General features: G+C 36.6%; 4 protein-coding genes, 2 long non-coding RNA genes and 7 pseudogenes across 22 annotated transcripts; 5 read left to right on the forward strand and 8 right to left on the reverse strand.

Annotated features, from left to right (window-relative positions):
- Positions 1-40,020: 40,020 nt before the first annotated feature.
- CFAP299 (cilia and flagella associated protein 299) lies at positions 40,021-702,538 on the reverse strand. Its single transcript, XM_033214298.1, has 6 exons — positions 702,383-702,538; positions 667,976-668,106; positions 455,838-455,928; positions 137,710-137,852; positions 64,708-64,837; positions 40,021-40,260 (listed from the first exon to the last, which is right to left on the reverse strand). The coding sequence occupies exons 1-6, from the start codon at positions 702,491-702,493 to the stop codon at positions 40,165-40,167; spliced, it is 702 nt and encodes a 233-aa protein (XP_033070189.1). The 5' UTR covers positions 702,494-702,538; the 3' UTR covers positions 40,021-40,164.
- LOC117085412 lies at positions 170,170-172,026 on the forward strand. Its single transcript, XR_004437947.1, has 3 exons — positions 170,170-170,180; positions 171,008-171,015; positions 171,883-172,026. It is a non-coding gene; the product is annotated as an uncharacterized LOC117085412 (long non-coding RNA).
- LOC117085408 lies at positions 173,943-174,837 on the reverse strand (annotated as a pseudogene).
- Positions 175,097-175,987, reverse strand: LOC117085407 (annotated as a pseudogene).
- LOC117086244 lies at positions 644,565-646,719 on the forward strand (annotated as a pseudogene).
- Positions 702,539-702,585: 47 nt separating the features above from the next.
- On the forward strand, positions 702,586-769,653 carry LOC117085410. 2 transcript variants are annotated; one of them, XR_004437946.1, is made up of 5 exons: positions 702,586-702,693; positions 718,628-718,781; positions 728,511-728,655; positions 733,625-733,725; positions 768,251-769,653. It is a non-coding gene; the product is annotated as an uncharacterized LOC117085410 (long non-coding RNA). The 2 variants fall into 2 exon arrangements; XR_004437945.1 differs by lacking the exon at positions 728,511-728,655.
- LOC117085409 lies at positions 716,791-717,311 on the reverse strand (annotated as a pseudogene).
- On the reverse strand, positions 748,186-773,431 carry FGF5 (fibroblast growth factor 5). Of its 2 annotated transcripts, XM_033214296.1 has the most exons (3): positions 772,806-773,431; positions 765,116-765,219; positions 748,186-753,355 (listed from the first exon to the last, which is right to left on the reverse strand). In XM_033214296.1, exons 1-3 carry the CDS (start codon positions 773,158-773,160, stop codon positions 753,008-753,010), a joined length of 807 nt encoding a protein of 268 aa, XP_033070187.1. In that variant the 5' UTR covers positions 773,161-773,431; the 3' UTR covers positions 748,186-753,007. The 2 variants fall into 2 exon arrangements, with proteins under 2 accessions (XP_033070187.1, XP_033070188.1); XM_033214297.1 differs by lacking the exon at positions 765,116-765,219 and having other exon boundaries at positions 753,134-753,355.
- Positions 773,432-835,738: 62,307 nt separating this feature from the next.
- Positions 835,739-856,153, reverse strand: PRDM8 (PR/SET domain 8). Of its 14 annotated transcripts, none has more exons than XM_033214304.1 (9): positions 855,817-855,942; positions 849,917-850,141; positions 848,425-848,522; positions 845,764-845,890; positions 843,431-843,680; positions 842,272-843,080; positions 839,757-839,977; positions 838,537-838,768; positions 835,780-838,138 (listed from the first exon to the last, which is right to left on the reverse strand). In XM_033214304.1, the coding sequence occupies exons 7-9, from the start codon at positions 839,973-839,975 to the stop codon at positions 836,523-836,525; spliced, it is 2,067 nt and encodes a 688-aa protein (XP_033070195.1). In that variant the 5' UTR covers positions 839,976-839,977; positions 842,272-843,080; positions 843,431-843,680; positions 845,764-845,890; positions 848,425-848,522; positions 849,917-850,141; positions 855,817-855,942; the 3' UTR covers positions 835,780-836,522. The 14 variants fall into 14 exon arrangements, with proteins under 14 accessions (XP_033070204.1, XP_033070195.1, XP_033070202.1 ...); XM_033214311.1 differs by having other exon boundaries at positions 842,272-842,410; positions 842,911-843,680; XM_033214310.1 differs by having other exon boundaries at positions 842,272-842,410; positions 842,825-843,680.
- A 21,867-nt stretch (positions 856,154-878,020) lies between these two features.
- Positions 878,021-879,231, reverse strand: LOC117085415 (annotated as a pseudogene).
- An 83,883-nt stretch (positions 879,232-963,114) lies between these two features.
- LOC117085416 lies at positions 963,115-964,756 on the reverse strand (annotated as a pseudogene).
- A 5,775-nt stretch (positions 964,757-970,531) lies between these two features.
- On the forward strand, positions 970,532-1,128,997 carry ANTXR2 (ANTXR cell adhesion molecule 2). 2 transcript variants are annotated; one of them, XM_033214316.1, is made up of 17 exons: positions 970,532-970,655; positions 972,408-972,479; positions 974,559-974,630; positions 987,858-987,939; positions 988,403-988,510; positions 988,658-988,726; positions 989,530-989,610; positions 1,008,631-1,008,691; positions 1,011,095-1,011,193; positions 1,012,976-1,013,045; positions 1,025,758-1,025,836; positions 1,037,176-1,037,271; positions 1,057,522-1,057,566; positions 1,058,417-1,058,509; positions 1,064,238-1,064,405; positions 1,064,711-1,064,791; positions 1,126,524-1,128,997. In XM_033214316.1, exons 3-17 carry the CDS (start codon positions 974,566-974,568, stop codon positions 1,126,560-1,126,562), a joined length of 1,236 nt encoding a protein of 411 aa, XP_033070207.1. In that variant the 5' UTR covers positions 970,532-970,655; positions 972,408-972,479; positions 974,559-974,565; the 3' UTR covers positions 1,126,563-1,128,997. The 2 variants fall into 2 exon arrangements, with proteins under 2 accessions (XP_033070207.1, XP_033070205.1); XM_033214314.1 differs by lacking the exon at positions 970,532-970,655 and adding an exon at positions 970,732-971,654.
- Positions 986,689-986,791, forward strand: LOC117086572 (annotated as a pseudogene).
- Positions 1,128,998-1,153,433: the final 24,436 nt, after the last annotated feature.

Raw genomic sequence — 1,153,433 nt, forward strand, 5'->3', positions numbered from 1 at the left:
AATAAAAAGGGAACAGTATGATACCTCAGACTGCTTAGATATTACTAAGTTTTGCCCATACCTATTTTATGGGCAAGAAATCTTGAAGCTGGACAATTCACAATTTCAGAGACATGGAATCAATCTAAGTGCCTGCCAATCAATGAATGGATAAAGAAAATGTGGTATAAATATACCATGGAGTACTACTCGACCATGAGCAAGAATGAAATAATGTCTTTTGCAGCAACTTGGATATAACTAGAAGCCGTTATTCCTGAAGTAACTCAGGAATGGAAAACCAAATATTTCATGTTCTCGCTTATAAGTGGGAGCTAAGTTATGAGGAAGCAGGGGCATACAGAGTGGTAAGACATTGGAGACTCAGAGAGGAGAGAGTGGAAGAGGCGGAGTGGATGAAATATAAAACTATCTACTGGGTACAATATACACTATTTGGCTGACAGGTACACTAAAACCTTGGACTTCACCACTATATAATTCATCTATGTAACCAAAAGCCACTTGTGTTGCTAAAGCTAGTGAAATAAAAATAAATAAATAATAGGGACAACACAACAAAAATGAAATCTTGAAGCTGGAAGGATGGCCTGAAAGTGAATTTAAAATGATAAAGAGTTGCCATTGGGACATTGCATCATTAAAAATGTGGTGTACATTAGACTCCTTTAATGAACAGAGAGGATAAGTTCCTCGTTATTGAATTTTGGAATTTTGTGAATGTTCACTGATTGTACTCTGTTTCTTTATGGTAGAGTTTTAACATTACATAATTGAACATGACTCATGATCTACTCATATTAGAAAGTGAGTTTATTTCATAATACTGAATCTGTTTGGCAGTGGAAAGCTTATTTCTTCTTTATTAATTTGATTAGGAAGCCCCTGATTATTCTCCTATAATAATAATGGCTCTAATGTTTTTGATCTGTGCCTGAAGTCATTTATACTGCAAGAGCCTTTATGCATAATTTCTAATTTTTCACTTCCAGAGTTTTAGGACCATATTTATTAAGATATTATGTAATTAAATAAAAAAAAGCAAGGAAAAAGGTGTCTCCCTGGGAAGAAAAATAATTTCTTTAATTGGGTTTTTAAAAATAAATACTTGAACTTTATAGAACCCTAGAACAATTCTTTAAGGACTTCTTCTCCTTCCTACTAATTAAATCTTACTTAAGCTGTAAAAGAGGTGCATGTTTTTAGACCAAAGAAAAATTGTAAAATGCAACTATTCAACTAATGCTATGTGCTAATATTTTTGATTAAACATATAATATGGATCATGTTATGAACATCAAACTCAAACATGTAGCTGTTTTATTTTTCTAAAGCTTAGGATATCTTTAACATTCCTAAGTTTCTGAGACACTAATTATACTTTATCTGCTGAATAGTCCTGAAATGTTTCTAGCTAATGAATAAGTTTTTAAATTAGATGAAGTTTGAATTGATAAAAGCTGGATGTATTTGTCCATGTGTGTTTATGCGTCTTATCCTTTGACAATGTATTTTGAATGACTAGAATGCTCTTCAACGGTCATCTTCTGATTGCGTGTATTAACATGGCTCTCTCTACATGGAGGCAGGGCAATTGCTAGGCTGGGATAGAGTCTGGGACTTCTAAAGAGAAAGTAACATTTTATAAATAAGATTATTTGGTTTGGTGTATTTTCTTTTATATGGCGTTTCACATTTGGTCTTATGTTATTTCTTTTCTCTTCTCTTCTCCTCCTCCACTTCCCACCCTTCCTTCTTCTTTTTGCTGTCTCCAAGTATTTAGTAAAGTATTTTAATACTGCAATTTTTCTCCTGTCTACATGTATTTAGTCAAGTCTGTTTAATGAGTTGGCTTATTCCCAACCAGGCTAAGAGCAACCAAGGGAAGTCATGAATGCACACTGAGTTGACATGGATAAGGAAAGGGCAGTATCCCTTGAGACTGCTGAACTCAAGCAGCCATAATTGACAACCATTTTCCCGTATGAAGGGTTAATCTCAGGGGAATAAAAATCAAGGCTACAATTCCTAGTCACTGCTTTCCCTGTGATGAGTCTTTTTGTATGTTCAACCTTGAAAAATTTTAGTTTATATTTAGGAAATAGAGACGGTAGTCCCATAGCTAGGTACTGAGCTAACAGTTGGAGAATATATAAAGAAGAACAAAGTATGGTACCCAAATTTAAGGAATTTGAAATAAGAAAAAATATGAATATTTGCACTATGTTATAATTTACAAGGCACTTTACGACATAATTTTGTGTGGATTACATGATTACTATCTGAATGTTACAAATGAAGACATCTTTTGTCCTGGTAATAGCCTGGCTGATAGAGGTAGAAGAAGTGTGTTGTTGTTTCGTTCTGACATCACAGAAAATGTTCTTTAAACTATTGTATCATGTCGTGTTTTTCTTTTTATCTTTTCCTTAAAATTTCCAATTTATGAAATATTTAAATATACACAAAATTCAGAAAATTATATGTTTTTATATATATACATGCTACTACAAAGTAAAAAAAAAGTTAATTTTCCCCCTATATTTGTTTCAGCCTTCCTTTTCCAAAAACTCTTGTTTTTGAAAAAATACATTTACATTGTTCAAAAACCTAAATAATATAAACAAATGCACACTCAAAAGCGTTGTTCTAACTTCCATCTACATCATACTCACATGCTATAGGTAGCCACTTCTATTGGCGCCTGTTTTCTTGGTTTCTTGTTCCAGCAAAAAACATCTACTAACATCTTAATGGCAGGGCTACACTGATTACAAATACAAACAGATCTTGGGCATTACAGTGTGAGACAGATAATAAAGAGACACACAAATAATGAAATTATTACAAATTGCAATAACTTCCTTGAACAGAATAATGGTCTCTTGAGAGATCAGTAGCTCCCAAATCTGAATCAGCACCAGCGCCATCACTTAAAAAAAATATATATAGATCATACACTCACACTACAATTATAAACTACATACTGTGGAAAATTGTGAAGTAAAAATAACATATATCACCCAAATGCTTTTCTCCTGAGGTTGTATGAATATGTATTGCTCAAGATATTTTATAAAGAAATTCAAATGTATGTTTGTGTATGTGTATGTGTGTGTATACACACACACACACACACATATATATATATATATATGAAATATGAGTTTTTCTTGTTTGCTCAGAATTTCTGCCAAGGTGCCAAAAGCCTAGAACAATACAATAGGTGCCAACTATGCCCCACATCATAAAGGAAGGTATTCGATTTTCTATGCAGTGTGTACAAAAGCCATAAAGCCTTTTGGCTCCATTGGCCCTTTACCCATCAAGGGCTACAAAAAAGAAATTTAGGGAGAATAACATTTTTTGAGAGATATTTTTCTGCTTTATGAATTTCTTTCCACATTGAGGGAAACTTGGGGGATTGTTCTTCTTTATATTAGCCCAAGTGAGAAAAGATGCTTCGAGAGAATTGCTTTTCAACAGAATTACAATTATGTTGTCTGGAGTTTGGAGGACACAAGGATCAGTAGCTGACTCCTGTCTGCAAAATCAAGGGCAAGAGAGTCTTGAGGGACAGAGCACATAGAGGGTTTCAAGTGCCTATTTTCTGAGAACAAAGACTGCGGCAGAGGGTAAATGCAGGTGAGAGAGGAGGCAGGCTGTAGGGGATCATGTTAAAAGGAATCTCACCTAACAGGACAGTCAGGAGGCACATATAACCCCAACTGAAGCTTTTACCCTCTGAGTCCCATAACTGGAGGAATTATCTAAGCAGTCAGCCAGAGGAGTAGGAGAAAGAACACAGTGAGTATGCATTCATCACAACTGGGAAACCAATGCTAGGTTACAACTTCATCAGCCACCTGAGGCTATGTCCTTTCTCCCTAATCTCCTCTCCTTGCAGCCAAGCCGTAGAAAGATAAGAAACAGCAACTATCAAGTGGGAGAGGAGTACTATAAGAGCAAGAAAGAATACACAAGAAACTATATTCTCCCTTCTTCTAGGTTTTCAAGCTTGAAACTAGCCATGATCTTGGGGCTAGGGGAAGTGGCAGTTATTAAAAGTTTTTCACCAACATCTTATTTATGTAATAGTCATACTTATAGTATGACTATTATAATATTAGGGAGAATGTAAATATAAATATATAATATTTATACTAGTATGACTAGTATAAATATATAATATTTATACTAGTATGACTAGTATAAATATATAATATTTATACTAGTATGACTAGTATAAATATATAATATTTATACTAGTATGACTAGTATAATATATAATATTTATACTAGTATGACTAGTATAAAATATAATATTATACTAGTATGACTAGTATAAATATATAATATTATACTAGTATGACTAGTATAATATATAATATTTATACTAGTATGACTAGTATAAATATTAGGGAGGGGTAGTTTTAAATTAAATTTTTTTATTTTTACCCTTGACTAGTGCTGGTAAACTGAATTTTTACCTCCAAACTCAGGTTTTTAGTGTTTGCCAATTTTCGTGGTGTAAATATTCCCACCATAGTCCATATCAAGCTACCAAAGTTTTAACAACTACCTTGAAGAATCCCTGAATAGTAAACAAGTTTAAAATTTAACTGAGATGGTGTAAGCTAATTGAGTTTGTTTTTGACTAAGCAAAAACAGAAAAGCTGTGGGATGATTTTCTCCTCCTGAATTCTTAGGTGGGAGTTGGTGCTGGGGAGAGAACAAGTCCACTGAATCAATTTAGCAGTGAGTGGTGAGAAAGAATTATGTATTTGTGTTATTGCACTCAGCTCACTGAGTTCAGATGTTTACAGAATGTGATGTTAAAAGGGATTTTTCCTAAATGTTGGTGAAAGCGCAAAGTTAAAAACGGTAAGAAATAAATATTCCTGTATTCTAAACAGAATTACCCAGTTTATCTCCTCATTCTACCTGGCAACCAAACATGATCAACCATGCGGTAATGGAAATACGGTACTGAAAATCAGTGATTTCTTCCCACCTGGAGAATTCTGCAAGAGGGAAGTTAGCAGATTTAAGAAAGAAGGTTGCAGTTGGGTAAAGTATCCTTCCCTTCATTGGCATGAAAATAAAGTATGTCATTTCCTGAAGAGTAAAGGGTATTTAGAACAGGGGATTGGCCTGAGACATCTTGAAAGGAACCCACCACAGAGGGCTGCCTGACAGGCCATGACACCTCAAATGAAAAGGGCTATCTCCTTGTTTCTTTTCTTTTCTTTTTTTTTTTTTTTCTGGTTTGGCACTGTATTTATTTTATTTCAATAGGTTTTTGGAGAACAGGTGTTGTTTTGTTACATGAATAAGTTCTTTAGTGGTGATTTCTGAGATTTTGGTACATTCATCACTCGAGCAGTGTACACTGCACCCAATGTGTGGTCTTTTATCCCTCACCCCACTCCCACCCTTTCCTGAGCCCCGAAGTGCACTGTATCATTCTTATTCCTTTGCATCCTCACAGCTTAATTCCCACATATGAGTGAGAACATACAATGTTTGGTTTTCCATTCCTGAGTTACTTCACTTGGAAGAATGGTCTCCGATTCCATCCAGGTTGCTACAACTGCCATTATTTCATTCTTTTTTATGACTGTGTTATATATATATATATATATATATAATATATATATATATACACCACAGTTTCTTTATCCACTCATTGATGGACATTTGCGTTGGTTCCATACTTTTGCCATTGCAAATTGTGCCGAATTTGCATGAGAAGAATGAGGAGATAAATTGGGTAATTCTGTTTAGAATACAGGAAACATGGTTGTGCAAATATCTTTTCCGTATATTACTTCTTTTCCTCTGGGTAGCTACTCAGTAGTGGGATTGCTGGATCAAATGGTAGTTCTACTTTTAGTTCTTTAAGGGATCTCCACATTGTTTTCCATAGTGGTTGTACTAGTTTACATTCCCACCAGCAGTGTAGAAGTGTTCCCTTTTCACTGTAACCATGCTAACATGTATTTTTTTTTTTGATTTTTTGACTATGGTCATTCTTGTTGGAGCAAGGTGGTATTGCATTGTGGTTTTTATTTGGATTTCCCTGATCTTAGCGATGATGAGCGTTTTTTTCATGTTTGTTGGTCATTTGTATATCTTCTTTTGAGAATTGTCTATTCACGTCCTAAGCCCACTTTTTGATGGGATTGTTGGTTTGTTTTTTTCTTACTGATTTGTTTGAGTTTCTTGTAGACTCTGAATATTAGTCCTTTGTTGGCTATCTCATCATATCTAACAGAAATGTATGAATGTGCCACTGTCTAGAGATTCTCAGTAGAGCTAGGTGAAGTTGAGTATGTGTAGATTTAAATGAATTTCCCAATTATGTGCAATATTACACCAAAAGTTTAGGACGCACTTGAATCTTAGATGACAATATAAACATCTTTCCACAATCACCTACCTCAGCATTCCCATCACTGTCTCTCTACAAATATAACAAACAATTTGGAAATAGTAAACTATACAAGCTTTTTGGAAACTGAATATAGAAAATGCAAATAGAATATACTTTCAATTGTAGAAAAGATTTATTTCCCTTGCTGCTCATAATGTGCATATTTTATTTCTTTCAAATATACAATTTTTAGCATTATGCTATTACACTGACATATACCCAGAAATTGACAATCAGCTGCTCATAAAACATATGAGTCCTCAATTCCACTGCATTTTAGAAATTACAGGAATTGAAACTCAATAAAATATATTTGATTTCTGATATTTTCTTTTTAATATGTAAGATTATTTTGATCTAGTTATTTCAGAATCTTCAGCAATCTCAGTTAAACTCACATAGAAATCACATTGTAAAACAGAAGATAACACTTGAATGGTGTACACATATTATATACTTTCTCATGGGGAACACGTTTTTGTTGCTGGTGCCTTATATTTATTTTGGAGCATAACTTTTCCTTTGCATTTCAAAATATCACTTCTAATATAAAGAGAATGATAGCATGGTGCAGCAGAGCAAGCTGTTGTAGATGAGCTTAAGTCCCTTCTGGTTTGAGCACACATCTGCACATGAAGCCAGTTCAGCTTTGACAGCTATCCCAAGAGCTGAACTTCACTAGGCTCTTTTCATTGAATGCAGTTCTTGAGATTACTTTTCCTTATTGCCATTTTGAGACACTGCCCAGGGAGATGGCCAAGGTCTGTGCTTTGATGGCACATGGCTGGCTTGAGTGATTCATTCAGTAGCTTTGATTTCCAGTGTATTATAAAGGGCCATCTATCTCCAAAAAGTTTGAGAAAGTGAGGAGCTTTTCCTAGAGTTTAACCCATGAGGGACCTGCCATATTGCTTTCTGGAATTGTGTAAGTCTGGCTTCAAGTCACATCCTTGAATAACTCAAAACAAAATAAAGGAACAATGAAACAAAAACCAGCCCAATACAACTATATATTCATTCTTTTGGATAAAAAAGTCAAATTTTTTTATATGTAGAGATAAATCATATAATAATGTCCTTCTTCATTATTTCCACACATCATCTTCCCTTTCTGTCTTAATACCAAATTCCAGCCAGCTGACTCTGTTAAGCTCATCTATTTCCTCTCAAATGCTTAACCTGGTGTTAGCTTACCCCAGAGAAATCTCTGCAATAAAGATTCCACAAGTTCCCCAATTTGGGGGACAGTAAAACATATTCACACCCAGATCAAATTCAGTTCAGAATATGTTAATCAGATATAGCTGTGGCAGAAATATTGCTATTCACACTTTCTAAGGGAACAGAAATTATTTGAACGTGTTCAGATTTTCAATCTCACTATAAGAAAACTTAACCTAACCCTTGATCTTCTGGAGTTAATTTACTATGTGTATTGTCTCTATCATTAAAGATAATATGATTGACCTGTTCCAAGTGTTTGGCTAGGTTGACTGGCAGGTTCAGCCAAATTGCCTTTTCTATTGGCACAAACACCAAAAAGGCTTAGAAAGCCAGCTACCAAATGGAATTTCAGAAATGAAGATTTGTTTTGTAAACCCTATGTAAGATTCCCCCTGACATAGGGAAGTAGACCATAGCCCATTTAGAATATTGCCATCCAGTGTCCAAATGATGTATTTCAGGTCCACCTATCACACACCAAAAGACCAAATGGATTACCACTTTACCAAAGATGTACAAAACTGGGTGCCCTCAAAACACAAAATATTATTCTGTATATGGTCTACCTTTGTGCTGAAAAAGAAAGAACATTTGCCAGTCTATGGCCTTGACCACTCAGAAGCAGTAATTTACAAAATTAAGATTTGGGTTATGGATGCAGTCAGAATTGACTCAGCCTCTAAGTTACCTGAGTCAATTGATACTTGAGTCAAATGAATTGAGTCAAATGATACTTTCCCGGGCATCATTTTTTCCCCTAATTTTATGAGTATTAGAGGATGGAATATGCAAACATACTCAAAAGAATAACTGGATATAGTAGGTATTTAGCAAATATTACTGTCTTTTCCTTTTGTTCACTAAAAATAGATAGAAGCTACTCTCAAACGGGATACAAAAGCTGCTTTCATGAACCTTGTTATGTGTTAATTGCATGTTTGGACAAACGGAGAAAACATTTTTAGTGCAAAATCATACTAAGTTATAAGTTTTTAGGTCTTGGATAAATTCAATGGATTCCATGAAGCTGCTAGATGCTGGGCTAATAGGTACAAGTCAACATAATAAAAACCACGCTTTCCCCCTACTTCCTCCACAATTAACTGTTGTTCCACTGTCAATAGGTTCAATATTGTTTAATGCCATCATCACTTCCCTAGTTTCCCAGGCTAAAGATCACCATGTCATTTGCTATTTCTTCTTTCCGCATAATGAATAGGTCTCTAAATCACATTAATTGTACTTCCAAAATATTCCTCACATTTGTTTCCTATTTTTTAGACCTCTCTCACTGCCTTGCAATTTTTTGCATGAATTATTGCATTGCCTCCTAAGTGACCCTCCCAGTCTCTCATCTCTTCAGTCCAATTTATTCATTACACTGAGCAATCTAATCATATCACTGAACTGCTCAAAAACTCACCAAGCCTCTCTTGTTCTCTATGCCCTCATTTAATCTAATCTAAAACAAAAATGCTCTTTTTCCATTTTGTCTGATCTAAATCCTATTGATACTTCAACAATTTTTGTTTTTCTAGGTTTGTCAAAACAAAATACAAATGCATGGGGAGAGTGCACAAGGCCTTTCATGATCTAGTCTTTGTGCCCCTCTCCTTCTTGATGTCTCACCATTCACATCCCACCAAAGACATCTTGCTCCAGCAGGTCTAATCTACTTAAGAGTTCCTTAGCCATGTCCTGTTCTCTCCACGATTCTTCTTTAATTATACCTGTCCCATCTTTGCGTAGCTATTTCATTCTCCTTCTTCAGGACCCACCTCAGGGAATACCACATCCAAAAATTGTTCTGAATGCTTTTTCTTTAGGTTCTCAAATAATCTCGTGAAAATTCTGTCTTATTATTTTCACTACTTAATTAAAATAACAATTATCTATTCTTGCCACCATATTCTCACTTCTCAGAAATTCTTAGATGTTCCCAGGGACAGGTGAATTTACCAAAACTTAAATAACTGAAAAGGAATCATTGAAATCCATGTAAACTTCTTGTGAATTAACCAACTATGAATTGTGTTAGTGCTTAAGTTTCTTATTTTATTTTGACATCCCCAATTTTTAGTCTAGTGCCCAAACAACTAGACATTCAATAAATGATCTTCTAAATAAAACTTAATTATTGCTCCTTTTATGTCCCCAGATTTTGTTAGTCCCAGCAGCAGTGATTTTATTTTTCAAAAAAGTGCTATTTTTCAACAGTGCCATTTTAGAAGTGGTGTCAGTATTCTGTTGGAATAATGAAGGTATTTTGCAAGTCATGAAGGAGATTGTCTTTTCTAAAACTATTCAGCCAGTTTCCTTATCTCTTTTCTTTGTAAATGACTCCCACTTTAGCTCATTGAGTTCACATATTATTTGCCTAAAATGTTCCAAACCCAAGAGGACATTCTGAGAACTTTCATGTGGTTATCATTTCTGGAAAAATCATTCTCTTGTCATCCATATGTTTGGCACATTTGTTTCACTCTGTCCTCTGCCTAGAGCTCTGAGATGACATTGTTGAGAGAAAACAGAATTGTCATTTTCAAAATATGAAAAAATAACTAAATCAGAGAATAAAGAAAGAAACACTGGCATACCATTAAACCACCATATCAACTTAGGGAAATGTTCAGACTACAAGAATGTTCATGGTCTAATTGACTACCTATAGTATTGCATTGTATGCTACAGAGTGATCCAGATGGTATTGTTGTATCAGATGAGTTTATTATGACTACCTTCTAGGACCATAATATAATATTCAGTACCATTAAGGTAATTCAATAAAACTAATAACTAAAAATCAAAAGTGTTTTATTTAAAGCAGATCAGAAATACCAGATCTTCTTTAAACTGGTCAACAGGAAATATCATAAATAAAATTTAGAATTTTCTTGAGTATTTACTCAGTGCCACGACCTGAAGTCAGTGCTTTAGGAATTCAAAGATGAAAGTCAAGATTCTTGTTCTTGTAAAACTTATTTATTTAATAAGGACAAAGCAGTATTTCTGCATAGAAGGTAGAATGAGATAAAACCAAATTAAGAGATATAAACAATGGCCAAGAAAGCACATGAGAGAAAAGTGACTGATAAGCAACTAGAGAAATTAGAGAGGACCACGTGGAGTAGGTGATAATGAATTTTGAACTTGAAGGACAACTAGAATTTCAACAAATGAAGATGAAGAGAAGCACATTTCAGACAAAAGGCATGAAAACACACAGTGGCGAAAAAGTTAAGGACCAATTTGGGGAATGACTTAAAGACATTTTTTAGGTGTGTAGTAGTGAAGGAAAATAGTGGAAGATGTCTGCAATAAAATTGTAAAATCCTTTGTATGTAAACTTGAGTCATTTGAACTATATTTGGTAGGCAAAGCATTGCTGTGAAGAATTTTGAGTTGCAGTAGGGTTGATCAGATATGTTCTTAAATTGATTAACCCATTACCACAAACTTAAAATAACACAAGTTAATTAGTTTATAGTTCTGTAGGTCAGAAGTCTGATGCAGGTCTCACTTGACTAAAATCAAGGTGTCAGCAGGGCTGTATTCCTTTCTGCAGGCTGTAGAAGAAAATCTGTTTTCTTGTCTTTTCCTTGCCGGAGTTGAGAGCTTGCCTGTATTCCTTATATTGATCTCTTTTTGGTTATGAACCATTTTAAATTAAACAAAATTTTCTTCCTCAAAAATTGACTCTTGTGTTCCTTAAAAACAAATACTATTAAAATAAGAATCAATAGTGATAAAAACCGGAAGAGCCAAAGAAAAATGTAAAAGCTGGTAGTATGCCTTGATCTATTTTCCAAAGTGTAAGAATAGAGCAGGCTGGGGGCGGTAGCTCACACCTGTAATCCCAGCACTTTGGGAGGCTGAGGTGAATGGATCATGAGGTCAGGAGTTCGAGACCAATATGGTGGAACCCTGTTTCCACTGAAAATACAAACATTAGCTGGGTGTGCTGGTGTATGACAGTAGTCCCAGCCACCTGGGAGGCTGAAGCAGAAGAATCGCTTAAACCAGAGAGGCAGAGGTTGCAGTGAGCCGAGATTGTGCCACTGTACTCCAGCCTGGCTGACAGAGTAAGACTCCATCTCAAAAAAAAAAAAAAAAAAAGAAAAGAATGAATAGAACAAATGAAATGCTAGAGAAATCACCTCTTCAGCTAAATATATTCCTAGTATTTTTCTCTGGTAGCTATTGCAAATGGGATTGCGATTGCCTTCTTGATTTGCTTCCCCACTTGATCACTATTGGTGTATAGAAATGCTACTGATTTTTGTATGTTGATTTTGTACCCTGAAACTTCACAATCAAATCTAAGAGGTTTTTGCAGGAATCTTGCGAGTTTTGTAAGTAGAAGATCATATTGTCAGTGAACAGAAATTTGACCATATAGGAATAAGTGAAAGTAAAGCAAAGGCTAATTCAAGACTAACATCAGTTACCAGGTGTTCATTTGTGCAAGTTTTGATAGGCTGCTGGAGGCCGAAATCCACCAATGAGAAATTGCTCAATAATTTTATGTTCATTTGCTGGTGATCATTAATTAATAACTAAATTCCTTATTACTATTTATATAACTTATGACTTAAAATCTTTAAGGAGGCTGTTAATAAATGCTATCACACTAGGTTGTCTTGATACAGCTTTTTTTAACCCTACAAACACTAAAGAACTAGATCAGACTTGGGAAGAAACCTCTACTAATAAAGGACTAATTAAGTGGATTGAGAATCGTGATTTGTTTTGTTATCAAGAGCAAACTTGCCGAAATGAAGAAAGAAATAAGGTGCTTCATACATCCACTATTATACCCTTTTGGCAGTGAGTATAACAGTGGATACCTCAAAATAGTTTGCAGACATTTTTGGCTATCACACTGTCACAGCTGTGATGTGACTGCTACTAGCTAGAGGCCAGGGATGTTGCTGAACATCCTGCAATGTACAAGACGTCCTCCTTTCCCGAGCTTACAACAAAGAATTACCAGCCCAAAATGTCAATAGTGCGCATTTGGGAAACCCTGATTTATACTAACAAGAGAGCTGGACAGGAATTTCTCTACTTCCTTGTCCTCTCTTCCCCTCAGTTTTATTTTTAGAATAATGTTATCATTTGTCCAAATGAAGCATTTCTTGAAACATAAAGGAGAGCTGTTCCGGCTGAAATCGCTCAGGAGTTTTGAAATTCAAAGCTCTGCATCCCATCACCCTTTGAGGAGTCCCTTGAGGCTCTTAAACATGACCTTGGAGCTCTGAAGAATACAATTTAAAATGTTCTGCTCTCTAACATGGGTACTACTATTCTACCATTCCTCTTAAATTAACTAGACAGGAAGAGGAAGGGGTCCTTGAAGTGCTATGCATGTGCTGGGAGGTACTAAACCCTTGGTCAGAGAGATCCTGACAAAAGTGCATGGTAGAATAAGAATTTTCATTATATCCATTGATATTTGGTATGATGAGCATAGAAGAGAGTTCCTACCTCAGCCCAAGAGAGCTGCACTATATAAATGATTTCTAAGGACAGTTGCATGCATTTTTCTGTAGTTATGAAATAGATATGAGTAGAGAATTTAAGCAACATCTGAGAGCAGATGAGTTGGGACAATAGAAATTTCACCATCTTCTCTGGTAGTAGGTGCAATACATGATGTCTAGATACATTTTACTTCATTTGAAAACTGCTTTATTTCTGAAGCTAAAATTTATTGAATATTTACTATGTAGAGGTATTATTTTAAATACTTACCTTGGTTGTCTATGTTATCCTTATACACTCTTTTAGAATTTAAAAAGTGATATTAAAGATAATACAAAAAAATTATTGTGTGAACTATGAAAAAATTAATGGACATGAACTTGCTCTAAAAGATATTAAAATCAATTGAAAGAAAAAAGAAATTAAAACATTTGGTGATGACCCAGCAAGACACAATCTAGGGACATAAGAAATAAACTGAAAAAAAGAGGGAGAAGATTTACTAAGACAAATATGGGATTTCGAATAATGGAGTAAAAATGGATTCTTCTGAAAAATAATATTGGAAAGAATTAACAGTTATTTGAGAAAAAATATTAAATTTCTGCATCTTTCGTCAAAAATAAATCACAAGTGAACAAAAATATACATCTAAATATGACAACAAAATTATCAGAAAAAACTTCAAAAGTTATCATTTTTGAGTGGGGAAGTCTTTCTGCCATGAAATACAAAAGCTATAAATAAAATTATAATTGAACTTAACTACTTACAAATAAATTATTTTGCACAATAGAAGTTACCATACAATATTAGAAACCAATAAATGAACCAAGAAAAATATTTGGATTTTATGTTTCAGAAAAAAATATTTTCATATATCTCAAACTTTTCTGAACGAATTAAAAAATGAAGAACACAAAATAAGACAAAGATAAAAATGCAAAAAAGTATAAAGATGATCAATAAACGTGAAAATATGCTCAAATTCACTTATAATTAAAGAAATACAACAGAAAACTACAATGGAATACAAATACTTATCTACTAGAGAAGCCAACAATGAAAAGATCATGGGGCGGGAGGGGGCGGGCGGAGCAAGATGGCCGAATAGGAACAGCTCCAGTCTCCAACTCCCAGCGCGAGCGACACAGAAGACCGGTGATTTCTGCATTTTCAACTGAGGTACTGGGTTCATTTCACTAGGGAGTGCCGGACAATCGGTGCTGGTCAGCTGCTGCAGCCTGACCAGTGAGAGCTGAAGCAGGGCGAGGCATCGCCTCACCTGGGAAGCGCAAGCGGGAAGGGAATCCCTTTTCCTAGCCAGGGGAACTGAGACACACAACACCTGGAAAATCGGGTAACTCCCACCCCAATACTGCGCTTTAAGCAAATGGGCACACCAGGAGATTATACCCCACACCTGGCCGGGAGGGTCCCACGCCCACGGAGCCTCCCTCATTGCAAGCACAGCAGTCTGCGATCTAACTGCAAGGCAGCAGCGAGGCTGGGGGAGGGGTGCCCGCCATTGTTGAGGCTTAAGTAGGTAAACAAAGCCACTGGGAAGCTCGAACTGGGTGGCGCTCACAGCAGCTCAAGGAAACCTGCCGGTCTCTGTAGACTCCACCTCTGGGGACATGGCACAGCTAAACAACAACAAAAACAACAACAAAAAGCAGCAGAAACCTCTGCAGATGCAAACGACTTGTCTGACAGTTTTGAAGAGAGCAGTGGATCTCCCAACACCGAGGTTGAGATCTGAGAAGGGACAGACTGCCTGCTCAAATGGGTCCCTGACCCCTGAGTAGCCTAACGGGGAGACATCCCCCACTAGGGGCAGACTGACACCCCACACCTCACATGGTGGAGTACACCCCTGAGAGGAAGCTTCCAAAGTAAGAATCAGACAGGTACTCGCTGTTCAGCAATATTCTATCTTCTGCAGCCTCTGCTGCTGATACCCAGGGAAACAGGGTCTGGAGTGGACCTCAAGCAATCTCCAACAGACCTACAGCTGAGGGTCCTGACTGTTAGAAGGAAAACTATCAAACAGGAAGGACACCTATACCAAAACCCCATTAGTACGTCACCATCATCAAAGACCAGAGGCAGATAAAACCACAAAGATGGGGGAAAAGCAGGGCAGAAAAGCTGGAAATTCAAAATATAAGAACACATCTCCCCCTGCAAAGGAGCACAGCTCATCGCCAGCAACGGATCAAAGCTGGACGGAGAATGACTTTGACGAGATGAGAGAAGAAGGCTTTAGTCCATCAAACTTCTCAGAGCTAAAGGAGGAATTACGTACCCAGAGCAAAGAAACTAAAAATCTTGAAAAAAGAGTGGAAGAATTGATAGCTAGAATAATTAATGCAGAGAAGGTCATAAATGAAATGACAGAGATGAAAACCATGACACGAGAAATACCTGACAAATGCACAAGCTTCAGTAGCCGACTTGATCAACTGGAAGAAAGAGTATCAGCGATTGAGGATCAAATGAATGAAATGAAGCGAGAAGAGAAACCAAAAGAAAAAAGAAGAAAAAGAAATGAACAAAGCCTGCAAGAAGTATGGGATTATGTAAAAAGACCAAATCTACATCTGATTGGGGTGCCTGAAAGTGAGGGGGAAAATGGAACCAAGTTGGAAAACACTCTTCAGGATATCATCCAGGATAACTTCCCCAACATAGTAGGGCAGGCCAACATTCAAATTCAGGAAATACAGAGAACGCCACAAAGATACTCTTCCAGAAGAGCAACTCCAAGACACATAATTGCCAGATTCACCAAAGTTGAAATGGAGGAAAAAATCTTAAGGGCAGCCAGAGAGAAAGGTCAGGTTACCCACAAAGGGAAGCCCATCAGACTAACAGCAGATCTCTTGGCAGAAACTCTACAAGCCAGAAGAGAGTGGGGGCCAATATTCAACATTCTTAAAGAAAAGAATTTTAAACCCAGAATTTCATATCCAGCCAAACTAAGTTTCATAAGTGAAGGAGAAATAAAATCCTTTACAGATAAGCAAATGCTTAGAGATTTTGTCACCACCAGGCCTGCCTTACAAGAGACCCTGAAGGAAGCACTGAATATGGAAAGGAACAACCCGTACCAGCCATTGCAAAAACATGCCAAAATGTAAAGACCATCGAGGCTAGGAAGAAACTGCATCAACTAACGAGTAAAATAACCAGTTAATATCATAATGGCAGGATCAAGTTCACACATAACAATATTAACCTTAAATGTAAATGGACTAAATGCTCCAATTAAAAGACACAGACTGGCAATCTGGATAAAGAGTCAAGACCCATCAGTCTGCTGTATTCAGGAGATGCATCTCACATGTAGAGACATACATAGGCTCAAAATAAAGGGATGGAGGAAGATCTACCAAGCAAATGGAGAACAAAAAAAAGCAGGGGTTACAATCCTAGTCTCTGATAAAACAGATGTTAAACCATCAAAGATCAAAAGAGACAAAAGAGCCATTACATAATGGTAAAGGGATCAATTCAACAGGAAGAGATAACTATCCTAAATATATATGCACCCAATACAGGAGCACCCAGATTCGTAAAGCAAGTCCTTAGAGACTTACAAAGAGACTTAGACTCCCATACAATAATAATGGGAGACTTCAACACTCCACTGTCAACATTAGACAGATCAACGAGACAGAAAGTTAACAAGGATATCCAGGAATTGAACTCATCTCTGCACCAAGCAGACCTATAGAACTCCCCACCCCAAATCAACAGAATATACATTCTTCTCAGCACCACATCACACTTATTCCAAAATTGACCACATAGTTGGAAGTAAAGCACTCCTCAGCAAATGTAAAAGAACAGAAATTATAACAAACTGTCTCTCAGACCACAGTGCAATCAAACTAGAACTCAGGACTAAGAAACTCAATCAAAACCGCTCAACTACATGGAAACTGAACAACCTGCTCCTGAATGACTACTGGCTACATAACGAAATGAAGGCAGAAATAAAGATGTTCTTTGAAACCAATGAGAACAAAGATACAACATATCAGAATCTCCGGGACACATTTAAAGCAGTGTGTAGAGGGAAATTCATAGCACTAAATGCCCACAAGAGAAAGCAGGAAAGATCTAAAATTGACACTCTAACATCACAATTAAAAGAACTAGAGAAGCAAGAGCAAACACATTCAAAAGCTAGCAGAAGGCAAGAAATAACTAAGATCAGAGCAGAACTGAAGGAAATAGAGACACAAAAAACCCTCCAAAAAATCAATGAATCCAGGAGTTGGTTTTTTGAAAAGAACAATAAAATTGACAGACCACTAGCAAGACTAATAAAGAAGAAAAGAGAGAAGAATCAAATAGACGCAATAAAAAATGATACACGGGATATCACCACCGACCCCACAGAAATACAAACTACCATCAGAGAATACTATAAACATCTCTACGCAAATAAACTAGAAAATCTAGAAGAAATGGATAATTTCCTGGACACTTACACTCTTCCAAGACTAAACCAGGAAGAAGTTGAATCCCTGAATAGACCAATAGCAGGCTCTGAAATTGAGGCAATAATTAATAGCCTACCAACCAAAAAAAGTCCAGGACCAGATGGATTCACAGCTGAATTCTACCAGACGTACAAGGAGGAGCTGGTACCATTCCTTCTGAAACTATTCCAATGAATAGAAAAGAGGGATCCTCCCTAACTCATTTTATGAGGCCAACATCATCCTGATACCAAAGCCTGGCAGAGACACAACAAAAAAAGAGAATTTTAGACCAATATCCCTGATGAACATCGATGCAAAAATCCTCAATAAAATACTGGCAAACCGGATCCAGCAGCACATCAAAAAGCTTATCAACCATGATCAAGTGGACTTCATTCCTGGGATGCAAGGCTGGTTCAAAATACACAAATGAATAAACGTAATCCAGCATACAAACAGAACCAAAGACAAGAACCACATGATTATCTCAATAGATGCAGAAAAGGCCTTTGACAAAATTCAACAGCCCTTCATACTAAAAACTCTCAATAATTTCGGTATTGATGGAACGTATCTCAAAATCATAAGAGCTATTTATGACAAACCCACAGCCAATATCATACTGAATGGGCAAAAACTGGAAAAATTCCCTCTGAAAACTGGCACAAGACAGGGATGCCCTCTCTCACCACTCCTATTCAACATAGTGTTGGAAGTTCTGGCTAGGGCAATCAGGCAAGAGAAAGAAATCAAGGGTATTCAGTTAGGAAAAGAAGAAGTCAAACTGTCTGTGTTTGCAGACGACATGATTGTATATTTAGAAAACCCCATTGTCTCAGCCCCAAATCTCCTTAAGTTGATAAGAAACTTCAGCAAAGTCTCAGGATACAAAATTAATGTGCAAAAATCACAAGCATTCTTATACACCAGTAACAGACCAACAGAGAGCCAAATCAGGAATGAACTTCCATTCACAATTGCTTCAAAGAGAAAAAAATACCTAGGAATCCAACTTACAAGGGATGTCAAGGACCTCTTCACGGAGAACTACAAACCACTGCTCAGTGAAATAAAAGAGGACACAAACAAATGGAAGAACATACCATGCTCATGGATAGGAAGAATCAATATCGTGAAAATGGCCATACTGCCCAAGGTAATTTATAGAGTCAATGCCATCCCCATCAAGCTACCTATGACTTTCTTCACAGAATTGGAAAAAACTGCTTTAAAGTTCATATGGAACCAAAAAAGAGCCCGCATTTCCAAGACAATCCTAAGTCAAAAGAACAAAGCTGGAGGCATCACGCTACCTGACTTCAAACTATACTCCAAGGCTACACTAACCAAAACAGCATGGTACTGTTACCAAAACAGAGATATAGACCAATGGAACAGAACAGAGTCCTCAGAAATAATACCACACATCTACAGCCATCTGATCTTTGACAAACCTAAGAGGAACAAGAAATGGGGAAAGGATTCCCTGTTTAATAAATGGTGCTGGGAAAATTGGCTAGCCATAAGTAGAAAGCTGAAACTGGATCCTTTCCTTACTCCTTATATGAAAATTAATTCAAGATGGATTAGAGACTCTAATGTTAGACCTAATACCATAAAAACTCTAGAAGAAAACCTAGGTAGTACCATTCAGGACATAGGCATGGGCAAGGACTTCATGTCTAAAACACCAAAAGCAACGACAACAAAAGCCAAAATTGACAAATGGGATCTAATTAAACTAAAGAGCTTTTGCACAGCAAAAGAAACTACTATCAGAGTGAACAGGCAACCTACAGAATGGGAGAAAATTTTTGCAATCTACTCATCTGACAAAGGGCTAATATCCAGAACCTACAAAGAACTCAGACAAATTTACAAGAAAAAAACAAACAACCCCATCAAAAAGTGGGCAAAGGATATGAACAGACATTTCTCAAAAGAAGACATTCATACAGCCAACAGACACATGAAAAAATGCTCATCATCACTGGCCATCAGAGAAATGCAAATCAAAACCACAATGAGATACCATCTCACACCAGTTAGAATGGCAATCATTAAAAAGTCAGGAAACAACAGGTGCTGGAGAGGATGTGGAGAAATAGGAACACTTCTACACTGTTGTTGGGATTGTAAACTAGTTCAACCATTATGGAAAACAGTATGGCGATTCCTCAAGGATCTAGAACTAGAAGTACCATGTGACCCAGCCATCCCATTACTGGGTATATACCCAAAGGATTATAAATTACTCCACTACAAAGACACATGCACACGTATGTTTATTGCGGCACTATTCACAATAGCAAAGACTTGGAATCAACCCAAATGTCCATTAGTGACAGACTGGATTAAGAAAATGTGGCACATATACACCATGGAATACTATACAGCCATAAAAAAGATGAGTTTGAGTCCTTTGTAGGGACATGGATGCAGTTGGAAAGCATCATTCTCAGCAAACTATCGCAAGAACAGAAAACCAAAGGCCGCATGTTCTCACTCATAGGTGGGAACTGAACAATGAGATCACTTGGACCCGGGAAGGGGAACATCACACACTGGGGCCTATTATGGGGAGGGGGCAGGGGGGAGGGATTGCATTGGGAGTTATACCTGATGTAAATGACGAGTTGATGGGTGCTGACGAGTTGATGGGTGCAGCACACCAACATGGCACAAGTATACATATGTAACAAACCTGCACATTATGCACATGTACCCTAGAACTTATAGTAATAATATTTTTTTAAAAATTAAAAGAAAAATAAATAAATGAAATAAAAGATCACGGGGACCCATTATCAGTGAGGGGAAAGGTAGACCTAAATGTACTGTCTCTATAAAATACAAAAATTAGCCAGGCATGGTGGCAGGTTCCTGTAATCCCAGCTACTAGGGAGGCTGAGGCAGAAGAATTACTTGAACCCAGGAGGTGGAGGTTGCAGTGAGCTGAAAAAATATATATATACACTGTAGAATTATGAATTGATGAACCTTTTGGGACAGCAGTTTGATATTTATCAACATTTAAACACACTTGCCTTTTGACCCAGTAGTTTCCTCTTTACTAATTTCTCTCACACATATACTCAGTTCACTGTGGAAAACTACTTGAGAAAAGAATGTTAACAAAAGTATAGCTTGTGACACAAATGCTTAAACATCATCAATACCTGACTGCTTTAAAACGTTATGGTAGTTTCATACATTGAAATGGCATGCAGTTCTTAGGAAGAGTGAAATATGTCCATGTTCACTGAGTCAAGATTAAATAAATATTTGCTCTAGGTGAGCGCATAATCCTCATTCTGAGTGTGCAGCAATGAGAAACAGCAGTTAGCAATGATCTCAGGTATTTAAAACAAGAACATAAAATAACTACTCACATACATACATGTACATTCACAGTTTTTTGGAAAGAGAGACAAGAAACTGTTAGGAGTGGTGTCTTACCTGGAGTGGAACGTGCATGAGAAATCAGGGCCAGATCTAGGATGAGGTGAGCAGGGCACCAAGGTACAAATTTGAGAAAGCGCTCTGAGATTGTCTCTTTAAATTTTGTGCCCTAAGCACTTCACGTGCTTCACTCTACTCCTGGACTGTGAGGGAGAAGACTTTACTTTCATTTTTATATTCTGCAATTCTATTTGAATTATTTGCCATGAAAACGTAAATGTTATTTTGGAATTAAGAAGAGAAGAAATTACTTGATAAAATTAGAATTTAAGAACAGGGAATCAAGCAAAACTACTGTAAATATCACTACAAAACTGGTTTTAAATTCAATATATATTATTGAAAGAAGAGACGTAGTAAAAATAAAAGCAACCCCTCCAAATTATATGAATAAGACGAGCCTCATTTATCAGATGAATAAACACAGAGATAAGGCAGTTGTGGTATTTAAAGGTTCAGAAAAAAACAGGATTGAAGTGACAAATGGAAAATTTAAGGTTTTTTTTTTAAAGTGATGTTACGACTCATGCTGACAATGCCCATGAAGATTAGAAAAAGAAAGGGCTTCAAAATCAAGCAAAGATTGTTGGATTTGAAAAGAGTAATAAATACTTTTTTTTGATAGAAAACTTGGCCGTGTCTCTAGTAAAGTTTGATGAGCCAAAGTAAATGCGTACATACGTATGTACGTATATACACATATATACATAAGAGACCTAGGTATTGAGATGATATGTTAATGAAGTTTAGGTACATATTAAAACAGAAAATATGCACATTTTTTCAACCATCTGTGGAAGATTAAGTTGAAAACCAAAATTAAAATTAAGGTACAAAGTAAATATCAATAAAATCTTAAAAGTACAAAGTGTAAAGGCTAGATTCTTTTACCACACATACAATAAAACTAGAAATCATGTTCACAAGCTTAGATAAAAGTATTGGGAATTACTTTGAAATTAAAAATCAATCCAACAAAAATCTCGGATACAAATCTACAGGTATGGAGTATTTATAAAATGAGAAAAATGAGCACATTAATTATCAAAATTTGTGGATTTTGGCCAAAGCTTTACTCAAAAAAAAATATTTTGTGTTAAATGGTCTTATTATTTTTCAAAAGAGAGATAAAAATAAATTGCTAATAATAATTTAAGAAGTTGGGAAACACAATAAAAATATACCTAAGAAAAGCATAAAGGAAGTAATGAAAAGAATAGAAAAACAGAATGAGAATCAATTAAAATAAAGTGGCAAGTTCTTTAAAATCAACTCTTACATAAACAAATTATAACAAAGGATACAATACAAATTTTATTTTATTTACTTATTAAGATTTTATTTTGGGTTTGGGGTACACGTGCAGGTTTGTTATATAGGTAAATTGTGTGTCACAGGGCTTTGGTGTACAAATTATTTCGTCACTTACGTTATAAGCATAGTACCCAATAAGTAGTTTTTTTATTCTCTTCCTCCTTCTACCTTCCATCCTCAAGTACCCATGTGTTCATGTGTACTCAATGTTTAGCTCCTACTTATAAGTGAGAACATAAAGTATTTGGTTTTCTGTTCCTGCATTAATTTGCTTAGAGTAATGTCCTGCAGTTCCATCCATGTTCCTGTAAGGGACATGATCTCACGTTTTTTTTTTTTTTATGGCTGCATAGTATTCCATGGTGTATATGTACCACATTTTCTTTATCTTATCTGTGGTTGAAGGGGAATTAAGGTTGATTCCATGTCTGCTATTATGAATAGTGCTGAAATAAACATACACACGCATGTGTCTTTAAAGTTGAAAGATTTGTATTCATTCAGGTATACACCCAATAATGAGATTGCTTGGTTGAATGGTACTTCTGTTTTAAGTTCTTTGAGAAATTACTGCACTGATTTCGACAATGGCTGAACTAATTTACATTACCACCAGCTGTGTATAAGTGTCCTCTTTTCTCTGCAACCTCACCAGCATCTGCTATTTTTTGACTTTGTAATGATAGCCATTCTGACTGGTGTGGGATGGTATCTCATTATGGTTTGATTTGCATTTCTCTAATGGCTAGGGATGCTGAGCATTTTTTTTCATATGATTGTTGGCTGCATGTATGTTTTCTTTTTAAAAGTTTCTGTTCATGTTCTTTGCCTACTTTTTAATGTTTTTTTTTTTTTTTTTTTTTTTTTTACGTATTAATTTAAATTCCTTAGAGTCTGGATATTAGACCTTTGTTGGATGCACAGGTTGCAAATATTTTCTTCCATTCTGTAGGTTATCTGTTTTTCTCTGTTGATAATCTTATTTGCAATTTTTGTTTTTGTTGCTTTTGTGCTTTTGGCACCTTCACCATGAAATCTTTCCCAAGGCCTATGTCCAGAATGGTATTTCTTAGAGATAAAATATATATTTTTAAAATACGGATTAGAAATTTGATATCACAAAAAAGTACAGAGGGAATATATTATAAAATATATTTTATATAATCTATAAAAATATATTAGAAAATTTCAAATAAGTAGGTTATTTTTGAGAAAAATTAATATTCAAAATTGGCTCAAGAAATAGAAAATATAAATTTCTACCAATAAAAGTATTTTTTTCTGAAAAGTTTTCAATCCACATGGCTTTACGTTTGAAGGTTATGTCAAACTTAAAAAAACAGATAATGCAAATTCTGCATAAGTACTTTTCTATAACATAGAAAAAGCCAATTTAATATTGATCTTTAAATAAATCTGTTAACTATAGCATTAAAAAACTATATATGAAGTGACAAGCTACAGACTGGGAAAAAACATTTGTAAAACACATTTGATGAACGACTCATATCCAAAGTATGCACAGATCTTAAAACTTAACAATAACAAACAACCCAATTAAAAAGTGGGCAAAGACATGAACAGATATCTCACCAAGGGAGACATAGAGATGGCAAATAAGTATATGAAAACATGCTCAACACCATATGTTTTCAGGAAATTGAAAATTAAAACAACAATAAGATACTACTACACAACTATGAGAATGGCTAAAATTGAAAAACACTGACAATACTAAGTGCTGAATGTGGGGCAACAGGAACTCTCATTCATTAATGGTGGGAGTGCAAAATAGTATAGTTACTTTGTGAGACAATTTGTCAGTTTCTTACAAAGCTAACCCATATGATCCAGCAATTATGCTCCTAGATATTTACCCAAATGAATTGAAAATTTATGTCCATAAAAACTCTGGACACAAATGTTTATAGCAATTTTATTGATAATTGTCAAAACCTGGAAACAACCAAGATTTCCTTCCATTGGTGAATGAATAAACAGACTGTCATACATCCATACATGGGACTATGATTCAGTGATTAAAAAAAGAAATGAGCTATCAAGTCATGAAAAGTCACAGAGGAAACTTACATGCATATTGCTAAGTGAAAGATGCCATATATGATTCCATCTGTACGACACTCTAGAAAAGGAAAAACTATAAAAGCAGTAAAAACATTAGAGGTTCCTCGAGGTTTAAGAGGGTAAGGAGGGAAGAATGAGTAGGTGGAGCAAAAGTTTTTTTTTTAGGGCAGCGAAACTGTTTTATATGATACCATAATGGTGGATACAAAACAGCATGTATTTGTTAAAATCGACAGAACTGGGCCAGGTGTGCTGGCACATGTCTGTAGTAGTAGCTACTTGGGAGAATGAGGCAGGAGGATTGCTTGAGCCCAGGAGTTCAAGGTTACAGTGAGCTATGATTGTGCCACTGGACTCCAGCCTGGGCAACAGAGTAAACCCTGTCTCTGAAAAAAAAAGACAAAAAAGAAAAAAACGACAAAACCTATAGAACTGAACAACCCAAAGAGTGATCCCTAATGTAAACTATGGACTTTAGTTAACATTTTTCAATACTGGTTCATCAGTTGTAACAAGTATACCACATTCATGCAAGTTGCTAACATTAGGGGAATCTGTGAATATGTAATGGAGAAAAGGCATATGGAAACTACCTGTACTTTGTGCTCAATTAATTTGTAAACCTAAAATTGATAAAAAAAAAAAAGTCTGTAAATTTTTAAAATTACATGAAATTCAGTATTCAGTGTCCATAAATCAAGTGTTACTGGCCAGGAGGGAAAGAAAAAAACTATACATGTAGAAAGTGTTCCCATAAGTAGAGTTGCAAAACTTCCAAATAATATACAAGCATAACAATTTGAGAAATTTATTGAATAAATCATTCAAGATGCATTTTAACTGAAATACATCTTAAAATTTATATATGAAGCATATCATATAACTTAATTTTCTTTATAAAAATAGTTTTAATTGATTAACAAAATTGCATTTGAAAGAAAACATTGACACTCATTCCTGGTGAAATATCTAAAATAATCCAAAACAACTTAGGAAAGAAGTATCCTTCCCAGTAAAAATTTTAACATTAAATTGAGTCAACATTACACTTACTAAATTTTCGCAAAGTGTGTTTCAAAGTACAAGTTTCAAGCGATTTTATAGTAGATATTTCTTGCTATGTCTTTTCAACTCATGAAAATTTCTCTCTCTCTGGAAACAGCCCTTGACACACAGGGATGAACGTCTAGGTATTATGTCTAATCATCTGACCCTGACCATTGCTGATTTATCCAAGAAGGAAAACCTGACACTAGTGTGGCCAATCAGGTTTCCTCTCTTGGAAATTCGAAATGTGGGATTTACATACAGGGACTGGGGAGTAGTTGGAGCTCAGCTTTATTACTGGCAGTGCTTGACAGAGAGGCTTCCTCAATTCCTCTGTATTCTTTCTTTCTCAAGTCTTGGTTTTTAATTCTGGATTCCTGTATCTTATCTCTGTTTCAGTGTGTGAAGATTTTATTTATTTATTTATTTATTTATTTATTTATTTATTTAGTGGCTTGCAAGCAAACAAACAAAATCTCAAATAATGCAAAGCTGAGTCAAATGTCCCTTCTCTGGGATTCTGGACTTGGGAAAAAGTGGTTGGAGTTGGGGGAAGAAGAGAAGAGGGAGGGACAGTGGCAGGGAAATAGGCAGAGGGAGAGGAAGAGGGAAAGAGTATGAGACTCTAGAATTGTTCAGAAAATATTTGCTATAACAGAAGGTCTAGAGAAACACAAAGGCTGTTTTCCAGAAAGAGGAAATTATGCATAGAAAAGAACTCAGTACAGAGATAGACATGGAGTTCTGAGTGTTCAAGTCTTTGATTATGATTATTCTTGAAATACAAACATAGCCCTTTCACACCTAACTTACTAGACTAGTCTCTTCAGCTGGGGGAGTCTATAGATATATTAAAGAAACAGCAAGGAGGAATCATAGATATTTTGAATATGAAGGGACCTTTGGGAGCCAAAGTATGGAAAGACAAGGTATTGTGGTCAATTTCCAACTCAGCTTAAATAGTCTGGTTCTTAATGTGCTTTATTCTTTATTGCATTGTTCCATTCTTGTTTCATTTCCCTTCAGTTGGTTAGCTGATTCTTAGTTCCTGTCTCTTTGGCCCACTGTTCTTTTTGCAGATTATCACGTACATTTCACATGTCCCCTTTCCTTGGTTCTGCATTCAACGGTTAGCTTCAGGTTAAAATTACTTTCTTAGTGTACCTGAACTCATTCATAACGGTTGCCTAATTGCTCTCTCTTCTTTACTGGGTGGAGATCTCCTCAATACGTTTCCACAAAAGGACTTTCCAAGTACCAATAGTTGCATTAGTGTGACGTTAGAACTGTAACAACAGGACAAGGTAAGACTTGAGAGATATGCTCCGTACAATCAGGTGCCATTGAAGTCTTTTTTTTTTATTATTATACTTTAAGTTATAGGGTACATGTGCATAACGTGCAGGTTTGTTACATATGTATACTTGTGCCATGTTGGTGTGCTGCACCCATCAACACGTCAGCACTCATCAACTCATCAGCACCCATCGACTCGTCATTTACACAGATATAACTCCCAATGCAATCCCTTCCCCACCACGTGATAGGCCCCAGTGTGTGATGTTCCCCTTCCCGGGTCCAAGTGATCTCATTGTTCAGTTCCCACCTATGAGTGAGAACATGCGGCGTTTGGTTTTCTGTTCTTGTGATAGTTTGCTGAGAATGATGCTTTCCAGCTGCATCCATGTCCCTACAAAGGACTCAAACTCATCCTTTTTTATGGCTGCATAGTATTCCACGGTGTATATGTGCCACATTTTCTTAATCCAGTCTGTCACTGATGGACATTTGGGTTGATTCCAAGTCTTTGCTATTGTGAATAGTGCCGCAATAAACATACGTGTGCATGTGTCTTTATAGCAGCATGATTTGTAATCCTTTGGGTATATACCCAGTAATGGGATGGCTGGGTCACATGGTACTTCTAGTTCTAGATCCTTGAGGAATCGCCATACTGTTTTCCATAATAGTTGAACTAGTTTACAATCCCAACAACAGTGTAGAAGTGTTCCTATTTCTCCACATCCTCTCCAACACCTGTTGTTTCCTGACTTCTTATGATTGCCATTCTAACTGGTGTGAGATGGTATCTCATTGTGGTTTTGATTTGCATTTCTCTGATGGCCAGTGATGATGAGCATTTTTCATGTGTCTGTTGGCTGTATGAATGTCTTCTTTTGAGAAATGTCTGTTCATATCCTTTGCCCACTTTTTGATGGGGTTGTTTGTTTCTTTCTTGTAAATTTGTCTGAGTTCTTTGTAGGTTCTGGATATTAGCCCTTTGTCAGATGAGTAGATTGCAAAAATTTTCTCCCATTCTGTAGGTTGCCTGTTCACTCTGATAGTAGTTTCTTTTGCTGTCCAGAAGCTCTTTAGTTTAATTAGATCCCATTTGTCAATTTTAGCTTTTGTTGCTGTTGCTTTTGGTGTTTTAGACATGAAGTCCTTGCCCATGCCTATGTCCTGAATGGTACTACCTAGGTTTTCTTCTAGGGTTTTTATGGTATTAGGTCTAACATTTAAGTCTCTAATCCATCTTGAATTAATTTTCGTATAAGGAGTAAGGAAAGGATCCAGTTTCAGCTTTCTACTTATGGCTAGCCAATTTTCCCAGCACCATTTATTAAATAGGGAATCCTTTCCCAATTTCTTGTTTTTCTCAGGTTTATCAAAGATAAGATGGCTGTAGATGTGTGGTAATACTTCTGAGGACTCTGTTCTGTTCAATATCCCTGATGAACATAGATGCAAAAATCCTCAATAAAATACTGGCAAACCGGATCCAGCAGCACAACAAAAAGCTTATCCACCATGATCAAGTGGGCTTCATCCCTGGGATGCAAGGCTGGTTCAACATATGCAAATCAATAAACATAATCCAGCATATAAACAGAACCAAAGACAAAAACCACATGTTTATCTCAATAGATGCAGAAAAGGCCTTTGACAAAATTCAACAGCCCTTCATGCTAAAAACTCTCAATAAATTCGGTATTGATGGAACGTATCTCAAAATCATAAGAGCTATTTATGACAAACCCACAGCCAATATCATACTGAATGGGCAAAAACTGGAAAAATTCCCTCTGAAAACTGGCACAAGACAGGGATGCCCTCTCTCACCACTCCTATTCAACATAGTGTTGGAAGTTCTGGCTAGGGCAATCAGGCAAGAGAAAGAAATCAAGGGTATTCAGTTAGGAAAAGAGGAAGTCAAATTGTCTCTGTTTGAAGATGACATGATTGTATATTTAGAAAACCCCATTGTCTCAGCCCCAAATCTCCTTAAGCTGATAAGAAACTTCAGCAAAGTCTCAGGATACAAAATTAATGTGCAAAAATCATAAGCATTCTTATACACCAGTAACAGACCAACAGAGAGCCAAATCAGGAATGAACTTCCAGTCACAATTGCTTCAAAGAGAATAAAATACCTAGGAATCCAACTTACAAGGGATGTCAAGGACCTTTTCACGGAGAACTACAAACCACTGCTCGGTGAAATAAAAGAGGACACAAACAAATGGAAGAACATACCATGCTCATGGATAGGAAGAATCAATATCGTGAAAATGGCCATACTGCCCAAGGTAATTTATAGATTCAATGCCATCCCCATCAAGCTACCAATGAGTTTCTTCACAGAATTGGAAAAAACTGCTTTAAAGTTCATATGGAACCAAAAAAGAGCCCGCATTTCCAAGACAATCCTAAGTCAAAAGAACAAAGCTGGAGGCATCACGCTACCTGACTTCAAACTATACTCCAAGGCTACACTAACCAAAACAGCATGGTACTGGTAGCAAAACAGAGACATAGACCAATGAAGTCTTTTATAGGAGTGTTGGCCTGGCCAATAGAGAGAATATGAAAACAATCTAGAAATAGAATGACATCATGCATAGACTCATTGACTATCAGTCAACCTCAGTGGGTGATAAAAACTCAAATCAGACAAGAGTATTAGATAATAAGAAATTTGAATCCACGGCACTTAGACAACAAGACAGTCTTTTTTTTTTTTTTTTTTTTTTTTTACTTTAAGTTCTAGGGTACATGTGCATGACGTTTATATCATGTATAACTCCCCAATGCAATCCCTCCCTCCTCCCCCTCCCCATGATAGGCCCCAGTGTGTGATGTTCCCCTTCCCGAGTCCAAGTGATCTCATTGTTCAGTTCCCACCTATGAGTGAGAACATGCGGTGTTTGGTTTCTCTTCTTGTGATAGTTTGCTAAGAATGATGGTTTCCAGCTGCATCCATGTCCCTACAAAGGATGCAAATTCATCCTTTTTTATGGCTGCATAGTATTCCATGGTGTATATGTGCCACATTTTCTTAATCCAGTCTGTCACAGATGGACATTTGGGTTGATTCCAAGTCTTTGCTATTGTGAATAGTGATACAATAAACATACGTGTGCATGTGTCTTTGTAGTAGAGTAATTATAATCCTTTGGGTATACCCAGTAGTGGGATGGCTGGGTCATATGGTACATCTAGTTCTAGATCCTTGAGGAATCGCCATACTGTTTTCCATAATGGTTGAACTAGTTTACAATCCCACCAACAGTGTAAAAGTGTTCCTATTTCTCCACATCCTCTCCAACACCTGTTGTTTCCTGACTTCTTAATGATTGCCATTCTAACTGGTGTGAGATGGTATCTCATTGTAGTTTTGATTTGCATTTCTCTGATGGCGAGTGATGATGAGCATTTTTTCATGTGTCTGTTGGCTGTATGGATGTCTTCTTTTGAGAAATGTCTGTTCATATCCTTTCCCCACTTTTTGATGGGGTTGTTGTTTTTTTCTTGTATATTTGTTTGAGTTCTTTGTAGATTCTGGATATTAGCCCTTTGTCAGATGAGTAGGTTGCAAAAATTTTTCCCATTCTGTAGGTTGCCTGTTCACTCTGATGGTAGTTTCTTTAGCTGTGCAAAAGCTCTTTAGTTTAATTAGATCCCATGTATCAATTTTTGCTTTTGCTGCCGTTGCTTTTGGTGTTTTAGACATGAAGTCCTTGCCCATGCCTATGTCCTGAATGGTACTACCTAGATTTTCTTCTAGGGTTTTTATGGTATTAGGTCTAACATTTAAGTCTCTAATCCATCTTGAATTAATTTTCGTATAAGGGGTAAGGAAAGGATCCAGTTTCAGCTTTCTACTTATGGCTAGCCAATTTTCCCAGCACCATTTATTAAATAGGGAATCCTTTCCCCATTTCTTGTTTCTCTCAGGTTTGTCAAAGATCAGATGGCTGTAGATGTGTGGTATTATTTCTGAGGACTCTGTTCTGTTCCATTGGTCTATATCTCTGTTGTGGTACCAGTACCATGCTGTTTTGGTTACTGTAGCCTCGTAGTATAGTTTGAAGTCAGGTAGCGTGACGCCTCCAGCTTTGTCCTTTTGACTTAGGATTGTCTTGGCAATGCGGGCTCTTTTTTGGTTCCATATGAACTTTAAAGCAGTTTTTTCCAATTCTGTGAAGAAAGTCATTGGTAGCTTGATGGGGATGGCATTGAATCTATAAATCACCTTGGGCAGTATGGCCATTTTCACCATATTGATTCTTCCTATCCATGAGCATGGTATGTTCTTCCATTTGTTTGTGTCCTCTTTGATTTCACTGAGCAGGGTTTGTAGTCTTAGGTTTTTACATCCCTTGTAGGTCTTTACATCCCTTGTAACTGGATTCTAGGTATTTTATTCTCTTTGAAGCAATTGTGAATGGAAGTTGATTCCTGATTTGGCTCTCTGCTTGTCTGTTACTGGTGTATAAGAATGCTTGTGATTTTTGCACATTAATTTTGTATCCTGAGACTTTGCTGAAGTTTCTTATCAGCTTAAGCAGATTTTGGGCTGAGACGATGGGGTTTTCTAAATATACAATCATGTCATCTGCAAACAGGGACAATTTGACTTCTCTTTTCCTAACTGGATACCCTTGATTTCTTTCTCTTGCCTGATTGCCCTAGCCAGAACTTCCAACACTATGTTGAATAGGAGTGGTGAGAGAGGGCATCCCTGTCTTGTGCCAGTTTTCAAAGGGAATTTTTCCAGTTTTTGCCCATTCAGTATGATATTAGCTGTGGGTTTGTCATAAATAGCTCTATTATTTTGAGGTACGTTCCATCAATACCAAATTTATTGAGCGTTTTTAGCATAAAGGGCTGTTGAATTTTGTCAAAAGCCTTTTCTGCATCTATTGAGATAATTATGTGGTTCTTGTCTTTGGTTCTGTTTATATGCTGGATTACGTTTATTGATTTGCGAATGTTGAACCAGCCTTGCATCCCAGGGATGAAGCCCACTTGATCATGGTGGATAAGCTTTTTGATGTGCTGCTGAATCCGGTTTGCCAGTATTTTATTGAGGATTTTTGCATCGATGTTCATCAGGGATATTGGTTGAAAATTCTCTTTTTTTGTTGTGTCTCTGCCAGGCTTTGGTATCAGGATGATGTTGGCCTCATAAAAAGAGTTAGGGAGGATTCCCTCTTTTTCTATTGATTGAAATAGTTTCAGAAGGAATGGTACCAGCTCCTCCTTGTACCTCTGGTAGAATTCAGCTGTGAATCCATCTGGTCCTGGACTTTTTTGGTGGGTAGGCTATTAATTGTTGCCTCAATTTCAGAGCCTGCTATTGGTCTATTCAGGGATTCAACTTCTTCCTGGTTTAGTCTTGGGAGAGTGTAAGTGTCCAGGAAATTATCCATTTCTTCTAGATTTTCTAGTTGATTTGCGTAGAGGCATTTCATTGATTTTTTGGAGGGTTTTTTGTGTCTCTATCTCCTTCAGTTCTGCTCTGATCTTAGTATTTCTTGCCTTCTGCTAGCTTTTGAATGTGTTTGCTCTTGCCTCTCTAGTTCTTTTAATTGTGATGTTAGAGTGTCAATTTTAGATCTCTCCTGCTTTCTCTTGTGGGCATTTAGTGCTATAAATTTCCCTCTACACACTGCTTTAAATGTGTCCCAGAGATTCTGATATGTTGTATCTTTGTTTCATTGGTTTCAAAGAACATCTTATTTCTGCTTTCATTTCGTTATGTACCCAGTAGTCATTCAGGAGCAGGTTGTTCAGTTTCCATGTAGTTGAGCGGTTTTGATTGAGTTTCTTAGTCCTGAGTTCTAGTTTGATTGCACTGTGGTCTGAGAGACAGTTTGTTATAATTTCAGTTCTTGTACATTTGCTGAGGAGTGCTTTACTTCCAATTATGTGGTCAATTTTGGAATAAGTGCGATGTGGTGCTGAGAAGAATGTATATTCTGTTGATTTGGGGTGGAGAGTTCTATAGATGTCTATTAGGTCCGCTTGGTGCAGAGATGAGTTCAATTCCTGGATATCCTTGTTAACTTTCTGTCTCGTTGATCTGTCTAATGTTGACAGTGGAGTGTTGAAGTCTCCCATTATTATTGTATGGGAGTCTAAGTCTCTTTGTAGGTCTCTAAGGACTTGCTTTATGAATCTGGGTGCTCCTGTATTGGGTGCATATATATTTAGGAGAGTTAGCTCTTCCTGTTGAATTGATCCCTTTACCATTATGTAATGGCCTTCTTTGTCTCTTTTGATCTTTGATGGTTTAAAGTCTGTTTTATCAGAGACTAGGATTGCAACCCCTGCTTTTTTTTGTTCTCCATTTGCTTGGTAGATCTTCCTCCATCCCTTTATTTTGAGCCTATGTATGTCTCTGCATGTGAGATGGGTCTCCTGAATACAGCAGACTGATGGGTCTTGACTCTTTATCCAGTTTGCCAGTCTGTGTCTTTTCATTGGAGCATTTAGTCCATTGACATTTAAGGTTAATATTGTTATGTGTGAACTTGATCCTGTCATTATGATATTAACTGGTTATTTTGCTCGTTAGTTGATGCAGTTTCTTCCTAGCCTCGATGGTCTTTACATTTTGGCATGTTTTTCAATGGCTGGTACCGGTTGTTCCTTTCCATGTTTAGGGCTTCCTTCAGGGTCTCTCATAAGGCAGGCCTGGTGGTGACAAAATCTCTAAGCATTTGCTTATCTGTAAAGGATTTTATTTCTCCTTCACTGATGAAGCTTAGTTTGGCTGGATATGAAATTCTCGGTTGAAAATTCTTTCTTTAAGAACGTTGAATATTGGCCCCCACTCTCTTCTGGCTTGTAGAGTTTCTGCTGAGAGGTCTGCTGTTATTCTGATGGGCTTCCCTTTGTGGGTAACCCGACCTTTCTCTCTGGCTGCCCTTAAGATTTTTTCCTTCATTTCAACTTTGGTGAATCTGGCAATTATGTGTCTTGGAGTTGCTCTTCTGGAGGAGTATCTTTGTGGCGTTCTCTGTATTTCCTGAATTTGAATGTTGGCCTGCCCTACTAGGTTGGGGAAGTTCTCCTGGATGATATCCTGAAGAGTGTTTTCCAACTTGGTTCATTTTCCCCCTCACTTTCAGGCACCCCAATCAGACGTAGATTTGGTCTTTTTACATAATCCCATACTTCTTGCAGGCTTTGTTCATTTCTTTTTCTTCTTTTTTCTTTTGGTTTCTCTTCTCGCTTCATTTCATTCATTTGATCCTCAATCGCTGATACTCTTTCTTCCAGTTGATGAGTCGGTTACCGAAGCTTGTGCATTTGTCACGTATTTCTCGTGTCATGGTTTTCATCTCTGTCATTTCGTTTATGATCTTCTCTGCATTAATTAGTCTAGCTGTCAATTCTTCCACTTTTTTTTCAAGATTTTTAGTTTCTTTGCGCTGGGTACGTAATTCCTCCTTTAGCTCTGAGAGGTTTGATGGACTGAAGCCTTCTTCTCTCATCTCGTCAAAGTCATTCTCTGACCAGCTTTGATCTGTTGCTGGCGATGGGCTGCGCTCCTTTGCAGGGGGAGATGCGCTCTTATTTTTTGAATTTCCAGCTTTTCTGCCCTGCTTCTTCCCATCTTTATGGTTTTATCTGTCTCTGGACTTTGATGATGGTGACGTACTGATGGGGTTTTGTTATAGGTGTCCTTCCTGTTTGATAGTTTTCCATCTGACAGTCAGAAGGACTGTCTGTTGGTCTGTTAGAGATTGCTTGAGGTCCACTCTAGACCCTGTTTGCCTGGGTATCAGCAGCAGAGGTTGCCGAAGATAGAATATTGCTGAACAGCAAGTGTACCTGTCTGATTCTTTCTTTGGAAGTTTCCTTTCAGGGGTGACGTCACCCTGTGAGGTGTGGGGTATCAGACTGCCCCTAGTGGGGTATGTCTCCCAGCTAGGCTACTCAGGGGTCAGGGACCCACCTGAGCAGGCAGTCTGTCCGTTCTCAGATCTCAACCTCCGCGTTAGGAGATCCACGGCTCTCCCCAAAGCTGTCAGACAGAGTCGTTCGGGTCTGCAGCGGCCCTGCTCTTTCCCCTAATGGACTGCAGCTGTGCGCTGTCCGCAGCAGTAGAGTCTACAGAGACAGGTAGGCTTCCTTGAGCTGCTGTGAGCTCCACCCAGTTCGAGCTTCCCAGCGGCTTTGTTTACCTACTTAAGCCTCAGCAATGGCGGGCGCCCCTCCCCCAGCCTCGCTGCTGCCTTGCGGATAGATCGCCGCAGACGGCTGTGTTAGCAGTGAGGGAGGCTCCGTGGTCGTGGGACCCTCCCGGCCAGGTGTGGGATATATTCTCCTGGTGTGCCTGTTTCCTTAAAGCGCAGTATTGGGGTGGGAGTTACCCGATTTTCCAGGTGTTATGTGTCTCAGTTCCCTGGCTAGGAAAAGGGATTTCCTTCCCCCTTGCGCTTCCAGGTGAGGCGATGCCTCGCCCTGCTTCAGCTCACGCTGGTCAGGCTGCAGCAGCTGACCCGCACCGATTGTCCGGCACTCCCTAGAGAGATGACCCCAGTACCTCAGTTGAAAATGCAGAAATCACCGGTCTTCTGTGTCGCTCGCGCTGGGAGTTGGAGACTGGAGCTGTTCCTATTCGGCCATCTTCAACAAGACAGTCTTAATTTGAAAGGCATGATGTTGGAATCCTCAGAGGTTTAGACATGGCTTAGCATTAGCCATGAGAGTCTAATCAGGGAGAAGGGTCCTGGGTGTTTGTAGTCCACCTGTCATGCTAAAGTCTGATTTGTCTGTTCAAAGTTCATATGTTGAAAACTATATGTTCATCTGTTAGAGATACGGCTTTTAAAAAGGTAATTAAGTTAAAATGAAGTTATAATGGTGGACCCTAATCCAACCTGGCTGGTGTCCTTAAAAGAAGAGCAAATTTGGGCACACAGAAAGATACTGGGGATGTGCTCAGAGAGAAAAGAGCATGTGAGGACATCTAGATGCTACGTTCACCTGTTGCATCAGGCAGAGAAGGCTGCCATCCGTGAGCGAAGAAGACAGGCCTAGAAGAAACCAGACCTACTGACACTTGATTTTAGACCCCCAAACTCCAGAACTGTGAGAAAAGACATTTCTGTGTTTAAGCCACCCAGTCTGTGGAAGTTTGTTAGAGTGGACCTTGCAAACTAATACATTTCATAATGCAACTTAAATCTCCAGTTAGTATTTACTATCAGTAAATTCAATTCAGAGGCTAACATAAAAGTTACTTGTGATAATATAATTGAATTTTTAGTGCTTTAAAACTTAGCTTTAAATATAGGAATAAATTGTAAATATGTTTGATATTTGAAAAATTTTAAATACCTTCATTTAAAAATAAGTAGTTACATTTTAGAGAAGCTGGCATATTAGAATATAGAATATCTAACAGATAAGCCTTGCTATTCTCATTTAAAGTGTGATAATTGAATAACTGATTAAGACATGTTTTTAAGTTTAAATTTTATGTATTTATAAGCCATACTAGAATATGTTAGGCAAACATAAGGGTCATTATATTTATTTTATTAGATTTAAAATAGTCATTTAAATGCATGGGAAGGCTTATTTTTAGGTAAAAATTTAGAATTATTAGAAAATTAAATATAATAAAGTTTATAATTTAAATTTAAAATGATCAAAGGAATTTAGTTAAACCATAGAAGGACCCATAGAAGTGATTGTTAAAATTTGGTCAAATCTATAGATAGAATAATAAAATTTATACATTATAAAGTGCATGAAACTAGGGTTTTCATTTATAAATTTAATAAGTCAAACATTTATTTTATCACCAAACATCTTGGACTAACAGAAAAGTTGTAAGTATACCACCAAGACCGTTTCCCATGAATTATTTACAAATAATCTACTGACACGATCCCCTTTGGACTCTCAAAGCCTTCAATGTAATTTCCTACATTTAAGAACATTCTACTACATAACCACAATATAATAATCAAAATCAGGAAATAAATCTAACCACAATACAATCGTCAAACTTGGGAAATAAATATTCTTATATTATTACCATTTAATCTTCAGAACTTTAAATTTTCACCATTTGGAAAAATTAAATTTTCACAAGTTGCCCCCAAATTCCCTTTATGGAGTAAGGATCTACTTCAGAATCATGTGTTGTATTTGGTTGTCATGTCTTTCTATCCTTCTTCAGTCTGGGACAGTTCCTTCTTTTAACCTTCACTGTCATGATCTTGACACTTTTAAAGATTACAGGCCAGTTATTTTGAATAACATCCCTCGATTTGTGTTTGCCTGATTTTTCTTTTAATTAGATTCAGGTTATGCAACTTTGGAAGTACTATTACAAAGGGGATGCTACTACGGTCCCCTGTTGCAACAGATAAAGTCTTGCTCTTCCAATTTAAAATGTCATATTTGACAAATTGATTTAGACATGAATCTTATTTGCTAGGGCACAAATTCATTCTGCTTCATTACTGATGATATTCTCTTTGATCATTTGCTGAAACTGGTGTCTTCCACCTATCTCCATTGTTTCCTCTGTAATTAATAAATATTTTGTGGATACTATGTAAATACCCTTTTTCTTATTTAACTTTCAATTTATTCCTGCCTGTAGATCAGTATGGACTCACTGTTTCCTACTTTATCTCTTAATTATCATCATTTTGATGCCCCAGTGGTCCTATATTTGGCCCGTGGGTACCCTTCACATTGAGTTCTGTGATCCTTTTGATAACTCCCATTTGTTTTTGGAGAACTTTTTTACTTTCTGGCACAAAAAGGTATTCCAGACTCTTGTATGTTCCCTGCTTCAGCCCTCAAATTAGTTGTTTCCCCAAGGATCCCCATTCCTGCTTGTTTTGGTGGAAAATGGTGTTAGGAATCTAAGGTCCTGGCACTAGGTATGCTCACTGATATTGGTGGGTGGCTGCTCCTGGGCTCTTTCAGTTAACAGCGTGAGGGACTATACATGTACATATATATATTCCATATCTGTTCTATATATTGTATATGCTGAAAATTATGAGATCACCCTGATATACCCAATTCCAATGTAACACCACTCCACTCACCCTGCTTGGCATCTGACATATCGCGCCACGCCATTGCCTTCCCCATAAGTACACCCTTGCATTTGAACTGTGACTTCCTGCCTTGGGCTCTACCAACTCCACACCTGAGCAGATTTCCACCGCTTGTCCCCACCTAATTACCTCAGTTCAAGGTTGTTTAAACGTATCTCAAAATAGTAAGAGCTACTTATGACAAATCCACCACCAATATCATACTGAATGGGCAAAAGCTGGAAGCATTCCTTTTGAAAACAGGCACAAGACAAGGATGCCCTCTCTCACCACTCCTATTCAACAAAGTATTGGAAGTTCTGGCCAGGGCAATCAGGCAAGAGAAAGAAATAAAGGGTATTCAAACAGAAAGAGAGGAAATTGTCTCTGTTTGCAGATGACATGATTGTATATTTAGAAAATCCCATTGTTTCAGCCTCAAATCTCTTAGGCTGATAAGCAACTTCAGCAAAGTCTCAGGATACAAAATCAATGTGAAAAAATCACAGGCATTGCTATACACCAATAACAGACAAACAGACAGCCAAATCATGAGTGAACTCCCATTCACAATTGCTACAAAGAGAATAAAATACCTAGGAATACAACTTACAAGGGATGTGAAGGACCTCTTCAAGGGCAACTACAAACCACTGCTCAAGGAAATAAGAGAGGACACAAATAAATGAAAGAACATTCCATGTTCATAGATAGGAAGAATCAATATTGTGAAAATGGCCATACTGCCAAAAGTAATTTATAGAGTCAATGCTATCCCCATCAAGCTCCTATTGAGTTTCTTCACAGAATTGGAAAAAACTACTTTAAATTTCGTATGGAACCAAAAAAAGGCCTGCATAGCCAAGACAATCCTAAGCAAAAAGAACAAAGCTAGAGGCATCACGATACCTGAATTCAAACTATACCGCATATTCCCACTCATAAGTGGGAGTTGAACAATGAGAACACATCGATGCAGGGAAGGGAGCATCACACACCGGGGCCTGTTGGGAGGTGGGGGTCTAGGGGAGGAATAGCATTAGGAGAAATATCTAATGTAGATGATGGGTTGATGGGTGCAGCAAACCACCACAGCACCTATACCTATGAAACAAAACTAGGCCGGGCGCGGTGGCTCAAGCCTGTAATCCCAGCACTTTGGGAGGCCGAGACGGGTGGATCATGAGGTCAGGAGATCGAAACCATCCTGGCTAACACGGTGAAACCCCGTCTCTACTAAAAAAAATACAAAAAACTAGCCGGGCAAGGTGGCAGGCGCCTGTAGTCCCAGCTACTCGGGAGGCTGAGGCAAGAGAATGGCGGGAATCCGGGAGGCGGAGCTTGCAGTGAGCTGAGACCCGGCCACTGCACTCCAGCCTGGGTGACAGAGCCAGACTCTGTCTCAAAAAAAAAAAAGAAACAAAACTGTATGTTTTGCACATGTACCCTAGAACTTAAAGTATAATAATTTAAAAAAGAAAATACATTAAAAATAATTAAAATATAAAATAAAAATAAAAAGGTATTTTGAAACACTAAAAAAGGGAATTAAATTGAATGGGAAATAAAGAGGAAGAACCAAATATTAATTTTTAATAAAAAGTGGCCTTCAAATATTAATATCTTTTCTGCACAAAAGCCACCTGCAGGGCACATTAGGAAAAAGTGCTTATTTCTATCATTGAGTCTTGAGTTTTCTAAAATCTAGTTTCCTTTAGATTTCATTTCTTCAGCTTCGCTGTTTTAGGATTCATGTTATCCAAGCATATATGCATATTAAACACTTTCATTCATTTTACACATCATTTCATGGGATATCACAGATTTTACTTACGTGTTTAGTACTATTTAAAACCTTGTATGCCAATTTGAGATCCCTTAACGGTCAATATTCAATGATTTTAGCAGCTAGCAATGCCATATGGCAAAACCTTGGTCCATTCGATTTAGCAATAGGGGAATCTGGAATTTTTTTTTTTTTTTTTTTAGTTCTGAGCTACATAATATGTCACCAATTTCCATATCTTTGAAGTAGCACCAAAATTCTCTTCCATGAAATGTTGCAATCAGCTCAGAGCCTATCTGTATAATAAAAAGATAGTCAATATTACAGTTTTCTTTCTAATTTCTTTATTAACTTTATTGTTCTAATTTGCCTTCCAGCTACAGGGCTCATTTATTATTCTAATTTGCTCTGTCTATGGAATTTATTTAAATTTAGCAAATTATTAGGAAATTAACATGTTGGTACTTAAGTCTTTCTTCTGGAAATGTGGTCAAAAATGACAGCTTGTATGTAGAGTTCTGTCGGGATTGGGATTCTAGTAGAGTTGTCACCTGGCTGCGCCTAAAATACATAAATTACATTGTTAGTCAAGTCTATGGAAATACTTGGCCTTATTTTTTTTTTTTTTTTTTTGCTTTATATTGTAGAAAACAAAACTAACAAGTTTGTTTCCATGGAGATATATACATGTTTCCCCCCTAGTCTTTTTCTCAGGAGTGATGATAATTCCAATTAGGAGCTTTGAGGCCCTGGGTTGTGATATTGAAAATGCCCAGGATCAAAGCAGTGTCACAGGCTCATGCTTGTCTAGACTCTACTGAACCGCATGAGTCACTAACTTCAGAATTCCTAGCAAAGGCCTTTACAAACATGTGTGACTTCAGGGTAATAATTCAAAAAGAATCCTATCTTGATTTCAAGTTTGTCAAATAAAATGTCTCAAGTTTGGGATTGGTTTAGACCAGTGGAAGTGCCTGTCTGTGGTGGGTTTTACATAAAGCATCTTTCTTATCACTTTAAAAACTATTTGATCTGCTTTTTTTTTTCTTCCTTCAAATTATAACCTTTTAAAAGGATTTCATCTTTTTTTAAAAAAAAAATGGATAGTTTATCATACTGATAGGTGTCTAGAAAGCCTCTATGGAAATAAAGATTTGCTAATGTGGTATTGATAAGGGAGAAGAAAGAAGTTTGGGTAAAGCTGATGCTCAGAGGAGAAAAAAATGATTCTAAAAGAGTTGCACAATATGTACAATTAGAAAATTTTAGTTACTAGACCTTTTGCATATTTGATGTAGGAAAGAATCATATTATTTGCTCTCTCTTCTGAGAATAAATAATTAGAAATTTAGAATTGAAGATAAAGAGAAGCTTTGGTATTGCCTTTTCCATATGGTACTTAATTTCTTGTGTTCAACAAAAAAGTGGGTGTCCTGACTGTGCCCCCATCTAAGTTAGTTTTGCTTTTTATTGTTTTTGTGCTATTCCATAAGTCTTTAAGTTGTATAAAACTGATAATAATAGAAAATACCTTGCCCACAAAGGTGGAAAATAATTCTGCCCAGTGGAATTCAATTAATCATTGCCCTGTATAGAGACCTATTTTGCAGCTATTTTATTTCAGTTTTCCTTATTCCCTATACAGATATGTTCTGCTCTTTGAATTCTCCTTTGAATTGGTTATAATATCTTACTGGTTCCTTCTATAATTAATGAATTAAATGAAATCTTTTGAACATTTATGCTATAGCTGCATGATAGTTATTTATACCCCTTTAAAAAATTGTCTTGCAAATATTTTGGAGGTTCTTCTGCCAATAGTCAGTGGATTCCTCTGATAGATGAATAACCTACATGCTGGAGGAGGTTGTACCCCTGGGGGCTTAAACCCAGACTCCCAAAGGCAAATCTCCAGTGAGAAATTTAACTTTGTGGATCTTCTGTTTCTTTCTATATTTTCCTTTTTGGCTATTTTTGTGTTTTGTTTTTGTCTTTGCAGCTTTTACAACTGATATATTATTTCCTGCTGGTGACAGCAGTGATTCAGAACATTGTGGGCTAGCCATTGTGATTTCTGTAAATAGATTAATGGATTAGAGAGATTTATTCTCCTTGTGTGACAGACAATAACCTTTTTCAAAGTGTTTTATTTTTATTGGTTGTTATTTGTCTATTTTGAGCTCAAATTAAGACTCTTGCACCCATCAGGAAAGAGTACAATGCTTTGATATACGAACTGGTGATTTTTCTGTGTTTACTTTTAATATGTGGCTAATACTTAGATCTGAAGTTATAAGCAGTCTTGTGTCTGTGTGTCTAGATGCTTATAATTTAGAAAGACCTTTATCTCTTTTTGGATGACTGCATAATATTTTCCTGTCTCTGGAGGGTAATGAATTAGGTTAAAATGTCTTCTAAATTAAAGAATCTCTGTTCTGATTGGCCTATAGAGTTCTTATATAAATACATTCTTATATAAATCAAATATTTATAAAATTCCAAAAATTAGGAAATTAACAGTTATAGTATTTTAAATTGTACTATACTTAATATCTTATTTTTACAGAAACTCAGAAATGCTTTTAAAATTTAAGTTCACATAATCGCAGTAAATCTTTGGAAAACAAGACTAGTGTAATAATTTTGGTTCAAAATAAGCAGCTATGTTCTCTGATTTATCAGTGTTGAGTTTAATATAAACAACATTTTGTTCTACTTGGGTTTGTTTGTCTTAAACTTACTTAGGTCTACTAACTAACAATATGCCTACACAATATTTTAGATAATGAAAAGTACACATTTATATTCAACTACATTGAATCATTATTCAGACAACTTTATTTCAACAGTAATCATGTGTTTTTTTTGTTGTTGTTGTTCTTTTAACAAGTCAGCTTGAATATAGGTCCCAAGACCCTCAGACTTAGATATCAGTCTAAGACACATAACTTTAGACTGATATTAAGTTGAATTATACAATGAATACTCACTTGATATGTAGTTGACTTCTAACTAAGATAGGAAACCGCAAATCTGATGCCTAATTATTAGGCATAATTTTAAGTTTATATACTTTTGCTTATATCCTATAGAATGTGTTTGCCTTTGGGTCCTGTTAATGAATGATTCATTTTGTCTCTTTAAAAAGGTATGTGTGTGGCTATTGAAAGTTGCCACATAAATTTTGTTCATCTTTTAAAATGCTTGTGGAAGACAGACAATTCTTAATTATCAGCCTCTAGTTTTCTTCTTGAAACAGAAGTTACTTTGGTAAAAGTCCTTTTAATATGAATAGTTAAGACTACACTATGAGAATAGGGACAGACTGACACCACTGTCTATGTCCTTTTGTGTTTCAAAGAGAAAATAGTTTTGTCCTATTGTAGTTGTTTTGTAGTAGTATATAATAGTGGGGATATATAGAGTAGTGGTTTTCAGGCTTCCCTCCCATGATTTTCCCCATCTCAGAACCTCTGTACAATCTTGGGACTTACTAAGGACCCTAAAATCTTTCATTTATGTAGTTGATAACTGTTAATATTTTCCATATTAAAAGTTGAAATTGAGAACTTTAAAAATAGTTACTGCTTCATTTGATCATAGTAATGACAAACATATTGAAGTTTTAACAGAAATAACATTTGAGGATTAATATAAAAATGGATCCCCTGAAAACTGCAGTTATATGAAAAAGCAAAATGAAGAGCAAATTTTGGAAATATATTTTACTTGCCTTAATTCATAATACCTGAGTCTGAAAAGAAGCTATGAGATGTGCTACAATTTCAGTAAAACTTGCCCAATCTTGATGGCTTGCTTTCTTATCTTACTACTTGCCTACTACGTGAAAGTTTTTTTTTTTTTTAGCTTCCTATGTAATCTGCCTAAATAGATAGCAAAAATTATGTCTAATAAAAATAATTTTCTGTGCTTTATATTGAATTTGTTACATACCTGATTATTTAAGGAAAAGAATGCAAAGAACAGTTTCCTCACATATAAAGAGCTAAGGTTCTTTACAACCATGTTAATGTATATGTTCATTTTTAAATATTTTATTGTTTTAAGTATGTACTTAAACTGTTAACTCATTGTTATTTCTCTGGTACCCTGATCTTATTTTAATCAAATGTCCAAATGTCCTCTATATTTTTTCTGATTTTTGCCATTCATAATCGGACCTTAAGTATAGAAAAAATTAATAAAACAGTCAGGATATCTTTTACACATAAAACTATCTCTGAGATTTCCCAGATGGCCCTTCAAAAATATCACAAAGAGTTATTCCTTCACCTTTGCAAAGAGGTGCTAAAAATAATTAGTTTTGTTTGTGGAATTCCTTGGGAAGAATTTTCAAATCAGAAGAGCTGCTCAGCCTTACTTATGTAAGTTGAATAGGCATAATGTTATTAACAACAATATTTCAGAAATTTTATATGCTTTATGTGAAGTTCCTGAATTTTTTTTCATTGCCCTTGCTACTTTACTTGTTTTTAACCTAAGGGAAAATAATGATTATAGCTGTTGGAAATATTCCCATCAGGTTTTTCTATATTTATCAGAATTGTAGCAGTGTTTTGCCTAATGACATTAGACAACAATAGTATAATGTTATCAGTCATAATTTCAGTTACTGTTTAAAAAATACAAATGTTTAGGCATTACGTACACTTACCTAAATTTCTTTACTTGGTTTCTTGTATTAACAATTATGTTTTAGTATTATCTATGTCTTATCTCTATCTCAAGACTTCTTCCTCTGTAAAATTATTTTCATTCATTTTTTGGATCTGATACATCTTTCACAGACTTCTTTGAAAATAGATTTAATCACATCCTTAGAGATGTTTGTCTAATTGTCTTTTGCAGTGGCTTTATTATCATTGTTTTGCATACCACAAAAAGAACTAAATTTCCTTGTCTGTTGCATTATTCTTACTATAAACTCTCATCAGACTGCTCACATTTGAAAATTATTAGTAATAAGTCCACAACAGCCATTTTAGGTCCCTATAGTTTATTGATAGTACTGTTTTACTCTGCTGCTTCCCTGAAGTTTCTCTTCCAGGTTATAGCCTAGAATTTATGTCTTTAACAAAGAACTGTCTTAGAACCTCATGGAAGATAACTACCAGGTACTTTAATTATTGACACTTCAAAGCTGAGCTGACATTGGTTAGATAGCTTTCAGATTGCACCACGAGTAGACTGAGTCAGGATTTCCAGGACCGATTTTAGGCCAAAGCAGAGGGCTGCATATGATGCACAAGATTCAGTGGATTAGGAATTAAAATTGTAATAAGACGGAATGCAGTAATGAGAGAATTTTCTTATGGTTATTCATTTGGGATATTGTTGATGTTCTCTTAATGTTTCATTTTTCAGATATATAAGAACACCGTTTCTTCTTCTTCTTAAGAAATCTGGGGGGCGGAGCAAGATGGCCGAATAGGAACAGCTCCAGTCTCCAACTCCCAGCGCGAGTGACACAGAAGACTGCTGATTTCTGCATTTTCAACTGAGGTACTGGGGTCATCTCTCTAGGGAGTGCCGGACAATCGGTGCTGGTCAGCTGCTGCAGCCTGACCAGCGTGAGCTGAAGCAGGGCGAGGCATCGCCTCACCTGGAAGCGCAAGGGGGAAGGAAATCCGTTTTCCTAGCCAGGGGAACTGAGACACACAACACCTGGAAAATCGGGTAACTCCCACCCCAATACTGCTTTAAGGAAACAGGCACACCAGGAGAATATATCCCACACCTGGCCGGGAGGGTCCCACGCCCACGGAGCCTCCCTCACTGCTAACACAGCAGTCTGCTGCGATCTATCCGCAAGGCAGCAGCGAGGCTGGGGGAGGGGCGCCCGCCATTGCTGAGGCTTAAGTAGGTAAACAAAGCCGCTGGGAAGCTCGAACTGGGTGGAGGTCACAGCAGCTCAAGGAAGCCTGCCTGTCTCTGTAGACTCCACCTCTGGGGACAGCCCACAGCTGAGGTCCAATAGGGGAAGCAGCGGGGCTGGTGCAGAGGCGAACGACTCTGTCTGACAGCTTTGGGGAGAGCCGTGGATCTCCCAACGTGGAGGTTGAGATCCGAGAACGGACAGACTGCCTGCTCAGGTGGGTCCCTGACCCCTGAGTAGCCTAGCTGGGAGACATCCCCCACTAGGGGCAGTCTGACACCCCACACCTCACAGGGTGGTGTCATCCCTGAGAGGAAACTTCCAAAGGAAGAATCAGACAGGTACACTCGCTGTTCAGCAATATTCTATCTTCGGCAACCTCTGCTGCTGATACCCAGGCAAACGGGGTCTGGAGTGGAGCTCAAGCAATCTCCAACAGACCAACAGACAGTCCTTCTGACTGTCAGACGGAAAACTATCAAACAGGAAGGACACCTATACCAAAACCCCATCAGTACGTCACTGTCATCAAAGACCAGAGACAGATAAAACCACAAAGATGGGGAAGAAGCAGGGCAGAAAAGCTGGAAATTCAAAAATTAAGAGCGCATCTCCCCCTGCAAAGGAGCGCAGCCCATCACCAGCAACGGATCGAAGCTGGTCAGAGAATGACTTTGACGAGATGAGAGAAGAAGGCTTCAGTCCATCAAACTTCTCAGAGCTAAAGGAGGAATTACGTACCCAGAGCAAAGAAACTAAAAATCTTGAAAAAAGAGTGGAAGAATGGACAGCTAGACTAATTAATGCAGAGAAGATGATAAACGAAATGACAGAGATGAAAACCATGACACGAGAAATACGTGACAAATGCACAAGCTTCAGTAACCGACTCGATCAACTGGAAGAAAGAGTATCAGCGATTGAGGATCAAATGAATGAAATGAAGCGAGAAGAGAAAACCAAAAGAAAAAAGAAGAAAAAGAAATGAACAAAGCCTGCAAGAAGTATGGGATTATGTAAAAAGACCAAATCTACGTCTGACTGGGGTGCCTGAAAGTGAGGGGGAAAATGGAACCAAGTTGGAAAACACTCTTCAGGATATCATCCAGGAGAACTTCCCCAACATAGTAGGGCAGGCCAACATTCAAATTCAGGAAATACAGAGAACGCCACAAAGATACTCCTCCAGAAGAGCAACTCCAAGACACATAATTGCCAGATTCACCACAGTTGAAATGAAGGAAAAAATCTTAAGGGCAGCCAGAGAGAAAGGTCGGGTTACCACAAAGGGAAGCCCATCAGACTAACAGCAGATCTCTCGGCAGAAACTCTACAAGCCATAAGAGAGTGGGGGCCAATATTCAACGTTCTTAAAGAAAAGAATTTTCAACCCAGAATTTCATATCCAGCCAAACTAAGTTTCATAAGTGAAGGAGAAATAAAATCCTTTACAGATAAGCCATGCTTAGAGATTTTGTCACCACCAGGCCTGCCTTACAAGAGACCCTGAAGGAAGCCCTAAACATGGAAAGGAACAACCGGTACCAGCCATTGCAAAAACATGCCAAAATGTAAAGACCATCGAGGCTAGGAAGAAACTGCATCAACTAATGAGCAAAATAACCAGTTAATATCATAATGACAGGATCAAGTTCACACATAACAATATTAACCTAAATGTAAATGGACTAAATGCTCCAATGAAAAGACACAGACTGGCAAACTGGATCAAGAGTCAAGACCCATCAGTCTGCTGTATTCAGGAGACCCATCTCACATGCAGAGACATACATAGGCTCAAAATAAAGGGATGGAGGAAGATCTACCAAGCAAATGGAGAACAAAAAAAAGCAGGGGTTGCAATCCTAGTCTCTGATAAAACAGACTTTAAACCATCAAAGATCAAAAGAGACAAAGAAGGCCATTACATAATGGTAAAGGGATCAATTCAACAGGAAGAGCTAACGCTCCTAAATATATATGCACCCAATACAGGAGCACCCAGATTCATAAAGCAAGTCCTTAGAGACCTACAAAGAGACTTAGACTCCCATACAATAATAATGGGAGACTTCAACACTCCACTGTCAACATTAGACAGATCAACGAGACAGAAAGTAACCAGGATATCCAGGAATTGAACTCATCTCTGCACCAAGCGGACCTAATAGACATCTATAGAACTCTCCACCCCAAATCAACAGAATATACATTCTTCTCAGCACCACATCGCACTTATTCCAAAATTGACCACATAATTGGAAGTAAAGCACTCCTCAGCAAATGTACAAGAACTGAAATTATAACAAACTGTCTCTCAGACCACAGTGCAATCAAACTAGAACTCGGGACTAAGAAACTCAATCAAAACCGCTCAACTACATGGAAACTGAACAACCTGCTCCTGAATGACTACAGGGTACATAACGAAATGAAAGCAGAACTAAAGATGTTCTTTGAAACCAATGAGAACAAAGATACAACATACCAGAATCTCTGGGACACATTTAAAGCAGTGTGTAGAGGGAAATTTATAGCACTAAATGCCCACAAGAGAAAGCAGGAAAGATCTAAAATTGACACTCTAACATCACAATTAAAAGAACTAGAGAGGCAAGAGCAAACACATTCAAAAGCTAGCAGAAGGCAAGAAATCACTAAGATCAGAGCAGAACTGAAGGAGATAGAGACACAAAAAACCCTCCAAAAATCAATGAATCCAGGAGTTGGTTTTTTGAAAAGATCAACAAAATTGACAGACTGCTAGCAAGACTAATAAAGAAGAAAAGAGAGAGGAATCAAATAGACACAAAAAAATGATAAAGGGGATATCACCACCGACCCCACAGAAATACAAACAACCATCAGAGAATACTATAAATGCCTCTACGCAAATCAACTAGAAAATCTAGAAGAAATGGATAATTTCCTGGACACTTACACTCTCCCAAGACTGAACCAGGAAGAAGTTGAATCCCTGAAGAGACCAATAGCAGGCTCTGAAATTGAGGCAACAATTATAGCCTACCCACCAAAAAAAGTCCAGGACCAGATGGATTCACAGCTGAATTCTACCAGAGGCACAAGGAGGAGCTGGTACCATTCCTTCTGAAACTATTCCAATCAATAGAAAAAGAGGGAATCCTCCCTAACTCATTTTATGAGGCCAACATCATCCTGATACCAAAGCCTGGCAGAGACACAACAAAAAAAGAGAATTTTAGACCAATATCCCTGATGAACATCGATGCAAAAATTCTCAATAAAATACTGGCAAACCGGATTCAGCAGCACATCCAAAAGCTTATCCACCATGATCAAGTGGGCTTCATCCCTGGGATGCAAGGCTGGTTCAACTTTCGCAAATCAATAAACGTAATCCAGCATATAAACAGAACCAAAGAAAAGAACCACATAATTATCTCAATAGATGCAGAAAAGGCTTTTGACAAAATTCAACAGCCCTTTATGCTAAAAACGCTCAATAAATTTGGTATTGATGGAACGTACCTCAAAATAATAAAAGCTATTTACAACAAACCCACAGCTAATATCATACTGAATGGGCAAAAACTGGAAAAATTCCCTTTGAAAACTGGCACAAGACAGGGATGCCCTCTCTCACCACTCCTATTCAACATAGTGTTGGAAGTTCTGGCTAGGGCAATCAGGCAAGAGAAAGAAATCAAGGGTATCCAGTTAGGAAAAGAAGAAGTCAAATTGTCCCTGTTTGCAGATGACATGATTGTATATTTAGAAAACCCCATTGTCTCAGCCCCAAATCTCCTTAAGCTGATAAGAAACTTCAGCAAAGTCTCAGGATACAAAATTAATGTGCAAAAATCCCAAGCATTCTTATACACCAGTAACAGACAAGCAGAGAGCCAAATCAGGAATCAACTTCCATTCACAATTGCTTCAAAGAGAATAAAATACCTAGGAATCCAGCTTACAAGGATGTAAAGGACCTCTTCAAGGAGAACTACAAACCACTGCTCAGTGAAATCAAAGAGGACACAAACAAATGGAAGAACATACCATGCTCATGGATAGGAAGAATCAATATCGTGAAAATGGCCATACTGCCCAAGGTGATTTATAGATTCAATGCCATCCCCATCAAGCTACCAATGAGTTTCTTCACAGAATTGGAAAAAACTGCTTTAAAGTTCATATGGAACCAAAAAAGAGCCCGCATTGCCAAGACAATCCTAGGTCAAAAGGACAAAGCTGGAGGCATCACGCTACCTGACTTCCAGCTATACTCCAAGGCTACAGTAACCAAAACAGCATGGTACTGGTACCACAACAGAGAAATAGACCAATGGAACAGAACAGAGTCCTCAGAAATAATACCACACATCTACAGCCATCTGATCTTTGACAAACCTGACAAAAACAAGAAATGGGGAAAGGATTCCCTATTTAATAAATGGTGCTGGGAAAATTGGCTAGCCATAAATAGAAAGCTGAAACTGGATCCTTTCCTTACCCCTTATATGAAAATTAATTCAAGATGGATTAGAGACTTAAATGTTAGACCTAATACCATAAAAACCCTAGAAGAAAATCTAGGTAGTACCATTCAGGACATAGGCATGGGCAAGGACTTCATGTCTAAAACACCAAAAGCAACGGCAGCAAAAGCCAAAATTGACAAATGGGATCTCATTAAACTAAAGAGCTTTTGCACAGCAAAAGAAACTACCATCAGAGTGAACAGGCAACCTACAGAATGGGAGAAAATTTTTGCAGCCTACTCATCTGACAAAGGGCTAGTATCCAGAATCTACAAAGAACTCAAACAAATATACAAGAAAAAAACAAACAACCCCATCAAAAAGTGGGGAAAGGATATGAACAGACATTTCTCAAAAGAAGACATTCACACAGCCAACAGACACATGAAAAAATGCTCATCATCACTGGCCATCAGAGAAATGCAAATCAAAACCACAATGAGATACCATCTCACACCAGTTAGAATGGCAATCATTAAGAAGTCAGGAAACAATAGATGTTGGAGAGGATGTGGAGAAATAGGAACACTTTTACACTGTTGGTGGGATTGTAAACTAGTTCAACCATTATGGAAAACAGTATGGCGATTCCTAAAGGATCTAGATCTAGATGTACCATATGACTCAGCCATCTCACTACTGGGTATATACCCAAAGGATTATAATTACTCTACTACAAAGACACATGCACACGTATGTTTATTGCGGCACTATTCACAATAGCAAAGACTTGGAATCAACCCAAATGTCCATCTGTGACAGACTGGATTAAGAAAATGTGGCACATATACACCATGGAATACTATGCAGCCATAAAAAAGGATGAGTTTGCGTCCTTTGTAGGGACATGGATGCAGCTGGAAACCATCATTCTTAGCAAACTATCACAAGAAGAGAAAACCAACACCGCATGTTCTCACTCATAGGTGGGAACTGAACAATGAGATCACTTGGACTCGGGAAGGGGAACATCACACACTGGGGCCTATCATGGGGAGGGGGAGGAGGGAGGGATTGCATTGGGGAGTTATACATGATATAAACGTTATGCACATGTACCCTAGAACTTAAAGTATAATAAAAAAAAAATAATAATAAAAAAAATAAAAAAAAAAAAAGAAATCTGTAACCCATAGAAATTTAGTAGAATCTACTTTATAAAATGAAAGGAAACATTCGAAAATGACATATGATTTTCATTTATTCCTCTAGGACTCAGAAATTCTTATTGAGCCTTTTTACTTTCCACGGCCATTTAGTAATCCGCATCAGTTCAGTAAGAAGTTGTCATCCTTTATACCAGGATGTAATTGTAAAAATTATAAAACTAAAGCCTTCCCTGTAATGTCATGTTTGAAAACAATGTTCATTGAATCACACAGAAACAGCTACTTTTAAGGAATTAAGCTCGACTTGACTCATGGAGGTAGTATTTACAAAGATCTTCCAGACAAACTTGTCTATTTATTGGCTTTAATGGTCAAGAATATTGTATACTATGTATAAGTTATCTTAAGATATTTTGGGGCTTTTCGAAGAGAATAATTTACCCAAATTTATAGGTTTTATAGGTGAAATATTGTGGACAGAGTTTCTTGGATTTAGTTTTCTAGCAGCAGGATGACAAATAATAGAGGGCCTTAAAAGTCCAATTTGAGATTCCTTACGAATACTTCCAGACAGAATTTAATTTAGTATTTGTTCAAAATTGTATAGCCTTAGAATTTACAACACAAACTTAAGGTGATCTATATGGTAAAATAACACTTTTGTGACACCTATATAAACAGTAAGGCAAACCTAATGAGACTAGCTGCATTTTATGATCAAGAATAATCTTTCCAAAATTATTATGATAAAAAGAAGGAAGGAGACAGACTGCCAGGGAAACTTGTGAGAAACTTTGAAATGGGCAAAAAGTCAAACAATGGGTATCTTGACTATTCACTCATTTAGGTTTTCTCATTTATGATCTTTATTGCAATTCTGCAAATTTTAGAAATTTGATAACAATTCAAATAATTATTGTCTGTAGTAATGCAAAGTAGTTGTGCTTACTGGAATACAATGGATTTTTGCATTGACCCTTTTTTATTTGAAATTTATTTAAAAATCTGTTTATTCCCTTTTTATGTCTCTGCTCTTTGAATTCTCTGGAATCAGTTGTAATACCTTACTGTTCCCTCATTAATTAGCGAGTTAAAAATATTTGCCACATGCTCACTGTATAGCTGTATGAGAATGATGATTCTATCTTCTTTTAAAAATTGTTTCTTAATAATGTATAAAAAGAGTGCTAAAAACAGTCACACATACACAACAGCGACAGCAAATGATGTAACTGGCTGAGAAAATTCAGCACTTAGAAAGCTCTTCCTTCAAATTCATGGCACTGTAAGGAGCTGTGAAAAGATTACTGTCTGAAACCATTAGTGGGTCCCAGGAGAGATGGGACTCCAAGCCAAGTATAAAATACGGGTAAAACAAGACATTGGAATAAGACCAACAGTAAAAAGTTACTAAAAAATAATAATTGATAGAACAAAATAGGAACATTCTAACCTTATTCTACCCAAATCCCAGAAGAATTACAGATTTAAATGTATCAAAAGAACCATAAACTAATTTAGAAGAAAATATATGTAACTATTTTCCTGATTGTAGTATAGGAAATCTTTTTAAATATAGAAGCAATTAAAGCAATCAGAAGGAGAAATCAGTAGTTAGAACCATAGAAAAATTTAAAAATTTTGCATGCCAAAACAATTGTGAACTTTAAAAGATATATAAGCTGTGGCATGTCACTAAAAATATGATAGCCAAAAGTTTTCTACCCTCTACATATAGAATACTTTAAAAATTTATTTTAAAATTCCCACTAAAACCCTACAGGAAAGTAGGTAGACGGCAATAACAATTGTGGAAAAAAAGGAGACTGGGCAAGATGGCTCAAGCCCATAATCCCATTAATTTTGGTGGCCAAGGCAGGAGGATTGCTTGAGGCCAGGAGTTAAAGACCAGCCTGGGCAACATACTGTCTCTACAAACAACAACAACAACAACAACAACAAACAACAAAAAACAACTTAGGCATGGTGATTAGTGCTTGTGGTCCCAGCTACGCCAGAAGCTAGGGAGGGGAGGATGTGCCAGGTGGAAGTGGGATCATTTGAGCCCAGGAGTTCTAGGCTACAGTGAGTTATGATTGTGCCACTGGACTGCAACCTGTGACAGAGCAAGACGCTGTCTTTAAAATAAATACATAAATAAGAAATATTATATACTAGCACGCATATAAAAGAAATGTTCCTTTCCAATAGTAGTAAAAATGCAAATCTAAATGACTGCAAACAATTCTGGACTGTGAAATTAACAAAGTTAAAAAAGTATGCAAAATAAATAGGGCATGGAAAATGGGACACTTAAACAGCTCAGATATAATTGTAAATTGACATGGTCTAACTGCAAAGCAATTTGACAATATGTATCTAAAGCTTTACAAAATACGTATATTTTGATTAAGCAATTTCCATTTTAGAAATCTGTCCTAAGCAGGGGTAAAAGCAGAAACTTGGTTGTAGAGAGTTGTTAATTAAACTGGAGGGAAAGCAGAAACCAAACTAAATTTCCACAAGTGGGAAATTCTTATCAATTGTGAATTATTCAAAGGGTAGAATATTATCTTTTTTTTTTTTTTTTTAGATAAAGTCTCATTCTTTCACCCAGGCTGGAGTGTAGCACCATGATCTATCTCAGCTCCCTGTAATCTCTGCCTCCCAGGTTCAAATGATTCTTCTGCCTCAGCCTTCCAAGTGGTTGGGATTACAGGTGTACGCCACCATGCCTAGATAATTTTTGTATTTTTTTTAGTAGAGATGGAGTTTCATCATGTTGGTCAGGCTGGCCTCTAACTCTTGACATCTAACTCTGCCTCAGCCTCCCAAAGTGCTGAGTTTACAAGCGTGAGCCACTGCACCTGGCCAATCTACATTATTTTCAATTTGCTTTTTTCAGTTAATAGTGTATCTTGAACATCTACACTAATCCATCAACATCACTAAAAATGGCTTTAACTTTTTAAACTGCTACATACTCTTTCTTTGTATGCATGTATCATAATTTAACCATTGCCTGATCATGAACATGCAGATTATTTCCAATTTTTAACTCTTGCAATGCAAGATGATTATTCTTTTAGAGTTTTCATGGTATCTAAGGTAATACACTACTAGGAAGCAATTTTCAGTCATTGTGCACCTACTCCTTGGCAGGCATTTTACACACATTCTCTCATTTAATCTTCACAACTGTTTGTAAATGACTGTAAAATTTTAGATTTTTACAGGTAAGAAGACAGAGGTGAAGTGCTCAAAGGGGTGAAGTAATTGTCCCTAATCACAAAGCTGATAAGATCTCTGTACCTTCAACTCATTCTAAGTATTGCTCCTCTTAAGAGCTTTGCCCTGCCTCAGCCCTGATGGTCATTTCTCAGTCCCTTCCAACTTGTTCTGCTTGTTTCTGCTTTCACTTTCAACTGCTCCAAAGTATTTTAGAGAATCCTCAGGTCTTGAAAAATTGTCAAGTGGGATTTATTAAGGTACTCAGGCAGGTCTTTGAATAACCTAAAATACGAATACGATTATACTACTCTGTATATGGCCATGTGCACTTTTTTTTTTTTTTTGAGATGGAGTCTTGCTCTGTCGCCCAGGCTGGAGTGCAGTGGCGCTATCTCGGCTCACTACAACCTCCGCCTCCCGGGTTCACGCCATTCTCCTGCCTCAGTTTCCCGACTCGCTGAGACTACAGGTGCCCGCCACCACACCTAGCTAATTTATTGTATTTTTTAGTTGAGATGGGGTTTCACCATGTTAGCCAGGATGGTCTCGATCTCCTGACTTCGTGATCTGCCCGCCTCGGCCTCCCGAAGTGCTGGGATTACAGGTGTGAGCCACCGCGCCCGGCTGAAACTTAACAGATTTTTAAAATAAGTTGGTTTTTCTCCCCAAATTAAGAACCTATTCCCCTGAAGCAACCTCATATAATTATGAGGTAGTTTTCTGACCTACCGAGTTGGAGCTGACATTTTTGTTCATTTAACTGTGTTTTTCTTTTTCACTCAGGGCCACTAATGTACATGCCAAAGATATCTCAGCCAGCAATAACCACTTAGAAGTTATCAACATGAGATTTTTCTTTCTTACTAATGGTCTTGGTCACTATTCATGCTATTGTATTCCATATTCTAACAAACTTCAACTCTCACTCTGCTTTGGGATTTCAATTTTTGAGAAATTATGAGTATTTGCTGGGAGTGGTGAATGGCTGAGAAAGAGTCATGGGAGTTAACTACTTGTTCAACTGTTGAGGCCCAGGAAAAAAACATGCTTTTTCTTTGAACTAGAAATAACCCCTCAACTGTGGTCTTGCACCTGCAATGACACCATGCCTGACTCATGTGTTTTCTGATGCCTGCTTCTGTGTTATTAGTTATCAGGATTTTAAGATCATAAAGGAAACAATTATTTTGTTCTTATTTAATCATTTCATCTTGCCAGGAAATTAACTTCTATTCTCTTCCGTACTTCTTGATTTGCGGTAATACATTTTGTGAGAAAGTGAGCGTGAACTGTGTATAAAGATCTCTTCCTCAAATCTCTCCATCCTTATATTCCTAGGCCATATGGGTCCCTTTTACTTTTGGCATCATGTTTAATTAGGCTGCTCTTGGAATTAAAAGCTTAAAACAATATTTTTTCTTTGTCATGTATGCTTTATTGGGATATGTACCTTTCTTTTCATTGCATATATTCAGCTCAGATGATGGAGGCTTATCATTTATACTCTCTTATTACTAAACATTGACATATATCTATTTATGTATATATGTAAAATTCAAAATTCAAAATATATATATGTATTTTTTTTCTTTCGCATAGCTTACGTTTCTTGTGTTACAGTTCATATATGAGTTCATGCACTGGACACTTATGAACAATGTATTTATCTCTGGGGGTTGTTCCTTAAATACTGCATATAAAATTAAAGTCAGTTTTTCAGGTCAAGTGGAGGACATGACATTTAAGTTTTAGGAGTTTTAATTCATAAAAGCCAAGCTCTGTTATATAATTTTAATGTATTCCTCAAGGCCATTGATTTTAGCAGTAGTTAGTTGAGTAAATACTTAATTTATATGTGGTGGCTTTCAGTTCAGATATACCAGGTGATTACCCAGAGGAGAAAATGTTTAAAAGCTACTTAGTATGTGGGCGTTTTAGGGCTATAATCAACCAAACATTTAGAAATTTGGGTAGCAAAACCAGAAAGTTGGCAAGGCCTCAGCTTTGCTTAATAACTGTTACTATGCCACAGTTAAAAAGCAGCATTTATAGGAGGCCCCCAAGGAAAATCCAGGGCCCAAAAAAGTGATGTTGGTGATTCAGTAGATATCCCCTGCCCCACTGGCTCAATATTAATTTAGTTTTGTAGTACAGTTTGCAGAAACATTTGAGACGTTGAGGAAGCCATAACCTTGTTTAAAACTTATTCTATTCAGCTTTTTGTTTGTTTGTTTTTCAAAAGGGATTATATGTAGCTCCTCCTGTTAAAAGGCAGATTTTAAAACTGAGGACCTTCACTGAAGGGCGAGGTTCCAAGAGATTAAATTGGAACCATCTGCAGATAGGATGTAGAAATGTTATGGGCCTCCATTTTGAGAAGATCAATTTCAAGGCTGTAACAGGTTAGGATTTTAGGATCTGGGAGGCAAGGGAAACGAAGAGCAGTCAACAACCTTGGAAGCAGAGGTGGCATTAAGCAGGTAATGAACACCTTTCCTACTAATAGTAGCAAGTGATTGGGTGGGGGTTGCCTGAGAGGGCAGAATAGAGGAGAGAGGAGCTCTGAGAAGCTGTTGCTAGAATCTTCCTCTAAATTAAAAAAAATGCAGAAACAAAAATGGGTGATTTTATTAGTTGAATTTATTTTTAGTTTTAAACTTTATGTGTCTAGCCTTTTGCTAAGAGAAAAAGAAAGAATTTGACATATTTGTTTTTAGCATCTGCACAATAATAGATAACAGTGACTACACATTTTTTTAAAAAAAATAATAAAGTAATTGCTACTCTCATTTACCCATGCACCTAGCACTTTGCCATTACCCTGTACAAATTACCATTTACCCTAGAAAGTTCCTCAAAGAACCCTGAGTGATAATTCATTTATCCACCTACCTAGGCAGAAAAGTACCAGAGTCAATTACTCCGGTAGTTTTTAGCTAAAAATAGGTTTAGCTCTACATATGTTTTCAGTGCCTAAGACCCTAAAATATTTTAAGTTAACCTCATTTTTTTTTAAGAATTATTTTTGGCCCTACCATTCATTTTCTTTAGCAAATATTTAATATTTCAATTTATTCATCCCACAGATGTTTACTGAGCACCTACCATGTGCGGGCATGGTGCTAGCCCTGGTGATACAATGGCAAAATGTCCAGAAAGGGTTCCTGCCCTACATTTGACAGTTTATGCTTTACAAGTTTCTGTCATGTGTATTGTTTCATTTGAGCCTCTAGGCAAACTCACTTCACAAAATGAAGTTCCATGAGGCAGTAATAGCAAGAATGCGTAAAATCCCCCAACCCCTTGCCCACTCTCTGGTCCTCATAATGATCCAAATAAGAAGCAAAAATAGCAGTGATGGTGATTTATTAGCAGAAGCATTTAGTGCAGTTGTATCTTATTACACAGCACTCTTTGGTATATGGTCTGTGCTTTCTAGTCTGTGCAGTCCTGGGAATGTGTAATTTCAATGACTTAACACTGTTGCATTACAACATATTTTAAATGAATGAAGGGATTGCTTTATGCACATACATTAAGGTGAAGCAACAGCTAAGACAATAGTACTGTGTAAAGCAGTGGATATAAAATCCAGCTAATCTTTAGGGCTACCTGAAGAGGCTTTTAAAAATAGAATTCGCTGGCCCTCACCGTAGATGGATTCAGTTTGATATCTAAGGGAAAAGCCTGGAGTTCTCTGATTGGTGAATTTGAGAAAGAGAGAGGAAGAGGAAATGCCTTCCTGAATTAATAGGAATTGCTCCTAATCAAGCCAGGACAAGCTGGGTACTGATAAAGAGTTCTTGTGATAATAGACTACATGCCAAAGTAGCTCGTTGTTATGTTTGAACAATTGTGAACAATTTTCACAGAGAGGAGTCTGGGCTTAATAGTCAGGAGTATTGATACAAAAAGAACAAAGAAATAAATCCTGCTAAGTCCATGCACAGTCCACATTGCACATGCCTTCCAAACTTTGTGACACTGAGCATGGATCCAGAGAGTTTTATTCTATAACATTATTTTTTGTTTCACTGATGTCCTACATTCAATAGAAACTATGCCTCTCTGAGATCTTTTCATATGTCTTTTAGTTTGCTAGTTTAGTTATCAGTGATTTACCAAGCAACTATATTCAAGATGTACTCTACTAGACAGTAAATAACAAAAAGAGATCTTGCCCTATAAATTTTCATATTTTTAATATAATTTATTTTCTTTTGAATTCTAAAAGCACACTGATGAAGTTTATCCAACAGAACAGTCACATCACATCCTTTCAAAATGGATTATGCATTTTCATACTTAGAAATTTTGATTCTAAGTCATTGTGACACAAATAGTACTGACTCTCCTTGAGGTCTATAGAATGGCAAAAACTAATTAGATTTTGCTTCCACTTGTGTAGTTTAGTTATTCTCTCAAGACTTTTCTGCCATGACTCTCCTTCCTACACCTTTGTCTCAACCCTTGTGAACCACTGGAATCACCCAGGGTATTTTTGAAAAGTATCAATGCCTAAGCCTTCCCCTTCCACCCAGATCAGTTATCCAGCCTTCTTGGGATGAGGCCAGGCATCATATATTCTAAAGCTTCCTGGGTGATTCTGGTATCTGATTTGTGCTGACAGCCTGTCTGTAGCCACAAGGAGGTCCTCTGCCTTCCCTCACAGGCTCATGTTTTGTGCTCCCATGCCTTTGTGCATGATTTTCCTTCCTATCAGAACATCTTTCCTCTCCAGTCCTCACGTCCTCACCATACTCACCCTTCCAGACCCAGTTCAGATGCTATCTCTTTCATTAACTTGGTTTTGAACATCCATGGTCCAAAGTACATTCTGCCTCCCCTGAATTCTTACAGAACTTTTTCTGTCCTCTCAGGTTGCTTTCTAGCTTGCCATTTCTATGTGCATATTTTCCTACCCACTCACCAGTTAACCTGTAAGTTTTTTAGGACAAGAAATCTACCTTTCAGATTCACCTTTATACTTCATAGTTCTCAACAGTTGTCAAGGAAACATCAAATGAGGAAGAGGGGGGTGAAGGGAAGAACACAGAGGTGGCAGACATCCATCCAGCTCACCTGTGTGCTCTATACCCATACAGCAATACTGTCTCTCTCCTCTGTCTCACACACACGTTCTATCTCCCTCTCTTTTCTGAGTACTGGGGGAAAGTGAGGTCTCTCTCAAAAACTTTTCTAGATAGATATACATAATCTAAGTTCTATCTGTACCTGAATGATCTGGTAGTTGCAATATTGAAAGCATTAACTCAAAATTTGCCAACTACAGCAGGACCTCTACTTCCAGTCCTTTTTACTTTTCACCTGGATTACTGTTATTCTGCTTGTCTTCTCCAGTTTTTCCTCCCTCATCTGTACTACTCTACACCTCCTAACATTAAAGCCTAACTTTCATCCTGTTATTTATCTGCACAAGATGTTTGGCATATTTCCCCATTTCCTATTAAGTCCAGTCCAAGATCTGCCTCAGTCCTGCAGTCAAAGTTTCTGATGACCTCTCCAGGCTTAATTCCCACTTCACTCCTTCAAGCCAATGCAGAAGCCAGACTGAACTATTTGGGTTTTCCCTTGTCTGTTTTGCACTTGTGAATCTTATCTTGGGTAATAGGTTTAATTCCTGATATTGACTGCCTTTTCCTTCCTATGTGTTCAATTCTCCCCCTCTCCAGTTCAATTTCTAATCATCCTTTAAGTCCCCACTAAAAGTTTACTTCCTCTATTATCACTTAACATTATCTCCAATGCTCTCCCTTCACCATTCCTTTCCACTCCATTCCTTTCCGCTCCTGTCTCCAGATCAAAAATCATCTCTTCTTCCACTGAATTCCAAAAGTATTTATCTCCTGTGCAATGTACCACTTTTTGCCTTATACTGCAGTGATGTTTTGACTTATTTCCCTGAAAACACTAAGAGCACTTAAAGGGCAAATACTGAAGTCTTGCTTATCTTCACCTCCCCATATGTTTCATAATATTTAAGCTTCATTGATGGTTTCTACTAATAATTAACTGTTGGCTGTGAGTGAGTCATTTAATCTGTTGAAGTCTGTTCATAAATCGAAATCATGTTCTAATTCAATAGTCTTAATTTGAGATAGTTTAAATTAATACTCCTGGGACTGCACAAGAAGGTATAAAAGCATAGACTAAAATAGATATTTCTGCATAGTTGCTACAAAATCTGATTTCAGCAATAAATTCTTGCATTTTTGTGACTTATTTGTGTTAGTATAGAGGGAAATGACTATACCCATATCTGCTATCACTGCTGTATCAAATAACTACCATAATTTACTGATTAACTTTTAATTAGTATAGCACTATTACTATTATTACTGTTGTTATTATTGCTTTTGGAGGGAAGGATCCATTCAATCATCAATTTACTGAACATTTATCGAATATTCATTAGCAAGACATTTTTCCAGGTGATGGCCTCTCAGAAATGGGAAGTGAGAAAAGCTGGTGTAACCAAGAAATATATATACTTTTTGTTGTAACTATTATATACAATCTCTCTCTTTCTCTTTCTTCCCTTATTAGTGGTTCATGCCAGTTTTAGACCACTTATGCTATGGTAAGAGTCAAAGCAAACTATCCCATGGTTGGTGCTTTTTAAAAGCCAAAAAAAAAGCCTATTTAAAAAATTTGTCCAGATAATATATTGGACAGAGTGCAAAGTGCTTCCATTTAATTCTTCTAAAGATAATACACTGGAAACATTTTGGTGGGTGTGAATCACTCAAACAAGCATTCTTCACTCAAAAATAGAAACTTGGCTTATTTGTTCCAGATGTTATACAGCTGCAGGGAAGTTAAAGCCAGTGGTCCTGTTTTCAATGCAACCAAACTCTTATTGCATTTGGAATTTCTTAACCAATGAACTCATATTACTTGTTGTAAGACCTGCACAAGTTTCTTTTTCCACTGTTACCATTCCCAAACAACTGCCTTTTGTGGGAAACATACTTCAGAATTAACGAGTCCACATCTGTGTTGGGCAAAGTAAACACATCCTGTTTATCACTGTTTCCACCTTTAATTGATCTTGACCTCTTTAATTTTAAGTGTAAAGTATTTCAAAGAGGGTACATGAAGGAGAAGAAAAGGAGAGCTGAGTTGCTCTTACAGTATTTTACAGCTCTTTAACTACTGGATTTATGAGATGTTCACCTTAGGAAGGATTTCAATAAAAATTACTAAGAAAAATATTGAGTATAAAAATGTAATTTCTATCAATATGTATTAGTAGTTATTAAAATAACTACAGATACTTATTTTGGTTATTTCTTGGTTCTTCCTTAGGTCTATAATAAATTGTATGTTGGATGCATGAAACACAAAAGATCTTGGATCTTTGAAGAGAGAATAAGTTAAGAAATTTTTGTAGCCATGTATAATACATCTTGTCCACAATAATTAAAATATATAAGTGTTTTTCTACTTTTTTTTTGAGAACAGAATGCCAGATGTTTTTAAACTATTGACTTTTTATGGAGATTTCCCTCAAATTGCAGTTCATGAACAACCTGTAGCAGAATCACACTGGCTGCTTATTAAAATATGTACTTCTGGTCCCAGTTGAGGCAGAATCTCTACAAATTGGGCCTGGTACTTTAAAGGAACTCTGGAGATCGGAAAGAAACAAAACAAACAACAGCTACTACTACAAAAACCCTCTATCTTCTAGTTGTGACCACTAAAACCCAGGGAAGTTGACTGAATTTATCAAGGTCATGCAGCCAATTAATAGTAAAGCCTAGGACTCTGTTTACTAATGCTGAGACCAACATTTCTTTTCATAAGTCTACTATTAATTTTTACTTTCCATAAGATAAAATTAAAATTTAAAGAAATACACGTATCCAAATGTTGTTGTATGTCTCGCCTAATAATTCTTACTCTTACCACTCATTAACCAAATGCTTGCTCTTTATTCAAGAGGTGGAAAAAAATTTCTTCAAATGTATCATAAAACCTAATCAAAATCTTTCAGAAAAAAAGAGACAAATGTTATATGTCATAATGAAATCTCATGGTTGACTACTTTGGAAGTTTGAGTTTTAGTTAAAATTATTTCAACCATGTTTAAGCAGCAGTTCGCATTCAATAATGATTCCCCAAAGACTGTAAAAACTACAAATCATGACCTGCCATTCTTGAAATATGCCATTAGTTAAAATATAGCCCTAAAATAGTTTAAATATGATGTCATTCAAAATTGATTCAAATATTTGTTTCGCACATCTTAACAAGAGTGTTCATAATTTAAAATCTTTTCTTATGTATATAGTTTAGACTTCTAAGGAAATGACTCTGGAAATGCTATTTATTAAGTTTTCTGTACTTTGTCTCAGCTGATCTCATTTTGACACTCATAAGTAAAGAAGAACCACTAGAGAGAAGGTATGTTGATAAACTACTCTGGTATAGATTCATAATAAATACAGCCCTAAAAACTCTCTGATCCAGTACTTCATTTCACTAATGAGAAACCTGAGACCAAAAAAGAGTATTGTTATTTTGAAGGAGATAGCATTGTGTTAGAACCTGCTAGTTGTCTACTTAAACCTCTCTTCTCCCTGTCTCAGAATACCTGTTTTTAGCTGAGTGCATGGTCATTTGAATTAAGATTGTATTTCGCAGCTTTGCATGTAGCTAATCATCTCCGTAAGATTAACTTCTTACAATGGAACATAAGTGAATGTTCGTGCGGTAGCTTTTTTGGAAACTCCCTTTAAAGGCATCAGGGGAATGTTCTTTGTACCCTCTCAACCCCATCCATGCATTATGTTTTGAATGTGGTTGTTTTGGCTGGAGACCTATTTTGGCCCAAGAACATGAGGATTACTCTGGCCCAGATGACTGTGGAGCTGTCATTTAAACCTTGGACTGTCACTATCTACACTTACATGTGGAAGAGAAAGCAGCTTCTATCCTGTTTAAATTACTACCTAGGCATTTCTGATATTTGTAGCTGAATCTCATTTCACGTAATCATCTATTTCTTGCTACAGAATTTTGGTCATGAATTCTTTAAACACATGGTTATTTAGCATTTTTTTTTTTTTTTTTTGAGACAGAGTTCCACTTCCCAGGTTCAAGCCATTCTCCTGCCTCAGCCTCCTGAATACCTGGGATTACAGGCACGCACCAGCACACCTGGATAATTTTGTCTTTTTGGTAGAGATGGGGTTTCTCCACATTTGCCAGGCTGGTCTCGAACTCCCAACCTCAGGTGCTCTGCCCGCCTCAGCCTCCCAAAGTGTTGGGATTACAGGTGTGAGCCACTGTGCCTGGCCTATTTAGCATTTTTTATGTGCAAGGAACTGTACTAAGTGGAGATGAAATACAGATTGGATTTTTGACTTTGGTTTTCTAAAAATTTTTGGAAAAGTTTTTATAACCTGACTCCCCATTCCTTTGGCCCATCCTTGTCCATATTCCATGTGTATCACACAATTTTTATTTATTTTACTATGAAATCATCTTTTCTTGCTTTTGGAGTTTATACTGGTGCTTTCATGTGAATCATAGTTTTCAAAATTTAAAAACAACAACAAAATGAAACCCACCGATACAAGTCAAACACATAATGACTTCAAGCAAAGTTTCAACTTCCATCCCTAGACATATGACAAATCATAATAAAAAGTCATGATTCAAATGCAGTCTTTGAAAATATGCAAGATGTAAATATTTATCTTTGAACAAATTCAAAATATCATGAGACATGTCTTTAAAATATTTAAATAAAAGTGTTTTCCAAATTAGCACTTAGAAGTACATTAAGAACCAAACCATTTTTAGTGTTAGTCACATACACAGAGGGGTATTAGAATTCTGAGTAAAAATGTAAGGTGAGAGTCTCCCTTCTCTAAATGACCGTCCTCCCCACTAACAGCAACAAGTGGCTGGACATCTCCAGGATCAGGGGAAGCACATGCGCGGCCTACTGGCTCCCTGGTGCAATTTATGCTAGGCATGGAGAAGTGTTTCCACTTGTGAGTTCTATTTAAATTCCCCCTAAACCCTTTCTTATTAATTTCTAATGATTTATGAAGCTATGGAGTGGTTTTTAAAAGGTAGCACATGCTCTAAGTTTCAAAGTGCTATTTCCTTTCTAAATTTAACAACTTAAGAGTGTCAAATACTTAATAGATTTTTTGAATAGTGGCAGAAACACAATAACAGGTGAAGAGATACCTAAGTGTAAAAGAAGAATTACCTTTGGGTCCACGTTGAGAATTTTTCTGTCTCTTTTGTATCTGAAAAGTAAGCCTTCTGGATTATCGGCAATCACTTGATAGTTGGGACTTGAATTACAAGCAGCAATATCAGCGTCCCAGTTGTAAAAGCTATAAAAATAAACATGTATTAGGAATTAAGATGTATAATGCATTAAATTGACAAATATAGTTTAAGAACTATTTGGGGAAGTTCAGTAATAAGATAAGTGAGGAACAAACCTGCCATACAACCATGTAGAACACATTTGAGATGAAAATTCTTGCAGAAGAGATTACATTGGATTATTCTCAAATCATTTAGACACGTATATATGATGGTTTTGCATGATTTTCTGGACACAGAAGACCTAGGGCCTATTACAGTACTATTACATTCCCAGGAAGTCAAGATGAAAATTGATGCAATTTAAGGCTATTTGTTCTAGCGCAGGTTCTTCGGGGTATTAAGAGACTGTTTATTGGAAGGGAGGGCACACTAAATCACCTCTTTCATTCAAAACAATTCCAAATAAATTCATTTCTTTCAGGCTCCATTTTTTTCCTCAATAATATGTTTCTCGGGGAGTGAGGAAACTATTTATGTTTGAGTGGTTACCGTGGGCCACACATGAGGTAATCTATGCTATCACAACCCCCATATGAAGTTGCTCTCATTTCATGGACAAAGCAAAAAGACTAGGGGAGGTCAGATAGCATCATTAAAATCTTGAAACTAATATGCCACAGGGCTGATATTTCAACCCAAATTTGTCTGTTTCAAAGCACACATATGCACTTTCTATTTTTCAATATTGCGTTCAAGCATTTGATATTTATGTATTTATTGAGATGGAGTCTTGCTCTGTATCCAGGCTGGAGTGCAGTGGCGTGATCTCGGCTCACTGCAACCTCCACCTCCTGGGTTCATGCCCTTCTCCTGCCTCAGCCTCCCGAGTAGCTGGGACTACAGGCATGGGCCACCATGCCCAGCTAATTTTTGCATTTTTAGTAGAGATGGGTTTCACCATGTTGGTCAGGATGGTCTTGATCTCTTGACCTCATGATCTGCCCACCTTGACCTCCCAAAGTGTTGGGATTACAGGTGTGAGCCACCATGCCCTGCTCATTTTATTTTTATATTTTGTATGGAAACTTCCTATTGGTTCTACATTCTGTTTTGTACTTACTTGTCAGAAATGAATGTAACACTGTCATATGAGTTGAAAGAATGCTCAATATATTTATACTTTCTTACATATCTTGTAAAATATAAAATAAAAATCTACTTATTTTTATTTATCTTATTCCTACTAACACATTTCTCATATATATTTGCTTTTAAAATGATGGTCACAGAAATAACATAAACCAGGGTGCCTCTCAAATGTTCGTAATGTTTATTTTTAATGATATTCTTCTGATCCTGTTTCTAGGTTGTTTTGCCCTCTATTACTTCCTTTCTTTTTTGAAAAGAGTAAACTTCATTGTTTAAGCTCACTAAATTATATTGTTTTCTGAGGCATCATTATTACTACTTTCATATCATTACCTAAAAGTGCAACGTTTACCCTCAAAATTTTCAATACTTAGAAGAGATTGATTATATAGATCATATATTTATATCACTGGGAGGGGGGCATATCAGTGAGAACAATTTTCTTCCCCTACTACCTTTTCTATGGCCAGAACATAGAATGTCTGCCCTACTGAGGCACAGAGTAAGAAAAAGTAATTTTCCAGACATCTTTGTCTGTTTAGTCAATTCTCCCTAAGAAAACAGGAATGACTATGTGATTAGTGAATTGAGAAGAAGTGTCTATTCATGGCCTTTTAGGCCCTCAACTTAATAAGCCTTCACAAGTGAAGTTTAAGATGGCAGGCTCAGCCCCCAGTGGAGTGATGGCAGGGGATGAGTCTGTAGCATTGGCAGTCAATTCAATGGATGAGTCTGTAGCATTAGGAGCCAATTTGACTATGCACCCAAGGTGGATTTTCCAATTCAGTTTAATTCATAATGAAAAAGATAATTTGATGTCCATCCTACTGACTATTCAGTTAGGATATTGCCAAATCGGAGTGGGGGACATGGGTGTGATTTTTAACTTTACATATATTTCTACCTCAATAATTATTTATGAGATATATAGATATAGATAATTCTACCAAAATACTTGAGTCAGAGATTTGCTTAGAGTGGCATGGTTTATATCACACATTCCTATCTTGTTGCTCAGACCCCAAATTAAAAGTCTTATTGAAGTCCAGGAAGATTTTATATAAATGTTTTTTACACAACAAAAGTAAATTTGTATAGCACATGGTTCTTTTGATGAAGATATTTTGGTTGTTTCATCAATACTTTTGTTCTCCTAAGCAGAGATGGAAAACAGGCTTTATTTCACTTGCCAATTATAGTAGCTGATAACTATTAGTATTTAAGAAAAATTAGTAATTACCTAATAATGGTCATGTGCTAGGTACTGTTATAAGTCTAATGAATCTATTATCCCTTCAATCTTTTCACCAAATCCATGGAGTACGTATAAAACATCCATTTTATTTATGTAGAACTGACAGGAAAATGAGATCACTTGGATTCCAATATTAATGACTGACTCCAGAGCCTGCACTGACTAATACATGTACTCTTTGTCCCACACACTACTGGTTGTGACTACACTACCTAAAGATCTGTAGCATATATGACTGCTGATCAAAATACAAATTTTCAAACTTTTCTTGGTAGACCTCCAGACTACAACTATGGTCTCTCTTGCAGTGTAGCCATGTAACAGGAATTTAATCAATGGAAAAAAGGTCAAAAGTGCTATTTGCCACTACTAGCCTGGGCCCATCAAAACCTTCCATGTTCTTTTTCCCATCCAGCTAGCTGAAAGGAAGATAATAAATTTGAAAGCCATCGACATGGTTTGGATCTGTGTCCCTCCCCAAATCTCATGTTGAATTGTAATCCCCAGTGTCGGAGGTGGGGCCTGGCAGGAGGTGATTAGATCATGGAGGCACATTTCCTTCTTGGTACTGTCCTTATGATAGTGAGTGAGTTCTTGTGAGATCTGGTTGTTTAAAAGTGTGTACACCTCCCTCGTCTCTTTCTTCTTCCTGCTCCAGCCATGAAAAGTGCCTGTTCCCATTTTGCCTTCTGCTATGATTGAAAGCTCCCTAAGACCTCCCCAAAAGCATGTGCCACCATGCTTCCTGTACAGCTTGTAGAACCATGAGCCAATTAAATCTTTTTTTTTTTTTTGATAAATGACCCAGTCTCAGATGTTTCTTTATAGCAGTGCGAGAACAGACGAATACAGCTGTACGTGAAAGATATTTGGACTTTGGAGAAACGAAAGGACAAAAGAGTTGAGCTAGTTGAGAAAAATCTCTATTTAATAATTTCCTATGACATCTACGTTGCTTTAAATCCATGAAATTTTCAATTAAACAAGCATTTAACTAGTACCCAGTATATTCCAGTTAGGTCCTGTAATTAGTTTCTACGAAATAAAACATGTTCCTGGGAAACAGTGGTCTAGCACAATGTTTCTTAAACTGAGATCCATGGCAAATTTCTGGCAGTGTGAATTCTCTCTGAGCAGTTTAATATATGTAAAATATAAATATAGCCAGCCCTTTGTATTCCACAGCTATGGAATAAAAACCCTGGATTAAAAATATTTGGGAAAAAATGTGTCTTTATTGAACATGTACAGGCTTTTTTTGTCATTATTACCTAAACAATACAGTGTAACAACTATTAATACAACATTTACATTGTATTAGGTATTATAAGTGATCTAGAGATGACTAAAAGTATACAGGAGGATGTTCATAGATTATATGTAAATATTACACAATTTCATATCTGGGACTTGGGTATTCATGGATTTTGCTACCTATGGGAGGCCCTGGAACCAATCCCCCACAGATACAAAGGGAAAACTGTATATTCTGAATTATTTTGATTATCATTTTATTACTCATTACAGAACTATACCATCTTAGTACCTATCTGTGTGCTTATATTTACCATTGTCTTCATGCCCAATTAAAATAATTGAATTAGGCCTTCAACTGATTATGGCACAGTAGTATGAAGCTGAGTAATTTGTATATATATTTACAAGGTATAATTTTTTAGGACAGAGAGATATTAGTACTTAAGGGAATTTGTACAAACAAAAATAAAATAAAACACTCACAAAGGTAACTTTTCATGAAATGAAAATGTTTTATTGAAAAGTAAAAAGGCCAGAGGGACATCAGCAAGATAATGGAATAAGAGACTTCAGCCCTCACACCCCCACAGCAACAGCAATTTTAACAATGATCTAGGAATTGTATGCATCTGTGGGAAACCAGAAGTCCAGTGGAGAGATTCTAGAACGCTGTTCATGGAAAAAATGTTTGAGGATAAACATATTGAAGTGGGTAGCAACAGTTACACTTTACCCACATCACTCTCTTCTAAGGCAGCATAGCCTAGGGCAGAGGGAGATCTCACAGGCCCATGATTTCTCCCACAGGGGGAAGTGAGAGCTGAGTGAGGGTCTAGCTTCTCCAGTCTCATTGAATGGCACCCAAGAGGCTTACATTGGTCTTCCCACTCCCAGATTACTGAGGTGACTGGCACGACTAAATAGTCTTGAGGGAAACTAGGAGCAGGTAAGAAGGGATGAGGCTTTGAAACAACCACTGTGAAAGTGTCGAAATATGGCCATATATCCTACTAAGTGGCTTACAGACTCCACCAAGAGGCCCACCTGTGAGCTCTATGGAAAACCTCATCTGCACTGTCCCCTACAGGCTAATTTGCACCCTCTTCATTCTATGTGCACTGCTGAGATGGTGTGAGCAAATACTCACAGACAGTGTGTGTGTATCAGCAGCCAGCTCAACTCTGCAGGACTGGGAAAAGGTACACAAGATTAAATACTTCAGGGCATTGCCATGTGAAAGATAAAGAGGAGGCTCTCAACACCTGGCCTGACTTAACAGGATCAAGAGAAGACATACAATCCCAGGACTTCTTCATAGGAGGAAAAAGGAGCAGTGGGGTGGGCATACCCATAAAAAAGGCCTGAGAGACCCTCAAAATCTCTAGTTAAGCTGACTTGTGAAGGTCTTCTTTGAAGACAGATATTAACAACTTGAAAATGTGACTGCTTCTTTCAACACAAAACTTTAAAAAGATGAAGAATCAAGGAAACATGAGACGACCAAAGGAACAAAATAAAATTAATGTGGCTGACCTAAAAGAATTGAAGATTTACGAGTTGTGTGAAAAATTATTTAAAATAGTCATCTTATATGAGCTCAATGAGCTATAAAAGAACACAGATTTACAACTAAATTAAATCAGAAAAGCAGTACATAAACAAAGTGAGAAATTCAACAAAGAATTGGAAATCATAAAGCTGAAGACTACAATGATTGAAAAAAAAAATCAAGAGAGAGCTACAACAGCTCATTTGGTTAAACAGAGGAAAGAATCAGCAAACTCAAAGGCAGATCATTTGAAATTATCCAGTCAGAGGACTAAAAAGACAAAGAATGAAAAAGAGTGAAGAAAGCCTGCATTACTTATAGGATGCCATCAAATGAGATGGTATATGTAATATGAGAATTCCAGAAGGAACAGAGAAAAAGAAAGGAAAATAACGTTTACTGAAAGAAATAATGAGATAAAACTTTGTAAATCTTGGGAAAAATTGTACATCGAAATCCATGATGCACAAAGATTCCCAAATAGGCTAAACATCAATTGATCTTCACTGAGACACATTCTAATCAAATTGTCAAAAGTCAAAGACAGAGGGAATTTTGTAAGCAGCAAGAGAAATGATTCATTATCTACAAAGGGAACATTCCCCTGTCCCCAAATAATAAAACCATTAGCAGAAACCTAAGTAGAATTTTTATAGGTCAAGAAAGAGTAAAACAATATATTTAAAGTGCTGAAAGAAACAACAACAACAAAAACCTGACAACAAAGAATAATTTACTTGGCAAAGCTATCCATAAAAAATGTAAGAGAGATAAAGACTTTCTCTGATGAACAAAAATCAAGTGAGTTTATTACCACTATACCTGCCTTACAAGAAATGCTACATGATGTTCTTCAAGATAATACAAAAGGACACTCAGTAAAAACATGAAAACATAAAAGTATAAAACTTACTGGTAAAGACAAGTACATACTCTAATTCAGAATTGCCGAGACCAGCTCAGTCAGGGAAACCCTAACCTAGTGGCACTAGAGGAATTAAAGACACACACACAGAAATATAGAGGTGTGGAGTGGGAAATCAGGGGTCTCACAGCCTCCAGAGCTGAGAGCCTCCAACAGAGATTCATCCACATATTTATTGACAGCAAGTCAGTGATAAGCATTGTTTCTACAGATTATAGATTAACTAAAAGTATTCCTTATGGGAAACAAAGGGATGGGCTGAAATAAAGGGATGGGTCTAGCTAGTTATCTGCAGCAGGAGAATGTCCTTAAGGCACAGATCACTCATGCTATTGTTTGTGCTTTAAGAACACCTTTAAGCGGTTTTCCACCCTGGGTAGGTCAGATGTTCTTTGCCCTCATTCCGGTAAAACCACAACCTTCCAGCGTGGGGGTCATGGCCATCATGAACATGTCACAATGCTGCAGAGATTTTGTTTATGGTCAGTTTTGGGGCCAGTTTATGGCCAGATTTTGGGCCTGTTTCCAACACAGAATCCTCTTAATACTATAATGATTATGTAAGGTAATTTTTAATGCTAATGTAATCTACATAAAAAGTATTAAAAATAACTATAAAATAACTTGTTAATGAATATACATTATAAACAGGTGTGAATAGGGACATGTTATAATAACATAAAATGGAGGGAGAAGTAAAAGTGTAGAATTTTTGTTTGTGATCAAAATTAAGTTTTATAAGTTCAAAATAGCCTGTCATAACTATAAGATGTTTTATGTAAGCTTCATTGTAGTCATACAAAAAACAAACCACCAGTAGCAGATAAACAAATATTAAAAAATGCACAATCAAAATATAATACCACAAAAAATCAACAAATCTCAAAGGAAAATAGCAAAAGATAAAAAAGAGAACAAGAACTACAAAACATTTTGAAAACAATGAAATGGCAATAAAAGTCCTCACCTATCAATACATACTGCAAATTTAGATGAATTAAATTTTCTAGTCAAAATAGAGAGTGACTAAATCAATTTTTTTCTAAAAAAGATCCAACTATATGGCGCCTGCAAGACATTCACTTTAGGTTTGAAAACACATATAAGATAAAATTAAGGAATAGAAAATATTCCTGAGGCCAAGGTGGGCAGGTCACTTGAGCCCAGGTATTTGAGAGACCACCCTGGGCAACATGGTGAAATCATGTCTCTACAAAAAATACAAGAACATTAGCCAGGCATGGCAGTGCACAACTGTAGCCCCAGCAACTCAGGAGGTTAAGGTGGGAGGATCAATGGAGCCTGGGATATTAATGCTACAGTGAGCTGTGATCACACAACTGCACTCCAGCTTGGGCAACAGAGTAAGGCTCTGTCAAACAAACAAAAAAAAAAAAAAAAAAAGGAAAGAAAGAAAAGAAAAACAAAAGAGATATTCTATGCAACGATAACCAAAAAAGAAAAAATAGTTATTCTTAGACAAAATAGACAAAAAACCTGTCAAATGAAATAGGAGGTCATTGTATAATGATAATGAGATTAATTCATCAAGATGAATTAATAAAGATGTATCACTCAATGCTGGAGCACCTAAATACATAAAGCAAATATTAGTAGAACTGAAGGTATAAAGCAAATATTAGTAGAACTGAAATATTAGTAGAACAGCAATACAATAACAGTAGAAAACATCTACCCCCACTTATAGCATTGGATAGATCATCCAGACAGAAAATCAATAAAAAACAGAGGATTTGAAGAACAAAGGGAACTAACAGATATAGGACATTATAGATGTAGAACATTTCATCCAGCAGCAGCAGAATATACATTCATCTCAAGGACACATAGAACATTCTCCAGAATAGATCATATCTTAGGTCATATAACAAGTTTTATTTTTTTCATCATATGTTTTATTTTTTATTTTTATTTTTTTAAATTTTTATTTTAGGTACAGGAGCACATGGGCAGATTTGTTATGGAGGCAAACTCGTCTTATGAGTGTTTGTTGTACAAATGATTTAGTCAGGCATGTACTAAGCGCAGCACCCAATAGTTATTTTTTCTGATCCTCTCCCTCTTTCCACCCTCCACCATCAGCTAGGCCTCAGTATCTGTTGTTCCCCTCTTTTTGTCCATGAGTTCTCATCATTTAGCTCCCAGTTATAAGGGAAACATATGATATTTGGTTTTCTGTTCCTGCATTAGTTTGCTAGGGTAATGGCCTCCAGCTATATGTTCTCACAAAAGACATAATCTTGTTCTTTTTTATGGCTGCATAGTGTTCCATGGTGTGGTGTATATGTATTATGTTTTCTTTATCTTGTTTACCATTGATGGGCATTTAGGTAATTCCATGTCTTTGCTATTGTGAATAGTGCTGCAATGAACATACACATGCATTTATATCATATAATGATTTATATTCCTTTGGGTATATATCCAGTCATGGGATTCCTGGGTCAAATGGTATTTCTGTTTTTGGGTCATTGAGGAATCACCACACTGTTTTCCACAATGGTTGAACTAATTTACACTCCTACTAACAGTGTATATGTATTCCCATTTCTCCACAAGTTCATCATTATCTTTTATAGGTTGGTGCATAAGTAATTATGTTTTTGCCATTAAAAGTAATGGTAAAAACTACAATTTTGCACCAACCTAATTTTGTTTTGACTTTTTAATAATAGACATTGTGACTGGTTTGAGATGGCATCTCATTGTGGTTTTGATTTGCATTTCTCTAATGATCAGTGATATTGAGCTTTTCTTCATATGCTTGTTGGCTGCATGTATGTCTACTTTTGTAAAGTGTCTCTGTTCATGTAGTTTACCCACTTTTTAAGGAGGTTGTTTGTTTTTTTCTTGTAAATTTAAGTTCCTTCTAGATAATGGATAGACCCTTTGTCAGATGCATAGTTTGCAAATATTTTCTGTCATTCTGTAGGTTGCCTATTTACTCTGTTGATAATTTATTATGCCATGCAGAAGCTCTTAAGTTTAATTAGATCCCATTTGTCAATTTTTGCTTTTGTTACAATTGCTTTTGGCATCTTTGTCATGAAATCTTTGCCTGTTTCTATATCTAGAATGGTATTGCCTAGCTTGTCTTCCAGGATTTTTTAAAGTTTTAAGCATTACAGTTTAGTTGTTAATCAATTAGAGTCGATTTTAGTATATGATATAAGAAAGGGGTTCAATTTCAACCTTCTGTTTATGGCTAACCAGTTATCCCAGCATCATTTATTGAATAGGGAATCCTTTCCCCAACTGCTTGCTTTTTTAAAAAAATCGTATTTGTCAAAGATAAGATAGTCATAGGTGTGTGGCCCTTTTTATGAGCTCTCTATTCTGTTCCATTGGTCTATGTGTCTGTTTTTGTAGCAGTAGCATGTAGTTTTGGTTACTTTAGCCTTGTAGTATAGTTTGAAGTTAGGTAATGTGATGCCTCCAGCTTTGTTCTTTTTGCTTAGGAATTTAAGCAGATGCAGTTATACCAAGAACAATTTCTGACACAATGATATAAGACTAGAAATAAATAATGTGAGGAAAGTTGGAAAATTCAGAACTTTGTGGAAATCAAACACCAGATTCCTAACCGACCAATAAGTCAAGGAAGAAACCAAAAGCTAAATAAAAAATACATTGAGATACATTAAAATGGAAACATGATATACCGAAATTTATGAGATTCAGTAAAAGCACTTTTAAGAAGGGACTTCACAGTGATAAATACCTATATTCAGAAGAAAATCTCAAATAAATAATCTAAATTTATATTCAAGAAGCTAGAAAAACAAAAAGCTAAGCTCAGAGTTAAGCAGAGGGAAGGAAACACTAATGATCAAAGAAGAAATAAATGAAATAGATACTAGACAAACATTAGAAAAGACAAATAAAACTAAAAGTTGGCTTTTAGAAAAGGTAAATAAAATGGACATATCTTAAGTAGACTAATTAAAAAGAGAGAGAATGCTCAAATAAAGTTAGAAATGAAAAAGAAGACCTTTTGTTTGATACCACAGAAATACAAAGGATCTTAAGAGACTATTATGAACACTTATCAACAAATTAGATAACCCAGAAGAAATGGATACATTCCTGGACCATCCAACCTAACAAAACTGAATCTTGAAGGAAGAGAAAATATAAACAGACAAATAATGAGTAAGAAAGTTGACTCAGAAATGAAAAAAAAAAGAAAAAAAAAGCTTAGAAACAGATATCTTCACTTGTGAATGCTTCCAAACATTTAAAGAAAAATTAACACCAATCCTGCTAAACTCTTAGAAAAGATTGAATAGGAGGGAATATTTCAAAATTCTTCTTATGGGGTCTACTTTATCCGGATACAAAAGCCAGACAAATAATTCACCTACGAAAACAATTATAGACCAATAACCCTGATAAACATAGATGAAAATTCTTCAACAAAATAATAGCAAACAAAATTGAATGGTATATCTAAAGATTATACACTATATACAAATAGGATTTATCCCTGGGATACAGGGATGGCTCAACATATGCAAATAAATAAATGTGGTATATCACCATATGATAAAAATCACACAATCTCCATAGATGAAAAAAAAGCATTTGACAAAAGTTGACATCCTTTCATGGTAAAAATTCTCAATAAATTAATACAGAAGGAATGTACTTCAGCACAATAAAGGCTACATATAACAGCTACAGCTAACATCATATTAAATGGTGAAAAGCCAAAAGCTTTTTCTCCAAGATTAGGAACAAGACAAGGATGACTACTCTCACCATTTATATTAAGTGTAGTACTGTAAGACATAGCCAGAGCAAATAAGAAACAAAAAGAAATAAAAGACCTTCAAATTTGAAAGAAAAAAATAAAATTGCCTCTGTTTGCAAATGATATGATCTTATATACAGAAACCCTTATTGACTTGACCAAAATATTGTCATAATTAATAAAAGAATTCAGTAAAGTTACAGGATAAAAATCAACAATAAAAGTTCAGTTGCATTTATATACATTAACAATAAACTCTCTAAAAATGAAACTAAGAAAATAGTAACATTTATAGCAGCCTCAAAAACAAACTTAAAAATAAAATTAACCAAGGAGGTGAAAGATATATACACTGAAACTAGAAAACAATGATGAAATAAATTGATGATATAAAAAATAGAAATACATCTTATGTGTATGTATTTGAAGAATTAATATTTTAAAATGTCCATATGACATCAAGCCATCTACAGATTCAATGCAAATTTGGCCTTAAAGGAGAAGGAAATCCTGCCATTTGTGACATAGTGGATGGACCTGTTGGGCACTATGCTAAGTGAAAAAGCCAGACAGAAAGGCAAATACTGTTTGATCTCACATATATGTGGAACCTAAAATAGCCAAAATCATAGATGCAGAGAGTAGACTGATGGTTGCTAGGGGGTGCCCGGAGGGTGATATGAGGATATGTTGGTCCAAGGGTTGAGTACGTGATTGGTGATCTAATGTGTAATATGATGGCTTATGAGTAATAATACAGTACTGTAGGTCCTGTTTGCTCTAAAGAAAAAGAAAGAAAGAAAGAAAAGAAAGAAAGAAAGAAAGAAAGAAAGAAAGAAAGAAAAAAAAGAGAAAAGAAAAGAAAGAAGGAAAGAAAATGGTAATAATGTGAGGTGATGGATATATTAGCTAGCTTGATTGTGGTGATTATTAACAATGTATACATATATTTCACAATTGTAAACCTTAATATATATAATTTTTAAATAAAATGGAATATGGAAGATTTTATATTAATCATGGTGACATTTAAGTATTAAACACTATTGTCTTTTTTTTTTATCTTTGTGTAGCTAGCCTGTAAAACAGATGACTCTATAACTTTATTTTCCAAACTAGGACGCTATTGCAAAAGACAGGGCCTGTTACTAATAATGGTGCCAAGACAAGAGTAAGCCTGGACTATCCTGGGCAATCAGATGTGTGGTCTCCACACCTATAAATTATTTAAACACTGCTGAATTAGAGTTGATATATTCAATGTTTCTGTGAAATGCTTCCAGAGTTTTTCCATAGATTTGCCAAAAATATGATAGAGATGTTTAAACAATGCAAAAACATGTTTTCTTATGGTTGATCCTTTTTATTTTATTTTATTGCTGTGGAAAAATTATATTACATGGAATTGCATTTATGGTACAGAGAGATGAAATTTAATCTAGAATAATAAATATTCACATTCTTTTTTCTATTTTCAAATAATATCAAGGCAATAATACATTCTGTAATAGACTAATTTTTTGAAATGTTACATTTCATGTAAAAATACATGTTTGATCAGTTATTTGGGTTGATAAGAATATGAAATCTTAAGTTCAGTGTTGCTATAAGTCAGTTAACTTGGCTCCTATTTATGACTATATATTGTATCTCTAACCTCAATCTGAAATTTAATAAATGGATATGCCATTTAGGAAAATACAGATAATGGTTGAAAAATCTACTACAATCTTTGTAAAAATAATTAAGAAAATTAAGAGTTATGGCAACAGACAGAAGGTTCAGTCAGAAGGTTCATTTAGTTCATTGGGCCATTTAGTTATATATTATTATTAATATTTTACAGGAGAGAAAATTGAAGCTACAGAATATGCTAGGTATTATATAGCAGAATGGGCATTCAGTCTATATTTTAGGATGATTTTTCTCATGGCTGGACTTTGCTAATTACTACCATATGTCAGATTTCTCAGGCTAGGCCAAAAGTCCTGCTAGCCTATGGAATCAGTAAAGATTCCTCCCTAAGAGCAAACCACAGGGAGCGGGAAGGCAAGGAATAAACTCCCAAGCGGGACTTTTGAAGCCAATTGTCTCCTTACAGTTGAAAAAGCAGCCACAAAGAAACAGTTGTTTCCTCTCAGGGAAGGTACAGGGTGACTTCTGTTGAAAACTTGGCTTACTTCACTATGTGTGCTAGAGTAGGATTGAAAACCTTCGGACTTGGCTTGGGTTCACTAGGCCAGGGATATGTGTGTGTGTGTGTGTGTGTGCGCACGTGCATGTTAAAATTAGCTAAACCAGTTAGCTAAAACCAGGATGGTGACTGAAATAAAACCTCCCTGTGCAGTCTTTTTGTGTTCCTGAGCCCCCTCTTGCCTTGCACTGATCATTGGCATGCTATGGCTATGGAATGAGTTGATTCTTATAGGAGTAATTGCTTGTGCAAGTACCAAGGTTAACACCTGAGTGAGACATGGCCTGTTTCAAGTTTGATGGAACTGGTAATCTGGTCCAGAACATCTCTAAATACTTGACATTGTTCATGTCATGCCAATTGTCTTGTTTGAATGGGGTGCTCCTCACCTCAGAAACAATCATCGTCATGCCTCCCACTCAACTGGTCCATCTTAGAAGTTCTAAGGGAAACATTTAGGTAAATAAGGATCTTTGGAGGTTTTCTGGCTTCAAAGTAGTTCTGTCCAATTTTTTCCTGCAGACCTACAGGAAAATTGTTGCTTAGAGGTCACGCAGCTTAGGGTGAGGCAAGAAGCCAAGCAAAGTGCCCGTGAAGCTATTCTATTAGCTATGCTAATTCACTCACTCACTCACTCATTCATTATTATGTCTTTTCTCATTTAAAATCAATGGAGAGGATATTCTATGGGATGGGCACACTTTTAGGTATTTGGGACAGAATGAGAAAAAAGATACAGCCCTTGCCTTATGAGTCCACTGCTTAATAGGGAAAACCCAGATAATCCTAACAACACAAGTATGCCTGGAATGCTATGAAAAGACACAGGAGAGAAACCTTGTCCAGACCGAGGGGGAAAAAAAAGGACAGAATAATAGCTCTCTGGAGAGAGTAATGCTACAGTTGAACCCTAAATCAGCAACAGGACTTAGTCCAGAAGATGGCATGGGGAATGCATGCTGTTGAGAAACTGAATGGAGAACGCTGGAAACGGAGTGGCTAGCAAGTCAATATCAGTGGAACAGAAAGTGTAAGCAGGTGTGTCTGAGTGAGAAATCACAATTGTTTTCCCTCCACTCTCACCCACAACAGTCAACATAGAAGATTTCTGTGACCAAATGTGTGGGAGGTTTTCCCCAAACACCAGCAAGCAAGCAATTTTGTAGGTGGGTGTCTTATTTCAGTTTAATTCTGACACTATCTACCTGGAGATAGTGTGAGATACCACAGGCTGAAGGTTCAGTCCTCAAGACCGCTCTGCCCACATCATCCACTTCAGATGTCAATCACAAGCTTTAAGTTTTTTTATCTGTGCTTCCAACGGATTAGCTATTAATTAGAAATCCCATGACTCCCTCCTTGGCTTCTACTAACTTGCTACAGCAGCTCACATAACTCAGAGAAACACTCACATTCACTGGTTTATTATAAGGATATTACAAAGGATACAGATGAAGAGATGCACAGGGAGAGGTATGGCAAAGGCTTCCACACCCTTACCGGGAACTTCTACATGTTCAGCTATCCAGAAGCCCTTTGAACCCTGTCCCTTTAGGTTTTTATAGAGGCCTAATTAAATTGGCATAATTTATAAAGCCAATGGCCATTGGTGATGTACTTAACCTTCTGCCCCTCTCCCGCTTCTAGAGGTTGTTGTAAGGGGCGGGAATGGGACTGAAAATCACAACCATCTAATCAAGCTTTGTTCTTTCTGGTAATGCACCCATTCTGCAGTTACCTAGGGCACCCAAACACCAGTCATCTCATTAGCATACAGAAAGACATCACTTTGAAGAGTCCAAGAATTTTAGGAGTTGTATGCCGGGAGATGGGTATGAAGACCAAATATGTATTTCATAATATTACAGTGTATAAGAAATGAGATTGGAGACATACCCACAGAACAGATCTCAGAAGGCCTTGTTTACTACATTAAACAATATGGACTTCATTCTGCAGGTAATAAGGGCATCTGAGGGTGTAAGCAGAAAAGAGAGATGCCCAGATATGCAGTTCCTGGTACATCCTGGCAATTGGTAATGAATGAATTGAAGGGACTGGAGGCAGAGAGAGCTGGAAATCAGGAGACCAGTTTAGAATCTGTCTCATTAACCCAGGCTAGAATGGAAAAATGATTGTACATTATGGAGTTGGAGAAAATGAGATACTTTTAGGAAATATATAGAAGATAGCAATTATAGAAGTCATTATTGAGCAGTATTATAGACGACCCTTAGGTTCCTAGCTTCAGAGACTGGATGGGTAGTGGTACCATAGAGACTGGATAGATAGTGGTGCCAGAGAGACTGGATGGATAGTGGTGCTATAGAGACGGGATGGATAGTGGTGCCACAGAGACTGGAAGGATAGTGGTGCCACAGAGACTGGAGGGATAGTGGTGTCATAGAGACTGGAGGGATAGTGGTGTCATAGAGACTGGATGAGTAGTGGTGCCATAGAGATTGGATAGATAGTGGTGCTATAGAGACTGGATGAGTAGTGGTGCCATAGAGACTGGATGGATAGTGTTGCCATAGAGACTGGATGGGTAGTGTTGCCATAGAGACTGGATGGGCAGCATTGCCATAGAGACTGGATGGGTAGTGGTACTATCACTTAGGAATGTTAGACTGGATGGGTAGTGGTACCATCACCTTGTCAATGCCTGCACTTTCTATGAGGGGAAATTTTTCCCAAGCATGTCTGACCTTTTTCTCTAGTGACTTGATGGGAAATAGAAAAATAGTGCACTGTGAAGAGACTTTATGGAACATCAACATTTAGGAAATGTGTAAGGTCCTGAGAAGATAACAGAAATTTGCACACAAACATATAAGGAGAGTTATGATAGAATAATACTATGAGGACAGAAGGGAATATGAGGTACGAAAAAATAATGGGGAGATACCCATCATCAAATGCAAGAAAGGAATGGTAAAATGAACATCAAAATTTGGTAGCTGTTATTGGTAACTGTCCTCTTATGGACCAGTGTGTATTTATCTTAGACTAAAGAGATTTTATGGATAAGTAATCTTTGCTGTTACTACTGGAATTATAAGATTAAAATTCTGTTCTTTAAAAATAACAAACATTCTTTGGTTTAATATATTCTCTCCTTCCTGCAAGGTCTTGGCAACTCAAATTTTATGACTATGAAAATATTTTGAGCCATTGCAACCTCATCCCTCACTTTTAAGTTATGAATATTGAGATGGTCTTTAGCTTTATTGATCTTTCTGTGAATAGTCAGAAATTCTGTGTTATAATCACCATACTTTTCCTTCATATCTGTGGATAAATGTCTAGGCTTTGCTAGAAGAGTAATTTTCCAGTTATGACTGGACATGACAAAATAAGAATTTTCATTAAAAGCAATGAGTATAATGGGAGAGAAAACCATAGTTGGGCTTGGGTCCTAGGTATCAGCTAGAAATTCAGGAGTATAGGTTTGTTGTGAGAGATACTGGCCACTCTTTCAGGCTCAGACACTGTGGCTGTGCCTGTGGTGGAATGGCTCTGAATGTGTGAAAACTAAAAAGAGATGTGCAGTTGGCCGGGCGCGGTGGCTCAAGCCTGTAATCCCAGCACTTTGGAAGGCCGAGACGGGTGGATCACGAGGTCAGGAGATCCAGACCATCCTGGCTAACACGGTGAAACCCCATCTCTACTAAAAAATACAAAAAAAAAAAAAAAAAAAACTAGCTGGGCGTGGTGGCGGGCGCCTGTGGTCCCAGCTACTCGGGAGGCTGAGGCAGGAGAATGGCGTAAATCCGGGAGACGGAGCTTGCAGTGAGCTGGGATCGCGCCACTGCACTCCAGCCTGGGCGACAGAGCGAGACTCCGTCTCAAAAATAATAATAATAAAATAAAATAAAATAAAAAAATAAAAAAGAGATGTGCAGTTAAACAGCATAATATTATAAATGAGCACAGTGAACCTAGGTTTAAGCAGCTTGGAATTGTGATGAAGAAACAGAACAGAACGCTGGGGGAGAGAGACTTCCTTCTCTATTGCTGTATCTGCAGAGAGATCAAGTCTGCAGTGGAGCACCAGGTCACCAAAGTAACTTTCTTAAGTGGACAGGAATTTACTTAGGTGGATACGTTATCAAGTTTAAGTGGTAGTGCTGATAGATGTGGTAGCTAGAATTGAAAATATCATCTGTGATTCCTTCTGGCATTGCATTCACAAGTATGTTATATGCTTTGGTAAAAAGGACTTTGCTGACTTTGTCAGTTTACTAGTCATTTGACCTTAAAATAGGACGATTATTCAGGTAGGAACAATGTAATGGCTTGAACTCTTAAAAGCAGCAGAGGAAGGCAGAAGCAGCAGGAGAAATTCAAAGCATGAGAAGGATTTAACACACTGTTGCTGGCTTTCAGATACAGGGGCCACGGGACTCAGTCCGATAGCCAGAAGGAACTAGATTTTGCCAAGAATCTAAATGAATTTAGGAGCGGATTCCTCCCCAGAGCATCCGGAAAGAAATGCAGCTCTGCCAACACCTTGATTTCAGCCTTGTGAGACCCTGAACTGAGAATCCAGCCACACATTTCTGGATTTCTGACACACAGAACTGTGATGTGATAAATGGGTGTCATTTTAAGCCACTAAATTTGTGATAATTTGTGACTTAGCAGTAGAAAACCAATATATTAGACCTTGGAGGGGTCTTGGTTTTACCTTAAAGGAGTGTGTTGAAGAGGAAATAAACATTTTAGGATACTTGGGATGTTGGGATGGACCAGAGGCTCAGAATTTATTTTGAATGTTGAAAGGAATTTGACCTCATTTTGTACTTAAGGTTGGGGAATCAGGAATATAAGTTGTAATTATAATGTAATCAAGGAGAAATAATAAAAATAACACTGAAACAGCACAAACTAAATTAGTGTTGAATCCACATAGAAAAACAGCCTTAGGCAAAAAGGGAAACTAAAAGCTTCATAGTCTTTGACTTTTCACTAAGCAATTCTTTTATTTCTGTACATGATATGGAAAATACGTATGTCTATCTGAACTGTAAAGAGCTAAACCAAGGAAATATGTGCTGGTTTATCCTGGGCCAGAACTAAAGTGAGGGCAGTTATTTGTTGCAGCACATTATGGTGATGGTAGTAAGAATCAAGAAGAGGAAACATTCAGGCGAAATAATTACAGCTGTTCGCCCAGCTAGTCTTTGCCTTCTGACATATCTCCTTTTGAAGGTCTTCTTAATTCAAATAATAAAATGCTCAATGTTTTCTATTTGCAAGTGAGACCATTACCTTATAATTGCTCCATAAATTCCTACATCAGAACTCTTTCCATTGTACTCTCAAACTTTTCTTTTGCAACTGATTCTTTTCCTCCCTCTATTGCCATTTTTTATAGTGAAACAGAACGAAGCAATGTCTTATCATGTTTGTGAGTCATAATTTGATGAATATGAGTCATCAGTAAGTAATACTGCCATCTGCCCCAGGCACCCAAGCTAGAAATGTGGATTATCCTAGGTTGTTCCCTCTCCTTCACCATGCATCCTGTCTTTCATCAAGTCTTACAGATTCTATCTCTTTAATCTCTCTCATGTCTATCTACTTCTCCCCAAATATTTCATTGTACATCAATTCTTGCCTGAATTAATACAATAGCTTCACAAGCAGTCTCTCCCACCCCTGTCACCTTTGGTCTGAATCCTTTCTCATCCATCAACCCCTTGCAATCACAATTATCTCAAAACATATCACATAAGATATTATATCCCTGCTTACAATACTTTCCTAACATCGATGGCTTTCCTGACACACTCTGTAGCTTAGCACACAAACTTCTCCAAACCTAGAAGCCATCTCTCTAGTCACATCATGCACTCCAAACTTCATATTTCTCTTGAGCTTTTTCTACTATGTGCATTTCTCTAAACATGCCATTCCAGGCTCTGCTAGTGCCTCCTACCTGGGAGCATACTGTTTTCTTTGCCTGGGCTACTATCTCCACATTGTTTTTCATCTAGCTAAGTTCTGCACATCCTTCAAATATCATATCATGCAATACTTCCCATGGGAACCTACAACCAGACTAATTTATATTCCAATTTCTGGAACAAATGGATAATCTACTGTAGAAACTAAAGTTCTGTTCTGTAATAACTGATGTACATTCTGTCATTTCAACTCTGCTGAGAGCCCCATAAAGGTAAGAACAACACCGTATTGGACTATTTATAGAACTTATTGCAGCACCTTGGCGCTTGGCCAGTTCCAATAAATGTTCACTACTATTATTCTAATTATAATAAATTATTCCGTCACTACCACGAGACTGGCATGAGTCTTGTGACTTGACATTCATCTTCAGCATCAGCTTCTCTTTTGCTCTTTTGTCTACTTTTACCTTCTTTAATCTTTAGTCTTTTGTTTCACTAAGAGATTGTGGTTAGGACATTTTTAGACACTTACACACTAGTACCAAAGAATCTGCCTCCTCTTTCATTTGTCAATATCATATATCCCTATAATTGCAGGTGTATGGGTCCTCACTTTTAAGAGGAAATATTAATATTTTGAGTGCGAAGTGAAAAAGTTTCCTTACTGTCTTTCATCCACATCACATACTCAGCAACCTTTTTTTGCTCCTACAAAGCATAACTCTCTTGGTCAATGTGACAAAAGCATCAGATACCCCACTAGAAACTGAATAGCAGAGATCATTGTAGTGGGGTAAATCATGTTACATTTAAAAACACATTGTTTCACTCTTAAGAAGCAGGTAAGATACGGTTTTGACACACATTGGAAATGAATAATGATGATGCACCTCACAAAGGTAAAGCAAGAATATTTTGTTCAGGAAAGACAGAGGAAGAAGACTAAGAGTGAACGCATTTTGAAAATTGGAAAGCCTCAACAAGCAATGAAAGGGAGAATAGGTAACTTGCTGTTTATTTGATTGGCACATATTGAGGTATGTAGTAAGCTTAAGAGCGATGAGAGAAACCTTAAAGGAAAAAAGATTCGTTTACCTTCATAACAATTAAAAAATAAAACTTTATGTCAAGAGAAGTCATAAATAAAAATAAAATCAAACAACAAATAGGGAAAATGTGTGCCATAAATGTCCTTGAAATGTAAAGCTCTTCTATAAAGTAATTTAAACATTTCAATGATCCCAACTTTAAACACTGAGGGAAGACAGGATTAGATAGACCACAGAAAATAAAATAATAGCCAAAAAAAGAATTGCAATAAGCATAAGCATTGCTAATAATAAAAGAAATGTCAGTAAAATAAAACAATTTTGTCTTTTAAAATGATAAGAAGAAGAAAGAGTTTAATACTTAAAACCCTCTAGCTGATAGAGCTAGAGTGCAGTGAGATAAGCATTGTCATCTATAGCTTGTGAAAACACAAGCTATCATACACCTTGGAAAGCGATTTGGCAATGTGCATAACAAGCTTTATAAGTACTCATAAATATTATAAATTATTATAATTGTAACTTATAAATGATTGAGCAATTCCAATTCTAGAAATTATACACACAGATATATAGATATAGATACGCATAATGAATTGTCACATGATTATGTATTATAGCAATGGTTTGGAATTAGCCTAAAGTGGTCCACAGTCCCATTGTAAACAATCAGGAGGCCAAATTCTGACTTCTGCCACAAGTAACTGGGTCTGCCACAAGTAACAGCAATGAAGGGTTAGTAGCAAAATACGGTGAACAAGAGGTAGAACCTAGAGAGAATAGTAATTTTAAAACAGCAGATACTGTGGTCTTTTTTTGAACTGTAAGATCAATTTAGTGGGCCATAGCCAAAAGTAAAATATGGAATAGAAAGCAATGGAAAATAGTAAAGGGGACTTCTCTGGATAAACTTGAACAAAAGTTTCACAAAATGTTTGCCTAGTGTATTTATTTAGAGATCCAGGTCACCCACCCTTTCTTCTCCTTTAAAAAATGTTTCGTGGAACATTTCAAACACTCGAAAGCAGACAGCAAAATGATACCCCATGTCCCTATCATCTAGAACCAGCTGTTTATTCACAAATGCCCATCAGTTTCATCAGTCCCTTCCTGCAAACTCACTCTCATCAACGAGATCATTTCACAGATTACAAATCTCAGATATCAAATCATTTCATCTGAAAAAGAATTCATTATGGATCTCTAAATGATGGCTCTTTAAAAAGTATTTAACTATAGTTTTAATATAATACCTTAAAATTACAATAATTCCTCAACAGCCTCAAATACCCAGTTAGTGTTCAAATTTCCCCAATTGTCTCATAATTTTTAAAATGGATGGTTTTCACAATTCAGAATTCAAATGAGGTCCATGATTTCTAGGAGTCCTGATACTTCAACCCAGGAAAGACAAAGAGCCCTAGAGGGCAACAAAAAGATTTTGAAATGATGTTCAATTAATGAAAATTTGTTGATTAAATACTAGCACCATAGTGGCAGCTATTGTAACTGAAATTCATGAAGACTTTTAAGAGAGAAGATAATGTGCTTATAATATAATAGAATGTAGAGTTATGGATACACAGTAAGACAGCAAATAAACATATTCATGCACACACACATACAGTTGGCTACTTGTCATTATCATGTTTGAGAAAACTTTTCCTTGTAGTAACAACACAGTGAAAATGGACAAATAAGTTCTTCATCTTGGCCTACTGGCACATATATGCTCAAAATGCCTTTTCATATATACACTGAAAGATGACAATGAAAGACGAAAATGAAAGGATGCAGTGGAAGGAATAATGGAAAGCGTAGTGAGAGGTTCACAGGGTGTGTATGTGAATTGCACAACATTTTTAGAAGTCGGGTGGATTCAACTCCAACTCCACAAACTGGGGTGAGGTGTGAGAGTATCAGTAACCTCCTCCTCTTCCTGGCTGTGGGTGAACTGTTGTGTTAGCAGAAGCCCTTTGAAAGCAAAGCCCGTAACAACCATGAACGAATCCCTCCTTGAGCTAGCAAATGTTCCCCCTTGGAGCAGATTATCTAAATGTAAACATTTTGCAGTTCTTGCCTTTGTTTAGCAAATAGCCAGCATGTAGAGCTGATTACATAGTACACATTGACCTATAGGGAACACAATTTTGCCCAATAGCTGATTTCTTATCATTCTCTTTCAAATATATGTAAAAGGTATGTATTATAGATACAGTATTAGTACATATTATATATGTATGTATAGATTATATTTATAACATTTAAAAATATTTATACTAATACTTTATATGTATATTTTATATTTAAAGCATTTTAACATTTATAACACTTTAAGATTTTTAGTTGGGAGCATTCAAAGTGATTTCAATTTTCTCGTTTATACTTTACATTCTTCTCTAGTCAACATATTTTCCACAATGAGTATGCATTACTTTTAAATCCAAAAAGAGAAAGAGCGCTTCTTTTTAATTAGGGGAAATAGAAAACCCTTTATTATAACATGTATATCATGTAGATAAATTAAATATTTAGTTTTCTTTTGGCTCTAAGTATCTGTCTGAACATGATATACTTTGTAAGGTTACATAAAAATGTTGGAGCATAAACTAGAAATTATTTTGAAAAACAGACTGTCCTTGAGGTTTTTATCTAGGACAGCAAGAATTGACATAGAATGATTCTGCAAACTGTAAGCTATTGTTTTACTTTGAAGAACAATATTTAAAATTATTCTTCAAGTTTTTAGTCATAAAATCATGAAGATTTTACCTGTTTTCTTACCTTTGTATATTTTAGTTTGCAAGTAAAAGCTTATCTCCCAACCATATATCTAAACAAGTGTGCAATCCACATACATACAAAATAATAAATAATAATAATAGCAATTTCTCAAAAACAGTGAACAGAGTCACCACTCCTATAAAAAGAACAATACATTAGGGCTAATGGTAGAAAGAACAACCTCCTTGGATAACTTCAACTTCTGTCATTGTTTTAGTTATTATTTTTATTCATATAATTTCCATGTCCTTTTTCCTTGTCCAGACATCTCATAGATTCAGACATATACATCTATCTACTGTAGCCTAGATGTTCCACAGGCACTTTAAACTCAACATATACAGAACTGAGTCACTGATCTTCCCCCTGAACCCTGAATTTTCTATCTTACATTTTTTGGTACCTCTGTTTTTTGAGACATCATGTTTTAGACTCAGAATTCTGCTTGACTCTTTCATTATATCCCATTTCCATGTATTCACCACCAGATTCCCTCCATAAATATTTCTCATGTATTAGCCCTTTATCATCTTGCTTCCACCACTGCTCTAGTTCAGGCCCTCCACAGCAGCTTGTTTATTTGTCTCTTTGTCTCCATCTCATGTTTACTCAATCTGACTTCTGCACAGTGTCTGGGGTGTTTTGCACACACAGATTTAACCATGTTATCTCCCAGGGCAAATTTCTTTGAATGAGTCACGATCACCTATAACATATATTCTAAACTTCTTGTCTTATTGCTTTTACATGGCCCTTCATGTCTTACTGCTCCTACTCAGATCTATGCTAAAGCAACCCTGAACTACTGATAGTTTCCCTTTCATATACCTGCTGTTTCTCAGTTTTATACCCTTGTTCATGCTCTCTTCTCTGCCTAAATGCCATTCCCCTGTCTTTCAAGGCTGGAAATGTCTATACCTTCTTTAAAAATTAGCTCTATCAGCACTTCCTCTAGGAATTCTTACCTCTTTCCCCACACCAATTCCTTCTATGTTTTCCTCTGTACTTGAAAAACACAATGAGCATATCTATCTCATTGCATTTCCAAATCATTTTATAATTGTCTAAGTCTGGCTTTCTCCAAAACAATGTGTTCCTTGAGGAAGGAATTGTGTCTTGTTTATCTTTATGAAATCACTTAATACTATGCCCAAGACATAGGATCATGATGTCAGTTTTGAAAATAAAGTAATAAATGTGTTTTCTCCAAACCTATTGGGGATTAAGAATACGAGAACTGGGCTTGGTGCTTGGCTTTGTCAATTAATGTGTAGGAAATGCTACGAAAACTTAGACTAGAAGGCAACAAACATGCATTTAGCAAATAAGAAAATGATTCTTAGTTTACAAAGACTAGAATAAAAGCAGGTTAATAGAAGGAATGTGTGCTTTTCACAAGTACTGTGTTGAGTAACCCTGAATAAGAGAATAATTTTTTAGTGGCAAATTTGGCTGAATTTTAGTTGGTTTTAGAAAATAAGACATAGTCCAGAATAAAAATCCTCACCCTTACTTTATCCACATTTGAACCCTCCCTTTCCAAATACTCCACATGTACCCCAGAAGGTAGAAAAAGACCAGAGCTCACCCCTTCCAGTTGCAGGAAGTAATCACCAAGATTCAGGGAAATTCTGGACATTACGTGTAAGCAACTAAAATAATTTGGAGGTTGAGACATTAATATATTATGGTAAAGGGCAGCATGTCTTAGGATAGGCTGGCTCAGGGATATCACATGTAAAAGAGCTAAAAACAATATACGTGAAGAGATGGAAAGTAGGAAAAGGAGCTAGAATTAGAAGATGAAAGAGTATCCATGTACCTTATCCTCTGAAGACCTAAGGAGAATTAGAGGTGGACATCTTATAAAGACTTCAGTCATGAGCTTCTGCCCCTTGTACAATGAAGTACAAAGAAGCAGGTCAGGTATGCTGACACTACAATCTGGCCCTACCTGACCCCATCCCCATTGCTTTGCTTAACTTTGGTTCAATGTTCCATTTGGTTCAGTGAGGAAATGTTTCCATCTTGAATAGGATATAGCACGTATTCAATGAAGGGAAGATAGGTGAGTCACATTCTAAGTGAGGAGCTGGTGGTCTAATTCCATATTAGTCTAATGGATGTTGACTAAACCTCACTATGACTGTTTGTCAGGAAAGTGTTCTCATCAGGATTATTTGTCTTTCCCTGTACCTTTGCAAAGGGGCATACAAGGGTAGGCACAACTTCAGTGGGAGATCCTTTAGTGGAGGTGGGAGGAATGCACCATACAGGAGTAGTACTTTGCATGGAGGAGGTCGCAACTCTAGATTTTCACTAAGAAGTTTTAAAACGGGTCCGATAGTTCTTAGAGAATTGTAAGAACTAATGTCTGTAGCCTATATTGTGGAGCTGGGCAGGGCATCCAAGCAAACCCATGTATCCTGGGAGCAAAGCCCTGCTTGTGCAAATGATGTGAGGTGTGTATCTGACTTTTGACACATGAGGGACTTGGGTCTGTGTAAAAAAAATTAGTGCTTTCTTTGATTCTATCTGGATGATGATCTATACATAGAAGTATCTAACATGGCCTGGAATAATTGACACTTAATATATTTCATTTGAATAAATTTTTTTGATGTCCTGATTCTATGTGTACCAGATAAATCTGAATTATAACGGTAGAAAGTAATGTTCACTACATAATAAAATGATCCAAACATACTGAATTTGTGAGTCATGGATTCAAAAGAAACACAGTTTCTTATGCAGTTTTGAAAAAAAAAAAAAAAACTGTATAAGTAATGGGTAATTCAACTTTACCTGAGGATCTCATTCTAACAGTTTAAAATGAAAAACACTGCAATAGCCTGCAACTATAATAGAAAATTCTATACACTTGAATTATAATGTGCAGATGACTGCATTTCTGCCTTAGACATGATTGTGACCAGAGGCTAAATCCTTGAACTTGTTGTACCACATTTGTTCAATGAGTTGAAGTAGAGGGCTGTGTGGTATTTCAACATGGTTATTAAAACATATGAAGGCTAAAATACTGATATAATACATTGGATTATAACCTGAATTGGGGGATCTGGAAATCTTTCTAATTAGGAATATTCTGTTTGGTAATTTGCTAAACTTGCAGCATGCTTTAGAACGAGTATTTAGAACTAAATTAGCATTTATTAAAATAGTAACAAGAAAATAAATTCAGGTCCTTAGGGTTGTGGGTTCAGTGCCAAATTGTGGAAACTACAGACAGTTCCTGGATTTTGTCCATATAACTTACAAGCCCAGCAAGTTATACTTGCTGTTCTGGGGGGCTTTCCTTTCACTCTTCTCATTGATAAAGGGGCTTTTGCTTCTGCTGGACATCTCAGCCACCATCACAGTCTACAGATCTTTCAATGCCACTTAACATCCTCAGCAATGAACCTTATAAATAGAACATACACCCTCAACACCCACTTCCCTGAACCCAGAACTTCTGATGCAGCCACTGCCATTGAAGCAGCCCAAACACTGCTGTAACATTTCATCAGCCTCTCTTCCTTCCCTCCCATGCCTCTCTCTATTGGAGCCGCTACTGTGCAACCAGTGCCTGGACAGGGGCAGCAAAGTCTTCCTCTCACCATTAGAGTTGGAGAAGAGATATGATCGGCAACAAATATTAGAATTTATAAAATTTTTTACATAAAACCAGTACTATAAATAAATTTGGTTATCAGTTTGCCCTTACAATTAACACACACGTACACATACTCTCTCCTCTCTCTCTCCGTAGAAATAATAGTATTATAAAATCTACTTAACTGCCACATGAACATTCTTGGGAAAGCACAATAAACATTTCTACAGCCAGCTTGCAAAATTTTAGAATAAATGTAATTTGTAGGTTGGGTTCGACAAAGATAAGTTAAATATGATTAGTCACAAATCAGATTGCTAACTTTTCCCACCAATTTGCAGTGGAGGAAAATTCACTTTGTTATTATTCATAGTCATGTGAACTAGAAGTTTATCTCGTAATCAGATTCAAGGCATGTAGTAACAAAAGAGATATAAGCAAAATGCTTATTTCAGATGTGTTGTGAAATCCTCTGAATCATTGTAGGCCGGTTGGAGATGAGTGTAATAGGAAACCAGGACAACATAAGATACTGACATTTAAGGTGAATAAACCAAAGAAATCATGCTTGACTGGCATCTTCCTATCTTAAAAGAATTTTAGAAATGTTTTCAAAAGAGCAGAGCTAATGGTACAGCAAGTAGCACTGAGTTGAATAAGAAATTTAATTTTTGTTCTAAATATGCCACTAATCTGGACAGGTAACTATATCATTTCATACCAATGATTTCTATATCTACATATAAAGCATTTGGAGTAGGTGATTTCTAACATCCCCTAGAATACCATAATTTATGTCTTCGCTTAATAATTAGAGTAGCAACACTGAATTGTTTGCTACCCTAGGAAATTGTTTATAGAGAATAGACAGTTGTGAGATGTATTCTGGTCATTGTCTTTTTCATGAAATGAACAAAATAATAATTTGTTGTGTTTTTAGAGCCTATTTCTGCTGTATGAAATCTTCCCTCAAAACACAAAAGGTTCATATTCTTTGGGAAATGTGCCATGGAAAGGAAATGAATGCATTAATCTGGCAACTGCTGGTGGTGACTACTGAACTATTTGGAGGCTTGTTTATCTAAAGGTTAGCCAAAATTCTGGTAAAGAATATGGCCTGGAGTTCCCTCAAACACAACATTTTATGTGAGGCTTCCAATACTTGTATAAGTAAGTAAGTGTGCAGAAGACCAGCTTCCTGTACCATTGTTACAATCTTAGTAATTCCTTTTCAAATGTAGAAACCAAAAGGCATTCAAAATCTAAAATACATGTAATTATTAGTTTTTCTTTTAGCAATGTAAGATTGACATGACAATAGAATTTTGAACAGTAATACATTTGTAAAACAATGGAACCCATCCATACTGACTGTATCTTTTCTTTAGACTTAATGTTCCTTGCCCAGATCTGTTATCTGCGAAATAGTACATTATATCTCAATGGCTTCGAAGATACTGTTGTTTGGATGTGTTGCCTTCATCATAAAACGAAACTCCAAAACTTACTCATCTCTCCCATTTGAAACTGTTTTTCTTTGCTCCTTGCTTTTAGTATCACCCTGGTTAGAAATTTTGGAGTGATCTCTGACTTCTACCTTCCTTTTCCTATCATTATTCTATCCAGTTTACCACTGTACTTTTTCTTCCAAATAATTTCTTCCTTCCAAATGTTGCTGATATTGACCCTTTCTTTTTATCTTTCAACTGCTCTGTGCTTACCTCTATTGAGTAACTCCTAGATTACTTAATCAAATACCTTGCCGGACTCCCTATTTCTAGATTTTCTTTTTTTGAAGACATGGAACGTATTACTTCACCTCAGAATTTATTCCCTGTGTATATCACCATTTCAAAATCAATAATTCTATTTTTACTCTTAAATCAAATTGTATTTGGCAGTTTGGCTTGACTTTCAGTGTCTTTTATAATTTATATTATCTTACTTACATAATCCCTGCAACAATTGTTCTCTTTTTTACAATGTTATGGAACCTGCTGTGGCTAAATGGGAAAAATAGGAGATTTATTCGAAGCAAGAAAGGAAGAATTACCAGAATTCACATAAGATTGGAATTCAAGTTTCAAGTTTCCTATCAGCTAGAGTACAGAAACCTTATAATATATAGGTGATTGGGCAAAGTCATAGGGGCAACTTAGACCTATGCTTGAGGCAACTCTAGACATCCCCAAACACACTTTTAAAACAAGTGTCAGAAATTTATAACTGATTCCCAATAACTTGTCTAAACTTCAAGACAAAGGGCACTGTTCTTCAAAGGAATACAGAAGTATCTAGCACCCAATAATGTAAAATCCACAATACCCAGCATGCAATTAATATACTGTACATACAAAGATGGAGGAACAGATGATCTGTAACTGAAATAAATTATATATATATATATATATATTTCTTTTTTTTTTTTTTTTCCAGACAGAGTTTCACTCTAGTTGCCCAGGCTAGAGTGCAATGTGCAATCTTAGCTCACTGCAACATCTGCCTCCTGGGTTTCAGTGATTCTCCTGCCTCAGCCTCCTGAGTAGCTGGGATTACAGGCACCCACCAACACGCCCAGCTAATTTTTGTATTTTTTGTATTTTTATTAGCAATGGGATTTCACCATGTCGGCCAGGCTGGTCTTGAACTCCTGACCTCATGTGATCCACCCGCCTCAGTTTCCCAAAGTGCTGGGATTACAGGTGTGAGCCACTGCGCCCGGCACTGAAATAAAATATTAATTAATGGAAATATACTCAGAAATGACAAAGTAGAAATGAGTGGTCGCCAAATGTAAAACATCTAATATATATTTGATAAATATGCTAAAAAATTTATATGGTAAGAAGAGAATATGGAAGACATGAAAATAACCCAAATTAAGTTTTAAAGATAAAATATGTAATACCTGAAATAAATAATATGTTTGATGGAATTAATAGATTAGACACACTGCTGAAGGAAAAAAAGTCAGTAAACTTTCAAAGCTGTAATGATAGAAACAATAAAAAATTAACAGTGGCTCAGTAGGATAACATGTATAATTGGAGTTGGAGAGGAGACTGATAACAGGAGGATCTGGGAGTGTGGTAGAGATGGAGCTTAGAAAAAATGCTTGAAGAAATAAAGCCTTAAAAATTTTCAAATTAAAAAAAAATTGTAAACTCACTGCTGTTAGAAGCTCAATAAAAATAAAGTAGAACAAACTTTTAAAAAATAAAATTACACCAAGGAACCAGTACATCAAAAATTGTGAAAAATACATCAAAGTGTAAAAAATCCATGACAAAAAGAAAAATCTTAAAAAACAAAGAAAAAGACATTCACATGCAGAGAAAAAAGGGTAAGAATTGCAGAAGGCATCCATCAGAAACCACGTAAGCTAGAGAAAATTCACTGGCATCTTTAAAATGCTTTTAAAAAAACCCTGTCAAATTAGAATTTTATACCCACTGAAAGTATCTTTCAAAACCAAGCTGAAATAAAAACATTTACAAATGAAATAATTTGAGAAAAAAACTTAAAAACTTTTATATAACCCATGGGTCAAAGCAAAAATCATAAGAGCATTTAGAAAATATTTGCAATAATTTAAAATAAAAACAAATATATAACAAATTTTAGAATGAACCAAAGCAGTGCTCAGGGGAAAACTGTAGCAAAAATATGCTCATGTTAGAAAAAAAAAAAGGCCACAAATCAATAATCTGATATAAGGAAAAAGAAAATAATAAACATGAAGAAAGAAAGAAAGAAAATTGAGGACAGTAAAACAGTGAACATCTGTGAAACCAAAAGCTTATTCTTTGAACACATCAATTAAACTAATAAACATTCAGCTAGGTTGATCAAGAAAAAGAAATAAAATAAATTATTCATATCAGGCATCAAAAGGGGACACATTACTACATTATCTACAGATAGTAAAGGCATAATAAGGGAATATTATGAACAACTTTATGTTAATAACTTTGACAGTTCAGATAAAAGGGATGATTTTCTTGAAATCAAAGCTCGACTGAGGAAATAAATAACCTACAGGGTCCTATATATAAGCTCACGCAAAGATGTTTACTGTCATTCATCATTAGAGAAATGTAAATTAAATCCACAATGATGTAGCACTACATTAGTAGTTCTCAATATGGGGAGGCGTTTTCTTCCAGGAACCTTTTTTCAAAGTCTGAATACAGTTTGGGTTGTTACAACTGGAGGGATGCTAACTGACATCTAGAGGGTAGAGGACAGGGATATTGCTAAATATCCTACAATGCACAGGACAAAAATTATCTGGCCCAAAATGTCTACAGTACTGAGGTTAAGAAATCTGATACCACACACACACCAGAATAGCTAAAATTAAAGTGACCTATAACACCAATGTTGGCTAGGATGTGGAATAAAAGGAACTCATATATTACCAGTAAGAATGAAAAGTGTTAACAAAATCTTTGGAAGTTTCTAATAACATTAAACATGTGCTTATCATATCCAATAATCCTACTAATAGATATTTAACTAAGAAAAATAAAAACCTTTGTCTACACAGACTTGTGTGTTCATACCCACTTTATTAATATTAGACACACAGACTATGAAGAATTCAAATGTCCATAAACTGGTGAATGAATGAACAGATTGTGGCATATCTTTATAGTGGAATAGTACTCAGCAAGCAAAAGGAATAAACTACTGAAAAATAGAACAGCATGGATGACTCTCAAAAGCATTAGTCTATGGGAAAGAAGCCATAGTAAAAAGACTACAGACTGTTCAGTTCCAGTTAAGTGAAATTCAAGAAAAAGTCACTCTATAGTACTAAAAAAGTAGATCCATGGGGCCAGTGTGGGTGTTGAGGATCAAATACAAAGGGCCAAAAGGCATACTTTAGGGGGTGATGAGAACATTCTATGTCTTAACTGTGGTGGTATGTAGATTACTGTACACATTTGCCAAAGCTCATGAGTTGTACACTTTAAAATAAAGAAATTTCATTGTATGTAGATTATACTTCAAAATGTACTGACTAAAGAAAAAAGAAACTGCATGCCAAATTAGGGAAATCCCTTCTGTAAGTATAGTTCCAAAACCACTCGGTCTCTGTCAAAATCGGGAAGCCTCTTGCCTAGCTAGGAAGCTGCCTCTACAATGCCATAGTTCACACCACCAAACTGGATGCTTAGCGCCTGCCTCTCTCTCCTTAAACACTCTTCCAAACTAAAGCAGGGAAACCTATGTCTCAGCCAGAATCCTAGCTGTAATCAAGTGTGAGCAATGTGTTCCTTAGCAATTCCGGTTTCATAGTATTGTACATTAAGGTATGTTAAACAGAAGTTGGAATCAAAAATGCATAAGCCATTCCAGAATATTCACAATTTTTCAGCCCACTTTCATGTAGTGGCTTGAAGTGATAGTATTCTTCCTCCTTCTCACATATAACATATTTATTTTCTTCATTCTCAGTTGGGATGACTCCCTCGCTGCCTCTCAACTTTTCTCTCTCACTCACTGTCAAATACTGTCAAATGTTCTTTTACCTGGAACCTTACTATCTTTTAAATTCTTGCTCCATTTCCTTCTTTCTGACAGTAATGTCCTTAGATCCAGGGAGGAAAAATTTACATTTCAGGGGGCCCCATGTTTTGGAGGTGCCTTTATAAAAAATTTCTCATTATTCTTACAGTGGTATATAGTGGTGGAGGGAGCTAGGGTAGGCAGTGCTGTTTGGGTGGGGAATTAGAGTGGACCAAGACCTCTGTTATGGCTGGTCCCTCTTTCTTCTCTTTAGAGTGTTGGCTTCTCCTCTATTCCTCACTCCTATTTGTGGGGTCCACAACAAGACTCTAGGAGCTCCAGACTCAGGCCTCTGGGTTCTTCCTGGTTCTTGGGAGTGTGCTCACATTTCAGGAGGGTAGCCTGGCCAGTGGATCACTCCTATTGACTGGTACAGTATTTCTTTTATGGGATCATGTGAGTTAGTGCTGCCAGAATGGGGCTGAAAGTTGATTTGGGGTGATTCTGACATATCAGACTCAGAACTCTGGGTTCAGGGCTCTGGGTCACCACTGACCCTTGGGCTTGAGCCATATGTGTGGGTCAGTGTGTCACCTCTCCCTTGTCTGTGGTCCGACTGCAGCTGTGCTCAGTCTGTTAACACCCTACACTTTTTGCAGTCCTCACACAATGATGAAGACAGGAGCCCAGGGGTGGCCAAGCCTATGTCCTCCAAGGGCACTGTTGCCCAGCTGCACTAAGTGACTCTTTCAACGGATGACTCATTGATATGGTGAGGTGTTCTCCAAGGTCTCTCTTAGGCCATGCAGAATGGGAACGAAACTTTCTCGCTCATTCTACCCCCGGACTCCTTGTCTATTCTCCTGCTGTAATGTGTGGAAGGCAGGGATGTAATAATAAGTTGATGGCTAACTATTCCGTAACTGCAGCCGAAATGTTAATTTTCCCAGTGGAGGTAATTTAAGATCTTGAAGAGGACTATATCTTACATTTCTTTTTCATTTTTCATTGCACCTAGCTTCCTATTAGGCACTAGCATGTAATTATTATTTTGTTCATTTTTCTCTGATAGATTGCTTGAAAGGCCCACAAAAACAGTCAACTTTCTCAATAAGTAGAACATTTTATTTAGAGAATCAAATGCTTAATATTTTGTCTCTAAAAGAAAGAAGGTATTAAATAATGGTTTAGTGCCCAGAGGTCAGCTTTCCTCAAGTAAAGTAGAATACGGTACATTTATATATTTTTTATTTGGAGGCAATTTCAGACAAGTTTTGCTTTTGAAACTCAGTTCTAAGTCAGTTATAGTGTCAAAGACTAAACCATTTTTTTCCATGGTATGAAAAAGTATTAAGTAAATTAACACAGATTTCTTGAATGTAAAACAAGTGCCTTTTCCTTTTTTTGTGAACCATTTTCCCTTCAAGAAGTGCTTCTTATGGCATTGTGCTGATTCTGACAGAAGTGATTCTGATTTCCTTTCTCTGATGTGTGGTATGGCTTTTGAGGTCGATGTGATGTACTTTAGTGTGACATGAAAGTCATAATGAGATTTATGGAATCGACTAGAATCTTATTCCAGCCAGATTTTTTCTTAACAATCTAAGCCTGACATCAATTTGAATGATGAATGCACTCAATTTGAATTTTCTTTTGGCGTACAGACAAATAATGGCACAAAAAATCTCATTTGGAGTAGATACCTGGTTTCAAGTCTATCAAAATTCTATGTTAATAATAAAGTTGAAGCAGAAAAGATTTTTATCTTGTCCTTTTTAAAATAAACACATTTACTTGTAAATACAAAATTCTTGTAAGCTGTTTTACATTTATGTCAGAATAATGTCTTCAAATGTGAGTTTGGTTGAACAGTATGGGAGGAGTGCATGAGTGAAAAAAGGTAAAAATGGTTAGAAAAAATAATGATTACAATACAGAAAAGATAAGATGGTCCAAAAAAAAAAAAAAAAAAAGCTAAGCAAAAGCAAGTAAAATTTTGAAACAATGGAAGAGCCCAGGGACATAGGAACATAGAAAGGAACAAACAACTTATGTTTTATTTTATTTAAATACTTTGAAGTGCACAATTGCAAAGGCTTTGCATACATTAAAATGTAAGTACTTATTTTAAGAATAAAATGGTAAGTTTGGATGAGTTGAGACTGACAAAGATTAGAAAAAATTTGGTAAGATAACATGTTATTGAATGTTTATTAAATTATCACAATTGCTTTTTTTATTTGGAAGCATTTCCAATAGTGTATACTGAGAACTGGAGAGGAAAGCAAACATCTTGTAGAGAACCCTGAGTCCACACTTCTAAGACTATTCTGTTTTTACAGTAGTCAATGATGACAATAATTTGTTTTTATTTTTAACTTTTATTTTAAGTTCAGGGTACATGTTCAGGTTTGGTATATAGGTAAATGTCATGGGAGTTTGTTGTACAGATTGTAACTCAGGTACTAAGCTTAGTACTAAATAGTCATTTTTTTCCTGTGCCCACTTTCTACCCTAAGGTAGCCCCTAGGGCTTATTGTTGTCCTCTTTGGGTCCATGTGTTCTTATCATTTAGTGCCCATCTATAAGTTAGAAATAACAGTATTTGCTTTTCTGTTCCAGCATTAGTTTGCTAAGAATGACAGCTTCAAGCTCTATCCAAGCTCCTTTTAAAGATACGATCGTTTTCTTTTTTATGGCTACGTAGTATTCCATGGTGTATATGTACCACAATTTCTTTATTCAGTCTGTGGTTGATAGGTATTTAGGTCAATTCCATGTCTTTTCTAACGTGAACAACGAACATATGCATGCATGTGTCTTTATGACAGAATGATTTATATTCCTTTACATATATATGCAGTAATGAGGCTGCTGGGTCAAATGGTAATTCTGTTTTCAGCATTTTGAGGGATCACCACACTCCTTTCCACAATGGTTGAATGAATTTAAACTCCCACCAACAGTGTATAAATGTTCCCTTTTCATCCTGGCTAACACGGTGAAACCCCGTCTCTACTAAAAAATACAAAAAATTAGCCGGGCGAGGTTGCAGGCGCCTGTAGTCCCAGCTACTCGGGAGGCTGAGGCAGGAGAATGGCGTAAACCCGGGAGGCGGAGCTTGCAGTGAGCTGAGATCCGGCCACTGCACTCCAGCCTGGGCGGCAGAGCGAGACTCCGTCTCAAAAAAAAAAAAAAAAAAAAAATGTTCCCTTTTCTCTGCAACCTCACCAGCTCTGTTGACAATAACTAGTTTTCATAAAATAAACTCTTCTGGAAAAGACTAAACTCCCTTTTACTACAATAATGAACCACCCCAGATAGTCATTGAAGTTCGGTGACCATTGAATAAAATTTAGTTAATTATTAGCAGTTAAGTAGTAGAAGAAAAAATAAAGGCAATTGGTAATACAGATCTGAATCCAAATTCACAACCACAACTATGGATGCTGAAGTGATTACAGGTTTTGCATTTGTAAACTTGGGGAAAATTGTGAGAATTAACAAAACTGTGTATGTATAGTATGAAGTTTTACCTATGCTAGATACTTTCCAGAGGTTTGGAGGTATAATCTTAGCATTTAAGGTAAGCATGTATCTCATTATCTAAGAGTTCAAAACAAGTATAACTAAGGCAGAATGTGTGTGTGTGTGTGTGTGTGTGTGTGTGTGTATGTATGTGTGTGTGTTCAACATGTATTTTCAAACATTTGGATTAAATCCAGAGTTGTGTTTTAGGTATAGATCAAGCACAACAGTACAGTGGCGATGAGAGAAATGAGCATTTGCACTCACTTTAACATTAACAATCTTGTAATCTGCTTTAGCAAATATTTATATTTATTAACAATTGAATGAACTTAGCAGTATTACCTTAGGTGTGGTTCACCGGTACCAATAAGGCAGTTTGGTTTGCACACTTGTATCTAAAGAACATTTTGATCTGGAGATATAATGAGAAACAGAGTGAAGGAAAGGCTTTCTGGTGACACTAATGTGTACAGGCAGGTACATCACCAAATCAGAGTATGTAAGAGTAAAATTCTGGCATGTGAACAATTCTATTTTGGAACACTTCTCCACTAAAATTTTCCAAACTTTGTTACTTAAGGAGGTAGGAATGTCATGCTAAATCAATATTCTCAAACTGTTAAACAAAGAATGGGGAGAACAAAACAAAGCAAGAAAAAAATATGTCTAAAGTTTAAACCCTATGGGACATCCAATCAGCAAAATAAATTAAGTGTTACGGACTTTGTATTCTGTGACTATTTTTACAGCTCTGATAAATGTAACCCACAGGATTTATGCACTACCTGAAGTCAAGTTGTTATCGTATACAGATGCAGTGTCAACTCCAACACCACAGTGCATTACACATGCTCTAACTTACTAAATGTTTTGGACCATTGGGATATCAGTAGAAGAATTTATGAGAGCTGAAAATTCAGATGCCTATGAACGAGACACTTTAGGTTCCCTGAGCAAAGTCTGAAATCACTTTGCACTTGCTTGTTAATCTCAGGTTGAAAAGAATGATGAAAAATCTTATGAACGAGCCCTTTGCCACAGTGAAACTCTGCATGCAAAGCCAATGTGAAACTAACAGAACTGTTCTTCCATCCAAGGAAGGGAATGTGATAGAGGACCTTAAGCTTTCTGGCAGGCTGCTCTTGGTGAACTCAATGTTTTTTTCCATACCATTCTGGGTAAGGGAGATTCATAATAAAAACACTGTCAGGAAATTTCTTGCAAGAACTGATACAGTTTGGCTGTATCCCAACCCAAATCTCACCTTGAATTGTAGTTCCCGTAAGCCCCATGTGTTGTGAGAGGGACCCGATGGGAGGTAATTGCATCATGGTACAGTTACCCCCATGCTGTTCCTGTGATAGTGAGTTCTCACAAGACTTAATGGTTTTATAAAGGGCTTTTCCTCCTTTGCTCTGCAATTCTCCTTCCTGCTGCCACATGAAGAAGGATGTGCGTGCTTCCCCTTCTGCCATGATTGTAAGTTTCCTGAGGCCTCCTCAGCCCTGCAGAACTGTCAACCAATTAAACCCCTTTCCTTTATAAATCACCCAATCTCAGGAAGTTCTTTATAGCAGTGAGGATGGACTAATACAATAAATTGGTACAGGGAGTGGGGTGCTGCTATAAAAATATCCAAAAATGTGGAAGTGACTTTGGAACTGTGTGACATGCAGAGGTTGGAATAGTTTGGAGGGCTCAGAAGAAGACAGGACAATGCGGAGAGTTTGGAACTTCCTAGAGACTTGTTGAATGGTTTTGACCAAAATGCTGATAGTGATATGGACAATGAAGTCCAGACTGAGGTGGTCTCAGATGCAGATGAAGATGAGAAACCTGTTGGGAGCTGAAGCAAAGGTGACTCTTATTATATTTTAGCAAAGAGACTGGTGGCATTTCAACCCTGCCCTAGAGGTCTGTGGGACTTTGAACTTCAGAGGAATAATTTAAGGTATCTGGTGGAAGAAATTTCTAAGCAGCAAAGCGTTCAAGATGAAGCAGAGCATGACAGTTTGAAAAATTTGTAGCCTGACAATATGATAGTAAAGAAAAGCCCATTTTTTTGAGAGAAATTCAAGCCAGTTGCAGAAATTTGCATAAGTAATGAAGAGCCAAATGTTAGTTACCAAGACAATGGGGAAAATGTCTCCAAGGTGTGCCAGAGACCTTCACAGCAGCCCCTCCCACTACAGGTCTGGAAGACTAGGAGGGAAAAATGAGTTTGTAGAAAGGCCCAGGGTCCCCCGCTCTTTGCAGCCTTGAGACTTGGTGCCCTGTGTCCCAGCTGATTCAGTTCCAGCCATGGCTAAAAGGGGTCAAGGTACCGCCTGGGCCATTGCTGCAGAAGGTGCAAGCCCCAACCCTTGGTGGCTTCCACACAGTGATGGTGTGGAAGACAAGAATTGAGGTTTGGGAACATCCACATAGATTTTAGAGGATGTATTGAAATACCTGGATGTCCAGGCAGAAGACTGCTGCAGGGCACAGCCCTCAAGGGGAACATCTGCTAGGACAATGTGGAAGACATATGTGTGGCTGGAGTTCTCACACATAGGGGCACTGCCTAGTGGAGCTGTGAGAAGAGGGCCACCTTCCTCCAGGCCCCAGAATGGTGGATTCACTGGCAGCTTGCACCACGCACCTGGAAAAGCTGCAGACACTCAATGCCAACCCATGAAAGGAGTCAGAAGTGGGGCTGTACCCTGCAGAGTCACAGGGGTGGAGCTGCCTAAGGCTATGGGAGCCTACCTCTTCTATCAGCATGACATGGGTGTGAGACATGGAGTCAAAGGAGATCATTTTGGAACTTTTAGTTTTAATGACTGCCCTATTGGATTTTAGACTTGCATGGGGCCTGTAGCCCCCTGATTTTGGCTAATTTCTTCCATATGGAACAGGTATATTTAACCAATGCCTGTATCCCCATTGTATCTAGGAAGTAACTAATTTGCTTTTGATTTTACAAGCTCATAGGTGAAAGGGACTTGCCTTATCTCAGATGTGACTTTGGACTTGGACATTTGGTTTAATGTTAGAATGTGCTAAGACTTTCAAGGACTCTTGGAAAGGCATGATTGTGTTTTGAAATGTGAGGACATGAGATTTGGAAGGGGCCAAGGGTGGAATGATATGATTTGGCTGTGTCCCTACCCAAATCTCATCTTGAATTGTACTTCCTATAGTCCCCACATGTCATGGGAGGAGCCCAGTGGGAGGTAATTAAATCATGGGGGTAGCTGCCCCTATGCTGTTCTCGTGATAATGAGTTCTCATGAGATCTGATGATTTTATAAGTGGCTTTTCCCCATTTGCTCTGCACTTCTTTTTCATGCTGCCATGTGAAGAAGGACATGTTTGCTTCCCCTTCCACCAAGTTTGTAAGTTTCCTGACGCCTCCCCAACCCTGTGGAATGGTGAGTCAATTAAACATCCTTCCTTTATAAATTACCCTGTCTTGGGCAGTTCTTCATATCACTGTGAAAAAGGACTAATACAAGCACTAAGAATATGACTGCTCTGCCTATGCAAGTCTTGAGAATTCTAGTCTTTTTTTAAAATCTATTTCCTGATTACAATATATTTTAATGATTAGAAGGCACAATGGAAATCAGCCCTGTAGTATCAGTTGAGGAAAAGGAATTCGAAGACAGTCCATGTTTACTGCCAAACTCACTAGTAAGTATAGTCTAATAGCTGGATGTGTTTCGGGTCTTCTATCATTAAGTGGACCAGATTCAAACATATTGACCATTAACTTGATGAACTGGAATGGTCAAATGATTGAAATTATAATACTTGACTGTAAAGTAAAGCATAGATTTTTCATTGCAACAGAAGAGTATTCATTTTATTAATTTAACTAAGCTTTTCCAGTTTTTTCCAAATTCAATAAATGGAGGCCCTTCAACCTAAAAAGGATAGGGAGTAGAAGTGTTACATCTTATAAATTGTTCTATTTTAACTTATAAGAATTTGAATTATGTTTTTATTACAAAATTTTCTCACATAAAATTTCACCTGTATTTCACACATACTTTTATTATCATAAGGCTGGATATTTGCATATAAACTTATCATAGCATATAAAATAACTTTTTATTCATATTCTAAATTATAATTTTTTTCTCTCATATTAAGCATGGACATTTTATTGCCTGTGACAAAGACGTAGGACACGTTTGCTGCTTATGACATATATCTCAGGGTTTCCTGGGGAAGAAATATGAGTTTGACCAAACATTGGAAGGTTCTACTCTTCTCACTAATGTGTAAATATACATTATTTAAAATTATTAGGCTTTTGTTCTAAATCCCATTGTATTCTCTTCAAAGCTAGGCTGAACCATGAGGAAACACCAAGGATGGTCTTCCTTGAAGCTGGTTGACCTACAGCATATAAGAAACATGCTGACATCTTCCTTGTCTCCTTTTTTAGGCCCTAACTCTAATATCAGTCCTTCAAGATGTTACCACATTAATATGAAAAAAGTCAAGTCCCAAGGAAATGTTCTTCCAAAAAAAAAAAAAATAAATAAAGAGGAAAAGAACATTCCTTTTACTAGGATATGAAAAAAAGTTGAAATTATCTAATTTAGGCCTCCTTAAAAATGGTTCCCCATAGTACCCAAGCAAAAGATTCCCAACTGCCAATCTGACTAGGACCTGGGGTGGAGAGAGGTGGGTATTTCTACTGCAGGAAGCCTCACTCATTGACTTGCTCATATGCACTCCCAGTTTCTAAGAAGAATTGAAACTATTCCCAATCTGATTTGACTCTGGAACCATTTTTAGGAAGCATTGCTTTAATCCAGTGTTCTCCAGACCAAAAATGTTAATCCCTCTAATAGGGTTAATGTGAGGACTAATCCCATTAACACTGAACATCACACCTGGCAGAGGGCTTTGCATATAACATTTCCAAAAATAATACACTCACAACTGGAAACCTTCTATTTAAATCCTTAGATAATCAGCTAATTGCACCTCATATTTATTGCTCTATATAGGGTTTAACACACACAGGAACATTATAAGAATTATTTCAAAATGACTTTATGCCATTAAAGTGTGTCCCCACCCAAAAAATATTGTATATTTTCTATTAAGTGCATATGTCTTGAGGAAGTTTAGAAAACCTTTCTCTATGTGCCTGACCAAGTATGACTTTAAATTTATTTTTCTATGAATCCCTGTTTAAATGAGAGAAATAATAAAAGTCTCTTCAGACTACGTGTTACATTACTGCATATGTTGGAGCTAATCAATATTAATTAATGTGTTTCATTGAATAGACTGAGACCTAGCTACTTCTCAGATATGGCTTTGAGGGACTTTTTTATAGCAGTTGAAAGAGTAATTCAAGTTTTGAAAAACATATTATCATCTATATATTTATCTATATCTGTATTTGTACTTATGTTGATATGAATTTTGACATTGCTAATATCCCCATAAATAAAGGAATACTAGCAGAACAAAAATCCAAATAATAATAGTAACATCTCAGGTGGTAAAATTATGGGTAACTTTAATGGTTTTATAGTTTTGTTCCCTTTCTGGATTGTCTTCAGTAGAGGTTGTCTTTATAATTAGAACAAAATAATATTATAACAAAAATCACGTTAAAATTTTCTTCAGATTTCAATTTTCTTTTATGTTACTGAGAAAGAACTAGAAATTTGTTTTTCTTGATAATAAGTAAAGCTTTCCCTTTTTCCTTCCCCAGTTTACCTGTAATTTTAGGCTCTTTTTGAGCCAATAGGAAAAATCTCTCCTGAGACCAATTAATGATGTAGTTAGGAACAACAGCAAGGGCTTCTTATCCTTAGCTTATTTGCAGGCAGACATGTGATTCAACTTCTGAGGTCAGAGTAGCCCAGTGCAGCAACAGTCATCAAAATGAAAGATGCTTTGTAACTCTCCATAGTCTCCCTATCCAAAAAGGTATGAAAGTTTTCAATATTATCTCACCAAAGATGTAGGTCTTTGCCAGTAAATCCATTTACAAGGCTTACTTTGACTGAAGATTTCTAAGAATCTAGCAAATTATAATTTCTTGGTTATATAGTAACATTTTATAATAAATTATACTAAAATATGTCAATAGTCTCAATTTCTTTGCAGCAGAATATTAATTGAAATATACTTATGTTTTGTGTGTATATATATATATATGTATAAAACTCATTAAAACACTAACATAATGTCCTATATATTTTACTCTGTAAAGATAATTTATTCTCCGATTGGAACAGTTATAAAACCAACTGGAGGTAAAAAGTAGTTCATCAAAGTGTTTAAAAGTTGCCTCAAGAAGTCTGCATTTATAAAAAATGATGTTGTCTTGAAACAATTTCTTATGTGGTTAGCAAACCAACTATTCCTTCTTTACCAAAGACTGATGATATACTACAGCCCCAACTAGGGAGTCACCAAAGTGTGTGTGTGTATATAAATATATATATATTCCATATATATGGATAAAATAATAATCCAGATATATATGGATAAAATATATATTTGCATCCATACATATGGATAAAATAATAATCCAGATATATAGATAAAATATATATGGATGAAGTATCTAACACATATTTATATATTGTGTATTTTATATATTATAAAATATGTAATATTTAATAATATTTCATATTTATTAAATTTTATGCATAAATTAAATATAAATATTCATATATAAGTAAAATATGTTATATATTTTAATCCATATATATCTATATATGTGGATAAAATAATGATCCATATACATATGGATAAAACAATAACATAAAGAAACAGCAGCCATTCTGTGCCACAAATTTGCTGTTAACACATAGATGTTCAGGGGAGACCTTATTTTTATCCTGGACCCAGAGAAGGAAAGGCTCTTAATTATACTTTCTGCCACTTATACTTTAGGTAAAATGTTCAAACTTTTCTCACAGAAGAAATGTAACTTCAGAACATCCTCCAGTGAGAAAGAGCAAGGCACCTGACCCAGCTGTAAAATATCACAGTTTTGCTATTTGAAAGTGTCACTCTTGAAGGCTGAACTATTTTTCACAGTGCCATATAAATACATACATACAAAAGTGTATAATTTTGGAAATGGCAAGATCAGAGGATGGAGAGAGAAACAAATTTAGCCTAAGCCAAGAGTTAGTTGGCTGACTTAGGAGGATGGGGGAAAACTCAGTTGGTAATCCTTGAGAAGGAAAAATGAAAACTATTCTAAAACTTTAAGAGATTTAATTTAGAGTTCTGTTTGGAAATTTTAGGCTTAGTAAGCCTCTAGTCATATTCAAAACTAAAGTAGGTATCCATATATGAAAGAAATGAAGGAATTGAACCAATTGCTGGCAGTGACTGGGGCCAAAGGATAAAGCATCAATAATGATTAAATATGTAGTCTGGAAATCTGTTATTCTAGACAGTGGAATAAGAAGAAACACTGGCTTGGTGACCCAATTGTGGTTTGTTTTAAAATTACAAGTAAATAAAATAGGCTCTTATATACCTGTGGCAATTCCTAAGGGTCACGAAGCACCTTAAAAGTGACAAAGTAACAGCAAATATATTTTAAAAATAATGTTTTCTACTTTTGATGACATGGGAGAAAATAACTTATGCTCAGTTTTACCCACAGAAGGAGCCAGAATGTTTCAAAAGACACCCATTGCATAACTACACTGCTTCTTGGATGATCTGCCCAAAGAAGATGTTTCTAGCAGATCCTGGGAACTGCTAGAAAAACAAACCTGTTGATATAGAAATGGATTTTGAAAATTTAAATAGCTTAATATGTAATAGGTGTATGTGCACATGCATGTTCTAGTCATATGCTACAGGAATAGATTCTGTAACCAAAATTACATTTTAGATTGTGATGGGTATATTTTATTTGCCCTCCACAACCTCTGTCCATCTTGCTTCATGCCCCCAGGGAGAGTCCAGCTTCAATAGGCAACCTTGCTCTCATTGCTCTCAGTGTACCATTGTTTACTATGGTGATGAGTTATGCTGTAAAAATTGCGTTTTTACTCATCTCCCTAATATATTTTATCGCACACCCTTTTTAATTGACTTCATGACTAAATGGTAGTCACTTAGTAAAATGATTAGCAGCTCTTTAAAATATTAAGCATCTATTGTGGGTTAGTTTTTATGCAATACCATACTGATCCTCACAATGACAAATTAAGGTATATATTATTATTTATTTTTATAAAATGCAGAAACCAAAGGACATAGAGATCAACAAACTTGTCTAATTAGAAAAAATTTTGATTGATTTCAAACCCAAGCCTTGTTTATTATTATTATTTCAAAGAACTATTTATTGAATCCTACTAAATTGTATTTTCTTCCAGAGAATACTCCCATACAAAGCTGAATTATCAAACTTTGCTTCTTATTACTTTTAGCCTTTTCTTCTAGGACTTCTCCACTCTTTTATTTGAAAAAAGTAACCCTTTCTTGTTTTCTTTGAACATATTTTACCTACAACAGATTAGAATACAGTAATCCTAGCAATATATTTATTTAGATGATACATATTAATCCAGTTACTGAGAAACTAAGCTGATAAATCATATCTCAGTCTTGACAAATTCTTGGCTTTAACACATGCTGGCATGTCTGATATTTTTCCCAGGTTCTTTAAATATAAGACATACAATCAGACAAGAATATTGCTATGTTAATATTATTTCTGTTATATTCATTGTATAGTTACAAAACATATAAAAGAATAAGAGAGAAACATAAAAGAGTTGATTTAGAATTCTATAGGATAAAACTATGTAAATGCCTTCTACTTTCCTTGTGGTCCTATACATCCTATCCTATAAACCTCTTTCTTAGTTCTCATGCCACACTTCTGTTATAGACTACTGTTCCCTTCCACTCTCTCAGACACACACATACACACACACACACACACACACACACACACACATGCTTTCTTCCACTTTTATGTCATTTATTTTCTTGTCAAACTTTGAGTTTTCTACTCATGCTCTTTTTCCTCCACCTCCAAGTCACTTTTCAACCCACTACAATAGGGTTTCTTTTCTGACCCATTACCACCACCACTTGACTGAAACTGTTCTTATAAAGTCACCAATGTTTTACCTATTTCCAGACACAATGGTCATTTCTTAAAATTCATCTCTTCTTAAACATTTCCAATGAACTTGCATTTATGAACTCATTCTGTTCTCACAATAACCCTTTGAGGCAGGTATTATTAACTCCATTTTACCGGTGGGACAAATGAGGCAGAGAGAGTAAGCCAGGTAACTTGCCCAATGTTGCTGAAGCAGAGCCAGGATTTGAACCCGGGCTGACTGATGCCAGAGTTTGCATTTTTTACCACCATGTATTTCTGTACAGTCTGTGGCTGTTCTTGTCAAACTTCTACATTCTCTTTTATTCCCTAGCAGAACTGAAATCTCTCACATTCCTAGTCTAAAAGCACCTCTCTCAAGCTCACTTGGCCTGTCCTTGCCTTTCATGCTCATTTTAGTCAACAGGTGGCCACTTCTGTATTTATTTATTTATTTATTTTTTGAGATAGGATCATACTCTGTCACCCAGACTGGAGTACAGTTGCATGATTTTGGCTCACTGCAACCTCCACCTCCCAGCCCCAAGGGATCCTCCCGCCTCAGCACCCCACCCCACCCCAGTACCTGGGACTACAGGCACATGCCACCACACTCAGCCAATTTTTTGTATTTTTGCAGAGGAGGGGCTTTGCCATGTTGCCTAGGCTGGTCCCGAATCTCTGGACTCAAGCAATCTGCCTGTGTTGGCATCCCAGAGTGCTGGACTACAGGCATGAACCACTGCACCCAGCCCAGAATGGTATTTAAAAAAATAATAAATAAATAGTGTTGGTGAAGATGTAGAGAAACTGAAACTCTTGTACACTGCTGGTGAAGTGTAAAATGGTAGAGTTGTTGTGGAAAATGGTTACAGCAGTTCCTCAAAAAAGATTAAACATAGTATTACCATATGATTCCAATAATTCTACTTCTGGGCCTATACCCAAAAGAAGTAAAAGCAGAGTTTCCAAAGACAGTTGTAAACCCAGGTTCACAGCATCATTACCTACAACAGTAAAAAGGTGGAAACAACTCAAGTGTTGACTGATAGATGAATGGATATGCAAAATGGAGTCTACCAGTCTGCCTATACAATGGAACTTTAGGCCTTTTCTGAAACATTACAACATGGATGAACCTTGAAGGCATTATGCAGAGTAAAGTAAGCCAGTCACAAAGACAAATATTGTCTGGTTCCACTTACATGAAGCACCTAGAGTAGTCAAATTCACTGATTCAGAAAGTGGACTGGTAGCTGCCAGAGGTTGTGGAAGGGAGAAATGGGAGTTATTATTTAAGGGCTTCAGGATTTCAGTTTTACAAGAGAAAAACATTCTGGAGATAGATGTTGGTGATGGTTGCACATTTCAAATGCACTTAATGCCACTGAATTCTACACAAAACTAGTTGCATGGTGAATTTTATGTTCTGTATATCTTACTACAATTAGAAATAACGTTTAAACAATAGCTGATGGTTATGAAGCTTGTGTTATGGGGCACTAAAAATGCTCTGAAATTAGTGGTGATGGGTTGTACAACTCTGTGAATGTACTATCAACCACTGAATTTTACACCTTCAAAAAGAATAAAAGGCCAGGCTAGTGGCTCTCACCTGTAATCCTAGCACTCTGAGAGGTCAAGGTGAGCAGATCACTTGAGCCCAGGAGTCCGAGACCAGCCTGGGCAACACGGCAAAACCCCATCTCCACAAAAAAATACAAAAATTAGCCAGGCTCAGTGGCATAAGCCTATAGTCCCAGCCACTCGGAACCCTGAGGTGAGAGGATCGCCCCAGCCCAGGAGGCCGAGACTGCAGTAAGCACTGATCTTGTCACTGCACTCCAGCCTGGGTGACAGAGCAAGATCCTGTGTCCAAGAAAAAAAAAAGAAAAAGAAAGAGAAAGAAAGAGAGAAAGAGAGAAGGAAAGAAGGAAAGAAGGAAGGAAAGAAAGAGAAAGAAAGAGTATAGCAATACCTGAAGAGATAATGGCTGAAAATGTTGTTGAAAGACTTTTCTCTCTCGAGTCCCATGATATGATTGTGCTCTGCTTTTCCTTTTATGCTGCTGTATCTTCCTTCTCAGATTAGTTTTCTGGGTTCTTTTCCTCTTCCCAACATATAAAATTGGCTGTTTTCACATTACATCTAATCTCTTCTCTACTGTAATTAGTTGCATTCTTTCCCAGAGATTTAAGCATTAACTTTATATTGAACACTTTTAGGTTTGTATCTACAGACCTCTCACATCTAGCCATATCTCATAAATAATTCAAATTTAACAGTTGGAAATGTTCATGATAATAGAAAAATTTTTAATTGCACATGCTATGTGCCAGTGACTGTTCTAAGTGCTCTACGTATGTTATCTCATAAAATCTTCACAGTAGCCTTCCATGTAGGTGTTATCATTAAGCTCATGCTATACACAAGTATGAGAGAGTTTGAGTAATTTGCCCAAGATCATCAAGCAAGGGGCAGAGACTGTTAAATCTAGTTTGGCTCCAGAGATCTTGCTCTTTAGCTGTATGATAGATATCTTTACCTAAAATAATCTTTTCCTTATTCTTTGCATGGGAAGTTAGCAAGCCCTTATATTTTGGGAATCAGCCTAAATTTTGCCTCTTCAGAGAAGCTGTTCTTGATTATCTTGTCGAAAGTAGCTCCTGCCTGCTTACTCTCAGTATTGGTTTCCTTTTATTTCCTGGAAATTACTTAAAAAATTGTTTAAGTCATTTAATTTACTCATCACTATTGTTGTAGTCCATGGATTGTTTTGCTCCATACCCACTCAAATTCCTTTATGGTATGCTTTCCCGGATTACAGAGGTAGAAAGATAAAATCTAATTTTCTCAGATTATCTTACAGCTGGGTTTTCCCATGCAATTTTAATAACAATAGGAGACAGGAAAATTCTGGGCAGAAGAGAGTGGGTGCCCAGCTAAGGCCCCACCCTCAAGCCGAAAAGCCTGATACCATGGCCCAAAAAGAGAACTTACATCCCTGTTTTCCTACTCAAATGTTGCCTTTTCCAAAACCACCCATAGCCCATCCCACTCCCCACATCCTGTGCCCATAAAAACCCCAGATTCAGCTGGCAGAGGAAGGAGAGCAGCTGGACATCAGCGACTATGGTTGGATGTTAGAGAGAAGCAGCTTGAGTTCCAAGAAACAGTTTGAAGGTGTAGCTTTGGAGAGGAGTCTGGCTGGGGATAGCCAGACTTCGACGGATGATTGCCTTCCTGCCCCATCCCCTTTTCAACTCCCCATCCTGCTGAGACCCACTTTCATTGGCAATAAAATCCCCCACATTTACCACCTTGAATTTGTTTCATGTGACCTCATTTTTCTTGGTCACTGGTCAAGAGCTCGAGCAATAATGTGGATATAAGAGTGCCCACTGAGCTGTTAACACTTAAACCATCTGCAAATGGCAGAGCTAAAAGAGCCCTTACTGTAAAACTCCTTCTGGGACTTTAGGGGTTCTGGGCACCCCACTGGAAGCTGTCATGGGGTCCCATATGGAGTTTGCTCCTGCCAGTGCCCAAAAGCACTTGCCCTGGCTCCTGCACTGACTCACCTGCATGCTCCCTCCTGCATGTGCTGTGGGCTAAGTGAGGCACCCCCGTCGTGAGACCTGTGAGGAGGTCAGGGGAATATCCTGTTTCAATTTAGCTTTCCCTAATCAGAAGCTCTCACAGGGGAAATCAATGTGAAACTAAGTTATGTGGGGAAAGACACAGGACATAAGGAAACTGTGCTCAAATAGATTATGGCAGAAAAGGCACAGCTCTAGAGATGTCAGGTATGGCAGAAGTTCTTGATAATGTGGTTCCTGACTTGCAGAAACATGTTTCTGGAGCTGTCCACAGTGGTAGGAGTTTCCTGATTATGCAGTTTTCTGATTGTGATAGAGGCTGCAGCTTTTTTGCCACCTCAGTTCTTCAGCATGACTTTAAGAGTTATTATGAAAGCTAAACATAGAGTCTGTTTCTTCAGTCCTCCCAGTGATGTTGTGAACTATTTATATGCTTATTAAATTCCTTCATGCTTAAACCAGCTTCAATAGACTCTGTTGTCTGCAATTAAAGGATACTGACAAGTACATCTAATAACATGTGTGTTTATCTATCAGCATATAAGCATTCCAAGAGAAGTTAACCATGCCTTTCAATTGCTGAATTCCCAGTGCCAGGAACAGCTCAGCTCAGAGTAGATGCCTAATATATAATTACTGAATTTCATAACATCAAAGTTTTAGAAATGTTTAATCTCTTGTACAAGGATGAAAACTCCTCTGGAATACCCTATAAAGAACTTCCAGTAGTACACCTTGCTGTTTTTCTGTGTGTCTTACATTCCATTTCAGCTGGGTTCTAGAATATATCCAGAAGGTTAAGATTACTGAATAGGTACCAGCTTCTCACTGTTCCTAAAATTTGCCATGTCTTTTTCATCTTTCTGCTGATATTTGTAATGCCGTGCCCTTCACTTTTCTCTTGAGTGAATTCCTACTCATTTTTCAAAGACAAACTGAATCATTTTCTTACAGCTGTCTTTCCTATACTTCCCTCAAATGATTGATTAATCACACCTTAATCAGATACATTAATATAGCACTTATAATACATTATTATAGTAGCAAGTTATGATTAATTAACACACCTTAATGCAGATACTTTATCATAGCACTTCTAGAATAACAGATAATATTTTGAGTCATTGTGTTATAATCACTAGGTGAAATAAAATCTGTCAGTGAAGGAATATATTAATTTGACATAATGCTTGCTTGTGTAAATGTGTTATAAACTACAAAACGTAAGTCATTGCCTTTATTATTACATATGGAAGCAGAGAAAAATTATCATTCAATTTCACCTATTTCTCCTTCCAGGTAATTAGATTTCCAATTCACTCCATTTATCTTCTTTTTGTGGATTTACTTGTGTTACATATGAGTTGCCTTTTTCAAGCCTTGAAAAGAAGGGCCGGTAAGCCCACAGAAGCCACATGTTAATCTGAGTGTCTGATCTGAAAAGTAGAAAGCTCTTTCAGAGTAGTTCCTCAGAAAATAGAGGACTAATTCACTTTGGAACTAGTTCATTCCTGCCTATAAAACATTACAATACTGCCCTCAAGCAAATAAATGTAAATGAATCCATTTACATTTTTTCCTTTTAATTTCCTTTTTAATAAATTGTATCCACTTTGAAAATTATGTGTATTACATGTGTATTACAAAATAACCATTCTGGTTATTTTGGGATTTTAAAAATATTATTTTATATATTAGGTGATTCAAATTCAAACAGTATAAATATCTAAAATTTCTGACGTTTTCAGTTTTCATTAGAGACTGTTAAGCACATGTCGGACAGCATGTACTATTTTGAATATTTTGTTTGAAATATTTAATATTTGTAATATTAAATACAATGTCTCTCCACTGATTTTTATTTTACTTTTGTTCATAAACTAAAATTCACATCAAAAATAAAATTAAAAATGAAAGAATTTATATTTACAATATTAAACATAAGCCAGATGTGGAACCATGCTTTTCCAGATTAAACATTTACTGAGTTGGAAGGAAAAAACCTTCTTCCTCATTCATCTGAGTGAGTTTTGTTTGAATTAATTCTAATTTCTTATTCCTTTAGCCTTTTCACCATTTTTCTGTTGCTTTGTTTACCTAATAGTGGTTTTTCCTTACCACTGCCTTCCACAGTTCTGCACAGCTGCTTCCCAGATGAGCTAAATAGCACATTTTCATCTTTAGATGAATGGGCTGATCCTATACAGCTTTGACAGAAAAAGGGATTGAAATCTCTTCGGGACAGTTATCATTGGTACACATTTTTATTGAGGGAGTAGTCAAGGGAATTTGAATATAGGAAAACATCAAACATTATCCAGCTCTGCATCCTTCAAATTATATATACATACTTTGCAAACTAATGAAGACAAAACATGTATTTGTGAAAAAACGTAAAGGCATATATTCAGAAAACAAATAACCTAACTTTTCAAGCCTATTGACAACATTTCTAATTTTGTGCTTATTTACTAAAGGTTGGTTAATCAAATTCTACAGAGTATTTCACCCAAATGCCTTTAAAGTGGTTCAAATTAATATGAGTTGAAGAAACAAAGCAATAACGCTTTCATTTTAGTTTTATTGAGGCATAAATGACAAATAAAAATTGCATGTATTTAAGGTTTACAGAGTGATGTTTTGATATATTTATACACATGAAATGATTGCCACAATCAGACTAATTAACATAGCTATCATTTCACATGGTTACTAGCGTGTGTGTGTGTGTGTGTGTGTGTGTTGTGAGAACATTTAATTTGTCTTAGCAAATTTCAAGTATATAATAGGATATTGTTAACTCACTTTGCTGTTTATTTAATTTCCAGAATTTATTCATCCTGCATAACTGAAACTTTGCACAATCTGGCCAGTATTTCCCCATTTCCATTGCCCCCGAACTCCCTGAATGTCAACCACTCTTCCACTTCCTGGTTCTGTGAGTGAGATTTTTTTAGATTCCACATATAAAGTGGGACCATACTGTATTTTTCTTCCTGTGTCTAGCTTATTTCACTTAGCATTATGTCCTCCACGTCATCCATAAAAATAATAGTATTTTCTTATTTTTCAAGTCTGAATAATATTCCATTATCTCTCCCCCACCCCCCCCCACACACATACACACTCACATACATATCTTTACCTTAGACACTGTGAATAATTCTGCAATGAACATAGGAGTTCAAATATTTGAGATACTGGTTACATTTTTAAAAATATATACCCAGAAGTTGAATTGTTGGATCACATAGTGGTTAGATTTTTAAAATTTTTTAAGGAACTTCCACAATATTTTTCATAATGTCTGTACCAATTCACATTCCCACCAATATTTCACAAAAGAGTAAACCTGTCTAAAACTTTATGTTATGAAATTCGGTAACTATATATTAGCATCTACCTACTCTGGGCTAAGCTGTATCTCTCACTGGGACTTCAGCAATTGACAGTAATGGTTAACATCTCTTGGAATGCTTATATTCTGGTACATAAAATAAACACACAAATTATTAGATGTACTGGTTAGGGTCCTTAATTGTAGACAACATGGTCTACTGAAGTTGGTTTAAGCACAGAGGTATTTAATAAGCATATAAATAGTTCACAACATCTCTGGGAGGAACAAAGAAACTGACTCTAGGTTTAGCTTTCATAATGTACAAAGATTTTTTTTTTTTTTTACATCCCTGTAAGGAAAAATCTTTTGTCTTTTTGATAATAGCCATTCTAACAAGTGAGAGGTGATATTTTATTGTGATTTTGATTTGCATATTTTTGATGATTAGTGAGGTTGGGCACCTTTTCATATACCTGTAGGTCATATGTATGTCTTCTTTTGAGAAATGTTTGGTTAGGTCTTTCAACCATTTTTTAATTGGATTATTTGTTTTCTTGCTGCTGAGTTGTACTTGTGTTTTTTATATATTTTGGATATTAATCCCTTATCAGATGTGTGGTTTGCAAATGTTTTCTCCTGTTTCATAGATTGTGTCTTTATTCTGTTGATTGTTTCCTTTGCTATGCAGAAGCTTTTGTTGGATGCAATTCCATTTGTCATTTTTGCTTTTGCTGCCTGTGCTTGTTGGTTCATATCAAAAAAAATCATTGCCCCGACCAATGTACAGAAGCTTTTTCCCTATATCATCTCCTACTAGTTCTACATTTTCAAGTTTTATGTCTATGTCTTTAATCTATTTTGTTTATTTTTATATACATTGCAAGATAAGGGTCCAATTTCTTTCTTTCGTTATTTGTTGCATGTATTTAGTTTTTCTAGTATCATTTATTGAAGAGGTTATCCTTTCCCCATTGTGTTTTTTGTTTTGTTTTGTTTTGTTTTGCTTTTGTTTGAGATGGAGTCTCCTCTGTTGCCGAGGCTGGAGTGCAGTGGCTCGATCTCCGCTCACCACAAGCTCCGCCTCCCAGTTTCACGCCATTCTCCTGCCTCAGCCTCCCAAGTATGCTGGGACTACAGGTGCCCACCACCACGTTCACTGTTGGTATATAAAAATGCTCCTGATTTTTATATGTTGATTTTGTATCCTGCAACTTTATTGAATTTTTCTTTTTTTCTTTTTCTTTTTCTTTTTTTTTTTTTGAAATGGAGTCTCTTGCTCTGTCACCCAGTCTGGAGTGCAGTGGCATGATCTCGGCTCACTGCAAGCTCTGCCTCCCGGGTTCATGCCATTCTCCTGCCTCAGCCTCCCAGGTAGCTGGGACCACAGGCGTCCTCCACCACGCCCGGCTAATTTTTTTTTTTTTTTTTTTTTTTTTAGTAGAGAGGGGTTTCACCGTATTAGTCAGGATGGTCTCGATCTCCTGACATTGTGATCCACCACCTCGGCCTCCCAAAGTGCTGGGATTACAGGCATGAGCCACTGTTCCCGGCCGCAACTTTATTGAACTTGTTTATTGGTTCTAATAATTTTTTGTGGAGTCTTTAGGTTTTTCCAAGTATGAGATCATATCAACTGCCAACAAAGATAATTTGACTTCTTCCATTCCAATTTGGATGCCCTTTATTTCTTCCTCCTGTCTAATTATTATGACTAGGACTTCCAGTACCATTTTGAATAGCAGTGGGGAAAATAACGTCATTGTCATATTCCTGATATAAGAGGGAAGGGAAGGATTTCAGTTTTATCCCATTCAGTATGATATTAGCTGTGGATCTGTCATATATGGTTTTTATTACGTTGAGGTATGTTCATTCTATTCCTAGCTCTTTGAGAGGTTTTATCATTAAGAGGTGGTGAAGTTTATCAAATGCTTTTTCAGCATCAATTGAAATGATTGTTTTTTGTCCTTCATTCTGTTGATAAGAGGTATTACATTGACTGATTTGCATAAGTTGAACCACCCTTGCATCCCTTGGATGAGTCCTGCTTGGTCATGATGAATGATCTTTTTAATGTATTTTTGAATTTGGTTTGCCAATATTTTGTTGAGAATTTTTGCATTTATATTCATCAGAGATATTGGCCTGCAGTTTTCCATTTCAGATATGTTTTTGTCTGGTTTTGGTATCAGGGTAATACTGGCTTTGTAGAATGAGTTTGGAAGTATGCTCTCTTCCTCTATTTTTCACAATAGTTTGAACATGATTGGTAGTAGTTCTCTATTAAATTTCTGGTAAAATTCATCAGTAAAGCCACTGGGTCCCAGGCTTTTCTTTGGGAAATTTTTATTTCACCTTCAATCTTGTTACTTACTATTGGTCTATCCAGATTTTGGATTTCTTCCCAATTCAATCTTGGTAGGTCATATGTGTCAAGAAATGTATTCATTTCCTGTAGGTTTTTCAATGTTGGCATATATTTGCTCATAGTAGCCACTAATGTTCCTTTGAATTTCTGCAGTATCGGTTGAAATGTCGTCGTTTTCATCTATGATTTTGTTTATTTGAGTTTTCTCTTGTTTTTTCTTAGTCTGGCTAAAGGTTTGTCAGTTTCGTTAATCTTTTCAAAAAAACTAACTTTTATTTTCTTGATCTCTTGTATTGTTTTGTTCATTTCAAATTCATTTATTTTTGCTTTGATCTTTATTTCTTCCCCTGCTAATTTTGGATTTTGTTTGCTCTTGATTTTCTAGTTCTTTAAGATGCATTGTTAGATTGTTTATTTGAAGTTTTCTCTCTCTTTTTTTTTTTTGCTTAGGCACTTATAGCTATAAACTTCCCTCTGAATACTGCTTCTGCTATATTCCACAAGTTTTGACATGTCATGTTTCCATTATTATTTGTTTCAATAAAATTGTCAACTTCCTTCTTAATTTTTTCACTGATCCATTGGTCATTCAGAAACATACTGTTAATGTTCAATGTGTTTGTATAGTTTCTAAAATTTCCTCTTGTTACTGATTTCTAGTTTTATTCCATTGTGGTTTGAGAACATGCTTGATAATGTTTCAATATTTTTGAAAATTTAAATACTTGTTTTGTGACATAACATATAGTCTATTCTTGAGAATGATCCACGTGAGGAGAAGAATGCATATTCTGTGGCCATAGAATGAAATATTTTGTAAATATCTATTAGGCACATTTTTTTTCTATAGCAGAGGTTAAGTCCGATATTTCCTTGTTGAATTTCTGTCTGGGAGATCTGTCCAATGCTGAAAGTGGGATGTTGAAGTCTCCAGCTATTATTGCACTGGGGTCTATCTCATTACCTCTAATAACCTTTGCTTTATATATCTGGTGATGGGTGCACATATATTACCAATCATTAAATTATCTTGTCGAATTGATCACTTTATCATTAAATAATGATCTTCTTTGTCTCTTCTCACAGTTTTTGTCTTGAAATCTATTTTGTTCAACATAAGTATAACTACTCCTGATCTTTTTTGGTTTCCATTAGCATGGAATATCTTTTTTCATCCCTTTATTTTCAGTCTATCTGTATCTTTGTAGGTAAAGTGTGTTTCTTGTAGGCAACGGATCACTGATCCTTGTTTTTTCACCCCTGCAGCCACTTTATGCCTTTTGATGGCCGAATTTAGTCCATTCACATTCAATGATATTATTGATAAATAAGGACTTACTCTTGCCATTTTGTTATTTGTTTTCTAGCTGCTTTGTGGTCCTCTATTTCTTCTTTCATTGCTTCCTTCTTGTCTTCCTTTTGGTGAAGGTGATTTTTCTCTGGTGATAAGCTTTACTTTCTTATTTTTTAAATTATTTTTATATGCCTATTGTATGATTTTTTGGTTGAGGTTACCATAAGGCTAGCATATACTGTCTCATAACCCATTATTTTAAGCTGATGATAACTTAATACTGATTATATACAGAAACAAACAGGCAAAAAGGAAACTAATGAGAACTCTACACCTTAACTTCATCCTCCCAGTTTTTAACTTTTTCTGTTTCTCCTTATGTCTTATAGTACTATGTCTTGAAAAGTTGTTGTAGATTTTATGGTTAATTAGTTCATTTAGTCCTTCTACTTAAGAGTAATTTATACCACAATTACAGTGTTACACTATTCTGTATTTTTCTATGTGCCCACTATTACCAGTGAGTTATTAACCTTCAGGTGATTTCTTCTTACTCATTCACATCCATTTCTTTCAGATTAAAGAACTCCCTTTAGCATTTCTTCTAGGACAGATCCTGTGTTGATGCAATCCCTCAGCTTTTGTTTTTCTGGGAAGGTATTTATTTCTCCTTCGTGCTTGCAGGATATTTTCACCAGGTATACTATTCAAGGATATTTTTGTTTCCATTCAGCACTTTAAATATGTCATACCACTCTATCCTGGCCCCTAATGTTTCCACTGAGAAGTCTGCTCCCAGAGGTATTACAGCTCAATTGTATGTTGTTTGTTTCTTTGCTCTTGCTGCTTTTAGGATTCTTTCATCATCCTTGACCTTTGGGAGTCTGATTATTAAATGCCTTTAGGTAGTCTTCTTTGGGTTAAAGCTGCATAGTGTTCTATAATCTTCTTGTATTTGAATGTTGATATGTTTCTCCTGGGACGTTCTCTGATATTATCCATTTGAATCTCTTTATCTGCCTCCTATCTCTTTATCTGCCTCCTCTTTAAGGCCAATAATTATTAGATTTACCCTTTTGGGGCTATTTTCTAGATTACATGGGTGTGCTTCATTGTTTATTTTTTTTTTTCTTTTGTCTCCTCTGATTGTATATTTTTGAATAGGCTATTTTCAAGCTCACTAATACTTTCTTCCGCTTGATCAATTCTGGTATTAAGAGACTCTGGTGCATTCTTCATCAGTTGCATTTTTAAACTCTAGAATTTCTGCTTGATTCTTTGTAATTACTTCAATCTCTTTGTCAAATTTATCTGATATGATTTGAAACTTCTCTGGGTTATCTTGAATTTCTTTGAGTTTTCTCCAAACAGCCATTTTGAACTCTCTGTAGAAAGGTCATATATCCCTGTTTCTCCAGGATTGGTCCCTGATGCCTTATTTATACCAGTGAAATTATGTGTTTCTGGATGGTTTGATGCTTGTAGATGCTCATCAGTGCCTGGGCATTAATGAGTTAAGTATTTATTGTTGTCTTCATAGTCTGGGCTTGTTTGTGCTTGTCCTCTTTGGGAAGGCTTTCCAGATATTTAAAGGGACTTGGGCCCAAAGCCCAATCATGCTGTGATTTTTACAGGCTCATAGAGGTACTGTGTTGGTGGTCTTGGATAAAATCTGGAAACATTCTCTGGATTACCAGGCAGAGACTCTTGTGTTTTTCCCTAACTTTCTTTCAAACAAATGAAGTTTCTGTGTTGCACTATGTGGAACTGCGGGTGTGGTGATGCAAGCACCCCTGTGGCCACCATCATTGGAACTGTGCTGGATTATATCTGAAGCAAGAACAGCACTGGGCTTTGCCCAAAGCCCTTCACTTGAAAGTAAAGAGTTCCCCCAGGCCCTGGGAACATTCAGAGATGCTGTCTGGGAGCCAGGGATTGGAGTCAAAAACCTTAGCAATTTACCCAATATTCTATTCTGCTGTGGCTAAGCTAGCATCAAACCACAATAAAAAGTGCTTCCTGCTCTTCCTTCCCATTTCCACAGGCAGAGGAGCCGCTCCCTGTGCCCATTACCACCACCAGTCCATGGGGTGTTCTGCCAGGCCACCACTGATGCTCACTTAAGGCCCAAGGGCTCTTTTGTCAGCTTGTGGTGAATGCTACTAGGCCTGGGACTCATCCTTCAAGGCAGTGGGCTCCCCTCTGGTCCAGGGCAGGTCTAGAAATGCTGTCCAAGAGGCTAGGTCCAGACTCACGGACACCAAGAGCCTGCTTGTTGCTCTACCTCACTGTGGCTGAGCTGGTACCTATGGTGCATGGCAAAATCCCCTTTACTTTTCCATCTGAAGGAGTCTTTCACAGTAGCCACCACAGCTGGGAATGTGTTGGGTCACCCCTGAAGTCAGAACTTCTCACTGCCCAAGGCCCATAGTATATTCCCTGAGTATCACTGTTGGCTATCCACGGCCCAAGGACTGTTTAGTCAGCAGGTGACGAATCCTTCAAGGACTGGGTCCTTCCCTTCAAGGTGCCCGGTTCCCTTCTGGCCCAGGGTGTGTCTTGAAATGTCATCTAGGAGGTAGAATCTGGAATGGAGGCCTCAGGACTCTGCCTGGTTCCCTATCCCACTGTGACTGAGCTGGTATCCAAGTTGCAAAACAAAGTCCCCTTTTCTCTCTCCTGTCCTTGGGCAGAAGGAAGAAGTCACTTTTGTTGCTGTGAGCTGCATTGCCCAGGATTAGGAGAAGGATGGTGCAAGCACTCCCATAGCTGCACCATCTTGTATCTCCCTAGGTCATATTCCACCCTAGTTCAGTGGCTCTAAGCCTAATCTAGCACTAGGAATTGCCTAGGAATTGCAGTCCTTGTGTCCTAGACTGCCTTTCAAGTTTATCTAGAATCCCAGAGCACTTCAGCTTGTAGTAGTGGAGCCTGATGAGAAAGTCAGGTTCCAATTGCTGGGATGGACAATTGCCATCTGGCTAGGACCGATCTAAATACTCCCTACATGTGTGGGCACTGGCTGAGCCCAGCAGGTCCTTATTCTCTGCTGCATGTGATAGGGCAGCAATGAGTTCAATGTAAAGTTACCCATTCACTAAACTCTCCCTCCCCAAAGCTCAAAGATTCTCTGAGTGGTATTACTGCTGCTGGGGTATGGGGGAGGGATGCTGGTGGCAATTTAAGACTGTCTCTCTGAGCCTCTTCCACGCTTCTTTTAGTGATAAGAAGTTAAAACCACATACTGTGATTGCTTACTGGAGTTTTGGTTCTTGTGACAATTGTTAACAATTGTGATTGTGCTTTTATGTGTGAAGATACTTGTTAAAATGTGGTGTTCCAGTGAATGGGGAGGGGATGAATGATGCAGGGTTCTATTCTGCCATCTTGCTCCACCCTTTCTCTTTTTTTCTTAGTCTAGCTAAAGGAATGTCAATTTTGTTTATTTTATTTTTTACAAAAAATTAGCCCTTAGTTTCATTGCTCTTTTCTATTTTTTTTTTTTTTTTGGTATTCACTATATAATTTATTATTTTTATTATTTTATTATTTTCTTCCTGTGCTAGGTATAAAGTTAGGTTGTTTATCTGAAATATTTTTTTCTGAATGTAGGTGTTTATTGCCACACACTTCTCTTGGAACTGCTTTTGCTGCATCCCATAAATTTGGGCATGGTGTATTACCATATAAACGTGTCTAAAGACATTTTTAAATTTCCCTTTTGGTTTATTCTTTTACCTGTTGGTTTTCAGGAGTGTGTTGTTAATATTCCACATATTTGTGGATTTTCCAAAATTCTTCCTATTTATATCTAGTTTCATAATATTGTGCATGAAAAAGAAACTTGATCCAATTTTTAAAAATTTATTGAGACATTTCTGTGGCCTGACATGATCTGTCCTGGAGAATATTTCTTGTGCACTTGAGAAGAATGTGTATTCTGCTACTGTTGAAAAGTTGACCTATAGTGTTGTTCAAGTCTGCTGTTATCTTACTGACTTTTTGTTTTATCTATACATTGTTTAAAGTGGAGAACTGCCTCATGTTCTTACTTATATGTGGGAGCTAAATGACGAGACCACATAGACACATAGAAGGGACCACCACACAACAGTGCATACTGGAGGGTGAAGGGTGGGAAAAGGGAGAGGATCAGAAAAAAATAACTGTGGAGTACCAGACCTAATACCTGGGTGATGAAATAATTGGTACAACAAATCTCCATGACACATGTTTACTTATGTAACAACCCTGCACATCCTGCACATGTACCCCTGAACTTAAAATAAAAGTAAAAACAAACAAACAAATGAAAAACCAAACAAACAAAAAAGTGGACTATTGAAGTCCTCTATTATTATTGTATTGCTATGTCTCCCTTCAAATCTGTTGATATTTGGTTCATGTATTTAAGAGCTCTGAGTGCATATTTTTAAAAATTATATCCTCTTAATTGGCCTCTGTATCATTCTATTATGAACTTCTTTATCCCTTGTGAAAATTTTCTATATAAAGTCTATTTTATTTAATATAAGATTAGGCACTCCTGCTCTCTTTTAATTATTATTTTCATATAACATTTTTTTTCATGAAAATGTATTCATTTTCATCCTGTTTGTGTCCTTAGAGATAAACTGAGTCTTTTGTAGGCACCATATGGGTGGATAATGTTTTCTTATCCTTTCAGCCACTTTTTTGATTGGGAAATTTTACTATTTACTTATATAGTAATTATTGATAGAGAGGACTTTTAATTGTCATTTTGTTGTTTTCTGAACATTTTGTAGTTTCTTTGTTCCTTTCTTCTTCTCTTGCTGTTTTTCTTTATGATTTCATGATTTTTATAGCGGTATGCTTTGATTCCCTCTCTTTATATTTTCTGCATCTTGCACAGGTTTTAATTTGTGTTTACCATGAGGCTAATATACGCCATCTTTAGTTATAACAGTCCATTTTCACATGATAAAACTTAAGTTCAATCACATACAAAAACTCTCAACTTTTCTTCTTCATTCCTCTCATCTACTTAATGTTATTAGGGTCAAAATTTTTAACTTTTAATATTGTATATTTATTAGCAAATTATTGTAGTTATAGATTTGTTATGCATTTGACTTTTAACTTTTATATGAATTGGACATGATTTATGCATCAACATTATCATTATTATATTATTTCTGTTTCTATCTCCTTATCTTAAGCAAAGAGGTTTATAATTTTTTGTATTTTCATTCTAATTAGCATCTATTTGTGTCCTCTTCATCTTGAAGAATTCCCTTTAGGATTTTATAATAAGGCAGGTCTTGTAATGAGCTCTCTCAAATTTTGTTTGGGAGTTTTTCTCTCTCCTTCATTTCTGAAGGATAGCTTTGCTGGTATATTATTTTTGGTTGGCAGCTTTTTCTCTTTTGATATTTTGAATATATTATCTTATTTTCTTCTGTGCTACAAAGTTTCTGCTGAGAGGTATACTTACAGCCTTATGGTGATTATCTTGTATGTAATGAGACACTTTTTACTTACTGCTTTGAACTTCCCTTTTTCTTTGACTTTTATAATTTGATTACAATGTATCTTCATGTAGACCTCTTTCAATTCAACCTATTTGGGTTCCTTTGGGCTTCATGAATCGAGCCTTCCATTTCTTTTTTGAGACTGAGAATGTTTTCCATCATTATTGCTTTAAATCACTTTCTACCAATTTTTCTCTCTATTCTCCTTCTGTAACTTTCGTAACACATATACTGATTATCTTGGCAGAGTTGCATAAGTTTCTTAGGTTTTCTTCAATCTTTTTCATTCTTTTTTCTTGCTCTTCTGATGGAACAATTTAAAATAACCTGTCTTTAAACCTACTGATTTTTTATTCTGCCTGACAAAATCTGCTGTTGAGACTTCTAGTAAATTTTTCATTTTGGTTATAGTGTTCCTCTGCCTCAAAATTTCTCGTTAATTCTTTTTCAGCATTTCTATCTCCTTATTGAATCTCTCATATGTTTCATCTATTGTTTTCCAGATTATGTTTAGTTGTCTATCCACGTTCTCTTGTAACTCACTGAGCACCTTTAAGATAATTATTTTGAAATCTTTTGCAATTCACAGATCTCCATTTATTTTGGGTTGGTTACTAAAAAATGTTTTCTTACTTAGATTTTGTTATGTTTTCTTAATTCTTTGTATTCCTTGTAGGTTTACTTTGTTGCCTTTATCTTTAAAGAAGCAGATACCTCTTCCAAACTTTATGTACTAGTCCAGACTCAGAGAGGTGTACACTGGTCAATAGTGCTTAATATGAGGCAAGATAGAAGCCAGCTCAACAAGGAGCACACTGTAACGCTGGAAACTTACTGGAAACTTTCCTCCCTTCTGGAGGAAAAGCGTCAGTTCTGTACTTTTTCCAATTTTATAGAGCAGTGCCAGCTATAGATGATGTTTGTCTCCTTTCTTTGTTGTGCACCTTTCCAGAAGATTGAGCTCTGCTGGTTATTCAGTGCTTGTTGTGATGCAAGATAGAAACTGGCTCCCTCCTTGGAGGGAGCTTCACTTCCTTCCGTCTTTTCTGGAGGAAGAACCTCTGTTATGCACCTTTTTTCCAATCTTACAGAGCTGTTAGGGGCTGCCCTCCCTTCCTTGGAACTGGGCTCTGCCAGTCCTTCAATACTCAGTATGAGATGAGAAAGAACCTCAGTCCATAGAGGGTTCTGAAATGCCTACAATAAAATTCCTTTCACTTTCTTCCTTTTCTCCTAGAGATACAACCTCAGTTCTGTGACTTTTCCTTATCTTGAAGAGCAATGCTGGCTGCGAAAGAATTCTCTTATCTTTTCTTTATTTCTAGTTGTTTAGAGGACTGGGATCTACAGGTTGTGCAGTGCTCAGTATGAGGCCAAAAGGAATCCAGCTCCAAGAAGGGCACCCTGCAAAGACAGGAAGCTAGGCGGCCAGGCACACACTGCAGTCTCACTTTTCCCACTATGGGAGAAAACATGTTCTAAGGCAAGCTTCTCAGTGCTAAACTAAGGTTGTTTTCGGGAGGAACCCACATGGAAGTAAAATTTCCTTTTTTTTTGTTTTTTTTTTTGAGATGGAGTCTCGCTGTGTCACCCAGCCTGGAGCGCAATGATGTGATCTTGGCCCACTGCAACCTCTGCCTCCTGGGTTCAAGTGATTCTCCTGCCTCAGCCTCCTGAGTAGCTGGGACTACAGGCGCCTGCCACCATGTTCGGCTACTTTTTTATTTTCAGTAGAGACGGGATTTCACCATATTGGCCAGGCTGTTCTCAAACTTCTGACCTTGTGATCTGCTTGCCTCAGCCTCCCAAAGTGCTGGGATTACAGGCGTGAGCTACTGCGCCCAGATGATTCTATTTCTTAACTGCATTCTGAATTTCTCCTCAAAATATTTTGGCACTAATACTGTTGTTATATGGACTTTTTTTTTTTTTTTTTTTCTGGAGAAACAAGAGCTATGACTTTCTACTTTGCCATCTTGCTGACATTCCCCCACCTTCCCCAAAGCAATAATTCTTATTTAAATGAACTCATGTCATGTATTGATGCAAAAGACATTCAGGAAGCCTTATTAATTTGGAGGTATTTTCATGAACTTCAAGCCATTTCCATCCTCTTTTCCCTCCTTCCTTTCTTGTTGAATAGATTATTTTCCCCCTTTCTCCCCCCTTCCTTCCTTCTGTTTCTCCTTTCTTTCCTCTTTCATTTTTCCCATCCTTCATTTTTTATGTTCATTTTCTGAACTTTCTTGACAGTGCATCACACTCAAAGGACTTTGGTACTCAGTTTATCCTGGAATTTAAACAATAGAATCCCAAAGGTCTGACTTTGTAGACCTCCAATTGCATGAATGATAGTGAAGAGAGACTACAGGAACTAATAAGAAGGTATGTTGGCATTCTGAATGACTCGACTTTTCATGTTTGGACTCATTTATCACTTTATTTATTTGAATATAAGAAATGGAGGACTGGTTGAATTCTGTGTTATGACTAGAGAAGCTGAACAACTTTAATAAGTGCCATTAACCCATTTCATTAAATTTTGTCACAGTGGTGCATACACATGTTACCAGATTGTAAGGTATGTTCATTAATTAAAATTACACATCTTGAGGGCTTATCTGTTTCACTCACACTCTTAAAAATAATATGTAAAAAATAAATAAAAATTAAACATAATTTCAATTGAAAGTAAAAATGCTGAGTGTTAAAACAAATGAAAATACTAAGATGAGATTTTTAGATCCATGTAATCAACAAATTAACATTATACGGCCACTTCTACAGCTAAATTAACATGTAATTCTTCTAATGTGTAATGGTGAGGTAATCAAAAAACAGATAAATATACAGCATGCTGGAATGTTAAACAAAAATTGGACTATGGATTAGGAGACCTAAGATCTAGTCTCATTTTTGTTACATCTACCCTTTTGTCTGTAAGCAAGCTAATTATTTCTTCATTTGTGGGGTTTATACTGAAGCATCTCTAGATTTTAGATTTCCAGTTATCACTAGATTTCTAGGGCTACCCAAGTTGCTAATGTTGGACCACTGCACAAATTCTTCCTGAAATATACTGATTTACATATACTCCAAGAATAGGAACTGATATTTCCTGATACCCCAGAGAGCGAAATGTGTCCCCTGAAGCATCATTTACCTTAGTGATTTTATTGTGTGGTGTCCATGGAAATGTTATCTAAAGAATAATGATCATGGTGCATCCTTATTTCTTTTATTAACCCAAATGATATGGTCAGCATAAGACCTGAGACACGGAAATTGTAGGACAGTAGAGATATTAATTAATGTCCTCAAGTTTCTTTTTACCACATAAAATAAAATTAAGTTTTCCATGGAAATAATGGGTTTGAAAATTTGTGACATGACCTGACAAACTATCTCTGATAAGACAGTATCTCAAGGAAAATGATTCTGAGTTCTAAACAATAAACAATTTAATTTTGGTGCATAACTTATTTCTACATTGAAAGTTGTGTACAATTCCAGCAAGCTCCACTTACAGCTTTAACTCTACTTAAATTCTGTTACCACAAGTACTATCCTTTCTTCTAATTTAGAAAATTTAATGAAAATAGCTCTGGAAAGCAAGGTTAATTTGATACTAATATACTTTCTTGTAAAATGTAAATTGTAAAGAAAAAATAGAAAAACAAGTAGGTTTATATAAATACACAAAAGTTAGTTCATACTAGTTTAGGTACTACACAATTTTGTTAAAAAAGGAAAATATATCTTTTTAGAGGAATGGTATAGCAAGTCTTCTTTAACCAACAGGTCAAACTGAGCATCACTGATAATGGGACAACTTGACATTAGGTGCTTCCTGATATGATGTAATATGTAATGGAGAAGTTCTTGTCTAAAATAAATATTTACACTGAACAAAATGAAGCCTTTACAGATATCTCCCAGTATAAAGAAAATGCAGAGATAAGAGAAATGAGTCAGATATTACCACCAGGAAACAACCAGACAAGTTCAGAATGTGGAACAATCTAAAAGACAAGGGTCCTGTATTTTTAAAAAGTCAATGTCATCACAAAGAAAAGAATATTTGGCTGGGAAGTATGGAGAGAGGTGCTCTTTTAAAGAAAAAGACAGTCAAGAGACACAAGCAATGTAATTTTTATACGTTGATTGAATGATGATTCACACAAGTAGCTACAATACATTTTGGACATAATTAAGAAAATTTAAATATGAGCTAAACATTAGATGATTGTAGAAAATAATTATGAATTTTTTTATCTAGAATAATGTGATGTTATGTAGAAGGATGTCCTTATACTCAGGAGATGCAAGATGAAATATTTTAGGGTGAAATCTGTACGCTACTTTCAAATGGCACAAACGTAGACACAAACACATCAAAATACCAAAAGCGAATTTGGAAAAATGTTAACAATTGTTTTGTCTAGGTTGTGAGTATATTGGCCTTCATTGTACTATTCTTTGAACTTTTCCAAAATTTAAAAAGAATTATTAATAAAGAGTTGGAAAAGTTGCACAAAAATTTGAATATATTTAATGTCACTGAACTGTACACTTGAAATGGTTAAACTGCTAAATTTTATGTTGTGTATTTTTGACCAAAAATTTTTAAAAGTTGGAAAAAATCTCATGTAAAGAGTAATCCTGTCTTAACCACAGTCAGTGTCAATAAACTAGAGGTTTTGTGAGATCTCTAATTATTCACTTAAGGTTTATCCAGAGACACAATCTTCAAGGAAACACATTCTAGACAACTAAAGAAACTACCAAGTGATTGCTCTGGGATTCTGACTTTTTCTTTTAAAGCAATGGACCAAACTGTGCATGAATAATTTCTGTCGTTAGATGACACAGACAGATACTTTAGTAATGATTCAGTAGGAACTGTTAGTCCTAGTTTATGGGTTATATGCACAGTATATGGCTTTTGGGATCTCTGCTCCATTTCTGAATTTTCCATGAGAGACAGTACTTAATATTTAGCTTGGAATAAAGAGAAGCCAAAATGAGTTAAGTATTAGAAAATTAAATTTTTGTGTAAAAGAATTCCAAGTAGATATTACAAAAATTTTTTGAACCACAGTTCAGAGGATATGAATAGATTCTAAAAGTATCCTGGGACATAACTGAGGTTCAACAAGTCAGGGCCAATGTTTCCCTAAAGACTTTTAGGCTGAAACCACAATTACAGGTCACTTTTAATTCTGTTCAGAACTCTTCCACACACAAAGCTGTGGGGACACTGTAATTCCTACTCACAGTGACTGAAAACGAAAGCCTGGTTAAGTACAAAGGGGGATTTTCTGCCAAGCTCAATGAAAGAAGGAAGTGGCAAGGGTGGGTACAGGATGGCCAAAATTTCCTAGTCTTAACTGTGGACAGCAGGATTGCTTAAAGTTCTAAAAAATATTCCCAAATTAGGTCTTGTCACATAAGACACATTCCTGCCAAAAAAATATATGACAAGGATTGTGATATGGATATGAGGTCAAAAGTGATATCTTTACATGTCAAAGTCTTAAATGGAATAATGTACTGAATAATAAAAAAAAATAATGGCAGTGATCTCTGTTTGGTCCTGGATTTCTGGTTGTATGTGTGTATGTGTCTGTATATAACTTTGGTTAAGCCAGCTAACACTTTTATGATACAGGTTCTTTAAGTGTTAAAATGTGAAAAAGGTCTTGTATTAGTCCATTATTATGTTTCTAGAAGGAAACACACAAGACTGGGAAATTTATAAAGAAAAGAGGTTTAATTGACTTACAGTTCTGCATGGCTGGGGAAGCCTCAGGACACTTACAATCATGGCAGAAGGCACCTCTTCCCAGGGAAACAGGAGAGAGAATGAGTGCCAGCAGGGGAAATGCCAGATGCTTATAAAACCATCAGATCTTGTGAGAACTCACTCACTATCATGAGAACAGTATGGAGAAAACTGTCCCCATGATTCAATTACCTCCCATCGGGTCTCTCCCATGACATGTGAGGATTATATGGATTACAATTCAAGATGAGATTTGGGTGGTGACATAGCCAAACCATATCAGATCCCTAACCTATAAGGTTTTTGTAAAGAGAAAGTGAAATATTATATATATATATACACACACACACACATATATATATTTGTAAGTGTAATATATACTATTTATATATAATATGTAATATATATAAATTTAGTACAGTGCTTTAGTTATTATTTAGTACTATGCACAGTAAGTGCTCAGTTAACATCATCATCATTTTTAAGTCATCATTATAATCATCTCAGACTCTGACACAGTTCAACCTTGTAACCACAGTGGTATGGAACAACCTGAGGGAGACCAAGGGCTGAAATTAACTCACTCATAGTGGGTTAGCAAAGAATATCATGACTAGGATAACAGAAAATATGACCTCTAGAATCTAAGATAGCAGTTTAAACCAGAAGTCACAAACCCAAATGCCTAAAAGAAGTTAGCAGGTACTATGCATGAGTAACTCGAGGGTGATGGTGCATATGTCAGTATAGGTGATTAGTCAAGTCTGGGTTAATCTAGTAAAAATATGCCCCATCTGAGGAAGCAGCTGCAGTTCAATTCTAGATGACGGCTGAGATGAGAGAATGCAGGCTCCGTGTAAACAGATCTTATAAGTTTAAAGAAAATTTCAAATCCAAGATATTTTGTGGGGAATTTTTTGTTTCTGAAATATTGACACAATTTTACATACAATTGTGCAGGCCAAATAAAAAATTCTGCAGGCAGATCTGGTCCAAACGACTAATTGGTGATCTCTGGTTTCTGGCTTCTTACATCATTCCTATCTAAGATTAGTACTGGTTCTAAAGATTGGGGTGAGATTGAGCCTCTGTGTTGGGGACAAGTAGACCAGAATAGTGTTGCTTGATGGAAATATAGTATGATATGAGTCAGCAATGTGAACCACAGATGTATTTTTGAATTTTCTAGTAGTCACATTAAAAACAAATAAAAAGAAATTGGTAAAATTATTTTAATAATGTATTTTATTTAACTCAACGTATCTATCACATTATTATTTTAACATGTAATATTAATTACTAATAAGCTATTTTGTATTTTTATGAGAAGTCTGCAGAATCAAGTGTGCATTTTACACTCACAGTACATCTTAATTTAAGGTTAACCATATCTCAAGTACTCGGTGGCCATATGCGGGTAGTAGCTACCGTACCAGAGAGCACCAGTCTAGAGCATGCTTCTCAAAATTTAATATTGCTATGGTTTGAATGTGTCCCCTCCAAAATTTATGTTAAAACTGGTGTATTAAGTGGTAGGGCTTTTGGAAACTGATAAGTCATGATAACTCTGCCTCAGAAATGGATTAGTGTCTTATAAAGAAACTGAAGGGAACTAGTTTAAACCCTTTTCTGGTACCATCTTGGAAGCAGAAAGAAGGCCTCACCAAATGGCAATTCTGCCAGCACCTTGGTCTTGGACTTTCCAGCCTCCAAAACCATGAGAAATAAATTTCTGTTGTTTATAAATTACCCAGTCTGTGGTATTTTGTTAATAGCAGTACAAACTAAGACAAATAAGCATATGGAAATATTGAGGATCATGTTAATATACTGATTCTAACTCAGTGGTTGAAAGAGAGCCTGAGATGCTTCACTACGGGTTCATGGACTATACTTTGTGTATCAAGGAGCTAGGTAGTTGTGGTAAGTCTCCTTCAGCTAGCAGGTTTTCGCTCAAAGTATTTCCCCCTCTTTCAAATTCAGTGAACCTCTGCTGAAGAGACTAAACTAATATTCTAATGAACAATCGCCATATTTGAATTTGGAAAAGCATTAATAACTTTAAAAACAGGCAATATTTTAATACTATTTGTAGAAGCCCTGGGTTCATTTACCGCTTTTTTTCCTTTTTAAACTTGAGAATCAGCCAATATGTTACCAGAATGCTTTCATAAGAATGCACTTAAGCACAGGATAAGTGCGTATAATTCTAACTTCAGGGGCTTGGAACGTTAAACGTTTTAATAAAACAGACAATGGGACTTCAAGGGAAATTTGACAATAATACCTTTCAAAGCTTTAGTATTTAAGGTCATTTTCTGGTCAAGGGTATGAATATTTCATGGAAGCTCTAAAAAGAAACACAAAGAAAAATTTTTCATTTCCTCTTGATTATCCTATCTGAGGGATGGGTAGAGCTCTATAGGCAAGCTTTAGAGCTTTGTTCAACAAATGCATAAACATGGAAATATATGCAAATATATGTGGAGCCAAATATAAATGATTCTACATGGTACAGTTGTCCTTGGGATATAAAAGCTTAAACCAGGAATAGTGTTCTAGAGGTGAGCAGTGAATCAGAATGCTGAAGAACTTATCCTCTCTCATCACTGTTTCACTTACGAACTTTAGTAAGTGGTTTACTATTTATTTTATTCTCTCTCAGATGGTAAGAATAATGCTTGTCATACCCATATCAATAGGGAAGTGTGAAGGAACTTGAAACTGTAATCTACTATCCACTTATAATTACTCGCAAGTGTGTTGAAAAGAAAGTACTTAATCTTAAAGACATAGTTAAGATGGAAGCTGAATTGAAAAGATTGCCAAGTGGTCAGGGCCCTTTCTACTGCTGCATTTCATAATAGTAGCAGCTGTCTATTGACATTTGTGTTTTCCACAGTAAAAATGCAAGACTAGATTCTAATCATAGACACAAGATGTTTGTCTCTACATAGAATAAAAGGCCATGCCAAAAGGTAAGGATATAGAGACATTATGAAATATTTAATTTTAAATTTTGGCTTCAGTTCTGAATCAAACGAAGTATGGAACTTCATATACCAAAGGGACTCTTTTCCCTAATAACAACTGTCTAACTACCATATTCTATATTAATACTGGGCAGTTAAAGATATAAAATCAAAAGCAAAACTATAATATCCTATAGGACAGTATATTTATGACTTCCAAAAAGGATGGAACTTATTAAACAAAATACAAAAATGCAAACTGTAGAGGTAACATTTAAAATGCATTAAGATGACTATCAGAACTTCTGATTTCTGACCATCAAAATCAATGAAAACAAATAAAAGAAGAACTACACACAGAGAGATGATATTTTGCAATACACATAAGAGGCAAAGGATTAATCAGTATCCAAAAATAAATAAAAAGAATCGTATAATTTACAAGAAAAAGAATAACTCACTTGAAAGAATAGGGAAAAATCTTAACAGGTACTTTACAGAAAGAAAATCTGAACAGCCAATAAAATATGCCCAATCTAATAAATAATCAGGTAAATAAAAATTAAAACCACACTGAGAGATCATTTATAACTCACTACAGTGGGAAAGAACAGTTTATTAATATCTTGTGTTGGCGAGGACGAGAGTTAACCAGATCACTTATACAAGACTTCTCATAGATACAAAATGATACAACTACTCTGAAAAATAATTTGGCATAATCTATATGCTCTTTTGTGTTTCTGGCTTTGAATTTTCTATAAATTAAAAAAATATTTATTTTGTATTTCTGCATGAATTTCTTTCAAGGTAACCAAATAAGTGATAAGGAAAAGATTTTCTCCATAGAAGAATTCAAGCTAAAAAACTCAGGATAAATAATAGAATTATAGATTCACCATTATTCAACCCTTAGTAAAAATATTTAGGTGGCTTTCAATAATAGATGCTAACACCATTGGGTGAAATTTTATGGAAAAATCTTGTAATGAAGTAATTAGACTGGCATCACCTGAACCTACTGATTGAGCTCAGGAGATCTAAAATTGGGGCAATACTCAGTATAGAGCATCACACATTAAAATTTCTTACTTAGAAAAAAATTATACTCCATTTTATCAAATCAGTTTATAGGGAATAGAGGAATATAGACAGTAGAACAAACAGCATGATTTTACTGGATCAGTAAAATCCAGAATGTGAGACATTTGAGGACAATGTTTTTTAGGACCTGGTTTCTCCAATAAATCAATAATGTAGAAGATAAAGAGAATGAGGGGGACCATTGTAAAAAATAAATAAATAAATAAATAAATAAAAACATGCAAGAGGTCAAGATATAGTAAGATGAAATACAATATCACTTAAATTTTGATTGGTCAAATAAACTATAAAAAATAAATTAGACAGTCAATTAAATTTTATTAAGGGTGAAAATGAAATGTGAACTAGGTATTAGATGACATAAGGAAAGTATTTTGTTAGGTATGATAATGTCAAGATGCTTTCTTTAAAAATGTCATCAGATAAAGATCCATGCTGAAGTGTTTGCAGGTGAAATGAGATATCTTACATTTCCTTTAACAAAACAAAGCTGTTAAGATAATAGAATTCAGAGTTTTTAATAAATTATTAGTTATAAAGGTGGTGACGAAAAACAAGAGGTCTAGGATAACATCTGGATTTTGCCTTTGGTTTCAAGGGTGGTGCCATTTACCAAGACAGGTGATACAGAAGCAACAGCAGGCTTCAGAAATTAAAACGACTTTAATTTTGAGCATAAGTTTTTTTTTTTTTTTTTTTTGAGACGGAGTCTTGCTCTTTCGCCCGGGCTGGAGTGCAGTGGCCGGATCTCAGCTCACTGCAAGCTCCGCCTCCCGGGTTTTACGCCATTCTCCTGCCTCAGCCTCCGGAGTAGTTGGGGCTACAGGCGCCCGCCACCTCGCCCGGCTAGTTTTTTGTATTTTTAGTAGAGACGGGGTTTCACCGTGTTAGCCAGGATGGTCTCGATCTCCTGACCTCGTGATCCACCCGTCTCGGCCTCCCAAAGTGCTGGGATTATAGGCTTGAGCCACCGCGCCCGGCCGAGCATAAGTTTTAAGAGTCACAAAGGGCTCGATTGTGTTTGGAAACTATAAATTATCAGTAGCCATCCACAGCTTTGTGAAATTTCCTAAAATTTCCTTCAACAGTACCCAGGGGTGTCGCAACAAGTGCAGTGAAAAAAATCTCTGGATCAATCTACTTTGGAATGTTAGTAGGTCAGATACAACCAAAGACTGAAAAGACATGGGCAGTGGGGATTATTGCAAGAGAGATGTTAAATGAAATGTTATCCTAGGTAGGATGAAAAAGAGCTAAGTCCATTAAAGTGGTGATGGGAGTCAGTCTCGATGACTGACGCCTGTAATCCCAGCACTTCGGGAGGCTGAGGCCGGTGGATCACCTGAGGTCAGGAGTTTGAGACCAGCATGACCAATATGGTGGAACCCTGTCTCTACTAAAAATACAAAAAGTAACCAGACGTGCTGGTGTGTGCCTGTAGTCCTAGCTACATGGGAGGCTGAGACAAGAGAATTGCTTGAACCCGGGAGGTGGAAGTTGCAGAGATCCAAGATTGTGCCATTGCACTCCAGCCTGGGCAACAGAGAGAGACTCTGTCTCAAAAACGAACAAACCACAAAAGGGTGATGGGTGAGGAAGTCTTCAGATAATATCAGTAAGGGTGGATAGAGGATAACAGGCATCTCAGAAGAGGTAGGTATTGTTATAATCTTCAAATAGTCTGAATATAGCAGTGGAGAGTTAAAGCATAATGCTGCTACTAATTTTGGGGTTACATAGTTAAATAAGAGAGAATAAAATGTTTTAGCTTGCATGCTGTTTAGAAGGGAGTAGAAGAACCCATCTGTGAATAGATTGGCAGTGTAGAGTAGATGCTAGGTGATGGACAAGAGTTCTAGAATAAAAGGCACTGGTCGGTAGTAAAAAGAATGATGGATGTGAAGGAATGGGTGTCCCAGAATAGGACACAGATGAGAGAAATGAGGGTGAGCTGATCAGGGGCCAGCTATTTGGCTGGTAACCAAAGAAAAGTGGAGGAAAACATGTTAGATGAGCTGCTCTTGAGCCTTAGGGGCAGACCAAGTCCCAAGTGCTGCAAAAACCTCATGAGGTTAACAAATTTTAGGCGCTACTTATCATTGAAAAGGAATGTCACTGGGAATTTACTTATCTTGTCTCTGAAAAATCTTTTTTCTCAGGCTGTTAAAGGAAAAACCATGCATCTATGCTTATTCCTTATTTTAAGAATTATTTTTGTATTAATAATCAGTTGTATCACATTCCTATTATGTATACATTAGCATTTTAGGCACAATGTAGACCATAAAATAAAAAGTCTTTGTTCCTGCCTCTAAGGGTGCAAGAATCATATATAATTCACCTTATATCTGTAGTCCTTGGAAGGAGTCTTTTTTTTCCACTAAAGTAGACTTCGAAATCTTCCGTCTTTAGCCTGTGGGCATAGTCGATGTATCCTGATATCTCTTGCCCATAAGAATTTCTGTCACGAATAAAGATCACGGACTGGTAGCACAGAATAGGGAATAAGACAAAAATATAAAAGAGCTGATTTATTATAGAATGCCATAGGATAGAATGATTTAAAACACTAATATGAGTGACCTTAGGAAGCAGGGTTTCTGAAATAGTGGTTATAACATTGAACAGATTCTTTTCCCCCACTGCACCTAAAAACACACGCTACTGGCCTGGCACGGTGGCTCACACCTGTAAGGCCAGCACTTTGGGAGGCCGAAGTGGGCAGATCACGAGGTGAGGAGATCAAGATCATCCTGGCCAACATGGTGAAATCCCATCTTTACTAAAATACAAAAAATTAGCCAGGCATGGTGGTGTGCACCTATAATCCCAGCTACTCGGGAGGCTGAAGCAGGGGAATCGCTCGAACCCAGGAGGCAGATATTGCAGCAAGCCAAGAATGTGCCACCGCACTCCAGCCTGGTGACAGAGCAACATTCCATCTCAAAAAAAAAAAGAAAAAAAAAAAAGAAAAAGGACTCACAATATTACAATATTCCATTTGAAAAACGAAAAGAACAGAGATACAATTAACAAATTAACAATTAGTTGTTATTATGCTGATAGTTTTATCTTGATTGCCTACTCTGTTTAGTATTGAATGCTGAGAATACTGTGCTGAAAAGGATTCTCAGGCAAGTTTTTGGTTAAGGGGAGAAAGTGTTGTGATGGTTTAGTTATACATCCCACTGATATGGCAGGAGGAACTAGCATTCTTTGTTATTTCTGTGTGCATTCTTATACAGACTTCAATCCTCAGCCCTTTTCATTTTGCCCACATAATTCCATGTAAATTAGTATCAATTTCTCCATGCTTTTAAGCCACTTATTTCTTAATTTACGCAGCACAAATTAGAAACAAATAGTAACTCAGAGACTTCTTGAGACTCACACTACAGACCAATGTCTAGAAAGGCTGCACCTCCTTAAACAAGGACATGAGCCATAATTTTCAATATTTCATATGTATTCCTAAAGGTACTTGACATCTTTTCACTATCATAGTTGCTCCCGATGTCAGTTATGTCATATTGGGACACACACATACACACACACGCACACAGAGACAGAGACAAAGACAGAGAGAAAGCCCCCTCCCCATGGAATTATATTAACAGTAAAAGAAAAATTTCCCAATGTCCTCCCCACTGTCTTTAAATGAGAGATAAACCAAACTTATTTCTCCAGCAGAATGGCAGACTAGGTATTGTGGCTGACTTTCCTACTAAAAACAAATAAAAATTCTGAATAAAATCTAAAACAATAACTTGTAAAATGCATTGACGCCCTGGCAAGGAAAAGAAATATTCAGAGTCCAAAAACTAAGTGAAAGCAGGAACCCAGAGAGGAGAGCAGGGCCTTAAAATAATCTTTGTTCTGAAAGCATATGCCCAACCTCAGGGAACTGGAGCAAGGTTTCCATGACCTTGTAGGGTGGGGATGCAGGAAACAAATTCTACCTTTCAGAGACAGAGGCTCATAGAACTTATTGCCTCAACAGAAAGCTGAGAAATCGAAAATGCATGAAGTACTATCTTCAATGAATCCAGAAAATATAAGAATTATCCAAGAACAGTACGCCAGGGAAAATTCTTTCCGGTGAGCAAAATATGAACTTCTTCAGACCAAAAAAAATAATAATAATAATGAGGTACTTGACTAACAAGATCATTGCTCAAAGAAATTCTGCAGGATATATTTCAGGCAAAAGGAAGTGATTCTAGCTGTCGAGCCAAAGATAAAGAAAAAATAATAATCAAAGAAAGTTGGAAATATAGAGGTAAATTGAAACAAATATTGACTGTATAAAACAACAATAATGGCTTCTTAAATATAACGAATAATGTGTTTAAAATGTTTGAAATAGACATATGTTCGGAGGAAGTGATTAAAGTGTTGTGATGTTCTGGAATTTTTCAGAAATGAGGGTAGATGTATTGATCCATTTTAGAATTTGATAAATGTGTGTATAAATCTAGGATGATTATTAAGAAATAAGAAATAGTATATATGACCTTTAAATTATAGTGGGATATATAAAGTTAATCAACCAATTAAATAGAAGGCAATAATGAAAAGGAAAATTATAGAAGAGTCAGGAAAAATAAAATACACAAAATGTAAAGATAGTGCCATGGGTTCAATTGTGTCCTCCCCAAATTCATATGTTGACACCCTGAACTCCAGTACCACAGAATTGACTGTATTTGAAGACAGAGCCTTTTGAAATGAGAATACATTACAATGAACATTTTAGGATGGGCTCTAATGCAAGCTGACTGTGTAAATGTGGACACACAGAGAGATGCCAGGGTGTACGTGCACGGAGTCAAGACTATGTGAGGACATAGCAAGAAGATGGCCATCTGCAAGGAAAGCAAAAAGAACTCTCATAAGAAACCAAATCTGCCAACACTTTCAATTATCTTGGACTTCCAACTTCCAGAACTGTAAGAAAATAAAATTGCATTGCTTAAGGCATTGTCTGGGGCATTTTGTAGTGGCAGCCTTAGCAAACTCATACAGATTAAAACAAGTTAAAATAATTAAGTAATTGCAATAAGTATAAATGACTAAATGTTTAAATTAAAAACAAGCTTATTAGCATAGTATATATATATATATATATATAAAACATGAAACATAATTACACTTAAAGGTTGAAAGTTAGGTAATCAAAAAACATATATACGGGAGAGTTTTCATCCAAAAAGAGCAGTTATCAGTATACTAATATTAGACAAAATGGATTTTAACATAAAAACCATTACTAGGGATGGAGCTTCACTGCATAATGATACAAGGCTAATGTCATAGAAAAATATAACAATTCAAAATCTGAATGAATCTTTAAAAACAAAGTTTCAAGATATTTAAAGCACAGATTGATAGAACTAGAAGGATATATAGACGATTCATTATCACTTTGGTGAATTCGCCTCCATTATTTCTAGATGAAGCAGAAAATGAATACATAAAAATTAAAAAATTAATATTGATTTAAGGGACTTAAAAACAAACATGAAGGCTTGATGTTTATCATAGGCTAGTACCAAAATTTATTTACACTTCAATGTTCTTGTAAGTAAAATGACTGATAATCTAAAATTATATAAATTTGGTCATAATTTCACTATTTTATGTTACGATATATAGCCTTTTTGTGTCAGTTAAATCTCCTTTTCCCTGGAAACTTGATTAAATTTATTTCAAATATCTCTTCTCCAGCTCTGTGAGAGTTAAATGTCTTCTCTGTTTTTTGTGAATTCCTGGTTTTCTGATGATGGAGGACTTTAAGTGAGGTCAAACGGAGTATAAATGTGGGTCCCTTTAGAATCATCGTATATAGCCCTGGGCAAGTCACTCAAACTCTCTCAATGTCTCACTTAGATTCATTAGTCCTGTGCTCTTAAGCACCTTCCGAAAAAATCCAGCAAGTTTCTGGAGTAATAATGAGAGTAATAATGCTATCTAGCCAAAAACAAAACAAAACAAAAACAAAACAACAGAATCCCGCTTAGACCTGAGCAGTTAGCTAGTTTGGTCACTGAGAGGCCTCTTCTTTCATGACTCTCCTTCAACTCTGTAGAGCAACAGAACACTCCCTGACCACCTGGAACTGCTCAGTTTACATTTATGTGCCGTCGGGGTCATCTGCCCTGAGCACCCAATTCATAAACATCATGCAAATAGTGTTATTTATTTTCTCAGTTAGAATTCTGGTTATTAATTATTGTATCTATGATTTTTAAATTTTCAACCAAAAACATGCCCAATTAAAATTTTTAAACCTAAACTTCTCACCGCAAAAAAGATACTCATGTGGGGCTGTTTTCACACAACTCTGTATAGAACAAATGTAAATTCTTTCAATTTGTCTTTCCAAGTATGGTTACATACGTGTAAAAGTATAAGAAGACTTGGGAAGATTTTTAAGAAGACTTTTTAGTAAAATTTTTAAAAAGTTTGCTAAAATATTTATCCAATGAACACAATGCTTTATTAAATTATTTTTAAAATTTGATTGGAACTGTTAGTATGTGGTAATTGCTGACAAATTGTCAGGAAATTACAACTCAAAATTTAATTTTAGAAATGTATCTTTTAAATGGCATGGTTTGGGGTTACAGAGGCAGAAGAGGTGATAACACTGATAATCAGACAGATGTGGTGGCAGATATTAATTGTTGTCAGGAACTTCAGGGCTGGTTGAAATTTCACTGCCTTATTTATATTTTGTGGATTGCCTAAGAATTTGAATGAAGTTAAACTAACAGTCTTAGTTAATTGTGTATTAATTTCAAAATGTGTATTTTTCTCCAGAGTTAATAGTAATTATTTATTCTATGAATACTTATCATTTATGAAGAAGCCAGTATATTCTGAGTGAAGTTTTAAGAGCTTCACATTCGTTATCTCATTTAATTGTGTCAAACATTTTATAATGGCTAGATAGCATTATTACTCTCATTTTATAAAGGTAGGAAATGAACGCATTAAGAGTTTTGGTAACTCCCAAGGACATGTAGCGAGAGAGGGGAGCACCTAAACTCACACCCAGGTTGGCTTCCCATGATACTCAGGTTCTTATCTATTGCATGATGGATAACTTGGATTCAAATGCTGGTTCTGTCACCTACTTACTGTGTGACACTGATAAGTTAGTAATACGTTTTAAGATTTAGTTTCCTCTATACTAAAATGGGGGTAATAATACCTAAATTGGTGTGTGAATTAAATAACACTATTTTGCTAAGCACTTGGTAATGCCTCATACATGGCAAGCACTCAATAAATAGTATCTATTGCTTTTGAAAAGTTTTGTCATTAATGTTGCTACTGTATTTGTAGCATGTTAAGAGTTTTATAAATTACTTAGGGGATATGGAAATGGAATAATCGTATCAGAATTCCATTGCCTGGTGTATATAGTTATGTCAGGGTTGCCCTACATGGTTCAGTTTCTTTCTTAAGTTTAGTTATTCACAGTTAAAACTTTTGATATAATTTGAAGCTAAAATTGAAACAAGCTTTTTAGTTATTATATTATTATAATATATATTATATTTTTATATATTATATTATATATTATTATTATATATATATATATACACACACCAGACACACCCAATTGATCGTAAAACCACTATTCTGGCATCCAGAATGGGGTGCGTAGATCAAAAGAGCCCCTTGAAGAATAGGTTTATTTCAGCCTGAGTATGATGTACTTCAGTAACTGAAAACTTTGTTGTTCAGAGCCCTCTACAGACTTAAGAATAATTTTAAAATGTTATAAATAATTGCTTAGGCTTACCTAATAACATTTTTAAATAATAGCTTTATTGAAGTATAGTTTACATAACATAAAAATTCACCCTGAAGTTTAAGTGTACAATTCAATGATTTTTAGTGAATTTATGGAGTTGCACAACACAACTCAGATTTAGAATATTCTCATCACTCCCAAGAGATCCCTTATGACGTTTGTAGCCATCCCTGTCTCCACCCCCAGCCCCAGGCAATCACTAATCTACTTTCTATCTCTATAGATTCCCTTTTCTGGATTTTTCATAAAAGTGGAATCATACAATATATGATCTTTTTCATTCTAATAACATTTTTAATCACAGTTAATTTCCCAAAAGACACATGAAAACGATACTTTATATATTAAAGGGCTTTTAAAAATGATGTTATGTTTATAAAGGAAAAACTTCCAAAATTCATATTTTCCTTAGATAAAACTCTTTAATCCTATCTAGAACAAGTCAAGCTACAACCAACAAAAGCATAAAAAAAATCAAATGCTATTCATTTGAAGCCACGAATACTGATCTATTTATTAGCAACCTAAGCAGAAAATACCAGTTTTTGTTTAACCATGTAATAAAACCCCACAAGAACAAGCAATGAAGAAATATCAAGACACACTGCTTCCGATATTGAAGTGGTGAATAAGACACCAAGGGGCATGTAGAATCTGATATTTTATTGAGGTAGCCTGTGACCTCAAAAGTGAACCAATGTTAGTTGAAAAGACTTATGTGATACTTAGTTAGGCCCTCATTACCTCTCATATATTGGAAAAAGATGAATTAAAGTAAAATTTAGACCATTAATATATCATTTGGATCTTTGGCTGCTTGTCTTTTCCCAGAAGTGGATTAAAATACAAATTCATAAACTTGTTATAAGCTGAGTACATGTGTTGCTTGATTTTTCTTGCCAAATGCTAATGAGGGGACATAAACCTGATACATCGAAATGGGACTTTATTGACAGTGAAGCCAAAGTCACTTAAAAAAAAAAAAAAAAAAAAAGCATACTAAGCAGTATGTTGCTGTACTAAAACTGAAACAGCCTTTTCTAGGGAATGAGAGCTGTCAAACAAAGCTAAGTTGTTGTGTTACCCAGAGACCAGACTGTCAGTGTGCTCTCTGATAGAGACAAATGAAGGAATCGTTACGTGCTAGAATTTTAAAACTCTGGAATGCTCTAATGAATCACTAATTTTAGGGACTCTTCTTTTGGTTGCAGAATGTAAATGATTTTTGCAAATGGAGCCTAAGTTCTCTAGGAATCAACTATTGTTTTCTAACATTTAAAAATGCCCATCATTTTAAATCTCACTGCAACAAGTTATTTTTGGAATGTTTTGTGCTGATAACTATTTTTAAATTCTATATTCTCTCAGTCAGTTGCAGTTTTACATATATGTAAAATACATATAATTTTCACTATTCATGCAATTCACAGGGTTATGTTTAGCACAGTTCTTTGTCTTTCCTGTTGGAGGCTTGGGCTCAGAATAAGCACACTTTTATTTCCACATTGTTGGCCAAAGCAGGTTGCAGGCCAGTCCAGATTGAAGAGGCAGGGCAGAGTGACTTCTTCTCTTGATGGGAGGAGCTACCAAGTGTCATTGCAAAGACTCATGGATAAAGGACAAAGTGGATAATTGCAGCCACTTTGCAATCTGTAGTTATTTACCATAAGAAACTAAGAATTTTGCATATAGCTGGCTTGTTCATTTTGCAATGGTTGCAGATTGATTTCTCAGGGGGAATCATTGATTTTTTTCTCTCCTAGATTATAAGACATATCTATATTTTAAATGGCTTTATTTGTTTATTTATTTATTATATTTTTCGAGATGGAGTCTGGCTCTGCTGCCCAGACTGGAGTGCAGTGGCACGATTTCGGCTCACTGCAACCTCTGCTTCACAGTTTCAAGTGATTCTCCTGCCTCAACCTCCTGAGTAGCTGGGACCATGGGCACGCCACTGCTCCAAGCTAATTTTTGTATTTTTAATAGAGATGGGGTTTCACCATGTAGACCAGGCTGGTCTTGAACTCCTGACCTCAAATGATCCACCCACTGTGGCCTTCCAAAGTGCTGGGATTACAGGTGTGAACCACTGCGCCCGGCTAAATGGCTTTATTTTGAATTACCAGTGAAATTAGGAATAATTTAAGAATATATTGTCTCACCATTAGTATCCAAAATGTTCTAGAATGTTCAGGGATTGAAAATTTTTAAAAATCAAGCTTTACTTGGAAGAAGAAAATAAAATTATTATATTTATGTATGAACTGGTAATTTACTTAGGAAATCCAAAAGAGTGAACTGAAAAACTTCTAAGACAGTTCAATACGTTGATCCAATACAAAATATTTATACAAAAAATAGATGGATTTTATGCTAGTAATAACCCATTAGCTATTGTGCATGCAATCTTCACTTGCATTATTTTTTATTAGAATTATAACATTTTGCAAAACATTTTTTGTAAAATAAATTTCTAGAATAACATAAACATGAAATGAAAAGACTACATTGTTGAACAAAGTTATGAAATAACTGTGCTGAAATTCTAAGCAAAACACAAGTGGGTATCTTTCACTACTTAAAATTTTAGTTTGAAGAACAAATGGTTAAGAATAAGATGATTTATAAAGGAGAAATAAACAGTAGAACTCACACTATTAGACAAAATGGCTACAATAATTAAATCACATATCATTGGTACAGTGATGGATATAGATCAATGAAAAATACTTCTGAAACACACCCATGTAAACAAATGTGTGTGCGTATAATATATATGCTTTCTATAAGTTGATTTTGTTTATATTTTCTAAATTTCTAAAACAAATATCTACTCTTTCTTTGACTGCACAATTCCAAAATCTTGTCTTTATCCACTGTTTTCTGACCTCCATCACTTATCTTTCTAGCTAACATATTCAATCCAATAATCCTTTCAGCTCTTTGGAGCCACTAATCCATTAAACCATCACATTTTAGTATGCTTGTCTTCTTTATTTGCTCATTTTTTCTCATTATTAAATTTAGATTCCACGGTGCAGCATCAAAATTGTTCAGTTGTGTAGCACTTCAAATTTCTTGCGCACATCCTTCTATTGTACTAGTTTAGAAAATTCTGATACCGTTTCAACCCAATTTTCCTTTTCTGTTTTTTTTTTTTTTTTTCATAGCAACAGCTGAGTTTGGCTAGAAAAGGAAAATATGATGACTGGTCTCAGTAAAAATTAATGACCATAAACTCCCACACTCCCAATTTTTTTACATATCTTCTCTCTCATCAAACTTTCATGAACACCCTTTCTCACATTCAATTATTTTCTCTCTGGAAATACCAACAATCAGAACAGAGCCATTGTGTCTTCCTCCCATCAGAGGTGCAGATCCATCTGCACCTAGATCTGTGTTCTTCCTTTCATCGTGTTATAAGGGCTTGGATATCCATGCTTCTATCCGAGATGTCTCTCGTTTTTGTGCATTTGATCTCATTTCATCTCCTGTTACTTTCACATAATTGATTTCTTATTTACTTTGTGTAAGTTCGTTACTATTAACACTTAAACATTCTGCAATATGTACTATTTGAAAAAGAAAGAGGCTCATTACAGTCCCACATGTCTGCTTCCCCTTATAGCAGAATCCTCAATATTTCTTTAGCTATTACAGTCATTTTCCTGAAGCACTCTGCTGAAATAGCTTTGTTTCTTACACCAACTGTTTTATCTTTCTAAATCCAAAGGTCAATTTTCATGATTTTACTTGAACTCCAAGTGGCATTTGACATAATTGTTCACCACCTTTTTTGTGAAATGTTTTCTTCGTCTGCATCAGTGACACTGTGTATTCTCAAGATTTTCTTCTGCTTCACCAATCTCTTCTTAATTGGCTCCTTCTCTTCTTCCTGACCTCTAAATTTTGGAATTCTCCCAGGCTTAGTCCTCATCTTTTCTCTGTCTGCATTCACTCAGCAGTTGATCTTATCCAGTTCCATGAAGTTATTTAATTATCACTTTTTACTCTTTCATGAATTTCAGACTAGTGCGTATATTCTTTTTTCTCTTCTCTAAGGTCTCACAGACAACTAAAACTGAACATGTCTATCACACAACTTCTTTTAATATCCTGTCTCACCACCTCAACCAAATCTTCTTTCCATGTAATATGCAACACTATTTACCTAATTGCTCAGGCCAAAAACCTAGGGGTTCTTCTTGATGCCTACTTTTCATGACACTTCACATTCATTTCAATCCATTCACAAGTCTTGTTGCCTCTACCTTCACCAGATATAGTCTGTTTCTTGCATATTTTTCCAATCTAATTCCCACTATTTTCCCTATACCTTATTCTACTCCAGCCATATTGGTCTTGATAAAAATATTTCAGGCTAGGGTCCTTTTGTATGATATGTTTTCTGCCAAAAATGCCCTTTCCTCAGCTATCTAAAAATCTTGGTCTCTCACTTCATATAGATTTCTGCTAAAATTTCACTCCTCTGGAAGTCTTCCTTGGTCTCTCTAACAAAAGTAGCATGTACTTTACAGGTGCTATGGCTTTGCCTTGTTTTATTTTTGTTCATAGCAGCTATGTCTATCTGATATTTATTTCTTTATGTTTTACCTCATTTTAAAATTGCCTTTTGGCTGGGCATGGTGGCTCATGCCTATAATCCCAGCACTTTGGGAGGGCGAGACAGGTGAATCACCTGAGGTCAGGAGTTCGAGACCAGCCTGACCAACATAGGGAAACCTCGTCTCTACTAAAAATACAAAAATCAGCTGGGTGTGTTGGCGGGTGCCTGTAATCCCAGCTACTTGGAAGGCTGAGACAGGAGAATTAATTGAACCTGGGAGGCAGAGGTTGCAGTGAGACAAGATTATGCCACTGCACTCCAGCCTGGGCGATAGAGCGAGACTCCGTCTCAAAAAACAAACAAACAAATAAATTTTTAAAAAAGAAAATAAATTGTCTTTCTTTCTCCTTAGTTTGCAGGGGCCATAAAGGTAGAGACTTTATTTTGTCCTACATGCTATCATGGTGCCTGGTACATACTGGCTGTTCAATAACTATTTGCTAAGTGAATGAATTGATGGTATTCCTAATGTGCATCTATCAAAAGGAATAGAATAGAATAACTAGCTGGGTGTCATGTTGCTGAATATTAGAAAGAGAACTTTACACTGATGATGTCATCAAGAGCATTTTCAATAGATGATGAGGCCAACTATGATGAATTAAAGAGTGAATAGAGAAATAAGAAATAATGTATCTTAGATAACCCTTTAGAAATCTTTCTCTAAGAGCAACAGAGAAAGGAAGTTGGTTCTTTCTTGAATAGAATGCAGTGTCAAAGGAATCACATAAACTGATAATGCTTCCTTCTTTGCTTTTATCTGTTTGGAAAGCATAGAATCAAACTTTTTGTTTGCCATAAAAACAGTTTTATGTTCAAACTTCTCTTTTTGATTTATCTTATTATTTTATTATTCTCTCCCTCTGTCTCTCTCTTTCTGTCTCCAATTTCTTCATTTTATTGAGTGTTTCTCTAAGTTTATCCCACATAAGAATCACCTGAAAGGCTTGCAAAGCACAGATTGCTGAGTCCCATCCCCAGAGTTTCAGATTCAGTAGGTCTGGGATGATGTCCAAGAATTTGCATTTTTAACAAGCTCTCAGATGATGCTGATTCTGCTGATCAAGGGAATTGCGCTTTGAGAATCATGGTTTTATTTTAATGTGTTTGTGTTTTAGTGCTGACTTGGAACAGGGCAGGAAAGAATAAAGAGAAGAAACAGAAAAGGGAAGAGAAGGCAGGAAGGAAGTATAAAGATACAATTAAAAAATGTTTAATAATTAAAGAGTCAGTTATATAGGTAGATCTGAATATAAAAATACCTGGCTGCCTTCTTATATTCTCCTCTTATATTCCTGTAATTGCCAAAAGAAGCCCAGATCTATCCTTGTAAAAGCTGACATACATTTAGTAGCATAACTGCAGGCCTATAATGAACACCAGCTGAAGCTTCCTGACAAATCATATCGCCAGGGTTTTAATGATAGAAATTCAACCGTAGTTCCACACTGAGGCTACTGTAACCAACGTAACAATGTGCCAGAGAGCCAAGATCCGTGATGTCATTCCAATGCCAAAATAATAGATCAACTATAGTAGAAGATGCAGGCTGAATTGAATATCCCTGAAAATGGTCCCACCCCATCCCATCCCAACCCGTATTTTCATACTGAAATTATTATTTCTACATGTCCCTGTAGCTTACTTGATTTTTCCAGTTGTTTTGATGCTTTGACTGGGTCTTTCACAAGTTATTTTTCTTCTACTTCATGGGTCAGGGTTGCCCAAATACCCAGACCTTCTCCTATACCTTTCAGATCCTGCATAGACAATCATTCCTTCTTTTTATTTTCCTTTCATTCCAACTATATATTTTCCCTACATTTTATAAGTGTAAAATGACATAATTCTGAAATAATGAAATGCATAATGCCTCTCTTATTTTCATCTATTTTCACAAAATGTTAAGAGGTTTAAAAGAAAGAATTTACTGAGAACCGCAGGAAACCTTTGATGCAAGTTTTACAAAGAACTTGTCCAGTGCCTAGCTCATAGTAGATGCTTAAAAACATTTGTTGAAAGAATGATTACATTAATAAAGAATTAATACATTTCTTAGGCTTCATTACTGGATCCTCTTTAAATATAAATGCTCCTTAGTTTGGCCAAACACTCTTTTCTTGGACAGTGACTTCAACTACCACTTATACACCAGAAGCTTTTAAATCCTTTATCTCCAGTTTTGAGGTTTTCCTTGATTTTAAAAATTGTGTGTGTTACTGTCTACTACATAATTCTAACTGGATGTAATCCAGGCATCTAGATTTTAAAAATCATGTCATTCCATAAATTTGTTCTTATGTTTGTTATAAGAACAAATATCTGCACCATCAACCAAAAAGTAGAAGCTTCTCTATTAACTTTGATTTCTTTTACTTTGACATCTAACTGATCAGATTCTATAAATTCTGCTGATTTTAGCTTCAAGAAATAAGCTTGTCTTTGCTTTGTGTGATGATTGCCAAAATCTTATTTCAAACCTCATTGTTTCCCTGTTGAACTATCGTAACTACTTTCCTGGATACCGTTCATTCCTCACTCTATCCATCTTCAAAATTAGTTGAGAAATTCTTCTCTAAATGGAAATCTGCATATGATTCGCCTGTTTTTATTAGCTACTTGGAGTTCTGAAGTGCAATCTCTTTAGTATTGCAGATTGCTCATAATGTCCTACCAAACTACTATTCTAGGACCACCCTCACCTCTCCATTACATATACTTCCTTATGTTTAAGGTATTTAATTTCATATTTATATTTATTTTATTCAATAATGCATTCATATACTTTCTAAAACTCAAATACTAACCTCAAAGTTTTCCAAGAAATATAGTACTATCTTTTTCTCCTTCCTCATCTTGGCATCTGTTCCTCAGGTGAACCTCCTTTAACTGAGTTATTTCTAAATAACATATTAATACTGATATTTCTTAATGTTTTTCTTTTTGTTTCTACTTCTAATTATATAGAAGATGATGATTTCTAATGTGTCTCTTTTCCACTCTCAAACCATTCCTAAATTTTTTCTCCTTTTATCCCACCTCCACCCCCATAAAGCTATGCCATAATTTTAGGTTAAAAAGTTAGTCAGTGTTTTCAATTTTTGTACCTTATAAACATTAGCCACAGCTGAGCTATAGAATCAGAAAGGTTCCCTAGCTATGATTAAATTTTCTTTCTTCAAATTTTTTATTTTCTATTGAGTTGTTTTGACGTTTTACCCCCTCAGTTTATAAGCTTTTAAAATGTTTAATTGACACATAATAATTGTACATATTTATGGGGTACATTGTGATATTTCAATATATGTATACATTGTGTAATTATCAAATGAGGGTAATTAGCATATCCATCACTTCAAACATTTCTCTACGGTGAGATTATTCAGAATCTTCTCTTCTAGCTATTTTAAAATATACAATACATTGTTTTAACAATAGTCCCCCTACTGTGCAATAGAACTTCAGAATTTATTCCACTCATCTAATTGCAACAATATACCTATTGACCAACCTCTCACCATTTCTCCCTCCCTCTATCCTCCCTAGCCTCTGGTAACCACAATTCTTCTCTCTACTTTTATGAAATCAACTTTTTTAGATTCCACATATAGGTGAGATCACACTTACTCCCTTGATTTTCTATGTACCTATCACTCATCTCCTCAAAATTTCCAGCAAAACTGTAACTATCTTCTCAATGTATTCATAGTCTGTCTGTTTTTATTTTCCTGGGGATGTGCCCTCAGAAGCTCACTGCTTTCTTTTACCTGTACGTGATTTTTTTCTAGGTTTCAAAGAGAATGAACTGTCATTTTGGGGAATTCATTTTACCATCGTCTTGAGAATTTCCTCTGCTTCCCATCTGAGCTCCCATAACAGTTTTAAAAATACATGTGTGCCCCATAACAACATTTTGGTTAACAACGAACCTCATGCACCATGGGGGTCCCATACAACTGTAATGGAGCTGAAAATTTCATATCGCCTAGTGACATCTTGATGATCCTGACCCAGTGTAGGCTAGTTTTGTGTTCGTTTTTAATAACAAAGTTTAAAAAGTAAAGAAAAAATAATTTAAAAAATTTAAATATAAAAAGCTTATAGAATAATGATATAAAGACAAATATTTTATGTAGCTGTATAGTGTGTTTGTGTTTTATATTGTGTTACTACAAGAGAGTCAAAAAGTTTTCAAAATTTGAAATTTGATAAAGTAAAAATGTTATAGTAAGTTAAGGTGAATTTATTATAGAAGAAAGAAAAATGTTGTTTTATAAGTGTAGTGTCACTTAAGTGTACAGTGTTTATAAAGTCTACCATAGTGTACGGTAATGTCCTAGGCCTTCATATTCACTCACTACTCACTGACTCACCCAGAACAACTTCCAGTTCTACGAGCTCCAGTCACTGTAAGTGCCTTATACAGGTGTACCATTTTTTATCTTTTATACTGTTTTTTAAAACTCAAGTGAGCTCAAGTGAGCTCAAGTGAGCCTCCATCTCAGCCTCTCAAGTAGCTAGAATTATAGACAAGTGCCACCATACTCAGCTAATTTGTGTTTAATTTTAGTATTTGGAGAGTAAGAGTCTCACTATAGTACCCAAGCTAGTATCAAACTCCTGGGCTCAAGCAATCCCTCCCACCACGGTTGCCCAATATACTATATTTTTATTGTGCCTTTTCTATGTTTAGATACACAAATACTTACCACTGTGTTACAATTGCCTACAATATTCAGGCAGTAATATTGCACAGGTTTGTAGCCTAGAAACAACAGGCATCTAGGTTTGTGTGAGTAAACTCTATGTTTACAAAAAGATGAAATTGCCTAACATCACATTTCTCAGAACATATCCCTGAGGCATAACTATGTTTCTATTTTAGTACTCATCACTTTATATTGTGGTTTTTGAGGTCCTTGTAGTCTGGAGAGTATATGTTTATCAAACTTTGTATCCCATTTTTTTTTATTTTTTGAGACAGGGTCTCATTCTATTGCCTAGACTGGAGTGCAGTGGCATGATCTCAGCTCGCTGCAGCCTTGACCTCCCAGGTGCAAGCTATCCTTCTACCTCAGCCTACCGAGTAGCTGGCACTACAGGCGCACACCACCACACCCTGTTAATTTTTGTATTTTTTGTAGAGATGGGGTTTTGCCATGTTGCCCAGGCTGGTCTTGAACTCCTGAGTTCAAGTGATCACTCGCCTCAGCCTCCCAAAGTGCTGGGATTGCAGGCATGAGCCACCACGTCCAGCCTTAACTTTGTATCCTTAATATGTTTCCTGTCCTGATTCACAGTAGGTGTGTAACTGACAGGGATTTGGGATTGAGATAATTAAGCAAAGGCCAACAAAAATAATCTTCAGGGAACTATTTATCTAATTATGCTTCACAGAAAGTGTCACTATGCAACAAATAGTAGCCCTAAAAGCTATTGTTTATTGAGTGTTTACTATATGCCAGAAATTTTCTCATTTAATCTTAACCAAAGCCCCATAACATAGGTACCATTGTTAATTCTGTTTCACAGATGAGAATACTGAAGCACGAGAAGGTTAAGTACCTGGCCTAGGGTCACATAGTGTATCAGTCGGATTTCTAACAGGAAATAATGGCAACATTTGTTTGTTTACACAGGGACTAATGGATGGCATGTAGGGTCACCACAAGGGATATTGCATGAACCTGGAGCTATTAGTAATAAAACTGACAACATCTTGGCCACTAGACTTTCCCCAACACTATTCCCAAGAGGGAGAGTTTATCAGAACCCAAAAAGGAGAGGGAGGAAGAGTTGTATGTGAGTATTCTACAGAATTGCAGAGAGATTATGTCAAGGGACATAGACAATTGTATGTCTATGAAGGGTCGAGGGAATAAGTACCTTCTTGCTAGAGTTTCATACTGGCCATATCCCACTGGGGCCAGAGCCTGATATGCATGTACTTTAATAGAAGCAGCCTTCCTGGGTAGAGTAGGGTGGAGAAGGAAGAAATGAATCTAAAGCAGCAGGAATTGTCAGTCATGATGCTGGGATCTGTACCCCAGCATCTGGACATGAAGCCTATGATCTTACTACTATACTATGCTTGTGGGGTGGCAGGCAGGAAACTAGGTTCTGTTTTCAGTTCAGACTCCAAGAACAAAATGATTCTTCTGACCAAAGGGATTTTTGTTAACTTTTCACTATCATCACTAAAGGACACTGTTCTTGCAGAAGAATGCAATTGCTCAGGAGGATAGGGGACAATCTTGGAACCTAACCGAAAATGACAACAACATTACAAAGGCATTCTCAGTGGCAGGTAGATAGGCACTCAGCACTTTGCAGTGTGCTGGTTGGTATTAAAGGACCTCAGGAGAAAGCAAAGACTGAAAAATCAGAGATAAAGGAGTCGAAAAGAATGTGGTCATACCAATGGGATAAGAGCATCCTGAGACAAACAACAGAGGATATGAACAAGCCTGAGCAGAAGAATCTCATCAATTAACAATACTAACTATGGGTTAAAACTACTTCCTCAGTAAAGAGAAACTATAAATCAATATCTGAAACCACTACATAGGCTTTATAATTCACTGAATATGAATGTGTAGTAAATTATTTACAGTTCTCATCATAATTGTCAACCTCAAAAAACTCATTTTCTCTATCAAATTTTGAGTCTGAAAACCCATCTGTATCTTGTATAGGCACCAGAGTAAATCATACTATGCCTTAGAAGGGCTCATTCAAGGATACCTAATGAGAGACTACTGTGTACCAGTGCTTTCCTAGGTGCTGGAGATACAGTATTGAACAAAGTAAGACTCTGACCTCATGGAGTTCACAGTCTAGTGAAAAACACACACAATTTATCACCTGAAAATACGGAATGAGTTTCCTCTCCTTTACCATCTGACTATCTTCTTATCCCTTTGAAACTCATCTCATTGGAGGATTTTGTGGACCAATTCCTCCATCCCTATGCAGTGTCCCTACAGAACTCATTTCTTACCTCATTCCTATCACACTGCCTCAGGAGATGAATGAGATGCAGTGCGCCTCTAATAAAGTCTCCCTATTAGAGCTCGAGTTGCTTGTGATTAGGGATGCTATCATTTATCGAGGTATCTCCACAATCAAGCATCACACCCAGCAAAGGGAAAACATACAATAATGTTTATTGACAAGATGCATAAGTGTAATTTGCTTTTTATATCTAGCTGATGACCCAGTCAAAGTCCTCCATCTCTCCCACCCTCACTAGCCATCCCGTTCATTCTACACTCAAGGAGGAGAAGCGGTGAGTAAGGTTTCAGGATATGTACTGAGCAGACATGCAAAGGACATTCAGTCTCTTTTCCTTGCTCACACACTGAGAAATACTGGGGTGAGTGGATTAGGCTGTTTCCTCTTGGCCTTACAAAGATATCCTGGGTTGTTTTCTTGCCAAGACTTTTTCATTAGACTAGTAAACAAAAATTTATAAAAGGGCTTGGGTTAAAAAGAGGTAAGAAAGCCTCTCAATCGATTTTGAGTGTCTTTGGTCACATAAGACAATATTTAACACAGGTAAAATCTTTCATGTGGTTTAGCTTAGCTCTGCTGTGGGCCTACTTGGGTTCTGGAACAAAAGCTTCATTTTAGAAGAGGGTACCCACTTGCCTGGGCTACTGTTTTACGAACCTGTTGGGCAAGAGGGGGGGAGTTGTTATCACACAGGTTTTAGTTATCTGGGGATCCTAGTTTTGGATCATACATAATCTTAATACCACCTTTTATATAACTCATATTACTAATAGTAGTTTCGTAATGTTTAAATTATTTATTTGGCTTCTAAAAATATTATTAAAAGATCCTATTGTGATAGAAATTTCCGAACCTGTGTAGACTTAACTGCTCATCGGGGCAGTATAACAACACAGTCTGGGATTATGTTGGAACATGAAAGCGATGAGTTATAAAATGGTATTTGTACAGGAACTTTTGTATGGTCACTTTGAAATTAGGATTTTCAAGACTAGTACTCTAGAGGTTGTTCTCTCCTAGATAGGTGGAGTTTAGTGCCCTTATTACCAGTGAGACCACAGAGTTTAGGCTAAATGAATAGCTAGATCTTCATTTAAGATGCTTACCTCAGTGAAAGATGATGCACTGATTCCTTATGCCATGTGATATAGTGAAATGAGTGCTGGTTAACATTTCAATTATTCAACATATATTTATAAAGTGCTTATTGTTACTGTGTGCTGGGCACATGGATGAATAAGATTATTTCTACCTTTAATGTTCTTACATTCTAGTATGTAATTATACATCTTTCTTTATTGGAAATATTTAGTTGTCCTGAGTGGCAGTTTGGTATAGTGGAGGGACTCTCAACTGGATGAAAGTGAAAACATCTACTTTCAGTTTTGTCATGAGCCAGCTATCTGACAAGAGATAACTCACTTAAGCTCTTTGTGACTAAATTTCCTCATACGTAAAAGAAAGGAGGTGGGACCAAAGAGACATTTGAATGATTCTTCTAAGAGGCAAAACCAATTATTTGGAGGCTATTTTAGTTTGGCATTTTCTAAAAATCCTGAAATAACTTAAGGTGCTTAATAAATATGAAATAAAAATAAGATCATCTTAATCCTCTCCTTCCTTTGCTCATAAGTCCAGAAGGATCTTTAAACAATTCAAAACTCTTATGTATCATGCTAGGGAAAAAAAAATCAAAACAAACCATGAGAATAAGCATCAGATAAAAAGAACTACCCTTAATCTTAAAGTCTCTGAAATCCAAAACATGCAGGATGTGGTTTAAGGGCATTGTACACATATAAAATTGTGATCTGAAGATAAAAAAAATTGTGTGTTTATCTTTCTTATCTGCCCATGTAAAATAATTTTGTTCTTAACCATGATAACTAAGCCAAAGTAACCCCGTAACATTTACCTGTAAGACAAAACTCCAACTTACCTACTTTCATTGATGTCACTTTAAATCTCATGTCATCTAAGTTCTTTCTGTCTTTTGTTTACCATTTGAGTCACACCTATCAACATGGTAAACACTTCTGATAGATGTACCCTTAGAAGTAGCTGATGCTGTACTTAATTATTAAAGATGAGAACACAACATATACCATCTAGTTCAAGTTACATATTCTGAATATGGGTAACTTAATTTGAATGTGTGGATCACTCAAATCTAAAGTGTAAAATTCATACATTTTTCACAAAAAGATGCTTCTTATTAATAACAACAAAGCAAATTTCTGACATGAACTGTTTCAGATTCTTCTAAGTTAAGCTACTAAAAACAATGTTTTTGCATATGGGTTTTCACAAGAATTATCTCATTTACAACTCACAACAAAATCCTATAAAGCAGTTTCATTATCTGTAGAGTAGACACAAAAATAAATTAAGACATACTAGGCTTCAGAGTGGGCCTCTTTTTCCTTGCTAGAACCTTGGTCATTTCTTGGATGTTTCCTAGGGACTTCAAGGTCTCAGACACAAGAAAGGCATATGGGCTATGCAAAGCCAATCAGGGGCTTTTATTACCTTAAAAGACATTCAGGGGGACTGTTAAAATGGGAATTCCACAGAGAGTATCCCCCCCTTTTTTTTTTTAACAAAGTTTGTCCCCTTGCAAATTCTCATCAGTGAATGTGGCTTTGAGATAACCATGAATAATAATTTGATTTTTATGAGGAATTTACCTTTTTAAAGTGAATTATCTTCTATTTGCTTATTCTAGCAATAGGGTATGCAGGAAAGAAATTGCTGTAGTGGTCACTTTACAGATGAGAAAACAGTTATGGCCAGAGATGACATGGCCTGCCTCAAGTTAGGCTGCCATTAAAGGCTTGAGGGAGAGGGAAGCAAACCTGCCAAATCTTTCAGTCTCCTGAAATTTATATTTGTTCACACAGCCTTTTTGTGCTTCGAATTGGTCCATGCATTCACCAGAACAAGAGACAGTATTTCCTTCCCCATGTATGACAGGGGAATAATATATAGTAAGTGTTTTTAAGGACATTCTAGACAATATTCTAGACAACTTATCATTTGATCAGGACATGCTTTGCGATGATGCTGAACATAATGATGAGGATTTGATACTGCTGATCAATTAACAAATATACCATAAATACCTACAATGGGAAAGACAGTATAATAGGTACAAAAGGAATATGAAAAAGCATAGTGTATATCATTTGACACCAAGCGGTTCACAATTTTTTTGGAAGGAAATATTTAATTCATATAAAAGGCAATAAACAATTCAAGGCAGTTGAGGAACAATTCAAAGCAGCTCATATGCACTAAAAGAACGATAAACTAAATAAGCAGTGTGTCTTTGGGAAAAGAAATGTATCACTGTTGTCTAGGACAATCAGTCTAGGCTCATTGTAAAAGTATAATGCAAATGGATTTTGATGAATTCAAGGATTTGAAACAGAAGTATCCACATATCAACAAAATCAGCAGATAAGAGTTCCTACTTTTTTCTAATGTTTAGGCAACACATCCACTCAATATGTTAAAAAATACATTGGCTTTCTTCACATAATTAGAAAAAAACACTTTAAATTTCATATGGAGCCAAAAAGGGCCCATATAGCCAAAACAATCCTAAGCAAAAAGAACAAAGCTGGAGGCATCAGACTGCCTGACTTCAAACTATACTACAAGGCTACATTAACCAAAACAGCATGGTACTGATACCAAAACAGATATATAGACCAAAGGAACAGAACAGAGACCTCCAGAATAAGACCTCACATCTACAACCATCTGATCTTTGACAAACCTGACAAAAAGCAAGCAATGAGCAAAGGAGTCCCCATTTCATAAATGGTGTTGGGAAAATGGGCAAGCCATATGCAGAAAACTTAAACTGGACCCCTATCTCATACATTATACAAAAATTAACTCAAGATGGATTAAAGACTTAAACATAAGACCTAAAACCATAAAACCCTAGAAGAAAACCTAGGCAATACCATTAAGGACATAAGCGTGGGCAAAGACTTCATGACTAAAACACCAAAAGCAATGGCAACAAAAGCCAGAACTGATAAATGGGATCTACTTAAACTAAAGAGCTTCTGCACAGCAAAAAAAAAACTATCATCAGCGTGAACAAGCAACCTACAGAACGGGAGAAAATTTAGCAATCTATCCATCTGACAAAGGCCTAATATCCAGAATCTACAAGGAACTTAAACAAATTTACAAGAAAAAACAGACAACCCCATCAAAAAGTGGGTTAAGGACACTTCTCAAGAGAAGACATTTATGTGGCCAGCAAACATATGGAAAAAAGTTCATCATCACTGGTCATTAGATAAATGAAAATTAAAACCACAATGAGATACCATTTCACGCCAGTTAGAATGGCGATCATTAAAAAGGAAACAACACATGCTGGAGAGGATATGGAGAAATAGGAAAGCTTTTACATGGTTGCTGGAAGTGTAAATTAGTTTAACCACTGTGGAAGACAGGAGGGTGATTCCTCAAGGTTTCAGAACCAGAAATACCATTTGACCCAGCAATCCCATTACTGGGTATTTACCCAAAGGATTATAAGTCATTCTACTATAAAGATGCATGCACACGTATGCTTATTGCAGCACTATTCACAATAGCAAAGACTTGGAGCCAACCCAAATGTGCATCAATGATAGACTGGATAAAGAAAATGTGGCACATATACACCATGGAACACTATGCAGCCATAAAAATGAATGAGTTCATGTCCTTTGCAGGGACATGGATGAAGCTGGAAATCATTATTCTCAGCAAACTAACAAAGGAATAGAAAACCAAACACCACATGTTCTCTCTGGTAAGTGGGAGGTGAACAATGGGAACACATGGACACAGGGAGGGGAACATCACACACTAGGGCCTGTCAGGGGTTGGGGGGCTAGGAGAAAGATAGCATTAGAAGGAATAACTAATGTAGATGACAGGCTGATGGGTGCAGCAAACCACCATGGCACATGTATACCTTTGTAACAAACCTGCACGTTCTGTATGTGTATCCCAGAACTAAAAGTATAATTTAAAAGAGAGAAGTTTAAAAAATACAATGAATCACTAAGTTGGTACAGTGGAATTTAATGAACTATAAGAAGAATTATAGGTAAAATATCTATGAACTCTAATTTTAGCTTTTCTTTTCTCTTAATAGGCACTGATAAAAACTAATCTTTTCACTCAGTTTTCTAATTTATAAAAATAAGACCAATTTTATCATTCACTTCAAAAGACATAATCTCAGAAGCAACTAAGTAATACATTTGTTAATAATACTATTAAAAATTATTATGCATCCCTAGTTTAGGGAAAACAACAATTTCATTATAAAAACTACTAGTTGAAAACCTGGAATTATATTAAATAGCATTTCAGAAAGATAAAATGTTTGGAGGAGTAATGCTTTCACTGAAAACTTTTGCAATTGAGTGACTTTACAAAATAAAGGCAGTTAATATTAAAATAATCAAAAAGTCTTTTGTTTCCTAAGAATACTATGAAACCTTAAAATCTCCTAGATCATCAAAATTAGGTTATGTAACTGAAAACTATGTAGCAGGCAGAATCATGCCCCCTCAAAGATGTATGCATCCTAATCTCCAGAACCTCTAAATATGTCACTTTCCTTGACATAAGGGATTTTGAAAATGTACTTAAAGTTAAGGACCTTGAGGTGGAGGGATTATACTGAATTATCTGGGTCAGCCCAATATAATCACAAGGGTCCTTATAAGAGGAACAACCTTTCCCAGTTGTGATTAGAGAGGGCAATGTGACTACTGAAGAAGGTCAGGTAAAATTCAACATGTTGGCTTTGAGTGTAGAGGAAAGCGGCCATGAGCCAAGGAATGTGGGCAACCTCTAGAAGCTAGATAAGGCAACAAACATGATTCCTTCCAGAAGCCTGTAGAAAGGAACTCAGCTATGCTGAGAGTTTGGTTTTAGCTTGCTAAGACCCATGCCAGATATCTGACCTACAAAATTGTAAGATAATAAACTGTGTTGTTTTTTTTTTTTTTGAGGCGGAGTCTCGCTCTGTCGCCCGGACTGGAGTGCAGTGGCCGGATCTCAGCTCACTGCAAGCTCCGCCTCCCGGGTTTACGCCATTCTCCTGCCTCAGCCTTCCGAGTAGCTGGGACTACAGGCGCCCGCCGCCTCGCCCGGCTAGTTTTTTTGTATTTTTAGTAGAGACGGGGTTTCACCGTGTTCGCCAGGATGGTCTCGATCTCCTGACCTCGTGATCCGCCCGTCTCGGCCTCCCAAAGTGCTGGGATTACAGGCTTGAGCCACCGCGCCCGGCACTATGTTTTTTTAAGCTGCTAACTTTGTGGTAATTTGTTACAAGCAGCATAGAATGCAACACAGTATGAAATTTCAATAACTTACTTTTCATGTATATTATTAGAAAGTGTTATTCAAATATTAGTTGCAGCCAGGGATTTTTTAGAAGAATCAAATTCTAGAATTAATGATACATAGGCTTAGTGCAAAAGTGCTGAACCAATTTAATAATTGCAATAGTTAATGAATCAAGCAAGTAAGCCCAGTAATTGAGATACAGAAATAGAGAAATTTCTCAATGCTCAATATGTAAGGGTATCTTCAACGGAAAAGTAAGAGGAGAAAATGAGCAAGAGATATCGTGTAGTAATATAAAGATATCATAGAAAGGACTTTGCACTCATCTCTTTCAGACTTCCTAAAAAGTGTTATCAGAAAAGAATGTAAGTCTTAATCACATAAAAGGATGAGGGGTAGTTTGCTTTGAAAGGCATTAAGGCTAGTGCACTTGTTTTCTAACGCTGTTATAAAAATATGTCAGACTTGGTGGCTTAAAGCAACAGAGAAAGTCCTTCTCTCACAGTTCTGGAGGATGGAAGTCCCCTATCAAGGTGTTGGCAGGTCCACACATGTGTTTAATTTCCCTCTCCTGATCTTATAAGGACACCTGTGATGGTATTTGGGGCCTATCTGGATAATCCAGGACAATTTCTTCATTTCCAGATTCTTTGTATAATTACATGTACAAAAACTTTACAATATAAGAGGACACTCACAGGTTTCCAGGGATTAGAACCTGATATCGTTGGGAACCACCACTCAGCCAATTACAGCTGACTTCTGGAGTGCTCATAATAATCTTTTTTTTTTTTTTTTTTTTTAATGTGAGTGCTATACTCAATTGTGTTTACTTTACAAAATGTGTCTGACTCCAGATCCACTGAATCAAAATCTGCATTTTAACAAGATCCCCAGGTGATGCACGTGCAGATTAAAATTCAAGAAGCACTATTCAAGAAATATTTGAAAGTGATATTCTCTGAACTTGGTGAGTGACTGGATGGGGTGACTGACAGTGAAGGAAAGTAAAGAGTAAGTGGGAAGGCAGAATATTAGACTTTAATACAAGTCTCTATTTCTTTAAGGAATAAAGATTTTAAGTGAAAGGAACAAATATTTTCAGTTCTAATGTAAAAAACATGCAGAACAAGACAACAACAGAGATATTTGGAGTTATTATGCCATTGATTCTCCGTAGATGGCTGGCCATTGTCCAGAGGTACAAGTCTCTCCTTCATCCAAGTACTGATGACAAGTACCCAGCTCAACCAAAATGTTCCATGAGGTTTGGATCCTGCTACATATGAAATGTGTAAGAACTGCCCTGTCCGCCGACTACCAGGATCAGTGATAATTTATTAGTCCAATATAAGGGGCATGAAATTACACTTACATTCTAAATCTGTGTACCCCTTTTCCATCATAGCAATTCTAAGTAGAAACTAGTCTAGGGGAGCCACTGAATTGGTTGGTGGGAAAGTGTCAGAAACAGATTGGATATTTTTAGTGAAAATTCCTTTAGTCACAAAATTGAGAGCTTTCAGACCTAAAATTCAAAGCTTTCATAACACTATGACCACACATTAAGTAATAGATATTGTAACGTTGACAGTAGCCTAATGACACCAGGAATTATCAAGGGTTTATTATGTTCCAGCCACTTTCTCAAGAGCTTTATGGATTCAAGCCATCCTCACAAGGACTCAAGAAGTAGGGAATCACTTAACAGATGAGGAGACTACCGCCTTGGGGACCACATCACTGCTTCCTAAAGACTCCTTTGTCTCACTTGGAATCTTTCAGACAGTCCTTTTAATCACAAATGAGTCTTAGAAATATTTACCGGTTCATCTACTCAGTATGTATTTATTGAGTGTTACCCAATGTGAATGAACTGGAAATACACATCCACTTTGAAGAAAAGCAAACACAAAACCCATCCCCTCTTCCACTGAACTCTCTGCTTCTTCATATGTGAATACGATACACATAAATTTAGCAAACTGCAAGTATTTTCTGTCTGAAATGATTTAAGGAACTTCACCTGTTTACTCCTCTCTCCTTGTAAACCTCATATTCATATGTGAATATGATACACATACAATTAGCAAACTGCAAGTATTTTTTGTCTGAAATGATTTAAGGAACTTCACCTTTATACTCCTTTCTCCTTGTAAACCTCACCAGTGAACGCTTCCATCTACTGTCATATGCCGGTGATTTGGAATGGTCTCTAGCTTTCATTTCTTACTCTACTCTGGGTCAAAAATTCCCTCCTGGATTTAATTGAGAAGGTTCAGATGAAGTTGTTTTGTGTATTATAGTAGGAGTAACGTCGGTTCTAAAGAGATCAATCGCTATTTCACATCTACAGAGGAAGCTTTTTCCTTTGATAGAATAGACATACTTTGGTAGACAGCTTTCTTTGCAGAGGTAAATTCCACTGTTTACTTGCAGTTGAAATTCTGTTTTATTTAAAATATGTCTAATAATCAAGCACACCTATCGTGGGTAGAATCACAATGAATGCATGAAATGGAGAGAAAATCCCCCTTTATAATTTTAATCAGTAATGTCATATATTCCTTTATTAAGCTTTTTAGAGCTACTAAGCAGTAGAAAATTTTCTTATTTATGTTTTGCCTCTTCTTCTTCCCTCCTCATTTCCTTTAAGAGTACTTCCCTCACCTATTGTGTGCACATAGTGGGCCCAGTACATGTTGTTTTTCCCCACCCCCATAGAATTATTGATGGCTCTATAAAGTATCAATGTGACAGGGAAATGGAAAGGGAAAGATGAGTGTGAGTGGGTCTCACGAGCTCTCAGTTCCCAAATAAACAACTGTTCATTTGAACTATCAGTATTTAATATATTCCTGGGCTCAGAAACATTAATATAATTGTCTTCATTCTGAAATTAAAATTAAAGTATTACATAAAACAAGTTTATGGGTTTGTAAATTGTGTCTTTAAGTATTTGAAATATTTGATCCACTTTAGTTACTATGTTCAGCAAATACTGCAAAATCTGTTTTGTATAATCACATGCTGAGTAATGTAAAATATTGCTAAAATATATATTTATGAAAATGTAATTACTATAAAATCATAAAATATAATTCAGTTATTAATATTTCACATTTAGATTCTTTAGACTCTTTAAGTATGTGGACTTAGAAAAGCAAAACATGTCAAAAATAAAATCGAAGCAGGTGACTTTTAAAACATAACTAGGAATTTTAAAATTTAGATATCTCTAAATGGTAACAATTATTGCAAATTTCTTGAAACATTTTAGAAATACTACCTTCTTGCCTCCAATGTAAATGTAAAGTGGCAATTTTATATTGAAATCTCTATTTGATAAAAATTTGTGCTTAACCAATGATTCCTTGATCACAACTTATATGTATGTAATAGAAAACCCATTTCCTAAGTGGGACCTCAACTTTGTGACAATAAACTCTATAACCCTGAAAATGAATTAAAAATCATCTACTTAACATCCACTTAAACTGTCAAAACTAAAATAACCAATCTTAAATATTTACATTTCAAATTAAAGCCAAATTAAGGAAAAATCAGAATTTTTATGTTTATATGAAAATTTAATGTTTAAACAATTATGTAAGCTTTTTTTGAAACCAGCTGCTCCAGTATTTTATCACATTTTTCCTGAACTAAATTAATGGTATTATCTATGGCAAATACATGTCTTGCTTTTCTTTTATTTACTAATGTACTTTTAGGTCATTTTAGTCAACAAATTTACATGCAGCATTTCAAGTAGTAGACATATTTTCTAATTTGATGAAAAGGAAATAGTCAAAGACAAGCTTAATTTAGAGTTTAAGAATTCCCTTGGGTTATAATTAATAGCTCTGATCAACGGCACCGTGATGCACATCACAGACCACAGTATGGATGTTACTCCCTGGAGTTATGTAGTGCATATCCTGTATTGCTGAAAATGACAGAAAGACCTAACTAATAGACATTTGGGAGGTGAGCCCCAGGGAAGACAAAGTTCCTGGGCATTATACAAGAAATAGTTTGGAGCATCAAAGGAGTAAAAATCCATTCATATTGTGCTTGTTGTTCTGACACAGGAAAACAAATCTGACACGTATTTTCTATGGAAGCCTTATTTGGAAAGAGCTCCTGTAAACATGCTATGGTCTAGATTTATTATGAATGGCATAGTGTAGTTCTGACATGCAAAATTGTTTGGAACATCATTAACAAGTACTAGTTTCTGATGATTCAAGGATTCATGTTCTTTCTGTCACACAATGGTAACTAACTCAGGAATGATGAACAATGAAGTACCACATTTTTAAACAGTTAACAAGAAGAAACAGGAAATTATTAGATGCTGAAATGGTATGTCCCCAATGGATAGTATCAATTGTATAAGTTTGGAATACTAATGGTATAGATTTCACTAAAATATCCTTTAATATGAGTGCAGATAAATACCATATACTAATAGTTGTCAAAATTCATTGTATGTAACTCACTTGAGACTTAAAATGCGGTTTCTGGGCATCACTCCCAGAGATTCTGATTTAGAAGAATGGGAGTTAGGTCTGGAAGATGTATTTTAATAAGCACTCCCACATTCTTCATGCCAGCAGTTAGTTCAACCCCCTCATTGTGAGAAACACTGCAATAAACTGAATACAATGGTTGCTTATAGGACTGGCCTCATTGGGAAGTTTAAGAAAAATATAGATACCGCTCCACATATCTACTACATGGGGGTGAAGTACGGACATGCACAGGTTTTAAAAATGCTACAGGTGATTCTGATCTGCAGCTAGGCTGAGAAACACTGATAATAGAATTAACTTCCATTTGTCATATTATTATATGCTTTAATTCACTGATCCATTTAACTTGAGAGATAGTAAAATTTTTAATATTTAGGTAATAAAACTGATAACTTATATATAACATCCCTTTCCAGTAAAATGTTTGAAAACTATTTTAATTACACTCAGCTTGTTTCCCAACACATCCTCTCCTATTTTCTTCTGTCAGTGGTGATACCATCTACCCAATTTGAGAAGAGACTGTCTAGGTAATATAACCACTGAGCATGGGCTTGGGGGTGAGCAGTCTTTTATTGCCTTACTTCTGCCATTTTCTGTTTGTGCAACCCTGGACATGTTAGCCAACATTTCTAAAATAGTAAATATCTTGTAGAGTATTGGGAAAATTAAATTAGATGATGTATGTAAAGTGCTTAATGAAATCTCTGGACCTTGATCAGCCTTTATATAAGTCAGCTATTATATCATTCCTAATTCCTTGCTCTTCTCATAAGTAGTCATCATTTTCTGACCCTGCCACTTTGTTAATTATCTTGAGTTTTGTCCATTCATATCCATTCTTGTTGCCAATGACTTAGCCAATATCAACTCTTGCCTGCCTGCATTAACACAATTAGTCAAGTTACTCATTTGCTGGCTCACTTGTTCTACCTGCTGCCAGAGTGATCTAACATTCCAAGTTGAGTCCTGCTCAACTTCTTTAATGTCCAACTCCTACCCTTGAGATAGTGTGACCTTCCTAACATGGCTTACAAGATATCCTCATTTTGGTCCCTGCTGAAGCCTAGAATCTTGTCTCTTTCTACACTTCTGCTCCATACGTTAAGCTCCAGCCATTCATTCTTAGAACGTGCCAGACTCCATCTTGGACCAGGTTTATGTATATGATTTCCTTCCGCCTAAACCTATCTCTCCTCAGAGAATATAACTAATATATACTCATTCTGTAATTCCTCTGGAAGATTATTCTTCCCCTTGAGTAGCCTTAAATATTTTTCTATGGAGTTGTAAAGGGAACTGTTCCCTATCATAATACACATCATATTTTATTGTAATTATTTATCCATTTTAGTGCATTGCATTTCATGCTGGGGTATGGGAATCTGGATGATTTTCACACTTATTATTTGACAACTGGGCATTCTATAACTTTTTTTAGTTTTGTGACAATCTATGAAAACAAAAACATACTCTGGAATAGCTAGATGACTTTGCATTTTAGTGCCTGCAGTTTTATTTATTTTTTCACTGTAAAATACATATAACCTAAAATGTACCATCGTAACCATTTTTAAGTGTATGGGTATTGGATACATTCATGTTGTTGTACAATCATTACCCCCATCTATCTCTACAGTTATTTTCATCTTACAAAACTGAAATTCTATACCCTTTAAGTAATAAGCTCCCATCTTCTGCCTTCCCCTAGCCTCTGGTAGCCACCACTCTACTTTCTGTCGTAAGAGTTTTACTACTCAAGCTACTTTATATAAGTGGAATCATACAATATTTTTGTCTTTTTGTCACTAGCTTATTTCACTTAGCATAATGCCCTCAAAGATCATCCATGTTGTAGCATTTGTCAGGATTTCCTTATTGTTAATGCTAAATAATATTCCATTGTATGTATATACTGTAATTTGTTTATCCATTTATTTGTCAATGAATGAACACTTGGGTTGTTTCCATGTTGTAGCTATTATGATTTTAATGCTGCTATGAACACGGGTATATAATATCCCTTCAATATGTTGACTTCAATTATATTACTTACATACTCAGAAATCAAATTGCTGGATCATATGATAATTATATTCTTAATATTTTTGAGGAAATGTCATACTGGTTTCTACAGCCTCTATACCAGTTTACATTTGGACTAGCAATGCACAAGAGTTCCAATTTCTCCACATCCTCACAAATATTTATTTTGTTTTGCTTGATAGTATCTATCCTAACGGGTGAAAATTATTATCTCATTGTGGTTTTTATTTGCATTTCTCTAATGATTAGTGATACTGAGAATCTTTTCCTGTGTTCATTATCCATTCCTGTATCTTTTTTGGAGAAATTTCTAATCAAGTCCTTTTATACTTTTGAATTGGGTTATTTGTTTTTCTATTGTTGAGTTTTAGAAATTCACTATGTATTCTGGATATTAATTCCTTATCAGATACATGATTTGCAAATATTTTCTCCCATTCTGTAGGTTGCCTCTTTCCTCTTGATAGTGTCCTTTAATGTACAAAAGTTTTTAATTTTCATGGCCCAATTTGTCCATTTTTTCTTTTTTCACCTATGCCTTTGGTGTCATATTTTCTCCATTGCAAATTCAATGTTATGAAGATTTTGCCCTGTGTTTTCTTCCAGGAATTTTATAATTTTAGCTTTACATTTAGGTCTTTGATCAATTTTGTTAATTTTTGTATGTGTTGTTAGTTAAGAGTCCAACTTCATTTTTTTTGCATGCAGATACTGAGTTTTCCCAACACCATTCACTAAAAACATTGTTTATTCCCCATTGAATGGTTGTCTTAGGTCATCCTTGCAGTGCTATAAAGAAATATCTGAGACTGGGTGATTTATAAAGAAAAGATGTTTAAGTGGCTCATAAGAGGTGCTGCCATCTGCTCAATTTTTAGGGAGGCCTCAGGAAGCTTATAATCATGGTGGAAGGTGAAGGGGGAGTAGGCAGGAGAAAATGAGAAAGAATCAGGGTAGGGGGAGGGGTCACACACCTTTAAATGACCAGATGTCATGAGGACTCACTATCATGAAGACAGCAATAAGCCATGAGGGATCCATTTTCATGATCCTACCAAGCCCTGCCTCCAGCATTGGGGATTACAATTCAAGGTAAGATTTAGGTGGAGATGAATATCCAAACTATATCTATTGTTTTGGTACTCTTGTGAAAAATCATTTGATCATATAGGCCAGGGTTTATTTTTCTTCTTTTGTATTCCATTGGTCTATATGTCTGCTTCTGTGCCAGTATCATAGTGTTTTGATTTCCATAGCTTTTTAGTAAGTTTTGAAATCAAAGAGTCCTCCAAATTTGTTCTTATTTTTTCAAAATTGTTTTGGCTCTTCCAGGTCCCTTGAGATTCCATATGAATTTCATAAGGGACTCTTCTGTTTGTGAAAAAAAAAAGTCATTGCAATTATGATAAGGATTGTATTGAATCTGTACATTGTCTTTGGTAATACAAACATTTTATCAATATTGTCTTTCACTCCATGAACATGGGATGCCTTCTTATTTATTTATATATTCTTTAATTTCATTCAGAAATGCTTTGTAGTTTTCACTGTATAAGTTGTTAACTGCCATGGTTAATTCCTAAGTATTTTATTCTATTTCATATTATTACAAACAAAACTATTGTCTTAATTTCCTTTGCAGATTGCTCAGTGTTCATATACAGAAACGCAACAGATATTTGTCTGTTGACTTCGTATCTTGCTATTTTGTTGAATTTATTTATTAGTTTTAAGAGATATTAGTGGAACCTGTAGTGTTTTCTACACATAACATCTTATCACCTATAAGCAGAGATAATTTTCCTTCCTCCTTTCCAAGTTGGATGCTTTTTATTTATTTGTTTTGTTTAATTGCTTTGGCCAGGACTTCTAGTAGTATATTAAATAGAAGTGGTGAATGTGGACATCTATAACTTATTCCTGATCTTAGAGAAAAAACTTTCAGGCCGGGCACGGTGGCTCACGCCAGTAATCCCAACACTTTGGGAGGCCGAGGTGGGTGGATTACGAGGTCAGGAGATCGAGGCTAACACGTGGCTAACACAGTGAAACCCCGTCTCTACTAAAAACACAAAAACATTAGCCGTGTGTGGTAGCAGGCGCCTGTAGTCCCAGCTACTCGGGAGGTTGAGGCAGGAAAATGGCTTGAAACAGGAAGGCAGTGCTTTCAGTGAGCCGAGATCATGCCCCTGGGCTCCAGCCTGGGCAACAGAGTGGGACTCCTTCTCAAAACAAACAAACAAACAAACAAAACAAAAACAAACAAAAAAAACCTTTCAGTCTTTCATGATATTTGCTGTGGGTTTTTTATATATGGTTTTTAGTTGTTGGTGGTTTACTTTTATTCCTAGTCTGCTGATTGATTTGTCATGAAAGAGAGTCAAGTTTTGTTGAATGCTTTTCTTCATCAATTGAGATGGTCATATGATTTCTTTTGCCTTCGTTCTGTTAATGTGATGTATTATGTTAATCAATTTTTGTGTTGATCATGCTTGAACCATCTTTTATTCAAAGAATATATCCCACTTGGTCATGATGTATATAGTGGAGGGGAGTCAGGGATGGAGGCCAAGTTGGGCTGATTTTCCTGCTACTGCTAGAAGGAAGCCAATTAATGGGAGAAGACTTGAGTTGGGGCTTAGGGAGAGAATCAGTTGTGGTTCTCATGAGTTAGAGTATAAAAGGAATCATACTAAGGCTAGGATGAAGCTGTTATCATCGATGCAGTTATATAAGATTGCCTGGACGGCTGCCGTGTTAGTGTCTGCTCGGGTGTGCCATCTGCTGATTAGCAGGAAAGACATGATTCCTATGCCCTCTCAGTCAATGAAAAGTTGGGAGAGATTATTGGCAGCAACTGGAATTAGTATTGTGGTGAGGAAAATAAGTAGATACTTAAAAAATTGGTTGATGTTTGGGTCTGAGCCTACATACCATAGTGAGAATTCTATAATAGACCAAGTGATGAATAGTGAAACTGGAATAAATATTATGGAAAAATAATCTAGTTTGAAGCTTAGTGAGAGTTCTAGTGTTTGAACTGCTGTTCAGTATCAATTTGAGATAATGGCTTATTGGTCTAGACATGTAAATATTGTTGTAGGGAGGAGGCTGGTGATAAAAGTGGATGCGATAATTGTCTTTACATAGTGCGAGTATGAGTTCTTTTTGCCAGGGTTGATGACAGTGATGATGATCGGGGAGGTTAGAGAGATTAGGGTTATTATGGTGATGGAAGTATACATGATTGTTACTTTTATTTGGAGTTGCACCAATATTTTTGGTTCCTAAGACCAATGGATAACTGCTATCCTTTAAAAGTTGAGAAAACCATGTTATTAGACATGGGGCATGAGTTAGCAGTTCTTGCAAGCTTTCTCGGTAAATAAGAAGTAGTGGACATCTGTGATTAGATTCACAATCTAATGTTTTGATTAAACTATATTTACAGGAGGTAAACCCCAAAATAATCTTAGGGTTAAGGGATAGGAGGAAAATGGGGAAGAGGTGTATGAATATTAGTGTATTCTCTCATGTAAGGGAGGGTTTCATATTATTGATATGGTATATAAGTGTTCCTCACTGTGTTGTGATAACTATGTAGAGGGAGTATAGGGCTGTAATTAGCATGTTGAGTCCTATGAATACAATAGTAATATTTGATCAAGAAAATGAGGCCATTAGTACAAGGAATTCTCCCACTAGGTTAACAATGGGGGGTAGGGCAAGGTTAGCGAGGTTTGCTGCAAGTCATCAGAAGGTTATTAGTGGGAGTAGGGTTTCAAGTCCTCGGGAGAGTATTATAATACGGCTGTGGGTTTGTTCGTAGTTTGAATTTGCTAGGCAAAATAGTAAGGATAAAGTAAGTCCATGGGCAATTATAAGGACAATTGTGCCAGTGAAGCTTCAGGGTTTTGGATAAAGATGGCTACGATAACAAGAGCTATGTGACTTACGGAGGAGTATGCAGTGAGTGACTTTAGGTCTGTTTGTTGTAAGCAAATGGAGCTTGTTGTAGTTATGCCCTATAGGGATAGAATAAGGAAAGGGTGGGTCATATATTCTTTCAAAGGATTGAGAACAAAGGTAAGTCGTATTATGCCATAACCGCCTAGTTTTAGGAGTACTGAGGCGAGTACTGTTGAGTCGGCGATAGGGGCTTCAACATGGGCTTTGGGGAGTCATAGATGAAGGCCATATAAGGGTATTTTTACTGTGAAGGCCATTATGCATGCTTGCCACATGAGGTTGCTGGATTGGGAGGTCAACAGCTCTTGAGTGGTGAGTGTTAGTAATATTATGTTTAGTGAGCCTAGGGAATTATGAGTATAAATGAGTATAATAAGTAAAGGGAGGGAGCCTACTAGTGTATAAAATAGGAAGTATGTGCCTGCATTAAGGCGTTCTGGTTGATTACCCCACCGGGTGATAATGACTAAGGTAGGAATAAGTGTAGTTTTGAAGAAGATGTAGAATATAATTAGCTCTGTGGCTGTGAATGTTATGATCAGGGAGACTTGTAGGGAGATCAGTATGGAGAGGTAGAGATTTTTCCATAATGGGGGTTCACTGGATAGGTGGTACTGGCTTGCTATAATTATGAGAGGCAGGAGTCAGCCTGTTAGTATTAGAAGGGGCGTTGCTAGTGGGTCAGAGGAGAAAGACACTGAATAGTTGAACAGGTTGTCGCTGGTTTGATTAAAGAATAGCAGTGGAATAAAGCTGATAATTAGGCTGTGTATAGTTGCATTAACTCAGATTATGTGGCCCTTAGAGAGTCATGTTAATGGTAGTAATAAAACCGTGGGAATAATTATTTTTAGCATTGAAGCAAGTTTAGATTGTGCATGTAGTCTAAGCCATATGTGTTGGAGATTAAGACTAGTAGAACAAGGCCCAGTGCTGCTTCACGGGCCGTGAAAACTAACACGGCAATAGGCATAACATTCATTTGGGGGAGTGTATATTTAAGGTTGTAAGGGTATTTATAATAAATAATGACAATATTATCCCCTCCAGGCATAGTAGGGAGGATATTAGGTGTGAGCAGTAGATTAGTACCCCCAAAAGCAAGATAATAAAGGCCAATGCAACGATTATGTAGACAGATGGCATTTGATGAGTGTGATTGCCATAATCTAATGAGTTGAAATCATTTATTTTTGTTTAAACTACCTACTAATTCAGCTCAGTCCAGCCCCTTTTGAGTTCACTCATAAGTCAGATTTAGGATTAAAAGGATAACTAGCATGAGGGATGAATTAATTATTAGTGGCAGGTTGGTTGTTTGAAGGGCTCATGGTAAGAGTAATAATAGAGCAATTTCTAAGTAGAATAATAAAAAGGTGATGGCAATTAGGAAAAATTTTATGGAGAAAGGAATGCAGGCTGAGGACAGTGGATCGAACCCATACTTGTAAGGGTTAGATTTTTCTATGTAAGTATTAAGTTGTGGTAGTCAAAATGTGATAGTTATTAGTAATAGGGCTAGTAGGGTGTTGATTATTAGGGCTAGTGTTAGGTTAATTACTCTTTTTCAAATATGGTCGAAACCGGTTGATTGGAAATCAATAGTACTGTTTATACTAAAAGAGTAAGATGCTCATCAGTAAATAGAAACGTACAGGAATATTCACACTACATCTACAAAGTGCCAGTATCAAGCAGCAGCTTCAAAGCCAAAGTGGTGTTTGGATGTAAAATGGTATAGCAATTGGCAGATAAGGCAGGTAGTAAGGAATGTTGATCCGATGATGATGTGAAGTCCGTGAAAGCCTGTGGCTATAAAAAATGTTGAGCCATAGACCCCATCGGAGACAGCAAAGGGGGCCTCAAAGTATTCTGAGACTTGTAGAAGGGTGAAGTAGACACTAAAAAGATTGTGATAAGTAGTGCTTGGATTACTTGTTTTCGATCAGACTATGGTGGGCTCAAATAATTGAAACTCCTGATGCGAGCAACACAGATGTATTCAGGAGTGGTACTTCTAGGGGTTTTAGAGGAGCAATGCCTATTAGGGGTCAGTGTCCTCCTAACTGCAGAGTAGGGGCTAGGCTAGAGTGATAAAATGCTCAGAAGAACCCAGCAAAGAAGAAGACTACTGAAATAATGAATAAAACTATTCTGTATTGGAGGCCTTCTTGGACAGGTACTGTGTGATGGCCTTGGTATGTAGTCTCTCAGACCATATCATGCCATCATTGATACATGGGTTAGTGTGTTGATTAGTAGGCCTAGTGTTAGCAGGGTGGCAGAGTAGAAGTGAAATCATATGGCCAAGCCAGACGTTATTAGGAGGGCTGAAAGGGCCCCTGTTAGAGGTCAGGGACTGGGTTTATCTATGTGGTAGGCATGTGATTAGTGGGTCATTAAGTGTTGTCATGTAAGTAGAGGCTCATTAAGAGTGTAAAAACATAGGCTTGGATTAGGGCGACAGCGACCTCGAGGATAGTCAATAGGATTAAAATTATAAAGACAATCGAAGTTGTGGGGAGATGGTTGATAGTGCTAGTGTGACACTTTCAATCAGGTGCAAAAGTAGGTGGCCTGCTGTGATATTCGCATTAGGCATACATTCAGGGCTATTGGTTGAATAAATAGGCTAATGGTTTCGATGATGACTAGTATGGGGATAAGGGGTGTGGGTGTGCCTTGTGGTAAAAAGTGAGCCAAAGAGTTTTTGGTTTTAAAGGGAAGACTGTAATTACTGTTCCTGCCCATAGGGGGATTGTTGTGGCTAGATTTATAGATAACTGGGTGGGGTGTAAATGAGTGATACAAGAATCTGAGGAGATTGGTTGTGGTAATAAAGATAATTAGGGATATTAGTATAAGGGATCAAGTTCATCCTTTAACACTATGCATTATTATTATTTGTTTTAGGGTAAGTTGAACTAATCATTGCTGAATAGCAATTAGCCAATCGTCGATAAGGTGCTTGGATGTTGGAATTATTATGGAGGGAAATAAGATGATTGGCACTACAGCAGGTAGACCTGAAATTGTTGGGGCAATAAATGAAGTTAACAGATTTTCGTTCATTTTGATCCCAAGAGTTGTTATCGTTTTGTACACCAATTATTTTTGGTGTAGCCGGTAGGTGATAATTTATATTTAGTACTTTTAGCTGAATGATGAAAGAATAGTGTAAAGATTACTGATATAATAATAACAGGCAATGTGGAAGTATCTAGTTGAGGCATCTCACTGTAGAGAGACAGCACTTCTCTCAGTCTTTAACTTAAAAGGTTAATGCTGGGGCAGCTATACAGCGGATATGTTAAGTGAGTAGACAGCATGTTTATAAAGTGAATACAGGTCCTATCTTGAAGATTTTTAGTGGGATTAGCTCTAGGACAATATGCATAAAACTGTGGTTGGCTCTGCAGATTTCTGAGCACTGTCCATAATAGACGCCTGGTCGTATAGCGGTGAATGTAGTTTGGTTTAAGCGTCCAGGGATTGCATCTGTTTTTAAACCTAATGTGGGTACGGTTCATGAGTGCAGGACGTCCTGGGATGTGATTTTTATATGGATGGGGGCTTCCATTGGAAGGACTACCCGGTTATCGACTTTGAGAATTCGAAGATCTCCTGGGTTTAAAAATAATGACGGAAGCATGTAAGAATTAAAAATTAATCCTCCATAATCTGTATATTTGTAAGTTCAGTATCATTGATGTCCAGTTGATGTGATGGTGAAAGAAGGGTTATTGACTTCATGTGTTATGTATAGGATGCCTAGAGACGGGAAGGCAATTAAGACTAGAATTATGGCAGGCAAGATGGTTCAGATGGTTTCTATCTCTTGGGCGTCTATGATGCTAGTGTTAGTCAGTTTTGTTGTGAGTGTTAGAAAGAGAATATATAGAACTAAGAAGCTGATTAGAAAAATAATTATAAGGGCGTGGTCGTGGAAGGCGATTAATTCTACTATAATAGGGGATGTGGCATCTTGAAGACTTAGTTGAGCTGGGTGAACCATTAAGATATACAGGGCTTAACCTGTAACCTAACTTTGACAAAGTTATGAAATAATTCTTCTAATATCTTATTGAAAAAGTCATAGAGGTTATGAGATTGGCTTGAAACCAGTTTTAGGGGGTTCGATTCCTTCCTTTTTCTTCTAGGTTTTATGTAGGCTGCTTCTTCAAATGCGTGGTAGGGTGGAGGTTAGCCATATAACCATTCTAAATTAGTGGAAGACTGTTCAGTTATTAAAACTTTTCATTTTGGGCCGGGCGCGGTGGCTCAAGCCTGTAATCCCAGCACTTTGGGAGGCCGAGACAGGTGGATCACGAGGTCAGGAGATCGAGACCATCCTGGCTAACACGGTGAAACCCTGTCTCTACTAAAAAAAAATACAAAAACTAGCCGGGCGAGGTGGCGGGCGCCTATGGTCCCAGCTACTTGGGAGGCTGAGGCAGGAGAATGGCGTAAACCCGGGAGGCGGAGCTTGCAGTGAGCTGAGATCCGGCCACGGCACTCCAGCCTGGGCGATAGAGCGAGACTCCGTCTCAAAAAAACAAACAAACAAACAAAAAAAACCCAACTTTTCATTTTGAAGTGAAAGCTTCTCAGGTTATGAAAATTATTAGTATTACTGCTGTCAGGGAGATAAATGAGCCTACAGACGATAGGATATTTCATGCGGTATATGCATTGGGGTAGTCGGAGTAACGCCGAGGTATTCCAGACAGACCGAGAAAATGCTGTGGGGAAAAGGTTAAATTTACGCCTGTGAATAGAATAGCAAAATGGGCTTTGGTGTAGGCTTGGTCGAGTGTATAGACTGAAAATAAGGGGAACCAGTGAATAAAGCCTCCTATGATAGCGAATACGGCTCCTATTGATAGAACATAGTGAAAGTAGGCTACAACATAGTATGTGTCCTGTAGCACAATGTCTAATGAGGAGTTCGCTAATACAATGTCGGTTAAGCCACCCACTGTGAAAAGGAAAATAAATCCTAGGGCTCCGAGTGTTGCGGGAGATCATTTGGTGTTACTTCCGTGAAGCGTAGCAAGTCAGCTAAAAACTTTAACACCAGTGAGAATAGTGATGATCATCGTGGCAGAGGTGAAGTAACCTCCTGTATCTACATCTATTCCTACTGTAAATATATGTTGAGCTCACACAATAAACCCTAGGAAGCCAATTGATACTATAGCCCAGACCACGCCCATATACTCAAATGGTTCCTTTTTTCCGGAATAATATGTTACGATGTGGGAGATTATTCAGAAGCCTGGTAGGATGAGGATACAGATTTCGGGGTGGCCGAAGAACCAGAATAGGTGCTGGTATAGGATAGGATCGCCCCTTCCAGCTGGGTCGAAGAAGGTGGTGTTAAGGTTGTTGTCTGTTAATAGTATAGTAATGCCAGCGGCTAGGAGTGCAAGAGAGAGGAGCAGAACTGCTGTGATTAGGACAGATCAGACAAAAACAGGTATTTGATACCGAGTCATAGCAGGGGGTTTTATATTGATTTTTGTGGTGATGAAATTGATAGCTCCTAAAATAGAAGAGACACCTGCCAGGTGAAGTGAGAAGACAGTCAAGTCTACAGAGGCCCCTGGATGAGATAGATTTCCTGCTAAGCGGGGATAAACTGTTCAGCCGGTCCCAGCGCCAGCCTCTACTATAGCAGATTCTTTTCACCAAAGAATCCTCAAAACCGTCAACATCCGCCGGTCACTTACCATGTTATGACTTCTCTCCTCTATATAAATGTACAGGGGATTTAGTTAAGTTAGTCCTTAAAATATACTTGAGAAGGGTGACGGGCAGTGTGTGCATGCTTTATGGCCTTATTCAATTAAGCACTCTGTTCTTAATTTACTGCTAAATCCTCCTTGGGCCCTTAGGTTTCATAAGGGTTATCGTAGAATTTTCTGGGGTAGAAAATGTAGCCCATTTCTTAGCACCTCATAGGCTACACCTTGACCTAACATTTTTATATAATACTTGTGCTTACTTTGTGGCCTTTACTAGGGTTTGCTGAAGATGGCAGTATATAGGCTGAGCAAGACGTGGTGAGGTGAATCGGGGTTTATCGATTACAGAAAAGGCTCCTCTAGAGGGATGTGAAGCACCGCCAAGTCCTCTGAGTTTTAAGCTAGTGCTTGTAGTGTTCTGGCGAGCAGTTTTGTTAATTAAATTGTTGAAGTTTAGGGCTAAGCATAGTGTGATATCGAATCCCAGTTTGGGTCTTAGTTATTTTGTATTCAGAAGTATTAAAGCCACTTTCGTAGTTTATTTTATATTAGCTAGGGTTTTTTACAACTTAGATGAAACTTAGCTTTATTGAGGGCAAACCTAAAACACTCTTTACGCCGGTCTCTATTAGCTTGGGTTAATCGTATGGCCGCGGTGGCTGGCACGAAATTAACCAACCCTGGGTGTTAGTATAGCTTAAACTTTCCTTTATTGCTAAAGGCTTATCACCACTGTCTCCCGCGGGGGTGTGGCTAAGCAAAGTGTTTTGAGCTGTATTAGTACGTGCTTGATACTTACTCCCTTTGATCGTAGTGATTTAGAGAGTGATTTCACCGGGGCGGGGATACTTGCATGTGCAATCTTACTGAGAGTTAATAGAAAGGCTAGGACCAAACCTATTTGTTTATGGGGCAGTGTAGGTCCGTCTAGATATTTTCAGTGTCTTGCTTTAGATAGTTAAGCTACATAAACTGCATGAATGCGTGGTGTAAATGGGGGTCCAGAAGATACGTGCATGTGCGATTGTGGGGGTAAGAAAAATAAAGAGAGGGGCCGCCTTTGGGGTTGTGTTGGTTTAGGGTATGGGTTTAGTAGCGGACGGATACATGTACTGAATGAAGTGACTGTAGGAGGAGAATTAAATTTGGGGGAGCAGCGGAGTGAAATTAAAAGAAAAAATGCGTTCGTTGAGGGGTAACTGTTGGAAATGCATACAGCCTAAAGATAAAAATTTAGGCTCTGGCTGAATTAGATTGAGGCGTTTTTGTTTTGGGGGATTGAAAAAGATGTCTTTCCTGGTTTAATGAGGCAAGAGATGGGGGGGGGTGTGTGTGGAATTTTATCGTAGGCTTTCGTGTGAGAAGCCGTAAGAAGCTGTAAGTTTAGTAATTATTGTTATGTCCTACAAGCATGAATTAACACCTTGTGGTAGTTACGCGCGGCTGGAATACTGAACGTAGGTGCGATTAAAAATGAGAGTGTACTAGGAATTAAAGACAGATCCTGCAACATAAGGTGGTCGCAGACAAGCCTTCCGCGATGTGATCACGTGCATACCCGAAAGTTAAAATACCAAATGCGTGGAGAGCTCCCATGACTGGTTAATAGGGTGACAGACCTGTGATCCATTGTGATGTCTTTTTTTTTTTTTTTTTTTGAGATGGAGTCGCGCTCTGTCGCCCAGGCTGGAGTGCAGTGGCCGGATCTCAGCTCACTGCAAGCTCCGCCTCCCAGGTTTACGCCATTCTCCTGCCTCAGCCTCCCGAGTAGCTGGGACTACAGGCCCCCGCCACATAGCCCGGCTAGTTTTTTTGTATTTTTTAGTAGAGACGGGGTTTCACTGTGTTAGCCAGGATGGTCTCTATCTCCTGACCTTGTGATCCGCCCGTCTCGGCCTCCCAAAGTGCTGGGATTACAGGCTTGAGCCACCGCGCCAGGCGTGTGATGTCTTATTTAAGGGTAACGTGTGAGCGATCTGAGTTCCATGGCCGTGAGGTAAGAACCAGATGCCGGATACAGTTCAGGATACCTACCCCTAAGTGTTATGGGCCCGGAGCCAGGAGAGTAGCACGCTTGTGCGGGATATTGATTTCACGGAGGATGGTGAGCGAGAAACCACCATCTTGAGGGGGATATCTGTAGTGACGAGGATTTATTCGATTTGAATGTGATATGTCCAGTGAAACGACTGAATGTACTATCTATGGTTAAAAGTCTGGTCGATATTCCCGGGGAAGGGCATGGACTTTTGGAGGTGTGAGTTTAATGTGTTACAGTTGGTTAAGCGTTTATAGTTCTGGCTTGTAAGCATATACTGCGAGCAGTGATTGTACCGGGTACCTTCGTATGTACTATGTACAGTTAAACACTTATAGTACTATATAATATTCATGTTGGCTAGCAGTAATGCACGATATACATAACATTATTATGGGCAGGTCAATACTTGGGTTGTATCCAAAATAGGTGCCTCATCAGAACACAGAGAGTAGTTTAAATTAGAATTTTAGCCTTGGGTGCTGATGGTGAAGTCAAGTACTTTCTCTCTGAGTTGTCCTAGGGAGAAGGTCTCCATTCCCGGTTTACAAGGCAGGTATATTGATTCATACTACAAGGGCAGGTTCATTTGAGTAGTTTATTTTCGATTAGAGCACATTGTAATGTGCTGTTAAAATCAGTTTGCTAGCATTTTGTTAAGGATATTTGTATCAACATTTTTAAGGGATAGTGGTCTATAGTTTTCTTGCAGTGTCTTTGGCTTTGGTATCAGATTAATAATAGACTCATAAAATGAGGGCATTTAAAGAAATTCCTTGCTATTACATATATTTTTTAAGTATCAGATTTTTTTTAAGTGTCAGATAAATTTACATTAATTCTTCTTTAGTTTGCTTTTTCCAATTCAACAAGTTATAATGTTAGGTTGTGAATCTGAGATCTTTGTTTTAATGTAAGCATTTATCAGTGTATCACGTAAGTTTTGGTATGCTGTTTTCATTTCCATTTGTCTCTAAGTATTTTCTGATTTCCCTTGTTATTTATTTTTTGATCCATTGGTGGTTTAAGAATGTGTTGTTTTATTTGCACAAATTTGCAGGGTATTTTCCAGTCTTCCTTCAATTATTCATGTCTAACTTCTTCCAACCATTGTTGGAGAAAATATTTTGTATGATATCTATCTTTTAAAATCTATTGAGACTTAATTTGTGACCAAATACATAGACTATCATGGACAATGTCCCACATGCACTTAGGAAAATTGTGTATTATGTTGTTGGTGGTTATAATGTTCTTGCATATGTCTATTAGATTAGCTATTTTATTGTGCCAAGTGCTCTATTATCTTACTTATCTTCTTTCTGAATGTCCTATTCATTACTGAGTGTGGGGCACTGAACTGTTACTGTGGAACTGTCTATATCTCCCTTCAATCCTGTCAATTTTTGCTTTATACAGTTTTGATGTCCTATTATTAGGTATGTAAATATTTATAACTATATTTCTTGCTATATCTTTTTCTTGTTAATAAATAATGTTCTTCCTGATCCTCATAACCTTTTTTGAATTAAAGTCTCTTTTTTCATTATTTTAATCCTTGATTGGAATGTTTAGTCTATTTACATTTAAAATAATTACTGCTAAGAAGAAATTTCTGTCCTTTTGATAACTGTTGTCTGTAAGCCTTTTAAGATTTAAGAGTTTTTGTTCCTCATTTTATGCATTATTGTCTTTTTATCTTTTCTTGTAGTGAAATATTTTAACTATCATTTCATGTTCTCTTGTGTATATTCCATACCTACTTGGTTTGTGGCTCATTTTGATAATTATTGTCTATAAGCCTTTTAAGTTTTCTTGTGCCTCATTTTGTGCAATATTGTCTTACCTTTTTTTTTGTAGTGAAATATTTTAACTATCATTTCATGTTCTCTTGTGTATATTCCATAACTACTTGATTTGTGCTTATGATGGGGATTGATTACATTTGATATATTAAAGTTATTACACTCTAATTTGAATTTACATCAGCTGAAATTCAATAACACGCAAAAACTCTGCTTTTATACAGTTTCATCCTCACTCCTTTCATTATCAATATCACAACATTACACCTTTATACATGTCTGCTCAAAAGTATAAACTAATAATTGTTTTTGTATAATGCATTTTTCTCTTAAATTAAGTAGAAAACAAAATGTAAAATTACAAACCAAAGTTCCAATAATACTAGTTTTTGGACTAATAGTTATTTTTGAAACAATTTATTAGTGTCTTTAATGTAGACAGAAAGTGGAGTTACAAACCATTTTTATAACAATACTAGTTTTTATAAATGCTCATATGTTTACCTGTCCTGAGATATTTATTTCTTCATATGACTTCAAGTTACTATCTATTCTCCTTCCATTTCACCGTCCAGGACTCCCTTAATAATTTATTGCACAACAGCTCTAGTAGTAATAAACTCTCTCTGCTTTTGCTTATCTGGGAATGTCCTAATTTCTCTCTTACTTTTCAAGACTATTTTGCTGGATATAGAATTCTTGGTTGACTTTTTTTTTCCTTTAAGCACCATTAAAATTAGTTCACTGCCTTCTGAGCTCAAAAGTTTCTGATGAAAAATATGCTGATACTTTTGCTGAAAATCTCATGTATGTGAATTGTTGCTTCTCTCTTCTTGTTTTAAGGATTTTATAATTGTCTTTGGCTGGCAACAGTTTGATTACAATGTGTCTCAGGAAGGGTCTATATATTTCTTAAGTTACTCATATGTTTATTTTATCTTTCTTTCACTGCTTTTTTTTATTATTATACTTTAAGTTCTGGGGTACATGTGCACAACATGCAGGTTTGTTACATATGTATACATGTGCCATGTTGGTATGCTGCACCCATTAACTTGTCATGTACATTAGATTTATATCCTAATGCTATCCTTTCTCCCTCCCCGCTCCCCATAATAGGCCCCAGTGTGTGATGCTCCCCTTCCTGCGTCCAAGTGATCTCATTGTTCAGTTCCCACCTATGAGTGAGAACATGTGGTGATTAGTTTTCTGTTCTTGCGATAGTTTGCTGAGAATGATGGTTTCCAGCTGCATCCATGTCCCTCCAAAGGACATGAAGTCATCCATTTTTATGGATGCATAGTATTCCATGGGGTATATGTGCCACATTTTCTTAATCTAGTCTGTCACTGATGGACATTTGGGTTGATTAAAAGTCTTTGTTATTGTGAATAGTGCTGCAATAAACATACGTGTGCATGTCTCTTTATAGCAGCATGATTTATAATCCTTTGGGTATATACACAGTAATGGGATGGCTGGGTCAAATGGTATTTCTAGTTCCAGATCCTTGATGAATCACCATACTGTTTTCCACAATGATTGAACTAGTTTACAGCCCCACCAACAGCGTAAAAGTGTTCCTATTTCTCCACATTCTCTCCAGCACCTGTTGTTTCCTGATTTTTTAATGACTGCCATTCTAACTGGTGTGAGATGGTATCTCACTGCGGTTTTGATTTGCATTTCTCTGATGGCAAGTGATGATGAGCATTTTTTCATGTGCCTGTTGGCTGTATGCATGTCTTCTTTTGAGAAGTGTCTGTTCATATCTTTTGCCCACTCTTTGATGGGGTTGTTTTTTTCTTGTAAATTTGTTTGAGTTATTTGTAGATTCTAGATATTAGCCCTTTGTCAGATGAGCAGATTGCAAAAATTTTCTCCCATTCTGTAGGTTGCCTGTTCACTCTGGTGGTAGTTTCTTTTGCTGTGCAGAAGCTCTTTAGTTTAATTAGATCCCATTTGTCAATTTTGGCTTTGTTGCCATTGCTTTTGGTGTTTCAGAGATGAAGTCCTTGCCCATCCCTATGTCCTGCATGGTATTACCTAGGTTTTCTTCTAGGGTTTTTATCATTTTAGGACTAACATTTAAGTCTCTAATCCATCTTGAATTAATTTTCATATAAGGAGTAAAGAAAGGATCAAGTTTCAGGTTCCTATTTACGGCTAGCCAATTTTCCCAGTACCATTTATTAAATAGGGAATCCTTTCCCCATTTCTTGTTTCTGTCAGGTTTGTCGAAGATCAGATGGCTGTAGATGTGTGGTATTATTTCTGAGGACTCTGTTCTGTTCCATTGGTCTATATCTCTGTTTTGGTACCAGTACCATGCTGTTTTGGTGACTGTAGCCTTGTAGTATAGTTTGAAGTCAGGTAGCGTGATGCCTCCAGCTTTGTTCTTTTGGCTTAGGATTGTCTTGGCAATGTGGGCTATTTTTTGGTTCCATATGAACTTTAAAGCAGTTTTTTCCAATTCTGTGAAGAAAGTCATTGGTAGCTTGATGGGGATGGCATTGAATCTATAAATTACCTTGGGTAGTATGGCCATTTTCACGATATTGATTCTTCCTATCCGTGAGCATGGTATGTTCTTCCATTTGTTTGTGTCCTCTTTGATTTCACTGAGCAGTGGTTTGTAGTTCTCCTTGAAGAGGTCCTTTACATCCCTCTAAGTTGGATTCCTAAGTATTTTATTCTCTTTGAAGTTATTGTGAATGGGAGTTCATTCATGATTGGGCTCTCTATTTGTCTGTTACTGGTGTATAAGAATGCTAGTGACTTTTGCACATTGATTTTGTATCCTGAGACTTTGCTGAAGTTTCTTATCAGCTTAAGGAGATTTTGGGCTGAGACAATGGGGTTTTCTAAGTATACAATCATGTCATCTACAAACAGGGACAATTTGACTTCTTCTTTTCCTAACTGAATACCCTTGATTTCTTTCTCTTGCCTGATTGCCCTAGCCAGAACTTCCAACACTATGTTGAATAGGAGCGGTGAGAGAGGGCATCCCTGTCTTGTGCCAGTTTTCAAAGGGAATGCTTTCAGTTTTTTCTCATTCAGTATGATATTGGCTGTGGGTTTGTCATAAATAGCTCTTCTTATTTTGAGATATGTTCCATCAATACTGAATTTATTGAGAGTTTTTATCATGAAGCGTTGTTGATTTTTTTCAAAGGCCTTTTCTGCATCTATTGAGATAATCATGTGGTTCTTGTCTTTGGTTCTGTTTATATGCTGCATTGCATTTATTGATTTGCGTATGTTGAACCAGCCTTGCATCCCAGGGATGAAGCCCACTTGATCATAATGGATAAGCTTTTTGATGTGCTGCTGGATTCGGTTTGCCAGTATTTTATTGAGGATTTTTGCATCAATGTTCATCAGGGATGTTGGTCTAAATTTCTCTTTTCTTGTTGTATCTCTGCCAGCCTTTGGTATCAGGATGATGTTGGCCTCGTAAAATGAGTTAGGGAAGATTCCCTCTTTTTCTGTTGATTGGAATAGTTTTAGAAGGAATGGTACCAGCTCCTCCTTTTACCTTTGGTAGAATTTGGCTGTGAATTCATCTGGTCCTGGACTTTTTTTGGTTGGTAGGCTATTTATTATTGCCTCAATTTCAGAACCTGCTATTGGTCTATTCAGGGATTCAACTTCTTCCTGGTTTAGTCTTGGGACAGTGTAAGTGTCCAGGAAATTATCCACTTTTTCTAGGTTTTCTAATTTATTTGCATTGAGGTGTTTATAGTATTCTCTGATGGTAGTTTGTATTTCTATGGGGTCGGTGGTGATATCCCCTTTAACATTTTTTATTCAGTCTATTTGTTTCTTCTCTTTTTTCTTCTTTATTAGTCTTGCTAGAGGTATACCAATTTTGTTGATCTTTTCAAAAAACCAACTCCTGGATTCATTGATTTTTTGGAGGGTTTTTTGTGTCTCTAGCTCCTTCAGTTCTTCTCTGATCTTGGTTATTTTTTGCCTTCTGCTAGCTTTTGAATGTGCTTGCTCTTGCTTCTCTACTTCTTTGAATCGTGATGTCAGGGTGTCAGTTTTCGATCTCTCCAGCTTTCTCTTGTGGGCATTTAGTGCTATAAATTTCCCTCTACACACTGCTTTAAATGTGTCCCAGAGATTCTGGTATGTTGTATCTTTGTTCTCATTGGTTTGAAAGAACATCTTTATTTCTGCCTTCATTTTGTTATGTACCCAGTAGTCATTCAGGAGCAGGTTGTTCAGTTTCCATGTAGTTGAGCGGTTTTGATTGAGTTTCTTAGTCCTGAGTTCTAGTGTGATTGCACTGTGGTCTGAAAGACAGTTTGTTATAATTTTTGTTCTTTTACATTTGCTGAGGAGTGCTTTACTTCCAACTATGTGGTCAGTTTTGGAATAAGTGTAATGTGGTGCTGAGAGGAATGTACATTCTGTTGATTTGGGGTGGAGAGTTCTGTAGATGTCTATTACATCCGCTTGGTGCAGAGTTGAGTTCAATTCCTGGATATCCTTGTTAACTTTCATGTCTTTTATCAAACTTGAGATGCTTTTGGCTATTGTTTTTTCAAATGACATGTTTCTCTTTCTAGTGTCCTTCTGATCCTTCCATAATGCATTTGTTGGTTTGCTTGAAGATATCCCACCAGTCTCTTAGGTGCTGTTTACTTTTTTTCAATCTTTTATTTTCCTCAGATGTAATAATTTCCAGTGTCTTATCTTCAAGTTCAATGATTCACTCTTCTGCTTGTCAAAATTTGCCTTTTAGGCTCTCTAGTAATTTTTTTATTTCAGTTTTTGTATTTTTTAGCTCCAGAACATCTTGTTGGTTTCTGTAGGTTTATATCCCTTTGTTTATATATTTTGTACATACATTCTTTTCTTGACATTATCCATGTCTTTATTTAGTTCTTTGAGTATCTTTAAGATAGCAAGAACGTTTAGGAAAGTCTTTGTCTAGTAGGTCTGACATCTGGTCATTCTTTCTGGAGAATTTTTTTTCCTTTGAATGGGCTATACTTTGTTTCTTTGTATGCCTTGTGAGTCTGTTGTTAAAAACTGGATATTTGAAACTAATGATGTGTTAAAACTGCAGATAAAATTTTCCCTCTTTCCCAGGGGTTTTGTTTTTGTTTTTTTCTTTATTGTGTTTCATTCTTTATTAGCTTTAATATGTCTTCATCTTCATGTCATGCCTGACATGTAAATTTAAGATCTTTTCACATCTTTTCTGATTCTAAACCTTTCCCTGACCATGTGTAGTGACTTTCCAATTTCCCTCATACATATAGTTGCTTTTAAATATCTGAATGTCTGGCTCTAAAAGGGGGAAAGACAAAAATGAAGGGAGAGTACAAGGCACTGGCCCTTTAAATCCCTTAGTTGTTTTAATCAGAGGGGGAGGAACTTACAATCATGCACAGAGGGTAAGTGCAACAATAGCTGTCTACCTATGTGTCTGTACTTCTGTGATCAGAAGCAGCAGTCTGTGATCAGAGCACAAATTCCTAATACCTGTAGAACAGGTTTCTTTTTGCCCACTCTAGCTCCTGAAAACCATGTATAAACTATTCCATAAACATGCACAGCTATCTTCAATTTGGTTGGAGGTAGAAGATAGGTAGCCACTGCTGAGCTAAAAGTTAAAATTTACTAAAATTATCTGCAATTTACTGGCAAGACATCTCCTGAAAGTTTAAAGCCTTCAATAGACTTAAAAGTTCCAAAGTATTCATACAAAACCAATCTGCCAGTGTGATTGTTGTCTACGTGGGAAGACAGATTCCTAGTGCTTCCTACTCCATCAACCTATAAGAATCTTCTTAGTACCTATATTTTGCATTGATGATTATAATGTCATTCCAAATAAATATCAAATGAGGCACAACACGTTGTATCAATAAAAGTTTCATGGGAATGAAAATAAAAGTGGTTTGCCTTCTGACATTTTATTATAAAAATTTATAAATATGAAACATTAAAAAAATTACAGCAAACCCTCACACAGCTAGTTCATAGAGTCTATCATCAACATTTTTACAGAAGGTTCTACTCAAATACTAATTCTATAAATTAGTGCTAGGTAAACTTGTGCTAGTAACTTAACCTCCCTGAACCTAGAAAAGGGGAATAAGGATAGTACTTACTTCATGCATTGCTGTTAACAGTTACATGATATCTATGCAGAGTACTTAACCTAGTACCAGGCATAAGGTAGATATTCAGTCAGCATAAGTTATAGTAATTAGCATTTGTGGAATTAATGTATGAAAACATAATGAGGTTCCTGAAGATGCTCCTTTAAGAATTTTAATAACTTTAATATCATTTCAGCTGCTGGATGAATGACAGTAGTGTCTTTAAGGTCTAGTATACTGAAGAGTATGAAAATAAAAATTTTTCCTTAATTAGCTGAGCCAATGTACCTACATAAGAATTGCAGCCCAGTTATTGACTGTCCTGTTTATATGCAATGAAATAGGGTCTCTGAGTCTCCTTGGAATTTTTTCATAAAAACAATTAAAAAATGGGAGAAATGCTATACTTTCTGATTTATCAATGTATAGTGTAATTACTGGCCCTGAGTTTTAGTTGTCTGTTGGAGCAAAAAGGGAGGCAGGTGAAGGCCTAAACTAGGGTCAGACAGGAAATAGAAAAGCCCTGGAATAATCTTGCCAACACAGAGTCCTAGGCCTCTTTCTCTCCCCAGGTTCCATTACTGTCCCTGAGGAGACCGAGGGCATGTGTTTAGGCTAGGGCAAGATAGGAGTTGCTAAGTAGGTCCAGGTGGAATTCTTTAAGACAAACTGGCTTTTTTCCAGCTTCAGGTCATGCTCACATACTTTATACAGCTGCATTGCTGCTTAAAGTGCAGCTGGTGTGTTCTCCCTTGTCCAAGAATGGTTTGGACTATTCCTAAAACTTTATGTAAGTGGTTTTAAAAACCATCAGAAAGATGCACTTTGGTAACAAGAAAAAAAAAAAAAGACAAAAACAAAAGATTTCAATATGCTAGAATCACTCAACCATAATTTTAGAGATAGTGCGCAGTATGGGCCAATTCCTCATTTTTTTTTTTTTTACAGAAGATTACCGTATCATTGATAAATCAGGCTGCACAATTTCCTAGAATGAGCACATTGTATTAGAATATTGGAATCCAATTTTTATGGTAACTCTGTTCCTCTTATGGGGTCCTTGGTTACATCATGATACAACTTTGGGTTCAATATTTTTCTGTGCTTATGCTCGCATAGATCTTATCCAATTCAAAAATATTATGATAAGTGAATTGAATCTTAGGTCTTTGAAGCTGCACAGTTACAAAATCAGCTTTTCTTTATTTCTCCTATGATGAGTAAACATTAGCGAAAAACATTGAATGTACTGAATATTTTAAATACTGAGCAGGTTCCTTAAAGATGTTAATTATTATATTTAAATAGATTTGAAACAAACTACTTTCATCATATAGTGAATGCTATTGTATATATTCGCCGTGATCTATCATTAACTTAAATCATATTTTCTGAATTATTTATAAAAACATTTCAAATGTGAATTCACAGAATTTTAAAAAGTACTTTTCTTGTCAATTCCAAGAAATCCAGTTCTGAAAAGTTTTCAAATGTTAGTGAAGGCTTTTCAGGCTACTTGAATGCACCTGCTTGATCAGACCTTCAACAAAGTATTTTCATTGGCAAATATGTAATTTATGAATAAATAAGGAGCTGGATCCCAAGAAACTGGAATAATAAGCTCAGTGCATTAAAGTCTTTGTGCAAAGGCTTGCATGAAGTTTCTACCAAACTTTTGAAAAATTAATTTCACCAAGTCCAAGTGCTTGGGATACAAGGGGATGACTACCTACAGAGGCCTTTTCACACATTGCTACCACCGTCAGCGGTTCTTTTTTATTAGCTCTCTTGGCAGCTCAGCAGGCCCTCAGGAGAGTCCACGGTAGACTTCTTTCAGGTATGTATGTATGTGTGTGTGTGTGTGTGTCTGTGTGTTGTGTACTGAGCCAGGGGATGGCTATGCATCCACCCCACCCCCACATCAAAATGTTTCCCCTTGGATGAACAATCCTGCACTGTGAGTACTCTGCAGGTGTCTCTGGGTGTCAGCTGGCCTCTGTTTATTATTCGTGTGCTGTGTACAGGGAGGCCCAGCTGGCCATCACTAACAAGTCTCTGCAAATGGGTCAAGGAAATGAAAATAAAGCCTGTACAGCAGGAACTTTTAGGGTCTGGGGTTTTGCTGCAAATCCTGCCCAAGTTCCTCTTTAGGTGCTACTTTAAAATTGCTACTTGTTTGACTTGGACAAGACTTCACATGGAGCGGCCGTGTGAGATTTGCGAAGGGGGGCCCAGCTGGAAGCAGGTGTGCCACTTTTCATTTTCTCTTTTACCAAGAGAACACATCTTCTGCTCAGTTCTGAAGCATTTCTTTTCTTTAGAAGCTTGTTTGTATAATTTGTTTTCCCAAAATGAGGGAGGTGGGGGTTACTATTAAAGGAGTTAAGAATCATTCCCATGATTTTGAACTATTTTGTTTTTCAAACCTATTAATCAAAGTTGAATAAGAAGAAGTAAACATCTATTAAAATTTAAAACCTTTTTCTCTTCAACTTACATTTTCAGTGACCCAAGAACAAGAATGAATCTTTCTTATCAAGATTGTTCTGTGATGAATTTCTAAATTATAATGCACAGGAAGGATGGTGGTTTACTTAGTAGGATTACATGGTAAAGTGTATATCAAATTTAATAACAATTACAATAGTCAAGAACAATTGCTACTGAAGGAATCACTACTTTGTTGAAGTCACTTAGTGCAACTCTTTTATGATCAATTAGGTCTGTGATCATCTTGGACACTTTTCCTGATAACTACTCTAATAATATTCTGGACCCGGTTCACTGCACTTAAAAGGATCTAGTAAAATTATCAATGGTTCAGGATTATTAGTCTGGGAATCCTTTAACTGGTGCTCAGTGCTTACACAATTTCTCTCTCAATAATGATCTGTGTTATCCCAAATCACAGCTTATTATTTAAGAAGTTTCTATGTATTATATTCTTAAAGCCAGTCATCAGCCATAAAATGTTATTCATTCATTTATTCACTCACTCAATTAGCATTAATTGAAACACTAATGTGTGCTGGGCAATATGGCAGGCAAGGAAATGCAGACACAAAGAGAATGATTCTGTCCTTCCAGCCCCTGTCTGCCCACCCACCACACTGACTTGCAGCAACCATAGGGATCCTTTTAAAACACGAGTCAGACCACGTGGCTCTTCTAATTAAAACTGCTACAATCCCCTCTAAGGCCTTAAAGACTCATCTGGCTCCTCCGTCCCTCCCCACCCTTGGGTCCTACCCGTCCCCTGCCCCACTATGCTCCAGCAATACTGGCCTTAAACACACTGAGCATTCTCCCCACTCGCCTGCCCCACAAATGGTAGTTGCATATTTCTCTATTACACCCATTTCTCCTTTACTCCTGATCTGATTCTGTTCTCAGTAATCTCTAGCTTTTGTCTCATCTCTTAAGTTTCCTAAGGAAAGAACTTTTGTATTTCATTTTCTCTCTTGTATCCTTGTGCCTGGAACAGGCTTCATATGGTAGAAATTCAATAAATATTTATTAAATGAATGAATGAATGCATAAAGACCTGACCTTTAGTCTAATTAGAAGGAGGTATGTGAATAATCATAATATCATCATGAAAGATTATAGTGTTTACAGGATGTTGAAATACTTACATACCTGTCTATATTTCTTAAATGTATATCAATATACAAATCTACATGGCATTAAAGGTGTGTTCAGAAGCGAAGGAAAGCAGTATTTGTTTCAAGCTTTCTTACTATTTATTTTGGCTGCTGTGATATAATTCTCTTATCGCTTTTCAGACTCTCTGGAGATTGAAAACAAAAACAACAACAACAACATAAGAAGGGGAAAAAAGTCTTAGTCTTCCAAGAATATGTAGCTGCTTCTCAAGAACTTTGGCTGGGCATTTAGAATTAATCTTATGAAAATTGCTCCTGAGGCTTTGACTAGTTGCAAGAATGGAGCCCTTTTTAGAGTCTAAACTTAATATAAGACCCTAAACTTAATATAAGGCTCTAAATTTAATATAAGATTTTTTTTCAGTCTTATATTAAGGATCTCATAGTACTTACTGAGGCAAAAAGGTTTTTTGGATTTTATGAATTGAGGTGTTCCTCTATAGATCTTTTCAGTTTAGGAAACTAAAAAAAAAATTAAAATCGGTTTACATAGAGATCATTATTTTAGCCTAAGTGAATAAATCTATTGCTTCCCTACTTACTGTTTTCATGAGTTATTCAATTTATTCCTCCACATCAGTTATCATTTTCCCCCCTTTTACTTATCTAGAAATCAAGTTAATTTTGACCACTTACCTGGCTTATTTCACTTGAAAACTTACTTATGTCTTGTGGATATGGCTAGCTCATTAGTATCATTTTTATCTGATTCCATTCTCTCAACTGTTTCCAAAACCTACCAGTGGTTTAATTCCTCTTTCAGTCAACATTCTTAACACTCCTAACCAGAAGCCCTAGGTCATCTGCATTCACTGACCTAGGCTTGGCTTTTAGTTCCAAAAACTTTTATACAAATGTTGTTCTAAAACTCTCCTGTGACTCTTTTGTAGCCCCCAGATAATCACTCTTTTTACTCTCTAAATTTGTTATTACTCTGACAGAGTATATTGTCTCTGCTTGAAGCTTTCATAAATCCTACATAGCTTCTTCTGAGAATTCATCACTTAAATGTTATCACTTCCGGCGTTCTCTTGCTTCACATTAAATCAATTTCATATACAGTGACGTCCTAATTTACTTAAAGGAAATCACATCTCTCCAGTTCTCCTTACATTGCATATGCCCATCAGTCCTTTTAAGTGATCATCTGTCTCATTCTGAGTTACATGTACACACTATTTAAACCCCACTTATAACACTGAGCAGTTATTTTCTTTTCCAAGATACTTTCAACTTATCTCCCTTCAATGTGCTTCAGTATATTAGGTGTTTCTGATTCTATTCACGCTTAAGTATTCTGTTTAGAAGACTCTAAAATTATTTTGAGATAAATAGTACATTTCCATGGCCTTAGATGACATTTTCATGTGACAACTCACTATTTTTAGTGTCTTATGGCAAACTGTTATAAATTCCAAATCTGTTTTGGTAGCTCTCTTTGATCTACTTTTTTTCAATTTCAGAAAATTATTATACATTCAAACTTCTTTTGGTGAGAGAGGTGAAGGGGGTTTGATGACTTTTTGTATGTCCTTGAAATAATGTAAGACTATCCAGTGATGCATTAAAAAGAAGAATGAATGAGTGACTAATGTAAAGAAGATTGTAAAACTTCAATAACTTCACTATTCAAGTAATTGCAAAGGCATTGTCAGATAGAGCAGCAGAGCCAAATACAATATAAGAGTCCCAAGTACATATAAAATAATTTAGTATACAAGGAGGTAGTATTTCAAAGAAAGGGTGAAAGGACAGTTTATTTAATAAAGCTATTGGAAAAAAGATGACAAACTATTTGGAACCAAACAAAACAAAATTTAAACAAAATAATTACTTTCTAAAATTGAAATAGATTAAAGATGACTAAAATATGAATCAACCTAGATGTCCATCAATGATAGACTGGATAAAAACATGTGGAATCTATACACCACGGAATACTATGCAGTTATAAAATGGAATGAGATCATGTCCTTTGCAGGGACGTGGATGGAGTTGGAAGTCATCATCTTCAGCAAACTAAGGCAGGAACAGAAAACCAAATACCGCATGGTCTCACTTATAAGTGGGAGCTGAATAATAAGAACACATGGACACATAGGGAGGAACAACCACACTCACACTGGGGCCTGTCAGAGGCAGGAGGCTGGGGAAGAGAGAGCAGCAGGAAAAATAGCTAATGGATACTGGGCTTAATACCTAGGTATTGGGATGATCTGTGCAGCAAACCACCATGGCACATGTTTACCTATGTAACAAACTTGTACGTCCTGCACATGTACCTCTGAACTTAAAATAAAAGTTGAAGAAAACAAAGAAAACTACAAGAGCATTAGAAGAAAATAATGCCACAAGGAGAAAGTTAAAAAGAAACACAGATACAATTAAGAGGCAAAGAGATAATTGGAAAAAAATAGGTTTATACTTATATACAAAAATGCTTTTGAACAAGAAGTAATTATAATTGCAGGCTATGTGCCAAATTTGTCCTAAATGTGAATCACTGATGATGGTACCTGCTCTCATGAAGCTTCCAGTCTAGTGGAATTAAATTTTTATTTTATTAAATATGTAGCCACATAAATGAATATCCAGTTAGAATCCGTGAAGAAAGATTACATGATGACATAAGGGACCAAGGAAACTAATGTGTATTTTGGGGTCTAGAAGACCACATTAAGGTACTTGAATTTGTAATGTAACTTAATATATTCATATTAATCTTGTAAAATCAATTATTTTTAATTTATTCACATGTCAATATTAATAAAACATAAAATACAAACTTTTAATAGCAAATATAGTATTATTTATCAGTTTTCATATCAATAATATACTATGTAATATATTCTTAATATATAGAGAACTCTTCAATTTAATAAAGAAAACTGTACATTTAACCTAACAGAAAGAAAATGGACGAGCAAATGAATATGCAGGTCATCATAGAAAATTCATAAATACTCAGTAAACACATGGAAAATATTCAACCTTGTTATGAAAAATGAATTTAAAACAACATATATTTTTATGGCTTTAATTGGCATAATGAAAGATAACTTTCAAATACTCTCAAACACGTGTGGTTAGCAAATGAATGTAATTTTTCTGTAGGAAAATTGAGAAATCACAACCTTAAATTTCTGCGTGCCCTTTGCTCCAGGAATTCTACACAGAGAAATGTGTCTTAAGAAAACTTTCATGAATCTGCACTAACAAGTATACACAAGGATATTTTCTGCAGAAGCATTTTAATAGCTGAATTTTTCAAGCAATCAGAAGTCCATTAAGTAAATATGTAGTTCATTATTTCATTGAAATATTGTGTAGCAGTTCAGAAGGATATGAACATACATAATGGGATTAAAACCATTCATATTTTACTAAGCTAAAATATAGATTATTATGCATTTCATTAAATGATTTTATTTTTATAATAAAATTATTATATATAGAAAATGTTAATTGTAGTCATGTTTCTGTAACTATCTAAAAAAGGATCTCTTCGTGTTCTGCTGTAATTTTGCATTTTGTTATAAACATTTACTACTTTAGTAAAAAAATGAAAGCAATGTTTATATAAAGGAAGAAAACAAGAAATTTAAGCTGAACATTGTTGAACTTAAGATGGTTTAGAAAGACTCTTTGTCTTACACAGCATTCCCTGTAAGCAGATTTTTGATGAATATTTGCATGGAGAATGTTATAAGCAGTTTTTACATGAGTATTTACATGGTGGAGCTTTTCTGGGGTGTGCTCAATGGACCAACACTTACAGAGGGTAGGGGAACAGGAATAGGCAGAGGGAGAAGTTGATTTATGATGCAGTTGCAATAAATGGCTCAACTAATCCTCTAGGGGCCTGTGCAGCTGGGATGGCCTTCAGAGATGTCCTAATTAGGGCAAACGAGATAGGCCCTTTTTTTTTTTTTTTTACTTATTATTATTATTATTATTATTATTATACTTTAAGTTCCAGGGTACATGTGCACAATGTGCAGGTTTGTTACATATACATGTGCCATGTTGGTGTGCTGCACCCATTAACTCGTCATTTACATTAGGTATATCTCCTAATGCTATCCTTCCCTCCTCCCCACTCCCCACAATAGGACCCAGTGTGTGATGTTCCCCTTCCTGTGTCCAAGTGTTCTCATTGTTCAATTCCCACCTATGAGTGAGAACATGCGGTGTTTGGTTTTCTGTTCTTGTGATAGTTTGCTGAGAATGATGGTTCCCAGCTGCATCCATGTCCCCGCAAAGGACACGAACTCATCCTTTTCTATGGCTGCATAGCATTCCATGGTGTATATGTGCCACATTTTCTTAATCCAGTCTCTTTTAATGGTTTCTCCCAACCTCACCATCGCTGCATACAGGTTGCCTATAGAGACAGAGCCTAACCTGGGACAAAGCAGCTTATTTTGCAGAAAGTAATTCTTGGAAGGCAATCAACTTCTTGTAGCAGAGAGTGGCTCTGACCTAAAGGGTAATCCTGGGAACTGCAATAGCATGCACTATACCAAACTTGTCCAACCCGTGGCCCCCGGGCTGCATGCGGCCCAGGACAGCTTCGAATGCAGCCCAATACAAATTCATCAACTTTCTTGAAATATCATAAGGTTATTTTGCATTTTTTTAAAGCTCATCTGCTATTGTTAGTGGTAGCGTATTTTATGTGTGGCCTAAGACAATTCTTCCAGTGTGGCCCGGGGAAGCCAAAAGATTGGACACCCCTGCACTCCCCTGATGGTTTCCAGTTGAGAACTACATGGTTTATGTGAATGGGCCATCAAGGGTCCAGAGTCTGAATCTCTTCTTGAATTTATCAATCTTTCCCTTAATGCTGAGAAAAGGGGATTCCCTCATAATAACACAATTTATAAAATAGTGACATGCAAACCGAACTCCAATATATGCATTTTCACTGAGGAATATAGCTGACATGAGGACTAAAATGTGTTTTGACTGACCAGTACATTCTCTGCTAAATTAGAAACAAAATTGACACCCAGGAGGTTTCTTGGTTTGTTTGACATCAGGAATACAGTCATTTTCATATTGAGAGAGTACCACTATATCATTTTCTATATTAAAGAGATTTATTTCCCTTTACTGCTGAAGAAATAATAATAAATCCTTTCTTCTCAAAGTTTTCCAGACTTAATATAGATTTTACATTTTATTTTATCTTTGTTACAGTTCACATACTGGTTCTAGATTTGGAAGAATTTCATCCATAACCATTTACAAATTACCTGCCAGAGTAAGTTGCTTTTGTGAAATATTTGCACATATTTTATATGAATTTTTATTCCAAAGAGGGTTTCTGTTTTTTAAATCTTATTCTCATATTTTGATGTACTCTATGAATTTATTGACTTTACAAGTTTCTTTGTAGAAATTGTTTCTCAAATAGTAGTTTTATGAATACATATGTAATAGTTTTATTTTTCTAGGTTCAAAATATTTTTATCAATGGACTCATAAATCTTTGGAAAGTAGCAAAACCTCTCTTTCTTTTAATATAACAAGTATTGTAAAAATATTTTATTTCAAAAAATTATTTACAGTTTTCTATATCAACCCTAGTTAAATTCCTATCCTAGAGAGAAACATCATTAAAAATGTGGGGTATTTCTAGCCCTTTACTTATGCATTCAAATTTATACATATGTACATATACATATCATTTAAACATAATTGTGATCATAATTTATATATCATTCTGCCGCTTACTTTAATTCATTTTTATGTTTGATTTGGAGATCATTTCAGGGCTCCACAATATGCTTATAACAAATTGATGAATACAGCATGTATTTTATGGATAAATTTAATTAATTCATATTTATTGTGATTGGTAATATGTTTACTACCTTGTATTTCCTGACATTTTGTTAACTTTTAAACGAATACCTCATTATTCTGTGCCGCTTCATTATAAGCACAAGTACTTCCTATTTTTAACACTGTTTACTGTGTTTGATGTCATAGTCTGTCTTAAATGTATTTCATATTGATGATACACAATTTTTTATTACAGTAAATATAAGCAATTATAATAGGAAGGGTCTTAGTAATTTTCTGAGACTTTACTCTGAAAATTGTCTCTTTTGTTTCACACTTGATTGCACACAAACACACACATATATTAGCTGAATATATATATATATATAAGCTTTTAATTTGGAAATTTATTTTCTTCTTCTTTTTGCTTATTTCTTTCACTGAATTTTTCTCAGTCATGTCATCTACAACTCCTATGGGACAAACAGTAGTACCTGTAAATTCATCTTTTATATTTTGGCTTTTCTTTCATATTTTCCATCTCCATGTCTTCTTTGTGCTACATTTTAGGGATTAGTTTGTTCTTCCAGCTCTGTTTGTTGAGTTTGAGACTTTTCTTTGACTATCGGTTTTCACCAAATGTTTGACAGGTTTGGTTTATTTGTTCTTATTCATACTTGATAAATGGCTTTGGTGAATGTAGGAGATGATTGCATTGGTCAATTTCTTGTGATGGCTGTGTGTGTGTGTGTGTTTTGGGTTTTATATTCGTTTAGGCACTTCCCTGATATCTAGGTCAGAATTTTCAATGCAGACTTTATCTGGAGAGAAAATTTTGTTTCTTAATCCTTTTTTTCCCCTTGTTTGTCCTTATGGAGATAAGAGGTTACATCAGGCTTTACTATGCTCTTTTTTTTTAGTACCAATATTCAGTTGAGAGTTCTTCTCAGCCAAACGTTTTTTTTTTTAAGACATAAAGATTTTTATACCTTTATTTTAAATAGCTGAAAGCAAGTAAAAATAACTAATTTTGCTAAATACTCCAACAAAGTATTTTGAATTACATACTCAGAGTACAAATTAGTCAGAGACATTAAAATTATTCCCAAATTACGGAGCCTTAGAAAAAAAGAATTATACAAACACAAAACCCACTAGGGAGTTGATTTCTTGCATATTTTTCTATGGAATGTGTCCTTTGGCTCAAGTATTCTCCTTTCACTGAAACTATCTAACAGACTTCGAAACCCACTATAAACATGGGAAAAAAAAAAGTCTTTAAATGGCTTTACTAGTGACATAATGACACTCATGTCCATCTGTGTTTGATACTAAATGCCAGCATCAAGTACATTTTCAGAACATGAAAACAGGCATGTGCTTTTAACAAAAGTTTGTGGGATGGCTGAGCAACACGTGTGAACATCTCAATAAACATTTTAAAGGAAAGAACATAATTAGCTCATTTGTTTTACGGAAGTGATGAAGTGTAATAGAGTTCAACCTGTTCAAACACACTTGCCAAAATTTTAAGAAGTAGTTTTCTACTTAGAGCTTTGGGAAAGAGCAATGATGGAGGACATAAAAAGAAAAATTATTGCACTAAATAAAACTCTCCTGTACTTTTGAGAATTAGCTAACATATAAGCAATCCTAGCAGGTTGGAAGATGTAGAATAATATACATTACCTTTTAAATACATAATTTATGGTATTAGGTCTAACATTTAAGTCTTTAATCCATCTTGAATTAATTTTTGTATAAGGAGTAAGGAAAAGATCCAGTTTCAGCTTTCTACTTATGGCTAGCCAATTTTCCCAGCACCATTTATTAAATAGGGAATCCTTTCCCCATTTCTTGTTTTTGTCAGGTTTGTCAAAGATCAGATGGCTGTAGATGTGTGGTATTATTTCTGAGGACTCTGTTCTGTTCCATTGGTCTATATCTCTGTTTTGGTACCAGTACCATGCTGTTTTGGTTACTGTAGCCTTGGAGTATAGTTTGAAGTCAGGTAGCGTGATGCCTCCAGCTTTGTTCTTTTGGCTTAGGATTGTCTTGGCAATGCGGGCTCTTTTTTGGTTCCATATGAACTTTAAAGCAGTTTTTTCCAATTCTGTGAAGAAAGTCATTGGTAGCTTGATGGGGATGGCATTGAATCTATAAATTACCTTGGGTACTATGGCCATTTTCATGATATTGATTCTTCCTATCCATGAGCATGGGATGTTCTTCCATTTGTTTGTGTCCTCTTTTATTTCACTGAGCAGTGGTTTGTAGTTCTCCTTGAAGAGGTCCTTTACATCCCTTGTAAGTTGGATTCCTAGGTATTTTATTCTCTTTGAAGCAATTGTGAATGGAAGTTCATTCATGATTTGGCTCTCTGTTGGTCTGTTACTGGTGTATAAGAATGCTTGTCATTTTTGCACATTAATTTTGTATCCTGAGAGTTTGCTGAAGTTGCTCATCAGCTTAAGGAGATTTCGGGCTAAGATGATGGGGTTTTCTAAATATACAATCATGTCATCTGCAAGCAGGAACAATTTGACTTCTTCTTTTCCTAACTGAATACCCTAGGTAATACCATTCAGGACATAGGCATGGGCAAAGACTTCATGTCTAAAACACCAAAAGCAATGGCAACAAAAGCCAAAATTGACAAATGGGATCTAATTAAATTAAAGAGCTTCTGCACAGCAAAAGAAACTACCACCAGAGTGAACAGGCAACCTACAGAATGGGAGAAAATTTTTGCAATCTGCTCATCTGACAAAGGGCTAATATCCAGAACCTACAAAGAACTCAAACAAATATACAAGAAAAAAACAAACAACCCCATCAAAAAGTGGGCAAAGGATATGAACAGACATTTCTCGAAAGAAGACATGCATACAGCCAACAGACACATGAAAAAATGCTCATCATCACTGGCCATCAGAGAAATGCAAATCAAAACCACAATGAGATACCATCTCACACCAGTTAGAATGGCAATCATTAAGAAGTCAGGAAACAACAGGTGCTGGAGAGGATGTGGAGAAATAGGAACACTTTTACACTGTTGGTGGGATTGTAAACTAGTTCAACCATTGTGGAAAACAGTATGGCGATTCCTCAAGGATCTAGAACTAGAAGTACCATATGACCCAGCCATCCTATTACTGGGTATATACCCAAAGGATTATAAATCATGCTGCTATAAAGACACGTGTACCCGTATGTTTATTGCGGCACTATTCACAATAGCAAAGACTTGGAATCAACCCAAATGTCCATCTGTGACAGACTGGATTAAGAAAATGTGGCACATATACACCATGGAATACTATGCAGCCATAAAAAGGATGAGTTTGGGTCCTTTGTACGGACATGGATGCAGCTGGAAAGCATCATTCTCAGCAAACTATCGCAAGAACAGAAAACCAAACACCGCATGTTCTCACTCATAGGTGGGAACTGAACAATGAGATCACTTGGACTTAGGAAGGGGAACATGACACACCGGGGCCTATCATGGGGAGGGGGCATGGGGGAGGGATTGCATTGGGAGTTATCCCTGATGGAAATGACGAGTTGATGGGTGCTGACGAGTTGATGGGTGCAGCACACCAACATGGCAGAAGTATACATTTGTAACAAACCTGTACGTTATGCACATGTACCCTAGAACTTGAAGTATAATAATAATAATAAAAAACATAATTTATTAGCTAGAAAAGAAAAAACTCAGACGTTTTTTATTTACCAATAATAATAAATACAGAAAATTGATGAGACAAATTTCACAATAATATAAGGACTTTTCAATTATTCCTTCAAAATACCGTCTTTTGTTTTTTTCCTTTTCTAGGTAATAAATTATATCAAACATTTTACTGCATCAGAATTTGCCCTTAAATCTATACTTATACATTTGGCAATGATTTGATGGTGTTACTTTTGTTTGTTCTATAATTCTTGTTACAGCTAGTCACATATATAATTACCTCACCCAAAATTTATGTTTAAATGAACTCTGGTTTCTTAAACTTCTGAATTCTGTGTGAATTGAATCAGTCTTCATGTTCTGTCTCATTTGGTACACATATAGTGAAGGAGCCATTGTTTTCATTCACAAGCCCTGAAGGCTTACTATTTGGACAAGATACCTGCTTTCAATAATTATATTAGGATCAACAGAAAAGGATGTCCTTTCTGTAAATACATATGAAGAACTACTTTGCCCCATAGTTTAATATACAACTCTCCTGATTTTTACAAAAAATATTTTGAATAATCTAATATAATTTTAAGAATTCACTTCTAAACATCAGAAAAATTCCTTTTTTCTTTGTTTGTGAAAATTTTCCTTTCAAAAATGTAGCTGTTGAATGCTAGAATATTGCTTCTAAATTTACTGTGCCAAAGGCCCGAGATAATTTTTCTTATACATTTAATGACATTCTAAACTTTGATAATATAAACTTTTTTCTCTGTGCAAATATGTGTATTTTCATTAAGCATACAGATGTTCATGTGCATATCAACATTTGTGCCTATAGGCAGAAAAACCATTTTACATGTCTACTGGACACTATCTTAATATGTGAAAATAGTTTCAAATTGTTCTATTAAAAAGTGTTCAGCTAAAATATTTTCAAGTTTTAAAGCAATGTGCTTTTTTTCTTCTGATTTAACATTTTTGAAGGTTGAATAATAGAATGCTGTAATTAAAAAATAACACTTCATGTGAAATTTCAATAATCTCATAGAAATGTCCATAGACATCAATGAATGTGCCTATAAATCCTATTAGTGATGTTATTAGACCCAAATGTAAAATATAACATTCCTTGTAATAAGTAATATAGAAATCTCAACCATATTTTAGCCAAGCTTTGGGATAAAGTAATATGAAAACTATTTATGTAAATTGATCAACTAAAGCGTTTCCTCTGTAGACTTTCTGTTTTTAATATGAAGGCTCTCTGTTTCCTAAGTGAAAGTTTTTATCAGTTTGAAACTAATGTAACTCTATTGATGCTAATTTGACCACCTTGGTTTTCTGTACTAGACTGCAAATTCTACATTAGTTCATAAAGCTTAAAAGGTTTTCAAGCCCTATGTAGTACCTTGGAAATAGTGAGTGGTTCAATTATTAGTTAGTAAATAAATAAATGAAATAAATGAAAGCAGCTTTTCATAACACAGTTTCGTGCTTTTAGCACTTTTTAGAGCCTCTTTCTTTAAGTGTCATCTCATCTGATAAATTTTCTTTATTCAATCCTAGGATAAGAGTGGGGACTCTCTCATGTGTAATGTTGCCCCTTGGCATACAAACCTCTATCAAAACACTTGTCACCCTGTAGTTTCACAGTGTCAGTGTGTGCACCCACACCTGTAGCCTCATGGGAGGCAGGGACTGTGTCTGCCAGAGAAGCTATGGCACATAAGAGTTGATCAAAATTCAAGAAGATTGGAAGGCAGTTAATTCTAGCTGTGATTCATTGGTCAACCTATCTTCCTGGGTACAGATCATAGACACATACTGTTCACCATTTTTACAAACTTACTTTTTGGAATTTTAGAATATGTGAATACATCACTCTTTGTATTCATATATTCTAAAATCACTTCATTTACCACTGTTGAAACTACATGTCTGCTATTGTAGTTCTGTTTCATGTGACCATTTTGGTTTTTAGTTTCTTTTTCTTTAAAATCCTTCCTCAAGCTTATATCTCTTTATATATTGCATTTTATGTATTTATTACCTCTTCTCATATTCTCGTTTTATTCCAGATTTGTTTAGTTCCTTGTCTCTCCAAATTTTTCCCTCTGTGTGTTTCATTGTGCTTTTCTATCTGTTCTCTTTTTTGTCCAGCTATGTCTCTGGGCCTTCAGTTTTACACTAAGATTAACCTCCCCACGTCTCAAGTGTCAGATGCCTTATCTTCAATCTTTGAAGTCCTTTACAACTGACTCTCCAGCAATGCAGCTTCTCAACTCACTGCCCTTTGAACACAGAGCACACACAACTGACCAGGTAGTGGTAGGATACTTCCCTGAGTGGCTGCAAATTTGTGAGTCAGTCAGCTGTAGTAAAAGGGACAGTCTGTAGCTGCAAAACAGAGTGAAACTAACTGGCCATAAAAGGAGATCAAACCCATGGCCTTGGTCATGGTTGTTAAAGCACTAATTATTAACAACTCAGTGAGACAGTCACCAATACGCCCATCATATTAACTACATGGCAAATTCAGGATACATTTTTTAGTTATATAAACACTTTCATCTAATGAATTAATGTGAGAAGCAAATTATTACCACAGCTAATCACAATTTATAGAACTAAACCATGTTTAAAAGAATACCTACACTATGACGACCACAAAGTAAATAGATTAGGTATATTTGTTTTAGAAGTATAGTATATTTTTGCAATGACTATTGGGTACATATGCTTCTTGGTATCAATGTTACATATCACTGAAAAGTTGTTATTATTTCAAATATAGAAATTGAATATTAGACATATCTTGGTAAAAGGTTACTGCAATTTAAATGAATTATTCATAATGTTCAAGGGTGGTATGGATAAATCAATTAGCATTTATAATAACTTACACTACTGAAGTTATTGCAAAGGGTATAAATTGTGTAGGGTCAAGTCTTCATTCTCACAAAGTTTATATTCTTGCTGTGGGGACAGACATATGCAGGTACAGAGACAAGTCAAGAAAGTAAGAACCACATGAGTGGGGCAGCTGGCATGTTTCAGTGAAGGTTTAGAACAGGGGATGTTGTATCAGGCTGGAGTGATTTCATCAGTGAAGTTATCACCATGTATGTGGGAACTGAACTGAGTTTTATAAGATGCATAGGATGATGCTCACATATTTGCTTCCTGAGGCTGCTATAACAAATTACCACAAACTGTGTAGTTTAGAACAATGGAAATTTATCATCTCACAGTTCCTGAGGCCAGTAGTCTGAAAAAATATGTGGGCATGATTGGTCCTTTCTGGAGGATCTAAGTGAAAAACTGTTCCATGCTTTTATCCTAGCTTGGTTGCTGGCCATCCTTCGTGTTCCTTGGTTTATAGATGCATCCCTCCAGTCTCTGCCTCCATCTTCATGTTGCCTTCTTCTCTGTGTCTCTCTGCATCTTCCCCTCTTCTTAGAAGTGAATTGATGTAAATCCAGGATAATTTCATCTCAAGGTTCTTAACTAATTATATATGCAAAGACCATATTTTCAAATAAGGTCACATTCTGAGGTTCGGCATAGACATGAGGGGTGTGTGTGTGTGTGTATGTGTGTGTGTGTGTGTGTGTGTGCGTGTGTGTGTCCAGGGGTTGGGGGGCACATTATTCAACCCATTGCAGATGGGTCTGTTAATGCACATCTAAGCAGAGGACTCTGATTAAGTTCCTTCAAGGGCTGGGTAGGGAACGTTAACAAATATGAATAGTATGTTGTTAGCAAGATCATCCTAACAAAATAGAAATTCAAAAAATAATTAAACCATAGCTTGTCACACAATACATCTTTGTAAGAAAAACTCATCCAGAAGATTCCCAGTGTATAACTTCCAATAAACAACAAGAACCCTAAAAACAGCTATTAAATTTTTAGTGTTTACTCATGTTCCAGGCACTGTTTTAAGTGTTTTACATATATTATACGTTAAAATTTCACCAAAACCCAAAAATGAGGGTATTACCACATTCAGTTTATGGGTAAAGATACTGAGCCACAGAGTTGTGAAACCACTTATTCCCACTGATGCATCTGGTAAGTGATGTGGCTGGACTTCAAACCCGAAAAAATTGTTTTGAGGAGGTCACGGGCAATTTCAAACTATATTGATATCACACTTTTAGGAAGGGATACAGCTAGAAGAAAAAGCGAGGATACCTTTGGAAGTTGAGGACAGCCAGGTAAGGAAACTTGGTCTCTGTCCTGTAAGGGATGGGAGTCACTGAAGTTTTTGAGATGTATAACATTGTGAAAACACAGAGTTTGTAAAATTGCTCCATTGGCTAGTGTTCAGAAAATATTGAAGAATGTGGATTTGACGCTTCTTCAGTAAAAAGGCTTTGCAATAAATAGTCAAGGGGTGATAAGGGCCTGCACTAGGGTGGTGGCAATTATGACGCACTTTCAACATGTGCTAGAGGGATTAATCTTGGCTGTGTAGACACCTTTCTCTCCCTCTTTCTGCCTTTCATAGAATGCAAGGGGCTCTCTAAGCAATTAAGAAAAAGCTTAAAACATCATCACCAAACACTTGCATGGTTTATTCTGTAGAAAATTTTACTTCCTTAAAAGTTTCACCTTTTGTCCTCTAGATTGAAACAATGCAATTCTCCTGTTCCCACCCAAAGGATTTAGCTATAATACACTATCAACAAAATCATGAGTGATCCCTTCCCATATAATTATAGGGTGTGCCATAGTGCAGATGTCTCCATGTAAAGTAGGAGTAGCCTGCAATTAGCCAGAAGAATTCAGCAGCAAATGTGGTTAGAGGCAAAAGGTTTACTCTAAATTTGACAGCCCCAGCTATAAATAGTTTGTTGGCTTTTTTTATATTTTGCCTTTATCAAGGACATCTTTGCTTCATCTGAGCACTTTCTGCAAAATAACCTTGCAGCTATGAATGCCATATGCAAAAGATGTTTTTGCTTTGGATTGGCTTCTCCCTACTTAAGATGGTCTGAATAATCCATTACGAAAATCTCTCTGCATTTTCTCTGCATCTGGAAGATATGCATATAAATTTATAATGCTTATGTGAGGCATAAGCCAGTGGTTAATCCATCTGATCGTAAATCACAGGACTATGTACCATGACCACATTAAAACTGAACCACAAATAAAAAGGGAGAATGGGTTCTAACCTATAATTGTGGCTCTCAGAATCAAGACCCTCCAAAGAATGTATTCCTGAATGTATCACATGTAAGAGATGCTTGAAAAATCACACTAGTTAATGCATAACATGTGCAGCACATGGAATAACAGGTTAGTAGTTTTCGAAATGCTTATTTTATGAAAAGATAGAAAAGATCACTATATACTCAATACAAAGGCACTATGACTCACCACGTAACTGAAATCAAAGACCTCCACTTCACAAAATTCAATACATTCCCCTTAGATCAGAATTAAGAATGCATTTTGGGGCATTTTGGAACCTATATTTGAATTAAAATTAAGTTCAACATTTCTTTGTGAAATTATGGTGCTAACTAGTAGAGAAATAACATACAGATCAACATCACAGCGCTATGTTTAGTATTTCCGGCTAAGCTAATATTTCTACCATTTTGCACGTAAATCTTCTCAAAACGTTTGTCTAGGGTAGCAGCATGTTATGAGGGCAGACTCTTTCTTCAAATGGAATTCTGATTAGTAACCGAAATAACTGAATAAACATGGTTTTGTCAAAATGGTCAACATATTCATTTTAGAAATTAGCAGTCAGATTAATTTGTTTAACTTGATAGTTCACTATTTCAGTATCAGAATGAAAAATTGAAATGTAACTATATGAACTTTTGAATATTTACAAATACAATTTTTAACTATGTTTAACTTTTTAAGGTTCTGTACCACAAATTGCTTAATTTCCCCCTTTAAAAAAAAAACAAACAAAACTCTTCACTAATAGTGTTTAAATTGCTCACATGATATGGACAGTTTCTTTTCTTGGTTTTCTCTGTTTGTAGCAACTGCATGTAGAGTTACTTTAAGAATTTTAGAAATAAAACAGTGCAACCAATGATGTCCCCTTACCTCCTCCCTGCCCTTTAATTATGACACACCTTGAAATGGGTTATGATGATTTTACTTTACATCACACATTAGTAACAGAAATACTTTAGCATGTAAATTTTGAAATGTCTGAAAAATGTCATCAGTTGGAGGAATATAGTAAACCACTATCAGATTTTTTGTATAATGCATTTTATTATATTTATTCAATGTGAAAGCACTTTCTAAACCAGTTAGAGCAAAATGACAGCATCTTTTCAGGATAGTGGGCTATGACCTAGGGTTGAAAGGTACCAGAAACCTTTATTAAAGATCAGCTTTTAAGAATATATTTTTCTACCATAGTATATTTATTAAAAGTTGATACATTTTACATATTTGCATTTGAGCCCTTGAGCTTTCTAAAGCATTAAATAAATGTCTCTGAATAATTTCTGACCTTTCTCTGGTACCTCTTTGTGACAAAGGAATATAATCTAAAACATGTTTGGTATGGCATAGTGAAATATCTGTTAACTCCTTCACTGCTGGCAGATGAGTAGATTAATTTTTATCACAATGCATTCTGACATTGTGATTCATGAAATGGCTGTACATTTACAACATATTTGTTTCATTTAAAAAATATTTTTATTTAAAATATTTGGCTTTATCTGTAGGCAAAATGATGTGCCAAAGTGTACTGTATTTGTCACCCTTATTATACATTTCCTGAATAAGTTTTTACATTTGAATTTCTTTCCTTAATAAGTTTCTATATTCAAAGAAAAAATCATTTCTTTAACATGCAGATTTCTGTTGATTAAGGTAGATAATTTGATTTCAAGAGAAGCAGTGCTTTGTGCAACTTTATATCTGTAAACCACCATGCTTCAGCTGACATTCTTGACACTTCATGAATAAGTCCAAAGGTAATTCTTTCTCATTTTCAAAGCATTCTTAATATAATCAGGTCTATAGTTTTTCAATTATTAACAGAAAAGCTAACATCTTTAAATGGTTAAAAATTTACAAGATGCATACGAGAGATGTCCTGGGATTTTCTACTATCTAACAGGATTTAGATTTTCTTAACTTCTTGCCGTCTAAGAAAAAAGGGGTATTGTGAATAAACAGATACTGCGGCACCTCTGTCTACTTCAATGCCTTTGAGAAGGCTGCCAATTTCACCAGCAATGTCTAGCACCTCCTTGCTGACCCAGCAAATTCCAATTAATTTTTTAAGTCCCACCCTAATTATTCCACTTTCTTATGTTTGTGTTGACATTTTGCAATAATAGGAATGAATTGTCTTTTCATTGAAATTGCAATGACACTGTAAATTGAATTCCATAGACCAGGGATGTTTGCTGGTTTGTTTGTAATGTACTTCTAGTGATTTATCTCTAGAACAATAACTGGCTCGTGGTAGAAGGTCAATAAATATTTGCTGAATGAATCTCTCATTGCAGATTTCTTAATTATAGAGTATTTCACATTATATTTTGGTTCTGTATTTGACTGTCAAGCTCTCCAAGTACACCTTCACAACTCCAGATCCTAGCTCAGAGCCTGCCACACAGCAGGCTTTCATTAATTATCTAATGGTGTGATGTTTGGTAAAATGAATTTAAAAAGCAAGCAAAAAGATGGCCGAATAGGAACAGCTCCAGTCTCCAGCTCCCAGCGTGAGCGACACAGAAGACAGGTGATTTCTGCATTTTCTTTTTTTTAACCCAATTTATTATATTTAACTTTCTGGTAAATTGACTTAACCATGGAATCCTTAAATGGTTTTAAGTTAGTCATTCAATATCAAAAACTCATTAATTACATAGTGGTTTGATAACCTATTTGGTGATACAGAAAGTAAGACAAAACAAAGTTGACTTTTGCCTTGAGATCTGTGTGACCTAAGACAGTGCTAATGGAGACTTTAAGGACATATAGCATGTTGAATGAATTCATAGACCATGTTTGTGATGGTTAATACTGAGTATCAACTTGATTGGATTGAAGCTTGCAAAGTATTGATCCTGTGAGGTACTGGGTTTATCTCACTAGGGAGTGCCTGACAATCCGTGCTGGTCAGTTGTTGCAGCCCGAACAGTGAGAGCTGAAGCAGGGCGAGGCATCACCTCACCTGGGAAGCACAAGGGGGAAGGGAATACCTTTTCCAAGCCAGGGGAACTAAGACACACAACACCTGGAAAATCGGGTAACTCCCACCCCAATACCACGCTTGAAGCAAACGGGCACACCAGGAGATTATATCCCACACCTGGCCGGGAGGGTCCCACGTCCACGGAGCCTTCCTCATTGCTAGCACAGCAGTCTGCGATCTAACTGCAAGGCAGCAGCGAGGCTGGGGGAGGGGCGCTCGCCATTGCTGAGGCTTAAGTAGGTAAACAAAGCCCTGGAAATATCCAACTGGGTGGAGCTCACAGCTGCTCAAGGAGGCCTGCCATCTCTGTAGACTCCACCTCTGGGGACAGGGCACAGCTAAACAACAACAACAACAACAAAAACAACAACAACAACAACAAAAAGCAGCAGAAACCTCTGCAGAGGCAAGCGACTCTGTCTGACAGCTTTCAAGAGAGCAGTGTCCCAACATGGAGGTTGAGATCTGAGAAGGGACAGACTGCCTGCTCAAGTGGGTCCCTGACCCCTGAGTAGCCTAACTGGGAGACATCCCCCACTAAGGGCAGTCTGACACCCCACACCTCACATGGTAGAGTACACCCCTGAGTGGAAGCTTCCAAAGCAAGAATCAGACAGGTACACTCGCTGTTCAGCAGCATTCTATCTTCTGCAGCCTCTGTTGCTGACACCCAGGCAAACAGGGTCTGGAAGGGACCTCAAGCAATCTCCAACAGACCTACAGCTGAGGGTCCTGACTATTAGAAGGAAAACTAACAAACAGGAAGGACACCCACACCAAAACCCCATCAGTACATCACCATCATCAACGACCAGAGGCAGATAAAACCACAAAGATGGGGAAAAAGCAGGGCAGAAAAGCTGGAAATTCAAAAAATAAGAGCGCATCTCCCCCTCCAAAGGAACTCAGCTCATCACCAGCAACGGATCAAAGCTGAACGGAGAATGACTTTGATGAGATGAGAGAAGAAGGCTTCAGATCATCAAACTTCTCAGAGCTAAAGGAGGAATTATGTACCCAGCGCAAAGAAACTAAAAATCTTGAAAAAAGAGTGGAAGAATTGATAACCAGAATAATTAATGCAGAGAAGGCCATAAACGAACTGACAGAGATGAAAACCATGACACAAGAAATACGTGACAAATGCACAAGCTTCAGTAACTGACTCGATCAACTGGAAGAAAGAGTATCAGCGATTGAGGATCAAATGAATGAAATGAAGCGAGAAGAGAAACCAAAAGAAAAAAGAAGAAAAAGAAATGAACAAAGCCTGCAAGAAGTATGGGATTATGTAAAAAGACCAAATCTACGTCTGATTGGGGTGCCTGAAAGTGAGGGGGAAAATGGAAACAAGTTGGAAAACACTCCGCAGGATATCATCCAGGAGAACTTCCCCAACCTAGTAGGGCAGGCCAACATTCAAATTCAGGAAATACAGAGAACGCCACAAAGATACTCCTCCAGAAGAACAACTCCAAGACACATAATTGCCAGATTCACCAAAGTTGAAATGAAGGAAAAAATCTTAAGGGCAGCCAGAGAGAAAGGTCGGGTTACCCACAAGGGAAGCCCATCGACTAACAGCAGATCTCTCGGCAGAAACTCTACAAGCCAGAAGAGAGTGGGGGCCAATATTCAACGTTCTTTTTTTTTTTTTTTTTTTTTTTTTTTTTTTTTTTTTTTTGAGACGGATCTTGAGTTGCTCTGCCACCCAGGCTGGAGTGCAGTGGCCGGATCTCAGCTCACTGCAAGCTCCGCCTCCCGGGTTTATGCATTCTCCTGCCTCAGCCTCCTGTAGCTGGGACTACAGGCGCCCGCCTCGTCGCCCGGCTATTTTTTGTATTTTTAAGTAGAGACAGGGTTTCACCGTATTAGCCAGGATGGTCTCGATCTCCTGACCTCGTGATCCGCCCGTCTCGGCCTCCCAAAGTGCTGGGATTACAGCTTGAGCCACCGCGCCCGGCCTCAACGTTCTTAAAGAAAAGAATTTCCACCCATTTCATATCCAGCCAAACTAAGTTTCATAAGTGAAGGAGAAATAAAATCCTTTACAGATAAGCAAATGCTTAGAGATTTTGACACCACCAGGCCTGCCTTACAAGAGACCCTGAAGGAAGCCCTAAACATGGAAAGGAACAACCGGTACCAGTCATTGCAAAAACATGCCAAAATGTAAAGACCATTGAGGCTAGGAAGATACTGCATCAACTAATGAGCAAAATAACCAGTTAATATCATAATGGCAAGATCAAGTTCACACATAACAATATTAACCTTAAATGTAAATGGACTAAATGCTCCAATGAAAAGACACAGACTGGCAATCTGGATAAAGAGTCAAGACCAATCAGTCTGCTGTATTCAGGAGACGCATCTCACATGCAGAGACATACATAGGCTCAAAATAAAGGGATGGAGGAAGATCTACCAAGCAAATGGAGAACAAAAAAAAGCAGGGGTTGCAATCCTAGTCTCTGATAAAACAGACTTTAAACCATCAAAGATCAAAAGAGACAAGAAGGCCATTACATAATGGTAAAGGGATCAATTCAACAGGAAGAGCTAACTCTCCTAAATATATATGCACCCAATACAGGAGCACCCAGATTCATAAAGCAAGTCCTTAGAGACTTACAAAGAGACTTAGACTCCCATACAATAATAATGGGAGACTTCAACACCCCACTGTCAACATTAGACAGATCAATGAGACAGAAAGTTAACAAGGATATCCAGGAATTGAACTCATCTCTGCACCAAGCGGACCTAATAGACATCTATAGAACTCTCCACCACAAATCAACAGAATATACATTCTTCTCAGCATCACATCACACTTATTCCAAAATTGGCCACATAATTGGAAGTAAAGCACTCCTCAGCAAATGTAAAAGAACAGAAATTATAACAAACTGTCTCTCAGACCACAGTGCAATCACACTAGAACTCAGGACTAAGAAACTCAATCAAAACCACTCAACTACATGGAAGCTGAATAACCTGCTCCTGAATGACTACTGGGTAATAACGAAATGAAGGCAGAAATAAAGATGTTCTTTGAAACCAATGAGAACAAAGATACAACATACCAGAATCTCTGGGACACATTTAAAGCAGTGTGTAGAGGGAAATTCATAGCACTAAATGCCCACAAGAGAAAGCTGGAAAGATCTAAAATTGACACTCTAACATCACAATTAAAAGAACTAGAGAAGCAAGAGCAAACACATTCAAAAGCTAGCAGAAGGCAAGAAATAACTAAGATCAGAGCAGAACTGAAGGAGCTAGAGACACAAAAAACCCTCCAAAAAATCAATGAATCCAGGAGTTGGTATTTTGAAAAGATCAACAAAATTGATAGACCGCTAGCAAGACTAATAAAGAAAAGAGAGAAGAATCAAATAGACGTAATAAAAAATGATAAAGGGGATATCACCACTGACCCCACAGATATACAAACTACCATCAGAGAATACTATAAACACCTCTATGCAAATAAACTAGAAAATCTAGAAGAAATGGATAATTTCCTGGACACTTACAATGTCCCAAGACTAAACTAGGAAGAAGCTGAATCCCTGAATAGACCAATAGCAGGCTCTGAAATTGAGGCAATAATTAATAGCCTACCAACCAAAAAATGTCCAGGAACAGATGGATTCACAGCCGAATTCTACCAGAGGTACAAGGAGGAGCTGGTACCATTCCTTCTGGAACTATTCCAATCAATAGAAAAAGAGGGAATCCTCCCTAACTTATTTTATAAGGCCAACATCATCCTGATACCAAAGCCGGGCAGAGACACACACACACAAAAAAAGAGAATTTTAGACCAATATCCCCGATGAACATCGATGCAAAAATCCTCAATAAAATACTGGCAAACCGAATCCAGCAGCACATCAAAAAGCTTATCCACCATGATCAAGTGGGCTTCATCCCTGGGATGCAAGGCTGGTTCAACATTCGCAAATCAATAAACGTAATCCAGCATATAAACAGAACCAAAGACAAAATCCACATGATTATCTCAATAGATGCAGAAAAGACCTTTGACAAAATTCAACAGGCCTTCATGCTAAAAACGCTCAATAAATTTGGTATTGATGGAACATATCTCAAAATAATAAGAGCTACTTATGGCAAACCCACAGCCAATATCATACTGAATGGGCAAAAACTGGAAAAATTCCCTTTGAAAACTGGCACAAGGCAGGGATGGCCTCTCTCACCACTCCTATTCAATATAGTGTTGGAAGTTCTGGCTAGGGCAATCAGGCAAGAGAAAGAAATCAAGGGTATTCAGTTAGGAAAAGAAGAAGTCAAATTATCCCTGTTTGCACATGACATGATTGTATATTTAGAAAACCCCATTGTCTCAGCCCAAAATCTCCTTAACCTGATAAGAAATTTCAGCAAAGTCTCAGGATACAAAATCAATGTGCAATAATCACAAGCATTCTTATATACCAGTAACAGACCAACAGAGAGCCAAATCATGAATGAACTTCCAGTCACAATTGCTTCAAAGAGAATAAAATACCTAGGAATCCAACTTACAAGGGATGTCAAGGACCTCTTCAAGGAGAACCAGAAATCACTGCTCAGTGAAATAAAAGAGGACACAAACAAATGGAAGTACATACCATGCTCATGGATAGGAAGAATCAATATCGTGAAAATGGCCATACTACCCAAGGTAATTTATAGATTCAATGCCATCCCCATCAAGCTACCAATGACTTTGTTCACAGAATTGGAAAAAACTGCTTTAAAGTTCATATGGAACCAAAAAAGAGCCCGCATTGCCAAGACAATCCTAAGTCAAAAGAACAAAGCTGGAGGCATCATGCTACCTGACTTCAAACTATCCTACAAGGCTACAGTAACCAAAACAGCATGGTACTGGTACCAAAACAGAGATATAGAGCAATGGAACAGAACAGAGTCCTCAGAAATACAGCCATCTGATCTTTGACAAACCTGAGAGAAACAAGAAATGGGGAAAGGATTCCCTATTTAATAAATGGTGCTGGGAAAATTGGCTAGCCACAAGTAGAAAGCTGAAACTGGATCCTTTCCTTACTCCTTATGCAAAGATTAATTCAAGATGGATTAGAGACTTAAATGTTAGACCTAATACCACAAAAACCCTAGAAGAAAACCTAGGTAATACCATTCAGGACGTAGGCATGGGCAAGGACTTCATGTCTAAAACACCAAAAGCTATGGCAACAAAAGCCAAAATTGACAAACGGGATCTAATTAGACTAAAGAGCTTCTGCACAGCAAAAGAAACCACCATCAGAGTGAACAGGCAACCTACAGAATGGGAGAAAATTTTTGCAATCTACTCATCTGACAAAGGGCTAATATCCAGAACCTACAAAGAACTCAAACAAATTTACAAGAAAAAAACAAACAACCCCATCAAAAAGTGGGCAAAGGATATGAACAGACATTTCTCAAAAGAAGACATCCGTACAGCCAACAGACACATGAAACAATGCTCATCATCACTGGCCATCAGAGAAATGCAAATCAAAACCACAATGAGATACCATCTCACACCAGTTAAAATGGCAATCATTAAAAAATCAGGAAACAACAGGTGCCAGAGAGGATATGGCGAAAAAGGAACACTTCTACACTGTTGGTGGGATTGTAAACTAGTTCAACCATCATGGAAAACAGTATGGTGATTCCTCAAGGATCTAGAACTAGAAGTACCATATGACCCAGCCATCCCATTACTGGGTATATACCCAAAGAATTATAAATCATGCTGCTACAAAGACACATGCACACGTATGTTTATTGCGGCACTATTCACAATAGCAAAGACTTGGAATCAACCCAAATGTCCATCAGTGACAGACTGGATTAAGAAAATGTGGCACATATACACCATGGAATACTATGCAGCCATAAAAAGGATGAGTTTGTGTCCTTTGTAGGGACATGGATGAAGCTGGAAACCATCATTCTCAGCAAAGTATAGCAAGAACAGAAAACCAAACACCACATGTTCTCACTCATAGGTGAGAACTGAACAATGAGATCACCTGGACTCAGGAAGGGGAACATCACACACCAGGGCCTATCACGGGGAGGGGGGAGGGAGGAGGGATTGCATTGGGAGTTATACCTGATGGAAATGACGAGTTGATGGGTGCTGACGAGTGGATGGGTGCACACCAACATGGCAGAAGTATACATTTGTAACAAACCTGCACGTTATGCACATGTACCCTAGAAATTAAAGTATAAAAAAAATCCATCTGCTAAGAGCCAAAATAAAAACAAAAAATATAAAAATAAAAAGCAAGCAATGTATCTTTGTCTGAAATTGTAAACAGAGGTAGAATATGGAGAATTATGGATTAATCCCTTTAATAGGACTCCATGTCAAATGATAACATAAATATTCTGCTTATCCATAAGTAGCACATAATTCTCCATTTTTAGTCAAGAAATTAATCAGCATGAATATTTATTTACCTTATTTTTAAGAATACATAGAAGTGAGTTCACAATCTCTCTTATTTGCTGTTGAGTACATTATTGTTCTGTCATTTAAGATACCTTTCTTATAGCTAAGTCATTATTATTTTACACGTTATTAATTACCATAATTCTGCCATAGTATATTATGAAATCCCTGAGTGCAGAGATATTATTTCTTTCTTGTTTTAAGACAGTGTCTTTTTTATTTTATTTTAATTAAAAAAATTCTTTTTGAGACAAGGTCTCTCGCTCTCTCAGCCAGGCTGGAGTGCAGTGGCACAATGTTGGCTCACTGCAGCCTCAACCTCCCAGGCTCATGCGAGCCTCCTGCCTCACCCTCCTGAGCTGCTGGGGCTACAGGTATGTACCACCAAGCCCAGTTATGTATTTTTATTTTTATTTTTTACTTTTTGTAGAGATGAGGGTCTCCCTATGTTGCCCACGCTAGTCTTGAACTCCTGGGCTCAAGCGATCCTCCTGCCTTGGCCTCCCAAAGTGCTGGGATTACAAGCATGAGCCACTGCACCCGGCCCAAGATTGTTATATTTATTTGTACTCCAAGAGTTTTAGTGTACTACTGTGTTCTGAGTAGTTGTTCAAATTAATTGCTACTTCATTTGTTAAATATATTTGCTTCAATTTAAAATAATTTATTTTATGAATGAAAGCGATACAGTTCCTGCTTTGATAAAGCATTTAATTCAGTGGAAAAAATACCTATTTATTTCACTTTCCTCTGAAGTTTTGTGGTTTCTCTCTTTTAAAATATGTGTGATGACAAAAAGCTTACTCTGATAAGAGAGTTACAAAGAATATAGTAAAAATTTGTAGAAGTGATTTTTATCTCTCTCAATATTATAATAGATTTCATTCTCAAATTTTCTTTTAAATATAAACCTAAATATTTCTTCCTGATTTATGCTTGTGTTCTCAAAATAAAAATTTCAGTAAAGATAATGGACAGTTTAGTTTATTTTGCATCAATTTTATATTTATAAAATGGAAAGTTAGTAATGCATTTAATGCCCAAGATAACCACAAAGAAAATAGCTATAGAATATACACAAAAGGAAATCCCAAAGGAAATTAAATGATTCACTCCAAAAAGTCAACTACACATAAAAGACAGTAATGCAAAAAATGAGGAACATAAAAACTGTAAGGCATACAAAACACATAACAAAATGACACCAGTCTCTCCTCATCAGTAATTACTTTAAATGTAAATTGATTAAACTCTCCAGTCAAAAAGACAGAAATTAGCTGAACAGATAAAAACCCATGATGTAATTAATCCTATCTGTAAAACTCATTTGAGATCCAAAGACACAAATAGATTAAAAGTGATAAGATGGAAAGAGACATTTAATTCAAATTATAACCAAAAGAAAGGAGGGTAGCTATACAAATACCACACAAAACAGATTTTAAATTAAAAAGTTTATAAGAGATAAAGTTATTATATATTGAAAACAGGATCTCAAAGGAATATTTGTATAACCCTATTTATAGCAGCGTTATTCACAATAGATACAGTGTAGAAGAAACTCAGGTGTCCATTGAAGGATGGATGGATAAGCAAAATGTGGTATAAACATGCAGTGGAATATTATTCAACCTTAAAAAGAAAGGAAATTCTGACATATGTTACAACATTAATGCACCTTGAGGACATCACACTACGTGAAACAAGCCAGTCACAAAATGACAAATATACCAGATGATTCCACTTATATAAGGTATTTAGAATAGTGAAATAATAGAGAGAAAGTAGAATGGTGGTTTTCAGGGGATAAGGGGAACAGGGAAAAGTTTAATGGGTATAATATTTCAATTTTACAAAATTAAATGAGTTATGAAGATGGATGGTGACGGCTGTACAACATTATGACTATATTTAATACCACTTGCTATGTTCTGAATGTGTCCCCCAAAGTTCACCTTGAAACAATCTCTAACGCAATAGTATTAAGAGATGGAGCCTTTAGGAGGTGCTTAGGTCATAAGAGCACCTCCACCTCCTTCTTGAATGGGATTACAACTTTTATAAAGGAGGCTTTACACAAAGTCAGTCCTTCTGCTCCTCTTTTTTCCACCATGTGAGGACACAAGAAGGTCCTCACCAGATACTGAATGATCTTGGACGTCCCCCAGAACCTTAAGGTATACATTTCTGTTCTTTATAAATTACCAGTCTTGGTATTTTGTTATAACAGCACAAACAGACTAAGACACCACTGAACTACACTCTGAAAAATAATTAAGATGGCAAATTGTATGTTATGTGTACCTTACCACAATAAAAAATTGCAGAAAATATAATATTATATTAAAATATAATGTAGTATATTCTGTATATTAAATATAAAAATTAATTTTACTAGCTTTTATTCTTCTTTTTGAATATGGCCACTAGAACGTTTAACATTGCATGTGTAACTGTTGTCATGTTTCTATTGGAGGAAGCTTGTCTATAAGATAAGTGTAAATTCTCCTTGCTCTTTCACTTTCCTCTTCAACCTCTTAGCTGGGCTTTAGATATGCCTCTGATCTAGCTTATGATCCAGTTTGGTATACACCCTATGATCCAGGCTGTGAAGCTTTTGTACACAGATTTTAAAATACTTTAATCTCTTTGACAATAATTCTTTCAATTATTAATTTCCTCAACAAAATCCTAATAATGTTTCAAAATACATTTCAATAGTTTTCTTTGTGAGATCTTCTCTGATTTATCCAGGCAGCATCGGCCACTTTGTTGATGATGTTTCTGTACCTGTATGTATGTTAATAATTTCCCTTATTGCACTGTATTGTAATTATTGGTACACATCTAATTCCTATAAGAGGCTTTGAATTCTCTCACAAGCCTAGATCCACTTAAATGTTTGTAGAATAAAAAAGAAACCATAAATGGAATTTGGAGTCAAACCAATTTGAATTATCTTCCCATCACTGATGAGATATGTGAATTAGAAAAATTTATTTAAACTCTAATATACAGTTAATGAAAAATGTTGAGCTGAATCTTTATTTATTCCATTGCATGCTGTTTAACCCTACTTTTGAAAGTACGTCCTTTATATCAGCTTCCTTGACTTTTAACTTTTTGTCAGTAAAATACAGCTGTTTCCAGGTTCTAATTTAATGTTAATGAGAGATCTAACTATAAAGGAGTTACTAAAATTTATACTAGTAATGCAAGTGTCACAATATGGAATGTAATTTCTTACATATTGTATTATTGATGGTGCAATTTTTAAAATGTATGAAATGAACCAAAATTAAATGGGCACTACTTGTTTATACTTCAGAAAAATCAAAGAGAAACACGAATACTCGTTTTCAAATTATACTTAGTGAAAGAGATAGAATGCAATGAAAAAGAGGAATGGTGAGACCAATTTCAAATATTGATAATTTTCCCAGAATTTCTTCTATATACTATAGGTTTAAAATATCAAAGGCTTTTTGATGGCAAAAAGAATGGAGTGTATTTGGGAACTTCTAAGTTAGTGGAGGCAATATCTGAAGTGCTCATAGATGACAGCTTATGAACTGACATCATAGTAGCTAATAATGAAAGCATGTTAAAGGCCTGTACTAGAGAACCCATAATTCTATGGTTCTTTTAACAAGAAACATGATAGAATGAGAATATGAAGTGAAAAGCAGTAAGATAAATACCACAACTCAAAGCACCCACCTACTTCTAAAACAATGCATTTTGAGTAAAGCCAGGCCTCAAAATGGATAAGACTAAGTATTCTAAAACCTCTGTCCTATTGCATTCAAAATATATTTAAAACTAGTTGTTTACTCTCTCTATCCATCCTCACAATCCTTGCAAATAGTCTTTCTTTTGTAAAATAAATCAGTTGTTTGAGATAAGAATGTTTTCAAATATTTTAATTAAAATGATAGGCAAAACAATTATATTTAGACAATTTTAAATTAATTCATTTTGAAAGTTTAAATCATGTTTTGAAAAGTAGAGTGTTTTGTTCTTTATGCTAATTGGTGACTTCCTGCTTCAACAGAGACTGGCTTTATAGAGACAAAACAACATGTTTCTCTGACATCAAAAAGTGCTTGCAAAATGCTGTTGTGCTGAATTACTTGAAAATAAATAAAAAACGTAAGGATTGCATTTCTACTGAACTTTACAGGAGCTTGAATGTGAGAAAGCAGAGTGCGTTGGGGAAAATAGGTTTTAAATTTTACTTAATCCTTCCTTGTGAAAGCCAGAGGTGCCTCTTTTTGCATGGAGATTTGCCTATTTCAAAGTGATCAACAGCTTATTTTGCTTTCCTTTATCTTTGTTTACAATTAATGCCCTTAACTGTACAGAATTTGAGGAGAATCTGCAAACAGCATAGATAATAAGTGGAACATGATTGACTCACCTGTCATGATTTCTTCTACTAACCAACAGTCAGAAAAAACAGAATATTCTGATTTAATAATTCATAAAGCTTATTTGATCAAATACTTTAAGATACAGCCTTTATTTTCTCTTATATATCTGAATTTAAGAAATAGCTTATCAACAGCCTCATCAACAATTTTCCTAGTAATGATTGGCAATGCATTTTTCCCTTTTTTGAAGTTGTTCTCCCTAGGGTATTTCACTAACATTTTCAGAGTAAGATGATAGCAAAAGATACCCATTTTATTGATAAAAATTAATACATTATTATATTTGTGTCACTCATAGATTCCATTCCATAATGCTTTCTTTGGGATGTGGATAACCCCTTGCAGGTAGAAAGTTATCAAAATCATAGAGTGATGGTTAGTACTGAGTGTCAACTTGATTTGATTGAAGGATGCAAAGTATTGATTCTGGGTGTGTCTGTGAGGGTACTGCCAAAGAAGACTAACATTTGAGTCAGTGGGCTGGGAAAGGCAGATCCACCCTTAATCTGGGTGGGCACAATCTAATCAGCTGTCAGAGCAGCCAGTATATAAAGCATGCAGAAAAACATGAAAAGTCTAGACTGACCTACATCTTTCTCCCATGCTGGATGCTTCCTGTCCTCGAACATCAGACTCCAAGTTCTTCAGTTTTGGGACTCAGACTGGTTCTCCTTGCTCCTCAGCTCTCAACTTGCAGATGGTCTATTGTGGGACCTTGTGATCACGTGAGTAACTACTTACTAAACTTGTGTATATACATACTATTAGTTCTGTCCCTCTACAGAACCCTGACTAATACAGATTTTGGTACCAGGAGTGGTTCTAGAGAAACAGAATATTATGGATGAATTCTTTTATTGGTTTGGGGGTTTCTGGAGTTGGCTGCTTAATATGATTAGACCCAAAAATGCTTAGAACTCTACTTCCAATAGTATGGAGAACACTGATAATCCTTGCTGTTAACTGTTTAGAGAGTTATGCAAAATAAATGCATTTGACATTTCTGATTCACTACTCGTGAGAGGTGAGGAGTTTAGTGACTCTATACATAAAACCTTTGATTATATGTGAAGAATCGAGCAACATAATGAAGCTGGTAAACTGGTTGGTTGCTCCTAAGTTCAGTGGACAAAGTGATGAAAGGAAATGATGAACTCAGGGATTCTAACTTCTGGCTTCAGAGGCAGATACTGAGCCTCAAATTTGTGAAGATTGTACTGAATGACAATCTTATCTCTTGTAGAGAAAGAGCTGAAATTGTGGACAAATAGACACAAGCTCTAATTATGCAAGTGGCTGACCTGCAATGAAAGATGCATGCACAGCTTCACCAGGTGTCTACTGTTAAAGTGAGGGCATTGATTGGAAAAGAATGATCCTGCAACTTGGAATGGGGATGTGTGGGAGGACACTGATGAATCTGGGGGTACTGAGTTTGTAAACGTGGTGAACATTTTTGCCAGAAGAAACAGCTTTGCTATCCCCAATAGTGGCAACATCCCCTTCCTCACTCCTGCTGCCATCAGTCTTTCCACTTTTGTCTGAGGAGATAAACCCTGTGCTGCCTGAGGCTAAAACAGTGATGGCCTCCCCTGAGGCAGTTGCCAGGCAAGATAATGTTGTTTCTTATCAGGAGCCACCCCCAAAACCCCTGTTTGCTTCTACACCTATCACTAGACTAAAGTCCTGGTGGGCCCCAGAGGCCCCATGAGGAGGTGTGCTACATTTGATATGAACTGCTTGAGTTTTCTAATTTATATAAGCAGAAAGCTGGAGAACAGGCATGGGAATGGATATTAAGGGTGTGGGATAATGGTGGAAGGAATGTAGAGTTGGATCAGGCTGAATTTATTGATTTGGGCCCACTAAGTAGGTACCCTGCATTTAATGTTGCAGCTCAAGCAGTTAAAAAAGGTTCTAATAGTTTACTTGCTTGGTTAGTTCAAATATGGACTAAAAGATTGCCCACACTGTGAGTGAGCTAGAAATGCCTGATCTCCCTTAGTTTAATTTAGAGGAAGGGATCCAGAGGCTTGGGGAGATTAAGATGGTGGAGTGGATTAGTCACTTTAGACCTACTCATCCAAGCTGGGAGGGTCCCGAAGATACACCCTTGACCAATACCTTCTGAAATAGATTGTGAGGGCAGAACCTGCATCTTTGAAGAGCCTTGTAATTGCTCTTCTCTGTGTGTCAGACCTAACAGTGGGAACCACAGTCACTCAACTACAAAATTTAAATACAGTGGTAATAATTGGATCTGGAGGTGGCAGGGGCCAAGTGGTGGCACTCAACCATCAAAGGCAAGGTGAGCATAGTTACCATAATGGACAGCAGAGGTAAAGCAGCAGTCAGAATAGTCTGACTTGTGCAGAACTCTGGCATTGGCTAATCGATCATGGTATTCCTACAAGTGAAATTGATAGGAAGCCTATTGAATTCCCATTTAATTTGTATAGGCAGAAGACTTCTAGGTCAAATGGACAAAATATTAATTTGAATTATAAAAACAATCATGGCCCCTCAGTCAATTTCCAGACTTAAGTCAGTTTACAGACCCAGAAACCCTTGAATGAGGCAGAAGCCAGGTCCCCTTAAGGAAGGATCAAACTATGCTAGCAACAAATTATGCTGTTAATCTTTCTTCCATCCTTCCCCAAGGAGACCTCCAGCCTTTTGGTAGGGTAAGTGCATTGGTGAAAGGGAAATGATCAGACATTTTGAGGACTACTGGACACTGACTCTGAGCTGACATTGATCCCAGAGGACCCAAAATGTCATTGTGGTTCTCTAGTTAAAATAGGGGCTTATGGAAGTCAGGTAAGTAATGGAGTTTTAGTTCAGTTCCAACTTACAGTGGGTCCAGTGGGTCCCTGGACTCATCCTGTGGTAATTTCCCCAGTGCCAGAATGTATAATTGGCATAGACATAATTATCTGATGACAGAATGCTCACATTGGTTCCCTAACTGATAGGGTGAGGACTATTGTGGTGGGAAAGGGCAAATGGAAGTGATTAGAGTTAACTCTACCTAGAAAAATAGTAAATCAAAAACAGTATCACATCCCTGGAAGGATTGCAGAGATTAGTGCCACCATCAAGGACCTGAAAGATGCAGGGGTGTTGATTCTGACCACATCCCCATTCACTCTCCCATTTGGCCTGTATAGAAGACAGTTGGATCTTGGCGAATGACAGTAGATTATTGTAAGCTTAACCAAGTGGTGACTCCAATTGCAGCTGCTGGACCAGTTATGATTTCATTGCCTTTTTCTCCATTCCTGTCCATAAGGCCCACCAGAAGCAATTTACCTTCAGTTGACAAGGCCAGCAATATACATTTACTGTCCCACCTCAGTGGTATATCAATGTTCCAGCTTCCTGTCATAATCTTATTCAGAGAGAGCTTGATCGCTTTTCACTTCCTCAAGATATCACACTGGTCCATTACATTGATGAAATTATGCTGATTGGATCAAGTGAGCAAGAAGTAGCAAACACATTTGACTTATTGGTGAGACGTTTGCATGCCACAGGATGGGAAATAAATCCAACTAAAATTCAGAGATCTTCTACCTCAGTAAAATTTCTAGGGGTCCAGTGGTGTGGGCCCTGTTGAGATATCCCTTCTAAGGTGAAGAATAAATTGCTGCATTTGGCCCCTCCTACAAGCAAGAAAGAAGCACAATGTCTAGGGGGCCTATTTGGATTTTGGAGGCAACACATTCCTCATTTGGGTGTGTTTTTCTGGCCCATTTATCAAGTGACCAGAAAGGCTGCCAGTTTTGGGTCCAGAACAGGAGAAGGCTCTGCAATAGGTCTAGGCTACTGTGCAAGCTGCTCTGCCACTTGGTCTATATGACCCAGCAAATCCAATGGTGCTTGAGGTGTCAGTGGCAGATAGGAATGCTATTTGGAGCCATTGGCAGGTCCCCATACATGAATCACAGCAGAAGCCTCTAGAATTTTGGAGCAAGGCCCTGCCATCTTCTGCAGATAACTACTCGTCTTTTGAGAGACAGATCTTGGTCTGTTACTGGGCTTTGGTGGAAACGAAATGATGACTATGGGTCATCAAGACACCATGTGACCTGAATTGTCTATTATGAACTAGATGCCTTCTGACTCAACTAGCAATAAAGTGGGTCATGCACAGCAGCATTCCATCATCAAATAGAAATGGTATATATGTGATTGCGTTCAAGCAGGTCCTAAAGGCACAAGTAAGTTACATGAGTAAGTGGCTCAAATGCCCATGGTCTCCACTCCTGCCACCCTGCCTTTTCTCCCCCAGCCTGCACCAGTGGCCTCATGGGGAGTTCCCTATGATCAGTTGACAGAGGAAGAGAAGACTAGGGCCTGGTTCACAGATGGTTCTGCATGGTATGCAGGCACCACCCAAAAGTGGACAGCTACAGCACTACAGCCCCTTTCTAATACATCCCGAAGGACAGCAGTGAAAAGAAATATTCCCAGTGGGCAGAACTTCAAGCAGTGCACCTGGTTGTGCACTTGGCATGAAAGGAGAAATGGCCAGTTGTGCAATTGTATATTGATTCGTGGGCTCTGGCCAATGGCTTGGCTGGATGATCAGGGACTTGGAAAAAGCATGTCTGGAAAATTGATGACAAAGAAATGTGGGGAACAGGTATGTGGATGGGACTCTCTGAGTGGTCAAAAACTGTGAAGATATTTGTATCCCATGTAAGTGCTCACCAACGGGTGACCTCAGCAGAGGAGGATTTTTGTAATCAAGTGAATAGCATGCCCCATTCTGTGGACACCACTCAGCTTCTTTCTCCAGTCATCCCTGTCATCTCCCAACGGGCCCATGAACAAAGTGGCCATGGTGGCAGGAATGCATGTTATGCATGGACTCAGGAACAGGGGCTTCCACTCACCAAGGCTGACCTGGCTACGGCCACTGTTGAGTGTCTAATTTGTCAGCAGCAGATACCAACACTGAGCCCTCAATATGGCACCATTCCTTGGGGTGATCAGCCAACTACCTGGTGGCAGGTTGATTATTCTGAACCTCTTCCATTATGGAAAAGGTAGAGTATTATCCTCACTGTACTGTACACTTACTTTGGATATAGGTTTGCCTATCTTGCACACAATGCTTCTGCCAAGACTTCCATATGTGGACTTAAGAAATGCCTTATCCACCATCATGGTATTCCACACAGCATTGCCTCTGACCAACGCACTCACTTTACAGCTAAAGAAGTGTGGCAGTGGGCTCATGCTTATAGAATTCACTGGTCTTACTATGTTCCACATTATTCTGAAGCAGCTAGATTGAGAGAACAGTGGAATGGTCTTTTGAAGTAACAATTACAATGCCAATTAGGTGACAGTGCTTTGCCGGGCTAGGGTGAAGTTGAATTAGAGTCCAACATATGATACTGTTCCTCCCATAGTCAGGATTCACAGGTCCAGGAATCAAGGGGTGGAAGTGGAAGTGGCAACACTTGCCATCACCCCTAATGATCCACTGGAAAAATTTTTACTTTATTTTCCCACAACATTACATTCTGCTGGCCTAGAGGTCTTAATTTCAGAAGGAGGAATGCTGCCACCAGGAGACACAACAATGATTCCAGTAAACTGGAACTTAAGATTGCCACCTGGACATTTTGGGCTCCTCCTATCTTTAAGTCAACAGGTAAGAAGCAAGTTACAGTGTTGGCTGGGGTGATTGACCCAGACTATCAAGATGAAACCAGTTTACTACTCCACAATGGAAGTAAGGGAGAGTATTAATGGATCCATTAGGAAGTCTCTTAGTATTACTATGCCCTATGGTTAATGTCAATGGGAAACTACAACAGCCCAATCCAGGCAGGACTACAAATGGCCCAGACCCTTCAGGAATGAAGGTTTGGGCCATTCCACCAGGAGAAAATAACATAACCTTCTGAGGTACTTGCTAAGGGCAAAGGAAATACAAAATGGGTACTATAAGAGGTAGTCATTAATACCAGCTACGACCACGTGACCAGTTGCAGAAATGAGTCCTGAGCATTTCCTCTATCTTTTGTTAAAAACATGTTTGTTCATGTATACACTTGTACTAAGAAAATATATTCATTTTATTTCCTTTTTCCCTTATCCTGTTATATAAGATTTATTGACTTCATATCAGCATTTAAGTGTTGTTAACTTTGTGTAATAGCATTTGGGTTGGGGATTGGTGTGTTTCTGGTTGTATGAAGGATAGTTGTACTATGTTAGGTGTAATTATGACCTTATTGTCTTTATTTGAAGATTATGTATGATCTCAGGTGATGTGTATGGGGTAAATTGACAAGGGGTGAATTTGTGATGGTTAATACTGAGTGTCAACTTGATTGGATTGAAGGATGCAAATTATTGATCCTGGGTGTGTCTGTGAAGGTGTTGCCAAAGGAGATTAACATTTTAGTCAGTGGATTGGGAAAGGCAGATACACCCTTACTCTGGGTGGGCACCATCTAATCAGCTACCAGCATAGCCAGGATATAAAGCAAGCAGACAAACGTGAAAAGGCTAGACTGGCCTAGCCTCCCAGCCTACATCTTTCTCTCATCCTGGATGCTTCCTACCGTTGAAGCAAGTTCTTCAGTTTTTGAACTCAGACTGGCTCTCCTTGCTCCTCAGCTTGCAGACAGCCTATTTTGGGACCCTGTGATCCTATGAGTTAATACTTAATAAACTACCACACATACACACACACACACACACACACACACACACACACAGAACTAATAGGATGTAAATATCCTATTTATAAATATATAAATATCCTATTCTGTCTACTAGAGAACCCTAATACACATAGTTTAAAAATTCATCTATTTAGCATATGAAAATGAGTTTTTGAAGCTCAAAATTCATTGTTTCCATTGTTGCACAAGAAATAGACGTCCCTCAATTACACAGTCAGAACATAAACAAATTGGATATTATTAGATTTCTACATTTACATAAACATTACGGAAAGACCAAGCTAAAAATCTTCCTTTGTCCTACAGCGAAAAATATACACAAAACTTTAGATAACCAAGTTTTTATTTAGATTTAAGAGCTGTATGTGAATATGTGTTGATTCTGCAAATTTTAAATTTGCCTACACAAACTGGGCTGTGAAAGGGATAAATGCAGAAAACTTATCTCAACAAATATTTCTCAGCACAGACTTTGTTGATGCAAGAATATAAAGAAAATAAATTCCAGGTATGATTTACTTAACAACTTTGACTATTTGCTTTATTAATACTATCTCAAACCCACAACCACTCTAAAACATAACATTTAAATGAAGCAAGCTTAAAATACACAATTACTATAATGACAGCTTCAAAGATCAACACTATGATTTCATTCAGTATTTTGAGTTCTAACGTATTTCTTCCTTTTCCAAAGGTTGTTTAATTTAATATTTTTCACTATCTCTGGGAAGGATGTTTTTGTACTCATTTATGTAGCCTATCACCTACAGTTTAGGAGTTTAATCCAAAAGTATAATAAATCCTACTGCAACTCAGAAAGTTCAAAATACTTAAGAGACCAAATCAACCCAGACATAATTTACTTCAAAAGTCTGCCTGACCCCTACAAATACTTCACTAACCAATAATATGAAGTAGAGATTATTGTCTCTGTTAAATATTATTAAAGGCACACCTCAGTGCTACCAAGGAGCTAAATTTTTAATTACATTTTATTTTAGTTAAATTTTTATTTCAGTATTTACACACAGTGGCTATTATATATATAAATTTATCTGGTAATTTCAAGCTACATACACAAAATCAGATATAGGGTGTGATAACATTATATAAATTTTCAGATAAATTTTATTATAACATTGAATTATTCACTTCAATTGGTTTTGTGTGTATTTTATTTAGTAGCCATTTGCTGAAGTTGTTTGTATTTTTGATAACCCAGATTCCTGCTCCTCAGTGTATCTGTCAATATGTCATTCTGTGAGGGAATATGATCTCAACTTCCCTTTTCAATGAGATTCTACATTTTATATTGATCATTTCTGCAAGTGAAAATACAGGTTAACTCTCTGAAATCTTCACTCATTGATCTTTATTCCTAGATCTGTGTTCTTTTCTAACTCAGCTTGCACATATTTAGGGGTTGGCAAAGGCATGTTAAAGCAGTATGAATTTTACTCCCTCTGCATCAATGAGACGCTCATTCTCAGATTTCAGTGTTAAGTCTTCAATACACATGGAAAGTTTACTTCTATCTTATCGAAATAATTAATTTCTTGAAATGTTTTGTATCTCAACAATTGCTATAATTGCTAATATATCTTCTTAAGGGCTCCTATGTATAAGAATGGTACTAAATATGTTATACATATTATCTCATTTAATCTTCACTACTACTCGTAAGAATAGGCACCATTATCTCCAATGATAGCTCTTGACTGAGAGTCAAGGAGGTTAAATATTTGCCCAAGTTTACCCAGCTAAGAAATAAAAGAGCTAGAATTCATATCCACTCTACATGACTTCAAAGACGACAGATTTATATATTTTTCCTGAACTTCCCATCTGTAATAGGGATTTTTTTTTTTCATGGAACAAAAGGAGACTTGTTAAGTAATATTTTATTTCTCTAGAATAATAATAAAATCTGCAATCAGAGCATTCACCCTAATACTGTGTTCATGTTTCTTTGAAGATGATTAAGATCTAGTCATTGAAAACTTACAAGGTTATTTTGCTTTGTTTTGTTTCTGGTGGGGATTTTAGGGGAAGAAAATGTATGATTGGCATTATATAATTGGAAATTTTCAAAGCCTCAGTTATGTAGTCTAGAGTTTAACATATATTCAAAAATAAATTGATAAATATCCCCATTAGAATTCTAATATGGTAATCATTTTTGTTATTTAGGATTTGGGGTAAAATACTATATTCTAATTATTAAATGAATGTTCTTTGTTCACATGTAACAGTCATGGTAACTTCAGCAAATAATTTTTCCCAGTACATTTGGAATATCCTGCTGATTGTGGTTTGCATTAGTTTGGGCTGCTGTAACAGAGCACCATAGATTGGATGGCTTATAAACAACACGTTTATTTTTCATGTTCTAGGGGCTGGAATTCCAAGATCAGGATGCCAGCACAGTAGGGACCTGGTGGTGGCCCTTTTCTGGGTTACAGACTGCAGACTTACTGTATCCTTACCTGATGAAAAGAGAGAGAGCTAGCTAGCTCTCCGCGCTCTCCTTATAAAGGCACTAATCTCACTCATGGCGGTTCCACTGTCATGATGTAATTGTCTTTCAAAGGCCCTCACCTCCTAATACTATCACTTAGGGAGTGAAGATTTCAACATATGAATTTAGGTGGGAAGGTCACAGACTTTCAGCCCATAGCATGATTCAAGATCGGTTCTGGTATCTGCAAAAAAGAAAATTGCTCTGACTACTAAGACAGGGACTTTCAGATCTTTGAGGGTTTGTGAAATTCGTATGTGTTATCTTTTGACCATGAAACTTCAAAGTGGTACTGTGAGCTAGGATACATGGAGAAATTACACATAATTTTGCCACAGGTCAATTCATATTTCAAATAAATTATGCATTTAAAGTAGACTGAGTGGTTTTCAAACCCTTAAATAGCAAATTTTGGGGATGCTTCAATAATGATAGTAGTGCTAAATCTCAGTTTACACACAAAAGAACCGTAATAGAAATTATCATGGAAAGGCAAGAATTGTTTTGATTTTGGGGGTGAAAATATGGTGAAATAAACTCTGACTTATTTGTTAGATATTCTTGAGCAAGTCCCCTACTGATTCCTACTAAGCAAGAAAATACTAGTAGATATATTAACACTTACATTTGTCTGCCTACTAGTGGTTGAATATAAAGACATATTTCATTTATTTAAGGTGAGTGGCCTATGACAGCAAATTAGATTGCCAACCTAAGGAAAGAGCACAGCTTTAAAATATCTGAGCAGATTAATAAAGTTTTATACTTTATGAGAAGGTATTAAAATGTTGTCAATACTGGAATTGAGGTCAAGAGTTGGTCTTCAAAACAGCTTCCTAAGACTTATTTTCTGGGCAAATCTGTTATTCTATACTTCTGTTTGTTCATCTCTAAAGTAGTAATAAAAATAAGCCATGTGAAGAATAAATATGTGTCAAAATACTTAAACATAGTCCATGCTAATAAAGTTTGCTTATTCACTCATAGATGTGAAAGTAATTGAACATTTATCTATATAAATCTTTAGAACAGAATAATTTATTAACATATTAACAAAATCATTTAGTAATTTGATATCAGGTAAATTTGTATCAGTATTAACTTTTGCCCAAATTCATGAGGCTATCTAAAGTAGGTAGAATAGGTTCTAATTGAAATTAACAGTGCTTTCTAAATTTCATGCTGCTCTCCTCCTAAACCTTGACCCAAATATACTAATAAGTCAGTTTCTTCTTGGTGCTTCAGTCACTGCAACGTAAGAGTAAGATGTTTACAAAGGCATGCCCAGTTTTTAGGACTGCAATGGTCAGGATAGCTTCAATAACATCTTATACATCCGGCAGACTGAAGCAACACTGGTCAGAACAGAGCTGCTTAGATATTTTTATAGAGATAACAGCTATTCACCTCTATTTGCTAGAACTGAAGACTTTTCATAACCAAAATCCCTTAGTATTTTAGTTTGCACATATGTATAACCTATGTATGGAAAAATAATTTCATCCTTTTATGTTAACATTACTCAAGAACTGTATTTCAGCAACCCTCAAGTGACTTGGCAATGTGCCAAAGAGAGCAGATACGGGAGATGAGGAAAGTATCAGATGTTTATGTTAAGTCAACCACACTTAATTTAAAGGCTTACTCATTCCAATGACAACCAAAGCTTTGAAAACCCAAGAACATATTGTCTAACCCTAAACCACTTTTAATAAACAAGGACTTTCTAGTTACCACAGAAAATTATGTTTCGGAGGCCGATTATGTGTCCTCTTCCCCTTTATGGATAATGGCTTTTCTCTTCCTCTCACTTCCCTTCCCCTCACCCCAAGAGAAGCTGGCCAGTATAAACTGTGCACTTAGAATGGTTAGCAAACAGAAGAAAATAACTTTTCAAACAAATTTATTCATAGCTCTAGTAAGGTACCATTTACGAAATACTTAGGATGTTCTAGCTAATGAGCTTATCACTATGCACACACACCCCATAGAGAGGATTTATCACACACACACACTATATATATGTATACACACATATACATATATATGTCAATATATTTAATCTCAAAATAACAAGATACAATGGGTAAACTACATTTTAATCCTCAAATGGACTTGACAAAACTGAAAGCATGACAGGTAAAATTAGTTACCCAAGTTATCCAACAGTTAGTTCAGTTAGATATCGGTAAAATAAGGCTACAGGTCTACTTCTGCCTGACTCCCAAGCCTATGAACTTTTAGTTTTCAGCATTGATGGCTTACTCAGAGTCAGGCACTGTGCTCAGGGACTAAAAGTACAAATAAAGACAGGGAAGACCAGGTTCTTTGCCTTCAGTGAGTTCACGTTGGAGTTGGGGAAAGTCTACATAGTCTTATTTTCTGCATTTAGTAAAAATGTAATAAAAATTATTCTCAAAGTGTAATTCCCAGATTAGCAGCATCGATATTCCCTAGGGACTTGCTAGAAATGCGAAATCTCAAGCCCCATTGCAGATCTGCCAAATCAGAAACTCAGGGAGTGAGTCCCAGGAATCTGTATTTTAGTAAGCCCTCCAGGTTGTTTTGGTGCACACTAAAGTTTGAGAACCAGTAGCTTAGACAGACATGGATTTCAGGGGAATGTGCAACTTCTCTCACAGATATGAAAGAGGGATTTCTGGAGAAACTGACACTTCAGCTGTGTCAGGGAGGATTTATAAATTTTGTTTTTTCAGGCAGAACGGATAGCACGACCAAAAACAGATAGGGAAAAACTCCCTATGTTTGATATTCCTAGAAAGTGAAAGTCAGAGGTAGGGGCGTGGCAATAGATAAACTAGAATTAGGTGGGCTGCAGTCTACCAGTATGCCTTAAATATTTTAGGCCTTATTTCATGTAGTGCTGGCATAGGGGCTCTAGTAACTGAAAGACCTACTATAAAAAGGGCTTGGAATTGATATTTCTGCAAAACTTGGGTTTCCTGTTGGTCACATAACTGTTACTAACTGTGGTTACCTTGAGCTTCCTCAGGACGCTCTTAGGTAGTGTGAGGAAGATACTTTGCTGTCCAAGAAGGAAGTACTACAAGGAAATGAGAAGAAGGAATTGACTCAGTTGCTTCTTAGAAACTCTGAAGCTCTCTGGGCTGTGACACACTTAAAGAATGGTGACTGAATAAGAGTAAAAAGGGGGAAGAAAAGGGGTAGAAGGATAGGAAAAGGTGATTTTTACTAAGATTCAGATTAACTTAATTCTAAGTAAAACACACACAACATTAACAACAACAACAACAACAACAAAAGGGAAATTGAGATTAACCACATGGATATATGTGGATATTGCATATTTACTATATATATTATATTATACATATATTATATTATATATATACACACACACATATTCCATGCACAGCCCAGGAGATAAGACATTATTGCATTATCTAAGCTACTTTTGAGAATACCAAGGTCAAGGATCAGCACTGCACACTTTCATTTATTCTCCCCTATATCTTGAGAACATTCTGTTATTCATAAGTTTGGGAGTATGATTTTCTAATCATTCAACCCATTTTATTGGGACAAATCTCTGAATATCGTCTTTATCTTATTGATCAAGTGTATCAGAAGGATACATTTGTTTGCACAAATGGTTTAAGTATTTTGAACAGGGAGTTATTACATTTAAAGTAATTATTTTGCATTAATTACTGGAGAATCCAAGTTATAGAAAGTGTCACCCAGATTTAAGCATCGGTAGCAATATAGCAACCCTTCAAGCATTGGTAGGTAGCACTGTAACAACCAAGAGACACTTTCCAACTCTGGGGCCTCCAGTGGCTGAAGCAGTTAACAAATTTAGCATTCTCTCATGTTAAGCATTCCAAAATATTTAGTGATTGTCTTGATAGGATTCCAGTAAAAAACAGCTGTCAAAATGGATCATATATTTGCAAACCTGCTACACACACAGTTACTATAATTGGTTGAGGTTTGTTTTGTTTTCATTTGACTTTAAAAAGGTTGTGGAAAGCATAATTTAGGTTTGGCCAAACTTTTATTAATGTTCACAGAAAGACTATAGTCCACAATTAGACTTCAGTTTTTAAAGTATTTCATATTTGAAAAGTGGAGAAGCACGTAGGTAGCAATTTATCTTTACAGCTTTATTAATCTGAATGTCAAACCCTCTTGGACTGTAAAGTGGATAGTGTTGTAAATCACCACTTTTTAATTTGTTGTATCTGCTACATCAAATAGCCAAAGTAATTTGGTCAGCTGTGTTTTCATTGGTTTTAATGTCTCCCTTCTACCTCCTCTCCACCCCAAACTATGACTTAATTACACTAAGGTTATCTTCTTAAACCAAGGCAAGAAAATATCCTGGAATACTAGTTCTTTCTGCAAAAACTATAACCCTCAAAACAGAGGATATACTTCACAAGCCACATGTCTATCACAAGTATCTTAGAATTCAGGGTAACTAGTTTATTGGTTAAATCAGAGCCAAAGATAATAGCAATTTCAAATTGCAGGATTTCTAGAAAATATGTGGAGGTCCTTTCAGACATTAAAAGAAAAATAATCTTACAAGGATTTTTAAAAAATATTCTGTTCTGCTTTGCCCTAAACATTAAATTTTATTACTAGATTTAAGAAGTGTACCTCAAAAAAATATTAATTATTTTACTGCACTGAGTTACATTAACTGTGTTTTAAGCAAGGCGCTTTCCTAAATTGATGAAACCAATTATAGACACTTTCAATTAAAAAAGTTACACTCTGTGGAAAATATTAAGTTCAGTAACCATTGGGAAAAAAATATCCATTCATATGGCTTCAATAAACAACTTTTAATTATGCCTCATAGATGAGAACATCTATACTAACTTTTGCTCTCCATGTAGCCTAATGATTTTTACTAAAACACATTGCAATTTCATTGTTAAACCTGATCTTAGCCAAAAGGCCAATAAGTGATTATTTAATTGTTAACAAAAATTGTCTATGCAAGATCCCATAATTCCAAATTTTCACAATTTCTACTAAATAAATGTTTGGGGCATTTAATGCAAACATCCAGCAGAAAATTGCCAAAGTTATTAGAGATCTATTGAAATTCTGGCCATGAAAATACAAAGGAAATGGTAAACCCTACAGATACTCTGGAAGAAGAATTACAGACTTGACAGTTAAGAGAACATTTTAGCTCAAGGATAGTGGTGAATGAAATACCACTGGTAAGGGCAGGAAAATAGGATACCATATACCATATATAGTTATCTGTGAAAGTATAACCATAGTATCTTCAATATATGATGCTGGGAAAACTGGTTTTCCACATGCAAAATAATGAAATTGAACCATCTTATACCATATACAAAAATAAACTCAGATGGATAAAATGCCTAAATGTAAAACCTAAAACCATAAAACTCCTAAAAGAAAACATAGAGGATATGCTCCTTGGCATTGACCTTGGCGATGATTTTTTTGAATATCATACAATAAAAGCTCAGGTTATAAAAGAAAACAAAAATAAATGAGACTACATTCTGCACAGCAAAGAAAACAATCAACAAAATGAAAAGGCAGCCTATGGACTGGGAAAAATATTTGCAAACCACATATCTGATAATGGATTAATATCCAAAATTTGTAAAGAACACATACAACTCATTAGGAAAAAAAAAACAAATAACCTGATTAAATAATGGGCAAAGACATAAGTAAACATTTCTCCAAATAAGAAATAAAAATGGCCAACAAGGCCAGGAGTGGTGACTCATGCCTGTAATTCCAACACTTTGGGAGGCCGAGGTGCATGGATCACCTGAGGTCAGGAGTTGGAGACCAGCCTGACCAACATGGAGAAACCCCATCTCTACTAGAAATACAAAATTAGCTGGGTGTGGTGGCACATGCCTGTAGTCCCAGCTACTCGGGAGGCTGAGGCAGGAGAATCACTTGAACCTGGGAGGCCAAGGTTGCGGTGAGCCGAGATCGCACCATTGCACACCAGCCTGGGCAACAGGAGTGAAACTCCATCTCAATAAATAAATAAATAAATAAATAAATAGGCCAACAGGTACATGAAAAGGCATTCAATATCACTAGCCATCTGGGAAATGCAAATTAAAACCACTATGAGATATCACCTCACATGTGTTAGGATGGGCATCCTCAAAAAGACAAAAGATCACAGTGTTGGTGAGGGTGTGATGAAAAAGGAACCTCCATACACTGTAAGTGGGAAGGTAGATTGGGTTCTAAGGAAATTAAAAATGGAACTACTGTATGATCCAGCAACCCTTCCTCTGGGTATATACACAAAGGACTATATTTTTACACTAAAGGAGCATATTTACACCACTTTGTAAGAATACCTGCATTTCCATGTTCATTGCAGCTGTATTCACAATAATGAAGATACAGAAACAATTATATATAATAGACACAAAAGGAATATTATTCAGCCTCCAAAAAAGAGATCCTGCCATTTGCTCCAACATGGACAAACCTGAAGGACATTATGCAAAGTGAAACAAGCCAGACACTGACAAAAATGTTGCATTATCTCATTTATATGTAGAATCATAAAAAAAGTTGAATATACAGAGAGAGTAAAACTGTTGTTACCAGGGGTGGGGGTGGAGAGGAGAAGAAAGTTTATGAACTGGGTTAAGACTTCTAACTACGATGTTTATCAAAATAAATTAATATGAAAGGATTAAAATGGAAACTTAAAGCAAAATGAAAGAAGGAGCAAGGTTGCAATATTACCACTTAGGATATTTTGTTGAACTGAAACAAATTTTGAAAGATTCCTAAAAACAAAAATGCATTCTATTTTAGAACCCAGTGATGTTGTTCAAAATGCCATAATATATATATAAGCGCTTTGAAGAAGTCTTTTGCGATGATATATTGCTTTTAGCCTAATTAATATTCGTTATAGTTTTAAAACAAAGACCTATTTCAGAATTCAAGTGATAGAAACATTAAAGAAGTTTTACATTCTATAATTTTACATCCATTTATGAAGGAAAATGAGTTGCTGAATACATTATAATTATGTAATAATGGCACCACTTAATAGCTATGCAACCTTGGATGAATTGTTTAAATATTCTAAGCCTTAATTTTCTCATTTATATAATGGAGGTACCTCGTATGGTAGCCAGCCTCCAAAATGACCCCCAATGGTCCCTGCCTGCTAGTATTCAGGTTCTGATCTAGTTCCCTCCTACACTGAATAGACTGACTTGAATAACCAACAGAATATTGTGTAAATGACATAGTGTTTCTGAGCATAAAAGATATTGAAGCCTCTATCTTACTTTATTTTTCAACCACTCTTTCATCTTAGAAGTCGATACTAGAGTCTCAGTCAACCCTTCAGAGATTTGCTGCCTTAAATAACATTTTGGCTGAAATGAAGCATTGTTTTAACTTCTGAATTTAGCAGTTTGTGAAACAAGCCCTATCATACTTTTAGTTATTTTTAAACAACAAATTTTTCTTTTTTCTTCAGCTTAAGAAAGCTTGACTTGGGTCTTCTGACACCTGAAACAGAATGCTGACTATATGGGGTTTAAATTATATATATGTATAATATATTAATATATACATATTTATTATATGTGTGTGTGCACATGAGTGTGTAATTACATATATATTTCATGTCGATATATATATATATATTCCATGTAGATATCTATATATATATCAATGTGTCCATATCCCAGTTCCTAAAATCTACTGGTGCTCAGAAATATAATGAACACTTCTTGTGTATTCATTACATTCTAGATATTTTTCAAATGGCTTCAGACAAGTATGTAATTCTTCTGATCTTATCAGGCAGAGTATATGAGTTATCTATTGCTGCATAAAATATTACACCAAAACTTGTATTTATTATTTCATAATTCTGTAAGTGAGAAATTAGGGACAGCAGCTTATTTGAGTAATTCTGGCTCATGGTCTCTTTCTATCCATGGGCTTTGCTCTCCTCCATTTTTGTTCTCTTATTGTTTCCAGCAAGAGGGATTGTGGAAGCTTCACTGTTACATCTTTTATGTTCCAGTCTGGTGGAAAAGAAGATGTCTTGCTTTTGCTTTGACTGAAGAATGTCAATGTCTCTGAACCAATCACACAGCCAAAAAAAAAATGAAATTTTGTAATTGTCCAGATAAAATCACATACTGCTTATGAACACATAGGCTGAAAGGGAAAGTGGGGATGCCTATAATAGGGTGAATGATTCTGGGCAAAAATAGTAGATGTCTGATAACAATTATGTGAAGCAGACATATTATTATCACATTTGACAAAGGAGGACAATAAAGCTCAAGGCTTGAGTAGTGTGCCTGGAATTGCACAGCTGTAAGTAGAACAGCCAGTCACATCCCAGAGCCCATGTGCTGGACCACATTATTGTATTTCCTCTCTAAGGGACTTTGTTTTCTTTATTCTATTGTGGCTTAGCAATTTGAGTTACTCAGATGCTACATTTGTTCCACTTCCTTTATCCTAAATTACATCCTGTCCTATGTAATCTGGTCATTTTCTCCAATTATCCAATCTACTTAAACTAGGAAACTTACTAAACCTTGAGTCATATCAAATACCTCAAGTAGGCCTGACCATAGAAAATCAGTGCACAACCTTGTTAGTGAAACCTTCCCTTATATTTATTGTATGAACAATGGCATTTAATCATTTACCACCCAGCCCTTCCAAATAGTCTTGGTCTAATTCCTAGACTAGAAAAAGGCTGTGACAGGCAAGTTTTGTTTGCTATCCCTTGTGCTTTTTATGGAATCATTCCTTTAAGATAAAGTCACAAAAATAATTTATTCTTCTAGAATATTATACAAAATATAGGTATTTACCTATCCTCCTCATCTAATATATTAATATCACATACACCTCTCTTATTTGAAATCCACTCTTAACCTCAGGCTTTTTGAAGTGTCACTTTAAAATTGTGACTGATTATTATAACTACACCTTTAACTATAACTTTAAGGTCTTAAAGACCAACAATATTAATAAAACACTTCTGATGATAAAGACAAAATTTTCCACAAAATTACTTTTTCTGAAGAAAAATGCTGTGAATTTGTACCTCAAAACAGGATTTTAAAAAGTATTCACCAACAATAGAAGATATTTGAATAGAAGGCAACTGAATTTTTCTTTCTTTACCTAATACACTATGGTCTCTTGACCCTGTTTACATATAAAAATGAGGTATAATATTATCTAAATATAGAAAGCATATAATTATGTATACAATAATTATGTAATATACATTTTTCTATAGATTTCTTATGGAAGAAGGTTGTCACAAAGAGTCAACATAAGCATAAACATTCATTAGTTTTGGGTCTAATTTACAGGCATACAATACTTAGAAAAAAATCAACTTATCCATCCTTCTATGGAGTTTTGTTTACCGCCTATTCTAGTTCTACTATAAATATAGACTCTGTCTACCCAGTCAATATATAGTGTCTCACAGGATTACATATTTTGTATATATTTTTTCCAAATTTATGTGTGTGTGTGTATATAGGCTCATCTATTTAATTTCTATTTACATGTCTTTAGCAATAGTCCTATGTATATAGTCAAAGACAAAACAATTTATTAACTAAAATTTCCATCTAAAGCAGTAGATATAAATAGGTTTATTGATGATAAAAGAACTATGAGACTGATAAGAATAATTTGCTTGCTTCTAAGGCAACCCAAAAGTTGTTCTTCTTGAATACTGAGTACATCATGTAATTTCTGTACCTTATGCTGTGATGTTGTACACATTTCAGTAATTCAGTCAGCAAAACATCTGGGTAGACTTTTAGTATGCTGTGCTAATTGCTATGGGAATACAAAGAAGTACTTTGTCTAAGATTTCTTAGTGGTGAAGGTGGGACTCTGAGAAAGTGGCAATGCCTTTCAAAAGCTTACAATGGCAGAGAGAGACCATCAGCAGCAATAAATTCCAATGAAGTAACATACTATTATTAAATCCCAAATGAGTGGTGAGGCAATAGCAGCTAAAGACATGCTGGTGAAGAGAATAAGGGATGGTGATGGAGTGAAGAATGGAGGCAGTTTCTTAGAAAACCTTGTAGAGTTTGTTTAAAGAATAAGTAGGATTTGCAGATGTGGAGAGAGGGAAGGAGACCATTCCAGACAAGGATTAAAAGTATGAATCAAAGCATAAAATGAACAATTGTGGCAATAAGAGTAGGAATATGAAAAAAAGATGAGAAAGTCTAAAGCAGTGGAACAAGCTGTAGAAAATCATGCTGGAAAAGTACAATAAATACAAGCAGAGGTGTTTCCAAGCTTGCTCCATAGTACGGAGGCTTTGAGTCAATGAGATTCCAGAGAACATATATTTTTTCCAGTCTCTCTTACATAATGAATTTTTTCTATGCTTTTTTCAAAGAAAGGTCCTACCATTTTATGTACAAATAAGTAAGTGAGTGAATAAATAAAAGCAGATAGTCAAAGATTGAGAAGACACTACAGTGCCAGTTGTGGGGTGGTAAAGTGCAGATTTAGGAAATAGTATGCCATTGCATGAGAAGAATGCCTGCCAATGGGGGACTGACAGTGGAGACAGGGCTGGAAGAGGCTGGAGGAAGGTTAAGAAGACCACAACCTATTGCAGTATAGATATGAAGAGTGTCTGAATGTCTGAATTTAATATCTAATAGGAGTTCAGGCATATGATGACAGGGGCAGAACCTACCTGTGTTAAAATGAAGAAAAAATAATAGATGCAAGGGGAAAAGAAGACAAATAACTCATTATCTCTCCAGCACTGTGCCAGACAGGTGACTTGCCTGCTCGCATTTAATTTTCATGCCACACTAGCAAACTAGGATACATTACTAGGTAGGGGCGGCCAGGTTATGACCTGAAGTCAGAGACAGAAAAAAAAAGCTTTTCTGTGGTAGAATTAGATAATATACTGAGTAGAGGTGTTGACTCAAAACAATGCTCACTTAGTGTCCATTTTGAAGACGTGTAAGAGCTGAAAATGAACTTGTCAGAGTGTACAACATAGAGATTAAGAGTGCAGACAATGGATCAGACTGCTTAATGCAGGCTTTAGATTTGCCCATAGTTTGCTACATGATACAGGGGTGAGCTACTTAATTCCGTATATCAAGTGTTTTTATCCATAAAATAGAGATAATGGTGTCTGCCTTCTAAGCTTGTTCTGAGTGTTGAGTTAGTTAATGTATGTGAAATGCTTAGAAAACTGTTGGGTATATAATAAATAGTAAATACATGTTAGCTATTATTTTACAATAGTTTAAGACAGTATCTACAAAATAATACAGATGAAAATTTGTGGGTTAATTTACATGTGATAAAATTGCATAGAACTAAGTACACATACACAAATGAGTACAAGTAAAACTGGGGCAATCTCAGTAAGCTTGGTGGATTGTGTCAATGTCAATATACTGGTTGTAATATTGTGCTATAGTTTTGTAAGATGTTGGCATTAAAAAAAAGGTAAGTGAAATTATTTCAAAATAAAAAGTTTAGTTTTTAAAAGATGTAGATTGTTCTCTATCCCTTTATAAATCTGTGGAAGAAATGGCTACGTTGCAGTGCACTAGTTTATGTGAAGAGGAAGACTGCATGTGATAAGGATAGAAGAGTCATCTAGTAAGAGCTTAAAAGTAATTTGTACCAGCAGTATCTGTGAAGAAGGAGGGTGTAGTAAACCAGTAATTTTCTACAGAACAAAACAAAACAAACTCAGTTTAACTGCCAGTAGAATTTGGAAAATAAAGGAATGATTCTACAATTCCAAGGCTATCACAAAAACCTAATTTATTCACTGCACAATAACATCTAGTTGAGGGATCAACAAAGGATGCAGCCCAAACAAATTGCCTCCATCAGCGGAAAGACCACTTTTTTCTAATTTGTACAAGGGGGCTCTAAGGGTTGAAACAGGTATAAAAGAAGACTTGCTCTTCTCCAAGTTGGTATAACAAGCATATTCTGCATAGACAGTATCTAAATATCTGTTGTACTTCAGCTAGAAAGCCTTGAACCAGTCTATAGCACAAATTGAAAGAAAGAAGATGCTTTAAAAAAAATCCTGAGACCCAATAAGGAAATTGAAACTTTAGAAGCTGGAATTGTTTTTCTGACTTTTCATGTCTCTGAGGAAATACCAGGGATTTAGGAATAATAAAGTAATTCTAGTGACTTTTTTATTGAAGTGTAAGCTAATTTTGTTCAACTCAAAGAGTTAAAAGTAATTTTTCTTTCTCTTTTTAAAATTTGGGCTTTACTATCGTAGAAACGTCTTAAAATACAAATGTGGATAAAATAGTATAATGAATTTCCCTTACCTATTGACCAGCTTCAAAACTTATCAACATGGTAAATCCTGTCTCATCTACTCATGTAGCCACAGTTCCACTGAATTATATTAAAGGAAATCATAAATGTTGTATTATCTGCATATAGTTTAGTATACATCTCTAAGAGTTAAGGGCCCTTTAACAATATCCAAAATAGGAGTGTCACACCTAAAATTTCCCAATTGTTTTATAAATGTCTTCTTTGAGTTAGTTTATTGAAATCAGGACATAAGCAAGGTTGCAAAATTGCATTTGATTAATACGCTTTTCAAGATAATTCCTCCTCCTCCTTTAAGATCTTGACTAAACGGTCCAAGATCATAGAAGTAAGATGTGATAGATCTAAGATTTGAACATCAGTGTTTTACATCTGTATGACTTATATTTATCTGTATGCCAGACTGAGAAATTTGGGAAAGTTAGTAATATTAGCACTAAAGTACTTAAAGAGGGAACCTAGCCTAGCCTGAATGAAAAGTCAAAAGCAAGCATAGGACTACTTCAACAGAGGGTGAGTGTCAAACAATCCAATGTCTCAGTCATAGAAATGAGTAGATTCAGGAGGTGTGGGATGCAGGCGTAGGAATGGGGGATGCAAAATTTTAGTATACTTTATGGAATGTAGCAAATATTGTATCTGAACACATGCAAAAATCATTTGACTTTCAAAGAGGATAAACATTTGTTATGGCTCCCTCCAAAACATAAATGTTTCTCTATAAGAGTAACGTGCAGAATAGGGGAAATTTAGTCCTTTTTGGTGTGCATGGTTTAGATCACACCTGAAAATTGCAATCTGGTGAGCCATCCTTCAGGAAGCAATACATTTGAGCGTGTATAAAAAGAGTAGACATAATAGTAGAGCAACCAGTCATCAAAAAAGGAAATGATTAAGAAAATGGGGGTGTTTAGAGTGGAAGAGATTTCAAGAGTATATAACCTATTTTATTTATAGGGTTATAATCAAGTTGAATAATAAGACTGTGTTGTCCCAGAGGGTCTTTTTTAGGATAGAGGGGTAGAAATTGTTATTGTAATACCATTTTATCTGATTTTTCAATCATTTGAGCTGTTTGAAAATGTAATTGGCTATCTCTGTAATGATTCTTTTTTATTTTACTTATTTTTTATTTTACTTTAAGTTTCGGGATACATGTGCAGAACATGCAGGCTTATTATATAGATATACATGTGCCATGGTGGTTTGCTGCACCCATCAACCCATCATTTAGGTTTTAAGCCCCGCATGTATTAGGTATTTTTCCTAATGCTCTCCCTCCCCTTGCCCTCGTCTCCCAACAGGCCCCGGTGTGTGAAGTTCCCCTCCCTGTGTCCACGTGTTCTCATTGTTCAACTCCCACTTATGAGTGAGAATATCTTAATTATTTTGAAGTCACAGACACTTTTGAGAATCTGATTAAGGCATGGACCTTAACCTACATATAAATATATTTGCATATAGTTTCACGGTGTTAATTCCTAACACTCATTTATGTACTACTATGGAGTTCATGACCCCAAGTTAAGAACCACCACGAGTTTGAAAGTTCTCTGGTCCTAGAAATGCCCAAGTAGAATTGGAGCAACCACTGTGGCCTGACACTGTAGTGAAATGGGAACACAGGTTGATGAGCTTCTGGCAAGGTTCTAAAATAATTGTGAAAATTACCAAATTAGCATGATATATTTGTATGTTCCTGCTCCTAATCACCTGTACAAGCATTTCCTTGTGTCCTAAACAGTTTTGAAAGCCTCTATTACCTTGCAGTATTTCATTAATTCCACCTTTTAATTATTGCCATGGTGTTAGAGTTGGCAAGAGTGCTTTGAACCTAGCAGCAACAATCTACATCCAGGGGGAGAAAAAGAAGAAAAAGAGATGCAACCTGAGCCAGAACCATCATCTGCTCTACAAGACAATTTCTTTTATAAAATGCCAATATCCTCAAATGGCATCAAATTGTCATATTTATTTTGTTGACTTAGTTCCTAAATTGCAATTCAAATCACTTACTGGAATATTTCAATGTGTTAAAAATAATATCAAAGCAAACAAAGACTCATGTCTTTCTCACTTCTTACAACCATTTTGTTTATGAATTTGCATCCCAGACAAACATGTTTTATTTGGATGGTCAGTTTTTCAAAAATATTCTCCAAAATTCTCACAAGTCCAAGATTTTAAGTCTTTTTACAAACATATTTGGATTGTTTTTTTTCATACTTTTAGTGTTCTCATTCTTTTTTTAGTAAACTTTCAAATTATTTCTTACTTTGCAGTGTAGTCTAGTGCAATGCTACTTTGTTGAAACCTGAAAAGTGTGTTCTTATTTTACTCCCCAAACTGATTATATAATTTAAAAATACGTCAACCAAACAGCAAGAAAATAAATATGGTGCATTACAGATAAAAGAGACCTAGTCATAAATTAGTAAATGCAATGTATAAATAAATAAATTAAATATCCATATGTGAAAGTAATTCATGCTCATTGAAGAAAACATAGATATAAGAGAAGCTTAAGAAAAAATAATCTTTGCCAGTAATTCCACCATACTGAGTTATGTTATAATACTTTCTTGTTTTCTTTTATACCTTACAAATACATCCCTATGTTAGACATTTAATTAGAAACATGTTTATTTAAGTTTATATATGGGTTACATATATAGAGATTTATATATAGGTTTATGTCTTAGTTTTACAATAAGCATATCCCATCCCTATGCCATTACTCTTTGAAGAGAGTTTTTTGTTGTTGTTGTTGTTGTTGAGACGGAGTCTCGCTCTGTCGCCCAGGCTGGAGTGCAGTAGCGTGATCTCGGTTCACTCCAAGCTCCACCTCCAAGTTCACGCTATTCTCCTGCCTCAGCCTCCCAAGTAGCTGGGACTACAGGCATCTGCCACCATGCCTGGCTAATTTTTTTTTTTTTTTTTTTAAGTAGAGATGGGGTTTCACTGTGTTAGCCAGGATGGTCTCGATCTCCTGACCCCATGATCCGCCCGCCTCGGCCTCCCAAAGTGCTAGGATTGCAGGTGTGAGCCACCGCACCCGGCCTTAATTTTTTAATTTCATAAGTGGGACTGTGATGAATATCTGTGTCCATATATATTTAGAAGCAGAATCACTAGATCAAAGATTGTGGATATTATAAGCTATTAAAGACATATTGCCAACTATCTGCATGAGAGTTTTCTGCAGTGGCATCATCCATGTATGTGAATGCTGATTTCACATTACTAATTTTGCCAACAGTGTATATTAAATGATTGCCAAATCGATATATGTAGTTATCACAATATATATTTATATTATGTGGTTATCTTAATGTACATATTAATTAAAGGGGAATTTGAGCATTTTTACATATTTATTGGCCACTTCTAATTCTTCTGTGAATTAAGGTCTTTGTCCAAAGAAATGTGGTTTAAAGGAAAAGAGAAAATAAATTTTAACTACATATACATAAATATGCATTTTTTATATTAGCAGCAAGTAAAAAATACAAACTGATACACTCCACGGGAAGAAGGAGTTTGAAAGTGCAGATTATTTAGTTTTTATATGTGATTTTAAGTTAATATTATTATTTTTTTAAAAATAAAGTATCAGCATGTTTCCCCTAAAAAAAGTATTTGTGTGTGCAAAGTTTTGGTGACTTCAGGGTAACTTATGTGCCTGAAAAAACTTACTTATAGCTATTTGAAGTTTTCAAATTAATATTAATTTAACAACTTCACAAATTCACAGGCCTATTTTACTTAAGGTTTTAAGTTCAATTTTTAAGTTATCTGACATCTTCTTCATTATTTCTTTTCATAAATTGGGAAAATTTTAAAGGTCTCTCACAAGGAAGCTTTTGATTAATATGTGATCAGTTGAACATAAACTAAAATTTTGTAACAATTTCTACCATTTTAAACTTAATTAAATTATTTCAAACATTTTCAACTACATCTCATGTATAAACCCAGTAACTTTCTTTTGAAGTATTTCAATTTACTCCAGTTAGCAATTTGCTAGAGTACTTAAGTAACTTTAGTAACTCTAATATTAAACTCTAAAATATAAATGCAACTTAAGACTGTTTAATATTATAAAAAAATTTATAACTTTTGACCTAAGAAATTACAATTTCTAAAAGATCACTCAAATGTACATTTAATTGCAATCAAGCACAACCTGGCCGAATACTCTAAAACCAAACATCAAATGAAAAGGATTGACCAAATTATTGCAAAAAAATTCATTTCTAGATTTAACAGAAACATAATAAGGCTATGATAATATATGATACTCTATCATTTATATTTACAATTCTAATACTGCCAGGATTTAAAGGAAAATTATCCACTATGGTAAAAAGAAGAGTGGGGTTATCATCTCTGCAGAATGAAAAATTAAAAATGGACTGCAGACATCAGATGGGTTTTTCCCTTGTCACTAAGTAAAAAAATGCTGGTCCACTTGTTTTAGTTACTATGTCAACCGTTTATTCAAATCCATACCCTCCAAATAGGATAGGCTATTAGGACTAGTCTGCTCAAGAAACTTTAGCAGAGATCATTTTCTGTCATTTTCAGTCAATAGCCTCACACCCTATAGATTTTACTACCTACTAGGACTCAACTAATCTAGTCCCTGTTTTACACTATTCTGAATTGTTTCATATTCTTACAGTGTGGTCAGGCCACAATTCTTACGGATATTTAAATGATATCTGATTACATTCCTTATATCTCCCAGAATTTTACCAATTCTGTGGTTACATCATTAAAGTCATACTAATAACATTAATAGATAAAATAGTGCCTATTTGTGTTCCTGTGTTAGTTTGCTGAGGATGATGGTTTCCAGCTTCATCCACATCCCTGCAAAGGACATGATCTCATTCTTTCTTATGGCTGCATAGTATTCCATGGTGTATACGTACTACATATTCTTTATCCAGTTTATCTTTGATGGGAATTTGGGTTGGTTCCATGTCTTTGCTATTGTAAATAGTGCTATAATAAACATATGTGTGCATGTGTCTTTATAGCAGAATGATTTATAATCCTTTGGGTATATACCCAATAATGGGATTGCTGGGTCAAATGGTATTTTTGGTTCCCAAACACTGGATGTTCTCATTCATAAGTTGGAATTGCATAATGAGGATACATGGACACAGGAAGGGGAATAACACACTCTGGGGCCTGTCGGGAGGTGGGGGAGAAGAGGAGGGAGAGCATTAAGACAAATACCTAATGCATGTCACGCTTAAGACCTAGATGATGGGTTGACAGGTGCAGCAAACCACCATGGCACATGTATACCTATGTAACAAATCTGCAAGTGATGCACACGTATCCCAGAACTTAAAGTAAAATTTTAAAAAATAGTGCCTATTGGGAAAGTATACTTTCTCAATTGGTTATAGATATATAATCTAATTACACATGAGAGTCCATTCAACTTAGCTGATTAGAGTGAGTTCCCAGAAATGAAACTACTACCTGAAGCAGACCTAAATGAAATTACTACTACTCAGTGCCCATGCAATTATGTTCCTGTGTCCTCTATGGTCAGTCACATCTCCTTTTCTTCATAACCCATGAAGTGATAAGAGACCTGCACCACACTTCTGTCTGGCAACTCTCGACATATTTTTTTTGTCAATTTTCTCCAAGCTACATTGATGTTTATCACGTTTTGTAAAGCAAAGGATATTCACTAATCTCTTATTGACCACTAATCTTTATCATCTGTTTACTTGGCTGATACCTTAAAGGTGTTTTCCTGTCACAAGCCAGTAAGAATTTAGATTTTTGAATCCTGTATTATTATTCCCCTGCCTCTACTCAGCCAGAAATAATAGGTCAGAGCTGTTCAACTTACCAACAAAGCTTGGGACTGCAATTAGAAAACATGTGGCAGTCATGGCTGGTCGTTCTTTGATGTCCATTTTTCCTTTTCTCTAGAACAATAAAAATTATAAGCTGGGTCTGTCATCGTTCAGCAAAGAATAACAGTCACAGACTCCTTTGCAGCTGGGAATAGACATTTGACCAGGCTCTATAAAAATGGGATGTAAGAGGAAATCAATGCTTGAAACTTCTAGTCATTCATCTTAATTTAAATGACCATGCCTTCTCTGTCCTTCCACTTGTCCATGTTATCTGGAATTATGGAGGGGGCTGGAAGGGCCACCTTAAAGCATATGATGGAAGACATGTATTTAAGATGCCTGAGCAATAGCATAAAAGGATCATGGGTCCTCAATACCTAGGGGCCATCATATCAGCCCTAGATGCTTATAGTCAGCCTATTACTTAAAAGGGAGAGAAAAGCCTATCTTCTTTAAACCAGTGGAACTTTACCATTTATTATGAGTTGAATGGACCTCCAAATAACAATATAATCTGAGAAGATACTCAGAAACTCAAATAATGAGTTTTCATTATTTGAGAACATATTATGATTTTATTCAACTGAATTGATTATGAGAAAATATTTAGCTACATTAATTGTACCATCAAGCATTGTAATTAATATCCTGATATGTAAATTTGTCTGTACCAAATATCTATGTTTCTGAGCAAATACGGATTTATCTTTGCACTGGTGGGAGGTAAATAAATTTGGTCTGTGCCTGATATTTTGAAAAAGAATAAACATCGATGCTGGTTTTAGCATATTAAGGAATATGCTTCACAATAACCCTAGGAGATAGGGGTATAGAGTAATATTAGTGGAAGAGGCTTTGGAGTAAAGGAGATCTGGAATGCATTGTGGCTGTGCTACTGTGGTAGGCAGAATTCTCAAATGGCCCGCATGACTCCCACTGCCTGCTCTGCATGCCTAGGATAACCCTCCCCTTGAGAGTGGACAGATCCTGAGAATAGGATGGGATAAGGTTCCCGTAATTGGTTGTTAATCAATAAAGTTTGAGTTCAGTAAAAAAAAAAAAAAAAAAAAAAAAAAAAAAAAAAAAAGTCTAGGTGGGTCTGACCTAATTAGCTGAGCCCTTAAGAAATCATGGGAATGCTTGCAGTCAGGAAGATTGAAAATGCTGGAGAATCTATGGAGGGAGCCATCTGGTAAGGACTTGAAAGCAGCCCCCCGAAGCTGAGAGTGGCCCCATCTGACAAATAACAAGACAACAGGGACTTACTCCCACAACCAAAAGAACTGAGTTTGGCAAACTACCTGAGGGAGGTTGGGAACAAATATTTCCTTAGTTATGATTCCAAATGAAGAGGCAGCTGGCTGACACCTTGATTTCAGAGAAACAGGTTTTTAAAGGAAAGAGAAAGTAAAATTTACATATGTATACACAGTTTTTATAAATTTATATTAGCAGATTTTAAACACTGTGAAAGGACACACATCTCTGGAGGGGATGTTTGGAAGAGCAGAAATTTTAATTGTTTTCTAATGTACCTTGTTTGTACTTAAAAATAGGAGGGATGGGCCGGGCGCGGTGGCTCAAGCCTGTAATCCCAGCACTTTGGGAGGCCGAGACGGGTGGATCACGAGGTCAGGAGATCGAGACCATCCTGGCTAACACGGTGAAACCCCGTCTCTACTAAAAAATACAAAACAATTAGCCGGGCGAGGTGGCGGGCACCTGTAGTCCCAGCTACTCGGGAGGCTGAGGCAGGAGAATGGTGGGAACCCGGGAGGCGGAGCTTGCAGTGAGCTGAGATCTGGCCACAGCACTCCAGCCTGGGCGGCAGAGCGAGACTCCGTCTCACAAAAAAAAAAAAAAAAAAAAAAAAAAAAAAAAAATAGGAGGGATGATCTCTGTTATGTAATGGCACAATGCTTAGCAAAATTGTTTCCTGCAGTTATGGAGAAAACACAGCTTTCAATCCATAAACTTACATATATAGTTAAGGAGACTGTCAAGCAAAGTGCTAAAGATGCTAGCAGCCTATAGTAAACTTCCAGAGTATTCAGGTTATTTCAAGAGATTAAGAGTTGCTCCGGGCCGGGCGCGGTGGCTCAAGCCTGTAATCCCAGCACTTTGGGAGGCCGAGACAGGCGGATCACGAGGTCAGGAGATCGAGACCGTCCTGGCTAACACGGTGAAACCCCGTCTCTACTAAAAAAATACAAAAAAATAGCCGGGCGAGGTGGCAGGCGCCTGTAGTCCCAGCTACTCAGGAGGCTGAGCCAGGAGAATGGCATAAACCCGGGAGGCGGAGCTTGCAGTGAGCTGAGATCTGGCCACTGCACTCCAGCCTGGGCGACAGAGGGAGACTCCGTCTCAAAAAAAAAAAAAAAAAAAGTTGCTCCGCATATCCTCTCAATCAAGCCAGAGGGCCTCTAGAAGAGGAACAAAAAATAAAGAAGAGGTTATGATAAAAAGATTTATAGATACGACTTTTGTCTAATCGAGCGAAAATCTATAGATGGAAATCTATACGTAAGGCTCACAAAGTCCTTGAGAACATTGTATCAGCTGAAATGCTGCACGCTTGACTTGAAAGGGACCAAGAAAGTACAAAGAAAGAAGTTTGTTGGACCCCCAAAATTATTCTGACAGGAAACAACCTAATAAACTACTCAGCTCCAAAAGTTTGCTACTTTTTCATAAAAAGAAAGGATGACTCAGAGGGTGGAACTAGGAGACTAGATGGTAGAACGGAGAGCCACAGAGATTAATTCCCAGGCCTGACAAACTAATCAACAACTGATAATGAGCAAGAAGACAGGGGTCTTAGTGACAGCTATAAGAAAATGAATTATGCCAATAGTAAATAAGCTTAAAAGAGGACCCCAGTCCTCACATAAGAATTGCAGCCTTGGTCAACACCTTGATTTTGGCTTGTTGAAGCCTGAGGAGGGGACTCAGCTAGCCCATTCATGGACTTCTGACATATAGAACTGTGAGATAATACATGGGAATTGACTGGACATGGTGGCACATGCCTGTAAGCCCAGCACTTTGGGAGGCCAAGATGGGAGGATTGCTTGTCCACAGCAGTTCCATACCAGCCTAGGCAACATAGTGAGACCTCATTTCTACAAAAAATTTAAAAATTAGCTACACATGGTAGCTTATGACTTGTAGTCCCAGCTACTCAGGAGGCTGAGGTAGGAGGATCACCTGAGCCAGGAGGTGGAGGCTGCAGTGAATCGAGATCACACCACCACACTCTAGTCTGGGCAATAGAGTGAGACTCTGTCTCAAAAAAGCAAATAAATAGGAATTATATAAGCCATTAAGTTTATAGTATTTTATTGTATAGTAACATAAAATGAATATATCCAATGAGCCATATCACCTTTAGTAAAAGCTTTATAATACACTTGCTAAGCCTCAACTTCTGCATCAGTAAAATAGGGTAATACTCAAGTCATACCATAGTGTATTGAATAAAATAATTCTTACTAAGCTCTAAGCAAAATGTCAGGCACCTACTAAGCACTAAAGTGTTTTATCATTATTTCCAAGAAAATTGTAAAGTCTTTTTTTTCTTTCAAATGACAGTATTTCCATCTCTCAAAGATTTAACCTAAAGTAATCTAATCTGCTCTGCTCCCCTGCCTTGTCTCCACTTTTGGAAAGCATTGCTACACCTCACACGGCAAATTCAAAGGTTTCTTTTTACGTAAAGTTTTACTTGAATCATCTCAGCATCAGTCAATCCATCCTCTGAGTTATCATAGAATATGCTATTCATTATCATTAAGGTACACTTCATTCTACCTTGTATCTGGTTGGTTATATGTATATATTGTCTTGAAATTGAAGACTGTCTTAACTCAGTTGTACTCATTTTTGTATCTATGCCTTGGACCCTTGACACTCAAATTTGCCAATTGCCTATTACAGAGTAGAAACTTAAGCACTACATATTGAATTGAAATAGATCATCAAAAGGGAATTCTGCATAATGTATTCAGTTCATGCAACACTTTCAATTTTCCATGGCAAAAAAAAAGATATTTTTTCTGTATTTTTTAGATGGTTCAATATTAGACCTTCTTTGGCAAATCAATAAGAATAGGCATGGTTAATAATACATTTATTTTCATGCTTTAAATATGAATCTATTTTTAACATTCCTGCCAGTTTGACTCTACTGTGTATATACTTAACAGTATGGAGCAACCAGATAGTTTATAAAGTTCAGTTAAAAATAAAATGTTTTGTAAAGTATCTAAAAATACGTTACGTGTTTGATGGATTAGATTTTGCATATTCCCACTGATTTTTTTCCTAGTGTTATTGGACAATCTCTCTTTGACTTTAGGGTAACCAACTTAAACTCAAATTAATAAACAGATACATTTTACTAGTAGTTGTCACCATCCTAATTCTGAGGTGTAACATGTGACTTCTTGGGAACATCTGTGAAATCCTATGTGCTTTGCAAAAGCTGTTTTTAGAATCTTAGGTGTTATTACTGATGTTTGGTTACTGATGATTCATCCTCCCAGAAGAGAAGCAAATGGATGCCAATAATGTTGACGGCACTCTGGACTGCACTTGTTAAAATGTTCTCACTTGCAAAACTGAAGCACAAATATATTTTTATATCCAAGGCAAACAAATTGTGTACAACCAGGCATAATGTGTTTTACTAGGAATTCCAGCTTTGGTTTTTAAAATATCAACACTAATATTAATTTTCTTAAAAAAGATGTATATTGGGCAATTAAAAGGATATAACTAGTGAAACAAAAAATAGTCTATTTTGATAAAGGAGAGTTGTGTTTGATAAATAAGTGAGCAAGTCAACCTAAGTTCTTCAAAAGAATGAAAGTCATCCAATAATAGATAAATAAGTAAGGTGATGAAATTTAGAAGAAAGGTAGAGTTCAATACTGAAAACACTGCTAAATGAGCTACAATAGTCTCCCACTATCTGTGATTTCCTTTCAGCAATTTCTGTTACCCATGGTCAACTGAGGTCTGAAAATCGGTGAGTATAGTACAAGGAATTTTGAGGAGAAAGAGAGATTGTATTCATATAACTTTTATTACAGCATATTGTTATACTTGTTCTATTTATTAATAGTCACCATTATTTACCTCTTTGTCTAATTTATAAATTAAACTTTATTATATATATAGGAAGATACATGTGTATATTGTATATTGTACATAGAGGAAAATACATGCATGTATTTGCTTATGTACATATAGGAAAAAACATAGTACATATAGGGTTCAGTACTATTCTCTGCTTCGGGCATTCACTGAGGGTCTTGGAATATAACCTTTGGATAAGGGAGGACAGCTGTATTGACCTTATTATATTACCCTGGGTTTACAGAAATGCAACATAGTTCATATCTCCTTAGAACTGAAATTTACTCGTTTAATACATACATGTACACATACACATACATATTTTAACAAATTGACTCTCTACTTAAGATTCTTAAATCTAGGAGTTAAATAAGAATGAGACAATGGTTTCATAGCAATTTGCAAGGTCAAATTTGATGAGATCAGGCAAAATTTTAGTCAAATAGTGTTTTCTGGCACTCACAAAATCCTAACATTCATGCTAATTTGTTTGTTTTGGTTGGTTGGTTATCTTGAATTAGTATGGTATATAGTAAAGGGAACAAAGGAAGTGGAGTCAAAAGGCCTGGAGAAGCCATGAAGTTTTTCAGAACCTCAATGTCATTCTCTGTAAAAGAGGAATAATATTCCTCTCCATTCTGTGTGTCTGTATGTGTGTCTGAAGACTATATAAAAATGGTGTTAAAGTGTTGTATTATTCGCAGTTATCTCATAAATGAAACAAAACTAGTCTTTGGTCATCATGAATGATTTCTTATTGTATCTGTGTAAAGCAGATAAAATTTAATTATCCTAAACACAAGATAATTGTTAAAAAACAGCAAATTATTTTCATCTGTATAAGTACAATCTTAGTCCTGAATAACAGTTTAGCTTACTCCAGTATTCTATTGTAAAATGTATTGTCTGTATGAAATTTAGAGCTATTTTCTCATAGTATTTGATCTCTATTGTTGTTAACACTTTATACTGCTGCAGACATTTTAACTTTATAGGTGATTGGAGTTTTTTCATCCAGTTGTTTTAAAGATTTTCTTTTTGTCTTTGGTGTTAAACATTTTCACTAAGATGCGTCTAGGTGATGGTTTATTTTCATTTATCCTGCAGTTAACTTATTGTGCTTCTCAAGTCATAAAATTCATGAGTTTCATCTATTCAGAAAATGTTTAGCTATCATTTTTTTCAAGTAATGACTCACTGCCATTCTCTATATGCTATTCTTCTGTGAAATTATAGGAGATGTGTGTTGTACATTTTGGTTTTATTGTCTGTATGTCAAAACCTCTTTCCTGATTTCCAAGTTTTATCTCTGTATTGCACTCTAGGTAATTTATTGAATTCTATAGTCTCACTTCGTAATTTATCTTTTTAGTTTAATATTATTTACCTTGTCCATGAGATAGGATAAATAACATAAAAAATACGAAATCCTCTTTAATTGTTATACAATATTTTTATTTCATTTTAGAAATTCACTCAGTTTTTGTTTAAATTTATTTTTATAGCATCTTATTATTTCTAAGGGTCCAACTCTTTTTGTTTTTATATCTATTCATTTAAAAATATTATTTTTAGATTCTCAATCAAATTTTGTTAAATTTTTGAAACTATGATACTTCAGTATTTCTTGGTGTGTGTTGTACATTTTTACTATGAGCTCATCTTTAGTAGCATTGTTTCTGTTTTTTCTATGGGAATCACATTCAGCCTGGATGTGGAATTAACTTTTGAAAGAGGCTTAGTATACCTTTCATGCCAGCAAAGTCAGATATCATCTCTGAATAAAGACCAACTTCATGAGAATGTTTCAGCATGAGGCTTCCTGGACCACATGACTACAGTACCTTTTAGATCCCAATATGAGCAAGGACCATGTCCAGAGTTTTGATTTTTCAGATAGTCTTTTTATTTTCCCTCATATGCAGGACCTTGGAAAAGACAGATGAACATGTGCCATGAGGCAGATTATTTCTTTTCTTTATAATTTATGGGATATGTGTGCAGAATGTGCAGGTTTATTACATAGGTATACATGTGACATAGTGGTTTGCTGCACCCATCAACCCATCATCTAGGTTTTGATGCATTAGGTATTTGTCCTTATGCTATCCCTCCCTTTGGCCCCCCCAACCCCTCCACAGGCCCTGGTGTGTGTTGTTCCCCTCCCTGTGTCCATGTGTGCTCACTGTTCAACTCCCACTTTCGAGTGAGAACATACAGTGTTTGGTTTTCTGTTCCTGTGTTAACTTTGCTGAGAATGATGGTTTCCAGCTTCATCCATGTCCCTGCAAAGGACATGAACTCATCCTTTTTTATGGCTTCATAGTATTCCATGGTGTATATGTGCCACATTTTCTTTATCCAATTTCTCATTGATGGGCATTTGGGTTGGTTCCAAGTCTTTGCTATTGTGAATAGTGCCGCAATAAACATACATGTGCATGTGTCTTTATAGTAGCATGATTTATAATACTTTGGGTATATACCCAGTAATGGGATCCTGGGTCAAATGGTATTTCTGGCTCTAGATCCTTGAGGAATCACCATACTGTCTTCCACAATGGTTAAATTAATTTATACTCGCACGAACAGTGTAAAAGCGTTCCTATTTCTCTGCATCCTCGCTAGCATCTGTTGTTTCCAGGCTTTTTAATGATTGCCATTCTAACTGGCATGAGATGGTATCTCGTTGTGGTTTTGATTTGCATTTCTCTAATGGCCAGTGATGATGAGCTTTTTTCATATTTGTTGGATGCGTAAATATATTCTTTTGAGAAGTGTCTGTTCATATCCTTTGCCCACTTTTTGATGGGGTTGTTTTTTTCTTGTAAATTTGTTTAAGTTCCTTGTAGACTCTGGATATTAGCCCTCTGTCAGATGAATAGATTGTAAAATTTTTCTCCCATTCTGTAGGTTGCCTGTTCACTCTGATGATAGTTTATTTTGCTGTGCAGAAGTTCTTTAGTTTAATTAGATCCCATTTGTCTATTTTGGCTTTTGTTGCAACTGCTTTTGGTGTTTTAGTCATGAAGTATTTACCCATGCCTATGTCCTGAATGGTATTGCTTAGGTTTTCTTCTAGGATTTTTATGGTTTTAGGTATTACATTTAAGTCTTTAATGCATCTTGACTTAATTTTTGCATAAGGTGTAAGGAAGGGGTCCAGTTTCAGTTTACCGCATATGACTAGCTAGTTTTCCCAGCACCATTTATTAAATAGGGGATCCTTTCCCCATTGCTTGTTCTTGTCAGGTTTGTTGAAGATCCGATGGTTGCAGATGTGTGGTGTTATTTCTGAGGCCTCTGTTCTGTTTCATTGGTCTATGTATCTGTTTTGGTGCTAGTACCATGCTGTTTTGATTACTACAGCCTTATATTATAGTTTGAAGTCAGGTAGCATGATGCCTCCAGATTTGTTCTTTGGGTTTAGGATTTTCTTGGCTATACGAGCTCTTGTTTGGTTCCATATGAAATTTAAAGTAGTTTTTTCTAGTTCTGTGAAGAAAGTCAACGGTATTCTTGATGGGAATAGCAATGAATCTATAAGTTGCTTTGGGCAGTATGCCCATTTTCACCATATTGATTCTTCCTATACATGAGCATGGAATGTTTTTCCATTTGTTTGTGTCTTCTCTTAGTTCCTTGGGCAGTGATTTGTAGTTTTCCTTGAAGAGGACCTTCTCATCTCTTTTAAGTTGTGTTTCTAGGTATTTTATTTTCTTTGTAGCAATTGTGAATGGGAGTTCACTCATGATTTGACTCTCTGTCTGTTGTTGGTATATAGGAATACTTGTGATTTTTGCACATTGATTTTGCATCCTCAGACTTTGCTAAAGTTGCTAATCAGCTTAAGGAGATTTTAGGCTGAGACGATCGGGTTTTCTAAATATACAACCATGTCATCTGCAAACAGAGATAACTTGACTTTCTCTCTTCCTATTTGAATACACTTTATTTCTTTCTCTTGCCTGATTGCTCGAGGCAGATTATTTCTAACTCACTCTTTTAGAGAAGGTACATATCATAGACTGAGTTTGCTGGAAAACAGATAAAGAGTTAGTGTTCAAGCCATTTGTTAGGGAATGTTCTTGGCATTAACACCCGTGGAAGGAAAAGAAAGAAAATAAGATTTGAAAGAGAAAGAAGTTGAGCTGTGATCCAGTTACATCAGCTGCCTCAGCTGACCCTATGTACAACTTTGGAGTTGGTATGGGCTCTATAGCTGTTTCCTATTGCGGAAAGGTCAGGACTTTTTTTACCCCTCTGTCAGTCCATCACTGGATGCTGGCTGCCCTGGGAAAATAGCGTAGCTTTGGTGACACAATTCTCTTTGGCTGAGACAGTTCCCACAGGGAGCTGACAGCAAAAGACTGTTCACCAGTCATACCCCCAATAACTGTAGTGAGTCTTTTATTCCTGGAAGGGGATATAGAAGTAGATCAATCCTACAGAACAGACACAGTACAAGGATCTCAATTCCTCTGCTTAGATCGACGCTAGAACTCATCTGTTCCCAGATGAGAATTAAAGTTATGTTCTCACTTACTGAAATTAAAATTACTAACTTTATTTCCATCACACTTCACTCCCTATACCAGGACCAGGTACACTGATAGTTCATGAGCTTCTAGTTTCACTTTACAATTATTGGAGTCAACCAAACCAAGATGATTTTGGAAGTGTGATACTCAGACAATAGGACTGTCTGAGGCAAAATGTGAAATATACTATTTATTTCTGGTACCTTTCTTTCTTGTAATTTTATCCACAAGGTCAAATTTTTGGTTGTTATATTTCCTTCTGTCAGAATTTCTATGGAAATAGGAAAGTTTTTCATGTTATTTTAGTACATCAGCGTGCAGAAAAGGAAAGATATGTTTTCAGTTTTTTAAACATAACCTGAGGTTATCAGTATTGTATAAGATGTAATATATATGTATATATATTTTTCTCATTTATTTTATACCAAAATAAAATTTAGCACCATGAGTAAATACTTCAGCAATAAAATAACCATTACCTACTGATTTAAAGTTATGCTTTTATTATATTTGAATCCCAAACACACATAAACATGTACACAAATACTTAAACACTGAAATCTGTTTTTGTATTTTTTGATTCGTCTCCATTAACTGCTTGTCTATTTCCATACTAAAATTATATTGATTTGGTGTTTGTAGATTCATAATTTATTTTACTATAAAAGGTGCTCATATGCTCTCCTAATATTTTCTTAGGATAATAAGTTATTACTTAAAACAAATATTAAAATCCCATTTCAATTGTACAAAGCTCCCATGAGAAATTTGATTAGAGTTTATTACATTATTCAAGGTTGACATATTCTTGTTAACTTTGTCTGGTTATTAGTCACTTGTCTAATTATTTATTATTATTAATTATATTATGTATTATTATTATTAATACAAGTTTTTAAATAAAGTTAATTATAGTTGTAGGTGAAAGCTTTTGCTTTTTCCCTATGTATATTTTGCAGTCATGTACTTTATTGAATACACATTCTAGTTTTTATAGCGAATGTATTTTAATCTAAGGTGAAGTATTTCTTCCTTCCATACACATATATTAATATTTCAGCTTCAAAAATACAGTATATCATTGTAGATAAAGCTCAACCATGGTATTAATAACTATATGAAGTAATGCGCAATGTGGTTTCTTTGGCATTGTAATTCTAAGCAAAATTCCATTGTCTTTTAGTTTATAAGTGAGTCTTCCTATATTTCTCTTTGAAAACAAATACAACAATGGTGACCACCCAGAAATAAAGAACTTGTTACTAGGAGGAAAGAAAGTTTTGGTAAACACATGTTCTTGTTTATGTTATACTTTTAGATAAATTTAAGTAGAGATTTACAATAAAATGAAATTTTCATCAGATTTAATTATTTTTAAAACATCTGCTTTGAGGCAATAATACCAATTAAAGCACACTTTAGGATCAGGGAAATTTAAAAATGGCATGCCTTTTTAAATGACTGAATTGCTATCAAAATGAGTACTGGAGCAGGAAAAAATTAAATACATTTATAACAACTTATAAAATAAAGAGTAATTTGTTCATCAATGATTAGCTATTCCTCCTGCGACTCGGCATTCCAGGTATACTGATGCTTTTCACTTGTCCCAACACACTCTGTCTCTCACTCTGTGCCATTTCACATGTGAATTTCTTTCCCTGGCTTCCCTCCCCGTTCATCGCCTGCACCCATCCATCAGGTATCAGTTCAAATGTCCCATTGCTCGGGAAGACTTCCCTAGTGACTCTATTGCAAGGGCTTCGTCTACTCTCTTAATTTTACCTTTAGTTCTCTGTAAATTTTACTCTATGTGTTTCTTATATTTGTGTTCTTGAAAAAATCTTGAAATTTGAGGAAAAGAGACAGTATTGCTTAGAATTGTATCTTCAACAACTAGCAAAGAGTCTGCAAGTAGTAACTTCTTCTTAAATAGTTGCAGGATAAATGAATTAATATACATATGATCTTTAAAAATAGCAGTGTGGTAGTTTTGTACTATGTCATCTTAGCCAAGCTGAAACCATGTTTCTCAGGATCTCATTCCCTGTATAGCTCTTGGTTAAAGTTAGGTATGAGAAAAATTTGCACAAGGCCATGACACTTTCAGTGTCATTGTGGTTACATATGGTGGGAAAGATGCAGAGGTAGTGGTGGCTCCCAGTTTGTCTTTATTCTCTCTTGCTCTGTGCCCAGCTCTTCTTCCTTCCAGGCACCAATACCTCAGCTTCTTCCACAATTATGTCTAATTCCATTATTTCATTCTTTTCATAATAGTTCTGCTTTTCTGATCAAATCCTGTCTGACACAAATAATAATAATCACTAAAGTATTTCTTTCTCTTTCATATTATTTCATAAATTTTAAATGAAGTTAAAAATGCAAATATTCAAAATTAAGGTTAGTGATTTCCTATTTGATTTTATTGCAGAAAAATATTGAATTAATTTAGAAATTTAAAAAGGTAGCCTATCTTTATAAAGAGTTAATGAAAAGCATAAAATTGACTAAATCAAAGTAAGCTAAATAACATTTTTTCTCTGGCCCGGGATACATTTCCAAGGCCAGAGAAAAAAGACTTGTAAGGAGGCTGCTTGCAGCTGTGGACAAACATCTGTATGACATAATCCCAAAGACAAAATTGCTATGATGAGATCTACAGGTTTACAAAAAAGCATGCTTAAGGAGACATAGGTCATTATTAGGTGAATAAAGTTAAGGAAAATTTGTCTTGGAATTTATTAGACTACTAAATAATTCAGTGTAGAAGTTATGTAAAGTCATAATTATTTTTATTTTTATTAAGTCTCTGTAAAACTGGCATCAAGTAATTCCAGGTTGCTTATACTTTAACAACAACAAAATAATTTTATAAAGAAATAAAATAATGGTGGTGTCAAACTTGCCATGGATATACAATAGTCAATATTACTAATTTGATCTTTTCCCCATTTCTTAACTTAGGTGAGAATGGTAATCAGAAGGAGAAAAATACAACAATAAAACAAAACAAATAAAAACTGCTCACATTTTTCTTTCATGGTTTTTAAGCACAACCATGATGACAATTGCCCACCACTCAAAAGTCTGTAATGACTAGAGAATAAAGTTCAAACTACAACTAGGGCATTTAAGGTTTTCCCTTTAATCAGACCTCAAACTACCACTTTCAGTCTTCTTTCCTATAACCTTACCTAATATACATTTTGCCATGTAGTTATTGTACACATTCTATATCCCCTGGTGGACCATGAGTGCCTTGAAGACCAGGTCTATATTGGTCAGCTTTGTATCCTCTTCAGAGTCTATATGCAGTGTCAGTACATAAGAGATATTCATCATATGAATAAATGAATAACAGATGTGAAATAAGTGATTTGAACCATGCTGGAAAAAGTAAGAAGTTTTAGGCATGAATATTACACAAATCAAGTTTTATGTCTTTTTGTGGCCGTCACTTATTTTTTAAATGTATATATTGAAATGTTTTAAATATGTGTATATTTTTTGAAATCATTTCAAATTCAGTATTCTTTTCCAGGATTAATCTTAAGAATAAGCATCTATGACAGTATGAAAACATCAATAATATTTTTGTGCCATTTTAATATTTAGAGGATTACAATTTGTCCTGATTTTACCCATATTTAAGAAAGTTTACCTCTGTTTTATGGTCATCTTTGACATATAATACTCTGTTTGGCTAGCCTTAGAAAACATGCCTTTACATGACAGCTGTGCATTTTTTGCCATCAAGTGAACAAACATTTTAGGAAGGGAAATGCTGATATATCTGTATTAGTATCATTTAAGTCCAAAATGCTGTCATTTAGACATTCCTTATTATCCTCTATGGTTCTCATTATAAATATGTTATGGAACATAGGTCTATGAGGAAGTGATAGAAACAGGAGGCAGGGAAATTCTGGGCAAAAGAGAGTGGGTCCCTGGTGAGAGTCCACTCTCAAGCCTGGAACCATGGCCCAAAGTGACAACGTACATCCCTGTTTTCTCACTCAAACGTTGCCTTTTCCCAAACTAGCTATGGCCCTCCCTTCCCCCCATCCTATGCCCATAAAAACCCAGACTCAGCTGGCAGAGAGAGGAGAAGCAGCTGTACGTCGGAGCCTATGACTGGCCATTGGAGAGAAGCAGCTTGACTTCAGAGGGACAGCTTGAAGGCATAGCTTTGGAGAGGCATCTGGCCAGGGACAGTCAGACTCCAGGAGAAGATTACCTTCCCTCTCTGTCCCCTTTTCAGCTCCCCTGCCCACTGAAAGCCACTTTCATCAGCAATAAAATTATCCACATTTACCACCTTTGATTCATTCATGAGATCTCATTCCTCCTGGATGTTGGACAAGAACTCAGGTCCAGGTGCAAAAGGCTGTCACACTGACCATCCACTGAGCTGTCAACACTTAAGCCATCCATAGAGGGCAATGCTAAAGGGGCACTCTATTCCTTCTGGGGCTTCAGGGGTCACAGGCATGTCTGCTCCAGTCGCTGCCACAGGGCCTGCACAAAGTTATGCTCCTGCCAGTTTCCAAAGGTGCTTGCTTCAGCTCCTTCACCTGCTCACCTGTGCTCCCCCTCCCATGAGGGTTAGAACACAGTGAGTTCCAGTAAGTGGAGTTTTCTCCAACTGGCTCTGAAGCACCCAGCTAGGTCCAGAGTCCATGTATTCCAGTTCCCACCCACAAAGGGGCCAGGGAAATATCCTACTTCAGAAGTACCCATTTAGTTCAAATGAGACTGCTTAAATGAAAACAACAAAACAAACAAACAAAAAACCCTGACTTTGTTAAAAACAGTAATGTTTCACAATGAAATAATGTCAACATTAACTTGCTAATATCTAATACCACTAGATTAACAGACTGAATAATGGAATCCTAGCTCTGGTAAGAAACTATAGAAGGCTTCAGGATAGAAAGATTATCTCGACATTAGTAAGACTATAAAAGAATATAAGTTTGGTATAAACATGTTAGCGATCAGAAAATGTTTTGGATAAATAAATATAAATAAAAATAATAGAAATTCCCTACTACAACCTCTTTGAAACATTTGTCCCCTAATTTCTTATAAATTTAATTGCTCATAATCATGAGAAAAACAATTTTAAAATTACTTTTTATTGAACTTTGAACATTAAACAATTTTTTGGTTAATAAGAAATTTTAAACAATTATTGAACTTTCAGTAGTTATCAAATATCTTATATTTTATTTCCAATTACAATTTTGTTTTTTTTTTTAAAAAAAGAAATATAATTTCTCTTATGTGAATTAATGAAGATGGCCTAAAAATTGACTTACCGGAACAAAAGAAAAATCAAACTTTGATAGGTTGTGATTATATAAAAATAGTATTAACTAATGTGAAGCTTGAGTGATCTTATTTATTATTCTAAACTTTCACTTATTTATTGATTTTTCTAAAACTATTCTTCACAGGAAATAGCTAAAATCCAAACCATGGTGTTCACATTCTTGGGGAGGTATCAATGTTAGCTTAATGTCATCATGAATGTCAAATATCTTATTTTGTAAATACCCAATATATTTTAGGAGGCCATTAATTCTATGACAATGATTACAACATTTACCTCTTTACATCACATATTCTTTAGTACCATATTTTATCCTTAAAATATTTCTAATCTTGATCTAGCTAGATACTTCATATATGACAGAGGTCAGCAATTTTTTTCTGTAAATGGATAATAAATATTTCAGGCTTTGTGGGCCATATAACTCTGTGGCAAGCAACTACTCAACTTAGTCATTATAGCATGAAAGCATCCACAAATAACTCATAAACAAATGAGTGTGTGGTTTTGTTCTACTTTATGTATGGACATTGAAATTTAAATGTCATTTTGTATGTGCCACAAAATATTATTATTCTTTTGTTTTCTTTTTAACACTAAAAAGTATAAGAAACATTGTTAGCTTGTAGTCTCTACAAAAACTTAATAATGTAAACAATATTCTTAGCTTGCAGACTGCATTTGGCTTGTAGGCCATAGTTTGCCAACCCCTGATATGGGGTATTGAAGAGTCTGTCAACTGATTTCATTTACTGAATGACAGTTTCAAGTTCATTTACGGTGCCTAGTCATAGAAAAATAATTTGCTTAAATATATTTTCATGCTTAGGGAAAGAAAAACTACAATAAGTTTTTATAAAGATAAATGAATCCAATGACACTGTGCAAAGGTAACCGGTCAAATATCTAAACCATACATAGTTCACAAAAAATAACAATTGAAAAGACTTAGGGTACAGAAAATTAAAAATAAAATCAGCAAAAAGAGAGTAAAGTATTATACTAATTAGTTTTTCTGATGGAGAATTGTGTGACTCAAGATGGGCATGACTATTTTCTATATTAAAACTACCTAAAATGTAAAGCAAAGGAATATTGATGGACATTGAAAAAGATTAAATCTTGATGGAAAAATGAGGGGTCCAACAGGGTATACACACTATTCCCTTCATGTCCAAGGAACTGTGTAACTGATGTTTTCTTGACTATGGAAAAAGCAGAGTCCACATATTATAGCTCTCAAATATTTCTTATGATCAAAACTCCAGGCAGGAGAGTAGGATGGCCCTAACTGAGACTAGCATTTTGTTCCCGAAAGCACCATAGGAAAGGAATAGTGCTGTTTTTGCCAGAATCACTTTTATTTATTCATGAGAAGTGTAAAAATACTTGCTAGTAAAATGAATTAGGTGGATGTTTCTGCTGGCCACAGAATCCTAATGAAACTGCACTGCTCCTTGCACAGGAATTACAACTTAGAAAAGGGAACATTTGAGTTTCTTAAGCAGTGACAAAGATTTATCTGGGATTTACCATTAATTGGATTATGTTGAATTTCTACTCCCCATCAAGTTCAATGACCACTTTTATTATCCACTTATTACCCTGAAGGGTAAAGGGTGAATTTAATAATCAAATGGTAGAATCCTCTAAGAAGTCTTCCATGCATTTGTTCTACATGACTTATGGTTCTCTAATTTCTTTCCAAAATTACTTGGTCATAATTTGTAATTGAAAGCACATTAAGAATATTTCCCAAGTCAATCAAATAAAATGAGAGGAAGTACTAAATTTTACTGTCTTACAAAGAGCTTAACATTTCTCACTCATAATTTTTTATTTGTCTTTTTTTGTTGTTGCTGTTGTCAGAACTGACTCTATAGGAGCCAATTTTACATGCAGCCTAATGTGTCTTGGTTCTACTCATGTCTCTCAAGCAGCAGGCCAAATAATGTTACATTCAGATTATTTCTATAACATAATCAGACAAAAATAATGGGGAAATAACATCACTGCCTTATATCCACCACTTCCCTCTTTGTAGTATAGATTTTATCTCATTTGATTAATATTCACCTAGAAAAACCTCAGACTGAACTTATATTAACTCCAGATCTCTGGGACAAGATCTCTTATTGTGTCTTGACAATTAAAGACTTAAAAATTAATATCTATTCTCACATAGGAAGTAGGAAAGGATATTGTTTCCTCCCTCACAACAACAAAACCTTGAACAATATGCAAACACAACACTTTTCCTGAACTCATTGGAGAGTTAAAATCACAAACCAAGTAACTAACATGAAATATAAGAAAAGAGAGGCATCTCTAAAGACAGAATGTAAGCACATGCATACCTGGAGCAGATAGCAATGAACCCTTGGAAGAAGAGCATTTTTAACAAATTGCTGAAGACCAGGTGTGAGATAGCAAGAGAATGTAGAACACTTGGAAGTCACAGACACAAGAAAAAATATCATAATTTATACTAGCTCTCAAGCTGTTCTTGCAAAAAACACCAATAAGAGTCATGAGAAAGCCTCCAAAAATGTGCAGACCTATTGGAGTTTAAGAGTAACCACTGTAAAAAAGGCACAAAACCCTGTGCAGATCCATCCTCTCATTTTCCCCTTGAAAACCTACTACAATGGGAAGAATGGAAGTACAAAACACTGAGATGACTCTACTTCAATACTCATTGACAAAATGCTGCCTAAGACCAAGGCTTAATCAGTATAATCAAGAATGCTTCTATCTCCTACCCCCAGCAAGATAGCAAGCATTAAGGAACAGTGGTCTTACTCAAGGTAGAGGAACAAGAGCTTGTTGGAAAACACTCTAAGACACAGGACAAAGGAAAGACCTAAAGGTGAAGGTGGAGCAGATATTGAAACAAACCCTTTAGGAAACAAGCTCCTACCCTAAATACAAGGTAATACTACAAAAATTTGAAGCCCATGGTGCACTAATAACTCTCCACACTAAAGGGCTAGAAGAAGGAAAGGCATGCCCAGTTCTAGGCATAAAATTTATTTACTCTTGTCTCTATCATCCCACACAGTATGTTCAGTTCACAACAACATCCACAAGATTGCAAGGCATACGAAAAAATAAGAAAAAAACCTCATGGACTGGAGACAAAGCAATCAACAGAAACAGACTCATATATAACAGTATTGTTTGAAATATCTAACAGTGGATTTAAAATTTCTATGATTAATGTGTTAAAGATTCTAGTGGAAAATGTAGAAAGCATGAAGATTTAGGGGAGTAATTTTAGCAGGAAGAAGGAAACCATAAGAAATAATCAAATGGAAATGCTAACATTAAAACAAATGAAGAAATAAACATGGGAAAGGAGATGAGAAGTGCCTTCAAATGGTTCCCTGTTGGACTTAACACAGCGGAAAAAAGAATCAGTGAACTTGAAGAAAATTCAATTGAAATGTCCCAAACTGAGGAGCAAAGAGGAGGGAAAAAATAAACAACAAAACATAGCATCCAAAACATGCAGGCATTATCAAAGAGTCCAACATATGTGTAACAGGAATTGTAAAAGGAGAAGAGAAAGAAAACAAATCAATAGAAATATTTGAAGAAATAAATGGCTGAGAATTTCCCAAAATTAATGTCAGACACTAAATCACAAAGAAACTCAGAGCACACCAAGCATGATAGATTAAAACAAAACAAACAAACAAAAACACAGTATCATATACAAACTACTAAAGCCAAAGACAGAGACAGTCTTGATGACAACCAGAGAAAAAGTGCACATTACATACAGAGGAGCAAAAATAATTACAGAAGAATTATATAAGACAAATTATAGGATGATGAAGTAATATCTCTAAAATGCTCATAGAAAAAAAATCTGTCAATCTAGAATTATAAAATCACCCAAAATATTTATAAAAATTAAGGAAAAATAAATACTTTTGTAGACAAAAATAAACAGAAACATTTCATTGCCAGCAGACTTTCACTATACAAAATATTTTTAAAAGTTCTTAAAGCATAAGGAATATTTTTCAAGACAAAAACTTAGACCTACACAAATTAACAAAGAAAACAGAAAATGGAATAACGGAAGTCATATATAAAATTAATTTTTTTATATTTGCATTTGCTTTAAAATACAAATGTGCTAAAGGAGAGTATCAGTGTATTATATGTTATTGCATATGTAAAATCAAAATGTGTGACAATAATAGCACAAGGATACGGATGAATTTGAAATAATCTGTTGTAAGGTTTTACACTATAGACAAAGTTGCATATTATTTAAAAATAGGCATTAACTTATTAATAATATATATTATATTTTAAAATCTAGTGTAATCAACAGAATAGATTTAAAGGGGTCATATAAATATAAAGCCAATAGTGGAGATAAAATAAAATTATAAAAAATACTTAATTCATACAAAAGGAGGCAGAGAAGAGGTACAAAGAAACAACAAAAAGCAATTAGTAAGGTCACAGATTTTGCCACATTTAAATGAGTAATAATATTGTGTAAATTATATAATCACACTATAAGACTGAACAATAATATTAGTGTAAATTATATAATCACACTATAAGACTGAGATTGTCAAACAGATAAAAAAGCAAAACCCAACTCTATGCTGTTTACAAAAAAGCACACCTTAAGTATAAAGACATAAATATATTAAAAGGAAAAGGAAGAAAAAATATATATCACGAAAACTTAATGAAATATATATATTGTATTATATATATATAGTATATTATATATACATATATGGCACAATGAAACACAATAAAAGAAAACTGGGAGAATCCACAATGGCTGATTAGAAGCAACTGTGGTCCGTGGCACTCAGGAAGAGGAATGAAAAGGGGCAAGTGAATTCAGCACCTTCCACGGAAATATCTAGGTTCTTGCATTGGGACCGATTAACCAAACAACTTGACCCATGGAGAAGGAAGAAAAGTGAGGGGGGTGCAGGAGATGGCCTACTGGGGAGTGGCACAGAGCCAAAGTAGCCTCACCCCCAAAGCCAAGGGAAGCAGTGAGTGATTGAAACCACACTTCTCTCAAAGATCTTTGCAACTTGTGGATCAGGAGATCCCCTGTGAGCCCATACCACCAGAGCCTTGGGTCTGACACACAGAGCTGTGTGGAGTCTCAGCAGAGCAGCAGCTCAGGCACCCACAGAAACTCAGGAGTTTTACATACTCTGGCCCCAGGATCCCTGCAAGGCAGGAAATATATATCTGTCCATATCCCTAGGAAAGGGGTTGAATCCAGAGAGCCAAGCGGCATCATTCTGTGGGCCCCACTTCTAATGCACCTCACAAGTTAAAAACCACTGGCTCGGAATTCCAGCTGGACAATGACGACAGGCTGGAATCTGCCTGAGGCAGGGTTTAAGTTCCCAGAGCAGTGGGTCAGGGAGTGCGCCACAGTCTCTTCAGTTCAGTAGACTGTTATTCCAGCCTGCCGGCTTTGGCAAATACAAATGATCCTGATGAGAAACAGTCCCCTACAACAGCACAGCTGCCTTGCTGGATTTTGGCAAGACTGCTTCTTTAAGTGGGATCTGGATCCTTTCCTCCTCACTGAGTGGGCCTTGATATGGGGGCTTCAGCCACTCCCACTATGGTTCTATGGCTAGGGCTCTAATTAGAGCCCTAGCCTGAGATGGAGCTCCCAGGGGGAGGGGCAGCTATCACCTCTGCAGTTGGGTTGACTAAGCCATTCTAGCCTGCCAGCTTTGGAGAATACAAAGGATCTGTATGAGGAAAGGTCCCTCCCAACATAGCACACCTGCTCTACCAAAATTAGCCATACTGATTCTTTAAACAGGTCCCTCAACCCATTCCTCCTGACTTAGTAAGACCTCCCAATAGGGGTCCCCAGCCTCCTCCTACAGGTGTGTTCAGACTGGCAACAGGTCAGTAGACCCTGGGAGAGAGCTTCCAGAAGAAGCTGCTGGCTGCTATCTTTGCTGTTTCACAGCCTTCACTGGTGATACCTCTAGGTACAGGAGAAAAAACAAGGCAACAGGGTCTGGAGTAAACACCCAGCAAACTGCAGCAGCACTGTGGTAGAGTTGGTCTGACTGTTAAAAGAAAAGCAAAAAAACAGAAAACAAGAACAATAACCACATCAACAAATAAGGACCCCAGAAAACCTCATTCAAAGGTCAGCAACCTCAAAGATCAAAGCTAGATAAGCCCACAAAGATAAGAATCAATGCAAAAATGCTGGAAACTCAAAAAGCCAGAATGTGTCTCCTCCAGATGACCAGGACACCCCGCTAGCAAGGGCACAGAACTGGGCTGAGGCTGAGATGGCTGAATTGACAGAAGTAGGTTTCAGAAGGTGGGTAATAACGAAATTCACTGAGCTAAAAGAGCATGTTGTAACTCAATACAAAGAAGCTAAGAGTCATGATAAAACGATCCAGGAGCTGATAAACAGAATAGCCAGTTTAGAGAGAAACATAACTGACTTGATGGAACTAAAATACCCAACACAAGAGCTCTACAATGCAATCATAAGTATCAATAGCAGAATAGACTAAGTGGAGGAAAGAATCTCAGAACTTGAAGACTGACTTTCTGAAATAAGATAGCCAGACAAGAATAGAGAAAAAAGAATAAAGAGGAATGAACAAAACCTCTGAGAAATACGGGATTGTCTAGAGACCAAACCTATGACTAACTGGGGTACCTCAAAGACATGCGGAGAATGGAACCAAGTTGGAAAACATACTTTAGGATATCATCCAGGAGAACTTTCCCAATCTAGCAAGACAGGCCAACATTCAAATTCAGGACATGCAGAGAAACCCAGGAAGATACTGCATGAGAAAACCCACCCCAAGATACATAATCATCAGATTCTCCAAGGTCAAAATAAAAGTAAAAATGTTAAGTGCGATGAGAGAGAAAGGCCGGGTCACCTACAAAGAAAATCTCATCGGACTAACAGCAGACCCCTCAGTGGAAACCCAGAAGAGATTGGGGGCTAATATTCAACATTCTAAAAAGAATTTTCAACCCAGAATTTTATATCCGGCCAAACCAAGCTTCATAAGCAAAGAAGAAATAAGATAATTTTCAGATAAGCAAATGTTTAGGGAATTCATCACCACCAGGTCTGCCTTGCAAGAGCTCTTGAAGGGAGCACTAAATATGGAAAGGAAAAACCATTACCAGTCACTACAAAAACACCTTGAAGTACAGAGACCAGTGACACTATGAAGCCACTACATAAACAAGTCTGCAAAATGACCAGCTAGTATCATGATGACAGGATCAAATTCACACATAACAATACTAGCCTTAAATATAAATGGGCTAAGTGCCCCAATTAAAAGATGCAGAATGGCAAGCTGGATAAAGAGCCAAGACTCATCGGTATACTCTCTTCAAGTGACTCATCTCATGTGCAAAGACACACATAGGCTCAAAATAAAGGGATGGAAGAAAATGACCGAGCAAATGGAAAACAGAAAAAATTAGGGGTTGCAATCCTAGTTTCTGACAAAACAGATTTTAAACCAACAAAAATCAAAAAAGACAAAGAAGGGCATTACATAATGATAAAGGGTTGAATTCAACAAGAAGACTTAACTATCCTAACTGTATATTCACCCAGTACGGTAGAAAATGTTTCATAAAGCAAGTTCTCAGAGACCTACGAAGAGACTTAGACTCTCTCACAATAATAGTGGGAGATTTTAACACCCAACTGACAATATTAGACAGATCATCAAGACAGAAAATTGGCAAAGATATTCAGGACCTGAATTCAGCTCTGAATCAAGTAGACCTAATAGATATCTAGAGAACTCTCCACTCCCAAACAATAGAATATACATTCCTCTTGCCACCACATGGCACTTACTCTAAAATTGATCACATAATTGGAAGTAAATCACTCCTTAGCAAATGCAGAAGAACTAAAATCATGAGAAATAGTCTCTCAGACCACAGCACAATCAAATTAGAACTCAAGATTAAGAAATTCCCTCAAAACCACACAACTGAAAATTCAACAACCTTCTCCTGAATGACTCATGGATAAATAATTACATTAAGATAGAAATAAAGAAGTTCTTTGAAACTAAGGAGAACAAGAAGAAAGCATACCAGACTCTCTAAGATGGAGCTAAAGCACTGTTAAAACGGAAAGTTATAGCACTAAATGCCCACATGAAAGAGCTAGAAAAGCTCAGATTAACAAACTAATATCTCAACTAGAAGAACTATAGAGCAAACAAACCCCAAAGCTAGCAGAAGACAAGTAATAAGATTGGAGCTGAACTAAAAGAGATAGAGACATGAAAAACCCTTCAAAAAATCAACAAATCCAGGAGGTGTTTTTTTTGAAAACATTAATGAAATAGATAGACTATTAGCTAGACTAATAAAGAAGAAAAGAGGGAAGACTCAAACACAATCAAAAGTGATAAGGGGAATAGCACCACTGACCCCACAGAAATACAAACAACCATCAGTGAACACTGCAAACACTTCCATGTACATAAACTAGAAAATCAAGAAGAAATGGATAAATTTCTGGACATATACGTTATCCCAAGGCTGAACCAGGATGAAATTGAACCCCTGAGTAGAAAAATAACAAGTTCTGAAACTGAGGAAATAATAAATAACATACCAACCAAAAACAAACAAACAAATAAAAAAAGCCCAGGTCCATATGAAATCACAGCTGAATTCTACCAGACGTACAAAGAAGACCTGGTACCATTTCTACTAAAACTATTCCAAAAAATTGAAAAGGAGAGACTCCTCCCTAACTAATTCTATGAGGCCAGCATCATCCTGACATCAAAACCTGGCAGAGAGACAACAAAAAAAGAAAACTTCAGGCCAATATCCTTCATGAGCATCAAAGCAAAAATCCTCAATAAAATACTGGTAAACTGAATCCAGTAGCACATCAAAAGGCTTATCTGCCACAATCAAGTTTGTTTCATCCCCAGGATGTAAGGTTGATTAAACATATGCAAATCAATAAATATGATTCATTGCATAAACAGAACTAAAGAACTAAAGACAGAAGCCACATGATCATCTCAATAGATGAAGAAAAGGCCTTTGATAAAATTCAACGCCCTTTATATTAAAAACTCTCAATAAACTAGGTATTCATGGAACATATCTCAAAATAATAAGAGATATTTATGACAAACCCACAGGCAATATCATATTAAATGGGCAAAAGCTGGAAGCATTTTGCCTGTTTTCTCTTTGAAAACAGGCATAAGACAAGGATGCCCCCTCTCACCGCTCCTGTTCAACATAGTATTGGAAGTTCTGGCCAGGGCAATCAGGGAAGAGAAACAAAGTTTATTTATTTTTTATTTATTTATTTTATTTTATTTTATTTTATTATACTTTAAGTTCTAGGGTACATGTGCATAACGTGCAGGTTTGTTACATATGTATACTTGTGCCATGTTGGTGTGCTGCACCCATCAACTCGTCAGCACCCATCAACTTGTCAGCACCCATCAACTCGTCATTTACATCAGGTATAACTCCCAATGCAATCCCTCCCCGCTCCCCCCTCCCCATGATAGGACCCAGTGTGTGATGTTCCCCTTCCCGAGTCCAAGTGATCTCATTGTTCAGTTCCCATCTATGAGTGAGAACATGCGGTGTTAGGTTTTCTGTTCTTGCGATAGTTTGCTGAGAATGATGGTTTCCAGCTTCATCCATGTCCCTACAAAGGACACAAACTCATCCTTTTTTATGGCTGCATAGTATTCCATGGTGTATATGTGCCACATTTTCTTAATCCAGTCTGTCACTGATAGACATTTGGGTTGATTCCAAGTCTTTGCTATTGTGAATAGTGCTGCAATAAACATACGTGTGCATGTGTCTTTATAGCAGCATGATTTATAATCCTTTGGGTATATACCCAGTAATGGGATAGCTGGGTCATATGGTACTTCTAGTTCTAGATCCTTGAGGAATCGCCATACTGTTTTCCATAATGGTTGAACTAGTTTACAATCCCACCAACAGTGTAAAAGTGTTCCTATTTCTCCACATCCTCTCCAGCACCTGTTGTTTCCTGAAATTTTTAATGATTGCCATTCTAACTGGTGTGACAGGAAGAGAAGAAGTCAAATTGTCTGTTTGTAGATGACATGATTTTATATTTAGAAAACTCCATCATCTCAGCCCAAAAACTCCCTGAACTGATAATCAACTTCAGCAAAATCTCAGGATACAAAATGTGCAAAAATCATAAGCATTCCTATATACCAACAATAGGTAAGCAGAAAGCCAAATCATGAATGAACTCCCATTCACAACTGCTACAAAGAGAATAAAATACCTAAGAATAAAGCTAACAAGGAATGTGAAGGACCTCTTCAAGGAGAACTACAAACCACTGCTCAAGGAAATCAGAGAGGACACAAATAAATGGAAAAACATTTCATGCTCATGGATAGGAAGAATTAATATCATGAAAATGGCCATATTGCTCAAAGTAATTTATCAATTCAATGCTATTTCCATCAAACAACCATTGACACTTTTCACAGAAATATAAAAAAAACTACTTTAAATTTCATATGGAATCAAAGATAACCCTGTATAGCCCAGATAATCCGAAGCATAAAGAACAAAGCTGGAGGCAACATGCTATCTGACTTCAAACTGCACTACAAGGCTACAGTAACAGAAACAGCATGATACTAGCACCAAAACAGACATGTAGACCAATGGAGCAGAACAGAGACCTCAGAAATAATACCACACATCTACAACCATCTGATTTTGACAAACCTGACAAAAACAAACAATGCGGAAGGATCTCCTATTCAATAAATGGTGCTGGGAAAACTGGCTAGGCATATACAGAAAACTGAAACTGGAACCCTGTCTTACACATTATACAAAAATTAACTCAGGATGGATTAAAGACTTAAATGTAAAACCCCAAACCATAAAACTCTAAAGAAAACCTAGGCAATACCATTCAGGACATAGGCATGGGGCAAAGACTTCATGACAAAAACGCCAAAGCAATCGAAACAGAAGCCAAAATTGACAAATGGGATCTAATTAAACTAAAGAGGTCTGTTTTAAACAAAGATTTTAAAAATTACCAGCTACATATTTACCTACCATAAAAGCTATAGCATAATTGAATTAATCCATGGATTATCTATTTTATAATCTGTATCAAAACAGACATAATATTTCAAATTATATATATATATATATAAAATATTCAAATTGTATATATAAAACCTTCAAATTTTATGTATGTAAGTATATATTTTGAAATCTTATATCTGTTGTAATACAGATTATTATATATATATACATTCTAAAATGATTTATAAATAATCATCTATTAGATGACCAAGTGGTTTGATCACACTTCAATAAGAAATAATTAAGTCAAAATAACAAGCTTGATGTACATATAAACTGTGTGAGATAAAATATCAATTTTAGTGATCTACACATACACCTTGTTAGCCTTCCATTTTGTCTAAAATTAATATTAGTACCACTCTTAGAAATTTCTTCTTCATTATATGTCAATTTCAATTGGGCTATGAATTCTTATTGTGGAGTGTAACAGAAGTAAAAGAGAACACATTTAAAGGTAAAAGAAAATAGAGCCAGGTACTAGAGATTAGGTTTTTACGAACTCTTAGAGCTACCTAGTTCCTCTGGACCAGAAGGGATAAAGAGGCACTAAAGACAATTTTCAACTACTCAAATGCTTTGATTAATGAAATTATAACTTTATTATTATTATTGTCATTCTTGTTTCAATCTTGAACTTTGTCATTATCAATATAAACCAGTAAATTTATCATGTCTTTAATGAAATGCTCTATATGAAATTTCAGTCTTGTTATTTTAAAAGCCCATTAGGTTTTATCTCTCAATACTTTTTTCAATTTACAATGTTTGAAATGGCTTTTATTCCCTCCTGGTTACAGACTTTTTGAAATTGTTCTTGTTATCCAGTTTTACATATTGAAACAATATCTAGAAAATTGATATAGTCTGGCTATGTGTTCCCATCCAAATCTCATGTTGAATTAAAATCCCCAAGGTTGGAGGTGGGGCCAGGTAGGAGGTCACTGGCTCATGAGGGCAAATTTTACACAAATGCTTTAGTACCATGCCCTTGGTGCCATCTTCACGACAGTGGGTGACTTCTCAGGAGATCTGTTCATTTAAAAGTGTCTTTCACCTCCCTCTCCCTCTGTCTTCCTCCTGCTTTCACCAGGTGATGTGCCTGTTTTCCCTTCCCCTTCTGCTATGATTATAAATTTCCTGAGGCCTCCCTAGAAGCAGATACCACTATGTTTCCTGTACCACCTGCAAAACCATGGGCCAGTTAAACCTCTTTCTTAATAAATTACCCAGTCTCAAGTATTTCTTTATAGGAATGCAAGAATTAATTGATTCAGAAAATTGGTAACAGGACTGGGGTATTGCTATAAAGATACCTGGAAATATAGAAGCAGCTTTGGAATTGGGTAACAGGCACAGATTGGAAGAGTGTAGTGGGCTCAGAAGACAGGAAGATAAGGGAAAGTTTCAAACTTCTCAGAAACTGGTTAAATGATTGTGGCCAAAATGCTGATAGTGACATACCGTGAAGTCTAGGCTGACAAGGTCTCAGATGGAAATCAAGAACTTACTGGTAACTGGAACAAAGATCACACATGTTATGCCTTATCAAAAAACTTGGCTGGATTGTGTCCTTGTCCTAGGGATATGTGAAAGTTTGAGATTGAGAGTGATGATTTAGGGTACCTGGTGGAAGAAATTTCTAAGCAGCAAAGTGTTCAAGTTGTGGCATGGCAGCTTCTAACAACCTATGCTCAGATGCAGGAGCTAAGAAATAAGTTGGATCTTATATTTAAAAGGGAAGCAGACTATAAAAATTTGAAAAGTGTATAGCCTAGCCATGTGACAAAAAAGAAAGACTGTTTTTAAGAAAGGAATTATAGGCCGGGCGCGGTGGCTCAAGCCTGTAATCCCAGCACTTTGGGAGGCTGAGACGGGCGGATCATGAGGTCAGGAGATCGAGATCATCCTGGCGAATACGGTGAAACCCTGTCTCTACTAAAAAATACAAAAAACTAGCCGGGTGAGGTGGCGGGCGCCTGTAGTCCCAGCCACTCGGAAGGCTGAGGCAGGAGAATGGCGTGAACCTGGGAGGCGGAGCTTGCAGCGAGCTGAGATCCGGCCACTGCCCTCCAGCCTGGGCGGCAGAGCGAGACTCCGTCTCAAAAAAAAAAAAAAAAAAAGAAAGGAATTATAGCAGGATGTGGAGATACCACTTATTAGAGAGTTATTTGCATAACAAAGAAGCCAAGAGCTGATAGGCCAGACAATGGGAAAAAAGCTTGAAAGTATTTCAGAGATCTAAGAGGCAGCTCCTGCCATTGCAGGCTCAGAGGCCTAGAAGGACAGAATGACTTCTTGGACCATGCTCAGGGCCCCGCTGCCCTGTGCAGCTGTGGGACACTGTTTCTGGTATCCCAGCTACTCCAGCTATTGCTCAAAGGGGCCCCCCCAGGTATAGATCCTGGGTTGCAAGTTGTAAGCCTTGGTGGCTTCCACATGGTGTTAAGTCTGTGAGTGCACAGAATGCAAGAGTTAAGGCTTGGGAGCCTCTTCCTATATTTCAGAGGACATACAAAAAAGCCTGGATGTCCAGGCAAAAGGAAGCAAGCTGCAGGGAGAACCCCTACCCGGGCACTACAGAGGGAAAATGTGTAGCCCACACACAGAGTCCCCACTGGCACACTGCCTACTGAAGCTGTAAGAAAGGAGCCATCATCCTCTAGACATCAGAATGGTAGATCCACCAACAGTTTGTATGCTGCATCTGGAAAAGCCACAGGCACTCAATGCCAGCCTGTGAGAGCAGATGTCGAGACTGAAAACTTCAAAGCCACAGGGGCAGAGTTGCCCACCATCTTGGGAGCCCACCTCTTGCACCATATTACTCTGGATGTGGGACATGGAGTCAAAGGAGATTATTTTGGGGTTTTAAGATTTAATGACTGCTCTTCTGGGTTTCACACATGCATGGAGTCTTTAGCCCCTTGTTCTTTTGGCTGATTTCCCTCTTTTGCAATGAGAATGTTTACAAATTCCTATAACCCCATTGTATCTTGGCAGTAACTAACTTGTTTTATTTATTTTACAAGCTCACAAGTGGCAGAAACTTGTCTTGTCTTAGATGAGAATTTGGACTTTAAACTTTTGAGTAAATGCTGGAATGAGTTAGGACTTTGGGGGTACTATTGGGAAGGGATGATTATATTTTGAAATGTGAGGACATAAGATTTGGGAGGGGCCAGGGGCAAAATGACATAGTTTGGATATGTGTCCCTGCCCAAATTTCATGTTGAATTGTAATCCCCAAGTTTGAAGGTGGGGCCTGGTAGGGGGTGATTGAATCATGAGGGCAGATTTCTCATGAGTGGCTTAGTACCATCCACTTGGTGCTGTCCTTGCAATAGTGAGTGCCTTCTTATGAGATCTGGTTGTTAAAAAGTGTGTAACACCTCCCTGCCCTCTGTCTTTCTCTTGCTGTCATTATGTGACATGTCTGCTTCCCCTTCTCTATTCACCATGGTTGTAAGCTTCCTAAGGCCTCCCCAGAAGCGAATGTCACTCTGTTTTCTGTAAGGCCCGCAGAACCATGAGCCAGTTAAACCTCTTTCTTTATAAATTACCCAATCTCAAGTATTTCTTTACAGCAATGCAAGGACAGAGTAATGCAAAAACATTACAGTAATTATATTGCAAATAAAATGTTTTATTTGTCCATATAGAAATAGTTGCAGGCAATGGAAATGTAGGCTGAACTTAAATCTGTGTGATTATACTTTATAAGAATATAACAGCATTCTCTTATTTAAAAAAAAAGTTTTAATAGTTAACAGAAATGAGAAAATTTAAATCAGAATACCTGCATATCTTTATAATTTTTCATGTCCCAGTTTATAATTTAATTTTTAAAACAATACAATACAATGTTTTTTTTATTTTAAATTAAACCTATATAATTCTTTTCTATTTCAAGTTCTTATTCCAGAAGGATAACAAATAAGTAAAACCACAGGAAAATATATTAGGGCACACACAATTGGAAACAATTCTGTGAAACAGCTTATGTACATGCTTATAAGTAAAACAATCTTTAATATAAAATATTTTTAATTGAATATCAATGCAGAGATCTTGGCATATTTTAATGTTACTCCTGCATAAATAGCAGCTAAGACATTATACTTAGCTTACTTCCTGAAAAATTAATTCTACTCATAATCAGTGATTTAAATTGTCTAGAGCCCTAAAATGCAGTCTATCATCATGTGATAACACATATAAACTTAAGAGTATATACTCCCCTTACCATGGATCTCTCTCAAATTTCTCTGGCTGGAATCCATTCTTTCTGTATTCTGATTTGCTCAAATTTCTGCTAGTGTACATGTTATGTGCTGAATTGTGTCCTCACCACCCAAATTCTTATGCTGAAGTCCTAACTCTCAGGATGACATAATGTGACAGTATATGGAGATGAGGCCTTTAAAGAGGTAATAAAGAGCAGAATATAACACAGGCTTGCACAGAAGAAAGAATATGTGAAGATGCCAGAGGAAGACAGTCATATACAAGCTACAGAGAGAGGCCTTAGAAGAAACAAATGCTGCTGACGTCTTAATCTCAGATTGTAACCTCCAGAATTGTGAGAAAATAAATTTCTGTGTTTAAAGCCACACAGACAGTGATACTTTGTTATAGCAGCCTTTGTAAACTAACACAGTACATAGCATACAGTCTTGAGCTAGACATAGCTGGACTTGAGAAATTATGGATACTGGAGGTATTGGAGGGCAGAGGTCACGTCTTCCTCTTGTCCTACCTCTTCCCCTTTCTTTTTGTCTAGCCCATCCTCCTCTTCCTTTTCTTCTTGGTATCTCACAGTTCCTCTTTCACTTTCAGTAAAGTTTAATAAACAAAAATAATAGTCAATAAAAATGTTTAAATAAGAAGTCTGATATTTAAAGAAAGCAGAATGGAAGAATAATGGACATACTTTAAGAAAAGTGAAAGTAAAAGTTCAGTAAAAGCTGATTTTTTTTAAGGAATAAATTTTAAAATAGAAAGTTGGAATGACATTCTCTCTGTTTTGAACAAAGTCCCTCACTTCAAAAGTAGTAAATTTTAAAAGAGAAAATTGGAATGACGTTTCTCTCTATTTTGAACAAAGTCCTTCACTTCAACTTTTACTAAACTGAAGCATGCTACTGAATAGACTATATATCTTGTTGCCTGGAAATCCACATGTTCCTTTTCCTCTCTCATTTCTTAGGTCTCTGTTACAAGTTGACAAATAAAAAGTTCACAACTCCTGAAACTCTAAACATGATGTTAACTTGCAACATGCTTTATGATTTTGTCTGTTTTGAAAATAATTTAAGTAGAGTCTCACAAAATCCAAAGCACATTTTTTATCTGATATCTTCACCACACGATCAAACTAGGATATTAACAGAGTAGTTCACACCTGGGCTGCAGCATTCAACATGATTTAAATCAAACCCAAAACCTGTCCTGTAAATAAAATGATTGGTTTCAAGCCAAGTTGATAATGAAAGAAATTATATAATTAATGACCACTATGCTTCCTTATCTGATAGACAGGTGCACCTTTAATGGTGTTGAATGAAACATTATGGCTAGATTCCAAGACTGTAAAGCCACAGGTGGATTCCTATTATATAAGATTCTTGTTCATAGAGTTCAGTGTTACCATGCATGTCATGAGCTTAATAATGGCATTACTTCATCTGTAAACCCAGTAATTATATATAAGATATATCAGAATGTTACAAGATCTAACAATGACACAAATATTAAAAGTAGAAGTTTCTTATTTAAGTATAGAAAACACTTAGCAATTTATAATGTAGATATATCAAATTAGTTAAAATTTTTTAAAATGCTATATTTATTTTTTCATATTATTTTCAAAGATAATTCTATAGGGGTGGTCTTTTCATTATAATATCATTTTATAAAGTTTGAATGATTTATCATACATTTGTATAAACTATACTATATTAAAAATCATACATTGGCCGGGCGCGGTGGCTCAAGCCTGTAATCCCAGCACTTTGGGAGGCCGAGACGGGCGGATCACGAGGTCAGGAGATCGAGACCATCCTGGCTAACATGATGAAACCCCGTCTCTACTAAAAAAATACAAAAAAAAATTAGCCGGGCGAGGTGGCGGGCGCCTGTAGTCCCAGCTACTCGGGAGGCTGAGGCAGGAGAATGGCGTGAACCCGGGAGGCGGAGCTTGCAGTGAGCTGAGATCCGGCCACTGCACTCCAGCCTGGGCGACAGAGTGAGACTCCGTCTCAAAAAAAAAAATCATACATTAAGAAAAATAAATTATTGGCCTGTGTCATAGTTTGGAATACATATAAAGTACAAGTAATGATTTCAAATGAAAGATTTATTTTCCCAAGCTTTACTTTAATAATTGCTAAGATTTATAATTCACTTACCACGTATCAGGTACTATGATAAGTACTATGATGGTTAATACTGTCAACTTGACTGGACTGAAGGATGCAAAGTATTGATCTTGGGTGTGTCTGTGAGGTGTTGCCAAAGAAGATTAACATTTGAGTCAGTGGACTGGGAGAGGCAGACCCACCCTCAATCTGCATTGACACCATCTAATCAGCTGCCAGTGTGGCTAGAGTAAAGCAGGCAGAAGAAGATGGAGAGAGTAGACTCGCTGAGTCTTCCAGCCTTCATCTTTCTCCCGTGCTGGATGCTTCCTGCCCTTAAACATCAGCTTTTGGACTCTTGGACTTAACATTAGTGGTTTGCCAGTGGCTCCTGGCACTTTGGCCACAGACTGAAGGCTGCACTGCCAGCTTCCTTAGTTTTGAGGTTTTGGGACTTGGAATGACCAATTACTGGCTTCCTTGCTCCTCAACTTGCAGACGGCCTATTGTGGGACTTCATCTTGTGATATGTGAGTCAATTCTCCTTAATAAACTTCCTTTCATGTGTACATATATTCTATGAGTTCTGTCCCTCTAGAAAACCCAGACTAATACAAGTATTTTCTTTTTTAATCCTCATAACAGTCCTATAAGATGACTTTTTTTAATTCTTATGTTATACACAGGAAACCAAGACAAAAATAAGTCAAGGAGCTGGAACAGCTATTAGGTGGTGTAATGAAGATTAAATCCAGGCTGTCGATTTCAAAGCTTTATGTCTAATACTCAGTACTGCCTCCCAGATGTCAAACAGCATGCAGCATTACCATTCATGATTCTCAAATGCTTCAATAAAAGTTTAAAAATATATAGGTGAATATTCTCTTTCTCTTTAATGATGCATACAGTAGATCTCAGGATATGCTGATATACTAGAAATGCTGCCTATATGATAGTGAAGGTGAAATAGATAAAGAGAAAAACACCTATCACACTGTACAGAGAAAAAAACGATGCTCAGAGAGTAAATAGAGAGCACTATGGTATTCATACTGTTGTATTATGTGTGGACAGATGATTACTTTTAATATTGAAGTCTAAACTTTTTGCCAAGAAAATATAAACCCTGTCGATTGTCACGGTGTGGCAAATAATACACAGGCTGAACACGTGGGCAAATGATCAGAACAAATAATCTTTATGTCAGGGCAAAGCCAGTCCCAGACCTATAATCAAATAGTGACAGAATGTTAGAGATAATATTGATGAGAATAAATCTCCTTAGAGAAACAATAAATAGAGACTAGACTTTATGAATATGAGTGAGTTCCTAAACGATAGTGGAGATACTCATCTAACTAAAAAAGTGATATTCCAGTGTAAATGGAGAAGTGAAAAAGAATGCCATGATACATTATATCAAATCAATAAAAATGTTTTTAACTAGTATTATGTGTCAGAAACATAAAAATAGCATGTTCTCATGATGTTTGCAATCTAGTAGGGAACATAGAAGTTTATCTAGGAAAGTGATAAGAATTAAGCTAGAGAAATCTGCAAGGACTAAGGCATGTTTGATTATTTAAGCCACTTTAAGAGATTGGGAATTTTTTTATTACCCTAAAGACATGAGAAATTATTTCAGGGCTTAAGCAAGGGAATGATAAGTTAATATTTCCATTCTCAATAGATAACTATTAAATGTGAATTAAAGCTGAAGAATAAAAGTAAGAGGACTAATTAGAGGAATATTTATGCAATCTGTCTATAACTTAAGAGTCTTGAACAAGACAAATATAGTCATGTGTTACTTAATGACAGGGATAAATTCTGAGAAATTTGACAATAAATAAGGGATACTAAAGAAAAGGTGGGCATAAAGGATGATTACCTCTAACTCAAACTAGAGGCTATATGGTGGTGTGATTTACCTGGCTAGAGAACACTGGAGAGTTGTTCATGAGTTCATTTTTGACATGTTTGATTTCAGGTACCTGTAAGACATCTAAATAGAGATATTACTTAGCCAATTGGGTCTACAAATCAGGAATTCAGCAAGATGTTTGATCTGGAAGTACAAACAGGTAAGTCATCAGCATATAAATGATAGGTAAAGCCATGAATATTGATAAGAACACCTCAGAGGAAGTAACAGTGAGAAAAGAAAGTCTAGGGGAGACTGCCCTATAAAATTGGCCATTTCAAGTCAGATATCATAGCATTTGGCAAAAGAGCCTGAGAAATATCAAGAAAATCAGGTAAATACTAGCTATGTCAGGGAAGACCAGGGCAATACTAATGAACTACTACATAGTTGAGTGTGTGGAGTACTACCAAGATATTATGGAGAATCACAATGTAAACAATGCAAATAATAACAATAAGGAAACCAGGACCTTTGTTCTCATCAATGTCTATTGCTGACCACAATGTCTCCAGGGAAGAGAAAGTCAAAATTGTTTTCAGAATCCTATTATATAACTCTCTTATACACTCATGCACCACATAACAATATTTCAATCAATACTGAACTGCATACACAATGTTGGTCTTGCAAGATTATGATAAAGCTAAAATACTGCTATTGCCTAGTGATGGCATGTCCATAGTAGTGCACTGTATTGCTCATATGTTTGTGGTGATGCTGGTGCAAACAAACCTACTGTGCTGCCAGTCACATAAAAGTATAGTACGTACAATTATGCACAGTACATAATACTTCATAATGACAATAAAGTACTATGCCACTGGTTTATGTATTTACTATACCATCATATGTGGCATAATGACATTTTAGTCAACAACAGACCACATATAGAATAAATTTTAAAATGTCTCATAAATGGAGACTTCTCACAAAACCAAATTAAATAGAAAGCAGACGGGAGAACAGAGAACACTGCATTTCCTTTAGGCTCCTTGCCTAATTCTTCTTGGGTTCAGAGCCTAATTTCCATTGAACCTATTCTGGTTACTTTAAGTTATGGATACAAAGGCCAATCCTTAGTATCATGATTGCCCATGATACTAGATCATGATCTGATCTAGCTTGTCATATTCTGAAGATCATTTTCTAGTTTCTAGTTAGTTATTCTAATGGACAAGTCTGTGCACACAAGCTTTGAATGAGCTTGATTAGGTTGCTCTTCATAAGTTAACTGAAAAACACATTATAAATAAGATTATATAATATCTCTTACTATTTTCACTATCCTTTTATATAGAAATACATGGAAACAGCTGTCTGCTCCTGTATGCAAGTATTTTCACTATGGAATTATCATTTGACTGTGAATGCCATTTTTATCATCAGTTGCTCAAGGGTGCAACTAGGACACTAAGGGACATACCCATCTCTACTCCCGAAAAATGTTACATCAGCCTGATTGATACCAACCTTTACATCTGATGAACAAACTGGGAGAGACTGCTCTAAACACAGAATAGACTGTTTACTCAGAGAAAGAGCCATCATGTCATTCTAGGGAAACCATATGCAAAATGTTACTTCCCTTAGGATAACACACATTCCAAAATTAAATATTCCACGACCTAAGTAGGCTTACTTCTCAAATCACTGACTTTTAATAATAGATATTTATTAAGGTCTACTTTGTGCCCAATTCTTTATATATAGTATCTAATATTAGTTTTTAAAAGCTACTACTTATTAATAGCTTACTATGTCAAGGAAAGGTATTGCATGCTCCATTTCTTTAAATCCTTTCAACAGCCTCTAAAGTAGAAGGTGGCCCTTGGCTTATGAGTAAACTGGGTCTAGGAGGTTAATTTATTTGCCCATGACCAGAAATTTAATATGTGGTTGAAACAAGACTCAAATATAGGTCCCTTTTGCCTCTCATGATATTCCCAATTCTTCATCTACAGAAAAGCCCTAGGTCCTATATTGTTTGTACCTTGGAGACTTTACACCTGATCACCCGAACCCAGAAGGGATTGATAGCCAGAAGACCATAGGAAACAAATGAATTAGAAATTGAATTTCTTATCTCAAGAAACACATCAGACAAATGAAAACATCAAATCCCAACTGAGTGACGTTCTGACCAGCTTTCCTCATTGTACTCTTCAAAACTGTCAAGGTTTTCAAAAGCAAGGAAAGTCGGAGAAATTATGACAGCCAAGAGGAGTGTCTAAGGCAACATGATGACTAAATTTAATGATGTATCCTGGATGGGATCTGGGAAGAGAAAAACAGCCTTAGGTAAAAAATTCAGAAATCTAAATAACGTATGCACTTTAGTTAGTTAGTCCATATTGGTTCAATTATTCTGACAAATGTATCATACTAACATAAGATTAATAGTAATATAAACTGAATTTGTGGTATATGGAAACTGTACTATCTTCACACATTTTCTGCAAATCTAAACCTTTTCTAAAATAAAAAGTTTATTTAAATATAAAAAAATACTACTCTGAAATTTGGTTTTACTAAGACCTTTAAACATAATTCTCAAACTAAATATAATGTTTTTATTGAAGACTTAGCTGAAATGCATGCAATTTTATTTGAAGCATCATATCCAAGTGCAATATTCCAAGCTGCAACTTAAATTAATTAAGTTTGGTTCATATCCCATTTGGTCTGCTGGTCATTTTAGTAACATTATTTTTACACAATCTAAGGCGTTATTAGTTAGTTTCATACTTTCATCAAGACACAGCTTTTCACAAGTTCCCTAACTAGTTTCAGTTGGTTTCCTCATGTGTAAAGTGGAGACGACAATATGTAACTCACACAACTGAGATTAGGATGAAATGAGATAATGGCATTAAGCCTAGTGAAGAAAGATCTTCACATATGTAAGCTCTCAAAATATGTTGCTTATCATTCAAACATCATCATTTTTTTGCATGTGAAACATCCATTTTCTTTTTTAATCTGTGTGTAACAAATCTGAAGACTTTCAAAGAGCGTACAGAGTAGATCAGAAATTTTTTTTGAGATTTCACTGTGACATGGGCTAAGGCATATAGTATCTGGATGGATCACAGAACATGAGTATGGACCTTGTACAACAAAAGTGATGTGCAGCCACCATGTGTGAAGATCTGCTGTTACATATGTAAAGTGGCCGACTCTCCCTCTTCGCCCAGTTAAATATCATTTTGCATGACATTTTAAAAATAAAGTGATGTGCATCTAGGTGATTTGGGTTCTTTTAAGTCATAGAACTCTTTTTCTTAAGCTGAGGAATAATTGAGGCTTGTCATTATTATAATAGGTGGTCAAATTCTTAACAAACCAATGTACTTGTTATCAACTATTTAAATGACTGCTAAATAATAATTTGTATGCTGGGTAGAGCTTGTGTATTAGTAGGGATTAACACAGTTATCAGTCTTTTTTAAAAAAAGATGAAAATCATAAAAGGTAAGGGAGAGGAGGTGTTTACCTGCAGAGAATAAGGCACCCCTTCACATGCAAATTTTGGGGCTGACCCACATTAATAAAAAATGTACATGAATTTTTCAAAAGTGAAGATGAGTGTCTATCCATTCATTTTTCATCATTCCCCTCCCTCCCATCCCCAGCTCTTTCTGTGAGTCATAAAAACACTTCTGGGCTGGCTGATCAGGTTTGGAGGAGAGCTGCAAATTAAGGTACAGAGCACAGCAGGTCTCTTGATCAGGATTTGAGATGAAGTCACACTGTCCTTGGAGTCTTCCTAAGACATCCAGGAAATGGAAAGGCAGTGGCAGCACATCTGTTAAGTTCATTACATTGCTTTCTTGAAAATGAGACACGTTTCTGTTATGAAGAAACTGCCATAGCATTTTCCTACCCTTTTCTCTTTTATCTTTTTAAAAATAGAAAATCATGAACATTCAATCCATCTAACATGAATTGCATAAGTAATATTATCATATACCTTTAAAAGATAAATGAAATAATCTAATCTATAGTTTACAGCAAAGTACACAGATACTATCTGTGGAAAACTCACATCTGTAAAGAGTTCCAAACACATTAAAGTAAATCTCCCAAGGAACAGCCTGGGTCCATATTTATAATCTGGCAACAATCATATTTACTACAAAGGATGAAAAAGACCACTTGTGTTATACGTGTAGGCAGAGAAGACCTTTAGATGCATTTTCTTTCTTTTTTTAAATTTTACTTTAAGTACAGGATATATGTGCAGAATGTGCAGGTTTGTTACATGCGTATACAGTGCCATGGTGGTTTGCTGCACCTATCAACCTGTCATCTAGGTTTAAAGCCCCACATGCATTAGGTATTTGTCCTAATAAATGCATTTTTTTATGGCTTCTGACATGTGGCAAATGAAGTCATATTTTATAGATTTCAATTCTACTCATTCTCAAATATCACTGAACAGCTGAATGGCAGTCTCTTTTCAAGAGCCCTACTGAGAAAGCAAGAAACTACTGTGTGAAAACCAAGTCATTCTATATTGTGCATTTAAGATTCAATGTAATATTTTTATAATCATTTATCCACACATATTAATCACCACCATCAAATGTATTTCCTACTTTATCAGATGTCAAAAGCTAACCACAAATCATATGACCTGTTTGATGTGTGTATGTCTATATATGTATCTATGGAAAATAATATATACAAATACAAATTTATTTACTCTGATGTTTAAAATTTTTCTTCCTCCTACTTTTTTGTTGTTGTCTAGCAATAACAAGTTGTGGTTTTTGTTTTTGTTTTTGTTTTTTTGTATTTTTAGTAGAGACAGGGTTTCACCACGTTGGCCAGGCTGGTCGCAAACTCCTGATCTCAAGTGATCCACCTGCCTTGACCTCCCAAAGTACTGGGATTACAGGCATGAGCTACTGAACCCGGTTTACTTGTACAACTTTTGATTACATATTATTACATATAAGATAAATATTCAACTTAACAATTAGCTGCATAATCAGGTTAACTGCAAAAGTAGTTAGAGCAACCATGTTAACTGATATAGTACTTTCTAGGAGAAATTTTTTTTTTACATACACAGTACTGTCCACATATATGTCTGAATCACCTTTTCTTACATGAAGTATTGACACAAATGGATTGCCGAAGTGAGTTGTATATGCTGTAAGATATTACATTGCCTCTACTTCTGAGATAAATTTGTGTTTTGTTTGTTTGTTCGTTTGTTTTGAGCTTTCAAACACAGGACACTGGGGGTGTTTACATGTCTATGGAATTAGGACCAACTTTCCAGTTTTGAGCTTTTCTGACTTTCCTGGACGTCCAAAGCGGATCTTCCACATCTCACTTTCATCTAAATACATACATAATATTTAAAACTCTCATTTTTATTTTAAAAATGTCAGCTTTTGATTATCATTATCATAAAGAGTTCTCCACTTATCACCTAGCAAAATAGCCCATCCATTATTTGACCCCTCAGCTTTCTTCATAGCACTTACTAAAGGTTAACATTATTCCGTCTCTCTGCCTCACTATCATCAGTCTCTCCAACCCCTAAATCAATTTGTGATAGATTTTTATGGCCTATTTTCACTACTGGAATGTAACCTCTGTGAGGGCAAGGAATTTATTTTATATTCTGCTATAGCTAATACTAGCATGGTACCTGGCACTTACTAGAAACTAAAAAATATTTGTGCAATAAATAAGCAAATTAATCAATAAATGTAATGCCTTTTATTAGGTGATACCTTATTTTTTCTATAAGAATGCTATTTAGTGGGGGGTGAGAGACGGGGCATAAACTAAGACGGTGGAATAGAAGGCTATACTGTTTATATTCTCTGCTGCAATATCAAAATTCAACATCTTAGCATAAACCAAGATGGTGGAATAGAAGGCTATGCTGTTTATGTTCCCTGCTGGAATATCAAATTTTAACAAGTACCTGCACACAGAAAAACACCATCACTAGAATAAAAAAATCACATGAGCAATAACAGTACCTGATGTTAACTGCATATCACTGAAAGAGTCATTGAGGAGGGCAGGAGAGAGAGTCTTGAATCCTTGAAGTAACCCTTCCCCTATCTTTCCCACAGCAATCATGCAGGGCAGAGAGATATCACTGTACTTTCAGGATGGAGAGCACAGCAAATGGGGGGCTTTACATTGAACTCAGTGCTGCCCTGCCACACTAGAGAATAAAGCTGTTTATACTCAGGCAGTGCCCATACAAGGAGGGAGCATTTGGATCAGCCCTAGCCAGACAGGAATCATCCATCCCAGTGGTTGGAACTTGAATTTCTCAGCAAGCCTCACCGCCACAGGCCGAACTGCTCTGGTCTCTTAGGTAAACTTGAAAGGCAGTCTAGGACACAAGAACTACAATTTTGAGGCAATTCCTTGTGCTACGCTGGCTTAAAACCAGTGGACTAGGGTAGCACGTGACCCAGGGAGACATTAGCTGGCATGACTAAAGGAATACTTGCACCATCCCTCCCCACAACCCCAGGCAGTATAGCTCACGCAATTAAAGTGACTCCTTCCTTCTGATTAGGAAGAGGAGAGCAAAGAGTAAAGAGGACTTTGTCTTGCATCTTGGATACCAGCTCAGCCACTGTAGGATACAGCACCAAGGCAGAGTCATGAGGCCCCCATCCCAGGCCCTAGCTCCTAGATAGCATTTGAAGATACACCTTGGGCCAAATGAGAATCTACTACCTTGAAGGGAGGGACTCAGTCCTTGCAGGATTCATCATCTGCTGACTAAAGAACCCTTGTCTGGGAGGCTGAGGTGGTAGAATCGCTTGAACCAGGGAGGTGGAGGTTGCAGTGAGCTGAGATTGCGCCACTGCACTCCAGCCTGGGTGACAGAGCAAGACTCCATCTCTAAAACAAAACAAAACAAAAAACAAAAACAAAACCCTTGTCCCTGAATAACCACCAGTGACACCCAGGGAGTATGCTGTGGACCATGGGCCCTGAGACGTGCTCTGTTCAGGAGTGAAACAGCACATTTGAAACTGTGGTGGCTGCGGTGAAAGTGAAACATGTTAACCTTTTTTCTGTTTGAAAAAAGCGGAGGGAAAAGTAAAGGGGATTTTGTCTTGAACCTTGGATGTCAGCTGAGCCATAGTCGGGTAGAGCAACAAGCAAGGTCTTGGGGTCACCAAATCCAGGTCTAGGCTCTTGGAGAGCACTTTTGGATCTGTACTAGGCCAGAGGGGACCTGACAGCCCTGAAGGGTGGGTCCCAGGCCTGGCAGCATTCACCAGAAGCTGATGGAAGAGCTCTTGGCTTTAAGTAAACATCGGTGGTGGCCTGGCAGAACCCTCCATGGACTGCTGGTGGTAATGGCCACCAGGAGAGGCTCCTCTACCTTTGGAAAGGGGAGGGAAGAGCAGAAGGGACTTTGTATTGTCATTTGTGTGCCAGCCTAGCCACAGCAGAATAGAACAGCAGGTAAATGGCTAAGATTTTTAATTTCGATTCCTGGCTCCCAAAGAGCATCTCTGGACATGTTCAGGGCCTGGGGGAACTCACTACCCTGAAATGCAGGGTCTTGGCAAGGCCCAGTGCTCTTCTGACTTCATGTCTGACCCAGTGCAGTCCCAGCGGTGATGGCCACAGGGTACTTGCATCATCACATGGCCAGTTCCAGGTGAATCAGCACACACAGAGAGATTTTGTTCCTTTGGGAGAAAGTAAGGGAAAAGAACAAGAGTCTCTGCTTGGTAATCCAGAGAATTCTTCCAGATCTTATCCAAGACCACCAAAGCAGTATCTCTGCGAGTCTGCAAAACCCATAGTGTTACTGGGCTTGGAGCCCAAGTACCTTTAAATACCTGGAAAGCCTTCCTAAGAAGACACAGACAAGCTCAGACAGTAAAGACTGAAACAAATACGTAACTTTTCAATTCCCGGACACTAACAAACATTTACAAGTGTCAACACCACACAGAACCAAATGAACTAAATAAGCTATCAGGGAACAATCTTGGAGATATGGAGTTATAAGACCTTTCAGACAGAGAATTCAAAATAGCTGTCTTGAAGAAGCTTAAAGAAATTCAAGATAACACAGAGAAAGAATTCAGAATGCTATTAGATAAATTTAACAAAGAGATTAAATAAAGAGAATAAAGCAGAAATGTTAGAGTTTAAAAATGCAATTGACATGATGAAGAATGCATCAGTATTTTAATAGCAGAATTGAATGAGCAGAAGAGAGAAATAGCTTGAATAAAGGATATTTAAAAATACACAGTCAGAGGAGAAAAAATAAAAAAGAATAAAAAACAATGAAGCACGCCTACAAGATCTAAAAGTGCAAATCTAAGAGTTCTTGCCTTTAATGAGGAGAGAAAGAGATGGGGTAGGAAGTTTTTTTCAAAAGAATAACAGAACTTCCCTAACCTAGAGAAAGATATCAACATTCAAGGACAAGAAGATTATAGAACACCACACATATTTAACCCAAAGAAGACTACCTCAAGGAACTTAATCAAACTTCAAAGATCTAGGATAAATAAAGGATCCTAGAATTAGCAAGAGAAAAGACACAAATAATGTATAATGGAATTCTAATATATCTGGCATCACACTCTTCAGTGGAAATCTTACAGGCCAAGAGAAAGTGGCATGACATATTTAAAATGCTGAAGGAAACAAACAAACAAACACAAACAGACAAAAAATAAAAACCACTTTTACCCTGGAATAGTATATCCAGTGAAAATATCCATCAAACATCAACAAATAATCCAAGATAAACAATAGCTGAGGGATTTTGTCAATACCAGACCTGAGGTGCAAGAAAGGCTAAAGAGTTCATAAATCAAAAAGAAAATAATGTTAATGAGCAAGAAGAAATTGTCTGAAGATTCAAAATGCACTGGTAATACTAAGCACATAGGAAAACACAGAATAGTATAACACTGTAATTGTGGTGTGTAAACTACTCTTGACTTAAGTAAAAAGATTAAAGGATAAACCAATCAAAAATAATAACTAAAACAACTTTTCAAGACATGGACAGTACAATAATACATAAAGAGAAAGAACAAAAAGTTAAAAAGCAGGGGGATGAAACTGAAGTATAGAGTTTTATCAGCTTTCTTTTTGCATGTTTGTTTGTTCGTTTATGCAATTAGTGTTGAGTTGCCATTAGTTCAAAATAATGGGTTATAATATCGTACCTTCAAGCCTCATGGTAACGTCAAACCAAAAACATACAATGGATACACACACACAGAAATTTTAAAAATCAAGAAATTAAAGTATAATACCCGGGAAAATCACCTTCACTAAAAGGAATACCAGGAAGAAAGGAAATAAGGAAGAGAAGACTCCAAAACAACCAGAAAACAGATAACAAAATGGCAAGAAAAAGTTCCTACTTGTTAAAAATAACATTGAATTTATGTAAATGTACTAAACTCTTCCAGCAAAGACATAGAGTGGTTGAAAGGGTTAAACAAAAAAAAAAAGGACCCAATGACTTGCTACCTACAAAAACCAAATTCACCTATAAATGTTCACAGAATGAAAACAAGGGATCTAAAAAAATATTCTATGTCATAGGAAACCAGAAAAGAGCAGGAGCAGCTATCCTTATACCAGACAAAACAGATTTCAAGAAAAAAACTGTAAGAGGAGACAAAGAAGGTCATTATAGAATGTTAAAGGGTTCAGTTCATCCAGAGGATATAGTGACCCTAAATTCATAAACACCCAACATTGGTCCAAGCTGATATATAAAGGAAACATTATTAGAGCTAAAGAGAGAGACAGACCCAAATAAATCATATCTGAAGACTTCAACACCCCACTCTCAGCATTGGACAGATCTCCCAGGCAGAAAAGCAACAAAGAAACATTGAACTTTTACTATCTTTACTAGAAAACGAATGTACCTATTAGATATTTACAGAACATTTCATCCAATGGCTGCATTGTGTATTCTACACATTCTTCTCCGTAGCACATGGATTGTTCTTCAGGAGAGACCATATGTTAGGTCACAAAATAAGTCTTAAAACATTCCAAAAATTGAAATAATAGCAAGCATCCTCTCTAACCACAATAGAATAAAACTGGAAATGAGTAACAAGCGGAATTTTGAAAACTATATGAATACATTGGAATTAAACAATATGCTCCTGAATGACTAAAGAGTCAATAGAGAAATTAAAATGGACATCAACAAATTTTTGGAAACAAGTGATAATTAAAACACAACATGTCAAAATCTATGGGATACAGTGAAAGCACTACTAAGAGGATAGTTTATAGCTATAAGTGTCTAATCTTAAAAAGAATAAACCTTCAACAACCTGAAGTTGTTGACCTCTGAAACAAAAAACTGGGTTTTAAAATTTATTTATTTTTCTTCTTTTTAACTTTTTTCTTTTTCATTTGATTAAAAAGTGATTTTCTGAAAAGATAAACAAAGTTGATAAACCTTCAGCCAGACTAAAAAAAGAGAGAGGATACTAATAAAATTAGAAATGAAAAAGGAGACATTACAGCTGATATCACAGAAATTCAAATTGTCATTAGTGGCTACTATGAACAACTCAACACCAATAAGTTGGAAAATCTAGAAGAAATGTATAAATTCCTAGACACATAAACCTACAAAGAGTGAACCATGAAGAAATCTAAAACCTGAACTGACCAACAAGAAGTAACGAGATCAAAACCATAATAAAATGTCTCCCAGGAAACAAAAGCCTGAGACCTAATGGATTCACTGCTGAATTCTACCATACATTTAAAGAAGAAATAATACCATTCTTACTCAAACTTCTAAAAAATAGAGAAGGGAATACTCCCAAGGTAATTCTGAGAGGCTGGTATTATCCTGATACCAAAAAAAGAAAAAGACACATCAAAAAAGGAAAATCAAAGACCATTATCTCTGATGGATATTTATGTACAAAACTTCAACAAAATACTAGCAAACTGAATTCAGTAATACATTAAAAGGATTATTCATGATGACCAACTGAGATTTATCCCAGGAATGCAACAATACTTCAACATATGCAAATCTATCAATGTGATACATCATATCAACAGAATGAAGGACAAAAACCATATGATCATTTCAACTGGTGCTGAAAAAGCATTTGATAAAGTTCAACATCCCTTCATGAAAGAAACCCTAAAAAAACTGGATACAGAAGGAATATATTACAGTATAATAAAAGCCATATATGATAGACCCACAGCTAGTATTGTATTGAATAGACAAAAATTAAGAGCCTTTCCTTTTATATTTGGAAGAAGATAAGGATGCCCACTTTCACCACTGTTAGTCAACATAGTACTGGAAGTTCCAGCTAGAGCAATCAGATGAAAGAAAGGAATAAAGAGCATCCAAATTGGAAAAGAAGAAGTCAAATTATCCTTGTTTACTCATGATATGATCTCACATTTGGAAAAAACCTAAAGACTCCACCAAAAAAACTATTAGAACTAATAAACTCAGTAATGTTGCAGTATACAAATTCAACATAAAAATTCAGTAGCTTTTCTAAATGCTAACAGTGAACAATCTGAAAAAGAAATAAAGTAATCTCATTTACAATAGCCACAAATAAAATTAAATACTTAGGAATTAACCAAATAAGTGAAGCATCTATACAATGAAAATTATAAAACACTGATGAAAGAAATTGAAGACACACAAAAAAGAAAAGATATTCCAGTTCATGGATTAGAAGAATCAATATTGTTAAAGTGTTCATACTACCTAAAGCAATCTGTAGATTCAATGCAATTTGTATCAAAATACAAATGACAGTTTTCACAGAAATAGAAAAAGCAATCATAAACTTTGTATGGAATCACAAATAACCCAGAATAGCCAAAGCTATCCTGGGACAAAGAACAAAGTCACATTATCTGGCTTAAAATTATACTACAGAGCTACAGTAACCAAAGCAGCATGGTACTGGCACACAGACACATAGATCAATGGAAAGAATAGAGAACCTAGAAAGGAATCCACACACTACAATGAACTCCTTTTTACCAATAGTGCCAAAAACATACAATGGGGGAATGACGGTCTCTTCAGTGAACAGTACTGGGAAAATTGGATATCCGTATTCAGAATACTAAAACTTGACCTCTATCTCTTATCATATACAAAAATCAAATCAAAACTGATTAAAGACTTAAATCTAAGACCTCAAACTATGAAACTACTACATAAAATACTGGGGACACTCTCCAGGATATTGGTCTGGGCAAAAATTTCTTGAATGATATTCCACAAGCACAGGCGACCAAAGCAAAAATGGGCAAATGGGATCAAATCAAATTAAAAACCTTCTGCATAGCAAAGGAAACAATCAGCAAAGCAAAGAGACAACACACAGAATGAGAGAACCATTTGCAAACTACCCATCTGACAAGTGATTAATAACCAAATATAGAAGGAGCTCAAACAACTTTATAGGAAAAAATTTTAATAATAAAATTAAGAAATGAGCAAAACATTTGAATAGACATTTCTCAAAAGAAGTCATACAAATGGCAAGCAGGCATGGAAGAGGTGTTCAACGTCACTGATCATCAGAGAAATGCAAATCAAAACTACAGTGAAATATTATCTTACCCCAGTTAAAATAGCTCTTATCCAAAAGTCAGGCAATAGCAAATGCTGGTGAGGATGTGGAGAAAAGGAAACCCTCATCCACTGTTGGTGGGAATATAAATTAGTACAACCACTATGAAGAACAGTATGGAGGTTCCTTAAAAAACTAAAAATAGAGCTATTGTACTACCTACCAATCCACTCTTTGGTATATATCCAAAAGAAAGGACATTGGTACATCAAAGAAATATCTGTACTGCTATGTTTGTTACAGCACTATTCACAATAGCTAAGATTTGGAAGCAACCTAAGTGTCCATCAACAGATGAATGGATAAAGAAAATGTAGTGCTTATACATAATGGAGTACTATTCAGTCATAGAAAATAATAAGAGTCTATCATTTGCAACAACATAAATGGGACTGGAGGTCATTATATTAAGTAAAATAAGCCAGCCACGGAAAGGCAAACATCACTCAGTGTTATGTATTTGTGGGATCCAAAAATCAAAAGAATTGAAGTCATGGAGATTGAGATTAGAGGGATGGTTACAGAGGCTGGGAAGAGAAGTGGGAGGCAGGGAGTGGGGTAAAGTAGGGAAGCTTAATAGGCACAAAAACAGTTAGAAATAATGAGTAAGACCTAGTATTTGGTAGCACAACAGGTGACTATAGTCAATAATAATTTAACTGCACATTTTAAAACTAAAGGAGTAGAACTGGATTGTTTAAAACCCAAAGGATAAGTGCTTGAGGGGATGGATAACCAATTTTCCATGATGTGGTTATTATGCATTGCACACCTGTACCAAAATATCTCATGTACCCCATAAATATATACACCAACTATTAATGCATAAACATTAAAAATTACAAAGAATGCTATTTAGATATCTCTCACTTTATTCCCTGTTTAATGTTCTATGCTAACCTGAGACAATATTAGGTTTTCATTAAAATTGGCATACTTAGAGCAACTTAGTAGTTCATTAAAAGTTTATTTGCATGCTTTTACCAGTTTTAAGTTACACCTAATATCCATTCATAGGCTTTCAGTTTTAATTCAAGCTGGTAGATACATGTAGACCTCAAAATTATTATAAGTAGAATTTATTATATTATTATCTCAAAATTATAGCCACATACAGATGATAAGCAACAGTTGTTACAATATCACTGTGAGCACAATTTACACCGATTTAGTAATACACATGTATATTCCTGATAGTTGTGATGCTAATCTATGCCAAGCACATTAATAAGGCTTATATCATCAAGAGTTAGAAAACACTGCTAAATTTATTTTCACGATTCTCAGCAGAAAATGAAAATTTATATTGAAGTTCTTCCTTTTTGCTTCCTTTCCTAAATAACATGGTTGAAGATCTATTATGTAACAGAATTTTTTCTAGTATAAGGAACATATAGGGGGATGACCCCAACATTAAAGAAATACAGAAAAGAATGTAGAAAATAAAAATGCCATGTGATAACTACTTAGTGTGGAGGACCCAGGAAAGAGTGTCAAGCAAGACTTTCCTGGAAGAAATAACTGATCTTGAAGAGAGAAGAGTTTGTGATGGAAAGAAGAGGAAGATAAGGAACATTAGAGACAATTGCTTTTCAGCTTCTAAAAGCCAAATTGGGAAAAATTAGAATTAAAGATTACGCTATTCAAAAGACTTTCTCTCCAGTTGCTGCTTTTTTTCTAAGTAGATGGAAACTCAGATACATTTTCTACCTAACCCTTGTATGTGACAGCACGATCTTTTGTGTTTTCAGCCAAAAATTAAGATAATTTCTAATTATTCAAAATGAAAGGAATCAAGGTTAATGTGTAATGGAAGAATAGTCATGTTATGCATCTGGAAAGAGTAAGCAGAAACCCGTAGTTTAAGGTGTGTGATTCTTAAAACAAACTTCCAGAGTATCTATGGCTTTTCTCCAAATAAACAGCAAGATTTATGAGGGAAAACCACAAAACCGAATCATTTCCTTCAAATACTCTACCCTTTCTGGAACATTTCCAATCAGATTGGTCGTTTTCCTGCTTAGATTGTCCACACTCAAAACACACAACACTGTGTGTGTGTGTCTCTGTGTGTGTGTGTGTGTGTGTGTATGGATGCAGGGAAATCTTTGCATTGCACTTTTAAGGAGACATAGTCTATAATAAGGACAAAATTTTATGGATACTTTTAGTAACAGGGCAATTAAGAGTTGTATCTTATAACAAACACATGATACAGTGATAAATTGAAAATTATGAATTATAAAAACAAATCAGGAAAGGGCCATGTTGAGGGTTGATGAGATTTTTTTAAATCAGGGATTTTTCTAGAATTCTGTACCTAGAAAATGAACAGGTAATAATCATGACATTATGAGTCAAAGCATGAATAGCTGATAAAAATCAACCCAGCCAAAGACTTCTATAGTTTTAGGCCAATTAACTTAAAAATGTAAGGTCACATACTATTTGATTGTGGTGAAATCAGGGAATTTTTTTTCTTGCCATTGGCAAATTGAGCTTGTCATGGCATGCTAAATGAGAGAGAGAAGAGGGGAAGAGGTGAGCAGATGGAGTTGCCCTGGTAACAGCCAGTGATAAGGGGATTAAGTGAAAACAAAAACATGTTAAGAAACAACTGCACCTGCACCCATTAAAGCTTGAAATGGCCAGTGGGCCCGATGCTTGACTCCTTCTAATTTGAAATTTATTTTACAAGGCATTATTGGGCATTTCCGCATGCATGCCTCTGTTTTTATTGTCAGTGGAGGTTTCAAGGAAAAATTGCCAAGAGGCATTTTTTAAATGCAGAAGATTTGGTGATTTTACTGTGCCTGTTTTTGTTTACTCACATATTCTAAGTTAACATTTATTTTAGCAACATGGAATCCCCTCGTACCAGTTTCAGTATGTGAGTTGATATGGCATTTTAAAATTTTCATCAGAAGTTAAAATAAAATAAAATAAATAAAATAGACACCCACTGCTCTCAAAAGATTTTTCTTTATATTTTCCAAAATGGAAAGTAGGTTTCACCTTTAAAAATATACTCAGGGAAAACAGGCACATAGAATTAGATATCATGTTTGTGAGTCAGTGTGTCTCTCGAATAATTAATATGTATAATAATAAGATATTGCAAAAATAGTAGATAGTACATTGATGCAGAGGAGGTGCTAGTTACCACCTCAGGAATTCTTCTCAGAGGGTGGACTAAACAGGAAGAAGAAGGGCATGTGCAAAGGTAGGATAAAATGAAATAACGGTATCTGTGGGAATTTCCAAATAGTTCAATATTTTAGCAGTATAATTAAGCTAATGGCAGTCAATACATTGCAAAGAGGCACAGTGGTTGTGAAGAACAACATATTAGTTATTTATTGCCCCAAATTACCTCAAAATTTAGCAGTTTAAAACAGCAAACATCTATCATCTGACAGTTTCTGTGAGTCAGGACCCTACTTAGGTTACCTTTGTCTCAAGGTCTCTAATGAGATTGTAGTCAAGCCATTGGCAAAGGCTGTAGGCATCTTAAGGCTTGACTGGGAGCAAAGAATCCACAGTTCACTGAAGTGGGACTTTGTTTTGAATGAAACTTTTTTTTCTTATCAACTTAGCTGGTAGTCACTGTGCCCAGCAGCCACTAGAGGCCCTAAAAAAAGAGCTCCAGCAAGGGATTCACCTGCATAGGTCTCTTTGGGGAAGCCTTGCCTTCATGGGTAGGGGTTTCAAGCATGGCCTCAATGCCAAAACCACAATGTGAAAGTGTAAGAGTGTTCTGTGCTTACAGACCCTGGGGGATACACTGCCTGCCGGAGGTCAGGTCACACACACACACACAGAGAGAGAGAGGAGAGAGAGAGAGAGAGAGAGACAGAGAGAGAGAGAGAGAGACCTCCAGAGTGCATGGGCAGGGAAAAAAGAGGAGAAAGCTGTGGAGCAATGCCTCCATTGGGTCCAGGGCATTATGAGTTTAAAGCAAGCAGGCACTCATTCCAGGAGGTCATGATGTGACTGAGAGTTGGTCACTGTAAGTTTTCAGGCAAATGTCTGAATGGTCTATTTGAAGGAAGCAACAAAAAAGCAGAGTCCAGCCTGCTTAGAGAGACACTTCTAAGTTTTTATTTCTGGCCACCAGCTGGAGACATCCAGGTGGGGTATAGTTTTGGCAACTGTATCAAGGTAAACTTAAATTTAAAAATAGATGCTGGGCCGAGCGTGGTGGCTCATGCCTGTAATCCCAGCACTTCGGGAGGCCTAGGCAGGTGGATCACAAGACCAGGAGATCCAGACCATCCTGGCTAACACAGTGAAACCCTGTCTCTACTAAAAATACAAAAAATTAGCTGGGCATGGTGGCAGGTGCCTGTAGTCACAGATACTTGGGAGGCTGAGGCAGGAGAATGGCATGAACCCGGGAGGCGGAGCTTGTAGTGAGCCAAGATCACACCACTGCTCTCCAGCCTGGGCGACAGAGCAAGACTCTGTCTCAAAGAAAAAAAAAAAAAAAAAGATGCTGAAGCATCATAAAATTGTAAGCACTCACCACAAGCTGTTCCAAAGGCTGCTCATAACATGGCAGTATGCTTCTCTCAGGGTGAGTGACTTAAGAGTGCCCAAGAAGGAAGCCACAGTCTTTTCATAATGTAATCTCAAGAGTGACATACCATTATTTCTCCCATAATCTATTTGTTAGAAGTGAGTCACACAGTCCAGCCTGCTCAAGGGAACAGGATGACCTAAGTGCATGAATAGTAGGAGGTGTGGATCACAAACACCTGTGAATTTATTTTCAGGCATGGGTTAAGGTAGCACTGTTGAGGGTGTGGAATTAGCAACCCAAAGAGTGTGGAGCTGGCAATTGTGTAAGTCAAAGCTTGCACACAGAACCTTAACTACTGCTCTGTCTAAGAGAGCAAACTGGTGGCTTCAATTGTGTGGATGACTAGAAAATGTATAAAGGCTTCTTGAACATACCCAGAGTGACAGATACATACTTAGAGTAGAAATGCAAGATGCATCTACATTTTATTTTTTTGTAAACTCAACTTCACAGGGGAAAAGGAAAAAAGAAAAAAGAAAGAAGTGGGTCTCTTTTTGTTGTTTGCAGGTTGTGGGGAGCGTTTACGTATTGTATCTTGTAAAAACTGATGAGATCACTGGTGCAAAGGGCAAAGCAAGGTATTAGAGAGATAGGCACGAACCACTGAAGATAGGCTTCCTCTCTCACACTAAGGAGCTCTGAAGAGGTCATGACATAGAGACCACACTGACAGCAATGGTGAAAGAGACTGGGTTGGATAGCGTGTGGTTAGGATAACTGTCTTATCAAGTCCTCAATTTTGGGAGTAATGCAGGAACTAAGACAGAGGCAGGAAAGACAGTGAGAAAATATAATTCAAATATTTTTAAAAGCAAAATGCATGGGACATGGTGATTGGCTAAACATAAAGTGTGTGGAAGGAAAGATGGGTGAGGTTAGTTTCCAGGCTTCTGGATTAGATATTAAGATTATTTTGGGAATATAGAAGAAAACAGGCCGGGCGCGGTGGCTCAAGCCTGTAATCCCAGCACTTTGGGAGGCCGAGACGGGCGGATCACGAGGTCAGGAGATCGAGACCATCCTGGCTAACACGGTGAAACCCCGTCTCTACTAAAAATACAAAAAAACCAGCTGGGCGAGGTGGCGGGCGCCTGTAGTCCCAGCTACTCGGGAGGCTGAGGCAGGAGAATGGCGTAAACCCGGGAGGCGGAGCTTGCAGTGAGCTGAGATCCGGCCACTGCACTCCAGTCCGGGAGACAGAGCGAGACTCCGCCTCAAAAAAAAAAAAAAAAAAAAAAAAAAAGAAGAAAACATAAGCTCCAAATAAAGGATCTTAGAAATAAATAAAAAGAAATTGTGGTCCTGAATAGTTTCATACTGTCAAAAAAAAAAAAAAAAGAAAAAAGAAAATAAAAAGAATTAAATATAAATTATGCTACAGGAAAAAGTATTTTTTTAAAAAAAAAAAGAAAATATAATTCACAATAACATTCTCCAGTCTACTGTTTTTTTGTTGTTGTTCCACAGTAGTTTTTAGTGTAGTATTTCTTTGTCTTTAGAAAATATGAGAAGTGTTAAACCAAACTTTTATGGACATGAAAGTTAAGAAAACAGCTCTAAAATTATTTTTTTTAAATAATATTCTATAAATTTTGAAACATAAGGGAATAGAAAAAGGATATTGTGCAACAAATCATATTAGTTGATAACTTACTGAGCTTCGACAACGGAAATACCGAGGATCATTTCCTTTCCAACCCCATTGGAAAACATTTTGTTATTAATTTTGAAATTGCAGTGTTTCACAGGAAAAACCCTGACATCTATAGAAATTATGTTTTTGTTATTCATTTAATGCATAGCTGAAATGAGATATTCTTTACAAAACAAATAATTTGGAATCTCAATTTTAATTTATATAATACTATATTTGTCAACATCCTACTTTAAGATATTGATATTAATGAATAATTTCCTAATATATATTACCAAATAGTTCAGATTTGTTCTCTAGACTCTTTCCTGGAAAATATTTTGCTTGTCACTGGACAGAAATCTCTGTCCCAGACGTAATGACGGAATATATTTGAGCAACATCCTGAAATGAGAACCTTAATAATAATAACAATAATAATTAGCTATGAAAACAAAAGTTAATAGATATCATTTATTTAATTCTTACAAGTAAATGACAGTATTTTATGCTTTAAATGTGCGTTACATTACTTCTTAACATTCCTAGGTAGTATAATTATCAGCCTTCTTTTAAAAATAAGGAACCCAAGGGCGATGGCGCCACAAGCCAGTTAGTGGTGGAATCATGATTTGAATTCAGCTAGTCTGGCTCAAGAGTTAATTTCTCTTGACCACCCTTGTATGGTTTTCATACATTTGCTGCCTTAAAGCCAATAAAACATGATTTTAGCATGTAAATCAATACAATTTATATTCTATACTCTTTACATTTTTGAAAGAGTAAAGCGAGGTACAGACTAGTTAAATAACTCTATGAAGGTATTCTAGCTTTTTAAGAGTATTATAATAGTAATATTGTAATATTACTATTATACAAATAGTAAAGTAAAGTAGTAAGTAAAATGTTCCAGAAGGAAAAGAGGAACATATAGATACCTTCACTAAATGGCCTGGAATTCTGGGCTATATCATATTTCACTAGTGAGTTGAAATAAAATATTTTTTCTAGAAAAGATATATAGACGTTCTTTCACATTGAAAAGAAATATTTTTCCTAAAACATTTAAATGTTATCTTGGAACATATAGGACATTGCCCTGACTCCCGCTGATCTATTTTCTTTTATTTATTTTTCACTTTATTTTTGCTGGAATGCTGGGGGTGGAGTAGGGTGTGGAAAGAGGAAATCTTAAGAAGATTTTTTTCTGAACTAAATTAGTGAACTAAAAGAAAAACATTAATCATGGAACGTATTCCTAGATGAGAAAATACCAATTGATAAACACATACCTGTATCCAACTGATTATATAATATCTCATGGGTGTTGTGGTAATACTGTAAAAACATGATTTGTATCTTTGAAATATCAGATATAATTTAAATCAATTTCAAGCCAACTACTTTATTCCACCACTGGTGAGTAAAACAGTCAGTCCCCACAATGTTTAAGTTAGTGAAGAAATGGAAAATCAGGCAAATAACATACATTAGTGTTGATTTGCTCTGCATGTGAAATGCCAAAAGCATTACAAAGACAGATAGCTCATAACACATTTCAGCACCAGTGAAATATGGAAAAAAAAAAGTTCATCTCTTCTTGATACAGTTTGTTTTCTTTTCCTTTCCATTATTAACCATTATTTGATGGTTATTCATTCGAATTTGAACACAGGTTGTAAAAATATATTTGTTTTAATTTAAGTAAATTTAAATAAGTATAAACTAAATTTACTTGGAGGCTTCTAAAGAGATATCTTTTTCTTTCTTTTAACAGGTTAAATTTAACAAATATCAATGACCACTTAATAGGGCAATTTTTTTAAAAAAGGCAAAACCCACAAAACTCACATACTTGAAAATTATAGGCATCTTTAATATATAAATTGTAATGTTATTATTCTAATTGTGTCATAGAGAAAAAGTTTAAGCTTCTGGTCAAATATGACAGCTTGAACACACTCATTTACCTCTACTCTTTCTGGAAAGTCTAACAAAATAGCAGTAAAGGAATAAAGATGGTATAATCTCATAAGGGCAATGAGAACAAGGGAAGAAGTGAGTGAAGAGGAAGGAAATCCACAAAACTGTGGAAGATATAAAACAGATTGTTGACCATGACCACTAATTAATAGAGCAGAAAAAAAAAAAAACTGAAGTCCAAATGTCCTCTACAGAGGTGAAAGAAAATTAGAAGCACCGGGTGCATGTAGTTGCCAGTGAGTGGCGGCTGATATCAGAATTATTTGAAAATCTGTAGGAGGAACAGTTGGAACTGGCTTTCATCCCCTCCTCAGCTTTGGTACACAGGAAAGTGTCCTCTACCACTACAAAAGTGTAATGAAGTCAAAGCACACAGTCCCTGGAACTCAAATATCAGTCAAGCATGAGGATCAGACGCCATTTTAAAAACACGACCATAAAGGGAAAATCTACAAACCGGAAGGTCTGCATTAGAAGACCCCAGCACCTTTTTCTACTAGCTTCCAGACTACCAATGAGATTTGTACCTGCGCCATTTTTATACCTAATATGGATAGAATAGAGTAGTCCTTGTTGGTGAAACTGACCTGTGAAGAGAAAGAATCTGACTTTTCCACGGGTAGTTGCCTAACTAATTACATGCTTCTCCACTCAATTCCCCCATGGTGAGATCCACCTTTGGAAAAAGTCACACAGGGTTAGAGACCTCCAATTAGCTTTTCAGAACGTTCTCTTAAAAACAATCAAGTATCCCCAGACATTTGAAGGAAGTATCTAACCTGAAACAAAGATGATAAAAAAGCCAAGAAGAGAAAGTGATTCATAGGAAATGTAATCAATGAAGAAAAAAATAGAAATTTTACATATCCCTCCATAGATATGTAAAATTAATATCCTCAAAGTATTAAGAGAAAGTCATTCATCTAGAATATAAGAAAGCAGGCTGGGTGTGGTGCCTCTTGCCTGTAATCTCAGCAGTTTGGGAGGCCGAGGTGGATGGATTACTTGAGGTCAGGAGTTTGAGACCAGCCTGGCCAACATGGTGAAACTCCATCTCTACTAAAAATACAAAAAACTAAAATAAAAAATTGGCCAGGCATGGTCGTGCATGCCTGTAGTCTCAGCTACTCGGGAGGCTGAGGCAGGACAATCGCTTGAACCTGGGAGACAGAGGTTGCAGTGAGCTGAGATCACACCACTCTCCAATCTGGGCAACAGAGCAAGACTCTGTCAAAAAAAAGAAAGAAAGAAAGAAAAAGAAAAAAAAAAAAAGAAGAAAGCAACATTCAGAGGAGAAACTTACTAAAAATAATACAAGGTATATTCAATAGGAAATATTCAGAAAGTTATTGGAGGTGGTAGTGTATCAAGGGGGTGGGGAATGGAAGTGACTTTCTGAGGGTGCAGGAAATAAGGGGATATACATTGTGTGTAGAGAATTAAATAATTATAAAATCAACTAAAAAGCCTGCTTTTTATTGTTATTGTGAGCCATCAATTCCAAAAACATGTCAGTGACAAACAGTCTTCCCTATAAAAAGCTTTAGTTCATTTAAGTCTAAACAGAGGCTACAGTTGCTTTGAGTTTTAATAATGTATACACAAGCTCCAAATTAGTGCATTTAAAAAATTATTCATTTTTTATTACCTCTAATAAACATTGAATTTTATATGGAAGTTAATTGGAAGACATCCAATTGCCCAGTTTGCTTCTGACACATGTCACTCTGCTACATTCATTCATTTTAAGTATAAACTCAAGTTCTGCTTTTTCTTTTAACATTATTTCCCTCACCCCAAATTCATAATTAAATCCAGAAATATTTTGAAAGTTTTAACAAATATAATACAAATTTATAGTGAAACTTGTAATGAATATATTTTACTGACATTTCTAACTGTCATATTCAAAATAGAAACATTAGAAAGCTACAGAGTTGGATCCAAGGAAACAAAGACAAGGACAGTATATTTTCTGGAATTTGTTGTGAAGTACAACTTTCATGTTTTAATTATTTCCCTTATCGTTAATCTTGCATAATTTTTCTTCTTGTCTCCATTATTCCTGGTTAAATTGGCTGTTTATTTGATTAAATTTTTATAACAAAATGATTTTGAATTATTAATTAGGTGGACTATGTTTCTATTGTCTACCTCACTAATCTTTACTTTTACATTTTATACTTCCTCTCTTTTTTATCTAGTTTTTTTTTGGTATAGATATTTAATTAATTTATTCATTTTATTTTTATAATGTAGCAGGTACAATTGACATACAATAAAATTCGCACACATTTAAAGTGTGTAGCTCAAGTTCTACCCATAAAATTATCACAATAAAGATAATAAATATATCAATTACCTTAAGAGTTACCTTGTTCTCATTTCTCTCTTTGTAATGTATCTTCTCCCCACCTCTTCACAACCCCGTATCCTGAGACAACTACAGATCTAGTCTCTTTAACTATAGATTAGTTTACATGTTTTAGAATTTTATATTATTGAAATAATCTGTGAACTCATTTATATGGTTTCTTTTACTCAGCATTTGCGATTCATCCATGTTGTAACATGTATCAGCAGTTCATTTATTATTTGCTACATAGTATTTTACTGCTTTTTTATCCTTTAGCCTGTTGATGTACATTTGTATTTTTTCCAGTTTGGGGCTATTGCAAATAATGCTCCAATAACCGTTTATGTGCAAATCATTGCATGAGCATATATTTTTATTTCTTGTATATAACTAGGGACAGAATGTCTAGGTAATATGGTAGGTGTACGTTTAACCTTTTAAGAAACTATCAAAAAGTTCACCTCAGTGATGGTACCATTTTACATTCCCATTAGCAGTATATGAGAGTTTCAGGTCTTCCACATCCTTGCCAACAGTTGGTATGGTCACGTTTGTTTATTTTAGACATTTTAATAGAAATGTAGTAGTATCGCATTGTGGTTTTAATTTGCACTTCTCTAAAGACTAGTCATGTTGAGTATCTTTTCAAGTGTTCATTTGCCATCCATCTATCTTCCTTGGTAAAGTGTCTGTTCAAATCTGTTCTACTTTTATTATTGAATTTTGTTTTCTAATCATTAAGTTTTGAGAGTTTTAAAAGTATTTAAAAAGATATATGCTTTGAAAGTATTTTTTCCTAGCCTGTGGCTTGTCTTTTCATTCTACGAAGAGTATCTTTTGAAGAATAGCCATTCTTAATTTTAATAAAGTCCAATTTATCAGGTTTTCTTTTATGGATTATTTTCTCATTTTCTTTTTTTTTTTTTGAGATGGAGTTTCACTCTTGTTGCCCAGGCTAGAGTGCAATGGCATGATCTCAGCTCACTGGAACCTCCACCTCCTGGGTTCAAGCGATTCTCTTGCCTCAGCCTTCCAAGTAGCTGGGATTACAGTCATGCGCCACCACGTCCAACTAATTTTGTGTTTTTAGTAGAGATGGTGTTTCACCATGTTGGTCAGGACGGTCTTGAACTCCTGACCTCAGGTGATCCGCCCACCTCAGCCTCCCAAAGTGCTGGGATTATAGGCATGAGCCACTGCACCTGGCTGGACTATTTTCTAGGTATGGTAAAATTATTTTTGCTTTAAACGGGACATTATATGTTACAGATATTTCAATAATTTTAAAAATTCTTTGTTTACCAATGAGGTTACCATTTCTGATATTCTTCGTTCCTTTGTTTAGATTTGGATTCTATCTGGTATAATTTACCTTTTGCTTGAGTGACATCTTTAACAGGTTTTATAGTGCAGGTATGCTGAAGTACTTTAACTTTTGTATGTTTGATAAAATCTTTATTTTGTCTTTTTTCTTGAAAGACAATTTTATTGGGTAAAGAATTCTAGGTTGACAGTTTTTTCCTTTTGTTCTTTAAAGATGTTGCTCCACAGTTTTCTAACTTGCATAATTCCCTACCAAAACTTGCCTTAATCTTGTTTCTCTATATATAATGTATTTTTCCTTCCCTTTCCTATTTCTCTTAAAATTTTCTATTTTTCACTAGTTTCAAGTAATTTGATGTTGATGTGAGTTATTGGCTGAATTGAGTTCCCACAAAAATTCATATGTTGAAGTCCTAACCTTTGGTACCTCAAAAATATGATTGTATTTGGAGACAGAGTACTTAATGAGGTAATTAGATTAAAATGAGGTCATTAGGATGGGCCCTGATCTAACATAACTGGTGCCCTTATAAGATGAGGAAATGAGGACACACAAAGCTACAGAGGGAAGATGATGTTAAGACACGGGATACAAGCCAAAGAGAGAAGCCTCAAAATCAGCCAGCTACCAGCTTAATCTCAGACATGTAGCTTTCCAAAATCATGAGAAAACAAACTTCTTTTTTTAAGCCATGCGGTCTGTGGCATTTTGTTATGACACCACTAGAAAATGAATACAATATTCCTTGATATACTTTTATTTGTGTTTCTAACATTTGGCATTTATTGAGCTTCTTGGATTTCTATCACATTTGAAAATTTTCAGCTATTATTTCTTCTTTTAATCTCCTGCCTTTCCTTTCTGGATTCAAATGATATGTATATTAGGTTGCTTGAAGTTATCTCCTAGCTTACTGATACTGTATATGTTTTCTTTAGTCTTTTATCTCTGTGTTTAATTTTTGAAGATTTAACTGTTAATTCTTGAATAATCATTTTTCTTTAGTGTTTACCTGACTATTAGCCATATCCAGTGTATTTTTCATCACTAACATTGTAGTTTCTATCTCTAGAATTTCAGTTTGGGTCATTTAAAAAATACCTTCCAATTCTTTACTTGCCACAGTTAGACTTTCATCTAAGTTTTTGAATATGGAATATAGGTATAAAAACTATTTTAATATCATGAACCATTAATTCTCCCATCTTTATCAATTTTCTGTAGGTTCCATTTGGTTGATTTTTCTCCTCATTCAATAGAATTTATTATGGGTAGCATTTTCCTATTTCTCTGTATTCCCAACAACTTCTAATATTTGTGAATTTTGTATTTCTGGCACTTAATTTTTTATTCCTTTAAATATTCTTGAGAGCTTTATTCTTGGACATGGTAAGATTACTTATAATTAATCCTACCTTAAAAGGATATGGTTAAGATTACTTATAATTAATCCTACCTTAAAAGTAAGGCCACTTAGACCATTCAGGTCTTACTTTTAAGGTGTTTTAGGTGGGGCTAGAGCAACATTTAGTCTAGAGTTAATTTTCTCCACTGCTGAGGCAAAACCCCTCTGAGTACTGTAATGTTCTGTGAACTACGAGATTTTCCACTCTAGTAGGTGACCCTGTGTTGACTTTAACAATTATTCTGTCTCCTTCTTTCAGATAATTCATTCTCCCCTGCTCCAGGTAAGTTGTTCACATGTATCGCTGACACTCAGTTCAATTCTTGAGTAGGGGGGTTCCTCTTCAGATCTCTGCTGCTTTTTCTCTGTCATGTTCCCTATTTTCAAGTGTACTTCTCAGTGACCATAGATGCCTTGACTTTCCTATACTGAAAGTTCCACCTTCTCAACGCAAGGAGACTTCAGGGCTCTCCCTGGTTTCCTCCATCCTGACTGCATCCTAGAGACATTATCCAGGCAATAATCTGGGCCAATCACAGGGCTTATTTTATTTGTTTCCCATCTCTCAGGGACCAGTGTCCTTTGTTTTCTGACACTGAATGTCACAACAGTTATTTTACCCAGTTCATTATTTTTTATGAAGACATGGAGTTTTACAAGGGGCTTACATACAGAGGAGATAGTTCAGTGGCTGTGGGCTGGACAGGAGAAGTGCCTTACATAGAGAAATGGTACAGTGATGGTGGGCTGGACAAGACATCTCACAAACAGTCCAGCAATGGCAGGGTGGACAATATATGGGTGGCCTTACCTACACTGCAGTAGTGGTGTGCTGGACAAAACCACATGGCTGAGTGATGGCAGCCTAGGCAGGAAAACTGCAACTGCTTACAAAGAGCATGCAGTTTATATAGCATTTTCTTTCTTTTTCAAAAATGGAAAATATTTTTAATTTCATAAAATTAAAACACAACATATCAGAATTTATGGGATGTAGCTAATGTAGAAATGTCAAGGATGTGGAACTCACATACATTGCAAATGAGAATACAAATGGTACAGTCATTTTGGAAAACAGTTTGGTAGTTTCCTATAAAGTTAAGCATAGAATTACCATTAAGAGAAACAAAAATGTCAACATAGAATAATGCACTTGAGTTTAACTTGAAAAATGTTGTCACTGAGATTATTTTACTTAAACTATTATTGTAGGTTCAGGGGTACATGTGCAAGTTTGCTATATACGTTAATTCATGTCATGGGGTTTTTTTGTACAGATTATTTCATCACCCAGGTACTAAGCTTAGTATCTGATAGTATTTTTTCTGATTCTTTCCCTTCCACCCTCCACCCTCAAGTAGGTCCCAATGTCTGTTATTTCCTCCTATTTGTCCACGTGTTCTCATCATTTAGCTCCCACTTATAAGTAAGAACATGTGATATTTGGTTTTCTGTTCCTGCATTAGTTTACTAAGAATAATGGCCCCCAAGCTCCATCCATGTTCCTGAAAAGCACATGATCTTGTTCTTTTTTAGGGCTGCATGGTATTCCATGGTGTATATGTACCACATTTTCTTAACCCAATATGTCATCAATGGACATTCAAAGCACATTAGTGCTTTGAACTTTCCTTAAATTAGTGTTTAAATATATGTCATTGGTCCTAAAATGTAGTATTTTTATTATCATTTGTCCTTTAATCCTCTAATTTTAGTTTGTTTTTCCCTTTTCACCTGAGAGTTAACAAGATTTTTAAAATTTTTAATTTACAGGTGAAAGGACTTTTTAAAAATTTGATCAGTAATTTCCAAGTGTATTGTTTTGTGATTGAAGACTTGTCATAATACTTTATGAAACTTACTGATGCTTTATTTGTGACCTAATGTATTATCAGCCTTTTAACTTGTAATATATTTTTAGGTTTTATTTTTATATTTGTCTTCACTTCCAATGTTTTAAATATCTTCTCTCTACTTTTATTAAACTCTCTAAACTTCCACTACTATTATCTACTCTTGACAATTGTTCCAAAATAGTATACAGAGACACAATCCCCATATGTTTGCATTGATGAAAATAATAGTGATAAGCATATTGCTTATCAAAGAGATCCTTTCCTCTACTTCTGTAGTCTCTTCAATTCACCAAAAATATATTGAATATAATTAGATACCAAAGATACCAGGTCAAAGACCTGGTCCTTGACTCAGAAGGAACTTGGTACTCTCCCATGCTTTTCCTTCGCTGAGTTTTGCTAGAATCTTCCATGATTTTGTATACATATTTTTTTAAGTACAGTGTTCTAAAGACTTACTATTGCCATATTGTATTACTCAAAATTTCTGTACAGCCTACTCAGAAAACTATACTGATGATCCCTAATAACAAGAATGTGTATCATCTTCATCTTTCCCTGTCCTTTCCTACCTTTCTCTGAGCCACAAAGACTCTGGCTTCAAACAGTTAGTAGGACAATACTAGTACTAATTACAAAACTATAGGAGAAGTGAGAGAAAAATAATAGATACCAGAAAGTTAACATACAGGCCGGGCGCGGTGGCTCAAGCCTGTAATCCCAGCACTTTGGGAGGCCGAGACGGGCGGATCACGAGGTCAGGAGATCGAGACCATCCTGGCTAACACGGTGAAACCCCGTCTCTACTAAAAAAATACAAAAAATTAGCCGGGCGAGATGGCGGGCGCCTGTAGTCCCAGCTACTCGGGAGGCTGAGGCGAGAGAATGGCGTAAACTCGGGAGGCGGAGCTTGCAGTGAGCTGAGATCCTGCCACTGCACTCCAGCCTGGGCGACAGAGCGAGACTCCGTCTCAACAAAAATAAATAAATAAATAAATAATAAATAAATAAATAAATAAATAAAGTTAACATACATTATAATTATAAAACTAAAAATGGTTGTAAAATTACAGTCACTAATAATGAAAACATCTTTGTGAAATGGGGATTGTCAAATGTTTCAACCAGCACACGTCTGTATATTTAATATTTTATAAAAGTGTAACTTTACAATTAAGATGATAAAATGAGAATTAGACTAATCTTCCTGCCTTTTTTACTTATACAAAATGGTGATAAAAATGTCAACCTTGTTCGGTTGTTGATAAAATTAGAACTAATGAATGCAAAACATTCTTGACAGATAGTAGGTATTGGATATACAGTTGTTCTTGTTTCCATAATTATTAATTCGTTCTTATATAAAAAGACATTTGTAATTTTTTGAAACAATGATCCTGAGACATAAATAACTTAAAGGACTGTCTGGCATACATTTTGGGAGAATTCAGAACTTGAGATGTTTTTTCTACCAGTAGTTGGAAAAAAGACTGGTAGTCATATGTGATTTCTGCTGACCTGAGTTTATTTCCAGTAACAGCGGTCACAACAAAGCTTTCAAATATGACTTTGTATATCTCAAATGTCATGGGAGAAGCTGGAACTATACAAGAGAAAATCATTGCCAGACGTTCTGGTTCTCTTCTCTTATTTGAAAACAGCCAAACTCAACTCATCCTTCAGTTTTCTGCTTACACATGCTCACTTACAAAGGGAGACCATCCCTTTTAGGGTAGGCTAGATACTTCTCTAAGTGGTCCTATGCCACCACCTCAGTTTACCCTATCATAATATTCATCACATTTTTTTCATAGTTATCGTGTGGTTATATTTCTTCCTGACATATTGAACTTCATAAAAAAGGAAAAACATATCTGTCATATTCATTGGTCTAGCTCCAGCACTGAGCAGAATGTTTTATGCAACACTGGTTATTTCATAAATATTAAATAAATGAATGGGTAAATGAATACATTTCCCAATAGTTGTGAAAGTTTAAATTTAGGGCCAGAGACAGCTCTAGAACTTGTGTCTGAAGTAGACACCAGAAAATTAGAAAACACATTGCTTCAAAGGTTTTCAATAGGTTGCAGTTCCCTGGCAACTTCTCTATCACTGACAATCACCAGAGACCATCAGAGATCATCTGAATTGGCACTGCTTTGGAACCAGCTAGGACTCCCTAATCCATAGCTATACATTATGTATGTGCACATTCAGATTCAACTAAACTGGTTTGTAAAGAAGTACCTATGTACCATGATAAAAGCCAGGTGCTTTATCATGTAATTTCACTCAGTGGTACAAACATCAATGGAGCAGGATGCTCATTTGCATTATAAATAAAGAAGTAGGCTACAAAATATATCACAGCTAGAGCCAAATCATCTTGCTTGTTAATGGAAGAACAAGGATGCATACAAATGTAATGTAAGCTTGCACATTGGGAGTGAATATTTTGAGGCAAGGCACAATTTGATTGTGTGTGTTTTTCCATGGGTGTATCATGTGTCATCAATGAACTCAATTGAAGCCCAAATTGATCCGTCTTATAGAATATATTAGGATATATCTTATAGAATATACTATCATATATATAGAATATATCAATGTTATCATTATTGACATTCACTTGCTGTCAGGCAATAGATTATGTATTTTTCTCATCTGCAAAGTGAAAATATACTACATGCCTTGTTTCTCTCATGGGATCATGGGAAGAGCAAGCAAGATATCCACATGGAAGTCACACTGCAGTAATAAAACACTTCAAAATTTAAAAAGATTGTTAACACAGTTATCCCTATTTTCTTTTCCTGTACTTATTTTACTGAGCAAGCTTTGCTTTCTTCTTTATTTGTGGGTTTATAGCCTTTAGGTAACTACTCCTGAATTCTTTCAATTCTATCAACCTTATCCCAGTACGCTTTAAGGATTTTTTTCAGATTTAGGCATATTGAAAATCAAATTGGATTCCCAGAAAAATAACACTTGCTTACACTGAAAGTTTGCTTTTCCATGGTTACCATTAAAATGAAGGCAAATTTAAAAAGGTTTGATGAAAACAATATTGGACTTGACTTTTGAACGCTGCCCTACATTTATCAGCATTGCAGTCCTTAATTTGAAACTTCCATCTATAAAATGGTGGTGATAATTGCCAGCTGTCTTAAAAATCATCAAATTCCATCAAATGGCCAATAGCACAAAAGACTTTGTGCTTCACTCATATAGTCAATATTTAAGAGAAAATGCATTTAAAAGAAAAATGTAGATTTTATATATTTAAATCAGTTTTTATTTGTTTTTTGAATATAATTTTTTATTCCTAAAAAGCACATACCATAATGTTAACTAAATTGATGAGAAACTGAATATATTTCTTTGATAACACAAAGTGTAGACCCATTTTGGTCTTTCAGAAGTGCAAAATTTATGACAACCCTCAGGAAATTAAAAGGTTTGCTATTACCACATCAGAAACAAGAAAAAAATTTCTGCCATCACAAAACAAAACAAAGCTTTTTGTGGAAAGTATTGCTTGATCTGTTATTATCAGCAGCAAAATAGACCTAAGCATTGCCAGAATTTACAGGGAAATCAACATGTCTGAGGTAAGCCAACTTGTCCTTTTTCCCCCTCTCTTAAACAAGGTTGGGTTATATGGAGGCAGCAAAAGGCTTTGTGTTTCTTCACTATGTTCCACCCAAATCACATAGCCAAATTTCAGAATCATTGTGTTTATATAGTGAACTTCAAACACTTATTTCCTAATTTGGATTGATCAGAACATCTTCAAAACATCTGCCCAACTTGGTACTCTGCCCAGGAAGTCTAATGACTTTTGAGAAGAGAAACAAAGATTTATTGGGTAAGACAGGGAACTACCTGGAAGATTATGAGGTTTTAGTAAGACTATCGGTACTCCTAAACTTGCCAACAGTCAGCCCTGTGGAATGTAGTAAGAACCATAGGTAGCTTTAACATAGACTCTTTGATTAAATGCAATTATAAGAAATTGTCATGTGTCAGAATTGATATATTTTTTTTTCCTGGAATAACATACAAAATAGTCAATGTCGGAAGTATGATTAGTAGATTTCCAAAACTGGCTCAATTTTCCTCCATGGTATGGTCTGCAAGTAATGAGAAATTCTGCTTTCTGCTTTCTTAAAACTCCATCTCTTTTCCAAGTTCTGGGATGCTTACAATTTTACTTTCTGAACAACTTTTGTAGTTTCTAAAGGGAAAGAGCACATAGCAAGGTATGGGTATAATGAAAAAAACAAAAAAACAAAAAAACTAAATTACTGCCAATGTTAAAGGAGAGTGTTTCCCTTGATGAATTCAACATGACTCCAGGTCTATTCTCAACATTTCAAGACTTAGAAATTTGATTTGTTGGCATTCTGGAAGTGGAATTTTGTCTCAAGAACTGACTCACATTAACCAAAGTTCAGGGAGCTATAATGGATAAAAATAGATAATATTTTAAGGATTAGCACTGAGAACTGTAACTGTTCATGCATTTGGGTACTTCGTCCTTTACCCAGAGCTTTTTCTCCAGGCAATCTAACCACAATGCAAGTCAAAGTATAATCAGAAGTTGAATAGGACTATTTATTGTATGATTTCAATGTTTAAATTCATCATCTCATATGACTGTTTAAAAATTAGCGTTAGTCCTTTCACAAAGCATCCCTTCCCAGGTATTATGGAAGCTTCTCTCTCTTTTCCTCTGTACTCTCTATAGCTCACACTTCGTATGCTTTCCAAATCAGTTTCTCAAATAACTCTTCCCTCAAGGAGCAAGACAGCATTTAATCACAGATGGTCAGAAGGATAAAATTCAACAAGGAATAAAGGTGAAGAAGCAAGAAGTGCTGAAGATATATATATATATATATTTTCTACTGTCTCATAAGTTTAATAAGGGCTGCTCTGTAGCCTGCTTCTACTTGGGTATCAGCAATCTCCCTCCTGGAGTTTGAATATTCATTAAAATGACTATAAACTAGAAAGTTAAATGTCTCTATGAACCAAATGCAAAAGCACCCACAAAGTGCATCTACTTTGATTCTTTTAGAAGGGACTTTTTTCAATCGTTATTCTGAAGGCCATGACTTTATTATTGTATGTAAATTTAAAGTTACAAATTAAATAAGTTTGGTTGCATAGCATAGTAAATAAGGCCATAGCTCTAAAGAAGATCTGGCTTTGAGTCTTACCTCACCCACTGCTTAGTTGTGTGACTTTCTCTAAACATGGGGATAATAAAAGCACCTAACTCACAATGTTGTAGTAAGGGTTGCACTGGAGCATGTAAAGTGCTTGGCAGAATGCCTGCTGTGTAATAAGTGCTCCATAAATTCTAGTGGCTACTGATGTTGCCACTGATATTACTGTTGTTGCTATTGGTGATGCCTCTGTGGGATTCTTCTAATAGCCTCCCACACTATAGAAAGCAATTTATTTTCTATGGAATATGATGGAATAAGAACAGTTTAGGTCAGACCATTGTTGTCTACTGCCTGGCCTCTTACTGTAAAGTTTGATAGTTCTCAAAACTGCACATAGCAGCCTCTTACACAGCTGGATATGCAATTCTCTGGACTGCAGATCTTCAATGGCCTCCTACAGGGGTTCAATTGGGTTAAAAGAACCCCTTTGGCCTACTCTACAGCTTCCTCTCTTTACCTTTCCTCTTTTTGCTTTATGATCCACTAACACTAACCTCCTGAGAGGGATTCCTGTGCTATCTCTCTCCTAGATACTTTTGCTTCTGCTTCTCTACTCTGTTGGAATGCCCTCTCATTTCCAGTCTACTAGGTTAACTCCTACATACCCTTGAATGGTTAGTTCTTACACCATCTCTTGGCCTCTTAACCCAAAGATCGGCTCACCACTGTTCCCAGCACCCAGCACACTGCTTGGCATACTGCATGCTCTCAAAAAACAAATGAATGAAAGGACAGCTCTTTGACAGGGTACTAATAGGGCACTCCACTAAGAGAGATGAGGAAATGGAGACACAAAGAAGTCTCCATTTGCAGGTTTGAAGCAAAATATTGGTCAGATTATGAAAAACAGTCTTCAGATATATAAATATGAGAACTTACGGTACAATTTTTGTGAAATTTAAAAGTCAACAGTTCGTTTTATGGCATACCATGCACTGATTAGTTCAATTAATCCAGGTATTATGGAAGGGAAGAGCATACGAATTCATTTCTGCAAGTGTTTTTTTTCTTTTTCAAAGGCTTTAGACACATTATCATATATTGAGTTGTAAGAGTTTACTCATCTTAGTAAAGAAAATAATTAAAAATTCTTAATTATGGATTATACAATTAGTCACCATTGTTGACCTACACATTTACTCAAGTCAAAACAAGATTTTTCATTCAGCCAGCACTACAAGCTCAAGCTAGTAGCTAAGAAATTAAGCCAATTTGCCATTGTTAGTCTTTATCTTGCTTTATGTTATCACATACAACTTGGATTCTGAAATTAGTACGTATCTGAAGTTTTTGTTGAAACTTGAGGTAAAATGAAGCTAATCTGCTTTATCCCAGCTGTACTGGCTTAGTAATATTAATAGTAACACTTTTTTTCTGTGTGCTAACCAATTGTAATTCAGATGGTACTTAAGGAGCAGATGCTGAGAAGGAATGGTTCTGAGGAGAGGACGGCTGTTGGACAGTAACCAAATGCCTTAAATACATAATGCAGCATGTTGTTAGTGACTCGCACCATTAGCCTTCAAGAAGTTTACCTCATAACCATGGCCTCAGCATGTGTAAACCCACCAGATGCTTAGCTTAATTACGCTTTTGAGATACGTGCACTTGGCAGTACATCATGAGATAGGTAAGTATTGCCTCCTAGCAGCTAACATTAGAAATTAACCAGGCAGGAGACTCCATTTTAGAAATGCAAGCAAAGGATGCAATTTTAAACACAGAGATAACTCCAGCTGCACATTTTGATCTGTTGTAAAAGAGCAGAATCAATCCATAGAACTTGTATTCCACAATGTTTGGGTGAAGTGTCTCTATTGAGATAATCATGTGGTTCTTGTCTTTGGTTCTGTTTATATGCTGGATTACGTTTATTGATTTGCGAATGTTGAACCAGCCTTGCATCCCAGGGATGAAGCCCACTTGATCATACTACAAGGCTACAGTAACCAAAACAGCATGGTACTGGTACCAAAACAGAGATAGAGACCAATGGAACAGAACAGAGTCCTCAGAAATAACACCACACATCTACAGCCATCTGATCTGTGACAAACCTGAGAGAAACAAGAAATGGGGAAAGGATTCCCTATTCAATAAACGGTGCTGGAAAATTGGCTAGCCATAAGTAGAAAGCTGAAACTGGATCCTTTCCTTACCCCTTATACGAAGATTAATTCAAGATGGATTAGAGACTTAAATGTTAGACCTAATACCATAAAAACCCTAGAAGAAAATCTAGGTAGTACCATTCAGGAAATAGGCATGGGCAAGGATTTCATGTCTAAAACACCAAAAGCAACGGCAGCAAAAGCCAAAATTGACAAATGGGATCTTATTAAACTAAAGAGCTTTTGCACAGCTAAAGAAACTACCATCAGAGTGAACAGGCAACCTACAGAATGGGAGAAAATTTTTGCAGCCTACTCATCTGACAAAGGGCTAATATCCAGAATCTACAAAGAACTCAAACAAATATACAAGAAAAAAACAAACAACCCCATCAAAAAGTGGGCAAAGGACATGAACAGACATTTCTCAAAAGAAGACATTCATACAGCCAACAGACACATGAAAAAATGCTCATCATCACTCGCCATCAGAGAAATGCAAATCAAAACCGCAATGAGATACCATCTCACACCAGTTAGAATGGCAATCATTAAGAAGTCAGGAAACAACAGGTGTTGGAGAGGATGTGGAGAAATAGGAACACTTTTACACTGTTGGTAGGATTGTAAACTAGTTCAACCATTATGGAAAACAGTATGGCGATTCCTCAAGGATCTAGAACTAAATGTACCATATGAACCAGCCATCCCACTACTGGGTATATACCCAAAGGATTATAAATTATTCTACTACAAAGACACATGCACACGTATGTTTATTGCGGCACTATTCACAATAGCAAAGACTTGGAATCAACCCAAATGTCCATCAGTGACAGACTGGATTAAGAAAATGTGGCATATATACACCATGGAATACTATGCAGCCATCAAAAAGGATGAGTTTGCATCCTTTGTAGGGACATGGATGCAGCTGGAAACCATCATTCTCAGCAAACTATCACAAGAACAGAAAACCAAACACCGCATGTTCTCACTCATAGGTGGGAACTGAACAATGAGATCACTTGGACTCGGGAAGGGGAACATCACACACTGGGGCCTATCATGGGGAGGGGGGAGGAGGGAGGGATTGCATTGGGGAGTTATACATGATATAAATGATGAATTGATGGGTGCTGACGAGTTGATGGGTGCAGCACACCAACACGGCATAAGTATACATATGTAACAAACCTGCATGTTATGCACATGTACCCTAGAACTTAAAGTATAATAAAAAAAAAAAAAAAGAAAGAAAGAAAATATGACACTCTGGATGAGAACATCTCCCAGATAGCAAAATATTTTTTAAAATAGCAGTAGTAAAAAATAGCATAACAAAGCATGGCGTAGTGGAAAGAATATCAATCTTGGTTCCAGTTAGGTGGGAGTTAGGACCCTGGCCCTGCTACTCACAAGCTATGTACCCTAAGACAAGTCACTCCACATCCCTCAGCCCGTTTCCTCATCTGTAAAATAAATATAATGTTATCTACCTGTTGTGTCCACGACTATACCAGTTGTCACACCTAGGTACAGGTTCCAGCCCATACTGAGGTCCGAGGGGAGTGGGTGGATAAGCAGATAGCTGAAAGAACACTCGGGGGGCCTGTAGGTAGGTGAAAGATGAATTTATTCAGCAGCAGCTCTCATCAGCAGCTTACTTACACTAGCTCTCGCACACTGTCCGCCTTGTCTCAGCTGTCTGCTCCAGCTCTGTGGCTCCTCTGAGCAGCTCACCCCCACTAACTCTCTCACACTGTTCACCTTGTCTAGGCTGTTTAGTCCAGCAGCTCCCACACACAGCTGCACAGCCGGCTCTCCCCTGCTTTCAGGGTCAGCAGCTTAACTCTTTCTCTGGGCATGAGCTGAGCATTGCTGTGTCCTGACTCCCCACTCTCCGTCTTTGCTGACGGTTCTCTCTTTCTGGGCACAGGTGCACCTGTATAGTGTCAGCAGGGCAATTATACCTTTTACAGACAACAGAGGCTTAGTGCCACATGATGAGCCTTCCCATGTTATGGCTACATGGCTGTGATAACAAGTAGAGTTATACGTCTGTCCTCTAAACTCGCTGAGTCACTCTGGATGTTTACCCAGGCCTATCCTTGACCAAAGCACAGCCATGTTCCTTAAACTACTCTTTAAGGTTGTTTTGAGGGTTAGAGATTTGTTTGTGAAGTGCCAGATACAAAAGAGAAGCCCAATAATTAGCCAGTATTGCTGTTCATTGTATCATTATGTGTACAGTCTGATGGAATTGTAGAGTTTCAAGCTCAAATGCTGTCAGGGTTGAAGTAAGTCAGTAAAGGGGATGAGGGATGATGTAGTTGGAACCCTGGTGGAATCAGGGAATGTACACTTCCTTTTAAGGATCTTTGATTCAAAATCTTTTAAACACCATGGACTGAAAAAAAAAAAAAAAGTCTTATTTCTGGTATGTGAATTCGTCCCAGGCCATCAATCTGTAATGCTTGATATTCCAACTTACCCTTTTAAATAAATAAAATAAAATAAAGCGCACGTTATGAGAGACTGTTGTTACTTGTCCTAATCACCCAGCCATTTAGTGGCAGAGTTGAAATCAAATCTCCCTCTTAGTATGTTTACTTGAGCTTTCTTCTTTCAATCACAAACTTGTCTTTTCTGGCATCCTTTCTGGAATTCTTAGGGAAGAAATCTAATTTCCTTTTCTGGTTTCTGCATGTTGCTTTCCTTGGACCAAGTTGATCCTATTATCCTCTGCCATCCTGGCCAATGAGAAAACAAATGTGTTCACCTGCTTTCACTCTAGGTCTTTAAATACTAAGGCTCAGAAGAAATCCTTTCCTAGTTCACATTTCTGACTTTTCAAGCCTGGAGACAACTGGTTACAGAACTTTCTTCCTCCTTTGAACCTCAATTTCTAATTCTACATCTTTTCTTTCAGCTACATTTGCTACTATTATTCCCACTTTATGGATGAATAAATTGAGGTATACAGATATTAAACAGCTTTCCCAAGATCACACGGCTTTAAGACTTAGAACTGGCTCTAGAGTCAATACTCTTAGCTATTACATTCTTCTGTTTTTTGAAATTCATATTACTTTTTAAAAAGTATTATGTTAAAAGAATTTTAAAGAAAATGAGAGTTCCCATTATTCATTGGCTAAAATGCCCTTACCGTCTTCTTTCTCTCCTCAGATATGCTTTGTGCTCCCACAATGTTGAAGTAACGTCCTCAGGTTTTTGCACATTGCAGCCAATATCAGTGAAATCAAGATTACTGTGCAAGGTGGTGACTTATCAAAACAAATGTCTGGTTCAACCAGTCTGTTTCACACTGTGCCTAGTGACCTCAAGGACCTGATCTGTGTTGGTGTTACATTTTATCTAGTTTATGGATGACAGAACAGTGTGAGCCTTTGCTGAATCAGATTGTCCAGCATCTGAACTACTAGGGAGTAGGTGAAGCATTGGCTCATTTAGGTTGATAAAGCAGCTCAAACTGAGGAAGAAATGTGCTCAATAAAGGTTCTTAAACATAGCAATAATGACTTAAGAAGGGAGCAGCACTTTGTAACTGTGCTTCTGACAATCCTGATATTCAATGCAGATTATTTATATGTATTACAGGCTTATACTTGTTTGCAAACTTGGCAATTTTTTTTTGTCTTTATACTTTAGAACAGCATGATTTGCTTTCATTTATTCATACAACAGCAAGGATGTCAGCCAAAATGTCTTTCAAAGAAGCCACATCCTTTACAAATGTAAAACATGTGGATGAATAACACAGCTAAACTCTGAAAAGAAAAATGAGTTTCTCTAGCTACTGACTAATACCTTATTGTAAAAGAGTTTTCACTGTAGAAATATATTTGTCTTAGTTTTAACACTTATTCAGCTCATGTTGATTTAGCATGCTTTTTCCGACTATTGAGAAAAGTTAAAATGTTAATAGCCACAGTATTTGTAATAGTAAAAACTCAGCTGATATTTATTTTGTGTGACTTTTGCAGTTTTTAAGATGATATTCTACAGATGACAACTAAACATACTCTTGTTCTCTATATTAATCTTTAAATATGTTCTTCATTACATTTGTAAACAATGCTTATAGTCATCAATTTTAATATTTCATGTAATTTTGCTTATTGGTAACTAAAAGTTTGCATTTGAGAGCATTTTGTTTCAAAATGCATCAGCTTTATATTTTATTTCCTCTTAACTACATTATTTTCATTGTTTTTGTGTATGAGTGATCATAAGCAGAGAGAGCTCATAGTATAACAACTCTGAAAATTGTCCAAGTGACTTTCCATTGAAAGCTGTTTGAACAGATGCATATGTACTCTCTGTCAGTATGTTAAAAATATTAACATGAAAGGCACTTTTTCATAAATATTTTAACACTAACTTAAAATATAATCTTAGCATACCTTCTAGGAAAAATACCAACCAAGAGCCTTTTCCAATTGAATTTGTATGGGAAGAGTATAATTCAACTGGAAATCATACACTAAAGCAAAGAAAGAAAATGCCAGGCATCACATGGAATGTTGGACTCAGTTTTACTTACATTCAGTAAAGCAGAATGAATCTGGAATACATTTATATAAAGAGCAAAAGGACAAATAATGCCTCTGTTTCTTACTAGGATTAAACTCTTATCTAGGTGGTCTGCAAAGAAACAAAGATGTAAGAATGGCATTGAATCTATAAATCACCTTGGGCAGTATGGCCATTTTCACGATATTGATTCTTCCTATCCGTGAGCATGGTATGTTCTTCCATTTGTTTGTGTCCTCTTTGATTTCACTGAGCAGTGGTTTGTAGTTCTCCTTGAAGAGGTCCTTTACATCCCTTGTAAGCTGGATTCCTAGGTATTTGATTCTCTTTGAAGCAATTGTGAATGGAAGTTGATTCCTGATTTGGCTCTCTGCTTGTCTGTTACTGGTGTATAAGAATGCTTGTGATTTTTGCACATTAATTTTGTATCCTGAGACTTTGCTGAAGTTGCTTATCAGCTTAAGCAGATTTTGGGCTGAGACAATGGGGTTTTCTAAATATACAATCATGTCATCTGCAAACAGGGACAATTTGACTTCTTCTTTTCCTAACTGGATACCCTTGATTTCTTTCTCTTGCCTGATTGCCCTAGCCAGAACTTCCAACACTATGTTGAATAGGAGTGGTGAGAGAGGGCATCCCTGTCTTGTGCCAGTTTTCAAAGGGAATTTTTCCAGTTTTTGCCCATTCAGTATGATATTAGCTGTGGGTTTGTCATAAATAGCTCTTATTATTTTGAGGTACGTTCCATCAATACCAAATTTATTGAGCGTTTTTAGCATAAAGGGCTGTTGAATTTTGTCAAAAGCCTTTTCTGCATCTATTGAGATAATCATGTGGTTCTTGTCTTTGGTTCTGTTTATATGCTGGATTACGTTTATTGATTTGCGAATGTTGAACCAGCCTTGCATCCCAGGGATGAAGCCCACTTGATCATGGTGGATAAGCTTTTTGATGTGCTGCTGAATCCGGTTTGCCAGTATTTTATTGAGGATTTTTGCATCGATGTTCATCAGGGATATTGGTCTAAAATTCTCTCTTTTTGTTGTGTCTCTGCCAGGCTTTGGTATCAGGATGATGTTGGCCTCATAAAAAGAGTTAGGGAGGATTCCCTCTTTTTCTATTGATTGAAATAGTTTCAGAAGGAATGGTACCAGCTCCACCTTGTACCTCTGGTAGAATTCAGCTGTGAATCCATCTGGTCCTGGACTTTTTTTGGTGGGTAGGCTATTATTGTTGCCTCAATTTCAGAGCCTGCTATTGGTCTATTCAGGGATTCAACTTCTTCCTGGTTTAGTCTTGGGAGAGTGTAAGTGTCCAGGAAATTATCCATTTCTTCTAGATTTTCTAGTTGATTTGCGTAGAGGTGTTTATAGTATTCTCTGATGGTAGTTTGTATTTCTGTGGGGTCGGTGGTGATATCCCCTTTATCATTTTTTATTGCGTCTATTTGATTCCTCTCTCTTTTCTTCTTTATTAGTCTAGCTAGCGGTCTGTCAATTTTGTTGATCTTTTCAAAAAACCAACTCCTGGATTCATTGATTTTTTGGAGGGTTTTTTGTGTCTCTATCTCCTTCAGTTCTGCTCTGATCTTAGTTATTTCTTGCCTTCTGCTAGCTTTTGAATGTGTTTGCTCTTGCCTCTCTAGTTCTTTTAATTGTGATGTTAGAGTGTCAATTTTAGATCTCTCCTGCTTTCTCTTGTGGGCATTTAGTGCTAAAAATTTCCCTCTACACACTGCTTTAAATGTGTCCCAGAGATTCTGGTATGTTGTATCTTTGTTCTCATTGGTTTCAAAGAACATCTTTATTTCTGCTTTCATTTCGTTATGTACCCAGTAGTCATTCAGGAGCAGGTTATTCAGTTTCCATGTAGTTGAGCGGTTTGGATTGAGTTTCTTAGTCCTGAGTTCTAGTTTGATTGCACTGTGGTCTGAGAGACAGTTTGTTATAATTTCTGTTCTTGTACATTTGCTGAGGAGTGCTTTACTTCCAATTATGTGGTCAATTTTGGAATAAGTGCGATGTGGTGCTGAGAAGAATGTATATTCTGTTGATTTGGGGTGGAGAGTTCTATAGATGTCTATTAGGTCCGCTTGGTGCAGAGATGAGTTCAATTCCTGGATATCCTTGTTAACTTTCTGTCTCGTTGATCTGTCTAATGTTGACAGTGGAGTGTTGAAGTCTCCCATTATTATTGTATGGGAGTCTAAGTCTCTTTGTAGGTCCCATCAAGCTACCAATGAGTTTCTTCACAGAATTGGAAAAAACGGCTTTAAAGTTCATATGGAACCAAAAAAGAGCCCGCATTGCCAAGACAATCCTAAGTCAAAAGGACAAAGCTGGAGGCGTCACGCTACCTGACTTCAAACTATACTACAAGGCTACAGTAACCAAAACAGCATGGTACTGGTACCACAACAGAGATATAGACCAATGGAACAGAACAGAGTCCTCAGAAATAATACCACACATCTACAGCCATCTGATCTTTGACAAACCTGAGAGAAACAAGAAATGGGGAAAGGATTCCCTATTTAATAAATGGTGCTGGGAAAATTGGCTAGCCATAAGTAGAAAGCTGAAACTGGATCCTTTCCTTACCCCTTATACGAAAATTAATTCAAGATGGATTAGAGACTTAAATGTTAGACCTAATACCATAAAAACCCTAGAAGAAAATCTAGGTAGTACCATTCAGGACATAGGCATGGGCAAGGACTTCATATCTAAAACACCAAAAGCAACGGCAGCAAAAGCAAAAATTGACACATGGGATCTAATTAAACTAAAGAGCTTTTGCACAGCCAAAGAAACTACCATCAGAGTGAACAGGCAACCTACAGAATGGGAAAAAATTTTTGCAACCTACTCATCTGACAAAGGGCTAATATCCAGAATCTACCAAGAACTCAAACAAATATACAAGAAAAAAGCAAACAACCCCATCAAAAAGTGGGGAAAGGATATGAACAGACATTTCTCAAAAGAAGACATCCATACAGCCAACAGACACATGAAAAAATGCTCATCATCACTCGCCATCAGAGAAATGCAAATCAAAACCACAATGAGATACCATCTCACACCAGTTAGAATGGCAATCATTAAGAAGTCAGGAAACAACAGGTGTTGGAGAGGATGTGGAGAAATAGGAACACTTTTACACTGTTGGTGGGATTGTAAACTAGTTCAACCATTATGGAAAACAGTATGGCGATTCCTCAAGGATCTAGAACTAGATGTACCATATGACCCAGCCATCCCACTACTGGGTATATACCCAAAGGATTATAAATTACTCTACTACAAAGACACATGCACACGTTTGTTTATTGCGGCACTATTCACAATAGCAAAGACTTGGAATCAACCCAAATGTCCATCAGTGACAGACTGGATTAAGAAAATGTGGCACATATACACCATGGAATACTATGCAGCCATCAAAAAGGATGAGTTTGCGTCCTTTGTAGGGACATGGATGCAGCTGGAAACCATCATTCTTAGCAAACTATCACAAGAAGAGAAAACCAAACACCGCATGTTCTCACTCATAGGTGGGAACTGAACAATGAGATCACTTGGACTCGGGAAGGGGAACATCACACACTGGGGCCTATCATGGGGAGGGGGGAGGAGGGAGGGATTGCATTGGGGAGTTATACATGATATAAACGTCATGCACATGTACCCTAGAACTTAAAGTATAATAAAAAAAAATAAAAAAAAAAAAGATGTAAGAATGTAAAGCATAGATTGATCAGTCCTTTACTAGCCAACCCAAAAGGGAGAATTGATTGAAGTCTATCAGGGAAACATTATGTATCCATCTACTTGTCAAACTATAAAAATCAAAACAAATGAAGGAACTTAACTTGAAAACATGCCAAGAGTTGAGCTTGCTGTTGAACTGATGCAGCCTGGATATTCTAGTGAAGTCACTAGATTCCTGATTTCTATTGACACTGGCTCCTGATTTTCTGATTTAGAACTCATTATCAATCTTGCACTAATTGTTCCTCATCGTTGAGAATGGAAAGTTCCTGATTTGTGTTGCTTGCACCTTGAGAAAGTCCATCATCAGATTCCTGAATTTTCCTGCCTCCAAAGAATTACTGATTCATCACAGCTAGAGCTGATTTGACAAATGGTTACATATGTAAGTCTACTTTCTTGAACTACAATGGAATACTCATTTGCCCCAATTTTGTGTTTGCTACACAGATAATTATAATGTAGCCACATGTATAAATCACTCATTGAAGTTTTAAAATATTCAAAGTTGAAAATAATGGGATTAATGCCCACAGAAGAGGCATAAATTCAATAAAGTTGAATGAAACATTTGGTACACTAGAATTGATTTTATATGCCTGAGATCAGAAGAATGAGAAGTAAAAAGCATTATGAAATAACAAAATACTCGGCAAGGTGAGGTATTGAGCTACAGTAATAATGAGTTTGTGTATTACCTAATGATAAACAATATCAAAAGTCAAAGTCAATGATAATTAGGGCATGGTGTAAAGTAGAGGCCATCTAAATGTCAAAGCGATGATGAAAGTGAATTATCGGTAATTACAAAGACTGTCAAAATAGAAATATATGATGAAGGGCACCTGGTGTGCTAGTTGAGAACACTGCTAAAATGGCTGACTAATCATTGTGGCTAAGAGAAGAAAACAAGTTAGATACAAATGAGGATGAAGAAATGATATAGTTGGGAGAAAAAAACCAGAGGCTGTCTATGGCAAGAGCAACCATAATTAATGATTATCAATGTGAGGAGGTTGAAAATACAGAAGCTTATTTTTTTAATAAATTTGATCTTTTTTTTACAAATTTGAAGGAGTTCTGAATGACACATGGCACAGCATTGCAAGTGGGTAACTGCCACAGTGTGACGAGGAAACTTACAAGAGCCAAGTAGAACAAGACATTGTGAGATAACATTAAGATTGTCATTAGTATAATGGTGAGGTACTTAAAGTAAATGTAACAATAGTTGAAGAGAAAAATGCATGAGTTTGCTATTAAAATTCTTGGGGAAGATATGTACATCCCTTTGCCTTTTCCTTTAACCATTTAACATATGTTGAGTCCCTTCTACTTTTCAATTACACTAAATCACCTGCTAGAAATAGGCACGTGTCTTAGAAATAAAGAAATTGTGAGATTTTATATATATATATATATATATATATATATACACACACACACACACACATACACACACTTATACACCATGGAATACTATGCAGTGCAGCCATAAAAAAGGAACAAAATAATGGCATTGACAGCAACCTGGATGGAATTGGAGACCATTATTCTAAGTGGAGTAACTCAGGAATGGAAAACCAAACACTGTATGTTCTCACTCATTAGTAGGAGCTGAGCTATGAGGATGTAAAGGCATAAGAATGATACAATGAACTTTGAGGACTTGGGAGAAAGGGTGGGAGGGCTGTGATGGATAAAAGACTATAAACTGGGTACAATATATACTGCTCAGGCGATGGGTCCACCAAAATCTCACAAATCACCACTAAAGAACTTACTTATGTAACCAAATACCACCTGTTCCCCACAAACCTGTGTAAATAAAATAAAATAGAAAATAAAATAAAGATGGAGACCACATTGACTTGTGAATAACATAGATATCAAAAGAAACTCAAACTTACTTCTCATAACTCTCAGTTTCATATGGAATTTAATTGAATAATATTACCCATTTTTCTAATGTTTTTATTTTAAAATAGATGCATATTTACCATCATCAGACATTGACCTTTATGAAACATCTCCTCATTTACAGAAGAATTGCAGGACTTATCTATAATTTTTAAATTGGAATTAGTAATCAGAATCCAAACTCAATATATTTTCCTTTTCTAGCCAAATATACTAATTCAAACTATATTGTTTCTAACAGAGAAAGCAATTAATTTTTGTGAATCTACCAGAGAGTCTCCTGGAAATCATAGTTTCTATTAAACAGTAATAACAACTAAATCTGATATCAGGAAATAAAATATTTCATAGTTTTCTTTATTCAGTCAACATTTTCTAAATACTTACTATGTGCCAGGCACAGCGAAAGATGTAGGAGATATTAACATGAATAACATTTGAAGTCTGTATTTTGAAAGTTCATGGTCACATCACCGGAGACAAATTCAAACATGTAATGTGGAATAGGCTGGAGTACAGTAATATCAAAGCTATAAGGAAACTTCTATAGAAGGAGCAACTAAATCTGTTAGGAAAGTCAGGAAAAGTTTTATAGAATAGTTGATAATAAAGGTGAGTATTAAATAATATGGGTGGAAGATTTCAGAGAGAAAGGAAATATAAGAATCTTTTAGGTAGCAAGGACATGGACATGTATGCCTGTAGAGTAATGGAATGCTGATGGGCCACTGAATGTTTACAGAGTGAAGCGAAGTATAGTTTGGGTAAACCACTGGTAGAAGAAGTGGACCATCTTGGTTGGTGGTAGGTGGTAATGATATGGCCAATGACCTTCTCAAACATAAATCTATGATATCATCCCTTACTTAAAACTCTTTAATTGCTTATCTTTACACTTAGAGTAAATCTGACTTCCTTTTGAAGTTGTGCAATGCCCTGGAGAGCCTTTATTTACCTCCTTATCTTGCAACATTTTCTTTTCTCATACACAATACTACGTGTCACAAATTCAACTAATATTTACTGAACAAATGTAACAAATATGCTGGGAATACAGCAGTAAATGAAATCGGCCGTGCCTCAGAATCTTTGTATACACTGCTCCCCTTAATTGAAGCACTCATCCTTCCATTCATTGCATGAATACCTCTTCTTATCATTTAGATCTCAGCATCTGTGTCCACCATAGGAAAGAATGCCCTATGCATTTGATATCATGGAGACTCTGATCACATAATCTTTTTCAATTCATTGCATATTTCTTCCCACTAGATTGCAAGTTCCATAAGGAAAGAATGTTTGCCTATTTTGTTTGCTGTTATATCTACAATATCTAGTCCAGTATGTGGTCCAGAGAAAGGAATTCAATAAGTATTTTGAATGAATGAATAGCATTAACCACAAATTATAAATATTTTGCATTTATTTTTATTTACTTAATTGTATTATTTGCCTTCCAAACCAGAATGTGAGCTCATCAAAGCAGGAACTTAACCTTTCTTGTTCACCCTCTATCTTCCCACTGTGAATAACACAGTGCTTGGCATATAACAGGTGCTACATATTTATTTAAATAAAGAATGGAAATAAATGGAGAATTGAGGATGTAGGAAGCATGAAGAAGCCAAATTAAAATAGGAAATTTATGGAGAAGAGTAGGGCTATTTGGTTGGTTTTGTTAGCTATTTAGAGATAATAAAGAAATGAGTTCAGTTTGGACATGTTAAGTTTGACAGTCCATATAAGTTTGGAATGTGACACTTGAGAGAGTTCACAATTCCTTAAGAGTAGATATGAGTTTTCAGTGTTTGTAAATTGAAATCCTGTGAGTGAGTTATATTATCTGATTTTCTCAAAATGGAGATCAGAAGAATAGACAACAGGCACTTTGGTTTATTTTATTGAAGGATACCTATAGCTATATCTTGAGACTGTCATGTTACATTTTTCATAGGAGAGTTTAATTTTAATAACAATGCAGAACTACAATACACGTAGTCTACCACTTTTATTTTTAACCCTAATATTTTGCAAATAGGAGAAAAAGAGTTTATTGATGGACCCTCATCAACAAATTCCCTATTCCACTCCTATAAGGCCCACTTTTGGCCTATATATGTATATACATTTAAAATTACATAGCTTCTAAATCTACTACCAAATAATTTTTAATTGAAATTAATAGAAAATTCTATGTGTGCTGAAATTTCAAGAGCATAAAATTTATAATTGAACTTAACTAACATAAGGGCTAAAGATATATAGACAAGCAGTGGCTGAAAGAGAATAACAAAGACAGGAAAATCATATAGACATTCATTTATAGTGAGGGTGTTATGTAACCAGTTCTATACATGACATCACACTAAAACAAGTACCAAAATATATAGACTATCACTATCATGGTCCGATAGAAAATTTCATGATTCTAAAGTGAGGAGTGAGTGAGCATGGTGGGGATGGCAAAATTTTCTTTTAAAGGGTCAGATAGTAAATATTTTAGGTTCAGTGGGTTAAGAGGCAAAAATCGTGGATATTATGTAGGTAATTATATAACAAGAGAAGAAATAAAAATTCATATTGAAGAAACTCAAATGATAATTATAGAGTTCAATTTTTTCTAATACAGGTCTACTAATAAGAAGAATGGAATTGTTTTTTCAAAATAATATTTTGCTTAATTAGGGTTCAAATATATTGTCCTCTATCATCAAAATAAATAACAAATGTTTATCTGCTCATTCTGATCTGAAATGAGATTTCACATATCTCATATTTGACAATATTTTTCACACAGATATTGTCAAATACTTACATCAATTTACAAGAATACAATTTTAATGGAGCATTTTCTTTGCTTGGAAGGACTTATTGAATTCTATTACCTTCTTCTCTTAATGTTTTCCTTTTAGCTTGTCATTACATTGCAGAGTAATTATTTCCAATGGAAGGTTATGAGGGGCCTTCTCAAATGCACAGCTAAATGGGTTTTTAAGTATAGAAATTTCCTTTGTTCCTTCACTGAGGCTTGAAAAGCACCACCTGGATCTGTAGTTTTGATTTTGAAAATATAGCCATGGCAAATTTGAATGGAAATGAATGTCTTGTCTTTCCTTTTACCTTTTACTGCACAGAAAGTATATAAAGTACCTTGACCTACTTGTGTGTAATAGGTGGAATTCTAAGATGACTCGCAAGATCTCCACCCCCAGGATGTACACTTTATATAGTCCCTCAGACTGTAAATAGGATAGCTTTTACTGCCATGCTTAGAGCTTGCCCCATGAGCATGTTACATTTGGCCTGGAGGTCAGATATGGTGAAAATCAGAGATTCTAATCATGAAAAGGATTTGACTTATTGAAGATGGAGAGGACCATGTGGAGGAAATGTGGACAATTTTTAGATGCTGAGAGTGGCTTCTGGCTAACAGCCAGCAAGGAAACTTGGTTTTCTGTCCTACAACTAAAAAGAATTGAATCCTGCCAACAAGAATGAACTTGGGGGTGGGTTTTTCCCCAGAGCCTCCAAAAGAGAACTCAGCCTGGCTGACACCTTTATTTCAGCATATGGAACTGTGAGCTAATAAATGGGTATTATTTTAAGGTGTCCTATTTATGATAATTTGAAACACAGCAATAAAAGATCGATGTACTTGGTTTAAACAATTTTGTAAATTGTTAACATGAATTGACTACAGTAAAAGTTTCATATACAAGCACTATTTATATTGTTTGTGAGTTTATGTTGAATCCATTAAGACACATTATCAAGTCTGAAGCAAAGTTGATTTCTAAAATAATTCAGTATTTAAAAAAATTGTTGAGGACTGTTCTTCCTGTAGAGAAAAATTTCAATCTCATCCATGAGTGTAAAAAATTATAATAAATCTTGACCACTGCTAATCTATAGAATGGCTATATGATAGGGCAATCCATGATATTCTATTTCTGACAAAAATTTATGGAGGATTAAGGCACAAGAATGAATAACGTTTACCATTGACACTTGCGGACCATCAGACTCAAATATTTTCTACAAAATTCCTAGTGAAATACAATAAACATCTTTTCATTTTCATAAGTTTTATAAATTTGTAAAACTAATCATTTCTCTGGTGTATACATATTTTCAACACTATTCATTGTAACACCTTGGCTGATTCCACTTCTGGTTGTACCAAATTACTGCTTCCTCAACTTCAAAACTTTCTTGCCTATAATTGTTCAAAGTAGACTATTTATAGGCACTAATGCTTGTCAGTTTACACTCAGGATTGACCTTTCAAACAACTGAGCGGTAACATCTGTTGGCTTATCAAGAGGCACAGAAACCACTATATAGCACTTGCCTTGTTTTTCAATTGACTATTGCTGTTGCTGTCAACATTCTTAATTCTTTGAACAACATTTTTTCACAAAAAGACTAATAGTCTAAAAAAATTTATTTTATCTGAACAATTTCCTCAGCTGCTGCAATCAAACTCATGAGTCAATTAACTCAACATCGACAAATGTCTTTCTTTGCTTGACTAACAAATGAGTGATTCAGAAACTTTGGTTACATCCTCATTTTCATTTTTTGAATCGTGTAAAGAAATTCTGCTATAATAAGATACTCCATTTGTAATTTTTAAATATTTTCTGATTATTGCTTTCTTATAAGTTGGAATGCTGTGGTGAGTGCTTAGGTGGTGATATTAGGTGCTTAGGTGGTGTGGACATATGCTGTTTTATTTTAGCACGACGAAAATCTCAATGAATAATAAATATGTTTTGCTTATGTTCTGTTATGACTATGTGTGGCACTTTAAACACTGTGGAATTATAATTGTGTCACTTGATGGATAGGGCACTTATCAGTATTGAGAAGTAATGAAAGCACCAGATATGGTCTCTGTGGTGGTTTCTTAACTTTGTCATCACAGTACATAAACAGCCATAGATGATACATAAACAGATGAGCATGGCTGCATTTTAATACAACTTTTTTATGGACACTGAAATTTGAATATAATTTTCATGTGTCATAAAATATTCTTCTTTTGATTATTTCTTAACCATTTCAAAATTTAAAAACCAGTCTCATCTCATGGGCCCTACAAAAATAGGCAGCAGAAGAAAGGAGATTTGGCCCACAGGCCATCATAATATGCCAGCCTCTGTTCTAAAACTTAGATGTTTCGCACTTAAAGGCAAAAGAGTTCTGGGTTACTGGTCAGGGTCCCCATGTGTTACTATAGAATTCAGATTAAACATAAATCTGGAAAGGTATAAAATCTTATTTTCAGAAAAAGCACTTTGCTTAAGCCTCGACGTAAGAGGATACAAGAGTCCAACAGTTCTACAAAGCCTTTATTAGCAACTTGAGGCAGTGTTCCCTATTGTGTGATCCATGAATCAAGCACTTTGTGGGGAGGGGGGCGGTACTTATAAATGTATATTCATGCCTACCTGCAATTTTATTTCATTAGGAACCTAAACTTTTAATAAATGACCCAGTTAATTCTTCTGCATACTGAAGTTCAAGAGCAGCTGTCTTAAGAGCCCATATGTATAACTAATCAGATATAGAAATGTCAAAACCGATGGCCATAAGCTCACTCAATAAATACCAATGTAACAAACTGGCGCCAAGACAAAGTGAAACTAGAAAACTCAGTTTTATATGTATGTTAAAATATACATCACACGTATACAAATATATACATATATATTCACATATCCATATAACTTTTTGTTTCTCAGTAGGAAGCAGTTTAATGTATCTACAAAATTTTAGTAATTTTCTCCTTATAATTACTCTGGCTATAATTTCACGTATCAATGTCTATGATTATCAGGAGTTTGTATGTGTTTACGTTGGGAAAGTATTAGGAGTAAAGAGGATAATAATTTTAAATCTGATTTAAATTCATATTTTACCCCCCAAAAACTTTTCCTTTGGTTTCTTTGAAACTTTGAAATTTATTCTAGCTGGATAGGCCAAGATTTAATATAAGTGGGTTTTTTTTTCATTTAATACTTAGACAATACAGGGGGGTTCTGGAACATCCTCATTTGTTTTAATTAAAACTTTCAATGTTTAGAGTATGTTTGCATAAATCCAACTCTCAAATATAAGAAAATATTTAGCAAAATATTAAGCAAAATAACCATTGCTTAATACATAGCAAAAACCACAGAGTAACAAAGGCCAAAAATTATGTCAAGGTTTTCAAGAGTGCATCTAGGTATACTTGCTTATAAGAGCCTGCATTTGAAGTCAAATTGCCATAATAAAGGAAGTATAATCTGAATTTAGAGCACTCCATAGCAGCTAGTTAATGATATATTACCATACCTTAACATATGAACTTCAACACATTTGAGAAGCTTGTACTCATTTAAAAAGCAAGATTTATTGCATAATCAATATTGCAGCAGAAGCATACATTTTTTACAATTCAAAAAAATTAAAGATTTCACTAAATTAAATGAATATTCGTATGCTCCCTAGTTAAAACACACTCATTATTTTTACTGTTAACAATCATAGTGGAGATAAAACTTTGTGTCCTGTGTTAATCATAACAATGTTCCATGTCACCTCCTTATCATCATAAAGGTCATTTATAGTAATACCGTTGAGTAGGTAAATTCTAAAGATATTCATCAGTCTCCAACTGTTAGGTAATTAGGTTAATTGCTGATTTTTTAATTTAAAAATTGCATTCAAGCAACAACTAACTAGAAGGAAAGCAGTCCAGTGTTCCCAACCATTAGGTGGAGAATGGGGTTAGATAGAAGTTGGCTTTCCCTGTTAGATCAATAGACCAGTTCTGTTCCCACACCTCTTACTCAGCAGTTAGTCTGGCACTGATAATGGAACAGAATTGTTCCAAACTCCTTTTCCTCTTGGACACAGGACAAGATTAAAGTTTCTCTTACAATCAGATTTGGCCACGTGACAGGGTTCTGGATAATGGAATGTTAGCTTAAGCAGGGTGCAACATTGTTAGGCTAGCTTATACGTTTATTTAATCATATCCATCCACCAACATCCATGATCTTTCTCACTCTTTCATTGGAAGGAAACAACTATACCACCTTGGCAGCCATGTGATAAAGTTGGCAGAGATTCCATTAACCTAGGTCCCTGAATGACTAAGTGAAACATAGTATCGCCTATTTTTCAATACTCTGGAATTGCTCAGGGGCATTTTGTGAACAATAAATTTCTAGTGGTTTAAGCAATTAGAAATGTTGGGGGTAAATTTATTTCAGCAGTTACTATTATATTATTTAATGTAATTGGAGATATAGGCAAAGAGAAGGTCATGTTTTTCTCTCTTCTTTCCAAGACAAAAACTGCTAGCACTTTTGTTTCTCCCATGCTTGCACCACTCCTGACTTTATTGCTATCAGCAGTTTCTACTTTAGCCTATTGTAAAGGCCTAAGGGTAACAGCTCTATGCTATCCTTTCCATAGAAAATGTGGCTGAGCCTTATCCAATTTCTATTATCATATATGAAATGGTAAAAATGACCATTTAACACTGGAGGCCTAGTTCTAAATTGACAACTTACATAATACAAAAATCATATATATCAACATTTATGAAACAGAATACATTAGAATACATTAGAATTGTCTGAAACCTCTGAAAGTGCTTGCTACATTTGCAGACACAGTTCTATCTAGAACAGTGAGGGCTGGTATTATATTAGATTGTTTTGGCAACCAATATTTATTCATTTTATTATAATTAAATGTCAAGAAAGGAATGTTTCTGCAAATTTCAGGAATGTTTGATCTTTTGCCAATGATAATACTGACATATAATTATGCCCATTATCTGCTATATCTATTATAAACTTAACCATAAAGTTACTGTAAAATGTATCACATAGTATCTTTAGGCATGAACAAAATATGAGATTTCTCAAATGCAACTGGCATCATCTCTATATGTATCTAATCTTAAGTAGGTCTTCAATTTAACTCTGCATTCCTTAAATTCAGCTGACAACCAATCTTATTTCCTATGATAGCTCTTCCAGGCCTTTTCTACTCTTCTTAAGTGACCACCTCTAACCCTGCATTTCTCATTCTCAGCAGTTGATATTAAAGAGATGATGCAGGCCATCATAAATGAGTTTGCTCAAATTCTTTGACTTTCCTCCATCTTTATCTTCATTTAAATATTTATTCCTCATACTTCCCATAGCATACAAAAAACTTTCAATCATATCTTTCCAGCCTTGTCATATGCCACCTGGATTCTAAATACATACCCATTCTTACTCTTGATTCCATGTATTGCTGCCTCCTCCAGGTTTTTTCTATCAAACCTCCTCCTTTTCCCAGAACATACAATCTTTTCTTCTCTTCTATTAATTTCTTTTTCTTAGTCTAAAGTTAAATTCTACATATCCATAAAGACAAAAAATAAAAGAAAATCATCCCTAAGGCTTCTCAATGTCATCTCATCTTCCTCCTCCTTTTCACAAACATTTAAAAGGAAAATCTATACTTTCTATTTCCTTCCCTTCCCCAGACACTGGGGGAATAGTTTCTTAATTATTCTTATTCTTAATCTGAATAAGAAGTAGACTGGAAGTTGTCAGCTGAAGACAAGCTAAGACATAGAAATAGAAGAGCAAAGGCAGGATGGTGTAAAAGGATAACATGCTTGGAGGAAAATATTTATGTTGGATGGTAAAATTGTGTACTCTCAGGGCAAGAATGGGAGAAAGGGCTGGAAAAGTAGAATATGATATTGCATAGAGAACTCTGAATATCAAGAACTACAAAGCATATTCAGTGCTTTCATTGTAGTTATTTTTAAGCAAAAAAATACTTCACAATCTTTAAAACCACCAAACTATAAGCAGAAACTATTTAAATTCAGGAAAATGAGTAAGAGAGAGACCCCAGTTACTCTTCTCAGTCCCACCTGCTAGTCTTCAGCTTTATCTTGTCTCTTCTCGTTACTGTACACTTCTGCCTTTAAAGCAAATCCAGTGATCAATGTCCTTATTACACTATGATATGCCTCACAGCTTTATTGGCTACAATCAGAATGAAGATTTACATATACTGTATTTGATATAACATATGACAGAGAGTGAAGACAAATCTGAATGTGTGAATAAGTCATTAATAAAGGAAATTCTGGTTAAAAGCATGAGAGATAACTGCTCACCAACACTTCTAAGATTTCCTGTGGGATTTTTGAGATATTATTCTTTCTCAAGGTTGCTGTGATTATAATACGGAGCTTCCTGAGATGCTAATTCACCCTTAGAAATAGATATGATCTTTTAGGAGGTAAATGTATATTATTGTCACTGACCCTTTCAAGCTTTTGATATATAATGGTATTTATGGAGTTATAATGTGTAATGGCATTTCAGGTGCCTGCTGAAGCAAGGTAATGGCTGACCTAATATGTACATGACTACTTGCAGGAAATGAAAAGCTGACCCATTGATTGTTTACTGTGTTCCAGACATTTTTATATAGGCTTTATATTTATTAACTTTTTAAATTTGTAAAACGAAAAAAAAAGGTGGCCTAGAGAAGTCAAGAGTTTGAACAAAGGCCATACAAGTAGTAAGTGTAAAATGTAGGTATCAGGTCCATTCTTTTACCATGGCATCATTTGGGCCATTCTTAAGGCACCAAAAGCATATATATACATATACACACAAACTGTTTTAAATTTTAAATCCAGTAAAAATATTTCATGCAGATAGGAAAGGCAAGGAGTACTTTCACAAAAAATGCCAGCCTTTAAGGGAAAGTGACCAGAGAAAAGAGACATTATACTTTTCCCCAGTAATGAACGTACTTGGTTAGTTTACCTGGTGTTAGATTAGAAATCAGACGACATTGCTCTGTAATAACTAAACAGACACTAGATTTTTTTTTTTTTTTTTTTTTCTGTATGGTAGGGAAGGGCCAAGATTAGTTATGGACTGGGGACTCCAGAGGGACAAATGGGGTATAGAAGGAAACTAAAATTTCCCCCACAAACATCAGAGACTGGCCAGGTATGCTGCCTCACACCTGTAATCCCAGGACTTTGGGGGGGGCTGAGGTGGGTGGATCACCTGAGGTCAGGAGTTCGAGACCAGCATGGCCAATGTAGCAAAACCCTGTCTCTACTAAAAATACAAAAGAATTAGCCAGGCGTGGTGGTGAGCGCCTGTAATCCCAGCTACGTGGGAGGCTGAGGCAGGAGAATCGCTTGAACCTGGGAGGCAAGGGTTGCAGTGAGCCGAGATTGCTCCATTGCACTCCTGTCTGGGCGACAACAGCAAGACTGTCTCAAAAACAAACAAACAAAAAAACAACAAATGTCAGAGATCTGAGGTGGAAGAAAGAAGAGCAAAGAGAAGGGCAGAAGTAAAAAATAATTTCATAGACATCGACATGGATATTTCCATAAGTTACTATAGATATTTCAATGTTATATATAGGTCTTGCCTTCCCAGAGTTTAATATAAGGTCAGCCTTATTTCTTAATATTTTGATTCTTGGTCACAAGAAAGATGCTAGTATTCTTCACAAAAAGACTAAAGACATGCTTATTATCAGTGTCATTTCAATAACCTAGGGGCTATACTAGCACATAATTGTCTTTAAGAAGATATATAAGGCAAGCTATATTATTCTTTTCATCGGCCTTTCAGACACCAACATTTCAGCTGAGGTAACATATTCTTAGTTACAGAGACTAGCTGGGTCAGCAGATCCAGATTCAAATGAAGAGAGATTTCAGTTTAGTGAACAAGGAAACTATAGATGCTACCTGAGGCTAAAATTTAGCAAGTAAGATGTCACTAACTTATTTATTAAATAGACATATGCTATGTATATGTTAAGGGGCAAGTGGAGGTTTCCCTCCAGTCTCACTAAGTCAAGATAGGGTCATGGAAGTTGAAATAGACTCAAGTAAGAAAGAGACAGCTGTGTATATGAAGAGCTGGAGGTAGATCTCTATGAAGGATGGCATTAGCACAGTTTATTTCCATGATTTCTTTCCAGAAAGTTAAGCATTTTTTCTTCCACTATGTCACCTTTTCCAAGTACTACAGAAATACGCCATGAATCAGAACACAGATTCGATTGGAATTGTTTTGAGTTTTTCTGACATTTGTTACATAATACAAGGTTTTAAACATTGCTATCAATTAACTAGAATGAAATGCTTAATATAAGCTAATTTTATTGAGAACCCATATGCTTACTTTAAAAAATACAAAATGTGAAATATTTACAGAGACACATTATTTTACTTAGCAGACATTGTGAGGCAAAAGAGCCAGGAAAAGTATTGAATAAAATTTCAGAATTTATCCAAATAGTAATAATTTTAAAAGGGATGAATATAAATAGTTGTATGGTCTTATCTGAGCACAGTGTTCTAGAATGACCTAATCTTCACCGCAGACATGCAGATTGATCTGCACCGATGTCAACATTTCAGACATTTGGTAAAGTATTTATCTCCATTCCACTTAAGAATCAGCTCAGTGTCATGTGTAAAAGCAGAGAGATAATTTATTTCCTTGCATTTCCAAGAGAAATTTCTGTGCCATAGGTTTCTTTAAAGGATAAATTTCTTTTTAACAGAGGCAAAACAAAATGAATAAACTGTGTAGATTCATGAAATGCATGTCAAAAGAGTTTATAAAAATTAATATTTACAAATACTGAACTGTGTCCTCTCTATTGTGTTAAAGCAGGTAATGAGAACTTCCTAGCCTTGAGATCTAGTTGAGTAATTGTAAAAAAGCTGAGATTTTTGAAAGGATATTATAAAAAAATAAATCTATTTATCCATCTCTTCTTCATCACTGTAGAGTTCTTTCCACCTCACCTCATTTTCCCACCTGTTTGGAAAGATATGTTCTGGCAGAGTGTCTAGGACTTAATATCATTCCTAACCACATACAAATTGAATTCCAGCCTCATAGCATCAAATCTCTGGGGAATAAAACCTGGCCACATACAAAGAACATAAACTGTTCCTTCACAAGATGGCAGGTATCTGGCACATGATTTGGGTTTTATTTAAACAAGCTGATTAGCAGTATCACATTGGCAAGTTCATTGTTTATAATCATTCTATTTCATTTGCCTGTAAAAAGTAGAAGTACACATTCCGTTTTATAAGCCTGGTGTGAATCAATAGGGATTTTTTCCCCTCAAGAAAATACTGCAGAGCTAAAAGCAAGAAGGAAACAAGATAAGTGCAAGAGATTTTAAAGCCCACCAACACTGCTCTAAGAAGAAAGTTTCTGCTAACAATTACACCATTAACCACACTCAGACTTTTGTGGGAAAAATAATAGAGACACTAGTAAATCTCACTGGATTTCCTGCCTAAAACCAGTGTAGATAAATGGACTCACATCTGAGTAGGCTCTGAATAAGAAAAAAAAAAGGATTATTACTTTTAAATATCACTTTCAAAGGATTATTACTTTTAAATATCACTCCTTGCCAAAAGAGTCTTAGCACTTTCTCAAGAAAACCAACACGTTTAGCTATTTTTGAAAAAGTAAGTAATTAAACTTGTTTGATGGTGTTTGACAATTGAATGTTTGAATTCAGATATTTTTAATACAGATAATGTCATTTTTATTTCTACAAGAGAAGAGCTATGAGAAATCTGTTTTCTATATCCTCTTACTCAATGTCTTCCTTTCTAACCAACCCAATGATTCTTAAACCATATACTCAACATTTCATGGTCTTGATTTTTCCATTTGTGTCCTCAATTCTAACCCCTACTAACGTTTTTAAGATCCTTATCCATTAACCTTTTTATTCAAAGTATGGAAGGCAAAATAGCACAGTGCTTAAAAGTATGAGCTTGGGTACCAGAAAGTACTTGGTTCAAGGCCACCCACTCCAGCTTAGCCTCTTACACCTCATGCTTTCTAGTACCAGTCTTGCCTGGTTCTGAGGATCTATAAAGATAATGCATGTAAGTGCTTAGAACAGTGTCAGGCACAAAATAAACATGTTTTTCTATTAGTAAATCATTAGTATTTATCGGTTTTCATTGTGATTTTTTAATTCCTTTCCTACCCCTCCTCTGGCTTTGTATAAATTCTGTCTGTAGATATTAAATCTATCCCATTTTATTTAAATTTTTAAAAATTATTTTTAAATTATCTCCTTTCTCTGGCTATTGTCATACCTATATGCCATCTCATTCTACAATTTCTTGAAATAATAGGCTAAACATCCTAACCCCATAGTTTCACTTCCTGTATTCCTGAATGCACTTGTTTCTGCAAGGTACCCCAGCTCTTTTAGAAGGCAGTCTTACATTCTGACTTTCTTCTAGCCAGTGTCGCACTAGAGCTCCAGATATAGCTTGCTGTACACCGCTACTTAGATATATGAGTGGCCCTCAGACTCATTAAATCTAAAATTAAAGTACTACTACCTTAGCTTTCCAACTTTCTTTTCCTCTTCAATTACCTATTCTAGTTAGTGGTACCACCACCATCCCACTGATAATACTGAAACAATAAGTATTATCATATTAATTACAAAGTACACCAGCAGAAACAAAAACTTACTAAATGTTTATTAAGTGCCATTCATCGTTCTAAGTAGTTACAAATATTAACTCAATGCTCACAAAAAATCCTATGAAGTAATTACTATTAATATTGTTTGATAAAGAACAAGGGTAAGTAATTTACCCAAGGTCACACATCTAGTAAGTAGTAAAGGCAAGTATTCTACCTTTGGAAACTATACATTTAACTACCTTACTGCACTGACTTCAGCATGGTGATCAGAAAGATGGCAGTCACCTTTAACTCCTCATTTTTCTTCACATCCTTTATTGGGTTAGTACCAAATTCTGTTCTTTTTAAGTACTATTTACCTATCAAATAGATCTCTTCAATTTATAATTTTCTCACTTATATGATGGTTATACTCTTTGCTTCTAGTTATTTCCAATCTCTTTCATAATCCTTCCAAAAGGAGGTACCTAATATTAAATCCTGATGAGTTACTTCCCTGCTTCAGTGACATTCACAATAGAAGCATCAGCTGAATGATACAGCCATTGCCTACTTCTTCAAAGCCAACTCTTATCACTTTTCTTACCATATATAATGTCGCAGGAAAACAGCAATTCCAAATTAAGTCTAGGTTGTGTCCAGGGCAGAAGTTCAGGCATGTGTGATAACCTAGCAAGGTCTCTTGAGCAGAAGATTTAGAGGGCCAGTGAGCTCACAAATGACTTGATCTAGTAAAAATGCCCTAGTTATAGGAGCTAAGTTATTTCAAATATAACACATTCACCATCTCTTCAACTGTTCTCTTGAACTTGAAGAAACTGTGAAACATTAGCTAACAATATTTCTTGATCAGAGGAGAGAAAATCACCTTTATTGCCCATTTTGCCACAGAATGTGTTCCACTTGGAACACAATGAGGATTCATGGCGTTTCTGGTATTGCCTGGTGTAACAGTAATTGTGCTTTCTGCAGCTGGAAGAAATGTGGCAGCTGATTGGGAGTTATGGAGTTTGGAGAAGCAGCAATAGATAACATGGTATTTTTGAAGCAGTAATGGCATAGCATCCAGTGAGATGTTGACAAGCCACCTACAGTCTATTAGAGGAGTCTGCTACACCCAATAAAGCAAGTGCAGAACCATTGAAACAGAGTTTCTTATAAGCACATCTGAGACAATACTTGATTAATCTCAGACATACCTAGGTTGCCAAGGGGCATATCAATTAGAGAGTCTGGGGGTCTAAGGTACTTACCATAAGGTATGAAGCAGCATCACAATTAGAATATTACTTTAAGTAACTTCTTCAGTACCAACAAGCTTATAGGGACTACAGAAATTTAAATTATGCCAGAAATATTAACCACTTGCTAATTTTTCAAATTTATGTGACCTTCTTGCTGTTTTTCTAACCCTTGTGATATAGTTTTGCTGCGTCCCCACCCAAATCTCATCTTGAATTGTAATCCCCATAATCCTCACATGTTGAAGGGGGACCTGGTGTGAAGTGATTAGATCATGGGGGTGGTTTCCCCCATGCTATTCTCATGATAGTGAGTGAGTTCTCACAAAATCTGATGGTTTTATAAGGGGCTCTTACTGCTTCGCTTCCTTCACATGCTCGCTTGGCCTGCTGCCATGTAAGATGTGCCTGCCTTCCCTTCCACCATGATTGTAAGTTTCCTGAGGCTTCACCAGCCATGTGGAACTGTGAGTCAATTAAACCTCTTTCCTTTATAAATTACCCAGTTTGGGGTATTTCTTTATTGTGGTGTGAGAATAGACTAATATACTTTGTCTGTGTTGGAAATATTTTGCAGAATATATTGTGAAGTCTTTGAAGGCAACAATCATCAACCTACAATAGTCCTTAGTAAATAGTAGGCATCTAAAATATTTACTACACTAAACTTAATAAAAATAGAGTAAAAGTCAAATTAACTTGATTTATGAATAAGTTCAAATAGAGTACTCTCATTCATATATTCATCCAGTCTTTTATTCATTCAAAAACATTCACTAGCTGCTAGGCACTGGGCTTGATTCTGGGAATGTAGTGGTACAAAACACAATTCTTGCCCTTAAGGAGCCCACTGTGATAGAAAATAGTGATAACAACTACTAAATTGGGGGTACTTACCCATGGGACAGGAACTCTTGTTAGCGTCTTTAAATGAATGATTTCGTTTATATTGCTTACCCCATTTTATAAAAAGTGGCCCCTCAAAGATTAAAGTGATTTTCCAAAGTCATACATCTAGGAAGTTATAAGCCAGAATTTCAAGTTGACGTCTAAGTCAATGCTATCATTTCTCAATTTTCCATCATTCAGCTATGACACTGACAATTTGTTGTCATGTTTGATATTGTTTCAGTTTAAACAGATTGGCTTTGGCTTTTCACAAACATGAATATCTATCCTTGGTTTGACTAATGAATGCTTGGTTTGACTGATTAATAAATTATTTTCTTCATAATAAGCATTAAAATTAATACATGTACCTAAAATTAAAAGGTTTTCCTCATGCCACCCCAAATTATCTTGGGTGTCACTTTGTATAGACACATCTTGGAATATACTATCCTATGCCATGTTAGATCACACGAAATTAGAGGACCACATTGAAAGCTGGATGGCAGCAGCCATAAATCTTACACTTGACTGTTAGATTATGCCAAATCTAATTGTTACGATCACTCCTTTTTTTTTCTTTTTTATTATACTTTAAGTTCTAGGGTACATGTGCACAACATGCAGGTTTGTTACATAAGTATACTTGTGCCATGTTGGTGTACTGCACCCATCAACTCGTCAGTACCCATCAACTCGTCATTTACATCAGGTATAACTCCCAATGCCACCCCTTCCCCTTTCCCCCTCCCCACAACAGGCCCCGGTGTGTGATGCTCCCCTTCCAGAGTCCAAGTAATCTCACTGCTCAAATCCCACCTATGAGTGAGAACATGTGGTGTTTGGTATTCTGGTCTTGCGATAGTTTGCTGAGAATGATGGTTCCCAGTTGCATCCATGTCCCTACAAAGGACACGAACTCATCCATTTTTATGGCTGCATAGTATTCCATGGTGTATATGTGCCACATTTTCTTAATCCAGTCTGTCACTGATGGACATTTGGGTTGATTCCAAGTCTTTGCTATTGTGAATAGTGCCACAATGAACATATGTGTGCATGTGTCTTTATAGCAGCATGATTTATAATCCTTTGGGGATATATCCAGTAATGGGATGGCTGAGTCATATGGTATCTCTAGTTCTAGATGCTTGAGGAATAGCCATACTGTTTCCACAATGGTTGAACCAGTATAAAATCCCACCAACAGTGTAAAAGTGTTCCTATTTCTCCACATCCTCTCCATCACCTGTTATTTCCTGACTTTTTAATGATTGCCATTCTAACTGGTGTGAGATGGTATCTCTTTGTGGTTTTGATTTGCATTTCTCTGATGGCCAGTGATGACGAGCATTTCTTCATATATCTATTGACTGTATGCATGTCTTCTTTTGAGAAATGTCTGTTCATATCCTTTGCCCAATTTTTGATAGGGTTTTTTTTTCTTGTAAATTTGTTTGAGTTCTTTGTAGATTCTGGATATTAGCTCTTCGTCAGATGAGTAGACTGCAAAATTTTTCTCCCATTCTGTAGGTTGCCTGTTCACTCTGATGGTAGTTTCTTTTGCTGTGCAGAAGCTCTTTAGTTTAATTAGATCCCATTTGTCAATTTTGGCTTTTGTTGCCATTGCTTTTGGTGATTTAGACATGAAGTCCTGGCCCATGACTATGTCCTGAATGGTATTACCTAGGTTTTCTTCTAGGGTTTTTATGGTTTTAGGTCTAACATTTAAGTCTCTAATCCATCTTGAATTAATTTTCGTATAAGGAGTAAGGAAAGGATCCAGTTTCAGCTTTCTACTTATGGCTAGCCAATTTTCCAGCACCATTTATTAAATAGGGAATCCTTTCCCCATTTCTTGTTTTTGTTAGGTTTGTCAAAGATCAGATGGCTGTAGATGTGTGGTATTATTTCTGAGGACTCTATTCTGTTCCATTGGTCTATTTTGGTACCAGCACCATGCTGCTTTGGTTACTGTAGCCTTGTAGTATAGTTTGAAGTCAGGTAGCATGATGCCTCCAGCTTTGTTCTTTTGACTTAGGATTGTCTTGGCAATGCGGGCTCTTTTTTGGTTTCATATGAACTTTAAAGCAGTATTTTCCAATTCTGTGAAGAAAGTCATTGGTAGCTTGATGGGGATGGCATTGAATCTATAAATTACCTTGGGCAGTATGATCATTTTCACAATATTGATTCTTCCTATCCATGAGCATGGTATGTTCTTCCATTTGCTTGTATCCTCTTTTATTTGACTGAGCAGTGGTTTGTAATTCTCCTTGAAGAGATCCTTTACATCCCTTGTAAGTTGGATTCCTAGGTATTTTATTCTCTTTGAAGCAATTGTGAATGGCAGTTCATTCATGATTTGGCTCTTTGTCTGTTACTGGTGTATAAGAATGCTTGTGATTTTTGCACATTGATTTTGTACCCTGAGACTTTGCTGAAGTTGCTTATCAGCTTAAGGAGATTTTGGGCTGAGATGATGGAGCTTTCTAAATATACAATCATGTCATCTGCAAACAGGGATAATTTGACTTCTTCTTTTCCTAACTGAATACCCTCGATTTCTTTCTCTTGCCTGATTGCCCTAGCCAGAACTTCCAACTCTATGTTGAATAGGAGTGGTGAGAGAGGGCATCCCTGTCTTGTGCCAGTTTTCAGAGGGAATGCTTCCAGTTTTTGCCCATTCAGTATGATATTGGCTGTGGGTTTGTCATAAATAGCTCTTATTATTTTAAGATAGATATCATCAATACCAAATTTATTGAGAGTTTTTAGCATGAAAGGCTGTTGAATTTTGTCAAAGGCCTTTTCTGCATCTATTGAGATAATCATGTGGTTTTTGTCTTTGGTTCTGTTTATATGCTGGATTACATTTATTGATTTGCATATGTTGAACCAGCCTTGCATCCCAGGGATGCTGATCATGGTGGATAAGCTTTTTGATGTGCTGCTGGATTCAGTTTGCCAGTATTTTACTGAGGATTTTTGCATCGATGTTCATCAGGGATATTGGTCTAAAATTCTCTTTTTTTTTGTTGTGTCTCTGCCAGGCTTTGGTATCAGGATGATGTTGGCCTCATAAATTGAGTTAGGGGGGATTCCTCTTTTTCTATTGATTGGAATAGTTTCAGAAGGAATGGTACCAGCTCCTCCTTATATCTCTGGTAGAATTTGGCTGTGAATCCATCTGGTCCTGGACTTGTTTTGGTTGGTAAGCTATTAATTATTGCCTCAATTTCAGAGTCTGCTATTGGTCTATTCAGGGATTCAACTTCTTCCTGGTTTAGTCTTGGGAGAGTATAAGTGTCCAGGAAATTATCCATTTCTTCTAGGTATTCTAGTTTATTTGCGTAGAGGTGTTTACAGTATTCTCTAATGGTAGTTTGTATTTCTGTGGGGTCGGTGGTGATATCCTCTTTATTGTTTTTTATTGTATCTATTTGATTCTTCTCTCTTTTCTTCTTTATTAGTCTTGCTAGTAGTCTATCAATTTAGTTCATCTTTTCAAAAAACCAGCTCCTGGATTCATTGATTATTTGGAAGGTTTTTGTGTCTCTATCTCCTTCAGTTCTGCTCTGATCTTAGTTATTTCTTGCCTTCTGCTAGCTTTTGAATGTGTTTGCTCTTGCTTCTCTAGTTCTTTGAATTGTGATGTTATGGCGTCAATTTTAGATCTTTCCAGCTTTCTCTTGTGGGCATTTTGTGCTATAAATTTCCCTCTACACACTGCTTTAAATGTGTCCTAGAGATTCTGGTATGTTGTATCTTTGTTCTCATTGGTTTCAAAGAACATCTTTATTTCTGCCTTCATTTCTTTTGTACCCAGAAGTTATTCAGGAGCAGGTTGTTCAGTTTCCATGTAGTTGAGTGGTTTTGATTGATTTTGTTAGTCCTGAGTTCTAGTTTGATTGCACTGTGGTCTGAGGGACAGTTTGTTATAATTTCTGTTCTTTTACATTTGCTGAGGAGTTCCTTACTTCCTACTATGTGGTCAATTTTGGAATAAGTGTGATGTGGTGCTGAGAAGAATGTATATTCTGTTGATTTGGGGTGGAGAGTTCTATAGATGTCTATTAGGTCCGCTTGGTGCAGAGTTGAGTTTAATTCCTGGATATCCTTGTTAACTTTCTGTCTCGTTGATCTGTCTAATGTTGACAGTGGGGTGCTGAAGTCTCCCATTATTATTGTATGGTAGTCTAAGTCTCTTTGTAAGTCTCTAAGGACTTGCTTTATGAATCTGGGTGCTCCTGTATTGGGTACATATATATTTAGGATAGTTAGGTCTTCCTGTTGAATTGATCCCTTTACCATTATGTAATGGCCTTCTTTGTCACTTTTGATCTTTGATGGTTTAAAGTCTGTTTTATCAGAGACTAGCATTGCAACTCCTGCTTTATTTTTATTCTCCATTTGCTTGGTAGATCTTCCTCCATCCCTTTATTTTGAGCCTATGTGTGTCTCTGCATGTGAGATGGGTCTCCTGAATACAGCAAACTGATGGGTCTTGTCTCTTTATCCAATTTGCCAGTCTTTTAATCCAATTTGTGTCTCTTATCCAATTTGTGTCTTTTAATTGGAGCATTTAGTCCATTTACATTTAAGGTTAATATTGTTATGTGTGAACTTGCTCCTGTCATTGTGATATTAGCTGGATATTTTGCTCGTTAGTTGATGCAGTTTCTTCCTAGCCTTGATGGTCTTTACATTTTGGCATGTTTTTGCAATGGCTGGTACCGGTTGTTCCTTTCCATGTTTAGGGCTTCCTTCAGGATCTCTTGTAAGGCAGGCCTGGTGGTGACAAAATCTCTAAGCATTTGCTTATCTGTAAAGGACTTTATTTCTCCTTCACTGATGAAACTTAGATTGGCTGGATATGAAATTCTGGGTTTAAAATTCTTTTCTTTAAGATTGTTGAATACTGGCCCGCACTCTCTTCTGGCTTGTAGAGTTTCTGCCCAGAGATCTGCTGTTAGTCTGATGGGCTTCCCTTTGTGGGTAACCTGACCTTTCTCTCTGGCTGCCCTTAACATTTTTTCCTTCATTTCAACTCTGGTGAATCTGACAATTATGTGTATTGGAGTTGTTCTTCTCGAGGAGTATCTTTGTGGCGTTCTCTGTATTTCCTGAATTTGAATGTTGGCCTGCCTTACTATGTTGGGGAAGTTCTCCTGGATGATATCCTAAAGAGTGTTTTCCAACTTGGTTCCATTTTCCCCCTCACTTTCAGGCACACCAATCAGATGTAGATTTGATCTTTTCACATAATCCCATATTTCTTGGAGGCTTTGTTCATTTCCTTTTCCTTTTTTTCTCTAGACTTCTCTTCTCGCTTCATTTCATTCATTTGATCTTCAATCATTGATACTTTCTTCCAGTTGATCGAATCGGTTCCTGAAGCTTGTGCATTTGTCACGTATTTCTCATGTCATGGTTTGTATCTCTGTCAGTTCGTTTATGGCCTTCTCTGCATTGATTATTCTGGTTATCAATTCTTCCATTCTTTTTTCAAGATTTTTAGTTTCTTTGCGCTGGGTACGTAGTTCCTCCTTTAGCTCTGAGAAGTTTGATGGACTGAAGCCTTCTTCTCTCCACTTGTCAAAGTCATTCTCTGTCCAGCTTTGATCTGTTGCTGGCGATGAGCTGCGTTCCTTTGGAGGGGGAGATCCGCTCCGATTTTTTGAATTTCCAGCTTTTCTGCCCTGCTTTTTCCCCATCTTTGTGGTTTTATCTGCCTTTGGTCTTTGATGCTGGTAATGTACTGATGGGGTTTTGGTGTGGGTGTCCTTTCTGTTTGTTAGTTCTCCTTCTAACAGTCAGGACCCTCAGCTGTAGGTCTGCTGGAATTTGCTTGAGGTTCACTCCAGACCCTGTTTGCCTGGGTATCAGCAGCAGAGGTTGCAGAAGATAGAATATTGCTGAACAGCGAGTGCCGCTGTCTGATTCTTGCTCTCCAAGCTTTGTCTCAGGGGTGTACCCTGCCATGTGAGGTATGAGGTGTGGGTCTGCACCTAGTGGGGGATGTCCCCCATTTAGGCTACTCAGGGGTCAGGGACCCAGTTGAGCAGGCAGTCTGTCCGTTCTCAGATCTCAACCTCGATCACTCTTACATTTCACCATGGTCCCAAGCCACTATTCAAAAAAACTAAGAGATGGCCATGATCCATCCCAGGGAATAGTCCCCACTACCATCACCTGCTGAGGCTTAGCCTAAAGTTTATAGGTCCAGAACACCAAGTCCAAAAGATTACGAATAACTGATTCTCATTTAATTCTGTCTTTTGTTATGTTGCTTTGTTTAGTTTGTTTCTTTGTTTAGGAATCAGGATATTAGTGGCTCCAGTATGTCTGAATAGACTAGAAAAGGTGAGGCAATAGGGTTACAAGAGTAGCAGGGATTTAAAAAACAACCAAAACAATGATTGTACAAACATATTTGATTCTAAAATTATCTTTAAACCTCACACTATCCTATAAAGGAATTCAACCCCTGTAAGGCCTTATTTAACAGAGATCTCTAATTCTGTTATTTCACAGAGATTGGTTTTCTGATAGGTAGAATTTTTTTCAAAGTTTTGTAGAGACAGTATCTCACTATGTTTCCCAGGCTGGTCTCGTTCTCCTAGGTTCAAGCAATCCTCCTGCCTTGGCCTCCCAAAGTGCTGGGAATACAGGCATGAGCCACTGCTCCCAGCAGAAATAACTCTTAAGAAATGACAATTCTTTTTTAAAGATTTAACTGCTTTGATTAAAATCTTTACAAAAATATTAGACCTTTATATGTCTCAAGTGCACTGAGCATCCTTTTCATTGACAAGAGAATATGATCCTAATTGCTTGTCTATGCACAAAGATCACATATGTTTTGCTTCTGGCTACTTCCCCAACTTCATTTCATCCTATTCTTCCCAGCATGTATCACTGTCCAAGCACATTGGACTTAATATTCTTTACACACCTTAAGTTCATTTATGCCTCCAGGTCTTCATACTTTCCATTGTTCTTCTAGCCAGTCAGACTTCACCTCAATGTCACTGTCTCAGAGAAGCCTTCTATAATTGTCCTTTGAATGTTGCCCCTCACTCTTTATCACACACCTTGTTATTCCCTTTTACACTGATCACATGAAATTATTAATGTTTTAAAAAACTTGTGTGTTTATTGTCTGTCTCATTGAGTAGAATATACATTAGGTAAAAAAGAGTAATTTTACTATTGTGCTACTGTATTTATTTTTGTTTTATTTATTATTTTTGTTTATTTTTCTGTCTCTTATTGGTATTTGATTGCCATCTATAACTTTTAAAAGGATGTTTACCTCTCCCATGCTGCAGAAAGACTATACTTATTCTTCATAAACATAACTTATTTTTCTGTATATTCTCTGAACAAATGACTCATTTAAAGTTAGTATATTTAAGGCATGGTGGATTAAATTCTACCTTTTTTTTTTTTTTTTTTTTTTTCTGAGACAGAGTCTTGCTCTGTCGTCCAGGCTGGAGTGCAGTGGTGTGACTGGCTCACTGCAAACACCACCTCGCAGTTTCAAACAACTCTCCTGCCTCAGCCTCCCGAGTAGCTGGGATTACAGGTGCATGCCACCACGCCAGGCTAATTTTTTGTGTTTTCAGTAGAGATGGGATTTCATCATGCTAGCTAGGCTGGTCTTAAACTTCTGACCTCATGATCCACCCACCTCGGCCTCCAAAAGTGCTGGGATTACAGATGTGAGCCACTGCACTCAGCCTCTACTTCTCTTTTAAAAATTCTATATATGAGAGGCTTTATCCCCAAGATTTTATAGTATTTAAGAAAATAGCTGGGCGCTGTGGCTCATGCTTGTAATCCTAGCACTTTGGGAGGCCAAGATAAGCAGACTGATTGAGCCCAGGAGTTTGAGACAAGCCTGGGCAACATAGTGAAACCTTATTTCTATTAAAAAAATACAAAAATTAGCCTGGTGTCTTGGTGTATGCCAGTAGGCTGAGGTGGGAGGATCATCTGAGCCCAGAAGGTTGAGTCTGTAGTGAGCCATGATCATACCACTGCACTCCAGCCTGGGCAACAGAGCAAGATCCGGTCTCAAAAAATAAATAAATAAATAAATAAATAAATAAATAAAAGATTATAAGGATAAGATCATAAGATCCTCGGTATTTTCTACTGTAGTAGAGCATATGTGATCTACACTGGTTGATTTCTGATACAGTCAACTACAGCTACACAAAATGAGAGGCTTATTTAAGGATGTGATGGTGGGAAACAATACAAACAATATTTACACAAATGCCCACATCCATTCAGGTCTTACTCTCCGTGAAGATGAGTAGGACACAGCTTTGTTCCATCTGGGTAGTGAAGGTATCTATTGAGAATGGCAATCAGACTTCACACTGAACTATATGTGAGAAAGTTATTTCTGGAATAAGATTAGTAGAAAAAAGCTAGGTGGTCAAAAACAAAATTAAACAATAAGGCTTTAGCAGTCCATAAATAATCACCAGGCTTTACTTGGAAGACATGATAATGATAATGAAATTGATTTTCTAATATATCTAGAAGCATCCAAAATAGTCCATGCTAGCTATTATTTAACAACATATCAAATCTTTATCCAAATGAAGGATGAGATGTGGACTTAATATAGAAATACTATAAATACTATCCTGTCCCCAAATATGGAAGCCATCCATATATCTGTATTATCTTGGCTTTCATATCAACTTCACTTTTTAAAACGATGCTACCATGAGGCATGCCAAAATACCACAGAGTGTAAAAGGTTTGTTAGAAAACCCTAATGATTCGGTCACTGCTAGCACAACTTTACCCCCCAAAATCTGGCTCCTGCATCTAACAAAAGTTCAGGTTATGGAGAATCATCTAAGCCATGTAAATGAGGCTTTTACTTCTGCTTTAAACTCTCAAATTTATAATGCATTCATTCTGCACAATTCAATCACAGTAATTTTTTCAAAGCATAAAATTTAAGACACATCCAAAACAAACTGCCAATTTTACCTTAATTCATTCTGTAAATAATTTGAAACATCCTAAGAATTGAACATATGCTTCTACCCACAATTGACATTTAAAGATAATTAAATGCAATTATTCCTATTGACAGCTGAAATGTTTGAAAGAGAGCTATTACCAAGTTAGAATTCAAGATATCAATTAAATATCATTTTATTCTGGCAAATAACAACTGAATTCATAAACACTACACAGACATTGGCAAATCTTCTGCATACCTGTTACTGCATATTATCATGAAGCTTAAATATTCAGAGTATCTGTTAAGTCATCTTCTTTAAAACTATGTTAGTAATCAAAGTCAAGAGCATAATATAGATATACATTGTTCTTTCTTACTGAGGAAACATTACCATATATAAACTAGTGATGATCAGCATATGGCCTTGCAAAATAAGAACATAAAACATAGACTCCACTCTCAGTCAGGTGGCATGGGTGTTGAGCTTTTGCTTTTCTTTAGAATTGGCAGGAAAAGAGCTGATGAACGCCTGCCTTGTGAGACGTATGTACTGACCTCAAAGGATGAAATGCAGGGTACTATTTATTCAGGTGAAAAAATACAAAGCTTCGTGTGTTGTTCAATGGTGATCAAACAAAGAAGATTCCAAAGAATGTACTGCATGTGTAACTTTCAGAAATCAATTGTTGTATTTCCAATATTAAATTGTAAGCCAGAAACACCAAAGGTTTTAGGGTAGGGGCAATTTTACACATAATAATTTTTCAAAGAGAAGATTTTCACAATCTTTGTATATAAACAATAGGGAAATCATAGGAATGATTTCCTCCATGACTAAATTTGGCTTTTTATGAAACTCATAAGGGCAATAACCACTGAGTTTAATGAATACATTTTACAAATTTTTATTACAAAATTTCTAATGATGGAAGCTAATGCTCTATGTTTTAGACAGCCTTCAGATGAATAAAAGTGGTCACTAAATTCTATTATGTCAATCTGATCAGGATGTCATCAACAAATTATTTACAAAGCATGTACCTGCTTTCTCTGTGTTGGATATAAGACTCAAACCCTGATCTCAAAGAATTTACAACTGCAATAGCTCACCTCAGTTGAAATTCTCCCTCTGTTTATCTTTAAAACTTTCTATAATTGCAATTTTAGCTAGTAATTTTATCTTCCATAGGTCTCAGTTTTCTTATTTATAAAATGAGGACATTAAGATAGATCATTCACAAAGCTCCTATTAGGTATGAAATTCTGAGATACTATAAAATAATAACTTCAAGCCTTCTGAGGCTGAGGAGATCATGAGTAGTAGAGCTGGGGTTTGACACGGGAGTGTGAAATATGGGGATTTAATAAACAGAAAGAAGGGAGAAGCACATTCCAGGGAAGTTGAATTGACTAAGCTCAGGTTAGAGGCAAGAAGTCTTGTGATGGGATGGACTGGCTTGAGTGGAGATGCACATTGGAGATCAGTAGGAGAGAAAGTTGGCTGGTAAATTGGGCCAGATGGTGGAATGACTTGAATGTCTAGCTGGGGCTCAGGTTTTGTTTAAGAGGCAAAAGTGTTTTCTAAGGAAGAATAGTAACATTTGCAAAGTATTTATCATTGGAATTTATAAGACTGGCATATATGGGTATATTAGAGGGAATACATCTAATTTGAAAGCTGTAAGAATGTAGGAACAGGTATATAAGAAACATCAATCAGGAGGTTTCAGTTGGAAGTGTAAAGGAAGGAACAGAAATGTTACACCATGCACATGCCACCAAATCACTGTGCTGTAGTTTTCATACGCATCTTTGGCAGGAATGTGTCCATATTTTCATTCTGCAAGATAGCTGCTTCACATCACAAGATAAATCTATGCTCAAGAAAGGCCATTCTCCTGGTTAAGCACCAAAGAAAGGTTAATAATTACATTCTACCAAAATCTTCTGGCTCCTTGGAATTTGGTGCTGCATTCATGTGCTGCCACTATACTGTGAACCCCATAGTTGATTAATAGCAGCAAAACACATGAAATTATGAGAATTCGGGCAGCATTTCTATATTCAGTATCTGTATGAATATAATAAATGGAAGATTTGTTTAGTTTTCCTGATGTTTTGAGTAAGTCAGACAGTAATACTTGCAAGCATTTTTATATGAAAGCATTTTTATAATGTAACCTCAAAAAAGAGGCAAAAGAAAGCACAGAAATCTAGAGAAGCATAATCCACCAAGGGGCCTGACACTCTGAGCCAAAGGCTCCTCCCTTCTTCTGCTGTCTAAGCCTTCTTTTCATCATAGACATAAGTCAAGAAATAATAGCATCTTGTTGGTGTGGGAATGGCCAGACTGAACTCATGAGCAATTGCCACTCATAACTAGAAGGTTATGAAATGTATATTTCACTAAATAGGGCAACAACCTAAGGAGTTTTTTTTTTTAGGGTTTGATTCCAATAGCATTAATTTTTTTTTCATTAAAGTTCCCATGGATTTATTTAATCTTCAACATGTATGCTACACTTGCTTGGTCAGTGTAAATTTTCAATTAAACTGTGAAAATGGTTGTTAGCATCTTACATCTGGGGTTCTTTTTCTAACTTAGTTCCCACAAGAAGATGAAATATATTAAGAACCTGAATCATTCTGTATTACTTGTGCCAGATACACTATGTAGATCCCATGGCAGGCATATTTAATGAGGGAATCAGTTTCTGCCTCAGCCCTAATTTGGCCTTTCCCAGTGTCCAATATGTTTCTCTCAAATGAACTGGTCCATGGGGAGCTTCAAAAAGTCAGGGTGTGTGAAGAGAAGGAACAGGAAAAAAAATTCAGCATTATGACAGTTTTCTGCAAGCTTATTTTTTTTTTACAAAGTTATGTCAGTTGAACTCCCTGGTTTAAACTAACCAGAGCACAGGCACCTTAATTAATCAAAAAATTCCCCTTAATACCAATTCGCTCTCTCTCTCACCTGCCCCCTCACCCCACACACAACCATTCCACTGTGGAGTAACATATTTCTGCATTGTCCTGCATATGGTCTAAATTAGCACCTGCATAGTTCAGTTATTAAATGAAAAACAGCTCTTTACTTGACCTATAGAGTTTTTGTATACAAGAACCTATCCAACAGCATTATGTCTTCCCTTATCAGATGTGTGTGGTATGACATAATGAATGTAACACTTCAGTGCAATTGGCAAGGTTTCAGTTCCCAAGCACAGGGTCACATTTCCCTGTGCATTGTTTTGAAACCAGACATTCTACATTGGGTAGCTAATGTTGAAGCCCTGGATTTTTCCCTCAGAGATCTCAAACCAAATCTGAGAAACTAGTAACCCAAATTTAATAACAGCCAAAAAATATATTCACTGAACAAGAGCTTCTTAGAATAAGTAATGAAAACTCCAGAGAAATGTTAGGTGAATGTGTGGGGCCAGCCCAAGAGTCTCTTTTATCTGAAAATTGTTAAAGGATGATAGCATTGCATAGAGTATTTAATTCTGATTTTAAGAATAAGTTTCCTGTTCATTGTCTTGATAAAGCAGCATCCACATCCAAATTTTCAATGATTTTCTAATATATTTAAATTATATGTAATTACACAAAATAATACACATCAACATTATTGTACTATTTATATGACGTTTACTATTTTTCCAATCTTAAGTTTTAAAACTTTGTTAGCCTTTAAATTGGAGACAAACATAATATACACACATGACTGAAGTGCCTGGGCTTAACAAACAGAGATACATCATTTTGAGACTGTGTAAGTAGGCTTGAGAATATACAGAAAGATGTACATTAATTTACTGGGAAAAAAAAGGCATGACAGTGACTGTAATGTGAGTTTTTAATGATGTAAATGATTAGTATTCCTGGTAAATAGTGGTTAAACTGTATCCATTCACTAAAGAACAACAACAAATAGATTTTAGAACAGATGAGGTCTAGTTTAGATACTACAATGACTCTGATTCTAATGCATTAAACCAGTATTTAATAGGTAGAAATATTTCTTAAAACAATCATCTCAGGCCGGGCGCGGCGGCTCAGGCCTGTAATCCCAGCACTTTGGGAGGCTGAGGCGGGTGGATCACGAGGTCAGGAAATCAAGACCATCCTGGCTAACACGGTGAAACCCCATCTCTACTAAAAAAAAATACAAAAAATTAGCCGGGAGTGGTGGCGGGAGCCTGTAGTCCCGGCGGCCGCCTGTAGTCCCACCTACTCGGAGGCTGAGGCAGGAGAATGGTGTGAACCAGGGAGGCAGAGCTCTCAGTGAGCCAAGATCGCACCACTGTACTCCAGCCTGGGCGACAGAGTGAGACTCCGTCTCAAAATAAAACAAACAAACAAACAAAAATTGTCATCTCAGAGTTAATAATAGAAATAAAAACAAACACAAAAAGTCTTAAGATGTTCTTAAACAAAGAGCAATGGTCACATACATCTGAAAGTTTACATCCCAATTAATTATTATAGAACAGAAAGAACATAAACGCTTTGGCAAAAATTGAGATATGGACAACTGTAATAGGCAAGAATAGGCTTATCTCTTATGTAAAACTATACTTGAGTCAACAGTAACTTCAGTTTAGAAAGTACAACTTTAAATATACAGAATTGAAGTCTATGCAATCCTGAAAGTTTTAGAAATGGAATTATCTGCCAAATAATAAGATATTAGAAGAAATGTACACTCAAACTCAACAAAGGTTCATAATAGAGAAAATGAAATGCACTAGATTGCTTTGATAATACATGAGCATTTTTAAACAAATATTTTTAAAGCATCTGCTGTAGATAAGGTACTGTGTAAATAGTACATGCTTGATAAATATTTCATAAATGTTGTTATATCTCAAATCCAATTATATCTCCAGAAACACAAAAAGCATACACCATTAAAACATGTGTAAGTGTACTTATTTCCAAGATATGTGCTATTCCTATTTTCAAAAACTAGTATTATCAAAGGGTTACCAGAGACTTACTTTGAGCAGTTAAGTAGTAAATATATGGAACACATTAACTTAAAGAGTTAAACTAAAAATATAAATATGTATGAGAGATATTTTATTAAATTTGGCATCAATGGATCCATAATAGGTTAGTGAAAGAAGATAGAGATTTTCCAGGTACACCTGCAAGTTTTATGTTATAAAATAAATATCACACTCCCCTGTTAAACATCCCTTGGAAATGACAGAATAAGAAAATATTAGATTAAATAACCAAAAGGAACTTATGCAGAACTTTTGACATTATGAAAATTTACATATCTGGCACTAGATTTTGTTACCAAGAAGCATAAGAACCTTTAGAGATTTAAGAACTGAATAAATTAATTAACCCACCTGTATAGAGGAGAACATATTGATATTTTAAAGCTTTGTGATTCAATAATTATTTATAGAGAATTAACATTTACATTGTATTCTGCATAATTTTCCCCTTCCCACCACCATCATCACATCAGTCCATGGAATAGTAGATTCATTCTTATATTGAAGATAGAGGTGTTATAGAAGAAAAGCAGAAAGAACTTAACAAAATTCGTGGACCAGATGAAGAAAAATCGGATTAATGAGAGGTAGTACATGACCTATTAATCAATGTCCCTTATAGAATGTTGAAAGATGAATTGATATAGCAAATTGGAAGCTTCCTAGAAAAAGACCTCAGGGCTCCGTGCTGGGTACCAACCTGTTCACTATTTTATCTACAATCAGGATGATGCCACCGGAAGTATTATCGAATGGCAGGTCTCAAGAGCTAGGAAGAAGTTTTAATATGTGGGATGACAGAAAGAAGACTGGAAGGAGGCCAATGGGTGAGAATGATAGTATGAAATTTGAAAAATGAAATATAAGAGGAATAGGCATTAAAGCTGTCTTTGGTCTTATAATAAAGGGTGTAAGATCTAGCCTACTAAAGCAGTAAAAATGTGACTTTGATGAAAGAGACTTAACCTTCTAAGTATCTGTTTCCTTATCTATGTGATGGAAGTAAGAGTAAGGTTGTTACAAAAAAATGTGGTATGCATGTAGAATGTACACTGCTTAGCACTTAGCAGGGGCTGGAAAAATTTTAGCTGCTGTTATTAGTAATATATCTTACGGAGGATAATTGGAATCTACCAAATATCATTATAACTACATGACAACTTATCAAAGTAAAACAAAATCACAAGTACAATGTGCTGTTCAATAGGACATACTGTTTCTCTTCCAATCATTAAAATTGTATTACTAATAAGAATATAGAATGTTGGTAATATGTTGGATCCTTTCAGGAAAAAACACAATTTTGAGAGTGGAAACATGAACTCAGCATTAAGTCTGGGTTTTAACCTCCCCCAAAACAAGAAATAAATGAGAGAAGATGTATTTATAAAGCAATTTAATGAAGTTAAATTTTCATTATCTGTAAGATAGGAAATTGGAATGACTTATTTCAATGCCTCAAGCTCATATTAAACATTTTATTGACAAGAGATTGAAGCATTTCCACATTTTGATGATCTTGATATTAATAATACCTACTATTAAGAAATTATTTTATGCAAAATCTTGTACTTGAGGCCTTCATTAGAAATTCATTAAATGCTAACTTCAAGTCAGAGTCAGTCTTGGGTAAATGAAAGAAAATGTCAGTTCTCCATAATTAAGCTTTCCTGATACTTCATTTTCTGCTAAACCCTTCTATACCCCAATGATCTCCCTTGTCTTCTCATTTTTATTTGAAATAAAAAGTTGCGCCTGTTAAATTGTTAATATAAGGCTGATTCTTTGATTGTCTCAAGCATATTTGCTTTTACCAAAAACTAAAGTTTCAGAAAAATAAAACCTGAAAACACAAAGCAGAAAGCTGAACCTATCAAACCTGTGTTATTTGTCCAGTTCTCCAAAAATAATTCCACCATGCAGTCATTGCAATTCTATCTACATAGTTTATCCATCAAACACATGAAAAGGGATTACTATAAGGGAGTCAAAACCACTACGATAAGTTGTGATATTCACTAAGTTCATAAATCAAGGTAAAATAAAATAAAGTAAAAGTGTAGCTGAGAAATTTGAGAAATCTGATCAACAGATGGGACATATTTAATAGCCCAAACTATCCATCATATGTTTGGAGTAAAGAAAAACATTTAAAAATTTTTTAAATTACATTTTTCAAACAGAAAACTTGCTTCTACTTTTAAAATACTATTTCATACATTAAAATTGAATCTACGAGTTTCTGAATCTTTCATAACAGTGTATTTAAAACTCACTTCTAAATGATTAGAGCATCTTTTAAAAATTTATCTGATGGCTTTTTTTTTTGAATAGCTAAGTTCTAGGGTACATGTGCACAACATGTAGGTTTGTTACAAAGGTATACTTGTGCCATGCTGGTGTGCTGCACCCATTAACTCATCATTTACATTATGTATTTCTCCTAATGCTATCCCTCCCCACTCCCCCCACCCCACAACAAGCCCTGATGTGTGATGTTCCCCCTTCTGTGTCCAAGTGTTCTCATTGTTCAATTCCCACCTATGAGTGAGAACATGTGGTGTTTGGGTTTTTGGCCTTGTGATAATTTGCTGAGAATGATGGTTTCCAGCTTTATCCATGTCCCTACAAAGGACATGAGCTCATCCTTTTTTATGGCTGCATAGTATTCCATGGTGTGTATGTGTCACATTTTGTTAATCCAGTCTATCATTGATGGATATCTGGGTTGGTTCCAAGTCTTTGCTATTGTGAATAGTGCCGCAATAAAAATACGTGTGCATGTGTCTTTATGGCAGCATGATTTATAATCCTTTGGGTATATACCCAGTAATGGGATGGCTGGGTCAAATAGCATTTCTAGTTCTAGATCCTTAAGGAATTGCCACACTGTTTTCCACAATGGTTGAACTAGTTTACAGTCCCACCAACAGTGTAAAAGTGTTCCTGTTTCTCCACATCCTCTCCAGCATCTGTTGTTTCCTGACTTTTTAATGATTGCCATTCTAACTGGTGTGAGATACTATCTCATTGTGGTTTTAATCTGCATTTCTCTGATGGCCAGTGATGATGAGCATTTTTTCATGTGTCTGTTGGCTGCGTAAATGTCTTCTTTTGAGAATTATCTGTTCATATCCTTTGCTCACTTTTCGATGGGGTTGTTTTTATCTTGCAAATTTGTTTGAGTTCATTGTAGGTTCTGGATATTAGCCCTTTGTCAGATGAGTAGACTGCAAAAATTTTTCCCACTCTGTAGGTTGCCTGTTCATTCTGATGGTAGTTTATTTTGCTGTGCAGAAGCTCTTTAGTTTAATTAGATCCCATTTGACAATTTTGGCTTTGTTGCCATTGCTTTTGCTGTTTTGGATATGAGTTCCTTGCCCATGCCTATGTCCTGAATGGTGTTGCCTGGGTTTTCTTCTAGGGTTTTTATGATTTTAGCTCTAACATTTAAGTCTTTAATCCATCTTGAATTAATTTTTGTATAAGGTATAAGGAAGGAATCCAGTTTCAGCTTTCTACATGTGGCTAGCCAATTTTCCCAGCACCATTTATTAAATAGGGAATCCTTTCCCCATTTCTTGTTTTTGTCAGGTTTGTCAAAGATCAGATGGCTGTAGATGTGTGGTATTATTTCTGAGGGCTCTGTTCTGTTCCACTGGTCTATATATCTGTCTTGGTACCAGTACCATACTGTTTTGGTTACTGTAGCCTTGTAGTATTGTTTGAAGTCAGGTAGTGTAATGCCTCCAGCTTTGATCTTTTGGATTAGGATTGACTTGGCAATGCGGGCTCTTTTTTGGTTCCATATGAACTTTAAAGCAGTTTTTTTTTTTTAACCAATTCTGTGAAGAAAGTCATTGGCAGGTTGATGGGGATGGCATTGAATCTATAAATTACTTTGGGCAATATGGCCATTGTCATGATATTGATCCTTCCTATCCATGAGCATGGAATGTTCTTCCATTTGTTTATGTCCTCTTTTATTTCGTTGAGTAGTGGTTTGTAGTTCTCCTTGAAGAGGTCCTTCACATCCCTTGTTAGTTGGATTCCTAAATATTTTATTCTCTTTGTAGCAATTTTGAATGGGAGTTCACTCATGATTTGTCTCTCTATTTGTCTGTTATTGGTGTATAAGAATGCTTGTGATTTTTGCACATTGATTTTGTATCCTGAGACTTTGCTGAAGTTGCTTATCAGCTTAAGGAGATTTTGGGTTGAGACGATGGGGTTTTCTAGATATACAATCATGTCATCAGCAAACAGGGACAATTTGACTTACTCTTTTCCTAATTGAATACTCTTTATTTCTTTCTCCTGCCTGGTTGCTCTGGCCAGAAATTCCAACACTATGTTGAATAGGAGTGGTGACAGAGGGCATCCCTGTCTTGTGCCAGTTTTCAAAGGGAATCTTTCCAGATTTTGCCCATTCAGTATGACATTGACTGTGGGTTTGTCATAAATAGCTCTTATTATTTTGAGATACATCCCATCAATACTGAATTTATTGCGAGTTTTTAGCATGAAGGGCTGTTGAATTTTGTCAAAGGCCTTTTCTGCATCTATTGAGATAATCATGTGCTTTTTGTCTTTGGTTTTGTTTATATGCTGGATTACGTTTATTGATTTGTGTATGTTGAGCCAACGTTGCATCCCAGGGATGAAGCCCACTTGATCATGGTGGATAGGCTTTTTGATGTGCTGCTGGATTCGGTTTGCCAGTATTTTATTGAGGATTTTTGCATCAATGTTTATCAGGGATATTGGTCTAAAATTCTCTTTTTTTGTTGTGTCTCTGCCAGGCTTTGGTATCAGGATGATGTTGGCCTCATAAAATGAGTTGGCCTCTTTTTTATTGATTGGAATAGTTTCAGAAGGAATGGTTCCAGCTCCTCCTTATGCCTCTGGTAGAATTTGGCTGTGAATCCATCTGGTCCTAGACTTTTTTTGGTTGGTAAGCTATTAATTATTGCCTCAAATGCAGAGCCTGTTATTGGTCTATTCCAGATTCAACTTCTTCCTGGTTTAGTCTTGGGAGCGTGTATGTTTCCAGGAATTTATCCATTTCTTCTAGATTTTCTAGTTTATTTGCATAGAGGTGCTTATAGTATTCTCTGATGGTAGTTTATGTTTCTGTGGGATCAGTGATGATATCCCCTTTATCATTTTTTATTGCATCTATTTGATTTTTCTCTCTTTTCTTCTTTATTAGTCTTGCTAGCGGTCTATCAATTTTGTTGATCTTCTGAAAAACCTGGATTCTTTGAAGGGCTTTTTGTGTCTCTATCTCCTTCAGTTCTGTTCTGATCTTAGTTATTTCTTGCCTTCTGCTAGCTTTTGAGTTTGTTTGCTCTTGCTTCTCTAGTTCTTTTAATTGTGATGTTAGGGTGTCAATTTTAGATATTTCCTGCTTTCTCTTTTGGGCATTTAGTGCTATAAATTTCCCTCTACATACTGCCTTAAATGTGTTCCAGAGATTCTGGTATATTGTGTCTTTGTTCTCATTAGTTTCAAAGAACATCTTTATTTCTGCCTTCCTTTCGTTATGTATCCAGTACTCATTCAGGACGGGTTGTTCAGTTTCCATGTAGTTGAGCGGTTTTGAGTGAATTTCTTATTTCTGAGTTCTAGTTCGATTGCACTGTGGTCTGAGAGACAGTTGGTTCTAATTTCTGTTATTTTACATTTGCTGAGGAGGGCTTTACTTCCAACTATGTGGTCAGTTTTGCAATAGGTGTGATGTGCTGCTGAGAAGAATGTATATTCTGTTGATTTGGGGTGGAGAGTTCTGTAGATGTCTATTAGGTCCACTTGGTGCAGAGCTGAGTTCAATTCCTGTATATCCTTCTTTACTTTCTGTCCCGTTGATCTGTCTAATATTGACAGTGGGGTGTTAAAGTCTCCCATTATTATTGTGTGGGAGTCTAAGTCTCTTTGTAGGCCTCTAAGGACTTGTTTTATGAATCTGGGTGCCCCTGTATTAGATGCATATATATTTAGGATAGTTAGCTCTTCTTGTTGAATTGATCCCTTTACCATTATGTAATGACCTTCTTTGTTTCTTTTGATTTTTGTTGGCTTAAAGTCTGTTTTGTCAGAGACTAGGATTGCAACCCCTGCCTTTTTTTGTTTTCCATTTGCTTGGTAGATCCTCCATTCCTTTGTTTTGAGGCTATGTGTGTGTCTGCACATGAGATGTGTCTCCTGAATACAGCATACTGATGTGTCTTGATTCTTTATCCAATTTGCCAGTCTGTGTCTTTTAATTGGAGCATTTAGCCCATTTACATTTAAGGTTAATATTGTTATGTGTGATTTTGATCCTGTCATTATGATGCTAGTTGATTATTTTGCTCGTATTTGATGCAGTTTCTTCCTAGCATTGATGGTCTTTACAATTTGGCATGTTTTTGCAGTGGCTGGTACCGGTTGTTCATTTCCATGTTTAGTGCTTCCTTCAGGAGCTCTTGTAGTGCAGGACTTTCAAAGAAGTTGGTCCCCTTGGAAATTCTCATCAGTGAATGTGGCTTTGAGATAACCATGAGTAATAATTTGATTGAGTTTGCATCCTTTGTAGGGACATGGATGCAGCTGGAAACCATCATTCTTAGCAAACTATCACAAGAAGAGAAAACCAAACACCGCATGTTCTCACTCATAGGTGGGAACTGAACAATGAGATCACTTGGACTCGGGAAGGGGAACATCACACGCTGGGGCCTATCATGGGGAGGGGGAGGAGGGAGGGATTGCATGGGGGAGTTATACATGATATAAACGTCATGCACATGTACCCTAGAACTTAAAGTATAATAAAAAAAAATAAAAAAAAAAATTTTGATTTTTATGAGGAATTTACCTTTTTAAAGTGAATTATCTTCTATTTGCTTATTCTAGCAACAGGGTATGCAGGAAAGAAATTGCTGTAGTGGTCACTTTACAGATGAGAAAACAGTTATGGCCAGAGATGACATGGCCTGCCTCAAGTTAGGCTGCCATTAAAGGCTTGAGGGAGAGGGAAGCAAACCTGCCAAATCTTTCAGTCTCTTGAAATTTATATTTATTCAAACAGCCTTTTTGTGCTTCCAATTGTTCTGTGAATTCACCAGAACAAAAGACAGTATTTCCTTCCCCATGTATGACAGGAGGATAATACATAGTAAGCGTTTTTATGGACATTCTAGACAATGTTCTAGACAATTTTCATTTGCTCAAGACATGCTTTGCGATGATGCTGAAAATAATGATGAGGATGTGATGCTGTTGATCAATTAACAAATATACCAGAAATACCTACAATGGGAAGAACAGTATAAGTACAAAAGGAATATGAAAACGCATAATGTATATCATTTGCCACCAAGCAGTTCACAATTCTTTTGGAAGGAAATATTTAATTCATATAAAAGGCAATAAACAATTCAAGGCAGTTGAGGAACAATTCAAAGCAGGTCGTACACACTAAAAGAATGATAAACTAAATAAGCAGTGTGTCTTTGGGGGAAGAAATGTATCACTGTTGTCTAGGACGATCAGTCCTGGCTCATTGTAAAAGTATAATGTAAATGGATTTTGATGAATTCAAGGGTTTGAAACAGATAGAAGTATCCACATATCAACAAAATCAGCAGATAAAAGTTCCTACTTTTTTCTAATGTTTAGGCAACACATCCACTCAATATGTTAAAAAATACATTGACTTTCTTCATATAATTAGAAAAAACTACTTTAAATGTCATATGGAGCCAAAAAGGGCCCATATAGCCAAAACAATCCTAAGCAAAAAGAACAAAGCTGGAGGCATCACACTACCTGACCCTGACTTCAAACTATACTACAAGGCTACATTAACCAAAACAGCATGGTACTGGTACCAAAAGAGATATATAGACCAAAGGAACAGAACAGAGGCCTCCGAAATAAGATCACACATCTACAACCATCTGATCTTTGACAAACCTGAAAAAAGGAAGCAATGGGGAAAGGAGTCCCTATTTAATAAATGGTGTTGGGAAAATGGGCAAGCCATATGCAGAAAACTTATACTGGACCCCTATTTTATGCATTATACAAAAATTAACTCAAGATGGATTAAAGACTTAAATGTAAGACCTAAAATCATAAAACCCTAGAAGAAAACCTAGGCAATACCATTAAAGACATAGGCATGGATAAAGACTCATGACTAAAACACCAAAACCAGTGGCAACAAAAGCCAGAATTGACAAATGGGATCTAATTAAACTAAAGAGCTTCTGCACAGCAAAAGAAACTACCATCAGAGTGTACAGCTAAGCTATAGAATGGGAGAAAATTTTTGCAATCTACCCATTTGACAAAGGGCTAATATCCAGAATCCACAAAGAACTTAAACAAATTTACAGGAAAAAAACAAACAGCCCCATCAAATGTGAGCGAAGGATAGGATCAGACACTTCTCAAAAAAGAAGACACTTATGAAGCCAACAGATACACGAAAAAATGCTTATTATCACTGGTCATCAGAGAAATGAACATCAAAACCACAATGAGATACCATCTCACACCAGTTACAATAGTGATCATTAAAAGATCAGGAAACAACAGATGCTGGAGAGGATGTGGAGAAATAGGATTGCTTTTATGCTATTGGTAGGACTGTAAACTAGTTCAATCACTGTGGCAGACAGTGTGGCAATTCCTCAAGGATCTAGAACTAGAAATACCATTTGACCCAGCCATCCCATTACCGGGTATATACCCAAAGGATTATAAATCATGCTGCTATAAAGACACATGCACATGTATGTTTACTTTGGCACTATTCACAATAGCAAAAATTTGGAACATCCTAAAATTTCTATGGAACCCTAGAAGATTTTAAAGAGGCAAAGTAATCCTGAGCAAAAAGAACAAAGCTGGAAGCATCACATCATCTGAATTCAAAATAGTCTACAAAGCTATAATAACCAAATAAGCATAATACTGGCATTAAACACAGACATATATATATATACTAAAGGAGAAGAATAGATAACCCAGAAATAAATCCACATATTTATAGCCAACTCATTTTCAACAAAGTTTCCAATAACAAACAATGGGGAACAGACAGTCTCTTTAATAAATGGTGCTGGAGAAACTGGATAATTAACACAGAAGAATAAAACTAGATCGTCACCTTTAACACAAAAATTAAATCAAAATACATTACAGACTGAAGTCTAAGACCTCAAATTGTAAAAGTACTAACAAAAACTTTGGGGAAATGCTCCAGGATATTGGTCTTGGAAATGAATTTTTGTGCAAAACATTAAAAGCACAGGCAAAGTTGGCAACAATAGACAAATAGGATTATATCAAACTAAAAACTTCTGCACATCAGGGAAAACATGGACACAGTGAAGAGACAATCCACAGAATGGGAGAAAATATTTACAACCTATCCATCTGACAAGGAATTAATAACCAGACTATACAAGAAGCTTAAACAATTAAATAGCAAAAAAAAAAAAAAAAAAAAAAAATGATTTAAAAATAAGCAAAAGAACTAAATCGACATATCTCAAAAGATGCCATACAGATAGACAACAGATAAAAAGTTCATCACTAATAATCAGAGAAATGAGAATGAAACCACAACGAAATATCATTTCACCCCAGTTAAAAATGGCTTTTATCAAAAAGACAGGAACAATGAATGCTGACAAGAATGCAGAAAAAGAGGAATCCTTGCACATGGTTGGTGGGAGTGTAAATTAATGCAGCCAATATGGAAAACTATATGGAGTTTCCTCAAAAAAATTAAAAAAAGAATTTCCACATGATTCAGCAATTACACTACTGAGTATATATCAAAAATAAAGGAAATCAATATATCAAAGAGATATCTACACTCCTATGTTTACTGCAGCACTATTCACCACAGCCAAAATATAGAATCAACCTAAGTGCCCATCAATGAATGAGTGGATAAAGAAAATGTATATATACAAATAGAATACTATTCAGCCAAATAAATGAATGAATCATGTCATTTGTCATGATTCAAAAAAAAAAAAAAAAAAGAACGAATCATGTCATTTGTAGCAGCATGGATAGAACTGGAAGTCATGATACAAGCCAAGTACAAAAAGACAAATATTGCATATTCATATATGGAAGCTAAAAAAGTGGGTCTCATGAAGGAAGACAGTAGATTGGTGGTGAATAGAGGACAGGAAAGGTTGAGGGGCAAGCGAGGGGAATAAAGAGAGGTTGATTAATGGATGGAAACACACAGTTTGATGGAAGAAATAAGACCTAGTTTCATAGATCAGTACTGTGACTATAGTTTATAATAATCTGTTGTATATTTCAATGTAGCTGGCAGAAAATAATTCAAAAGTTTCTAGCATAAAGAAAAGACAAATATTTAAGATGATGAATATCACAATTATACTGATTTGATCTTTACAAATTATGTGAATATATTAAATTATCACAAAAACCCTAAAATACATACATTTAGTATAGATCCATGAAAGATAAAATTGAAAAGAGAACATAAAAAATAATTCAGACACCATGGCTTTTCTTATGGGGATAAAGAATGGCTGAACAAAGGTAATTACTTCTGTGATGGGAAAAATCAAACAAATTTGTGATATATTGTATTCATCAGGATTTTCAGTTAAAAACAGCAAAGCCTATTCTTGTGAGTTTAAGCTGAAAGGTATAGAAAGATTATGAAAGATGTTCACAGGATCCTTAGGTGAACAAAAGCATCAAGTTTGGATGCTATGTAGCCTGAAGAAAATTGAGGTTGAGAAAACTCAGGAGAAATATTTAATCATTCTTTATCCTTTTGGACCTATGATACTAGAAACTTTGCATTAGCAGTCCACAAAAAGTCATACAGCTCCACCATTAAGTTTTGGCAAGAGATATGATATTCAGTGAGTGTGACTACTGCTTTTTTCCCTATTTGGTGGCACGTAGGTCAGATGAAGAGACTTAGTTACAAGAAAGTCTGGAAATATGTAGTTTTATCATTTTCCAATTTCTAACATACAAGAAGGCAAGATCAAAGGGGGTTGGAAACGATGTTGAATTAGTCAATCTGCTATAGGTATTGAAAAGCTAAATTTGATGAACCTAGATGAGTATTGTGAGATATGATGAGAAGGAAGACATAAGATGAGAAGGAAGATGGCATCCAAATGATGACATCCTTGGCTCTTTTCTTTTTTCAAATAGTAGTGGGGACATATGGGCTGGGATCAGGTTGGACAAAGGAAAATGAAAAAAAGTCCTGTTTTGGACAAGCTGACGTTATAGTATCTGAACCCAGTGGAGATCTCCAGTAGAATCTGACTATATGGTTCTGGAGTTGAGGGGAGAGAGCAAAAATGATAGAGATTTGTGAGCCTTCACCATGAGGTGAAAACATGGAAAAAAGGAAGAGGTAGAGCAGGCTTAGTGATATAGGAATATACACAAATCTGAATAAGACTCTGAGATATAGTTAAGGGGCTAGGAGAGAAACAGAAGCTTCTATGGAGAAGTAGTATGCCTAAGGTAGGAGGGAGAGTTTGAAAAAGGCAAAAACATAAACGATGAATACTGTCAAATGCTATACAAGTAATTCAATTAAGGTAAATTTGGGGAAAGAACAATGCATTTAGCCACAGCAGACAATTCTAACCTCACATATCTCATATGAGACTAGAAATTTTATAAAGAAAAGAAGTTTAATTGTCTTAGAGTTTTACAGGTTGTACAGGAAGCATAGTTGTTTTTGCTTCTGTGGAGGCTTCAGGAAACTTCCAATCATGGCAGGAGGCAAAGAGGGAGCAGGCATTTCACACGGCAGGAGCAGGACCAAGCGAGAGAGACAAGAGGTGCCACACACTTTTAAACCAACAGATCTCACAAGGACTCACTCAGTATTCTGAGAACAGTACCAAGGGGATGGTACTAAACCATTCATGAGAAATCTACCTCCACAATCTAATCACTTCACCCTAGGCCCTGCCTCCTACACTGGGGATTATATTTTAACATGTCATTTGGGTGAGGACACAGATCCAAACCATATTACCTTAAATGCAAATGATAACCAATATTTTTTCCTATTGTTTGAAGATATTATATGAAAAAAATATCAAGTTAGACTAAAAGCAATAAAGTAGAATTTAGGAGGAAATTTAAAACAATAATAAGACACACCTAGAGAGTTAATAATTTTGAAAAATTAAAATGTTTTGAAAACATTAAAGGATACCACAAATGTACAGCTGGACACACAGAAGAACTGAGTATAAAAAGTGAAAACTAATCAAAAGTTACAAAGTTTAATACTGTCCTAACAATAGAGAAGAAAATGTGGAAAGGGATACATTATTTGACAAGAGCAAATGAGTATCATCAACAGCCCAAAATGGGATTAATTATTGTGAGGAGTAATCATGAAAGAGACTAAATAAAATGTTTTTGGAACTTTGAAAAGGAACATTTTCTCTAGCTTTTGCCAAAGGTCGCTAGGAATTTCCAAAATATGCAGAAAATAAATTAAAACATATCTCAGTGACTGGCAAGATGGCCAAATAGAAACATCTTTGGTCTGCAGTTCCCAGCAAGATAAACGTAGAGGACAGGTGATTTCTGCATTTCCAACGAAGGTACCCGGCTCATCTCATTGAGACTGGTTGGACAGTGTGTGCAGCCTACAGAGGGTGAGCCAAAGCAGGATGAGGTGTTGCCTCACCAGGGAAGTGCAAGGGATCGGGGAACTCCCTCCCCTAGCCAAGGGAAGCTGTGAGGGACCATGCCATGAGGAACAGTGCATTCCGGCCGAGAAATTACACAATGTCTTCACAACGCACAGACCAGGAGATTCCCTTTGGTGCCTACACCACCAGGGCTCTGGGTGTCAAGCACCAAACCAGGCGGCCGTTTGGGCAGACACGAGCTAACTGCAGGAGTTTTTATTCATACCCCAGTGGTGCCTGGAACACCAGCGACACAGAACCATTCCCTCCCCTGGAAAGGGGGCTGAAACCAGGTAACCAAGAGGTCTAGCTCAGCGGATCCCACCCCCAGGGAGCCCAGCAAGTTAAGATCCACTGGCTTGAAACTCTTGCTGCCAGCACAGCAGTCTAAAGTCGATGTGGGACGCTTGAGCTTGGTGGGGAGAGGGGCGTCTGCCATTACTGAGGCTTGAGTAGGCAGTTTTCCACATGCAATGTAAAAAAAGCTGCTAGGAAGTTCAAACTGGGTGGAGCCCACCACAGCTCAGCAAAGCCACTGCCTCTCTAGATTCCTCTTCTCTGGGTAGAGCATCTCTGAAAGAAAGGCAGCAACCCCAGTCACGCGCTTATAGATAAAGATCCTGTCTCCCGAGGAGAGAGCACCTGGGAGAAGGGACATCTGTGGGTGCAGCTTCAGCAGACTCAAACGTTCCTGCCTGCCAGCTCTGAAGAGAGCAGCAGATCTCCCAGCACAGAGCTCAAGCTCTGCTAAGGGACAGACTGCCTCTTCAAGTGGGTATGAAAAAAAACTCCTGCAGCTAACTCAGTGTCTGCCCAAACGGCCACCCGGTTTTGTGCTTGAAACGCAGGGTCCTGGTGGTGGCATCTAATTAAACTAAAGAGCTTCTGCACAGCAAAAGAAACTGTCATCAGCATGAACAGGCAACTAATATCCAGAATCTACAAGGAACTTAAACAAATTTATGAGAACAAAACAAACAACTTAATGGAAAGTGGGTAAAGGATATGAACAGACACTTCTCAAAAGACATTTATGCGGCCAAAAAACATATGAAAAAACACTCATAATTACACGTCCTTAGAGAAATGCAAATCAAAACCACAATGATTTACCATCTCACGACAGATAGATCGTGATCATTAAAACATCAGGGAACAACAGATGCTGGAGAGAATGTGGAGAAACAGGAAAGGTTTTACACTGTTGGTGGGAGTGTACATTAGTTCAACCATTGTGGAAGACAGGGTGATGATTCCTCTAAGACCTAGAACCAGAAATACTATTTGGCCCAGCAATCCCATTACTGGGTATATGCCCAAAGGATTATAAATCATTCTACTATAAAGATACATGCACACATATGTTTATTACAGCACTGTTCACAATAGCAAAGACTTGGAACCAACCCAAATGTCCATCAATGATAGACTGGATAAAGAAAACGTGGCATATATACACCATGGAATGCTATGTAGCGATAAAAAAGGATGAGTTCATGTCCTTTGCAGGGACATGGATCAAGCTGGAAACCACCATTCTCAGCAAACTAACGCAGGAACAGAAAACCAAACACTGCATGTTCTCACTCATAAGGTGTTGAACAATGAGAACACATGGACACAGGGAGGAGAACATCAAACACTGTGCCTGTCGGGGGGCGGGGGGGACTAGGAAGGAGGGAAAACCTTAGGAGAATTACCTAATGTAGATGATGGGTTGATGGGTGCATCAAACAACCACGGCACATGTATACCTATGTAACAAACATACACGTTTTGCACATGTATCCTGGAACTTGAATTATAATTAAAAATAATAAAAATTTAAAAAAATAGCAAAGTATATATAATAGGAATGTGATACAACTGATTATTAATATAAAAATAACTAAATCTTAAAATAAGGAATGAGCATAGATGTGTTGGTTTTTTTTTTTCTTTAACAGCCTGAGAAAAAGGATTCTTCAGAGACAAGATAAGTAAATTCCCAGTAACATTCCTTTTCAATGATAAGTAGCGCCTAAAATTTGCTAATCTCATGAGGCTTTTGCAGCACTTGGGACTTGGTCTGCCCCTAAGGCTCAAGAGCCGCTCATCTAACATGTTTTCCTCCACTTTTCTTTGGTCATCAGCCAAAGTACTGGCCCCTGACCAGTTCACCTTCATTTCTCTTATCTCTGTCCTATTCTGGGACACCCATTCTTTCACACCTAGCATTCTTTTTGCTACTGACCCTTGCCTTTTATTCTAGAACACTTATCTATCACCTAGCATCTACTCTATACTGCCAATCTATTCACAGATGGGTTCTTCTACTCCCTTCTAAATAGCATGCAAGCTAAAACTTTGTATTCCTTCTTACTTAACTATAGAACCCCAAAATCAAGTAGCAGCATTTTGCTTTAACCCTCCACTGCTGTATTCTGATCATTATTTGATGAATTTACAATACGTACCTCCTCTGAGATGCCTATTATCCTCTATCCACCCTTACTGATATTATCTGAAGACTTGATAACCCATCAACATCTTTTTTTTTTTTTTTTTTTTTGAGACAGAATCTCTGTCACCCAGGCTAGAGTGCAATGGAGCAATCTGGGCTCACTGCAACCTCCATCTCCCGGGTCCAAGCAATTCTCCTGTCATAGCCTCCTGAGTAGCTGGAACTACAGGAACATGCAACCACATCCGATTAATTTTTGTATTTTCAGTAGAGACAGGGTTTCACCATATTGGTCAGGTTGGTCTCAAACGGATTACAGGTGTGAGCCACCATGCCCGGCTCCCATCACCACTTTAACGGACTTAGCACTTTCCTATACAACCTAGGATAACATATCATTTAACTTCTCTCTTGCAACAATCCCCATTACTCATGTCTTTTTGGTCTTTCGTTGTATCTGACCTACTAACATTCCAAAGTAGATCGATCCAGACATTTTTTTCACTGCACTTGTAGCGACACCCCTAGGTACTGCTGAAGGAAATTTTAGGACATTTCACAAAGCAGTGGATGGCTGCTGATAATTTATAGTTTCCAAACTCAATTGAGCCCTTTGTGACTCTTAAAACTTATGTTCAAAATTTAAATTCATTTTAATTTCTGAAGCCTGCTGTTGCTTCTGTATCACCTGTCTTGGCAAAAGGCACCACCCTTGAAACCAAAGGCAAAATCCAAATGTTATCCTAGACCTCTTGTTTTTCATCACCACCCTTATGACTAATAATTTATTAAAAACACTTAATTCTATTATCTTAGCAGCTTTGTTTTGTTAAAGCAAATGTAAGATATCTCATTTCACCTGCGAACACTTCAGCATAGATCTTTATCTTGCAACATTTTTAAAGAAAACATCATGACATTATTATACCTAACAAAACACTTTCCTTAATGTCATCTAATACCTAGTTCACATTTTCACCTTTATTAACATTTAATTGACTGTCTATTTCTTATAGTTGGTTTGACCAATCAAAATTCAAGTGATATTATGTTTTGTCATACTATATCTTGACCTCTTGCATCTTTTCTCCTTTACAACAATCCCTGTTATTCTTTTTATCTTCTATGCTATTGATTTGTTGGAGAAACCAGGTCCTGAAAAACATTATCCTGAAATGTCTCACATTCTGGATTTTACCGATCCAGTAAAATCATGCTGTTTGTTCTACCATCCATATTCCTCTATTCCCTGTAAACTGATTTGATTAAACGAAGTATAATTTTTTTTCTGAGTAAGAAACTTTAATATGTGATGCTCTATACTGCCTATTGCCCCAATTTTAGATCTTCTGAGCTCAATCAGTAGGTTCAGATAGTGTCAGTCTAATTACTTCATTACAAGATTTCCCATAAAAATTCACCCAATGGTATTAGCATCTATTATTGAAAGCTACCTAAATATTTTTTCTAAGGGTTGAAAAAATGGTGACTCTATAATTCTATCATTTATCCTGAATTTATTAGCTTGAATTCTTCTATATAGCAAAACTTTTCCTTATCACTTATTTGGTTACCTTGAAATTAATTCATGCAGAAATACAAAATAAATATTTTTCTTAATTTATAGGAAATACAAAGACAAACACAAAAGAGTGTACAGATTAAGCCAATTTATTTTTCAGAGTAGTTATATTATTTTGTATCCATGAGAAGTCTTATATAAGTGATCTGGTTAACCCTCATCCTCAACACCACAATACATTAACAAACTGGTTTTTTTCCCACTATGGTGAGTTATAAATGATCTCGCAATGTGGTTTTAATTTTTATTTACTTGATTATTTATTAGACTGGGCATCTTTTATTAGCTGTTCAGATTTTCTTTCTGTGAAGTACCTATTAAAATTTTTCCCTATTATTTTGAGTTATTCTTTTTCTTGCAAATTACAAGATTCTTTGCATTTATTTTTGGATATTGATAAATCTTTTGCTTATGTATATTACAAAACATCTCTCAGTGTGTAGTTCTTATTTTGTTTTTTTTTCATTGATTTCGATGGTTACAAATCAGAATTTCTGATAGTTATCTTAATGTATTTTAAATTTTACCTCTGCAGTTTGCAGTTTGCACTTTTGTATTTTGTTGAATAAATTTCATCTTTTTTGGAAGTCATAAGTACACTGTCTTATAGGATATTATAGTTTTGCTTTTGATCTTATATTTTTAACTGCCCAGTATTCATATAGCATATGGTAGTTAGGCAGTTGTTATTAAGGGAAAAAGTCCTTTTGGCATATGCAGTTCCATACTTGGTTTGATTCAGAACTAAAGCCAAAATTTGAAATTAAATATTTCTTAAAGTCGCTATATCTTTACCTTTTTGCATGGTCTTTTATTCTGTGTAGAGAAAAACACTATTTCTATGATTAGAGTCTTGTCTTTCATTTTTACTGTGGAAAATATAAATGTCAATAGACAGCTGCTACTATTATGAAATGTAGCAATAGAAAGGGCCCTGACCAACTGACAATCTTTTCAATTCAGTTTCCATCTTGAACCAGTTTTCATCTTGACTATGTCTTTAAGATTCAGTACTTTATTTTCAACACACTTGTGAGTAACTGTAAGTGGATAGTAGGTTACAGTTTCTTTTTTTTTTTTTTTTTTTTGAGATGGAGTCTTGCTCTGTCGCCTGGGCTGGAGTGCAGTGGCCGGATCTCAGCTCACTGCAAGCTCTGCCTCCCGGGTTTATGCCATTCTCCTGCCTCAGCCTCTAGAGTAGCTGGGACTACAGGCGCCCGCCACCTTGCCTGGCCAGTTTTTTTGTATTTTTAGTAGAGACGGGGTTTCACCATGTTAACCAGGATGATCTCGATCTCCTGACCTCGTGATCCGCCCGTCTGGGCCTCCCAAAGTGCTGGGATTACAGGCTTGAGCCACCGCGCCCGGCCTGGTTACAGTTTCAAGGTCCTTCACAATTCTCTATTGATATGGTTATGACAAGCATTATTCTTACCATCTGAGAGAGGATGAAATAGAGAGGAAACCACTTACTAAGTTCACAAGTAAAACAGTCATGAGAAAGGACAAGTTCTTCAGCATTCTAATTCACTGCTCACCTCCAGAACACTTTTCCTGGTTTAGGCATTTATGTCCCAAAGATGCAAGGCTGGTAAAACACACACAAATCAATAAATGTAATCCATAACATAAACAGAACCAATGGCAAAAAACAGATAATTATCTCAATAGATGCAGAAAGACCTTCAATAAAATTCAACACCCCTTCATGCTAAAAAACTCTCAATAAACTAGGTATTGATGGAACGTATCTCAAAATAACAAGAGCTGTTTATGATAAACCCACAGGCAGTATCATAGTAAATGGGCAAAGTTGGAAGCATTCCCTTTGAAAACCGGTACAAGACAAGGATGTCCTCTCTCATCACCCCTATTCAACATAGTATTGAAAGTTCCGGCCAGGGCAATCAGGTAAGAGAAAGAAATAAAGCATATTCAAATAGGAAGAGAAGAAGTAAAATTGTCTCTGTTTGCAGATGACATGATTGTATACTTAGAGAAACCCATCATCTCAGCCCAAAATCTCCTTAAGCTGATAAGCAGTTTCAGCAAAGTCTCAGGATATAAAATCGATGTGAAAAAAATCACAAGCATTCCTATACAACAATAATAGACAATCAGAGAGCCAAATCATGAGTGAACTCCCATTCACAATTGCTGCAAAGAGAATAAAATACCTAGGAATACATCTTTCAAAGGATGTGAAGGACCTCTTCAAGGAGAAGTACAAACCAGAGCTCAAGGAAATTGTTTGAGATGACACAAACAAATGGAAAACATTCTATGCTCATGGATAGGAAGAATCAATATCATGAAAATGGCCATACTGCCCAATGTAATTTACAGATTAAATGATATCCTCATCAAGCTACCATTGACTTTTTTCACAGAGTTAGAAAAAACTGCTTTAAATTGTATATGGAATCAAAAAAGAGCCCAACCAAAAAAGAGTCCATATAGCAAAGACAATCCTAAGCAAAAATGACAAAGCTGAAGGCATCATTTTACCTGACATCAAACTATATTACAAGGCTACAGTAACCAAAACAGCATGGTACTGGTACCAAAACATATATATAAACCAATGGAACAGAAAAGAGGCCTCAGAAATAATGCCACACATCTACAACCAACTGATCTTTGACAAATCTGACAACAAGCAATGGGGAAAGGATTCCCTATTTAACAAATGGTGTTGAGATAACTGGCTAGTCATATGCAGAAAACTGGAACTGGACCCCTTCCTTACACTTTATACAAAAATTAACTCAAGATGGATTGAAGACTTAAAAGTAAGACCTAAAACCATAAAAACCCTAGAAGAAAACCTAGGCAATACCATTCAGTACATAGGCATGGGCAAAGACTTCATGACTAAAACACCAAAAGCAATTTCAAAAAAAGCCAAAACTGACAAATGGGATCTGATTAAACTAAAGAACTTCTGCACAGCAAAAGAAACTATCACGAGAATGAACAGGCAACCTACAGAATGGGAGTAAATTGTTGCATCTATCCATCTGGCAAAGGGCTAATATCCATAATCTACAAGGAACATAAACAAATTTACAAGAAAAAAAAGTATCAAAAAGTGTGCAAAAGATACGAACAGACACTTCCCAAAAGAAGATATTTATGCGGCCAACAAACATATGAAGAAAAGCTCGTCATCACTGGTCATTAGAGAAATGCAAATCAAAACCACAATGAGATACTATCTCACGACAGATAGAATGGTGATCATTAAAAATCAGGAAACAACTGATGCTGGAGAGGATATGGAGTAATAGGAATAGTTTTACACTGTTGGTGGGAGTGTATATTAGTTCAACCATTGAGGAAGACAGTGTGGCGATTCCTCGAAGATCTAGAACCAGAAATACTATTTGACCCAGCAACCCCATTATTAAGTATATACCCAAAGGATTATAAATCATTCTACTAGAAAGACACATGCACATGTATGTTTATTGCAGCACTGTTCACAATAGCAAAGACTTGGAACCAACCCAAATGTCCATCAATGATAGACTGGCTAAAGAAAATGTGGCACACATACACCATGGAATACTATGCAGCCATAAAAAAGGATGAGTTCATGTCCTTTGCAGGGACATGGATCAAGCTGGAAACCATCATTCTCAGCAAACTAACACAGGAACAGAAAACTAAACATCACATATTCTCATTCATAAGTGGGAGTCGAACAATGAGAACACATGGACACAAGGAAAGGAACATCACACACAGGGGTCTTTCAGTGGTTATGGGGCTAGGGGAGGGATAGCATTAGGAGAAATACCTAATGTAGATGATGGGTTGATGGGTGCATCAAACCACCATGGCACATGTATACCTATGTAACAAACCTGCATGTTCTGCACATGTATCCCATAACTTAATGTATACTAATATTTTTTAAAAAACATATCTCAATGGTCCTGTAATAATGTCTTTTTTTAGTATCAAACTGCAACAATAATTTGATTTGTATCAATTTTTAAATGCTTTAAAATGAACAATGCAAACACTGGAATAGCCAAGAATATAAAGTTACATTAAAAAATCTGAGCTGTGCATTGGGTTATGCATATTCAACATGATGTTGAACAATTTACTGCAGCTGTTCATTATGGGCAGATGAGAGGAAATCATTTAAGCAACTTCCAGCCACCTGACTTCCACCTTTGACTAGAAGAAGCAAGAGAAGCAAGAGCAGCTCTTCAAACAGAGAGCAACGAGATGGTTTGCATGCCAATAAGTGGAGAAGGGTGAAAAGTGTAAGTTTCTTTGTGATATATGTGAATAGTTTCAGAAAATTGAAGTTGGCAGCTTCCCAGTTTTCCTCTTGGGGCCCCATGTTTATAATTCCAGTAGCTAACATTCACATAATTACAATTGCAATTTCACTTTGAGAATATTGTCGGGCTTCTTTTGTGCCTGATCGTCTGAACAGCTGTGTCTTCAAGATGACGTGTCTACTCACTGTTTCAAATATTTTAAGAAAATAGAATGAGAATCATATCTGGTACCATTATTAAAATAAAAAAAAAAACATACTCCCATGCTCTTGAAAAATGAGGGGGTTTCTCTTTTATTTGCTCTTCAAGAACAACACATGCAAAGCATCTGTGGAGTCAACACAGCTGCAGAACCCACTTACCATACCAATTCTGTCTACCCATTCTAGCTTTTATAGACTCGAGTTTAAGACATAAAATACATTTCATGTTTCCAGAATGTTTATTTTAAAATCAGTATTTCAGTCACATTGTATCTGGCACCAATAGATGATAGCTTATCTTTGTATTTTTCAGTGTTACCTTTACTTCATCTTAAATATTTTCTTTCCATAATATTAGAGAGATTGCTTAGCCAGAAATTAGATTACTGGAAATAGTAAATGCACAAGTGATATGTTATAGATAATTAAATGGATAACACCTATTGTAGTCAATCAGTCTCATTGAAAGTTTTGACTGTCTGTCATTTATTCTGTATAGTACACAAACTCCTAGGGAATTATTTATAAATAAAAGTAATAGGTTAAGTATTATTAATTAACTGGCATCACCCTAGAATTCACTCTTAATGTCTTTTATTGAAATATTATATTTTGTGGGTCTGACTAAAGGGACTAGGAAATAAAAGTGTGTGGATGTTTGTTACTTCAACAGATGAAAATATCTATTTTAATTTTTAAAAAATAATACATTAGAATAGCTAGGTCTGATGGTTCCTACCTATAATTCCAGCACTTTGGGTGACCAAGGCAAGAGGATCGTTTGAGGCTAGGAGTGCCTGAGCCATATAAAGAGATCTCGTCTCTACAAAAAAAAAAAAAAAAGAAAGAAAGAAAAAGTTAAAAATTAGCCAGGCATGATGGCACGCATGCTTATAGTCTCAGCTACTCAGGAGGTTGAAGTGGAAGGATTCCTTGAGCCCAGGAGATTGCAGTAAGCTATGATCTATGATCATGCCTGTGCATTCCAGCCTAAGCAATTGAGTCAGACCCATTCCCTCGTCTCAAAAAGCTTAGAATAATGAATATTGAATTGCACAAATTATTAATTCAGTGCAATACAGAAGGTGGATCTGTGGACATGCTTAGAGTTATGTGTTTATTTTAATTTCTGACTGCATTTTGCCTCCAAATAATCATTTATTTAGAACAGAAAATTTTACAGTAGATTAATGAAAACTAAAACACAGTTTTAGTTACCCTAAAGACTGAAGAAAGGAAGAAAGCCCAAGAACCATAAACACACTATCCAGACATTGGAGCAACAGAGTTTACAGAAAATTCCATGAGAAATCTTCATTGACCAATAAATACCACCAAAATATCTGCTCTAACTGAGTAAAAATCCCAGGTGCCTTTATCTTGAGGGCATAAAAATAACTGAATGCACTTTAACTATCTTGAACACAGGCAATTAAAAAGACATATCAAGATTTTTAAAACATGAATTCAATAATGTACTGCAATTATTGAACATATTAATCTTTAAGATTTAAGGAATTGCCCATTATTCCCCAGTACTGCAATATCATGGAGCTTTTTAACAGGTTAGCCATAATTTGGGCAGATTGTATAACCCAAATGTCATAACTGCACAGCAAGCATCTGAAATAAAATCAGCTCAGTGCATTAGTTCTTTCCCACCACTGTGTGTGTGTGTATATATATATATATACACATACATATATATACATACATATATACACACATACATATATATACACACACATATGCATACCCATATATATATAAACATACATTATAGATGTATGAACAAATAGGACACGAACTTGATGGCAGTAAATAATTGTATAGAACACTCATATGAAATGTCCAGCAAGACAAGACTACTACACTATTGTTTAACAATAATAACATCTTAGATTATGAAAATTTTTTCAATATCAATATAAGAATTTAGTATTTCAAGTGACAGACAATGGTTTTGGTGAAAACATTTTTAAAATGCATTCTATGCTTCAAACACACTTTAATGTAAAATGAAGTTTTTCTTGATACTATCCTTTTATTATATAAAGCATTGTATCCTTGTATTACATTCAAAACAAATATAAATGGAAGTGCTAAAATTTTTTTTATGCACATTACTTACTCATCTTTCTGTCCCTCTGAGGTATGTATCTGGGGACCACTGATATGGACAATGAGAAGACATTATGATTTTTGAGCAGGAGAATGGCATTGACAGATGAATGTGCTATAGCATTCACCTTGGGTAGAGAATAAATTTGCGTAGAAGACATTATAGATCACCAGGGAGTCCATTTGTAATTTTTAAAATTTTTTCCTCCATACATAATCCAGCTGAGTAAAAATGAAGCCCTGAACTACAACAGAGGGATGCAGAAAAGGAGACCGATGGCAAAGGAAACATCACTAAAAATGGAGAGGTGAGGAGGAGATGGCTTTAGGACATCTCCTATGTGCCTTACCTGAACCACCAGACAGTAACTCTGCCATTAGTCAAAATGTGGGACAGAAAGAGGAGGTTTTGGATAAGTATGAAAAACTATGCATTCATTTTTATGTATATCTGACATACAAGTGTGCATACAGCTGAATACAGAGGTTTGGACCTGAGAAAAGAGATGTAGGATGGAAACTATCACTTCACAGTTTTAAGCAGACAACAAAGGCAGGGTACATTGTCTCTAAATTGACAGGAGAAATACAAGAGGAGAGACTCTACTTCTTTCATTAACAACTTTCATAGATTAGCTTACTATACTACCCGACTCCACATGTGGAAAACATGGAGCATGAATATGCAATTCCAAGGCAATAAGGCATAGGTAAGTCAACTCTGCACTGGAGGCGAGTCAGATTTGGGAACTCAAGTTTATTTGTATGCTGCTGGGGAGAACTTTCCTAGGATATCTCATCAGAGAAAACTCTGGACACCAAAACAAGGAGGGCTAAGCATCAGAGAGGAATGAGGGAGCACTAGAGGCAGCACAGAGACATGAGAAGTCATTAGTCAACACAGTGTGAGAAAATGACCAGGAAGGGAACCAGGACTTGAGGGTTCATATGATGCATTCAATGTGTTTTGACCATTCTTGTATTCACTGTAAACATTTTTGTGATTGTTAAAGTTAGTTATTAAAACATTTCAATATCCTATTCAAACAAAGCCTATTCACAATGCATATACAAGATATAAGGAATACTGTAAAACAACCCTGTGTGACCAGCACCGACTTAGACATTCCCAGTCCAGTTGTTGCTCCCTATTTAACCTCCCTGATTACACCCGCTTCCCTCTATCCCAAAGGTAACTACTACCCTGAAATTTATGTTTTTCATTTCTTACTTTTCTCTATAATTTTGCCAAATATATAAATACATATTTTATAAAATAGTGTTCATAAGCATTTTTAACTTAGTGAAATTTTATCTCATGCAGCAACGCCACTTGATGAAATTTTACCACATGTAGAGACTCTGCTTGATGAAATATTCTGGCAACATTAAAGTTCTACAACCAATAACAATGGTATTTCATCATCTAAAATGTGCAGTGTCACTTCTAATGGGAAACATTTATTGTCACCCCTGTAGTCAGCTTCAAGTTCTCATCAGATAAAAGTTTTGTTGTGACAATTGCAGCCTAACTTTTCATCTTCCTGAGAATTGTTTCTTCTGTATTTTCAAAATCAACCAAATTTGCCATTTTGAGGAGAGTATGTCCTGGTTCCTGATTGTCAAAGTAATATCTTCATTTGGAAAAAAAAAATTAACCCCAAGACATTTTCAACTCACCCTTACAACTCAAATGATTCTTCTAATTCATAAACATGTGAACTCTTCACATAGGCTCTTTGACTTTGCCCCAAATGATTAGAATGATATATGGTAAACTGACATTTCAAAGTTTACCTGTGTGATTTTGTGTCTTCTGTGCCATTTACTATAGTCCACCACAGACATACAAACATATATGCACGCGCACGCGCACACACACACACACACACACACACGCACACACACACATACCTAACAGCTTAGAAAAAAGAAAGTGAGATTCGCCCGGGCACAGTGGCTCATTCTTGTAATTCCAGCACTTTGGGAGGCTCAGGCAGGAGGATTATTTGTGCTCAGGAATTCAAGACCAGCCTGGGCAACAGGGCAAGACCCTGTATCTACAAAATTCGTAAAATTAGCTAGGTGTGGTGGCGCACAACTCTAGTCCCAGCTACTTGAGGGGTTAGATGGGAGGATCACTTAAACCAGGAGGTCGAGGCTTCAGTGAGCTGAAATCGTGCCACTGCACTCCAGCCTGTGTGACACAGAGATACTCAGTCTCAAAAAAAGAAGAAAGAAGAAGGAAGAAAGAAGAAAGAAGAAAGAAGAAAGAAGAAGAAGAAGAAGAAAGAAGAAAGAAGAAAGAAGAAGGAAGAAGGAAGGAAGGAAAGAAGGAAGGAAGGAAGGAAGGAAGGAAGGAAGGAGGAGGAGGAGGGAAAAGGAGAGGGAAAGAAAGAAGAAAGAGAAGGAAGGAAGAGGGGGAGAGGGGGGGAGAGAGAGAGAGAGAGAGAGAGAGAGAGAGAGAGAGAGAGATTCTTAGATTCAGCTCACTGAAGTATAAGTATCTGCATTTCAAAATCCCATAAACAAAATATCAAAGCAAGTAAAGAGGAGAAAAATATTTGCAACCTAAATGGCAAAAGGCAACTATATAAATTAACAGAAAAGTACATTAATATAAAATTTACAAAAATATACAAATCGCTAATAATCGTAAACAATGTTAAACCTTAAAAAATATTTTTTAAATTTTTTTTTGTTTCCATAGGTTATTGGAGAACAGGTGGTATTTGGTTACTTAAGTTCTTTAGTAGTGATTTGTGAAATTTTGGTGTACCTATCACCCAAGCAGGATACAGTGCACCCAGTTTGTAGTCTTATATCCCTCACCCACTTCCCATCCTTTCCCCTGAGTCCCAAAGTCCACTATGTTATTCTTATGCATTTGCATCCTCACAGTTTAGCTCTAAATAATTTAAAAACACACACAAAAAAACAAAGATACTACTCAGGACGGGGAAGTTTAGAGAAAGCAGAATACAAATTGGAAAGCTAATTCATACTATGAATCAAAAGCTTTAAGATGCATAAGGCTTATTTACCTAACCCTAGCCCTGTACTGTACTTTTAAGAGATGGGTAGAGACATTTAGGTCTCAGGTAGTTCGTCCCCATGGTTACATTAAAGACTCTTTTTTTTAATTTAATTTAATTTTATTATTATTATACTTTAAGTTCTAGGGTACATGTGCATAACGTGCAGGTTTGTTACATATGTATACTTGTGCCATGTTGGTGTGCTGCACCCATCAACTCGTCAGCACCCATCAACTCGACATTTACATCAGGTATAACTCCGAGTGGAATCCCTGCTCCCCCCACCCGCCCCATGATAGGCCCCGGTGTGTGATGTTCCTCTTCCTGAGTCCAAGTGATCTCATTGTTCAGTTCCCACCTATGAGTGAGAACATGCGGTGTTTGGTTTTCTGTTCTTGCCATAGTTTGCTGAGAATGATGGTTCCCAGCTGCATCCATGTCCCTACAGAGGACACAAACTCATCCTTTTTTATGGCTGCATAGTATTCCATGGTGTATATATGCCACATTTTCTTAATCCAGTCTGTCACTGATGGACATTTGGGTTGATTCCAAGTCTTTGCTATTGTGAATAGTGCCGCAATAAACATACGTGTGCATGTGTCTTTATAGCAGCATGATTTATAATCCTTTGGGTATATACCCAGCAATGGGATGGCTGGGTCATATGGTACTTCTAGGTCTAGATCCTTGAGGAATCGCCATACTGTTAGAGACTCTTTGAAAAGTTTAAGTGCCAGTAATCTGTGGTCAAATAAAATCTGACACATCAAATAGGATAACCTTTGTGTAAGTCATTAAGATAGTGTTCTGGAAAAATAATTTTGAATATTAAAAGATGCTAAAGAGATATGCTAAATAAAGAACTGAAGAAAAATGATGTATCAATATAATTTTATGAGACTATGATTTGTAAAATGTAGTTTACATAGTTTTTTGTATATATAAAAGTTATATCCTACAAAGTACTTTCTGGATAGTAGGATAAAAATATTTTTAATTGATGTTTTTACATTTATTAATTTAAAAATGTCATTTTAAAAATTGTGTTTCTCAATGCACAAAAATTATAATTCCCAAAATATGGATGTTTGAATTCTGCAAATTCTTATAAATATTGACTTTCCTAACATATTTTAGATAATTCTACATATAAACAGTATTCATATTTTCTTCTGCTATATGCATTTTACAAAACACTTCTGTATGATTAAACTCTTTTGTCACTATTTTGCATATTTACAAAGTAAGCTAACTTCTCAACTGAAAGCCAGTAGAGCATTGAAAAAATAAATAAATAAAACGGTACTCCTTCCTATTAATCATGTACAAAAATGAATGTCCACTTTAAGAAGAACATTTTCTTTACTAATTTATGAAGAAAACTCCCTAACACCTAAAGAATATATTTCACTTAAAGGTACATAAAACCGAGACATGACAACAATTTGGAATCCTTCAAAATTATTTAAAATCCAATTTTTGTGTCCTTTTAACAACAAACAATTTGAGCAAACATTTTCTTTTATACCAAAAAAAGTTAACTTTAATTTTGCCTTTCATTTTATTTAGGAATGACACAATTTTGATCTAAAAGTTTATTAATTTTTTTACTTTAGGTAAGTTCTTTCAAGATACCAATTTAATGATGCAATTTCTGAAAATAAATAAATGCAACTAATGAAATAAGGAAATAAATATTTTTTATTAAATTTTATTAATTTGGAATTTACTTTTAAAAATCAACAAGAACTGCCAGAAAAATGAAATAAAATTGTTTCATTAAGTTCATGAGTCACTTTGCATTACACCCTTTCAGTATAGCTATCTCCTAGCTTCTAGTCTCTTCTCACTTCAAACAAAGCCCTCTAAGTAGCCCCAACATGTGTATACTTCAAATGGAAATGAAGTGTCATCTCATCTATGAAGAAGCTTCCCAATAAGCAGAACCAGTCATTATTTCACAGGTTCTCCTATAACACTTTATACCTATCTTAACAGATGTTCCATAAATTATCATTTCTAGACTCAAGGACCATCAGTACCTAAAATAACCAACTTACTTAAAAGTTCCAGTTTTCAAAGGGAATTTTTCCAGTTTTTGCCCATTCAGTATGATATTAGCTGTGGGTTTGTCATAAATAGCCTCTTATTATTTTGAGGTACGTTCCATCAATACCAAATTTATTGAGCGTTTTTAGCATAAAGGCTGTTGAATTTTGTCAAAAGCCTTTCTGCATCTATTGAGATAATCATGTGGTTCTTGTCTTTGTTCTGTTTATATGCTGGATTACGTTTATTGATTTGCGAATGTTGAACCAGCCTTGCATCCCAGGGATGAAGCCCACTTGATCATGGTGGATAAGCTTTTTGATGTGCTGCTGAATCCGGTTTGCCAGTATTTTATTGAGGATTTTTGCATCGATGTTCATCAGGGATATTGGTCTAAATTCTCTCTTTTTGTTGTGTCTCTGCCAGGCTTTGGTATCAGGAGATGTTGGCCTCATAAAAAGAGTTAGGGAGGATTCCCTTTTTTCTATGATTGAAATAGTTTCAGAAGGAATGGTACCAGCTCCACCTTGTACCTCTGGTAGCATTCAGCTGTGAATCCATCTGGTCCTGGACTTTTTTTGGTGGGTAGGCTATTAATTGTTGCCTCAATTTCAGAGCCTGCTATTGGTCTATTCAGGGATTCAACTTCTTCCTGGTTTAGTCTTGGGAGAGTGTAAGTGTCCAGGAAATTATCCATTTCTTCTAGATTTTCTAGTTGATTTGAGTAGAGGTGTTTATAGTATTCTCTGATGGTAGTTTGTATTTCTGTGGGGTCGGTGGTGATATCCCCTTATCATTTTTTATTGCGTCTATTTGATTCCTCTCTCTTTTCTTCTTTATTAGTCTAGCTAGCGGAAAATTCCCTTTGAAAACTGGCACAAGACAGGGATGCCCTCTCTCACCACTCCTATTCAACATAGTGTTGGAAGTTCTGGCTAGGGCAATCAGGCAAGAGAAAGAAATCAAGGGTATCCAGTTAGGAAAAGAAGAAGTCAAATTGTCCCTGTTTGCAGATGACATGATTGTATATTTAGAAAACCCCATTGTCTCAGCCCAAAATCTGCTTAAGCTGATAAGCAACTTCAGCAAAGTCTCAGGATACAAAATTAATGTGCAAAAATCACAAGCATTCTTATACACCAGTAACAGACAAGCAGAGAGCCAAATCAGGAATCAACTTCCATTCACATTGCTTCAAAGAGAATCAAATACCTAGGAATCCAGCTTACAAGGGATGTAAAGGACCTCTTCAGGAGAACTACAAACCACTGCTCAGTGAAATCAAAGAGGACACAAACAAATGGAAGAACATACCATGCTCATGGATAGGAAGAATCAATATCGTGAAAATGGCCATACTGCCCAAGGTGATTTATAGATTCAATGCCATCCCCATCAAGCTACCAATGACTTTCTTCACAGAATTGGAAAAAACGGCTTTAAAGTTCATATGGAACCAAAAAGAGCCCGCATTGCCAAGACAATCCTAAGTCAAAAGGACAAAGCTGGAGGCGTCACGCTACCTGACTTCAAACTATACTACAAGGCTACAGTAACCAAAACAGCATGGTACTGGTACCACAACAGAGATATAGACCAATGGAACAGAACAGAGTCCTCAGAAATAATACCACACATCTACAGCCATCTGATCTTTGACAAACCTGAGAGAAACAAAAATGGGGAAAGGATTCCCTATTTATAAATGGTGCTGGGAAAATTGGCTAGCCATAAGTAGAAAGCTGAAACTGGATCCTTTCCTTACCCCTTATACGAAAATTAATTCAAGATGGATTAGAGACTTAAATGTTAGACCTAATACCATAAAAACCCTAGAAGAAAATCTAGGTAGTACCATTCAGGACATAGGCATGGGCAAGGACTTCATGTCTAAAACACCAAAAGCAACGGCAGCAAAAGCAAAATTGACACATGGGATCTAATAAACTAAAGAGCTTTTGCACAGCCAAAGAAACTACCATCAGAGTGAACAGGCAACCTACAGAATGGGAAAAAATTTTTGCAACCTACTCATCTGACAAAGGCTAATATCCAGAATCTACAAAGAACTCAAACAAATATACAAGAAAAAAGCAAACAACCCCCTCAAAAGTGGGGAAAGGATATGAACAGACATTTCTCAAAAGAAGACATCCATACAGCCAACAGACACATGAAAAAATGCTCATCATCACTGGCCATCAGAGAAATGCAAATCAAAACCACAATGAGATACCATCTCACACCAGTTAGAATGCAATCATCATTAAGAAGTCAGGAAACAACAGGTGTTGGAGAGGATGTGGAGAATAGGAACACTTTTACACTGTTGGTGGGCTTGTAAACTAGTTCAACCAGTATGGAAAACAGTATGGCGATTCCTCAAGGATCTAGAACTAGATGTACCATATGACCCAGCCATCCCACTACTGGGTATATACCCAAAGGATTATAAATTACTCTACTACAAAGACACATGCACACGTTTTTTTATTGCGGCACTATTCACAATAGCAAAGACTTGGAATCAACCCAAATGTCCATCTGTGACAGACTGGATTAAGAAAATGTGGCACATATACACCATGGAATACTATGCAGCCATCAAAAAGGATGAGTTTGCGTCCTTTGTAGGGACATGGATGCAGCTGGAAACCATCATTCTTAGCAAACTATCACAAGAAGAGAAAACCAAACACCGCATGTTCTCACTCATAGGTGGGAACTGAACAATGAATCACTTGGACTCGGGAAGGGGAACATCACCACTGGGCCTATCATGGGGAGGGGGGAGGAGGAGGGATTGCATTGGGGAGTTATACATGATATAAACGTCATGCCATGTACCCTAGAACTTAAAGTATAATAAAAAAAAAAAAAAAAAAAAAAAAAAAAAAAAAAAGTTCCAACACTTTGGCTTTCGGGTAGCTCCCTTCTTCTCCTGACCCTCAGTTTCTTCCCTCTGTTAATACTTTCTGCGCTCCTCCTATCGCCCTTTGTTAGTCCAGTTCCCTCACTCTGAAACGACCTTTCCCTCTAGCTGTATACCAGAAACTGCTTATTTTAAGCTGCGGTTTAAACCACACTTTCTAGGTGAAGTCTCTCTTATCTTCTTAGTGAGAAGTAAACTCACTATCCATCTATCTCCTTTGTGTCAATTTGATGTTGTCCACTGTTGTTTCTTGAAAGCTTGCACAGAGTTTTAACCATTTTTGTACATCCTAAAATGGAGAATTTGAAACATCTTCTGATAAACACTTTTCATATGGAAACTTTTATAGATCCCCAATATATTAAAATATGCTTTAGAATTTTTTGGTTGGGCTTGCATTCATAGTTCTAACTTAAATTATTGTTAATCAGTAAAAATAATGAGGCTGTTGTGAAAGATATTCGAAATGAGAAAATCTGAGTAACTTTTGCTATCTCATCTATCAGCTGTATATTTTTACTTATTTCTCAATTTTCTTTGGGTAGTATAATATTAAGAAAATCATGTTTCATACAAGGAAATTGCAAATAGTAATTGATTTTTAACACCCTGTCTTTATATCAGGATTTTTCAATTACATTGTCCCAGAACCATGAAAGAAGAGTGAAATGAACTCTCACAGTTGAACTACAGTAGAAATCCTCTTAATCTGACACAGCCGGACTGTCATTAGTGAGTTTGTTAAAGGAACAGTTAAAGAGAGGATCACACAAAGCATAATTTTTAATGTAAAACATACAAATGTCCAAGTAGTTACCATTTTAAAACCATAAATAAGGTCTTTTCTGGGCAAGTGACTGCTCCTCAGAGTTTCTTATAATCTTTCTTATACAAGTTACCTTCAACGCATCATTTATAAATTACAGTATCAATTTCTGGAAAGTATAGCAGGGACTTAAAGGTACTTTTTAAGTGACTTGCTCATGAAAATCATCTAGATGTTGATTCTCACTCCAATAATGTGGAATTATTTTTCCACACCTAATTTAACCACAATTTTAGCCAAAACTTTCCAAAACATTAACTAACTTTTCTTGAAAACTTTTTTTTTTTTTTTTTTTTGAGACAGAGTCTCACTTTGTCACCCAGGTTGGAGTGCAGTTGCACGATCTCGGTTTACTTCAACCCCCACCTCCTGGGTTCAAGTGATTCTCTTGCCTCAGCCTCCCAGATAGCTGAAACCGCAGGTGTGTGCTGCCACGCCTAGCTAATTTTTAGTAGAGATGGGGTTTCACCATGTTGGGCAGGCTGGTCTCAAACTCCTGACCTCAGGTGATCTGCCCACCTTGGGCTCCCAAAGTGCTGGGATTACAGGCGTGAGCCACTGTGCCCAGCCTAGAAATATTTCTTTTTGCTCTCACATTTCATCAGCTTTTATGACATTTGATTCAATTACATGAATAATTAAATATTAAATTTAGTAGTAAATAAAAATAATAACTAGCATAAACATGTTTGGAAACAAATGTGAATGACTCTTAATTAGCATACATCACAATTTAAAAAGGCAGAGTGCATAGGCTGCAAGCAGTATCCCACTAAGTGTGAGCATTTATTCAAGTGTAGGCATCGGTCAGTGGGTTTCAGTGAAAATGGATCATTTCGTTGTCTAGTGAGTCACTAGGCACAGATTCAGAGACTTTCTATAATACTAATTATTTAGCAATATTTGGATGCCACATCTTAAATACAAAATGCGGAGAAAATGAATGCCTATGAAATCTATTTAGGATATCACCTTACTACTTGCCATTAAAACATTACTTGATATTGTTTAAATGACTACAATGACAAGAGCATGCACTAAACAGATGTGTCTGAGACTTGACTAATGTTTGATTGAGCTCCATGAAGTATGCTGAAATCTTCCATTAATTAATTTAATAAATATTTATTGACTCCCAAAACATGTAACCCACAGTGCTATGTTCTGGGAGTATAATGGCAAAAAGATTCATTCCATTTTAGAACTGATGTTTTGGAGTGGCAGTCTCCAAACTATTTGTTAACATATTGCTACCAGTAAAAATACTTGAGGATTATCTATATCTAAATCTATATCTATATCTATCTACATGTACATCTATATCCATTTATCTATTTAAAATACACACACACACACACACACACACACACACACACACTCAAAGAATTGGAAAACCTAGTCCAAACCTAGTTTCCAACATATTTTTCTAACTTATATATTTTAAAACTATACTGCCAGATTGAAGAACATGTTCTAAAACTGAATTATTAATCCATTTGTCATTTATATCACTTTATTAGCACAACTAAATATGGTATATCTTTTGGGAGGAGAAGTAAAAAGAGTAGAGAGAAAGAGAAGCAACAGGAGAAGGTAGATAAGGGAAGGTAGAAAGAACAAACTATCAAGATTTGTTATGTTTTCTCAAGATTTCTTATGTTTTCTCATGTCTAGGATTGAGAGAAGACAATGGATTCTATAAATAAGAATCATTGTGCATTTTTTAGGAATGAATGTGATACATGACCTTGTTTTCTGATAAATTTTTAAAAATTTTTGGATTGCTTTTATTCTAACCTTTTAAAGATACTTAAAAATTAAACTGGCTTATACAAGATAATTAATACAGAATTTATAAACGTGAAACTGAGAATAAAGCTTCTATTGGAATTAATTGTAGTACTCTTGTTCTGCACAGTAGATCCATTGTAATTAGCTGATTAGAAATTAGGGTAATATGACTCTAGCAATCATCAATTTAAATTGGATAGAGGAGGCCAGCACTGGTGGATACTGTTCAGTGACAGTAAAACCATAGACAAAGAATTTCCAGGCTGACAAAATATCACATCTGGGCAAAGCATGCCCGCTCCTTTCTTTTTCTTTTATTTAACAAATATTGCACGGGACGAAGGAATGTCAAGGCTAAACTCTCTAGTACAGATGCAGAACACATGCATTTGTACCAGCTCAAAGCAAGATGACAGACACTGGAGACACTGTTGTGGCTTGGCAGTTAAAATTGTTCATTTCCATTAACTTGTGGTTCAAAGATACTATCACATTTAGGGAAGGGAAGGATATTGCCTTTTTGGTGACTGGTGTCTTAAAAGCTAAGTCTTAAAAACTAACAGTAGAAAGAACCACATATTTCAAGATTATGCTAAATGTCCAATTTTTCAAACTGTGAGAAATTCAGTCACGGCAAAACACAAGTTCTAAACAAAAATTATTTGCAGGTACATCCACCAAGCACTTTTCCCAATTTTACTTGATATTGTTTGTGAGAAGAGGTACAATAAGCACTTGACCTTATAAGTCATAAAGACCTTGGAAAATATGCTATGGAAGAGAAAGAACAACACATGATAGGGGCCAAACATTTCTTCCCAACCTCAAAAATATTCCAAGAGACAGGAAGCTATTTAAACTACCTGAAGTTCTATCAGTTCTTCCTTTATTTTCCTGTTTATTTTGCATTGGAAGTTAGATGGTACGCAACATAAGCATCTTAAATTATAAATATAGCTAACTTTTCTTGAACACTGAATGTGCTAGTCACTGTCCTAAGGTAAATATCTGTGTGTTTATGTGTATGTGTATGTATGTGTGTGGATAACTTGACACAGATACAAATGGATACACATATATATGTGTGTATTTGTGTATCAAATCTGTGAATATAGATATTTTATTGTAGAGTATTAACAGATACTTTTTTATTCTCCCAACATCCTCAAGAGGTAGATTAGGTTAATATTTTCCATTTAAAAAAGAAAAAACTAAGGCTAAAAGAAGGTAGGTAGACAGAGCTTGGTGCTGTATACCTCTAAAACCTATGATTCTCAACTGCAATGCTATACTCCATGCAAGTTTTGACTTAAATACAGATATACACACAGAATCTCGATAATTTGTCAAATGACCTGCTGGTATTTCACCTGACTTTTATTCCTCTTTATTATATATAGAGTTTATACCATTCCAGTCCCTAAAGTCAGCAAAAATTGCTTCTAGTTAGTATCAATTCCTCCAGCCTTCACTGTATCCCAAGATCAGACCCTGAAAAAAAGGAAAAAATTAAAAAGAGGATCCCAAATATTTAACAATAATATTCTTTGATGATTCCCAGTATTTGCTTTGTCTAGATAATAGAAAACATGACAAGGAAGTAGGAGGAAGTTGGCAAGTATATATACAAATAAATAACCAGTTTTTTCATCTAAAATGTAAAGGTCAAACTATGCACTCATCTTTACACTAATCCTTCTACAGATCTCAATGTTTGTGTATTTCTCTTATGCTTATAATATCAATGCTAAAAACCATAAATTTTAAGAAATATTGATAAACTTGAATTTTTATGAAAGTTCATCTATTTATTTATTGAACAAATATTTATGAAGTATCAATATACTTGGTTTTAAATACTTGACATACAACACTGGAAAAAAAACAGTTGAAAATTCTGCTAGAATGCAGAGATGTTAATCAAATCATACAAACAAAATGTCAACTTTTTTATCTTTATTTTTTATTTTTTTAAAAATTATTATTATACTTTAAATTCTAGGGTACATGTGCATAACGTGCAGGTTTGTTACATATGTATACTTGTGCCATGTTGGTGTGCTGCACCCATCAACTTGTCAGCACCCATCAACTCACCATTTACATCAGGTATAACTCCCAATGCAATCCCTCCCTGCTCACCCCTCCCCATGATAGGCCCCGGTGTGTGATGTTCCCCTTCCCGAGTCCAAGTGATCTCATTGTTCAGTTCCCACCTATGAGTGAGAACATGCGGTGTTTGGTTTTCTGTTCTTGTGATAGTTTGCTGAGAATGATGGTTTCCAGCTGCATCCATGTCCCTACAAAGGACACAAACTCATCCTTTTTTATGGCTGCATAGTATTCCATGGTGTATATGTGCCACATTTTCTTAATCCTGTCTGTCACTGATGGACATTTGGGTTGATTCCAGGTCTTTGCTATTGTGAATAGTGTCGCAATAAACATACGTGTGCATGTGTCCATCTCACACCAGTTAGAATGGCAATCATTAAAAAGTCAGGAAACAACAGGTGCTGGAGAGGATGTGGAGAAATAGGAACACTTTTACACTGTTGGTGGGATTGTAAACTAGTTCAACTATTATAGAAAACAGTATGGCGATTCCTCAAGGATCCAGAACTAGAAGTACCATATGACCCAGCCATCCCATTACTGGGTATATACCCAGAGGATTATAAATCATGCTGCTATAAAGACAAATGTCCACATTTATTATGACAGTAACTAAGAAGGAGAAGTATATGGTGCAATGAGAACTGAAACAATGAAAATTTGCTTAGCCTAAAAAATCTAGGTAAGCTCCTCTGAGAAAGTAATGCTTGAACTGATATCTTAAGGTTGAATAGGAGGTAACCAGGTAAAAAATATGGGAATGAAACATCTCCCTCACCCTGCAATAGAAACTGTACGTGGTAAAGCTCAGGGATAACAGAGAGTTTTGCCAAAACATGAACTAATGAAGGTCAACGTAGCTAAAACACTGTAGCAAGAGAGCAAGGACTATAGAGATATAGCCTAGAGCCCCGTATTGGACATATTATCCTAAGAGCATTGAGAAATCATTCATGAATTCAAAGCAGTATCAAAACTTATTTAACTACACTCCAAAGAATGTGAGGGGAATGGACGGGTATAGAATAAATGATTGGTAGACTAATTAGGAGGGTATGGGAGTGAGATAGAAATGGAAGTAAAATCAACAGGACCTGATGATAAACTGAGAATGAGGGATGAGAAAGAGGGAGTTACCAAGAGTAGATTACCTGGATGAATGATAGTACTATTCATTAAGAGGGTAAACACTGGAAAATACTGGTGGGAAAGACCAGGAGTTTAGCCTGAGCAACTTTGGGTTTAAAATGTTTGATCTAGTAAAGAGGACCTGTAAAGTAAGGTACTCTGAAACTCAGGGAGGAAGTCTGGACTGAAAAACACGGGTTGGGTAAGATTTCTGATGGGGGCTAGTGCATCACAGAAGCTAGGTTAATAAAATCTTGCAAGAAGATGAGTATGATTAATGCTACTGAAAGATAAGTAAGTGTAGAGGTGAAAAATAACTTGCATCTAATATTCTTTTTTTCTGCTCATATTTTTGCTATGAATTGGGCATTTAAAAAAATTAATTCATTTCACATTGAAGCCTAAGGAATATTGCCTTGTAAGGACAGGCAGTAGACTTGGAGTCACACATGGGACTCTTCCAGAGGCAGCAGCTTCCCTGGAATAAAATTCTTCTAAAGAGTACGCAAAAATCTACTCAAGGAACAGGAGTTGAAATTCTCTAAACATTCTGCTCATCTGAATTAGAGTTCATAGAATACTTAGACAAATACTTATATTGTCTCCACCCGAATTACTAATTGATCTGTAATGCCACAAGGACACAGAAAGAGGCAAACAGGATAGTAATAAAAAAAAGTCCAAGATGTGCTAAGTGTCAATAAAGAATATTTTAATAGAAAGAACTACTGAATGAAATTGTTAGGTCTAGGTTCTAATGTTGGGTGTGTTACCCAAATATATATTGAGTGTTTCACAATGTCTCTAGATGTTTTTGATTTTTAGTCTTGAATTTTAAGAAATGTACTCATTAACCTGAGTGAAAATGAAACAACAAAACAATGAAAAGATCTATAAAAATAAACCTGCTAATCCCTCCATAACCCTTCCATACTCCACCCCTTCCAGTAATCAATGCCAATAGTTTGTATCATTTTATATTGTTTTTCATAGTAATAACATGATATACAAAAACACACACAAAGCACATATTTTGTTTGTTTTTAAAAAACCAGGGATCACAATAAGCACATTTCTCTGTAAGTGGCTTTTCTGATTTGACAAAAGCATATTGAATATCCCTCGAGTATAACATATTTAAATCTAACTTAAATTTATTTTCTAATAACTACACTAGTATTCCCCAGTGTGGAAACACTATGATGCATTCAACTACTTTGCTATTGATAGACATTAGAAGTATTGAAACTTGCATCTTAGAATTCACATAATGTAGAAATCAATATCTCACATAAATACTAAAGCATCCTGTACTGCCTCATGTTGTAAATATCTGTGAAAAGAGCATATTACATTATAACATGGATTTATTCTAAAGATTTTTCTCTTTTAAGCTCATTATAAAATAACATATTTCTGATTATTGATGGAAGTTATACAAAAAACTCATTCTCAGCTAATTTCCTTCATTCTCACTTCCCTGTAGTGAAGGGGTAACTAAGCAGTAAAAACAGACTCCATATGTTCCCATGATCAAATCCACCAATCCCTGCAGCTGGGCCCATAAATACTGCTTCCCCTTATCATATAGGATGAATCATCCATCTTCATATCCAAGGCCAAGCTCTCCAACTCGTGTGCTAGATATCATTGCCCCTCACCTACTCAAAGACATTACTCTAGAAATTCTCCCGTCTACTTCATCATCATTCTTTCTTCTCTAGTTGATTTGCCATCAATATACAAGTATATCCTGCAATTTAATCTACTTCAAAACAAATATCCCATTTCCTCTTGATCCACTGGTCCATTTATCCACAATCCTTTATAGCAAACTCCTCTAATAAGTAGCATAGTTGTCCATATTCATTCCTCCTTCTCTTTTAGCAGTTCTCTTATTTCTTGATCCCACTCCAATCAGATTTCTGTCATTATCACCACCCTCTCTCAAAAGAGGTCTTTAGGAAGTCACCAAGGACTTCCATCTAGCCAAATGTAATCACCTTTTGCTTGCTTTCCTCTTAATCTACCAGCAGCATTTGGCCTAGTCAATCACTCCTTTCTTAAAATTTCTTTTACTTCTCTCATGTATTTTTTTTTATTTAGAGACAGGGTCTTATTATGTCACCCAAGCTGGTCTTGAACTCCTGGGCTCAAGTGATCCTCCTTTCTTGGCCTCTCAAAGTATTGGGATTACAGGCGTGATCCACCACACCCGGCCCTACATCTCTTTTAATTTAACATCTCTCAGGATTTTCCTCCTATTTCACTGGCTACTTCTCAGTGTCCTTTACTGTCCCCACCCCACTCTCAAACTAAAATGTAAACTCTATGAAGAGAAGATTTCTGTTTGTTTCTTTTTGTCTGTTTTGTGAACTGCTGAATACCCCAGCACTTAGAGTAGGGTGTGGCATATAGGAGACCATAAACAAATCTACAGTATGCTGAAAAAAACTTTTTTTTTTTTAAATGGATTCTGGTTCTGTCACCAGGCTGGAGTGCAGTGATGCGATCTCGGTTCACTGCAACATGTGCCTCCCGGGTTCAAGTGATTCTCCGGCCTCAGTCACCTGAGTAGCTGGGACTACAGGCATGCGCCACCACACCCAGCTAATTTTTGTATTTTTAGTAGAGTTGGGGTTTCAACATGTTGGCCAGTATGGTCTCAATCTCTTGACCTCCTGATCCACCCGCCTCGGCCTCCCAAAGTGCTAGGATTATGAGTGTGAGCCACCACGCCCGGCCAACTATTTACTTTTAATTAAATTGTCAAGATAGGTACTGGCAATTCTAGCACTGTGGATTGCAAAAGTTCTTATTAATTTGTGAAATATCTAAACGGAATTAATTTTATTCTCTCACAAACCATTTTCCCTGACTTCCCTAGTGTGATTAATAAGACACATTCATTTCCATAAACAACTAGGATTTTCAGAAGCACACTTAAATCCAAATTTAATCAGTTGCCAATGCCTATGAGGTTTTATGTTCACCATATCCCCTCCAACCAGATGCCTTGGCCTGTATCCTTCCATAGCTTTACACTGTTAACAGATTAACTTCCCTGAACTAGAAGACTGAGCATGGTATTTTGCAATTGATAAATGTTACTAACTCCCCAAAAGCAACAGATGAAATACAGAGTCCTCAGAATGGCCTTTAAGGCCATACTAAACGCAGAACCTTTCTGCCCCATTACCTTCATATGGTGACTCCTAAATATCTGTGAAACAGAAACATTCATTTTTCCTGAAGTAGGTACATGCATTCACGCAGCAGTGTCACTGATTTTACAGATTTATCTTTACCCAGAATGACCCATTTATCCATTAAGTACTTGTCAAATTGTACTTCACGTGATTTTACCTTAAACAGATTTTCCATATCTCGTCTGTTTATCTCATATGCCACTATTTTTTAAAGCATCCCTGTTTAGCTGAATGATATCTAAATGACCCCACTTTGTGGCCAAATAATGCTCACTTAGATCACATCCATGTGAGGTCCTGTGTAGTCTTTCTAATTATCCTTTGTACTCTCATATGAAATACAAGCTGTATGTCAATTCCTTATTGATGATTAAATTCTGTACAGCACTTAATATTTTGTGCATAATATATACTTAACTTTAAAAGTTGTTAACCTAAGTTGATAAATAGGGCAAAATGTAGGGCAATCTTCAGCTAAATACCACTTTGAACTTGGATTTAAAAGAAAAATAGGGTTGGGCATGGTGGCTCATGCTTGTAATCCCAGCACTTTGGGAGGCTGAGGCAGGCGGATCACCAAGTCAGGGTTCAAGACCAGCCTGGCCAACATAGTGAAACCCTGTCTCTACTAAAAATACAAAACCTAGCCCAGCATAGTGGTGTGTGCCTGTAGTCCCAGCTACTTGAGAGGCTGAGTCAGGAGAATCACTTAAACCCAGGAGTTGGAGGTTGTAGTGAGCCGAGATCACGCCACTGCAGTCCAGCTTGGGTGACACAGCAAGACTCTGTCTCGAAAAAGAAAAAGAAAAATAGTTTATGTAGATAAATATGTTATGATAAATATGTTCATTTCAAATAAGTGACTTTTAAAATATAGATATATGTTGTATCTGCATATCTGCATATATATATTCAGTTGTAAAAATATGCTTTGATGATCCAATGAAATAAACATTGCAATATGCTATCCCAGAAGATAAAGTTATTCAAATTCATGTAATTCATCTAATGTCATATTTAACAGACACTAAAACTTTGTATCTATAGTGACACAATTACCCAATTTTAATTAATGCATACAGCATATTTGTTTGCATATTACTTTAACACATTCACTGAAATGTAAAATATTTTCATCTGGATTTCTGTAGAGCAAAGTAATTGATAATGTGCTCCAATGATAAACTGCAGAAGCTGTCACTTTCTATACCCAGGGGAACACTAATTAATCTTGAATAACCCTCTGAGACACAGAATATAAGCAATGTGCACATGGGAGGGAAATAATAATTCACCAGAAAATAAACACAGAGAAAAAACAGACTACATGTAAGCAAATACAATGAATATGATAGGTAATATCTAGTGTGACTTCTGGAGTTCACTTTGGGGGAATTATGAAATTGCCAGGACTAGTTCTGAATCAAGATTATATGCATTTCTCAGCATTATATGGAGAAAACCTATGAAGAGGAATTTGGGGCTGGTACTAATCTAACCACTGGCAAGGAGAATACTCTGGGAATGGCGCTATTTTCATAGACTAAGCAGCATTAATCTCAGAACTTGAGATTGGAGTACTTTGCCTGAGGGATATATACCTAAACAAAACAGGTGGCTTATTAAGAGGAAAGGGGGGTAAGCCTGGTTGGGCAGGCAAGCAATGCTATCTGCTAAAACAACCTGGTCTCAGTCTACTATTCCAGTTTTCACCTATTGCCAGCTCTGATACACCCACATACATGCCTCCGGTATTCTAGCCAGGCCTAACGACTTACCATTTCCCCAGCATGTTGTAAATCAGAGCCGGCTTCATAGCCATAACTCCTGGGCAGTCACATAGCAACATGAACTCAGAAGAGCCCTACACTTAGTTTATTTATTTTTTATTGTGGTAAAATACATATAACATACACTTTACCATTTGAACCATTTTTAAGAGTAAAATTCAGTGGCATTAAGTGAATTCACATTGCAACTATCAACACCACTCATCTCCATAACTTTCTCACCATCATAAACTGAAACTCCATGCCCATTAAAACATAATTCCCTGGCTGGGCACGGTGGCTCACCTGAGGTCAAGAGTTTGAAACCAGCCTGACCAACATGGTTAAACCCCATCTCTACTAAAAATACAAAATTACCCAGGTGTTGTGGTGCATGCCTGTAATCCCAGCTACTCAGGTGGCTGAAGCAGGAAAATCCCTTGAACCCAGGAGGCAGAGGTTGCAGTGAACCAAGATGGTGCCATTGCACTCCAGCCTGGGCAACAAGAGCGAAACTGCATCTCAAAAATAAAATAAATAAATAAATAAAAACATAACTCCGCATTCTTCCCTCCCCTAGTACTCAGTAACCACCTTTACATTTTCTGTCTCCATGAATTTAACTACTCTAGGTACTTTGTATAAGTGGAATCACACAACACTTGTCCTTTTTCTCAAATGTGGTTTAATGATTTTCTGTCAGTGTCTTAAAACTGTCAATAATTTCAGAACAAGGGTCTTTCCATTTTCATTTTGCATGGGATTCCTCACAAATTAAATAGCTAGTCCTGCTGTGAATTTTTATAACCCCTTACCTATATCTTCTCCACACCAAAAAACATCTCCACGTTCTTCTGGCCTCACCTAAATTGCATCTCCTCTGTGAGGTGAAGATCAGACACTGCAGTCCCCTAAACTCCTTAGAGTATTTATATTTTACTCATTAAGGGCTCACTTCCCATTGCATTGTGACTCTCTGTTTTTAAATATGTCTTCCTTGCTGGAGGAATTATTTGTGTCTTACTTATGCCTGGTGCAGCACCTGGGTTATGGAATAAATTCAAAATCCATGTGTTTCAGCCCTAACTCCTGATGTATGGTATTTGGAGATGAGGCCTTTGGGAGGTAGTTAGGTTTAGGTGAAGTCATGAGAGCAGGGCCCTCATAATAGTAGTGCCCTTATAAGGAGAGACACCAAAGAGCTTGCTCTTGCTCTCTCTTTCTGCTCCATTAGGGCACAGGAGGAAGCTGGCAGTCTGAAAGCTAGGACAAGAACTCTCAACAGAAATCTACCACGCTCGCTCATCTCAAACGTTCAGCCTCTGGAAATGTGAGAAAATAAATTTCTGTTGTTTAAGCTGCCCCATCCATGGTATTTTGTTATGGCAGCATGAGCAGACAACCTAATACATATTGAGTGCCCTAAAATATTCACTGAATGTAAGAGTGGCTGTATGCACCCATGATGGATCACACCTGGCATTGTTGTTGGACTTTGAATTTAACAGAAACTAAAGGAGAATAACAGAACTTTCCATCACTGGAAAATATGATCATTGTGATAATCCAGGAACTCTACTTAGGGACACAATCTAGGCAGTTAAACTGTGATCTGTAACTGTGTCCTTATATTCTCAGGAAAGCATGACTCAAGTGTTGGACTCCATGTTTTAAGTCATTGAATAAGCCTGCTCTAGTGATTCTGATTTGGGAGATCTCCAGTTCCTTTTCTTTGAAATAGGGCTATACTACTTCTGTGTATTTTTCATGTCAACCTTGCATTCTCATTAAGGGAGACCAATCACTAGACCCAAGAAGTATGGCTAAATAGGCTTCATAGCTTATAGGATCACAAATTCACATATCGATAAAGTGCTTCATAATCTTCAAATGTTGAAGAAAATGTTCTCAAATTGGAGCCCATTGGCATAAAATAACTCCCGTCCACACTCCATTACTAAAACTGAATAAAAGTTCTCCAAGTAGGGACATCAGGATGGCACTGTGCAAAGGGCCTGCAGCAGGAAGTTGAAGTTATTTGTTTCTGGTCTACCAGCCATGCTCCTGTTCTCTGTGTGACTCTGGCAATGAGGCTTTCTGAGCCTCAGTTTCTCATGTCAATAAAAAAGGATTTGATGAGCTGGATCTCCTTAAACTCCGAACACTTGAAGACTTCCTGGAGCCATCAAATTTTCTCTCACATAAAATGCTAATTTCATATAGAAAGTTAATCAAAAATAATTTTCTTTATTGCTAGAAATCAATGATATTTTAAATTAAATATTTTAGGATAGTTAACTTTGTGTGACAAAAGAAATACAGAGATTGTATTGACTTTAAATGAGCCTTCTCTAGTGAAGACTTGGAAGCAAGGCAACATGACCTCAAGTTGAACTATTGTTTGCACATGTTAGTTTTTGAAGGACATGATAGAGGTTATATGCTTTTGTTAATTACTCTTTTTATTATTCTTTTAAGTCATCTAATAGGCTTGTTCTACTGTTTCTGTTAGGTCCTTTTCTATGGAATGAGACTACCTTACATGTTTGCATCTTTCATGTCAACCTTGTATTCTCATTTGGGTAGCTATGACAAGTAAACGAGTTTGGCTGGTGGAGAGGCTTACATAAAATGAAATGCTATAGTGCTGGGAATTCCTCTTTAATTTTAACTTTAAACTCGATCTTTCGGTTGCATGACTGACCACCTTGTTATTACCTGTACGGAAAAAGTTTCCACCGATAGCGACTCTCTTAGGTCCACAGACCAAAGACAAATGCTGCCATTGTACAGCCTGGTATAATCTGTCAAGGAAATGCACAGGCATTGACAACCATTTCTTTCCAAAGTAAAGGCATTTCACAGGAAAAAAAAATGCATGTCTATCACTTCTCCTTTTACTGTACATTATATATCTATTATACCTTGCTGACAATGGCATATTTTTCTCATTTTCTCTATTTTGTTGGAATACAATTTAGGGGATATTATCCATACTTCTTTTAAAGACCTTCTAAATCAACACTTTATCTTTATTAAACATTATATAATGGGTCTTAGGTTCTTGATCTTTACAAAAATTCAACAAAAGCAATTTATGATAGAACTATTCTTTGTAGCATCCATAGATGACCATAGTCTTTTTTGTTTCATAGTCTTCGTTTTATTTATTGATTCAGAGTGGAGTTTCAAGCAATTATTTGATAGGCACATTGAACGACACTTTTTTCTTTTTTTAATTATGATTATTATTTTTTGTGAGCAATACTTTTTTAAAACTTCAATTTTTTATTTTCTAATGTATACCTATACCTTAATTTTCTGTACTAGTTGTGGACAAACTTTCTCTACAAGGAACAAGTGAATATTTTAGGTTTTGTTGGCCATACAGTTTCTGTTACAATTAGTCAACTTTGCCATCTGGTGCAAAAGCAGCCATAGAAAATATGTAAATGAATGAGTACAGCTGTTTACCGATAAAACATTAGGTACGCTGGATGTGGCCCATGAGCAACTGTTTGCCAGCACCTGCTCCACCTCAGTCTATAAGAGGTATTGTATGAGTCATAAATATAGGATACCAAAATATGTTGATTTAGAACACTTTTCTACTAGCTGTGTCACTTTGGGCATGTCTCAACGTATCTGAGCATCGTCATTTATAATTTGAAGGAGTTTAATCTAGGCAGATGTTACTGCCTCTGCACGCCGTTATTATTTATCTTTATTTCCATCATAGTATTGGTCCACTTCTCCCACTCAGTAGTAATTTCCATAATGGCAAATGACTTATCAATATTGTCCAGAGTTTTATTACCTGTAGCTAGCACTTGTCTGGCATATAATAGATACTGAATAAATGTAGATTCATTGAATGAATGATCAAATTAACTAATATGAAGAAAAAAGGAAATTACTATTTTTAATAAATGCTGATTGTATATTTATTGAATGAATGAGCAAATTAAGTTATATGAAGACAAGGGGAAATTATAATTTTTAGTAATAGTTTAAACCACGCTTGTTCTTTGTTAAATGAAAACCAAATTGTTTTCAAAATAATTTTGATACAAGAAAATTATTTGTATCACAAAATGTTAATGTCATGTTGAAAAAAATGTTGTCCTCATCCAATTGAGTTGCTATTAAAAATATCATAAACTAGATGACTTATAACCAACAGGAATTTGCTTCTCACAATTCTGGAGGTTGAGAAATCTAAGATCAGGGTGCCAGCATTGTCAGGTTCTAGAGAGGCTCTTTTTCACGGTTGGAAGAGGCAAAACAGCTCTCTGGGGCCTCTTTTATAAGGGCACAAATTTGTTCGTGAGGGATCTGCCTCATCAATGACCCAGTTACCTCTCAAAATGCCTCACTGCCTAATACCAGCACACCGGATGTCAGAATGTCAACATATGAATTTGGTTGGGGGGGGGCACAAATATTCAGACCGATAGCCTAAACCTATAAAATGAACTATAACATGAAACTATAGAGAAAATAATCAGATTTTCCAAAATGCTTTTACTGTTGTTCAAGTGGCTAAAGCAATCATAAACCATGATGACTCAGATAAAAAGAGATAGTATGCGAAAGAAAATTGAAGTAAATTGACTAACTTGAAAATAATATGTTCATACAAATAAATTTATGACAGCACTTGAATACTGTAAGAGATAAAATGAAGTACCTTCTCTTTTTCAAAATATAAGATACAGCCTTAAATATTGGAGCTACTCAAATTATAATCTATCAAGAAACATAAAGAAAAAAATGCTAGATTAATGGCAAATTATTAAAGAGGAAGAAAGGCAAACAATCAGGAATCCCAAAATATATTTTTTCTTTTAATATTTAGCTTGAATATTTACCAATTTCTAGACTTACTCTTTACTTTATAATTTGTACTTGATGTTTATGTAGGTATCTGTTCAAAGTATTTGCACTGAATCTCACAAAATTTATATAATTTATCAACCAAATACATATTTAAATAAATTAATATGACAAATTATATAATGCTATACCAACAAATAGTTCTTATAAAAGTAAATTATAAAATAATGATAAAGACTACTTTTCTTATTTACCACCCTGGCAACTTTTATAAATACTGAATAATGGCAACTTTCATAAATAATAACTATAAAATCAACTAGAGACTATGACTGCTTAACATACTAGAGACTGGGCCAATTGATGTGAACATAATGTTATTTTATAATTAATTTAAACAATACTACTCTAATAAAGGAAACAACTATATTTTATGCATAGCCCTGCAATTGATTGTACCTCTTTTATGCTTTCTAATTTTAATATTTTAACAGTCTAAATGGCATCTTCCTGTCATTAATGGAAATTGGTGAGGGTCTATTTTCATTTAAAGCCCAATTAATTTCTAAAACATCTTGTCCTGAAGTAATATGTTAACATAACTCTCAAGTATGTATGTGTAAGAAAAAAATAATTTACAAGTCTGTCTATTCTTAGCATTTGTTTCATGGAAAATCTGCTATTAATGAAATCATTTCATTTAAGTACTTATAAATATAATATGCTTCTATTGTCAATATATTACTCAATAATATGTGGATCATTAATTTTATGAATAAAATACTTTAATCCCTTGTATTTAATAATTAAACATATATACTGCACACTTCATCATATCTTTGCCTTTCTTTGAAATGATTCCCATGTTCATAGAAAATTAGCATTAGTTGCCACTAAAGTGTTTTCTAAGATATTCTAAAAATGTTTCATAAAATCAACATTTTATAATTTATTTTTAAAACACTATTCTTAATGTAGTCATCACTCTAATAACCCAGAACTTTTTAAGTATATACTATTCACCAAATTATTAAGTAGAGAACAAATTTAAAGCATGATGTGAATTTTCCTTTTAAGACATCTTTCAAGGCAAGACTTTTCTGATAATAGAAAAGTCATCAGAATATGCATATACAACTTTCACAGATATAGAATGATGAAGCTCGCCTTGGAATGATTTTACTTTACTGTTAATTTACTGTTTATGGCTTTTCTACTCTCTGCCACAAGAAAAGAGTATACACAAAAATACTGCTTTTGGATCACTACTTCCATTCTCTTTTGGAAGGTCGGTTCAAAGTATGTTGGAGCCTTTCAGTCTCATTATCCCATGGCTGATTCTTTTTTCCTCCATAATTCCTATCTCTTTGCCTTTCTTTGCTGCATTCTGGGTAAAATCCTAAGTCCTATGATCAGTTCACTAATTTTCTCTTAAACTATTTTCACTCTAGAATTTATTCCACCTAAACGTTTTAAAAATTTCAATGAAAACAGCTGTATTCACAAAATTTTCAGTTGGTTCTATTCTTTATAATTTTTAATATATATATATATATATATTTTTTTTTTTTTTCAGAGATAGAGTCTCCAGGCTAAAGCACAATGGCACAATCATGGCTCACTGCAACCTCTGCCTCCCTGGCTCCAGCAATTCCCTTGCCTCAGCCTCCCAAGTAGCTGGGTCTACAGGTGCACACCATCATGCCCGGCTAATTTTTGTATTTTTAGTAGAGACCAGGTTTCACAATGTTGGCAAGGCTGGTCTCGAACTCCTGACCTCAAGAGAATCACCTGTCTCAGCCACCCAAAGTGCTGGGGTTACAGGCATGAGCCACTGCACTCGGCAAATTTTTTATAAATTGACAGATAAAAATGCACATATTATTGTGTACAGCACAGTGTTTGAAGTACATATACAGACAGACTGACTAATTAGCATATGTATTCCCTCACATAGCTATCATTTTTTTGTAGTGAGAACAGTTAACATCTAGTCTCTCAGCATTTCTCAAGAATATAATATATTATTAACTACAGTCACCAAGTTGTACAATAGAGCTCTTGAACTTATTTCTCTTAGCTAACTGAAATTGTATATTCTTTGACCAACATCTCCTCACCCTGCCTCTCAAATACCCCAGCCCCTGGTAACACTATTCTACTTTCTACTTCTGTGAGTTGAACTTTTTAAGACGCCACATATGAGCAAGATCATGTGTCTTTCTGTGCCTAGCCTATTTCACTCAACATAATGTCCTCCAGGTTAATACATGTTGTTGTAAATGACAGGATTTCCTTCCTTTTTTGTGGCTTAATAGTATTCCATTGTGTCCACATTTTTTAATCCATTCATTCAGTGATAGAAACGCAGGTTGATTCCATATCTTAGCTTTTGTGAGTAATTCTGCAATAAACATGAAAATAAAGAAATCTTTTCATCATACTGATTTCATATCTTTAGCTATATATCCAGTAGTGGGATCGCTTGATTGCATGACACTTTTATTTTTAATTTTTTGTGGAACATCCATACTGTTTTCCTTAATGGCTGCATCAATTTACATTCTCACCAAGAGCGTGCAAGGGTTTCCTCTACTTCACATCTTGTCAACACTTGTCTGTTATCTTGAAGATAGGCATTCTAACTGGTCTAAGGTAATATCTCACTGTGTTTTTAATTTCTGTTTCCCTGATTAGTAATAGTGTTTCATATACCTGTTAACCATTTGTATGCCTTAAAAAATGTCTGTTCAGTTTCCTGGCTCATAATTTTATTTAATTATTTGTCTTTTTGCTATTAAATTGTTTGAATGTCTTATGTATTTTGGATATTAACCCCATAACAGATGTATAGTTTGCAAATATTTTCTTCCACTCTGCAAGTTGTCTCTTTGCTCTGTTGGTTGTTTTCTTTGCTGCACAGAAGCATTTTAGTTTGGTGCAATCTTATTTGTCTATTTTTGCTTTTGTTGCCTGTGCTTTGGGGTCATATCCAAAAAGTCATTGCCCAGATAAATGTCATAGTTTTTCCTCTAAGTTTTATTCTAGTAGTTTCATAGATTTAGGTCTTACATGTAAGTCTTTTTTTTTTTTTTTTTTTTTTGAGATGGAGTCTCGCTCTGTCACCCAGGCTGGAGTGCAGTGGTGTGATCTCCACTCACTGCAAGCTCCACCTACCAGGTTCACACCATTCTCCTGCCTCAGCCTCCCGAGTAGCTGGGACTACAGGCGCCCACCACCATGCCCAGCTAATTTATTTATTTATTTATTTATTTTTTATTTATTTATTATTTTTAGTAGAGACAGGGTTTCACTGTGTTAGCCAGGATGGTCTCGATCTCCTGACCTCGTGATCTGCCCCCCTCGGCCTCCCAAAACATATGTATTTAATCCATTTTAAGTTGATTTTTATATATGGTGTGAGATAAGGTTCTAATTTTATTTTTCTGCCTGTGAATATCCTGTTTTCCCAAAAGCATTTATTGAAAGGACTGTGCTTTTCCTATTGTGTGCTCTTGACACCTTTGTCAAAAATCAGTTGGCTGTAAATGCATGGATTTATTTCTGTGCTCTCTATTCTGTTTAATTACTCTGTGTGTCTATTTTTATGCCAGTACCATGCTGTTTTGGTCACTACAGTTTTGTAATATATTTTGAAGTCAGGTAGTGCAATATCTTCAGCTTTCTTCTTCTTTTTCAAAATGCTTTGGCTTTTCAGGATTTTTTTGTGATTTCATATGAATTTTAGAATTGTTTTTTCTATTTTTGTGAAAAATGTCATTGGTATTTTGATTGGAATTCTGTTGAATCTGTAGCTTGCTTTGGGTAGTATGGACATGTTAACAACACTAAATCTTCCAGGCTATGAACAAAGAATATATTTCCATTTATGTGTGTCTTTAATTTCTTTCATCATTATTTTATGGCTTTTAGGGTAGAGATCATTCACCTCCTTGGTTAAATTTATTCCTAAATATTTCTTGTAACTATTGTAAATAGTAGGTTCTCTTGTCCTTTTTCAGATAGTTTGCTATTAGTGAATAGAAACACTACTGAGTGTTGTATGTTGATTTTGTATCCTGCAACTTTACTCAATTACTAGATAATTCTCACAGGTTTCTTTTTGTAAAGTCTTTCTTTAGAATTTTCTGTATATAGGGTCATGCCTTCTGCAATCAGGGACAATTTAATTTCTTCCTATCCAATTTGTATGTCTTTTATTTCTTTCCTTTGTCTAATTGCTCTGGCTACCACATCCAATACTATATTGAATAGAAGTCATTAACATGGGCATCCTTATCTTACTCTGTGTCTTAGAGGAAAAGCTGTCAACTTCTCCCCATTGAGTTAGCTATGGAGTTTATCATACATAGCCTTAATGGTGTTGAAGTACATTCCTTCTATACCTAATTTTTATATAATTGAGTTTTTTTATCATGAAAGAATGTTGAATCTTTCCAAATTTTTTGCACCTCTGAAAATGATTATATGCTTATTGTCCTTCATTCTGTTCATGTAATGTATTACATTTACTGATTTACATATACAGAACCATCCTTGCATCATTGGAATGAATACCACTTGATCATGATGAATAAACTTTTCAATGTACCATTGAATTTGGTACGCTTATATTTTGTTGAGGATTTTTGCATGTATATTAATCAGAGATATTGGTCTGTAGTTTTGGTTTTTTTTTTTTTTTTTGGTATCAAGGTAATGCTGGTGTGATAAAATAAGTTTGAAAGTATTGCCTCCTCAATTTTTTGAAGAGTTGAGCAAAATTTTTATTAGTTCTTTTCTAAATATTTGATAGAATTCAGCAGTGATGTCACCATGTCTCAGACTCTTCTTTGATAGGAGACTTTATTACCGATTCAATCTTTTTACTGGTTATTGATCTGTAAAGATTTTTCATTTCTTCCTAATCTTTGTAGATTATAAGCATCAAAGAATTTATCTGTTTCTTCTAGATTATTGAAATGGTTGGTTTGTAATTGTTCATAATAATCTCTTATGGCCCTTTGAATTTCTGTTGTGTCAATTGTAATATCTCCTTTTCCTTTTATTTTCTTCCTTTTCCTTATTTGATTCCTATTTCATTCTCAGTTAGTATAGCTAAAGTTTTGTGGATTTTGTTTATCTTTCCAAAAAATATATTTTTCTATTATTTTTCCAGGCTCTATTATTTTATTTCTGCCCTGATTTTTATTATTTTCTTCCTTTTACTAACTTTGGGCTTAGTTTATTACTGTTTTGCAGTTCCTTGAAGTACAATGTTAGGTTATTTGAGATCTTTTATCTTTTGCAATGTCACTGTTTACAGCTACATGCTTTCTTCTTAGAACTGCTTTTGCTGTATCTGGTAAGTTTGGGTATGCTGTGATTTAATGTTCATTTGTCTTAAGAAATTTTTAAATTTTCTTTCCAATTTCTTCATTGACCTATTGGTTGTTCAGGAGCATTTCCATGTATTTGTCAAATTTTCCAAAGTGTCTCCTCTTATTATGTTAATTCTTATTAATTGAGATCAGAATAGCTACTTGATATGATTTCAATTTTCATATATTTGTTAAGACTTGCTTTGTGGCCTAACATATATTCTATACTGGAGAATGTTTCATGTGGAGTTACAAATAAAATAATGTATATTCTGCAGCTTTGGGGTTAAATGTTGAGCATATCTTTGTTACGTCCACTTGATCTAGATTACGGTTTTAGTTTAACGTTTCCTTATTGATTTTCCATGTGGATGATCTGTCCATTTCCAGAAGTAGGGTGTTTAACTCCCCTAAATTTAGTATATGGCGATCTATTGCTCCCTCAAATTTATTTATATTTACTTTATATCTTTATCAGTTTGGATGTTGGGTACATATATATATTTGTAATTGTTATACCTTCTTGCTTAATTGACCCATTTATAACTATATAATTATGTCACTGTTTCTTTTTATGGTTTTACTTAAAGTCTATATAATCTAAGAATGGCCACTCCAGTTTGTGTTTGGCTACCACTTACATGGAGTGTTCTTCTCCAGCCCTTCACTTTGTCTATATGTGTCCTTACAAGTGAAGTCAGTCTCTTGTAAGTAGCATATATTTGGGTCTTGTTTTTTTGTTTTTTAAATGTATTCAGCTTTCTTATGCCTTTTGATGGGAGAATATAATCCATTTATATTCAAAGTAATTACTGACAGGTAAGTATTTACTACTGCCATCTTGTTCACTGTTTTCTAGTTTTTTCATAGATCTTCTGTCTCTTTCTCTTTTTCTGTCTTTCTTTGTAGCTAAGTGATTTTCTTCAGTGTTATGTTTTGATTGTTTGCTTTTTATTTTCACATACCTACTATAGGTTTTACTTTGTATTTTCCATACGACTTACAAAAAATATCTTATAACAGGTTTTAAGCTGAAAACAACGTAACTTTCATCACACACACACACACACACACACACACACAATCTAGTTATACTCCAATCCCCAAACAACATTTTGAATTTTTGATGCCACAATTTGCATCTTTTAATATTGCAAATCCCTCAGTAAGTTATTTTGGCTTTTTAAAATAGTTTTGTCTTAACCTTTATAATATAGATTTAAGTGATCTACACACCACTATTACAGTATCAGAGTGTTTCGAATTGAACCATGCATTTACTTTTACCAGTGAGTTTTATACTTTTAGGTGTTTTCACGTGACTTACTAGTGTTTTTTTCTTTCACCTTGAAGAGCTCCCTGTAGCATTTCTTGTAAGACAGGTCTGGTGGTGATGAACTCCCTCAGCTTTTGTTTATTTGGGAAAGTCTTTATTCCTTCTTCATTTCTGAAGAATAGTTTTGCTGAGCACAGTATTCTTGATTGACAGTATTCGTTGTTCTCAGTACTTTGAATTTTATTAACCTCTTCTCTCCTGGACTATAGAGTTTCTGCTGAGGAGTCTTCTGTTAGCCATATTAAAACATTTTTATATGTAATTTTCTTCTTTTCTCTTGCTGATTTTAAAAAATCCTCTCCTCAATGATTTTTGAGTTTGGTTATAATATTTTTAACCAAATGTCATATTTGGTTAATGATTTTATTTGGTTATATTTTATAACATAAATAATATAAATAATATTTGGTTATAATATTTTATAATATTTTGAGTTTTGTTATAATATTTTTAAAGTAGTTTTATTTGCATTTAATCTGATCAGAGACATTTGACCTTGTTGTACCTGGAAATTGATGTCTTTCTCCAGATTTGAAAATTGTTCTGCTAGCATTTCTCTAAACAAGTTTCTTACCCCTTTATCTTTTTTAATTTTATTCCAGGACTCAAATGCTTTGCTCTTTTGTTGCTGCCCCATAAATCCCATACACTTCTTTTTTAATTTATATTTCTTGTTTTCTCCTCTGTATTTTTTAAATAATCTCTGTTCAGTTTCACAGATCCTTTCTTCTTGATCATTTCTGCTGCTGATGCAGTCTACTGAATTTTTCGTTTTATTCCTTGTATTTTTAAGCTCCAGGATTTGCTTTTTACTTATTTTTTTTCAGTCTATTAAATGTATCATTCTGGTCAAATATTGTTTTCTTCATTTTGTTGAACTGTTTCTCTGTATTTTTTTGAAGTTTGCTGAGCATCCTTAAAACAGTTATTTTGCCATGTATATCATATATCTCTAATTTTAGGATAAGTCAATGGCACCTTTATTTTGTCCATTTGGTGATGTCATATCTTCCTGATTGTTCTTAATGTTTGCACTCATGCATCGACGCCTGCATATTTGAAGAAGTAGGTACTTATTCCAGTCTTAGCAGACTGGCTTTTTTCTGAAAAAACCTGCAACAGGCACAGCATTGGGTTATGTTCAGTACAGCTGCTGCTGGCATGGCATTGGGTTGCTGCCTGAAGCCTGGGGTACACTGAGAACTACCTGCCACAAGGGATGTCTAGAGCTACCAGAAAGCAAGTCTGTCACACAAGCCTGAGACCTGGGGCTGTGTGGTCCTCTCTTGCACTAGGATGACTCTAGAGACTCTGTCTCCAGATTCTGATCTGGAGTATGGGGCTGTGGGGGTCTGCCTTATGCTGGGTTACACTGTGTTGGTGTCAGTATTGGGGTCCAAGGCAAATTTTTATACTCATTTTCTTCTCTTTTCCCCAAGGAAATGGTATCTTTAACTGGACTGTGTTGCCTGGGTTTGGTGGAGGAATGACAGGGGTAATGCAAAACTGTCCTTTCTACCTTATCAATACCTCTTTTCTTAGCATTATGCTATAGCCAGATACTGTGAAATCTTAATATTAACTTGTTCCCTTAGCTCTCACAAGAATATTTTTGTGTATGGAGAGTTGTTCAAATCAATATTCCTGTCAAGTGATGAAGGCCAAAGAGTTTTACTTTGCCATCTTGTTCCACCCATCTCTTCATTTGGTCCTATTCATGTCTAATTATTTTTGTTTCATTTCTGCCTTTTTTGTCTCATAATTTTTGTTTGTTGCCATGAGTATTAACGTTAGACTATTCCCTAATATTTATTTTATCTTGGACATATTCTTGTGCATTTTGCCTGGCATGTTGCTTGTCTTTCTTAACATCAATTAGTTTACTTATGTACTTTAGAATCTTGATTTGCAGACTCATTTGAATGAAAGGAATACCTCTTTCCCCGCCTTTCTCTCTCCTGCCAATATTAGCCTTCCTTATTTCTTGTTGAGTTGTTTCTACTTACCCTCCTAATAAATTGAGTGTAGACCAGAACCATAAAATATTCCCTTCTTCCTGATGAGATTGGTCAGTCACCAACCCAGTGGGAAACTAGGAAACTAATTTAATTTCCACTTTTTAAAAAAGTGACATGTCGATCCTCTCACTTACTTTGGTCTACAGTATCCTACAAAGCCATAGCCCCAAGCTCTTAGTTACAAATATAATGCTAACTTCCTTTCTTGAGAGAAAATTGATTGAGCAAGAGTCATTCCCATCCCAGATATAAAGCAGTAAGCTCATTATCTCTAGTTTCAAGTATTGCATGCAGCTTTTTTAGACTATGTGAGTCAGCAGTTGCATCCTAGTGGACTGCAGCTGTAGTCTCACTCACAACTTGGCATTTCTGGCCTATAAAATGTTGATCCTGCTTTTGAACCCAGACAAATCTTATAGGATTTCTTAATTTTTTTATCTTTCACTGATATTATTTGGTGTAGACATGGTACTTTAAATATAAATCATTTTTGCTATCTGAGCGAGAAATGCAAAGTTATTATTAGAAACATATTGACAATAAAAAATTATAAAGGCCAGCCAAGTTATAATATGAAACAAGATGGTTTTAGAAAAGATGACTATAAAAATATATTTAGTCAAGAAAGAACACATTGGTGTACCAAGTTTTGAAACAGAATGCTAAATCAATATTCTGTGGCTCTAACTCAGCTGGGGATGACCCAGTCCAGATAGTAGGGTTATAGTGCAGTGCAGTTAAAATCACTCTGTGTTTATTTAAACAATAAAATAAAATGTCTCTGCATAGGTCAGACCAACTCTAGACTGTTGTGTTTATGTTCAGTGCAATCGTCCTTCACTTCGTTCATCTCACATCCTTTCACCTGGACTATTGCAAGCTCTCCCAGGTAGTCTCCTACTACATTTTTCCTCTCTCATGCTCAGAAAAATTATTTTTCAAAAATAAAATAATGGCTAATTTTTGCATTAAAGAGTCCAATATTTCCCTGTGCTTATAGGAAAGAGCCTGACTTCCTATGTATGCAATTGACACTTTATGATCTGACCCCAACTATAATCTCAACTTGTTTAACTGACACTTAAGTGCCTTCTCTGTCAGCCAAAACTTTCCCAACACAGTGCATCACTCTATCACTACTGGTTTTTCTTCTAACTGGCTCCTCTACCCACAACAGTTTGTTTTCTTCTCCATATGCTCCCCTTAGCAGTCCTCACCCCACCACCCCACAAATTCTTACTTCTTTGAAGACCTGGAAAATTCTTACTGCTTAAGACCCAGGACAAATATCTTTCTTTCTGAATGCCCCAGAATTTGACTCACAGCTCATTTGAAACATTTAATCATGCTGTAATAATTATCTGTTGAAGCATTTACTGTATCATATTGCTTTTTATAATTATTTTTATAAATAAATAATTAATATAACTATAAGAACTTCTAGAGTCTTTGTCTGATTCATCCCAGGATTTTCAGTGTCTGGAATAGTGCTTGGCATATGGAAATACTCACTCCATATTTGTGACAATCCAGCTTCAAATCCAGTACAATATCCCTCTTCCAAACTAGTTGCAAGAATTCATTATTAAATCAATAAATGATCTTGTGTCAGAAGAATATGCAAAGAATGGGATGAGAGATTAGAAACTGCCATATGAAAAAGAGTGAAAAATAACAAAATATTTATTTTAGGTAGGAAAATATTTGAGGAAGACAGTAAGTTTGTCTATAACTATTGGTAGAGAGTTTTACTTGGTATATCCCAAAACAATTTCTTTAAATCTGATATTTAATCATTCATAAACTATCCTAATAGAACTATTTGACATGTTCAGCAGTCCAAGCCTACCCATTGGGAAAAGGAAAGAAGTTATCTTCAGGTGCCAACATTCAAATCATCTTAAAGTTCAATGTGGCTCCTTGCCTATAATTGAATTCCCCCAAAATTCATTTTTTGTTATACACTAAATACTTAAGGCAATAATTAAAGGAAGGAAACATTCTACTGAAAATATCCACTGGGAATCTATTAGTGATAAGGTATCAGTGCTTTAATAAAGGTTACTTGGTTGATGATAAAAAAAAAAAAAAAATAGGCTGTTAGGTAAGTGTGGAACCTGAAAGTAGCAACCACAGAAATAGCAGCTTCAATTACTTTAATAATCACTGTCTGTGAGGCACTCTATATACTTATGTTATTTAGTTTTCATCATAAACCAACTTCAAAAGGCACACATTATTTCTCTCATTGTATAGAACACTCCTAGAGAGGTTAAATTGCCAAAAATGTCATGGCTAGACAGAGATTATGCCAGAATTTGAACCCAGATCTGCTTTATTCAAAAGTCAGTGTTCTGTTGACTTTCTGTAGGGAACAGATTTAAGCAGACAAAAGAGGCAGGAGAGATAGTCATAATGTAATGTTGATTGAAGATGGCTTCAAAGAACTCATTAAATCAAGGGATGAGAATGATGAAAAGAATACAGAGACTGACCTGGGTTTATCAGTATGGTATCAGGAATCAAGCCATCATCCTAAAGCAACTGAAACATAGTTTAAGTTCACCCAACTGTAGAGCAAACAGGAAATCCAAAATATAAATATAAGATGTGTTAAATTCCTTTCAAAACTGTTATATGAACATGTCTGCTATCCCTAAAAGTAGAGCAACATCTTCTTCATCACCGTGCCATCTCTGGCAACTCCATGGTCATTCCCTTGTCAACAAATTGCTCTTCTCATTCTTCTCTGGAGTGATTTACTCACTGATTTGTCACCCATAAAAAGTTATACATGGTATAATGGTATTACTTATCTTAGTATACCAACAAGCAAGGGTAGTGACATACATGCAACCCTGAAACCCTGAGGATTGTTGTGTCTATAAATCCACTTCACAGCCTTGACCACTGTGTTCGGCTTGTAGGTATTGAATCAAGTGTGTGCTGATGGATGGATTATTTTTACATCACTTTTCATACATATAACTCATGAAAATATTTAGCATTCAGTCTGAGAACAAGAACAATGACAAAATAATGCCTTGTGTTTTATATCATATATTTAAAAATTGTTTCTACAATTCTACATCATCTTATTCTCTCAATGCTTATGATTATTGATGGTCTTTTTCATTAAAATGTTTCTATAGAAATTAGAAATTTATAATTTTGAAGATTATTTCATCATTTTCACAGGGGAAAATAAACAGTCAAAATCCACTGTGACAAATTCTCTCAATCCCAGTTTATCCCATTACGATGAAGAGATAATACATAATCACTTTATTAGACACAATATATTATGTGTCTATTAATAAAATATATGTGTGAAAGCACATTTTAAATAGGTAAATGAAATAAACTGCCACAGCCAGTATAGGTGCCTGGAAATCAAAGGAGAGTTGTAACTGCTTAGTAAATACCTAGTCATTGACTGCACTGTGTTTGGAGATGACAGCAAACACTGTATTTTCTATTCAGCCCTTCAGTAGTATTGAATATCTAAAGAACATTTAACTATATTCTAGGTATATAATATGTAAGCCATCTAGTTAGGTGGTTGAGCACAATATATAATATATTTATGTTTTCTTCTCTTATTGGTTTCTTCTTTCCTTCTTTTAGTAGTGAAGTCAATAACAAAGGTTGTGGAAATGGGTCACTAAATGTTTTTCAACACTAGGTATATTCAGAAAATTTCACGTGGCTCAATCAGGAAGATTAATTATTTTAAAAAGCATAAGAAGGAAACAGAATGTCAACGCTGAAGAGAAGGTCCTTCAGTGCTCTATGACTGCACCTTGGACAGGCCACTGCCACCTTGTGGCATTTTGGTTCAATAGTTTTGATACATCACATTCCTAATAAATCAGAATAAAGTTTGAATTTAAAAGTGGTCATCTTTCCGGAATATTTACTTTGGGAGTAAACTGTTTCTAGCTGTATTTTAATGCTGTGAGAAGTAATTATTTTTATATTTTGTTTGTATTTTCACATGTTCAGACAGAACAATTACCATCTAATAAAATAAAATATTCAACTACTTAAAATTGTCTCTAATTTCTGAATGACTTCAAAAAGTGATGGAAAGCCAAAACTCCCTTAATAATAAATATTACACATACAGGTGTCATACTCCTCCATTTTTTAATGAATAATTTTAGCACGGTTTTCATATGTACTTTAAACAAAGTTTTTATTTTATTTCTATTATTGGAAAGTGTTTCTTTTCAGCTCCCACAACTAGTAGTCTATTCTACTTATAATATTATTATATTATACTTACCTTTATTATTCTAAGTAAAAATCCACTTGTTATTAGTCAACTTATCCTCAATTGGATTGGGAAGGAATTAATTTAATGTATCGTTTAGTTTAATAGCAATAAAAGTTATGGAAATAATTGGAGTTCAAGCTAATTAGGCTGCAAGATCCTTCAGAGACAAGTCCCTTCCCTCTGCCTCAACTACTTGTACATAACTTTTATATGATCTGTTATATGATTTTTTACTTATGTTTCCATGATGTCTTCTAAGAATCCATTGATGTTTACTTCATATCATATTATCTCCAAATTATTTCTGCATATCCCTTTGGTTTTTTCCTAACACAGTAGAGATCATCAAAATTTTGGATCTATGATACTTGACTATAAGAACACCTGATAACAAACTTGAAAGGATTATATTGCATTATTATCAAAGCACTTACTTGGCTGGTTGTCCTTCAGTACTATTCATTGTTTGAGATAAACTGTTTGCTCTCCTTACTCACATGCTCTGAGAGAAAATTTTTACACATTGTAGATAACATTTTTTTCTATAAAACAGCTTGCCTTTATACTGTACCTCTTACTTCTTAATTCTAAGAAGTATATTTTGCTCTACCTTTAATTTTTTTATTCGAACACCTGAAAGAGTAAAGTTTATTCCTTCCAGACCTGACAACCATGACCATAAGATACTTCACATGCTATCAGAGTTTAATTATTGCCCCTTCATCCCAATCTTTCCTCTTTGCAACAAGCATAGGACAACCTAGGCAGTATGCAGACTACCATATATCACAAATTTTTCTTTTATTTCTCCAATTTTGATGGTTAGTTTCTTTTCCTTCTTAATTTAATGACTATGTATTCCATTCTGAAAGTAAGAAAACATGACCATATGTATTTTTAATTGCTTTGGGCAGATCTTTAAATTGCAATTACTCACGTGGGCCAAGACATGCAGTGAGACAATTGCAAATGACACCCTCCTCTGTTAATGTTTTGACCATATAAGAACAAACATATCAAAGTGCTTACCCTACAGGTTCAATATGTTTTACCGCATACTTGTTATCCCTTAGTTCTTTGATCTATGCCCTTCCCTATTAAATGGATTCATTTCCAGAGTTTTGGTTATCATTATGATGGGCACTTTTATGTAGGAATGTCTTTTAACATTAGGTGGGAATTTATGTCTGCCACCCTTAGTGGAAGTAATTTGAAGTAAATTTTTTCTGTTGTAAAGTGTTAATAATAGGATTTGAGAAGAACATTCCCCTCTAGACTACAGACCTCTTGAGCCATCTGAAATGATCCTAGGGAAGTGGACAAGGTTGTACCATGAACCAGACTGATCATTTGGTGGGTTCACAGCAAGTTATTCATTCGCTTGCTCTGCAAAGAACAAAAAGTTAAGCTGATGACAGGGTATGGGGGCATCTCCCAGTCAGGAAACTGGGACTGGTGGTCAAGCCCAAGGAAAACCAAGTTCTTTTTCAATAAATGATAACATCTAACACAATTTTGAGCAACTCCAGGTAAATATGACATGTTTCTTAGCAACAACATGGCCACTAAAATAGAAACACTCCCAAACTTTCCCATTCAGAACTAACCTCCGGTTACATCTCTAAAGGCCTAATTAATATTCACAATTTCATTACTTTTTTAACTTGCCATTCCTTTAATGATGAACCACCTGCCTTTACTTCATTTTCTTTTTCTTTTTTACACTATAAATAGTGGTCTAGTACTCTCATTCATGTATCTTTAAAATTCTATTTCTATAGACAGTTTTAAGAGTGGGAATTGCTGGATCTATAGTTACATTCATTTTAGTTGTATAGAGATAGATACCTTCCCAAAAATGTTATATTGAGGTATTCTTCCATTAGCCATCCATCTCAGCATCATTGTTCATTAAACATTCAATATTTAGAATGATTAAAATAAGTATATTATGTATAAAATGTACATATGTGTATGTACATATGTATGTCTAATATGTATGTCTAATATACACCCGTATACACCCTTATATGGATGTTCTATTTTCTGCTCATTTTCTCATTAGAATGGTGTATACGTGTTCAGTAAAATATTTGCATTTTTTATCTGGCTAGTATGTTGTGACCATCAGTACAACATACAACTCAGAGAAGTATAATGAGGGTTAACCTAAATATACATTCTTAGGGCCGCTAGGAAAGCATGTGATGAAGTGAGATGAGCATTGTCTGAATGTCAGGAGTCCTGGCTGCCCCAACTTAGCGACTAACTTGCATTGGGAACTTGGGAAAGTCACTTTTCCTCACTCAGTTTGGTTTTTTTCCTCTGTAAAATAAAGTTGGGACTAGATGATCTCTATAGCCCTTTCACTTGGGAGTATTATTTATGTATATATGCATATTTATAATATATAATATATACTTATATGTATAAAAATTACATATATAAAAGTACACATATGTATATAAAAGTTTATATTTATATATAAAACTTTATAGCTCTTTTGAAGTCTTTTATGTGAAGTTTTAACCTACACAGCCAATAAATTTAGCTTCAAAACTTATCTATTGTGTGTGTTTTGGAGCTAACAGAAGGCCAGGGGTCACAAAGAAGAGTCACGTAGCCTGGTTCCAGTCCTAGGCACCATAAACACACAGGTGACACTTTACAGTTTAGTTGGGAAGATATAGAAGCACAAACTTAAATGGAAACAGCCTATGATATAATGAAATGTAATATTTGTTAAATTTTTAGGTGGTTAATGCTCAGACATCTGAGGTTGTATGGACCAGTGAGAGGAACTAGTTCTCTTTTCCTAGGGTGAGTTAGTAACTGAATATTAATAGTAGGAAAGCAGGGTTGATTACCAATTCCCAAAAGCTGAAGGAACGAATGGAGGTGAGAGTGACTGCCCCGGAAGGTACAATACTTTGAAGGAGGTATTGAGGGCCAGAAGCCCACTTTACTCTTGGGCCACAATAGATAATGTGGCTACTTTTAATAGAAGTGCCTCAATTTCACTGAAAGGGCTTGCAGAGGTTGCTGAATGAAATAGCGAAGGATCCTATTTGGAAGTATTTTAGAAATTACTTCTTAACTATCTTGCTAAAAGTATCAAGATGTATGCCTTAGTGGGGCAAGGTGGTTCACACCTGTGATCCCAGCTACTTGGAAGGCCAAGTCAAGGAAGATCCCTTGAACCCAGGAGGAGTTTGAGGCTGCAGTGAGCTATGATCATGCCACTGAACTCCAGCCTGGGTGACAAAGCAAGACCCTGCTTCTGGAAAAAAAGAAAAAAAAAAAAGAAAGAAAGATGCCTGCAAGCCTACCTTAGGCCATGACTTTAAAAGGAGCTGAAAGCTTCCAGCTGATGAAAGAGGGAAGAAAAGTCTGACAGGAATAACATAACTGTTTCAAGGGAATTGAGTCATTAATTCCCATTTAGAGTGAATCGATGATGTAAGCTTTCTAATCCAAAGTAGACACACTGCAGTAAGGTATTAAAATATTTTTAAAGCTTTACTTTATAAATAAGTACGACTTCCAACAACCCATTTCTTATACATAGACACAAATATTAGAAAAAGTAAACACATTGTTATTTACTTTGCACTTGTACAAGTTAGCTTCCATATCACTGTTTACCTAGCCAATGAACAATATTTGACCAGTAGATAGCTGGTGATTTCTAAATTCTGCACTCGGATTGTTTGCAGTTCCCTAAGCTCAAATCAGAGTTCCTAAAGTCTACTAAACTAATTTGCTCAGATTAGTAAATATTAGCAGCTTTAGTTCTCAATATTAGTCAAAAGTTAGTGGCTGCATAGAAGGCCAGAGTTAATGTAATAAAAATATAGAAATATTCAAATAAAGTATATCATTAAAATATGAATGAAGTTTTAAAACATGTTACCACTGAGGAAATCCATAACATCACATGGTATTTAACATATAATTAGCTGATAAACATTTAAATTTTCTATGAAAAAATGGGAAACCAGAAGCTATAATTAAATATACTAATTTACAATGTTTTGGTGTAAATGCAACCAAAGGTGTCCCTTGCATGTTGACATTAAAATTGTGTTTTTCTCTGCTGATCAGATACCATTTCAAAACATTTCAACTTCAAACAACATTTAAACAACATGTGTAAGCATTGTTTTTACAAAATGTTTAATAAATGAGATTAATTCATTGAAATTCAAGACTTGTAACCACATTCAGAAGAGCCATATTGCAAGCAATTGTTAGTACTTAATCTGTCAACTTAAAAAACAAAAGAAAGAAAGGAATGAAAAAGCATTGTCTCAAGTCTTCTAATTTCTCTGTCAACCAAACTACATCAACTTTGCTCCCAACCTTTTAGGAGGCAGGCAGGCCTCTGACTACATCCGCCGCACTTGCTGTCCCCCCAGAGTGCCTGATTTTGGGGCTTTCCCACCTTGCAAATCAAATCCAAATCACCTTCTCTAACAACAGTATCTGTGATGCCTATTAGATCAAGAGCTCCTTTTCAATAGAAGTGCCTTAAAGTTAGTGCCTCATCACTAGTATGGACTGTTTGTCATCTCCATTAAACATACAACTATGGGGGTCAAGATCATTATTAGTCACATGAATGCACCTCTTAGGACACTTTCTCTCAGGAACATACTTTCTATTTGTTTTGAATCACTCCTTGAAGACTTAAAATATTCTAAGTAGCCGTTAATTTTAATCAAAACTCTTTCCATTAAGATAGAAAAAAAATAGTATTATTTCAGTGCAAACTGATAACATTCTGTTGGAGTAAATTTCACTTGAAAATAGATGATTTGTTATATATACAGAAAATGAAAAGTGGAATACAAAATTAGAAGTGTCCTTAACAGACAAAGCAGATGCTCACAAACTACAATTTCAAATAACAAAACCCAACTTTATACTAATTGGAAAATAATAATAATACATTAAATAAACTGAAGAAAATGAATCAAACATGTGCCTGCCTGCCTTTCTGTAGCAAAGGTATGAGGAATAGTTAAGAGTTATCAGAGTTATAAACTGAAGAGAGATGTATGTTTTCTCCATCATTTTTGTCTCACCTAACAGTGTTTTAGTCAAGCATTAGTCTCTGCAAGTACAGATGAATTGTGAAATGCAGTCAGTTGTAGAGCAGGGCCATCTTAAAGTGCACAGGGAAATGATGTTAAACTGAAAGGCAGTGGGTTTCAAACTTTAATGAGCCTAAGCCTGAATACCAGATGATCTAATTCAGTGGTCAGCTTTCTACAAAATCAACATAGGTGATTCTGATGCAAGTGACAGATGGACTGCATTTTGTAAAACACTGCTATGTGGTATGCATGCATGGCAATAAAACATAAAAGTCAGCTGAAATGTTGGTGAAGGAGATAGGTTCAGGGAGGAAAAAGTGTTTCTATTTATCTTAATTGGCATTATGCATGTAACCTAGATTTGAAGAGCTAATGAAAGAAATAACATAATTTTTGTTTATAATAAATTGAGTTAAATTATTTAAATCTATTTGAATTAACATATGTGCTGCACCGGTTTTAGAGTTAAATCATTCAGTAAAATAATGTATTAATTATCCTTAGAAAACGAGAGGTTCTACACAAGATGTGACGCCAATAACTTCAAGTGTCAAAGCTCTGCATATTGTAGCATTTCTATGGACTCTTCCTAAAATGAATTTTCTACTTCCTGCACAAACTGAATATACTAGAAAATATTTAAACTGGTATAGGTGACTTATGACATTTATCACTGAGTTAAGATAAAATATCCTGAGTTAATATCTCAAATCTACCACTTACCAGCCTTGGGGAAATTGCACAGCTTCCCATGCCTTGCTTACTTATTTGTGACATAAGTTGCATATCTCACGTAGGATTGTGGGGAATCAAACGTGTAAATGCATGTGAAAGAGCCTCATAACATGTCCAGCACTTCATTGCTACTTTTCTTTTCTGTGCTAGGCTGTTAGTCTTGCAGTTCTCACTACTATACTTCGTTCTTTTAGTTTGATGTTTTTTTTATCTTTAGAAGGTGAGTAAAACAGACAATTAAGCTTGTTAAGAACCATATGCTGGCTGGGCGCGGTGGCTCAAGCCTGTAATCCCAGCACTTTGGGAGGCCGAGATGGGCGGATCACGAGGTCAGGAGATCGAGACCATCCTGGCTAACCCGGTGAAACCCCATCTCTACTAAAAAATACAAAAAACTAGCCGGGCGAGGTGGCGGGCGCCTGTCGTCCCAGCTACTCGGGAGGCTGAGGCAGGAGAATGGCGTGAACCTGGGAGGTGGAGCTTGCAGTGAGCTGAGATCCGGCCATTGCACTCCAGCCTGGGGGACAGAGCGAGACTCTGTCTCAAAAAAAAAAAAAAAAAAAAAAAAAAAAAGAACCACATGCTAAATGAAAGTGAGTGCCCAATGCCACAATATTAGGGTTTGAACTACTTAATTTAAAACTATGTACTTAATTCAGAGTTCAAAGGCATTTTGAACTACTTAATTAATTTAAAGTTTATTAAATACTTAATTCGGAGTTGAGGATGTTAAGTTTAATCTCTATTTAAGGTGGGAGTATTATTTCATAAAATGATAATTTGGGTGCACAAATAGGGATAATTCAACTTCTCAAATCATTTTATATATTTACAGAGATTTCACAAAACATAATGTTAAATAACAGAAATTCATTTTCAGCCCTCTATATGGATGGGGTATTTCTGCAAATGAGGTTATTAGTTGATTAGGCTTGAAATAGATACTATAGGTTTTGTCTCATCAAACTCTAATAATATGTCAGAACCTATTTAATAGAAAAAACTCTAATGATAAATGTGTAATCATTTCCAGAGAAATTAAATCAGCATTGGGCTTTGAGATAATTTTTTTTTAGTTTAGTGACAAATTGAGTCAATCTATCCCTCTCACTGAGTTTTAGGGTCTGTTTTTCCATTTACAATTTTATTTTTCTCCTGAAGAGGAAGGAGATAAAAAAAAAAAAAAAGACAGAATGTAAGAAATAGGGTATAAAAATAGAGAAATTATATACTTCCTTTGTGTTCTGGAAAAAATAAAATACTATGGTTTGCTAATAGTTGTGGGAGGTTATGTGTTTGCACGGATTCTTTGCGGTATCACTAATCTACAAAAAATTGGCACATACTTTCCCTATGAGGGATAAAATAAAACAAAACAACAAAGCTTTAGAGCATGACCACCTTTGACGATTTGTGAATTTCACACAACATTTATTCATTAATCCGGTTCAGCATTAGAAAATTGACAAAAATATTGGCCCTCATACTCAGGTATATCAAGCCAAATACACTTGTACTTGAAGAATTCTCTGCTTGGGACAGTGTATGGTGTGGGCTGTAATGACACAATTCAGTTATTCTTATTTATTGAGTCAAGACCTACCACAGTGAGTGACAGCGTTTACAGGTAAAATATTCAGTCTTCCAGCTCCCATTTCATCCTTCAGTTAACAGGGAGTTAAGAGACTGAATCCTTAAAACTTCCAAGAGAACTCAAAAGAGTTTGCTCAGTGGAGTTCAAATATCAGGCTAAAAGCAAGTTGCAATTGATTTGAACCCTGCTTCCTACAAGTGTCCCAACCCAGGTGTGGTCTGGATTTGATAAAACATTAACTTTGTTCTCTATGTAAATAAAATGGTGGCTACACAGGTGCACCTGCTGCATAGTATTATGGGCAACCACAAAGTTATCAGAGTGTAACTTAGAAAAAATAAACAGAACAAGTGTGCTAAAGGGCACATTTAGATTGCTGTTGTAGATTGTGTATACAGTTAAATCATTCTGTCAAATAAGTTTAATGCAGTTATTGAATATAATGTATAGTTCACATGGAAGCTAATTTGCCCAGCATTCTCACATGTCCCCTGATTTAGTGAATATTTTAAAACTTTGCTCAACAATTACATAACAGGAAGGTATCCAAAAGTAGAGAAAGAAAAAAAAGTGGTGTTAACTGAATGCGGAATAAGCTATGCTTCCTTTTAATATCTTTTGTGAAATGACAGAATGATAGAGAGCACTGAGAACATGTATTACTGACAGGTGTAATTTCACCCCTACTTGAAAGGCCATGACTTTAAAAGGAGATGAAAGCTTCCAGCTGATGAATGAGGGAAGAAAAGTCTGACAGGAATAACATGACTGTCTCAAGGGAATTGAGTCATGTGGTCCTGCGGTTTACCATTTGGCCATGAAGTTACAAAGATTTACAGTGTGCTCTAAAGGGGTTTGGAACCCGTTTATTTGCATTTACTTTTGGAAGGCTGATAGAACAACTTAAACTTACAAGGTGACCAGCTCATCACCCAACTGATAATAGCATAATGGTTATCAGTCTCCCAGAGCAACATAACCATGACTGATGAAACCCTCCTACAACTAAGTTGGAGGGCTGATAACAAGATTTGAGATAGCCATCTGGGTATAAAAAGCCTTTATTATTATCATTGAATAGAATTGATAGATCTGCATCTAGAAAGGAACTTTGTAGATTTTATGGTATCAGAAATAATGTCTCAAAGGACGTTTTAGCTTTAGTTTCATTTTGATGAAAACTTTTTTTAAAAAGTTATTTAAACGGTACTAACTAACTAATATACATTCTGTACTACTATTTTTAAGGTGCTGAGCTAAGAAACTGAGTTTCAGAATATTAAGGTTGTAAAAGAGAGAAGATAAAGTGTGAATTACTATAGCCTGAGAAAGAATGTGACAGTGACCTAGGAAAGACAGAAGATAGAATGGGAGACAAAAACGAGAAGTGGCTATTTCTCTGGAGGTACTAAATTTGCATACCATTGTGTTAGATTTTGCTCTTGTTTTCTTAAATGTGAATATTTTTGCCACTTCAGTACTAAGTCCAGGTTAGGGGCTGGGGGACACTGGGAGTGCTGCTGGGTTCAGTAATATTCACTCCAGTGAAATCAGTGTGTTGTCTTCTAACAACAGAGAACAGACTCTTATTTCTGTCCACGCCTCACTAATGTCATTTTTTTAGAGCGTCTATCAAATTAAAAAGATTGTTAAAGTGATCAGAAAGAAGAGATACAAGGAGGAACCAGAATCTCTTCAATTAATAAATTACTTAGAACTACCTTATAAAGCATAAAAATAAAATAAGTAGGCAAATTCTCTGCAAATCCATAGACACTAATAAGCATTATTCAGCCTTTTTAAAAGTCTTTAAAAACATCCTGTGGGTAAAATTATGCCCAGATATAATCTGGATAAGGATAGGCTTACAAAGTGCATTTGGTTTGTTCAAACATAGTCTAGAATTTTTAACTTCTTTTCACTATATCACTTTGAGGGTCATTTATAGACTATTCAAACACAATTATTACTTCCTTGGACAAAATTCATTAGTCGGCACAGGGATATGAGCACAAAAACTTATAGAATATAGAATATAAACATGCAAATATAGACAAACCACGTATTACTAGAGAACTATCAAAACACAGTTACACATAAAATGGCAATTATAAGAAATTCCACAAATGTTAAACAAAAATAGGAAAAGTGGTACACATTAATTGTGCCATGCAAAAAAATCATGTTCCATTATTACTTTAGCCCTTTATAAATATAAACAAGAAATAAAAAATAACATTAACATTGATTACTCTGGACTACTTAAAATTATATGATATTAAATAAATATTCTGTTGATAAAAATCCAACATAAAGAGACATATCTAAATAACCTTTACATTTTAATAAGTAAACCCTATAAACTAAGCTTAAAACATTTCTAAAAGGACATCCTTCTTCTACCAAATAGCTCCCTTCTCTCACTGCATAATTTCCTACCTTGGAAATATTTGTAGGAACAGCATGACATAGTTATCAAGATTCTTTAACATAACTAAATAATATCACAGAAAGAAGCTACTAATAACTGGGAATATTATTTTGATTTCACTATCAAGTTTTGCTAGTGTAATTACACACAAGGCAATATTCCTATTTATTTACAAAGTCATGTTATTTAACCCAATATATACTTATTTTTTCTTAAGCGTTTTACATTTCTGGACACAGGAAAGTACTCAAGTAGCAACTATATGTATACTAAAGCCCTTGGAAACTTTTCCAAAAAATTCATCCATACATTCCTTTATATTGAGTTATAACCCCTGACTTAACAGTCTCAAACACTATGTGAATATAAAATACCCAATAAAATAAAGTTAAATGTGGGCCAATCTCAAGTTATTTTTAGAACTGTATTTTATCATGAAATGTTTTCATATAACATTTTCTTTTCTCTTCTCCTTTTAATCATCCCACTCCTTCTCTGTGCGCACACACACACACACACACACACACACACACACACGCATGTACCCTGTAAGCTTTACCCAGTTTTACACAAGAATTCTAACCCATTTCTGACCCTTAACATGATTATTCTGTTTCTAACTGTATTATTACTCATTAAAGCTCCTGGCTTCATCCCATTGGTAACATCTGCTTTCTATCAATGCCAATGACAACAGGTTCTTTAAACAAACTTTCTTTAAAAAATAAGATTTTAAAATATAAGAGTTGTATGGATTTGTTAAGTGAAAATCTAAGTTCCTGCATTAAATCTACAATGAGTTTTTTTCAAAATGAAAGCCTTCCATTTACCCTAAGAAAATTCTGGAAAATATCAACATCTGTACATTGCAATAAAAGCACTACTTGTGACTGTCATTCATCAAGCTAGTGAGTAATTCGGAAAACAGTAGCAATAGACCTTGGAGTGGAGTGCATACGTAGGATGAAGCCAAAATGTTTTTCTAACTTGTAAAGGAAACTTTTCCGTAAGCAGTACTTGCTGCCAGTTGCTTCTTCAAGGTATGAGCAGCATCAGTCTCCTGTTGATTTAGCTTAAATAAATTAAGAGGGGAAATCCAAGTGAGGTGTATTCCACATGTTAACAAATCTCCTACCTAAAGTATAGCTTGAACCCCACCCTCTGGTACTGTTGGAATCAGTTATCTATTTCCTAATTACTTAGGCTTGACAACACTTGTGAATGGTATAAAAATTAAGATAGCACATATCTTTAACATGAATATCTCCATATATTATAATTGTACAGATAAGTATGTGTGTATATATACACACATATAATTGTATATAAAGTTGTAATATAGTAAAATTTAAAAGAAAGTTTGTCTATGAAGTGCTTTCTAAATGTCTTCACTATACTACATTCTAATCTAAAATAAACTTAAGCAAAACTACTTCATGTAACCTTCACATTGTTACAATACATAGGCTTCCAGTTCAATGTAATTTCCAAGCTGGCCCCACTATGAAAGATTCATGACCATAATTAAATTTCTATTCCCACAGCATTAAGAAATGGAAAGCAAGTATTTCACCTTTGCAGTGACACATTTCCCAGTTCTCCTTGCACAACTTAAATTATAATATAAGCCCTCGAAACAATCCTTTTTATTCTGAATCATGCCCTTCCAACACAGAGCTTTCAGTCTGCAGCCAGAAGCTGAGCGATCATTGTCGACTTCTTTGACTTTATGGAAAATAACACAACGTTTCTCTGCTTTCTGAAGTAGGAAAATGTTGAATTCTTGTATCTTGGTGTTTTCTCTTTTCTTCGGTCTTACAATTCATTTTTTCCCTAATTATCTGATATTGACAGCTCTAACTAATGGCATCGTCACCTTCTTGCCTCCCTCATTTCTTCCCTTCTCCATTCCTCCTCCTTTTTCTTACTTTCCTTTCCTCATGGTCTCTCTCTGTCTCACTGATGTCTCTTCCACTTTCTCTCTGTTTCTCCATCCTCTACTTTTTGCTTTTAAGAAAGGCAGAGTATCTAGATATCCTTACGAAGTAGAGAATACATGACCCAACAAAACTCTATAGTACTTCTTGTTGCTTGTCTATCTAAGGAGATAGATATTGAGAAAAATTTCAGGTACGATGAAGAAGTTTAGGGTACCACAGGGCCATACAACAAAAATATTATTTAATATTCTATTAGCTACACTCTTCCTGAGAAAGTAATCCTCCAGCTGCCCTCTGAAAGACATAAAATGTTCACAATAGAAAATTGGTAAGAAAATTTGACCATAATCTTGACTAGAAGGTCCCTGTCCTCTTTCACTCATGTAAGGAACCACTATCCCCAAAAAACTAGCCTACCTGACTTTCTTCTTTTCTTCTTCCTTCCTCTATCCCTTCCTTCCTTCTGCAAACATTACTGAATGCACCAAAGACAAGAAAAGTCAAATGATGATGATTAAAGTTATTATCCCAATTTATCAGAAATAATACCACACATCTACAGCCATCTGATCTTTGACAAACCTGAGAGAAACAAGAAATGGGGAAAGGATTCCCTATTTAATAAATGGTGCTGGGAAAATTGGCTAGCCATAAGTAGAAAGCTGAAACTGGATCCTTTCCTTACCCCTTATACGAAAATTAATTCAAGATGGATTAGAGACTTAAATGTTAGACCTAATACCATAAAAACCCTAGAAGAAAATCTAGGTAGTACCATTCAGGACATAGGCATGGGCAAGGACTTCATGTCTAAAACACCAAAAGCAACGGCAGCAAAAGCAAAAATTGACACATGGGATCTAATTAAACTAAAGAGCTTTTGCACAGCTAAAGAAACTACCATCAGAGTGAACAGGCAATCTACAGAATGGGAAAAAATTTTTGCAACCTACTCATCTGACAAAGGGCTAATATCCAGAATCTACAAAGAACTCAAACAAATATACAAGAAAAAAACAAACAACCCTATCAAAAAGTGGGGAAAGGATATGAACAGACATTTCTCAAAAGAAGACATCCATACAGCCAACAGACACATGAAAAAATGCTCATCATCACTCACCATCAGAGAAATGCAAATCAAAACCACAATGAGATACCATCTCACACCAGTTAGAATGGCAATCATTAAGAAGTCAGGAAACAACAGGTGTTGGAGAGGATGTGGAGAAATAGGAACACTTTTACACTGTTGGTGGGATTGTAAATTAGTTCAACCATTATGGAAAACAGTATGGCGATTCCTCAAGGATCTAGAACTAGATGTACCATATGACCCAGCCATCCCACTACTGGGTATATACCCAAAGGATTATAAATTACTCTACTACAAAGACACATGCACACGTATGTTTATTGCGGCACTATTCACAATAGCAAAGACTTGGAATCAACCCAAATGTCCATCTGTGACAGACTGGATTAAGAAAATGTGGCACATATACACCATGGAATACTATGCAGCCATCAAAAAGGATGAGTTTGCGTCCTTTGTAGGGACATGGATGCAGCTGGAAACCATCATTCTTAGCAAACTATCACAAGAAGAGAAAACCAAACACCGCATGTTCTCACTCATAGGTGGGAACTGAACAATGAGATCACTTGGACTCGGGAAGGGGAACATCACACACTGGGGCCTATCATGGGGAGGGGGGAGGAGGGAGGGATTGCATTGGGGAGTTATACATGATATAAACATCATACACATGTACCCTAGAACTTAAAGTATAAAAAAAAAAAAAGTTATTATCCCAATTTAAATGTAAAGGTAATCTGCTGGAAATTTATCTTACAGTTAATATCTCACAAAAGAAAAATAAAATCTTAGTTTTGTAACAGTGAAACTTTTTTTAAAAAAAGCATATCATTTACAATGTAGATTTAAAAATTATGGTATACTCATATAATGAAATATTATTCAACCTTTGAAAAGACTGAAGCACATTTATATGAACTTATATCACAAACTAATCCAGGTATATTATTAAATGAAAAGAGCAAGCCATGGAAGAGTACGTGCAGAGTCTAATACCATTATTTCAAATATGGAAAAGGAGTTTGGTGTTTATATCTTTAAGAAACAAATGTACATCTGTTTGTATCTATATACCTATTACTGTAGCTATGGCTATATATATATATATAGTTTTTTTTTTTTTTTAAACAGAGTCTCGCTCTCTTGCCCAGGCTGGAGTGCAATGTCAGGGTCTTGGCTCACTGCAACCTCTGCTTCCCAGGTTCAGGTGATTCTCCTGCCTCAGCCTCCAGAGTAGCTGGGATTCAGGCGCCCCCCCACCACACCCAGCTAATTTTTTGTATTTTTAGTAGAGATGGGGTTTCACCATGTTGGCCAGGCTGGTCTCGAACTCCTGACCTTGTGATCCACCCGCCTCGGCCTCCCAAAGCACTGGGATTACAGGCATGAGCCACCGCCCCTGGACTAACTATGGCTATATATCTTTGTACTATACTCAGAGTATTTCTGAAAAGACTTACAAGATACTCTTAGTTGTAGAAAGGGACACATGGTTAGGGAATGGGGTTTTCACTTTTACAATACATACTACCACTGATTTATTTGTTTGCTCACACCTTTATTAATTTTAAAAATGTATTCATCAGCTACAATAGTTAAGAGCTTCATTGACTCTTCACACAGCGAGTGTTGTGGACTCTCATGGGAATGCAAAAGAAAGGCAAGTTGGCCCCTATTGCCCTAAGAGGACTTCCATGGTCAGGCAGAAGCTATTCTACCCCAAAGCTGTAGGAGACAGAGATGCTGCCTATAAACCAACAGAAAACAATGCAGAATGACTAACTTTTGTTCAAAAAAAACCCTCAGAATGTTAAAAAAAATCTTAAGTGTTAATAAAAATAATAGGCAATACTAGGTAAATCTGAGTAAAGCATATACAGGTATTCTTTGTATTATTCTTGCATCTTTCCTATAGTTTGAAATTATTTCCAAATAGGAAGATTTAAAGCAAAATAAAGAACAAAAGCTAGCATGGCAATGTTATTAAATAGGAGACATACAAATGTTTTATTCTTATAAAAACAAATAAATATCTTCTTTAATTTTGTTCACTGGTTATTCAGAGCCAGAGTGAAATACCACAAGCAAAATCTCATTCTCGAAAACACATTCCTGACATTTGTTTCTATTTCTTTTATTTAAAAGGTGATGTAGTAAAGTCAGTAAGAGCAGTTTGTAATGCCATTTCCTCTTGGCTATATAATCTAGTTTTCAGTTTTCCGGTCTGTATTTATAGTAAAATATATTAGTGTCTTTTTAAGAAAAAGTGATTATTATGAAAACACTTTAGAAAAATCATTTTGGTATTTTCCTTCCCCTCCCATCACACCACTTTTTACTTTTGGAAAGTAAAGTCATAGATATGTTCAATAAGCATTTGGCTGAAAACTAAATGTTGTTCAAAAGAAAATGTATCTGCACCAGAAGTATCTCTTCAGTGAAAATCATCTACCTCTTTCTAAAATATGAATAAATTATTTCAGCATGACCTCAAGTAGAATTACAAATAACCATTTCTCTTCTGAGGTATGCATTTTATATGACTCAGGCATGAAAAATGTAGCTTTGGAAATGTTTCTCTGTAACTGACCTTACCTTGTGAGCCCCCATTTTCACTGGTAGCAAAACATATCATCTTGCCAATGTAAAATAAACTAAGTTACTTTTTCTCTAGCTCAAACTCAAAAGCTCTGAGGAAAATATTTGGGCAGTTCAGAATTCTCCTCTCCATCATCCTTTCCATTTTCCTAGGATTACATGTTTTTTTCTGGTATTATATTGGCCTCTGAGGACAAGTGTCTGATACAAAGTCATTGATAACTATCCATCCTGACTTTCTGACGTGACGTGCAATTCATACTTTTGTATAATTCCTACTTTGTTTTTTGATTGTCCCTGCATTCACCTTGAAATGTAAGCATCTCACTTTGGTTTCCAGTTGCCAGTCCTATCCAGTTCATTGTGTCCTCCAAGTAATAAACTGGAAACCTTTTCATGTTTGCCTAAATGCACTTGACTTTAAGGGTTTGTCATCAGGCCACCTGCTGAGGCACCTCATGTATTCACTGCCAATATCCAGGCACCATTCTGGACACGAAGCATTTCACTGGGGCCTGTAATCCAGGTAAGACTTTGAAAGCTAGGTGAAGATCCCTCTTGAGTTTCAATTGTCAGCTTGTGTCAAGACGTCAATTGTGTGAAGACATCAAGATGTATCTAGAGAGTGGAGTACTGGACTGATGCCCAGGGACCCACGACTGCCTAACTTTTAGTCACATACACTTCCAATTATTAGCTGGCCAAACTTTTTTGTATGATTAGGCAGAAAAAAAGTGCATCAGCTTGCATTTTCCCTTACTTTATTATTTTCTATACATGCCCTGAGTCCCTCAAGCATTTAGCTTTTGACAGTCAAAAGATATTTCCTCTCCACAAAACCCAACTTTTGAAAGGTGAGTTCTTTTAAGATAGTGTTTCTGTTATCAGACTTTAAATTTTTCTTCTGATTTGGGTCCTCCCTTCCCCAGGCCAAGCTCCTAAAGGAATTAAATCTCCTAAAGGTGAGGATAATGGTTTCAACAAGTAAAACTTCTGGGTTTAAAATCTTAATTTTAGTCTAATGTGTAATTTTATAATCATGCAATTTTTAAGTGAATACTTTGCCTTTGTTACCACTTGAGTTAACATGTTGTATTAATTTTTTTTAAAGAGAAAGAATGCAGCAAAACAAATAAGGTCCCATTATTCTACCACTCAGAAATAATTCGAGAGATTGTTTTTCCTGCTTTCCTAAATGGAGATATCAAGAGAGATGGAGTTTTTATTCTTGGATTACATGTTGACAATATTTTAAAGCCATTATGCATTTTCAATCTTATTACTAGTTGTACAGTATTCTATCATATATATGAATGATGCATTACTTTAACAACTGATTGCTGTTAGAATTGAGTTCACTATCAATTTTTTTATAAATTACAAAACAATGTACTAAACAAATATTTTCATACCTAAGTCCTTAAACACATTCATAAATATTTTCTTTGAAACAATTTTTATAAGTGGCTAAAGGATATACATATTATTCTACCTATTGTCACATATTGCTAAAATGCTCCTACTAATAGTATAATGTGGTCACGGGATCGCCTCAGACCCTCAGCAGTCAATAATAGCTATTATAATATACATGTATGGTAGTGCGTGTGTGTATGTATATATGTGTATGCATATATGTACATATATACGTATATATTATATTGAGAATCAAAAATTGTACCTAACTATTGTTTTAATTTAATTTAGATATTTTGCACCATGTATTTATAAAGTTATTGCTGGGCATTTGGGCATTTTCATGTCCATTCATCCTTCTGCTTATTTTTCTGTTAAGAAATATGTTACATCTTTTTAAAATTAATATGTAAAATATGCCAACATAGTTTTCACAATTGGCCTTTCATATTCTCATTTTGCTTACAGGGACATGCCAAAGTCTTCTTTAGTCAAATCCATAATGCCTTGCTTTTGATATTTTTGGGTTTGGTGTCATGCTTAGAGATCTTCTTTATCCTAAGAGTATCTAAATATTTGCTTATACTTTTGGGAGTATGGGGTCATGAGCAAAAGCCACCAGCACCTCATAGTGTAAATATAGCATGGGGGGCATCAAGAGAAAACTGAGAAGCAGAGAAACAACAGAGTACACCCTATCCCCATTCTTCACCTCCATCACCCACTGCCCAGGTCTGTGTGCACATGGCCAATGTTCCAGCAGAGAAGGGCTTGAGTCAGTAATGCCTCATGTATTTATAAGGCCAAAGGGCAGGAGAAGCTTTGTGATCTGGAGTGGGAGCAGACTTTTTATCACAGGATGGTCTTGTTAAAAAGTGGGAGCCGGCCGGGCGCGGTGGCTCAAGCCTGTAATCCCAGCACTTTGGGAGGCCGAGACGGGCGGATCACCAGGTCAGGAGATCGAGACCATCCTGGCTAACACGGTGAAACCCCGTCTCTACTAAAAAATATATTAAAAAAACTAGCCGGGCGACGTGGCGGGCGCCTGTAGTCCCAGCTACTTGGGAGGCTGAGGCAGGAGAATGGCGTAAACCCAGGAGGCGGGGCTTGCAGTGAGCTGAGATCCGGCCACTGCACTCCAGCCCGAGCGACAGAGCAAGACTCCGTCTCCAAAAAAAAAAAAAAAAAAAAAAAAAAGTGGGAGCCTCTGGGTCCTACAGGCTGTCCTTCTCTTAAACTAATAGACTTGTTGAGCCAGCTCTCTACTAAGCAACCAAGGAAGGAAAGAAAGATTAGCCACCAGGACCAACCAGACTTGTTTCTCATCAACCTATATTAATAGTTGGTTAATTTCTATATTTAATTTCTATGCTAGAATTCTTCTCTGGTATAAGGCAGAGATCTATTATTTGGTCTCCTTTCAGAACTTTCTTAGTAGTGTTAATGATTTTTGAATTAGTTCTCTGGAACTTTGGAAAAAATTACATCTTTTCCATTATGGATATTTTGGACTCTTCTTTTCCATGTTCACACATTTTTAAAATTAATTTAATTACATTATTTCTTATGTTAGAGCCACTAGGATAAGCCTGTACAACTGAAGTGATTGTAAGCATTCTTGACAAGTAGCCTGGCATTAAAAAGCACATATCTAGCATCTCTTAACTGCCTTTCCTCATTTACATTTATTTGGAACCTGTCGAATTTTGTTTACTTTTATTTTAAGTTCAGGGGTACATGTCCAGGTTTATTACGTAGGTAAATTTGTGTCATGGGCATTTGTTATACAGACTATTTCATCACTCAGGTTTTTAGCCTAGTACCCATTAGTTAATTTTTCCTGATCCTCTCACTCCTCTTACTGTCTACTCTCTGACAGACCCCAGTGTGTGTTGTTCCCCTCTAAGCTCCATGTGTTCTCATCATTTAGCTCCCACTTAAAAGTGAGAACATGCAGTATTTGGTTTTCTGTTCCTGCATTAGTTTTCTAATAATAATGGCCTTCTGCCATTATTGGCCTTCAACAAAGGATATGATTTCATTCTTTTTGTGGATGCATAGTATTCCACAGTGTATATGTACCACATTTTCTTTATCCAGTCTAGCATTGACTGACATTTAGGTTGATTACATGTCTTTGCTATTGTGATAGTGCTGCAATTTTTAATCACATTGTTCTATCCCTTACTCTTCCCTGTGGAAATGAATGAGAAAGTGATCCATGCTTATCTCACCTGGATAGAGATAATCAAGCAATAGCCCTGAGTGTGAGGTGATGTGATGATCCTAGGTATTGTCCACTATACACAACAAACTTTTAGTCTGACTGTTCCAAAGTCTAGAAAAGGGGAAAAAATACAACAATGGCAAGCCCATTTGCTTTCACTCTAAGCCATCAATCCAGTATAGATTTATCTGTTTAAGAGTTAATATTATTTTTCCATTCTATCAGATTTTAGAATTTCCTCTCAACTAATTGCAAAGGTAGGTGGGACATAATGAAGTCACAGTAAATAATGCCCTCAAACTCTAACAGTATTTATGTATTCATATGACTTACATCTCAAAATGCACAAAATATGGTATGCGTAGTCAAGGAAAATTTATCACATGAAAAAGTTTAAGAAGTATCTAAGTCAGATTCATTCAAAATTTAGGCACAAAACTAAGTTATAGGAGCACAAATATTCTACTTTAAATAATGTCACATGATAAAATAGTGAGATTAAAAACTAAACTTCTCCAGTCAATCTTAGATAACTAAGATGTATATAATAAGTTATCACCTCTTTGAGTCTCAATTTAATAAGCTATAAAACTTTTAAAGTTATGTCTTATTGATTCTTCTCTCTAATCATCTGGGAAGGTTGCAGCTTTATATAACACTCTCATATATAAGTCTTAATAACAACAAATATTTGTTAAGCATTCAATAGATACAGACGCCATATGAAGCACATCACTTATTCCATCTCATTTCAATCATTCTATAATCCATCGGGTGGATACAATAGTCACCCTCTTTCTACAACTGATGAAACTAAGTCACAGAAAGGGCAAAGCCTTTTGCCAAAGTAGTTCAACTAGTAAGTATCAGAATTCAACTATGAATTTAAAATTCTAACTCTAGAGCCTACTATCTTTATCACAGAATAAGTCTAAATCCATGTCCCAGAAACTTTCCTTGTATTTTGGATATACAGAACCATTCCTCAGGAGTTGTTTATTCCCATGAAACAATAACAAAAATACTGACTTTTTCAATAGTGAGAAGAAAGAAATAACCACAGTATGCAATAATTGTCATGATAGCTACAGTACAAACTGATGAAACATTCTGAATTTTGCCGCTTTTTGCAACTATTAAAGACTGTAAGACAAAGCTTGTTTTTTATTTAAAAGCTCACAACAGCACAGGGAGTCTAATCTGTATTATATTTGTATTTGGAAAATAAACATACACTGTCAAAAGAGAAAACAGACCTAAACAGAAGCTGACTAAATGCTTGAAAATCATTCAAGGCACCATACCATTGAAGTGATTCCAAAAAGTGACATGGATGTAATATAAGATCCTGAACTACATCAGAACTCCAGGATTTAGCAAAAGGGTAAAAGGAGAGTTCATTCACGTAGAGGAAGAGGAAATTTTCTTTGGACTAGTTATATCAGATAATATGTTTGTTTAAGGAAAAGTCAACAGGTGGGAAAAAGTTCTGCATGCCTAACATATTTGTGCCTAATATATTGCAGAAACTGTTTCAGCACAAGTCATTCTTTCAAAAATATCACCCTCATACAGTAGCCAATGTCAGTTCGGATTTTGGTAATCTGCTATTTATAAGTGTAGATCATATATGTTAAACTGATCTCAGAGGCATTCAGACACTCTGACTTTAAAAATTATTTGTTTATTATTCATGAATTACTGATTTTTCCCTTTGAGATCTGATAAATTTCAGCTTTTGGTTTTGTGTTTATATCCCAATTTCCAGTACATAACATCTAAGCTTCCCATTGATAATCAACAACCTTCATTGCATCATTGCTAAAGACCCATATTATGATTTGGTCACATGATTTACAAAAGCATTACTGCAAGTGTTTCAAAAATAAATGATCCCTTACAACTTAAACACAAGTTTTAGACCTTAAAGATTTCCTGTGGGTGTAACAGTAGTATCCTGCAAGATCAGGAGAAGCAGGCCCTCATTTTATGTGAAATTTATAACAATGCAATCATAAGGTAACCTAAGAGAGTTTTGAAAGTGTACTCATTGTTAATATGGGTCCTTAAATTCAATACCTCTACAATTTTGAAGTTACACTGTGTGGACTAGTAAAAAAAAATAATAGGACAAAAGTTTTTAGAAACAATTTTCTAGACCCACCAGGTCACTAACTACATGACTTTACCTCTATAAACCTGAGGATTCTTATCTGTCATTGCCAAACCTATAGAAAACAGTAGAGAATTAAAGATGGTTCACAGGATATGAATGTTAGGCACATAACTGTAAAGACCAACTAGCACCACTGCTAATAAGGAGTTAGGAAAGCACCTTGCAACAACGTATGGAGATGTTTTAAGAAAGTGCTACCACAGGACGTAATTTCATAAACAAATTATGCAGAAAATGAAGACAATTATAGAGCTGTGGATTCAACAGTAGTGTAAAGAACAGACGTAGAGATTAGATATAAGGTAGGAGGATAGAGATCCATAATTCATTTTATGCCTTAATAATATATAGAATAGTGCACTGCATAAAACAGGCACTTTGCAAATGTCGCAACTGAAATAAATGCATACTTAAAGACTTTCTCCTTGGATTTGGCCAAATAAAAGCTATTTTGCATAAAGCTTTTACTTTCACATAGCTGGAGGTGGCTAGAGGCCAAAATATGACATTTAGGCATCATCATACCATCTTGTGGGTATTCCTTTTCACAGAGGTGAAATAACTCTATACTGGAAGTGATTTACTCTAAGAATGTGGTCAACTTTCTAGCATTAGGTGCCCTACCTCAAAATCACAGGAAGTGGGGATTCAGAGAAAGGTGTATTCTCTTATGATTTCTTTGCTTGAAAATCTGAGGAAACGGTATGTTACGTACAACTGAATAGCTTTGCTGAAACACGATTTGCAGTTAGGAGCAATGTCAGCTAGAGGAGGAAGGCCTCTAGTATACCAGTCAGAGATTTTAGGGTATAATCCTATAGTATCTGGTATTTGCTCTTAGTCACTTTCTTATCATATCTGCCAATGTTGAATGCCTGAATAAAGCAGAAAGGGCTAACATGTTGGATTAAGTATTTAGGATTCCAAAATACCCTGATAGGCTTGAACAAATAATCTGAATAACATGAAAACACCATAAAAAGCTCAAGAAAACATGTTAATTGCTGCTTTGATATTCAAACTAATCAATTCTAGTAGTGGTTAATGAAGGGCATGGCTTAATAGCTAACAATTCATATTTAAATATCTCACATTTTGGTTTGCTGTAACATTGAAGTTTATGTTGTGACGTGACTGGCACAAGCCAATGTAATAAATCAATACAATTGTAGGTACATTTCTAAAAGTAGTATCCAAGTAATAGGAATCTAGAGCACACTGTGTTCCATACTAGTACACTGTTTTGTACACTAGCCTGTAGCACAGTATTAAGTCTATTTTGGGATGATACACTGGAGTTTCCTAGGCTCTGTCCTCAGGCTTCTTGTTTATGCTAAACTCTTTAGCATAACTAAATTCATAGTGGCATTTGTATACTGAAAACTTCTAAACTTTTAATTTCAACCCAGACCTGCACTTCGAAATCCAGATTTTTATATTTATGCCTACTTGACATCTTTGCTAGGATGTGCAATGGGTATCTCGATGTAACTTCACACTATATGATAGTAATTGCAGGACGGGTGCAGCGGCTCATGCCTGTAATCCAAGCACTTTGGGAGGCCGAGGCAGGCAGATCACTTGAGGTCAGGAGTTCAAGATAAGTATGGCCAATATGGTGAAACCCAGTATCTACTAAAAATACAAAAATTAGCCAGTGCTAATTAGTGCAATTAGTGCACATGCCTGTAATCTCAGCTGCTCAAGAGGCTGAGGCAGGAGAATTGCTTGAACCTGGAAGCGGGAGGTTGTAGTGAGCCGAGATTGTACCACTGCACTCCAGCCTGGGTGACAGAGCAGTATTCCATCCTTTTTTTTTTTTTTTTTTTTTTTTTAAGTAATTGTAGGTAAAATATACATCTAAATGTAAACATTAAAACAATAAAACTTCTAGACTATAACATAAGAATATATAATTGTAACTTTGAGTTAGCAAAGATATCTTAAACATCATAGAAACATCTCTAGCCATAAAGGAAAATATTAAATTGGACCACATTAAAATTTGGAACTTTCATTAAGAAAACAAAAAGGTAATCTATAGAGAGAGAGAATATATTCACAGCACATATAAACAAGTAATTTTTAACCAGAATATGTACAAATTGCCTAAATAAGAAAAAGACAAAAGATACTGTAGAAAAATAGATAAGAAATGTGAACAGACACTTCTCAGAAAAGGATATTAAAATGACCAGTAAACATACGGACGACCTCATTAATGATCATATAAATGTAAATTTAAACTACAATGATATAACGCTATACACTTACTGGAATATTTAAAATCAGAAATTAAAATACTAAATGTTAGCAAGACCATGAAGCAACAGGGACTCTCATAGAGAGTTGCTCTGAATATTTATATTGGCCCGATCACTTTGGAAAGTATTTGGCATTATCTAGTAAACAAAACTGAACATACATAGGTCCTATGACCTAGCAATTTTACTTGTAGGTATATAAACAGTAGAAACCAATATACATACATGCACACAAAGATACGCATAAGCGTAACCCCATTATTTATAGCCGTCAAAAATTGTAGACAATCCATTGTCCATAAAAAGTAAAAGAAAAATAATTGTGTATCACAAAATGGAAAACCACAGAAATAAAATAGTATATACCACAACTACGTACAACAACATGGATGGTTCTCATAAACAAAATATTTAGTTTAAAAAGTCAGAAAATATGGTTCTATTTATATAACATTTAAAAATGACAAAATTGTTCTATGGCATTAGAAATCAGAATAAGGATTATCATTGAGAACAGGAGAGTTGTGACTAAATGGGCATACATAAGGCTTATTTTGTATCAGTAATGCTCTTTTTCTTATTCTGGGTAGTGAGCACATGGTTTGTTCATTTTGTAGTAATTTATGAACCTGCACATTTAAGAGTTGCATGCTTTTATATGTTTGCTAAACCTCAATTTTGAAAAGAAGTTTCTAAAGAGACACTGTATAGGGAGTATCCAGAAAAACAAACAAACAAACAAACAAAAAACCAGAATACCAAGAGCTTAAATAAAGAGTGATTGAAGAAAATATAAATTTTAACCTTAAAAGTCTCTAAATATTTACCAGAAAATGTGAAAGCTATCTTAAAAAATCACAGTGGGACAGCAGTATTATTCTACATTGCTCCAGAAGACCAGTAACTAAAAGAAGGCAGGTTTCACCCCTTGCGGTCTAATTATTAGAACTTGCTGAAATGCAAATAACAACCTACAAAGGAATAAGCTGCCTATCAATGAAAATATTTAAACTATTTAAGCAAAGACTGCATAACCATCTGTCAGAGAAGCTCAAAGGAGGATTCCCATAATGAGACAGAGACTGAACAAGATAAACTCTGCTCCGTTCGTTTCTAAGAGGCTACGGTTCAAAATGAAATTGGTGTCAAACACGTATCTGTCCCCCGCTGCTTTCCTCCTTCCCTTCCTTCCTCTCTCCTTCCTTCTACAATCCCTCTTCCCTCTTCTGACTCCAAAAAGATAATTATAGAAAACGAGATCTTTCATTTGGTCAATTCTGTTTCATTCAAGAGAGTCTCACAAAGACTAATAGGTATGTTGGGAACCCTCACCAGGGGTCAGATATAGACTGCTATGTATTGCATGCACTGCCAAATCCACTCTCCCCAAAGGAGAAAGTATTTTGGAACTGGATGTTCCTCCTCCTCAAATATTTTTCTAAGTATTTTGGATAACTTCACCACCTCAGAAAACACACCAGAAAATATGTCCATAATTTCCCTAGCTTGATAACTTAATAAATATTTCATACTGGATTGTAGATGTCAAAGTGGTATGCAGCATTCTTTCAAAGACACTTTCATTTCTTAGGTCCATAGAAAACCTTCAAACAACAGCAACTTGTTAAACTGTTTATTCATTCCAGCATATTAATTATCAACCAATTGAGATATCATTTTATTTTGTGACTCTTTACTCCACTCCAATAAGATATAGAGCATTTATATCAACAAGTCAGGTATAACTAGTATATTAAGTAGCATCTATTGCAAAGCAACAGATACGTACAAAATTTTGGACACCCAGTGTGAGTATCACTAAGAAAAGGGAAGCAAGCATAACTGGGCTTATTTTGTGGAAGAAAAAACGAAGGAAGAATGGTAATTGTAGGTGAAATACACATCTAAATGTCAACACTAAAACAATAAAACTTTTAGAAGATAACATAAGAATATATAATTGTGAATTTGAAATAGAAATCTATCTGTGCTATCTTTGGGAGGGGGAAAATGGGAGGGTGCTGCATATAAGAAGGAAACCAATCTTGGCAGAACCCTGGAGAGGTTCAGGACTCAGGAATTCCAGTAATACGGAAGGTAAGAAGGGTTAACTGGGGCTAAAACAAAGAGGTCAATTGAAAATACACTCTACCCATATGAAAAGAATTATCCATAGCCAGATAGTCATGCCCCTCAAACACCCTTGCAAAGGATTGATGACTAATACCTAAAGAAATGGAACCAAGTCCCTGGGGAGAACTAGAGCACGTAGCCTGGGACTTGGTGCCAAAGAGCAAGGCCTTCCATATTTAAGAGGGCCACTGACTAACAGAAAGTTCTCTCTCCAGTCATAGGTTGATGCAAAACCTATCAGTGATTACTAACTGGTTGACCCTAACTAGATTCACAGGGGTAATAGTCAGCTTTTGTGTCGTGTTATTCTTAAATGTTAATGAATAACCAAGGATCACTAGATATTTGGGAAAAATCTTGTTATGTGATAGACACAAATATATACAGAAAGAAAAATTCATCCTGGTAGACACAGAAGTAATTCAGGGAATAGAATAAAATTTTAAAACAAGCAAAGCAAAACAAGTAACAATTCTAGTTTTCTCAGGGATCACATAAGAATGCAATACTAAGATTTAAAAAAACGGTATACAATATTTTAAAATGAAAATGACATATAAAGCAAGATTATTCATGCTTTTAACATGAAGTATGTTCTAGAAAGGGTAAGGAGGAAAGAAAAATGAAAAACACTAGTGATACGCCTATTCAGCCCAATCCTATTGATATGGTTTGGCTTTGTGTCCCCACCCAAGTCTCATCTTGAATTATAATCCCCAGGTGTTGAGGAAGAACCCTGGCGCAACATATTTGAATCATGGGGGCAGTTTCCCCCATTCTGTTCTCATGATAGTGGATGAGTTCTCATGAGATCTGATGGTTTTACAAGTGATTGGAAAGTTCCTCCTTCAATCTCCATCTTTCCTGCCACCTTGTGAAGAAGGTGACTGCTGTCACTTCTGCCATGACTGTGAGTTTCCTGAAGCCTACCTGAGCCATGTGGAACTGTGAGTCAATTAAGCTTATTTCCTTTATAAGTTACCCAGTATTGGATATTTCCTTATAGCAGTGTGAAAATGGACTAATATACCTAGCATGTGTAAATAATAAGATCTTAGCAGGAAAGGAAGAAAAGGAATGAGCATTTAAAATTAATAGACTGTTGTTTCCTGACTTTTGAATGATTGCCATTCTAACTGGTGAGAGGTGCAGCACACCAACATGGCACAAGTATACATATGTAACAAACCTGCACGTTATGCACATGTACCCTAGAACTTAAAGTATAATAATAATAATAAAATAAAAAAATTAATAGACTGAACAATCTCAGAAAAGCTAGGGAAATTTAAGAAGCTAGAAAATACCCAAATATTTGGCAACTAAAAAACAACTTTTGGATAACTCGTGGTTAAAAATAAACTAAAAAGGAGATTAGAAAATTTGGACTGCATGAAAATGAAAACACGACCTGTCAAAATATCTGATGGTGCAAAAGTGGTGCTTAGAGGGAAATGTATAGCACTGAAACACCTATGTTAGAGAAGAAGAAAAATCTCAAATCGATGACCTAAACTTTCATCTAAAAAACTAGAAAAAGAAAAGCAAAAATGGAAGTAAGCAGAACAAAAGAAATAATAAATATCAGACATCAACAAAATTAACAACACAAAATCAATAGACAAAAATCAATGAAGCCAATAGCTGGCTCTTTGAGAAGATGGATAAAATCTCTAGCCAGCCTGCTCAGGAAGAAAGAGAAGACCAATATCTGGAGAGTGTGGATATCACCATAGATCCCATAGACACTAAAATGATAAGGGGATACGATAAGTAACTTTATGCCAAAAGATTTGACAAATTACAAATGCCAACATGAAGCTAGCATTCAATAAAATACAACTATCTTAATCATCATTGTAATAGTAAACATTGCAAAAGCCATATACTGGTCAGATAGGAAGGGGAGTAGCAATCCCTAGACAAGGAATGACAGCTAAATTGATTCTTCTGAGACTTTCTTCCCATATCTCAAAAACTGAAGCAGAGTATATATTTATAAAGAGTCACCCACCATGCCAATTCAAACATGTATTATTGCTGTCTTAACTGCAGTGAAGACATTGGTTCAGATTTAGATCTTCCCCTCTGCTAAGAATGAATAGAGATCAACAATGGAGTCAGACACCTACAGTTGGTCCAAAGAATAGCACCTGCCAATATATGCACAGCTATAGTCCTGTGAAGACCCAACTGTAAAATACATTCTTCTCCCAGACAAAATAGTGGGCATAAGGAATAGGAAGGCTCAATTGTATTCCCTTTTTAGCTATGGCATCTAAATAAACATAATACTGTTTCAAAAGTTAGGTTGTAAAGAGCATTGAATTAATTCACCACATCTTAGAGTTAAGGAGAAAAAGAGAAGTCAGCATGATTGCTAAATTTCTGTTTCTGATCCAAACTGTACTATACACACCAAACTCTTAAAGTATTAAATTATATTCAACTGGAAAATCAGAAGAAAAAATATTTCAAATATTATGCAACATAATTTACTCCTAACAGCAAAAGCACTAAATTAGAACTGTTACATATTACTTCAGTGTTTTCTGCCAAATTCACCATCATGCTTTGCAAATTAGATTGAGCCATAATTTTCGTAAATTTTAGAGAGTAGTTGTGGTTGTATCCCTCTTAATGCTCTGAAGATTAGCTCTGCTATTTATTAGAGCACACTCAACATCTTTCCTGACAACTGATTTTTATTAAAATCTTTCTTATGAGGCCCTCTTTTAATTTTGAGAAGTAAAACTATTTGTTTGACAGAATAGCCATTTAATTTATCCATGTCTAATGATGTTTCACATAGCAAATTATTTTTTTCCTCTTCTTGTTTTGTATCATTTGTAATATGAAAGGCATTGTACTTGTTAACATTAGGCAGCCAGGAGTTTTTTCTAACAATTTATAGAGCTGAAGAAAGAAATACTACTATCATTTTGCATCAAGGGTCAAATGGTCACATGGATATATTTGTCCTTTATTGCACATATACAAATCCAAAACAATCTGTAAATGCTTCCTCACTTACGTACAATAGCACCTTTGATAATTTCAGTAACACAAATGTTTTAAAAGGTAAAAACCCTTATGTACATCACTGCAATCAGCAAATTCACTAATTTTACATCTTATTGCACCCACCCCATTTTGAATTATATTTCTCCAAAACTTGTAGCAATTTTAATAGCTCTTAATTAGTATTTTAATATGTGAAACAAGTACATAAAATTGAGTTTAAAAGAAATAACAGCTTTCTTAGTTGCATACAGAGTGTGAATCCATAGACTCCAGTATACCAATGTTTTTGAAAGTTTCTTCTGGATGGAATTAGTAAAAATCTGTTCCCACAAAAGGATTATACTAAATGATTATTCTCTCTTTGTTAAAAATAAACTATATTGATTTTAAGATTGTAGTTAATATTCTCTTTGCTGTAAACCACAAATTGAACTCTAAGCAAAATGGAGGATTTACTGAAATGGTCCTGCAGTATCTCCCAAATTCAAAGATCCTATTGAAGGCCCTTCCAAAGGGACAGGTACATGAGTAGATTAGGGACCTCAGCAGCAGGAGATTATGATCATACATTTTAAAAGATTAGCCTCAGTGGCTCCGTGGCTCTGTGTCTCTCCATTTCTAACATCCCTTTCCAACAGAGGGAATCCTATTGGCTCAACAGTAATTGATCATCTAGGTGGAGAGGGTTAGGGATTAGGGAGGACATTCATGGCCTCTAGGGCACCTGTCCTGGATCTGCATTCCATTTCCAGAGAAGAAAGAATTGTGAGGTGCCACCCCAAGGTTCTACCTCTTTGCTGCATGTTTTTTTTTGTTTGTTTGTTTCTTTGTAAACAAAAGTTACTAGATATAATAAATTCACCAATAATTGTCCATTTAAAAAATTTCCTAAAGTATTTTAATCTATGTTTCTTGCTTCTATGTATGACTATAAAATATTTCAAACATAAAGTAAGTTAAGAAAGGTTAATATAACAAATATTAATGTAACTATTATATCTAATATCAGGTAACCAACATCCTGCTAATCAACTTACTCAAATCTTAACATTCTCACATATTGGAATCATAAATGTTAAAGAAACAAAGCATCATATAAGAGTCTATTCTTTAATCCTACTCTTCTTCCTCCTTTATTTTCCAACTTTCTACTACCTAGCACAATGTAACCATTTTCCTTAACTTAAAGTATATTATTCCTCAGTGTGTACTATAAAGTTTTTATATGATTACAACATGAGTATGTCCATACAAATGATTATTGTGTCAGTTTTTGAACCTTATATAAACATTTAAAATAATAAGTTATTAAGCATTCTATGTGTATGGGTTTTTTTTGTTTGTTTGTTTGTTTTTGAGACAGAGTCTCAACTCTGTCACCTGTCACCCAGGTTGAAGTGCAGTGGCTCAGTCTCGGCTCATTGCAACCTCCGCCTCCTGGGTTCAAACAATTCTCCTGCCTCAGCCTCCCAAGTAGCTGAGTTATAGGCACCTGCCATCACACTTGGCTTTTTTTTTTTTTTTTTTTTTTGGTATTTTTAGTAGAGACAGGGTTTCATCATGTTGGTCAGGCTAGTCTCCAACTCCTGACCTCTTGATCTGCCCATCTCAGCCTCTCAAAGTGCTGGGATTACAGGCGTGAGCCACCACGTCCAGCTCATTCTGCATTCTAAATAGTGTTTTAAATACTTTTACCTGTATAAATTGATACAGTTTGTAATCCAATTTACCGACAAGGAAACTGAAACATAAGAAGGAACAAACTCATCATTGACTGAGAGTCATTCTGTACACATCATTCTGAAACATGCCTTTTTTCCTTTTAACTAAACTCGATGTCTTTGAGATGATCTTACATTCACATAAAGAATGCCTATATTTTTGCATTAATTTCTGTATAATGTCCCATTGTAAGAATGGACAACAACCTGTTCTTATGTTTATGAACATTTAGGTTATGCTGCTATTATGAGCAATGCTACAATTACACTTACATGATAATTACAGACTTGTAATTATCTCCTTGCTTATATGATTGAGAGTTTCTCTCAATTATCTATCTACTAGTATAAAGATTATACACATCTTTCTCTTTACTAGATACTGTCAAACTGCTCTCTAAAGTTGCCTAACAATGTACTCTACTGCCATCACCGAACATGGTTTCTTACTTCACATCTCACCTGCATTTGGAATAACTGGTCTTTTAAAATTTTTGTCAACCTTGTGGGTGTGAAATACAGCTCATTTTAATTCTCTTGTCTGTGATTAGCAATCAGATTAGTTGAGTGTCTTTTCCTATTTATTGAACTATTTGGCATCCTCATCCCTAAATTGCCTGTTTATAATCTGTACAGTTGTTGATTGGATTTTTTTAACTAGTAAAAATTCTTTTTAAGTTATTGATACAAATGCTTTGTCAGTTTTATGTATTACAAATATATGTGGCTTGTCTTTAAACATTCCTACTTATCTTTTGTCAGTAAAGGATTTTAGTTTTAATGAAATCAGATTTACTAAATATTTTTAATGGTTTGTGATTTTAGCATTTTGTTAAATAAATTCTTCCCAGGAGGTATAAAAAGATTTTTTCCCATATTTTCATATTTAATTAAATCACATGGAAGTAATATTCATGTTTCCATGGATGACTGTCTCTCTTTGGGGGCACAATGGTTAATGAGCCCGGAATCTGGACCCAGACTGCTTGAGTTTAAACATGAGTTTTAACATGAACTTTGGGCAAAGTATTTAACCTCTCTGTGACTCATTTTGTCACCTAGAAATAAAGATACAAATCAGGAGTGATTAACATATAAAGTGCTTAAAGCAGTGTCAGTCATGCAATACAAGCTACTAATGTATCTACTGTTGTTATTAACATCAGTTTTACCTGCTACATCCGAGCTAATACCCCACTGTCATAAGTAATATGGTTTCATAAGTCTTGCTCTGTGAAGGGCAATTTTTTTCATTTGCATAGAGGTTAAAATCAGACTCTGGAGCCAGACTGCCTAGATTTGATTTCAAGTCACTCACTAATCAGTTATGTAAACCTAGATAACATGTTCAACCTCTTCGTGCCTCAGAATTCTCATCTATAAAGTGGATATAAAAATAATACCTATTTCTATTTCATATATGTAGTAAATATTAAGAGTTCAAGGATATAAAGCACTTATGAAAAATGCCCAGTACTTGGTAAGCTTTTAATATATGTTAGCTATTGCTGAAATTATAATCATTATTATTATTATCTAATTGTCTTAATGAAGTATAATTGGCTGTCTTGATTCTGTCAGTTTGAAAAACCCAGCACCAATTATATATGGGACATGTACTAGCAGACACAAGATTTAACTTGGAAAGTTTCTTACATATGTAAAATTTTTGGACACCAAATCATGCTTGGGCTTTTGGTTATTTGCAAATGACCAAATACTTTTTATTTCAATTCAAATGACTATATCTCATGTCAGATATGTAACACTAAAGATATCATTAAATTTTCACACAAAATGATTGATAACTTTAAATACCTAAACAGAATTATGTTTTGCTTACATAAGATTACATTAGTGAAACAATTACATACTTTTTTTTTCTAAAATGGCTAGAACTAAGCTTTAGCATCTGTAGTTATAGAGCACTGCAGTGGATGTTGGTAGTATCCCTCTTAGATCTCATTTCCCAGGCAGATGTACCCAGCTCCAGAGCTGCAGGTGTTAAAAGCCAATAGTTCCCACCTGCACCCTCCTTGAAAGGACTGTCCTTAGCTGACAGGAGCTACTTCTCCATCTCCCACCTCTGTGGCAGCTGATGATTAATTGATGGAGAGAGGAATGGCGAAGGAAATGTATACAAGCAAATTCTCCTTGCCGCAGGCAGAACAATCTCTCATACTCCAGAGCTCTCTGTGAAATCAGACTGAGACTAGATTTCCACTGAAACCACATCTCTGCCTAGCTTCTTCCTCTATAGTATCATGCTTCCATCATGCCATAACAGGTTTCAGATGAGAGAATTTTCTCAATAGATCACTTGCACTAAAATTGGCATCCTAGGATCTGCTTTTAGGGAATCTGACCTAACGTAACACATGGTATTTATGCTTTATTAAACATCTATAATGCAGTAGCTTGCACTTTAGGAGGCCCAACAAGAGGGTAACTTGAGCCCAGGTGTTCAAGACTAGCCCAGGCAACATAGGGAAACCCTGTCTCTACAAATAACTTTAAAAAATAGCTGGGTGTGGCAACACATGCCAGTAGTTTCAGCTTTTCAGGACGCTGAGGTGGGGGAACACTTGAGCCCAGGAAATCTTGGCTGCAATGAGCCATGATGGTACCACTGTGCTCCAACCTGGGCAACAGAGCAAAGCACTGTCTCAGAAAAGAAAAAAAAAACACACACCTACCAAGTTTTAGGCTTAGATGTGCTTTACACATTATATAATTTTATTCTATAAATATCTCAGCAGTGTGAAAATTATTATCCCCATACTTTGGGTGGGGAAACTCAGGCTGTGTTGAGAAATGTGTCTTTAGCTTGTGATAAGTAGAAAATTCAAGATTCAAACTCAGATAAGATGACTCCATAACCTTTACTCTGTCCTGCACTTCTCACTGCCTCTGTATCAAATTTTCATCCAGGAAATGAGAAAATTAAAGATCTATCCAGCTATACTTTTTCTAGTGAAATAAACGTTGATATACATTTTCCCCAAAACGTTGATGTAATTTATTTAAAATGAGGGTAAGATGGTGTGAGTCATATAATTTCCATAAGGGTTTATTAGTAGACAAGCATGAATTCTATTAAAAAATAAATAAACATCTGTATAATACCTTCATTTTCTTGAAAGGGAACATTTTATAAAAGTTGGAAAATAGCAAGGAGGGAAAAGATCACGTCAGCACAATGTTATTGGTCATATACAACACAATCTTATGTTTCATAGAGATTTCAACACAGGAAATGGGTATATTAGGAACCACCTAATTCATAAGTTTTCCTGACCCAGGTACAGTGGTTTCTTTGAATGACTCTAAAGGAAAAGCTGTAGGGAATGTTTTTTTACTAGTTTCAATAATGCATATTTCAAAGCCAAAACTAGTCACCCATGTGACTGTTTACACAGTCAACATTCAGTGGGAAAATAAGTGTCAATGGGTCTCACTTTTCCCACCCAGAACAGCATGTGACATGTGACCTCTCATTATTATCTTCATGAGTCCTTGATTAGAAAGGAAATGTTTTATTTTTATTTTCATTCAACAAATCAGGGATTCTTAGTTTGCTACCATCTGAAAAATAATTATCTCCTCCCCTAGCTGCCTGTTCACTAGAAAGAGTTACATAATCCTATTACATTAGAAGCACTATAGGGAGGATGCTTATTCACTAGAAAGAGTTACATAATCCTATTACATTAGAAGCACTATAGGGAGGACCCATCTCCCAAAAATCTTTGTTTTTGACAAATAGTAAAGTGGTTTGGTCAGAGTATAAGTTAAAATGGAGAGTGGTTCCTACAACACTAAAAAATCTATAGTGTTTCTTTAAAAAATATTCTGATGGCCATAATATCTTACAATGACCAGCAATATTTACATCTCTAATAAAATATATAAGCAACTGATTGTCTCAAAGAACTGTTTCAACTATCTTTTCTAAAGAGAAATTCAAATCTAATCAATGTTTTCCTTAAAGACTATGAGCAAAAGTATTGCATATTTTCTATATCTATTTTATTCACAATTATAGCTTTATAGTTATAACACTCCTTTATTATAAAATTTATTATATATTAAATAGTTGTCATGTATCATACAGTGTGACAAATGCTTAATCTATATTTTCAATAATATTAAGATGAAGGTACTCTTTTAATTCCCACATTACAGAGAAGGAAATTGTGGCTTAGAAAATACAGTAATGTCCTTTGCAATCCATAATACTTGGTAGGCAGTGAGTCTGGAACTTCAGTCTAGTTACTGTCTACCTCAAAATTTTGTTTTTTAATCACTGAACTATACTAAATCCTCTAAAGCCAGGATTATACTTCTTTCCATTATTAAAATTATTATCAGCTGCTCACTCTCCACTGAATCTCACAAATCACCATTTCTTACATAAAAACAAGCACATGGTTTGCAGATTTTATCTCCTAAGTAATCACTCAATCTTTCTCTTCCCATTCATTTTGTCATTTATTTATCTCAGCCTTCTATTATGTATTGCCTGAACTGTTACAATAGCCTCTCAGTTGACCTCCCTGTCTTATATCTCATTCCCCATCTCTATGGAGACACACTTATCCCCATATACTGCTGCCGGTGTACTCTTAAATTGCATGTCTGATCACATTAACCATTTGTATACATTCTTTTAAGGACATTCATCACCTTCATCTCAGTAACACCATCCTTGCTACTGAGCACAGCAACAGAGCCCTTAGACCTGTCTGTTACCAATCTCTTTGGCTTCATTGCCTTCTCTCCCACATTTATTTGAGAATTATTTACCAAGTAAAATTGACCAGGGTTGGTGACCAAATGGATGTGAAATCTGGTAAGTGGAAAAGGAAAAACAAATAACTTAGTAATAGAGTAAATGTTGAGCATTTGAGGGATAGCAATATGGAGGTAAACTTTGGAGTAGAATTCAGATCTTTTTCTCCAGCTTCTTGACATCTGCACATATTCTTTTGTCAAAAACAACTCAAATTCAGTATGTTCAAAATCAACCACATGATCTCTGTCCCCCATTTCCGATCTTTTGGTGCACTACATCTCAGAGTGGCAGTACCATCTATCTATCTCCAAAGACCACCCCCTTTCTTTCTACCCCTTCCTGAACTATATCTTATCACAGTATCCTGCCAAGTTTGCCTTCTAAATAGCTCTCAAATCATTTCTCTTCTTTTCATCAGATTTTGCAATGCATCTGCTGGCATCTGCTTTATCCTTTCTGTAATTTGTTCCCTATACTAAAGGCACACTGATGTTTTCTGTCTGAAAATCTGATTATATCATCCTCTATCCACTTACACACAATCAGAGCTTTTTGTTTTCCTCCATAGCACCTGTCACATTGCATTTTTGCTTTTATTTCTATACAAATAATGATTATTTGATTATTCATTTTCTGCCCCAAACAACTGTAAGCTCCATAAGCACTTGCCACCCATTATATCCCAAGCAGTTAGTACGATGCCTCATATAGAGCCATTTATCACTATTTGTTTAATGACTAACTGAAAAAAACATAATTAATAGATAGACAAAAAAGATCTAGGTTTCTGTTTTTTGTAGCAAGAAACGTAGCCAGTGAACTCATGGGTTTTGATGGTTTACTAAGGGAAAATGTGTCTAGTAGAAGCGATACAGGTCAACTGGAGGTATAAGATGATCAGCCCAAGAAAGAGATTGAGTTAAAAAGTCAGAAGAAAGTAGAAAAACTGTAAGATAACTACATCATAGACACCAAGAAAGGAAATAAAACAGATTGATCTGCTATGCAAATACCTCAGAGTAGTCTTGAAAGAAATTGGAAATTATTGTTTTAAAATAATCCATTTTACCTCTCTAATTTCTAACTAGTTTTTTCTTCAATTACCACATCTTGACCTCTAAGATGTTCCTTAGTCTCTAACATATACATGAAATGCTCTCAAGATGTATATCTTCATTAAAGCATCCTGTGTAATTCTACCATTTCTATTGCAACATTTCTGGAGATTAAATTATGTCCTAGTTTCAGCCTCATTTAAATATTTAATTTCTATAAATTTTTCACTGATATTTCTGAGAAAATGCATTTGTAATAGCTCATATATTTATTCGATGAGTTCAGATCTCTGAATTTTTTACATCTGTTTGAATTACTGTCATTTGCCTCTAATGTGAGTTGTTGGCTATTCGAAAACAGACCAGTACAATGTGCTGTGCCAAGCACTTGTCATAAGCATACACTTTATAAATGCTTCACTGTGGTAGTAGTGTTAAAAACTTCATAGCATGAGCAATCAGGAAGCTACACTTGCTCAGAAAACAATAGATCTGCATACAATTGAGAAAGAAATAATAAAATTATTCATTTTAGTCTTTTAAGAATTTTTAAACCTAAAATACATGAGGCGTGAGATGGAAACATTTTCATACATGAACGGCTCTACATTACTAGGGAAAAACATTAATTGTCCCTGTCATTTGAAGCACTGTACAACAAATAAAAATATTTTAAAAATATTTTTGCACATAAATTGCACATAAATTTCAATGTTTTGTCTAAACAGATGATGGAAGAGCATATTAATTTAAATATTAATATTATATTTTCTATAGTATTCATCTAGAGCTGAATTTAATTATTCCACTTTTATTTTGTCTTACTTTCTATCTCCACTCTGTAAAATATAAACCTGCTAAGGTCATGAACTCTGCAGCACCTCAGGCTCCCAATACCTAGAACCATTCCAACCTTGTGCAAATGCACAAGAAATATGTTTTGGGTGACTGGAAAATGAATGGAAGTTGAGCAAGAACATATATAGGCATATCATTTAGAAGTCTGTTTTAATTTCTTTAAGACATAATAATGGCTTGAATCAAGGTAAACAATACTTAGGATGATTAAAGTAAATTGATTTGACTTATACTTAAGAGAAATTGGTAAGTAGTTTATTCAACACGGGTGAGAGAAAGAGTCTGTAACTGACATGCTTCTGATCTGAGTAAGTTGGTGGATAGTGCTGTAATTAGTCATCAAAGGAGGTAACAACGGAAGTACAAGATAAAGAAGATGTGTTTGAAAAGAAGCAAATCGTTGTGGTTCAAATCACAGACTCTGGGTCTCTAAAGCTGTCTGTGCTTGCTGGTCCTACTATTTAATCGTGGACCATTTTTTTCAACCTTATGGAATTTGTTTTCTACCTTTACTGCTTTACTGTGGGTGGAATTTGTTCTTGACAAATTAAAAAATAATAGTAATCTACAGGCAAACACAGTGGATGGTTTTTCAGTCCTTATCTTGTTTGACCACTGATAATCATTTGCTCCTTCTTGGACGTCCTTAACAAGTTCTTTGACACCACTTTCTCCTGCCTTTCCTCAAATCTCTCTAGCTGCTATACTAACAGTCAGATAAATTCCAGACTTTTCTATTGTGATTACTAAGGCTGTCCAAAGTCTAGTCTCTGCCCATGTTTCCATCCCTACCCTTTTAAAACCTCTGACAGCCTACTTCCTACAAGAAATTTTCCCTTATTTTAAGTCGAGGCTAATTCTATTCTATTAACTAAACATGGTATGATTTTTTCTCTCTCTGAAGTACATTGAGGGTTTTGCCTACATGTGATATTTTCAGTGGATCTGATAGTGAGAAAAACTCCAACATTTTTTTGAGAAAGTATTGGTAGAATAGATGTCCTTATATACATATTGTTCTGTTGCTCTAAATATTTTTTATCACACTATTTCTGATTATTTTTCTGTAAGTCAGTCACTTACTACAGTTTTAGCATGAATATTTGCCTTTTCTATTAAATTTTATTTGGAATATGTTAAGACTTACACAGATTGTTATCACAAATACCATATTAACAAAGCATGAAAGTAAATCTTTATTCCAAATAATATTCGCATACTCTACATATTTGATATAGCACACATTTTAATAAAGTAAAAGTATATTCTCCTTGGATCATTCAAAATAATAATGATAACACATATTCTTCTATTATATGATTTCTATCACATCTTCTAAGGTAGGACTAGAAGGCAGACTATGGTACTATATTCTAGGAGTCATGTAAAATCAGGGGACAAAACTTGGGGTCAGTTGGTGATGCAACTTGAGAGAGTGTAAAAAGAGGTTAAGTTTAAAAGAAGCAGGAGGCTTTACCTAGGTTAAAGAACCATTCTGCCACGCAAAGGCATTTTCTTTGCAGTGAATGTTTAGAATCCTTTTTCTTTTTAACCATTTCGCTACTTCTAGAGATGTAAATGAGAATTTTTGACTTTTTACATTTATTCCTATAATATGTAATTAATAAAGAGGAACCATATTTTACATCTTATAAATTACTTTAAGAAAGACATTTAATGCTATATTTTTAATGTTAATTGTGCCTTCAGTGTATACATTTTAAGCTATTAGGTGAAATGTACTTACACTCAGTTTTCCATTGCGATTGTCTTCTTCTCTCATTGCCAGGGCCAACAGAAAATTATCTTGTAGGTCTTTACCAGCACTTGTTAGTGTCCTATAAAAAGCAGATCTTCAGTTGTAATATATTAGATAACAAATATGTTTCCAACACTCTGGAGCCAACAATAATGCTTTTTTATTCCAAGTGACAACTTCCTTGCAACATGAAAACCATACAAATAAAATCATTATGATCTGCTAGATTCCTCAATTTAATTTTATACAGTAATAGAGTCTTTATTTATAAATAGTTGAAATCAAGCCTTTAAATAATATATCCATATCAAGATTCATGGCAGACATAATTTCATTTACATGCCCATTTTGTTCTTTTTTTAACATATCATGAAAAGTCAACATGCTTGTACTGCTCACTTCCCGTACAAATTTTAAATTGTCTATAATTTTAGTACAGTTTATTTATTAATTTGAGGAAATGAAAATACTAGACACCTATGCTAATATAGTTACTGGAGTAGAGCATTAATTTTAGCTCTATGAGTAGAGACAATCAAGGCAGGGAAGGAAACTAGGTTGACTTATCTTTATTAGATGAAAGGAAGCATCAATAATTCAGAAAATAACATTCTCTGGAAATATATTTTAAAAGAAATGTATCAGAAAGATCTCAATCAAACAAAACTGAACCACATAATAGTGAGTTCAAGAGTGATTTGTGAAATAATCATCTTTTCTTTATACAGCAATTTCCTACATATTCCACAAACTTTTTCATCATGTGTCTGCTACGTACCAGGAACTGTATCAGGGCACAATCATGCACAAGACATAGTTCCTGCTCTCAAGTTGCCTATGGTCTCATAGAGGTAAACAGATACATAAGGATAATGTCATACCATGTGATAACTGGAATAATAGAGATATAGACCAATTATGAGAGGAGTTCATAAAACAAGTGTCTTACTCAATGAAAAGTCACTTAATCTCAAAATTAAAACCAATTATTCTTGAACTTAATGTTAAAACTTGAGGTAGTATTAACCAGTTTGTGGGGTGGAAGGAGAGCATTATCACTAAGTACAAAGGAATAAAGAAATACAAATGTAAAATTGCAAGGCAATCGTGTAATGGCAAAACAGAGTAAACACAGGAAGTGAGGGAGAAACCAGTTAATATTAATAGAAGTTAACATTTTAATAAACATATTGTTATAAATATTTAGTAAGTCCAGATAGTAGAGTCTGGTCTTAGAACTCATTCTCACAATCGCTTTCAGGGAAGGCTTGTGTGCTACTTAAGGAGGTTGGACCTTGTTGTTGTACCAGAAAGTGTTGAACCAAAAGGGTCTAATGCAAGGAAATCAGATAATCAAATCTGTGTTTTAGAAACTGTATTCAGCAACTTTGAAAAAGGTAGCCTGGAGGAGAGCAACACTGCAGGGATTAATTAAGGGACTATCACAAACCTTTAGAAAGAGATGATGAATATCTGATAGGAAGGAAATATGAATATCTGATAGAAGGATAGGAAGGAAAGGATAGATTTGAGAAATATTTAAGAAAGAAAATACACCTAGTGATTGTTTTTTGCGAAGAGTTAAGGAGCAATTACTACTAGGTTAAATCATTGCAACCTACTGTTTATGTTATTGATCTAGAAATGTAGCTCTTTAAATTGATCATAACTTATCTGCTTTTGCTTTTCTAGCTTTATGTTCCTCAGCTTGTCATATATATTATATATATATATAAAATATATATCACTTAATAATAAAAAACCTAAATTTACATGGAAAATAATTACTAATTAGCATGAAAGGAGAAAATCAGATATTTGAGAATTTCTTGAATGCACTGTTCTGTCCAAAAGTGAGTGTTCTATGTTATGATATATACTATGTGCTACTTTAATATTAAATGTCTCAAACAGAAAAGTAATTTTATCAGTTGCTTGTTTAGAAAAATCTACATGTGTCCTACTGCTAACAGGATAAGCTTCTAATCAGTTATTCAGCATCTACCTAATTTCCTGCTTATGGTCTGTTTTAAAAACCAGTTTGTTGGAAATTCTCTGTGAAATTTGAACAGATAATTCATTTTACAAGTACATAAATCAACAGTGGCTAGGTTATACTACAGTAACCCATAGCCCAAATCTCAGTGGTTTACAGTTGCAAGAGATTACTTCTCAATAATAATACGCATAAATAGCAGGTTTACTGTGGCTCTTCATCTTGGGGGACTGAGACACTGATGAAACATCTTCTATCTGAACCATCTTCGGTTATTGTGCAGAGGAGAGAACATAGCCACACAATGTCTCTTAAAGCTTCTGCTTAAAAGTAACACATACAACTCTACTCATATTTTCTTGGCCAAAGCAAGTGCTATGGCCAACCTTGAAATCAATGGTGTGAGAAAATACAATCCTTTCTAGGGATTTGTCATAAATATTTGTGAACAGTAGCTCAGACACTCATGGCTTCCTATAGCATAACCAACAAAGGTTGAGATTAGATTGCTCAGAAAATAAGAGCAGTAAAGAAAACAATTCCTGAGCAAATCCTGATAGTACAGAAGATTTGTCAACTTGGTTCACTGTAGTGTAACCGAGTAAAGGCTCTTTTGAGAATTAAAATCACTAATTCTAGCTTCAAAACCGAACCTTCCCCTACATACCCACGGACCATCCTAAAAATTACAGCTAAAGGAAGGAAAAATTAATAGATTTCATCTTCTGTGATAGTTGTAGACATCTATTGCTTTTGCCTCCTAATATTTTTTCTCCCTTTTTGTTGTCAACACAACCCTAACTTTTACTTGGGCAACAGTCTTTTCTACACTCTTTGTCTTAGTAGAATCAAGGTATCCACTTACTTACAACTCTAACCTCCCAAACCTCAGCTAATGAATACACCTCAAGGTTTGCCAATGTCATTTCACCTCATGAGGATGTAAATCTTTAACAGAGACACAAAAATGAAAGGTAGCTGGATTTATAGTGGCTACCCTTACTTCCTACTACATAGTCTTATTCAACTTTGTCTTTGAATCTGTGATAATCAGGGATCTTCCAATTCCCTTTTTGATTTTGTTCATTAGAATTGGTTTCTATTGCTCACAATAAAAACCTGTAATTGACACAATGGCTATACAGTTAGGGTACTACAGAATTCCTAAGAATTTCCACAAATTATGTCTACTTTCTACTCTTGCTACCTTCCCAAGCATGCCTTATTTTGCTGCAAATTTTTAAAACTTTACAGATAAAGTCCAATTTGATCATCAACCCTGATCCCACAGCACAAAAGGTAATGATCGCTATCAGTTTTGCCTGTAGCCGTCAAGGTTTTTTAAATTATATATAGATATATGTCTATAATATATCTATATATTTGTGTATACATAAAAATATATATAGTATGTGGTCAGTTGTTCATTTTATTACATATTTTGCAACTTACTGTTTTATTGCTATTGTTATAACTATTCCTTGAAGTGGATGTTTATGAAAGTTCCAAGGAAAATCAAAACTATCCCTGATATATCAGATATAAAATGCCAGAAAAATAGATTTTTAGGCATCATTCACTATTAAGGACGGGACTCCTAATATTTTGCTAAGCGTGACTCTCTTGATAATGGCCGAGGTTTTCAGCAGATATCTGGGCTGGACAAGAAAATAAAGTAATAGGCAATAGAATTCTTACTGTCCCTGGACACTTACTATGGCAGACACTGTTCCCCCTTCTTCCATAACAATGAAAGCCCTAGTTTTCACTTGTACATGTAACAGCCTGGAATAAAGACCACATTTCTTAGTCTCTTTGCAGCTAATTATGTTCATGTCACTAACTTTTGCACATAAGAGTCAAGTGAAAATGATTTGTGACTTCTAAGAGTATGCTTAAAGTAGGGAGGGGTACTTTTTTTCTTGTAGCTAGAATGCAATATAATGACTGAAACTCCAACTGCCATCTTGGCCATAAGTTGGAGGCCACTATTATGGAGAAACAAAGAGGGACAGGGTCCCTGATATTTTAGAATACCCACACAGCCTTGAGTAACACCAGCTAGAGTGTGTGAATATGAGATTGAAAAGAATTTATATTTGGTTTCAGCCACTGTTATTCTGGGGTTTTCTGTTACTTTTTTACCCACCTAATCCAAAAAGATACTTGACCATTTGAAATTTGTTCACTTTCTGAAAAAAGATGCTCTTGTGTGATTGGCTTGGTGATCAAATTGGAATTTAACCTTAGGTGAAATATTCTAAGAATTTCCCAGGAGACTGTATTACTTACATAACTAAAATGAATTTTTTAAGACAGTCATAGGTTAAGTCTATCAAATAATAGCACAAGATAATAAAATTAAACTAAAATATAAGATGGAACCTTTAATTCCTACTCACTTATCAACTGATTAGTCCAAACAACCACATTTTTCTGAACCTGGATTTCATGATGTGCTAAATAATATCTAGGCCCAATAGCAGAGGTAAAACTTGTGCTCTAAAGCAATCATACTGTATCATTAACCACCAAACATCATTAATATATAATTAGTCCAAGCAAATGACTATCATCCTGACAATATCCTAAGTTCATACTGTTCTTCTTTTATTATTATGCAAGTCTCACATACATAGAATTACATCATTTCTTATAAACTCAATGAGGAAGACAGAAGTATTATATAAATTTGGAACAGAGGAGATAAGGATCTTTGGCTCCAAAGCAGAGAAAAAAATGTTACATAATAATCATTCTTATATTATGCTACAGCTGAGAACCTGAAACTTCTTAGCAAGAGGAAATATTGGAAAAGAATGAAAGTTAATGCAGAGTGTGAGGTAAGGAATTCTTAAATCTTTAACATGCATTACTCTTATTTAACTAGGTTTATTTAACAGCCAGTGACCTGAGAAACCTTGCTTATATAAATATTACAAAAGCAGTAACTTCCTCAAGAAGTGAAGTAGGTCTATTTCAAAATCTTAGCGTTATAAGTTCTACAAAGGCAAATACTCCATCTTTATTGTTCATACTCCACTGCACTTTCAAAATGTGGTAAAAGTTACATGGATGAGTTAAATTTTACCAACCATGTTTAATCAATAGCTAAAGCTATTTATATAATCCTACTTGAATGCTTATAAACATATTATTAATCTTCAACAATTAGGTTACTCGTTTTATGATTTAAGTGTGTTGTTTATATATCATTATCACATAACTGACATTATCAGCTTAAAACTCAAAATGAATGAATAACAAAAGGAAAAAATTGGAAAACTGTTAAAGTAGAAACTTATTTTCAAGAGTTACTTTTTAAGAGTTTATTTTTTAAATAAATTCTTTCACTACATATTTGTGATATCAATTATTTTTTGGATTTTTAATGTATAACTGGAAGTGTTCTAACAAACAAAGTTTGATTAATCATTAAGATTTTTTTAGGCCACGCATGGTGGCTCATGCCTGTAATCCCAGCATTTTGGGAGGCTGAGGCATGCGGATCACAAGGTCAAGAGATGGAGACCATCCTGGCCAACATGCTGAAATCCTGCTCTACTAAAAATACAAAAATTAGCTGGGCATGGTGACGCACAACTATAGTCCCAGCTACTCTGAAGGCTGAGGCAGAAGAATCACTTGAATCTGGGAGGCAGAGGTTGCAGTGAACCAAGATCATGCCACTGCACTCCAGCCTGGCAATAGAGCAAGACTCAAAAATGATGTTTTCTAATAAGCAGTTTCTTAAAAATCTCTAATTCAAATCTGAGATTAAATCTATTCTAACAGCAATACTTTTTTTTTTTTTTTTTTTTTTTTTTTTTTTGAGACGGAGTCTCGCTCTGCCGCCCAGGCTGGAGTGCAGTGGCCGGATCTCAGCTCACTGCAAGCTCCGCCTCCTGGGTTTACGCCATTCTCCTGCCTCAGCCTCCCGAGTAGCTGGGACTACAGGCGCCCGCCACCTCACCTGGCTAGTTTTTTTTTTTGTATTTTTTAGTAGAGACGGGGTTTCACCATGTTAGCCAGGATGGTCTCGATCTCCTGACCTCGTGCTCCGCCCGTCTTGGTCTCCCAAAGTGCTGGGATTACAGGCTTGAGCCACCGCGCCTGGCCTATTCTAACAGCAATATTTTTTAGCTATTGGGCACTGCCTTTCTACTAGTCCCTATGCTAGACATTTTGCAAACAATTTTAATTATCTTTAAATAAACTCTAATGGGAATTATATTTATAACTTCACTATAATCAGCTGGTATTCAGTTTTATTCTAGATTCACTAATTCTCAGGCTTTATTTCACTATAATGAAACTTCACAATATATCAAAGCAGCATATCATAAACACTACATCATAATATTTTTACATTGTGAAACCAATGAGAATTCACTGGGGAGAAGGAACATAAATTAGTAGGGGTGTAGGTGAGTAGGAGGAGTGAGGTATGCAGACTTTATCTGGGGCTTCCCCTGGGAGTAATCAGAGTAGGCTGGTCTTGCAGTCTCCAAGGAAAGCTAATCAGCTATTATCATCACTCCAGTCTAGACTGAAGTTCTTATCAATTGTTCTGTTCAAAGGTAGATTTAATATTTTAAGCCAGAGAACTCCAATCTAGCCTATATTTCACATTTAGATAATTTACATTCAACTCCTTCACACTTGTTTGAATATATAATGCAACCTCTCTGTGCCTTAGTTCCTTACAATGTGTTGTATAATTAGTTTGGAAAAAATTAATGACGAGCAAAGTGAAAAACAGTAGTTGAGTAAAAGTGTATTATACAAAATCTATAATGTTATATTCTTAAAAAAAAAACAAACATATCTATGAAAACATAGTTTACAGAAACAGTGCTATTTCCCATGGATAAATTTACTGACAGAACTATTTGTATATATTTATATTTGTATGATCCCAAATAATTTAAATTCTAATTTTTAGAGGCCAAAATGGAAAACTATTTGCAAACTTGATGAGAAAATATAATGTTATTTACCATAATATATAAGCTCATTTGAGAGTTAAATATGGAAGAGATGTTTTTACTGTATTTTGATATGAGGCACCTATTGCTCTATCAGAGATGATATTTTTGTACATTTCCCAGAAACCATGACATTTTTCTGTTTTGTCCTTTACATAAATAAGGAGAAAATAATTCTACCTTTTCACAGATAAAAGTATTTATAATTCTTGAATGACCAGTGAGTCAATGAAGAAAAGAAAGAGATTTAAAAATATCTTCAAACAAATGACAAGGGAAACACAACATACCAAAGCCTACGGGATTCAGCAAAAGCAGTACTGAAAAGGTTTATAGCTATAAGTACCTACACATCAAAAGAACAGAAAAATTTAAAATAAACAACCTAATGATGCATCTTTAAAAACTATAAAAGCAAGAACAAAACAAACCTAAAATTGGTATAAGAAATAATAAAGATCAGAAATAAATGAAATTGAAATGAAGAAAACAATACAAATGTTCAACAAAAGGGAAGATTTGTTTTTTTGAAAAGATAAAATTGTCAAACCTCTATCCAGACTAAGGAAGAAAAAAAAAAAGAGAGAACACCCAAATAAATAAAATCAGAGTGAAAAAGAAGACATTAGCTGGGCATGGTGGCTCCTGCCTGTAGTCCCAGTTACCTGGGAGGATGAGGTGGGAAGATCACATGAGCCTGAGAAGTTGAGGCTACAGTGAGGTGTTATTGTGCCATGCATCCCAGCCTGAGAGACAGAGGGAGATCTGTTCTCAAAAAACAAACAAACAAAAAAATTAGTAAACGTGAAAAAGGAGACATTATAACTGATACTGCAGAAATTCAAAGGATTATTAGAGGCTACTATGAGCAACTATGCCAATAAATTGGAAAATCCACAAGAAATGAATAAATGTATAGATATATATAATCTACCAAGATTGAACCATGAAGAAAACCAAAACATAAACAAACCAATAATAAGTAATAAAATCAAAGCTGAAATTAAAAGTCTTCCAACAAATGAAAGTCTGGGACCCAATGACTTTACTGCTAAGTTTTATCACACATTTAAAGAACAACTAATACCAATCCTACTCAAACTATTCTGAAAAACAGAAAAGGATAGAGTAACTCCAAACTCATTCTACAAGGCCAGTATTACTTTGATACCAAAACTGCACAAAGATACATCAAAAAGAGAAAACTACAGGCCAATATCCCTGATGAACATTGATGCAAAAATCCCCAGCAAAATAAAAACATATTAAAAGATTATATATCATGATCAAGTGAAACTTATCCCAGGGAGTCAAGGAGCATTTAGCATATGAAAATCAATCAATGTGACACATCACATCAACATAACAAAGGACCAAAACTATATGATCATTGCAATTGATGCTGAGAAATTATTTAATAAAATTTAACATCTTTTCATGATAAAAACCCTCAAAAACTGTGGAAAGAAGGAACATAACTCCCAAACAATAAAAGCTAAATATGACAGACCCACAGTTAGTATCATACTTAATGGGGAAATCTTGAAGGTCTTTTCTCTAAGATTTGCAATAAGACAAGGATGCCCACTTTCTTCACTGTACTCAACATAGCACTGGAAGTCCTAGCTAGAGCAATCAGAAAAGAAAAAGAAATAAGGGTCATCCAATTAGAAAGGTGCAAAGGAAGAAGTCAAATTATCCTTGTTTGCAGATGAGATGATCTTACATTTGGAAAGACCTAAAGACTCCACTGAAAAATGATTAGAACTGATAAACAAGTTGAGTAAAGTTTCAGGATACAAAATTAATATAGATAAATCAGTAGCATTTCCATATATCAAAAGTGAATAATCTGAAAAAGAAATAAAAAATTAATCCCATTTACAATAGCTACAAATAAAATTAAATACTTAGGAATTAACCAAATAAGTGAAGAATATCTACAATAAAAACTATAAAATATTGATAAAAGAAATGGAAGGGGACACCAAAAAATGGGACAATATACAGGTTCATGGATTGGAAGAAACAATATTGTTAAAATGTCCATATTACCCCAAGAAATCTGTAGATTCAATGCAATCTCTATAAAAATACCAATGACATTTTTTTACAGAAACAGAAAAAACAATCCTAAAACTTATGTGGAACCACAAAAGACCCAGAATAACCAAAGTTATCCTAAGTAAAAAGAACACAACTAGATGAATCACATTACCTGACTTCAAATTATACTATGAAGCTGCAGTAACTGAAACAACATGGTACTGGCATAAAAACAGATACATAAATCAAAGGAACAGAATAGAGAACTGAGAAACAAATTCATACACCATCAGTGCACTCATTTTTTTATAAAGGTGTAAAGAATATATATTAGGGAAATGAGTTTTCAATAAATGGAGCCAGAAAAACTGAATATCCATATGCAGAAGAATGAAACTAGGCCCCTATCTCTCACCATATACAAAATCAAAGTGAATTCAAGACTTAAATCTAAGGCCTCAAACTGTGAAACTACTACAAGAAAACACTGGAGAAAATCTCTGGGACATTGATCTGGGCAAAGATTTCTTGAACAATACCCCACAAGCACAGGCAACCAAAGCAAAAGTGGAAATACGGAATCACATCAAGTCAAAAAGCTTCTGCACAGCAAAGGAATCAATCAACAGAGTAAAGAGACAACCCACAGAATGGGAGAAAACTACCTTTCTGACAAGGGATTAATAACCAGAATATACAAAGAGTTCAAACAGTTGTATAGGCTGAAATCTAATAATCCAATCAAAAACTGGGTCAAAGATTTGAAAAAATAAATGACAAATAGGCATATCAAAGGTACTCAACATCATTAATCACTAGAAAAATGCAAATCAAAACTACAATATCATCTCTTTCCAGTTAAAATGGCTTTTATCCAAAAGATAGGCAATAACAAATACTGGTGATGATGTGGAGAAAAGAGAACCCTGATACACTGTTGATAGCATTGTAAATTAGTACAGCCACTACGCAGAACAGTTTGTAGGTTCCTCAGAAAACTAAAAATAGAGGTATCATGTGAACTAGCAATCCCACTGCTATGCCTATACCCAAAATAAAGTATATCAGTATATCATGTCTGCACGCCCATGTTTATTGCAGCATTTTTCACAATAGCCAAGATTTGTAAGCAACTTAAGTGTCCTTCAACAGATGAATAGATAAAGAAAATGTAGTACATATACATATGGAATAAAAAGACTGAGATTGGGCCAGGCATGGTGGCTCACGCCTGTAATTCCAGCACTTTGGGAGACCCAGGTGGGCAGATAACAAGGTCAGGAGTTTGAGACCAGCCTGGCCAACATGGTGAAACCGCGTCTCTGCTAAACATACAAAAAATTAGCCAGGCATGGTGATGCGTGCCTGTAATCCCAGCTACTCGGGAGGCTGAGGCAGGAGAATTGCTTGAACCTGGGATGTGGAGGTTGCAGTGAGTTGAGATAGTGTCACTGCATTCTAGCCTGGGAGACAGGGTGAGACTCGTCTCAAAAAAAAAAAAAAGACTGGGATCCAGTCATGTGCAATAACATATATGAAACTGGAGGTAATTTTGTTAAGCAAAATAAGCCAGGCACGGAAAGACAAACTTTGCTTGTTCTCACTTATTTGTGGACGCTAGAAATTAAAACAATTGAATTCATGATGATAGTAGAATGATGGTTACCAGAGGCTGGGAAGGATAGCGGGGCTGGGGAAATGGGAATGGTTAACAGGTTCAAAAAACCAGAATGAATAAGACGTAGTATTTGATAGCACAACAGGGTGACTACAGTCAACAGTACTTTATTGTACATTTAAAAGAACCAAAATAGTTTAACTCTAATGTTCATTACACAAATAAAGGATAAATGCTTGAGGTGATGAATAATGTTGATGCCCTATTTACTCTGCATGTATCAAAATATCTCATGTACTCCCATAGATATATATACCTATCCTATATACCCACAAAAATTAAAAAGAAAAAAGAATAAAAGAACATGAAAAATGTTTCATATGCATCTGTAATGCTACTGAATCTTTACATTCCTTCTCTCAATGTATCATTGTGTATTTGCTCTGTATTAGGCAGTTTGGGCTGCCGTAGCAAAATGGCATACACTGAGTGGTGTAAACAACACATTTATTTTATCACAGTTTTTGGAGTCTGGAAGTGAGGGATCAGGGTGTCAGCATGCTTCAAGTTGTGTTCTGGTACAGGCCCTCTTTCTGGCTTTCAGATTGCTACCCTACCGTATCAAATATGGCAGAGGAAGCAAGAACAAACTCTGGTGCTTCTTTTAATAACAGCACTAACCCCATCATGAGGGCCCCACCCTCATGATGTCATCTAAACCTAGTGACCTCCCAAAGTCTCAGTCTCCAAATACCATGATAGTTGGGGTTAGGATTTCAACATATGAATTTTAAGGAGGGATACAGTTTAGTCCATAACATGCTGTTTCTCATTTTGGAACAAGATGTAATAATTGTCTATAATATATTTATTTTTCTACATATACTTTCTTGCTTATCACTTCTTTCGTACAACTTGAAACTACTTCAAGTTTTTTCATCATGTGAACTAAATCAGAGCATTTTCACCTTCTGAAATATGCAGAATTTAGTTACCAAAGTCAGTTATTTGTTTCTCTCCGGTTCTCTTTAGCAAATTGGAAACAATTTCAAGCCAGATAACCACAAAGGCCCAAATGAAAAGCACGATGGGAACTTGCTGCAAAAAGCATGGAAAAACTTCCGTATCTTAAATATAAATTTATATTAAAATAATATACTCATAAGATTATTCTGAAATAAGAACAATGACCACAACACTTTAGATAGAAGCCCCTGATCACTCTGTCCTGCTCACGACTTCATCTTCCCACCTCCTACACCATGGCTAACTACTTTCTCACTTTTATGATATTTACTCTCACATTCCCTCTATCTCAGTCTCCAAATTTCAGAATCATCACCTCTTTGTTTCACTTAAGTATGTACCCCTAAACAATATGGTGTAATTTTACTTGTTTTTGAACTTTCTATAAATGAAACCACAAAGTATATATTTGTAATATATTGTTTCTTTAGCATTTTCCATGTTTCTTTACTATGTTCCACATGTTGATGTGTGCAGCTGTACCTAATTTTCATTGTATTCTCTTGTATAAATATACAACCATTTATTTGTCCTTTCTCTTAGTATAGACCTCAGAGTTGTTTCCCCTTTGGGTCTATTATAAATATGCTGCTATAATTTCCTGTACCTGTGTACATTTCTGAGTATATATTTCTCAAATATCTACGGCTAGCAATAGAAGAGCTGTGTAATAGGACATTTGTAATTTCTAATTTACAAAATAAAGCCACTTGTTTCCAAAATTGTTGATCAAATTTACACTTAACTATGAGAGTGTGTGAGTTCGTTTTGCTTCACATCATTTCCAACATGTAGTAATTTAGAACTTTTTAATATAAGCAATCCAGTGTAAGGTTAAGCAATCTCAGAGTGCTTTTAATTTGCATTTTCCTATTTTTATGGATGTTTTGTCATATTAATTTTCTCTCACGCAAAATGCTCACTCCAGTTTTTTTCCACTTTATTATTGAGTTATTTACATTGTATTGTTTTGTAGAGGTGTTCATATATTCTAGATTTTAGATTTTTATTTATTATATGTTCTGCAAATATATTATTCTATATATAGCCTGTATTTTTGCTCTTATTGGAGTTTCTGTAATTGATCTAATTCAAATGTATACCAATATATCAAAATTATTCATTGTTATAGACTTTTTTCCACTTTAAATAAATCTTTCTCCACCTTGAAGTAATCACTACATTGCCTATGCAATGTTTAAAACTTTAATGAAAAGAACCTTCAATGCCTCTTTTGTCATGTATCAAATATTTATATATATAGATTTGTTTCTAGCTTCTCTATTTTATTCCAGTTTTTATGTATCTTTCTTCATACCAATATCACACTAGCAAAGACTGAGCATTTATGACAAATTTTGATGTCCAAAAAAGAAATCTTATCCTTTCTTCGTCAAAATGTCTTTGACCTTCTTTGTATCACTATCAAATTTTAAAAATATATTTGTCAACTTCCACTTTTAAAAAACTCTTGGAATTTTTATTTGAATTTCCAATTTGTAAAGAATGAACATCTTTATGATACTGTAGCTTTCAATCATGGAGCTAAGAATAGTGTGTGTGTCTCACTATTTATTATTTTTAAAGTTTTTTCAATAAAGTTTTATTGCATTTGTTCTTAAGTCTTGTACATCTTTTGTTAGATTTACGTCTAACAACAGGATATTAATGTTAATGTGGAAAGCTTTTTCTTTCACTTTCTGCTTGTTGATTGTATATAAAATAAAATGTAATTTGTATATTACTTTGCATCATGCAGTTTTGCTAAACTCTCTCATTATTATTCCCTACTAATTTTAATTCCCACCCATCAGTTCTCTTTGACATGTAGATTTTAATTTTCTCATTAGTCACTTTATCTTTGTTATGAATTACAAACCAAATCTGACACTAAGCTACAATTTCCCAAAACTTTTTCTTCTTTTGTCTTATGTTATAATAGTAAAAGACAAAAAGCTAGTTAAAATTAACTAGAATATTTTTAAACAACTTTACATTATAGAATATTTCTAAAGAAATATATTAATACACCTTTCCAATATAAATGATCAATTATACACCATTTGCCTGAACACCCAAGCCAAACTAAAACTATATGGAATCGTCTGAGATTTCATTCCTCAGTGTCCACATCACATCCAATATTCACTTTATCAGTCAGAGTCCCAGCAGAAACCAACTGAAACACTGAAAGGGCTTAAGGGAAGAGAGTATAGTAGAGATATCAACAGGATTCAGACTGTTCACAAGGGGTGATGGAAACAGACAAGAATTAGCCACAGTGACAGCGTAGGAAGATCCTCTTACCTTAAAACCTGAGGAGACAAAGAGGGAGTGTTACTAACTGAGGCTTGGCTGGCTGGCTACCTGAGAGGCATTGTGGTCATCTGTAGAGAACATGGCCACCAATAAAACTGTGGTCCAGTCTCCATCTCCTCCTGCCTTACAATTTACTTACTGAGGACACAGTACACAGAGATTATCCTCTGGGGCCAGAACCTTATCTTTTGATTTACCATCAACCTAACTGCATGGTACACTACAGCCATTGCACAGTTCCCTGTGCCTTTCATAGCCCTCAACCTTCAGTCTAGAAGGTCCTTCTTCCCCCTCTTCTCTAAAAACCTCTATACGAGGCCCAAAAATCATGTGCTCCATAAATCATTTCCGTCATGCCATCCTTTCTTCTTTCTCCTCTCCATGCAGAAAGCCAGGAAAACTGAGTACCTTATATTTCAACTTAGTCCGCAGTAAAGACTCAATAAATTTTATTTTAATTGTTACTATAATATATAACATAAATTAATGCAATCTACTATATTCACTACTTTTAAGAGAAAAATAATGTGATCACCACAACATAGGCTTAGAAAAGCCTTGACTATCATCTCTATTTCAACAACTTTTATTTTTGATATTGTCATCATTTTTCTTTTAGTTTTCTTGAAAATAAAGAGAAGATTGATTAAATTTACAAAACTTTGATTGTGATTTTTCTAGGATTAATTTTATACCACTCTAATATTCACATATTTCAGAGAATAGCAAAGGAAACATGACACATAATTTTGCTATTTTCTAAATCATTAAATTCTAATGATAACTTATTCAATTCTAAGTTTAAATTTTTATGTAGAAGCTTCCATGTGATTGGATTATAAAAAATGTAGACCAATTAAAAGTATACACATATATAAAATAGGTTCAGTAATTTGTATAATATTAATTGATCAGTATAACACACACTCATTTTTTCCTAAAAGTTTTTCTAACTCATTTTTTTCTAACATTTTAGAAACAAACTTTTATTATTAATTTTTAAAAATTTTACACCAGTCATCTTTTCCTCAAAATTGTTGAAGTTATTTGTTGAATTAGCAGAAAATGAATCTATAATTAAAATAAAAATAGTTATCATTTAAAAGAGAGGCTTTCATTGATTTAGTAATAATGCATATTACATTTTAATTGACTCAAATATACATTGTATTAGGATATAATATAAACTTTAAAAATAATATATATTGCTTACATTTCACAGTTGCAAAAATAAATGAAAATTTCAAGCATCATTCTAATTATGTTTTGGTTTCCTAGACTTTAAACAACTTTTCGTTTTTATTTAAACAACAAAATCATATGTACTAATATATATATATATAAATACATTAGAATAGCATTCTTAAGTTAAAATTGCATAGAAGGAAAATGGCAACCAGTGAACAATTTCAGGTCCTTTCCTTTGAGCATCAATTCAATGGACAACCCATCTTTAATCTCTGAGAGATTATTTTTTAAAGATGAAGACAAAGAATAGTAGAGCTAAATCCAATATGTGCTTTTTTAGTCTCCTTCCCTTTTTTCGTAAACTATTCTTAATGGCCTTTTCACTTACTTTTAATTTAACTGAAACAATATTCTTTAGGACCCAGGTCAGTCAGGATTACATTTGGAGAGATTTTTGGTTTAAGAATTTTTACAATACAGTGATTTCCATGGAAATTCCAAGAGGTCATCAATTTATATTTTAATAACTTTCAGGAAAGGAGAAAATTACTTGAGAAATGAAATTTATTGGTGAGAAGAAATGAGGGTCAAATTTCCACTAAGCAGGAAAATGACATCACTTTCCCCATCTTTTTTTATGTGAAAGAGTTTTTAATTTATCAAGTGTACAGTAAGGCTATCAGCATCTCTGGGAAAGATTTCGATTGTTAGAGGCACACAGAAGAAAGTCAAGAAATGTTAACATGCACACTAGACAGCGGTTTCTTCTCATTTTCTATTTTGAGGAAGATCCAAGTGGGAGTCTTCAGATCTGCAGAGTCTTACATCAATCAGACTTTACTTTCTTCAATGAAAACTTTTGCTTTTTTTTTTTTTTAAGGAGACAAAATGGGTTGGCTTCTGTGTTAAGAAATTGTCTCTGTACTCCTCATTTTTGTACATCTGGCAAGTTTCTCTAGTTAATTCTTAAATATGGTAGGTCAAGATAGTCTCACACTTTCAGGGGGTAAAGGTGCTTAGAGAGGAAATAGATGTACTTTGTGTCTGAATGTGTTTGATTTTACTCTGAAAACACATTAAAACTTTACTTTCATTCTCTCCTGGGAGGCAGCTGCATCTTTTATCCTGATTTGGAATGTACTTACTGACCTTCTGGTTATATTTACACAGGGAATGCCAATTTAAAAAGTGAAAGCAAGGAAATAACGTCTTCTTTGGTACACCTGCCTCCAGGTCCCTCTCCATCTGTAGGAAGCAGTCATTACTCTGCAGAATGCTGAGACAGGTCATTAGCAAGTGAGGCTTTAGAAAGCTGAAGGTCCTTATGCTATATATGTGTAGTCTCTGTGTTTTTCTAATTTTTGAAAGATTCTAAATAAATACCTGGAAACTTTGGTAAAATGGGGGCAATGCTTTACCAGAGGAAAGCAGTCAAAGCAAAGCCCGTACTGCATTTCTTAGTAACTGTACACAGTGGTAGAGACTGTCATTCTTCAGGAATTGCAGGCTCTTCAGTGTTCAGAGCAGAGGAGTGTACAAATAGGATATGGATTGTAAGGAAAAAAGAGGAATTTGGATAGGGGAGTTTGGGAAGAAAGATACTTAAAAAAATACTATTAGAAATGCTTGTTGCATGATACCCTCTGTATATGCCCTATGTTACTCCTTTGATTAAAGTTGAAGTACTGGGATATAAGTTTGACTCCAAGTGATAGAGAGAAAGAATGAGAAAGTGACTGAGTTGGATGGAAGCATCCTAGACTTCTATGGAAGGTTCAACAAAGCCATACAGGAGTTCTTGAGTCAAAGTCAGCCAATAAAGGGTTATGGCTCCCTGAAATGGGTTCACCTTAATACCCTGGCCACACTTAGTCACTTGGGGAAAGTAGCACATAGTAGATGTCATGAGGGTGCAAATGCATCATGGATTTCAAAGAGTGATGAGACCCTGAGTCAGTTACACTCCCCATATGAGATACACTCACATCTCTACCACAGTCTCCTTTCATCCGAATCAAATATCCCAATGTTCAAAAACCCCAACATAACTCATTTGCTTTATCACAAATATAGTTTCAAAATAAAAATTGCCAATATTATTATCAATAACATGTTTATTCAAAACACTTTAAGGCTTTTTGCGGATCTTTATTTTTTCCTTAGGCTTTATCTCATTATGGATGTATGGTAAAATTACTACGTTTTAAAGTAACTTCAGTTGCAAAAGGTCATTTTTAAATAGGTATGATACCAGCTAGGTTCATTTATTTTTCAATGTTTAAGATATTTTAAATTATTCTTTTCAATTATATAAAATATTCACATAATTCTACAAAGAAATCTACAACTTAAGATTTACAGAAGTTTAGCTTGCATCTCTCACAGTCCTTTCTACCCTTTTATTCCCTTCTTTCTACATAGATCATCATTTAAATAAAAAGAATTAGTCATATTGCTTTTCAACTGTTCATATTGTTTTTAATAAAAGCAAACATTCTATACATGTTTGCCTTGACCTTGCTTTTTCACTTAACATTATATTCAGGGGATTATGCCATAGCAGTAACACACATTTTCACTCCATTTTTAGTTACATAGTACTTGATCGTAGGAATATACCATAGGTTAGTCACTTAGCTGCTGATAGTCATTTGGGATGTTTTTTCTTATTTGCTATGAAAAATACTGCTTGAGCATATTGCTTTGTGTGTAGGTCGTTTCATGGTTTTGCCCGCATATGTTTGAAATAAATTCTAGAAGTAAGATTTCTGGTCAAAGACTACATATTTTATTGTGTTCAATATTATAAAATTCCTCTTTAATGCAATTGTGCCATTTTGTAGTCCTGCATACAATTTTAAGAGTACAAGTTTTTACATCCTGATCAACAAACAATATAAAGCTCTTACATTCTTGCTGATCTGATAGGTAAGAATCTGTATCTCAGTATACTTTTCATATTTATCTTACTGTGAACAAAGAAGAACACATTTTCAGAGATATTCTTGAGCTTTTGCTTTTACCAAATGAGTTTTATAATTAAATTGTCTAGCTTCAAAATACAAAATCCTAAAAACTATTTTACCAGTATTATTTTAAATGTATAAATGTCATAATTTGTGTTTCTAAAGATGGCTGCAAAAATATCTCCTATCCCATATATTGTTTTTAAAATTTTTGTGGTTACATAGGGTAGGTATATATATTTATGGAGTGCATGAAAATTTTGATACAGCCATACAATGTGAAATAATTACATCATGTGCAATGTGGTATCCATCCCCTCAAGCATTTTTCCTTTGAATTACAAATAATACAATTACACTCTAAGTTATTTTACAAGGTACAATTAAGTTATTATTGACAATAGTCACCCTATTGTGCTATGAAATAGGTCTTATTCATTCTATTTTTTGTACCCATTAACCATCCCCATCACTCTCCACCACCCCAATAACCCCCCACTCCCCTTTCCAGTGTCTAGTAACCATCTTTCTACTTCCTATGTCCATTAGTTCAATTGTTTTGATTTTTAGACTGAACAAATTAGTGAAAACATGTGATGTTTGTCTCTGATGGCTTATTTCACATAACAATGATCTCCAGTTCCATCCATATTGTTGCAAATAACTGGATCTCATTCTTTTTTATAGCTGAATAGTACTCAATTGTGTATATGTACCACATTTTCTTTATCCATTCACCTGTTGATGGATACTTAGGTTGCTTCCAAATCTTAGCTACTGTAAACAGTGTTGCAACAAACATAGGAGTGCAGATATCTCTTTGATATACTGATTTTCTTTCTTTTTGGTATATACTTAGATCATATGGTAGCTAATTTTTTTCGTTTTTTGAGGAAACCCCAAACTGTTCTCCATAATGGGTTGCACTAATTTACATTCCCACCAACAGTGTACAGGCTTTCCCTTTTCTCCATATCCTCATCAGCACTTTGTTATTGCCTGTCTTTTGGATATAAGCAGTTTTAACTAGGATGAGATAATATCTCACTGGAGTTTTCATTTGCATTTCTCTGATGATCAATGATGTTGGGCACCTTTTCATAGTCTGTTTATCATTTGTATGACTTCTTTTGAGATATGTTTATTCAAATCTTTGGCCCATTTTTTGATTGGATTCTTGGATTTTAGCCTATAGAGTTGTTTGAACTCTTTATATATTCTAGTTATTAATCCCTTGTCAGAAGGGTAGTTTTCTCCCATTCTGTGGGTTGTCTCTTTACTTTGTTGATTGTTTCCTTTGCTGTGCAGAAGCTTTTTGACTTGATGTGATCACATTTTTCCATTTTTGCTTTGGTTGCCTGTGCTTGTGGGGTATTGTTCAAGAAATCCTTGCCCAGATCAATGTTCCAGAGATTTTCTCTAGTGTTTTCTTCTAGTAGTTTCATAGTTTGAGATCTTAGATTTAAGTCTTGAATTCATTTTGGTTTGATTTTTGTATATAGCAAGAGATAGGGGCCTAGTTTCATTCTTTTGAATCTAGTTTTCCCAGAACCATTAATTGAACAGACTGTCTTTTTTTCAATGTATACTCTTGGCACCTACGTTAAAAAAAAAAAAAAATGAGTTCACTGTTGTTGTATCAATTTGTTTCTGAGTTCTCTATTCTGTTCCTTCAGTCTGTGTATCCGTTTTTACGCCAGTACCATGAAGTTTCAGTTACTATAGATCTATAGTATTATTTGAAGTACTGTAATTCTTCCAGTTTTGTCCTTTTCTCTATTTTTTTTTTTGAAACTGAGTTTTGCTCTTGTTGCCCAGGCTAGAGTGCAATGGTGCGATCTCGGCTCACTGCAACTTCTGCCTCCTAGGTTCAAGTGATTCTCATGCCTCAGCCTCCCAAGTTGCTGGGATTACTGGCGCCCGCCACCATGCTAGGCTAATTTTTTGTATATTTAGTAGAGATGAAGTTTTGCCATGTTGGCCAGGCTTGTCTCGAACTCCTAACCTCAGGTGATCCACCTGCCTTGGCCGCCCAAAGTGCTAGGATTACAGCCATTAGCCACCGCACCTGGCCTGTTATTTTTTCTTAAGATAGTTTTGGCTATTTTTGGTCTTTTCTAGTTTCATATAAATTTTCAAATTGTTTTTCTACTTCTGTGAAAAATGTCTTTGGTATTTTGACAGAGATTGCATTGAATCTGTAGATTCCTTTCATTCAATAATATGAACATTTTAACAATATTGATTCTTCCAATCCATGGACATGGCATATTGTTCCACTTTTTGGTGCCCTCTTCAATTTCTTTCATCAATGTTTTATAGTTTTCATTACAGAGATTTTTCACTTCTTTGGTAAAGCAAACTCCTAGGTATTTAATTTTATATGTGGTTATTGTAGATGAGATTACTTTTTAATTTTTTTTTCAGATTGTTCATTGTTTGCCTATAGGAAGGCTGCTGACTTTTGTATGTTGATTTTGTATCCTGCAACTTCACTGAATTTTTTTTTTTTGAGAAGTCTTGAGGTTTTTTCAAATATAAGATTATAGCATCTACAAACAAGTATAATTTGACTTGCTTTCCCATTGGGATGCCCTTTATCTCTTTTTCTTTTCTGATTGCTCTAGCTAGGATTTCCAGTACTATGTTGAATAACAGTGGTGACAGTGTGCATTCTTGTCACATTCCAGATCTCAGAGGAAAGGTTTTCAGTTTCTCTCTATTTAGTATTTAGTAATTCACATGTCTTATTCACGATTTTATATGCCACACATGCTTGGTACACATTTGAGCTCAATAAATCATTGTTGAATTGATAAATAAAATCTATAGCAATGGACAGATTAGGGGTGTATTGTATGAAAATTTAGGTGGCTGCATTTTTTCATCCCTATAGTCATACACAATTATAAAATATTTAAATATTTAAAATATTAAAAGTATAAAGATATTTGGGGGATAGTTTAATACTTTATAACATAACCTAATATAAAAGTTAATATGTTATTTAATAAACTGATAGCATTTAAGAAGTTTTAGTGAACAGAGAAAAAATTTGACAAAGTAATTTGTGTGGAAAAATTTTCATATTTTCTTTTTACCTTGCAACAATAAGAAAGTGAATTTTATAAAATATAAATAAACTTGTGTTTAATGTAGGTATCAGAAATTGTATTTTGCATTGGATTTTTTAAAAATCCCTTCTTAATTTATAAAACACATGAGTATGGTCAATCGAATAAAAAAAGAATTCATTCAAATACAGTATTTAATATGAACAATTAAATACTTTTCTATTAGAGATCATTTACTCCTTTAAGCAGCAAAATGTTCAGTAAAAGTCTGGGCCTACAAGAACTTCATCAAAAACATGTCCATAGTTACCCTGTTGAAAATCCACAATGCACAGCACATATTTAAGGCACTGAAACGTTTTATAGTGAAGACGCTCTTTAACTGTCTTAACCCAGTGTTTCTAAAATTTACTTAACCATAGAATCACTTTTGTTTTTTCAGAGAACATCTGTTAACACGTGTAACAAGTAAACTGTACAATATATCTTTTTAAAAGCTGTGGTAAACATTCCAATAGTTTAATTGATACTGCCTTCTTTTTCACTCTTCACCAAGTCCTACTAAGTTTCCTTCTATATCTACAATCCCTTTGATTTCCTCTATCATTTCTCCCACTATTCTCAACCCAAACCATCATCATCATTTATGTTTAATATTGTGACAGTATCTTAGCGAGTGTCTCCAAATTTTTTTGTCTCTCCAATCAATTTTCCTTACTGAAGCCAGAATAGTTTAAAAATTGTGTGTATGTGCGTGTGTTACTTTCTTGATTAAACCACTTCTATCAATTATTTCTCATAGTGCTTAGAAAAAATACAAAAATCACAAACCTGTCTTAAAATATTTTGCTAGATGTTTCTTGCCACTCTCTTCCTCTCACTACTCTCCTCCCACACGGACTATGCATATAGTTCTTGAAACATGTGATTTTTCCCACCTTAGGTCTCCCTATAAGTTGTTTTCTTTGCTGAAAATGCTACCTGGAATTTTTTTTTATCTCCCTAACTCCTGCTTCTCTGTAATTTCTCTTTCAATGTTATGCCCTCATAAAGCCCTTGCTGACCTACATTCTAAATCAGGATGCACTGTATACCATTATACAATTTCCACGAAAGACAATTCTAGAACCCGACAATACAGCATATAAAAACTAAATTTTATTATAGAAGATAGCAATGTTAGAGGGTAAATGAGCTAAGCAAATCATCATACCCTGATCAGAGTCCTAAAACATCAAATACATACAGGGAGATAGAAGGATGGAGGAGCCTCAGTAACCTCACTGGAATAAGACCAAAACATACTGCATTCATAGGACCTGAGCTTCTTATATCTGTTATGTAGGCAGATATTTTAAAAGCCTAGTTCTCATGTTTTACAATGGGTTCTCTTTTATTTTAGGTTCAGGTGTGGTACATGTGCAATTACATGAGTAAACTGCATGTCACTAAGGCTTGACATACGAATAATCCCATTGCCAAGGTAGTGAGGATAGTACCTGATATGTAGACTTTCAATTTATGCCTGCCTCACACCCTCCAACTTCAAGCTGTCCCTAGTGCCTATTGTTTCCATCTTTGGGTTCATGTCCATAAAATGTTTAGCTCCTGCTTGTACTTGAGAACATGAGGTATTTGATTTTCTGTTCCTGCATTAGTTCACTTAGGATAATGGGTACGTGCCTTTTTGATAGAACAATTTATTTTCCTTTCCTTTATTTTCTCATTTTCCTTTATTACCTAATACTGGGAGTGCTGGGTCAAATGGTAGTTCGGTCTTAAGTTCTTGGTAAAATCACTAAATTGTATTCCACAGTGGCTAAACTAATTTACATTCTTACCAGCAGAGTCTAAGTGTTCCCTATCCTTCACAACCTTGCCAAAATCTTGCTTTTTGACTTTTTAACAATAGGTATTCTGACTGGTGTGAAATGGTATCTCATGTGGTTTTAATCTGCATTTCTCTAATGATTAATGATGCTGAGCATTTTTTAAATGTATTTGTTAGCTGTTTGTCTTTTTTTGAGATGTGTCTGTTCATGTCCTTTGCCTGTTTTTGATGGGGTTGTTTTTTGCTTGCTGATTTGTTTAAGTTCCTTACAGATTCTGGCTACTGCAATCTGCAAATATTTTCTCTCATTCTGTAGGTTGTCGTTTTACTCTGTTGATGTTTCTTTTGCTATGCGGAAGCTCTTTAATTAGGTCACACTTGTCAATTTTTGTTTTTGCTGCAATTGCTTTTGAGGACTTAGTCATAAATTCTTTGCTGATGTCCAGAATGCTATTTCCTAGGTATTCTTCTAGGGCTTACTTTTTTTTATTGTTTTAGGTCTTACATTTAAACTTTTAATTCATCTTGAGTTGAATTTTATATATGGTGAAAGTAAGGGGTCCAGTTTCAATCTTCTGCATATGGCTACCATTTATTGAATAACACCCGAATTGAATTAGAATTCCTTTCCTCGTCGTTTGTTATTGCTGACTCTGTCAAATATCAGCTGGTTGTAGGTGTGTGGCTTTATTTCTCAGCTCCCTATCCTTTTCCAGTGATCTGTGTGTCTGTTTTTCTATGAGTATCATGCTATTTTGGTTGTTAGCCTTATATTATAGTTTGAAATCAGGTAGTGTTATACCTCTGGCTTTGTTCTTTTTGCTTAGAATTGCTTTGGTGATTCGAGCTCTTTTTGCTTCCATATGAATTCTGGAATAGTTTTTTTTTATTATTATTCTGTGAAAAATGAAGTTTTAAGCTCGATTGGAATAGCATTTAATCCATAAATTGCTTCAGGCAATGTGGCCATTTTAACAATATTGGTTCTTCCTATCTATGTTAGACCTTTCTTGCATTGCTATAAAGAAACACATGAGGCCGAGTAATTTACAAAGAAAACAGGTATAATTGATTCATGGTTCTGCAGGCTGTACAAGCATGGTGCTGTCATCTGTTCAGCTTCCGAGAGAGCCTCAGGGAACTTTTACTCATGGTGGAAGGCAAAGTGGAAGCAAGCACTTCACATGGCAAAAGCAGGAGCAAGAGAGAGTGGGAGGGAGGTGCCACACATTACAACAACCAGATCTCACGAGAACTCACTATCATGAGGACAGCACTGAGCCATGATGGATTTGCCCCATGACCCAAATACCTCCCACCAGGTCCTACCTTCAACATTGGGGATTACATTTCAACATGAGATTTGGATGTGGAAAATATTCAAACTATATCACTATACACGAACATGGAATGTTTTTCTATTTGTTTGTGTCATCTCATCTTTCTTTCAGCAGTGTTTAGCAATTCTGCTTGCAGAGAGTTTTCACCTCCTTGGTAAGCAGCATTACTAGGTATCTTATTCTGTTTTTGTGGCTATTGTAAATGAGATTGCATTGCTGATGTGGCTCTGAGGTTGAATAGCATTGGTGTATAGCAATGCTACTGATTTTTGTACACTGATTTTGTACCCTGAAACTTCACTGAAGTTGTTTATCAGTCCTAGAAGCCTTCTGGTAGGGTCTATGCAGGGACTTCCAGTACTACTTTGAATAGGAGTGGTGAGAGTGGGCATCCTTGTCATGCTCCAGTTCTCAAGGTTAATGTTTACAGCTTTTGCCCGTTTAGTATGATGCCGGCTGTGGGCTTGTCAGAGATAGCTGTTATTATTTGAGGTATATTCCTTCGATGTCTGATTGTTAAGGGTTTCTCACTGAGGGACTAATTTTACCAAAGGTCTTTTCTGTGTCTATTGATATAATCGTGTAATCTATGTTGTTAATTTTGTTTATGTAATGAATCACATTTATTGATTTATGTATGCTGAACCAATCTTGCATCCAAGGAATAAAGCCCGCTTGACTGTGGTAGACTAGCTTTATGATGTGCTGCTGGATTCAGTTCACTATTAATCATATTTTGATGAGTATCTTTGCATCTATGTTTATTAGAGATTTTGACCAGAAGTTTTCTCCTTTTCATTGTGTCTCTGTCAGGCTTTGGTATCAGAATGATGCTTGCTTCAGAGGATGAGTTAGGGAGGAGTCCCTCCTCCTTGGATTTTTGCAGTGCTTTTAGTAGCAATGATACTATCTCTTCTTTTTACATCTGGTAGAATTTGACTGAATTCATCTGGTCCAGGACATCTTTTGGTTAATAAGGTTTTCATCATTGATTCAGTTGGTTTGCTCTTGTTTTTCTAGTTCCTCTCTGTGCAACTTTAGGTTGTTAATTTGAGATTTTTCCAACTTTTTAACACAGGTGTTTAGTGCTGGAAACTTTCCTCTTAACACTGCTTTCGCTGCATCGCAAAGATTATTTTATGTTGTGTCTGTTTTTACTAGTTTCAAAGAATTTCTTGATTTCTGTGTTAAGTTTGTTTCTTACCCAAAAGTCATTTAGAAGCAGATTTTTAAACTTTTGTTTATTGTACAGTTTTGGTAGATCTTCTTGGTATTGATTTCTACTTTTATTGCATTGTGGTCTAAGAATGTGGTTGGTATGAGTTCATTTGTTTTTAATTTATTGAGACTTGCTTTATGGCCAAGCATATGATTGATCTTAGGCGAGTATGTGCCATGTGCAGATAAGAAGAATGTATATTCTGTTGTTATTGGGTGGGTGTTGTATAGATGTTTAGGAGGTCCAATTGGTCAAGTGTTGAATGTAAGTCCAGAATATCTTTGTTACTTTTCTGCTTCAGTAATATCTAACACTGTCATTAGGTGTTGAAGTCCTCCAACATTATTGTGTGGTTGTCTACATTTCTTCATAGTCCTCTTAAGAACTTGTTTTATGAAGCTGGGTGCTCCAATGTTGGGTGCATATATATTTAGGATAGTTACATCATATTTGTGAGATAAGTTATCTTGAAGACAGCAGGTGATTGGGTATTGTTTCTCTATCCAACTTGCCACTCAATGTCTTTTAAGTGGGGCATTTGGCCTGTTTGTGTTCCAAATGTAAAGAGCTACATGACATTGATATGTGAGGATTTGATTCTGTTATCATGCTGTTAGCCAGTTGTTATGTAGACTTGATTGTATAGTTGCTTTATGGTACCAATGAGGTATTCCCTTACGTATGTTTTTGTGGTCGCAGGTATTGTTCTTTCATTTTCATGTTTAGTATTCCCTTTATGACCTCTTGTAAAGCAGGTCTAGTGGTATCAAATTGCCTTGGCATTTGCTTGTCTGAAAGGGATTTTATTTCTCCTTTGCTTATGAAGCTTGGTTTGGCAGAATATGAAATTCTTGGTCGGAATTTCTTCGCTTTAAGGATGTTGAAACTAGGCCCCCAGTCTTTTCTAGCTTGTAATGTTTCCACTGAAACATCTTCTGTTAGTTAGCCTGATGGGGTTCCCTTTGTATGTGACCTGCTCCTTCTCTCTAGCTGTCTTAAGAACTTTTTCTTTTCCACTGACCTTGGAAAACTGATGACCATGTGTCTTGGGGATGGTTGTTTTGCACAGTATCTCACATGGATTCTCTGAATTTCTTGAATTTGCATGTCAACCTCTCTAGTGAGATTGGGAAAATTTTCATGGACTTTATCCTCAAATATAATTTCCAAGTTACTTACTCTCTCCTTTTCTCTTTCAGGAATGTGGAACAATAAGATTCTTCTCTTTACATAATCCCAATGTTCTTAAAAGGCTTTGTCATTTTAAAAAATTATTGTTGTCTCCCTGTGTTGCTTTGAAGGAGTGATCTTTCAGAATCTGAGATTTTTCCTCTGGTCTATTCTGTTGCTGATGCTTCCTATTGTATTTTGAAATTCCTGTGTCAAATTTCTCATTTCTCTAAGTTCAGTTTGGTTCTTTCTTAAAATGGTTATGTCATCTTTTGACTTTTAGGTTATTTTACTCTTTTCTGTGGATTGGGTTTCAACCTCCTCATATCTTAATGGGCTTCCTTGCTGTCCAGATTCTGAATTCTATGTCTGATGTTTAGCCATTTCAATCTGGTTAAGAATCATTGCTGGGGAGCTGGTGTAATCGTTAGGAGGTAAGAAAACATTCGACTTTCAGAGTTGCCAGAGTTCCTGCACTAGTTCTTTCTCACCTATGAGGGCTGATGTTCCTTTACACTTTGAAGTTGCTGCCCTTTCCATAGGGCTTTTGTTTTTGTGATCACTATTGCCCTGAGCATTTGACTGCGGTGCCAGTTGCATATAGTTGAATGACTGTTTCTAGATACTTTCAGAGATTCCAGGCAAAGCTCTGCACTGGTGAACTGTGTGCTCCACTCCTAGGTGGCTGGGACCAGGTCTGTAACTTTGTCCTCTGGTACCTTGAGGTTGAGCCCTGGCTGGGCTGGAGAGTTCGAGGTACTCCCAGGCCACTGGCAACAGCACTCTGTAGGGGACGGTGGGGGATGGTTAATTGTGGGTGTAAGTGCTCCAGCAGGGGCAGCAGGGGCATGCAGGTGAGAAGCACCCTGGTGGGGCATCAGGGGCACATGGGCAAATGTGCTCCACAGGAGCAGCACCAGGCAAACATTCTGACAGGAGATTATCAGCAAAAGTACTCCAGTGGTATGGTAGTGGCCTCTGACAAAAAAAAAAAAAAAAAAAACAACTATGGCAATGGCCATTGGCACAAGTGCTCTGGCAGGGTAGATGAGGCTACACTGTGTGAAGGCACAGCCAGGCAGAGACTCTGGAAGGGATTGGCAGAGAGCACGGAGTGCAGATCAGACTTGCCCTGGTCCCATGAGAAAGACAGCCCTGTTCTCTCCAGGTTTGGCCGCTAACATAGGTCACAGCCACCTCTTTTCCCTAGGAGTTGTTCAGGACCTGGAATGCATTCTGGTGCTCCACAACCCTGTGCAGGGTTCTTGGTTTCCTCCTCCTTCAGTACCAACATCTGAATCATTTATCTAACCACTCTCAGTCTGTTCTCTCAGATGGTCTGTTAAGAGTATGCCAATTTACTCGATATTCTGGTCTGTCTCAGTGGGAGAAGTTCTTCCTGGCTGCGTTTAAATGGCCATATTTTCTCAAGTCTGATGATTACAAGGCGATGTCCCATGATAGGCTGTATACAAGCTAAGTAAAGAAAAAAGCTGGTAGCAGGGCTCAGTCCAAATCCAAAAACCTCAAAGCCAGGAAAGCCAATAGTACAGCCCTCAGTCAGAGATTGAAGGCCTGAGAGCTGCTGAGAGGCTGCTGGTCCAAGTCCCGGAGTCCAAAGGCTGAAGAACCTGAAGTCTGATGTCCAAGGGCAAAAGAAGAAGCCAAGCATGTGCTAGGGCACCACAGAGAGTGAGCAGACTCGACAAGCAAACTACTTTGGGTTTTCTTATTTTTCTTAGGAATATGCTTTCTGTCCTTGATGTCTTTGTTCATGCTTGGTAATGGCTCAATAATCGTCTAGTACTATGGTAACAGGGTAAACAACTTGAAACTCCTACAACATTATTTTACGGTTCCCATAAATTCACAGGATCCTTTTCTTTTTCTTTATAGCACTTATAACATTTATCTTTGTGTTTAATTATTAAATGTCTATTCTCCTCACTAAGCCAAATCTAGTAAGAGCAAGAATATTTTGCTGAATTCTGTATACCCAATGAGTAGTAAAGTGAATGTCTGTGAACTGAATAGATTAACAGATGAAGTACCTACTGCATCAGTTACTCTGATAGGACTAAAGATAGAAATATGAGACTATGTAGCTCTCCCCCTTAAAGAGCTACAAATGCAATGGGGGAAGATACAACATCAAACAGATAATTAAAGGAATTTGGTAAAATCTGTGATATACACTGAGTACCAAATAATCCTATATAAAACGATATATAATACTGCATCAAAAATATCCTAAGGTTCTTTTACATATATGCATATGTAGGTCTTTAACACACTTACAACTTTGATTGAAATAACCCATCTGTTTCTTTGAAGAAATGCTTAATTCATACAATGATCAGAATTACCAACCACAATGAAGCAACATGGAAACAAAGAGTTCAAATAAACTTAACCATGTTTATATGGAGTGCACATAAACAGAGAAATTATATTTCTGCAATGTCTAAGGAAAGTCAGACAAATCTTTATGTGTGGTATTTCTCACAATTATCTTCACTGTCATATGAAACACTCATTTTCTGTTCATATTATGTCTAAATCACAAAAAAAAAGTATCTCCATTATATTTCTTGTAAAAAGAAAAATACATTACTAAATGTCTTAGGGGAAGCAAATTTCTCTTTTTGTAGCAAGGTTTTAATTTGAATAAGATGCAGAGATCGGGGTAAGAATTGAGTCATCTGCTTCTCTGATCCTTCTTTGTGGTTAGAGGCTCTGATAATTATCAAGAATAAAAAATCCTCACAAAGGAACAGATGAGAGTTTCACAAAAGTTGAAAGGGTTTTTTAGATAGTTCCTGCTAATCACTACAAAGGTTTGTTATAAGATATAAGAAATAAATACTTGGTGCCATTTGTGACATATTAAGAGCTCTTCATTATTTCTACATCTTAAAATATACAATATTTACTTTAGATCATGAAAATAAAACCTACATATGGAAAATATATACACTTCATCCTTCTGGTTGGAATGAGAGGTTTTTAAACTTGCTATCCATGTGAGAAACACACTGGATATCCTGACATATGATCACCAACTCTGCCTTTCCTCTCTTTATGTGCAAACAGACTTTGTTTTGGTTTCTAGCTAAAGGGGCTCATTATAAAGAATAATTTTCCTGTAAATCTCTGTGTCATCAGAATAGTCATGAAACTCTACATTTATCATTGTAGTTTACAAGCTAATTTGCCTACTGTTGTTTTCTGCCCTTGCTTGGGGTATTGAATTTATGTACTCTTGTATCACTATTTACTTAAACTGCTTACAATTTCTTTACTTCATCAAACAATAGAATAGCTACTGATTTCTCAAACTGGGGACATTTTATTAATCCTAAAATGGTTAAAGAATATTTTCATCTATTGCGTGTCCTGTTTATTACAATGAAATTCAGGAAAAATTAGACTCCAGAAATTCACTGCATACCTCAGTGTTCTTAGTTGCAAACAACAGAATCTACTCTTAATAGGTTAAGCATAAAGAAACTTATTGAAACATCTTAAGGAGCTCACAAAACTTCCAAGAAGGCCAGAAAGCCAGACTCATAAGCTACAGCATTTAGAAAATGCTCAGCCTACTGAATTAATTCCTTTGGCAAAAACACAATTGCCTGTGCACTTTGCTAAGACACTGCAGCTTTTACAGATGCCACAGTTTTTACACAAAATACTAAAACTAGATTTCAGATTCTCTGCTGCTGGCCCCAGGAACTAAATGCTCTGCTAACCGAAAGAAGCATTCTCAGTCGGCTTGCTTCTCTCACCTTGGACACGTCTAAATCCAAATCCCCTGCAAATGCATTGATTATTCACACTACAGTCATATATTTATGCCCTGACGGCAAGACAGGCTAAGAGAATAACCTTTATTTTCTACTTTTGGGAGGTATTCAAAATCTGTTTTCTTAGATTCTATAGTTTTCTACTTAGCATCCATTAATTACAAGGCCAAGCTAACTGCTAAGGTTGTTTACATCTGTTCTATTATCCAGTTTTAGCAGTAATATGAAAATCATATTACAAATTATCCAACAAATTCCAACTCCATACCCCTAACCTGCTTCCTGTATTTAACTTTCACACACTAAGCCAATATCACCTCTGCCCACAATCAGCCTAAATCACCTAGAGCCAAGCACCAGAAAACTAAAGGCCCTACAACCCAGAGTCCATTGGCATTATTCAAACTAGCCAATCCTAAGCTATTTCTCTTTCCCTGCCTTGACTTTCCCATGAAAAACACAATAAACACTCTGGGCCATGCTGTCCCTTCACTCATGCTCCTGCCTCCTGACCAACCTGGTGCTTCCCCATGTGGTTCTGTGTGGCATGACATGTCCCCTTCTGGGAAACGTGAGTAATTAATTTTTCTTTCAAAGGCAGTTGTCTCCATGCTTGACACTGTTTTATACTTGATTAAAACAAAATACAGGGTACACATTTTAGAACAGGAGGGCAAGATGTATAACTTGAGGAACTCTCCAAATATAAGGTGAGTATTCCAAATGTTGTATAGCTACAAACGTGAAAAATGACCAATGTATCTACTAGGTAAATGAGATACTTTTACTAGTGGAAACTGTTTTGATTAATTTAATTTAGTGGGACAAATTGTATACAAATTCCGATTTAGCAGACTTCCCTGAGGAAACCATCATTAATCTTTAGAATTAACTCTTGAGTGTGAAGATGACCTTGGAGCCAGGAAGCCAACTAAAAACCTATTAAGGAATTCACATGAAATGTTAACTTTACTGTTAATAAAACAAGTTTTAGGGGGGCGCACCCAAGATGGCCGAACAGGAACAGCTCCAGCCTCCAGCTCCCAGCGTGAGCAACATAGAAGACGGGTGATTTCTGCACTTTCAACTGACGTACCGGGTTCATCTCACTGGGGCGTGTTGGACCGTTAGCGCTGCTCTAGGGGTGCAGTCCGACCAGCAAGAGCTGAAGCAGGAAGAGGCATCACCTCACCTGGTAAGCACAAGGGGGAAGGGAATTCCTTTTCCTGGCTAAGGGAAATCAAGACACACAACACCTGGAAAATCGGGTAACTCCCACCCTAATACTATGCTTTACCAAGGGTCTTAGCAAATGGCACACCAGGAGATTATATCCCACATCTGGCCCAGAGGGTCCCAGGCCCACGGAGGAGCAAGGAGGAGTTGGTACCATTCCTTCTGAAACTATTCCAATCAATAGAAAAAGAGGGAATCCTCCCTAACTCATTTTACGAGGCCAACATCATCCTGATACCAAAACCTGACAGAGATACAACAAAAAAAGAATTTTAGACTGATATCCCTGATGAACATCGATGCAAAACTCCTCAATAAAATACTGGCAAACAGAATCCAGCAGCACATCTAAAATCTTATTCACCATGATCAAGTGGGCTTCATCCCTGGGATGCAAGGCTGGTTCAACATATGCAAATCAATAAACGTAATCCAGCATATAAACGGAACCAAAGACAAAAACCACATGATTTTCTCAATAGATGCAGAAAAAGCCTTTGACAAAATTCCACAACCCTTCATGATAAAAACTCTCAATAAATTCGGTATTGATGGAATGTATCTCAAAATAATAAGAGCTATTTATAACAAACCCACAGCCAATATCATACTGAATGGGCAAAAACTGGAAAAATTCCCTTTGAAAACTGGCACAAGACAGGGATGCCCTCTCTCACCACTCCTATTCAACATAGTGTTGGAAGTTCTGGCTAGGGCAATCAGGCAAGAGAAAGAAATCAAGGGTATCCAGTTAGGAAAAGAAGAAGTCAAATTGTCCCTGTTTGCAGATGACATGACTGTATATTTAGAAAACCCCATTGTCTCAGCCCAAAATCTCCTTAAGCTGATCAGAAACTTCAGCAAAGTCTCAGGATACAAAATCAATGTGCAAAAATCACAAGCATTCTTATACACCAGTAACAGACACACAGAGAGCCAAATCATAAATGAACTTCCAGTCACAATTGCTTCAAAGAGAATAAAATACCTAGGAATCCAACTTACAAGGGATGTAAAGGACTTCTTCAAGGAGAACTACAAACCACTGCTCAGTGAAATCAAAGAGGACGCAAACAAATGGAAGAACATATCATGCTCATGGATAGGAAGAATCAATATCATGAAAATGGCCATACTACCCAAGGTAATTTATAGATTCAATGCCATCCCCATCAAGCTACCAATGACTTTCTTCACAGAATTGGAAAAAACTGCTTTAAAGTTCATATAGAACCAAAAAAGACCCCACATTGCCAAGAAAATCCTAAGCAAAATGAACAAAGTTGGAGGCATCATGCTACCTGACTTCAAACTACACTCCAAGGCTACAGTAACCAAAACAGCATGGTACTGGTACCACAACAGAGATATAGACCAATGAAACAGAACAGAGCCCTCAGAAATAATACCACACATCTACAGCCATCTGATCTTTGACAAACCTGAGAGAAACAAGAAATGGGGAAAGCATTCCCTATTTAATAAATGGTGCTGGGAAAATTGGCTAGCCACAAGTGGAAAGCTGAAACTGGATCCTTTCCTTAATCCTTACACAAAAATTAATTCAAGACGGATTAGAGACTTAAATGTTAGACCTAAAACCATAAAAACCCTAGAAGAAAACCTAGGTAATACCATTCAGGGCATAGGCACGGGCAAGGACTTCATCTCTAAAACACCAAAAGCAACGGCAACAAAAGCCAAAATTGACAAATGGGATCTAATTAAACTAAAGAGTTTCTGCACAGCAAAATAAACTACCATCAGAGTGAACAGGCAACCTACAGAATGGGAGAAAATTTTTGCAATCTACTCATCTGACAAAGGGCTAATATCCAAAACCTATAAAGAACTCAGTCAAATTTACAAGAATAAAACAAACAACCCCATCAAAAAGTGGGCAAAGCATATGAACAGACATTTCTCAAAAGAAGACATTCATACAGCCAACAGACACATGAAAAAATGCTCATCATCACTCGCCATCAGAGAAATGCAAATCAAAACCACAATGAGATACCATCTCACACCAGTTAGAATGGCAATCATTAAAAAATCAGGAAACAACAGGTGCCGGAGAGGATATGGAGAAATAGAAACACTTTTACACTGTTGGTGGGACTGTAAACTCGTTGAACCATTGTGGAAAACAGTGTGGCGATTCCTCAAGGATCTAGAACTAGAAATACCATTTGACCAAGCCATCCCACTGCTGGGGATATACCCAAAAGATTATAAGTCATGCTGCTATAAAGACACATGCACACGTATGTTTATTGCAGCACTATTCACGATAGCAAAGACTTGGAATCAATCCAAATGTCCATCAGTGACAGACTGGATTAAGAAAATGTGGCACATATACACCATGGAATACTATGCAGCCATAAAAATGGATGAGTTTGTGTCCTTTGTACGGACATGGATGCAGCTGGAAACCATCATTCTCAGCAAACTATCGCAAGAACAGAAAACCAAACACCGCATGTTCTCACTCATAGGTGGGAATTGAACAATGAGATCACTTGGACACAGGAAGAGGAACATCACACATTGAAGCCTATTGTGGGGAGGGGACAGGGAGGAGGGATAGCATTAGGAGATATACCTAATGTAAATGAGAAGTTAATGTGCAGCACACCAACATGGCACATGTATACATATGTAACAAACCTGCACGTTGTGCACATGTACCCTAGAACTTAAAGTATAATTAAAAAAAGAAAAAGTTTTAAAGTAGTTTAATCTGAGAGTTGGGGAAGATGTAGCACTCTTTTACTAATTTTGGTTAATGAAATACAGTCTTGCATCACTTTACGGGTATATATTCTGAGAAATGCATAGTTAGGCAAGTTCATCATGCAAACATCATAGAACGCACTTACACAAACCTAGATGGTATAGCCTACTACACACCTAGACTACAGGGTATAGCCTATTTCTCCTAGGTGACAAACCTCCACAGCATGTTACTGTACTGAAATACTGGAGGCAATTTTAACACAATGGTAAGTATCTATGTATTTAAACATATCTAAACATACAAAAGGTACAGTAAAAACACATTATAAAAGATAAAAAATGGTACACCTGCATAGCACACTCACCATGAATGAAGTTTATAGAACTGGAAGCTGCTCTCGGTGAGTCAGTGAGTAAGTGCTAAGTGAAGGTGAAGGCCTAGAAACAGTCTTGTATAATACTATAGACTTACATATACTGTACAGTTAAGCTATAATGGATTTATCTTTAAATTTTTATCTCTTCAATAATAAATTAACCTTAGCTTGCTGTAACTTTTTAACTTGTAAACTATTTTTTAAAACTTTTTAACTCTTTTTAAATAACACTGAGCTTAAAAGACAAACATTGTACAAAAGTATAAAAGTATTTTTCTTTCTATAAGACTTTATGTAGTTTTTAAGATTTAATTTTTAGTTTTACTTTTGAAATAACTAGCATTGCAGGTTTGTTACATCTGCAGACTTACTTACAGACACCTGAGTAATGGCGTAATAGCTATGTTACAATAGCTACAATGTCACTAGGAGACAGAAATTTTTCATCTCCATTATGATCTTATGGGCCATGGTTTATGCAGTCCATCATTGACTGAAAGATGATTATGAGGCACATGACTGCAGTCTTCATATGACAAATTTCAGAGTGTTAAAATATTTTATTTCTGACAAAAAATTTATACATTTTCAGTGTACAACATGATGTTTTGATATATGTACATTTAGGGAAATGGTGAAATCAGTCTAATTAATACATTAATCACATCACGTACTTTTTCTTTTGGAGGGAACATTTAAGATCTAATCTCTTAGCAACGTCTATGTCTACAATACATTATTAACTACAGTCATCATGCTATACAATGCATCTCCAGAATTTATTCATCCTACCTGAACCTTTATACTTTTTAACTAACATCTCCCTATTCTTCCCACCTCAGTGTCTGGCAACCACCATTCAACTCTCTGTTCTATAAGCTCAACTCTTATAGATTCCACATATGACAGATCAGAGAGTATTTGCCTTTCTGTGCCTGGCTTATTTCACTTAACATAATACCCTTCTGGTTCATCCATGCTGTTGCAAATGACAAGATTTTCTTTTTTTAAGGCTAAATAGTAAGCTGTTGTATATACACACCACATTTACTTTATTTATTCATGCACTAGTAGACACAGGTTGATTACACAGCTTGGCTATTATGAATAACGCTACAGTAAACATGAGGATGGAGATACTTCTTTGACATTTATATCATTTCCTTTGGATGTATACCCAGAAGTGGATTGTTGGATCATATGGTAGTTCTATCCTTAATTTTTTTGAGAAAACTCTATACTATTTTTGATAATAATGGCTGTACCCATTTATATTCTCACCAACAGTGAACGAGGGTCCCTTTTTCTCTACATCCTCATCAATACTTATCTTGTCTTTTCAAAAACAGTCATTCTAGACTTGTGAAGTTATACTGCATTGACCTTTTAATTTGCATTTCCCTGATGATTAATGATGTTGAGCATTTTTTTCCTGTTGGCTTTTGTGTATCTTCCTTTGAAAAATATTTAGTTCCATTGCTCATTTTTTAACCAGGTTATATGTTTCCTTTCCTTGCAATTGAAGTGTTTGAGTTCTTTTTATATTAATCCTTTGTCAGATGTATGGTTTGCAACCATTTTCTCCCATTCTCCCATTCTGTAGGATGTGTCTTTACTATGTTGATTTTCTTCGCTGTGCTGAAGCTGCAATCCCATTTGTCTATTTTGCTGTAGCTGCCTGTGTTTTAGGGTCATATACAAAAAATTCACTGCCCAGACCAATGTAAAGAAGCCTGTTATCTATGTTTCCTTTGAATCATTTTATAGTTACAGGTCTCAAATTTAAGTCTTATTTCATTTTGAGTTGATTTTTTTTACATGATGTGAGATGAAAGTCCAATTTCATTCTTCTGTAGATATTCAGTTTTCTCACCAACATTCTTTGAAGGGACCTACCCTTTCCTCACTTCATGTTCTTGGCACCTTTGTTGAAAATCAATTGACTGTAAATGTGTGGATTTATTTCTGGGCTTTCCATTTTGTTCCATTGATTTTTATATCTGTTTTTATGGTAGTATCATGCTGCTTTCATGGCTATTTGTTTTGTAGTAGATTTTGAAGTCAGGTAATGTGAGGCCTCCAGCTTTGTTCCTTTGGCTCAAGATTGTTTTCAAACAATACATATAGACTCTGATTTAGAATTACCGGTGGAGTAATTACGCAGATGTAGAGATAAATAACAGATTTATTACATCAGAGCATATAAGGGTTCCTATCCACTACTGGAATCCACTTAGTGACATTCTTGAAAGGCAATAATTCAGATTCTATTGAAATATTTTCAATGGTAGGGAATTTTTAAAGGCACATTCTTCCATTACTGAGCAGTTCTAATTATTATAAAATGGTTCCTTCACTGAGTTGAAATATCCACTCTATAACTACCACCCACTGCTTCTTCTATTTCCTTAAGCCTCAATATTATGTTAACCATCAGACAGATCTTCAACTATTTGTGGATAGCTACGATGTGACCTCCTTAGTCTTCACCTCTTTATGCTAAATATTGTCAGTTCCTTAACATCTTCAACACACACAGTGGTTCTAGATCTCTCCCTAGCTTGATGACCCTCCTTTGAATACACTACAAATTAGTGTATATTTTCTACAAAATATAGTTTTCACATTCTAGCACTATACTCTAGAGGTGGCCAACTGAGGATACAAGGATAATTTGTGCTTTACACTTCTAAATAATTACACCATGCTATTGGCACATACTGATCTTAACAAACCCTAAAGCTATTTTTACTTAATTGCCCAAGACATGAGCAAGGTTCAGTCATACCCAGTTAAAGCACAAAGGAAATGAGTGACGACTGCCAAGCTAGTAAATTTATCAAAAACATGAAGAGAGTGTTTTGAGATTTCTGTACCTGAGAATCTAGTTTCTCTTTTAATGTTAACGTCTTCTCTCACTAAATGTTCACCAATCAGCTGTTTGTTTATCCCTCCAGAAACACGGCTAGAGAGTGACATGAAGCTCTTCAGTCTAGTGTGAAATTAAATACTTTTTCCCATTGGGAAAATAAGGTAAGGGAGGAGACCACCCCTCACATTGTCTTATGCCCAATTTCTGCCTCCAAAGAAAGAAAAAGTTAAAACTAAAAGGCAGAAATGAAATCCACAAGCAGACAGCCCAGCGCCACACCCTGGGCCTGGTAGCTAAAGATTGACCCCTGACTTAATTGGTTATGTTATCTATAGATTACAGACACTGTTATAGAAAAGCACTGTGAAAATCCCTATCCTGTTTTTTTATGATCTAATTACCAGTGCATGCAGCCTCCAGTCACATACCCCCCACTTGCTCAATTGATCATGACCCTCTCATGTGCACCCCTAGAGTTGTGAGCCCTTAAAAGGGACAGGAATTGCTCACTCTGGGAGCTCGGCTCTTGAGACAGGAGTCTTGCTGATGCCCCCGGCCACATAAACCCCTTCCTTCTTTAACTCAGTGTCTGAGGAGTTTTGTCTACCGCTCGTCCTGCTACAGAGGGAAGGGTCTCCTTTCAGGTATCATGGTATTTTTCCCATTCTTAACGAACTCTGAAAACAAAATGATCATTCTGTGTAACTTCCTATCAGGTAAGTTGTTAGGTCTGAGAAATGGGAACTAGTTTCCCACTTATCTTATTATATTTTTATGATGAGTGCCTTGTCCTACCCAGATTGAAGATGATTCTTCTTAATGGAATAGGCACACACACAAATTGCTAAACTCTCAGTCTCTCCTCTCTGTCATGCACAGGGGTGGGATGACTGTTGTCTTTTAATCTTTATTACCATTATTATTCAGAAATCAAGTACACACTCTATCAAATTTAGAAGCTTGAAGATTCTTTCATTTTATATAAAGTCATCTTCAATTATTCCTATTGCTCAATCATTTCAATTATTCTTACATTTTACAAAAAGGGAAAAATGTATGTACAATTAAAAATGCTGACAAGAAAATTCATTTACACTCTGTAAATTGGCTGATGCCATTATAATATTTCAGTGTGACTCATAAAATATCTTTGTCCTATACAAGTGTTAATAAATGAAAATTAATTTTAGTGACATTTCTAGTGTCATATAGGTCTATCGTTTACTTTCTGAAACAAGAAGAAAATGTCTTTATACTTTAAACATATGTCTTTATACTTTAAACATATAGTAGAAAATTTAAAATCTTGTTTTTATATCCAATTGACCACTACACTAAATTTTCTCATTTCTGTAGATAAATGAAACAAAAGTAAATTTGTTCAGCTCTAAAAAAGTTATCAAAATGTTAAGGAATTTTGTTTCCAGTTATCAAGATTAATTGTGCATTGTACCTAAGTACATATAACTAAGCATATTCCAGCATAAATTGTCAAAAGCTAGATGAGATGGAATATCTCTGTATAGAAATAGGTGGGAAAAGTTATCTGAACTTTCCAAACCTTAAAAATGTAATAGGAAAATTTTGGTTGATTTTTTTTCACAAAATGAGTTATATTTATTATGTTTATAGATAACTTATGTTTTTAAGGAAAGATTATTTTAAAATATTTTGTTGGTCTTTTTCAATGTTATAAAAATAAGAAATTGATTTTATCAAAGATAGAAATAAAGATAAAGATAAACAAAATATAAGAAAAATAAAATCCCCTTTAGTTCCACCTCCCAGAAATAATCACTTTTTCAGTTTTTTTACAAGAATCTTAAGTATGTAGCATTGTAGATGTTAGTTTATTTTACAGGGGTAGATATCATTAATTAATCACGGTGTTCTATTCTAATGATCAGAGTAGTTGCCTGATAATTCTGAGCATGGTACTGGATCCAATCAATGCTTATGCATATTCCTACTATTTGTACATAATATTATGAACCTATCATATTTGTTGTCTTTATTTCTTACTTGAGATCCAGAACATATTCCCATGAAACTGTTTTTTTTTTTTTTTTTTTTTTTACAACACTACTTTAAAGGACAGCTTACTATATAACTATATGTGGGATTCTCTATTTCACTGTAGAAGGTTTCGCAGGTATTTTTTGTTATGAATAACTCTGATAAACATCCTTGGAGCATGTATACTAAGTGATGTAAAATTAATTTGCATTAAAAGACTTTTGATATGTACTGCTAAATTATTGTTATAGGGCTTTGTATTTTTTTTCAAACATTAAATGTCTTTGAGAAATAATTGGATCTTAGATATTTAGTGCATACAATTTTCTGCAATCCTTTTTTAAACTTTCCCTGAGGCAGGAAACCAAATAGTTTTGTTTTGCCAACAGTTAAGGCTCTTCTATAATTAAAATTGCAAAAGGTACCCACCCGGAAAAGAAAAAGGGATTTAGTGGCAAAAACATTTTTCTAGCTAGAGGAGTCAAAAATAAGGTTTAAAGAAGAGACTGGGACATTCCAGTAAAAGAATTTATAAAAAGGAACCCTAGAATTCCACACCTGTGTTTACTAGTAAATGTTAACAACATTCATTCAACTTTTTAGGGAAACACGCTTGAATACAGTGTTTTTTATCTTTTGTATTTAGCCAGGTAACCACTGACAGCTTTAATTACCCAGCTACTATTATGCAAATGAAATTGAAGCCAGAAGTCCTGCACCTGTGCTGTCCTCTGGATTTAATATTTCTAACGAGTTCTTAAATCCCACTCTGCAGACATGCATGTGAGATTGCTCAACTCAGATTACAGTAGAGCAGGTGAAAATCTTTTCAAACGGAGACAATACTTAGAAGGAATTCAATAAAGTTTAGTATACATAAGGCTGAGATATTGTTAGATGGGAAATAGACACACAAAAAAACAGTAAATTATCAAGATGTTTTTAGTATTGAGATGTGTGGCCTGGTGACATTAAAGTAATGAGAACAAAAAGGTCAGAGAAAGTTCTTAGCTAGCCACAAGCTTTTTCTTTGTGGGAGGTCCTTTGTACCTTCTTGGTAGTCACCTCCGGTGATCTACAGTCACCACTAGCTTTGCAGAGTTTTCTTCCTGCTTTTATGAACAATGTGTGCAACTCAAATTTAATTTCCAAAACATTTCACTGCTCTAATAAATAACATAGATTTATAAATATCAACAGAAATAACAACCACAATAACAGTAGTTAACATGTAATTGAATCTTACCATGTGCTAGGCATAAACTCTAGGATTTAATGGGATTTATATAATTTACCTATAGTATGTCATTTACTCCTCACTAATTCATGAGAAAATAACTATTAATCTTATTTTGCAAATGAGGAAACTGAGGCTTAGCTTGATTAGTCAACTGGATCAAGGCCACATAGTGATTACAAAATAGCAGAAGGCAATCCTAACTCTACTTGACACTATAGAAAAGTGAACAATGCAAGATACTTTTGGCTTTCCAGTTATACATGCTAGAATGGTGCAAAGAAACTTTTTAAAAAGTCAAGATTATAATGGACTACTTTCCACTTTCTTATTTTATTTTATTTTATATTTTTTGAGACGGAGTCTCGCTCTGTCGCCCGGGCTGGAGTGCAGTGGCCAGATCTCAGCTCACTGCAAGCTCCGCCTCCCGGGTTTACGCCATTCTCCTGCCTCAGCCTCCGCAGTAGCTGGGACTACAGGCGCCCGCCACCTCGCCCGGCTAGATTTTTGTATTTTTTTAGTAGAGATGGGGTTTCACCGTGTTAGCCAGGATGGTTCTCGATTTCCTGACCTCATGATCCGCCCGTCTCGGCCTCCCAAAGTGCTGGGATTACAGGCTTGAGCCACCGCGCCCGGCCTACTTTCCACTTTTTAATATCACATTCCCTTCTGACAGTTTTTTTCCCAATACTTAGCAAAGAACCTAGAAGAATGCTGCATCCTTCTACATGCTAATTTGTCTTATTTAAAAAATAGGAAAAAAGTATTAAGCTGTAATAAGTCATTTCCAAAAGGGCCAAAATCTACAATACATAAGATACTCACTTGAGATTTTAAGATGAATTTTGTTTCTCTATGGCTCAAGTCTAAGTAGCAAGAAGAGGCAAAGGGAATAAGGAGAAGCATCATGTCATCCATGACTCTTAAAAAATCTTTCCTAGAGCCCCATTAACAAATTCTATCTTATCAGTCAGAAATGGGTCACACAGCCACACCTAGATGCAAGGGAGGCTGGTGGGAAAATTTGTATTTTTAGCCAGGAACATTGCCACCTTGACCAAATCAGAAATCTATTTTCGAAAAAGGGCAGAATGGATATTGAATAATTGACGATCAGTTGCTACAGTCTAGGATAATCTTTGGGGTTTTCCTCTGTAGGTTTTGATAGATAATTAAAGATGGAAATTTAGAAGTATAATTGTAAGTTGAAAATTATATCAGTGCCTAGTGCCCTGGAGTGAAATTGAAAAACAAATTTTTGAACCACAAGCTAAAATACTGAAAACTGCCAAAGTTAACAAGCACTTTGTTTCACACTTTAAGAAACACTTAAAATTATGCACTGTACACTAACACAAAAAGTATAAAGAAATTTATGTATAAATATATAAATACCAGAAGTATAAAGGCAAAAATTTAGAAGCATACATGATTTCTTTCTTTTACTAGCATTTAAAATCCAATACACTAGGAAATTTCATGCTATTTTTGCAATATGGCCACTTCTTGCTATTTCTACCCTCCTGTCACTCATGGTCTAAGTCATCCTCATCTGGATTAGATTATAAAGCTAGTCTTTTAATTGATCTTCCTACTTCCTCCTCTGCTTCTCAACTCAGCAGCCATAGTCATACTTTTAAAATATAGATTTTTTTTTTCTCTGCTTAAAACCATCTAAAAATTCCAGTCTTAAACTAAATAAAATCCAAAGTTTGTGTATTGACATTCGAGGCCCTACATAGTCTGTACCATCATTGACTTCCACACTCAGTCTTGGATCTCATTTCTTACCAGCTCTCTTGCTTATCTACGCTAGGACTCCTTGAAGCACATAAACCTCAAAGTCTTTGCACATGTTTTCACTCTGCCTTGAGTGTGTTCTCCACCAGATCAGCTCTGCTTTCTTCTTCACTTCCCTTTCGTCTCTTTCTAACTATCATCATATCAATTAGCTTTGCCTGATGGCATTATGAAATAATGATAGCATACTCCCCTCTTCTCCATTGCATTGATCATTTAACACAAAATGCGTTGACTGATTCCCTCTTGTTGTCTCCTTCCCCTCTACAGAGTAACCTCCACAAAATCAAATACTTTATTTTGTTAATGGGTAAATCTTTGTGCTTGGACCATTGTCTGTTACATAGGAGATACTCAATATTTATTGAATGGCTTAGTAGACATTACTATTTAGATGAAAAGTCTTATAGTTAAGAAAAAAGTAAAAAAAAAAAAGTGGCTTGTGGCATAACTACATAACTTTTTTTGCATAAGATCCCTGCAAATGATACTGTCCAGAAAATATCATCATAGCAGGAGAGTACCTATATTATTTTAAAGTAACTTAAAATTGTTTCACTTGACAATTTCAGGAAGTATCTATATCTCACATATAAAATGTATAATATTTTTGAAAGAAATATCAAATAACATAGCGCTATATATTTGCTACACTCGGCATCTCAAATTGTGAAACACTATGATCACAGTTCCAGATATATTGTCAATACTTTTGTGCTGTCAGTGTAATCCCATTCCAAAGCAAGCATCTGCAAGTATAGATCCTGTGTGGACTTAATAGAAATATTTTCAATGAATGCGTGACCAGCTTTGCTAACTCAGATGCATTTTAAAAATTAGTAATTATAATCTGAAAAAATAATTCAATTTGGTAATTTATACAATTTCTTCTCTCACGTTACATATATTTTTCTCATACTATCTTTAAATACTGTTTTTAAAACAAGAGATTAATGTTTCAAAATTGTGTACCATATTACAAAATGGAAAATCTTCTCTTTTAATTAAGTTTGCTTGTGTGTAATTCAGTTTCCTTCCTTGAGCTCGCAGATTTGATGTGCTACCTACTAGGTATAGAGAAAACATGCTGTATTCCTCTCTCTGACTACCGTTTCCTTGCACCTTTTCTTGTTTGCCAAGAAAAAAAAAGGATTGTATCTAAAAAGTGAGTTAGCAAGTGGAGCTGAGCAAGGGATCTTCAGCTTCTTCCTACATACATAGAAAATAAAATAGAAATTAAAACATCAGTTTCACAACAACTTTCTAAAATAACTCTTGAAGTTCAGGATTAAAAATGTGTATTATGGTAGCCACTCAGATGACTGTATCTCAGCAATGATTAAACCACAATACCAGGATCTAAACAGTCAACTAACTTTACCATAAATGAGCTAAACTATCAGCAGAGGTTTGAAAGAAAATAAACAATCCAATACATATGTACAATAGCATTCAGCACTTTCTTTGGAAATCCATACTATGCTAGTCAATGTTAAGAAAATAAGAACATAGTCTGTTGTATATGATGCAGTATATTCTAAAAATAAACCAAGGAAGGCATTTCAAGCTGTTTATATGACTAAACCGACACCAAAAAGATAAGTCACATTTATTGCCAGGAAAGGACTGGAAGAGAACCTATGAGGCAGAGAAAAATAACCCATGGAAAGGACTGGATGTAAGAGAACATGATGCTGGCAGAGATACAAGTGATTATCTGGAGCTTGAAGGATCTAGCAACAGAGAACAGGAAAGCTTCTACCATATCACAGAGGGTCTAGAAGTCATTGCACTGCTTCATTGAGTTTTGGGAAGATTGCTTCGGATAATGGACTGACACGGAGACATTTTGAAGGCAAGTAAAGAAGCTGGATTATTTATCCAGGCAAGACAGTTCAATGGCCTGAAATAAAATAGTGGGTGAATAGAACTGAATGCATTTGGAATCATCAAGGTGGCAAAGGTAGCAGGCCTTAAGAAGTGTTTGGTTAGTCCCAGAAAGAGAAATACATTGATCAGAGATAAAATAAGAAGGTAGAGATATTGGCCTCTTTCTTGAGACACTGGGCAGCAGATGGTGATGCTGTACACTGAAATTTAAGTATTGGAGGGAGAGTGAAATCTGGAGAGAATGACATGATGTTAATTTAGGATATAATGGCTTGAAGGTTTCTGTAGGATATTCAAGACCAAAACCCAGAAATGATCATTATCTCTTTTCACCCAATCTATGAGCAAACCATATTGACTCAAACCACAAAATATTCCCCTGAGCTGACCTGACCACACTGCTCAGCATTTCCTCTGCTTTGCTCCTAATCCGAGCCACCACCACCTCTCTTCAGGATTATTGTAACAGTCTCTTAACTGGCCTTCTTGCTTTCTCCCTTGTCCCTTTACAGTTGACTCCCAATGTTGCAGCCAGAGTGATCCTTTTAACTTAATTCAGATTGTGTCACTGATCGGCTCAAAACTCTTCAATAAACATCTATCTCACACAGAATAAAATCCAATGTCTTTTGCATTGCCTCCAAGGTTCTGTTTGCCACTTACACTTCAAACTCTCTGATCACATCTCTAACTATGCCCCTCTCACTGTCCTCCTTGCCATTCCTCAAACGAGCCAAGCACATTCCCATCTCAGGGCTCTGTACACACTCCTCCTTCTGCCTGGAACATCCTGCCACCAGACACTCTTATCTGTAGAGCTTGCTGTCATGCTCAGTGTCATTTTATTAGGGATATCTTCCCTGATGAACCTATCTAGTTTATTTCTCTGTCCTTTTCTAACCACTCAAATGCCTTTATATTCTTCAAAATACTTATCACTGCTTAACATTATATTATGCTGTATTTATTTGTTGATTGCCTACATTCCTAATGGAAAGTAAAATTCATGAAAATATTGTCTGCTTTGCTCACAAAGAAAAGTTATTGGCATATGATAGGTACTCAATAAATATATTTTTTAATGAGTTCAAGTGGAGATATCCAATAGATTTTTTTTTAATTATTATAGATCTTAGCTGAAATAATTAAAGCCATGAAGCAAATATTTTCCAATGAGTACAAACTCCAGCATTTAAGTGCCAGACAATCACAGGAAAAAGGCACTAATAGATCGAAGTCTCCTAAATCTGAGTGTTTGGGTTCCACTCTTCCTCTACAAGTTTTAGTCTCATATTTCTGGGATTCTTCTAAGCATTTCTACCTGACTGTCACACAAGTACTCCTGCTGGATAGCTCCTCTCTCTCCCTCACTTATGAAGCTTTATCAAATCTAATACCTAAATATCTCCTGATTCTATTCCCTTCTCTCAGGCTCTTCTACCCCTACATTCATTCATTTACACATTCAATGAACATTCATTTGATATCTATTACATGCCACATACTATTCTAAAAGCTGAGAATACCAAGATAAATAAATTACAGCCCTCAGGATCCACAAACACACACTCTAGTGAAGAAGGCAAGAATGCAAATCAATAATTACAATGTACTACAGGGCACGGTGATTTTATTTAAAAAAGAAAAACACTATGTTGTACAAGAGATGGTATGAATTCACATACTTGGAAATAGAAATTGGTAGCAATTTGAGAGTATTGAAAGTAATGAGCATTTCAATATAATGTGGGTAGATATGGCATTTCAGATAAGAAAAAAAGAGAAAATTCAAGGACAGGGAGTGGGACGATAGCAGCCATTATCGTCCTGTTAGCTGGAGAATTAGTGCCTCAAACTAAAAGAGAATCTAGCCATCTTTCCATGAAGACTACCACATTATGAAACATTAAGACAGTAGACAGAGAATGCTACATGAACCATAAGTATGAGCTAGAGGAAGACACAGGAAAAAACTTTGCCTTTATTTTCTTTTCAGACAAAGAGGCATGAGCATGTGTAGGAAATATTCGGCAAATAGAACAAGGTTGAAAATATAGGAAGGAGGGTCTCATGGGCTCAGAAAAGGGTTAGAAGAATTCTGAGGATTAGAATTAAATTAGATTTAATTTAATTTAATTTAATTCTAATTTAATTTAATTAGAATTAAAGAAGGAAAAGCCTTCAGTGTTTGTTAGATGAAAATGATCTATCTAGTACCTTCTGATCTACTCTATTCCATTAATTTATAAGATACAACAAAATGGAAAATTACAACTGTGCTAGAAATCAATAAGCTTAATCAATGATCTGCCAGATCCCAAGAATTGTTCATCCAAAGTGCATTCATCCAAATTGTGGATGGGGCTCTGAGTCAGGAAACAGGACCAAAGGGGAAAAAGTTGGGGTGATATCCACCTACCGCCACTTGTAAGCCTAAAGTGGAGATCATGTCATTTGTCAACCAGGAGAATATCAGTCATTCCCTTCAAGGTATGAGGAGACTAGACCCATTTTACTACCCTTTTCCAATCAATTCTTTTCTTTATATAACAACATCATAGAATATCCCTTGTTTCAATCATACAATGTTGAGAAAAGCAATTATAAGAAGCTATGAAGACCTGATAAATTCGAAAACAGAGGGGTCGTGCCAGGCAAGGAGAAAAATATAAATAGAAGTATAAAACTGAGAAGAGTCATGCAGTTTTGGTGAAATGGAGAGCAGACCAGTTCTGCTGGGCAGTGTGTGTGAGGGGAATAGACATTTAGTTGAAAGGAATGGAAGAAGCCTGATTATGGAAGGGCCTTCGCTTTCTAATTCTGGCTTACTCACTATCCTCTAAACAACAGAAAGTTACTAGGAGCTTTTGGAAAAGGGGAGTTACATGATAAAAGTGATATCCTAGAAAGATTAATAAGGTCCCATCTTCTTTTGCTTCTTCATTGCCAATACCTACATAAACTAACCTTGTGATGAAAAATGCAGTTATCAGAAAGAGGTCACAGATAAATTCTTACAATGCTCTCCTGTTCTTTCATAACGTAGTTTATTATTCTTTTTTAAAAAAAAAAAAAAAAAACCGTCTTTTTTTTTTTTTTTGGTTTTTTTTGTTTGTTTGTTTTTACAAGAACAAATGTTTTTGTTAAGATTCAGAATACTAGCCAGTAAGCCCCCAGTAATTTCATGACAAGCAAGCATGTTGTGGTACTGAGGAGCACATTTCAGAAAAATGATGATGAGTTTCTATGAAGAGTAAAGAGCAATTGTTAACATTTATTGAATATGCTCAGCATGAAGGAGGCATTCTATTAAGCACTTGTGTGCCTGATCTAATTTTATCTTCTCAATAATGGCTTACATAGGTACTAGATGAGAAAAATACAAATTGAAAAATTTAAGTAACTGGCCCAAGGTCTCACAGTTGGTGTCTTGCTCTCATTTGCTACGCCCTAGAAAGAGATTTTTCTGTTTAGGTTCACAATATGTTTGTTGACTAATTTGTTGTAACACCCTAAAATAAAACCTTACATATGTATTTGTTCAAGAATTAGATATTAGGGTCTTACAATGTGTATAATGTTAGAACAGGATCTAAAAGGCGTGTAAGATAAAATGTAATACGAGAGCTAAAGTGAATCTGTTCTGCTATGCATATAGGTCAATTTATGTTTATTTATTAATTTTAATTGGAATCAAAGTATATGCCTTACAAACAGTAACCTTACACACTCAAATAACACAGTAACAAAAGTGCCAAATAATGGAGATACCTTATTTGATTTTAATGTTATAAATTTGAAAATGTAGGGTTGCACAGATATAAAAAATCTATAATCATTAAAAATCATTAGGATATTTAAAAGGTTTTACTCCTTAACTGTTAAGAAAACAGTAATATTGAAGATGACTTATTTAGATATGTTAATTTAATTTGCTCTTTAATATGTATATATTAGCATAAATAGTAGAAACTGTCACGAGACTCTAGAGATTTATAATTTTGATTTAGTATGTATTAGTAAAATTTGCATGAAAAATTCTTTTAACTGGGTGGTGGAAATATCTGAGGCCCGGAGGAAGAGAATTTATTTTCACTTTGAAGTGTTCTTTCTTACATAATGAATTTTCTGCTTTCCATGCCAAAATGTAGCTTTTTAAGCTACTTTCCAAATGAATATAATTTCTTAACTTCTTGATCAAAAGAGAGATTCATCTCAGTTGAAGTTTTCTGAGTATTTCTTTGCAGCCTTGAGAGATCAGAGCAAGAACCTAGCTAAGCTATGACCAGACTTCCGGCCGAAAGGAATTGTGAGGTACATAACTGCTAAATAGTGCATGTATGTACTGTTTTCACTTAGATTCAGTTGATATTTAAAACCCAACTGAAGAGAGCCATGTCTCCTATATGAGTACAATTTTGTGAATTAACTCTCTGGTAAAACATTCATTTGCTAAGATTTTTAAAAAATTAAAAGCACTTAATTAATTAAATTGCTTCATGCTAAGTCTAAACCAGATCTCCATGTTCCTGTGTTCACACAGGTTATTGTCTAGTGGAGGATAGAGAGATTGGAACTACTGTAAATTCAAAGAGGAAGAATTTGGCATAGTGAGAGATTATATTCAGAGATATCAAAACAGTTATGTGAAGAAGTGAGCTGGAAGAAGTTGAAGGGTAAGAAAGGAAAAGCATTAATAAAGAGACCCTGTGGCAAGAGGAAGCCAAAGGATCTGAAAGAAATGGAGATGGCTGGAGCTGAGATAGTCAAGGGTCGAGACTGGGGAGGAAATGGCCAGATTATGCAAGGTGTTGTAAGCTTTGCTGAAGAGTTTTATCCCACTCCTAAGAGCTCTTGAAAGCCTCAGAAAAGTTTAAACAAGAGTGGGAAATAAACATATTTTTCATTTCAAAGAAATAACTCTGGCTGAAGGGTGGAGAATAGCCAGAGTAGGTACAGACAAACTCATTAAAGAAGATACTTCAATTGTTGAAGTAAGAAATCATGATAGGTTGGGATAAGTTCATAATAAAGGTTGAGGAGATAACAGACAGAAGCTGATGGATATGGATAAATATGATAAGATGAAATTCACAGGTGCTGGGTGATGGAATAATTTTCCACTGTGGCAGACACATCCTGAAATGACAACCAGTGATTCATGTCTTTGTATAATCCTCTTCCCTTGAGTGCAGGTAAGGCCTGTGTTTTGCTTCTAACCAATATAATATGGCAAAGGTAATGGGATGTCATGCCCTTCATGACATTATGTGATATGAGACTCTGTCTTAGAAAAATAGAGAAAAAGAGATACTTTTGCTGGTCTTAAAGAAGCAAACGTCATGTCGTAAACTGCTTATGGAGAGATCTGTATGGCAGGGAACTGTGGGCAGCCTCTCGGATCTGAGGATGACCTCTATCTAACAGCCAACAAAAAGCCAGGGCCTTGTCATATAGACACATGGTAATAAACATTACTAACAACCAAAGCTTAAAGTAGATTCTTCCCCACTCAATCCCTTAGATAAGAATACAGCCCTGCCAACACCTGAATGCAGCCTTGTGAGAACCAGCAGGACAGCCAGCTAAGTTGTGCCCAGAATCCTGACAACAGAAACCACGATATAATAAATGAGAGTTATTTTAAGATGCTAAATTTGGTGATTTGTTGCATACCAATAGACGATGAATACCTCTAGAGTAATGGAGATGATACCTACGTTTCTGGTGTGTCTCAGTGAGGGAGCAAGCAATGGTAAAGACCCAGGTTTGGGGGTAGGAGCTCCATCATGAGTTTTGCTTTGAGTATATTGAATTTGAAATTCCTTAAGACACCCAAGAGGAGATGTCAATTAGACAGTCATACATATGGGCCTAAAGCTCAAAAGAAGCCATAGGCTAGATTAGTGGTGATTTTACTCCTCAAGAATCATTTGAAAACATCTACAGACATTTTTAGTTGTTATAACCAGAAGTTACTACTGGTATCTAGTAGGGAGAACCAAGGATTCTGCTAAACATCCTATAATATGCAGCACAGATCCCTATGCCTCCCACTAGGAAACAAAATGTCGAGAGTGCTGAGGTTGAGAAACTCTGGGCTAGTTATGTAAACCCCTTCATTTGTATGTAGGAGATGTATGAGCCCATGGGCACTGGTTAGACTATCCAGGAAAAAGCATAAAATAAAAACACAAGATGACTTAAAATTGATCCTTCAAGAAGGTCAATATTTTGTGGCTGGATAAAGATTTAACCTGCAAAGGAAACATAGATAAGGTTGAAAGAAAGGGAGAAGAGAAAGTTCTGTATTACATAAAGTTTGAGTACTTCCAGAGTTTCTCCTAAGTATTTCCCCTTCCAGGCTATACTCTCCTTTGATGATCTCATTTACTAATTTGTTTCAAGAGAAGTGAGTGTTCCTGTGTTAACCCAAAGGCCTGGCTATTGTAAAACTCAATGTTGCATGATTTGATTCTTGTTAACATGTTCTCTTGTTATCTGGATTATTATGAAAAAATCAAGTTGATGTCAATCTATAACTAGCATGCTTGGTGTTAGAGTCAGGGTTCTCTAGAAACAGGACACATGGAACACATAGAAAAAAATTTATTATGAGGGATTGTTTCCCACAATCATGGAGGCTGAAAAGTCCCACAATCTGCCATCTGCAAGTTATAGGCCCAGGAAAGCCAGTGATGTAGTATAGTCTAAATGCTAAGGCCTGAGAATACGGATGTTAATGTTTGAAGGCAGGATAAGATGGGTGTTCTAGCTTATGCACAAAGAGCAAGTTCACCTTTCCTTCATATTTTTTTCTATTTGAACTCAATGGATTGAATGGTGCTTCACCCACATTGGTGAGGACAATCTTCCTTACTCAGTCTACTGATTTAAATGCTAATATCTTCTGGGAACACCCTCACAGACACACCCAGTTACCTAGACATCCCTTAGCCCAATCAAGTTGATATATAAAATTAAGCATCACAACTGGGCGATTAAATCATTCACCCAATAAAACACTATGTTATTTTATAATTAGTAAAAAAAGTTTAGGATCAATTTACAATACTGTCCATGGTTTGTAGGATACAAAATCAGCATGCAAAAATCAGTTGTGTTTCTATACAGTAGCAAAAACAATCCAAAACAGAAACTAAGAAAAAAGTCCCATTTACAATAGCATCAGAAAGAATAAAATACTTGGGAATAAACTTAACCAAGGAGGCAAATGATCTGTATAATGAAAACTACAGATATTGCTGAAAGAAATCAAAGAAGATCTAAAGATACCCTGTGTTCATGATTGGAAGACTTAATATTATTAAAATGTTCATTTTATCCAAAGTGATGTACAAATGAAATGCAATTCCTATCAAAATCCCAATGACATTTTTGTAGAAATAAAAATACAATCCTAAAATTCACATGGAACTACAAAGAACCCCCAATAGTTCAAACAACCTTGAGAAAGAACAAATCTGGAGGTATCATACTTCATGATTTTAAAAATATTACATAGCAATAGTAATCAAAATAGTATGGTATTGGAATAAAGACAGACATATAAACCAATGGAACAAAATAGAGAGCTGAGAAATAAACCCATACATACATGGCCAAGTGATCTTTCACAAGATTGCAAAGGCTAAACAATTGGGAAAGAATAGCTTCTTCAACAAATAGTGCTGGGAAAACTGGACATTCATGTGCAAAAGAATAAATTGAACCCTATTTTACATCATACACAAAAAAAATCAAGATAGATTAAAGACAAACATAAGACCCAAAACTATAAATCTCCTAGAAGAAAATATATGAGAAATACTTCAAAATATTGATATTGGCAATGATTTCTTGCATGACACCAAAACACAGGCAATGAAATAAAAAATAGACAAGTGAGAATACATCAAATTAAAAAGCTTCTGTGCAGCCAAGGGAACCATCAACAGAGTCAAAGGGCAACCTACAGAAATGGAAGAAATTATTTCCAAACCTTTAACTGATAAGCGTTTGTATCCAAAATATATAAGGTACTCCTACAACTCAATAGCATAAAAACAAATAACCTGGTTTAAAAACGGGCAAAGGGATAAAGAAACATTTCTCTAAAGAAGACATATAAATGATTAACAAGTATATAAAAAGATGTTCAACATCCCTAATCATTAGGTAAATGAAAATCAAAACCACAATTAAATAGCATCCCACATCTGTTAGAATAGCCTTTATATTTAAAATAAAGAAAAATAAATAAAATAAAAACCAAAACAGAAAGTAACAAGTGTTAGTGAAGACGTGGAATACTTGGAACCCTTATGCGTTTTTGATGGGAATTATATAAAATGGTACAGCCACTATGGAAAACAGTATGGAGTTTCCTCAAAAAATTAAAAAAAGAACTATCATATGATGCAACAATCTCACTTTGTATTTTTCAAAAGACAACTGAGAACAGGATCTGGAAAAGATATTTGCACCCTCGTGTTTGTAGCAGCATCATTCACAATAGCCAAGAGGTGAAAACAATCTAAGTGTCCATTGGATACCTAGATTGAATGGATAAAGAAAAGTGATATATACATACATTGGAATATTATTTGAACTTACAAAAAAAAAAAGGGAATCCTGTCATGTGCTACAATATGGATTAACCTTGTGGATATTTTGCTAAGTAAAATATGCCAGTCACAGAAGGGCAATATTGTATGATACCAATCTCTGAAGTATCTAAAGCAGTCAAACTCATCAAAGCAGAATGTAGAATGGTGGTTGTCAGGGGCTAGGGGAAAGGGGAAGTGGTGAGCTGTTGTCAATGGGAATAGTTTCAGTCATACAAGATGATAAAGTTTTAGAGATCTGCTGTACAACTGTGTACATGTAGTTAACAATATTGTGCTGTACACTTTAAAATTTGTTAAGCAGATAGATTTCATGCATGTAGTTTTTTCCATGATTAAAACAAAATAACTGTTTACCTATTTTTGTCATAGCCAAAGACTATGTCATAAAGTATAAAAACACTAGTTTAATATAACAGAAACAGAAACCACTGCCATTTCAATCAGATATTCAAGTGAACATCAATATTATGATAGCCATATAAGAATGAGAATAAAATTACCTGTTAATTGTGCCTAGGGAAATATCATGTCTAATTTGATCTCATTTGGGGAAATGCCTTACTTAGAATATATAAAAATGATTTTTTTTGTTAGTTTAATTTCTTAGGAAAAAAGACCTATAATCTCCATCATTCCAATTCCTAATACTTATTTTAGTTATGCTAATGGTAGGTTTTCAGGTGATCCTAGGATTTTCTTTTGTCTACATATTTGACGTCATTGTTCTAATGGCAAAAGTTTCCTGTTTCTTTTCTCTACTTACGTAATTTCTTATTTGCCTTCACTGCAAAAACAAATTTGTGCCCCCACCATGTACTCTGCCAGTGTGCATTTTCATGGGAGTCATGTTCCTAGCCCCATTTGATCTCTATTTTTTAATCCTTTGTATTTCTCACATCTAATTTACATTTGCTTATCATAAATTGTCTTAAATTATTTGTGGAATAAGATAGAATATAACAACTTATAGTTTTAAAAGGCCAGCAGAAAGTCTTGTTTAATGTGCATAAATATAGCTATAGTTTCAATTTTTTAAAACTTGTCCTCGATTCTATCTTTTAAGCCACATTTTTAAGTATGCATAATTTTGGGAGTTTATTCTTGCCTCCCCACTACGTGTGAATAGAGAGAAACACTCCAGGTTTCATCTCACAGGCAAGGCTAGCCTCAGTACCTTGGGAACTTGTGTGCTATTGGGACATGATTTGCTGAAGCTGCATTGCAGCTGAGCTACTGCCTCTAGCAAATGTTTAATGATGGCACCTTAGAAACGCTTTGACATTTCCACGTTCAAGGTGAGGGAGAGGACTTAAAGAAAAAAGAATCTTAAATAAGTAGGTTGTTCTGAGAATGAAGATAAAGCATAACTCTCCCTATTGTGTCAGAGGTGGTTATCACAGAAAGCATGTTGATAGAGGACAGGACCCAGTGAACTCTAAGATATTGCTACTGGGTATACCCCACCTAGCTAGTACAGTCAATATTTTGATGCTTAGAGGAGATAAAAGGAGTTCAGAAATGCCCCTCCCAGAACACTGTTTTAAAGCCAGGCTTATTTCTGTTCAGTTGTGCTACATATTATAGTAAAATGATTTAGCTGATTAGGTATTTAAAACAAAGTTTTTTTAAATAAATCAAGAACAAATGGAAAATTAAATAAATAACTTTAAAAGTCATCACCTGCGGTTTTCACTCTGTCTCCAAGTGAAACTCCAAATTAATATTAGCCTACAATGGAGATGGGGGAGGCAAGGAAGGTGTCGAAAGCCTCTTTTGTATAGCTCTTTTTGTCCTGGCCCATCCTGACCTTCACTAACTGCAATTCTGATGCCATTTGAAACATAAAGTTATGTGTTCAGAGCTCCAAATGAGACTTCAGGTATAAACTGACTATATAGGTTACAGGGATCTTGGTCATTTTGCTTTTGTTATTTGTGGTATGCAACATACACTTATGTACCCAAGATTTAGGAGCAGTAACAGGATAGTGTTGACATATTTGGCCATGGTCTACGGAAATTTCTACATTATTTAGCCTTGAATGGCTCTTAAGCTTACCATCAGACCATCAGACCTCCTTTCTGCACTTAGGTGGCTGACTTATTGAACATGGATCTAAGATTTTATATCGGTCCCTATATTAAAGTGTATCTCATTGTTTAATTTCATTCTAGTCTGTTATTATATTTTTGAGTTTCAATTCAAACACATTAATTATTCTTCAAAGCTTTAAGTCACTGCAATTGTATTTGTTCAACAAATACTAACTGAGGTCAGGCGTGGTATCTCAGGCCTCTAATCCCAGCACTTTGGGAGGCTGAGGCGGGCGGATCACTTGAGATCAGGAGTTAGAGACCAACCTGGCCAACATGGTGAAACTCCATCTATTCTAATAACACAAAATTAGCCACGTGTGGTGGCACATGCTTGTAATCCCAGCTACTTGGGAGGCTGAGGTGGGAGGATCACTTGAACCCAGGAGGCGGAGATTGCAGTGAGCCAAGATCGCGCCACTGCACTCCAGCCTGGGCGACAGAGCAAGACTCCATCTCAGAACACATGCACACACACACACACACACACACACATTAACAGAGTACACAAACACATATTAACAGAGTGCTTTCTATGTACTAATAACTATGGTAGGCAGTAGAGGTAGAATTGAAAAGATGAAGCAGACAAAATTCATTATTATTTAATCACCAATGTTAATGAAATTTTTGACTCTTCTACAGTCAATCCTTATGGTCTACTACTCTAGCCTACATATCTTGTTGCTCTATCCACACTTAAGTTTCCAAGATTCACTTCACTTGCCAGTACTTTTGTATTTGTATGTCTTCAGTGTTTGTACTTCCTTCTGCCTGTTATATCCACTCATACTTCCTCTCTAAGCAAAGTTCTACTTACTTCAAGTGCTAGCTCAAATGCCAACCCAGGCAAGCAATAATTGCTAGCTAATTCTAAGCAACTTGAGGGCCCCATACTCCCATTCATCAGACAGGGATACCTGATGGCCAAGCAAAGCCAGCACATGACAAGATCCTGTTATCTTTCCCTGCTTACCACCCAATATAGAAGGTTGTTCAGTTATTTTTTCTCCCTTAAATATGTATTTCCATACTCTTCTGTAATTCCTTGCATCTCAAGCATTTTAGAGCTTTCTGCCCTCTTAAAACTATGTGCTAAAAAACAAAACATCCATTTTTCTTTTTTTTTCTTTTTTTTTTTTTATTATACTTTAAGTTCTAGGGTACATGTACATAACGTGCAGGTTTGTTACATATTATACTTGTGCCATGTTGGTGTGCTGCACCCATCAACTCGTCAGCACCCATCAATTCATCATTTATATCTTGTATAACTCCCAATGCAATCCCTCCCCATTATAGGCCCCAGTGTGTGATATTCCCCTTCCCGAGTCCAAGTGATCTCATTGTTTAGTGCCCACCTATGAGTGAGAACATGCGGTGTTTGGTTTTCTCTTCTTGTGATAGTTTGCTAAGAATGATGGTTTCCAGCTGCATCCATGTCCCTACAAAGGACACAAACTCATCCTTTTTTATAGCTGCATAGTATTCCATGGTGTATATGTGCCACATTTTCTTAATCCAGTCTGTCACAGATGGACATTTGGGTTGATTCCAAGTCTTTGCTATTGTGAATAGTGCCGCAATAAACATACGTGTGCATGTGTCTTTGTAGTAGAATAATTTATAATCCTTTGGATATATACCCAGTAGTGGGATGGCTGGGTCATATGGTACATCTAGTTCTAGATCCTTTAGGAATTGCCATACTGTTTTCCATAATGGTTGAACTAGTTTACAATCCCACCAACAGTGTAGAAGTGTTCCTATTTCTCCACATCTGCTCCAACACCTGTTGTTTCCTGATTTTTTAATGATTGCCATTCTAACTGGTGTGAGATGGTATCTCATTGTGGTTTTGATTTGCATTTCTCTGATGGCGAGTGATGATGAGCATTTTTTCATGTGTCTGTTGGCTGTATGAATGTCTTCTTTTGAGAAATGTCTGTTCATATCCTTTGCCCACTTTTTGATGGGGTTGTTTGTTTTTTTCTTGTATATTTGTTTGAGTTCTTTGTAGATTTTGGATATTAGCCCTTTGTCAGATGAGTAGATTGCAAAAATTTTCTCCCATTCTGTAGGTTGCCTGTTCACTCTGATGGTAGTTTCTTTTGCTGTGCAGAAGCTCTTTAGTTTAATTAGATCCCATTTGTCAATTTTGGCTTTTGCTGCCGTTGCTTTTGGTGTTTTAGACATGAAATCCTTGCCCATGCCTATGTCCTGAATGGTACTACCTAGATTTTCTTCTAGGGTTTTTATGGTATTAGGTCTAACATTTAAGTCTCTAATCCACCTTGAATTAATCTTCGTATAAGGAGTAAGGAAAGGATCCAGTTTCAGCTTTCTACTTATGGCTAGCCAATTTTCCCAGCACCATTTATTAAATAGGGAATCCTTTCCCCATTTCTTGTTTCTCTCAGGTTTGTCAAAGATCAGATGGCTGTAGATGTGTGGTATTATTTCTGAGGACTCTGTTCTGTTCCATTGGTCTATATCTCTGTTGTGGTTACTGTAGCCACGCTGCCATGCTGTTTTGGTTACTGTAGCCTTGTAGTATAGTTTGAAGTTAGGTAGCGTGACGCCTCCAGCTTTGTCCTTTTGACTTAGGATTGTCTTGGCAATGTGGGCTCTTTTTTGGTTCCATATGAACTTTAAAGCAGTTTTTTCCAATTCTGTGAAGAAAGTCATTGGTAGCTTGATGGGGATGGCATTGAATCTGTAAATAACCTTGGGCAGTATGGCCATTTTCACGATATTGATTCTTCCTATCCATGAGCATGGGATGTTCTTCCATTTGTTTGTGTCCTCTTTGATTTCACTGAGCAGTGGTTTGTAGTTCTCCTTGAAGAGGTCCTTGACATCCCTTGTAAGTTGGATTCCTAGGTATTTTATTCTCTTTGAAGCAATTGTGAATGGAAGTTCATTCATGATTTGGCTCTCTGTGTGTCCGTTGCTGGTGTATAAGAATGCTTGTGATTTTTGCACATTGATTTTGTATCCTGAGACTTTGCTGAAGTTGCTTATCAGCTTAAGGAGATTCTGGGCTGAGACAATGGGGTTTTCTAAATATACAATCATGTCATCTGCAAACAGGGACAATTTGACTTCTTCTTTTCCTAACTGAATACCCTTGATTTCTTTCTCTTGCCTGATTGCCCTAGCCAGAACTTCCAACACTATGTTGAATAGGAGTGGTGAGAGAGGGCATCCCTGTCTTGTGCCAGTTTTCAAAGGGAATTTTTCCAGTTTTTGCCCATTCAGTATGATATTAGCTGTGGGTTTGTCATAAATAGCTCTTATAATTTTGAGGTACGTTCCATCAATACCGAATCTATTGAGCGTTTTTAGCATGAAGGGCTGTTGAATTTTGTCAAAAGCCTTTTCTGCATCTATTGAGATCATCATGTGGTATCTGTTTATATGCTGGATTACGTTTATTGATTTGCGAATGTTGAACCAGCCTTGCATCCCAGGGATGAAGCCCACTTGATCAGGGTGGATAAGCTTTTTGAAGTAAACTGACTTGCATTCTGAGCATCTTTACTGTATATTTTCTTTGTATTCTTGCCTTAATTCAAGCTTGGTTCTCCTGTACAGAACTCACAAGTGTAATCCACTCACTTTCTCATATTCTGTTTATGTTAGAGTCAGGACAAGTTACTACCATTGTCCTAAATCTTTAATGATGCCCCCAGATCTTTTTGCCTATAGAATTATTTGGGAGCCCTTGATCTTTAATGGCTTATGTAGTGCTCTGGCTATCTACTCTATCCCTCTTTGTTGTTTATCTACGAGTCTCTTGGTCATTTCACCACATTAATTGAAGGCTTTTGTTCTAAGCATCATTTCCTGTACACCAATTGCTAATATCATCCTGTATGTCTTCAAAGTCCATATGAACAATCTTATTCTCTCAGATTCTCTGCCTTCTCATCCTCAGTGAACCTTACTTCTACTCTTCTTTACCAACCAACTCACATGTTCATATCCCCAACCTTGTCATCACCTAAAACTGGTCCACTCTAAAACTCAAACTCAAACAAACACAGCTGCCCATTATCCTGGCTTTATCACTCAGATTTTAGATCTGTTCTTAGATCTCAGCAAGGCACCCAGTTTCTTAATGCTTCTAGTTTCTTCCTATCAAAGAGCCTACCTGTGTCTCCACTTTATGTTCTTTTGTATTCACAGTGCAGTTCATCACTGTCTCACCATGTCCTCAACTCCCTCATCTCTCTACTATACCCTCACTGATTTAAACTGAATGTTTGCCTTCTATACCTTGGCCACTGAACCTTGCTAGAGAAGTGATGTGTGTCAGTGTCTAACTATAGATTTGTGGATTGCAACGTCACCAGTTCACTCATGGCTGTCTAGGAATACTTCTAGGTATCACTAGTGAAATCTCTTTCCATTCTTCCCAGCAGCCACTTCAAAATGTCTATAATTATCTCAAATCCCTGGCCACATCATTTCTCAAGATAAAACAATAATCTTAATATTATACAACAAAAATTAAGCCAATAGAATTCCCTCAATTTTTCACCCTTGATCTACAAACTTAGCTGCATCCACCTGCCTGCCTCCAGTCTTCTCTCCAGTTACAACAGGAAAGGGTCTCGTGACCCAGGTAAAGGTAATTTCTCTTCCCATGGTCTGGAACATATGAACTTCTAATGGATCTCCCTCTCTTTCTTTAGGAGGCTTCTGACCAGCATTTGAACATGCTCAGTTCTTTCTGATCTAAAACAGAAATTCTTACTCAAACCAGTGTCCATTCATTCTAAACAATTTCCTATTTCTTTCCTTCCTACCCTACAATTTAGAAAGTGCTGCTGCACATTGGCTTATATTTAGACATCTCCTATTTACTCTTCAACAAACTGTGAAACTAGACATTTCACTGAAAAATCAGATCCCACCAAGGTTATTAATGAACTCCTTGCTGCTAAACCCAATGGAAGCTCATCTGTCCTTAGCCTTAATCTACTCAGTCACTCAATACATATTTACTAAGCCTTTGTTATATCAAAGCCCTGAACTAGACATTAAAGATAGAGTTGTGAAAAAATAAAAATCAAAAGGTGCTGCCCTTGGGGATATGATTTCTACAGGGTTACAGTGACAATAAGCCGAGTATGCACTGAGAAGTGTGTTTCTTAAATAAGTAGCCTACACTTAAAAAAAAAAATTATACTTCATTCCCAATTGGCTTTTAAATCTTGTAGCCAGGGCTCCTCACAAACTTTAAGATGGCAACTACTTTCTTGAGGGTCAGATATAACCAAATTTCCTGTCTCCCTATGACATGGTTTGGATGTTTGTCCTCTCCAAATCTCATGTTGAAATGTGATCCCCAATGCTGTAAGTGGGGCCTGGTGGAAGGTGATTGGATCATGGGGTCAGATTTCTCATGAATAGTTTAGCATCATCTTCTTGGTGATAAATGAGTTCTCATTCAATTAGTCCACCTGAGATATGTTGTTTGAAGAGTCTGAAACCTCCCCAATTTCCCTCTTACACCCTCCCTGTCTCTACTAAAAATACAAAAAGTAGCCAGGCATGATAGCAGGCACCTGTAATCCCAGCTACTTGGGAGGCTGAGGCAAGAGAATCACTTGCACCTGGGAGGCAGAAGTTACAATGAGCCAAGATCACGCCACTGCACTCTATCCTGGGTGACAAGAGTAAGACTCTGTCTCAAAAAAAAAAAAAAAAAAAAAGAGAAAGAAAAGAAATGCAGAAACAGACTAACACACCCTATTAGATATTGCATTTTGTTCCGCTAAATTAATGCATATGCAATGTACTTTCTATCTTCTTTCTTGTATTAACATGTAAATTATTTGTTATTTACATAACCATATGCTCCATTTGTCATCTAACTATATCCCAGAGCCTTACATATAAGAGATTTCTAAAATATTATTAAATGAACAGATAAATAAATGCATGTGAAATAAGTGGTTTACATTAAATCTATGGCTACCCTCCAAAAAACAAAGGCAGTTTTATTGGGTTCTATAATTCCATGATGCATTGGAATCAACTATTAATTGTTATCACAGCTTGTTATCCTAACTCCCTGAGACATCATATTTTCTTTTAACTCTAAGAGGAAAGTTCACTGGAGATAAATGTAAACTTCTGTGTTTTAACTGTTGGCATGTAAACTAAACATAAATGTTCTGATCAGAAAAGCAATATAAAAATACACAAACATTTCAAAGACTTAGGATATTCTGAATGCTGCTAAATTTTTGCCAATATTTTTAAAGAAAGATTGTGCCTATAGAGACAAAATGAAATGGAGAGCATAGCAATTAGCATGAGAACTAGATCAATTAAGATAGACAGCTTGTATAATAATGTTGATATTTTCCGTAACAACATAGTGAGGTGGAGCATTTATTTCAACAATAACCTGAGCCTTCAGTGTAATTTCATATTTTAATAGCCTCTATGTGCAAATGTATTTCTAGATGTCTTCCTCAAGCAGATGCTTGCATAATTCCAGAAATCTTGTTCAATGGAAAATCACTTGGTGGGAACATGGCAATAATTGATGCTTGGTTTAAAAATGTTTCTTTGGATCTTAAAATTTAACAAACGTAGAGAAATTTAAGATGCTAAAATTTCTGCATGCAGTTTTGTTTTTTTTTTATGTTTATGCATTACATCAAAAGACATTAAAGCAAAGGAGTTTGCACTGCCAGGAATTTGTTTCTTTCTATTAGAATAGACACCGTTCTGGGTGGGTTGAGGTGACTCATTAATATTTTGTACCCTTTGTATTAAAAAAACTGTTTTCACCAAATTTAGAAATAAGACAGATTAGACTTCTGTAAAATAATTTGAGATTACTAAATTACTATTTATCTTACTTATTCCAGCAAGTTCAACACAGTTATTGAACATTGAAGTGGCCATGCTTTTCTCTCCATTAGATATTTTATAAAAAAGAGATTAAATTATACTTTTTCTTATCAACTAGAATCTATTCAAAGAGACAGGTAAAACCAAGAGAAAAGAGGGAGAACAGCAGAGAAATAATCACCAGGTAAACAAAGATGTGCTAGCAATGACCAAGAGGCTATGAAGTTTTGGTCTTTGATGTTATACAGTTGCAGCATCAAGGGACCAGTGGGCTTTAAATAATCATTTTTATTTGGTAAGGGCTTGCCAGTCATCTGTTCATAATTAACATGAATTAGCTCATTTTTATGCTCGTAATTTTCCAATTGAATTGGAAGAGTTCAAAAACTTTTAAAACTATTTTAAGATCTACGCTTTTGTTGGCCCTCTCTTTTCCCATCATGCTATTATGGACATTTAAAGTTTATTGTAATTATTGGCTACCTCCTAGTTAAATAATAAAATCACCTTAAGTGTTATTAAAATCTTGAAAGATTAATAACATGATCAAAGAGCAGCATCCATCCCTTAAGACGCAGTGCTCAAACTTTGGTATCAAATTACCATCTGAAAAGTTCATTACTAATTGTTGTTTCGATCTCTTCTCCTCAATAATATGGTCTATTTTTTGAATTGATGTTAGTCTAAAATTATAAACCATCTCTTTGACCATGATAGGAATTTGTAATGTAACATTAAAAAAAAAAAAAAAAAAAAAACATTTTTGAGGGACTCCAGAATGATCACTGATAAGCTTTCAACAGTAAATTCTATAGTTGAAGTTCACTGGAACACCATTTACCATGACAAAAAGTTCAATTATCTCTTGGTTCTCTCCCCTCCATATTATCTGTTTTCCTCCTTCTTATTTAAACATATATGGGTTAAGGTCTCTCACTTAATATTTTAATGGTATGATTTAATTAATTCTTCCTTAGTGTATATGTACATTATATTTTACCTAATAAATATGAAGAGTAGTTATGAGAGATTCCTTGAGTAAAAATCTTATTCTCATGGTAGTTGGGATGATTGGAAAAAAATGTACTATTAACTTACAAAATTTAAATTCTTTTTTTTTAAGTTAAGAAAACCATTTACCATCATTACACATTCACTCATTTAACACATATCTATTAGGCGCCTACTGAATAGCAGACACTGTGCTACATTCAGGGGACCCCTTTGAAGCCCAGAATTTACATGAAGATGAAATTATCTAACAAATGTATAGCTTCCAAAAGTTCATTTCTCTACTGATTAGTAACCAAAACTCTGACATATTGCACAGATTCAAATATTGACAGGAATGAAATACATTAGAAAAAATGTGGGCTTGCATTTTAGACTGCCTTTGAATAAAATATGCTAGTATGAAGTAATATTCCTTTTACTTTAAGGAATATGGGCTACAAAATATTTGAAGGACTGTGTTATACAGCAAACAAGTAAGAATGACCAGCCAGAAGTTTGCTGATGCTTGCTCTGATTGGACACAATTTTTACCACTACTTGTGGTTCACAGCTGCTGCCTAAACTGTTTCAGAATTGTTTGAGTACAACAACACTTCATATGTAAATTCCCTATATTAAGTAGGATATGCATATGCTATATCAATCAAAGTACAATATTTCTGAGAATAAAAGAGTGTTATGAGTTATTATACTGGGATAACTGACAAACTGGGACTATCTCAGCCACAGGCATGGGGTCTTGTTAATATCAGGGGACCTGAGCATATATAATTCTTCCATAAATTTTTCTTTAAATGGAAATTCTGCAAAGTTAAAATGTGAATTCAATTTAGGTTACAGTTAGAAATATTCCTGATCTGCATTTTATTCTATGCTTTCAACTAAATTACTTTAAAAACATGTTATTACATAATTTACTTTAATCATTATCATTAATCATTTATGTGAAGAAAAAGAAGGAAAGAGAAATATAAAGAGAGATATTATAAAAATGCCAAATATGGGACAACATATAATATATATAATTGAAGTTAATCTTGCAGAGGGAAGTACAAAGCACTGTTTTCCTCAATATTATTATCCCTTAATCATCTTGTTTTTGACATCCAAAGATGCTTTTTGCATCACAGCTCTAACATAATTTCTCTGCAGCTAGATAAGGCCCCACAGCTGGTAAATAATAGAGCTGCGATTGGAACCCAGGCAGTGTGAGTTCCTGAGCTTCACATGTAATTCCTTTCTTCAGTGCCTCACTATGAAGTGGCTCTAGTTGTCCTATTAGGCAGCTCACACCTATTATATAGTTTATTCACCAAAACCCCTGAAGACCACATCCTCGGTGGAATCCAAAATATAAGTCCTCATGCTGACTGCTACCATTTAGAGTGGTTTTCCACATGTGCTTCATAAGCATGTTGCAGCATGAGTTATTTTGTAAAAGTTAGGTGCAATTTTTCTTTTACAAGACACTCTTAGCATCAGATGCTTTGTCACCTTCTCCCACTTGCTTCGGCTTAGTGGGAATCTAGGTAATCAATCAAGGAGATGGTTAATGGGAAAAGATGTGACTGTTTTTTCTACACACACACACATATACACACACACACACACACAATGTAATATGTGTGCCTGCCATCACTACCAACCTAAAATAAGTGAAATTGATTTTTTACTATTTCCTCTTCCAAGACTGAACTTAATATGCATTTTAATCTGATTTTGTACAAATAAAAGTGTCAAAAAGTGTTGAAAGAGTTGAATGACTTGATTTAATTTTTCCCAGTTACTGAAAGCACTTAAGGCCGGGGTCAGCAGACTTTTGTTTAAAAAAAAAAAAAAAAAAAAAAAAAAAAAAAAAAAAAAAACTTATAAAAGTTGATTAATTTCCAAAACTCAAGAATTTTTAAAAATTAATTTTGGGTCTCTATGAATCTCTCAGTATTTCATATGAAATCTTACTCCTACAGTGGTAATTACTACAATGATCCTAAGATAATTTAGCATTATGTTAATATCTAAGTTAATATAACTTTAAAGAGAAGAGGGCCTGTTATTTTATGCTTGGTTTGACTATAGTTATTGGCTGTATCATTAAAAGATATAAAGATTCACTCTAGTCAACCTTTAGGTCATATGATGGCCCTGGGGTCAGTAGCTTTATAAAGTGCCACTATATGGTTTGTTTGAAGATTCTGGCCTTTAATAACACTCAAGGAAAAGAAGCACATCTTAAGTGTGTATAATGGTCAACTTCATTATCACATTCATGGCCATTACCTTCATTGTTAGTAACTACTGACTTACAAAAAATAAATATTAAAGCGTCACTCATACTCACTTCAGTGAAAAAATATGAAAAACTCATTTTGAATACTTCAATATGTCATAGTTATGTTAAACTGTGATTTATACTTCCTAATATAAGAGTAGCCAAATTAGAGTATGTGGTCATTTTCTATATTTCAGTAAATTTCATTTACAAATCAACATTAAATATAGCTGGGTTGTACTAAAAAACAAATTGTTAGATGCTATGTGTATCTCCTGTATTTCATGTCAATAATAGCAGTTACCAACATCTATATAAAGCTATCTGTGTGTCCCCATTCTCATCTTTTCATATATACTTAGTTCATCTTTATAATTACTGCATGAACTGGGTAGGTACTTTTAATATAGATAAGGAGAGGCACAAAGAAATTTAAAAGATTGTTTAAGATCATACACAGAAAGGGAAGCAGCAGGACTTGAACTCAGATGTACGACTTGAGCATTCATGCTCTTAATCACCGCATTATATTGTTCCTTCAATAAACAGGAACATTAAAATTACACCAAAGTATTAACAAAAACTCCTATTGGATCTGAATAACTTTCCTCTCAGAGAAACACCAAATTTATTCTCAGAAGATGTCTAAAAGAAGCCAGAGATTGGACAGTCATCAGTTATCCATCAGATTAAGTACTGAATATCCATTTTTCTAAGTCAGTGCCAACTATGTCAGGAGGCTGGGAGCCAACAACAGCTCATTCAGCATTTTGAATCTAACATTGTACATACTACAAAGGATAAATAGTTGAGGTGATGTTCACTTGCAAGGCTTTTGATTCCACAGGTTTATTATCAAATCATATTTACAGATTCTTGAATAACCTTCTTACTTGGAAAGGGCATATATTGGTGTTATTTTAAGATCCTTGTACTAATTCATGACTGGCTTACACAAGAGTGCCTAGAAGCAGAGGCTGGGTCAGGGATTCAGGTCCTTGTATACTGTTGCGGGAATGCTCAGAAGGGGAAAAGCAGTGATGGGGGCAGGGTAGGTTCAGAGGAAGACGCAAGAAAGGATGTGAGCTCAGCTACAGTCCATTTCAGTCTGATCTCAAAGGAGACTATGAGATGTTTTGGAAGACATATGGCACCACAGAGCTGCCCCATCTTTAGGCAAGGAATAAACTTTTGTGCCTCTGTAACACCACAATTCTCTGGAGAAGAGCACTTGTAGGACACTTGATCTTAGCCAAAAGGCCGAGAAGCGATGCACTTGTAGGACAGGAGCAGCCAGCACTCACAGCAGCTAGAAGATGGGTAAACTGACTGGTAAAAGAAATCTGGATAAGTACCAACAGCATCCACTAAATCCTTCTTGTAAAGAAGAAAGATAGATGACAATTAACTTGTGTAATTTGGTATCATCATTCAGACAAGTGAAACAAATTTTTAAAAAGCATAATAACAAAGAGGAGGAAAGAACAAATCCTATCTGAGGCAATTAGAAAAGGCTTCCCATGTCATTTTGAGGATTCAGTGCAAAATGGAAATGTCAGGTGCCATGTTCAAATTATTAAGAATTTCAAGATGGTGACAGAGCATTAAACCAAGCATGGAGCCCTCTTCCAAGGGTAGGACTCTATGCAATGGCACAGGTTGCTTGTCCATGAAGCTGACACTGATGGTGAAGAATCTGTGAACAGTGAAGAACCCACAGGATCTTGGAGGAGAAAAACTAAAAACTGCAATCACCTGCCAGAAAAAAAAAAAATTCTGGCAGCAGTGCAGAAGATGGCCAGGCAATCAGTTTTGTGACAAACCCATGGTGTTTTCTAGGCAAGTTAGATGCCTCATCACTCATGTCGATGAAGCAAAATGTTCAGTCTTCAAAAAGTATGGTCACTTTCTGTTGTAGATTTGTTAAAATCCGTAATAGTCAAGTGAAGAAATAATATTTCCCTAATGAATAGTTTTCTTCAAATTATTTATGATATGATAAATCCTGTTTCTAGTTACTATGTTTCAGAAATAAGCAATTTTATAAGAGCACAATATACAGTTCCAATATTCACACTCAGAGGTCAAGATTCAAGAATTGAGTAAGGAAAACTACAATGAATGGATATGACAACATATTCTTGACTACATGCCACATCCACACATGAAGCTAACAAAAGATTCTGGCATTTACTTAGCTTTCACTTTGGGTCCACATCACTTAATCGCAAAATACATGTTAAAATTTTGTTTCCTCTGTAAGCAGAGTACAACTTAATTCCACCTTCTCTACTCGAGTTTGCTCTAAAATATTTCCTCATGAATCAAAGATTTAACAATATATTTTAGCATGCTGTAAGCTAATAAAAGACTGCCATGGTATTATTTTTATAAGATATTTAAAACTAAAATTAAATAATTTTGCATATTAACAGTGTATGTTCAAATTCTGTATTTAACTTATAATAGCTATAGTTAGGCATCTGTGTTCAACCACACTATATCCTGTGGTTTAAACTTCTCTCTGCCCCTTCATTAGTAACCAAGACCAGCATGGAAACATCTGGGGTCAGGAAGTTATCTCTAGGATTTCAATTTAGGAAAGGCTAAACTTCTAAATCTGATCTTCAGCTCTACATGTCTATAGTTCTGAGCCAAAAAAGTGCTCTCCATCATATCTCATATTGCTCTGTTGGCAGCCTGTCATTTGGCCCGTTCTGGTGTCTGGAGAGCTGTGTTCCACAATAAACCTAAAACCATTGATCAGGCCAGGTGGTGGGGCTCATGCCTGCAATCCCAGCACTTTGAGAAGCCAAGTAAGGAGGATTGCTTCAGCCTAGGATTTCAAGACCAATCTGGACATTATGGTGGGACCTGGTCTCTGCAAGAAATTTTAAAACTTAGATAGCTGAGTCCTGCACCCCTGGAGTCCCAGCTACTGGGGAGGCCAAGCTGAGAGAATCACTTAAGCCTGGAAGGCCAAGGGCACTGTGAGCCATGATCACACCACTGCACTCCAGCCTGGGCAACAGATCAAGACTCTGTCTCAGTTTACCTTAGATGATCAGTTTGGCTGATTACAGTTGAAAAAGTGAGGAGAATCTGAAAATAATAATTTAAAAGAGAGATAAGGGCATTAGGAGGAAAATAATAACAATTTAAAAGAGAGATAAGGGCATTAGGAGGATAATACAACTCAATGCTTCTTATAGCAAGTTTCTTTCTTATTTTAATACATTGGAGAGAAAACCAAAACACAAAAATTATTCATATGGGAGCAATCCATCCCACAGAGTTAGTTGTAAATTAGGAAGAAAAAAAAAAGGGAGAGAAAACTATCTGTTTCCACCACATTATAGAAAATAATCCTGTATAACACAATTTTGTCATCGAACAGTATAATTTCACAAACCCTCTCTGTGAAGAAATTTATTGCAGAGTGGTCAGTTTATTTAGACATTAAAATTTAAAAATCAAAAACATAGCAGATTTCAGAAGATAAGGAAATGAGTGAAAAAGAATTAAATCCATGCTAACTGCTTCCCCCTAGAGAAATAACACCTTTTCAGTAAAATCTAAATATAGGTTTTTATTTTATTTAGCTTTTCTCCTAGAGTACAGTAGACATGACATATTTTTAAGGTCTCAATTATGGATTATTCTTGTATAACAGCTGAGACCAATTTTAAAAACATATGAAGCTAGTATAATTAAAGTTATTTTGGGTCTGACTAATTACAATGTATAGTATGAAGATAAAACTGTTATTGTGTCATCTGTCTTTACATAGAAATCAGTTATAATTTATTATTTTTAAGTGATGGAAAGAACATAAATCTGCAATGAGTGGACCTTCTAGGATCCAAGCATCCCTCCCCAAGGTTCCTGAACCTTGTCACTTGGCAGCCGTAGTGTATTCAGGCTGTACGAGCATCAAACTGGGGGCTTATGGAAAAGGAAAGCAGAAGTGAGAGCGCTCAGATCCATGTGTTCTAGGTAGGAGGTGTAATTAGACTACAGCAGTGGCTGTGAAAATAGGCGGCTGTCAATGGAGACGGCATCTCTTTTTGAGGTGGAAGCAGCATGATTTGATGATAGATTAGATTTCAATTAAAATTGAATATTCCAAAGACTTACAAAAGATTCAAGAAAGCAATGCTTCGAACCTAGTCTTATAAAATTAATGTGACACTCCAAATGTACTACTTTGAAAAGTTGCATCAATTCTTTCATAGGCACCCAAATACACTAACAATAGTTTAAGTATTATCAGGACCTACACTAGGAACAGATGAAGTAGCAAGACCATGTGATGCCACCCATAGAATGTTCCTCTCATCACTACCGTCCAGGGCTTGTCACTCTGAAATGTCATTGTTACCAGTGCCTTCAGGCATCTATGGCAATATGATGAATTGAGATTATATGGACAGCTCCCTTTCCCAACCACCCACCTGCAAACTCTTACATGCTTACTATAAGAAATAAGTCTCCATGAGAGTATGAGCAGATATAAGAAACAGGAGAATCAGCATTTCTAGGGCTGTAAATAATAGAACAATTTGAAATTGGGTTTAAAATGATTAAGATATTGCTTCCTTTAAACTTGAAGTCAATTCACTTCTCTACTAAAATGCAAACAACCCTGGAAAGTATAATACTTTACATGTAAAAATTTAAAATATTGTTAGATAGACTTTAGTTCATAGAACTGAATTAATGACCATGGACCATGCATGATCAGCGTTTTTGTTTTCTTTATTCATATTATATTGAATCTCCATAAACTTAACTAACCTTACAACTAGAACACTGACAATAATTCACACGTATCTCTGTTATTCTCTTATCCCACTGCCATCAATTTGCTTTTCAGATAATTGAGAGTTGAAGTTTATGAGAGTGGGATAAAGAATTAGCTATCTGAGATTAGGAGTTGAGAAGATGTTTTGAAGGATAATAATGGAAAAGTAGGAGAACAAAGGCAAATGTTTTCTACCTCAGAATTCAGTCAAGGGCTTCCTGGATACTTTACATCAATATATCAGTCAACATATGGACAACTAATTAAAATGACAGAAAAATTAAAGCTTATTCCCCAAATTTTCTTTTTCTGAAAAATCATGAGTAGAAATTAAAGCAAGGTTGATAGCACAAATTTCGCTCAAAGCATTTCTTAGAAATAAACCACAGACTTTCATGTAGCTAGTCTAACTTCAGTTAGATTTCCCCCTGACAAATGCACTATCTCAACTAATTATAATTTTTGCATGCACACAACTCCCACTGCTTCCAATAATAACCATATGAATATAAAATATAAGATTTCCCATATCCAGCCATCTTTTTATATAGATATCTGTTTCAAATAGTTTCATCTGAATTTACTATAACCAAAACTTCTTAAAATGAGAACTGATGCTAAAATATACCTAACATAACTCAGTCTGAAGATTTATGAGTGACTGTTTTTTACATTTAAAGTTGGAAGTCATTAAAATATCATTTGTATCACTTACATCAAAATGTCATCTCCCACACTAATCCATAAAAAAGGGACAAAATAAGCACATTCAAATTAATCTGGGAATATAAATTGCCAGTTATTTTATATATATATATATATTTACACATTAGAAACAGAGTTTCTCTGTGTTGCCCAGACTACAGTGCAATTGCTATTTATAGCCATAATCATAGAGCACTGCAGCCTCCAGCTCCTGGACTCAAGCAATCCTCCTGCCTCGGCCACCCAAGTAGGTGGGTCTACAGGTGCACACCACTCTGCTCTGTTTAGCTAGGCAGACATTTTTTATTAAGAACACAAAGGGAGGGCTCATGGGATTTCTTTATGAGGCAATTAAAAAATTCTTCATTATATACTATATACATCAACTCTTTGGATAAAGACTCTTCCAAAATTTCATATTAGAGAGGAGCTATTTTAAGTTCACACATATAACTATACAGGCTAGTTCTTTGGTGGGTACCTTTCTAGCATTGCTTAGTATACAAGTGTCTTGCCTGAAAAAATACAGGGTGGTTGAACCTATTTTGATTGTTATTCATAACAACGTTTATATTTTATAGAATAGCATATATAATTTTTTTACAATAGTCCTTTATTCAGTTGTTACTTTAGGAACTTTACTGTGTCATTCTTAGTCTCTGTCAAAACAAATACAACTGGACATGAGAGAAGGGGATAAAATTTTATGTCATTGCCTTGTAATAATAAGACACCATTTCCTATATCAATTAGCACCTAAAAAAGTAAATTAATGGAAAAAAAGAACAGTACTTTAAAATGTACCAAGTTAGTTCCTTTTTCAGAAAAGAACTGGATTTAATTTTGGTCACTACACAAAAAATTTAGTGTACAGTTCAATATTCCTTAAGTAGTACCAAATCAGTACCTAATCTATTGCTGCCCCAGACAACTTGTAAAACAGATAAAGTGTATGTTCATCCCCCCTATTTTATATATATCATTTATATATATACTGATATATGAGATTTCCAACCTCCAGCCATCTTTTTATATAGATATCTATCTGTCATATATAGCATATATAGATATATACTGACATATATAAATGATATATAAATGATTTATTGATATATAAATTATATATAAAATGATTTTATATATTGATATATGATATGTATAAAACAGGGGGATGAACATACACTCTACCTGTTTTATAATTTATATTATTTATCAATTAATATATATCATATATATGATACATATAAAATAGGAGATGAACATATACTCTACTTGTTTTTATTAAATATATAAAATATATATGTAATATATTTTCCTTCTTCATCTTCCATTTCACTCTCGCTCCTCTTAGGCTTTGGTAACCACATGTTACCGTCTTCTCAACCCATGTACCCTTGACCTCACTACAAATGCACATAATTGTTCACTTCTACAGTGTTTTTTTTTTTAATGCCCCATTCTTGAAACCTGAGAAAACCCCAAATCCTAGAACCAAGATCTTAATAAACAAACTAAAATAGTATAATCTGTTGCCGCTCCAATACTGCACACATTTTAAAAGGTAAGCTTCATTTTGGTCTCCTGAGGAATTTTTAAAAAGAATTCATTGCATTCTTTCAAAGGAAAAAAATACATATATAAAATATATATGTAATATATTTTCCTTCTTCATCTTCCATTTCACTCTCGCTCCTCTTAGGCTTTGGTAACCACATGTTACCGTCTTCTCAACCCATGTACCCTTGACCTCACTACAAATGCCACATAATTGTTCACTTCTACAGTGTTTTTTTTTTTAATGCCCCATTCTTGAAACCTGAGAAAACCCCAAATCCTAGAACCAAGATCTTAATAAACAAACTAAAATAGTATAATCTGTTGCCGCTCCAATACTGCACACATTTTAAAAGGTAAGCTTCAATTTTGGTCTCCTGAGGAAATTTTTAAAAAGAATTCATTGCATTCTTTCAAAGGAAAAAAATACATATATAAATATATATATTTTTATATATATTTATATATTAAAAATGGTGAGATTTTAAGCAAAATTTCAGTAAATATATATATTTATATATTATATATTATATATAAAAGTAAGTAAAGTACACATGTTATACATATATTTATATATATTTATATATGTATATAAAAACTGGTGAGATTTTAAGCAAAATTTCAGTAAATATATATATCTATACATTATATATTATATATAAAAGTAAGTACACATGTTATACATATATTTATATATGTATATAAAAACCGGTGAGATTTTAAGCAAAATTTCAGTAAAAATTAAAAGTAAAGTACATGTGTTAAATAGAAGTAAAGAATAAATTGAAGAAAAATCCCAGGCAAGAAAGCCTTTTCACCACATGGGCAGCTGTCTACTTTGTGTACTTTTAAGGCTTTCCATGAGTAGGAGCTCCAGCAAGCACCTATCAGCCTTTCATGGTGCCAGAATATATCCACACTGGCATCTTTCCCTCATGCTTACCAGGTTCTCTCTATCACCAACTTCATATCCACTTAGACATCTCCCCTCAGAACATTGGTCACTCCCTCAGGAAAGTCATTCATAATCTCCCAAAGCAAGCCAATCTCCTCCCCACAATAAGCATGAGACATGCGATATACCACCCCATTGTAGCAGTAGACACAGTTTGATTTATACATCTATTTGCATGATTGTTTAAAGTACCATCCTATAAAATTCACAGATGTATGAATCATGTTTCTTCACTCATAAATTCATCTCTACCTCTTACAATTGTGTCTGGCACAGAATAGATATTCAATAAATTACATGCTGGATAAATGAATGGTCTTGTTGCATAATAGGAAATGCCACCCTGTCAACTAACTAAAGACTGAACATTAATGTTTCAACATCCCTTTCAACTTAGTCTTACAAATATCAATTATTTCATTTACTTGGTGGAAGCACAAAGGTGAGTAAGGTATCCTCTGCTCTCAAGGAGCTGGTAGCCTGAAAATGGTGGAAGATATATAATTTAAACTGTGACTGCAACAACTATTAATACAACTGACTGCTTAATATATGTTAGCCACTGTTATAGGCCCTTTGACCCTTACAGCAACCCTATGATGGAGGTACTAACATTAACTTGTACAGGATCACACAGGTTATATATGGAGGAATCAGGGTTCTGATTCCAGTCGATCTGTATTCACAGCCATTCCTCTTAGCATCAACACAACACTGCCTCTCATGAGAATGATAAGAACACTATACAGCCACATAAAAAGTTGTATGAAAACTGACTGTGTGGGAAACTTGCAAAAGCAAAACAATATTTCACTGGGCTTTGGATACTGGGTAAGAGATACTCACCAGTTTAAAAAAAAAAAAAAAATAGAGAAGGAGGAAGACAATCCAGGCAAAGAGAATAGAAGATAATAAATTAGTGTCTTAAATATGCACTTATAATATATGTACCTAAATAGGTACCAACCAGCAGATCAGAGGGAGTGCTAAAAATCAGATAAAAATTAAATTAAGGCCAGGTGAAAGGTTTTGAATCCTAGGTGAAAGTGTTTTAAGTTTATTTTTAGATGATGAGATAGAGCCGAAAGATTTTAATCAAGTATTCATTTTATTAGAATGATGTTTGACAAGTTCAGTTTAGGCAGACTGCAAGAACCTTCCTTGCTCTTCTGCCTCTCCATGACATTATTTCCACCACTGCCTTCAATTTCCACTTCAAGTATCAGTTTCTTAGGGAAGTCTTTTCTAACCATGTCTCACCAACTTACTCAGGCTCACTCTTTTAGTTTCTCACATTATTTTCATAGTTCAAGGCATTAATGTAAACTGATGGGCAAAGTGGCCCTGCCTACAGCTTGGATTGATTTTCAATACAAGATAAAAATCATTTACATTGGTGATTTTTATCTCATATCATCAAAGGACAAAGCATAATACTTGATTTTCCCCTTTATTTAAGAAATCGTCTGCTAAGTTGATACCTGCAAAATCTCAAAACAATTTTTAAATTCTGATAAAATTAGATTCTGATCCCCAGTGGTCTTGAATATAATTGTGGTTTGCCAACACTGCACAAATTTGACTCATTTATCCAGCACTAAGCATTTCATAATATAAAAATAGTGGGAGGGGAGTTACATTACAATATTTTATAAAAGAAGTCATCATTAAGAATAATTAATAATAGACAACCCAAAACAAGAAAGAATTTCCAATTATTTACCATGAGCTAAAATATTGGGCAGTTGGGAAGAATTGAGCAGAAACAAGAAATGTAAATACAGTCTTAGCAAAATGATCAGACTAAAATTCATCCTGAAGAATAAAAAAAAAGAGCCTTTTCAAAAGTCCTATACTTTGTATGCTTTGTTTTCTCTATTATATTGTTTATAAGAAAAAGTAAAGGTGACAAATTTTCCATCAAAAACGGTGACATCTTTGAATACTGTAGAAACTTTTTTCTGTGTTTACAAATGTGGAGACAAATTCAAACTGTTCAGAAAATTCTTAGAAGCTTATCCAAAATTACATGAATAAATATCTTCTAATTTTTAAATAATTTTAATAAATTCATTGCAATTTTTATATATTCTGTATAAATTATGTATTTATATTTAACATATTTACATATGAAAATTCATGAATTTACATGTACAGATATACAAACATTAAAAATAAAAATGTATAATTACTTTTAATTATAAATATGAATATTTATAATTTATATATTTATATAATTATATGAAATTACATATTTATGTTTATATACATAATTATATATTTATATAAATTTCAGTTAATAGACAATATACTTTAATTACAGAAGTAAGCAACTACTGAGAAAAATTAAGTCCACCATTAAGCATAATATATACCAATTCTATTTTTGATACTTTTGTTGCCAATCATTTAAAATAATTTCAAACTCAGTAAGTAATCTCATATTATAAAGACAAATGACCAGAAACAGGGATAAGGTAAGCTAGAGTTATAAGTACTCAAGTTACCTTGTAAATTACTGGAAATACTGATCATTAATGCCTTGATCTGTATTATCTATGACTACACAATTTATAAACTTTAGTAGGCCTTAGTAAAACACCCACTTTCAATAAAACAATCAGAACAATTTTAGACAGGCTTAGATAGCTATGATTTTAGCAGTTACTTGTCCACATTTTGTTTAAGTAAATAAGATCACCTTCCAGCAGGTTATTCCAGTAATTTTTAATACTTTCAAGATCCAGGAAATCTAAAGTGCCACACCGAGCACGTAGGCAGTTGATGAAGGGAAAAAAGGGTTTTATAAAAACTAAAATCACTTCCTGTGGTTAACATTTTAGAACCTAGCCCAGAACAGTCTGTACCAATATTGCGGGTTTGTTGGTATCTTATTTATGAGCATCGGAAACAGACTTGCTCTGGTGCCATGCTTTGAGTAGGATGCACATGTGAGACAGATGGAACTTGTATTTCTATCAGATACAATTAAAGACTGATTGAATATACTGCCAAATACCACAAATATTAAACCATTTTAGAAAAAGTTTACTATTGCTTTGATAGCAGTTTCAACAAAATAGTAGGTTATTCCAACAAATGAAAAGATTATGTTGAACCAGTAGGATTATTGCAATTTAAAATTTGATAGTTTGGTATAGCCTAATTTTATTAATAGAGTACAACCTACACAGATTTAAATTTAAGGATTTGACTTTAATAAAATGCATCAGGCTCTTGCATGTGAAAAACTGGGAAATAACTTTTAAATGAGCTCTCCCAAGGAAAAATTAGTAAGTCAGAAGAGAACAGAGCCAAAGACTGAACACTGAATGAAACATCTTTCCATGGCATGGCAGATGCCACCAAAGAAAAAGACTCATGAAAATGCCTTTCTCTCATGGTATCCCACCATCTTCTGGGAATTTCTTCTAATGGTTGCCAAGTGGATCAGAGAGACTAGGTAGAATAGCAGGATAAAATAATCAATGGATCAATTAACTAGAAGTCACTTTTTATGCCAGTCAGGGCAATTTTAGTTGAGATGGGATTCAATCCAGACTGTTGTGGGTTGTGGACTAAACAGAATTTTAGCTAAGAGTCCCTCCACCAAAAAATAAAATTTGAACTTATTTCAAAACAAAAATGCTAAAGTCCGTCATCCAAACAAACCAAAAAAAAAAAAAAAAAAAAAAATGAAGTCAATAAAATAAGTAGGTTTCTAAATTCCTCAGAGCTAGGCTAGCTATTAATGGCTAATTTATATAAATAAAATATGAGATGTAAATGGCAAATTTAGTTAGGACATATAAAATACATTTTGCTACCATACTTTAGAGTGAGTATTTCAATCAAAGAAATATTTTTAATGCTCAGTGCTTATCCTAGGAAAAAAATATCAAGAGGAAATCTAACTAAAATGGCAGAAGTAGCTCATGTACCTAAATCTCCATATGCATGCACCCACGCATCTAAAATTAATAGAAACAAAAAATATTGAAAATGAATTAAATCTTTCCTCTTACTATCCGAGATTTTCCACTTAGATGAGTATGAAAAAAATCTAAGTAGATGCTGTTAATAAGAGACATGCCTAAATCAAAATACAGAAAGGTAAAAAATAAAGGAATGAAAAAATATGTAAGGCAAATGTTAGTAATATGTACAATAACACTGAAATATTAGAAACATTATATTTAAAGCTAAATCATTACATGGAAAAAAATAATGTTTGAGAAAAATATTGAATGACATTTTTCCCTCAAACAAATATCTATTTTTTCTTTTTTTCTGGGTACATTATTCTAATATAGTATAATATGCTCCAAACTGGTATGATCTTAGTCTTAAATAGTGTATAAAATATAGGAAGTGCATATATATGGGGCAAAAAATGAAAGGTAAAAAGAGATACGAAAATACCCAAATGGTAACAAAATCACAGGCAATCTTTACTATGCTTGCTCATTTTTCCATAATATGTGTGTGTGCATATATATATCACTTTCATAAAAAGTTTTTTAATAAAAAGCTACCTTTAGAATAGTGAGAACTTACTTTACCTTATTTTGTAATCTACTTTAAAATCAGCATATTTTAATTTTATTGGAAGTGTCTCATTTATCAACACCAAGCAAGGAAATCTACATCAAGGAAATATCAAAAGTCATTTGCTAGTTACCAAAAATTGCACTGCCACTTTGAGAAACTTTTATTTATTTATTTGCTGGTTTGTTTTTAGAGACAATGTCATAGTCTGTCTCTCAAGCTGCAGTGCAGTGGTGCAATCATAGTTCACTGTAGCCTTGAACTCCTGGGCTCAAGCAATCCTCCAGCCTCTGCCACCCCAGTAGTTAGGATGATAGGTGTGTGCCACTATGCCTGTTGATATAGTTTGCATGTGTGTTCCTGCCCAAATCTCATGTTGAAATATAATAGCGAATGTTGAAGGTGGGGCCTGGTGGGAGGTGACTGGATTATGGGAGCAGATACCTCATGTATGGTTTAGTACCATAGCCTTTGGTGCTGTCTTGCTGATAGTAAGTTCTCATTAGACAAGATCATTTAAAAGTGTGGCACCTCCCCCCATTTCTCTTGCATGTACCTTCACCATGTGATATGCCTACTCCCCCTCTGTCTTTTGCCATGATTCTAAGTTTCCTGAGGCCTCCCCAGAAGCCAAGTAGATGCCAGCATTATGCTTCCTGTGCAGCCTGTGGAACTGTGAGTCAATTAAACCTCTTTTCTTTATAAATTACCCAGTCTCAGGTATTTTTTAATAGGAATGTGAGAATGGCCTAATGCAGAAAATTGGTACCAAGAAATGGGGCATTACCATGAAGATACTGGAAAATGTGAAAGCAGCTTTGGAACTGTGTAACAGGCAGAGGCTGGAAAAGTGCAGAGAGCTCAGAAGAAGACAGGAAGATGAGGGAAAGTTTGGAACTTTTTAGAGACTGCTTAAATGGTTGTGACCAAAATGCTGATAGTGATATAGACAACGTAGGCCAGGCTGATGAGATCTCACATGGAAAAGAGGAACTTATTGGGAACTGGAGCAAAGGTCACGTGTGTTATGCCTTAGCAAAGAACTTGGCTGCATTGTGTTCATGCCCCAGGGATCTGTGGAAGTTTGAACCTAAGAACAATGACCTATGGTATCTGGTAGAGGAAATTTTTAAGCAGCAAGGTGCTTAAGATGTGGTGTGGTGTTTCTAACAGACTCTACTCACCTGCGGGAGTAAAGAAATTAGTTAAAGTTGGAACTTATATTTCAAAGGGAAGCAGAGTGTAGAAGTTTAAACAATTTGCAGCCTGGCCATGCAGCAGAGAAAGAAACAACTTTCTGGGGAGAGGAATTCAAGCAGGATATGCAGCCACCACTTGCTAGAGAAATTTGCATAACTAAAATAAGGCAGGTGCTAATAGGCAAGGCAATGGGAAAAAGGCCTTGAAGGCATTTCAGAGATCTAAGAGGCAGCCTTCCATCATAGGCCTTGAGGCCTAAGAGGACAGCATAGTTTCCTGGGTCAGGCCCAAGGCCCACTGCTCTGTACATCCTTGGGACACTGTCCCATTCATGCTGCTGTTCCAGCTCCAGCCCTGGCTCACAAGGGCCCAGGTACACCTTTGGCCACTGCTTATTTGGGTTGCCAGAGGGTCATGAGCAATGGTAGGTTTTATGTTTCCTGAGGCCTCCTCAGAAGCTGAGCAGGTGCTAGTATCATGCTTCTTTGTACAGCCTGCAGAACCATAAGCCAATTAAGCCTCTTTGCTTTATAAATTGCTCCATCTCAGGTATTTCTTTATACCAATGTGAGAATAGCCTAATACACCTGGCTAATTTTTTTAAACAAATTTTTATAGAGATAGGGTCTATGTTGTCCAGGCTGATCTCAAACTCCTGGCCTCAAGCTGTTTTCCTGCCTCAGTGTCCCAACACGGTGAGATCATAGGTGTGAACCAATGCACCTGCCGATAAACTTATCAAAATAAAAATTTGATATGAATTGTAAAATTAAGTAGAAAATTTTAAAAACCTTTTTCTAAATAAAGGAAAATGGGTACATATCATTCTTTTTTTACCTACATTAATAATTTTACAGAAACCAAGAATTGGCTGCTAAATGTCTGAATGTTTCTTTATATTATTTGCTAAAATTTTATTTTAAATACATAGGCAAAATTTGTTCTTGCTACATATCCTCTTTTGGTAGGAATGTATGCTATATAAGTATACATTTCAGGAAGGAAATTAGAGTTTCAACCAAATTCAATAGTTTTTCTCCTTCTCTTTCTTCTTGATACCTTCATCATAAAATGTAAGTTAATACCACATTTTAGCATTGTGGAGAAACACCAAATCCACAAAATGTAGGCTGTCTATATATGCTTTCACAAAATGAAATAAAACTTAACATATGAACTGCGATTTCTTTTAAAACATATGTAGTGAAATGGTTATACATCTTTCTTAGGCTATGTTGGAGAAAGTGCTGGAATTAAATTCAGATACTGGAAGTAAGACTCTTCAAGACCCTTCATTATCATAATTACTTTGACCTCAGAGATTTAAGATGTAATGACTGACCTGCTAGAATTTGAACTTTTGTGGGGCCTGTGGCCCTCTCTTTTCGCTGATTTCTCCCTTTTGGAATGGGAATGTTTACCCAATGTTTATACCCTCATTGTATCTTGGAAATAACTTGAATCAGAATAAATACTCAATATTTGTAAAATAAATGGATACATATTAATTTATCCAACATAATTGAAATGTACTACTTAACATAAAATTATATTTAAGCTGAGATGGGGAAGATGAGGAGTCATAACTATAGAACATGTCACAGAACAATCTAAGCAGAGGGAAAAGAAAGCATAGTTAAAATCGGAACACACTCTTGGTATGACGAACTGAAAGGAGGCTAGGGTAGCCAAAGGGTTGTGAGCAAGAATTGAATGCTGTGAGACAGATGGAAAGTTAGGCAACTGTCAGATCATCTGGGGTCTAATATAACCAGTGCAAGGAGTTTAGATTTTACTCTACATATAACAGGAAGCCAAGAAAGATTTTAAGCAAGGAAGTTAACTTGTCAGATATATGTTGTTTAAAAAAAAAATGTATACTACCTATTATGTGAAATAATCTAGGAGAGCAAAAAATGGGAATAGTTAACATACTTTGACAGTGAGTTGGTCTAGAATAGTGGGAAGAGCTGGTGGGAAAATGGTGAGGATAATGGGAAGAGCTTGAGATACATTTTGAAAGTAGAACCAATAGGACTTGCTGATACATCAGATATGAGGTATGTGACAAAGAAAGGAATCTAGGGTCTCTTTTGGACAAGAACCAGTTGATTCAGAAATGCTGAGATGGGAAGAACAGGAAGAAGATCATGGAGGTGGGACTCACTCTGCTAACTTAAGAATATGAGATAGAAAAGAGACAGATATACCAGAAGAATTGGATATAAATTTAAGTCATTAGCGTATGTGTAGTCTGGAGCCATGGTGTTGAATATGAATTCTAAATTTCTCTTCAAAGAATATGTCAGTATGTTCAATTCTTTGCCTTCTACTTTTAAACTTAACTTCCTCATAAAGCAACCTTTTTCGATCACCTGCTCCACCCTGACTCACTCCGATCACCTGCTCCACCCTGACTCCCTCTGATCACCTGCTCCACGCTGACTCATTCCGATCACCTGCTCCACCCTGACTCATTCCGATCACCTGCTCCACCCTGACTCATTCCGATCACCTGCTCCACCCTGACTCACTCTGATCACCTGCTCCACTCTGACTCATTCTGATCACCTGCTCCACCCTAATTCATTCTGATCACCTGCTCCACTGTAACTCATTCTGATTATCTGCTACCTGCTCTGCCCTGACTGCCACCAAAGCATTCACCCCTGTCATCCTCTTTATATTAGCCAGTTGGGATTAGTTTAGCCTGTGCAGTCTAATCCTAGCCAATAGGGGAGCGACACAGCAGCAGGAGCCACGTACATCAGGATAAGAACCGCTTCCCCTCCCTTGTCCAAATGTACACCCACCATTGTTCCATTGGTGAGAGCACACCTTTCTATAGAAGTACCTTGCCTTGCTGATAATTAAAAAGAAAATTTCTATATTCGAGTGCTATTTCTTTTGCAGCACTGAAACTTTATAAACAATGGGAATGCATAATATGTGCAGTTAAAGAGGAAAACTATATTATATTCACCTTAATGATTAGCTAAAGACTGTGTCAAGCATGTCTTTTTGTTCCGATGCTTCAATGTCTGGAGTCTTGTTGACTCTACAGAGGCTGCCCCTCCTAGGGCTAACCCCTTCCTGGAGATAGGAGATAACTCACCTGAGTGTGTACCTTGTATATGCAAACCAAGCCACTAAAAAGCCACAACCCTCCTAACAGCTTCCTTTTCCAGGCTCTCACTGAGCTCTCACACTCCAGGCCACCATCCCGCAGTCTCCATCACCCCAGGGCCTGCTGAAATTATTCAAAGTAGCCAATCCTAAACCTGCTTACTCAGACTTGCTTTGCCTTTCCTGTAGAAACCATAATAAAGGCCTTTGCCCAGGAGAAAACCCTTCCTCCTAGGAACTATAAGCAACAAATTATCTTTTCAGTGGTGATTGTCTCCTGATCTGTTGGCCTCACCATACCTTAATAATAATAAAACCTGTGTTTTAAACAGACATTTTAGACGCATGAAAATGTGTCTTGAAAATTCTAGTGTTATTAAAAAATTAGGTATCATACTATACCAAGTTGCATTTCTCTGACTCTATACAAATACTTCCCAAGTCCCTATATTTTCTCTTACATAAAATCTCTGCTTTGAAAAGTAGAATAGTCCCATCTATTTTATCTGGATCCTCGAAACCACTAACTTATCATGATGAGCTGTCATATGTTTATTTACTCTCACAAACATTCCTATCATTAATTCTTTCTGACACTGCATTGACAAAGACATTGTTGATGAAAAGAGTCGAAATCTGTAAAATATTTGAAGACATTTATTCTGAGCCAAATATAAGTGACCATGGCCCATGACATAGCCCTCAGGAAGTCAGTCCTGAGAATATGTGCCCAAGGTAGTTGGGGCACAGCTTGGTTGTATACACTTTAGAGAGGCATGAGACATCAATCAAATACATTTAAGAAATACATTGGTTTGGTCCAGAAAGGTGGAACAATTCAAAGTCAGGAAGCTTCCAGGTTATAGGTGAATTTAAATATTTTCTGGTTGACAATTGGTTGAGTTTGTCTAAAGACCTGGGATAGACAAAAAGGGAATGTTCAGGTTAAGATAAAGATTGTGGAGGCCAAAGTTCTTTTGAAGTCTTATAGTGGCTGTGCTTAAAGACAATAGGTGACAAAAGTTTCCTATTCAGATCTTAGTTAATCTCTGTAGGATTGGGACGGACTGGAAGAAAAAGATCTAGCTATGTTAATAGAGATTCTTTACAGATGCAGATTTTCTCTCACAAAGAACAGCTTTGCAGGGTCATTTCAAAATATGGCAAACATGTTTTGGGGTAAAATATTTTGACTTTCCTTTTTGTCTCATAATGTTATGGCCAGAGTCAGGTTGGAAAGTAAAGCATGATATATAGGGTTAAATAAAACCATCTGATGAGAATTTATGATTTATAGGGCATAACTCTCCAGACCCCTTAGATAGGAATTTGGGCAAGAAAAAAAAAAACTGGGGTTTAGTCCTCAACCTTAACCTATAAAATTTGGTGAGAACAGAAAGTTTCCCAAAGTTACTATAGAAATATATGAGCTGCGTAATATTGTGTTTATTTGAATACAACAAAAAAGTCCTTTAAATAAAGAAAATGGCTATATTATCCTTAAGTCCTATTTATGAATGTGGACAATTGTATTTGGATATATATGTATATATGTTGCTCTTGTTTTCCAGAAAAGAATTTTTTTAAAGCCCGATCAAAACTCACTATTGCTGAAATGTTTTTATCAACTGGGATTCAGAATTCTAAGTTTAATTTACTACATTTATTTTATGAACATTTAAACCTTATAGAAAATCTGGTGTTTAATCTCTATTAATTCTATTTTTAAACCCTAAAACTATCCCTATAATTTTTTTAAAGTCTTGCTTAGTAAAATAATCATTATACAAAATGCTGGTCTTTTCTAAAAGCATATTAGTTATTTTTATTACAGTTAAATAATTTTGATTCAAGCTGAATGATATCTATATTTTAAACATATTAAACAAAGTATTTTGTGTTAGAATATTTTTACTTTTGGCAAACGTTGTAAAATGTTAAATTAATTTTTTTCAAAAATGACAAACGACTTGAGCACTGTTGAAACTAATTATTTGTCTTTGCTAAAATGGAGAGGTAAATAAGATGGATTAATCACACACACACACACACACACACACACACTCCTGTTCTGAGAAATACTATAGAAATCAAAATTTATATAATAAAAAGTTATGGGTGAATTATGTCTTTGAAAAGACAGTAATCCCTTCTGCAGAAAAATTTTACTGAGTTATTGAATTGTTACAATAGGTTAAGTCTCATACTTATTCACTACTTAATGCATTGAATTTCAAACTGAGATTTTTTTTTTTTTTCTTTTTTGAGACGGAGTCTCGCTCTGTCACCCAAGCTGGAGTGTTGTGGCCCGATCTCGGCTCACTGCAAGCTCCGCCCCTCCTCCCGGGTTCACGCCATTCTCCTGCCTCAGCCTCCTGAGTAGCTGGGATTACAGGTGCCCACCACCACGCCCGGCTAGTTTTTTTTGTATTTTAGTAGAGACGGGGTTTCACTGTGTTAGCCAGGATGGTCTCGATCTTCTGACCTCGTGATCTGCCCGTCTCAGTCTCCCAAAGTGCTGGGATTACAGGCGTGAGCCACCACGCCCGACCTCAAACTGAGATTTTTAAAAAGTCAAATACATGTGTTTTGTAAAGTGATTTAAAATTTAAGTGAAAAAAATTATATCCACAAAAGCTTGGTAAATGTTAAGAATGTAAGTTATACTATTTCTATAAGAATATGTAAGTTGTACTATTTCTACAATAATAATAGGATGTAAACTCTATTAATTCAGCATTTATTCACTGACAGATTATAATCTCTTCTGGTATGAGAGATTCACAGTGAACAAGACAGGAGCTTTCTGTACTCACAGACCTCATATTCTATGGGATGGATGTTGAAAACATCAAGTCAAAAGTGTGTGGTAATTTGTGGAAGTTAGGAGGATCAATAAGAGAGGCAAGCATAGGCAGGTATTATTTAAAGAATACCTTGAAATTACTAAATTATTTTGCATTTTTTGGTGACATACATTTTTTTCAAAGTATTCTGCATAACTGAAAAATCACTGCACTAAAGCAGCACCTAGAAATGGAGAAAAGAGGCCAAGCTATGTGAAGTGTCTAAAAACCACTTGAGAATTGGTATCTAAAAAGAAAGTTTTTCTTACTAGAATTTTATAACATATAAGAGGTAATATGGATTTTGATAAATATAAAGTCAAGTTACAATTAGGAGGACAATTAATGTCTGAAACAGTTGGCTGGTCTCTTAGGTGGGTTGTCACAGGTGATCAGGCTCAGGAGATACTAATTTCTGCTAACCAACCCCCAAGAGGCTAATGTAAGCCAGATGTCTAATTTGACACGGGAGTTATAACTGTCAAGTAAACCAGTAAATTTCCATCAGCTAATAATCACCTTGTTTCTTCAAAACAGGAAATTCTATGAAGGATGCAAATTTAAAATCAGAAAGTTGCTTCAATGGCCATGGTTCTAACAGAAGTAGACGAATAATCTTAATGGTCAACAAAAACAAAATTATAATTAGTAGTCTGCTAGATCATAACAATATGTATGTGTCAGGTAGACTGGTAAGTTTAAGTGCTATGGTACAATAGTCAGAGAAACTTATTTCAAAATTTATTACACAAAAGCAGTAACCTATCACTGTTAGGTAGGTACCAGAGGCAGAGAAATAAACTCTGATTTTTGCACGAGAGATGAGGAGGTCAGCTGTCTGAATTAAAGTGGATCATTACATGTAACCTTGGCTCATCACACTTTTTTCCCTAGGCACTCTTTGATGTAGCCCAAATAGAGGAAGGGCTATGTTTGTTTTCTAAACTTGCATTTATTGTTTTCCATATTATCTCTTGTCTTCTGTGATCCTAACCAAAGTTAAAACTTCATTCAGTAACAAACTCTCTGAATTTCCATGCTGCCGTAAATGGAATTTCTGATACATTCACCACCACCTCCTTCCCTGGTTGTCAATTAAAGAAAATTGCCAACTTCAGGGCTTACCAAGATCAGGCAATGAGTGAGAAGCTGCAGCCATTTCAACGGCAGCTCCCAATTCAAAACCACAAGATGAAATTGTTTGAAAAATAACAGTAAAAATACCTTCAGAGACATCTTGTTGGAAAATTAAGGTCCACATTGTCCAACCAGCAAAGACCTAGTCATTGCTAGATGCATCTTCAGGAAGAACACACAAGAAGTAGAAAAAAAAAAAAATTCAGACAGGACACAACAACCTTGGTTCCAGCTGACCCTTTCTATTAAGTGTAAATAAATCTCATTTCTCTTTAAGGAAAAGGAATATGGAGTAATTTCTTTTGTTTCAGATAACCCTACAGGTGAATCAGTACAAAGGATCCAGGCAGAAGATCTTGTATACAGAAGCATCTAGGAAGGCCACCAGAAAGAGCACGTGTTATAGTACCCACTCCTCTGAATACTGCTGGGAGACACAGAAACATTTTTGTGCCATCCAACTCCAGATTCCATGCTGAACCATCATTCTTTCAACAGAGTTCTTCTTTTGGAGAAGATATAACATATTCAGTTAGGAGTGGTTACTGGCTGGGTGTGGTGGCTCACACCTGTAATCCCAGCACTTTGGGAGGCCGAGGCGGTTGGATCACGAGGTCAGGAGATCGAGACCATCCTGGCTAACACAGTGACACCCCGTCTCTACTAAAAAAAAAAAAAAAAAAAAAAAAAGTAGCCAGGTGTGGTGGTGGGTGCCTGTAGTCCCAGCTACTCGGGAGGCTAAGGCAGGAGAATGGCGTGAACCCAGGAGGGGAAGCTTGCAGTGAGCTGAAATCATGTCACTGCACTCCAGCCTGGGCGACAGAGCAAGACTCCATCTCAAAAATAAAAGTGGATACCATGCTATTTTGTTTGTTGTTTTCTTCTTTACCGATTACAGAGGCTGACACATAGTATGAAATATTCACTAATCACTAATGAATAAATTAAGTTGATGATGCCTAAAATTTCTCAGTTGCAATCACAATTCAGTCTCACCTGAGACAATATTTCAGGACTCTTAATTGGAATCTTTGTGTATTTCCAAAAACTCTGAGAATTCCTCCATACCCCATTCTCTTGCATTACTTCTGTTGAGGGGGCTGTTGTGTTTGTGTCCATTTTACTACTTAAACATATGAAAGCTTAACGTATTTTAACATTCCTAGAGATCTCTTCACACATTAATTTTTATACCAATAGGCGATCATACTTTGCCCAAAATCATTACTCTACATTTTACTTACATTAGTATTTTGTCTAAGATTATTAACTTTTGGTATCAAGCCTATTGGTGGTCATGATGTTTTAAAAATTAGCATGCATAAGAACTTGGAGGTGCTATATGTTATACCATTTTCTATTAGAAATATAGAAAACAGGGTACTGAATCATTACTTTTCCATCTATCACATATTCCTATAGATGACTAATTAGCAGAACAATGTGAGAGAAATATTGAATCATGAACATATGGCTCTTTGCTGGCCATCTCCCTTCTGTTAATGTAAGTCATTTTAGGCCTAAGTATGTAATAACTTAGAGTCTTAATCGTTGCAATGCAGGAAAAACATATGCGTATTGACTATGAACAAAACAGAGAAATTCATAGTCGATCCACTGAGCTTCCATACTTATCCCTCTTTTTTCATCCTTGTGGTGCACACACAGCTTGATCTCCCTAAACCTCTTGAATCATCCTTGCTAATGTTAATAACCAAAATGCTTAGCTAAAGAGGGCTAAATCAGACCCCTCTCTGCCTTCTAGACTCCAAGGAAGTAACTTAAGGAGAACATTGTGAATGGACATCCATCCCTTTCCTCTTTCTCCCCAAGTTGCCTTTGTGGAGAGTCTAACAAAAACTATGGCACAACATACTAGAAAGAGATTGATGATCTGCTCCTCAGTCTTGCCTAGTAGCGAAAACTGGTAGCCTCTGTAAATTAAAATCCCACAGATAACATTATTTTTAAGAATTAAAATACCTGCTGAAAAGTGATATAATGTTACATACTTGGAGAGTAAGACCATTTTGCATTTTACATTCACCAGTAAATTAAGAAAAGCAATTTCAAAGACTTAACGGGAGTTCTCATTAGAAAATGTGTATATAAAATTGTCCCATAGAAATTCTTGTTAAAGGGAGTTGAGTTATTTTATGCAAGTTTCTGGAAAGGTTAAAGGAGTTGAATCAATTTTACTTCATTGTTAATGTATTTTAAATATAACATATAGGCCTCGATTCTAACTAAATTCACAGTGGTCTCCAGGAGTTGAAGAGGTTGTGAACCCAGATAATGTGAACTCAAGCACTACTCTCAGAGAAGCTGGCTGGCTCCAAGCACAAAAAGTCTTCTCCCACTTTGAGCCACACCACTGTGTATTACTGACATTTAATCTCCCAGCTACCCTGGGACATTGTGTAGAAACCCAAACACAACTAATGAGGGCCCCAGACAATGCTGGCCAGTAGATTAAATGCAGGTGGGTTTTTTTTAATGGATCTGTGAATCAAAGCTGCCGCCTACAGAGGCTATAGAAACTGAGACTCAAAAAACTTTTAGGGCTACCCAGGCAGAGGCATTGGTCATATATATGCCTTCCGGTAGCCAAAATGTAGTCAACTGTCAGGTAGGGTGTGCTGACATACACAGTGCTGAGGCCTGGGATATTTGTCTCTAGAAAGCACAAGAACCCTAACGGAGTGAGAAAAGGCACATTTTGCTTTCTTACTGCATTGCATACTCACAGATCAATCAAATTAATGTCTTTTTCCCCAAGAGAAGAATGTTGGGGCTATTTTTCTGGCAACCAAAGACAAGTCACCTAGAGATCCTAAAAATCCTAAAACTCAGTATTAGGGTTAGGACTTTTTCCTTTAGCAGCCAAACCTGAACAAGAACTTCTCTGTATCCTGGGTTTGGTGAGCAAGGGCTAAGTAGAACCCCCACTTTTTGGAATTTGCCTCTCAGAGCACGTTTCAGAAAACACAGCTAGAATTTGACCCCTAGGCAGGCAGCCCTGGGTGTAGAAACCACTGGCATTTGAAGGCTTTCTCTAGAAAACAAGAGTAGTGAGAGACACTTAATGCCTTTCCAGAAATGCAGCTTCACACATTGTCTCCATTTCCACTAAGAAACTTGTGGACACCAAGTAACCAAATATTACTTAAGACCAAGCAAGCAGAACTTAATAGTAATTAATGTGACTAGGTTAGAATTTCAGCTGGGTGTGATGGCATGTTCCTCCTGTACACCCAGCTACTTGGGAGGCTGAGGAGGGAGAATCACTTGAACCCAGGAGTTTGAGTCCAGCCTAAGCAACACAGCCAAATCCCATCTCTAAAAAAATATATAGTAAAAAGTAAAATGGAATTTAGTGACTAGGTTTAAATTACATGGGCTATAATGCTTCACAATGAAAATTAAATCTAGAGTATTAGTGTCTAAGGCATTGTAGCAGAGAGCAAAAAATGCATTATAAAGAATGAAATTAAAAGGGCCTTTACTATATATGTGAAAATGCATAATTTTGATGTGTTAAAATATATTAGGACAAAGACTTAAATGTTTTTAGTTAACATTGACATATTTGCTTCATCTATCCTTTTTTCTTTCCTTTTTCTCTTAGCTCTCTATTAAGCAAATCCTACAAATAATGCCATTTTTCCTTTAAACATTTATATAGTATGACAAAAATACATTTTGTTACATAATTAAAATTAACACACCTAACAAAATTAGTAACATTCCATTAGTATTATTTAATATCAAATGTTATTCAAATTTCTCCCAATTATCTTCAGAAATGGCTTTTTATGGTTGATGTATTAAAGTTGGCATCATAACAAAGCCCACATGTATTTTCGTTTCTAGAATTCTCTTTTAGTCAAGAAGAATCCCCCTTCCCATCCACCCAGTCACTTATGCAAACCATGGACTTAGAAAAATTGGGTTGGTTGTCCTGAGAATACTTCACATTCTGAATTTTTCTGATTGCTTCTTCTTTTATAGTTCAATTTGTTTTATATATAAACATATAAAACATTTCATATATATTTTATTATATTTATACACATATGTATATATACATATATAGAATGAAAATTGTAGTTAGAGCTAAAGGCTCTGCTAGGGTCAGGTTCAGCTTCTTAGTAAAAATACTTCATTGGTGGTGCTGTGAAATACATAAAGCGTCGTATCAGGAGACACATAATGCCTAGCTGTCTCCATGTAGTGACGCTAAGCCTAGCTGAGGAAAGCCTGGTCCTTCCATTATATAGTTTCTTACCAGTCTTTCTCTTAATGGCCTTAACATTCATTGATGCTAATGACTTATTCAATTATTCAATAGAATTTCAAAATGTAATTTGCTAATTCTGTCATTCCTTCCATATTTTATAGCTGAGGTTTTTCTATAAGGGATGTTCTATCATCTGGGGCCATTTCTACCCTGAAATACATAGTTCACATAGGACACACAGGAAAAATATTTCTTTTCCTCTATCACAGCTATAGAAAAATTAAAAAGTGTCTGTGTTAGTAGATGCCAACATCTGTACTAAGTTCTTATTTAAAATTTTCTATAATGAAACAATTTCTGCCATATTCATTTATGCCAATAAGATAAATGCACTATTCTTAGCTTACATTTATAAAATATATGTTCAGTACAACAATGCATCTGAACAGTTAACTTTACTGAATATGATTTAGATGTTTTTAGTACAAAGAAATCAATGCTTATATATGATCTATTCAACTATTCATTGTATTATGGCATTACAGTCACAGAGAAACTGAAGTTAACAATATTTAGTAGACAAAGTTTGTTAAGGAGTAAAGAATAATCTCTGCAAAGGATCGACAAGATATAGCAATAGGTCATTAAACATTTCATTTTCTTTTATAGAAGTTAATTAGGGAATGTAAAGTCAGCACTTCTAAATTGCTAACCTATAGGTTATACAAGTATATGGGGAAAATATTTTATTTTTTTGTCATCAGGAAAATGTTCCAAAAACCTCCCAGAAAATCTTTATTCATGAAATAAAATAATTTTTTAAAATGATATGCTAATTCAAGGCCAGAAAAATAATATTAAAAGTACTTGCAATATACTATTGGTTAATCAAGTATCATTCCATACTAACTTCCTGTAAATACTGCCAATAGGTATAATTGCCTCACTGGTTATTTCACCAACTCTTTAGGGGAAAAAAGGAAAATAATAAGGTAAACAAACACAAGCTAAAAGCAAATCACCTACTATTTTTAAAATCACTATGCTATATTAATACTTCTTCGGTATTTAAATAAAACTATTTTTTATATGTTTTGCATTAAGAATTCATTCAAGTATGCCTTGTAACTATAAACTTCTGAGACAGTTATAAAAATTAATGCTTTCAATACTACTGCTAAAAATTCAAATGTTACAATTGGCACTGAACAAAACAGCAATTCGAAAGTTTACGTGTTCTAAGTATTTAAGTGTAAAAGAAAATGTTTTCACAAGAGATTCAACATTTCCTTAAATAATTAACAACAACAAATATTGAAAGGTCTGAGTCTCTGATTCTCAAGGGTATGCATTTGGAACAAAAAGAAGAAGGCATGGAAAAAGTTGTAAGAACATTACTTTTAAAATATTTTCAACACTTGATGTATACTCTTTAGAACTGGCTGTTACAATCAAGTCCTGAACTTTTCTTAAATATTTTCATTCAGATTAAAAAAATATAGACCTCATACTTCCTCTGGTTATAACTTATATTTTATTCTTGCCTTAAACACATATTATACAAGATTATGGATATATTGGTTATAAAGTAAACAAAATTGAGAATGACAAGATGATTTATATTTTAATCATAATCCAATGATAAGAATGAAAAATAAGAAATCATCAATGCAATTCATGTTAAATGTAATTAGAAAGAAAGAGAATGATAAAATTACATCTGGTGTTATAAGTTTTCTCCTGCTATTATAATAAATTACCACAAACTTAATGGTGTAAAGCAACATAAATTTCTTGTAGTTCTACAGGTTAAGATTCTGTGAGAAAATCAATTGCGTTTTCTACCTTCTAGACGTCACCAGCATTCCGTGGCCTGTGGCTCCCTTCAGCCCCCAAATCGAGCAATGGCAGGTCGAATCCTTCTCACATCAAACCACCCTGACCTCTTCTTCTGCCTCCCTCCTCCACCTTTAAGAACTCTGTGATTACATTGAACGCACCTGTGTAATCCAAGCTCCTACCCCTACTTTAAGACCAGCTGCCTAGTAACCTTAATCTATCTACAACCTTAATTCCTCTTTGATATGTAAGGGAACATAATCACAGGTTCCAGTGATTAGGATATGAACATCTTGGGGAAGGGAAAGTATTGTTCTGTCTACCACATCTCAGTTCTGTTTAAAGCACCTGCTTTGGAATTTACATATACACTACTAAATATATTGAAAAGACAAACGTTGAGGTAACATTACAATTCACTGAGACCTAGCATTCAGCAAGAGATCTGATTCAAATTTTAGCTTCCGTATTTAATGTCTACTGGATGGAGCATATTTTTGAAATTATCTAAGAAATGGGGACAATAATGCTTTGCAGAATTGTTGTGAGGACAAAGGTAAATTAGGTAAGAGCATAAGCATCACGCCTGACTTAGTATAGTAAGCCTTCCAATGCCAGCTAATATTATTCGATCACTGAAAACAATATAGTAATGCTACCTCCTCCAATTTCTGCCCAGAGAAGACTGTTTTCCTTCATCTATTTTCTACTGCTTTGTTTTTTATTGCTGTAACTTGAACAATGTCTAAAATGCATAAGTTATTATAGCCTGCATGCCAAGATATTTTATCAAGTTTATGTGCTAAAATGTTCTCATTTCTTGGATAACTTAAGAGCTTTCTTAGGAGAATTATAATCTTGAATGGTATTTCAATCTTTCCAAAAAGAATACTTTATGGGTGAGGTTATTAAATAAATGATAGACAAAAGTGACAGTATTTCACTCTGAATTTTTCTCATCCTCTAATATCTGTTCATGGTCAGAGAAAAGAGAAAAGGCAGTTAGAGCCAGTACTGATTTTACTGTAAAAAGTTTAATGTGCACTTTCTTATTGATCTAGTATACATTTCTGGTAAAAGAATTCAAACGTAATAAAATCTTTCCTTATATTCTATATTCCCAGATAGAATTGCCACCTGTGCAGTTATGGAGCCACTTTACAAGATTTTCTGACTCTTCCACCTTTAATATTACTATCCAGTTTTAGATAGTAATCCTTTCTCATATAATCACGCAAATCATGTGCATTTCCATATTTTCTATATATACAAAAACACAAAAATATTCTCTCTTCACTTGACAAAAGCTCTTAAATACTTGATATTGAATATTAGCCATGTACCAGGTCCTAAATTTAAACCAGTCTCACACTGGAAAATTCTTAGACAGAATAAATGGGAAAAAATATATGGTAGCACTACTATCATCATGTATTAACTGGTAATAATTAATACATATAACAGCTCCAACGTATGTTCTATTTTCAGGATTAGAAGTAGGGATAGCTGACTTTTAGCCCCAGCTCTGCCTCTAATTAGTATGTAATTTTTAAACTACTCAATTTTAGGCCCTCAGGGTCATGCGTGGTTTCCTCAATCTGTAAAATAAGGAAATAAAGACTAGGTCTCCAAGTTCCCTTCTAGTTTTAAAATTTTATCAGCATTTGGTGGCTACAGTGAGTAATTCAAATTCTCGCAAGAAAAAAATTTCACATTATCAAAATTACTTCACATGTGCTTTAAAAAGCCAGTAAAATAGATGAATTTACTCTTTGCACAGAGTTTAAAAGTATACCTTTGGCTGAGTACCACAAATGGCAATGAGTTTCAATTCTGTTCATTTTAAAAATCAATAGCTCACTAATATAAATAGGTTTTAAAATACTGTATTATTTGCTATGCATTTAGGGAGATTTTATTGGTAGTGGTTGACAATTTTGGCACATTATTTTGTTTTTGTGGCATATGAAAAATTCCCAGAAATGACCAACTATGAACTTCACAACAGCATTCTCATTGTCAATAGAGCACTGGTACCCTTGTCTGAACTACTGGCCTTTACTGCTCAGACCTAAAATCTATAGAAAGTCTGTTGGCTGCCTCTACTAAGTTTTCTTCAACATATTATTGTCTCTTCTTAGAAGTGTCTATGACTATGCTTGACCGGTTGCCACATGTGATGTGATTTCTGTTTAAATGGCTTACAGGCCGGGCGCGGTGGCTCAAGCCTGTAATCCCAGCACCTTGGGAGGCCGAGACGGGCGGATCACGAGGTCAGGAGATCGAGACCATCTTGGCTAACACGGTGAAACCCCGTCTCTACTAAAAATACAAAAACTAGCCGGGCGAGGTGGCGGGCTCCTGTAGTCCCAGCTACTCGGGAGGCTGAGGCAGGGGAATGGCGTAAACCCGGAAGGCGGAGCTTGCAGTGAGCTGAGATCCGGCCACTGCACTCCAGTCCGGGCGACAGAGCAAGACTCCGCCTCAAAAACAAAACAAAAAACAAACAAACAAAAAAAATAAATAAATGGCTTACAGCGATAAATGGTATAAAACATTATATGAATATAAAATAATACACAGCTTTGATAGTTTTTCAGGAATAATGAACACCCTTTTGGATATTAGTTACTCAAGGGTAGCACTTAATTATTTAGCTGATTTATGAGCTAAATTAATACAGAATAATTTTTAAAATATTTTATGGGCAAATAGGTTTTTATATAGCAAACTGTTTGTAGACTGGGTGAAATTGCAAATGATGAGAAAAAAATCAAGTACCAGAACTTCAGGAATTTTTCAACACATACTAACACTGAAAATTCATTTTGATAGTATCCTGGTTATGTAATCTTTTGAAACAGTTTATCCAGTTGTTATGAGTAAATTAAAATGGAGACTAGGCCTAAAAAATCTCTGAGCAGACAAAACTAATTAGGCTTTGAAAATAAGCTTAACCCTACTTGAATTGCAAACCTAAGTGGAACTTAACTTGGACCATTTCTTGTAAATGCTTGAATTAGAGAAAAACAGAATTTAAACTCAACCAATCAGAAGTAGTCAACTAACATAGTTACATAAATAGGGACTTTCCAACAGGATAGACCAAATAAGACAACTGTATAACTGTAACCAAGCAAATATTTTATTTGTTCATAAATAAATATGAACTTGTTCATCCCGTAAAAGCCCCCCCCCCCCCCCCCCCGCCTTTGTGTACCCTCTGCAGAGCTCCTGAATCACTTCTGGTTTGGGGCTACCTGATTCATGAATCACTATTTGCTCAGACTCTTTAAAAGCTTTATTATGCCTCAGTTTACCTTTTAACACCATAAACAATAACGAGCAGTGTCTTCACATTTTCCAGCTAACATTTTTATGTAAAATCTTTGGAGTAATATGTAACCCATGAGAAAGTATCCATAAGGAGAATTTTTGAAGAAAGTATACAATAAAAGGTTTTTAAATCAATTTGTTTTGTTTGTTTGTTTGTTTTTTCAATGCACTGGTACATAAGGAAAATAATATATTAACTAGGTATTGCCCAGGCCCACATTAAATTGCTACAGCTGCATATAACTATTTAAAAAAAAAAAAAAAACTAAACCTGAATACAACCATAAGCAGACACTTGGCGTGTGTAAATCAGAACATATGTTTTAGCTTTATGGTAATAGGCTGTGAGCTTTTTGTCACTTGGTCTCTTAAAACTTCCCAAAATGTGTTAATGTTCCAGGTGTCCACTTAATTCAGGACCAATATAAAGATATTTTTCTATCTAAAATTCGAAGATTTAGGCTAACTTTATGGAATTAAATAAGTTTATTGGACAAAAGTAATGTAGCTCTGCATAATGTTATAATAAGCTTTTTACATAATTACTTAAAATTTAAATATCTAGTGTGAAACTAATTAATGGATTTTTCACAATGTTCTCTCTTCTTTGAAACAGATCAGTTTTCATTACAAATAATTCATTATCAGTTTGTTGCAAATGTTTGCACCTTTGACCAGAAATATGTCCTCATTTTACCTAACAATTGAAATTAATAATAGAAACATTTGGTGTTTTTCTCCAGTGTATTCACATAATATAAAAAGTATTTTACCTGCTTTTTGTATGCATATTGGCATGTTTCAATAAAGAAATCAGTTTGATTGTCTTTAACCAATCATTTCCCAAAGCTATTTGACTATGGAATCCTTATATGCCATAAAAGCTATAAATCTCAAGGAGAAAATACTTTAAAAGCCTTGGGATGAAAGAGATACCTCCAAATTTTCTTTGTAAACTTCATTTCTAATTCTTCATTGTTTTCAAAATCTTCAATCCATATTTTTGTATTTTAAGTCCCTATGTCTCATTATTATTTTTTTCTTTTTAATAGAGGATATGGTAAACTAGCAACCTTAACTTCAACTTTTATATAATCCAACTGCAATGCGATAATATTCACTAAGATATTGTGCTTGGCATTGTAAAATAGTTATATCATCTCTTAGGTTTCACTTTGCTAGAATAAATAGACCAAAGCCCTACTATTATTTTTATATAAATCACAATTTATACCTATGTGATAATTCTTATGGAACTAATCTTTTAAAACATAACTGTAATCATCATGAATTGTGATACTCAACACTAGGCCTATCAGTCTAATCAATGTAGTATACCCCATCTGTCAGAAGTTCCTTTAAACATTTAGACTTGTCTGAGATTGCTTCACATTCCTTTGTTAAGATAAAATTATTTAAAATTTATGCAAACCTGTCATTTGAACACCACCTCCCTCCCCACTCCAAATATGACTTTGAAAAAAAAAAAAAACTCCACTATAACAATGTCTTTCAAAGCCAAGTACTTTACATTTTATTTTTTTATTAAGACAAAGAGTCAAACTTTTCCATAAGAAATATATAAAGAAATAGAATCAACTCATACCCAGCTACCATTTATGTGCAGAAACAAAATGGTTTCACTGGGTATACATATTTATTAGAACTGAAAAATTATGTCAGGCCCTTTTTGATTTTGAATTTTCTGTAATTTTTTCTTTAATTTAGGCTTAATATTGTTTTTAAAAATGTGTAACAGACATTTGACAAATTGCTAATTAAAAATAACTATAATGATAATTCATTAACTGCTTTAACTGCTAGAGGCCTTTGCTCACAAAACAAAAAAGAATTTTTTAATTTCAATTTATATGTCTTTTGTTATATATAAGTATGATAACAGGCTATCAAACAAAAAAATTATATTATAAAAGAAAATTCCATGGGGTAAGTGGAATGGAAATAGAGTCAAGAAGAAACATGCATGATGAACAGCTTCAACAGTTACAGAGGAGCTTTTCTGTGTGTCTATATGGAAAATAGTGGACATCATCTGTGGTATTGTAGCCTCCACTGGATACATTTTAAAAGTTCGCATACAATACACCAGGTACGACATCCTTTATCACAATTTAAATTGTGGCAAAAATACTATATGTAAATTTAAATAATATATGAGGAAGGAGATAGATTTTGAAAATTTTTGTGGGGAGTAAATGAGCAATAATGGTTGAGTTTAGGACAGTGGGAGAGTAAATAACTGCTCCAGGGAAATGAAATAGGATTGCAGGATCACGAAGGTGCATACTGGTTAGTGATCATGAATTCAAAGTGAGACCAGTTCCATTTGCAGGTTTTTCTCTAGCCATTTTCAGCTCTGTAAGCATGGGTGTGGAGGGAGAAAAGAGCTGGGGTTTTCCAGGCAACAATAATAAAGCAAAATATAGGAGCACGTGAGTTGATAATGTCTGCCAGGGAGCAATTACAATGATGGACCATAGAATCTAAACTAAGTAGGGGAGACAAATGGGAGAATGGAGACTATGAGAGAGTTTTAAAAGGTAGTAGGAACAGTAGGTGCTAGGTCTCACCGAGTCAACAAATAAATCTAGAGAACTAAGGGGAGAATTATGGAAAGTTTAGTATTAGTGGTGAGAAAGTAGAATGCTTGAAGTTGAGATTATGGAAGGCTTACAGATATTAGTAATTCAAGATCTAAGGTGTGATCATGGGATAAGATGGATGTGCGTGGTGGTGAAAAAGCTCAATGAAAGAAAGTGGCCAAAATGGAAAGCTTATATCCAAGAATACTGAATCACCAAGAGTTGTGACAGGCATAGGGATAAAGAGAGTGACAGAAAGCAAAGGAGCCTACAGATAACATCAAGAAGCAGAGGTGGAATTGGATGTGGTGGCTCATGCCAGTAATCTCAACACTAGGGAGCCTGAGGTGGGCAAATTGTTTGAGCTCAGGAGTTCAAGACCAGCCTAGTCAACATACAGAAACCCTGTCTCTAAAAAATACAAAAGTTACCTGGGCACAGTGGCACGTGCCTGTAGTCCCAGCTACTTGGGGGTTGAGGTGGGAGAATTGCTTGAGCTTAGGAGATGGAGGCTGCAAGGCTGCAGCAAGCTGTGATTGCACCTCCTCACTCTAACCTGCTAGGCAACAGAATGAGGCTCTCTCTCACAAAGAAACAAACAAACAAAACAACAACAACAAAAAGAAGCAGAGATGGTAGAAGATACAGTCTAAAGACGATTTTTCAAAGCTGGGAGGAAAGTTGGGGAAGACACACACACACACGCACATACACACGCACACACACACAAAATGCCTGAGAAAAGCAGGCTCCAGGGATATGAAAGTGTAAAATCCACCATCATACTGGGGAGACAGTATCCTTAAGGAAGAGCCATCTGACAGTGAAGGGGTAACCAGAATAGAGCTCCAGAGACCACAGTGGAGGGGATCCAGAAATTGGATTGGAGATACAGTTACAAAAGGAGATGCACGAATGGAATGAAATTCCAGGGGATAAAAACCCTGGAAATGCTGAGTTTCTGTGTTATTGACACAAATAATGATGAAGAACACAATGAGATTAATCGTGGGGACCCATTCAGACCCCCAGAGTTGGTATAAAAATTATTATAAAGTGTAAACATCTGAGCCAAAGAAGATGCAGAAAGAAATCTTATCTGAACCTTTCTAAAACAGCCCTCCAGAAAATGCAGCAGCCATTAACTCCTCTCCCAGGAAGCTTCCCTGGAATTCTGCTGCCATCGAGATGGACTGCCTATTTCTATTAGTATCAAAAAGTCAAAATGAACCTTCCATACCTTCCCATTGAAGCCTGAAGTCTCTCCCCACTGCTGCCACTGTTGAATTTGGCATATAACCTCTGGCCATCCAGTGAGTTACTCATCACTAAGTATTCCCGTGTGTACACTGTGCACACACAGATTAACTTTGTCTTTTCTCCTGTTAATCTGTCTAGTGTCAGTTAATTTGTAGGCCCCAAATACTGGACCCAAGTTGGAAGAGAACAAGTTTCCCTCCCAACACTGTCAAGGCTGGGGGTGATAGTGAAGCTGTGAGTGTTAAGGCGGGTCAAGAGAATAGAGTGAGGGGTGAGGGAGATTTTTCCTTAAGTTTGGAGAGTTCAAGAACTCCTTTTTAACTCTTGCCAATGATGCTGTAGAGTTGCAGGAAAGACAGTATTATTACAGCACCATGTGAATCGTGTTTTATACAACTTATTAAAAGAATAGACTACTTGGCCTCACTGGAAACTACTAAGAGTTGAGCAACATCGTTCTTTACTGGCATCTGGGCTGTCACATTCTCCTGGCTTTCACTCAGCCTCATTGACTCTTTTTCTCAGTCCCTTTCCTAGATCATCCTCTTCAACTGATCTCTAAATTTAGGAATATTCTAGGATTCTGTTCTTCGCCCTCTAATCCAACCTCTCTCCTTAGGGGTTCTTAATTAGTTTCAAACACCAAATATTTGTGATGCTTATCTATTTCTGAACGTACAACTCTAACCCTGACTTTATCTTGAGTTTCAAACTCAGATGTCAACAGTGGACGACCATCTTCACTTAGATGACATAAGCTATCTCAATTTTAACATATAGAAAAGATATTCTTAATCCCCTCTCTCCAAGCCCCCAGAAGAGCCCATTCCTCTCTCAGCTGTCCTCATCTTCCAGCGTCAGTTAATGACACTACAATTTACCCAGTTGCTCAGGCCAAAAATAACTTGGATGTCTCAGTTAATCCTTCTCTTTCTTTCACTCTGCATAACTAATCCATCAGTATGTCCTGCCACTCTATTTCCAAAGAAATCATTCCTCATCCTGTCACAAACCACTTCCTCCAGCACCTCCCTGGACCAAGCCGCTATTTCTTGCCTGGGCACTACAGTATCCGTTAACTTGTCTGCCTGCTTCTATTTCTCCTCATAACCTGTACGTCGCACTACAGCCAGAGGGATCTTTTCAAATGCAAATGTGTTCATATCTACTGCCCTATTTTAAATATTCTAAGCTAAATCTTTACATGGCCTTCAACTTCCATACCACGCTGGCACCTGCCTACTGGTCTGGCCTCCACTCCTCTCCCTCTGCCCCAGCCACATGGCCTTCTCACTACCCCAACATGCCACACTTACTCCCCTTCAGTGTCATTATTTCCTCTGTCTGGATATTCCTGAATCTTTGCAGGGCTCACTCTCTCCGCTGGCAAACCTCTGCTGGGGCTTTCCCTAAATACACTGTATAAAATAATGTCCTTCACCTCACATCACCCAGTCACCTTTTTTGGCTTTATTTTCTTCATAGTACCAATTATTACTTGAGATTACATTTTGAATTGCTATCATTACTTGTTTATGATCTGTCTTCCTCACTAGAATATAAGCCCCAAGAACACAGGTACCATGTCTTTCTCACTACTGTATTCCCAGAACCTAGAATACTTCCACCAACAAATATTGTTGAATAAATTGATAGTCAATGTATAAATATATTCTTTACATTTTCATTATTTGTATTACTGTAAAACACTGAATTTCGACTTCGGATTTATATAACTCAATTGTATTCTTCTTTGCCCAAAATATTTCTAACCTTACCCATTCCCCACATTCTATTATATGATATAAAACCATGCTTACTTAAATGGTTTATCATAGTATCTGAATGGTGAGATGTGGAAAACCATCTTAAAGTTCCACGTCGGTGGGATGGGGAATACTAATGTTCAAATGAATTTTTGGACATTTTAAAATTTTCAAATATAAATGAATTTATCTCAGATGGTTTGTTTTTGATAGATGAACATGGCAGTCATTTAACACATTATTTACGTTTAAATGTTCAGAAAATGTCTTTAAATATATTGTCCCATCCAGAAAAATTTCAGGCAGAAAAGCCAGATCCAATTATAAATTACTTTATTTCCATTTTTAAAATAAGAAATACTATTTGTGATGTCAGTAATCCAACTTCTTAGTCCTTTAAAAAGATTCATAATTAAATAGGCTAAAAGTATACATAAAATCACATTTATTAGATACAATTTTGTTCAAATATAAGTGTCCAAATGCAAACATTACTTTTCTTATTCTCATTACTTAACATATTCCTCTGTATAATGAAGATGCTAATATAATATTGGAGGACCTTGAGACATAAACCTAACATGAAATAATTAAATTGATTTAAACTTCAATTTTAAAATCATCATTTTTAAGTAGTCAAAATATATTTCAAATACCAAAAAGAATTATGTGACAGTAAAAGTTTTTAATAGCACAAATTTTTAGGTAGCCAAAAGATATTTGTTTCAATGTAGTTATAATCAGTGGTGGCTCATGCCTGTAATCCCAACACTTTGGGAGGTCAAGGTGGGTGGATTGCTTGAGCCCAGGAGTTTGAGACCAGCCTAGAAAACATAGTGAGAGCCTGCCTCTCCAAAAAGTTAAAAAAAAAATGTAACAATTAGCCAGGTGTGGTGGTGCACGCCTGTAGTTGCAGCTAATCAAGAAGCTGAGGTGGGAGGAAGGCTTGAGCTTGGGAGGTTGAGGCTGTAGTGAGCTGTGATCGCACCACTGTACCCCAGCTTGGGCAACAAGGTGAGATCCTGTCTCAAAAAAAAAATCTATTTTTTTAATAAGGCTGGGTTCTTCCTATTTTACACAGAAAGGGCACAAAATCTGTAAATAAAAGACATACTTCATGAGGGAGAGCTCATCTCACTAAAAAGTTTACACATTATTTTTTTTTTAAGCAGGAGACCATTTAAACAGATAAAAAGCTATAAAAGTTAAAATTAAACTTCAGAACCACTTGGGAAGGAATAACGGTACTTGCCCTTGAACTTATTTTACTTAATTTGTCTTGAAGAAATAAGTTATTGGCTTTGGGAATTCACACATACTCTTGTGCCTAGGATATTCTTTTCCCTGATGCTCGCCTGACTGATCCCTACTCATCTGTAAGGTCTCAGCTTGGCTGTATCTCCCTCTATGCAGGCTTTCCTGGCCCCACAACACCTGAGTTGGGGTGCCTCCTCTGAGTTCCCAGGGCACTCTGAATTTCCTTTCTTCTGTTTATGTAACATTGACATTGTAATGATCTACTTGCTTGTCTATAACCCCTAAGAAATCTTAAGCCCCTTGAGGGAAGGAGCTGATTATCTTCTTCACCAATGCATCTGTCACAAAGCCCCTACTAAAGAGCCTGTAATCATTTTCATCATGATTCGATGAATTGAGTACCAGTTAATCAGCTGTATGGCAGATCCATCTGTAGGCTATAACTTAAGAAGAAGAATGTGTGTTCAGAGTTCTGCGCTAAGGAATCCAGGAGTAGCTAACCTGGAGATTCATGATTATCTATGAGGAACATCTGAATTACCCCCATCCTGTGGAACATGGGACATACAGGGAATTGAGGCTCTCCTTTCTTTGGGGTTAAATGCAGGTTACCAGGTGGACATTGCTAGAGGGAGGGTACTAAGTGAAAATGCTATACAAACTGCATGCTTTCAATAAGTGGTTATGGTTCTCCTGTCCAGCCTCCTGCCACTGGACTGTGTAAGTTCCCTCAATAAATCCTATGTCTCATTCACCGGCTCTGGGTCTCTTCTTGGTCCTCACAAACATGGTGTTATCCCTATTGAAGTCAATAGGGACCCAGCATGGCATCACCTCATTCACACTCACTATACCAGAATATAGAAATCAAGAGGCCAATGCAGTCCCCTTTCATCCATTGGGTTCTGACAGCAATAGCATAGCTTTTTTTGGGGGGGGGGGGGAAATGATTACTTATGCATCAAAGTTTTTATTAAAAAGGTAGCATCCCAAAACAATAACTGCCATCGCAAATGTGTTATATTATAGAGATCTTTCACTCTAATATATGTACCTGAAACCTAAGAAGCCTCGAAAAACCATTACTCTCCTCCCCGCTTACTATCTACCTTACTAAATAACTTACTCATTTTAAGTCTGTAATCCCTCCTTCCAAGAGACACAAATGGGGGGAAATATCTTAAATCTGTATAGAAGCAAAAGTTACATGAAAACAACTCCCTCTCCTGCCCCCTTTCTAAAAGTTCAACAGTATTTACAAGACATAATCAATTCTAGTTGAGGATCGAAGGAAATATCTGTGTAACATTCTAAAATGAGTGAGATTCAACAAACCAATTTCTATTAAATTCCAAGCTTTGGACTCCTAAGTCAATATTCTAACAGTGCTAGCTAGTGAAAGTGCAGGGGCAGTGTGGCTTGCCATGGCTGAAAGCAAACCGAAAGCTGCGAGTGAAGGATGGCTGCGGGTCAGTGCTGCCAAGGCCTCAATGTAAACACAGGTGTGTGGGAAGGAGTGCAAGCGCTCTCCCATCTCGCAGTTCCAGAAACACTGGCAGTCACGCTGTGAAGTCTGAATGCTACATTTCAAAAATATATCATTTTTGTAAAATTGATACACCTTATTTCACATGTTAATACATCCTCAATTTAAATGGTTCACACGGCACACCTGAACTTTATATCATTGTTTTCAATTGCAAAATTAAGAGATTTGAAAGCAGATCTTCGCCCACCCCCGCCCCCAGCCAACCCCTCTACCCACGCCCCCCCCCCGCCCCGCCCCGCCCCACTGAGTCTCTCCCTGCTGAGCAAAATAGTCTGAAGTTATTACCACCTCATTTGCTGGCATTTGGCAAAGATTCTTCTTATGGTTGCACAGAATTAATGCCACCAGATTTTTCCTGCCAAAGTCTTTTAAATGGTGTAGCAGTACTATTTTAAGGCATAATATATAATGAATATGACAAACATTATCAATAAATATACCAATAGCAATAATGTTTGTTAATTGGTTTGGGTTTGGAGAACATTTTTCATTTTTAGGATTTTACTTTTTTGGTAGTTGTTATCTGTTTGAGGGAAGTTAATTTCATTTTCTGATACATCTATTGTTATCCAACCAGTTAAAATAGTATACAATAACCTTCAGGGTAGTCAATGGTTATGAACACAGGTTCTGAAGGCAGAGAATCTGGGTTCATAATTTAGCTGACAATCTGCTACTATGAGGCTTCAGCAATTTATGTAACTCCTCAAGTCTCAGATCTTCCTTTGTAAAATAGGGATAACAGTAATTATCAAATTGGGATAACCTGTATGAGGTTATTCTGCGGCTAATTACATGACTCAATACAAAAAAGCATTTCATACAGTGCCTGGTAATACTGCAAAATAATTATTACTGTCCTTATCTCTTTATAATTAGGATCAGCTTATTTCATTTAAACTTTATTTGGTATGGTTTGCAAACTACTTGATTGTATAATTGACAATAAAATGCAAAAATAAACATATTTGTAATTAATTTTTCTGCTGATACATATGTCGACCCTACCCTATCCTATTTTCTCAGTTTTGAAGATTTTCTTGAGGCAATTTTCTGTTGGACGAAAGATGGCATTTGGGTAAAACAAAACAAAACCCTTCTGAAATGCACCCTCGAATTTCATGAATGGTATACCATGCTATTAGTCCTGATTCAAAAACTAAGTGACAAATTTTAAGTCAACACAATCCCATCAAATTGACAAAACCGTCATATCCCCAATTGAAGAAAATAAAAACAAGTGTGGGCCATTGAGTGACATCTAGTGACTCAGTAGTGGATACATAAAACAGTTACATTTGCATAAGGTGTTTAAAAGTAACACATTTCCAGGTAAGGTGATACTTACATAAAATGACACCATGTTTGTAATGACAACATGAATTTGATTTATTAAAATATTGCCCTAGAGTGTATTTTGAAAGCCAGTAGAGTCATATACAACATACGAAAGAAAATGAGAAGGTAGACTGAGAATTCATTTACGCATTCTTTCAACAGATAACATCTAGGCAACCAAAATTTTGTATACATCAGCTTTAACTTGCCTAGTGCTTTGTTGTTTACCAAGCATTTTTATATACACTTTCACAATCCATCGTGAGGGATCTGAACATAAGACATTTAGCAACACGTCCAAGGTGGCAGAGGCTGATTCTTGGTTTTCCTGAATACTGTCTAGTGCTTTTCTTCACTACTCTGTGGTACTAGAGAAGCATTTTTCATTAGACAAACGAGAGGTAGAGAATGAGAAGCTGATGACCACAGAGATGACACAAAGACATTCCTTCAGTGCAAATGGAAACCTTTCTAGTATTCTTAAGCAGAGTTCTCTTACTCAATCAAATGATATGTCTAGATTTTTTCTTGCTCAATTTTATTTTTTTACTAAGACAAAAAAAAGTATGAGGAGCTTGTTTTTAAGGACTCATAAGGTAATTTTTTTTAAGAAAAAGGACGAAAAGAACCAAGGAAAGGAGCAGGTAAATATACAAGAAGACTTACAAAATTAATATGACTGAGTGTCAAATTCAGCCTCGAGAATCTTAGCAGCCAAAGCAAAAATAACAGCATGATAAATTATAATTCTCATTAATAAAAATGAACAAGGATACCTTTTTCTTGAGCTCTAAGACATTTATTCTGGCATTACACTCTTAAAGAAATTTCTCACCTGGTCTTTTCAATTGGATACCCACAGATAATATTAAATGATGCCCTTTCCTAGCATCCCAACCTGGCATCCTTCTATAGATTGTTAGTTTTTGTCAATACTATAATAATTAATACTATATTCATACTAATGCATAATTTTATGTTTTCACACAAAGTATCATTTGAATCACATACTGTTAATATCCCCCCTTAACAGATGAGAAAACTTAAGACAAATATGAAAATTTAGGAGCTTGCCCAGGGTCACATAAACAGTAAATACTAAATAACTATGTATCCTTTGTTACTCCTAAATCCACTTTCACTTTCAGATAAATACACTGCTTGGCACTGGCAGTCAACTCCCTGGCCAAAGCCCAGAACAGTGGTTGTTGAATGTAAGCAGACATCAGAGTCACCTGGAGGACCTCTGAAACTATATCTCAGGGATCCACCATCAGAGTTTCTGTTTCAGTAAATCTAAGGTGTGCCCCAAGAAATTACATTTTTAACAAATTCCCAGATGATGCTGATGCTGCTGATTAAGGACCACATATTAAGAACTACTGACCTGGAACTGTAAAGCTTCTAAATATATAGCACATTCAGTAGAGTATTTTTGCTGATTGCTTTTTTTCTCAGATTTATTTGGCAATATAGTTCTCAGTGTAGGTCCAGTTACTAAGAAAAATAATAATGAAAGAGGAGGAGCCAGGAGACCCCTAGATATATTATCTCTTCTAAAATCACATTTGCAAATGAGTTTTCTAAAACTAATAACTAATTCTCACTTTGGTTTTTTGAGACAGAGTCTCGCTCTGTCACCCAGGCTGGAGTGCAATGTGTGATCTCGGCTCACTGCAACCTCCGCCTCCTGGGTTCAAGCGCTTCTTCTGCCTCAGCCTCTCTAGTAGCTGGGATTACAGGCACACGCCAGCACACCCGGCTGATTTTTGTATTTTTAGTAGAGATGGGGTTTCACCATATTGGTCAGGCTGGTCTTGAACTCCTGACTTCAAGTGATCCACCCACCTTGGCCCCCCAAAATGCTGGGATTACAGGCGTGAGTCACCATGCCCAGCTTCACTGCCTTTTACTAAAACAACATTATAGGCCGGGCACAGTGGTTCATGCCTGGATTCCCAGCACTTTGGGAGGCCAAGGTGGGTTGAACACTTTAAGGTCAGGAGTTGAGATCAGCCTGGGTAACATGGGAAAACTCCGTCTCTACTAAAAGTACAAAACTTAGCCATGTGTGGTGGTGGGCACCTATAATCCCAGCTACTCAGGAGGCTGAGGCTGGAGAATCGCTTGAACCCAGGAGGCACAGGTTGCAGTGAGCCAAGATCAGACCAGCCAGTGCCCTCCAGCCTGGGTGACAGAGCAAGACTCCATCTCAAATAAAAGTTTTTTAAAATATATTTAAATATATATATATATATGTAACTTTGACAGATTTTAATATTTTCTTTGCTCAATCTTATTCTATAAGTAAAAAATCCAGATTACATTTAAGGGCTAAAACAAAACAGGCAAGATTATACCTATGTAGGTATCAACACTTACTTTCTATAAATTTACTTTCATCCACTGATATGGATGGTTTGGCTCTGTGTTCCCACTCAAATCTCATCTTGAATTGTAATCTCATAATCCCCACATGTCAAGATAGGGACTTGGTAAGAGTTGATTGGATTATGGGGATAGTTTTCCCCATGATGTTCTTGTGATAATGAGTGAGTTCTCATGAGATCTGATGGTTTTATAAGGGCCTCTTCCCTATCTGCTCTTTGCTCTCTCTTCTTTCTCCTGTCATCAAGAATGTCCTTGTTTCCCCTTTGCCTTCCACCATAATTGTAAGTTTCCTGAGGTCTCCCCAGCCATGTAGAACTGAGTCAATTAAACCTCTTTCCTTTATAAATTACCCAGCCTTAGGTATTTCTTTATAGCAGGGTGAAAATGGACTAACACATCCACACCTATATCATAGCACTTAGCATTCACATCTACATTATTTAATTTACATTACATATTCCAAACTTGAAGAGCACATGAAAATATTCTTCTTCATATTGAACAAGAGGGACCCAGGTGAAGTTGTGACCTTGGAAGCCTGCCAGGTTGGGGCAAGGCAAGGAATTAGGAAACTCTTTCTGTGAAAAGATTGAGGAGGCAGGTGAGTTTACAATAAAGGTAGAGTGGGGAATGTTCAAAAGAGGAAGGGAGTATTCATCTGTAGAGGAAGTCTAGAGCAAAATGAAGATGAGTGAAAAAGGGAAAAAATGATTGACAAGCTTTGCATTTTAGGAAATTACAAGAATGGTACATCAAGGTATAGACTTAGAACAGCTTTGGCTGCTCTGCTTCAATCACCATCAATAAGCCCAAACCTAGAGAGGGCAGGAGTGGGAAGGTCATGATCGATAGCATTTGCCAATATCAGTGGTGTAAATACTTTCACCTTGGCCAATTTCAGGCTGCCAGCAGATGACAAATCTGAGAAGTGTCATGCTCAATTGACTTTCAGGCTTGTGAATGCTGTCTCCAACACACTACTGTTCCAAACCCACCTTAAATGAAAACACAACCTAAGACAAAAAACAACAGCCTTTCTATTTAAATACAGGTTCAAGACCATAGCTCCATAGCCTTCAGCTAAACTGTTGAATTTTAAATTCTACTATGTAAAATTGAGAGCCATCTCTCCCCTGTAATTGACAGAGAGACATGAGATTACCTTTCATCAATTTCTCAACAAAACTTTGGCACACAGTTTTCTACCTTTTGGTACTGACATACATCTCTGCTTCCTCTGACACTATCTACGGCAGTGCAAGGGCCTGACATGATGCAAGATTGCAAAAGCATGGGGTGGGAGGGCATTGATATGATGGAAAAGATTACTTGAAGTCAGGGGCAGTGCCTATGCCCTGGGCAGATTAAAGAAAACAGGATTCAGGGACTGAGGGATGAAGAATATGCTTTTGCTGACTCTGTGGTTTGGAGTAGGCTAAAGTTGGCTTCGATGAGACTAGAAGCAAAACAATTCCTCCAAGTGTGGAAGGCTTCTTTTACCGTCATTTTAGTGCTAGTAAATAGTCCAGAAAAGGACTGCACCTCAAAACTAAGCCCTCAGGTTAAATGTTTTGAAATATGGCTCTAGATAGTTTGCACTTATTTTAGATAGCCAAGGATATTTGTTTTAAAAAAAACAGTTTTGAGGGAAACCTTCATAACTCTTCCTTTCATCTAACATTTATAAGTAATTCCAATAGAATTTTTAGAACCGTAAAATAATCGGTTCTTTTGATTAAAAAAAAAAAAGTAACAATGAATACTTATAGTGTTATTTCCATGACTTATATTTCCTTTTTATAAAAAGGTTCTAGAAAGACCTGAGCTCAAAAAGGGCATTTAACTTGTACTTTATGCGATTTTTTACATTTAAGTAGATGCCATTCAGGTCGAAGGTGACATCACATCAAAGCTATTTTGTCCTTGATTATTAACTCATATGCAAAATCAGAAAATAATTTTGTTTTCTAAGGGTACCTGAATTATTTTCAAGTATCCTGATTTAAATGTAAAAATTTCAACCAGGAGCCTGGAAACCTAGAAATGGCTGCACTTCTCTGGACCTCTGTGAAGATCTCTTTCTTCCCAGAAGTTATGGCTACCGAATGAAAGAAGAGTTTACATTTCTCCACGTGTGAAATACAGCTTGGGGCTGTCCAGCTGCAATCCTTCAGGTTGTGAATGTTAATCAAATGTAGTGTTTATTCCTTAGGCATTCCTTTTCTTGTTGTTTTCTTTGGGACCGTCTGCTTTAGAAACCCAGCTCACGTAGGTTCAATGAAAGAACAGCTTAAAGAGCGTTAACATGTTGAGGACAAGCTCCAAAATGTGTTGGAAGTTTGTGATTCCTTATGTCTGTGTGTTTGGTCTGTTTGGTTTAGTTTTTTATTATATGTCATTCTATTTCTCTTTTGGTTTTTTTCTCTTTCACTCTTCCAGGGCATGGGGTACATAGGGGTTTGGGTGGCAAGGACCTATTTTAATTTCTCATAATATAGCAACAGTTTTTAGAATGTGCACAAGATGGAGGGCTAGTGAAGAATTTAGAAAGTTGTAGCATATGCATGGGTCCCTCACCACTCCCCACAGTACATAACTGCAGGTTGCTCCTGGGATCTCTGGGGCATTTTGGCATCTGCCTCTGCAACCCTCTGTAACCTTCTCCCTCTTGTCTGAGGTGACAAACCCTGCCCTTCTTTCCTCTGGCATCCCAGGGCACCGAGACTCCTGAACAAAAGGAACCTCACTTACATCACCCTCCTCTCCTGCCAGCTTAGTATGTAGTTCTGTTCAGAAGTTTTTATTTGATTTGTTTACTTATGAATTTTCTAGCATTTTTATTTGAGTAATTACGGTATCATATAAAGTAGAAATATTAAATTCTACTTTTCTTTTTTCTTGACTTTCATCTGCTGGGAAGCAGGTTGAATATATACAATGAAAAAGGTAGTAATAAAAAAAGATTGGGATTATTTAGTTTCCACACATAAGAATTATATTCTACGCATGCCCAAGAATTATAACTTTTATCCTTATATAAATTATAACGAAAATTTGATTAATTCCTTAAAACAAGTTAGCCATGGAAAGTTAATTTTAACTGGAATTATAAAACAATATATAACTTTAATGCCATTCTTAAAGTATTATTCTTATAGAAGAGGATAAAAATCCTGTCAGAGTAGAATATTAAATAACTTAAAAATAAAAGACATAAAAATATTCACTGAAATTCACAGGATCCTTGTTTTTCTATTAATTAATAATATTCCAGATACTTTTTAAATATGAAGCTCACTAGATGTCAAAATATTATGACAAGGTGCAAGAAGCTATAAAATTTCTGGAGTTTACAGGTTGTATGTCGTTTGGTCCAACTCGCAGAAAGCTGAACACATTTAGAATTTATTAAAATGAATTATTTTAATACTACTAACTTTATCTACAAATGGCAAGTGCAAGAAAGAGTGTGTTTAAAAGGAAAGGTTAGAAAAATAACAGAAGTAAAACAAAAATGAGAAGTTTCCTAGTTTGCAGTTTATTTTTTAAGCCTTTGAAGTTTGGAATCCTGGATGAGATACTCCATCTGTAAAGCTCTGAAACGTTAGAAGCAAAGTTTTAAAAACTGGAAAATTAAAAGACACTCATGGCTATAACAGTTAGCATTTCAATGTTTTGAATGGCCAATGAATGTCATCTTTTCTTACTTCCAGGTAAAAACATCCATTTTCTTAGTAAAAGCACAAAAGAGTATAAAATCCATAGAAAATATAGCATACAGTTTAACGTGTCTTGAATTATGCAACCGAGTTCCATTTCCTTTAGCTTCAGTCCTAGTAATGTAAGTAAATATTGCAGCAAGCAATTGGTGGTACAGTGATGTTAAGGATCTAGCAAACTTCCACATTTTTAGGGAGTTATAATTTGGTCTTAACATTTGTTTCAAGCTTAAACTTGGCATAGAAGTTCTTGATTGGAGAGTGCATTTAAAAAAAATTTACAAAATAAAGTCAAAATTAGTTTTCTTGTTATTTAGTCAAAGACAGCCAAAAATAACATGATTTTGGCTGAATATGGATACTTTTATGCATCTCTATTTAAAATCAGTTTTAACTTTAAAAATGAAATGTTGCAGACTTTTGTGGATAATGAAGAGTGGGTCCAGCTGGCAGAGCTTGCATGTTTGCGCATGTGAGGTTATGCATGGAGTAATAATATTTCTTACTTATAGGAAAACATGACTTCAGTGAACTTCCCCTCTGCCTAGTATAATGTTATGGACCGAACTGTCGGCCCCAAAATTCATAGGTTGAAGCTCTAACCACCAGCGTGACTTTATTTAGAGATAGGGTCTTTAGGGAGGAAATTATGTTTAAATAAGGTCCTCTAATCTGATAGGACTAGTGCCAATTTTAGAAAAGACCATGTGAAGTCACAGCAAGAAGACAGCCATCTATAAGCCAGGAAGAAGGTCTCACCAAAAATGAGCCCTAAATGCACCTTGAACTTGGACATCTATGCATCAGAACTGTACAAAAATAAATCTGTTACTTAAGTTACCCAGACTGTGTAGTATTTTGTTACAGCAGCCCAAACAGACTAATACACATAATATATGAAGAACTGGAAGGACCTAGGATCATGTCAACTAAATATTTATATGTAATCACATTAATGTCATTTTTTGTTCATAACATTCTTCACAGATGATCCTTTGGTGATATGTTCTTTCTTCATATAATTTTGCAGCATTCAGTCTTAATTGACTCATTCTCATGATAGTGTTTTTTAAAATAACCATTTGCTATAGGTGATTTTTAAAGTATTTCTTTTCTTGAGTGTTTAGGCTGATGTTTCCTCTGTTTTATAAAAGTTTTAATAAGTCTTGTGTTAAAAGACATTAAACTTTTTAAAAAATCATTTTATTCAGATTGAATGTTGCCAAGAAATAGGTTTTAGAGTTTTCTTCTGTCCCACTCACTGTTTTGGAGGAGCAGGCAATTTCTTTTCAAGTATTTGCAACTACAAAACAAGATGATGTTCACAGTTCTCATTCTACTTCCAGTTTCATTCGGGTATTCATCTAGTCCTGCTCTGTTGTTCTGAGGGGTCAACTTCTCCTGTCCTTCCCTTACTATTTCATTCTCCAATATTCTAGACTGAAGTAATATGATATTTTTTAAAATCCCCTAAAATTTCCTCTATGTGCTATTATTAAGACTTCGTCATTCATTGAGAAAAAAAAATTAGAAAGAGGAAGAAGTTTTGCTGGGTGATAGACTGATGAAGGCCCTTTGGGACATGTTGAATTTGAAGCATCTCCAGATCACCCATCTCTGGATCATGTGGTTTGGTAAACAGATCTGAAGCTGGGCAGAGGTTTGAGCTATTGTAAACTGGAAAAGCAAGGGTGGGATGAGATCACTTAGAGTGTATGAAGAGAGATGAAAGCAAAGGAGTATGACTGGCAATTAATAGGTAAATAGATGGGGGTGGGAAAGGGATAGGGAGATAAAACCCGAACTGTATGTCAGAGAAACATATTGGGGTAGTGGTGGGGAGTGACAACAAAATTGTATTTGTCAGAGAAAGACCTGAGGAGTGCTGGTTTAGCTTTTTATTAACTACAAAGTCTTTGTTGACCTTAGCAAGAACAGCTTAGTGGGGCAATGTGGACATAAGTCTAGCTGTGGTGTGTAGAGAAGTAGAGTACTATAGACTACTCCACCAGATAGGTTGCTCATGAAAGGAAGATAAATACAGCAGGAGCTAGAGGAGTATAAAGGTAGAGGGAGGTTTATTTACTTGATTTATTTTTTAATAAGAAGAGAATTTACTGACTATACACTAAATATCAGTGAAAAGGAAGATGTTGAAAATACAAGAGAGAAAATGCATTTATCTTCTCATTTGAGACAATGGTTTTGAACACCCGTTTGTCTTGTACTGCACTACATGCTGGGGATCCAAGATTGGATTACATTAGCATGGTTACTGACCTGTGGGAATCCCAGGATGGTCAAAGGTTTTAGATTGGTAAATGAGATTACAATCCAAGTGGAGTCATAAACTTCAAGAAGGAGGAGAATCAGTTCCTCCATGGAACTAGGGTAAAGTGGTCATGATGAACAAAGACACGTTTGTAGATGGAGGGAAGTGGGCAGGAGTTTGAGGAAGTTCATACTTCAAGGTCTTTTCTAATTCTGTGATATAGGATGCAAATCCATATGTCCAAGTGAGGAAGTTCATAGTGAAGTGTAAAATAATAACTAAAGAAAATGAGAAAAGGAAGCATTATGAAATACAGGATGATCCCTGAATATAACTGGTAAACCAGTTAAAGTTTGTAAACTGAAAATAAAATTCTAAACACCTCAACCAACTGAATGGACCACTACCTTAGCCAAGGGCATTCTAAAGTAAACCTGAAAAACTAGTTCAGGTCATAATGGGAATGGGTGCTCAGACATGCCTTATTTTACATTCCTCCCTTGGGAATTCAGGAGCAGATGACCAGCAATTAACACTAAAACAGAGACCTTAAGGCTGACCAAACACTCCTTAGCAATAAGATATCAACATGACAGACAGCAGGCCCTGAAAGAAATCTAAGTATTTTACCCCAAAATATATGTCTTTGACATATTTTGAAAATGGCCCTGCAAAGCTGTCTTTTGTGGGGAAAATCTACATTCTGTAGAGAACCTCCTTCCTTTTCCAGCTCTCTTCTTTGATCCAAGAGAGAATTAACTAAGAGTCTGGTATCTTTTTAGCTCTACTAAGAGCTCTAAAGCCTGCTACCCAGAGGCTTCACCTGCATGAAAAGATGAAAATATTGGTCTCCACAGCCCCTTATATTAATCTAGACATTCCTTTCTATTGATTCCAGGTCTTTAGATAATAACTCTTTCAACCAATTGCGAATCGGAAAATCTCTGAATCTACCTATGACCTGGAAGCCCTTCCCACCTTTCTGAATCAAACCAATGTACAAATTACAGGCATTAATTGATGCCATATGTCTCCCTAAAATGTAAAAAAGTCAAGCTGTAGCCTGACCACGTTGGGCACATATTTTCAGGATTTCCTGGGGCTGTGTTATGAGCCATTGGTCATTCATATTTGGTTCAGAATAAATCTCTTCAAATATTTTACAGAGTTTTACTTTTAACTTCAGCAAGTTGAAGGTGGTAGATTTTGGGACAAATCCACATAATTGTGTGAATTTCTCCTGTATATTCAATGGCAAACCAAATATGAAAGAGAAAAGGCAAAGAATTGGATTTATCTTTGGTTACAATAACACTAGCTACACTAACCAACTTAGAAACATCAGCAGTTAAACACAACAGAATATTATTTCTTACTCAAAAAAAAGTCATCAATTAGGAATGAGATTGATTCCACTAAGGCAGTTAGGAAGCCAAGTTAGTGAAGCTTTGCTTTAACCATCTTCAACATGCAACTTTCATGAACATTTTGGGTGATGTCATTCAGCAGATGAGGGCAGAAGGTGGAGGCTCAGGCCAGAGGTTGATAGCACATATCACTTTTAAAAAATGTCACCCCAAAATATGTAATATTTGTTTGACATACTTTAAGATAGCTATTCAGAGTCTAAAAACACAAGAATAGCTAAAAGGTTACCTTTTGTGAAGATTTGCATCTGTAGAGAAAAATCTGCACTGGTGAAATAAACAGCCAAGCTTTCCCCGGCACACCGGCTCCCCCTACCCCAAACTCCAGTGTCCAGATATAGGAAAGATTGGCTTGTGGAAGAGAGAGAATGACAGTCAGACACTTTCAGTGGTCTGACACTTATGCTTTCTGAGCGCTGCTACCTGTGAGGTTTCATCTGCAAAACAAAACTGCCTTTGCCAGCTAAGGCCTCTCTTCTCCTCTCTCTCCCATCACTTGTCTTGCCATGCTTCAAGCCCCCATTCTTTCTATAATCTCAAGATGGTATAAAAACATCAACCATCTGGTTCTTTAAATTTTTCTATTTTGTATAGCTCCCATACACACCTGTGCATATTAATAAATTTTTTTATGGCTTTGTCTATTAACCTACCTTTTGTCAGCTGATTTTCAGTGCAACTTTAGAGGGCAAAAGGCAAGTTTTTCCTTGGCCTCTACAGTTTTGGTCCTGTGAGCAACACAATCACAACCACCCTGCTCTTCTGGAAGCCACAGTCAAGGGAACTCTGGACCTGACAAGCTGGCAGAAGGGTAAGATTTCATACCAGTTAGATTTCCAGATGTCTGGTTATGGAATCTGGTTGAGCTGTTGGTAAAAATCAGTTGGTCTGTTTTTTTCTTCTTTACCAAGTTTAATATTGTTAGTGGCAGTTAATTTGTACAGGTCTACAGCAACCTGAATTCTCGCCTCGTCAGAAGAAAGAATTTGACTGAGGGGCATAAGGCAGAAGGAGAGACCAAGGCAAATTGTAGAGCAGGAGTGAAAGTTTATTTAAAATGTGTAGAGAAGGTACAAAAGGAAGTAAAGTACACTCGGAAGAGGCCAAGTGGGTGACTTGAGACATCAAGTGCACTGTTTTACCTTTGATGTGAAGTTTTACATGTTGGCATACTTCCGGGGTCTTGCATCCCTTCTCCCCTGATTCTTCCCTTGGGGTGGGCTACCTGCATGTGCAGTGGCTAGCAGTAGCGCTGGGGAGGGGAGCATACAAGTGTGTTTACTGGAGCTGTATGCATGCTCACTTGAGGCGTTCTTCCCTTACCAGTCAAATGTTCCTAGAAGGTCATATACCAGTTAAAGTCCACCATTTTGCTTCTTCTTTTTTTTTTTTTTTTTTCCAGTTTACAAAGGAAAGAGATTTAATGGGGAACTCATGGTTCCACGTGGCTGGGGAAGCCTCACAATCATAGCAGAAGACAAGGAGGAGCAAGTCGTATCTTACGTGGATGGCAGCAGGCAAAGAGACAGAGCTTGTGCAGGTAAACTCCCTTTTTATTTTGAAACCATCGGATCTCATGAAACTCATTCACTATCACGAGAACAGCGCAGGAAAGGCCTGTCCTCATAATTCAATCACCTCCCACCAAGTTCCTCCCACCACATGTGGGAATTGTGGGAGTTGCAATTCAAGATGAGATTTGGGTGGGGACACAGAGTCAAACATATCAAGGGATCTTAAAAAGACATGGTCCCTTTTCTTTTTAGGCTTTGTTTCCCTACTGGTGAATTTCTGACTGTGGGACTGTAGGTTTCTGAAGTTGGACTTTTTTTCTAAAATCACACCTTTGCCCTGTCCCTTGCCCATGACAGCTTGGAAGCATGGCTTCTCTTATTTTAAGCATAGCCAATACAGAAGACTGTCAATGTAGGTGTGGAATAATTAAGCTAGGTGATTTTAATCATTTCACCAGGAAGAATTCTGTTTTTACCAAAGGCTTAACATTGGATTCACTAAGATAGCCAGCTCTTCACATGAATCTATGATATGGTGAATATGGTCATCTTAAATGCCTTTTTTCTGGAAGTTTATCAATTGTGTGTTAACAATAGCAATAATAATAGCAATAGCTAACTTAGATTGAGTGTGTATGATATGACAGCATCCTACATTATCTTCTTCAGTCTTTACTTAGAGCAAGGTATGGTTGCACTACATCTTATACATCCCATAGAGAGGCTGCAGAGAGAGAGAGTCTCTGCTCAGTTCTCAAGTCAGGTGAGTTGAGGGGGTTGAGAAACCATTTTGCTTCTTAACGTGCATACTTGAGCTCATTCGCCCAACTCCTGAGATCTTATCATGAAAAGCTGCTGATAACCAGTTTCGGGTGCTTTCTATTTGCTGGGAGGTTGCCCTTTCCTGGCACTGGCTATGACCAATTATTATTTTAGGGAGACTGTTAACAACAGCCTGACCATCATCTGATGGTTGCCTGACATTCCTGGTGCGTGTGTGGACAAGGAACCCTCTCCTGTGCTGCTCATGGCTGACTAGCTACCTACTATTACAATATCAATGGGAGAAAGGCATTTATACAGACTAGTCTTAGTTATAGCAACTCTGGTGTATTTTCTGGTAAGATTATTCAGATTGTCTAATCCCTTTCCTCCCAGAAATAGTATTTTGCTTCTTTGTCTCTGTCCTTCTGTCATAGATAGTATAGACGTATAGTATATATATAATATGTAGATAGATATGACAATATATATGACATGTCTATTTGTCATAGAGTCTCTCTTATCTTGTTTAATGTCTTCAAGAGCTTCACTTGTGACATAGTGGGAGCACTCTTTTTTGGTCTCTACCATACAGAGGGCATGATTTTTGGATCACATCTGGTGGCCAGTCTGAAAGGACTGAGACACATCAGATATTAAGCAGCACACTTTGCTCATATGTGCCAAGTTCTTGGGAGAGTTCATCTTCATAAGAAGTCTGGCTGGGTGCAGTGGCTCATGTCTGTAATTCTAACACTTTGGGAGGCCTAAGTGGGAGGACTGTTTGAGGCCAAGAGTTCAAGATCAGCCTGGGCAACCTAGGGAGACCCTATCTCTACAAAAAAAACAAAAATTGTTTTAATTAGGCAGGGCATGGTGATAATGCACCTGTAGTCCTAACTACTAGGGAGCCTGAGGTGGGAGGATCTATTACGCCCAGGAGTTTGAGGTTACAGCGAGCTGTGAGTGCACCACTGCACTCCAGCTGGAGTGATACAGCAAGACCCTGTCTGTAAAATATATTAATTAAAAATTTAAAAATTAAAAAAAAAAAAGAAGTCCCATCCACAAGAAGCTTTCATTGTCTCAACCAGGCTTGCTGCCTGGTTTTAGTCCTGGGGAAGTTCAATCCTAGGAGGGCCTATTCAGTGCCATGGATGAACAGATCTGTTATTGGGATACTGAAGACATGGAACAAACAAACTGCATCCTTAATGGTCTGTGGCATTTGAAACCTTGCTATTTTAGCCAATTTCTGGGATTGAATTTTTGGGGATATCCTAGAGGGGAAAGCTACATCCTCTGTGCCCATTTTTAAAATGTCACTTACGTCCATAGTATTCTAAACCTGGGAAGTTACCTTTGGGACTTTCCATGCAGAAATCTTATTTGGCTTGAATCACTAATAATAAAACAAATAAATTGGTTATATTTAAAAGAAAACGTTTTAGAGTGCTCTTGTCTTAAACAACTATCTTATACCTACAAAAAATACACAAAGAATAGAGCCTTAGAAGCTCCCTTGGTGAGATTTTTTTAAAAAGGCAGGAAAATGATTTTTTAAGAAATAAGAATTTTTTTTAAGTTAAAAACCTTTGTACACTCAAACTACCTGCCTTGGATCCCCTGTAGGATTTGCAAAAAGGCACTCCAGCCTGTAGTCCAGTAGCTAGGATTTGGCATGCACCGCAGCCTGGGTTCCATTCCCAGACACGGAACTAGACTCTTTGAGATATAAATCTTTTAACTCAGGAGGAAAAAGAAACGTTTAGAAAAATTAGTTTGAATTATTTGTTTTAAATGTACATTCATATGACTCTTGAGTTTTGGGAGCATCCATTTATTATTGATCCTTTTCCTTTCCATGAAGAGCTATTGTTTCTCCATTTTTCTCTGAGTCTCTTTTTTGTTTTTTTGTTTTTTTCTGGAATATAAAAGAGCTAAAAACAACATTCAGAGCTGTGAGAATCAAAAAACTGGTGAAGGATGACAGCACTGGGAGTGACAAGTAAAGCTGAGATTCAGATGCCAAAGTTCTTGACAAAAACAAGAGATGGATTAATATACTACAGGATAGAAATGGACGTCAGGGATTAAGTCTCAAAGTAGAATGCAAGTTTCTACAGGAAAATACAGAAGTAATGTTTTAGAAAATCAACAGGGAGCTACAAGCCCTGCAAAACATGGGTAAATAAGTAAGTCTCTATTGTAGATGTTTCCTAGAAAAAATATATCCTCGGCAGAGAGGGTTGGGGAACAGCTAGTTTCAGTTATGGCAAAGGAACTCCATGGAATAGCCCATGAAAAATTAGTGCTATAGTAGCATGTGATTATAGAAGTCCTGAAAAACATCTTAAAATGCTCCAAGGTCAAGAAGAAACAGGCAAAATAGTGTTGGCTCAGGATATATCCGAAATTGGTGGGTTCTTGGTCTCGTTGACTTAAAGAATGAAGCCGCAGACCCTCGCGGTAGAGTGTTAACGGTTCTTAAAGATGGTAGTCCGGAGTTTGTTCCTTCACATGTTCAGATGTGTCCGCAGTTTCTTCCTTCTGGTGGGTTCATGGTCTCACTGACTAGACTTTTGCAGTGAGTGTTACAGCTCTTAAAGGCAGTGCGTCTGGAATTGTTCGTTTTTCCCAGTGGGTTCCTGGTCTCACTAGCTTCAGGAGTGAAGCTGCAGATTCTCACGGTGAGTATTACAGCTCACAAAGGTGGCGTGGACCCAAAGAGTGAGCAGCAGCAAGATTTATGTAAAAAGCAAAAAAACAAAGCTTCCATAGTCTGGAAGGGGACCCTAGCAGGTTACCGCTGGCTGGCTGGGCAACCTACTTTTATTCCCTTATCTGGCCCCACCCACATCCAGATGATTGGTGCATTTTACAGAGCTGATTGGTCCATTTTACAGAGAGTTGATTGGTCCGTTTTGACAGCGTGCTGATTGGTGCGTTTACAATTCCTGAGCTAGACACAGAGTGCTAATTGGTGCATTTACAATCCTCTACCTAGACATAAAAGTTATCCAAGTCCCCACTAGATTAGCTAGATACAGAGTACTGGTTGGTGTATTTACAAACCCTGAGCTAGACACAGAGTGCTGATTGGTGTATTTACAAACCCTGAGCTAGACACAGAGTGCTGATTGGTGTATTTACAAACCTTGAGCTAGATACAGAGTGCTGATTGGTGTATTTGCAATCCCTTAGCTAGACAAAAAAGTTCTCCAAGTCCCCACCAGACTCAGGAGCCCAGCTGGCTTCACCTAGTGGATCCCGCATTGAGGCCACCGGTGGAGCTGTCTGCCAGTCCTGCGCCATGCACCTGTACCCCTCAGCCCCTGGGGGGTTGATGGGACTCAGCGCCATGGAGCAGGGGGCGGAACTCATCAGGGAGGCTTGGGCCACGCTGGAGCCCACCGGGGGCTTAAAAGTCACAGATGAATGGCATTTGCTGCCTCCATTCACATGGGCCACGGAAGCAGAGGGCTGCTCAGCATCCAAAGCACAGAATCTGTGATGCATGGCCTCACCCTCCATTCTTAGGCACAGGCTCCCTAGGCCCACTCCACAGAATATTGCTCTGGGGTAGACATGGATCCCTTGCTACTCAGAAGATCTGACAACTTTCATTCTGATTCAGGAAGAAAATCTGTTCCAGATTTATCCTTATTTTTTCTAAAAGATGAGGTTAATAATGAATACTTGCAGCATTTTGAAAGGATTAGTTTACATAGCAAATGCCTGTCATGCCAGAGATTATGCATTCATTTTATTCACTCTCTTCCTCCCATTTTGAAAATACTTTCTGGAGATTCAGTTTAATTGGTATCCTTAGAACATCTCTCTTTACTTTCAAAGGTTGAACTGTCCCCTACAGGACTCCAAGCAGAATTCCTGGGAAAATAAATGAGGGGAGGAAAGGTAAAGGACATAAATACCTGCTTGAGACATTAGGACCTAAATACCTCCTTGAGACATTGGGGTACAAGCGGAATATAAAGGAAATACCAACAGATACTATCTCAACAAATTAGCTTACCATATATTGATATATTTATAGTAAATGAAGTATTAATAGCACTCTAGTTATACAAAAGCTATATTAAAAAAGAATATTTCTGATAGTTCACCAAACCATTCACGCGAAAGGATTGGGTGGGTAAAACTTCTGTCACTCCATTTAATTTTACATAAAAAAACTCAAAAGAATATGTTTTTTAATACCATAACATGATAACCTATTTGACTCTCTTCCCCACTTAAGGAAATTACCAAAAACAACTTTCCAACATGGGCTCAATAATAATTTCAGGTTGATGCTATTAAGATGTAGGCTAATAATAAAGATACTCATTCAACTTCCGATATGATTTTTTGTTGTGGAAAATGCTGCCTGTGGATCATCAATTATTGTAATTCTTGTCCTTCAATTTGGTGGCTAATGGAATAGTTTATTTATACCCTACTTCAAAGTTGTATTTGAAGTGGCTACATTTTGGCATAATGCAAACTATTTGTGCTGTAAAAGTCTTCCATTTTTACATGTTCTAATGGTCTCTTTAATCATATAAATATTACTACTACCTATTTGCTGACAAAAACATCTGCATTAAAAAAGAAGCATTTGGAATGACTGATCTCCTCCTCCTCAAAATACTTTACTCTCTTGGTATCCACAACACCGTAGCCTTTGGTCTTCCCAGCTAAACCGTCTCTGGCTCTGCCAGTTAGCTCTTCCTCTTCAATCAAACTTCTATGCATTGAAGTGTTGCAGGATTCATTCCCTGGAACTCTTTTCTATTTTATTCATTCACATGATTACATGCATGACTCACAGATTAATGTCTTCAACCCAGACCTCTCCACTGAACTCCAACACGGTTATCCAACTGCCCTCCGCATCTCCACTTGGATTTCTTCATGGTATCTCAAATTTGCTACATCTAAAATACAAACTCCAGTTTCCAATCCTCCATGTATCCTTCTTTCATGGTCTATTTCATCTTCTGTGTACTCAGGTAAAACAAAGTCATCCTTGAGTCATCTTCTTCCTCATAAATCATATTCAAATCATCAGAAAATTCTTCCTGTTCTATCTTCAAAATATACCCAGGACCCAGACATTCCTCAGCACCTCCACTGTTATCATCCTAGCCCAAGCGAAACTGCCCTTTGCTTGGCTTATTACAAAGCTTCTCACTGCTCTCCTTGCTTGCCTTCTTATTCTCACTACAAACTATTCTTATTATAGCCAGAGGAAGATCCCTTTATTTCAGATATCTGGTCACTCTTCCAAGCAAAGCCCTCTAATGTCTTCATATCCCAAAAGTGGAAGGTACATTATGTCTTGCCATGAAGCTGCTCCACTCCCTTTATTTCTCTGGCCTCATTTTCTTTAAATCATCCCACTCCAGCCACACTCTCCTCCTTGCTGTGTCCAAGCATGGGGCTTGGCTTTTTCTAACTATTCTCATGGCTTGCTACCTCGGTTCGTTAAGCTTTTTGTTCAAATGTCATCTTCTAAATAAGGCCTTTCTTGATCATCCTCTTTAAGACTACAACCCCACCCTAGCATCACCTTATCTCCTTTTCCTGCTTTATTTTTCTTCAAAGAATTTATGACCATCTATCATAGCATATCTTTTTGTTATTTATTTATTGTCTACCTTCCCCAACTAAAACATAAGCTCTGTGGATACAGGGATTTTTTTGTATGTTTTGATCACTACTGTATTCCTTGGTGCTTAATGACAGATATATAGTAGGTGCTCAATCAATACTAGATAATGAATGGGAAGAGAATGATTTATTAACATACGAGTCATTGAATATTATGAACTGGTGACTGCCAAAATTCTTAACTGAAAATATTAACTTGAAAACCTTAAAGGTATTTTAAGAAGATACATGGTCTCTTGAGCTACATGCTACAAAATGAAATAGGTCACTCAATATGTTGGTTTTTTCACTCTCTACAAATTATCTTCAACTTCACTGTTCTTACTTTTGAATCTGTTCGTTGCATCTATCTTTTTATAAATCCTTGTGTGCTCATTTTTGCTCTCAAAGTATTGCTTTGGCATAGTATTCTATCCTAGTTTTTAAGAATATCAAATAAAGTGTAAAAGTAAGGACTGGAGTGGAGGGAGTTTATTAAAATCCCTAAATAATTTGAATAGGTATTAAAAATTCCCATGTAATTTGAAGAAGTATCTGTTTCTGTTTCATTTGTGCCTGTGAAACTGCCTTGACTAAAATTATAACAGTGAGAAAAATACGACAGTGAAAGAAACCTGACCTCACTGACTCCATCTTGCTTCTAACCTCCAAGCTGTCCTTGTTCATTCCTGGATGTAGGAGGAACTAATTTTGGGAGGAACTTAGTTTATAGTTTAACTTTGAAACAAAAATGATAACAGCCCTTTCATGAAACAAACACCATTCTTGCCTGGGGACCAGACTGCCTTTGAAAGCCTAAGAAATTGGCCGCAAGATTAGAAATTATGGCTTAGGAGCTGCACAGCTAGACCCCTCAAGATGTGAAACTTCCCTATTTGCTCCTAGGGGTAATATCATATTGTAAAACCTAAAATTCGTGCTCAAGATATTTTTCAGACCCTGCACTCAGATCAGCTGGTGCCACCCAGATCAATAAACTGGCTCATCTGGTCTTGTGGCCCCCACACAGGAACTGACTTAGTGCAAGAGGCTTCAAGTCGCTATGATTTCATCTCCAACCAGACCAATCAACACTCCCCACTTCCCAATCCCCTACCCACCATGTTATCCTTAAAATCCCCAGTCTCCCAATTTTCAGAAAGACTGATTTGAGTAACAATAAAACTCTGGTCTCCTATACAGCCGGCTCTGTGTGACTTAAACTCATTCTCTCTTTCAATTCCCCTGTCTTGATAAACTGGCTCTGTCTGGGCAGCAGGCAAGAAAAACCTGTTGAGTGGTTACACCTGTGTGTACATTTATGGGCATTTTTAATGTCTATATTAGGTTTCCTTATGTTTCAATTTCCTCAAATGTCTGCCAAACCTTAGTTATCTTGACATATTTAGGAACAGGGCAACGAAAACCTAATTATATGGGCATGTGTGCCGGAGTGCTGGTAGGATTTTTTGGTGTTGAACTGGTCCTCATGCCCAAGGACTCCTATATTCCAGAATGTGAGGTCTTTGCTCTGGGCACCAACTTCAATACCAGCTGTCCATATTCAATCCAGGCAGTCACTTTTTCTGAAGACATGAATCCTCCGATATTTTCCCTAAATGATGTTCGCTGGTAGATATCCTGTTCACCATGTGAATCATAGGATTGTTGTGACCTCTGTCTATAGATTTCTAATGTCCTTGTTTTTCAACTCACGATTCACTTATGCTTTTCATCATATCTGGCATTCCTGAGTCTTGAGCCTCTCCAGGCAGCAAGGAAGATCACCTCCTCCCAGACCCTGGCCACTCTATCCTGCATCTTTCCAATATCTCTCTCAAAACTGCTTTCTGCCTGCCAGAAAATTGCAAAAATTGTCAGCCACTAATGGTCACCTCACATTATCTTCATTACGGAGTGTTTATATATTTTTTAAACCTTGAAATTCAGGGGTCTGAGATGGTGAAGGACATAACAACATGTGATCAGCATGCTATCTTGAACCAATAATATTCTCAGACCTTTAAAGCAACTATAAAGCTAAAATGCTAATAAAGTACTAAATGGAAATGTGAGAATCATGCTTGCAAGATTATTATTATTATTATTATATTATTATTATTATTATTATTTGATCTCATTCTGTCACCCAGACTGGAGTGCAGTGGTGAGATCTCGGCTCACCACAACCTCCACCTCCCAGGTTCAAGCAATTCTCCTGTGTCAGCCTTCTGAGTAGCTGGGATTACAGGCACATGCCAACAAGCCTAGCTAATTTTTGTATTTTTACTGCAGACAGGATTTCACCATGTTGGCCAGGCTGGTCTCGAACTCCTGACCTCAAATGATCCACCCACCTCGGCCTCCCAAAGTGCTGGGATTATAGGCGTGAGCCACCGTGCCAGGCCACAAGATTATTTTTGAGGAATAATTTGAAGAATAGGTATATGAAAAAAAATTAAATTATTTAAAGCATTTGAGAAGCTTGTTAAAATTTAATTTACCATGCCACACTACTAATTAAATTAGGGTTTATAAGACAGGATACATACACACCAAAATTTAAGAAGAAATAAAAGAATGATAAATGAGAACTCATATCTTAGTTTGAGTATTCGTAAAGGGATTTTAAATATCTCTACCTGAATACTCAGAGAAAACCCTGTTGCCTATTAAAAACCAAAATGTTTGTGATACACAAGTCTCAATAAACAAAAGCATGATCTTTTCCAATATTTTTTATGATTCTAAAACCTTTCCTTAAATATAAAGAAAAGGGATTGAGTTCTCATTGCTTACTCGACAGCCCTGCAGAATAATAGGTGAGTGCACATTATGTCAATCATAGGAAACGTGATAATGCTGCAGTTTCTATGAGACTTACTCAGGGTTTAGGTTGACTCTCCAAGTCAGGCATGTTAATAACCTGTGACAATTTTAGTTTCTACTCTGCTCTCAATCCCTATGCAAACACCAGCGGCTGCTTTAAATATTCAAAGTACAAATGCATCATCATGGCCATCTGTTTTTACTCCCATTTCTCATGATGTCTCTGACTTAACTAATGCAAACATCATTTTAAAAGTAATCATCATCAGAGTAGTGTGAATTGTTTTAAGTTAAATTCACATCTCTGAAGATGACTAATGGAAGACATCAATGTGGACGGATGTTTTCATTTGGGGAAATGTGTTACATCCCTTCAAACAAATCCCATAATCTACCCCCACAATTTCTACTGCTTAACAAAGTAATCGAGAAAAATATAATAATTTAATTGTATTATGTTTTCAACTTATTGTACCACATTGTTCTCATTCAGCTTGGTTTGACATCCCCTTTAATGTTAACTCTATTAACAATAGTGGCTTTAGCACCAAAAAGCATTGAATTTCTATCATCTAAAATAAAACAACCATCAGACTGTTTTGTAACAGTCTTTACCCAAATAGCAGTATGTTAACCTAACTTAACTGGTTCTATACAGGATACCCATGGCCTTTGCAAACCTAAGACAGCAATAAATTCTCAGAAGAAATTCTAAAAGTAATAATCTTCTCTTTCTCAGAAATGGCAGTAGCCAGAAAAATCTAATTTGGATTCACATATCCTATAATTTATTTGGTTGCGTGGCTATCAAGATGAACAAACAGGGAATGAAATGAAGACCTGAGGGCCTGTTGGTCTTAACAGAATGATGTAATTTATTGAAAGATACCCAGAGAGCCAGACAAAGGCTACATGTTCCTTTAATGTAAGTAAAGGATTCAGGTTGCAACATGTAGTTTACTACATACACCAAATGTGAAGTGGCAGCACTCTGCGACAGAGGTCAGGCTTCCCTGCCTCTAGGCCCCATAAAACATTCAATATCAGGATAATGTCTCTTCGGGGTGAAGATCTACTGTAGCCTTCAGGAAATTACCTTTGTATTTCTGCTGGTGGATTTATATTTTCATTCCCATCAACTCTTCCAAACTCAAGTAATGCGCCTACCTGCCAGTAGCTACAAGTTACAAAGTAACAATCCTAGCACATACCTTAGTGTTTACTCTAGGACCTAGTGAAAGTCAGCTTCCCAGGAACAATTTTCTACAAACTAGGCTCAGGTTTTAGATTTAATGGAATCTAATCTTTCACTGAATAATTATCGGCTCAGTGTTGTCAATTTTAAATTGAGCTCCATCTTGCCAACAGCATAGTTTGTTTAGAGTAATGTGTGAAGGTAAGGAGAAGACTGAATTAATCTAACCCATCTATCATTGCAACTTTCATTTAATTGTGTAAAACAGCCAAAAGAGGAAAGGAAATCAATCTATTATGTTGTCAAAAGATTTAAAGGAAACTTTAAATCAAGCATTAAGAAACTTAAGTGAATGCAGTTATTTTCAGTAGATAATACCACACTGTGTACTAAACAGAACTGTTTCATTTATCAGTACTGAATAAATAAAAATCTTTCCTACATTGAGAAAATAAGTTCTATTAATTTTTAATAAGGTCTTATAATGTACTCAAGTGCAATGATAGACCTCTATATTTTGAGCTGAATTCTGTCTTCTCAAAATTCATGTGTTTGTTGATGTCCTAACCCCAGAATGTGACTGTACTTGGAGATAGGACATTCAAAGAAGTAATTAAGATTAAATAAAGTCATAAGGGCGGGCCCTGATCCACTCTGACTGGTATCCTCACAACAAGAGAAAATTTGGACACACAAAGAGATATCAGGTATGTGCCTGCACAGAGGAAAGACCACCTGAGGGCGCAGCAAGGAGGCAGCCAGCCATCTGCCAGCCAGTGAGAGAGGCCTCAAAGGGACCTGCTGATACCTTGGTCTTGGACTTCCAGCTTCCAAAACCGTAAGAAAATACATTTCTATTGTTTAAGCCACCCAATCTGTGAGATTTTGTTTGCAGCCCTAGCAAACTAATACCACCCTTATTCACTCAACAGATATTATCTGAATGTGATCACAGGCTGGATGGGTGTTAGCTGCTGGGCTGTGTACAGAATTATTGAGAGGCTGCTCCTCTCACACACTCACATGCTCTCTTTCTCTCTCTCTCTCTCTCTCTCTCTCTCACACACACACACACACACGGTATTAATCCATTGTTTTTTAAATTATTGCCTAACTCTGCTTGAGCAACGAATGTACTTCAGTATAATATTCTGATTATATTTATTTCATTAAGTTGAAAATAGTATTTTAACAACTGGAATTTTATTATACTCATCAGTTTTTAAAATATCTTTTAATGTGAAATACAGATCTATGGACAAACTTTGACATATGTGAACATCTTAAATGTTCAGAAATATTGTATTTCTGAATTCCAGAGTTTAAAAAGAACTCTTCATGTAAATCTTGTATACATTCCTGCAACCTAACCTAACCTAACCATCAGTGCACAAAGATATTTAGTATTTTTAATATTTCCCTAGTATTTCATTTGTTTCAGGTATTCCTTTACCACTTTAAATATGTTATTCCTAGTACTTTGATTTAGACCTTCTTTGGAACAAATAATGTCCTTCCAAGCATTTCTCTTCAGGGATTCTAAGCAAAGTGATATTAAGTGAGCATAGTCATTACTTCTGTGGAGTCATTCATCGGCAATGAAAACATTTTGATGTATTAATCTTCCGAATTCATGTTGCCTCGATTATATTTGGCACATATGTCAATGCATTTATTAATGGTACTTTTTGAAAGGGAGAACTTTTCAATTCTCTTTCCTTCTTTGGTCTCAAATACATATATAGACTGGTAAAATTAACAGTTTGCAGTAATATGAGGTATCTTGTTTTGTTTGGTTTACCCCTGGCTTTAGTCATTAATCTCCCACTTAGTTTTTTAAGTCAATTTAACACTGTTGAAAGCAATCTCAAAATAATGTTTGGAAAAATGTTGTGCCAAGATAGATTACTTCGCTCCACTGCCTTACTGCAAAATTTTTCCAAGAAGATAGGACACTTAGGCAGAAGAAGAGTGAAATTACTGGAGTACAAAATAAGTAACTTGAGCTATTTCCCATTATGTAGTTCAATTAGTGACAATGAATTTAATCTTGTGAATTAGATAACTTTCTAGCTTTGAGAAAGAAGTTGTACATTCTGGTGAGAAAATAATATTTATAAATATTAAATAAAATTAAACATAAAGTACTTAAGGAGATTATGGGCCTTTCTGGCTTCAGAAAATTAATTTCTTAAAATGTTCTTTTTAGGTTTTGACATTCTTAGAAATGATATAAGACAGTCACAAAAAATTCAAAAATTAAGTATATGGATAGCAAAATAGAAAATATTAACAAATTATTCAATTCATTATAATTCTGGAAAACTGAGAAAATATAAATGTAACATAATCATAATTTAAAATGTTTTTTTAAAAATAAAATTCTTGAATGTATTAAGGCATATAATTCCCTTTGACAAAATTGTTAAGTGATGTCCAGCTACTATGTATTTTAGAAATAAACCCTCTAAACCTTTAAGTCAAAAAAATATGAAATTCCATCAAGAATCAGACTTAACTAATTGTTAATATCAATAGTTAATGAAGAAATAAGAAAAGATAGAATGAAGGTTGAGATAATTAAGAAAATAGTTCTGTTATTTATAAATAATAAGTGATTAATAGTAAAGTTTAAAATGAAATAATATCAATGTGAAAATTCAGAGCAAAATAATTTTTAAGAAAAACTATAGATTTTTAGTTGTACTTACGGATATAATATTTCACCTCTATCCACAAAACAAAGAACTTCTTTGGTAAACATGGTGATTCAAATAATAGTCACATTGAGGCAGAAAAGTGAGGGAAAACTCTCCATGCCATTATTGAAACTTTACCTAAAAACCAAAATGAGATACAGAAATGCATGTAATACATGCATTTGGCCTGTTGGGATACAAGACCATCCACAAAAGGATTTGGTATAATTTGTAAAGTGCAGCAGAGGAAGATGTAGAACTCCTGTCTTGACCTTAATCTCCAAGAAGTACATTAACTACTTTGTCTGATGCTTTTAATTAGGTTCTGCCCATGAGGAGGTAGGAGATTAGATGGCCACTTGGGATATGTTTCTGTCACAAGATCTATTACTACCTCATCATCTGGAGCACCAAGCACTTTCATTCAGAAAAATGTTTGGTGAGTTTCTATATTGCATATGTCATAATTTCATTAGGATATTCTTTTTTTAAAACCCTGCAATTTGAATCCTAAGAATTACCTGAAGCTGAAAATAAAGTATTATACCTGTTGAAATTGAGTTCAGAGATGTGTGGGTTTTTTTTATGTTCAATGTCACTAACACCTGAACAGAGCAGAAAACTGTGCTCTTGGCCTTAAATATTGGTGATTGTACCAATTTTCAGAAAGGATCTAGATCTCTTAGTAAGAGAATAAAAAAGAACTTTTCTAAGCATTTATGATAAAAGAAAATTTAAGGTTTAATAGAGTTAGCGGCATAATAGAGTTGGTGGCATCTTCGATGTCGTATTTATAAGAAAATACAAATAGATATTTACCACTAAATACTATTCTATTAAATAGCATCCTAAAGATAGACTCAAATAACCATATAATTAATTTTTAACACCTTCAGAAAACTTCTCAAACTTATTACTGTATAAATAGAATGACGATTATAGTTTCTGATCAGATGAATACTAGCAGGAACCAGGCATTCTTAAATGCTAAGTAATATTGAATCAGCAGTCAACAACATAGCTCCTAAGATTTTCTGACACTTTCACCACCAGATACAACCCAGCTGCTGACATGTACCATGGAGTGCACTAAAGGTGAATAAAGAGGTTGCGCAGAAGAAAACTCAATTTGACTGGGGAGAAATAAAGTCTTCAATATTGCCACAAAGTGGGGTCATGTGAGCAGAGAGAATACATTGACAGCGTACAACATACAGATCTATTCTACATAGTGCAGATTGCTGTTACCTAAAACATGATGGTGGGAGTGCCAGTGAGTGAGACTGCACATATCCACAAATGCTAGATCATATAAAGCCTTGTGTGTCATGCTAAGGAGCTTGAATTTATCTCTAAAAGCCAGTGGTACAATTGCATTAGAGAAATGTCTTGGTACAATCTGCACTATTAAAAGTTTAAACTGGCCAGAGTATAGAAAACTGACTAAGAAAGCGGGGAAGGGTTGGGGTGGGAGGATTATGTTAAAATTGAAAGCAAGAAGACTGTTAGTAAAACTGCAATTGTTGGCCAGGTGTGGTGGCTCACACCTGTAGTCTTAGCACTTTGGGAGGCCGAGACAGGAGGATCACCTGAGGTCAGGAGTTTGAGACCAGCCTGTCCAAAATAGTGAAACCCCATCTCTACTAAACATACAAAAATTAGCTGGGTATGGTGGCACATGCCTGTAGTCCCAACTACATGGGAGGCTGAGGAAGGGGAACCGCTTGAACCCAGGAGGCAGAGGTTGCAGTGAGCTGAGATCACGTCATTGCAGTCCAGCCTGGGTGACAGAGCAAGACTCTGTCTTACAAACAAACAAAAAACAAAAATGAAAAAAAAAAAATCACTACAATTGTTAATCACATAAGAGAGGGTAAATGCCTACTTACAGAAGGAGTAGGTAAAAAAATGTTACAGGTAGAATCAACAGACCTTGGTGAATAGTTTTGTTGATTGAGGTTATGTAAAAAAAGTTCCTGAACTGTGATGCTTACTTAATCTTTTATTGAATTGCAAAACCCTTTGCAAATCTGAAAAGCCATGATCCATAAAAATGCACACACAAAATACCACATTTTGATGAGTTGACTGATCTCCTGAGAAACTATTATTAAATTTCTCAGTTAAGAGTCATTGATAGAAGTTTTCTTTCAAATTTCTATCTTGAGTGACTAAATAGATTGTAATGCTACCAGGTGAGAAATGTAATAGAGTTGATGGCAGAAATTTGGGAGAAAATCAGTTCAGTCTTATAATGTGATGTTTGAGGTTCCTAATGCAGAAAGTAACGGAGAGAAGACAGTTGTATTTCTGGATCTAGAACTCAAAAGAAGGGTCTAAGCTGGAAAAATTGGCTTAAAGGCCCAAATAGTATAATAAATGACAGTGAAAAGGATAAGATTGCTTAAGTAGAGGACAGAATTATAGAAGCAGTCAATTAGATGTGGTGGATGCTGTCATGTGCCAACCAGATCTTGCTTACAGAAATGGAAGACTTACTTCAACCATTTCTGAGATTGCTGTTGGCAGATAGTCCTCAACTGTCAGCCTCTTGGGAATTTCCTCTGGTTGAAGAGCATTGTCTTGTACAAGTTCTTGCCCCCTTCCTGCATTGAATGACTATATCCAATGATTGCTTGATACAGGAATAAAAAGTGCTGCCACTTTCCCCTGACCCTCCCCTGTACATCCTCTATACATACAAATATGGAAACTGCAGAGTTCCACAGGTGGTTGGCTGAGGCCTTCATTGATTGACACAACACCTATGCCTTTTCCTCTTCCCAGTCCTGCATCCTTCCTCTCTCTTCTTCCTCATTGCTGTCAAATGAAGCACTCCCTAATACATGTCAAGCATGCTAATCTCCATCTCAAAATCTTCCTCTTGGCCACTCCAGCATGCAACATAAACGTCAAAGGGAGAGACACCATTTCAAACTTTCAGGCAGAGTGAAAGAATAAAAGACTTGAAAGTTTTTAAAGAGACCATCTCAACACCACATACACACATCTTTAGCATACAGTGCCAACTCAGTTATTTATTACTGTAATAAACCTTATTAACCATGTCAAAGAAAATCATATTATCTCAGCAGATGCCAACAAATTATGTATAACAAAATTCATCTTCTATTCTTGAATTTTTAAACTCTTAGTAGCACAGAAGTACATATTTACTTAACCTGCTAAAAATATATGACTCAAAACAAATAAGCACATTATGCTTAATAATGATACTTTAAATGCTTTTTTAAAATATGCTTTAAGTTCTGGGATACATGTGCAGAATGTGCAAGTTTGTTACATAGGCATACATGTGCCATGGTGGTTTGCTCCACCCATCAACCCATCATCTACATTAGGTATTTCTCCTAACATTATCCCACCCCTTTCCCCAAAACCCCTGACAGGTCTCGGTGTATGACATTCTCCTCCCTGTGTCCATGTGTTCTCATTGTTAAGCTCCCACTTATGAGTGAGAATATGCGGTGTTCAGTTTTCTGTTACTGTGTTAGTTTGCTGAGAATGATGGTTTCCAGCTTCATCCATGTCCCTGCAAAGGACATGAGCTAATTCTTTTTTATGGCTGCATAGTATTCCATTGTGTATATGTGCCACATTTTCTTTATCCACTCTATCATTGTTGGGCATTTGGGTTGGTCCCAAGTCTTTGCTATTGTAAGTAGTGCTATAATAAACATACATGTGCATGTGTCTTTCTACTAGAATGATTTATAATCCTTTGAGTACATACCCAGTAATGGGATTCCTGGGTCAAAAGGTATTTCTGGTTCTAGATCTTTGAGGAATCGCCACACTGTCTTCCACAATGGTTGAACTAATTTACACTCCCACCAACAATGTAAAAGCATTCCTATTTCTCCACATCCTCTTCAGTATCTGTTGCTTCCTGACTTCTTAATGGATCGCCATTCTAACTGGAATGAGATGGTATCTCATTGTGGTTTTGATTTGCATTTCTCTAATAACCACTGATGAGCTTTTTTCCATGTTTGCTGGTAGCATAAATGTCTTCTTTTGAGAAGCGTCTGTTTATATCCTTCAGCCACTTTTTGATGCGGTTGTTTTTTTCTTGTAAATTTGTTTAAGTTCCTTGTAGATTCTGGATATTAGCCCTCTGTCAGATGAATAGATTGCAAAAATGTTCTCCCATCTGTAGGTTGCCTGTTCACTCCAATGATAGTTTCTTTTGCTGTGCAGAAGCTTTTTAGTTTAATTAGATCCCATTTGTCAATTCTGGCTTTCATTGCAATTACTTTTGATGTTTTAGTCATGAAGTCTTTGCCCATGCCTATGTCCTGAATAGTATTGCCTAGGTTTTCTTCAAAGGGTTTTATGGTTTTAGGTGTTATATTTAAGTCTTTAATACTCTTTTGTTAATTTTTGTATAATGTGTAAGATAGCGGTTCAGTTTCAGTTTTCTGCATATGGCTAGCCTGTTTTTCCAACACGGTTTATTAAATAGGAAATCCTTTCCTCATTGCTTGTTGTTGTCAGGTTTGTCAAAGATCAGATGGTTGTAGATGTGTGGTGTTATTTCTGAGGCCTCTGTTCTGTTCCATTGGCCTATATATCTGTTTTGGTACCAGTACCATGCTGTTTGGTTACTGTGGCCTTCAAACTATACTATAGTATAGTTTGAAGTCAGGTAGCATGATGCCTCCACTTTGTTCTTTTTGCTTAGCACTGTCTTGGCTATACAGACTCTTTTTTGGTTTCATGTAAAATTTAATGTCGTTTTTTTCTAATTCTCTGAAGAAACTTAATGGTAGCTTGACGGAAATAGCATTTAATCTATAAACTACTGTGGGCAGTGTGGCCATTTTCACAATATTGATTCTTCCTATCCATGAGAATGGAATGTTTTTTCCATTTGTTTGTGTCCTCTCTTGTTTCCTTGAGCAGTGGTTTGTAGTTCTCCTTGAAGAGGTTCTTCACATCCCCTGTAAGTTGGATTCCTAGGTATTTTATTCTCTTTGTAGCAATTATGAATGGGAGTTCACTCATGATTTGGCTCTCTGTTTGTCTGTTATTGTGTATAGGAATGCTTGTGATTTTTGCACATTGACTTTCTATCCTGAGACTTTGCTGCAGTTGCGTATCAGTTTGAAGAGATTTTGGGCTGAGATGATGGGGTTTTCTAAATATACAATCATGTCATCTGCAAACAGAGACAATTTGACTTCCTCTCTTCCTATTTGAATATGCTTTCTTTCTTTCTCTTGCCTGACTGCCCTGGCCAGAACTTCCAATACTACGTTGAATAGGAGTGGTGAGAGAGGGCATCCCTGTCTTGTGCCAGTTTTCAAAGGAAATGCTTCCAGCTTTTGCCCATTCAGTATGATATTGGCTGTGGGTTTGTCATAAATAGCTCTTATTATTTTGAGATATGTTCCATCAATACCTAGCTTATTGAGTGTTTTTAGCATGAAGGGGTTTTGAATTTTATCGAAGGCCTTTTCTGCAACTATTGAGATAATCATGTGGTTTTTGTCATTGGTTCTGTTTATGTGATGGATTACGTTTATTGACTTGTGTATATTGAACCAGCCTTGCATCCCAGGGATGAAGCTGACTTGGTCGTGGTGGATAAGCTTTTTGATGTGCTGCTGGGTTCAGTTTGCCAGTATTTTGTTGAGGATTTTTCACATTGATGTTCAAGGGATACTGGCCTGAAATTTTTGTTGTTGTTGTCTCTGCCAGGTTTTAGTATCAGGATGACGCTGGACTCATAAAATGAGTTAGGTAGGAGTCCCTCTCTTTCTATTGTTTGGAATAGTTTCAGAAGGTATGGCACCAGCTCCTCTTTGTACCCCTGGGAGAATTTGGCTGTGGATCCGTCTGGTCCTGGGCTTTTTTTGGTTAGTAGGCTATTAATTACTGTCTCAGTTTCAGAACTTGTTATTGGTCTATTCAGGGATTCGACTTCTCCTGGTTTAGTATTAGAGTGTGTATGTGTCCAGGAATTTATCCATTTCTTCTAGATTTTCCAGTTGATTTGTTTAGAGGTGTTTATAGTATTCTCCAATGGTAGTTTGTATTTGTGTGGATCAGTGGTGATCTCCCCTTTATCATTTCTTTATTGTGTCTATTTGATTCTTCTTTCTTTTCTTGTTTGTCTGGCTACTAGTCTATCTATTTTGTTAATCTTTCCAAAAAACCAGCTCCTGGGTTCATTGATTTTTTGAAGGGTTTTTTAGAGTCTCTATCTCCTTCAGTTTTGCTCTGATCTTAGTTATTTCTTGTCTTCTGCTAGTCTTTGAATTTGTTTGCTCTTGTTTCTCTATTGACTTTTAGTTGTGATGTTAGGGTGTCGATTTTCTCACGTGGACATTTAGTACTATAAATTTCCCTCTAAACACTGCTTTAGCCATGTCCCAGATATTCTGTTATGTTGTGTCTTTTTTCTCATTGGTTTCAAATAACTTATTTATTTCTGCTTTAATTTCATTATGTACCCAGTAGTCATTCAGGAGTAGGTTGTTCAGTTTCCATGTAGCTGTGCAGTTTTGAGTGAGTTTCTGAATCCTGAGTTCTAATTTAATTGCACTGTGATCTGAGAGACTGTTTTTCATGATTTCCATTCTTTTGCATTTGCTGAGGAGTGTTTTACTTCCAATTATGTGGTCAATTTTAGAATCAGGGCTACGTGGTGCTAAGAAGAATGCATATCCTGTGGATTTGGGGTGGAGAGTTCTGTAGATGTCTATTAGGTCCACTTGGTCCAGAGCTGAGTTCAAGTGCTGAATATGCTTGTTAATTTCAGCACTGTCTCCCACTATTATTGTGTGGGTGTTTCAGTCTCTTTGTTGGTCTCTAAGAACTCACTTTATGAATCTGGGTGCTCCTGTATTGGGTGCACATATATTTAGGATAGTTAGCTCTTCTTGTTGCATTGATCCCTTTACCATTATGTAATGACCTTCTTTGTCTCTTTTGATCTTTGTTGGTTTAAAGTCTGTTTTATCAGAGACTAGGATTGCAATTCCTGCAACTTTGCTTTCCATTTGTTTGGTAAATATTCCTCCATCCCTTTATTTTGAGCCTATGTATGTCTTTGCATATCAGTAGGTTCTCCTGAATACAGCACACTGATGGGTATTGACTCTTTATCCAATTTGCCAGTCTGTGTCTTTTAATTGGGGCATTTAGCCCATTTACATTTAAGGTTAATATTATCATGTGTGAATTTGACCCTGTCATGATTCTAGCTGCTTATTTTGTGCATTAGTTGATGCAGTTTCTTCATAGAGTCTATGGTCTTTACATTTTAGTATGTTGTTGCAGTAGCTGGTAATGGTTTTTCCTTTCCATATTTAGTTCATCCTTCAGGAGCTCTGGTAAGGCAGACCTGGTGGTGACAAAATCTCTTAGCATTTGTTTGTCTGTAAAGGATTTTATTTCCCCTTCAATTATGAAGCTTAGTTTGGCTGGATACGCAATTCTGGGTTGAAAATTCTTTTCTTTAAGAATGTTGAATATGGGTCCCTACTCTTTTCTGGCTTGTAGGGTTTCTGCTGCAGATCTGCTGTAAGTCCAATGGACTTTTTTTTTTTTTTTTTTTGATGGAGTCTTGCTCTGTCGCCCAGGCTGGAGTGAAGTGGTGCGATCTTGGCTCACTGCAAGCTCTGCCTCCTGGGTTCACACCATTCTCCTGCCTCAGCCTCCCGAGTAGCTGGGACTACAGGTGCCCACCACCACACCTGGCTAATGTTTTTGTATTTTTAGTAGAGATGGGGTTTCACCATATTAGCCAAGATGGTCTCAATCTCCTGACCTCGTGATCCACCTGCCTCGGCCTCCCAAAGCACTGGGATTACAGGCATGAGCCACCGCACCCAGGCAGTCCAATGGACTTCTTGTTGTGGGTAACCTGACCTTTCTCTCTGGCTACCCTTAACATTTTTCCCTTCATTTCAACCTTGGAGAATCTGACGATTATGTGTCTTGGAGTTGTTCTTCTCAAGGAGTATCTTAATGGTGTTCTCTGTATTTCCTAAATTTGGATGTTGCCCTGTCTTGCTAGGTTGAGGAAGTTATCCTGGATAATATCCTGAAGTGTATTTTCCAACTTCGTTCCATTCTCCCCATCACTTTCTGGTACACCAATCGAACATAGTCCGATATTTTGTGGAGACTCTGTTCATTCCTTTTCATTCTTTTTTCTCTCATCTTGTCTTCACACTTTATTTTCATTAAGTTGATCTTACATCTCTGATATCCTTTCTTCCGCTTGATTGATTTGGCTATTGATACTTGTGTATGCTTCACGAAGTTCTCGTGCTGTGTTTTTCAACTGCATCAGGTTACTTATGTTCTTCTCTGAATTGGTTATTCTAGTTAGCCGTTCCTGTAACCCTTTATCAACATTCTTAGCTTCCTTGCACTGGGTTAGAATATGCTCCTTTAGCTTGGAGGAGTTTGTTATTACCCACCTTCTGAAGACTACTTCTGTCAATTTGTCAAATTCATTCTTTGTCCAGTTTTGTTCCCTTGCTGGGAAGTAGTTGTGATCCTTTAGAGGAGAAGAGACATTCTGGGTTTTGGAATTTTCAGCATTTTTGCTCTGGTTTTTCCTCATCTAACAGGTCCCTCTGCTTCAAGTGAGCTAGAATTTGCTGGAGGTCCACCCCAGACCCTGTTTACCTGAGTGTCACCAGAGGAGGCTGCAGAGTAGCAAAGATTGCTGCCTGCAAGGGACATGTGCCAGATGCCAGCCGGACCTCTCCTGTATGAGGTGTCTGTCGACCCCTACTGGGAGGTGACTCCCTGTCAGGAGGCACGGGGGTCAGGGACCTACTTGAGGAGGCAGTCTGTCCCTTAGCAGAGCTCGGACGCTATGCTGGGAGATCTGCTGCTCTTTTCAGAGATGGTAGTCAGGAACGTTTAATCTGCTGAAGCTGTGCCCACAGCCTCCCCTTCTCCCAGGTGCTCTGTCCCAGGGAGATGGGAGTTTTATCTATAAGCCCCTGATGGGGGCTGCTGCCTTTCTTTCAGAGATGCCCTGTCCAGAGAGGAGGAATCTAGAGACAGTTTAACTACAGCAGCTTTGTGGAGCTGTGGGGGGTTCCGCCCAGTTCAAACTTCCCGGCAGCTTTGTTTACACTGTGAAGGGAAAATCAGTTACTCAAGCCTCGGTAGTGGTGGATGCCCTTCCCCCTACCAAGCTCCAGTGTCCCAGGTCAACTTCAGACTGCTGTGATGGCAGCAAGAATTTCCCGTCAGTGGATCTTAGCTTGCTGGGCTCCCTGGAAGTGGGATCTGCTGAGCAAGACCACTTGGCTTCCTGGCTTCAGCCCCCTTTCCAGGGGAATGAAGAGTTCTGTCTCACTGGCATTCCAGGCACCACCGGGGTATGAAAAAACTCCTGCAGCTAGCTTGGTGTCTGCCCAAACCGCCACCCAGTTTTGTGCTTGAAACCCAGGGCCCCGGTATTGTAGGCACCCGAGGGAATCTCCTGCTCTGCAGGTTGGGAAAACCATGGGAAAAGCATAGTATCTGGGCCATATAGAACCATCCCTCATGTCACAGTCCCTCACAGCTTCCCTTGACAAGGGGAGGGAGATCCCTGAGCCCTTGAGCTTCCAGGGTGAGGTGATGCCCTACCCTGCTTCTGCTAGCCCTCTGTGGGCTGCACCCACTGTCTAACCAGTCCCAGTGAGATGAGCTGGGTACCTCAGTTGGAAATGCAGAAGTCACCGGCCTTCTGCATTGGTCTCCCTGGGAGCTGCAGACTGGAGCTGTTCCTATTTGGCCATCCTGCCCTAAAACCCTAACTGCTTTTTCAGAGTAACAAGCTAAAGATTCCCTCGATCATGACTATAACTTAATATTGTTCTCTATTTACTAATCAAAACAAAAATAGATAATAGAAATAAGTGATAAATATAGGAAGGAAGAAGACAAATGTAAAATAATTGCAAACAGTATAGTTTCTTCGCTAGACAACATGAAAGAATGGACTGAAAAACTACCCTATATACTAGTAAATTACAAAATTTATATACAAAAATAGGTAGCTTTTTAGAACACTGTTGAATTATTTTAAAAAATGATTCTATTTGAAATAACCATTGCAAAAAAGACCTACATATAAATCCAATAATCAAAAAGACATACTATTGTGCTTTAAATGTCGACCGAGGAGCATAAAATATTTAAGGAAACGAGTAGACAAATCACTTTCTTGTATGGAATGACTTAATACATTTGCCAATTCTATTTCTCTCTCTTACTAGTACAATATAAATTAAAATACCTAGAAGAGCTTCAAAGTGTACCGAAGGATTGTAAATTCCAATTGGGAAAAAAGGAGAAAAGCCTAGACATTTCTAAGAATAAAAGTTGTAATAATTAAATCAGCTTCTTAAATGGATTTTAAAAACAGACAAACAGATGAATAGAACAAGAGAGAGGCAAAAATGAAACCAAGTTCAGATGGGAATTTATTTTATGGCAAAGGTAATGTTTCAAATTAGTGGAGAAAGAAAAAGATCACTCAAATTGTCTTAGAAAAATCAGACAACTTTATCCTCACAAATAGATGAATATGTCAGCATACATATATTGGTAGAAGAAAAGTAAATTTATATTATAAGAGTTGGGATGACATTTGGAAGCTGGACATGAGAACAGATAAGCAAGAGTAGCTTCCCTGCCATTCCTCAGACACATTAGGCCCTCTGGAAACTCAAGGCCCTTACGTTTCCAGAAGACTCCTGGACTTCTTTCATCAACCCTGCACCAAACAGCCTCATGATTTGCTCATTTCCTTCAGGTTTTAATTCAAATGTTATCTTAGTGAGGTGTGTGGTCTCAAATTGCAACCCACACTAATCTCACTCCTCTATTCTGTTTCCTTGCATTAATTTTTCTACTTTAGCACTAGAAACCATCTAATATATTCCATATTATTGTACTTATTTATCTTGTTTATCATCTAACTTCCCCAACGAGACAGCAAGCTTCATAAAAGCAGAGATGCTTTTTCTGTTTTGTTCGCTTCTCGATGCCTACAAGACTGCCTAAGATGTACTAAATGCTCAAAATATATTTTATGAGTAAGAAAAGAATAAAAGGTCAAAGAAATAAGAAAGAAACCTCAAGAAAATGGTGTTAAAACAAAAAAAGGACAACGATAGTGCTATAAGCTGTAGAGAAGCCCAGCTAGATAAGTAGACAAAAATGCCAATTAAAATAAAAATTACAATATTACTAATCACTCTGGCAGGATCAGTTTGGGAAGCAATTCTCCACGGGTCTCTTGCATTTCTACACAGGGTAGTAGCAGAGATACTGTCTTTTGTTCCGGACTATCTTTCGAAGGATGTCTGTATAGTGAACAGCCTTGGAAGATGTATCTTACAACTTTGGTAGATGGAGACAGTGTCTCCCCTCTGGAGCAAAGAACAGACATGCTTACTTCCCTTTATTACAATTTTGGACCTTCTGTCTCTCAGGATTCCTCTCCTGCAATGTGACTCAGTAAGTGTACAGGGTATCAGCTCGCCCTCATTAGGTTCCCTTATGCCAATTGGGGCTCAGAGAATAGGCACAAAAGCTGTTGAGACTCTGGCTGCTGCTATTTCTGTGAATAATAAATTGACCTTCATCCCTACCTCAGGAGTCTTGGTCTCCTGCCAGCATTCATTACACTAGCTTATTAGTAGTGGACAAGTAGGCAAAATCTCAGACTTTTTCCAGTTCTAGAGAAATAAATGGCAAAATAATAGGACTTTGTATGTATACATACATCAGCACTAGCAATGGTATAGTAATTCATTTCCACTCAATACAATATCAAATAACACCTTAGAAACACTGCCTCAAATTCCCTTTCATCTAGATGATATTTAGTTGCATAACATTTATGTAGGATAATTCACTGTAGTCATTTATCTGGTTATCATCTAACTCTTAGCTACAAGCAGCATCGATACTCTGGCTTGCTAGCCCTATGTCCCAGCAGAAAAATGAGGGATACATGCAGCAGAACTTACCAGACTACATGAATACAAAACAGTTGTTCAAGCAAGTCCTTCAAATCATGAGTAAAAAATAAATGCTTATTTTTTATGCCACTTTGATTTTAATATTATTGTTATCAAACAGAAGCAATAGCTGACTGTTACAAGACCCAAAATATCAACACCTTCAATGTGATAAAAGTTTATTTCTCCCTTATGTCAGATGCTAGAGGGAGGCAATGCAGGGGACAAAAGACAGCTCTGCTGCACAAAATTACCCAAGGACAAAAGCTCATTTTATATTTTTCTCTCTCTTTCCCCCAAATCATCTTTATCTCTTGTTCCAAGATAGCTTAATGCCTTACCTATGTTTCAAAAAATTTAGTGTGGAGAAAGGGAGGCAGAAAGGCAATATACTTTACTTTTAAAGACATCCCACATTTTGGCCGAGCGCAGTGGCTCACACCTGTAATCCCAGCACTTTGGGAGGCTGAGGTGGGTGGATCATGAGGTCAGGAGATCGAGACCATCCTGGCTAACACGGTGAAATCCCGTTTCTACTAAAAAATACAAAAAAAAAAAAATTGCTAGGCGTGGTGACAGGCACCTATAGTCCCAGCCACTCAGGAGGCTGAGGCAGGAGAGTGGCATGAACCCACGAGGCAGAGCTTGCAGTGAGCCGAGATCATGCCACTTCACTCCAGCCTGGGCAACAGAGCAAGACTCCATCTCAAAAAAAAAAAAGAAAAAAAAGACATCCCACATTTTGTACCCATCAAGTTTCCTCACAGCCCATTTATCAGATATAAGTCACATGGCCACACCTTGCTTTAAGGAAAGTAAGCAACTTACCATATTTTTGGAAATCTTAACTAAAAATCAGGAGCTACATCACTGTGAAAGCAGGAGAGAATGGAAATTGAATGCACTTAACATTCTTTGCCACAGTCTGTTCATGATGCAACCCAAATACCTATGCACAGTCTCTCTTACTTACATAGAACATATTTATTACCTCCACAGAGAAGAAATTTCCAAGTCCCATCGATTACTGTACCCAGCTGAAAGTCCCTCTAATCTGGTGATGTGTAGCTCTTTACCTTAAAAATAGATATGGGGCCTCATGGTTTGACAACCTATAAACTAAAATAAAAGTTTATATTTCCCCAGCATACACAATACTCAAGGCTTAGAAAGAAATTGGATATGGTCATCTAAACTGCCCCTCATGAGCAAAAGGGGAATTGATAGACACATGGTAGTCCCTGGACTGTGGCATTAATCACATCCCGCTAGGTAGGAATTACAAATATTCCCTGATCAACCATGGAGTAAGTCCCTTGGTTAGGCCCGTCTGGAAGTCTGATTCAAAGCCCTTTGCTCAACCTTCTGCGAGGTGCTTTTCTATCATATGTCCTCCCTTGCCATGAATCAAGTAGACGTTACAGAAATCATTCTTGTTGGAGATTGCAGTGTTTTTGTAGCCTGCTTCTTGCTGGTCCAAGTTTGGCAGCCCAGAGATTTCCTTAGAGGTTGAACAATTACAGGCTTTTTCAGGCCATGTTGTTGTTCTTTATCCATACAATTCCCTCAAAAACTTAGTAAGCTTGTAGGCAATTTGTTTTGGATTAGTTCCAAATGTAAGTAACTATAGCCAAAGATCTAATGTGAATGTAGTGTTCAAGCCTAAAGATGCTTGTCCTTCCTTATTACCCTGTGTGCTTGCTCACCCCCTCTCTGGATGGAAGACACATTCAGGCTATCTGAGCCATTTCGTTTGGGTGGGAAAGCAATATCCTTAATTTTATTTTGCCTCTGATCTGGCTCCCAAATCTGGCAGTGCATTGAACTTATCTCCTACTAAGGCAGTGGCTTTGAAGCCACCAATTATAATTCCTTTGATTCTGAAATACAGGAAAAGTTACTTTTTTCAAACCTTAAAGTCCTCAAATTATAGTACTCTCAGTGAAATTATTTTGCTAACCAGCACAAAATGCCTTTCTTAACAGAACCGTATTCCTTTCCACCTCCACTTGCAAACTAGCTAACTCTAAACTAACTTCATCTCTAAAAAGATTTCATTGGCCGGGCATGGTGGTTCACGCCTGTAATCCCAGCACTTTGGGAGGCCGAGGCGGGTGGATCACAAGGTCAGGAGATCGAGACCATTCTGGCTAATGCGGTGAAACCCCGTCTCCACTAAAAATATAAAAATTAGCAGGGTGTGGTGGCTGGTGCCTGTAATCCCGGCTACTCAGGAGGCTGAGGCAGGAGAATGGTGTGAACCCGGGAGGCAGAGCGTGCAGTGAGTCCAGATCGTGCCACTGCACTCCAGCCTGGGCGATAGAGCCAGACTCTGTCTCAAAAAAAAAAAAAGAAGATTTCACTAAAAGAGCAAGAAGCAGTCAACACATTGAGATTCTGCTGCTTTCCTATGATTTTCTCTAATGTTTGGTCTCAGCTTGTGGAGTGCCTTCTAAGATATTAAAATCAACAATTACACCAGTGCTTTGCCTCAGCATCCTCAAGGATCAGTCAACTTTTCTGACTCCAATATCTATGTCTCCTCCTCCCGCCTATCAAATGCTAAATATAATACATCACATATCTAGGTTATACCTCTTTATGCACCCAACTTCTGGCACCAAATTCTGTCTTAGGATGTAGGTTTGGAATGTGTAACAGAGACTCAATTACAGCTCATAAAGAAAACAGAGGTTTAGTGCTTTTTCATTATATTCTGAAAATGATAGTCCAGGGCTCTTACAGGGGATGCAAGCTCTTTATATAATCACATAATTTTGTCATCTCTAATATACTGCTCTTATCTACATACTGTATTATGACTTATCACCACTTTTAAACATCTCTGTTTAAAAGTGTTTAAGAAACACTTTTTAAAGCAGTAGGATGAGAAAAGGGCAGCAAAAGACATAACATTTCCTCTTTTTGAAGATATGTTTGGAAGCTGCCCAAATCACCTCCAAAGGAGCTTGGGAAATGTAGTCCTTACTCCATAGCCACAGGTCCTGCTACAAAACAAGAGTCCTTTCATTAAGGGAGAAGGGAAGAATGGATATCAGACAGCAAAAAGTATTTTTTTCTACAATTTTAAGAAAGAGACTTGCTTATTTTAATCTAACATGTTGGGGTATTGTGAACCCATATTTGTAACAATAGAATTAAGTTGACTAGAGCATTATTTTAATAACACCTGCTGCTCTAATGATGTTTATAGAATATTTTTAACATCCAAAATATAAATTTTAATATAAGTAAATGTAAATTTACAGCTTATCTTTTGTATTAAATGCCTGATACATAGCAGGCATTTGGTAAATAGCTGCTGAATGAAATAAAGAATGAACTGACCGATTAAAAACACTGTATTCAGTACTTGCTATGACACTATAAATGTGTCACACATTGAAGAAACTTTTAAAGTGTGATGTATGGTCTCAAACAGAAGAGGTTGACAGCATTTTTACCTGATGATACTGGTTACAAAATCCCCAATGAGTGTAGAGAAAATAAAGCTTTTCCAAATTAAATTGTTTTCTTAATATAATATTATAATTTCCAATAATTTTCAATTGGGCATCCTCTTTTTAACTTGCTTGAAAGAAAAAGTTACTCTGAGAGCAAATAAATTAATGACTACTTATTTATAAAATTTTATATTGTACAAAGTTGGTAGCCAAATACTCCATACCTAAGATTTTAGTGAAACAATTACATGTGACCTAAAGTTATTTGCTTAAAATTTGATTTTTTAAGTAATTTAAATCAGTGACAACCAAGTGAACTATTTATTTACAAACATTAAAGCCATTTGTGCTTTTATTTGAAGAATAAAATATTCAATTACTGTTTTGAGAAACTGAGAAAAGCAGAACTTGAAGTGTTACTTTTCTTAAGGTAAAGTATTCTTTCTATTTTCCCACAAATGTTTCTCTTTCTTATTTTTTCATTCTTAGGAGCAAAATTTAGCTATCACCACAGATCATGTTCAGGAATACACAGCTGTACACATTGAAATATTTAGAAGGTGGTTTATGAATTAAAAGAAATGTATCATTTATACACATAAAGTGCTTGTTTTAATCACTCAAGTACAGGGTACCTCCATGGTTTCCAAAATATAACACCTTAGGATAAATCATATAACTTCAGCCTTTTATGAATCTTTTTTTCCTCTATGGTTTTTCATATGTAGGAGCTAACAGATGAACAGAATAAATTAAGGATAATGAGTTCAGAAAAATAACTTTTCAATATCTGCCATGCCACACCAAGAACAGGTATCTTTTAAAGTCTTCTTGATGAGAGTAAATCTCTGTTCTCTGAGAGTGAACAAAGTCAATCAGTGCTCTATCAGGAATATAAGATGAGTAAAGAAAGTGAGAGGTATTTTCAATTAAAAATAAACATTGATGAAAATATTCTGGGAAAGATGGGAAGCTAAGCATACTTATTCCCCTCCCTCCAACTCTAGATTCCTATTACCATGCACAGAAGTATATAAAAAATAGAGTGTAGGCTGGGTGCGGTGGCTCACGCCTGTAATCCCAGCACTTTGGGAGGTCGAGGTAGGCGGATCACGAGGTCAGGAGATCGAGACCATCCTGGCTAACATGGTGAAACCCCGTCTCTACTAAAAATACAAAAAATTAGCCAGGCATGGTGGCGGGAGCTTGTAGTCCCAGCTACTTGGGAGACTGAGGCAGGAGAATGGTGTGAACCTGGGAGGCAGAGCTTGCAGTGAGCTGAGATTGTGCCACTGCACTCCATCCTGGGCAACAGAGCAAGACTGTGTCACAAAAAAAAAAAAAAAAAAAGAAAGTGTAAATTGTACGTGTGAACTGAAAAACTTGTGCTAAAAGACTTTTAAAAATAGCATAAACAAAACAAATGAAAGGGCTGGGTATGGTGGCTCATGCCTGTAATCCCAGCACTTTGGGAGGCCAAGGTGAGTGGATCACGAGGTCAGGAGTTCAAGACCAGTCTGACCAACACGGTGAAACCCCATCTCTACTAAAAATACAAAATTTAGCTGGGCATGGTGGCATACTCCTGTAATCTCAGCTACTCAAGAGGCTGAGGTAGGAGAATCGCTTGAACCTGAGAGGGGGAGGTTGCAGTGAGCTGAGATGGTGCCATTGCACTCCAGCCTGGGTGACAGAGCAAGACTCCATTTAAAAAAAAAAGAAAAAGAAAGAAAGAACTAAGTGTTGACTCCTAATATTTTGCAATCATAAAATAGTTTCCATTTTGATTTTCTTTTAGATTTTCCTATCTATAAGTGAGATTATTACATTACCTTATTCAAAAAATACTTATTGGGCTCTTTTTGTGAACCAGGTAGGCCTTGTTATTCAGAAAATGTCCCTATCCTTGTAGAGCTTACAACGAATTGGCATAGAAAACAACAAACACTTCTGTGAATGTAGCACAGTATCACAGGAAGTAGGGGAAAGCCGTCCAGGACCACGTTGGCATGCTGCAGCCCCAATACTCACTATAAGAACAAGCCACTCCCAAAACAGAATAATTTTTTTAGCTACATATCAATGGCATTCAAGGCTACTGAGCTGCCAGCTGCAAAGTTTCAACAATAAGGTTAATGGGCAGTGACCAGAAGGTGAAGAGGCTTATCTGTGATGTCCTAGTTTGACAATGCCTCAGGAAGACTAGACACAGCTTTTCCCTATAACCAAGTGGCTGCCAATCCAAAAGAGGGCTAGATATAGTAAATCGGCCTTAACTCAGTGGCTTCTCTGAGTCTCTTAAGAAAAATAAAAGGAGAAAAAGGAGAAGAGGAAGGGAAAGAAGAGAAGGAGGAGAGAGAAGAGAAGAAACAGAAGGAGGAGGAAAAGGGAAGAAGGGAAGGAGTGAAGGAGGCAAAAAGGGAGGCAAAGACAGGAAGAGAGGAACGGAAAAGGGAGGCAGGAAGGAAGAAAGGAAGGGAGGGAGGAAGAAAAGAAGGAAGGGGGCAGAGAGGGATGGAGGGAAAAGTAAAGAATGAAGGGAGGAAAAGAGCAGAGAGAGGGAAGGAGGAAGAAAATTCCTGCAAAGATTTGGTTCCTATGCTACTAGAGGCCCACATTGCATTGAGTATCTGAATGCCAGGTACCATTCCAGTGACTGAACAAAACAGTCAAAACATCCTGCCCAAAGAGTTCACATTCTAGTAGGGGAAGTAGCTAGAAATAACCACAAAGTAAGTACAATACATACTATGTTAGAAAGGGTAAATGACACCAAGAAAACCATAGCAGGGAATATAGATAAGGAAGAGACAGCTGCTGTGAAGGAAGAAGGAAGTAATTTTTAAATGGACTGGTCAGAGGAGGTCTCACAAAATTGAACGTGGGAAACAAACCTGAAGGATGTGAGGGACTAAGCCATGAGGATATCTGGAAGAAAAGATTCCCACAAAAAAAGGCCCTGATGTTGGACAACATCTGGAGGACCAAAGGAACAGCAAAGAGGCTAGAATGGCTGGAGCGGAGAAAGCTAGAGCTAATGAGGTAAAAAGATGACAGATTAGATAGAGATGTGCTGGGAGAGAAAGAGAGAAGCAAATGATAATTTCTAGATGTTTGGCTGGGGATGCCATGTACTAAATGGGAACCTGCAGGATGAGCAGGTTTGGAAGGCATGCTCAGGAGTCTCTATGTACTAGATAGTCAAGAGGAGGAGTGGAGTAAACTGATAATGAGAATGGAGTTTAGGGGAGACATCTAATTGAAGACTAAGAAGTAGGAAGCTGTTAAGAGAGTATATTTGAAGCCCTGCTAATGAATACATAATCACATATCCTTGTGACCTAAGTCAAATATGCAATGAAGGCAAGCTAGAAAAGTTCAAGGACTGATTCCCCAGAGCTCTTCAACATTAAGAAATTCAGAGGATAAAGAGGAACCAGCAAAGGAAATTGACAACAAACAGTCAAAGATGAAAACTTGGGAAAATTCCCAAGCTAAGTGAAGAGAGTATTGCAAGGCAGAGAAATAGATCAACAGTGTCAAATGCTGCCGACAAGTCACATAAGATGAGGACTGAGAACTGGCCAATGGATTTGTTTGTTTTGTTTATTGTCCTCAATCTCACTGTGATGAAAACTTCATTATGGCAGGAATTTTTTCTGTCTTTTTCATTAGTAAATTCTCAGGGACTAGAACAGTACCTGGTACATAATCCATGTTTAGTAAAAAATAACGAATCTCATTTAAGAATAAAAATATGAAAACCCAAAATAAAATATAATGGAAAATCCTGTATAGTTATAAAATGCTTATTAGATTAAAAAATGTAGAAGATTGCTATAAAGCTTCATGTTCTAGATAGCATCAATTGAAAATACAAAATTCGGAGTGAGTGATGGTATACAGGAAAAAAAACTTGGAAATAAAACATAAAACTGTTTACTCTTAATGCCCTCTTTAGTATCCAGATTATTTATTTTACCTAAGCCTTGTGCCTTTACAAATATGGCCATTTTTCTTTTCTTTTCTTTTTTGCAATGACATATTACAAATTACAGTGCTTAACCCCAAATCAACTTATTTCAAAAAGCAACATTTAACTCTTTTAAAAGACACAAAAGAACTCCACTAGAATCACATAGAATCATAGCTATGAATATGCTGAATAACTATTATATAGTTATTATGATTGACTATGATATAGTTATTCAACATTTCATAGCATGCTCGTGTTCTTAATATGAAATTTCAGCGTAATGCTATAATAACCAAGTTCAGTCCACATTATCCCAAGATGTATAAAATTTCCATAAAATTGAGTTCACAGTTAAAAATGACATAAAATTTCAGCACCACAGCCACCAAAATAAATTAACAAGTGTGGAATGTTGATGGCACAGTAGAAATGCACAGAAATGTGTCATTAAATGAAGTTAAAGGAGAAACATTTCTGGAAAGTTCCTACTTAGATTTTATACTAAGATATATAAGGTATATCTTACCAATTTTATAATTGTTTAAAATATTTCTTATGATACAAGTATAATATGTATTTTCTCTCCAATTTATAGGCAAAAGACTACTTGATTCAATTAAATGTGCCCTTATTGTTTCATTATTGTTTCAACAAGGCTAATAAAGAGTTAATATAAATAACTCTAGAGCAATTAGTCCCAGCTGATGAGTGATTTTATAATATTAGTTGAATACTGGGTGGGATGTATGGAAACCTACCAGAATTTTCATAGGCAATTTGCCAGAGAAAGCTCGTCAAGAAAAATAGTACTGTAATTTCAACTTTGAACTCTGAACTGTACATTGTGTGAATGTCAAATGCTCATCCCATAAATAACCTCATGCTCTTTCTAAAAATCTTGCCAAATAGAATGAATCTGATTTACTGGAAAAAAATGTTTAAGGCCAAGAAAAACACACACATTGTGTATAGAGTGTCAATAATTCTGGAAATATTAGTTTACCCCTATTCATGATTTTGTTTTAAAAGAATGCAATGTTGGCCTGGCACGGTGGCTCACACCTGTAATCCCAGCACTTTGGGAGGCCGAGGCAGGCAAATCACGAGGTCAGGAGTTTGAGACCAGCCCGGACAACATGGTGAAACCCCCATTTCTATTAAAAAAAAAAAAAATTAGCTGGGCATAGTGGTGGGCGCCTATAATCCCAGCTACTCGTGAGGCTGAGGCAGGAGAATCACTTGAACCTGGGAGGCAGAGGTTGCAATGAGCTGAGATGGCACCACTGCACTCCAGTCCGGGTGATAGAGAGAGACCCTGTCTCAAACAAAACAAAACAAAACAAAACAAAAACAATGTTATTCCTGCTGAAATATTTTTACCATAGTTAGTTCATTTTTCTCCTAAGGAAACATTTTCTTCATACATTACTATGTTTATGCATTATTTTCCCAGCTGGTTAAAACATGTTGCTACTAAGGTGGAGGTGCAAATCCTGCTCTCCCAGCTATTCCCCCTTCCCATGCAGATTACTACAGATAAAGAATACTCCCTGCCTGTTTCCAATTTAGAATAGGCTTTTTATAAAAAGATATTGAATGAATAGGGATAGTAGTAGAATGAATGTAGGAACTTGGCTGAAATTAAGGATTAAACTAGAAACAGAAGCACAGTCATTTATTAGAGGAGTTATAATATACAGTCAAGGAATAATAGCATCAGAGTAGATACCAAAAGAGGTAAAAAAAAAAACAGGGGTAAGGTGTACAACCACCCCAGAAACTTTGCCAAAAACTCATTTCTTTGAGTTCTGTTTTTATAGAGCCACTAGTTTCTGCAGTGGCTTGCTGTCTAGCATATTAACTTTATTATCTTCTGAGAAATAAAAAGGTTGAAATTCAGAGCTATTCTTTACAATCACCCAATGGTTCTTTGTTTTTCACTGTATCTAATATGTGGCAAACGGTAGTTATTTAATGACTATTTGTGAATTAATAGAAAAAAATTAATAAACATCAAAAATCTGAAGAATTTTTATGAAAAATAAAGTTTAAATCACTATTAAATATCTAAAAATAAAGAAATTCTTATTATAGGCAGTTGAAATGAAAATAAAACGTCCTGAATGCCTTCACCAATGTATTATAATATATTTTTCTATCTTGTTTCGACACTTAAATTGCTGTTTAATGCAGCTCCTTGATTTGGGAAGGGAAAAACAACCTAACAGTGGCAATTACCTCCTATATAGGAGTGAGTATTAATCTTTCACAGGAAACATAACTATTTGAGGATCTAATTTTAAAACAATGAGCCCTTTCTACAGAAATGTGCATATCACACACAAAATGCCACATACAATTTTGGGACTATTCATGTCATTTATTGAAACCTGAAAAGGTCCATGACATTCAGGTTAAGAAGACTTCACATAGGAAAGAACAGTAAAGTTAAAGATTTGTTACTACTTTTAAGAGGTAATAAAAGATTAGTTATATAATTGCATAGTAATAATATTTCACACATATAGGCAGTAAATAAATTTATATTTCCAAACCTAAAATTGATCTTAAAAGATAACAGTAGGCTAAAAATGTTAATGGGTGATATACAAAGTAAAATAAAATAAAATAAAATATGTTGGTGGAAAGGAATTATATGGTTAAATAAGCTAGAGAAATGCTGGATTAAACAAAATTAAGCAGGTGTTTCCTTACTATACAACTTTTCAGAGTTGTTGTTATATGAATATAGAAAAATGAGAGATTACTGTAGCATTTCCTCAAATTCTTTTGCTCGTGATAGCCCCTTTTCCTCAAAGCATCTGTTGTTGGAAATTATTTTACTGATGACAAGTTTGATAAGATCAATTGCTTTAACTAATACTCATTTTGAATAGACATAAGCCTATAGATCTACATTTTATTACTCTTGAAAGAAACATAGATATCAACATAAAAGATGAATAATATATCTGGACAGATTGCTCAAAAACTATTTAGAAAAAGATTGTTTCGGCCGGGCGCGGTGGCTCAAGCCTGTAATCCCAGCACTTTGGGAGGCCGAGACGGGCGGATCACGGGGTCAGGAGATCGAGACCATCCTGGCTAACACGGTGAAACCCCGTCTCTACTAAAAAATACAAAAAACTAGCCGGGCGAGGTGGCGGGCGCCTGTAGTCCCAGCTACTCGGGAGGCTGAGGCAGGAGAATGGCGTAAACCTGGGAGGCGGAGGTTGCAATGAGCTGAGATCCGGCCACTGCACTCCAGCCTGGGCAACGGAGCGAGACTCTGTCTCAAAAAAAAAAAAAAAAAAAAAGATTGTTTCATACTCACATACAAAAACTTTTTTCTTTGAATTAACTACAAGGATTAAGAGGGTCAGGACAGAGTAACATGTAACAGGAAGAAAACCGAGGCTTAAAGCTGTTGATACTTTCCCCACAGTATCTTGTTAAGAAGTGGTGAAACAAAGAATCTCACTCAGGCATTCTAATCGAAAACACTTCCTCTTAACCACGATCCAGTGTTTGTGAAATTTGAGCATAAGAATCACCTGGAGAGCTTGCTAAACTTATAGAGTCCTAGGCCCCTCTCCCTGGAGATTCTGGTTTGGTAGGGCTGGACGACCTAAGAATCAATTTTAGTAAGAAACCTGTGCAGAAGATTCTTATGAACAGGCAAGTTTGGAAGACCTCAAACCAGGCAATGCTGAATCTCTGAAATTCTAATGTATGTATAACCTAAATTCACTGTATTCTAGCTTGTAGATTTACTTTTTTCTTGAGGATAAAGAACAACAGATAACACTTTCATTTCCATTCCTTTGAAAAATTCTTAGAAAACTCCATATTCCAATATAAAAACTATATCAAAAACCTTCCAGAAAACATAGCAAAACATAATGTAATGATCATATTAGCATACATAGTAAATATAAATGGCTATTAAATATAACATCTTTTTCCTTTCACAATTTCCTTCAAAAAACAACTGAGACTATGTCTATTAAATAAGCATGAATATGTTCAGACAAATATAGAAATAGTCAACATGTTAAATGTCAGACTGTTTTTTAAAGTCAAATTTAAAAAAAAAGAAAACTAAAAGCTTTGAGAACTCTATCAAGCTGTCTTTGGTGGTCAATTTTATTAAACATACTGATGTGCTCAAAATTTGTATATACATAGCTGTTGACTAAATGATCCCTTTCTATTGTGTACTTGGACAAAAACCCAACTTCATCCATAAATTTAAACACATACATATGCATATTTGAAGCATTTCTGGTGAGATGGGCTTTCATCAAGCTTGTTTACTAGACATTTTCACTTTAACCAAAGAGTCTGCTATTTTTACACAAGACTATAATCATTCCCCAGTGTAAAATCACTCCCTAAGCTATTCGGTGGCTTAATTGGCAACACCACCCTTTTACTAACAACTCCACAAAAAGGAAATGTTTTTAAACAGTGAATATGTAACAAGGCAACATGTGATTAAAATTCAGTACATTATCTCTCTCGAATTTTATTACTGCAGGTGCAGAGCACAACTGTTCGGAGGCTTGCTAAAGGCAAGTTTCCCTTTCATGGGAAACAATGCTATTTATACACCTGCATTTACAAAGATTCTAACTGAAAAGACCTAGGGATGGATAATGGAATGAGAAAATAACACTGAACATTATCCTCACAGAAGCCTGAATTAGTCCTTCACCAAGGAAAAGGAAGGGGTGAGGATGATCCTTGATCTAACAAAGGTATCCCCAAAGCTACTTGCATTCTTAGAAATTTATGTGTAGTAATAAATGTCTTAGATAAGGGGAAAATAATTTTTATTCTCCCCAATGGAGAAATCGTTACCAGGAGCAAGAGTTAAGAATTTGTTCCATGTGGCTTGTTATGCAGTTACTCATATGTAAGGCATCGGACTGGGTATACAGTGCAGAAAAAGATACCATGTGAAAGAGTATGAGGTAGGCCTTGCAAGAGGTTAAAAAATTATTAACAAATAGAAATACTAAGTTAATCTACTTCCTCTACCTTCATGGCCTAATCACCTCTCATTAGGTCCTACCTTCCAACACTGTTGCATTGGGGATTAAATGTGTAACACATGCTTTTTGGGGGACACCTTCAAACCACAGCAACAGACATACCCTATGTCTTAGAGGGCTTGTAAATTCTTGGACCATTAAAAGGGATAATGTCCTCCCACAAGTGGATGGGTACTGAAGAGTCTCCCAGAAGAAATGGACACTATTCCTTCTATACTGTCCATGGACTATGTGCTGGTTCTGGCTGGGCTCCCTGAGAGTATACAGGGCCCCTTCCATATAAACAATTTGATTAAATCCATTAAAAAATCACAAACCTATGCAATGTTTAGTGATTGATGACAGTTTAATATAATAGGCAGAGAAGAGGTTCTTAAATATTTTTTTTTTTTTGCATCGTCCAGTCAGTGAATGTGAAGATTTCTCCTAATGTCTAGGTAATGATCATCTCTTCCTGAGTAGGTTCAGAAACTATCTCTTCGTGTTCTTTATTGTCATATGCTGTTCTTGGTTAATTTCCTATCTCTCTCAGCAAGAAAAAGGTAGCAACACAGTTATTACTCATAATGCCATGGTTTTTTTGGAACTTGTGTGTATTGAAACAATATAGATCTTCTTGTCTCCGCAGTTCCCTAATTTCGGTTATTTCATATTAATTACATACTCTGAGAAGCTGCCTCATCCTCAGTGCCTCCCATAAATGCTGACTGCCAGTGACCCTCAAAAGATGACACTGCATTTTATTGATGATGACCACAAAAGCAAGTTTTACCCAGACAGTGTAGAAAAATGTAGACAATAATTCCTTTTCTGGTCATACTATACTTACCCTGCCTCTTCTTGAACTTTTTAGGTCACAATCACTGCATTCCTAGAATGTGATCCCTTTGAATGTTGAAACTGCAACCTTGCCTTCCACATACCATCACTTGGGAAGCTTAAGGGAAGAGCCATAGGCAGAGAAGGAAGAGTGCCACTGAAGCAAAGAATTTCCCTTTCTCTTCAGAAATGGCTTACGACTGATCAGGAGGACATACATCCGCATAGAAAAGAAACAAGAGAGGATATCCATCAGGATGGCCCATTAGGAGTTACAGAGCAATGGTCTCTAAAGTTCTTGGAGAGTCTGGGGCATGGCCACCCTGAAGGACCACCTGCAGAGAGGTGAGTGACTGCCTTGGGAGCCAGCAGTGAAAGATCCTCTGTCCCTCAGGTGCAGTAGTCTGAAGGTGGCCTTCTCTCTTGGAACACACAGACAGCTCATGGGCCCCCACATGCAGTTCCAGCTCAAAGCTCAGCCAGTCTCCCCAGAGCCTTGAATTTATCCATTTTCACACAGTGAATGAGTCACCCATAATGAATATTTCAGCACCATTCTGGCAACCCAATCTTGTACACAGTGAGAGAAAGAAACACTCACCAAGTCAGAGGAGAGATCTGCTCACCAGACTGCCTCCTGGAACTCTGGCCCAGCCACAGGCTGAGGCAACCCCATAGGATCCAATAACTAAACAGGTATCCAGTAACTAAACAGAGGACATCTGTTTAGCTTCGTGCATGGAATAGGGAGGTCAGAGAGCTCTGCCAGCAGGAGTCACTGGGTCTGCAGCCCACACAGTTGAGACCTTGGCCCAGTGCTGCCCCAGAAAACAAAACCAGCCTCAGTTGGTTCTAGTTCAGAAACAAGATGAGGACTTAGAAAATTTGGAGAACAGGGCTTTTGGAAACAAATTTAGCTGGACATCTTATATTTTTGCTTGCTAAATCTGGCAACACTAGATATATTATACTTTACTTATTTCAGGGATCCCCAGTAGTCCAAAATGGACTATTATTAATTGTTTAATTTTTGTTATCTAAAATACATCTTAAAAGAATACTTTCTAAGCTTTGGCATATGTGCATACTTCCATTGTTCTTTACATACAGAGGGCAGTTTGGGTTTGTAGAAATGACTATGAGGCCTAACTTACGCAGTCATACAGACTACATAACAAGGTTCTTGTCAACCACAGACCACATATATGAGGGTAGTCCCATAAGATTACAATGGAGCTGCCTTATGCAAATGTACCTATTTAATCTTTTATACCTATGTTTAATGTGCCTTTTATAAGTTTAGATATGTTTAGATACACAAACATTGTGTTACATAACTGCCTACAGTATTCAGTACAGTAACATGCTATGTAAGTTTGTAGGGGCAATAGGCTGTACCATATAGGCTAGGTGTGCCTAGAACTCCATGCCATTTAGGTTTACGTAAGTATACTCTGTGATGTTTGCACAAGAACAAAAATTACCCACGATTTTCTTAGAATGTTTCCTTATCATTAAGCAAGACATGATTATAGGTTTTAACGTAAAGAAACTTTTTCTGCCTAAATAATCCTTGAGAAGCTGCCTCATCCCCAGTGCCACCCATAAATTCTTGGACTGTATATTCATGCCAAACAAACATATTGATCATCTACTAATAGTTTATTTTACTTGATTTACATGGCCAGGGCATCTAAGTATACTCACTATGAGTATATACTTACTCACAGTGCTTGGTCCTGGCCCAACGTACTTGATAACAACTGATTGAATGAATAATATAATTCAATAATTCCATGTAAAAAATAAAGAACAGGATGAGAAAAAGCAGAGACTTGAAAAAGTACAAGACCCTGCAAGTAGTAGCAGATGCAGTTAGAAAAGTAACTCGCTTGTGGAGAGCTAAAGAATTTTTTTTTTTAATTTTAGCAGCACTGTAAAAACAATGCTGTGAGATTAGCGAGGGGAAAAGCTACTTGCATTATAAACTATAGCGGTCTGCTTCCCATCTGGCTTGTTATACCAACAACTTTATAGGACACTGAACTATAGTGTATAGTTGTAAGTAGAGACTTAGTGGAATGAGAGCATCATGTCTGCAGACATTAAATAAGATAGCATTTTTTTTTTTATCTCTTTTAGTACTTAGGGAACAAATCACACTCTCTTTCATAATTATCCATCAGCCCTTAGGTCTGTTGACTTCATATTCATGTACTTTATCCCATGAAGATGGGGGGAAAATAAAAAACAAAACTACCATTGACATTCACTTGTCTTACTAACCAGTAGTTTCTATGTCATGGAGTTTTGCTGACAACCATATTAATCTCTAAAATTAATTTACATACAGAACTTAGTTATTAAAAAGCCTTTCATATATAGTAGCATTCTTTGAAATGCCAGAAGAAAGTAAATGGATAAAGAAAATGAATTATAACACTGGCGTTTTATTTAGTTTTGGTTTTGCGTAAAATATCTCTGAGAATCAGATGACAACTACTGGGCTGACCCTGAAGATCAGCATCTAACCTCATGGAGTTCCAAGACCTCCTCAAGTTCATTCATGAAGTCCTACTTCTAAGGTATCTGAGAAACCCAGCTTCAAAAACGAATTTAGTGTACGTTAAGTTATTTCATCTTGTTGTTTTTTCTCCTCCTCCTTCCCCTTCTTATGTAAACATTTTAAATAAGTAAGAGCCAGAGGGAAATAAAAATTCTTTTGACTCTAAGTAATAAGTAAGTGCTAATTATTCTAAATAATTCTAAATAATAGTTTTGTACCAAGACCAGATGTCATTGTAAAGTAAATCTATTGGTTTTCTAATTTTTCCATGTAGAAATCAGTGTGTATTTAACTGGTTTAAAATCTAGTCTTAGTTCTTTGTTCCACAAGTGCTTAAGAGAAGTCACAAAATCCCATGCTAGAGATGACAGGGGAAGCAGAAGGACTAACTAAAACATAGTCTGTGTCTTCAAGGATACTGTAATCTAATAGAGCCACTTACATAAGTAATGAGAATGCAAAACAGAATGTGACATATTAGAAAAACACAGATCATATAATAAAAGGTCATGAGATCCCACAAGAGAAGGGCTGTTCGTATATATCAAGGAAGGCTACATGAAGTGTTTCAGCTGGGCTATGAATAATGAATAGGATTATATATGAGGAGATAAGGAAAGGGGTCATTTCCTTCTTGGTGGAAAGAACAAACCAGTCCCTGGCACCAAACAGGCCCCAATATATAGTTATTCCACAAATAAACAAGCAAAGGAGCATTAAAAGGCCAAGAAGGGGGCAATCCAAGGCCTTTTGTGCAGCACAGTGAGCAATTTTGGTGAAAGTAAATATGAAAGGAGCTGCAGCAAAATTGATGTTCAAATTGGGCTGGAGCAACAGTTGAGGGAAACCTATTAAAGGGATTGGAGATAGAGAGTAGCAAAACCAGAGCTGTGTTTTACTGAGAACAGAACAAGATACAAGAATCAAAGAACACACATCAAAGGAAACAATTAACAAAGTGAGCAGACAACCTTCAGACTGGAAGAAAATATTGACAAGCCATACATCTGATAACGGATAAATATTCAAAACAGATAAGGAACTTAGTTCCATAAAAAGAAAACAAATAATCTGATTAAGAAATGAGCAAAGCACCTGAAAAGACATTTCTTAAAAGAAGACATACAAATGGGTAACAGATACATGAAAATAAACTCAACATCACTAATCAGTAGGTAGGAAATGCAAATTAAAACATAAAGAAATATCACTTCACATTTGTTAGAATGGCTGTTGTCAAAAAGACAAAAGATAACAAGTGTTGGCGATGAAAAAATCAACATATCTCGCCCAAAATATACTTCCTTGACATATTTTGAGATGACTGTTCAGACGGCCTGCAAACAGAAGCACCCCTGCAAACTTGCCTTTTGTAGGAGAGATTTGCATCTGTAGAGAATCTGCATTGATGGAAGCAGGTTTTCTCTGAGACTTTTCATTGTCTAGATCTAGGAAAGATTAATTGAGAGTCTGACACCTGTAAAGGTCTGAAAGAAACATTTACCATCTATTCCGTCTGACAGCTGCTACCTGTGAGGTTTCATTTACATCACAAGACTACATTTGCTAGACAGACCTGCTCCTCTCCCCCTCCCATGACCTATTCTTTCACCATAACCTGCTTGGCTATGATCAGGCCCCTACTCTTTCCGCAACCTCAAAATTGTATATAAGCTTCTGAACCCCATGGGAAGTGATAATCACTTTGTGCTTCTCCCCCATGTGCATGTCAATAAATTTGTATGCCATTTCTCCAACTAATTTGTCTGTTGTCAGTTAATTTCCCAGCAAACTTTCAGAAGGCAAAGGTAAAGTTTTATGCCTCCTAAGAAAAGGTTGTGGAAAAAAGGAAACCCTTGTTCCTAGGAGTGTAAATTAGTACATCATATAGAAAAGAGTATAGAGGTTCCTTAAAACTAAAATAGTACTAACATATGATCCAACAATCCCACTACTAGGTATGTTACAGTAGGTAGGTAGTCAGGCATGAGCAGGGCAGGAGAGGCACCCCGCTCCAGGAATCTCAGGAGACTATCAGGTGATGATCAGGTGGTTGTTAATGGTCTCTGTAAAATAATAATTGGTCACAGCCGGCACCAGAGAAAGGCGGGCGTCCAACAGACAGAAAAAACCTGAAAGTGTTGATCATAAACTTCCCGATAAGATCTCAGGAGTTGGGCGAGTGGACTCAAGCATGTGCATTAAGAGGCAAAATGGCAGAGTTTCACTGCTAAATGACCTTCTTCTAGGAATGCTAGACTGGTAAGGAAAGAACACCTCAAGTGAGCATGTGGACGATTCCAGTAAACACAATGCTCATGCATTCCTCCCTTCCCAAGCACTAGCTGGCCACTGTGCATGTGAACAGCCCACCCCAAGGGAAGAATCGGGGAGAAGAAATGCAAGACCGTAGAAGTATGCCAACAAAGAAAATGTGGCACATATACACCATGGAATACTATGCAGCCATCAAAAAGGATGAGTTTGCGTCCTTTGTAGGGACATGGATGCAGCTGGAAACCATCATTCTTAGCAAACTATCACAAGAAGAGAAAACCAAACACCGCATGTTCTCACTCATAGGTGGGAACTGAACAATGAGATCACTTGGACTCGGGAAGGGGAACATCACACACTGGGGCCTATCACGGGGAGGGGGGAGGAGTGAGGGATTGCATTGGGGAGTTATACATGATATAAACGTTATGCACATGTACCCTAGAACTTAAAGTATAATAAAAAAATAAAAATAAAAATAAAAGGAAAAATAAAAAAAAAGAAGTATGCCAACATATAAAACCCCAAGTCAAAGTTCAAACAGCACACTTAAACTCTCAAGTTGCCCCCTTGGCCCTCTTCCAAGTGTACTTTACATCTTTTCACTTCTGCTCTAAAGCTTTTTAGTAAACTTTCACTCTTGCTCTAAAACATGCCTAGGTCTCTCCTTCTGCCTTACGGTGCTCAAATTCTTTCTTCTGAGGAGGCAAGAATTGAGGTTGCTGCAGACCTGTACAGATATAGATTTGCTGCTGGTAACAGATACACACCCAAAAGAAGGGAAATCAGTATATCAAAGAGATATCTGCACTCCCATGCTTATCACAGTGCTATTAACAATGGCCAAGTTATAGACTCAACCTAGGTGTCCATGAAGGGATGAATGAATGAAGAAAATGTGGTATATATGCACAATGGAGTACTATTCAGCCTTAAAAGGAGAAGGAACTCTGTCATTTCTGACAACATTAATGAAAATGGAGAACATTATGTTAAATAAAATAAGCTGAATACATAAGGACAAATATTGCATGTTTTCTCTTCTGTGGGATATCTAAAGCAATTGAACTCACAGTAGCAGAGAGTAGAATGGTGGTTACAGGAGGCTCTTCCACCATGGAATGGGGGGAATGGAAAAATGATAGTCAAAGGATACAAAGCCTCAGACAGGAGGGATAAGTTTGATTGTTTTTAGATCAGTTGCAGTGTGATGAACAGAATAATCGAGTTCTGTACATTTCAATACCACCAAAAGTACATTTCTAATGTTCTCATCGCACAAATGTTAAATATTTGAGGTGATGAATGTGTTAATTAGCTGAATTTAATCTTTCCACATTGTACTCAAAGTTCATAACACTATTTTGTATCCTATAAATATACACAACTGTCATTTGTCAATGTATAATGCTTAAAAAAAAAGAAAGGAAATTCTTTAGGTGAAACAGCAAACATACATATACACATGTACATATACGTATACATGTATATATACACAGAAGAGCAGAGACAGGTGTGGAAGCCATAGAATGGTGGGGTTTGTTGTACATCTTCCAGAATCACAAAATTTACAGTGATTCAAGAGTTAGTTTTTTCCATGAATATTGTCCCAGACTGTCCAGTGGCCCAGAATCTCTTTCTAATTGGCTTTCTAAATTATTCCTGGCAAATATGTATATACATATCTGGCTTTGTCCACTTATGCTGATATAACAAAATATCACAGACTGCATGATTTAAGAATAACAGAAATTTATTTGCTCAGTTCTGGAGGCTAGGATGTTCAAGATCAAGGTGCCAGCAGATCTAATGTCTGCTGAAGGCTGTGTCTGCTTCTAGGATGGTACCTTGTCACTGTATCCTCTGGAAGGGAGAAATGCTGTGTCCTCACTTGGTGAAAGAGACAGAAGGGCAAAAAGGGCCTGGGATGGTGAAATAGCAAACATAGATATACACACGTACATATGCATATACATGTATATAACCACAGAAGAGCAGAGACAGTTGTGAAAGCCATAGAACAGTGGAGCATTACAATCACTCCTTGTCAAAACCTACCCAAACCGCAATGCATCATCCTTCATCTGGAGTGGGATGCAACATAAAGTGTAATAGAACAGGAAATATGATTGTATTTCAAATTGACACCCAATTGTGAAACAAAGGGCTAATCCATCTGTTATAGTAAAAGCGGCTTATTATCATCAAAATGGAAACCGAAGAGCAACCATTTGAAGGAAAGAGCCACCAATACCACGCTGAGTACTCATATTTAACCTCACATCCAGGGATAGTGTCAGAGGTGTTTGAATCAGGGCAACTCCATCTTGAATAGGAGCTGGGTAAAATAAGGCTGAGACCTGCTGGGCTGCGTTCTCAGGAGCTTAGGCATTTTAAGTGACACAATGAGATAGGAGGTTAGCACAAGATACAGGTCATAAAGACCTTCTGATAAAACAGGTTGTCGTAAGGAAGTCCGCTAAAACCCACCAAAACCAAGATGGTGGTAAGAGTAACCTCTGATTGTCCTCACTGCTCATTACAATGCATTAGCATGTTAGAAATCACCCTCACCAGCGCCATGACAGTTTACAAATGCCATGGCAATGTCAGGAAGTTACTTACGGTCTAAAAGGGGGAGAAACCCTCAGTTCCAGAAATTGCCTACCCCTTTCCCAGAAACCTCATAAATAATACACCCCTTGTTTAGCACATAATCAAGAAATAACCATTAACATGGCAAACCAGCAGCTCAGGCTGCTGCTCTGCCTATGGAGTAGCCATTCCTTATTCCTTTACTTTCTTAATAAACTTGCTTTCACTTTACTCTATGGACTCACCCTGAATTCTTTCTTGCACGAGATCCAAGAACCCCCTCTTGGAGTCTGGATAGGAACTCTTTTCCAGTAACAATAAGACCACTTTACTGTTGGTGGGCTGCTGTGGTAGACTCCTGCCCCATACCTCCTTTTTCAGAATGTCAGTGTTACGAACCTTACCAAATCCCCAAGCTGTTACATTTATATGCAAGGAGATCTTTATAAATGAGTCTTTAACTACATAGTTACAATACAATGATGCAATGTATAAAGTATCTTTTATCTGGTTAGCTTATTATAATGGCATCTTTTAAAGAGTTACCCTCATTTTACTCAAATCAATAACTGATAAGATAAATATATGAAAATATCTTGAAATGTCATAGAGAAACTTGCTGTATTTCTTTTATTTCTGATGGGCAGAAATATATAGATTTACAATATCAGACAAGTAGCCCTGCTATTTACACTTATGGTAAAATTGTGCATTAGCTATATCTGCTTTTAATGTATTTTCAGCTACATATTCTAAATTATAAACCTTTGAGGAAAGGACAGTAGGTCTTTTGTGAAAATCTAACAAAATTAAATACTGTAAACAAAAATAATATAAAATATGTATAAGGTAAATTATGATGAGGACATGAATTCATAACCAGTTGTTACATAATAAAAGCACAATTTTAAATTTCAAAGTCAAGTTGACCATCACAAACACACCCCACAGTCAAGATATTTTCCATATAAGCTTATATTTTAACAACCCCAGTGCCAGATTTCCAGTAGGATGGGTGTCACCTGGTCCTCTAGCATGTATACTAGTAACAATTTGTGCTTGCTTTCAACAGCTTTTCAGGAAAGGATGCTCTTCATAAAGCCTTTAGAGTCATTTCTCCTATTTGCTTTCTTACTGTTTATTTCAGCAGAAATTATAATCGCTTTAATCCTGTCCATAGAATATAATACTCAACCTGCTCTAATGCTCAGTTCTGTATAGCTCTGTATGACTCTGTAGCTTTGTAAAAATCAAACAAAAACAAATCAATTTCAGCCTATGGTAATCACATGTATGTATGTATGTATGTCAGACTTTTAAACACAGTTTTCCAATATTTTTCTGAGATTTAAGGAGCAACTTCAATGGCTACAAATCCTCTCAGCAGAGAGATAGTCCCTATAATATAACACATCCTCAGAAGAGTCAAAAGTTGGACTGTGGGATTTTAGTTTATTTTTACTAAAAATTAATTTATAAATATCTATTTCTGAGGTTTGAATTTATATCTGTTGATGATATTATAATGGGAACAAATGTCTATAGCATAAATACATACATTAACCTTTTTTACAATGTATATGTCTCAAAGTAAATCAGTATTTCCCATGTATATATTAACAATTTTTATATGAAAATTATATAAAACTACCAGTTAAACTATTTTAGCAACCAGATTAAAAATGTAGATGAAAAACAAAATTTACGAGTTGATGGGTGCAACACACCAACATGGCACAAGTATACATATGTAACAAACCTGCACGTTATGCACATGTACCCTAGAACTTAAAGTATATATAATAATAAAAAAGAAAAAAGAAAAAGAAAAAAATTTAAAAAAGAAACTGAAAAAAAAATTTATTTCATTCAGATTCAATATGTTGCCATAGACTGATACACAAATTAGTACTTGACTATACTGTACAAGAGGCAATGATTTTTATGTAAATGGTAAATGTTTACAAGAGTATTTTTTATTTGACCTCCTTTGTAATATAGACTTATTTGGGGGAATACTCAGAAACATAGAAAATTAGTAGCAACTTCTAACTTTGTAAGTCATTTATTAGGCCTGACCCACACAATTAGCTCACCCAGAAAGCCTGACAAAATTTTGTTAGCTATGTTGTCATGCCACAATTGTAACATTACCAAGTTAACATAAATGATAGAGGTTATATTTTCATTTTTAGGTTGATTAATTTAGCAAATATTTATTGCAAAACCACTAGACTTTTGTTAGGAGACTTTTTAAAAGGATGAGGTTGTCCCCATCTTTGTAATTTTATTAATTTATATATATTCATTCAGTACAACTATTGCTTCAGCACCTCTATGTTTCAAGCAGTGGTTTGGATAGGTAGGGTCACAATGGTGAACCAAAAGGGAATAGTCCCACCCTTAGTGGTATTTAACACAAATGTGTATAAATCTTTTCACATAAAATACATGTGTCAAAATGAAGAGTACATGTATGTAAATAAATATGCCAATAAAGATGAAATTTCCCTAAGGTAACTCTAGAGTACTTCCATGTGGATGTTGTGGGTACAGAGGCGGTTGGTAATAGAACTACAAAACGGAGCCTGTTAGAATATAATATATGTCCTTCAGCGGATGGGCAGGGAGGATTCCATGACCCTTGATAATACTTCAGCCATAGCACCCCCCTTGAATCTCTTTTACTTTGTGGAGGTGCACATGAGATTTCATTTGCAAAAATATTCTGCTGAAGGAACAACAACAAAACGCTTTGAAAATCACTGACCTAATTATTGTGCTTCATTTTATTCCTTAAACTTGATGAGAAACTACTTTAAAACTAGTACAAATCCTTTGATGTTCTCAGTGAAAGAAAGTTTTAAACTGGCTTCTATTTAAAAATTGGATTGGAAATGATACTTTTCTCTAGTTGCATTTTCGAGACACGTCTCACTACATTAGAAATGCCCATTCATTTCTTGCATGCCTCTCATACCCAGCTCCAAGAAGACAACTGAGTCTTTTTTTCAGAGATGATATTCACGCATATAAAGATGAATATGGGCCAGATGATTCTGCTGTCTTAACCAGAAGTGACTGAAACTGGGTCAATCACATTTTTTTCTCCTAGAAATTTGCAATTATGACTCACAACTTTTATCAATTTCTAAGTGCTTGGACAGAAAGACAAAACACTGCAACAGTCATTTTATGGCATAAACACAGAGAAATAGAGAAGCAGGTTTGCAGTTAAAAGCAAAAAAAAAAAAAAAAAGACAGAAACATATAGACAAATGCAGAAATGAGTGGCCATGAGGCTCTGGAGAAGAAGGGTCAACTTTATTTCTCAACATTGAGGTCTTGGACTCCCGTGCCTCATGAGACACAGACAAAATGTGAATTTCTGTTTCTTTCATCTGGAATTGCTAACACATCCACTCTCTATAGTTCCTCCAGTTTCTTGGTCCCTTCACTGTCCCAGATTTTCTTTCCTTTTTGTTTTTACTCAAGTAGAGTAAGTCTAATCTCTAAAGTCTGTAGGTACAAATAGGGCTTCATTAAAGGTAATAAGCTAAATTTGCAGGTGTTAGTTTCCATCTACCTAGCTGTAAAGATCTCCAGCTCCTGGGTCCCACCCTGAAAGGTGTCACAGGTGAGCTCACATACAGTCTTGTTGTCTTCTCCCACTCTGATCCTTCTCTGGGATGCCTACTGCCTTCACAATCACCTAAGGGTAAGGCTTCAAAGCCACAGCCAGCACCATGGTCAATGCTCAAGGAATGACAGCAATGTCTGCCTCTATAGTTGGATCTGTACTTGGTGTGCAATTTCACTCTTTCCATTCTCTGTTAAACCCACTTCCATTAAACTTTCACCCACACTTTTGATGTTATTGCACAGGTGGCTTTGGGATACAAAGTCTACTCTCTTCTCACACAAATTGAGAACACCTTCTCAATTGCACATTTTAACTTAAAGTTATGAGGCCACCATTCAAAAAGACTGAAATCTCTTACTTATTTTATGCATATATAATAAATTCTAAACCTGAGCAGAGTCTTCCCTAACACACAAATATCAATGCTAAAATTCTGAGTCTTAAACACTTTTATACTTCATTCTAAATCTTCTTGAGGCTGAAGGATGCACACCCATTAAGGAAGATACTTGCCATCCCAATGAACTGAGATTACTTTAACCAGGGATTTGGTGGAAAAAATGAATAGACAGGTGAATGAATAGGTATGTGTGTGTCAAGGCATCATTTCTTGATATTAACAATCCAACAAATAACCGAGACACATAGCTACATGTTGCTGCATTCTTCAGCATCTTCAGTAAGCAAAGCTGCTGGTAAAATGTCCTCATTTTCTATACTGCACATTGTCTATGCCCATGTCTCCTAGTTATCTTACTTAATACAAATTCCTCAGCTATCTCTCCTCAAGGCAAGGTCCACAGCACCATACTCACCAAATAAGAATGAATCACTTGCTCCTCTGCGCTACTGGAATATGTTGTTTATGTCAGCACATTCCGCTTCAAGCAATGTATTTACTTGAGTTTATGAGTTATTCCTCTCTGAACCATAAGCTTCTTAATTAAAGAGGCTTTTCTTTGCTTATCTTTTTACCCCAAAATGTGTCAGGAAAACACATTCATTTAGTAGTAGCTTATAATATGCACACATATATTTGAATTATAATGCTTTTATGCTTAGTGTTTAATAAGCAAAACACAAAAAAGGTCTATATGTGGATTCAGACTATTGATCAGAAATGAAGTGTAGAAGCTTGGAATAGTTAAAATGACGACTGTGAAATTTTGCATAGGCAAGTGGTCTCCAATAGAAGGGATGCACAGTACAAGACTAAAAGCATGGTCACCAGATTGCTTGGTTATGAATCCTAACCCCTCTATTTACTAGCTGAGGGACCTACGTAAGGTACTTAACCTCTGTGTGAATCACTTTCTTATTTATTTATTTATTTATTTATTTATTATACTTTAAGTTCTAGGGTACATGTGCATAACGTGCAGGTTTGTTACGTATTTATACTTGTGCCATGTTGGTGTGCTGCACCCATCAACTCGTCAGCACCCATCAACTCGTCATTTACATCAGGTATAACTCCCAATGCAATCACTCCCCCCTCCCCCTCCCCGTGATAGGCCCCGGTGTGTGATGTTCCCCTTCCCAAGTCCAGGTGATCTCATTGTTCAGTTCCCATCTATGAGTGAGAACATGCAGTGTTTGGTTTTCTGTTCTTGCGATAGTTTGCTGAGAATGATGGTTTCCAGCTGCATCCATGTCCCTACAAAGGACTCAAACTCATCCTTTTTCATGGCTGCATAGTATTCCGTGTTGTATATGTGCCACATTTTCTTAATCCAGTCTGTCACTGATGGACATTTGGGTTGATTCCAAGTCTTTGCTATTGTGAATAGTGCCGCAATAAACATATGTGTGCATGTGTCTTTATAGCAGAATGATTTATAATCCTTTGGGTACATACCCAAAAACATGCCAAAATGTAAAGACCATTGAGGCTAGGAAGAAACTGCATCAACTAACGAGCAAAATAACCAGTTAATATCATAATGGTAGGATCAAGTTCACACATAACAATATTAACCTTAAATGTAAATGGACTAAATGCACCAATGAAAAGACACAGACTGGCAAACTGGATAAAGAGTCAAGACCCATCAGTCTGCTGTATTCAGGAGACCCATTTCACATGCAGAGACATACATAGGCTCAAAACAAAGGGATGGAGGAAGATCTACCAAGCAAATGGAGAACCAAAAAAAAGCAGGCGTTGCAATCCTAGTCTCTGATAAAACAGACTTTAAACCATCAAAGATCAAAAGAGACAAAGAAGGCCATTACATAACGGTAAAGGGATCAATTCAACAGGAAGAGCTAATTATCCTAAATATATATGCACCCAATACGGGAGCACCCAGATTCATAAAGCAAGTCCTTAGAGACTTACAAAGGGACTTAGACTTCCATACAATAATAATGGGAGACTTCAACACCCCACTGTCAACATTAGACGGATCAATGGGACTGAAAGTTAACAAGGATATCCAGGAATTAAACTCATCTCTGCAGCAAGCGGACCTAATAGACATCTACACAACTCTCCACCCCAAATCAACAGAATATACATTCTTCTCAGCACCACATCGCACTTATTCCAAAATTGACCACATAATTGGAAGTAAAGCACTCCTCAGCAAATGTACAAGAACAGAAATTATAACAAACTGTCTCTCAGACCACAGTGCAATCAAACTAGAACTCAGGACTAAGAAACTCAATCAAAACTGCTCAACTACACGGAAACTGAATAACCTGCTCCTGAATGACTACTGGGTACATAACGAAATGAAGGCAGAAATAAAGATGTTCTTTGAAACCAATGAGAACAAAGATACAACATACCAGAATCTCTGGGACACATTTAAAGCAGTGTGTAGAGGGAAATTTATAGCACTAAATGCCCACAAGAGAAAGCTGGAAAGATCTAAAATGGACACTCTAACATCACAACTGAAAGAACTAGAGAAGCAAGAATCACTTTCTTATTCCATAAAAGGGACCTAATACAAGCCCCTAGTTCACTGGATGACTTGAGGATTTGAAGAGACAATACATGCAAAGCTTTCAGAGTAGTACTTAGAGAAGGCAAGCCACTGCACAGAATACACCATAGATGATGACCTCTGTGGGCACTGAGTGTGAATGTTCTATAAATGCTATTTATTATTACTATTATGTTAATACATATCTGTTCTCTTATCCTCTTTATTATGAAGTAAAATAAGTCTAAATTATTGAATACAAAAAAGAATATGGGCAAAAAGAAATCTTATCCTAGAAAACAACATTCAAGGGCTCTTGACACCTATTTGTCTCATAAGTTTCCAGGAATCAGAAAATATCATAACAACCAAACAGTAACCAAAAAATGGTGAAAGAATTCACATTTTTACTAACAAGTCAATAGTGTATAATATATAGTTTTGGGTCCTCAAAACTTGTTTATTAAATAAATAAATAAATAAGATACAATTTTTCTAAAGACTTAATACTAGAGCATGTAAATGTCTAATCTTTCGATAAAAAAATTTAGATTGTTTACATTCCTTTCATCCTTCTAGATTTTTCCCAGAAGTACTATATATTTTACTTGAAATACAAAGACACAGAATAAGTTGACTCTAAGCAAACCTTAGGCAGTGATAAAACTAAATGAAGTAATGATTGAGGATGATTGGGGACAACTAAGAATTAATGAATTAAGTGCCAGTTTATACATATGAAGGGCTGTTTTTTCAAATTTCCTCTAAAATTTAAGTTCACTATGGAAATTTTCAATATCCCATGTCACTCATGGCTTTTGAAAATCTAGATGCTCAAACTCCATGGCTTATCTGAAATGTAAACCTTCTATGATTCAAGAGGCCAGCATTCAATTATCCCAATAATGGGTCAAATAGCCAAAGGAAATAAATATCTCTGGTTACATACAATGCTGCTTTAGTGGAGAAGAGCAACTTAATTATGACACATGTATTACCAAATTTTACCCGAATCCTAAGTCTTGGTCCTCATTCATTTAACACACATTTCTTTATGTTCTCCTAATGCAGATGATTACTTTTTGGAGCCAACCTAATTCTTATTAACAAAAGCTGCCAGTATTAAGGAAGGATGTTTCTAAATATGTACAACTTCTTCCTAGAATAGAAACAAAAAAGAAAGGCAAGCAGGCCAAGCTTTGAATTCTGCATTCACCTGTTAAAGGAACTTAAGCTAACGATTAAATTTGTCTTAGTCTATTTCTTTATCTGTGAAAGGAGAAACACCACCACCCAGTGATAAGTGAGATAATTAATGCAATACTTCATCTTCAATATAACATTAGCTGTTATAATTTCTTGATCATTGCTGATTCAGAAAGCTTAGAGAAAAAGGTCACATGCAATACAGTTCTACGCATGGACGGGTAAGAAACATTTTCTCTTCCCTGATCCAGTCACCAATACCTGCTTAGTTAGGAGGATATCAGAGACACCCATGGAAATACCAGGTAACCCTTGATCTCTGCTTCTGCTGAATTCTAGCTTCTATCCTTGGATATATGGTACTAATTGACTATCTTCTAGGTAACTCCCACCAGGGTGAAAAAAACATGCATAGAATCTCAGAGTTGGAAGAGTTTCAGAAGGAGATATAGGGTAGTTCCCTGCACTGAGGTGGGAGGACACGTAAATCATCGGAGGCGATGGCTATCTGGTCCTACTTTTGAAAATCTCTAAGGATTAAACTTCCCCATATTCCTTGGTTACCTGTTTCAGTGTTTAATCCCTTCTTTATACTTATGTCCATCTTTATGGCCAACTGAACTTTTTCTCTTGCTACAATTTAAAAGCATTTCCTTTTATTTGGTCTCCTGTGGAAGTAAAGAACATCTGTTCTGCATCTTCCCTATAATAACCTTTCAAATATTTGAAGACAGTTAAATCGCCCGTTCGTCTTCCCTTCTCCAATTTAAACAGTCCTGATCCCACTGAGCCCTCTCTTAGGAGCTAGCCCCCATTCCTTACATCACTTCTGCTGATCTTCGCTGGACCTTCTCCAGAGTCTCCATACTCTTGCCAAACTCAAAGACCAAAATCGAACACAGAAACAAGGCCAAATAAAGCACAGAGATTACTTTTCACTTCTGTATCCCTCTCTTGATAAAACATTCCAAGTGAAGTGGTGTGCTTTCCCTTTTTTTCCAAAACTATAGTGCTTTCTAAGTCTTGCTTTGTACTCATGTATGTTATCATCTGGGATACTTTTGTCCAAGGCTCATATCAGATTTCAGGTGCTTCAAATAATTCCTGTCAATAATGATCAAATTTGGAAGTGCACTGCTTCCAAGCATTTTTCTACCTTCTGTAGAAGTTAAAATAGTAAAGCTGTGAAAACAAAATAAAAATCCACGAAATCCATGAAATCACCACCAATACATCTTGATGACATTTTAAAAACATGTTTTCTTCATGATATGTATGTAGAAATTCATTTTTTTCTAATTCAAGAATGATACAATCTAACAAACTTTGTAGGAGTGTTTTATGACCAAACAAAAGCAACAAGTAAAAGACTAAAATATATGGGAAACTTTATCAATATATTTGTAAAAATGATGAGTCCCAGTACATTTTAAATCTAATTTGAATTTTATAATTTTAATTTGTACACATTTTCTGACACCTGCATTAGTTTAAATACTTGAATGTTTTTATCTAGTGATACATTTCTGAGGGTTTTATGGTTGCCAATAACTCAAATATTTTAATTTGACCTATTATAAATAATAATATTTGGAACCAGCTAAAATTTCTCATTTTTTTCTTTTTCTGTTTACCTTCATGAAGATACCTAACAATGTACAAATTATCAGTTCACAAACAGGTTAAGTCAGAATTATGTAGTTTCCTAACAAATATATTTATCAGATGTGTACATATACATATATACACACACACACACACACACATACACACATACATACATTTTTTTTCTTTTTTAGAGAGTCTCACTTCAGGCGCCCAGGCTGGCGTGCAGTGGTGCTATCTCAGCTCACTACAACCCTACTGCCTCCTGGACTTAAGCTATTCTCCCACCCCAGCCTCCCAAGTAGCTGGGACTACAAGCACACACCACCAATACCTGGCTAACTTTTCAAGATACCACTTAACCATTTTATTGCTTAGGAATGCAGAAACTCAAAGATATAAAAATAAAAATGTTACAATGATTTGGAAAAAAGACAGCAAAAGTTATGTTTTTGTTCTAAAAATTCAATTTTTAAAAAAGCAAGTAATTTTCTTGCCCATTTCTCCCATTTACACCAGAGTCCTTCTCAGTGTCCACCATTCTCATCCATTTCCTCAAATGGCAGTACATAACCTAGGGCATGTATGGAGAAGAGGCCAGCATGCACATGTCTGACTTACTCTGTGACTCCCAGTAATCTCATGCCCAAGTTAATTTCACATTCTGACTGTCAAAAGCACTTTAAATAAAACAAAAAGACAAATTACCAACTGAGAAAAACTACTTGAAATATTGGTAACAAAATGTATAAATAAAATGTTCCTCCAAATAAAAAGGAAAAGCACAAATAATAGAGTTTTAAAAAGGGCAAAGGACATGAACAGGCTCTTCACAAAAGAGAAACACGAATGATCAATAATCCAAGAAATGACCAAATGACTGAGGATTCTTCAATCCAACATATTCAGTGATAAATAAGAGCACAATGAGAAAGTACTTTTAAAATAGTTGAATGGCAAAACTAAACCAAATTAGGACAAGTACTAGGATGTATAGTCAAAAAATATTTCATTAATTGATGTTAGGAGGGGAAATTGGTTTAGGTACTTTGGAAGTAAGATTAAATATTCATATAATACTCTACAACTGATATATTCCAGTGTACGGCACGTACCCAGTAGAAACGATTGTGTATGTGCATTAGGGAACATGCACATGGCAGTGCTGTTCACCATGGAAAAACCTATAAGAAATCCAAATATCCATCAACAAGAAAATGTAAGACTCCATGGTAATATATTCAACAGAATGTTATACAGATAGCCAAACAAATAAACAATAGCAGCACACAATAATGTGAATGATTCTTAGTAATTAAGTGTTACATGAAAAAGTAAGTCCCAAAAGATTACATCTAGTACTATCATTTCTTTGTAAATTCAAAACAACTAAAATTTAAAATATACTTTTTAGGAACACTTATAAATACAATAAATTTTATAAAAAGGAAAGTAAGAGGATAATGAACACAGAATTCACAATGTTGGTTAATTTGTAGAGGTAAAAATGGCCCCAGTTATTTTTAAAATGTGCTCAATTTTTCATGCACATTTCCCTGTATCTACACCTTTCGCAATATAAATTTTCAAGTTATCTTAAAAAGAAGTGGAATCTATTTCTTCACCCTCTGTGTCAGGGCTAGCCTTGTGACTTGCTTTGGTGAACAGACTCATACAGAAAGAATAGGGTTCCAGTTCTAATCCCAGGCCTTTCTCCATTAGATCCCTGCCTCTGCCAGAAGAACATGTCAGGCTAGCCAGCAAGAAGTTAGGAGGTCACATGGAGCAGATATGAGTCATCCTAGCCAAAGCTATTCCAGACCAGGCAGCCCCAGCCAACTCACAAACTGATCACAGACTGCGGAATAAGCCCAGCCAAGATCATCTGAGCCAGTTCTACAGCAGCAGGACTGAGCCCAGCCAACCTATACACTTGTGAGCTGAATAAACGGTGGTTGTTTTAAGGCACAGAGTTTTGGGGTAAGTTTTAATGCAGCATTTTCATGACAGTAGATAACTGATATGCCTTGGGTTGAAGTAGTCAGGGCTATAATCTGCTTGTTTTTATTATTTTGTGTTCTACTGGGTTTATTTTTTTTTTTTTAAACGTATACTATTCATTGACATTGCTTGAAAATTTTTATTTATTTTGTTTTATTCCATCTCAGTGATAACAGCAGTTAATTTAACCTTATTGTCCTACTAGTGCTCATATCTTAAGAATATTAACCAAGAGTAATATAAAATTTTGCTATTTTGGTTTAAAAAAAACATGTAGATATGATATTGCCCAGATTTCGGAAACATGCAGAGCCCTGCCACTAACTGTTTGATTTTAGGTAAGTTGTTGCTTATCTTGTCTGTGCTTCATTACTATCACCTGTGTGATGGAGATGAGCATACTTAACTTTCAAGGTTGTTGTGGGAGCCAAATAAGATGCTTATGCATAGCTTTAACACAATAGATAACCAACAAGTTGTATATTAATATTGTGAAGGATTTCACTAGTATTGGACTTTGAAATTTTTTTTGACCTGATAGATGTAAATGATATCTAACATTAAGTTTGCACTAGGGGCCAGGCACGGTGGTTCATACCTGTAATCCCAACACTTTGGGAGACTAACTAAGGTGGGACAATTTCTTAAGCCCAGACGTTTGAGACCAGCCTGGGAAACAGAGTGAGACCTCATCTCTACAAAAAGTAAACAAAATGATCTGGGTGTGGTGGCATGGGCCTATGGTCCCAGCTACTTTGGTGGCTGAGGTGGGAGGATTCCTTAGGGCCTGCAGTGAACCATGATTATATCACTGTGCTCTAGCTTGGGTGACAGAGTGAAATAAAAATTAAACTTAAAAGAGATTTGTCTTAGGAATGGATACAGTATGAATCTGACACCCACTAAGAAATGTAAAACTTCAACCAACACCACATAGGCTCTGTTGAACTAGGCCTTTGATATTTTGAAGCAAATGTATAAAGTCCATTACATACTCGTTTGACACTTTGGAAGCAAATGTACAAGGTTTATTAAGTAATCTGCCTGCTGACCATACCCTAAATCAATATACTAACATTCTTATTTCCATCAAAAATCATTCCTCTTTGGTCTTGTGTGGGACATTAGGCTTTTTTGTTGTTCTGTTTTGGAGTTTTATTCAGTCATGACATGATCTATCCCGAGGAGTAGGTACAGTAAAAATATAACCCATAATGCTATCATTTTCTATGCTGTGTGATATAACACTGTATGAGTTGATATCATTAATAACTACTGTTAGGGCTATATCTAAAAACTATATCAGAAACAGCTAACTTTTCAGGAGCTGAAAGGGGACTCTAAAATGAAGAAAAATCACGTACTCTTCAGAAAATTATACAGTCTATTTCATCTAGTGAGTTTTAGAATCAACTCCAGTTTTATATTCATATTCCTTGTATAAATTGTATGCTGGTTGGGATATTTGAAGCACTGCTATTAATTTAGATATCTGCAGAAGGATATGCTTAAATACTAATATACTAATAATACCAAAAATATATTAGTATATGTACTAATATAAAAACCATAAGAAGTACTCCATTCTAAATGTGCAAATATGCACTTAATGTGTTTTTGCTCTTTTCCTTTTTTAAAATTACAAAATGAGAGAACATAAGCATTATACACACAAAATACATTCTGAGATAAAGTCAGTTATACATTTAAGCGACCCCAAAAGTTATTAACGAATATTTAAAGCTTTAATGGGAAATGTATCATTATTACCATTTCATAAAGAGAAAATCAAAAGCATACAACATTCCTGCAAATTATATTTAAAATGTCAAGAGAAAACAAAGTATTTAGTCATGATCTAGCACCACACAGATTAGAGTTTTGTGATCCCCATCTGGAGTCTTCTTAGGCTCATCTAAACACTGATTCTTGAGACTACTACAGGCAAGACACGGCATCAGTCTACTTAGAAGAACAGAAGCCACACTGCTAACAGGCCAGTGTCTGGTATTTTTTCCTGCAGAAGTTCTTGCAGCTCAAGTGCAAAGAAATGAGATCCATATTGGGCAGGTATAGAAACTGGCCATGTTCAAAGCCTCATGTCCCACAATTGTCCATACCTCCTACAACAACTCTAGTATATTTTCCAGGTTCTACTAAGAGACATTTGTTTGATGATATATTTCAGTATGTAACTGCTACTCCTCACACCCATCAGAATGGTTACTATTAAAATATCAGAAAATAAGCAGCATTGACTTGGATGCAGAGAAATTGGAACACTTGTGCGCTGTTGGTGGAAATGTCAAATGGTGCAGCTACTATGAAAAAAGTATGGTGGTTCCTAAAAAAAACTAAAACTAAAAATATAGCAATCCCACTAACAGGCATATATCCAAAAGACTGAAAGCATGCTCTCAAAGAAATATTTGTACATCTATGTCCATAGTAGCCTCATTCACAAAGACCAAAAGATAGAAGCAACCCAAGTGTCTGTTAATAAATGAATGGATAAACAAAATGTAGTATATACATACAGTGCAATATTATTCAGCCTCAAAAATGAAGGAAATTTTGGTAGATGCTACATGGACAATCCTTGAGGATATTAAGTAAAGTAAGCCAGTCACAAAACAAGGCAACATTGTGTGATTCCACTTAGATGAGGTACTTAGAGTAGTCAGATTCATAGAAATAGAAAGTAGAATAAGGCTGCCAGGAACTGGAGAATAAGCAAATGAAGGGTTGTTGTAGAAACAACAACTCCTATGAGGGTATGAAGTTTTAGCTTTACAAGGTGAAAAGCTCTGGAGATAGGGCGCACAACAAGGTGAATATAATGAACACCACTGGACTCTGCACTAAAAACGGTTAAGACGGTAAATTTAATGTTACATGTGTACTTTATCACAAGCAAAAAATAGAAATCATATTGTGTGTATATATTTATATATATAATATTATATACTTAGATTGCTACAGTTGCTATTTCACCATTGACCCGGCAATTTCACTCAGGAGCAATTTTCCTTATCACATATACAATTGAACTAAGTTTTTAAAAGACATATGTAGGTGTAGGTTTTTGTAATGTAATTTTTTAAATCATGTATGTTCAAACTGCATAATTTAAATCATTTACTTCTTAGGCTGGGCCACGGGTATCATACGTAGGACCCCTTTGTCAATTCTGGCTAAACATTAGTGTTGCAAAATAAATGACAAATAATCTTACTGCTCTCTTGTTCATATTACATACAAAAACTGGCACTCTCAAGTCTTAAATCAAAAAGTCATTTATCTACTAATAGTTGAAAACCTAATATTTAACAGGTGCTATGACTGATTCTGATAAGACAGAGGTGAGCAAAGAGAAAAGATATTTGCTCATATGGAGCTTAAACGCAGTTAAGGAGAAAAACAATGCATATATTAATCAATCAATGCAAACAAAAATATATACAGTAATGAGACCTCAGAGAAAAATAAAATAGAGCAATGTTGTAGTATGTGACTGGGTGACTGGTTTAGATGAACAGTTGGGAGAACTGACTGAAAGGTGACATATGAACTAAGATCAGAATGACAAGAAGGAGCCAGCCATACACTGATGGAACAGACAGAAGAGCTTTTCAAGCAGAAAGAACAGCAGATACAAAGAGCCTGTGTTAGGAACAGTCTTCATGTTCACAGAGGAATTGAAATCAGAGCCAATAGTTTGTATTGGAAAAAAGGATGAACAGGATTCAAAACAGCAGAATCATGTTAAACTTAGGGATAACAGTCAAAATCCACAAATAAGTTATTTCCTATACTGTAGCTTCTTTGCTTTAACATTATTTACTGAGCAACTATTTCTATTAAAAGGAAATGTTTTTCAGCACTTACATAAACAGATTTATTTATTGTTGTGAGCTTCTCCCAGGCTACTTAGAGTTAAAACACTTTGAAATCACAGAGAAAGATTTTAAGTTGGAGTTCCAGTTTTTTCTTAGGCTGAGAAAGTTTATCGCTGTCTAAATCCAAGTGCAAAAACGTTTTTGCTAACGTTGCAAATTCACTACTTAGAAAAGCTACCCAAACACACCTGTACCTTTTCAAAACTGATTTAATATTGTGTTAAATAAACATATTAAGGACATGGATGTTTAGTCAGCAAAAGCTCCATTGCCTAATCTCCTATTTAGAGTGAATTGAACAGGCTACTTAAATTCTGATAAAGACAAACCTGCATTTCATGTCATCCTTTTCAAACCCAATATTGTCAGGTGGTACTCAGTGCTTATCATTTTACCTTAATATTGTTTGGTCATATGAATTCTATGATTGAGAATACATGGAATAATGTCTAAGCAAGAGGCTACAACCTGAAGATAGATTACATATCACCCAATTTTGTTATATGAGGCAAGAGAACATTGTTAGAAATCCAGAGCAGTTTGCTCTGATATCGGAAAGCTAAAGTCTTCATCCTGCTTCTGCCTTTTATTGGTTGTACAAACTTGGATATAAACTCTGTCCACTCATGTATTAGTTGGTTTTCATGCTGCTGATAAAGACATACCCAAGACTGGTAAGAAAAGGAGGTTTAATTGGACTTACACTTCCACATGGCTTGGGAGGCCTCAGAATCATGGTGGGAAATTAAAGGCATTTCTTACATAGTGGTGGCAAGAGAAAATGAGAGACGCAAAAGCAGAAATCTCTGATAAACCCATCAGATCTCATGATACTTTTTCACTATCATGAGAATAGCAAGGGAAAGACCAGCCTCCATGATTGATTACCTTCCCACTAGGTTCTTCCCACAACACATGGGAATTCTGCGAAATGCAATTCAAGTTGAGATTCAGGTGGGGACACAGCCAAACCATATCCTTCCACCCCTACCTCCTCCAAATCTCATGTCCTCACATTTCAAAACAAACCATGCCTTCCTAACAATTCCCCAAAGTCTTAACTCAGTTCAGCATCAATCCAAAAGTCCACAGCCTAAAGTCTCATCTGAGACAAGGCAAGTCCTTTCTGCCTATGAGCCTGTAAAATCAAAAGCAAACTAGTTACTTCCTAGATACAGTGGGGGTACAGGTATTGGGTAAATATTGCCATTCCAAATGGGATAAATTCGCCAACACAAAGGGGTTACAGGGCCCATGCAAATCCAAAATCCAGCAGGGCAGTCAAATTTTAAAGGTCCAAAATGATCTCTTTTGACTCCAACTCTCATATCCAGGTCACAATGACTCAAGACGTGGGTTCTCATGGTCTTGGCAGCTCTGCCCTTGTGGCTTTGCAGGGTACAGCCTCCCTCCCAACTGTTTTTATGAGCTGGCATTGAGTGTCTATGGCTTTTTCAGGTACACAGTGCAAGCTATCTGCAGATCTACCATTCTGGGATCTGGAGATGGTGGCCCTCTTTTCACAGCTCCACTAGTCAGTGACCCAGTAGGGACTCTGTGTGGGGGCTCTGACCTCACATTTCCCTTCCACACTGCCTTAGCAGAGGTTCTCCATGAAGTACCTGCCCCTGCAGCAAACTTTTGCCTGGCATTCAGGCATTTTCATACATCTTCTGAAATCCAGGCAGAGGTCCCCAAACCTCAGTTCTTGACTTCTGTATACCCACAGGCTCAACACCACGTGCAAGCTGCCAAGACTTGGAGCTTCCACCCTCTGAAGCCACAGTCCAAGCTGTACATTGTCCCCTTTCAGCTATGGCTAGAGCAGCTGAGACACAGGACACCAAGTCCCTAGTCTGCACACAGCACAAGAACACTGGGCCCAGCCCACTAAACCATTTTTACCTCCTGGACCTCTGGGCCTGTGATGGGAGAGGCTGCTGTGAGGGTCTCTGGCATGGACTGGAGACATTTTCCCCATGGTGTTGGGAATTAACATTAGGCTCCTTGCTACTTATGCAAATTTCTGCAGCCAGCTTGAATTTCTCCCCAGAAAATGGGCTTTTCTTTTCCATTGCATAGTCAGGCTACAAATGTTCCAAACTTTTCTGCTCTGCTTCCTTTATAAAACTGAATGCCTTTTATAGTACCCAAGTCACCTCTTGAATGCTTTGATGTTTAGAAATTTCTTCCACGAGATACCCTAAATCATCTCTCTCAAGTTCAAAGTTCCACAAATCTCTAGGGCAGAGGCAAAATGCCACCAGTCTCTTTGCTAAAACATAACAAGAGTCACTTTACTCCAGTTCTCAACATGTTGCTCATCTCTGTCTAAGACCATCTCAGCCTGGACCTTATTGTCTATATCACTGTCAGCATTTTGGGCAAAGCCATTCAACAAGTCTCTAGGAAGTTCCAAACTTTTCCACGTTTTTCTGACTTTTTCTGAGCCCTCCAAACTGTTCCAAACTCTGCCTGTCACCCAGTTCAAAAGTCAGTTCTATATTTTCAGGTATCTTTTCAGCAATGCCCAACTTGACTGGTACCAATTTACCGTATTAGTTTATTTTCATGCTGTTGATAAAGACATACCTGGGACTGGGAAGAAAAAAGACGTTTAATTGGACTGACAGTTCCATTGGGGAGGCCTCAGAATCATGGTGGGAGGTGAAAGGCACTTCTTACATGGTGGCAGCAAGAGAAAATGAGGAAGAAGCAAAAACAGAAACCCCTGATAAACACATCAGATCTCATGACATTTATTCACTATCACAAGAATAGCAAGGAAAAACAAGCCCCCATGATTCAACTGCCTACCCTTGGGTCCTTCCCACAACAGTGGGAATTGTGGGAGATACAATTCAAGCTGAGATTTGGGTGGGGACACAACCAAGCCATATCAACTCAGTTTCCCCATTTCTGAAATGGAGAAAATTTCATGTCTATCAAGATGGTTGTTAGCATTAAACAAGTTAAAACATGTAAACTCCTCCCCAGTGACTGACACACATCAGCAAATGATAGTTAAAATACTACTACTATCATATCATATACAAAATACACTCGGATAAGTCAACTGTCAAACTATTCACTTCCATGAAATTTTGTATATCTAATTGCATCTATATCAACATATAGATGTAAAGAGTCAGACAATATATAAAGTAAGTAAAACACACATTTAAAAAGTCATAACATTGCAAGTTGGCAAAAATCCAACAAATAGAGGAATTAAATTTTAATTTTAAAAGTCTACTATTTCTATAATGTTAATTACTTTTGAGGATGTAATATATATTCTTTTAACCTCTTACACCAAAAAACGCCTCTGGTTTAGAATGTGTAAGTTATGCCAAATCAAAAAATAAGTCCACATCTGAAAACTGTCTCAACATTTAAATTTTAAAAAGAAATCAAACTATGTAGCTCACTTATAATCACCTTGATTAGAATAAATCTACTACCAGGTTAATGTACACTAAAAAGAATTCATTGCATATTCCCCATCCTTAATAGTAATAACAATGCTAATAAAATGCACTGTACAAATGTTTAGAACTCAATAACTGAATATTGTAAATATAAAATGTATATATTACACATATTATCTCAGTGATTGTTTACAAAAATATGATTGAGGCAAACATGGGTGTTTGCTCTTATGGTGTACTGAGCCGGCTCATAAAAAAAAAATGGAAGAAATTCTGTTTACGCATCTCCTGACATTTCTTCCTATTATTTATTGAGTGCTGGAAATGAACATCTCTAACTCTAAAAGGGGTAAAGGATCATTGAAGTGGGTTTTTATCACCCTTCCCTTAGACCAAATACACGGTTATATTTTAAATAATTTTCCCATTAAATAGAAATAAAACAAACACAGAAAATAATTTATCAACTAAGCAAATTAATTAAGAATGCTGACAAACTTGGCAGTGATACATAGTGCAATGGAAGACACCTATTGTTCTGTTTACTATTTTCTCTCAGTAGTGGCTCTAAATATATTAAAAGGCAGAGAAGAGTAAAAGAAAGGAGAGACATTGTGTGTGTGTTTGTGTGTGTGTGCAGAAAAACCATTTTTTAGGTTGTCTAGGCTTAGTCAATTATTTTCTGTTAAATTATAATTAATGCAGTCACCAGTAACTGAAGGATAATTACATTGTGAAGAATGCTTACTGCTATACTTGTAAATGATTGATTCAATGAATTTATTAAAAATAAGCAGTTTCATGGGCTTGAATTTAGTTTTAATACTTCAGTCCAAATTGTTAAAAATAGCAAGAAGCTAACTGCCAGAGGTTTATTTACATCATACCATTTTTAAATCAGATATTTCATCTAATAACTTGTAATAATCAAGTTACGACTCATTAAACATAATCTTTATGCTTCTTCCTTAAACTCTGATCTTTAGACAATGTTTTAAAATACTTTTATAATAAAAACTCTCAACAAGTTTGGTATAGAAGAAATGTACCTCAAATACAGCTACACCACAACCAATGGTGAAAAGCTTCCCTCTAATATCAGGAATAAGAAAAGGATGACCACTCTTGCCACTTCTATTCAATATACTTCTGGAAGCTTTAGTCACAGCAATTAGGCAAGAACAAGTAATAACAAAAATTTAAAAAGACATTCAATCAGAAAATAAAAATTAGAACTGTCTCTCCTTGCAGGTGACATTTTCTTAAAAACTCTACCAAAAAATATTAGAACTAATAAATTTAGTACATTTTCAGGATACCAAATTCATATAGAAAAATCAATTATGTTTGTACACTCTAACAGCAAACTATCCCAAAAAATGAAATTAAGGAAATGATCCCATTTACAATAGCATGAAAATAAAATACACAGAAATAACCAATGAGATAAAATATTAGTATCTATATATTAAACACTATACAACTGATGAAAACATTTGAGAACACAAATAAAAAGATATCACATGTTTATGAATTGGAAGAATTAATATTGTCAAAAATATGCATATTTTCCAACTTGATCCACAAATCCAATACAATCTTTCTCAAAATTCCAATGGAATTTTCACAGAAATAAGAAAAAAAAAATCGCAAAGTTTCTATGGTATCACAAAAGACCCCAAATAACCAAAGGCATCTTGAGCAAAAAGAACAAAGCTGGAGGTATCACATCACCTGATTTCAAAATATGCTACAAAACAACAGCCATCAAAAACATCATGATACCAGCATAAAAACAGACATATAAACCAATGAACCAGAATAGAAAGCCCAGAAATAAATGCACATATTTATTGTCAGTTGATCCTTGCAGAAAGTGCCAAGAACAAACAATGGTGAAAAGACATTCTCTTCAAAAAATGTTGTTTGGAAAGCTGATTCTCTGAGTGTGGAAGAATGAAATTAGACCCTTACATCACCCTATATATATAAAAACCAACTCAAAATAGATTAATAACTTATACATAAGAAACTGAAACTGCAAAAATACTAGAGAAAAACATAGGTAAAAAGCTTCTTGATACTGGAGGAAGCAATAAATTCTTAGACATGTCCCCAAAAGCACAGACAACAAAAACAAAAATAGACAAATGGGACTGCATCAAATTAAAAAAAAAAAAAAAAAAAAAAACTCTATATAGCCAAGGAACAACCTATAGAATGAGAGAAAATATATACAAAGCATACATCTGAAAAAGAGTTAAGATCCAAAATGTATAAGGAATTCACTCAATCACAAGGAAACAAACAACCCTATTAGAAAATAGTCAAAGGATCTGAATGGATATTTTTCAAAAGAAGACATGTGTATTAGTCCCTTCTCACACGGCTATAAAGAAGTACCAGAGACTGGGTAATATATAAAGGGCAGAGGTTTCATTGACTCATAGTTCCACATGCTTGGGGAGGCCTCGGGAAACTTACAATCATGGAGGAAGGTGAAGAACAAGCAAGAACCTTCTTCACAAGACAACAGGAAAGAGAGTGTGTCAAGGAAGAACTGTCAAACATTTATGAAACCATCAGATCTCATGAAAACTCACTCATTATCAGGAGAACAGAATGGAGGAAGCCGCCCCCATGATCTAGTCGCCTCCCACCAAGTCTCTCTCTCGACACGTGAGGATTATGGGGATTACAATTTGAGATGAGATTTGGGTGGGGACACAGAGCCAAATCATATCAACATATAAATGGTCAACAGGTATAGTCATGCGTGACTTAATAACAGGAATATATTCTGAGAAATGTGTCTTTAGGTGATTTTGTAGTTGTTTGAACATCATAGAGTGTACTTACACAAACCCAGATGGTGTAGCCCACCACACACTTAAACTATATGGTATAGTCTATTGCCCCAGGCTAAAAACATGTACAACATGTTACTGTACTGAATACTGCAGACAATTGAACACAATAATAATTATTTGTGTATCTAAACATATAAAGGTACTGTAAAAATGTATAAAAAATGAAAAATGTTATACATATATAGGGCACTTATCATGAATGGTGGTTGCAGGACTGGAAGTTGCTTTCAGTGAGTCAGTGAGTCAGTGAGTCAGTGGTGAGTGAATGTGAAAGCCTAAGGCATTACTGTACTGTATACTTTATAAACACGGCACTAGGCTACACTAAAGTAATACAAAATTGTTATTCTTTCTTAAATAATAAATTAACCTTAGTTTACTGTAACTTTTTACTTTATAAACTTCTAAAATTTTTTACTTTTTTGTCTCTTTTGTAATACATTTAGCTTAAAACAGAGAAACACTGTACAATTAATTGCATAAAATATTTTCTTTTTTAATATCCTGATTCTATAAGCATTTTTCTATTTTTAAAATTTGTATTTTATTTTTTGCTTTTAAAACATTTTTGTTAAAAAACTAAGACATAAACGCACGCATTAGCCTAAGCCTACACAAGGTCAGGATCATCAATATCACTGTCTTCCCTCTCCATGTCTCATCCCACTGGAACGTCCTCAGGGGTAGTAACAGCCATAGAGCTGTCATCTCCTATGATAACAATGCCTTCTTCTGGAATATTTCCTGAAGGACCTGCCTGAGGCTGTTTTACAGTTAACTTTTTAAAAAATAAGTAGAAGGAGTGCACTCTAAAATAATGATAAATAGTGTAGTAAATATATAAACCAGTAAAATAATCATTTGTTAATATTATCAAGTAGTATGTACTATAAACAATTATATGTGCTACACTTTTTTTTCATTTTTGAGATAGAGTCTGTATTAATCCATTCTCACACTGCTAATAAAGACATACCCAAGACTGGATAATTTAGAAAAGGAAGAAGTTTAATGGACTCATAGTTCAGCATGGCTGGGAAGGTCTCAGGTAACTTACAATCATGTCAAAAGGGAAAGCAAACACGCCCTTCTTCACATGACGGCAGCAAGGAGAAGTGTCAAGTGAAGGCAGGGAAAAGCCCCTTAGTAAAGCCATCAAATCTTGTGAGAACTCACTCACTATCACAAGGACAGCATGGAGGAACCACTCCCTTGATCTAATCACCTTCCCCAAGATCCCACCCCAACACACGGGGATTACAATTCAAATTACAATTCAAGTTGAGGTTTGGGTGCGGACACAGCCGAACTATATTATTCTGTCCCTGGCCCCTCTCAAATCTCATGTCCTCACATTTCAAAACACAGTCATGCCCTTCCAACAGTCCCCCAAAGTCTTAACTCACTCTAGCACTAACCGAAAAGTCCAAGCCCAAAGTCTTATCTGAGACAAGGCAAGTCCCTTTCACCTATGAGCCTGCCTGTAAAATCAATAGCAAGTTAGTTACTTCTTAGATACAAGGCGGGTAAAGGCATTGGGTAAACACACCCATTCCAAATGGAAGAAATTGGCCAAAATGAAAGGGCAACAGGCCAAAGAAAGGTCTATAAGGCAGAAAAGGGCTAAGTCAAATCCAACAAGGAAGTCATATTTTAAAGTTCCAAAATGACCTCCTTTGACTCCATGTCTCAAATCCAGGTCACGAAGTCCAAAATGATCTCCTTTCACTCCATGTCACACTGATGTAACAGGTGGGCTCCCATGGTCTTGGGTAGCTCCACCCCTGTGGCTTTTTGGGGTACACACCCTCTCCCAGCTTTCTACATTGACTGGTATTGAGTGTCTGTCTGTGGCATTCCCACCATGCCTGGCTAATTTTGTAATTTTTGTAGAGATGGGGGACTCACTATATTGCCTAGGCTGGTCTCAAATTCCTGGGATCAAGCAATACTCCCATCTTAACCTACCAAAGTGCTAGGATTAAAAGCATGAGCCACCACCCTCAGCATCTGTGACATAATTTTATATGACTGGCAGTACAGTAGTTTGTTTACACCAGCATCACCACAAACATGAGTAATGCATTGCATTATGACATCACTAGGAAATAAGAATTTTTCAGGTTCATTATAATCATATGGGACCACCTTGCATCAGTTTGTCATTGACCAAAATGTTGTTACACAATGTGTGATTGTCATGAAAAAGTGCTCAACATCACTAGTCATCAGGGAAAGCAAATCAGAACCACAGTGAGATAACACTTCACACCTGTTAGAATGGCTATTATCAAAAAGACAAAAGATAACAAGCTTTGGCAAGTATGTGGAGAAAAGGGAATCCTTGCATACTATTGGTAGGAATACAACTTGGTATAGTCATTATGCAAAATACTATGAAGATTTTAAAAAATTAAAAATAGAATTACCACATAATCCAGCAATCCAAGTTCTGAGTATACAAGGAAATGAAATTAGCTTGTTGAAAAGATATCTGCACTCCCATATTCACTGCAGCATTATTCACAAGAACCAAGATATAGAATCAGCCTAAGTGTCCACCAATAGATGAATGGATAAAGAAAATGCAGGATATATGTATGTTTCGTGTGTGTGTATATATACACTCTCTATATATACACACACTATATATATTATATATATAATATATATAAAATAGAGAGAGAGAAAGAGAGAGAGGAGGGAATTACTCAGCCTTTAAAATGAAGAAAATCCTATGATCTGCAACATCACTATGAACCTGGAGGACATTATGTCAGGTGAAATAAGCCAGGCACAGAAAGACAAATACTGTGTGATCTCACTTATATGTGGAATATAAAAAGTGAAACTCATAAAAGCAGAGAACAGATGGTTGCCAGGGGGTTGGGGGGGAGGGGAAATTGGGAGATATCAGTCAAAGGGTATACAGTTTCAGTAATCTAGAATGAGTAAGTTCTGGAGATACAATGTATGGAATAGCAACTAGAGTTAATAACACCATATTGTATACTTGAAATTTGCTAAGACCTTAAATATTCTCATCACAAAATAAAGGTATTGTGATGGAAATGTTAATAAGTTTGATTATAATAGTCATTTCCTAATGTATATGTATTTCAAAACATCACATTGCATACCATAAATATGTATAATTGTTGTCAATTATACCTCAATAAATCTATGTTAATAAATCTGGAAAAATCACTCTGGTTGTCAATTATTAAACTGTAAACCACCACGGGCTCTGGAGACACTATACTTCAATTTCAATTCCAGCTCTACTACATGCTAATTGAAAGACTTTAGGCACTTTCTTAACCTTCTGTGCCTCAATTTCAACATCCATGAAATGTGTTTAAATAATTAAATAAGTAAATGCTTATAAAAGGATTTTAGTACTGCCTGAATATTTGAATGTGCTCAATAGGGTTAGCTATTTTTATTATCAGTTAAGCAATAAAGGCACAAAGTAACACCTCCAATGAACTCAGCCAATGTAGTATCAGAATATGAGTCATTCAGTTATTTTGTTTTCTCGGTGACAGAATCAAGCCTTTGTCCTCAAATAAACATTTCGGCTAAAGTGTTATCTCTCTACTTATCCCTGTTGCCCTGATGCAACTAAAACAAAATATATTCAATTTGTTATTCACTCCTCAAATGCCATTCAATTTCTGCTCTGGTCTTTGGCCACTCTAAGCGCAGGTCTCTTGCTTGGACTACAATGTTCAACAGCTGGGAATTGCCTTAATTTTTAGTTTCCCAGGTGTAGGATCAGAACTATGATAATGGAGTGTGTTTTAATAAATCCTTAGACTCTTAAAATGGGACTTATGAAAGACTAACTCAAACCCAGAGATGGAATAAGTTGGGTTGTAGGGTGATCAGAAAGTGAAGCTCTAAAGAGAAGAATTGTTCATTATTGCAATACTAGATAAGAATGATTAACAGATAATACTGGGTAGAAAATCCAAAAGACAATCCAGATAAATGATTATCTAACCCAAGCCAGGAGTGAATAATAAAGATAATAAATGATCCAGTTGATCTTATCCCAGGCATAAAAGGAGGATTTCATATTAGAAATTTCTTAAATGTCTTTCAACATTTGATAAAGAAGAAAGAAATGGTAAGATCATCTGTCTTATTATAGAACATATAAAAAGAAACTTTCCATGTTAAACACACACAAACACGTTTGTCATTTCAGCCTTCACATCCCTGGACCAGCCTATGCCCTAGGGCCCCCGACCTGTGCAGAGCAGCCTGAACATACATTCTGTGCCCAGCTACCTCACCCAGCCTCCACCCCCCCTCTGCCTCCTCCACCACTGCCCCCACCATCACCACCTCAGCCCTCGCTACCTCCACCCCAGGGTCTGGGCCCCCCTGCACATCCCAATCCTGGTGGCAACGGTGCAGTGAAGGTGTACAGTGCTACTGCACCCCTGGCTGGGAGTGGAACGGTGGAGATCCAGGTGCTGGGGATGCAGACATACCCACCCCTGGAGGTGCCAAACCAGTGTGTGGAGGCTCCAGTATACCCCACCCCTACAGCCCTGACAAACAGGGATTCAAACCCAAAGGACCAAACCCTGCTGCCCCATGACCAGCACCACCAGAGGCACTGTGGTCACCTTTGACTCTCCACCAATGCTGAAGACCCCACTGGCTAAAGGTGCCAGGGGACTCCTGGAAGCTGCAGGGAAACCAAAGGCTCAGAAACTCAAGTGCCCATACTGTAACAAATCATTCACCAAAAACTTCGACCTGCAGCAGCACATCTGAAGCCACACCCATGAGACGCCCTTCCAATGAATTACATGTGGCCGTGCCTTTGCCCAGAAGTCTAATGTTAGGAAACACATGCAGACCCACAAGATATGGCCTCCAGGACACAGTGGTGGCACCATGTCTGGAAACTCTGTGACCGTACAGGTCTTGGCCCTGAACCTCAGTAGGCAGGAGGATGAGGAAAACACAGGGTTGGGCCAGCCCCTGCCAAGCGCGCCACAGCCCCAGGCCTTGCCCACAGTCCGCAAGGGCAAGGGGGCCAAGCCAGAACCCAAGCATGTAGTCCTCATCTACAGCTCCTGCTTGTGCCAGTTCTGCCCCAGCAAGTTCAGCACCTCTTTCCAGCTCAAGTCTCACATGACCCAGCATAGGAACAAGCAGGTGTACAAGTGTGTGGTCAAAAGCTGTTTCCCAAAGTTCGACACATTTCTGGAGCACATCAAGAGCCACCAGGAGGAGCTGAGTTACCCCTGCCACCTCTGCGGCAAGGACTTCCCCTCGTTGTACCACCTGGGCGTGCACCAGTACTCCCACAGCCTCCTGTCACAGCACAGCCCCAAGAAGGACAGTGCCATCGACAAGTGTGTGAAATGTATCATCAAATACCCACCACAGAGGCTCTGGAGCATCACCTGCAGACCACCACTCACAACTTCCCCTGGCTACACTGCTAGAAGGTGTTTCCTTGTGAATGCTACTTGCTGCGTCATCTGCCCACCCACGGCAGCGGGGACACGTTCAAGTGCCAGGTGTCCAAGTTCTCCTGGCAGGAGCATTACCTCGGACTGTACACTCACATCCACTCAGGCGAGAAGCCCTACAAATGCTCAGTGTGAGAGTCTGCATTCAACCGCAAGGACAAACTGAAGAGACACATGTCGATCCACCAGCCCTTCAAGAAATACAAATGCCCTTTATTGACGCACACAGGCTGCGGTAAGAAGTTCAACCGGCCGGACAAGCTGAAGGCCCACATCCTCTCCCACTCCGGCATGAAGCTCCACAAATGTGCCCTGTGCAGCAAGTCCTTCAGCCGCTGTGCCCACCTCGCCGAGCACCAGCGCGCCCACACGGGCAACTACAAGTTCCGCTGGGCTGGCTGCACCAAGGGCTTTTTCCGCCACAAATACCTCAAAGATCGCCGCTGTCGTCTCAGCCACCAAAAGGACAAGGACCTGCAAACCCGGCGCCCCACCCGCACCCCAGAGGAGGGCAGCCCCGCACAGTGGCAGCAGTGGTGGGCGCGAGGTGGTGACCCCCTTGCCTGACCCCCTGGGGCTGGAGGAGCTGAAGGACGCAGGGGCTGGCCTGGTGCCCGAGGCGGTCCCAGGCAAGCCGCCCTTTGCAGAGCCGGACGCAGTGCTGTCCATTGTCGTGGGTGGTGTGGGCGGGGGGGGGGGGGGGGGGCAGGGGGAGTGCAGAATCTGAGCTGGTGGTACGTGGACACGCTCAGGGGCTGGGCTCCAACCTGGCTTTGGCGGAGCTGCAGGCCGGGACCAAGGGCCCATGTGCCATGCTCGCTGTGCCCGTCTACATCCAGGCCTCAGAGTGACGGACCTAGGGTGTCCGTTTCCTGGGCAGGCCTGATGCTCATGTTTGGGTCCAGGCTCCCTGGGGGCAGACTGGAGATCCTTCCCAGTGGAAGCGAGCCATCGAGTCACTGGCAGAAATCCTTCTGAATGTCATTCATAAACCTTGGCCCATGGCCGCCTTCCTGTGTCCCCTCTCCTGCTGGAAAGCCCTGCAACATTCTGGGGTCAGGGGCAGGGCCGCCCACAGTTCCTGGGCAGAGCCATGGCAACAGAGAAATGGCTGAAGCCTCAGCAGCCCAGATCCCGCTGGTCTAGGCTGGTAGTTGGGCTCCCTGGAAAAGAAGACAGGGCAGTCCTGCCCACTCTACCTCCAGGCTGCCTCTGGGTGGGCTCCAGTCAGCTGCTCTTCAGGAGGCCTGCCATAAACTCTTCGGAGTTTATCTGTTGGACCTTTTCACAGACGGTTCTCCACAGCGTCCTCCAATAGCTCTGTGATGTAGGCTTTTAGGAGGCACTCAAGTGTCACGGCTAGCTATGAGACAGATCTGGCTTCAAATCCAAGAGTTGTCATGCACTTGCTGTGTGACCTTGGGCAAGTCACTTCACCTCTCTAAGCCCCGTGTTCCTTATCTGTACCATGGGGCTTACAATACTACTACCTCATAGGGTTGTCCTGGGATCCAGTTTGATGAAATGTACCAGGAGCTTACTCAATAAATGTTGTTATCGAAAGAGAGAGAGAGAGAGAGAGAGAGAGAAGAGAGAGAGAGAGAATATGTAGTGTAATTCATATTTCTGTATAAATGTAATCACAATTTTTTTCTAGAAAAGCATATGTTTAAATAAATATATGAAAACAATAAAACAAAAGAAAATAAATATTCTGGAGTAGTTGTATGTGGATAAAGAGAAATGTAATTGGAAATGGAGACGAAAATAGTTGCCAGAGATTGGAGAGGGATGGGGAATGAGATATTGGTCAAGGATACAAAGTTTCAGTCACAAAGAAGGAATAAGTTCTCAAGATGTATGGCACAGCATGGTGGCTTCATTAATAATGAAGTGTAGTATACTAAAAAATTGCTGAAAGAGTGGATATTAATTGTTCTCATCATAAACAATAATAGGGATGTGAGATGATGGGTATGTAATAGCTTGAGTTAATCATTCCACAATGTATACGTATCTCAAAACATCACTTTTTATACCATAAATATATATAATTTTTCAAATGAATGTAAGCAAATTAAATACATACAAATATATATATAATTTTTCATGTATTGATTTAAATAAATAAATAAATGGGGGATAAAGAGAGAAAACATTTTAAAATAAAATTTAATTAAAAAAGAACCCAGCAGGGACTCAGGGTAATAATGCTATAGAATGAGGAGCACATTTACTCAACTCTATGTTCCTAAGGTGCTTAAATTAAAAAGGGAGTGGGAAGGGGGAGTTGATATCAACTTTGCTTCCTGAAACAAATGCAATGAATCCTTCAAAATTCTTGGTTCATGTACTAACTTTTCTGAACAATTTCCTTCCTTCCTTCAATTTACCTCTCCTAAGTCATGCATGAAACTCTTTTTCCTACTTGATCATTAGATAGGTGTTTTTCCTCTCATTCTCTGAAACAGATACTACAGCAAGTCTATTTCTTTCTAGTTTACCCCACCTCCCAGGAGATCACAAGTAGTTAACAATGTAGACAAAATAAGTTCTTTATATCAATGATATAACTTGACAGTTTCATTCAAAACTTACAAGTGAAACATTACTCACTGAATGCCAGACTCTTCATAAACTCAAGATTGGCTTCCTAATAGCAACATTATTCAAAATATTGATGAGTAATATAGAAACTACTAAATAATTTTGTTTTTAATTCTCAGCATAGTCCTCACCAGAAAAAATAAAAATATATGCCCCTATGCTTACCAATCATCCTTTACATAATATGAGTTAAAAGTCCTGATCCTATGGTTAGCAGAAAATATGAGCAATTAGGTAGTAGAACAGATTCACATCTGTGATGTATTTGCGTGCATTTGTAGGGACAGCAGGAGATTGTAAGGAATGGTTAAAGGAAGATGTAAAAAATGAAAACAATCCTGGGAGGAAGAATGAGTCTTATCTAAGTAAAACATTTTGAATGAAAGTAAAAGCCAAGCAGATTCAATGGTGTCTTAAGCCTTGTAACTAATTATATTATAGAAACCTTGCTAAGATCTTCCACCATGTTATATTGAATGTCTCATCAGAGCCCAATCAAGTGTACATCGAAAACAGCACAAAAACAATATTAATTCTTGAAAATCAGTGTCTTCTGAAATTCTAATGAGGGAAAGATAACAACAACAAGAAAAAAAAACAGATAAAACCATTTGAATGAACAAAAGCACAAACAGCAGTGTCTCTTATGGCTAATGTCAACTTAAGACAATTGTTTAATATAGTTGCTTAACAAATAATAATGAAAGATACATTTTGATAAATAAAATTAGAAAATTTGATAGAGTCTTTAAGTGGAAAGTTGCTTTTTTCTTAAACAGCAAGGAAGGTAATCCAAGACTATTGTGATAATGTCAAGACTATCACAATCAAACATTACAAAATTTATTATTGATCCTACAGGTCAAAACAGAGTTGCTCTTTTTCTGTAAAACTTGGAATTTTATTATCTATTAAAATGCTGATGGAAATTATGATTCACTCTGTCATGCTAGGTTCTCACTATACGATTCCTTGAAAGAAAAATTAATCTTAGATGTTACAGTCAGAAATATCTATGCTTCACCTGCTCAATGACTTTCTTGTTCTGGGTGGATACTGAGTTATGTGATGGAAATATTTTTCTTTCTTTTTTTATTCTTAAACTTTTATTTTATATTCTAGGGTACACATGCAGGTTTTTACCATAAGTAAACTTGTATCACGGGGTTTTAATATACAGATTATTCTGTCACCCAGGTACTAAGCTTAGTATCCAATAGCTATTTTGTTGTTGTTCCTCTTCCTCCTCCCACCCTCTACCCTCAAGTAGGCCCTAGTGTCTGTCATTCCCCTCTTTGTGTCTGTGTGTTCTGATTATTTAGCTCCCACTTATAAGTGAGAACATACAATATTTGGTTTTCTATTGCTGCATTAGTTTGCTAACGGTAATGCCCTCCATATCCATTTATGTCCCTGCAAAGGATATAATCCAATTATTTTTTATGGCTGCATAGTATTCTGTGATGTATGTGTTCCACATTTTCTTTATCCAGTTTGTCACTGATGAGTATTTAAGTTGATTCTATATTTTTACAATTGTAAATAGTGCTACAGTGAATATATATGTGCAAGTGTCTTTATGATAAAATGATTTGTATTCTTTGGGAATATAAATATAAACCCAGTAATGGGGTTGCTGGGTCAGATGGTAGTTCTGTTTTTGGCTTGTTGAGGAATTGCCACGTGGCTACCCACAATGGTTGAACTAATTTGCAGTCACCCCCAACAGTGTATAAGTGTTCCCTTTTCTCCACACCCTGTTATTTTTTGTCATTTTAGTAATAGCCATTCTGACTTATTCTCATTTGTGGTTTTGATTTGCATTTCTCTAAGGATTAGTGATACAAGCTTTTTTTCATATCCTTGTTAGCCGCATGTATGTCTTCTTTTGCAAAGTGTCTGTTCATGTCCTTTGCCCACTTTTCAATGGGATTGTTTGTTTTTTCCTTGTAAATTTGTTTAAGTTCCTTATAGATACTGGATAGTAGACCTTGGTCAGATGCATAGTTCTCAAAAATTTTCTCCAATTCTGTAGATTGTCTGCTTACTCTATTGATAGTTTCTTTTGTTATGCAGAAACACTGTAGTTAATTAGGTCTCATTTGTCAGTTTTTGCTTTCATTTCAATTGCTTCTGACTGACAAGCAATTTTGCTTTCATTGCAATTGCTTTCTTCATCATGAAATATTTGCCCATTTCTATACCCAGAATGGTGTTTCCCAGGTTGTCTTCCAGAGTTTTTATAGTTTTTGGTTTTATGTTTAAGCCTTTAATCCATCTTGAGGTGATTTTTGAATATGGGGTGACGAAGCAGTCCAGTTTCAATCGGTTGCATATGGCTAGCTTATTTTTCTCTTTTAAATCTGGCATACATTTTGAACACTAGCCTCAACCTCAGCTTCACTCCATTTCTTCAACCTTTTCTTTCTCTCCATCTTTTAAAATCTTTTTGTTATAAGATATACATATTTCCCTTGTTAATTGCCTCAAATTCTTCTGTAGCAATGCAGACTGTAGATAGCTGATAGAAGGAAGGAAGACAGTAAAGGAAAAAGGAACAGGAGGAAGGAAATGTTTTGAAACGATTTCCCAAAAGCATAATCGGGCAGCAGATCAGAAAGAACTATGAAGGATGTTCAGATTGAACAACCAGGTAAGGCATTACAACAAACCAAGTCAATTGGTTTGACTCAATTAGCAATTTATAAGAATAATTTTTAAAATGTATATGTTAAGAGTAATTATAAATAAAAGAATCAGAAAGAGTCCATTTTTCACTACCAATTAGAATTTTTCATCAAGGAGATTTTGGAGATATTCTAAAATATAAAATCTGTAGGGTCAAAAAGATTGTATTATCTAATAAAAATGGCATTTTGGCATGGGAAGTAGAATTCAGTGAAAGAAAAATAATGAGCTATTTTAAAAGGCATTTCGTTATTGGTTTGACAAAAAATAACAATAAGAAGTAGATATGGAGCTAAAAGCCCAGAAGAACAGACATGCTTGAACATCTGACTGAAGTTAATAGAAGACATAAAAGTGTGGGACATATTAAAGTAGTGGAATATAAAAGAGGTGTAAATGAGAAAAATGTCATTTGGGAGAGATCCAAATTAGTGAGAGAAAAGGAAATGGTAAAACAATTATACTAGATATTAGAACATCTAGAAGACAAATAAGAGGCTACAAAGTAATAAAAGCCAAAGAAAGGGAACATTTTAAGAAATGCATAAACTCTCATTAAAAGCAGTAGCAGAGGCCAAGGAAAGTGAAACAAAATCTTAGCTCAGAACTTTTTGCTTACAAAGAGATTGTAGATGATTACTGAATGAATAAATAAAATTTAAGCAGATAGCTAAAGTAAGAACAAAAATGAGGCCAGGCATGGTGGCTCACACCTGTAATCCCAGCACTTTGGGAGACCAAGGTGCGTGGATCACCTGAGGTCAGCAGTTTGAGACCAGCCTGGCCAACACAGTCAAACTTTGTCTCTATTAAAAATACAAAAAATTATCCAGGTGTGATGGTATGCTTCTGTAACCTCAGCTATTCGGGAGGCTGAGGCAGGAGAATCATTTGAACCCAGGAGGTGGAGGTTGCAGTGAGCCAAGATCATGCCACTGCACTCCAGCCTGTGCAACAGAGCGAGACTCCATTACAAAAAAAAAAAAAAAATTGAGAATCTAAATGATATTCTGAAGAAAATGGTCATAATTTTTTAAATGTAATTTTATTTGTTCCTTAATTACTAGCAAGCTGTCACCAATATTGGATTTTGTCTATATAGTTTTCTCTGTAAATTTATTTTAAGCTTTGTAAATTTATTTTAGGTTCAAAGAGGCTAGGATGGAAAAAATATCATGCAAATACTGTTTAAAAGAAAGCTTGAGTGTCTACATAAATATCAGAAAAATCTTGCTGAGTGAAGATGATATTGAACAATGATATAGCTCAATTTTATTTCAAGAAGAAATAAAAAATCATGAAGTATATGCATCTAACATCAGAATATCAAAATACATAAATCAAAAAGATAATATTTTAAAAGATACAGATAAACCTGTAATTATAGTTGGACATAATGACATTCATCTCTAAGTAATAGCTAGAATAAGTAGACAGGAAATCAGTAAGGATACAGAAGGCCTGAACAACACAATCAAGCAACTTGGCTTAATTGCTATTCTATTTTTAGAATACACCTACAAGAGGGAATACACATTCAAGTGAACCTGTAACATCAACTAAGATAGACCATATACTGGGAAATAAAGTAAATGTCAATAAATATAAAAAGAATTAAATCATAAAGAATATAAAATACTCTCCTTCCATAATAGAACTTAACTACAAATTAATATCAAAATGTCATTTTGAAAAATTTTCTAACATTCAGAAGTTAAACAACATACTTCAAGAGTCATAAAGGAAATTATAAAGTATTTTGAATTGAGTGAAAATTAAAATAAACATAGAAATGAAAATAAAAACAAACATCAAACATCAAAATTTGTGAAATCCAACTAAATCAGTGCATAGAGGAAAACATATGGAATTTCAAGTTTATATAGCAGAATAATAGTTTAAAATCAATAAACTAATATTCTACATTAAAGCACTAGAAAACAAAAACAAATTAATCACAATGCAACTAGGAAGAAATAATAAAAATAACAGCAGAAATCAATAAAATAGAAAACAACAAAATAGTAGAGAAAACAATTCATGTTAAAAAGCTGGTTCTTTAAAAAGATCATTAAAACTGATAGTTAGATTTAAAATGACCTAGTAATATCCGGGATAAAAAATTAATATCCCTACAGATTTTATTACATATATTAAAATGATAACAAGAGATTAAGAATGACTTTATGCCTATAGACTGATTAGGTGAAATGAACGAATACCTTGAATGATACAAACTACAAACATATTTAGAAAGAAAGAAAGAACCTGATTTTCCCTATTATCTATTTTAAAAATAGAGTTTGTAGTTATCATCCTTCTCTCAAAGAAAACTCCGATGGTAGAAGCCTTCACTGGTGAACTCTACCAATCAATTAAGGAAGAAATAATATAAACTCTACAAATTATCAAAAAGTTAGAAGAGCAATTAAAACATCCTAAATTATTTCTGAAGTCAGAATTACCCTGAAACAAAATCAGAAAAGGCCTTACAAAAAGACTAAAGACAAATACATAAAATGAATGAAAAAAATAAATAGAACATCAAAATTAATTAATTACTTAACTAAGTGGATGTAAAAATTCTCAATAAAATAGTAGCAAACTTAATCCAACATTACATACACAACATGAGCAAACTGGGTTTCTCCCAGGAATGCAAGATTGGTTAAACCTTTGAAAACTCAGTCAATGTAAATCACTTTATCAACAAACTGAAAATAAAGAACCTGAAAAACCATAAGATTATTTCAATAAACAGAAAAATATCATCTGACAAAATATAACATCCATTCATGTCAAATACTTTTGGTAAACTAGGACTAGTAGGAGACATCCTCAAACTGATAAAGAGTATCTACATAAAAAAAAAAAAAAAAAACCACTAGAGTTAACATATTTAACAATGGGAATGCCTTCTTCTTAAAATTGAGAAAAAAACAATAATATCCCCTTCTCTACTTCTATTATACATTATCTTGGAGGTTTTATGCAGTGCATTAAAGAATGAAAAATAAATAATAATAAAAGTATACAAATTAGATATAGAGAAATAAAAGGTTTAATTTATGATATTCTGCATACAAAATCACACAAAAAATAGCCAATAGAACTGATAAGTTTAAGAAAGTTGCATGATGCAAGGTTAACAGAGAAAAATCTATTTTATTTCTATATACTATCAATAATAAATTAAAAAGTGACTTTTAAAAAATCAATTTACAAGAGCATTAAAAAATGAAATTTCTAGGGACAGATATAACAAAATATTTACAAGATACCGAAAGCTACTGATATGGTTTGGCTGTGCCCCCACCCAAATCTCAACTTGAATTGTATCTCCCAGAATTCCCAGGTGTTGTGGGAGGGACCCCAGGGGACATAATTGAATCATGCTATTCTTGTGATAGTGAGTAAGTCTCATGAGATCTGTTGGGTTTATCACGGGTTTCCACTTTTGCTTCTTCCTCAGTATTGTCTTGCCACTGCCATGTGAGAAGTGCCTTTCATCTCCCAACATAATTCTGAGGCCTCCCCAGCCATGTGAAACTGTAAGTCCCATTAAACCTCTTTTTCTTCCCAGTCTCAAGTATGTCTTTGTTAGCAGCATGAAAACGGATCAATACAGCTATAAAACATTGATGATAGAAATAAATAAAACCCAAATAAATGAAGAGATTTACAGCATTCATAGATCAGAAGACTCAATATGTTAAGATGTAATTCTCTCTAAATTGATACTTGTTTTAGCAAAATCCTAGCAGGCTTATTTGCAGGAATCAATAAGATGATTTCTACAAATTTAGGTAATTCTAAACTTCAAATGGAAAAGCAAAGGAACCAGAATTTTAAGCAATTAATAAAAAAAAAGTTTGAGGACTCATGTTACCTGATTCTAAAACTTAAAGGCAATATGATGTTGGCATAAAGATAGACATATAAATCAGTGGAATAGAATAGAAATCCACAAAAAATAGACAGGTACATATACAATCAAAGAATTTTCAACAAAAGTTCCTAAAAAATTCAATAGAAAAAGAATAGTCTTTTCAATAAATAGTGCTGAAACAACTGGATATTTAAATTAGAAAATAAAAAGCCTTGACCCTTACCTAACAAAATTTACAAAATTAGTTTAAAGTAAATTATTAATGCAAACTTAAATGTGAAACCTAGAACTCTAAAGTTTTAAGAGAAAATATAGGAAAGATACCTGTAATTAGGAATTCAAATAATTCTTACACAGGACATGCAGAAATACACACATGAATGAATCATAAACAAAAACTGATAAACTGGGGTTTATCAAAATTTAAATCCACTCTTCAAAACACACTTTTTTAAAATTAACTTTAAGTTCTAGGGCACATGTGCACAACGTGCAGGTTTGCTACATATGTATACATCTGCCATGTTGGCGTGTCCCACCCATTAACTCATCATTTACATTAGGTATATCTCCTAATGCTATCCCCCCTGCTCCCTCCACCCCATGACAGGCCCCGGTGAGTGAAGTTCCCCATCCTGTGTCCAAGTGTTCTCATTGTTCAATTCCCATCTATGAGTTAGAATATGTGGTGTTTGGTTTCCAGTCCTTGTGATAGTTTGCTCAGAATGATGATTTCCAGCTGCATCCATGTCCCTATAAATGACATGAACTCATCCTTTTTTATGGCTGCAGAGTATTCCATGGTGTATATGTGCCACATTTTCTTAATCCAGTCTATCATTGATGGACATTTGGGTTGATTCCAAGTCTTTGCTATTGTGAATAGTGCCACACAAAAGACACTATTAAATAAAAAGACAAGGTACAGATGTTGAAAAAATATTTGTAAGACTCATATCTGATGAAAAAGTTGTAACTGGAATATATAAAGAACATTTAAAATCAATAAAACATTTCACTAAAGAAGAGATATGGATGGAAAATAAGCACATAAAAAGATGCTCACTTTGGGAGGTCGAGGTGGGTGTACCACCTGAGGTCAGGAGTTCAAGACCAGCCTGGCCAACGTGGTTAAACCCCGTATCTACTAAAAATACAAAAATTAGTCAGGTGTGGTGGCGGGCACCTGTAATTCCAGCTACTCAGGAGGCTGAGGCAGGAACCTGGGAAGCAGAGGTTGCAGTGAGCCGAAATCATGCCATTGCATTGTCACCTGGGTGACAACAGTGAAACTCTGTCTCAACAAAAAAGAAGAAGAAAAAAGATGCTCAGCATCATTAGTCATTAGGGAAATACACTTGCTATACTGGCTAAATTTTTTTTAACTGTCAGTACCATGTGTTCTTAAAGAAGTAGACCACTAGTACTCTAATACCTTGCTAAGGAGAGAGTAAAATGATACAGACACTTTACAAACAATTTAACAGTATCTTATAAAATTAAACATACAGCTGCCACATGAATCCATAATCATATTCCTGGTTATATACTTAAGATATATGAAAATATCTTTCCTTAAAAAGATCTTTGAAAAATATTTATAGAAGTTTATTTGGAAAAAACTAGAAATAACCCAATTATCCATCGACTGGAAAACAGACATGTACACAAACTATTATCCAACTAGAAAATGCAATATTACTCAATAAAAAAGCAAACTTATCATTCATGCAACCATGTAGAAAAGCCTCAAAAGCTTTATGATTAGTGAGAAAAAGACAACATGATTTATGATTGCATTCGTATGACATTCTAAAAAAAAGCAAAACTATAGGGACAGAAATCATATGGCTGGTTTGTCAGGGGCTACAAAGAATACAGTAAATGCAAACAGGCATGAGGAAACTTTTTGTGGTAATGAAAATGTTATCCTGATTGTGGTGAGAGTGATACTACTTTATACACTACTGTATACATCTGTCAGAACTCACTGAATTAAGCACTTTAAAAATCAATACATCTAACTTTCAAAAATGAATTATAAAAAATAATGGATGTGCAACCTAGCTAGGAGTAGTAGAGTCAGCTCACAGCTTCTGGTTCTTAATTCTTTCTTTGTCAGCCTCAGCAATTGAGCTCATGACATACTGTTTTCTGGGTGGCCCACACAAAGCACTGAGGAAACTGGAGGTTCAAGAACCTAACCATTTCCACCAAATGTGGAGCCCCTCTAGCAGGTAATCTTTGCTTTGCATTCCCTTCATTAGTTTGAGAGAGAATTTGACCATGGGCATTAAGGTCTGAAAGCTGCCCTTGTTCAACCTTGCCTCCACATTTTTCCTTTTATGTTTAATGCTTCTCAATTAACGTGTTGAATTCTTAACTTTATTTCAGAGAGGCTAGTCTGTGACAGATTGCACGTGGATGAGCCTGAAACAGCAAGATGAGGCTTGAGGATTGGATCACTCACCATGAGTTCTCTGGTAATGAGGTTCACATCCCCAGCCACATCCCGGGAGCGAAGTCATGTGCAGATAGGCCCAACTCAAGGTGTGGTCCAGTTGTTAAAAGATTCAGATGTGGTAAGCTAGGATACCATTCCGTTGAAGGGGAATGCCCTAGCCAATAGGAAGTTTCAGGCATTCAAAATGTGTGTGAGAGTAATGAATATATGAACAATGGAAGTAGTTGTTGTTAATTGCATTGATGTCCTATAGGTTAATAATGCAAAAGTTAATGGCCTTAATTACTGGGTATCCTTTGAGCTCTTCTATGGACCATGATCTTCTGGTGAGTATTCTGGTTTCACACAATATGTACCTTTCAGCATTGCCATTTTCCTGAGTCTTTTAATCTCTTCCTCAAAAGTCTCTCTCTGCAATTTAGGCCTTTGAACTGCACTCGGTGCGGGCCATTGCTTGTTCCAGGTTTCTTGGAGCCACTCTAGCACTGAATTTGCTGGAGTCTCTTTACTAGTTTACAAGGAAGCCCTCATTTCATGAAGTGGGCAAGCCAAATAAGATGTAATGAGGTCCACATCCCTGGCCACATCCCCGCAGTTAACTCATATGCAAACAGGCCCAGGACAAAGTCATATGCAAACATATAAAAGATTCATATGCTTTAAGCTGGGATGCCATGCCATTGAAGGGTAATTCCCTAGCCAATAGGATATTTCAGGCATCCAAAGTCTCAAGAGGCACAGAGACTATTTGCCAGCTTACAAAGAAGCCCTCATTTCATGCAGTGGGCAAGCAGAATAAGATGAAGATCAAGCCAGGATTTGACAGTCAAAGTGACTAAGTTCCAAAGGCAGTCAAATATTCAGCAGAGGCAAGTATGTTACACCAAAATCAGAGCTCTGATTAGGAAAATCTCAGCTTCTGAAACATGAGATAGGGACAACTGAGTAGATGTCTTGGAAAAATTTGACCTTCCCAGGTCTCTAAATCTTCTGAGCCTAAAGAAGGAGCCCACTGCTCTTCAATAAGAGCTAGCAAACCCCCACCATCAGCAGCAGCAATGTAAGAAGAAAATAGAGGCCTTTCTCCCACATAAAAGCAGGTGTGTGCCTCAGGAGATATCCCCAGTTCCCTTATCAGAGTTACACTTCTGGCCACCAGGCCGATGATATGGTCAAGTCACAGATAGGGACATGGTAGGTCTGATAAGAAAAAAAGGAATATTATCCCAAATACACTGCAAGACGTAGGACTTGTACCAACAAGACTAGAGGGACTCATTGGGCTAGATTCTGGGAATTCTAGGTCAGAGAAAGCAGAAATAAGACTAAATAAGTCAGAGTTTATTGACAGGACACTTTCTCAGAACACAGGGCATTGTATTCTGGTAAGGACCCCAGAAGATGTTGCAAACTCTGTTAGCATGACTCCAAGAAACCTGGAACAAGCAATGGCCTACACTGAGTGCAGTTCAAAGGCCTAAATTTCAGAGAGAGACTTTTGAGGAAGAGATTAAAAGGCTCAGGAAAATGGCAATCCTAGAAGGAACATATTGTGTGAGACCAGAAAACCCATCAGAAGATTATGGTCTATAGAGGAACCCAGAAGATAGCCAGTCATTAACAGCATAAAAAATGTGCTGGTTACTGAAGCATCAGAATCATTAAGAAGTTCAGTGGTGGCTCTCCAGTGCACTCCAGGGCTGAATGCAGAAAAGCCCGGTTGCATACCTAGGCTACCTAAGCACAACAGGCATGATAGTACCTTGATGCAAGAGAAACTTCAATGTGGTGTTAGGACTGCAAGTGCACAGAATGCAAACACTGAGGCTCGGAAACCTCTACTCAGATTTCAGAGGATATATGAAAAAACCTGGATGTCCAGGCAAAAGCCTACTGCAGGGGCGGAACCCTCACAGAAAACCTCTTCTAGGGCAGTAAGGAAGGGAAATGTGGAGTTTGAGTTCTCACACAGAGGCCCCACTGGGGTGCTGCCTAGTGGAGCTGTAAGAAGAGGGCTACCATCCTCCAGACCTCAGAATGGTAGAGCTACCCAAAGTTGCACCTTGCGCCTGGAAAAGCCACAGGCACTCAATGCCAGCATGTGAGAGCAACTGCGGGGGTGAATCCGCAAAGCCACAGGGGTGGAGTTGCTCAAAGCCTTGGGAGCCCCCCTTGCATCAGCATGCCCTGGATATAAACATGGAGTCAGGTGAGATTATTTTGGAGCTTTAGGGTTTAATGACTGCCCTGCTGGGTTTCAGACTTGCATGGGGCCTGTAGCCCCTTTCTTTTGGCCAATCTCTCCCTTTTGGAACAAGTGTATTTACCTAATGCCTATCCCCCATTGTATCCTGGAAGTGACTAACTTGTTTTTGATTTTACAGACTCATAGGCAGAAGAGACTAGCCTTGTTTCAGATGAAACTTTGGACTGGGGACTTTTGGGTTAACGGTGGAATGAGTTAAGACTTTGGGGGACTATTGGAAAGGTATGATTGCATTTTGCAATGTGAGAGGGATATGAGATTTGGGGAGCCCAGGGACAGAATAATATGGTTTGAATCTGTGTTCCCACCAAATCTCATGTCAAATTGTAATCCCCACTGCTGAAAGTGGGGCCTGGTGGGAGGTGATTGGATCATGGGGTCAGATTTCCCCCTTGGTACTCTCCTTGCAATAGTGAATTCTCATGAGATCTGGGTGTTTAAAAGTGTGTGCCACTTCCCCACTTTTCTATTTCTCCTGTTCTTTTTTTTTTTTAATTTATTTATTTATTTATTTATTTTTTTATTATACTTTAAGTTCTAGGGTACATGTGCATAACGTGCAGGTTTATTACATATGTATACTTGTGCCATGTTGGTGTGCTACACCCATCAACTCGTCAGCACCCATCGAGTCATTTGAGACGGAGTCTCGCTCTGCCGCCCAGGCTGGAGTGCAGTGGCCGGATCTCAGCTCACTGCAAGCTCCGCCTCCTGGGTTTACGCCATTCTCCTGCCTCAGCCTCCCGAGTAGCTGGGACTACAGGCGCTCGCTACCTCGCCCGGCTAGTTTTTTGTATTCTTTTAGTAGAGACGAGGTTTCACCGTGTTAGCCAGGATGGTCTCGATCTCCTGACCTCGTGATCCGCCCGTCTCGGCCTCCCAAAGTGCTAGGATTACAGGCTTGAGCCACCGCGCCCGGCCCTATTTCTCCTGTTCTGACCACGTAAAGTGCCAGCTTCCCCTTTATCTTCTGCCATGATTGTAAGTTTCCTGAGGCGTCCCTAGAAACTGAGCAGATGCTGCCATGCTTCCTGTACAGCCTGCAGAATCATGAATTAAACCTCTTTTCTTTATAAACTACACAGTCTCAGATATTTATTTATAGCAGTGTAAGAATGAACTGATACACCCATTGTATAGCAAAAAGGTACAGGAGAGTGTTCATGAACATGGGATCCTCTGGCCATATTATGCATGCACTATCCAGAAGCTGTCAGCTAAAAGTGCTAGAATGTTCACTGAAGGCACCATTGAATCTCCACCTCAGCAGCAATACTACTCAAAACTGACGTGCATGCACTAGGGTACTCACCAAGGAAAACAGCAGGTGTCTCACTGAACTACAAGCTATGGCTGCCGCTTACGCACCTTGGGCATCTTGTGCCCAGGAAGCAGCAGGCAAGTAAAGGAGACATGATCTTGTAAAGAGTAACTGATGCTGATCAGCAAAAAGAAGGACTGCAGTTACAGAATAGGGATAGGGAAGAATACATGGCAAACTCACGTGAACCACCTGGGCATCATTCATACACTCTTCCTAAATTTTAAATGAGGATGACAAATGTATCAACATGTGCCAGAGTAGAGTAGGATGACAAGGGCCTCAGACCATTTATGAATAAGGATTTTGGGTCACATCACAAAATCCTGGAAAGATGATAGCCAAAGGCAGGAGATTTAGAATGGATAGTGGAAGAGGGAGATTATGAAATGATAGGGGCTGTAGCTCACCCCATTGACTTTATTGTGAGTTTCCTCTCATGAAGAGAGGCCTCTGTGCTCTGGAGGAGCTGCTCCATGTGCACATGAAGTAGATCTGTAGATTACAATATGCATCACTCAGATATACCTTGTATAAAGGAATTTCTGCCAGCTGTGAGGAGCTTGGTGAGCAGATAGCCTCCAGCTTTTAACCCTTTCAAGATCAGCCTCAACTTTTCTTAGTGTTCCCCAGCCAATGAGTACAGTAGAGGTACTAAGGCCTGGCTATTTTATCCCATGTGGGATAACTTGTACTGTGCAGCTCTCCACTGCACTGAAAGTGTCTCTGAAAGTTTGAGGTTAGGGCTCTGATCCTGCTCATTCCTGCTTTCTCACTTTTCCTTTCACAGGTGTTGCTTTCTCAACAAACCTTGTGCACTCCTAATTTTCATTGTCTGCTTCCTGGAGATGTTAATCTGCAACAAATCACAATTGTATTGTTTTGGTTGGAAGGCAACAAACCATGAGAATAGCTATTTAAAAATATGATACTTGAAAGTAAGCAAAAAGTTAAAATTATTTCACCAAACACTTAAAATATATAAATTTTCTCATTTAATTCTCAAGTATATGATATTCAGTTTTTATCATAAAATGATGTACAAAAATAAAACAAGGTTGACAGGATAAAGCCATTCTTATATAAAACAAACTGGAATTTTATCCGACTTCATCACCATAATCATTTAGAACTCTTGAACTCTTGGGCTCAAGCAATTCTCCCATCTCAGCCTCCCAAAGTGCTCATCTCCATAAAATTAAAAGTATTTTATAAGTTAACAGACATTTTCAGATAACTATAAATTATACCAGAAAGTAGAATTTAACAGATGCTACAGTAACTAGATTGAATAGCATAAGAAAGGCTGGAGATTTATTCAGCTTTTACATTTTATTCCACATATACTTGAGAATAAAGGGCACAAGAACCTTACTCTAAATCACCAGAGAAATCCTGGTCATCAAGTACAAAAAGATCATAGGGATCCATGTATGTACAGCATCTGAGACTCCTATCAAGTGAATCCTCACAGTAATTCCCAAACACTCATCTCATAGTCTTCCAAGAAGATGGCAATAGCTAACCAGTAAAATTGTACAATCCATCAGGGCTACCACTTACTCCGATCATCCGCATTTCAGATACTGTGCTCTAGCAAAATAAGGTCATTATCTCAGAATCAGTTTTAAGAGGGGTGAATTCATTTCCCAATAAGATAAGGTAACCTAAGTGAAGAGACTGATGAGCTTACAAGCTCATTCAGCAAAGTATCCAGCCTGAGGAATGACTCAGTTATAACTACTTAACTAACTAGGCTCCAGGAACACAACAGTCAATATGTGTCACAAACATTGAAGTTCCATCTCTCCACCACATGGCAATCAGCTGAACTTCTCACTATAAATAGAAATTATCTGGCACTTATGCAAGAAAACCATGGTCAGTCCCTGGGGGAGAGAATTCCCTGTCCTGACAAATGGGTATCAGCTAAATTATTCCCATCCTTTCTTCCAACCTCTACAGCTTCTGTCATATGGCTACTATAACCAATGGCATGAATCTCAGTGGAGAATAAATCAGAAATGTTTATATAATAGTGGAGCAGAGATGATTTTGAAGCAAAGGATGAGAAGGCTAGGAGAAAGAAGAATCTACTCTATCCCCCCATCCTGCCCTACATCATCACCTTGGATACCAATCCAATAAAAGTTGAAATGGGCGCCTCTAGTTGACATAGTTTTTGCAGGAAAAAAAGGGCTTAGTGAAGGAACAGGTACAAATTAAGACAAAGAAGTAAAGAAAATAATTTGTGAATAAGGGGAGTTTACTGTAGGATTGAGGCAAAATGGATGTGTTCACTCACACCCATCTTTGCCCAATTAACTCTAATTGAGCCATTAAGAATCAATTTAGTGGTCAAACATCAAGAAGAACTTTTCTTATTCTTCACGTCCCCTCACAAATCTTAACTTTGTATTACTTCAAAATGTTGCCACAGTACTTATGATTGCATTTATCATCTTCCATTGCAATTGTCTTTTTGAACTGAAATTTAAATCATATACTATAAATTCACCCTTTTAAGGTGCACAATTCAATAGATTTTAGTATATTTACAAAATTATGCAATTATCACCAATATCTAATTACACATTTTATCACACCAAGAAGAAACCTCATGTTCATTAGTAGTCATCATCCAATCTCCCTTCCATCCCGCCCTTGGAAACCATGAATCTACTTGTCTCCATAGATTTACTGATTCTGGACATTTTATATAAATGGCATCATGCAATAAGTAGTCTTCTTTTTTCTAGCATCTTTTGCTTAGCTTAACGTGTTCAAGGTTTTTCATGTTGTTGCATGTAACACTACTTTACACCTTTTGATGACTGAATAATATTTTATTATACTTAGGTACCAAACTTTTAATCCATTCACCAGTTGATGGGTTGGACAACTTCTACCTTTTAACTACTGTGAATAATACTGCTATTGAAGTTTGTATATGAGTTTTTAAGTGGACTTAGGTTTTCAATTCCCTTGAGTATGTGTTTGGTAGAATTGCGGGGTCATATGGTAACTCTACATTGAACTTTTTGAAGACCTGCCAAACTGCTTTCCATTTTCCATTCCCACCAACAATGTAATGCCTTTCATTTCTCTAGTCTTCAAGCTTCTTGAGGGTGAGAACTAAGTCTGTGTTCTATTGTATTCCCAGAGCCTACAGGACAGAGCCTAATACACTATGGTTGTCTATATTTGTGAAAGACTAAATAGAAGCCCAAAATAATTTTTAACATTTTTGCCTTCTTCTAGAACATCCCCAATCAAAATAAACCTTCCTGATATCTTTAACTTTCATCTCTCCAGACTTTTTCCCCTATGAAGCTATTGTGAGTAACTAACATACTCCTAGATACCAGCACTTCTCGAAATAGGTGCTCTATGATTGCTAGACCAAAGAATCGTGATCTACTTGGAGTTGCTCACCTGCATATTAAAGAAGTTAATGTAAGATGATCTGGTAGTGGAACCAAGTGTTTCCAAGTTGCCAGCTGGCAGGCAGTCAGATGTTCATGCACATTTTCAAAGTGATCCCCAACAAATACAGGCACAGGACATATTTGGCTCTAGGACACCATCTGCTGGCCCTGCTGTCAACAACACTAAATTAACCTGGAAGGGAATGGACTACCACATGGGGCAAAACATAGCATATGGTACCCATCCCATTACAAAGGCGACCAGAGAAGATCTGCAGATGAAAGGGCCTTCAAATTCTAGCAGCTCTCAATAGGGATTAGTCTCCCAAAACTGGCTCATAAGTAGCCTGATGACTTCCAGCTCTGACCAGTTAAAGATACTATTGCATAGAGGAAATACCTACTTTGATCCTCAAACACAAAATGGACATGTGATGTGGATAGAACTTAGACTTTAAACATGAATAACTCTTGATATGAAATAGTTTACATCACTCATAAAATCGCATGTGAATTTACATGAATTCCTTGTAAAATCTCACAAAAATATTTCCACTTCTGCTCCTGACTGATAGACATTAACTGATTCTCACAAAAAGAAAAGACTCTCCCTGATGTTTTACATAAGACACATTATAAACATTACATTGTACACAGAAAACTAGCCTCGTTTCAATTTTCCAAGAATGGAAGTTGATAGTGAATAACTATGTTCAGTAAATTCCTGAAATTTTATATAAATTGCCTGTGATAAACAGAATGCCCCTTTCTCACATCAATGGGATTAAGGATATCCATTCTCTAATCTGAAGAACTGTGAATATGTTGCATTACATACCAAAAGGTCCTTTGCTACATGAACAGACACTTTTCAAAAGAAGACATACATGTGGCCAACAAACATATAAGAAAAAGCTCATCATCACTGATCATTAAAGAAATGCAAATCAAAACCACAATGAGATAACATCTCATGCCAGTCAGAATGGTGATTATTAAAAAGTCAAAAAAACAACAACAACAACAACAGACATTGGCAAGGCTGTGGAGAAAAAGGAACACTTTTACACTGCTGGTGGGAGTGTAAATTATTCAACCATTGTTTGCCAATTCTTCAAAGACCTAGAGACAGAAATAGCATTTGACCCAGTAATTCCAATACTGAGTATATACCCAAAGGAATATAAATCATTCTACTATAAAGATACATGCATGTATATGTTCATTGCAGCACTGTTCACAATAACAAAGACATAAATCAACCCAAATGCTCATCAGTGATAGACTGAATATACACCATGGAATACTATGCAGTCATAAAAAGAATGAGATGATGTCCTTTGCACGGACATGGATGGAGCTGGAAGTCGTTTTCCTCAGCAAACTAACACAGGAACAGAAAACCAAACACTGCATGTTCTCACCTCTAAGTGGGAGCTGAATGATGAGAACACATGGACAGGACACATGGAGGGGAATGATACACACTGGGCCTGTCAGAGTGGGGCTGGGTTGAAGCGAAAACATCAGGAAGAATAGCTAATAGATGCTGGGCTTAATACCTAGGTGATGGGATGACCTGTGCAACAAACCACCATGGCACATGTTTACCTATAACAAACCTGCACATCCTGCACACGTACCCCTGAACGTAAAAACTGAAGAAATAACAAATGAACGGCCTTTGCCGATGATATAAATATTATTGACTTTAAAACAGGGAGATTATCCTGGATCATTAGATGGACCCAGTGTAATCACATAAGTCCTTAAAAGGAGAGATATTTCTTGGACCAGAGTCAGGAAAGAAGCTTCTGAAGAGGAAGTTGGAGAAATCTTAAGGGTAAAAGTGTCTTGACCCACTGTTACTGGAGGGAGTGGGAAAGCTTAAAAAGAAACATGAGCAGCCTCTAGGAGCAAAGATTAGCCCCCAAATGACAACCAAGGAAGTGGGGAACTCAGCCCTATAATCATAAGGAATTGAATTTGGCCAACAACCTAACTGAACCTAACTGAACGTGGAGGCAGTTTCATCCTCAGAACCTCCAGACAAGAATGTCATCCAGCCAACACCAGGATTTTAACCTTGTGATATTCTATGCAGAGGGCCTGGCTGAGCCGCGCCGTATGGACAGAACAATGAATAAAGAAATGTGTGTTTTGTTTTTTTGTTTTTTGTTTTTTGTTTTTTGTTTTTGAGATGGAGTCTCGCTCTGTTGCCCAAGCTGGAGTGAAGTGGCGCGATCTGGCACACTGCAAGCTCCACCTCCCGGGTTCACGCCATTCTCCTGCCTCAGCCTCTGGAGTAGCTGGGACTACAGGTGCCCGCCACCACGCCCAGCGAATTTTTTGTATTTTTAGTAGAGACGGGGTTTCACCATGTTGGCCAGGATGGTCTCGATCTCCTGACCTCGTGATCCGCCTGCCTCGGCCTCCCAAAGTGGAATGGACCAAAGCACATTCCACTACCAAATGTTTATAATGCATACATGGAAATTTACAGGCATGAGCCACCACGCCCGGCCATAAATGTGTTATTTTAAGTCACCAAATTTGTAATAATGTGTTATGGCAGCAATAGAAAACTAATAAATTCCCAAATATCAGTATGTTAAACGTCAGTATACTATGGTTCTGAAACACAATTACCATTAGAATGGTCACTTCTAATTGAATAGTTCCAGGACCAAAGCACATTCCACTACGAAATGTTTATAATGCATACACGGAAATTTATGCTCACAATTACTGGGTAATTTTAAAGATGTTATCCAATAATAGTATACTGATTTCTAAGTAATTATTCTCCCCAGCATTTATACTTTAATGATCCACTTTTAAAAATGAAATAGATTATTGCTTTGTCAACTACTTATGTCGTTATAAAATTGCCTTACAAGTTTGATGCAGTTCACTTTAGGAATATATCTCTTTTATGATATGTTTTAACCTATATCATTAGATTTATGTTTAATATAACCACATATTATATACTAACATATAAATTAGGCATATAAACAAAAGTTAGTGATTATTAATAAAGTTGAATGAATTAATGCTTAGAAAAATATGAGAACACAAATGATACTAAAGATTTACAGACCTCAAAGTACAAAGAATTCTAAGGCAAAAGTCACTCATATTTTTAGTATATAAATGCATAAAACCAATAACATCAAGCTACTTTTTAACAAGACTTTATTGGTATGATGACCATATTTTGGTATTTATATTTCTTAAATTGGTAGCTTGAAGTTGCATGTGGCTTTATTGCAAGCATATTACAGTTGCTTCAGTTCCTCATCTGCGGAACACATGCTTAGGATATTCCAAGTTTTACCTGCTCCAGCCAGTGCTTCTAAATTAAACAATGCAAACGAAACTGAATTACTCCAGAGGTCTAGAATATAACATAAAATCTGGATTTGGAACATGGACACTTACTTTTGCTGAGCTCTTTCAGCCAGCCTTGAAATCTCTATAGCTGCTTTCCTTGCTTCAAAATCTTCCCTTTTCACTCTCTCTCCAGTCCCTCGGTAGCCTAGCTCCACCAACTGGCGGGCCAGGGTTTCATCCTAGAGAGAAAATCAGTTGTTAGATGAGTGGGCAAATGAGAAATATTACTTTTACCTACTTACTTACATCTTACATCTGCAATGTATACCAAGCAATTACTTTAAATGAAAAAATAAATTTATTCAAAAACTAGACATGATCTATTAGATACTAAAAACTAGAATTTTTCTAATACATTTATACACATCTGATTTGGTCTTCCCTTTCCCATATCTTTAAGATGAAAAAAAGAAAATGTCAACTGCTAACTTTTCTCTAAGGAATTAGAGGACAAAAGTCTGTTGTGTTTTTAATCAATTTATGAGAACAGCTGTGGGTAATTAATAGAGTACCTTTAAAACAACAAAACTAGAGACAATGGTGCTCATACACAAAAGATGTTTTAAAAACCAACGGCGAAGATGGCCGAATAGGAACAGCTCCAGTCTCCAACTCCCAGCACGAGTAACACAGAAGACCGGTGATTTCTGCATTTTCAACTGAGGTACTGGGGTCATCTCTCTAGGGAGTGCCGGACAATCGGTGCTGGTCAGCTGCTGCAGCCTGACCAGCGTGAGCTGAAGCAGGGCGAGGCATCGCCTCACCTGGAAGCGCAAGGGGGAAGGAAATCCGTTTTCCTAGCCAGGGGAACTGAGACACATAACACCTGGAAAATCGCGTAACTCCCACCCCAATACTGCGCTTTAAGGAAACAGGCACACCAGGAGAATATATCCCACACCTGGCCGGGAGGGTCCCACCCCCACGGAGCCTCCCTCACTGCTAACACAGCCGTCTGCGGCGATCTATCCGCAAGGCAGCAGCGAGGCTGGGGGAGGGGCGCCCGCCATTGCTGAGGCTTAAGTAGGTAAACAAAGCCGCTGGGAAGCTCGAACTGGGTGGAGCTCACAGCAGCTCAAGGAAACCTGCCTGTCTCTGTAGACTCCACCTCTGGGGACAGCCCACAGCTGAGGTCCAATAGGGAAGCAGCGGGGGCGGTGCAGAGGCGAACGACTCTGTCTGACAGCTTGGGGAGAGCCGTGGATCTCCCAACGCGGAGGTTGAGATCCGAGAACGGACAGACTGCCTGCTCAGGTGGGTCCCTGACCCCTGAGTAGCCTAGCTGGGAGACATCCCCCACTAGGGGCAGTCTGACACCCCACACCTCACAGGGTGGAGTCATCCCTGAGAGGAAACTTCCAAAGGAAGAATCAGACAGGTACACTCGCTGCTCAGCAATATTCTATCTTGGCAACCTCTGCTGCTGATACCCAGGCAAACAGGGTCTGGAGTGGACCTCAAGCAATCTCCAACAGACCAACAGACAGTCCTTCTGACTGTCAGACGGAAAACTATCAAACAGGAAGGACACCTATACCAAAACCCCATCAGTACGTCACCATCATCAAAGACCAGAGACAGATAAAACCACAAAGATGGGGAAAAAGCAGGGCAGAAAAGCTGGAAATTCAAAAAATAAGAGCGCATCTCCCCCTGCAAAGGAGCGCAGCCCATCGCCAGCAACGGATCAAAGCTGGTCAGAGAATGACTTTGACGAGATGAGAGAAGAAGGCTTCAGTCCATCAAACTTCTCAGAGCTAAAGGAGGAATTACGTACCCAGCGCAAAGAAACTAAAAATCTTGAAAAAAAAGTGGAAGAATTGACAGCTAGACTAATTAATGCAGAGAAGATCATAAACGAAATGACAGAGATGAAAACCATGACACGAGAAATACGTGACAAATGCACAAGCTTCAGTAACCGACTCGATCAACTGGAAGAAAGAGTATCAGCGATTGAGGATCAAATGAATGAAATGAAGCGAGAAGAGAAACCAAAAGAAAAAAGAAGAAAAAGAAATGAACAAAGCCTGCAAGAAGTATGGGATTATGTAAAAAGACCAAATCTACGTCTGATTGGGGTGCCTGAAAGTGAGGGGGAAAATGGAACCAAGTTGGAAAACACTCTTCAGGATATCATCCAGGAGAACTTCCCCAACCTAGTAGGGCAGGCCAACATTCAAATTCAGGAAATACAGAGAACGCCACAAAGATACTCCTCCAGAAGAGCAACTCCAAGACACATAATTGCCAGATTCACCAAAGTTGAAATGAAGGAAAAAATCTTAAGGGCAGCCAGAGAGAAAGGTCGGGTTACCCACAAAGGGAAGCCCATCAGACTAACAGCAGATCTCTCGGCAGAAACTCTACAAGCCAGAAGAGAGTGGGGGCCAATATTCAACGTTCTTAAAGAAAAGAATTTTCAACCCAGAATTTCATATCCAGCCAAACTAAGTTTCATCAGTGAAGGAGAAATAAAATCCTTTACAGATAAGCAAATGCTTAGAGATTTTGTCACCACCAGGCCTGCCTTACAAGAGACCCTGAAGGAAGCCCTAAACATGGAAAGGAACAACCGGTACCAGCCATTGCAAAAACATGCCAAAATGTAAAGACCATCGAGGCTAGGAAGAAACTGCATCAACTAATGAGCAAAATAACCAGTTAATATCATAATGACAGGATCAAGTTCACACATAACAATATTAACCTTAAATGTAAATGGACTAAATGCTCCAATTAAAAGACACAGACTGGCAAACTGGATAAAGAGTCAAGACCCATCAGTCTGCTGTATTCAGGAGACCCATCTCACATGCAGAGACATACATAGGCTCAAAATAAAGGGATGGAGGAAGATCTACCAAGCAAATGGAGAACAAAAAAAAGCAGGGGTTGCAATCCTAGTCTCTGATAAAACAGACTTTAAACCATCAAAGATCAAAAGAGACAAAGAAGGCCATTACATAATGGTAAAGGGATCAATTCAACAGGAAGAGCTAACTCTCCTAAATATATATGCACCCAATACAGGAGCACCCAGATTCATAAAGCAAGTCCTTAGAGACCTACAAAGAGACTTAGACTCCCATACAATAATAATGGGAGATTTCAACACTCCACTGTCAACATTAGACAGATCAACGAGACAGAAAGTTAACAAGGATATCCAGGAATTGAACTCATCTCTGCACCAAGCGGACCTAATAGACATCTATAGAACTCTCCACCCCAAATCAACAGAATATACATTCTTCTCAGCACCACATCGCACTTATTCCAAAATTGACCACATAATTGGAAGTAAAGCACTCCTCAGCAAATGTACAAGAACAGAATTATAACAAACTGTCTCTCAGACCACAGTGCAATCAAACTAGAACTCAGGACTAAGAAACTCAATCAAAACCGCTCAACTACATGGAAACTGAACAACCTGCTCCTGAATGACTACTGGGTACATAACGAAATGAAAGCAGAAATAAAGATGTTCTTTGAAACCAATGAGAACAAAGATACAACATACCAGAATCTCTGGGACACATTTAAAGCAGTGTGTAGAGGGAAATTTATAGCACTAAATGCCCACAAGAGAAAGCAGGAAAGATCTAAAATTGACACTTAACATCACAATTAAAAGAACTAGAGAGGCAAGAGCAAACACATTCAAAAGCTAGCAGAAGGCAAGAAATAACTAAGATCAGAGCAGAACTGAAGGAGATAGAGACACAAAAAACCTCCAAAAAATCAATGAATCCAGGAGTTGGTTTTTTGAAAAGATCAACAAAATTGACAGACCGCTAGCAAGACTAATAAAGAAGAAAAGAGAGAGGAATCAAATAGACGCAATAAAAAATGATAAAGGGGATATCACCACTGACCCCACAGAAATACAAACAACCATCAGAGAATACTATAAATGCCTCTACGCAAATCAACTAGAAAATCTAGAAGAAATGGATAATTTCCTGGACACTTACACTCTCCCAAGACTAAACCAGGAAGAAGTTGAATCCCTGAATAGACCAATAACAGGCTCTGAAATTGAGGCAACAATTAATAGCCTACCCACGAAAAAAAGTCCAGGACCAGATGGATTCACAGCTGAATTCTACCAGAGGTACAAGGAGGAGCTGGTACCATTCCTTCTGAAACTATTCCAATCAATAGAAAAAGAGGGAATCCTCCCTAACTCATTTTATGAGGCCAACATCATCCTGATACCAAAGCCTGGCAGAGACACAACAAAAAAGAGAATTTTAGACCAATATCCCTGATGAACATCGATGCAAAAATTCTCAATAAAATACTGGCAAACCGGATTCAGCAGCACATCAAAAAGCTTATCCACCATGATCAAGTGGGCTTCATCCCTGGGATGCAAGGCTGGTTCAACATTCGCAAATCAATAAACGTAATCCAGCATATAAACAGAACCAAAGACAAGAACCACATGATTATCTCAATAGATGCAGAAAAGGCTTTTGACAAAATTCAACAGCCCTTATGCTAAAAACGCTCAATAAATTCGGTATTGATGGAACGTACCTCAAAATAATAAGAGCTATTTATGACAAACCCACAGCTAATATCATACTGAATGGGCAAAAACTGGAAAAATTCCCTTTGAAAACTGGCACAAGACAGGGATGCCCTCTCTCACCACTCCTATTCAACATAGTGTTGGAAGTTCTGGCTAGGGCAATCAGGCAAGAGAAAGAAATCAAGGGTATCCAGTTAGGAAAAGAAGAAGTCAAATTGTCCCTGTTTGCAGATGACATGATTGTATATTTAGAAAAACCCATCGTCTCAGCCCAAAATCTCCTTAAGCTGATAAGCAACTTCAGCAAAGTCTCAGGATACAAAATTAATGTGCAAAAATCACAAGCATTCTTATACACCAGTAACAGACAAGCAGAGAGCCAAATCAGGAATGAACTTCCATTCACAATTGCTTCAAAGAGAATAAAATACCTAGGAATCCAGCTTACAAGGGATGTAAAGGACCTCTTCAAGGAGAACTACAAACCACTGCTCAGTGAAATCAAAGAGGACACAAACAAATGGAAGAACATACCATGCTCATGGATAGGAAGAATCAATATCGTGAAAATGGCCATACTGCCCAAGGTTATTTATAGATTCAATGCCATCCCCATCAAGCTACCAATGAGTTTCTTCACAGAATTGGAAAAAACTGCTTTAAAGTTCATATGGAACCAAAAAAGAGCCCGCATTGCCAAGACAATCCTAGGTCAAAAGGACAAAGCTGGAGGCGTCACGCTACCTGACTTCAAACTATACTACAAGGCTACAGTAACCAAAACAGCATGGTACTGGTACCACAACAGAGAAATAGACCAGTGGAACAGAACAGAGTCCTCAGAAATAATACCACACATCTACAGCCATCTGATCTTTGACAAACCTGACAAAAACAAGAAATGGGGAAAGGATTCCCTATTAATAAATGGTGCTGGGAAAATTGGCTAGCCACAAGTAGAAAGCTGAAACTGGATCCTTTCCTTACCCCTTATACGAAAATTAATTCAAGATGGATTAGAGACTTAAATGTTAGACCTAATACCATAAAAACCTAGAAGAAAATCTAGGTAGTACCATTCAGGACATAGGCATGGGCAAGGACTTCATGTCTAAAACACCAAAAGCAACGGCAGCAAAAGCCAAAATTGACAAATGGGATCTCATTAAACTAAAGAGCTTTTGCACAGCAAAAGAAACTACCATCAGAGTGAACAGGCAACCTACAGAATGGGAGAAAATTTTTGCAACCTACTCATCTGACAAAGGGCTAATATCCAGAATCTACAAAGAACTCAAACAAATATACAAGAAAAAAACAAACAACCCCATCAAAAAGTGGGGAAAGGATATGAACAGACATTTCTCAAAAGAAGACATCCATACAGCCAACAGACACATGAAAAAATGCTCATCATCACTCGCCATCAGAGAAATGCAAATCAAAACCACAATGAGATACCATCTCACACCAGTTAGAATGGCAATCATTAAGAAGTCAGGAAACAATAGATGTTGGAGAGGATGTGGAGAAATAGGAACACTTTTACACTGTTGGTGGGATTGTAAACTAGTTCAACCATTATGGAAAACAGTATGGCGATTCCTCAAGGATCTAGAACTAGATGTACCATATGACCCAGCCATCCCACTACTGGGTATATACCCAAAGGATTATAAATTACTCTACTACAAAGACACATGCACACGTATGTTTATTGCGGCACTATTCACAATAGCAAAGACTTGGAATCAACCCAAATGTCCATCTGTGACAGACTGGATTAAGAAAATGTGGCACATATACACCATGGAATACTATGCAGCCATCAAAAAGGATGAGTTTGCGTCCTTTGTAGGGACATGGATGCAGCTGGAAACCATCATTCTTAGCAAACTATCACAAGAAGAGAAAACCAACACCGCATGTTCTCACTCATAGGTGGGAACTGAACAATGAGATCACTTGGACTCGGGAAGGGGAACATCACACACTGGGGCCTATCAGGGGGAGGGGGGAGGAAGGAGGGATTGCATTGGGGAGTTATACATGATATAAACGTTATGCACATGTACCCTAGAACTTAAAGTATAATAAAAAATAAAAAAAAATAAAAATAAAAATAAAAAAAAAAACCAACGGCAAAAAAAAGAACCAGGCTGCTTTGAGAGTTCAATGTTTCAGACCCTTACTTCCTTGAAGTCAATTAACTGATGGCACAGAATATTATAACTTCAAATACAAAATAAAGAGGAGCAGATGAATTTCTTACTTAACTATGAAGATTGTTTCCATATTATGTTGGTACCAATAAAAACACAGAAAAGTAGAAACCCAAGGTCACCACAGAAAAACTTCAAATAGAACAAACAACTTCCCAGTATTTTAGGCCTTACACTTTTCTTAATTTAAGAATTATCGCATACATCTTTGTTATACTTAAAAAAATTGCTTCCCTATGACTTGAAAAGGTACCATTTTTCATAAAGTTATTAGCATAAAGATTAAAGTATTAAACAACAGTATTTATATATTAATAAGGGCCATTATTATTTTAATTAAATATAAAATATCTAAAACATAGTGAAAACAGAACCTATTTTATTGTTATGAACACTTAATTACTATATCACTGTTAATGCAAGAACTGTGTAACAGTTAAAGGAGAAAACTTAAGATGTCTAGTTAACAGTCTATTCAAACCATAGTGGTTAAAAGTTATAAGTATTCAGACAAAATAAAAAATTGTATACTGTAAGCCTAGAAACCTGCCACTTTTCTTTTATAATCATTAAAAGCAAATACTAAACTCCACGTAACAAAGTGTATACATTTGCCAAATGATTACAATGCAAAGCAACAGGTCTTGGAAGGCCCCAGGCTATTATTCTTGTTTCTGAGACATTCCCTTGCTTAATAGATTTCTCTACCCCTGTAGCCTTTAGTGTGAACCACAAAACTGAGCAAATATCTCCACCTAGTGGAATTAATCTTTAATAGACATACCAATGCAGATTTGGGGATTAATTTACAAAAGTGAGATCATTTGAGTAAGAATTTTCTTAAATACATTACTAAAAGTGAATTTGTAGAAAGGACTTTCAGCTCAGTGAGGTTGTGGGACTCTCCTGCAGGAATATAAATTCCTTGCGGTCAAACATAGAATTTTGTATAATAAAGATTACTTACAATTTGCTATATTTATTTTGTATACTGAGTAAATTTTGTATCCCTGTGTGCTTTACCTGGGTTACACAAAATCATTTGAATAACACAAAATCGTTTGAATAATTCTGGACTCACCAATGCTAAACTATATTGCAAGGATATTGCAAAAAATGGCATGATCTATTGAGAAAATAAGCTGAAAGTCGATACTGATTGCCTCACTTACCATTATCATACTCTAAACTGGTGGAGTCATGAGTCATCTGTCCATTAGGACAATGTATTTCTTGCATGTCTCAAAATATCCTAGTTAAGAGCAAAGCTACTAGCCCAAAGGAAGTACAATGCCCAAGGTTATGTGAGGAATCTGAGCATTGCTTGGGGGATTTGGCTTAAAATGGAATCTTGACTTGCATATTCGAACATAACTTCTTCCCAACCCCCAAAATAATGTCTTTAAGGGACACAAAGAAGACAAAGTCTCAGTGACAAACTCTAAGGCTTGGCAGGTCTCATATTGCCAGCATCCAGAAGAATTTTCCACCAAATATAAAGTAGATAGACTTGAATTGGAAAATAAAATCTATAGGTCCACTGGAAAGTTTGTGTTTTAAAAATTGCACATAATTTTTACATTGTCTGCCCTAGGATTCATAAATGTGAAATCTATAACAATCAGAAGGTTAGTGGCTGGCCACTTACCTATCAACTAAATGAGTGCTACTAAATTCATTTTATCTATTTATATTTACAATAGTAATACATTATTGTTGTGGAAAACCTAGAGATACAGGACAAACATATCATCCACATCATATATCACTATGATCTTATCACTCAGAGATAATCACTGACATCTTGGGGTATAGCCTGTCAATCCTTGCTCCTGACATGTGTGTGGGTGTGTTGGATTTCTTTAAACAAAAATAGTATCATGACTCCTGCTTGCAGGGCAGAGAGAAGGCACCTAGATGTGTACCCACCAGCATACCTTCCTCAAACCAGCACCACGTCCAGCACAATCTCCAGTAGGGGCTCACTCCCCCTCCAGCTGCATTGCCTCTGTCACTGTGCTGAGTGCCTGCAGGGAGGCAGGCACCTCAGCACCTGCTACCACTCTGCTGTGGTTGCCACACCTCGTCCTCCTCCCCCAGTTCAGTGGATTCCAAACCTCAAAGAGCAAGAGAATAAAGTCAGGGCCCAATACAAGTCCTCCATACTTAGAACACACAGTCCAGGAGTTGGCAGTTAAGCACTGGCCCCTTAAAATCTCCCAGAAATAAAGCCAGTCAGCTGAATCATTTTAAACCTCAATCAAACTCTCAAAGTCATCAAATAGGATAAAAAAAAAAAAAACCCATCCCAACGTCAGAAACCTCAAAAATTGAAAGTACATAAGCCCACAAGGGTGAGAAAGAATCAGCAGAAGAATGATGAAAACTCAAAAAGTCAGGGTGCCTTCTTTCCTCTAAATGACCACATCACTTCTCCAGCAAGGGTTCTGAACAGGACTGAGATGGCTGAAATGACAGAAATAGAATTCAGATTATGAATAGGAACAAAGATCATAGGGTTACAGGAGTACATTGAAACCCAATGCACTGAAGCTAGAAATCATGATAAAACAATGCAGGTGCTGACAGGCAAAGTAGACAGTAGAGCAAAGAAGGTAACTAACCTGATAGAGTTGACAAACACAATATGAGAATTTCATTATGTAATCACAAGTATTAGTAGCAGAATAGACCAAGTGGAGGGAAGAATCGCGGAGCTTGAAGACTAGCTTTCTAAAATAAGACAGTCAGAAAAGAATAGAGAAAATAGAATGAGAAGGAATTAACAAAACCTCTGAGAAATATGGGAATAGGTAAAGAGATGGAATCTATGACTCACTGGTGTCCCTGAAAGAGATGGGGAGAATGGAAGCAACTTGGAAAATGTATTTCAGGATATCATCAAAAGAACTTCTCCAATCTAGCTAGAGGGGGCAATTTACAATTTCAGAAAATGCAGAGAACCCCAGTAAGTTACTTCACAAGAAGATCATCTCCAAGATACATAATCATCAGATTCTCCAAGATTAAAATGAAAGAAAAACTGTTAAGGGCAGCTAGAGAGAAGCGTCAGATCAAATCTATCAGACTAACAGCAGACCTTTCAGCAGAAACTCTACAAGCCAGAAAAGACTGGGGGCCAATACTCAAAATTCTTCAAGGAAAGAAAATCCAAACCAGAATTTCATATTTGGCCAACCAAACCAAGCTTCATAAACAAAGGAGAAATAAGATCCTTTTCAGACAAGCAGATGCTGAAGGAATTTGTTACAACCAGACCTGACTTACAAGAGCTCCTAAAGGAAGCACTAAATATGGAAAGACCATTACCAGCCACTACAAAAACACACTGAAGTACATAGACTAATGACACTAAGAAGCAAACACATAAACAAGTCTGCAAAATAATTAGCTAAAACTATGCTGACAGGATCAAATCCACACATATCAATGCTAACTTTGAATGTAAATGGGCTAAAAGCCCCAATTAAAAGACACAGAGTAGCAAGCAGGATAAAGAACCAAAACCCGTTGCTGTCTTCAAGAGACCAGTCTCACAAGCAATTACACACATAGGCTCAAAATAAAGGAATGGAGACAAATCTACCAAGAAATGGAAAATAGAAAAAAGCAGGGGTTGCAATCCTAGTTTCTGACAAAACAGACTTTAAACCAACAAAGATAAAAAAAGACAAGGAAGGGCATTACATAATGGGAAAGGGTTCAATTCAACAAGACTTAACTATCCAAAATATATGTGCACCCAAGACAGGCGCACCCAGATTCACAAAGCAAGTTCTCAGAGACCTTCGAAGAGACTTAGACTCCCATACAATAATAGTGGGAGACTTTAACACCCCACTGACAATATTAGACAGATCATCAAAACAGAAAATTATCAAAGATACTCAGGACCTAAACTAAGCATTGAATCAAATGGAACGGATAAATATCTACTCTCTACCCCAAAATAACAGAATGTATGTTCTCCTCATTGCCACCTGTCACATATTCTGAAATCGACAACATAATCAGAAGTAAAACACTCCTCAGCAAATGCAAAATAATTGAAATCATAATAAACAATATCTTGGACCAAAGCACAATCAAACTATGAAATTTAAGAAATCAAAACTTAAAAATTCAATCAAAACCATAAATTACAGGAAAACTGAATAACTGGCTCCTGAATGACTTTTCAGTAAATAATGAAATTAAGGCAGACATCAAGAAGCTCTTTAAAACTAAAGAGAACAAAGGTACAATATGCTAGAATCTCTGGGACACAACTAAGGCAGTGTCAAGAGGGAAATTTATAGCACAAAATGCCCACATCAAAAAGTTGGAAAAATCTAAAGTTAACAATCTAACATTACAATTAAAAGAACAAGAGGATCAAGAGAAAACAAATCCCAAAGCAAGCTAACAGAAGATGAGAAATAACTAAAATTAGAGCTGAACTGAAGGAGACTGAGACACACACAAAAATATTCAAAAGATCAACAAATACAGAAGCTGGGTTTCTTGAAAAAAATAATAAAATAGGCCACTAGCTAGACTAATGAAGAAGAAAAGAGAGAAGGTTCAAATAAACACAATCAGAAACAACAGGGGGATATAACCACTAACCCCAGAGAAATATAAACAACCATCAGATAATACTATGAACACCTCTATGCACATAAACTAGAAAATCTAGACAAAATGGATTAATTATTGGACAAATAAACCTTCCCCAGACTGAACCAGAAAGAACTTGAATCCCTGAACAGACCAATAATGAGTTTTGAAATTGAGTCAGTAATAGCCTACCAACTAAAAAAGTCCAGGATCAGATTAATTCACAGCTGAATTCTGCCAGATGTACAAAGAAGAGCTCATACCATTCATGCTGAAACTATTCCAAAAAATTGAAGAGGAGGAAGTTCTCCCTAACTCATCCTACAAGGCAAGCATCATCCTGATAACAAAACCAGGTAGAGATACCACAATAAAAGAAAACTTCAGGCAAATATCCCTGATGCATATTGATGCAAAAATCCTCAATAAAATATTGACAAACCGAATCTAGCAGCACATCAAAAGTTTATCCACCACAATCAAGTTGGCTTCATCCTTGGGATGCAAGGTTTGTTCAACATATGTAAATCAATAAACATAACTCATCACATAAACAGAACTAAAGATAAAAAACCACACGATTATTTCAATAGATGCAGAAAAGACCTTTGATAAAATTCAACATCCCTTCATGTTAAAAATTCTCAATAAACCAGGTATTGAAGGAACATACCTTAAAACAATAAGAGCCATTTATGACGAACCCACAGCCAATATCATACTGGGCAAAAACGGGAAGCATTCCCCTTGAAAACTGGCACAAGACAAGGATGTCCTCTCTGATCACTCCTATTTAACATAGCATTGGAAGTTCTGGCCAGGGCAACCAAGCAAGAGAAAGAAATAAAGAGTATTGAAATTGGAAGAGAGGAAGTCAAACTGTCTTTGTCTGCAGATTATATGATCTTATATCTAGAAAATCCAATCAACTCAGCCCAAAAGCTTCTTAAGCTGATAAGCAACTCCATCAAAGTCTCCGGATATGGAATCAACGTGCAGAAATCACAAGCATTCTTAAACACCAACAATAGACAAGAAGAGAGAAAAATTATGAATGTACTCCCGTTCACTATTGCCACAAAAAGAATAAAACACCTAGGAATACAGCTACCAAGGGAGATGAAGGACCTCTTCAAGGAGAACTACAAACCACTACTCAAGGAAATTAGAGAGGACGCAAGCAGACAGAAAAATATTCCTTGCTCATGGATAGGAAGAATCAATGTGAAAATGGCCATACTGCCCAAAGCAATTTATCAATTCAATGCTATTCTCATTAAATTATCACTGAAATTTTTCACCGAATTAAAGAAACTATTTTAAAATACATATGGAACAAAAAAAAAAAAAAAAAAAAAGAAGGGCTCATATAGTCGGGATAATTCTAAGCAAAAAGAACAAAGCTGGAGGTATAACGGTACCTGACTACAAACTACAAGGCTACAGTAACCCAAACAGCATGGTACTGATACAAAAACAGGTACATAGACCAATGGAACAGAATAGAGAACTCAGAAATAAAGCCACATGTCTACAACCATCTAATCTTTGACAAACCTGACAAAAACAAGCAATGGGGTAAAGATTCCCTATTTAACAAATGGCGCTGGGAGAACAGGCTAGCCATATGCAGAAAATTGAAACTGGACCCGTTGCTTACACCATATACAAAAATTAACTCAAGATGGATTAAAAACTTAAATGTAAAACCCAAAACTATAACAACCCTAGAAGAAAATCTAGGCAATACCATTCAGGATATAAGTATAAGCAAAGGTTTTATGATGAAATCACAAAAGCAATTGCAACAAAAGCAAAAATTGACAAATGGGATTTAATTAAACAAAAGAGCTTCTGCACAGCAAAAGAAACTATCATCAGAGCAAACAGACAACCTATAGAACGGGAGAAAAAACTATCGTCAGAGTGCTGACAGCCTAACCAGACTAGGATAAAATTTTTGCAAATTATGCATCCAACAGAGGTATAATAACCAGCACCTAAAAGGAATGTAAACTTACAAGAAAAAAAAAGAAAGACAATCAACTCCATTAAAAAGCAAAGGACATTGGGAGGCTGAGGCAGACAGATCACAAGGTCTGGAGTTCGAGATCAGCCTGTCCAACATGGTGAAACCCCGTCTCTACTAAAAATACAAAACATTAGCCAGGTGTGGTGGTGTGCGCCTGTAATCCCAGCTACTCAGGAGGCTGAGGCAGGAAAATCACTTGAACCAGGGAGGCAAAGGTTGCAGTGAGTGAGTTGGCACCACTGCACTCCAGCCTGGGCCACAGAGCAAGACTCTGTCTCAAAAAAAAAAGAAAGCAAAGGACATGAACACTTTTTAAAAGATGACATACATATGGCCAACAATCAGATTTTAAAAAGCTCAACATCATTGATTATTAGACAAATGCAAATCAAAACCAAAATGAGATACCATCTCATGCCGGTCAGAATGGCTATTACTAAAAAGTCAAAAAATAACAGACACTGGCAAGCTTGTGGAGAAAAAGGAACGCTTACACATTGTTGGTGGGAGTGTAAATTAGTTCAACCATTGTAGAAGATAGTGCAGCAATTCCTCAAAGACCTAAAAACAGAAATACCATTTGTCCCAGAAATATCACAGGTGGGCATATACCTGAAGGGATATAAATCATTCTATTATAAAGATACATGCACACATATGTTCATTGCAGCACTATTTACAATAGTGAATCAATCTAAATGCCCATCAATTACTTACTAAAGAAAATGTGGTACATATATACCATAGAACACTATGCAGCTATAAAATGAATAAGATCATGTCCTTTTCAGGGAAATGGATGGAGCTGGAGGCCATTATTCTTTTTTTTTTTTTTCTTATTTTTTATTTTTTTTTATTTTTTATTTTTTTTGGTTGAGACAGAGTCTCGCTGTTTTGCCCAGGCTGGAGTGCAGTGGCCGGATCTCAGCTCACTGCGAGTTCCGCCTCCCGGGTTTACGCCATTCTCCTGCCTCAGCCTCCCAAGTAGCTGGGACTACAGGCGCCCGCCACCTCGCCCGGCTAGTTTTTTGTATTTTTTTTAGTAGAGACGGGGTTTCACTGTGTTAGCCAGGATGGTCTCGATCTCCTGACCTCGTGATCTGCCCGTCTCGGCCTCCCAAAGTGCTGGGATTACAGGCTTGAGCCACCGCGCCCGGCCGAGGCCATTATTCTTAACAAACTAACACAGGAACAGAAAATCAAATACCACATGTTATCACTTACAAGTAGGAGCTAAACAGTGAGAACACATGGACATATAGAGGGAAGCAACACATACTGGCACCTATCAGAGGGAGGAGGATGACAGAAGGAAGATCAGGAAAAACTACTATGGGTACTAGGCTTAATACCTGGGTGAAAAAATAGTCTGTACAACAGATCCCCATGACACTTTTAGCTATATAGCAAACCCGTACATGTAACGATGAACTTGAAATAAATGTGAAAGAAAGAGAAAAGTCTTATATGTGCTTCAAAAATTAAAATATGTTGTAATTAATAAAGTTCAAATAAAGGTCATTGAAAAGTTTGCAGATTTAATCATTTAAACATTTACCCAAAAAAGTGGATCATGCTGTGTAAAATCTTTCATGACCTACTTCTCCAACAGTTAACAATACACCTTAAACACCTTTCCATTAAATATATATACAATAAAACTTGAGTGATTACATATCCCATACAATTTGTAAGGACAGGTATTGTACACATTAATAATTTACTATTGTGTCTTCAGTTCACTGCCTTCCTCTGACAATGAAAATGATATGAAATCCTAATTTGATTTGCATTGCTTTGATTACTAGTGAGATTCACCATCTGTTTACACATTTATCAGTCATGTGCATTTCTTCCTTTTGAATTGTTTTGAATTATTAAATGAAGCTTTGTTCATTTATTACTAATTAGTAACAACTTTGTGTGTGTAATAAATATATTAAGTAAGTGCCTGCAAAATATCCACAAACAGTGTTCCTCGGTCATTGTTTTCCTGAAACTCTTAATAGTTTTTACACCAAAATGTTCAAAGCATTTAGGATATATTTTGGTGCCTGGTGTTGAAAGAGAAATACCTTTACTTTTTCAAAAAGTTTTTTTATTCCAAAAGACACAGCTGAAACATTAACTGTTAAATATTGCTTCTTTTCTCCACTGATTTGAAATTTAACATTTTGGTGTACTCAATTCTTAAATATATTAGAAGTGACTTCTCTATGTCTATTCTGTACTATTAATTAGTTTCTCTGCCCTCTCAACCGTATCACAGATAGTGTGGACACTGCCCTCTCAACCTGCCCAGGGAGAAAACCCTACCACAACTTGTTTGACCCCAACAGATTTCAAGTTTCACTTGTGTCAAGCTAACTGCTTCCAGGAACAGCAACTTTATTCAAGGAAGGTCAGAGTTGGGAGTGTCAGAAAGCATGACATAGTCGAATGCCATCTTCTACTAATTTTGGCAATCTGGATAATTTATAATACCAGATTTCTTGATGTTAAAGCAATATGACATTTTTGGAATAAGCTTATTGCAGGAGGCGTCTCCCAAAAACAGACTTTGGGATGTGGATTTGTGTGCAGAAAATTTACCGGAGAGCACTCTCAGAATTTGCACTTCCAGTGGGGTGAAGAAAGAAGGACTGGGCAGTCAGCAGCTCTGGAGGTGGAATGGTCTCTTAGAGTTGATCCAAATTGATTAAAGTGGCCACATCTTTACAATCTACAATAAGCAGTAATTTAAAGAGAACTACCCCAAGAAGGGAGTATGACTTTGGAAGACGTGAGTGTTTAGGGTGACTACAATCAGCATAGTAAGGGGTTTGTCAATGTTGTTGATATTTTTAAAAAGCAACTTTTGATAGCATTGATCTCTACTATTTTTCAATTTTCTACTTCACTGATTTCTGCTCTCTGGTATTCCTTCTGTCTACTTGCTTGGACTCAATTTGTATTGTTTTAAAGCTTCTGAAGTTGAAGCTACTATTATTAATTTCTAGACCTTTCTCCTTTTCCCATATAAACTTTTAAATCTGTAAAGTTCCCTCTATAGATTCCTTTACGTATATCTAACAAACATGTATACATTTTGTTTTCTTTTCTATTCAAATCAAAAAATTTTTTTTCTAATTTTTCTTTTAATTTCTTTTTTGACGTTGAGTTACTAAGAACTACGTTGTTTATTATCCAAATATTTCGGAATTTGAGGAGTGTATTTCTGTAGCTGATTTCTAGTTTTAATTCTGTTACTATCACAGAACATACTTTTGTATGATTTCAATATTTTAAATGTATTCAGTCTTGTTTTATGACCCTGCATATGGTCCCTCTTCATAAATGTCCCATGAGCATTTGAAAAGAATAGGTATTCTATTGTCGTGTGAACTCTAAGAGACCATTCCACCTCCAGAGCTGCTGACTGCCCAGTCCTGCTTTCTTCACCCCACTGGACGTGCAAATTCTGAGAGTGCTCTCCAGTAAATTTTCTGCACACAAATCCACATCCCAAAGTCTATTTTTGGGAGACGCCCCCTGCACTAAGCTTATTCTATTTATTTATTTTTTTGAGACAAAGTCTCACACTGTTGCCCAACCTGGAGTGTAGGGGCACAATCTTGGTTCACTGCAACCTCTGCCTTTCAGGTTCAAGTGATTCTCCTGCCTCAGCCTCCCAAGTAGCTGGGATTAACAGGCGTGCGCCACCATCCCCGCCTAATTTCTGTATTTTTAGTAGAGACAGGGTTTCACCATGTTGGCCAGGTTGTTCTTGAACTCCCGACCTCAAATGATTCACTAGCTTCAGCCTCCCAAAGTGCTGGGATTACAGGCGTGAGTCACTGCGCCCGACCTTTGACTGCTCTTTAAATCTTTTACATACTTAACATTTATTCTAACTTCTGGTTCTATCAGTTACTGAAAAATGATGTTTATGTCTCTAGTTACAATTGTGAATTTGTCTATTCTTTCAATTCTTACCAGTTTTGCATAATGCATTTTGAGGATCTGGTATGAGGCATGTAGGCTAAATGTTTATTAAAATGTATTGATTGACTCATTTATATATATTAAAAAGTCCTCCTTTTTCCCTGAAATGCTTCTTGTTCTGAGGTCTACTTCGCCTGATATTAATATAGACATTATAACTCTCCTTTTCTTTATGCTTGTACGATACATATTTTCCATCCTTTTAATCTATTAAAATTATCTATTAATAATATGAAAGTAACATTATATTAACATTATAAATCATAATTTATGATTAATAAATCATTAATTATAAAACAATTTAATATAAATGTATTATCATTAATAGATTGTTAGTTTAACATTAATATGTTAATATACATATAACATTATTAATATTAATCTTAAGAATTTACATTATTAATCTATTAATGTTAATACATTTACTTTAAGTTGTTTTATTTATATTTAACGTGGGATGGCATATATGGCTCTTGAACTTTTATCTATTCTGACCATCTCTGCCTTTAAATTGAAGTGTTCAGATCATTTACATTTAATGTGATTTTCAGCATGGCTGGGTTTTAATATATTACCTTGTTATTTCTTTTTTATTAGTCCCATTTGCTTTGATATTTATTTTTTATTTCTATTTTTTGTTTCTTTTTTATTTCCATTTTGTCTCAGCTATTACGTTTTTAGTTACATGTCTACTTTACTTTTCAGCAGATGCTCTGATTTACAAGAATTATTAGCTTATTAATTCTACTTTAAAATAATATTATACTATTTCAAGTATAAGAACCCATTGCAACATTATCCTCTCCTATCTTTTGTGCTATTGTTGTTTCATATTGTATTTCTATGCATGTTATAAACCACAAAATGCAATGTCATTATTTTTCTTTCAATAATCAATAACCTTTAAAGAAATGTAAAACTGAGAAAAAAAATTGCATTCACACATAGCATTTCTGGTGCTTTTCATTCATTTTCACTTTCATCCAAGTTTCCTGCTGATATATAATTTTCCTTCAACCCAAAGAACTTCACTTAAAATTTCTAATAATATATATCTGCTAACAACAAATTATTCTGGCTGAAAAAATAAATTATCTCACCTTACTCTTTTCTTCTGATATAGTGTTCTAGCTTAACTTTTTTCAAATCTTTCAGCACTTTAAAGATGCCATTCATTTTTCTATGGCTTGCATTGGTTCTTTTTTATTTATTTATTTAATTTTTTACTTTAAGTTCTGGGATACATGTGCAGAAAGTGCAGGTTTATTATATAGGTATATATGTGCCATGGTGGTTTCCTGAATCTATCAACCCATCATCTAGGTTTTAAGCCCCATATGCATTAGCTATTTGTCTTAATGCTCTCCCTCCCTTGGCCCCCCATCCCCCATCAGGCCCCAGTATGTGATGTTCCCCTCCCTGTGTCCATGTGTTCTCATTGTTCAATTCCTACTTATTAGTGAGAACATGTGGTGTTTGGTTTTTTATTCCTGTCTTAGTTTGCTGAGAATTATGGTTTACAACTTCATCCATGTCTCTGCAAAGGACATGAATTCATTCTTTTTTATGGCTGCATAGTATTCCATGTGCCACATTTTCTTTATTCATTGTATCATTGGTGGGCATTTTGGTTGGTTCCAAGTCTTTGCCATGGTAAATAGTGCTGCAATAAACATATATGTGTATGTGTCTTCATAGTAGAATTATTTATAATCTTTTGGGTATATACCCAGTAATGGGATTGCTGAGTAATATTCAGTCATTGCTGTCTTTGGTATACTTTATAATGTGTTCTTTTACTTTTGTTTTTAAGATTTTCATCATTCTTAGCAAACTATCACAAGAACAGAAAACCAAACACCGCATGTTCTCACTCATAGGTGGGAACTGAACAATGAGATCACTTGGACTCGGGAAGGGGAACATCACACACTAGGGCCTATCATGGGGAGGGGGGAGGGATTGCATTAGGAGTTATACATGATATAAATGATGAATTGATGGGTGCTGACCAGTTGATGGGTGCAGCACACCAACATGGCACAAGTATACATATGTAACAAACCTGCACGTTATGCACATGTACCCTAGAACTTAAAGTATAATAATAATAATAATAATAAAAGATTTTCCCTTTATCACTCATTTTCAGTGCTTTTATTAAAATATTCCTTGGTGTAGTTTTCTTTGCATTTATTCTGCTTGGAATTCATTGAACTTTTTGACTCCATGGGTTTGCAGTTTTCATAAAATTTGGAAACTGTTTAGCCATTACCATTTAAAATATATTTTATTCCTTCCTTCCCTTTGTTCCTTTTGGACTCCATTTAAATGTATGTTAGACTGTTTGACATTGCCCCACATGTTACTGAGGCTGTGTTCATTTTTGTTTATGTCTTTTGTTATTATCTTATTTATTGCTGGTGAACAGAGTTGTTTTCACTCAATTTTTAATTTCCTTTCTAAACTCATTTATTTGTTATAAGATTTCAGCTAATTTTTCTTGTATTTTCAATACAAGACAATCATATTGCCTATATGTAATTATATTCCGACTCTTTTCAAATATTTATGACATTTTCCTTCAGTTGCAGCACTGCACTGCTAGACTGCCAATAAAACACTACTAGTAGTAGCAACCATTTTATTATGTTTCTGATTCTAATGCTAACCCTTCAAGTGTTTAAACACTGAATATGACATTTTTCTGTGAGTGTTGAAAATACTCCTTACCAAGTTATAGTAAGAGTGGCTTTAGAATTTTATCTATGCTTTTTCTTCATCTATAGAAATAATCTTTTTTTTTAAATTTAATATCATGAGTTCATCCTTGCAGTCCTATAACAAATCATACTATTTTCACTCTGACATATATTCTTGGATTCATTTTAAATTTCTTTCATTCAGTTCGTAAGTAAAGTTAGTCTTCAGTTTTCTTTTTTTATTTATTTATTTATTTATTTATTTTGCTTTTTAAAAATTTATGTCAGGGCTATGCATGTCCTATAAAATTTGAAAAACTCTCATCCTTTATTTGTGCTAATTTTTATTTATACAAGTCAGACATAAATATATTCTCCTTGTGAAATATTAAAACATAGCATATGTAGTAAATTTGTATTGCATCAAATTATCTACGCTGAAACTTCATTTCCCATAATTTTACTTCCTTGGATAGTTAAATGCTAGGGTGAGCCACAAGAGACATTTGTAATACATTTAGAAAGGAGAAGTGAAGGAGTAGCAATATTATTTTAGCTTTTGGAGGCTCTCTTCCTTAAGCTTCTCCAACTTCTGTGTCAAGTGCATGGTTAGCTTTGTGACTACAGGTGCCAGCTTCTCCTGCAGAATGCCCCCACCATCAAAATTGTATGGCTGGCAGGGTCATGAGCACCTGACAGAGGTTTCAGTCTGTCCTCACAGATTCTAGCTTACCCTTGCAGGTCTCAGTGTGACTTCAGTCTCCAGGACCAGACACCAAAGACATAGCTTTCATCAACAGTGTAAACAGCTCTCATGTTGTGCAAGGACAAAACTCTATAAAATAAATTATATGTGTTTGTTTCTTATGGAAGCCAGGGATCCCACAAGAAAATACCACAAATTGGGTAGCTCAAATCACAGAAATATATTTTCTCACACTTCTGAAGGTCGAACAGCAAGGTGTTGGCAGGTTGGGCTTTTTCTGAGAACTTTCTTCCTGAACTGCAGATGGCCAAGTTCTCACTCACGCCATTCTGACTGGCACAAGATGGTATCTCATTGTGGTTTGATTTGCATTTCCCTAATGATCAGTGATGTTGAGCTTTTTTTATATACGTTTGTTTGCTGCATGAATGTCTACTTTTGAGAAGCTGTCCTTTACCCAGTTTTTAATGAGATTGATTGTTTTATTCTTATACATTTGTTTAAGTTTCTTATAGATTCTGGATATTAGACCTTTGTCAGATGAATAGATTGCAAAAATTTTCCACAATTCTGTATGTTGTCTGTTCACCTAATTTTCTTTTGCTATATAAAAGCTCTTTAATGAGATCCCATTTGTTAATTTTTGCTTTTGTTGCAATTGCTTTTGGCGTTTTCATCATGAAATCTTTGCCCATGCTGATGTACTGAGTGGTATTGCCTAGATTTTCTTTTAGAGTTGTTATTGTTTTGGGTTTTACATTTAAGTCTTTAATCAATCTTGAGCTAATTTTTGTATATGGTGTACAGAGGGGATCCAGTTTCAATTTTCTGCATATAACTGACCAGTTCTCCCAGCACCATTTATAAATAGGGAATCCTTTCCCCATTGCTACTGTCAGGTTTGTCAAAGATGAGATGGTTGTACATGGGTGGTCTTATTTCTGTCTTCTCTATTCTGATCCATTGCTCAGTTCTCTATTCTGTTCTGTTGCTCTATGTGTCTGGTTTTGTACCATTATCGTGCTGTTTTGGTTACTGTAGCCTTATAGTTTGAAGGCAGGTACCATAATGCCTCCAGCTTTGTTCTTTATGCTTAGGATTGTCTTGGCTATGTGAGCTTTTTTTTGGTTCTATATGTTTTTTAAAATAGTTTCTTCTAATTCTGTGAATAATATTAGTGGTAGTTTAATGGGAATAGCTTTGTATCTATAAATTACTTTGGGCAGCATGGCTATTTTTACAATATTAATTCTTCCTGTCCATGAGCATGGAATGTTTTTCCATTTGCTTGTATCCTCTCTGATTTCCTTGAGCAGAGGTTTGTAGTTCTCCTTGAAGAGGTCCTTCACTTTCCTTATTAGCTCTATTCCTAGGTATTTCATTCTTTTTATAGCAATCGTAAATGGGAGTTCATTCACAATTTGGCTCTTTGCTTGCCTGTTGTTGATGTATAGGAATGTTAGCAATTGTGCACATTGATTTTATATTCTAAGACTTTGCTGAAGTTGCGTATCAGCTTAAGAAACTATTGGGCTGTACTGAATGGGCAAAAGCCGGAAAGATTCCCTTTAAAAACCTGCACAAGACAGGGATGCCCTCTCTCTCTACTCCTGTTCAACATAGTGTTGGATGTTCTGGCCAGGGCAATCAGGCAAGAGAAAGAAATAAGGGGTATTCAATTAGGAAAAGAGGAAGTCAAATTGTCCCTGTTTTCAGATGACACATGACTGTATATTTAGAAAATCCCATCGTCTCAGCCCAAAATCTCTTTAAGCTGATAAGCAACTTTAGCAAAGTCTCAAGATGCAAAATCAATGTGCAAAATTCACAAGCATTCCTATACACCAATAACAGACAAACAGAGAGTGAACTCCCATTCACAATGGCTACAAAGAGAATAAAATACCTAGGAATGCAACTTACAAGGGATGTGAAGTATTTCTTCAAGAAGAACTACAAAGCACTGCTCAATGAAATAAAAGAAGACACAAACAAATGGAAGAACATTCCATGCTTATGGATAGGAAGAATCAATATCATGAAAATGGCCATACTGCCCAAGGTAATTTATATATTCAATGCCATCCCCACCAAGCTACCAATGACTTTCTTCCCAGAATTGGAAAAAAACTACTTTAAAGTTCATATGGAACCAAAAAAGAGCCTGCATTGCCAAGACAATCCTAAGCAAAAAGAACAAAGCTGGAGGCATCATGCTACCTGACTTCAAACTATACTATGAGGCTACAGTAACCAAAACAGCATGGTACTGGTATCAAAACAGATATATAGACCAATGGAACAGAACAGGGGCCTCAGAAATAACACCACACATATGCAGCCATCTGATCTTTGACAAACCTGACAAAAACAAGAAATGGGGAAAGGATTCCCTATTTAATAAATGGTCCTGGGAAAACTGGCTAGCCATATGTAGAAAGCTGAAACTGGATCCCTTCCTTACACCTTATACAAAAACTAATTCAAGATGGATTAAAGACTTAAATGTTAGACCTGAAACCATAAAAACCCTAGAAGAAAACCTAGGCAATACCATTCAAGACATAGGCATGAGCAAGGACTTCATGACGAAAACACCAAAAGCAATGGCAGCAAAAGTCAAAATAGACAAATGGGATCTAATTAAACTAAAGAGCTTCTGCACAGCAAAAGAAAAAACCATCAGAATAAACAGGCAACCTACAGAATGTGAGAAAATTTTTGCAATCTACCCATCTGACAAAGCGCTAACATCCAGAATCTACAAAGAACTTAGAAAAATTTTCAAGAAAAAAATCAAACAACCCCATCAAAAAGTGAGCAAAGGATATGAACAGACACTTCTCAAAAGAAGACATTTATGCAGCCAACAGACACATGAAAAAATGCTCATCATCACTGGTCATCAGAGAAATGCAAATCAAAACCGCAATGAGATACCATCTCACACCAGTTAGAGTGGCAATCATTAAAAAGTCAGGAAACAACAGATGCTGGAGAGGATGTGGAGAACTAGGAACGCCTTTACACTGTTGGTGGTATTGTAAACTAGTTCAACCATTGTGGAAAACAGTGTGGTGATTCCTCAAGGATCCTGAACTAGAAATACCATTTGACCCAGCGATCCCATTACTGGATACATACCCAAAGGATTATAAATCATGCTATTATAAAGACACAAGCACATGAATGTCTATTGTGGCACTATTCACAATAGCAAAGACTTGAAACCAACCTAAATTTCCATCAATGATAGACTGTATTAAGGAAATGTCGCACATATACACCATGGAATACTATGCAGCCATAAAAAAAGATGAGTTCATGTCCTTTTCCAGGGACATTGATGAAGCTGGAAACCTTCATTCTGAGCAAACTGATCACAAGGACAGAAAACCAATCACTGCATGTTCTCACTCATAGGAGGGAATTTAACAATGAGAACACTTGGACATAGGGAGGGGAACATCACACACCGGGGCCTGTCATGGGGTGGGGAGCTGGGGGAGGGATAGCATTAGGAGAAATACCCACTGTAAATGATGAGTTAATGGGTGCAGGAAACCAACATGGCACATGTATATCTATGTAACAAACCTGCACGTTGTGCACATGCACCCTAGAACTTAAAGTATAATAATAATAATAAAAAGAAACTGTTAGGCTGGGACAATGAGATTTTCTAGATATAGGATCATGTCATCTGCAAGCAAATATAATTTGTCTTCCTCTCTCACTATTCGGAAACCCTTCATTTATTCTCTTGCCTGATTGCCCTGGTCAGAACTTTCAATACTATGCTGAATAGGAGTAATAAGAGAGGACATCCTTGTCTTGTGACAGTTTTCATAGGGAATACTTCCAGCTTTTGCCCATTCAGTATGATATTGTCTGTGGGTTTGTCATATATTGCTCTTATTATTTTGAGGTGTGTTTCTTCAATACCTAGTTTACTGAGAGTTTTTAACATAAAGGGATGTCAAATTTTATTGAAAGTCTTTTCTGCATTTATTGAGATAATCATGTGGTTTTTTAAATTTTAGTTCTGTTTGTGTGATGAATTACATCTATTAATTTGCCTATATTGAAACAACCTTGCATCCCAAGGATGAAGCAAACTTGACTGTGATGGATAAAGTTTCTTATGTGCTGCTGTATTCAGTGTGCCAGTATTTTATTGAGGATTTTTGGATTGGTATTCATTAGGGATATTGGACTGAAGTTTTCTTTTTTTGTTGTATATCTGCCAAGTTATGGTATCCGGATAATACTGGCCTTATAAATTGAGTTAGGGAGGAGATTCCCTTTTTCAATTTTTTGAAATAGTTTCATTAGAAATGATACCAGCTCTTCTTTATACCTCTGGTAGAATTCAGGTGTAAATTCATCTGGTCCAGGCCTTTTTTTGATTGGTAGGCTGTTTATTATTGCTTCAATTTCAGAACTTGTTATTGTTCTACTCAGGGATTCAATTTCTTCCTGGTTCAGTCTTGGGAGGGTGTATTTGTCCAGAAATTTATCCATTTCTTCTAGGTTTTCTATTTTCCGTGCAAAGAGGTGTTCATAATATTATCTGATGGTTGTATTTTTGTGGGGTCAGTGGTAGTATCTCCCTTATCGTTTCTGACTGTGTCTATTTCATTCTTCTCTCTCTCTCTCTCTCTCTCTCTCTCTTTAACTAGTCTAGGTAGCGGTCTATCTATTTTGTTAATTTTTTCAAAAAACTAGCTCCTGGGCCGGGTGCGGTGGCTCAAGCCTGTAATCCCAGCACTTTGGGAGGCCGAGACGGGCGGATCACGAGGTCAGGAGATCGAGACCATCCTGGCTAACACGGTGAAACCCCGTCTCTACTAAAAATACGAAAAAAAAAAAACTAGCCGGGCGAGGTGGCGGGCGCCTGTAGTCCCAGCTGCTCGGGAGGCTGAGGCAGGAGAATGGCGTAAATCCGGGAGGCGGAGCTTGCAGTGAGCTGAGATCCGGCCACTGCACTCCAGCCCGGGGCGACAGAGCGAGACTCCGCCTCAAAAAAAAAAAAAAAAAAAAAAACTAGCTCCTGGATTTGTTGATTTTTTTGAAGAGTTGTTCATGTTTCTATCTCCTTCAGTTCGGCTCTGATCTTGGTTATTTCCTGTCTTCTGCTAGCTTTGGGGTTTGTTCGCTCTTGGTACTCTGGTTCTTTTAGTGTGTTGTCACATTGTTAATTTGAGATCTTTCTATCCTTTTGATGCAGGCATTTAGTGCTACAAAATTCTCTCTTCACACTGCTTTGGCAGCATCTCAGAGATTCTGGCACATTGTCTCCTTGTTCTCATTAGTTACAAATAGCTTCTTGATTTCTGTCTTAATTTAATTATTTACCCAGGAGTCATTCAAACGCAGGTTATTCAATTTCCATTTAGTTGTGTGGTGTTGAGTGAATTTCATAGTCTTGAGTCCTAATTTGATTGCACTGTGGTCTGAGAGACTGTTTGTTATTATTTCAGTTCTTTTGCATTTGCTGAAGAGTGTTTTATTTCCAAATATGTGATCAATATTAGGGTAAGTGCCATGTGACAATGAGAAGAATGTATATTCTGTTGTTTGGGGTGGAGAGTTCTGTAGATGTCTATGAGGTCCAAGAGATCCACAGCTGAGTTCAGGTCCTGAATATCTTTGTTAACTTTCTGTCTCAGTGATCTGTCTAATACTGTCAATAGGGTGTTAATGTCTCTCACTATTATTGCGTGAAAGTCTAAATCTCTTTGTAGGTCTCTAAGAACTTGCTTTATGAATCTGGGTGCTCCTGTATTAGGTGCATATATATTTAAGATAGTTAGCTCTTCTTGTTGAGTTGAACCCTTTCTCATTATGTACAGTCCTTCTTTGTCTTTTAAAATCTTTGTTGTTTTAAAGTCTGTTTTGTCAGAAACTAGGATTGCAACCCATGCTTTTCTCTTGGTAAATTTTTCTCCATCCCTTTATTTTGAGCCTATGTGTGTCACTGCACATGAGATGGGTCTCTTGAATACAGCATAGCAATGGGTCATGACTCTTTATCCAGATTGCCATTCTATGTCTTTTAACTGGGGCATTTAGCCCATTTACATTTAAGTTTAATATTGTTATGTGAGAAGTGGATCTTATCATCATGATGCTAGCTGGTTATTTTGCAGACTTGTTTATGTGGTTGCTTCATAGTGTCTTTAGTTGGTGTACTGTGTACTTCAGTGTGTTTTTGTAGTGGCTGGTAAATGGTTTTTCCTTTCCATATTTAGTGCTTCCTTTAGGAGCTCTTGCAAGGCAGGCCTGGTGGTGATGAATTTCCTCAGCATTTGCTTGTCTGATAAGCATCATATTTCTGCTGTGCTTATGAAGCTTAGCTTGGCTGGAAATGAAATTCTGGGCTGGAAATTCTTTTCTTGAAGAATGTTGAACATTGGCCTGCAATCTCTTCTGGCTTGTAGGGTTTCCCACTGAGAGGTCCACTGTGCATCTAATGGGTTTCCCTTTGTAGGTGACATGGACTTTCTCTCTGACTCCCTTTCACATTTTTTCTTTCATTTCAACCTTGGAGAATCTGACAATTATGTGTCTTGAGGTTGATCTTCTTGTGGAGTATCTTACTAGAGTTATCTGTATTTCCTGAACCTGAATGTTGGCCTGTCTTCTTAGGCTCAGGAAGTTCTCCTGGATGATATCCTGAAGTATGTTTTCAAACTTGGTTCTGTTCTTCCAGTTTCTTTCAGGTATCCCAATCAGTCATAGATTCAGTCTTTTTACATAGTCCCACATTTCTCAGAGGTTTTGTTTGTTCCTCATTCTTTTTTCTCTATTCTTGCCTCCTATCTTCTTTCACAAAGATAGTCTTCAATCTCTAAGAGTCTTTCCTCTGTTTGGTCTATTCTGCTGTTGATACTTGTGATTGCATTGTGAATTTCTTGTGTTCTGTTTTTCATTTCATCAGGTCAGTTATGCTCCTCTCTAACCCAGCTATTCTTGTTATCAGCTCCTGTATTGTTTTATCATGATTCTAGCTTCTTTTCATTGGGTTACAACATGCTCCTTTAGTTCAGCAAAGCTCATTATTACCCAACTTCTGAAGCCTACCTCTGTCAATTCAGGCAGCTCAGTCTTAGCCCAATTCTGTGCCCTTGTTGGAGATCTGTTGCAGTTATTTGGAGGAAAGAAGGCACTCTGGCTTGTCGAGTTTCAGCATTTTTGCATTGACTGTTTCTCATCTTTTGTGGCTTATCTAACTTCAATTTTTGAAGATGCTGAACTTTAAATGGAGTTTTTACAGGATCTTTGTTGCTGCTGTTGCTTTCTGTTTTCTTTTAACTATCAGGCCATTCTTCCATAGGGCTGCTTGTTGGGGGATCACTGCAGACCCTAGGTGCCTCAGTTTTTCTCTTACCTGAAGGTATCACCAGTGAAGGCCATGAAACAGCAAAGACGGCAGCCTTCTCCTTCCTCTGGGAGCTCCACCCCAGTGGAGTACTGACCAGTTACTGACCCAGACCCTCCTGTAGGAGGTGTCTGGAGACCCCTGTTGAGAGACCTCAGTCAGGACGGATGGATCAAGAGTCCACTGAAAGAAGCAGTCTGGTTGCTTTTTGGTAGAGCAGGTGTCTTGTGTTGGGGGACCCTTCCTCATCGACACTGCCTGGACTCTCCAGAGCCAGCAGGGTAGAAAGGCTGAGTCAACTGAACTGCAGAGACATTGGCTGTCCTCTCAGAGGCTCTTTCCCAGGGAGAGATCAGAGTTCTGTCTGTATAATCCTGGTGGAGTTATTGAAATTCCTGCAGGGAGGCCCCTGCACAGTGAGAAGGAATGGATTAGAGTCTAACTCAAAGAGGCAGTCTGGGCCAGCCACAGTGGCTCACATCTGTCATCCCAGCACTTTGAGAGACTGAGGTGGGTGGATCACCTGAGGTCAGGAGTTCAAGACCAGCCTGACCAACACGGTGAAACCCTGTCTCTACTAAAAATACAAAAATTAGCCAGGCATGGTGGTGCATATCTGTAATTCCAGTTACTTGGGGGGCTAGGGCAGGAAAATTGCTCGAACGTGAGAGGTGGAGGTTGCTGTGAGCCGAGATTGCACCATTGCGCTCCAGCCCGGGCAACAAGAGTGAAACTCCATCAAAAAAAAAAAAAAAAAAAAAAAAGGAGCAGTATGGCTACATTCTGGAACAGCAGCTATGCTGCATTGTGAGGGGTGAAGGACTCCTCCTGTCAGGGCCACCTAGACTCCCCAGAGCCAGAAGGCTAGAACTGAGTTGCCCAATTTGCAAAAATGTCAGCCACCTGTACCCCCGGGAATTTGTCCATCTCAGGCAGTCTCCAGTCTGCTGCACTGGCCAACTGGAATTCTAAGTGAGTGGGTCTTAGCTTGTGAGGTGCAGGGGAAGTGGTGCCTGCAGAATGACACTGCTTGACTCCCTGAATCTCCTAGAGGAATGTAAGGATGGAACTCCCACCTTGTCAGGATTCCCAGGGCTGGAGACTGAAAAACTCCTGGGTCCCTGTGTGAGCCTCTGTGTGAGCCTGAGTGCCTAGTCTGCTGAGACTTTGCCCAGTTCTGTGTATTGGACAGAAGGCCCTAGTAGCCTGACCTCACGAGGGGATCTCCTGATCTGTGAGTTGCAATGATAGAGTGACCTCATGAGGAGATTTCCTGATCTGTGAGTTACAACCATCTGTAGGAGAAGTGTGGTTTCCAAGACAGGGTTGCACAATCACTCATAGCTTCCTTTGGCTGGGGATAAGGGATCCTTTGGCTCTGTCCCACCCCTGGGGTGGACCATCACCTCACCCTGCTTTTCTTCATTCTCCATGTGTTGAGTTGATTGCCTAATGAGTCCCAAAGTGAAAACCTGGACATTTCAGTCGAAGGTGCCAAATTCACTCTCCATTTTCATTCCTCTCCATGACAGCCATGGACTGTAGTTGCTCCTAATCAGCCATCCTGGCCCCTCTCCATTTCTATTTTATAAATAATGGGAAGACAATGCCCTAAATGAAACTCCATGTTATTTATCTCTGTAAATAGTTTAGCCATTACTGCTATCCATTAGTCAGAGACATTTTAAACAATTCTAACACTCTTTGATCCTTTACCTGAAAAAAGCAGTTTGATTAGGACTTTTATTTTTCCAGTGGTCATAGGCACCTTTATTAAAATAAAGGGCCTGTGTTTATTTGAATAGAAGAATTACTAAGAAAGAACCTGGAAAATTATATTGTAATAATTTTGCCAAAACTCTTCAACTATTTCTATATTGATTTAAGGAATTAAGTTAATTAGGTTAGATAATACTAACTCCCAGAGCAAATATTGTTCTTTGGATTAGCAGAGGAAAATCTAATTGCTGATACTGTGATGCATTTCTTTTGATGCTTTGAAGCTATTCAGTAAAAGAAGCAAAGCACAGTGTACACAGCATAAAGTGCATCTTTTAGTCTTCTGAGCCACCTTACTCCTCTCTAGCTCATCAAATAATTAACTGGCGTTAGTTTCCTTTTTTTTTTTTCCATATTTCCCTTTCTTCCTAAGCAAGCATTATGCAAAAAGTTGTGTGGTTATTAGATTCATACACTATTTGTGTACGTATTGTGATCTGAGATGTTAAATGATTATATAGTGGTCAGGGTGATGGCAGCAAATTGTTGGCAAACTCAGATGACCAAAAAGAATAAAAGCACTATTTACAAAGGTATGGGCAAAATTAGTGGAAACAAACATGGGATGGTGAAGCATCCCTGGGTTAGCAACAGTGGGAAGCCATTAACACCGTTTGGCATAAAAGAAGATACGGAATGAAGCAATTCCTAGAGCAGGGAGTGCTGCCAGACCCTGGAGAGAATGCTGTAGCTAATGGAATGAGAAGATGACCGAACTTAAGGAAGGTATCTGCTTCTAAACCACAGACAGTAGGGAGATGACAGGGAATAAATCCTCTAACCACTTCCTTCCAGCCCCTTGAACTCCAGCTGGTACCTCCTATTGGCTGAAACCAACCCAAAGCCAAATGCTCCTGATTAATGACCATGAAGGTCATTGTTCAGGGGCACAGATAAAGATAGAGAAGTGTAGAGAATGGATCTGGCACGGATTATATGCTTATTTGTATGTGAATCATTGGTACTAACTTTTTATGAAGATTAATTGAAAACTTTTGGGAGCAGAATAATATCCTACACAATACAAGAGTACCTGGAAGATAGTAAATGTTTGTAAAATGCTTGCTGAATAAATAAAACTTAGACTGGATTGTAAGCATTATATACTTAGGTTTCTGAGGTCAAGTCAAGAACAGATTTTTATTTAAACTCTTAACAGTGTAGGCAATATCTACTACATCAGGCACTTGGTGAAGGATTATCAACTAAAAAGGTGGCTGGATAAATACATGGGTGCATAGATAATCAGAGGAAAGTATAGATAACTCATAACATTTTATATACATTAGAAAACTTGAATGTAAACTAGTCCAACTGTTCCATTTTGCAGGTAAAAAATGGAATTTCAAGTTGATTAAAAACACAATATTGCAGAGTTAGAACCAAAAATGTCTCATGACTCTAGCCTCTTCTAATTAAATATGCTACTCTAATTTATAGTTTACAATTTGTTTCATTCAAATAAATTCAAGAGATCTCTGGTATAAAACTGTGACTATAGTTAATAACAATATATTGTGTTCTTTTAAAATGTCAAGAAAATAAATTTTAAGTGTTATCACCACAAAAAAATGATAATTATGTGAGATAATACATATGGTAACTTGATTTAGCCATTCCACTACATATATATATAATTTAAAACACCATGTTGTATATGATAAATATCGACAATTTTGTTAGTTACAATAAAATGAAATGTTTTAAAAATTGTTCCATTCAAATCAAAGTCAGTTACTGATGATGATGATGACAGAGAGAGAGAGAAATAGGAAAAGCACAAGTATCAGCTCACTTAGCATGATCCATGATTTGTGAAACATGCTTTCTAGACTACTGAAAGAATGTTGAGGATTCTACTTGTTTCTGTGTGACCTAAGTGCACAATGAACTTGCATCCACAGAAAGTATTTAGGAATGTAGGTCTCTAGAAATAACAGCACTTTAAAAGTTATCATTAATCAATCCATATGTATATACACACACACACACACATATGTATATACCTGTCTAATTATCATTATTCAACTAAATCTTCATCTTATTTTTTATGAAAATACAACAAAAATAAGCTTAACCAATGACAAATGTAAAAGTAAATTTCTTTGTCATTTCTCCAAACGTAACTACCATCTTCCATTTTGGAAACCTTTAATGAATTCTGATTGATGGGCCGGGTGTGATAGCTCACACCTGTAATTCCAGTACTTTGGGAGGCTGAGGCTGGTGCATCACTTGAGGTCAGGAGTTCGAGACCAGCCTGGCCAACATGGTGAAATCCTGTGTCTGCTAAAAATACAAAAATTAGCTGGATGTGGTGGTGCAGACCTGTAATCCCAGCTACTTTGGAGGCTGAGGCAAGAGAATTGCTTGAACCTAGGGAGCAGAGGTTTGCAGTGAGCCAAGATGGGGCCACTGCACTCCAGCCTGGGCAACAGAGTGAAACTCTATCTCAAAAAACAAAAAAAATTCTGATTGTTGAAACACAAATCAGTAATTTCTCATCTATAATTAATATTAATGTTTTAGAGATGGAGTCTCTGTTGCCCAAACTGGAGTGCAGTGGTGAGATCTCAGTTCACTCACTGCAACCTCTGCCTCAGGGGTTCAAATGATCCTCCTGCCTCAGCCTCCCAAGTAGCTGGGGTTACAGGCATGCACCACCACGCCCATTTTTACTAAAAATGTAAAAATATAATTTTTACATTTTTAGTAGAGACAGGTTTTCGTCATGTTGGTCTTGAACTCCTGACCGCAAGAGATCCACCCACCTCAGCCTCCCAAAAGTGCTGGGATTGCAGGCATGAGCCACCACGCCCAGCCTAAACTGCTTATATCTTTTAATTTATTTTGAAATGACAAGTTTCAAAGCACACAGTTTTTGCTTATTCTAATCTGTAGCTTTTAAGTTATCTGTGCACTATAACTGGTAAAGTGTGGAACTTAGTATGTACACAATAAGTAAGACTGTTCTTATTATTCTGTAGCCATTGATTTATTATGATGAATTTATACAAAATAAACCTATAATATGATAAATATAAAAAAATTAATGTTTTAGGTCCATACTCACATGAAAAACTGTGCCTTAAAAAATATTAAAACATTTCTTAATAATACTAGGTTTAAGTTTGCCAGTCTTCCACATATGCTACAAAGATGATTTTAGTCTATCAAGATGTTTATTGTGTATATTTCATTTTTTGTTTATTTAAACATTCTAAAATTTAGATGCAAACATTGTTTAGCAGCATCACTTTTTCGGTGTCTTGGATGCAAGGCATAAAACTGACTGTCATGACTTTAAATATATTATCTGTATAATATTGTAAAATTTTGCTTTTGAAGCCAGGAACTATGTTGGAAATACCATCTACATTTATTTTTTAAGTGTACTGAAGAATAACACTTTTGAAACCTGTAATCCATATTTAAGTGAAAGGCCACTGTAACCAATCTTTGAAATCCAAAAGTGTCAATCCACTAAAATGCAGTTACTTTGTTGCAGTTCAGAAGTGTGAGGAGTTGGTGACAGGATGCAAATCCTTCCCAAACTGATGTGGCATTTCACCACTTAGTGGCGCTTGTTCTCTCTGGCCTAAATAAGGATAGGGCAATTCTGGGTCCTATGGCGAGCACAGCCGAATCTCCAGGTGAGCGTCCATTTAGTGGGCCTGGTGGGAGTTTGGCTAGGAATATGCGGGGACTTTGGGAGCCATCGTCCACTTCCCAGCTTCCCACTACCGGTGGCTTGTTAATTCCTGCGCGTCTGGGTTCTCCCCTGGCAGAGGACTAGAACTCCACTCTGTCCGCCACCACCCTGCAGCGGGGGGCGTAGCTGGGGAGGGGAGACTGGCTACTGGGCAGAGGAAAGCAACCCACTAGGTCCAATTTCGCGGGTTTTTTGTGTGTATATTTTTACTATCAGAATTGGTTGTGATCATCAACTCGATAAACTTGAATCAGGAATATGTCTGTACTTTCAGAATCAATTAGCGTGAGGTGGAAGTTCATGAACCCAAATGCCCAATATCACACCGAATTGGTGTAAAGATATCATCTTCTGTTATTTAGTATACCAATTGGCAAAGCAGGGAGAAACAGGTGTCCGTCCTAGATCACAGCCGGAGACTTCTCAGCAGACCTCCTTCCTCGCAGAGAGCGGCTTTAGAAGGGGAGTGGGCTGGGAGGAGGCAGGGGACGCCGAGAAGCACAAATTCATGGCTCCCCCGAGTGAGTGTGCCCGCACGTGTTTCTGCGCTGGGTGACTCGAAGGGCCCAAGTTCTGTCCGGACGGGGGAGCGCGGGGCGGTAAGGACCTGGCAATTCACCTCGCCAGCGGCTTTAGTTTCGCCGTCCCGAAACCGCGGAGCCTGACAGCTGAGCTGTCCAGCGCCAGGGGGCGACCAGCCCACGAAGCGGGGACTGAAGGAGGGACCAAAGGACGCGGGACGGCGGCTACTCTGCCGCGCTCCGCCCTTACCTCCAGGTAGTACAAGTCCACAGTAGTGATCTGCGAGTCCAGGAAATCTTCATAGGTGTTGAACTGAGTGACAATATTGTCCAAGGCCTTCAGGCCCTCTTCCTGATCCATGGTGGTATCCTGGGCCGAAGCGTCCCTAGCAACGGAAGCAGGAGGGCAGGGTCAGGAGGTTCCACCCACTTCATTCCTGCCAATCAGTTGCAGCCAGTGTGAGCTTCGGACGTTAATCCCACCCCCGGCGGTTTGTTGCAGAGTTTCTGGCTTCTGCCACACTCCAGAAAACTTTCTGGAATTACCCACTCCAAGTTCAGGTCAGATATCCATCCACCGACTCAGACTTCGCTGAACTGTTGAGCAACCAGAGAGGTGAAAACTGCAATCCAAAGTTAAAAAGTGTGACACTACCTAGATATTTAGACAAAATATTAGGAATCAGCTCCCAATTGCATTCTAAAACAATGTCATGCAAGACAAATACCGAGATATTTTGCAAAAAGAGTTATCTCAAAAATCAGTCTATCAAAATGGTGTTGTGACAAGGACAATAATAAAATAATGATTTTGTTAAATTATTTTTAAAGTTATAACAAAGGTAGATTATTGCTAATGTTTGTGTACAAGAAGCAATTTATGAAATTCCCAAAGGAAAGAAACTCAATCAAAAAAATATCTTTGGAGACTTTGTTTTGGCACCAAGTTCTTGCTTTCACTTATTTTACTATTTTAGCACAGTGAAAAATTGTGCTGTGTTGAAGGTGCCCTTTCTAAAGAATAAAATATCTGTGAAATCTTATTAAATAAAGTCTTTTACTGCAGATTTTTGGTTTTCTTCAGAACAGTATTGTGTTCTCAAAATATGAATTTAAAGTAATCCAACATAGCAGCTGGCAAAATATATTCAGAACCAATCTTTGGATTTTAATATTTTACAAACCATCCTTGGGAATTAGCATGTAATACAATTCTAAGCCTTTAATTGTTGCTCTCTAAGTACATTTCTAATTCATCTTGAAGATTTTCACAGATTTGCTAACAAAATTTTAATGAAAACAGCTGGTAAGATACTTCAGTTATCTTTCCTAATTTAAAAAGGTCATCTTAAAAATTAGGATGTCATGAATTGAGAATTTTAAATGATATAGCCACAATCTTTAGGGTGCTACTAACTTTTTTTTTGTTTAATGAATGTATTCTGACATGTTTTTAAAGATATTTGGGGCCTTATTTTTGAATGCAATTTAATTATTGAATTTGGGAAAACAAAAAGGAGATAAAACCTTGGACACTGGTAACCCATCAAAAGTAATAATAGGCCGGATACAGTGACTCGCGCCTGTAATCCCAGCACTTTGGGAGGCATAGGTGGGTGGATCACGAGGTCAAGAGTTCAAGATGAGACTGGCCAACATGGTGAAATTCCATCTCAACTAAAATTACAAAAATTAGCCAGACGTGATGGCAGGCACCTGTAATCCCAGCTACTTAGGAGGCTGAGGCAGAAGAATCCTCCTGTATCAAGATTTCATCACTTTTAAGAAACAGTAAAGCATCTAGAGAATGTTTGGGTTTATTAAAATAGAGCACTTTAATGAAAAGGATCTATATGTTAGTAAAATGTGAGGTCATGGTTTGGCTATATATTGTTCTATTATGATCAATTGTGATTGTGCATTTTTTAGAGAAACCTCATTAAATTTGCCATTTGGTCACATCTCTTTGATGAAGTAATCTCTACAGCATCTAAATTTAAACAATCAGGACATTATTTTCAGTCAATGAGTCTAGAAATGTCTTCTAACTCAAAGCACGGAGGCTGATTTTCAACAAATCAGCTTCTCTATTAATATCGAGGACATTCATAAACTGATCCTTGTTCCTCACAGTAAGGCTACAATTACTAGTAAGCATAACTCAACTGTCTTTTTCTAAACTTTCAATTTAACTTCAGAACCAGTTCCAGACCTGTGCCTGAGAAATTACATGAAAGGGTGGCAACAAAGAAATCAGTAAGTTTCAGCAAGCTTCTCTTTTCATTGCAAGGCCTTTGTTATGATCAAGAAATACTTTATTTTGGATAACATGCATTCCTACTTCAAGTCCAAGATTTTTAAAGACTGAAACCTGGAATTTAGCACCAATCCCAGAAATTCCATTCTTTGCAAAAGGACAAAGAAGGATTATGTATTCATAATAAAACTCCAACATGTAAGAGAGCGGAAACATATGTTATGTAAGAACAACAAAATATATGCCAGATTTAAGGTATTTACTTGGTGGAAGTATATAAAAGAGTTTCAAATTAAGCTCTACACTTTTATATTCCAAAACAGTTGGCAATATACTATGATAGTTGAGAAATTGAAAGGAAAACATACCTTGGTTTGTTGACATGATAGGAATGGAATGTTTTGCTTATTATGTTAATAAGAACTTCAGGTTCTATTAAGATGTTCTATTAATATGTTATCAAATTACAGGAAAAAAATATATATACTTACTCTATTAGGACAAGAGATTTGTGTCTGGTGTTGCCCAACTGCTTGTTAAGTATCTATGACTGCAGATGAGGGCTATTGCTTAATCATCAGCCAAGGAGAGCTTTTTTGCACTTAGTAATAATGGTGACACTAAATTTACTTGAGCTATTTCTTGTGATGAGATCACTGGACTTCCTCACAGTCTCAGTTATTCTAGGATGCTGGAGTTCTGGTTCCACTGCTTCTCTGTCCTGGAGACACAATGTGTTCATGTGTCATAATCCAGTAGTTTGCTCCTGCCTTGTCACTGACAGTGTGAAGGGAAAATTCCAGAAGAGAGAAATACAAGTATAAGATGGAATTCCTCCCAGGACTGGGGTTGACAGATGTCTGCAGCTGATAAAGATTGAAAACTATTAGTGTGTGATGGAATAGATGATGGGTGTGATCACCACAACCACTATTTTGGAACAGAGAAAAACTTGGGCTCTCTGTGGCTCTCTAAGGCATTACCAACAACCTCACTGAAAATTCCCTCAAGATTTTTGGCTACATGGAAATCAGCCTCTACCCTAAAACTCCACTCCCCTTGAATGGACAAACAATCAGAATATGGCACATGTGAATAAATGGCCACCACAATAAAGGTGCAGCTGCCAGTTGCAAGCAGGTGCCCAGCATTGCCCTACAATCTACTATGTTATCTTTTTCTTCGATTCACTCTTATTTTCCACTATGGCTTTTTTCACTTTCTCCTCTCTCCTTAATCTTATATTATCCTTTCTCAAAGCAGATAAACTTAACTCTTATACCCAAAAGAAGGAAATTGTCACAATAGATTTCCCTCGGTCAAATGCTGTATACAAGCTTATTCACATTCATATCAACGTTTTACTTCTTCCATTGTGTAAAGGAAGAGATTTACCTCCTCCCATACCTTCACCTCACAGGTTCAATCTCCTTCGGTCTTCTCAAGGTTTCTCATTTTAATTATTCCCTCTCTTTCTTGTTGTTAATTTATCTCTCCCTCCCCACCCCAGCTCCTTTCCCATTTTAAAAATAAGCAAATGATCCCAAAACCCACCCTCATCTCCACAGGCAACTTTAGCTATAGGCTTTCCTGCCCCTTACAGCAAAGCTCTTAGAAAGAGCTATCTACAATCACTATCTCCATTTCCTTACCTTCCATTTTCTGCCCAACATTTTCTAGTCTGTTTTCACTCACGGCTCCACTATTTTCATCAAAGTCAATTATGACATCTTTGCCATTATGCCCAATAGACATTTTTTCTGTCCTCATACTGCTTGACATTTAGCAGCATTTCACCCTGTGACCACTCCCTTCTCTTTGAAATTATCTCTCTTAGCTTTTGTCACATTACTTGGCACTGAGGTTGGTCAGTTGGTTGGTTGGTTGGTTGGTTGGTTTTCCATTAGCTGTTTCTTCTCAGTTCTCTTTGCTAGCTCCTTTTCTCCTTACCTCGCTTTTAAAAGTTGGCGAGTCTCAGGGTTCTCTCCTAGACCCTTTGCTGACTCTACACTTTTGTTACTTGGAAATTTCACCCTCACTCATTGCTTTACTTACTGCCTTACATGCATATGGTTCCTCTATCTGTATAATTAACCAGGTCACTCTTCCAATCACAGATCTTACTGCCTAGCAGATGCCATTTGGATGTATAACATGTATAAATGAAATTTTTCTTCTTTTTGTGCCTCCTAATCTTGTTCCTCCTCCAGTGTTCCTTCTTTCAACACACAGGTTCCTCTCCTCTTCGTTGTTCATGTGAGAAACATGGAAGACAGTCTTGAACCTTACCTCTCTGTCACCCCAGAAATGCAAGGCCTGTTATTTCCATCTCTCAAGTACTTCTCTTGAAGGCTTAAAGTTCTCTCCAACCTAATTGACATTGCTTCCTTGCCTAAGCCAAAGTTTGGCACCTAAACTCCAAGAATATCATCTTTTCTAGTTTCCCTATACTCTTCTGGCCTCTTTCCATTCCACTCTTCACAATGTAGTTAGTGTTTGTTTAAAATCACGGATCTCATTAGGCCTCTTTTAAAAACTTTCATTGGCTCCCCATTACCCTTAGGATAAAATACAATTTTGTTTTGTCTTTTTGACATGGCTTACAAGACATTCCACATCCTGACCTTCATCTGATACCCTCTACTGCACACGTTACATGTTCCAGCCACACCAGACTTTTTTCAATTTTGAAAGGAGCCTCTATGTCTTTTGCTGCTGGGTCTCAAACATATTGTTCCCTCTACCTAGGACATTCTTTCACAGTACACACTTTTTCCATTTACCTATTAGCTCCCTATTATAGATCTAAGTATAGAGATCGAGATATAGTAGTCTTATATGTTCCCAGAGCACTTTCTAATGCCCTTATCATTTGTTGCAATATCTTGATTATTATAAAGTGTTTGACAAATGTCTGTACTGCTTATTAGAATCTATGCATATAAAGGCAAAGACTATGTTAACCCTCTTCACCACTATATCTTCAGCATCTAACATCGTACCTGGAACATAATGATCCCTCAAAAGTATTTGCTGAATAAAACACTTTTTCTATATATTTCAGTCATTCATCTTGGAAACAAGGTGAAAGGCACTACAATCCATATGAGGAATTTATCAAGATAAACAACCTAAATTTTAGCACCTACATTTTAGAAAGGCACTTAGCAAAACCAATGTAATAATAGCACAAGTCAGAATTCTTTTTGATAAACAGATATTTTGAAGCACTATGCAAATTCAGATGAGTGAAAAATTACTTCCAACTGGAAGCTGTCATGCAAAATTTGATGACATGGCCTTTGTGCTGAATATGAAGTACTGAGATGGGGGGAGCCGGGGCTCTGAATAAATGTCCATGTGACTGAATATCATGTGCTAAAGTTTCAAGGTGAGAAAACGAGAGGTATGTTCAGGGAAGGATGATGAGGGAAATTTATTTAGAGTGCAGGATATATGCAAGAGGGCAGAAAAATGGAAGGGCAAGTTAGAAGTAGACCAGGCTGTGGTCTGTCTATTTAAGAAGCTTTAACCATACTTTCCAAGCAAAAGAGAGCCAAAAGAAGTGTTTGCAAAGAAGTGATCATCAGAACTATAGTTTTAAAGATTATTCTGACAGCAGTAAATGACTGGAGGGGAGGTAGGAAGACATCTTAGGTGAGGATACAGAAAAAAAGGGGAGGTTGAAATTGGGAGTAGCTGCAGGGGAGATGTACTTAAGAAACTTTTGGGGAAAGAACTTTACAGCCAGAGACTGATTTCAAGTTTACTGCACATTTTTTACCCTGAAGCAAAAGTCAGAAGATTTTCATTTTACATCAAGTTTTACATGCTCAAAATAAGAAATACAATGGCATGATTGGTTTTTAATGAAGTCTTCCTGGTACATAATAAACTCAAATAATGAGGCTCTGACTTGAGGATAAAAAAGAAATTCAGATAAAATCTTAGGAGAAAATAAAAGGAGACATCGTTAAAACCTGAGACGAGGTGGAAATAGGCTGGCTCTCTGAGGAATATATTTAGTTCTTCTAAAATACATGATGATCTCTATAGAATTTCTAAGAGCTTGATCTATTTTAAACCAATATCTTCTTTCTAGCTTCTGAGTACAATATCAAAGCTCATCAGGTACTCAAGGATTTCTGCAGCCATGGTAATAATACAACTCCAGTCACAACTAAGCAGATACAGAAAGGAAAAAAAAATCACTAGACTTTCTTTTTTTTTTTATTGTTTATTTTTAATTATACTTTAAGTTCTAGGGTACATGTGCATAACGTTTATATCATGTATAACTCCCCAATGCAATCCCTCCCTCCTCCCCCCTCCCCATGATAGGCCCCAGTGTGTGATGTTCCCCTTCCCGAGTCCAAGTGATCTCATTGTTCAGTTCCCACCTATGAGTGAGAACATGCGGCGTTTGGTTTTCTCTTCTTGTGATAGTTTGCTAAGAATGATGGTTTCCAGCTGCATCCATGTCCCTACAAAGGATGCAAACTCATCCTTTTTTATGGCTGCATAGTATTCCATGGTGTATATGTGCCACATTTTCTTAATCCAGTCTGTCACAGATGGACATTTGGGTTGATTCCAAGTCTTTGCTATTGTGAATAGTGCCGCAATAAACATACGTGTGCATGTGTCTTTGTAGTAGAGTAATTTATAATCCTTTGGGTATATACCCAGTAGTGGGATGGCTGGGTCACACGGTACCTCTAGTTCTAGATCCTTGAGGAATCGCCATACTGATTTCCATAATGGTTGAACTAGTTTACAATCCCACCAACAGTGTAAAAGTGTTCCTATTTCTCCACATCCTCTCCAACACCTGTTGTTTCCTGACTTCTTAATGATTGCCATTCTAACTGGTGTGAGATGGTATCTCATTGTGGTTTTGATTTGCATTTCTCTGATGGCGAGTGATGATGAGCATTTTAAAAATCACTAGACTTTCTAAGAGAAGCATTAAAGGATGTGGTGCCAATTCCATTAAGAGCTAATTCAACTCATGCTCAGCTCTACTTCTCTGGGATATCAAATATTCTTTGGCTGCAGATTCATTAATCACAATAAAAATGTTTTGATCCATCTTTCCTACTCACTGTCACTTATTGAAGCAAAACCAAAACTTCTTTACCTCAGTAATCAGTAATGTAAATTACTTCAGTAATGTAAAGTCACCAGAGAGTCAGGAACTGTGCTAGGCTTTGCGAGTGCAACCAAAACCTAACACCTGATTCTTTAAATCTTCAAGGATATTATCATTTAGGGAAGACAGAAAGAGGACATGAACTGGTAGTTGGCTGAATGAAGGAAAGGAAGGAGATGAACTAAGCAAATTGGAGATATAAATGTATAAAGTGAGAAAAATAAAAATGTACAAGAACTGAGATAACATATATGTATGTATACAGTGTACAGCTGGATATCCAATCTTTTGGCTTCCCTGGGCCACATTGGAATAATTATCTTGGGCCACACATAAAATACACTAACACTAACAATGGCTGATGAGCTAAAAAAAAAAAATCGCAAAAAAATACTCTTTTAAGAAAGCTTATAAATGTGTATTGGACTGCATTTAAAGCCGTGCTGGGCTGCATGTGGCACACGGGCTATGAGTTTGACAAGCTTGGTGTACAGAGTGAAAAATAGATGAGAAAAAAATTGATTCCATGTGTGAAGGACATACCATAGAATCCAAGAATGATGTGTTTTAAGAAATCAATAGGAAATAATTTTGTATTCTGGAAAACAATGAGTTAGGACTGGATGGCCTCTGAGGGCACATCTAGTTTCAAAATTCTGTGATAATATTCTAACTTAAACTTTCAACAAGTGTTCAGATTTAGCCTACAGGAAATCACTCAGAAGAGAGGAAGATAGTGGAATTTTGTCATCTCATGCATTTTGCTGGAAGAAAGCACAGAATTTTACTAAATTGATTCACGACCACAAGTCTCAACATACTTTGCAATAGTAACATACTGTCTTAGTGGTTTATTTTTTTTTAACTCTATTTCACATCTGTTTTCCTATTCAAAATGGTCATCTTCCTTCTCTCTTATTCCTCATTCCTTTCAGCATCACTCCGTCCCCACCCCTACCTAACCACCCAATACAACCCTATCTACACTTTTTCTTAGGTATTAATCTAGTCCTTTGTTATGATGAATATAATATTCCTATCAAATGCAACCTATGTCATCCAATTCTCTGGATGTCATCCTCTTTCACCTTCTCAAAGATTTCATCCTGCTGTCAGTCACGTTCTCCCTAGCTTTATCCACTTCTCCCACTCTAGGTCACCGCAACAGCATACAAGTACATCCTAGAATCTCATGTCTTTAAAAGAAGCGAACTCCTTTGACTCCATGTTTTGTTTCAATTACTGTCATTCTTATTTTTGCCTTATTAAAAAACTTATTGAAAGAGTAGTCTGTATTTATCATCACCACTTTCTCATCTCCCTCTTCTCTTCTAAGCTTTCTCCAACCAAAATTTTTCCCCACCACCTAAGATTGTTTTTTCCAGGTTGCCAATTACTTTGTAGTTTTCAAATCATAGGGATGTGCCTCTACTTTTAATGTACTTGACCTTTCTGTGGCATTAAGCACAGCTTGCTGGTCATTCATAAAATACCTTCTTCTCTTAGCTTCCATAATACCACACTCATATTGCACTCATACTACCTGTTCTTATTAGCATAACTTGTTAATTCCACCACCTTGGCTAAACTTCTACATGTTTGGATGTTCCAGAGCTTAAATCCTGGGCCCACACTTCTTCTAATTTATAAACTCTCCCCTTTGCCTCACACTACACATATAATCCATTAGCTAGTTTACCTTTCTCAACATATATATATATATATACACACACACACACACACATATATATATATATTCCATTCACTGCTTTCCATTTTTACTAATTTCATCTCAATGCACTCAGTCATCATTTTTTGCCTGAACAACCATAATAGCCTCCTAAATGGCTTCTTTACTTTCCCTTTTGCTTCCTTCCTTAATCCAGACTCCACACAGTAGCCAGAGAATTTCATTTAAAAATGCATATCAGATTATGTTTCTCTCCTCATTGATTTCCACAGCAGTTAGAATAAAATCCAAAATCATTCCCTCGGATTATGAAGCCCTACATTTCTTCTCACCCTGGCTGGTTTTCTGGTCGTATCTCTTACTTCATGCTATCTCAATCCCACTCTACCTGATGGCCATGCTGGTTTCTTTCTCTTCCCAGAATCTATTATGCTTGGTCATATTTTCTTGGCCTAGAATGACATCCTTCCTTCCCTGCCCCATTGTTTCAATAGTTTAGGGCATATACTAAACTCCCAGGCCAGAGTAACCAAGTTAATCTTCATTACATCTTATTATATGGTCCGCTGCATCATACTAGTCACATATTGGTTAAATTCCTTTGTTGGAATGCAGACTCTATATGGTAAAGATATCGTCTGCCTAGTGATCACTACTATATGGTTGGAATCATAACAGCACCCGGAACCTACCAGGTGCTCAGTAAAGATTTAATGATGAAAAAAATGCAAGTTTCATAATGCAAATATATAAAATTGTGAAAACAATTTTTATAATAATCATTTGATAGCCTTTAAAAGGCTACACAAAATTTAAAATATAATTTTATAATTATAGATACAATTATAACAACAAAGTTTTATAAAATTAATCATTTGATATTTTTTAAAAGTCTACACAAAGGAATTTAAAATCAGAGAATGTTGTTGAAACTGAACACCAACTGTACCTACATTTATTTCTAATAGGCTTCTCTGAGTCCACTGATACCCATAAGAAAGCACTTAGTGCCTCAAGGAAACTATAGAAAGTAGTCAGAAGGAACCTCAGGCCAGCTATAGTCTGAGAGTGTTTTCTATTGTGATTGGCCATTCTGGTATAAAAATCTTGATGAATGGCTTATTATCATCATTTCTGCTCTCAAGCACTCTCCCAGCATCACACCACTATAGCAACTATGTCCCATCTCCTCAGAATGCAGCACACTGGCATAATGAACATAAAGTCTCAAGTAATCTGTGAATTCATAGCTGAGATATACTGAATATGTATACACTTCCTAGCTTTTACCTATTACATTTTTTTCCCACCTGTCTTCTTCATTTTCTTTTTCCAAACTTTTCAAGGATTTGACACGAACAGACCACAAGTTGCTGTATTACAGGACACAGACACACACACGCGATATGCACACACACACCGCAATCCCATAGAGATGCAAAAATAAATGCAAGGGTACAGTTCAAAGCCATCATTCAGACATGCAAGAACACAATATATACACCTTACAGATGGAAGATATGTACAACTAGATTATGGAATTAATTACCTTCCAGGATCTAATATTGACAGTTTCAAAAAGAACTGCTTTACATGCAGCTAACTGAAATAAACGGGAAATGGAAATACTAGTCATAAATAGGAAGATAATTTTTGAATAAGAATATCTTATAAAAATTACTTGGATAAATTTCAGCCTGTGGGTAGGAGCTTCTGGACAGTTATTACAGAAATCTGTATCTGCACTCAGTTCAGCTAGTAGGGCCGCAGCTGACTTTATCTTCTTACAAAGACTCAGTTTCAGGTGTAGGGCCCTAGAACATAGTACAAGAAGATACTCTTTCCTTCATCTATAGATACTTAGAAAATAAGACTATATTCTACATTCTGGCTGTTAAGAATGGCTTTATTTTAAAAGTCTTTCTCCAGAATATATGCCCGGATGACCAGCCAGTCACATAGTAAGTAAAATTAAATTTTCCAAAAAACATGGTATGACATCTAAGAAACAATGTGGCAGTGGAATTAAAGTAGCTAATTTGGAACCAACGATGTTACTTATTGAGATAGAAAAGCTCCTTCACATATTAACTTAGAAGGACATTAACTGCTGTCATTGTAGAAAATAAATTTATTTACCAGCAGCAGTTTAATTTTCAAATGCAAAAACAGATAAGATGCGTATTATTTTTAGGAAAGTTCAGACACAACTAAGGGTAATGCTAGCCAAATAATCTGAACAGTAAATATACTGATATCTCAGAATGTATTTATTAATAAAAATGAAAAGTATTATAAATAGATACTATTATCACTTGCCCAAATGATGTGGCTGACAAATATATTGATTTCAATAACCAAGAGTAAATAATTCCAGCTACCTACTGTGTTTCAACAGTAAGTACTTTAAAAGTAAACTTATTTAATAGACATAACACAAATATGTACTGTGTGACCATATTAATTTTGCCAGGATTTAATTAATGTTTTTATTTTTCTGATTGTTTATTTGTTTGTTTTGAGACAGAGTCTCGTCTGTCACATAGGCTAGAGTGCAGTGCCATGATCTTGACTCACTGCAACCTCCGCCTCCCGGGTTCAAGCAATTCTCCTGCCTCAGCCTCCTGAGTAGCTGGGACTACAGGCTCGTGCCACCATGCCCAGTTAATTGTTATATTTTTAGTAGAGACGGTTTTTGCCATGTTGGCCAGGCTGGTCTCAAACTCTTGATCTCAGGTGATCCATCCTTCTCAGCCTCCCAAAGTGCTAGGATTACAGGCATGAGCCACCACCCCCAGCCTCTGATTCTTTTTTTGCCTCACCCTCCTAAAACTTCCCCTGTTCCACATCCATTCAGAACATCTACTGTCATGTAAATACTCCAATATATAACTGCCAGCACATTTGTTAAAAAAGATTGTTGATTATTCTCAGAATTTCAAATTTCTTTGTAAATGGTTTTCTCTCAGAGTTTTTCAGTGTTAGTATCCCTGATTTCCATGATAGAATATCGAGACAGAGGAGACGATGGCAGCAACACCACTGCAATGGCTGCCAGTGAGTCTGTGACAACATTAGGACCAAAAGTTTAAAATGTGACTCTAGACGCATGCTTATCAATAACTAAATGCATTAATAGTGATAGATTAGGTTTCCACTTATGATATCATGTATAATGTACCATACTTAATTTTCCCCTTTCCTTTTACTATTTAGTTTTACGAGCCAATTATTGGACTTTGAGGATTTTTGTAAAGGGCCGACAATAAAAATTGATTGCAGAGTACTTTTAGAGCCTTTGCTAATAACTACCCTGAAGAGCAAAACAGTTATACTCCCATGTTCTTTCATAATGTTTCCCAGTAGATTACGTATTCCAGGAAAAGCATACATGTAGCAAAAAACTGATTCCTGAGTTTTTAATGTAGTTCATGAATATTGTTTCTTCACGTGGACACAGGGAGGGGAACATCACACACCGGGGCCTGTCGGGGGATTGGGGGCAAGGGGAGTGAGAGCATTAGGAAAAATGCCTAATGCATGTGGGGCTTAAAACCTAGATGATGGGTTGATAGGTGCAGCAAACCACCATGGCACATGTATACCTATGTAACAAACCTGCACGTTCTGCACATGTATCCCAGAACTTAAAGTAAAATTTACAAAAAGGAGTATTGTTTCTTACACAAGTTAAAGAACCAGTAATCACCTTGAAGCACTATTACAATGGAAGCTACCAGAAACAATGTGACTATTGGCAATCATCCTAATTAACCTAAAACATGTATATTTAATTATTGATACACAGAGGGAAATCTAGTTGTTCATTTAAAATAGACTAAAAATGTAAGTAATTACAAATAAAAGTAAAACTCCCACTGATTTCTGAAAGATTGACCTGCATAATTATTCAAGAGTGAAGAATAATTTTATGTTTATAAAACATTTGCATACTATTATAGGTTTACATAATTTATTGACAATTATAATATACATGATTACATAACTAATTTGTTCCTCCATATGTTAATCAATTCTAATTAGTAGTTTTTTAAGGCTAATGTGCTTTTTGTGTAGGTATGTCGATACTAACAAAAATGTACTAAATCCTTTGATTTGATCGGCAAAAAGACAATCTTTTTGAAAAACCAACATTCAACAAATACCCAAGTATAGATCTAGGTTTTAGAAAATCAAGTTTCAATTCTAATTCTTCCATTTATTTGTTTGTCTTACTTTCTCTATTGAAGAACAGTGATAATACATTACAGTTTTCTACAAGTCATAAACAGTGAAGTTAACTGTGAGAAATGAACCGCATTAAACAAAGACTAGGTTTTCTGCTTTTTCTTCTAAGTCATGTTGCTCTCTTCAATCCATGAGGTCTGGACCCAAGACATCAGAGAACTGCCAGCTTTCAATCACTGTTCCGGAGTTTGGTCTAAAACCAATTCACCTGATCTATATACTTCATTCCAACCAGCTTCTGACATTTGTGTCACTGGTGAAGTCTGTCATTCTTCCATTTACAGTCTAACATTTTGCTGTCCTGCCCCATATTCTACCCTACTTTCTTAGCTATGTTGTTGACTGTTGCTTCTGGCTTGAGGATGTATTTTTCGTCTGTGTATATCGCTTTACCTTTCTCTAAGTAATGCATTTAGCTCAACCTCCTGTGGGTGGCACTCCTGCCTGAGTCTCCCCAGACAGACAGCAAGATCCAATCACTGCTTCTCTTCTGTCTGCCAAAGGTGCCCTGCAGGATCAACTTCACCCACAGGTGAAGGCTGTAATGTGGTGTGATTTGAAGGGCATCAGGCCTGCCAGCCAAAACTCCCCTGGCAGTCTACCTGAAATTCCAGCCAAAGATCATTAGTGTTGCTTCTTAAAATAACTTTGTTATTTTTAATCTGAATACTTTCAGCCCCTATTCCTACCTTTTCCTACTGAAATGATTGTTTATTTTTACATGATTACTGAAAGCTCAACGTTTCTTAAGATTTCAACAATAGTGATAGCAGAACAGTGCTTGGTAAGCAGGATTTTTGTGTTTCTTGTAATCTGTTTATATCCCCTTGAGTCTACTTTAGTATTCAAGAGAAAAAAAAAGATTTTAAGAAGTTGGCCTTCTCACTAAGGGCAAGGGATTGTACAAGAACAGGGGGATGGTAATAGAAGTGATGGCAACTGTAACCAAAATGAGAAAAATCCAAGCAGACACATATGGGAAAGTATCAAGACTGAGTCCCACCAGATGATTCTGCTGCCTAAAACCTGGGATGTTGTGAACTGGTGTGGTTGTTGTTGTTGCTGCTGTTGCTGTTTTGTTTCAGTGATTAGAAAGCCTTTTATTTACTCAAAGAGCAGGGATATCCACCTGCCGATGTTCCTCTCCCCATGCCCTTTTTATACAGGTGTGTAAATGGGAAGTTTTTATTGCAAAAGGATTTCCAGAGTTTTCAAGGACAGAATCAAGGGCTTGCCTGGGGCCAAGCTAACCCCATACCAGTCTCCCTATTGGTCAGTCACAATCGCCTCAGCCCACAGTGGCCTTGGGTGTTAGTCTTGGGCACTGACTTTCACAGTGGCTCTGCACTTCCCCATCATCTCCTTGGGTATCAGGCCTAGGCAGGGCATCTGTCCTTCCACTTTGCAGATACAATCCTGCAGACAGTACTTTCCAGGGCCAAAGTGGGCTGCGTGAGACAGCTGCTTTTCTCCTTCGCCTCTTTCTTGGGGGTTTCCTCATTCTTCCCCAAGATTTCCTGATGTACTCGATAACCTCCTTATTGTTCTGGGTCTCCACATCCAACAGGACTTGCTCCCCAGAATCTAAGTATTGGTGGACGTGGAGACAGGAGGGGTGATGGCATCCTGTCCTTAAACATCATGATCTGCATTCATGGGATTTTGTATTGAATCTGAGATATGTTGAAAACACAGATTTCCTGGTGCCCTCACCCAGCTCCCCATGTGTTTTGTAATTCAGTGTCATGACCTTCGCCAAGTCTTTGAACACCACCTCCCCTGGCTCAGGTACTGCAGGGTGCGGCAATGGGGGAGCAGCCCTTCATGGGCATGGGGGCAGTGGTGGTGGTGGGTAGGGGGACATGTGGCCACAGGCCCAGCAGAGAAGAGAAGCCAAAGAGCACCCACCACGGCCTGGAGAGGACCTCACACTGCATCTCCCCTGAATTTTTGTTTCACTGTGGAGGTTTTCTTTATAAATGCCTTCCGAGCAAGGGTGGGTTTTAACAAAATTCAGTCCTTTGCTGTCTAGAAGAAAGAACACATGAATTAATAAATGGATCATCAAAGATGCATTTGATTAATTAAGCTACTTACAACAGCACAGCACTTCTTAGAACAAATGAAGACCTATCCATGTTGATTTGGGGTAGGGAGAAATGAGAAGAATAGAAGGATGGCCGTGTGTGGTGGCTCATGCTTGTAATGCAGCACTTTGGAAGGCTGAGACTGGAGGACTGGTTGAGCCCAGGTGTTCAAGACCAGCCTGGGCAACATAGTGAGACCACCCGTACAATCTCCACTCTAAAGAAAATTTTTAAAATTAGCCAGGAGTAGTGGCACACACTGTAATCTCAGCTACTTGGGAGGCTGAGGTGGGAGGATCACTTGAGTCTGGACGGTTAAGGCTGTAGAGCATGGTGATTATGCCACTGCACTCTAGCCTGAATGACAGAGTGAGATCCATCTCAAAAAAACAGTTGCGGGGGAGGGGCAGGCAGGACTACTTCTCTCCATCTCCCACTGTGAGGAAGCATATTGACCCTGAGCAGGGCTGAAGCATCCACAACCACGGCCAAAGGACAGTTTCTAAAAGGGCTCATGGCCCATGTTCTGTTTGTCTCCAAGACTAAGAACTTTAGCCAACAACTATTAGGCTACAATCACATTATTTTCTATGTGCATTTGGTCATTTTTTTTTTTCCTTGAAAAAGGAAGAAAAATAGAAGAGCTAATGGAATAAAATCTAGCAGTCTTTCAAGAATAGGAAAATATCTTACATCCCTTATAGTCAGATTGTAAGAAACTTCCAGCCATTTCAGAATCGTGACACTCTACCATAAGCTGCTCAGTTTCACAGCTCAACTGGTGACCTTGCTATAAGGCTGTATATACAAACACAATTTTCATTTAAAATGACTTTCAATTTAGTTTAGCACATTTACTAGAATTTATTAGTGCCACTTAAGGATATAGGGGACATCTCAGTGAATAATTGTACTATGGAATTTGCAGATATGAGTAAAAATTCGGATGGGGGGGGGCGGCGAAGGTACTCTAACAGTCATATGTGTTAACCTCTGCTCTCTGGATCGTGGCAGAATCATCAATCAGGTTTACAGCTTAAATTTCATGTTTTATTTTACAGATGACAAAACTGAGATTCAATGAGGCTAGACATATAGACAGTACCCTGCACATGGTATGTGTTTTAAAATATCAGTTGAGTGAAGGGAATTGTATCTAAGGCCAGAGAGTGTGGCAGAACCAGTGATGGAAGCCAGGAGGACTCCTGATTTCTGGTAAGTTGTTTTTTCAGTACTCATTCTAACATTTTCTCCAGCCATATTCAGCAACACAGTAAGACATAATCCGAGTCATGTAGGTCCACACTCCAATACATGAAGAGAGGAGGGAAAACAAAAATAAAGGCAAAAAAGAATATACTGCCAATCACAAACATATGACTGTGTACTTCTAGTTAAGGGATCTGTTGTGCCAGTTCTTTTAAGAAGCACAACAGAATGTCCTTGCCTGATGCTCCATAGGCACAAGATACTTGCAAACAGAAAGTCGTTTTTACCTTCCGCCAAATGGGATCAGAAGAAGTGTTTTAGCCACTTTAGTCCAAATGCCCTTCCCCACCCCCGCCACACACACATACAAAGGTATTCAAGTATATCCAAGTGTACCTAAAACCCCTCTCCTCTAAAAATTAAACAAAAATATAGTCTACTATAACCATCCAGGTATCTCAGCAAATAGCCTGCAGCACTGCTTTTATTTTACAGCATTAAGTATTTTATCTAAACACAGTAGTTACTTGAGACAAAGGACTGGATTCAATGAATCTTTTATTAACAGTCCCTTGTTTTTTTTAAAAAAAATAATAATAATGAAACTACAGATCTGCTGAAAGCATGGAGTCATTTCCTACCAAACCTATGTTCCAAATGTAATTTCATCTGCTTGATACTTGGACATTTTAGGTCTGAAAAAGCACAGGGTGAAAGACGGCAAAGAACAGGGAAATTTTCGTTTAGAAGTGCAACAGCTCACTTAGAACAGAGCTTTAGGAAAGCAGAATCCAAAACCGCTGTGACTAATACATTTCCCAGATTTATTAAGTAGAAAGGTGCACAGGCAAAAGAGAGACAAGAAGCAAACAGAATCGGCTCTTCCACCAGCAATTCAGGATTCTGGTGCACAGCCCTAAGATAATTTTCATAGCTGGGTAAGAACGATAGGTTGTAAATGTATAACTCATTGGCAAAACAATACTTTCTGAAAATAGTATTTTCTGCTGAGATGTCAACAACAACAAAAATGGATATAAGGGTTACATCAACTGTTTCTCAGGATAGGGTGCACCTGTTTTAAAAAGAAAAAAGTCTTAAGAATTTGTTCTCCTATTTCACATCTCTTGACCTTTTCAACCATTAACTTCACAATGCTGATAAGTCACAAACCAAGTTTAAATGAATCTATTTTGAAAGTGCATTGGACATTTGCTTATCCAGTCCAAATGAAGTCCTTTTCAAAAAAAAAAAAAAAAGCCTAAAATGTAGGTTATTTTGCACACATACAACTGAAAAACCCATGTGGAGAGGGCTAAATACTTAATACCAAAATTGTGTAACTGTTGCCTCAGAAGTAATACTGTTTTGGCAAAAGCTTCATTGAAATATAGCTCACAATACCACACAATTCACAAATTTACACTCTGTAATTCAATAGTTTTAGTATATTCACAGAGTTGTACACTCAATTAACATAATCAGTTTTAGAACATTTTAGCATCCCCCAAAGAAACCTGTACTCCGGTTATCATCTCACAAAACACCCAAACTCCCACCCCCAGCCCCAGGCAACCACAAATTTACATTCCATCTCTACATATTTGCCTATTCTGAACATTTTATATAAATAGAATCATGTAACGTGTTTTTTTGGACTGAATTCTTTCTCTTAATATAATATTTTATCAACTTGTAGCATGTATCAGTACTTCATACCTATTACTGGTTGAATATGTTCCATTATATAGATATACCACATTTTGTTTATCCATTCATCAGTTGATAATCATTTGGGCTGATTCCATCTCTTGGCTATTATGAATAATGCTGTTATAAATATTGATGTACACATTTTTGCGTGGACATATGTTTTCATTTTTCTTGGGTGTATACCTAGGAGTATAATTGATGGATCAAATGATAGCTCCATGTACTCATTTTTGAGGAACCACCATGCTGCTTTCCAAACTAGCTGCACTATTTTATATTCCTACCAGCAGTTAAGAAGGGCTCCAAAATTTTCACATCTTGTTAACACTTATTATTCTCTGACTTTTGATTATAACCAACCAAGTAAATGTGAAGTGGCATCTCATTGTGGTTTTGATTTGGATTTTCCTGATGACTAAAAATATTAAACATCTCTTCATGTGCCTTTTGGCCATTTGTGTATCTTTGTTGAAAAAAAGTCCCTTCGTATTCTTTAACCATTTTTCAACTGGGTTATGTGTCTTTTTATTATTGAATTATACAAGTTATTTCCATATTCTTGACATGATCTCCCTATCAGATATGTTTTGCAAATAATTTCTGTCATTCTGAGGGTTGTCTTTTCACTTTTTTGATAATATCCTTTGAAGCACAAAGGGTTTTAATTTTGATAGTCTAATTAATGTATTTTTTCTTTTGATGTTCATTCTTTTGGTAATGTATCTAGAAAACCACTGCCAAATCCAAGATCATGAAAATTTATCCTTACGTTTTCTTCTAAGAGTTTTATAGTTTCAGCATTCATATTTAATTATTTGACGCACTTCAAGTTGATTTTCATATGGAGTATGGGGTAGTAGCCCAAATTTATTCTTTTTTCTGTGACTTTCCAATTGTCTCAGCACCATTTATTGAACAAACTCTTCTCTTCTCACTGAATGGTCTCAGCACCCTCAGTGAAAATCAATTGACCACAGACATATGGGTTTCTTTCTGGACTCACGATGCTATTCCATGGATCTATGCATATTCTTATGCCAATATTGTCTTGATTACTATTGCTTCATAGTAAATTTTGAAATTGGGAAGTGCAACTCCTCCCACTTTGTTCTTCTTTTTTAAAATTACTTTGGCTATTTTAGGTCCTTTGAGTTTCCATATGCATTGTAGGATCTACAAAGAAGCCAGTTGGGATTACCATGGGGGTTGTGTTGAATCTATAAATCAGTTTGGGGAATAATGCCATCTTAGCAATATTAAGTCTTCCAATCCAGGAATACAGGATATATTTCTGTGTACTTAGATTTTTAATTTCTTCCAATAATGTTTTGTAGTTTTCAGAGTATTAGTATCACACTTCTTTTGTTAAACTTGTTCCTAAGAATTTTATTTATTTTGAGGTTATTGTAAATGAAATAGTTTACTCTATTTCATTTTTGGACTGTTTATTGCAAGTGCAAAAATGTAATTGATTTTTAAATATTGATTTGTTGTATGTCACGATCTAGCTGAGACTGTTAGTCACAGATTTTTAGTGGATTATTTAGAATTTTACATATATATATATATATATAAAACTATGTCATCTCAAATAGAGATAGTTTTATTTCTTAATAATCCCTTTTAAAATAATTATTTTAAATGTTTTGGCCTTACATGAAGCAGTTGCAGGTACTATATTCAGATGTAAGAATTTAGCTATCTGGATTTGTCATCTGGTGAAAATCTAGTTTTCACTAATACAGTCATATGTTGCTTACTGACAGGGATAGATTTTGAGAAATGCATTGTTAGGTGATTTTGTCATTGAGCAAACATCATAGAGTGCACTTACACAAACCTAGATGGTCTAGCCTCCTACACACTTAGACTCTATGGTATAGCCTATTGCTCCTGGGCCACAAACCTGTACCTGTTACTCTACTGAATACTGTAGGCAATTGTAACACAATGGTACGTATTTTTGTATCTAAACACATCTAAACATTAAAAAAATTAGTAAAAATGTAGTATTATAATCTTACGGGGCCACCATTGTATATGTGATCCATCATTGTCTGAAATGTTGTTATAAAGTGCATGATGTATACGATTATCTCTAAGAAAATATTCTCTTTTTCCTTCTTTTTTTTTTATCTTCTTTAATATAAATTGTTTGGACAATTGTTTCCTTTGACTACTATACTTCTACATAGTAAAGCTCTTACTTTCCTGCTAAAATAAAGATGTTATTACTATTTATTCTGAGAAGATTATATTACCTAACCAATCACAGAACCAATCGTCTTTGATTCCATAAAATGAGACAAGTTTCTCTATAACATGATTTTACATAGCAAAAGTATAGAAAACCATTAGTCTCATCACTGAGAGTAAGTGGCAATAAGTTTGTAGCAATATAAATAATACAACAGAACATCTGTCTGCAAAACGCAAATTAAATTCTTAATGTAGGTATCCCCCACATCATAAAATGTAAATACTTACCATGTATGGCTACTTTTTCCCTTCTACATAGAAATCTGCTTCTGCAATCACTTTGCTACAGATTGGGTTAAAAAATAAAAACTGCCTACATTTGGCACAAAGCTGATACCAAAGTAATAAAAATTAGTCAAGAATTATAGTGTTCTGGGAACACTATGAAGCTTTTAGCATGTCTCTCTGTTTCTGTCCAAAATCCATGTATCATCCACATATGGTTGCATTCATTAGAATTATGTTTCTGAGGCACTAATTCAATAGTTCAGCTGAAAGGTTGGTGTTTTACCACAGAGGAGACTGAGTTTAGGGACAACCTCTTGATCCCAGGCTGTGACCTCCAGAACTCAGGACATGTTACAATGAGTATGACCATGAAGTTTTTCCACAAAAATATTGTCTCTTTTAAGTGGTTTAATATATCAGGAGACAGAAACACTTACAAAGAAAGAGACTGAGAGACAAAAAGAGACAAAGATGCTACACTTAGAGTACTGTTAAAACTCTTTCACCAGAAGGAGAAGATTAATCTGTAATACAGCTTCAGCTCTGTTCTTAGATATTTACATTACGTGCTTCTATGAAGGAAATATATGTACTCACAAGGAAGCTTGAAGCAATTAGTCTCCTAGCCTGGCAGGTTGTATTTCATAATTTTAGCAATTATCTACTCCTACATTTTTTTCAAGTCAAGCTTTAACTGTTATAAAAACAGTTATCAAATGTATATTAAAATCTGGCAGAGTTGATAGCCTAAGTTATCATTAATTCATAATAAAGCAAACCACAAGAATGTTTATTTACAAGTGACTTATCTGAACATGCCTCTATAAATGGTATTTAAATCCTGTTGATTTTAATCTCAATGAAGCACTGAAGCAACCATATTAATAAAGAGGAAGGAAAATCAATCTAGAATTGATCCCAGAGCCTTAGCTATTCACCAGGATGATGTAGATTTTAATCTTATATCTGCCCTTCTGTGGCTATATCATACTGGGAAAATTATAAAATCTCTCCTAAGCCTGTTCTCTTATTTATAAACTGGGAATAATAGATGTACCTAGCTTCTCAGGTGTTTTAGAGAGTTAAATGAGAAAATGCACATAGAAAAATGTATCACAGTGCTTGGAACATAGTAAGTTCTCAAATGGACTTTGAATTTTGTTCCTGTCCTTAGGCTACTTACCTAAAAATATATACTAATAATTTACATGCATTATACACATTAATTTTAATTATAATTGAGACCTAATAGGAATATACTATAAATTCCTCATTTATAACATTCATTTATAATGCTTACTATTGATATTAATGAAATACTTTAGATTTAGTATATAAAATATACACATACATTTGTGTATACATGATTTTTAAACTTCTCTAACTTAGCATTCAGTTTATTGCCTCCTTTACTTCCAAGAAGGCAGTACTCTCTGGATGGAAGATAAAAAGATGACAACCATAGTCCGCATTGAACCATATATCCACATTAATAGCTGTTATTACGTGTAGGCTGTGTCCTTTTCAGAGGTACTAAGCACACAGTAGACGAGATATGACAATCCCTATGACAATCACCTAGACAGCTTAACACAGTACTTAGAACATAGTAAGAGCTCAAAAAGTGCCAGTGAACAAGAATTACATCTCCTGATGAAAGATAGAAGATAAAGTAGATTAAAATGTTGACTATTGCAAGAAAAATGTCCCATTAGATATGCTATAAACTAGTATAAAATATTTTACATTGTTTTTGTATGTATTGCTGATAAATATGTATTGATATAGTGGTACCTATGTATAACTTTTTTTTTTTTTTTTTTTTTTTGAGGCGGAGTCTCGCTCTGTCGCCCGGACTGGAGTGCAGTGGCCAGATCTCAGCTCACTGCAAGCTCCGCCTCCTGGGTTTCCGCCATTCTCCTGCCTCAGCCTCCCAAGTAGCTGGGACTACAGGCGCCCGCCACCTCGCCCGGCTAGTTTTTGTATTTTTAGTAGAGACGGGGTTTCACCGTATTAGCCAGGATGGTCTCGATCTCCTGACCTCGTGATCCGCCCGTCTCGGCCTCCCAAAGTGCTGGGATTACAGGCTTGAGCCACCGCGCCCGGCCATAACTTTTAAATAAATATAAAACATTCGGGTTGTGGGCTCAAACAATTTTTTACTAATAAAGTTGATTTAAAAGGATACAGAGACTTGGGACTGGAGTTGTATGTGCTAAAATAGTCCTCATCCATCTACCTACCCATCTATCTCACTATTAATCCATCCATCTTTGTTTTAGCTTGAAACTTCTCTCACCCCAAATTTTTGTTGTTTACATCCAGATATGATAGAATACAGGAGATATGACTAAATATCATAAAATATTTAGTGAACATAAAATAGATCGTGAGACGTCTCTTAGGCATCCAATTCCCCAAGCCTCTTAGCTGCCACACAAATTATGTCACCAAAGTAACTCTACTTGACAAACTCTTACGTATTTGAAATACTCCACAGCTCACAGTTGGAGAACATGTCTTGATATATAGTTTGTATCTCTTGCTGAATTAAAGCCATATCCTTCTTACTAAGCCCTCAACAGGAGTTTTTGTTCCTTAGTTTTTGGTTTGGTTGTTTAGTTTTCATAAAAGCACTGCAGCTGCCTCTGTTTGTGAAGTCACACTACCTTCATTCATCTACTTAGGATCTTTCTTCATTACCAATTGTCATAGATTGTCCTCTAGAAATGCGGTCCTCCATATGAATATAAAATGTCAATATATTGTATATGTAACACATGTTATATATAGCATATGTGTAATAAATACACATGAGATGGAAACTGAAAAAGATGGGGTAAAATGCAATTTGCTATATTTAAATAATTGCTACTTATCAATAGTTGAAATAATTTTGCTCTCTAGTGTTATTAATATTTTATTAAGACCAATATGATTGAACGTTTTTTTTTTTTAAAAGATTTGGTCTAACACTTTGTGGTATAACTATTGAAAGCTATTTCTAAATTCAGTATGTGTCAAAATATTGTTTTAAATGGGTGTTATAACCAAAAATCATTCCTTACAAACTACATATATCCAAATAAGAGAGTTATAATGTAGGCTTTACTTACCAAATTAAAATACCATTTTAAGTCTCCTTTGCTAATTACACAAATAATTTTTGTTGAAATCCAATAAATATATTTCCATATTCCCTGGTAACAATCAGTTGTCATGCTAATTAGAAGGTATTGTGCATCTTTATCTCACGAAGTCTTATTTCTGCTGGTCCAATACTTCTTGGTTTATCCTCTAGCACTGGGTCATGGGACTACCTCCAAGGCCATGTTTTGGTTAAAGGGAAGATGGTTTTGCTAAGGAGGCAGCAAATGTGTGTGTGTGTGTGTGTGTGTGTGTATATGCATGTGAATCAAAGTTTGTTAAAATCATGTAAATCAAAATTGGCATTTATTGATTTACCTGTGCCTCAACAAAAATAAAAGTTTCATGAGACTTTCAAATGACATCTTCTGGTTTAATAGTTGAAGATACATTAGAGTAAGAGAGAAAGAAGAAAGAAATGAAGGAGAGAGAGATGATAAAAGAAAAATATCTTTTATGGTACAGCAGAAGGAATATTTACATTAAATGTAAGAGGGATAAAGTACAAGGTAATAAAGACAGAGGCGGTATCTGTCTCCTTCCTAAGTACTCCATTTAGAATCTGATCCTTGCATGGTTTCCAAACTCAGCAGTTGAAACCAATCATGATGGATGGAGCATAATAATTGTGTGATATACTTCATATGGTACCTTTCAGAATCACATACTACCTCGACCATCATTTATGAGAGGAAAGGAATGTGCTGCATCCAATCCCTTCTCAGTCTTAGCTTATAAATTGGCTTCATAATAAGAAAGAATCACAAAATCAAATGGAAGCACATCTAGCAGTAGTGTAAAAAAAAAAAAATGCAGCCTGAGACGCTTCTTTCCATGAAACCCTTCTTCCATGAAACCCTTCTTTCCATGAGACCCTTTCTTCCATGAAAACTTGATTTTACAGGTAACTTAATGGGTTGCTCCTGGTGGCTTTTGTGATTTTACAGTTGGGTAAGATAACATGGAGTCTCTTAGTTTCCAGTATGAATATAATTCTGGCAATTTCTACATTTCCTTTAGACCATCTGTCTTATTTACCAAAAAGCAAAATTTTAACTTTAATAAATGAAAAAGCCAAAGGAATAAGACTTGGGGATTGAGATCTATGATCCAATGGACTATGTGGTCTCTTAATAATACATAAATGTACAAATAGCCACTTTCTATGAAACGAAACTATGAGCAAAGCTATGATTTCTGAGCTGGGAGGAAACTTATTGAGCAAGACAGACAAGGAAACAGGTGTAGAATATTTATGTTATTTGCCTTATTGTGAAGTTTTTTTTGTTTGTTTTTTGTTTTTGTTTTTGTTTTTGTTTGTTTTTTGGGTTTTCTTGAGACAGGGTCTTGCTCCACCCTGTAGGCTGTAGTGCAGTGGCACAAACACGGTTCACTGTAACCTCAACCTTCTGGGATCACGTTATCCTCCCACCTTAGCCTCCTGAATAGCTGGGACTACAAGTGTGCATCACCATACCCAGCTAATTTTTTTAAATTATTATTTTGTAGAGAGATGGAGTCTTGCCATGTTGCCCAGGCTAGTCTTAAATTCCTAGCTCAAGCAATCCTCCCCGCTCAGCCTCCCAAAGTGCTGAGATTATGAGTGCAGGCCACCATGTCTGGCCATTATTGGGCTTGTTAACGGCAAGATAGGTGCCACAGTGCAGATTGTCACACTCTGAAACCAAAGTTCTTTCCATGAACTTTTTTATTTTCCCCTCAGAAAATAGTCGCAAAGAGGGTGGTGGGCTTGATTTAAGGGTAGACATTTCTAATGCCCAGGAGCCCTGGAAAGGCTGCATAACAGCCTCTCATACTAGGAACAGCCTGTTCATACTAGAAACAATGACCGTGGTTTGCATTCTGTAGAGTCTCTTCACTGGGACATGAGCTTTGATAACTCAGCTAAATGGTAGGTGTTTATATTCCAGTATTTAATTAAATCGTGCTTTAAGGAAATACTACTAACTTTCTCTTACAGTATTAAGTTTTGCCATGTTCACAGCCTCAAGTCTCTAGCACAGTAACTCACAACTCAGACCTTCACATTGGAGTTAGCTGAAGAATTCAAAATACGGAAACAAGGGGCACCACCTTACAACAATGGACTAAGAATTGCTAGGAGGTAGCCTGGAACAGTATTTTATTGTTATTACTATTATTGTAAAAAACAGAATAATATTTGTTTTTAAGTGCTCCCAAGTGATTTTAACATATAATCAGGGCTGAGAATCCCCACACTCCAGAGGAGAGCTATGGGACCTTTCTTCTTGAGCATCTGCTCGTTTTAATTGTCCTTATGAAAGACTCTGCCAGAGATGGTAGACCAGACTCACAGCTCAAATGTTAGGTCAACGCACTTTCTAATCTTTTTGTTACTTTATTTAGAAAACTCTCTCTAAGACCGTGTTCTCAAACTTTCCTGCTCATCAGAATCAACTGGAGAAATTGCTGAAATGGATTTCTGGGCCCCATGCCCGAAGTTCAGAAGATCTGGGGTAAGACCAGAGAATTTGCATTTCTAAGACCCCAGGTAATGCTGTTGCTACTGGTCCTGGGGTCACACTTTGAGAACCCTTAGCAGTTGATAAAACCCTACTGGATTCCTTCCTCTATAAAGATTTTTTTCTGTGGAAGGCAAAATTCTTTGATAACTCACTCTACCAAGTCCCTGACTCCTTCCTTTCTCATCAGTGACTCACGGCTAGCAAATGTACTGGCCTCTCAATAGCATGAGTAACCTTCTAGCAGATTTTGCCAGCAAGACTCTGCCATTTGCTTTTAGTTCTTACAGAGTAACCCTTTTTTCCTCAGAACATTTCAAATAATGTTTGAAAGGAGTACACTCTTCTAAAGATATAAATGTAGCACCACTGTGGTGACACTACAATGTCTCTTGTCCGTGCCATGTAGACATGGGTAGCAAGTATGTTACATTTTGCTTCTTCACACAGTATAAATAAACGGATAAAATATTCCCCTAATTTTCCTCCTTCTAAATTCATTAATCCAAGGAAACTCCTGCTGGTAAATGAAAACTGAAACCTAAAGTCTGGGGAGTGCCAGGATACACTTAAATCAGGAAAATATGTGGATCAGGCCAGGTGTGGTGGCTCATGCCTGTAATCCCAGCACTTTGGGAGGCCAAGGCAGGCGAATCACTTGAGGCCAGGAGTTCAAGACCAGCCTGACCAAAATGGTGAAACTCCGTCCCTACTAAAAACACAAAAATTGTCCAGGCATGGTGGCACGTGCCTGTAGTCCCAGCTACTCGGGAGGCTAACGCAGGAGAAATGATTAAACCTAGGAGGCGGAGGCTGCAATGAGTCGGGATTGTGGCACTGCACTGCAGCCTGGGTGACAGAGCGAGACTGTCTCAAAAAAAGGAAAAAAAAAAAAAAAAAGAAACGTGGATCATTAAAAATTTACAATTAAAAAATGAACTAACATTCACTGACTGCCTACTATGAACCAAGGCATTACATTGTGAATTTTTAATTCACAAGACAGCAATCTGTGTTTTCGCAAGCCTTTCAGGTGATTCTTATGCAGACGAAAGTTGGAGAATCACTGCTCCAGGGACATACATATGTGAATGTTGGTATTTTGGAAGAAAGAAAGAAACACTTTGGGGTTTTAACAGACCTGGCAAGGTTTCTCCTGAAAGAGAAAGACATACTAAGGGAAATAAGGTGCCTGGGAACTTGGGAAGAAGAACCCTAGAGGGTAGGAGCAATGTTGAAGAAGAAATGGAGCTGTTACCTGTGTCAGACACACTGCCTGTGTGCCTATTGCCCTATCATGAGCGTATTCAGGCAGAATAAACTAGGAGAGCATTTCTGGAAGGTAAAGAGGGGATGTTTCAGACATAGCCCAACTAGGTGATTTTAGAACCCCTTTTCACCCCAGGGACGCCATCATTCTGAATGTTCATAGGACTATCTTAAAAATATGTCACCGATGTAAGTGAATTTCTAGATTGAGCTAAGAAAGAAATTGGGTTGGAAGAGAGGGCAAAGCAGGGGATGGACAGAGAGAGCTGCCTGAGTCAGACAGATTCAGACTTAATCCTTATAGGCACTTCCTAGCTGGTGATCTCAGGCAAATTACTTAATCTAGCTCAGGTTTTGTCCTTATGTATAAAAGGGAATAATCATGCCTACCTCAGAGAATTGTTGGGAGGATTAAAAGAGATAATAACATGCTTGGCACTCATGGAACGCAACTGTCCGGAGGCAGCTGCCAGCCCCAGTTCCCCCTCTGGCTAAAGGAAGTCATCCTACCTTTTTTTGTTAAGTAGGAGTTTTTCAAAGGATTTTTCATTTTCATTATCTGCCTTGTCTTGTGTGATTAGAAATGACCAGAGAGAAATGAGTGTCACCTTCCCTGAACTGGTAATATATTAGCCCTGTTCTCTCATCCTGCTCCCAGCCTCTCCAGTCTCTCCCTCAGCTCTTGCGTGGGTGGGGGTGGTGCCTCCGGCATGTTTGTATATTCCTCCAACACTCAGCCAGCTCTGCTCTAGAATCAGCCTTAATTAGTCATTTACCTAGCATAACTCAGCAAATCTGTGTTTGAAGTAGAATTATCCCATGTAGAATTTAATTTCCCTGTTTCCCATTTCGCCTCAGTGAGGTGAAATGGACTATTCAGCATGGAGAAGGCTTAGGTCTCATTTTTCTTCAGTCTGCCTGTTTTGGATTTCTGAATTTAAAAGTAAGTACCTCTTAGACACAGATGAATCCTTGCATGCCAGCTACCTGTCAAGTGGAGCAAATACTCAGCCAGCTACTGCATTAGGTTTTGGTTTAAAGCCACTCTAAATGATTTATTGTTTTTAAATTATTTACATGGCATTATTCCTTTCTTGTAAAATGCAAAAGTGCTGTCAGGAACAGCACGGAAGCAAGGTTATGAATGGTACTACAAGTAAATCAAGGTAATTAGAGGCTTCAAGTTGCAACTACTGACAAGTTCTCCACCAGCCACCACTTCACTGATGATAATAAAATTTGCATGATTTCCTGACATTATATTCACCACATATTTTCACTGCATGCTCACTGTAATTACTTAGGGCATGATCTCACACTTCTAGCAAGCAGAACTCTCACTGAACCCAGCTGTGACTATTACAGATGCTTAGAAATGAAGTGGATGGAATTAAGGGGAGAGTTCCCTACATAGCTTAGGGATCTGTGATGTATCAACTGCATCTTGACAGGTAAGAAAAAGGGAAATATTCTCAAGCACTCCTAAACTACTATCAGCTCAAATTATAATGACACTAAGGTATCTCGAAGACAGAATTTGGATCCTGGTTTACTGACAACTGATTTCTGAAATTTGTTTTCTGAATCTCTGATGCCAAGAAAAAAAAAATCATCAAAGTTGATTTTAATCCCTAATATGGAAGTACACCAGACATAACTCTAGGTGTAACTATGGGAAAAAATTCTGTGTTATTTTTCAAAGATCAGAATGGACAAGTAAGAAGGATTAAAAATACCAAACATCAGCAGGCACCTCTAGAAGTATAGGGTGACTAAAGCAGGTCAACTCAATATCTGAATTCCATAACCAACCTCTCATTTGGTCAAGTAATTCCTCAGTGCTTGGTGCAACATTTGTTTATATCAGCACATAAATTCATACACTTTTCTTGTTTTGGCTCAGTGAACCAAACTTAGATCTGACCATTTGCTCTTCTTTTCTAAACCTACAGCACCCTCGTATCTGTCTCAATAGAGGAGGAAAAATTTAGGTTTTGAACTATGTAACATACTACGGATGTACATATCAAAGATGAACATACTGTATGAACTAAAACTTAGTAATTAAGAACCATTCTTCTAACATTGAACTAAAAGACAGGAGAGAATAACTGAATATGAGCTTTGCCTTAGTGAACCATGGGAATTTATATAATTATTCAATATCAGTCTCTTCAACCTAAAAGAGATGAAATTACTCATACACATGCCATTGTCATGAGAATTGAAGAGAGAAGATGAAAGCACTCAGTACGGTACCTGGTATTGAATATGAATGCAAAGATAGAACAAATTATCCAGAAATGTCTTATTCTTTCATAGGTCTTCTATTTAGTTCACATAGCATGGAAAGTCTTAATACAGAAAGTTAATGTCTGAGTTAAGAGCAAGTTTGGAGACAGCAAGAAAAGGAGCCTTATTTTAAAGAATTTAGTAACACTCTGTCAGACCTGAAATGAAAAACAATTTGGGGAATGAATTATCTCTTCCCTCACCATGGAGAACAGCTGGTAACACCACAGTTTTTAAAAAACAGCCTAGTTGAGGCAATCGGATCTTAAGAATTGGAAGTTATTGCTCTAAATCACAGTACTTCTAAACCCGGAGGTATCTACTGGTAAACCTTTAAAATAATGAAATTCATTAAAGATTCCCAGATCTTAGGCTGACTCTGGTTAAAGTTTACAACCATAGTTACTGGATCTGCCTTACCTAGACTGGTTACAATGCAGGTATCTCCTTTCTTTGTATGAATATGTTGGGGAGGTGGTCACTTCTGTGATGGGAAGGTCTATGAACTTGTAGTAACATATAAGCAATCTTTAAAAAAGTGGAATAAAAGTCTGTTGTAAATAGTTTGTGTTAATTAGCCTAAAGATTACATCAAGCTCTGCGGTAGGTTTACTCATATTTAATTATATCCATTTTTAAACCAGTAGTAACTTATGAGATTTCTGGAATGTGTTTAGTAATCCACTGAGAAGACTGACTCAGAGTCATAGAAGAAAGATATCCTGTGTGTCCAACTGCCGTGACTGTTGACTTCCATCATTTGTTACCCACACTTTAAGATGAATAGGGAATGCATCAAAAGTACATAGTTCAATTAGCACAATAGCAAGTATGAAGCTATTATGTAGATGTGACATATTTTCTGTTAAATCATATGAGTGGTCATCACTTTTGCTAAAAATATGCATGTCATTTTTCAAGTGCCCTTTCTTTTGCCCTCGATTGTTTTTTGAAGACAAAACAAACCATCTTTTGTGGCATTCAGCAGTCTGCTCATTTTGTTCCTGTTGACAGTAGTGTTCTCATTTCTTCTACTCAAGATATGTGGAAAATAGTCTTTAAAAACCTGTTAGACACAAGATCATATGCTTTTTGAATGAGTGCTTTACTACTGAATGTGTGGCTTATTGTGGAAATATTTAAGCGCATCTTAAGCTCAGTTCTTATAAGGGCTATTACCATCGTTTTCCACTTTAGTGAGCTCTTAATCAAATGTCTTACTTGATAATTAATGTAGCAGCTGGTCAGCCAACATGGTTACAACTATGAGGTTATGTATTTTATAAAACCTTATATTTGAATAATGCCTTAGCAGCAATTTATTCCAACTTTTTATGTCTTTGTGTATATATTTCTATCTTTGCCTTGGTTTGTTGTCATGTTTGTGTTTATAAATGTTTGATTTTTTTCCTTCTCTTTCTCTTTTCATTCAAAAAGAATTTATTCTGAGAAAGAACAAAAGAGTCTTAGGAAAGAAGTGAGCTTCTGTATCAGAGACTGGTGGGAGTATGCTCTATCTTGGGAGAGTCAAGCTGAAGGTAAGACTTAAATCTCACAGGAGAGTTTCATGTTTTTGATTACCCCTAAGGTAGAATCATCTCATTGATTCTTTCTACCCCAGAATGCAATGATGTTAAAAGACCTTAGAGAATTGACTTACACCAGCAAGGAATGTGAAGAAATGTTTGTTAATTTTTTATCCATTTAATCAACTGTACTAATTAACCTATGTCTTACTGGCATCCTCCCCTCCCCCTACACCTCGTAGTTTATAACTGTTAAATAGATCATTTTTCTGAGTGCACCAGGTTCAAAAGTTTGATTGACTGTGTGTTCTAAGAGAAGACTTTCTCTTATTCATATCTATACAGCAGTGTCTTTCTAAAGGGAGTTTACAAAGATCTGGGGAATTATGGTGAAAGAACAGAGTTCTTCATGATAACATTTACAGTCTGAACAGACAGTTCAGTCCTAAAAGTATCCAATTCGGAAACCGAGTTAGAGAGGAAGCAGTAGAAAACCCAGATCTCATTGCTGGGAAACTTTACAATTTATCAGGTCAAACCCCAATAAGATATCCAAGCCCTTTCAGTTAATTTGTGGCAGACCTAAGTTCAATAATAAATTTCTATTGCCAGTCTCAGTTCTTTCCTTTATGGAGCAGAGAACACAAATGGCTCCCAGCTATAGAGAACTTGTGCAACCAATAAGACAAAACACATGGAACAACCAGAGGAAGAATAAGACTTCTCTAGTCATTTTTATACACCTGCATATAGTAAGTTTGATAAATACTAGCTGTTAACAAAATGCATGGCGTCTTAAAATTATATTTAAAATGGTTATTTATGTTAATATAATTAATTTTTAATTGCTGCTGAGTCTGTTTAATTTGAAACTGATATTATCTAATAATGTGTATATGACCGCAAGATAAAATGAAGCATGCATCAAGCAATTGTCAACTGGTTAATTGAGCCTAGTAAGAAGAACATACTATTTAAAATTTTAATCTAGATTATATGGTTAATGGTTGACTTTGGACCTAAATTATCTAGGCCATGTCCTCATTTCCTTGTGCCAAGATAAATATACTACAAAATACGATTTTTTAAAAGTTGATCAGATGAAAGGTAGTTACTAACATTAAAAAATAAAAGTTAACATCAGAAGATTCAAGACAAAAGTATATTTGGAACAGTAAAGAACACGTTGTGGCTTATACCTAATGCTTCAATCTTCTGCTTCATCTGTAAAATAAGGATACATTCTTCTACCTTACTAAGTTTTTGTGAGGGTAAAAGCCAGTCATTTCTGTTATAGCCCAACATGTAATTCTCAAAAAACATCACTGCAAAATGCAAAATTATGGAATAAAAACCACAGGACTCATAAGAAAACGGGGTTAAGAGATTAATACTCAAAAACTTCATGAGGCAGCACTATTCACAATAGCCAAAACGCAGAACCAAGCCAAATGCCCATCAATACTATACTAAATAAAGCAAATGTGGTACATATACACCATGGAATACTATGTAGCCATAAAAAGGGATGAGATCATGTCCTTTGCACAGAAATGGATGAAGCTGAAAGTCATCATTCTCAGCAAACTAACGCAGGAGCAGAAAACCAAACACTACATTTTCTCACTCATAAGTGGGCATTAAAAAATGGAAACACATGGACACAGGGAGGGGAACGACACACACTGGGGCTACTTGGGGGTTAGGGGGTGAGGGGAGGGAGAGCAGTAGGACAAATAGCCAATGCATGCGGGGCTTAAAACCTAGGTGATGAGTTGATAGGTGCAGCAAACCACCATGGCACACATATACCTATGTAACAAGCCTACGTAAACAAACAAACATGTTTTGCATGTGTATCCCGGAACTTAAAGTAAAATAAAGATAAATAAATAAATAAATAAAATTAAAAGACAAACCTGGCCGGGCGCAGTGACTCACGCCTGTAATCCCAGCACTTTGGGAGGCCAAGGTGGGCAGATCACGAGGTCAGGAGATCAAGACCATTCTGGCTGAAATGGTGAAACACCGTCTTTACTAAAAATACAAAAAATTAACCGGGCATGGTGGCGGGCACCTGTAGCCCCAGCTACTCGGGAGGCTGAGGCAGGAGAATGGCATGAATCCGGGAGGTGGAGCTTGCAGTAAGCCGAGATCGCACCACTGCACTCCAGCCTTGGCAACACAGTCAGACTCCGTTTCAAAAAACAAACAAACCTTCGTCAGAGACATGGAAAAAAGGATAAGAGCCCAATAAAAAGTACACATAGTTTTAAACATGTTAAAAGTTTAAGAAATACACAAATACCATAATAAATAGGGCATCTTACCTTTAAAATGGTCTGAAGTTTGCCTGTACTGAAGTTTCTAGTGTATTCTGTGTAAAAGAAGAAGAGAAGAAATAAACTGAGCAAAAAAAAACTTCTATCATAAAAGAAAAAGAGAGAAAAAGCAAAGAGAAAAGAGGAAAAATTCAAAAAAGCGTAGAGAGGGACATCAACAGCAGGATGCATGCTGGGCTGCCTGGCTCGGGTAGCAATAGAAAGGGTTGTGGCTTGTGAGGTACCGTCAAGTAGTTTGTATTAGCCTTCTCAGGCTGCCATAACAAAATACCACAGACTAGGTGGGTTAAACAACAAATTTATTTTTTCAGTTCTGGAAGCTGAAAGTCCCAGATCAAAGTGCCAACAGATTCAGTTCCTGTTGAGGGCTCTTTTGCCAGTTTACAGACAGTTGCCTTGTTGCTTTGTCCTCACTTGCTGTTTTTCTGCGCATGAGGGAAAAGAGAGCTCCAGTGTCTCTTCCTTTGTTTTAAGGACCAGTCCTAACTTTCTGATTTCATTTCACCTTAATTATCTCCTTTAAGCCCCATCTCCAAATACAGTTATATTAAGGGTAAGGACTTCAACATACGAATTTTTGGGGGAAACAATTTAGTCCACGACAGGTTTGAAGGAGGGATATCTGATGGAAAATTGTAATGACAGATATGAATAGGTGTGACTCATTGATCTCATGATGTGGATGTATATATTGTGTATTCCCTCATAGCTCAGTTCAGCTGAAATATCTGTTTCTCACAGATGAAACTGCATGAGTCAACACAAAATTTACATTACGCTCAAATTGTTTCCTAATCAATCAATGGAGTTGGACCAAATTAGGATTTACAAAACAACTGTTGTAGTAAAACTGACAGTACTCATTCAATCAATAACTACTACCTAAAACTATAAAACTGTGTCCGGACTTGGTGGGTTCTTGGTCTCACTGATTTCAAGAATGAAGCCATGGACACTCAGAGTGACTGTTACAGTTGTTAAAGATGGGGTGTCCGGATTTTGTTCCTTCAGATGTTCAGATGCATCTGGAGCTTCTTCCTTCTGGGGGGTTTGTGGTCTCCCTGTCAGGAGTGAAGCTGCAGACCTTCGTGTTGAGTGTTACAGCTCTTTTCTTTTTTATTTATTTATTTATTTATTTATTTTGAGACGGAGTCTCGCTCTGTCGCCCAGGCTGGAGTGCAGTGGCCGGATCTCAGCTCACTGCAAGCTCCGCCTCCCGGGTTCACGCCATTCTCCTGCCTCAGCCTCCCGAGTAGCTGGGACTACAGACGCCCGCCACCGCGCCCGGCTAGTTTTTTTTTGTATTTTTTTAGTAGAGACGGGGTTTCACTGTGTTAGGCAGGATGGTCTCTTGATCTCCTGACCTCGTGATCCGCCCGACTGGGCCTCCCAAAGTGCTGGGATTACAGGCTTGAGCCACCGCGCCCGGCCTCTTTTTTTTTTAAGACGGAGTCTCGCTCTGTCCTTCAGGGTGGCGTGCAGTGGCACCACCTCCACTCACTGCAAGCTCCACCTCCCAGGTTCAAGCCATTCTCCTGCCTCAGCCTTCTGTGTAGCTGGGATTACAGGGGCCCGGCACCGCGCCCAGCTCATTCTTTATGTATTTTTAGTAGAGACGGGTTTTCACCATGTTAGCCAGGATGGTCTGGATCTCCTAACCTCGTGATCCGCCCAGGATGGTCTGGATCTCCTGACCTCGTGATCCGCCCGTCTTGGCCTCCCAAAGTGCTGGGATTACAGGCATGAGCCACCACACCGGCCGACTGTTACAGCTCTTAAAGACAGTGCCTCTGGAGTTGTTAGTTCTTCCCCGTGGGTTCATGGTCTCACTGCCTTCAGGAGTGAAGCTGCAGACTTTCCTGGTGAGTGTTACACCTCATAAGGGCAACATGAGCCCACAGAGTGAGCAGCAGCAAAATTTATTGCAGAGAGCAAAACAACAATACTCCAACACTGTTCAAGTGGACCCCACTGGGTTGTGGCAGACTGGCTGGGGCAGCCTGCTTTTATTCCCTTATCTGGCCCCACCCAATCCTGCTGAGTGGTCCATTTTACAGAGAGCTGATTGGTCCACTTTACAGAGCGCTGATTAGTCTGCTTTACAGAGCGCTGATTGTTCGTTTTGATAGAGTGCTGATTGGTACCTTTACAATCCTTGAGCTAGACACAGAGTCACAAGGTGCTAGTTAGCTAGATACAGAGTTAGCTAGATACAGAGTACCAATTGGTGCCTTTACAAACCTTGAGCTAGACACAGAGTACTGATTGGTGTATTTACAAACCTTGAGCTAGACACTGAGTGCTGATTGGTGCATTTACAGTCCTTGAGCTAGACACAGAGTCAGAGTGCTAGTCCTCCAAGTCTCCACTAGGTTAGCTAGATACATAGTACCAATTGGTGTATTCACAAACACTGAGCTAGACACAGAGTGCTGATTGGTGCACATAGGATCCTCTGGCTAGATATAAAAGTTCTCCAAGATCCGATCCAGTTCAGGAGCCCAGCTGGCTTCACCCAGTGGATCCTGCACCAGGGCGGCAGGCGGAGCTGCCCTCCAGTCCCGAGTGGCACCTGCACTCTTCAGACCTTGGGCTGTCAATGAGACCAGGTACCACGGAGCAGGGGACTGTGCCTGTGGCGGGAGGCTCAGGCCGCGGGGGAGCCCACCACAGTGGGAGGAGCTCAAACATGGCGGGCTGCAGGTCCCAGAGACCTGCCCCGCAGGGAGGCAGCTAGGGCCTGGCCAGACTTTGAGTGCCTTGCCGGCGGGCCAGGCACTGCTGGGGGACCGGGCACAACCTGCGCAGCTGCTGGCCCAGGCAGGTGCTAAGCCCCTCACTGCCCTGGGCCAGCGGTGCCAGCCGGCCACTGCGTGTGCGGGACCCGCTGCCCCCACGCCCTCCAGAACTCACACCTGCCGGTGAGCGCAGCGGACAGCCGGGGTTCCCCCCTGCGCCTGTCCCTCCACACCACCTGGCAAGCAGAGGGAGGGAGCTCCAGCCTCAGCCAGCCCAGAGAGGGGCTCCCATGGTGCTGCGGCAGGCTGAAGGACACCTCAAGCGCTGCCAGAGTGGATGCTGAGGCCGAGGAGGCGCTGAGAGTGAGGGCTGCTAGCACTTTGTCACCTATCAAAACTACTGGAAGAAATGCTTCACAGCATAATTTTTCTGGGAGAAACACTTGACAACATTAGACTGGGCAAAATTTTTTTAAGACCTCAAAGCACAGGCAGCAAAAGCAAAAATGGGAAAACGGGATTATATCAAATGAAAAAGCTTTCATACAGCGAATAAAACAAGAGTGAAAATAAAACCTACAGGATAGGAGAAAATATTTGTAAACTATACATGTGACATGGAGCTAATACCCGGTATATAAAGGAAGCTCAAACAACAGCAAAAAATAATAATAATAATAATCCAATTTAAAAGTGGGCAGAAGACCTCAATAGACTTTGAAGACAAGCAAATGGCCAACAGGTATATTTAAAAAATGCTGAATGTCATTAATCGTTTATGCTAAATACAAATGAAAACCACAACAAAATACCACCTCATTCTAGTTAGAATGGCCATTATCAAAAAAGACAAAAGAAAACTATTGGCAAGGATGTGGAGAAAAGGGAACACTTACACATGGTTTTTGGGATTGTAAATTAGTATAGCAATTATGAAACACAGTAGGAAATTTCCTCAAAATATTAAAAACAAAACTACCCTATTATCGAGCAATCCCCCTACTAGGGATATATCCAACAGAAATACACATGTTGAAAACGTATCTGCACTCCCATGTTTATTACAGCACTATTTACAATAGCTAAGATATGGAATCAAATTAGTGTCCAACAATGGATAAACACGTAAAGAAAATGTGGTAAATATACACAATGAAATAGTTTTCAGCCATAAAAGAAAATGAAACCCTGTCATTTGGGCAACATGGATGAACCTGGAGGATATAATTTTATGTGAAAAAGTCAAACACAGAAAAACAAATAGGAAAGTTGATGTTGTAGAAACAGGAAGTGGAACAGTAATTACCAGAGACTGAGTGGGGAGGGGAGGGAGGAAAGAAACATGGAAGAGGTAGGTCAACAGGTACGAAGTTGCAATTAGATAGAAGGAATAAGTTCTAGTGTTCCGTTGCACAATAGGGTGACTATGCTTAACAACAATGTATTGTATAATACAAAATATCTAGAAGAGAGGCTTGTGAATGTTCTCACCACAAAAAAAGATAAATACATGAGATGATGGAAATGGTAGCTGCCCTAATTTGATCATTATATAACATGAATGTGTATTGAAACATCAAATTGTATCCCATAAATATGTACAATTATGTGTCAATTAAAATTTTTTTAATATTGGAAAAAAGAAAAGTATGATATTCACATTACTTTTGGTGGATTATCCTAAAAATAATCAAAGAGTAGTTATGTATTTGCATATTTGTTCGTGAATGTCTCAGTTTTAGGCCTTACAGGTATTTATTAATATTAATATGCTATTTTGTGTTCAACTCTTAACTGTTGATCATAAGGCAGATCCTTAGAATCTTGGCCACATCCAGCAAGGGCACAGATAAATTGTCTAGGGGAGCTTGCAAACATGGTGATACCACATTAGGGTTTAAGGCTTTCCTAATCCTTCTACAAAATTTACCTTACTGAAAAATCGGTAAATCATTGTGAGGTTTTTCATGTTTGGCCAGAGAATGAATTGAATTTTCAGACAAACTTGGCATTCCAGTTGGAGAACTTATTAGAATTAAAGTTTGACTAATCATTCTGGCTAATTGTATAGTTCACTTACTTTCAACTCTTGAGCCTTTTCTAGAATAGGGAATATTGTCATTCTAATAAATAAATAAATATCGAGTACCTCCTTTGTGACAGGTTCACACCAGGCACCAGAAATCCTGCAGTGAAGAAGCCAAGCCAAGTGTCTTTACACAAGGTGTTTACATCCTGCTGGGGGGAAACAGACTACTTACATAACCCTGAGAAAATCAGTAAACACCAAAGTATACAAGATAATCAAGGAGCATGAAAAATGCACTAACAAAAATAAGAAGAGCGATGAGATGGAGTAAGTGGGGGAAGACACTTCAAACAGTCATCAGGGAAGGCATCTCTGAGGAGGGAAAGAGTAGAATAGCTGAACAACTGGGGGAAAGGCATTCCAGGCATTGGGTTAAAGCAGAGTTAGTGAGGTGGAAGAGACTAGGGGATGGAACAAGAGAGCGAGGAAAGGACTAGATCCATCCATCTTAGTGGGCTAGGAAGCCACTGAAGAGTTCTGAGCAGGAAAAAGACATGATTTCTGTTTTTAAAATTTCACTTTGACTTCTCTGTAAAATCCACTGTAGTGAGAAGAAGAGAGACCAGTTGAGAGGCTATAGCAACAGATCAAGTAAAGATGAGGTAGGGAGTAGAGACAGAGAAAGGTGACAGAACTTAGAATTTGTTGAAAGGTTTAGCCAAAAGGAGTTGCTGGTGTACTGGATGAGGGTTATGAGAGAAAGGAAAGGCACAAGGATGATTCCTAGGTTTTTGGCTCGAGTCACTGAATAAATCATTGTGCTGTTTATTAAACTGTAGAAGTCTGGAGGCTTAACTGGTTTGGGAACAAGAGTTGAGTTTTGAATACATCAGGCTTCAGATGCCTGTTAGATATCCTGTAGCAATATAGAATTGCTACAACAGGCAGTTGGCTGCGTGAACGTGGAATTCTGGGAGAGGTTGAGGCTGCAGATTTAAATGTGGAAGTCATCAGCATATATCTGGTATGTAAGGCAAAGGTGAAATCACATGGGAAGTAAGTTTACAGAGAGAATACAAAAGAGGCAAAAACTGAGCTCTGGGGTCCCGCAAGGTTTACAGGTCAGGTAAAAGAGGAGCTAGCCAAAGAGACAGGAAGAAATAGCTGCTGAGGTAGTAGAAAGGCCAGGTGCATGTGGCAATTTGTAAAACATGTAAAAAACGTGTTTTATGAAGAAAGGGTCATCAGCTTTTTGAGAGACTTTAAGAAATATCAGTAGTAAGTCCCAAATTGATCACATGCCTTGCATAATTTAGGAAAAGACAGTCTGTGTGCCTTAGTATTATACGTACAAACACATACAGCTAATGTTTTGGGAGGCTGAGCAAAGAATTAAGGCCTCAAGATCACGCTTTGGATAAAGAATATTTTAGGCTTTGTATAACCACTGAAACTTTTGAATTTTGCCTTGCTTATGAGTATAAACTTTATGCCCATGAGAATGTTGAAATATGCCCTCATCTCCGACTGTAGAAAGAGGATCCTCTTCTTATTCCCCTCACACTTTTCTTTAGTAGCCCAGGCCCTCCCTTGTGCTTCCTGACCACAATACCTTTTCCCAGAGAATGGATTCCCGAGCAACACTCTGAGGCTGAGAGTAGCACACAGTTGGTTCACAGGGAGTGATCTTCAAAGTTACGATGGTACATAGTATTCCCAGACCTAGCAAATAAACATACGGGATACCTATGCAATATTTGGGACATACTTATATAAAAAATTATGAATTGTTTACCTAGAATTCAAATTTAACCGAGAGTATTGTCTTGTGTCTGTGTCCCTACCTGTAAAGAACTGAAAAGGGCAGGGTGGAGGGAGAAAATTATCTTCTCTATGTCAGCAACTGAGGCCTCAGCTGATCCTAGGGGTGCCTTGAAGCTGGTTTGGCCCTTCATATTGATTAAAAATCATGGCAAGGAGGTCAGGCCATTGTATTTCTGAATCAGCTAGTTATTGGCCTCAGGGTACCCTGGGAATGAATGTAACCTTGGCGGTTGCCTAAGGGTAAGAGGCACAGCCTTGAGCAGCTGCACGTTCAGCAGCTGAGTTATGAGAACTGAAGAGGGAATCTGGACCAAGCATCAGGGTATCTTAGATTTAAATGCTAACTTCTTAGAAGCCATTCATTTCCTATTAATAACTGTATCTAATTAGTTAAGGCAGCTAAATATATTCTGAATGCTTTAAGTGCTACATTAAAACTAAAAAGGACTGTTCAAAAGTAAGGTGGCAGTACTTATTACAGTAGTCCAGCTCTGCCCCTGTGGGATATATAGAGCATATTTTTTTAATTTCGTCTTCTCATCTCGACTACAAGCTTCTTGAGGGAAGAAACCAGGTCTTATTTATCTCTGCACCCATCACTTGGGGCATATTTGGCATGTAGTAGGTACTCAAGCAATGTCTATGGAAAACGGAATAACTAAGCAAACCATCCAAATGGAAACTAACAACAGTTAGACCTACCCTCCGCGAAGGTGGAGGGAAAGTGATATTAGGCCTCAAAATCAAGGTGTGACATCATTTTTATTTTTCCTCTTATTTTCTTAAGCAAAGCAAAACTGGTTCTACACTCCTTGGCCTTTGAGTCTATGTTTTAGGTAATTAATAAATCTTGACCAATCTCTGAACCATTCGGTTCACTAGATGTTCTTCACTCAGTCACTGAGTGCATTATTGTTTGGATGCATGAGTCATGACATGTTTTAAAGAGCTAAGGAGACATAGATCCTTTCCCACTTGGGTCCCTTTAGGAACCTTTGGAACCTTCTGAAAACTTTGAGGGTCTTCTTCCTAAGGGGAAGAAGACTTTCTACACTCTGGTGAGAAGAACAAGAGGCTTCTATTTCTCTCTTAACCTGAAACCTCGCCTCTTATGAATGTTTCCTTCTATTAACCCTTGAGTGAATCACACTTATGCTTAATGATAGTCCTCTGATGGACATGCTTTCTCTCTTAGAATGAGTGTTAACTGAAGTAGTCTCCAGATTCCCTAAAGCCAGACTAGTGATCCCAAATTTTAACCACACTGGATCTTGCCTGCACATCCTGCCTCTGGCTGCACACCCACCTTTACGCCCACGGCATGAAGCTGTGACCACAGAGGCAGAAACTTGCAGGGTGGTCTTCTGAGCACACCCTAGGGGAAAGAGACATGAAATATTTATTGACTGCAGGCCAATGTTACAGGAACGCTGGCTGAAACCACTGCAAGGGTGCCTCTATAACAACCAAAGTAGACACAGCAACATTTGCCAACACCCTTAAATGTCCTGGGGGAGGTTTGTTTGCACTAATCCTAGCAGTCCAAAAAGCAGCAGCTGTTCTCAAAGGAAGTCTGATATATATAATCCTTTATTTAAGACCAACAGTGGGAGGTGGTATTTAATAAAAAAGGTGCTAAATTGTTAACAATGTTCTTGCTTCCGGCAAACAGGTAGAAAAAGAACTGAAATGTTAAGCAATACTCAGAACCATATTTAATAATACATCTTGATTTTTTAATTCATGCAAATGTTTCTGTGCTATAGACATCTTTGTCTTGGGAAATAAATTTGGGAAGCACAGGTCAGTTTTTTTCCAATTTCTGAGCAATCCTGAAATCAGATCGTATTGCTTTTCCAATCCCAGCTGTAAGGTAAATGTTTGTTATAGCAGATAGAATTAGAAAAGCCTACACACAATTTTCTTACGTTCTATTGGATCCCTTATTATCTTAAAATAAGCATAGAAATATCTTGCATCTTTGATAACATCCTGTAGGTTAATAATCAATTTAAAAATGCTATAAATTCCCAAAAGGAGCATCAAAGAAACTTGAGAGTTACTTCCAAAACATGTAATGTAAACTACAGCTTAAGCTTTTGGGTCTATCCTGGTAAACAGTGACCCAACATATTAAATTCCTTTGGCAAGAATAAGTGTCATTTTTATCCTACCAAGAACTGAATATCACATTCTAAAGCTATGGTTCACTTCCCTCATATTATCAGCAAGAAGGTAAATTTCCCTCAAACCAATATGTTTAACTCTATTGCCAGAACCCCAGCATAATGCCAGGTATAAGGGGTTAAATGAACACTGAATGCTTTTATTAGAAACTTATTAGTTGTTTCTCCCACTCTGTAGGTTGCCTGTTCACTCTGATGGTAGTTTCTTTTGCTGTGCAGAGGCTCTTTAGTTTAATTAGATCCAATTTGTCAATTTTGGCTTTTGTTGCCATTGCTTTTGGTGTTTTAGACATGAAGTCGTTGCCCATGCCTGTGTCCTGAATGGTATTGCCTAGGTTTACTTCTAGGGTTTTTATGGTTTTAGGTCTGACAATTAAGTTTTTAATCCATCTTGAATTAATTTTTGTATATGGTGTAAGGAAGGGATCCAGTTTCAGCTTTCTGCATATGACTAGCCAGTTTTCCCAGCACCATTTATTAAATAGGGAATCTTTTTTTCCCTATTTCTTGTTTTTTTAAGGTTTGTCAAGGATCAGATGGTTGTAGATGTGTGGTACTATTTCTGAGGGCTCTGTTCTGTTCCATTGGTCTATATCTCTGTTTTGGTACCAGTACCATGCTTTTTGCAATCTAACCATCTGCCAAAGGGCTAATATCCAGAATCTACAAAGAACATAAACAAATTTACAAGAAAAAATCAAACAACCCCATACAAAAATGGGCAAAGGATATGAACAGACACTTCTCAAAAGAAGACATTTATGCAGCCAACAAAAACATGAAAAAATGCTCATCATCACTGGCCATCAGAGAAATGCAAATCAAAACCACAATGAGATACCATCTCACACCAGTTAGAATGGCGACCATTAACAAGTCAGGAAACAACAGGTGCTGGAGAGGATATGGAGAAGTAGGAACACTTTTACACTGTTGGTGGGAATGTAAACTAGTTCAACCATTGTGGAAGACAGTGTGGTAATTCCTCAAGGATCTAGAACTAGAAATACCATTTGACCCAGCCATCCCATTAATGGGTATATATCCAAATGATTATAAATCATGCTGCTAAAAAGACACACGCACATGTATGTTTATTGCAGCACTATTCACAATAGCAAAGACTCGGAACCAACCCAAATGTCCACCAATGATAGACTGGATTAAGAAAAAGTGGCACATACACACCATGGAATATTATGCAGCCATAAAAAATGATGAGTTTATGTCCTTTTTAGGGACATGGATGAAGCTGGAAACCACCATCTGAGCAAACTATCGCAAGGACAGAAAATCCAACACTGCATATTCTCACTCATAGGTGGGAGTTAAACAGTGAGAACACTTGGACACAAGGTGGGGAACACCACACACCAGGGCCTGTCGTGGGGTAGTGGGAGGGGGGAAGAATAGCATTAGGAGATATACCTAATGTAAATGATGAGTTAATGAGTGCAGCAGCACACCAACATGACAAATATATACATATGTAACAAACCTGCACGTTGTGCACATGTACCCTAGAACTTAAAGTATATATATATATTAAAAAAAAAGAAATCATCTATAAAGTGCAAAAAAAAAAAAGAAGAAGAAGAAAGAAGGAAAAGAAAGAGAGAAAATGCACGGTAAGAACAAACTTTAGGAAAGAGTCTTCTAATACCATGGCCAGGTACTGCCTATTTTGATTGGTCCTCAAAAGCTCAGTTATTCCTTATTTTCCTCAACTATATAGTAGGAATATAGTATAGTATCTGCATGATGGAAGGTTATGAGGATCAAATAAATTAATACCAAACAAAAAAAACTTATTAGTGATTTCTGCCATAAATTATTAGCAATCAAGAAATCATTATTCTTTTCATTTGCTTGGCTCCTTTGGACCTTGGAGTTTTGCTAAACTGAGTTGATTTTGTATCATTAAACATTAAACTCCCTTGACTAGTAGCGAAATCTTGTGATTTCTGCTCTGCACCAGCGAGGTGGGATGCGTGTGTATTTTTTTCATTTGTTCGCTTGCTCACTAAATGGTAAAGGCTGAGAATCTTAGGCAACATGATATCTAAAGTGAAAACAAACTCTCTGTCAGAGCTGATCTGCTGTTTTACACAGTGATACAACTAATGTGGCAACATAAATAAATGGGCATGACTTTTCCTCCTAATCCTAACTTACAGGAACTTCAGATCTCAGATAAAATTTATGGTAATTATTGCCATAATTGTTATCCTTTCATTACTTAAACAGAAAACATATTTTTTCTCCCCTTTGAAATTCATCTTTTATGCAAAAAGGAAAAACAAGAATTGACTGAGAACACATGCTTTTACACTATTTTCTGTTTCCAAAATTGAAACTCATTCTCTCACATGCTCCATTAAGATGGTGACTGTTAGAGAAGTCTTTGTATATTCACCTTGTACAATTAATATTCTAGTATATAGGTATGCTTAATCTAAGACATTCTGTATTAAGGTGAATGTAGGAAAACTTGCTAACTTTAAAAAGTGTAAATATATAACCAGTGTCAGAATATAGAAACGAGTTATAGAATGCACACATCCTACAATGACAGCCCTATCATAAAATGGAGTACTGTTGGGGAAGCTCAGCCATAATTGCACTCCAGAGAGTAAAAGACATTGTGTTGCCTCCTCAGCAGAAATTCACCTCCCTGTTTGAAAATCTGATAAATTGTCCAGTTTCCCGCAGAGGGAACGACAGAGAATTTAATGAGAAACACATTGGAGCTGGACCTGTCACTGTGTGATTATGCATTCACTAATCTCTCTGTAGGGTACAGAAAAATATCAGTCTTCTCTGAGAGAGTTTATCTAGGGAAAGGGACAAACACATCTAGAAATAAATTACCAAAAAGAGATGCCTTTATTCTCCCACTGATACCTACTGGCATCCTACCAGACTGCTTGTTTGGCCTACAAATAGCAAAAGCATTGGGATTTGCATAGTAACCTATTTTTATGATTGCCAGTGAAATTGAAGTGTCATATGATGACATGTATTGATAATTAAATGCAGCTGCAAGTGCCTGATATTTTTAGTTTGGTCTAAAAATGTATGTTTGAGAACTTCAAGTACAGTAGGAGTGGCAGCGGATGTTCTTACTCTTATTGTAGGATATATTTCATATTTAACATGAAATTATCTTACCTGTCATCATCATTTTTGTCCGATAAAACTTATTCAGCACCTGTATACATCCTAAAAACATTTCTGAGCAACTAACATATGCCAGGAACCTATAATTATAATTATACACTAAGTTTGGTGAATAACTAGAATATCCAATAGCCTCTACAAAGTGTTTAAGCCAGAGGAACACATCATTCAAATTTGCTTTTTGCTAAGAGCATTTATTAAGTTAATTTTATTAGCCTGATTTTAGGGTGGGAAATGTGCAATGAGGACAGATATATTTTCTCCAGAAGTTCAAAATATGATAGTACGTTGATGTAAATATCCACAAAGAACTACTAAACAAGCACTGAGCAAGTCCAAGAATGTCTTACTAGCTGAGTGCCTTGTGCAAGGAGGGATCTCAGAAATTACTTCCTGAATTTTTGGGAAAGTAAGGGAATGGTGACAGAAAATTGTGTCCTGAGCTATCCTTATTTGGAGGTGTGATGTCAAGAAGAAATTACTCTCATTTCTTCAAGAATTTCTAGAAGGCTTCGTGGTGAATGGGGAACTTTAATCACAAAAAAAGTGTTTTTAAAATTGCATGTTTAATTAAGTAGAGCTATTTATTATCAACAATGATACCACTCTGACCATTCTCCCTCCAGGTTAACTCAAATTTTTTACATCCTTCATAAAATGCTAAGCCCAAAATCGATCCCAGCTTTGTAAATGTCTTGATCAAATCTCACACACTTACTCAGTGGCTTTTTTTTTAAACTAAGAAAAGATGTTTTTAAAAGATCTATATTTATAATTTCATTGACAGCTTTTTTCCTCATGTGGTTGTCCAGTTTCATCTGGACATAAATTTAAATTTGGTTTAATTACAGGAGGTAACATGTCCCTTTTTATGACCTCATAGAACTTTCAACATCATAAGACTCCTACAATCACTGGTAATAAAGCTAGAAATCATGTTAGAGATCAAATGGTGAAGGACAAAACAGGTGCTAGAGAGTGACTTGTGATTCCTGTCTGAATAAAGACAAAAACAATTTAATAAACTAAAACATAAATGAGAGTTCTTGGTTTATAATCTAATGTTATTTTTATTGCGTAAAATTGCTGAAATACTGATTGATGATGTGTAGCCCAGTTGACTGATTCAATGTCATAAAAATTCTTAGATGTAAAGATGCCTCACCTGACTCCACTCAGGTTAGGTTGGCATCTTGTTCCCTTCTCTCCTCTGAGACTTTCAAATAGGGCAGAGTAAGATGGAGGAGGTAACTCTTTGTCTCTGCTAATACCTAATCATATAATCTTATTTCAAAAATTGGCCAGTACATTTGGATTGACTACAAAAAAAAAAAAAAAGGCCTTGTCCATTTATCCAGAGGTTTCCTCCAAAATATTTAAAAATTTTGTCACCTTAAAATGGATTTTAAATTATCAGAATTTAGAGGTAGCAATGAAATAAATCTTAAAAGAGGTGTAGAACTCCTTTAAGAAGTTATTGTTTTCTTTCCATTGCAGCAATGGAATCATATATATTTTTAATGAGCCCAGAAACAATTCTCTGCAACTGTAAAAATGATGCCAGAATGCAAGTTTTTGGTTAGTGCCATAGTTTCATTTTGTTATTGAAAATGGAATAAGTCATGATTTATTCCCTCCCTTCTTTGGAAGAGTAAAAAATGTCAATGGTAAGAAAATCAGTACATTTTCTATTTCAAGATCGATTTCACAAGAAATTTACCTACCAGATTTATGTTTTATTTTTAGCTACAAGAAATAAAAGCTTTAAAAGAACAAATAAAAGTCTCAGTTTTATATATGTAATTTTTTAAATATATGTACAAACTTGGAAATAACTTCTGTCAGTATCTCTTATTGTTGTCACATGATTTTGAACTTCTGGACCAGTGTAATTCAGCCGAAAGAATCAAGAAAATTAATATACACCTATACTCTCAAATTAGTCTCTTTAGAAGGAAGTGAAGAGAGACTCTGTGACAGAAAAATCACAGTGTTACTACATCTTATTGAAAACCTCTATTTATCTCTATAGATGTTCCATATAAAGAAATCTTAAATAAGTAAACATAATATAATTGATAAAACTGACATGTTAGTCTGGAGATGTTTGTCACCTATAGGCAAAATAGACTCCTAAATAATAATACAAAATTTATTGTTGTGTTTAGATGAACATAACCATAATCCAATAATTTTGATATTTGGTGGTTCTGGTTACTTAAAATAATAAAAAGCTATGTAAGTAAGAACCCTCTTAGAAAGTTGTAAGCATTAGTATGGACTTATATTTATACACGTTTTCTGTACATAGGTTCATTTAATTAATTGATGTAGGTAACTTTATGCTTCACTAAACATTCATTAAGCATCATTGTACCTGTAATCCCAGCAATTTGGGGAGGCTGAGGCAGGTGGATTATGAGGTCAGGACTATCAAGAGGCCAGGATTGAGACCATCCTGGTCAACATGGTGAAACCTCGTCTCTATTAAAAATACAAAAATGAACTGGCGTGATGGCACGCACCTGTAATCCCAGCTACCTGGGAGGCTGAGACAGGAGAATCGCTTGAACCAGGGAGTCGGAGGTTGCAGTGAGCCGAGATCACACCACTGCACTCCAGCCTGGTGACAGAGCAAGACTGTCTCAAAAAAAAAAAAAAAAAAAAATCATTGTGTATGGCCGGTGAAGAGAAGTGTAATTGTGTAATTTAATATTTTCTTTTTAATTTTAGCATAGCTTTAAATTTTGAAATTAATGATTCCTGACTTGCATAATATATATTTGGTAGTTATCCTACTTTCATGTTCATATGCTAATCATATCAAACCAGGAGTATAAGATAAACCATTACATTTGAGTTTAATGTAGCCTACAAGCAATATTTAGCCTATACAACTTATTCATTAACGTGGCCTGTTGTTGACCATCATTATTATCTTTCCGTTCACTAATTAGGAACGTATGTTTACTAGTTTCTGTTTGGCAACTAAAATTTTTCATGTGCCCTAAGAACTTGGTATACAGCGCACAATACTTAACAATAGATTAGAATAAACTAGAGTAATATTTTTAGCTTTATACTGTGTAAACACGGTGATATGCCGTTTGAATGAGAGTTGGGCATATCTTTGTTTAAAAAATTTCATTGTTCCATTTAACCCAGAAATACTTTAAAGTATAAATTAGTTCAATTATTTGTAGCATTTCATTTTATGCTATTTAAAAACTATGCATTAAGCGGAAAGAATGTTTAATCAGATAATTGGCTTTATAATAAAACACTATACTAATGTATACGTATAATGTTTTAGTTGATGGATGGGTTTTTAGGTATATTATTTGTTATATATATGTGTGTACTGTTTTCCCATCAAATTAAAGCAATCTGCTTATATGGTAGCTAGCTCAGTTTTGATAAGTTTCCATTTTGTATTTGTGCACCAAAATAAATCAGAGTTTGCTTTAAGGAAAAAATAGTTTATAAGTATACTTTAAACATGTTTAAATACAAACCATGAAATTTCTATGAACCTTCTGTTACTACAAAAGTTGTACTTTTAACCATTAGCTATATCTTTTTTGCCACATTTCTGAATGTAATGTAAACACTTGTATTTTGCAGAACTTTATTAAAATGATTATCTGATAATAAATTTCGTAAATTTTCTTAAGTTAAATTTTCTGTGATTTATGTCCAGCAGTCAGTATTTAAGTTGAAATTAAATGCCACTTTCAACACATTGAATTCCCAGATTAATTTACCTCTATCAAAAGGCCAGTTTTTTAAATAAACATCAGAAGTTTCCTTATAAAAGTGCACATCTATTCACTGGAATGGTTACCTTTAGGAAGGGAAGTTCAAAGAGTGTTTGCCTGAGTAATAAGAATATTTCTGACAACGGGACTTGGCATGGATAACTGTTAAACCATTCATCTCCTTCAGTTCTCTGTCATTTCTAAGTGTTTGCTCCCTGTGGATCTATACAGTGGGATAGCAGAGAATCATAGAAGTATTTTTAAGCATTCCAATTTCATAGTGTGTGCTTCACGGACAGAATAAAATGTATTCCTCCAGCTGTTCAAGAATGAGGGCAAGGGGGAGATAAAAAGAGAAATGAAGACAGACTTAGATCTCAATCAATGTTGCAAACTTAGTGTACGTTTACCTCTAAATCCTTTTCTTTACCTCCCACATTTAATTCTATTAAAAAGTCCTTATATTTTCTCCTTGCTTATAACCCATCATATCCCAGCCACCAAAGGTGTAGGATACCACATAAAGTCATGAATTTACATACACATACGCACAAATCCAAGCTGAGCCTTTGGTGCTGTGAAAGAGAATTTAAACATTTTAAAATGTAAAACTAAACATATTATCTGAGGTATGGCTAGAAATAAAAACAATAAAAAAGTGCAGTGAATAGGAAAAATTTAAAAGATTTCCACATTACAAATGAGATATAAACACATTTATAATTCATAAACAGCATAAAATGATTGCTTATGTCATATTAATTAAAATAATAAAAGTAAGAAAATATGCTCAATGCAGAGGTACTTTTAAGAAAACAAACAAAAAAACAAAAGTTAACAAAATATTTTATCTGCATCAAAATATTCTTTGGAAACCAAAAATAAAAATGTATCATGTATGTTCTTTCAGGTTGATCTGTAAAAGTCAGAAAAATACATAGTCCATGTTATTTAACTTTCTGAAAATACAAAGTTCTAAATCTCCCTCAAGCATAAAGCAAAAGGCTTTATGTCTTGCTGACCTGAAGCAGTGTGCTCCCTGTATTAGTACAAAGAATTCCAGTTTCCTTCCTATCAAAAAACATTTTGTTTCAGTCACACTGAAACAAATGACGTGACTTCAATACAGGGTAAGTATAGCTGAAGTTGTGTCCAGAAATTTTTCTTCAGAACTCTGAAGACACCTATAGAAACTCCTGAGGGGAAAGAATGGTTTCTCACAAGGCCAAGAGGAATATTATCCAAAGCGAAACTTGAGTCTGTATTTCACTGTGTTGGTATTTTTCCGAGGTGCAGAAAGGGGAACCTTTGGCTTGATAGGGCTAGGTGGCTTTTTCTTTTCAGGAACAGTAACCGTGAAAGAAAGTTCTGGCTGCTCTGACTGCTTGAATCTTGGGAGAAAATGGGTAGAGATGTGCTGGGGTTTAACTCGGGGGCTGCACCCTCGTTTGGCTTTTCCTCTTTTATTCAGGGCCACATACCACTCCCGCCCTGTTTTTTCAGTTCTATGTATTGCTGAGGCATAGGTATTATAGCTGTTTTCTTGAAAACGCTCCCTGAACTTGCAGTCATCTGTGAACTTGGCCTAGGGAGAAGAAAAAAAGAGGAAATGTAAGTTGTGACAATCTTTTCAGCATGTAATAAAGTATAAGTTCTTGTAGGAAAAAATAATAATAATTTTGTTGATCTCTGTTCTTCCTACTCCATTCCTTTTTATAAAGACATGTTTGCTTATTTTAAAGTTGCTTTAAAATTACTATTTTTCTTTTTATGTTTCTACTTCACTTATCTTTGTAATACATTTCTATTCACTACCTACTTGGTGACATAGTATCGATGAATATAAAAGTAACCGGAACTCTTGGTACATTTAAACCTTGTTACTATTGTTTAAATACTTTGAAATGTATAGTTACAAATCTTTTAACATACTATTTTTCCTCTTAACTCACCAAGAAAATAAATAGAACTATATTACTAAGAAACAATTCCCTGGTAAAATATAAATTCCTGTTCATAGAAATGGGGTCAAAATTATTCCTTCGAAACAAGCATGCATTTTTTCAATGTTATCAGTGTGATTGAGGCTGCTGAGAGAGAAATAGCATATGGCCCCCATTAATATTGCAGGTGTTAGAGTTCTTTAGGAAAAAAAAAAATGTCTCTTTACTCAGGCATTACAGGGAAGTATATTTGACTCCAAGAAGAAAAAAGTCACTGGAATTACTATGCTTTGGCCAGATCTTACACACACACAGAATATCTGCCCTTGAAATACTTACAGAATAGTGGAAAAACAGACAAGTAGACATCCGTCATGGTGCAGCTTGATAAATGGAATTATGACAGTGGTATGCAGAGGGTACAATGACAGCATAGAGGAAGGGCATCTAAGAGGGTTGAGGTGGCCAAGAAGAAGGCAGAAAAGTCTTCCTATAAAAGGTGACATTTGAGCTGAGTCTTCAAGTATAACTAGGCATGTACTCTAACTAGCATTAGAGAGGCAGACAAAATAAGAAAGGATTTTCAGGGAGAGGGAACAGGGTGTTTAAAGGTCAACATGACACTTTCAAATACCTGTGAGTAGTTCAGCGTGACCTCTACCTAGGATGCACCTGGGAAATAAGGAGATGAACCTGACAATGTAGGTCAGCACCAGCTCTGAAAGGACTTAGTTTGTCATGTTGTGAAATTTGTAGGAATATGTGGGAGAATGGGGGAAGAGTGTGAACTTGGAATCAGACATACAATCAAAAGCCAGTGATGCCAATTAAGCTCTTAGCCTTAGCCTCCTTATCCATAACACTTACAACAACAGGGCTTTTATGAGAATCCAAAGGAGGATTCTGTAACTTTCATCAAACTTGAAAGTGTCCATAACGCCCAAAGAATTAAGAATTCCTGTACTAGTTCAGACTACCAGGTTTCATAATTTCAAGGAGTACTATTTACACAGAATTCCTGTGCTTGAGAATACCAAATATTTTGTCTACTATGTATAAAAACACTAAAAGCTACATACTTCTATATCAAATCAAGAAGTTTCATATGAGAATAAAATGGCCTTTTTTCCTTGTTTTTTCTAATAATGCCAAACTTTTCTTTGGAATACTGATCATAACACTGAAATCTAAAAATCTGAATATTGCAAGGCAATCTACATAGATCCACTGTTGAAATCCACATGGAATTTGTGAGTACTGCAAGATACTGACAGTATTAGAAGCCAACCAATATCAGAGCATTTACAAGAGCACATTAACTTTATGTACGACAGTTTACTGGAGTTACTTATATTTCAGTGTAGTTCAATCAACAAAGTTCTATTTGGGGGTTATGAAGCCATATATATAGATATTTCACAAGTTTACTGGCAAATCTTTGGATATGATCTCAAGCAGACTGAAGGCAGGTGTTTTTTGTTTTGTTTTGTTTTTTGTTGTTATTGTTGTTCTTTGAGACAGGTTCTTGCTCTATTGGCCAGGCAGGAGTGCAGTGGCATGAACTCGGCTCACTGCAACCTCCATCTCCCAGGCTCATGCAATTCTCCTGCCTCAGCCTCCCGAGCAGCTGGGATTACTGGTGTGTGCCACCATGCCCAGCTAATTTTTGTATTTTTAGTAGAGGTGGGGGTTTCACCATATTGGCCAGACTGGTCTTGAACTCCTGACTCCAGGTAATCTGCCCACCTCCCAAAGTCCTGGGATTACAGGTGTGAGCCACCACACCCAGCCGAAAGCAGGTATTTTAAAGAATCACCACCTATGTATGGCATCCCTCTCACCCTGTCTTATGATACACCTTGCCAGCCTACATTTAGGCCAGGACTGCAATGCTGACACCACTTTCAAAGATCACACATTGACTATTCCTATTTTTTTATTAGACAGACTTGCTTACAAATTCATTGTAGATTTATCTACAGCTGCTTAGCTCTTAAAATGGCTTTCCCATTTAATTAGATAATCCCAATATTTTATTTCAAAATAAAAGCTATAGACATCTAGAATGTTTCTGGCTCTATAAACGGATAATAAGAAGTTTAGAAAGGTGTGAAACATTTCATTAAAAAGAGTATCTGGTATATGTACCTTGTCTCAGGTTTTTTTTTTTCTTAAAATGCAGTTGAATGACAGTTTTGAAAATGTGTAATACATTATGCCTTGACCTGACTTCTACCTCTGTTTCACAAAAATAGCGGTGATTGTTTTACTCAATATTGACAGAGTTAGGTTGTTAACATATACCTCATTATTTAATATTTTCCCCCAACAGTGCCCAAGAAAATAAAGAAAGAACACGTCCATTTTTAATTGATGTAGATGACAGGCACACATACGCATGCACAGGTGCATGTGCAGACACACACCACAGCATTTCTTTATTTAAAAAACAGAAATCTCATTTCCATTTTAGGGTCTTTCATATGAGTGAAACCCACCTGCCCCACCCGCTATAATTGTTTCATCTAAAATCTTTCTGTTTTCCTCCTCTTTTCCTCCAGATGCATATTCTAAAGTTCTTTCTTAAGAGGAGCCCCTTTAAGGAGATGGCTATTCGGACTTCAGATTTTTCGGAGGTCACCTAACTTACACAGGGTAAAAATGTGCAGAGTCCTAAGGACCCACACACTCCACACAGCCCCTCAGCTGTTCAAATCCTACATTCTACATTAATACAGGAGTAAACGCAGTTAGACTGTTTTGACTTTCTTAATTGACTTTTAATTTAATGTTTTGTCTGCAAAATTCTTCCAGCTGTGATGGAACACAGACTCATTTGAAGCAAACATTTCAGTGAATTTATTCATCTTGAAGGATCAACTGTTCCTGTTAGTCTTCCCGGTCTGGCTCAGACAAGATGGTGACCCTAAGCAGTACATCTCTGTACATAGTGTTGTGCATAGACCATCTTTATAGCAAAGAGTCATAGGTCTTGGCTAGAGGTACTAAAATACATACATTTACCATTAGAAAATTTTGGACAATAAATTTTCCAGGCTGATTTTTATTTTTTAAATCTTTTTTTAAAATTATAAGAAGTTCTCTAATAAAATATACACTTTTAAAATAATAGAACTCTATTATTTTTCTAGAAAAAAACCCTGAAACTAACAAACAGACTTTTTCTATAGTTAAGAGTATGATGTAGAGGGGTGAATCAAATTTCAGATAAGTTGCTGAAATCAAGACTCCTTCATTTAATTGCCTTACCACTATCAGCCACTACAGTGAAAGCAATTGTTTAAATATTTGTTTAAAAAATGTTTCAGGCCGGGCGCGGTGGCTCAAGCCTGTAATCCCAGCGCTTTGGGAGGCCGAGACGGGCGGATCACGAGGTCAGGAGATCGAGACCATCCTGGCTAACACGGTGAAACCCCGTCTCTACTAAAAAATACAAAAAACTAGCCGGGCGAGGTGGCGGGCGCCTATAATCCCAGCTACTCGGGAGGCTGAGGCAGGAGAATGGTGTAAATCCGGGAGGCGGAGCTTGCAGTGAGCTGAGATCCGGCCACTGCACTCCAGCTCGGACGACAGAGCGAGACTCCGCCTCAAAAAAAAAAAAAAAAAAAAAATGTTTCATATTCATTTTTCATTAATTTATTCCACAATATCACACGCTAGGCACTGTGCTAGGAACCACTTTAACAGTGGAAAACAATATTGACATAGTCCTGCCCATGTTTTTGTTGACTTAAATTACATTAAAATCTCTTTAATTTCTCCTTGATCTGGCAAGAATAAAAACAGGTTACATTCCATAAACCATAATCGCAAAATTAAAATGAAATGTTTAAAATCATCATTTTTTGTAGTTTAGTATATACTCCTAATTGACAAAAAAAAAAAAAAGCTTTAAACAAATTGAACTATTTTTTCTTGAATATCTAAATTATTACAAGGAGAGGAAACACTCTGCTATTAAGAGAATTAAGAACTTTTTGCTGGGCATGGTGGCTCACACCTGTAATCCCAACACTTTGGGAGGCTGAGGCGGGCTGATCATTTGAGGTCAGGAGTTCGAGACTAGCCTGACCAACATGGTAAAACCCTGTCTGTGCTAAACATACAAAGTCAACCAGGTGGGGTGGTGGGCACCTGTAGTCCCAGCTACTGGGGAGGCTGAGGCAGGAAAATCGCTTGAACCTGGGAGGCGGAGGTTGCAGTGAGCTGGTATCCTACCATTGCGCTCCAACCTGGGCAATAAGAGCAAAACTCCATCTCCAAAAAAAAAAAAAAAGAACATTTTCACTAGAAGTAAACTGTCGTGGCTCTACTCATCCCTTCTCACAGTGAAGGATCCGTTTTAAAGAACAGATATTTTTTAAAAGGTCAAATTGAATTCAAAGAAAGCACAACTCCAATTAACTACAATATTCCAGAAATGACTAATTCTGCCAAACCGAAATTAAACAGGTCAATTAAACCAAATAAATTATTTCCCAAATGATATTGTTTTTAAAAAGGCTCTCTAAAATCTCTTCTTGTAGTTTTGTTTCTTAGTAAATATCACGATCTATGATGATTGAGTACCTTGTATAGTATAAATTAAAGCTGTGCAATTACCAATTCTCGTGTGCAACTATAGAAGTAAATATGTAGTATATGAGATATGGAAATAGGAGTGAATTTGAACCGACACCAGTATAAACCTTGGAATTTGTGTGTATTTAATCAATTTTAATTATTTATTTCAGCTTGTTTTCTTTGATTTGCCTCTTTCTCCTGAAAAACCTTATAAAGTTAAGGGGAAAAAAAGCCAAATCTAAATAATTAAAATGCTGTTATACACTAATATTATTAAATAACAAAAAGGTTATCATAGACTAATAAAAACAACTATAGACCAAATTTTGCTACAAACTAAGTTTCCTTGCCACGTTCATCACTTCTAGTTCCCCTACCTCCTTTTAGAGCTGCTTAATTCTCATCCCTTCCCTCCACCAATGGAGCTGCCTGGGACAGGTGCCCTAAACTCAGCTCATGTATTATACTTGTGCCCTGGTACAGGGAAGCACGCACCCAGAGGGCTACTTCTTACTCTTTACTTTACAAGCTGTGTAATGGCCAGTTGTAGCCCTGCCATGCTATCTGCCAGGCACAGCCATATCTCCTGCTTGGTACCGAACATTCATTCCTTCTATATCTCAGTTCATCATACTGAGCAACAAACAAAATATGCAAGTTGGTTTTAATATTACCCAAGCTGAGATAATGTAGTAAAGAACATCAACTATAGGATCTCTTTTCTTCACTTATATAATTTCCCTTAAAATTACTGAGAGAGCAGGCTCAAATACAGCTCCCCAAGCCCTATTTCCAGAGGCTGTGTTTTTGTAAGTCTGAGCTGAGACCCTGGGCTTGATGTATCATTAACCAGCATCCTATGTGATTTTGACACCTATGAAGTAAGGACCACACCAGGCAAAACATGGAATAGCATGACTTTCTTTCTGAGGACCTTAATAACTCCACAAAGCTGGACTATTGGAGACTACTGTGTGTCAGGTGGTTACATATATAATTTAACTCACAGTAATTCCATGGCTGCTATTAGGATAGTATTATCTGATTTTTTCAGCCAGCGAAGTAAAGAATATGATCCATCTATCACCCTGCATTTATCAAGTGCCAGAATAGACCTGTGATTTAAATTGCGTCTTCTGATTCCTAGACTAAGGGTCTCCCCATAACACTATACAAACCAAAGCTATTTCCTAGGCTTTTCTTATGCAGTCTTACTTGCTCTGAAGTTGCTTCCTGTTAAAATATTGATGAATGACAAGTGTCACTCTTCAAATCATCAAAGAAATATACTACTATCTCTCACTTTCTGCTAAAATGAATTTCTGAATCTACAAGGCAATTCATCACACCCAGATTTCCTCCGTAAAACAGGTCTTCTAATGACTTCCACAGTGCAAAATTGAGAGGAAACTGGCATTTACTGCAAAGGCAGAGTTTGAACCCATTTTTGTGCCTCAGTAGCTAGACATTCAATTTTACTGTATATTGAAAGTCCTTAGAGGGCAAAAAAAGAAAAAATTTCTTTTCAAACGCCTTGATCAAGCTCATGCATGGTCTTGACTGGCAGAGTGGAGTGCTTGGTAAGTTATTTTTTAATGAGGATAAGTATTACTCAAGCCTCCATTTCCCCTTTCAGTAAATATGCTCAGCTTTAGGGGCTGCCGACTCCTCTTCACTCTGCCTGCAGTGCAGGAAGTCCAGTCTGGAGTCTCATCCCAGGCAAGCCAGCTGGCACACTCTGAAACCAGGAAAGGAGGATGTTCTAGTCCTTGCTTAGGACTGATCAAGCACACATTCCATGCCTGTTTCGTAAACTCTACAATTAGCTTTCCTTTCAAACATGATCCCTTAAAACCCTGAGAAACAAAAATAATTCCACCACATACTTCTCTCTGGATCTTTAAAATAAGCTAACATGTTTTTCCCCAATAAGCAATGAGCTTTCTGCATACTTTATGAAGTATGCTGAAGTATACTGAAGAATACATGATAATCACCTTTTCCAAGATTTATGTTTTTAGGGAAAAATAAAGATGGACAACAGAGCTACAAAAAAAATCACAAGATTATGACCATAGGAAATCCATGCCTTTTTAAGAGGTTGAGCTTGGAAATTTTGCTTTGAAATTAGGTTTCTGGGAGAAAGGAAAACCTAGTAGATAAGGGACACCTATAAGCACACAAAGTTTGGATGTGAGGAAGAAAAGATCAGTGATAAATAGGAGTTGGGACTGGTCTGAATAATTTAAGGGTCACAGCTGCCTGACCCCAAAATCAGAAAGAAAGAGATTAAGGATTGTCAAACAGCTGCCTGAGAGCAAATTCAGGAAAATCTGTTTAAACATTAAGTGTGGAACACTTTTCAGGCAGTACTCTAACTGTTTTATACGCATTATCTTGTTTAAAACACTTAACTATCCCAATAGATTGTGACTCCAATTTTCCTTCTTTTGTAGTTGATAAACCAAGGAGTAGAAAGGTGAAGTAAAATGACATGGTTAGGAAGTGGTAGAGTAGGATTCAGCCTGGGGCAATCTAACTGTGTCTCTACCATCACACTCAAGGCCTTTGACTCCTAGTCTGGACCCACCTCAGATAAGTCCAGAAAGGCTCTCTGTGGGACTTTCAGTAAGGATGCCAACCTGAGGAGGGAGCAGGGACAGACAGACGGTTAAGGCAGAAAGAGTGCTCAGTCTCAGAAGGTACCTTAGCATGGGAATGTGTTGAGAAAGAGGGTACAGGCCACAGCTGTGGCTTGGAGTAGCCCTCATGGATCTTTGGAAAGCAATTATCTCCTCCTGCTCTTGATGATTTTTGATACATTTAGACGAAGAGAAGACCATACATCCTCATCCTTGTGAAGAATGTTGAAAAACCTGCATGATAGGAATTTAGTTGCACTGCCTATTTAGAGTATGCCAATAAAAGTTTGAAGGAGAGCTGCCTGTAGATCAGGGGCTTGAATGAGTCCAGGGAGCCACACATACTTTTTTTAAATTTTTTTAATTTTTTTATTATACTTTAAGTTCTAGAGTACATGTGCACAATGTACAGGTTTGTTACATCTAAATGTGCCGGGCTCCAGGGGCTTGAATGAGTCCAGGGAGCCCCACACATTTAGATCACTGAAGCTCAAATAAAACTTATCTGATGGGATTAACAAATTTAGCACAAAAATGGAATCAGCATCAGTGCTGCCTGAATCTGCTCTGGGCTACCCTTTCAGTGTGTCATATTTGTGTCTATGAACAGTAAAATATTTACTAAATGAAGATTTCTGTGAGCAAAACAAGTCTCTTTTCTGTTTCGAAAGTTTATCTTGGGAGGCAGGGGTTCCTTATGCAACTGTCATTGACAATGAATAACCAACATTTGTAAAATTCTGTGGCGACACATCCCCTCTTCTCTAGATTCTAAAGTGAAGTACCGGAGACACAGGAGATGGGGGAAATGCCAGTTCAAAAAAGAGATATGAATCAAAGAGAAAAAATGTACCTAGAATGAGGAAATTTGCAACTTTAACTATAAATCTCAAATTGCCTGTTTATTTGCCTATTAAATAGAGTGCTATAAATATTCTAATGATGTGCCACAGTATTCGTTTTTATATGTAATACAAAGATATTTTCATGCACATATTAATTTCTATACACTAGGAGGTGAAAACAATGTAATTGGTTCCAAACAAAACTTAGTATCTTCTTTGAAGCTAACTTTTATTTACCAAGCACTATAGCATTTAAAGAGAAAGAGAAAATTCTAGGAGGATATAGTTCTGGTTCAATCACTTGTTAACTGTGTAACCTTGGGAAAATAATTTAACATCTATGAGACTCTTTATCACCTCATTATCTAATGAGATAATGTGAGCAAAAGAGCTTTTAAAGAACTATGGAAGTACATTATCTCTGCCTAGTAGCTAATTTTTAGTACTCTAATTATTATTACAATAACTGAGTTGAATATCTACAAGTATCAATGAATATTTCTCAGTACAATGGGGGATTACTTTTCCCAGAATTCTATTAATATTTTATATTTTTAGTTTACATTTGCTTTGTAGATAGAACCCTAAAAGTACTCTTTAAATGCCTCTGAAAAATTTTTAAATTAAAGCAACTCACAAATTACAAGTTTAATCCTAAAAGTCTATGAGTTTTTAACCTTTTTGGGGATGATGTAAAGCTGTAAAAATCAAAACTATTAACTAAATCAAATAGTCATATTTAGAGTTACAAGAACAATTTCCCAACATGTTTAACTAGAATGTGAAAACAGGAAAGAAACCAAGTGGGCATAAAACTGGTAATTGCTAGCATTAATACTATTTCTAAATTCAACGTCTTTAAAAAATAAATCACTTTATAATTTAATTAGGTTTTCACCTAAAGGAAAAGTGCTAATAAAAGCTCAGATAAGAGAAAGTGGGCTTAGATAATTGGTTTAAAAAGAATCCACATAATCATAGGGCTTAATATTTTTATCTACAATTTAGCTCAAAGTCATCAGAATGACTTTTATATCAAAGAGCTTCAGAGAGTGACAAGAGCAAGACTTGCTTTGTACTGTTTAAAAGTCATTATTCTATGAAATAACTTTAGCCTGCCAAGATGAGAAAGAATAACAGATGCTGTTTTTGCATTATCTGCATTATTTCAACCAGCCATCCTCAGACATTTGGGTCAAATTTCCAGAAATTTGTTACTTGCATTTGACAGAGGAATCATGTATCTTAACCTCTCAGTTTGACCTTTCTAATTGGCTTCCATTTGTAATATGTTACTTTCTGTGGCAATTATCCTTAAGCTGTTCCAAGTTGAGTCTATTTTTTGCAAGTACTATGGCATAAATCAGAATATATTAAAAGTTAAGATTTTCACTCAAAACAAACCAGTAAGAGAAAGTTTCTTTGCATGCACTGTGTATTATTATGAGGTTAGATTTTGAAGGTGTTTTAATCTTTTATAAACTTAAAGTAAACTGAGAAAAAGTTATTCCGTTCAGATGTGTTTAATCATTGTTTTCTATTCTGTATGTGGATTTTTTTTTTTTTTGCTTTTATCCAGCTCTCGTGAGAACTCATCTGTATGTGAATTTTAAATAATATTTTAAAATAAAATTAAATGCCCTGAGAATGATACATTGGACTATTGGACTTTGGCGACTCAGGGGGAAAGGGGAGGGGGTTGGAGATAAAAGAATACACATTGGGTACAGTGTACACTACTGGGGTGATGGGTGCACCTAAATCTCAGAAATCACCACTAAAGAACTTTTTCATGTAACCAAATACCACCTGCTCCTCAAAATCCTATTGAAATAAAAAATAAAATTAAAAATGTAATACCCTACTTTTTTCACAGTGATGCAGAATGTTGTCCCTTAAATAAATGAAAAAATTTTTAAAATATATTTCCATGAATACTATATTACAGCTTGCTAGAGCATAGTAACCAGCTCAAAAAATGAAATGGTAAATTGTTTAATAGTTCTTGCAATAGGCGATTTAAGAGTTTAACAAAGGATTTCCGTTTATGTTGCTAAACTGATATTTTAGCAATTTATTATATTTAGATTATATTTAGATTGTTACCCTATAATAATAGGCAATACTTATTAAGCACTTATAACACACCAAATAGTATTCTTAGCACATTGCATGTATTATCTCATCGAATCCCCAAGTAACTACAGAAATTGCTCAAATTCTGTCTCTTCCAAAAGATATTAACAAATCACTTTAGATGTTAAGAAAAGTAAAATTATAAAAGTCTTACACATTAAACCAAGTGGTGTTTTCGTTGAAGTTTTTAAAGATCTATAACATAAAATTATATATAGTAAGTTTCAATTGATTGCTATCAGTTGAAACTTTCTATAACTTTGAAAATTGAAAAAGTGATATTCTAATAATTTATTTAATAAAGACTATAAAGAATCAGGATTAAATGACTAACTTTAAAGAATAATTGCTTTCAAAATGTTTTAATGTGAAGAAAATAAGTATGCCAGAGAAAAAGCATAAAGTACCTTTAAGTGCCATGTGTATATACTAACACAAATAAATAGAATCTGTGAGTGGGAAAACTAAGCTGAACATATTTTATTATCTTTAAAATGTTTTAATACTTCCCAGGTAATGGAAACTTTCATAACAAAGCAAATAAATAGTTTGTGAACTGATCACAATATATAAAACTGGTCTGAATAAATTTTTGAGAATGCAAAATTAATTTTCATAGTATTAAGAAGTCATTATTTTTGATGTGACAAAAATACAAGATAAAAATTCTTCAAATTAATTAAATAAAATTTGTCTATGAAAGTCACAGTCTTCTAATTATTGGTTTCTTCCCTCTATACTTGTTAATATGAAAATATTTTACATTACTGAGACCCGATTTTTGGTATTATGAGTAGCTTGTAAAATTAAGTAAGAACCTCATCTACTTAGCACAAACGCAATCACTATAAACTTGTAAGTTTAAAATGTGGTGAAATATATTATTGCCACGTTTCTTCTTATGTGGGCCACTTCTAAGAAATAAGTGGATGGCTACCCCTTTGAGAACGCTATTTTCAAATACACTTAGGCTTAAACTTTTTGTAGACTCTATAATATCTTTTTAAGTAAATTAAATATTTAAATTATTACTTCTAGAAGCACACAAAATTCTCTTGGTTAAATGTAAATATGCTTTTTAAATAATTAAGTTCTTTGGGCAAATTGTCTTACCTACCAACTTGGAAAATTATTCTGTTTTACAAATGTAAAATCTTTATAGCACCTTTAACAAATATAAAGTGGTTCTACTTACACTTGCATGGAGTTTTCCTTTTTTTGACATCGCTAAAAATTTGTTGCTGAAAACTCCTCGTATTCCTACAATCCCCTGAGACACAGCAAATATTTCCAAAACACCTAGGATGACAGAAATCCCAAAATAAAACACAGGCTCTTCTTTATATCATTGTGAAGAATTAAATTTCTACATAGATTCTTTCCATTCTTTATTATTGTGATTTAAAAAGAGAACTTAGTATTTAACATCCTTATTTTTCATGGCATTTACTATGTTAAAAACAAAGAAGGCTAGGATTCAAGTGTTCATTTAAAATAATTTCAAGACTCAAAAATTTGATTCCACTTCATCAGTAATTATTTGGACAAATAAGTCGCTTTTAGTAAACAATGAGCATAAAGTTTTTTCAGGTTTTAAAGAAATTAAAAAGACATTTTAAAAATGTTTTGCAAAATAATTCTCCGTTATTTCTTCATCAAAGGTAATACACTACTTTGAATATTAAAGCACAAATCTGTGCTCAAGACTAGTATAACTATTTGAAAGTCTGGAAAATAATACTTATTTACATTAAATAAATTCCTCTACTCTAATTATCATGGTTATAATGGTAGTTACAAATACACATATACCACACTCAGTCTTTTAGTGACTGCATTTAAAGACTACATGTAAGATACTGAAAGCATTATAAATAACTTAAAATTATTGGTTCAATGAAATGTTTAATGGATTATGCTTTGAGACATCTTGCCTTTTGAATCATTTCCTAGAAAAAAATTAATGAGATAATTTATTACATTATTGTTTATATTTTGTATTTCATAGTTAGCATTATGAAGTCAATGTTCCTCTGTCTCCTACAGTAATTTCAAAGTTCACATCCACTGGATCAAGAGAATTACACCCCAAAGTTCATAGAGTAGTTTAATAAGATAAAACACATAGTCTGCACTTAATTAGAAAGCCTGCTTATTTAACATAAATTATGTATTTTATATGAACATGAAAAGAGCACAATGCTTTTTTATTAGTTGTCTATTTCAAAATTTTTAAAAAGAGATTTTTAGCTCAACAGAGCTAAAAAGGGACCTGTCTTAGAAAGGAAAAAGGGAAGTCAGGTGCAGTACCTCACGCCTGTAATTCCAGCACTTTGGGAGGCTGAGGCTGAAGGATCGCCTGATACCAGGAGTTCAAGACCATCCTGGTCAAAATAGTGACACTGCATCTCTACTTTTAAAAAGGAAAAGAAGGAAGGAAGAAAAGAAGGAAATAAGGAAGAGAGGGGAAGGAAAAAAGCACATCTCAGTATTTCCATCTATAATATTCTGAGCATATATACTAATTAGGATATCTCAATAGGACTCTGCCAAATAGAGAAATTCATCAGATTTTCTTGAAATAGCAAATTCTCCCTGCAGTCTTGGAGGCACATATAAAATTATCTGCTTACCAAAAACAAGAAATAATTTATAAAATTGAGCATTTATATTGTGCAATGTGAGCTAACATCTATAATTCTAGCAAGCATTGCTGTTTATTTATTCAACTTGGTTTCTTAAAAAACTTGATTAGAAAGTTTATGTGAAAAGGGGGATAACTGAACAACTTTTTAAAAAATAAATGTTTTTAACCCAAAGTAAATAAAATACACCTTAGGGAAACTGCAGGTACCAGTTCATTAATAGGTGTTTCTTTAAATTGAAAAACAAAAATCAAAAACTATTGGAAGCTACTTTTGCTGTTAGAAGGAAACTGAAAAAAAAGAAAAAGAAAAAGAAAATCACTAGTGTCGTATAAATCCTTTCCTTCAAAATGTTTTTTAAACGATATTTATAATAGAGTTTATTATAAACATTATTTGAGTGTGCTTCTAAACATTTAGAAGAAGTATCATTTTATCAAATATTAACAAAACACACCAAATGCTTTGTGAAGTTAAATACTCTACACAGATGTAATATGTTATAATAATATTATTACTAAAGCATGACTATAACAGTGATACCAAGTTAAATTTCTATCAGAATTATGGAATTATATTGAGAATAGCATTAATGATTTTAGATATTTGGGAGATGGGGATGTGATTGTGAATATTTATGTAAACATGTACATTCAAAAATGGGAAAGAAAGAAAGTAAGAAATTGTATATGTGTGGAATGATAGATACAAAAGGGACAACACGGAGTTGATAGAGGAGAGATATGGTTATATATTTACTCCAATTTACTCATGGTGCTAAATTGTTAGAGGCTTTTAATTCCATTCTTTGGAAAATTATCTGGTTTTGAACATGCAGATATATTGTATATTAATGAAAAATACATGGTAGAATAAAAGATAAAAGTCTCATAAGTGTATGTGTTTGTATGCTAACTTTTAAGATGTTGAGATAAAAAGGCTTTATAAATATTGTTTTAATAGAAATACTACTGCTTTGCTTAAATAAATAGTTTCTGATAATTAGCTTATTCTCTTTTTAAACAAATATCCATTTAGATGCATTTAACTTGTATTTCAGTACAGTGTACACTCTGTGTGTAAATATTATATACAATTTGCAGGCAATGTATTTTAAATATGGAGAAGATGAAATAATATATGTGAAAGTGTTATTATTGTGTTACATATTGCAGGGTTTCTTCTTAAAAGTTCCAGGATAAAAATGACATAATGCCTGAGAATTAAAGGATTTTACAACTTTAAGAAAATTATCTTTAACTGAAAGCTTAAAAATACACTTTACATGTATCATTCTATTTAATATTATAAAGAATGAAAGAGATATAAGAGATGAGATTAGATGAATGAATTATTTTTCACGTGGGTGACTTTGGTATTGATCTTCTAAATCTTACTATAATTATGACCTAATATTAAGAACACTGTTATGATCATAATTTCCAAAGTAATGTCAGCAGTGATTTCACAATGCCTTATTTTCTGGAGCAGATTCAACGAGTCTCAGAGTTCAGTTTCCTGCCCTCCTCCCCAAAATATCACAGGCCTATTGATTTTACTATGACAAATGTCAGTAACTCATTCAGGAATTCTACGTAATTTTTTAAACTCATGTGCCTTAAATCACAAACATATGAGTTTCAGAAAGCATTTCTCTGACACTGATTTTTTTTTTTTTATTTCAGCAATTTTCTGACCTTTATCATCGGGACTCACATATATTAAATTTGATGGAAACTTACGATTCTCCTTATGGATGCCAAGGCAGTATTTCTAAGGAAAATTGTGGAAGGCCAAGCTTGTCTCATGGATAGTATATAGTCAATGACTGTTTGCTAAATTTGACTGCCTTCTTTTATCCTCTCACTACCTCTCTTTTCTCTCGTCAGGACACCCTATGCATACACAAGTATGGACAGGTGTCTTAGTACTCTCCCGCTGCTGTGGCCTTCTCCTGCTCGAGAACGCATGTGGTGGAGGGGTGGCTCAGTGTAAATAAATTCACATTAAAGTGCTACTGACAGTGTGTTATTTTTCTTAAGGCATTCCCATTTAAGAGGGTCAAAGGAAGAGGAGAATGCTTAACAGAAGGAATTATTCTCTCTTTGTGGAATTTCAGCATTGACACCTAAGCTGAAGAAGGCAAGAATGTCTTGGTGTCTCTCAGCTTATGCACACAGTCAATTCCACTTATGCATTATGATGTAAGTTTACTTCCATAAAAGAAATTTCTAGATTTTTGACTTAGTCCCCTGCAGATTTCTTAACATAATAGGGCTTTATTGATAGTGGTTGATACAATTATACAAATTTTCCTTTTTCTCTCTTTTGTTAATGAATAAAATATAGAAAAGCACAGATATTCAATGTATTCAGAAGCTTTCAACAACCCATCTGAAAATCCCCAGAGAAAAATATTTTAAAACTGAAGTTTCTCTACTTGCATCCACAAAGTAACAGATATGCTGTGCCAAGTTATCAAATCTGAATCTTGAAATATTCAGTTTAGCAGTCTTCACTGATTAAATTAGCAACTGAAATTTTCCACTTGATTTTTCTGCATAGTAGATATAGATTCTGATTTATCTAGGCTTGGGGACTGTCTAATGACTCCACATGACCCCAAAATTGGTAGTGAATTTAGATTTTTTTTTAAAGTAGTAACATTGATGATTCTATTAGCCAAAATATGTGCTTGGAATTTTCATATTTTATGTAAATGCTTTGAGTCTGTATAGCCAAAGCCTTAAACTTTTCTTCCCTAAACTGACAACTACTTAATTGCCTATTCTTCAGTGGCCCAAGGTAAGTCAACAGAAGCACTGTATTGAAATTAAACTTGAAGGCATATAAATTAATGCAAACCCTTTATTCCATGCAATAGTTGGGTCATCTATCTTTTCTTGTTCATATTTCTTCATTTTTCCACAGTATTTCCTCATAATAAGGATTAATATACAATGAGCTTAATTTCATTTTCTGTCTTCAAAACTTGGGATAACTATAGTATAAGAGAGGCTAAGAATATATTAATTGGTCCATGTAAACTAAACAAGTTATATTTAAAAGTCCATGGCCATGGTGTACTTCTCATGGTGAAACCAGAAAACATTTGCAATTTGCAAAAAAAAAAAAAAAAAGCTTACTGTCAAGTAACAGTTGTGAAACACATATGATTATCTGTTCTATGAGACAAATACTGCAGAATATTATTAGGTTTAAAATAACTTGTTAGAATGCAGTTTCATGGCAAAGCTTTGACTTTTCTGAAGTATCAGTTTTGTAACAAAAAGAATGTGTTTTCTGTCATCGCTGACTCACAGACAGTAGAATTAGAGGATGAGAACAAACTGAGGTGTCCTCTATGGCCCTTGATCCAGCCCTCTCAGCCTCTCTTAGGAGATTTAAACACATTTCGTCACATACTCTAAGAAAGGCCATGGCCAACACCTTAGTTTACATGAATGTGAGGAAACATCAAATGCTGCCTTCAAAGAGGTAAATGACCGATTGTAATTAGCTAGCTTCTGTTTCTCTTTTACAGCTAGATAATGGCAGAGATCCATGTTAAATTCCCAAATTACATGCAAATTCTGCATTGATCAATGATAGTAAAAATTTTATGAAGTAGTATTAGACACTTCAACTATCACAAAGCAGAAAATCACTATGATTTGAATATTTGTTATGCTTTCTTCTAGGAAAAAAAAAAAACTCTATGGGAAATAAACACAAAAGTAACCAAAATATCGTGCTTAATGAGATAGGTATCTTATATTGGGTACATGATTTATGGCATGAATGAAAGCAAGTCATGTGAAAGACACAGAAACTAAACTCTGAAAGGTTATTGTAAACAGGAATAAATTAGAAAAAAGTTTAAATTAAGTTTTTTGTTGGCACTGTTTTAGGACACATCCCTGTTCTCTTGTAGATATCTTTCAACATGGATTTTAAAAGAAAATGTACATTTTACATACTGGGTAGTGGTCAATGTCTTGTTTATCTGGGTGCATTCTTTTTGATCTGCTCTTGTTTTCCCCCCTTTGCTTTTCTACAACATCCCCTCTAGCAAGGCCTAAGCTGTAAAACTATCTTTGTCTCATGTCATGTCTTCTTAGAGAAGATGGTTAATATCCTGGGAATGAGCCTTGCTTTCCGAGATCTCTAGCACACCTAAAGCCTCCCCAGAAGCATTATCTGAGCTCCCTGGGCTCCAACCTGCTGCTTGCTGCATGGTAGTTTGGGGTCCTCCCTTGAGCTCACAGAAGTTATCCTCTGTTGGTGCTGATTCCTGGATAAATCACAAGAAGAACAGAAGAGAGAAAGTTTTCTTGTAAGAGAGAAGGAAAGGTTGCCGGAAGTGGGAATAAGCTGTAATGGTTAATGGAGTCAAGAGATGGTTGAGACAAAGTGAGAAAGACAAGTAGAAATAAATAGATGTTCCTGGTTATTCCTCAAATCTCAGAAAATTCCCCTTCACCCCAACAGATCTTGCCCTTTATCCCTCAAATGAGCAGTTATTCGATGAACGAAATAAACTCTAAAATATGAAAATAGGTTCCTCTCGGGAGTGTGAGGGGGGCCCTGGGACTAGGTGGTGCGTGCGCGGAGGGTCCTCTCGTCAGCTGGGCGCTCCAGGCCCCCTCACCACGTGCGCAGCAGGCTGCTGAATCAGAGAGACCAGATAGACTAGACAGGCGCAGGGGGGCGGGCATAGACCTGCTTTTCTCTCAGCATGAACCATCAGGTCTTCCACATTAGGCCCCCTTAACCCACGGGAGGAGGCTAGCCAGCCTACCGCCTTACCCACTTGCGCGCCTCCTACCCCGCTCTGGAGACTGCTGGCTGCCAAATGTTCAGCCCTCTGGTGGCGTCCACGCTCCTCTGGAGCCTGTGTAGTAAGAAGGAGCCCAGTGGCCCGTGGAGTCGTTGGTCTGAGATTGAGCAAGTTAGGAACATCTAGGAGCAACCAGGCTGACACTGAAAGACAGGTGACTGTGCGCGCTGCTGTCTCCTGGCTACATTTCCGCTCTCCCTGGGTACCTAACAGGCCCTGGCTGGGGCTCTGCCTGGTGGACCAACCCGCGCTGGAAGAGCGATCTGGCCCTACTGAACAAAAGCCCCACAGAGATCTCTCCACTCCTACACACAGCCCCAAATCGCCTCTGCCCCCAGCTGCCTAGAGGCAGTGAAGAGAAACCAGAGGAGTGGCTGCGATGGTCTGGAAACATAGATGGGGTGGAAGGGAAGAGGAGATGAGAAAGGAAAAAAGAGCGCATGCTAAAAGAAAAAAACTCAGAAGGAAAATTTAAAACTTTGTTTATCAAAAGTCCTACAAAATTTGCACCCCTACCAAATTTAACCTCTGCGTTTCTTCTAAAATAAAGAACTTTCCCCTAACTGTTCTTGGGAACCAAAGGCTGGCTACTCTCCTAATACGGTGTAGTCATGGTCTCAAGATACTAAACGTAGTTAAATCCAACTCTGGAGTTAGTAATTTCAATGTTCATCACGTCTCCCTCTCTAAACCTGTCCAGTTTTCCAGAGCACAATCTTCTTCCAAGCAGGAATGTCTGTCTGGTGTTCCCTAGTTATCTATCTGTCTGTCTATCTATCTGTCTATCTATCTATCTATCTATCTATCTATCTATCTATTTATGTCGATCTTGTATTTCTATATACCTATGTGTATACATTGTATACATACACATATATTCATATATGCATATACATATACAATATTAATTTGAGGTTTATGGTAGCGGTTGGAAGAGGCAAGTATTTGGGATTTGATTCTTCTTTTTAAAAAATAACTTCAGTTACAGATAGGGAGAAGGGCTGCACTTTGATGCCTAATGAAAAATGCCAGGCTAGTTCATAAGCAGAAGGTAAACAAATTGAACGAGAAGAAATGAGATTTTTTGTTCTCTCTCGTCATGGCTGGAGACTCGTCTTTGAGGCTAGGGCAAACTGGAAACAAGGTACCCGTCTGGGCACCAGCCTCTAGGTAACATACACCTCAGAAATCGCAATTCCTCATGACCAGGAGAGGGGTGCGTGTGCGAACGCCATACAGATGCATCTCCACCCAACCCGCCCAGCTGTTTCTGAGTATCAGGTGGTCCCAGTGGCCTGGGCTCAGGAAGGTGCGCCTGTGGCCCGGGGGAATACCTGCTGTCCCTCCTGATCTTCCGCTGCCCGCCTAGGGCGGGTTTTGTAGGAGAGCGAGTAACTTACTTAACATATTGGCTTCGTGGGAGCCGTTGACTTTGCCATCCGGGTAGATCTGCAGATGGAAACCGATGCCTACTCTGCAGTAGAGGCTGCCGGTCCGGCGCCCCGAGGGGCTCCACTGGAAACTGCTCTGCTCCAAGCCACTTCCTTGGCTGCCCAGAGAAGCTGCGGGGGAGGAGGAGGCAGAAGAGGAAGACATAGCGCTACTGCTGCTCTGTCTGCTGCTAGAGCCTCTAGGGTTCCTATCAGTGGCAGCGGGTCCGAGTTGCCCTTTGGGTACGAGACGCTTCTCCCCGTGAGCCCAGGCGTTGAGGATCAGTTGGCTGAAGAAGAGGAGGAGGAGGAAGGACAAGCTCATTCTTCCAGCCGCGGGGGTCCTAAGTGCATCTTGCAGGGCTGATTCTGGGCTCTGTGGCCCCTCTGCGGCTGCGTGCCTCTGGCGCTGCTCGCCTCGCTGCACCGGGTGGACATAGCCTCTGGGAAGAGAAGGGGAGAGGGGGAGAGAGAGGCCACCGGAGCTCCGCGCTGGCACCGGGATATTTATAACGCCAGTGATCTCACTGCTCCATGCACGCCTGCGAAGCTTCCCCTCACCCGCGGCTTTGTGTACTCACTGGCCGATGCGGGGAGGGAGCCTCGCGGTCTCGGGGGCGGGGGATGTGAAGGAGGGAGGAGATCCGAGCAAGTGAGTGGGAGGAGAAGCTGGACTGAGAGAACCTGCGCCCCGGACGCTGGGTGCGCCCATACCAGGGCCACGCGCCCCAGCATTTCTCACGGGTCGCGCGGCCACCCGGCTTCCCCTATTAGGGCCAGAGCCGCGTGGAAAGGAGTTCCGAGTGAGCAGCTGAGTCCTCCAGGGGCAGCTACAGAAACGGGGGTGTTGAAATGTGGAAATGGATCCTCGTCCTCTCCCACCTCTACAGCACGCTTGTGACTGGGCGACGCACTCTTGCCCCCAGGACACGATTTTCAGGTTCTCCTCTCTTTGCCCTGTAAACCCTGCTATCTTGTCCTCTCCCCGGGAGCCCTTCGAGAACCGCGTCCCGCCAGGAGATCGCACTGCTTCTAAGACTTTCGGCGTTGGAAAACCAAACAGGGATTCGCAGCCCAACTTGGGAAGCCTTTGGTGTGGCGCGGTTGGGGGAGAAGGCTGTTGTTGTTGTTGTTGTTGTTGTTGTTGTTGTTACCGATTTATTAAAGAGCTAAGGAATGGGTTTATTCGGCGTTTAAAACGCCACCCTGAGTCATCAGGCCACGACTGGAGCTGCTTTCTTGTTGGAAACTCTCGGCTGCGCTGAACATTATGACGAATTTATTTTTCCTTCTGGGAAGCTCTCGGTCTGTGTTCGTGAGAGTGAAGGCACACGCACAACTGCGCCCGGACCGGGGAAAGAGGGGTAGGGGCTGGCCACCAGCACATGTGACTGACCGCCCAGTTGTCCTCTTTCGCCCCAGGATCCCCGTGGCAGGAAGGATTAGTTAACTGCTCGCTTTAGCTTACTCAGACCTGCCGTTGACTGAGGGACCGACCCCAGCGAATAATTAATGATGTGCGCGCTGGATTTCAACCTCAGGAAACCTGAGAACGGAGAATTTCCTTGAGAACGGAGAATTTCCCTGTACACAACGCCCCCAGACTGTTATTTGTCTGGGAAATACACCTGACTTGCATTCTTGGAATGTTTCTGTCTAAAAACATATTTGAAACTTTAAACTAAGTTATGATACATTATTCATTGGTTTATGAAACGGCCCGTGTTATTGACTGATAATGTCAATTCAAATGAGCCAAGGTTGATGCTAAGAAACGGCCTTATCCATTATTGAGTACCTGCTTAAGGTTTTCCATCTCAATAATGAAAAGCATATAAAACGAATGTAGAATTTTCAGGTTTGTAATCTTCCACTGCCAGAGTACTTAACATCAAAGAACTTGTAAAACAGAAAGTTACCTGGACAGTGTAGTAAAACCACTGTGATAAAGAGGACATCACACATAGATGTGCACACTACATGGGCACACTACATGAGATACTGTCCAGGGCTGAACACATCCCCTCCCCACTGTTCTAGGCTCAAGTTATGTACTTCTCCCTTAACTAGGGTGGGTAGGCAGATCCTTACAAGGCAACCCTAAAAGTAGACATTGAGAACAGTCACAGTATCTCTCAGAATGGTCTACTTGACTGAAATCACCTTCTTCTGGGGTGGATGATTGTAGGATGGTTCTGAACCTGGGTGCTGTTCCTTCTTCAGTCTGTGGCAAAGCTCTCAGGGTTTACGCTACATTGCTGCTGCTGAATGCCATTTGTAAGTTTCCCCATGCCATGCAAATACACAGCCCATTCCTCAAGTGATGAAGATTCTCCAAAGCAAATTCAGTTGCTTGTTTCTCCCTTTCCTTTTCCCTAGGAGTCTGCTGAAAGAGGACAAGAGTGGTTCCTGCCCCAGCTGCATTATCAGCCCCCTGTCTAAACCCAGGAGGTCAAGAGGACTCTGGGGCCCAGTTTCTGGAGCTGATATCAGCCTCCTGACTTTGCTCCCTTCTCTCAGTTTCTGCAGCCCAGCCTGCACTGAAATAACCATCCTTGTTTCCCTCTTGACTCCTGCAGGAGACAAACTGGGGATCAAATCCTTGCCTAGGGATGACCCAGGAAGTCAAAGACACCTGCTCAGACTTTAGTCTACCTCAACCTGGAGGATGGCGAGATACACTCTTCTGGATTCCAAGAACTTAGAAAGAGCCAAGGGCTACCAATAGGAGACAAGTGGCCAGCTGTTGTGGACAGTGATTGAATTTGGCAAACCAGTCCTCAACGCCCAACTGTCTTCCATACTGGGGTGGGAGGATTGGGGGTTGGGCTGGCAGAGGAATGTGCCCACATGCGCGGGGCTTAAAATCTCCATTGGTGCTCATAAGCGTGTAGGGTGGATGCTATTAAACTTTTAATTTTTTTTTTTAAAAGAGGGTTACTTATCGGGCCATTTTAAAAAGCTGCAAAAACTCAACAGTGCAACATGAAAGACATCACTGCGCTTGTTCCGTGAGCTGAGTTGCCAAATCCCCTTCCTCCATAGCTCCGCTGAGAGAGGAAAGGGTGGCGCTATGCGCCAGGGTCGCGTCCGCCCTGGTCTACATCCTGCTACCACGCCGAGCAGCGGGTCTTCCAGAGCCTGTGTCCACAGCAAATCTTCAGTGGAGAGTGTGGGGTGGGGAGGAATCTCAATTCACTGTTTTAGCTACCTCGAGCCCTAGTCCTGTGAACTCCACCTAAAAGAGCACAAGCCTTTTCTGTAGGTTGCCTGTTCACTCTGATGGTAGTTTCTTTTGCTGTGGAATCCATCATTCTTAGCAAACTATCACAAGAAGAGAAAACCAAACACCGCATGTTCTCACTCATAGGTGGGAACTGAACAATGAGATCACTTGGACTCGGGAAGGGGAACATCACACACTGGGGCCTATCATGGGGAGGGGGGAGGAGGGAGGGATTGCATTGGGGAGTTATACATGATATAACGTCATGCACATGTACCCTAGAACTTAAAGTATAATAAAAATAAAAATAAAAATAAAAATAAAAATAAAAAAAAAAAAAAAAAAAAAAAAGAGCACAAGCCTGCACCACACTTTCTTTTTTTTTCTTTTTCTTTTTTTTTTTTTTTTTGAGACGGAGTCTCGCTCTGTCGCCCAGGCTGGAGTCCAGTGGCCGGATCTCAGCTCACTGCAAGCTCCGCCTCCCGGTTTACGCCATTCTCCTGCCTCAGCCTCCCGAGTAGCTGGGACTACAGGCGCCCGCCACCTCGCCCGGCTAGTTTTTTGTATTTTTTAATAGAGACGGGGTTTCACCGTGTTAGCCAGGATGGTCTCGATCTCCTGACCTCGTGATCCGCCCGCCTCGGCCTCCCAAAGTGCTGGGATTACAGGCTTGAGCCACCGCGCCCGGCCTGCATCACACTTTCATCTGGCGACTTTCCGAAAAGTTTGTCACCCAAAGTCCCCTGCTGGGTACATCTCAGCTTTCCCCATTAAGCCTTGGTCGGAGCTTGGTCCAGATCTCCAGAGCATGAGCGGATTGGAGCCCACAGCTCGGTTCTCCCAGCTAAGAAAGCATGTTTGGGAGAAGGTGCATGCGCTGTGCTTCCTGCAGAGGTGAGACAAACGGCCCCGAAGATTAGTTTCCACTCATGGCCACCTGACAGAGGACAGAACAACTATCCAACAGAAAAGCAGATTCCACCAGTCACCAAGGCGCCGGGCCGTGAGTGCGCGGGCCTCGGCTTAGGTCCCCACTCCCTCTTCTTGGGTTCCCTTTCAGCAGCTTCTCACCCGCTAGGCCTCACATTTCCTAGACCAACCCCCTCAGGCTCAATTTTCCTGGACCCCAGCATCTGAACTTTCTTTCCAGGCCTCCCCTATTTCTGTGTGGAAAACTGGTGGTGAATTTCCTCTATCCCTTTTGTAACTAGAAGTGTGATCTGGTTATTAGAGACAGAAATCAATGCAAAAGAAGATAAAGTTACCGGCAACCTCCGTTTGGAACCCAGAAGCCTAAGAAAAGAGGAGTCAGGGTGTATAAGTCAAGTCAGTGTATAAGCCCAATATTTCCTTCACTCTAGAGACAATTCAATATTTACAACATTCCCCTGGGTTTAAACTGAGGCCAGGCCTCACTGAGACAAGAGTCCTGAAGGCAAGACTGTTCATCCTACAACATCCCATGCTGGGGTGGAAGGAATGACCAGAGACAGATGATGGAGTAGGATGAACAACCCTGGCAATGCAAGCCACTGTTCTGGGAAGCTGTCTGACTCAGGAACTAGGCTGCCACTGTGCCAGGCCAATCTTACACAGATTTCTGTTCCAAGAGCTTCAGTCACCCCAAAATCTCTACTCCTGGAGGTAGTAAGTGCTATGAGAAATTTGCCTGTTCTGAGCTTTAAGATGCCTGTACAGTTTGAAGGCAAGGCCAAGTTTTCTTTTTTTGATCCAAAGAAAGCCCAAGGATTTTTTAGAATGCTTTCCTGGGAGAGCTGTTTCAAACGTGGCCCTAAAGGCCTCTGCACCTCACCCCTACCCAACTCTCTATTCCTATCACCCTTTCATATTCTCAGGCTATACCCAGATAGTACCATCTTTTGTTAATCAGGTCCTGGGAGCCCCACAATGACCTCTAATTGCATACACTTTTTAATACAGACTGCTATGGACTGAATGTTTGGGTACCCAAAATTCATGTTAAAACTCTGTTCTTTTATGTGATACTATTTAGATATGGGGATTTGGAAAGTAATTAGGTCATGAGGTTGGATTATTGCATGCCTCTCTCGCTTCCCCTTATAAAAAGAGGAGAGAGCTTGCTTCCTCTCACAACCCCATCCCTCAAATGAGGAAACAAGGAAGAGTTCCCTCCATACTGGCACCCTGATGGCAGACTTCCCAACCTCCAGAACGATGAGAAATATGTTTGTTGTTTAAACCATTCAGTCTATGGTTGTCTTGTTATAGCAGCCCAAGCCAACTAAGACAGAAGCACAGTGCATTGCAGGACTCGGAAGCTAACCTGGTGGGGGCCCTCAGTCCATGTTCTTGCCAGGACCCTCTATTTCCTCCAGGCCTGGCTTCTCACCAGCCAAGTTGGCAGCAACTACAGCAACAAATAGCCTGCAGATAAAGGAGCACTGAGCTGGGAAGGGCCGGCTGTGTGAGGAAGAACCAAAGACCAAGAGAGACAGAAGAATGTGTGTAGTGTCTACTTTTGGGGTGATGAAGGTATAGTTAGAAATTGTGCAAGTCCTGAGGTTAGATTTCTCCTTCCTCAAGGGTCCAGTCCTTTTCTCTGAGGAGAGGCCTGTTTGCAAATGGCCAATAGCCACTGGGCATTATATCTGTGAAGTCAGAAAGTAAAGCAGCATTTGCTACTAAAGAGAGGTACTTTGTGACCTAAGTGAACTCAATGCAATCAGTTTTTCTCATAAAGCCCAACTCCTGTGCTTTCCAATTATCCCAGTGACTATTTTTGTTTTAGCTTCTGGTACATCCATGCACTAAGTCCCAAAGCACTATAGACCCCTAGTTATCTTAGCATGCATTATCCAGTTGTAGGGAAATACTTGCTCTTGAGAACTGGAAGCCTTTTATCCTATCTATGGCCAGTCATAGAAGATGAAGGATAAAATTCCCTGTACTCCTTACGCATGCATATGAAAATCACGATTTAAAATCACACCACCATTCCCTGCCCCCCAAATAAAGTCCTCTCTGCTCTTTGTAATGGGTTTTCTTACTGGCACAGTCTGTATCTAATAATGCCAAAGGGGAAATTCTAAACATATGTGGATGGGTGCAGTACTTCCAGTCATTTTTTTTTTTTTTTTTTTAATGAAACAGGGTCTTACTCTGTCTCCCAGGCTAAAGTGCAGTGGCACAATCAGAGTTCACTGAAGCCTCCATCTCCTATGCTCAAGTGATCCTCCCACCTTAGCCTGCTGAGTAGCTGGAACTACAGGCACACACCACCACACCTGGCTAGTTTTTGTATTTTTCATAGAGATGGGGGTTTGTGGGGGGCGGTCTCACTATGTTGCCCAGGCTGGTCTTAAAGTCCTGCACTCAAATGATTTGTCTGCCTCGGCATCCCAAAGTGCTGGGATTACTGGCATGAGACACCAAGCCCTGCCTATACTTCCAGTCTTAATTCCTCTAAAGGAGTGCCTTGGGTGGAAATCAGACTTTTCTTATCTATGAGAAAAGAAAAAAAAAAAAAAAGATAAATTAGCATAGCTGCTATTTGAATAGCTCTAGCATTTGGTTTGTATACAGAGACAGACCATAAGCAAATGGGTACTCATTCAAGAAAAGTGGGAGGAGAGGATGGGGGGAAAAGGTGTGTCCTCTTCTAGAACATCTTTCCTATGCAAAATGGGAAGGGCAGGAAGAGAACAGAAGTGAGACCAAGCCTGGTACCAGCAAGAAAACAGGTAGGAAGCTGCTGGAACTATGATGCACCTGCTATTCATTCACCAACCCATTCAAAGGCTGTTTGTTTAGAAAATAATTTGATCAAATGTGACTTTTCAGACTAAGTCTGAGAGCCAGAACACATAGACTATGTTTTATTTATTTATTTTTCAAAATTAAGTGCTTAGTTTTCTTCAGGGGGACAATACTTGGAGATGCAACTGTTGTGGTGGGATTGCACCAAATCTGAAAGATGTCCTCAACAATAGCAAGTGGATAATTTGCTTCAGTTTAGTTTTTGGTGTGTTTTGTTGCTGTTTTCTTTGAGGAAAAGTATAGGCATCACATTCTAGAGAAATATTCCTTGCATACTTTTTCTGAAACCAGACACTTTGTGTGAAGTCAAAAAAATGATTTTGACTTAAACAAAAGCTGTTAACAAAAAAAAGAGAGAGAGAGAGAGAGAAAGAAAAAGAGAGAAGAGAAGTAAAGAAAACAATTCCTTTTCCTGTCGCCTCCTAAAAGGGAATTATTTGTAAACTGCACTTTTTGTCACCTTTAATCATTTTTTTTTTCAAATTGCAAATTAACTAGCCCAACAATCTTGGACCATTTATTCAATAAGCACAGTATGAGAGCATTTGATAATCATGGTATATAACAACTAAAATCAAACTTACTACAGGTCCCCACTTTAGCTCCCATGCAGTCACACACAAAATGAGATTTAAAATGGAGTAGAAAGACATGACACATACAACTTAGTTTTAATGTTGTGATCATTTGCTCATATTATGACAATCATGCTGATAAATTCTATGACTTCTCATATATCTACTGTGTCCACACCCTTGGTCCATTTGCTTTTCATTTCAGTAGCTGGCCCAGGTCAGAGCAATGAGAAGGTCCTAGCTTAGCTCCTAAAAAAAGAAAAAAAAAAGTGACTAATCTTACATTCACAGATTTTTTTTTTTTAAAAAGAATTTACTTCATGCAAATCACCCTGCTGTCTACCCTATCTTTGAAGCTCCTGTGTAATCCTTAAGGGAGGGATTTCGGAGCATATAGCATATTGCAATACAACTTTTCTTCATTGTGAAGAAGGCAATTTTCTTCTGGGAGCTAAAGGAGCACACAGTGGACCTCCATGTTGTAACCAGGGCCACCATCAAACATATTGTGATTTGATTTTGCTTAGCTGTTTCACTTTTCTTATGATATATGTGGTCTCAAGTAAATCATAAGCTCCTCAAAGGAAATCTGTCAGTTTACACTGCCCTTTAATCCCCCAAATGCACAATTAACTGAAATCCTAAATGAAGATCCTTATAAGGAGTGGCTTCAAAAGACGACTTAATAATTATTTAAATTTTCTCCCCCAAAGAAGTGAGACTCTACAGTATTTTAAAGTATATTGTGATGGTGAATGGTTTTTTTTTTTCTGTCTGCTGTTTCCTTTTTCTAGGGGAGTGAGGATTTGAAAGAGTGTGAGTGTGAGTGTGTGTGTGTGGGGGGGGTGTACGTACAAGTGTTTTCATAGTTTGCGTCACCATGGCTCTTAATTACAGTAATCATTTTTGCAAATAGGCTTTGTTTTCTACTCTGAATCCCTGGCTTTTGGCAGGCTGCATTGGGCAAACACCTGTTGTCTGGTTAAACAGAGAAACACCTGTCAGTGAAGCCACTAAGTACAAACTCAGGAGCTGTCATGGGGGTCTAGGGAAACTTTGCAATTGTCAGAAGAAAGGAAGAAGCACCTGCTTAGGGCCCCGGAGGGTCAAATGACAGCTTATTGACTTCTGACCGAAGATGTCTATGAATACATTCCGTTTCCTCTGCCTGCTTCTGAGAAATGCAGCCTGTGGCCACAACATCTGTTAACGAATGACTGAATGTGGCCAAATTTGAGGAAAAACTCTTTTTAAAGGAAATAGTTTAAGAGATATGAGGGCTTTGAGGCATCAAAATCTAAATGCCTTTTATAGGAGAATATCCAGCTGATAAGAGTGAAAGAGGGAAGTAATAAGAAATGGGAGAGGAAACAAAGAAATATTGACATGAAAAAAGGGACAAAGATGATTTTTTTCTATGTGATCATTTCTTTCAGAAAGTGACAATTTTGAGTGCATTAGTGGTACTGGGCTAGTTCTGTGTATAAACATAGATCCAGTAAAATAGACGTCCCTGGAAAAGTCTTTATCAATTCCCTTGACAGTTTAGATACTTAAATGCGGCTTATGTCTACATGTGGAAATGGAGGAAAACAAAATGGAAAAAAAAAAAAAAAAAAAAAACCTTTGGGAAGAAAAGAGAAAGAGAAAATTAAAAAGCTCACATTTTTTTCAAAGATAAATTTTAGACCAGTGTTTATCTTTAGAAATCCTAGTCTTTTGTTGCTCATGCTTAAGATACATAGAAATCCATATTGGCTCAGGAAAATTTTCCTTTTTAAATTTATTTTTATTGTCAATTTTTGTGGGTACATTGTAGGTGCATATATTTATGGGGTATAGCTCAGGGAAATTTCCTGAACCTCCCTGATCCTGTGAAAGATTACCCACAGAGCTGGATGTTACAAGGATCGGGCACTTGAGCTTTTCCATCTGTATCTCTTTCCAGTTGGAATTACTCTCCACAATATTCTGTGGGAGGAGCTGTCAGCCTGAATTCTTCCTCCAGACGGAGATTGCTTTTCTCTTCTGCCCCATTGTCTCTCATAAAGCCACTCTCCTTTCCTTATATTATTATTTTCCTAGTCTTGGGGGGTCTCTTAGCATTAAATACAAAGGGAAATTGTGGGTGGATGAAAAAACCTGTAGGCAGGAAGGAGGACAGGCAGGAGAAATCATTAAGAGAACTTCTAATCTTGGATTCATCCTTGATTTTTCTTTTTCCTGCACTCTCTGTATGTAAGCCATTAGACACTCCTTTGGCTTTATCTTCCAAATATATCCAGAATCCAAATACTTTCTACCATCTCCACTGCAACCCTCATCACCTCTCACATGGATGACTGCAATAATTGGTCTCCTTGCTTTTGGCCTTGGGCCCTTAAAATGTATTCTTAATGCAGAAATCAAAATAATCCTTTAAAAAATAAAAGTCAGTTTCTGTCACTCCTCTTTGTTCTTTTCTTTTTTTTTTTTTTTTTTTTTTTTTTTTTTTTTTGCAACTGTCTCCCTCCGTCACCTAGGCTAGAGTGCAGTGATGGAATCACAGATCAATACAGCCTCAACTTCCCAAGTTCAAGCAAGTGATCCTTGCACCTCAGGCTCCTGTGTAGCTGGGACTACATGCTCCCACTCTTCTTCTTAAAACCATCAATCAATTCTTCTTTCTTTCTTTCTTTATTGAGATGGAGTTTCATTCTTGTTGCCTAGGTTGGAGTGCAGTGGCATGATCTCAGCTCACTGCAACCTCCACCTCCCGGATTCAAGCGATTCTCCTGCCTCAGCCTCCCGAGTAGCTTGGATTACAGGCATGTGCCACCATGCCCTGCTAATTTTTATATTTTTAGTAGAGATGGGGTTTCTTCTTGTTGTTCAGTCTGATCTCAAACTCTGGACCTCAGGTGATCCACCCACCTCAGCCTTCCAAAGTGTTGGGATCCCAGGCATGAGCCACCACTCCCAGCCAATCAATTCTTATGCTATTCTAAAGCTAAAGTCTTTCAGTGATTATGAAACCCCTACCTGCTCCCCTGGCTCACTCCTTTCAAATCATGCTTGCTTCCTCGCATTCTTCAAACTCAGCAGCTAGGCTCTCATCTTTCCACATTCACAAAGGCCATGTCCTCTGTTGGGACTGCTCATCCCCGATATATTTGTCTGGCTAACTCCTTCTCCTCCTTAAGTCTTTGCTCACATGTTTTCCCCTCAAACGATGCCTACACCCTCTATACAGTCCCTCATATCCTTACTGCTTATCTTTTAAATTTTTCCACAGCAATTACTTTTGAACAAGCAGTTACAGAGTTCTTACTATAAGCCAGATATTCCAGCACTATTGTCTTGTCTATTTTATAGGTCACAAGAATACGAGGCACAGAGAGGGTAAATAACTTACCCAAGTCACACAGTTAGGAAGTGGTGGGGCTAAGGCTTGAATTCAGACAGTCTGGCTGTAGGAGTAATGCTTTTATAACTTTGTTTTGCTGCACTTATCACCTACTAACCCACAAGGGAACATTCTTCTGTATTACATTTATTGCTTATTGTCTGTTTCTCCCTGCTAGCATGTAAGCTTCCTGAGGATAGAAATCTTTCTTTTGTTCACAAGTATTTACCAAACACAGAGAATGATGCTTGACACATTGTTGGTACCCAATAATTAGTCTTTGAGTAAATAATAAGCTTCAAGATTGAGCTTTTGCTCTCCATCTTGAGTTACATTGTTCAGGTTCATTGTCCAGAACTTTCACTTCTTAGGAACCTCAGCTTTACTCCATGTGGCTTCAGGCAGAGTAGAATGAGGAGAAACAGCATTCTAATCCAGATGTTTTATTTCAGCCTATAATTTTTGAATGCAGGAAATTTCCTCAGAGGTGCTGCTCTTATTTCCCTCTGATTTTATTGTTTCTTTTACAACTCCACCCATCCCTCTCTACTCCATAAATGAAGCAGGTAAATGTGATCCAGGAAAAAAAGAGAAGTAGTAGGGTGTTCAACCTTGTTCTTTTAACCACTTAACCTTTTAACATCATTTTCTACTTGAATTTCCTAGTAACAACATCAGATAGAGAGAGAGATTTTGAATCAGAAAATTGGACCGTTTGCCAGAAATGCCACTGGTTCTTTGAGGTACCCACAATTGAAAACAGAACAAAGAAAACCTTGTCATCTACATCTCCTGAAAATGCCAGCAGGGTCTAGTAGAAGCCTGTGGTGCTTCAAAACTTAGTTCATTTTGTAAAGACAGCATGGGCAATACAGAAAGTGCTAGTATAAACCAATATACATGAAGTCTAATTCTATAGCCCACTCCCACATATAAACATACACACACACACAAAGTAGCTGCATAGCCATGGTCAAACTCCAAAGCCTTATTTTTGTTCTCTGTAAAAATGGGAGTTATAACTTTTACTCTGGTATTCTTTGTTGTGAGAAGAAAATAACACACGTATGACTATGAATGTGAAATCATTACGTAAATATAATTATGTGGTAAGTATGTCAAAATAATGCACCTTAATCTACGAAAAAGCCTAATGAATGAGTATAAAAGTCATTTAATCAGTTCATTTTGTCTTAGGGAAATGCAAACAGTAAAGCAAATCAAATTCATCATGTTCTTTGTTTTTTTGTGGCAGAAGAGCTTGGTCCAGTAACTTTTTACAAGGTTGATGTGATTCTCTATTGGCATTTCAGCAGCTGAACGTCAGTTCCAGTGAACATTTGTGGATTATAGAATGAATGAAATGTATCTACCTTATTTTAAAGGACAACAGTAAAGGAAAGGAAGATAATTAAAGAAGTCCGTCTGCATTTTCAACCATCTTCTTCAAATAGTAGTATTTTTGTTGTTGTTGCCAGAGCCATATAAAGGTGGCAAGTGTCACCAACCTGTCATCTCTTTTGACTCTGATCCATATTGATAAGCTGCAAACTCTTTAAAAGAAAGGGAGTTCACTTCAGGTTTCCATGTCAGAATACCTTTGTAGTAGATACCTTCATGCCACGGTAGTTAAAGCTATGTGTCTCAAAACAACCTCACATTGATTGAGTTAAACTTTGCAGTGGCTAAGTTGCAACAAACTTTAACCCATTTTCACCTCTGTTTCTCCATTAGTAAAACCAAGATACAACCTTCTTAACTTTGTTTTCCTCATATATGATTACTTTTTAAAGTTTTAAAAAGTACTTTCAGGCCTCTTCATCTACTATGTACTTTGATTTGTTGGAGAAAGATAAGCAACAGGACTGTATGTTTACTATAACAAGTCATATTAGTAAGTTTTGAGCATGGCTAAGATTAAAAATTAAAAAGATTACATGCTTTAAGAAACAGAAGAATCATAAAGAGTCTATATCAGGCCAGGCACAGTGGCTTGTGCCTGCAATCGCAGCACTTTGGGAGGCCAAGGCAGGCGGATCACCTGAGGTCAGGAGTTCGAGACCAGCCTGGCCAACATGGCGAAACCCCGTCTCTACTAAAAATATAAATATTAGCTGGGTGTGGTGGCAAGCACCTGTAATCCAAGCTACTGCAGAGGTTGCAGTGAGCTGAAATCACACCACTGCACTCCAGACTGGGCAAAAGAGTGACACTCTGTCTCAAAAAAAAAAGTCTATATCAATGTGAAAGATCACCATTGGTTTGTTACTAACATTTGAAATTGTTATTAAGAATTTGTGGCTGGGGCCGGGCGCGGTGGCTCAAGCCTGTAATCCCAGCACTTTGGGAGGCCGAGACGGGCGGATCACGAGGTCAGGAGATCGAGACCATCCTGGCTAACACGGTGAAACCCCGTCTCTACTAAAATATACAAAAAACAAGCCGGGCGAGATGGCGGGCGCCTGTAGTCCCAGCTACTCGGGAGGCTGAGGCGAGAGAATGGCGTAAACCCGGGAGGCGGAGCTTGCAGTGAGCTGAGATCCGGCCACTGGACTCCAGCCTGGGTGACAGAGCGAGACTCCGTCTCAAAAAAAAAAAAAAAGAATTTGTGGCTGGATGTGGTGGCTCATGCCTGTAATCCCAGCACTTTGGGAGGCAGAGGCAAGAGGATCATGTGAACCCAGGAGTTAGAGACCAGCCTGGGCAACATAGTGAGACCGCTATCTCTACCAAAGATTTTTTTTAAGAAAATTATCCAGGCCTGGTGGCATGAGCCTGCAGTCCCAACTACCCAGGATGCTGAGGTGGGAGGATCATTTGAGCCCAGGGGTTCAAGACTGCAGTAAGCTGTGACTGCACCTACTGCACTCCAGCTCCAGCCTAGGCAAAAAAGCAACACCCTTTCTCACAAAAAGAAAAAAAAAATGTATTAGTATTACCTTTTTATTTATTAATAAGGCAGAGGGAAACTTTTACACTGTTCCCTTGCAATTGTCTCATAGTTAATATACTGCCATTGAAAGCAGGATTGTTAACTAAGCAAAACTCTGGGGACTCTTCAGTTGGAGCTCCTTAAAGGGAATCACAAAAAGCTTATTACAGGGAATGTTAATGCTGAGAAGCAGGAAATACTAAGGTTCTAATATGAATTGACACAAGATTCAAGCATCTGACAGGAAGAAATCAGCCCACATCTAAGCATCAGCACTGGCAGCTGCTTGGGTGAGCTATGCAGCATAATCCCTCTCCAGCAGCACACCAGACCCTAGAAGATAAAGCACGCGAGCCTCTGTGACATGCACAACTCTCAGAACACTTCCTGGCTCTGCCACCTGGAGCAAGTTTCTTGACCTCTCTGGACTTTAATTTCCTCTTTCGCAAAATTGAAACACCAATAAACTCTGCCTCAGGGAGTACTGTTTCAATTATTGTTGTGAAAATTAAGGAGCTAATGCCCATAAACAAATCAGTACTGTCAATTTCTGGGACCTTGTAAGCCTCACTGTCAAAACAGAATCCCTCTTTCTCCCCCTTGGAGATTCTGGAGGAGAGAGGGATTCACATTTCAATGTAAGTCAACAAATGTATCCAAATGGGCTTTCCCTTCCTAAGTCAGATTGCTTCAATCCAGTGAAAGATTTAAAAATGCTGTTTAATTTGAGTGGTAAAAAATCACAAGGTGTTTCCTTTGTCATAAATATCAGAGATAATGCCATCAGATGACATACAGTAAAATGACAAGCCTCCAATTTAACAACAATGGTACACAGTTTTTTCAGGCTCGGAAATAATGATCTCTGGCGTCTTGTCATTACTGGAGTGATGACTTTCTGGTACCTCCATTATATGTTCTACCAGCAAGTGTAGCCATATCTCTTCTAGATAACAAAGGTGCCTGTCAGGTAGTGCCAGAATAAAGCCTTAAAATGACACTCCATTTGTCAAATCAGCATGTTACAAAACACATTTTTCTTTTGGGAATTTCCCTAGCCTGTCTACATATTAAAGCCATATTAAAGAGTCCCTTTTGTGTTTGAAATGGAAAAAATCAGACAAGAGCAAACATTTTAATAGCAAAAGGGAGATTAGCGTTTCCGTGAAACACACATAATCCTGGGCACACTTATATTTTACTTGTTGCTTTTCAGTATGAAGCTGAAAGAGCAACTGAACAACAGTAGTCAATGGTGTAAACTTAATTTGTATTTTCTTTTATTTTGGTTTTATTTCTTTTCAAAATGTATATGTAAAGCTCATTCTTTTGGTGTGTGGATCTGAGTTGGGACAAATACTTAGTCATGTAGCTATCACCACAATCAAGATCTTAATCTGGTTTCAATTAGCGCTAAGAAATATGTAACATAATTTGAATGATAAAGTGTGCCTGGCTCAGTCCTTCAAATGGAAAACATGAAGAATGGGGAAAAATATCAGAGGAAAGTCCTGTCTTCTGAGATATGCTTCTGTCTTCTGCAATGAAGCATCCACTTCTCACAATTTTTTTATTGATTTCTTCTCTTTTATTTATTTTTCTAATATCTCAGCTTAAAAGCCATTTTCTCGCAACAGGTTTCCCTGACTCATCCCCTACCCCAAATCTAGACGAATCTACACCTAAGTTCTTCCATGATGTGTTTCTAAGTATTCTCTTCTTTTTAAAGTATCCCTTATTACCACAATTCTATCTTATATAGATATGTATATGTGTGTATATATGTATAGATATAGCTTTTGTTGGACAATTTGTCTCGTCTGTCTCCCACACTGACTCAGCTAATAAAGGAGTTGAATGTTCATTGGCCCTCTATTCTCTCTAAAGAACACAATTTGTTTTAACAATTCTTTTAAGGTACTAGGTCAAAAAAAGCCTAATTATTTTCATTAAATTTTAAATTAACCACCCACCCACTTCTATGGTAATTAGATAAAAGCTGTGAGATGTAAGAGTCAGAGTGTATAACTGCAAATCAACAGTGTGATTTATAAAGCATGTAAATGAAGTTAAATGTGGAACCTTCTTTATATCAACTTATTGCCCAACTAACAAATGACACAACATCTGCCTCTAGTCTCACTCTAGACTTTACTACAGAACTCACAAATAAGTAAAGAGCATGCATCACATGAATAGCAAAGGTTTCTTTCATTTTGTTTTACTACAAAATAGCACCACTACACTCCAGCCTGGGCAACAGAGTGAGACTCCATCTAAAACAAACAAACAAACAAAAAAGTCATAAACAGGATCAACAAGAAAAAGTCACTTATGCCTCCTCTTAATCTCAGGGTTTACTGATCATATTAAATTGGTTCAATTAAATTAAACTGTATTAAATGACAGAAAGAGTATGTTTTAGTTCTAGTAATGCTGATTATTGATATATGGCTTTGGACATATTATTTAAACTGCATGGACCTTCATTTTCTTATATATAAACCTAGGAGAATAATGAAGATATTTCTGATACTTTTCAACATCAACATCAGATTATTCCAGTTTCTTTTACAGGTTTTATTTAAAACTATGAAAATTCTTTAATTAGGCCAGGCTTGGTGCCTGTAGTCCCAGCACTTTGGGAAGCCAAGGCAGATGGATCGCTTGAGGTCAGGAGTTTGAGACCAGCCTGGTTAACATGGCAAAACCCTGTCTCTACTGAAAGTACAAAAATTAGCCAAGTGTGGTGGTGCAAGCTTGTAATCCCAGCTCCTTGGGAGGCTGAGGTGTGAGGACTGCTTGAACCCAAGAGGCAGAGGTTGCAGTGAGCTGAGATCATGCCATTTCACTCCAACCTGGGCAAGAGTCAGACCCCATCTAAAAAAAACAAGAAAGAAAATCCTTGAATGAATGTCTTTTAACTGTCCAATTTCGAGTGATCTTTTTTAAACTTAAGTGAAATTAATAAGTCCTCTAAACTTTATGATGAAGATACATTTCCATGAGATGAAGATGTATTTTTCAGAAACATTTTCATAGAAAAAAATGTTTCTGAAAAATACAATAGAGGTAGGTATAAAACTGGGAGAAACAAAGCATAGGGGGCAAATGATATCCCAGGAGATGGGGATCGTTGTGCTTGCAGGAGGATTAGTATAAGGAAACACGATCACAGCATCTACTAAAACAAAAAGAAGAAGAGTACTCTAACTTACAAGAGTGGATTAGTCATCGTTTTATCTTCTGAACTTTTCATTTTTGTTCTCTTTGAAACAACAATTTTGGATTTAAGTAGAACAATTTTACTTCTCCCCAGACACGAATGACAGCTTTCAGTTCTGCAGAGATTTCTTTTAGCCTTTGGAAAAGTGCCAAAGATCCAGGATGTTTTCCAGATTTCAACCACATTTCTGACATTGTGCATCAAATAAGATATGACACATGGACAGAATGGGTTCCTAGAGGTATTTAAAAAAAAAAAAAGAAAGAAAAGAAAAGAAAACCTACCTCTTTGTTGTAAGAGTAAACCTCTCTTAGCTGACAAGACCAGGCTGAGCCAAAACATCTTTAAGTTTTTTCATATTCTATTTAAAGGATTTTTTTTTATTTGATGAAATAAAGTTTCAGAGAAGGTAGAGAACATACCATTATTCAGAGCAATTCTATTGAGAAGCAAATTAGGTATGGCCCTAGGGCCAGAAACTCATGAAGGACAGAAGAGTCACTGAAAGAAAACTAGAGCTTTATATAGTCACAAATGATCCATTTGAGAAAGAGAAAGGTGAGGCATTTTAGACAAACTTTCTATTCAGTGAAATTTCTTAAGCTTTCTGACTTAAAAAAAAAAAACTAGTGAAATAGGAGGAAAAGCACAGAAACAATGACAAATGTAAATGAGTGGCAGAAAGCAGTTTCTGGAAGATGAAGAGCAGAATGGATCAACAAATGGAAAAGACAACTACTTTTGAGGTGACACTAAATGATTTCTAACTTTCTGTTTTTAATTTCTTTTTTATTTTTTGAGACAGGGTCTTGCTCTGTCACCCAGGCTGGAGTGCAGTAACTGGTTTATAGGTCCTGTAGGCCTCGAACTCCTGAGCTCAAGTTATCCTCCTGCTTCGGACTCTCAAGTAGCTGGAACTACAAATGTGAGACACCACCCTAGTTAATTAATTTTACAGATATAGATATAGAAACAGGGTCTCGTTATGTTGTTGGGGCTAGTCTAGAACTCCTGGGCTCAAGCGAACCTCCTGCCTTGGCCTCCCAAAGTGTTGGGATTTCAGGCATGAGCCACCATACCCAGCCAATTTTTGCTTTCTAATGAACATCTTCAACTAAATTTCCCAAAGATTCCTAAAACTTTGCATGTCCTAAATATTCCATATATTTTCCTTTTTTTAAGTTTTATTTTAAATTCAGGGGTATTTGTGCAGATTTGTTACATAGGTTTATGTCGTGGGGGTTTGTTGTACAGATTATTTCATCACCCAGGTATTAAGCGTAGTACCCAATAGTTATTTTTCATAATCTTCTCCTTCCTCCCACCCTCCACTCTCCAATAGGCCCCAGTGTGTGTTGTTTCCCTCTGTGTCCATGTGTTCTCATCATTTAGTTCCTACTCATAAGTGAGAAAGTGGGGTATTTGGCTTTCTGTTCCTGCATTAGTTTTTTAAGGATAATGGCCTCGTGCTCCATCCATGTCCCTGCAAAGGACTTGACCTCATTCTTTTTCAGAGCTGCATAGTGTTCTATGGTGTATGTGTACCACATTTTCTTTATCCAGTCCATCATTGATGGGCATTTGGGTTGATGGGCATTTGGGTTGGCATTCCTGTCTTTACTATTGTGAATAGTGCTGCAATGAACAAATAAATATGTGTGTGTGTCCCTATAATATGATGATTTATATCCCTTTGGGTATATATCCAGTAATGGGATTGCTTGATTGAATGGTAGTGCTGTCTTTGGGTTTTTGAGGAATTGTCACATTGTCTTTCACAATAGTTGAACTAATTTACACTCCCACCAACAGTGTCTAAGCATTCCTTTTCTTCCACAACTTTGCCAGCATTTGTTATTTTTCAACTTTCTAGTAATAGCCATTCTGACTGCTGTGAGATGGTATCTCATTGTGATTTTGATTTGCATTTCTCTAATGATAAGTGATGTTGAACTTTTTCTTCATATGCTTGTTGGCCACATGTATGTCTTCTTTTGAAAACTGTCTGTACTTTTGATGAAAACCTGAGACAAAGATTGGGTGTATTAATATATATTTTTTTTGGAAGATTACTCTAAGAATCAGGACAAAAAAAGAACTTTCAGAGAATGAAACCAGAAATGGAAAAAAAAAGACAAAAAAGACAAGAGTGGGCTACATTTTTAAACTGGTTACCAGCAACAGCAACTGGGGCTCAGATCCACTGGGACATATTGGGCACCCTGTAGAAATTGCCTGAAAGCATTACCCCAGTAGGATGGGGAAGTAGGAGCAATGATCCATTAATTCCTCTTCCTCCCACTTCCAGCCTGCATCTGTGTGTTGGTTTGGAATATGTGCGTCTTAGAAGAAAGCCCTGAAATAGGAAAGCAATGATGCACATCTTCTTACTAAGGTGGGACCCTAGCAATGTGCATGGAACTGCTTACCAGAACAGTGCTGAAATCACTTGGGCAAAGAAGAGATGGTGCAAAGCACTGCAGTGTCTGTTATAACCTTTACTTCAGATTGCTCCTCCCCATATATATTCACATTTTGTTTTCTGTGTGTTTGTTGTTGTTGTTGTTGAGATGGAGTTTCGCACTCTGTCACTCAGGCTAGAGTGCAGTGGTGCAATCTCAGCTCACTGCAACTTCTGCCTTCTGGGTTCAAGTTATTCTACTGCCTCAGCCTCCCGAGTAGCTGGGATTACAGGGGCATGCCACCACACCTGGCTAATTTTTGTATTTTGAGAGAGTTTTTCACCATGTTGGCCAAGCTGGTCTCAAACTCCTGGCCTCAAATGATCTTCCCACCTGAGTCTCACAAAGTACAGGGATTACAAACATGAGTCACCATGCCCGGCCTCACTTTTCTATTAATGCAATCACCATTACCAAGTTGCCCAAGGCAGAATGCTTTGAGTTATTGTGTATATCCACATCCCTCAATCCTTCACATCTATATCAATACGTTTTGCTCCTTCTGCTTTTTAAATTGTAGTAAATAACACTTAACATAAAATTTCTCATATAATCTACTTTTAAGTGTATAGTTCAGTAGTGTTAAGTACATTCAGATTGTTGTGAAATGGATATCCAGAGCTTTTTGATCTCACAAAACTGAAAATTTATACCTGTTAAACAACTCCTATCCTCCCCTTTCCTCAGTTTCTGGTAACCACCATTCTACTTTCTGTTTTTGTGAATTTGACTATTTTAGATCTCGTATACAAGTAGAATCATATTTGTCTTTTTGTGAGTCATTTATTGCATTTAGCATAATGTCTTCAAGGTTTATCCATGCTATGGCATATGACAGGATTTCCCTTCTATTTAAAGTCCAATAATATTCTACTGTATATCCATTGATGGACATTTGGATTGCTTCTACCTCTTTGCTATTGTGAATAGCACCACTGTAAGCATGATTTACTTTAACAGGTAGGTATATTTTTCATGTAGCGGTAACCATACTGTATGTACAATATAGTTCCTTTCTAATTTTAACATAGTGAATATCATCAAATTGAAAATGGATAATGTTAAAGTCCTGCATTTAGGCTAAAAAAACACAAGTTGCTCAAACACAAAATAGATAATAGAGGACTCAACAAGGCTGTATTAAAACATTCACAGTTACAATACAACAAACATTTGCTATAATTTTAGTGTAAATTTCATTGAGATAAGTCTTCTAAAAATCAGTTGCAATATTGGCATACTTTAAGAAATATATAGATAAATGTCTCCAAAGCAGAATAACATATCTTAAACTGGAACCAGAGAATGACAATCAACATGATGGAAAGGATCTGAGAATGTTTTGTTTGTTCGAAAGGTGTTTAGCCTAGAAAATAAAATATTTGGGGGGACCTTACCTTTTCCTGCAGATATAACTTTTTGACATTTGCTTAGATGTATTCTCACTTTTGATCCAAATATAAAAGTATGTACTTCTAAAATAACAGAGGATTTATTGCCATAACTTTATTAAAGTTCAATAACTATTAACAAGATCTTTAGTGATTAATGTATGGAAACCAAGGGTTTCTTGGGTATAAGTTTGTCTGCGACTAGAAAATGAGCATACAATTTTCAAACCACAAGAAATTTTAGAAGCAAATATATTTTCATGTAGTTATGAAACAGCATAGATTGAGCTTTATTTTTAAAATGATTTACATTTTAAGTATTAGATAATTTAGTTTTAAAAGAAATGCAAACTTATTCAAACAAAAGAGATGTATATTTTTAAAAACATAATGAACAGTTAGCAGTGTGTACTATCCTCTTCCATGTCTTTTCTATGCTATTATCCCCAAATATATATTTGGATTGTTAGTTTTAAGAAACTGGATTTTATAATACACGTAGTTATGCTTTCCTCACATAAAAATATACTAAGGGCAAACTAGATCAATACATATGGATACAGTTATCTTTCTTAAATATTTGCTTTATGTTCAATAGAGTTACATAGAATAAATATATCTACATTTTATAATCATTCAAGTTGTTTCCAATAATTTTTTACCATTTGTTTACAATGCATTAATATACATTGGTACATTCAAATGTACCAATGATTGTATTTCTGTGACATAGATTCCTAAAACTGGGATAGCTGGGTCAAAGTTTATGTGTGCTTTATATTACACTATACATTGCCAGATTACTTTTCAAAAAGCTCTCCACAAACCCCTTGAGCAATGCATGAAACTCTTGACTCCTCACTTCTAAAGAAACATGGCTCTTCTAGATTTTACAATTTCATAAAAGTGTCTTCAACATTTAACGAGCTTTGCAAATGAGATTAGACTATTTTGTGTCACTCAGTACGTAGAACTAGTATAAAGGAAAGTAGCTTTTGGCTTAGTATAATTTTTCTAGCATTAGAGCCACTCATTAATGACATAGACTGCCTTATTAATAAGTTATTTTACTATTTTGGAGACTGCTTTGGAAATAACCTATTAATCATCTTCATATTTATACTATAATTTATTGTTTATATAGAACATTAATATCTCTTGATTTCTATTTATCTGTGGATCCCCACTAATCTGTTATTTTATAGATAGACATTTTAAAAACAATTTTAATTTATATTGATATAAATAGAAAATTTATATTAATCCCAAAATATTCTCCCATTTTCTTTCTCTCTTTCACATACACATCTCCAGTCTTGTCCTTGGCACTTCGGAAAAATAGAATATTATGGGACACATTATTTATCTAGAAGTATATAATACAGTTACCAATATCCTAATTAGTTATCTTTTACAGATCATTTACTGACTTAATATTCATGTTAACATGTAAATGTTTAATTCAGGCATACCTGTAAACATAAAAGAGAGCTCTTTGTTTTGATACATTTCTATTATCCTAGATAATGTCAGTGATGTTGGAACCAAACTTTTAACCACTGCATATTCCTCCCTCCCTCCCCCATAACTAAATTTTAGTATGACAATCAAAGGAGAAGACTTTGAAAACAAGACAATAGAATAGTTTAATGGTTAGAATTTACTTTAATAGAGGCTGCAGGTCTTAGCCAGGAAAAGAAGGTATTAGAACAGTAAACACCACAGACGCCAGAATTTGATGGCAAAATATCTTGGCAACAATAAGAGTATACACCATCTCAAGGACAGATGACTTGATATTTCCCAGATGTCACTGTTTAGTGTGTCACTGTCCAGCAGCAGCCACTGATTAGAAAAAGTCCTTTCTCCTCCTGAAGGAGCAGGGCCGGCATTGAAGGCAGTAGGGGAGATGTTGGCAAGGTACTGGAGCAGGTGGCAGCAGCAGGTGTGATAGGCTAGAGATGACAAGGGCACAGAGTGTGCTGTTGGCAAGCTGTCAGTAACCAGAGTTCAGGAACTAGTGATAGCAGAGAAATTACAGAGACGGTGGCATGGGGATAAAGAAGCAGGGCAGAACAGACTGTCATAGCAGGATGATAGGTACCCCCCAAACAAGCACAAACAGGGAACGTGATGAGAGTGGAAGTGGTGGCCTGCAGCCCCAAATTGGCTTGGGAGGATCACACCATGATGACAGGGAAGGCTGCAGTACTCCAGCAGACCCGAGAGTCACCTAGAGCTTATATGCCAGAAGGCAGGTGATACACTGCAGTCACCATGGAGAGTGGAAAACAAAGAGAAATGAATCTTAGCGATATTTTATTTTTTATTTATTGTTGATGCTTTGCTCTTTTTCCACTCAGGGGACAATAATCCAAAAGGAGCCCTTGTGTATCCACAAATACTCTAAGAACCCAGAGTTCTTAGCCTAGAAATCAGAGATTGAACATGTTGTTAGAGCCCCAATTCTATAGCTATGTTGAGATCATATATCAAGATGATTAATTACAAATGATTGTAAAGTACTTATGTCATATGATTCAATTGAGTAAATATTTACTGATGCCAGATTGCTGCATTAAACTTCTAACAAAATAGCAAGTCACTGAGGACTCCTGCAATGCTGGGTTTGGGTCCTGCCCTGACACTATGTAACAGTACAGTGTGCAGACATTTTAATTCAGTGTGATGGAATTCCATCAATATTTTATTATGTTTGCCTTGACAAATTGTCTCACACAAGAAGGTAGTCCTCAAGGAGAATAGTATTCCAAAAGCATCAGTCCTGCTCAGGGAAAGCTTGAGTTGCAAAGCAGAGTTTAATTTCATTATCTTACAGTATGTTTTCTGAGACAATAATAATTTGAAAGCTGTTGTTTTTAAAATGTCAACTTGTAATGACAAAAATTTTTAAATGTACTAGAAGTGTTTATTAAAATAATAGTACCCAGGTATGATTCTGGGGGCTGGAGATATGATAATAAATAACAATAACAACAAAACAACTATGACCTTTATGAACTAAATGCCAACAGAGCGAGGCAAATGATAGACCAGCTGGGCAACGTAGCATGATCCCGTCTGGGCAACGTAGCATGATCCCGTCTCTACAAAAAATAAAAAAATTAGCCAGGCATGGTGGCACATGCCTGTAGTCTCAGCTACTTGAGAGACTGAAGTGGGAAGGGTTGCTTGAACCCAGAAGGTTGAGGCTGCAGTGAGCTGTGACTGTGCCCCCTTAACTCAGCCTGGGTGACATAGCAAGACCCTATGAATAGAATAGAATAGAATGAATAGAATAGAACAAAATATTTTTCATAGTAAACAGGATGGAGATATCAGGTGGGAGGAGGAAGTGTTGTTAAATAACAACTGGTGGTCAAGGGAGCCATTTTTAACAAATTGCCATTGAACAGAAACATGGAAAGTGAGGAAGCAAGTTGCACAGCCATGGAGAGAAAAAAATGTTCTGGGAAAAGATAAAATGCTTGATGTAGTCCAGGAAGAACAAAGAAGTCAATGTGACTGACAAAGAGTGAGAGAGAACAAGACTGGTAAAAGAAGAGGTCAAAGGAAAAAGTGATCACTATCATGTGTGACCTTACAGATAATGGCAAGGATTGCAAGTTTTATTCTGAAAGATAAGGGACACCAATGAAGGGTTCTGAGCAAACTTACATGGTCTGAATTAATTTTCAAAATGATCTCTCTGGAGTTGGGTAGAGGAGAGACTGTACCGGACACAAGGGTGAAAGCCGGAAGTTCTATTAGGAGACTCTTAAAATAATCCAGTCCTAAGAGAATGCAGCTTTGACTGATGTATTTGCATTGGAGTCGATTGAAAGGTTGGATGTTGGATACATTTTGAAGATAGAGCAGCAGGAGTGACTGATAGAAAGTGTACAGTACAGAGGAAACAGAGGAAGATAGGAATGGCACCAAGCTATTTTGCAGAATTAGCCCATTAACTTAGAAAGGACAGATTGCTGGAAGCATAGGTCTAGGGCACAAAATTAGGAGTTCTGTTATGGCTACCTATTAGGTAAATCCATGACAATGTTAAATAGGTGTTGATTACAAAAGTCTGGAGTTAGAGAGATACTGATCCTAGAGATATAAATTCGGAAGCCATCAGCATATTGATGAAATTTAAAGTCATGAGACTAGATGAGGTCATTCAGGAAACTAGTACAGTTAGAAAAGAGATCAAAAGATTTTAAAGTTAAGCCATGAATAAAATGAAAGCAAGACACTGAAAATTCCCAGTCAGTAAGGTAAAAGACAAACTGAGAGAGGTGGCCAGCAACCAAGAGAAAAAACTATTTCAAGAAGCAGGAAGTGATCAACCATGCTAAATGTTAATAGTTGTCAGATGAGAAGAACTGACCATTAAATTTGACAATAATATACTGTTATTGTGAGTGATGAGAAAGTTTGGTTGAACTCTCTGAGCTCAAGAGAGAGCAGAAAGAAAAGATTTGGTAATTTATTGAGCAGAAAATTCTCTCATTCATGGATTTTGTTGTTTATTGGGATCAGAGAAAGGGGGAGTAGCTAGAAGGAAATATGGCAATGAGAAAAATCTTTCTAAAATAGGAAATATCAACAGTATGTTTGTATGAAGGTAGAAATGATCCAATAAGAAGAAGACTTGGGGATATAAAAGAGGAAGGGGAGAGGTGCTGTGGAGGGGCAGGTTTCAGTGCATTATCATTAGACAGGGTTCCTTTGCCATGGCACTACTGACTTCCTGGACCCTCGACCAGACAATTCTTTGTTGTGGGGGCTCTTCTCTATATTGCAGGATGTTTAGCAGTATCTCTGCCCTCTACCTACTAAATGCCAGAATCACCTGCTCCCCATCGTTGAGTTGTAACAACCAAAAATGTGTCTAGACATTTGCCCTTTGGGGGACAAAATCACTCCCAGTTGAGAAACATTTGTGTATGACTTGTTCTTAGGTAAAGGTACAGAGAGTCCGTCTATCATATCAGGAGGAAAAGCAGGGAAAATGGTCATGGATACTGGTAACCTTGAAGATGTAATAGTGGGAATATATGAAATTACTTCTGATTGTTTCTGTTTCATTTGAGAATGAGAATGGAAAAAAAAATGCATTGGAGATTGGAGAGGAGAAGAGCAGCATGTAGGAGAATGGGAGGGTGAATAGTCTAGGGAGATATAGTTCAATTGCCAAAGAGCTAAAGGTAATGGTAATAAATTTAAAGTAAAAACCAGTCAGCATGCTTAAGGCATTATATCTACGGTTGTGGGTGGAGGACATGATCAGAGGAAAGAAGATTAAAAAAAAAACTGAGAGGCAATGGTACTGAAGGATATACAGTATGGATATGGAAATAATTATGAAGAGAAAGAACAGAAGTAATGAGGGAGAGAGAGAACCAGGAAATAATATATGTAAGAAATAAGGAGATTTGAGCATCTGTATTGTCCCCAATAAGGAGGGTAGCAAGTGGTATAATCTGATGGCAAGAGGTCTGAAGTTGGGGGTTTTAGGAAGAAGTGAGGGACAGTGGTCTGGAAGAATACTTAACCCTCTTCTGGCCTAAATGGCATAAGGAGCATGAGAGAAACAGCTGTGACTTGAAAGGTCTGTAGGGGAAGCATGATCATTGAGGGAGAGCAAGGATTAAGTTAGGACAAGACGATAAAGGGGCATTTTTAAATGTCATTGAAGATATAATGGATTTTTCTAATGAGGAAGTGAGTTCCAGAAGGCACAGTGGAAAATGAGAGGGAAGAAAGGGAAAATAAGGGTTAGATGAAAAAATGTTCAGAATTATATGGAGATGAGAGATTTCTTATGATGATGTAGTAAATTGGAATGTAGGGCATGATGGGATGAGTCCTGATGGTTTCCTGAAACTGTGTCTTTAAAACAGTTTGCTTTAAGCAGTACATTGTATGTGACTTCCAGTGTACACTTGCACCAAGTAATACTTAAGCTAGGCATGTGTCATACATTTGATATATTCTATTTTCTTTTTTCATCTGAACTATTCTCTTTAAAATGTTGCAAGTTACTGATTTGATTTCACAACCCACTAATAGACCATGCTTCGCAGGTTGAAAAATATAATTTTAAACAGATTGTGTGCAGGTGAAATTGTGAATGGTTGGGGAAATATGCTTTTTCCTTAAACACTTTTCACTAGTAGGGAACTAAGTACAACTCTGTTGTAAGAAATAAGAATTTCCAAATTATGGGTGTGAGCAATGTAATTTTTAAAATTTTAGAATTGAGTAAACCCGGAGGGAGGGATGGAAAACCCAAGAGTGACTCATTAACATAATTTTTGCTAATCCAACATAATGAAGAATCAGAGACGTAAACTCAATGTTCATCGTTCTCTAATTCTTCATTATGTCAGATTGACCAGATATCAGTGAGTCTTTCTTGGGTTTTCCATCCCTCCCTCCAGGTTTGGGGCAAGCTTAAGGTAATTTAGGGGACCTCAATTATTAGCCATTTGTTAATATTGATTGCCAGTGGAATGGTTATTGTCCTAAACTATTCCTTAACAATTATTAAACCTCTGCTATGTGTGTACTGTATCTGCAGTAGGAATCTGCCAGACACTGTTCTCTGTCTTTTTCCTCTTGGACAAAGCTACCAGAGTTTTACAGCCCCAAGATATTTCTTTCTTCATATATTTGCCTCCTGACTGAATTATTCTACAATGTCAGAGGTTGTTCTTTCAGTTTGTGGGTGGAAGTTAGTTTGCGGGTTGTTTTTTTAGTTTCTGCTGTTGAGTCTTTAAGACACCCAGCTGATATCTGTGAATCCCCTTGTCCCTTTGTCTTCATCCACAAACCCTTTAACCTCTTCTAAGTGTTAGGGTTTTAACTACAAATCCCAAAAATAATGTATGCTGCTCTTGTTTCTACACAACCATATAGTTTCTCTAACTCAATAAAGTGAAGAATCAGCCACTTGCTTGTATGGAGGTCATAGAAAGAGGAAATATAGGGCTAAAGGAATTTAAATTAATAGCTCAAGCTCTTATTCAGTCATATTAACAACCTATTTGTCACTAATTTCTAATGGTGAGACATTTCTAACAAGGACCATATTTGGAAAATTGTAAATACACTTTTCTCATTTCTTTCTATGAGCCGTTCATTGAGCTTGTCCAAAATATTCAACTGCCTGGGTATGGGAAGCAATGGTAAGGATTTATAGAAAGGATGAGAGAAAGAATGAAGTAATACAGCAGTACCCTCTGCCTCATCCATGGTTTTGCTTTCCCCAGTTTCAGTTACTCATGGTCAGTCCTGGTCCAAAAATAGTAAAAGGAAAATTCCAGAATAAGTAATTCATAAGTTTTCTATTGTATGCCATTCCAAGTAGTGTGATGAATACCATGCCATCCTGCTTCATCCTGCCCGGGACGTGAATCATCATTTTGTCCAGCATGCACTCTGTGCATGCTACCTGCCCTTAGTCACTTAGTGCTTGTGGTTAAGCAACTCTTACTTTATTTAATAAAGGCGACAAAGCACGAGAGTAGTGATGCTAGCAATTCAAATATGTCAAAGAGATGCCAAGTATATGCCAAACAGAAGTTGTTAATCTCTTACTGTGCTTCATTTATAAATTAAACTTTATCATAGGTATATTTGTATAGGAAAAAACAATGTAGTATATACAAGGTTAAGTATTATCAGCAGTGTCAGGCATCCACTGGGGATCTTGGAACATATCGCCCATGGATAAATAGAGACCACTGTATTTGGTTTCTAACATGCAAAATGGGATTAGGCAGCAGGACTAATTAACCAGGATATAGTCTCGATAAACCAGGGTATCTCATCCTCAGCACTACTGACATTTAGAAATGAATATTTTTTGTTGTGGAGTACCATCCTGTGCCTTGCAGGATGTTTAGCAGCATCTCTGACTTCTACCTAGTAGCACTGCACCCCAAATTGTGACTACCAAAAATGTTTCCAGAAACTGCCAAATGTCTTCTGTGAACAAAATTACCCCTAGTTAAAAACCACTGTGATAGAAGGTTTGATAAATTTCTTTAAGTTCTATTTAAGCTATCAGGCCAGATCTGAAGGACTTTATGATAGGATCTTCCCTAGAACAGAGAAAAGACTCCTTTCCCTTAGAGTAGCTAAGCCATAGAAAAAAGGATATAACCTAAAGATACGGAAACATGTACAACTAGGCAAAATTCTCCCCCATTTTCCTTATAGCAGTAAAAATATTCTTTTACTTTTGGTCCTATTGCTATCCTCTGGAAATAAGTTTAATTATTTATTTAATTGCTACTCCATTTCATAACACTTCAACTACTTGAAGACATGTCCTTCAAGTTCTTCTTCTTTTCGAATTAATCATTTTTAATGATATACTAGTGAATTTTTCTTGAGAATAATTTTCATAGGAGCCCAGGAGAATAAAGTATAAGATGTCTTTATCTCTGTGTGAGTCAAAGCAAGAATATACATCCTGAAGGCATCTTTAGGCTTGCAACAGACATGCTTCTTAAGACATTAACAATTTCCACAAATATTGGATAGAACAGAAGAAGAATTGTTTCTTCCATGAATGTATAGTTTTTTGTTTGTTGTTTGTTTGTTTTGTTTGTTTGTTTTGAGACGGAGTCTTGTTCTGTCATCCAGGCTGAAGTGTAGTGGCACTATCTCGGCTCACTGCAACATTTGCCTCCTGGGTTCAAGTGATTCTCCTGCCTCAGCCTCCCATGTAGCTGGGATTATAGGTGTGCACCACCACATCTGGCTAATTTTTAAAATATTTTTGGTAGAGACAAGGTTTCACTATGTTGGCCAGGCTGGTCTCAAGCTCCTGACCTCATGGTCTGCCCTCCTGGGCCTCCCAAAGTGCTGGGCTTACAGGCATGAGCCGCCGCGCCTGGCCAATGCATAGTTATCTTATACGTTATTGGCGTCACACCAAAAGCAGAGCACTTCCTTCTAGTTTGCATTTTGGCAGTAGAAAGCCAGAATCCACCATCATGACTCTTTATATTCAAGAAGTATAAAAGTTTTGGAACTGCCTGGGGCTGAGGTTGCCAGTCTCTTGCCTAAGCCCCAGTATTAATGGTCAGTGTGACTTTTACTCAGTGAGTTTAATATCTGATGTTTCTTCTTTTTAACAATAGTTGAATCTTGTAGCCTTTATTCTTCAGCTGTAACATTAAGAGTACCACATGGAAAAATAACTAGATAATGATTAAAAGAATTCCAGCAGCAGTTATGAGAAATTAATAATGGGAAGAATGTGCTGGAAAAGAAGTTAACAGTCATAGAGAGGAAGGTAGGGGGTTTGGAGGTGGAAAAAGGTGGGGCTGACAGGGTGGAGAGAAGTAGAAAAGGAGTAACAACAGGAGAGTTGTCAAAAAAGTATAGGGTATGAACGTGCTTTCTCCCTCTTCTCTTTGGGAACTGATGACTCCCAGTCAGCTATACCAACCGGAAGGAAGGAGCAGGAAGGGAGAGGGTATGGAAGGACCTGAGAGTAGAGAAATTGAACACCTGAGAGAGGAAAAGGAAGGAAAGTGAAACCACAGAGAGAGGAAGGATGGGTGTTAAAAAGTATTTCAGCTATTGGTGTGTCCTAGCTAAAGTTATGGAAAGTTAGCAGAAGGAAAAGAAATAGGAATTTAAAATAGAAATTGGTCATCAGAATAAAATTTAAAGAAGGCAGCAAGCAGTGAAGTGTTTGTTGAAATTTACCTAAGAATAGATAGCTGAGACTCTAACAAATTATTTAAGTATAAAGATATATTTATATATTGTGTATCATGTAATTATAGATATGATATGTTATACAAAAATAATTTCCAAGAAAGTTCAACAGGGGACACAGTCAGAATAAAACTATGTTTAGAATTCTGTGAGCTATTCTACTATGTAAACAGGGAATGTTGATTCACTTGATTAGAAGTTAAGGTTGAACTGTTCTCCAAGCTCTCCTTGGATTTTACCATAGTGAGAAAAAATATTTTACAGCAATTCTGATTTCAAGAATGAGTACATGTAATTTAAATTTTGAAGGAAGGTAATATATGAAATATTTTCAAGAAAATTGGGGCTGACTGTACATCTGGAATTACATCTGTAATTCCAGCACTTTGGGATGCTGAGGCAGGATGATTACTTGAGTCCAGGAGTTTGAGACTAGCCTGGGCAACATAAGAGAGACCCTGTTTCCACAAAAAAAATTTAAAAAATAGTTAGCCGGACATGGTGGTTATGTGCCTGTGGTCCCAGCTATTTGGAAGGCTGAGGCAAGAGGATTGCTTGAGCCCGGGATGTCAAAGCTGCAGTAAGCCATGATCATGCCACTGTACTCCACCCTGTCTCAAAAAAAAAGTGGGGTTTGGGTTTGGTTTTATGACATTTTTGGTTTTGTGTTTTATAACATCAAAATGCTAAGTTTGCTTAGCAGCAGAGGCCTCTACAAAAGGACTGAACCTAATTACTCAGACCCTCTTTTCCTGTGCTCTGCATTAAACTAGTATATAACACAGGGCAAATTAAAAATATATTGTAATAAAGAATCATTTATTTTAAAGTTATTTAATTGTGATTATAGATTGTGACTAGCTGCAGTTGGCTACCAACTCAACTGGCTGTAATGACTCTGAAATGACTATTTTATTTCTTTACCATGAAGGTTTGATATTCCCCTTTAGAGACTTTTAGAGGGTAGACTAATGTGTAATTTTCAAAGAAATTCTAATAAAAGTTTAAACCTTAAGATGGAAGAAATGAACAGCTTAATATGCTATTTAATGTATTATTTATTAATTTTAAGACAAAAAATATTTGTAGTCAGTCCCAAGGTTGCCATGAAGATCAAATTTTAAAATATATGTGAAATGTTTTGGTAACTATAAAAACACTAAAGAAATTTAAACTGTATTATTATTCATATTTCTCCTGAAATGAGTCATTGTAGATGTTCATTACTGATATTCAACTAAAGAAGAACGTTAAATGATAAAATACAACTGAAGAAAGACAATTCAGTTCCTGCACATTTAGGAAAAAATATGAAGTTTAGTAAACACTGTGAAAGCACTATAAAAGGGAAAGCAAAGAAATGTTTATTAAAGTTTCAAGAGGCAAAATGTTTACTACTGTTACTTTTATAAGGAGACAATCACCCACCAAACATGAAAAGGTATTAGTTTACTCTGGATAAAAACTTGTGCAGAAATAACTTGTATTTGTAGTACATATTTCAGAAAGAATAATAAAACATAGACAAGCAATAGTTTTGTTGTAATGTACAATGTTAAATACTTTTGAAAAGATTGGAAAGTGTGATAGATTGCTTCATACAGTTCATATGACTGGTGAATAATAATGCTAAAGAGAAATTAAGTAAAATTAAAACACAGCAATATAAAATAAAAGGTCAGTAAGCAGTGGAAACTAGCAGTAGAAAGTTAGTGTCAGGTGTGAAGGAAGAGTTTCTGGATAAAAGCTTCTTGAAAGAATAAGGGAAAAAGAGAAGAGGTAACACAAAGCAGAACAGGTTTGTCCTGCTGCATAGGCAAGTCAAATATTGCCCTAATTCTTTGATTTCAAGAACCTTTGAAGTAGGGTCAATTACATGAGCATGCTATCTGTGCAGCGTCACAGGGTCCTAGGCTCACAAAGACCTCATGTTAGGTTTAAAGCTCTGCCGTTGCCATCTTGAAATTTTAAATAAATTTATCTCTAACTTATGTTTTGGAAATGAAACCTAAAGGGACAATGGAGCCTAGGAGTGTGCACAGGAGATACCTCATTATGAGTGTACACCACTATTCCTTGCTGCCACATTTATATATAGCATTTGTGATGCCCCATGAGCATAGAATTCCAGTGGACTCAAAATGTGTAGTAAGTAGTTCAGTGAGACATAAAGGTAGTATGAGGTCAGTTTGTTACATCTAAGATTGACTAAGGGTGGGGTGGGGTTGTAGGGGGACTCGCTGAGGTCCCTGGGAGGCCACCCTTTCAGTTTCAACTAGAACTTGTTTGGAATGCAGAAAGAAGGCAATGGTTTTGGGCTGCTTTTTTCATATTAGCCAACCACTTATGTTGAAAATAAGGACAGAAGAAAAGGGAAAGATAGGACAGCCCACAATTCCTTTTGCTTTCCTTCCTTACTTATCAGTAAGCCAAAAGTAGAATGTATTGGTAGAATGCATATTCTTTAAGAAAGAAAAGAAAAAACATGTTAGCTTTGCGCGGATTTCTACTGTTCTGGTAACAATAGAATACATACAAAATACAAAATAGAACTGTAAAATTTTGGTGATTCTGCATACAGGTCAAATGGTCTTATATGTACATCCAAAACTGGCATTGCACAATATGAAGATAAGCTGTAAAATTTGTGCTAATGATTTTAAATTTAAAAGATTTTCTACTTAGAACAAAATTAAATGCTAATGAAAAACAGTATAAGTTGAAAAAGAAGCAGAAATAGAAGAAAAAACTTCATATTTGAATACCTTTAATGGTACCCTTTTTCTATTTTTTTTTTTTTTTTTTTTTGAAAAAGAGATCTCACACTTTTATTTTCGCACTGGGCCCTGAAAATTATGTAACCAGACCAGACTGAGATGTCTGCACCACTTCTCAGCTGTAACCTAAAATACCCGTTCACTTACAGGGACCTCAAACTCTGTTAAGATAACACAAAGCTTATCATTCAATAATTACCAAGAAGCTGAAAATGCTAAAAGAGATGTAATACAAATAGTAGTGGAATTGATATTGAAACGAGTGATCAAGTTCTAGCACTGTCACCACATGTATCTGGGAAAATTATTTACATTTCCTAGCCCTTCACTGCCTCAACTGTAAAATGGGCTAAATTGTCTATCTGTAAGTCCCCCACAAGCTCAATGGAATCTGAAACTAAATCTGTATTAAGCACATAAAAATGACTAAATTATAGAACTCTTTAGAGATTTTGAGATTATTAGAGAAAAAGACTCTTGATATCTGAAAGGGAAAAGAATTGAGGCTGGAGGAGATGAATTGTTTCACTTTTTCACAGGACCAGTTCTACAATTAAAATCCTCAAGTAAAAGTTTAGGGAAGAAGTAAATGGAGGATAGAAAGCACTACTGTGTATTAAACACCTGCTGAGTACTGGACACTGTTCATGTTATTCCTCTAATTTCTCACAACCAGTTCATAAGGTATATGTAATAATTGTCATTTTAAGAACAAGAAAAATGAAGCTTACAGATTAAGTAAATTTCCTGAAGTCACATTGTCAGTAAAGTGGCAGGATTTTGAATCTCAGTTCAGGTGCCAGCAAAGATTATATTATTTCCACTATAATAGAGAAAAAAAATGTTTTTTAGAGAGACTGAATGAAAATATAAGAAACAAAAAGTTCAGAAGTTAAGTGCACAAGTAACATGGAGAAGGAAACTCATACGCTCATTCTGTTTCAGCTTTCTTAGGTGATAAATTAGGAGTCACAAAACTACAGGTTAACTGCATTATTGATGATACAATTATATAATTTTAAATGTTTTGAATAACAATTGAAATGAAAATATATAAAAATCAAAGTCAAAAGAAAATGTAAAATCTGTATATACTTTTTGGTATTTTACAATACTCATTTTGGGTGTATATTCATGTTACCTCAGAAATTTTTTAAAACTTAGTATTAATTAGAATAATAGCTATACTCATTTTGAATTCATTGAATGATATTAAAATAGCCTGATCGTGTTGTTATTTTTTTAAAAATTGAAGAAACTATCTCATCCTGCAATGTTTTTCATTTCTATTTCTAAAATCTGTTCTTTGTAAATGAGCCCAAACAATTATCTAATTTCTTAAGAACATCGGTTAGTTGGGTTTCCTTCTAGCCTTTCAATCCTATAATAAATGCAAAATATAACTGGAAAAGTTAAAACATCTATAATTTTTAAGAACATCCATAATTTCTTCATTTATGGTCAAGTGGAAAAATAAGGCAGAGGGAACTGCTTGCCTAAATTCTCGAACTGAGTCAGGAACAGATTTCTAAATTTGGTGCTTCTTGTGTTACACTGATAATTATTTCTGCTTGCTCATTCAAATCCCAGCTATATATCCTGTGGCCCAGTCCTGTCTGGTTGACAATCAGAATATTCAGGTGAGCCAAGTTAGCCATGATCGAGTGATGCTGCATATACTTATCCTTTGACTTATCCATATTCCCTGTGTCCTCAGCAACATAACTGTGAACACTGGCAACGCAATAGTTATTTATGACTAAGTTACTCAGTCTTAGTTTGCTGCTATAATACTTCATGAAAGTTAACTTTTTTAAAACTTTGAAATAAAAAAAATTAGGCTTTCTTATTTGTAATATACAGCATTGTTACTTAACCAAACTAACTCACTGTGTTGTTCTGAGGTTTGAATGAGGTAGTATGTGAGGAAGGCATTTGCAAACTCTAAAAGAAGCATTTTAACACTAAGCAATGTCATGGAAAGCCAACAAAATTGCATAGCTTACAGTTATATTTAAAATTATAAGCTTTCTAGAAACTATAAAGTTTATATATTTCATTGGTTTATAGGGATGAAGTAAAAATTGATATTTTCTGACAGTTTTAAGAAAAATAAGCTTAAAAACATCCTATTGTACTATTTCCTGTGGTCAACAAATAGTCACTATTGGTCTGCTGTGTTTTTCTCTGTGTATTTAAGCTAAAATCTTTCTATCCAGAAATAAAAATTTAATTTTGAAGTCTTCTATTGACTATTGTATCTCATCAGGCTAACGTCTCTTTCTGTCCCTTCTTTCATCTTCTGAGTCCACTGTCTCCACTTCCCTCCTACCCATTCACTTCTCTCCTTGCAACTCTTCTCTCAAAACTCAGTGATAACTTCCTAATTGCCAAATCTGAACATTTTAAATCCAGCCTTGATATAATCAAGTTTTATTAACTATTCAATCTTTCTGGAATGTTCTTCATCCTTGTTTGCCAAGACACTCTCTCATAACACTCCTTGAAGAAGGCTGTTTACATCTTCCAGAAATTCTTGCTTGATTCCTCTGCTTCTTACCACCTCCAAGTGCAATTTTTCTCTGAAACTCTACCTTAGTCCTCTTCTCTCCTCCATTCATCTTGGTATAATATAGTGAGAAGAACTGGCTTCTGTATAACACTAAAATTTCCTCTCTATAAGGATGATATATTTCTTTATTTGTTTAGGCTTTCTCTTATATTTCTTGATAATGTTTTATAATTTTCCTATTAGAGGTCTTGCATAAATACTTTTATTTCCAGATATTTTATATTCTTTGATGTTCACTTTGATTCTTATAAAAGTGTCTTTTTGTTCATTGTATTTTCTAGCTTTTGCTGCTTGTATGTAGGAATACAATTGACTTTCTATATATTGCTCTGAAATCCAGTCATTTTGATAAACTCTTCTATTCGTTCTAGTCATTTATTTGTGGACTCTTTTGGATTCTCTATGTACATATCTATAGCTGACTAATAGATTAAGAATAGTTAAGATACCTGTGAAGAATAAGGAAGAGGAATTTGCTCTATTAGATAGTGAGATTTACTGTTAAGTCATAGTAATTAAGACTGTGCAGTACTAGCCCAGGCATAGATAAATGAATCAGTGAAACAGAACAGAGAGACCAGCAACACATATGCATATTTAGCTTATGCTCAATCCAATTCTACTTTCATTCCTAAAATACCACTGAAACTACTTGTAAGATCCTTAATGATGTCAACTTGCTAAATATAATGAACAATTCTCAGTCCTTGTTTTTCTTCCCTTTTCAAGGCAGCATTGACACAATTGATCATGACCTACACATGGAAGCACCTTCTTCACTTGGCTTCCAGGATAACACATTGGTTTGCTTCATAAGTCACTAGACACTCCTTTCCAGTTATCTTTTCTGGCACCAACTTATTTCACCAACCTCTTACTTTTGTCCTAAGGACTATCTGAAGGCTTAATCATTGGTCCTCATCTTGTCTCTAATTATTCTTTGTTAATGAATTCAACAACTCTCATGGTTCCCAACATTTACCTATATGCCCATGAATCCAATCCATGCTCCTATATCCAATTGCATATCCACACTTGAATTTTTAATAGAATTATAAACTCACCATGTAAAAATTTTACCTCCAGTTTCACTTCCCAAACTTGCTTGACCTGAAAACTGCCCCTTCTCACTCGATGGCGGCTCTATTCTTCCAGTTGAACAAACTAAAAACTTTGGAGTTTTTAAAAGATGAATTTTAAAATATATCCATCTTTAGTGTTCAGAAAGTAATCTCTAAATACCATTCCTTATTAAAAGAACCAGAGCTCCTTAGAGACATGGCTGATTGAAGGTCTGGAGCAGAAATTCTGCTATCTTGTTAAACCAGAGTGCAAGGAAGCTGTCAAAGACCATTAAAGACTTAGCAGCCAACTTGAATGCATAACTATTGACAAAACTCACAGTAATTTCTCATCAATAAGAATTATATACACAGTGGACTGAAACCTACCAAATATGTTTATATTACCAGTTTATATTATCTCAAAAAAGCACACACACATGGTAACACACCTTGGCCAGTCATCTGTAGAGGATGCTAGCAAACCAACTCATTATTTTGAAAGCTGGCAAAAACAAGAATGTGAGATCACATTTTATTTTCCTGTACCTCAAAATAATCAAATAGTTAATTGGGGAAATTTTCTTCTCACGCAAGTTTTTTGTACTGTCTCATAACCTCTTGCTTTACTTTCTGTTCTGGCCATTACTCAGGACTGCTTCAGGTAGCTGTAACCTAAAAACACATTGCCTCAGCTGCACCACTAGTCTCTTTCTGTTTGCTCTGGGGAGACTCAGTCACTTCAGTGTGGAACACTTGCTGAAATCTTTCTGGCACTCAGTACATACACAACCTAGAAGAAAAAAAGTTAATACTGCATAAATTGGCTACTGGCTAATGGAGGACCAGAGTCAGAGGATAAATTTGCCTATTCTGTCCTTGAAAAGAAATGTGTGAAATACATTCTACACAGAGACTCAGGAAATCCAGTAAGATTGTATCTCAGCTGCCCACAGTGGTGGCCAACTCAACAGCATACCACTCTGTTGGCTTTCCTTCCCTCCTTCGTTCTTCCCAATCTTGTTTCCTGGAATCACCTTTTATAATAAATTATCAGCATCCAAGTCTTTGTCTCAGGCTCTACTTTCTGGAGTAAATGAGGAAAAAATAAAAATATTCCAGCTAATAATCAAAGAAAAAATGTTAGAAGAAGAAAATTCCCACTTTAAAAATATCTAATGAAATACTGAGTCAAGGCAGTGACCAGAAATGGTCATTACTATTCCTAAAAGAGATAACCAAACATGTGACTGTTGATAGGTGTTCACAAAAACCACCTATGAAGAATTCTGGTCAAGTCTTTAGATATTTAACAGCCAATTAACAGGAACTAAAGTTAGCAGAGAAACATGATTTAATGACACTGTAATAAAGTAATCAGAAGAAATTCAGGATATAGGAAATTTCATAGGATAAATAGCCCAGTTTCTTTATAAAATAAATTGCAAGGAAAAAACTAAGAAGAGATTTGTAGATTTTTGAAGATTTAAGAGACTTACAAATCAGTTACAATTTAGTTCTTAATTCAATCTAATTAAAAAGTTAGTACAATATAAGGCAATAAAGAAAATTTGAATACCAATTTAATACTTGATGATGTTAAGAATTTAATCTTACTTGAAAAATGTGGTAGTCTATTTTTGTTTTAAAAATGTTCCTTATCTTTTAAGATTACATACTGAAATATTTATGATTGAAATGATTTGCTGTCCGGAACTTGCTTCAAAATCATCTTGTAAAGCAAGGAGTAGGAAGTCATGGATTAAAAAAAAGAATTGGTCATAAGTAAATCATTATTAAAGTTGGAAGGTGGGTGCATGTGGGTTCTATTCTTTGTATTTTTGTATATGTTTGAAATTTCCCATTATAAAAAGTTTCCAGAATTTAATCATCTATTGACACTACTTTCACTATCACTAGCCCAGGTGGAGCTACAATGATCTCTCACCTGAATTATTGCAATTGATCACACTGATTTCATTCTTGTCCCCTTCTATAGCCTATTCTCAGCACAGCTGCCAGAGTAACTATTTTAAATTTAAATCAGATCAAGTCACTGAAGGCAGAATAGGGTGGCAGCAGGAAGAAACATTAGAAGTTTATTTTAATAATGAAAGCTTGAGATCATCATGGCTTAGACCAGACAGGTTGGTAATGGCAAAGACAGTGAGATGTGAATCATATTCTGATATATTTTGAAGCAGAATCAACAGAATTTATTGATGGATTATATGTGGAGTTGGAAAGAAATAGTAGAATCGAGAGCAATTTCAAGGTTTTGACGTAAGAAATTGTGAGAACAGAATTTATGTTTATTTTGATGAGGAGAACTAGTGGCAGAGTGTGCTTGATAGAGAAAGCTGCAATTTAAGAATTATGTTTGCATCATGTCAAATTTAGTAGTCTATAAGACAACCGAGTGAGATGTCAAATAAGAGTTGGATACACATGTGTCTGGACTTTGGGGAAGAGATCCAAACTGGATTTGTCCATCTGTGGACATGTTTTAAAAAATAGGGTTAGATGAGTAAATGGAGATATAGGGGAAGTGTGATGCAGGACGGAACCCTGGAACACTTAAGAATTCAGGGAGATAAAAATATTAGTAAAACAACAAAGGACATGAAAAAATTTTGAGTGAAGTTAGAGGAATACTCAGAGAGGGGTGTTCCGGAAGGCAAAAGAAGAACATGTCTCATGAAGGAATCTTTCTTTAATAGAAAAAGAAACACAACTCATATGTGGGAAATGACCTTCTAAGTGCCGCTTGTGATAGGCACCCATACACGGCTAGGAATTTAACCTAAGGAAACAGCAAGAAGGTTTGAATGCCTTGTGGATGTGTTCATTTATGTCACAAAAACATAAGGAAGAAAACCTCATTACTTGTCAGCTAAAAAAAAAGAAAATGAAAATGCTTCATGAAGAAAGAGTATATAGCAATGTCAGTAGTTTAAGTTAATTAAAAGCTGAGAAAAAAGCATTGGATTTTGCAATGTGGTATTCAATACTGTCCTTGCCAAGAGCTGTGTCAGAGAAGTGGTGTGGAAGAAAGTCTTATGCAATGGAGTCAAGAAAACACGTGGGAAGACGAAGTAAGTAAAAACTAGTATTTCAATGAGTTTCGTTGTAAAAGAAAGCAGGGATATGGGACAGTAATTAAAAGGGGATATGGGCCAAAGGAATATTTTTAAAAATTTTTACATTTGAAGGGAGATATTGTCACATTTTTGTTTGCTGATGGAAATAATCTAAGAGTGAGAGAAAATGTGATGATTAAAGAGCAATAGAATAATTTCAGTGGCAAGTCCTTGTGTCAGTAAAAGGGAATGATAGGAGGACACATCTAGAGAGCTTGGCCTCGGAGAGATGCAGAGATAATTCATCAAAAGGAACAGCTACAAAGCAGGATATATGACCACAGATGCAGATGGTTTATTTTAGACAACGTGCATATGAATCAAACACAGAAACATAACAGGATTGCTGGGCAGCACTTAAGCCACAGGAGATTAATAGTCCTGAAGTTGCAGTGAGACCAGTCATCATGGTTGCATATTTTTTTCCAAACATGTTTGGTTGTGCTTGTGCTGGCATGTAATAAGTGGGGAGTTGGATTTAACCTGGGTTAAGATTTTGCCTGGTGAGTAAAACAAATGCCTATTTCAATTCTAGAATATGGAAATGACTGTTGAATCAACGCCTCAACTTTTCAGAAGCATAATTTTCCTCTGACATTCAATATAGTCATGCCCGACATAACAACGCTTACATCAGCAATGGACTGCGTATATGATGGTGGTCCCATAAGATTATAATACAGCTGAAAAATTCCTATCATCTAGCGATGACATAGCCATTGTAATGTCATATAATGTTACATTAGTTTTCTATGTTTAGAATGTATATGTTAGCTTTTCTATGTTTAGACACACAAACTCCATTGGGTTACAGTTGCTTGCACTATTCAGAACAGTAACATGCTGTACGGGTTTATAGCCTAGGAACAATAGGCTATAACACATAGCTTAGGTGTGTAGTACCATATAGGTTGATGAACGTATACCCTGGGATGTTGCACCAATGACGAAATGGCTTAATAATGCATTTCTCAGAATTTATCCCCATCATTAAGCAACTCGTGACTATTTATTTTCTATTCCTGGCACAAAATGAGCATTCTGTAAATGTTTGTTTAATAAATTACAGAATCCCTATATTGTCACTGGTTAGAAGTATTCATTATAGCAATGTCAAGATCAATATTGGACTACCTATTAGTTAGTACATCTTAAGCATTAGTCTTCTCAGGGGAAATTAGGCAAAGTATTATGTAGTTTAAAAGTGCATTTTATTTGATATTTTAATCAACACCGGTGGTATATTCTTTACATCTGTTGCAATATAATTCATTGATAAGCAATCTTAGAAAAATTAATTTCAATTAAGAAAAGATCTAAAGGGGTTAGCTGTTTCAGCTGCATCTGAATTTTTTTTAGGATTAGTCCCAGCTTTACTCACATTAGATATCTAATAGACTAATTCATATTGTATGTAATTTATTTGGAGTTCCAGGCAACAAAATAATCCATTATAGCTGAACACTTTCAAAATAGTAATTATCCTATTTGACAAGAATGATATTTTATTGTTATATGCAAATTTAAAGTTAATACAGTGTTCTCTAACTTAATAAACAGTGGTTGTCACAACAGTTCAGCAAAATCTTAATAAGATATTAATATTTTCCCATTAAAATCATTAAAAGACACAGATGCCCAATACTTCTTCTATTCAACATTTTTAAGGTCCTACCTAATGCAATAAATCAGAAAGTTTAAATAAGAGGCTTATATTTGAAGAATAAATAAACAAAACTGTCATTATTTGATGATATGATCACTGACATAAAAGAACTATCTAAGAGAATCACCCATCAAACTATTGGAATTAACAATTAGAATTAATCCAATCAGGTAGACAGATGAAAGGTCAGTGTTTAAAAATCTGTAGCTTTCCTTTATGCAAGCAACCATAAGAAATGGAAAAAGAATGAAAGGTTCTATTTATAAAAACAACAACAAACAACAACAACAACAAAACTGTAGCATGACTGGGAATAAACCTGACCAGGCCTGACTCAGAAAAATATGTTAACTGAAGAACACATATGACATATAAGTTCAGTGATACATTATATTTGTTTGTAAGAAGACTCAGCACGCAATTTCTCCCTAAGATTAATACATGAATACAGTGTAATTCTCACTTTCAATATAACTTAACAAGCTGATTCTAAAATTGCTTGGAAGAGTACATGAGAAAGAGTAGTAAAGATAATTTGGATAAAAATGAAAAAGAAAGGGTTTGATCTGCTAGTTACCAAAACAGGTATTACTTTTTTAATACAGGGTTACACAGAAATACAAAAACAACAGTAATAATAGTATATCTACTATAAATAGAACAATAATAATTGATAGTGAAATGCCCAGGAATGATTCTATGCACATAAGGAAAGTTCACATGATGATAAAGGTGGAATTTTAAATTAGTAATAAAATGTGGACTATTCATCAAATGGTGTCAGGAATATCTGATATTCATTTGGGAAAAAGAATAAAGTTAGGTTCATACCTCACACATGAAAATACATCTCAGAAAATCTAAAGATCTAAACAACAATAACAATACAACTGTAAAATAATTAGAGGAAACTATCAGAGGTACATCTGTTTTGAAGATAGGGATAGCCTTCTTTAGCAAGATGTCAAAACTGAAATTACAGGAGAAAGAATTTATATGTCTGGCATTATCAAAATAAAAACTTCTTTAGAGCAGAGAAGTCATAAACAAAATTAAAGCTCAAGAGATGGATTGGAAAAATATTTGCATGAATATAACAAATGCCTTCGATATTCAAAATCTTTTAAAATTAGAGATTAGTAAGAAAAAGCAAATGTTGCAATAGAAAAAAGTAGGCAAAAATATGAATAAGCAGTTCACAGAAGAAATACATATATCCAATAAACATATGAAAAGAAGATAAAATTAACTAGTACTAATAACTAGGAAAATGCAATTTCAAATGTGAATAGCATGAAAATAAAAAATTTAAAGTTTTATGCTGAATGCTGGTAAGGGTGTAGGTTGTCTGGTATTCTACAAGAACTGTTAGGTGCAACCACTTGAGAGAGCTATCTGACAGAATCAATAAAATAAATGCCTCTTCTTTATAATCTAGCAATTGTATCACAGTATGTACCATAGAGAAATGCTTGATCATGTATACAAGGATATACACAGCCACATTGTTTGTAAGAGGGAAAAAGTAGAAACAAACTAAATGTTCTTCACTAGAAAAATGGGTTAACTATGGGTACATCCGTTCTCAAGGACAGTATGTGTAGTTCAAACAAAATGGGAGAGATTTATAGGAAACAACATGTAGATATCTCCAATATCTATTATTGAATAAAACCAAATACGTGGGAGAATTTGTTCAGTGTTACGTAACATTTATTTAAAATACCTGTGTACACAAAACAACAAAATACTATGATTATATTCTAAGTGAACACACATTTGAATGTAAATGTTTATCACAAGGTCTGAACAGGTAACACTGTTAAAATTAGTTATTATTTGTATAACAATTTAAAGCCCATCTGATGTTTTAACTCTTTTTTTCAGATATTAAATATATTCTTCAATAAGGTCTTTCCAAAAGTGGTATAAATGATGTTAAAGTAGCCTCTGTTATAGTGTATTTAGATAGATGAGTGATAGATGAATGACATAAAGCGATAGATATTCCTTGGAAGGTAAGAATAAGCCTCTGTATGTGATTTTCCTATTAATGTCCCTACTGTATAGGTAAATGAGATATCATACTATTTCTGAGTTTTAAAATGAGAATTTTGTTAAATTTTTTAAATTACTGAGAAAATACTTTAGAATCAATGTGGTTATGAATACAGGAAATATATGTGGGCATTTAGGAAGCCGGGACACCGTAACCTTATTCCAGATGGCTTAATAGTTTACATGCAAGACTGTGTTTGAAATGCTACCTTTTATGCACGAGTAGTGAAACTAAAAACGTAATAGCAGCTTATGAACATTTTCATACTAGTCAAAACCTCAAATGTAAGGAAAAAATGATAAAATGTCCTTTATTTATGTAAAGTACATCAGGCATTCACACTTTAGAACTATTGCTTTTTAAAATGTGGTTCAAAACATAGCTCTAATGGATCACCAGGGAAATTAAATTAGGATGATGAAAATAGATATTCAGTTCAACAGGTGTTCATGCTGGGCATTTTTCAGCAGTACTGGTATTTGCAGCAAGAAATAGAAATTAAAATGATACTTCTAAGTCTTAAGAAGGCTGCACATCCTCTGGTTATTTCATACTAGTACAACATTGTAAAGTCCATTAAAACTTTAGGAAATAGACGTTGCTAGTATTCAAATAATAACATTTAAGTAAGCAAAAATAATGTAGATTTCATTAGGTACTTAAGAAGGTCATTTAAAATGTGACAATAGAAATTATACTTAAAAGTAAGAATATGTGACTTCAAGAAGCTAAGTGAGGTGGTGCGCACCTGTAGCCCCAGCTACTCCAGAGGCTGAAGCAGGAGGATCTCGAGCCCCCGTTCAAGCCTGCAGTGTGCTATGATCATACCTATATGTGTTCTAGCCTGGACAATATAACGAGACCCCCGTTTTGAAAAAAAATGGAAAAAATAAAATAAAATAAAATGTGACCTCAGGAAATAAGAAAGAGTTCTTAGGAGTACTATTAGAAGGATTTTAGAGTAGAAAAGTTTGAGAAATAGCAGAATTTTTCTTTCTGGAAGGAAACAAAAGTTCTAACTCTGGGAACAAGGACATATAAGAAAGACTCAATGATGAGAATCGAGGTTGAATTTTTCACTTATTAAGGAAAATAAGTTGAAAAAGTGACCTCTAGTGGGCTCTTAGCTTCACTGATAGAGTAGGCTCTTTTAGTTTTTGAATAAATATAAGTTTTTATTATAAATATAAATGGCTAAGGGAATAGAATCTGGATAACATATTTTAAAAACACTCTTAGTAACATAACGTGTTTATTTTGATTGCTTTCCAAATTTTAAAATCATTGCTTCGAAAGGATTTCACAAATTATCTTAATACGATCTAATATATTTAAAATAAGATAAACTTTAAAAACTACTTTTCACTCATGGCATGATATTTATTGGTCAAAAATGCATTTCCAATTGGCCTATGACAGATACAAATTAGATTTCTGAGAAATGAAGGATGGAATCTCATCAGCACATGCATTTCTGGGACTGATGTTTCATTTCTTTTGCCTTTCATATAGCTGGTCTGTGGCACACCTCTCCAAGACTGACCAGACAGCACATGCTGGCTTCCCGAGTTCTAAAATAAGATTAATCCTCTGCAGCAGTCCAGATCCTCTGCTGCTGAACAAGTGTCATAAACCAGCACCAGTTGCTTCCTCACTTCAGGATCTTAAAGGAAATCTATTTACAAAGCTCACGTTGAAAACAAGACTTTGATTTATGGTAGTGTAATGAAATAGTAAAAATAGAAGAGATCTTCATTAAGATAAAGATGCAATTTCTCTTAAAAGGCATCATAAATTATGTTTTTTTTTTAAAAAAAAGAAGATAGCTGTCTTTTCCAAAGAATAAAAAAAAGATGATATTTATTAAATAAAAAGAGAAATATATTCAAAAACTATGTTTTCATTTAAACATAAAAATCTCATACAAGTTCTAAAGATCATATGGAAATATGCTGAAACATCCTGAACTATCATTTTATTCTCTTCCTAACATAGGAAAATTGTCATAAGGTTAGGGAATTTTTTAGAAGCAGAACTTTATAGGTCTTCCTCAACTAAATATTGCCATTTTGTGGTATTAACGAGATTTCAGTAACTGTTGAAAACTTCTGCTAGTTCAGCTCCATTCTTATTTGAAGAAATATGAATATGAAATGGGGGTGTGTAAGCTTAGTATTACTTAGATCTATTTTTCATATATACTTCAAACTTCATTCAGACAGAGATTGAATCAAACAAGGATTAAAATTTACCCTATTCTGCATGATTTCTTTTACTTCACTCTGTTGTAAGATAGAAACTGCAAAACCAGGAGGTGTTTTTTTTTTGTCATTATTAATAGCTACTTAGATTTTGATTATTCTAGGTCCTTTAGAAAAGAGGAGATCTGAAAGACTACTTTCAGGGATTAGCTGGTTATTTTCCAAAGTCATACAGATATTTGAAAATATTTTACATAGAATCATTTCTAGGGCTTTCATAGGATAATATGTCTTTATTCTTTTAGAATACAGATTCCTTAGTGACCATTTGACGACTTGTCTCACTAGTGTATACAACCGCTCAGAATGCATCTTGCATCCTTTAGTAGCCAGCTTATCAGGACCTCCCATGCTGCTCACTCCAAGCATGAGTGAGCAAACGGGTCTGGCTGTGTGCCCTATAGGCCAGCATTCCTGGGCTCCACCAGACCACCAGGGAAGGGAACTCCTGAGTGCTGAGATGCCAAACGAGTCTGGGGGAATGGGTTTTTACTCAAGATGTTTGGGGAAAATAAGGACTCTATTCTGAGAAGTAGAGGAGTCTATGGTTCACACCCCAAGTTTATTTGTCTTAGTTAATTTTCCGTCTACCATTTTCATGAAAATGAACAAGCTGTATCCCAGGACATCTCCTTTCACAGTTTCCCAACAACATCCTCTTTACTGAACAGAAAGAACACAGGAAACACCTCTTTTTTTATTCACAAAAGAAACAAAAGGGTTTATAGCCCTAAAGTTGAGAAACCGCAAGGCAATAGAAAATTCACAAAGGCCTACAGAGGGGGATTATGAAAATAATACCTTTAATATATCTAGTGCCTATCAGCCTATCATGTGACTTGGACTTTCATATTTTATCTCTAGTCTTTACTACAACCATATATAGTTGTCAATATTCCAGTTTACAGGGAAGAAAACTGAGATTCAGATAAGTAAGGTGGCTTGTCAACAGCACTCATTCCAACAGAGCACAACCACTGAATGGTACAAGGAGTGCCACGGTCTTTCTGACTTCACTGTACCTGTTTTTGCTCTACTTCCCAAGACAGTCTAGAGGAGCAAAGAAGGGAAGTGGTCACTCCTGAAGGCATCAGGACTCTCAATATCTGAATAATCATTTTTATTAGCTGTCTAACCAATACTTCTGAACCCTGACTTAACAAGTTCTGTCCCACCAATGTATTATACTTAAAAGAAAACAAACCAAACCAAACAAAAACTTACCACTTGTGACTTTTGTCAGTCTACCTAGAAGTCAAATACATCCACTCAAATACACAAAGATATTAAAGATATCAAATATAGTTCCCAAATGAAAACTCTGCCTTTAATGTAGATATAGAAAGCTTTCAAGAGGCTTGTGTAGGTTGTCGATTAATATACTTTTAGAATGCAACAAAAAGACAAAGAATTGTTATGCTTTGGGATATTGAGAAAGAAACAAAAGGCTTTGAATCTCTGAGGCATTTGTTTGAATTTAGAACACTAGAATATCCTCGGCTGCTTGCCAAATAAATGTTTGGTTGAATATAAATAAGCTTATTATCATGCATGTTTATAAGTGCATACAATACAATTGAGGATTAATGAAACATTTTACACCTAAGCAGACTGATATTTTACCAGGGAAAAAAAGCATTTTCGTATGCCTATGTTTCTTACACATTTTTCTTCTTAACACTTTCCAAATTCTGAGTAGCAGCAGCATTTCCAAAGTACTTCATTACACTACAGCTTCTTACTATTATAAGCCACAGAAAATACATGAAATTTAACATGTATAACTTCAGAAATCTCTTCTCATTTACTATGACAAAGATCCTTTAACTTTCTAAATTCACCTTCCCTGAAATATGTATCAAATGAATGTGCATTTGAGTAATAAAATGAAAAAAAAAATAAAGTCAGAACAAAGCTACCTTTTAAAGTATCCATTCCACAGGTCTCCACTTAGAATGCCTTCTTTAACTGAAATGGAATATTTTAATTATAGGCTATACTATGGTTTGAATGTTCCCTTCAAAACTCATGTTGAGACTCAATCTTCAATGTGGCAGTATTGAGAGGTGGGTCTTTTAGGCAGTGACTGGCTTATGAGGGTTCTACCTTCATGAATTGATTTATCTAGTCATGGATTAATGGATTGGTGGGTTAACATGATAGGGAAACTGGTGGTTTATAAGAAAAGAAAGAGAGACCTGAGCAAGGATGTCAACATGCTCAGTCCCCTCACCATGTGACGCCCCACCAAAGAGAGTCCCCACCAGCAAGAAGGCTCTCACCAGATGTGCCTCATCCACCTCGGACTTCCCGGACTCCACAACTGTAAGAAATAAGTTCCTTTACTTTACAAATGACCTAGTTTCAGGTACTATGGTATAAACAACAGTAAATAGACCAACACAGATTACTAGGTAGGACATCATCTCATCATTATGCTTGTTATTTGGTACTGCTCCACTAAAATTTAAGGAAATAATGCTATCTTAAAGAGAATAATAATGGTAATCAGTTGACATATGTATCTGTTCAAGGAACAGATACACTAAATTATGTTGAAATTTAAGACATAGGTTAATCTAAGAGGTTTTTCAAACCTATAGGAATTGTTTCTCTAATGACGTGTGATGACTTTCAATTTGCTCTTGTCACATCCAACTGTTGTTTCAGGTATGTAGTACCTCTTTTAAATATATACATTATATATATTTATTTATATATATTTATAAATATATAATATATATACAAAAAATATATAAATTGCTGAAGCTACCTACTTGAGTACTTTGAATACAATATATAAAAGGCTGGTGCCACAGATAAGGAAAGTGATGTGAGGCAGCTATACAAGCTGATAGAAGAAAGAGTATTTCACATTATAAACAGAAACTTTTACTTCTGAAACCAGTTGAATCTGATGACCATATAATTTGCATGGAAAATGCAATTGAGAGAAACAGTTAAATATTCTAACAAGGCAGGTAGTTTCCAGCTTCATATTTGGGACTCTATTCCAAACTTTATTTTTCCAAACTTTATTCGGAATAAATGTAAACAAAAATTAACTTTTTTTTCTCTTTTTCCTTTTTTTTTTTTTTTGTGGTGATGGGATAGAAGGAAAAAGTGAGAAAAGTTATTAGAAATATTACAATTAGCCTCCCTGTGTGCCTTATCTCTGGACAAAGCCTCAAACAGAAGTTTGATATCAATTTTTTCTAAGTACTCTATTTTATTAATGATCATGTATTATAATATGCAGTTTCTCACAACTAATCATTTAAAAGTTGAGTGCTGATAGCAAACTTCCTCTCAGTAGTATGTCAACATACCTACTAATTTACCATACTTCCTTATTTTTATTAGACTTATTGACATTTTCACATTAAGTTCATTCTGTTTGAAAGGGAAGTCATTTGGTGACACTTCTATCTTAATACTGTACAGAATGAAATTGTATCCAACAATTGGAGCGAGAACAATTTGAAACTTAAGCTCCCTGTGTTACACCGTCTGAAATAAAACCTTTTCAGAGGACATGCACATCATATGGTTAACTAATTAAGGATTGTGACATTCTTGGGACATACCAAGGGCTACTAAAAGGGAAGTGTCTTTAAACTCTCCTTTCCTTTCCTGGCCTATAGTAAGAAAGGCTCTTATAGAATTACCAGTAGCTAATATCATCCTCTATATTTGCTAAAGGTCAACAGGAGTAAATCAGTTAATAACAACTTCCTAAAAGTTTAGGACAGGAAATAATAAAGGATGCTATATCCAAATAAAAGTTGCAAGGATAACTTAGCTGGATAGAGTATAATTGCTGAAGTTAAAATTAGCCAGGTCACCTTACTCTCATGGAAAAAAAAAAAAAACCTCTGGAAACCTGGCAACCAAATAAATAGATAGGAAGTTCTTTCCCATTAATAAACTTCTTTTTAGTTCTATGCTGAAGTGTTACTTCAAGGAAGTACACCGAATAATTCACCAGTACTACTTTCTAAACCAAGTTTGATCACTCACCTAACTACAGAGACCTAAAATGTAATAAATATCAGTGTATATTATAACTACATAATCTAATTATATTAGAATTGAAAATATTTTATAAATCGTATAGTGTAACCCCATTGTTTTAGATGAGGAAACAGGTCCAGAGATGTGACTTGCCAATGTTTGGTCAGATATGTTTACATTGGCTGTTTACCATACTACTGACATTCTGTGGGTGGTAAATATTTTTCAGATTTACCTGTAAGTGCTTTTATCATACTAGCTCAATGTTTTTGAGAAAGACTCTGTTCAACTTTATGGCTCTCTCTCTCTATATATATAGCAGCAGCATATACCTTTAAGTGATTGCTAAATATGTAACTCAAAAGTTAAAAGTGATTTAGCAGCTAAACAGGAAAGATATCTTTTAAATAACAGAGTGTAATTACACACTATCTAAAACCATTTAAAAACATTGCTTGTGCTAACCATTCTGTGGTTTAAAACTTGAATTATAAGCAGATGATTCTGCCTGTCTTCCACTAGGTGGCAATATATCTTTTTCTTTAATAGTCTGTTCTTTCCCAGGGTCTGATTTTAAATTTATCTGAGTATTTTTACTTCGAATAGATACGATGAAAGTTAAGATTGAGGAAACCTTAAGGAAGACACCTAAGAAATTGGAAAATATGAGGAGAATAGACAGGGTGATTTTATAAAAGCCTGGCATCAAAACTAAAATAATAGATTCCACTTCATATATGCTCATAACTAAAATGTACATTATATCTTACAAGATAACGTTAAACATTTGGTAGTTTTTTGTTGATTTAATTGAAATTGAGTTTGCTATTCATTATTGGTAGCAAAAAGCACTGAAATTATTTCTAGTCCTGCTCCTTCTTAATCCTTTTATTTAAAACATCATGCTCAAGATTAGGTCATGGTATTTTAAAAGGCATTAGTTATTTCCATAACCTGTTTTCCGTCATGACTTTGGGGGAAAAAAAAAACTACAAAATCACTTATTTTTGTACAGTTAAGCCTTTATTTTAGTGTATTTGTGTCCATACTTAGAGATATATTGTTTCTGAACTAATTAGATGAACATTATTTTCTTCAAAGTAAGATAGGTTTCAGTAAACTATTTGACTAGTGTATTAGTTTCTCAGGGCTGCCATAACAAAATACCACGTATTCAGGAGCTTAAACAACAGAAATTCATTTCCTCACAATTCTGGAGGCTAAAGGCCAAGACCAAAGTGTTGGCAAGTTTGGTTTCTTCTGAGGTCTCTTTCCTTGGCTTGCAAACGGTCACCTTCTTGCTGTATCCTCACATAGTCGCCCCTCTGTATCATCTGTGTCCTCATCTACTCTTCTTATAAGGACATCAGCCCTATTGGACCAATCAATAGCCTAATTTTAAAGACCCTAAATCCAAAACAGTCACATTCCAAGATATTGAGGGTTAAGACCTCAACATATGAACTTGGATAAGGGGAGGGGCATAATTCAGCTCATAATAACTTGCAAGTCTGCATACACAGCATACTCCACATTTATAACCGAGGTATTGTGATATAGAACCAAGAACGCTAGGTTGGAAATTAGAATTCAAAAGCTGAGAAAAGTTCTTATAGATTATTCAATCCACTGATTCTTTTTTTTTTTTTTTTTTTTTTTTGAGACGGAGTCTCGCTCTGTCGCCCAGGCTGGAGTGCAGTGGCGCGATCTCAGCTCACTGCAAGCTCCGCCTCCCAGGTTTACGCCATTCTCCTGCCTCAGCCTCCCGAGTAGCTGGGACTACAGGTGCCCACGACAACGCCTGGCTAGTTTTTTGTATTTTTTAAGTGGAGACGGGGTTTCACCATGTTAGCCAGGATGGTCTCGATCTCCTGACCTCATGATCCACCCGTCTAGGCCTCCCAAAGTGCTGGGATTACAGACTTGAGCCACCGCGCCCGGCCAATCCACTGATTCTTGACCCTTGATGCACAAAGATTTTTTTGAGGCACTAGCAATGCCCTGACAAAATACCCAGACATTATGATGAATTAATTTGGAGAGGGACCAGTCATTAGCATATTTTTAATACTTTCTAAATGTTTCTAATAGGACCACAAAGAATAATCATTGATTTAGACAAATATTTCCCAGAGGTGGTTAGAGAATCACCCAGAGGGTTTATTAAAATGCAAATCTCAGGCCAGATGCAGTGTGGCTCTTTCCTGTAATTCCCAGAACTTCTGGAGGCCAAGGCAGGAAGATTGCTTGAAACCAGGAGCTTAAGACCAGTCTAGGTAACAAAGCAAGACCCCATCTCTACAAATTTAAAATAAAATTATCCAGGCACAGTGACATGCATTTGTAGTCCCAGCTACTTGGGAGGCTGAGACAGAGGACTGCTTGAGCCCAGGAGTTGGAGGCTGCATTGAGCTGTAATAATACCACTGCCCTCTAGCCTAGGTGACAGAGTGAGACCCTATCAAAAAAAAAAAAAAAAAAAAGAGGGGGGCGGCCGGGCACAGTGGCTCACACCTGTAATCCCAGCACTTTGGGAGGCTGAGGCAGGTGGATCACGAGGTCAGGGGATTGAGACCATCCTGGCTAACACAATGAAACCTTGTCTCTACTAAATACACAAAAAATTAGCCGGGTGTAGTGGCGAGCAACTGTAGTCCCAGCTACTTGGGAGGCTGAGGCAGGGGAATGGTGTGAAACCAGAAGGCCGAGCTTGCAGTGAGTCAAGATCACGCCACTGCACTCCAGCCTGGGCGAAAGAGCGAGACTCCGTCTCAGAAAAAAAAAAAAAAAAACAAATTCAGTATCCTAGCCACTGCTGCTCTCATTCTGAATCTCCAGAAATTAGAGCCAAGCCTATTTACCACTCTCCCTAGTAATTATTACAAATTCTGAAGTCAGAGAATCTCTGATCTCATCTAACCCTCTTATTTACAGATGAGAAGATTGGAGTTTAGAGAAGTTAGTTCATCCAAGGTTACACAGCTAGGGAATGGTGGAGGCAGAATGAGAATGGATGTTCAATCTGATATCTAATCTAATTTCTTAGCAGGATTCTCTGTGCTTATAAGCAACTGTGTGAACTTGAGACTTTATTTAGCAACTGTGTACTGTGGCCCCAGAATTAGAGAGCACCTACTCTTTCTTTCAGGCATGTGCTGACACATCTCGAGGGCAGGATTATCACAGCTATGTTTATATAAGGGTTGCATTCCAAGAGCCCTTATTGTGTTTGGAGATAATAAGCAACATCAGAACTGACGGATGATTGTGAATACTGCATTATACCTGGTGCTCCTTTGGTCCCACCTCCTCAGACTCAGGCCTGAGTCCTAGGTGAATGAACACTGCAGTGACATGAAGTGAATGGGAGAGTCTATTTCCCTAGTACCAGAAGTTTCTACAGCAAGAGTCAGTGGTGTCTGAATCACTTGAGGCCTAGAATCACTCACCATCTGAAAGTGGCAGCCTCCCTGCAGTCATCAGCTGTCAGAGAAGTAGCAGTAGTTGACTAGCAGGCTGGAGTTGAGAGAAAAATGGTAGCTCAAGAGTTTTCAATTCTGCTGTTACTATTCATTTGAAAAACATAGCTTCAGACAGCTCTTAGGAGCTTGATGTCAGAGCCTGAATTGCTGAAGTTCGTGAACACATACATACAAATAAGTTGTGAAACAATTTTAGAAAATGAATGTATAAAAATCCAAAAAAATCCCAGCAGTTTTGGAGGCTAAAGTGAGTGGATAATCTGAGGTTAGGAGTTCAAGACCAGCCTGGCCAACACGGTGAAACCCCGTCTCTACTAAAAATACAAAAAATTACCCCAGCGTTTTGGCAGGCGCCTGTAATTCCAGCTACTTGGGAGGCTGAGGCAGGAGAATCACTTGAACCTGGGAGGTGGAGGTTGCAGTGAGCTGAGATCGCACCATTGTACTCCAGCCTGGGTGACAAAAATGAAACTGCATCTCAAAAAATAAAAAAAAAATAAAATAAAAATTCCTCAGAGGGTGATGACAGATGGAAACTCTAAATTTTCCAGAGTTAGCTTAAACGTTTTCTTAAATAGGTACTTGCTCATGCAATTACATTTTCCTTATTCTTACTAATGACCCTAACTTGAGTAGGCAAGGAGGAGTAAAATGTGAAAATCCATCTGAAACAAAGAGAATGTAAATGAAGTTTTTTAAAAAGTCTGTATTTACAAACAACATAATTCAGTATACTCTCAACATTTCTGGAACATAGCTATTTTCTAGACTGATGTACTCTTACATTTTAATTTAAGTCATCATAGGGCTAGTTCTAACCTCTCTTCAGTGTTTCAAAAAGTGAGGATCAAGAACCGCCTACTCTAAAATCATGTGGTGCTGGTTGCTGAAATGCAAGATTCTAGGTCCCACACAAGATTCATCAAGTCTCTGAGGGTGCCAATGGGAAACTGCATTTTTAACAGCTACATTGGTGATTTAGAAAGGTATGTGTGTGTGATCTATCTCCATAGTGTCCTATGGATAGTATTACTTTTTCTTTCCTTTGTGAGCTCTTATTATCTATGGTTTATAATAAAATTTTCTGAGGATGGAAGTATTGGGGGAAATTATCTTCTTTTTGAGTCTTTTCTTTATGGAGTCAATAACATGGTGAAGTCATTGCCGGAGGTCCCCTCTTTTTAGCATCCCTATCTGATGTTCTATTTGGCCACGCGCCTGGGTCTTGGAGCAGGCTGCTGTAAAGAGCCAGCATGACAGGCACTCAGAAATTGTACATTAAACTTTAAATTTCTTCTGAAATGTATTCAAAGGAAAGCCCCCATCCCAGAGAAGAGAGTAACTTGTGAATATATATATCTGAAATATATATATGAAAAATATATATATCTAAAATTCCAAGTTTCTATTTCTGAGTTGTTATAAATAAATGTATTTTGAATATTTAAAGGATTTAAGAAATTCAAATGTGAGCTGCTGGCAATCATATAACTTGATGAGACTTGTTTTACCATGCTATTAGCTTTACTATTCATGGAATTAGATTTTTGAGTGTTAGGTTTCCTAAATATCTCCCTGGTTTTAAGTTTAGACATGTTTGGAGGTTTAATAAACACTTTCAGATGCAGCCTCAAAGTCAAATACCTCTGATTTGGAAGGAATTTTAGGCATTATTACCCTGGTGGAGAAGTACCTCTGCATATCGATGCTTCATCTTTACTTAGACTGCTCCAAAATTAGAAATTAAGCTTTAAAAAGCAAATGCAGAAAAAAATACCTTCATGTAAATTCAAACTTTTTTTTTTTTGGTTCTTTATTCACACAGGTGGCACTTTTGGATACCACCTCTTTGTTGGAGGGGATAGAACTCAAGGTAATCTAAGAGAGCCTAAAGGTAAGAGACCATTGAAAATGGGAGGTTCTGAGATGGAATTTAGAGAGCAGATCGAATGTCCATGAAAATAAGTTTCATGGCATTCACCATTTATCCACCTAGCCCTGCTAAAGCAAATAGGTAAACTGGCACTGTCTACAAAAGCATTTTAATGAAAAAGTCAATTTACACCTCCCTGAAGGCTGACTTTTATCTTTCCAGGAAGGACCTTGCAGGAATATTTCCTTTGTTTTCTTTCCTCCACCTTTGCTTAGCCCTGACACTAGACCTCTGAGCCTAAAGAAGAACTGAACATTATGGATACTAAAATTTTTCTAATTACATGATTTGCATCCATTTGGGAGGTGGGTGTCACTGTTTGGCTATGTTTGTCTTTCTCAAAGACCCAGTGATATTTTGCCAGAGTGTAAAACAGGTCTTAATTCATTTGTTTGGGAGAGAAAAAATGGCTTAAAAAAAAAAAAAAAGTTTCACACTTCACAAAAAAATAACAAAACACAAAAAGAGTTGCACAGGCAATAGTATAACACCAGCATACCCACCCAGAGATGAATCCTCAGAGAAAAGTGCAATCATGGTATGCCTGTCCAGATTTTAACCCTAGAAGCAGGTGTTCACAAGAGATCTTAGTCAATGGTGGGACTGATTTATGGATATCTACTCTGAAACCCACAGTAAGGCTCTTCTCCAAAGAAAATGCCAAAAAAAAAAATGTGTGAGAGGAATTTGGAATTGGTGGCTGGATATTTGTGGGAAAAGAAGTAAAGGTACAAAAAGTTAGAAAAATTCATCCTATGATTATTTTTCTTCCCAATCTCTCTCTTCCTTCTTTCTCTCCTTCCTTTCCTTTACTTTACCACCTCCCTCCTCTTCTCTTCTCTTCTATTCTCCTTCCTCCCTCCCTCCTTCCTTTCCTCCCTTCCTTCCTTCCTTCCTTGTTTCTTTTTTACCTAAATAATTTATTCTCTAAATAATTTGGGAAAACAAGATATTGTATGCATTCTTCAAGTCTCCATGTTTTAGCAGCATTAGAGTTCTTTATGATTTTTAAAGTCATGAATTATTTTTAAAGATCCATTTAAAAACAGGAAAAAGCTTGAACTGGAGTAAGGGATCCGTTTTGATCTGTAGAGGGAACATTGTCTTCATTAAGCACTGAGCACAGCGTAGCTTTCTAAGCAAGATGCCATTTGTTACATAGTAACTAGGAAAAGGGATACGCTTCTCTCCTGCATTGTAACCGTACTTTCTACAGCATGGCAAATTATATCTAGAATTCATTTTATAGCCTTTTTCATCCTTAGCATTAGGCTGACTTACAATTTTTAAGCACTAGGAACACACTGTATTTATAATTTAAGATTATTACCGCTAAGCCAACTAAAAAATATATATATAGCTATATACATATAACTGTGTATATATATATATATATATATATATATATAGTTTTATGTGAGGTGCATGTGTGTGTGTGGTGTGTATATGCGTGTGTATATATATATAGAAAATGAATGAACCTATAGGCTTACATGATGTTATGTATCAAACATTTTTTCAGTGACTCTCCTGTAAGCTTGAGGCACAGAGAAAAGTCCTGAGTAATTACATGAACAACCACAAAATCAAGCCAGCGATTACTCCCACCTCTGGTTAAAAACGAGCAAAGATCATTAAAGTAAGTCAAGGTCATAAAAGACTTCTTACAGAGGTACGAGAGCATTTTGATCACCTGAGAAAGATATGTTGAGGCTAAAAGCATATCTCTTTCACCAACATGGGAGTCAATCATATTCAATAGTATAAAAAGCTGCTACATGTAGAATTATATTTGCTTTTCAAGACACCGCTATGTGATAAGCCCACAGGTGATATTATTCACATGCTCAAGTAAAGGAAGCTAAGATAAATAATGGAAAGTCCACAAAATTTGGAACAGGTCTCCTGACATAAGAGCCACTATTTTTTCATTACATTATTACATTCTCATCTTTCTGTTTCAGGGTGACAACCATACCAACTATACAATGCTGAAACATGATGGAGTGGGATTCTCAGTAGCCCTTGGGTAGGCTGTGAGAATTAAGGCAAGTCAACACATGAAAAGCACATAGAATGATGCCTGCCAGTTATGTGCCTGAGTGTGGATTAAAATGTATACGTATGTTTGTATATATAAATATGTGTATCAGTTTGTAATATATACTTACATATTTGAACACATAGGCACATGACTGCACATATGCATAGATTTATATTCTAGTGCTCACACACAACTTGAAAAGAGTTAGTAAATAATAATCAGCATAACCAGGTTAGCTATTCAAGTAGAACACCTGTACCAGCCATCTAATCCTAAAGATTAAAATAAAAGAATTAAATTTTTTTTTCAGTTTATTTATTCACCAGTCCTGAAGAATACAGGTTTCTAAAAAGTTCTAAGTTCCATATCTAAAGTGGGAAAAGCAGAGGTTGCCTTAGGAGTATGATCCATGAAGCAGAGAGGCAAAGAGCTCCACGGCTCCTGCCCTGTCAGGTTACAAAGCCAGAAGGCAATCATTCAGGCCCACCAGCCTGAGGCATATGTTTCTGCCTCAACATTCTGGGCCTTCTGTCAAATAAAATGCATTTGGAGGAAAAGAGAGTGGCCTACCTTCTCACCCCAATCCTAGTTTAGCTCTTGCGCAGGCTAAATTTTCCACACCCCTTTGAGGTCATATTTCACCTTCGAGAAGAAAATGAAATTTCCAAGCTGGGAGAAAGTGTTCAGGAGGCAGCTGGGTTGTGTGTGTGTGTATGTGTGTTTGTGTGTGTGTGTGTGTGTATTGGGGGGCGGTGTATGTGTGGTGTGTGTGGCTCTGTGTGTATGTGTGTAGTGTGTGGTGTGTGTATGTACTGTGTGTGTGGTGTGTGTGTGGTGTGTCTATGTGTGTGGTGTGTCTATGTGTGTGGTGTGTGTGTATGTGTGGTATGTGTGGTGTGTATGTGTGATGTGTGTCTAAGTGTGGTGTGATGCATGGTGTGTGTGGTATATGTGGTGCGTGTGTGATGTGTGTATGTGGTGTGTATGTGTGTGGTGTGGTGTGTATGTGTGGTGGTGTGGGGTATGTGGTATGTGTGTTGTGTGTGTGTATATGTGGTGAGTATGGGGTGTGTGGTGAGTGTGGGGTGTGTGGTGTGTGTGGTATGTATGGTGTATGTGGTGTGTGTGTGGTATGTGTGTGGTGTAGTGCGTGTGTGGTGTGGAGTGTGTGGTGTGTGGAGTGTGTGTTTGTGGCGTGGTGTATGTGGTGTGTGTGTGGTGTGGTGTGTGTGTGGTGGGGAGTGTGTGTGGTGTGTGGAGTGTGTGTGGTGTATGTGGTGTGTGTGGTGGGGAGTGTGTGTGGTGTGTGGAGTGTGTGTGGTGTATGTGGTGTGTGTGTGGTGTGTGTGTGTGGTGGGGAGTGTGTGTGGTGTGTGGAGTGTGTGTGGTGTGTGTATGTGGTGTGTGTGGTGTGTGTGTGGTGTGCATGTGTGGTGTGTGGAGTGTGTGCGTGATGTATGTGGTGTGTTTGTGTGAGTGTGTCAGTGTGTGGTGTGTGATGCGTGTATGTGGTACATCGTGTGTTATGTGTGGTGTGTGGAGTGTGTGTGTGCATTTGAGGGCGGGAGAGCGTCGGCGCCTGCCCATCTCTTTCAGTCCCTGGGTGCTGGGGTCATCCTAGTGCTCAGCTAATTGATGGCGCAGCAGTGCAGTCTCCCTCTGGACTGGTACGGCAACCTTAGCAGTCAGTTGCCTACTGGATGGTGAAGAGTCACCAAAGGAACTTTTTTCCAGAAAGTTCCTTTGGTGAGGAAAAGCTCCAGAAGTGCTTCAGAGACAGAAAAGTGTGGAGGTGCGGAGGAGCTGAGGGAAGAAGAAATGGGAGCTGCCATAGAATGAGCAGAATTGATTCCAGGACATGGGATTGGGCAAAGGGAGAAGAAAAGAGAAAATTTAACACCTTCCTAAGGATGTTCGTCGCACTCCAAGCCTCCGCGGCGCTCCGCGTCCTGGCTGCATCTCTCTTCTGGTTCCAGCGCTTGAGTGGCGCACTGTCTCCTGCACATGAGCAGGCTGCACCGCCCTATAAGGGCGGAGGAAAGTCCGGGCTGACCCGCGATGGGGAGAGAGATGGCAAGCGCCGGACCGCGCGGAGAGGCTGCCTCGGAGATCCTGCCCTCGGAATGGGAGCAGAGGAGGAGAACTGCATTTCCTAGCCCTTTTCTCAGTGTGACTAGCCCTGGGTGTTCAAGGTTTCCCCGATCAGGGTCATTTTCCCTGGGCAAGGTGCCTAAGAAAACAAACTTAAAGAACAGGCAGCGCGGGCCAGGGGCTGGGAGCCCGTCAGTGAGGACCGCAGGAGAGAGACCCCCTCTCCCACACCGCGCACCTGTGTTTACAACTAGCCCGCTCACGACTGAGGCTGCAACACGCGGGACTTTGGGCGTCGCACGGCCGCAGAGCTTATGAGTGGGTCGCTGGGACTTTGGGAACTTTCCCGAAGAGCGTCCGGTTTCCATCTTGGCTCACCAAGGCCTGGGAAGAAAGATGTGTGTGTCCCTTCCCGGATCTTCCGGTTTCCACATGCCTGTGGGCGTCGGGGGTACCCTGCAAGCACATCTTGGGATGTACAGGTGGCCCCCACCCACAAAGGCCTCGGAGAAGTAGAGAGGCAAATGAGACCAGGGACTCGGAATCTTCTGGGCAGACACGCCTGGAGTTCTCTGACCCCAAGCGCAGAGTCAGTCCTGGACATTCTTCCCCTGATTGGGATGCAACAAATACTGGTGCAGCAACCGCTTGGCTTTCAATGTCCCGTCTTTAGGACCTACGATTCGGGCACTGGAAGCCTGGCCACCTGCCTGGACATCGTGGGACCAACTTGGCTTCATGTCTGCATGACCCTGTGACCTCATTTTCTCCTCAGTTGTGAGTGATCTCAACTAGTATGGCAGACATGTGGAGTTATAAAATCCTAGAAACTCCCCTCTGAGAAGGTTCAGACACAGGAGAGGGTTATGATATACCTTTGAAAGCTTGAAAATGCAGCATTAAAATAAAACATTTCTGAGTTTGCCTTGGCTGAAGGCAAAAGTAGCTTTGGGCACCCTTCCTCTGCTACTTCCCGCCAAAATGGTCTTGTGGGCAGATTGAACAGCATAGCTACCCAGCCTGAAAGTGTCTGCCACTAACACACCTACCTGGATCGCCTGGACAGTAGCTCAGCCAAGGCTCGGCTTTCTTCCTGATCCTGTGATTAAGTTAATGACCATACAAACGAAAACACAGGGGAGGCTCACAGAGTGCCTACTCATTCCAGCCTGTAACTAAGTCAATTTCAAAAAGCAATATTTAACTTTTTCTAGACCTCATTTCATCCCTGTCTGAATCCTCAGTGGAAAGTAAAGCTGCTTTCCTGAAAAGGAGATTCCAGAAGGATCAGATAGAAAGGAAAAGGGCATTCAAGATTTTTTTTTTTTTTTGAAAGGCCTAGGATAAGCTGTGTTTGTTTGCTTGTTTGTTTGTTTTTGAGAGATTTTTGCTCCAGAGATCTAGTATCCCAGACATGGACAATTTAGTCTGCCCATCAGCCATTGCGATTTAAGGATCTGTTGATTCAATTTGCCTCCAAATTTGCCTTCAATCTGCTTCCTTACTTCTTGTCATCAAATTTCCTTCACAATCTTGACCCTTCTCTATAAAGACCTCTTTGTGTTCAATTGGAGCCTGATTAACTCATCAAGGAAAAAAATATTTCCCAGTGCTAGAAGTACTTTCAAAAAATAGTACAACCTGCTTTGCTTATTTTACAGATGAGGAAACCAAGCTGCAAATAAATCAAATTATGTCAACAAAAATGCAGGGTCACACTAGTTGTGAATAGCAGAGATAGAATTAGAATTTTGGACGATTCTCACCACATCTTGTTGGGAATTAGTGTTTCTGATCATCCACATGTTGCCTAGGAAAACTGAGAGCAGGCCTCAAAGAAACATAGCAAAAAAAAAAAAAAAAAAAAAAAAGTTGCATGATCATCTTAAAGAACCCCAACTGCTTTTTTAGCAATCTAGGTCACATTCCCAATAGGTACATCATTTTGCTCTATACCTACTCTTAACCTGCTCCCTGCCCTAATCATAACTTGCTTTGTAGAGGTCCTAAAATAATGAAGGCTTTAATATCCTGTTAGGGAAAACCATTGCAGAGTCTGTAATGAGACCTTGTATACAACTTCCCATGTCAGACCTTTTCACAAGTATCCATCTTCCTGTATAGGGGAGAGTCTTCAGGATGTGAAGAAAGGAAAAAAAAAAAAAAAAAAATGACACAACTCCTGTGATAGCTAAACCAGTGTAGTGCCTGTTTCCAGAGTGACTATGAAGATGCCTATGGATTAAGTGCATGCTATCCTAAGGCCTAAAGGATCATTGTTCATTTGGTTTTATGTCTAATGGTTACTGGTCGTATCACATACACCTAGACTTTGTACACTCAATATTTAACTAAGAATTATTATCAGTATGTAAAGAGTACAGAAGTACTTTTCATAAAGGGAAGAGTAGAAAGAGGAGGCAAATTGTCAGGTTTTTCTGTATTATAACGTTTCAGGACACTTTTTTTGCAGAGGCTATGCAGTTGTCAATGCCTTTATAAGGAAAGCTGGGCCTTGCAATACATAGACCATGATCAAACTACAGTCATTTCACCTTGGTTTTTAGGGAAACTCCCCCACAGGATCACTAAACAGATTATGACAGAATGCCATTGTAATGACATTAGAGTACAAGATACCCTTCTATGTAGCCATCACTAGCAGAACCTAAAGTGGGCTTTTAATCTGGTCTCACAGATCCCAGCCTGAACATTGTTTGTCTCGGGCCATTTGTGAAGATGCTAATTATCCTGCTGCTGAAAAGAATGCTGGTGTCCCAGTGACAGGTTAGCTGCATGGCAGGCATCTTTGTCTAAATGATTTGTCTTCGATCAAGAGGTGCAACACTTTCCAGCTAAATATTTTCAAAGTGATAATAAAAACTTACCTTCTTTTAGGCTCAAAATTGGCTTAGAGTAAATAAATGCAAATGGTGTCAGGTTTATCATTCCTCTCTTATGCTGTTTCTTCCCTTCTTTTCAGGAATTCAGTGAAAATAAATGACATTTACTCAAAGTATAGTCCTTAGTTACAACAATAAAATTTAAAAACTTTCCACATATTTGCTTTGAAGAAAATAGTCATTTATTGTCAAAGCATCCAACATACTCCGATAAACTATAAAGTTTAATAAATATTTCCAGGGATAAAAGAAACACATAACTATTCAGACTCCATTTCACTGGCACAAAATTACACTTTGTATTAAAAAGAAATACATATTTACATAATTGATGACATTCTTCATTGAAGTCCATAATCATTTCATTATACATGCACTTCCCCCTGGAAACTCAAATTGACTGGCGACCCCTTTTTATTCATTTTGTTTATTTTTGTAAGAACACAAACTATCAAGAAATGCAGAAAGCATCTCACCCTCCTCCTTTACTTTATATCTAAAATAAATTTTGCCCTTACATATAATTATTACATCTAAATCGTAAGTGCTTAATAATTTAAGTAGAAACGTATGACAAATGCATCAATATGTTGCAATATATGACATTTTAAAAAATGTACCTTTGTTTTGGGGAAAGTGAAAATGCGTGCATTCAAAAGAAAACCCCCTCAAACAACCCACCCAATCAAAAATCCACCATCCTGGCTCTTGTGTGTGTGTGTGTCTGTGTATGTGTGTGGGTGGGTGGGTGTGTGTGTCCCGGGTAAATATTTGAATGAAGCTCCCGGAAGGGGAGGACGTGTGTGCGCGTTGAGGGGAGTGGTGAATGTACGTATCTTTGTGCAGTGTTTCGGGGTGCAAGGAAGCGGTGGATGTTCTCGCGTGTTTATTCCTGCAGGTGGCTTGACTGTGCGTGCGCGCGCGCGGAAAGCTGGGGTCCTTTCCGAGTCAATTATGCGAGGTCATGTGCCTGGAGAGGTGGTGGCGCTCCCTGAAGGACTCATTGCAGATGGGGCACTTGAGTTTCTCCTCTCGCCGACGCTTCACCAAGGGCTCCATCGCATACTCCTTTTTGTGGTGCGACCTCATGTGGTACACCAGGTCAGAGGTCATGCGGAAGGAGGCGTTGCACTTGGCACACCAGTTCTGCGCGGGCAGACACAGCGAGGTGAAGGAGGGCGGCAGCAGCGTGAGCGCCGAGGGCAGCTGCAGCTGCAAAGGCCCCGCGGCCGCCGCAGCAGCTGCGGCTGCAGCGGCAGCGGAACTCTTGGGCCAGAACGCGGTGGCGTACAGGAAGGGGCTCTGCTTAGGTAGGCCCCCGCCGCCGCTAGGCAGGGACCCGCAACCTCCGTTCAGGTCCGCGGCCCCCTGGAGCTTCACCGCTAGAGGGTCCGCGGCGGCGGGGTAGAGTCTGGTGGGGCCCACGCCGTCGGCGGGGTGGCATGGCTCCAGCGCGCCCAGCTTCTGGCCCAGCACCAGCGGGGACAGCTGCGAGAAGGAGCGTGCTGGCTGCGAGAAGGCGCTTTTGCGCTCGTCCGACGCGGCGCCCTGTCCCCCGCCCGCGCCGCCTGCGGCCCCGGCGCCCGTGCCGCCCCCACCGCCGGTGCTGCCCGCGCTGCCCAGCTGCGGCACCGAAGTGAAGGCGCTGCCCCTCGCAGGACTGCCGCCCTCGAGCCGGCTGGGCAGCGGGCCCCCGGGCCGCGGGGCCAGCAGCTTCTCGGCGCCTACCGGCGACGCGGCCGCGGGTGTGGAGGAGCCGCCGCCGCCGCCAGCGTCCTGGTCCTCGGAGGCGACGCCCCCGCCGTCGGCGGTCCCCTCCTCCTGCAGGCCGGCCGCGCGGGTCGCCTTCTTCACCTCCACGAAGGCGCTGCGCTTCGCCTCGCCCGTCTCGGGACTGGGCGGCGCGAAGAGGCGGCCGTTCTCTTCCAGGCCGAAGTAGCTGCCCGAGGCTCGGTACTGCTGCGGTGTGCACACCAGATCCTCCTTGGAGGCCGGGAGGGGCCGCTCTGCGAAGCGGCCCCGGCTGCCTACCAGACCCGCGCCACCGCCGCCCTCCGCCGCCTCCTCCGGGAATTTCCTCTTTCCTTTGCCGCCGCCCGTAGCGATGCCGTCGGGACTCAGCTCCGCCTCCTGGTGGCCGCCGCCGCTGCCGCTGCCAGTGCTGAGGCTCTGTGCTGGGGAGCAGCTGCTGCCTCCCCGGGAGTTTTCCAGCTCTCTGGCCAGGTTGTGGAAGTCTGTGGATGGTTTTGCGCTGCTGCCGCCGGCGGCAGAGGGTGGGTTGCTGCTTTCGGGGGAGGGGGCTGGGTAGTGGTGGAGGGGACCGGCTTTGCAAAACTTGGGACCCGGGCCTAAAGGTGCCTCCTGCTGCTGCTGCTGGTCTTTGCCACCACCGCCGCCGCCGCCCCCGTGGTCCTTGGTGCCCACGCCGCCGCCTTGCTCGTCCTGGGGACTTATATCAGCGCTGTGAAGTCTCTTGGGGCAGCGGAAACGCAGATGCGCCACATAGGGGAACTCAAACTGGAAACGTTGGCTGCATTCCAGGCATGTGTAAGGGGACGACCCTGCTTAGTGAGCAAACACCACACACACACGCACGCGCGCGCACACACACACACACACACACACACACCACATGATTACTCAGCATCGCCCCCAAGCCAGTTTGCCACCATCCCCTTGACAAATCCACCTTCATTTCTCAGGGCCTGAGTGCCTGAGAAAAGAATGACCAACCTGATCTAACTTTCCCTCTTGATTTGGGGGGAATACAGCAAACAAGTCAAGTTTCCTTGCTTTATCTTCACCTATCTGTTTAGCTTCATTCCGAACTATATCTCAGAATCTTCCTATGAGACACCCAAAGGGAAGAAAGGCGCGCCAACGCGCCGGATGAGCCCCTGCCGCTCCCTGCGTCTCTCCCCCGCTAGTTAAGGGCCCACACGCCGGTCGCGAGCCAACCTACCATTCATTTTGTTGTGGGATCTAGAGGGGCAGAGCAAGAGTAACTCAGTCAGTTCTTTCCCGTACCAAACTAGTAACTCCTCGTCTTTGGCAATCCTGCGAAGAGAGCGGTAAAACAGCTGTCCGTTTTTTATATAGGCTTCAAGGTTCTGCTCTTCCTTATCTCTGGCCGACTGGACCAACCGCAGCCACATGAGACCTTCGGAGGAACCATTTGCTGCTGAGGTGTCTACCTGCGGTTTGAAATAGATGAAAAAAGACAAGAAGGAGAGGGGAGAGGGACCCTCATGAGAGAATGAAATCAGAAGAATCAAGACCATTTCTTCTATGTTATTCTTTTCCAAAAATTATCTGAGACCACGCTTCCAAAAATTTGGCCCAAGCTGGGACCTGTCCTCATGTTTGTAACCAGTAGGCAAGATAACCATCCTTTGAAACACTGCATCAATCATATAGATTATTTAAGTCACCGTTTTTATATATTGGTTGAATACTAATTGAGGAAATTTCTTCTTAGAATTTAGTGTTAACCTCTTGAGAGTTTACTTCTAGGTTATCCCACATTACAAAGGTATGGAGAATTTTGTTTGTTTCAGAAATAAAGCAAGCTTAAATCTTAGAAATTACGCTATGGCAATCATGTTCCAAATCCTGGCTCAAACAATTAATAGCTTTTCTTTGTAAAGAAGAACAGGAAATGAGAGGCCTTTTATCTTCCAATTCAGACATATGGATTTAATGATGCTTTACTATCAAAACCATTAACATTTTTACTTAAATACAAACTCTGGGCACTAGCTAATATTACCAAAGAAACTAATATTTAGGGGATGAAGAAGCCTCCTCAAATGGAAGGCAAATGTACCCAATACTTGTCAAAGAACTTGCAGAAACTAGTTAGTATGCAAATAGCCTCCACCCCAGTGAAATCTCCCAGAGTTTAGGAAGTCATGTTCATCACCAGGATAAACCAGAACTGAAGCACTGATTTAGATATTTCTAACATTCCAAATCAAATTTTGTCATTTATTCCAAAAAATCAGTTGACAATAATTTGAGTTTAATTTTCCTTTTCTAATTTTTGATGTGTGAAATTGATTGCTTGCTTTATTGCATTTTCCACAGGCAAAACCTGTCTCCACTTGTCATTAGAATTATTTTTAGTCCATTTCCAACAGGACATCACCCTCATACACCTACACAGCTCCAGCGGAGACTTACCCGAAAGATATAAGGTACTGTTCTCTTGTCAGTAGACTTGAGAGCTATGAAAGCAATGCTGTCATATAGGGAAGTATGGCTCAGGACACAGGGACCAAATATAGCATTCTCAGGGATGTCGCAGGTGGTGTAAACGCTGGTAAAAATATCTGTCAGACATTGTTGGACAGCCTTGGCATCTCCATCCCAGATGCCTCGCTGGATGCCTGTATCCTCCATCACTGGAGATAGACACACAGCAAAAGAAAGTGAGTTACAATACTGCTTTTACTGCCATTAACCCAGGCAGAACTGTTCAAATACTAGGCAGATTTTCTTTGCACCTGCCTGATTTTTGCATAGCTCTTATTTCAAAATTATAGGAGATAAACATGGCATATTTTAAAGATGAAAACTAAGAGATACTTGTTAAAATAATTAGAATAGTGGGAAATCTGGAGCTGACTGCTTGGAAGAAAGTAAAGAAAGGGCTGGGGAAGACTAGATCATTTTTGCATTACCTTGATGTTGGATTGGGTAGATTTTGGAGGTGAAGTTCAAGGCAGAATATATATATTATATATATATTATACGTATATATTATATATATTTATATATTACACACACACATATTTTAACCAGCCTATAGACTTCCCTTACTGAAAGAAACTTCTAACCCTTGGGGAAAAGTACCTCTGCCTATGTATTGAACTGGGTGCCCGGGAGCTGGTTTTTTCCTTTTCTTCCAAAGAGGGGAGCAGCATTAGTGAGCAGGCGGAGACAGCGGAGCATGGCGAATGGATTTCAAGTGGAGTGTCAGGGCCACTAATTCTGTGTCAGCTAACCTTTCTCTGCAGCCTACAAGAAGGGACGTATGTCTGCTCATTACCATAATCCAACACTGTTCCTCTGAGGCTTTAATTAAAAGCAGCAAGCAGAGGTAATTTTTTTTCTGGACATGCTTATTTATGGATGAGAGTGAATCCCGGTTACCTTGTTATACAAGGGGGTGGATTGAGTCACATGTAGCTCATGAAGTGAGCAGGTACAGGACAGGCCTAAAGTGTCCCCAGTCTGAAATACTGTGTGTAATGACTGGTAACTTTTCACTTCCCCTACCCCATATGACCCTTTTTGGGCAAGAGGGGGCAGCCCTCCTTGAGCAGTCCTCAGTGGGCTCTCCAGCTGTTTAATCCACAGCAATTTAGAAAGTAATGCCCCAATGGAGGGTTCTCTATTAAGCTGTCATAAAGGGACATTTTCCTTCCTCTGGACACCCCATACAAGACTTATTATTAAAAAACAAAACAAAACAAAACAAAACAAAAAACAGATGTTTAAATTTTTTAACTAGCTTTGAACTAGCTGCATTGCTTAGTATTTCAAACTAATCAAAAGATTCCTCCAAGTTTGTTGTTTCCTGATAATGTCACCGTTGGCAATTATTTATGTATGTTTTGTATAATTAAAGTAACAGGAAAGAGTAGATCTAATTCTTTTCCTGCAAAGCTGTTCATTATGGAGTAATATTAGCGACGTCTGTTTTTATTTTAATTTATATTAACCAATTAACCTTACACGTGTGACTACAAGGTGTGCTTTTTTCCCCCCATTCCAGCTAACATAGTCTAAAACTTTGGTTTGTCTCATTTTCCATTCATCCTCTTGCATCCTCCAAATGTCAAGTGTTGGGCTGTACCTACCAGACAGCAGAAATAAGGGAAAATATCCATAAAGAAGAAACTTTATTATTCTACATCATCTATCCCTGGACATTTTTACCCCATACAAGATAGACATCCTGATTTTTCATTTCAAATTAAAATACATTTAAAAAAACCCATAACCTCTCATCTCATTTTCAACGGAATCCTATTCTCCTCTTTTCAATTTCCTTCAATTCAGCGTTTTATGCCCCAATTTCTCTCTTCCTTTTAAAAATCTCTTTCACACAAGCATTTCATTGTGCTGGGAGGTCGCCCCCGTCACTTCGGGCAACAGCAGGGACACAGTCATTAAAATGCAGTTCTACCTAACAATACGGTGAAAAGGTCCTCACTCCGCCGCGCTAATAGCGGTCAGAGTCGCCGCGCCAGCCGACCACGAGCCTCAAGCCCATCACAATAACCGCTGGGCAAGAGTCTAGGAGCGCCGGCCCGCGTGCGGTCGCCTTTGCCACCCAACGTTTCACAGCTCCGTGCCCCGCTCTGGGCCCAGGTTCTTATCCGCCTGCCCTGGGAATATACCCCAGAGCCGGTGGGGCTTTCTGAAAGCCGGTCGCTGCTGCCCGCCGCTAGCCCGTCCCTCTAGGCAGGCATTGTCTGGCGGCCGCGCGCTCCCCAGTCCCCGGCTTCTCCGGCAAAGTGCTCCCCACCCGCTCCTCCTTTTGTACAATATTACTGGCAGTAGAGAGCCCCTCAAGAATTATTTTTCTCTCTCTTCTGGATAATAAGGAGACGGAAGACAAAATTTTCTACTCTTTCCACCAAACTGCCTTCCTCCCATCCCCCTCCCACATCAATGCAAATAGACTTACCAGGAATAAGGTCAGTATAGACTCTACCAAATAAGGCCACCTGGAACCCGGAAGATGCAATCGAGTGTTTCTTTTTGCCTATTGTATCAGTGTATTTCCATGTCAAGAGGTGTTGGTGTTGCTGTCTTTTAGGCTCTTCCTAAAGAGATAAGAGAGAGATGGAGAGATGGGGAGAAAAAGATTGGGGGGTGGAGGGAGGGAGGGAGAGAGAGAGAGAGGGAGACGGAGAAACGGAGAGAGTTGTACAGATGGACCCGATGCAGTGACTGACTGGCACGCAGACACACACTTTTTGTTTGCTGCACATAATCTGCCCAATGACGCGTGACAGCCCACGTCCCCTCCCTTTAACTCTTTGCTGGGCCAGGAGCTCCCTCCGGCGCCGCCTGCCTCGCAGCTTTTTCCCCGGCCTGCCCGCGCCCCGCAGATCATGAGCGCCTACCCCGGGTGGCAACGCCTCTCAGAGAGCGTCCCGGCCCGCCTCTTCCTAAAGCTGGGGCCCTCTGGGACGGCTAGGAGGGGAAAATCGTTTCAGGATTGGAAAGGAAGGTACCAAAAGGATTGGAGAGGGCCTTTCCCCGTTTCACTAGGCACTTGGAGAAGCTATGACAGAGAGCTGGACACCCAGCGCGTGCGGACCCCGAGCGCATTTCCCCGGAGTCCGCGTTCCGTGAAAGGGAGAGAGACGTGCGGTTAGCCCCAGGGATTCTCTAGCCCTGGAGCCACCGCTGATTTGCGCCGCTAGTTGCCTGGGGTTGATAAACGGGCGTCGTCTCTCTTCAGGAGCGCCAACATTACCAATCTTCCCCCTGCAAAATTCAGAAAGGATGCGCTTTGGTGAGAACTTGGCTCAGCCTTTCCATGGCTCGGGAGATGAGGTTGGAGTGAGAATGTCACCAGACCTCGGAAGGGGACATAACGGTACCTCCTAGTCCCAGGACACGGGTACGTGGGCGGAGGTGGGGTGCCGGAGGTTGGTGGGAAGAGCGCAGGTTAGTGGACTCAAACAGTTCCTGGGTTTTTTTTTGTTTGTATTTTTTCTGCCCTCTGCTTCGTGCAGAATCTGCACAGCCCCAGAGGGAGTCCTATAATGGGTGCTGTTGGCACTTCGAGGCCTTGGGGTTGCGAGGCAAGGGTGATTCAAAATAAAAATGATTACCAAGATGGGCTCTGGAAAGCTTTTCGCATCCAGCCGGTGGTGGAGGAGGGGATGGAGTTGCCAAGGCCGTCTCGGGAGCCTCGTTTGTGCGCTAAGCCACTTAGAGGCGCTGACTTGCCCCTTTAGTGCAGCAGCTGATGCTAATGACTTGAGGTCTTTAACAGCCTGCAAGTTGACTCCTTCAACAGGGCTGCAACATCATTTTGCTGGGGGATCTCGGGCTTCTTTTTCACAGTTCAATTCTCTACTCCTAAGGGAAGAAAGGCCTTTGAGTGGTATAGATAGTTTCTCAACTTCTTCAGCCCCACCCACACCACCACTACTTTGAAGTGGGCAATCTGTCAGCATTAGGATAAATCGGATTGTGCAGCTGGCTAAAGTGGAGGAGGTAGAACCACAACTTAAGGAGACAGCCTCCTTGTTGTTTTTCCTTGTTGTTGTTGTTGAAATAATGTATTTGGGGAGTTGGCAAAAAGCAGCTTATCATGTTAGTTTGATCCTCTCCCAGCTTTGAGACCCTTCTCTGGAACTCAGTGGAGTATGGAGGCTTTGACAGCCTGGTGACTGCAGTCCTAGGAGGCCAGGGGAGGATTTTCCTGAGGAGAAACAAGTGCAAGGACTTTCCCATGAAGTTCATTTTCTTCCTTGTTCTCTCTCTCTCTCTCTCTCTCTCTCTCTGTTTCCTTCTCTTTTCTGGTCAGTACCCCAGGCAAGTTGCGAATTGCTGCCTAGAACTAAACTGAAATTCACAGAAAGAAGGGCTGTCAAATCCCCATATTTTGAGAGAAAGTGGGGAATTCCTTGGTTTTCAGGTTAGCTACTGACTTTTCAAAGAAAGCTTCTTAAAGTGCAGTTGTAGGTACTTTGGCTATATGCAATTTTATGTACTTCGGCTAAGGGTGACTCCTAATGATCAAGGCTTAGTGCAATGAGGGCTCTCTCACATGTCTGTATATAAGAATCTGCAGCTGTACTGAGCTACCAATTGTCTTATAACTGATTGCTCCATTGAATACTAGATTCACTTCTCTCTCTCTCTCTCTCCACACGCACGCACACACACACACACAAGCAAGCATGGACACATTGTCCCCTAATACTTTTTTAAAGAATGAGTGGAAGAATTAGAAATGTGAAAATAATGTCTCAAACATCTGGAAAATAAACCTCAGGTTTGAAGAATAGTGGCCAGAAACATAAGTTAATTCCAAGTAGAAGAAAGAAGAAAAGTAAAGGGCAGAAGAGGCATGGTTGTGAACAACTTCAAGTTAATGAAGAAAAGTAGCCATAAGAGAGTCATGGGGTCCCTTAGAAACTACAGACTGATAAATGCAATACGGTGTGTAAGGAGTGGTGTTTAAGAACATAATTTCATTAATCTGTTGAACAGAACACTCCTTAGTGCTTTCTTTTGCTGTTATTTAGAGCATTGGAAGTTTATCTTTCAGGAAAAGTCATCTGTCCATGCAAAGCATTAAAAAATTATCTTACATATTGTAAATATATAAGCCTCTATTCCAGAATGTGGACTTTAGAAAATAAACTCTAAATGGAAGGCATTTTTCTTGTGCCTGGCCTTTCTCTTATTAAATATAGAGACCATTTAAACTATGTTTCTTTTGAGGTACTAAAACCTTGACTCCAGTTTGCATAAAATAATGTTTTTGATACTTAAGTTCAGGGTGGAACAGCTTGACCTTTTTAGGTCTCAAGCTAGAAAACTGCAAAGATTTTATACATCTGAGAAGGGAGTGATTTATTGAGAATCTGGCCAACAGATGCTTCATTTCAGTTTTACATTTTTGCCCTCTAATTAATGTTTTTCCTACTGCTTTCAGGTAAAGATCCTTAAATATCAGAATTTCTCACATTTTATGAATCTGACCTACCCTTCTTATTATGAGTTAAATAAGTGACATAACAAAACAATATAAGTAAAATTAAATCAAAGTTCTTACTTGGAGAGTTTTCCAGTAATTTAAGTGGTACACATTTTGCTTGGTAATATGAATGTCCTAAATGACAATCATTAATAGGGGATAAAGAAAATCTACAAATTATTTTTATTTCTGTAGAAATTTATGGGCTAAAATGGTACATAAACTACTTTGAAATCACTCTGCATTAATACCTACTGGAATTCACTGATACTAAATGGAGGGTTGAGACATTTATTCAGCCTCAGACAGTACTATAAAAATGTACCTAGTCAATAGTTTTATGTAATTCACATGGAACAATGGGTTTATGCATATATTTGGAGCTCTCTTCCCTAGGATTTTATTTCCAATTAAGTAATTAGAAGAATGACAATGAAGACTGGGCATGCTCACCTTGTTCCACTTTAGCAAGGCTCTTTGGAGTCCTGGCAAAAATACACATGTAGGAAACTGTAGTGTTATTTTGGAAGAGTGGGCTGGAGAGAGGTTGATAAATGATACCCGAGGTGCCTTTTATGACCTAAGTGAGAGGGTGGAGAAAGGGTAAGAAAGGGAATTTTAATTCTTAGTATTAGAATGGGAATACCCTTTCTCTTCCTAGGGTTGAAAAATGGAGCCCAAAATATTTCAACTTCTTTGATAAGAGGCAGGTAACATCTCCAAGAATAATTCACATAAAGATTATTATCCTATGAGAATGAAAACACACTGATTTTCTTTTTCTATATCTTTCTAGGTTCTGGCTTACCCACCTCTAACTCTATTGCCAAAGCACTACACCAGCAAAGGCTTGATTGTCAAAAGAGTATGGCAATTCATGGTGAAAGGGGGGAAAAAACCCACACACTGGAAGATAAGAGGATGCCAATGGAGCAGACAGTGGCAGCTCCTTCCTAAGCTTATTAATTTCCCACAGGGAGGTCTCTGGAAGGGGCTGTGAGGGTTGAGGGAGGCAGAGAATAGATCTTCAAGGAGGAGAATTGCATTACCTCGTCTCACCATTCAAAATAAGGAACTTTTTAGGGGATAAACCTTATTGACTACTTGTACATGAAAGAGAAACAGAAATGATGGGCTGGTCAATTAAGAAAAACACCAGGCCTGTGCCAAAAATATTGTTCAGAGGGTTGTTAACTCATTTTCTACCACTTTGCTTTTCTCAAGAGAATGATACATGGTGGGTTTTTTAAAAAGACCCAGAGGGGTTTGTTTGTTTGTTTGTTTTACATCTTGGTGAGAAGAGGCATGCTTGCTGAGTTGGATAAACAATGATGTGAAGGAGTAGGGTGTGGGGAGGGGTACTTGTTTTTTGTAAGTATACACTGCAAACTCAGTTTGGGTCTGTTCCTCACACTAAGTATTGTAGTTGGCTCACTGGATATTACATAAGCAAATGTTTTCCAGGCTGACCCTGGGAAAGCCAGAGACTTAGAGTTGGGTAATTTTGTAGCCTGTGAGGAAGCACTTCAGGATCCCAACTGTAGGGATCATTACTCCTGACTCATACTTTTCTCTCTTGGGCTTTTCCTCATAAACAGTCCAGCTTTAAATCCTGCTGCTCCTGTAGCTACTACTACCATCATTATCATTACAATGATAATCTACCTTTCTCAAGTTTAAAACTTTCTCTCTGAGTGTTCCCAAGTTTTACTTACACTTCTGTTGGAGTTCAGCTGAGAACGGGATAGTCTTTAAAGGCTATATGTTACTATCTTCCTCTCCTGGATCTGGGTTGTAGTCAACTGGCTTAATAGCCTCTGAGTATGACTTTTAGATGGGCTAGCAAACCGAAGTGACATTGTGCAAAACTACCAACAGATATGAAATAAGTGCCTCATACTCATCTGTGTGAGTATGACCTCTGAACCAAATCCAATATCCACTATTTTGACCCCCTGGATTCTCCCAACTTTTATATTCCTCCCAAGATGAGTATGTAACGATCTGGCAAGAAAAGGCCTGGATTTTTGTCAAATCCATAGGTTCCAAAGTCCTTCCTAGATTCAGACACCACACCCTTTGAATGCATCTCAGTGTGAGGGGGGTTGGCTGGTTGTAGCCAGGTCTCCATCAGTCACTCTGAACCTCCTTACCCTCTGGGTCTGGCTTTTTAGGCAGACTGGGGATCAGCGGATGTCTAGCAGTCTCAAATTGGTGTCCAGCAATCTCAAATGAGAATTTGAGAAGTCTAACTCTAGGCCTTGGGAATGTGATAATATTGAGAGGCTCTACATCAAATTTCTTCACACAGCCAGGAGAATGGACATCATCCCAAGATTCAGTAACTCTGTGCCACCCTTTTCCTCTCTGTTTTAGGTGGATTGTAATTCCTGAGTTAAATAAAGAGGCAACGATAGACACACAGCATATATATCCTGGGCAGACTACACTTCCTGGCATCTAATCCCAGTTAGCTTTCTGAGGCATGGACTGTGAGAATTTGGGCTACTGGGGGAAAAGCAACAGAAAGCATGGCTCTTCTGGGAAAGGGGTCTAGGCAGGGGACACAAATGTCCAGTGCTTGGAATAAACCCATGGTACACTTTCCTGAGGCCCAAAGAGAGAGATGTTTCATTTTCTCAAGGAAGAGAGAAGCAAGAGAAAGAAAGCAAAAAGAAAGGAAGAAGGAGAGAGACAGAGAGGATTTGAGAAGTATATACCAGTTAGGAGTCACAATAGTGATGATTCACATTGTATTAAAAAGTCTTGGAAATATGGTTCAATTTCTTCACAAATTATCCTCCCGAACTGCTCCCTTGATCATATTGCCAACTGAACTCTGAGTGAAAACTGTATGATTTCAGTTCAATTAATCCCAGGTGTTCTATGATTTAATCCAGGGATATTAATTTAGCATCAATGGGGGATGTCTCCCAAAACATTATAAGAAAAGCTGTTAGTTCTCAGAAGATTTTCACAAACACCTGAAAGCTACCAATGTAAGTCTTTCCTCACTGCTAATACTTGGAAACGTGGTCTCCTAAAAAAAATTCAAAGATCAACATGTCACAAATGCAGCAACATCATGACTACTATAAACACTTCTGGACTTACATTGTGAAGTGGAGGCAAGAATAGGCAAGGATTGCAACATACGTGTTCTCTTGAACTTGCTGAGTGAAAAGCTGCCTCCCAGGCTGATTTGATAGTATCTGTAATGTAATATAGTAACCATGATATTATTCATCATCTCCTTTTAAGGAAGTTTAAATGAAAACTCTTATTTTTAAAAGAAATAATACCCAGAATTGCTAATTAAAACACTCATAAATTCCTAAGAATAAACATGTTGAATATAATGACCTAGATGTTGAGATTTGCTAGGCCTAGAATTTAATTTAGGCTTGAATAACTTTATACCTGAGCAGAAATGGTCCTCTATGCATATATGGGTATGGGTGTGTGTTTAAGAAGGTTGGGGTGAATGTTGTCAAAGGCATCAATTAAAAATAAGTTGTAGGACTGTCATTTTACTTGGATGCTTGTCCATTAAGTAGCCAGTTCTCTTTTTTGGATGTTTTCATGTAAGATGATATTGAGAAAATAGTTTGTGTGAAATCATTCAGGACAGCAATTGGTCCCAGGGGAGCAAATTGAATAGAGTTATAAAGAATATATTTCCTGAGTATACTGTTACTATCTAATATCTTGTGTGTGTGATCAGCTACCCCACAGCATTATCTATATTCTAAAGTCAGTTTAAAACTGAAGTCCTAAGACATCTGTGTTCCAAATAAGTGGGGTTCTCCTGAACTTTTGAAAATATCCTCGAGAAAGCCAATGCCAATGCACTGAGTGCAACGAGTTTTATTTGTAACCTGCGGGACTGAATTAGCGGCTCCTCCTCAAGGCCCCACACAGCTGAGTTTGAGTCCTGAGTTTGGGAAGCAAGACAAGGCACAGAAGTGCCTGCTAGACTCGAACACTTCTTGATGTCTACATTGTCCGATGCCCATGTCTTAGTGAAAGGTACAGCGACAGAACTAAGAGTGCAGAGAAGGTCAAATGACAGACTTCAATGTGGGCAAACCAGGTTTCCCTGGGAGAGATCCAAGGAGGGCAACGCCCCCACAGTGTCAGGAGGCGCAGACACAGATCACATCATTTGAGCTGATTCACCAAAGAGTGCAGAGCCCTGACACAGGAGGCGACCAGGGCAGAACAAAACAAGCCATCATCTGCCCAGCGTCGCCCTTGTAGGGGCACAGTGCACAAACCGTGAATGTGGGGCAGTGTAGGGCCAAGCTGCGCGCTTGGTACGCTCCAGATGAACCCTGAGGAAATGCAGTTCCCAAGGGCCCACCACATTTCCCTTGTTCTTTAGCCTTCCATCGGCAATTAATGCCATCACTTGCTTCCCGCTAGGTGACCACTTTACCTGCGGAAAGGCGTCCCAAGGGCGGGGTCTCCGAGAACCTAACACTTTTTCCACCACCCTGTCTCCCTGCCTCTGTGCACGACCTCGAGCAGCTGGTCGCCTGATCTCGTCTCGCGGGGCAGGAGCCTGTGTTCCCATTTTTTACTAGCTGGGCTGCCGGTGACCTACCTCAGCCTTGATTTTCCTCCGGTTGAACTAAAGCTGGCAAGAGCTGCCTCCCGGATCGCAGTGAGGACTCTAAGGGAACGAGGGCGAACGCGCTTTGGAAAGCCAGTTGCTGAGCAGATGGTAAGGGATCACTTCCAAAAGCCAGGGCTAGTTTCATTTCAGTCTTGGACACTAGATGGTCTCAATGCTTTCATTAATGAACATTCTCCTTAGAAGTCTGGAGAACTGACCCAAGAAGAAGGACCAACAATTCAGGCTCAGGAAAGCCCACAACTCCATAGGGGAACCAGTACTGCATGGGGTTGAATCCCCACTCCCCCGCCCCCAGGTAATTTAACCGGTCTGTACTTCAGTCCTTCATCTGTGAACTGAGGGCATAAAAGGGACCCTTTTCATAAAGTTAGGGCTGAGTTGATACTTAGCAAGCAGAGAACAAGGCTTGGTACATACTAAATGCCCATTTCAGAGCTGCCTATTGTTACTAACACTGCCTTTGCTTCCTCATTAGAAAACTGGGAACTGTACTGTGCACCCACTTTCCAAGAGACCTCCTACTCCCACCCCAGGTTTAATGGAAGAGCAATCAGTTTGCTGCGGAAGGCTGGCCTGGTAGATTGATATTTGACTTCCATCCTCCCATGCCCATCTTGCGAGTTCTTTCTTTAGGCCTGGTGGAGGTGCGAAGGGTCAGGGTCGCTGTGCCACGTTAGAAACGCGGGTAAGTCAGGCTGTTAAAGGCTCATCCGGGCGACTCCGTGGAATGAGAAGCATGTGAACACGTTAATGGTAAACTCCAGCGCCGCGGCCAAAAGTCGAGGTCTGGGAGTGAGCAGAGAAACCTGGAGCACCGGGCCTCCCAGCGCTGACCGGGGCTCTGGGCCTCCTACAGTGCGCGTGACCTCCCCACTCCTGTGAAGGGCTGTGGCTCAGATGCGGACCGGGTGGATGGCTCCAGCCCTCCCCTACACGCCCAAGTACAGGAGCTTGGCGGGACGAGGTAACTAGTGCCCGGAGGCAGCAGCTACACCATTGGCACTGGAGCTTCGTGCAGGGCGGGTTCCCCCCGTGGCTGCCCTCACTCCTTGTTCCAGCGCCCGCACGCTGGCTTCAAGAGGAGCACTGTGGGCCGCATGACAGACGGGGCCCCCTGTCTGGCTCGCGAAGCCCAGCGGAGCCTCCTTCTCCTAACCCACGCCGCTTCCGCGCAGGCGCAGCCCTGAACGGGAGATTTACGTTTTCCCCACGCCCACCGTCTCACGTTATATGAAACTTTCCGCCCAGTCTAGGACTGGGGATCAGGTAATAGCGGTCAGTTGTGGGTTCCCAGTTGCTCTTCCTTCTGAAGGATCCAAGAGGCAGTGGTTAAGAGTTTGATGTTTGGGATTTTGAACACTCAGGTCTCAACCCTGGGTCTATAATCTCCTACCTGTGTGTTTGAGCAAATCACGTAACCTCTCTGAACTTTAGTATCTTCATTTGTAAAATAGTAAAGACAACATCTATTTCATAGAGTGGCTATGAATATTGCAGGTCAAGCCTGGGTTCAGATCCCAGCTAGGCCACTTGCTTGAGTTAGTTAGCATCTCTATGCTTTTGTTTCCTGTGAAGCAGGGGGGATCTGTGAAATAGGGATATTATAATATTTAACATCAATAACATCATACTTAAAGGGTCAGCATACGAATTAAGTGTGATGAGGCTGGCAGAGCATTCAGCCTAGCATGAAATAAATGCCCAAAGTTTAAAGCATCTCAGTGTCCTCTGCTTTGGAATGCTAGGTAAACAGAATTTTAAAAATCTCAGCTCTCTCCTCCCACTTTTTTTCCTCTTTGGAGAGAAACAAGATGCAAAGATGTATGTCAGTGTGTGGGGTGGTAGTGCCTGGAGAGTTGGAAGGAAGTAGCTTGTGGCAGAAAGTTAGGGGACCCTTGTGGAAGTTGAATGCCTGTCCTCCTGGCCTTTTCTCTTTAGTGTTTAGTTACAAGGTAAAATAATTGAAAAGGCAGAGAAAAGGGACTTGGAACATGGAAGACACTCAACAAATGTTTCTTGAACAGAAAATGACATTTCAAAAATCAAGGAGACAAAGAGTCTGTCTGAAATGGGAATGGAGACCCAGAGTTGGGATTGACTGCCATCTCTTGGTGCCAGGTTGCTAGTAGGCATTTGGGGCTCTATTGGAGCATTTTTGTGTGACTTTATGTTATAGATCTCAGGAAGGGGGGGTGACATTACTCTAGAAGAAAAGACTCTGAGGACAGGAGGAGCCAGAGGTTGCATCCCCTTGCGTATAGAGGAAGAGCACAACCCAACAACAGACACGGAATAAACCTGACTCAAGAGAAGTTAGAGAAGTAAAACTCAGGTGAAGAGAAGAAAAGAGAAACGATATGGACTATCTTGGGGCAAACTAGGCCTCCAGTATAGGGTTGGACTCTGTATATCCCCCAAACCTTGGAAATTCAATTTGGAGCCCCAAACCCTAAATTTGCAGACATCTCCTAATTATCTTCACAGCTTAGACCCTCTCAAAGTAGAGAAGCATACCTGCATCACCAAATGCCCCATCATTTTCCCCTCTCCTTCAACACAGTATCATCCTTCTTTTCTGTTCTTCATAGATAATAAAATAATGGACAATGATATTTTACCCATCAACTAAGAGGACATCCAAGAAAACATGGCCTGAAACAGCATTCAAAATGATGTTCTTCTGCTTTTTTTTTCCCTGAGGGCAGAGAATGCTGATACAGCAGCAACCTGGGGTATTTCGTAAAGTTCTAGCTCTTAGTCCACTATCCTGAGTAAAAGATTCCATTAGCAAAAAGGAGAATAAAATAAAACCAATTCCTCAGTATTCTACCCTGGGGGCAAAGGAGACATTGGTGAGAAGGAGCCACAACTTGGAAAAAGATTTATTTTTCCTGGCCATAAATCTCATCCCTTGTTCCTCTGCCCAACGAAGCATGATAAAGTCCTTTTCCATAAAGTATTCAGTATTAGAGCCACAAAGCTCCCCCAATCAGTAGCCATCTGCTTCTACCATAACTGCTGCTCCCGAAGCAGGGAAAGCAGCAGCAGAGAAAGGGCACCACTGTTAGGCTGCTGGACAAATGAGGAGCCTGAATAGCTTTGGTTTTCCTTGTGTATCTGTATCTATAGAGACAGGAGAAGAAAGGCTGCATTATATTGATACAACAATTGTAAAACAAAACATGGAAGAGGCATCTAAAGGGCAATATCGCATGCATCAGGGGTCCCCAGATAAAAGGGCACTAACAGATTTATAGAAACCTTTAATTGGTTTTCAATTGAAAGCTAAAGAGGCCAGGGTGTAGCTGTGAAGAGTGGCAAAGTGCTCTCCTTCAGCCCTCTGGAGGCGTGATCGATTTCATGAGCGGAGAAAAGAGGAGACCCTACCCGCCCAGAGCTGCTGCTGCTTTGAGGGCAGGGAGCAACTCCACATTAGCAACTTTCCTTTTTGGCCAGAGAGTTAACTGATCTGATCTTAACAGTCTCTCTCTCTCTCCCCCTCCACCCCCACTTCTCTCTCTCCCCTCTCTTCCTTCCTCCCTCATTTCTTCCCTTCTTTCTTCCCTCTTTCAGACCAGTAGGTAAGTGGAAAGAGGAAGGAAAGGATGCAAAAGTAAATCTAACATTCCAGTTCTGGGAAAAAAAACAGGCTCCTAATAAGGCCCAGACTTTAAACCTGTTTACCCACTAGTAGGGAGGCCTCTGAAAGAAACAGGAGTCTGACTCTTATCCTACTCCAGCCTTCCTTTTCTCCATTATTATACCAAACCAGTCCTTCCTTTTCTATACCAAACGGGAAAAGCTAAGCGTCACAGGAGTCTCTCCACCTAGTGTAGTGAGAAGTTTTCCCTTGTGCCCACCGGGTTTATTTCAGAGTGGATCTCTCCATTCAGCCAGTACCAAGCGCCTTTTCCTTAACCCGTTCCTGCGCAGCGCCGCAGCGACGGTGGCCCCGGCCACAGTGCCCACCCATGCAGCAGCCTCGGATGTCCGTCTGTCTGTTCCTAAAGCTAATTTATTGGCCGGACCCTCCATTATCACTTTCGGCTTCCTAATTAATCAACGATAAAAGGCAATGACGCAAATTACGATTATGAGGGAACTGGAAGATGGTTTTGAATAAAATGGGAGAGGGGAAATATGATTAATTGAACGACATGATAGTGAAATCTCAAGTGCGAGAAACAGGCCCCAAGAGATCAAACTCTGAACTCATCCGTATGGCAGGTGCGCCCCTCCAGTTGTCCTAGTGCCCTCGCAAGTGCCCTAAATTAAGTCACATGGGTCCTAAGCCTTCGGAAGAGACAGAACTGGGTTCCCACTCCAGCTTCCAACCACACTGTGCCTGAGGCCCTTCCTCCAATCCTACCCCTTTCTCAATCACCATCACTCACTCTGCCGCCGCCCCTGTCGACTTTCCGGGCTCCTTGCCGGTGAGTCCACTCCACCTCAGGACCGCATTTTTATTGAAGTGTACCCTATTATTTCGCTAATGAGCCGCGGGTCTCCTCAGTTTCCCTTCTGTCCTTGCACATTCCTCTAGCGAGGCTAACTCTGTGAAATTGCAGGAAAACAAGTCTAGTAGGTCAGAGATCGCATTTGCTCGTGTAAGGGATTAATAAAGCTCTTGTCTGATGCTGCTTTTTAGAATTACGTTCGGGATTAAAAGACAGACTCAACACAGGCACACATTTTGCATCCGCTGGTCGTTGTGATTAATTTTTCCGAGGGGATTTGGGCCGGGAGCTTACGGAACGTGCTCTCTGGGTCTAAAACCCGACGACCTCGGCGCACGGGCGAGCGGAGGGTCTGGGGGCACTGTGGGCACGCGCCAGAACACTGGGGGATTAGAGAGGACATCGGACGGGCCCGGAGATGCCAGCCACTGCGGCCTTTCAATGTCCCTTCCCTCCCCTTCCCCACCCCCAGCGCAACTGCTTCTGAAAAAAAAACGGTGAAGACTGTTCAGGGAGGCTGTCTTTAGGGTTCTGGAGAGCGGTAGAAAGGGAGAGAAAGAGAGAGAGAGAGAGAGAGACTCTTGACTGTCATGACTTTTCGGTGGGAGAAAGGGGCTCAGTACTAAGCCAGTGAACTTCAAGCATCCGTCTTGCAAGGGAAATCCCCAGCTCTGCCTTCCAGGGAAGCGCTGCTCCAAATGCATAACTCACCCCCCAATCAAACAGTCGCCGTGCCCTGTCCCTCGAAAAGAATGACTTCTACCTCTGAGAGCTGCCATTCTCAGGGCTGCTTTCGCGAGCACCCAGGGAGGCACCTAAGGAGAGGAGCCAGAGCCAGAGTCTGAGCTTGAAACACGTCCATCCCCTCCACACTACCTCCCGGCGGGCGACAAACCCTCCCCCTAAGCCAGTGATCAGAAAAGAAAAGGAAAAGTGTCGGGGTGCAAGCGGGGAGGGAGGGGGAAGTAAGACAACAAGGTCAGAGAGAAAGATAGACGAAGAGAGGGAGAGGGAGAGGGAGAGAGAGAGAGAAGCAAAAAGGAAACGAGAGAGGAGTACAGTTAGAACTGAGAAAAATGAGGAAGGGGTGGCAGCGGTGGGCGGAGGGCATTACCGCTTTCCAGCGGAAGGGGGCATCTTTGCGGCCGAGGGACCGTTCCCCGGGGCGGGGGCGGAACGCCCCGGCAAAGCCAACCCGGTAGCACCGGCCCCTGGGTGCTGGCGCCCCCTTCTGGCTGCTGTGCGGCCGCTCCCTGCTTCTTACGGGTGCTCTGGACCAGAAACTGTTGCGCCCTCCGCGCCCAGGATGAAGGGGTAGCGGGGAGGAAGGTCAATAAAGAGAGAGGGTTGGGTGCCGGCACGCTCAGGCTCCTCCTTCCCCACCCTGCGCCTGCCCCGTGGCTTCCTTACCTGGGGATTGTGGGGCTCCTTCCCCGTTAGCGCAGCTACTGCGGGCCCCTCGGCGGCCGCGCTCCCACCCCAATCCAAGCCTGCCGAGGAGCCCGTCCGCCTCGCGAAATGGCCCCGGTCTCTGCTGCAGCAGCTGAGAGGGAGGGAGCGACCGCCGGCTGCTGCCGGGCGGCGTCTGGGGGCCGCGAGCCGAGCGCAAGGAGCCGCCATCTGGAGCCTAGGCAGCGGGCGGGGGTGGGGGTACAAGAGAAGGGGCCAGGCGGCTCGGCCCCAGGCGGGCGCGGTGCAGGGCTCTGGCGTGGGAGTGGCGCCCAGTCGCCCCAAGTACTGCGTGTGTGTCGCGAGAGGGGTGGTGTGGCGGGTGGGGGTGGGGGTGTGTGAGGGTCATGGCCCCTGGGGAGGAGGAGCGGAGGCCTGCCCTTCTCAAGTCCCACGGATTACGGGGCAGCCCGGTATCCGCAGGTTTAGCGAAAGAGAGGGGACCATCCTGGCAACCACCAGCCTCCTCCAGTCATTCTCCCTCTGGGGATGGAGAGCTGGGTGGGCGAGGACAACCTAAGCACTCCTACACGCTCACGCACACGCTGTCCGTCAGAAGTGGTTTGCTCATTTTCCTCTCTTCCCACTTTGTCCATCCCACTCCAGGAAACATTCCTCCCCAAACGGTACGGATTTTTGGACTACTCCACCTTAAGACAGCTACTTCAGCCAGAACGTGGGACCGGCACTAACAGGATATCACCCTTGGGGATAAACACTCTCCCGTTTCCTGTGTACGGTGGAAGAGGAAAGAACAGAAGCTGCCAAAGGGGTGGGGTGTGGGAAGTTCATCCTTGCACATTCAGACTAGGAAAGAAGAGAATATTAGGGACGGGAATGGGAAGTGTAGTTTTTCCCCTTTCTTCCTTTCATTTCAGATCCCATTAGTGCTTTTATTTCTTTAATTTTGAAAGCTATTTCCCTTTCCTGAATCTGGATGCAGTCAGGGAGCGAACTCAAGGAAATGATGAGCATGGAGGAGAGCCAGAGGACAGGGGATATGTCCTGGGAACTCAAACTCTCCTGCTTCGCCACTGTCTCCGAGAGAGATGCCCTGAGCCTTGGCCCAATGTAAAGGGAGCTGATTGGGTGTATGGGTGGTGGCGGGTGGTCTGAATAAGAAGTAAAATAAGGAAAGCGAGATCTACTCCCATCCCAAAGCATTAAAAGACACCCCTCCCCACCCCCCAGCTGTCTTGTGTCCGGCAGAATGGCATTATGTAAAAGATCTGGCATGTCACCCAGTGGCACATCTGGTAGGTGTAGATGGCATTCATTAGCACGGGGCTTCTACTCTGCAGCATGCCAAAGCTCTGACAGAGATGCCCGCTGCCAATCATTCATTGGCTGCCAATCCCCAAGCGCGGCCGGGCGGGATGGCTTCCTTCCACCCTGGCACCAGGAGTGGAGGAAACAATGTGTTGAGATAGAAGAGATGAAAGTGGAGCTGAGGATGCGAGGCACCCAACAGATGTATCCCGTGAGGAGATAGCGGTGCTAAGAGTCATTTAGCAAGAAAGCATATGCAGGATCTCAGGAGGGAGGCTTGGGCAGGGGGTCTGCTTGCCTAGGACTGAGCTGAAGGAAAAGCAGGGAGCCCTTTCAGAAACCTGAAAGTTGAGGTTGCTTCTCTAAAAACACACAAAGACCAAAACCTCAACCCCCTAAGTTTAGGATTTCCCTCTGTCTTTGGTTTGTCACTTGTATCTCTTTTTATCTAGAAACCTAACTACCTCTGTAAAGGTCGACCTTTGTCATGTTTTTTTTCTGAGGATCAAGATGAAGAGCACCTTCCTGTTTTAAATTTTGCATAATTCTTGTTAGCCTGGTAATTTGGGGGCTAAGGGGAGGAAGATTGTCAGGCTATCTTCAGTGCATCGTAAAAGGCAAAGGTCTTATTTCCATTCTTAGCTTTTCAGAGGGGATAAAGATGAACAAAGGAAAGCAAGGAAATTATTAAAATGGCAAAGGATGATTAAACACAAAATCCAGGATAGAGATTGCCTTTGAGGTTGGTCTTTTTCTTAGGCTAGGTGGCAATTAACAAAGTGTTCAGTGTATTGTTTTTCTTTGTGCCATACACATATTTTACATTCCTTTTATCCTTTCACAATTTAATAAAACAACAACAAAACTCAGGGTTTTGACAGTTTGTGGAATTTGGTGTTTAAGTTGACTCTAACTTAGGCTCTTCAGTTTATATATATAATACATGTTTGTGTGTATTACTTACACAATTACACTCTTTTTAGTATATGTTATAAATTATTTGGGACATATACTACAAATTTATTCATACTCAATCTAAAATTGAAACTTTAGTGGGCCATTACATATATTTATTTGCTAAATCTAGCAACCGTGGATATGTTGGCTCATGGTCACAATATAGCTGCTGTAATTCCAAGCATCAAACCATTGTTTTAAACATGAAGAAAGGAACAGGGGCAAAGAGCTGTGGTTTGCTTAATCAATGAAAGGAATACTCTCACTTTCATTAGGCAGACCTGGATCACCTGGCCACATATACATGCAAAAGAGTCTGGGAAAATTAGCCTTTAAAGTATAAAAAGATAGGGATAAGGGACTGGGGATGGTTGTTGGGTTGCAATCAAGGGTGTCGGACAAAGAAACTGAAGATCAAAGAAGAGTTCATGTTAACATCAAACAAGACTATAGCTTATCAAGTTTTGTCATTGTTTTAAATAGAAGTTTTCTGTTTTCATTATAGTGATTAAAGGGATACTGTTCTTGAGTTTAGCAGTTTCTTTGTGAATTTTATCAAATATTTCAAAATAAGGGCTTGGTCTTAATATGTTCAGAAGACAGCTGATGTAAAATTTATCTTATATTTAGATGAAATTAGTATTTGCATTAGTAATATAATTAGAATGTACTTACAAATTTAAGTGAAACAAAGAAAATGGTGTTACCTGGGATTTGAATTCCCATTCTACGACTCATTGGGTGTGTGACTTTGGGTATTTTATTTATCTAAGTAATATTTCCCCATTTATAAAATGGGTTAATGTTGATGCCTTGAGGGGTTTCATGAGGTTTGGAAGTCATGATACACATAGAAGGTTTTAAAATATGGCAATTCTCAGAGACCCAAGAGGAAACAGATTTCAGCCTAAATGAATTATATTAAGAGATGAGTAGTCTCCCTGTATCTGTAGTTCTGCTTTCTGCAGTTGGAAAATAGGTGAGTACAGTATGATAAGATATACTGAGAGTGAGAGAGAAAGGAAGACCACATTTTCATAACTTTTATTACAGTGTGTGATGGTTAATACTGTCAACTTGATTGGATTGAAGGATACAAAATATTGATCCTGGGTGTGTCTGTGAGGGTGTTGTCAAAAGAAATTAACATTTGAGTCAGTGGGCTGGGGAAGGCAGATCCGCCCTTAATCTGGTGGGCACAATCTAATCAGCTGCCAGCAAATATAAAGCAGGCAGGAAAAACGTGAAGAGGAGAGACTGACTGAGCCTCCAAGCCTACATCTTTCTCCTGTGCTGGATACTTCCTGCCCTTGAACATCAGACTCCAAATTCTTCAGTTTTGGGACTGGACTGGGGTCTCCTTGCTCCCCAGCTTGCAGACACAGCCTTTTGTGGGACATGTGATTGTGTAAATTAATACTTAATAAACGGCCGGGTGCGGTGGCTCAAGCCTGTAATCCCAGCACTTTGGGAGGCCGAGACGGGCGAATCACGAGGTCAGGAGATCGAGACCATCCTGGCTAACATGGTGAAACCCCGTCTCTACTGAAAAATAAAATAAAAAAAAAACTAGCCGGGCGAGGTGGCGGGCGCCTGTAGTCCCAGCTACTCCAGAGGCTGAGGCAGGAGAATGGCATAAACCCGGGAGGCGGAGCTTGCAGTAAACTGAGATTCCGCCACTGCACTCCAGTCCGGGTGACAGAGCGAGACTCTGTCTCAAAAAAAAAAAAAAAAAATACTTACTAAACCCATATGTGTGTGTGTGTGTGTGTATGAGGCAAGGAGTTTACTGACTCTATACGTAATACCTATGACCATATGTGGACAAGGAACATAATGAAGGTGATTGGTTGCTCCTAAGTTCAGTGGACAAAATGACGAAAGAAATGATGAACTCAGGTATTCTGTCTCCTGGCTTCAGAAGCAGATACTGAGTTTCAAATCTGCTAAGCTTGCACTAAGTGAGAATCTTATCTCCTGTAGAGAAAGAGCTAAAATTGTGAAAAAACAGACGCAAGCTCTTATCATGCGAGTGGCTGACCTGCAATGAAAAATGCATGCACAGCCTTGCCAGGTGTCTACTGTTAAAGTGAGGGCATTGATTGGAAAATAATGGGCCCCCGGAACTTGGAATGGGGATGTGTGGGAGGACCCTGATGAAGCTGGGGACACTGAGTTTGTAAACTCTGATGAACCTTTTTGCCAGAAGAAACAGATTCCCTATCCACAGTAGTGGCAACATCCCCTCCCCAACCCAGGCAGCTATCAGCTTTTCCACTTTTGTCTGAGGAGATAAATCCTGTGCTGCCTGAGGCAACAGTGATGGCCTCCCCTGAGGCAGTTATCAGGCAAGATAATGTTGAATCTCCTCAGCAGCCCCTCCCAACTCTTTTGTTTGCTTCTAGACCTATAACTAGACTGAAGTCCTGGAGGGCCCCTAGAGGTGAGGTTGAGAGTGTGACCCATGAGGAGGGACACTATACTCGAAAAAGAACAGTTTGAGTTCTCTAATTTATATAAACAGAAATCTGGAGAACAGGCATGGATATTAAGGGTATGGGATGATGGTGGAAGAAACATAGAGTTGGATCAGGCTGAATCTATTGATTTGGCCCACTAAGTAGGGACTCTGCATTTAATATTGCAGCTTGGGGAGTTAAAAAGTTTCAATAGTTTATTTGCTTGGGTAGCTGAAATATGGATTAAAAGTGGGATTCCAGCCCTCTGCTAGTGAGCTGGAAATGCCTAATCTCCATTGGTTTAACATAGAGGAAGGGATCCAAAGGCTTAGGGAGATTGGGATGATGGAGTGGGTTAGTCACTTTTGGTCTACTCATCCCAGCTGGGAGGGTCCAGAAGGTATACCCTTGACCAATGCCTTGTGAATAGATTTGTGAGGGCGGCACCTGCATCTTTGATGAGCCCAGTAATTGCTCTTCTTTATATGTCAGATCTGACAGTGGGAAACGCAGTAACTCAACTGCAAAATTTAAATACAATGGGAATAATTGAATCCCAAGGTGACAGGGGCCAAGTGGTAGCCCTCAATTGTCAAAGGCAAGGTGGATATAGCTACTGTTATGGACGGCAGAGGCAAAGCAGCAATCAGAATAGTCTGACTAGTGTAGAGCTCTGAGCTAATTAATCACAGTGTTCCTAGAAGTGAAATTGATAGGAAGCCTACTGTGTTCCTATTTAATTTATGCAAGCAGAAATCTTCTAGGTCGAGTGGACAAAAGACTAATTTGAATTATAAAAACAGAGAATCATGACCCCTCAGTCAATTTCAAGACTTGGGCCAGTTTACAGAGCCAGAACTCCTTGAATGAAGGGGAGGCCAGGTATCCTTGAGGAAGGACCCCACTGCATTACTAACAGTTTATGCAGTGAATCTTTCTCCCATCCTTCCCCAAGGAGACCTCCAGCCTTTTACCAGCATAACTGTGCACTGGGGAAAGGGTAATGATCAGACATGTTAGGGACAATTGGACACTAGCTCTCAGCTGACGTTGATTCCAGGGGCCCCAAAATGTCATTGTGGTCCTCCAGTTCAAGTAGGAGCTTATGGAGGTCAGGTAATTAACGGAGTTTTAGCTCAGGTCTGACTTACAATGGGTCCAATGGGTCCCCGGACTCATCCTGTGGTCATTTCCCCAGTGCCAGAATGTATAATTGGCATAGATATACTTAGCAGCTGGCAGAACCCCCACATTGGCTCCCTGACTGGTAGAGTGAGGGCAGTTTTGTTGGGAAAGGCCAAATGGAATCCATTAGAGCTGCCTCTACCTAGAAAATTAGTAAACAAAAAAAATTATTGCAACCCTGGAGGGCTTGTGGAGATTAGTGCCACCATCAAGGACTTGAAAGACACAGGGGTGATGATTCCCACCATATTCCCATTCTACCCTCCCATTTGGGTGCAGAAGACAGATGGACCTTGGAGAAAAACAGTAGATTGTTGTAATCGTAATCAAGTGGTGACTCCAATTGCGGCTGCTGTACCAGATGTGGTTTCATTACTGGAGCAAATTAACACATCTCCTGATACCTGTTATACAGCCATTGACCTGGTAAATGCCTTTTCTCCATTCCTGTCCATAAGGCTCACCAGAAGCAATTTGCCTTCAGCTGGCAAGGCCAGCAATATACCTTTACTGTGTCCTACCTCAGGGGTGTATCAACTCTCCAGCTTTGTGTCACAATCTCATTTGGAGAGATCTTGATTGCTTTTCACTTCCACAGGATATCACACTGGTCCATTACATTGATGACATTATGGTGATTAGATCCAGTGAGCAAGAAGTAGCAAACACACTGGACTTAATGGTGTGACGCTTGTGTGCCAGAGGATAGGAAATAAATCCAACTAAAATTCAGGGAACTTTTACCTCTGTAAAATTTCTAGGGGTCCAGTGGTGTGGGCTCTGTTGAGATATTCCTTCTAAGGTGAAGGATAAGTTGGTGCATTTGGCCCCTCCTACAACCGAAAAGGGGCACAATGCTTAATGGGTCTATTTGGATTTTTGAGGTAACACATTCTTCATTTGGGTGTGTTATTCCAGCCCACTTATTGAGTGACCCAAAAGGCTACCAGTTTTGAGTGAGGTCCAGAACAAGAGAAGGCTCTGCAACAGGTCCAGGCTGCTGTGCAAGCTGCTCTGCCATTTGAGCCACATGACCCAGCAGATCCAATAGTGCTTGAGGTGTCTGGCAGATAGGGATGCTATTTGGAGCCTTTGGCAGGCCCCTGTAGGTGAATCACAGTGGAGGCCTCTAGGATTTTGGAGCAATGCCCTGTCATCTTCTGGAGATAACTACTCTCCTTTTGAGAGATGGCTCTTGGCCTGTTACTGGGCTTTGGTGGAAACTGAATGTTTGACTATGGGTCATCAAGTCACCATGCAACCTGAACTGCCTTTCATGAACTGGGTGCTTTCTGACCCATCTAGTCACAAAGTGGGTTGTGCACAGCAGCATTCCATCATCAAATGGAAGTGGTATATATCTGATCAGCCTTGAGCGGGTCCTGAAGACACAAGCAAGTTACATGAGGAAGTAGCTTAAATGCCCATGGTCTCCACTCCTGCCATCCTGCCTTCTCTTCCCCAGCCTGCACCGATGGCCTCATAGAAAGTTCCCTATGAGCAGGTGACAGAGCAAGAGAAGACAAGGGTCTGGTTCACAGATTGTTCTGCACAATATGCAGGCACCACCCGAAGGTGGACAACTGCAGCACTATGGCCCTTTCTAGGACATCCCTGAAGGACAGTGGGTGAAGGGAAATCTTTCCAGTGGGCAGAACTTTGAGCAGCCCACCTGGCTGTGCACTTTGCATGAAAGGAAAAATGGCTAGATGTGCAATTACATACTGATTCATGGACTGTAGCCAATGGTTTGGCTGGATGGTCAGGGACTTGCAAGAAGCATGATTGGAAAACTGGTGATAAAGAAATTTGGGGAAGAGGTATGTGGAAGGACCTCTCTGAGTGGTCAAAAACCATGAAGATATTTGTATCCCATGTAAGTACTCAGCAACGAGTGACCCCAGCAGAGGAAGATTTTAATAACCGAGTGGATATGATTACCTGTTCTGTGGACACCATTCAACCTTTTCCCTAGCCACCCCTGTCATCGCCCTATTGGGCCCATGAAGAAAGTTTCCATGGTGGCAGGAATGGAGGTTATGCATGGGCTCAGCAACATGGACTTTCACTCACCAAGACTGACCTGACTGTGGGCACTGCTGAATGCCCAATTTGCCAGCAGCAGAGACCAACACTGAGCTCTCAATATGGCACCATTCCTCGGGATGATCAGCCAGCTACCTGGTGGAAGGTTGATTATATTGTACCTCTTCCATCATGGAAAGAGTAGAGGTTTGTCCTCACAGGAATAGGCACTTAGTCTGGATCTGGGTTTGCCTATACTGCATGCAATGCTTCTGGCAAGGCTATCATCTGTGGACTAACGGAATGCCTTATCTGCCATCACAATATGCCACACAGCATTGCCTCTGACAAAGGCACTCACTTTACAACTAAAAAAGTGTCACAGTGGGCTCATGCTCATGGAATTCACTGGTCTTAGCATGTTACCCATCATCCTGAAGCAGCTAGATTGATAGAATGGTGTAATGGCCTTTTGAAATCACAATTACAATGCCAACTAGGTGACAATACTTTGCAGGGCTAGGACAGAGTTCTCTAGAAGGCCATGTATGCTCTGAATCAGTGTCCAATATGTGGTTCTGTTACCCCCATAGCCAGGGTTCACAGGTCCAGGAATCAAGGGGTGTAAATGGAAGTGGCACCACTCACCATCACCCTAGTGATCCACTAGCAAAAGTTTTGCTTCCTGTTCCCATAACCTGGTGTTCTGCTGATCTAGAGGTCTGAGTTTCAGAGGGAGGAACGCTGCCACCAGGAGACACAACAACAATTCCATTAAACTAGAAGTTAAGATTTCCATCTGGACACTTTGGGGTCCTCCTACCTTTAAGTCAGCAGAATAAGAAGGGAGTTACCGTGTTGGCTGGGGTTATTGACCCAGACTATCATGATGAAATCAGTCTACTACTCCACAACAGAGGTAAGGAAAGAATATTCATGGAATACAGGAGATCCATTAGGGTGTCTCTTAGTATTACCATGCCTTGTGTTTAAGGTCAGTGGGAAAGTACAACAGCCCAATCCAGGCAGAACTACAAATGGTCCAGACCCCTCAGGAATGAAGGTTTGGGTCACTCCACCAAGAGAAAAAACATGACCTGCTGAGGTGCTTGCTGAAGGTAAAGGGAATACACAATGGGTAGTAGGAGAAGGTAGTCATAAATACTAGCTATGACCACTTGACCAACTGCAGAAATGAGGACTATAACTGTCATGAGTATTTCCTCCTTCTTTTGTTAAAAATATGTTTGTGCATGTATACACTTATACTGATAAGGTATCTTCATTTTATTTCCTTTTCCTTTATCATGTGACATAAGAATAATTGACTTCATATCAGCATTTAAATATTGTTAACTTTATCTAATAGTATTTGGATGAGGTTATTGGTGCATTTCCAGTTGTACAAGACAGTTGTATTATTTTACACATAACTATGACCTTATTATTGTCTTTATTTGAAGATTATGTATGAGCTCAGGAGATCTATGTGGGTGCAAGTTGACAAGGGGTGGACTTGTGATGGTTAATACTGAGTGTCAGCCTGATTGGATTGAAGGATACAAAGTATTGATCCTGGGTCTGTCTGTGAGAGTGTTGCCAAAAGAGATTAACTTTTGAGTCAGTGGACTGGGGAAGGCAGATCCACCCTTAATCTGGTGGGCACAATCTAATCAGCTGCCAGAAAATGTAAAGCAGGTAGAAAAATGTGAAAAGGAGAGACTGGCCCAGCCTCCCAGCCCACATGTTACTCCCATGCTGGATGCTTCCTGCCCTCTATCATCGGACTCCAAATTCTTCAGTTTTGGGACTCTGACTATCTCTCCTTCCTCCTCAGCTTGCAGACAGCCTATTGTGAGACCTTGTGTTTGTGTAAGTTAATACTTAATAAATTCTCATATTATGTATATGTATATGTGTGTATATATACATGGGAGTTCACAGTATATTGTTATACATGTTCTATTTTATCTTAGTTATTGTTCATCTCTTGTGGTGCCTAACTTATAAATCAATTCTTTTCAGAGGCATGTACATATCAGAGAAAACATAGTATATACAGCATTTGGTATTATCTGTGATTTTAGGCATCCACTGGTAGTCTTGGAAATAATTGCCTCTTCCTCAGGTAAGGGAGTGCTACAAAGATGTAGACCAGGTGATGAGAACAAATGAGAGAGTGAGGGACACAAGAACTAGCATAACAAGAAGCTCTTAGGAGAGGAATTAGTGTTTCTACAGTCTGCTAAGGACCGGAACCTTGGAAGAAGGGCCCACTGAGAGATCTAGAGAAACAGCTACTGCCACAGAGGCAACGGTGTAGCAAGGAGAGAACAGGGAAGAAATAACTCATCTTTTCTCTTCTCACATGCTCCGATTTCATGTTGATGCCTTCCAATGGCCTAACCCAATTGGAAACTAACTAACCAGCAAAGTTCTGGAGCATGCTAATGAATCTGCTTGGGTCAGCCTCTGGCAATACAGAGCCAGGAGAGAAGGATAGAGACTGAATTTTGGAGAGACATGGAGAATAACCATCACACTACTATTATTATTCACAAATAGAATTATCTGAGAACTCTTTCTGAAAACATCTTTTTCATGCGCAATTTCAACTGGAAGTAAAAACTTAATGGGCTTTGTAAACTTAAGCATCCAAACTTTTAAAGAATCATTTCTCAGAGCCCTCTGGCTGGAACATCCCTAGTAGCATTTACAAAGGGTTTCCAGAAGTCTTGGGAGGCTTTGCAAGCCAAAATCTGGAAGAATTTGAGAGTATGCTTTTATTGACTTCCTTTGGGCATCCCCAGGTCTCTCATCATTTGGTGGTTTCCTGTGTCAGCACCAGTCTCGCTATGCCTGGTTAGTCACTTGCTGATTGTTTTCAAGGAAGCCAGCCAGGCTTCAACAAAGGGTGACTACCTCATAACAAGTCAGCCGCACAGCAGTAAGAACTCCTACTAATGGCTTCCCTTGAATTCACAGACTGTGTAGATTTTAGATTGAAGTAACATTTTCTCTTTCCAACTTTGCCATCCTTATCTCTTCCTCGTGAACCTGAGCTAACCCATAGACCAAATAATGGAAGAGGACAGTGGTGGAGAAGCATGCTCTCTTCCTTGAAGCCTTAGATTAAAATTATACTCAAGGCCAGTTGTCATGGTTCATGCCTGCAATCTCAGTGCTTTGGGAGACTGAGTTGGGAGGATAACTTGCAACCAAGAGCTCAGGATCAGGCTGGGCAACATAGCAATATTCTGTCTCTACAATAAGTAAGTAAGTAAGTAAGTAAATAAATAAATAAATAAATAAATAAAATTATCTGATTGTGGTGACATGTGCCCGTAGTCCCAGATACTTAGGAAGCTGAGGTTGGAGGATTGCATGAGCCTGGGAGTTCAAGACTGCCGTAAGTTAAAATTGTGCCACTGCACTCCAGCTTGGGCAAAAAAGCAAGGCCCTAACTCTAAAAAAAAAATTATAGCCAATATCAGAGTCTTGAGTATATTCACTGTAAACAGCCCAAACAAAAGCCTGATTTCTAAATGTCCTAGAAACTAAGAGTGTTGAAACTTGAGAGGACTGATATAAAGTTGGAAGTCACTGTTTTAATGGAGAGAGACAGAGTTAACTATAGGAAAACTGAAAATTAGGAACGGAAAGCAAAGATGAGTCTTGTAAGTAACATATATAGCTAAACAATAAATACGAGTGAAATAGATTGACTTCCAGAATGGCAGTGTGGGAAACTCTGCTGAGCCACTCCTCAGTGAAACTGGTAAAAATTGCGTATAAAGAAACAACCATTTAAATGCTCTAGAAATGGTCCTAAGGGCAAACGGCAAATAAAGAAATACCTACTCAAGGAAATCTATGAATATGTGGCAAGAGAGGTGAGTCTGTGACATTTGAATTGAAACTGCTTGTTCCTCCCAGCTCAGTGAGCCAGAGACTCTACTCTAGACCGCTGCAGGCAAGAATATGACTCTCTATATTCCCCAGGTGTCAGCTGCAGGGCTTTCGCTGCAATAGGACATAACTTGAGCTTTTTTGGTTCTGCCCCTGGCTGCCTGTTGCTAAGGCTAAGTCTTAGGTGAATACAATTGGGAGGAGGAAGCTTCCTTCTCCCACACAACCCTTTCTTGTAGAAAGGAAGTTCTACCTTGGGTGTGGTGCATTGAGAATGAAACAACCTTTGCAAAAATTATGACAGTGAGAGAAATGTAACCTAGCTGACACTGTCATGCTTCTAACTTAACAAACTAACTGTGTTTACTCAGTCCTGGGCATAGGTGGAGCTAATTGTGGAAGGAATTTAGTTTATAGTTTAACTTTGAAGAAAGGATAATATTCTCTCCAAAAATCTGACCCCCTCTGGGGATTGAAACCACCTTTGTAAGACTAATGAAAGACCAAAAGCTTAGGATTATGAGTGGGGAATGAATTAAGCTAAGATGTAGATGTAGTTAAATGATAACCAGCCACAGTTCCGAAGGTGACAAGATTTGTAAGTTCTCTAATTGCTCTTATAGATAACAACAGTATTGTCAAAACTCAATATTGGTCTTTGACGTACTTTTCAGACTTTTGCATTTTGGCAGACCACTTGATGCCACCTGGATCTGTGACTCATACCAGGGAACTGGCTTAACCAGTCCTGTGACCCCCTACCCTGAGACTGACTCAGCACATGAAGACCATTTTGGATACACCTATGATTTCATCCTGAACCAATCAGCAGGACCTAATTCCTCACCCCCTGCCTACCAAATTATCCTTAGCTTCTGAGCTTTCAATACTTAAACTCTTTCTTTGCTGCAGTATCTGCTGTTTTCAGGGAATTGGCTTTTCTGGGCAGTGGGCAAATGAACCCACTGGGCGGTTATAGGAATACTAGATCCCTGGGAGGCTTTTCCTTGGCCTTTGAAGTAAAGTTCCACACTGTGAGTGGCAAGTTGAAAGACCTGCAAACTGCTGCTTCTCCACACTCCTCTCTCACCCCATCCACCAAGCATTCAGCTCTTAGAGCCATGGTGTCACTCAGAGAGAAGCTTGTCATTGTTTCCACCCCCAACTCAGGAGCTCTAGCTCAGAAATTTTGTCTAGAGAATCAGGCCATAAAACAGGCAACTCCTTATCTCTTCCCAAGGGAGCCTACTTTATTCCAAACAAAGTGTAGATAATTTTAAACTTAAGGGCAGTCTGAAGAACAGTAGAAGTGTGGTGAAAAGCAATTGAGAAGAAATTTGGGGACCAAATGAAAATATAGCCTAGACTGTATGCCAGCTAGTTTGTAAGAGAGAACTGGAAAATAAGATAGCTGAGAGGAGCTCTCTTGGGGTTAATACAAATAGCAAACACAGATCTCAGAAACTTTCTCATATAAAGTGTCACAATATGATTAGATTTATTTGTATATCTTTTTTTTTTTTTTTTTTGAGATGGAGTCTCACTCTGTCTCCCAGGTTGGAGTGCAATGGTGCAATCTCAGCTCACTGCAAACTCTGCCTCGTGGGTTCAAGCGATTCTCCTGCCTCAGCCTCCTGAGTAGCTGGGATTACAGGTGCCTGCCACCATGCCCAGCTAATTTTCATATTTTTATTAGAGATGGGGTTTCACCATGCCGGCCAGGCTGGTCTTGAACACCTGACCTCAGGTGATCCACCCGCCTTGACCCCCCAAAGTGCTGGGATTACAGACATAAGCCACCATGCCCGGACAATTAGATTTATTTGTAAAGAAAAAATTATGTTCCAAGGCAGTGTTGTAAACAATTAAGCAATAGGCCAGAAATTATAGAGTTTAACAGCTAGGAGTAATCAGGGAAAGGGTGGGAGGGAGTCTTACCAGTACCACTATCATCCCAGGATAATTGCTGGATACACTCAGAACTGTGCCTCCCTGATCAGAGAGCATCAGAAGCTTACAATGATGTGTATGTTGAGAACTGAGGGAATGGAAGCCGGGGAATAGACTTCAACTAAAATAACAAAACCCTCACTAAACAAATAAACAAGAAAATAATAATAGTAATCCTAGAGGGGGCAGGGTACCAGTTTCCAGAGTTGCTATGACATATTATCTAAAATGTCCAGTTTCTAACAACAAATTATGAACATGCAAAAGAATGGAAAAGTATGAATTGTATACTGTATGAAATACATGCAACAGAAGCTACTTATCAGAGTAAATTAAATCAAAAAGAAGAGATCATCAGACTTGATTTAAAAACATGCTCTGACTATATGTTGTCTGCCGGAGAAATTTTATATTCAAAGACATAAAGAGATTGAAAATAAAAGGATTTGAAAACATCAAAGACCAGGTGCAGTGGCTCATGCCTCTAATTCCAGCACTTTGGAGGTTGAGGTGGGCAGATCACTTGAGGTCGAGACTTTGAGACCAGCTTGACCAACATGTGAAACCCCATCTGTACTAAAAGTACAAAAATTAGCCAGGCATGGTGGCACACATCTGCAGTCACAGCTACTTAGGAAGCTGGGGCATGAGAATCGCTTGAAACTGGGAGGTGGAGGTTGCGGTGAGCCATAATGGCACCACTGCACTCCAAACTGGGTGACTGAGTGAGATCCTACCAAAAAAAAAAAAAAAAAAATTCAAGCAAACAACCACCACAGGAAAGCTGGTATGGCTGTAATAACTAAGTTAAACAGTTTTGCAGGATACAAAATCACTCTGCAAGAATAATTTGTATGTCTATACACTTACAATAAATAATATGAAAATAAGTAAACAATTTTATTCATATTAGCATCAAAAAGAATAAAATACACAGGAAAATATTTAACAAAGGAAGTGCAAAATTTACACCCTGAGTTACTACAAAATATCGTTAAAAGAAATTACAGAGGATTAAATAAGGGGAAAAACATACCGTGGTCATGGATAGTAAGACTTAATATTGTTAAAATGGCAAAATAGCCCATCTGATCTACAGATTCAACACAATTTTCATTGGAATCCCAGCTGACTTTGCTGACATTGATGGCTGACTCTAAACTTAATATGAAATTGCAAGGAACTCTGAATATCAAAACAAACCTGAAAAATAATAAATAAGGAAAGCTTATATATCTTGATTTCAAAACCTACTACAAAGCAATTGTAATAATGACAGAGTGATACTGGAACAAGACAAACATTTTTGTTTATTTGCGTAGGTGCCATAGCAGAATATCACAGACTGGATGGCTTAAGCAACAGAAATGCATTCTCTCACATTTCTTGAGGCTGAAAGTCCAACATCAAGGTGTCATCAGGGATGGTTTCTGGTATGAACTTTCTTCCTGGGTTGCAGATGGCTGCCTTTTCACTCTCTTCTCCTGTGTGAGCATGCACTTGTGGTGTTTCTTCCTCTTCTTATAAGGATGCCTGTCCTATTGGATTCGGATCCTACTTTTATGACCTCATTTAATCTTCATTACCTTCTTAAAGGCTGTATCTCTAAATATAGATGGGCTAGGGCTTCGATACATGTATATGGGGGGCAGGAAACACAATTCAGTACATAACACAATGCAACAGAATTGAGAATCCAGAATTAAACCCATATCTCCATGGCCAACTCATTTTGTGAACAGGGTCCTAAACCACTAATAGGGAAAGAATAATCTCCACAAATTGTACTGGGACAATTGGATATCCACAGGCAAAAGAATGAAACTAAACCCTTACCTCATACCATACACAAAAATTAACTCAAAATGGATCAAAGTTCTAAAAACTGAATGTTCTTAGAAAACAACATAGAGGTAAAATCTTCATGATTTTGGATTTTGTAAAGAATTCTATAATATGACATTCAGATAAAAAGCAACAAAAAACACTTAGAACTTGCAAATCATATATTTCATAAGAGTCTTATAGCTACAGTATAGAAAGAGCCCTTGCTACTCTATAATAAAAAAGATGCAATTAAAGAAAGAGCAAAATAATTTAAATAGACATTTCTCTAAAGAAGATTTAAAAGTGAGTAATAGGCACTTGAAAAGATGCTCAACATTATTAGTAATGAGGGAAATTCAAATCAAAACCACAATGAGGTACCATTTCACACATACTAGGTTGGTTATAATATAAAGGACAGATAATAACAAGTATTGACAAGGATGTGGCAGTTCTTCAGAAGGTTAAGTTATCTTATGATCCAGAAATTCTATCCTTAGATAACATATTCAAGGGAATTGAAAAGATATGTTCACACAAAAACTTGTATGCCCATGCTCATAGGATCACTATTCATAACTAAAAAGTGGAAAGGACTCAAATAGCCATCAACCAATGAATGAATACACAGAATATCTTATAAGTATGCAACGGAATAATATTTGCCCATAAAACCTAATGATATGCCACCACATGCTGTGACAAGAATGAACCTTGAAAACATTATACTAAGGAAAATAAGCCAGATACAAACTGACAAATATTTTATAATTCTACTTGTATGAAGTACTTAGATTAGTCAAATTCATAGAGGCCAAAAGTAGAACAGTGGGGTGAGGAGGAAAGGAGAGTTATGATTTAGTGGGTACAGAGTTTCCATTTGAAACAATGAAAAAGTTCTGGAGATGGCTCGTGGTGAAGGTTGCACAACAGTGTGAAGGTAGTTAATGCCACTGAACTGTACACTTAAGGAAAAGTGTTAAAATGGTAAGTTTTATGTACGTATATTGTATCACAACTGCACACATTATAGGTGAGAGAATATTTTTTGATGGGGTAAAAAGACATAATATATCTATAGTCTATCTAAAGTAGTGAAATACTTATTCTAAGTAGACTGTGCAAAACTAACATGCTATCTTATAAAGCCTACTGCATTTGCTTAAAAGCTATACAAAAAGATACAATAAAAAACAGTGGATAAACCTAAATCATGAGCTACCACTTCACAACACTAGAATGGTTGTAAGAAAAAAATAATAATAAGTATTGGCAAAGATATGGTAGGTAGTTCCTCAAAAAGTTAAACACAAAGTTACCATATAATCCATAATACTAAAAATGCTTAACCTAAAATAGGAAAGAGAAAACAGAAGAACAGAAATGAGATACAGTGAACAGAAACAAATCATAAAATGGTAGCTCTAAATGCAAACATATCAATAATTATATTAAATGCAAATGTTCTAAACACACCAATAGAAAAGGCAGGGAAAAAAACCACTACAAAACAAATTTATGCTGTCTACAAAATAGTATGTTCAAATATAATTTGATGTAGATCAATAGTAGAATGATAAAAATGAATACCTGGAAACATTAATCAATAGAGAGCTGCAGTGGCTATATTGATACCAATATACCGGGGATAAAAGGAACAGTATATAATGTTGAAAGAGTCAAATTATCAATAAGATAAAACCATCTTCAATCAGTTTGCACCTAGTAATAGTACATTAACTTACACAAAACCAAAATGGATGGAAGTTAAAAGGTAAATAGACTAATATACAATTATAATTGAAGACTAAAATACTATTTTCTCAGTAATAGAATAACTAGTAGACCAAAAAACCAAGCAGGATATGGAAGAAAAAAGTATCACTATTGAGCAACTGGATCTAATTGGTATTTGTAGAACACTCCCCCAAACAACAGCAAAATATACATTTTTCCACATGTATATGGAACATTTACCAAGATACAGCATGTCCTGGAACATAAAAAAAATTAACAAATTTAAAATATTTGAAATATATGAAGATGTTCTCTGACCACAGTGGTTATTAAACAAGAAACAAATATCAGAAAACTAACAGGAAAATCTCTAGACCCTTGGAAGTGAAATAACACACATTGAAATAACCCGTGTGTCAAAGCAGAAATCTCGAGAGAAATTAGAAAATATTTTGAAATGAAGAAAAATGAAAATGCATAAATTGTTTTTGATGCAGCTAAGTCAGTGGTTGGATCAAAATTTATAACAAGATACATATATCAGAAAAGAAGAGGTCAGGTGCAGTGGCCCATGCCTATAATCTGAGCACTTTGGGAGGCCACACTGGGCAGATGGCTAGAGTTCAGAAGTTCAAGATCAGTCTTGGCAACATGACTAAACCCCATCTCAAGAAAAATACAAAATTAGCTCTGCATAGTTATGTGTGCCTGTATTCCCAGCTACTTGGGGGCCAAGGCAGGAGGATTGCTTGAGCTTGGGAGATGGAGGGTGCAGTGAGCCCTGTTTGTGCCACACTCCCAGTCTGGGTGACAAAGTGAGACTCTCCGAAAGAAAGAAAGAAAAAGAAAGAGAAAGAAAGAAGGACAGAGAGAGAGAGAGAAAGAGGAGAAAAAAACGACATTCTCAAAAAAAAAAAAAAAATCTAAGTTCCCACCTTAAACTAGAAACAAGAAAAAAAAACCAAAAAACAAAAAAACAGAAAGAAATAGTAAAAATAACCACATGAATTAAATGAATAAAAAGCAGAAACACAATAATCAATGAAAACACAAGCTGATTCCTTTAAAAGATTGATACAATTTAGAAAGCTCTAGCAAGATTTAAAAAGAAAAAAGAAACAAGACACAAATTTCCAATATCAGGAATAAAAGAAGGGACATCATGACTGACTTTGCAGGCTTTAAGAGGATACTAAGTTAATACTATGATAAATGCAACAAATCTGACATATTAGGGGAAATCAAATTCCTTGAAAAATCTCAAATTACCAATACTTACCCAAGATGAAATACATAGCTGAGCAATGCTACAGCTATTAAAAACTTGAATTCAAAGTTAAACAAAAAAATCTTTATGAAAAAGAAATCTTTATGCTTACGTGTCTTAACTGTTAAATTTCACTAAATGTTTAAAGGAGATATTACACTAATGCTAGTTAAATTCTACTAAATTTTTGAAGGAGATATAACACTAATGCTACATATTTTCTTTCAGAAAATAGAAGAAAGGAGATGTTTCATAATCTATTTTATGAAGCCAGGAATAGAATTCAAACAAAGAGGATACAGGAAAAAAATTCCAAAGACCAATATATTCCTCCTAAACATAGACACAAAGTCCCTGGTAAAATATTAGTAAATTGGACACAGCATTATATAAAAGGAAAACACGAAAACAGCACTAATGAAAAATGCAATTTACTCAAATAATGCAAGGTTGGTTCAATAATTGAAAAGTAATCTGTGTAACTCATCATATTGACAACCTAAAGAAGAAAAGCCCACATTATATCAAGTGATCCTGAAATAGCATTTGGCAATAATTGATGTACATTTGATACAGAAATAGATATGCAATTTTTTTCAGACAATCTTGCTCTGTTACCCAGGCTGGAGTGCAGTGGTGTGACTACGACTCACCGCAGCCTCCACCTCCCAGGCTCAATTGATCCTCCCACATCAGCCTCCTGAGTAGGTGGAACTACAAGTGTGTGCCACCATGTCTGTTTTTTATTTTATGTTTTGTAGTGACAGGGTCTCACTATGTTGCCAGGGCTGGTCTTGAACAGCTCAGCTCAAGCCATCCTCTTGCTTCAGCCTCCCAAAGTGCTTGGATTATAGGCATGAGCTACTGCACTGGTTTATATTTTTAAAAAGTTGTATTGTTTACATGTATGCAATGCAACATAATGCTTTGATATATGTATACATTTGGAATAATTAAATCAAGATACTTAGTATGTACATCAACTAAAATACTTGTTTTTTGTGGTGAGAATATTTAAAATCTACTCTCTTAGCAATTCTCAAGTACACAGTACATTATTATTAACTATAGTTACCATTCTATACAATAGATCTTCAGAACTTCTTTCTGCTGTCTAATTGAAACTTTAAACCTTTTGGCCAGCATCTTCCCATACTCTCTCTGTCCCCACCCAGCCCCTAGTAACTACCATTCTACTCTCTACATCTTTTAATTAAACTTTTAAAGATTCCACATATAAGTGAGATCGTACAGTATTTGTCTTTCTGTGCTGGTCTAATTTTACTTAGAATAATGTCTTCGAGTTCCATTCATGTTGCAAATCACAGAATTTTCTTCTTTTTTAAGGCTGAATAGTATTCCATTGTGCATATGTACCACATTTTATTTATTCATCTGCTGATGCACACTTAAGTTTATTCCGTGTCTTGGCTATTGTGAATAATGCTGCAATAAACACAAGAGTGCAGATACCTCTTCCACACACTGATTTCATTTCGTTTGGATATATACCCAGCAGTGGAATTGCTGGATCATATGGTAGTTCTATTTTTAATTTTTTGAAAAACCTCCATATTGTTTTCCATAATTGCTATGCTAATTTACATTCTCACCAGCAATGTACAATAATTCTTTTTCTCTGCATCTTCACCAACATCTTCTATCTTTTTTTAAACATAAAAGGCATTATAATAGATGTGAAGTGATACATCATTGTGACTTTAATTTGCATTTTTCCTGGTGATTAGTTTCATAAACCTATGTCGGCCTGTTATCCCTTTGAATGTCTTTTGAGAAATGTCTATTTGGGTCCTTTGCCCATTTAAAACTCAGGTTGTTTTCTTGTTATTGAGTTGTTTGAGTTCCTTACATATTTTGGATATTATCCTCTCATTAGACGTATAGTTTGCAAGTATCTTATCTTGTTTCATAGGTTGTCTCTTCACTCTGTTAGTTGTTTTCTTTGCTGTACACACCCTCTTTAGTTTTATAAAATCCAGTTTGTCTATTTTTGTTTTTATTGTCAGTGCTTTTGGGGTCATGTTCAAGAAGTCTTTGCCAAGACCCATGTCAAGAAACTTTTTCCTCTATGTTTTATTCTAGTAGTTTTGTAATTTCAGGTGATGTATGTATATGGAGTGATATAAGGGTCTAATTTTATTATTCTGCATATCGTCCGTATCCCATTCTTGATAAAGAATTTCAGGCTGGGTGTGGTGGCTCACGTCTGTAATCCCAACACTTTGGGAGGCTGAGGCGGGCAGATCACGAGGTCAAGAGATAGAGACCATCTGGCCAACATGGTGAAACCCTGTCTCTACTAAAAATACAATAATTAGCTGGGCGGGGTGGCACACACCTGTAGTCCCAGCTACTTGGGAGGCTGAGGCAAGAGAATCGCTTGAACCCAGGAGGTGAAGGTTGCAGTGAGCAGAGATCATGCCACTGCATTCCAGGAAAAAAAAAAAAAAAAAAAAAAAAAAAAAAAAAAAAAATTTCAGCAAGCTAGGAATAGAGGGTGACTTCTTCAATCTGATAAAGAATTTCTACCATAATCTATGCTAACATTTTATTTACTGGTAATAGGATGAAAGCTTCTCTCCTAAAAAAGTTTTTCTCCTAAAAAAGGCAAGAATGTTCATTCTCACCAAAATTACTGAACATCATCCTGATTTATAGCCATTGCAATAAATCAAGAAAAACAATAAAATAAAAGATGTATGAGATGAGAAGGAAGAAATAAACTGTCCTTATTTGTATATGATATGATTTCCAACATAAAAATTCCCAAGAATTTATTTTTTAAATCCAAGGATGAATATGTAAGTTAAGCAGGGTTACAGAACACAGAACACAGACCTTGTTGTTTACAAGGTCAAAAATCAAAACAATCATTATTATGCACACCAGCAATGAACAATTTGATAACACAATTTTTTTAAAAAAATTACAGAACTCCCTACAGAGAAGAAATATGTAGTAATAAACCTAACCAAACTGCAATATTTGTGTGCTGAAAACTATGAAATACTGGTGAAGGAAATCAAAGAAAATCTGAATAATGGAAAGATATGGCTTGCTCGTGGATTAGAATATTAAACAGAGGAAAGTTGTTAATTCTGGTAAAGTTATAATTTTATGCAAAATTCTAACAAAATTTTTGTGGGTTTTTTTGTAGATGTAGACAAACTGATTCTAAAATTTATCTAGAGAGCCAAATAAATCAAAATGACTAAAGCAGTCTTAAAAATTAGAGAATTAATAGCACCTGACTTTTAGATATACTAAAAAACTACAGTAATCAAGAAAATGGGTATTAGCAAAGAAACAGACTCGTAAGTCAGTCTACAGTAGTCTTGGAACAGCATAGACAATCCAGAAATAAACCCGTAGAGGTATAACTATTTGATTTTTGGCAAACTTGCAAAATAAGTAAATAGAGAAAGAATAGGTTTGGTTTCTTTGAAAAAATAAATGATGTTGGAACAATTGAACATCCAAATTTTTACACCTATTCTTTTATATATATATATATATAATTTATATATAGATAGATATAATTTACACCTATATCTTTTTTTTTTTTTGGAAACTGATTTTTATTTTTCATCAACCTTATTTCCATGTTGCTTAAGAGTCCATGCAAGAACAGCTTAAGACCATTCGGTGGTTGCTCCTACCCATTCAGTGGCCTGAGTGGTGGGAGCTGCAGATCAGTCTTCCATGGTAGGCTGAGTGCTCCAGTCTTCAGCGGGGAACTGCTGAATAGGCACAGAGGGCACCTGCACATCTTTAGACCAGTCTGCAACATCAGACTGAGTAGCAGTGAACTCAGGAGCTGGAGCAGTCTATTCACATGGAAAATCCTCCTTGGTCACAGCTTTTTCAGCAGCAGCCTGCTCTTCTTTTTCAATGTCTTCAGAATCTCTGTAGAAGTAGAGATCAGGCATGACCTCCCACAGGTGTGTACGGGAATTGGTGCCACGCATGGGCAGAACTTCCCAGACGGGTATCCATCACATCAAACCCACTGAGTAAGCTCCCTTGTTGTTGCATGGAATGGCAATGTCCACATAGTGCAGAGGAGTATCTGTGTTACATAGAGCAATGGTAGGTAGGTTAATATAAGATGCCTCTGTGAGAGGCTGGTGGTCAGCCCTGGGCTCAGTAACCACAAGAAGCCATAGCTCCCGGAAGGCTGCCTGGATCTGGTTAGTGAAGGTTCCAGGAGTGAAGCAGTCAGCAATTGGAGTGGCTCCAGTGGCAGCAGCAAACTTCAGCACGGCCCTCTGGCCAGTATTCCTAGAGGATAAAACACTGAAATTAGCAGGATTTTCAATGGCAACAATGGCACGAGCTGCCAACAGAAGTCTCCCAGGTCCTCTTCAGATTTACGATGTAGATGGCATCACTTTTCCTTTTACAGATGTACCGTTCCATTTGGGAGTCAAGATTGGCACCAACTAAGTGGATTCCTGCTGCAAGGAACTTAAGGACATCCTCCTTGATTTGCAGAACATCAAGGGCTCCAGACATTGTGAAAGTTTCCCTTTAAGTTATGACGGCAATCCACTACTAGGCTGTATGGACCCTTCTGTAGGTAGCGAGGAAAGGCTGTATCACTATTAATGCAAACTAGATCATAGTTCTAAATGTAAAACCTAAAACTATAAAGCTTTTAGAAGAACACATGAGTTGGGGTTAGGCAAGATATCAAAGAGTTATCAGACATGATATCAAAAACGATTCTTTTATAAAAAAGATAAATTGGAGTTTAATAAAAATTTAAACTTTTTGCTCTCAGAAGGACACTGTTAAGAAAATGAAAAGATAAGCTATGTACTAGGATAAAATATTTTCAACGTATATATCCAACAAATGACTTCTGTCCAAAATAGAAAAAAAACTCTCAAAACTCAACAGTAAGAAAATAAAAAGCTCAATTAAAATATAGGTAAATGATTTGAGCAGATACTCAACAATGAGGATATATGGATACAAATAACCCCATAAAATGATATATAATATATCACTATAGATATGAAAATTAAAACTACGCAATTTTCAATATTAGAATAGTTACATTTAAAAATATTGAAAATACCTATTGCTGATGATGATGCAGAGAAATTGTAACTCTCATACATTCTTTATGGGAGTTACACGGACCTTGGAACTGAACAAAATTGTCCCCTATGTACTTCAAAATTAATTGGAACTGGTGACTCTTTATCCCTTCCAATTTTTCCCTTTGGGAATGAAAAACTTTATACTGTCTATATTTAATGTCTGTGCCTGTCTCGCCATTGTATTTTGGATTCAGATAACTTGCTTTCTTGTTTTACATGTCCACAGAAAGACAACTATTTTTTCCCAGAATGAATCATACCTAGTGATATGGTTTGGCTCTGTGTTCCCACCCAAATCTCATGTTGAATTGTGATCCTGACTGTTGGAGGTCAGGACTGGTGGGAGGTGATTAGATCATGGTTCAGGCAGTCTGGAATAGTTTAGCGATTACAAAAAAAAGTTAAACATACACTTACATAACCAAGCAATTCCATATTTTGGGTATTTACCCTAGAGATATGAAGCATATTCACAAAATCTTATTACCTAACATTCACAGCAGCTGTATTTGTAATTTCTACAAACTGAAAACAAGCATAATGTCCTCAGTGGATGATTTGATAAACCACTTTGGCATATACATATAATGGAATACTTTCTACTCAGCAAGGAAAAGAAATAAACTGGTGATGTATACAATAGTTGGATGCATCTCACAGGAATTAAGCTGAGTGAAAGAAGATAATCTGAAGAAGTTACACACTGTTGTTTTTATTTAAAGCAGCATTCCAAACAAAACACTGTAGTACTGGAAGGTGGCAACAAACATCTAAAAATATGGAAGTGGATGCTCTATTCTCATTGCCACTTGTTGGGAGATTCAAGATACTTATGGGGTGATAAAGAAAAGATATGGACATGGGGTGGTAGTACCACATGCAGGCTTTTTCAGGACAATGCCTTGAGAGATTTGTATATTAGGAGAAGTCTCTCACTGCATGAGACTGTTCAGAGGCTGTGGTGTGGAGGCCACCACTCCGAAGGGAAAGAAGGCAGGGTACTTCTGTGGGAGAGGGCTTAGGAGACAGAACTTACGTGTCTAGATAATGTCACTCAGTAGCCCAGTAGGGATTCTCCAGGTGAGAGGGTTCCAGAGCATAGCAGCATTCTGGGATCTTTACAGATTTGGAGTTTATCCTCTGACTAGCAGATGCTGTGTGCACTTTCATGGGGCATGCAAAGCGAACAGGCTCTAAATGTCTAAAATATGCTGATTTGTGGAATATTTAAAACAATGAGATACATGAAAATTTGAGTTTGGCCCTAGTATGCTTATAAATTAATGGATCCTTGCCTGCTGTGAAGAAATAAACAACGGAGGGGCTGATATTTAGAGGTGACAATTAGTGTTATTATATAACAATTGGTTAATGGGTAGAAGCTGGAGGAAATTAGGGTACATAATAAAAAACAAAACAAAACACACTAGATTGCCTTGAAGAGACTGTGGGTAGAAATTGGAATGTCACAGTCAATTCTGTTAAGGAGTCAGGAAATGAGGAACATGTTATCAAGATTGAAAACATTTTATATATAACTGAGGAATTGTTACATAGTGGCAGAAAACTTGGCTGTATTGTGTTCTATAGTTGAGGAGAAAACAGAGATTAGAAACAATAAAATTGAATGGGTAGCTAAAATGATTTTCAAGTAAAGCATTGACGATGTGGCCTATTTTTTTTTTCCTGCTTAGTAAAAAACACTAGGAAATAAAGTAACAAAGTTAAGCAAAAGGGAATTTGCACTTGATAAATTGGGAGGTTATTGGTCTATCCAGATTGTAAAGCACGCTAAAATGAGGAAAGTCACTGTCAGGAAAGTGTGCAATGGAGAAGAGGGCAAGGATATGGTTGGATAAACTTTTATTGATGCACTTAGGTGTATGATTATTGGATCCACTCAGCCATTTCAGTGGAAGCCAGGGATAGAGATGGGGTTATCCAGGAAAGATCTATGGAGGACTGTCTTGTCTAATGCCATAGACCCTTGTAACATACACAGGAGATCCACAAAGTTATTGAGAATGTCATATCAGCAGGAACACTCCTAGCTTAGACTGAAAGGAAGAGAGAAAGGACAACATGAGAAAAAGATATTGGGCTTCCAAAACTACACAGGCAGGAACCTGCAACTGCAAACATGTGCTCCCTCTTAAGAAAAAGGAATAATAACTCTCTTTATTATTCCTTTAGAGGAGACCCTGCAGGTGGGACAGAGGCCTGTGGAGCTGCCACAATTTCAGATGGCACAGCATCAAGGCACAGAGCATTATTCACAGGCCTTGAAATCTAACAAAATTGTCCCATTTCAAACCGTATTGGAACTGGTGACTCCCTATCCCTTCCAATTTTTCCCTTTTGGAATGAGAAAGTTTATACTGTCTATATTTAATGTCTATGCCTGTCTCACCACTCTATTTTGGATTCAGATAAATTGTTTTCTTGTTTTACATGTCCACAGAAAAAGAATAGTTTTTTTCCCTAGAATGGATCATACCTAGTGACACGGTTTGGCTTTATGTTCCCACCCAAATCTCATGTTGAATTGTGATCCTGACTGTTGGCGGTCAGGAGTGGTGGCAGGTGATTAGATCATGGGGGTAGTTTCTAATGGTTTAGCAGCATCCCCCCAGTGCTATCTCGTGGTACACTTTTCACGAGATCTAGTTGTTTAAAAATGTGTAGCACTTTCCCCTCTGCTCTCTCTCGTCCTCCTGGTCTGCCATGTGAAGAAGGTACTTGCTTCCACTTCACCCTTACACCATGATTAGAAGTTACCTGAGGCCTCCCCAGCCACACCTCATGTACAGTCTGTGGAACCGTGAGTCAATTAAACCTCTTTTCTTAATAAATTATCCAGTATCAGGTAGTTCTTTATAGCAGTATGAGAATGAAATAATACACTCAGAGACTAATTTGTACCTGATTTAGTTGATGAGATTGGGACTTTCGAGCTGATAATATTTAGACGGGACTTTGTACTTAGAATGGATGATGTAATGGGTTGAAACTTTGGAGGAGATGAGTGGTATGAGTGTATTTTTTATGTGGGACAGGTGTGAATTTTGGGGGGCCAGAGGGTGAACTGTAGGAGTTTGAATGATGCCATTCTCAGAAGATATGTCTATATCCTTACCCCCAGAACCTGAGAATGTGACTTTATTTGAAGAAAGGGTCTTTGCTGATGCAGTTAAACATCTCAATATGAAATCAACCTGGATTATGTAAATGAGTTATAAATCCAATGACAATTATCCTTTTAAGAGATACACAGGAGAGCAACACAGATGAGAATATCATAAGAAGACAGAGGTAGAGATGGGAGTTATGCAGCCACAAGCCAGGAAATAACCTAGAGCCATCAGGGAAGAGGCAAGGAAGAATTTCCCCCTAAAGCCTTCAAAGAGAATGACACCTTGATTTTGGACTTCTGGTGTCCAGAACTATGAGATAACCCATTTTGGTTGTTTTCAGTCATGGTTTGTGGTAACTTGTTATGGCAGCCCTAGGAAACAAATACATCTACTTTGTTACATTTTTAGATTTAGAGCTCTTTTAAGTGAAGATCACACTGGTATTATAGAAGAACCCTCAGTACATTTGGTTTCTTTGTGTAAGTTTGGGAGCCTGGGATTCTTGTTTTTGAAATGATCGTGACAGAAAATACAGCCCTAAGTTTACACAGATTCTTAATAGCCCCATGAAGAGCAACTCTTAAGAAAGCATAAGACTCTATGCACATCCAATCTGGGGTCTCATTGGGCAGAATAGGATTCTACCGAAAAGGTATGTTGTTTTTAATCTCCTTCCAATTCGTAGCAGGATTACTTCTACAATGGGAGGTCATTTTAGTATATAGTTAGGACACAAGGTCAAGAAGGCAACCTTTCTGAGCTGGTTTTCTTATCCGTGAAATAAGAAAGCATTTGGATCTAACTTGTATCATTGTTTATTTTAAATGAGAAAGAATGTGAACATGCTTTTTAAGCTATAACACACCACACAAATGTACTTTAAAACTATTGATATTGCTAGATGATTTTAAGCTGAAATATTACAACATTTACACTTTATGCTAACATGTTTTCTCCCCCATTCCTATTTCATTAAATTTATTCGAACACTGAGTCATTTATCTTGACATCTTATCAGTTTCCACAGTTTTGGATCACTTGCCTATTCCACACCATCATCCAAATTCAGATTAGGAAGTTTGCCTCTAGTTTTTGAGGCTATTATAACAATGTTTGGAATATTGTGAATGAGCATTTTTTTCTGAAATTAATATATTTATCAAGTCATTCCCAGTGGGCCATCACTTACGTGTTACATATCAAGCTATCTAGCTATTTTGATAATTTTCTTATTGATAAAAGGTTGGCCATGAAATTTTTGCTTGATTTGAGAAACCTAGCTATTCAATTATTAGTGATTTTAATGTTATAGTTTCCCTGTGTTTAAGAACAAAAACAAAAACCCTAGATATTAACTGAAAATCCCAGTTAATAACCTGAATAAATGTTGCAAAATAATTTCTTATATTTGAGTTTTTCTGTTTTAAACAGGATATTATACATTGCTGACTATAGCCTTCATGCTAATTAACTTCAATCAAATGAAGACTCTGATTCTAGCAAGGAATGTCAGAAAGAATAAGGTAAAAATAATATGTCAACCTTCACTCTTCATGCTGCAGCCTTTAGCTCCAAAATAATAGAATGAAAGGCTATGGAAATTCGTTCATGCAAAACAATTACTTCCCATATTTGACTCATTACCATATAGCCATGTTAACTCATGGTAGATTCATTTCCTTTATTTGCTTTCTCTGAAGGCATTTTTTTCACTTCACTGTTTACTGCTTGTCCAATATTTTGTTTTTTCTACTATTCTTTGTTCAAACTGCAAAAATCTGAAATAAAAATATAATATAGAAGTATAGGCATCAGCTAACATTTTCTATGGCATATGGTACTTCAGATGCCATATGTACCAGTGTTTAGTGATTCTGGCAAAGAGGCATAGAATGGTGAAATCCAACTGCCAGGATTGCTGAAAACAAATATGTAAATGCTCCAGGGCTTTTGTTATTCATAACATACCTCTAACACAGCACATACAATATGCTGTTCATTCTGTAACTAGTATAACTAATAAACCACATTTTTCTCTCTTATTTTTTAAGGCTTCTCCAAGTCTGTATGGTCTTCTGACTCTAACCTTCAGTCTCACTACTGAACTCTATATTTCAGGAAGCTCATATTAATGAAAGAGGCCTAGGGGAACACATTCATCCTTTCTCAAGGGCATTTATTTATTTTTCAAATTAAAATCCAAAGTCTTTTGCAGGCTTCTCTGTGAAACAAAGAAAATGCACTGGGTATGTTCTCTAGACAACATGCAGTCACGAGGCGAAAGCAGATAACACCAGGAAAGGCAAATTTTGGCAGAAGAACAGAAGTTCCTTTACCATGGGGTGTCCTGTGGTCTTCCCCACACTGAAGTTCCATAGGATGTAATGTAAGAGGAGGTCTACGGATATAATTACTTTTAAAAAGCTAAACAATGAGAATTTTAGTAACTTTTAGGCTGCTACAAGCATTCAAGTCCATGTAAAAAAAAAATCACAATTTTGAGATAATCATTATGTAAGAAATAAATGTCAGTCTTATTTTGCTTTGTTTTCCCTGCTAACTGCACATAGCTGATGGAAAATAAGCTCCTCCTTTCTGTTTCATAGATGGGCAGTCGACACGTAGTGGAAAGAACAGCGAGAGTACTTAGAGGTCATTATGTTCCACTTGTCATCAGACAAGCCGTTTAACCTCTTTGAGCTTGTTTCCATATGTATGATGAGGATAATATCTTCCCTGGGGATATTACTATGAGGATAATATGCTATAATCTTTGTGAAAGTGCACTTATCTAGCATTTTTATTATTAAAAAGAAAGCATCTGTGGATTTACTGGTAGTTTAGAGATCTAAGGAGGCTCGTACTACTCACCACTATTTCTCAGTATGCACAAAAATATGGAAGGAATATTGGAGATGGAAAATGGTGAATGTACCAATGAGATGGTCAATGATGAGAATGACTCCTTTTGGGTTTAATTCTTTTAGGCTGAAACAAATTAAATTGCTGTTTATATAGGTCATAAATGATCTAACGTAAGACAAACTATTTGGTCATCCTTGGCTGTTTTGATGGATTCCCACGATATCGCACACACACATGCTCACCTTTTCCTTTCAAGTTTCTGCAGTAACTATTAACCAGAAGAGCAGTCTGATTTCCATTTCTGTTTACCAGCTTCTTCCCTTTTCATCATCTCATTATCAAAGTATTTGATTATAACTCTGAAATGGTTCTCAAATGTGAACTTTTTATGTCCACTCCCACTGCCACAGTCCAACTATTTCTTGCTAAGATTGTTGAAATATTCTCCATCTAATATTGAACCTAATAATTCTCTGTGGCAGCAACAATCATAATTTGAAGGACTGGGAAGAGGAGTAGGAATATAGTTGGCAAGGTCAGCAAATTATCTCCAGGTTTAGTCTGAGATCCAAGATACAATTATAAACAGATGTTAAAGACAATAACAGAATGTTGGGAGGAGGAACTGAATACTTATGAAGAGGGTACTAAGAGTTGTTCTAAAGAGGAAAATAAGATCAAGAATCAGGAGACTCTAATATAAGGTAACGAGGCTGGGCGCAGTGGTTCATGCCCATAATCCCAGCACTTTGGGAGGCCGAGGTGAGTGGATCACCTGAGGTCAGGAGTTTGAGACCAGCCTGGGCAACATGGTGAAACCCCATCTCTACTAAAAACTCAAAAATTGGTCGGTTGTGGTGGCTCTCGCCTGTAATCCCAGCTACTTGAGAGGCTGAGGCAGGAGAAATGCTTGAACCTGTGAGGTGGAGGCTGCAGAGAGCCGAGATCGCACTACTGCACTCCAGCCTGGTCAACAGAGCGAAACTTCACCTCTAAAATAAATAAATAAATACACACACACGTATATATACATACACACACACACACACACACACACACACATATATATATATAGAGAGAGATTAATGAAACTTGCATTAGAACAACTATTAAAGTTGCCTGCCCTATAGTCTCATTGTCAGTAACTGGGGTTGGGGGATAAACCTCTTCTTACCTATAGGTGACAATTGTCTGGAAGGAGTGATTCTATGGTTTGACCTTTATATGGGAAAAGTAGATGGAGCTATGTTATAGGGGAGCTTATGAAAAAATCCCCAAATGGGGCCTGAGATCTCTGGAATGCTATCATGTAATAATAATTTCCTTCCCATAGGTACAACAAGACTGATAAATCCAACTGTTTTTCTTAAACAAGATGGCCTAAGTTTGCTGATCTCTTTTCTGTAATGTTCTGTCACTAAATTGAAAAAAAAATTCCTTTATAAAAGCTCCTTTTGTTTTGAAATTATATCCTATTAGTCTTTTGTTATGTTTAGATCTACACATAAAATAGGAAAAAATCATGTCTCTGAATTCCAGGCAAGACAAAAGGAAGTGACAATGGAGTTTCATCCCAAGTGGAATAGTTCCAAATGCTGCCTGGAAAAAATAGTAAGTAATAATAAGTGAACAATACTTTTCTCCCAGGTATAGCAGATAGGAAAAAACCTACAGAGAATTAGCAATTACTGAGAAATCATGATGACAACTCAGGGACTATTAACAATTAAAATTTTTCATCTTCAGACAGAGAATATGTCTGGCTTAGAGGGGAAAGCATTCTCAAATTCAGCAGAAACAGCAACAAATTACTGTCCTGATTTTATTTATAAACCCATGTCGTTTTAGATTATCTGTTCTAATTGTGAAATCCTTCAGTAAGAAAAAAAAGTAATAGTCACGACAAAAGCTTTCAAAATAGGTTATCTCTGATCATTAGAAAGAAACAAAGTAATACAGACAAACTCCAGAGAGTGGCATCATCCACCATTGATGGTAAGTAACAATTCTCAAGTGAGACTGGATCATGATATAGCTTAAATTTTTGGTAAAGAAGACAGACTTCAAAATAGGTACAAGCTACTCTCATGAACTTCTAATAAATACATTTTTGAAAATTCAGAAAGGGTAGAGAAAAGTGCTTCAGAATAAAGTAGGGCTCTCAAGAACAGCAGAGAACCCAAGACAGACACATTAATCAATAGATTAATTAATCAACAAATCAATCCAGTACCCTAGAACCAGCTTCTATAAGAGGCACTGAGGATAGAATAAAAACATAACACAGAATCAACTTTCGAGAAGCTTGTATTCTAGTAGAAGAGGAAGAAAAGACTGAAATACTATGCAAGACTCATTTTAATCATGGTATGAGAAAAAGAGTGATTCATTCTACTGGACTTGGTCAGAGGAGACTTCACAGAGGGACACATATCTAAGTTTGATCTTGAGAGATGAATAGGAGTCTGTTTTTTTGGAGAGGAAGGGAAGACATTCCAATTAGAGGGAACAGCATTTAGCAGACTTAGAAGATCACGAGAACAGAAAACCAAACACCGCATGTTCTCACTCATAGGTGGGAACTGAACAATGAGATCACTTGGACTCGGGAAGGGGAACATCACACACCGGGGCCTATCATGGGGAGGGGGGAGGGGGGAGGGATTGCATTGGGAGTTATACTTGATATAAATGATGAATTGATGGGTGCTGACGAGTTGATGGGTGCAGCACACCAACATGGCACAAGTATACATATGTAACAAACCTGCACGTTATGCACATGTACCCTAGAACTTAAAGTATAAGAAAAAAAAATTCAAAAAAAAAAGAAGAAGATCTGAAAGAGTGATATCAGAAAGAGCAGGACACAGAAAAACAGAACTTATGGAAACAGTGGGCTACAGCAAAAATGAACTTGGCCGATGAACTAAAGCAATAGAAATTTTGGAGATTGGGAAGTGCAGTATTACTAATTTAAGAGCAAGAGAATTATTGTTCAACCAACAACAGGTTATCATATATTTCTAATTTTCCCTACCTCCTTATCTCTTCATCCTATTCACCTCCTGATGACCACCTCACTAAATGTTTCTGTAGCTAGTCTCCAAGGCACTGTAGCATGGCTAAACCAGCTGAGGGTTTATAAGCAACTAGCACAAGGTACTGTGCATGACTCCGGGAGTTATACCAGGGATGTTTCTTGGATGCCCCAAAGTTGTTAGGTCATGGTCCTTACTCCAGCCTAGTTTTGCCCATTCTTGAAATGGCCAAAGGGAGTGAATCTTCTGGTGAATTCTGATGAAGAGCAAAATACAAAGAAGGGCAATGGTATCATCACTCATTCATATGCAAAGAGAGAAATACATTGAGTAAACATTTTTTTCATCAACTAGAATACCAAATTATTAAATTTTATTTTAAATCACATTTTATTTTATTGTGATTGTATCTTTTCTTGTAAATCATCTTCTTCTGAATACACATAGAGTTGATGATGGGAAGTAAATTTTAAATACAGGTAAGTTCTGTGGTGAGGAGGTAGGAGCTCAACATTATTCCATCAACGCAATGCATTTGCTAAGTAAATGTTTACCATTATAATGGCACATACATAAAAACTCAGGTACAAATGTTGCCAATAAGGACTTAAGAAAGCATTTCTATATATCCATTCTATAAAATAAATATAAAATATTTTATGGAATACTTATAAATACATATATGTGCTCACACACAACATACTTTAGAAAAGAACCAAACCCCTTTATGACAAATCTGCCAACAGAATAAACAATCTTGTCTACAATGCAAAGCTTGCCAAGTCCTGTCAGAAAGCTCTTGTGCCTCAATGTAATTCTCCAATAGTGAAGAACCACTAAAATAACCCTTTCACTCAGACTCCTGTGATTCCCTGCAGGGAGTTTTCGCTGCAGTTGTCACTGTGCAAAAGCAATCAAATTTAACATATAGATACAGGGAAAGAAGGCGTGTGAGAGCATATGTGTGTGTGCTCTCACATATGTGTGTATGTATGTATATAGAAGGACAGCTGATGTCTCTAATCTAATAAAATATATACGAATAATTGGCAAAAGGGTCTGTAGGACTTCAATGTCTTTAGTTTTTCACCCAGTAGACTTCAAATTTTATTGGAGCTAATGGAGATTTTCATTGAGTTTATGTTCATGGATTTTTAAGTCCATATACCCAGCAGGACAAAATTATCGTATAGAACAGTATTTCTCAAATGGTAGGTTGTGATTCATTAGGAGGTTATAAAATCTATGTAAAAAGTTGTGATCAGCATTTTAAAGATTGAAGTATAATAGAACAGAAAACAGAAAGGTATTATATATATAGTAAATGTAATCTTTTTGTGTGAAACTTTTAGTGTGTATATGAATATGTATGTTTGTAAGTGTGCATGTATGTGTTTTTATTGGGCGATGATCTACACTTTAAAATCTGAATTGTAATTTTAAAAAGTTTGAAATTCACTGACATACAGTGTCTCTTTTAATTCTGTGTTCAGCACAGTATTTTCCTCCTGGAAACAATGAACTCCCTGAAGGCAAGTATTGGATGTATTTCATCTTTATACCCTCCACAGCCCCTGAAGTGCCATGCACTTAGTGGAAGATCACTAAAGAATTATCAAACAAATGTTGAGAATTTCAGATGGTTGTATTTAAAAGGATAATAAAGATAATAGTTTGCGTTGATACAGCACTTCATACTTTTCAGAATGCTTTCCCATCGATGATCTCATTGATAATTCAGAACTATTCTGTTGGAAGGAAGCACATGGACTGTTGCATTAATAAATTTAATTATCTCCTAAGTGTGCTTCATATTTCAGTGGTACACAATAAGATATTCTTTAAGTAGACCTTAACATTTATGTTTAGGGAGGATCCAGGTTTTATGGGACCTGAAGCTTATAGAATTTTGGAGACTTTCATTAAGAACAAGCATACAAAATGAGGAATAGAAATTTAGCAGAATAGTAAATATTTATTTATAAGGAGAAAGTAAATTATAAAAACTAAAGAAATGGAAATGTTGGCAATTATTACAAACATTATTAAATCCAGAAAAATATAAGTAACATGAGTTTTAAATCAATGGCTGGCATCTCTATAATATTTTCTTTGTGCTTTTTTGTTGCACACTTTTGTTTTTCTTTTTGAGGCAGAGTCTCACTCTATCACCCAGTCTGGAGTGCAGTGGCAGGATCTTGGCTCACTGCAACCTCAGCCTCCCAGATTCAAGAGGTTCTCCTGCCTCAGCCTTGGTTGCATACATTTTGATTGCCTCTCTTGTGACAAAAAAGTTGTAGGATTGTTTTTAATAAAGAGAATAGAATATTTATTTATCATAGCTAATTGAAATTACTTTTTATTTTTGACAGGTTAGATGCATAGAACATCATCTATGATTTCATAGTCATACTTACTATTTGTAGTACTCCTAAAATTTGTGCCTTTCAGATACATGAATTCATATGAATTCCAATCTCTGTTTCCTCAGCTCAGCAATGCTGCTGGTCTCTGGCTCTTCCTTGACTGTGGACTGTAAACTTTCTGCAGGCTGTAAGCTAGTACAAATGTAGGGTTTGGTTTGTTTTTTTCCCAAGTTTCAGAGATCATAGTCCTGTTTGGCCTGCTGTCTCCTGTCTGAAAAGTATTTTTTTCATATATTTCATCTATTTATTCATGTTTTTCATGTTTAAAGTGGGAGGGTAAATCTGATTTGCATTATTTCATCTGGTCAACATTGGAAATCTACAATATTATTTTTAATTTCTGCATAGTATTCCATTTTATAGATGTGCTATATTTAAACTAGTGACCTATTATTGGATATTTACATTTTTTAATAACGAAACTTGTTTTGCATAAATATTATGAAAATATTATGCAGATATATTTCTATATGCTTTCAAATATTTCTTTACATAAAATTTCCAGTCTAAGAGTACATAAAAACCAAGGTTTTTTTTTTTTTGTAAATTATATAGATATTACTTACCCATCTAAAATAACTGCTGGGATTCCTTAGGAACTAACTAAATAATAGTCTTCCTGACTACATAATTTTAAAGCAAACTGATACATAATAAAAAGGAATGCCAGCTGTAAGCCAAAATGGCACCTTTGTTGCCTAGAGAAGGTAAGTTAGGGGGTGTGAGGGCTAAAGAAGCCTGCCAACTGAACACAGGGTAAGTAGAGTTGGCCAAGGACAGATAATCCTGGACCAGGAGAAGCTTCATCATATTAATTACTCCTCCAGAGACAGAGTTTACTGTCTGAAACTCCCAAGAAAAGGCCACTAGCAATAGTTTCCTAGTAGGAAGGAGGAAGAAACTGAGCTGACAAAACTCTTGTTTATTTTTCCAAAATCTACCAATCAGATAAGTCATTCCACTTCCTGGGACAGATGGTAGTTGTGTAAAAGATGCCAGCAGTTGTGCTAATTAAGGTCTCTCAATATGAAATAAAATATCAGGAAGGGATAAGAAATGTTTTCCTGCTAATAATAATAGTTATTCATAACTTACTATGTACCAAGTAATGCACATAATTTCATTAAATCTTTACCTTAATCCTATGAAGTAGATACCATTATTCTTATTTTATAGAAAGCCTTTAGGTCTGTACTGAGGGAATCTGGAACTACTCAGTGAAGTTCACAGTACTTCTCAGTGTGTCTTACACACCACTTTATCAAAAGTACTTAGGAAACTTTTAAATTATAGTAGATAGGACCATTTCTTAAATATGTGGAAAAGTATAACTTTTATTAAGTTGTCATGTAATTGATTTAATTTCTGCCTAGAGCCATTGTTCCCAATTGATGACAGAAAAATTAATCTACTCATATTAAGTTAAACCTAGAAATTAAGGATTATTCTCAATTCAGATTCAAACTTCTACTCCATCCTTGTTTCCTGAGGTTGTATCTAAGCTCTGGAGGTTGTTTTTTTTTTTTTTTTTTTTCATCTTTACTTCTCAGGAATTCTACAATCACATGGAATTCTATTCTCTCTCTGTTAGCCTCCTTTTCCTTGTCAGGGCTAACGGTAGGTAGAGATGGAGAAGGGGGGATTATCTAGCCTATCCTGAACCTATTCTTTATGAATAATCCTTGGTTTTATTGTTCAAAATAAACATTTTCTCTCCTTTCAAAGCTGTAGACTTTGTGGAATTTAAAGGTATATTAAAAAGTAATAATTAGGTTCTTGTTCTTTTTGTACCTCAAAGTAATGCTGCTTCTGACTGAATAGGGGAAGAGCAACAGGAAAACTAGGTAACAGGGGTGAGAAATGAAGAGAAACCTGTTATCTCAAAATATTAGCCTCTTTTGCAAACATGCAGTAAGATATTTTGAATGAGAACCTCTGGGCATGGGGTCTGGGATAATCATTCCAGCAAATTTTTCAGTTTGGTCCTGATCTCAGATGGACCCTACAGGAATTTTTTTTTTTTTTTTTTTTTGACAGAGTCTCGCTCTTGTCACCCAGGCTGGAGTGCAGTGGTGCGATTTCGGCTCACCGAAACCTCCGTCTCCCGGGTTCAAGCGATTCTCCTGTCCCAGCCTCCCAAGTAGCTGGGACTATAAGCACCCACCACCACATCCAGCAAATGTTTGTATTTTTAGTAGAGACGGGGTTTCATTATGTTGTCCAGGCTGGTCTTGAACTCCTGACCTCAGGTGATCTGCCTGCCTCAGCCTCCCAAAGTGCTGGGATTACAGGCATGAGCCACCATGCCTGGCCACTCCAGAGGATTTTGAGGAGGTTGGGAATGACCTGATAGGGGTCATAATGATGTAAATACCTGGATGCTTAGATTAGAAATAAAAATATACAAATATAAAAATATTCTGATTTATCAGAATGTGTGTGCTAGAAAATCAAGGCACCTTCTGCAAAGTGTTTTAACTTTCTATCTTCCTCTGTGCTTTTTGCTGGATTTCTAGGTTTTCCCCTGTATATTTAGTCTAATTTACCTTATGTTCCACTTCTCCCTCTCTTAGATGAGAGGACTGGTTTGAATGGAGTGAAAAGATTAGTAATTATTGGGTATCTATGATGTTCCTGAAACTTTATATGATCTCAGTTAATCTGTACAACATTTAGTTAATTCTCAGAAAGGTTAAATAAATTGCTCAAGTTTGCACAGGTAGCAGGTGACAGAGCAAAGATTAAAATCCAAACTATCTGGTATCAAAGTCAGGCTTTTATTACTTTACTTTGCTACTTTCCTTGACAGAGTATTTAGTGATACCCCTTGATTCCCTCATTATCAACGTTTCCTCTACTTCCCATTCATATGGATGGCCTAATCCTCATTCTTCCTTTCCCCATACTAATTATCAGATTGCACCTGTAAAGGAAATTGTATGTATGGTATTGTCTTTTCTGTTTTAGATTTCCGATAACAATACAATTTTTTATATACGCTTTGTAAAGTCCTCTATAGAGTTGTGATTCAAGGCATTGTAACACTGACATGGATTTGAAGCTATTCACAGTTGTGTGAGCAAGTTAACCTCTGAGATCCTCACATTGCTTTTTCTGGTTTCTGTATCAGGACCCATTTTGTAACATTTAATTCAATATATTTTAATGATTTCAATATACGGTTTTTTCCCTTAAACAAATTTCTTTAGGCCTAAAGTATCTAGCGTTCCCTTTTATGTGGGATTATCTTTCTTAGTAATATTTTGGTTCAGAGTGGCTGAATTGGTAAGAGAAGGCATAGGATAGATACAGGAGAAGTGAGTGGGAGGACAAGAGTTCCCAGAAAGAGGAAAAGGGACAGAGAAGGTTGTTATCCATTTTTGGCCTGCTTTCAGGTTTCCTGAGGTTTGGAATTCTCTAGCTCATGGCCCCACTCCTTTCCTGGTCTCAGGTCAGTGCAGCTGGCTGCATCCCAAGGACCTTTTTGTCTATGCAGCCTGCTGTGCTGATGCCCTTGCCTTTTTCTTTCTCTACATCTCTGGAAAGTCTCTGTGTACACATGCACTTCTTGGTGTACCCACAGGCTACATTTTAAAATAAATTACTTATCAAAAGCATTTTTCCCGTAACAAGCAAAGAAAAGCATGGATATAGTTATTTCTTTGAACACATTAAATCTACACATAGTGGAGGTGATATTCATGTGAACACTTCCTCTGGAATCCCCTGTGCTGGCTGGTATAGGTTGTGCAGTGGCAGAATTTAAACTACTAGTTAAAATTATCTCACTCATTTCTGCCTTAAAACAGTCCTATCAAATATAACTACTCAGACATCTCACAGTTCAGCTTTCTTTGAGAATTCCTTCTTCTATTCTGCTTGAAAGATGACATCTGAATTCAAGAGGACGTATAGGTCTTCACGGTCATAGGAGCAGTGGGGTTGATTTCGAATGGGCTTTAGTTTCTCCCTGGATTCTGGGAAATGTTCTTTGTCCTTCATGGTCAACTAGGCACCCTTCTGGAATCACCCGCCAAAGTCTGCATCTGATGAAACTTGTGGTGGGGGCTCTTGGCATGGCCAGGGAACAGGGATCCTCCACTTACAGAACTGCCTCCCCCTTAACCCTTGGCAGCATTACCAATCCTCAGCAGTTTCAACAATGATGCCACCACATTTCTCATCCCCCTTAGCTGGCCTTCTGGCTCTTAACTCATTTACTTCACATGAGAATTTCTAAATCTCTTACAAACCTCACAAGAGAAAGATTCAGCGGGTGCTATTCCTGGTCTTTTCTTTGTGCCTAATGGGCGCATGACAGATTCTAATCTCCTGGACATCCTTTGTTAATGACAGGCAATGTAGGTGATGATCATGCCAGAATCCTAAATGAGAAAGGAAAGAAACTTTTTAATTTCCTCTCTGCTTACTTGTATATCTTAGTATGCATTCCTCCCTTCAAACAAACACTTGAGTGCAATTAGCTTATCTGGGAGATAATCTGTGGAAACACTGGTAAGGGAGTGGGGAAGTGAGAGGAGGAAGGAAAGAAAGCCAACAGAGAGTGCATTACTAAGCAAATTATGATGTGCTTTAATAAAGGAAGTATCCTCTTAGCCCTCCTATGGAATATGACTGGTGGGTTCTCTTGTCATATGTAATAATGTGAGACTTTGGCCCCGTCATCAATACTCTACCAAGGCAATTCTAACAATTTTGCCTCATTTATTATAGGCCATTATCATCTTCATGCTTCAAGGACTATCCCAGCAGCAAGATAAGATTGACTCAAAACATCTTTGCTCCCAGGGTCCTGATCGTGGAAGAGTGTCTGCAGATCAACACGTTCTCTTAAACAGCTTTATATCTGCCCCTCGCTACTCTAGGCCCACAGATCCACATTTGGTCATGATCTGAATACAAGTGCGTCAGCTGCTATTGTTTTGTTTTGTTTTGTTTTTTTGAGACAGAGTCTCACACTGTCACCTGGGCTGGAGTGTAGTGGCACAATCTTGCTCATTGCAACCTTCACCTCCTGGGTTCATGCAATTCTCCTATCTCAGCCTCCCAAGTAGCTGGGATTAGAGGTGTACACCATCACACCCGGCTAATTTTTTGTATTTTTAGTAGAGATGGGGTTTCACCATGTTGGCCAGACAGGTCTCGAACTCCTGACCTCGTGATCCACCCATCTCAGCCTCCCAAAGTGCTGGGATTACAGGTGTGAGCCACCACACCCACCTTCAGCTTGTGTGGTTTGGGGGGTAAATAATCTTTTTCTTTTATACCAGATATAGTACCTCCCTAGTCAGGGTTAGGTTGAAAGTTATTCCTGATTGTTGATCTAAGTCTGTGGTTCTCAAAGCATAGTCTCTGGACCAGCAGTAACGCCTGGGAATTTTTAGAAATGCAAATTTCAAGTCCCATCCCAAGCCTACTGAATCAGAAAATCTAGAGATGGGGACTCAGTAGTCCATGATTTAACAAGCCCTCCAGGTGCTACAGATACATGTTAAAGTTTGAGAAACACTTATCTAGAAGCCAAGACCAGAAATGGGAGCAGATCTTCAGAAGGTCAGATATCATCTTATGGGGCACCTGCCTCAGATGAGACCTTTTCATGGTCTCCAGGTAAGGAAAGGCTGTCCTCTGCCCAAGAGCAGAAAGTTGCTTCTCCTAAGTAAAAAGTTTCAGGAGAGTTAGTGGTTCAGTATATTCATACATTCAGATATTCTTATTTTAAACTTTAGTTTTCTATTTTTCCTATCAGGGCCAGGACTATAACATAGGGAATGCTAATGGATTGTACAGTTAGCCTTATTTGTAACTTTTACTTTCCCAGTAAAATCCATAGCCTAACTTTAGCAGAGTCTGTCCTCTGGCTGCTGGAGATAAGGGTCTCTTTAAGTACTGTCACACCAGACCAATGGCTTCCACACTGTGTTCTGAGTTGACAGTTGAGTGATCTGACTGTGTGATTTACTCTTATCTTCCTTTGCCACTTTTATGGCCCAAGAACACACAAACACCTCCACAGATCTTACTGTTTCCTTATCTCTCTCAAACCCTTGAGATATTGCACATACCTCATATCCTCTTTCACCTGTAGTCCATCCCAATTCACCATAAGTAAGGCTTTTTGTGTCGCTGGAGTACTATAAAAACTATCACCTTTCTGTTGTTGTCTTACTTTGGTTTCTTCTAGAAAAATATTCTAAAATAAAGATTCAATTGCAAGTAGATTTAGCAACTCTTATCTCATTGTCCAGATGGTGTCACATGGCCTAATTGTGCCGGTGATCATTCAAGTGAGAATTTAGTTTTCTTACCTGCTACCATGTGAAGCAGCAAGAGAGAATGAGGATAGGAGTGAATATTGGCTCAGCCAAATAGCAAGGTTTGACACAGAAGGTATGTAAAAAACATTACCCAACTACACATATAAACACACACACTCACACATGCATGTCACTGCATATGTGATTTATTCTATCTTCTGTGTATATAACAATGTTTACCCCTTAAAATGTAGAAAGAGTAGGGGAATAGTGGTTGGTAGAAGAGATGGCAGAAATTATAAAAGTAAAGAGATATATGTCTGTATTTAGGAGAAGTGTTAGAGATGGTGGATGTGCTTCCCATATACTAACAATGGTTGATGACTTTGGAGACGTTCCATATAGATTTTTCTTTCTTTACCTAAAAGCAGTTTTAAACAGGCATCAGTGAAAAGCTGCTAAATTGTAGAGAAAAAAATCACAGGAATGCACATTTTGAGAAATAGTGAGGGTGCACACAAAGATTGCTCAATAATGTTTACTGAACTGAAATGAGTTTTACAATTCTGTTGACGTGAGTTGCTTGGACTAAATCAGGAAGTTCTTCATTTCCTCATTAGGAAACTGTCAGGCCTCTGAGTCCAAGCCAAGCCATCGCATCCCATATGTATGACTTGCACATATATACGTCCAGATGGCCTGACGTAACGGAAGAATCACAAAAGAAGTGCAAATGTCCTGCCCCTCCTTAACCGATGACATTCCACCACAAAATAAGTGAAAATGGCCTGTCCTTGCCTTAAGCGATGATATTATCTTGTGAAATTCCTTTTCCTGGCTCATCCTGGCTCAAAAAGCTCCCCCACTGAGCACCTTGTGACCCCCACTCCTGCCCGCCAGAGAACAACCCCCCTTTGACTGTAATTTTCCTTTACCTACCCAAATCCTACAAAACGGCCCCACCCTTATCTCCCTTCGCTGACTCTATTTTCGGACTCTATTTCGCCTGCACCCAGGTGAAATAAACAGCCATGTTGCTCACACAAAGCCTGTTTGGTGGTCTCATCACACGGACATGCATGACAGAAACTATGAATGGTGATCTTTACTCACCTGATTGCCTTTTGTGTACTAGAAATTGCTAGTAGTCTGCAAAAACTCATTTTAAAAAAAGTAAAATAAAACAACATAATACTAAACACATTAGATTAGAAAAATCAACTTGAAACTTGGCTTTGAAAAGGTAAACTCTTTCTGTATCTTTTTCTAAAAGTCAACAATTATTAGCCCTCTCTCTTATAACAGCATAAATGTGTGTACCACTAATGTTCAGAATTTTTTTTCTGATGCTATTTTTCACTGAAGAGAATCATGACTCCTTAGAGGGTAGCTGTTTCAATGACTTGAAGCAGGAAGAAGTTAGGATTTGAAGCAATATGTCTGAAACATACAGTTTTTGCCAGGGAGAAAAGATGTTTTTACAAATGTCAGGGGGTGAAGCCTGAAAGGATAAAGGAGCTATCTAATGAAAAATCTGTTTAAGTTATTAAAAATTGAGCATCAAATCACAACAATAATTAGTAATTGACATACATTGTGTGAAAGCCTACGAATTCATAACATATCAAAAAAAGTTGTAAGTGTGAACAATTTGAAAACAACAAAGCAAGAGAATATAGCAGAATAGGATTATGTTTCAAAAATAATTTTAATAAGTAGAGAACAGTTTTGCTCCTTCCATTAAACGTATGAATTTTACAAATTATAGTGATATATTTTTTCTCTCTGGGTAAATATGAGTAATACAGAGAACAATGTGTAAAACAATGGTCCCAGAAAAATAGGAATAAACAGAAAGTACTGGTGGCTACCCATAATCAACACCACTAGTCAAATTCTCAATAACCACATAGAAAGAGGGTTTAATTGCATATGCTGAGGTAAGTGTCTTACAGACGAACTTCATCTTCACATGATTTACCCTTTATCTCGTAGGACATAAGACTTTCTGATGACTCTACTAATTATAGTGAGATATAATTGGAAATTTAGTGATATCTTGGACCCAGCTAAGCTGTCCCCAGATTTCTGACCCACAGAAACTGTGAGATAGTAGTTTTGTTTTACGCCATTAAGTTTCAAGAATAATTTGTTATGTAGCAACAATGATTAGTACACCAAGAATGATAATGTTAGGGAAATGAAGTTTAGGTGTATCTTTGTCCCATATCCCAATCAGGAATCTGTTGACAGATAATACAGAATTTGCTGCTTAGGCTAGAAATAGAACTCTTTTTCATTTGTGTCTGTTAAGATTTGTGCTAGGACGTTTTGTCTGCTAACCTCACTGTAACCCATAGATAAAAATAAGAACAAGCAATAGAATAAGAAGAGAGCTAATAAAGAAATAAAATGTAAATATGCGGGTTTTAACTTCCAGAAAAAATTTAAAATTCTTTAATTTTTTTGGTTTTTGTATAAGTGAAATAATGAATTCAAATTATTGTTTATTGTGAGCATGTGCTTTGTCTATTTCTTAAGGAGTTTAAAGCGTTAGAGCATCAGGAGATTATAATATAGTAGATTTGTCTTAAACTGAATTTTGCAGTAATACAAGCAAATAAGTCTGTAGTCAATGTTCAAATATTTGGATAAATGTTGATTTATTAATTATGCAAATACAGTGTAGATATTTACAGGAATGATAATTTTTAATGCTTGAAAGACTATTACATGTTCAATGTTTTCATTAGACAAGTAAACTGGACATTAAGGATACGCTTATTGATACATTAAATCTCCTTGGACATCCCTATGTTGTACAGGCTCAATCCACTTTTAAAATACAGATTTTATTTTTTTGTTTGTTTACTTTTAAAGACAAAATCTTGCTATGTTGCCCAGGCTGGAGTTCAGTAGCTATTGACAGGCACAATCATAGTGTACTATAACCTTTAACTCCTGGGCTCAAATAATCCTTCAGCCTTAGCCTTCGGAGTAGCTGGGGCCACAGGTGAACACCACTGTGCCCGACCAAACCCACTTTAAGAAACAAATACTTTATTTTCTGTAGAGAAACTAGAAGTAGAAAATGCTGAGAGTTGTAGGAGATTGCGGGATAATTCATCTGGTGACAGATCCATAGCAACCACTGTCCAGTCTGCTGGGGGCTGACAGCTTGCTCTTTCCCCAGGCCTGAGTCTCATTCTACATGGAGAGTACTAACTAGTATGACATTCATGGCCGCTTCCCATGGTGACATTCATGATCCTCTTCCTTACTCCTCTGCTACAGAAGAAAGAGTGACTTATCTGAAAGCTGAGTTTGGAAGGAGGAACTAGGAAGGTGTATTTTAGCCCTCTCATCTCTTATTTATTTTGCCATCTAGCTGCACATAGCAGTTTGGCTCCTCCTGGCATAAGTTTTACAGGGCAAACCTTCCATTTCGGGAGGCTTATGGTGGCCAGTTTTTTTCTGTGACTGAATGAGTAAATGTGAGAAAAGGCCCTGACCTGTGGGACATTCAAAGCAATAAAGGGGATATTTAAATTTCTGTCTGCTTGATTCTTCTTAATTAGTCCAAAATGAGGCTATGGAAGAAGGTGCTATTTGTTACTCCCATCCTAACATTGTTGCATGTTTAAACCATAAGAACATAGCTTAAAATTTACAAAGTTTTTCTGATTTGAATGCAGTTACTCACAAATGACTATTGTGATGTTATGTAAGTTCTCGTCATGATTGTAGTTCCTCTTCCACAGTTTCACATCTCGAGTTAGATTTGCATTTTTTTTCACCATAACAAGCACATATTTTCACAACTTTGGCAGAACTGTGTTATACTTTTCATTGTTCTATAATTTCAGCTCCTTACAATATCATTCTTAATGGATGAATGCTGTTTTTCTTTTATTTGTTAATGGCGTTCATGATACCCATGGTAATCATTGCTAAATGCTATTATGATAATTTGTATTTTTTTTCAGGTAGTAAAATATACTGTTGAAAGAGAAGTGTGTTGTTGAATCTGATATACAGATACTGTATTAGTTTGAGTTTCCTTAAGCAGAGTCTGAGACATAACTTTGAATTATGTCAGTTTATTTGGTAGTGGTGGGGGGGAATCATGGCTAAAAATGAGGATAATGAGGCAAGAAATGATGGAAAGTTGATAAGTGGTATATTATTGTGTTGGTACGTATAGCTGGAGCTTGATCCTACTGGGGATCCTCTGAGGAGCCATGTAAAATGCACTCACAATTATCACTCCAAAGGACCAGGAGACTGGGAGGACAGGGGACAGGGTCCTTTTTCTATTGACTGTCCTCAATTGGTGGAGGGTTAACTTCCTCCAACTTCTGGGCTGCCTCCTGTGGCAGCATAATGAAGAAAGGTGGGTGGCAAGAGCAGAAGCTTGAGATAGGTAAAGATGCTTGCAGCTTGCACAGGATCTGTCTTTCCACCACAGCTGCAGCTGAAACCCACAGGTGAACTGACAGGATGTGGTACAAGGCTTACAAAGCATCTGCTCCAAGTATGATTCAGAAAATATTAAAAAGAAGAAAAACATTTGCCACATTCATCCCATCAATATGTGACTTAACTGTTGGCCTGGTATAACTAAACAATCATTTGCAATGCTTTCAAATTCCAGAACTGTCAGATATATCTGTACGTCTGTATTTTTATTTTAGTCTATATCTATTTTTAGATATCTAATTTATTTTAATCTATTTATCTATGTATCTATATATGTATGCATGTGTCTATTTATGTATCCACCTCTCCACTGACCCAGTCAAAACTTTCTTTATATTGCGCTGACTTTGAGGGCAGTCCCCAGGGAGGAAACTGAATGTGAAAACTTAGGTTATTTAGGGGTGGATGCTAACAAGAACCTCTTTCTTGGAGGCCAGTCAGAATTTGGATGGGATGAGCAACTAAAGCTCTAGAGAAAAAAGTCATTATTTGTAGGCCATATTCTCTAAGTCCAAGTTTTTCTGTGCATATTTTTCTTTTGTTATCCTCTGGCATTAAATAAAATCTCACTGAAATATTCTAGTTTGTTCTCTATTGTGCTCATGGATATTAAGTAATAGATTTGATGTTCACAATTGGTTTGTAATTTTAAGGGACCATAGCACTTACATGGTGTGTCCTGATAGTAGTTTAAGAGTAAGGGAATCTGCAAGAGAAATCTCAGATTCACTACTGTGGAGATGGTCCTTTTTTTGTCTCTTGTTGAGAAAGGTAGCAGTTTTCTACAGGGTCTCGCCATGAATAGTTAAAGGTCTTTAAATATTGTTTCACCTTCTACAAGAGTTGATTTAGTTCATCCATTTTCTAAATCACATTAATTCAAAACTGTGTTATATCCTGAAATAATACATGTAAGGTTTAATTCTTCCCCATAAATTGTTTTATTTTAGTGATCTATTTAATAATTTAGTATCAGGGATGGGTTCAGAAACTGGTCTTATTAACAACTTCATACACTGTGGAAAAGAAAATGTTCACATTGAAATTCCCAAATTTGCCAGTGACCCTAAGCTCTTCTGGTTGATGAAAATGCCAAGCTGATGGAAATAAACTACAGAAAGACTTCAAAAATTGATATATGAGCCACAGAAGGGACAAAGATAAAATAATGAGCCAATGCACTTAGAAAAAAAAAAAAATCCAAACTATACTTGCAGAGTAATGGGCTTGGAGCTATCTATTACAATACGGGGAGCATTGTGAACTCCTCTCTGAGGACAGGGAGGAGTCCGTTAAAAGCTGATGGAATTCTGACAATCACAAGAAAGGGAAAGGAAACCAAATAGTGCACAATGTCCTCTTACAGAAAATCAAGGTGCACATGTGTCTGTTATTTACAGTTCTGATCACTATATTCAAGAATATGATGAAAAGGAAAGCAATAGGGGTAAGACATCTGAAACAACCAGGAAGAAGGGCCATGCTGCCACATTAAGTGTAGACTAAAAAGATTTAAGCTCCAAAATGGAATGGCGAAGTTTGAGAGAAAATAAAGACCAAATCTTCAAAATCGTTAAAGATTTTGTTTTGTATGTAAAAACCAGGTAATTATTGTAAAAGAGGCAAAAGAAAGAATTTTTATTTGAAAGATTCAGCATAGAGTAGATGTATGAAACTCATTTCTTAGAGAGATAGTACCTGATAAAAGTAGAATTTCCAAAAAGAATTTAATGAACTCTTATAGTATGCAATTAAGTTGTTATTCAAGAAAAAATAATGTTTATTGCATTTATCTCTAGCTTTTTAAGCTGGATATTAATAAATTCTCATTTACTATCCTTTGGTGTTCACCAGAAACAGAGGTAAAAAGCATCTCCTCAGGGCCAATAGCTTCATGAATTGAGAAGTTAAAAATGGAGATGTATAATTATTGCATGAGTTTCTGAAACATCTGTCACATCATATTGTTTAGTTATTATTGAGACAAGGCAGTGAACATCCAACAGATTTAATCTCTATAAAGCACAGAAACATTTCTCAATATTTTTTTCTCTTAAGCAAATCAGTTCTCATCTCAGGGAGATTAGCTAATATCAGAAAAATCTCTGCTTAAAACCCCTTGGAAACTCAGGAATTTCTTTACGATTTGAGTTCATGTGTTTAAAGTAACTGGAATACTACCTAATTGTTTCAGTACTACTGATTTTCAATAACTTATTAATAGTACCCCAGGGTAGAATTAGTCAACTGGTACTTGATGTTATTCAAAAACAATCTTAAAATAGTTAATTTGGCAGCTATGTATAGACACAGTCCACTTCTAAGGAAATAATACTTTGCTGGTTATAATCTATTCTTACTCCTTTACTTGATTTTTATGAATGAACCATAGTAAAAATGTATCTAATGTGGGGAGTCAGCAAATACTTTTGAAAAGGTCCGACCAATAAAAACTTTAGGCTTTTTGTACCATGTGGTCCCTGTTGTAACTCTTCAGTTATGCCATTATAATGTGGAAGCAGCCAGAGGCAATACATTAACAATTAGGTGTGGCTGTTTGCTCCAATAGAACTTTATTTACAAAAGCAGGCACAGGCCAACCAATAGTAAATACATTAAGTTAAAGCTTATATTTCACAGGAAGCACCTTCGTCTCAACCTGTGTATACAGTAGGCTTTTACTTTTAAGACCAATTCTCTGCTGAGGATTATGTGTTTAAAAGATAATAATATGTACAGTCAGAGGGCCTGTGTTCATGACTGTTCTATTTGCTAACCCTATGACTCTGAGGAAGAGGCTTAACTTTTCTAAGTCTTGATTTTTTCATTCTAACATGATTAATTGTGAGAATTAAATAATATTATTGAGAAGGATTTTATAGAAATATTCTACAAATACTAGTCACTGCTATCGCTACTCTGGGTCATTGGTTAATACGTGCCATTTTCCCCTTTGTGAACAACCCTATTTGCTTATTAACTTCGTGTACTTCCCCTAAGTGAGAAGTAAGTCCAAGGAGGATCTGATATAATCCACTTTACTAAAAAAGATTTAAATTATCTGATAACTTTAAGATTTTATGAAATGCATGTTTATACAGGAAAAAAATTCTAAAATACGTAAAAAGAGAAAATTGAAGTTGTAGTAGCTGACATAAATGATAATAGGAATTTAAGAGGAAAAGGATGAGAAATTAGAGAAAATGAAAGAAGTGGAAGATGAAAGATAAGAGGCAAAACCAAAATAGAGCCAATAACGGGAGTATAGGAGAAAAATAATAAGGCAAAGTTAATGAAAGTAGGTCTAGTTGAAGGTAGATATCAGAGCCTATAGGCAATGAACTGAATAGGAAGCTTGCAGGCCTGAATGTGTCTGTTCCCATTACCAGGGGGACCATCTTAATCTCCTACATTTTGCTTTAGTTATTACACTTGAGACCGTCCCATTTGTCTCTGTATTTACTGACAGATATCCAAAGATAAGGTCCAGGGAAGCATTTCAGATAAGAGCCCTCGGGTCTATTGGCTCTGCATTTCTAATCAGAGAAAACTTCCTTGACAAAAATCATGCCCGTGTGCCCTGACTACAAAATGAGTGAAGATAAATGAAGATTAAATAACAGACTTGTTAATCAGGATTTGGGGTAGACTTAAATTTTCACAGTCCATTTTCTCACTCTCACTTTCTAGCTCTCTCAAGCCTGTATTCCTGCTTATACATTCTCACAACACACATCCACTCCCACGCACGCCTGTCAAACTTTCTCTACCCAGATGGATAAAACGGACTGAAGTTGGGTGCACCAATGTGTCTTTTATAATCAGTATTCAGTGCCTCAGAGTCAGGCAAATGAGGAGAAAATAAAAAGCATACTTTAAAAAATCATAGAGAAATAAACATTCCTATTTTTCCTCCTGTTGTGACTCATGCTATCCTACCTAGGTACCACGCTCATGTTTAGCGGATATTCAGTTCCACCATCTGACAAACAGAAGGTTAAAAGTATGATTGCTTAAGGAGAAACAAACAAGAGGGTTTTATTTTCATCTCAAAAGGAGGTATTTAAAATATGTCTCCTTACCCCCAAACATAGTTATTTTCAGTCACTGAATTATATGTGGACTTGGCTATACCAGCAAAAATATAAAACACACTTAAGAATTATATCTTTTGGCCGGGTGCGGTGGCTCACGCCTGTAATCCCAGCACTGTGGGAGGCCGAAGTGGGTGGATCACGAGGTCAGGAGATCGAGACCACAGTGAAACCCCGTCTCTACTAAAAATACAAAAAAATTAGCTGGGCAAGGTGGCGGGCGCCTGTAGTCCCAGCTACTTGGGAGGCTGAGGCAGGAGAATGGTGTGAACCCGGGAGGCAGAGCTTGCAGTGAGCCGAGATCGCGCCACTGCACTCCAGCCTGGGGGACAGAGCGAGACTCTGTCTCAAAAAAAAAAAAAAAAAAAAATTATATCTTTTGTTAATTTGCAATTTTAGTGGATATGGAAGTTTGGACTTAACTGAGAAAGGAAGGACAGTTAGATCTGGGGAAAAAGTAGATCAGGAGTAGTTTGACAAGAGAAAAGAATTGATCGCCCTGGAAAGAAGCACTAAAAATTTTATGAAATACTTTCTGTAGCATCCAAAGGGAGGGCTTTTCAGAAAAAAATTAAAAGCAAAATATTAATACTTATATATATATTATTTTCTAAGTTTAAGAATAGAAGGTAATGTGTTTTGGATACTTCCTAAATATCTAGGGGAAAAATATATATTCTGGTGGTAGTACCACCTCTCCTTGCTTTATTTTCAGCAGTTCAGGTATTATTCTATAATGAAAAGTGGAATTTATTAGATACTGCTCCCAGGACCCAAATCTCCTATCCTAATCACATAAATTTCTTTGTATTCTTCTTTTACAGAACTTCTATTTTTTGTTTCTGAATCAAAAACTCACTTAAGCACCTTCTGGTCAAAGAAAAAAAGATTCCTAGAACTATGCTTTGAGTAGGTATACTTTCAAAGGACTTAAATAGTCTATCTAATGTCCTCTATTTTTAACCCAATAGAAAGAAAAAGCAAGAAAGGAGAGAGACATAAGTGTTACAGGTTTCCCCAAAACTCTCCTCACTCCAGGTCAGTTATGGTTGCTACCACCAAATAGAAGTAGATAGCACAGGTATACGCCTTGACCTTTTTATTTTATGATTACAATAGGTTCTCATCTTATCTCTACTGCCCCACGTCACTCATAAGACAGCAGTTTCCAAACATACCAAGATCACTATTTTAACCTGAGACTAGAAGCATGGAATGACCTGAATTGGATTGAAATTGGTTTTCTCTAGATTGCTTTTTAGATAATTATAGATACCTGAATTAATCAAAAACATGCGCTTAAGCTTTGTAGAGCAGCTTGTCAAAGTCTGCTGCTTAAGAATACCCTGTTTTTGCTCTTTTTTAAAATTCACTACAGAAGAAACATTCTTCTATGGTAACATATGATGAAAGTGACACTGATTTGGAATGTAAATATATGCAGGGTGTTTTAAACCGACAGCATTTTGTATGAAAAAAATACTTTAAAACATATATACTATCTTTGAAATGCAATTGACAGAATAAAACAATAACAATCATTCTATTCTAATTTCTAAAGTGTATATTATAAGGGGATATTCACTCAAGGATATAATTTTTTGCCTTGTAAGAAAAATGTCAATATTTTAGTTACGTTTTAGTATTTGACTAAGAAATGAAGCTAGTTGAAAAATTGACTTCTCTTTAAATCAAATAATACAAAATCATTGATATTTGATTTTTTAAATCACACAGAGGATAATTTCATGTAGTTCAATCTAAAACATGTCTTCTTCAAAGAGACATGTTCCCCCCCAGAAAGAATACTTTAAAAAAATCACAACTCTTAGCAGGTGTGGTGACTCACATCTGTAATCTCAGCATTTTGGGAGGCTGAAGCAGCCTGATGGCTTGAGGCAGAAGTTCAAGACCAGCCTGGCCAACATGGTGAAACCTTGTCTCTACTGAAAATACAAAACCTAGTCAGGCATGGTGGCATGCACCTGTAATCCCAGCTACTTGGTAGGCTGAAGCACGAGAATCACTTGAACCCCAGGAAGGTTCAAGTAGTTAGTGGAGGTTGAACCCCAGGAAGGTTCTCCATAACCAGTGGAGGTTATGGTGAGCAGAGATCATGCCATTGTACTGCAGCCTGGGTGACAGAACAAGATGCTGTCTCAAAAAAAAAAAAAAAAAAAGAGCAACTCTTTTATGCTTCACATATTTTGAATAGCATAAAGTTTTAAATTCTACTACTTATAATTTATTAGATATGCATTTGTTCAGGCAATTTCCCAGGCGGCTTTGTGCAAATTAGAATGAAATATTTGGAATCCATATGGATTTAAGGCTCTAGTTTAGACTAACGTCCTCAACGTTTTTAAGGTCTTGAATACAGCCATTGGTTTGCCAGGACAATTTAATGAGTTTTAGTACATTTACATATCCATGTATCCACCATCACAATCAAAATGTAAAATGTTTTCTTCGCCCTACCTTCTGTTCCTTTGCAGCCAATGCCCCCATACCCAGAGGCAACCACTGATCTGATTTCTATCCCTATGGATTAATTTCACCTTGTCTAGAACATATAAAAGTGAGATGATATAGTATGTATGCTTTTGTTTCTGCTTTCGACCAGCAAAGTATTTTAGATTTATCCATGTTATTGTATCAGTAGTTTCTTTGTATGCAATGCTGTAGCATTCCATTGTGTGAATGTATTGTTATTTGTTTATCCATTCACCTTCAGATGGACATATAGGTTCTTACCAGTATGGAGTTATTATGAATAAAGCTGCCATGAATAACTGTGTGTAAGACTTTGTGTCCATTTCTCTTAGGAATGTACTTAGAAGTGGAATTGCTTGGTCATAGAGTAAATGTATGTTTAACTTTATAATAAATTATCAAATTATTTTTCAAAGGAGTGATACCTTGATTTTTATTCCATAATCTGTGGATTCATTTTCTTGTTGCCATTATGACAAATTATCATAAATTTAGTGCTTTTAAACAACCTGTTTTAATTATCTTACAGTCCTGAAAGTCAGAAGTACAAAATTAATCTTAGGGCTTGTTCCTTATGGAGGCTCTGAGGATAGAATCCATTTTCTTGTCTTTTTTAGTTTCTAATGGCTACCTGCATGTCTTGGCTCACAATCACTACAGCATGTTGCTTCTGTCTTCGAATTTCCTACTGTCTCTTTCATCTCCGAACTCTTTCTTTTGTGGAAGAATCTCTGTGATTACCTTAAGCCTGCCAAGATAATCCAGGATATTCCCTTATCTCAAGATTCTTAACTTAATCACATCTACAAAGTTCCTTTTGGCATATAAGGTGATAGTCACGGGTTCTGCGGAATAGGATGTGGATGTATTAGTGGGCCATTTTTCAGCCTACCACAGGCTCTGACTTTCTAGTTCAATAGTTTTAATCAGAATACCCATTTAGTCAAAACTCTGAGGTACATACAAAGTTTTTGGTATCACCTCCTCAGGCTTAATAGCTACTATTAATTGATGGTTACCACATGCCAAATGCTGTGCTGAGTACTTTGCCCATAATCTTAATTCACACAACTATCCTGTCATATGTTTTTAAATGTCCCCAGCTTAAGATGAAAATACTGTGAAGACTTTTGTACAAGGTCACAGCATAACAAAGCTAGGATTGAAACCAATTACAGCTTTACATAAAGTCTATACTGTTAACTACTATGATTTATTCCATTTATCTCATTCTGTGTTTCTTACAATCTTTTTCCTTTACGACTTAGCTTCATCTCATAGACATGTTTTCAAAGACTCATATCAATAGCATTTATTTGTAACCCTCTTAGTATGAAGCATTACAGCAGACACTGTTAGTAAAGAAAAAGGAATTGATGTAAGCAAATTGGGAAAGTGAACAAGTATAAAGTATAAAAATTACAGCAATGCAATATTTAGTAAAAGTACACATAAGAGACAGAAACAGAGTTCTGAGACTTCAAAGTAGAGAAATCACATTTAGTTTTATATGGGGTTGGTGGAGGAGGAGTATTAGGAATCTATGGGAAGGCAGAGGGTACTCATCAAGAAAGGCCTCACAGAGTACATACAATTATGAGATTTTTTTTTAGATTCATTGAATCTGAATTTAGATAAATCTAGATACACTTGAAAAAGGTATAAACTGCTATCTTTTACTGGGTCCATTTTAGCCATCATAACAACTTGTTTGTGTTCAATACAGTCTAAGTGGTTGGTATACAGTAGTTAGAAAGCTACTGGATTTAATTATTTATAGCAGAATAATATCTGTAAATATTTCCCTATTTAGGTTGTAGACTATTGCCATAAGATGAGAAACACAAGAGAACTCAGCAAGACCTAAGTCAAATTCCTGACTTTTCAGCTCCTAAGTAATAATAATTTTGATAATTTTAATAGTAAAAAAACTGCTTACCATATGCCACATACAGTCCTAAACACTATATATATATTCCAGACACTGTACTAAGTGCTTAGCTTATTTAATCACAACAATCCTTTGAGGCAGGAACCTTTATTATGCACATTTTTCCAGATGAAAAAACTAGACAGGGGTTGATTTATGTAATGTCAGATAGCTAGCAAACATTTACACAGAGATTTGAACCTGGGCATTCTGGCCCTTGAAACCAAGTGCCTAATCATTGCATATTACTGACTCTAAGAGTAGTCTAAATAGACTATTACTACTCTACATCAGAAACTGTCAGCAATCCAAAAGCCAATGCTTTTGATATACATAAGTCTTCTTGAGAGACAATATATTTTTCCTTAACATTTCAAGAGGTGGGTTTTGAACATAAAGAGGATGCAGAATATGTAATTTATCCTGTACATTATAGAGCTGACAAAAATGCAGGATGATGTAGGATCAGGGCCTTTTTGGGTCACTCAAAGGAGATGAAATTCTGATCAGCTGGTGGGGAAAGAAAAATCTGAGAAGACCTTATTAGGGCTTCAATGGGTGCCAGGAAAGGTCCTGCTTAATTCCATTCTGTGTAGTCTAAACCTCATAGGGAGGGCAAAAGAAAGTCTGGCTAACGGAATGGATCCATAGCAGATGGAGCTTCAGAGGGTACAGCTCCCAAACCACAAAGTAAAAGACGTCCCAAGTCCAACATCATGCCTGAGTGACAACTGACCATGACTGAAGGAGGTGTCTGATCATAGGTCCAAAGACAGCCTCTCAGAGCCCTGTGTGCCCTAGAAGCAAGGGCTAAATGTAGGCTGGTATATGACAGGATACACTGTCCAAGCTAGGACAAGCATCAAGGGACAAAATGGTACCCAAAGCCTGAATGAACAAAACACTCAACTTTGGCCAGTGTGGATGGAGGATGATGGCGTACTTTATAGACATTCCAGTTCTGATCCTGGAGACAAAAAGTGAGTCTCCTAGAATTCAGATTATCCTTAAGGGGAAGGGAAAGAGGAAAAACATGAAACAGTTTTAAACCAAAAGAGACTGAGATATATCTGAAAGCAACTGAGTCACCTTAAATTAGCAAGGTTAATTTTTCAATTAGAACAAACTTGAGAAATAAATAAATCATTTATAGAAAAAACAATAAAAAATGCATTTTAGAAAATCTTACTTTTGTTGCCTGAGAGCTTCATACTTCTTCTAGGGAGAGACGGAAAAAAAAAAAAAAAACTCAATAAAAAAATGTTACGCAGTCACTAGGCTTGAAAAAGACTATTTTGCTATAAACATTCTTTCCTCAAGATTTTAGACTTTTTGTTCATAGGTCAGGAAATTTAGTCCTAGGATATTCCAAGAGATTAATCTTAGAGGTTAAGTCTTCTCAAGATCATTGAGAAGATTGTAAGAGGTTGTATGTATGAAAAGTTAGTGGAAAGTACTACATGTAAAACACCATTGTTTCCATTTTTTAATTGGCAAAGGCAAGATTAGTGGCAAAAACAGGGTCTGTAAACTGTATTTCATTTCTTTTTCTATAATATCATAAACATTGTCTTCCATTTCCTCGAGACAAATTTTCCTTTTCTGCCCCAACTATTATAAAATGATAGTATCAGATAACAGTGAAAAGGAAAGAATTCAGGTTCATCAGTCTTTAAGTCACACAAAACAAGACAGTATTAGGTGTCTGAGTAGTTGTTAATAGCAGCTTGAATATGTGAGTGTCACTGGGCTGTGAATATTTTCTGAAGTTCATCACGTTGGCAGTTTAATGTGAGATATTTTATAGGGGAGGGGTGGGTAAGAGAATATGCAGAAGATCTAGCTTCTATTTCCTGTTGATTGTAATCACATTTGTCATTCACCTGCTTGAACTGCTGAAACTCTTCAGGAGCCTGATTGAAGAAGCCTCCTGTTAAGTGGAAAAAAGTCTCTCCTGCTTCTTAGCAAATCACAGTAAACATGTCAACACATTATGGGATGCGGTAAACTTTTGAATATATGAACATCTGATGAAAAGATCTTTTTGATCAGAGCTTTTATGTTGGTTCAATAGGCAGGACTAGTTATCCGCTTTGTTTACTTTCAGGTATCTGAGGCAGTTATATACACATGCTGGGATTTGGGTTCAGCACCCTGTGAAATGTATGGAAACACATTTAACACATAGGCTTTTGAGTCTTCCCTCCCCGCCGACCCTAGTATTTTCAAACGGGATGTCCTGGCTTTAGAAAAATGCCTTGATATTCTAAAATAGATACATTAAATAGAGTACAAAAATGCTGTTAAACTTTTCTTCTGGGTGTTTGTAGCACATTTGTGCAAGTTGTAAAAAAAATTGTTTTGCTGAATTTTCTTTAGCACATTCTTAGTGAGATAGTAATATTTAATATCACTGACAAATATATTGGGCATCTCTAGTAAGTTTTTCTAATTATTTGGATTTGTAGACATTCAGAAGTTGTCATAGCTATAGATACTGATAATTTAAGAAAGCAATCATTGCTCTGATGACCTTAGTTATAAGAATAAATATTCCTACTAATAATAACCACTGCTACATTTATTGAGCACTTATTATGTTCTAGGCATTGTTCACAACGTTTTCCATGCATTACCTCATTAATCACAACAACCCTAAGAGGTAGGCACTACTATTATTCCCATTTTAAAGATAAGAAAACTGAGGTACTGAAATGTTAACTACCGTGCTCTGGGTTACATGGCTAGTGAGCATTAAAGCTGTAATGTGAACAGTTACTCTGACTCTACAACCAGTACTCTTAATCACCAGGCTAATTATATTCTACTTTCTTCAGTTTTTATTTTTTATTTTCTGTTTTTTTATTAGCCTCTCCAAATTCTCTTTCTTGCTTATCCTCTCTCTTTACCTATATTATCACCATCCCCATTCTTTTTAAGGGTATCCCTTGCTGTTCATCCTCCCCTTCTCATCCTCTCTTTCTTTCTCATCACACTACCTCTTCTGTCTAGAATTTCATCTTCCAAAGTCTTCTTCATGTAAAAAATATTTCACTAAACAAATACAAGTGTTTTTACCTGAGGTTTTAATCGAAGGCTTTGAAGAAAAGAACAGGTTAGAATTGCGAGACCGTAGGTTCTAACATTAAGAGAAATGAGGGAGGAGACATTTTACCAACATTTGAGTTGAAGCTTCATCCAGAGGTATTTAAGGCATTGAGTTTCCATGGATATCCAATGTTGTGGCCGCTAATGTCTTTTCTCTTCCCTGTTTGATTTCTCCAGGAGAATTAGGTGGCTGGTGTGGGGTGGGGGTAGGGGCAGGTAAGGAGAAGCAAAAATAAATAAATAACAAGGCAGGATATAGAGATGATTCACTAACTGTCAGGAAGTTTAAAGGGTGAACAAGACTGGCAGTAGGAAGTGACTCACTAACAGGCAACCCAGGGGAAACTTCCCAAGAATGAAGAGAAAAGTTAGTTGAAAGAGAGTTGACTGTTGGGATAATTATTAAAGTAAGGTCTTCAGTAGACACAGTACCTTGGAGATTCGATGTATAACAGGGAGAGGCTATCTGCTCCCTGATAGCTCACTTGTTTATATCAGAGGTTTTTTTTCTTTAGTATTTATTTATTTATTTATTTATTATTTTTAGTAATTCTTTTCTTTATTTTAAAATAAAAATAAGCTATAAGAAATAAAGTTAATATTTATCCAGAAGTCCTACGCACTACGTACTTCATACAAATCATTTTATCTTAAAAATAACTCTGTGAAGCAGACACAAATATTATCTATATTTTCCAGATAGAAAAACTGAGAAGTTAAATTTCTTGGCCAAGAATACACAGCAAGGATGTGGCAGACACAATATTAAACAAGATATCAGGCTCCACGGTCTACCAGACCAACCACTTTGCAAGATTGCCTCCCGTTATTGATAAATGACTAATTTCTTAGTGAAGGCATGAGTAGACAAGACTCTTTTTTCCCCGTCAGTTATAGAGAAGCTCAGAGAAAGAATGAGAGAGAGCAACTAGAAAGGAGGAGGGAGGAAGGTAAGAGAGAGTGACAGTTGAACAAAAGAAAAGAGTGATGATACAGAAAATAACAACAATCAATAACATTTTTATGTGTTTCTTCTGTTTCTGTTCCAGAAACTTTGTTAGGCAACTGTATACATTACTTTATTAATCACTACAAACACTTTTATGTGGATGCTTTTATTTTACCTCCTTATATTTATGAAGATGTTGGCATGGAAAGTTAAGTAACTTGCCCAACATTATGCAGCTAATATATGACAGAGCTGGGCTTTGAACTCAGGCCCAGGGATCCTTTTCCTCAACCACATTACTGAGCAGATTGAAAATAAAATCCTAAAGGTGACTGGGGTAAGGCTAGTCCTCTGTAAAGGCACCAAACTGATCACTGTTGGGGTCTCCAATTTTTTCTCCCCATTTAGTAATTATAGTCTAGATGATCTGAACTCCTCCTCCCTAAATTGTTATTGAGAACCACATGGTCAAGCTTAGATTAGGAGACAGTATGGAGAGCAGCTGTTAAAATTTCAGCAGTGGGGTCTTCAGTTTTATAATATTTGATAGCCTTAATGGCTGTTCTCCCCTTCCTTCTGCCCCATGAGTGGGTAGCAGAAATTCCTGAATGAGAACTGCAAGCTAAGAGTCAGGAGGACTGCTCAGCTGGAGAGTGGGCAATAAGACCCAGTGTAACACAACATGGAAATAGTTTTGGGGGAAAAGCGATGTTGGAAACATACAAGCTTCAAAGCCTAGAGAGAAGAAAATTTAGATTTTTTGGGGGGCAGGAAACAGTAGCTGACATTAGATGTGGTTATGACGTCACCAGGACTTCACTCAAATTAGCTCTTCGTGACTTTACCTAGTGCCATAGATGAAAGGAAATTCGATTATCAAAGACTCAGGATTAGAAGCCAAAGGCACTATTTTATTCTAGGCTGGATATGGAAAAAAGATAGATCAGACCACAAGGGTCTGAGACCAAACTTCACAGGCTAGACTAAGGCCTGTTAGTTGGAAAAGCAAGAAGAAAAAAACAAGCAACCCCACCAAAAAGTGGGCAAAGGATTTTACACCATTGGTGGGATTGTAAATTAGTTCAACCATTATGGAAAACAGTATGGCGATCCCTCAGGGGTCTAGAACTGGAAGTACCATATGACCCAGCCATCCCATTACTGGGTATATACCCAAAGGATTATAAATCATGCTGCTCTAAAGACACATGCACACGTATGTTTATTGCAGCACTATTCACAATAGCAAAGACTTGGAATCAACCCAAATGTCCATCAGTGACAGACTGGATTAAGAAAATGTGGCACATATACACCATGGAATACCATGCAGCCATAAAAAAGGATGAGTTTGAGTCCTTTGTAGGGACATGGCTGCAGCTGGAAACCATCATTCTCAGCAAAGTATCACAAGAACAGAAAACCAAACGCTGCATGTTCTCACTCATAGGTGGGAACTGAACAATGAGATCTCCTGGACTCGGGAAGGGGAGCATCACACACCGGGTCCTATTATGGGGAGGGGGGAGAGGGGAGGGATTGCACTGGGAGTTATACCTGATGTAAATGACGAGTTGATGGGTGCTGACGAGTTGATGGGTGCAGCACACCAACATGGCGCAAGTATACATATGTAACAAACCTGCACGTTATGCACATGTACCCTAGAACTTAAAGTATAATGATGAAAAAAAAATAAATTAAAAAAAAAAAAAGAAAAAGCAATACCCCTAGCAGGGAAAAGCAGAATTATCTGAATCTTGTAGAGGCTTGGGTCATGTGCAGTGGTTTGCATCTGATGACCACTCAGGATCCCAGTTACAAATACTTTCAAGGCAAATTATCCTCAGGTGTCAGGAACATTTATTAATTTGTTCATCAAACATTCATGTTTTTGCAACATGCCAGCCATGGTGCTAGGTGCTGGGCATATAGTAGAAAATGAAACAAACGTAACCTCTGCTCTCATGAAGTTTGCCATCTGGTGGAGAAGCCAGCAATTGAACAGATAAATACACGAAAACAAGTTTCAAATTATAGAGAAATGAAGGAAAAGTAAAAAGTGCTTTGAGGAGAAGAAAGGCAGGGACATTGTACTGAACACAGAGATGAGCTATTCAGTTCTTCCTTCAAGAAAAGACTCACTGAGAATTTTTGCATCTATATTTATTAGTGATACTGGCCTGTACGTTTCTTTTTCTGTTGAGTTATTGTCTGGTTTTGTTATCAGGGTAATGCTAGCTACATAGAATGAATTTGTGAAAGTATTCCTTCCTCTTTAATTTTTTTGAGAATTTGATTAAGATTGATTATTCAAATGTTTGGTAGAATTCAGCAGTAAACCATCAGGTCCTCAGCTTTTCTTGGATAGGAGACTTATGGCTTTTATTATATTACTCATTGCTGGTTTGTTGAGGTTTTCTGTTGCTTCATATTTCAATCTTGGTAGGTTTTATGTGTTTAGGAATTTATCCATTTCTTCTAGGTTTTCCAATTTGTTGGCATATAGTTAGTTGCTCACACTAGTCTTGAATCATTCTTTGCATTTCTGAGGTCTCGGTTGTTCTCTCTCCTTTTTTATTTCTGTTTTTATGTATTTATTTGAATCTTCCCTCTTTTTCTCAATGTAACCAAAAATTTGTTGATTTTGTTAATCTTTACAAAAAAACAACATTTTGTTTTGTTGATATTCTATATTTTCTTGTCGCAATTTTACTTATTTCTACTCTGACCCTCATTATTTCTTTCTTTCTACTAATTTTGGGTTTGGTTTGTTCTTGCTTTTTTCTAGTTCCTTGAGATGTGTTTTTAGGTTGTTTACTTCTCCTTTTACGATACAGGTGTTTATTGCTCTAAACTTCTTAGTACTGCTTTTGCTGTACCCCATAGATTTTGGTATGTTGTATTTTCATTTTCATTTGTTTCATTCTTAATTTCTTCATTGATCCATTGATCATTGGGGAGCATGTTGTTTAATTTGTACATGTTTGTGCATTTTCCAAGGTTTCTCTTGTTATTAATTTCTAGTTTTATTCTATTGTGGTAGTAAAGATACTTGATACGATTTCTATTATTTTGAATTTGTTCAGACTTGTCTTGTGGTTTAAGATAAAGTCTATTGTGAAGAATGTTCCAGGCACTAGTGAAAAGGATGTGTTTTTTTTCAGCAGTTGAATAAAATGTTATGTAAATATCAATTGGGTCTATTAGACTATTGTGCAGTATAGCTCCACTGGTTCTTTGTTGATTTTCTGTCTGGATGATCTCCCCATTACTGAGAGTGTGGTGTAAAAGTCCCTTACTATTATTTTATTGAATTCTATCTTTCCCTTTAGATCTTTTAATGCTTGCTTTATATACCTGGGAGCTCTGGTGTTGGGTGAATATATACTTATAATTGTTATATTCTCTTGCTGAATTGACCTTTCTTGTCTCTTTTTACATTCTTAGATTTGTAGTCTGTTTTATCTGATAGAAACATAGCTACTCTTGATCATTTTTGGTTTTCAGTTGCATGGAATATATTTTCCTACTCCCTCACTCTCAAACTATGTGCATTTTTGTAGGTAAAGTGGGTTTCTTGAAGGCAGCATATAGTTGGGTCTTGATTTTTTTATATTCAGTCAATCTATGCATTTTACAAGGAGATTTCAGACCATTTACATTCTATGTTATTGTTGATGAATAAGGACTTATTACAACCACTTTATTGCCTATTTTCTGATTGTTTTCAGACTTTTTCTTTCTTACTATATTCCTTTGTGTTGAAGTGGCTTATCTGGTAAGATGTTTTAATTTGTTACTTTTTATGTTTAATGTATCTGTTATAGGTTTTTGCACTGTGGCTATCATGAGGCTTATGAAAAACATCTTAAAGATATAGCAAGTTATTTTACAGAGATATTTGGATCACAAATAAAGTAATAGAAACAAACAAAAGCACGCGTGTGCACACACACACACACAAATACTAGCAAACTGAATTCAACAATGTATTAAAGGCTGGGCGCGGTGACTCACGCCTGTAATCCAGGCCCTTTGAGAGGCCGAGGCAGGTGGATCACGAGGTCAGGAGATTGATACCATCCTAGCTAACATGGTGAAACCCTGTCTCTACTAAAAATACAAAAAATTAGCCAGGCCTGGTGGTGGGCGCCTGTAGTCCCAGCTACTCGGGAGGCTGAGGCAGGAGAATGGTGTGAACCCGGGAGGAGGAGCTTGCAGTGAGCCAAGATCATGCCACTGCACTCCAGCCTGGGTGACAGAGTGAGACTCTATCTCAAAAAAACAAAACAAAACAAAACAAAACATAATAAAACAAAACAGTGTATTAAAAAGGTTATTTGCCTTGATTAAGTTGGATTCATTCCTGGGATGCAAAAATAGGTCAACATATGCAAATCAATAAACGTGATACATCACATTAAGATAATCAATGACAAAAACCATATGATTATTTCAATAAATGCCAAAAAAGCATTTGATAAAATTAAACGTATCTTCATGGCAAAAAACCTCATCAGAATGGGAATAAAAGGAACATATCTCAAAATAATACAGGCCATATATGACAAACCCATAGCTAACATTGTACTAAGTGGAAAAGAGTTGAAGACTTTCTACTAAAATCTGGAACAAGCTAAGGATGCCTACTTATACCAGTTTTACTCAACATAGTACTGAAAGTTCCAGCAAGAGCAGTTAGGCAAAAGGAATAAATAAAGGGCATCCAAATTGCAAAATAGTAAGTAAAATTAGCCTTGTTTCTTTAATATGATCTTATATCTGGAAAAAACTGAAGACTTCATCAAAAAACTGTCATAACTTGTTAACAAATTCAGTAGTTTCTGGGTACAAAACCAGCATACAAAAATCAATAGCGTTTATATACACCAACTAAGATACTTAATATCATTTGTATTTCAAGTATCTATTTCTATTATTTCAAAGCAATCTGAAAAATTAATCAAGGAAGCAATTCCACTTACGATAGCTACAAATAATGTAACATACATTGAACTCAATATAACCAAAGAATCAAAAGAGCTAAACAAGGAACACTATAAAACACTGATAAAAGACATTGAAGAAGACACACAAAAATGAAAAAATGTTCCATGTGCATGGGTTGGAAGAATTAATATTGTTAAGATGACAAGACAACACAAAGCAATCCCTATCAAAATACCAATGACATTCTTCACAGAAATAGAAAAAAATCCTACAATTTATTTATTAATTTATTTGATTTCCAACTTTTAAGTACAGGGGTACATGTGCTAGATGTGCTGGTTTGTTACATAGGTAAATGTGCACCATGGTGGTTTACTGCACAGATCATCCCGTCTCCTAGGTATTAAGCCCAGCATCCATTAGCTATTCTTGATGTCCTCCTTCCTCCCACACCCAACCCTCTGACAGGCCCCAGTGTGTATTGTTCTTCTGCATGTGTCCATGTGTTGTCATCATTCAGCTCCCACTTATAAGTGATAACATGTGGTATTTGGTTTTCTGTTTCTGTGTTAGCTTGCTGAGGGTAATAACTTACGGCTCCATGTCCTGCAAGTTCCTTTTAATGGCTGCATAGTATTCCATGGTATATATGTACCACATTTACTTTATCCAGTCTATCACTGATGGGCATTCAGGTTGATTCCACGTCTTTGCTATTGCAGATAATGTTGCAAGGAACATACATGCGCATATATCTTTGTAACAGAATGATTTATATTCCTTTAGGTATATATCCAGTAATGGGGTTGCTGAGTCAAGTGGTTTTTCTGCCTCTAGGTCTTTGAGGAATCACCACACTGTCTTCCACAATGGCTGAACTAATTTACACTCCCACCAACAGTGTAAAAGCATTCCTTTTTTTCCACAACCTCATCAGTATCTGTTGTTTTTGATTTTTCAGTAATAGCCATTCTGACTGCCATGAGATGGTGTTTCATTGTGGTTTTTATTTGCATTTCTCTAATGATCAGTGATGTTGAGCTTTTAAAATATGTCTTTTTGTTGTTGCTGTTGTTTGTTTTGTTTTGAGATGGCATCTCACTCTGTTGCCCAGGCTGGAGTGCAGTGGCATGATCTCGGCTCACGGCAACCTCCGTCTCCCAGGTTCAAGTGATTCTCCTGTCTCAGCCTCATGAGTAGCTGGGGTTACAGGTACCTGCCACCATGCCCGGCTAATTTTGCATTTTTAGTAGAGACGGGGTTTCACCATATTTGCCAGGCTTGTCTTGAACTCCTGACTTCAAGTGATCCACTCACCTTTTTTTTTTTTTTTAGACGGTGTCTCGCTTTGTCGCCAGGTTGTAGTGCAGTGGCGTGATCTTCACTCACTGCAACCTCTGCCTCCCAGGTTCAAGTGATTCTCCTGCCTCAGCCTCCTGAGTAGCAGCTGGGACTACAGGTGTGTGCCACTATGCGCAGCTAGTTTTTTGTATTTTTCATACAATTGGGATTTCACCATGTTGGCCAGGATGGCCTCGATCTCTTGACCTTATGATCCACCCACCCCTGCCTCCCAAAGTGCTGGGATTATAGGCATGAGCCACCACACCCAGACTTTACCCACTTTTTAATGAGATTGTTTGTTATTTTCTTATACATTTGTTTCTTGTACACTCTGAATACAAATTCCTTGTAGAGTCTGAATATTAGTCCTTTGTCAAATGGATAAACTGCAAACATTTTCTCACATTCTGTAGGCTGTCTTTTCACTCTGATGATATTTTCTTTTGCTGTGTGGAAGCTCTTTAGTTTAATTAGATTCCATTTGTCAAGTTTTGCTTTTGTAGCAATTGCTTTTGGCATCTTTGTCATGAAATATTTACCCGTGCCTATGTCCTGAATGGTATTGTGCAGATATTTTTCAAGAGATTTTATAGCTTTGGGTTTTACATTTAAGTCTTTAATCCATCTTGAGTTAATTTTTGTATGTGGTGTAAGGAAGGGGTGAAGTTTCAATTTTCTGCACATGGCTAGCCAGTTCTCCCAGCACCATTTATTAAATAGGGAATCATTTCCCCATTGCTTGCTTTTGTCAGGTTTGTCAAAGATACGATGGTTGTAGCTGTGTTATTTTATTTCTGAGTTGTCTATTCTATTTCATTGGTCTATGTGTCGGTTTTTTTTTTTTTTTTTTGAGACGGAGTCTTGCTCTGCCGCCCAGGCTGGAGTGCAGTGGCCGGCTCTCAGCTCACTGCAAGCTCCGCCTCCCGGGTTCACGCCATTCTCCTGTCTCAGCCTCCCGAGTAGCTGGGACTACAGGCGCCCGCCTCGTCGCCCGGCTAGTTTTTTGTATTTTTTTTAGTAGAAACGGGGTTTCACCGTATTAGCCAGGATGGTCTCGATCTCCTGACCTAGTGATCCGCCCGTCTCGGCCTCCCAAAGTGCTGGGATTACAGGCTTGAGCCACCGCGCCCGGCCAAATTATGTGTCGGTTTTTATACCAGTACCATGCTGTTTTGGTTACTATAGCCTTATAGTGTGAAGTGAGGTACTGTGATGCCACCAGCTTTGTTCCTTTTACTTAGGATTATCCTGACTATATGAGCTCTTTTTTGGTTTCATATGTATTTTAAAAGTTTCTTCTAATTCTGTGAAAAATGTCAGTGATAGTTTAATGGGAATAGCATTGAATCTGTAAATTGCTTTGGGCAGTATGGTCATTTTTATGATACTGATTCTTCCTATCCATGAGGATGAAATGATTTTCCATTTGCTTGTGTCCTCTCTGATTTCCTTGAGCAGTGGTTTGTAGTTCTCCTTGAAGAGGTCCTTCACCTCCCTTGTTAGCTGTATTCCTAGGTATTTTATTCTCTTTGTAGCAATTATGAGTGGGAGTTCATTCATGATTTGACTCTTGGCTTGCCTGGTGTTTTTATATAGGAATGCTAGCAATTTTTGCACATTGATTTTGTATCCTGAGACTTTGCTGAAGTTGTTTATCAGTTCAAGAAGCTTTTGGGCTGAGACAACGGTTTTTTTTTTTTTTGATACAGGATCATGTCATCTGCAAACAAAGATGTTTTGCCTTCCTCTCTTCCTATTTGAATACCTTTATTTCTTTCTCTTGCCTGATAACCCTGGCCAGAACTTGCAATACTGTGTTGAATAATAGTGGCTAGGGAGGGCATTCTTGTCTTGTATCACTTTTCAAGGGGAATTATTCCATCTTTTGCCATTCAGTATGATATTGGCTGTGGGTTTGTCATATATGGCTTTTATTATTTTGAGGTATGTTCCTTTAATACCTAATTGATTGAGAGTTTTTAACACAAAGGAATATTTATTTTTATCAAAGGTCTTTTCTGTGTCTAATGAGATAATCACGTAGTTTTTGTCTTTCGCTCTGTTTATGTGATGAGTTACATTTATTGATTTGCATATGGTGAACCAACCTTGCATCCCAGGGATGAAACTGACTTCATCTCGACGCATCATGTTTTTGATGTGCTGCTTGATTTGACTTGCTAGTATTTTATTGACGATTTTTGCATCGATGTTCATCGGGGATATTGGCCTCAAGTTTTCTTTTTTTTGTTGTATCTCTGCCAGGTTTTGGTATCAGGATGATGCTGGCCACATAGAATGAGTTGGGGAGGAGTCCCTCCTTTTCAATGTTTTGGAATAGTTTCAGTAGAAATGGTACCAGCTTTTCTTTTTACTTCTGGTAGAATTCATCTGTGAGTCTGTCTGGTCCTGGGCTTTTTTGTTTGGTAGGGTATTTATTACTGTCTCAATTTCAGAACTCATTATTGGTCTATTCAAGGAGTCAATTTCTTCCTGGTTCACTCTTGGGAGGGTGTGTGTGTCCAGGAATTTATCTATTTCTTCTAGATTTTCCACTTTATGTTCATAGAGTGCTTGTAATATTCTCTGATAATTGTTTGTATTCCTGTGAGATCAGTGGTGATATCCCCCTAATCATTTCTGATTGTGTTTATTTGAACATTCTCTATTTTCTTCTTTATTAGTCTAGCTAGCGTTCTATTTTATTAACGTTTCTAAACAGCCAGTTCCTGGATTTGTTGGTTTTTTGAAGGTTTTTTTCTGTCTCTGTTTCCCTCAGTTTAGCTCTGATCTTTGTTATTTCTTGTCTTCTGCTAGCTTTGGAGTTTGTTGCTCTTGTTTCCCTAGTTCTTTTACTTGTGATGTTAAGTTTTTAACTTGAGATCATTCTAGCCTTTGGATACAGGCATTTAGTACTATAAATTTCCCTCTTAACATTGCTTTAACTGCATCCCAGAGATTTTGGTACATTGTCTCTGTTCTCATTAGTTTCAAATAAATTATTGATTTCTGCCTTAATTTCATTATTTACTCAAGAGTCACTCAGGCGTAGGTTGCTCAATTTCCATTTTGTTGTGTAATTTTGAGTGAATTTCTTAATACTGAGTTCTAATTTAATTGTGCTATGGTCTGAGAGACTGTTTGTTATGATTTCAGTCCTTTTGCATTGCTGAGAGGTGTTTTACTTTCAACTATGTGATCAGTTTTAGAGCAAGTGCTGTGTAGTGATAAGAAGAATGTATATTCTGTTGTTTTTGGGTACAGAGTTCTGTAAATATCTAACAGGTCCACTTGATCCAAAGCTGAGTTCAGGTCCTGAATATCTTTGTTAATTTTCTCTCTTGATAATCTGTCTAATGCTGTCAGTAGGGTGTTAAAGTCTCACACTATTATTGTGTGGGAGTCTAAGTTTCCTTGAGGGTCTCTAAGGACTTGTGATGTGAATCTGGGTACTTCTGTATTGGGTGCATATATATTTAGGTTAGTTAGCTCTTCTTGTTGAATGGAACCCTTTACTATTATGTAATGCCTTTCTTTGAATTTTTTGATCTTTGTTGGTCTAAAATCTGTTTTGTCAGAAACTAGGATGACAGCCCTGCTTTTTTTCTGTTTTTCATTTGCCTGGCAAATTTTCCTCCATCTCTTTATTTTGACCCTACGTATGTCTTTGCATGTGAGATGGGTCTCTTGAAGACATCATATCAATGGGTCTTGGTTCTTTATTCAACTTGCCATTCTATGTCTTTTAATTGGGTCATTTAACCCATTTATATTTAAAATTAGTATTGTTATGTGTGAATTTGATTCTGTCATCATGAGACTAACTGGTTATTTTGCAGACTTCTTTATGTTGTTGCTTTATAGTGTCAATGGTCTGTGTATTTCAGCATGTTTTTGTAATGGTTGTTAATGGTTTTTCCTTTCCATATTTAGTGCTTCCTTTAGGACCTCTTGCAAGTCAGGTCTGGTGGTAACAAATTCCCTCAGTATTTGCTTGTCTGAAAAGAATCTTATTTCTCCTTTGCTTGTGAAGCTTACTTTGGTTGGATATAAAATTTAGTTTTGAAAATTCTTTTCTTTAGGAATGTTGAATATTGGCCTCTAATCTCTTCTAGTTTGTAGGGTTTCCACTGTTAATCTGATGGACTTCCCTTTGTAGGTGACCTGGCCTTTCTCTCTGGCTGCTCTTAACATTGTTTCTTTCATTTTGACCTTGGAGAATCTGACGATTATGTGTCTTGGGGTTGATCTTCTCATGGATTATCTTATTGGGGTTCTCTGGATTTCCTGAATTTGAATATTGGCCCTCTTGCTAGGTTGGAGAAGTTCTGCTGGATGATATCCTCAAGTATGTTTTCCAACTTGGTTCCATTCTCCCCATTTCTTTCAGGTACCCCAATCAGTCTTAGATTTGGTCTCTTTACATAATCCCATATTTCTCAGAAGTTTTGTTCATTCCTTTTTGTTCTCTTTTCTCTATTCTTATCTGCCTGTCTTATTTCAGATAGCTAGTCTTCAAGACCTGAAATTCTTTCTTCTGCTCGTTTTCTTATGCTATTAATACCTGTGATTTTATTGTGAAGTTCTTGTAGTGTGTTTTTCAGCTCTAATGGGTTGGTTATATTCCTCTGTAAACTGGCCATTTTGGCTGTCAGCTCCTGTATTGTTTTATCACGATTTTTAGCTTTCTTGCATTGGGTTATAACATGCTTCTTTAACTCAGTGAAGTTTGTTATTACCTGCCTTCTGAAGCCTACTTCTCTCAATTTGGTCATCTCAGCCTTACCCCAGTTCTGAGCACATGTTGGAGAGGTGTTGTGGTCATTTGGAGGAAAAGGGGCACTCTGGCTTTTTGTATTCTAGCACTTTTGCATTAATTCTCTGTCATCTTTGTGAGTTTATTTACCCTTGATCTTTGAAGTTGCTGACCTTTGGATGGGGTTTTTGTTGGGTTTTGTTGTTGTTGTTGTTGTTTTCTGTTTGTTTGTTTTTCTTTTTATAGTCAATCCACTCTCCCATAGGGCTGCTGTAGTTTGCTGGGAATCTGCTCTAGACCATAGCTGCCTCAGTTTTTCCTGTACCTGGAGTTATCACCAGTGAAGGCTGTGAAACAGCAAAGATGGCAGCCTGCTCCTTCCTATAAAAGCTCTGTGCCAGGGGTTACTGACCTATTTCCTGCCTCAATGCTCCTGTAGGAGGTGGCTGGAGACCTCAGTTGGGAGGTCTTATCCATTCAGGAGGAACGAGATCAGGGATTCATTTAAAGAAGCAATCTGACTGCTTTTTGGTAAAGCAGCTGCACTGTGTTGAGGATAACTTTCAGCCCTCAATTGGTTTGGGCTCTCCAGGGCCCACAGGCTGAATGGGCTGAGAAGCCTGAACAGCCAAGTTGGTGGCCTGCCTTGCTTCTCAGGTACTCTGTCCCAGGGAGAAATTAAAGCTTTTTTGGTCCCCTAGAACACAGGCAGTGGTGGCCAGAGGCCCTGGCTGGGAAGACCCAGCTGGGAGGACCTGCCACAAGGAGTAGCAGATTAGGGTCCTCCTTAAAGAAGCATTCTGACCACACCTTGACACAACAACTGTGTCATGCTGGAGATCCGCCTCTGCCCCTGTTGGCTTGGACCCTCCAAAGCCTGTAGGTTGGAATGGCTGAGTTGCAATCGTACAACCAATCCAGGTAGTGGCCCTTCCCCCCTCCTGGGCACTCCATCCCAGGGAGAGATCAGAGCTCTATCTGTAATATGTGTGGGTGGTGGTGGCTGGAGGGCCTGGCTGGGAGGCCCTGTCCAGTGAGGAAGAATGGATTGGGCCTGCTTAAAGATGCAGTCTGGCCAAAATCTGGCAAAGCTGCTGTGCTGCACTGCACTGCTAGGGGCACCCTTCCTTGTCTGGACTATTTGGACTTTCTAAAGCCTACAGGCTGAAACAGCTGAGTTGACCAAACAGCAGAGATGGTGCCTGCCCCTCCCCACAGTGACTCTGTTAGGTTTCAGGCAGGCTCCACCCTATTGCTGGTGGCTGGTTGGAATTCCAAGCCTGTGTGTCTTATCTTTTGAAGTGCTGTGGAAGTGGGGCCTGCAGAACAGTGCTGCTTGGCTCCCTGGATTCTGGCCCCCTTCCAAGGGGTATGTGCAGACGTTCTGCCTTGCCTAAGTTGTAGACACGTTTGTTGGAGATCTCATCTTGGCCCCTCAAAATCCTAAAATTTGTATGGAACTACAAGACTGAATAGCCAACACAACCTTGCAGAAAGAGAATTGAGCTGGAAATATGAAAATATGACACTACCTGACATCCAAAATACTACTTCAAATCTATAGTAACCAAAATAGCATGATAATATTATATAAACAGATACATAGACCAATAGAACATAATAGAGAAACCAGATATGAATTCATGCATCGCAGCCAACTCATTTGCAACAAAGGTGCCAAGAACATGCAGTAGGTAAAGGACAGTCATTTCAATAAAGCAAATTCAATAAGCAGAATTTATAAGGAGTTCAAACAATTCAATAGCAAAAAACCAAATAATCCAGTTAAACAAAGGGCAAAAGATCTGAATGGACATTTTTCAAAGGAACACATAAAATTGGCCAATAGATATATGAAAAATGTTCAACATCACTAATCATCAGAAAAGTGCAAATCAAAGCCACAGTGATATCATCTCCTTAGAATTAAAATGGCTTGTATCAAAGACAGGTGATAACAGATGCTGGAGAGGATGTAGAGAAAGTTGAACCCTCATATATACTGTTGGTGGGAATGTAAATTAGTACAACCACTATGGAGAACAGTGTGGTGGTTCCTCCAAAAAACTAAATATAGAGCTACCATATGATCCTGCAATTCTACCACTTGATATATATCCAAAGGAGAGGAAATCAATATATCGAAGAGATATCTGCACCTTCATGTTTACTGCAACACTATTCACAGTAACCCAGATATGGAATCAACCTAAGTGCTCATTAGTGAATGAATGGATAAAGAAAATATGGTATATATACACAATGGAATATTATTTAGCCATAAAAAATAAAATTCTATCACTTGCAGCTACATAGATAGAACTGGATGTCATTTTGATAAATGAAATAAGCCAGGTACAGAAAGACAAATATCACATGTTGTCACTTATATGTGGGAGCTTAAAAAGTGGATCTCTTTAAGATAGAAAGTAGACTTCTGGTTACCAGAGCGTGGGAAGGGTAGCAGGAAGGGGGATGAAGGGAAAAGGAAAGAATATAAATGTTTTCTTACATTTAAAGACTGTTTTTAGAACACCACTGAACTGTACACTTAAAAGTAGCAAACATGGTGCATTTTATATGGATATTTTACCTCAAAAATTTTAAAACAAAGAAATAATTTGCTGGCCAGTTGTGGTGACTCACACCTGTAATCCCAACACTATGGGATGCTGAGATGAGAGAATCACTTGAGATCGGGAGTTTAAGACCAGCCTGGTCAACGTAGCAAAAACCCATCTCTGTTTTCTAAAAAATTATAAAATAAAAAAGAAATAACTTCCTGCCAAGACTCAGGTGGGTGGCTAGCTGGTAATCTTTAGCTTTAAGCTTCATAAGGATTAGCTTCTGCTTTGAAGAGGTGGCTCTAGTCAGTGGCTGAAAAAAGCAGTGATGTAAGGGATTAGCCATTGCTATCCAATGTGAGACCCTTGCAATGGACAATCTTTGCTCCAGGTGTGTTGGCTGGTTTGGCAGAGAATGTGTCTTCAGCATCATTGTCTGAAGCTATCTCTTGCTCAATCTTGCTTTCTCGGCTTTCCTGTTCAGGCGTTGTCCTTCAAAAACCATTCACACTCCTAATTCCATCTCAGAATCTGGTTCCCAGAGAACCCAAACCAACAACAGACTTCACCTAGATTTGTGGGGAAAGAGGAAATGGAAGTCAACTCGAAGAATTGATGTTTAAGAATTAGCCAGGTTATGGGTGGGGGAAAGAACACTCCAGGAAGAGTTGGTAGCGTGTTTAAAGACCTCAAGGAAGGAAAGAGTGGGAAGAACGCTGATATGCCTGGAGCATAAAACATGAGGGGAGAATAACCCAAGATGGCTGGGGATGTGGGCAGGGGCCATGATGCTAAGAATCTGGATTTCATCCTAAGTGCAGTAGGAAGCCACTGAAGCCCTTCCCTGTAGACAGGAAAGTATCATTATCAGGTTTGTGGTTTTATAATATCCATTTAGCTGCTATGTAAAATGTGCATTAAAGTCTGCCAAGAGTGGAAAAGGAGAAACCAGATAGAAAATAATTTAATTTTCCAAGGGAGAGATAATAGTGGCTTGGACCCTATTGGGGTGGCTGCGAGGATGGAGAAAAGTGAACCTATTCAATATGCGCTTTGGAGATAGGCTTTTCTGAGTACTTCACCATCCTTGGACTTGTAACAGGTTATTTGCCTTTATTTTATCTAAGTCTAAAAGACTTGGGAAGAAATTTTCCCAAATGAAGTAATTCTAAAATACCTTATTTTATTTATAAATCATTAAAAATGTATTATGATTGTTGTAGAGTTTTAAACATTTTTTTGGATTCTTTGTTTCCAGAGAATCTAATACAGCTGGCTATAGTTAGGTTTATTTATTTACTTTCATTTAAATTTTTTTAGAGACAGAGCCTCTGTCTGTGATCCAGGCTGGAGTGTGGTGGCCCAATCATGGCTCACAATAACTTTAAACTTCTGGGCTCAAGGGATCCTCCCACCTCACAGGCATGCGACCATGTCTAATTTTTTTTTTCTTTTTGGTAGAGATGAATTTTTATCATGTTGCCCAGAGTGATCTCAAACTCCTGGCCTTAAGCAATATTCCAGCCTTGGCCTTCCAAAATGCTGGGATTACAGGCATGTGAAGTTAGATTCGGTTTAAAATTTTATCTCTTTGTATTATATTAAATTAATTAATTAATTTAAAGACTGTTTTTAGAGCAGTTTTAGATTCATAGCAAAATTGAAAGGAAGGTACAGAGAGTTTTCATGTACACCCTGCCTCCATATGTCCATAGCCTTAACATCCCCCACCAGAGTGGTGTATTTGTTACATTTCATGAACCCACACTGGCACATCATTATTCCCTATTGTTTACATTTGGGTTCATACTTGTTGTAGTAAGTTGAATGGGTTTGGACAAATGTGTAATGACACGTATCTACCATTATAGTATCATGCAGAATATTCTCACAGCCTTACAGGTCCTCTGTGCTCTGCCTATTCATCCCTCCTAACCCCTGGAAACCACTGATCTTTTCACTGTCTTCACAGGTTTTCCTTTTCCAAAATGTCATATACTTGGAATCATACAGTAGGCAGCCTTTTTCGATTGGCTTCTTTCACTTAGTAATATGCATTTAAGTTTCCTCCATATCTTTTCATGACTTGATAGTTAAATTCTTTTTGAGTGCTCAGTAGAATTCCATTTGCTTGGTGTACCACAATTTATTTGGCAGTTTTCCTACTGAAGGACATCTTGGTTGCTTCCAAGTTTTGACAATTATATATAAAGCTGCTGTAACCATCTCTTACAGGTTTTGGTGTAAGCATAAGTTTTCGACTGCTTTGAGAAAATACCAAGAAGTGTGATTGCTGGGTTGTATGGTAAGAGTATGTTAGTTTTGTAAAAAACTGCCTAACTGTCCTCCACAGTGGTGACAACATTTTGCATTCCCCCTAGCAATGAAGTAGAGTTCCTGTTTCTCCACATTCTTGCCAGCGTTTGGTAGTGTCAGTGTTCTGGATTTTGGTCATTCTAATAGATGTGTAATGGTATCTCACTGTTGTTTTTATTTGGATTTTTCTGATGACATGATGTAGAGTTGATGTTCCTTCATATGTTTATTTGCCATCTATATGTCTTGTTTGGTGAGGTGTCTGTTAAGCCTTTGGTTCATTTTGTAATTGAGTGATCTCTTATTGCTAAGTTTTAAGAGTTCTTTATATATTTTGGACAATGGTCTTTTATCAGATTTGCCTTTTGCAAATTCCAGTTTCAGGCTTTTCTTTTTATACTCTTGACAGTGTCTTTCACAGAGCAGAAATTATTTTATTCTAATGCAGTCCAGCTTTCCAATTCTTTCTTTTATGGATTATGTCTTTGGTGTTGAATCTAAAATGTCATCACCAAACCAAAGATCATCTAGATTTTCTCCTATGTTATCGTCAATAAATTTTATAGCTTTGTGTTTTACAATTAGGTCTATAATCTATTTTGGGTGAATTTTTGTGAGGGGTATAAGATCTATGTCGAGATTCATTTTTTTTGCATGTGAATATTCAGTTGTTCCAGCACTTTTTGTTGAAAATATTTTATATTTATTCTCACAATTCATCTTAACATCTTTTTTTGAAACATTTAGGGAAGGATAGACAGATAACAGGTAGGAGATGGACGACTATATTTATGTGTGTGTGTGTGTGTATATATTATATATGTATGTATACACACACAAATACACATAAAGAAACACATATTTTAACAGATTGTTATGTACTTATGGGGTAATAGAAGAGACTAACAGAAACCAAGACTATTCCCCCAAAACCAAGATGCATAGATCCTGCAGATACATGGTCTATTAATTAGTGTGGTTCTCATCATGGCATGCCTTCACGCTAGACTTTAAGTAATTTGAGGGTAATTACCTGTGTGCCTGTGGAGTTATAGCTTCAGAACTTAGCAGGACAACCTGGTTGCTACTTTAAAGTTTATTTAAGTGCCTTGATCATCAGTGGATGTTGGACATAAGATCACATAAGGAAAGAAAGGGCTAAATTAATTTTAAAAAATAGTGCTGGCAGGTGGATTATAATGTAATGGCCTCTAATTTAAAAACATCCTACCTTCTGAAGCTTGCATAGTAGTAGTTAAAAAAAATTAGGCATTCTATGAGGGATCACATAGAGGATAGTGGTCTGCCTTTTGTAAGAAGGTTTTCAGTAGATGTGTATATTTTTTCAATTATTTGTGTTCACAATTATTAAAGTCCTAGAGATGGAGTTTTAAAATTTGAGGCTTCTCACAAATACTTGAGAAAGTCAAAGTTTAAATAATTATAAAATGGTAGGATATGTGTTATAGTTGACGTATGAACAAGGAGTATATGGAAACACAAAGGAAAGTGTATTTACTTAGGTGTAGGTGGGACGTCAGGAAAGACCACAATGAGAATACTTAATACCTTCTTGAAGGGTAGCTACTAATACAAGTTGGTTAAATGGGAATGTCATTTATTTCCCATTAATGTCACATGAAATTGCAAGTAGAATTAAGCATGAACGTGTTTCAGAAACTACAGTAGTTATTTCTGAGATATGAAGTGCAGGATAGAGGGTAGTGGAAAATGATACTGGATAGATAAGGACTATACCATTAAGGGCTTCATAAACCACGCTAAGGCAAAGTGCATCACTGAGGAATTTCAGATTATCCCACTGACAGTAATGAGATGGACAGAGAGAGAGACTGGAGGAGCTTAGACCAGAAGCAAGAGTACCAGATTTTAAGATTAAACATGTAATGATTAAAATCTTTATTTTGTCAGAGTTATAGGTCATTTAAAGATGAAACATTGATATCAATTTTCTCATTTTCCTGCTAGCCAAATCTGTGACTACTGTTATTTTTTCCCCTTTCCTCACATGCCCTTTCAATATGCTGTGCCTTGTTTTTAAAGAATCAACTTTTGGTTTGGCTGATCCTCATTATGGTGTGTTTGTTTGCTATTTCATCAATTTTATGTTCCACTTTCTTTGGGCTGGTCTTTTTCTTCTGTTGAAATGAATGTGTATCTCATTGAATTTCAACTATGGTTTTAAAAAATAGCCATTTAAGATCATAAACTTAGCTTTAGCTGTATCTCACAATTTTGACAAGCAGTACTTTCACTATTATGCATTTAAAATATTTTCTCGTTTCAAAATTTAATTTCTTCTGTAACCCTTTGACTATTTAGAAGTTTATTTATTAATTTTCTAACACATAAACATTTTTCCAGTAATCATTTTTAATTAATATTATAGGTTTTTAGTTTATTTTCATTGTGGCCTAAGAACACACTTTGTACACAATGTCAATTTATGTCCCAGCATACGGTCCTTTTTTGTCAGTGTTCTCTGGGTATCTGAAAAGAATATGTAGTTTGCTATTGCTGCATGCAGCATCTACTACATGACAAAATTAGATTATTTTGTCATTCATGTTGATAAGTCTTTCATATCTTTACTGATGTTCTATTTGCATATTCTATTACTTTTGCAGAGAAGTATGCTGTAATATCAGACTATGAGTGTAGATTTACTTACTTCTTCTTTTAGTTCTCTCAATTTTTGCTTATCATGTTTAGAACTAGATCTTCCTAGTGAATTAAGCTTTTTCTATTATTATGTTTTCTTGAGTTCTAATATTGCTTTTTGCCCTAAAACCTACTTGGTTTGATACTAATATGGGGACATCAGCTTTCTTTTGATTAGTATTTGCAATATATACCTCATTTTAGTTTATTCTTATACATTTAATTTTTTCTGATTTTAAACTTTAATTTAATTTAATTTTAAGTTCCAAGACACATATGCAGGACATGCAGATTTGTTACATAGATAAACTTGTGCTGTGGTAGTTTGCTACACCTATCAACCCATCACGTAGGCCTTAAGCCCCGCATGCATTAGCTATTTATCCTGATGCTCTCCCTTCCCCCATTTTTATCTGTCCTTATATTTGCATTATCTATTGTAGTAGGTGGGTAGTTGAGTTTTGTTTTATAAATTCTATTCTAATAATCCTTATCTTTTAACTGGAACATTTAAGCTAGCCACATTTAATTCAATTTTGATATATTTTTGTTTACATCTACCATATTGTTGTGTGTTTTCTATTCATCTCAGCTGGTCTAGTTTTCCTTTTTGTCTTTTTTTTTTTTCTTTTCTTCTTTGGATTCATTCAGGATTTTCCAATTTTTCTATTTTTCCCCCTGCCTTATCTTAAAAGTCATGCATTGTTTTATTATCTCTTGGTGATTATCCTAGAAATTAGTGTGCATCCTTAAATTATCAAATAAATATAAATTAGTACTCTTCTTTTTCTTGATAATAGAAGGATCTTAGAACACTTTAATTCCATTTATCTCCCACACAATTTTTATGCTATATTGCCATCTATTTACATTCTTGGTAAATTTTAAACTTCAGAAGGCATTATTATTATTATTGTTTGAACAGTTCATATTTATTTAGAGTTACTCATACATTTGCCCCTTTGTGTTATTTTCACATTGCATTTTTGAATTTCTATCTGGGATGATATTTCCCCAGTGTAAAGAAAACTCCTTAGAATTTCCTAAAATTTGATATGGGTTTGAAATCAACACATCCTCTGTTTATATTTGTCTTAAAATAATTTTATTTCTCCTCAGTTTCTGGAAGATACTTTTCCTTAGTGTCAAACTCTTTCAGCAGCTTGAAGTCATCTTATGTTCTTCTGGCTTCCAACATTTCTGTTCATCTTCCTGATTATCTCTCTTCTTTCCTTCTTGGTTCTCCAATTATACATATGTTAGATATTTATTTGTTACTCTTCTATGATTTTAATATGTTTTTCTTTCTCTTTTTTAAACACTTTTGTCTCTTTATACTCTCTCTGAATCTTTTCCTCTGATCTATCTTATAGCTCATTAGTTTTCTCTTCAACTTATATAATCTGCTCTAAACTCTACATTGAGTTCTCAATTTTGTTTACTACATTTTTTCTTTTTAAAATGTTATTTTGTTTAGAATAAATTCTAGTTCTCTGTCAAAATACTTTTATTCTCTTTAACTTATCAAACATAGTGTTTTAAAGCTTCTATTGGCATCCCATAGCTCTCTTTTTATTTTTTTCATGTTTTTGTTTTGCTTTGTTTTGATTAGGTTGTAGCTTTTTTCTTATTAATTTAAATTGCATGTCTGCCATTGTATATGAAACGTTGTAGACATAATTTGAGGCCTGAGAAAGAGTATCTTTTGGAAAGTAGAAAGACAGGATAGTGGATACTATCAACACAAAATGAGTCTGAACTTACATATAACTAAACATACTGAACTTACATAGAACTTACATAGAACTAAACATGGCAGCCGCAGCTAAAATTTAAGGTTGGTGGAGAGGATGTGACACAAAGAAAAAAGGCATCTGCTCCACCAATACAAAAGAAAATCGAAAGATATTAGTGGTATAATTCTTCTAGTTACTGAAACTAGAAGAAATTTCCAGAATTCTTGGAATTCACGAAGAAGATTTTCTTCTGATCACTGAATTAACCAAATATCTCAAGCATTGTTACTTCTCTTTTCAGCTATTCACCAAAGTTGAATGGCTCCTACAAATCAGTTCAAACTTAGAGAAATGCTACAAGCTTACCAACAGGATTCTTAAACCATATGTTCAAGCAGAAAAGAGAAATCCAGGATATATTGTCAAATTAACTTCCACCTGAAGACTGAAACATAAATTTAGGAATAAATAAGATGCGAAATCTAAAATAGTACTTTGCGGGCGTGCAATCAACTATAGCATTTTATGAAGGATTGAGAGTGTGTAACATTTGGATACTAAACTAGAATTTATTTTAAACATAGTACATTTAGAAGAAAAACTACAACATATAAAATTAAGAACTTAATGTAGGACTTGAGAGCACATTATATAAAAAAGGAAAATAATCTTTTTCATTTAGAAGGAATCCCCACATTACTTAAACCTGAGAAAGGTTAACTTAGGCTGTAATATGTACCCTGGACCAATTTCCAAATATCTCAAGCATTGTTACTTCTCTTTTCAGCTATTCACCAAAGTTGAATGGCTCCTACAAATCAGTTCAAACTTAGAGAAATGCTACAAGCTTACCAACAGGATTCTTAAACCATATGTTCAAGCAGAAAAGAGAAATCCAGAGAGGATTTACATTTGTTTTTCAAATTAAAGACATTTTGCTATGCCTTTAATTCAGTTGGAGATTTTGGGATCATTTGAAGTTGGACTACAAAATATCTTTTTCCCTTCAGCCATCACTGACATTGTTCCAATATTCTGAAAACAATATTTTTCCTCTTGCTCCACCACCTGCCCCAAATCTTCAATGACTATTGTCCAGAGTCTAAACTTTAAATTTCAGTGCTGGCATTCACAATTCTCTTAAATATGACTCCTATCTAGCTTTCCAATCTTATGTTCTCTTTTTCCTCAAAATATATTTTCATTTTGTGAGAAAAATTTATCTAATGCTCCAGGGATGCACTTCTACTCACTTATTTATTTTAAACTTTTATTTTATTTTTAAGGTTTTTGTTCAACAGTAATATTTAGGTTTCTCCTGCCTGAAAAGCTCTCCTCTGTCTTCCAAATCTTCATTCTTTTCATTCTTCTATACCTAGTCGAAATTTAATTTTGTTTATGAAGCTATGTTTTGCAACCAAGTTCATAGCATTATCTGCTTCCTACGGATTATTCCCTCATCTTTTACTTAGCAAGTATAAAGCATTGACTGTACTACTAGTACAAAAGCAAGAAATTCATTTTCCAAACTAAGTGTAGGTTTCTTACGTCAGATACTTTGACTTATTCACCTTATCATTTCTGCAGCATCCAGAAATTTTGCATGTAATGGTTTTGTATGTAATAGTTACCTGAACCAAGTAAATCTACCCTAAACCTTCATGGTTTTCTTAAAAACTGGTAGGGAAATTGGTCCAGGGTACATATTACAGCCTAAGTTAACCTTTCTCAGGTTTAAGTAATGTGGGGATTCCTTCTAAATGAAAAAGATTATTTTCCTTTTTTATATAATGTGCTCTCAAGTCCTACATTAAGTTCTTAATTTTATATGTTGTAGTTTTTCTTCTAAATGTACTATGTTTAAAATAAATTCTAGTTTAGTATCCAAATGTTACACACTCTCAATCCTTCATAAAATGCTATAGTTGATTGCACGCCCGCAAAGTACTATTTTAGATTTCGCATCTTATTTATTCCTAAATTTATGTTTCAGTCTTCAGGTGGAAGTTAATTTGACAATATATCCTGGATTTCTCTTTTCTGCTTGAACATATGGTTTAAGAATCCTGTTGGTAAGCTTGTAGCATTTCTCTAAGTTTGAACTGATTTGTAGGAGCCATTCAACTTTGGTGAATAGCTGAAAAGAGAAGTAACAATGCTTGAGATATTTGGTTAATTCAGTGATCAGAAGAAAATCTTCTTCGTGAATTCCAAGAATTCTGGAAATTTCTTCTAGTTTCAGTAACTAGAAGAATTATACCACTAATATCTTTCGATTTTCTTTTGTATTGGTGGAGCAGATGCCTTTTTTCTTTGTGTCACATCCTCTCCACCAACCTTAAATTTTAGCTGCGGCTGCCACGTTTAGTTCTATGTAAGTTCAGACTCATTTTGTGTTAATAGTATCCACTATCCTGTCTTTCTACTTTCCTTATCAGGGGCTTCTACAAAGCTTTGGGAACCTGTTTGTGCTATTAGAAGTGTAGGGATATTAACACCGTGATGGTGGCCCTCCATCATTGGAGCTCACAGATGAATCCTTCAACCTTTTGTTTGTCACTGGACAGTCTGGAATGTGTTCTGTACATTGTTAAGATATTTTGAGAGAGTCAAGGTCCTATCACCTACAATGGCAATCTTGCTTATAAAACTCTACATTGGGTGTTTTTTTTTTCTCCACATACTTCCTCATTCCTGCTTCTAGAGAACATTTTTCGTGTAAACTACCTCTATCTAGGCCCTTGTCTCAGCCTCTTTTGGTTTTTTATATATTCTCAACTCTTACATTAAGTTCTTCATTTTGTATATTGTATTCTTTCTTCTAAATGTACTTTGTTTAAAAATAAAAATTAAGACAGGCAGATAGCCAGCTTTGTGAGTTTAAGGATGGACTATAACTACAGTTATTTAACAAAAATGTACTAAGCCTACAGTATCTCCAGGTCCACATTAGAGGTTCTGTTGGAAATGTAAGATAAAAGGAAGAATTTTTCTTCATCAAGCTTACATTTGAGTGCAAATCACAATCAAGTTCTCTAAGTTTCTCCATAATGAGGAAATCTGGATTAGGCTTATGAATAGGAAAAGTAGATGGAATTTAGAGAAAATTGGAGAGAAATATCTAAAGCACGGGTCACTCCCCGATTTAGAATGGCCTAAGTTTCTTCCTCATACATGGAGCAGCAGGAAGGCACTAGAGCCCTGGAAGAGAGAGACATGCCACTGCAGTTCATTAAAAGTTTGAAATGGGAGGGTGCCAAACTTAAGCTTTGTCCTGTCACTAACTTTCATATAGATCAAGCCTAGTTAATAAATAGGTACTTAATAAATAATTGATGATCTACATACAGGTCAAAGCTTAAGTCCTTGTTCTACTGTTTACTTTGAACATGTAATATAACCTCTTTGAAATCATTTCTACATCTATAAATAAAAATATCAACAATATTGAATTTATAGGATTGTTGTACAGAGTGAAAAGGAATTATAAGTGAAAAGCACATGTTAAATTATAAAGCAAATATGAATATTTGCAAATATGAATATTGTGGGATCAGAGCTGCAAAATAATGTATCTGTTAAAGTCTTGGTTAGCAAATGTTCCTATAAGCATACATGGCTCTTATGGAAGGTTTTATGGCTCTATTAATTAATCACATTTTGCTTTTTTCCCTTTCAGCTATCATACTATTAAGTTCTAAGTACCTAAATGATCAAGCTATTCGTTAATTTTGACATCTGATATGGTTCTTACCAGTTTTCTGTAACTTACAGTTCATGCCTAATCAGGAACAGTGCTGAGGTTTCCTTTTTCTTTTTCTTTTTTTTTTTAGACTGAGTTTCCCTCTTGTTGCCCAGGCTAGAGTGCAATGGTACAATCTCAGCTCACCGCAACCTCCGCCTCCCAGGTTCAAGCAATTCTCCTGCCCCAGCTTCCCGAGTAGCTGGGATTATAGGCATGCACCATCACACCCAGCTAATTTTGTATTTTTAGTAGAGATGGGTTTTCTCCATGTTGAGGCTGGTCTCGAACTCCTGACCTCAGGTGATCCACCCTCCTTGGCCTCCCAAAGTGCTGGGATTACGGGTGTGAACCACTGTGCCTGGCCAATGCTGAGGTTTTCTTTTTGTCATTGATAATGACATTGTTAATGTAAACAAGTGAAATGAGAAAACTGGCCTTTGAAGAACAACCATAAAACAGTATTCCCTTAATTTGTAGACAGTGGTGGGAAAGTCTGTGCCTCACTGATTTTAAACAGCATGACTATATCACTATGCATATTTTCTTTCTTTTTTCCTCTGTGTGCTTGAGAATACAAAAATTAACAAAAAGCATCCCTGTGAATCATTGTCCTCAGAACTATTAAGCAAACAAATGAGTATTTCATAGACTTAACGTGACAATGAATTACACATCCAAAACAGGTTGTGTGTGTGGTTTAGCAAAACAAAATTAAGAGTCATTCTAGGGAAGGACATTGCCACAGCTTTGGCATAATTAGGAATCATCATAATCAAATACAGGAAATTGGCACATCTGCTTTTCAGGCTGTTGATCCAACTGTGAGGCTGCCTGTGCACACTGGCACAAGCAGTTCTAATGCAGCTCGATGTGTTCTGCAAAGCTGTCTTTGCATAAATATTTACATAATTTTCTCCAAACACCACTATAAGCAGTTGTTTTTTATCACTTTTTCTCCCTTGGGTTATTTCTGGCCATCCCTACTCCTGGTGAAGGAGTGATCACTTCCTTTTTTTAAGGATTCCTCTTTCTTCAACAGAAGTTTAGAGGAAAATCTTATAACCTGAAAATTTCATAAAACGGCAATGAGAAGGAAGCAGTACTTTTCATTTGGTACATTTTTCTAAAAATGCAAAAACAACAACAAAAAATACACCCAGCCCAGCTGTGGGGAAGACAGAGCAGAGAAGCAGAGACAGAGTTTGAGTAAGAATCCACTCAAGGTTTGAGATTAATAAGCACAGAAAGTCAAATTAGGTGAGGTGGATAGCATGGCCTTAAAGAAGCGATAACCTGAACTTAGGCCATACCATTTGCTTTAGTGATTAAAGTTACAAAATCTTCTACATAAACATTAATTGAGGAGTTCTTTCACTTTTAGTCACATAATATGCTAGTTTTCCTTTTATAAAGTGACCTAAAGGATCTCTCAAGTTTTGATGGTTTATTTTACCTTGCTGAAACTGAAGCATGTTTTAAAGTGATACATATTTTATACTTTAAAAAATGCAATTTAAAGAATCTAGCATCTATAGCTGGGCATGGTGGCACATGCCTGTAATCTCAGCTACTCAGGAGGCTGAGCAGAGAGGATTGCTTGAGGCCAGGACTTGGAAACCAGCTTGGACAATATAGCGAGGCTCTGCCTCTTAAAAAAAAAATTAGTCTTTATTTTTCAAGCATTGTTTTGCATACAAATACACCGTTGTCCTATTTTTATTATTATAAGTTGATTTATACCATCTAAATCAAAGCAGATACACTATTTCATAATATTCTAAATATTTATAAGAAATCTCCAGTGTGGAAGGCATATTTTTCTATCTTAATATAAACCCTTTGCCTTTGATGCAGACACTTGGTTACATATCCTAGTGACCTCAGCACTTGTGAATTTCAGGGTAGCATGGGATACATTTTTATAACCAGATTATTGGATTGTTTACCTGGGGAGAGGTATGTTTGTTCTCCTTCCAAAAGCTTTTGAAAGAGACAACTTTTCAATGATTTGCAAATAAGAAGAAAGGAAGGATTATAAAAAGAAATAGGAAAGAAGTTTCCCTTTATGACTAAGACCCCAAAGCAAATGCAACAAAAACAAAGATTAATATACTTTAATTAATATACAAATTACTAAGTATTGGTAATTACCAGTTAGATGTTCTTAATTATAAGTATATATGAATGCTAGATTGTAAATGAGCTATCTGTGTGAGGTGCTTATTTAAAACTTTTTAGTGAGATTTACATAGTTTGATTTTAGAATATAAATCACTTCTCTTCAATGAATTTTTCTGTAATAGTAAACTATACTGAATCATAAGAATATATTCAAGTGATAGTCAAAATCCTTTTTTCCTCTTTTACTCTGCCATCCTTAAAACATTGGCTTTTGTTCCCATAGCACTTTCTTATGTGCCCCAGGTGGCTACTGTGGAATTGGGCTCTGTTTGAGGACCCATTTCTGCTTTCTTTTAGTCTCCTTTCTCTTGACATTGGGTTGTCAAGAAAATGGCAAAAAAATCCCGGGTTTTGCCATTACTTTTAATGGCAAAAACCATGATTACTTTTGCACCAACCTAATATCTATCTTATCTTCCTTATCCTCCACTCCAGGCTTCTTCTCCCTTCAGTTTTGGAGGTGGGCTGATGGCTCTATATCAGTAAATGGGCACTGGCTTTTTACACTTTGCCTGTGGAGGACTCTCGGAACTTAAGTACTCAAAATGATTCAATGAGTCAGAGTCAGATTTAGGAATAAAATCATGTGTATAGTGTTTGAGTCATAGTAGACCTATATTGATGACTTATCTAATCTTTTATAACTTTATAGAGTTTATCTAGGCAGAATTTTTTTGTATAATGCACATGTATACCTGTGAATATTTTTAAAAGCGTTGTATATGTGTGTATGTGTGGTGTGGTGTAGTGTGTGTGTGTGTTTGCGCTTACAAATTATTGCTTTCCATCTATTAACTAGAGGTTAAAAGTTTCCAACTTTCTCTTTCCTTCTAAGTCCAATAATTCTGAGTTTTTTCTCATCTTGTTGCCATGACCTGGCGGTAAACATCTATGTTATGTTAAGTGGTTATGGTTATGATCTAATTTAAAAGCTGAGTAATTGTCACCAACTTATTTGATTATATCTATATATCACAGCTAACAATTCAAAAACTTTTCTGCTCGTATTTATTTAGAGCAAGATTTTTAAACTCCACATATATCTTATCATATTTGAATCTTATGATTATTATCATGCCTATTTCTACTTAAAGTTACTCTGAAAATATATAATATATACTTCAAAGTTTGAGAGGCAGTGGTGTGTGTTGGAAAGAGCTCTTTACTAGCATTTAGCATTCATGTCCAGGAGTCCCAGTTTCTCATCTGTAAAATGAGAAAATTACACTACAGAAAATTTTAGTAAAAATTTATTGAACAATAATGTGACAGGAACTGTTGTAAGTGTTGGTGAGAAAAAGAGAAAGATTCTCAGATGGAGTTTATGATATTATTGGAAGAAGAGTCAATTCATATCACAATAAATCATTAAAAACTGTATCAGGGAATGCGCAGAGTACTAGGGTGCATAAGGGATACATTTATCTTTTTTCCAGAGGATGTCAGAGAAAACTTTTGGAGTAAATTATGTTCAATATGAGAACAAATAAGACAGTACTATAAAGGAGGTGGAGGGATATTTAAGATAAATGTCACCTGATTATATAAAACTTCTATTATTGGATCATTTCAGCTGAATTTATAGGACATCAACAACTGAGAGAGTAGAATTACCGATCTTTTAGAAATGTAGAACTTTGGTCTTAATCTCTAATGATATTCTTAATTATTTTTAATTTCCTGGTATGTTTTTCTTCTTTAAGAGCTCCCTCTGGGCCTGTTAGTTCAGAAAAGGGATGTTGGTAATTTAAGCCACATAATTGAAGTAATAGAATTTTCAAGCTTGAAGGAACTGGCAAACTTGTTCAGTCCAGCCCTCTGATTTTGCAGAATGTTTTTTTAGTTATGAGAGATTAAGCAATGTGTCTACTAAGTTTTCATAGTCAGTTAGTGGTTGAGTTTTCACTAAATGTAGTTTCTAATTCCTGGCTTAGTGGTGGTTCAGCTACCTCAGGGTTTCTTTTCATAGCGTGAGGATTAAAAAATGCACATTCCACAGTTATTTTATTATTTTTAAAATTTAACTGATGGTAAGAACATATCCATAGTATTTTTCCCTAAGTACCAAGAGGAGAAGATTATAAAAAGGAGTAAAGGTGGAAATATAACGAAATAGGTTTTTTGTTTATTTTGTTTTGTTTTTGGTTTTCCGGTTACTAGTTTCATCATTGTGACAGTTATAAATCTTTAGAATATGTTTCAGTGTTATTTATAAATCTATGCTAGTATTTTCATTGATAAATAAATGTTTTTTTAAACCGGAGCAATTGATACAAATCTAATTTTCTCTTTTTCTTAGTACATTGATTTTGCTGATATTATCTTTTAGGTTACAGATTATTTCACAAATTCTGTATCAATTTAGTTGGCCAATATGATGTGGTTAAGAGTTCAGGGTCTGTATATACACAATCAACTAAAGAGGGATTAAAGACTTAAATTTAAGACCTGAAACCATAAAAACTTTAGAAGAAAACCAAAGAGAACACTTTTGAACATTGGCCTAGGCAAAGAATTTATAACTAAGACCCCAAAGCAAATACAACAAAAACAAAAATAAACAAATGAAATCTACTTAAACTAAAAAGCTTCTGCACAGTGAAATAAATAATCATTAGAGTAAACAGATAACCCACAGAATGAGAGAAAACTTTGCAAACTATGCATACAAAAGAGGACTAATATCCAGAATCTATGAGGAGCTCAAGCCAACCACGAAAAAAAAAAAAAAACAAAAAAAAAAACAAGTAATCCCCTCAAAAAATGGACAAATTACATCAATAGACACTTCTCAAAAGAAGATATACAAATGGCCAACAAACATTAAAAAATGTTCAACATCACTAATCATCAGGTAAATGCAAATTAAAACCACAATAAGATGCCACCTTACCCCAACTACAATGGCCTTTTTTTTTTTTATTTTGGAGACAAGGTCCTGCTCCATCACCCAGGCTGGAGTGCAGTGGTGTGATCCTGACTCACTGCAACCTCCACCTCCTGAGCTCAAGAGGTCCTCCCTCATCAGCCCCCCGACTAGCTGGAACCACAGTAGAGCTGGGTTTCACCATGGTGTCCAAGCTGGTCTTGAACTCCTGGACTCAAGCAATTCACCCACCTTGACCTCCCAAAGTGCTGGGATTACAGCATTGCTCCTGGTCCCTAATAGTCATTATTAAGAAGCTGAAAAAAAAAACAAAACAAACAAACAAAAAAAACAATTTTGGCACGAATGTGGTGAAAAGCAAATGCTTATACACTGCTGGTGGGAATATAAATTTGTATGACCTATGTGAAAAATAGTATGGAGAGTTCTCAAGAATTAAAAATAGATCTACCATTCCATCCAGCAATCCCACTACTGGGTAGTTATCCAAAGGAAAAGAAGTCATTATATCAAAAAGACACCTGTACACCTGTACCTCATCTATATATGAGTTCAGGGTCTGGCATAATTCTGGGTTAATTCTCGACTCAGTATTTGCAGGTCGTGTGACCTTAAGCAAGTAGCTAAACTATTCTCTATAATCCTTTCTCCTTCCTTCCTTCCTTCCTTCCTGCCTGCCTGCCGGCCTTCCTTCCTTCCTTCCTTCCTTCCTTCCTTCCTTCCTTCCTTCTTTCCTTCCTCCCTTCCTTTCTCTCTCTCTCTCTCTCCTTTCTTCCTTCCTCCCTCCCTCCCTCCCTTCCTCCTTCCTTCCTTCGAGATGGAGTTTTGCTCTTGTCGCCCAGGCTGGAGTGCAGTGTGTGATTTCTGTTCACTGCAACCTCCGCCTCCCGGGTTCAAGCGATTCTCCTGCCTCAGCCTCCTGAGTAGCTGGGATAACAGGCATGTGCCACCACACCCAGGTAATTTTGTATTTTTAGTAGAGATGATGTTTCTCCATGTTGGTCAGGCTGGTCTCGAACTCCCAACTTCAGGTGATCCACCCACCTCGGCCTCCCAAAGTGCTGGGATTACAGGCATGAGCCACTGTGCCCATCCAAATCCTATTTCTTTATTGGTAAAATGGAGATGAGATTGTAATGAGAATTTAGAGAGAGAGGGTATGTAAAATATTTAGCCTAAGCCTAGAAAAGTGCTTATTGTATGTCAGTTGTTATTATTGTTATGATTCATAAAAAGTTAAATTCTCAGTAAAAATAATGATTGGAGGTGGTTTCCAGAAACACTGCTTGCAGGAGTACTTGTCAAAGCCAAAAAAAGCAAATTTTTATATTTGCAGAATGCACCAAACCAGCTTTGATATTGATGTTACCACTGCTGTTGCTGGAAACCAGATTTAGTTTATGGGTCTTGGCTGCCAGATGAATGAACCAGAGAGCCAAATTTGTATAAGTGGGCCCTGCATGATTCCTGGGAGTGTCCGGAATGTGAGGAAGGCGCAATGTGTGTTACTGTTGCAAATCTCTCTTCCTGCCAGGAATGACATTATCCGGATAGCTTGGCCCAGCCTGGTCATCCCACCCTATTGGCAGCAGGACAACTGTGAGACAGAAACAGACAGCCTGAGCGAGGTGAAATCAGCCCCTGGGGAAAGTGGAAATGGGGTGCAGAGAGCTTGTGGAAAGACGAATAAGAACAAGAAAGAAGTTTGGGTAGGGATGTGATAAAATAAAAACTGGAATAAGGCATTCTAATGAAAAAGAGTGAGATAATATTTCTGAGATATTAATCAAGTTTTTCTTTGTATTCTTTTTTCCTTCCCACCATCCTTTCTCCTAAATTAATCGTCCACTCCCTCCCTTCTTTCAGAATAATGCTGGTTGGCATGTGGCATATGAACAGATGACACTGAAGACCAGATTCTGCTTGTTCTCCCTCCACTGGTTCCAGATACATATATATATATATGCCTGGTCACTGAGGAAACCCCTATAATTGTAGATAAATATTAGAAAAGGGAATGGGGGAGTCATAGGATTAACTGAAATGGTTTTATCACTCCGGGGACTTTCTGCTGCAGTAGAAATTCACTAGTTAGAACAAAATAAATAATATGAAATTCTTGAATATCTGAGTTTGAGGATAAGGTTCAAATATGAAACACTTACACATTACATGTATTTTTCCTCTTGTCTTGAATTTCCAGATTCTGTCTCCTATAGACGGAATGTTGTGTCCACTTAAAATTCAGTGTTGAAATTCCAAACCCCAAAGTGATGGCATTTGAAAGGTGGGACTTTTGGCAGGGGGTGATTAGATTGGATTAGTACCATTACAAAAAAAAAAAACCCAGAGAGCTCCCTCACTCCTCTTACTATATGAGGACACAGTGAGAGAGTAGCCATCTATGAACCTGGAAGTGAGCCCTCACCAGACACTGAATCTGCTGGTGTCTTGATCTTGGCCTTCTCAGCCTTTATAATGATAAGAAACACATTTGTGTTGTTTATAAGCTACTTAGTCTATAGTATTCTGTTATGGCAGCCCAAATGGACTGAGTCACCATCTAAAGTAAAAGTCATGTAAAATATCTTAAGAAAGATTCATATTTTGTGATACTTGTAAACAAGGAAGTACAGGGAATTTTCTCATGAGGTTTTCATTCCTGTTCTCTATAATTGTACTGCTAATATTGATGCAGTACTGCTAAATTGTACTGCTAATATTGATGCAACAAAGCTCCGTTTGAAAACAACAATGACAATAACCCCCAGATCTTTCTTGCTAAACTGAATTAAACCTCTAACTGAGGGATAGGTCTTAGTACTCATTCATTTCACAAACATTTGCTGAACACCAATTATAGGTCAGGCAGCATGCCAGGTACTGGGAATATGCTGACAAGGAGAATATGTGATTTAGGGAAAGGAATTGCTTGCAAGAAGGCAAGCTAAGATTCTATGTGAAATAAGAGTGATGGGAGCATAGTTCTTACAAATGATTTTTTGCATAAGGTTATTTAATTATAGACAAATGGAAATGGGATAATCTGTAATTTCCTCTCTCAACCAACGTTCTCATTCCCTAAATAGCTTTGGATGGGGCCAACACACCCAGAACACTGTGGGCAAATGTGTTTTCATTGGTTGATCTGGCTTGCTAATTCAAAGTATATGACCTCACTTCTCAATTACTCACTTAACATTCCAGTACATTTTAGGGATGACTGATAATTTTGGAAGCTGCCAAGAAGATGGATGAATGGTAACTGACTTTACAGATCTAGGAAAGCTGAAACACAACCTACCAATAAGCTAGTTAAAATTGCTGGGCTCTGGAAATGCTCATGAATGGAAAGTACTAGGCGTTTCTGAAGGTGAGAAAGCAGGGTGTGGCTGAAAGCAGGAGGATAGGTGGATAGTGTTATAAGGAGGGGTTCCAATTTCAATAATACAAAAGGGAAAAATATGACAGTTTACATTCTGAAGTATGAGACCCTCAGAACCGTTTGGTGTACTTAACGTCCACAGCACTTGGGGCAAATTTATATTCCTAAGGCAGGAGATTGTAGAATTGTTCTCTGGGCAAATAAAAGTCTATGAAAAAGACTTACAACTATTGCTAGTAATATAGATCTTCTGGGAAGATGGGGGAGGAAAAATGTTATTAATGAGTTAAATTTCCATCTTTCATAGCATGTAGTCTTTAGTGAAAAATCAGGAAATGTCACAATAAACATGTTATTTGGTATTACATATTATTTGAAATAAAGAGATGATATAAGATGTTCCTAAAATACTTGAAAATAGCTTTATCCATTTTCTTGCTCTTATCAAAGATTAGGGGTGGAGTAGAAAAATGATAAACATGTATTACATTATAAAAATTTGACAATAAAAGAAGAAATCAGTATAGTACCATTGAGTCAAACATATTTAGGTTCAATGTTCAGCTTCTTGACCTATGAGTTTTATAACTTTGATCATGTTGCTTAAGTTTTCTCACCTTGGTAAATGGAAAAATAAGGTCAAATACACAGAAAGTACTAAAAAAATGAAGCCTTTAGGGTTATATTAAGTGAAATAATGTATTTAAGTACATACAGTACTAAAGTAAGTTTAATTAATACTATTATGAGAATGCTTTGTGAAAGATGAGAAGAAAAATTAACTCAGAGTAAGGGGAGGAATGAGTATTTGACTCTGAGTTCACACACACACACGTGAGCGCATGCACACACACACACACACACTATATACTTGGAAGGGGAGGGGTAAGAACAGTAAAGCTTCTAAGGGCAGTTACATTTGTCCTTTATATTCTCTATTTGTCTTAAACCCTAAGAGAAGCAATGCCAATTCTAGCAAGAAAGAAGAGAGATACATTTAGGAAGTAATCTTTTGTTGACTTGCCTTCACTCCTCTGTGGAACAAGGAGTCATATAAATAAATTCAAAAGATTAATTATCTACAATGTTCCTCGTTAGGTGCTAGTTTTAATTGTAGAATTGTATGGCTATTACATTTAATACAAATACTTCACTTACAATCTTTCACTTGATTTTCATAATTATCCTGTAGAATAGGTCGGATAATTCTTTATAGTTGCCTTTGTTAGAAGGTAAGATATGAGGAAGACTCAGTTTTACCCTGGACTAAGTAAAGGAGAAAAAATAGAAGAAAGAAATGGAGAGGAGTGGTAAAAAAGAAAGAAAACTATAGAAATTGCCTAAACATTAGCATAGCTAAGGAAGCAAGACAAAGACAATAATTTAGTTATGAGTAACTATTTTTATAACTTAGTGTGAGAAATTTTTATTAATATTCAGTGAGAAGTGTAACTGCCAGATAAACTGCAATACTGATGTCACCTGGTTTTTACATTCTCTCCCTTGTTAAAAAAAAGTTTCCAGGGAAATTAAAATTGGTTAGTAGAAATGCAATCAGAGCACAGTTATGGGATGACCTTAATGGCCACTGTCATTAAATTATGGTGCATGATGTCCCCGAGCAAGCTCTGAGGCTGTATTTGCCAACCAACCAGAATACCCATGTCAGCTGGTTAAGGCACCTTTATCCCTGGGTGGTGCTGAAACTGCACTGACAGAAGTGTGCCCTTTGACTTCATGCAGACCATCTGCTGACACTTATTCTCCAGCTATATTTCAACACAGTTGGTGAGGTTAAAGCCTTCTCTTATATCAAATCACATTTCAAGCCTGCCTTCTTGATAAACATTACACATTTTAAATGAAATTCTGAAAACCCAATTTCTGCAAGGATTAAAAATGAGTAATGTGTCCATATGGTTTTCTAATATTTTCATAAGTACATTAAAAAACACCCAATAATTGACTAAAATGAACTTGACTTCATTTTGATAAGAATGAAGCTAAAGACGATTGATCTATTGGATTAAACAAATATGGCATCAGGAACATAGGTGCTAGTGTCAGAATATAGAATACACAGTCTGTGACATTCTTTATGATATTGTGTATACATTTAAGATACTACCAAACTCTTTTAATCACTACCCTTATGGTAGAAGCTTTGTTTGTCTTAGCTAGTGAAATGTCACTTCAACAAAACCCAAAGAATTTAAAAAAATTACCCACATGCTTAGAAAGCAGAAAATAGCAAAATGTGGGAAAAAAGTCATCTTTGCAAGGAAAGGTCGGCAGAAACATATGGATCCCAAGTGAAATTAAAATAAGGTTTCTGTACAGACTAGATACTGTGGCAGATAACGGTGCCACAGGCCAGACAGAAGGTTCCCAAGGCCCCAGGCTGCTTTCTTACTTCTGCTCTGAAGACTTTATCCAACATTATTTTGGTGATAACACTTGTTATACATCCTCTGGATCCTCAGATGCTAAATCATCCTGTAATAGACTTCATCCAGGAAACCTAAAGGCCAACCATATTTCATCATTTCTTAAGTTTCAGTGATTATAAAACAGCCATCTGTACATGTCTGGAAGCATATTTTTATTTGGGTTATTATTTGATAACGTACAGACAATTCAGTCTTCAATCCTCCAATGTGCCTAGTAAAAAAAAGTCCACAGGAAATTTTTATGAGATTACATCCTAAAGATTCTATTAATGTACATATGACATCATTTATATTACATAGGAAGAGCATAATTACATAAAATGATAAATAATATGTTTATTGAAAAATATTTGACTATATTATGTTATTGCATTTTTTAATTTAGTAAATTTCCCATGTGCTTAGATTTGGAGATCACATATAAAAATTCTACACAGAAAGTTCTGTCCTCCTGAAGCTTTCCATCCAAAACATGCCCTTTTAATTCTTGTTTAATATTGACATATTACTTCTCAGTTTGTGTCTAGTAGAAGTTTTTATATCACCAACCAGACTCAAAGTAGGGAGAGACTGAGTTAGATGCTATAAAAGTAGCCTTGAAATTCAGCCATAGCCAACAATCCCTCACCTTAACTACAGACCTTTGAACCTACATAGCAAAAATATCTGACCCTAAGGCACCTACAACAGGTGTCTGGTATTCTGCCATTAGATATCATTTGTGATGAGAGCATACATTCAGATATTGTTGGTCATTTTAGAGATGGCATAGAAGGAAAGGTAATACCTTAAATATTTACATCATGTGTATGTTAGTGTGAATGTATTTTTCGTCAGATTGTTTTCTCTTTATGAGCAAGAAACAAAGGAATGGGTGCTTTCGTGGAAGCAGGGGAGAGAGGAGGTGAGAAGGAGCATGGTAGAAATGTGACATAGGATTGAGAATTAGCAGAGTGTTGAATATTGTTGTTCAGGAGTGGGCTATTCCAATCATGTTCCCAACAGGAAACAGTTGGAAAATATTTAAATTGGATAATTTAATGGAAAGGTGATTTAAAGAATGGGGTGGGAATAGGTCAGAAATGAGTAGATCGTAGAAGCAGAGAGCTGTGTAAAGAGGGCTTCCTGATAGAAGCTGTGCCTTTGACAGTGTGATGTGACAGCCAGTCTGGGAACACCCTGTAAAGCAAGGGACAAGGAAGACCTAAAAACAAAACAAACCAAAACAAACAAAACAACGTGCAGCGTCCATCAAGAGATTTGCACTGAAATTCCTGCTTTGCAGTGTTCTTGCTAACGCTTGTACAAGTCATTTGATTCTCTGGGACTCAGTTCTCTCAGCCAGAAGATAGTATACCTTTTTCAGGAAGTAATTTTGAGAATCAGATGACCTCATTTCTATAGAAGCTCCAAGTACAGAGCTTCAGGTTGAAAGATGTCTAAAGAAATGTTTAATCTGAAGAGGATGCAATTTTTTTTTTTTTTTCTAAAGCCACATCCTATGGCTAATGCATGGCACGTGATTTTTGTTTTCTTCTTTTATATTTTATTTTAGGTTCAGTGGGTACGTGTGCAGGTTTGTTTCATGGGTAAATCGTGTGAGACTAGGATTTGGTGTACAAATGATTTGATCACCCAGGTAGGGAGCACAGTACCCAATAGGTAGTTTTTCAATCCCCACTCTCCCCATCAAGTAGACACCGGTGTCTATTGTTCCATGGAAGGTGATTAATCTGCATATATGTGATCACAAACAGATGTTTTAGAGATACATGTGTATAAATCTGGTGTTAAGTCAGCAAAATTAGAAAGATGGGGTGATAGAAAGGGAGGGAAAAAGTATCAAAAAATAACTCTAAAGCTTTTGCCCAAATCATTAGGATCAAGAATATTAAATATTAAATATTAGACACAATTACAGGGTCCACCCTCCTCATAAACTGTGAATGGAATAGCTCCCAGCTTTTAGCAGGGGGTGTTTGCAAATATTTTATTGTATTTCTTCAGAAATTTATTTTAGACACATAATTTTTTGTCTACACTGTTGAATTTCTTACTAAGCCACAAGAATTAAAAACATTTTTTGCCTTGTTTCCTGATGGAACAAGGTTTCAGTTTAAATCCCAGCATAGAGTTATGTACAAAGAATGTCTATATACTTTATCTCCTACAAGTTACTCATGTAAAAAAATTATCAGTTAAAAGGGACAATACATGTCTTAAGTCTGCATCAGGGAAAAGATAACTTATTTGTTTGATCTCATGAGTTTGGTATTGTGTTATGATACCATCTAATAGGAATGCAGTTTAAAATTCTATGTGAAGTCCTTCTGTTTTGACTGTCAATTCAGGGTGGAAAACCATTTTGATAGAAGTGTCAAGGAAATGACGAATGGTGAAGATATCAAGTTGGTTAGCTAATTGTTTTGACTACCACATGATTCTTCTTGTACTACATCATGTATGAGCAAAAAAGGCATTAATTCAAAGATCAGAAATTCAATGAGTTTTAAACCAATCGCTTCAAGGTACATTGAATTTATCTGCAATAGACTCTACATATTGATGCTTGGGTCTACTTGGCTCCTTGGGTTTATATTTAATATTTGTACCACAAAAGAGAAATCATTAATGAACACCTTTAAAATGCAAATTCTTCAAGGTCAGAATTTCACAAACAGCAGCCGGTTGGTTGGACCATGCACTGCATTTTATTTCTCTTTATTATTTCATTAGATTATCAATCAAAAAGTTTACTATAATTTTTAAATAATTACAGTCATTTTCAGCCTTTTCTTAGTCTAATTGTGGTTAATGTGAGAGCAAAATCTTTTGGACAGAGAGGAGATGGGAATACGATCAGCATAAACAATGCAAATATTGTACTGTATGGAACTGAAATGTCCCAAAAACTGGCTTGTAAGTAGAATTTTTGGAAAGCAAATCTTGTTCTCCCAGACTTACTCTTCATAAACAAAGGGCCTCTCTTCTTGTGAAAGACACCTTTTGAGGAATTTTCCCAGCATATCATCTTTAGGAAATGTCCTCTCAGTGTCAGGTGTGGGGTCTTGCATTAGACTCCAGTCTCATCCACAAGTCCTTTATGAACCCCTCTGTGGCCTCCATGGGACCCTTTTAGCTTAGTAATGTTTCCTTTTGTATTTATCTAGTTTACACTGGTATCTGTTACTAAAATCAAATTTCTTTCTTTCTTGTGGGTAAAACCTATGAATTGAATTGAAAACTTTGGTTTAGAAGTGGCAGGCTCATTATTTACTGTCATGACCTTGTGGGACACTATTCCAACAATGAGATTCCCCCAGTGCTCTTCTGTCTCAACCTTCCCATCCACAGTCTCATGTACAACCACCGCCCAGTCTCCACTGCTTTTCCTGGCACAGCTGACCTTCAGACTACGCACACTTCTCTGAGGCATGGAAATCCCCTTGCCTTCCCACCCTCAGTGTCATTCTTCTGATTCTGCTTTTAAATGTACAATTTTGGATCCTTCTATGTTTTCATATTTCACTGAGCACAAAATAAAAAGCAATACAATAATAGTAAATTTTACATGTTTAAAAAATAATTTTCAGTGCTCTCAGCTCCTCCTCGTCTTTCGTCTTTAATTTGTCTTGCCACAGCAACCTGATGATTCTTCTAAAAGAACAGCTCTGATCAAACCCCTCTGCCACTTAAATTTATTATTCTATCTATTTTGTCTACACAAAAATGTTTGCACACTAAAAGGATTTTAGCTAAGGTAGACGTTGGTAAACTTTTAAATTAAAGGCTACCTAGTAAATATTTCAGGCTTGTGGGCCACATGGTCTCTGCCTCAACTATCCAGCTCTGCTACTGTAGCACAAAAGTGGCCACAGACCATATATGAACAAATGGGCATGGTTATGTCCAATAATAAATCTGGTTTTTTTTTCTTTCAAAAACAGGTGGTAGGCAGGATTGACCTACAGGCTCCTACAGATTGGGCCTTATCCAGGTCTGTCAGTTTTATTTTCTATTTCACCCTTCACATACTCAGGGCTCCACTGAAATTCAGGTTCTGTTTGTGCTCATTAGGTACTCTGTACATTCACTGCTCTAAGCTTCTGTTCCCTGGGATGGGGCTGGAGGAGGATGTAGGAAGACTGGCGTTTCTCCAAGTATAGTTTACATAAGAGGTGTCTTTAGGTTAAATTTAAGGTAATATATTGTCATGCTGCTTGTTAAGTGTATGATGGCAATATACAGGAAAAAGCATAATAAAATACATGATTAAAACAATAGTAAGACTATGAAACAGGTAATACTATTATTAACTGTAGAGAGGTGAGAAGGTAATCAAAGGGGTGCACCTTTTTAAAAAAATATTCGTGCTCTTTTACCTATCCCAAATAATGATGCCATCCTTTCAACTCCCATCCTCAGATGGAAGTTGTTATGCTTTTTCTTTCTAGGGTGTTTTCTTTCCTTCACCTGTGATAATCTTAAAATCATGACCCATCCTTCAAGATGCATATTAAATTTCCTGTCCTTCATAAACCCTTATTTCTCCAACTATAAGTGATTTCTCCCTCTTGAGAATTTCTACTGCATTCCATCACATCATTTCAATCTTGGTATTATGGTTATTTTAAAATGTAGCTTAGCTCAGTAACTAGAAGATCCAACTATGATATCTCACTTGCTAGACTTTGTATATTCCCAAAAGCACAGATCAGTGCTTTGCAGAGAGCAGGCATTAAATGATTAATAAATTTTTAAAATTTGTAAAAAATGATTTTCTTCAAATTAAAGATACTTTTGTTTGATTAAGAAGTGTTAACTCTGCATAAAGATCAGGGTCAAAAGCAAACCCCTGATTAACTAATCTTTAAAAAATATCCTCAGGCACTTGTGGTCCAGTATTGTTGAACTTACGTTGGTATTTTTGCTAGCCAAATTTGCTACATATGAAACCCATTGGCCATTTGGGGATTGACAACTTTCCTACTGCTCCTTGCAAAGAACTTCCCAAGAAAACTGGGATAGATAATCTATGTGCCATATGTGCTGTTAAAATAAAGTTGGATATGCACTAATCAAGTGGTTTCCATGAGAAACACAAGGCCTCCAAAATATAAAAAATCTTTTTAATTGTAGTACTTATGGTAGTCACTCCAAAGAGCAAAATTATATTTCAAACTTTTTTATCTTAAAAAAGGAGTTAAATATCTAAAGCTTAAATATCTTGGAGCAGACAAACTGTGACTGTTAAAAATGTTATATAAACAAGTTAGAAATAAGCAAAAAAAGTTTTATCTCTTTTATGCTGCCTACAAAGTCTTTAAATTAGTGCCTAGACTAAAGGAGTTTTTTTTTTTTCTTTTTGAAAGTGATGAAGACATAGTTACAGGGTTACAGGGTGTTGCTGTGGTTTGGATATGGATTGTTTTTCCTCACCGAATCTCATGTGGAAACCTGATTTCCAGTGGTGTTGGGAGGTGGGGCTTAGTGGAAGGTGTTTGGGTCTTGGGGGTAGATTCCCTCATGAACGTCTTAGTGTTGTTCGCCAGGTACTGAGTTCTTACTCTTGCAAAACTGAATTGGTTCTCAAAGGAATAGATCTGTTTCTGCAAGAGTGGGTATTTGCAAAGCCAGGACCGCCCTCTGGGTTTGGATGCTCTTTGCCTGTGTTTATGTCTTCTTTGACCTTCTCTTCTGTGTTTTGATGCAGCACAAAAGCCCTCACCAGGAGCTAGGTAGATGCTGGTGCCATGTTTCTTGGGCAGCCTGCATGAACCAAATAAACCTATTTTCTTTATAAATTACCCAGCCTCAGGTATTCCTTTATAATAACTTCAAATAGACTAAGATAGCTGTCCTTCTCCCGTGGTAGATTTCAGGCAAAGGAAAAAGGATAGCCAACCTTGAATTCCCTTAGCTGAATGCATTGGCTAAGACCATCATCATTTAGGTACCATTCCCAGGATAACTCAGTCTTTTTATTTGTTTGTTTCTTTTGAGGAAGATGATGGATACGAAGAATTGGGATTGAAGACTATTAATTTTAAAAATTGATATAAAATACTTGTATATATTTATGGGGTATGGGTAACATTTTGGTTCATGCATACACTATATAATCATCAAACCAGGGTAATTGAGATATCCACCACCTCAAAGATTTATCACTTCTTTTGAATATCATAAATTTTCAATGCACTCAGCATCAAAAGATAGCGGGTTAAAAACCAAAAATGTATTTATTAAAAAGACAATGTATATAGAAGCACCTTAAAAAACTACAAATCATCATTTGAATTTGTTTCTATTTTTGTTTTCCAAATTTTATATGATCACAACATATAAAATAAACATAACTATTATAATTTAAATTCCTCTAAGTTATTCTATATTGTAACCTATTAGAAGTAGATACAAATATGCAATTTATGTGTTTAATCTGGAGTGGGATACTGAAAGATTACTTATATCCTTTGCAATTTTAATCATTCTTAGCTGTAACTTGTTTTGTTTCCCTTCTGAACTGTCTCTTGCTATCTATAAACAATCTCATTCTTGGTTGTTTTTTTTTATAATTTAAAATCCCTACGTCTGTGTTCTGTGTTTAGGTAGCTGAAAAGATTTTTTCTTGTCTTGCAAAATTCTCAAAGAAGTTTATTGAATCTCTGCCTCCTCCTCCTCCTTCTTTTTCCTTTTAAATATAATTTTGCTTCCCTGCCTCCACCCCAGAGTATCCAAGTTTACAAAGGAGAGGAATAATATCAAGCAAATGCCATGGATAATTAAAAAATACAGTTACTCATCTCTTCCCTTTGATTTATAGCTTTTTATTGTAATTATAACTGCTAGTAAAATGACTAATTTAAAGTTCCTAGAGATTATAGAACCTTAAGACGTGTCAATGTCTTTCAAAACAGAATCTCTTCTAGCTAACTTAAATGAAAGGAATGTATTAAGAAGGATAAATAACTCAGAGTCATTTGGATTGCTGAAGAAGAGTGAGGACTGAATTTCAGGAACAACTCCCCAAACCACACTCCAGCCCTTGGCAAGGGAGGTGCTCGCTCTGCCACGCACTGCCTCTGAAGCAGCAAAAAAGACACTCCATACCCTGCCTCTACCCTCATGTAACTGGGTTCTGATTCAAAATCTGGCATGAGTATATTTGGGTGGATTCTAAACGATGATGAAATCTACCTCTAGGGCAGTCTAGGAAATGTCCATTTTAAAGCTTTCTCTGATATACAGAAAGTCATCCTAGAGGAGAGTTGTGTCAGTATTAATGAATTCATCCACAGTGACCACCATTTAAGTCGCCAGTTCTTTTCTACTTTCTTTGTTACTTGCCCCACCCCCTGCTGGGATACTGATAGGCAGCAAAATGACTAGAATTTAAAAACTGGGTTATGAACCAAGTGGTGTCAAGATACATCAAGGACCTATGAGAAGAACAGCTACAAGATACATTGAGATATAAAGGAAAGACCAATGTGAACTGAAGCAGTTAGGTAAGGTTTCATAAAGAATTTTCACCTTTCCAGAATCTTTAGACAGAATTTAAATACTCAAAAAAGTATTCCCGCCTTCTGCAGTAACACAGCTCAGCAAATGTTTAATAAAGCCTCTATTATATGTTTCTAGTAAATCACAATTCTTCTCCTTAAGAAATTAGTAACAGATAATAACTATCTGAAAATACTATAATGTAAATGAAGCAAAAACTTTTATGGCTGAAATTGGGGGTATGGACTGGGGATAATACCAGCAGTAATGATGAACTGAAAAAGTTACATGGAGGAAAGGGTATATGAAATAGGCCTAGAAGGTGAATAGTATTCTGTCTACATGAAATGGAACTTGAAGCCTGAAAAGCATTAAATTTTTTAAAATAAATGTTTAATTTAGGGATAATTTTAGATTTAAAAGGGTTGTAAATATACTACAGAGTTCCTGCATGGGTTGTAAAAGGGTTGTAAATACACTAGAGAGTTCTTTTTGCCATTAACATCTGATATAACCATAGTGCATTTGTTATAACTAAGAAATTAACACTGGGCCTGGCGCAGTGGCTCACGCCTGTAATCCCAGCACTTTGGGAGGCCGAGGCAGGCGGATGACGAGGTCAGGAGATTGAGGCCACGGTCAAACTCCGTCTCTACTAAAAATACATAAAATTAGCCGGGCGCAGTGGAGGGCGCCTGTAGTCCCAGCTACTTGGGAGGCTGAGGCAGGAGAATGGCTTGAACCCCAGAGGCGGAACTTGCAGTGAGCCGAGATCTCACCACTGCACTCCAGCCTGGATGACAGAAAGAGACTCTGTCCATCAGTAACAGACTGGATTAAGAAAATGTGGCACATATACACCATGGAACACTATGCAGCCATAAAAAAGGATGAATTCGTGTCCTTTGTAGGGACATGGATGCAGCTGGAAACCATCATTCTCAGCAAACTATGGCAAGAACAAAAAACCAAATACCGCATGTTCTCACTCATTGGTGGGAATTGAACAGTGAGATCACTTGGACACAGGAAGGGAAACATCACACATCCGGGCCTATTGTGGGGTGGGGGAGGGAGGAGGGATAGCATTAGGAGATATGCCTAATGTAAATGACGAGTTAATGGGTGCAGCACACCAAGATGGCACATGTATACATATGTAACAAACCTGCCGTTGTGCACATGTACCCTAGAACTTGAAGTATAATAAAAAAATAAATAAAATAAAATAAAATAATAAAATAAAATATAAAAAAATAAAAAAAGAAATTAACACAGGTACAATGCTACTCTAATAGTATTGGCACTAGTTAATACTATTACCAAAATCACTTTATTATAATTTCACCAAACTTCCCCTAAAATAGTTTCTGTTCCACAATCAAATTCAGGAAACCACACATTTTGTTGTCATGACTCCTTAGTCTCCTCTTCCTATATAAATTTTGAAATGATCCTAAATTTACAGAAAAATTGCAAGAACAAAGAAATGTGTTTCCTGAATCATTTTTGAGATTGAGTTGTTGACATAATGGCCCATCATGTCCAAGTACTTCAGTATTTTCTCGTCATAAAAAGGAATTCTTTCATGTAACCACCATATTTTTCCAGTTGTCGCAATAAAGTCCTTTAGAGCAAAATTATCCAGTCCAAAATCACATATTACATGTAATTGCCATATCACCTTGGTCTTCTTTAATATGAAACAGTTGGCTGGGCGCGGTGGCTCAAGCCTGTAATCCCAGCATTTTGGGAGGCCGAGACGGGCGGATCACGAGGTCAGGAGATCAAGACCATCCTGGCTAACACGGTGAAACCCCGTCTCTACTAAAAAATACAAAAAACTAGCCGGGCGAGGTGGCAGGCGCCTGTAGTCCCAGCTAATGTAGTCCCAGCTACTCGGGAGGCTGAGGCAGGAGAATGGCGTAAACCCGAGAGGTGGAGCTTGCAGTGAGCTGAGAACCGGCCACTGCACTCCAGCCTGGGCGACAGAGCCAGACTCTGTCTCACAAAAAAAAAAAAAAAAAAAAAAAAAAAAAAAAAACAGTTGTTCAGTTTTTCCTTGATACATTGAAGAATACAGGTCAGTTATTTTGTAGAATGGCTTTCGGTTTGGGTATACATGATGCTTTTTCATCCATCTATAGTGGGAATATTACCAAAGTGATCTTGTATTCTTCTCATTACAATCAATCAAATAGAACATAACTTAGTTTTGTACCAATATTGGTGATATCTTTTTTTTTTGGGGGGGATCTTTTTTATTTTTATACACATGACAAGATTTTACATCAAGAATAGTCAGTTAAATAGTACAAATTTACATTCATGAGGAATGTTAAAAAAAATTCAACTAAAAAACCCACTTCTTCCTGTGATGATAACATGATTAAGGTAGTATCTGAGAGGCTTATCCTATGTAAAGTTACTTTTTTTCTCTTTGTCATGCATAAGTATTTTGGGGAGATAAATTATGTAGTGTTCAGTTCTATATAAAACTTTGAATTTATTCATGTATTTATTTACATCAGTATGGAATCATGGTTTTCTATTTTATCCAATATATTATAATCTGTTTCTATTACCATTAATTTTTAAAAACTTTTAATTTAGAATTAATTAGAGATTCAAAGACAATTATGAAAAAAAAAAATACAGGAAGGCCCTGTGTATCCTTCATCCAGTTCCCCCCTGTGGGAGATCAAAACCGGGAAAGTGACATTAGTACAATTCACAAAACTTATTCAGATTTCACCAGTTTTACATGTGTGTATAGTTATCTGCAATGCTATTACTTGTGTAACTTCATGTAACCATGAAAGCAATCAAGGCACAGAACTGTTCCATTAAACTGGGTTCCCTAGAATTACCCCTTTATAACCGCCCCTACATCCTCTCCCCTGAAATCCAAAACCCCTGACAACCACTAATCTAACTTCAATTTCTATAATATTATTTCCAGAACACTATATGGATGGAATAATAATGTATATAACTTTGTGAGGTTAGCTTTTTATGCAGCATACTTCCCTTGAGATGGATCCCAAGTTGTTGCATGTGTCAATAATTTGTTCATTTTCATTGCTGAGGAATAGTTTATGGCATGGATGTAGCACACTTTAATCACTTACCCACTGCTAGGGTTTGAATGCACGTGTCTTTCCAAAATTCGTATGTTGGAAATTAAATTTTAAGGTGATGATATTAAGCAGTAGGGCCTTTGGGAAGTGACTAGGTCATGAGGGCTCTTTCCTCAGGGAAGGGATCAGTTCCCTTATAATAAGGTTTGAGGGGGCAGGTTCAGGCCTTTTTGCCCTGCTTTCTGTCATGTGAGGATGCAGCAACAGGGGCCGTCTGTGAAGCAGAGAACCCTCACCACACGCCAGATCTGTTGGTACCTTGACCTTGGACTTCCCAGTCTTTGGAGCTGTGAGGAATATATATATTTAATCAATTATCCTGTCAGTATTTTGTTATAGCAGCACAAATTAAGACACTCACTGAAGGACATTGGTTATTTTTGGTTTAAGCATATTATAAATAAAGCTGTTATGACCATTTATATACAGGTTTTTGTGTGAACCTAAGGTTTGATTTCTCGATAATGTCCACTAATGCAATTACCGGGCCATATGGTGAGTCCATTTTTAGTTTTTAAAGGAACTGCCAAACTATTTTCCAGAACAACTGTACTATTTTGCATCCCCACTGGCAATGTATGAGATATTCAGTTTCTCTACATTCTCATCAGCATTTACTGTTATTACTGTTTTTTATTTTGGCCATTCTCACAGGCATGTAGCAGTATCTCACTGTGGTTTTAATTTGCATTTTCTTAATGGCTAACAATGTTGAATGAGTTTTATGTGTTTATTTGTCATCTGTATATCCTCTTTGGTGAAATATGTGTTTAAATATCTTGTTCATTTTCTAATTGAATTGTTTCATTTTGGTGCTCATATTATCCTACATTTTTTGGATTGGAGCTTCTTCAACCTGACTTCTGCATCTTTCGGTCATGCCCTATCATTCTTCGAATACCTCTTACTTTCTGGGACAAGATATTCTAAGTTCATTGATTCCTGACTCACTTTGAATTTAAACATATCTTTAAGAATTCCTAGTTCACTTCAGTGGAGAGTGACATTTAAAACCAAGAAATAAGCATCAGGTATGCCCATTGCTGCTGTGGTTCTCAGGCTATCTAAGTAGACAGAGCTATATATTTGCATGTACATGTACACACACACACACATATATACACACACACACACATATATATACTGTGTATACTGTTTTACATATATATACATAGCAATCTCTTTGGTTTTGCTTTTTGAGGTTTCAGTTACCCACAGTCAACTTCAGTCTGAAAATATTAAATAGAAAATTCCAGAAATAACAATTCATATGTTTTAAATTGCACACTGTTTTGAGTAACCTGATGAAGTTGCACACTGCCCTGCACTATCCCTCTCAGGAGGTGACTCATCCCTTTGTCTAGCATATCCACCCTGTATATACTACCCACCTGATGGTCACTCAGTAGCTGTCTTGATTACCAGATCAAGTGTCCTGGTATAGGGACACTTGTGTTCAGGGAACCCTTGTTTTATTTTTATTACAGTAAATTGCTGTAATTATTTTATTTTATCATTAGCTGTTAATCTCTTACTATGCTTGATTTATGAATTAAACTTTATCATAGGTATGTATGTACAGGCAAAACAAGTATATACAAGGTTTGGTACTATCCATGGTTTCAGACAACCATTGGGGAACTTGAAACATATTTCCTGCAGATAAGGGGGAAGGACTACTGCATTTGCACACACACTCACATCTATATCTGTAATTATATATATGAATTCACACTTATATCTCCAATTGCAAGCTAGCACCACAGGATTTATTCTAGATTTTTCTATTTCGTTATTTACAGCTTTCTTCTCTGATGGTAACTCCCATTATCTATACGATTTTGACTTAATCCCTTGCTATTGTCTGAAAGTTTATATTTCCCCCAAATTCACATGTTGAAACCTAATTCCCAATGTCATAGTATCTGGGCTGGAGCCTTTGGGAGGATATGCAGGTGAAGCCCTCATGAATGGGATTAGTGTCCTTTTAAAAGAGGTCCCAGAGAGTTACCTTGTCCTGTCTGCCATCTGAGGACAAGATGGCTGCCCATGAACCAGGAAGAAGATCCTCATTAGATGTCAAATCTGCTCGTATCCTGATCTTGGACTTCCCAGCTTCCAGAAATGTGAGAAATAAATTTCTGTTGTTTGCGAGCCATGTAGTTTATGGTATTTTGTTAGAGCAGCCTGAATGGACGAAGGCACTTCCTGAGTGAACCAATTTCTCATCACCACTGTTGCCCTCTCCAACACAAATTCTCTCATTTTGCTTAAGTTCTGACATGAGCACCACCTTGCACTTTCACTCAGGCTCTGGCCCCAGTCATGAGCTGCCTCTTCCTACTCTGAGTGGACATTCTCCTCATCTTGCTTGAATCTCTACCTGCGGCTTCAGGCTTTACATACCTTTACCCTCCATGTCGAAGCCTTTCCTCCTCTCTCTCAAGCTCTGACACGCTGCACTTGGTTGCCACCTAGGCAACCCACCTGGGCTATGACACACGATGCTGGGTGTCAGTCAGTCAGTCAGTCATTCCTTTGACAAGCTTCTCCCTATTCTGAAGCCCTCCTTACCCTGCTTATGTTTACATACCTCAGCTGGGCTCTCTCCCTGACCAGAATTCCTCTTCAAATGCTTTGGTTCTTATACCCTGTGCTCTGCTGCAACAGCCCTACTCGCTCCTCTCATGCTCTGGCATCCTGAGACGGCTTCTGCCTTCCAGTGTTGACCCTCTCTCTCCCTGTTCATTCTCTGACACCCTGCGTGGGGATGACCCCCTGCATGGAGGTCCATGTTTGGGCTCCAAATACTCCACAGTGAACTTTCCCCCATGCAGAAGTCCTCCTAATTTTGTTTTTTTGAAGTGTGGACTTTAATGTTTATTTACAGGACACTGCAAGATATGAAATTCCACATAGAAATAAGAAATCCATTCAGAGGACAAGCTTCATACAGTATGTACAGTTGGAACTGCTCAAATATAGTTTCAGTGTAAAAAGTGCTACAATAAGAAACCACATTTAAAAAGAGTTCTTAGCAGAGAGACAGTAAGACAAAATACCAAATATAGTACACAACAAATATATACCTCAGCTACATGATCTAAAAGTTAAAGGTTACAGGAGTCCCACACTGAACTTGGAAGGTATAGCCTTCAGAGTTAGTTTCTGTCACAACATTTTGATCTTCCTCTTCCTTTACTGAGAAATTCTTCTCAATTAAGCTTAACAAAGCCTTATACACAGACTCATTTTCATGGTTTTGTAGAGCTTCAATGTGTCTAAGCCTCCACATTCTTCAATCATACTAAGTTTCTGTTTCACATAGTTTCTCAGCAGCCTGAAAGATGTTTGAAATGGCATTCAGGATAACCAGAATAATCTTGGTATCTTTGGAAGTTAAGAGGTTCATCAATGGTTCTATTATGCCACCATGAATGAGGTATACAACCTGTCCAACTGTTCCACCACTGGTATAGCTGGTCACAGCACATACAGCTTGCTTCTGTGTCTTAAAATCTGCCCTAGAGAGAATGTTGTGAAGAATGGGACTAATCCATGATTCACAAATTGCTGTATCCTGACGGACAGCTGTGATGTTTGACATTGTCCATGTAACTTCCTTCTGAATGTTAGTTTTGGGGTTGATGAGCAGGCTGGGGAAGACGGCAAGTGCTCCTGCATTGATCACAACCTGAGTCTCTTCATCTGTACCAGTGACAATATTCCCTCTGGGTCTTAGTACAGGAGTCACAGTTGGCAATTCAGAAGCTCCTAGAAGCTTCACAAGTTGGGGCACAACTCCTGTTTTCAAGAACATGTCAATTCATTTATTTGGACCATCAGTAAGGTAAGAAGTAGTCCAACAGGTATCTGCTAATACTTCTGGATCATCATGATGCAGGAGCCGAACTAAGGTAGGAAAAATTTGCTCAACAGCATCTAACAGGGGTGCAGGATTATTGTAGCAGCAGATGATTGAAAGTGTCCAGGTAAGATGACATAAGTAACCACATACTAAAGATGACATATCGGGAACTGCAAGAAGAGCCAAGAGTGGGTCAACTGCACCATACTTAATAACCAAGTCTCAGAAAACTAAACCATCACCTGCAGTGTTTCCTAGAGTCTATACTGCTTGTTCACTGATGTGAGCCTGGGGAGATGCCAATAGAGAAATGAATGCTGGGATGGTACCTCCATCTACCACAGCCTTAGTTTATTCTGATGTCCCAGAAGTAATGTTTGTGAGTGCCCAAGCAGATTCAAACTGAATGGGACTACAATCAGTTCTGCCCAAGAAGGACACAAATTTTGGAATCAAACCAGCCCAGATTATGTTGTCTGTGGGGGACTGGTTTGCTCTAGAAAGCAGTTTCACGGCAGCTTGAGTAGCTTGGAGCTGACTTTCCACATTATTGCTATTTGTGCTGTTGACAATGTCATCAACAGACCAATTTATAGTGCCCTGGTTTTTGAGGTTTTCCTCCAGTAGAGAAGCAGCAGCATCAGGAAATGAGCTTGCATTTCTCCTCTTCAGCATTTGGTCATCCTTCTTAGCTTTCCTTAGCTTCCCATTGACTTCTATTCTGTGACACCTCATTTCTGTGCTGTCTTTTCACTTGTTCTTGAATCTGTTAAGTCAGGCAGCTGGTATATTAGTATTCTCATTGGTAGACATGGTTATGAGACAAAGGAAGGAAAGCTGAAAAGCAGGCCCAGGGTTCCACAGGAAACGATGCAGGGATCGGCTGCTGTGGGGCAGCTGCGCTCAAAGCATCCACTTCGACTCAGCTCAAAGACAGTGTTGTTCTCCTGATCTTAATTATGGTCAGAAACCTCACCTCCTTCCCACCTCCAGGTAATCTGCTCACTGGCTTATTTCTCTACTCCTCATGCTGGGCCACCTTCCCAGGTAGACACTTTCTTCACCCTTCTCAGCCTCCAATGCTCCATGCCAGGCTGTCCTTCCCTGCACCATGGGGACACTCTCTTTTCCCTGCTTGGCTTTGGGCACATTGCTTGGACTACTTTACTGTAGCTCTGCTCCACCCTAGCATCCAGTGCTTGGCCCACCTAATGGCTTTTGACCTAAATTGTTCAGTAAGAGAATGGAAGGCAAGAGAAAGAGATAGCATTTGATACCTAGAACACAGTATCAGGGAAATGGGAGTACAATACAAGGTAAATCCAAAAGGTATACCTGTGCATAGGAGGGGAATAGTGACTCTCATGGTTTCTCTGGAGCATCAAGTATATGAAGGGACTAGACTTGTTCGAGGTAAGGATACAAAGCTAAGTTGTAATGCTATCGTGGAGGGCCTTCCATTGTAAGGAAACCATATTCCAGTACAGTAACTGGGTAGGTGATTAATATGATTGGTTTTATACTTCAGGTGATTAATTACATTGAAGTATGGAGAAGGTATAGGAAGAATAGAATACTATTAGAGTAATTCCTTTGAGAATTGAGAAACTGACCTGCACCAAGGCTAAGGTAGAGGGCATGAGAGAAGCGATGCAGTTATATGACTTTAGCATTCGAGGATGCCAATCCAAACCTGAGCTGCCTTGTGAAGGTCTGACATTGCACATGAGATAGGACTTTCATCAAACTAGCTGCCAGGTGTCTTGGCTTTTTTTTTTTTTTTTTTTTTTTAGATATTCTGGATGCTGTAGTTGTAAGTGCGTTAAGTTGCCTCACCTAGATTCCTCCTTCAGGGCTGAAACACTAATTTCCCCACAGCCAGGATTTTTCTGTTGACCGCTCACAACTCTCCTCATAACGGCTCCAAGCTAAAAGAAGCTGGCATTGTTTAAGGTTATGCCTTCCCCTTGTGGAGGGGAAGCCCACATTTAGTGAGTGATCCATGAGGGGAAACAAAACCCTGGCTCCCTTGTCTCACTCAATTCAGGGCAACTATGAAAGGCTATCACAGCTCCAGAGTTACCTTTGGTGGTTGGCTGAAGCCTCCTTTGGAATTCCATCATGGTTCAAGTTTCCCTCTGACAATTCCTGCTTCCCTCACCCCTTCGTTGAGGCTTTGCTGCATGCCTTAATATACCTCCTGCATGCAAATCTCTGATTCTCAAGTCTGTTTCTGAGAAACTCAACTGGAGACACATTTGGTCTCACATGCAGATGTTAGTAATCATTCTCTAATATTAGTTAGCACCCCCTATTGTCATACATAAAGATATTAATTTAGACACAATTGCACCTTCCAAAAACATTTCATTCACTCTCAGGAACTAGTTCAGACATTGACGAAATCTAGGTCTTTAATGACTATACCTGATAAAAGTTGAAATAAGCTTTATCACTTATAGGTAGTGAAAATTTATTTTCTTCCTCTGAATCACTGTAGACATCATATAATGAATCACTTCCCATGTGACATGAATATGAATCATTTTCAGTGTGGTACTCAACTTTCAGGAGAGTCACGTCTACAGTCGTGTATGCCATAAAAGATGTCTACTTGTAAATAATATAGGTTATATAATTTTTTACACATAAAGAATACTTTTATTATTGTTGCTCATTTGCCTTTTTGTTTATTTGTTGAGGTATGGGGTGACAGAAATAAATTAGTGATAGGAGACTGAAAATACAAACTGCTTGAGAAACAGTTTGTGTTTAAAACATTACCAGATACACAGTAGGTATCAGTAAACATTTGTTAAATATAATAAAAGACCAGTAAATAAGTAATTAAATGTAATTTAACATGTAGTCCATCGGAGCTCTGCAGGTAGGAAAAAAAAGGACAATGATGGGGGGTCTAGTGAAGACTTTAAATCATCAGTTGTCAATCTCAAGCTATTCTAACTGCATTAAACTGAATTTAAAATGTTTTGAGGTTCATTAGCATTTTTATTAATAAGGTGATACATTCTAACACTGAGTTAGCAGTTTGATTTAATACAAATAATAATTTCCAAAGAGTGGGGGCATTCATGGATTGTAAAGCCAAATAATTCAGTGGACACACAAATAATTAGACAAAAGAGAAACACTTAAGATTTATTTACCTACATAATGCAGTATAGAGTCTCTCTTTCTCTCTCTCTCTTAAAAATATCTGCATTATTCCTCCCATTCTTGACATCAAATTGAAAGTTAAACAGGGTCCCAGCATGACTGTCATGGTACAAAAGTCAGTTTGAAACCTTACCTGGCTATTCTCCAGCTGATACAATTCCTGGAGTGCTCTCACTGATGGAGGAGAAGGGAAAGTACTGCTGTTGCTACCAGTTCTTTTTCACGGCTTGGAGAGATTTTCAAGTCTGCTTTTGCTTTCATCTTCCCTCATTATTGCTTAGGAAAAGAATGACCAACAGTTTTGCTTGCCAGGAACTATCCCAGGGACTGCCCTAATTGTAGCATGGAAAATCCCACTTCTATGGGACGGAAGACACCCCTCAGTCTGTGACAAATTAGGACAGTTGGTCGCCCCGGTAATTAATGATCTTCTAATTAATTTTTATTAAATGAAAGTGATTTGATTAGTTATTGGTCTGGGCCAGATGAGGCCATTTTTTGCTTTGCTGTAGATCTTACGCGAGCAAGCCAGTGAGATGAAACATGCTCCAGGACTGGGATGAATTCTTTACCCAAGCAAACAGATAAACAAAAGAGTGGTACTATTTTTTGGTACGTCAATATTCTCTGCTAGCCTTGTACTCAAGAAAGAAGAACTGAGTGGGGGGTACTCTCAGAAGGCCTGAGAATCTTGAGGAAGAATGAGTTTTAAATTCGAGGTATTTTGCTTTAGTTTGAGCCTAGGACAAGGTGGATTCTTAGACCAGCTTGGGAAGTCCCAGAAGATGAGCAGGCAATTAGTCAAGAAGCTAGGGATAAAGGAAACCAACAAATGTGAGTTTTAAAATACTTCCTCAGAAGGTTAGAGTAAATAGTTAGCATCATGTCTCATATTTCTTTGCCTTCTGTCTCCTTCTAACATGAACCAATTGTCACTTTTTTTTGACATACCTTTTCTCCCCAGATTTTATTCAATAACATGCTGATGTGGCATATAATGTCTTTGATTCTGTCTTAAGATTAAAGTTGAAAATGGAAACCAATTTCAACCAGCAGTGAATAAAAATCCTTCAAACTTGAATAAGCTGTTGATAGAAATTTCCTGAAAATGTCAGCCTGTTTCAGTTCTCTTACGGAAGGTCAAGGAGATTTATGCATTCAGGTTGACCCAAATGTGAAATGAGAGGTGGCAACACATACTTGGAGACTGGAGGGCTGCAGAAGTAATCAGAATGTTAGAACCTCAAGAAAGGATGAAACCAAGGAGGACAGAATTAAGGTGCTTTAAGGACTTTCTTAGGACTTTCTTAATTAGTCTCAGGACTAATTAAGGACTTTCTTCTAGGGCTTAATTGTCTGAAAATTATAAAGAGTGTATGTTTCCTTCTTACAAAAGTGAAAGTTATCTTCCATCTAGTTAACCCCTTGCCCCTCAGTATCTTCCTCACTCCATCAGGTAAAAAGTGGCAGATTGATGCAGTTGATAGTGGTGGAATTTCCATCCCTAAGTGACCAGTCGGCAAAGAGTGAGAAGGGATGTTAGCCACCCTCCATTCAATCTTTGACATTTGGAATGAGCATATTTTCAAAATGGAGGTCTGCCTGTATATATTGAGGTTTACATCAATTCGTAACTCTCAGGTTAGCTGCTATAGTGATGATGGTCCAAGGTACCATTTCATTTTGCCTTTGTTAAAATAGAGATGATAAGACTGACAGAATGTACTCTGTGTCCATAAGACATCAAATTATAAAGAAGACCTAAGACCATTCCAGGCAAACTACCACTACACTTAAAAAAATAAACTATATTCTAACTGCCACAAGGGTTTTCTTTTTCTCTAGCATCTAAACAAACACTGGCCTCAAGATAACCAATATTGAAACAATTGCTGCAAGACACTAATTAAATAATCCTCCACACCTACCCCTGTTCCATGAGCCATAACTACAGCTTTGACTGGACAAGAGACTGATTTTAATAACTTCCTCCTGATAAGAGACCACTGACCACAGACTGGTTCTGGCCGGTTTACAGAGGCTGTGGCACTGAGCACCTTCATGTCTTCTGTTTCACCTTTTCACATACAGGGCCTAAATATAATACATTTAATTGTTAAATTTCCACCTCAAAGTGAACATGGGACATATGCAACATGCATGTTTGCTTACTAAACATGCATGTTGCATATGTCCCATGTTCACTTTGAGGTGGAAACTTAACCCACCTGCTTCAGAAATATGCATAGCTCATGTACCCCTTGCTTCAGGAATATTCATAGTTCCTCCTATAACCTGTTGAATATGTATATTTGGCCAACTCATTCAGCATAAATTCCTGTTCTACCCTTACCTCCCTCAGAGTGCCTGCTTTTTATCTCTGCCAGAGGCTACACTTCCCAGCCTGTCAAGATGTCCAGCCTGCAGCTGTAACCCTTTATAAGAAATGAAGTTCTTCTTTCCAAATTTATGAACCTTAGGATTGTTTGTCTCCTATCACACTCAATATAAAATATCTGAATTCCTTATCTCAGTAAACAAAGCATCACATAATCTGGCCCTTGCCTATTTCTCTTACATCATCTTGCCTGCAAAGCTCCAGCCACACTGTTTTTTCTTTCCTTTTTGAATATGCTAAGCTAATGCCTATGGACCTTTGCAGTAACTTCAAATGTTTCCTCTTAGAGCTCTTGGAATGACTGGGTCTTTTTTATTAGTCACCGAGTCAGTCATTCTTTATCATCAAAATATTTTAAGTTTCTGCAAGCCACCTTTCTAATATGGACATGTTTTCCTTGCTTATGTATTTATTTCTTATTGTCTGTTTTCACTCTTCAGCCAGACTGTCAGCTTCATGAAGGCAAGGGCTTGTTATCTTGTTCTGTGCACTAACCTCCACTTCTGGAATAGTGTCTAGCAAATAATAGGCACTCAGTGAATCTTTGTTAAAGTAATTGATTTTTATCTTCAAAGAGCTGACATATCTGGTTGTATATCAAATATAATAAATGAAAAGTTAAATACATACGGCAACAAACAGAAGAGATGTATATGTAAGTACTACATAAAGCATTGATTTTGTTAAAAATGAAAAGTTAGTAGGTTCTAAAAGCCAGTTTTGACTAAGGGAGGGCGGAAGTCACGGAGGTGAGGGGAAGACAGAGGAGGGAGGGAGAGCAGAACTAGTAGACAGAGGATTTGTGCACAAACTTGAGTGCTTGCACAAGTTTTGCAAAGGAGACCTAGCTTGCCCAAATCTGAAATTCTCCAAAACTGGAGCTTGCAGGGAATGATAGTGGGCTGAAATATTTTGAGGTACAACTTTCCACTCCCAAAGAGGCTTGCTATACCCTCCCACTCCCCACTCTGGTCTTTCTTTGGCTTGGCTTTTTTTTAGAAAAAAAAAAAAAAAAAAACTAAGCAGGTTTCTTTAGAAAAAAAAGAGGAAGTTCATAAAGAGTGTTTGTAGAGGGTGGGGTGGAGTGAGGAGTGAGGAGGCCGTCACCTCCCATGGAATCCTTAGTCTTGGATTTGTAAACCACGCAAAGGGGCTGTTTTAGCACAGCTGCTAAAATAGGCCAGGCCTGCAGGATATATGGGTATGTCTAGTTTCTACAGAACTTTTGTTTTTCTAAACTCTTTCTTCCTTTTCCCAAATCTGGCAAGCGTTAGTCATCTTCAACTCGGCAGAAACCCACAAGTGTGCGTGTGTAGCTCAGAGGCTTCAGCTGGGGCCCCGCCCTCGTCCCCGGGCGCACACTGACACACGCAGCCTAGACCTGGCCCGAGCGCGCTCCTGGCCTCGGCGTGGCTTCTCTCCAGCCGGGAGTCCCAGGGCCAGCTAGCCTCCTCCCCTAAAGGGGACGGCCCGTCAGCGCAGTGGCAGAGTCCAGCACCGGGAGGAAACTTTCGGAGTGCGGAGGGAGTTGGGGTTGCCGGAGGAAGGGAGCGGGAGGAGAAGATCTCCACTCCCAGTTTGTTCTGCCGTTGCCGCGTCCCAGGGACCCCTTGTCCCGAAGCGCACGGCAGCGAGGGGACTTCAGCCCTTCGGGCGGGGTGAGCTCCAGGTCCAGGTCCGAGGCGGGCGCTGGAGGCTCGGCCCGAGGCCGGAGAGGAACTCATCTCGCGAGCTGTCGCCGTGGGCCCGCATTGTCTGCAGGAACTCTCCGGAATCGGGAGGGGGAGGACTGGATCGCGCTTCCACTGGGATTCGTCAAGAGTTCCGGCGGCAGCTGCGGCGGTGGCGGAGACTGCCTTTGTCCTCTCAGGACCTCCCTCTCTCCCTCACTCAGTCAGCTGGTGGGTCCCGTTGCCGCAGGCGCCGGCGCCTCAGCTGCTCGCCGCCCCCCACCCCAGAGTGCGTCCCGAGTGACTCCCGGCACCTTTGCGACCCTCCGAGCTGAGGAGACTGCGAGCGAGAGGGAGTCTCAGGCTCCCGGCCGCAGGATGGTGGCGGAGCGGTCCCGGGCCCGCAGCCTCGGGAGCTGGCTGTTCCCCGGGCTGTGGCTGTTGGCGCTCAGCGGTCCCGGGGGGCTGCTGCGCGCCCAGGAGCAGCCCTCCTGCAGAAGAGCCTTTGATCTCTACTTCGTCCTGGACAAGTGAGTGTGCGAGGGACGTCCAGGGTCTCCTGGTGAGGGCTGCACTGGATCAGCTGGGGCTGAGGCTGAGATGCGTGTGCGCGCCCCGGGGAGTGGTGTTGGAAACCCGCGAAGGGGTGCCCTGTTGCTGTCTTCTTCCAAACGGCTAGCGCTTCGGATCTGTGTAGGCGGAGATCAGCGGGGTGGGGGGTAGTGATTGGACCCGCGGGCTACTTGGCTCTTTGGGGAGTTAGGGTATTCACTGTTTGCCAGTCGTTGGGCCTCTTGGGAATGTGGCCTGTTGCGGGCCAGCTCCATCGGCCACTTAGTCCTTACCCACCTCCTCGACCCCCGCTCGTATGCAGGCTAAAGTTTGCCTGGTTTTATCCTAATCATAGCGCTTTCACTGGAGCCAGGAACAGCCTAGGGTTAACATGCCCAATGTGGTTTGCATTTCCTGCGAAGTAAGGTTTCTGTGTTTACTCTGAAGAGCTGGGTTCCACTATACACAATTAGCAGGCAGGTATTGCCCCCAGAAAATGAGCTGACTTCTTCTTCTTCTTCTTTTTTTTTTTTTTCAGATGGAGTCTCGCTCTGGGGCTGACTTCTTTAACTCTGGGTAGCACCAAAGTTTCAGCTACAGATACCCTTACTTAGCTTGACAAAGAGGCCAGGTGCCCCCATGTTCGTGACACTGAAGAAGGAACCATTTCAACATGTTTACTTTTCAGTTCCGTGTTTTGTTTCTCTGATCAGTTCAATTTCATCTTTCAGGTCTGGGAGTGTGGCAAATAACTGGATTGAAATTTACAATTTCGTCCAGCAACTTGCGGAGAGATTTGTGAGGTATCTTTCTTATTTTACTTTTCTAGGCAGTGGAGAAGTAGAGCAAAGTGTAGAATCTCCCTTTTCTGAAACCTTTTATGGGAAAAACTTTTCCTGAAATGTTACTTTTAAGTGCCTCAAGGTCGTTATTGCACACATGGTGTTATTACGACAGCCCTTCAGTCCTTGAGGGATTATTTCATCTGGATCCCAGAACTTGGCTCAGACTCCGAGGAAGCATCTTCAAATACTATTTCAAATGTCTTTTTCTTTCCGAATTTTCATCTGTTTTGAATTTCAGTTATGCTTTCTCATAATTTATCACATTAAAAAATAAATTTTATGCGAATAGTATCCATAATATATTTTCCTTTCCACACATTTCTTAGCATTATAGAGGTCCTCATTAAAACAAACAAAAAGTGTTGGAAAACTTCAAATGAACATGTGTTAATAACCCACTACCAGAAAAGGCACTTGTGTGTGTGTTTAAAGCAACGACTTGTGTTTACACAATGTGTGGGTGTGTGGTTGGTTTAAAATTTAACTGTTCTATATATGCAATAAGCATCACCAGGAAAGAATGGTTTCCTCTCCTATAAAAAGCATTACTGGTATGAAATCCAGCTTACTCTCTTATTTAGAGGTAACTAGGAATTAGTGGCATCTTTGATTTAAAAATAACCTCAGGACACTAGGCTTTTGAGGCTTTATTTTCCTTTTTTTTTTTTTTTTAAAGAAAAAATGCAATGAGCAAACACAAGTTTATCAAGATAATGGAAAGGACATGAATAGGAACTGTATCATTAAATATTGCTTCTTTCAGTCTTGTTAGCCCAAATGTTTTCTGTAAAACAGGCTTGGATGATCAAAACATTTTGAAAGTCATGTTGCAAGTAACTTCAAACAATCTGTAGAGGCCTAGGCAATCCTTGCTTTCAGTTATTGGCAGCAGTAAAGTTATCCCTATAAAAATGTATGCCTGTCCATGTTCAATCATCAGTCCCTTGCTTAAGAAGCCAAGTTTAACACTCATTTCTGGACAGGGTCTGAGGTAAAACTGTCTAGGAAAGAAAAACAAACGAGATCCTATATCCTTAAATGTCAAAGGCAGAACAAACAGTTGTTTATAAATTTTCTAATTTAATCTTTCAATGTGCAAAGGGTGTCATGTAGATTTTGATCAAAAGCAATGAATCACATCACTACAACATTGCAAAGAAGCAAGCTCTTATCTTACTCATTGATCTGGTTTTTAAGTTGGAATTCTATAATACACAGTTGTCTGGCTCAAGCCTAGTTGCTCAGTTACTAACAATACATTGTAGGAAGTGAATAAGGGGTGACTAATGAAGAGACTGACTTTTATAACATGTAGAAGCCTTTGAGAGCATTCTGGTTTTCAGTTTATAGATTCTAGTTTCATATCTTCAGTTTTGGACCTTAGTAATAGTTGCAGAGAGTATCTGAGAAGCAAGAGCCATTCTGTGAGAGAAATGCCTAAAACTTGAAAGAAATAGCTAACTGGGGCACTTGTTGCCAATGGAAAATAGGATGCTTGAGACTTAGAAAATAAAAAGTGCCTAAGCAGAAAGTGATTTATCAGTTTCTTTCACATTCTTCATGACTCTTTAAGTAGTCTTACTTCAGGTTATGAGTCTTTTGTATAGACTCATATCACAGTTACGGTCATTAAGTCAAACTGGGTACTCTCCAGCCCTAAGTATTGATAACCATAATCACTTTGAAGGGCCTGGCCTCCTTAAAGGAAATGTTGTAGAACACCAAGGGAAGAGGAATTTTCTATGAAAGAATTTTACATCAGCATAGAATTTATCTTTCCAGTTAGTCTCTTTCTAAATGCAAGTCCTTGTGGGTCATGGAGGAGTATGTGAGTGCTGGGAAGCACTGACTAAATCCAACATGACTTATGCAACAATGTTAAGCAGAGTTCGTCTATTTACTTAGGGAATGCCATTTAAAAGAAGACTGGACCATTCAGTGAGACCAATTTTAAATAAAACTCCGTAACTATACATCTGTATTGTATCAATATTTCTTTTTAAAAATGTTTTAACTGCTTCTTTTCTTATTTTGCAGCCCTGAAATGAGATTATCTTTCATTGTGTTTTCTTCTCAAGCAACTATTATTTTGCCATTAACTGGAGACAGGTTAGTGCATTATCATTTCACTGCAGGCTTTTAGTAGAGATGAATTTTAAAGGCGTGATTGATACTTCCAAGTGGTGATTCAGGCCTCTCAGTGGAATCGAGCAGATGCACAGACAATTCAGTTCTCTAATAGAAGGGAAAGGAGGTATGAGTAATATAAAAGAGCAGTTAATCTGAAAATCAATATCATTTATAGTGGCTGTGGAATGTGCAGTGAGATCTAGATCCCTGTCTTAGTTGTATATTCACTACTTCCTACCTTCCCCCGCCTCTCTGTTACTGTAATTAGTTCTGCATTTTTCTTGTTTAGATATATTAATCAACCAGGAATTTGAAGAACATTGAGGGGGATAAAGATATGGATCCTTTTGGATAATTTCCTAGATTCAGCAGACATCCTGGATTTCTGGTCTTTTTCTGAGGTCCACTGATGCTGAATATATTCACCTTTATAAAGGAACTTAGGATATATCAATATGTATATCAATATAACTGTTATCTATCTATCTATCTATCTATCTATCTATCTATCTATCTATCTATCTATGTAATCTCCTTAGTGCTTTTTAAAAGGTGTCTTTTTCCAAACCAATGTCACAGTGTTTCATAAGACCATTTCTATGTCATTCAAACAGTGTCAATGACAAGTTAGAAATAGTCATTGACATATTTTATGTTCTTTTTATTGTTTGAGACAGAGTCTCATTCTGTTGCCCAGGCTGGAGTGCAGTGGTGCTATCTTGGCTCACTGCAGCCCCCACCTGCCGGGTTCAAGCAATTCTCATCCTTCAGCCTCCCGAGTAGCCGGGATTATAGACACATGCCACCACTCCTGGCCAATTTTTATATTTTTTTAGTAGAGACGGGTTTTACCATATTGACCAGGCTGATGTTGAACTCCCGACCTCAAGAGATCTGCCTGCCTTGATCTCCCAAAGTGCTGGGATTATAGGTGTGAGCCACCACACCCCACCTCACTGACATATTTTAAAGAATGGGATCCGTAGTGGGAGGGAGCTTTCATTCTTCATTTTTATGTCTACTTTATTTAACACAGAGTATGTAAGCTAGTTTTTGGCCAATAAATTCTTGTTGAATGAATGAATGAGTGGTTTCCTATTATTTTGAAATAAAATTTCTCCGAACTGTAGTTTTAGCAAGGGAAGCTGGTATACTTTGTTTTGCATGATATGTGAATTTCTGAAAAGTTAACTGTAAAAACAGTTTTTTGTAAATTAAATTTTCCCTTGAAAAGGTCAAGAAAGATATTATGATATCTAAAGAAACTGGGGGAGAGAACTTGTTTATAATTCACTTAATTGATTTAGAAAATTATCCATATAAGATCTTAATCTTTGCGCTTTTAGTTTTCCTTTTCCTAGAGAGGAAATCTCTCTACAGATGCTGAGTGCAGCCTAGGATCTTGTCTTCCCATTGATACTTCTCCTTTCTTTCTTTCTTTTTTTATTTTTATTTTATTTTAAGTTCTGGGAAAAATGTGCAGGGCATGCAGGTTTGTTACATAGGTAAATGTGTGCCGTGCTGGTTTGCTGCATCTATCAACCCATCACATGCATTAGCTATTTATCCTGATGCTCTTTCTCCCCTGCAGCCCCCACAGGCCCCAGTGTGCATTGCTCCCCTCCCTGTGTTCATGTGTTCTCTTTGTTCAGCTCCCACTTACAAGAACATGCTGTGTTTGGTTTTCTGTTCCTGTGTTAGTTTGCTGACGATAATGGCCCTCCTTACTTTCTTGCATGGATGTGAATCTCATCAGGAGCCTGAGCCATGGTAGTCCACAACCCATGTATGGCAGCTTTCTACACCCAGTGATTTAACAGTTCTTGCCTTTAGGAAAATAAATTTTCTCCATTGCCTAGCTTAATTTCCAAAGAAACAGCTTTGGATCCAGCCTATCCAAAGAAAAAAAAAAAAAAAAAAAGAACCATTTTAACATTTATGGCATTCCTATATATAGAAAAACACTTAGCACCATGCCAGACTTGTAGAAACTCTCAGTCATTGATAGCTGCAAACATTGTGCCAGGTTCTTTGCTAGACACTTTGCATACAGTTCCTCAGCACTTTGAAGATGAAGTGTAGGTCACTGGGTGACCAGATTGGTGTTGCTTAGACATTCATGGAAGGGGTTTAAATCTTTAACCTGCGTTAGTGATTCTTCTTTCATCAATGGTTGAATCTAATAGGGCAGACACTGAAATAGGTTACAGAAGGGGTCTTTCTTTCAAGAGGCAGCATAATGTTGCAGCTAAGAGTCACTAGACCGAATCTACCTGCGTGTAAATCCTGGCTTTCCAATTTACTAGCCAAATGGTTAAGGACAAGTTGCTTAACCTCTGTGTGCCTCTTCTTTTTCCATCTATGTAATGACGGCAATGATGATGATGATGCTAGTAATACCTACCCCATAAAATTGTTACATGTATGAAAGTTGATGAATGTGAAGTATTTAGAACAGAGTCTCGTATGTAAGTTTTCAAGCGATAAAGGCTTTATCACTATTATTATCATCTGGAGCTAGGCAGTATACAGTATTTTAATGATCAGAGAAGAATCATGCTTACATAAAGAAAATATTGCCCTGCTTAAAAGGATTTATAATATTCCAAGAGGAATTTTAATAACACTACTTGCAAATTGTTTTATACATGGTTCCTCTGTCTCTTCCTAAATATAAAAACTTTAAGTGTTAATAAATGTCACTATTTGTGGCATTTTTGATTAGTTTGGGGTGGCAGAAAATAACACTGAGAATGCCTAGGCTAGAGTTCCAGTTTTGCCACTGACTGATTTGTAAACTTGGGGCAAATTGTATACCAGTGTATCAGTTTTTATGTCCATGAAGTGCAGGACATAAAATCTGCCATGTTTTCTTAGAGTTATTGTGAAGATCAAAATAAGATAATGCATATAAAGTTACTTTGTATAGCATAGAACAACCTCCAATAAAGGACGTTATTTTCTTCTTCTATATTGCTGTTTTCCTAATGTTATTTAATTAAATCAGTAACTTCTCAAGGTTCTATGGTCCTCTATATTTGGATATAGGGTCACCTTTCTTCCATTACACACTTTTAAGTGTGAAGAAACAATTTGCATGTTATATGCAGATCAGTAAACAGATGTTTCCACAACTATTGTGAATCTTTGTTTCAAAGCCTAGAAGTTGGAATTCTACATACAAACTATTAATATCTTGATGTCATGTATTACCCTCACAAATAGATCAGAGTGTGTGAGGAAAGCAAAGGTTAAGCAAAGAAAACCAAAGGTTAAGCACTGCAGGTTTCACAATTTTGTTTCTAGCACTCATAATTCTTCACAATCTTGATAAATAAGTAGCTCTTTCATGTTTCTCAGAGTGTTGCTAAAGATTCTCAGTAGAGATAAAGCAAGATTAGAAGGTAGTAAATACATACCACAGGGCTGTGTCTTCTGTTATGCTTTCAGCATGGTATCCGGTACTATGTAAATGTAAGAATAAAGTAATAAACATGCCAAGAAATGATGTTATGCATTTTATGTACTCATAACTTAAAAACCTTATTCTTTTCAATACTTTAATTTGAAACACTCCCTTCTTTTCTCTTGCTCTCATTATTTTTACCCTCCATATGTCTGTTAGGCCATTCATCCACCTACCCACCCACCTACCTAAAGACTTGCTTATCTTATATTCAATGCATTGAGTACTGTGGAACCTGGGGTACCACAAAGATAAGTAATCTAGTGTGAGTGTGAGTAGAGGGATACACATACACATGAATAGCCCAGGGATGTATTATAGGGTTAGGTGAGAGAAAAATGCCAAGTGTTGATTCAGTATGAAAATACCTAGCCTTTCAATAGTAGAGAATTTGGAATCAAGACTAATAAAAAAGTATTTTTAGTTATTATTTTGCGTAACTGGGGATAGTGAATTAAACTCAGTTCTATATTATGCTAATACTGTAACAGAGATTTAGTTGAAAACATTTATTGAACAATTATTATGCACCAGGCAGTGTGCTAAATACTTTCCATGCATTGCTTCACTTAATCCTTATATGAACTTCATGTAATAGATACTGTTATTACCTCAACTTCACAAATGAAGAAATCAAAACTGACAATGAAAAAGTGGCTTGTCCAAGCACACACAGTTAACAAGTTGCAAGCAGTATATTGGCTATAATAATCTTTTAAAGTTAAAGCAGATATTCCACTCTCATGCTTAAAACAATCTAATCACTTAGACTGGAAAGCCAGTGTTTCCTAAAGGCCTAAACACCCCATCTTAGTGCCCCAGCCAGTCCTCTCCTGCAACATCGTGTGGCACAGTCTAGCTCAAGTGGTCTTCTTTCCATTTCCTAAACAGACCAAGCTTGTTTCCACATTAAGACCTTTCTCTGCTGTAGATCTGCACCTAGCCGGCTCATTCTCGTCATTTAGGTTTCATCTCACATGTCACCTTTTCTGAGAAGCCTTGCCTGGCCACCAGGTCTAAAGGAACCCCACTTCTCCTCCCCAGTAATCTCTTACAATACTATATTTGGTTATCACATTTTCAAGTTGTCCTGTTAGTTAATTTATTTTTATCTTAATGACTCTAATGTAAACATGAAAGCAGGAGTCCTCATTTGTCTTGTTCCCTCATGTATCCCAATACCTAGAACAGAGCCTGATGCTCAGGAGATGCTCAATAAATATTTGTTGAATGAGTGATTGAGCTGATACGACTTCAGAACCTTAGTTATTGGCTGCCATCATAGATTGTCTTTTTTGTGATTATACCACATAATAAATAATCTTATATTTGCTATTTTTCTTATTCCTACTCTTACAAATCAGTTATAAATATTTACAACTCCCTTTCATTACACTTGCCCCCAAATTGAAAATATCTTGTACTTGTTTGACCTGAGCACAATAATGAATTACTGGGGGAAAAAAATCTTCCATAGGCAAACTTGTAGGAAATTATAGAAAAGTCACTTAATTAATTTTGAACAATATACACATTTCTATTATTTGAATTTTTTTTTCTAATTTTCTCTAATTTCTTAATTAGAAATTTTTTTTCTAATTTCTTAAAAGCTGAATTAAAATTTTACTTGTGGAAAAATTGTTCTTTATATATAGTAAGTAACTTATTAATCGCTACATTCTTTTTAGAGGAAACTTGGTAGTTTCTATAAAAGTCTAGAAGGTTCCTATCAGTAAGTCTACTTTTTGGGACTAGGTCCTACTGAAATACTAGCATTAGCATGGAAAGGTAGGGCTATATACAAAATCGGATACTACAGCATTGTACATAATAGTGAAAAACTGTATTCAATCTAAATGCTTATCAATTGATGATACTATAAATTAGAACATATACATAGGATGGAATACTATGCAGTTATTAAGAAATCAATACATGTTTTCAAGAAAATCTATAGGAGATATATTAAGTGTAAAAGCAAGTTGCAGACACTCAGTATGACTTTATTTTTATAAAATAAAAGGAAAACAAAATCCTTAACTGTTCATATGTTGGGGGGGTGTATGTGATTGAAAATGCATGAAAAGAAGTCTAGAGAACATACAGCAAATTGTTAACAATGACACTGTCTTAGGTATGATATTGAAGGTGGGAAAATCCTTCACAATTTTAATTTATATATATATGTGGTTTGATTTTATTTCAACAAAAATGTATTATTTATTAAAAAAAATGCTGAAATTAATGTTACTATCTTGGAATCAAAATGGAATTCACAGGTTGGAAACAAGAAGCATTCAGGAATAGAGCATATTCAACCATTACTATGGAGAGTCCTAAGGTTTTTTGTTGATGAAAAGACCGGGATTGGACCTTAGGCGGAACAGGCATAGGAGCTACATACTAGCTATGTGACTTCTGACAAATTACTTAACCTCTTGCTGCCCAGTTCCTGGGCCAGTTAATAAGAGTGAATTATTCCTACCATACAGCAATCTTGAGATAAGGAAACGTGTATAATGCATGAGAAGGACTAACTATGGTTCTGACACATAAGAAGAACACAATGGGTATTTATAACTTTATCAATTCACTTTTATTTCTTTGCTTATATCACCTATCTGCAACTACCTTTCAATTTTTTCTCATTGATAGTTTTTCATTTTCCTTTTCTTGTTGTTTTGATGATTGGATAGGAAGGAGGCCAAGGCTAACATGGGGTTGGGTAGTTATCAGTGGACATCATCCTTATTTTCATCATGATGTGCCAGGATTCGAATAGATGTTTAAAGAAATCAAAGGACTATGCTCAAAGTGACACTGCTAAGCAGCTAGAGCCGGGGTTTACACCCAGGCCTGTTCTGAGCATGAGCACTTCACCACCACACTGTACTCACACTCTCTAGGTTCCCCTTCTCCAGGTTTCACATTTGTCAGAATTTGTCACAACTCAAAAACATCGTCATTCTCTAAATTTATTCTATTCTTAAAAACTAATGAGGGGGTGAAAAGATGAGACAATAGTTGGGTTAGCTAAAAAAAAAAATTCCATTAGGGAAGTATTTAGTCCTGTTTTGAAATGTCTGTTTTGGCCACGCCTTGTGCTAACCCTGAGGGGTCCAGGCAGGGGAGTAACTCAGATTCCAGTGATGGACATGTTAGCGGTCACTTTCACTGAAGTCCCACATTGTTTTATGAGTATGTTCTAGAAAATTAAGTACACTGTTACTCATGCCTGGGAGACAGACCTGGCATATGGAAGTGGTAAAATGCAGGGGTCGATTTTTCATGATTTAGTAAGGCAGTGAGTGGGAAAATGGAGTAAAAATATGCAAAATGCAGCAGGCCTGAACTTCAGGTGTGAACTGAGTACCACACTTTGGTAGGTGCAGGCCAAATTGGAGAACACTTCTGACAAAATTCGGATTCTACAGGGTATTTTGTAAGCAGATATTTCTGGATCTATGACTGCTACCTTCGATTCGCTGGTCTGGACTCTGGACCACAGAAACCTTGGCATACGTTGGCATTAGAATGACATGTTAAATAAACAAAAGCATATTTTTACATAAACTATGGTAAGATATTGCTAAAACCCGTTAGTTCCCAGGATTATAGAATGTATTAGTAATGTGTATCTTTAGAAAAATCTTTCACTCTTTGAAACCTTTAAACAATTTTTAAGTTGAGGAACTCAGTGAGAACAAATTACTTGTTAGAGTTTCATCCGTTAAGTAGTATGTTGTGCAGTAGTATATAGTAACACAGTTAAATAGAGCAGATATATGTGAATGAATATATTTCTCTTAATACAGTTTTTCTCTATTTTTCTCACTTGGGTTAATTTTGTGGTTTATTAATGGAAGGAGACAATAGAAGTATCAAAGTTTATTGAGCAGGTACTATATATTAAATATTTTACTAAATTCTTCATATGCAATATCTCAGATAAATTACAATTGTAAGTGAATTCTAAGTGAATTATAAATGATTAGTAATTTTGTATAGTCATAAATAACATCTTGAGAACATTTTTGTTTCATATTCTACTCAATTTATTAAATTTTACCCTAAAAGAAACACTTCAATTGGATGTTATGTAACTGGCTAATTATCATAAAATCCTTATGTATTACTACATTTTGTTTTGGAATTACTGTTTATTTCAAGCACATTAAGTCTCTGGCTAATAATCTATTGAGAGTAAAGAAAAGAATTTACTTAGGATATAAATACCTATGGCATTCCTGCAATTATATAAATTGGCATTTGACAACATGAGTGTGTGAGTCTTTTTGTTTTAGTGGTAGATTATTTCTTTGGTGGCTTCCAATAAAGCATAGAATACACACACACACACACGCATGCGTACACACACACACACACATACACACTTTTTACTTTTTAAAATCTGGGGCTAGGACTGCGATTTATTTACTTCAATCAGTAGAATGTGCAGACATGAACATGAAACTACCAGTTTCAGTTCCAGGCTTAAGATTTATTAAGGCATGGTAGTTTCCTCTATCGTGTTCTTGGAAACCATCTGCCATGTGAAAACTTTGACTACTCTGAAACCACCATGCTAGGGAGAAGCCCAACCTAGCCATGTGGAGAAGCCATGTGGAGGAGAATCAAGACTCTGGTCAACAGTCCTAGCTGAGCTCCTAGGCAATAGCCAGTATCAGCACTGGCACCAACTTGCTAACCATGCGAAGACATTCCGCTTCTAGCCATTCCAGTGGCTCAACTGGCAGCATGTGAAGCCTGAGAACTGCTCATTCAATGCACAGTGCCATGAGAAACAATCAATTTTGCTGATACCACTAATTTTGGGGTACACTAGACTCCCCTTATCTGAAGGAGATCTGTTCCAAGAACCCCAGTTGATGCCTGAAACAACAGGTAGTGCCAAACCCTATATATGTGGTGTTTTTTTCTATACATACCTATGATAAAACTTAAGTTATAAATTAGGCACAGTGAGAGATTAACAACCATAACTAATAACCAAATAGTACATTTATAACAATATACTGTAATGAGTCCTTACAGTGGCCCCCATGGGGGAGATACTTATATTCCTATTTTATAAATGAAGAAACAAGGTTGAGCTTGGAACTAATCTCTATTCTGTCTATAAGCTCATGTGCATCTTCATCCATACCATCCCAGAAACTATTCATGGTTTAAGAGATTATCCTATTTACCCAAAACTCTTACACAGAAGCAATGACTGGCAAAATAGGTAATGCAAAATGCATTCCCATAACACAAGAAAGTTTTAAAATTAGGTTAGATCCGAGGTTCTTAATCCTGGCAGCACATTAGAATACTCTGGGGAGTTTTCAAAGGCCAGTGATAACCCTGACCCATCACAAAACTGTGAAGTAGAATCTCTTCAAATAGAGTCCAGAAGAGTTTTCGAAAATCCCCTCAAATGATTCCAGGGTGCAGCCAGGGTGGAGAACCACAGTGCATCTATAGAGTTTTATGTGAGTGACTCCTGGACTGAGTGCGAGGAATTCTCACATCACTGTGTAGAAACACAGTGTTCACATATAACAGATGCTCAACAGATAAGTATAGACTCATTGACTGAAATCCTGAAAGAGCTTTGAAATCTGGAAAGTTAAGATGTGCATTGGAAAGTTCAAGTACTGTACAGACACACTGTAGAAAGAAAAACTAGGAGATACTGAAAATAAAATTATGGCTTCCTTGTTAGTTGGTCAATTCAGGATTCTCTGCAAACTATTTTATGACACCATGATTTCAGCCTATCTTTATTTTAGTTATAATGCCATGCATACCTTCCACATCCAAAGTGTTTCAGAGAAAAGTCACTGATATAGTATAGTGCATGGCAGTTGTGGTGGCTATTTTCCCTTCCCTTCCTCACTCCTCTCTTCCCCTCTCCTTCCCTTCCCTGCTCTTCTCAGCAAAGAAATTAGGGAGATACAAACAGAGCTGAAAGTGAAAATTTCATACATTAAAAAATTAGCCAAGGCTGGACATCGTGGCTGAAGTGTGTAATTCCAGCACTTTGGAAGGTCAAGATGAGAGGATTGCCTGAGACCAGGAGTTCAAGACCAGCCTAAGCAATATAGTGAGACTGCATCTCTACAGAAAATTTAAAAGTAGCCTGGTGTGATGGTATATGCCTGTAATCTCTGCTATTTGGGAGACTGAGGTGGGAGGGTTGCTTGAGTCCAGGGATTTGAAGTTGCAGTGAGCTATGACTGTGTCAGTGCACTCCAGCCTGGGTGACAGAGTGAAACCCTGTCTCCAATATATATAAAGCCTCTAAATGAAAGCAAGGAAAACACCATATATATATATGGTGTTGGTGTGTCTCCTCTTTCTCTTCCTCTTTTCCCCTCCAGTTGATAATGGAATTTGGTGCCCCGATTCTCAATTAAAAAAAACCCAGGGCTTTAATATAACATTTTGTTTGTTCAATTCCTGTCTCTTTCACAAAAGTATTTGAGGTGCATAGAAATTAATAGTGTTGCAGAAAATTAATAAAATATCAAAAGAAGAGTGCTAAGATTTTGGAAAAGGGGATGAAACACTATGATAACCACAGGAACTTAACAGAATTGTGTGAATGAGTAAGAAATTTACTGTGGGCTTCCCCAGTAGTCAGTACAAGAAATAAGTTTGCATGGTTGTCAAGTGCAGAAAAGAGGAAGTACATAGCAACTACTTAGGGGTGACAAATAAATTTCTGCTTTGAGACGTTATAGGGAATGATGCGTGTCATGACAGCAACATCCTTGACAACTGCTTCACAACAAATACAAAGTAGTTTCAATATTGCTTTTCCGTGTAGTTGAAGACGTAACTTTAAAGCCAAACTCAGTGAAGCTGATCTTCTAAGATGTTGTATTCGAGGAGTTGAACTTATCTTTATAACATAACCTTTCTTCTTCTTCTTAACATTTTAGTCATTTTCTCCCTTGCTTTCATTTAGAGGCTTTTTTTTTTTTTTGACATTACAGTGTGGATGAATGATTTCTGTTTTTAACCTACCACATTATTTTGCTTCTTGCCCTTTAACTGTTTACCAGTTGAAAAACTTAATATTTATTTTCAGTTGCTTGGGATTCTTCGAGGGTCTGAAATCTGTCTTCCCTGTATTGTTTTGGCCTTTGTTTCCTCTAAAGTGACACCTTGTTGATTGATAAGAGGCTGACAGATTTCAGGTAGTTACCCTGAAGGGAGTACAAGGCCAGGACTCACATGTGTTTTTCTTGGCTATGAAAAAGGGGCACTTTCCTCTTAGGATCATGCAGCTGGCTGCAAAAGTAATGATGGGATTAAGCAGAGCTTGGAATCTTATGGTGCAGATATAGGTATGGATAGAAAAACCACAAAGTGCTCTCTCTCTTCCAGTGTAATAAGCTAGCAGATACCTGCCTGTACCAAAAAAACCCTTGAATCCACGTTTGGCAAGTTCCTTTAGCTTAAAGTCTTGTGCTGGTGTTGTCTGGGCCTCAGCAGCAATTGTGAGCTGATTTGAACTGAATGGAGAAGTCTGTCTTATGTAAAATCTGTTTGTGTAAACTTGCATTTCACTTTTTGGCAGCAAACATTAATGCTTGAGGACATACTGCCACTCATTTCTGAGAAGCACCAAATATTTGACTTTTATCTGCATTCAGACAGAATCAATTTCAAGTTGTTTCTGTAGCTATCAAACATAAATATTTTAGATAAAACAAGCTTATGAATTACATAACTTATGCTATCATCTTTGGAATTATAATTGTTTTATGGTATATTGAAAAATTTATTGAACACTTAATTTGCAAATGGCATTATAATAAGTACAGAGCAGGGGAATACATCATAAATAAAAGACATGGTAATAGCCTAAGGTAAACTTTCAGCGTAGTTGAAAAGTGAATATTTAAATTAAGTTAAATTAGTTAATTTATTAGAAAGTTGAATGTTTTTAGGAGAGAACTTTTTTATCGTGGTAAAACATGAATATGAGTGTGACTAGAAGGCTTGAGGTGACTCAGAAAAAAAGAGTGTCATGAACTTAAAGAAAGGTTCAGAATAGGTGGACTTTAAACCAAGTATTTAAAAAGATAATTAATAAGAGTTAATAGAGATGAGTGAACCAGGAAAGAGAAGGATTAGGGTCATACCTTGAACATTGTCTTCTGTTTCCTGGAAACTTTATGACATGGAAAACTTGCCTGGTGATATTTTTTATTGCGATATAAAAATACAATCAAGAAGTTACTTTTAAAACATGTATAAGGCTCTGGTAAATGGATTATTTATTTCAATTATTTGAAACACAATATTGCCACATGACAAAATGTTTTGAATTTTTTCGACATTTTGTAACAGCATGTAATATAAACGTATACACACATATACCTATACATATAAAATGTTGTGGATGGCCCTAGTAAGTTCCTTGATGTTAAGATGATACTTCTTATACTTAATCTCCTTCATCTGTCATCCTCAATAAGAGTGAGTACCCTTCATGTGTTATTTAAAATTTTATAATTCAGTTTATCATTTCAAGAATTTTAAAATGCACTTCTTATCACTTCTCAGCCTTTTGGCTAAGATCAAGTGTAGTATCCATTCTCACAAGTTTAAAAAGGCATTTTTTTTTTTTTTTTTTGCTTATCTTGAAAAAGTCTTAAAACAGTATCTTAAGATCTTTTCTGATCTTTTAAATTGATTATAAAACAAGTTTTGAATTTAGTTTGGATAATTTTGCCACATTATTTTACTTATCTCTTAAGATAAGTGGTTTTATTTATTTTCGAGGAGGTTTCAAATCTGTATTTTAAAAACTCTAAAAATTGGGTCTTCCCTTAACTCATACACATAAAATAGCTCTTAATAATATTGTAGTCATACCCCACTTGGACAAACTCAGTTGGGATAGTGAATTAGTCATGATGAAAGAAATTATTCTATAGTTTTTAGTTGTTTTCATTCATAGTGTCTATTCCAATAATTTCGTTCATGAAAGAAATTATTCTATAGTTTTGGATTGTTTTCATTCATAGTGTCTCTTCCAAGAATTCATTACCTTCTAATTCATCCATCTATCCATGCATTCATCCATCTATCTGTCCATCAACTTATTTTTTCATTCATTCATGAAATATGTGTTAAGTACCTACTGTGTTCAAGGGAATGTGCAGGTGTCTGTGTGGGTGAGAAGGTATCACAAAAGCAGATAAATCATGAGACCTGCGACTCTGGGAGACAGTAAGAAAAAATGTTAATTTCTGTAAGTAAGGGCTAAATAACGTGCTTTAGCAATTCGCAGATAACAAGGAAAATTTCCCACTTTTAGGGAGATGGAGTGAGTGTTTCAGAAATGCTTTGTCATTGAAGCTGAGCTACTCAATTCTTGTATTTTTGTGGATGAGGGAAGGTATGTTTTACTCCTTTTAGGAAAACAAGAGTGATTGAAGATATCTGATCTCAGCTCAGAAGGCCTAGAATATGCTAAGCTTTTTCAAGACATTGTTAGCACATCAGTGCCTATTTTTGGTAGATAATATACAGAAGTTATTAAATACTTACTAAAATGACAAAAAGTATAGGAAGTTGTCTGCCTTCAAAGCCCATGTTCTTTCCTCTGCTTCCTACTGAAGAAAGCTTAGTTAACAATACTGCCATGTTTTCCAAGAAGTGTTTATTGTTATCTTTGCTCTTTGCTCATTTTTTCTTTTATTTAATATTACTTTCAGAGGCAAAATCAGTAAAGGCTTGGAGGATTTAAAACATGTTAATCCAGTAGGAGAGACATATATCCATGAAGGACTAAAGCTAGTAAGTTCTTTTATATTTGTAAGTATGGGAGAGAATGCTTTCTTATTCTGTGGTGAAATATAACCCTCTAGCAAAGCTCAATAACCTCATTACATATTTATCTTAAAGTTTTTAAAGTGCTTTTAGTTGTTCTAGAGATGAGATCTTTATTTACTCTGGTGATGAGAAAAATTAAGATGGCATTTTGCTTTTTAAGGAAGTTTCCATTTCCCTCGTGCTCTTGTGGTTATATTAAGATTAAGCAGTCACAGTTAAAAATCTATATAATTTAAACCCAATAGTAACTACTCTGTAATGTGAATATATGCATATTTCAAATAAAATAGTTAACACAAATTACCCTGTTTTAAAAGCTAGCCAGTAATATTTTGATTTTGTCAGACTTACAAATTCAGCTTGATGGAACATGCTGGTTAAAAGTTAAAATTAAATTGTGAGTTGGATAATTATTCTTCATTTTCAGGCGAATGAACAAATTCAGAAAGCAGGAGGCTTGAAAACCTCCAGTATCATAATTGCTCTGACAGATGGCAAGTTGGACGGTCTGGTGCCATCATATGCAGAGAAAGAGGTGAGTATTGAACTGAGACTGTTCTCTACACCCCGCTGTACATTGCTGTGTGTCTCAGAATGTATAGCTTGATATTTGAATAATTCACTTTCTCCCTCTCCCCTCTCTCTCTTTTTTTCTCTCTCTTTCCTTCCTCGATCTCCATAGGCAAAGATATCCAGGTCACTTGGGGCTAGTGTTTATTGTGTTGGTGTCCTTGATTTTGAACAAGCTCAGGTGAGTTACAAGAGATCTGCAAACTTTAATCTAAACCACATAATTGTCTTAAGGATAGTTTAACAAATTCTTTTCACTGATGACATTGTGACACTGGTCAATTGTTAAAGATTTTTTATAGAAGTGGCTGTAGGTTTTGAGTTCTACCTTAATAATGTAAGAATTTTAATAGGTTTTGTTACTGAAAATGAAAGTTTAAATCTCTCAATTGTTTGGTTTGGTAAACTAATATAAGATAAACATTTGGCCTGAAATGATACACATATTTCTTTTTAACTCAACTGATGAAATGTTATTATATATATATTATATAGTCATTCTAATGTTAGAATTTCTATTTTATTTAAAATTTGACTCTCAAGGTATGCAGGAATTTCAGAAGTCCATCTAATGGAAGTCTGATCATGTTTCTTACAAAACCATTTTTTTCTTGAGATTTGAAGGTTTATATATTTGAAAATGTTTCACTCGCGAAGTTATTTTACATTTAAATTTTTGCATGAGCATGGCTTAGACTCCTGAGTCTTATGCTGTTGACAGCTATTAGAGTTCTGCACTGTTGTGAAATTGCACTTGGGGTCAACTTAAAGATACTTTGCCTGATCTCAATTCATTTTGTGGTAATACATTTAGAGTAACACTAGTATCATCACCTTCAATTCCTGGCCTTGAACACAGATCACACTGGTAAATTAATCCTGTGGAGTAATTTTTCAGATGAACATAACTGAAATGTAATGAAGCTTATAAATTGTTGTATGTATCAGCCATTCCTTAATCAAGTCTTCCTCTTGTTTCTAAAGCTTGAGAGAATTGCTGATTCCAAGGAGCAAGTTTTCCCTGTCAAAGGTGGATTTCAGGCTCTTAAAGGAATAATTAATTCTGTGAGTATTTCCCTGGGAGCAGGAAGGGCTCATAATTTTGTATATTTTTTTAAACTATAAGAAATAATCTTAATATCCAGTGCAGGTGGTCATTATCTAGAGGAAAGAGGTTAAGAAAGAGATTTGTTTAGTATTGCAAAGAGTGTAATTCTAAAGATCTGAATTTTGTTTGTAACTGACATTTGGTATTAATTCTTGCATGTTGGGCTCTGTGAGACTGGGTTTGTGGTTTCAAGTTTAAGATTTTAAGTTTCAGACACGTTCACACTTTGATTATGGAGTTAACTGCCTTAATATCCTGAAAGTTTCATAGGTTTTATAGGAGAAATTTAAAATAAAAATTTGGAATGAAATGTGTGATAACTCCCTTCTCCAAATATAGTGTCTGTTAACTATATCAGTCAGGCAACTTGAACTGGTGGCTATTTGACTGCATTTGTTGTTCTTTCCATTTAAATGATTAATAGTTTCACTAGAGCACATAATATTTCTGTTTGGAATTCAGTTGTGCTGTCTCTGGTGATCATTAGAATCTGGGCTATCCTAAACAGGGTTTGGGGAAGGAGAGTGATGAAATGCAAAGCAAAACTCCTGGGCTTTCATAGCTGAGGTTTATGTTTCATTTTACTGCCTTTTGCTACAAGCACTAGGAACAGTTGCTATTAAGTATTTATGATATTTTGGTAAACACCATCCTAAAATGGAAGTGAATAATATATATTCTCCAAGCCAAAGCATTAAAAAAAATCTTTGGGGGAAAAATATCAGTTTCTTCTAACATTTGGTTCTGGGATTTAAAATTTCTCTTTAGAGATCATGTTTTTTAGAAACACAAAGTAAGATTTATTGAATTTGTTTTTAGTAGCATGTAGGCTTTTAAAAAAATTAATGGAGCTTTTCAGAGAAAACATAATTTGGTTCCATCACATATCCGTACGTCTTGTGGACAAACCAAATGTAAGTGCAGAATGGAACAGAGATTCAATTATTTTGTAGTTTACATATATTGTTGTGTTTAGGTTTTCGGGAAAAATTGCAGTGTAAAAAATAGTAAATAATTTTATAGCTGAATTCAGGATAAGTAAAACTGATACAACTGTGATTTAAGTTTTAAAATACAGGATACAGTACTGACAAAGTAAAAAGGAGGATAATTGCACCCTCTAAATAAACAAATCAGTGGATTGTATTTTAAATAGAATTTAATTTTGCTCTGTGATTTGTAATGATTTTTATAGTTATACTGGGAAGGAGAAAGGACCTCTCTGGGCTATTCCTTTGGAATTTATTTTTTTATATGTAAAAGGTTTAGCTCAGAATTACCCAGATGATGGATTAGGTTTCCAAAGCTCTATCTTTATGGGTAATAACTATAGATTTCCCCTTCAAGGAATTCGTAGCTGAGTTCCAGAAGACATCGTATCATTGTTTTATTATGTTTGTTTGATACACTTAATTCTTCTATATTTATTAGGGAACCTTTAGAATGTCATTTCTAAGTATGGCCATTTTGCCTAAAGTTCTTGATGGACTTTAGCTTCAGTTATGTTGAAAGATTTTGCACGAAATTAGGAAAATTTGCATTATTTTAGCCACAATTTGCCAAGAAAATCTCTTGAGTGTTGTTTGGAGGGAAAACATGGGTATAGTTTTCATGTCGATACAGTTAAATTTCAGCTATGTGCTCACAAAGGGAAGAGTAAATTATTCTTAGAAAAGTCACCTTTTGGGGAAACCCTGTAGTATCTGGCAGAGTTGGCAGGTAGAAAGAAGGAGCCATTACAGCCAAACCTGGTTTCATTAATGGTTGAGATTTTTATCAATGTGATGATAGTTTGAGATTTTTGCCCACTTTGTAGAAATTAAAGGCAATGTAAGCTTTCATGTATCTTCAAGGGCAAAGATTGCTCCATCCCTCATAGTATACAAAAACTATAATTTTGCCTTAAATTTGAATTGTACTTTATAATTGCACAGTACCATCTGATTTTTAAAATATACATATTTGATCTTTAAAACCAATATAGTGTTTCTATCACAGGGTTAGGAGAGATAGAAGAGACTATACTCTGTTCTTTATGATTTATCAAGCTAATGGGTGAAATTATACTGTGGAATGTATTTATGTAAAGCTAAGTCAATAGAAGGAATAAAAAATAAATTTTTTCCAGCTAGTTGTTTTTAAAATACATCCAGTCTCATTGTCAGTGCATTAATTTGTTTGAAGTTAATCCTTGAAAAAAATCTACAACATGGTTTTTATTGTTTTGTTTGTTCTCTGTCCCCTCTAAAATCCAATGACCAAGATGGTCTGGTCCCCTTAATGTGTAAGATATCATATATTGTTAAGACATCATTTGTCTAGAATTAATTTCTTAATAGCAAAGATTAAGGAAGTTTTATTTTGGAGCCTTTCTTCATTGTGGTTAAAAATAAAGAAGAAACACTGTAGTAGTTCTGTCTTTTACAACTCAAGAATCAAGGGACTGAAAAAGGCCTTTGTTATGAATATCCTGCGTGTTAAAATTTTAATGCCTCCTCTAACATGTATTTGATTCAGAAAATCATTTTAAACGTTCTATTTTAATTTTGGGGAAAATGCATTGTTTTAGTATTGTTAGATTTCTGTTCAGGCAAACATGGTATGTAACATTTTGGGGGAATGTTGATGTAATTTCCAATCTTAGCTAGTTGCATATGAAGGTTTATAATTCAATATCTCAAGTATATGCTGGAAGAAAACATTTCTTCTTTTTCTCCTTTTTTTCTTCAATGAGCTCATTCTTTCATTAGTTTATTTACTGAGCCCTTACTATTCTTAAGGCATTGTGCTAAGGTTAGAAGAAGGGATGTAAACTTAAATAAGACATATTCTCTCTAAAGGGGCTTGAAATTAATGATTATTTGAGGTTTGGAGTGTGGCAGTCCCCTGAAAGATTTACAAAGTGTTGTGGACATTTAGAGGAGGAAAATTTCAGAGAGTCACCCTAGGGGATAAAAAATAATCTTATAACGCAATTGGTGTTGAATGCCAATGTGACTGTAGTGTAAGGTGACATAAAGACAGGATAGGTTTAGTTATATGAAGTTATGGGAGGCCTTTCATTGTGAAATTTGAACTTGACTCTGACAATTGGGATAGACTTAATCAGAAACAAAGAGCACAGAACTTCAAGAACTATCTGGGCTGAGTAGCTGAGGTGTAGACTGAAGTGTGGTTCGACTAGGATCATAGAGGGTATGGGGGACAAACATTGACAGGTCTCCTGGATCCAGATTATGGAGACTTTCACATACTTGTTTTGAGAATAGACTCTTATTTCATAAATAAGTAGGAAATTATGGAAGATTAATTTAGAGCATGGGATTTATATAATGGCCATGCAGGTTTAGGAAGAGTACTCTTATAATAATGTACAAGATGATTTGGAAGATGATGATGTGTTATAAGTCCTTGGCCGTTATCCTGTGAGACACAGTGAAAGGAAGCCCAACATAGTGGAGACAAAATGAAGTTGGGAGTAGGAAAACCTGGGTGTGAATTCCAACTCTGTCTCGCCAAGTAACCTGGGGTATGTCCTGTAATGTAATTTCTCTGAGTTTTAAAACCCTTAGTCAAATGGGAATAGTGATTTCCATTTCATTGTTTTGTTTTTTTAAATTAAATGAGGTAACAATTGAGAATGACCTAAGTCAGAAGGGCTTGGCTTTAAAACATTTGGTAGAAAGCTAGGCATGGCAGGAAACTAACCCGGGGCTAGTGATGGGGCTCCTGATCCTTCTTTAGAGCAGTCCACTGAGAGAGCTGACCCCTAGTCTACTTGAATAAAGTCTTAGGTACAAAAGGACATGGCACTGACATGTAAAAGGATCAAATTTAGCATGTGAGTCATGACAGCAAGGATTTTTAGATAGTGTAGCACACAAAGTCAAGCATGTGGATGTGCTCTGGTACTAAATCCTCAAGCCTTAGGATCAGGACCTAGCTAACAACTTGGAAACAAAATTCAGTATTCCCACGACAAAAGCTATGTAGAATTTCTGGACCCCACATTCAGAGGAGAGACACAATTCCTGTGGTGGGACTTATAGTACTAATTAGAAATTCAGAGAAGAAACTCAGTAGTCTTGAAAGAAACAATGGATCATCATAGTTCCTTAGGGATTATTCTTGGCACTGGGATCCTGTCTTTCGCAATGAAACTAGGTCAAGGATCATGAGGGAAGCACCTAATAACCTCTTTATTCTGGCAAGAATCATGTCAGGAACAGGGTGGGGCTAAACCTCCAGGTATAAAATCTTTGACTGTTGTTGAGCTGGGCTCCGAGGGACATGACAAATGTTAGCTGTCAAATGTTAGTTGTTACTATTAGTATGGGCAGTGAAACTGGAAGTAAAACGTTAAATCTGGGAAGCATTAAAATATTAGTAGGACTTGAGAGCTCACTTGCTATAGGGTTCGAGAGAGAGAGAGGAGTCAAAAGTAACTTGTGCATTCTGTCCCTGACTAAGGTGAATGACTGAGAATAGTTAGAGTGAAAACTGTTTTTACACAGGGGCAATCAGGTTATTGTACAAAATGGACGAAGGCATAGGGCAGAGGGAGAAGTTGATTTGAGCTTGAAAACAAAAGCCTAGTGGGGCATATCCTTTAGGGAGTTAGAGGCCAGGTGGAATAGAAAGGTTAGAAAACCTTAGGACTGAGTCATTTTGCTTCCTCTTTTTCCTTCTCCCCTCCCATTGTCCACAGACACAAGCACATATATATTCTATTTTCCACTTTTCACTTCAGATTATCTTTAAAAACTTGGAATATTAAATTATTTTTGTGTTCTTGGAAAGGTGATTGCATGGTTTATATTTGAAAATGAAATTTTATTTGAGCTAGTAAAGGTCAGACTGAGATGTGAGTACCCTGTGGGTTCTAGTTCAATGTTTCATAATGCAGAATGTGGAAGAAAACATTAAAAGTAAAAGAAAACCACAGATTGGTGAATAATATGGAAAGAATAAAAATCAAAATTTTCTGTGCTTTCCTCCCCTTTTGTAAAAACAGGACCGTGGGATGTTTGACTATTTGGAATTATTCCCACATTTTTTTTTTGTAAGAATACCTCAGAAAATATTAAGCAGAAAGAGATAAATCAGTTGTGAAGCATGTTTTATAAATAACCTTGGTTCAGAAGAATTGAGAACACTTCATCTTAGGTGATGGTAGTTAATGCCAGAGTTTCTAAGTTTTTGCTGGGAAAGTATACAAGCATAAATAGGAAGGGAACGATCATCCATACATTTAGGACATTTAAATAAAACTCAATTAGATAGTTTCTAAAGGGAAAAGTGAAATTTCAAAAAGTAGCTTCATTCATAGTGCTGGAGATATAAGCTTCATTTCACTTTTGGAGTGAAATTTTTTTCTCAGTAATTTCTGTTGTTGTTTGTTCTTAGAAAAATATCTAAAAAGAAAAGTGTCTAACACTATATTTTAATGGAATGAGAAGATATTGCAAACACATATTCTCTTAAGGCAAATCATTTTCATAGAAGAGAGTACCTAATAAACATGCTGATAATACCTTAGCTTAAGTGACTTTAGCACACCCTGCTATGAATGTTGACCACTTAGTTGTGAAAACTTCTATTTGTAAAATCAAGGTTTGATGAAAAACCCAAAGTCTGAGCAACTATAAAGATACATTCATAGGAAAAACAAAACTGGTAGGACTTACTCAAAACTGGAAAACGGATTCAGGACTCCTGTTAAAAAGGACTGGCCATAATGTAAGAATAACTGTATATCAGATTATTCTAGGCTTCTCCTTGTCCAAGGATCATTAGTGCTGAATGTAGATGAGGTGTTTCATTATAATAACTTTCACATTAATTGTATGAAGGTTGAAACGGTATTGCCCCAACTCCTGTTTTTTCTTTTTTTTGTTTTTTGTTTTTTTTTCACCTAATGCTTAATATAGTGTTGGGTAAGTAGTCATTGCTTAATTCATAGCTTGGCCGGGCGCGGTGGCTCAAGCCTGTAATCCCAGCACTTTGGGAGGCCGAGACGGCCGATCACGAGGTCAGGAGATCGAGACCATCCTGGCTAACACGGTGAAACCCCGTCTCTACTAAAAACTACAAAAAACTAGCCGGGCGACGTGGCGGGCGCCTGTAGTCCCAGCTACTTGGGAGGCTGAGGCAGGAGAATGGCGTAAACCCGGCAGGCGGAGCTTGCAGTGAGCTGAGATCCGGCCATTGCACTCCAGCCTGGGCGGCAGAGTGAGACTCCGTCTCAAAAAAAAAAAAAAAAAAAAAAAAAAAAAAAAAAAAAAAAAAAAAAAAAAAAAAAATCATAGCTTAATTCATATTTCTGAATTATAAATAAATACAATCTATGCAAGTTTTTAAAAATATTCTTATATTTTTATAATATAGTTATGGTATATTGGAGCATTAAAAATTAACCTCTGATTCCATATGCATTAGATAAATAAATAAAATGAATGAATAAAAATCTATGCAAGTTCTTAAAAAGGTTTTTATATTTTTCTAATGTAGTTATGGTATATTTGAACGTTAGGTAACTAACCTCTGATTTCATATAAATTTGATTTCATCCTCATATTTGTGTTTCACTGTATTAAGACTCTTTTGATTTCCCATGACAAGAACTCAGTTAATACTAGTTTAAGGAAAAGAAAAATAGAATCTTACTGGCCTGTAACTAGGTGGTCCAGAGAGGGAAATTACCTCAGGTACAGCTGGATCCAGGGAATCAATCATGTTGTTAGGGTCTTCTCTCTTAGTAAGTTTTGCCTATGTTTCTGTTTGCCTCATTCCTTCTTTAGATGAATGGTGGTGAGCTGTAATTGCAAAAGGAGGCTTACCTGGTCCTCAGCAACTACATTGGAAAGTGAGGGGTGTTGTCTCTGCATCAGCATATAGGGTCCCAGATAAGAACTCTAATAGATTCAGTTGAGTCATGAGCTCATTCCTGTGCCAGTTCTGTTGGGGGCAAGGGAGAGAGGAAGAAGAAGGTACTATGATTCACAGCCTCACTAGGACCACATGAAGTGGAAAACAGTTTCCCAAATAGAAAGGGGCATTATTCATAGAAGTGTAGGGGTGCAAAAGTGCCCAGGGTAGGAACAAAAAAATCAGTAGCGATGACAGCTCGCTATATTCAAATACATTTAAAATATTTTGACATGTATTCTAAGAAGACACCTCATTCCTTCTAAATCCCACTTGAAAATAAACATAGAAAGTTTCCTTTAAATTATTCATTTTATTAACTGATCTTATTTTGGCCTCTACTGTCCAAAGCTGTATTTGTATTTGCTTGAAAATGTTCCCCAATCATATTATTCTTTCCTTTTTTAAAAAAATGTGGTTGGGATTGTAGTTTAAGAAAATCAAATCCACTTTGAATAAATAAGTACAGCTTTGTGATAGTTTGTGAGAAAATTAAACTAAACTGATGACATTTGGCTACACAGATAAAATTAAATTCCAAATGTTAATTTCTTAATATTAACCTGTTGGACTATAACAGGAGATGTCCTATAGAGGCTTACCTGCTCTTAAAAGCAGATTCAATTGAGTGGAAGGAAATTGAAAAAGTGGAGAAAATGGTTAATATTTGTGACCAAATGTACCATTTGGTGTACATTATAATGAGGGAAAATGTATAATTTCTCAATTATACTTCATTTTCCCCAAATATAATAATTCTCAGTTTATTCAGAAGCGTTTGTTGGGTATTGGGCTGTGTTCAAGACACTTTTCTGTGTTTTGTGTTACCAAAATGGATATGGCCCCCAGACTTTTCAGAGCTTACAATTTTTGGGATGTGTGTTTGGAAAATTAATAGAAGAATTAATAAAACATTTTTTTCTATTATTGTTGCATAGGGGAACATTTAATTTGTCATCCTGGATTTCTGAAAAATCAAATGCAATAAATATAGACTTCGACTGCTTGGCAGATATACTTCCTGTCTTAGTAAAACAAGAAAGTGAACAAATAGGGCTAATATAAAATAATGTTTGCATCAGAGTGAAAATTATGCCGCGAACCAATTTCTTTAAATTCTGAAATAGTCCATTTATTATTATTTTATCTTATAAACTCAAGGCATTTTTTATAGGAAGCTTATTTATGTTCTAAGCTATAGCATTAATGGATTATTTTGAGTTTGTGGTGACCAAAGACAACAGCAACAACAACAAAACCAAAAAGTAGAGGCAGATAAACTTGTTTCCAATCACAACCTATCCATTTTTGGCACTCTTTTCTATATTGTAATGAAAGAACAAGACTACTAATATGATTTATTTTAAATATTAGAATTGTGAGATGTGGAAGAAACTAAATTTTTAAAAAAGATTTATTATATGGGAGTATGTTCATTGACAGTGTCATCAGAACTATCCATCTGTTTTGTTTGGAGCTCAGAAGAGTAAAAGACGATGATTATGATTTACCTTCTTCCACAGATCTCTTAGGGTAAAAATTTGCTTAGAAATTTGTCATGTGTGCTTTTATTACTTGCTTACTTGCAGGGCAGAAGAGAATCCATATTTAGAAACTGGTCAGAGTGGTGTGTGCTGTATTGAACAACTGATATTTTGAAGTTCTAAGCATTTTTAAGGAATGAACTCAACCAAAACATGTGATTATAAAATAGCAATTGTTCTTAGTTGAAGCATTACCTCTTAGAGAAAAATGTATTTGCCTGGGATGTTTGAAAGCCATAGAAAATAATAAAAATCGGCCGGGCGCGGTGGCTCAAGCCTGTAATCCCAGCACTTTGGGAGGCCGAGACGGGCGGATCACGAGGTCAGGAGATCGAGACCATCCTGGCTAACACAGTGAAACCCCGTCTCTACTAAAAATACAAAAACTAGCCGGGCGAGGTGGCGGGCGCCTGTAGTCCCAGCTACTCGGGAGGCTGAGGCAGGAGAATGGCGTAAACCCGGGAGGCGGAGCTTGCAGTGAGCTGAGATCCGGCCACTGCACTCCAGTCCGGGCGACAGAGCGAGACTCCGCCTCAAAAAAAAAAAAAAAAAAAAGAAAATAATAAAAATCACACATCTGAATATTAAAAGATAAAAAGGAAACAAGACAAAAGGATGAGAAACACGTTTCCAGTTGTTTTTGCTACTTATTTTATGCAATTAGATGTCTGATTACAAAAGTTTCATTTTGTTGGTACTTTAAAACTAATACTTTTCATATATTTTTCCCTGATTTAAACTTGAAATCTTTTGTATTGGGGATGAATCCTGTAGTGTTTAAAGCTGCTCAATGAGTCAGAAAAATAAAACCTTGCTTTTTTAGACTTTATTACCCTTAGCAATATTTTCTGACATGCTGTGGGTCATGGAAATTGGCAGTTTCTGTCTGTTAAGGCCACACCTAGAACACTTGTAAATTATCTGTGAGGATCGGTTGCCAATGATGTTACAGATCCAAAATCAGTGTCAAAAAAATCATGGCTGAGATGAATATTTAGAAGTTTTAATAGATTTGTAAAAATTTTGGAGAAGTTTAGGTAGCATATGTGAATGTATATATAAAGAAATAATCTATTTTGGGGAGGAAAAAGCCTTACTATTTAGAGTTGATCTTAAAAAAAGTTATTACAGAGGAAATTAGTTAATGGGATTTAATACCCTTTTTCTCATTTTATATAGTCTACCTAAAATAAGACTTAAAAAAAAAGATAACACATATCTTAAGTTTGTTTCTTATCATGTTGTTTTTGTTTTCATTATTTTTGCATCTGGTCCGATATGCCTTATAGGTACTATTAATTGCCAAAATTTGAATTTATCCACATAATATTTTTTCACTTTGCATAACTGAAAATGTGATTTGACTAATTCAAATAGCTTCTCAGTAAGCTCTGTATCTTTTTACATGCATAATTCTTAGTGTTATATGCCCTGTTTTTTATCTTATAGAATAATGGCCATGCTTCTTATTAAAAAGTTTTGCATTTACTTTTTAATTAAATAGAATAAACATTCATTGAGCAGCTGCTATTCATAAGATATTGTGCTATATACTTTTTATATTAGATTGAATTTTGAATATGTAGTATTATTCATTTTAAAAGTTTTTCGGGAGGCTGAGGCAGGAGAATGGCGTAAACCCGGGAGGCGGAGCTTGCAGTGAGCTGAGATCCGGCCACTGCACTCCAGCCTGGGCGACAGAGCGAAACTCTGTCTCACCAAAAAAAAAAAAAAAAAAAAAGTTTTTATTTCATTCTTCTGGAATGGGCTGCATTCTCTTTTCCAGATATAGCATCCTTCCTGTTGCCACTTAGAAATTAGAAAAAAAAATATGGATTTTTAAAATATGTCTAGGCTTATGTTAATTGTCAGAAGTATTTTTGTTTTGGTGAAGCTGGATGGTTGATCTTCAAGTCCTAAGGTCTAGCTCCTAGATTTTTCTCTCAAATTCAACATAAACTTCAAAGACAACATAGGTTCTAAATAATATTTTGATTTTATCTTCCCATCTTAATTTATTGCATGATAAATTATTATCTTGGATCGACACCAATAACAACTCTCCATAAATCCCATATTTAAATACCAGAAGAAAAGGCCATAGCTATATCCATTGTGTATGTTTTTCAGGCCATGGTATTGCTTTTATTACTTCTTATATGTCCTACATTTGTTATTATAGCATGTGTCTATTATGTAAACATATTCAGGAAATTACAAGATCTCAATCAAGGTATGATTCCACATGAATCCTCTAAGAAAGAAGTAATTAAGTCAAGGTTCTCATAAAACTCATGCCTTCTGATGATTTCTGGTTAGTTTTGCTATGGATGTTTCCTTGATAATACTAGCAGTTTGTCTTTACCATCAGTTATTATTCAGTAGTTATAAAAACTTGATTGTAACCATATAGACAAGCAAGATAAGAAAATTCTTTGTAACCAGTTGGATTCTTGGCGTGTTTGTCCCTCTGACTGAGCATTGGTTCTCAACCCCCAGCAAATCTTGCCAATTCTGATTCTAGAGTGAATTTCTGCTTCTTGTCACGTAGAAAGGAGATTTGGCCTATGGTGAAACCATGCAACCTGACTGTATTACACTAGATACAGACTTGATGCAAATTAATTTGGGACATTCCTAGAGTGTCCAGGCTTAAACACTGTTCTGATGCTTCATTCAAGTTGGACTTCAGAGAAGAGACAACAGTAGAATCTACTTTCATCTGCTGCCAAACGTCTATAATCTCAAGGAGGCCAGCAGGCAGGGCAGTCACAGCTGACTCTTAAGGCTGGATCTGGACTTGCTGCTAACTGAAAACAAACCCAGAGGGATAAATAAGCAACTTTATCTTATCCTACACTTCTCCCTTGCCAAACAGAAAAATGCCATGAAATTAGTTAGCAGTGTTCACCGAACTATTGAGAGTATTTTGCTTATGTGAATTGTAAAAATAATGCATCAAAATTTTATATGATCAGTTAGAAGCAACAGAAAATGTCATTATAATTTATAAGGAGTTAATGTTATTCTTCCATCAGCAGTTTTATCCCAAAAACTCTGCAAAGGGAAAATACTTGGGTTTTGAGTTTCTCATGTTTATATATGACAGACTTTTTACCATACATTTTAAAGGAGGCGTTCAAGACACATCTTAAATAGGAGAGAAGGTTTCAATGAGAAAGGATAGTGACTATTATTGCAGGGATCAAATATTTAAAACTATCTTTAGGCATTTAATTCACGGGCACAATAGGTTGGAATGCAGACTTTTTATACCAAATATCAGAATTTAGAACTCAATATGTTTTTAAAAATTTTGTATTTGTATAAATTTTGGGGGTACAAGTGTAATTTTGTTACATGAATATTTTGCTTCAGGTTGAAGTCAGAGGTTTTAATATGGAATAAGATAATTGTACCCACTAAGTAATTTTTCACCCTTCACTCCCCTCTCTCCCCCATGCTTGTTAGCTCTTTTCTATTGTATATTTTCAGCAGACTAAAAGCACAAGTCTTACAAATAGTATTGTGTATACCAATAGCTATTTTGCCTAGACCGATTCCTCCTGGAAGTTCATACCTTTATCTTCTGCCTAACCTGTGCCCTATGAGAACAACCATAGGTTAAAAAGGTTTCAGATATCCCCTGATTCACAAATATAAGAGGGAAAGAAACTAAGAAAGGAACAACAGAGAAACTGGTGTTACAGGTAGACCTGTTTTTCCAATGTTGGGATCCCGTTTTAGAAGATTTTCCCTCATGCTGCTCATATTTCTTGCTTTAAAATTGTTAGACTGCCTGAATTTCCATCCACAGTAATTTTTCATAGCTTAACAAACATCATTTTGAGTTTACAATATTGATTCACATATTCACATTCAATATAAAGTATGAATGAATTCATGAGATAAGAATAGGTACATTGAAATGGAGTATTTTGGGAGATAAAGGAAACCTATATAGAGAGCATATTTAGAAAAGAAGTTACTGTGTGTCTAACAACCTAGGTGAGACAGTGAGGGGGAGAGGACCAAGGGCTAACATTCCATATGAAAAATTTACCCAATGTCTGCTCTATGTCCAGAAAAAGTATAGAGAAAGAAAGGAAAACACCCCCAAACTTTGGCCTCACATTTCTGAATGTCTTTTCTGTTCCCAATTCAGGTGAATTCTAAAATTTTAGAACTATGAAACCTAGATGTCATTCACATAGTTAGTGAAGAAAATGTGTTCTAATATCAAATAACAAATTTAATTTTTATAAGCAGAGTTTTGCAGTTTTCTAAGTGCTTGTTGCCTTCCCAAACCAAAGTTAGGGCTTGTGGTAGCTTGTTGTTCTAGTATGACTTCTGTTGTCTTTTAGGTTCTGAATGACGCTGAAAAGTAAAAACTACGTGTTTTTATCTGTGCAAAACAAATTTGAGGTAGAAAGCATTAATACAGTAAGACAAGAAAGAAACATAATAATAAGAGAGAGGGCCCTAAGTATTTGGCTATCCTATAAGTTACAAATTCATAGAATGATTAAACATTTTAATTTATCCAAAGTCAATGGCATTAGGAATTTAAAAACAAACATGCTTTCTATTACAAAGATGCATGCTTATGTTAGCACTATTCACAATAGCAAAGGCGTGGAATCAACCCAATTGCCCATCAATGATAGACTGGATTAAGAGAATGTGGTACCTATATACTGTGGAATACGCTGCAGTCATAAAAAGGAAAGAGATCATGTCCTTTGCAAGGACATGGATAGAGCTGGAAGCCATTATCCTCAGCAAACTAATGCAGGAACATAAAACCAAACACTGCACGTTCTCACTTATAAGTGGGAGCTGAACAATGAGAACACATGGACACAGGATGGGGGACAAGACACACTGGGGCCTGTTGGGAGTGGAGTGGGGAGAGGGAGAGTATTAGGAAAAATAGCGAATGCATGCTGGGCTTAATACCTAGGTGACAGATTGATGGGTGCAGCAAACCACCATGGCACATGTTGACCTATGTAACATGTTGATCTGCACATGTACCCCAGAACTTAAAAACAAATTTAAAAAAATTTGAGAAAAAAGGAAAAAAAATCCCAACAAATAAAAGTGAAAGCTTAATGATATACTTTTGAGGATAAGGAATAAGCCAGATTTTAGATTATTTTTGGTAGCATTACAGGAGTCCAGGCAAAACAGGCAGATACATTTCACTAGTTTGTTAAGAGTTAGATTTTGTAATGGTTAGATTATCCATCACAAACCTGGAGGGTGGTGGAAGGCGCTGGCTAGAAGAATGGGATTTGGACTCAATCAAACCTGGGGACAACATAGTTAAGAGCTAATTGTTCTAGGGCAGTTAAAAAAATCTTTCTAAGCCCCAGTTTCCTCATCTATAAAACATGGATAAAATATTTATTTATTAGACTTATGAGGATTAACTGAAAAAATTCATAAAAAGCACTTAGCATTGTTGCTGGAACATAAGTGTCCAACGAATGGGTAACGATTATCATGTTTGAAATTCTTTTGAATTTTGGACTACTGCTATTTGTACTTAATTAAGAAAATTTGACTTTTTGTCATCTATGTTAATGTTTGAGGACTTAAAACTAGGGATTAGGTAATAAGGTATTTTTTTTATTTGTAAATACTCCTTAATACTAATACTACTTTTTGAGTGAACAGATGCTTTGATAGTATACTTTTTCATGGTGATATCAAGTTCTTTGCCAATATGTATGTGTATGTGTCTATGCATGGGCATATATCCCGCAAAATATCAAATGATGAAATTTAGCATTTAGTGTGTGCATGACATAAACTACCCTAGTTTTTATTAAGCACTTGTTTTATCTTTAAATTTGACCTATTGGTCTATGGTGTTGTTAGCTCTTTCTAACATCAACTAAGGCTATATTTAGTGGAAACTATTTTCTTTTACCATTGAAACATAATAAAGACAGATGACAGCGTATATTAGAGGAAAAGTCCTTACAATTTTCTCTGTTGTACATATGATGGAGTTGCAAAGTATTAAAGATAATTTGTCATTTATTGTGGATGGGACACCTGATCCAATGTTCAGTCAGTCAATAATATTATTTAATTTGGCAAAAATCAACTAGAGTGTTTAGAACGTTTCTCCTCTTTGTCAGTTGTTTAGAGATGACAGTTTTAATATAATAGGCTCATTTTGGTTTATGCTATTTTTTTGTTTCCTTTCAATTTTTATTTTAGATTCAGGAGGTACGTGTGTAGGTTGTGCAGGTTTGTTACCTAGGTGTATTGCATGATACTGAGGTTTTGGGTACAGTTGATCCCATCACCCAGGTACTGAATATAGTACCCAATAGCTAGTTTTTGAACCCTCATCTCCCTTCCTTCCTCCTCCATCTAGTTTTCCCCAATGTCTACTATTCCCATCTTTATGTCCATGAGTACCCAATGTTTAGCTCCCACTTATAAGTGAGAATATGCAGTCTTTGGTTTTATTTTATTGCATTAATTCACTTAGGATAATGGTCTCCAGCTGCATTCATGTTGCCTCAAAGGACTTGATTTCATCCTTTTTAATGGCTGTGTTTTATTCCATGGTATGTATGTGCCACATTTTCTTCATCCAGTCCACTGTTGAAGGGCACCTAGGTTGATTCCATGGCTTTGGTACTGTGAACAGTGCTGTGATGAACACGCGAGTGCTTTTTGATGGAAGAATTTATTTTCTTTTGGATATGTGTCCTGTAATGGGATTGCTGGGTCAAATGACAGTTCTAGGTTCTTTGAGAACTCTCCAAACTGCTTTCCACAGTGGCTAAACTAATATTACCACTAGCAGTGTGTAAACATTCCCTTTTTTCCACAACCTCGCCAGCATTTGTTGTTTTTTTGACTTTTTAATAGTAGCCATTCTGATTGGTGTGAGATGGTATCTCATTGTGGTTTTAATTTGCACTTCTCTAATGATTAGCAACGTTGTGAATTTTTTTGTATGTTTGTTGGCCACTTGTATGTCTTCTTTTGAGAAGTGTCTGTTCACTCATTTTCGTATCTTGAACATTTCAACTTGTATAATTACTTGGTGGGAATAGACTATTAACTTTTGTTTTTGTAAAACTGTTCAAAAAATTCATGGTGTAAACTATTTGCATTCAGACATCAAATTATTTTGATTTCTAGTTATTGCTTTCTTAATATTGGAACATGGTAAACTCTAGATGGAAAAAGACAAATTTAGAACAAATTTTACTTTCTAAAAAGGCATAAATTCTCTTCTTACTCTTCTCCCTCCTCTCTATTTTTCATTTGGAAATGATTTTGATGAAATTTGTTTCAAATTATAGATTTCTGGATTTCCAGCATTCATAATTTATGGAAGAACTAGATGCTTTATCACATAAATTAACTTTATCCTGGCTCGTCTGTGTCCTAATAAGATTGTTGGTTTGTTAAGAAGACATTTTTAATATCCTCATTAATTTTTGTGTTCAATGTTTATTCCGTAAGCACTTATTAGTTGTACTGAAGGCACAAAACAACATGTAAGGCCCTGAATGTGCTGTATAGTATAATGCAATGTCATTACTTTCCTCAAAAAGTTTGTTTTCTAGTAGAAGAGGTGAGTTATGCACTCAAATAATATAATTTAAGGTCCAAAGAGATTTTTAAAAAATAAAACAAACTTTAGAGAGGAGCACATGCCATGGAAATTCAATTAGGTAACATTAGATTGTGACACCAATGTTATACTTGTGCTCTGACTACTTGCTTTTCAATGAATGTGTTACCTGGGTCACTTTTCCATTCAATTATATTATTTTTAGAAAAACTTATTTGATTAAAAGGATTAAAGGATTAATTATGAATATAAAATTAATGTAAATGTATTGTTATTAACAAATATATGCTATACTGTTTACTGCAGGATATATCTAACATTAGCTATCCTTAATCTCTGCTTAATTTAACTTGATTTCTTTAAACTCAGACTTTAATGGAACATAAATTGCTGAATCATCCTGAACCTCTTTTTTAAAATTAAAATACCTTGTAGGGGATACACAGGGCCTAGCTCCAAAGATGTACATCGTCAATAGTCCTTGAGGGTGTTTGTTCTTCAGTCTTAAGGAGATCTCCTTAGGAGAATTGCTCATTTGACCTTGCTTTCGGAACTCTCATTTATTTAGAAATGTTTTGATGGATTAGATCAAATTAAAAGACCAAGTCAACATATGCACAATTATCTTAAACATTGTGAAATCTGATTGACTTATGGTCAGTACTGGTAGAAGAGAGAAAACAAATATAATGTTACAAATTCAATGAGGTCATTCTGGATGCATATTTTTTGACATGATCTTTAGGAAATCCTTTTGTAATATTTTTATTTACTTTATTCTAAGGAATTGTAGAAAAATGGTTTCTGTTGCCAATAGATGTAATCTTTAAATGTCTCATAATATTCCTGGGTACTTGAAATATTTTTTCAGTAATGCTGATAAAGCTATGGCTAAATAATAAAGAGATTGTAAACTGAAAGATGCAATTAGTCTCCTTAATAAGATCTGTTTTAAGACAAATTCCTTCAGGACTGATAACAGACAAAATAGATTTGGGGGTTTTGTGTCTTCCTTTGACCTTTCATTTTGATGGTTCACTGTTGTCACTGTTATCTCAGATTGGCCAAAGCTATAGCTATAATGCCCATTTTTGTTATTTGGGACATTTTCAGCTTCATATTCCTTTGCAAATCTTTTCTATTCTATTTAGTTCAGAGTCTTATTATCTGAATTATGTCCAAAGTTTTAAAGATGTTAGTGATTTGAGATACTACCCTTCCAAGAGGGCACATTAACCTTTAACAAGGGTTCTTAATTCTTGAATCCATAAAAGTGAATGTTGGTTATTGTAGATGAAGTAGCAGACCAAGAGGAGGTATTGGGTGCAGAAAGGTCTTTGAGTGCCTATGGAATCTCTTTGGTCATTTCTGGATTTAAATAGGCCTCATCTGCAGTTTCTCAGATATAAAATTTTACAAGGTTTATTTTCTAATCACAAAATCTTCAATCACTATGTGAAAAGTTGAGTTTATTGGAAAGTCATCTTAAAAAGTACAAATGATTCCCTCTTTTCAGAGATGTATATTCAGCAACAAAGTTCCATAATTTGACACAGTTGATTTTAGGGGCTGAGAACTTATAGTTTTGCTGTTATTAAAGAAAGCACGGAAAGCATGTCTATTTCCTGCTACAGTCCTTACTTCCTATTCTAGTTATGAACAGTAGATGCTAGAAACTGCTCTACATCATCTGTCTTCAACCTCTGCCAGGAAAGGAATGTCAAGAAAGGCATTCTGGAGATCATCTGGAATTTGTCTGACTGACAATATCGTGCAGAGCAGGTCTAAAAATAAAGACAGGATTGTTGTCCGTGAAGAGCAGCTTATTTCATCATTGTTTTTCAGCTGTAGCCTTGTCCCTTGTGTGGTAGTTTCTGTTTCTCAGAACAAGCTAAGAAGAGCAGTTCTGTTCCTGTGTTCTGGGAGTGCTTGAGTACAGAGTCTGTGTTTTTGAAAAGAATATTGGCTCATATAAGGAGTCTATGCTCTGCAGTTGTAATTTTTTATGCATATAAGAGGGAATAGCACCCACAAGAATTAAGCCTGAGAAATGGAATAGAAATGCCACTGTCCAATGAAGAGAAGTGCTTTTTACATTTTATCTTTATTTTTATTTATTTATTTATTTGTTTGAAACGGAGGCTTGCTCTGTTGCCCAGGCTGGAGTGAAATGGCATGACCTCGGCTCACTGCAACCTCCACTTCCTGTGTTAAAGCAATTCTCCTGCCTCACCCTCCCGAATAGCTGGAATTATAGGCACGAGACACCATGCCTGGCTCATTTTTTGTATTTTTAGTAGAGACGGGTTTCACCATGTTGGCCAGGCTGGTCTCGAACTCCTGACCTCAAGTGATCCCTCTGCCTCGGCCTCGCAAAGGGCTGAGATTATGGGTATGAGCCACTGTGCCCAGTCAGAAGTGCTTTTTTGTTGATTGAGCCACCACACCCAGTCAGCAGTGCTTTTTTATTGTTACCATATTGGTCTTCTTAACGGAAAACATAACGGCGTTACTAAACAGGGGGTCTGATTTGTTATCTTGTTCTTGCTTGATTGGGAAGGTCAACATAGATTTTATGGCAGCAGGAAATTTTAGTTATCTATTCATACTCAAAGGTCATCAGACTTTGAGACAATGCTTACTTTTCCTGTGCTTATCCAAATTTACTTTAATCAAATAAGGATCCTACAGTACATAATCTTAAGATATACCCTGAAATACACTGCAGAAGTTTCCTAAGAACTGGTAGCTATATACGCTATAGTTAGTAGATTTTCTCTGCGATCTGTTGAAGTATGGAGAACACCTCAAGGTTATTACTAATCTTATAATTTACTTAACATTGTAATTTAGATCTATAGCTTGGTAATCTTTTTTTTTTTTTTCTTTTTTAGATACTAGCTCAGTCATGTACTGAAATCCTAGAATTGCAGCCCTCAAGTGTCTGTGTGGGGGGTAAGTGTTTAGAATTTAAAAATATCATGTAAGAAATTGTATTTTTTTCTAGCTAAAATATATGATATGAAACTCATGTTGGAAAAAGAATAGCAAAATTAACTTTTTTGGCATCTTTTTTGTGTAAGAATTTTTAAATAATTCCTTGAAATATTTCTATTTTAAATTCAAATTTTTAAGATTGGAATGTTATTTTAAATAATGAGCATATTGTGTGACAGGCTTTTAGAATCTTCTGTATATTTAGTTCACGTTTGAGACCTTTCTTATGGCAAATAAAATAAAATATGAAATCGTTTCTTTTGTCTGATTATACAAACAGTCAGATATATGTAGACTTTGAGCTCCATGCTTTGATGACCTGGTCAAAGTACAGAATCTGCCAGCTCAGGGCACATAAGGAAGTGACTTATGGACGGATGGCAGGAAGGAAGCAGGTGGCTTCATCAGCTGGTGCTAAGCACATACTCAGGTTTTCACACCTCCCAGCCATCCTTGCCCAGAAAGAGTGTGATTCTTTCTGGCCTATTTTATTTCTTTTTCAAGCCTGACCTACAGTTCATTTTAACCTGACTTTACTTTAAAAAGGAAAAATATTGGGTCTGGTGGGGGAGAAAATATGTTGTGTAATTTACCACAGAGCCTCCCAGCCTGTTGTGCGTGATCTCACACTCTGCATCTTCTAGATTCCCTAATGAATGAATATGGAGATGTTTAAGGGAAGTAGTGCATCTGAACATCCCAGGGAAGGATTATCTTTCCTAAAAGTGAAGGTTAATACATTTCTAGACATAACAAAGAAAAATAAATGGAAAAATAACATTAAAATAGTAACTATTATTTATTAAACTCCTGTTTTGTGCTGAGTGTATACTGAGTTGTTTGCATTTACAATTTTACCTAATCCTTATAACAACACCATTTGAAAGTTTATACATCCCTGGTTTACAGATGGGGAAGCTGAGGCAGAGACAGGTTCAGTACTTGCTACTGGTAATTACCCTGTTTGACCCTTGCCTGTCTGACTTTAATGGCCATACTCTTACCGAATCACATTTTAAGTTTTATCTGAACTTTATTTTAACTTGCAAGTAAAATTCCTTTCATGACACAGTAAATGAAAAGTGGGTTGGCAGTAGTTTCTTGCATAGTTAATGACTATATTATACTTGTATTATGTTAGATATGAGAAGTTTTAGAGGATTGGTGATGTTAAATTAAAATGGAGAACAGGCCTGAAGAAGCCCCAAGCTGGCAAAAACACTTAGGCCTCATAAGTAGCCTTAACCTTACTTGATTTGCAAATATAATTGGAACTTAATTTGAACTCTTTATTGCAAATGCCTATATTAAGAAAAATAGAATTTAAGTGCAACCAATCAAAAACAACCAGCAAACTTATATAACTAGGGACTTTCCACTGGGATAGACCAAATAAGGCAACTGTGTAACTGTAACCCATCAAATATTTTCTTTGGTTTACTTCCACATTGGTTCTATAAAAGCCTCCCCCTTGTATTCCCTTGGTAGAGCGATCAAACCACTTCTGATTTGGATCTGTCTAATTCAAGAATCGTCTGCTCAAATAAACTATTTAAAATTTTATTTGTGCTTCAATTTACCTTCTAAACAACTGTTAATTACTATTAAAATAGTTGATATACTATCTTGCAGCTTAGCAGTAAACATTCATTGTCAAGATATTTGATCAGTTAACTTTCATTCCAGCCTATTCTCTCACTCTCCACTCTCTAACATTTTTTGGTGCTTGCTTCTATTATAAATAATGGTACAGTAAGTTAAATAAACTTTTGTGACTGGCCATCAATTATTAGCAATCCAAAATACATCATCTTTTGATTATTTATAAATTTGAAACAGAAAATGAATCAGGATTAGTAAGGTGAAGAAGTGGTTAAAGAAGAATTCTGTATGGAACAGGCATAAAGAAAGTACTACATATGACTTTTCTAAGAACTAAAGAACATACATAATTAATTAGTTTTATTTACATTCCCAAATCTTAATACCTGAGAGTAGGGAAAAATAACTTTTTTTTTCCCTGATATTTTCCTAAGGATAGAAATCGAGGAAATTTGTATAGTATCTATCTGGGAATGACTGTTAATGCTTTCATTCACAGTCACTACTGGGAATCACTTTGTTTAGAAAATAAAATAATGCATCCCCATGTGGCAGTGAGTGGTATCTTCACTACATTTACCTAGCGGGTCTAAGAAAGCCAGAATAGTTGGAAATATAGAACTATGTCTTCATTGCTATTAGTTAACATTCATGAAAAAAATTATTCTATGCACCTTAATGCTTTCATTTCAGCTTGTCTTTTTTTTTTTTTTTTGATAAAGCAGTGATTAAAATGTTTATTTTTCCTTTTACTTCTAGAGGAATTTCAGATTGTCTTAAGTGGAAGAGGATTCATGCTGGGCAGTCGGAATGGCAGTGTTCTCTGCACCTACACTGTAAATGAAACATATACAAAGAGTAGGTCCCCAGTAATCTCAGTATTGTCTTAATCTCTGCAAAGCACATCAGCATCAAATGTTTTCTTTTTTTCTCTAACTAAAGCTGTGACGTATTTTTTAATCAAAGAAGAAAGAAATGAAGTCTGAATGATACAAATAGTAGTGATAATTACTTAATAGTTATTTGATAATGGCAACATTTGTTTATAACTTAATAAATGCTGGACCCTTTCCTAACTATCCTCATTGAAGAGATGATGGTTTGTGGCTAAAATAATGAAATTACTTGTATGTGGTGACACAGCTAATAATGGACGGAGCTGATATTTGAACCCACTTTTCCTGAGTGTACTTGGTACCTACTGTGTCAACCACATAATTTAATTGCTTCTTTCCTCAGGCTTCTTTCTTATCACACTTGCCTTAAAATCTAATTATCTTTGGCTTCTCTCCTACTTCTTCCTTTTTTTCTTTTTTTTTTTTTTTTGTCACTTGTATTCTTTATCTAATTTCCCAATAATTTGTTAGTTTATTGAAGATAGTCTTTCTTTGCCTTATAGATTTTTGCATCTCAGATTCTCACCCAGCATAGTGTTGGTTGATAATTTTCATATTTATTGAATTGAGTTTTAATTTTCCCTGTCCTTGACTTTTAAAAAAGCCAAGAGTAAGTTTTTATTTTCATTCTGAAAAAACCCTCCCTCTTAAATAGACCTTAGTTTTATGAGCATCTTGGGTATCTATATAAACGTTTTTCTTTATTAATTATTATATTGCCCTTCAAAATTTATATTGTAAGGCAGACTTTATAACTCTGTAAATTCTGGTAGAGTTATTTTTTTACATTCATCTGCCATTTTGCTGTTTATCTGAGTGTAAACACTCCAATTAACACAGCTTTGGCCATACACACAGTACCTATTCAATATGTGTTTACTGAATTAAAATGGTGAGGATCTCAGCATGGTAAATGTTATAATTAATTCCTCTCTTTTCTATTAAGATCACAATTTTAGTAAGGCAAAAATTTACAAACTCTCTTCATAGTAAGTTCCACAATTGAGTAGGACAAATTATTTTATTTTTATTCAGTAGTCATTTGTATCTAAGCATTAGCTTAGCCTAGCTCCTTTTGATTGCGTATTTGAGTTCATTATCAAATAAATGTATTTCATATTTAGCTACATAAGATTAAGTTTGTTAAAGTAAATCCTCAAATAAATGAAATTGGTATTTTCCTCTTTTAGATTCTAGAAGGATCAGTTTGACTAAGTAACTTTTCTGCATATTTCTAATCTAAATCATTTTTCTTGTATTTTATTAAAGTTACAAGGGCGATTTAAGTATGCGACTTTATAAAATGCATTTATTTACTGTAGACACAAATGTTTTATTACACTTGTGAAATGAGTTCATTTTCCTTTGGACATCTAACTTTCATCTTCCTTCATCTTTTCCAAAGTGTGCCTTTAAAATAACACAGAGCATTTATTTAAACAAATCTGAGATATTTAAAAAATTTAAGATAAAATATATTTTATAGTATCTAGAATGGTATGTGAACTTAGTCTAAGTCAAAATAATCCTAACTTATGATTTACCAGAACTATATGTCAACAGAGCATATAATCTTTCTTTCCATTTTTCATTCCCTTTTACTTCTCTTTCTTTAGTTGTTTTATGTTAATATATCTAGTATTCCACATTTGAACTCTGATTGAAGCATGCTGTTCATATTATTAATGAAACTGTGTGAGATGCCTAAAACTTTTTTTTAATTCAGTGGTATTTTATTTTCTAGGTGTAAAACCAGTAAGTGTACAGTTGAATTCTATGCTTTGTCCTGCACCTATCCTGAATAAAGCTGGAGAGTAAGTACTTAATTTAAAACCATTTTATAACATTTTTAGTAAAAACTTATTAAAAAATGGTGACATATACACTGGTCATTTTATTCTATCTTTTATTCGATATACAGAGCATTAAAAAGTAAGCCTTGGGCAAGCCACTTAGTACTAGGCAAGCAAGTTAGTACTTCAGCTATACTCTTAGTAGGTTGAAAATGCTAAAATGTGTTTTATCTAGTTTCTTCAATACTGATTAAAAAGGCTCTATGCATATTTATCTAGATGGGTTTGAGAACTATTATTAGAACCTATAAATAATCAGAGCCATAAACGTTATTTTAAACACACACACAGGTACACACACACAGTTCAAAAGTGAGATTTTCAATAATTACTATAGTATTTAATAAATATTGCTATTAAAGAGCATCAAGAACATGGCTAAAAAAAGGCACACCTTGCACTAGGAAATGCTTGTACATTTGTATTAACTTGTGCTTTGTGTTCCATTTCTGTTAAGATCTATCTTCTCATCTTCTTTTGTGTGGCCAAAAACCACGATATCTGCTAAAAAGAAAAATATGTTTAGTTTGGATGAAGGAGTCTTATTTGAATTGTTTATACACAAATAATTCTACTGGTAATTTAGTGTCCCCATTTGTGATTTTTTTTTCGGTTCTATGATGAAGCAAATGATTACAAATAGTTCAAATATTCTCTAGCCCAACAGTAGAGCATGTTTAAGATAGTTAATAGCATACAGTCTTCTAGGATCTCTTTATATAGATCTGATACTGAAAGCAGGGAAAAATTACATATACAAGGCCACAATCCAAAATCTGGATTAGTATTTAGAGACTGAAGATTATATTTTCCTCTGTGGAAACTAAGAAAATCATTCTAGCATTTTTAAGCTGACTTGAACATTTATCTTTTGTGGATACTTAAGTATTCAAGATATCTATCGTACATCACTTTTGGTCATGCAAGTAAATTGGAACAGTATCAGCTTTCTATTTTAAATAGTTTCAAAGAAGCTGCACAAGATAGCTTACAAAACCAAGAGTATTATTCATTTTCTGTATCATGTAATAATTTAGCCATAGGTGAATTAAATTGGCATTGGAATTTGAGGCAAGTCAGTTTCTTGTGGAGTCATCTTAACCCCAAGCACACCATAGGACTCGATGGCTTTCTGAGTAATCGTGTCTGTATTAGCCATGATGCATCTGTTGACTTAAAGTTTAGTCTTGTTTTATTGAATCTGTAATTCCAGGTTGGTCCTCCTGATTACTCCCCCAATCTGTCTCCCAAACTGTATTTTCCATTTTAGCCATTGGCAGCTTCATCATTTTTGTTGTTCAGGTAAAAATCTTTTGAGTCATTATTGATTTCTTTCTCTATCTTAGACCCAGTCTATCAACAAATCTTCTCAGCTCTAATTTCAAAATTTATCCAAAATCCAATCTCTGCTTTCTACCTCTACTGCTACCATTCTAGATAAAGTAACTGTCATCTCTTGCTTAGATTATTAGTCTCTCAACTGATCTTTCTGTTTCCGTCCTTCACAAGAGTGATCTTGTTAAAACAGGTCAGTTTATGTCATCTCTTCACTTAAGATTCTTGGTGATGAGTTCTTTACCCCACTCAGAGTAAAAGTCTAATTAGTGTAATACTATACCAGGTTCTACAGGGTCTTGTCTCTCACTCCCTCTCAGACTTCATCTTCTATTTGCTGTTTCTACTCAGTTATGGTCACACTGGCCTCTTTGCTGTTCTTGACCACATCTGCGCACTCCTGCTCCTGCACTTTTATACTTCTTGTTGCCTCTGCTTGGATTGCTCCTTCCCTAATCTAGAACTGTATATGTGAACTTAGTCTAAGTAAAACAAAAAAATCCTAACTTATGAATTACCAACACTGTATGTCAATGGAGCACATAAACTCTTTCTTTAAGTCTAATTCAAATGTCACCTTCTCAGTAAACCCTTTTCTGATCAATCTATTTAATCATGCAATCTTTCTCTTTTGAGTTCCTTTTTCGTGTTTTATTTTTTCTCCAAAGCCAGTTGTTTGTTTGTCTGTTATTATGTTTCTACTTCCTGCTGGAACATGTTTTATCTTGTTTCTTGTTGTATTACTAGCACTTAACACAATGTCCGATTCATAGTAGATTTACTAAATGTTTGGTGGATAAAAGGATGAATGAATTTTTATCAAATATTTTTGTTTACCAGTTAACATAAAGATCTGAAAGAGGTCATTTGATTGCTGGGATCAGGTACCTGTACCAGGATGGAGGAAAATGGTCAGAATTTTATTTTGGGGGCCATACTATTTAAAGCAGCAAAAACAACAGCAACAACAACAAAAAAACTATTTTAAATAATAGTGACTAGGTAAGGAAAGTAACTTACTTTCTTCTCTAAAGTAGTTATAAAATGCATTATGCCTTTTTTATCCCAGGCACTGATTTTGTTTTCTCTAGAATTTGCCTTTGGGCACAGTCTTCTTTTGAAGAGAATACCATCGAGGCTAGTGATAAACTTTAATTATTTGTAGATAGGTTAAATACCCAGGAGATACATTTTTAAATCACACATAGCATAATAAATATCAGACATGACAAATCATCATTCGTTTAGATTTTGACATTAATATTTCACCTACAAGCAAACTGAGAATGTTCTGGGACAGAGATGTGTCTAAAAGAATTACTTTTGCCTTTCTTTCCTGGACCAGGTACATGATACTATTGAAGCAAAGCTTTAGATTTTATTTGTTAATGTACTGGGTATTTGGGGACATCATTATTTATTTTACTTAATATGTTGCAAGTAATTTAGACCTTTCCTGTGCCTTGAATTTTCTTCAGACACTTTAGTAGGTGATGAGCTCTCTTATGAGATTGGATTGAAATCAACGCAATTGAAACAGTTTAGCCTTGTAAGGTGACTGATGCTTAATATGTTTGCCTAATTAGCTTTTGGCTAAGGATTCAAACCCATTAAGTAGCTAGTTAGTCTATGTTTCAAATAAACACATCTGGCCCAACAATGAATGAAGGTTTTTCCTGTGTGAGGGTGACAGATGTGGTGATAGTTCCCCTCATTCTCTCACTTAAATAATTAACAACATGCTGGTGAAGTAACCCTAGACAGAGAGCCTCAAAGCCAGATGCACAGTCTCAGAGCTGCATCCATGGGCATGTGCCTCATCTCATTAGCCTGCTCTATCTGTTCTTTACTTTTCTTTATGTTATTTCATGAATTGCACTTTGCTTGAGGATTATTCTTATAAAAACTTAAGTCTTGTGGATTTTGGTTTAAAAGAGCGTGTGGGAGATCGAGGACTAAGACTGTAGCCGAGTAGCTAGGACATAGGTCGTCATTTGGAATTTAATGTTATGGAGTAAATGAAAGTTAAAGTTATCTGGGCAAATCCTATCCAGGTATATCATTTTGGGCATTGTTCAGTGGGTCTTTCAATAACTTCTTTTTGATAGACCTGTCTGATAAATACAGAGATCTGTATTTATTAAATTTCTTTATTTGATATAGATATTTAGGCTAACATGAACAAACTCCTAGTATTTAAACAGAAAGAATGGTCATAGTAGTGAGGTTGTTGTTTTCTATTTCTTTTGTTGAACATAGTTTACTTTTAAAATGGTTTATGATTAAACAAACTGTTTTACCAAGAAAAATCTGCAGATTATTTAGGAATTTATTTCTAAAAGTGGTTCCTTTGTGCCAAACTGTCTTCCTTAGGTTTGAATAGGATGCATTCTCTGACATTCTTTGGATGTTCCCTAATCCAGGGCACTAGCCTCACAGTTTAATGTGCAAGTATTACAAGTATTTGCAACATGGGTTTATTCTCTGACCCTTGTTCTGTGAGATATCAACAATAGCACAGCTGTTCTGCAATAGTTGAGATCTCAAACCTGCAATTTGGCAAGAAGAACAGAACAAATTGGGTAAATATACATAAACACATTGTGAAGAAAGAAAAACAGAACAGAATGAACTGGAGTCTTATCCTACAGTTTGTTTGATGGAGATGATTTAAGGAGGCATATGGTATAGTTAAATGTGCTTTCAAAAACATTGGCCACAATCTTCTGGCAAATATGAAATAAATATCTAAATCAGATGAAACTGATAGTATTAGTTCTCTTAAAAGGCAGTGTGGGAAGACACTTGACAGAGTGTTTTGAGTAAGAAGTGGTGGGACATCACTGTATGTGGAAAATTTCAAGGAAAACTGAAGGATCATCGAGATGAACAGTGTAGCAGAGTTGAGGTTAGAGCCTGGCTTCGTAATAGAATCTTTTTATTTTCTTCAACTTTCTTTTTCTGTGTTAAGCCCAATCTATTTTTCCTGGAATAAAATTGATTAACTCTATTTCTCTTTCTTGGTTAGATAAATTCTGCCTTTACTGTAGTTTCTGTTCTTTCCAAAAGCATACTTACATCTGTAAGTGTATGTGTGTCTATACAATCCCTAATTCTCTTATGTTAGTAGCAGGTGATACAACCACACATTATTCCTTTTGCTTCTTGTAAGGAATGAGATTTTATTTTTTTGAAAAATCATGGATAGTAAGACATTAGTTATGTCTTTATTTGAATATAAACATTAGAATCATGATGATATGGGTTAAAGCAAAAGGCTTTCTCTGTTTCTCTACCCCACACTTCCTTGGTAGAACATTTCTCTTTTCCTTCACATGGTGCAGTTTTCAGATTATATTTATCAATGTGATAAGTTCACCTAATCTGCATTGCCTCTTCATCCTAAGTATTATATACAGTTCTGGAAATGTCTTTTAACACATGAACACATGGAGGGGTGGCTAATAAGATGTCACCACATATGGAAATGTTAAATGGATACAATTTAAAATATTGAAAAAAATACTATTCAGATGTGATGCATTAACTCTCAAGACATTGGAAGATCTGTCACATAACAGACAGATTTGACTTAGTCTTTATCGGTACAGGAGGAAAAAGGGTGGGAGTTAAGGGGAAGCAAATTTCAGATCAAAATAAGGAAGAACTTTCCAAAATTTAGAATTATTTGGTAGATGTTTGGATCATAAGATGGACACCTATATGAGGATATAGAGGATATTCCTGAAATAGGTACTTAAATCCTCTTACATATCTGCTTCTAAATTTTATATTATCAAAGCTTTTCATTATTACTAAATGTATTGGTCCATTCTTACACTGCTATAAAGAACTGCAGAGACTCAGTAATGTATAAAGGAAAGAAGTTTAATTGACTCACAGTTTTACATGACTGGGGAAGCCTCAGGAAACTTAGTTATGGCAGAAGGCTAAGGGGAAGCAAGGACCTTTTTCAAATGGTGCAGGAGAGAGAAGTGCAAGCACAGGAAAAACTGCCACTTTAAAACCATCAGATCTGGTGAGACTTGCCCACCATCATGACAACAGGATAGTGGGAACCACCCCCATAACCCAAACACCTCCTATCAGGTTCCTCCATATGGGAATTACAATTCAAGAATGAGATTTGGGTCGGGACACACAGCCAAACCATATCACTAAGGCACTTGAAATTTTTGGATAAAATGCGCTAAATTTGATTGATTTAGGCACTAAATTGACTGGATGATTGTTTTTTAAGTGTCTTTTAAGAATATTATTTTAAAAACACACAGCAAATAGTAAGCGCTTATTTTTAGTGCAATATTCAGAACAATTATAATACAGCTTTCCTGTGATGTCCAGTAAATCTCTGAATATAGCTCTTTTTCCTTCTGAAATCTAGAAATCTTGCTAACTGCAATTTTTGTTTTACCTATATACACATATTGAGATGCACTAAAATAAGTCATTTAATTCAAAAATCTTTTAGCCACTTTTAAAAAAGTATCCTTAGTCAAAACATTAATTTACATATAAACTCATTAGTAGACTGAAGTGCCTTTAAACTATTGATGAATATGGAACCTTATCTTCCAACTTAAAATCTTTATTATACATAAAACTATCATTTAAAAAGCACTGCAGAGCATTAGATAGTAGCACTTGATTTCAAAATATCTTAAGTCACCATAATTGTAATAACTTTTTGAGTAGTTGCCAGTTTAATTTTCAGTATATGCAAATTGAAGGTAAATCATTTATCACTTCCAGCAAATGTCTTTCACAATTTTATTTAATTTTTTCATCCTTTTTAATGGATCATAAAATAACAATCTTTTATTGGATATGCATAAAGTCAGAAGCAAATGAATACTTTGCAAATAGGTTACTGTGGATTGAAATGTCAATCATAATTCATGGAGTATAACATTTCTCAGATCAGAGTAGCTTTGACATATGGCACTGAGCCATTCTCCTGTTTTGGAACAGTCATGCGTGTTTAGACATTGAATACAAGTATGTGACTGTTAGGACTCAGTGAGTTTTATTTACTTAACTATATATCATAGTACTATTTAATAATTTCTCATGTGGAATGACTTTAGTACATTTGAATTTAATTTTATTACAATTAATTGTCAGTTGACATGAAAGTGTACTTTAGTCAATCTTTTTGTTACATTAAGTTGTTAAGCTTTCTTCTATCCTACTTTGAAAAAAACATATTTTAATGATGGAGCAAAGCATGGATTAAGATATTTGTAAGAAATATTAAACAATGTAGAAACAATTTACAGAAAATTAAGTTGAAAGAGTTGCCATTTCCCAGCATTATCTTCCCTTACCTCCCTGTATTATCTGCACCAGGTAACACTCTTGTCTCAGAAGGTTTTCCCTTGTCTTTTGTGACTTCATATTCTCACCCTAGCTGTTTCTCCTCTTTCTCCTCAGATATCTCTTTAGACTACTTTTCTTTTTACAGTCTCTACTGTCAGTGTTTTTTTTTTTCTTTGAGATGGAGTCTCACTGTCACCCAGGCTGGAGTGCAGTGGCATGATCTGACTGACTGCACTTTGGGCCTCCCTGGCTCAGGTGATCCTCCTACCTCAGCTTCCCGAGTAGCTGGGGACCACAGGCATGTACCACCATGCCCTGCTAATTTTCTGTACTTTTTGTATAGACAGGGTTTTACCATGTTTCCCAGGCTGGTCTCAAACTCCTGGGCTCAAGTCAGCCACCCACCTTGGCCTCCCAAAATGTTGGGATTACAGGTGTGAGTCACAGTGCCCAGTGTCCCCTCAGTTTTTATCATGGTTGAGGATACTTGACTTATAAACTTACCCTTTCTATGTCTCCCTTTTTCTTCCTGATGAGCTCCAAATTTCCTGGCAAGATCTTTTTATTAGCTTTAAGTCTGCTGTCCAAATGTCTACTATTCAAATGTCTACAAAGTCACTTGGATTTTCTGTAGGCACCATAAACTTGGAGGTCCCAAATTAAACTCACATCCTTCTGTTCAAACTTGCTCCTTCTGTGTTCCCTATGCAAGACTGCCCACCTACTTGTGTAAGACAGAAACTTTGAGGTCATCCTTTTTTCTTCTTCCTCACCTCCTACATCCAATAAATGTCCATGTCCTTTTTATTCTGACTCCTAATATGTCTCAGTTTTTGTTTTCACACTAACCTCATTGTCACTATTTTAGTTCAATTCTACTTTGGTACTTATTTCAAGTACACTGAGACTTTCTTAACTGGTCTTTCTACTTTTGAAATTTATTCTTCAGACACCTGCCTTATACTGTAACAAGAATGACATTTGTAAAACACAATTCTAACTATATTTCTACCAAACTTAAAACTCTTAAGATGAATTCCAGATGTCTAAAGATGGCATCCAGGGACTCAATGATCTTTCCTCTGCTCCCTTTTTCAACCTGGAGCCATTTCATTCTTACTCTCACCCTCTTTTGTTACTGGAGTACTGAATCACTTTTACTTCTTTGACTGTTCTGTCCCTGTCCCATTCTTGCCTTCCACCCTGTCGGAGTGCTCCATCTGCATGGACTCCTTTCTAATCTCTTTTCCTAACTTCTGATCATTCTTTAAGCTTCATCCTGTCATTGACTTCCTGCAGGAAAACTTTGCTAATGCTCTCATGCCAAGGCCAAGTCTGTTGTGTCTCCCACATGACCCTCTAGAACCCCTGTGCTTAGATCTATTTTATTAATATCACATTATTTTGTAATTGTTTATGGGGCTTCCCTTTATTTACATTGTAATTTGTATTATTTGTTCCAGCAGCCCTTTTACCAATACAGTCCAATTATCATTGCTACTATAATCAATTAATAAGTACTTGTTTAATTAGCTAGTAATAAAATAAGTGACTGATTGAGTGATTTTACTGGCAAATATTCCTAAACCAATTTGGAGTGTGATTTTAGGCCTAAGGTTTAAGCACAGAGCTCAACATAGCTATAATGTTGGATTTAATCAAGGTCATATTTTATAACAGGAAGAATATAGCATTGAAAAAAATTTTTACATGAAACTTCCTGACATTATATAGTAGGCATTTTAAAAATAATTTAGCTTACAATATTTTTATATGGCAGTAAGCAGAATAGAAATTTATTAAATTAAACAAAATGTATCACATAATGATTTTATTGCTGCTATATACATTGCTTCTTAGCTCGGATCTAAAACGTTTATTAAAAAGTACCTTGATATTCTAAATAATCCATTAGACAAATATCGAGGTGTTAACAGTAATTTATGGAGTGCTTGTTGTGTCCCAGGCATTGTTTGTATATTTTATGTATATTATTTTACCAAGCTCTTTTCCTCAAAACAACTTTGAAATAGGTACAATTCTCCCCATTTTACACACCGAGAAATGGAAGATTAAAAATGGAGTGATGAGGGTTCAAACTCAGGACTCCAGATTCGCCCAAATCCCCTTTTTCAATATTATTAGATCCTTGGGGCAAATAAAAATGAACTACTCTCTTGCTTCCCATATATGTTTGCAATTAAGTAAACACAATGTTGTTTTAATACATTTTGGCCCATAAGAAAGCCTCTGTAACTGAGAGTATGGTTTCTACTGTCAGAAACATACTAACCAGAAGTAGAAGTTATGTAAGAGTAGGAATAACAATCCATAGATGGTAACAGAAATGACAGAAAATATGACAGAAAACATTAAATATGTATAATTGAGTCTTGAGGCAAAGAAAGCTCACAGAATTTGGTTTGGATTATAGGGGGTGGTTTTCTCAACCTGTGCCAGAAGAGGAGTAGCATAGCTTTGGGCAAAGGCACTAGCTTAATGATGGTGCCAATACCATCCCAATAATTTTAAAAATGTTTTTCTAAAAGAAGCAGCAAAGTTTAAAAGCTGATGTAACTATGTTTTTCATATTTGCAACGCTTCTGAAAAATTTTCACAGAAAACATACATATATCTATACACACACATTCATAAATATATATATTCACAAATAAATATATTGCTTTAGCATATAGTAAATGCCATTCTAGTTAACCATGAGAAATAGGTGAATGTAGTAAAAGGCTGGAAGATTCAACTGAAATTCATGTTAATGAATGAAATGTAAATATAAGACCCTAAAATATATGTGGAGGATTATAGTATATTGTAGAAGTGAAAGCATTTTGAGTACAGAGTCAGTGAAGTCCAATATTTGGGCAAGTTACCTTTTTAAGCTTGTTTCTTCATTTACAACATGGAGATGATGCTAGTGCTGACCTCAGTAGGTTGCTGTGAGAATTAAATGAGAAGATGAATTAATGTGCCTGGTTCTTAGTAAGAAATCAACAATTGCCTGTAATTGTAGTGATGTTTATGGTTACATTTTGATCACGCTGCTACTACTACTCTCAGAAAGAGGAAGATATTCTTGTTGCAATTCCATACATCATATATCATCAAGTGGATTTCTGTATCTGTTGAGACTTAACTCAGTTTTTTTTTTTTTTTTTTTTTAACACCAGCCACATTATACTAGACTGAGATTTTCAGAGAATGCAGTTATTTTGGTCGGTTACAAGATCATATCAGCATGCATTTCTACTATAGAAAAGAGTAAACTTTGTTTTAAAATTGTATCTTCTGTTCTCATTTCATTTTGTTAAGCATTAAAAGTTTGAATGTTTCCTTCATTAGAGAACTTGTTTGTTTCTGGTGAATTTTAACTGTCTGATTATAAACAACTTCAGTGAATGTCTACTGATCCCTTAAAGTTGAATCAGTAAGATAACCTCCAAGAATCACATATTATTATGAATCAAAATTATCTTTCCAAAAAAATAAAACCATGCCAACATGTCAGATGATTCCGGCCACATGCTTTAAAGTAGAGGAATTAAGAACTAGGGAAGACAATGTTTTATTTGATTATGCTTAGTCATTAAATAAACAAAACAAGGCAGTCATTTCTTCAGAATGGGCAATTAGGTTTAAGTATTCTTTCTTAATATGCCACTTGGCCTTCTGTGTTGGAATAGTTCAGAAGTACAGTTAATTAGATGTAAATATCCAGAATTCTCATTATTTTCTGGATTTAGCTAAATCATTTTTTTTTTTTTTTTGAGATAGAGTCTCTCTCTGTCACCCAGGCTGGAGTGCAGTGGCGCGATTTCGGCTCACCGCAACCTCTGCCTCCCAGGTTCAAGTGATTCTCCTGCCTCAGCCTCCGGAGTAGCTGGGATTACAGGCACGTGCCACCACTCCCGGCTGATTTTTGTATTTTTAGTAGAGACGGGTTTTCACCGTGTTAGCCAGGATGGTCTCAATCTCCTGACCTCGTGATCCACCCGCCTCAGCCTCTCAAAGTGCTGGGATTACAGACGTGGGCCATCGCGCCCAGTCTAGCTAAACCATCTTTTTAAACAACGTGCTTTGAAGTACATACTTTACAAAGAAATGTTTTAATAGAAGTATTTCTGTATTTTGATTGAATTTAGCTTTAACTTTGCCAGGAGTATCCTTCCCAGTAGCTTTATTGTATGAATCCAAACCAAATAGCACATTGAGAAAAGAAACACATTAAGGACTTCGATTCATCATTTAATCAAGCCTCTCTGGTATGATGGAAAGAGTTCAAAGTTAGATTCCTAGCTTTATTACTTTGGGTAAAGTAATTAACATTTCTGCGCCTCCTGCCCCCCATCTGTAAAACTGTGAAACTACTATTTACTTCAAGGGCTATTGTGAAGGGTTAAAATAGATAATGCCCATAAAATGCCTAGGATAGCATCTGGCACATGGTAAGAAATGAATAATATTTCTCATCTCCCCTTTCTGTCAACAGCTTGAGATTGTTTCTGGGAGTTTGTTTTTTGTTTTTGTTTTTGCTTTTGCTTTTTTTTTTTTTTTTTTTATTTGACAGAGTCTTGCTGCGTTGCTGATGCTGGAGTGCAGTGGCTCAATCAGAGATGACTGCAGCCTCAACCTCCCAGGCTCAAGCGATCCTCCTACCACAGCCTCCTGAGTAGTTGGGTCTATAGGCACATGCCACCATGCCCGGCTAATTATTTTTATTTTTATTTTTTTGTAGAGATGGGCATCTCACTGTTGCCGAGTCTGGTCTCAAACTCCTGGGTTCATGCAATCCTCCCACCTCAGCCTTCCAAAGTGTTGGGACTATAGGCGTGAGCCACCATGCTTGGCCTATGGATGGATGGCTTTGATTTGTTTGCAAACCAATCATATGATAATATCCTTTGTAAACTGTTTTGGAAAAGAGCTCTTTCCGTACAAACCCTCTTGTCATTTTTTTCTCCTTTGATATATCTTGTTTTAGTTATTTTTTTAATAAAAAGTTACTAACTCTAGGCTAACTAATCCCACATAATCAATCTAAATTAATGAAATTTTAATGATTATTACTTGTTTTAGAATTTGAAATCATATTTTCAAAATAAGAACTGTATTTTAACTATAATATTTATTAGCTAGGAACAAAAATTATTATCTCTTCTTTGTACCTTCATTGGGATAGTTTAATATCTTGGGACCTTCTACAACAAATACCTGCAAATAAATCCTTCTCTCTTCTTTCTTTTCTTTGTCGCTGTCTTTCATATTCACTTTCTTTATATTTTATTTTTGACTGGTTTATTGCTTCCAGTTTTATATTCTTAGTAGTAATACCTAGAGACAGGAAAATAGGCTAAATGGGATCTAAAGCTTTTCTTTCTTTGTAGCTTTTGTGAATCTGAAACAACCTCGGCATTTTTCTGGATTGAGAAATTTCTTAATGTGTGTATTTCTGTTACTACTTTGTAAAGAAACAATTAAACCACTTAATAAGTTTGCCTTACTAATAAGTAAAGACTAGAACTAAGGAAGAAAAAAGCTGGCATAATTTACCAAAAGCTGTGACTCTTACTCTTTTTCTTTTTTTTCTGGAAACCGAGTCTCACTGTTGTTGGCCCAGGCTGGAGTGCAATGGCATGATCTCGGTTTACTGCAACCTCTGCCTCCCAAGTTCCAGCAATTCTTCTGCCTCGGCCTCCTGAGTAGCTGAGATTACAGGCACCTGCCACCACACCCGGCTAATTTTTTTATTTTCACTAGAGACAGGGTTTCACCATGTTGGCCATGCCAGGCGTGGTGGCTCATGCCTGTAATCCCAGGACTTTGGAAGGCCAAGGTGGGTGGATCACCTGAGGTCAGGAGTTCAAGACCCTTACTCTTTACATATGTTTTCTGGCTGGTTTTGAATTATGTAAGGAAATAAAAATCTCCTACTCCTCTGGTTTTAATTGTATATAAAATTATTGTTTCTTCATTTCTTTTTCAGAACTCTTGATGTTTCAGTGAGCTTTAATGGAGGAAAATCTGTCATCTCAGGCTCATTAATTGTCACAGCCACAGAATGTGTAAGTAAAAGTTTGCATAAAGATTATCTTTTAAAATTAATTCCATCCAGAAATAATCTGTGGACCTTGGTGCTGTTGCAGACTACAATAAAGGAGAGGCAAACAATAACATTGGAGACCACTATAAGGAAAAATTTTGTATAGAATTTGTTTTGGGTGACATTGCTTTTTTTTTATGTTGAGCTCCCTTTCATAGGAACTTTAAGGTAGTATACATTTGATTTTGATATTTATAGAATTCAAAAGGCATATTTAAAATCAAGATAAGGTAAGAGAATAATTTGCAAATGAAGCACTTTTTTTCTTAAAACATTAAATATAGAAATTATGCTTTCTATAGATTCCAGGTTAGATTCCAGTATCTAAGACATTTATCATGGTTTGAAATCAAATTATTGTATCTTAATATGTGACTTTATTATTTTGTTCATTTAAAATATTGGTGCTTTCTGAATAAGAAGGTTGATTTTGACAGCTTGATACTATCTTAGTTCATAACCACATCAAATGTGTATTTTGAGATTACTGATTTGCATTGCCTACATGCAGTATTTTGAAATATAAACTCCATTCAGTACACATTTTCTTCCTTTTATTTAATTTTGTGGATTTATAGAAAGTTTCAATATTATATTATTGAACATAGAAACAGGAAGCATTAAACAGGACTAACCACGTGGTTATTATTTCTGAGTATATTTTGTAAAATATATATAAATCAAAGCAAAAAAAGAAAAATTCCTGCCCTCCAAAAGACCAAAATCCTAAGTCTAAACATTTTCTCACATCTCATGGTTTCATGGTTTTGTATTTTGATCTACTAATTCAGGAGACACCCTTCCAACAGAAAACAAAACAAAACAAAAACAATTCAATGTTATCTGTATAGAGGTAGTTGTATTTCTCATTGTAAGACAATGCTTCAGGTAAAAGGAATATCTTATGGACCCTTGGGTCACTTTTTAACTCCTTGGATAAGTCTTTGCCAACACCTACTTCTATTTTGAAAATAGCTAGGTTTTTTGTTTTTGTGTTTGTGCTTTTTGAGGAGGGATTTTTTTTTTCTCCCATTTCTAGCGCCTGTTGCATTTTGTAGGTTTTGTGGATGTTGCAGTTTGCTGGTTTTCTGGTCCCTCAGGATGTGGTTGAAATTACAAATATTTGTGGTTTGTAGTTTCTCAGTGTTTAGCTCACTGAAATGGCATTCCTTCCTCATCAGTCTTCCTATTCTACACCTCCAAACCGTCTTTTTCTTCCTTTCTTCCATGCAAGCAGGAAAACAGGTCTTTGTTCCTATCCTATAACAATGCATGATTTTCACATGCAAGGATGCTGAAGCTAAATGACTCGTCTGGGATGTATAGGTTGTGTGCTTTAAGGAACACTCTCTAGGTCTTGTTCCTGAGTGAGGGTGATATGACTCAAGATGGTTTAAGAGTGGGGAGATTTCAGAAAAAGGATCATTGGTGTGTCAGTGATGAAGTGAGGGGAAAGGAGCAAGCTGTAAAAGTCAAGAAGGGGTCAAGGTGATTCTCACTAAGAAGGAAGGCTTTGAGCAAAGACTTGAAGGTAAAGGAGTGAGCCCTGCAGACCATCTAAGGGAAGAGTCCTGCACACAGAGGGAGCAGCTAGAGCAAAGCCTGAGGTGACAAGTCTCTGGCAAGTTTCAAGAAGAGCAACCAGCCAGTGTGCTGGAGTGAAAGTAGTGAGGGAGAGTGGGAGCCTCTGGATAAGAAGGAGAGAGTGGCAGGAAAAGGGCAGATCTTGTAGGGTATGTAGTCATTGTCAGGACCTGAGCTTTTCTTCTGAGTGAAACAGGAAGACCTTGGAAGGTGACATGATTTGATTCACTGTTTTGAAAGGATCACTCTGGCTGCTGTATGAAAACAGACTTTGCGAATGGCAGCAAACGTGGAAACATCAAGCCCAATTCTGTGACTATTTCAGCAATGCAGGAATCCTTCCCCACCCAGGGGAGGATGACCCTCCTGGGGTGATCAAACTGGAGACGGTGAGAAAGGGTTAAATTAGAATATATTTCACAGGGGAAGTCCATGGGATCCCTAGACATGTAGGATATGAGAGAAAGAAAGAAATTAAGAATAGTTCCAAGTGTTTTTGCCTGAGCAACTATTAGGTTTATGCAAAAGCAATTGTGGTTTTGCCAAACAGAAGGATGAATTGTCTTCAGGCACAGCAGTTTCTGAACAGTGAGGAGTTCAGTTGTGGTGAAGTTGAACGAGAGATGTCTATTGGACATCGCAGTGGAAATGTCAGGCCCCTGGATATGCAAGTCTGGAGTTCTGAGAGAGGTCTGGATTGTATGTACAAACTTTGGAGCTGTTAGTTGTTGATAAATTGATGGAATAAATTAGGCAACAAAATTCCACATAATATTTACGGGAAATAATGGCTTCCAGGAACTTAGAGCAAGAAGGGAAAGAGTACCAGAGAAAGGTTTTATGGGTGTGGAGGAACTAATTCAGACAGGGCCTTGAAGGGAGACTAGGATGTCAGCAAAGAAAGAGGACAGGGAGCATATTATAGAGAAAGAGCAAATGGGGTGGGAATGTGTTGACAAAATTGAGAGGAGATGCATTTGACTGGAGTAGAAATAAGCGGAAGAAATGATTGGAAATAGAAAATTTAGACCAGATTATCAACAACCTAAAAAACCGGATTGAATTTAGAGTTCATCCTACAGGCTGTGATTCCCAAATTCTACGGTGCTGAAATGAAAAAAGGAAAGAAAATGGATTATATTTTTCATATTATTAGATTTATTTAACTTGAAATAATTCTTTTATTTTGAAATTGTTCTTTGTCCCATTTTAATTTTAAAATATCCTTTGATTGAGGAAATATACTTAATTTGTCAGGACCGACCTCTCCCTCCTTTCTTTATCCCTTCCTTCCTTCCCTCCCTCCATCTGTCCCTCCCTCCCTCCCTCATTCCATACTTCCTTCTTTCTTTTCTTCCACCTCCCTATTCCTTCAGTCCTTTCTTCTTCCTTCCTCATATTCCTCTCCCTCCTCCTGCTTCTTCTCTTCTTTTCTCTTTTTCCTTGTATGCTGTTATTTGGCAGAATTATTAGCTGGCAAGCCTATGTGAGAAGTTTTTTTTCAGGTTTTATTGGCTTGAGAAATCACAAGGTCTGACTCCAATAAATAATACTATGGTTTTAAAGGGCTTTGGACACACATGTAATGGTGAAACATACTATTTTAGGAAGATTAAATTAGTAGTGACATGTAAGAGAAAGGACAGGAAAAGAAAAACAAGGCACAGAAAAAGCTTTTAGGAAGCAAATGCTAGAATATAGGCATAAAACTTTAGTTTCTAAATTGACTGATGGTGGTAGAAATAGTCCTAGAAATAGCCATGTAAATTGTATTAATGAAGAAATACATATTATAAAGTGACTTACTGGTGGTTATGGGGGAATGTTTGATTCCAAAATATTGAATCTCATGGGCTGGAAGAATGATGCTGCTATTGGAAACATCCAAAGCGAGAGGTGAATCTGGAGATGGGAAGAATTTTCACTGTAGACATGTTCTGTAAGTGAGGTTGGCAGTGTCAGGCAGGTACTTGTAGCTCTAGTTTCACATCTCAGTGAGTGATCAGTACTGGAAGTAAAAATTTAAGTTTTACTTTTGCTGAGGTTGTAGGAAGGGGAGGGAAAAAGGGGAGAATTTAGAGTCAATGTCATTTTGAAGTGGGGAGGCATACATAGAGTCAAAGAAAAAAAATGCACTGGACAAAATTAAACAGGCAAGGAAGACCTTATTCAAGACTGTTGCAAGAGGGAAGGGTGATTGAATTTAACTGTGATCAAACAAAAATTTGGAGAATTTTCAAAGCTGGGACGGTGGGAATTATAGGCCACCAGTATCTGCTAATTGACCTTACCTAAAGGAAAAGTAAACTTTCTCCTACCTTCCTAATAGGAGGTAGTGGCAAAACTTGGAGCAAGGCGTCACTGATATTAGGTTTCTCCCCTTCTACAGAGACCATGTGATAGGGGCACTATCTCCCTTGATGATGTCAAAGGAGTGGCCCCCAGGGCCTTGAGAAAGAGAGTCTTACAGGGTCTGTAAATCTGCTCAGAGTTAAAGGAGATTTAAATACCTTTCACTTTGGGAGGCCGAGACGGGCGGATCACGAGGTCAGGAGATCGAGACCATCCTGGCTAACACGGTGAAACCCCGTCTCTACTAAAAAATACAAAAAACTAGCCGGGCGACGTGGCGGGCAGGCGCCTGTAGTCCCAGCTACTCGGGAGGCTGAGGCAGGAGAATGGTGTAAACCTGGGAGGCAGAGCTTACAATGAGCTGAGATCCGGCCACTGCACTCCAGCCTGGGCAACACAGTGAGACTCCGTCTCAAAAAAAAAAAATAGCCGGGCGCGGTGGCTCAAGCCTGTAATCCCAGCACTTTGGGAGGCCGAGACGGGCGGATCACGAGGTCAGGAGATCGAGACCATCCTGGCTAACACGGTGAGACCCCGTCTCTACTAAAAAATACAAAAAACTAGCCGGGCGAGGTGACGGGCGCCTGTAGTCCCAGCTACTCGGGAGGCTGAGGCAGGAGAATGGCGTGAACCCGGGAGGCGGAGCTTGCAGTGAGCTGAGATCCGGCCACAGCACTCCAGCCTGGGCGGCAGAGCGAGACTCCGTCTCAAAAAAAAAAAAAAAAAAAAACAAAAAAAAAAAAAAAAAAAACAAAAAAAAAAATAATAATAAATGCCTTTCAAAAGGTAGAGAAATATTTTGTGATTACAAGTTTTTATTTATTTATTTATCTATTTATTTATTTATTTATTTATTTGAGACTGAGTCTTGCTCTGTTGCTAGGCTGGAATGCAGTGGCGCGAGCTCGGCTCACTGCAATCTCCATCTCCTGAGTTCAAGCAATTCTCCTGCCTCAGCCTCCCGAATAGCTGGGATTACAGGTGTGTGCCGCCATGCCCAGTTAATTTTTGTGTTTTTAGTAGAGACGGGGTTTAACCATGTTGGCCAGGATGGTCTCAATCTCCTGACCTCGTGATTTGCCTGCCTTGGCCTCCCAAAGTGCTGGGATCACAGGCGTGAGCCACTGCACCCGGTCACAAATTTTTAAAAGTAGATTCTTAAAGAAAAGGGAGATCCAAGACCCACAGTCAGAAGAAACCTGATTTGATTGAAGTTTAAAATTTAATCAAACTGAATAAATAGGTAAGGCTGTCTTGGTCAATAGAGTAAGTGAAGAAATAAGAGAAAGAACTGCTCAAGACGTGGGAAGACCAGACACCGAATGAAGAAGACAAAGGAAGTTAGAATTCCAAGGTGAAGAGAGGGCACCAGTAAGTGCCTGGGAGAGGCCAAGGTGAGCCAGGGCTGAGAAAAAGTCCCAGGGGTCACCAGTGATCTCCCTGTGTCCGCCAAGGCTGATGACTTGAAGCCTTCTCTTCCCTGTGACTTTTATTATTCCTCTAGTTATTACAGGATAATAAATACTGTAATTCACTTTTTCATGTTGACAGTAATTATAGGATAATTATTTTTTCTCCTTAGATTTAACCATTGCTTCGTATTTAACCTCAAATACCTGTTGCCTGTGGGAGTAATATTACCATTTCATAGATATGAAAAATGAGACTTGTGCTGATGAGATGCACCTGCTGATTTGTGCATGGAATATCTATTGAAAATAGAAGAGTATAGTGGGTAATATTATGATAAATACCTGGACCTTGGATTTAAATGATATTTAGTCTTTCGGTCATATTTGCATATTGTGAACAGGTGAAATGCAGTTAGTGATATTGCTCATTGTGAGGATAATGCTTTTTACTTGCTCAGGCATTTGAAAGCCAAACAAAGTAAAACACTATTATTCTAGTCATTGATTAGTCCTTGTTAAAATCCCACAAATAAAGAAGCTCCTCTGTCTGCTTCAGGAACATCCAGGGCTCAGTCCTGTTAAGGCCCTTAGTAACTGAGCTGTGAGTTCCTGTTTGCTTCTGGGCCTTTCTTACTAGCCTTAAGATGTTGATGGCAGGGCTTGTGCTGTGCTCATTGCCCAACTGTCCTTACACAGAGCAAGTGCTCCAAAATTATTCTGTAAATGAATGATTGAAAGTAACCATATATCTAGTTTAAAATGGGGAAACTAAGTTTTAGATTTAAGAGACTTAAGATTAGAGTCTGAGGGGGGTTTGTATTTAGACAATCCTTTATCTTCATCTCTCTTCAAAAGATCTTTAAAATGGATCTCTGCTTTTTAAAACATAATGGAGGCTGGGCGCAGTGGCTCAAGCCTGTAATCCCAGCACTTTGGGAGGCCGAGATCAGGAGGTCAGGAGGTCAAGATCATCCTGGCTAACATGGTGAAACCCCGTCTCTACTAAAAAACAACAACAACAACAAAAAACTAGCCGGGTGAGGTGGTGGACGCCTGTAATCTCAGCTACTCGGGAGGCTGAGGCAGGAGAATGGTGTGAACCCGGTAGGCGGAACTTGCAATCAGCCGAGATCGCGCCACTGCATTCCAGCCTGGGCGACAGAGTGAGACTCCGTCTCCAAAAAAAAAAAAATAATAATAATAATGGAAAGATGTCCTTTTTTTTCTCTTGAAATCACTGATCTTCAGACTCTTTTGCAATAACAATACCAAGAACCTGTTTGCTGAGCTGTGCTCAGCACTGCTGTATATGTGCTAAATCCTTTATGGCTTCATTTAACACTCACAATCCAAGAGGAGGCTGTTCAGATTATGTTAATTTTACAGATGAGAAAACTGGGGAACAGGAAGATACCTCCAATATTCAGTGCACATTTATCCAAATACATTAGAAGGTGCTTCTTCTTATGTGGCCCCAGCCCTCAAAGAAGTACATGGTTTGATGAGTGTAACATCAGGTGATTTCAGTCCTTACTGTCCCTGCAAAAGGGATACTTGAAGCCTGGAGGCTGTGAAAGGTTGTTACTTGCCCAGTTTTGCAGTCTGATAAATGCTAGAAATGAGAATTGAACCCACGTCTGTCTGCCTCACCCCCTGACTGAACACTTCCACAATCTGCCATTTTAAACCAGATTCTACATTGATTTATACAGGACAAGAGTTGGCAAATTTTTCCTGTAGAAGGCCAGATAGTAAACACATACTTAAGGCTTTGGGGGCCATATGGTCTCTGTCACAACTACTTAACTCTACCATTGTAGTGCAAAAGCAGCTATAGACATTATGTAAACAAATGGCTGTGTTCAATAAAACTATGTACACTGACATTGGAATTTCTTGTAACATATTCTTCTTTTGATTTTTTTCAGCTTTATGTAATATTGTAAAAAAAAAAAGTTATGGCCGGGCGCAGTGGCTCAAGCCTGTAATCCCAGCACTTTGGGAGGCCGAGACGGGCGGATCACGAGGTCAGGAGATCGAGACCATCCTGGCTAACACGGTGAAACCCCGTCTCTACTAAAAAAATACAAAAAACTAGCTGGGCGAGGTGGCGGGCGCCTGTAGTCCCAGCTACTCGGGAGGCTGAGGCAGGAGAATGGCGTGAACCCGGGAGGCGGAGCTTGCAGTGAGCTGAGATCCGGCCACTGCACTCCAGTCCGGGCGACAGAGCGAGACACCGCCTCAAAAAAAAAAAAAGTTATTAGCTTGCTGGGGTCTTACCAAATAGATTGGCTGGATTTGACCCTTGTGCTGTGGTTTCCTAATTCCTGATACCAAATATTCCAGAAAGAATCCAGTAAATGAAATAATCATCTGTTTCATGACTCTATTTTCTTTCCCTAACTCTAAATTCATGAAACAAAATTGTGAAGACCCATTTTCTCTGTTCTGTGTCTGTTTCATTCTAATGTGGCTGCTGCGAATTCGCTATTTTCTAGATAGATTGCAGCAATAACAACTAACGCTCTTTTGAAACTTTCCAGTGATTCCTCTTTCCCATAGTTATGTTGCAAGGGCAGGAGTCACCCTGATTTGTTTTTATACCTCTATGATTCTCTTCGCTAGAATTTTAGTTATATTTGGCAGAATAAAGTTTTTTATTGTATAACTGGCTTTTAGTGAAGAAAAGGAAATAAGATGCAGAAGACACGGGCCCTGAATACACCCATCCCAGACATCAGCTCAGTTAACTGGGTACAAATTCCGGCTCTCCCATTGTGTTTGTTTTGATAGCCAGAGCCACTATCAGAGCAAGAAAGATGTTAGTCATGAAAGAAAAACAGTTTCATTTTGCACAAAACTTTATAAACATATGGGGGAAAGGTGGAACACACAGAATTCAGTCTTGTAATCAGATACCGTATTGCAAACTATGGACTTAAGAGTCAGATGAAGAAGAGTATGAAACTAGATTTGATTACACATAGATCTGTATCATGAGCGAAACTGGAAGCTTCTCAGTTTGACATAGGCATGCCTCTCTTTAGAACTCAGAAAGTTCTAATAAATATTTAGACTTAATGTCACTTTGCTTGAACAAGGTAGAAATGTTCTTAGCTTGCTGGAGTCTTACAAAATAGATTGGCTGAATTTGCCCCTTGTGCCATAGTTTCCTGATTCCTGATATTAAATATTTCAAAAGGAATCCAGTAAATGAAATAATCATCAGATAGATAGATAGACAGATAGCAAGACCAGGTGGCCTTTTTTGCTTCCCATGACCCTTTTCCCATCATGCTTGACTTAAATGTATACTAAATCTGTAGGTCTTTAGAAAATGCATAATTTATTTTTATTTTTTATTTATTTATTTATTTTGAGAGGGAGTCTCCCTCTGTTGCCCAGGCTGGAGTGTAGTGGTGCGATCTCGGCTTACAGCAACCTCCGCCTCCCGGGTTCACGCCATTCTCCTGCCTCAGCCTCCGGAGTAGCTGGAACTACAGGTGCCCACCACCACGCCTGGTTAATTTTTTGTATTTTTAGTAGAGATGGGGTTTCACCACGTTAGCCAGGATAGTCTGGATCTCCTGACCTTGTGATCCGCCCACCTCAGCCTTCCAAAGCCCTGGGATTACAGGAGTGATCCACTGCGCCTGGCCATTTTTAATTTTTTTAAGACAAGTCTTTGGAATCAGTTGATATGATAATATTGTAATAACGTATATTTGTGTCTGGAGGTGCATAATATTTTGTCAATGCTACTAATGAAGGCATTTTTTTAAGGGAAAAATAAAAAATTTTAAGTATCTATCAGGGCTAGCCCATCTACTTTATGTTCTGTCAGTGCAATTTTCTGATTTTCCTGTTCTTGGCACACACATAGAAGAAACAAACTCACCACTAAATTTTTAGCAGTTTCATGGCCTCTAGTTGCATGTCCTTATTTCTGAACACGGGTGTGAATTCTAAGAAAAGGGGAAACCAAATGTTCATAGAGCCCTTTTGAAAGTTGCATAGCACAGCCAAATGGTGTGCCATTTCTATGAGTGCTGTGACTGGATCCTCATGTGGGAAAGGCCTGGTGGGAAATGTATTCCTTCTGTACATGGACAGTCAAGTTAGAGGCTGTCTTACATAAGACCATATTTTTGAAGGTGAGATCAAGATTTATACATTTGACAATATTTCTCCCATAGGGTACCACAGTTTTCCATACGTTTCTATGACATCCTTTTTCCGTTATATTCTTGTTTGCCTAGATTTTAGAGCTTAATGTGTTTATGCCTGTGGATGGTAGCATGATTTATTCATGAATATTTAGAATTTTGTAAAGAAAGATGCACTTTGGAATGTTCTTTCTAAGAACAGCCTACTTAGGTATTTGTCTGAAAATTTCTATAAAGTATTAGTATTAATCTTTCTCTTTTGCTCTTTTTCTTTTCTTCCCTGATTTTTTTCTCTTAAAAAACACACACACACACAAAATAAAACATTATTACTGAGGATCCTAGAGATTAGGCATTTGGGAGATATCTCTTATTCCCTTGGAAACTATCTCTACAGTGAAAGTTCAGTAAACATTCTTCTTTGTATCCATGTCTTTTGCTGTCTTTTTTCTTTAGAGTTCATTCTCTCAGTGAGTAGTTTTCTTTTCTTTTCTTTTCTTTTCTTTTCTTTCTTTCACTCTGTCTCTCAGGCTGGAGTGCAGTGGTGCAGTCTCGGCTCACGGCAACCTCCACCTCTCAGGTTCAAGCAATTCTCCTGCTTCAGTCTCCTTAGTAGCTGGGATTACAGGAACCCGCCACCACGCCCAGCTAATTTTTATATTTTTAGTAGAGATGGGGTTTCACCATGTTGGCCAGGCTATTCTCGAAGTCCTGACCTCATGATCTGCTTTCCTTGGCCTCCCAAAATGCTGGGATTACAGGCGTGAGCCATCCTGCCTGGCCTCAGTAAGTAGTTTTTAAATGCCAGACATGGGGTATACAGTGCTAAGTGGGCTAGATGTAGCCCCTGACTTCCTAGAGCTTACAATAAATCATGGTAGAAAATATAAATTAAACAATGACAAAATTCATAATTAATTGATTGCATTGCATTGTAATAAGCACTAAAGATTAAAGTATAGAGAAATATGAGTTGTTTAATCAAAGGGGCATTTATAGTCAAAGGGTCCAAGGAAGACTTCCATGAAGTGACTTAATATGAATCCTGTAAAATGAGTAGGTTGTTTTTATATGAAAGGGTTTAAGAACAGACCCCAGAGTAGGTGCCTTAAGGCTGGAGGAGCTCAGTAGTTAGGAAGGGAAAGAACACCTCTGTGGTTTTTGTGTAGGTCATATTTCAGCTGCAGTGAGAGAACATCTGATATATGAATGCATGAGATTGCATTCTTGCATTGATGTGTATATACCATTTCCCAGACATTGTTGGGAAACCATTGTTGGTTTGTCATCATTTTTTTAATATTATTTTTTAAATATTCATCTTATTATTTAACTTGATATTTTTTAAATATTCATCTTATTATTTAACTACGTGCAATTAATTGTGTTTCACCATCAAAAAGTCTGGAGGATTCTACCTAAATTCTGCCTATGGATATTTATACTTTGAACCAAGATAATCCTTACATGAAAGATAGGGACCAGTCTAATCCTGATTAGTGATTTTTTCTTACATTCCTTTCAGATATATTTGTAAAGAGTCTGCAGCATTTTGAGAAAGTTTGTGTTTATTATTGCCTGTCACAACAACATAACATAAAACATAATATATATTAAATAGAAGATAAATTTGTAGAATTTCAAGAAATTAAAATAATGTGGTTAAAATCTAGTTTGACATTATACTTTCCACATTATTTTCTGGTGTTTCCTTAAAATATATATACATTTGGAATTTGACCATAAGCTGTGCTGACTGCTTTGTTTTTGCTTTTTGCCTACTTCAGTCTAATGGGATCGCAGCCATCATTGTTATTTTGGTGTTACTGCTACTCCTGGGGATCGGTTTGATGTGGTGGTTTTGGCCCCTTTGCTGCAAAGTGGTGAGTAAGAAGGATTTGCAACTCTACTTAAAAAAAATTAGAAAGATGTAAAGTAAGGTCTGAAATGTGAATAAATGCCATGTTACTCAATAACAGCGAAGTTTCAGTTTGCAAAATGAATTTTGTCTTCACTACTATAATAAATTCTAGAAAACATGCAGGTCAGTAAATATTTATTTAAAAAATTCATCTAAAAAGCACTTTAAAATCAGGTTTGTGGGAAGAGGGGGAGAGAAAAATAGGGGAGGTAGTTCGGATAAAGTGTATTTTCCTTCAAGTGCAAGAGAAATTCAAGTAAATTGATGTTTTATTTTGGGTTCATTGAGAGGAGCTGATAATTTGTCAGTTTTTTTAAGTGCTCATTAAATTATTCATTTCCTCTTTGAAGGGTCTGCCATTTCAGGACCTTCTCTGTTTGCTACTGAAAAATATTTGTTCAGAAATTAGTCATGCACAGTTGTCTGCTAAACTGCTACTTTTGGAGTAATGACGAGGAGTTTCAGTTTGTGTCATTTTTGTGTGTTTGTATAAAGCTTGTGAAAGAATATGGGTGTATATCAGTTATCTATTGCTGCTGTAACAAATTGCCACACATGTGTTGATTAAAAACAACACAAATTTATTATTTAACAGCTGTCTAATCACAGCTTTCACATGAGTCTCACTGGGTTTACCTGGACTAAAAAGGTGTTGGCAGGGATGCGTTTCTTTCTGAATGCTCTAGGGAAGAAGCCATTCCTTTGCCTTTTCCAGCTTCTATAGGCTACTCACATTCTTTGCCTCATACCCCCCTTTCCCCATCTGCAAAGCCAGATGTGTTGCATCTTTTCGACCGTTTTTCTGTGGTCACATCTCCCTGTAACTCTGAACCCAGCTGGGAAAGGTCCTCCGGTTTTAAGGAACCATGGGATTAGATTGGACGCACCTAGATAATCCAGAATCATCTCTCATCTCAAGATCCTGAACCTTAATCACTTCTGCAAAATCCCTTTTGCCATCAAGATAACATATTCACAGTACCAGATAATTAAGATATGGACATGTTGGTTGGGGGGCATCATTCTACACATTTCAAGCAATCCAATTTAGATTGTTCAGGTTTCATAGAAAAAAAAAATTATCTTAAGGAAGCCCTCTTCCAAATCATGCCTACTACTTATTTTGAGAATATTCCTTTTCTTATAAGCACATTATGTAGAACTTAATATTCTGTAGCTCATGGTAATGTTTTACATAATAACTGTAAGATTGCCTTTTCCTCCCCGCTCTCATGTTTGCTGACTGATTTCATCATCCTTGCAATTTCAGATGTGCTTTGTTTTAGCCCTACATTTATTATTAGTTGTACTTCAGTTTGCTTTCATGAGGCAACTTTACAATTCTTTATCTCAGAGCAGTTGGCCCATGGAGGAGGCATACAATTAACTCAGATAACAGTAGAGACAAGAAGCATCCTGTCTCTTTGCTGAACTAATCAGTTTCCTGCCATAGCAATTTATGCTCAGTTTCCTGTTGTAATCTTGATTATCTAGTTATGGCTATTTTAGGGTGACTAGCATTCTTGAGTATCACATTAAAAAGCAAAAAGGTGCCCTAATGTAATTTGTCTTCCTTGGTTTTTTAATTTAAAGTTTGCAGTGGTGCATTCCCCCCCCCCTTTTTTTTTTATCACTTTGCAATTTCATTTAGTATTGATCAGAGGGCTCAGAAGTGTCAAAGTGTATGATTATTTTTTAATTTTTTAATTTTTTTTATTATACTTTATGTTCTAGGGTACATGTGCACAACGTGCAGGTTTGTTACATATGTATACATGTGCCATGTTGGTGTGCTACACCCATTAACTTGTCATTTACATTAGGTGTATCTCCTGATGTTATCCCTCCCCCCATCCCCCTCCCCACAATAGGCCCTAGTGTGTGATGTTTCCCTTCCTGTGTCCAAATGATCTCATTTTTCAATTCGCGACTATGAGTGAGAACATGCGCTATTTGGTTTTCAGTTCTTGCGATAGTTTCCTGAGAATGATGGTTACCAGCTACATCCATGTCCCTACAAAGGACATGAACTCATCCATTCTTATGGCTGCATAGTATTTCATGGTGTGTATGTGCCACATTTTCTTAATCCACTCTGCCATTGATGGACATCTGGGTTGATTCCAAGTCTTTGCTATTGTGAATAGTGCTGCAATAAACATACGTGTGCGTGTGTCTTTATAGCAGCATGATTTATTATCCTTTGGGTATATACCCAGTAATGGGATGGCTGGGTCAAATGGTATTTCTAGTTCTAGATCCTTGAGGAATCGCCACACTGTTTTCCACAATGGTTTAACTAGTTTACAGTCCCACCAACAGTGTAAAAGTGTTTCTGTTTCTCCACATCCTCACCAGCACCTGTTGTTTCCTGCCTTTTTAATGATTGCCATTCTAATGGGTGTGAGATGGTATCTCATTGTGGTTTTGATTTGCATTCCTCTGATGGTGAGTGATGATGAGCATTTTTTCATGTGTCTGTTGGCTGCATAAATGTCTTCTTTTGAGAAGTGTCTGTTCATATCCTTTGCCTACTTTTTGATGGGGTTGTTTGTATTTTTCTTGTAAATTTGTTTGAGTTCTTTGTAGGTTCTGGAAATTAGCCCTTTGTCAGATGAGTAGATTGCAAAAATTTTCTCCCATTCTGTAGGTTGCCTGTTCACTCTGATGGTAGTTTCTTTTGCTGTGCAGAAGCTCTTTAGTTTAATTAGATCCCATTTGCCAATTTTTTTAAAAAGACATATGCAAAATGAAATGTGCTCAAATATAGGTTTTGACCATCATTTTGGATATCAAGGAGAGGAGCCAATCATCAGGTGACTAGATCAGAGACTAGGCACATGGGACTCTAAAGCCTTGGACTCTGCAGATCTCAAATCATGGAGTTACTTTCTGCAAGGCATAAAGAGGGCCCTTTAATAGTGGAGTATCAGGATATCAGAAAGGCTTCCCATCCTCAGAAACATCCTGGATGTTTATTAATTTCCTGACCTTATTTAATAGAGGAGACCACCTTTATTTTACCCTTAGAAATATAGATTAAAAAGCAATTTGCCCTTCTAAGTTCATATAAGTATGAACTTATATTTATACCTAGGTATAAGTGAATGATAGCAAATGTTTCCTAAAGTAGATTTTAAAGTAAGAACAAAGGAGAGGTGAAATTCTGAATTCAGCCCTTGGCTAATATTGATTATCTAGTAGATGTCAGTATTGTGCTATAATCCCTGGAGAACCTTGTAATATTACCTGATATAGCAAAAGGGACTTTGAAGATGGGATTAAATTAAAAATCTTGACATTATTCAGGGTGATCTAGATGGGTCATCAATGAAATCCAAGACTTATAAAAGGGAGACAGAGGGAGATTAGACTATTGATGGAAAGAAGGCAATGTAACCATAGAGGCAGAGATTGGAGCAATGCAGCCACGAGCCAAGGAATGCTGGCAGTCACTAGAAGCTGGAAGAGGCAAGAAACAAATCCATCCCTAGAGACTTCAGGAGGAACCAGCTTTGCCAACACCTGATTTTTAACCCTGTAAGACTCACTTCAGACTCCAGACTTCCAGAAGTATTAAAAAAATGTTTCTGTGGTTTTAAGACACTAAGTGTATGATAATTTGTTACAGCAGCAAGAAGAAACTTATATATCTCTTGATTGTTTCTGATATTCCTGAGTTGGGGAATTTTTGTTTTCAGACAAACGCATTACAAAAAAGAAAAGAAAACAAAAACCCTGAACTTTTTATAGGGTACAAGCAATTGCAAAATGAGAGACAATGAAATATTCTTTAAAATATTTGCAATGGTACCAAGGCTATTAAAACCAATATGCATCCTTTAAAATTAGAATAACCCCTCTGTTTTGTAACTTTGAAGATAGTATGCATAATGCTTCATATACTGAATAGAATTTACTTACTATCTTAGAGCAACAAGAGATTTTTGGAAGAGACAGGTTTACAATTTTCAGAAGTGTCTCATGCATATATGTTATTAGAATCATTTGATGACAGAGATCCATGGACAGCTTTCTCAGGGGTGAAATGATTTGCTAGAGGAGCCAGTACAGTTTTATTCATATTCAGATATTGAACTATTGAACCCCTTAAAAGCTAGAAATTGATCTTCACTCTATGAAGGAAAGCAAAAATTTGAACATTTGACTAATTACTGTGTCTGTGAAACTATGATATATACCTGGTTAGCTGTACCAGTTTTATATCAGGGAAAAGAAACATATCAAAGTCAGAAACATCCCTTCTATGATGTTTTATATTGAATTTTTAGCCAAAATTTTTATAACATTACCCTGTCAGGTGAGCAAATGTTACCTTTTTGGAGATATTTAAGTAAAATTATAATTAGAAAATGATTTATGTATTATTTGTTTAAAATCTCTCTCCCCTTATAGACTAATAATTTCATGAAGGCAGGTACTGTGTGTATTCTACCCATCATTGTAAACCAGGCATGTTGCATGGTGAATACTTATTATTGAACGCATCTTCTTGACCTATCCCAATTCTTAAAATTGAGAAAATTGATATTGCTTTACTTGGAAATCAAATTCAAAATAGAGTAGCTTTTTTGCTGGTTATAGTAAACAATTCTGTCAATTATGGAGAAATACTGTGCTTGAGAAAATTTATGATACAATCACTCTCGATATAATTTTCGTTGACTTCATTTAAACTTTGTTCTGTATAATATATGTACAATGGGAAATGTGGCCTTTGTAATCATTTTTAGTAGGAACTAAGATACAACTACATAAGAATTTCTTAATTGTAATGAAACTCTGAAGTAGAAGCGGTTTAACTTTTGTCTAGTTGCTGCTACATATACCCCACAGGGATGTCTCACCTGAGAATCGTGAACTTATATGGAAAAAAAATACATCTTTCTTTTTCCTTCTAACTGAAATTCATCATTTTTTTCATTGATTAATTTTTTACCCTGCCCACAAAAATATTAACAGTTATGAAAACTGTCACCAGCAGCAATCACATGTATCCCATATCACATTTATAGTTGTTCAGATTTTTTTTTAAGAGTCAGGTTCTCTGTCACTCAGGCTGGAGTGCAGTGGCATGATCATAGCTCACTGTATCCTAGAACTCCTGGGCTTAAGAGATCCTCCTATCTCAGCCTCAGCCTCCCAAGTAGCAGGGAATATAGGCATGCACCATTACTTGTGGCTACTGTTCAGGTATCTTTGAAATGTGTTTTACAGGCATTGCTACTTTAAAATTATGATAGTTTCTAGACCTATTATAAGAGTTTATTATTTAATGAGTTAATAGAGAAACATACATATTTCCATATCTCATATTTTTAAAAATAAATTTGAAAATTACATTTCAATATGATTGGGGTCATTTAACTTAGGACCCTTTTAAATTTTAAAAGGCATTTTAACTTAGAATAATTATTATGGGAACTGGTCCATAGATTCACCAGACTGCTAAGGGCGATGTAGTAGTCCATTTTTACACTCCTATAAAGAACTGCCTGAAACTGGGTAATTTATAAAGAAAGGTTTAATTGACTTACAGTTCTGCATAGCTGGGGAGGCCTTAGGAAACATACAATCAAGGCAGAAGGTGAAGAGGAATCAAAGACCTTCTTCAGGAAGAAGGAAAGAGAAGCCTAGTAAGAGCAGGGAAAACTGCCTCATTAAACAATCAGATCTCGTGAGAGCTCACTCACTATCATGAGAACAGCATGGGGGAAACCACCCCCATGATTCAATCAGCTCTCACCCAGGTCCCTCCCTCAACACGTGGGGATTATGGGGATCACAATTCGAGATGAGATGTGGGTGGGGACACAGAGCCAAACCTTATCAAGGGGCATATAATAAAAAAGATTAAGGAAAAACTCCTGCCATAGAAGATCTGGTCAGACAAGATGCTTTTAATATGAGAATATTTTTTAAATTTTAAATCTTTCGGTTCATACTAAAGACTGTTTTCAAGAATGACGGAGAGATGTGATGTAATTGAAATGTTGCAGATAGTGTCCTCTGTGTGTCTGGGCCTTCCATACAAAAGTATAAATCTAAACCAATGATATTTGGAGACCTTTATCTAGTAAGCCTTATAAAAAAGGAGCCTTATGTACATTTGAATATTTAGGCACTACCATTAATGAATGATAGATTGTGTTCAGTTTTCAAACTGTTCCATGAAGGGAAAAGTTCTCATTTTTTGTGAAGTTATGTCTTAACAGCTGTTTAAGAGTCTATATCCTGTTCATTGAGTATCCTTCCTTACATCCATCCTGTATAACTGCCTTTCTTTAACAAAGCCGTCATCAGCATCCTGTCTTTTTCCCTAGGTTAGAAAGGCAGGAGGCATTAAAACAAAACTTATCCTGTTTTGAATTGTTAGTTACATCAGAAATTATGGATGTTTTCATCATTGTTTAGATTAGAGGATATTTTGAGGTAAGAGCAAATTTGTTTTACTAATCAGGATAGGAGAAATGACAGTCCTATAGTTGCATAGTTTGGGGTAACCAGACAGTTCAGATGAATTACAGATGAGGTGGCAAACAAAGGCTTTCTGGAGTATTGTCAATTAGATTGTGTTATACAGCTGCAAATAAATACCTGAATATGCTGAAAATGACAAATATTCACTTGCTTTAGTGTCCTTGGCCAATGTTCTGAGCCTCAAGGGAAAATGACAAATTCATTTTTCTTTAGTGCATTTAAGACATTACATAAAGATCTCATAAATTTTAATTTAAAAGGCCATTTACAAATGGTCTTTTTTATATTTTTAAAGCCCAATTTGCCTATAAGTAAGCTGATCTCACGCTATGAGGATATGTCCAGCTGGAACTCTATAGAATCATTTTCTTAGCCAGGAACAGCTGTGCTGTTCTTTTCTAAATAGTAATAATGCTGTACATTGCACTTGTTTTTTATTGTCGAGGAGGGCTCCTGGTACCTTTATTGAGGTACTTTGAGAGCAGCCTGATTTCTTTTTTGGAATGCACAATAAAATAGAAGTAATTTAAATTTTAATATGCCTTCCTTACACCATTAATTAAAATGATTTATGTTTGGTTGCCTTCTTGAAATAGAGTGTGATGTTAGGTCTTACTGCTTTCATGGTGATGTTTTCCAACAGAGCATCTTTTACGAAATAGTATCAAACTCATCGTGGTCTCCGTTTATTTGCTTTGACAGAAGCACCTTTACTTAACTCCTGGCAGAATACACACTGTTCTTCTCAGTCCTCATTTAGCATTCTAAATTATATTTATTGTCCAGATTTCAGGCTACTTATTTACTTGTTCAAAGTAGAACTATTTGATCATTGATGAGTTTGTCAAGGAGGAAAAAAAAGCAGAGGATGAGATAACTTGAATTATATTTTGGTCAGGATGTTGAAGGCTAGATGTTGAAGTTAGATACTTTGTGGGATTCAGAAAAGCAGGACCTCGCAAGCAATAACATAAGAACTTTGTGTTTACGTGTGTCAAAAGAAAGGCATTTTACTTCCTCTCTGATCTTATCAAAAAGAAAAGGGAGAATGAAAGGAAGACCCCCATATATTTTAAACAAATTCTTGTAAATACTAAGAATGTTTCTCTATTGTCTAGGTCCCTAGGCACCTAGATGACATTGCTGATAAATTGGGCATTTTTTTTGTCACTGGCAAAAATCAGTTCCGAAATACTACTTGGTCTACAGTCATTGTACAGTATCTTTTTTTTAATCCAAGGCAATTCAATGTTGACAGTTCTTTTCACTCTTTTCTGAATATTGGAACATATGATTGCATCAAGCTGGCTGCAGGCTCCAGTGCTGACATTTTTTAGCGCAAAGAATGCCCATATCACTCGAACATTTGAAAAGTGTTAATGAGCAGATCAAAAGGACTGTTGCCTGAAGCAGCTAACTTTTTTTTTTTTTAAGAAATCGGCTCTCTTCCAAACTGAAATCTTCATTCTAGCAGCTAAGTAGATGAGATGTAATCCTCCCTGATGATGATAATAACAAATGAAAAAAAAATTGGAGAAGAATCAAACTCTGCATATGGTTCATAAAGTGGTGAAAGTGTTTTCCAGAATCTTCAATACAGAGCTGAAGGATGCTAAGTGGAAAAAATTCTGGCAACTAGGCAATATTATGCCTTTTAAAATCTGCAAATTCTCATAAAATATGGTGCATATGAATACATTCTTTTCTGAAATGAATGTGTATTCTTGCACTATTTGATATAAGAATGGGATTCTCATGACTCTAGTTTTTAATGTATTTTTACTAACAGTAAATCTTTCTTTTCTCCTGAACTAGTTTTACTGAAATGTAGGAATGTCAGTTGAACACAGATTTTTGCCATTTTTGGCTTTTGAGCCAAATGGCTTCAGATTATTTTCACCCTTCTTTGTTACTCATGAGGTTGTGTGGCAGAGTGGAGAGAGGGAGCATTTTGAAACATCACAAGAAAACCATTTTGTTTTTCGTCCCCAAATTTTTATGTGGGTGACATTGGGCATATTAGCTAAACGTTATATCTATATAAAATGGTGATAAACTCTAACTTACATAGTTACTAGAAGTTTTAAATATAACTATCTGTGTAATTATCTATCGTCTATCTATCCATTCATTCATCCATCCATCCACCCATCCATCCATCCATCCATATATCCATCCGTCCATCCACCCATCCATCCATGCAAGTAAGTAAGAACTACTCAACAGATCATAGGCTTTTTCTTCTGCACCCTTTCCCTTTGCAAACTAAACCTTATTTTAAAAAGATGTCATATGGCAGAAGTTGAATTCAGAGTTTGGAGATAGGTGGACTTGGTCCTCGATTTGAATCCTATTTCTGTGTATTCTCTTTGTATATATTTGGGCGAGTTATTGAAGTCAGAGCTTTCCTCTCCTTATATTTAAAATGAGGATAAACATAGTGATTACACAGAGTTAGTATGACAATAAAAGAACTATAGAGACAGAGTATGTGGCATCTGGCAGCACCAATAAAGGGTGGTTCTTGTTAATAGTGTTAACAACACACAGATGAACCTTAGCTCTGGTTCAGTTTCTGAAGGTGCTATTATTTGTTGTGATGGTGGTTGTGTCTCTTAATTTACCAGATCAAAGTTTGATTTACGTAGAGCTTTGAGGGCTTTGTTTTCATTATTAACAATGTAGAAAATATACTTGTCAGGACTTTATTTCACTTTAAATTTATAATAAGTCATGAATTATTCACACAAAAGAATAATGGCACTATTGAAAAGAACTCTATTGAAAAGAACTCTAATGTTCTTTCCTGGAATAAGGTGAATACAATTGCATATAGACATATGGCCATATTTAACCATGGAAAGGCACAGAGGCAAAAACCTGGTGGAAACATTGTAATATGAATTTTTTATCATTTTATAAGAATTGTCATTTTGACAAGGACCTACAGTTAATCCAATTTATTTCCCAGATGAAGAAACTTAGTATACTTCTATCTCCCCTTCTACAATTGAGTTATCTGACTTTATTGATTGAGGGAAAAATTTAGTGTTTCATTTTCTTAGGGACTAGTAATATTTCCATTTCATGTAAATCTGTTTATTATTTTTGTATATTTTCCTCAATATTTTACTTACACATTTGGAAATCAACTATAATTTTTTGTGAACATTCTCAGTTCCATCAATTTCATTTTCAGTATATTTTTAGTACCTTCAGTATCTGCTGTGTGCAGAGCACTTTGTTAGGCATGATGGCATGTATAAATAAGGAGAAATGATTATTGCCACTAAGAAATTTGTAATTGTCAGTGATAATTTAAAAATTGCAAAATCAACATATAAACCCAAATTAATGAGGCATAAATGGTTCAACTGTGCAGCAACATATACTTTAAAAAGCTTTATGTCTTCTAGATGCAACAACAGGAAGTTGGTGGGCTACTCTGTGAAGGCTGGTTGGGACGTAACAGGAAAATGATCATTGTATTTAGGGGAAGCACCAGGATCATCAGGCTGGCTAGAGAGGAGGTCCATGCAGGGGGATGTTTGTAGATACATGTTAGGCCTTAACTGTGGAGGGACTGACACCATGCTGAGCCATTTTAACAATGAGAACAGAAAAACTGGCTCATGTTTATGTGCTGCAAAAGGGGCTTTGATACTTTATCTTGCAGTTTATGTTACATAAAGGATCTCCAGTGAAGAGAAGGAATGTAAAGATGTCTCCCATGATACTATGTGAGTTTGACAACAGTGGTCATATGGGGATTTTAAATTGACATTCAGTTTTCCCATATCATTGTTAAACTGGATGCTGTATGGGATAATGAATATGACATTTTAAAAAAGGAAGAGTTATGGAGAGGGATGTTGAGTAATTCTCAGGAGGATGTAATACAGAACAGGGTTGGGGATACTATTTATGTCCTCAGAAATTTATATAACAGTGCAAGATGTACATGTAATAAGAAGAGTAAATTTGAAGTCCTCACGATGAAATGAAAATGAGTTCAGATATATTATTCTCAGACTTAGTGGAATGGAAGGATGTACCTTGATCTTTTTCTAGTGAGAGAACTCCAGAGAGTACTTTATGGAAATTCACAAAACTAAGAGTGGAAGCATTACTTGTAAGGTCTTTCCAAGAAAATTTAGTAATTTATTGATTCAAATTGTGAACACTGGGACTATTTATTAGTTTTTTTTTTTTTTACCAGGTAAATGATCGATTAAGCTTCTGTTAGAAAAATATTGACCTGGCTACATAGGTTAAAATGGGGAATCAGTTGGAGATAGAGAAATAAGTTAGATGTCTAATTTAACTACAAGTAGAGCATTTAGTCATTGATGCAAAAAAGGCAATGGTAATTATAACTATCAATACATTTTGTGAATATAATTAAAATTCTTAGAATGGGGTGGTGAGAAAAGATGGGGATGCGTCTCCTTTGTCTGAGCACCATTCATTTATTTCTAATGACTCAGCCATACTTAAAGTGTTATCAGTTCTAGAAACCACACTTTGAAATATTGATCAAATCAATATGTGCTAAAAAAAAAAAAAAATGACCAAGATAACCAGATAACTCAGAACTATCTCATGAGAAATGTTCGATATATTTAGGTTCCAGATTGGTACACTCAATAGATATACGGTAATTATCCTAGCATTCAAAAATAGGAACTGGTCTCCTCTGAAAGAGAGAGTGCATGTGTGTGTGTGTGTGTGTGTGTGTCTGTGTGTGTGTGTGTGTACGTATGTGTGTGTGTGGTGTATTGCCAGACTCTAGGATCAAGACTAAAGACTGGAAACTACAGAGTGGGAAGTGCTTTGGCTTCATTTGGAGGAAAAACTTTCAAATGATGTGGGTTCCTTGCCAATGGACTGAATTGCTTTGTAAGGTAGTGGATTTCTCTTTATTGCAGTAATTCAAACATAGTTAGACTACAACTTGGTGGAACTTTTCAGAGTATTGAAGTTTTGATTGTGTATGCATTGGAGGAGTTGAAACAATGTTGTACTGGATACATTTAAGGTACAAAGAATCTTGAGAATATGCTTTTAGGAGTGACCGGGAAGGGAATGAAAAGAATCCCTTCTGCCGGGCGCGGTGGCTCAAGCCTGTAATCCCAGCACTTTGGGAGGCCGAGACGGCCGATCACGAGGTCAGGAGATCGAGACCATCCTGGCTAACACGGAAACCCCCTCTCTACTAACAAATACAAAAAACTAGCCAGGCGAGGTGGCGGGCGCCTGTAGTCCCAGCTACTCGGGAGGCTGAGGCAGGAGAATGGCGTAAACCCGGGAGGCGGAGCTTGCAGTGAGCTGAGATCGCACCACTCACTGCACTCCAGCCTGGGTGACAGAGCGAGACTCCGTCTCAAAAAAAAAAAAAAAAAAAAAAAAGAAAAAGAAAAAGAATCGCTTCTTCCCTTGTCCTTCCCTCTGCAGTCCATCTCCTTCCTTCCCTTTCTCCTTTTTCACTCTCTCAATTTGTTTCTTCCTCTCTTCTCTCCCTTTCTTCCTGCTCTTTTTCCTCTCTTCCTAATTTCCCTTTCTTCCTTCTCCCCTCTCTTTCTTTGTCCCTTCCTCCTTCCTTTTCTCTCCCCTTCTCACTTCTTTCCTTTTCCTCTCTTCCTAACTTTCCTTACTTCCTTGAAGGTCTAATTTGTGCTAGACATTCTATTAAATACTAGAAAGGCAGTGAGGAGCAAAGCAGACATAACACTTGTTCCCATGAAACTTACTATTTCTTTGTAGATAAAATTAATAAACTTACCCTTTTTTGGTAGATAAAATAATAAACTTGGATAAATTCTAGGAGAGAATAATGCATCTGTGCATATCAAAAGAATCATACATGCTTTGGGAAAATAGGGAGAATTCATCAGGGAGAAAGGAAGGTGGGGGATATTTCAAAGAATGTATTGGGCATGGAAATGGTTTGGTAAAGTCATTAGAAGGGAGAAAAGAGATTATGGATTATGCCAACTTTTTGAGGCTGCAACTGAAAAAAGTTATTCACTTGAAAGAAACAGGGAAGATTGGAAGGAGTGTTAGTTTTTAAATGAAGATGGTTAGGTTAGCTTTGATTTTGTTATAAAATGCTAGCAGATTTGGTTTTCATTAATTGTTTTGGACATGCAAGTTCATAGTCATATGACATGCTTTCTTTTTTTATAGAAGAAATATACCTGCAGTTTGTAGAACTTAACTTTATTTTGTTTTATTATTGTATTATTTTAAATCTTTCTCTACTGGCATTTATTTCTGGGCTAATTATAAAAAGTCATAAAGTTTTATCTTTCACGTTTACCAAAATCTACTGGAATTTTGTGATTATTGAAAAAATAAAATCGAATTAAATAAAAGATTTAAATAGAAATAATGGCTTTTTTGTAACATTCAAAAGGAGATTCAGTCAAGTTTAATTACTGTCTAGTTGTATCTGTATTTTCGTCATTATTGTCTGTGTATTTTTTCCCTGAGGTTTGAATCTAAACTAAAATTTAGATGAGGAGAATATTATACACACAGAAAATTATGGGTCAGTTCTCTAAACATTATCAATAACATCAATAAAAACCCTTTCACTATGGAAAATGTCAAATATTTATGAAGACAGAGACTAATATACGTACCCACAAAAATTAAAAATTAAACAAAATTTAAAAAACTAAGATAATGAACTTCCCATTGAGTCCTCATCACTCAGCTTCAATGATTCTCAACTTATTGTCAGTTTTTTTCTTTCAATTTTTATTTTAGATTCAAGGGTACATGTACAGGTTTGTTGCAGAGGTGAATTATGTGTTGCTGGTGTTTGGTGTACAAATGATTTCATCACCCTGGTAGTGAGCATAGTACCTGATGGGTAGTTTTTCGATTCTCACCTTTCTACTAGGTCCTCACTTCAAGTAGGCTATGATGTCTGTTGCTCCCATCTTTCTGTCCATTTATACTCAATGTGCAGCTTCCACTTATAAGAAAGAACAGGTGGTATTTGGTTTTCTGTTTCTGTGCTAATTCTCTGAGGATAATGGCCTCCAGCTGCATCCATGTTGCTGCCAATGACATGATTTCATTTTTTAAAAAAATAGCTGTTTAGTATTCACTGGTGTATCTGTATCAGTTTTTTTTTTTTTTTTTAGCCAGTCCATCGTTGATGGGCATCTAGGTTGATTCCATGTCTTTGCTGTTGTGAATAGTGTTGTGATGAACATACAAGTGCCTGTGTCTTTGGTAGAATGATTTATATTCCTTTGGGAATAAACCCAAAAATGGGATTGCTGTATTAAATGTAGTTCTGCTTTAAGTTCTCTGAGAAATCTTCAAACTGCTTTCCACAATGGCTGAACTAATTTATATTCTCACTAGCAGTGTATAAATATTCCCTTTTCTCTACAGCCTTGCTAACTCCTGTTTTTTTTTTTTTTTTTTTTCTTTTTAATAACAGCTATTCTGATTGGTGTGAGATGGTATCTTGTTGTGGTTTTGATTTACATTTCTCTAATGATTAGCAATATTGCGCATTTTTAAAATAAGCTTGTTGGCCATGTATGTGTCTTCTTTTCAGAAGTGCCTGTTCGTGTCCCTTGCCCATTTTTTTTTTTTTTTTAATGAGGTTGTTTGTTTTTTGCTCTTTGATTTAACTTTCTTACAGATTCTGGATATTAGACCTTTATTGGATACATAGTTTCAAATATTTTCTCCCATTCGGTAGATTATCTGTTTACTCTGTTGACACTTTCTTTTGCTGTGCAGAAGCTTTTCAGTTTAATTAGGCCCTACTTGTTTATTTTTGCTTTTGCTGCCATTGCTTTTGGAAACTTCATCATGAAATCTTTGCCAAAGCCTATATCCAGAATGGTATTTCCTAGGTTTTCTTTTAGAGTTTTAAGTTTTATATTTAAGTCTTTAATTCATTTTGAGCTGGTTTTTATGTATGGTGAAAAGAAGGGGTTTAGTTTCGATCTTCCACATATAGTTAGCCAGTTATGCCAGAATCAGTTACTGAATAGGGAGTTCTTTCCCCATTGCTTGTTATTGTGAACTTTGTTGAAGATCAGATGGTTGTAGGTGTGTGGTTTTATTTCTGGGTTATCTAACCTTTTCTATTGGTCTACAGGTCTGTTTTTGTACCAGTACCATGCTGCTTTGGTGTACTCTAGCCTTGTGGCATAGTTTGAAGACAGGTAGTGTGATGCCTCCTGCTTTTTTCTTTTTTCTTAGAATAGCTTTGGCTATTCAGGTTCTTTTCTGGTTCCATATGGATTTTATAATAGTTTTCTCTAATTCTCTGAAAAATGATGTTGATATTTTGATAGAAAGAGCATTGAATCTGTAAATTGCTTTGGGCAATATGGCTATTTTAACAATATTTATTCTTCCTATTCATGAGCATAGAATGCTTTTTCATTTGTTTTTGTTATCTCTGATTACTTTCAGCAGAGTTTTGTAATTCTCATTGCATAGATCTTTTGCCTCCCTGGTTAGCTGTATTCCAAGGTTTTTTTAAATTTCTTTTTCTTTTTTTGACTGTTGTAATTGAATTCTTGATTTGGCTCTCAGCATGGACATTATTGATGTACAGCTATACTACTGATTTTTGTACATTTGATTTGTATTCTGAAAGGTTAGTGAAGTTGTTTATCTGGTTCAGGAAATTTTTGAAATAATATTTCGGTTTTTCTGAATATTGAATCATATTATCAGTGAAGAGGGATAATTTCGACTTCTTATTTTCCTATTTGCATGACTTTTATTTCTTTCTGTTACCTGATTTCTCTGGCGAGGACTTCCAGGACTACACTGAATAGAAGTGGTGAGAGTGGGCATCCTTGTCTTATTCTATTTCTTTAGAGAAATCCTTCCATCTTTTGCCTGTTTAATAATAATGTTGACTTTGGGTTTATCATAGATGGTTCTTACTATTTTGAGGTATGTTATTTGATGCCTAGTTTGTTGAGAATTTTAACATGAAGGGATGTGGAATTTTATTGAAAGTCTTTTCTGAGTCTATTGAGATGATCATGTGGCTTTTGTTTTTAGTTCTGTTCATGTGATGAATCATATTTATTGATTTATATGTGTTGAGCCAACTTTGCCTCCCAGGGATAAAGCCTGTTGGATCATGGTGGATTAACTTTTTGATACACTGCTGGATTTGGTTTGCTAGTATTTTGTTGAGGACTTTTGTGTCTATGTTCATCAGGCATATAGGTCTGAAGTTTTCTTTTTTCATTATCTCTCTGACAGTTTTTGGTATCAGAATGTTGTTAGCTTTATAGAGTGAGTTATGGAGGTGTCCTTTCTCCTCAATTTTTTGGAATAGTTTCGGTAGGATTGGTACCAGGACTTCTCTATGTGTCTGGTAGAATTCAGCCACAAATCTGTCCTGTTAGGGCATTTTCTGGATTTTTTAAAATTACTGATCAAGTTTCAGAACTTGTTATTGGTATGTTCAGGATAAATATTTCTTTGTTATTCAACAATCAAAAGTGTATAGTTTTAGGAATTACCCTTTTTTTTCTAGATTTTTTAGTTTGTGTGCATAAAGGTATTCATAATAGTATTTGAGAGTTCTTGTATTTCTGTGGGATCTGTAATGTCCCCTTTGTCATTTCTGATTATGTTTATTTGGATCTTCTCTTTTTTTCTTTATTGATCTAGTTAGTGGTTTATCAATCTTATTTTTTGAAAGAACCAAATTTTGACTTTGCTGATCTTTTTTACAGATTTCATATCTCAGTTTCCTTCAGTTCAGCTCTGATTTTGATTTTCTTTTCTTCTGCTAGCTTTGGGGTTGGTTTACTCATGGTTTCCTAGTTCCTCTAGGTGTGATGTTAGCTTGTTAATTTGAGATCTTTCTAACTTCTTCATGTAGGCATTTAACACCATAAACTTTTCTCTGAAAAATGCTTTAGCTGTGTCCCAGAGATTCTGGGATGTTGAATCTTTGTTTTCATTGATTTCAAATAATTTTTAAATTTCTCCCTTAATTTCACTCTTTGCCTGAAAGTCATTTAGGAGCAAGATTGTTTAATTTCCCTGTAATTGTATGGTTTTGAGAACTCTTCTTGGTATTGATTTCTATTTCTATTGTACTGTGTTCTGAGAGTGTGATTGGTATGATTTTGTTGTTTTTAAGTTTGTTGAGAATTGCTTCATGGCCAAGCATGTGGTTGATCTTAGAATATGTGCCATACACAGATGAGAAGAATGTATATTTTGTTGTTGTTGGGTATTCTGTTGATGTCTGTTAGGTCCATTTGGTTAAATGTTGAGGTTAGGTCTTGAATATCTTTGTTAGTTTTCTGCTTCAGTGATCTGTCCAATACTGTCAGTGGAGTGTTGAAGTCTCCCATTATTATTGTGTGGTTATCTAAGCTTCTTCATAGGTCTCTAAGAACTTGTTTTATGAATCTGGGATCTCCAATTTGGGAGTGTATGTTAGGAGAATTAAGTCTTCTTGTTGACTGGAAGCTTCTATCATTAAGCAATGCCCTTCTTTGTCCTTTTTGATCATTGCTGATTTAAAGTCTGTATTGTCTGAAATACGAATTGCAACCCCTCTTACTTTTTTTTGTTGTTGTTTTCTGTTTGCTTGAAAGATCTTTCTCTATTCCTTTCCTTTCAGCATATATATATATGTAATTTATGTGAGATGAGTTTCTTGAATATAGCATATAGTTGGGTTTTGCTTCTTTATCCAACTTGCCACTCTGTACCTTTTAAGTTGGACACTTAACCCATTTATCTTCAAGGTCAATATTGATATGTGAAGATTTGATCTTGTCATGTTGTTAGCTAGTTTTTATATACACTTGATTATATAGTTGCTTTATAGTGCCAATGTGATATGTACATAAATGTGTTTTTGTGGTGGCAGGTCTTACATTTCCATGTTTAGTGCTCCCTTTAGGACCTCTTATAAACATATTTGATAGTAATGGATTCCCTTAGAATTTTCTTGTTTGAAAAGGATTATATTTCCCCTTCACTTAGGAAGCTTGGTTTGGTTGGATTTGAAATTCTTGGTTGAAGTTTCTTTTCTTTCAAGTTGCTGAATATAGGCCCCCAATCTCTTTTGATTTGTAAACTTTCTGCTGAGAGGTTCACTGTTGGCCTGATGGGATTCCCTTTGTACTTAACCTGGCTCTTCTCTGTAACTGCCTTTAAGATTTCTTTCCTTTGTGTTGAACTTGGAGGATCTGATGACTAGATATCTTATCTTTCCCAGTATATTTTAAAGAGTCTCTAAAATTCCTGAATATGCATGCCTACCTGTGTAGTGAGGTTGGGGAAATTTGTGTGGACAATATCTTCAAATATATTTTCCAAGTTGCTTGTTCTCTGTCTCTTTCAGAAATGCCAGTGAGTCATAGGTTTGATCTCATCACATAATTCCGTATTTCCTGGAGGTTTGTTTTTTCATTTTAAAAAATTCTTAATTTTTTTTTCTGGCTGCATTGATTCAAAGGAGCAGTCTTTGAGTTTTGAGATTCTTTCCCAGCTTGGTCTATTTTGTTATTAATGCTTCTAATTGCGTTATAAAAGTCCTATAGCAAATTTTTAATTTTCAGAAGTTCAATTTTTTTTTTTCGTAAAATGACTATGTCATTTTCCAGCTCTTGGATAATTTTATTAGTTTCCTTGGATTGGTTTTCAGTCTTCTTCTGTATCTCACTGGGCTTCCTTGCCATCCAGATTCTGATTCTGTGTCTGTCATTTCAGACATTTCAATCTGGTTAAGAACCATTTCTGGAAAGTTATTGAGGTAGTATGTGGAGGTAAGAAGACACTCTGGCTTTTAGAGTTGCCAGAATTCTTGTGCTGATTCTTTCTCATCTGTGTTTGCTGATTTTGCTTTACTTTTTGAAATTGCTGTCCTTTGGATGAAGCTATTTGCTTTTATATTCTTTGATGTTTTGAGGGTTTGAAGGCAGTATAAGTTGTATTTAGTTGATTGACTTCATTTCTGGATGCTTTCAGGAGCCAAGGCTCAGCTTAGCACTCCTGAGCTTCATGCCAATGCCTGGGGGACTGGGACTGGGCATGTGGCTTTGTTCTTTGACCTCTCGAGGTCAAGCACTTTCTGCACTGGAAGGGCTGAGATGTTCCCAGACTGCTGACAAAACACTCTGATGGGGGCTGTTGGCAAAAGTGCTCCAGTGGTGGGGGCAGGGTACCACAGGAGAATGCCTTGAAGGAGGAGGTCACCAGAGAGTGCACACTAGTGGGGTGATGGTGTGAGGTGCAGACAAGTGAGAACCAACAGGGCAGCGGGGAACCACTGGTGTGTGTGCAGCGGTCGAACATTATTGTCAATCTTACTTCATCTGTATCTGTATCCAATTCCCAACGCCCAAATTATTTTGATGAAAATATCAAAATCATATCATTTCACCTGGAAATATTTGTACATACCTTTAAAAGACAAGCAGTCTTTAAATATATATCCATGATCATAGTAACATGCTACACATTAAAAATAATCCTTTGATGAGGAAAAAATGGAACCACATTTTCTAAGTTGCTATTGTTTTAAACCTTTGAAAATTTAACAGCATAGTTGAAACATGTGACATCAGATGACATCAAGCTGGAACATTTTCAGTTTTGCCTCTTAGTATAGAGGCTTTGATGTGTACCTGAAGTGGCTGAAGCCATTGACACTTGGTCAAAGATTTTTCCATCATGATGGTGTGAATATCCAGATAGCCCAATACCAGTAAAGTTCATTTCAACTTAAGCCTTAGGTTCCATTCTATTCACGAGAAGAATTAATTGTATTGGGGGCTGAGGCAGGTGGATCACCTGAGGTCAGGAATTTGAGACCAGCCTGACCAACATGGTGAAACCCCGTCTTTACCAAAAATACAAAAAAATTAGCCAGACTTGATGGTGGGTGCCTGTAATCCCAGCTACTCCAGACGCTAAGACAGGAGAATCACTTGAACCCGGGAGGTGGAGGTTGCAGTGAGCTGAGGTCACACCATTGCACTCCAGCCTGGGCAACAAGAGTGAAACTCCGTCTCAAAAAAAAAAAACAAAAAAAAAACAAAAAAAAAACAGAATTAACTATAAAAGATTTCATGAGTAACGCATCACAGGAAAGGAATCTTGGCTAAGAAGTTGATGTGTTACAAGTAGCTTCAAGCAACAGTTTGCATCCTTACAGGCTGTTAGGAGACTCTCAGTTGGCGTCTCATTGTGGTCAGGTGCCAGTTTGGCTGGAGTCATCTGGAAGCTCGGTGTGCCTGGGTGTCCAAGATGGACTTTTCTCTTATATGTCCCATATCTCCTCTCGAATGGCTGAAATAGCTGGGGATCAGCTGGTGTCTCCCTGTCACCACCCAGCCTAGATTAGTTTGGGTTTCCTCACAGCTTGAGGGTCTTGGGTTAGATTTCTGACCTGACAGCAGTGTTCCTCAACAGTGAGTGTTCCATGGATGTCAGGGAAACTTAAGTTGTTTTGACCTGGCCTCAGAAGTCACATAATACGTTTTCTACCTTTTTCTGTTGGCTGAAAGCTAGTTATAGGCAATCCAAGATTCAAAGAGAGGGGCATAAATATTGGGTGGTAAGGTTCATTGGGGGACTTCTTTGCACCTACCACAGTATTTTATGAATCTGATTATTTTTACACATCCTTACTATTTCCCCCCATGCCATAGAAATTTTTATATTTGATTTTTTTTGACAGGTTATCAAGGATCCTCCACCACCACCACCCCCTGCACCAAAAGAGGTGAGTGAGTGCCTAAAAAACTGATATGGCTGTTTGTTTTTTCCCATATGCAGATACGTTATCCAAATTCAATTAATTTTGTCTGTTAGATAACTATGATACCTATGTACTGACTTTTTAATTTATAAAAATCAGTGGTTATTTTTCATCCTCTTATGATTTATTTCATATGCTAGAGGAATGGGACCTTCATACATTGCTAGATATAAACTGACCATTGGAATCAATAGTACATAAAGATTTAATATACTTTTTATACTACTGTATCAATAGTTCTGATGTCACTTAGGTTATTTACAAAAAAGATCCAAGCTGACAGTTGAAAGATCCTATTACTTTCTTCAAAATTCTTGGTGCTTTTATATTATTCTGTTAGCCAGAATCATGTTAGGAACATGAAATAAGGAATGTGCTGGTGTTGAATATTTTCAAAAATTCTCAACTGCCTATCTTTTCAGTTTAAATTTCGTAATGTCCAAACCTACACATACATTGATGCTTTAATGACTGTTAAAATGCTGTCCTAATTTTAATATTTTATCTTTCTAAATATGAAGTGATGAACGATTTGAAATACCAAATGATTCCCATAGTTAAAGAGCAACTTCTAGTTACCTAGGGATGATGTAAGAGAGATTCTTAACATTTGAGGAGGGAAAGGAGTTCTCATATCCTGTAGAACTCCACTCAAAATTTATGCATGTAAGTGTAAATACATCCACATGTTCTATATATAGTTTTTTCCATAGTAATGGAATAATTCAGAAAAATATTTAAATATGAGCCAGTTCTGACTAAACAGTATTTTAAGAAATTAATTAAAAACTATTTATAAAACATATTTCCACAGGAGGAAGAAGAACCTTTGCCTACTAAGAAGTGGCCAACTGTGGATGCCTCCTATTATGGTGGTCGAGGGGTTGGAGGAATTAAAAGAATGGAGGTTGGTATCTTAAAAAAAATAGAAGCTGCTAATCTGGGGTATGTATTCCTAGGACTATTAAGCCATGGAAACTGTACTTTTCACAATTCAATATTATAATATCATCCGTTTGTGCTTAACACTGGGTCTTTTCTGGATACATTTTTTTTCTATGGAATCATCCTAGCCACTGCAAAACTGGCCTAGAAGAACTGGTTTCCTTAGTCAAAGGATTGCATTGATAAGACCTCTGAATTCTAAGGGACAAAACAAAACTAGGGTTTTTCTTATTTTGGAAAAAATTACGTCATAGAATGTCAACTTTGAAGAAGCCAGCCACTTCAAGTTGCAACAATGTTCTTCTTTGTAAAGATCCAATAGTAATCTACTATTTGAGAAGAAAATGTTAAAATATTCAATAGCATGGATCTGACCTTATCACAAATATAGAGAAAGCACATTTAATACTTTGTCAGTTGCCACTTATGAACTATTATAATTGATATTATATATCATTTATAGAGTGCATTGAACTTTTGGACTAGCCCAAAGTGTTGATTAATATTGAACTTTAATATTATACCTTAAAAATCAAATAAGGTTTTCTTATCACCATGAACTATTTTTTCAAAGTGATATATTATTTAGTAATAAGCAATTATTAACAGCACTGAGCTCTTAACAACGGTATAAACAGGACTGCATCCCATCCCAAGGAGCAATTCAAGGAATTTTTTTCATGAACACATTGACTTTATTATAAAATCCTGGCATTCCTTCCTTATTAGTTATAATTTTCCTTTCCGATTAGAATGTGTTTTATGCATTTTACCATTGTTGCACATGTTTCCTATTGTCATATCTGCTTTGCGCCAGCAAAACTTGATAACCTAATGAACAACCCCACAATTATTGCAGTTTTCTCCTTTTATACATTACAATAAAATTCAGATTCCCGAGGCAAGTTTCCCTTTCCAGAATAAATTTTGCTCTTCTTCAGAAAAAAGCCCAGACATACTGAACATGGTTGCCATTCCCAAAGTGTTTATATAGGTCATCTGACAGTGATTCTTACTTTTCTGGACCACATTAGATCTTGAAACAATGGACATTTTCCCTGAGAGCTTGCCCTTTATTGTTGAAATATCCTCTGAGACGGATATCTCATTGCCAATTATCCATGGTTAAAGGCAATTGCTAGATGCAGTTAAGTTGGTCTTTGGAGAAGTTATTGCATGTGTTTTTGTGTGCTAGAAACTGAGAATCGCAAACAATATAAGAGAACATGGCTAGGCAAGTTCTTGTTTAACATGGAAGGTTATTTTCCTTTCTTACTTTTGTTGTGTCATTCTAGACGTGGAAGGGTGGGAAGAAAGTATATAGGATGTTCCCATATGTATAAAACATACACTTTTAAATAAAGCTGTTACAATCAAATATCCAAATATGATCTGTAACAACTTATTTTTAGTTGATTTCACCTCATTCCAAAATGTGTGTGTAAAAAGATCTGTATAACAGGGGAAAAAAAGACTTGATAGGATATACCAAAAATGTGAGTAGGTTTCTCTGGATGGAAAATTTTCAATCTATGCTATATATTTACTTATTTTTTAAATGTATTTGAGCATGTAGTAGTTCATATTCAGAATAATAAGCTTAATACCATTTTGAAATTCACTCATGTAAAATACTGCATGATAATAAAGTAAGGATATTAGTATGTGAGCCTTAATTGAATAAATACTATTCTTGCTAAAAAAACTAGGAATATGTCAGATTTTTGTTAGTTCGATATTCCAGTGTTCCAAAGATTGAGGTCTCTTTCTAAAGGAAAGGAAATGTGTGAGTGAGATCCTGAGTGGGTCCTGAGTTAAAAGGAACATTATTGGTTTATATTTATGACAGCCAAGAGCACACACACATCCCTAACTAAGCGATAGTTCAAGTTTCAAGAGTTATTAACTCTTAATATGTGAAATTATGTTGCCCACCCATCCTTTTCAGTTGAACAAAATCTGTGGCCAGAAACCTCAGCCAACTTGTAATAAATCTGGGTCCATTTTAGTTTTGGGTAATTTTGACTACCTTGCATGAAGTATTCCATCAATAAGATGGAAATAAGAATGAGAATGAAGAAAAAAATGGAAAAGCAAGTGTGGATGTTACAAAGGGGAAACACAATACAGGTTGAGAGTCCCTTACCTGAAATGACTGGAGCTAAAAGTGTTTTAGATTTTGGATTTTTTTCAGATTTCAGGATATTTGCACATACTTAATGTGATATCTTGGGGAGGGGACCCAAGTTTAAACATGCAAGTTATTTTTGTTTGATATATACCTTATACACATAAGAGGAATATGTTTGACATACTCCTTATATACACATAAGAAGAATATGTGTATAAGGTGTATGTCAAACATAAATGAATTTAAAATATGCAATAAATAGACAAACATAATGCACAAGCATAAATGCATGTTATGCTTATATATTTTGTAAACAAAATATACAAACATAAATTAATTTTAAAATAGCACAATGTTTTAAAACAATTTTGTGCGTGAAACAAAGTGTTGACTGTGACCCAACAGATGAGGTCAGGTGTGGAGTTTTCCTCTTATGCTGCTAAGTGGCACTCCGAGGGTTTCAGGTTTTAGAGCATTTTGAATTTTAGATTTTTGAACTATACGCAACCTGTGTATAAAAATACACAATAACAATTGAACTGAGAATTAAGCATCATCAAACATTTCAAACATGAATTTATTTAAATGTGGAGAGGGAAAACAGAAAACCACAATGTTTCATTTATCTGCTTATTTGTTAAGAAATCTGGACTGGATGATGGGGAGTTCTCATTATGTTGCTCTGGCTGGTCTTGAACCCCTGAGCTCAAGCGATTCTCTCGATTCTCTCATGTAGCTGGGGCTACAAGCAGGTGCTGCCGTGCAAACAAAATTTGTTTTAAAAGCATGCTCATTCAAACCTGGAAGGTACTTCTCTCTCTCTCTCTCTCTTTTTTTTTTTTTTTAAAAAAAAAGCTCTTAAACTAGGAAAAGTAAAGGAATTATAGAAATTATGAGCACATGTGAATTACAGAACACATTTTTATAGCTAAGGTTATTTTAAGCCAGTATAGGGATTTTTACCTAGAATATTTTTTCTTCCTTCTTCTTTAAATTAAATATTTAAACACTATGGTAATGGGAATTTTTAGAAAGCTGGAACTGAGATGATGTTAATAACAGCTGTTAGCACAACTGATCCACAATACCTAATGACTTCAAATGTGTGTTTCTGCCAATTCAGTGTGAAACTGTTTTTGTTTCTTTTCTCGATTCTGAAATTGCTCCTCAATGATATAACCTCCTAGTCATCCAAATATGCTCTGGAAATTATGGAATTTTATTGCTTATAATGAAAGCCAAGTGGAGTTGGAAGAATTTAGCTATCAAGCTTACACATTTTTTTTTCCATAATAAAGCCCGATATATTAATTCTGCCAAGGCTTCCTTTAGCAGTCTATTCTTGTTATTCTTTTGTCCTTTTTAACTGTCTCAATGTGGTCAAACTAAAATATTAAAATTTATGCATACATACACCTATACATATATATGTTTATTTAATTGCTTTTAAGAGTTTGAAAACTCAAATAATTTCTGGTTTCAGACTTCGAGTAAGTGAGAATTGTTTGTGGTGGTAATGATGTTAATGATGATTAAATAGCTCCCTCATGAACTAAAACTAATGAATTTATTTAATGAATCTTCTTTAGACCTCAGCAACTACATTTCTCAAGTACAGTCATTTGATAGTCTAGTACCTAGAAATGCTACGTTGGGTCAGAACTCTAGTTGAACTAGCTTCATATATATATATTTTTTAATCTGAGAATAGTGCCAGTGAAACTAATAGTGCCAGAAAGAAGAATATGATTATCATGACCTTTGCAATATCAACTGTGAAACATAGGCGAGGGAGCTGTCTATGCTAAAGCCTATCATTTCTGAACAGATCTAAAGTGTATCTACCTCTCTTTCTACCCTGAATGACTTCTCTAAGTTAGGACATTTGTGTCTTTACTTAATTGTGTATCTTCTTTTTTCCTTAAAATTGAGCCTGTACAACTACAAGGATATGTGTCCTGATTTTAGAGTTTTTAATACAATTTAGCTGTATCTAAAGATTTTATAAGTGTTAGTTTATCTAGGTGATGACACTGTGTTTGGAAAGAGAAGGTCATTTCTCCGGAAAGAAAGCCAACTATCTAGCTCTAAAGGTTTAATGGTGTTTAAAACAATTTTAACAACCTCATAAAAAACATTCTAGTATCATTGATCACACTGAAAGATATAGATACATTTTAATGACTCAACAGGGCCCACTTGAAATTGAAAGCCCATTCTAAAATTGTAGTAAAAAAAGGTAAAAACACCTAAGTAAGCCTTATCAAAAAGACTGAATAGTTCTTTCCATGGATAGTAATCTTCTCTATCCCTGCCCACTAATTCAGATCATTAAAATGCTTTAGGAAGTCTTAGGATTTTTTTTTTTCTTTTTAGAAATCACTTAACTCTGGTGTGTCATAGTGTGCCCTGGGTAGGTCTTAGTGTAGGTTTTCAGAGCTTCATTTCTCTGACCTTGCCCATCTTTGGTGATGTCCTTGGTTTTTGTAGGACTTTCCACTACTCCTGGTTGGACAAGCTCTTCTCCAGGGGCTGCATCCTATTTACATGCCCAGTTTGATTCAAATTTAGCTCTTAATTTCTCCCTATTGAAAAGTAAAGCAATCATTTGATCGTATGGTTTTTCAATGTCAAGATTTTTCAGAGGAGGAAATTTGCTATAATTTGTGGAATTCTCTACTGTTCCTGAACTTTTCTTTTCAAAGCAGTCTTTTCAGATTTGTCCTTCTCAATGAAAAAATCATATGCCACATAACCATACTCGGATGAGCTTGGGAACTAAAGGCTGAACACTACATTACAAAATAGAACTAAAAAGTAAAGAAAACTCATATATAATTATTTTACTTTCAAAAACTAAATGTTCAGATCATACTTTTTGCCTTAAACAAATGTGATGAAAAATTTGGCAGAAGCAACTCTTTTGTATAAAATAAATTTGTAAAATTCAAATCCATTTGAAACTTATTAACCCATTTCAATTCATGTTCAAATCCCTGCCCCGTCACTTACTAGCTGTTTGGTTTTGGGCACATCACTTAACCTCCTTGTGCCTCATCTGGAAAGAATAAAATGTAGTCTCTATTCACTGCATTTTTGTATGGATTAAATGCAGACTGACACATAGTAATCACTCAGTAAATGCTAACTATCATCATTTTCATGTATTTCTTCCAGTGTCATCACTACATATGGGTATGTGTTTAGCTAGCAGGGGAGAAAAACCAAATTAGAGAACAGGATTACACACTGTCATGCATTTCATATGTAAACCGCAAATGGACTCTTTATTTAAAACTGTGGGAAAATGGTTGCTTCAAATTTAGTTGGCTTCAGATTTTTACAAAGGGTCTTTTTGTTTTTTTGATCTTAGTATTAAATACAGTAAGGAGTGGTGAGAAACCTATTCAGCCTCAGAAAAGGGGAAATTAGGAATTAGGATACCTGCTCATCTTCTTTTTTACTCTGAGATGTGAACTAAAGGACCATAGGCTCAATAAGAGCCTGTTCCTCTAGGATACTTTATGTCTTATAACAGTACTCTCCTTTTGTTTTATAGGTTCGTTGGGGTGATAAAGGATCTACTGAGGAAGGTGCAAGGCTAGAGAAAGCCAAAAATGCTGTGGTGAAGATTCCTGAAGAAACAGAGGAACCCATCAGGCCTAGACCACCGCGACCCAAACCCACACACCAGCCTCCTCAGACAAAATGGTACACACCAATTAAGGTACGTGTCCAAATTTTGTGTAATTTAACTCAAAACTTCTGGAGACATTGTAACGTTTTTAGTACCACGTCTCGCCAACTACTTGAAAGAGGGTAGATCAAATTGCAGACATTCATTGTACACTCTTAGCAGCTGAATACTTTCTTGGCAATAAGAACCTCCAGGTTTTTATTACTTACTAGTTTACCTTATGAAAGAAATGAGGGTAAAGAAGATTTTATTTTCTTCGTTTTACATCTTCATGTATTCAGTACATAGAGATTGAGTACATTCTCTGGGAATTCACAAGTCTCATTTTCCCTTAGGGTCGTCTTGATGCTCTCTGGGCTTTGTTGAGGCGGCAGTATGACCGGGTTTCTTTGATGCGACCTCAGGAAGGAGATGAGGTTTGTATATGGGAATGTATTGAGAAAGAGCTAACTGCTTGGGTCAGTATAATGAAGGCAGGGAAATAGTAATAAAAAATGATTTTAGAGCCCTATTGAACTTGAGGAAGGAAATCCTGTCAAGTGTAGATTTCTATTACATAGAGTTTTCTATAAAGTACCTGTTGTTAGAATGCATCTTCAAACTACATTTTTACACCATTCCTTTTTCAAGTAATTCTTGACAATACTGGTCATTTGTACACATACTTTAATAAGCACAATCATTGCATCAGCCCTTGACTTTGAAGACACAATGTTCCAACAGACTGGAATTTAGTAGCTGAAGTCCTTCTCTAGCATTTAGTAGCATTTAGTAGCAATAAGGCCTAGGGCAAAGGCCTCAGAATCTGTTTTGTAGGTATAAGTATGTTCCCTGCCTTCAACAGTTGATGTAATCGAATTTCTTGACTATTATGTAAAAGTGTCTTTAAAGTTATAAAGCATTATAAAAATCTGTGATAGTGATAAACATACACACACATACACACATATGTATATGTATATATTTTTCCCCATCAGGAAGTCTGTCTGAAGCTATATTTTTGTTTGGAAATGTGGCTACAATTCCTCTAGTTCTGTAATTTCTGTAATATACTAGTACTATTTTCCACTGTATTGATGTAACAAAAATTGATTAAAACCTTTTCATATGTAACAATGGATAGGTTTGGTTCAGAGACAGTACAGTTCATAACAGTAGTGATGCAGGGCAGGTGAGCCCCAAATTTGAAGCTCAGCCTGGGAGAGTTCTTAACTTCACCTAAGAAGGAATCTGATGCAGGGCAGGAGGGTTCCCAAATTGGAGCTTAGCCCCGGAAGTTTCCTGGCTTCATCCAGAAAAGAATTCAAGGGTGGGCCAGAGGTGTTGGCAACTTTTGTTGAAGCGACAGTGCATAGCAGCAGCGGAGGTACTACTACTCCTTGCAGACAGAGCAGGGCTACCCTATAGGCAGTGTGCCCAGAGGAGCAGCTCAGAAGCAGTTCTGTAGTCACATTGATATCCACTTTTAATTATATGATAATTAAGGGGTGGATCATGCAGACATTTCTAGAAAAGGTGTGACAACTTCTGGGTCATTGGGTCGTTGTCATGGAAAGTGGTGGTAACTTCTGGGTGTTGCCATGGCAATGGCAAACTGACATGGCACCCTTGTCAGTGTGTCTTATGGGAAAGTGTTTTCGCCCTGTCCCTGTTTTAGTTAATCATCAATTAGGTCTGGTGTCCAACCCTCACCTCCAGAATCTAGTGCTGCCTCCTACTTCAGTAGAATTGTTTCATTGTGTGTCAACATGATCATTCCTCTGTTTTAACAAGGGAATAAACTTCATGAGCTTCAGCTTGAGAGGATTTTTTTAAAATCCAATTTGAGAAAATTTATTCCTGGAATTTTCCCAACAGATCATCATTTACTGTTGGCTAAGACTGTAAGTAGAGAGAACTAGTTGGTTTATAAAACATCCTCTTTCATTATCCAATCACTGTGGTTCTTCATAAAAAGTTTTCACATAATGACATTTGTATCTTTTAAAATTCATCTGTGATCCAGAGTTCTGTTCTGGAACAACATGTACTAACTCTTCTTCCTCTTCTACATGCTACACTTTAACTTCATGTATTTTAAAATTGTTTTCTTGCATCATCTTAGTTTTTATTCCCCAGGTTAGACACTAGTTTATTTGTTCAATAATTTTCACCTTATTAAGTGCTGGGTATTGAGCTAACATTGATTGTATACTAGCCAACAAAAACAGACAGTGGTCTCAGCTCTCTTGCTAATACTTTATATTTTCTTTTAACTGTCATGATTGCAACTTAGTTTATAGTTTTTCATTATTCCTATTAATTTTGATTCAATTCAATAATTTTTGGATTATAAATATGTACAAGCAATGACATCAGGTGGTATCGAAGGGTAGAAACAAACAGCAGCCTCTGCCCTTAAGAAACCTAAACTTTGTTTGGGAAACAAGGCATGTGCAAAAATAAGATTTATTCTGGAATGTGTTCTGGGTACTCTTGAGTGAATAGAAAAATAAAAACTAGCTCTCCCTAAGGAGAGATTAGGGAAAGCTTCTTCAAAAATATAGGTGCTCTGCCTTTGAATATAGATAGGAAATAGCTAGAATGAACATTTCCTTAGATGTGGCATCATGAGCAAAGTCACTGAGGCAGTGATTCGTGGTTTGCTAGATAATCTGGGATTCAGAAGTGAAAACCAGAAAGATTCACTGGGAATAGAAAAGAAGAAATATGTGAGTTTCGATAAATTGGTATGTTTAGTTTTTAAAATGATGCATTATAGTCATTCATTCAACAAATATTTACGTAGTGCCTAACATATATCAGGTACTCTGTTAGATACCAAATGGATTTAACATTCTTCTTAAATTATAATGCTGTAATGTTTCAAATGTTGCTCCAGCAGGTTCAATTATTTATTTTTTCATGTTTGAAGAATAATGCTTCCCTTTCCATTATTTTGACCAAGATTTTCTTCCTTTTTCTTTTCTTTTCTTTTTTCAATCGATATGGTCACACTTTTGTCTAAGATAAGTCCAAAGCCTTTTTTCTAACTCTTGAGGTCATATTATTTCAAAATTCAGGATTTTTCTGATTTTAGGAATATGATATAGTATATGTATCAAATATTATGTAAAGCATCATTTCCTAATCATATTATTCAGACATTTTGCTATTATATTTTAATATATATGAATTATAAAATTCATTGCTTCCAAATGAATTTTGGTGACAAATGTAGGATAAAACTCTCAGCTTTGAAAGATTCTGAACCTCAGAGGTTCAGAATACAGTTGACGTTCATTATGTGAGGTTAACTAAAACCCCACTTTTTCTACTCTACATCTATGCTATTTATGCCTTTTGAAAAATGTGTTTTTACTTAAGTGCAGGACTTCAGGCTTAGTAAACATCAGTTGTTGATTCAATTAATTGATTTGTTTTTTTATCAGATACATATTATGATTCTATGTGTGCCTGAAGCAGTCTGAGTTAATCTTTTATCGTCATACCTATTCTTTTTAGCTTTAGTGCTTCTGATGTTTTCTTACCTGCAAATTTTTATTTCAAGCCAATGTTGAAACCTCAGTGTGGCATCCCATGAGAGCCCTTCCTCACAGATGGATGCTGCACAGTTAAGTGACATTACTATGTTAAAGCTAGGAATCTGCCCAACAGTACAAATTCAGTTTACTACATGATTTACAAGGATATTTAATAAATTTTGTTAAATTCCTTGCTGAATTTAAGGTATAAGTATATCTGTCTATTCACCCATCCAACCAAACCCAACCACACATTCTTCACTCAAGAAAATCAGGTAAGCTTGGCATGATTTGCTGTTTTGCCTTTATGTTTCTTGCTAGTTTTTCTTTATAATATTTATTGTTTTGTTTTAGACTGAGGTTTTATGTCAAGTCTGTAGTTATCAGCATATGACCTTTACCTTTTAGACAACTTGAGAAATCTTCGCCCCTCCCCAACATTTTTATTCCCCAGCTTTCCATTTTCAACGTTTCACAAAAAATTATTAAGCATATCTGAATGTGCCCAGGTGTGGTGGCTCACACCTATAATCCCAGCACTTTGGGAGGCCAAGACAGGTGGATCACTTGAGGCCAGGAGTTGGAGACTAGCCTGGCCAACATGGTGAAACCTTGTCTCTACTAAAAAATGTAAAAATTAGCCAGGCGTGGTGGGGCACACCTGTAGTCCCAGCTACTCAGGAAGCTGAGGTAGAAGAATCACTTGAACCCAGGAGGTGAAGGTTGCAGTAGTGAGCTGAGATCGCACCATTGCACTGCAGCCTGGGCAACAGAGGGACACCCTGTCTCAAAAAAAAAGAAAAAAAAATCTGAATTTATGTCAACTCCACATCATCAACCAGGTCTTCTTTATTTCATAAAATTAACTCCCATTTAAATTCCCTATCCCACACACATATAAACCTTAACCTACATCTTTCCAGAGATTAGATCATAAAAATACACAGCAAGAATTATTCCACTACTTTAGTGAAATAGCTTTCTGTACATTATTAGGATAATTGAAGGGCCCAACATTTTTTAAGTTTACAGTATGTATTAAGAAACCATACTGTTTTGATTTCACTGTCTCTAAAATGCTATCATACCTCCCTTCCTCCCCACCTCCCTTCTTTCCTTCCTTCCTTCTTTTTTCTCTGTTTCTTCTTAAATACATTTATTTCCACTATGCTTTCACTTTGTTTTGACAATTTCTTATACTAGTTTATACATTTTTATATGTTAATTTTCAGCTGGCTTCTTGTGAACAAATGAAGCCTTCAGTTGCCCTGTTCTTATAATCACCAGCACAGTAAATATCTTTATTGACAAAGGCAACTGTTTGACCCTGTGATACTTATGCCAAAAAGAATCTGCAGCAATCATAGGGCACTTAATCATGGTAAATATTTCAGTGAATTTTAAGTCTCTAAAATAATGCAAACATAAAAATATTATCCAAAAGGTAATATTTAATTATTTGTTTAAATAAAATTATATTTGCATGGGGCAGTGATGTAATCTGTATTGAGACTCTAATATCCTACAAATTATATTTCTATTTTGTAGAAAGAGCACATAGTATTTCTTAAATTTCAGTTCTTTTTTGCTTTAGAGTATCTTTCATTTGGGAACTTACAGTAATTTACCTATTCAGAAAATAATGACCCAGAGGCAGGAAGAATATCAGGAATTCAGAGTATATTTGGCACAGCTAATTTTGATGCATGACATTAAAATAGGATGATCTGCTTTGGTAATGCTTTATGCATGAGAAGACATCTATAGCTCACCATTACCTTCTACTTACTGTGGTTAGTTGGTAAAAAATTAAAGTTACTAAACCTTATGGTTTTTACCAATTTAGTTTATATAGATGTGGTTTATCTCATGGAATTACATGGACTAAAGAAAATTAAAATTTAGGGAACTACAATGCCCAAGTGGTAGTATCCTCTACTTCTCTGGCTGTTCTTTGAATAACTGCCTATCCATCTACATTTATATTTGCTTGAAGAAAGGAGAAAATGAATTGACCTCAGAATAGTGTGTGTGTGTATGTGTGTGTGTGTGTCTGTCTGTCTGTCTAAGTCCTAGCATAATCGTTCGTTGAATGAGAAAAATTAGTCCTGGAGTTCTTTTGTTAGCTTTAAATAATCACACACACCTACGATTGGGCTCTAAACAAGGGTGAAATCCTATTATTTGCAAACTTACATCCCTAATGTCAATCACAATCTGATTAAATGAAAAACATTGAGCTTAGACCAATTCATGAAAGATTTTATATTTTTAAGAGATGTCCATTGCCCTTTGAAAATGTATATCACTTTTATATCAACAAATCTATCTTCTCAACAAATTATCTGATATTAGGAATATTAGGAAATTTGTAAATAACATTGTATCAGCTTAGATTAGATACACTGATTCCTTCTAAAAGAATTGTCTCTGCATAGCAAAAAGTTCACTGGAACAAATGTTATTGTCTGTTAAAGTCAATTCTTTTAAAAATAAACTTTCTTACCAACATATAAATTGGTGAATATATTTTGCAAATAATTTTATTTTCCTGTGTTTTCTGTGCTCATAATGGTTTGTGTGTGTATATATGCATAATATTTACTTTTGATTATGCTTCTTATGAAGTATTTGTACCGGTATACAAGTTCCATGTATGTGATTATAAAGGAATTTGTACACTTTAGAAATCAGGAAGACTAAACAATTTTTTAAGTTAGAAATGGATGTAGCTTGATGTGTATTGTCAAGAAGTAAATGAGAATCCTTTCTCATATCTGATTTTTAAAGGAAGTGATAGTGACTAAAAAAAGGCAAAACAAACTTCATGCCACTTGAGAGACAATAAAACACAGTGGTTTTCAGGTTGTGGCTAATGGTTCTAAGTAACACTACCTCTGCCTAGTCAACAGCATGTTTTCTACCTAGGAAAACAATCTTGTCATTTATTTATAATTGTTTACTGCAGATTCTGCCTCTTGAGACTCAGGTTTAGTTGTATAAACAAATCAGCGGTCCTAGAATTCAACCCAGAATCACGCACATTTACTATGTAAGCACCGTCACGGTGAATTTCTAGCCAAATGTGCCCCTTTTATGGCTGGGAGGTCGCACCGGGCTCGTTTGCGGAAGAATTCACTGCTGAATTGAAGTCCTTGATCAAGTAATTGAAGTTCAGGCATAAAGTATCAAAGCGGGCGAGCAGTCTCCCGCTCTGGCCCTCTCTCGCGTTCTCTTCCGCGCGCCAGCTCCCGCTGAGGTGGCGGGGTCCGTGGGCTGCACGCCGGGCCCGGGCTTTGATTGCGGCGGGAAGTCCTCCGAGTCATGAATGTTTCAGCGCGGCGCGCGAGGTGAGGGCCGCGCATCCAGGTGTAAGCTAGCAGGTTGTCGCTGACATCTGTTTGCAGCCGCGGCAGCGGCCTACCCAGCCCGCAGCGAGCGGCGGGATTGTCAGCGGAGGTCGTTGAGAACGGCAAAATCGTTTTGGTCTCACTCTCGCTGCCTGGAGGCCTGAAACACCAAAGGTAGGAATGGGGGTGGACACAGCTGCGCTCCTAAACTTGCCTTAGGCACAAATAAGAGATCTAATATAGTTTGACTCCGTTGCGGTGGGGAGACGAGGACAGAAAACCACTTCAGAGACAACTTAACGCTGCAACATCTGCCGCCAAGTTTCCAGGGAGTGACAGGGGACAGCAGGTACAGATCGAAGTCTCCACATAAACAACCTCCATTAAGCCGTGGACTCTTTTGAAGGGCCTCCATCAAACATGCCGGAGTCCGCAGCAGGAGTTTGTTTGGTTTTCAAAGCAGTGTTTTGTTTTTCGCAGTAACAAGGTAATTTATAAATGATGCATTACCATGCGTTCTCCTTTTTGATTTGAAAAGAGAGAGTTAGAGAAGCAGAAAGGCAAAGAAAGAAGAAAGCGCAGCACTAGTTTTGGAGTAGTTCCACAAACCAATCAAATCTCCAAGGAGCTTCTTGGCTGTAATCGAGGTTATGTTAACCTTCAGAAGGCAGTCCCTCCTTCACCAGCAAGCAGACATAAAAGTGTGTATACAGCAGTTGAAGAATCCTAGTAACACTCGTCAAGTACATGCACCATTTGTTTTTAAACTTGTAAGGTTTCTTTTTACACGGAGATGAAATTGAATTAGATTTTTTGCAGATGGATGTAATTTTTTAGTAAAACAAAATTTACAAAATTATATTGACTTTAATTGATTCCTGTTCATAAAGACTTCTTTCCTATAGTTGCATATAAAAAAATAAAATGTTAAGTCAGAAGTAAGCAAACATTTTCTTTTTGGGCGATTCTCCTCCTCTACTACCTACATTCAGCCAGATACAAAATATTCAAGAATTTGTTGACTTTTCAATGGAAATACTACAAAAACTCCTTAATTTTGCACACATAAATATGGCATAATGGAATTAGTTAAAATATTAGCCTGATACGAAAGAGATGCTGGGAATGGTAAGACAATAAAGATTCTATAGTAACGTAAACTATTATCATTTGTATAATTTAGGCTCCCTTTCTTGAGAAAAAGGAGAGCTGCTGACTCAAAAGTATCCTTTGGAGAGGGAAGTAGCCAGGGAGCAATGGCCTAAGGGCAGATGGTAGTATGCGGCAAAGTTTTTATGTCTTGTTGAAATAATAAGCAACATAAATATTTTTCAGTATATTGAGAGGACTTTTGTCAGTTATGCAGATAATTTCATTTTTTTGAAGTGATTGATGGCGTTTGCTTTCTCAAGAATATTCAGTCTGACAGAACACTGTCTCAATCCTCCAATTTTTTAAGTCTACAGCAAAACCCACAAAAATATCAGAGAAGATAGGTTGCACAGGTCACTTAAAAGGAACCAGAGAAGCCTGATAACCTCAAAGGCAAAGGCTTTGGGTTCTACCTCTTGTTTACATCTCTAGTTAGACTTATGTTCGTGCCTTTCAGTTCTGCTTCTGAATTTTCAGGCTCACACTAGCCTTGCCCTTTTTAATGGTAGCTTCTTAAGTGATTCCAACCTTCTCAAGGATGGCTCTGTACTCCATTATGTTTACAAATCACCCAGTGCTTAACACTCTTAAACCACCTCATCTTCAAGTAGAATAAGCATCTGGATAGTAGGGATTCTGCATCATACTGCCATTATGTTCCCATCACAGTTGCGAAGTGTAACCACTAGTGGGTCTTTCAGAGCAGATTGAAACCTTCAGTCAATTGATTTGATGCTTCAAATGTCTTCAGTGCTTAGAATTATGCTCCTAATGACTGCATTCTTTAAAAAAAAAATCATTAAAATATATTTACATTGATAGCCTGGGCTAGTCAATATTATTACCCCATAGATCATTGTTTTTAAAAAAGGACTACGTTCTTAGATTTAGTTTTCAGTTTCCATCCAAATATTTTGTGCCATATAGCTGAACTTTGTAACAGATTTTAGGGGCTTTAGAAAAAAAAAAAACTTTATTGTAGCCTAATTGAGTCAGTCCTATCATACATAAAATGCCCATGTATTTTTATTCACTTCCTTCTACATGTTAAAGTGACAGAGTAGAAACTATAAAATGTTTTAAAAACTCTAAACCTTTTATTTGTGTAAGGTCTGAAATTTGTTATAGTTTTTTTAGGGCAATTCTGATGCAACAAAGCTGGAAAATAATACCACTAAACTTTTCCGTTCTTTATATTATCTTTAATTACTATTATCTTTGGCCTTTACCTTTCAGGGCATCTTTAAAATACCATCATATTCCATTTAAATTAATGGAAGTAATTGACTTAAGTTTTTGCATATTTGAAAGATAAATTTTTACTAGAAAAATCCATCTCATGAACATGCCATTGTTACTACTATCCCACCGACTGTTTTAGGACTGTGTGCATATAGCATGTTTATAACTATGTCTATATTCTTATAGAACATATTTGCTCACTGTGTATATCATCAACTGTATCAGTGGAAAATAAATTCTTGAAATAGAATGCTTATTGATAACATTTCTTAGTTTCAATAAAATAATCTCTTAATTAGGTATGTAAATTGGCAAAGATGTTGACTCAGTCTGGTTTCCTGAACTGAAATGCAGAATATGCAAAATTGAATAATTTACATTACCCCAAAATTTATTTTTTTTCGAAGAACCTATAAACAGAACTTGGGTACTTGGTTGTCTCCCCTCCCCATATAGGCATTATTAGCTATTTAGTGGAATCATATACATTTTATGTATTAATTTCCAAGTTTAGATAAATATTTATCTTGATTAAAATTCATCAGCAACTTTCTGATAAACAAGAAACAAAAAATGATTAGTGTAAATACCACTTCTCAATGCACTGATTTTAGAAATGTAACTTCTTTCCATCATCATCAGTGAGCTTTGGCACTCTGAAGGAATACTGTTCGCTGCGTGTGGGGCTCACACCTGCAATCCCAGCACTTTGGGAGGCAGAGATGAGAGGATCCCTTGAGTCCAGGAGTTTGAGACCAGCCTGGGCAACATAGGGAGACCCCGTCTCTACAAAAATTACAAACAAAATATTAGCCTGACAGAGTGGAACATGCCTGTAGTACCAGCTACTTGGGTGGCTGAGGTAGGAGGATTGCTTGAGCCAGGGATGTCAAGGCTGCAGTAAGCCATGATCACACTATTGCACTCCAGCCTGGGTGACAGAGCAAGATCCCATCTGGAAAAAAAAGAAGAATACTTTTGAAATGTCTTGGTGGTCCAGGACAAAACACATTATTTTCTGAGGCTCAACATATGGCTATGATGTAGAATACCTTGAAGACATCAATTAACATCATCCAACGGGGAGCAGAAATGTCAACACAGATACAATTTTAACCTTTTTTCCCCCTGTTTTTTGGTTACTTTGTGTATGGTTTTTATATACTTTTTATCACAGAGGCTTAAATATGTATTTAAATAAATTACTAAAATTTCTAATAATTTACAAAAATCTACATGATTCTACATGCGTTAAATACTCATTTTTAAATTTAGAGCTCAGAAGACCCAGTCCGAGGGGGAATAAAGTGCATTTTTTTGTAGACAGTTTGTTGCATTATGATGGTGCCTTTATGTCTACCAGAACCTCATTTATAAGTTTAGTTTAAGGAAAGCTTTATAACTCAGTTAAGGAAATTGGCTTGAGTAGGAAGCTTTTATTGCCTCTTTATTCCTAAAAATGTACTTATAAATGCCTTTTTAACTTTGCTAAATATCTTTCATTTTTATTTATAAATAAAACACTAGGATTTGTATAACATAGACACTAATATATAGTAGTATGCAATAGTAATAATTATATTCTCTAAGTAATTTCTTTTAAAATTTTTCCATATCATTTTTATTTATATTTTCCACTAATTGTACTCTGAATCAAATTCCAACCTCACACATTTAAGAATTTTGAAACTGATATAATTTTGAGGTATAAAATAAATATTAATTTATTTTTCAAACTTTGCAAATAACAAAAAAAAGAGAAGGAAACAGAAAATAAGGATAAATGAAAGAATACCCGTGGACATTTGTTTACCATTTTATTTTTTCTGACTTTGGGTTAACACTTTCTTAATTTCGAATAATTGCAAGTTTTTTTCTCCTTATGCTTTTAAAAAACTTATAAAGTTGGGATAGTTTCTACAAACTCATTGCCATTTCACAATAATTTCATTCTCTGATATACATCATCTCTTTCTCCTTAAAGAGCTCTTTTCACTTGGAAAATGTGGCAGAAAGATACTTCAGGTTCCCATAATGCTTCTTAGTGAGCAGGTTAGTATACGGAAAATAGTACACAATATATATATTAAATTTCATAATCATATTCAGTACTAATCATACTTTTGTTTTGAATCATATTAGAGTTTTCTAATTTTTTTTTTAATCAAGCACTTTTGTTTCCTAGAACCATTTCCTGACATGAATGATTTCTTAATAGTTAATTATGAATTCACTGTATTTTATTTAAATAGCCTTAAGGCCAAACCTAGTGCAGATTGGCGAGACACACACACACAGATACACGCACATACGACCATCTCAAATATTAGTTGCCTAAAAGAGTTAGTAAGTCTGTAAAACATTTCAATAAAACATTCAAATAGCATGTTTACATACATAGCATACAGATAAATTTCTGGAGTAGAGGAATTACTCTCCCATTATCTTTCTCTAATTCTTTCATTTCTCTCCCTTGTCTGACTTCCTAACATTGATTGAGACTTCCACTGCTTTGTCCTCATCATTAGAGACATCGTTAGACATCATTCTTAGACAATGCGACCTTCCCTCCTGAATTCCACTTGCGTGTCTCTGAGAGCTTATATGAATTTTCCGCTTCGACGTCCTGTTGTCACTACATTGTCTGTGTTTTACGGGACTTAGCCATTTTCCTAATGTATGTTTTTCAGATTGTAGTTATACAACTTTCTCTCAATCATTTGCTCTGTCCCTCACCAGATGTATCTAAACTCAGGCCCGCTAGACTTAAGCACACCACTGTGGTTCCCACAGCTCTGTGAGCAGGGTCAAGATTTTAACTTTCTAATTCTGGTTACAATGTCCTATGCCATCAGATAACATAATTACCCTGTAATATGCATGAGATATTGATTTGAGGGACAGAATTTTGTATATTAGAGTTCCTCTTAGTTTTATTATAATTAAGAGTATAAATTATACATGAATGAATATGTGCATTAGATCCTAGTGATTCATAAGAGGTATATCATTTGAATTTGTAGAATTTAAACGTTTCTGTTATCTTTACTTATTATTTTACTACTTATAAAATTAAGCTACTGAGAAAATTAAGACAGAACAATTCTGAAATTTAACAAGTTTGAATTATTATCTACAAAAATATGGCTGAGAATGCTGATACATAAAAATGTTATTTATATGGGGCTAAAGTTAGTCATTTTGGATGATTAATTTTTAAATTATAATTAAATCTATTGAACATTTTCTGAATTATAAAAACACAACACAACCATTTTCCTTTAGGCTAAATTTTGAACAAATGAAGGCTTTTGATTTTTATTGTCTTTTTCAGAATTTTTTTTGCTTGCAGTTGCATTTTTTTCACTTTTTAAAAACAGATTTGATCTTTATGTCACATTCTATTTAAGAAAAATTTTCAGTGATCGGAATTCTTGTGAGATCTGTATTTGTCCTAGCCAAATCATATATTTTAATGTTAATTAATCTTTTGCATAATCATTTATGGTGCTGGCCTATATATGGCTTATGTTAACTCTGAGTGCCTTATTAGTCCAGTTTACAGAAATGCTGGCTCTTCTCAACAAACAGTGAGAAGAGAATTTAATTCAGTTACTACTCTCCAGAAGAGGTGGGACGGTTTTAACTGTCCTCTGAATCCAGATTTATGAACTAGTTTTATGCTCTTAACTAGATTAGTTCCTTTTCCATTAACTGCTTAAAGTAGGACAGCTGTCTGAGCTGTTCGTTGTAAATTTGCCGATATGTACTTCCTTAGTCTCAGATACAAAAAGCAGCAGATAACAGGATCAAAGTTTCAGGACCTTTGATTTTCACAGCCTGAAATGAGCATAGAGGGGCTCATGAACGGGAGATTGGAAAAATGTGAGGAAGTGTTACATTGGAGAAAAGGGGATGACTGTTGTCATTAATCTTAATTAATTGCTAAGAGTTTTAAATCTGAGTTATTAATACTGATGTTAAGCTCTTAATACACTTTTCATGCTCTGGCATCAGATGCTCTTTTATGAGATAAGAAGTTTAGATAGGAGAGAAGTGTGTGTGTGTGTGTGTGTGTGTGATAAAATATTTTCATTTACATATTTCAAATATTTCCTTGGGTTAATATTCAGAACTTCACCTTTTGACAGTTACTGTAGGGTAGTTAGGAATGACAGACAAGTATCAATAAATTCAAATAAAATCCCTAGGTACAGCACCAGCAGTAAATCTGAATAATATTACTTTCGTGTTTACCAGCATACAAAATACTTCACTGAAGAGGAAACATCAGATTATGAGTTGATATAAAAGGAGAAAGAATCAAGAGCTAGAAAAGGAGAAAGAAAAAAAAAAGAAAAAAAGATGAAGAATAGGGAAGAGATATTATTTTAATTAATAATTTGCAGGCAGTAGGAAAATGAAGTGTTATTTAAATAATAAACTATAAATTATGTTTTTAAGATTGTATATTTCACTATTGCTGCCCTGAGCACTTGGAAATAAACAGATTGAAACTTGAAATGACTACACAGTCTTTTCTTAAAATTTTGTTTTCCTTCCCTTCCTCTCCCTGTTGCTGTTCCACTAATGTTTGTCTAGTTAATACCTTTTTATCATTAAGTCTATATTATTACTCTATGATATTTTTCAATGTAAAATTGCAACTCACCATATCGTTTATGAAAATTTTGACTACAAAATAATGTCTTGTAACCCCTCAAGGGGAAATATTTAAAAAACAGATAAGGCTCAAAACTTCAAAAATATAATTTCCAGATTACATCTCATATTCTCCATTTATTTGGACAAAATAAAAAGAAAAGCTCTGTAATGAAAATATAGAGCACACTGAATTATTTTAGTTTTTACACATATATCTTACCTCTAATGACAGTGAAGTAAATTTCAGTAGTAAAGTGTAATCAGTAGCTTAGATATTCTTAAGTTTTCTACAAATTTAAAATCACAAATTTGGCTTTGAGATATATTATACTTTTTGCAGCAGTGTTTTCTTCCTTTAATGATTATCTTTAAATGTAAGTAGGAAAACATACAAATGAAATAGTGTTCATTTGTTTCATTTATCAACCAATTTATTTTGTACCTATTAATTAATTATCAAAGATGCAAAAATCTGCAGGTGTTAAGGATTTAGATTTTAATTTGTAGTCTGTGAATAATAACAGCTTTGAATTGGATAATAATGTGATGCAAAAGAAGTTAGAATTAGACTCTTGGAGGGTTTTCAAATTTGTAAAAGGAATGGAAATAATATGTGTTTTCCTGAGTAACTTAGCCCTATATCAATGTTTCTGCCTGTGTAGATAGTCTTTCATTGTGGGCTCCAAAAGGAATCACATAAAAATTATGATATAGCAGGTCATATTATATGTGATGTAACAGGTCAAATTGGTGGATTTGGTGGATTGTCAAGTGATCAAGTGGATTCTTAGGTGAAAGAACACTTTTTTCCTAATACAAATCCACTCTGTTTTTTAGAACACAAATTTAGGTTCATTAACTGAAAAACAGGGATTATTGGCTTCAGCTGTTTTTCTTGATTTGCAGGGGTCTCCTTCCTTGCTTCTCGGGAATAGAAGCTTGGGTTTCCAGTACTTCCAATGTTTCTATGAGTGTGTGTGTGTGTGTGTGTGCGCGCGCACGCACGCGTGCACATACATATACTTGTGTGCTTGGTGATGTTTATGTGTCTGATGGGAGGTAGTAAGGTATTGTAGTCGTTGAGGGAACTCATAATTTCAGGAGAGGAGAGTACACTTTATTTTTATAGGGAAGATTCAAAACTCCAAGTCAGCTAACACTGAGCACCTACTATGTCTTATGTATGCTTAATTATGTTATCACATTTTTGTCCTATATGTGCTGAGTTCGGTGTCATATTGTTCTCATTTAACAGATAAAGAATTTGAGATCTACAGATGTTTGGTGAATTTCCCAAGGGTACATTGCCGAACGTAACAGAATCGAGATTGAGAGTCAGGTTTTAAAATCCAGTGAGTGCTCGTTATTCCATGCTGTCATTTTACAGTGCAGCACTTGATTCCTCTACCTATTCAGGTAATAACTGAACGACTTAGGGCAATTATACATGTAGGAGGCACTTTTAAAATGTCAGTTTTGAACCCGATGCTTCTGGTGCCTAGGTTATCAACTTTGTATCTATGTTTTTACTGATAAGTTACTTTGGCGTATATTCAGAATTCATGCATATTACTCTACAATACACATATATAATATACATTTAATTATAAAGGCATCTATAAATAATATTTAATATTTAGAAGTGGCATTAAATTCTACAGCAAGTTTATACAGAATAAAGAATTTTTACATCACAAGGAAGCTTAGAAGTTGTGTAATTCGGCCGGGCGCGGTGGCTCAAGCCTGTAATCCCAGCACTTTGGGAGGCCGAGACGGGCGGATCACGAGGTCAGGAGATCGAGACCATCCTGGCTAACACGGTGAAACCCCGTCTCTACTAAAAAATACAAAAAAAATTAGCCGGGCGAGGTGGCGGGCGCCTGTAGTCCCAGCTACTCGGGAGGCTGAGGCAGGAGAATGGCGTGAACCCGGGAGGCGGAGCTTGCAGTGAGCTGAGATCCGGCCACTGCACACTCCAGCCTGGGCGGCAGAGCCAGACTCCGTCTCAAAAAAAAAAAAAAAAGAAGTTGTGTAATTCAACCCCTTCGTATACTGCAACTGGCATCCCCACTTCAGTTCTCTCCAAGAGGGACAAGTGTGTTCAAAAGCACAAGAGGGATGAACTAGCTTATATATTCCAGGAATTGCACATTGCTTTTCAAACTGTAGCAGGAGACTGGGAGCTGAGAAAGTGAGTTATGCAAGAGATTAGGAGCTGGGAAAGTGAGTTATATGAAGGAGGAAAAATTAGAGCCATTCCTATAGCCCTTGGTGGCATATTGGAAAGAACACTGCATTGGGGGTCAGGGGACCTGGGATCTCAATACTGTTACTTCTCAGCTTCAGTCTGGCACAAATTTTCTAATCCTTCTGGTCCTCTGTTTTCTCATTTGTGTATAGAAAAATAAATGATCAAAAAGATCCCTTTGAATTCTAGCAGTCTTATTTTTTAATTTCAACCAACCCACCTCTATGAAAACGGGATTTTTCCTATGCTCAAAAGGGTATCCCCAAAACCCTGTACATTGCCCTCAGAGAGTAGGCCTTAACCGTATTTGAACAGAATAATTCATGCAGGTGGAAATTCTCGCTTATTGTTTAGAATATGTTGAAATTAATTCACAGTTTTTAAAGTAAATAGACATTTCATGAGCCCAGCAATAATGAATAAATATATAAACATTTTACAAGTTACTATAAGACTAAAAAATGGCATATATTCTGCATAGTATTTGAAGACATGCTCAACTGACTATAAAAACACTATGATTCTAGATCCATAATGGATATCTTGCTACTAGTTACACTTTAAAATAACTTGAAAATAACTGCATATGAAAGAGAGTAAGGGAAATACAAGTTTTAAGAGATCTGTATATGTATTTAAATTTTATGCCAGTTTCCTGTCTTTATAAAATTTGCCTATTTCTCACTGATTTTCTTCTTTCAAAATAAGAGATCAATGTGTGATACTAGATTATCTCCATTGTCATTTTGATATGCTGTATTTTGCTGCCTTGTGTTACAATTGTAAAATAATTTAAACACAAGCTATCATTTTATTTAATACTGTTATAAGCAAATGAGTACTAATGTGTTCTTGTCATTAAATATATATGGATACGTGGAGCTGTTCTCCCATTGGGTCACATTGAAATTGATTTTCCAACTTGACCTAACAATAATGGACAAATGTTAAATGAAAATCGGTTACTTTTATTTAAATCAGCTAAAAACACTCATTTTATTAAGTGGTCTTTTTACCTACAGCTAACTAGATGACAAATAACACTTGTCTAGCCTCTGACCTCCAGCCTCTGACCTCCGGTCTGGCTTCTGAATGCATTTAAAAAACCTCTCAGTACAGATCATGATTTTTTTCTTATATGACATATTCTTTATTAATTAGATGAAAGTATATTTCAGATATTTTTTATAAATAGAACAAAATCCTGAATTAATATTATTTCAATCACAAATTCATTCTTTTTTAAATCTGGGGTCTTGCTCTCATCCAGGCTGGAGTCCAGTGGCACAGTCTTGGCTCATTGCAGCCTTGAACTCCTGGGCTCAAGTGATCCTCCTACCTTAGCCTCCTGAGTAGCTGGAACTACAGATGCCTGTCACCGGGCCCAGTTTTTAATTACAAACTTTTAAGCCCTTAATATTTCAAATATTTCAAACACGTATCATGTTACGCTAATTCTCAAAACAACTCACAGTAAAATATTTATATTGCCATTTTAAAAATAAGGAAACTGAGACTTTAAAATGTCAGGTAAGTCCAGACATGGTGGCTCATACCTGTAATCTCAGCACTTTAGGAGGCCAAGGTGGAAGGACTACTTGAGCCCAAGAGATTGAGGCTGCAGTGACCCTGCACTTCAGCCTGGGCAGTGGAGCAAGACCTTGTCTCAACACAAACAACAACAACTATATAGAGATCTCAAGTTGCCAGATTCATGCAGGTCAGTAGGTAATAAGTGGTATTAACTCTAACGTTAAATATGTTAATGAAAAATTTAGGTCATGTAAATTTTGCTTTATGTTTCAAAATTTATTGGTCAGTTTTACAGAAAATGCACAGCAGTTTAGAGTTTAGTGTTTTAGTTATATTAATAAGTTACAAGCCCCAGGTGTTGAACTGGGAAAAATTTAACAATAAAATTAAATTGAAAAGGCCAACATATAAATGGGAAGTACTAGTGAAGTATTTTCATAACACAGGAATCACTAGTGAATATTTAAATATGATATATACAATACATAAATATTTAGTATCTTAGTTATATTATTGTAAATTTGGGATCAGAAAATTATTTGTGGATTGATTTTTAAGCACCTACAGATAGTGTCCAGAGGCCAATACTTAAGAATAATTGTAAAGTAGTATACTTTACTTACAAAAATGAAATATAATTAGTGGTAGAAAGTAAATCAACATGTTAGTCTTAATATTAAAATATTAAAATTGATTGTCGTTTCTAACCTGTAAAATCAAAGCAAAAGGAGTTCTATCTGGAGGCTAAGATTATAACACAATCTCAAATTATATATTTCAAATATCAAAGCTCTCAGATTTACTATGGAAAAGGCATCATTTTTAGTTTAGGATACTGTTGGCGCAGTCATAATTTATTATTTATAATTCCCTCTTAAAATCTAGTTTTCAGAATCTTCATCATTTTAGACTTCCATTAAATTTACTTTGAATTTACTGTTTATTTCCCAGATCATTCTGAGAGCTTGAGCTCTTATTTTGATCTATGGGACAACTGATTTCACTTATCAAATTTATTATTTGATCTGTCTGAAAATAGTGTGCCCAAAATCATCTTACAAAAATTCAACCCTGAAATGGTTTTTAAAGTATTAATATCTTTTCAGGTACGTTAGTGAAAACTGAGGCAAACGGGCTGCCAGCCATTTTTTTAATGAGAAATCCTTAGTGTGTGAGTACTGGGAACTGAGGGTTGAGCATCTGAAGGTCGGCCTCCTCTTCAATGTGCCTGCCTTCAACACTAGGTCCTGTGGTAGACACCTCAGTCCTTTCGTTCCTTATTTCACATGGAGGGGCCAAGGGTTCCCCATGATACAGCTGTCATAGAACTTGTTATTTTGATGAATCATCTTGAAAGATTTTCATGTTGTGGCATGCTAATATTATATAATATTTTGCTGAGAAAAAAATGTTTTATCAAATTATAAGAAATAGTAGGTCTCCTTTATTCCCAGGGCATCATTCTTTGTATTCCCTGTTGTATAAAATAATAATGTTACTGTTATTAATAGTAATGACAAGATGGTTTTTATAACTGAAGGCATAAGAAAAATATCCATATAAACTACATTTAAAGACTTTTTATGCTCTTTATAGCAAACAGTTTTTCTAATCATTTATAAACATTTACTGCTTTGTTTCTGAAATCTTAGAAATAATAAGTGAAATTTTGGATAATTAATAGTATTAATGAAAATACAATATATTCTCTATCAGATTACAGATGGATGTTAAAACTGAAATTGTAAGTGCTATAATTTTTGGTTTTGGCACGTTGGAACATTTAACATATGAGCATTTAAACATTTGTGACTTTTCTAAATTTTTGGTGAAAATATTTTCTAGTAAGATTAGACAAAGGAAAATAAGCTACAAGTTATCAACAGGTTCTCAAGAGAAAAAATTTTTTTCTTTAAAAAATCTACTGAGTACTAGGTAATCCTTACCTGCTAGGAATTTGTCCTGGTCTAGATGGAGTGGGGGATAAAGTAAAACCTCAAAAATTATAACCCAAAGCAGAGCAAGCAAAATGCAATTAACAAATAAAAGCAGAAGATAAAGCCAGTTGTATAGTCGAGATGGATTCTGATTTCTAAATAGAATCGAATTAGAATCTAATCTAATTAGAATTATATATAATATATAATATATTATATATAACATAAAATATATATTTATATATAATATGTTACATATTATATTATATTAATATATTATATATAATATATACATATTATATAATATGTATATATTATGTATATATAATATGTATAATTTATATAGGATATAAAATATGATATATCCTATATAAAATATGATATATGTCATATATAAATATATATTTATATATAAACAGCAAATAGTTTACATTTGAAAACTCCACAATTATAATTCCACATCAAATAATTTTGCTGATTTGAAAAAATTTGCTGGAATTCGACATGATAGGCATAAAATAAAATAAAATTAGCCATTTTTTCCTGAGTACTCACTATTTTCAGGCAGTCTTTGAAACCCCAAAATATTTAATACATAGTTATCCACAAGTTTGTAATTACTCAAAGGGGCAAGAATCCACATATACAATGTAAAATAATGAAATATTTAAACATCAATTCAAGGCAGTAACAGAAGAGATTACACAAAAGTGATGCCTAATTAATTTCTAAATGAATTGTCTAGACATTAATTGCTATTTGAGTTATTAAGGAAGAATACTTCAGACCAAGAGGTAAGGTGAGGTTTTATAGAAGAGAGAGTTGAGTTAATCTTGAAGAATTTGTAGAGATAGATAAAGTAGGCACATTTACATTTGACAGTGATTCAATTATTTTCTTCAGCAACTTCTGAGCTATAGGTGGGGAAATAATAGAGAATAAATCTAAGTCCCGTTTAGTTTTTTTTGTTGTTGTTGCTTTTTCTTTTTAGATAGAGTCTCTCTCTGTCCCCCAGGCTGGAATGCAGTGGCAGTATCTTGGCTTACTGCAACCTCCGTCTCCCAGGTCCAAGCAATTCTCCTGCCTCAGCCTCCTGAGTAGCTGGGATTACAGCTGCCACTATGCCTGGCTAATTTTTGTATTTTTAGTAGAGGCAGGGTTTCACCATGTTGGCCAGGCTGGTTTCAAACTCCTGACCATGAGTAATCCCCTTCCCTCAGCCTCCCAAGTGCTGGGATTATAGGCATGAGCCAGCCACCACGCCCAGCAGCGTCCTGTTCAGTTCTGGAGAATCTAGTATATTAGACTAGCACTTAGCTATGAATGTCCAACAAATATTTATTGCTGTTTCTCAACTTTAAAATTTTAAATAAATCTGTGTCCCATCAGACAAAAATATTTTATTGAATTTTGTTTTCTTATTTTGTACTAAGACTTCATGAAAACAAGCTGGGTTTTTTGTTTGTTTTGTTTTGTTTTCCTATAAGTATTATCTTGGTGACAGACAGTATACTCTTGGAAGGAGTGAAGGTAAGAGCAGAAGGCAACTGGGCTAATGCGGGAACTCCATCAGAATAGGACAATCTGAGTTGAAAGGGGGCTGCTAACAGGACTTGATTACTATGTGGAGCTAGGTGTGTAGCAGAGAAGAGAGGGAGAGAATAGAGAACCTGAGGCTGGTGCCACGGAGTTGAGCTTGAAAGAAAATATTGGAAATGCTCAGTAGAAAGTTAGGAATACTGGATTTGGCAGGAGCATCAGGCTTGGACGTGCAAACTGAAGAGGCTCTTTTGATAATTGAAACTGTAGAGTGTTTAAGGAACTGAGGATCAGTCTGGTCTATTTTAGTAGTGGATATTTTCTCTCATGCTCTCTCATGGGTCAAAAATGGCATCTTTTTTTTTTTTTTTAAGTTTGAAATAGCATCTTGACCTCTTCTTGGCATAATGTTATTTTCCAATTCTTTGCCATTTTTGATAACATGGAATGTACAAAAACTGAAATATCAGAATAATCCACAATGGGAGTGGAGAGGGAAGAGAATAAATAGTAGCTTTGGTTCAGAATGTTTTGAAGCTATTAACTTGCAGCAGCTATTTTCATAGCTTCTTTCTTTCAAGAGATATACTTTTGTAGCCACTGGAGATGTGGCCCTTCTTCTTCCAAAAATGATGAAGGGTTTTGTAAATCGACAAGGGTGATAACTAAGAGATGAGGGTCTACAGGGTCTTATGGGCCATGGTATCTGAAAAATTGGTGTTAAATAATGACATTTGTGAGGAATAGCACAAATAGTAACTATTAAATTCTTAAGTAGACTGCAGAAAGAATATGAATAGAGATGATAAAGTACTTTTGGGCTGTGTTTCTTCAACTTTTTTAGGATTGATGATTCAGTGGTTTTAGGATGACTAGTTTAAAAGAAGTGAACAGATATTGAACAAAATAATAAATATCGAGTTAGAAATTTTTAGAAATGGAAGTTTTCTAATAGTTTTATAGATTTTATTATTCAAAGACAATAACACTGATATGATAGCAGTTCTTGTCCCTTAATCATAAAATTTCAAATATAATAATCAGTTATATACTTTATTTTTAAAATATTGGATGATAATATAGTATTTGTAAACTGATGGATTTGCAGCAAACGTTTGCAAGAATGAAATTTATTTACTAACAGAAAGTAATTTTAGGCAAGATTTGATCAACTTGTTCAGGGCGGAACTTGGCTTAGGAGAAAACTGAAATTTATTCCATACCTTCTATATGCCAGCTATTTTACATTCCTTTTCTTATTTAATCCTCATATGAAGTAGGCTTTCCACTATGTACATTGGAGGTTAAAAAAGGTTAAACAGCTGGTAAGTTGTGACATTTAAACTCAGAGCTTCCTGACATCAAAGCTTCACTTACATTGGAGTTAGAAACTTAAAAAGATGATCTACTAAGAAATAAATTCTTGGGGCATTGAAGACACTGAGATTTTGTGAATACATTTCTGTAAGCAATACTTATCATCTACATTTTTTTAACCTGCCATATTGATGTGTACTTTTCCAGGAAGACCTCCATAGCGATAAGGATTATGACAGTATGGTCACCCACCTGGGACAGTGACAGCTGCTGCAGCTGAATCCAGTCCTTGTCATCATTAATGACCTGCATTTGACACTTTATCCTAGCCATCCTTGTTTAGTGTACAGTGTCTTGCATTGGAATAATTACTCCCCGTCACCCTCTATTTAACAGATAACTCTTAGTCATCCCAGACATGTAAGCGTCATGTCATAATGTGCCAAACCCATGTTATCTGTGTGTTCTCATCCTGTTTGTGGGTACTTGTGTCCTCTCTCTTTCCTTTTTTATAATGTTCAAATACATTTTATACCTAAATTGATGAATCTTCATTCTGCCGCTCATATTAAAAGGATTTTTCTTCTTAGTTTTGTAATAATAGCCAGACATTTATTAAGAAGTAATATTTTCTGAACATAAAGTATGGCCACTGGATTTAGAGTCTCTTTATCCCGTTAAAAATGTTGGAGAGCTAAAGGAGAAATCAGAGAAAGGAATAATAGTGCTGACTCAAAGAAATGATGATGATGAAATTCAAAGTGTATAAATCATGTGCAGAGTGTATTATAATGCCTACATTAAAAACTTTGCTTTAATTCAAAGATCTAGGTTACTTACGGAGACTTCTCTCTGTTTCTCTGTTTCGGTTTCTCCTCCTCCTTTCCCTCCTCCTCCCCTTCCTTCTCCTTCTTTGCATTTAGTTTGAAAGAGAGACAGGAGAGACAGGCAGGGAATTCACTAAGTTACTAAAGTGGAAATGGAAGAAACCTCCATCATGGTTTGAATCACGAATTTAAGTCATCATAGTAGTGTATATTTATTGAATGGGTTTAGAAATTCTTTGTCTCAGAGATTGAAGGTTGAAACTTATTTTTAGATTTGTATAATCTTTGTTTTCCTTAAAACCCTATTCATAGGCATCTGTTATGGTTTATTTTACTTAGAAGAGTTAATCTAAAATGTGCTTCTGAATTTCTGTGTATCTTAATTTGACACTTTAAGAAAACAAAATAAGTCATGCCTGAAATTTGGAGTAACACATGTGTTGTATTTATTATGCGACTTCAGCTTTATTTTCAAAAGTTCAGATTCAAATGTCAGCTTTTTAATTTACCTGCTTGTTGGTTTTGACTGAGTTCTAATCTGAGTCACCTTTTAACAGCGTTTTCCAACCAAGTCCTCTTACCTGAACCACAGAACAGAGAAGGTAATTTGAGGGGGTATTTTCCCAATTCTCCAAAGGGTGCCACATAACTAGCATAAGGCTTTGATGAGAAGTTAGTTTTTAATATTTAACAGATGGCTTTGAGCACTCAGTCCTAATGTACTCATGGAATCCTGGTTAAGAAAAACTAATAGTTTAAAAAATAATTCCATCTTACATTTTTTTTTGCCACTATTTCTATCATTAATTGAGAAAAAGTTTTGGTTTTGCAAGCTAGAAGTGAGTACAGTCAACTAGCAATTTATTGTATTACTCGATGAAAAGGAGACTTCTATGAAACTAAAATTAATTTCTCAAATGCATACCTTCTGGATAAAGTATAATTTTATAACAGTAATGAAAAGGTAGGGCCAAAATCTGCTTTTACATGGGCTTATTCAAATCTGTATTTGTGAAATTAAGTTTATGAATACATTATGTTTGGGAAGAAGTCTTTTCCAGAGTTTTATAGTATTTACTGACAAAGTACTTACAAGTGGATACTAATTATTGTGCATGTCTATACATTTTTGCAATAAGTTGTGCTATCACTCAAAAATGACCTTGCTAGGTGAGGGGGAAGGCAAGAGAGACATATAGTGCCTCTTGAGAGCAAGTGAAGTGATGCGTATCAGGAGAAGACACTAAAGATTTATTGTCTGTGGCAAAGGAAACACAGGTCTCTGCTTATGCAGTAAGTGTTTTTGACATCACCCACAGTAAAGGGTGATTGGAAGCTATAGGTCAGAAAATGTTCCGCTGGGATGAAATAAAAAACTTTTTTTTTTTTAACATTATGAGTTTGTCTTGCTGTTTCATCTTTGTGGCACTTAAAATGTGAATGATGGTCGTGCCAAACCAATCCTTGTTGTGAATAGGACCTTGCTACCCAAGTAATCAGATTTATTTCACTGAACTAACATGCAAGAACAGATTCAGTTATAAGAGGAGGTAGCAATACAAAGCAGGATAATTACTTTTTTCTTTCAATTTCATATTTTGCTTATGAAAACTTTCTTTCCTGTTGACATGAGCTAGCTGCAAAACTGATAAATGGTTCATTTAGCCTGAAATTCGAAGGAAAAACTATTCTAATGGGAAGAACTGAAGAACTGGGAGTAGCTTCTCTTAATGCTCTTAAAACAGCTTCATCTGACTGAGAAGTGAGGACTTTGATTCATTTAATACAACTGAGTTCTTATTTGCTTCTGGCCAAAAGAAGCAGGTAGCTTAAACACAGAAGAGATTAAGAGCAATTTGTATTATTACCTACATGGGCATTTAAATCTTTAGTAAGAAAAGCTAAAGCATGGTTTCCCTTTTGTTTTGTATGGTATCTAGAGCCTAAGGTTTTAGGATTAGTACCCTTAGTTCATAGGATATAAACTATATGGTATATATTTTTCTCTAACTTTAGCTAACAGCAACCATTCTAAACAAATAAATGTCTCCAATTAAAAACAAAAACAGGGAGAATTTGTTGATTCATCACCTATTCGTTTTTTTCTTATAAATGTATTTTATTGAAAATGTTTTGATTTTCTCGATTTGATACAATATAACTGTAGTGGGTACTATGATGTGCTACCAGATAACCCTGCAGGATGGAGACACTCATTCCCTCAGCTGCCGGAAGGGTTGGCTACTGACAATTTTGCAGTTAAGCTCCTCTTCAGGAAATTCCTCTCCACCCAAGATTACAGCCCCTGCCTGGGGCTGCCCATATTCAATGATTGACTGATGTGAGATTGCAATATGGTTGGCCTCCTGCCCTAATTAAGAATAGCATGAAAGGCCATTCCAGCTTCAGAGCTTACCTGGGATTGACTGAGACCTCTGTTACAAATGTGACACCATACAAATTCTCCTTTTGCCCAATTGTGCTGCATTTCACAGAAACAGGGGTTGTTTCTGAAAACTTACCCCATGAAACCTCTCACACACAAATCTTCCTCTTAGAGTTTGTTTGCAGAGGTCCATGACATAACTTAGTAACCCATGTTACTATCTTGCCGTATCTATGTTCCAATTCCTGAATGTACTTTTTACTAACCTTGTGCCTTGAAGCAAATTTTCAGTCTTTCTAAACTTTCTTTTCTTCTTTTAAATATTTTAAATGGGGATTGTTAGCTATAACAACACTTACCTCACATGGTTGTTTGAAGATTAAATGAGATAATAAAGCATAAAGTTTAGTGACTAAAACTTGGAAGGTTTTTAATAAATATTTGTTATTGTTAGTTTTACCTTGCTTACAGTTATAATTCCAAAATTTGTATCTCTATTTCTCACTTTTACCTTCATCTTACATTTTGCCATTTTACATCTTCTACTTTGAAAAAAACTTTCTTTGCTTTCAACTTTTTAAAAAAAAATTTAGGATCATTATGCAGTGAGCACATCTAGGGCATATATTTATTTGTAGGAACAAATATGTTAAAGTAGGACCTATTGTGATGGCTAAAATACATTTGATTTAGATTCTAGTTGGTTTAATTTAGACTTTTCTGACTCTGTGGGGCTCCTTTATCCTTTCTCATCATATCAGAGGTGGGATGACTAAATCTTCTAGAGAAAGATGTCAAATGAATACTATAAAAGAATTCTGAATGGCTGTGATACCAAGGTATCTAATAAAAACTACGTATTTTGGTTTCAACTTGTATTGGAACTCTCAAGTCAGAAAATACAAAATTTCTTTCTCAGCTTTATTTTATGTTGTATAAACTCCCTGCTTTATTTTTTGTGAAGTTTAGATATGTTAATACCTGTGAAGCACTTAAAAGATTGCCTGGCATAGAGTAAATGCATAAGAATTATTTTAGCCATTAATAACAATACACAAACAGTCAGTGAATTTCTTCTAATAAAATGATGTAAGATGAATGATGGTTGAAATGAAAATCTGAAAGCTGAAATTGGAATGGGAATTTTAAAGGATAAGATTATTCCAGGATTAAGTTAACAATTGTTAAATAACAAATGTTGAGGCATGTTCCTAAAAAAGAGATTTCCACACTAGACTTTTGTACATATTGCTTAACCTACTTAGTGTTCTTCTATTGGTCAATAAATTGCTGCATATTTGCTTTCTCACCATTGCCTTCAGTGAACCATTTTTTTATATAAGAAATGTAGCAGAAAGGAAAAGGCACATCATACTCATTAGTTAAATAACTCTAGGTATAGAAGAGTCTATCTCCAATAAAGCTGTTTGAAATCAACTCCAGATCTTGAGTTAAATAATTTGGGTAGTATTTTTTAAAACATGAATTTTTCTGTTTCAAATGCATTTATGCTTGATTTTAGAAAACTTAGAGTAGAAAATTGTGGTGTCATTAAACAATTACAAAACAACTCTGTAATTTTAATTAAATTTCTTTATCTTCCTGTTTGCAGGAGTCACTTTGTATGCTGAAAGCTCAAACTCGAGGGAGAAAACATTGGGCTAGAAAGGAGATTCAAAAGGGCAGAAGAGTCTGCCAGCAGTGGTGGACATGCTTAATGTATTTAAAAGATTAATGGGCTATTGAAATTAAAATTGCCAACACAAAGCATGTTGTACCAAACTCAGAAATGTATGTGCACCAACCATATGGGTTACAGCTTAGGCCAATGGCTTACTTTTATATTGTGACAGGCATAGTATAGGCAATTTTTTTTTTTAATTGTGAAGGCTGAAAAAAATACCTTTTATTTGTCACACAAATAAGAAATATACACTTAAGTATAACAACTCATGTTCACATTTTTCCCCCAAGCAGTGCAGTACATCATGTTTTTGGTGTGGTGCCAGAATATGATACTGTAAAAATCTGAACATTTTTCTCCTACTACAGCAGTTTAAAATGGTCTTGTGATTTAATGATTTTTAATGAGTATAACAGTAGTAATTATTCCTATATATAATACAATATATTAGTCACAATGGATAACAAAGTAGCAATACTTAAGGTAATGTGTTACTTTTTCAGCATTATTTAAATTTTTCTGTAGGGGCTGAATTAGTTATAGAGAGCTTGGCATGAAAATGCAGAAGCATTTAGAGTACATTTAATGGGCTTGAATTCTAGAGCTCTCTCCTCTTTTCTGCCTTTCTGTCACTGTTCTGTGCTTCACAAAGATATCCTCTAGAGGAAAATATTTCGTAATTTGTATGAGCAGCACTACCAATGACATTAGGCTTTGCAAAGCCTCTGGCAGGTTTTAATTAGCTTGATTCAAACTCAGAAATGAATGACACTCTGCCTTCAGACTTAGCAAGAGAACTTGCCATTTTGTTCAGTGTCCTCCTTCCCTTTTGGCCATCTTCATCTAAATGGTCAATAACTATGTTTATAATCAAACTCATGTTAACTTTTGCAAAGAGTTGAAATATCCAATTCCTAGAAATGAGGATTGGATAGGGCAGTCATTTATGATTAAAAACTAGATAAAGCAGTAACCTGACATCAAATATCATTTCTTGTTTTTGCTTAAAAGCAATCAATTATTTAGTATTCTTAGGGGGTTTTAAAAACACTAGCACAGTGCTGGGTACATAACTGATGCTCAATATGTACTTAAACTTTCAAGTTGTTACCTTGTTAGTGACATATAACATCTTATGATTTATTTATTTCTAGTTTAGCTAATGGAACACATCTGTTTGAGTATGACACTATACCCTGATAGGCAGTACCTCTCTCAGGGTAGATACAAGTTGCAAATTAGAGTTGGGAAAAAGCGGCCCAAGCAAGTGGCACAAAAAGTCACTTGCAGATAAAAAGTTTTCTGTGAGTACGTTACAGTGAAACTTTCAATGAAGATAATGTCCAAATGCAGTTAATCAGAAATCAGCCAAACTAGCCTAAACATTTATGGATATTGCAAAGATTCTTCCAAAAACTTTTTTCTTTTGCCCAATTTTGTGCTGTTTTAGATGAGTGTATGTAATTAAGTTTCAAGGAACTTAGTTGAGCCAAATGTGAATCTTTTGAGGTTTTCCTATTACTAACAATTGCTTCATTAAGAATATGAAATAGGCACCTGGTTTTTTTTGATGCTACTGTTGAGAATACAGTGATTGATTCCTATTTATAACTGAATTAAAAGCTTAATTAAGTTTGTGAGGGTTTTAAAACTGTATAAAGTTAAGGCTAATGTATTTATTAAAAGTAAAAAATTATCAATACATTTTTTCTTCTTTGCAACAAAGATTAAAATGAAAAAATGCTTTAAAATGGTTGAATGAATACATAATCAATTATCCATTGCTTGCTGACTTTCTGCCTAGCATTATGCAAGTGATAGAAAAAAAAAGAAAATATAAGTATAGTTTTTACCATTGTATAGTACAATGGTAAAGTGTAGTACCATTGTACTAGGTGGGAATAATTATAAGTACAAAAAGGTGATTATAACCCATAGTGCAATGAATAATCAGAACTCAAAGTGAATTAGTTTAAATATTGTGCAATAATTTTTAAATTAATTGTTTTCTAATTATTTCATGTGTTAGTCTTTTCTTCTTCCCTTTTAGGTTTGATAAAGGATTTTTATTCCTTTTGCAGTATTTCCCAGTCCCTGAGACCAACTCGAATACTGTCGAAATATTTCACTAATTTCTCCCATCAGCAATTATACCTAAGCTTTTATGAGAACATAAAGTATTTTAAAAGAAAAGGAAACTTTTGTAGAATTAGAAAAATGTGAGAATATTTTGATTGTTCATTTAGGTTTTAGTTGTGAGATGAAGGAGAAAACTTGTGTAGGAAGTATCTAAGCAAAGTTCTAAAGCAGTGCAACCAGTTTTAGTGCTAGGTTGTGAAGGAGAATAGTAATGGTTTTGAAAGAGAGTAGCTAAGCTCTGATGACAGAAGGTCTGAAAATAAGACAGTTAAATAGCATTATGTCATTTAAAAATTTATCTGAAAAGAGATCAATTAAATATTCTACAAATAAGAATGCCCCTGTAACTAATTATATCATTTGTAGTATTTGTATAACAGTGATGATTAAAATATCTGAACCCTTTTAAAAAGTGGTATTGTAGTGATAGTAAAAATAATGTGTAGTTACTCTCTGCATTGAGAACTACGAATAGTATCTCGAGATTAGAATATATGACCCCTGGCTAGAGGTTGTACACTTGCTAAATCCTAATTAATTCCATGTCCTTACAACTTTGGAATGAAATCATAGTTTAAGGTGCTCTTTTTTTTTTTGGAACAGGCATTTATTGTTTCAGAAGAGAGATTCCACTAGGAGTAGAGTCATCCCCTCAGAGTACATCAGCCCAAGTGTCACTCTTTAATACAGCTGTGCTACAGCTGGACCACAATAGAAATGTACTATATTTTACCGCAATGAATGTGAAATATCAATGTTCCTTCCAAACACAAGTAGCCAACGTACACACAAATGGGCACAGCTAACTGTTGCTAATTCATCTTAGATTTCCAAGTCCTCTGATTTAAGTATAGAAGTGTTTTAAAATTTCTTCACATTACAATATCTGTATCCAAAATAAATAAGACTTTCTTCTCACTATCCCCCATGCCTTAGCCATGCAATTATATTAATAAATGTCAGTGTACTATCTTGCACTTTGCTTCCTCTTATTAATATTTAGACTCAGGCTTCACCCTGCTCCTTCTGACATTTTCTCCAGTTTTATGGCCTCCTTTGTTTCCCGTTCAGCTGGCCTTTGAGCTCCTCCTTTGATGTTCAATATTTTTCTCTAGACAATCTGGCCCCAAGTCTTTTGTCACTAATTTATTTTCATATTTGTGATCCATGATATAACCCCACAGGCTTTATATAATTTCAAGAATGCTGTTTATAGTTGAGCAAATTATGACCTGCATAAAGATGGAAACTGAGGGAGTAGTGGAGAGAGTGGGGGTGGGGGGACTGCTGAAATCCAGCCTGGAGGAAAGGGTGCTTTTTCTAATTGGCCAATGGTAGTGCCTTAAAAAAAAAAAAAAAACAGTGGGGAGGCAGTGACATGTAATTTTTAAACTCTCCACCTTGGTAGACATCATGTACTTTAATTTTAAGGGCATGTTACAAACCTATCTAAAATTTCTTAGCTAAGGCCAGCACTATTCAGTTATTTTCTTAACAGAAGGCCCAAAGTCAGTTCCTGAAAGCAGACAAGATCTCTTTCATCCAATGACTGATGTGTATCCTTCATGAAAGAACTGCTGGGTAGACAGATTTTTTTTTTTTGAAACTTTACTACTTGGAAGAGTTTTTTGTCCTAACGTATATTTTAAAGTTTTATTTAAAACAAGTCTATGTATTAAATTATTTTCCAGTTCAGATCTCTTAGAAATAGTACCAATGCATGGCATTTCTTTAATGTTTATCATATATCAGGCATTAAGCTTCATGCATATTCTCATAATTCTCCTAGCAACCCTCTGGTAAGTTGATATTACTTTCCACATTTTATAAATGAGGAAAATAAGGCAAAAACATCAAAAAAGTCTTAAATGATAGGTTTTATTTTGTTTTTTTTTGTTTTGTTTTGTTTTATTTTGTTTTTTAGACAGCATCTTGCTCAGTCACCCAGGCTGGAGTACAGTGGCATGATCTTGGCTTGTTGCCACCTCTGCCTCCCAGGTTCAATGATTCCCATGCCTCAGCCTCCCAAGTAGCCTCTCAAGTAGCAGGGATTACAGGCATATGCCACCATGGCAGGCTAATATTTGTATTTTAGTATGCAGGGTTTTGCCATATTGGCCAGGCTGCTCTTGAACTCCTGGCCTCAAGTGATTTGCCTGCATTGCCCCCACAAAGTGCTGAGATTATAGGCATAAGCCACCGCATAGGGCTAGATTTGGTTTTAAAAGACAACCTGCATTCTTGACAATTCCTGTCATCCTATTCAAAAGCACTGATGGTCATTTACTGATACTCTTGTCACAGAAACTATTTTATTGCATTTTACATACACATTTTTATATGCTATAGCTTATATCTCAGAAGAAAACTCAGAATTATGAATGGCTATTCATAGTTTCTAACAATAGAAACAATTGGCTGGGCACGGTGGCTCATGCCTATAATCCCAGCACTTTGGGAGGCCAAGGCGGACGGATCATGAGATCGGGAGATCGAGACCATCTGGCTAACACGGTGAAACCCCGTCTCTACTAAAAATGCAAAAACAAAATTACCTGGGCGTAGTGTCGGGCGCCTGTAGTCCCAGCTGTTCGGGAGGCTAAGGCGGGAGAATGGTGTGAACCCGGGAGGCAGAGCTTGCAGTGAGCCGACATCGCCCCCCCAACTACAGCCTGGGTGCCAGAGTGAGACTCCCTCTCAAAAGAAAAACAAAACAAAACAAAAACCAAACCAATATCTTTCTTCCAACAATATGATTCAGTGGTGATTACAATGGATAAAAGGTAACTTCAGATTTTTTTCTGTGGAATGAGATGGGGTAAAACATACAGATAACTAAAGTGGTATTTTTTTCTTTTTAAAATACAAAACAAATACTATATAAAAGACAAATTGCAAAAGTTTCCGAAGGACAGAGAAGAAATAATTGGCACCTGATCTTTCCTGTGAACCTGTTTTTTGAACAGAACCTGTTTTTTAAAACATAGTTGAATCCATACAATATAAATACTGATTTCTGTCCTACTTTTAAATTATGTCATTATTGGTTTTTATATTATGTGGTTTTCATGATAGCAGTCACCTAACATCTTACCAGATTTACTGTAGTCCACTTAACAGTCCTCTGTGTTCGGATATTTAATAGTTTTTCACGGTAGGAGGGCACCATTATAATGAATGCAGCAATGATTACTTTTATTTTAAGTGAAGGTATTGTTAAGGAGAAAATAAATAGGTTTGTGATGGAAAATTTGGAAGGAATATCTTTTTCCTAGAAAAATATATCACTCCTTTTTATGCCACTAAGGAGTGATGAGCCACTTAAATAATTATGCAAGGGAATCCTTTCTGCAGTGTGGCTGCTATCCTCCTGCAATGCCTCCTTCACTAATCTTCTAGTTCTCTGTAGATTGAATCACATGCTTTTTTTTTCTTTTCTTTCTTTCTTTTTTTGAGACAGAATTTGGCTCTTGTTGCCCAGGCTGGAGTGCAATGGCATGCTCTCGGCTCACTGCAACCTCCGCTTCCCAGGTTCAAGCGATTCTCCTGCCTCAGCCTTCCGAGTAGCTGGGATTACAGGCACCCGCCATCATTCCCAGCTAGTTTTTGTATTTTTGGTAGAGACGGGGTTTCACCATGTTGACTAGGTTGGTCTGGAACTCCTGATCTCAGGCGATCCACCAGCCTCGGCCTCCCAAAGTGCTGGGATTATAGGCGTGAGCCACTGCTCCCGGCCATCACATTCTAAATTTTTAACTCTTTTCTCTTCTTGCTGCCACTCTTCAAGAAACAAACTTTACCATGGGATAGATACAGGCAAGATTATGAACCAGAGTTAATGTTATTAATATTTTGCTTGTATTTAAAATTTAACAAAACATGCATGTTTAAGGCCTTGGTTTGTGGTGGGCATTTCAATTAGAGTATGGTAATATGACTTGGTCAAAAAAAAGAAAGAGAAAATATTATCCTCAGGATAACATATCAACAATTCAAATGTGTATTAGTGTTATTTAACATGTAAGCATATATTATTTATGAGTGCCTTTATTCATCCCTTTATTTTCTTTAATATTCATTTAATTGACAATTTATTACCAGGCACTGTGAGAGATCAGTGAACAAGATACATCGAGTCTCTCTTTTTGTCGGGTTTACCTCTAGCTCAAGAGGCAGATAAAAAAATTCAGAATACCCATGGAATTTGAAGTAATTTGAAGAGTGATATGAATGACAGTATCTGTAGGAGGCGTATTTTGGTACATTAATGGGCAAATAATGATATCAGGTAGCAAGTACTATAGAGAAAAAAATAAGGAAATAAAGAATGGTTGGGCAGAGTCAGTAGCTATTCAGATATACATGAATACTTGAGTGTGTTCTGACAGTTGCACAAATCAAATTATCCACATTTAGTATTATTTGTAAGGATATATCATTTATCTGAATACCATCTAAATTTATGCATTTGTGGCAAATAAATTAAATATGCTCATTTGCTTGAGAATTTCTATTGTTGATCTGGGAACAGACAGTGAGCTCTCACAGTTGCAGCTTTAACCTTGCCAATCACAGACTTCCTGTAAGTGCACTGCGTTATTTGGAATCTTTTCGGGGTTGGCGTTGGCATTCTTTTACTAGATTACATTTATGCATTAGTGCCATCTGTGCCTGCTGCACCTTCTGTGAGTTAGCCCTGGCCAAATGACTGGCATTTATCTGGAAGTTGGAGTTGGGGGGTGGTGGTTGGGGAGAGAGAGAGAGAGAAGAAGCAGCGAGGAAATCCTAGAACATTTTACTCACTGTTGGCACAAGTGGAATTTAGGAAAGAAGACACATTGGTAAGCAAAAAATATTTGCAGCTGGTGTCCCTGACTTAAACCCTTATAGAGCTAACTCTATTCATTTGCTCTTCCTTAAAAAATAAAATATAATACCTATTTATTTTTAGGCAGTGATATGCAAAGGAAGCTAAAACCAAACATTTAAATAAGGAAGTACAACAAAGCACATTTGCAAGATTTTCAAGTTGAGCAAAATTATGTACACAATTTGAATATGTGTGCATTTATATGACAAATATGCTTAATGTGAGGTTTGGTTTAGGTGATTAGATTTGGTAGACCACTTGAATTGAACTTTGTTTGATAAATGTGCTGAAATGTAGACTTAATAATATTACAGTTCTATTTAGGAAAATGATGGCTATATTCAACATATAATCAGGATACTGAATTATTCTGTAGAATCTTTCTGGGATTATATTATTTTAAATTGTATTGTAAAATAGATCAACAGCTCTCATACGTATAATACACTCTAGAGCTGTAAGTGGAAATACATAGATAAATAATTCTCCGATCAGTAAAAATAGATGTTGAAAAGTTTCAGCTCGTTTACACTATATCTATTTTTATCTTATACCTACTTTTAGTATGCTTGATTATCTGGTTTCCATACTGCTTCCAAATTAGAGGCAGGGAAATAGAATTGGGGCAGAGGGGCTGTTAAAGATGGGTACTACACGTTAGTGGGAGGTAATAGTTGTAAGGAAAAGGAGGAGAGAATGAGAGGACAGATATGCGACTCAGACAAGCACTGCAATATGGGGTCATTTAGTGCAAGAAGAGACAGCTTCTTATTCCCCAGTGTGCCTTGATGGCACTGATGGACCACATCCTGATAATCAATGTTCATAATTATAAAACTTTATCTTCAGTATGAAAGCATGTGCAGACAACACATTTTAGGAAGATGGAAATGTGAGTATGTTCTTGAAAAGAATTCCATCCAAAATGAAAAATATGTACTTTTAGAGCTTAATGTAGTTAATCCTCAGCTTTCCTTGTGTACTAACTTGTGTTGTACTGTAGGTTTTAGGGATCAGAGTTCACTTTCTATAGTCTAAAATAGGTAAGGTCTCTCTTATATAAGTTTTCCTAATATATGTCATATTCATCTTCATAATACATTTCAGATTTAAATTATAATGTATTTAATTTCTGTATTCCCACTGGATGTATGTTTAATAAAGGTAGGCTTTTCTTCCTGTTTTTATTTGATAATATTTTATTATCTCTAATGTAGTTTTAAAAGATCTATACAAATATCCAAGACAGAATTTCATTAGTCCTGTGGTGATTATGATTATGGGTGTTGGAGTTGATTCTTCTGTGTGCAAATCCTGGACCTGCCATTTACTTGCTTGGAAGATTTGAGTAAATGACTTGCCCACTCTGAGCATCAGTTTCCTCATCTATAAATTCAATATAATAGTACTTGTCACAGGACCGTTGTAATGATTAAATGGTTCCAGAGCTTATAAAGCATTTAGAGAAGCACTTGGGGTATAAAAAGGACTACATTGTGTGATGGTTATTCATTATTATTATTGCTGTTGTTGTCAGAAAACTATTATATACATGTAGAACTTAGAAGGTTGTAGTTCAAATTATACTTTAAAAGATGTTTGTAACTGGTTTCCCTGCTTTACCTTTTTTTTTTTTTGTATATTTACGTATATGTCAGTTTGGAAAGGTCTTCAGAATCACAACAGTATTTGTTCTGTTACCTGTAGGGGGAAAGATGCCATAATGTAAAATGCCTAGGGTCCTGTCTCAGCTGAGAATCTTGTCCTTAGCAGCAACATTAAGAACAGCTAGCCACAACTTTATTCTTTCTCTTCTTTCACTGACAACACTCAGAATCTTTCCTTCTTTTTTTTTATACTGAGTCTTGCTCTGTCGCCCAGGCTGGAGTGCAGTGACACAATTTCAGCTCACTGCAACCTCCGCCTCCTGGATTAAAGCAATTCTCTGCCTTAGCTTCCAGAGTAGCTGGGATTACAGGTATCCACCACCACGCCCGGCTAATTTTTGTATTTTTAGTAGAGATGGGGTTTTGCCATCTTGGCCAGGCTGGTCTTGAACTCCTGACCTAGTGATTCACCTGCCTTGTCCTCCCAAAGTGCTAGGATTACAGGGGTGAGCCACTATGCCCGCCCCTCCGCCCCCCTCCCCCGCCTCCCCTGCGCCTTTTTTTTTTTTTTTTGATGGTCAAGTCTGTGAGCCCAGTAGTGGTTATCTATTTCCACCAGAAATTGTAAGCAATAGACAGGGAGACTTGTATTAGAGCCAACTTAAACGACTGAGAGGAGGGCCAGTGAGAAAACAGCAATTCTTTTGTCCCGCACTCTAAATCATTAGGATAATCATACCCTGAATTACTTCTTCTCTAATTATTACATAGAGCTAAGATTTTGTTGGACTCTGTTAAGCATTGTCTTGGGATTAGGATAATAATGTTTCTAAAATATAATTTTGAGTTATACTTGAGTTTTGAAATGTCAGGTATTTTCTTGGCTTTATGCCTTACAAATACATATATACAAAGCACTAATTTCTTTGCACATACCCTAATTAGTTTTGTTAGATTAAAATGAATTGACTGCATGATAAATAACTATAACTATATTTGTAGATAACCATGTATTAGTAATTTTTGAAAAAAGATTATCATAACTTTTAAAAGAATTTAGTAAATGTTTTTTATTTAAACACAAGTCTTTCATACTATTCTTAACTTATTATTGCTGTATAGATTTTTAAAAATTTGTATATATCTGGAATGTACCTTATTACTCCATTTTATGAATTATGATAATTTTTCAGTTGATTTTAAAATACTATAAATAATGACAATATTTTTACTGTGGTAAAATATGTGTAACATAAGACTTACCATTTGAATAATTTTTAAATATATGATTCAGTAGCATTAAGTACATTCACAATTGTTGTGCATCTGTCACTGCTATCCATCTCTCTTTTTCATTATCCCAGACTGAAACTGCCTACCCATTAAACAATAATTCCCAATTCTTGTCTTCCCCTAATTCTTAGTAACCACTATTTTATTCTGTTTCTATGAATTTGAATGTTTTAGACAACACATATAAGTGGGATCATACAATATTTGTCTTTTTGTGTCTGGCTTATTTCACCTGCCATAGTGCCTTGTGGTTCATTCATGTTGTAATATGTATCTAAATTTCATTCCTTTTTCAGACTGAATAATACTTCATTGTATGTATATGACACATCTTATACGTATTAGTCGTTGGAGAGACACTTGAATTGTTTCTACTTTTTGGCAGTTATGAGTAATGCTTTTATGAATATGGGTGTACAAATACCTGTTTGAGTCCCTGCTTTCAGCTCTTTTAGGTGTATACCCAGAAGTGGGATTACTGGATCATGTAGTAATTCTATGTTTAATTTTTTGAGGAACTACCATTCTGTTTTCCACAATGGCTACACCATTTTACATTTCCACTAGCAATGCATGGGATTTCAATCTTTCCACATTCCTGCCAACAGTTGTTATTTTCTTTTTTTTCTTGTTCTTTTGAATAGCAACCATCCTAACAGGTGTGAAATATGATAATGGCAGTTCCTTTCAGCTTCTACTTTTTTCTATCTGTAAACAGGTAATATGCATTTTTAAAATTGTATTTTATTGCATATATTTAAGGTATACAACGTAATGTTTTAATATACACATACAGACAGTCCTTCTTATCTGTGGGTTCCACATTCTCAGATTCAGTCAACCATGGATTGAAAATATTTGGGAAAACTAAATAATACTATAATAATAAAAAAAATACAAATTTCTAAAATATAGTATAAAGTATTTGCGTAGCATTTACATTGTATTAGACACTATAAATGATCTAGAGATTAAAGTGTACAGGAGTATGTAAGTAGGTTATATGCAAATACTATGCGATTTTTATATGAGGGACTTGAGCATCTGCGGATTTTGATATCTGCCATGTGGATCTTGGAACCAATCCCTTGTGGATACTGAGGAACAACTGTATATAATGAAATGATTAATACAGCAAAACACATCAACATATCCATCACCTTCCATAGTTACTGTGCACACGTGAGTGCATGTGCGTGTGTGGTAGGAGCTCCTAAAATCCACTCTCTTTGCTAATTTCCAGTATGTAATACAGTATTTTAACTCTTTTTTGTTGTTTAGATATGTGAAATAAATAGTACAGTATTTTTTTCTATGTCTGTTTTTGTTCGCTTACTACAGTGTCCTTCAGATTCATCTGTTGTCGTAAATGGCAGTACCTCCTTTTTTTAAAGGCTGAATAATATATATATATATTTATATATAGGAATAATATATAATATATAGAAATATATATTCCTATATATTTATATATGGGAATAATATATATTTCTATATATATGCCACAATTTATCCATTTATCTGCTGATGGATACTTATATTTTTTCCATATGTTGGCTACTGTGAATAAGACTGTAATCAACATCAGAATGCTGATACCCATACAGTTACTGTGCATACCCAGCTCAGGCATTTTTGCTTGGCATAGGAATACAAAGATAAAAGACTTAGATAATAAGTTATAGTAACTTCACAGCAGATTTCCTACATAAGAAATGTAGTTGGACTTCTTAGTGTATTTAAAAATACCTACAGATGTGGTATGTTCAACTGTTTCCACATTTGATGAAATAGATTTTTTAAAATAATAGTTACTTTAATATGCAAGTCTTTACAAATCTTTATAAATTTTCATTTTTCTTTCTAAGCTTAAAATCAGATTTCTTTACTTGCTTTGATATGGCAATCATCTTCCTCCTCATTCCACCCATGTAAGCTAACACAACCTGCTAGATGGAAACTTTGACCTGTGGTTTGGGAAATGGTAGGATTAGAGCTAGAGCCTTCTGACATCAACTTAGGCACATTCCTATCTCATTGATAGCATGATATAACAAACTTTTTAATAGAAATGGTTGGGATTGCTATGTTTTGGTAAATTGAATATCATGGTTAACTAAATTCCTTCAAAAACATACACAAGAACATATGAACCAAATATAGGGTTTTAATTCTTAAAGATATTGGATACACATTCTTATTTAAAAGTATTTATGATTTATTGAACATAAACTAATCACTTAATTAATTCAGCAGAAACTTAATAATCTAGAAAGTTTGCCATAGCCATTATTTTGAATATCAATTTTGATGTACAATTATCCCAAGGTAAAGAGCATAGGACATTGAAGTCATTGTTTAAGGATATACTGATTGATGGTTAGATATTTTCTCAGTCCACTTTCTTAGATATAGTTTGTCTTTTTTTCATGGATATGAAAAGCAACCAAAGAAAAATGCTTTAAAAATTCTTCATGTCTGAAGAACAGCTGAATGTCATTAAAATTTTATTTGTCAGACTTCAGTTGCTTAAAACTTACCTTGTTCATAGACACCACCTCTGTGGTAATGCAATTAAATAGATAGATGAACGTTGTTACACTGATAGTACTCAGTGGTTACTGCTAATTAATTTATTCACTGACTGATTTGTAAAGGTGTTATTTTTAATGTCACTCAATAAGATGTGACCCCAGTCATACAAAGAGAATGACTCTCTTGATATAACCTTTTAAAAACTGGAAATAAATTTTGTAGAACCTGAACAATGACAAACCAACTGTGGAAAATGTAGGTCCTGAAAATTAGTATTATTACAGCAAAGAGATTGTTTTTGTTAATTTTGAGTCTCAATAACCTGCCCGGTTGAAGGTTACTATAAAGTAATATATTTACATGGTGTTAGCATTTGAACCAGTATTTGTGCCTGGAATTCAAATTTGCTTTTTCTTATTTCCATATGCTCTGTTTTAAACATATGTTAAATTGTATATTTAAAAATAGAAGTACCCAAGAAACCCACATAAATTTTTTTTATTATTAAAGGCTTTAATGCCATCATCATTCAAATAAAAAAAGAAAGAAAGAAAGAAAGAAAGAAAGAAAGAAAGAAAGAAAGAAAGAGTGACTATAATTTAAGTCTGTAAAACAGACTTCTAATAGCACCGAATAGAACGAACAGCTGGCTTGCTTTTTGCAAGGTGCATTGATGTTGTCAGAAGAAACTAAATAAAAATGCTGATACAGTTGTCCAGGTTTGGGGTTTGCCAGCACAAGAATATTTTATTCATTCAGCCTTCTCTAAATTCAAAAGATTGGTGTTGACTTTGATGAAAAAATACAATGATATGTATTTAGAATGACCCATCTTTCACGTTTACATCTAAAAAATGTGCTTCTGTGGTTGGATTTTTCTCAGGGATGCCATTCAAACAAAATGTTACATTGTCATCTCATATAGCTTTTCTATCTGTAATGATAGGATGTTAGGTAAGAGTATGACAGTTCTGTACAATTTTTATTATGGTATTGTACTGATACATGAATACTAGGAGCTTTTTTGTTTGTTTCAGTCACCAAAGATGTATTTTCAAGTGAAAAGATTTTGAAATAGAATTTTAGTTGTTCACTTAAAAATTATAGCAGAGGCTAAATTTAAAGGAAGTAAGCTTTGTGAACACTAGATTTTTTGTAGTTGCAGTTTTCTATATTTTCATGTTCCTAATGCTAAAGAATCTCTGTGTTCTAGTCCTGCCATGGAGTTAATAATTTTTCTAATAATCTCTTGCCAAAAGAAGAACAACTCTGATAATGCATTAGAGATTAAAAACTTTTTCATGAACTTTAGAAGTGCTATAGTAATTGAAATTGGTTTATCCAGTTATGTTTCATTTCTATTTATTTGTTTATTTTAGACACAGGGTTTCGCTCTATCACCCAGGCTGTAGTGCAGTGGTATGATCATAGCTCACTGCAGCCTCAGACTTCTGGTTTCAAGCAGCCCTCCTGGCTAGGCCTCCCAAAATTCTGGAATTAGAAGCTTGAGTCACTTTGCACCTGGCCTTTTTCATCATTTTAAAGAATGTTTTTAACTCTTTGAAAATTCCAAATCTTTGCTTGTTGATGAAGTACCCAGTACTTAAACTTTTGCACTCGTCAGCAAATGCTATCAATTTTGAGAGCGTTTAAAAAAATATGTATTTGGGCATGGACATAGAGATGGAAATAACAGACACTGAGGACTCCAAAAGAAGAGAGGGAGAGAGGAGGGAAAAGGTTGGAAAAACTACCTGTTGAGTACTATGTTCACTATTTGGTGATGGGTTCACTAGAAGCCCAAACTCCAGCATTATGCAATACACCCATATAACAAACCTGCACATGTACTCCCCAAATCTACAATTAAAACAATATATGTGTGTGTTTTTGGAAATCTTCATGAATTATGCTTTCTTTTCCAAATTTAATAATGTTAATAATCCATAAATGCAGAAGGATTCCTCCCTGATGCATGACTTGGTGTCTGAAGTTGTATCAACACAGCTAGAGACAGCGCATGTGCTCTGCCACTTGTGTGAAGAAAAACCATGCCTCTTCTTCAAATATTTATTTATTTGACAGGGAATAACAGAGGCATAAAGGAAAATAAATACCTATGAAATCAGTTAACTGTTCACTGATATAAAGACTTTCACTACTTCATGATACGTGTACATGTGGTAATGACCACTTTTGCTTGTCAAAGTGTGTGTTGTATTTCGGTCTAAGACTCACTGTGGCCTTAGAATATATATTTCAGCCCCATCTTTTCTGTCTCTTGGTAGCTTCAGCATGAAACAGACCCCACTTCCTATCATCTGCTTTCTCCTTGGAACTGATGCCAAGGTCAGCCCCTCTCTGATGCCTACTTGTTCCTGGTTTAGAACACTTGCATCCTGCAGTTCAGCCACTTCCCTATTAATTACTGGGCTACACATACAGGAAGCAGGACATCTAGGCCTACTTGAATACTCACGTGACTACATAAGCCAGGAAGACTTTTGCCTGTGGAATGTTTACCACTATTGTTTCGTTACACGTCAGTTAGCAAAAACTGAAATATTTTATAGTTTCGTGTTTGTATTTCTAGACAAGTCGACCATTGTATTTTGTTTTATGGCTTGCTAGTCATTGTGTTATTGCACTGAAACTTTCAATATTCATACAGATGCAATATCAATTATATGCTTTAGATAGCTATTGACTACCTACATCAAATTTAATATTTCAAGCCCAGTAGTGATCGAATATTCAGCTAATATTTTTAAGCACTCATCCTATAGGATGAACACTGTTTTAAGCACTTGTAAAATGATAGTGAAAAAGAAACAGGGAGCTTACAATCTGGGAAAAGAAGATGGATGTTAAACAAATTAGATTTGTTTGTTAAAAAAATTAGGAATGTTATTAACACTGAATCAACTTTGCTGTTATCCAAAGTCTAATTATATTATTTGATTTATCTAAGATAATAGGTTAATTATATTCTTTTTGTTTTAGAAAGCCATTTTGGCTTATAATTTTTTGCAACTCACCTTATATTTGTATCTCTGTCTCTATATGTCTGTGTTACCTATGTATCTGCATGAGCTCTAGACCCAATATTTGACTTGTAGGTAGACCTAAATTTCAGTTTCATGTTCTTGGATTTATGTTGAGTTATTACCTGTATATGTCTTCAGTATTCTTTAGTTCACTGGATCAAGAAGCAAACTGTTCTTTGTACATAAAGGTAACTTAATACATATTAGTTTTTAGTCAATTAGTATTTTGAAACACTATCATAATTATGTCTCTACTTATTTGAATGTATCTGTATGCTTGTATGTGTTAAATGTTTAAACTTTGGAAGCTTACATTTTTCATTTCAATGGGATTAATTATATCTCTAGAGATGGTTTAATATTTCCATAATTATTTTAAGACTTACTCATGTTAGTTGATATAAGATGTTTAGACTAGGAATGCCTGTATTCATTAAGGACAAAATTGATGTGTGTTTAGTTTCTTTACAAACTGTGAGCAAGGAATGACCATTAAATGCCATTGTATATTCATTGATCAGTGAAATGACATCTGGGTCACAGTGGCATCTATGTTTACAATATAAATCCCTGTGGCTATGAATGAAAGACTTGTTTAGACTTGCATCTGCACATAAAAGCAGGGATTTCATGCTGTTATCAGCCTAATTTTAGTGTATACAATTTCAAGTTTCCTAGAAGTTTTGCTCTGCATGGTATAAGTTTAGCCGGAAATGTCATTTGTCTGCTGCTCTAGCAGTTTAGAATGTGAAAGTATAGTGTGCAGAGTTTTAATCCACATTACTTTTTTTGTTGTTTTTTTGAGACAGAGTCTTGCTCTGTCGCCCAGGCTGGAGTACAGTGGTGCGATCTCAGCTCACTGCAAGCTCCGCCTCCCGGGTTCACGCCATTCTCCTGCCTCAGCCTCCCGAGTAGCTGGGACTACAGGTGCCCGCCACCGCGCCCGGCTAATTTTTTTTCTATTTTTAGTAGAGACGGGGTTTCACCATGTTAGCCAGGATGGTCTAGATCTCCTGATCTCGTGATCTGCCCACCTCGGCCTCCCAAAGTGCTGGGATTACAGGCATGAGCCACTGCGCCCAGCCCATATTACTTTTATGTTATGAAAACATATACATCATTTTATGTCATATATCTGTAATAACTATTCAAAATTAAATAGTGATTTGGGATTTATTACATCTTATTATTAGATGTAATAAATGACCTAAGTGGTTGTTTAAAATTGTTTTTCTGAAATATAATAAAAATACCTAAGGCATAAATCAATTGTCCAAAAATTGAATATATGTACACACCTCTTCAGTTAGAAATAAATATGTGGAATGTATTCACTAAACACTTGCTGTGGTGAAAAAAAAAAAAAAACAGCATCACAGTAACTAGGTTTTCAGTTAAAGATTTAGGCAGATTTTTAATAAAAAATTTTTATTTGTAAGCTTTCAGAAAGTAATTCATAATTGCCCTTCAAAATAAAGCTTTAAAAACTATACATTTCTACAAAGTCTTATCCATAAAGTATCAGTTCAGAAACTTAAAGTGAAGTTTTTTAATATTTGTACTAAATCAGTTAGTCTCAAATTGCATAGGAATTTAGCTGTTTGGCAAAATGACCCAAAGAGCTATGGACATTTTTAAATAGAGACAGCTAATGAAAATCTATATGAATCCAGTAGAGGCTTTTAGTTATCAAATTTTTGACTAGGACAATATACATTGTTTTAGAGCCCTAAAAGTGAGGGTTTAATTCTTAGAAACCTAACTAAGGTAGGAATAAATCATTGCATCACTAGAGCCATACACATTAGGAAAATCTCAATAAATATTTTTCAGTGTTGATATATAAACATTTAGAATTTCTCTTTAAATGTGCCAAGAGCAACTTGATAATGCAAATGAATTATCTTAATGCCTAATTTTCTAAGAAGAAATACATGAGTTGCACGTAAACTTTTTGCTGTGTGGTATTAACAAGTGAGGTTAAAAATTTTGCTAGAGAAATACTCTAGCAAAAAATTACTATTTTCATACTAACATTCTTCCACTCTAAGCAAGCTAATTTATTCTATTTCCCACCTGGTAGTGATGTAATATGCCTTTCATTTGGATTTTTTTCTAAATGCATGATTCAAATACAGATTTTGTTTGCAATTAGCCATTATTTGACATAAAGATTGTAGTTTGGATTCTTTAGTCTGATATTGTCTGATGGGTGTTTTTGGCTTGTTTTGTGCTTTGTACATGTGAATCTTAAGAATTTGAAACATAAGTCACTTATCTTACCTCCATCTGCAGTAAAAGAGATGAGAATGGATCTAGATGTTAATTGTGTATAATTAGTAATGTGCTTTAGATAAAGAAGATTTATAAGTGACTGCTCCCTGACTTTGTATAGTAAGATCTCTGCCTTCTGTTTGACCTCATCTACTTTCTCCATCGCTCGCTGTGTTCCTGCCACGTTATCTGTTTGCCTTTTCCACAGATATGACAAAGACATTTTTCCCCACAGCCTTTGCGCTTGATGGTTTCTCTACCACCTATATACTTTTTATAAAATTGCAACTTCTCCAGCATTCATCCCCAACACATGTATACATTGATATTCTGTACCCTCTGAATCAGATTCGCCTTTTAATTTTGGCATAGATTATTCACAGGTGGTGCTATGTACTTTATATTGCATCACATAAGATGTTACATGTTTAATGATACCAAGATTGATCAGAGGAGGCAGGTAGTAAAAGCCTGATCCATCATATTGATTGCTATATATTTTTGACATGAAGCCATTAGTCTGATTAATTTCTTTTATTTTGGCATAATACGTCCCAGACGCATCTTTTACATTTTCTATTCCAAAAGTGGAATCAGTGATTCAACTCCGAGGAGTCCTAGATTTGTTTTTAGTAGATAGTGGTATTTAGAGAAAACATTTTGAGTACTAGGGGTGCTCATTTTTACTGTCATTGCTTTTAGGCCTTTTCAGCAGGCAGAACTAGGAAATACAGTCGTTTTGGGGAAAAAAATGGTGAGATAATAGTGTATTTACAATTGCAGCTTAGCATTAAAGGATTTTACTGAATGTTTTTGAATTTGTACTTACATCTGTTTTCTCCAACATGAAAAATCTTAGTCTTAACAATATTAATGTAATTACTTATCTGCCCTATCATTTATATATATTATATGTATTAGGATTCTCTAGAGGGACAGAACTAATAGGATAGATATATATATAAAAGGTAGCTTATTAAGGAGTATTGACTCACATGAACACAAGGTAAGGTCCCACAGTAGGCCATCTGCAAACTGAGGAGCAAAGAAGCCAGCCCAAGTCCTAAAACCTCAAAAGTGGAGAAGCTGACAGTGCAGCCTTCAGTTTGTGGTCAAAGGTTCAAGAGTCCAAAAGCTGAAGAACTTGGAGTCTGATGTTCAAGGGCAGGAAGCATCCAGCATGGGAGAAAGATGTAGGCCAGAAGACTAAGCCAGTCTAGTCTTTCCATGTCCTTCTGCCTGCTTTTACTCTGACCATGCTGGCAGCTGATTAGATGGTGCCAACCCAAATTGAGGGCAGGTCTGCCTTTCCAAGTCCACTGACCCAAATGTTAATCTCCTTTGGCAACACCCTTGAAGACACACCCAGGAACAATACTTTGTATCCTTCAATCCAATTAAGTTGACACTCAATATTAACCATCACATTATATAAGTATGAATTAATAATATCAGTAAAATTAAGACTGGTGAATTAAGTGAAACATTTATTTGCTTCTCTGTTTATCCTTAGGTCATATTCTCATGTTGCTATACAGGCAAGATACTGCATTAAGTCACTTGAAATATTTATTTTCCATATGTGGCCTTGTGTCCAGTTTATTTGTTCCAGTTCTTAAGTTTACTGTATTTGATTTCTATTTGCCATATCCATTCTTTTTTCTTCTGTTGCTCCTTTTCATCTTTTAGATTAACATCAGTTTTTTTTCTTCTATGTCCTATCTCCTGTTATCTTTATAGCCATTTATCTGTCTTGTTTTTCATTGATTGCTCTGGAAATAACAATATGCTTTAACTTTCAGTATAACATCAAATAATATTAAAGTAGTTAAAGAACAATATGCAAACATTGCAGGGGTATAATTTCCATTTTTTTCTTTCTGTTCCTTATTCTCTTGTCATGTATTCTACTACTACATGTTATGAATCATTATCTTATTATTTATTCCTTTAAGTAATAGTGTCATAAAAATTTATTTTCTTTATTTATGTTACTTGTATATTTAGTCACATATTTACTGTTCTGTTTCTGTATTTTTTCCTGCAAACCTGAGCTTCCATCCCCGTAGTGTCTTTTTTCTTCAGTCTCAAGAACTTTTTCCATTTGTTAAAAGCTATTGTGGATAAATGATCTCAGATTTTGTTTGTCTGAGAATGTCTTTATTTTTCCCACATTTTTAAAGAGTATTTTCTCTGAATGTTGACATTTTACTTGACATTTTTCCCCATGTACTATTTTAGAGAGTTCCATAGCCTCTTGTCCTCCATTGTTTCTAATAAAAAGTCAACTGTCATGCTTATCACCATTCTCTATATCTTATTGTGGGGAAGGGGAAAGGGAAAAAGTTACGCTTTCATGATATTCTTGGTTTTCAGAAGTTTAACTCTATATTCCCTGCATTTCTATGTATTTATCCTTCTCAGGGTTAACTGAGTTTCTTTGATCTGTAACTTTGTGTCTTCCATCAATTCTAGGAAGTTCTGGGCATTTATTTTTTAAGTCAATTTTTGGCCCCATTTTTTGTCCTCTCCTTATGGGATGCATTACTTATATGACAAACCATTGGATATTGTCCCATAGGGCTCAGATTCTCCTTATTTTTTTCTTTATTTTTTAATTTGAACATTATCTATTCTCCTACCTTCAAATTCAGTGAGTGTTTCTTCTGCTGTGTCCATTCTACTTTAACACCAAATACATTCTGTATTTCTGATATAGTATATTTTCTCTTTAGTTTTGGTATCCTATTATTACAATTTCTTATTTATAGTTTCCATTTTTTCTGATGTTCCCAATATCTTTATGCACGTTATCTACCTTTTTTGTCAAATCTTTTAATATTTTTATCATAGCTACTTCAAGTCCATGTCTATTAACTGCAACATCTAAACCATCTGTAGATTTGCCTATATTATCTGTGTTTTCATTGACTATGAGTCATACTTTTATGCTTCTTTGTGTGTACTGCAATTTGTAATTTTATGCTGGATATTGGGAATTAAAAAAGAGACCCATCTAGGTAACATTTACCCTTAGAAAAGTACATACCACCTCCTTTGTCATGTTGCTAATCTGTAGTTAAGTTTTACTTTTACTTATTTTTAGTTTACTAGTAGCTTTCATGAATTTGAGGATAGGATTAAGGATTTCCCTTCAGTAGAGAGTGATCTCTCTCTCTCTTTTTCCATTATAGTTCATCTGCAAGCTTCTAAAGTTGCAGCGGAGGTCTCTTTTCTCTCTAACTGCCACAGTTCCCTTACCTGGCCAAACTTTCTGTACCTTGGAAGACCCATTTTCAAACTGATTTTTCTGCCTGCAGACTTGGACTGGCCAACGACTTGCAGTCTGAAAGGGCCCCATCAGTTTTGGTGGGATATTTCTCAGTTTTGCTTCCAGGTTTCAGCAGGCTGCTACCTTGTGGTTGGGGAAGGCTCTGGGTCCCTCAGGGCTATATATTTTTTTCTTTCCTCTTGCCATGTTCCAAACCTTCAGTGGGCTGCTTCTATTCCCTTGGGGGAAGGCTCCATGTGCCTTTGGAGAAGGAAATATTTCTCTACCTTCTTGTCTTTCTCCCAGCCTTCAGTTGACTACTTTTTTGCTCCCAAGGAAAGTCTCAGATACTGTGATAGGACCTCTCCACACCAGCTTTCCTGCCATGTTCTATGCTTTTGGCAGGCCTCTGCCTTGCACTTAGTGAAGGTTATTTTAATTTGTTGGAATTTCTTTTTATTGTTTAACTGTTTTTCAAAAGTCAAACATTTACATGTTTGTATTTAATAGCATATAACAAGATATATTGAAATTTATCTCATTTACATTCTTATTCAGTCTACTCTGTACCTCCCACCTGTTGCTAACCAATTTTATTTTCAAATGAATTATTTTTTCTTCCTCTTTAAAAATTAAGCATATATTAATGCTAGTGTATTTTTCTTTTTTTGTAATATAAAAGATGCTATAGTGTGTATACTATATGCTCCTTCATTTTAACCCCCTTCAGAAATCCTGTCCATCACTCCATGATGGTATATAGAAATTTTCCTCATTCTTTCTAACAGATGTATATTATTTATAGCATTACATTTTCTATCTGTATCTTAGTTTATTCAACTTGTCTCTTACTGATGGACATTTGGATCATTTTCAATATTTTGTTAACACCAGTAATGCTACAATATGCATATATTGCTTTCTGTTTTTTATTGCTTTAAGATTGTATTATGAATTTTTTTTTACTATTGATTTAAGATCTATGAAATGATCTGTATTCTAATTGAGATTAGAAAGCAGAAAATAATTTCTACATGATCTATTATGTGCCTCACAAAATAAATGTTAAGCAACTAAAAAAGTATACAGAATTCTGTCCTGATTATGTCTATATCTCTTTATTAATACTTTTGGGGCATCTACCTCCCATTTTGACTTATTAGCAAGCACAGAAGAAGGTATTTCTGGCCGGGTGCGGTGACTCACGTCTGTAATCCCAGCACTTTGGGAGGCCGAGGCGGGTGGATCACAAGGTCAGGAGATCGAGACCATGGTGAAAACCTGTCTCTACTAAAAATACAAAAAATTAGCTGGGTGCAGTAGTGAGCGCCTGTAGTCCCAGCTACTCGGGAGGCTGAGGCAAGAGAATGGCGTGAACCCTGGAGGCAGAGCTTGCAGTGAGCTGAGATCACTCCACTGCACTCCAGCCTGGGCGACAGAGGAGACTCCATCACAAAAAAAAAAAAAAAAAAGAAAGAAAAAAAGAAAAGAAGGTATTTCCAACAAAGATTTTTATAGATATCTATATCTACATCTAGATATGTATCTTACTTGCAATTAATAATTTGGAAGCATCTATTTCATCTTATGAGGTGTGATTTAGGTGTATCATTAACTGCCAACTGTATGCCTGAATTTCAACAAATATTTAAAAACATAGATATTTGCAAAATAAATATTGACCGTATGTATACAGTCACTAAAATTTTGCAGGTGCCATGACAGTTTAAAGAGATTGAACAAAAAACATTTAAAGGTAAATTTTTCAGCCAAACTCAGAACTTCTCTTCATGACATCTACTGAATATCCATATGGTGCGTGGTCTCTACTGTAAAATTGGACATTTATAGGTTGAGCTTCCATTAGAAAAGAGTATGTGGAACTTATATTTCAGCTCAAAATTTTGCAGTTTTATTTAGAGCAAAGGATAGCACAGATTCTTTATATATATATATATATATAGAGAGAGAGAGAGAGAGAGAGAGAGATGTGATACTATATGTCTTTTCTTCAGTCCTGTATCTCCATTTGCTATAGAAAATCTCTGCTCAAAATGCCTCTTGTGTTCTCAAGTCTCTCCTTATATCAGTGATTTCCTGGACCTCTTGATTTGTCTCTGTGTCTATGTGTATGGGTGCTTTGTATACAATTTTAAATTTGAAACACTCTTTACTGTCGTACGGAACATGAAGGTTTAGTAAGCTTTTTATAGAAGTGATGTATAAATAAATCAACTATCTGTGTTTGAAAAGTCTAAAGTGCAGTTGTTTGCTTCAGCTTGTCAATGGATATTTATGAGGTGAGCATAATACTATAACAGTTATAGCAGTGAAATACATCCTGTGCATATAGCTAGTAAAGGAGCTCACAAGCGTTAATGCCAGTGGAATTTTAATGCTCAAGAGATGGGAGACATGGCACTTGCTCTGGTTAATGCTGCTATTACCAGCTACAGTGAAAATGAGACAGTGAAGTCAGTTTTAAATATTGCAGTGGAGTTGGGGTCTCTATACCTAGGCAACAGCAAATATGTCAGTTCCTACTTTTGTCATATTTTCACTTCTTGGTTTATTTAACTGCAGAGTAGTAATGCAATATCAGACATTTTTTTTCAGGGCATCTCCTTTCCTTTCTTACTTACTATGAGGCTCATGAGAAGGTTTTGCCAGCAATGATTTCTGGGAAAATGTCAATAAGCTTCTCACTCTAAGATATACTAATCATTGCCTGAAAATTATTTGAGTGAAGTTAAAGGTTCTGATTATGAGTTTAACATTTATTATGATCAGACTTTTGTTTGTGTCATATCCTTGGTACATTCTGTTTCTTCTTATACAGAAGAAAAGTTTGTAATAGAATAAAGCTTCCACACAGAACTGTAGTCTTTGTGATGAATTGAAACTGTTAATACATTCCAATTTGTAAAGAATTGTATTGTGCTTACTTTGGCCTAGCACGCAAAGAAAATGAAGTTTTCAGTCTTTAGACAGATGTATTATCATAGAAGAATTTTGGGATTATGTGAAGAATAGTACAGTTTCACCATGCTTGCTTCTATAAACTTCAAGTTCATATTAATTTTTCAACTTAGTTCAGGTTAAGTTCAAATTAATGATAATTTGACATCATCTATCCACAGAGTACCTCATTAAACCCTAAGAGAATAAGAAAAAGCAACATAGAAAGCATATGGTCTTTTTGCATAAGGTACAGGTTTAGGCAGTTCTTTATTGGAGGATTGTAGAGGTTAAGAGGGGTTCAGATACTCTCCAGGACTGAGAAGGTTAAGAATCAAGAAAGAAACCTTTATTAATTGGCATTTGCTTGTACCTAGTCTACTTCTAAAGAAGTATTGAGAAAAAAAAATACAGTCAAACCTCAGAAGAATAAAAATAGGGAAATAATAATAAGCCTATGTCAAGATATAGTTATAACAGAAAATGTACACTACGGCTAGCAATTGCTTTTAGGACATCTTATAAATCTGAGCTTCCTAAAAGCCAAGACATAAAGAGAAAGAGGTTAAGTTGTATAGTTGCCATTATATATTAAAAGGGAAACATATGAGCTTACCAGAATTCACAAACTTTTTCCTAGCTCTAAACACCAAGGAGAATTGTTCCCTTAATATCAGTATCCTTAATAGCAATTTTCCAAAATAATAATTCTCTTCATATGACCAGAATTCATAGGGCTCTTCATATAACCAAAGAGAGAGAGAATGCTATATTGTTTATGTAGATCTATGAGATCTAAAGAAAAGAAATCAAGTCTATATATACAGATAGTTTACTAGTGATCTGACTTGACACAGGTGTGAAAATATCTGGACTATTAGTTATCAAACTACATTTTTAGCACAGACAAAAATCTTATACTGAATTGCAATTTTAGAAGATAGATGAGAGTGGAGCATTAGATTTGAGAGGCCTGCAGTTGTGCCTGCTTGTTCCCTTCTCATGCACTGCCCAGCCACAGTGACCTCTGAGGCACCTTGCAGAAAAGCCACAGGACCTCATGGATTACACAATGAAAAAACCATTGACCTAGAGAAATAAATGGCTAGCATTCCACTTAGAGTCAACTGAGAGTAGTTTTGCCAACTGATAGGGAGAGAAAGGATTCTAACATTATTACAGATAAATACCTGAGGTATAAATATTCTATAATGTTAATTGCATAGAGAAATTATATGCCCTAGATATTGGGTATGTGGTTAAAAGTTTGATGTGGTGTGAAAATTAAAGAGCATCTCTTATATATATATATTTTTTTATTATACTTTAAGTTCTAGGGTACATGTGCATAACGTTTATATCATGTATAACTCCCCAATGCAATCCCTCCCTCCTCCCCCCTCCCCCTGATAGGCCCCAGTGTGTGATGTTCCCCTTCCCGAGTCCAAGTGATCTCATTGTTCAGTTCCCACCTATGAGTGAGAACATGCGGTGTTTGGTTTTCTGTTCTTGTGATAGTTTGCTAAGAATGATGGTTTCCAGCTGCATCCATGTCCCTACAAAGGACGCAAACTCATCCTTTTTGATGGCTGCATAGTATTCCATGGTGTATATGTGCCACATTTTCTTAATCCAGTCTGTCACAGATGGACATTTGGGTTGATTCCAAGTCTTTGCTATTGTGAATAGTGCCGCAATAAACATACGTGTGCATGTGTCTTTGTAGTAGAGTAATTTATAATCCTTTGGGTATATACCCAGTAGTGGGATGGCTGGGTCATATGGTACATCTAGTTCTAGATCCTTGAGGAATCGCCATACTGTTTTCCATAATGGTTGAACTAGTTTACAATCCCACCAACAGTGTAAAAGTGTTCCTATTTCTCCACATCCTCTCCAACATCTATTGTTTCCTGACTTCTTAATGATTGCCATTCTAACTGGTGTGAGATGGTATCTCATTGTGGTTTTGATTTGCATTTCTCTGATGGCGAGTGATGACGAGCATTGTTTCATGTGTCTGTTGGCTGTATGGATGTCTTCTTTTGAGAAATGTCTGTTCATATCCTTTCCCCACTTTTTGATGGGGTTGTTTGTTTTTTTCTTGTAAATTTGTTTGAGTTCTTTGTAGATTCTGGATATTAGCCCTTTGTCAGATGAGTAGGTTGCAAAAATGTTCTCCCATTCTGTAGGTTGCCTGTTCACTCTGATGGTAGTTTCTTTTGCTGTGCAGAAGCTCTTTAGTTTAATTAGATCCCATTTGTCAATTTTGGCTTTTGCTGCCGTTGCTTTTGGTGTTTTAGACATGAAGTCCTTGCCCATGCCTATGTCCTGAATGGTACTACCTAGATTTTCTTCTAGGGTTTTGATGGTATTAGGTCTAACATTTAAGTCTCTAATCCATCTTGAATTAATTTTCGTATAAGGGGTAAGGAAAGGATCCAGTTTCAGCTTTCTACTTATGGCTAGCCAATTTTCCCAGCACCATTTATTAAATAGGGAATCCTTTCCCCATTTCTTGTTTCTCTCAGGTTTGTCAAAGATCAGATGGCTATAGATGTGTGGTATTATTTCTGAGGACTCTGTTCTGTTCCATTGGTCTACATCTCTGTTTTGGTACCAGTACCATGCTGTTTTGGTTACTGTAGCCTTGTAGTATAGTTTGAAGTCAGGTAGCGTGACGCCTCCAGCTTTGTCCTTTTGACCTAGGATTGTCTTGGCAATGCGGGCTCTTTTTTGGTTCCATATGAACTTTAAAGCAGTTTTTTCCAATTCTGCGAAGAAAGTCATTGGTAGCTTGATGGGGATGGCATTGAATCTATAAATAACCTTGGGCAGTGTGGCCATTTTCACGATATTGATTCTTCCTATCCATGAGCATGGTATGTTCTTCCATTTGTTTGTGTCCTCTTTGATTTCACTGAGCAGTGGTTTGTAGTTCTCCTTGAAGAGGTCCTTTACATCCCTTGTAAGCTGGATTCCTAGGTATTTTATTCTCTTTGAAGCAATTGTGAATGGAAGTTGATTCCTGATTTGGCTCTCTGCTTGTCTGTTACTGGTGTATAAGAATGCTTGTGATTTTTGCACATTAATTTTGTATCCTGAGACTTTGCTGAAGTTGCTTATCAGCTTCAGGAGATTTTGGGCTGAGACGATGGGGTTTTCTAAATATACAATCATGTCATCTGCAAACAGGGACAATTTGACTTCTTCTTTTCCTAACTGGATACCCTTGATTTCTTTCTCTTGCCTGATTGCCCTAGCCAGAATTTCCAACACTATGTTGAATAAGAGTGGTGAGAGAGGGCATCCCTGTCTTGTGCCAGTTTTCAAAGGGAATTTTTCCAGTTTTTGCCCATTCAGTATGATATTGGCTGTGGGTTTGTCGTAAATAGCTCTTATTATTTTGAGGTACGTTCCATCAATACCGAATTTATTGAGGGTTTTTAGCATAAAGGGCTGTTGAATTTTGTCAAAAGCCTTTTCTGCATCTATTGAGATAATCATGTGGTTCTTGTCTTTGGTTCTGTTTATATGCTGGATTATGTTTATTGATTTGCGAATGTTGAACCAGCCTTGCATCCCAGGGATGAAGCCCACTTGATCATGGTGGATAAGCTTTTTGATGTGCTGCTGAATCCGGTTTGCCAGTATTTTATTGAGAATTTTTGCATCGATGTTCATCAGAGATATTGGTCTAAAATTCTCTTTTTTTGTTGTGTCTCTGCCAGGCTTTGGTATCAGGATGATGTTGGCCTCATAAAATGAGTTAGGGAGGATTCCCTCTTTTTCTATTGATTGGAATAGTTTCAGAAGGAATGGTACCAGCTCCTCCTTGTACCTCTGGTAGAATTCAGCTGTGAATCCGTCTGGTCCTGGACTTTTTTTCATGGGTAGGCTATTAATTGTTGCCTCAATTTCAGAGCCTGTTATTGATCTATTCAAGGATTCAACTTCTTCCTGGTTCAGTCTTGGGAGAGTGTAAGTGTCCAGGAAATTATCCATTTCTTCTAGATTTTCTAGTTGATTTGCGTAGAGGCATTTATAGTATTCTCTGATGGTTGTTTGTATTTCTGTGGGGTCGGTGGTGATATCCCCTTTATCATTTTTTATTGCATCTATTTGATTCCTCTCTCTTTTCTTCTTTATTAGTCTTGCTAGTGGTCTGTCAATTTTGTTGATCTTTTCAAAAAACCAACTCCTGGATTCATTGATTTTTTGGAGGGTTTTTTGTGACTCTATCTCCTTCAGTTCTGCTCTGATCTTAGTTATTTCTTGCCTTCTGCTAGCTTTTGAATGTGTTTGCTCTTGCCTCTCTAGTTCTTTTAATTGTGATGTTAAAGTGTCAATTTTAGATCTTTCCTGCTTTCTCTTGTGGGCATTTAGTGCTATAAATTTCCCTCTACACACTGCTTTAAATGTGTCCCAGAGATTCTGGTATGTTGTATCTTTGTTCTCATTGGTTTCAAAGAACATCTTTATTTCTGCTTTCATTTCGTTATGTACCCAGTAGTCATTCAGGAGCAGGTTGTTCAGTTTCCATGTAGTTAAGCGGTTTTGATTGAGTTTCTTAGTCCTGAGTTCTAGTTTGATTGCACTGTGGTCTGAGAGACAGTTTGTTATAATTTCTGTTCTTGTACATTTGCTGAGGAGTGCTTTACTTCCAATTATGTGGTCAATTTTGGAATAAGTGCGATGTGGTGCTGAGAAGAATGTATATTCTGTTGATTTGGGGTGGAGAGTTCTATAGATGTCTATTAGGTCGGGGTCTTATATTTATTTCAATGTAATGAACTCCAGCATGCACAGGGCATAAGGTAGGTTGTACCTGTGTGCTGACGTGCACTTATACACATACACACAAAAACATTTTTAACAATTAGCCAGTTGTGACCTTGCCAAATGCTTTAACAGGCATTTTATTGAAACTCTTATAATTTTGTGTGATAAAAAGAAAATGCTGACGGTAGATTATAAAATTTATTAATAAATTTTCTACCATATAAATGTGCTCTGAAGTCAAATTGCATTACAGTGGGTACACCAGGATAGTAATTGTAAAATACAACCCAAAGATGAGTAAAAGAGTTAACTTATGGGCACATACAGTGCTGAAAAGCTTTGGCATAGCTGGAAGTTGGTGGTGATTCCAGTGAGTGAGTAGTTAGTAAGTTCTTGGGCTGACTTTTGAAAACATAAATATAGATGTTAAAAAATGATTGCATGTTTGCTGAATGAATTCACTCTGAAAACTAATGTTACGTTTTAAGTTAGCAAATATTTGAATATGCAGAAAAGGTAAAACATAGAATGCAAGAAGTCATATGCTGTCCCATTACCTGCAGCATGCTGGTGTATTGTCTATTAAAGTCTCTGCATAATTACAATCATATCATGTTTTTAGTTACAATTTTTTCATCTTTAGAAAGTTTCCTTATTTTAATGGCTACATAATAAAGTAAAATAGATGAATCTGAATTTATTCAACTAATCTCTGATTGTTGGGCAGAAATAAATACAAATTGAGTATATTTTTGACTATATAAAAATCCTATAGTAAATGTTTGAAATCTCAGTCTAGCTATTTTATTAGGTTAGATTCCTAAAGTGAAATTACTGAGTCAAAGAATGTAAGTTTTTAAAGACCATTTTTTCTATACTTTGCTTATCATATAGTTTTTGACAATTTCAATTTCCACTAGTAATGCACAAGAGTTCTTTTCTTGCCACAGAAACTCACTAATTATGTAACATTTTCAATATAAGTTTGCACAAAACAGTATTCTTTAGCAGGGAGGCAGTTTTATTTCTTTAAAGTTGTAATTTCTATTAGGCAAATAAAATGTTGCCATAAAAAGATCATAATTTAATGATTCAATTATTAATATATAAATGCACTTCTTATATGCTATACAAATTTTAAGTTGGTAAACATACCCAGAGTAATCTTATTTAGATTAATTTGCCTAATTCTGTAATATATAGAGAAAGGTCAACTACAACATAATATCTGAATAACTATGATTTCTAAATTAATGTACTTTAAATGTATTTTGCTGTAGCATAAAGTCAGTGATAAAATTATCTTTATTCTGCCGAACCTTAAATTCTACTTCTAAATTTTTATGTCATGCAAAATTAATAAATTTAACAATGATTTTATTGAATCCAAAGAGTATTATATTCCCAAACCGAAATAAGGTAATATATTTATAGTTCATTTTAAACTAATGCAAATACTAATTTAATTCAATTTTATTTTGACTAAATGTTGTTATTGTTAAAGTTTATGATTCAGTGATTTATAAGGCACGATATCAAATTCAAATTGGTTGTATTGATTGCCTAATTGAGTAAGTAGTGTGGGTGCTACCTAAAGCATTACAATAATAGTATATTTAGATTTTACTCATGATTTACATGCATGATTAGGGCATGATTTTAAATCAAGAAAATTGTTTAGAAAGAACATTTAATTAAATTTTCAGAAAATAGAGAAAATTAATATTTTCTTCATAATAATAACATATATTGCATGTTATATTATTCTCTAAACACTTATGGCACCTGAGTTCCAGTTTATCGAATTACTTTGTGAAATACAGGCATAATATTATACATTCATTCATTTTAACTCTTGCTCATGGAAATCTTATGTTCCTCTATTTTGGCATATTAAAATGTTAGTATGGTTTATTTTAGAGACTGTGTAATCCTGTCACCTGATACTAGTATTAGCCTCTATATAGAGAATAAAGTATTAAAATTATAATAAATATAGGTCTATATGTATTCTTCTATATATTCAGCTTAAATTTAATAGTTTCTTATTAAACCATTTAGTTAACTTGTTATTTTTAGCACTTGTATTAGTTGTTATAAAAGTGAAATAGTCTCAGAAAAAAGAAACATCAGGGACTTTCCATTCTGTACAGTTCTTTGACGAGTTGCATGTTCAAGCTATTGTATATTGCTTTGTTTCCTACCTTGATAACATACCTTTATTGTGTAGGCATTATAAGCATGAGGATATGACAGACTTGTAAGCCTTGTCATATTCCATTTCCTGCAAATAAAAATTGTTCTGCAGTGTTCTGGCATTGACTTCTTGCTGTAATATAAATGGCAGCCCAACATCCATGACCTTAAACATAATTAGCGTTATCACTAATGTGTGCTTTGTAAGCTAGTATTGGGGATAGTTGAAGGACGATGCTATCTAATCATGGTCACTTACAACCGGGATGCATTGCCTTGTTTTTAGAATTTTCTGGTAAGCAGATGGCAGCAGCCAATATGAAATAATTGCCTGGAAGTAAGATTCCTGATGGAATAATGAATAAAATATTTCCCTCTAGCCAAAAGTTTCCATTTTTCTTGATTCTTCTTTCTTACCTTTTCCTCTTTTGTGCTACTCTCATGTATTTTCTCCATATTTTCTTCTCTCCTTTTCCACTGTTTTTCTCCTTGGTAATCCTTTTTCTCTCCCTCAGATTCATACTTATTCTATCTTCTCATTTTTGAGATCTGGCTCCACCACCAGTGGAGGTCTATGTGATTGTGAACTCATTCATTCTTCATCCATCCATTCACTTGTTTCTAAGTACGAAATTATTGAGTCTGCTCTATATTAGACCTATGCAATGACATCATAGAGGGAATATGGATAATAATAATATGTTTTTTGTTTGTTTGTTTTTCTTTTTTTTTTTTTTTGAGACAGAGTCTCACTCCATCACTAGGCTGGAGTGCAGTGGTGTGATCTCGGTTCACTGCAACCTCCACCTCCTGAGTTCAAGCGATTCTCCTGCCTCAGCCTCTGGAGTAGCTGGGAATACAGGCAGACACTACCACGCCCAGCTAATTTTTGTTTTTTAGTAGAGATAGGGTTTCACCATGTTGGCCAGGATGGTCTCGATCTCTTGACCTCGTGATCCGCCCACCTTGGCCTCCCAAAGTGTTGGGATTACAGGCGTGAGCCACCACACCCAGCCGACAATGTGTGTTTTTACTGAGAGTTTGCTGTATGTCAGGCACTATTTTCAGTGCTTCATACAGCTTAACAAATTTAGTCTTTACAACAGCCTTAACAATAGGCTCATTTTTTAATCTTCATTTTACTGATAAAGGAACTGAGATACACAGTAGTTAAATAAGTCACCCATGGTCACACAGTTGAAGTGGCAGAGGCTAGAAGACATACTCCATCTTTAGATTGCTGAGATTTAACCACTGTTATCTTTCCTTTTAGATATTTGAGCACACTATTATGGCATGATGTAGTACAGCTATAGTGGAGATGCAGTGGGATCTTTGGGATAAGGAGCCCCATAACTGGGAAAACTGGGGAATGCTTAACAGTGACTCTTGAACAGATTTCCCGAAGTCACCTCCTTTTAAATTTTTGAAAAATAAAATCACACCCAGACATTATCAACTGTTGATAAAAGTAAAAAGCACTGAGTCCATGATCAGAAGGGGAGAAGAGCATTTGCTTGTTTTTGTTAACGGGTGTGTGTTAAAACATATAGGTGTGTATTGAATTTAATAGGTTTTTCTTTATTTTCTTTGGTGCTTAAATCTAGAGACATTTGGCAGCTGATAATTGATACTTAATACCAAGCTTTGGAAGAGTTGTAATAAGGACCTCAGAGTCAAAATCAACAGAGTTTTCTTCCTTCAAGTTTCCATATCTTTAATTAAACCACATCAAATGAAATAAATAATTTAGTTCTGGAGTAATTTAGGTATTAAAGTGAATTTGAGAATTTGAGTAGATTGTGAATCTCACTTGTTAAACTATCCAATTGCTTAAAGTAAATGAATAATCTTCTAACCATTACTAGTCATTACACACTAAAGTTAATATGGCATATAGAAAAGAAGTGGTCACAGAAGAATCCTTATATCTATATCCATTTAATAAGTGATAAAACACAAGTGAAAATAGAGATTGATAATCAATTATTTTCAAAATTGTACAGAAGAGAGAAAACTATTACTTTTTGATCTACAAATACACAAGAAAAATGTCATTAATTTTTATCTTTGCTGTCATAATATCATTCTTCATATTTTTGTTCAATTCTGGAAAATTGCCAGAATATTTTAAATGTTCATCACTATTGAATTTGCATAGTTCAAATCTATTTCTCATTGAATATGTGTACTCTGTGTTTTAGAAGCACTGCTTTTTTTTTGGCTGAATTATTTGTGTATGATGTCATTTTCCTACCTGTCCCTCTTGAAAAAGTATTTCTAACCATGAAACCTGATGTCTGTGAAAATAACACTTTTATTGTTTTATTGTGTTTTGGCAACATACATAGCTCCCTTAGCTAATCTAGAGAACAGCACCTCTTCACGTAATATGCACTCTAAAAATCTTGTTTGAAAGTTCTAGGTAACACAAAAATACAGTCTGAGTACATGACCTATGACCTGTATCAGTAAGGAATTTTTACCTCATTTTAGTCTGATCCTCTATCTGTTTTTTTCCTACTTCCTTTTGCACTGATGTGATTTGTAGACATTAACGCAGAGTAAGTAATAAAAATTGGCAATTGTAGTAATAATGCTGCCTCCAAAAGTATTTAAAAGACAGATAATGTGATGAATGTTTGTCTTTTAGAAAAAATAAATGGAAACTCCTAGCTCTGCTTTGTTTTTATGCTTTTCTGTTTCTTCATTAATTTCTGAAATTTTCAAATTTATTAAGCAGTTGTTTTTGAGAGTAAAATGGACAAAAATTCTGCTTTTATATTCCAACCATTCTTTTTCAACAATGTTTTGTTGCCTTTGAATTTTATCATGTTTTGGATATTAAAAACAAACTTACATTTAGAGGGAAATAAAGAGACACTCTAAAATCTAAAACACTTTGAGAGCAGCTATTGTAAGAAATACAGAAATCTCAATAGGGTGATAATCCTGACCCTAACGTAGAAAGCACTATGCTAGCTTTTGGCTGGTTGAGGAATCTGGGAATGATTTAGGTGGTACAGTGGATCAGTAGTATCATACCAAAGAGAGAAAAGGAAAGTATCTTTTATCACTCATTGGAAACCTTGTTTTCAAATATTTCCTGGATTATTTACAATACACATGGAACAGTGTGTCCACACAACTTTCATAGAAGTGTTAAGAAATTAGAATGGCAAATCCTCTTTGGAAATGTGTAAGTGCAAATAGTCACCATTTGAAATGAACACATGATGGTGGTGTGCAGTGGTGAGAAATGGTCAATAACAATGGACATGATTTTGCAAAAACCCTTCATGAAATGGAATTACAAAGAGATGACAATCCCTTTTTTGGGATTCCTCATCCTCAGTCTCTTACTGCTTACTAAATGTGATCTTCATGTATGCATTTTAGGAGCACCAGCTTGCATAAGAGAATATTTTCATTTTAATTCATTACATAAGGAAGTATATCGGGTTGTGTCTTTGATATTTTTATGGCCTTGATAGTAATGCTGTATTTTAGATAATAGTAACAAAATTGTATTTCCATAATTTTTTTCCATATTAATTATACCATACCATCTCACAGGTGAACTTACTGTGGAAAAGATCTGAATGAACCATCATGCTTTAAACCAAGAAAAAAAAATTATGACTTCATGTCTCATGTTAACATTACTTTCCTTGGGTAATCGTTTATTATATCATGGTAGGAAAACTAGATGTTCTCATGCTTTTTTAATAATGGCTTCAATATTTCAATATGGACTTCTTTCTTTCCTCAGGGCCGGTGCATAAACTTCTCCCGAGTTCCATCTCAGTAAAACGGAAGCAGGAAGACCAAGACGGTACGAAGATGGCACATTTTCACATAGCTGATTTTCAACCAAATGGAAAAAATCAAGTGCATTTCAGAAGCTTTTGGAAGAGCAGCTTAATTCCTCTCAGTCAGGAAATGTTTTCTCTGCCTTCTGCTTTGCTTGCACCAAACATTTCCAAACATTTGTTCTGCCATCTACATGGGAGGTGATGAAACTCAGTGGTAACTCATGATTTATGACATTGAAAATAAAGAGGAACACTGACCTGCAGACTATGGTTTGTACAAGAAAGTTTGTTTGAATGTGTAGAAGAGGAAAAAGCAACAACAGCAACAACATGAAGGTGATAGCAAAACAACTGGCCATGATGGAAGATAGGAGTTTTTTTACATGGAAACATGGCACTTGTGTTTTTATGTGGCAAGATCTTTATCCATAGGCAGAGTATACAATTTCCCACCAGGCTAAGCAAATAAATAAGTCCATTGCCTTATAGCTATGTCAGATCACAGAATCCTTCCAAGTCCCCTATCACAGTGTGCCTTACGGGAAGTTTCTGACTGGAAAATCTTGTCATTCTAACACTGAAAAGTGCACACGCATGACAAAATGTAGACAAGATGCCTCAAGGTATTGGTAGCAAGCAAGATTTTGCCCTTTAGTTTTCGAAGACACCTTTCTGTCGTTATGCACTCGGGACAAGAAAATTAATAGAGCGTTATTCCACAGAAAGACAGCCTCTAGCCAGAGATCTTGAGTGGAGTGCAAGGGCCTCGTGCTTTGCAAACTTGTCCCTGTAACTGGTAGATTCCTCCTTTTCCTGTGTTTAGGATTTAGTAGTGCATAAAGCATGAATAGCCATAAACATACCTAGAAGTTTGTTTTGCTTTTAATTTAAAGGAAGCAGTAACCACAAAGCTTCCGCTCAGGGTTTTTTCTTTCGTCAAGTCTCCAAGGGCTCTTCAGCATTACAAGCCAGCAACTCTCTTTGCATGAACATTTCAAAGTTTAATTAATATAATTAAAAGCAACAGCAAGCAGCAGCCTGTGAAGATTTTGCTCATCTTTTTTATGCCTTTTGACATTGAATGACCTATTACTGTATGCGCATTACTTGGATTTTGAGGGGCACTCTACCTTGGTTATGATTCAGTAGAGGAAAAAGACCTCCTTTCTTCAATTTACAAATTAAATCTTCAGGAGGATCGCCATCACAAAACATTGACGATGTATGTATTATAATTTTTTAGAAAAACCACCATTGTATCACGTTGACGATGCCAAATTATGTTAGCGTGAGCAGAAACACTGAGGGGGAGGAAAGCAGCAGCTGAAGAAAAAAGCTCAAATGATCTAGTCACTTTCGATACTGTACTTCAGATGCGAAATGGATATTGACTGGAAACCTGACAAAGTGCGCCTGCTTTGATGTGAACTGGTATAGACAATGACCAGTGGCTGGGTCAGTGGGATGTCTCTCTGCGAGCACAAAGGCTTATCAAATGACACTAAAAATAAGTTCAACAACCATCACATTGGAAGGGAGAAGGCGAACATTTCATGTTTGGTGGGCATGCGAGTGCACAAGATGGAAAGAGCGATTGGAGCATCCTGGTATAATTACCCCCATTGTGCTCTTAATGGAAATTTCAAAGGATGGGAGTATTCTGTTACTTGGTGTCCAGGTTTGTGGCACTGTTCCAAGAGGCCTTACACACACACACAAATATATAATTTTCTATACATATATATCCTCTAGCTTGAAACTTTTGCTCAAGTTTATTTATGTCACTGGCTGGCTGGATCCAAAGTCATGTGTCCACACATTCATAAATAAAAATTTTACCTATGCCTGTGCTACCATTTCTTTAAGCTCACATAAAGCTAATGCCTTCTTGGGTTGAATATGCAGTTGTTCTGCTTAGTTTCAGGGTTGGATTTCTACTCAGTTCCAAAATGTCCCTCATGTTCACAGATGATACTATTGGCAGTAGCTGCATATGCAAGTATAACTTGGAAGCCTGATATAGTATACCCAACCCTTTCTGCAGTGAGTTATTATATTCCTTTGTTCTGCATGTGCATCTGGAACAAGACCTAATAATGCGGCTTCCTTAAATGTGCTCTTCATTTCTGATGAGTGCACACCAATTGCTATTTTAATATCATTGAGAATACTACAGAAGCTAAAGCTATCTTTATTTGGTAACTACTTTAAATTTCTCTAGAATTATGTAGCATACTTACATGTTGCTGCGTGAACAATGTAAATTAACCTCTGCCTTTAAATGGAAAAATAACTTCCTATAGATTATTATACAGCTACTATCAAGAGCTCTTAATGAAGAGGAAGTGGCAATGGTCTATATGTAGACTGAAAAAGTACCATTAATAAAGTTCAAAGACTGATGGAATTTCATTGCCCTTAAAGATATGAACCAGATCTATTTTATGCTTTTCTCCAATTATAATAACTAGCAGTTGAAAACAATTTGTTTTAAAGAGTGTTATTTTCTTACCAAAAGACCAGATCAAAAATCCCTATACTTTTCAACCAAAAAAGATTAAAATAAAGCCATTTCTATAAATTTAATGACATTTTATATTTTATATAGAGAAATAGCTTCTGTTTGATTTTCTGGACATCATGTCAGTCAATGTCTACTTTCTGTGTAAAAATGAATAAGTCTTACACATAAACCATTCGTGTTGCATAAGGTTGCAAAAACAATTAAGTGGGAAATGACTCCTAACTTATGTGTCTACTCTGCCTAGAAAGAAAGTTTTGAAGGCATCTATATATATTTCATAACAATGTCTGTTCTTTATGGATTTGATCCATAAATATTTATCTATCTGAAAACTTTGATACTTGGAATGTTTTCCTTAGAGCATTTGGTGCTCCAAGAAAAAACATTTGGTGCTAAGAGTTGCAGCACTGATGCCTTTCCCCAAGTTAATTCTATCTTAAAAATTTATATTTCCTTCCCAATGAGATGCAGAGTAAAATTTGAGACCCTCCATTGACTAGGGAGCAGCATCTGTCATCTATGGTTAATTACTATTTTGACAAAAATATAGAAGGTTTAAACCCCCATGTATTTCAGATTGTTAGAGAAAGAAGAAGGTTGCTTATATTTCCCTTGAACTTTATTCTAACCATTTAAATAATAAATTTTTCAATATTTGTTATAGTAAATCCTTACTAGATATAAGATTTGGGTGTTTCTGTGAACTTAACTTTATTATCTAAGTATCACTAACCATTGTTTACTGCTTAGAGGCAGATACATTTATTTATTTTTAAATTGAAACAAATTCTATATTGTGGATAATTAGGTGTTTAAAACATTTTGATAGAACAGCTTATGTATGTTATTTTTGAAATTTAAGAAGGCAGAATGTAATCAGGTCACATTTACAAGTATAAGGAATTATAACTTCTTACTCCATACATATATTGTATGTTGGTTAGCTTTTACTAGCATTTTCTATAGCATCACATTACTTTAGAAAGTTTTTGAGAGTTTCATTATTACTGGAAAAGTTTGGTGGGTATATGTACACAGGAAAGAAATATATGCATCATTTCAATATGAAAGGAAATACATAATCTAGAAACAGAATAACTCTTGATACATCTGTTACATGGTTAAGGAAAGAAACAGGCAGGTGAGGCTGGAGAACCGTTGTCTATTTGTAGGAAATAAAGTCAGTGTGGACACACATTCTAGTTTCAGAGTTAAATTAATATTGTGCTTAGTGAATTTCTATGACATATTTATGAGAACACTTTAGTGTATTTCCACTCCTACCAGAATTTAATTCAGTCGATTGGATAAAAGAAAGACTTATTTTATTTTATTTTTTTGAAAATCCATAATGTAGGAGGTCCTGTGCTGGTTTTTTATTGTATTTTATTTTTGTGCTCTCCTGCCAAAAGAAAAGGCTGATAAGTAAGTACACAGTACAACATGTAAATTTATATAAAAATATGCTTGTTTAGATTGCTCTACAATAACTATATTAAGGTAAATTTGTGTGTGTGTGTGTGTGTGTGTGTGTGTGACAGAGAGAGAGAAAGATAAACAGAAGGAGAGTTGAAACTCAATGTGTTTTCAAAAAGAGCCTTAGCTTAGGGATCAGGTGACAGAGAGGTCCTAGACCATAGACCCAGCCATCAACTAGCTTGCTGATGTTGAACAGATCAACTCTCAACCATAGACTGAAGATGGAATGAGGATATCAAAAGTTCCTTTCAGCACTGACTAGATTTATTTTATTTTATTTTATTTTATTTTATTTTATTTTATTTTATTTTGAAACAGTCTCGCTCTGTCACCTAGGCTGGAGTTCAGTGGCATGGTCTGAGCTGACTGTAACCTCCTCTTCCTGGGTTCAAATGATTCTCATCCCTCAGCCTCCTGAGTAGCTGGAATTACAGGCACACACCACACCCAGCTAACTTTTGCATTTTTAGTAGAAATGCGGTTTCACTATGTTGCTCAGGCTGGTCTCAAACCCCTGACTTCAAGTGGTCCTCCTGCCTCAGCCTCCCAAGTGCTGTGATTACAGGCATGAGCTACTGCACCAGGGCTCTGACTACATTTCTATTAATAAGGTTAGGTTGGAAGTTTTAGTATTTATGTATCTCATATTTATATCAATATGACTGGCTTCTTTATATGTAGTGTGTGGTAATATTAGCTCTGTAAACTGTCAGTTGGAAAAAAAAAAAACCTTGAACTATAGTATATGTTGATAATTAGCCATAATAATATCTTAGTTAATTTCTTACAACTAAAATTTGTCGAAGAAGCAACTTAAAGCTTATATCTGATGAAATCTTTTAAAAAGTTGGGTAAAACATTGGGAAATGTATCCATGTATTTCACTCTGGTTTCATACGTTTAGCAAGAGAAGCACAGAAATTGTTATGAGATATTTATGCTACCAGTTTTAATAATTGGGATACTTTCTATGCAGAAAGAAAAATTACTAAACCCTGCTCTTTTCAGTCAAAATTGGAAAAAAAAAAAAAAAAGTCTTAATTGACAGTTACTATGCCTGTGCTGCCCATAGCAAGTATTCAGTGGAAAATACTGAGTAATTTGAACACAGCTTAGAATCCATAGTATGTTACAATTGCTCGCCTTTCACAAAGTTTGCGTTGTCTTAATGTAGAAGGATACTGTGATCTAAGAATTCAAAAATTTAAAGAGTGGACCCTAAATAGGGTTTCCTAACTGCCATGAAGTTATTTGTATCTTGGATGAATTATATTTACAACATTGTAAATGTCAGTGGGTGGTCCAAAGTAAATTGTTAAAGTTATTAAAATATACATTTAAGTAGGTTTCAGTTTGACTAGAAATAATTGGCAAGAAGGCAAGAACTAATCTTCTAGAGCAGTGGTCCCATCCCCCAGGTCACGGACTGGTACTGGTCCATGGCCTGTTAGGAACCAGGCCACACAGCAGGAGATGAGTGGGAAGCAAGTGAAACTTCATGTGTATTTACAGCCACTCCCCATGGCTCACATTACCACCTGAGCTGTGTTCCTTGTGAGAACAGCAGCAACATTAGCTTCTCAAGGAATGCAAACCCTATTGGAACTGTGTGTGTGAGGAATCTAGGTTGCCCATTTCTTATGAGAATCTAATGCCTGATGATCTGTTGTTGTCTCCCACCATCCCCAGATGGGACCGTCTAGTTGGAGGAAAACAAGCCCAGGCTCCCACTGATTCTACATTACAGTGAGTTGTATAATTATTTCATTATCTATTATGATGTAATAATAATAGAAATAAAGTGCACAATAAATGTAATCCACTTGAATTATCCTGAAACCATTCCCACCCCCCACCCCTGTCCATGAAAAAATTGTCTTCCATGAAACTGGCCTCTGGTACCAAAAATATTGGGTACAGTTGTTCTAGGGTGTAGACTATAAAAAAGATATGCATTGTCTCCATGAACTAAAAGACAAGGTGATTTTAAACAATTTAGATGCCAAACAAAGAAACTGAAAGCTTCCAAAGTCATAAATGATAGAGAAAGGAAATTGTTACATCATGTGCCAAATTAGAAGCAAATCTAAACTTCTTAGCATGCTTATGTACTCCACCATCTGATTTGTATAAGTAATTGGGGAAAGAAAAACTCACAATATAAAACAAGATTGACTAGTTCTAGCAGATGACACCTGTAAATAGAATTTTTACTAGTTGAAATTCTGATGCGAAATGAAGCCATTATTATTATCACAATAAAGTGTTCTTTTTAGTTCTATTTTTAATATCCTCTAGTTCTGAAAGTCTCTGTTAATTAAACAGCAATGACAGACCTGCATCTTCTGTAAATACTTTGTTTGTGTGAGGCTGTCACATGGAAAGAAAGATTATATTTTAAACAATATGTTCAAGTGTAAAAATTCTTCAACAAATTCTTAATGTTTTAAAAAATGGGGAAAAATTTTAGTAGTTTTAACATCTTGGAATTCTTCATAATAAGCTAGGTATCTCAGAAAGTTTGAAAGGATTTTAAATAATTGTTTTAAAGAATATCAAAGACTAAATTATGACCTGGAATATTCAGTGTACTTTTTGTCATTTTGAGAGGTAGTGATATGATTACAATAACAATACTAAGTAAAAAAGAAAATTACAATGACATTATTGGTTGCTCAGCATCTCTGTATTACTATCAACACTGAAAAAGCTCTGAGGTGGTGAATTTATAGTTAAATCAATGATTTTTTAAAATTCTAATTCAAAATTATAGAGAAAAGTCAATCTACAATTTATTTAAAAACTATAACATTTGTTGAGCTGGCAGAGTACAAATAGCATACTCCTCAAATTATTCCTTTAAAATCGTAAATAAAACAGAAGGTATCACTTTGCCTTAAAATATTTTCCTTAACTTCAAAAATCAGTCTGATAAATCTCAATTCAGGGTCATTACTGCATATGTTTATCATTTCTAACTTTTCAAGAACACTTTGAAATCAACTAAATTGAGATGAGAGGGCTTGTATTAGTTTCCTCTTGCTGCTGTAACAAATTACCACAAACAGTTGCTTAACACAACACAAATGTATTCTCTTACAGTTCTGGAGATCAGAACTCCAAAATCTGTTTCAATTAGGTAAAGTTAAGGTTTCAGGAGGACTAGCTCTTTCTAGAGGTTTAGAGTGAAGAACTTGTTTCTTTGCCTGAAGTAGCTTCTAGTGGCTGCCAGTATTCCTCAGCCTGTGGCCCCTTCCTTCATCCTCAAAGCCTAGCACTCCAAGCTCTGCTTCAGTCATTACATACCCTGTTGTGGCTGCTCTTCTGCCTCCCTCTTATAAGGACCACTGTGACCACATTGGACCAAATTGGATTATCCTAGATAATCTTTCTGTGTCAAGACCTGTAACATAATCATGCCTGCAGAGTCCTTTTTGCTGTAGAAGGTAACAGTCAACAGCTTCTGGGGATTAGGATGTGGACATCTTGAGGGTCCATTGTTCAGCCCACGACAAAGCTTATAATCGTTTTCATTTTATTGAATATTTACTTGTGTCTGACACCATAAGAAGATATACAAGATGAATTCAGCTTTCTACTTTAGAACCTTACCTATCCAAATTTCTTGTTACACTGACTTTTTTTTTCTTTTTTAGTAACTCCATTTGTCTCCTTTCTACTGCTTTATGTTTTACTTGTGATTTTTCTCAGAAAGGGAAAAATGCCAGGGAATAAATACTTGGAAGATTTTTGCCAGATGAAAAACTTCGTCCAAAACTGAGAAACACATGTCGGGTTATTGTTGCCTCTGGAGCATTTACTTGGCCTATCTGCACATGCCCAGAAGTTAACCTAGAGTCAGTCCCTGTAGGATTTTCTTCTGTCATACTGAAAATCTACTTAGAAGGTATTGAAACATCACCAGCGACAAAGAACTAAAAGAAGTTGATATTCTAATGTTAACATCGGTAATAGACATATGAGTCTTAGAAAGCTTTCCCCACCTGCTAATTGTTTTTTCCAGAATAATAAAAAAAAAAAGTGAAAGGAGAGTGATTTTAAAGTCAATAAAACTAGGCCGAGTGTGGTGCCTCATGCCTGTAATCCCAGCCCTTTGGGATACCAAAGCTGGTGAATTGCCTGAGGTCAGGAGTTTGAAACCAGCCTGCCCAACATGGTGAAACCCCGTCTCTACTAAAAATACAAAAATTACCCAGGCATGGTGGTGGGCATCTGTTATCCCAACTACCTGGGAGACGGAGGCAGGAGAATCGTTTGAACCCGGGAGGTGGAGGCTGCAGTGTGATGAGATATGCCACTGCATTCCAACCTGGGTGACAAGAGTGAGACTCTGTCTCATAAAACAAATACAATAAAAATAAATAAATTCAATAAAACTAACACCCATTTTAAATATTTTTCAGGTAGTAATCTCAAAGAAGACATCAATAAAATTGAGAAACTCTAAAATGAAAGAAGTAAAAGGGACCAGATTCTCCCAGTAGATTTTCCCTAAAACATAACATTATGTGCCATGCACCTTGAGTTCTTAGAAAGAAATTATTGTATACAGACAATAGGAATAGTTTCCACATCTCTCATATTTTTGTACGTTATATAGCTACACACGCACACACAGACACTCCTTTCTAAGTACAATTACATTTGAAAATGCTATGAATGACCCATAACATGAACTTTCATGCACTTTGTGATCCTAAGGCTATTCCTGATTATTCATGTGAAGAAATTTGACACCTGTAAATAATGAGTTCATAACATGTTTAGAGAAAACCAGGCAAATTGCTTGATAACATTAATAACATTTTATAATTTTCCAAAGTGTTTTTATGTATTTTTTGTTGTTTTTATTTAACAAATATATACCAGATGCACATGATGTATACAGTGCTAATTTGGCCAAACTCTAAGCAAATTTTGTGATAAATTGCATTATAAGGGTGTGGGTGGGGGAAGAAAGGACCTTCTCTTGATACTCAGTAAAAAAGTCTTGTAGCATGAATCCTGATTTGCCCATTTAAAAACAAACCTTGATCACATAAAATGAGATTTAATGCTAAATGAGGCCTGTTTTATACAGGCATCCCTAGATAAACTCTGTGCGGCTGAGAGTTTCTCATTTTGCTGCCACACAATTTTCAGTGTACATTAACAGCCTTCCCATGAAATCAAAATGCTTTTAAATCATTCTATTTGGGAGATCTAGGGAAGATGGCCGAATAGGAGCAGCTCCAGTCTCCAACTCCCAGCGCGAGCGACACAGAAGACCGGTGATTTCTGCGTTTTCAACTGAGGTACTGGGGTCATCTCGCTAGGGAGTGCCGGACAATCGGTGCTGGTCAGCTGCTGCAGCCTGACCAGCGTGAGCTGAAGCAGGGCGAGGCATCGCCTCACCTGGAAGCGCAAGGGGGAAAGGAATCCCTTTTTCCTAGCCAGGGGAACTGAGACACACAACACCTGGAAAATCGGGTAACTCCCACCCCAATACTGCGCTTTAAGGAAACAGGCACACCAGGAGAATATATCCCACACCTGGCCGGGAGGGTCCCACGCCCACGGAGCCTCCCTCACTGCTAACACAGCCATCTGCGGCGATCTATCCGCAAGGCAGCAGCGAGGCTGGGGGAGGGGCGCCCGCCATTGCTGAGGCTTAAGTAGGTAAACAAAGCCGCTGGGAAACTCGAACTGGGTGGAGCTCACAGCAGCTCAAGGAAGCCTGCCTGTCTCTGTAGACTCTACCTCTGCGGACAGCGCACAGCTGCAGCCCATTAGGGGAAAGAGCCGGGGCGGTGCAGACGCGAACGACTCTGTCTGACAGCTTTGGGGAGAGCCGTGGATCTCCTAACGCGGAGGTTGAGATCCGAGAACGGACAGACTGCCTGCTCAGGTGGGTCTCTGACCCCTGAGTAGCCTAGCTGGGAGACATCCCCCACTAGGGGCAGTCTGACACCCCACACCTCACAGGGTGGCGTCACCCCTGAGAGGAAACTTCCAAAGAAAGAATCAGACAGGTACACTCGCTGTTCAGCAATATTCTATCTTCGGCAACCTCTGCTGCTGATACCCAGGCAAACAGGGTCTGGAGTGGACCTCAAGCAATCTCCAACAGACCAACAGACAGTCCTTCTGACTGTCAGACGGAAAACTATCAAACAGGAAGGACACCTATACCAAAACCCCATCCGTACGTCACCATCATCAAAGTCCAGAGACAGATAAAACCACAAAGATGGGGAAGAAGCAGGGCAGAAAAGCTGGAAATTCAAAAAATAAGAGCGCATCTCCCCCTGCAAAGGAGCGCAGCCCATCGCCAGCAACGGATCAAAGCTGGTCAGAGAATGACTTTGACGAGATGAGAGAAGAAGGCTTCACTCCATCAAACCTCTCAGAGCTAAAGGAGGAATTACGTACCCAGCGCAAAGAAACTAAAAATCTTGAAAAAAAAGTGGAAGAATTGACAGCTAGATTAATTAATGCAGAGAAGATCATAAACGAAATGACAGAGATGAAAACCATGACACGAGAAATACGTGACAAATGCACAAGCTTCAGTAACCGACTCGATCAACTGGAAGAAAGAGTATCAGCGATTGAGGATCAAATGAATGAAATGAAGCGAGAAGAGAAACCAAAAGAAAAAAGAAGAAAAAGAAATGAACAAAGCCTGCAAGAAGTATGGGATTATGTAAAAAGACCAAATCTACGTCTGATTGGGGTGCCTGAAAGTGAGGGGGAAAATGGAACCAAGTTGGAAAACACTCTTCGGGATATCATCCAGGAGAACTTCCCCAACCTAGTAGGGCAGGCCAACATTCAAATTCAGGAAATACAGAGAACGCCACAAAGATACTCCTCCAGAAGAGCAACTCCAAGACACATAATTGCCAGATTCACCAAAGTTGAAATGAAGGAAAAAATCTTAAGGGCAGCCAGAGAGAAAGGTCGGGTTACCCACAAAGGGAAGCCCATCAGAATAACAGCAGACCTCTCGGCAGAAACTCTACAAGCCAGAAGAGAGTGGGGGCCAATATTCAACGTTCTTAAAGAAAAGAATTTTCAACCCAGAATTTCATATCCAGCCAAACTAAGCTTCATCAGTGAAGGAGAAATAAAATCCTTTACAGATAAGCAAATGCTTAGAGACTTTGTCACCACCAGGCCTGCCTTACAAGAGACCCTGAAGGAAGCCCTAAACATGGAAAGGAACAAGCGGTACCAGCCATTGCAAAAACATGCCAAAATGTAAAGACCATCGAGGCTAGGAAGAAACTGCATCAACTAACGAGCAAAATAACCAGTTAATATCATAATGACAGGATCAAGTTCACACATAACAATATTAACCTTAAATGTCAATGGACTAAATGCTCCAATTAAAAGACACAGACTGGCAAACTGGATCAAGAGTCAAGACCCATCAGTCTGCTGTATTCAGGAGACCCATCTCACATGCAGAGACATACATAGGCTCAAAATAAAGGGATGGAGGAAGATCTACCAAGCAAATGGAGAACAAAAAAAGCAGGGGTTGCAATCCTAGTCTCTGATAAAACAGACTTTAAACCATCAAAGATCAAAAGAGACAAAGAAGGCCATTACATCATGGTAAAGGGTTCAATTCAACAGGAAGAGCTAACTCTCCTAAATATATATGCACCCAATACAGGAGCACCCAGATTCATAAAGCAAGTCCTTAGAGACCTACAAAGAGACTTAGACTCCCATACAATAATAATGGGAGACTTCAACACTCCACTGTCAACATTAGACAGATCAACGAGACAGAAAGTTAACAAGGATATCCAGGAATTGAACTCATCTCTGCACCAAGCGGACCTAATAGACATCTATAGAACTCTCCACCCCAAATCAACAGAATATACATTCTTCTCAGCACCACATCGCACTTATTCCAAAATTGACCACATAATTGGAAGTAAAGCACTCCTCAGCAAATGTACAAGAACAGAAATTATAACAAACTGTCTCTCAGACCACAGTGCAATCAAACTAGAACTCAGGACTAAGAAACTCAATCCAAACGCTCAACTACATGGAAACTGAACAACCTGCTCCTGAATGACTACTGGGTACATAACGAAATGAAAGCAGAAATAAAGATGTTCTTTGAAACCAATGAGAACAAAGATACAACATACCAGAATCTCTGGGACACATTTAAAGCAGTGTGTAGAGGGAAATTTATAGCACTAAATGCCCACAAGAGAAAGCAGGAGAGATCTAAAATTGACACTCTAACATCACAATTAAAAGAACTAGAGAGGCAAGAGCAAACACATTCAAAAGCTAGCAGAAGGCAAGAAATAACTAAGATCAGAGCAGAACTGAAGGAGATAGAGACACAAAAAACCCTCCAAAAAATCAATGAATCCAGGAGTTGGTTTTTTGAAAAGATCAACAAAATTGACAGACCGCTAGCTAGACTAATAAAGAAGAAAAGAGAGAGGAATCAAATAGACGCAATAAAAAATGATAAAGGGGATATCACCACCGACCCCACAGAAATACAAACTACCATCAGAGAATACTATAAACACCTCTACGCAAATCAACTAGAAAATCTAGAAGAAATGGATAATTTCCTGGACACTTACACTCTCCCAAGACTAAACCAGGAAGAAGTTGAATCCCTGAATAGGCCAATAGCAGGCTCTGAAATTGAGGCAACAATTAATAGCCTACCCACCAAAAAAAGTCCAGGACCAGATGGATTCACAGCTGAATTCTACCAGAGGTACAAGGTGGAGCTGGTACCATTCCTTCTGAAACTATTTCAATCAATAGAAAAAGAGGGAATCCTCCCTAACTCTTTTTATGAGGCCAACATCATCCTGATACCAAAGCCTGGCAGAGACACAACAAAAAGAGAGAATTTTAGACCAATATCCCTGATGAACATCGATGCAAAAATCCTCAATAAAATACTGGCAAACCGGATTCAGCAGCACATCAAAAAGCTTATCCACCATGATCAAGTGGGCTTCATCCCTGGGATGCAAGGCTGGTTCAACATTCGCAAATCAATAAACGTAATCCAGCATATAAACAGAACCAAAGACAAGAACCACATGATTATCTCAATAGATGCAGAAAAGGCTTTTGACAAAATTCAACAGCCTTTATGCTAAAAACGCTCAATAAATTTGGTATTGATGGAACGTACCTCAAAATAATAAGAGCTATTTATGACAAACCCACAGCTAATATCATACTGAATGGGCAAAAACTGGAAAAATTCCCTTTGAAAACTGGCACAAGACAGGGATGCCCTCTCTCACCACTCCTATTCAACATAGTGTTGGAAGTTCTGGCTAGGGCAATCAGGCAAGAGAAAGAAATCAAGGGTATCCAGTTAGGAAAAGAAGAAGTCAAATTGTCCCTGTTTGCAGATGACATGATTGTATATTTAGAAAACCCCATTGTCTCAGCCCAAAATCTGCTTAAGCTGATAAGCAACTTCAGCAAAGTCTCAGGATACAAAATTAATGTGCAAAAATCACAAGCATTCTTATACACCAGTAACAGACAAGCAGAGAGCCAAATCAGGAATCAACTTCCATTCACAATTGCTTCAAAGAGAATAAAATACCTAGGAATCCAGCTTACAAGGGATGTAAAGGACCTCTTCAAGGAGAACTACAAACCACTGCTCAGTGAAATCAAAGAGGACACAAACAAATGGAAGAACATACCATGCTCATGGATAGGAAGAATCAATATCGTGAAAATGGCCATACTGCCCAAGGTGATTTATAGATTCAATGCCATCCCCATCAAGCTACCAATGACTTTCTTCACAGAATTGGAAAAAACGGCTTTAAAGTTCATATGGAACCAAAAAAGAGCCGCATTGCCAAGACAATCCTAAGTCAAAAGGACAAAGCTGGAGGCGTCACGCTACCTGACTTCAAACTATACTACAAGGCTACAGTAACCAAAACAGCATGGTACTGGTACCACAACAGAGATATAGACCAATGGAACAGAACAGAGTCCTCAGAAATAATACCACACATCTACAGCCATCTGATCTTTGACAAACCTGAGAGAAACAAGAAATGGGGAAAGGATTCCCTATTAATAAATGGTGCTGGGAAAATTGGCTAGCCATAAGTAGAAAGCTGAAACTGGATCCTTTCCTTACCCCTTATACGAAAATTAATTCAAGATGGATTAGAGACTTAAATGTTAGACCTAATACCATCAAAACCCTAGAAGAAAATCTAGGTAGTACCATTCAGGACATAGGCATGGGCAAGGACTTCATGTCTAAAACACCAAAAGCAACGGCAGCAAAAGCAAAAATTGACACATGGGATCTAATTAAACTAAAGAGCTTTTGCACAGCCAAAGAAACTACCATCAGAGTGAACAGGCAACCTACAGAATGGGAAAAAATTTTTGCAACCTACTCATCTGACAAAGGGCTAATATCCAGAATCTACCAAGAACTCAAACAAATATACAAGAAAAAAGCAAACAACCCCATCAAAAAGTGGGGAAAGGATATGAACAGACATTTCTCAAAAGAAGACATCCATACAGCCAACAGACACATGAAAAAATGCTCATCATCACTGGCCATCAGAGAAATGCAAATCAAAACCACAATGAGATACCATCTCACACCAGTTAGAATGGCAATCATTAAGAAGTCAGGAAACAACAGGTGTTGGAGAGGATGTGGAGAAATAGGAACACTTTTACACTGTTGGTGGGATTGTAAACTAGTTCAACCATTATGGAAAACAGTATGGCGATTCCTCAAGGATCTAGAACTAGATGTACCATATGACCCAGCCATCCCACTACTGGGTATATACCCAAAGGATTATAAATTACTCTACTACAAAGACACATGCACACGTATGTTTATTGCGGCACTATTCACAATAGCAAAGACTTGGAATCAACCCAAATGTCCATCTGTGACAGACTGGATTAAGAAAATGTGGCACATATACACCATGGAATACTATGCAGCCATCAAAAAGGATGAGTTTGCGTCCTTTGTAGGGACATGGATGCAGCTGGAAACCATCATTCTTAGCAAACTATCACAAGAACAGAAAACCAAACACCGCATGTTCTCACTCATAGGTGGGAACTGAACAATGAGATCACTTGGACTCGGGAAGGGGAACATCACACACTGGGGCCTATCAGGGGGAGGGGGGAGGAGGGAGGGATTGCATTGGGGAGTTATACATGATATAAACGTCATGCACATGTACCCTAGAACTTAAAGTATAATAAAAAAAAATAAATAAATAAATAAATAAAGTTCCTTAAAAAAAAAAAAAAATCATTCTATTTGTTGCAAAACATTACTTTGGTCTATGTACAGAGAAGTTAAGCCACATAAAAATTTAATATCCCCTAAGGGTAAACAAAACAAAACAAAATACCATAAAAATGATGAGGTTAAGAAGGTTTACATGATTCCTAGCAAAAATGGGGGGTTCCTAGGAAATTATTTTCAGGGCTAGCTGAAGGAACTTTTGATAGAGATCATTGCTTTATCACAATCGCAGAAGCAGTTAACATTGGACAAGAAAGAGAAGAAAACCCAAGACAGTGAAAGGATAATTAAGAGTCTTAGTTTTAATTTCCAAGGATTATATGGTGATGTGATTATTTCACAATGGAAAATTGAAGAGATAGATTTATATTTTGCTGTTTTACCTTGTGATAAGCAACTGTCCCAGGTATTTATTCTATTTTAACATCAACATGTGCTCCTCATTTTACCAATTGATCCACACAAAGCAGGTAAAGAAAAATGTTGCTTTGGATGATACCAGGCACTTCAACTTTACAGCCCTCCACAGCTCTCTAATTTTCTGATAGCCCCTGGACAATAGCATGAATGATGTGTCTGAGATAGAGTCCTGGAAGTTAGCTGTGCCCAATAACCAGAAGTGAAAAACCCTTCCAAATAAGCAAAAGATGATAGGTCAGGGAGTCTGGTTTTATTGCTGAGAGAAAGGAGCCAAAAACCAACCAAGAAGGTCAGCAGTCATGCAGCAATTACATCAGGGATAAAGACCAACAGTAAGAACAAAGCAGTGAGAAAGGAAACTGCCTTGAATTTGAGAATTTATCAGCTTAATTAATGAATATTGGCAGATGCCTATCTTGTGCCAGTCTCTGCAGTAGACAATGGGGATGAATATTGGCAGATGCCTATCTTGTGCCAGTCTCTGCAGTAGACAATGGGAAACTGCAGCAAGAAAGATAACTATTCTCAACAATCTTGTCTGCAAGTGAAGACAGACACTGATAAGATGCAAGTGTCATTAGTTCTGTAAAGTGGAAATTTAGAAGTGTGATGAGAACATGTAATAGGAAGGGGCTAGCCTGGCTGGAGTCTTTAGAGAAGGCAGTGAAATGTTTGCTGAAAGTTTTCAGCAAAAGGGAAAATGAGTACATGTTTTCTTTCTTTCCTTCCTTCCTCCTTCCTTCCTTCTTTCCTTCCTTCCTCCTTCCTTCCTTCCTTCCTTCCTTCTTTCCTTCCTTCCTTCCTTCCTTCTTTCCTTCCTTCCTTTTCCTTCCTTCCTTTTCCTTCCTTTTCCTCCTTCCCTCCCTCCCTTCCCTCCCTCCCTCCCTCCTTCTTTCCTTCCTTCCTTCCTTCCTTCCTTCCTTCCTTCCTTCCTTCCTTCCTCCTTCCTTTTCCTTCCTTTCCTACTTACTTAGCAACACACCTGGCAGAATGCCTGGCAAATAATAGGCTCTTAATAAATATATTGATGAGCTAGAAAATTATTTTTCAGACTTATGGTTTCTTCAAGAGAAAGTAGTCCCATTCTTACTAGGTCCTCCCTCTTACAATGATAAAATGTTGTTGTCGGACATAACCCAACAACAAAAACAAAAGAAGCCTCTGAAATGTGTCAATACTGCTTAAGGTCCTCAGACATGAAGAACAATATGAAGGTGAATCCTGGGTTTCTTTATTGTTCCACATATTTCAGACAGGGTACTGCAGAGACCTCCATCAGGGAATGTCAACAGGCACAGACACTAGCATCTCTCTCGAGACAGAACCTATCTTGAAGGGTGCAAAGCATAAGTAGGTGTACCTTGTCACCTGCTGTCTACCTTGAAACATGAATTAAACAACAGAGTTTGGCAGAGTGGATTAAAAAAAATTCCCTAACAATATACTATCCACAAGAAACTCACTACAAATAGAATAACATAGATTTCAAATAAAAGATGAAAAAACACGTACTATACAAATATAAATTTTTTAAAAACCAAAAGTGATGATACTAATAATCAGATAAAATCATCTTCAGGACAAAGAATATTGCTAGAGACAAAAAGAGATATTACATAATGATAAAAGAGTCAATCTTCCAAAAAGACATAACATCCTAAACATACACATGCCAAAAAAAAAAAAAAAAAAAGTAGAGCCTCAAAATACATGAAGCAAAAATTGACAGAGCTGGATAGAGGAGAAATAAATAAATCCACAATTACAGCTCAACGCTCAAATATACAAATCCCACCAATTGATAGAACTGCTAGATAGAAAAATCATAAGACTATAAAACTGAACAACACAACCAACAGTATTTAATTAACATATATATAGCATTAACTACCAAATAGCAACAGAATATACATTTTTTTCACATGCCCATAGAACATTCATTGAAACAGATCATTTCCTAAGAGGCTGCATTATCCCACATAGTTTGATATGCAGGGAGGGAAATATGTAGCACTAAATTCTTACATTAGATAAAAGGAATAGTCTCAAATCAATACATTCCTACCTCTGAAAACTAGGACAAAAAGAGTAAAATAAACTAAAAACAAGTAGAAGAGAGAAAGTGGTAAAAATAATAACAGAAAGCAATGGAATTGAAAACAGAAAAACAATAGAGAAAAATAAATGAAGCAAACAGCTGACTCTTCAAAAGAATCAACAAAATTGATAAACCTCTTGCAAGACTGATAAAGATTTTTTAAAAAGACAACAATCATCAATGTTGGAAACAAGATAGATGATGTCACTGGAGATTCTTCAGCCATTGAAAGGATAATCAGAGAACATAATGAACTGCTTTCCTTGTAAATTTCTTAATGACAAGCAATGGACCAATTCTTCAAAAACCAGAAACTATCAAAACTCAACTAAGATGAAACAGAGAATCTGAATAATCAATAACCATTAAAGAAATTGAATTTTAATTACCCCAACCCCCAAAATCCAGTTCTACACCCTTTCACTGGTGAATGCTATCAAACATTTAATAAGGAATTGACACCAATTTTCACAATCTGTTCCATTAGAAAAGAAAGGAAGTAATTTCCAATTCATTTTATGAGGCTACAGAACCAGACCAAAAATGTACTTAAAAAAGACACACAAAAAGTAAACTATACCATTATCGCTCATAAACTTAAGTAATAAATTGTAAACAAAATAATACATGTTGGACCCATCTGTGTATGAAAAAACTATATGCCATACAAAATAGTAGTTGTTTCAGATGTGCAAGGGCCTATCAACATTAAAAAATTAATGTAATCCACCATATCAACGGGCAAAAGAAGAAAAACTATATGCTCATGTCAATTGATGCAAATAATGCATTTAGCCAAATCCAATATTTATTACTGATGAAAACTCTCAGCAAATTAGGATCAAAGGGTAACTTTCTGAACTTCACAAAAGAGAATCACAAAAAAAATCTATAGCTAATATCATACTTAATGGTGAAAGACTGAATGTCTTCTTAAAATCAGAGACAAGATAAGAATGTCTACTGTCAGGCATTTTTATTATTCAGCATAGTCTCAGCAAGAAAAATAAACAAAAGACATACACATTGGGAAGGCAGAAATAAAACTGTCCATACTTAAGAAGACACAATTGTCAATGTAGAAAATCTTAAAGATTCTGGGCCGGGCGCGGTGGCTCAAGCCTGTAATCCCAGCACTTTGGGAGGCCGAGACGGGCGGATCACAAGGTCAGGAGATCCAGACCATCCTGGCGAACACTGTGAAACCCCGTCTCTACTAAAAAATACAAAAAACTAGCCGGGCGAGGTGGCGGGCGCCTGTAGTCCCAGCTACTCGGGAGGCTGAGGCAGGAGAATGGCGGTAAACCCGGGAGGCGAAGCTTGCAGTGAGCTGAGATCCGGCCAGTGCACTCCAGCCCGGGCGACAGAGCGAGACTCCGTCTCAAAAAAAATAAAATAAAATAAAATAAAATAAAATACAAAAAAAAAAAAAAAGAAAATCTTAAAGATTCTATAAAAATACTCCTAAAGCTGATGAGTAAATTCACAGGATAAGTAGCTTCACAGCATACAAGATGATTATACAAAAATCAATTGCATTTGTATATATTAACAATAAAAATACGGAAACAGGAATTTGAAACACTATATGATTTACAATTAATTCAATAAAATGATATACTTAGGTATAAAATTAACAAAATATGCACAGGCTTCGTGTATTAAAATTTATGTAATATTAATGAAAGAAATTAAAGTCCTGAAAAATGGAGAGACATGTTATTGAACTGGAAGACTCAATATAGTAAAGATGTCAGTTCTCCCCACACTAATCTTATGGGCTTAATACTATTCCTATCAAAATTCTAGAAAGGCTGTTTTGTGTGCATACAAAACCTTACCTAAAATTATATGCAAAAACACAGGCCCTAGAGTAACTAAAACAATTCTGAAAAAGAAGGATAACGTGAGAGGAGTTATTCTATCCAATATTAAGCCCTGTTAGCTTCAGTAATCAAGATAATGTGGTTTTGGAAGAAAGATAGATACACAAATGAATGAAACAGAATACAGAACTCAGAAATAGGCCTACAAGTATGCCTGGCTCATTTTTGACAAAGGTACAAAAGCAATGAAATACAGGAAGGAGATTATTTTCAATAAGTGGTAATAGAACAACTGACCTTTTTGCTTTGTGAAAGACCCTGTTAAGAAGATGAAAAAACAAGCTATACACTGGCAGAAAATATTTACAAAATTCACATCTGACAAAGAACTATTATCTAGAATATATAAATAACTCTTAAAAGTTACCAGTAAAGCAACAACAAAATCCCCACAACAAAGAAACTGTCCAACTATAAAATGGACAAAAAACACAGACATTTTGGTAAAGAGGATACAGAGAGGGCAAATAAGCATGTGAAAAGACATTCAACCTCATTATTCATTATGGAAATGCAAATTAGAACTACAACAAGATGTTATTACACACCTATCAGAATGGTTAAACTATAAAGTAGTAACAACATCAAATGCTGATGAGGATGTAGAAAAACTAGATTACTCATACATTGTGTGGTGTAAATGTAAAATGGTAAGGCTCCTCTGGGAAACATTTTGGCAGTGTTATAAAACAAAGCAGGTAATTACTATAAGGCCTGAAAATTGCACAATTGAGCATTTATCCCAGATAAATCAAAATAAATGTTCATAGCAGCTTGACTTGTAGTTGCCAATATCTGAAAACAACTTAGATATCTTTCAGCTGGTGAATTTCTAAACAATCTGTAGTATAGTCTTATTTGGAATACATCTCAGTAACAGTAAAGGAATGAACTACTGATACACGCAGTAACTTGGATGAATCTCCAGTGAATTACATTGAGTGAAAAATGTCAATCCCAAAATGTTACATACTGCACAACAAAATGATAGAAATGAAAAAGTTGTTGCCAAGGTTAAGGGACCAAGTAAAGAGAGGAAGACAGGTGAGGCTATAAAATGTCAAAAGGAGAGATCCTTGAAACAATAATATTTTCTCTCTATTGTGACTGTCCTAGTGCTGACATCCTAGTTGTAATATTGCACTATTCAAAAACTATGGCTTTAGAAGATGTTAACATTAGATGCCTGATATAGGATATACAGACTCCCTCTATTATTTATGTATGAATATACAATTATCTCAAAATGAAAAGATAAACTCAAAAAATGATATTTCTAATGTTAAATATTCTACTAAGTTTTAATGATATATTACTTAGAAGACTAAATTTCATAGAATTATTTTTATTTTCAGTTTTATACTATTTTTCACTTTAAAATATTGTTTTAAAATGTATTATACAGTAATTTTGACATTTTTGGTAAGCATGTATGTATGAAGTTCTATGACTCATATTTATAGATTTGTATAAACACTACTACAGTCAGAATACAGAATAGTACCACCCCCACAAAAGACCCCTTTTAGTCACAAACCCCTTTCCAAACCTGATAGGCTCTCCATTATTATAGCTTTGCCATTGTGAGAATGAAAAATAAATCGAATTATATATTAATATTATGGAAACTTTTGAGACTGACTTCTTTCACTCATCCAAGTTGCAGCATATATAAATAGTCGATGTTATTTATTACTGAATAGTATTCCACTGTAGGGATATGCCACAATTTATCTATTCACCTGTTGATGTACATATGTGTTGTTTTCAGTTTTTAGCAATTATGAATAGAGCTGCTATGAACATTTGTATACAAGCCTTTGTATGTTTAAATTGTGTGAACATATGCATCTTGCTTGAGTAAATAGGAATGGGACAATGATAGGTGCATTTTAACTTTTTCACAACTGCCACAGTGTCCCCCAAAGGGATTGTAGCATTTTATATTTCAAACATTTTTGTTTGTTTCTGACTTGTAGCCCTTCAGTGACTCCAGTTTGTCCATAGGTTAAGAAATTCAAAGACTTTACCATGGCAGGTGTGTCAGTCAAGTTCTTTGTAGCATTCGATACAAATGAATTATATAAATAACCCAAAAGCCAGCACTTCCTGAGCCTGCTTTTTTGACCTGGGTGACTGAGCCTAGCAAAATCATATGAAAGGACATGAAAGGCACAGATATAGAGGAAAGATCAGAAAGTGAGGAATAAAATACCAGGTTGAGGAAGCAAACATATGTAGGAAATATTTGAAGTCAGATCTCTAACCAAAAATTTTTTAAGTAGATCAGTCTGATACAGACACTGCTGTTGCCACAAGCAAACACATAGGCTGTGACTTCCACCTAGATTTGTAAGGAGATGCAATTCCTGAATTATATGATTGGAACGCAAATGTTATACAACCAAAACTGTGATGAAATATTTGCCGGAACATATAATGTTCTTTGTAGTCTAAAGTCTAGCTCTCTGTCAACCTTGTCACTTATGATCTACATCCAAATCACACAATTAAGTATGTTTGAAATTGCTGCAACATTCAAGTGGCTTGATTACTTTTATTATTTTCACAACTTGACTGATGTTGCTGTTTCTCTTTTTTTCCATGAATTATAGCACAAGGGGTTAAGCTTTCCTTTGCAAAAGAGTTAATTAACACCTGTGTGTGTGTGCATGTGTGAGTGTGAGTGTGTGTATGTGTGAACATTATTTTGGACTACTTGAACTTGTTAGTTTGATTCAACATTAAAAGGCCTCAAGGCCACAGCTATAATGAGATTCACATTTTGGAGTTTACATTGGTATAGTAATACATTTCATGCCGTTGTTCTGTAATTTGCCTAATCAAATAAAATGAGATCAAGCATTACATTGGAATGGTCCAACCTGCCCATTCATACAAAGTTACATTTAGCTAATCACATAAGAAATTACTCCTTTCCCAGGGATTTGTTTGCGTTTGTAAGCTAGTTAGAAGGCTGAATTTAATCAGTGTATTCTATTCCTCTATTAATATCTACTGAGCCCTTGAGATATAGTCAGAGGGGCTGATAAACTAAATTTTCAATTTTATTTAATTTTAATTAATTTTAATTTAAATAACCATATCCTGTGACTAGTGTCTACTGTATTGGACAGCACAGGTATAAAGGTCCATAAAGTCACTTCATTCATACATACACTTAGTCACTAAAACTATAATTTGTATTTGTAACAAACCCATAGCCAATATCATACTGAATGGGCAAAAATTGGAAACATTCCCTTTGAAAACCGGCACAAGACAAGGATGCCCTCTCTTACCACTCCTATTCAACATTGTATTGGAGGTTCTGGCCAGGACAATCAGGCAAGAGAAAGAAACAGAGGGTATTCAGTTAGGAAAAGAGGAAGGCAAATTGTCTCTGTTTTCAGATGATATGATTGTATATTTAGAAAACCCCATCATCTCAGCCCAAAAACTCCTTAAGCTGATAAGCAACTTCAGCAAAGTCTCAGGGTACAAAATCAATGTGCAAAGATCACAAGCATTCCTATACACCAATAACAGACAAACAGAGAGCCAAATCATGAGTGAACTCCCATTCACAATTGCTACAAAGAGAATAAAATACCTAGGAATACAACTCACAAGGGATGTGAAGGACCCCTTCAAGGAGAACTACAAACCACTGCTCAAGGAAATAAGAGAGGACACAAACAAATGGAAAAATATTCCATGCTCATGGATAGGAAGAATCAATATTGTGAAAATGGCCATAGTGCCCAAGGTAATTTATAGATTCAATGCTATCCCCATCAAGCTACCATTGACTTTCTTCAAAGAATTGGAAAAAAAACTACTTTAAATTTCATATGGAACCAAAAAAGAGCCCACATAGCCAAGACAATCCTAAGTAAAAAGAACAAAACTGGAGGCATCACACTATCTGACTTCAAATTACACTACAAGGCTACAGTAACCAAAACAACATGGTATTCATACCAAAACACATATATAGACCAATGGAACAGAGGCCTCAGAAATAACACCACACATCTACAACCATCTGATCTTTGAAAAGCCTGATAAAAACAAGAAATGAGGAAAGGATTCCCTATTTAATAAATGGTGTTGGAAAAACTGGCTAGTCATATGCAGGAAGCTGAAACTGGATCCCTTCCATACACCTTATACAAAAATTAACTGAAGATGGATTAAAGACTTAAGTGTAATACCTGAAACCATAAAAACCCTCGATGAAAACGTAGGAAATACCATTCAGGACATAGGCGTGGGCAAAGACTTCATGACTAAAACACCAAAAGCAGTGGCAATAAAAGTCAAAATTGACAAATGAGATCTAATTAAACTAAAGAGCTTCTGCACAGCAAAAGAAACTATCATCAGAGTGAACAGGCAACCTACAGAATGGGAGAAAATTTTTGCAATCTGTCCATCTGACCAAGGGCTAATATCCAGAATCTATAAAGAACTTAAACAAATTTACAAAAAAAAAAAAAAAACCCATCAAAAAGTGAGCGAAGGACATGAACAGACACTTCTCGAAAGAGGACGTTTATACAGTCAACAAACATACCCAAAAAAAACCTCAACATCATTGGTCATTAGAGAAATGCAAATCAAAACCACAGTGAGATACCATCTCACACCAGTTAGAATGGTGATTATTAAAAATCAGGAAGCAACAGATGTGGAGAAATAGGAATGCTTTTACACTGTTGGTAAGAGTGTAGGTTAGTTCAACCATTATGGAAGACAGTTTGGCAATTCCTCAAGGATCTAGAACTAGAAATACCATTTGACCCAGCAATCCCATTACTGGGTATATACCCAAAGGATTATAAATCATTCTACTATAAAGACACATGCACATGTATGTTTATTGCAGCACTGTTCATAATAGCAAAGACTTGAAACCCACCCAATTGCCCATCAGTGATAGACTGGATAAAGAAAATGTGGCACATATACACTGTGGACTACTATGCAGCCATGAAAAAGGCTGAGTTCATGTCCTTTGCAGGGACATGGATAAAGCTGGAAACCATCATTCTCAGCAAACTATCACAAGAACAGAAAACCAAACACCGCATGTTCTCACTCATAAGTGGGAGTTGAACAATGAGAACACATGGACACAGGGAAGGGAACATCACCACCAGGGCCTGTTGAGGGGTTGAGGGCTAGGGGAGAGATAGCATTAGGAGAAATACCTAATGTAGATAATGGGTTGATGGGTGCAGCAAACCACCATGGCACATGTATATCCATGTAACAAATCTGCACGTTCTGCACATGTACCCCAGAACTTAAAATATAATAAAAATAAACTATAACTTAGGGGAAACCTGTAGTGTTCCCAGGCATAGATTCTGGAGATTCAAACTTCCAAAGAGCCTGATGGTAAAGAAAAGAAAGTGAGAGGTGTGCACAGGATGTTACAGGAGAATGAACAAATACCAAGTAGGTGTTGAGAAAAGACTTCTTGAGAAAGATAGTACTTGAAATGAGGCTTCATGAGTAAAGGATAAAGAAAGAAAAGAGTAGATGAAGAGGCATATGTAAGGTTAATGAGGCAAAAGAGAGCATTGTTCATTTAGGAGGAAATCATGGAGGTACAGAGTAGCTGAAATCTTATACAAAAATTAACTGAAATTTGAAGTAAGGAAAATGTCTTGAAATGAGCTTAGAAAGTCAGTCAAAGATCTCAATGTCATGGTTAACATTTTCCCCCCAATCTGAGGTATACAGAACATATTTATTAGATCATTGGCTAATAAGATTTTATTGTTTTGTATTTGTTTATTTTTTACGTGAAAGTGATATAACTGGATATTAAGGTAAGAAAGATTATAACATGCAGTGTGGAGAATATGTTGAAGGGTGCAAAATTTGTAGGAAAGTCAATTATTGCAATCATCTTATCCTAAAATGGCAGCAGAGATAGAAAGTAAAATGGATTGTAAAAATGTATATTGTAAAATTAGAATCAACAATATTTGGTGATCGATTACCTGTATAAGATGAAGAGAGTCAGAAAATCAAGACATTTCATAGATTTCTGACTCTGGCAAATTTAGCTTGCAAAAGACTGGGAATGCCATTCATTAATGTGGAAAATGAAAGTATGTCTGAGAAAACTAACTTCTAGAAAATTCATGTTCCCACTTCCATAGTATGAAGTTGTAGGTAGGAAACAGAAAGTGTTACACTTCAATTTCCATTGTGTTAAGTGACTAAAAATTGCAGGCTTATCTATTAGAGCAGCTAATTTTGTTCTAACTTACTTGTTAATGTTCCATTTTTATAGTAACAATTACCCCATATAATACCAAATTACCTGAAAAGTTATTGGCTTAATACAATAAACACTTATTATCTCATAGCATCTATTGAGTCAGACATTTGGAAGTGACTTGGCTTGGTGGTACTGGCTTAGGATATCTCATAAGGTTGCCATCATGTGAAGGCTTTACAGGGGCTATGAAATCACTTTTGAGATGATTCGCTCACATGGCTATTGGCAGAAGGCCTCAGTTTCTTGACACGTGAATCTTTTGATAGAGTTCCCTTAGTGTCTTCATGACATAGGAGGTTCCTTTCCCCAAAGCAAGTGAGAGAGAGAGAGAGAGAGAGAAAGAGAGAACACTTTTTACAATCTTCAGCTTGGAAGTTATGCGTCATCACTTTCACCACACCATATTTGTTAGAGGGGAGTCACTAACTCTAGCTTACACTCAAGGAGACGGAATTAGGCTCCACCTTTTGAAGGAGAGTGTGTCAAAGAATTTGTGGACATATTTTGGAACTACTACCTTAATATAGGAGAAATGTGAGCCTGTCTACTACAGCAGTAAACTTTGCTCTAACACAGGAAAAAAATGTGCTTAGTTCTGGTCCCACTAGTTTGCCTGTGAAATATGTAAGTGGCAATTTTCAGTAGGCTATTATATGCATAGTTTTATACCTCCGGAGAGATGTTGCTTGAAGCCATAAGAATGAATGAAATCACTGAAAGAAAATTTGGAGGGTGGACAAAGAGCACCAAGAACAGAACCTGGAGAGCTATCTATGTTAACAGGATATTAGCGAAATTTTTGTTTTGTTTTTTTT

Source organism: Trachypithecus francoisi, unplaced genomic scaffold (genome assembly GCF_009764315.1).
Source record: "Trachypithecus francoisi isolate TF-2019V2 unplaced genomic scaffold, Tfra_2.0 Lachesis_group1, whole genome shotgun sequence".
NCBI classification, from domain to species: Eukaryota; Metazoa; Chordata; class Mammalia; order Primates; family Cercopithecidae; genus Trachypithecus; species Trachypithecus francoisi.

Bases quoted from the DNA above. Each gene is read 5' to 3' on its own strand.
- CFAP299 (XM_033214298.1), bottom strand. From the start codon at position 702,493: ATGGATCAGGAAGAGGGCCTGAAGGCCTTGGACAATATTGTCACTCAG. The intron at 668,107-702,382 runs GTAAGGGCGGAG...TTTTCTCTCTAG, and splicing joins TGGACTTGTACTACCTGGAG to GATGAAACCCTGGCCCGCCA. The intron at 64,838-137,709 runs GTGAATTATATA...TTATTTTTATAG, and splicing joins CCAAGGACTACAGATATAAG to CTTTTACAACTGGGACGCTG.
- FGF5 (XM_033214296.1), bottom strand. From the start codon at position 773,160: ATGAGCTTGTCCTTCCTCCTCCTCCTCTTCTTCAGCCAACTGATCCTC. The intron at 765,220-772,805 runs GTAAGTTACTCG...CTGTCATCCTAG, and splicing joins CCACGAAGCCAATATGTTAA to GTGTTTTGGAAATATTTGCT. The intron at 753,356-765,115 runs GTAAGTAGAACC...TCTTCTCCCTAG, and splicing joins AAGGAAAACTCCATGCAAGT to GCCAAGTTCACAGATGACTG.
- PRDM8 (XM_033214299.1), bottom strand. From the start codon at position 856,026: ATGGCGGCTCCTTGCGCTCGGCTCGCGGCCCCCAGACGCCGCCCGGCA. The intron at 839,978-842,271 runs GTAAGTCTATTT...GTCTATCTCCAG, and splicing joins CTATACTGACCTTATTCCTG to TGATGGAGGATACAGGCATC. The intron at 838,769-839,756 runs GTAAGTCTCCGC...TTCAAACCGCAG, and splicing joins CAGTACCTTATATCTTTCGG to GTAGACACCTCAGCAGCAAA.
- ANTXR2 (XM_033214314.1), top strand. From the start codon at position 971,503: ATGGTGGCGGAGCGGTCCCGGGCCCGCAGCCTCGGGAGCTGGCTGTTC. The intron at 971,655-972,407 runs GTGAGTGTGCGA...TTCATCTTTCAG, and splicing joins CTCTACTTCGTCCTGGACAA to GTCTGGGAGTGTGGCAAATA. The intron at 989,611-1,008,630 runs GTGAGTATTTCC...TTTCTTTTTTAG, and splicing joins TTAAAGGAATAATTAATTCT to ATACTAGCTCAGTCATGTAC.